This window comes from Mustela erminea, chromosome 4 (genome assembly GCF_009829155.1).
Source record: "Mustela erminea isolate mMusErm1 chromosome 4, mMusErm1.Pri, whole genome shotgun sequence".
Classification (NCBI taxonomy): Eukaryota; Metazoa; Chordata; class Mammalia; order Carnivora; family Mustelidae; genus Mustela; species Mustela erminea.
This window is the reverse complement of record NC_045617.1, coordinates 45,658,983-46,812,415: the sequence shown is the minus strand read 5'-3', so window position 1 is coordinate 46,812,415 and position 1,153,433 is coordinate 45,658,983. Positions and strand designations below refer to the sequence as shown.

General features: G+C 38.0%; 10 protein-coding genes, 1 long non-coding RNA gene and 5 pseudogenes across 42 annotated transcripts; 10 read left to right on the top strand and 6 right to left on the bottom strand.

The window, feature by feature from the left end:
- Positions 1 to 70,509: 70,509 nt before the first annotated feature.
- On the bottom strand, positions 70,510 to 70,912 carry LOC116589319 (60S ribosomal protein L35a-like). Its single transcript, XM_032341332.1, has one exon. It carries the CDS (start codon positions 70,858 to 70,860, stop codon positions 70,510 to 70,512), a length of 351 nt encoding a protein of 116 aa, XP_032197223.1. The 5' UTR covers positions 70,861 to 70,912.
- A 26,313-nt stretch (positions 70,913 to 97,225) lies between these two features.
- Positions 97,226 to 97,623, top strand: LOC116587744 (annotated as a pseudogene).
- A 101,197-nt stretch (positions 97,624 to 198,820) lies between these two features.
- On the bottom strand, positions 198,821 to 354,229 carry UBE3D (ubiquitin protein ligase E3D). 6 transcript variants are annotated; one of them, XM_032339183.1, is made up of 10 exons: positions 353,851 to 353,947; positions 344,151 to 344,347; positions 340,716 to 340,806; positions 321,799 to 322,027; positions 317,501 to 317,570; positions 309,111 to 309,180; positions 308,024 to 308,132; positions 306,008 to 306,171; positions 261,239 to 261,377; positions 198,821 to 200,942 (listed from the first exon to the last, which is right to left on the bottom strand). In XM_032339183.1, exons 1-10 carry the CDS (start codon positions 353,925 to 353,927, stop codon positions 200,922 to 200,924), a joined length of 1,167 nt encoding a protein of 388 aa, XP_032195074.1. In that variant the 5' UTR covers positions 353,928 to 353,947; the 3' UTR covers positions 198,821 to 200,921. The 6 variants fall into 6 exon arrangements, with proteins under 6 accessions (XP_032195074.1, XP_032195072.1, XP_032195071.1 ...); XM_032339180.1 differs by lacking the exon at positions 353,851 to 353,947 and adding an exon at positions 353,061 to 353,843 and having other exon boundaries at positions 198,822 to 200,942; XM_032339177.1 differs by lacking the exon at positions 198,821 to 200,942 and adding an exon at positions 253,054 to 255,557 and having other exon boundaries at positions 353,851 to 354,229.
- LOC116587883 lies at positions 344,565 to 353,042 on the top strand (annotated as a pseudogene).
- Positions 354,230 to 356,205: 1,976 nt separating the features above from the next.
- DOP1A (DOP1 leucine zipper like protein A) lies at positions 356,206 to 458,866 on the top strand. Of its 10 annotated transcripts, XM_032339162.1 has the most exons (40): positions 356,218 to 356,304; positions 360,471 to 360,621; positions 382,947 to 383,137; positions 386,733 to 386,914; positions 393,817 to 393,987; positions 397,202 to 397,391; positions 400,595 to 400,693; positions 406,802 to 406,901; positions 407,653 to 407,762; positions 408,669 to 408,777; positions 409,977 to 410,097; positions 411,676 to 411,795; positions 413,705 to 413,819; positions 414,208 to 414,237; positions 414,555 to 414,788; positions 420,176 to 420,803; positions 421,468 to 421,742; positions 423,399 to 423,551; positions 425,371 to 425,471; positions 427,451 to 427,710; positions 429,584 to 431,573; positions 432,560 to 432,671; positions 432,774 to 432,956; positions 434,453 to 434,578; positions 438,832 to 438,966; positions 440,826 to 440,881; positions 442,022 to 442,126; positions 444,902 to 444,968; positions 445,138 to 445,282; positions 445,456 to 445,535; positions 446,431 to 446,540; positions 446,814 to 446,963; positions 447,101 to 447,162; positions 448,958 to 449,110; positions 450,236 to 450,372; positions 451,196 to 451,251; positions 452,326 to 452,490; positions 455,392 to 455,521; positions 456,387 to 456,446; positions 458,258 to 458,866. In XM_032339162.1, exons 3-40 carry the CDS (start codon positions 383,000 to 383,002, stop codon positions 458,561 to 458,563), a joined length of 7,464 nt encoding a protein of 2,487 aa, XP_032195053.1. In that variant the 5' UTR covers positions 356,218 to 356,304; positions 360,471 to 360,621; positions 382,947 to 382,999; the 3' UTR covers positions 458,564 to 458,866. The 10 variants fall into 10 exon arrangements, with proteins under 10 accessions (XP_032195056.1, XP_032195052.1, XP_032195059.1 ...); XM_032339165.1 differs by lacking the exon at positions 360,471 to 360,621 and having other exon boundaries at positions 356,206 to 356,304; positions 407,680 to 407,762; XM_032339161.1 differs by lacking the exon at positions 360,471 to 360,621 and having other exon boundaries at positions 356,206 to 356,304.
- Positions 458,867 to 459,268: 402 nt separating this feature from the next.
- Positions 459,269 to 484,253, bottom strand: PGM3 (phosphoglucomutase 3). 2 transcript variants are annotated; one of them, XM_032339174.1, is made up of 13 exons: positions 484,178 to 484,253; positions 482,391 to 482,596; positions 479,653 to 479,837; positions 477,418 to 477,485; positions 472,348 to 472,481; positions 470,985 to 471,180; positions 468,156 to 468,313; positions 467,347 to 467,430; positions 464,943 to 465,041; positions 463,420 to 463,533; positions 462,297 to 462,419; positions 460,897 to 461,070; positions 459,269 to 459,708 (listed from the first exon to the last, which is right to left on the bottom strand). In XM_032339174.1, the coding sequence occupies exons 2-13, from the start codon at positions 482,592 to 482,594 to the stop codon at positions 459,619 to 459,621; spliced, it is 1,629 nt and encodes a 542-aa protein (XP_032195065.1). In that variant the 5' UTR covers positions 482,595 to 482,596; positions 484,178 to 484,253; the 3' UTR covers positions 459,269 to 459,618. The 2 variants fall into 2 exon arrangements, with proteins under 2 accessions (XP_032195065.1, XP_032195063.1); XM_032339172.1 differs by having other exon boundaries at positions 484,112 to 484,202.
- Positions 459,642 to 461,036, top strand: LOC116588288. Its single transcript, XR_004284873.1, has 3 exons — positions 459,642 to 459,755; positions 459,837 to 459,890; positions 460,881 to 461,036. It is a non-coding gene; the product is annotated as an uncharacterized LOC116588288 (long non-coding RNA).
- Positions 484,231 to 489,791, top strand: RWDD2A (RWD domain containing 2A). 2 transcript variants are annotated; one of them, XM_032339176.1, is made up of 3 exons: positions 484,231 to 484,334; positions 485,354 to 485,691; positions 486,696 to 489,791. In XM_032339176.1, the coding sequence occupies exons 2-3, from the start codon at positions 485,491 to 485,493 to the stop codon at positions 487,371 to 487,373; spliced, it is 879 nt and encodes a 292-aa protein (XP_032195067.1). In that variant the 5' UTR covers positions 484,231 to 484,334; positions 485,354 to 485,490; the 3' UTR covers positions 487,374 to 489,791. The 2 variants fall into 2 exon arrangements, with proteins under 2 accessions (XP_032195067.1, XP_032195066.1); XM_032339175.1 differs by having other exon boundaries at positions 484,231 to 484,378.
- A 6,985-nt stretch (positions 489,792 to 496,776) lies between these two features.
- Positions 496,777 to 681,120, bottom strand: ME1 (malic enzyme 1). Its single transcript, XM_032339159.1, has 14 exons — positions 680,925 to 681,120; positions 657,797 to 657,930; positions 653,275 to 653,424; positions 615,785 to 615,860; positions 609,124 to 609,285; positions 593,592 to 593,695; positions 545,572 to 545,681; positions 531,500 to 531,597; positions 528,980 to 529,093; positions 515,399 to 515,504; positions 513,960 to 514,102; positions 510,871 to 511,044; positions 502,670 to 502,768; positions 496,777 to 498,378 (listed from the first exon to the last, which is right to left on the bottom strand). The coding sequence occupies exons 1-14, from the start codon at positions 681,000 to 681,002 to the stop codon at positions 498,208 to 498,210; spliced, it is 1,719 nt and encodes a 572-aa protein (XP_032195050.1). The 5' UTR covers positions 681,003 to 681,120; the 3' UTR covers positions 496,777 to 498,207.
- On the top strand, positions 680,489 to 726,944 carry LOC116588283 (annotated as a pseudogene).
- Positions 681,212 to 685,486, top strand: LOC116588282 (annotated as a pseudogene).
- Positions 685,526 to 693,896, bottom strand: LOC116589318 (annotated as a pseudogene).
- A 42,278-nt stretch (positions 726,945 to 769,222) lies between the features above and the next one.
- PRSS35 (serine protease 35) lies at positions 769,223 to 784,257 on the top strand. The gene is made up of 2 exons (XM_032339158.1): positions 769,223 to 769,406; positions 781,467 to 784,257. Exon 2 carries the CDS (start codon positions 781,486 to 781,488, stop codon positions 782,722 to 782,724), a length of 1,239 nt encoding a protein of 412 aa, XP_032195049.1. The 5' UTR covers positions 769,223 to 769,406; positions 781,467 to 781,485; the 3' UTR covers positions 782,725 to 784,257.
- An 11,554-nt stretch (positions 784,258 to 795,811) lies between these two features.
- Positions 795,812 to 940,098, bottom strand: SNAP91 (synaptosome associated protein 91). Of its 12 annotated transcripts, none has more exons than XM_032339146.1 (30): positions 939,928 to 940,095; positions 938,467 to 938,626; positions 890,960 to 891,102; positions 890,256 to 890,331; positions 889,392 to 889,494; positions 887,592 to 887,685; positions 886,573 to 886,684; positions 876,406 to 876,512; positions 871,450 to 871,491; positions 865,312 to 865,382; positions 863,202 to 863,207; positions 860,355 to 860,382; positions 857,259 to 857,368; positions 855,096 to 855,214; positions 841,485 to 841,499; positions 841,171 to 841,338; positions 835,269 to 835,376; positions 834,357 to 834,620; positions 834,075 to 834,152; positions 833,829 to 833,900; positions 833,292 to 833,375; positions 831,922 to 832,005; positions 823,142 to 823,276; positions 821,534 to 821,683; positions 817,808 to 817,838; positions 816,814 to 816,925; positions 804,326 to 804,409; positions 803,582 to 803,686; positions 799,228 to 799,330; positions 795,812 to 797,220 (listed from the first exon to the last, which is right to left on the bottom strand). In XM_032339146.1, exons 2-29 carry the CDS (start codon positions 938,594 to 938,596, stop codon positions 799,238 to 799,240), a joined length of 2,724 nt encoding a protein of 907 aa, XP_032195037.1. In that variant the 5' UTR covers positions 938,597 to 938,626; positions 939,928 to 940,095; the 3' UTR covers positions 795,812 to 797,220; positions 799,228 to 799,237. The 12 variants fall into 12 exon arrangements, with proteins under 12 accessions (XP_032195037.1, XP_032195044.1, XP_032195042.1 ...); XM_032339153.1 differs by having other exon boundaries at positions 821,534 to 821,668; positions 939,928 to 940,094; XM_032339151.1 differs by having other exon boundaries at positions 940,010 to 940,081.
- A 112,666-nt stretch (positions 940,099 to 1,052,764) lies between these two features.
- RIPPLY2 (ripply transcriptional repressor 2) lies at positions 1,052,765 to 1,057,261 on the top strand. Of its 2 annotated transcripts, none has more exons than XM_032339144.1 (3): positions 1,052,765 to 1,053,297; positions 1,053,618 to 1,053,682; positions 1,054,086 to 1,055,688. In XM_032339144.1, the coding sequence occupies exons 1-3, from the start codon at positions 1,052,941 to 1,052,943 to the stop codon at positions 1,054,132 to 1,054,134; spliced, it is 471 nt and encodes a 156-aa protein (XP_032195035.1). In that variant the 5' UTR covers positions 1,052,765 to 1,052,940; the 3' UTR covers positions 1,054,135 to 1,055,688. The 2 variants fall into 2 exon arrangements, with proteins under 2 accessions (XP_032195035.1, XP_032195034.1); XM_032339143.1 differs by lacking the exon at positions 1,054,086 to 1,055,688 and adding an exon at positions 1,057,041 to 1,057,261 and having other exon boundaries at positions 1,052,774 to 1,053,297.
- Positions 1,057,262 to 1,059,150: 1,889 nt separating this feature from the next.
- On the top strand, positions 1,059,151 to 1,147,429 carry LOC116588276 (cytochrome b5 reductase 4). 4 transcript variants are annotated; one of them, XM_032339139.1, is made up of 16 exons: positions 1,059,151 to 1,059,381; positions 1,063,377 to 1,063,530; positions 1,083,544 to 1,083,644; positions 1,087,646 to 1,087,727; positions 1,097,705 to 1,097,734; positions 1,101,202 to 1,101,262; positions 1,102,681 to 1,102,738; positions 1,104,241 to 1,104,334; positions 1,106,340 to 1,106,372; positions 1,108,251 to 1,108,373; positions 1,125,337 to 1,125,477; positions 1,126,942 to 1,127,094; positions 1,130,038 to 1,130,188; positions 1,130,498 to 1,130,584; positions 1,141,007 to 1,141,171; positions 1,146,895 to 1,147,429. In XM_032339139.1, the coding sequence occupies exons 1-16, from the start codon at positions 1,059,307 to 1,059,309 to the stop codon at positions 1,146,947 to 1,146,949; spliced, it is 1,563 nt and encodes a 520-aa protein (XP_032195030.1). In that variant the 5' UTR covers positions 1,059,151 to 1,059,306; the 3' UTR covers positions 1,146,950 to 1,147,429. The 4 variants fall into 4 exon arrangements, with proteins under 4 accessions (XP_032195030.1, XP_032195031.1, XP_032195032.1 ...); XM_032339140.1 differs by lacking the exon at positions 1,097,705 to 1,097,734; XM_032339141.1 differs by lacking the exons at positions 1,101,202 to 1,101,262; positions 1,102,681 to 1,102,738; positions 1,104,241 to 1,104,334.
- The last annotated feature ends 6,004 nt before the right edge of the window (positions 1,147,430 to 1,153,433 follow it).

Below are 1,153,433 nucleotides of genomic sequence, written 5' to 3'. Positions count from 1 at the left end.
AATGATTCCTGGCCCCCTCCCAGAACTACAAAATCTGTATCTTTGGTGGTCAAGCCAAGAATTTCATTTCAATAGTTCCCCAAGTGTTTCCTATACCCTTTCAAGTTGGATCTCCAAGGGAATTCATTAGCCTGACTTTAGAAATCCTGCCTCATAAAAGCTATTTTATGGCTGATACTCCATCAACATACATTAATCTGAATATACACATACTTTGGAAATCAATGAAATGGCTAGAAGCTCATAGAAGTTTAAAGTGTAAACAATCCCCATATTTCCCAAACCCTCACTAATCAGCACAATTACTTGAGGGTTGTAGTTTCGTTTGGTTTGGTTTTAAAGCAAGCATTTACTCGGGCTTTTCTTCTAGAGGTTATGATTAGGAAGGCATGGAGTGAGATCTGAATATTTAAAAGTTTTTATAAAGTTTCCCTCTAGTGATTACCATTATGAGGACTTTTTTAAGAACCATTTTGTGTTCCTCTGCACAAAGCTTGCTTTGGTAAAAAACACAAGATATACCTCCTGTCCCTACAGGTTTATTTGATCTCAGACTTAGATAATCAATAAATCAATAAATCCAGATTTATCTTTGACAAACGTTTTTCCTTGCCAACTTGTTTTCTTTGCATTTATAAATCATAAGACCACTCTAGGATAGTGGCTTTCAAAATTTGCTGCACTATGGAATAACTTGAAGAAATTTTAAATATCCCAACAGGACCCCAATCCAATTAAATTACAATCTCTAGGCATCAGTATCTATTTAAAACTCTTCAAATGATTCTACCTTGCCGCCAAGTTTGAAAACTATTGCTCCAGAATTTATGGTCAGAATTGTAAGAAATTAAAATGTGTTTCTTTTACTTCCTCTCATCAACCCTGGCCATAAAAACCCTCCTTCTATTTTGGATATAAAACAGAAAGAGAGAAGTTGAAGATTAGGAAAAAGAGGTGGGATGTGAAGTAGGAAAAAGTAGAGGGATCACTAGTAATAACTACTACTTTGTTAGTGTCTAGTATGTGCTCGCAATTTTTTCTGAGCTATGTAAGATTATATTGCAATGCCTCTCCACCTGCAAATACTTCAGTGTATTCAGTTCCATACCTGTAAGGATGTCTAAAATCCAAAACACAGACAAAACCAAATGCTAATGAGGATACAGAGCAACAGAAACTTCTCCCATTGCTGTTGGGAGTGCAAAATGGTACCGTCACTTTGGAAGACAGTTTCTTATTAATACCAAATACCCTCTTACCATACAATCCAGCAACTGTGCTGCTTTGTATTTATTTAAAGAAGGTGAAAACATGGGCGCCTGGGTGGCTCAGTGGGTTAAGCCGCTGCCTTCGGCTCAGGTCATGATCTCAGGGTCCTGGGATCGAGTCCCGCATCGGGTTCTCTGCTCCGCGGGGAGCCTGCTTCCTCCTCTCTCTCTCTCTCTGCCTGCCTCTCTGCCTACTTGTGATCTCTCTGTGTCAAATGAATAAATAAAATCTTTAAAAAAAAAAAAAGGAAGGTGAAAACATGCATCTATCTAAAGCCCTGCTCACAGATGTTTATAGCAGTTTTATTCATAATTGCCAAATCTTGAAGCAACCAAGATGTGCTTCAGAATGTGAAGGGATAAACTGTGGTATGTCTAGAAAATAGAGTATTAGTCCTCACTAAAAAGAAATGAGCTATCGAGCCATGAAAAGACAGAGAGGAACCTTAAATACAAATTAGTAAATGAAAGAAGTCAATTTGAAAAGGCTACCTACTGCGCAATTCCAACCATATGACATTCTGGGAAAGGCAAAACTATAGAGCGAGTGAAAATATCAGGGGTTGCTAGGGGTTAGTGGGGAGGAAGGACTAGATAAACAGAGGACAGGGAATATTTAGCGCAGTGAAACTACATTGCATGAGACTATACGGGGTGTGAATACATGTCATACATTTTTCCAAATCCACAGAAGACCCAACTCTAAGAGTGAACCCTAATGTAAACTCTGGACCTTGGCTGATAATGACGCCAGTGTAGGTTCATCAGTTGTAACGCATGCACCGCTCTGGTGGGACTATGTTAATAATGGGGAAGGCTATGCATGTGTGGGGACCTGGGGATAAGGGAAAATCACCGTTAACTTCAGCTCCATTTAGCCATGAACCTAAAGCTTCTCTGAAAAATAGTCTACTAAAAAGAAAAAAGTTAAGTACCAAAAACTTATTAAGTAGGTTCCTTCCATTTTCTGCTGTGCCATCCACCTCTTCAGCATATTGACTGTTTTCTTAGGCTGACCTCCACCCTGCCTCAGCTCAAAATGTCTGGCTCAGTTTCAAGTGTTCTGTGAGGTGTTAAACATATCTTTTCTGGTCTCTTTTTAAGAGTGAGGGAAAAAATTCTTCTTAGAAGTGTTCCATAGATTTCCCCTAATGTCTCTCTGGCTGGGCTTTGTTGCATGCATGCATTTAAACCTAATTACTTATGAAAGAAAATGAGACCTCTACAATTGGCTTAGATGAATCATAAGTTACCTCCTTGATTGGAGAAAGCCCACCATCCTTGAAGGAAGTACACATAGGAAGGTGAGCAAAAATCAGAATCCTGTTTTCGAAGGGGAATGGTTATTGATGAAATCAAAAGTGCCTGTCACCGTCAACTTTCTGCCCTGTTGAGTCTTCCTCTAGAATCAGCCTCCTTTACTTGAGGAAAAGGGCACTTCAGAAACAAACTGCAGCCAATAAATCAATAGATAAACTTATAGAAAGATAGAGAACATGGTAGGTTATTAATGGTACTGCTCACATAAGAAATCTTTTTCTACCCCACATTTTAAAAGACTTTCTCAATTTTACTTTCAAGGGTGTCATTATCATAAAACCCCTAAACTATGCCAAATTAATGTTTAAAAATCAGACCCTTTTTTAGTGGTTTACATTTGCTTTTCTGATCCAGAAAATAACATTTAAGATTTATTGAGTGACATCTGGTTAATTAAATGTCTATTTCCTCCCACCTCTTAAAGAGATCATAACACAGAAAGACAACACTGGGAAAATAATTAAAGTGCAGCCAAAGAGCAGGACTAACCTTGTAATTCACAGTAATTAAAAATAAAACAAGAACCGTATGCTGAGAGAATTGCCTGTCTTTATCAGGACACCTGTCTGTACATTTGAAACCTTATTCTGGAAGTCTCCATTTTGCTTTTCTCCATTTTTGTGTGCAAATGAAAATTTCATTTTCTATGGAATCGTTTTAGCAAAAATCTTTCTCTCTTCACCCCTCAAGAAAATTCACCCCCTATAAGACCAAAAGATAGTGTCCACCTACCTCTATACAAGAGAAGTGACCTCAAGTGTCATTAGTAAAGGAGCCATAACAGGGGTCAGCCAAGAGAGAGCAACTTGCCTGACAGCTGTCACTGGTGGGAGAGGGCAATGATCCTAGGCCTTGGAACCCTTCAGATGGCTGAGAGCAAGACTGGGGGTGACAGTGTATTAAAGACCTCTCCAGAATAATAAACCAATAAGAGTTTTAATATGACACTTCCCCATATATTAATAAGCTCATACTTGATGTTTCATCTTTTTTTTTAAGTTTTTATTTAAATTCTGGTTAACATACGGTCTCATGTTAGTTTTAGTGTTTCATCTTTTTCTAAAGGAAGGAATTACCCACCCTTATCTTTCCAAAAAGCCTATGGACCAAATATCAGAGGAAATATAACCTAAATGTGTGTCCCTAAAATTTTGTTTACCTTAGAGAAAAAGGAAAAGTACTTTTAAAGGGATTAGAAGGATCTCACGCCCTCATTCCCTACCAGAGGCTGTTACACCTCCTTCCAAAGGGGCAGTGAAGATCCATAGCTCAACACACTATGTCTGAGTCTTGATTCCAGCGTTTTCTACATATGGGTTACTAGCCACATCATTTACCCTCTCTTAGAATCATTTTATTCATCATGAAAATGATCATGGTAATTGGGCCTGTTTATCATGAGAATTAAATGAGATAACACATGCTTAGTGCCTGCTTGGTTGAAATGTCATCTGTTATTTCCTCCCATTTGGTCAAGACTGTGACATAGTGTCATGGGCTGAATTGTGTCTCTCCATATTCACATGTTGAACTTCCAACCTCCCATACTACCTCAGAATGTAACTGTATTTGGAGATTGGACCTTTATAGAAGTAATTATCAGGGTACCCGTGTGGCTCACTTAAGTGTCCAACTCTTGATACTGGCTCAGGTCATGATCTCAGGGTTTTGCGATTGAGCCCGGAGTCAGACTCTGCACTAGGCACGGAGGCTGCTTAAGATTCTCTCCCTCCCGCTTTCTTTGTCCCTCTCTGCCCCTTTCTCTTTCTCTCCCTCTCTAAACAAAATTTATAAATAAAGAAGAAATTATGGTCAAGTGAGATCATATGAGTAGATCTGAATGAATGTCTGGTGTTTTCCTATGATGAAAGAGAAAAACCAGGGAGCCACACGTACAGATTCAAGGTCATGCCAACACCTTGATCTTAGACTTCAAGGCTCTAGAATTGTGAGAAAATAAATTTCTTTTGTTTAAGCCACTTAGTCTGTGGTATTTTATTTAAGGCAGCCCTAGCAAACCAACATACAGAATATAGAAAAAAGTCTCAGAGGCCATCTCCCATTACCGAAAAACAGTCACTTGAGTTTTTTCTTTATATTAACATCTCGAGTAAGGAAAAGAAACCGCCACAAGTCATTGACATTTGTGTCATTGTTTTCTTCTGTTTTGTTTTGTCAGTGAACTGCGTTTAGCACTGGCCTGGAAATAGAGAGATGGCTTTAATCTGATCCTATTTAAAGGATCCATGGTTTCTGAACTGGCACTTAACTTCTCTGGACTAGAATTTTCTGAGAAAATTAGAGACAACCCAGATCATAAGGCTTTTAATATCTATGTTATTCACTGATAAAATGATGATTTACAGATGTTTTTGGCAGAAAAGAAATTTCAACTCATTGAGACATCCTGAACTCCTATCCTTTTTGTTTCTGATCACAACTATGTTTAAGCTTCTTCACTTCTTTAAATTCTATGTATTCTTCAAAGCTTATGTCTTAGTACCTCTGGGAAACTTTCCCCAATCTTCCCAAGTCAGGGTTCTGTTTCTGTCCTTTGAATTCCCATAGCAGCTACTGCTTTTATCTCTCTAACATCATCACGTCCTACTTAGCATCATAGTTTGTTTTGTCCTTGTCTTGACTCTCCCACACTCCCCACAGCAGGGAGTTAAGCTCCTCATAAACTGCTTCTACTCTATGTGTGATTACTAGATCTTGGGAGCAGGAAGTGGTTTTACTAATCATATCTCTTACAGCCCACAGGATAGCACCCTCCACATGGCAGACACATGTTCAGAAATGGTCAAATCAGACTGGATGAAACTAAAATGAAAGAGAATTTTAATGCAAATATTTTCTATGATGAGGATTCATCATATTGTTAGTAAGTTTCTATGTCATTAAAACTTTAACTTAAAGCTGAAACTATAATGGTATAACATATGTTGGGATTAGGGCATATTAATAGAACATTTAAAAGAATCATTGTCTTTCAGCATTTCTGAGAAAATTTTTTTTAAGTCTGTCATTTGTCATGTTTGGTAATTCCAGTTAAATAGCAGTTGTGCAAATATTTTATAAAAGGTAAATTATTCTATAAACATTGTATTTTGAAAGTATTTAGTATGGATATAATATAGAACACCATTTTCTTGACTTGAAACCATAAAACAGAGAGATTTCCTACTGAGGATAAAGAGAAAAAATCTACTTTTATACTTACCCAATTTGGCAGATTCATGGCAATCAATGTTATATTTTATAAACTTTTTTTTTTTACAAAAATAAACCATACCTTGTAAAAGATTTAGCTTTTAATATCTAGAAAAGGCACATGGGTACTTTTATTTTTGTGCTTCCCAAGGTGATGAGTGTACGATCAGTAATAGACACAATCATTCATTGTGAGAATTGCACTGACTTAAATAATTGCACTAGATTCATCTGGTCAGTCAGTTCTTCGTTATCCACACTAACATAACCAGTCAAGGCTGTTTATCCCATTAGTTTGAATAGTGTATCAAGTGTTTCAAGAATGTACCAGAAATAAAACCTTTCTAAATCTCCCTGCCTGATCTCCTAACTTCTCCCTTTAATCCACTTCATATATTCATATCTGGTTAATTAATAACCCCAAGCAGAGTTTCCTTCTCTAGGCCTCTCTGCAGTGCTGCTAGGGTTTTTCTAAGTACTACTTCCCCCTTAAATAATGTGACATGACAAGAACTAGACAGTAGATGTGTCCCCAGATACAAGTGTTGCTGACCTAAGGGGGATGGGATAAAGAGAGAACTAGCAATACCTATAAGACCCCTTTTGAAAGTTAACATTGTCACTTAAACTTTCCAATATGGAGTACCAAGCTAGGAATAGCTGAATATTGATTTAGATGAAATGTTCAGTAATTATAGTAATAGGCCATGAGCTCCCTTTTTAATGAAATTTTTGTAGAATTATCTCCTATCGTCATAGTACCACCACATATTCCATGTTGCATCAAAACTTTATATTGATCGTGAGCTTCAGAGATCTTCTTTGGTCTTTTCTAAGGTTTCCTTGTGTTTGTTAGTATTAGTCCTCATTTCTCTGCAATAAAATTAGCTTCACATTCCATCTCTGGTACAATTATAGCACCCAGAATAAGACTCTCACTGGAGAACATGATCAATTCTTTCAAAAACACTGCAGGCCTTCCCAGAAGTACAGTCATTATTTTACTTGCTTCCATCTAATGATATGGGAAATTTTTATAATATGTTTGCATTAGCATTTTTTTCAAGAAAACCAGAAATTTATTTTTCTCCAGAAATACATTAAGCTGTTTCTGCATTCAAACAACTCCTAATGCAATAGTTCAGTAGACCCCAAACTTATGTTATCTCATTTTATAATTTAATTCCCTAAATATCACTCACTTTGGTTTTTGTTACTCCCGAAGGATAAAATTTCATTTGTACAACTTTACAAAATATGCTTTTATAAGAAATCTTTTTTTGCAACCAAGTAATGAGTATAGCTAAAGCATCCCAAGGGGTTTCTGTTGTATACAAAAAACAAAGTTTCTACATCTATGTTGAATGACTAAACTCTGTATTTACCTGTTGAATCACTTGCCTGCATAAATCCTCTAGACCTGATACCCTAATTAGCATTCATAGTATCCCATGTATACACAGTTATATTACCTGTTAATGCATACTTATATATTTCAATGGATTAAGTAAACATGCTGAAAAATTTATTTTGTGGTTTGGCCAAATAAGCTTTACTTCCTACATAGTTATTTAGAAAGAACTAAAAGTAACACTGTTTTCCTACCTGAGTTTGGGCCCCGAGGTCTCTCATGAACTCATGATATGTATAGACTATGGAGATAAGAAAATCTTATTCTGACACAGCACAAATGAATAAATGGATGATGGGTGATAAGATCTAGATTTCTCACTACTGAGACATTACAAATCAAGGTAGAAGCAGAATGAAACATACGGCCTTGGCTTAGAGTCAGAAACATCAACATGAACTTATGTTTAGTTTAAAACAGATACAGATAGATACAGAAAAGATTTTACACATGTCCTAGCTCTGCCCACTGAAAGGGTCTAGAAACAACGATATCCTAGGAACAATGAACACATCCAATGCCCAGATCTGGGTTTCTAATAAAAGAAGCCAGAGTTCCATGGAGAAATGATTGACTCTAGGACTTAGGCACGGAATATAAAAGATGAAGCCAGAGAATCTGGCAATGTCAGAAAGTAAGGAAGTGCTCAATAAGCAAAATGACTGAGGCACATCAATGACGGGGGCACATCAAAATGACGGGGACACAGGAGCCAAACTGAAAGTGTTCTCAAAGGCCAAAGCTGAAATAATTTGAGCAACAAAATAAATAAGGTAGTAGTGAATTATAACCCACAGTATAAAATGCATATTTGTGAGCCTTTACTTATACAAATAAATTACTGAATAAATAAATGGAGAGAAGTGACAAATCTTCAATGCAGAATTCCCAATAATTTATTTAGATACTACCCCCTCAAGGAAATAAGGTTTTAACTCCTTACAGCTTGAGTGTGGACTGTACTTACTGACATGCTTTCAAATAAGGAAGCAGAGCAGGGGAGGGCCGTAAATTTCCAGTAGAGAAAGCTGGCAAACACTAGGTAAACCTGGTGATCAAGCTTAACATCATCATTAACAAGTAATGTTGATAGCCTGTACCCTTGATATAATGAGAAGGGCACTTGACGTCTATGGTATAATTTCAAAAATCTCATAATTCCAGGTTGGTTAGGGGAAAACATCAGAAAACCCTAAACTGAGGGGCTTCTATAAAATATTCAAAATTGTCCAAGTCCTGAAAAACAAAGAAAATCTGAGAAAATGTCACAGCCAAGAACAGCCTAAAGAAACGTGATAGCTAAATGTAATGTGTCTTTTGTGGTAATAGGATCCTGGAACAGAAAAAAAGAACATTAAGGGAAAACTAGTTAAATCCAAATAAAATGTAGACTTCAGTTCATTGTAATGTGCCAATATTGGTTCCTTAGTTATGACAGAAGTTCCATAGTAATGTAAAATGTTAATAATAGGGGAAACTTGGTGAGGAGTACTCTAGGTACTATATCTTTGTAACTTTCCTGTAAATCAAAAACTATTCTAAAAGAAAACCTTGCTCAATTTTTTTTAATGTGAAAGCAAGGTTCAGTTGGTTTCCTAAAATAAGGAGCTCTGAGTTAAAGTTGTTTTGTTCTAGGACAACCAATGCAATAGACCCTCAAATCCTGAAAACAAAGCAGGTGCACGTCTTTTATTCTTAAAGAAGACCCATCTGCAGTGGACTGGCCCAAAGAGCAGGTATTTTAGAGGGAAAAACTGAGCAGTCTGTTTAGTTAGGTAAACTGGGTGTATAGTAAGTTTGGCAGATTTATGAGTAAGCAGACTTTGTTTTTCACTTTAGAAAGAACATGCCTGAATGGCTTAAATCATTAGGTGTTCTTGAGTAGCAAGGAGAAGTGGAGCTAGAAAAGGCCTCGGGATGGACATGCAAGCAAATATTCACAGATCCCCTGCCAGATATTATGCCATGATAGACTGGACTAATGCACAGTGTGGTCACTGTTTAGGAAATCTGCACCTACTTTTACAATACTTAATTTATTCCTACCTGCACCATTGGGAGGAAGCACCCCTCCTGCATTTTCATTCTCCAAAGCTAAACAAAATTTACCCCATCTTTATGTATGGGTGCTGAAAACTGGGGAAACAAAACAAAATTTGATCAAAGCTAAATTTATTAGATGGACTTCTGGGGAATAGACAGTCAACAGTCTGATTATTTATTCTGAAGGAAACAGTTTTGACTAATATGGCCTTTGATAATAATGTAGCCTCTAAATTCTGTGTCATGAGTTACAAATCCAAATGTCTACTAGGTTCAAATAGGTCTCATAGGGTGCCTGGTGGTTCAGTGGGTTAAGCCTCTGCCTTTGGCTCAGGTCATGATCTCAGAGTCCTGGGATTGAACCCCACATCGGGCTCTCTGCTCAGCAGGGAGACTGCGTCCCCCCCTCGCTCTGTCTGCCTCTCTGCCTAATTGTGATCTCTCTCTCTTTCTCTCCTTGTCAAATAAATAAATAAATAAATCTTCAAATAGTTAGCACAAAAGCAGAAATAAAGTTTAGAGAGACCCTGAAAGTGATGGCCCCTACTTAGCACCAACTGACTATTACCTTAAAGAAATACAGACCCAGTGTTAATGAAAACTTTTAAGACAAAGCACAAAAGCCTTATTTTTTGTGCATAGGATCTCAAATTTGGAATACTAGTAACCAATTAAAAAGTTTAATTGGGACAAATTAAATGCAGATGAAGGATGCATTTATTTGGCCTATAGGCCATCTATTTGTTGCTTCTGGCAACTACATTATTATAACTCCAGGTTTTGTCGTTCTTTTTTTATTTTTTTAAGATTTTATTTTTTTATTTGACAGAGATATCACAAGTAGGCAGAGAGGCAGACAGGCAGAGAGATAGGGAAGCAGGCTCCCCACTGAGCAAAGAGTCTGACAGGGCCTCGATCCCAGGACCACGAGACCATGACCCAAGCCGAACACAGAGGCCCAACTCATAAGCCACCCTGGAGCCCCAGGTTTTGTCATTCTTGGACTTTTTCCAAGACTTTCAGTTATACATTAAATACATATGTCTCCAGCCAAATGAAAGAAACAAACTTATAAAAGAGTATTATAAGATGATGACGTTGAAGGGAAATAGGGATAGTCATTTCAGGAAAACAGGGCAGGGGTGGGGGAAAATTCCTGACTTTAAAAGTTAGTAAATTCTAAAAGATGTTACCAATAAAGAAATTATAGTATCTATTTCACTAACAATTTTATTTCATTCAACAATTCTAATAACAGGCTAGATTGTTTAGACCATCAAGCCCAACTAAGGGCATGGCTAAGCCACAGTGAAGGTTATACATAGATACAGGGAGAGCTGGATACCTAGTGAAAGGTTGAATGACAACTGGCAAGATCACAGGTAATGTCAAGGAAAACCCAAAAGTACTCAGCAATGCCAACTATGGAGGGATGGATCTGATAGAGATGAACTGTCGCAGCAACTTTAAGAGGAAGTGGTCATCTCAGGTAGGAATTAAACTTGATCATCATTACACAAACCAAGTAGTGCTTCCAGTGCCAGACCAAAGGCAAGGAGGTAGGAATGGTCCCCTGAGTGCAGGCAGTAAGGTGGACAAGTCTCTTTAGAGTTTAAAACAATAATAAAACTGTCAAGAACTCATTCTGTTTCCAAATGTGAGTCAGTGAGTCTAAACAATTTCAGTGACATCCATTCCTCCCACCGAAAAAATTATTTTCTCACTCTAAGTTCTAAATAATTGCTGTGATGACTACTTTTTAGTATTATATACATGAGATTCAAATTAGCACATTTTTAGATGCATATCTTTTACAAAAACATCTTTTACATGGAAATCAATTCAAAGAACTTCCAGTTACAAGTTATCACCCTGTGTTAATCCAATGAGTAAATCTGTCTTGATTCAATACCGTTCAAGTTCACTTCAGGAACAGTTCATATCTCCAACCCCTATGCTACCACACATTCTCCAATACAGGCAGTCCTTACTTTGCAAGGCATTGTGGAACCAAAAGAGACTACACATGCAGAAATCTTCATAGTCACTGCAAAACAATCTTCATAATCAATGGAAAATGTCGGCTTCCCTTGTGACTTTTAAATTTTTTCATTGAAACATTAAAAAAACTCATTATTATAATTAATTGGGAAATGAGAAAGAAGTAAAGTTTGTATTTATTTAGTATACTGTAATTTAAAACATTGGAAACATTGTGAATTAAATGTTTTCTTTCTTTGTAAAAAAAAAAATTATCAAGAGTAGTTTGAATGGTGCTTGCCTTCATCTTGTTCTAGAACTTATCATATGGAAGGAGCATTTGTTCTATGCCTTGAAAAACTATCATACTCCTTTCTAAGTTTGGATAAGCTTCCAATATTCTATCCTTTGCTTTTCTAATGTCATGAAGTATCTCCAAGAGTTCTTATAATGTGAAGTTTTTGCTGGCATCACTTCCTCAGGGACATCTTTATGTTTTTCATTATAGCCACTTGCCTCATTAATGTCAGTAAATTACCTTCACAGAGTTTCTCTGGCTCCATATCTAGAGTCCCAAATGAAGAAGTGTTAACACTTGCACGGTCAGCTACTTCTTCCATAACTGTTCAACTTAGATTTGAGCTTCACTTTTAGTATTATCACTCTTGTTTCTTTGTTGCACTTCATTTTTGATGGTCAATTTCCTCCTTTGGTTATCCATTTTTGTAAAATGACATGTGGATTATCACCAGACAACAAGGATGTAACACAACTACACACTTCACTGTCTTTGCATAAACTGACCAACAGATACACAGTGACCAATCACCAAAGATTTTTAAGGAAGTGTCATAATTGGTTACTGACCATACCACACAACTGTTATTTGTTTGTTTATTTATTTATTTATTTATTTATTTATTTTAAGATTTTATTTATTCATTTGGCAGAGTGAGAGTGATCACAAGGAGGCAGAGAGGCAGGCAGAGAGAGAAAGAAACAGACTCCCTACTGAGCAGAGAGCCTGATGCGGGGCTTGATCCCAGGATCCTGAGATCATGACCTGAGCTGAAGGCAGAGGTTTAACCCACTGAGCCACTCAGGTGCCCCACAACTGTTATTTACATAAGGAGTTGTGGACCAAAGATTTACAAGGGTAAGTTTGTGCCCTGTGCAATTATTCACAGTTAGTGAACTAAACTAGTAACCGAAATTTGAAACTTGCTGTTGAGGAACTGGTATTATTTAACTAAGTTGTGGTAACTGAAATTCATGTTCATTAGAATCCCACAAAGCAAGAACTGTCTATAGTAGATTCACAGTGATAGTACAGTGATTATAAAGATGAATAAACAGAACTTGTGTTACTTCAGTTTTGTCAGTCTGTGATCAATTGATGTTTTGATTTGTGCCTAAAATTTCGAACAATGAAAAGAGTGCAAAAAAACAGGTGTTGCTTAGTACATGTAAATTTTAGTTCATACTCAAAATTAGATTTCAATCTTCAAAACTGGGATTTACTTTTTAGATACTTAATTTTTATTTATTTTAAAAGATTTTTATTTATTTACCTGATGGACGGAGATCACAAGCAGGCTGAGAAGCAGGCAGAGAGAGGAGGAAGCAGGTTCCCTGCCAAGCAGAGAGCCAGATGCGGGGCTCAATCCCAGGACCCTGGGACCAAGACCTGAGACGAAGGCAGAGGCTTTAACCCACTGAGCCACCCAGGCACCCCGATACTTAGTTTTTAAAAAACAAAGTACCAAAACTACTGAAAACAGCTTTGTCAAATGCAGAAGGAATGTGTTTTTTTTAAAAAATGATGGACTCTGTGTTCAAATGTGCCAGGTATGCAATAGGATCTTTCTAAAAGGCAGATCTGATCTGGTAAAGACCCTGATCAAAATTTTTCACTTTTTATCACCTACATCAGTAATTCTTAACCACTATCATCTGTGAAAGTTTAAAAAACACAGATTCCCAGGATGTATACACACAGATTGCAATGCAGGTCTAGTTTAGGGCCTGGGAAACTGTACTCTTAAAACCTGTTGATGATTCACCCAGGTGCTGATCCACCAACACACATGTTATGTTAAGTTCTTTTGCATGGAAAGTAAGGGTCCCTAAAATCTGGAGTGTAATCCTACAAACTCATCTCCCGCTACTGATTTTCCCCACATTTTACAACTTATAACTGCTTATAGCTCCTGAATTAACTATGCATCTTTACACATTGTGTTCCAACTCCCATGAACTGTTCTAGTCTCCCAATCCCATGTCTGGGTCCACTTGGAAAACCTCATTCCTATTTAAGAGTTAACTCAAAGCTCATGTATTTTAGGTACCACCCCTTCCGTATACCTCCACTGTAGCAATTACCTCACACACTGCAGTAACTGAATAGTTCTGTGACAAATCTCTTGAAATAGGACCTGTCTTTTCACCTCTATGTATCTCTAGCATTCGGCACATTACCCAGTTCTTTAATACCTGCTGTATTTAGCAAGAATACTTCCCGCTTTAAGTAACAGAAAGATGGCAGAGACTTAAAAAGAATAGAGATCTGTAATTCCTACATGATAAATATTGAAGGAATTGAAGATTGGTGGGGATTCATCAGCCCAACAACTAAAGTTTGGCTTCTCTGTGATTCTCCAAGCCTTTCTCTCATACTTGTAGCCTCATGGTTGCAAGGAGGTGCTCACAGCTCAAAGCATCACAGCCACAGAAAGGAGGAGCAAGAAAATTGTGCCTGTTGTCTATGTACTCTTTAATCAGAAAAGAAACATTTTCCAAAAATCCCTCAGCAAACTCCCTGTGAGGACTCGTTTGCCAGAACTAGGTCACATGACCACCATGAGCTACAAAGGAAGCTAAGGAAGCAGATAGGATTGGTGTGTGACAGGATTAGTATGATTAATTTATAACGTTAGATTAATTATGACCCATGGCTTCAGACAGTACAACATTGGTCTGAATAAAATTACATTTCTGTTAACAGAGAAGAGAAGGGAATGGATATTGGGCATACACTGTCAGTATCTGCCACAGTAGGTATTCTATGACTGTTATAAGTATAAATGAGAGAATAAATGTATGAAAGACTAAATGATTAACTTTCAAGATAAAGATAGGCAGATAATTCTGATAATTTTGAATAGAGTGGAGAAGCCAAGGGTATATATACCAATGCAGAATGATACAAGTAACAGGAAACTCAACTCCTACAATTCTAGGCAAAGACAAAACAAAGGACTTAGTTTGTGTGTCTCTATGTAGCTTTCCTCATTGACAGAGCATTAGACAGCTCTAGGCTTAGCAGCTTCAAGTCCATAGGAAGTGCAGGGGGCAGGGCACAGAAAGCACCACAGCAGCCAGAGAAGGAAGGAATAAGTTCATGCTCAGGCTAGCATTGTATGGCCACCCTGGCCCAGCAGTTCCATCCATCACTCTTGGACTGAGTCAGGGAAGGGTGAAGAAAATCAGGAGCTATTACCAGAAGAAGGAAAGACAGATGATCAGCAAGCAAAAATTATAGATGCCAGCGCAGATGGAACTCCAAAATAAGGACTGGGCTTTCTCATAAGTGAGAATGGGAGATTAGCAAGGCAGATGTATGGGACCAGACAGGTTTCTGACAACCAACATGATTTCACTGTCACCACCCTCCAAGTATCACCTCCACATCATTAGTTAAAGGAACTTGGCAACTCAGTTTAATTTTACCTAGGTAATTAGATTTACAATCTAGCAGTGAGAGGACAATGTTTCTTAAACTTTCCCATCCAAATAGCCCCAACAAGCCATGGAGAGTGAGCACTATGGAATTTGGGGTGAGTAGTGGAATAGGAGGCTAACAATATATTTTGAGGAAGTCTGCTGCAAAACTAAAATGTATTTCAAGTCTTGTGCTTTTTCTTAGAACTGTCTATTAACTGTGAATTTTATTCCATAGAATATCCATGTAATTTTTTAAATGTTTTCAATTACTAGCCACATAAAATTTCCTCAAGTTTTGTATTTTTTTTTTCCAAATGAAACCTACACTTCTAAATGATATACCATTTTATTCGCTTTTGTACACAGCCACTTACCCCTGGACTATATTTACTCCAGTTCAAAAGCAAGGATTAAGCCCTCGTATTAATTTCAACTCTATTATTCTCAGATAGTTGTTTCTGGCAATGACATCATCTATTAAAACTCTCATTATAAATAAATCTATATGATAACTGCCCTCTATTTAGTAACTACTACATTCAATGCTGTTTTATACATTTGCTGATTTAATTCTCTAAATAATTCTGAAAACCAAATATTATCCCCAAACACATGAGGGAAGTAAAAGTCACAGAAGGTCACTAATTCCCCTCAAAGTTACACAGCCACATACCAGGTCTGAAATCCAGAACCCTCTAGCTCTAAAACCCATGTCTCTTCCAACATGTCTCATTTCTTCTGCTTTCATATTGTTTCTTTAAGCTCCAGGAATGTCAACTATAAGGGACTACTTAGCCAGAGTGAGCCATTTTGTTGTTTATGCAGTAAACTTAGATTGAACCTGCCCCTTCCCCACTAGAGGAAAGTGCTTAGAAACAGAACTGGTGAAATAACAGCCAAATAGCCCCAATAACAGAGCACAGATACCGGGACATGTCAGGCTGGGCAAAAATAATGGAGCCCAGATACAAGGACGTGTCGAGCCAGGTGGAAACGTCCAATCAGTAAAAGCACACGTATTACCTCCCTACCAGCCAAGGACGTGTTCGGCCAGATGGAGATGTCCAATCAAGTAAAAGCGCACGTATTACCCACCAGGGAGTGTGAGCCCTGTCTTTGGGTGCCAGACAAAGGTGCCAATTCTAGCCAAGGTCATAGGCTGAATTAAATGACTATCATGGGGTAGAATGTAATTCAGTTGGCCACCTGTATGTGGCCAGGCTCAACCACATGGCCTTTGCTCCATAAAAGTTAGTCTGTGAGGCTGGGAGGGGTCGCCTCTTTGCAAGAGACAGCCCTGGCCGGTCAGTTTGATTCTCCATGCTTGGTGCGAAATAAAGCTTTGCTTGACCTTCGCTTTATATCAGTCTCGTCCTTTTGTCTACGGACCCTTTCATCAACCTCAACTGTGAAACAATCCACAAATTCAAGCACAAAACAAAATAACTAATGCCATTATCCTCCACATGCTGAGGTCTCCAATACCAAGGATGTATGAAGAAAGAAGAGCAGGAGACCTGGGGTCAGAAGGCTAAGTTCTTTTGCCAACTCTACCCGGAGCAAAGTGTGGAGTTTGAAAAAGTCTCCTTACCTATCAACCAGAGTGTCTTCACCTATGAAATGAGAGCAGAACTTGCCACTTTTGTCATCTTTTCCAACTCTGACAAGCTATCATTTTAACATCGATTCCTCCGGACTCAGTTGCTTAAGTGTAGAATATGTCTCATATGGCTATTGGATGTAACATGCCCTCTAAAAGAGACCAGAAAGATCCAGTTGTAGACATGCACTCAAAAACAGTATCAGGTGAATGTTAACTCCAACCTCAACTTCTGAGAAGTAATGATGATGATGGCAATTACTACTTATTTGTTACCAGTCTGTCCCAGTGACTATTCTTCTGTAAGTATCATCTCATTTAACTTCCACAACAACCCCATGAAGTAAGCCTCACTATTATTCCTATTTTATAGATGAAGAAACTAATGCACAGAAAGCTTAAGTAATTGCCCAAGAACAAATATATAATCTATGGCAAGTCCTCAAGCAAATAGCTAGTCAGTCTCCATAGTCTGACTCCAGATTATCATGAAAGACTACCTGCCTCCTTACCAGGCTGTTCTCACTGAGAAATCTATACTTGAAAAGTTTCTTGGAGAAGAAAATAAAATCTCATCACTAATGTTGTGCCATGGATTAAATTTAAAATTCAGTGTGTTTTACGCTGTCAGCAGAGGCATACCAGAGTTACAACAGTGTCCGTTTTGTCCATTTGGCTTTGTTAACCTTGGAGCCTGTGGGGCTTAAAATGGTTAGTGGGGAGGGAAAGACTGCTCTAGTGGGAAGGAGTCTGGTTGGGACGAGGCGGCAAATACCTTATACAGAAGGATTCACTGCATTGCAACAATTTAAAAGCTGATGGTAACACAGAATTACCATTATGATTTATCAACACAAGTTAGACATACATAATCAACAGGTGTCAAGCTGAAGGGGAAAATACTAAGCGTACTTAACGTTCTTCCTCTAGTGCTTCCGAAACTGAGTTGAACACATAATCATTTTCTTCATGGAGCCTCCTTTAGGACCATTGTTTCACAGAACACATTTGGAAAATTCTGCTCAATCGAATACAGCAAGTTTTGACCAGTGGACCACAGAAAAGGGAACGAGTGCTCTAAAGAGTCCTCAGCTCCTCATACTATCTATCCAGAGGGTCCTGCTGCCCCAGACAGCTGGAGCACATGAGAGAAGGCAGTTCCTCACTCTTCATCACTCCCATCAGGGCCAGAACAGAAATGCCTTCCCATCAAGACAGAAAACTATTCACTATTTTTAATTGAGCATTTATTACAGATAAGACACTATGAGAAGCACATCACATACTTTAAATATTTAAGTTTGAACATCTGTATCATTTATAGATGTATGAAAGATAACTTTTGGAAATAGAACCCTTGCTGGTAACCAATATAGCTCCAAGAAGATTTCTCTTAAGTAGAATTCGTTGATTAAAATTTGCAGGGAGGCAGTGAGGGATTGATATGAGGTAATGTCCTTAACATGTTCTGCTTAATAGAACTGTCGCAAACATCCTTTCCAGGAAAAGAACGTCCTATCATCAATTTTCATCTCTCTCTCTTTTTTTTTAAGTAATTTCAGACTTCATACATACAACCCATTTTTTGCCACTGAATTCTCTAAGAACCTTTATCCAGAAGGAAATTTTGATTAGATAAGTGAACTTCAGATATTTATAGTCCTTGAAAGAAACAGTTACCAAAAATGAAAGATGGTTGCTTTAAGAAATGAACAAAGAAGGAAAGTAGGTTCCCAGCCACGAGATGCACACTGAAAGAAATAGCTGGATTCAGAATGTTAATGCCGTCACTGCAAATTAGTTTTAATATAAGTAATTAATCAATTTTTGTCACTTTTTGCAATACACTGTGAACATTCTGTGTGAGGTCCGTCCTTCACTGTACTACTTCAAGTTTAAAAGCCTGAGGCTTTTAGAACTTGCCTTTTGACATTGGCAAGGCCCTTTTTATAGACTAATTAACATGCCAAGAATTTCAAGCCAACAAAAGATACAATGTACCCTTTTCCAGTTTTCAAGAACTTTTCTGTACCCACTTCAAGCACCTTTTACCCTTTGCCCCTCTCTGCTCGGATACCATCCAGCTCAGAAGAGGGACTGCCTTTTAATTTCACCTTGCATGCCATCACTCCCGGGACCTGTGAGGAGGGGAAATAATGACATCACATTAGGCAAGTTTCCTTTGGTAACCTCTCTTTCTAGAGCCATTGGTGGAATTCGCAGAAAAATAGAAACCCACACTCACTGAGATTAAATTTAAGTCTCTAAGCAAAAGGACCGCATTGGATCAGAGGAAATATAAGAGATTTCAGCATGGACTTCAGGCACTCTAGTCCCCAAGAAATGCACATGCTGCCAGTCACATTGTCCACATAAGGACCTGAGGGATCTGGAATGACAGGTGCTGGCTTTAAATTATTATTGCCACTGAACTGCTGCCTTTCCATTAAAGTTTAAATTATCAATAATGCTAATACAAAAGAACCTATATTCACAAGCCATAACTTTTTTGGGAAGGAATGTTTATGAACAACAGGATTTCTTGTTTCTTGACCCTAACTTAGCTGCTAGAGCAGATTCTCACCCAGGTGGAGAAATTTTAAATTTAATTTATCAGTATTTCCATTATATATGTAAATGTACCAATTATGGAATATACAGAAAAATAGAAGTGAGAATTACATCACATGTAATATACGAGTATTAGCATTTTCCAGTAATACTGATGTGAGTCCAAGTAGTTTCTATATCTTTTTTCTCCCATAACTTGGATTTTATTATCATGCTCCCATTGAGAAGAAGCACAATTGAAACTATGGGTGAATTTTTAGCAAATATATCTACTAACTATGCCAGACTGAAGACAATCTCTTGGCCATCCTCTGAGAGCTAACGCAGATGAGAGCCACCATGTCTCCCCACCAACGAGGAAACAGGACTTAGTGCCTCACAGACTGCACACTTTTGATCTTCCTCACAGTGAAGCAGGGAAGACAGAAGAGTGAGGATTATTAATCAGGGAAAAGTGAAGCTAAACCACCAGCTCACTCTTTGTTTCTCTAATATCACCCACACTTCCTTCTTTGCCCAGACACAGTTTCCCTTTCCTCACTAGGGTGGTCCAACTTCTCAGATGAGCCCTCCTCTGCTCCCCTGAAGGGCACTCCCATGGCTTCAAAGCCAGCTTCTAAATTAGCCAACCCCTCAGTCCTTGTGGGCGAATCTCCCAGGGCCACTGCATCCGATGGGAAGCTCTGGGATTTCTCTGTACAAATGAATTCTAAAATCCTTCCTTCCTTCACGGCAATCTCACAGAGATTCATCTTGTCACAAAGAGGGAAATGCCAACATTTCTGCTGTCACTGAGGTACTCCAAGTGTGACTGCCTTTACTGCACTTCTCCAACACTAGACTCTGCACCAAAAATAAAATTTCCATTACAAGATGGGTTTTAACACGAAATGGGTGAAAATCCTTCAAAAGAGTCCCTTAAAAATGAACTGTGTGAACATGAACAAGAAAGCTTTCTGTATGTGAAAGGAAAAACCTAAATGAATAAACATGGAAAAATAGGTTCAACCTCATGAATAATCAAATGTATGTCAAACAAAGCATAAATGCTTTCGCTTCTCTAACTAGAAAAGATTTTTTTAATTGTATATGCAGTGTCAGTGTTGGCTAGCAAGTAGAAAAACCTGCTGGTTATATAGACACTATTGGTGAGAGGAGACTGATAAAAAACAATTTCCCAAACACAATTTGGAACTTTGTATTGAGAGCAAAAACCACATAATCTCTGACCCACCAATTCTACTTGGGACCCAAAGGATGTAATTAGTAGTATTCATAAAGATTTATATTCTCACAGCTGGTAATAAAAATTGAAAAAGCATTCAACAATAAAGTAGTGATAAAATATGGCTTAGTTACTCAGCAGAATGTTTTGCAGCCATGAATAAGAAGCTGGAGGAAGAAGTTTGCAAACATGGAAAAAAGATAATTATAAAACAACACACAAGACAGAATCCTATTTTTTGTGGAAAAATGCAGTTGTGGAAACACAGACATCTAGAAAATGGTCTGGAGAGGAGCGATAGTTATCTTGAAGTTCAGTGGGATGGAGTCAAGACTAGCAGAGGAACATATAGCTAAGGATGAGGGTCTGAGACAGACTCGGTACATATTCTAACTCTGCTGCTGTGGGAGCTGTGGCAACTTACTTTAGATTTCTTATCTGTAACATGGGGATAATGCTACTTCTTAGGGTTTGGGAAAGGATTAAATGCAATGATGCTAGTAAAGTACAGAGCACAAGCCCTGATACAAATAAATACTAATCAATAAAATTGTAAATTTTTTATCTGAAATATCAAATTTTCAGCAACGGACACATATTACTTTTCTAATTTAAGTCATTGCAAAAAAACTACAAGCAAATATAGAATTCCAATTAATGATATACATGCTTAAGTACTTAGGAGGGCAGTATACTGATATCCAGAATCATTCTTTTTTTTTTTTTTAAGGTTTTATTTATTTATTTGACAGAGAAAAATCACAAGTAGATGGAGAGGCAGGCAGAGAGAGAGAGAGGGAAGCAGGCTCCCTGCCGAGCAGAGAGCCCGATGCGGGACTCGATCCCAGGACCCTGAGATCATGACCTGAGCCGAAGGCAGCGGCTTAACCCACTGAGCCACCCCGGCGCCCTATCCACAATCATTCTGATATGCATCAGAAAATAAGATGGATTGATACAAACATTTATTATAAAATTCTTTCAGCCTTGATATATGTTTGAAAATGTTTATAATAAAATGTTGGGGAAAGGGTATTTCAATTGAAATTACCTTTTTGTTTATATTTGTAAAGCATACTCATTTTTTAAAAGATATTATTTATTTGAGAGAGAGCACATGAAGGCACACAAGCAGAGGGGGGTGTCAGAGGGAGAGGGAGAAGCAGGCTCCCCATCGAGCAGGAAGCCCAATGTGGGGCTCAAGCCCAGGCCCCTGGGATCATGATCTGAGCTAAAGAAAGACACTTAACCAACTGAGCCACCCAGGCACCCGAAAGCATTCTCATTTTAACACAGCGTATAAGAAAGACATATTCAAAGGAAAAATAGTCTGCCTAACACTCCTCACCAATTCCACTGTTCTCAAAAGGTGTTTTTTTTTTTTATCCTTCTACATCTCTGTGATCATAAATTTAAAGGAAGCTTTTTCGTAAGATCAAAATGTTCACAATACTGGGCAACCAGTATTTATTTACACTTAGAAAAGTAACTTATATTTAAAAAATGAGGTCTACCTCTTACTAATAAACCTGTAAGTCACAAATCAATTTTCTTTATAGATAAGATAGCAGTGAGAGCATAGCTACTTCAGATATTTGATTTGTATTATTATTAAAATTTTGCTTCAAAGTAAGAAATAAGATATTTTCATTTTTCAAATGAACAAACAAAAAGCAGAATCAGATGTATAAATACAAAGAACAAATTGATGGTTCCAAAGGGCAGAAGAGAAGAGGAATGGGTAAAATGAGTGAAGGGGAGTAGGAGATGTAGTCTTCCACTTACCGGATGAATAAATCACAGGAACAAAAGGCACAACATGGAAATAAAAGGCATGACTATATAATCGATATCATACAGTTAATGATATTGTGATAGCTTTACAGTGACAGATGGTAGCCATATTTGTGGTAAGCACAGCATAATGTATGGAAAAGTTGAATCACTATGTTATACATCTGAAACTAATGTAACATTATATGTCAAATATCCTCAAATAACCTTTTTTTAAAAATTTATTTATTTGCGAGAGAGAGAGAGAGAGAGAACACATAAGCAGGGAGAGCAGCAGGCTCCCATTTTGCCCCATGTAGGACTCAACCCCAGGACCCTAGGATCGTGACCTGAGTTGAAGGCAGACGCTTAACCAACTGAGCTAACCAGGCGTCCAAACTTTTTTTTAAAATACACTTTGGGTCTTGAAATTCTTTATTTTGATATGAAAATACAATGTAACTAGGAGTCTGTGAGTCCCACTAATCCGCTAGGGCTTTATTCTCACTTCCTCCTGCTGGTCCTGAGCCCACTGACCTAAGTCCTTGTCTGCAGTGACAGTATTGTGACTGTTACAATTAAGGCCATTTTTCTGAAGCCACCACTCCAGCCCAAGGTAAACAGAAAAACTTACCTGAGATTTACATGCCTCTAAATATGCATGGCCACAATTTTTACTCACATTTATACACAGAATATGAAGGGGAAAAAAAAAAGAAAGCAGCATTGCATAATGCATTGCATAATGCATTGTTGTAGCCACCCCACAGAAGCAGGATGGACCCTACCCTAAATGTTGTTGGCGTGTGAAAACTGATGATGCCACACACAGACCAAGAGGATTTCCAAGAAGCATGGAAGAGGGACTACAGATGCCCACATTTTTATTTGCATTGTCCTGGGTCAGTAATTTGTGGATAGACAAAATAGGATATAATTAAAGGATCCTTGGGACACCTGGGTGGCTCAGTCACTTGAGCATCAGACTCCTGATTTTGACATAGGTCGTGATCTCAGGATCGTGGGATGGAGCAATGGGCTCCAACTCAGCAAGGAGTCGGCTTGAGATTTTCTCCCTCCACCCCTCCCCACACCCGTACAAGTTCTCTCTCAAAATAACTAAATCTTTAGAATTAAAGGACCCTTGGTCCAAACATAAGGGTCCCAAGGCTATTATTATTTAACCAGATGTTCAAATTTAGATATGAGATGAACACACATTATAAACATGTGCATCAGAAACATGTAAAGAGGGGCACCTGGGTGGCTCAGTGGGTTAAGCCGCTGCCTTCGGCTCAGGTCATGATCTCAGGGTCCTGGGATCGAGTCCCGCATCGGGCTCTCTGCTCAGCAGGGAGCCTGCTTCCTCCTCTCTCTCTCTCTGCCTGCCTCTCTGCCTACTTGTGATCTCTCTCTGTCAAATAAATAAAATCTTTAAAAAAAAAATGTAAAGAGGAAAAAGAAAGCAGAGGTTAGTTTTGCTCATTAAGAATATTTCACCAAAATTACATTTGCCTGAAAATGTGTTAAAGAGAATCAGCTTACCAGGATCCATGAAAAGAACCTATCCATATTTTGATTGGAAGTGCTTTGAATATATAGATCCACTGATATCTCTACAATTTTTTGTTTTGTTTTGTTTTGTTTTTTGGTACAAGATGGTGGTTTATTAAAGCAGGGGGATAGGACCTCCTTGGGCAGAACAGCTGCATGGGGCTTGTGAGGGGTGGCTGATTATATACTGGAGGTCTGGGGGAGGTTAGGAAACTAGAGGTTTTGAAAGAACTTTCATATGCTAAAGAGGACCTACAAGATACTGGAGGCCTTGCCATTGTCAAGTCAAGGTTGTTTACCCCTCTAGGAAGGCATTAACATTATCTTACCCATAGTTTCTCCCTCCATTATTCAGGTTTTCAGGTAATGTCTCCTTTATAGTTGTGTATATTAAATGTATATATCATTTTATAGTTTTCCACAGAGATTTTGCATGTCTTTTATGAGATTTATTCCTGTGTACTTATTTGCTATTTTCTAATACTTCCCAGATATCTTCTAGGTATTTGTTGCTGGTGTAAAAAAAATGGAGTTGACTTTCATTTAAAACAAAAACAAAAACAAAAAAAACTGATATATATCCAACATGTTTATATCTACTATTTCTAATGAATTATCTGTAGATTCTTTTTCATTTTCTGCAGAAAGGATTCCAACATCTGCTAATAAAGATACTGTTTAAAAAATACAGTTACATAGGTGAGTTGTATAAAATATCTCTGGAAAAGCATACAAGAAACTGTTAACATTGGTTGCTAACCTAGGACCTTAAATAATCTTTTCTAGGGGTGCCTGAGTGGCCCAATAGGTTCAACATCTGCCTTTGGCTCAGATCAAGATCCCAGGGTCCTGGGATTGAGGTTGGGCTCCCCGCTCAGCAGGGAGTCTTCTTCTCCCTCTGCCCTTCCCTCGACTGGTACTTGGGCTCTTTCTCTCTGCTCTCTCAAATAAATAAATTACACCTTTAAAAAATAATAATATTCTTTTATACCTCATGTTCCTTTTGAATTTTGAGCTACTTTACATATTCCCTATTGCAAATAACTACAGTAATTTTTTTCAGAAACAATACAACTTTTTTTTAATTGTTTTATAGTTTATTTGAGCTTTTGATTTAATATTCTTTTTTTTTAATTTTTTATTTTTTATAAACTTTTAAGGGAGCTAAAATATGACTGAACAACTGGGTAAGTCACAGGCTCTCTGCGCCTCAGTTTCCATGTACTAAGTGCCTTTGACTGGACTAGATCTGAGGTTGTAAATCAGATGTCCTTGAGTTAAACCCAACCTGCCCACTTGGGATGTCTGGCTGTCACAGTAGGGTTTTTGTTTTATCCAGGTGCCAACATTAAGAAACAGGTTTCAGGTACACGTTTATGCATCCAACTGTCTTAAAACATCTGTAAACCCCAGAGCAGAGCACTGACCTCCTCCCTATAGGCAAGCATGGGCTCCTCAGCGTGCCAGAGTCCCAGCCAGTAGGATTTCCTCATTTCCATTCTCACCTGTCTGGGTCCCTATGAGCACTTAACTTTGCAACTTCTTCAGAAGAAGTCCCTGCTCCCTTCCTACTCCATATTACTCCATATACTCTGAGAAACTATACACCTTAAGCGTGTGTGTCTGTGCATGTGCGCCATTTTAAGTTAGCTGGTAAGGAAAATACTGTTTTATTTAAGGAAAATACTGTTTTATTTATTTATTTTATTCATTTACCAGTCAACTGGTAAATGATTGTTTTTTTCAAAAGAGGAAAATTATTAATGACAGTCTTAATAAACTGTTCGGTGAGATGGAAAATTGCCTTACAATTCAGATTTGTAAAAAAGAAAAAAACAGGTCTATTATTTTATCTATAATTGATCTGGTCTTGTTCATCACCACCATTCACTGAGTTGCAGACAGGGAACAAACTGTTTGGTCCCACTCAATAATCTCAATCCAACAATTTAAAATGTGTCCATAAGGAACTCAGACTTGGCTTATATAAATCAGGAAAATGAAGAACATTTCAGAGCGCTTTTCTCCTCTGCTCCCAAATAATGTCTGGGTGTAGGGAAAGGAGTGTGGCTCAGATAACCTCACAGCCTTAGTCGAGGAGGGAGACCTGGCCCCCTGTCTGAATACTTGACTATGAGCTAGCTACAGAGGCTACTAAGGGAGTTTGGACTAGTCTAGCCTCCCTTGGCATTCTGTTTTCTGTTGCTGATGTCAGGGACTGGCACTCACAGTCTGTTTGCTTTCAGCTAAGCCGGAGCTCTATAATTTTCCCATGCTGATCAACCCCACGTGGGTTGTCACTAGTATGTCCCCTCTAAGTCTGACCATGATTTCCGTTGATTCCACTGCCGTTAATGGTTAAGTTCGCCTTGATATGGAAGCTCCATCTGGATGATTCTACAGTAAGGCTCAGCCACTTTGAGATTCTGTCCACACACAGGGGAACTAGGAGACTCAATAAACCTAAACACCAAAGTCTCGCTCTGCTGAGAGAACAGGGTGTGCTTTGATGTATTTAGAATGCTACTGGGTAGGTGATTGCTTCTAGACTTTCTCAGGAACAGAGATAGGCAAAATATGTTCTTCAAAATAGAATATATCCTGATTTTATACTATTCTCCCCAATTCAAATTTGATCTATGTATTTAATCTCCCAAGTATAATAAATGTTAGCTCTTTTCTCCTATGCCAAAAATCTCATTTCTCAACACCACCATACTATATACACTATATATGGATATCAGATTCAGAATAAAAATACGAAAATTAACACCAATAATACATTTACTGAAAATAGTTTAAAAATTTTTAAGTTCTTTTTGTCCTCAGGATGATACATTCTACTAGGATGAATGATCAAATTACTCAGTGTTAGAGTTATTTGAATTCATTTCCATTATACTACCACCCCATAAACAGGTTCATTTCCTTTCAATTATGAGAATGTTTTTCTACTATTTTATTTTAGAATTACGTGAAATATTTGCATGGTTCCAAATCCAAATCTACAAACAAAAGTTTAATCAGAGAAGTCTAGTTTCTCTTTCCTTTACCTCTATTCTGTCTCTTCCTTCTTTAGCCCCTTTGTTTTTTCACTTTTTGTCTTCCCATTTTAAATATAATCATATCCCCAAAATATGCTTAAATAAAAGAGAGTGTACTATTTTGTATGTACTTTAAGTTGGACATTTTAAATACACTGAGATGTAGCGTTTTAGATCAGGAAGTCACTTCACAGATTATACAGTCAAACACTTAATCCTAAGAAAGAAGAATCAGAACAGATTTGGAAAGGTTAAATTGCTTGCCAAACACATACAGCTAATTGCTAGAGCTGGGACTCAGATTCACGTCTCTTGACTCTCCATCTTGCCTTCTCTACTCACAAAGAAAAATTATAGGCAATCATAATGGTTTCGTCATAAATTAGTAAGTGATTTGAAGCAAAATTCAAAGAAACATGAACACCTGGATACAACCAGACAATTCATGTTATTCCCTTCGTTGTCTATTTGGCTTGACTCAAATCCCTTTAATAAGTATGAAAAGACCAATTCGCTCTATTTTTCTCTTACAGTGACCAGCATCTCCCAAAAATACGACTACTGACTGCTTTGCACTTAGCAGCTATAACAGCAAAGTCCTTGCACCCTTTTTTCTGTTTTTTTTTTTGTTTTTATAAAAATTGTTAACTATCATGATTTCCCCCTACTTAGCCCTAGCATTTTCCACCTAATGCCCTAGTCACTCTAAGCCTGGGGAGGAATATACATTTCCATTTTGGATTACTTGGTACCGTCTGTGGAAGGGATCAGGCAAATGTTGAACCCTTGTCATTGGTTTTATACTGCTAGAAAATACAATCCCTTGGTCTTTGCTAGTTTAGAACACACACTGGCAAACACTGCCACCTGTTTTTATGCTGCCTGTGAACCATGAATGACTCTTATATGTAAAAATAGGGGTATCTGCTGGAAAATAGCCATGCTTATTCATTTATGTATTGTCTATAATTCTTTTGCCCTATAACAGCAGAATTGAGTAGTTGTGACAAACGGACAAAGACCATATGGCCTGAAAAGCCTAAAATATTTGCAAACACTTTGCCAACCCCTTCTTTGCAGGTTTCTCCTTTCTGTTCCTTCTTTTGCTTCATAATCTGTACACAATTCTCTTTGCCAATTCACTGCCAGGATCTCTCTCTTCTAGATACTGATTTCTTTCTAAGTGATCTAAGATTGCCAAATTTTTGTCAAACCCAGAGTGATAGTTTCAAAAGCTTTATTGAGCTCAGCTAAGTTTCATAATGGCCATAACCTGGGTTTTTACCCATTATAACATCATCTATCTTCATATCTAGTATTCTTTTATTAACAAATATAAATTGAACATTTACTCTGTGCTCACTTATACATAAGGACCCCAGGTTTCCTTATTCTGCCTAGCAACTGTCTTCCCCATAACTCTCCTGTTACCACCTACCAGGAGATCACAATTTTAGAACCGGCTCTGGCTCCTCCAAACAGACAGGGCCCGAGTGAATGACCCACAGCTAAACTGCCCACTATACATGCTTATAACTTTCATGCTGATAGCTACAAATCTTGCATGGATAGTAAATTTATTTTTTGAGAGCAAGAGAGAGAAAGCACGTGCATGTGCATGTATGTGCATGACCAGGGTGGGTGGGTTGGGGGGAACAGAGGGAGAGGAAAAGGGGGGAAAATATCTCAAGCAGAATCTGTGCTGAGCACAGAGCCCCACACTGACTGATCTCACACGCCTGAGATCTTGACCTGAGCCAAAACCAAGATTTGGATGCTTAACTAACTGAGCCACCCAGGTAGTCCTGCATAGTAAATTTTTTTGTGTGGCTTTGTATTTCTGAAATAATTTTATTCTATCCTCACACTTGGATGACAGTTTAACTGGGTTAAGAATTGACAGAACTGGGGGAAAAAAACAACAACATGAATCTACAAGTAAGGAGGGAATAATTTTCCCTCAGAATTCTGAAGATTTTTCTTCTAGTCTGCAGTGTTGTTGAGAGAGCTGATATGACTCTAATTCATAATCCTTTGTATGTGTCTGCTTTTTCTTTCTGGAGGCTTTTTGAGTTATATCGCTATCCCTGTTGTTCCAAAATTTCACAATGACATGCTCAATAAGGGTATAGTTTTCATTCATTGTGCTTGATACATGGTGGGTCCTTTTAATCTGGAGACCCACATCCAAGGAAATTGTCTTTTGTTACTACTTTGAAAATGTCCTATCACTATCTTTTTTTTTTTTTCCTCTTTCTGAAACTCCTATTTGTGAGGATACTGGACCTCCTAGATGGAGCCTCTACTTGTCTTAGTTCTTCTCCCTTCATGTTCATGTCATAATTGCTTTTTTTCCTGGGAACTTTCCTTGATTTTATCTTCCAAATCATGACAAGCATTTTTAATTTCAAGTATCATTTTGAATTTTCAAGTGCTCTTTACTCTGACTATATTTGTTTTATAGCTTTGCATTTTTATTTCATTAACGATATTAACTAGAGTTAATTTATAGGGTTGTGTTTTGTTTTGTTTTAATTCCCTGCATTGCCTCTGTTACTTCTGAGTTTTTTAATTTGGGTGGGGGAGGGCACGTTCATGTTGGAGGCTCTCTTTAAATGTCTGGCCATTTGTTTATAGTTAAAAATGAGGCATTAAAATGCTGATCAGGAACCTTGCTATACAGGCAGGGCTTGACAACTAGTGAACTTCATTGTAGGGCAATCAAGTAGGGATCTAGCTCTTCATTGAGACCCCACCAAAATATCTTTATTTGTAGGTCTGGTCAGTTTCTGAGTTTCCTTTAATCCCTTCCCTGGGATAAGACTCTGGCTGCCGGTATTCTCAAGTGAGGTGATGAAAGAACACTGCAGAGGCCTCTTTATTATAAATACAGAGTTTCTTGTAGTTCTTCTGTTTGCCATCTGGAGCCAAATCACTGCTTTCTTCTATGTGTACTATCTGTAAGTCCAAAAACTATTTCTGAAATTACTCCAAGACATGGATCTCTCAACTGTTATTGGGATACAGGAAGGGTAGTCGTCTAACTTCTCAGAAAGAAGGTGGGAACTGAGGTCCAATTGCTCCTTAAATAAATGGACCTCTTGTTTTCAGTTTCCTGACTCTTCCATCCTGTGTGGTACTTGGTGTTTTCTATTTCTAAGAGTTCCTGAAATTCGACAGGGTAAATCACCCATCTTCTCACTGATAACCTCTCCCAAATGCCACACACGCCTCTTTAGATTCAACCTACCTTTGATCTGCTAAATGGATGAACAGTCACACATCCACTTCCCACCTCCCTATACTAAACTTTGGAGTTTCAGATATTTCCCGGCTGAATCAAAGATAAAGTTGAACACCTGTAATATTATTGCTGTTACGTTCTTATTTTGCAGTGACTTCTGAGAGGAGACATGGTCAGAGACACTGTTCCTTTTACATCCCATCCTCTGAGAGTGCATCAATAGTTTTCTTAGTATGGGAAAGATTCTTGTTTATTTTTTAAGTGAGGACAGAAAGTTATTCTCTTCCAATTAGAAAAAGCCTGTTATATTCTTTATATTTCTTATATTTCTCAACATGAATTCTCACCTAAATGATTTATTTATTTCCTTTGTTTTATGCCTAAGACATAGAAAGTCAGAAGAGTAATGACAAGAAATCAAAAAGGAAGCAGTTCTTTTGCTCTCTGGCAGTTCCTTCAACAATCTGGGCTTTATATATTATCTCCACTAGGTGAGAGAAAGAGAGAGAGAGAGAGACTGAGATAGCATAGAAAGCCAAAATGTTGAAGGAGATTATGCTAAGAGAAACTATCATCTACATGTAAGACTGGAGTCTATCAACCCAAAGTTTACTTCTTTTTTTCCAAAACTTTCTTTTTAGAACACTGAAGGAAAAAAGTAGGGGAGGGGGGAATAACAAAGAAATAAAAATACTTCGTATACAGTGAGATAGATACAAAACTTTACCAAGCAGTTTATTCCTCCATAGTATTTTTGATGTTATATTCCAAACGCAGAAGCATAGAGCTCTTCCCCTAGATGAGCAAGAGCCTAATTGTTGCAAATGTCCCTCCATCTGTGCCCCTCCCCAAGATTCCTCTAACTGCGATCAAGTCGACATCTCTCCTTATTTGGCTGCCATTCCTCTGAATCTCCTCCCACTCCTCAGTTGCCTGAAAATGTTCTCTCTTTGCAGTCCTGTTGGACTCTCCCCTTTCCTCTCTCCCACCACCCAGGCTTAGCCTGTCAGAGTCTCACTTTCTCAAGCCAAACTTGCAACCAGGGTGCCAGCCCCTGACCAAATCAGACACACCACCTCCTGCCAGCAACATAAAGCCGAGAGGATCACAGGAGGGAGGGGAAGCTCGCTTTTGCCCTGGTCGCTATGGTGGCAAGATTAGGTGTCCTGCAGGCAGCAGTATCAGCAGCATCCGATCTCTGTGCCCGCCGGGTCCAGGTTGGCGACTTAAGTACAGCACCTAACACTCTGCAGCTGTGGTGACGAGGGCCTCAGGGACATGGAGCCTGAGCCCGGTGCTCCAGGCTGCTAGTAATTCTCTCCATGACCCACTCTCCTGGTCAAGTCAGCTTTAACTAAGACTCAGACTCATATATGCAAGTTTCATATTTTGATTATTGAAATAACTATAAGAGGGATGCCTGGGTGTCCCAATCAGTTGAATGGCTGTCTTTAGCTCCAGTCATGATTCCAGGGTCCTGGGACTGAGTCCCACATAGGGCCCTTGCTCAGCAGCGAGTCTGCTTCTCCCTCTGCTTGCTGCCCCCCTCCATGTGTGCTCTCTGATAAATAAATAAATAAAATATTTAAAAATAATATTGAGAACTAAAGATATAAATCTTGATCTATGAAACGACAACAAATACTATAGATAGGTAAGTATTATCCATCTATATCAACACTATGGATAGGAAGATATTCCTTTTGTGCCAACAATTCTTTATTAATTTGAATAATACAAGCCTCTGTTTTTAGAGCACCAAACCAAAAAACCCTGCTAATATTCTACTCTTGCAGATTTCAGGGACCAGACTCAAGGTTCTTGTTGGTTCCTTTACAAGTTGAGACATATGAGAACCAAAATGAGCAAGCCAGTTGGCCTTCCTCATCATCATTACAGCCTAGACCCATTCTTCAGACACCAGTGTTTAAGGACCTTCCTGGATCTATACACCTGCCTTCAAAATGTACATTCAGATGAGAAAGCAAGCTGGCAGAGGAGGGAGGAAGGGGGACAAAAGGAAAGGGAAAGATCAGTGGAGGAGACGGGGATGGAGGGAGAGAAAGAACTCACACAGGTGGTTAATAGTTATAAGAATCAGATTTGATATAGAAAGAGAATTTAGAGAATCGATTACATTTACTATAGCACCAAGAACCATAAGATACCTGGGAATAAACCTAACCAAACAGGTAAAGGATCTGTACTCGAGGAACTACAGAACACTCATGAAAGAAACTGAAGAAGATGCAAAAAGATGGGAGAGCATCCCATGCTCATGGAATAGAAGAATAGTATATATCTATACTTCCTAGAGTAATCTATACTGTCAATGCTTCCCAATCAAAATTCCACTGGCATTTTTCAAAAGGCTGGAACAAACAATCCTACAATATGTCTGGAACCAGGAGAGACCCCAAATTGCTAAGGAAATGTTGAAAAAGAAAAAACAAAACTGGGGGCATCACATTGCCTGATTTCAAGCTTTACTACAAAGCTGTGATCACCAAGACAGAATGGTACTGGCACAAAAACAGACATATAGACCAGTGGAACAGAGTAGACAGCTCAGATATGGACCCTCAACTCTATGGTCAAATAATCTTCAGCAAAGCAGGAAAAAATATACAGTGGAAAAAAGACAGTCTCTTCAATAAATGGGGCTGGGAAAATTGTACAGCTATGTGTAGAAGAATTAAATTCAACATTCTCTTATACCACACACAAAGATAAACTCAAAATGGATAAAAGACCTCAACACAGGGCAGGAATCTATCAAAATCCTAGAGGAGAACATAGGCAGTAAACATTTCAACAACAGCCACAGCAACTTCTTTCAATATATGTCTCCAAAAGCAAAGGAAACAAAAGTGAAAATGAGCTTTTGGGACTTCATCAAGATCAAAAGCTTCTGCACAGCAAAGGAAACAGTCAACAAAACAAAGAGGCAGCCCACAGAATGGGAGGAAATATTCACAAATGACACTACAGACAAAGGGCTGATATCCAAGATTTGTAAAGAACTCCTCAAACTGAACACACACAAAACAGATAATCATGTCAAAAAACAGGCAGAAGACATGAACCCACACTTCTCCAAAGAAGACATACAAATGGCTAATAGACACATGATAAAGTGCTCATCATCATTAGCCATCAGGGAGATTCAAATCAAAACCACATTGAGATACCACCTTGCACCAGTTAGAATGGCCGAAATTAATAAGACAGTAAACAACAAGTGTTGGAGAGGATGTGGAGGAAAAGGAACCCTCTTACACTGTTGGTGAAATGCAAGTTGGTGCAGCCACTTTAGAAAACAATGTGGAGATTCCTCAAAAAATTAAAAATAGAGCTACCCTATGACCCTGCAATTGCACTACTGGGTATTTACCCTAAAGATACAGATGTAGTGAAAAGAAGGGCCAGCTGTACCCCAATGTTCATAGCAGCAATGGCCACAGTCGCCAAACTGTGGAAAGAACAAAGATGCCCTTCAACAGACAAATGGATAAAGAAGATATGGTCCATATACACTATGGAGTATTATGCCTCCATCAGAAAGGGTAAATACCTAACTTTTGTATCAGCATGGATGAACTGGAGGAGATTATGCTGAGTGAAATAAGTCTAGCAGAGAGAATCAAGTATAATATGGTTTCACTTACCTATGGAGCATAAGGAAGAACACAGAGGACATGGGGACATGGAGAGGAGAAGTGAGTTGGGGGAAATCAGAGGGAGAAACAAACCAAGAGAGACTGTGGACTCTGAGAAACAAAGTGAGGATTTTGGAGGGGAGGGGGTTGGGGGTTGGGTTAGCCTGCTGGTGGATATTATAGAGGGTAGGTATTGCACAGAGCCCTGGGTGTGGTAAATAAACAATGAATTCTGAAACACTGAAAAAATTAAATTAAATTAAATTAAAATGAAACAGATTTGAGTACTCTTTAATTAGGCAAAACTAATGAGTGCTGGTGCCTCCCCCTTTTTTAAAAGCAGTATTAGGTGGTGTTTTTTAGTATCATCACTATAAATAAAGGCAGTATAAGCTTTAGGAAATCACGGGTAAACTCCTGGGAGAATTTTATTTTCTACTCAGGATTTAAATAAGCAACTCAAAAAGATGACACAGGCAAAGGAAATTTTTTTCCAGTAATAAACAAATAGCTATAAAATAGCTATTTATTTAATGTTATTAAAATATTGATTAAAATTTATTTAATGTTAGTAAAATATTGAGAATTAATACATTGAAAGAAATACTTCTGAAGACAGTACCCCACTAGGTGCTGAGGAATATCTAGAGATGAATAGGGTTTTGGCTCCACTCTTACCTCAAGTTGACAGTCTGCGTGAGTGTTAGTAGAAAAGTGGAAGAGGTATGTGAAACCAAGAAGATATGTAATATAACAAAAGGCAGAATGTGACAAACCAAAAAAGGTGTAGAAAAAAAATCACATTTTTCATTTGTTTTTCAATATCTCTATTTTTCATTCCAAATGAAACGTTCCCTGGGGCTCCCCACACACTGAGAACAATGTGCTCACCATTTTCAGGGAGAGGGGGCATCTGCCTAGAATAAAGAACTCAGAGCCACATTATGACTTTCCTTTTTTTTTTTTTTTTTTTAATTTAGAGGGTTCACAATAGACATGAAAACCCCTAGCTTTCACAGAGCTAGACACATGAAAAGCAAAGGATTTTCTCAGGAATTTCCAAAGATGTGCTTCAAAACACTATCTGGCCAATCACAGAAGACAGGATTGTACAGTTTTAACTGTAAACAATAGTAGGGAGATGGTAGGGAAAAGAAGAGGGATTTGAGGAAAGTCCATCCTGAGGCTGGAGGAGGAAACTGAGGAAAGGGTGGGAAGAGCCAGAGAGCTGAGATGCGTCTGTCTTGGGTACCTCTGGGACTGAAAGCTTTGGGTGGGGAGGGAGGATGCAGAAACAGGTAGGCTGATAATCCCAGGGTGCAGGATGCTTGAGCATCATTTCCTACAGGGACCCTTAGAGGAGAGTGACCCAGTTCACTCTTCACTGAGTGAATGGGGCCACCCTGAGCCCATAGAGTAGCAAGTTGTGTTTAGGTTGAGAGAGTCCAAGATAAACCCCACCCTCTACTCTAGAAAGTAACCCAGAAAAATCTCTGGAGTCCTTTCAGAGGGACATGGAAGCTATCTGAAAATGAAGAACCTCAGGGTGTGAAAAAGAGTCCTTGGGCCTACCTGAGAATGCTGCATCAGGGAGATGGGGGACCCTTAGCAGATGCTGAAAGGCCAGGGGAGTATGGGGACAGCTTTACCAGCGGGAGTATTATTGACAGAGAAGGTAGTAGGGAGACACTGACCATACCTAGAACGCAGATGAGCAATACCAGCCAGAGCTATACCAACCAGAGATACCTCCCGAACAGAAACAGTGAGATGTCATAGAAGATCAACCAGGCACACCTGCATCCCCCTTCCTTTCTAGAGTCTGGAAAGGCGAAGGGAGATACCTATAAGGGAACACCAGCCCTGGTAGGAGGCGTGAACCTAAACTGACTGAATTTGAGTCCCAACTTGACTAGTGAATGAGTAAACTTGAAGTGGAAAAATCAAGTGTTTTCTATAGCTAATGGGGATGACTAGTAAGTTAGATTCATTGATAGGAAACCACCTACATTTCTACATAAGACAGTGTGAACATGGGTCCCACAACACAAAGGTACGCATCAAGTACTGTGAGGAAACTGAAGGAAGGAGACATTGTATTACACTGAGGAGCAGAGGGATATCAGGCCACATTTTTTAAAAAGATTTTTTAAGTGTGCCTTAGTGAATTTATGGGATTTTGAGAAGTAGAAACGAAGTGGAGGCATTCCAGATGGCAGAAAGAGGTTGATCAAAGCCTAGGAAATGGGAGGAGGTGGGAAATGTTCAGGAAAAAATGATGGTCCAATTTGGCTGGAACCTAAGTTCCTCTTTTAAAATTCCACACATGCTCTGCCAGAGCCCTGTGCTTTGTACCTCAATGACAGGAAGAGTTTTATAAATATCTACTGTATAAAATATATTCTGAGCTGAGTGATGCCTGGAAACACACCCATTCCTTAGAAGTCCTATTTTCTCTGTATGTTTCCTGCCACTTCTACAAACATAGTAAACAGACTTGCCACCAAACGATGAAGATACTCCTCTTGTGGAAATACTCCTCTTGCTCTGTGTGCAGCCTTTGCCTACAGAGAAGGGATCTTCCATCAATATTTTGTCCTTTCACCAGATGTTAGGAAAGCTTTCACCATTCTTGCTTCCCCTGTTCCTTGGGTGGAGGCATGACTATCACGAGAAGGTGGTGGTTCACTGGGGTATGAGGTAAATTCCAGGCATTTTTATTTTGACAAATCTCCAAGGGTGATCCAGATATGCAACCTTGATCTCCCTTTTTTCCCTGTCACTTTCCTTGCCTCCCATTCCTTCATAGCAATTTAGAATAATATATGGTACATATTTGGTGGCAACAGCTATTATGAATGAATCAATAAATAGATGAATGGACACACTGATCTATTTTTCAAACTTTAGCATGCAATGGAATCACCAGGAGGACTTGTTAAAATTAAGATTGCCCGATGACTGAAGAGAACCTGAAGAGCTTCTGATTCAACGGATTTGGGGGAGGGGTAGAGAATTTGCATTTCCGACAACCCTTACTCACCCCACTCCCTGGTGATGCCAATACTGTTGGTGGAGGCAAGGGGTACACTAAGTACTGGTTTAGATCAATATGGAAATCCCCTGAATACTTCAATCATGACACAAATCTGATTGATATCTTTGAATGTTTTGTCTACCATTTTTTGGGAAGCTTTTAGAAAAAGATATTTCTCTATGTTTATATATATAAATTATAAAAGCAACTTAATAGCACAAATTATAGACATTGAAACTTATTTCTGGAAGCTATGGAATTTTTATTAAGAATTCCAGAAATCAGAAACTTCTGAATAAAATGTGAATTGTCATTTTCCATTCAAGGACTGATGTTTTAATGATGCATTAAAAAAAAAAAAAAAAAGCCATGACTTCTATTATTTTACCCTAAACTGGTCTCCTTTAATATCACAACAAAACAAAAACCAGCCCACCCCTTCTGGAGGGATTAAGAATTGAATAAAAAGAAGTGTGTTTCTGTCCCTTATCTAGATAAGAATCTATTTTGAGAATCTAGGCCTGTCATATTATCTTTTTACTCCTACAAGGAAAACAAAATAACATTTTTCACATTATATCAAGCACCCATAAGAAATCAGGTTTTTGCCTTGTTTTTCAGACAGTATAAAGAGTCCTGAATTGCTTCATTAAGAAAAATCTTCCACCCCAAACCATAAGATACCTAGGAATAAACCTAACCAAAGAGGCTAAGAATCTATACTCAGAAAACTATAAAGTACTCATGAAAGAAATTGAGGAAGACACAAAGAAATGGAAAAATGTTCCATGCTCCTGGATTGGAAGAATAAATATTGTGAAAATGTCTACACTACCTAAAGCAATCTACACATTTAATGCAATTCCTATCAAAGTACCATCCATCTTTTTCAAAGAAATGGAACAAATAATTCTAAAATTTATATGGAACCAGAAAAGACCTCAAATAGCCAAAGGGATATTGAAAAAGAAAGCCAAAGTTGGTGGCATCACAATTCCGGACTTCAAGCTCTATTACAAAGCTGTCGTCATCAAGACAGCATGGTACTGGCACAAAAACAGACACATAGATCAATGGAACAGAATAGAGAGCCCAGAAATAGACCCTCAACTCTATGGTCAACTAATCTTCAACAAAGCTGGAAAGAATGTCCAATGGAAAAAAGACAGCCTCTTCAATAAATGGTGCTGGGAAAATTGGACAGCCACATGCAGAAAAATGAAATTGGACCATTTCCTTACACCACACACGAAAATAGACTCAAAATGGATGAAGGATCTCAATGTGAGAAAGGAATCCATCAAAATCCTTCAGGAGAACACAGGCAGCAACCTCTTTGACCTGAGCCACAGCAACATCTTCCTAGAACATCGCCAAAGGCAAGGGAAGCAAGGGCAAAAATGAACTATTGGGATTTCATCAAGATTAAAAGCTTTTGCACAACAAAGGAAACAGTTAACAAAATCAAAAGACAACTGACAGAATGAGAGAAGATATTTGCAAACGACATATCAGATAAAGGACTAGTGTCCAAAATCTATAAAGAACTTAGCAAACTCAACACCCAAAGAACAAATAATCCAATCAAGAAATGGGCAGAGGACATGAACAGACATTTCTGCAAAGAAGACATCCAGATGGCCAACAGACACATGAAAAAGTGCTCCATATCACTCGGCATCAGGGAAATACAAATCAAAACCACAATGAGATATTACCTCACACCAGTCAGAATGGCTAAAATCAACAAGTCAGGAAATGACAGATGCTAGCGAGGATGTAGAGAAAGGGGAACCCTCCTACACTGTTGGTGGGAATGCAAGCTGGTACAACCACTCTGGAAAACATCATGGAGGTTCCTCATAATGTTGAAAATAGAACTGCCCTATGACCCAGCAATTGCACTACTGGGTATTTACCCTAAAGATACAAACGTAGTGATCCGAAGGGGCACGTGCACCCGAGTGTTTATAGCAGCAATGTCCACAATAGCCAAACTATGGAAAGAACCTAGATGTCCATCAACAGATGAATGGATCAAGAAGATGTGGTATATATATACACAATGGAATACTATGCAGCCATCAAAAGAAATGAAATCTTGCCATTTGCGACAACATGGATGGAACTAGAGCATATCATGCTTAGCGAAATAAGTCAAGCAGAGAAAGACAACTATCATATGATCTCCCTGATATGAGGAAGTGGTGATGCAACATGGGGGCTTAAGTGGGTAGGAGAAGAATCAATGAAACAAGATGGGATTGGGAGGGAGACAAACCATAAGTGACTCTTAATCTCACAAAACAAACTGAGGGTTGCTGGGGGGAGGGGGGTTGGGAGAAGGGGGGTGGGGTTATGGACATTGGGGAGGGTATGTGCTTTGGTGAGTGCTGTGAAGTGTGTAAACCTAGCGATTCACAGACCTGTACTCCTGGGGATAAAAATATATGTTTATAAAAAATAAAAAATTTTAAAAATTAAAAAAAAAATCTTCTTCAAAATTTAAGGGTTGTTTTGTTTTGTTTTGTTTGTTTTGTTTTTACTTTTAAAAACTAATGCTTAATATTCATATTGGGCATAGCTTTCTTTGGAGAAATTATTCTTGAACTTTCCTCACCTGGTTTTTCCATTCTGTTAGTAATCTAGATAGTCAAAGACACTCAGGTTTTGCTGAATCACTGTAAATAAAAAGGGTTTACTTTGTAATGGTGCATATTCTGTTTACCATGTGGACTCCCACTACTCAGAAATTTAAATGATCAAATGCCCTTGTTCCATGAGAACCATTAATTCCAGTTAAATCTAATTGAATATATATTATAGAACTTGGGAAAATAACATTTGAGTTACAAAAAAATGTATTTTCCTTTCTCAGAACCAGAATGCACATGAAATTCCCAATAAAATGTTGGACATAGTCTGAACTACAAAGATCCTCGAATTAGCCACAAACCTGATTTTGATAATAGTCTTACAGTGGACAGAAATGATGCTCTTAAGGTCAGAAAATATCCTTTAGTCTGCAGAAGTGTCCACTGATCTTGTCGTTTTATTAATCTCACTCACCAAAGACTGATGCTCATTTAACTTGACATAACTCCTTCCAGACACAAGCCTTTGGCTTCAGATTTATTTTCCTTGCTGTATTTTATGAGATATGAAAAATTAAATACTCCTATATGTAATTATTATTATTTGTAATTGCAGGTTATATTTTGCATGCTAATTGCTCCCTGCTGTCCCAGTGTTCTATATGTAATTTTATAATATGCTCTAATTATACATTAGAGAATTTTCCATTTATCTTACAATGGGTTATTTTACCAAAATGCAGGCAAGCATTGATATTAAAGGCCTTCATAGCAGTAGCAAAAACAGAACTTGGTTAAAACCTCTTTTAGGAAAGGAAAATTAACTTTTCCTTTTTTTACATAATTTGGCAGAAATTCATGACTCAGTCTCCTGAGTGGATGAAGGCTAGCAGAGGTGGGTAGAGGTCAAGAGGGAGAATAGATACAGAGCTCAGGTTCAAAAGTGGAGAGCATCAGAACAGATGAATATCAAGACAGATAAGGAAAATATTGGCAAAAGAGCAACAATAGCAAGAATGGCAGAATAGGGATGCAGATTTGGGAAGCAAGCGTGTAGGATGAATAGGAGGACCAGGGAGTTAAGGACACCAGGTGGGCATGCCAAGAAGAAATGGGAAACTTCTGCAGAGGTGAAACTGGCAGATCCATGTAGAAGGTAAGAAAACAAAAGTTAGAGTCACAGCCGTGGCTAAGACTGTAAGACTAATGGAGATGTCCGAGACTGAAGATGGAAGCAAAACAGACAATCTATTTTGACTACCCTAATGAGCCTTAATTAATACCTTTGGCTGGAAACTTCCCATGACAGACCATACTAGCCTCCAGAGCCGCTTGAAGAAACTGCCAGGATGCAGATTAGCTGTTAATTGAATACATAGTTTGAGTTTTCTTTAGCCAATTGTTTTTCCATTGTATAGGTGAATGGTGAAAGATATGAATCTGTATTCCCCAACAAGTGAACAGGATAGGAGGAAAACAAAAAACAAAAAACCTATGAACTCTATTTCTGTTACTAATAGCAACCCTCCTTACAGGCTGTGAAAATTAATATTTCAAGAGATCCCATTAATAAATGTTTACAACCATTTCAGGCTTAAAATTTTAAATTCCTCAGGCAAGTGACCAGGCTAGCTGTAGAAAAACCCACAAGGCGGCCCTGTAAGCCATGTTCATCTGCTCTCTCCAGAAATGAATGAATGTTGAATTCAACACTTAAGCGACAGGCCCTTAATTAGGTAGCATATTGGATTTATAGAGGCGAATTCTGATTTGTCCAGGAGCATGAGCATCAGTATTTCTTAGAAGCTCCCCACATGGAAGAAGGGCTAAGAACCACTGCTACTCAAAAGAAAGCTCCATGATGAAAACACAGCTCTAAGTGCCACAACATTAAAATACATTCTAGGATGTAGCCAGGATTTCCTAGGACCTTGAGCAACTTTTGCTTTTATTTCTTTGTATAATAGAAGGCATAGGTGACTTTGGCTATTAGTAAATAACAGGGTTTACCTCCTGAGGTCACAACAGTTCTTTTGCTTTCAAGAAAAAGAAACATGAGAACTGGTTGCTCAATCGTACTTCAGGAATATATCTGATAAGTTTAAATTGTTGGTGGACTACTATTGATGGGTGCTATTCCTCCTCTGTTTGTTATGAGTTGTATAACCTGATTTAGCCTTTCAGTTTATGTATCCAATTCTTTGTTGTGACAAAAAGAGGGGAAATATCTGTATTTCTAATAGAGATCTAAAGCAATGGGATGTTTTAACAAAGGCAATTGTTAAAAAGCAAAGAAATGGTGTCACACCCAGGAGAAAAAGACATTACATCATTAGAATACTTTCTAAAAAGTCATATTGTGACGTGGATATAAACACAATTAGTTGCAGATTCGAGAAAGTCATTTTGATGCAGCAACAATGTCTAATAAAAATTTAGGAATCATTAATAATAAAACAAGTTTATAAATAAATGTGGTTATAAACTCAACTGAGTTTGAGATCATATGCACATATGAAGCAGTTGATGAACATTAGCCATGACCCACAAATTTAAATAGAAATAAGAATCCTGCCAAATATCAGATTAAAAAAAAAAAAACTTAAGTCCTGGAAAATCTTATACGCATATGAGGAAAGCATTAGCATAATTTTAGTATGAATACCACTCATTTTGACTTCTGAGTTAAATTTTCTCCATATCCCAACATTCTATATCAAAAGGAAGTAGTATTCAAACCTTCTAAGGCATTAAACCCCCTTCTAATTAAAACAACAACAACAACAAAATCAGAAAAACTTCTAAGGAAACATGATAAGTAAGAGCCTTGTCTGACTGAAATCAAGCTCTGGCCCCAAAACTCCACACACAGCTTGCTGTTGGCCCCTTGGAGCCCTAGGCCACTGACCTGAAACCAGACTTTTACCACCATTTCTCCCTCTCATAGATTGAATTCTTTCCTATGAGGTTCTTTGGTTTGATAAAGTAATGATCCCCCAACTCCCCCATGAATCCTAGGGAAGAAATAATTTAGATTTAATCTGGGACCCCTACTATCTTAGATATTAAAGAATATATTAATTATCATGTGGCAACAAGTTTGGGCTACTAAAGGAAGAGTGCTGAACAGCAGGCAGTAGAAATCTAATTTCAAGTATCTCAGTAAGTAACTCCACACTGAAATGTGAATGAACTCATTGTAAAAGGACTTATGCAGCAAACAAAGAAGGCAGTAAAGAAAGAAATACAACTCGGAGCCAGAGAGTGTGCTAGCCTGTTAACAAACACAAACTGACTTAATCCTCATTGCAAAAGCAGGTATTAACTCCTAAGTAAGGAAGAGAAAACTGATACTTACAGAAATTGAGCCACTTGTCCAAATTCACACTACTAAGTGGTAGAGCCGGAATTTGAATTGAGGAATATCTGACTCCCAAAGCCTATGCCGTTCTCTCTCACCACACTGGCAAAGAGGGTGCCTACTAAGTATCATATGTGAAATCAATTTTGAACTTAAAACCTTATAAAATTCAGTATGGTCTCTACCATGAAGACAAATTATCAAATTATTAAACAAACATTTCTCACCAGTCACCCTGCTTCCTGGGATTTATATGTTGAAAATATTTCATTCAACATTAAAGTAAATAAATGAAAGAAAAAATCCAATGGGATCCAAACCTGGATATTTCATGAAATTATCAAATATTATCAACCCCAATAGTAACAACATAGAGATTTAAATTTCACCAACAAAATGAACACAGTGAAGGTATTACTAGAGCATGTCATAAAACATTTTACCTCTACCTCGATGTATATATTGTTTTTCTATTGCTGCTGTAACAAATTACTCCAAATTTAGTTGCTTAAAACAACAAATTTATTATCTTACAGTTGTGTAAGTCAGAAGTCTCATACACATCTCATCAACTGAAATCAAGGTGTCGGCAGAGCTACATTCCTTTTTGGAGGTTCTCAGGGAGGATCTGTTTTGTCAACTCTTCTACCTTCTAGAGGCGGTCAGCATTCATTAGCTCACAGCCTATTCCTCCATTTCCAAAGCCAACAACACCGCATCTTCCTGACCCTTTTTTACTGATCACGTCTTTGGGAAAGGTTCTCTGATTTAAAGGACTAATATAATTAGACCAGGTTCATCTCCCCAACCTTAATCACAGCTGCAAAAGTCCCTTTGCCATGCAGGGTAACAGAGTGACAGATTCCAGGGATTAGTTACAGACATATTTGGAGGACACTATCCACCCACTACAGTAAAGAAAACTGGATCTTCTTCAGAATGAGCTAAGCTCACATTTTCGAGTCTTCCAGATGTCATCCAATGCTTATGCCTTTTTCTCCCCAAATCAGTGGGGCATCTCTTTCTCTATAGGGGTTCATAAATTCTGATGTCCTTCAACCTGTGCTCTTTAATTTACTACACGAGATGATGTCTTCTTCCATCCACTGAATAGAAATTCACCTAGTATATCACTTGAGATATTTGGTATTCCTTGTACTCAATTAAAATATCATAATTTCACTTGTTTTTTGTCCTTCATGTATACACACAACTGATATATCAAACACTCTCCCAGGGGCAAGTACTGTATATTTAACTCTCTTTGGATGATTTCCACACAGCACCATGGAGATTGAGGATTTTATTGATGCTTCTACCATTTAACAAGCATATGGCAAAACAAGTTTATATTTTATAGAGAGACAACAAGAGATAAGTGGTTATTTTAAGTCCAGCTATCAAAACACATCAAATTAGGTGAAGTTGGAGGAAAAAACTTTCCAAAGCAGGTCACTAAAAATTTCCTTCAAAAACCATTTTTTGGCATGTTTAAAATTCAATTTTCTACATGTATTTTTTTCAGAAACTCTTTTGCTACTTAAGATGAGGTTTGCCACTGATGAGCTACTTTCGTCCTCTGCTCAAGGCTATCAGATCATAGACACCACAGGAGACCAGAGCTGGAAAGAAACTCTGAAATCTATGTTCTCCACTTACTAGACAAGGAAACTGAGGCTCAGCAAGGTAAAAAGAACAAAGCAAAAGAATCACATTGGTTTTGTGGGTGAAAAGACAGGCTTAAATTGCTAGTGAACATTATTCAGAATTAAGACTAAAAGGGAAAGATTCTCACACTCTCAGCCTTCCAACTAATAACATCCTTGTTCATAGCTTAACCTTGAGAATGGTAATGGCCATGAGCCAGTGGAGCGGAAGGCGAGAGGAGAGAAGGATGTCACTCGTGCTGATGGAGTGAGTGCCCTGCCAATAATAGGAACCTGCACACAATCCCTTAAGCAACGGTGGTTCAGCATGGTTTCCCCCAAAGAGTCTATTTTCATTAAACATTTTCAGCCACAGCTTGCTTGATTTTTAATAAATAGGCAAGTTGATAATCTTTCTTCTGAGAATTTTATATCTGGTGTTAAAACGAATTTAAATCAGCATGCCATGTAATTGTACATTTTCACCAGAGTATAAAAACATGCAGTAGCAAAGAGCTCACCTCCCACAGTCCTTACCCAACACTTAACCTCTTCCTCACCCCCTCTTCGCACATAACATGTGACACCTGGGAAGACACCAATAAGTCAGACAGTGTTTTGTCATGATTCATTTAGGCCACATACCTTTGGTCTCTGAGAGAAATCTCCATTCTCCCACAGTCTCCTGCTTCAGATATCCTACAGCTGAAAACAACGGGAAAGTGAGAGAAAATATAAGGGCTCATTAGACAAACATAATATCCCCAACACATGTAGCGATGAAAGTTTAATCTGGTTTTAATTTCAGGGACCTCCAAGGAAAGCTTCACACAGAATATGCTCCCGTGTTCTCTCTATCCCTCTGTCACCATCACAGGAAAAGGCTCCAGAAAGCGTTTGTTGGTTTCCCCTCCCCAGACTTATTGAGGTATAACTGAGAAATAAAATTGTGTACAAATTGTATAAAAAAGTATACAGTGTGATGATTTGATATACACACGCACTGTGAAAAGATTCCTTTCATCCAATTAATTAACATATCCATCACCTCCCACATTCACCCTCTTTGTGTGTGAGAACATTTAAGTATTACTCTTTTGGCAAAGTTTAATTATTCAATACAGTGTTATCAATTATAGTCACCATGTTATGCATTAGAACCTCAGACCTCATTCATCTTATACCTCAAAGTCCGTACCCTTTAACCAACCCCTACCTAGCTCACACATCCCTGGCCCATGACCCCACTTTTCAATTCTTTGTTTCCATGAGTTTGATTTTTTTTAGCTTTACATATAAGTGATACCAGGCAGCATTTGTCTTTCTCTGAGTTATTTCACTCAGCACAATGTGCTCCAGGTTCATCCATATTTTCATAAATTACAGACTTCTTTTTAAAGGTTGAATAGTATTCCTGTGTGTGTGTGTGTGTGTGTGTGTGTGTGTGTGTTTAAGAGTGAGAGGGAGATATCTATTCATCCATTAATTTTAAATTAGGTTGTCCCCACATCTTGGCTGTTGTGAATAATGGTACAATAAACATGGGAGTATAAATATCATTTCAAGATAATAATTTGTTTCCTTTGGATATATTCAGAGAAGGAATTGCTGAATCATATGGTAGGTCTGTTTTTAACTTCTTGGGGAACCCCCATATTGTCTTCTATAATGGGAAAAAATTCCACCAACAGTGTGCAAGGGTTCCTTTCCTCCTATCCTTGCCAGGACTTATCATCTCTTTTTCCTTCATCCAACATTTTTATTTTTCCTAATTTTACATCTTTTATTCAAGTATAATTAACAATGCTACATTAGCTTCAGGTGTACACTATAATGGTTTAAAAATTCTATACATTTCTCAATGCTCATCAAGGTAAGTTCACTCTTTAATCACCATCCCCTGTTTCACCCATCCGGCCCACACACCTCTCCTCTGGCAACCATCCGTTTCTTCTCCGTATCTAAGAGAACATTTTATGTCTCTTTCTGTCTTTCTTTTGTTTCCTAAATTCCACATTTGAGTGAAATAAGTCAGACAGAGAGAGACAAATACCATATAATTTCACTCCTATGAGGAATCTCTTGTCTTTTGAGAATAACTAGTCTAACAGGTACCAGGCGATATCTCACTGTAGCTTTGATTTGCAATTCCCTGGTGATTAATGATGTTGAACATCTTTCCATGTACCTGTTGGTCATTTGTATGTGTTCCTTGGGAAGATGTTTATTCATGTCCTTTGCCGTTTTTAAAAAATATTTCATTTATTTGAGAGAGAGAGTGTGTGAGTGAGAGAGCCTGAGCAGGGGGAGGGACAGAGGAAGAGGGAGAAGCAGACTTCCTTGCTGGGCAGGGAGCCAACGTGGGGCTTGACCCCAGAACTGGGGGCTCATGACGGGAGCTGAAGGCAGGCATAACCAACTGAGCTACCCAGGTACCCCTGCCTATTTTTTAATTTCATTTTTATTTTCTGTTTTTAAATTAAGTTGCATGAATTCTTATGTATTTTAGATATTATTAATCCCCTCTCAGATATGTGGTTTGCAAATATTTTCTCCCATGCCATGGGTTTCATTTTGTTGATGGTTTCCTTTGCTGAACTTTTAGTTTGATATAGGCTCACTTGTTTATTTTTGCTTTTGTTGCCTTTGGTGTCAAATGCAAAAAATCATTGCTAAAACCAGTGTTGAAGTACTTACTTGTTAAGTTTTCTTCTAGGAGTTTTATGGTTTTGGGTCCTACATTCAATTTTTAAATCCACTTGGCGTGATTTTTGTATATGGAAAATTCAATAAATTTTTGATGCATGAAAAAAACTAAGAAATAGTTTGTTCTAGGATTTTTTTTTCCTACTGTGTCTAGGAAGGTCCAGGAGCCCATCAAAGACAAAAAAATAAAAATTAAAAAAAGGCAAAAATTGTCACAGGAACAATGCTGGGAAGGGCATATAAAAGTTCTCATCACCAGAAATAGAACTTGAAATAGAGCAAATCAAGTGATGGACAGACCCAAGTGAGAAACAGAAGGGCTGTGGCCCCATGCTCTGCTGTCTGACTGCTTACCAAGGCCACTGTATATAACTTTCTATTTACTAAGATTCTGGATCCCTCTCTTCTAGGTACTTAGAATATTTTGATCCCCTGGAATTAATTTATTAGTCCCTGATTTCATCTAGTCCAATATCCCTCTTTCAATTGTACCCAGTTCTTCCTCGGGCCCTGTCAGACCACTCCTTGCTGGGATGAAGCTGTCTCCACATGGAAAGGACACTGAAATCATGAAAAGGAATAGGGGAGTAAAGGAGCCAAGAAAAAAAAGACAACAAAGGAATACTCCTAAGTATAAGAAAAGTAACACAACATAGAAACTGCAAGGGATGTGTGTAAAAGGGTGAAGGAGAGACTTCGAAGAGATCTAAGTGGTGAAAAGCAAATAGTTTGGAGATAGAGTGCTAGATTTGAATCTAGCTCTGCTGTTTACCAACTGGGTTAATTTGGACAAATTACTTTCTCTGAGTCCTAGCTTCAACAGATAAATAATACTACTTACCCTCATAGCAGTTTGTGGAAACTAAATAAATTAATACACTTTAATGCTTAGCACATGGTTTGTGCTCAAAGTTGGTTAATATCATGAAAGTAATATCACTTGAATCCTTGACTCTTTTAAAATGTCTTAAATATAAGTAAAAAGTCTTAACATGTGTATCTGTAAGTGCCAAATTAGTGCCATATTCTTTCCAAGAAACAGAAAAAAAGTATTGTCTCTGGAAGAGAATATAAGAAAAAGGCTTGTGTTGGCCCCTTCATTCACAGTAACACATATTCCTCCCTGGAGGGAGTTTGACAGATTATAACATATCGTTGCCATCAGGAGTGAAAAACAACCTTGTAGTAAATCAGTTTTTAATTTGTGTTTTTGAAAAATTGGGACTATGCTTTAAAATTCTTTGAAATTAGCCACTGGTGAGTATATGATTACAAGAACACAGTGCTTTCCCTTTCCTCAGTGGCAGCAACTCCTCAAAACAAAGCAAACAGACCAGTTCTTCCTGCTGCAAAATGGAGCCTCATCCTCCAATCCCCAAGCTGGAAAGTCTTTTCCTCGATTCCCAATAAAGGAATCATAGCTGTGGCTCCTCCCAGCAGCAGTCTGTGCTTTTTCTCCTCTACCCATTCCATGCCCCCTGGATGATGACAATGAGAATAATTTGGTATTGAAAACAATCTGGTGTAACGGATGGAGAATAATCAAACATAGTTGGGTTTTAGATTTTCCAAAGTTGATTTCAAAGTGCATAACAAGAAAAGACCAGATGATGAATTCCTGGGAAAGATGGTTCTCACTGAGTGGAGCACAGGAATCTCAAATGAGACATGGAAGCCTTAGATGGGGTGAAAATGCCAAGGAGAATATTAATTCATGAAAGAAAATATAAAATCCTGTCATAAAAGCCAGCCCACCAAAAGCACAAACAATGAATGTGTGATAAAGGAAGAGGGCAGAATCTCCAAGACTCTAGTAGAGGCTGTGTGCCCAGAAAGTCTACTTCAGGGGCATGCCATTGGTAGATGTAAGCAACCTCTGGGGCCAGGTGTCTGAACAATCTTAGCCTGGAACCAAATAGAGAAGGGAGCTTACTTGTTACAGAAGCAGAAGAGCTGAGAGAGCAGTGCCTGAGCTCCAGGTAGACTGGATTGTTCTTACCTACCCTTCATCCATTCCTGCCTTCTTCCTCCCTAACAGTCTTCCTTTCCTTCCATGGATTTTCTCTTCTGCTATACAGCCTCAGAGAAACCTGACCCCATCTCCAGCTGTTAGGGTAAGTCTTAGCTATCTAAAGGAAATCTCATCCTCCTTTCCAGAGGTTGATAAATTATCATGTGACCTCCACTGATACCAGGAAGAGGCTTCCTGGAACTTCTGCAAGTTTTTCCTCAACTTCTGGAAGATACTTTGGGCATTCCTCAAAAATTGTTCCTTGTAATGCAAGGCCCTGAACTGCCGCCAACCTGGGAATGAACTCAGTACACTAAGAAGAGAAGAGCTAAAAAATACAAAAACTGGAAGCAGGGGCCCTGAGAGTAAGTTACTTGGAAGCTGTCCTGCCTAGGAATTCCAGTTACGCTAGCAGGTAAAATCCTTATTACGGTTAAAGTCAGTATGATTTGGATGCTTTTGTTATATGTAGCTAGAATACACTAATAAAGAAGTAGGAGCTGGAAGAGGAGGAGGAGGAGGATGACAAGGATGAGATGGAGAAACTAAAATCTTCAATTATAGGTAAGACTCAGGAAAAATTACCACAAATTGCAATAGCTCATGTCTAGCTAACTTTGAAAGCCTCTATTTTCCCACTATTATCTCTTGTTGCTTTTCTACAGTGAAGAGCAGAAAAGAACACACTCTTAATTTCCTGCCTGAGTAGGATGTGCACTGGACCTCCACACCAGCTGATAAAATAGCTTCACTTGAGAAACACAGGTCTGTCTACAAGAGGGAGTGAAAGAGTACTACTCCTGGAACTCAAGTCTTGGAAGGAGAAACCTAGATCCTATGGAGGTGATGGGAGCAAAAACTATGACTGGCCTTAGTTCTGTTCTGTGGCTTCCCCAGGTTAGATTTCATCACAGTGCAAATTCTGGAAGTATCAGAAGGAAACTGCTAGCAACTTCCATTCTCAAGGGCTTAGCAGAAATAAGTTGATAGAGAAAATAAAATGCTAACAGTGGAGTCAAAACATAGAGAAATTTAGAACACTTCTCTAAAATGAGCATGGAAAGTTATACCCTTTCTCATTTGTTTTGATTTTCCTACCCTTTAAGGCATGAAATAAGGCATGTATTTTCCCCTTTAAGTCAACAGAAATTCAGTGTGAACACGACTTTTTATACACAAAGTGCTTCTTCTCAGAAAATGTTTTATTAAAGGCATAGGTACTTTGATTATCAAAGAACACTTTGACAATCCAACAGAACACTCTCTTGTCAGGAATGTAGTTGCCTAAGATGGAATTAGCACAAGTAATATGGTTATCTAAGATAGCAATAGTTAAAAAGAATAACAAGTATCTATTCTAGAGTACAGATTCCCTCCCTGCCCCATCTCAGAAAGGCATCTCCTTCTTACAAGGGAACAGCAGATGAAGATTCTGAGCCCTCTGGCGCCTGATAAGGAAGAGAGCAATGGGGAAGTACCCTCTACCTTGATGGATATCCTACCACTTCCCAGGAACAGAGGGTCTGCATGTCACCACATGGCTCATGATTTCTCCAAAGGCTATAACAAGGGGTAGGTGAAGTCACATGAGAATTATTATCATATACCACAGTTCCCTTGCCTCCCCTTCCATGATATTCATCTGGAAATGCCTAAACCTGATTACACACAACTATTTTTCTACTCTGCATTTGTGTCTAAGTAGTTGCCTGGTCTCTTTGAATTTGTGATCACAAATCTCCAGTGGGCCCCAGAACTGCCTGGCAATCCTTCTCAATTTCCGCTATGCAATTCATTTTCTCATTCTACCTATTATTTACCTTCCTCTCCTTAGGCCTCCAACACTCCCTACCTTCCTTACTCTCAACGCACAGCTTTTCTTCTTATTTCAATGAGAAAATAGATGAAAACAGAAGAGAATTCCGTATCTTCTCGTTATCACACTTATAAATTTTTCATATATATAAACATTCTTGTTCTTATCCAGCCAATTCCTCCCCATGTACACCACATATCACCCCCTCTCATCTGTTCTTAATTATGAAAGAGCCTCAAGGGTTTGGTGAGACTCTTGAAAATACATGCAAAGTGTCCTCTGCATAAGTATTTTTTTCTGAAGAAACGTCCACAGTTTTCACAAAAATCTCAGAGGGAGCCAAAACATTTAACACCACTATGAGCTAATATTAATAATAATAGCCAACATGTACTGAACCTTTAATATATGCCTAGTACTAGCATGAAACACTTAATTTAATTCTCAGTGCAATCTTACAATAAAACTATTACTGAGATACCTGTACCACAGGTGGGCAAACTGATGCTAAAATGCTTAGAGAGTTTATATAATAAGCTCAGGTTTTTACAGCTAAAATTGCAGGGTTTCAATTTGAGCCCAGACAGGTGCTCAAGACAATCACAATAATATTACCTCTATGTTGTCTGGAAGGACTGGCTACCAGGGGATATAGAATTTACAATTATTTTTTTCCTTTTCTGCATCTTATATCTGGAAAACTAATACCAAAAAAACCACACAAATTTTCTTAAAGAAAATGCTATTTTACAATCAAAATTATTCCAATAAACCATAAAGCAGGGGCAGGTGAATGCTTTTCTTTGTAAGTAATTTAAGTGATACATTGCTTTCTACATCGTGCATCATTTTTAATAAACTATTATGAAATATTATGCAAATTTAAAGTTATCAGCCTTCTGTAAATAACAAAAAGAACTTTAAATATTTAATCAGTGATTTATAACTGCTCAAGTGATCAAAGAAGGTAATTTAGCCTGTTCCTTGCACTCTATATATTTGGATAATTAAAAAATTGCTTGGCTTGTGTTTAAAATGCCAAAATATGGGTCACTGTAATACATCCCCACTTGTTACACCTTCACTACTGTTTCAGCCTGACTTCTTTATGCCCACAGACCAAGGAACAGGAGCTCAAAACGCTCAAATGTCCCTCCTTAAAGCCCAAAAGAAAACAAAATATTCTTCTGAAAACAAAACTGCCAAGATGTAGTCACCTATCCATTGCTTCATATTGCCTGGCCTTCATTTCTTTATTTGCAAAAGTCATAAGCACCATGTCCAACTATTTGGAATAGACAGAAGCACTCTTTTGAGCTTCTACAATCTGCCAGAATACATACACCAAAACTATAAGAAGTCCCATCTTGTCATGTAGGAGGTATGTTCCTGGCTATAAAATGATGAGAGAGGGATTTACCCAGGAAAACCAACACAAGAAAAAATGTCATCTCTCACCCTCAGTTTCTTCTGCAGAAGGGTTATATATCCAGGAAACATATTACCAAAAACCCTTAAGGGCAAATATTCTTCAGACTCTAACCACCACTTACATTAACACCTGGAAAGCGTCAAGTCTACTCCCAAATTTCTCAAACCTTCCAATAAATTCCCATACCCCTTACAGCACTTGCTCCACTTATATTAAGCTCTGTCATTCTGTAAAACCATTCTTTGTTGACACTAGCCTTGTTGCCTCTGCACGGAACACCCTTTCCTTCCTCCCTCTCCCACTTTATTTGCTCAATTCTTCATTCTCCAACTCTCACCTCAGGGATGTTTTCCTTGAGCACCCCCACCCCAAAACTGGAATAGGTGGCATTCTATGGATCTGTTAGTGCCCTGTTTACTCTTAGCTTAGCCACAAAGTCTGTTATTATGGTCTACTCCCTGTCCCCCTTGCTAGACTCTACCATCCTTGGAATGAACAACTGTATCTATCCTTAAAACTTGTGTCTTTTATCATAGCCCAGTGCCTCTATTAAAATAGATGATAAATAAAACTTACTTATTGAAGGAATGAACAACTGTCCTCATTTATCATATACTCTATTTAGAACTGCATGATTGTAGATGCATGTAGAAAAGATGCATGTATAGGAGTGTACAGAGACACAGAACAAAAAGAGAGAGAGAGAGAGACAGAGAGAGAAAACAGCCTTACCCCAACATATGAAAATACATATTACATAAAAACTGCCCTCCAAGGATCATTTCCTTCTTCATCTTTATTTCCATTCTTCCTCCTACACTACTACCTCACTGATTTTCACAATATGCCCTCCTCCTTTCTCATCATTTTATTTTTGCCATATCCTCTACTGTCAACTCCTGATCATTCTCACAACTTGCCTTTCTCCCCACTATCTTCTAATGGAAAATTTAATCTGATTTGAATAGTTGTCTCATTCTATTTGGATGTCAAAACAATATGGAAGTAAATGTATAAATAAAGTGGTACACAATATACAGCATTCGTTGATTTATGCCTTACCATACATACTTGTTAACAAGATATGTTTTTTAGGCATGAGCAGTGTATCTGAACAAACCACAGCATGTCAAAAGATCAGTGAAAGACTCTGGCTAAGATGAAGGAAACAGACTTATGACTGAACCTGAAACAACACACACACACACACACAAGCTGCAGAAAATACATGAAACAACAGTTTTAAAGACAGTGGGCATCAGGCAATGAAGGCCAGTAATCCCCAAAATCGGATAGGAAATAAATGAGGTAATTCCTATGACTGCCCAGTTTACAGCCTTGAGAGAATTTCCAGGCTATGGTAGGGAAAAGGAAGCTGGGTGGAGCCTAAGTAGACTCCTTGAGTCTAAGAGATAGAGCTTGGAGTCCAAGAAGATAATGGAGGCTAGAGTTTGCAGAATACAAGAACCAGAGAGGAGAGAGTTTCGCACAGAAGTCTAAAATCTCAAAACCCTGAGAATGGATCAGCTCATGCATTTGTGAAAACTACCAAAAAAAAAAAAAAAAAAAGAGCCACTTTAAAGAATGAGAAGAAATAGTATCTCAGTACTTACAGAGGACCAGGAATAGTGTCTATTCCCACCAGTTAAATTGGAAAAACCTTGTAACTCATAAGAATTGATAGAATACTTAATTAATACTTGCCTTTGAGTGGAAAAATAATAGTACTAAACTAAATACAACTCTGCTGGTGCCTCACAAATGTTAAAGGCAAGAACTGAAAGGATCCAACTATTACCAAGTAAGCTAGCTGTACCCCCCAGACCAAAACTCTAGAATAGATATATGAAAACAAAAATATCTAGCACTCAACAAAGTTATTTATGTATTGCTGCTAATCAATAATTACAAGGCATGAAAACAACAGAAATTGTAATCCACAATGAATACTACATAAACCAAGCAAATGAAACTGATACAGAACTGACAGATATTAAAACTAGCTGAATATTAAATAATTTTTATAATAAAAAAGAACATTAAATCAATTTTATAATAACATTCCTTATGCTTAAAAAGTTAAATAGAGACATGGAAGATATAAAAGAAGCCCCCCTCCCATTTAAACCTCTAGAGATAAAAGTCATAAGGTGTGTATACTGGTCTTCCTTTGCTAGGGAACAAATTATCCCAATTTTGGTAGCTTAGAACAACAAAGTTAAAACAACTTAATACACAGATTTATGGGTCAGAAGTCCAGGAAGGACTGATTAGAGAACTGAAATTATGCTATTGGCTAGATTAGTTCTTATCTCAAGGCTCTGAAGAAGAACTCAATTTCAAGATCACTCAGGTTATCAGCAAACTCAACTTTTTTGTGGCAATAAGGCTGAGATCCCCACTTTCTTGCTGTGAACCAGAGGCCACTAGGAGCCTAGACGTCACTCTCAGATCTTTTTTATTTGGATCCCTCTATCTTCAAGCCAACAGCAGTGCACTCAATCCTTCATTGTTTCCTATCTCTCTGGCTTCTTCTGAAATCCTGAAGAACTCACTTACTTTAAAGACATATAATTATGTAGGCCCACCCAGATAGTCTCCCTTTGACTAACACAAAATCAACTGACTAGTAAATTTGACTACATCTAAAAAATTCCTTTTGTTATGTAGCATTACATAATTGGGAGCCTGATATCTCATCATATTTACAGTTCTAGGGATTAGGCAAAAACTCTCAGGGGTCATTTTGGAATTCTGCCTACCACAGATGAGAAGAAAAATACACTGAGACTAAAGGAGTATCAGACATTTTGGAAGAAAATATTAGTGAACTTGAAGACACAGTAACAGAAAATTTCCAAAATGAAACAGAGAGAAAAAGATATAATAATAAAGCACCAAAATGAAGCATCAGTAAACTCTCAGGACAACTTCAAAGAAGGTAGAAAATATTTAAAGGAATAATTGTTCAAAAATTTCCAAAACTAATGAAAACTGTAAATCCACAGTAGCAAGATCAATGAACTCCCAAGCACAAGAAATTTTAAAGAAACTACACCAAGGCACATAATAATCAAATTGCTCACAACCAGTGGTAAGGAGAAAATCTTAAAAGCAGGCAGAGGAAAAACATATGTTATTTACAGAGACAGATTAAAAAGAGAGCAAAATTCTCACTAGAAATAATGCAAATAAAAAGACAGTATAGCAACATCTTTAAAAATGGGTGGAGAGTAGTGTATAGTCAACCTATAAATGTATATACAACAAAAATTACTTTAAAAAACTATGGCAAAGGCACCCTGATGAAGAAGTGAAGAAATTGAAAGCACAGATTACAGTAAGTACAGTGATGTTAGGATTCAAAATTGGCTGCAGGAAAAGCATGCTGACTTCAGAGCCTTGTAATATCTGCTCAGTCCACACCAGTAAGTCCAAGAAAGGAACCTGTACACATATCTGGTGCCCCATCTTTTACGGCTGCTGTCCAGAGGTCACATCCCTTGATAGCCTGGCACTGATGGCGAGTGGGGTTTGTGGTCATGTATTCAATGGGACAGTAGCAAACAGATCTATCACTCTAGGCCTCCACATAGAGGGAACAGACAGAAATTCTTATGCCCTAGGCTTCATCTTGAAGGAGTGTTCTCATATAGCAGATGAATCTTACTGTTCAACCTTGTCCTAGCTCTTGGCTGTCTCTCAAATCTTTGTGATTGTCCAAGCAGCCTAGTTTATTTTTAATAGCTCCCAGTAGTTGAGAGTGTGTCAAAACCTGTCTAGGATCTAAAGACAAAGACCTCCATCAGCATCTAGTCTCAGGCTGATTGGAAGGTGAACCCCGGGCAGCAGCTTTTAAAGGATGCAAATATACCTCTTTCAGAGGAAGACACCTACAGTAGATACACAAAAGATAAAAAGAATCTAAGATACTACTATATAAAATTACCAAATCACAAATGATGAGAGCCAGAGAAGAAAGTAATGGACGGGAGCTACAAAACAACTAGAAAAGAATTAATAAAATGGTAATAATACCTAACCACAATTACCTTCAATGTAAATGGGATAAATTCTCCAACCAAAAGACAGAGTGACTGAATAGATAAAAATACAGACCCACCTATATGCTACCTATAAGAGACTCACTTCAGATATAAGGATACACACAGACTAAAGAGTCTGTGAAGAGATGGAAAAGGATATTCCATGCAAATGGAAATGGAAAGAAAGCTTGGTAGCTATATTTACATTGGACAAATAGGTCTTAGGACAAAGACTATAATAAGAGACAAAGAAAGTCATTGAATAACAATAAAGGTGTCAATCAAATGAGAGGATTTAACATCTGTAAATATTTATGCATCCAACATAGGAGCAGCTAAACATAAAGCAAATGCTAACAGAGGTAAATAAAGAAACATATGGCATTACAATTATAGTAGGGAACTTTAATACCCCACTTTCAGAATGGACAAGTTATCCAGACAGAAGAGCAACATGGAAACATTGGCCTTAAACAACATGTTAGACCAGATGGACTTAATGGACATTTACAGAACATTCCATCCAAAAGGAACCAAATAAATGCCATTCTCAAGGTATATAGAACATTACAGATCATATGTTAGGCCATAGAAAAAGTCCTAATAAATTTAAGAAGATTGAAATAATAACAAACACCTTTTCTGACAATTGTACGAAAAGAAACCCACAAAAACTCAATTATAAGAAGAAAACTGGATAACCCACAAATACATGGAGATCAAATTACATATAACTGAACTACCACTGAGTCAAAGAAAAAATTTTAAAAATGTATATCTTGAGACATATGAAAATGAAATACAACACACCAAAACTTTTTGGGATGCCTCAAAAACAAAAAACCTCAAAAACATTAAGAGGGAAGTAAATGGTGATGAATGCCTATATTGAAAACTAAGAAAGACCTCAAAAAACAAACAAACAAAACAAAACAAAGAAACAATAACAACAACAAAAAACCTTTATACCATAAGCAACCAGAAAAAAAATAAAATAAGCTAAGTCTAAAGTTAGTAGAAGGAAGGAAATAACAAAGATGAGAATGAAAATAAATGAAATACAGATTTTAAAGACAATGGAAAAGATCAATAAAACTGAGTTGGTTTTTTGAGAAAGTAAACAAAATACAAAAAACTTTAGCTAGACTTACTAAAAAAAATTTTTAAAAAGGAGACTCAAAGAACTAAAAAAAGAAATGAAAGAAGAGAAATTACAAAGATCATACAAAAGATGCTTACAAAGGACCATAAGCAACTACTGTGCTTTGAAAAATCATATGTCAAAAAATTGGACAAGGAAGAAGAGGATAAACTCCTAGAAATATACAACCTACCAAACTTGAGCCATGCAAAAACAGAAAATCTGAAAAGACCAATTACTAGTAAGGAGATTGGCTCTGTAAAAAAAAAAAAAAAAAAAAAAAAAAAACTCCCAACAAACAAACTCAAGGACCAGATGCCTTCACTGGTGAATTCTACCAAACATTTAAAGAATTAATGCCAATCCTCAAACTCTTTCAAAAAACAGAAGAGAAAGAAACACTACCAAACTCATTTTATAAAGTCAGAATTACCCCAATACCAAAACAAGACAAAGGACAGTTCAAGAGTAAAAATTACAGGCCAATATGCGTGATAACATTGATGCAAAAATCCTCAAAAAAAAAAAATTTAGCAAACCAGGGCACCTAGGGGGCTCAGTCAGTGAAGTGTCTGCCTTTTTCTCAGGTCATGATTCCAGAGTCCTGGGATCGAGTCAAGAAATGGGCAGAGGACATGAACAGACATTTCTGCAAAGAGGACATCCAGATGGCCAACAGACACATGAAAAAGTGCTCCATATCACTCGGCATAAGGGAAATACAAATCAAAACCACAATGAGATATCACCTCACACCAGTTAGAATGGCTAAAATAAAGAAGTCAGGAAATGACAGATGCTGGCGAGGATGCGGAGAAAGGGGAACCCTCCTACACTGTTGGTGGGAATGCAAGCTGGTGCAGTCACTCTGGAAAACAGCATGGAGGTTCCTCAAAATGTTGAAAATAGAACTGCCCTATGACCCAGCAATTGCACTATTGGGTATTTACCCTAAAGATACAAACGTAGTGATCCAAAGGGGCACATGCACCCGAATGTTTATAGCAGCAATGTCCACAATAGCCAAACTATGGAAAGAACCTAGATGTCCATCAACAGATGAATGGATAAAGAAGATGTGGTATATATACACAATGGAATACTATGCAGCCATCAAAAGAAATGAAATCTTGCCATTTGCGACAACATGGATGGAACTAGAGCGTATCATGCTTAGTGAAATAAGTCAAGCAGAGAAAGACAACTATCATATGATCTCCCTGATATGAGGAAGTGGTGATGCAACATGGGGGCTTAAGTGGGTAGGAGAAGAATCAATGAAACAAGATGGGATTGGGAGGGAGACAAACCATAAGTGACTCTTAATCTCACAAAACAAACTGAGGGTTGCTGGGGGGAGGGGGTTTGGGAGAAGGGGGTGGGATTATGGACATTGGGGAGGGTATGTGCTTTGGTGAGTGCTGTGAAGTGTGTAAACCTGGTGATTCACAGACCTGTACCCCTGGGGATAAAAATATATGTTTATAAAAAAAAAATTAAAAAAAAAGTTAACAAACCAAATTAAACAATACATTTTAAAAACATACAGTGTGATCAAGTGAGATTTATTCCAGGGATGCAGGGATGGTTCAAAATCTGCAAATGAATCAGTGTAATATACTACTTTGAAAGAGAAAGTATAAAATCATATGATCATCTCAAGAGATCCAGAAAAGCATTTGACAAAATTCAACATCCATATGTGATAAAAACTCAACAGAGTGGGTATAGAGGAAACATACTTCAACTTAACAAGGCCATATATAACAAGATCACAATTAACATCATATTCAGCAGTGACGAGCTAAAAGTATTTCCTCTAACTTAAGAATAAGACAAACATACCCACTCTCACCACTTTTATTCAACATTGTATTAGGAGTCCTAGTCAGAAAGACAAGGCAAGAAAAAGAAATGAGTCATCCAAAACAGAAAGAAAGAAAGAAAGAAACAGAACTGTCTCTGTTTGCAGATGACTTATATGAGAAACCCTAAAGACTTAACAAAAAACTGTTAGTATAAACAAATTCAGCAAAGTTGAAGGATACAAAATCAACTGCATTCCTATATACTAATAAACTATCAGAATTTTTAGGAATGAGAGGCAAGATGGTGGAGGAGTAGCAGATTGAAATGACATTAGGTCCCAGGAGTTCAGTTAGATACTTATCAAACTCTTCTGAACACCTACAAACTCAACAGGAGATTGAAAAGAAGAAGAGCAGCAATTCTAGGAACAGAAAATCCACCACTTTCTGAAAGGTAGGACAAGCAGAGAAGTGAATCCTAAGTGATGGGTAGATAGACGGCGTCGGGGAGGGGCTGGCTCCTGGCAAAATCAGAAATTTTAGAAGTCTGCTCCACTGACGGACATCGCTCCAGAGGCTAAATGGGGGTGGAATCCTCGCAGGGACAGTGTAGTCTCAGGTCCTGCAGGGTCACAGAAAGAAGGGGGGTGTCTGAGTGTGGCAGAGCTCCAGGTATCAGAGTGGAAAAGACAGCTACAGAAACGGAGCTAAGGAGTGCAATCTCAGCTTGGGATTACCTTAAGCCATGATCCCAGGCACAGCTGGGCCACTGCTCTTTGGGCAGAGACCTCACATGTGGCAGATCTGGGGAAACCCCTTCCTTCTTCCTCCAAGAGGAGTGGCACAGGAGTGCACTACAGAAATCTGCTGGGTTTGGAGACTCCAAAGAGGGCCATGCACTAGAGATAGAAAGGCTCGGTGACAGGCCAGGTGAGCTTGGAGTGCGGCCAGAGATCAGGGAGACAGGAGGAATTGATAGCTTTTCCTTGCCGGCACACTGAGGAGAGGGACTCTGAGATCTCCACTGCCCCTGGGCCGGACATTGGGAGGCTGCCATCTTCATTCCCATCCTCCAGATGTCTATGGAAAGCATTCAGGGAACAAAAGTTCTGAGAGCAAACCCGAGCAGATTACTTAGCCCAGCCCCTGGTAAGGGCAGTGCAATTCTGCCTTGAGCAAAGATATTTGAGACTCACTGAAACAGGCCCCTCCCCCAGAAGATCAGAAGAACAGCCAGCCAAGACCAAGCTTACTGATCAAGGAGAACAGTGGAACTCCAGAGCTAGGGAAAAGTAATGCATAGAATTAATGGCTTTTCCCCATGATTCTTTAGTCTTGCAAAGTTAAATTTTTTTTCTTATTCTATTATTTTTAACTTTTCCTCTTTCCTCTTTTAACATTTTTTAACTAGTTTATCTTAATACCTTTCTTTTTAAAAAAAATCTTTTTAGGGACGCCTGGGTGGCTCAGTTGGTTAGCGGCTGCCTTCGGTTCAGGTCATGATCCCAGCATCTTGGGATCGAGTCCCACATCAGGCTCCTTGCTTGGTAGGGAAGCCTGCTTCTCCTTCTGCCTCTGCCTGCCATTCTGCCTGCCTCTGCTTGCTCTCTCATTCTCTCTCTCACAAATAAATAAATTAAATCATTTAAGAAAATATTTTTTTACACCTTCATTGTTATAGTCATATTTTATCCCTTTACTGTATTTAACATTGCTTTTTTATACATAAAGAGTTTTTCTTTCCTAAAAAATTTTAGTATACAATTTCTTCTAATAGATGAAAACATACCCTAAATCTAACACATGATTTTTGTTCTAGTCTCCAGCCTGAGCACATTCTCTCCTTTTTTTTTCCCTTTTTGCAAACAACTTACCAATTCCTTTTTTATAATTTTTTTTTAATTTTCACCTTTACACTCATATTCCATCCTTTCATCATGTTTACCCTTATTTTTGTATGTATACATATAAGTTTTTTTTTTCTTTAAAATTTTGGGAGGTAGTTTCTTCTAAGAGACCAAAATACACCCAAAATCAAGTGAGTGGCTCTAGCTCTGTTCTATTCACCAGTCTCTCTCCTCTCTCATTCTCTCTCTCTCTATATATATATATATTTTTTTTTTCTTTTTTTTCCCTTTCTTCTCTGCCTGGTTTTGGGTCTCTTATTTGGTTAGTATACATTTTTCTGGGGTCTTTGCCACCCTTTTAGTATTTTATTCTCTCATTCATATATTCCTATCTGGATAAAATGACAAGGTGGAAAAACTCACCAAAAAAAAAAAAAAAGAAAAAAAGAATAAGAGGCAGTACCGACAGCTAGAGACCTAATCAATACAGACATTGGTAATATGTCAGATCTAGAATTCAGAATGACAATTCTCAAGCTGATAGCTGGGCTCAAAAAAGGCATGGAAGATATTAGAGAAACTCTGTCTGGAGAAATAAAAAACCCTTTCTGGAGAAATGACAGAACTAAAATGTAACCAAGCTGAAATCAAAAGAGCTATTAATGAGGTACAATAAAAAAATGGAGGCTCTTACTGCTAGGATAGATGAGGCAGAAGAGAGAATGAGTGATATAGAAGACCAAATGATGGAGAATAAAGAAGCTGAGCAAAAGAGACACAAACAATTACTGGATCACAAGGGGAGACTTCAAGAGATAAGTGATACCATAACATGAAACAATATTAGAATAATTGGGATTCTAGAAGAAGAAGAAAGAGAGAGGGGGGAAGAAGCTATATTGGAGCAAATTATTGAAGAGAATTTCCCCAATATGGCAAAGGGAACAAGCATCAAAATCTAGGAGGCACAGAGAAGCCCCCTCAAAATCAATAAAAATAGGACCACACCCCGTCACCTGATAGTAAAACTTAAAAGTCTTAGTGACAAAGAGAAAACCCTGAAAGCAGCTCAGGACAAGAAGACTGTAACATACAATGGTAGAAATATTAGGTTGGCAACAAACTTATCCACAGAGACCGGGCAGGCCAGAAGGAACTGGCATGATATTTTCGGAACACTAAATGAGAAAAATATGCAGCTAAGAATACTATATCCAGCTAGACTATCATTGAAAATAGAAGGAGAGATTAAAAGCTTCCAGGACAAACAAAAATTAGAATTTGCAAACACCCAACCAGCCCTATAGGAAATATTGAAAGGGGTCCTCTAAGCAAAGAGAGAGCCTAAAAGTAGTAGACCAGAAAGGAACAACAGAGACAATACACAGTAACAGTCACCTTACAGGCAATAAAATGGCATTCAATTCATATCTCTCAATAGTTACCTTGAATGTAAATGGGATAAATGCCCCAATCAAAAGACACAGGGTATCAGAATGGATAAAAAAATAAAACCTATCAATATGCTGTCTACAAGAAACTCATTTTAGACCCAAAGACACTTCCAGATTTAAAGTGAGGGGGTGGAGAACAATTGACCATACTAATGGACATCAAAAGAAAGCTGAGGTAGCTATAGTCTTTGGCCTAAAATCTAATCAGATAAATTAGATTTTAGGCCAAAGACTATAATAAGAGATGAGGAAGGACACTATATCATACTTAAAGGGTCTGCCCAACAAGAAGATCTAACAATTTTAAATATCTATTCCCTTAACATGGGAGCAGCAAACTATATAAACCGATTAATAACAATATCAAAGAAACACATTGACAATAATACAATAATAGTAGGGCACTTTAACACCTCCCTCACTGAAATGGACAGGTCATCCAAGCAAAAGATCAACAAGGAAAGAAAGGCCTTAAATGACACACTGGACCAGATGGACACTACAGATCTATTCAGAACATTCCATCCCAAAGCAAGAGAATGCACATTCTTCTCTAGTGCTCATGGAACATTCTCCAGAATAGATCACATCCTGTGTCACAAATCAGGTCTCAACCGGTACCAAAAGCCTGGGATCATTCCCTGCATATTTTCAGACTACAATGCTCTGAAGCTAGAACTCAATTACAAGAGGAAAGTTGGAAAGAACTCAAATACATGGAGGCTAAAGAACATCCCTCTAAAGAATGAATGGGTCAACCAGGAAATGAAAGAAGAATTGAAACAATTCATGGAAACATATAAAAATGAAAACACAATGGTTCAAAATCTGTGGGACACAGCAAAGACAGTCCTGAGAGGAAAGTATATAGCGATACAAACCTTTTTCAAGAAACAAGAAAGGTCTCAAGTATACACCCTAACCCTACACCTAAAGGAGCTGAGAAAGAACAGCAAAGAAAGCCTAAACCCAGCAGAAGAAGACAAATCATAAAGATCAGAGCAGAAATCAATGAAATCAAAACCAAAAGTACAAAAAAAAAAAAAAAAACACCAAAAGTACAGTAGAACAAATCAATGAAACTAGGAGCTGGTTCTATGAAAAAATTAGTAAGACTGATATACCCCTGGCCAGACTTATCCAAAAGAAAAGAGAAACGACCCAAATAAATAAAATCATGAATGAAAAAGGAGAGATCAAAACCAATACCAAGAAATACAAACAATTATAAGAACATATTATGAGCAACTATTGCCAGCAAATTTGACATTGTGGAAGAAATGGATATATTCCTAAAAACATTTAAAGTACCGAAACTGAACCAGGAAGAAATAGAAAACATGAACAGAACCATAACCAGTAAGGAGATTGATGCAGTCATTTAAAATCTCCCAAAAAACAAGAACCCAGGGCCAGAGAGCTTCCCAGGGGAATTCTACCAAATGTTTAAAGAAGAATTAATACCTATTCTCCTGAAACTGTTCCAAAAAAATAGAAATGGAAGGAAAAACTTCCAAACTCATTTTTACGAGGCCAGCATCACCTTGATCCCAAAACTAGAAAAAGACCCCATCAAAAAGGAGAATTACAGACCAATATCCTTGATGAACACAGATGTGAAAACTCTCACCAAAATGCTAGTCAATACGATCCAACAGTACATTAGAAGGATTATTCACCACACCCAATTGAGATTTATTCCTGGGCTGCAAGTTTGGTTCAACATATGCAAATCAATCAATGTGATACAATACATTAATACTAGAGAAAACAACAACCATATGATACTCTCAATAGATGCTGAAAAAGCATTTAACAAAGTACAGCATCCTTTCTTGATCAAACTCTTCAAAGTATAGGCACAGAGGGTACATACCTCAATATCATCAAAGCCGTCTATGAAAAACCACAGCGAGTATCATTCTCAATGCAGACAAACTGAGAGCTTTTCCCCTAAGGTCAGGAACATGGCGGGGATGTCCATTATCACCACTGCCATTCAACATAGTACTAGAAGTCCTAGCCTCAGCAATTAGAAAACAAAAAGAAATAAAAGGCATCTGAATTGACAAAGAAGAAATCACTCTCACTCTTTGCAGATGATATGATATTCTACGTGGAAAATCCAAAAGACTCCACTCCAAAACTGCTAGAACTCATACAGGAATTCAGTAAAGTGTCAGGATATAAAATCAATGCACAGAAATCAGTTGCATTTCTATACACCAACAACAAGACAGAAGAAAGGGAAATTAAGGAGTCAATCTCATTTACAATTGCACCCAAAACCATAAGATAACTAGGAATAAACCTAACCAAAGAGGCAAAGAATCTGTACTCAGAAAACTATAAAGTACTCATGAAAGAAATTGAGGAAGACACAAAGAAATGGAACAATGTTCCATGCTCATGGATTGGAAGAATAAAAATTGTGCAAATGTCTATGCCACCTAAAGAAATCTACACATTTAATGCAATCCCTATCAAAATGCCATCCTTTTTTTTTTTTTTTTCAAAGAAATGGAACAAATAATCCTAAAATTTATATGGAACCAGAAAAGACCCCAAATAGCCAGAGGAATGTTGAAAAAGAAAGTCAAAGTTGGTGGCATCACAATTCCAGACTTCAAGCTCTATTATAAAGCTGTAATCATCAAGACAGTATGGTACTGGCATAAAACACAGACATATAGATCACTGAACAGAATAGAGAGCCCAGAAATGGACCCTCAACTCTATGGTCAACTAATCTTCGACAAAGCAGGAAAGAATGTCCAGTGGAAAAAAGACAGTCTCTTCAACAAATGATGTTGGAAAAACTGGACAGCCACATGTAAAAGAATGTAACTGGACCATTTCCTTATACCACACACAAAAATAGACTCAAAATGGATGAAAGACCTCAATGTGAGAAAGGAATCCATCAAAATCCTTGAGGAGAACACAGGCAACAACCTCTTTGACCACAGCTGCAACAACTTCTTCCTAGAATTGTCACCAAAGGCAAGGGAAGCAAGGCAAAAATGAACTATTGGGACTTCATCGAGATCAAAAGCTTTTGCACAGCAAAGGAAACAGTCAACAAAATGAAAAGACAATGGACAGAATGGGAGAAGATATTCATAAATTGCATATCAGATAAAGGGCTAGTATCCAAAATCTATAAAGAGCTTAGCAAACTCAACACCCAAAGAACAAATAATTCAATCAAGAAATGGGCATGAACAGACATTTCAGCAAAGAAGACATCCAGATGGCCAACAGATACATGAAAAAGTGCTCAATGTCACTTGGCATCAGGGAAATATAAATCAAAACCACAATGAGATACCATCTCATACCAGTCAAAATGGCTAAAATTAACAAATCAGGAAATGACAGATGTTGGCAAGGATTCAGAGAAAGGGGAACCCTCCTACACTGTTGTTGGGAATGTAAGCTGGAGTAGACACTCTGGAAAACAGCATAGAGGTTCCCAAGAAAGTTGAAAATAGAACTACTCTGGGACCCAGCAATTGCACTATTGGGTATTTACCCTAAAGATACAAATGTAGTGATCCGAAGGGGCACGTGCACCCGAATGTTTATAGCAACAATGTCTACAATAGCCAAACTATGGAAAGAACCTAGATGTCCATTAAGAGATGAATGGATAAAGAAGATGTGGTATCTATTTATAATGGAATACTATGCAGCCATCAAAAGAAATGAAATCTTTCCATTTGCAAGGATGTGGATGAAACAAGAGAGTATTATGCCAAGCAAAATAAGTCAATCAGAGAAAGACAATTATCATATGATCTCTCTGATACAAGGAATTTGAGAGGCAGAGTGGTGGGGGTTGGGGGTAGGGAAGGAAAAAATGGAACAAAATGGGATCAGTAGGGAGACAAACCGTAAGAGACTCTTAATCTCACAAAACAAACTGAGGGTTGCTGGGGGGAGGAGGGATGTGGAGAGGATGGTTGGATTATGGATATTGGGGAGGGTATGTTATATGTAGAGAGCTGTGAAGAGTATAAGCCTGACGATTTACAGACCTGTACCCCTGGGGCAAATAATATATTATATGTTAATACAAACAATTAATAAAAAAGAATTTTAATTACTAATAATTGCTTTATTTTCTTAAAGATTTATTTCTTTGAGAGAGAGCACTAACAGGGGAACAGTAGAGAGAGAGAGAGAAGCAAACTCCCCTCTGAACAAAGAGCCCAATGTGGGGCTTGATCCCAGGACCCTGAGACCATGACCTGAATTGAAGACAGATGCTTAACCAACTGAGCCACCAAGCACCCCTAAGCACAGTTTTAAATCCCAGATCCAACTCTCCCTCAGTCCACCCTGCCAGCTGGTTAAGCCTCAGTTTCTTGGGCTGTGGGGACAGGAGCTGTGTCTTTCCTGTACTTAAGTGAATCGATGAGTGATAAAGTGAATTGGTGAGTGAGTGAAGTCTGAATGGATGGAAGACATGGACAAGTCTAATACGTGGCTGGCTGGAGGAGGGATGGATGGAGGGATGGGTATATGGATGAATGGGTGGAGGGACAGAGGGAAGGAAGGAAGCAGGGATGGAGGGATGGATGGAAGGATTGATGGATGGGTGGAAGGGTTGAACGATGGATGCAGGGAGGAAAGGAGAGGGGGATGGAGGGAGAGATTGGATGGACAGATCACAATGGTACAGTGGTCCCAGCTTGAGTATCATTTTGGATTCGGCCTCACCTTATTGAGTGTATTGATAAGTAGGCGGGATGAGTACATGTGCAGAATGTTACCTCATTGTTGTTTTCACAGCAAATAACTGGAAAGCACATAAATGTCTGTCCATGGCAAGTTGGATAAGTGAGTTTCCCTAGAGTCATACAACTGAATACAGTGCACCATTAACAAGGATGCAGTTCTCTATGGCGGGGTGGCGGTGGGGAGGGGGTTTGGTGAAGGGAACGTGTGCTGGAGGTGACATCATGGCCTGGTTCCCTGCTCTTTGGGACGCCTGCTTCTCCCTCTCCCATTCCCCCTGCTTGTGTTCCCTCTCTTGCATTCTCTTTCTCTGTAAAAAAAAAAAAAAAAAAAAAAAAAATCTTAAAAAAAAATTGCAATCACATAAAAAAAAACCTAGGCATAAATTTAACCATGGAGGTCAAAGTCTATACTGAAAATCAAAAGACAATGATGAAAAAATAAATGCAAGATAAATGCCCAGTTAAACATATGAAAAGAGTATTGTTAAAATGCCCACACTATTCAAAGCAATCTATAGGATTCAATGCAATCCTTATCAAAATACCAAAGGCATTTTTCAAAGAAATAGAACAATTCTAAAATTCACATAAAATCATAAAAGATCCCAAATAGCCAGAGCTAAGCTGGAAGCATCACATTTTCTGATTTCAAACCATATTACAGAGCTATAGTAGTCAAAACCATATGGTACTGGCATAGAAACAGAGACATAGGTTAATAGAACAGAACACAAAGCCAAGAAATAAACCCATATGTATATAGGCAATTAATTTATGACAAAGGCCCCATGAATTTAAAATGAGAAAAGGACAATCTCTTCAATAAAGGGTGTTGGGAAAACAGAACAACTACACGCAAAAGAATAAAATTGAACCCGTTTTATTTATTTTTTTTGAACTGTTGTCTTAAATCAAACATGAAAATCAATTCAAAATGGATTAAAAACTTGAACATTACTTTTAAAACCATAAAAATCCTGGCAGACAAAAAGGCATTAAGTTCCTTGACATCTGCCTTAGTGATGATTTTTTTAAAAGAACGCCAAAAGCAAAAAAAAGGGGGGGGGGGCAAAATAAACAAGTGGGACTACATCAAACTAAAAAACTTCTGCACAAAACAGGGAACTCATAGATACAGAGAAGGGGCAAAAATAGATAAGGGGAGTGAAGGTGACCAACGAGTACAAACTTCCAGCTATAAAATTAGTAAGTCCTGGTGTCACTCTGGTAACTATAGTTAACAATATTGTATTGTATATTTGAAAGTGCTAAGTTAAATCTTAGAAGTTTTCAACACAAGAAAAAAATCTGTAACTATGTGTGCTGATGGAGGTTAACTAGACTTATTGTGGTAATCTTTTGCAATATTAAATATATCAAACCACTGTACACCTGAAATGGATATAACATGTCAATTAATCGCTGTACAAACAAACACAACTAATTTCCATTTTACCTCCTCTGCACTTTTAACAGAATCTTGAAATAATTGCGCGGCAACAATTGTATTTAAAACTCCAAGTCTTCTTTCGCTGAGTCCTTCCGGCAGCCTAGTTCTGCCCCATGACCCTTGCAAGGTCTGGGGGAAACAATGGCGGCTGCAGCTTCCCCCACTCACCCTGGAGCCTGCCCAGCTGCACCTACTCCAGGAGGAGCTGGAGCTCCACCCAGCCCCCTGTGCCTGAGATTCACTAGGGACAGCAAAGCCTTGACAAGTCCCAGAATGCACAGCAGGTAAGTGCCTGGGCTTCACAGATAATCTGCTTCACAGATAAGGGACCGTGGGGAAATTCCAAAAAAGTTAAAATGAAACAAACAAACAAACAAAATAAAACCCAGTAAGAGGCAAAGCTAAACTTTTAAGCCACAGATCCCAGGCAGTAGCATCCTTTCTACCACTGGCCAAACTAATAAACAAACAAACAAACAAATAAATAGTTTAAAAACAATTTTTAAATGCTAATAAATCAATCTGTATTAAGCTTTTACAATACTTAGGTGCTAGGAACTGTTCTACAAACTTGAAATATGGCAGTGAGCAAATTAGACAAAATCTCTAGTCTCCTCGATTTTACCTAAGTTCTTAGTGATGAGACAGAAGGAAAAAAGAAACCGCAACACGTGTATTATTAGCATAATGTTAACACTTCCTTTAAGAAAACTAAAGAGAGCAAGAGGAGGACTGAGAACTATTTTAGATCAGATGCCCAGGAAGTCCTCTTAGGTGACATTTGAGCAGAGATCTGAATGTAGTGAGGGAATGAGCTATGTAGCTGGCTGAAATGAAGAGCAGCATGGGCAGAAGCCTGAGTCGTGAATAATCCTGGCAAGCCTGAGGAGCAGCAAGGAAGTCAACACAGTAGATCAGAGGGAATAGAGAGAAGAGGGGTGGGCAACGGGGTTGGAGAGGTAGCCAGAAAAGACCGTCAACCATCAATGTGCCCTTGAACCATCTGGGGAATTTTTATTTTTTTAATAAATTTATTTTAAAGATTGTATTTTATTTATTTAGCAGAGAGAGAGCACAAGCAGGGGAAGTGGCAGGCAGGGGTAGAGGGAGACTCAGGGAATTCATCCCCCTTGGCCCTGAGCGGAAGGCAGCCGCTTAACTGGGGAGCTTTGAAAATTCACAGATCCTAAACCTAGAGAACTGACTTCAGTTGTTTGGGGATGGTCCCCAAGCAAAGGTAATTTGCAAAACTCCCCAGGTGATTCTTCTGTCCAGATATATGTTTGAGAACCACTGATAGGGGGCCTTGCAGTAAATGTGATGGGAGGTGTGGTAAATTTGAGCAGAGGAGTGAAATGATCTGATTTACATTTTTAAAGGATCTCATATGAGCTGCCAAGTGTCAGAAGAAAGCAAGCAAGGAGGCTAGAGCAGAACTAGGGAATACCAGCTAGGAGGCCATTGCAATAGTCCTGGTGAAAAAGAATATGGGGACTAGGGTGGTGGAGGCAGAAGTGATAAGAAATGGCCAAATCTGTGATGTATTATGAATGCAATGCCAACAGGATTCGCTGGTAGACTAGATGTAGGATGTGAAAGAAATATTCAATGATGACTCAAGAAAGTTTGGGGCCTGAGGAACCAAATTTGTGAGTGAGACAAGAGTCCTTCACTGGGGGAATGGGAAGAGAGGAATGATTTTGGAGGGAGAAATCAGGAGTTGATATAAAAAGAATGTTATTAACACTTTTCTACATTTTTTTTTACAAGAGAACAAATCTACGCCTTTATTTATTTTTCATTAAATTTAAATCCTTGAGGGGCAGCATCACACGGATTCTGTGGTCAATGGCTTTAGCAGCAAGGTTGCTTCGGAATTTGGCACGAACCATGCCGCTGTTTCCATGAGCACGAATTACTTTTCCCCAGATTACTCTGGTTTTGTTTGGTTTGCCACCAGGAGTCACTGTGTTGTTCTTTGCTTTGTACACGTAAGCACATCTCTTGCCTAGATAGAATTCCGTTTCATCTCGAGCATATACACCTTCGATTTTAAGAAGAGCTGTGTGCTCCCTCTGGTTGCGGAGACCCCGCTTATAGCCAGCAAAAATGGCCTTGGACCACAGCCTTCCAGACATTATTCGGCGTTTTAGAGGAGTCCTGTTCCCAGCAGGCCTCCACAGACCCCAAGATGGCGGGGAAAAAGCACTTTTCTACATATTTGTCTTCTTCCCTTTTTAAAAGATTTTATTTATTTCTCTATTTATATGTCAGAGAGAGAGGGAGCACACGTTGGGCAGTGGGGAGGAGCAGAGAGAGAAGCAGACTCCCTGCTGAGGAAATGCAGGACTCCATCCCAGGACCCTGGGATCATGACCTGAGCCCAGGGCAGATGCTAAACCAACTGAGCCATCCAAGCACCCTGTCTTCTTTCTTTTATATCTTTCATTTGGCCATAGCCTAAGGTCCACCCTGTCCAAACCACAAACTGCAGCTCATCTCCCTTGTGAATCCAAAGCTCAAAACATTTCCATACGGTGATATTATATCACTATAAAATAATGTACCTGTGCAGATACTCTAAAGATCTGAGGAAAGACACACCCGCTAAATCTACAACTTCTGGAAAAGGCATTATAAGCATCTCCACAAGGAAAGTTTTAGCTCTGATCAATGCACTCCTGTGGGCAAATTGGCAGTTAAAATTTGGTTCAGCCACATTCCTGAGTGGGAGTGGGTCCTGAAGCTTCTAAGAGTCAGACCAACTAAATTTCAAGAAGTATCCAATCTTCTCCATTAGCATTCTTACATATAAAATGATTGCATGATTTAGATTTTGCAAAAATCAGATGCATTTTTTATTTACATATTATAAGCAAGGCTTATTAAAAATTTTTTTAAATATCCCCATTTTTTTTTTTTTTAGAGAACTGTTGAAATTCTGATCCCTCTTCTCAATTTTAACATGAAGTTTAATCCGATTTCTAAAAAGCAGTATTGACTGTTTAAATTTTTCTAGTGGCTGATTTCCATTCTGGAATCAGTCTAGCCTATTTGAAAATAATCTCTCTGAAAAACATGTTAGAATAGTTTTCCTTTTTTTAACTCCTAGAGGGACCTGGATTACAACTGCGCTAGCAATATTCATTTCTATAAAAAAAATTATACATTTAAATTAAGAGAAAATATTTTATATCTTTATCAAATTACCTTTATCAAAACAAAAATTTAAAGTTGTAAAGTGAAGACTTTAAAAGACGTCTTTAATAAAATGTAAAAACTACATGAATATTAAAATCATTTTATAGAAATATACTGATAGGACAGCTAGCTGTAAATATCAGTTTTTATGTTTAAAGACAGTACTAATCAAGCCTTCTTAGTTAAACAAAAATTAGAGATATCACAGCCAATGTATTAAACTAAATTACTTCAGAATAAAGACCAGATACCCAGGTTGGTTTTTTGGTTGGTTGTTTTTAAAGATTTGTTTTATTTATTTGAGAGAGAGAAAGAATGAGCGAGAGGGATGGAGGGAAAGAAAAATCCCAAGCCGACTCCCCACTGAGCACAGACCCTAACTCGGGACTCCATCTCAAGATCCTGAGATCATGACCTGAACTGAAATCAAGAGTATGCCACTCAACAAACTGAGCCATCCAGGCACCCCCAGCCACCTGGGTTTTTAACTTATTGGGAGACTCTGGGGGAAAAAGTACATAAAATGTCATAACAATGCTATTGATAAGAGTTTGCTTATATGTACTAATATGTTGATGAAATAAAAGTAGCTCTTCATATGTTGAAAAGGGATTGCATGTGTGTACAAATGAAAAAAAAAAGTGGACCTTAGAAAAAATTATTCAGATGTGAGAAATTGGGGCTACAAATAAGGTTTCAAAAGAAGAGAATGTCAAAGAAGGACATAATAAACTGCTCTTGCTCTTGACTAAGGGAAGAAAAAGATCAGAAACATAGTTTTCCTTTTATGATAGTGAGTTTCTGAACAGTGTTTTGTTTGCCAGAAAATTTGAAAGCAAAGGAAAAAGCTTTTCAAAGTGACAAAAATTTCCCAGTCATGTTATAAAGTTGATTGATCCCATAGGATAGGTTATAAAGTAGGCCTATCCCATAGCAATAGGTTTTTGGAGACAAGAATTCATCTCATGCTAATAAATATATTACTTTATTTTTCTGCTAAATTCCTTTGCCTTGAGCTTTTTCAGTGCTGTCAAAGCATTGCTCAATCACACTTAAAAACAATTGTTAATATGAAAAATTAATGATGTTTATAAAACTATGTTGATATACACTGAGATAACTCCTTTATAAAAACCTAATAGCTTCTTATTAGTACATTTATTCAAAGCATGCAAAGATCTAGTTATTTTAATGGTGTTAATAGCAATATTAACCCAATTATCTACATAATGTTAACTTGAATGGCAGAATCTTTTTCTATTTCAATTTTTTAATTTTTTAAAATATTTTTCCAGTTTTATTGATATAATTTACATATAATTATAGTAGTTTATGACATAATGTTTTGATAGATGTTATATTGTGAAATGATCACCACAATAAGTTAACACCTATCACCTTGCAGTTTCAAGTTTTTTTCTTGTGATGAGAACTTTTAAGATTTTCTCTCTTAGCAACTTTCAAATATATAACATGGTATTGCTAACTGTAATCACCATGCCATGCATTATCTCCTCTGGGTTCTCTTTCCTATGGCTACCAATCCCATTCATGAAGAACTCCTAATGCCATTACATCAGGAATTAGGTTGAAATATGACACAAACATTCAGTCTATAGTGATGCTAAGAATTGACAAAAGTTAGAGATCTCCAAAATAAAGGAGTCCAGGGAAGAATCTGGAATGATTACCTAGTTTTGGAGAAATTGATTCTGGCCACTGAATTAGGGTAAAATTGTTTCTAGTGGGAAGCTGACATGTTTAGTTTTGGAATTTCCAAATTTAATTCACCCGTTGTACATCTAAATAAAAACCTGAAACATGGGTCTGAAGTTTAGCAGAGAACTAAACTGGAAGAGAATTGGATACATGTTGGAGAAGTCTTAAAATCTTAAAGCCTTAAAAATAGCAGGTACAGTAAAAAACTGCCCAGAAAAATTATGGAGAAAAAGTTAAAGACACAGCACTTGATTATTACATAAAGAGGGACAATTAGACAAGGGAACTATAGAAATCTATCAGATTTTTCAGGGAGTCAGAGGCCCAAAGACAGGGATTTGAAATCCTAGAACCCAAAGAAGGAACAATTTCAACCTAAAGGGTAGGGATGGTGTGATGGTTAGTCTTATGTGTCAACTCGAACGGGCTAAGGGATGCCCAGATAATTGGTAAAACATTATTTCTGGGTGTGTCTGTGAGGATATTTCTGGAAGATACTAATATTTGAATTGGTAGACTGAGTAAAGAAGGCTGTATCTCCAACTCCAGTGTGCATCGTTGGCAAACCACTGAGCTGAATAGAGCAAAAAAGAGGAGGAAGGGTGAATTTGCTCTTTTACTGGAGCTGGGGCATCCATCTTCTCCACCATCAGACACTCAGGTCCTGATTTTCAGGCCTCTGAACTTCCTGAAGTCTGAATCACACCATGGAATTTCCTAGTCCTTTAGCTTACTGTCAACAGATCATGGAGCATCACCACCTCTGTGATACATGTGCCAACTCCTGTAGGAAGTTTCTGTTTATATGTATACCTATCTATATCTTAATGGTTTTGTTTCACTGCAGAACCCTGACTAGTACAGGGGACCTTCTGAGAGGAGCAAAATGGAGAGTTGCTGGAGAAGTTTGTTTATCTCTCCAAAATCTTTCACAAAATAGTGTAATATAACAGAAAGGGGTGGGGAGAGGCAGAGAGAGAAAGAAGAGAGGAAGAGAGAATCTCTATGAAAACGAATCCTCAAGAAATGAGTGGGGCTGAGGGGCAGGTGTCTCTCCTCTCCCTGGTGTCTCCCGGTATCAGGAAAGCTGCAGAGGACATCTGACAGCTCTGAGCTGGAAAACTGGAAGCAGCCCACCAAGAGATCACACTCAGAGGGAGGAATCATGCTTCCAGAGAAGATTGTGGGGCACCACACTAATGTGCAGGGGCTCTGAAGGCTCTTACTTGGAGTATGTGCAGAAAACCTCCAGAGACCCAGAGAGGTCATGGGAAGACAGAAGATGGAGCAGGAAAGGAGTGATCTGAGCAATCACAATCAAGGCTCTCAAAGCCTCGAACAACACTGAGATTATGGACACCGAGCCCCCCAACATTTGAAAATCCCTATATAAGTTTTGTCCCCCACCAAAAAAAATTTTACTAAAAGTTTACTGTTTACTGAGAGCCTTTACCAAAAACAGAAATAGTTGATTAATATGTATCTTCTATGTCATACGTATTATATACTCTATTTTTACAATAAAGTGAGTTAGAGAAAAGAAAATGTTAAGAAAATCATAAGGAAAATACACTTATAATACTGTATTTAAAAAAATCCACATATAAGTGGACCCATGCAGCTCAAACCCATATTGTTTAAAGGTCAGCTGTCCTGGGATAATTACCTCGTAGCAGAAAAAAAAAAAAATAAGATATGGTCACAAAGGAACTGACAACTGTAATCTAGCATTTCAAAATGAGATACAATACATTTTAAAGACCAGAGAAGCGATGAAAGAAGAGCATAGCACTCACAAATGGTACATCCAGAACACAGAAAAATATGAAAACAGAGCCAGCAGAGCTCACGGGCTACCAAACAGAAGGGAAAGGACATAGAAATGGCATAAAGGGACGCTGGAGACTCGTGTCACAGATATCACCATTTACAACCTGGTTCTCACTCAGAGAACCAATAAGGGCTAAGTTCTCTAGCCAGTTAAGCCTCTATAGCTCTATCTTTGGGCTTGCCCCCCACCTACCTTTATTTGTCTCCACTACAGCATTTTGTATTCTCTTCCACAACATCCCTTAGGTTTTCCTTCTCAGTCTCATACACTTTCCCTAACGCTCTCTGAGCCACGTTCCATGAAGGTGGCTAGTATCACTACTTGTACCTATGGGGCCCGTGTGTTCACACTCCACAAAGAATCAAATGTCTTGACACTGACATTCTCTTTGTTCCCTTAAAACCCTCCACCTCACCCCTAGCAATTAGTCATTCACACTTTGACTTCAGAAGCAACACTTGGCAGCTGGTGACAGTTTCTCTTGGCAAACTCATGTATCAGATAAGTATACACGAGACCTGGATTATGTCAATTTCCTGGCAGATGATGTGGTTTTTAAAAGTGGGGGTAGAAAAACTCCCTTGCATGTATGTTGAGCTGACTTTAAGTAAACTGAATATTGTGTGTAACATACTTAGTTGTTTGTGCTGTTATGTTAATATCAATCAGAGAGCAGTGGCATTATGAAGCCCTAAGTACATCAGTAATTCAAGAAAGAAGCATTCTCTCCCTGAGATTTCTTCTCTCTGTTCACTGGATAGCCTCGCAACAGCCTGACTTTCATAAAAACAGAATACTTCGTGGTCAAAAATGTACTACTCCACCAAAAAGACCAAGAGAAGTCACTGGAGAAGAAAAAAAAAAAAATCAGCAAGTAGGGAATAATGCCATCATCCTTTGAAAGTAAGAAGCATCTTTGATTTTATAAACCAGATTGCAGAAATCTTAATTGCCCTACCCCTTTCAGCTCTATCCTTTATTTTAAAGTTTCATTCTTAATTTCTCTCTTAGTTAGGGATATTAAAACCACCTTGATGCTTGGAAAGCTATGGTGATTTAGCAAGCACATAAATCTGAGCTTAGTATATAAACCAAGAGTTTCTAAAGACTTATGGATTTTACTCCAAAGATGACAGCACGTTCTCCCAAACGGCTCCCCGCCACCAGGTAGAGGAGAGCCTGACCTCTGAGGATTAAAGGTGGTGATGATGCGCTTCCAACTTTCCTCATAAAAATCTAAGTACATTTCAGGTAATGTGCTCTAACACTGATACAATAGGACGCCATTTCTGATCACATAGCTGCGGCTGAGCGAGGATGCTTAAGGTACTCAGTATTCAGGTAGCAATAGACCATGCTGCAGATGTAATGTACAAGCAAGGAGAAGCCTACTGCTTTTCATTTGGCAGAATAAATAATTGCGAGAATGGTGTCAAATTTCAAACCCAGACCACGGCTCAGTTAGTTGAGGAACGGGGGAGTAGGCGGGGAACTAGGGCAATCAGGATGGTTTATATAGCTCATTTTCTATATAAACAAATTTTGATGTGTGAGAATGTCAGTGCTGGCAGACTGTTTCTATAGTAATATCCTAATAGCTTAGAGCCCTCCTGGGGAAATTATTTCTCTCTCTGCTCTATCTGGTGGTATGTGAAACCAATCACGTCCAAAATAAAACACAGAACAGCACAAAAAGTAAGCATGGAGAGAAGAAATGTGTTATATGGCTACCTCCCCTTCCTAAGGAAGAACTAGAAAATTGAGGCTGTTCTTAGCCGCAACTTTTGTCCAGTGATTTAAGCAGAAGATGGGGGAGGGGTGCTCCTTCTTTATTTCTATTGTTCGTGAATTTGAAAAAAAGACAAATACTCCCAGTAACAGAGAACGTGATGGGTGAATGATTACCAAAGGCACTTTTCCTCTCTTTGCCTCTCCTTCTGGGTTAGAGACGGAGGCATTTTTGTTTGCTCAGAAGCCCTTCTTATAAAGTTCCATAATTATTTTAAGGAGAATAGCCTCTAAATCTAATATAAATTAATACATATGATATTAATATATATAACATTCCCCATTGTCACTTAAATTAACTGAATTCCATTTTAGGTCATTCCACGTAATAAAATCAGAGCATTGCTAGCACTCCCAAAGTAAGTATGGTGAGGGCATTTACTCTGTTCTACTGGAAGTGTTGCAGGTGGAAAGCAAAGGGAAAATCCTCTACCAAAAGACTGTTTACTTTCTGCTTAAATTTAATTAAAGCCAATTCCTATCTCCAACTGCCCTGAGACGCCTAGAATTTCCAAAATAACCTTACTATTTTGTGCTAAACTCAAGAGATAGTGCAGGATTGGGGGTAGAGGTGAGGCACTGTTTTCTTTTAAATAAGAATTAGGCAATGTTTCCTGCTTTTCCAATAACTTAGTGAATGAAAAGATGTCTGGGTCAGACTGTCTCACAGTAAAATTATAGCAGGAACACATGAGGTTTTTGTATACATGATTTAGGCAATAATAGGTATAATGCAAGCCCCGCCTCTAATGGTCTAACTATAAGCTACAAACAATACGGGGGAAAAAATGCAAAATTGCTAATTACTTTGAAAATGCAAACATGATCTATATCAATGGCAGGAAAGAGTTCAGTATGGGAGGGACCAGAGGAGGAGGAAACACTGCACATTTTTTTGTCCTTAACAGAGTACACGTGACCACACTAATAACATGGGAGTAGGCTAGCAAGGTCATTATCCACAGAATGGTAGAAAGTGTGTGAAAACTGTTCAAGCCACTCGGGATATTCAGGTTAGTAGGAGATTGCAAACCACTCTTTCCTCTGCCTACACGCAGATCATGAGGCTCTTTGCACTCATTTTGAAGGCATAGAAATACAGGCCTAATATCAAGTACAGCCTATAAATATGGACCCAAAAAGGGATTCAAAGGAACAACTTTAGCCCGGCACCATATAGAAAGCCTTGCTAGTACCTCCTTGTACTTAAGCTATGAGACGAGAAATTCAAACTAAATAGAGTTTTAAAAATCCCTAAATGGAAGCCTGTATCCCTTTCTTTAGGAAAGGCAAAAAAATAAGCCATTGACTTTTTTTTTTTTTTAAATCTCTAACTTAGCCAGCATCCAAAAGGCAGTACAAGGCAGGATATTTATCCTACCACACTTTGCACAAATACAGATTTCCATAAAATCAATTAATCAAGGGTCGAAGGGGCTTTGGAGGTCATGAAGCCCAATCTCCTACCGAGTTACTCCTACAGCCGGAAGATTATCCAGCTGTGTTCAAAAACCTCCACATGGGGAGATTACCGCTCTTAAAGCAGCCCCATCCACTGAGGAAGAGCAGAAGTTATTAGAATGTTCTAATATTGGGCTGAAATCTGCCTCCTGGTAATTTCCACCCACTGGTCCTAGTTTTATTCTCTAAAGCATTTCAGGGTCTAACCCCTCATCATCACCATGACAACTCTTCAAATATTTGAGGGCAATGAGAGCTTTCTTCACCCAGGCTATACATTCCCAGTTTCCATACCTTTTCATTTAGAGACAGACTCTTCATTCACCTCAGGATGCTGTCCTTGAAAGTATATCCTACTTGGTCAATGTCATGTTAAACTATACAGACCAAAATATGATACAGTAACATATTTGGGTCTGGGTACAAAGACTTCCACCCCTTTCCAGGAACACACATTTTCTTACATAAGAATAAAAGTGTCGTTCAATCACTCTCCCTAGTAATGCCCGCTACCAGAGACATAGGTGGTAGCACTCAATCTTGACATCTCCAAAGTAGAAGTTTTTCCCAGAAAACATTACAGAACTGACTTCAGTTCAGTAAATGGTTTCAAGCACTCGTGACAAAGAAGGCTTTACACAGGGGACATAGAAGGTATAAAATCCTAAAAATTATACAAAAGTTTATTAGATATGGAGGAAAGCAAAACCATTTCCTTAGAGAAGTCTGGGAAGGCTGAATGGAGAGCAAATGAAAAGACAGGGATTGAGGGGTCTTGAAGCTTGGATGAGATTTTAGTGAACAGAAAAACATGTAGGGACAGTGACATGATAGGGACATGTAGGGACAAGATAGAATAGACAACTGAAGAGCAAGGACTAAAGAAAAGGCTATGATGCTAACAGGAAAATAACAGCTCAATGAGACTGTGGTGTATAAGACAAGAAAAGAAGGATTGGGATATAAAGCTTTGAAATCCATTTGAAGAAACTGGACTTTGTTTAAATGCTTACCAGTGATGCTAAATGTTTAAATCTGGCAAATCCTCTAGTCATGGCTGATGACTTTTTTACTCAGAATAGGAATCCCTAAAATATTCATTTCTATACTCATATTCTAATGGGATATGGCCACACAAAAACTAGAGGTACGTGCCTGTTAGAATGGCCATCATGATAAAGACAAGAGATAACAAATGCTGGTGAGGATGTGGAAAAAGGCAACTGTGAGGCATGGTTGGTAGGAATGTTAACAATATGGAGGTTCCTCAAAATATTAAAAATAGATCTTACATATGATCTAGCAGTTCCACTTCTGGGAATATATCCAAAGGAAATGAAAACGCTAACTGAATGATATCTGAACCCTCATGTTCAGCGTTAACATTATCTACAACAGCCAAGATATGGGAACAATCCATGTGCCCATCAATGGATGAACAGATAAAGAAGTTGTGATACACACGCACACACACACAACCCACTGGAATATTATTTCACCACTTAAAAAAAAGGAAACCCTCCCATTTGCAACAACAAGGGTGGAACTTAAGGGCATTATGCTAAGTAAAATAAGTCAGAGAAAGAGAAATAATGTATGACCTCTTAAGTGTGGAATCTAAGGACAAAATCAAGAGCAAAAATTTCTTTAAAACAATCAAATTCATAGGAAAAGAGATCCGATTTCTGGTTATCTGAGGCCAAGGGTTGAAGGGAGGGGAAATAGGAAGAAAAGTGGTCAAAAGATAGAAACTTCCAGTGATAAGATAAATATGGTGACTACAGCTAACATTGTTGCAGAATACACAGGGAAGCTGTTAAGAGAGTAATTCCTAAGAGTTCTCAACACAAGGAGAATTTTTTTTATTTTTTTCCTTCTCCTGTTATTGTATCTATATGAGAGGATTGGAGGCTAACAAAGCTTGCTGCAGGAATCATTTTACAATTTCTGTAAGTCAAACCATGACGCTGCATACCTTAAGCTTACACGATGATGTATGTCAATTATATCTCAATAAAACTGGGAAAAATCAGAGATCTATCATATGCACATATTTTGCAAACACCACAACAGCTAACATATTGTACTTTATGTTGTACCACGCATATGCCAGGCACTATACACTAAATATTTTACACAAATGAACTTACCGGAGACTTAGAATGTCTATTTGAAGTAGGAATTCTTAATTTCCTCCTTCTCCATAAGAAGAAACTGAGGCACAGAGGGGTTAAGAAACTCATCCAAGATCACAGAGCTAGTGAGTGGGAGGAGTAAAGATTTGAACCTAAAGCCCGGCTCCAGGGCAAATTTGCTGCACCATGCTACCTCTCACATTAAGTATGTGGTTATTTATTCTAGCAACCTGCTTATAACCTTACTAATTCAGGTTTTTTAAAAGCTGTTTTTAGCCTTCAGAATGAGCTAAAGCCACTTTTCGGTTTATATCTATCTGCTCATCTTCCGGAACTCTTAACGCTATTCTGGATCCTGATTAAGGGGCTCAGTTAGCCTGCTGAATCCCAGGAACTCTGAATCATCACATAAAACGAGTCATTCCTCCATGGCTAACTGAAGGGAAATTTGCCTGTGGTAAAAATACATCTACAGATCATACACAGTTCCCCTCATTCCTCCTCTAAAGCAGATTCCATAATTAAGGGTAGGCTAATCTCTTCAAGCTGCCACTCCCTCCCCACTTCCAGGACAGTTCACAGCTGAACAACTCTGACAGATAAAAATGTAACCTGCTGTTAAGATCCCCAGGAACGAAAATTCCACAGCCACCCCCAAGGTAACAAATCCCCTTGCCTGACCACTTGGAGCCATGGCTATTCATCAAATGAGAAAGTTTATTTACATACTTCCAATGAAACTGCTTTCTCTTGATTTTCTCGGGGGCCCTCTGGTCCCTGAAAACTGGCTTTGTTCTGTGGCAGCTGGCGCTGTTTCAGATTATGGGATCACTTAATTGGGTCATGACTTGTTTTCTAGTCCTGACTCCTCTGCCACCAAAGAAATTTGCTGAAGTTAGCAGACTGAGAAGAGGTGACTTAAGGGGAATCTGGACCCTTAGAGGGAGGTGTTCTTATCCTTGACCAAAGAGCTGGGACATATGCAGGTCCAACATGCACCAACCCAGGGAGGCTTGCCCTCTCTGAGTAAATCCTATACCTTCCTCTCCTTGTCAGCTGAGTTTCTGCTCTGATAGTCTGACTTACCTTTTGGGGGACTCACCTACTTTTCAAATCCTCAGAAACTTCCAGGTCAGGGCTAGGCTACATTGGGCAGGAGAGTCCCCAAATCTCCAATTTTCAAGAAGCTTCAAAACTCTGTAATAACTAGGAATTAATTTAACCAATGAGGTAAGAGATCTGTACTCTGAAAACTATAAGATATTGATGAGAGAAATTGATGACAATACAAATACACAAAAAGATATTGTTGGCTCATGTATTGGAAGTACGAATACTATTAAAACGTCCAAACTACTCAAAGCAAACTATAGATTCGATGCAATCCCTATCCAAATACCAATGGCGTTTTCCACAGAACTAAAACAAATATTCCCCAAATTCGTATGGAACCACAGAAAACCCCTGAATAGCCACAGCAATTTTGACAGAAGAACAAAGCTAAAGGTAGCACATCCCCTGATTTCAAACTATACTATAAGGCTATAGTAATCAAAACAGGATGGTACTGGCACAAAAACAGACACGTAGATCAATAGAACAGGATAGAGAGCCCAGAAATAAGCCTACACTTAAACGGTCAATTAATCTATGACAAAGGAAACCTGAATATGCAATGGAAAGACAGTGTCTTCAACAAATGGTGCCGGGAAAACTGGACAGCCACAGACAGAATGAAAATGGACCACTTTCTTATACCATAAACAAAAATAAACTCAAAATGGATTAAATATTTAAGTATAAGACCTGAAACCATAAAAATCCTAGAAGAAACCAGGCAGTAAGCTCTTTGACCCCAGTCTTAGCAATATTTTTTTTTTTGATACGTCTCCTCAGGCAAGACAACAAAAACAAAAACAGCAAACGGATTATGTCAAACTAAAAAGCTCTTGTCTAGCAAAGAAAAGCATTAACAAAATGAAAAGGCAACCTAATAACTGAGAGAAGATACTTGCGGATGATATATCCATATGGGGTTAATATCCAGAATATTCAAAGAATTCACACAACTCAATCACAACAACAAAAACAACCCAATTAAAAATGAACAGAGAAACTAAATAGACATTTTAAAAAATACATACAGATGGCCAACAGGTACATGAAAAAAAATGATCAATATCACTAATAGGGGAGTTACAGATCAAAACCACAATGAGACACCACCTTATACCTGTAAAAATGATTATTATTAAAAATACAAGATATAGCAAATGATGGTGAAGATGTGGAGAAAAGGGAACCCTTGTGCACTATTGTTGGAAATAGAAAGTTGTGCAGCCACTATGAAAAACAATATGGAGTTTCTTCAAAAAATTAAAAGTCAGGGTGCCCAGTGGCTCAGTGGGTTAAGGAGCTGCCTTCAGCTTAGGTCATGATTTCAGGGTCCTGGGATCGAGTACTGCATTGGGCTCTCTGCTCAGCAGGGAGCCTGCTTCCCCATCCCCCTCTGCCTACTGGTGATCTCTCTCTGTCAAATAAAAAAATAAAATCTTTAAAAAAAATTAAAAGTCAAACTACCATAAAATCCAGTAATTCCACTTCTGGATACTGATCCAGAGAAAATGAAAACACTAATTCAAAAAGGTATATGCACCCTTTTATTTATTATAGATTATTTATTAAGAGCCAAGATATGGAAGCAACCCAAGCAACCATGGATAGATGAATGAATAAAGAAGAAGTGATAAAAATATACAGTAGAGTATTACTCAGCTGAAAAAAGAATGAAATCTTGCCATTTGCAACAACATGGATGGACCTTGTGCGCTAAATGAAGACAGAGAAAAGACAAACATGGGTACGATCTCCCTTATGGTGTCTAAAAACAAAACAAATGAAGAAAAAAAAAATAGACTCAGAGATACAAACAAACTGGTGGTTGTGAAATAGGTGAAGGGGATTAAGAGGTAGAAACTTCCAGTTATAAAGTAAATAAGTCACAGGAACGTGATACATAGCTCAAGAAATATAGTCAATAATATTGGAATAACTTTGTATAGTGACAGGTGGTAACTAGACATGTCATTTCATTTTATACATTATGATCATTTCATAATGTATAAAAATATTGAATCGATATGTTACACACCTGAAACTAACATAATATTGTATGCCAACTATAATTCAATAAAGAAATAAAGATAAAGCATCTCTAGTTGTGAAAAAAATATTCTTACAATGAACATTCTTGCACAGACTCTCGGGGTACTAGTTAGGCCCCCCTCTACCTCCCAGCCAGCAAAGATAGAAGCATAAGACACAATCACCCTCCATTCATTTCATACTTTTATTCACATATTATCTTGGTATTGCTAAGTCTGGGACACAATTATCCCGACATTAATGACTCTACTCAGAGCATGAACGTCTCAAACTGTCAACCTCTCCTGACTCAAAGCAGCCCCTGTCTGAGGTAACAGGATGCTTTCCCTCCTCACTCTTCATTTGCTTATTCAACCAACACTTACCAAGCATCTTCCAAGTTACCCCAAATACTGCACTATGTGCTTGGGGGCACAAAGATGAGCAAGTCACTGCCCATAGCTTCCAGGAGCTCACAGTCTAGTGAGATAGACTGATATAAACCAAATCACTGATTTAGAGGCTTATGAGTCCTAGATCTGTTGTGATGTGTTTATATGTTATGGTAATATACAGCAGGAAGTAAATAAGTACCTGGAGAAGTTGGAAGATGCAAAATTGAAGCTGAGCCTTAAGAATGAATGGGTATATGCATGGAAGAAAGAAGGAATAGAATGTTCTTGTCAAAGAGAGAACATTGAACAAGACACTAACATATAAAATATATGCCATATTCAGAGTCAAGAGGGTGGTCTACTATGGTACTTAAGGCCAAGGGCAGGAAGAGAGGGCCAGAGAGAGTAACCTGAAAGACAGGTTGTGACTAAACTGGGTAAGCCTTGCCAAGGACTCTGGTTTCATTCAATGGGCCACAGGCTTCCGGAAGGGCCAGGAGTTTTCTCTTTATTTTAAAAAACTCTCTCCAGTGTGGAACAAGCTATAAAGGACATAAGTACTGGAGATAGAACGGTTAGTTAGGGGATCATTCTAACAATCCAGATGCCTCTCCCGTGTTCTCCCTATTCCTGATGCGGAGGAGACTATGAGGGAACATGGGAGAGGGCTCAGTGCACTGCTCCAAAGTCCCTGAGAGTAGGGTGAAGCACCAAGAAAGAGGAACATTTCACCTCAATAGAAGGGACCGGCAAGGCTTGGCACTGAGGACAGAAAGTGCCTACAAATGGTGCCACACTGGGGCGCCTGGGTGGCTCAGTCATTACATGTCTGCCTTCAGCTCAGTTCATGATCCCAGGGTGGTGGGATCGAGCCCCTCATCAGGATCTCTGCTCAGTGGGAAGCCTGCTTCTCCTTCTCCCACTCCCCCTGATTGTGTTCCCTCTCTTGCTCTGTCTCTCTCTGTCAAATAATAAATAAAATCTTTAAAAAAAAAAAAAAAAGTGGTGCCACGCAACAGCATTGGAAGAGATGGGTACTCTGTTTCATGTTCCTCTCAAATCCATTTAGAATTACATATTACACTAAGGACATACAAAAAGGTTCCCAAAGGACTATCCACTATGATCCTACTGCTATGTAGGAGAAATACAAGGTTTGGTTTTTTAGGTTTTTTTGTTTGTTTGGTTGGTTGGTTTTTTTGTTTTGTTTTGTTTTGTTTTGTTTTGTTTTGTTTTGTTTTGGCTAAGGGATAAAATGGAGATTTGTGGTTAATATAAAATATTGCTGAATGTTCCTCAAGAAGGAGCCAGCAAAGCCAATATTTACTAAACCCCTTTGTATACTGGGACCATGCCACAGCTAAGATCAGCTTTTCTTTTGAAGGCTCTATTTCTAGCTTTCCAGAATAGCTACCTTTATGGATCACCTGCTCTACACCAGACTGAATACTAGCTGCCTTATTATATAATCTGAATCCACACAAACACCATATGAAGCAGATATCATTGTTCTTATTTTGCAGATATTGAAATGAAAGTACAGAGGGGGAAACTTACCTAAAGCAATTGTGCTGGAAGGTGACCAAGATGAAATTGGGTCTCCCCTCAAGTCCTACATGTTGCCCTGGGCTGCCTTGGGGAGGGTGGGCAAGCCTGGAGAAGGGCTTTGACCTGGAATGCAGAAGCTGGCGTTGGAGCTAGGAAAGATATCAAATGCAGGGAATGGTGTAAACCTGGTGATTCACAGACCTGTACCCCTGGGGATAAAAATATATGTTTATAAAAAATAAAAAATTTAAAAAAAACAAACAAACAAATGCAGGGAATGGCTCTGGGCAGCCATATTTGTTTAACACACTTTTTCTAAGTGAAGCCATTTCAATTCAGTACTTCTCCAACTGTTTCTTAGGATAGAAAGAGAATGGTTCACAGACCCCGGGAGGCCAAAATTGACTCACTTTCCAGTTCTGCCTCTTGCTTTGAGGAAATAACCTAGGTCAGCATCCCCCAAAGTGTGTTTGGGAAAACTTATGTCTCCTGAAAAGACATTTTTAAAGTAAAACACTTGTATAGTTTTATATAACTCAAAAGTGCAAAAACTCACTTGATCAGAGCACCTTTTTTCCATATGACAGCCAGCACCCTGCAGATCGACAGTTCAGAGAACACATGGTGACAGAGGCCCTTCTCCTGCAACCCTCATCTCCTCCAAGGCAATCCCAGTAGTGAGATGTGGATTAGCCTCGTAGGTTATGACCAGACCAGAGCCTTCTGCAGACAGTGTGGGTGTGAGGAAACAGAAAATAACTTGTTCTGATGACTGCTTGGGTGAGTCATTAACTCCTGTGAGCCTCAGTTTCCTTATCTAGGAAATGGAGGAAACAGAACGTTATCTTGGAGACTGATGAAACCGTGCACCGAATGGGTTTCATATAACTGCCTGACACTTAATAAGACTCAGGGAATGTTAGCTATTATTTTTGAAAATCATATTAAATGCTGAAGGTGACGTTACATGAGACTTGTGAAAATACTTTATAAACTCAATAATACTATATAAATGTCAATTCTTCGTTGTGGTTGTTATTAAGAGACACTTCCTAGTTTCTGTAAAATGCTGCAGCTAAGTCCTTGGAGTGCACAGAAATACTCAGCTGCTGAAGATTGATTACCCTGCTTGTTAAGGCTTCATTACTCATGTGGCCCTGACCTGCAATGGAAAAGAACAAAAATTCTTCGTTTCCCCCCCTCTGTAAATGGAAATTACTTTTCAAGAGGCCACTTCCTTTTGGTATGAGAAGGGAAGCAAAGAAAGCACTTGAGGAGGGGCTGTTTGTAATCAATAAAGTATAAGGAAGTAAAGAACATTTAAGCAGATAAGAAAGTTTTAATATGGCAATCTGAAGGATCTCTAGCTTTTTTTGGTTTAAGCAGTCAATCTTTAGCTAACTGACCCTACACTGGAATTTCAAATAATATTGAGAAAAAAGAGATCCTGGAAAATAATCCACTGAGCTTCTAGATGCGGCTCATGAGCCCTTGCCTTCTTCTCTATGGGCCTCTGATGAGCAGGTTTCCTATGCAAGTAGGAGCTTTGTGAATGTTTCCTTTTCCACAGGTCTTGTTTATTCATCTAGACTCTTAGAGGAAGTAGCTGACACTCTTAGCTTAAGCCTGGCCATTGGGGCCCAGCAAGGTGTTCATCTGGAGGAGTTCAGTATCCTTCCCAAAAAGAGTAATTCCCTACACTAAGATGCCCAGAGTACGTTGGAAGAAGCTGTCCCAACACACTGTAGATGTGTCCATACTGAGTGCAGACACTTGATAGGTGACATCACCCATTCCACAGACGCTCCATCCCCTTGTCCTCCCTCAGTCGGGGGAGGGGGACATGAACACGGAGAGGAGAGCCCCTGCCCGAGTCCTGCAGCGCCCAGGTCTCTCCTCTCTCATTTCCCGTCCTCTCTACTCCCCTCCATTTTCTTCACTCACTTTCTCTCTTTCCCCAAAAGAAATGCCATACCTATGACAACGCTTATTAGTTTATAAGGTGATTGTACAGCTGTCCCTAACACATGGGCTTGTGAGTCCAGAGAAAGGAGTCTGTGTTTGAATCCATCTCAGGCACTCACTGACTTCGTGCCCTTGGGCAAGACTGGCTAACTTCTTTGAGAAGAGGCAGATAAGAATACCTAATGTGACATAACTAAAAAAAAATTAAAAATTAAAAAAATTTAAAAAAGAATTGTTGGGAAGATAAAATGATGTAATGTATGAGAACATTTTTCCACTGTGACTAACGTGGAGAAAGTACTTGTTAAGTAGCAAATATTCATCTTGTTTTGTTTGTTTCTTTTTTTTTTTTTTTAAGATTTTATTTATTTGAAAGAGAAAGAGAAAAAGCATGAAGAGGGGGAAGGGTCCTGGGGAGAAGCAGACTCCCTGCTAAGCTGGCTTGATCCCAGGATTCCAGGATCCTGACCTGAGCCGAAGGCAGACACTTCACCGACTGGGCCAGACAGACAGCCAGTAGCTGCTATTCCTTATCAGGCTTCTCTGAGTTAGGGACTAATGGCACTGTTCTACATAAGAGAAATGGAAGGCATAGAGGAAGGGTGACATTGCCAAGGCCATCCAGTTAATAAGGAACAGAACTAGACTTTGAAACCAGGGCACTCGACTCCCTGGACACTTTTTACCAACCCAAGAAATCTATTTCTTAGTAACACACAGAATGAGTCTATGAGATTTGCTTTATTTTCTAGCTCTGGAGACCAAGAACTGATATGATACGACATGATGATATGATATGATATGATTTGATGTGATACATCCTACAATGGCCAGGAAATTATGATCTTACTTAGACAATCTATAGCTTTACACAGGAATATATGTGCATATGTATTTATGCATACATGTATGTGTATATATGTATAGGAAACTATACATAGTTTCCTTTTTTTGTCCAGAAATACTATAGATAGGTTAGGTATGGGAAAGCTGCAGTGACATTGAGGGAACGTTCAAGAACAAAGGAGAGGCTATCCAATGACATGAGAGGAGAAAACACATTCAGTTTCCAACTTTGCTGCAGCAATGCTGATTCAGTGTTTTCATTTCTTCAAAGAAATATTTGCAGTAGCTCTAATATTTAACAAGCCAACTTATGCTTAGTGTTTTATAAATACAAAATAAGAACACAATTTTTTAAAAAAAGCAAGAACACACAATAAAACCACATAGTGCTGAGAAAGCATCATAATTTGGTACAATATATTTGATGTATAAGAAAAGAACTTTCCTGGGCACAGTTTGGATAGTTATGATCTTAGAACTCAAGAAAATATACATTAAATACTAAGACCTTATCAAATATAATCATGTCGAGAAGCCAGAAAACTTTACTATAACCTAAATAAACACTTGTAAATTAAATCTACTTTTTATTACAATCTGCTTGCAAACTAGATGGGCAATTTCTTTTGGGTTAAAATCTGTAGCCCTTTAAAATGCATTTTATTAATATTGGACCCATTGGAAAACCCTCAGAATGCTGGGGGTGGGGAACAACTAATTTCCTTGATCCTCTGGAATAGCCCCAGGAGTTCTTCAACCTGGGTATCCTTATACTCTGACTTACCAAAGTGACCCTGGTTTATTATTGGAAGGATAGGAAAACCCAGAAAATGTAAAGGCATCTTCATGGAATCACTGTAAAAAATGAGTCCTTTCACCCACAGTAGAATTTTATTGCTTATAATAAATATACTTTCAGTATTTAGTATTAAATATACTTCCCTTTAAAGAGAAATTAAGACTTTATATTCCAGGTACCTGCGTGGCTCAGTCTGTTAGCATCTGCCTTCAGCTCAGGTCATGATTCCAGGCTCCCATCGGGCTCCCTGCTCAGGGGGGAGCTGCTTCTTCCTCTGCCACTCCCCCTGCTTATGCTCTCTCTCTTGCTTTCTCTCTCTCAAATAAATAGATAAAATCTTTTTTTTAAAAAAGACTTTATATTCCTTTAGGTTCATAGGAAAATTAAAGGAAAGGTGTAGAGATTTTCCTGTACACCCTCTACTCCCATGCATGCATAGCCTCCCCATTATCAATCTCCCCCACCCCAGAATGGTACATCTGTCACTATCAGTGAACCTACAATGACACATCATTATTACCTAAAGCTCATAGTTTACATTACAGTTCACTCTAGGCGTTATACAGTCTATGGGTTTGGACAAAGGTGTAATTCTCTGTGCTCTGCCTTCCCCTCCCGGACTCCTGCCAAGCACTGACAGTTTTATGGTTTCCATAATCTAGGGGTTTCCAAAATTTCATATAATTGGAATTATATTTAATCATGAATAGTGCAAATAACATGAAAGTAAGATATAATGCATAAATTCTCAGAGTTTTAGGGTCTAAGACCCAAATCACGTTATAGAAGACAGCTCCAAGAAGATGGGTTTAAATCTTGGCCCTACTACTTATGGAGCCGTGTGCTTTTGCACAAAACATTTATCCTTTGTGAGCATTTGTTTCCTCAGTTATAATATAGGAATAATAATATATACCTCACATGTGCTTTGGGAAATGGGCAAGGTAACGTGGACAAAAACTCCTAGGATGGGGCTAGACATACAAGAAGGAAGAGTTCTGCAAATGTTGGTTGAGACTGAATATGAATTGAATGTGAAGCTAGATATATCCAGTCCCTGAAGTCAAATATATATATTTGACTAAATCTCTTGCTGCCCCCACCCCACCCCAGATCCCTACAGAAGAATTCAGAGAATAGTGAATTTTCAATCTGTCAGACTGTTCTTTCCTTCAGAAAATCTCAAAATTCTTTGACCACTTTACTCTCAGAAAGAATGACACATTTACTTTGAAAGTGCCAGTTTTGAAACAGGAGGGGGTTTTGTTTGTTGATTTTATTTTTTGAGGTGGATAATCTTTATTAACTGAAACTTTATGTTGAAGTACAACAATCTCCATAAAATCAGTAGAATCTGCGAGTATGTGATAGTGAAGTTGTGTGAGTTTGGAACAAGGTAGGGTCTGGCCTTGAGCCAGCTGTCTTGTCTCTGACAACCAGCCTCCTCCACAACCCCCAAGAGCCCCCAGATAACTCTCAGAAATCCCTGGGACAGTTTGAAAATTTCTGTTCTCCAGGGACAAATAAGCCTTCGCATTCCAAGGTAGGAAAGTTGCCAGGAATATTCTGCTCCAATATTCTGCTATAATACCAGTTTTTAAATACCAATAGGGCCACCATCTCTGGAGAAGTCACAACTAAATAGAGATCTACCCCTTCCCCCATTTCATTTCAAATTCTTGTGATCTTTAAAACTACCTTGGTTCAGTTAATTAATAAAGGCTCTAGGTGGGATTCATTTTAACCTAACTTATTAACCCATCCTTAGTATTGGTTTGGTAATGAGTGAAACAAATGGAAGTCACATGGGGTATTTCCGATTGGGGCATAAGAGATCAAAACTGCAAGATTCAGTGTTCTGCAGCTTTAAAATCATCTAATGCTTAGTGCCTAGTTGCAGACATCCTCCAAAAAAATTTAAAGATAGATACAATCCATTTGGGTCTAAATTGAGCGAAGTAGGCATAGTGATATGAGAGTATTAGAGTTGAGGCCTTGCCCTGGTGTCAAGTTTACTTTAATCTCCCAAGCGGAAGGAATAAAGAAAGTACTGTGTTTTAATTTGGGGGCTATTTATACACCTTAGTAATTACAGATGTGAAAGCAATGTCTTTGTAAGAAAGTTCTGGCTAAAGCCATAGTTTTAAGGATCTGGATAATAGCTTTCCAGTAGCTATTTGTATTTCTTTCCAGATTGACTATCAGTGGTATCTTTACTTACAGAAATGTGCCCAACACAGCTAAATCTAAGATTATTATATTTCAGAAAAGAGAAAGGCTCTCTATTTGGTTGGAAACAGACAGAAGGGTATCTGTATTAATTCTCTGTAGCCCCAAACATTTTCCCCAGCACCATACTTAACAATTAAACCATTTTAACTATTGGTTGGAAGTGACTATATAGCACTTTGCAAGTTAAGCTCTTGTCTTAAATAATATATATATTGCTATTATCACTCATAAATTCATTTCCAAGTAAACCCCATTTATAAAAGGCAAGTGTTAATAACAAACAAGCTGCACTATTTCCCATGGAGAGTGGTATCCATTAATATAACTTGCTTCAATCTTTTAGAAAATGGGCTTTTTAAACCAGTGAGTAGTTTCTAATCTAGTAAATACAAATCAATCTGTATTTATTACACTCCGCTCTTTTTTTGCCCTTTTCCATCTTAAACTTTAAAGATGTGTACTTAGTCCTAGACTTTGTGTTTGCTCTTGGAGCTATATAAGAAAGTTTTCCTGAAAGAATCATGTTTTCCTAGTTGTGAACCATGGAGAAACAGAATGTGTGGGGCTGTGAGACACCAAGGAGGCTAACTTGGAAACAGAACCTGCTGCTCAGCCTTATGGCTGAAGATCTGAAAGTGCCAATATTCCAGTCTGAACGGGTAGCTGAGTTTCATAAATATCCATGCTGTTGTGTGATTAGCCACAGAAAGAAGAAACTGTGAGTCATTTAAATGCAAGCAAATTAAAACAAACAAATAAACAAAAACCCAGAAAAAACCAAAAGTGTGATTCAGTGCAGTATTCAGGGATAAAATGCTGTGTCATTGCCGATGGCTCCAGAGATCACACTCCAGTGCTAACTGGGAAGCTCAGTATTTCCTAAGCCTGGACACAGATTCAAGATGGAAAACTGAACATAGGCATTGTGTATCCTTCCTCGTCTTGTGTCCTATTGAAATGGGGGAAAATAGATTCATTTTTTTTTAATGAACCTATCACAATGTGGGCAAGAAAGGAATCAAGCAGAAGAACAGAAAATTCAAAGGAACCAGGAAGAGAGAAAGCAAATGTGATCAAATGAACAAAGGGAATAGGGTAGGGAAAACAGCACTTCAACACTATAGTGCTCAGTGAAACTTCAGGACTTAGGTCAACTAATACAAAAAGCAGGAATGGAACCTGGGGCACTTATCAAGGTAATTAACAAAGAACTGAATGCCTGTTGAGCCAAATAGACCCTTCCAATTTCTGGAGTTATAAGGACTGACATTTGTTGAGGATTTTAAAAAGCCAGATACTCACTGAACCTTTACAAACTCTCTGAAGCAGGTATTATTATTATCCTTGCTAAATAAAGAAACTGAGGCACAGAGAAGTTAAGCAACTTACTTACAGTCACTTGGCTATTAAGTGATAGAATCCAAATTCAGGAACGGTTTGGCTCCAGAAAAGATGTTTCTATAGCCATAGATAGGATACCGCCATAGAAGGCCAGTTGTAAACTGTTCCTTTATGAAACTGAGGAACTTCAAAATCAGGATGGCACACTGAGCACCAATGTTAGCCTTACCTTCCCAGACCATCCCCAGAAATAATAGCCACAAAAAATTTTTAGTATTCAATGAAAAGCAAGGAATGCCTTCATAGAACCAGAAACTTTGAGGACTCATGAAAGACAGAAGTCAAAGGGATCAAAGAAAGAAACCACAAACCAAAACACTTGCAAAAAAAGGACTAAAGAGAAAAGAGGAAGGAGGCATAGGGGTTTTGAAGACCAGACTTGGCAGTTACTGGGGAGAGAAATAGGCCTTGGGGCAGCTGAGGAGACAAGCACCCCACCCTGCCCTCAGGCTGTGCTGAGGACACAGAACCAAGCCCTGGGTAAAAGGAGGAGAAACTTGTATCTACTATCCTCTGCATATAAGCATGTCTACTTGTCCTCCGGTCACTGACCGTCTCCCAAAGGCAGGCTTCGTGGAAGGGAGGCTCTAATCAGAAGAATGCAAAACCATGAGGCACCAGTACTGCATGTAACACAACAAGCAGAAGAAGCTGCAAACAGAAGAAACCTTGAGAATAGGAAAAAAACAACATCTTGAATGTCATAACAGTGAATATGACATCTATACAGTAAGTCAAGTGTAGGTCTTGACAACTAGAAATGTGATCGTTTAAATCAAAAAATAAACTCAACAGCTAGGCTAAATGGCAAAACGGACAATTAAAAGCAGATTAATGAGCTCGATGATCAGAAGGAGGCATTCTTGCACAACACAACTCAAGAGATTGAATGTACAACAAAAAGGGTTAAGAGGCTCAGAGGTTAGACCCAGATGTTTTCAATATTTATCTGATTATTATCCCAGAAAGGAGATTATATAATATTGAAGTGAAGAAATATTGAAGGCAATAATGGAAGACAACTTCAACAACTGAAGACTGGTATCTCCAAGATGGGAGCACCCACTAAGTGCCAAACAGGATGAATAAAAAAGACACATTATAGTATATACTCAGCACTCCAAAGATAGAGACAAAAATCTCAATTGCTTCACAGAGGAAAAATATCCTGAGTCTAAATAAGGAAACAAGTATCAGACTGACACAGGCCTTCTCATCATCCACAGTACATGCAAAAATGTCTTCTTGGGGCCATCTCTTAAAAATTCATATGGCGGGGTTGTCGCCTGGTTTTGGGCACTCAGTTGGTTAAACAACTATTAATTTCAGGTCAGGTCATGATCTCAGGGTTGTGAGATCAAGCCCCTGCTTGAGATTCTCTCTCCCTCTCCTCCTCCCCACCACTCTCACTCATTCTCTGTCTTTAAAAAAAAAAAAAAAAAATCATGCAGGAAAATTAACCTAGGATTATAGGTTCAGCAAATTATCTTTCAAGAGCAAATCAAAATAAATACATCTTAGAACACACAAGGAATCAGAAATTTTCTTGAACCAATAAACTTTTGGTTTTACTTCACTAAAAAAAAAAAAAGACACACCAAAAAAAAACCCCGCAAACAAAAAAATGAATCTAAGAAATGGATCCAAAAAAGCAATGATAAGTAAAAATATGAATATTATTATAATATATATGCTATATCATTAAATGTGTTGTAATATATAAAATTATAACATATAAATATAAAACATCTATTATATATGAGGTATATAATAGATAGTTTACTATATAACATATTAAACATAATGATATAAATAAAATAATATATCAAGTATATAGTATTTCTGATAATCTGGAACTAAAATATCAGATAATCTCAACATGGGAAATAGCTGGGGGACAGGGAAGTAGGAAATATAAGCATTCTAAGGTTATTATCTTTTTTGGAGAAATTATATAGATATTGACTTTAAAAAAACCACTAGAAAAAATTTCATTGCTATTAAAGTTTAAGATCAACCACCAGAAATTAGAAATAAAATGTAAAGATCGTAAAATTTCCAAACCTTAGGATAGACGTAGAAATGGAATAGAAAAATGATCTCTCCAAGAAAGAGTTTTTAATTGAATGGAAACTAGAAAACAAAAAAGACAGCATGTAGAATAAATCCAAGCATATCACTAACCACAATAAATATGAATGAGTTTAAATATCTTTAAAATTAAAAATATTAATGAGGATAAAAAGAACACGAAGAAAGATTATAACAACAAAATTGAGGGGAGCTAGAAACAGAAAGATAAATGGTCACTGACTTGGGGTACCTGAACTAAATAGAATCTCCTGACTGGGGGAAATGAGATACAGCTGAGGGAAGAGTTACCATGCCAAAAACAGAGAAGTAAATGAAAGTCTAGGTAGGTATATACAGAATCTTGATATCCAGTGCCCTATTCCCACCTGCATCCCAAAACATTTTCAGTGGTGCTTTTTCCCTTCAGACAGAGCACCAGGAGATTCTTCTCTGAGAAACAGGATGACCCAAAATAACAGACCAAAGGATACTGACATCAGGGATTCCCCAATTAAACTGCCTGGTCAATATCCCTGCTAGAAAACCAATGGTCAATAGGCCCAACTATGTTCACAAAGCTTCCCATCAGCTTTTTAGTGCCCCATTCTTATATGAACATAGAACCAAGGATCTATAGATATAGATATAGATACAGATATAGATATGTGAAGAAAGCATAATCGGAAAGACCAAAGCTATATCCAGAATAAAGAAAGTTAGAGGAAACAGTCTGTTTTAAAGAAAACTTTGAAAAATACTATCTTTAATATTCTCAGAGAAATAAAGGAAAATGTTATAACCATTAAATAAGATTAGGATGCCTTTAATAAGAAGCATGCAGGGCAAAAACATCTCTTAAAATTAGATATGTGATGGATAAATATTAGAAGACTGTGAACAAAGAGAAAATCCTAAAAACTTTCAGAGGCTAAAAATACACCTATTTTTAGCGGGCACATTAAAAAAGAAGAAGAAAGAAAAAAGAAGAATAAAAATTGTATCAGACTGGGGCGCCTGGGTGGCTCAGTGGGTTAAAGCCTCTGCCTGCAGCTAGGGCATGATCCCAGGGTCCTGGGATAGAGCTCCACATCGGGCTCTCTGCTCCTCGGAGAGCCTGCTTCCTCCTCTCTCTCTGCCTGCCTCTCTGTAATCTCTCCCTCTCTCTGTCAAATAAATAAAATCTTTAAAAAATATAAATAAATATAAATAAATAAATAAATAAAATCTTTTAAAAAATTATATCAGACTTCTCAATGTCAAAACTGGAAACTTGAAGAAAATGGAACAGGGTCTTCAAAAATTCTGAGGGAAATGGAATCCAACACAGAATTTATATTAAATCCAGTTAATCATCAATCAAATATGAGGGTAGAATAAAGATGTTTTCAGAAATGTAAGATGTCAAAACTTATATCTCATGCACTATTTCTCAGAAAACTGTAAGAAGAGGCATTCCTCCAAACTGAGCAAGTCAAATAAGAAATAAAATATGAGATTCTGGAACAGGGCATTCAACCTAAATGCAGTGAGGAAATTCCCAAAATGACTATGCAACAAGCCTGGAAAGAAACAGGTCCAAATTGGGGAAGTTCAGACATTTCCAGAGAGAATTCTCCAAAAAGACAAAATTGATAGCATACCACATGTGCTTAAATACATATATCAAAAGAATATTTAAGAATTAACAGAAAGTGTGGGTATAAATCAACGATAAATATATATTTTTAAACTAACATTAAAAAAAGCTTTCTGAGGGGCACCTGGGTGGCTCAGTGGGTTAAAGCCTCTGCTTTCGGCTCAGGTCATGATCCCAGAGTCCTGGGATCGAGCCCCGCATCGGGCTCTCTGCTCCGCGAGAAGCCTGCTTCCTCCTCTCTCTGCCTGCCTCTCTGCTTACCTGTGATTTCTCTCTGTCAAATAAATAAATAAAATCTTTAAAAAAAAAAAAAAAAAAAAAAAGCTTTCTGAGCTGATAGCGCTCTCGCAAACATGGTGAACTTTCCTAAAACCTGCCAGACTTTCTGCAGGAAGTGTGGCAAGCACCAACCCCACAAAGTGATGCAGCACAAGAAAAGCAAAGATTCTCTTTATGTCCAGGGAAAGCAGTGTTATGACAGGAAGTAGAGTGGCTATGGTAGGCAGACTAAGCCTATTTTCCGGAAAAAGACTAAAACTACAAAGAAGATTGTGCTGAAGTTCAAATGTGTCAAGCCCAACTGCAGATCTAAGAGAATGCTGGCTATTAAGAGATGCGAGAATTTTGAACGGGGAGGAGATAAGAAGAGAAAGGGCCAGCTGATCTAGTTCTAAGCTTCCTATTTTGTTATATTATGAAGACAATAAAACCTTGAGGTTATGTTAAAAAAAAAACTAACAAAAAAGAAGTGAATGACTCTAGGGAAAGCAAAAAGATGTGCAACATAGCTTTGAATAAAATGTACATGATAATAATCATAAAAAATGTTAATATTGACCTAATCAAAATTCTGAGTTCATCAGAAAGATGGGTGGAAGACTGCTTGGAGGACCGGATAAAAGAACGATAAATCTTGAATTTCCACCAATGAAAGATCAATAGATAATGGCCAAAACTTTGAAAAAAAGAAGTGACAGTAAGACGTTATTTAATAAGCTTTTTAGAGCTATTTGATTCAATCAACAAATAGCAACAACTTGGAATCATGAACTACTTTGCTAAAATAGGACTCCCAACTACCTATAGGCAATGAGAACGAAACTGGCAACAGGCTTCTCATCAACAACACTGAATTCTAGAATGCTAAGTCACACACCTTTCAAGACTCAAGGAAAAATAATTTTCAAGTTGAAATTTCATACCTATCTGAATTATCAAGTATTATTAGAATAAAATAAAACATTTTCAGCTCTGTATGTATTTGAAAAGTTTATTCATGAATCCCATAGGAAAATTATTTCTCTAGAGAAAACTTAAGCAAAACAGAAAGGGAATGCAAGAAAGAATATGAAATGAGATAAAAGGAACCATGGAAACTGAGTATTACCTACAAGAAGATAAGAAAATTAAAGACACAAATCCATATTCTTTGGCAAATGGGATATATTTTTTTCCCAGTAGGTAGTATTCAGAGACATGGTATTTTATTTCTTTATTTTGGGGGAGCAAAAAGAAAACCTTACTTGGCAATGAAGAATATTTAATGACTGCGTTATCTTTATTTGGGTTTAAATTTTTAGAAACAATCAGACAAATCAGGGAATGCTGAATTATAGAGATTATATCATAAATGTTATAGACTTTGGCCATGAAAAATAAGAATAAACCTTTTTTAAAAGCAGAAAATTGAAGGGATTATGACGGGGGTGATACTCACCACTATACTAACGAGGACTGGCTGTTGGAAGGATTATGGTTAAGAAACAATATGTACAAAGTTCCTCATCTTTTACCTTGAAGGATTAAAAGGTGCCATCTAAATTATGAATTATGAATCATAAATATTTAAATGACAAAGGAAAGCCCCAGAGGATACTAAATAAAAGCAGTTGAAAGTACTAGTATTCCCCTTGAGAAATGGGTTTAGGGTTAGGGAGAGATGACAACTCTTGTTTTTCATTACCTATATTTTTTCCTTTTTGTTTGAATATTTTTACTATGCTGCTATGGTCTGAATGTTTGTGCCCCTATGTTTGTGCCCCCTCAAAATTCATGTCGAAATCCTAACCCCTACAGGTGATGGTAAAAGGTGGGGTGCCTTTGGGAGGTGATAGGTCATTAGGGTAGAACCCTCAATGGTGGTTTCAGTGTTCTGGAGATCCTCCAGGGCTCCCGAACTTCTTCCACCAAGTGAGGACACAACAAGGAGCAACCTGAAAAGGGCTCTTACATGATCATGTTGGCTCCCTGTCCTCAGACTTCCTGCCTCCAGAACGGAGAGAAGTAAATTTCTGATGTTTGTAAGTTACCCAGTCTGTGGTATTTTGTTGTAGCAGCCTGATATATGCCTAGATAAAACTTTGATTTTCATATAGGACTAGCTTAAAATGAGAAAAATAAAATGAGGTTAGTTTCTCATCAATAGGGAATTGGTATTACCATCCAATCGATGGTGATGTATCCATGCAGGAATCCTGGTAGACATTGGAAGGACAGAAAGGAAGCTCAAGGCCCTCACAGCAGAATGTCTACAGTTGCTCATAAAAATGGTTTGTATTCACTTATTTAGTTGATATTAAACAAGGGATTGGGGCACCTGGGTGGCTCAGTGGGTTAAAGCCTCTGCCTTCAGCTCAGGTCATGATCCCAGGGTCATGGGATCGAGCCCCGCATCAGGCTCTCTGCTCAGTAGGGAGCCTGCTTCCTCCTCGCTCTGACTGCCTCTCTGCCTACTTGTAATCTCTGTCTGTCAAATAAATAAATAAAATCTTTTAAAAAAAAAGGGGGGGGATTTTTAGGAGCTTGAATTGTGCTAAGCACTAGGCACACACTGGAGAATAACAGTTCTTAGGGAGCTCATAATCTGGTGTGGAAGATAATAAATAAACATAGAAATAAGCATATAATTACATTACAACTTCTGTACAGAGACTGAGTCCTAAGAAAAGGCCTTTAGGTTGCAGAAAACAAATATGCAACATGATCAGTTTTATGTTAAAATATTATATGAATATAAAAATATGCACTATGGATGTAGGTTTATGCATACATTAGAAAGAGGATTGAAAAGTTGTACACCAAAATGTCAGAACCAGTAGCAGTAGGTGGAGGAAATGAAAGATTTCCATTTTTATTTTCCACATGTGTTTCCCACAAGTATTGATTTTGCAATTTTTATAATTTAAAAATTAAAATAACACAAATTTATAATAAAACTAGTCAAGAGAATGGACAATTGAGCAAAATGATATTCATCACTTCTGGAAGAAAAAAATTAAAACATTTTCCCCAGGAATAGTTTTTTGCCTTATATTCCTATAAAAAGGAAGAATGCTATTATTTATTATAATTCATTAGTTATATTTATTACTAATAAGTATATTAGCCAGCCCTTAGCCAAAGATACTTTCTAGAGTGTTAATTTACAGTCCTTTAAAAAATATTGAATTATCCAAGCATTCATTCTTTCTTCTGTATCATAGGCCTCTTAAACACTTTAATTAAGGTAATTTTTTTTAGCTCCAATACAGCTCAGTACTTTGCAAGTCTTTAAAATCTAATAACTCAATCTACTTATACTCAACAAACTTTTTGACGAGAGTCGGGGTGACAGGATTCTTGCTAGGACCTGAGGGACACAAAGATGAGTAAGACAGAAAAGCAGCTCACAGGAAGTTCATAGGGGGAGTCTCAGTGTCTATATTAGGATCTCACCATCCCTTGAGAGCCATAGAAATCTTTCACAGCTAGCCTGTGGTTCTCATCTTCTCATTTCTGTATCAAATTACTAGGCTATTTTTTTTGAGGTAGCCAGGATTCGTGTGGCTCTTTTGGTTAATAGCCCTTGGTTTGAAATGTGACCCTGAGGCATTAAACATGGTTTCAATATTTGATACTGTGCTCTTTTCTTGTGTGTGATATCAACGACCAAAATTAGAGCGATGCTGTGCCCAGAACTTGACTGAAACTCCACTTGTGTGTACCAGTGTTAAAGCTGTAGCCGCCTCATTCCCACTGGGGCTTGGAGGTGCTCCGAACTGTGTGGGTGGAATATTGGCTCTACTTCTGGAAGGCTCCATTTTGCATTGATTTGAATTCAGCTGCAGTCTCTCTCAGGTGACCATAAGCAGGTCTACTTGCTCTTTTGTGCCTCCCTATCGCCAGATTTTTTGGTCGCCAGAGACCAAAAATAGCCAGCACCCCAGTGTTTGTACCTTTTTTATGACACGTTTATCATTTATTAGTTTACACATTCACATGCCTATCCTCCCCTTTGGACATGCATGTGAGCTCTGTGGAGACAGGAGACCTATGTCATTGTTTTGTGTCTCCTGGGTTCTGTGTAAAATGTTCAGAAAAAAAATTTTGATTGGTACATGTTTAATGAACTTTTAAAAATAGTACTTAGTGGACAGTCTACCCTCTTGTTTCCGTACATGCTCATCCCCCTTTTCCCCAAGGTGCTGAATCTCCGACTCACCATATGAAGAGCACTTATGAGAATTGGGCCCTAATCACAGGAAGACCATGAGCTAAGTATGTGTGTGTATTTATTTACACATTCCACACACACATTTTTATAACAATCTTAGCCAGGATCCATTGTATCACCACGGCATACATGAGGAATCAAGGTCTAGCAGCAACATGCCCCCACATCGAAGCACAGATCATAAAGGGCAGATACAGGATTTGAACGTCCACCCATCTGTCTTTTGAGACTAAGCTTTTAACCACGGCATTATACTAAAGGTGGCATTTCCAAGACTATCAGAGAAAATGGTAGAGAAATGTATTAATCTCAAGAAGTGGTAGAGACAGGTGAGGCAGTTTAGAAAGGTACGGCTATGACAGAAATGTTGATCTTGGGGTTGGGTACAAGTTAATTCCGGTGACATGGAATTCCTTTGCTTTAATAAAAATAATGTACATGACAAATCATTTCATTATGTGTTTCAGGAATCATGTAGTCACTTGTCATTTATTGACAACATGGGAATAATTACAACTCGTTTTATAATTTGTACAAATATGCATAATGAATCGTTACAATAGACCTGTGATTAGGGCATATAATTATAGCACAATGGCTTTGGGTTTTTTGTTTTTTGTTTTTTTTTTTCACAAGGGTTGATAAAATCAATCTTCTCTTTTTTTTGTTTTGTTTTGTTTTTTCCAAAATGCCTTTTAAAAAATCTCAGTGTTTAATTATTAGTATTATCTTTTTTTTTTTCCTAAATTTTTTCAGTAAACTGCTCTCCCCTTGCCATGAAAGTTTTTAAAGCCTCAGCATCACCAAGGACTGGGTTTATGTCTCTGTCTGCCACTCTCCGAGTTGTGTGACATTGGACATGTTACTTAATCTCCTTAAGTTTCAGATATCCACATGAAAAGCAAGAACAAGGAGTCCTAACTTGCCAAGTTCTTTGAGAAGAGACAAAGTACATGAAACTCTGAGCACAGAGCTTGGAACCTAGTAACTGTGATGACGACTGATGATGATAACAATGACGATGAGGATGACAGCAACCTTTACTGAGGGCTTACCATTTGCCAGGCACGTTTCTGACCATCTTATATGAATAAACTCATTGACTCCATACAAAGGAGCCAGCAGTAGTCACTGTACTAGCACTGCTCGGTTTGAGGACTGTATGCCCATGCCTCTAGGTCTCCACTGGAATCCAGGATGGCAGGTTTTAAAAACTGTAGGGGCACCTGGGTGGCTCAGTAGGTTAAGCATCTGCCTTCAGCTCAGGTCATGATCCCAGGGTCTTAGGATCAAGTCCCAAGTTGGGTTCCCTGCTCAGCAGGGAGTCTGCTTCTCTCTCTCTTTCTCCCTTTGTGTGTCCTCATGTTCTCTCTCCCTAGCTCTCACTGTCTCTCAAAAACATAAAATCTTTCATTAAAGAAAAAAAAAAAAAACCACCTCACTGTAGCTCCTCGGTATTTACCCAAATGAGTTGAAAACTTAGATTGACACAAAAACCTGCATGCAAAGGTTTAAAGCAACTTTGTTCATAGTTGTCAAAACCTACAAGCAACCAGGATGTTCACCAGGTGAATGGATAAACTGTGGTACATTCATACAATGCATAGTTTCATTAATAAAAAAATGAATGATAGAGCCACAGAAAGATCAAGGAACCAGAAATGCATGTTACTAAATGAAAGAAACCAATCTGAAAGGCAACATACTATATGATTCCAACTATTTGACCTTCTGGAAAATGCAAAACTATGGTTGCCAAAGGTTCAGGAGGAGGGCGGGAGGGAGGTCTAGGTGGAGCACAAGGGATTTTTAAGGCAGTGAAACTATTCTATATGACACTGTAATGGTAGAGACATGTCATTACATATTTGTCAAAACCCATGGAATGTACAAAGAGTGACCCTACTGAAAATTTGTGGAGTTAATAATAATGTATCAATATTAAGATTGAATCATCAGTTGTAAAAAATGTACCACACTAATGCAAGATGATAAATAGGAGAAATTATGTGTTTTAGGAGTGAGGAGTGTACTTTCTATACTTTATGCTCGATTTTTCTTTAAACCACAAATTGCTCTAAAAACTAAAGTCTGTTAATTTGTAAAAACATGCCAGATTGTACACTTAAAACCTATAGAGTTCTTTCAGAGAGTTAATTAATAGGTTTTCCCTTTGCCAAAAAAAAAAAAAAAAAAAATCCCCTTAGAAAGAAGTGACTGTAAAAAAAACTAAAAGTTGTGAATGGTCCTAGTTAAATAAGATCAGATATGTTTGGGTTCATGATTATGTATCACTGCTTCTTTTTCATACATGCACCAAAAAGGGAAAGATAGAAAAGCTTTCAGAGACGAGATAAAGGGAACCCACCTTGAGTGCCTACTCCACATATGCTGAGTAATTTCAGACACAGGTTTGCTGGGCTCCTATCAGAATCAAGAAAACTGAGGAAAAGAGGTACAAGAGGTGTCAGAAGGAAGGGGCAAGGTGGGAGAAAGGGGGAGGGAGGCACAGATTATGACTAAGAGCATCGCTCAGCCAGAACCTTACCTGAATTCCAGGAGCTGAGAAACTGGAGGTCCTGAATGGAGAGTCAGAAGTGGCAAACCCATTAAAAGAAGCAGAAGACAGTGACACTGAATTAAATGGTCAGTTAACAAATTTCAAGTGAAGGAAACTGTGAAAGACTTCAGCACAATTCAACCTTGTCAACTCAAGTGGTGAGTGGGGGACTGCCAGAGCAATTATTATTTTATTTTATTTTTTAAAGAAGAGTGCTCAGTTTAGGAGTACTGACCAATTTCTGGACACCTGAGTCATTCTAAATGGAGACACTCAGCATCGCTGTGGGAATCTACCCCCCCGGGGTGATTTTGGCAGGGCTGGACTTTGCAAACTGTTTTCTTTTTGGAGAACCATATTTCTCGCTCTCTGTAATTGTTGCTGAAGACCTGCCGCTGAGACCCGGCAGCAGCTGCAGGAGGCAGAACAGGACAAGGCTCAGCAGGTTCCAGAAATAAGGGCTCCAGCTCAAGCTGAGAAAGCAGATATAGAGGAAACAGACTGGGCAAGGTAAAGGTCCCCCTTAACCTGTTGCTAAGAAGGCAATTGCCAACAGACAGTAGGGTCAAGTAAAAGTGGAATAGCACGGTCATTGATTTTTGAAACAGAAAGGAGAGGAGCTCCTCTGGGTTATTGGCATAGCCAGAAAGAACTAGAATTCTGCAAGAACCATTTCTCAGGGACAGCCACTGGGCATCTGAACAGGGCCCAGAAGGCTTTGATATTTATCAGGATCAGGGTCTATCACCTCTGTTTAGCAAGTCATCAAACTAGAGCCATCACTGGGACCGGAAGTAGGAAAGGAGGAGGGGGGCACTACAACACACAGACCCTGTGGAACAGGAAAGAGCCGTGGACTTGTTCTGGTAACCTGGTGCTCCTGACTGCCTCCATCTCATGCTAGTGAGCTGTGGGCTGTCATCGTCAGAATATTCTTCATAGAGGAGGTCAACACAGGCTGACTGGGTCCAGGAGAAGAAGCCACTGGCCAGAGCTGAAGTGCAGACCAGCTTTGGATCTAAGGAGATGTTGACCCTGGGACTACACCAAGGGAGGAAAAAAAGCAAGTTCTGAGAGAGAGTTCTACCAGCCTAGAGGTCATGCCAACCTTAGCGCTGAAGGGAAGGCAAGAAATTCAAGCTGAGATCCTGTAGGGTCTGTCAATGGGTTACATAATGATTTTCCTAAAATTAAAAAAAATATGTATATATGTACATACATACATATATTTGTTTTGTTTGTCTTTTAAAGTTAAGTACTCCTCGCCTGTGAAAATACTAACTTGTCTTTGGTAAATTGGGAGTAAATGAATTTTGTCACAACTTGAACATAAAAATGAGGCCAAAAAGTGGAGATCTTTGGGGCGCCTGGGTGGCTCAGTGGGTTAAGCCGCTGCCTTCGGCTCAGGTCATGATCTCAGGGTCCTGGGATCGAGTCCCGCATCGGGCTCTCTGCTCAGCAGGGAGCCTGCTTCCCTCTCTCTCTCTCTCTGCCTGCCTCTCTGCCTGCTTGTGATCTCTCTGTGTCAAATGAATAAATAAAAATCTTTAAAAAAAAAAAAAAAAGTGGAGATCTTTGCATGATAGAGCAGGGAGTTTTTGAAGATTTTTGAATTACCCAGTGACATGATGAAGTCAGTCTTCAAGGAGAAAGATCTGAGCTGCACTGTACGGGATGAATCAGAAGAGAAGACTGAAGACACAAAGCCTAGTACTACATGCTGCTGAAACGCTTTAAAACCTAACATAACAATTGCTAGGACTTGAGGGTAGTAGAAAGGGACAAATCTGAGAAAGAATTGTTCAGAGCTGCACATAGGGAGAACAATGAAGGAGAGAAGGCTCTGCGTCTTCTGGGGGTGTGGGGCAGCTAGAAAAATGTGGGGGCTCTTGGTGGCAATAAGGAAAGGAAGTTGAAGTGACTGAGGGGAGTAGATCATGAATCCTGTCAATGTGAGATTTTAAGAGAAGCAGAACACCCATCTTTTGTGGGCAACTAGAGATACGGTGATGGAGAGAGAGTGAGATGTCAGATAAAATTTAGGAAAGAAAATACCCAGGTTGAAGCTATGTGCACAATGGTAGAGAAAGATCCAAGAGTACAATAGTAATAATAATAGCAAAAAGAATCATTACAACTACTGTGACTTACTGAATGGCTACTATGCTCTAGACACCATACCAGTAATGTCACCTGGTTCATCCCTAGATACCATGAAATAGATTAAGTGGTTCCTATCACAGATGGGAGATTGATGCTCTGCAAGGTTAAGGGACTTGCCTAAGGCCACCCACCCACTGAAGAACCACGACTAGATGTCCAGTCTGTTGACTCCCAATTCAGTCTCTTTCCACAGGCTATTCCTTTCACGTGTGTGGTGGGTCAGTCTCCTTGTCACAAAACACTGGAGGTGAAATTATGAAAATAGGAATATTGTGAAGATACCACTGGAGTAACTTCAATGGAAGAGAGGAAGGGAAATCAGGGAATTAGCACTGGTTGAGCCCAAGAGAGACACAGGTCTGGTAGAGAAAGAAGCCAAGAAATGTGTAATGTCCTCCCACAATGAAAAAAATCAGTAAAGAAAGCATTTCCCCCTTGTCCTAAACCTGACACAACACAAGGCGAGAACTCTGAAATGTAATTTTGTTTTGGAACACTTAATTACCTCCCCCATGGATGCAAAGGGAAGATGAGATCTAGGCAACAGCTTTTGAGTGAAGCAAAGTTCCAATAGGGAGTTAAGCAGAGAGAACTGAGATGCTTTATAGCTTCATTAATAAATTCCCAGAACATTATACATATCCACCATCGCTTATAAGCCCCCCACCTCCTTGTATCCTCCCTTTGGCCCCATACATTCCAGAAGTGAATGTAAGCAACTTCTATTCTTATTTTCCTAGGATTGACTATAATAATTATATGTAAGTGTTGAGGTCAAAGGATATATCATAAAATCAGTGCCATTTAACAAGTATTTAATAATCAATTAATGTGCTCTAATCTTGGTAGACACAGAATGTGTTAGATATTTCCTGCCTTCCAGAATCTCATCGTCATCACATAGGCAACCATAAATCATGGTATGTGATGAAGGTTATTAGAGAAGTATGAAATGAGGATTTGGGGCATAAAAAAGGAATGAAAATCCTAGTGTAAGGATTTACATTACACCTAGAAAGGCCAGATGGAAACTCATCAAGAGATAATGTTTGTTCTGGGCCTTCAAAGGTGAGTAAAATTTTTCCAAGGGGCTCAAAGACAAATAAGAAAGATGGAGTATTTTATTTGGGGCCGAAATGGAGGCTACAGTAATTGGCCAGCCTAGAGCTGGCCCCAAAGGGAAATAGTGCACAGCCTAATGGACATTGTATTAAGGAGCCTAAAGGATATATACCCTTTTTCAGGCCTGATATTAAACACAATTCCATCAGTTGGGGGATCAGCAGCAGGAGCCCAGACAGCAGGGAGCATCTGAAGTCTGAGGGTCAGTGGAACCATGATTCTAGGCCTCTCTCTCTGGCCTGAGAACCCAAGCCTGGGAGAGGCTTTCACGAAGGCTCAACTATGGGCTCAAGACAGTACCACTCCGTGTTTAGGTACTTCAAAAAGTAGAGGCCCAGAGAGAATGGTCCTGGCCATTCCCTTGATAAGCAGGCTGCCAATGCCTGGACTTCAATTCAGAAATACCCCACACCAGGTCTGGGACAGTAAAATTAACCTGAGACCCTACCCAGCCAGCATGGGCTAGTTTCAATTCTTTTTAATATTTCTCCCAAATTACTACTACCATGATTTACAGCAGGTAAGTATGCAATATATATTTTCTGAACAACTACCTGAATATATTTTTATGCTACATTAAACTTGTTTTGCTTCCATTTCCTGAAGGACTACAAGCTACATTATCATTGTCATCCATCATCATCATAATCGCGTTACTGGCTTCCAATTATGGTGGGTTTACCACAATGTTGGATGCCAAGGATCGCTAATCCTCATAAGAGTCCTACAAGGTAAATACTATTGGCCACACTTTATAAATGGAGAAAGTCAACTTCAGAAGAATCACAGATCTTGCCCAAACCCACAAAGAGCTAACAAGTGGCAAAATAGTGGGACATCAGGGTGCCTGGGTAGCTTAGTTGGTTAAACCACTGCCTTCAGGGTCATGATCCCAGAGTCCCCGGATGGAGTCTCGCATCAGGCTCTGGGCTCTGTAGGGAGCCTGCTTCTCCTTCTTTCTCCCCTCTCATGCTCTCTCTCGCTCTCTCTCTCAAATAAATAAATAAAATCTTTAAAGAAAAAATAGTGGGACATCAACACCATGCTCTATGCAGTATGAAAACAACCCACCTCGATGGTAAATAAGGAAATTTCAAAACTTTGATCAATTACGAGGGCACAAAAATTACTCTGCTCAGTTGGTTTTGTGAGAATGTAACAAATGCAGTGACTCCTTCAAAGGTTTTATTGACTTTATTTATACAGAAATGTATACAGTTTGATGAGTTTTCACCAGCTGACAAAACTGATTTTTTCCATTTCAATCTGCTATATTAGAGTTCCGTGAATATAGCACAAAAATCACATTTTCTTTGCCTATTATAGCCATCTTACAAATAAGAGGGGAGATATCAGTTTCCAATTTACAGACGCGTATGATTGTATTCTAAAGTTTACAGACAGTACTCTGGCACCGTATTTCGAACATCTTGTCTTCTTCCCTACCCTTAACGTGCTAGCAATTCTAATAGTTAATACAAGTAATCAACTCCCTCACCAAGAACTGCTAGACTGACTTGAGGACATTTTTACTAGACTACATGCAGGTTATCCTTCCCAAAGAAATATCTCAATTCTCCCCACTGTGTTCTGAGGAAACTCAACTCCCCCGAACTCAGATCTGAGTGCTTCAGAAGTGAGAGATTTGGGGGCACCCGAGAACCCCCATTTATCCTCATCACACAAAACTGCAAAATGTAGCAAGGAAATGACATCAGACGAGCAAAGAACCTTGCAATATTCCTTTTCAAAAGTGTTCCTGTCTGTCAGGGCACATGAATGATTATGCTACACCCCTGATTGCTAAATCTGCCCCCTCTCATGGAGGGGCCAGCTGCTGCCTGTTCACCAGCAACAGCTCTGTCACTTTTACTTTGCATCCTAATTAAGAAGACATCGAGAGACACATGGAAGTACAAGTACCAGAAGGATTGTGCTATCTGTCATACTTTCTCCAGATGTTCTAATGATGCCTTTGAATTTGGATGGAGGAGACACACAGAAAGAACTCGGGTGCCATGAAACCTTTCCGTGACTACTTGTTGAAGAAAGACAATTAACGACTGAACAGCTGCTAATGGGAACCTTTAACTGGAAAACTTGCTAGGAAGAGCACTTACCAGCTCTCAGAGGAATTCATACTGATAAACACCTTAGTTATGCCCCTTATTTTTGTTCCAAAACGCACAATTAATCCTTCCTAAATCAGTTTCCTTCATTTACTAAGAGAGCTCATTAAGATAAGAAAGATTTATCACCAGGTTAAAAAAAAAAAAATTCTGGAAGCTCCTGGAAGCCTACAGTAGGAATCATTCCCCTGAAATGTTTTTAAAACTTCCCAAGTATTTGACTAGAAGTTTCTGGTATTGTACTATAGGGGAATTGCAAACATATAGTTTTGAATACTGAGGCCATGTTTTAGGAGCTTTCCTGTTGGACATACGTATCACTAAATTACTTTTTAAAGGAGACTGTGCTTAGAATACTGTGCTACACCTTCATACCCCAATCCAGAGGCAATCAATACAAGTTCTTTTGGATACATGTGGCTTATGGGGGGCAGGGAGGGTATAAAGAGTTGGAGAGAGAGAGACAGAAAGAGAGAGAGAGAAAGAGAAATTCTTTTTTTTTTTTAAGATTTTATTTTATTTATGTGACAGATAGAGGTCACAAGTAGGCAGAGAGGCAGGCAGAGAGAGAGGAGGAAGCAGGCTCCCTGCTGAGCAGACAGCCTGATGTGAGGCTCGATCCCAGGACCCTGGGATCATGACCTGAGCCAAAGGCAGAGGCTTTAACCCACTGAGCCACCCAGGCGCCCTGAGAAAGAGAAATTCTTAAATTATCATTTTGGCAGTGGGCCTTGTCTTTGGGGAAGCTAGACTTTATTATAATGATGGTGTACTAGTGTTCTTAGTTGCTCTAAAGTGTAGGGTGAAATTGAAAGGTAAGCTTCCTATAAGGAAAGTGATCTTGAGCAAATCTCAATCAGTGTTGACCTCATCCCCTGTAAGGGGAGAAAGACTAATTAATAAAATGGTCTTTTAAATAGAAACTCTGACAGTTCTGTCCAATTTCATTATTCTAACAACCTCTTTCTCTACCCCTAAAGAAAAATGAACAACTCTTCCTAATTTTCATAAATACTGTACTATGCAATCAGGAAATAATTAATTTGGAGCTCTTCATCAGTAATGGGGATGAAGTTCTTTAATGAACAGCCTTCCTTTAGCTTGATGATGAGGCAACCATTCCTGAAATATTTATTGGTATAAAACTACATCAAGGAAAGAAAAAAAAAAAAGCAATTTTTTTAAAAAACCAGGCCAAATCTTAAATAAGGTACAGTTGGTGGCTTGTCCTTTTGGGCACTGAAGGAATGAAATTCTTAAGAGTATTGGAACTTTAAAAAAAATACCTCAATACTATTTTTGTTAATTTAATAGTCACATTTCTATGCATCTTGTCAGTCATAACACTGTATTAAATTACACTGAATTATGCAAGTATGAAAGAGGACTTTTCCTCCAATAAAATTAGCATCTGAGTTAGACTATCTCAATGGCAGCTCTATCAACACTTTGGACTAGATAATTCTTCATGTGAAGGCTGTTCTGTGCATTGTGGAATATGTAATGGCATCCTTGGCCTCTACTCAACCTCTAACACCCACCACCTCTTGCCGCAGTTACAACAACCAAAAATGTTGCATTCAGGACATTCAGGCCAATGTCCCTGAAAACAAAATCACCTCTAGTTGAGAACTAATTGGATCTAAAGCTCAAAAAAACTTCAAGTACATGGTTTTCATAAGAAGGATACAATGATAGATTGAATAAAAGCTCAGCAACAAGAGAGGTATCTAAATAGCTAGACGATGAGGTGATCTAGTGGTTAGGAGCCCATTGGATTAGGTTTGCATCTTGGCTCTACTTTTCACTAACATGGACAAGCTACCTGTCTCTTCTAAGGCTCAGTCTCTCCTCTACAAAATAGGGATAATAATAGAATTTACACATAGACTTGTCTTGAAGATGAGACAAAATAAAGCACAGAAAAACCTGGAATGATTTGCTACCATTGATCAACTACCATTACCATAGGTAGCCATCAAACTTTGGTTGGGTAGACTAGACTTATAAACATTTGTCCATCCATCATTCATATCGACATAAACAAGTACAAAATAGATTTGAATAAGTAGTGCTAATGGAAATGCAAGCTTTTATTATGCATTGGTAGAATGCTACTTACATTTTAAATAATATGTTTTATAACAAATATATTATGTTTAATCTCATGAGTTTTTTCTTTAGAGGAAAAGGGCACACACTGACCCAGGAATAATTAATCCAGAATGATAAAAATTGAGATATATCCTAGAAAAGTTTATTGAATTTTAAAAATAAGCCCAAAATCTTGGTAACAGCCAGGCAAAAGTATCAAACAATAGATAGGAAATGAGAAAAGAAATAAAGCTGACCTAGCTTTCTCCATAGACCCCAATGCCAAAACCCAATAAATCAATACCTGTGAAACTATCAAAGAAAGAATTGTGAGCTGAGGAATTTATATCCAGTCAAGCTATCCTTCAAGTTTTATAAACACTTCAGTCAAACCACTTAAGATATGTAAAAATTCAGGGAGTATTGCCAGGATTCTTCCTTAAGAAAACTACTGGATGACAAGATTCATCCAACCAAAATATAGCTGGGAAAAGTAAACAAGAGATGGCTGATGAACACTGAATGTATTTCACTATAAATCAAAGAAAGAGGGGTGCCTGGGTGGATCAATTAAGCCTCTGCCTTTGGCTCAGGTCATGATCACAGGGTCGTGGAATCAAGCCCCTCCTTGGGGTCTCTACACAGCAGAGAGCCTGCTTCTCCCTCTCTCTCTGCCTGCCTCTCTGCCTACTTGTGATCTCTCTCTCTCTGTGTCAAATAAATAAATATAATCTTAAAAAAATCAAAAAAAGGAAAATTTTAATATGATACAACTAACTAAAATCATGAGAGGACTGTGAAAGAAGGTGATAGTTTTCTGCTTCTCTCATGTTTAGTATCTGGAAATCAAAGGCTGTCAAAGGTAACAGAGCCAAATAATACAAATTTAAACATACTCAGCTGTTCAAAGGGAAACACTTTAAAAAGCTAGTAGTACTGACTAAAATAAGTTAATAAAGTATAAGAAAAGAAGAGGAAGGAAGAGGGAACTTGTGAATTTCAGTATTACATATAGTAGGAAACGAACAAGTACAGTCTAAATACAGGGAGGAACCAAAGATAGTATATAAAATTATCAAAAGGTAACTAAAATGAAAATGCAAACTTCTTCATATCAGAAAAACCACACAGAGACAAACTGAATGAAAACAGACCACAGAGTAAAATACTTTTCAAAGTAGAAAAGATAGCATGAACTAATATGACAGAATTCAGACAAAATATACAGATCACACCAGTACATCTAAATGGCCTACACTAATTGAGAGACAAAAACTGAATCACAAATCAAAACCCAATTCTATGTGGATGAAAAGTAAAAATGATTCAGAAAGTGAAAATAAAGAGATAACATTTTAACAAGCAAAAGCAAATAAGAAAGCAGGGCTTATGATTTTAATTGGCAGAGTAGAATCCGGAGCAAACACCATAAAACAAGACAAAGAAATCTACTTGTAATGACACTATGTGAAATCTGCAATGAAGATACAACTGCTACAAATATTTCTGCACCAAAGAACAGCAGTGTAAATACAGAAGGAATTTTAAGAGATTCAAGGAAAAATACTGAGAAACACATTAGAAGTAAGAGATTTGAAGTCATCTCTCTCCATCTATTGACAAATAACATCGAGGAAAAATAAGTAAAGTTATAGAATAAAAAGAGGATTAATAATAGAGATCTGACTGATAAATATAAAATTCTGCCCCCTGGAAAATTGAGACTAAACCTTCATTTCATATATACATAAACATTCACAAAAATTAACAACCTATTAAACCCCAAAGATAGCCACACCTTGAATCAGGATCATTTCTAGATGGATTAAAATGTTAAAAATAAAAAATTAGACATAAAAATACCTGGTGAAATGTCATGGGAGATGTATTTTTATATGACTTATGATGTTCTAACTTTGACACAAAATCTGGAAGTCACAAAATAAAAGACCTATAATTTAAAATACTCAATGTATAAATTTCCACATGGCAAAGGTAAAATACAAAGAAACAAAGTAAAAAAAAAAAAGAAGAAGAAGAAGAAGAAGAAGAAGAAGAAGAACCACAATCTATTTACACTACATTTCCCAATAGCTAATATTACTAAATTAGAAGGAGCCCCTATAACTCAATATGTGAAAGATCAACCAACTGAATTTTATTTTATTTTATTTTATTTTTAAATATTTTATTTATTTGAGAGAGACAGTGTGCACAAGATGGGGTAAGGTCAGAGAGAAGCAGATTCCCCACTGATCAGGGAGCCTGATGCAGGACTCCATCCTGGGGCTCCAGGATCATGACCTGAGCCGAAGGCAGTCTCGTAAGCACCTGAGCCACCCAGGCACCCTGACAACTGAATTTTAAGAGGCTATGTACAGTTCTCAGAGGAGTAAAAATGGCTCCTGAGCATATGAAAAGACACTAAACACTGAGACGCTGTTTTCCACTTGTATTGGTAAAGGCATTCTCATGCAGTGTTGCTGGGAGGCCAGATGCATTCGACCACCATGGAGGACTTTCGAACAATAGCATAACTACAACGTCCCCGCCCCCCCCCACTTCAGTTCCACAAATGTATCCTATGGATAGATGTAGAGTCACATATCTGATGTGGTGTCTGTACAAAGGTACTCATAGTTCTTGCAAACATTTGCAAATAACCAAAATGGACACATTAACAGGGAAATGGTTACACAAACTTTGGTACATCCTTACAATAGAATCAGAAAGAATAATAATGTACTGAAAAGGAATGACCTCCAAAAAATAATGGTAAGAAAGGGAAGGAAGGAAAGAACGGAGGTGGGGAAGGAGGGAGGAAGGAAGAAAAAAGTGGTGCAGAACAGTGGTATGAAGTTGAGATTCAGGGTGTGGGAATGGACACACATATTTGTTTATTTGCCCATGTGCACAAACTATACCTGGAAGGATACATAAGAAATTGATTACAGTTTCTCAGCCAGCACAGTGGTAGAAGAGAGATTTGCCTTTCCCTGTACAGCAAAAAGATGCCTTTGGAATTTTTTTTAATCTATTTTTGAGTCCATAAGTTGCATTTACCCTATAGATTGCTAGTTTGAAATATCATCATAATCATTAAGCCAAAAGTGATCATTTTTTTAATCATAAAATTACTTTCTGTCTAATTTTATCTGCCTAAATGCATTATAATATTGGAGTTATGCAATCGCCTTTATCCTAGCATGACAATTATTACAGTATAAGTACTTTAACTCCTAATGCCCCAAATTCTAAGTCCATTCCAAAAATAAAGTATTTTACTATGTCAGAGATGGGATTATTCTACTGCAGACTAAATCATACAAGGTTTTGCCTGACAACCCTTCCATCTCTGACATGATAACCCTATAGTGCAGGTTGATTCATTTAGACTGAAAAAAATTTTTTTAAATCTATCTTGTTAGAAAATCAAGGAAGAAAACAAAGAAAGAGCATAGGAGTTTATTTTGCTCTGTCCATGTCTCAAGAGAAACATATGCTAGATTTGCTCATATTTGGAGCTGAGTTTAAAAACATAAAGGCTGATAAATAGTAAGTAATCATATAAAAAGAGAAAGAGACTCATCATATCTGACAGCAGCATAATCTCAGAAAAAATCTTTCCTTTTTTATCGGAAGGGTCAGGAAACAAAATCACCCCAAATTGAACAATTTGCTCTATAGATTCAAATCCCCTTTGTCGATCCCTGAGTGGTCCAAATTTCTCAGATTTGAAGGCCTTTTGACTTTTTGTAATGTTTATATTCTCATTCCTCACAATTGCCTGCATATATCTGACTCCCAATTAAATCTGTATTGGATTTCAACAAAACTGATGCTTCCTATTTTGAGTAATAGTTAGTGCCATGTCTAAAGATATCTACACAATGATCTCATTTTCAAGTTTTCCTTCCCAAAAGACTACTTCCACTTCTCCCCATATAAACTGAAATTACCCACAGTCTTTATTGCACTGTTTATCCATATACTCAGGGCCATTATTTCATATAAAAGTTTTTTGGAGAAACAAGAAGAGTGTCCTCTTGAACCTTGCCCTTTAATTAGTGTAAGCTCCTTGGAGACTGATAGTCTGACTTCATAGAAGGTAGGAGAACTGGTCTAGGAAATAGTGCTAAAATTAAACATTCCTTCCAAAGGTTGCAGGCAATCCTAAACCGTGAAATGCCTGCCAACCCCCTGAGAAGATCAATAGAGCAACCACTGGGCATACGAAGCAGAACCACCCACTGAAAAGTCCACTTAATGAAAATCCCCAATGGGCGCTAGGTCTGCAATATAAGCACATTCTTACAGAAGAATAGATTCCCTTTGTGCTTCTGACTCCAGTGGATGGTCCGATGAGCAATTAGGCTTGCAAACACTACACCTACCAGCCCCACACTGATTAGATGGCCTCCCATAAATAAGACTAGGTTATTTTGGACTTCTTGCCTTTAGGAATCAGTAGACTACTGATATTAAACACAAGTGTTCTGGGGTCATCTGAAGCAATGAGGCTTTTTTATTAAGAAATTCAACTCCGATCAGCAAACATTTAGATTGGCTTTTGTAGAAACAGCACTTTGTCTTTTACCCACTAGCAAATTTATCCATGTCTTTTGGTTTGCTTCATTAAATTTAATGTGCATGTATTGAACATTATTTTTAGGAGGAAAGACATGCTCAAGTGTTACCAGCTCTTCCTAATAAATCCATCAACACAGAGGGGTGGGGGTATATGCTGTATCTACTTTGCAATTCAATAGTAGGTTATAATCTCTCTTCCAACAGCAAGTTATTTATCTTACTAACAAATCCATCAAAATAAATATCTCCTAAGGTACAGTATTATTAAATATTTTTCACAGCTGAAATTCCCCAACCTCTTTAGGCAGAATTAATAGCTTTTGTTCATACATACATCATGATGCTCCTCACAATTTTAATGGGTGCTGTTGTTGATAGATCTTTTATTACCAGCAGATTGGGACCCCCCGAAGGTGGACCACAGGTCTTATTCGTCTCTGAATAAGTCCCAATAACTTGCACAGAGCCTTCCACAGTATGGATGAATAAATAATAAAAGCTTGTAGCCAGAGGATTGTTGATCCCCATAGCAATGCTGGGATGCAGGCAGCAGGGCAGAGACAGGTGGAGTGCTGAAGCACTGAAACTATTTCCCCTGACCTCCCCTCATCCCATAGCCCTGGTTCTCCTTTTCCCTTCAATTCTATTGCTACAATATAACTCACATCTGAATGTGGCAGTTGCTGCACAGAATGGCAATTTAGACCCATGACAGTTCAGTGCAGGGACAAGCAGCCTATGGCACTGAAAGGACAGCATGTCCGTAAAGTCCCTGGTGGTAACACACTGTGACACTGCCCATTGCATAGTCCTCTCTCAAGTCTCTCGCACAGAGTCTCTCCGCTCTCCCTCACTCAGCTTCTTCTCTGCTCCTCTCTCTTCTTCCCTGCTCCATTATTCCCATTGTCCTGCTTGTGTCCGGGATAGCCCTTGGCCTGAAAATATCGCTGGGTAGGGATAGAAAATGATGAGCAGAGTGTCCCCACTCATCTTTCGCTTTCCCGGGACAAAAGTCATTAGAGGATTCTTAATACACTTACCTGCAACCTCAAAAGTCTAAAACAGGGCTGGATATAGCCACCAGCAATTAATATAAGTGGCCATGGAAGATAAAGTTTACTTGCAATCTCTAGGAAATTGTTACTTTCTTGGCAGTAGAAAGTATTACTTTATTTAAGCCTTAGTACTGAGCTTTTCTTCCTTTTCTTTTCCTGAACTGCCCCCTGCTCCAAGCCCATTCTGATTGGTAATGGTTCTGCTGGAGCACTGTGTTTAAGATAATAAAGAGGTAGCGTCCTGGCCCAACAAGGAAAGTTATTATAGAGGCACCTGAGTGGCTCAGTCAGTTGAGTGTCTGCCTTCAGTCCGGTCATGGTCCCACATGGGACAGATCGAATACCACATGGGACTCCCTGCTCAGTGGGGATCCTGCTTCTCCCTCTCTGTCTACTGCTCTGCCCACCTGTGCTCGCGCTCTCTCTCTCTGTCAAATAAACAAATAAAATCTTTTAAAAAAAGGGGGGGTGGTAGAAAAGAAGAGGTATGATAATGCATTAGCAATGTCTTGCTAAGTGATCAAGAATAAAGAGCAATGACATACACGCTAGTTACTTGCCCCATTTGCCCAACTCTCTCATCTGGTAAATTACTACTCTTGATGTAATCATCAGGGCTTGTGAAGTTTATTTGATTCATTCCACAATTAACTGAACTTGAGTACGACTTAATTAGAATTGAGTATGAGCCAGCACTATGCCGGACATTGGACATGTAAAGATAATAACTACACAGTCCTTCATCTCGGGCAACAGAGGCTAGCTTCTCACAACCGCAATATTCTGTTTACACTTCAGCGAAGGCAGCCAGCAGGCAATGTGGTCCATGTTCCTGCAGTTTAGGAAATGGCTGGCATAGAACCAACCTTATAATCCAGCCAAGAAATCTTAAGCTTGGATTTCCAAAAACCTAAACCACCAGAGGGGAGAGGAGGCAGGGAATGGACGACATAGGTAAAGGGGATTAAGAGGTACAAACTTCCATTTATTAAATAAATAAATCATGGAGATGAAAGTACAGTTTAGGGAATATAGTCAACAATTTAATAATAACTTTGTATGGTAACATAGTAATTATAATTACACTTATAGTGAGCATTTGGTAATGTATATATTTGTCAAATCATTATCTTGTACACCTAAGACTACTGTAATATATGTCCACTATACTTCAATTAAAAATAAAATAAGTAAAACATAACTGAAATAAAAGTCCCATTTACAATAAATTCCTACAGTGTAAAGCAGGTAGACAGAAGTCTAATAAATAGACCTACATAAAAAATAAAATATCCAAGAGAAGATGATATTTTTAAAAAGACTAAACCAGTCAAAAATACTCCAAAGCATCTCCCCAGATTTTTGGACTACATCTGAAAGGGGCTTAGGGCCTTTGATGTAGGTTCAAGCAATTAAATATTAAGCGTTGCCACTCCAAACAGTTTGAGGAACTGTAGATGACACTTAGCTAGTACACGATCCTGGTAACGGCAGCTGAGATGAGGAGAAGCTTAGAGAAATAACAGACGAAAGCAATATAGCTCCGTCCAGATGTGAGTATTTGCCCAGCAAACAAGGACTAACTTTCCAGAGTAATCAGTTCTGGGCAAGGTGTGACAAACGTTGGAGCTGTCACATGGACACACTCACGCTGGGAGTCACCACCCATCTGTCTGTGCTAAGAAGTGCTGGTTCCTTGTGGAAAGAGGAACCTTTCAGCCTGAGAACCAGAGCAGAGGCAGGACGAAGAGGACAGATCAGAATGGAAGACCCATAGCTTGGTCCTCCGAGCTGAACTGCAGCCTGCCCTTGAGGGTTCCTTCTCTCTCCATCCATCATCCTGGTGGTTTCCCATCCAGAATCCTCCCCAGCACTGGGCTGCTGCTGTGTTGTAGATCTCAAAAACTTGTTTCTGATGGAACGGCCTTGGACATGTATTCGGTCGGCAAATTTGGGGTTCTCTTTCTTTACCTGCTTACGTAAAATTTGTACATAGGCTAAAGAAAAGCCTCTTAGCTTTTTTTTAACTAGGTATATGCACTATATTAAATATATAATTTTTAACTAGATACATGCCAACAGGAATTCCCCCCGCATTAGCCAAAATAAATCCAAGAATTTGCTTACTTTCAGCTGTGGCTCTCTACCCTCGTTAGAGTTAAACGGAACTGGGATCTACATGACAAGGTGTTTCTCAAGATGCAGTCCTAGACCATCCATCTCAAAATCATCCTAGGAAATATGTAAATGCTGATTTCTGGGCTCCACATGGGAACTATAAAGGGCCCATAAATCTGCATTTTAACAAGTTCACCAGAGGATTCCTAAAGGGATTGACATATAGGAATCTCTAACATGTTAGGGTGATTGCTCAATGGGAAAGGGCTTTTCCTATCCAGTCCTTAAAGGCATTTAAAATATATCAGCAAGGGGCCCTGGCCTGGCTCCGTCAGTTAAGCCATTGACTCTTGATTTCTGCCCAGGTCATGATTTCAGGGTCAGGAGACTGAGCCCACCTAGGGTTCTGCACTGCTTGATATTCTCTCTGCCTTGCCACCTGCCCCTCCTGCTGCTCATGCTGTCTCTCTCTTTCAAAAGTAAAAAAAATAAACAAAACATATCGGCAAATATAGTCACAGCAGTGTGGTAGTGTTAGGATATTTCAAAGTTCAGATCACTGGAAATTCCCTGAAAGTTGGCATGAGCTCCAACCCTCCCACCTCCCCCCCTCATCCTGTCAACTCCATGGGTTTAGAATAATCTTAGTCCCTCAGTACAAGGCAAAGGAAGCCTGCGGTGCACGAAGGCTAAGACTATTTACAGACTGGGGACAGATCTTCAACCCTCAGAACCGCCCCCCCCCCCGCCCCGCCCCACAGCGGGGGAGGCTGGGGGCGGGGCGCTGGGGTAGTCCCCACCCTTCGCAGGATGGGCAGAGGCCTCCGACCCCCTGCCTTGCTATTTACTGGAGGATATTCCTGACTCCGGAAGGGCAGCTCCCAAACTGAGTCACAGAGGGATTTTTGCCTGCATCTCTGGCGGTGCTTCTCAGCCCAGCACCCATAAATCCTCCTGCCCCCATGAATCAATAGCAGACACAACAAAACTGGAACCTGGCAAGTTTAAATTTCAACGTGGTCGCTGAGGGAAAACACACTGTTGTCTGATTCCGCAGTTCTTTTTAAGGAAGAAGAGCTCGGAAGGAAATACAGAAAATCATTGTCTTGCTATTTTCCAATATCTAACCTTTCACTTTGTTTAGCTTCCAACAATTGCCTGAGTTGTGACCACTTTTAAAACCAGGTTCAAGTTAAATACTAAGTTCCCTACTCGATTTTATTCAGTATAGATTTTCTTTTCCAACACCTCAACAGAACAGTTATTCTGATTCAGACACACGTCGGGTCACACTTATTAGCACACACAAGAAAGCCCCCATGTTAATGCTGGGATAGAATGAAAATATTGAATTTCTTCATTTCCAACGTATTTGTATGCCTCTTGGTACTCCTATCGTGCTTCTAGCAAATACACTTCAGCCCATCAAATTCAAAACATGGCTTTGTACAGGATCATACATCCGTGAAAGATCTACCACCAGGGAAAGAATTTAAAAGGTAGAGACAAAAATGACTAGAATTTAGTCTACAACATTCATCTTGCAATTATAGAGACCGGATTCTGTAGGGTGAACTCAAAATTTCCTTCCAGCACTCAAAACTGTGATTTCTTAATATGGCAGAAGCTATTGGTGCCTTCCTTTACCCCTTCATCAAAGTTCCCACATCAGCCTTCAGCTTCCTACAGCAAGCCCCTGTGCCTCTCCACCTGCCTGAGGGAGAGCTGGGCTTGCCCGGGTAGGAGGGAGGTGTTGGAGAGTGAACGCCCCAGCTCTCAACCAGTGATGCAAAGAAATTAGATTATTAACCATCTCTGTGTCCCCAAGTGGGACAGCTCGAAGGTGTGCATTACACCATATCCCAAGCCTGGGTCACCTGCCTGCTGACATACCCTGTGTTGGCTTCCCTGTCCTGCTTGGCCACTCCCTGCTGGTGCTCAAATCTTGTCTCAAGATGTGTTTCTGGGGGTTACACCCATGTCCCCCAGCTATGGCAGAAATGGAGAGCCAAGATAGCTTGGTTTTTCACTTTAAAAAGACAAATAGATCAGATATATATCATGGGAACTTAGAGGACGAAGTAAACAGTTCTGTCTCAAACAGCGTGAGAGGTATTCACCTGGTTCTCACAAGTGCCAAGTTTTCAGAATCTTTGTCTTAATTCACACTAGGAATTATTATGCATTGAATAAGAATACATATCAATCAGTCTCAAAACTGATCTAATGAGCAATTTTGAGGTAAAACTCAAAAAGTGACCATATTTTCTCAAAATCCTAAAGTGGCATTTGGGATACTTGCCTTAGGAGAGCAAAACTTAAGAATTCTATAGCTCTCTCATTTGGTCTGTATAAGCCTGCTGTCTCCATTGGTTCATTGTTTTTCACTTTCACTTTAAACAAGACATTTTTTCCACTTCATTAAATTTATATTGAAGTAACCCTAGAAATACCTCTTTTTTTTTTTTCATTTATTTATTTTCAGCATAACAGTATCATTATTTTTTCACCACACCCAGTGCTCCATGCAATCCATGCCCTCTATAATACCCACCACCTGGTACCCCAACCTCCCACCCCCCCTCCACTTCAAACCCCTCAGATTGTTTTTCAGAGTCCATAGTCTCTCATGGTTCACCTCCCCTTCCAATTTACCCCAACCCCCTTCTCTCTAACTCCCCATGTCCTCCATGCTTTTTGTTATGCTCCACAAATAAGTGAAACCATATGATACTTGACTCTCTCTGCTTGACTTATTTCACTCAGCATAATCTCTTCCAGTCCCATCCATGTTGCTACAAAAGTTGGGTATTCGTCCTTTCTGATGGAGGCATAATACTCCACAGTGTATATGGACCACATCTTCCTTACCCATTCATCTGTTGAAGGGCATCTTGGTTCTTTCCATAGTTTGGCAACCGTGGCCATTGCTGCTATAAACATTGGGGTACAGATGGCCCTTCTTTTCACTACATCTGTATCTTTGGGGTAAATACCCTGGAGTGCAATGGCAGGGTCATAGGGAAGTTCTATTTTTAATTTCTTGAGGAATCTCCACACTGTTCTCCAAAGAAGCTGCGAAATCAGCCTGAGATCAGAATTATACACGTCTGGATCTCTACTGGAGCAGAAGACGCCAGTGGGCAGGTAGAAATACCTCTTTAAAACGTGATTTTTTACTCTCTGTTCTTACTAAACTGCTATCTGATAGCACTTGAGTCTCTATAATAGTACACGTTTTATTAAATAGGTTTGTGGAGAATTTACAGGTTTTCAAAACAAAGGCTTATCTGTCTTCCATTGTTATATTGATAAGTATGTAAAGCCGTGAAAAGATGACTTTAAATTTGAGCCTGTGTTCCACTGAGTCTGAGGTCACTCAAAAGATCAATTTAGGATGAAAAATGGTAATATGGTATATTTCTTCCCAACTAAAGATATTACCTTAAAAATAATTATTGCTGCAGCCACACTCAGAGAAGAAGAAAGAAAATCTGTGTTTTCTAGAACAAACCAAAACACTAAGATTATAAATGAGCACGTGAATTGCCTGAGACTACTCAGTGAGCCAAATGTCTGAGTGAAAACAGGCTGCAGGACCCTAATTCCAGATCATGCTGTCTAAATAGTGGGTTATTGAGTCTCACTGCCAGGCCAAGGTGGATTTACCCTACATCCAAAGAAGCCTTACTACATATGTATGCAATTATTTCTTGAGCTCTGGGTGGTTCTCTTGTATGATCTCACATGTCATAGGGTTTTGTAAAATTTGCAGAAGCACAATTCTTTTAACTGTAGTTAGTTAAAGTCTGTCCCCTACAGAGGACCTCCCCAAATGTTACAAGCTTCAGATTCTATAAAATCAAAAGCTTTTAGGGCGCCTTGGTAGCTCAGTGGGTTAAGCCTCTGCCTTTGGCTCAGGTCATGATCCCAGGGTCCTGGAATCGAGCCCCGCATCGGGCTCTCTGCTCAACAGGGAGCCTGCTTCCCCCTCTCTGTCTGCCTCTCTACTTGCTTGTGATCTCTTTCTCTGTCAAATAAATAAATAAAATCTTAAAAAAAAAAAAATCAGAAGGCTTTCTTCTGCTGTGTCTGCATGAACATTCCCTGTATTTTCCAGCCGAACACTTAGTCTCAGAACTCACAACCCCACCAAGTGTGCTCTTCCCAGAAAGACTTCATATCATAACATTAGCTCGGGCCTCACGGCACCTCCCCAGGTAACAACTTCACTCATCTATGAACTTCCAGAAAATATTTGGCCATGACTTGGAACCTTTGTCAGAAACTTAGGAAGCTTAATGCATCAGTGAGCAGTTAACATCTGCGGGTTCCCACTGAGATCTAAGGTATCAATCAGTGGCAACGAGGACTCGTTCTTTCTTTTTTTAAACTAGGATTCCTTGCCATGGGCCTTCATAGAAAACAAGCATATGCTGATGTTTTAAATTTAAAATGTACTGTTCTGTAGAGAATGTCTACACAGCATTCTCCTTCTTGGCCCAAATAATTCTTATTATATTTTGCCCTCCAAAAGTGATTATGGGACTCATGGAAACACTGAATCCCAAAAGAAAATATTTCTTTATAAGAAACCATAATGCTTTGAATGCCATTATTTTCTGGACTTTTAATCATATAACTCTTTTTATCTCTGGTTTTGCCCCTACTGCTCATTCTTCATTCTCTACCACCAAACCCCTCCAAAACACTAGATAAAAAGAGATGAACCCTAACATAATGGCAGGATACCACTGAGTCCTGGAAGTTGTTACCCTCCTTCTAGGCTTTGGGTAGACCTACAGAAGAGCTGGCAACTTACCCTTCTCTCTCTTATTATTGTAACTGATATTGCCAAGTGTGCCTTAGCTGATTTCATTAGCAATAATAATGGCTAACATTTATTGAACTCAGACTATGTGCCAGACACTACACTAAGCACTTGACATGCGTTATCTCATTTAAGTAAGCCAATGACTATAAAATGTTGGTACTCTCTAATGGCCCCATTACACAGGTGAGGAAACCAAAATACAGCAAGGTTAAGTAATTAGCATAGTAATTACTTTCTGTTTGGGACTCTTGGTCCCAGTCTCTCCCAGTGCAGGATTAGACATCCGATTCAGGCTGGCCAGGTAAAGAACCCCATCCTCCTGGTCATAACTGTTGATTCAGAGATGGGAATTATATTAGTTTTCTATTACTGCATAACAAACCATTGCAAACCTAGAAGCTTTAAACAATATTCATAGTTCTGTATGTCAAAAGCCTAGACACAGCATGGCTGCATTCTCTGCTCAGTTTACAAAGCTAAAATCAAGGTGTTGGCCAGGTTGAGTTCTCATCTTGAGGGTCTCGGGGGGATGGACGTGGGGAAGTCCACTTCTAGAATCATTCTTGTCATTGGCAAAATTCAATTCCTTGCCATTGCAGGTCCAAGCTCCCTGTTCCTTGCTGGCTGTTAGCCCTGGGCCACTTGTAGATCCAAGAGGCTACCCACATTCCTTGCCACATGACCTCCCTCATCTTCAAATTGGCAATAGTGTGTTGAATGCTTCTTATACTTCAAATATCTGACATCACTATCTCTGAGCTCAAGACCCGGATTTAAAACATTTGTGTGATTAGATCAGCCTACCTAGATAGTTTACCTATCTTAACATCAACTGATTTGGAGACCTTAATTATATCTGCAAAATCCCTTCACAGCAATGTCTAAACAAGTGCTTTACAGGATAACTGCAAAAGAGTATTTTGTACATTAAGGGCTGGAAATTTTCAGAATCATCTTAAAATTTTCCCTACCACAGACATACAGCTTAACCCATGCCAGTCAGAACCCTCTAAACAAAGAAGCATTCCTTCTTCTCTGGGCTCACTAATTGTAATTCCCAGCCTAGAGTTGGGAAATGGAGAAAGTGTGCCTGCAAATGAAGCCAAAATAAAGGGAAAGAAAGTTGAGAGGGAGAAAAAGGTCACTGATAATATTATTTGAATATCTGGATACAGATACCTACTAACTTGATTGGCATCTGTTACTCGCAACCAAAGAGTTCTGGCCAACACAACTAAATCTTTCTCACTCCAAAGCCCATGCTCTTAATGATGAAATTTCTGATTATGTTAATAATATCAGTAACAAGTTTGTGTTGGGGGAGAAATAAAAGTGTAGACTTTTTGTTTATGTTAAGTTTTTATCTATTACAGTTAAGTTTTTATAAATTAGATGTTTTAAGGAAACCTCATGGTAATCACAAAGAAAATACCAATAGAAGCCACACAAAAGATAAAGAGATCAGGGGCGTCTGGGTGGCTCCGTGGGTTGGAGCCTCTGCCTTCGGCTGGGGTCGTGATCCCAGGGTCCTGGGATCGAGCCCCGCGTCGGACTCTCTGCTCCACGGGGAACCTGCTTTCTCTCCTCTCTCTGCCTGCCTCTCTGCCTACTTGTGATTTCTCTCTCTCTGTCAAATGAATAAAAATTAAAAAAAAAAAAGATAAAGAGATCAAAGAACATCACTACAAAAATCAACCAAACACAAAGAAAGAGAGCAAGAGGAAAAGAGAAACAAAAGAAATGTAAGAAAAAAAGAAAATGGCAATTTTAAGTCATTCCCTATCAATATTTACTTTAAAAAGAAATTGATTAAACTCCTCACTGTAAAGATTTATACAATGGCTGAGTGGATAAAATATAAGACCCAACTATCTGCTGAATAAGAGATTCACTGTAGATTTAAGGACACACATCAGCTGAAAATAAAAAGATGGAAAAAGTTGCTCCATGCAAATAGTTAACTAAAGAGAACAGGTGTGGCTATGTTTATAACAGACAAAATAGACCTTAAGTCAAAAACGGTCACAAGAAACAAAGAAGGACATTACATAGTGACAAAAGGATGAATTCACCAGGAAGATATAATAATTACATTTATATCCAACAGCAGAACATTCAAATATATAAAGCAAACATTAATAGAACTGAAAAGAGAAACAGCATTACAATAATACTAGGAGACTACAATACCCCACTTCTGGCAATGAACAAAACAGTCAGAAAGAAAATCAGAAAGGAAACAGCAGTCTTGAACAACACTGTACACCAATTGGACCTAACAGATACATACAGGATATTCTACCCTATGGCAATAGAATATACATTCTTCTCAAGCACACTCCCAACATTCTTCAGAGTAGATCCCGTATTAGGCCACAGAAAAAAGCTTAAAAAATTTAAGATCAAAATTGCACCACATATCTTTTCTGACCACAATGGTATGAAGCTAAAAACCAATAAAAGGAGGATAATTGGCAAATTCAGAAATATGTGGAAATTACACAACACTATCCTGGAAAAAGGGGGGGGGGTGTCAAAAAAGAAATCAAAGGGGAAATCAGAAAGTATCTTGAGACAAATAAAAATGAAAACCCAACATACCAAATTTATGGGATACAACAAAAGCAGTACCAAGAGGGAAGTTTATAGCAATAAAAGTCTATATTTAAAAAGGAAAAAGATTTCAAATAAATAACCTAACTTTACACCTCAAGGAACTAGAAAAAGGAAAACAAACCAATTCCGAAGTTAGCTTAAGGAATTATAAAGATACTAGAAAAACTATAAAAGTAAGAGCTGGTTTTTTCAATAGATGAACAAGATTAACAAATCCTTAGCTAAACTTGAGGTGGGGGAGGCTCAAATAAATAAAATCAGAAATGAATAAGGAGATATTGTAACTAATGCCAGAGACATACAAAAGATCATTTAAAAAAAAACTAGTAAGAACAACTACATGCCAACAAAATGGATAATCTAGAACTGGATAAGTTACTAGAAATATATGATTTATATTTTTGTGAATCATATGTATGAAGTGAATCATAAGGAAATGAACATACATGCAAAAATTCTCAATAAAATGTTAGTAAACCAAATCCAACAATATATTAAAAGGATCATACACCACAGTCAAATGAGATTTATTCCTGGGATGCAAGCATGTTTCAACATAAGCAGATCAACTAATGTGAGGCACCAAATGTAATGATAAACAAAATGAAGGATAAAATACCTCAAAAGACACAGAAAGAGCATCCAACAAAAATCAACATCTATTCATGATCAAAATTCAACCTATTAGCTATAGGAGTAATAAAGATAATAACCTTATCTTTATTACTTCAAGATAATAAAGACCATATATGACCAAACTCAGAGCTAACATTGTTTAACAATAAAACCTGAAAGCTGTTCATCTAAGATTAAGAACAATACAAGCATGCCTGCTCTTGCCAAGTGTAGTACCCAAAATCCTAGCCAGAGCAATTAGGCAAGAAAACAACAGAGTGAAAAAGTCAATCTACAGAATGGGAGAAAATATTTGTAAACCATATATCTGATAAAGGTTTAATATATAAAATGTATAAAAAATGCCTACAACTCAATAACAAAAACATAAACAACCTGATTTTTAAATGGACAGTGGATCTGAACAGATGTTCCTCTGAAGAGGACTACAAATGGTCAACAGATAAATTAAAAATATGACCAACATACCAATCATTAGGAAATACTAGTCAAAACTACATTGAGCTGTCACCTCACATCTGTTAGGATAACTATTATCAAAGAGACAAGAGATAAGTATTGGTGGGGCTATGGAGATATTAAAACCCTTGTTCACTATTGGTGGGGATGTAAAAGGATGTAGATAGTTATGGAAAATAGTATGAAGTTTCCTCCAAAATTTAATAATAGACCTACCAGATGAGACAGCAATTCACTTTGGGGTTTACATTCAATAGACTTGAAATCAGAATCTCAAAGAGGTATCTTCACTCCCATGTTTATTGCAGCATTATTCATAATAGCCAAGATATGGAAACAACCCAAATCTCTATTAACAGATGAATGGATTAAGAAAAATGTGTATACATGGGGTGCTTGGGTGGCTCAGTGGGTTAAAGCCTCTGCCTTCGGCTCAGGTCATTATCCCAGGGTCCTGGGATCAAGCCCGGCATTGGGCTCTCTGCTCAGGAGGGAGCCTGCTTCCTTCTCTCTCCCTCTGTCTGCCTCTCTGCCTACTTGTGATCTCTGTCTGTCAAATAAATAAATAAAATCTTTAAAAAAAAAAAAAAGAAAGAAAGAAAAATGTGTATACATACATGAGATGTTATTCAGTCTTTAAGAAGGAAATCCTGCCATATGCAACAACATGGATGAACCCAGAGGATGTTGATAAAATTAAATACAAACTAGAGAGGAGACTTGGAAATTCCCCAAGCAGACAAAAACATTTGAGCCATATAAATGAAACTTAATTTAGCTTATTCTGCAAAACAACCTGAAACTTAACTTGGGTCAATTTTTTTAAAAGAAGCAAGTATTTTCTGAAAAATTGTATAAGATAATCACTTTTATCCCATTCCTTGCCTTTTGGAAACCCTCATTGCAGTAACTAACCATTGTAAAGATTAAGCAATTTCCTCACTTTCACTTTATAAACCATCATGTAGTATCATGCCCCTGAGCTTCACATCAGTCTTAGATTTAGAGACATACAAAAGATCATTAAAAAAAAACTAGTAAGAACAATTACATGCCAACAAAATTGATAATCTAGAACTGGATAAGTTACTAGAAACATGATTTATATTTTTGTGAATCATAAGGAAAAGAACATACATGCAAAGAACTGTTCAGAACTGTTCTTATATCTACAATAAACTCTTACCAAGTACTTCTTGTTGATTCAGTAGTTTTAATTTTGCTATTTCTGGATTTTTGACAACATCACGTTAAGCAAAACAAACCAATCACAGGAAGACAAATACTGCATGATTCCACTTATAGGGGGTATCTAAAATAGTCAAAATAATAGCAGAGAATAGACTGGTTTCCAGAGGCTGAGAGCTGGGGGATATGAGGACAGTTGTTCAATGACATAAAGTTTCAGTTACTCAAGATGAATACATTCTAGAGATCTCCTATAAAACCATGCAATAGTTAACAATACTGTGTTGTGTACTTAAATTGCGTTAAGAGAGTCGATGCCATGTTTTTATCATATACATGCACACAAAGTATTCCTACCACAAGAAGAATAAACAAAGGGACACAAGGAAGTTTTTGGAGGTGATGAATGTGTATTACCTTGATTATGCAATGTTTTCATGGATGTGTGAAAATGTCCAAATTCTAAATTGTATTCATTAAACATGCCATTTTTAATATCAATTATAGTTCAATAAAGGTGTTTTTTTAAAATTGCTTATGGAGTATTTTCCCCACCGACTTCCATGATAAATCCTGAGGTGCATCTATGAATACATATGCAGTAGAAAAGGGTGACAGTGACAGAGCTTAAAGAATGCTTATTCTTCTTAAGCAGTGTCCTACCTTCAGAGATTTTGTTTTCATTGCTCTGCAGCATAGCCTGAACCTCAGGGTTCTTTTTTAAACCCCCAGGTGATTTCAAAGTGCAGCCATGGTTGAAATCACCTGGTGCTCAACAGTGCCTCTCCACATGAATAAACATACACATCCCCTAAGGATCTTGTTAAAATGCAGATTCTTATTCAGGAGGTCTAAGGTGCAGCGCAGGAGTATATATTTCTAAAATGCTTCAGGGGATGCTACAGATGCTGGTCTGTGCCTCACTCTTGGACCAACAAGTCTATAGTACGTAGCCATTTGTAAGAGTGGTATTAATTGAATCAGAAAAACCAAAAGGGCAATTTAGATATAAGAAAAGTGGCACCCATAAAAAACATACACAGTGCTTCTTCAGCTTCGGCTACTGTGGAATCACCTTGCAGGGAATTCGTGAGTGGAACTACATCTTCCTTGTTCTGTTTCCATAAACTCATCAAGTAACCAGAACATCATTGATCTGTTGTAGTAATCTAAACCCATCATCGCTGAGATGGGGAAAGAACATCTTCCTTTTACGCAGAGACAATCTGGAGTAGGAAAGATGCATTCATCTTCTTTTTGTATTGCACTAGTCTGTGACAAGCTGTAAACAACAGGGGAACTCATTTGGCATATTTTCCCTGCAGCCATTTGTCAGGTGTCATAATTCTATGAGAAAAAAAAAAAGCCCTTGGGAAATTATAATAAATGTATTCCTTACTATTGAGTTTCTATTCATGCTGATATCTCTTAAGAGTTTCAGCTTTTATTTGCATGGCAACATCATTTTAATATTAATATCATCAAACATTATGGAGAATTTTTATTTGATACACAAACACAAAGTATTTTTGGTAAAATAAAACAAGTACAGTATTCAGGATTTCCATTACCCATAAATATTTACAGCTAGAAATAATCAGAAAAGACATATGTTTCACAGTCACACCTCTATTAAAATTTTTTATAGCTATTTTTCCACATCACAGAAATAGGAGTGCTGGATTTCATTTCCATACTAGCAAATAGAAGATGCATAAATGAAAGGATTTAAAGGTGACTTCAGCATTTGTTTGTTTTTTTTCCTCCCTAGGCCAGTGGTTCCCAAACATTTTTTTGTCCCAGAACCCCTTCCATCCTTAAAAATTATTGGGGATACAAATTGCTTTTATGTTAGTCCTATTCATATTTACTCATTTAGAAATTAAAACAGAAAAACCAAGTACATTTAACTCATTTAAAAATAAGAATAGTATATGCATTACAATCCACTATAAATAATGTATCTATAGGAAAAGCAAGTAAAATTTTCAAAGTAAGAAATATTTAGCAAAAAAGAATATTATTATTTTTTTAATTTTAAAAAATCTCTTTTTGAGTCTGTCTTCCTAGAAGACAGATGGATTCTTACATCTGTGTCAGCATTTAATTTATTGTGATATAAAGTAATTCTAGCATCTCAAGATCAATAATCTGATGTGCTATGGGGAGTGCTATGAATTGTGTAAGACTGATGAATCACAGACCTGTACTCCTGAAACAAATAATACATTATATGTTAATTTTTTAAAAAGATCCATAATTTGGAAAAGGAAGAGTATTTTAATATTCAGATAATTGTGGATATCTTCTTTGATACTACACCAAAACTCAGCAAGAGATCATTTCTGAAAGGTTAACTACAATTTAGAATCAGAATCCATATCAATAAACTTTTATTCTGTGTTACACTAAAATCTACTTCTCTAGCTTGTTCTTTGAATAAATCTTTTACTCATACATGATCTTGACATTTGGAGCATGTTGATTCACTGAATTATGGAGATCTTTCAAATGCTGACATTTCATTATACAATTTCAAAAAAACAAATCCATTAATATCACCACTAATCTGATCAGAAAGGTTTTTACATATTGGAAAGCTATGAAGCTAATAGTAGCTGATACAAAATTTAATTTTCTCTTAAAAGCTCAAACTTGATCATTAATAACAAATGCTACCAGTTGTTTTCCTTGTAGTGACAGGACCGTCATACACTTTTTAAAAAGATGTCAGCTAACTATTCATGTCTCAATACCAATAGTTTGTTTGTCATTCTTTCAAGTGAAAAGGAAACTTCCTGGTATTCCAGGAAAAACATGGCTAGCTTACCTAAAATTCAAACAAACCTACAAATACTTTTCCTCAAGAAAACCAGCCTGCTTCACATAGAGTAGAAATGTTTTATGCATAATTCTCACATATCCATCTTGATTATTAAAAATAGTGTGCTCAATACTCAAGGTTTAATAACTTTATTATTTTTTACTGATCCACTGAGGACATTACCAAGTAAAACTAACTTTTGTTTGTTTTTATGGGGCTTTCCTTTTAATTTTATTTGAGTATAGTTGACACACAATATTATATTAGTTTCAGCTGTACAACTTAGTGATTTGAAAAATTTATACATTATGCTATGTTCACCACAAGTTTAGCTACCATCTGTCTCATTAAATCACTATTACAATATAATTGACTGATTCCTTATACTGTGCTTTTAATTCCCATGACTTATTCATTTCATAACTGGAAGTCTGTATCTCCCTCTCCCCTTCACCCATTTTGCCCAATCCCCAACTACCCTCCCCTATGGCAACCATTCTCTGTATTTATAAGTCTGATTTATAAGTCTGATTCTGTTTTGTTTATTTAATCATTTTTTTAGATTGGAATAAAAAGTGGAATCATATGGTTTGTTCTTCTCAGCCTGCCTTATTTCATTAGTATAATACATGACACTGAAAGTCCTAGCCACAACAATTAGATAAGAAAAAGAAGTAAGAGGCATCCATATTGGTAAAGAAGAAGTTAAACTGTCCCTATATGCAGATGCATTGATATATACAGAAAATCCTAAAGGCTCCACCAAAAACTACTAGAAATAATCAATTAGTTCACTAAAATATCAAGATACAAAATTAATACCAAGAAATCAGTAGCATTTCTACACACTAATAATGAAGGAGCAGAAAGAGAAATTTTAAAAACAATACCATTTACAATTGTACCAAAAAGAATAAAATATCTAGGAATAAACTGAACCATAAAGGTGAAAGCTGTACTCCAAAGACTATAAAACATAGATGAAAGAATTTGAAGATGACAGAAACAAATAGAAAGATATTCCAAGCTCATGAGTTAGAAGAACTAATATTATCGAAATGCCCATATAAAGCAATTTTATTTTTCACATAACTAGAAAAAATAATCCTAAAATTTGTATGGAACCACGGAAGACCCTGAGTAGCCACAGCAATCCTGAAAAGAAGAACAAAGCTGGGGATATCACAATGCCTGATTTCAAGGATTTCAAGGATTACTACTACAAAGCTGTAGTAATCAAAATAGTATGGTACTTGCATACAAATAGACATGTATATCAATAGCATAGACTGGAGAGCCCAGAAATAAACCCATGACTGTATAGTCAACTAATCTTTGACAAAGGAGGCAAAAACATGCAATGGGGAAAAGACGGTCTCTTCAACAAATGGTGCTATGAAACTGGGAAGCTATACGTGAAAGAATGAAACTAGACCATTGTCTAACATCATATACAAAAATAAACTCAAAATAGATGAAGGACATGAATGTAAGGCCGAAACCATAAAAATCCTAGAAAATAACAAGGGCAGTAATTTCTCTGACATAAGCTGTAGCAACATTTTTCTAAATATGTCTTATTCGGTAAGGGAAATAAGAGCAAAAATTAACTATTGGGACTACATCAAAGTAAGAAGCTTTTTCATAGCCCAGGAAACCATCAACAAAACAAAAAGGCATCTAATTGAATAGGAGAAAATATTTGCAAATGATATATTCAAAAAGGGCTTGGGGCACCTGGGTGGCTCACTGGGTTAAGCTGCTGCCTTCAGCTCGGGTCGTGATCTCAGGGTCCTGGGATCAAGCCCCGCGTCGGGCTCTCTGCTCAGCAGGGAGCCTGCTTTCTCCTCTCTCTCTCTCTGCCTGCCTCTCTGCCTACTTGTGATCTCTCTCTGTCAAATAAATAAATAAAATCTTAAAAAAAAAATTTTTTTAAAAGGGCTTAATATCCAAAACATATAAAGAACTTCTACAACTCAATACCAAAAAGACAAACAATCCTATTAGAAAATGGACAGAATACCTAAATAGACATTTTTCCAAAGAAGATATCCAAATGGCCAAAGGACACATGAAAAGATTCTCAACATCACTCATCACAAAGGAAGTGCAAATCAAAACTACAATGAGATATCACGTTTTTTTTTTTAATTTGCTTATTTATTTTTTAACCAAAACTGTGTGACAATGAAGAATGATGACTAGTACACTTTGGAGACACTCATCTGATTTGTGCTAAGGCACCAGCAATTGTACCCACCATTGATTTTATGTCGTCATTACTTGACAACAGGAAGTATTTATTTATTTCTTGAAACTAAAACTGCCTTCTGCAATAGTATTCCATGGAACACATTTGGAAAAATGTTAAATGCCTCTTTAGTCCTTTCCTACCTCTAGAGTTCATGGTTGCATCTATCTCCCATATTATCCTTCAAATTGACATATATTTAGGGAGTAGAGAAACTTGACCAATTTTCATTAAGCTTCAGTGTTCTTATAATTTACTAATCAAGTTTTGACATCTAACAGTGTCTGGAACAGAGATGTGTTTTGAAAATGTATGTTTCTTTATACTTTATCATTTTTTTAAATTTTTTATTTTTTATAAACATATATTTTTATCCCCAGGGGTACAGGTCTGTGAATCGCCAGGTTTACACACTTCACAGCACTCACCAAAGCACATACCCTCCCCAATGTCCATAACCCCACCCCCCTTCTCCCAACCCCCCTCCCACCAGCAACCCTCTGTTTGTTTTTTTTGTTTTTTTTTTTTTAAATATATTTATTTGACACACACAGAGAGAGATCACAAGTAGGCAGAGAGGCAGGCAGAGAGAGGGGGAAGCAGGCTCCCTGCTGAGCAGAGAGCCCGATGTGGGGCTCGATCCCAGGACCCTGAGATCATGACCTGAGCCAAAGGCAGAGGCTTTAGCCCACTGAGCCACCCAGGTGCCCCCCTCAGTTTGTTTTGTGAGATTAAGAGTCACTTATGGTTTGTCTCCCTCCCAATCCCATCTTGTTTCATTGATTCTTCTCCTACCCACTTAAGCCCCCATGTTGCATCACCACTTCCTCATATCAGGGAGATCATATGATAGTTGTCTTTCTCTGCTTGACTTATTTTGCTAAGCATGATACGCTCTAGTTCCATCCATGTTGTCGCAAATGCCAAGATTTCATTTCTTTTGATGGCTGCATAGTATTCCATTGTGTATATATACCACATCTTCTTGATCCATTCATCTGTTGATGGACATCTAGGTTCTTTCCATAGTTTGGCTACTGTGGACATTGCTGCTATAAACATTCGGGTGCACGTGCCCCTTTGGATCACCACGTTTGTATCTTTAGGGTAAATACCCAGTAGTGCAATTGCTGGGTCATAGGGCAGTTCTATTTTCAACATTTTGAGGAACCTCCATGCTGTTTTCCAGAGTGGTTGCACCAGCTTGCATTCCCACCAACAGTGTAGGAGGGTTCCCCTTTCTCCGCATCCTCGCCAGCATCTGTCATTTCCTGACTTGTTGATTTTAGCCATTCTAACTGGTGTGAGGTGGTATCTCATTGTGGTTTTGATTTGTATTTCCCTGATTCCGAGTGATATGGAGCATTTTTTCATGTGTCTGTTGGTCATCTGGATGTCTTCTTTGCAGAAATGTCTGTTCATGTCCTCTGCCTATTTCTTTTTTTTTTTTTTAAGATTTTATTTATTTATTTGACAGAGAGAGATGACAAGCAGGCAGAGAGGCAGACAGAGAGAAAGAGAAGGAAGCAGGCTCCCTGCTGAGCAGAGAGCCCAATGCGGGGCTCCATCCCAGGACCCTGAGATCAGACCTGAGCCGAAGGCAGCGGCTTAACCCACTGAGCCACCCAGGTGCCCCCCATTTCTTGATTGGATTATTTATTCTTTGGGTGTTGAGTTTGCTAAGTTCTTTATAGATTTTGGACACTAGTCCTTTATCTGATATGTCGTTTGCAAATATCTTCTCCCATTCTGTCAGTTGTCTTTTGATTTTGTTAACTGTTTCCTTTGCTGTGCAGAAGCTTTTGATCTTGATAAAATCCCAATAGTTCATTTTTGCCCTTGCTTCCCTTGCCTTTGGCGATGTTCCTAGGAAGATGTTGCTGCGGCTGAGGTAGAAGAGGTTGCTGCCTGTGTTCTCCTCAAGGATTTTGATGGATTCCTTTCGCACATTGAGATCCTTCATCCATTCTGAGGCTATTTTCGTGTGTGGTGTAAGGAAATGGTCCAATTTCACTTTTCTGCATGTGGCTGTCCAATTTTCCCAACACCATTTATTGAAGAGGCTGTCTTTTTTCCATTGGACATTCTTTCCTGCTTTGTCGAAGATTAGTTGACCATAGAGTTGAGGGTCTATTTCTGGGCTCTCTATTCTGTTCCATTGATCTATGTGTCTGTTTTTGTTACTTTATCATTTTTTAAAGAGGATTTGAGGCATTTTACAAAATACATACAATATGACAAATGCATTTAAAAATCTGACCAAAGGGGTGTCTGGGTGGCTCAGTTGGTTGAGTGTCCAGCTCTTGGTTTCTGCTTAGGTCATGATCTCAGTGTCCTGGGGTTAAGGCCTGCATTGGGCTCCAGAGTCAGCTGGGAGTTGGCTTGAAGTTTTCTCCCCTCACTCTCTGCCCCTCTCCAAACTCATGTGCTCTTGCTCACCCTCTCTCTTTCTCTCAAATAAATAAATCTTTAACATAAATAAATAAAAATCTGATCAAAGAAAAAAGTGCAGCATGAACAATTATAAGTGTGTTGAAAATTTGATTCAGAGTTTCTGATGGTCAAAAAAACATGGAAAGCTACATTATGAACTTAGGTTTTAATGAACTGGGCAGAAGAGAATTCAGGGTCATAGAAAGTGATCTCCATTCACATTTAAACGTGAGTTGAGATAGTTTAATAAACACCAGATTAGATTTAATTTGGGGCTAGTAAAACATTATCTCTCTATAATTTTATTGTTTCACTCATAATTTTGATCAAATCTACTTAAAAAAAATAAAATCTACTTCCAATTATAGCTGTGAGGAATCAAGTTGTTCAAGAAGTATCCAAGGTATCGTTTGCCTCATTTATTGAACAAATTAAAAATCCTGTCACCATGAAAACTTCAGAATCACAGCAGCAGCACATGGCAATCATTCTCGAAGGATTAAAGCTTGTAAAGAACCTAAATGTATTTATTCTTCTATTCAGAAAATATGTATTGAGTATCCTTTATATGTAAAACCACTGTGTATGAGGCTTAAGTGCCTAGATAAGACCTTCATATTTCCTTGGAATCAGGTATCTAGACGATGTAAATCATACAGATAATTTTTTCCTAAAAATATAAATAGTAATACTTAAGAAGTAGCTAAAAGCGATCAACTTTGCATTCATTAGGGCATCATCTTTGACCATTGTATACAGGGCTTGGATCACAGCTTATATTATGTAGATGTGCTAATTTAGGTCTGGGTATACACAGCACAATATGAAATGTAGGCTTAAAGAAAATACAAATGGATTTGAACTGGATTTGGGACAGATGAATTAAATGTGGTGGAAGAAGAGAGGAATATTGCATATTAGAGCAAGAAAGTTATTACTGATACAATCTTTATTGGAACTTTTAAAACTTTTTCTCCCACTTTTATTTTATTTTATTTATTTATTTATTTGACAGAGAGAGATCACAAGTAGACAGAGAGGCAGGCAGAGAGAGAGGAGGAAGCGGGCTCTCTGAGGGACTCCATCCCAAGACCCTGAGATCATGACCAGGGCCAAAGACAATGGCTTAACCCATGGAGCCACCCAGGCACCCCTCCCACTTTTCTTAAAGGTAAATACTTCATTACACCTGGTAATTATTCTCATGTCTTGGAAATTCAGATTTACTCCAGCTAATCATAGTGACTTTATTCAAGCTATTCTTTACCAAAATGTAGATGGTAGAAAAATAGATAGATGATAGATAGATAGATAGATAGATAGATAGATAGATGATAGATAGATAATAGATGATAGATAGATGATATAGAGATATATTTTGCATTCCTTTCCTTCCACTCAAAATTCTATCTGTTCTTCAAGACACAGTTCAAATTTCATGTTATAATGAAACATTCTCTAACATTCTACATCGCCTACTATTCCCACACCTCTCAATTCTTAGAGCACGTGTAATATGTACATCATTGATTTAGAAAATTATTCATGAGCTTTTGCTCTTAACTATTTGGCCATCTATTATGTCATATTTACCTACATACCTGATATGTGCCTCAAAATGCTAAATTCTAGCTTCTCAGTCCCTAACATAATATTAAATATCTACATGATGGGTGCCCAATAATACGTGTTGAATTTAATGGAATTTTACTGATCTGTGTAAAAGAAGACACACCATCTAGCAATGATGAAGCGACATTTCTGTTAACAACAGAACAGTTGGCAGTTACCAAAGTGATCCTTAGAACATCTAATCATTGAAACTCTTCTCCCAGTAGCCTCCATGGGTGTCTTTTAAAAGATGGCTTCCTTGGGGCACCTGGGTGGCTTCGCCAGGTAAGCGTCTGCCTTTGGCTCAGGTTATAAATCCAGGGTCCTGGTTGAGCCCCACACTGAGCAGGAAGGTTGCTTCTCCCTCTCCCTCTTCTGCTGTCCCTGCTTGTGCGCTCTCTCTCGCTCTCTCTCTCTCTCTCTCTGGCTTTCTCTCTCTCAAATGAATAAATAAAAATGTTTTTTTTAAAAAGGATGGCTTCCTCAGAATACTCTATGAGGGACTTCATGGTTTTTACTTCATATTTTTATTAAGCAGATCCCCTAGGCTTTCTTGTCTTATGAATGTCCTGTGTCTCATTTTGCACAGTGTGACAGAACTGGTATGATTATAGTGAGTAAAAAACCATTTTATTTCCCATTTTTTTCATTTGGGTATCTCAGGAGCTTATATGAGAACATTATTTTTATCCTTACTTACTGAGCTCTATATAGTTTATATAAGTTTATATATGAGTTTATAGACAAATAAATGAAGATATGTCATTATTGTTACAGCATGCTTGGCAAGTTATGTTTCCATGGATCTTAACATGATTTTGAGTTGCTTCTTTCATAACTAAAAGAATAATAATGTATATATAGTGCCAGAAAAACAGTTATTTTACTATATCAATGAAGAAGCCAGTTTACGTCATGAAAATCAGCACAGTGTCTTGTTAACACAGCCAAGTGCCCAGATGGATTAAGTTTGGCCCTGGGAAATTTAGGTACACATCACCAGAATGACTAGAATTATCATGCTTCAACTGTGCCAGCCTATTAATTCTTCTTAATTTGGCATGTTTATTATTCCTATTCTAATTCTTTCTTAAATTTTTATCTCAGAGGATAAAAGAGAAGAAATCTCTTTAAAGAACAAAAGTGTAGGCTTCATCTAGTATCCTACATGCCAATGGTCTGTTAGGGCAATATATTTCAGCTAGCTTTTCCGAACAACCATCATCCAAAAGATCAACTTGGGTTAGACATTATATAAATAATAGACCTAAAGATCCAGGAATGACATTTTCGCAAGCTTGAAACAATTTGAACAACATGAAATGAATACCCCCTTTATAATTAACTTGAGAGTAGTTGATCTAATTAAATTCTTCATTTTAAGTATCCACATTGCCTATTTATGGTGACTAAGTTTTAATGGTTTCTTCATGCATCATTGACATAGCGCCAAACTGAAACCTAGGGAAACTGCTGAATTTTAAAAATCTCCAACTCTGTTAATTAACTGACCAGGGAGGACCTACAATAAAAAGCCCTTAAGAATGTGTCTTACTTGTCCTGGTAGCATTTCAAAGGCTGGAAGGAATTACATATCTCAAGGATCCACCCAGAAGGCTTTGGGAATTACATTTTGTATCATAAATGGGCCTTCCCAAAACACTGATGACAGAAGACTTATAACATGGTGTTTTGTGATTTGTATTGAACAATTCATTTGAACAGAGATTTGAATTTATATAGAATTAGAATTGCTGAAATTCTCTAACAATTACTAGAAACCCACTACTATTTATGGTATGTGTTCCAGACACTAAGCATATCCCCATAACTGCAAATCTGTGAAGTTAAAAAACTTGCAGTAGGTCATATAGACAAAAAGTAGAAGAGATAAGAAACAAATGCAAATCTGTCTAATTTCAAGGTCCATGCTCATAAATACTCTGCTATGCAGCTCTCTGGCTTTTCTTTAAAAATTATTTTTAAATAATTTATGAAGAGGGTTGGAGGTGGCTTCCAATAAAGAAATAAATGTAGTTTAGGTATTAAAACAATGGTATAAGAAATTTAAACAAGGAAGGGAGATCATTATACCAAAGGTCCCAATTAAAATATAATTTCCTAGAAAGCCCTCAGAGTAAAAACAAAACATACATCATATATTTTTCTCTCTCTGATAAAAGAAAACAGAGCAGTAATGTGAGAGTTATTGAGTTTCCTGGCACTTAAGTTCTAAGGAAATGTCATTGTGTCTGTGGTTAGAGATGGGTCATTAAACACAATTTCTTCCATGCAGAGATTTGTAAAAAAAAAAAAAAAAAAAAAAAGTACAAGTATTCCTTGGGTTACTACTACTAAGATCAGTCCTCAAAAAAATGTTGAGAATATAATGTTAAATCACCATCCTATGAAAGAAATTCTATGGTACATAATTTTTTAGTGATCTAGTAGAAGTATAAATCTTGGAGTATATAGAAATGGTTGTTTAAAATGTTCCTCAGATGGAACTTTCACCCTGACTTTGAAATATTAACTGTTATAAGAATTGCCATCCTGCCATAAATAACTAGAAAGTCAGACAAAATATGACAAATGAATACTATTATCCAATGGACATCAAGCAGTGTAGAACTATGATTGCAGACAAATGAAGAATGCCTACAATTACCCCAGCTTACTGGCTGAAGGGTTTTCAGGGTGTAGTATAAAGAAAGGAACCCAAATAGAGCCCAGTAGTCACATATTAGAAGCCCTAGTCAGTGCTGTAAGTTAGGGAAAAAAAGAAAAAGGCATATGTAAATTGGAAAGAAAGAAATTCAATTGTCTTTATTCACAAATGACATGATTATCCATACAGAAAATCCTAAGGAAGCTATTTAAAAGTTACTGAAGCTAACCAGTAAGTTCAGCAAGTTCACAGGTTACAAAGCTAATATTAAAAAAAAAAAAACCTATTTCTATAACTTACAATGAACAGTTGATATTGGAATTTTAAAAACATAATTATAGTATCACCAAAAATCATGAAATACTTAGAGATAAATTTAACAAGATATGATCAAGACTCATACACTAAAAACTACAGAACATTTCTGAGCAAAACTGAAGAAACCCCAAGTTCATGGACTGAAAGACTCAATAGCGTATGAATTTTGCCTAAACTGATTGCTAGATTCAATGCAATTCTAATAAAAATCCAACCAGTTCTTTAAGTAGAAACTGACAAGTCAGTTCTTTAGATTTATATGGAAAGGCAAAGGATCTAGAACAGTTGAACAATTTTGAAAAAGAAGAAATGTTGGATGACTTACAACAACCGTTTCCAAGACTTACTCTAAAGCTAGTTATTAAGATGGTGTACTATTGATATAAGGAAAGCACAGAGATCAGTGGAACTGATTATAAAGACTAGAAATAGACCCGCATGTATATGGTCAATTGACTTGTAGGTGCAAAGGTAATTCAGCAGAGAAAGTACAGTCATCTCAACAAATAGTGCTAAAACAACTCACTATTAATATGGAAAAAAATCTCAAACTTACCTTATGGTATATATAAAAATTAATTGGAAATAGATTATAGACCTAAGTATTAAAGATAGAACTAAAGAACATCCAGAAGAAAAACACAAGAGTAAAATTTTATGACCTTTTAGTAGGTGAGGATTTTTTATGTAGGACACAAAAAAACATGAATCATAAAAGAAAAAAAATGATTAACTTCCTTTAGCAATCTTGTAGAACAGATCCACTAATGAAATCCTTTAGCTTATATTTATCTCAGAATTTCTTAATTTCTCCTTCATTGCTGAAGGGTAATTTTGCCAGTATAGAATTTTTGGTTGACAATTTTTTTTCTTTCAGTACTTCTAATATGTCATCCACTACCTTCCAGCCTTCATGATTTCTGAAGAGCAATGATCCTCAATAGAATTGGCTTTTTCTGTCATGGTCATAAAAGAAACCAGATATCCAAGGCAGGCAAATGATAGAAACACTATTGGCTAATAAGCAAATATAATCCTCTCTTATTAAGCATAAAACTCTCCTCTTATGATGGGCCAGGTTTAGCTTCAGCAATGATGGAAATATATAGGCAAAAAAATTGGTATTATCATACTATGGTTTCTGTAGCATTAATAAGCTATTATCAGCTTCTCTAATTTAAATTAAAATAGGCTGTGGCTGTGACTTCTTAGCTCTTGACACCTTGGAATCTTCTCAGTGTGTTTCTTAGCCTCTCTGTGTCTATCATCTTTTCTTCCATCTCCCTAACCAAATATACACACATTTCTTTTTGCAGATAAAATATAAGTTACTTGGAAAATTGACCTAATTTTAATTTTCCTTCCTTGATGTCCTTTTTCTCTGTGAAATCTAAATAAGAATCTCCCTCTAAATATAAAATTATTTATCTAACATTTGTACAGCCTTGCCATGATGATAAGCCTTCTATCCAGGTTAAAGCAAGGAATTTAGCTATGACTATGTTAAAGAAATAGTAGAGAAGAAAACATGAATTATAAAATGAAAATAAATCATTCAACAAATATTAATTGAATACCTTCATGTCAGGAGCTTTTCTTATGCACTGGGAATACATTGTAGGCAAATAAAAGGGTTTTTTTCTTTCATAGAACATATTCAGTGGGCAAGAAAGATATTTAACAAAAATCACCAATGCTATGAATATACCAGGGGAAAAAAAAAAGAAGAGGGCTCTGTGGAAAAAAATGTTAATCTATGACAACACATAACAAATGAAGATTTTAAATTCTGGGAAGACTTCCCTGAAGAAGGGACTATTGACCTCAGATTATAAGCATGATACAGTGTTAACTGCATAAAGAGGATGAGGCCCAAAAGAGAGCTTTCAAAGATGGATTTGCTTGTACAAAGGTCATGTAGTAGGAAGCAGGAAGGAAGGTTTGGGAACCTGAAAGAAGACCCCATGGTTATGGGAAAGATAGCAGGGGAAAGAGTGTGAGGTTAGTTGTAAGAAAGACCAGCCTATAAAAGTTACCATAGCATCATAAGGATTTTGTTCTTTATTCTAAGAGTAATGTGAAGCTACTGGAAGATTTTAAGAAGGACGAATGGGTTGACATTCTACAGAACAGTTATGGAAACGCCATTTGAGAGGCAATATGATAGTTGTCCAGACAAGTATGGATAGTGAATTGGATTAGAGTGATGGTGGGAGAAAGGGTGAGAACAGAAACATTTTGAGGGTTATTCAGTATAATAAAATTGACAGGACTTGGTAATACATTTGATATAGAAAGTGAAGAAAAGTCCAAATCCAGGATAACTCATGAGTTCTGCATCATACAAAAGGATTGATAAGAGTATCATGAGATAAGAAATCCAGAAAGAAGACTGGGAGAGTACATGGCAAGATTCTAAAGTCTGGGTTGGACATGTTGAGTTTAAGGTATGTTTGAAATACCCAAGAAAAGTCAGTGGGCAATTGCATATTTAGGCCTGTATTTAGCAGAGTCCCCTTATTAAAAAAAAAAAAAAAAAGATATAAATTGTCGGTCAGTCATCTGGGCATCCACAGGAATTGAACTATAGTTCTAGCTGAGATTCCTTAGGGAAGGAATAACAGCATGAGAAAAAGGGGTATGGAAATGGGGTATGGGGTTTAGGGAACATGGGGTTTAGGGAGATGAGTATGAATAAAAGACACAGAAGAAATGGCCAGAAAATATAAAATAGAAATAGAAGGATATAAGAGAATACTAGGAGAGCTGAGAAAAGAAGTTATCTTAAAAGGAGGGTGTGGTCATCAGAGTCAGGTCAGTAACTGAGGTCCGAGATTATCCACTGAATTTGGCAACACAGAGGATATGGGTGACCTTCACAAAAGGCATGAAAGGTATTTTGGTGGATTGTTGAGGGCATAAATTAGACTGTAATGGTTTTCAAAGGAGTGAAGAATGTAACAATGATTGTAGATGACTCTTCAAGAAATTGAGCTGTGAATGGGAAGAGAAGAAATGGGATAAAAACTTACATGGATATCTAAGGTTCAAGAATTTGTTTTATTTAGAGAAACTTCAACAAGTATAAATGTTCATAGTAATGATACATATTCAAGGTGGAGGTGAAGACTTTGATTCAGATGCCAAAATTATCAACAAGTGAAAGAGACACAGGAGCTTCCAGAAGACATGAACCAAGATAAAGAAAGATAGAGTGAAGTGGGTTTCAAAGAACAAGACTTTGAAAGATAGTAAGAGAGTACTAAGTTGAATACTGATTCCAACTCCACAAGGTATGAGACGAGGGTGTTAAAAGGATAATTAGCACCACTTTGAACAGCTACAAGGGATGCCCTGTCCTCTGAGAAGAGCCTGACTTCAGTTAAAGTAAGAGTGTGTTGGGAAAACTGACAATAAGGGCATCTGTCTAGCATCTCTAGACAGTAAGAAACTTGAGATCAAGAATTGGGTCTAGGGGCACCTGGATGACTCAGTGGGTTAAAACCTCTGCCTTTGGCTCGGGTTATGATCCCAGGGTCTTGGGATTGAGCCCCTCATCATGCTTTCCTCTCAGTGGGGAGCCTGCTTCCCTCTCTGCCTATCTCTGGTCTGTGAAATAAATAAATAAAAATCTTTAAAAAAAAGAAAGAATTGGGTCTATATTGATAAGATAGTTTAGAGTTGTGCTTCTCAAACTTTAGTATACACCAGAAGCACCTGAAAGGTTTGTTAAAACACAGAGATCTGTTTCCTATCCTCAAAGTTCCTAATTTAGAAAATCTCAGGTAAGCCCGAGGATGTGCATTTCTAATAAGCTCCCAGATCTGCTCATGCAGCCAGTCTGTATACCACACTTTAAAAACCACAATAAATAAATAAATAGATAAATAAATAAGCAAACTGCTCTAACACTCTGAAAAAATAAAACAAAATAAAAATAAAAACCAATGGGATAATCTATGCTGTGATAAGAAACAAACCTTAAAATTCCAACAGGTTAATAAAGCAAAAGTTTATTTTCACTTATTCAAAATCTAACTGAGTTGAGGAGCTCTCTCAGGCATTCTTTTCTAAGCAGAAACCAAGGAATCCAGGTCGTTTCTACCTTGTAGTAATGCCATCTGGAACCTATGGTCTCCAAAGTCATGTGGTAAGAGAAGAGACCTGGACAGTCACATGGTATGCTTTCAGGGGTCACGTCTAAAAGTGGTTTACATCCTCTCTGCTCTGATCTCATTGGTCAAAACTTAGTCACATGGTCTAAAAACAATAGCAAGAGGTCTGGGAAATGTAAAAGAGAGCATGAGTATTTTATGAGCATTAACAGGCTCTGTCAGGGCATCTTCTGTGTCTAACCTGAGCAGAGCGAACAATGCCAGTCAAGATAAGGAGCTCAATATATGCTGACTGGTTCAGTAAATTGAATAGAATTTAATAGCTATTGATTGAAACCTGGGTTTCAGTTTTCCCTTAGACAGGCAAAACATCCCCTACAACTGACTGTTGTTATTCACATATATCCTCCAACACACACACACACACACACACACACACACACACACACACACACACACATTATTGCCTTCTCTGACCTTGCCAGGTTCAACTTTACATTGCTACTCTTGGGACATACATAGATTGAAGTGATATAAACAGGCTGAAATGGAAAAGAAAATTATACTTATGGAAAAAAACAAGGCTGTATCATGTTCACTGTCCCCTGCCATGAATTCAGACATTTGAGGTAAAGTATTTAGTTCAACACACAGCCTCATTTTTGAGAAGGTTGTGCCCTTGGGATGTTCCACTTCCCGTGTTACCTTCAAGATCTTTATTGTATTCAAGGGCTGGTGATGGCTGAGTGACAGGAGAGCTGACAGCTCTATTAGCTGTAGAAGCAGGACAGGTCAATCAAGACTTCTCACATCTCTAGGTAACGAGCGAAGTTTCCGAAGGCAACCCAGATTCCAGCAGGATGAGCTGCAGAGCCTTGTTACAAGATGAAAAGGGCTCTTGAGGGCTCCTGTTACCTCTAGGATCCTCGGCCACCACTTGAAATGGAAAGCATTAGTCCTACTTTGAACTTGCTTCCTGCCAGCCTTTGGTAGCACCAAGTGCAAGAGTACAGAAATACAAACCGAGAGGGAGAGAGCAATTTTCTGGGCTCTAAGGTGTCAGGAGAGCAAGCTGCCTCCTCGTCCACTTGCAGTCTTTCAGGAAGGAAAAGACCCTCTGATGGCACTTGAGATAAGCAGAGTTTTTGGTTCTTTTTGGTTTCAATCTATGAAGATAAAAGAGGTCTTGTTTTAATAATTTACTTCTTCTTCTCTCCCTTTGAAGCACAAATCTCACAATGCTGAAGAATTCCACTCTGTTTAATAAGCATATTTATTCAGGAAAAAATGAGAAAACCTTGTGAAAAACATGAGGGAAATTCCAATGGGGAGTAAAGAATGTATTGGTTTCTCAATACAGTTGGTGTCATGGGATGTTTCCACTTCAAAAGTTAGTTAGATTGGCATTTTATTGGATATGTAATTGTTACAGTATTTCATAGATAGCAAATATATTAGAACATGGAGTATCCAGCTGCTGCTTTGAATCTTTGCACAGTTTAAATCTTATTTATCTTCAAATTCTCATGATAGTGACCAAAGGAACAGCATGGCAGTTTCTTAATTCCTGACTGTGGTGAGCTGCCTTAGAAAAGGAAGCTGAGACACTTGTATCAACTGTCATTGAGTTCACTTTTCAGGTTAAAAAAACATATACTAAGGTTTATATAAAGTGATCTACATTTCAGACCCCTACACATATAAAAAGCCACCTACACCTATAAAAAAGCCACACAAATCAAGAAATCACTGGCTGAATAATATTGGATTTGTAAAATGCCAGGTGGCCTGAAAGTTACTCCACAGGGAGGAGTTGTTGTTTCGGGAAGGAAAGTCTTATTTTTTTATATTCTGCCATAGAGATCTGGGAACCAGAGCTGTCCAAAATCTCCAGCAACACACAACACTCCACATGTAAGTGTTTATTAGGGTGTTATTTGTCCTTTAAAAAGACAAAATTGATATTGCTTTTGAATCAATTGTGCACTCAATCAATACATATCTGTTCTGGCCTATTATGACCAGTGAAAATAATTCCACATAATTCTACATGATTTTTACTGAGTATACACAAAAGTGCAATCATGAGCCTAGGAATCAGGCTTTATGTTTCAATATACAACAGTGAGAGGAAATCAAGAGATAAGCATATTTTAAACTGCATTGTAACTTGTTCAGAGACTGTGTGATATAATGAAAAAGGTTTTTATGAAATTTTTAAAATATTTTATTTATCTATTTCGGAGTGAGAAAGTGTGTGCACAAGTTGGGGGAGAAGCAGAGGGAGAGGGAGAGAGAATGTCAAGCAGACTCTGTGCCAAGTGGGGAGCTGGACACAGGGCTTGATCCCACAACACAGAGATCATGACCTGAGCTGAAATCAAGAGTCGGATGCTCAACTGTCTGGGGCACCCTGGTTTTTATTAATTTTTTAATTAGTAAGACTTGGGTTTTTTCATTACCTCTTATTTTCAATCTGCGGGATCATAAGAAAGTTACCTAAGGCTCAGTAAACCTCAGTTTCTCGTCCATAAAAGAGACATAATATTTTGACTTGGTAGAGTTGCCATGAGAATTAAATGAGAGTTATATGAAAGCCAAGTATATAGTAGATGCTTAGTGAATGGTAGCTGTAACTGAACTATAGTTGTTATTATTCATCCTTCTATGAATAGGTGACTGTACAAAATATTGTTTATCAAAAAGAATTTGATTTGTAAATAAAAAGTGCTGCAGACTGAATGTTTGTGTTTCCCAAAAATTCACATTAAAACCTAATCCCCAGTGAGGTGGTAATTTGGAAGCTGTAGCTCATAGGAGTGAAGCCCGCAAGAATAGGACTTGTGCCAATACATAGGAAGCCCTCTATATGTAAATGAGATGCCAGAGAACTCGCTCACCCTTTCCATCATATGAAGACACAGGGAGAAGATAGCATCTATGAACGAGGAAGTGGGCCTTCACCATACATGGACTCTGCCGATTCCTCGATCTTCGACTTCCCAGCTTCCAGAACCATGAGAAATAAATTTCTGTTGTTTATGGGCCAGCCTATGGAGCTTTGTTGTAACAGCCTAAACAGATAAAGACAAAAAACTTCCTTTGTAATAATTTTTAAAAAGGATCTTACTGCATGATAATATCTTTGTATAACTGCTAACGTGAAACATACATCAGCTTGTAAATGCCCGCTAACCTAAGGAGCTGGTTTATATTTCAAAATAAATGAGAATGAAAAATAAGAGGAAATGAATCCTGACCTCCTATTTGATTATACTTTCTGTTATGTATTTAGATCTCTTAAATTTCCATTGACCTTTAATTTAAACTGTTTATGTGTCACAGAGTGTATTTTGAACATTCTTTTAGACAATTTAAAAGAACCAGGCTAACAGTGGATATCAACTAAGCATACACATTGAAGTTTATCAAACACCTTATGAGAGAAAGAGGATTCCTGAGTCAGAGTCCAAAGAAGCACAGAAGCGGAAAGTTATTTTAAAATCTTCTCATTTTTAATTAGTTCCTATACCATCATTTATCATAAAGTGTGAGAGACTTCTTCATAAATATTAGAATTTGAAAGTCACATTTATAGATGATATACGTGCGAGGCTTTCTCTAACTATCCAATTGTCCAGAAGTAGGTCGTTTTTCAGGTGGACTAGACACACATTTTTCTAGTTCTCAAAAAAATTCGTTTCTTGGAGGTTGTGGTCACAGTTCCCGAAAGAAAAACTTCAAGAGATATATATTGTAAAGAAATTAATATGTCTTTTTACCAATATGAAGTTCCTGGATTCACTTTCCACACTGTTCGACAGATTTAAATGTCAGGAATCAGGAGCAAAGCGTAAAACTTCCATGCCATCTCTGCAAAGAGTGTAAATTAAAAGGCTGTCAAGCTATTTAGTTTTAAAAATGAAGGTGGACTTCCCAGCAGTCCCATTTTTCCACCACTGATGATTCTGATCATATCCAGAGAGGATATGAACTAACAAAACCATGACCGGCAAAGGAGAAGGACAAAAGGAAGTGAGAAGCACCATGAAGGAAAGAAAAATAGGAAAAGAATCATTTTTAAACCAAGAATAGAAATCATCAAGTTATTTTTCCAATTGCAAATACAAAGAGAATTCAAGAAAATTGAAAATAATTTCTTAGTAAGATGTGGTAAATAAACTAAAAGAGGCACCCTGTCTGAATCATTAACACTTGGTGCAATTGTGCTTGCATGAGAAGAGGCGCCTTAGGCCAAAGTTTTCAAATTGCATTCTATATACAGATTACTTTTCATGTTATAGTTTTGGGAGTGGCCAGACAAGCCTGCCAGACATTTGACTTTCCCTGTCAGATCCAAGCAGTGGACTCTGATGGGTGACATCTCTGATGAACTGATTTGGGGGATGAAAGCGAGATTTGGGAAACTAATTAGTTTTCTGATCTAATTTGTCCTGTGTGGAATAAATGAGATTCATTTCTTTCACAGAAATAAACTCTAGAACAAGAAGTCATCTGTGCTAATTTGTGTTCTTTCCTTTACACACATTAAGATATCTGTATATTCTCCTACAAAAAAGCCACACAAAAGATTAGTGTTAACCTGTTCAGATCACAAATTTTTATAGAAGCGAAGGATGAATAGATAATGGTATTCAATAGAATACCACTGAAACAGGTGGATTTAGACACACTGCTGTAAAAATATATCTAAATACCATTTGTCACTGAAAAGAACCAAGGCTCCTTCATAAAATAGTTAATTTCAGGGCTGGAACAAGGAAAACCTAAGATGAACCAAGAACATCTTGTGCCAGAAAAACTCACAGAATGAAGGAGACATTTCAAAGGAATCAAGAAATCATCCTGAAGGTGATCGCAGTGGGCACATTTGAGACAATTAGATCATCAAAATAAATATAACACAAAAGAACAACACAAATTTGAAACTGTGAGTCCATTTACACACAGATTTTTTTTATTTATTTTTTATTTCCAGCATAACAGTATTCATTATTTTTGCACCACACAGATTTTTTTCAATAAATACAGTACAGTATTTTTTCTTCCTTACGATTTTCCTAATAATGTTTTATTTTCTCTAGCTTACTTTATTATAAGAATACAGTATGTAATACATATAACACATAAAATATGTGGAATTGGCTATTTATGCTATTGGTGAGGCTTCCAGTTAATAGTAGGCTGTTAGTAGCTAAGTTTGGGGGGAGGCAAAAGTTGTATGTGGATTTTTGACTGCACAAGATTTGGCATTCCTAACTTCTGTGTTGTTCAAGAATCAATTATATATCCATAATTTTGTGCAATAATGATGACAGAGTGATCAGTTTAAAAACCTTCCACCAAGAGGTATATTATTATAGGTTTTGAAACAAGAATAAAACAGAAATCTAGCTTAAATTGAAAACTAGAACAATGTAAAATGTCCGGCTAGTAATGACAATGTTATTCATGCATTTTTAAAAATAGGTGATGGTGTATCTCAAATACTGTACTATTTTGATTCCATACTGAAACTCATCCATACATTTAAAACTAATGCAAACAATTTTATTTTCTATGATGAGATCTGTGAAGTATGTAAACCTGGAGATTCACAGACCTGTACCCCTGGGGCTAATAATACATTATATGTTAATTTAAAAATTAAAAAAGCAATTTTACCACTTCCTCATATCAGGGAGATCATATGATAGTTGTCTTTCTCTGCTTGACTTATTTCGCTAAGCATGATACGTTCTAGTTCCATCCATGTTGTCGCAAATGGCAAGATTTCATTTCTTTTGATGGCTGCATAGTATTCCATTGTGTATATATACCACATCTTCTTGATCCATTCATCTGTTGATGGACATCTAGGTTCTTTCCATAGTTTGGCTATTGTGGACATTGCTGCTATAAACATTCGGGTGCACGTGCCCCTTTGGATCACTACATTTGTATCTTTAGGGTAAATGTCCAATAGTGCAATTGCTGAGGAAGTGGTGATGCAACATGGGGGCTTAAGTGGGTAGGAGAAGAATCAATGAAACAAGATGGGATTGGGAGGGAGACAAACCATAAGTGACTCTTAATCTCACAAAACAAACTGAGGGTTGCTGGGGGGAGGGGGGTTGGGAGAAGGGGTGGGATTATGGACATTGGGGAGGGTATGTGCTTTGGTGAGTGCTGTGAAGTGTGTAAACCTGGTGATTCACAGACCTGTACCCCTGGGGATAAAAATATATGTTTATAAAAAATAAAAAATTAAAAAAATAATAATAATAAGGAAAATTTTTTAAAAAAGCAATTTTATTTTAAAATTGGACTGGAAGTTATGCACTCTTCCAGATAGTTATACATTCTTTTGAAAGCTTCAACTGTTTATTTGTTTATTTTAGAAAGGGGGGAGCAGGTGGAGAGGGTTACAGGGAGAAAGAGAATCTTAAGGAGGCTCCATGCCCAGCTCAGAGCCCAATACAGGGCTCCATCTCATTACCCTGAAATCATGACCTGAGCTGAAATCAAAAGTCAGGAGCTTAACTGACAGAGCCACTTAGGCACCCCCAAATATTTATTTCTATTATTTTAGGGGTTATCCTTGAAATTTTACCATGAATACTTAGTATGGTGCAGCCCATGGTTAACAGATTAACCTTCTCTCAGATGATACAAAAATTTAAAACACTTTGATTTAAATCACTCCTTGTATTAGTTGTCAAGTATTTTAATTCTTCTCTGTGTTTAAACTCTCACTTTTGTACAAATAAAGTTTGTTTAGACTTATAAGTTTACTGATTTCTTTGTTCACCACCTTTTCTTGCTTTTCAGACCTTCCTTCTAGAATAATCTTTTTTCTTTTTTTTTTTTTAATTTTTAAATTCTTTTATTATTTATTTTTTTATTTGTCAGAGAGAGCACAAACAGGGGAAGCGACAGGCAGAGGCAGGCTCTCCACTGAGCAGGAAACACACTGCAGGGCTCTATCTCAGGACCCTAGGATCATGACCTCAGCGGAAGGCAAACCCTTAATGTACTGAGGCAGCCAGGCACCCCTTTTGGTGTTAAGTTGTGTAAGTTCTTTATTTTGACATTAACAACTTATTAGATACATCTTTGCAAATATCTTCTTCCATTCTGTGAGTCATCTTTTTGTTTTGTTGATGGTTTCCTTCACCATGCAAAAGTTTTATTTTGGTATAATCCCAATAGTTTATTTTTGCTTTCATTTCCCTTGTCAAAGGAGACATATCAAGAAAAAATAAGATTCCAGTCTATGTTTTCTTTAAGCAGTTTTATGGTTTTATGTCTCATATTTAGGTTTTAAATTTACTTTGAGGTTTTTTTTTAAAGATTTTATTTATTTATTTGACAGACAGAGATCACAAGTAGACAGAGAGGCAGGCAGAGAAAGAGAGGAGGAAGCAGATTCCCTGCTGAGCAGAGAGCCCAATGTGGGGCTTGATCCCAGGACCCTGGGATCATGACCAGAGCCGAAGGCAGAGGCTTTCGAGTCACCCGGCCTCCCGACTTTAAGTTTATTTTTGTGTGTAGTGTAAGAAAGGGTCCAGTTTCATTCTTTTACATGTAGCTGTCCAGTTTTCCCAAGACCATTTGTTGAAGAGACTGTCTTTTTCCTATTGTATATTCTTGCCTCTTTTGTCATGGATTAGTTGACCATATAATTGTGGGTTTATTTCTGCACTCCCTATTCTCTTCCATTGATCTATGTGTCTATTTTTGTGCCACTACCATACTGTTTTGACCACTACAGCTTTGTAGTATATCTTGAAATCTAAGATTATGATGTTCTAGTTTTTTCTTTTTTTTCAAGGTTGCTTTGGCGCTTTAGGGTCCTCTGTGATCCCATACAAATTTTAGGATTATTTGTTCTAGTTATGTGAAAAGTGTTGATGGTATATTTATAGAAATTACATTAAATCTGTAGATTGTTCTAGGTAATAGGGACATTTTAACAATATTGGTTCATCCAATTCATGAATATGGAGTATCTTTCCACTGGTTCGTGTCATCTTCAATTTTTTTATCAACATTTTATAGTTTTCAGAGCATAGATCTTTTACCTCCTTGGTTAAGTTTATTCCTAGGTATTTCATTCTTTTTGGTATGATCATAAGTGGGACTGTTTTCTTAAATTCTCTTTATGTTACCTCATTATGAGTGTGTAGAAATGCAACAGATTTCTGGGTATTAATTTTGTATCCTGATTTTACTGAATTTACTTATCAGTTCTACTAGTCTTAGTAGAGTCTTCGGGGATTTTTATATATAGTATCATGTCTAGTGCAATAGTAAAAAAAAGTTTTACTTCTTCCTTACCAATACTGGTGCATTTTTTTTTCCCTTGTCTTACTGTTGAGGCTAGGACTTCCAGTACTATGTTGAATAAGAGTGATGACAGTGGACGTCCTTGTCTTGTTCCTGATCTTAGTGGAAAAGCTCTCAGTTTTTCACCATTGAGCATGATGTTAGTTGTGGGTATTTCATATATAGCCTTCATTAGGTTGAAATATGTTCTGAAACTACTTTGTTGAGAATTTTTATCATGAATGGTTGGTGTACTTTGCCAAATGCTCTTTCTGCATCTATTGAAATGATCATATAGTTTTTTATCATTTCTCTTTATATGAGGTATCACCTTGATTGATTTGCAAGTATTGAACCACCCTTGCATCCCAGGAATAAATCCCACATGATGATGGTGAATAATTTTTTTAATGTATCATTGGATTCAGTTTGCTAATATTTTGCTGAATAATTTTGCATCCATATTCATCAAAGTAATTGCTTGTAGTTTCCCTTTTTCTGTAGCTTCTTTTTCTGGTTTTGGTATCAGGGTAATGCTTGCTTCATAGAACAAATTTGGGAGGTTTCCTTCCTCTTATATTTTTTTGGAATAGGTATTAACTCTTCTTTAATTATTTGGTAGAACTCACCTATGAAGCCATCTGGTCCTGAAATTTTGTTTGTTGGAAGTTTTTTGATTACTGATTCAGTTTCATTGCTAGTAACTGGTCTGCTCAAATTTTCTACTTCTTCCTGATTCAGTTTTGGAGGATTGTATGTTTCTAGGACTTTATCCATTTCTTCTGGGTTGTCCAGTGTGTTGACATATAATTTTTTATAATATTGTCTCATAATACCTGTGTTTCTATGGTGGTGGTTGTATTCCTTCTCTCTCATTTCTGATTTTATTTATTTGAGTCCTCTCTCTCTCTTACAATGAAAAAGATTTATGTTTTGTTGATCTTTTCAAAGAACCAGCTCCTGGTTTCATTGCTTTGTTCTATTGGGCTTATTTGGTCTCTATTTCATTTATTTCTGCTCAATTTTTATTATCTCCGGCCTTATTTTGGCTTCAGATAAACCCAGAGATTTTAAATAGTGCCTTGTAGCTGGCACATTTTGGTCATTCCATCCTCTATTTCTTTAACTATGTCATGAAATGTCATTTTATGTTCCACATCTTATGGAACTATATTTTATGGCTCCAATGTCCATAGTCTTTTAGGGTCTAGGTTGTTGTAGGTTACCTATCCTATCACTAATGTCATTTATTCATTTCATTTGCATGTTTAGTAATCTTTGCTTGTGGGCTTATGTTTGGTTAAGCTTAATCAGTGGAAAACCTGAGATTCTAAAATAAGAATGCTTTTAGCAAGGAAGAAGACATGAGCCACGTTAAGCCACCAACCTATGACCACTTCAACCACCCTTAATATTCATAGGTTTAATCTGGAGACAGTACATGTTAGCAATCTCTCACCCCCCATCTTGTCACCAGGCGAGGGCAATTTCTTGGCCACAGTGACAATTTGTTTCCTGACTTTGAAGGAATCCCTCCTTTCATATGTGTTTGTTGTTTGCTGACTCCTCACAGCTTTTCCATTCCCCACACCCACCCCCATCCCTGGCCTCTTTGAGATTTGCCTTAATTCTTTAAACCCAAATACTAAAAATTATGTCTCATGAAAGATTTGTATTTTTTTCCCCAATAAGACCTCTCCCTCAAGACACATACACACACATCAACACATGCACACAAAGGTATTCCATTCATTTTATTCCAAGAGCTATAAGTTATGTAAAGAATCTTCACCTACAAGTCTCCCTCCCAATTAACTATGTATGTCCCTCAACCAATTACATCGTTATTTCCCTAGGTCCTGAACATAACGCTTAAATATATTTCAGCAACTGGAAAAATATTCACTTAGATTTCCATCTCACAGAGTAAGAGCTATACAAAAATAGATTTGTGTGGAGCCTGTGTATCCCTTTTTTTGTGCAGATTAGTAAGTCAAGAGCAATACCTTACCCCTAGGAGAAACACAGAGATTATTGCCAACATTGAAGGCTGGAAAATGCAGGGTGGTGATTTCAATATACCCAATTTAATTCTCTAGTTAGGTTAATGTGAAATAACGTTGATTTTCAGAAAGGAATAATGAATTTTCTTAACTTGAGTTCGTTGATGATGCCAAGAAAAGCTGTTTGAGACATATTTTTTTTAATTTTTTATTTTTTATAAACATATATTTTTATCCCCAGGGGTGAGACATAATCTTTTTAATGGACTAACTTAGTATAACCAATGTCTCCTGGTAACAAGCTATTGATCCAGTGTCTTTATTTATTCAAACTCAACAAGCAGAAAATAGCAAAAACCATTAGATTCCCCTGAAAGAGAGAATAGTACATCTTTGTTATCCTGCCTCAAGATAGATCAACCCCTAGCTTTGTGTCGCAACTTAGTTCTCGAAAACTTGACAATTTCCCAGTCAACAATGTATCTCACTGGTTTACCACACTGAAGATAAAAACAATATAACCTGAAGAGCAGAAAGTTGCAAGTTGCTTAGAGGCCCAAATTAGACATAGACTCAACAGGAGATGGAAGTATTCTTTACAGAATTAGAGGGATATCCCATATGAGGGATATGATAGAGGGATATGATAGCTCAGTGAAGTCTTTGGCAGACCAGTAACCTGTTACAAGACAGGCTCTTCTCTCCAAAATTAAAAATAAACTGCAGTATCTTTTACCTACAATTCATGGTAGGATCTGTGCCTTTTGGAAACTATGCATACTATATTTACCAGATTATTGATTTCATTATCTGGAACTCTACCTGATTTGAATGGGGTCCAGAGCAAAGGAAGAGCCCATCTTGTCCAAGCTACACTGCAAACAGCTTTACCCTTTGGTCCCCATGACAACCAATTCTACAGCATAGCAAACTAAATGTCTTAGGCAGATTAAGATCAAGTATTACACCTGTGACAACTCCCAGAAAAGTCACAGCAAAGCCTCCTAAGAATATGGAAGAAAGCCACATCCTCTTTGATGTTTAACTGTTATTCTTTTAGGAAACGACAGCTTGCTTGCCACTGAGTTCTGCTAACCATGGGACATCTGGTAATCAGAAACTTCAGTTGACCATCAGATACTTAGATTTTCAGATCTACCTAGCCCTAAAACTGACTGTATGTAATGTACTCAACAATCAAGGAGAAGTTGGTATATTAGAGACCAGCTTTAGGAAGATCCTCAAGGCAAAAATTAAAAAAGAATGTTGTCCAGAATAATCGGGTTATGTCTCTCATGCTGCCCTCTCTCCCTCAGCTCACTTCATGGGCTCACACTGCTTCATGAAATGTCCCATATGACTGAGTGGTGTGGAAGAAAAATCTGTGGCTGACAACAGACAGAGGTAGATCACCATGATATTAAAGCCCCCACCAGAGTGCCCCTGAAGAGAAGTAAATTGAAGGAGAGAAATCTTCCCTGGGGGCAGAACTTAAGTAAGTTTTTTGGTCCATATTGCTCAAGAGAAGGTCCTAGTTGGTTAGACTGAATGTGTTCTCAAGCTCTTAGAAGAGACAGAATCAGAGGACCAATGACAAGGAGAATATCTGTGTCTCACGTTGACATTAATTATAATGGTTTCCTTGCACAAAAGTGCAGTTAGTGAGCCTGAACCCTTCAATATGGTAGCCATCTTGCGGCAGATTGATAATGCTGAATCCTGCTACATTCCCTGAGATAAAGATTTGTTCAGGATTTGGATATTCCTTCCAGGTTGGAGAGGCTTTTCAAGTTACACCAACCGTAAACTTACTGTTATGTTTTTTTCATTTTCACAGCACACAATATTGCTTCTGGGCAAGAAAGTCCTTTCACTATAAAAAGAAATAAGTCAATGCAATAAAAATTCACTGGTTATATCTGTTTCCCCATTACCCAGATATCATAGAAAATGTCTATTAAATACCCAGTTACCATATCAAACTAGTGCACAACATTTTGCAAATGTGAAATGCTATCCTACAGGATAAATGCCCTGGAGGGAATTCAGTTTATGACTAGAAGACATGGGTCCCAGCAAGGAGTGAGTGAGGTTGGCATCTGTTACAATTATACCCAATGACCCATTTACAAAATATTTTCTCCCAGTCTCCATGAGTTTTTATTCTGCTGACTTGGAATTTTCAATATCTAAAGAGAAATGTTTTCGTCAAAGGATTTAGTAGTATTTTGACTAAATTGGAGGTGGCTACTGCAATCCGTCCATTTGGTCCTCTTGGGGACAATAAATAAAAGCAAAATAAGTTGTATTTGGTCCTGGCTCACTAGGGGAAATAGGGTTACTGCAGCAAAATGGGAGCATAAAGAAGTCTAGCTAGAGCCTAGCTGATACCAATGTGCTTATATTAAGTCAAGAGGTAAAGATTAATGGAAGAGTCCTGCAATCCAAGACAGACTGGACATCAAGAGTTCAGATTCCTCAGGAATGAAGGTTTCAGTGAGAAACGCAAAAACCTAAAGTGCTTGCTGACAGTTATATCAACCATGGCTCGTGCCAGCTGCATATTTTTTCTCTCTGTGTTATGTATATATTCATATACCTACACAACATCCTTCTCTTTTTTTTCCTTTTCCCTCAGATAGTTAACTTTGATGTATTATTACACATGTATTGCAGAATTTGAGATGGTAATCTGATTGAGATCCTAAAGAAACTTCAATTCCCCCCCTTTGAGAGTTTTTGATCATCCAAAAGATTGCACAGCTTTAAACATTGTTTTGGAAGTTTAAATATGGGATTCAATTTTTATTTTTGTGTACATAGCACATAACACAATATATAAGATAAAGTCTATACAGTGGCTAACTGAACATAGTAAAAAAAAAAAAAGAATAGAGTTTAATACATTATATGTTAATTTAAAAATAATTAAAATTAAAAAAGAAAAAATATGTAAGATAAAGTATATATTTGAAAGAATGTTTATTGAATGGATATATTGAAATGAAGGATTAATGAATAGGCAGATGGATGAATGGATGGGTCTGTGGTAATAGCAAAGAAGAAATGTATGTGATTTTTTTCTTTTGAGGGGAATTCTAAACTCTATTTCTTCCTTTTAGAATTTGAATTAGCCATATATGTTAGAACATTAGTCTATTCTTTATGTCTATCGCTAGTTCATTTCATCCATAATTTTATGAGTTACATTGCAAATAGTTTTCTTCAGATCTATCTTCTAATTCACTATTTCACTTTTAGGTGTGTCTAATATCCTATCCAGCATAACTGAGTTTTTATTTAAATGATACATTTAAGTTTCTAGAGATTCTATTTGTCTCTTCGATACTATCCATGCCATGTTCTCTTATACTTCTTCTTTTAATCATGTTAATACAACTTTTTAAAGTCTAATTAATAAAAGTAACATCTGAATTTCTTCAGTTATGATCCAGATGTTTGTTTACCGTCTTTGGCCGATTCTGGCTTAGGATGAATGACTTCCTTAAATATTTTGTAATTTTAGATTGTAAGCTCATCTTTAGCATATCTATTTCTGTGAGAAACCTCTGTGGTCATCTGGGTAGTTGCTTTTCCCAGGTACCCATGGTTTCACTAACCTGGAACTATATTTCATGTTGATTCTCAGTTTGTGGGGTCATGAATCATCAGACTGAATATATATATAACTGAATCATAAACCCATGAGATGACAAGACTGTGATTGTGAAATTCTCTAGGAGACTTGTCTCTCAGCAATAAGGCTTAGCTTTAAAGCTTCTACATGGTCTCTTTGTGGGGGTGACCAGAATTATTTTCTGGTTACTCTTTTGGAATATGTTGCCTTCCAAGAGTCTCATCTTTCTACAGAGGTCTCGGTTCCAACCCCTGCCTCTCACAGGCCCCAAGCCTTGTCATCTAACCCTCCATGGTGTTGCGCTCTAAATCCCTAGGTTATCATGACTACTGGCACCCATCCTCTTACGCACATGCACACACACACACGCAGAGCAATAGCAGTAGCTGCTACAGTGTCAGATATGGCTTTTTATTCACCTGCTTCTAAAGATTATGCTTTGTGAACTCATCTAGGGATTTAAATGGGAGGTTTAAAAAATATTCATTCAAAATTTCTAGCTGTTTTGTTATGGGAGAATTTTCAGGTCATTTAATATAAAATACTGTTTGGAGAGAAAGTCTCAAGTAGGAGGAAACGGGGAAGATCTGTGAGCTGATGAGTCTTAGGAGAGGGTTTAATTTGCTGAGAAAGGAAAAGAGAAACATGACCTGAGGAAGGAGAAAAGTCTCCCCAGGCTGAAGAGGAGCACCTATAAAGAATCCATAACAGGAAAAGATAAAGCAGTTGGCTTCCACAACGAAGGGAAAACGCTGTCCCAGGCAGGAAGGACTATTAGATAAAGGGTCACAAAAGGGGTGGAATGTGCTGGATTTTGTGTTTTCTGGGAAGAGACTGGAATTCTCTATCAAAAATCTAAGAGATCACCATAAAAAGAAGCAAACAGTACATGTGACTTTAAGAACAGCCTACCTTCTCACTTCAAGGGAGAAAGAGACATAATAAAAAGTCCTGACAGTTTTTAAATGAAAGCTCATTTGACCAAAGGAGATATAACAGAGCTAGCAGGCAATTGTTGAAGTCCAAAAGGAGACTGAACCCTCTGATACAATTTGACATTGAACAAGTGCTGACAGATTAGCATCCACAAGCATTTCTGACAAGATATAGTTCCCTCAGGCTGTGGACAAACCTGGAAGTGGGCAACTGACAGCCTGTAATACGCATTCCACTTTTTACCACCTTGACCGCATTTTATGATTACGAGTCAGTTTCCTTTGACATGCCCCATTTTTCACTGCAGCATCCTCATCTCAATGCCTTTATCAGTTATAACTTCATCAGAGCATTTGAGTGCACCATTTACAAAATTGCTTTTTTGCTGAAAGTAAGAGTACAAAGCAGTGCAATTCTGCAGAACAAAAGAGAAGAGAGAAGTACTACCTAGAGACGCTAGCACAGATGGCCTTCATTTCTCTAACAAAACACCTCTGTGAGGTGTTTTGCCAAAAAATATCTTTATGTTTTACAGTTAGACGAAATTATCATTGAGTTGATCAAGCACTCAGCTTTTCTCCATAGGTGGATAAGAGAAGAAAGTAAAAGCCTTCAATGTAGTGCATGTATGGTAAAAAAAAAAAATTGGGGTATGCACATTACCCACATGCAAGCTTCTCTCTCAAGTCCTCTAGCTCATAATAGCATCAGTTATTCCTGTTGCAAATGAAAAATCAGCTTTTTTTATAGGTGGCTCTATTTTATGCCCTTCCCTGTCTGTGTTCCCAGCCTTCCCTAATAGACTGCAAGGCCTACAGTAGAGAACTGGCAAATCCTCTAATTTCTAGAAGCTGTCTGCACTGTCAGCTGAATTTTGGCTTCTATTGACAAGATATGCTTGAATTTATTCTCTCATCCCGTGCAGTAATGTAATGGAAACCATCATAGCAAGTTGGGCTCCAGAGGCTTCACTCATGATTATGACCCATAAGTAATCTATAACCCATGAATAAAGAACCCAGTAAATATTATCTTATTAAATATTATATCCTTAAAGTCCCAGTATCAATCATGAAAAACAGAGATTGGCATTTGAAATGTAGCCTCTGCTATGCCTCAAAGATCAGATCCCTGGGACCAGATCAGCTTCTCTGTGTTCTAATCCTAACTGTGCCATGAAGCCACTGGTCCAGAGCTGGTAATTTACCTTCTTTCTGCCTTAGTTTTTCAATCAGCAGAGTGAAAGTAGGCTACTATTTACAACTGAGCTAACAGAGTTCAATAAATGTTATTGAGCCATGACTATAAATGTTCTTGAAATACGCCAGCAAAACTACCAGGTGTTATTGTCCTAACGGCTAATTACTTCAAATTGTAAATATTTAGTTTAAAAGTTGAATCGAGGCCATTTTTATATGCCAGAGCCACTTCATATAACAAATTATCCTAGCCTAACACAAAATAAACACCTGTCACACTTGGGTATCTACCAAATCCTATAAACATAAGACATGTAATTTATTTAGCAAAAAAAAAAAAAAAAAAAAAAAAAAAAAAAAAAAAAAAACCCATACACACACACACACGCACGCAACAAAAACCAAGTAAATAAGAACAAAATGACCAAAAAAACCACCACCAACAATAACAAAAAACAAAAACCTCCAGCTGCCCTCATGGAAAGTTACTGTCTGGATGAGTGTTGACTCCCAAGAGTCTTCATTTGGGTGGTGGCTGACACTTTCCTGAATCTGTTTTGCATCCAGTCCAGTGAACAGGAAACAGCTAATGATTATCGAATTCCCACAGCCCTGCAGTGACCAGAAGCAGCAAAGACCACGTCTTTGCCCAGGGTGGGAAGCGGTGGTCAACTGATTCATAAATGATACTGCTGTCATCTGTCCTTATACTTTTTTGCCCCTTCTTTCCTTTTTTGGGCAGTTTTCGCAGATGGATCAGTGAAAGCCCCAGTGCTTTTGTGCCTGAAAAGAGAGCCCTGCTAAACCCAACATATGACTGAATTTCACCAACACTCATTTTTCACCAACAACTACTACCTGTTGAGAAGGATGGTTGTTAAGTCACCCCTTCTTGGGCTTTGCCAAGTGGGGGAGGGTGCAAATAAGTTATGACTCATTCCATCTTCAAATTGCTTTCTCCTCCTCCTCTTCATCTCTTATCACCTTCATATTTGGTGTTAACATTTTTGCAGAAGAGTCCACAGTAAGTGTTTCATGAGTGGCCTTCCTTAATGGCTCGCCACCACTTCTCTCCCCACCCCATCACTTACACTACACCCCCCCCCAGCAACTTTCTCATCACAGATGCTACTTGGGGTGGGATGGGGTTGCGGTAAGGATCGCAGGCTCTCGCACACCTGTATACCTGGGTGATAATGGCACCTGTATCTTTTTTTTTTTTTAAGATTTTATTTATTTACAAATAAATAAAAGAGATCACAAGTAGGCAGAGAGGCAGGCAGTGAGAGAAGAGGAAGCAGGCTCCCTGCTGAGCAGAAAGCCCAATGTGGGTCTCGATCCCAGGACCCTGAAGATCGTTACCTGAGGTAAAGGCAGAGGCTTAACTCACTGAGCCACCCAGGCACCCCATGGCACCTGCATCTTTGTCCAGTTACAAAGAGAAAAATATATCACCTTTTGAACAGTCAAATCCTTCACATGCTATAAATAAATGGCATGCCTTACTCTTCTGATGTGCCCTGAATTTCTCCCAAGGCAACTTCTTTTTCCCACTGCACTGACTGGGTCTCATGTATCATGTCCTCTGTGTTTTCAGATACTTATGTTTGACGCACATGTAAAAATGTAGAAAATTTATTGTAGGTCAACTAGTACCCATCAGCTCAAAAATTATCTTTATGAAGAATCTTGCTCTACTACCTTGGGCCACTGCATCATCCTTGTACGTGGCACTTAAAAAGTAACCAAAGGCTTGTGTTACTGTCCTCAGAGCTTCTGTGGCAGTGACAGGGTCTGGAGCACTTAAGGACTGTTCTCTTTTGGCCTGGATCCCATCAACCCATCCAACATCAGAGCTGTATTTATAATGTTCATCCAATCCCTGGCCCAGACTGTGGCTCAAAGTTTTCAGCCACAAGGCCAGTTCACCCCACCCCATTGGCAGCACCTAGTCATATTCCATATCTCTGGTACCCCTCCTCAGGAGCAGGCAGAAAAACTCCTCTGTCTTGTCCAGGTCACATGAGGAGCCAGGATTTCTCACAAGAATGCAACTCATACCTTTCTTCCTGTCTGCAGGGATTTCAATGAAATGTACCTCTCTGGTCAAGCCCGGCAGGCCTTGACGCATTCATGATCATTAAAAGAATCAGAACAGGGCGCCTGGGTGGCTCAGTGGGTTAAGCCTCTGCCTTAGGCTCAGGTCATGGTTTCAGAGTCCTGGGATGGAGGCCCACATCGGGCTCTCTGCTCAGCAGGGAGCTTGCTTCCTCCTCTCTCTCTGCCTGCTTCTGCCTACTTGTGATCTCTCTCTCTCTCTGTGTCAAATAAATAAATAAAATCTTTAAAAAAAAAAAAAGAATCAGAACATTCCTTTGTCTTAAAAAGTCTCACTCTTAAACGTGCCTCCTTGCAAAATTCTACTTCAGATTTCAGGAGCTAATTTAAAATGTTCTCGCTTTTCTTTTCATCCTGTTCTCCCCAACTCCAGCCCCACCCCTATCCGAAACTCAATTTATCCTATATCCCTCCTCCCCCTTTGTGTTCCTGTTATAACAATCTTCAACCTCTCCAACGCAAAGAACGATCTCCAGAATAGTGCAGGGGAAATGCGAAAGAGAAAGTATATATATAGCTTAACAAATCATCCCCCTCACAAGTACCCATCCTATCTGCCACTCAGTTGAGCTGCCTGACACACACAGCTCACAGCTTTGTTTCCCTTGATTCCTACTTTTTTTTTTTTTTTTTTTTTTAAAGTAGGCTCCAATACCAGGGCAGAGCCCAATGCAGGGCGTGAACTCACAACCCTGAGATTAACAGTCAGCCACCAAACCAGCTGAGCCACCCAGGATCCCCTCCCTCAGACCCTCTTAACAAGGTGAGCCATATCCTCTGTACTTCTTCCTCCTGAAACCCTTCCCGGCACCATCTTCATTTTCCCTGTTTCTCTCTTTCAATCATTCTCCTCTCCTCTCTGCCCCTCACACACTCTGGGGATGGAGTCTTCACTGCTACCTGAATATCTTTTTCTTCTCATCTCCTTGACTCTATCCAAACATCTCACTTCTCCTTCAATTTTTACCATTTGACTTACACATCATCGCCTCTGCCCTCTCTGGCGCCTGTCTCTAGAAATGCTTCTGTGCCTGAGGATATACATTTTAAGTTTTAAAGTGTTCTGATTTGAGTTCTTCCTCCAAGTGCTTCTGGAACACAGCGGGGGATATTTAATGCTGTGGTCCAGGGAGTCTTAGAAGTTATGGACTGGACGTCCATTCTTAATCTAAGGCCCAAAGGAAGAAAACTCCCTTAGCAAGAAGAAACCTCAACCATGAAAATTGAGGATCCAGGACCGAGAAAGGACCCCAATAAAAAAAGAGTCAGGGCTAGAGACGGAGCTACAACAGGGTCTAACAACAGCAAGAGGCCATTTTTCAAGTTAGAGTTTTTCAGTAAGGCAGGCAGCCAGTATTTTGCAGAGCACAGTGAAGGAAAAGCCTCTATAAAGACTGCACTTAAAATGAACAGTTATATTTGCATATTCATTGACTGGAGGCAATTTGCAACTAATAATAAGATCCCTGAGAGGCGAGAAAGAACAAACCCCACCACTATTTACTGAGTGTTTACCATGTGTTGGGCAGAATGCAAAGTGTTTTCCAGCATTATCATAATTAATTTTCACATCAACTCTAGAATGGAACCATTATTTTAGCAATCTCACTGAAGGGGAAACAGGTTCAGAGAGGTTAAATTAATTGTCCCAAATCACACCGTATATATGTGACAGAACCCAGGTAGTAGAAGTCATAGGATGTAAGGAGATTCTGGACAATACAGGACAGGAACAATCCAAAACAGACCCTTCTCATCCTAAAGGATGGTCATCTAATATTTGAAGAAAAAGAACATGATTTTGAATCAGAACCCCACTCAGCCTATATTACTGATGTATATATTTAAACTTTAAAAATTATATAATAAAATAATGTCACTCTTTTACAGAAGGTAAAATAAAACCTTCTGAATGGATTATTTTTATATATTCATAAAATTATATGTCAAAGGACCCTTCTGACTGTTGTCAACAATAGCTACATAAATATTTCAGTCCATATTCTAGTAGAAAGAATGGAAAGCTGGACAAATAGTCCTCTTGCTACAGATTTATATCTTAAATAGCGTTTAACTTGGTGTGCCAATTAATTCTCTAGTTCATATTAGGTGATATGATTCTATATTATCTTGAAAAGAAATAAGAGGTTCTCGTTTTTAATCATTTTAAATCATATACTAACATTTTCTCTTATTTAAACAAGAGGATTTTTATTCTCTATGTATTCTTTGCAAAGTGTTCTAGTGCCTGAGAAATTATTTTAGTTATTGCCAAAGCATGATAAGAGACACCAATCGTTTTACGTTATATATATTTCATAATCACTGTTCTTTTTAGTTCATAATCCTATTAATTCTTTTGGTCTACTTCCTCTTTGGTAAATATTTATACTCCAAAGTATTAGCATATGTACCTAGATAAATACCTTCCAATTCTTCCTCTTGGAATCTGATTAGAAAATGTGATGGCAGAATTACATTGTAAACTCCTTGAGTTTACACAACTTATTAATGATGTTAGCAGAGTGCTGGGCACAGTAAAAGGTACTCGGTAAATATTTGTTTACAGGCTTAGTACCAATACTACTACTAATAGTAGTAGTAATGATAATTAACATTTCCTGAGGGAAAGTAACAATTTACCATGTGTTTGGCATTGCGCTAGGTTTTAAATTACTTTTCTCATGTGAACCTCATGAGAACACATTATTTCTATTTTGCAAATAAGGAAATTCAAATTTGGGGAGGTCAGATCCCTTCCCAAGATCCCACATCCAATAAGTGAAAGCACCAGATTCCGTCCAAGGCGTATCTGATTCCACCACTGAAATAGTATGCTATACTATCATCTCACTACCCTGTCAACTTTCCTACAAACCTGCTAAATAACCTTTTAACCTCTCCATTTCCTTTCACATTTCCGTGCAAAACAGATATATTTATGAATTTTATTTCCCATACCCCTCCAATTCACATGCACACCCCTGCAAGGAAATGTCAGGTCTCACCTCATATGTTCATTATTTATGGTTCTTTCCAGTGCTGCTCTGCTAAACATTTAACAATCGACTCTGGGGGTGGAGTTTCCAAAAGAAGCCCTGATTCGTAGAATTTATCTGATCTTCATAGTCTATATTCTGCTACCATGGATGACTTCCAAGTCACCAAGATGATGTCACTGAACATAGAGGTGGAAAGAGAGGTGTGGAAATGATTTTCTTTATCTGGGGCCAGTGTATTTCAGCATACCACCAACTCTTCCCCATATTGAGTAGTGTGAAACTGGGAAAAAAAATTCTAAAAGTCCTCCCTGTTAGGAGTAGCTTTGGATGAGTACCTAGGAAACATGTCTGTTTTAAACACACACGTACTGTCTGATGAATTAAAGTGTTTTTGGTTTTTTTGGTTTGTTGTTTTTTTTTTTTTTTCACTCTTCTAGATTGGTGGTCCTCAAAGTGTGGTCTCCAGACCAGCAGCATCAGCATCAGCTGGGAACTTGTTACAAATGCAAATTCTGAGCCCCATCCCAAACCTACGGGATCAGAACTTCGGTGGCGATGGGGGAGGTCAGCAGTCATTGTCTTCAGGAGCCTCCAGGTGGTTCTGATGCACCATAAGGTGAGAGGTGAGAGCCGCTATTGTAAATTTCAAAATCTCTCTTCCAATTCAGCCCACCAGGGAAAGAAGTCAAGGTAGAGAAAGCTAATGAGGGGGACCCTAGGTCATTTTTACTGGAAAAAGAAGTATCAGTGGTCACAGGCAAGTAAGTACGCAATGCAGACCATGGAGAGGAAAGGTCTCACTTACCACTTACCAAGTACCCCTCATATGTGAGTCAGAAGTGAATGTAAAACCAACCTGTGGGAGTTCTCTCCACAACAGAGAAGATACTCATTGGCCCTTTGAGACTCACGCCAGAAGCAGTTTCTTAGCAGGTATCCAAAGAGAAGGGATCCAACTGGAAAGCCTCACTCTTTAGCATACAGCTGGAGGCATTCTCTACTTGTCATAAGGGAATGAAAACACAAGTTCCCTAGCTACACACAGCCTGGGTTTACCCTGGGTCTACTTGAGAGTCACTTTTTTTCTGTCTACCTCTGTAGTTTACCTACATCAGATTCTCCTGCAGGGCTTGTTAAAACCCAGATTGCTGACTTCCCTCCCCTCCCTTCCCCTACCACACCCCGTTCCTGTTCGAGCAGGTCTGGGGTGGGACCCAAATTTTCCATTTGTTATAAGCTTCTGGCAATGCTGCTGTGTGGGAACTACACTCTGAGAACTCTGGCCCTACCTGCAGGCTCTGTACAGGCTCCCACTGTGGATAGTGCTCTCGATTTGCTAGGGAGCTGTCCGATTTTACCGAGAGGCTGGCCTGATAGAGTGGTAGGTGAGAACATGTGTCTGCTAGAACCGGCAAGAGCAGACCTTTCATTTTGGTAAAGTCTTCACCGCAAAACAGAGATACAGTTTAATCAGAGCCATAATTGGCACATTGCATAAGGATTTTCATTTATTTTCCTGCATCTCATTTTATTCTGAAGAGTCATTTACTACAGACAGTTTTTAAAGGAAAATTTTTATAATTAGAGAATATATGTGTAATCAGTTTTGACTTATGGGAAGACTCCTCTGGAAATCAAAATGCATACTGGCATTCAATACACAAATATTCCAGAAACAAACATTATGCAATTTACAAGGTATTCATTAATATCCCAATATACTATTTCCAGCGTCTCATTCAGGAGCCAGCTGATACTTTGTCTGGGAAGACTCAGTGTTCCTATTGCTGAAATGACCCAAAGGCAGCAAAAGTAGTCAGTACAGCCTGTCTTCATCATTCTGCTCCAAAACACATAAATAACCAAATAGCATTCATTAAGTTTGCAGATGGCATCAAGCTAGAAGAGAAATTACCCCAAAGGGGTGAAAAAGTTTTAAGTATAGTATGATATTGATCATTTGGAGCAAAGAAGAGAAAATATAACAAACATTATCTGAGCGAGGCAATCCATTGAAGGAGAAAATCCAAACTGCAAGATAAAAAGGTCAATATTCATGCAAGTTTGCCACTTATTTATTTATTTTCCTATTTAGCAATTAATTATTGAGCACCTATTATGTGCCAGGCTCTGGGGATAGAGTAATGAGCAAAACGGATATTGTTCCTCACTCCTGGAGCTCACAGACAAGAGAGAAGAGAGGCCTTAAACTAGTCAATAAACAAACAAAATAATGTAATTTCCAATCATGGTCAGTGCTTGAAGGAAAAGAGCAGACTAATATGAAAAAGAACAGCTCAGTGTGTGGGAGGGCCTATGTAGATAGAGTGGTTGGTTAAGGAAGCTTCTCTGAAGAGGGGACATGAGCCAGAACATGAAAGATGAGATGCAGTTAGCTTTGGAAAGACATTATTCCAGACAGAGAGGATTGGTCCAGGGCAAGCCAACATCTTGCAGTAATTCTCTGGACAGGAAAGGTGAGCACCAAGACCTTTCCTAGGAACTGGAAGACCAGTGAGACTTGAGCACAATGAACAAGCAAGAGGATCGAGAGAGATGAGGGGGAGAAAAGGCATCCAGGAAAACAGGCATCAGCAGCAAAATAACATTTTAGGGCAGGAGTTCAGCAACTTTTCCTATAAATGGCCACATAGTAAATAGCATAGGCTTTTATGGGCCCTAAGGTCTTTGTCACAAGTACTCAACCCTCTGGTAGTAGCAAGAAAGCAGACTTCCACAATACTTAAGTGAATACTTATCTGTGGCTGTTTTCTAATAAAACTTTATTTACATAAATAGACAGTGGGTGGACTTAGCCTACAGGCCAAATTCTTTCTTTGGGCCCCTTGGAACATAAAAACAGGCGTGAGACAGTACTAGAAAACATAAGTAGGAGCAGGAAATTCATCTTCCAAATGAATCAAACCAGCTACATTAGGCCGTCACTCCATGAAATGTCTTCCCTTGGCTCCACACTCAAGTGGGATATAATTAAACATGCAAAGGTTCTAAAATAGGGATGATTACAGCTTTGGAAAACTCTGGCATGTTGATGTGTTCAACCTGAACAACAGAGAAAAGTAGTAAAATCGCTTTCATGGGTCCCGAGTGTTATTTTGCTGAAGATGCATCCAGCTGTTCCCAGTGTTGCAGGAGTAGAAAGCTGCGGGAATCAGAGGTAAGGGAGAAGGGAGAAGGAACTGGAGCTGGAACCAGCAGGACGCAGCGGCCTGACCAGGCAGACCTGTGAAGGGTGATCTCTGCTGGCTGCCCTCCCTGTGTCTGTGGCATGCGAGTCTACCAGTAGAGCAATATTTTCATCGGTGGGTCTTAGATATACCACTGTTTAAAGGACTACCGTATTGTACACTTTTGTCAAGTGAATAGTCGTCCCATAATTCATCCATTTCTAAACACAGCATTTTCCGATTTAAAAAGAAGCCGGCATATATTGATCACTGACTGCATGTCAGGTGTGCTAAGCACCTTCCTTGCATTGTCTCATTAGCTCCTCAGGAAGTCAATGTTTTTCTCGCCCTCATTTACCAACAGTGGACTGCCTGCTGTTATTACCCTCATTTCCCAGAAAACTTAGACTGTAAAGATATTAAGTGATTTCCCCAAGATCAAATAGCTAATAAATGGTAGACCCAACTTTTTTAATTTTATTTTATTTATTTATTTGACAGACAGAGATCACAAGTAGGCAGAGAAGCAGGCAGAGAGAGGAGGAAGCAGGTTCCCCGCTGAGCAGAGAGTCCGATGCGGGGCTTGATTCCAGGATCCTGGAATCATGACCTTAGCCTGAAGGCAGAGGCTTTACCCACTGAGCTACCCAGGAGCCTCCCAACTTACTTTATTTTTACAAGAAGGCAGATTAAGTGAGCACTGCATAATGCAAATCCTAAAATTTCCACTTTTCTTTTGTTCAAAGGGTCAAAGGTTAGAATGCACTCTTGAGTATAGCCAACTTAGCTAGTCACAGCTCTGTAAACATTTTCAGAAGATCAGTGATTTCTATTTATTGTCTATGTGCATGTGAGTATTATGTGAAGAGGTTCAATCTTGGAATATTCTAAAAGGTTTACCTTTCTAAGCTCTCCTAATATCTTTTGCAGCAATTAAGGTTTTAAGTTTCTTGAAGCATGGAAAGCATAGTCGTTTTATCTAAACCCAGTCGGATACTTCTCAAATCCAAAGCATCTGTGGGCCTGTGCCTGCTGTCTCTTATACTGTTCATTCTTACTCTTGTGTCTTCCTTCCTTACATGCTCATGTATCTTTTACTGTAAGATGCTCATTTCCTTCAGAAAACTATTTGTGAGGGCATGTGTCGGTGTCTTCATCAGCTGAACATCCAACTCTTGATTTCAGTTCAGGTCATGATCTCAGGGTTGTGAGATCGAGCCTTGAATAGGGTTCTACGCTCAGCAGGGAGTCTGCTTGAGGATTTTCTCTCTCCTTCTGCCCCTCCACCTGTTTGCTCTCTCTCTCTCACTCTCTCTCCTTCTCTCTCAAATAAATTAGTCTTAAAAAAAATATTTTTGAGAATTCTTTGAGGCCTATGATAAAGGTGTGCTCCCCCAGAGAGGACTGGAATTTTCTCCTTCCAAGTGTTGGAGGCTTGGCCAACTTAAGGCCACTTTAAACAAAATTCACAGCCTGGGTTTCATTTGACGCAAATCTGGGAGTTTAGGCTGCAAATCTTTATTGGGATTAGTATGTAGTTGCACGTCAGCTTTCCCTCCTTCCGTCACTGCTTGGTGCCCAGGTAAAAATCCTTGCGTTCTCTGGGAGGAGGGTGTGAGGTAACTATTTCTGGTTTGCCCTTTCACTTTGAGGTTCCATCCTGATGAGCAGAAAGGTCTGCTGTTTCCAGCTCTCACCTTGGGCTTTTTCTGGCTCCGCACACGTTTGAGGCCAAACTGACAAATCCACCAGCCATGCGGTTGTCCTCAAGGGGAGGGGCTTCAAGGATTGCTTATCTCTCTGGGTCCCACCTTCACTTAATTTTGGCCTAATAATTCTGTTGTCAGTGCCGTGATGTTCCTAAAAAGGGGGCTTTTAAATATTTTGTAGCAATTTAGTTTATTGTATAGTAAGGAATTTACCTTATTCAAAGAGAGGTCTGGCCTTTGGTCTTGGTTCTGGGGAGATTGATCTCTAAGCTCTTGGAATGTACTGCCTGAAAAGAGTGTCTTGGTTTACCTACGGGCCTGGGGTCACACCAATAGTCTGACGATGGGATTCAGGGTGGGGGCTCAGAGTCACTCAGCATCAGCTCTGGAGGGTGACCTACACAGGCTATCAACCATGTCTTCAGTGACCAAGTCCCAGTAAAAGCTCTAGCCCACGAGGTTTAGATATCTAGAGCTTCCATTCGTGGCAATACTTTGTGCATACGGTCACACATCGTTCTGGGAGAAGTTAGCTCTAGCCACGACTCGACTTGGACAAAGTAATGGAGGCTTCATACATGAAGCTTTCCTGGATTCTTCTCCCCTTCTCCGCCCTTGTCAGATTTTAATCTGTCTCCTTTTACTGTAATAAACAATAACCTCCAATATAATGGCCTTCAGGGAGTCCCATAAGTACTTTTAGCAAATTGTCAAACATGTGGGTATCTTAGGGAGCCCCAAACTTGAAATTGGTATAAGAAGTAAAAATGGTCATGGGGACTTACCCAATTCTGCAGTTGCTTTCAGTGGGAAGAAAGTCTCATTACCTAGCTAGCCATATGAAAGAAATGGAAGAGTCTTTAATAATTAGGAAATGTGGGGGGAGGAGTCAAGATGGTGGAGAAGTAGCAGGCTGAGACTACTTCAGCTAGCAGGAGATCAGTTAGATAGCTTATCTAAAGATTGCAAACACCTGCAAATCCATCGGCAGATCGAAGAGAAAAAGAACAGCAGTTCTAGAAACAGAAAAACAACCACTTTCTGAAAGGTAACACTGGCGGAGAAGTGAATCCAAAGTGACGGGAAGATAGACCCCGGGGGGAGGGGCTGGCTCCCGGCAAGGGGCGGAGCAACGGAGCACAAAATCAGGACTTTTAAAAGTCTGTTCCGCTGAGGGACATCACTCCAGAGGCTAAACCGGGGCGAAGCCCAAACGGGGTCAGCGTGGCCTCAGATCCCGCAGGGTCACAGAAGGATTGGGGGAGTCTGAGTGTCACAGAGCTTGCGGGTATTGGAACGGGGAAGCCGGCTACAGAGACAGAGCCGACAGTGAGCTCAGGGTTCGGTGTTACCTTAAACCGGTCGCAGGCTCAGTGAGCTCGGAGCGCGGCTGGAGGTCAGGAAGACGGGAGTTACTGGGCGCTGTTCTCTGAGAGTGCACTGAGGAGTGGGACCCCGGGCTCGCGGCTCCTCTTGGCCAGAGACCAGGAGGCTGCCATTTGTATTCCCGTCCTCCAGAACTCTACGGAAAGCACTCAGGGAACAAAAGCTCCTGAAAGCAAACCCGAGCGGATTACTCAGCCCGGCCCCCTGGTAAGGGTGGTGCAATTCAGCCTGTGGCAAAGACACTTGAGAATCACTACACCAGGCCCCTCCCCCAGAAGATCAACAAGAAATCCAGCCAAGACCAAGTTCACCTACCAAGAAGTGCGGTTTCAATACCAAGGAGAACAGCAGAATTCCAGAGGAGGAGAAAGCAATGCACAGAACTCATCATGGCTTTCTCCCTGTGATTTTTTTTTTTAGTCTTGCAGTTAATTTAATTTGTTTTCTTTTTCATTTTTTTTCTCTTCTTCTGCTAAAATTTTCTTAACTTTTACTCTTTTCTTTTTAGCGTTTTTTAACTAGTTTATCTAATATATATATAATACTTTTCTTTATTCATTTTCTTTTTTTAATTCTTTTCTTTTCTTTTTTCTTTCTTTCTGAACCTCTTTTTATCCCCTTTTTCCCCCCCTCACGATTTGGGATCTCTTCTGATTTGGTTAAAGCATATTTTCCTGGGGTTGTTGCCACCCTTTTAGTATTTTACTTGCTCCTTCATATACTCTTATCTGGACAAAATGACAAGGCAGAAAAATTCACCACAAAAAAAAGAACAAGAGGCAGTACCCAAGGCTAGGGACCTAATCAATACAGACATTGGTAATATGTCAGATCTAGAGTTCAGAATGACGATTCTCAAGGTTCTAGCCGGGCTCAAAAAAGGCATGGAAGATATTAGAGAAACCCTCTCGGGAGATATAAAAGCCCTTTCTGGAGAATAAAAGAACTAAAATCTAACCAAGTTGAAATCAAAAAAGCTATTAATGAGGTGCAATCAAAAATGGAGGCTCTCACTGCTAGGATAAATGAGGCAGAAGAAAGAATTAGTGATATAGAAGACCAAATGACAGAGAATAAAGAAGCTGAGCAAAAGAGGGACAAACAGCTACTGGACCACGAGGGGAGAATTCAAGAGATAAGTGACACCATAAGACAAAACAACATTAGAATAAATGGGATTCCAGAAGAAGAAGAAAAAGAGAGGGGAGTAGAAGGTATACTGGAGAGATTATTGGGGAGAATTTCCCCAATATGGCAAAGGGAACAAGCATCAAAATTCAGGAGGTTCAGAGAACGCCCCTCAAAATCAATAAGAATAGGCCCACACCCAGTCACCTAATAGTAAAATTTACAAGTCTTAGTGACAAAGAGAAAATCCTGAAAGCAGCCCAGGAAAAAAAGTCTGTAACAGACAATGGTAAAAATTTTAGACTGGCAGCAGACTTATCCACAGAGACCTAGCAGGCCAGAAAGAGCTGGCATGATACATTCAGAGCACTAAACGAGAAAAACATGCAGCCAAGAATACTATATCCAGCTAGGCTATCATTGAAAATATAAGGAGAGATTAAAAGCTTCCAGGACAAACAAAAACTGAAAGAATTTGCAAACACCAAACCAGCTTTACAGGAAATATTGAAAGGGGTCCTCTAAGCAAAGAGAGCCTACAAGTGGTAGATCAGAAAGGAACAGAGACCATATACAGTAACAGTCACCTTACAGGCAATACAATGGCACTAAATTCATATCTCTCAATAGTTACCCTGAGTGTTAATGGGCTAAATACCCCAATCAAAAGACACAAGGTATCAGAATGGATAAAAAAACAAAACCCATCTATATGTTGCCTCCAAGGAACTCATTTTAAGCCTGAAGACACCTCCAGATTTAAAGTGAGGGGGTGGGAAAGAATTTACCATGCTAATGAACATCAGAAGAAAGCAGGAGTGGCAATCCTTATATCAGATCGATTAGATTTTAAGCCAAAGACTATAATAAGAGATGAGGAAGGACACTATATCATACTCAAAGGGTCTGTCCAACAAGAAGATCTAACAATTTTAAATATCTATGCCCCCAACGTGGGAGCAGCCAACTATATAAACCAATTAATAACAAAATCAAAGAAACACATCAACAATAATACAATAATAGTAGGGGACTTTACACTCCCCTCACTGAAATGGACAGATCATCCAAGCAAAAGATCAACAAGGAAATAAAGGCCTTAAATGACACACTGGACCAGATGGACATCACAGATATATTCAGAACATTTCATCCCAAAGCAACAGAATACACATTCTTCTCTAGTGCACATGGAACATTCTCCAGAATAGATCACATCCTCAGTCCTAAATCAGGACTCAACCGGTATCAAAAGATTGGGATCATTCCCTGCATATTTTCAGACCACAATGCTCTGAAGCTAGAACTCAACCACAAGAGGAAGTTTGGAAAGAACCCAAATACATGGAGCCTAAAAAGCATCCTTCTGAAGAATGAATGGGTCAACCGGGAAATTAAAGAAGAATTGAAAAAAATCATGGAAACAAATGATAATGAAAATACAATGGTTCAAAATCTGTGGGACACAACAAAGGCAGTCCTGAGAGGAAAATATATAGCGGTACAAGCCTTTCTCAAGAAACAAGAAAGGTCTCAGGTACACAACCTAACCCTACACCTAAAGGAGCTGGAGAAAGAACAAGAAAGAAGCCCTAAGCCCAGCAGGAGAAGAGAAATCATAAAGATCAGAGCAGAAATCAATGAAATAGAAACCAAAAAAACAATAGAACAAATCAACAAAACTAGGAGCTGGTTCTTTGAAAGAATTAATAAAATTGATAAACCCCTGGCCCGACTTATCAAAAAGAAAAGAGAAAGGACCCAAATAAATAAAATCATGATGAAAGAGGAGAGATCACAACTAACACCAAAGAAATACAAACTATTATAAGAACATACTATGAGCAACTCTACGCCAATAAATTTGACAGTCTGGAAGAAATGGATGCATTCCTAGAAACATATAAACTACCACAACTGAACCAGGAAGAAATAGAAAGCCTGAACAGACCCATAACCAGTAAGGAGATTGAAACAGTCATTAAAAATCTCCAAACAAACAAAAGCCCAGGGCCAGACGGCTTCCCGGGGGAATTCTACCAAACATTTAAAGAAGAACTAATTCCTATTCTCCTGAAACTGTTCCAAAAAAATAGAAATGGAAGGAAAACTTCCAAACTCATTTTATGAGGCCAGCATCACCTTGATCCCAAAACCAGACAAGGATCCCATCAAAAAAGAGAGCTATAGACCAATATCCTTGATGAACACAGATGCGAAAATACTCAACAAAATACTAGCCAATAGGATTCAACAGTACATTAAAAGGATTATTCACCACGACCAAGTGGGATTTATTCCAGGGCTGCAAGGTTGGTTCAACATCCGCAGATCAGTCAGTGTGATACAACACATCAATAAAAGAAAGAACAAGAACCATATGATACTCTCAATAGATGCTGAAAAAGCATTTGACAAACTACAGCATCCCTTCCTGATCAAAACTCTTCAAAGTGTAGGGATAGAGGGCACATACCTCAATATCATCAAAGCCATCTATGAAAAATCCACCGCAAATATCATTCTCAATGGAGAAAAACTGAAAGCTTTTCCGCTAAGGTCAGGAACACGGCAGGGATGTCCATTATCACCACTGCTATTCAACATAGTACTAGATGTCCTAGCCTCAGCAATCAGACAACAAAAGGAAATTAAAGGCATCCAAATCGGCAAAGAAGAAGTCAAATTATCACTCTTCGCAGATGATATGATACTATATGTGGAAAACCCAAAAAACTCCACTCCAAAACTGCTAGAACTTATACAGGAATTCAGTAAAGTGTCAGGATATAAAATCAATGCACAGAAATCAGTTGCATTTCTCTACACCAACAGCAAGACAGAAGAAAGAGAAATTAAGGAGTCAATCCCACTTACAATTGCAGCCAAAACCATAAGATACCTAGGAATAAACCTAACCAAAGAGGCACAGAATCTATACTCAGAAAACTATAAAGTACTCATGAAAGAAATTGAGGAAGACACAAAGAAATGGAAAAATGTTCCATGCTCCTGGATTGGAAGAATAAATATTGTGAAAATGTCTATGCTACCTAAAGCAATCTACACATTTAATGCAATTCCTATCAAAGTACCATCCATCTTTTTCAAAGAAATGGAACAAATAATTCTAAAATTTATATGGAACCACAAAAGACCTCGAATAGCCAGAGGAATATTGAAAAAGAAAGCCAAAGTTGGTGGCATCACAATTCCGGACTTCAAGCTCTATTACAAAGCTGTCATCATCAAGACAGCATGGCACTGGCACAAAAACAGACACATGGATCAATGGAACAGAATAGAGAGCCCAGAAATAGACCCTCAACTCTATGGTCAACTAATCTTCGACAAAGCAGGAAAGAATGTCCAATGGAAAAAAGACAGCCTCTTCAATAAATGGTGTTGGGAAAATTGGACAGCCACATGCAGAAAAATGAAATTGGACCATTTCCTTACACCACACACAAAAATAGACTCAAAATGGATGAAGGACCTCAATGTGCGAAAGGAATCCATCAAAATCCTTGAGGAGAACACAGGCAGCAACCTCTTCGAACTCAGCCGCAGCAACATCTTCCTAGGAACAACGCCAAAGGCAAGGGAAGCAAGGGCAAAAATGAACTATTGGGATTTCATCAAGATCAAAAGCTTTTGCACAGCAAAGGAAACAGTTAACAAAACCAAAAGACAACTGACAGAATGGGAGAAGATATTTGCAAACGACATATCAGATAAAGGACTAGTGTCCAAAATCTATAAAGAACTTAGCAAACTCGACACCCAAAGAACAAATAATCCAATCAAGAAATGGGCAGAGGACATGAACAGACATTTCTGCAAAGAAGACATCCAGATGGCCAAGAGACACATGAAAAAGTGCTCCATATCACTTGGCATCAGGGAAATACAAATCAAAGCCACAATGAGATACCACCTCACACCAGTCAGAATGGCTAAAATGAACAAGTCAGGAAATGACAGATGCTGGCGAGGATGTGGAGAAAAGGGAACCCTCCTACACTGTTGGTGGGAATGCAAGCTGGTGCAACCACTCTGGAAAACAGCATGGAGGTTCCTCAAAATGTTGAAAATAGAACTGCCCTATGACCCAGCAATTTCACACCTGGGTATTTACCCTAAAGATACAAACGTAGTGATCCGAAGGGGCATGTGCACCCAAGTATTTATAGCAGCAATGTCCACAATAGCTAAACTATGGAAAGAACCTAGATGTCCATCAACAGATGAATGGATCAAGAAGATGTGGTATATATACACAATGGAATACTATGCAGCCATCAAAAGAAATGAAATCTTGGCATTTGCGACAACATGGATGGAACTAGAGCGTATCATGCTTAGCAAAATAAGTCAAGCAGAGAAAGACAACTATCATATGATCTCCCTGATATGAGGAAGTGGTGATGCAACATGGGGGCTTAAGTGGGTAGGAGAAGAATCAATGAAACAAGATGGGATTGGGAGGGAGACAAACCATAAGTGACTCTTAATCTCACAAAACAAACTGAGGGTTGCTGGGGGGAGGGGGGTTGGAGAAGGGGGGTGGGGTTATGGACATTGGGGAGGATATGTCCTTTGGTGAGTGCTGTGAAGTGTGTAAACGTGGCGATTCACAGACCTGTACCCCTGGGGATAAAAATATATTATATGTTTATAAAAAATAAAAAATTTAAAATTTAAAAAATAATAATAATTAGGAAATGCAATACTATCCTGCCCTTACTCCATGTTTACATACAGAGTTATTTACTCAAATTAAGCAGTATGATTGAACTAATTTTATTTATTTATTTTATTTATGTATTAAAGATTTTATTTATTGATAGAGAGAGATCATGAGTAGGGGGGACGGGTAGAGGGAGAAGCAGACTCCCCACTGAGCAGGAAGCCTGATGGGGGACTCAATCCTAGGACCTTGGGATCATGACCTGAGCCAAAGGCAGATGTAAGCAATTGAGTCACCCAGGCACCCCTGACTGAACTAATTTTAATCAAAATATCAGAACCATCTTTTATGAATCAGACTTAGTCAAACCCTGACTGGGTGGTTTCCAACAAAGTGAATGTCATCATATATGTGTGAATATATACACACGTAACATATGCATATATATGGCTCTATTTGTATAAATAGGCTTAAGAAATTGGCACTGGATTAGTAATCAAGTCACATGGGTTATACTTATAGTTTTGGCTTTACTATTTTCTAGAAAAGTCATTATCATCTTTGAGTCTGCTTCCTCATAAACCAAGTGACCCAGTTCAGGGATTCTCACTGGGGTAATTTTGCCTACCAGGGGTCATTCTGGAAATTGTTGGGCCTACTCTCAGTCGTCAAAACATTTGGGAGTCCTATTGGCATTTACAGGGAGCCAGAGATTTTAATACTCCATGACAGAACTGCCCAAAAAAGAGTTGTTCTGCCTCCTGCACAACTTGTGCATGTTTTATCAGACATTTGTTTAGGTGATCCATCTGTTTATAATTGTCTGAGTCTAGAACTTAACTCTTTTTTATACGTTTTTGCATCACTTTAATGTGCATAGACTTTCCCAGATTTATAACTACTATGTAAACCAAAGAAAGGCTGCACATTGTCTTCTTCGGCACTTTCCCAGCAATGCCACTTACGGGTTTGAGTTAATGAGACCACCCACCCGCCTGAGTCTGCAGGTGCAGCTTCTACATTCAGGTCCCTCGCTGTAGCCCTAAACTGAGCCTTTACATATTGAAATGTAGGTTATTATACCACGTTCTTTTACTTGCCTGTATAACAGTCAGCGGAATAGTCAGTGAAATATATATATATAATTAAATATGGAAAAAATATATATATTTCTATATTTCATTTCTATGTGGGGTCCTAGTCTGCCTGTCCAATTTGCCTTAAGCTAAACAGAGAATGACTTGGGATCTCCCTTTTGTATGAAAGTTTTCCATATTAAGAATACACAAGGTAAAGAATTCATAAACTCTTTCTTCCTTCATTTCAGTGAATTAGTCTGGTTTGGGTGTTATAAACACCCAAAGTAAACACCTTTGGGTATGTTTCTAAGTCACCCTGCCCTGTGTGGCTTCATTAATCCTCATTCCCTCAAGGTATGGTCTGTTATCAAGGATAATCCCCCGGGTTAAGGGAGGAAAAAGGGAGCCATTAATTTCACTTTCAGATGTAGCCTCTGCACAGGACTAGGTAAGTATGTTTTTATTTCAGCAGAGTTCATGTCAATGAACTTACTACAAAGTAACAGAATCACACTGATGAGTAAGACAATATCCGTCATCTTGTAATTTAACTGGGGAGAAAATCTTAAACCCAAAAAGCTATGCCATGATGCAGCGAATGGAGGAATCTGAAGTGTGAAGTATCAGCAAAATGCTACGGGAGAACTCCTACGGGGAGTAACTAATTTGACCAGGGAGAACGAGGAAAGGTTTGAAGAGTAGAATGGGGTATTAACAAGTGGTAGCGTAGAAGCTAGAGTGTAAGGCAGGCCATGGGAGAGTCTGGTGAGTGATCTCAGAAAGTTAACATCAGTAAGGAGTCTTAGACAAGGCAGGGCTAGAAAGGAAGGCTGTGACCCAGTCATGGAGGGCCTTGAATGCCAGGCTGAGGAGTCTGGACAGAATTATGCGGGCAAATCTACGGAAGGCCATGAAGTTTTGAGGAGAGTGATATGAACAGAGCCCTGGTTTCTGAAGATTTTCTCTGGTCTCTGTAAGATCTATTAGGGGTTAGGAGAAGATAGGAAGAAAAGAACTTGTGTTAGAAAGCAGTTGTACCAGCCCAGGTGAGACTAGGAAGATGGGAAACAAGAGTAGCTGAACTGGAACAAGGGGGTGGAGGGAGAGACTTAAGTGGGTTTAAGGGGAAGGGGGTGCACCTTGACGCCAAGGGCTCTGGCCTGTGTGCATGAGTGCCTGTTGTAACCCTGATAACTGCCAACTACCAGGGGAGGGTTGCCCAGGAAGATGGAAGTGATAATGAGGTTTGTCTTTAAACCAGTTGGATTTTTTTTTTTTTTTTAAAGATCTTATTTATTTGTCAGAGAGAGACCGTGTGCACAAGCAGGGGGAACAAGAGGCGGAGGGAGAAGCGGGCTCTCCGCTGAGCAAGGAGCCTGATGCAGGACTCAATCCCGGGACCCTGGGATCATGACCTGAGACGAAGGCAGACGCTTAACCCACTGAGCCACCCAGGCGACCCTAGACTGGTTGGATTTGAAGGGCAGATACTATATTCATGTGGAGATGTCCACAAAACTATTAGAAAAAGAGACTGAGGGCTCTATAACTTCCATATTATCTGGCACTTCTCTACTGCCCTCTCCGCCTCTGAAAAAGTCCCTCTTCTCTGGTCAAGTAGAGAGGTTACAGATAGCCCTGTAGTTATAGGAGCTCATGCTTTGAACCCTACTGCCTTAGCTTTGCTACTCTCTAGCTCCATGAACTTGGCTGAGATCTCTAGGCCCTCAATTTCTTCACCTATAAAATGGTGATAATAAAAACATCTTCTGCATAATGTTGCTTTAACAACTAATTGAGTTAGTAGCTGGCATATTGTAAGTGCCTAAAAATGTTACCTGTTATTAACCTGATGATTTACCATTCCCCAAACATACCTTGAACTTTGCTACCTCCCGTCATTTGCCCCGGCTGCTGTTCACAGCTTAGAATGCTCTCCTCCCCCGACCCCACCCCATTCACCAAGGGAATTCATTCCAACAATTCACCTACTCCCTACTCCAGATCCTGACCTCCAACTTACTCTTGAGTCTCAGAGCCCCGGTGGGAATGTGGAATGATCCGTAAGACTGGAAGAGTTTGCACATGCAGTGTTCTGATTACACAAAGTCTTGGCTGGCTCGGAAGGGGAAATCCACAATGTATTCTGTTATAGAAAATACTCTGATTCTGTGAGGCTACCTAATATGTTTTAATAGAGGGAATTGTGTAGCAGATCAGGGGCCAAAATGAAAAGCAGAAACATGAGAACTTGGAGAGCCCAAACATCTTTGGACACATCTAATGTTTGCTATCCTTTTTGTTTTGTTTGTTTTGCATGGACATTTAAGCAGTTTTTCCTGGGCGCTTCTATTTTGGATTCCTTTTTGGCAACATTTTCACAGGTGAAAAGTGCTACCAGTCAGTTCTTTCCTGCTACCTTCCACCCACGCTTTGTTTTGGCAAATGTAACTTGCCTGAGAGCTGCAGAAATGTTACTCTACAAAGCCCCAGTGCCAAATTGGAAGAAACATTGTTCTCTGTGAAATTAAGATAAGAGTTCAGAAGGGCCAATCTGCTTCAAAATGGTTAAAATAGGATTTTAACCATTTTTTTTAAGTTAACTGAAACAGGAGCTCAATATCATTCTTTGGGTTTCCACTTATTAGAGTATCTTTCTTTTGTTTTAGAGCAGTTCCTATAGCAATATAATGAAAATAACCTTTATTTTTTGTTCGGCTGCAAAGACAGAACTATAAATTATTCCTTACCCTAGTTTCCTTTCAGCACATACAAAAGCCAGTGCTTCCTCTGCCCCAATAAATCAAAGCCTCAAAAAGGGCAAGGCAGCTAATCAGAGAACGCAGCTTCCACTAACTAGACAATGAAATCCAGTGTCTGTCATCTTTGGAATTAACGAGAGATAAAGTGCCACTTTACACAAAGTTTCCAAACCAGGTCAGGAAAGAGTCAGGACACAGAATGGATTTGTAAACCTGGTCATTACATTCATCTAAAACCATGTAATCCAATAAAGATTGAATTTCCATCTGCCTCTTACTGCCATGGGTGAATGTCTTCAGTGCATTTCCAATAGGATCAAAGACTTCATTTTGCTTTTGAAAAATATATTTTCAAAAAAGAAATAAATATTTTTGAGTGGGGACTGATAAGGAAAACGGTTCTGAGAAGAGGCAATATTAGAAATAAACCTTGAAGGATGTAAGACCTTTTAACAGTCGCAAAGATACATAAATGTTTTGTAGGAATGAGTTGATTCAAATCAATCCCACCCTAGAGATCCGGTTCACCAGTTTTCAAATATTAATGCCCGCAGTAGAGTAATTAATGAAGCCAACATGTATTGACTATATTCTCTAAAACAGGTATCACTGCTAAGCATGGGATTAAGAAGATGAATACAACTGCCTACCTTCAAGGAGCTCTCACTCTTCAAAAAGCTCCACTCTTGCTTCATTTTATTACACAAAATAAAACAGGGGATTCATTATAAATTGATCCCAAGCTTCAATTGGAAGCTCTACATGAAAGTTTTGCATCACAGCAATTTCTCTGTAAAATGAAATCGAACATGCAAAGATACAAAGAAGACAGCTTTTTGAGGGCAGAATGTAGTTGCATAAATTCACCATAACCATAGCCACAAACTTAGTAATTGTTATAAAACTGCTTGAAAACAAAAAGGGAAAAAATTGGCTAACACTTATGTTACAGCACTTTTGTAAGGGCAGTATAGTAAAAAATATCGATGTATTTGGAGTCTCAGCTAGAATCCAAATGGTGCCAATATCTAGGATTGCCGGCCTGAGTGTGCTGATATCAGGGACCAACAGATTTACTAGAAGAAATTCAGTTTAAAAGAAGAGAGAATTCTGCACATGGGTTTGGTTCAAAAAATGGTGTGTTCCTGTATAGTTACTCAAAATTTGTCTTTAAGTCTAGCTGTTGGCTGGCCTAGGATCTTCAAATTTTTTAAAAATGATAAAGCAATTTTTACTAAAACTTTATAGACACGGGGGTGCAGCTAACACTGCTGTGGGAATCCATGTCACCGAGTACTGCACAAAATGGAGAGAATCTACATTCTCCCTATTTCTTTGCACTACACAGCTGAACTTTGGCTAATCAAAGTCTCCAAGACAATGGTACCCTTCTACTCCTTGGCACACCCAGGAAGGTGAGGTGCCACACTTCACACAGGAGAGCCCTCCTGGCGACACCTCAGCAGTGGAGATCACCTGTGCCAAATGATGCTGATTAAGAAGAGAAGGAAGAATGTAGCGTGGTAGCATTGAGGTAGATGACAGGTGGTGGGCGATACATAGGAGCAACCCCTAGAGAACCACAGATATAATCTGAGCATTTCGCTGTGAGTTGTAGGACTTTCCATAGTTGGTAGGTGTAAGAACCCAAGATACGGTTCATTCCTGTTCACTTGACCCCATTTGTCTGCTTCCCTGAGCTGGAGTGGACTATACACACCACATAAATAGAAGTCATCCAAATGTTAGGTCCTAATTCATTTCAAGAATATGCTGAATTGTTCTCTAAAAAGAAAAGGACTCAATCATCTGAAAGTTAGTAACATATTCAACAACTTCTTTTCGGCTGTGGTATTTTTGGTCAAGCACTCACTCTTTGCACTGCTGTGACCACAGCATCCTTCTGAACATTGGGGGCGGGGGTGGGGGGGGGGGGAGAAACCACACAAGAGAATTAAGAATACAAGGGAACAGGGTTTGTTTGCTATGAAGTCTGCCTTGTTCTCCTGAGAACCAGCAACACGGAACAACAAAAAAGGATTCCTGGTACCTCTGGAAATTACTTAAAAGGTAAATTGAGCTTTAGTCCAGAGGACATGCCTATAAAATGTCTGGTCAGAAAGTTCTGGGCTGGATTCCCTTCCTCATTTAAAGATTTTTGCAAAAGCTTTTCTGCTCACAAGAGGACTCTGAAAAAGAACTCATTTTAAAAGGTGTATGTGAAAATGGTCAAAACGGGTTATCTTGCTCGGTTCGACCTAAACTGACTGCAAATGGAAAAATAAGTATTCTATAGCACTATCAATGGCCTTCAACAATAATTAAAAGCATAGTGGGAAAAGCACTGACCAAGTTGTCTGGTGAAGACATTCTCTGATAGTTTTTTGGAATTGGAAGCCTCTTCCTCTTTTGCAACAATGTTCTTTCTTTATTCTTCATCTACATTGTGCTCTGCTACCAGATTAATTTTTCTAAGGCATCACCTTCATCATGTCATTCGTCTGACTACAGCCTAAGAAGATAAATTTCATAGGCAATGGAAGGAGGACTGGCAGAGAAGAGAAAATTCATAGAGTAATAACTACAGCTAGACTGTATCATGCACTGTGTGCCAAGCACTGTTTTAAACACCGTGCATATGGTGACCCATGTAATACTCAAAACTCCTATGGGACAGAGGTTAATTTTTCACCCCATTTTAAGGATGAGACTAAAGAACTAGCTCAAGGTTATACAGGTGACATTTCAACCCAAGCACTTTGATGCTAGGCCTTTCTTACTCTTAGCCATTGCATTTATTTATTTATTTATTTTCAAAGATTTTCTTTCTTTATTTAGAGAGAGCACGTGTATTGAAGTAGGGGTTGGGGAGCAGAAAGAGTGGGAGAGAGAGAATCCCAAGCAGACTGTGGTCTGAGCATGGAGCCCGACTCAGGGCTCGATCTCATTATGACCCTGAGATCAAGACTTGAGCAGAAATCAAGCACAAGGTGCTCAATCAGCTGAGCCAGCCAGGAGTCCCTTAACCATTGCATTTAAATCCTAAAACCCAAGAGGCCCTCAGGGATGCACGTGCGTGCGCTCGCGCGCGCACACACATTTCCTGTCCATGTTGCGCTTGATCCCTGAGAACATAAGACAGGCATTCAGTAACTTCCACATTCTAAGAACTCTTCCCTATTTTATCATTCATTGTCCCCTCATAATTCCTCCAATCTGGCCAAAGGTTCTTGCTGTTTTGAATGCTGCTCTTTCTCAGGGCCTCTGTCTTCTTGCCTTTCCAAATCTTAACCATCATTCAAAGCCCACAACAAATCCTGCTTCCTCTGAACAAAAGCATCTTTTCTGCCACATTCATTGAGGGGACCGCTTCAGACTCCCACAATCACGGGGGTCCATTCAGGGGTCATGGTGTCATCACTCACTGCTTGGCAGGGTTCTCTTCCCACAGGCTTTTTCTCACCTCCATTCTCAGTGTGAATCCCAACAAACCCAGGTCTGATGACAGTACACGTTTCAGAAACACTTTATTGATTGTGTAAGAAATACAAGCACCAAATGTTCCATACACAGAGCCTTTATTTAGAAGACATCTTTGGCTTGACAGGATAAAGCAGAGGAACAAATAAACACAAGTATTGAAATGAGTTCTTCTAGAGTTGCCTTGAACAACATAGGGTAGAAGATATACACAGGAAATGTGTTTTATTGATCAAGTCCTCTTTGTTTCCTCTAGTGATTTCTAACACATGTATTTCCAATTTACTGGTGATTTTGTTTAAAAAGTTTTAAAAATAGATTTCGACTTATTTTCTCTTAATATCAACAATAAAATGACTTCTTTTCACTGTGCTCGATGAGAGAGTACCTTGGCCACTTTTTCTTTTCTTCTTGACATCATCACTTCTCAGATTTTATTGAATTAAAATGTGAAATTTTATTTAAATGCTTTTGTTAACGTATGCACCTTTCAAGAATTCTTTCTTAACATTTGGACTAAGCTTTATGATCACAAGGACATTTGAGAGCATTTATAGTGCCTTTTGTTGAGTTTATTATTCAGGACATTTGGAAGAAAGGGAAGAAGCTGTAACTAATTTTTTTTTTTCCCAGAAAGTATAAGTGGATGGTATACTTTGTAAGTCCAATACTATTATGGAACATAAAATTTATGATGACTATAGTCAAATTAAAAGTAAAAGACTTTATCATGGAAAAAAACTAATAATGACAAATTTTATCCTACGAGGAGAAAGTTCTATAGATAGGACACTCTGGCATGAAGAGTATGTTGAGCTGAAGGCAACAGAGACCCTGTAGGCTCAAGAGAAACATTTGCCCCTCCCATAACTGCCTAGAAGAATCTAAATCGGGGGGTCTTGCTCAGAATAAGGGTTATTAGCAGTGATAAATTTTATCTGAGTGACCCATCTGTGTGGCAGGGCAAATACCAATTTCCAAACATCTGTTCTACTTATCACCCACTGAATTACATTTTTCCCTCTGAAGTCCCAGATCTCTACCCACTTCTCCTTAGTGCAGGATGACATATAGACCTCATTTTGCCTGTCTTTGGAATTTTCATGTCTGTGTGGGTTCCTCATACATAGGCTATTAAATTTGATTTTCTCCTGTTCATCTGTCTCATGTGAATTTCTTAGTACAGCTAGAAATCCCTTTGAGGGGACAGGAATTCTTGTTCTCCAACAGTTTCAAATGAAGAGGCCCTAAGTGTTGATTCTGGAAGGAAATACAAGAGTAACCAAGGCTGGCAGTTCTGGCTCATTTTCCTAAATACGAGATTGTTCAGGGAGGGGCAGGGAGAGTGGTGGGAAATGAAGGGGAGGTAAAGGTCAGAGAGATCTGTTCCTGTTCCCAAGCACGGGTTTCCGAAGACTCACTGAAGAAATAGATTTTTGTTATTTCATGAGCATGTAGAAAGTGCTTTGTTTCCACAATTCTTTTTCTAGCTTAAGTCTATAGAAAGCCTACCATGGTCTACTCAGGCCTGGAAGGTTCTGGGCAAGGAGTAACGAGCCCTATTTTTCTTGAGTTTAGAAACGGTTCAGCCAGAAACCCCAATTAAGTTTTAAGTTACCCACTTACGGTGTTCTTGTTTTGGGTCTTTTCGGTAGAGGTACTGAAATTTGTAACCAGGACACTAAGAGAGTGCATATAAATAAGCTATGGCAATACAAATCCTTCTTTTCCTCCAAAACATAAGATACAGGAAAAAATTTTTATTGAAACATGAAATGGAGTCATCTTGTTAGTAATTCCCATTCTGACCAGAAAGCTATGGATGGTCACAAGGGGGTCTGGGCAAACCCTTCTGTTTATTGCACCGTGTAGACAAGGGGCCCTAAGATAAATGTGGGGCCTTGAAATTGGGTTTCTTTATCTGTAACAGGTCTGAGGACAAGTTGGTTTAGTCTATTCCTGAATGAAAATGAAACCATATTTTAAAAAGAATAGTAAAGTATATAGGTTCGATGCTTTCTGAAATGTTCTTTTAAGGGGCACCTGGGTGGCTCAGTTGGTTAAATGTCTGCCTCTGGCCAAAGTCATGATCTTGGGGTCCTGGGATCCAGCCCTGCATGTGGCTCCTTGCTCAGCAGGAAGTCTGGTTCTCCCTCTTCCTCTGCCCCTCCCCCTGCACATGTTTGCTCTCTAATAAATGAATAAAATCTTTAAAAAATAAAATAAAATAAAATATTCTTTTAAGTAAGTGTTTATCATTCCTCTTAAAATTAGGAAAATTTCCCTGTTAAAAGAACTTATTTCCATGTAACTCCCTCCCACTTTTCCCCCCAGATTAAGGAATGATGATGAGCTCTGGCTCAGTAGATAAAAGCTTGAAGCATCTCAAGAGGCAAACAAAGAGAAATTGTTATATTAAGTCACACTGAGTGATCTTGAGTATTTAAGAAGATGTAGGACTCTTAGATAAGCAATTAGTGGGAACCATCCCTCTGATGTGTAAGATAAATGTTAATGCTTTTCTAACTACAGACTAAGATATACCAGTCATCCGTACATTCCTGAATTATAATGAAATGTGGGTCCCAATTAATCTTTGTTATACATTAACGACAAAAACAAATGTCCCAGGGACAAAAACTAGACTGGCTTTATCCATCATACAAAACCATTTAACCTTGTGAGCATTTTTTACTACAGGGGCCACAGATCAGGTTTAATTACCAAAGTGATTATTACAAGGTCAATTACTTCCGAGGGCTTGGTACTGGTCAGATTTTCTGTAGTCAGTGGAATCAAACAAGCTTTGCTAGTTTTGGTGTATCCTTGTCTAGTCAATGTATTTTGGCAAAATGGCATCAGGTTGTGGTTTTGACTCAATCTGTTGGTGTTTAATAACCTATCTCCATAGTCACTGGAGATGGGAGTTCAAACATCGTGAGAATATATGGCACCAAAAGTAAACAGACATGTAAAGCTCAGTGTGTCTGAAATAGCACACTCCCTACACTCTTATTTGACCCGACTTACTTTTTCTTGCTTTATTATTATTTTCAGAAATTGTATTATTTTATGACAAAGAATTTTATAATAAAATATAGTATTTCGCTTTTGTCTGTTCCCTCATGAGAATGTAAGCTCATTAAGGGCAGAGACTTTATTTGATCCTATCTGCAATACATAGAACTATGCCTGGCATGTAGTACGTTTTCAATGAATACACATTAAATGAACAAACTTAGAGAGTGGTTTGCCAAAATGGGTGGCCAACAGAAGTTTTCAACAGTGTCTAGCTATTGTTTTTTGTTTTTTTTTTTTTTAAAGATTTTATTTATTTATTTGAGAGAGAAACAGTGAGAGAGAGCATGAGCAAGGAGAAGGTCAGAGAGCGAAGCAGACTCCCCATGGAGCTGGGAGCCTGAAGCGGGACTCGATCCCGGGACTCCGGGATCATGACCTGAGCCGAAGGCAGTCGTCCAACCAACTGAGCCACCCAGGCGTCCCAAGCTATTGTTTTTATACAAGGTAAGAATGAGTTCCAAGAACCACTCATTTACAGCAGTTTTTATATATCCAAAATGGATTGGAAATTTGGTGCTTTAATTTTAATACGGCTCTGGTCCTCGTCAACCTCCTTCTCCTTTTCTTTTTTTCTTTCCTTCCTTCCTTCCTTCCTTCCCTCCCCCCACCCTTGCCCCACCTCTCTTTCTTGACTGTTTTAATTCCATCACTGGTATCCAAGAGGTTCAATGGAATAATGATTAGGTGCTTGTGCTCCAAACCCAGCTCTGCTTCTTACTGTGTGTCTGAAATAGCCACCTACCCTCTTGCCCCCAATATGCTCACATGTAAATAGAGATTCTAAGAATTCCCCCATAGGATTATTTTGAGGATTAAAAGAGATATAATACATAAAAGCACATAGAGCAGGCTTGGGATATGGCTAACAATAAGTAGTACCTGTAATTATTATTATTTGACCATCATTTGGATTTTTGCTATTTCTGGGGTTTCTCATTTCTTTTTTACTTTCCCTGTTCCTTTCCTTAACTTCAATCACTTTCGAATACTACATGGTATTTTTCTTGCCTTATTCCCAATTATTTAAAACACCTGCTTCATTCTATCTGTTCTGTTTGATCCTCTTTCACCCAGAGGCTTCTTACCCAGAGTTCTTGGACTATCTGAGGGAAACTGCCCAAGTGGCTTTCTTGTCTTGCTTTTTTACCCTGTTGTCTATAAAACAGGCAAATACTAGCAACTGTCTCTCAGAGTCCTGGAGAGACCTGCAGGAGGTAATTTTAAAAACCATCAACAGTGTCTTGCATAGAATTACTCAATTAATGACAGTGAACTTTTTTTTTTACCCACAATGTCCTCTCCTCTTTTTGTTGGCTAATCTCCGGTCGTTTTTTTTTGTTTGTTTGTTTGTTTGTTTGTTTGTTTTTTGCAACCTCTTAATAGTATATCAAAATTCTGTGTTACCACTATCTAGGGTGGCCCCTGAATAGATTCCTGAACTGTACTCCTAAGACCCGGGAGGATTATGTGGAATGACTTCCAAGGGCCCACACTGAACTTGTACAGCCTGCTTCAGTTCTCTCTAGCCCTTTTTATGGGGTTTAACTAAGTTTCTTTAATGCTGGATATTTCTGTCTCTCCTCCGAAAGAGAGAAGCAAGTTTTTCTTTTTCTTTAGCAAAGAGAAAAGGATAAATAAAATGGCTCCTTTTACCCTCCTTTCCCCATTCCCCATGGCCCTAAAGACGACAACTCTTACAGGTTTACATGGTACCCTCAGGCCCATCCAGTGCTTAGATGTTAACACTCACTTGGGGCACCGGTTCAGTCATGCTGGCCCTCTCTTTCCATCCCTAGAAGAGCCAGTGGAGGCCTGTTAAGGTTGAGAACCTCACCATGGCAAGATTTTAAGTTGCATGATGGATGCAACTTCACATGGTCCTGCAGTCTATAGTCAGATACTGTGTGTGTGTGTGTGTGTGTGTGTGTGTGTGTGTGTGTGTGTGAGAGAGAGAGAGAGAGAGAGACAGAGAGAGAGAGAGAGAAACAGACGGACAGACTGAACTCCTCTTAATCCTGCTCTCCTTCAGAGGTTCTCACAGCTGGGAAACAAAAGCAGAAGAAAAGTTATTAAATTTCCTTAATAACTAGAGCCCACTGACAAGCCCTTGAAACAGGCAGAGAGACATTCCTTTAGGGACTCAACTATCTCCACCTTAATACTTTGCTAAGGGCAAAAGACAACCTTAGCCTGACCGCCCCCCACTGCTAACCAGGATCCTAACATAGTCTACTCTAACATATAAAAATTCCTTTGGAAACTTCCTTTATCTCTAAACCCTCTAAGATACGTGCTGGCAATCATCCTCCAAGCATGTGACCCACCGACATACATCTGAAGGGTCTCATGACTAAGGTTTTATTAGATGGTAATAAATGAACTTTTCCCAACAACAGCTAGCCCCCTCAAGGTCCTGGAAACCTTGCTTCCAAAATTCCTTAGAGACTTACACTCTCCCTGACCCCCTTCCAACTTGCAAGTGTATAATGGACCACTCCTTACAGCCCTGGGGCAGCCCCTCTTTCTGCCCACGGGTCCTGTCCATTTTGCACCAAAGATGTCTCAAGAATTCTTTCTTGTTTGTTGGCTCTGGACTCCACCCCATTGAACCTCACTTATATTCTAAGACTTCATCACAGCCACTCCACCTCTCAGGAAGAAAGTGTCTTTGCTCTTTTTGGCTTAGCTCCTCCCAAGACTCAGAGCAAGCTGAAGGGGTCTAACTATAATGGACTCAACTTGATTTTACGTAGACAAGGTTGTAAATTAGAACACTCTTCTAGCTGGGTTTTGTTGACTGGAAGAGTTGTCCTGAATCCTGAGATCCTTCCCCATCTAAACTGCAAACAAACACAGTCAAAGCTGCTTTCCTTTCTAGAGTTAGAAAGACTACTTCAGAAGACTCTTATTTTAGCACAGACTGAACTGGGCTTCAGTGAGTTGATTCCAGTCTCCAACAAGAAATACTCACACATGAAAGTATTCATCATTAATGCATTCATTTGTGAAACCAACAGTATACTAAGGCCAGACCACATGCCACAAAAAGACCTAGATTTGGTAATGGCTGTGTCAGGGGCAACAGCCAACTATATGTAGTCACCATGTTGAGGAACCTGGACTGGATCCTGGCGGAAGAACCAAGTGGCTCTCGGAGGCTTAGGAGGATCAGAGGTTTATTTAACACCGGTGGGCTCAGACGAGGTTGTTCTCCAAAGGTCTGAGCCCCGAGCACAAGCAGGGAGGGGAATTTATACACTTCTACTTCTGCATACTTGGTACTTTCGGTGCACGTGGGAAACAGAGTAGGAAAGAAGAACCTGGAAGGGCTTTGTGACAGGGACTGGAATTCCCTTGCAGGTTTGGTCGGCCATCTTAGAATACAGTTTTTCCCTATCACTCCCCTCTTCAATGCCCCTTTAAACACCTAGTTTAGAGGGCATCGTTATCTATTACTATGGCCCTGCAAGGCTAGTAGTTGGGCAGTGGCTCACCTGGTAATAATGTTTTCTATGAACTTAGCAATCCATCTTAAGGTTCCTAAGGCTACCCAATAAGCAGTAACAATTAAGTTTCTGGGAGAAAGTCCAGCCAGAAGGGGGAGCAAACTCCTGAGGTGAAGGTGTCAGTGTCATGTCGACAATAGCCAGGGACCACAGTGAACAGATGTCCATCAGTCAGTGGGGTCTCATCGAAGATGGAACCAGAGCTGGTCCATAGGATCCGGTTGGGCTTTCCACAGTGTGATTCATCCAGCTGGTGAGGGCCTTCTTTACTCTAGATCGGTGGACCCATTCAGTGACACCTGAGACCCTGAGGGCAGTAGGGGTGGTTCGAACAACAGTGTGGGGCCCTGTCCATCATGGTTTGAAGGTCCTTTCTAATGCTTCTCAGGAGATGCACCTTCGTTTCCCAGGGCTTAGAGGCATTGGGACACTTCTAAGTTTCCAATCTATTTGAGGTCTCCTCTAAGCCTACTTACTACAGGGGGAGCCCGCAGTAGAGCTTTTGAGGTATTATAGCTGTGGCAATCTTTTAAATCCCGTTGACTAGAATATACAGTATCAATGACCTCCAACAGTTATGCTCTACAGAAGTACAATGTTCAGGTCCAGGCATAAGGGTAGCTGGATTTTAAAGTCTGACAGGTTTTAGGGATTATTTCAGGCATCTCTATCAATGTAGCCTGGTATTTAATAAGTTAGCCTCCATCATCCATCAGTAGCCTTTGGTTTCTTTTTATTTATTTTATTTTATTTTTTTTAGATTTTATTTATTTATTTGTCAGAGAGAGAGAGAGCGCGCACAAGCAGGCAGAGTGGCAGGCAGAGGCAGAGAGAGAAGCAGGCTCCCAGTCAAGCAAGGAGCCAATCAGGACCCCAAAATCACCTGAGCCAAAGGCAGACGCCCAAATGACTGTGCCACCCAGGCATCCCTGGCCTTTGGTTTCTAAGACAAATCTGGACCTGATGCGACGTCATCACCATCAGTGACTGTCCCATAGTGAGCTCTGATGTTCCTTTTATGAGGATGGCTGTTCTATGCTTAGCTATAGCTTTATTTTGTAATTGTACCTCAATAGAGGTGGCTTCTAGGATAAATATGACTAAGGGTTGAAACCATTAAGAAGCCCTTTTCTTGAGTGATCCAGCCTTAACAATATCCTAATTATAAGAGATCACTGGCAAGTGGGAGAAAACTTGTCAAAATATAAGGGGAGCCCCACATGCATCTTCCAATCCAATCATAAAGAAAATGGGGTCATCTATTATCTCCACAAGTTCATAGTTAATCCTATCAGATGGGGTATGCTTCTGGATTTTAGGCAATTTCATTATCCTAGCCCCAAAGAATTGGTTAAGGTGATAGTTAAGTTATACAATTGTTGGGGAATCAATCCAATTCTCCAGTTGTTTAAATAACTATGTGCCCATGGGGTTCTGTTATTATCCCCACAGAATAATCAGCAGAAGATTGTCTATATAGGAATTACTGTGGTAATTTCTCTTAAGTTTACCTCTAGTTATCCAGCTTAGGTAGACAACAAACATTTAAAGACAATCAAATATAGAACTTAACATCCACAAAGGTGTGTTGCTGAAACATAATTTTTCTCTCTAAAATAACCCTCATTTCCAAAGATAGCCAAATTAGGACCAATTTATTTGAAAAAGAAGTCCAGTTTAAACAGATTTGCCTAATTATTTACATAAGATCAGCAAGAACAGTGAGTGATCATATAGCTCTTTTAGAATCTGCTTTGCTGGAACTTCTTATAAGGAATCTCTAGGTTGAACTTTGAGTAGTTTCTCCAGGCCAGAAGCCAAGCCAAGTACTTGTCATCAGACATGCCTGCAATACTTGTCAATTTGGGTGAATTCCTCTTCCTGAGGACACCAAAGTATCCCGAGGTTCCTACACCTGCCAGGAAGTGACATTCTTTACCCACCTGGTGAGGCTGCTTGGAACTTTGTAAGCAAGGTACCAGGCCAACAGTTCCAAGGGGCTTTATGGCTCCAGGTTTCATAAAGTCAACCTTAGTTCCTTAAAGCTGTCTGGTCATATCTGAGTCTCTGCATGTCTTTCTCAAGTATGACATTCCAGTCAAAGCCTTGGTAAAGTAACCAATGTTTCCAATGGTGTCCTGTTACAAGGAGAACAGATTCTCATTGAACTTATGCAAACAACTGATTGCCATGGAAGAATACTTACTGAGACCATTTGAGTTTCAGAGGGTTCAGATAGAGAGAAAAGTTGAATGCTTTGATTTGTTTACAAATGAATATTTTTATATTTCTCTAAGTCACAGATAAGTAAAATTTTTCTTAGTCTGGAAGAGCAAACATTAGAGAACGAGCAATGTGTAAAATAAGAGACAAAACACTAAAATCTTTTTTTTTAAAGATTTTATTTATTTATTTGACAGACAGAGATCACAAGTAGGCAGAGAAGCAGGCAGAGAGAGAGGGGGAAGCAGGCTTCCTGCTGAGCAGAAAGCCCGATTCAGGGCTTGATCCTAGGACCCTGGGATCATGACCTAAGCCAAAGGCAGAGGCTCTAATCCACTAAGCCACCCAGGTGCCCCCATAACAGTATAATCTTTTAGTTCATTTAGTCCCATGTTACTAATTCTGGTTTAGTTTGAATGTAGCTTTAGTTAGTTCTGGAAATTCTTACTCATTTCAGTTCTGATCTTACAGATATTGAATACCTGTGTTGTCCTGAAAGTCCTTTTTATGAATCTCCTTTAAGGTAAAACTCATTTTACAAGAGAATTAAAACAATTATAAATAAAAAAACCTCAGAACAAATATGGTTAAAGAGCTGATGAGATGAGAATTTACAATTTAGCTGGCAAGGAAATCAGGTTATTTCTGTGATACATAACACTTCAGTAATTAAATTTCAAGTGATGACCTTATCAAAACATTAAAACTTTAGGAAATGTATAGATCATCTAGAATTGTTACAGCATTTTACCCAAATGTAACCCAAGGTTTATCATTTGTTTAACAGTACTTCCTGAGTAACTTAGCATACCAAGAAAAAGCCTAATGAGTTAAAGAGATTTCATTTACAATTTAAATCTTGTCAACATTTGCTAAAATCTTAGAAGTTTTAATGCACATGCCTAAATATAATTAGGGATGTTAAACACCTGATATAGGCAAAATGTGGAATATGTTTTTTCTGGACAGGCAAAAAGGAAACTGTAAGGGCCTATTTAGCCAAAGTTTGTGAGGCTGGGAGTCGCTCGCTCTCTCTGTAAGAGGCGGCCCCGAACGGTTGGTTTGATTCTCGATGCTTGGCGCAAAATAAAGCTTTGCTTGACTTTCGCTTTGTATCAGTCTCGCTCCTTTGACCAGGGACCTAACAGAAACAACTGTTTATGTTTTCTTCTTAACAGCAGATCAATTAACCTAAGAAAACTTTGTCCTTTTTTAAACAGAGAAAACCAGCTTTCTATACCAGTGTCTTTTTTTTTTTTTTTTTCATTTCAATCTTAGTCCATCATGACCACACTCAAAATTCTTTTTCTGAAGATTTCCCTTCACAAACCTTCTACAAATTTCCTTTGCATTTAGGTTTTGCCCCAAGCCATTTCCTTCCAAACCACCGTCTCATTTAGGACAAAATTACCTTCTTCTCCTTCAAAAAAATGCATTCCCATTCCTTATATCTTTCTTACATATCTCCTACATCTCCATATAGAGTTGTTTCCCTTATTTCCATCAGTCATACTTACAGTCAGCAGAATTTAGTACTCTTAGAAACACCTTAACATCTAGTGATGGCTAAGTATTAGCCATTTGTGAACTGTTACAACAGAATTCTTTAGAATGCAAATTTATGGATCAGTTAAGCACAAAACATGCTTACCAACAGATTTAAATATTTTTATTTCTTTGCAGCAGGAAGTCAGGCACAAACCTATGTCCAGTAATCAATGCTTTAGTATTTTATCCCATTTGGAAAAGACCTAGATGTCCACAATTTAATTCCATTTGTAATCCATTCAAAACTTTAAAAGTTTTAGGTTACCAAAGACTTTGAAAGTTATATTAACAATTAACCATGAAAACTTTGAGACAATTAACCATCAGTTTAGTCATCACTTCAACAGAGATAAAAGCTTCAACAGAGATAACAAGCTTATTTGACCTTCAGTAAACCTTGACAGAAGAAAAGTTTCACATTTACCACTGATAACTTAAAAGACACATCTGTCTGAACTAAACCAACAAACTTAGTTTAAATGCTGAAATATGTCCCACCAGGATCTTCCCTATGGCTAATTTTCACCTGAGACGCGTGGGTAAATCTAGAGAGGGTGGTGTTAGGTCCTGTGGGTGCTCTTCTTGCTCCTTGACAGTGGTGCCTACAGCATTGAGGATGGTCTAGAAGCCAGTAATGCAGGCCGTAACCCAAGGTGGTGTGGAAACAGGAAAAAGGGGGATGGGGAGGCAGAAGAGACAAAGTGCTGCCAGAGGGCAGAGAAAGGCTTCCCAGTTCAGATGATCATCAGCTCCAGAGGAGCAGGCACCATGTTTTCCCATCAACAAAGGCAGGGATAGACAATCTATATTGGGCCAGAGAAGACAGGGAATTTCCCTGAAACAAAGGAGGTTTGGCAGCTGCTGGGGAATATTCTTTAAAGTCCCCATCCTGAAGGACAGCAGGGATCCTGACCTGAGCAGAAGGCAGACGCTTTAACTCACTGAGCCACTGAGGCACCCCTCCCACTTTCTCTAAAGGTAAGTATGAGAGCTCCTGTTATTTTACTGTCTGGATCAAGCTTTCTATGGGTGATCACAGCTGCTATATCGGGTATCTCCCCACACATGCCACTTACAAGAAGCAGGAGCACTGACTTCCTGAAGCTCAGCTTTAGGCCCCAGGTCAGAGGGGGACTGTAGTCCCTACACTTTCTGACAGGTTCATTCTTGTCCAGAGCTCTTCCATATTGCTACTCCTGATCCCCCACCCACCCCTGCCCCACCAGCCAGGGCCTCCCTGATAGGCTTTGCTTCCTTACAGACATTGAGCACTTTTACTTGGGTTACAAATGTCCTACTTTGGTCCTTCCTATTAGCACAGAATTGGACCCATGGAGGGGCAGAGTTTGGGCTATCTGAAGCCAAGAATCAATATATGGGAATTGGTGAGGGTGTCTGGGAGTCTCGACCATAATTTTGTAAATGACGTGGACAGTGAGTACGTCTTAGGGCCCCTCAGAGGGCCAGTTGACCCCAAAGGTAGCCCATTCCAGATCACATAACGTGCCTAATTTTCCAGATGTCTTGATCCCATAATCTCCTGAGAATTCACTTCTTAAAATTTTGAGCATATTGTCTAAGACCGTAGGTTTTGAAGAGCTTCCACCATGATGGGCAGGGAGGCTCCCTTGGCCACCGTGTGTGTTCCCTCCCTGTGTCATTGGCATGAAGACAACGGAAAGGTGGGTATCCCTCCAAAGGAGAGATCAATCAGATGCCCCCCTGTCCATCATCCCAGAGGACACCTGGGTGCCTCTTAGCCTTAGCGAGTCAGTATGAACACTAGACTGGCACCCCAAAGGGGCTCGCCTTAGACCCTATGAGGTCACCACGCAAGAAAGTTAGGGCCACTTGGACTCCGTAGGCTTCTAGGGACCCTAAGGGTGCCCACCTGTGGAGCCACAGAATCAGTCTGCCCGACAAGCCAGGTAAAACTGTACATTTACTCGCACATTCACACCAAAATTATTACAGTTCCTCCCCTTCAGGAGGCCCTGACCTGTGGAATTCCTTCTGGAAATTCCTTCCTGTCTCCCATTACGGGGGGTGTCTGACCTGAAGGACCTCTCCCACCAGGAGGCCCTACCTGTGAAACCTCTAAGAGGTCTCTGAGAGGTGATCAGTCTCCCCATCCGCCCTCAGAGGTGGGCCTGACTGGGTCCTGGGGCCCCAGGTCTTACCGGAATCTGATGCCAGGACCTGGTCTTCACCTGTCAAGTCTCCTTTGAGTCTGGGTGGGAACAGTGGGGCTGGCTGGCCTGAGGGGACCCGGCAGAAGACTGCCGATAATCAGGCAGGGCGTGTCTTCCCTTACAGTCCCTCCATCCGTCACTGTCCCACCATTTCTCCAAACCGGTGGCAACAATGGACCAGTGCGGTTGGGTTTCCCAACATTTGGTCAGGGAACCAAATGTTGCAGAACCTGGACTGGATCCTGGCAGAAGAACCAAGTGGCACTCCAGGACTTTGGAGGATGGGAGGTTTATTTAACACCAGTGGGCTCAGATGAGGTTTGTTCTCCAAAGGTCTGAACCCCCAGCACAAGCAGGGAAGAGGATTTATACCCTTCTACCTCCACATACTTGGTACTTTTGGTGCACATGGGAAACAGGGTAGGAAAGAAGAACCTGAAAGGGCTTTGAGACAGGGACTGGAATTCCCTTGCTGGTTTGGTCGGCCATCTTAGAGTACAGTTTTTCCCTATCAACAAAATCTTGTTTCATTCTCTAAGGCAGTGGGTCTCAACTGGGGTCAATTTTGGACACCAGGGCAATGTCTGCTGATATTTTTAGTTGTTACAAGTAGGTAGGGGGCAATTGGAATCTGGTGGGTAGAGGCCAATGAGGCTGCTAAATAAATACCCTTTTGTGCCCTCAAAGGTACACCAGTCGGACTTCATCACCCCAACATCCACCCCTGGGACACAAGGATTATTTTGAGCTAAAGACAATCGAGAGCAAGCAGAAGCAGAAAAAGCTCTTTACCTCCATGTAACTGCCTAAAAATAAAGTATAAATTTCCTCTTTCGCAAATGAAATTTACATTTATAAAGGAAATTTCCATTTGTAAGGACATGTCTGTACCGGAAGAGAGCTACTCTGGGAGACAACTCTTATCATCTGAGAAACTTATCTGCATAACAAGACAACCCTATTACCATACATTTCCTTCCCTCACCTTCCTATAATTTGCCTACCCTGCCAAGAAGCCCAAACTCTTTTCCTTCTTTGTTTAGCCCAAGATAGTATATAAACCTCAGTTATCTGACCACCTCCTTGAGTCTCATTCCTTTGTGAAACTCCCATGTGGAGGTATGTAATTGTTTTTTTTTTTTCTTGTTAATCTGTTTTTTATCAGTTTATTTGCAAGCTGCAGCCATTGAACCTAGGAGGCTATAGGGAAAAAGATCTTTCCTTCCCACAGGACAGGACAGTCTCCCACAACAATCACGTAGCCCCAGAGGTAAATGGCAACATTGAAAAATCCTGCTCTATACAGACAAGGAGAAATCTAAAGCACGAAAAACCAGCTTTGAGTTTGGGAGCTTAGTAGCCTACGAGAAGCCAAACTAATTCTTGTCTCTGGCCGTGTGTCTTGGACAGATCACTGAGATCTTCCATGTTTCCGACTGTGCTTAATAAAGGGGCTCTGCAGGTCAAACAGATGGGTTTTATGCCTCTGCCCGTCTGCCAGTGACAGATTAGAAGAGCCCACCATGCTGCGCGGCTGGGAGGCAAGTGTCTTGGTGAAACAAAAAGTTCCGCAAAGCACAAGGCTGAGGAACACTGGTATTTTGAGTATTAGGAAATTAGAGGAGGTTAAACCTGTGTGTTTGGGGGAGAGAGTGTGGTGGTAGTCTGCAGGCTCGGATGAACCCCAGTAGGCTGGATGTAGACGCAGCCCCTCCTCTTGACTGCAGGTGGGAAAGGAGATCTGCCCAGCTCCGCCCCCATCCCAGCTTTACCCGGAGACGGTGACAGCAGGCAAGGACAGAACCTTCTCTGTGAAATCAGCAGCTCACCCAAGCTCTGTTGGATTCCCTCTAGCTCTGTCCTTTTCCTTCCAGGGTTTCCTCTCCACCTGCTTTGGCACACAAGGATTAAGACACTTCTGTACCGGGAGGCTAGTGAGGTCCATTAGTCAACAGACCACAGTATTTGGTAAAGGGAATAAGGAACAACAACAACAAAAAAAACACGTGCAGGTTTGCACACACAGGAAAACCTTTAATCTGATAATCATTCATTCAACACACATTTATTCAGGGAGCATCCCTTCTGAATCAGGTATACAAAATTCTGTATTTTTCTTTCTAAAAATTTGTTTTCCACAAACTGAATGGGCAGTTTATAAGTCTCTTGCTTAGATATATAGCAGTTAACATTCGGTTCCACCAGCAGAGTCCCCACTGCAGCCCCCAAAGGACAGATGGGATTCCACGAGCGAACATCCTTCCAGGTGCTGCTGACATAGCACATACCTGAATATTCTCTCTGTGGGAAACAGAGTCATAACTTCTCTGCTACTGGAACATTCTTTGCCACCTTACTTCTCGTTACATTTGAAATGAACTCTTCTCTTAGAGACTATATGGCAACAGACCAACTCACAACTTCAATGCCACACACTCACTCTGGAGCTCCAGTATCTTTGTCTGTGACCACAGCCCACCGTGCAGAACACGGACCTCCCGCATGCTCTGGCCGGAGAGCTGTCTGTGGGGAGAGGAGGCTTCAGCTCCAACAGTTACATCTTCAAAAAGGCCACCTGGAGAAGCAAGAAAAACCCATGATGCTTTATTATACAACACGATGAAATGGCTACATGCACATCAAATCAGAATCCGGTAAATCTGGTCAATAAGAATGCAAGCTGATCTAAGAATGAAAAATGACTCTTCATGGGGCCAGACACTGCCATTTTACAGCGGGAGCCAATTACTCCTTTTTTAATGAACCATGGAGTAACTAACATGATTCACATGCACTTTAAAGAAAAAAATAAATAAAAGTTTAATTGACACTCGGATTGCACTGCTGTGAAGTGATCCAGTCTTCTTCGGGAATCACTGGTCCCAATGACTGTTTTGGGCCTTCCTTGAGCAGAATTTTGAGTCCTGAAGATTCCCGGGCAAGTCCAGTTCCTCAAGGCTAGCCTCTCCTCAGTCATGCCAATGCTTTTCATCACATTCAGGTATATTTATTGTGCTTGTCAGTAGCAGCTGATCTTAAAACTTAGTGTGTAAAAAAAATCCAGGCAAGTCTACTTACAAATTGAATGAGGCCCAGATCAAATACATCTATTTTCCCAACAGTTTTAAACCACAGAGAAACAAACAATAAAGCTAAGCATAGAAGTTTAGAATGCTTTCATTCAGTGGTGATAATAAATTGGGAAGTGTGCCAGTATCAGGAAGAGAGCAGACTGCAGATTAGTGACAACGATGGGGGAGTGTGGGAGGCCTGGCAAGCTCATGCTTGGCCTTGCTGGGCAGAGGGAAGAGTGAGCAACAGAAATAAACACATTCAGCTCTTGGACAGTTGGTTCTTAAGTCCCCAAAATGCAGTCAAAGGAGGCATGTATTTAATGATACTTGTTAAGGGGAAAGGAAAAAGGAAGAGTCATGCAGGGCAGAAAGCATCTGCTTTATGTTGAGTAATTCAGAAGGATGTTACTCTTCATCCAGTGCTGGTGAGAAAGGCACCTGCTGAGTTTCCATATCAACTTCCTGCTGAGTTTTCTCTATCAGGTTCTGCAGTGAGGACACCAAAGTTGAAGGAGCAGGCCAGGAAGAGAGGTTATTAAGATTTCTAAACAAAATGTAAATGCAGACAATAGATACAAACTTCAAGGGCTTACTGTGAAGATTAAACGAGATCATGGGTATGAAAATACATGGGTTTCTCTCTTGTGCCTCTTCAGTGATATCAGGGGTCCATGCATCTACCAGAGGAGAAGCGGCAGTTCAAGAGACAACAATGGGGCCCCTGAGGGGCTGGCCACAGAATTAGAGGGGAAGGTCGCTCAGTGTGACTTCTGGCTCACTATAGACAGTGTCTCTGCCTCTGTAGGAACGGTTCACGGGGACCTTCCAGAGACGACAATGCCCCTGTTCATATTCAGAAATAGGGAAACCATGGATGAAAATCAGGTATCTCCTTTTTTAATTAAAAATTTGGAAAATTGCTATGTCATGGAGTGTTCCGATCAGGAACCACTCAGAATAATGGTAATACTGATAAATGTCATCATCCAAGTGGTTAATAACTTCAGCTCTCACATCACAGACCAGTGGTTCTCAACTTGAGGTGATTTTGCCTGCCAGGGGACATGGGGCAGCGCCTGTGGACATTTCTGGTTATCATAAATTGGGAGATGCTCTTGGCATCGAGGAGGTAGAGGCCAAGGGTTTTGTTAGACATATGATGCCGCCCGTGACAGCGCCCCCACAAGAAAGGAATTATCAGTCCTAAAATGTCAATAGTACTGATGCTGAAAAATATCAACATTATAGACACGGGATCTTAAAAATAGATTTCTCTCTTATTTTAAAAGATTGACAGAGAGTGACACACAGAGAGAGAACACAAGTAGGGGGAGGGAGGGGAGAAGCAGGCTTCCCGCAGATCAGGGAGCCCCCAAGCAGGGAGCCTGAGGCAGGGCCTGATCCGAGAATCCTGGGATCATGACCTGAGCCAAAGGCAGATGCTTAACAACTGAGCCACCCAGGTGCCTTAAAACTAGATCTTTATTCGCCAATCATGTGACCTTCAACAAACTTGTCAGCAGTCTCTCTCAGCCCTTCCTCATCTGCAAAATGGGAATTATAACAGGATCTACCCAACACTTGCAAAACACTTCATAGCATAGGAAGCCTCTTTGGAATGTATTCACCCTTGGCACAACCTGTGATTTACATAAACCAAATGAAGAAACAGAAGCTCAGAAAAATTAAGTGTCTCACTCAGGAGACAGAGCTATTAAGTGGCAATCACAGACTGAGGAAGAAATTTTGATTCTCAATGCATGCTTTTCCCACTAGAAGTTTTCAGATGAACGAGGTAAACTGCAGAGGTTTGGGGACTTTTAATCTTCATTATTGCTTCAAATATCAAAGGTTTATTTTCTTTTGCATGCCTGTGAATATGAACTTGGGATGGAACAGCTGCATAAGAGACTGTGCTGATTAAATAATTCAAAATGGCGCTGCACTCCCTGGCCCTAAAAAGAAAAACTTTAAAATTTGACCTATTATGTCTTTTTTCATCTCTGGTTTTCATAGTTCTGCCTGCTAAGTATGTAACGTATTTTGCGGACTTCATAACAAGAAACTGCAATCATCCTTAGGAACAGTTACTGTATAATGCACTTTAGCTTCTTTTTATTTAAAACACTGTGAGTTAATGTATGTCAAACACTGATTTTGTGTTCTCTAACTTTTATCCATGACAGCAAAAATTGTTTTCCATAACTGCCATTTATTTTGAGGATAATTTTGTTTCATTACACTGAGAAAACTCCCTGTATTTCATCTTTTTAGTTTTATTCTCAAAAGTAAAGCTACAGCTTCAGGCTCCACTGTTACATTTCTGGAACATATAGTTACAAAAGTATGTATTATTATCATAAAACAGGGAAAGTTGGTGCAGGGGTGGCTCAGTGGGTTAAGCCTCTGCCTTTGGCTCAGGTCATGATCTCAGGGTCCTGGGATCAAGGCCCGCATTGGGCTCAGTAGGGAGCCTGCTTCCACTCCCCCCCGCCCCCGCCCCCGCCTGCATCTCTGCCTACTTGCGATCTCTCTCTCTCTGTCAAATAAATAAATAAAGTCTTTAAAAAAAAAAAAAAAAAAAACAGGAAAAGAGGGATTCTTTCCTGTTGGCTATAAGGTTGGAGTCTCTGGAGTCTCCATATTCTGTGCACCTGAATTGGGAAAGCTGGGAATAGGAAGAGGGAGAGGACGTTAAGAGGTCTAAAAATAAATGTTTCTGCTGTGAGTCATCACCTAAAAACAATCTTCTTCAACCACAACAAACAGGGCTAGGCTGATATGATATCTTGACCAGATGTTAAGTTTAAAATGCGTCCATAAATTTATGTAATATGTTAAACACTTTTTAGTGTTCTTTCATCTTAGTTAACAAATTCATATTATTAAATTCAATTCTTCAACACAGATTTGAAATTTCAATCAGTAAAAAAATATGCTGTTAAGGTAGGCTGCACAAGATAACATTAGCATTAAAAGCAAAGGCTATCTAAGTGCTCTGAGGTGTGCTAAACAAGACAGATAAAACAGAAAATACTGGAAAATGTGAACTTCAGAATAACTGTAAGCTTTAGAAAAGACTCTTTAGAATAAGCACAGCCATACCCAAATGTTCCTTTTCAAGGGTGCTGTAGACTTTAAAAAATAAATGTATAAAAGCATGCCTTCAATATGTATTTTTGTGTAGGTATGGCTCATGTTCAAAGTTATGTTCTGAAACAGAATGCTTTAATGGCATGGAAAAGAGAGTTTATACTTTATATTATAAAACAAGTTTCTAAAATCAAACCTCATTTACAGAATAAAAAATAAAATGTAAATATAAAAAATCAGAAAATGACTCTTTCAAGCACTTGTCAAATATATGTAACATCTTACATAACATGAAGCCATTTTTACTAACTCACTAATTCAGCATGGGTCCAGCCCATGCTGACTGATAGTTCCTGGACTCTACTTTTTAAGTTGGGTAAATAGGATAAGGTATTCCCTTCTGGGGCCACAGGCTGGCTTTATTCATTCAAGTCACTGAATCGTGGCATGTCGTCTAGGTGCCAGCGATTGACCCAGTCACAGACCACACTGAGAAGGCATCCTCTCTCACGGTGCTAACTTGCCAGTGGGGGAGACAGCCCGGGAACGAGATGATTCTAATAAGGCGGGATAAGTTTAAGATGGATGCCTAATGCCTGCTGGGAGGAAAAAAACTATTCTTGAGTTATGAAAGGAAGGATGATTTCTGAGGCAGGACCCTGAGAGAGGTCATTATTACTCTGATTATGAATACTGTGTTGACGGGGAGGCAAAAAGCTGGCACGGCCCGGCGTGGCAAACACTCTTTCCTTCTCACGGGCGGTGGCTTGCTAAAGGAATAACTAGCAAGCAGGAGGGATGAAAAAAGACCAGAGAAACAAATCAATGAGGAAGAAGAGCCTGTCCCTCTAAAATGACAGCAATTATGTGTCCACTTAACTGTAGACTGAAACTCTAGACTAAGGGAACATCGGCACAGTCTTCCAACTCCACGGTCTGCATAAAATCAGTAAGGGCTTTTAGAAAGCAGGAAAAAAGAAGAAGGACATCTGTGAATTATTTGAAACCTTGACCTTGTATTTTCTCTAAGCCATGGATGCACTATGATAACTTACATGTAAATAAAAAGCCTGCCAATTTTCATCAACGGGGGAAGCAGGTAAGCATGACTGTTTTGCAGTGGACATCTAGGTGGGAAGTCCACAGTATGTCAAGTATCAGAAGAGAGGTTACGTGCGGGGAAGGGAGGAAGACTGGTGCCCTTTCCTCTCTAGACAGGGCTGCAAACGTGGACTGATTCGACAGTTACTGGATCTTGGTCCTACTCCCCCAAGCAAGTAGACTCCAGCCTTAACATTCTCATCAGTTCTTGCAGAATAAGGGGACAGTGGCAAATACTGCTGAAACTGGACGGTGCTCTTGTAACACTGTTGTGAACCATGAGTTCTGATGCCAGCACTGAAGCTTCCAGTTCTGGGAAGCAAACCCAGTAAGTGGGCTAATGACAGCAGATGCATGGGGACAACATTTAGATAGCGGGAGTCTTTACATGCGACATGAAAATATATGGCCTCAAGCACAAGATGCATTTGTTAAAATAAATTAATTCTGGGTGGGTGTTCAACTGCATGATATAAAACTGTACACCACAATACATACACCACCACTCACGAATCAAAAAGTCTTTGGAGTTTCTCATTCCTACAGAATAACTACCGCAGGAAGTCAGCAGGGGGGAACTCACAGTACCAGCGCAGGCATGGACATGGGGCTGTGAAAACCCCACTGTGCTGTCCCGTTGGTGACAGGCATCAGACCACATAAGTTCTGTCAGAACTAGAGTTATCAGAGCTCCGAAACACAGGAGTGTTTTCCTCCAATATTAAGACAACTATTTAGCAGCAAAACCACTTTACTAAGTAATTTTTCAAGAAAACTATGCTCGTTCTTACTTGTCTTTCTCACTATTGACATGCACGAGCAATATACATGGGGTATCAGTCCAATTAGAAATCCCAGGTGGGGATCTGAACCCTGAACTCGCCTGGGAAATAAAATCCCTGCCTATAGCAGATGACTGGTTTCTGCCATCTAAACAGACTTTTTTCAGTCTGTTTAGATCTTTTTTCAGTCTGCTTAGATATATTAAATTCCTATTTTACTCATACATAGTAATTCTTCTGAAAGGCAAGCAAGTGAGAAACATGCCAGATAAAATGCTTTCTGACCCTACTGTCAGGGATGCAGGAGAGACTAGCTTGTGAGGCTGTGGCTGTGAGTCCCCCTGGTTAACAGTGACAAAGTGCTATGAACACATTAAGGAGGCAGAATTGTAATGCTGTGAGGGATGGTCCTGGGGCCAGAACTATTCAGGTGCGTGAGTGAAGAATTTTGCCAAGCAGGAAGAAGGCACAAGTTGATTTACCACACTTTTTAGGGAAAGGGCTATAGAGAGCCCCATGGATAAATACCCAGTAGTACAACTGCTTGATTATAAGGTAGTTCTATTTTTAACTTTTTGAGGAACCTCCATACTGTTTTCTACAGTGGCTGCACCAATTTGCATTCCCACCAACAATGTAAGATGATGGTTCCCCCTTCTCCATATCCTCGGCAACACCTGTTGTTTCTTGTGTTAATTTTAGCCATTCTGACAGGTGTTGAGGTGGTATCTTATTGTTTTCAGTTCGCAGTTTTGATTTCCATTTCTCTGATGACAACTGATGATGAGCATCTTTTCATGTATCTGTTGGCCATCTTGTGTCTTCTTTGGAGAAATGTCTGTTCATGTCTTCTGACCATTTTTTAATTGAATTATTTGTTTTTTGGGTGTTGAATTTTAGGTTTTTATATATTTTGGATACTAACCCTTAATTGGATATATCATTTGAAAACATCTTCTCCCATTCCATAAGTTGCCTTTTAGTTTTGTTATTTCCTTCCCTGTGCAGCAGCTTTTTATTTTGATGTAGTGCCAACAGTGTATTTTTGCTTTTGTTTCCCTTGCCTCAAGACACCTATCTGGAAAGAAGTTGCTATGGTTGATGTCAAGGAAGCTACCACGTATGTTCTCTTCTAGGATTTCTATGGTTTTAGGTCACACATTTAGATCTTTGATCCATTTTGAATTTATTTTTGTGTATGGTGTAAGAAAGTGGTCCAGTTTCATTCTTTTGCATGTAGCTGTCCAGTTTTCCCAATATCATTTGTTGATGAGACTATTTTTCCCATTGGATATTCTTTCCTGCTTTGTTGAAGATTAATTGACCATACACTTGTGGGTTTATTTTCTGGATTTTCTATTGTGTTTCAATGTATGCAACATTTTGAAATGAGAAAATTTTACAATATATGACAGGGTAGCAGATGCCAGGGGCTAGGGGTGGTGGGGAGGGGAGAGATGGTAGGAGTACTATAGGGCAATAGGATAAATCCTGGTTGAAATGCTGATAGAACTGCTCAATGTCTTCACTGTGGAGGTAGAAATACAAACATACACAGGTGATAAAATTGTATGGAACAACATACACATGTACACACATACACAAAGAAGTAAAATAAAACCAGAGAAATGTGAGTGAGATGGGAGAGACGGTACCATGTCAATATCCTGGTTGTGACACCATACTATATAGTTCTGTACGATGTTTCCATTGGGGGAAACTGGGCAAAGTACACAAGCAATTTCTGACATTATTTCTTATAACTACAAGTGAATCTACAATGATTTCAATAAAAATTTCAACAATAAAAACATGCTTCAATTCTTGGCAAATGACCTTGTCTAGCTTACTTTAGTCCAGTTACCTCTACATGTAGCTTTCAGATGCATTATTAAAAATCTTGCCCACATTGATGTTCTGGTCAATATATCACTGAGATCCCATTTTCCTCCGTGGAATGACCTGACTAAGCCAGTCAGTTGATTTTGGAAGGAGTCCGAAAGCAGATGGCTATCGTGAGACAGAATACCATCACATTTAATGCGGTTGGGCTGACAGCCTAGTATTAAACACTTAAGTTACACACAGTAGCACCTTAAATCTTAGTTTGTATATGAACTACTTATTCAAAATAGTCCACTAAGCACATTCTTTTTTGCCTTTTTTATTGCTCTGGAGTAAATAATGAAGAAAGATTCTGGCATGTTTTTAGACTCAAAATGTCACAGCAGATTTTCTAGGCACATAATAAGCACTCACTAAATATTTTTTTTCAGACTGAATACATTAGACTTAAATTCTAATTTTACTCCTAAAAGTAATATTACCTTAAACAAACAGTAATATCACCTTACAAAATATTTGGAGAAACAGGAAAAAAGAAAAAAACATATGCTATAATAATCTAACGTAATTATCACTTGTGTCTAGGGGCACCCGGGTAGCTCAGTCGGTGACCGATTCTTGATTTCAGCTTAGGTCATGATCTCAGGGTCGGGACTGAACCCCACATTGGCCTCTGCACTCAACAGGGAGTCTGCTTGAAGATTCTCTCTCCATCTCCCTCTACTCCCACTCCGTCTCTGTTCCTGTCTCTCAAATAAATAATCTTTAAAAAAAAACTGTCACCTGGATCTATTTCTCCATAGTTTTAAGATGTACTTTTTTCATATCTGTTATCGTAAGTATGTATTTTTTGATATCATAAACATTTGTATATGTTGCTTAGTGAGTATTCTTTTTATTATTTATATTTTTTAAAAGATTTTATTTATTTATTTGTCAGAGAGAGAGGGCACAGGCAGGCAGAGTGGCAGGCAGAGGCAGAGGGAGAAGCAGGCTGCCTGCTGAGCAAGGAGCGCAATGTGGAACTTGATCCCAAGACACTGGGATCATGACCTGAGCCGAAGGCAGCCGCTTAATGGACTGGGCCACCAAGGCGTCCCTATTTTTATTTTAACAGCGTAAAATAATTCATCCGAACTTAATCCATTACAAACTTACATTGTTCCCAAGTTTATTAAGCTCATAAGCAATGGTTAATCAGTTTTATGTTTCTAGATTTTTCCCATATTTTATAATATTCCTTTAGGATTGACTCTCCAAAGTGGGATTACTAGATTGAAAGGTATAAATATTGTTATAATTTGATGCGTATTTTTTCCAATGAGATGCACCAACAACTGGCAATGTCATCACCCTTAGGTCTTTATTTTTTAATCGGCACTAATTTAAAAAATGACATCTCAGTGCTTTTTGAATTTATTTAATTGCTCTGAGTTTAAACATTCTCCCAAATGTTTATTTAATAATTTGCTTTTCTTGTGAATTGGTTAACTGAATTCACATCTTTTTTCTTTACCTACCAACAGGGTTTAATTTCTTTTTTTAATAGTTTATAAAAGATCTTTAGTAAATGTTAATGTTTTTTATGCAGTAAAAAAAATTAAGTGCCAGGCACAGTTTCATCTCACTAAATCCTTACAAAATCCACTTGAATTAAATATCTAATTTAATTGTCCCCAAATTATAAAAGAGAAACCAAGATTCAGAGAAGATAAGTAACTTTTGCTCACTACTATAAGCAAGGAACAAGACTGGGTTTGCAAACAGGTCTTTATTTCTGAGCCTAGTATTCATTCCATCATAAAAGCTCCGTTCTACCTAATTATGGTTAAGAGATAATTGCTATAGTAACTTTAGTTGAGGGAAGAATCCATAATATTCCAATTTTAAGCCAGATTTCATAGCAGTTAAAATGATGCAGGCACTCTATTTCTTAAGAAGAAAGTAGATTACTTCTTTTGGATTAGACATCAATAAGAGAAAGAAGAGCTAGAATCCAGATTAAAGCCTTTCTTGTAAAGAGAAAATAATTCTTTGATTAGAAGAGAAAGCTCTAGCAAATGAGGAGAGCCAAAAGGACAGATGAAAAATTGGCACAAAATCTCAGAAAGGAATTTTTGTCTCTAAGTTTAAAAAACAGGATGAGTTATACTGGCATAGTTTAGGCAGTTCAGTAAAAAAGATTATGACTTGGAATCACTGAGTAACAATTAAGGATTGGCAAGAAAGGGATCAAATTGTAACCAGATGCTTATTTTCTTTGGCTATTTACTACTTAGACATTACTTTGAAAATATAATATTTGAGAACACATAAATCTATAAAAAGGAAAACATGGTAATATATCCATTTTTAAATAAAGAGCATTTATTTCTTAAGCCAGTTATTCGGAGTTGCTAGAAATAAACAGGATCACAAAACTGTTAATTCATCTATTTATTTTAAAGGGCAGGTAGAGAATGGCTTATGGGGATGTTATAACTACAAAATGAAACAAAAGTAAACTCTTGCACTGACAGAGGGGAACACACTGAAGAGGATAATGCTATGTGATGTTTTACTTCAAACTTAGCCTTTTTTCACTTTATGCTCCAAGAAAACAAAGAGGGGCTCTTTTACATGGAACTGCTTATGGGGTTTCTTCACATCTAGAACAGCTGAGGGTCTGGGACTAGAAAAGGACGTGTAATAATCAAGGTTCAGAGTCATAAGTTTTATGCACACCATCTAAGCTCCAGGAGAAGCCACAAGATCAGAGGGATATTAGGAAGGTACAGGAAGGTGAACTCTAATTGATATGGAAAGACTGGAAAGCTGTAGATAGATTATAGTAAACAGAGTAATATAAAAACAGATTAGTATGAGAAGGCACCAGTCTGCACACAGCTACAAGCTGTAGAAGAGCAAAGATCTAGACTCTGGACTAAGGGAAAGCTGAGACTCAACCTACACCCCCCATCCTTCACCCTGCCCCCACCCTCTGAGCCAAATGACCAATGAGACCCTTGGCTCCCTCTTACTCTGACCACTGAAGGCTTTAGGGATAAGTGATAAAGAATGTAAATGGCCTGGCAGCCCCTGAACAGATGAACCCCTCAATAAATGAATAGAGATTATTATTATTATTGCTATACCTAAATGTTTCATGTATTTTATAAATATTGCTACAGATGTATCTCCTTCTGTCTGCTGTTCATGAATGAATCTATGCTTCTTTACTTTTTTTTTTTTAAAGATTTTATTTATTTGACAGAGATCACAAGTAGGTGGAGAGGCACCTCCACCTCTCTCTCCACAGAGAGAGAGGGGGAAGCAAGCTCCCTGCTGAGCAGAGAGCCCAATGTGGGGCTCAATTCCAGGACCCTGGGATCACGACCTGAGCCGAAGGCAGAGGCTTTAACCCACTGAGCCACCCAGGTGCCCCTATGCTTCTTTATTTGTAAAGAAAGAAGTACAAATGGCATATATATATATATATATATATATATATATATATATATATTCCAAAGTTTAACTAAGGCTGTTTTTTTTGTGTGTGGTTTTTGGTGTTTGTTTTTTTTTTTGCTTACACTACCCTAAGTAACAATAACATTTACCAGTGACAGTTGCCAAAATTGCAGATATTGAAGAAATATTGCAAACCTATGGTATTTGCAAATACAGAATGTAGAAGGCTTAGTGCAAAATATCACCTGCTATGTGGAAAATAACCCCAAGCCCAGAGGCCACTGACAGGATTGTGTAGGTATTCTCCGGAGGTGTGTAATGGGTGGCACTCACAGGGGAGTAACCCCAGGATAACTAGCATATCCTTTGCTAGGGACATAAACTACTTAAAAATTCAGCTCTGAATGCAGGATGAAAGACTACGCAATTGAGTCTTTAATACATGAAATTATTTGGCTGCATGTACAACAATCGGGCCCTTATCAAATATATTTAAACTGTATCATAATATTAACTACAAAGAAGAGCCTGGCCGATTATTCAAGATCTTTGGTAAAACAGTGGGAATGCATTAGTGGATATAAACACAACATATTACCACTCATTCATTATAATGTGGACTAGACTATTCTGGCTACTGGGGCATCAAATACTTGGAAATGACCAAAGTTCAACTATATTTTGTTGGGAAATACCAGCATCCTTTAAAATCAGCTAACTGCCACAAAATGCTGGCCTTTAATTTATTATGAAACCTGGATCTTGGCATCTGTCCAAAAAATGCAAGTTCTGTGAGCTGGCATCACTAAATGAAGATTCAATGCAAGTCAGGGCTGACACAACATCTACCTGAGACAGACAGCCTTGGTTTAGGAGAAAGAACACATGTATTTTCCAGAGACAACATGGTCAGGTCTTCATGCCTTAGTTTCTTCATCTATAAGGGGTCACCCTCCTCCTCTGTTGGTCAAGGATTACACCAGACACTTGTCATGTTTGTGACTGGCTCCCAACAGGTGATCTCTTCTCCATACTCGTGTTTGAGAAAGCTTACTTAGTCAAAAATCTTTCCTCCATTTGCCTGAAAAAGGTCTGAAATTCATGAATGGTTAAGTTACAAAATGGAACATCAAGTATCTAGGGTTATTTCACAGCGAAATGAGAAATAATTTTTGCAGGATTAGAGTTTTAAGAGGAGACATGAAAACATAAGTTTTGATCTGATGAGAGTAATGACTCTAACTTGTCCAAGTCAATCAAGAGAGAAAAAATACATTATGTTTCGATGGGGAATGAAGCAAATTTTGAAACTCACATATTGTTTTGGGTGTCTTTAACATACCTCGATTGCTAAAAGGCTGTGAGCATAAACAAGTATTCTACTGGGTGTGCTGTGGTCTCTGAACTATTCCACTCAGTATAGGCTTTAATCACTTTTGACAAATGCTTTCTATTTTCCATTGATTTAGGGGTAAAAAATGTCTGAAAAGAAACAATGCTTTTTTAGAAGTTTCCCTGAAATTTCTTTCCCTGAGAGGTCTTCATCTTTCTAAGCCATAAGAAATAAGTAGGTCCAGATGGCAGTCCCTCAGTAAGGCCATTTGGGCAACCAAAACCTAGTATGAGATAAGGGTGTATAATCTCATTGCTTTTCTCAAGAACCCTCGGTTCTTAACATTAATATGATGTTAATAAACAAACAGGAAGAGAAAATTGTTGGGTGCAGGTTGATTTAGTGGGATACTGATGTTGTTGTTCTGAAAACCCTATAAAGAAACCCAGCAGGATAGGGCTCCTTACTCAAGTCCAGTGATCCCTATCAGCCATCCCTCCCTTTTCAAACTTCCACCAGTTAACCCATGACATCAGCAATCTGCAAGACACCTAAGAGTTTTTTGTTTTTAAGAAAAATTTCAGATATTAACATTTCCCGGTAAAGAGGACAGTATAGTAAGTCCATAAATGTTACTCAGAAACAATAATTACCAGCTCAAGGCCATTCTGTTTCATCCAAATCCCTGCCACAACTCTTGAAGCAAATCCTAGACTTACTATTTTGTATATAATTCAGTATATATCTTTAAAAGGAGACTACTATAAAAATAAAACCACAATGCCATGATCACATCTAAAACACTAATAATTTCTTAATGTAAATATCCAGGTGGTGATCAAATTTCCACAACTAGCCCATAAAATGTTTTAGTAGTTGTTTGTTCAAATCGGAATCCAAATATGCTCCCATTACAATTCATGTGTCTTTTAAATCATAAGGTCCCCTTCTCTCCCTTTTTCTCCTTTTGCTTTTTATGTTTCAAAGAAAGCGGATTTTTTTTTTGTCTTGTCGGGTTTCCCATAGACTGGAATATGGTGACTGTTTTTGTAGTTTTTTTGTCATTATGAACTCATGCATTTAAAATATATTTGATATGCTTTAATCCAATGCAGTCATTATGCTTATTGATACTCAACTTGTACTTTCTTGGTCCGTGAGAGTCTTTCCACCTTGGAGCCTGAGTCCTATTGATAGGATCCTAGTAGTTTATAATAGCTTTTTGTTTGTTCATTTGTTTACCTTCCCTTTCTTTCTTTCTTTCTTTTTTTTTTTTTTGCCTGCTGGTAGGAAGGATTCGGGAGGACTCAGCCTCACCTTACATATTTCATATCCTAGACATAAAAATCAGCCATTTTCCCAAGGAACCTGGTTCCTTTAAAAAGGGGATGGTATTTAGAGATCACAACTACAGATTACACTTTGTACCTGTTACCTCATGTATACATAAGACACTTTCCTCTGGGACTCAGCATATTCCATTTTCAAAGCTCAATGAGAAAACACCAAGCTTCAAGCACCCTGGCAGCCTGTTCAGAAACCAGGTCCTAAACAATTCAGAGATGAATCTTTTTGTCTGGTCAGCAAGGGAACAGGTTTTAAAAAAAATACCACATTAGCAACAAATTATTTTGGTGGACAGAAACTAAAAACAAAGAAAGCTCATGAGTCCCTTCCTTTTCCACTGGAATTAAAAGGGAATAGCTTAGTTCTATTTTGAGAACTTAGATGGAAAAAGGCATCTTTCTCCATAGAGTACTTTTTTTTTTTAACTAGGTAAAGACATTCCTGTATGAGTAAAAGAATGCTTCCAGAAAAAGACTCACCAAGAACCTCTCTTAGACATAGAATTACAAAGGTGACTCACTGCCTTGTGTGGGGACAGGTCCCTGCTGGTAATTTGTCAAAACTGTGGAAGGATGACATAGGGCTGATTGTTGTGTGAGGATGCGGGCATTCAAAGACTATCCCAAAGAAAACAGAAGTGGTTTCATATACTTGTCTGGCTCATTAGTAGTATTTCTGATCTCACTAAAGGAAAATACTCTCTAAACCTCACAGTATGTTTGGAAACAGAGAGAACAAAAAAAAAAAAAAGAAAGGGTATATTTCACAATGCTTTTTATAATTTGGCCCAAATATATTCAGATGGCAAAAGGTTTCTCAGTCCCTGAGGCACAGAAGCAGGTTCCTCTGAGACTACTATGTGGGGTAGGAAGTATAATGGGGACTCCTACAAATTAATCATAAACTGACTTTAAAAGACACTTCAAAAAAGAAGATGAATGGCCAGAAAGCACCTGAAAAGGTATTCAACATCTTAGGTCATCCGGGGAATGCAAACAAAAATCATGAGATACCCACCAGAACAGATAAAATAAAAGAGACTGAAAACACCAAATGATGTTGTAGATGATGACTTGGAACAACTACAACACTCAGACATACCTTCTGCGAGCATAAAATGGCAGAACCCTTTGCAGAAGGGTTTGGCAGTTTATGGAAAGTTAAATGTACATCTTCCCACAACCTAGAAATGCCATTCCTAGATCTTTACTGAGAGAAATGAAAACATGTCTACAAAAAGACATCCACAAAGTATTTGTAGCAGACTTATGCACAGGAACCCCAAATCAGAAACCATCCAAGTGGCCATCAACAGCAGAATATTATTAACAAATTATGGCATAGTCATACAATGGAAGACTATTCTGCAACGAAAAAGAATAAACCACTGATAAATGCAGTAACATGGATAAATTGTAAAAACATCATGTTACGTGAAAGAGACCAGACCAAAAAAATACACAGCATATGATCCAGTTTATGCAAAGTTTGAACATAGGCAAAATGAACCTAAGATGATACAAATCAGATACCATGTTTTTGGAGGGAAGGTAGATTAATGAAAGAATCTAAAGAAAACTTTCTGGAGGAATGGATATGATCTATATCTTCTTTTCTCAACATTAGGTACATGGCTATATATCAGTGGTTCTAAACTGGGGTGATTTTGCCTCCCAGGGGACATTTGGCAATGCTTGGAGGCACTTTTGATTGTTATGACTAGGGGGATACTACTGGTGTCTAGTAGGGAGAGGCCAGGGATGAATAGGACAGCTTCCCTAAAACATAGAATTATCTAGTCCAAAATGTTAATAGTGCCAAGGCCAAGAAACCTAGTATAAATACAACTGTCAAAACTCATCTGAGTTTTTAAGAGCTGCACATTTCATTAAATATTACATATTACTGAAAGAAGGAAAGAAAAAGAGACCTCAATAACCCCCTCCTCACCGCCAGAGTATAGTTGGAGAAGACTGGCAAAAAAAAAAATTTTCATATTTTAAACTTAGGAGTTCATCTGCTTAATAAATGCATTTCATATCCAAACTGTACTGAATTAATGTTTATTGAAACAAAAAAATATTGAAGGAGCTTTTAGTTTCTGGTTCCACATGTGAGGAGCTTAGAAGTTGCCAGTCCATACAAACAAGTAAAAAGCTGAACAGACTGAAAAATCAATGACTCTTCTTGGATCAAGATGAGTGGGGTGGACACTACCTCTAAGACTACCTCTAAGACTGGAGAGACAAGAGAGTACAGGGAGTTATGGCTTACTGGAGCAGAAATTGCTGTGAGAACTAGTGCCACAGTAGGAAAACCTGAACTCATAATTGATGCAGTGCTGGAGGCTCTGTGTGGACAAGTCTGAGAGCTAAAGACTCCAAGGGGATCCATTATAATGTGCCTCCACAATTTGTGAGATTCATCTCCTAGGGCTCTACCAATGTTCTCATAGCAAATACCAAGAAAAAAAAAAAATCATCTCATGCTTCCAGATTGGGAAGGGAGAAAAGTTCTATTCAGAAGTACCAGAGCACTCTCTTCTTAACAAGGTCTGTCTTCTGGGGATGCCAGGTAACCACAGCCTAACCTGCTGGGGTATTACCAGAGCCCAATTTACCTGGGGAAAGGGAAATAGCCAAATCCAGTCAGGTCTAGCCATTCTGTCCCACCTGAGGGGAGAAAAAATACTGAGAAACAGTTGTGTAGTTCACAGTCCGGAGGCATAGGCTCAATAAGGGACTAAGACAATCATAGGGCAACAGAATTCTTCCTCTCTTCATATACCTCACCACCATATTCTTAAACGCTTATTTATAGAAGTTCCTTTTACCCAGTGCATCATGTCTAACTATCAAGAAAAAATTACAAGGCATACTAAAAGTTAAAAACGAATTTTGAAGAGACAGAGCAAGGATCAGAACCAGGCATGGCATGAAGGAATTATACTGAGAATTTAAAACAACAACAATTAATACACTAAGGACTCTGATAAAACAGGACATGCAAGTACAGATGTATATTGTAGCAGAGAGATAGGAATCCTAAGAAAGAAGCAAAAAGAATCGCTAAAGATCAAAACACCACAACAGAAATGAAGAATGCCTTTGATGGGGTTAATAGTAGACCATACATAGCTGAGGAAAGAATCACTGAAGTTGAGGCTATAGTAATAGAATCACTGAAAAACAAATGCAACGAAAAAAAGACTGATTAAAAAAAACAAAAAAAAACCGAACCCAGAATATCCTGTGGACTTGTGAGACAACTACAAAACACATATGTAATGAGAACTCCAGCAGAAGAAAGGAATGGAAAAAATACCTGAAAAAATAATGACTGAGAATTTTCCCCAAATTAATGTCAGACACCAAACCACAGAGAGCTCAGAGAACATGAAGCAGGATTAAATGCCTGAAGAAAACCCCACTGTAGTTAGCCACATCATTTTCAAATCATAGAAAATCAAAGATAAAGAAAAGATCTGAAAAAAGCCAAAGAGGGGGGGAAAAAAACCTTAACAATAGAGGAACAAGGATAAGAATTAGATCCACTTTTTAATCAGAAACCATGTAAGCAAAAGAGTAAAGTAAAATACTTAAAGTATTGAGGGGGGAAAAAAAAAGCCCACCAACTTAGATTCTGTATCGTGCAAAATTATCTTTCAAAAGTGACAGAGAAATGGAAGTTTTTCTCAGAAAAACAAAAGTTGAAGGAATTTGTTGCCAGTAGAATTGCCTTTTCAAGCAATGTTATAAAAGAAGTTATTTTTTTTCTTTTTGGAGAGAGAGAGAGCATGAAAGCTGGGGGTGGGGGTGGGAGTGGTGGCAGGAGAGAGGGCAAGAGAGAATCTTAAGCAGACTCCACATTTAGGGCAAAACCCAACCTGGGGCTTGATCCCACCACCCTGAGACTATGAGAGCCGAAATCAAGAGTCAGACATTGAGCCGACTGAGCCACCTAGGCACTCCAAAAGTTCTTTAGAAGGAAAGTGATATAGGTCAGAATCTCAGACCTACATAAAGAAAGAAAGAACACTGAAGAAGGAATAAGTAAAGGTAAAATACAACCTTTTTTTAAACTGGTCTAACAGATAATGGTTTGTTCAAAAAGTAATAGCAACAATGTATTTGATTATGTATGCTTATGTATATATCTTGTGTGGGTGTATGTATATACAAGTGAAATGAGTGACAGAAATGATATAAGTGACAGAAGGGAGGCATTAGGATTTTTTTGTTATTATAAAGTATTCACACTACCTGTGAAGTGGTGTAGTGTTATCTGAAAGTGGACTTGGATTAGTTGTAAATGTACATTGTAAACTCCAGAGCAACTACTAAAAAGGTATTTTAAAAAAGTATAACTGTCACACTAACACAGGAGAGAAAATGCAATCCTATAAAATACTCAATTAAAACCAAAAAAGACAGAAAAGGAGTGGAAAACAAAAACAGGAACAAGCAATATAGGCAACAAATAGAAAACAGCAACAAATTTGTAGATATTAACTCAACTAATATAAATCATCACTTTGAACATCAACACCAATGTTGGTGTTGATGCACCAATTAAAAGACAGAGGTTGTCAGAGTGAATAAAAAATAAGACCCAACCAAATGTTGTTTAAGTAGAAAGACACACATAGATTAAAAGTAAATGGGTAGAGAAAAACATACTTTAGTAACACTAATCAAAGAGAGTAGGAGTAGCTGTTATTTTCAGACAAAGCAGACATGCAAGAGCTATTACCATCATGATAAAGGGATCAATTCTCCAAGAAGACCTAAGAATTCTTACCCTGTAGGGATATAACAACAATGCATCAAGCTACATGGGGCAAAAACTAAGAGAAGTATAAGGTGAAGCAGGTGAAACTACGATCATAGTTGGAGACGTCAACACCCTCTACCCAGCAATGGACAGAACCAGCAGGCACATCATCAGTAAGGACAGAGTAAAATGTACAAAGAACTAATCACTAAGAAAAAGATAGGAAACCCCATTTAAAAAATGGGCAAAAGACCTGAGTAGACACTACACCAAAAAGGATGTCCATGTGGCCCATCGACAGAGAAGGTGCTCAACTTCATTAGTCCTTAGGGCAAACAAATTAAAAGCACAATGAGCTGTCACCACATTTATCAGAATGGCTGAAAAGAGGGAAAAAAAAAAAAAGACAGAAAATATCGAGTGTGGTTGATGATTTAGGGGAACCAGAATTCATATACCCTGTGGGTTTAAATTAGTACAAATACTTCGGAAAACTGCCAAGTATCTACTAAAGCTGAACATCCATAATTTTCGTCCTAGGTAAATATCCGCCGGAAAAGAACACACAAGCACCAAAGACTCTACAGGGATATTCATAGCTGTGCTGCTTGCAGTAGCGACAAACTATAAACCACCCGAATGTCTGTTCACAGAAGAATGAACTGCAGTTTATGCTCATAAACTAGCACACTATACAGCAGTGGGAACGCATGAGCGACAGCCACATGCAGTCCTAATGTTGAAAGAAGACAGACACAACAGGGCACCCCTGTAGGACTCCACCCACAGGATATTTTGGACTAGGCCATAATCACCACTTATGACAGAAGTCAGAGTGGAGGATGCCCTTTGGAGGTCAGGATCCACACTCCATTTATTATTTCTTGATCTGCATGCTAGTTAGACAGGTGGACCTACTTCTTAAAAAATCACTGAGGAGTGTGCCTGGGTGGCTCAGTCGGTTAAGGGCCTGCCTTTGGCTCAGGTCACGATCCCTGCCCAGTGTTGGTATCAGGCTCCCTGCTCAGCAGGAGTCCGCTTATCCCTCTCCCTCTGCCCCTCACTGCCCCTGCTCCTTGTCTCTCTCTCTCTCAAATAAATAAAATCTTAAAAAATATTCACTGATGTACATTTATGTACTTTCTTGCATATTATACTTTAATAAAAACTTGACGAAGAAAATACCCAAAAAATGCTGGGGGCAAGTGGGTGTGGGGAGTCATTTCAGTAACTCTTTTCAAACACGCTCTTCCTACCTTCCCTTCTTCCGCTTGTATAACTCATAACTGGCCTACTCTAACTCAAACTTCCCGAGGGGATTAAATTTGGGCCTCAGGGAAATGTTTAGACAGTCCACGCACAGACAGTCCTGGGGCGAGAAAGCAGCCCGGGACTGGAGCAGGGCCGGGGCCCAGGCTGTGCGTGAGTCAGGCCAGGTTTCCCTCCCCCAACCTGGACCGCCACACACTTGCTGGGCCCATTCGCAATGCATTCCACCAAGCCTTGGGGTCTGAGGCAGCCACAGGGAGAGGAGCCACAGGCGTGGGGCAGGGAGATGAATTCCAAAGGGTGTCCCTTTGTCCCACAGGTCCCAGGAACAGGCTTGTAACTGATTTGTGTGGTTCTATCTGAATCTCCAAGGAAATTTCCAGGTCAAAGTAAAAGGTTGCTCATAAGTGGAAAGAAAAATGCATCCGAAAATGTAATGCTGTGAACTAGTTTATGGTATAGGTACTATTAACTCTGATGTTTGCAGAAAACAAGTAGCTCATGACACGGGTTACAAAAGTTGAAATTCATAAACATTTCTTTCCTTGGGGGAATCTGAACTGTATAACATTAGCCTTCCTGCCCGTGATTTTCAGGCCTTCCCTAATCTTACAGTGGTACCTGGAATACATTCTCTCCTAAGCCTGGAGGCAGCCCTGAGTCAGCTTACTTGTACACCTATGTCATTCAGGAGATATTATTCAGAAATGCCTCTGGAGGAGATGCTGCAGAGCTCCTTCAATATTCTGGCCTTCTCCCTTGCCTAAAACTTTTTCTTTAAGTTTAAATTAACTGACTTCTAACACAGGCATTCACATCTGCTTTCTTTCCCTTTATGGAGGAGTTGCTGCTTCATTCTTGGGTGGAGCACTAGAACTCCCAAGTTAAAAAAAAAAAAAATGGTCCACAAAAACTTCACTCACTCACTCACTCTCAGAAGCCGGATATTCTATACTTGTCTCTAACCTTCACGTTGATTCTCCAGGATTCGAGGTCTGTAAGCAATGAAGCCCATTAGCTAAATTCTTTTGGAAACCTGACAACCTCACACTGCGCTGTTGTTCCTGTGGGCACATCTGCTGCACAGTAGGGGAACGAAACTGGATGCAGTCCTTCCCCCACTGCCTAACTTTACTGTTTAAAATGGCATGGAGTTTTAGAAGTGGTAGGTGGTGGACAAGAAAGGCATCCTTACACTTTGGTCACTATCCTTGACATATTCAAATACTCCAGCTTTATGTTCATCATCGATCAGACACTTGAACCACTGATTCCAGAGAAACTACTTTGTAGAGAGGGATTCAAGAGACAAAGCACTAGTGAGTTTTAACTCCCAAACCTTGCACGTAACATGGCTCTCTGGCACGCCAAGCAGCCCCTGCTCATGCACACAGACACTGAAAGGGGGACCGCATGTCTCTCCTTGCTGATGCTCAGTGTTTCAGTTTTCCCAGTAAAAACCATTCTTTTACCCCTTCCCCACAAAACCAAACTTGCATGTGAAATGGTGATGTCTTATCTAAATCTCTATTATGTCCCTGCCTCCCACGCAGGAGGCTTTGAATAAACATTTGTTGGCTGGAAGGAATAAATGATTAAATTAATGAATTATGTAACTAGAATCCAGGCTTATTTCACTTCTGCAGGAATATCAGAGAAGATCATGTTTTCCAGGATTGAGCTAAAAAGAGATGGGAATTCTGTGTTTCCTATCCCAGTACTCCACTACTTCTACTATGGGACCAAAACACCCTGGCCAGAAAATGCCTATGCTTGGAGCTTTGCCCAGCATTGCTACATAGGCCTCAAAGTTGATACCAAGAGCACAGACCCTCACTGCCCTTACCAGCTCTGTGAGGAAGTAACTATCACGTGGGGTCCTGAGGATTCTGGGGTGATTTTGTTTCTTACAAAAGTTATTTGTTGGGGTACCACTATAGGATTCCAAGAATTAGAATCAGGATATCAGAGTCTTCATACTGACTACAAGAACTTAAAGATGGCCTCAATCATCAAGTGATTTAAATGGTAGGGATTAGGCAGACGGTAACACTGACAACGTGAAGACTGTTTCAAGTGTTAAGCTGAACACTGAGGCAGAGTCTGCTTCTTGACAATGACCACAGCTCACCGTTTTTTTTGTTTTGTTTTGTTTTTAAAGATTTTATTTATTTATTTGACAGAGAGAGATCACAAGTAGGCAGACAGGCAGGCAGAGAGAGAGGAAGGGAAGCAGGCCCCCTGCTGAGCAGAGAGCCCGATGCGGGACTCGATCCCAGGACCCTGAGATCATGATCTGAGCCGAAGGCAGCGGCTTAACCCACTGAGCCACCCAGGCGCCCAGCTCACCGGTTTTTTAAGTGTTTGCTTTCCATGCATATTTTGTGTCATTCTAGTCAGTTTAACTCAAAAGATTTAATCCCACAAGATCACCTATAATTAGAGAGTGATGATGCATTCTTAGAAGACAAATATAGACACCACAGACGTGATGCATCAGCAGTCTGAAAATAATTAATGCTTATCCTCACAAGGCCACCTACACCAAGACACTTGGGAACAGTTCACCATTGCCATAATGTCATAGAAGGATGGCAAAATCATTTTTCTTATCTGCGGAAGTAGGTCACAGCAAGAACCTTTGGCAAAAAAAAAAAAAAAGAAAAAAAAAGAAAAGAAAGAAAGAAAAAAAGAAACCCAGACTGGACATGAATGGGTTTTGTGACCTAATCTTTTTAATTTTTCAACTCACTGTAAGAATGTAAGACTCGATCACTGGTTCATTCTGTACTCTCTAAATATCTCCCTACACGCTAATAGGACCAGAGTGAGGCTTTGAAATGCAATATTTGCAAATGCAGCAAAAAGCCCCATTACTGGAATGCTGCTTCTAAACTGACAAGAGTTTGAGGATTTGAGGCAGCCACTGGTTTTGTTGTTGTTTTATTTCCAGTGACAAGAAAATAAAACCTATCATCATAAATTAGCACATTGCTCTCAGGAGTCTGAGCTAGGCAAAATATAGTCAAGAGAGGCTAAAGGTTACAGCATTTCCAGCAACCTTTTAAAATCAGCATATGGCACACATGGGGCAGCATTTCTGTCTGTATTTCTATTTAAACTCAACAGACCTTGCAAAAACAATCTGAGTTGTGTGCATTGCACTAATACTGTTGCCTTCTAAATAATAAATGCCTTTCCCAGCGCCAATGAAGAAGGCAGCAAAAGGGGCAGACAGTACTGGGAAGGAGAACCATGACATTGACATGCACGATTCTGTAATCTCGGGAAACTCACCCGAGAGGCCGAAATCCACACTCCCTAAGGCTTTGTCCTGTCATCAGTCAGAAAGACACAACATTGATTCCCACACCAGCAGCTTTCCCCACTCACTGCTGATGCTCTTTACAATCAGGCACTTGGGTTCACAGACTGACTGACACTGGACTTGCTTCTTGGAAAAGAGATAAATTATCTCCAGGAACCCAGGCTTCTCTCCTAACTATGTGCTTTTATTGACCTATATTTTTTTTTTTTTTTTTTTTTAAGATTTTGTTTATTTATTTATTTGACAGACAGAGATCACAAGTAGGCAGAGAGGCAGGCAGAGAGAGAGGAGGAAGCAGGCTCCCTGCTGAGCAGAGAGCCCGATGTGGGGCTCGATCCCAGGACTCTGGGATCATGACCTGAGCCGAAGGCAGAGGCTTTAACCCACTGAGCCACCCAGGCGCCCCATTGACCTATATTTTTAAAGAAATCTGTTCCGAAGTTGTGGTAAGGGCTGGAACCCATTCTTTGGCTCCAACTCTGAGCTACCTGTTTGGTGCCGTCCTTCCTCTCTTCCCCTCAAATGTACTAAAAAAGCTTTCCTCTGTCTTTTTTCCTTTCTTTCTTTACTTTCTTCTTGCTCATTTTTTACAGAGTATGGTTTTCTGTGTTCACGTCCTCATTTTTCCTCCTCGTGGTGTCACTAATGACCTTCGAGCTTATTCTCTGCCTTCTCCCTCCACATTCGCCCTTATTTTTTCTCCCATTTTAGCATTGAAGGACAATGGTACAATGAGTAAATTGTAAAGTTTTGTCACAGTTCCCCTAGGGACAATCTTTTTCCTTGAGCTATTAAATTAGAAAATGGCTTAAAAAAAAAAATTAAGGTTTTGTCACAGAGCAGGTGCAATCATTTACAATGTAAAATTAGTCCTTTTTCCAACAAAAGTGGTGTGATACTTCACTTGTAACTGCACAAAAGGATTTAGGAAATGGAACACAAAAAACCTATCAAGAGCTTTAAAGAGTTACAAAGTGCAAAGTTACAGGATATTTTATTCCTACCACATGTAGAGGATAAAGCCAGATTACGTTGGAATGCTATAACTTTGCTTTCTGTATTCACCATTGCAAGATTATTGACCTGTTTTGTTATTCACGCACACATCCGTTTACTCATCTGTTCAACATATTCATTGGGTTCTTCCAGTGTGCCAGAGTAATAAATTAAAATGAAAATTAAAAAAACAATTTTTTTTTTTTTTAATCCAGAGAAACATGGTCAGTTGTCGGCCTCTATTTTAGACACCCCACTCCGTTGGAAGCTTATCTCATAAAGTGTGTTTACCTGCAGAAAACGAGGAGGGCCAGTAATAATAAAACTGCCTGCAGGCAGATTCATGAAGGCAGCCGTGGTTCTATAGTACTCTGTAAAATCTGACAGTTTCATTAGTTATTAACTGGTGGCCTGGTGGGCCTGGACCACAGTCTAGGGGAAAGGCCTTGGGCTTAGATTCTTGCTCTGTGGTTTGCGGCTTGTGTGGCTTTTCTTAGCCCCTCGGAGCCTCAGTTTCCTTCTGTGAAAAAGAGAACTAGCTGCACCAGTCTCCAAGGGTCAGTATGATGATTAATTGAAAATAAAATCCACACATCTTCTATTACTGTGCCATCTTGAAGTTGATGCTCAACAGATTGTAATTTTAGTGGTATCAACATGACTGGGGTTTACAGGTGAGGAGAAATGACTACCCTAAGCCAAGGAATTTTCTTCTTCTCTGGAGGGGAATGATGAAGTTGATTTCAAGGAGACACAGGTTGAAAATCAGTGTATCCCATGTATTAGCTTGCCCCTCCTGAGTTGTGCTATTTCTCTCACCAAGCACCCCATTTATTATCTCCGTAAATGCCCCCCTACATGAGCACACTGTTCACTGACCCTTCGTTGCCACATTATCTTTTTCTTTCTCTAGCCCAAACTTGTCAAGAGATAGCTGAACACAGGGAAGTAGTCAGCTGCTTTACATGAGTCAACAAAAGGGAAGGTGATAAATCAATTTTCTTTTTGCTTAGGGTGGAGGTGAGGGAAATATGAGGAAGAGAATAATAAGGATGTAGGGATAACTGGGCCCCAAAAAAAGAGGGACTTAATGATCCACGCCTAGCAATAGAAACTATGTTTGGCTGTAGAAAGGACTATTGATTTCATGTGTTCACCTACATTTGGTTCATAAAATTACACAAACAAAGAGCTAGAAAAGATGTCAAAAATAATTCAGTCAAATCCCATCTTTTTACAGATAGAGAGACTGAGGTCCAGAGAAGTCTCAGATGTCTTGCTGAAGTCAACCCAGCTAACTGCTGCAGGACTAGAACATTCTAGAATCTAGGTTTCTTACATTTCATTCCAAGAGAAATTTAAAATGACTAGGGTACAGTGTGTTTAGGTGGTTACCTCTGTTTGCTGCTGTGTTTATGTCTAGTGTGAAAAAGATTCAGGCTGAATTTAAAGGGGTTTGGACCTGGGCAATTTACTCTGTGTGTCTGGTGGGGTGGTGAGTAGTCCATGAATGCCCTGAAATTACATGCAAAATCTTAAGTGGGGCAGGGGAGTGGCAGAGGGAGAAAGAGAGAATCTTTTTTGTTGTAAAAGATTTTATTTATTTTGAGAGAGAGAGAGAGAGAGAACTCAACCAAGCACACACAGAGGGTGGGGCAGAGGGAGAGGGGAGAGAAAATCCCAAGGAGACTCCCCCACTGAGCATGAAGCCCAGTGCAGGGCTGGATCTCACGACCCTGAGCCGAAATCAAGAGTTGGATGCTTAACTGACTGAGCTATGCCCTGTAGATGTGCATTTTTCTAGGAATAAGGTCCAAAGTTTGACATAGTCTTGAAAGTATCTTCAAGCAAAACAAAAATAAGTGCAGTGAGCTGGGTAGAGACAAGAGTAGTAAGACCAGGGGTTTCCAAGCTGCTACAGGCTGGGATGCTCCTAGTACAGACACAGAGAATGTGGGGGTAGGGAGAGGCTAGCTGGCAAAGCGAACTCTGTGGTCTCACCTTGCTTTCCAGAAGGGAGGCTTTATTTGAAACCTGCTTTTCACATTAGTGTTCTGCTCAGTTTGCTGAAGGGAAGGCTGCTGCTGCTGGCAGTAGGGGGAACGAAAGCCGCGGCTGGACCATATTCTATCTAGTATTTCAACAAAGGTGTGGCCCTCCGCCCATTTAAAAAAAAGTAATCTTCAGCACTCTGCACAAAGCCCCTCGCCCTGACTGCATCTGTTGTTCTATTCTTCCATATTTAACAATCAAGGTGTCTCTCGTCCTCCTCACATCTTCATGGACGCCGGCTACTGGCAAGAAAATAAGGACCACAAACTGAAAGTGGCTGAAAAAAAGAACCTGAGTCCTTCCTTCTTACTCCGTGAGGAGAACAGAAATCACTTTTTTTTCTTTCTCCTGGCTTCTCACAGGATGATCTTCATCCCAAAGGCCTAGGTGCTGCTATAGCTGTATCAGAAACCCCAAGTGGATTGTCCACCTTTTTCTTTATAACCTGAGAAGAGCTCTCCCCTCCACTTTGCTCAGGTAATACAGAGTTGAGAGTATATACTTAGAAACAAGTAGTTTTAAGTTTTATAGAATGTTCGATAACTTAGGATGGGGAAAAAATGAGAACTAGAAAAAAGCAATAAAGCTTAGAAAGCAATATATTTGGTCATTTTCACCCAAAATTAGAACTTCATGCCCCTAAGACACAAGCCTAAATAATGCTGTTTGTGTTGCATTAACCTTAAGCTATAATATGGCAAAAGTAGATTATAGGAAATCACAAAAACCAGTTATAACATTAGCAGCAGCTAGCAGGAGTATTTTGGCAAGCAATCACTCTTACAGATTGAGTTATAATCATCGAGATCACGGCCTGGGCCTGTGTGAGTTTAGACACAATTCGCATATAAATACATGACTTCAAAAATAACTACCGTATTGAAAAATGGCCATCCCACAAGATATTTTATTTGAGAGCTCATGGTCCTCTTGTTTTGCCTTTTGCCCTTTACTTAACATATCTGTGAAGGATGGGAGAGCCCCAGGGTTGGAGGGGTAGTTGGAGATCAGTTGGTTCAACTCTACTTCTCCTGTTCTACACAACTGTAACCGTTTCTACTTGGCAATACGGTATACGCTAGATTTAGGATTTTCAGAGATACTGTCTCATTGAATAGCTGGGCCTATACCCAACAGTTTTCTGGGTATTTTGAATTATATTATGAAAGTGTAAGATAGGGGCGCCTGGTGACAGAGTCTGTTAAGCATCCGACTCTCGATCTCAGCTCAGGGCATGATTGTGAGATCGAGCTCTGTGTGGAACCCCGCTCTGGACATGGAACCTGCTTAGGATTCTCTCTTTCCTCTCCCTCTGCCCCTCTCCTCCTACACACTCTCCCCACTCTCTCTCAAATAAATTAATCTTTTTTTTTTTAATGTATAAGATAATGTTCCTGTTTTTGAGAAATTTATGATCTCACTGGAAACCCTGGACATACATTTAAGCAGCTGTTAGCCATTCTAAGTGGTGGCAGCCAGAGCAGGGGTGATGAAAGCACACATGTTCATCTTATTGCCTTCTCTGGTATCCTTGACAGTAAGCAGCCGATATGAGGTATATAACGTACAATGTAGATGTTGCACTAGAAGAACACAGATAACATAGCCCTGGGCGGGGACATAAGGGGCCATGTGTCTCATAGTAATAGAAGTAGATGTTCAAAATTAGAAATAGAAGGAATAGTCAAGGGGATAAAAGTAACAACCATTTATTTAGCATTTATTATATTCTAAGTATTCCTCCATATATTCACTGACTTTATCACTACAATATCCATAAGGTAAATAATAAAATTATTATATGGATAAATGAACAGAGGCTCAGAGGCATGTCTGCCTGAGGTCCTACAGCCAGCACATACAGGGGCTGAGATTTCACACCAAACCTATCCAATTTCTAGACCTACAGTTTAATCCCAACTCCTCAGTCCTGTTATTTCCAAGATTCTACAAACATGTTAACACAACTATGATGATGCCGTGTTCAATTATGAAATATAGCAAAGCTCATAAAGTATACAGACATTTCTACAGAAATTTTTACTGATATCTAAGTATGTAATAATTTTCTACTTTTCAATATTAATATATGCTAAAGACTATTACTACAGCATCTTCAAGATAATGAGATAGAGGACCATAAGCTATACATTGTATTTAGTTTCTGAAGGTTCATATCATTCAGAATACATTCATAACTGGTAAATTGTTTAGCTATTTTATTAAGCTCTGATGAATGGAACACTGAGATGAATTCGAGATATTTAAGCATTGGGATGGATGAATTCAGAGTTGGTGGGTGAAGGCAGACACAAATCTGATATATTTAGTGGTACTGTTAAAAGAAAAGGACTGTAAACAACATCTACATGCATTTCAGGTACAACTTCATGTAGGAACAAATACAATGGACTCTACCTTCAGTACAAGGAAAGCATACTTATTAAGGACCCACCTGCTGCTTGAAGAAAGTCAGCTGAAGGTACATTCACTTCTGGATGCAGCAACTAATTCTTGTCATGCCTGGGCATGTTCAGCCCAATTCCATAGTGCCAACCTTATTTAATTTTGGATTATTACATTTTAGAAGGAACCTTTTGCTTTACCTACCCACCTTCCGGCACTTGCAGCGTCCCATCGGAAGTCAGACACTACTTATTAAAAGCCGGTTTCTATAGACGGGATCTGGAGATTAAGGCGGACTGAGGAGGAGGAGTACACGGGGCCACTTAGAGAACAAAGGAAAGGCTAAGCTTCGGCCTCAAAAATCCTGCGTAAGCCTCCTTTTCTAAAGGATGTTGAAAATGACATTTCACATGGAGAACTTTCCAATTCTCGTAAGGAAATGAATTTCCACTTTTCCTAAGAGATTATAGAAGTTCAACAGGGAAATAAGGAGAATGCAAAGTAGGCAAGCCTGGTGCAAAGGGCAGCAGCAAAGGCAAAAGGAGAGGAAGTTAACTTGTTTTGGCAACAGTTTTGTATTTGACTCTGAGGCATCTTTCAATTTTTCAAAGCACAATACTCATTGGTGTAGGGCAATAAAAAGAAAGAGCTGGCCAAAGACCTTTATTTCCTGAGTCTTACGGTCACAGGAACTCTTCACAAGTTTGAGCTTTCTAGGCTATTTACATGCATGATTTGGATGGTAAAGATTCAAGTTTCTTAAAATCATTTTACAAATGAGAAAATGATGGCAAGAGCAACTAAGAAACAAACCTGAATTTACTCAATGAAAAGGGAAAAGAAGGCCAAAGCACTTTCCAGAATAGGTTCCTAGTTTAGTTTAGATAATTACAGTGCCTTGGAAACATAAGGTTTTAACAGGATGACTTAATGAGACATAAACTAGTGTCTTTGCTGCTACGGATCCCTTTGCAAATGACTGTTAGAAGAGTTTTCACTCTCCTTCCTTTTCCCCATGCATAGGAAAGGCAGGAAGACCCCAGTGAGTTTGAATACTGGCCTCCCTCACCCTTCCCTGAGGCCAGAGCTTCCAGAGGCCAGGGAAGGGGGCCACCCAACAAGGACAAAAGGAGGCTTCCTGAGATGCTAATCAGGGGAAGGGTGGGTTGATAAGTTCCAGAGAGGTGGCTCAGTTTTTAGTGCCTGGCATTAGAAGTATCAGATCGTGGGTGGGCAGGCAGTTGTAAGGATGCCAGGGGAGATGGTGCAGGCAGCAGCTTACTTTCTCCAGACCTAGCCTGGCACAGAGGGAGTCAAAACTCCAAGGAAACCATCTACTTTTGAATTTGGGCAGAGTGTCTTCCCAGAAATCCTTTTTCTGATTTTCCTGGACTGACAGAGACTGGTTACATTAGGGGAAAAAAAGTTGGATGAGAAAAACATACCTTGTTGTCTCAATATTTATCTCCTAACTTGCAAACAGAAAACTGTCACACACAAAAAAGAAATTTTACTGAAAACACTTACTACCTGAGAAACAGTACTCCAAATTACAGTACTAAAAAATTTTCCACATTTTCCAAGTCTGATTCATAATATGAATGTTCAACTGGAAAAAATAGTTAAATTTCTAAGAAAAACTTTCACAGAGGGAAGTGTATATTAACATTATAACCAAATACCACACAGTTGGCTGAAGTTGAGGGAGAAGTGTTTTGTGATGAATTATGGAACAAAAGATATCCACGTCTAGCAATTAATCTCTTAAGTCCTTGGCCAAAGTTTCTCTTCTCATCCAAGCTGACAAATGTGTTTTGGGATTTGATAGCCAGAAAAATCCTTGGGAGGTATTTTAAGAGTAATTTTTCTTAAAGAAGGCAAAAGAGTAAGGAAGGCAAGGTGAACTGCCTTCAGTATTTCCTTGATATGCTTATCTTTTTAATAGGATAACAAGACACTGATCTGCAACAACACAATTTAAATGGAAATTTAAGATATAGTAAACATTTTGCTGTCTTTCAAAATAGCAGTGCAGGAAACCTAAAGATTTCATCAAGTATAATTTAACCTTTTCTTGATGACCCAAGGTCAATATTATAAATTACCTATTAGTTATGTGATCTTGGGCAAATCTCCTGAACCTTCATTGTCCTCATCTTTACTGTGGGAATGATAGTATTTATCTTACAGAATAGTGGTGATGGATTAAATGAGATCATCCTTGCAAAGCACTTAGTATAGAGCCCTTTACACTATTAAGAGACCCAAATTGGTAGTTACTGCTTCTTTTTAATATCTTTCTCTGCTCTTGATTGTGACCTAGAAAACTGAATTGACCTGTTAAGTTTAACTTCTGAAGCTACCCCATAAAATTTAAAACTTATACTTTTAGGAGAAAAGATCTAACTCCCTTTCTTCCAATGTGGTGTAGACTTGAGGTTAGAAGCAGCCCTCAGTATAAAAGACCAAAAATGCTGAATAAATATTTTTAAAAACTTAAATACACTGAATTGTCAGGAGAATAACCAAATCCTATGAGGTAGGAAAGAATTTTGAAACCCCTTGGTAAGCCAAGGCTGAAGAAAGAAAGACTTTTCCCAGAGGATTCTGCTCATCCTTGAAGGTCTGGACTAGAGCATGAGCTTGAACCTGTAAAATGCTGGGGGTCAGAGGACAAGCCTGGAGTCCTATAAAATAAAAAGGTTGGATCATAAGCCCTTGAGATACCCATCCCTTTCTTCTCTGCTATTTTCCCATGGTAAATGGAATTGGAGAAACACAGCCTTCCGGAGGAAGACAACAGATGAAGCTATTTGCCCGCCTCAGCCTTGGTTAGTGTCCGGCAAGGAGGGTGGAAGCAAAGGCACCTCTGAGAATTCCTAATCACAAGCCTACTCTTAGGAATGTTTGGGCAAAGAATTCATACTGTTTATGGGACCTTACAAATAATCCTTTCTGCGGGAACATACTTTCAGCCCAGGCCTCCAAGAGCTCCCACAGATAAATACTAGGGAGAACGTGAGCTCCTAGTCATTATCACGTAACTACTTTGTGAGCACAGACAACTTTGAACATATTTCTGTGACTCAGTTTCCTCATGTAACAAATGTAGATGATAGCAGTACTTACCACAGGGACTCCTGAAAAGATTAAATGAGTTACTATTTATAAAGTGCTCAGAAGAGTGACTACCACATAGTAAATAACAAATATTAGCTATTATTAAATGATTCAGGAAATTATTCATGACATAAATGAAGAAAGTAGGGTTTAACATATATAACCCGATTCTGGTTTCATAAAAACAACTGCCCTCTTTCTCTTTTAAACTGCCCTCTTTACATCAAACACTGGGAAGGAAACACACCAAAATGCTTAACTCTGTAGGATAGGACTCTGGAAATTTATTTTCCTTTTAGATTTTTTTAGTTTTTAAATTTCCAACAATTACTATATATTTCTTTTAAAATTAGAAATGCTGGGCGTCTGGGTGGCTCAGTGGGTTAAGCCGCTGCCTTCGGCTCAGGTCATGATCTCAGGGTCCTGGGATCAAGTCCCGCATCGGGCTCTCTGCTCAGCAGGGAGCCTGCTTCCCTCTCTCTCTCTCTGCCTGCCTCTCTGTCTACTGTGATCTCTCTCTGTCAAATAAATAAATAAAATCTTTAAAAAAAAATAAAATAAAATAAAATTAGAAATGCTTGGGGGGAAAAAAAAAAGACTCCTGTTTCTTCTAGCTGAATCCCAGTATCCACCCTCCCCCGCCCCCATGCCACCATGCTATCATGCTCATTTTCTTCACAGAGACCCAATTTAGCCACATAATTTCCAGGTTAGTAGGTAAGATAAGAGAAGGATGTCTAAAGGAAAAAAAAAAAAAGTCAGAAAGGAAAAATTGGCAGGTTCCCATGTCATAGAGGAGAGAAATAGTTTCAATATTTCCATGCAGAGAAACAGATTGGCTAGTGATGGCACTCATGTTAAAAGCCAGCAGAGGTTTGGGGGTAAGGAAGATGAGTTTTCATCTCCTTTGGTTTCACTTGCTTAGCTTTTGTGATTATGGCCTACAAAGTCAATAAGTCCTATATGTATAAAGCCAAGTTTTTGAATGATAAGGGCAAATGACACAGTTATGTCTGAAAACAAAGTCTACTTTAAAAATAAGACATGATTTGAAGAAGGAATAATAAACCAAAATCACCTTTCTTATAATTTAGATATATTTTAGTCTTTATGAATCAATCTACTGTAACAAAAATGTCCCAGGAGTGCTGTCATATTTTCTGCCTGCCCAGCACCTTCTGAACACCCTTGAAATGTTTGAAGAATTTGTTTCTTTATTGGTCCTACTTTCCTAGGTCAGAGCCAGAAAACTTGTTTCCCTGTCCTTCCCTGAAGCCAGGGCAGCACCATGGGAGCAGACTCCACCAACCAGATGCCATGCTCAGCACTTAGCTTGGGAAGTAAGTAACTTGAGGAGGAAATAATGGAGAATCCACCCTACAGTGACCATAGAGGGAAGTATCAGACTTTCTGAGGGTAGCAGGGTAGGGTCCCTAGATAAGTGATGTAGTGATGTCTTCCCTTAAATAACCTGGTTGGTGTACTGGGCTCTGTTCCTGGCTGCACAAGTAACTATCAGATACCCTTTAATAAATTCTGCTTCTGTTACAACTAGCCAGAGTGGATTCTGTTGTTTTAAAGAATCCTGAAAATATGAGGAATGATGATAGCAGCCTCTAAAACATGAAGACTAATAGATGACCCACAAATTACAAAAACATAATAATGTAATATATAATATAACCGAAATAAAATAAAATACTAGTCTTTCACTGATTGATTGGTCTTTTGTTCCTACTAGAGACTTAATTCTCATTTACAGGTGGGGAAATTTTCCCAAGATCACACAACTTGTAAGCACATGGTAGAACTGGTATTCAAATCCACATATTTTCTGGCTCCAGAGTCTGAAATCTTGTAACTGACATAAACCTCTCCCCTGACACAAGCCAACAGGGGATATAAAACAAACATCCAATGACACTTCAAAAATACTTCCTAAAGAGGGAAATCCCAGTGTGCTTTACCCAAGCCCCTTTTCAGGCTTTTCAGTTCACTCTACTGTGACTTCTAAACTTAAACACAGAAATGGAATGAAATCCATGCAAAAAGTGAACAAGAATGTGAAATTTGGTCAAATGCTGAAATGGATCCTGGGAACCACACATATGAATGACTTTCCTTTTGAAGCCAATTCCTAACAATCACTAAAAACAAAACAAGACTACAAATCTCTCAGGGACATCTGAGAACATTATTAATGATGTTACATATATCATAGAAAGCAGAGGAATAGGAAGTAATATGAATTTTTAAAAATATAGTTCAACTATATCCTGATTCCTGTCATCAGCTCTCTATTGCAAACTGCCACATCAACATGGTAAATTAGCAGATGTATTGGCAAACTTCAAAAGATCTTTTAACACCTGTTTTAGGGAGACCAAGCACCTTATATTAGCCCCTCCACACATTTAGAAAACAAGATTCATTTACCAAGTCCACTTAAATCTTAAAACATGAATGCATTCGGTGATAATTTTATTTTGCAGAGTAGAAAGAAACACAAGGGAGCTTCTAAATGTTGGCTCTCATTATACTTCCAATTATTTCAATTATTTCAGATTATGCATAAGGCAATTTCTCCTTTGACAAAATGCTGGATAAAGATATCCAGGGGAATCTAAATAGCAGCAGCCTTTGTACATATGGTAAATTATGTTCTTGGGGGGAACAAAAAGCTCTAAGTTAGGGGATGTAATATGAATTTGATTTTCTTATGGAGATGCTACTGTGACAGAGTCTTGCATAACTGAACCTAATCTGAACTTTATATATAATGATTATAAACATCTAATTTAATCAACTGTTTTGCATTATTTCAAACATAATTCCAAAAAAACAAAATGGCAACCAAAATAATAAAACCATGCCTACTATGATTCCTGCTTGATTTTATGGTAAAAACCAGAAATGGCATAATCAGAAACACAGAAATAATAAATCTTTCTTTGGGTCAACATAAAATGTCCAATTAGCCTACAAACCAATAAATGCTTTCTAAAGGACTTTCTAACTTCATAGGAATGAGTGGCTTTTCAATAGCCATGTTTGTCCTGCATGACCTTGGGCCCTGATCATTTCAGATAGAGATAAATTCTAACCTAATAGAACTGTCTATCTTTTCGCAGAACTAAGACTTTTGGGGGGAAAATGGGTAACTTCACACTTTTTGAGAAAATATCATTTTTGCTAAGCTTTTTTTAATAATTAAAGGCCTAAAATATTTCCAATTCCCTTAAGATTCCAGCTCTTCAAAGCCACTAGCTATTCTTTGAACACTAATGATGAGAAGGCGCTGGAGTCTTTAAAAAGATGAAGATAACTGGGGCACCTGGGTGGCTCAGTGGGTTAAAACCTCTGCCTTCAGCTCAGGTGGTGATCCCGGGGTCCTGGGATCGAGCCCCGCATCGGGCTCTCTGCTCAGCAGGGAGCCTGCTTCCTCCTCTCTCTCTGCCTGCCTCTCTGCCTACTTGTGATCTCTTCCTGTCAAATAAATAAACAAAAATCTTAAAAAAAAAAAAAAAGATGAAGATAACCAACATTTACTTCATCAGCATTCTTCCATCCACCTTCCATCCCTCAGAATGTGAATTTACATCATCATAAGCTCCAAGGCTCTGAAATAAACAGTGGCCAAACTGAAAGACAATTAATTATGGTGTATACATGAAAAATTTCCACCTCTGCCACAAGGCTTATGCTATCTTATATATTATAGTAATAAAGGAAACTGCACTCAGTCTCGTACCTTCTTGATTTGTAACCAGCTACCTCCTGGTACCAACTCTCAAAAGGAGGTTGGTCATCCTCTTTTCTAGTTAGCACCAGTATGTTTCCTTTCTTAAGGCTCGAAGGATAAGCTTTGGTTTAGTCCCCCATCTTGTGTGGAATATATTTACTTTATTTTTTTGGTTTGCCACCTGATATTTTAAAACTTTTTTTTTAAATATTTTTAAATTTAGAGAAAAGCTGCAAAAACCAAACCAAACCAAACCAAAACAAAAACGAGCATGCCCATATGCACCTTACCCAGCTTCTCCTAATACTAACATCTTATATAACCACAGGATAATTATCAAAACCAGGAAATTAATATTTGTACAATATTATTAATTAAACTATGGAGCTTATTCAAATTTCATCGATTTTTCCACTATCATTTTTCATTTGTTATATTTACATTCCTTATCAATTTGGGGTTTGTTGTTATGTTTGGTGTGACATATAGATCTAATTTTGTCTTTTTCCAAAAAGCTATCCAATTGTTCACATCAGTATTATTTGCAATAGTCAAAAGATAGAGACAATCAAATATCCATTAACTTATGAACAGATAAAATGTGATATACTCATACAAGGGAATATTATTCAGAAATAAAGGAGACTGAAACACTAATATATGCTATCACATAGAAAAACCATGAAAACTATGCTCACTGAAAGAAGCTGATCACAAGAGATTACACTGTCATCATTTTTTTAAAACCCTGCAATTTCAATTCATATGTCCCTTTCCACCAACAGGTTGTTAATAAGAGAATTTATTAATATCTATGTAACAAAGGCTTTCCTCTTTTTTGTTTTTGTCGGTAAACTATGGCTTTTAGCATTAAAAAGTGTCCTTTATGGGCGACTGGGTGGCTCAGTCGTTGAAGCATCTGCCTTCAGCTCAGGTCATGATCTCAGGGTCCTGGAATCGAGTCCCGCTTTGGGCTCCTGACTCAGCAGGAAGCCTGCCTCTCCCTCTCCCCCTGATCGTGCTCTCTCTTGCTCTCTCTCAAATAAATAAATAAAAATTTTTAAAAAGTGTCCGTTAGTATGTTTAATGCTCTGTGTCTTACATTCTATGTTGTCTGGTATCAGAATCACTACCATTCCTTTTTGTTTTTCCATTTACATAATACAAATAGAATTCCACCTTTGGTTATCTTTTCTTTTTAGAATATTTGACTCACTGTTAGATCTAGGTCTCTGATACAGTATACCTGGGTTTCACATTGCAAGTCAAATTCTAAATCTTTTTCTTTTAATAAGTAAATTAAGCCCATTCATATTTATTGATAGGACTGATATGTTAAGTCACACATCTATCATGATATTTTATAACTATGAATTAAAAATTCTTGTTTCTTTCCCTAAAAGAGGCATAGACTGGTATTTAGGATCTGGTTACTACATTTCTCTTTTGGTGAGGGGTATTCTTTATCACCCACTTCTGTCTATTCAAAAATGATTTTTTTCTATATTCCTCTTTCTCTATCCCTTCGCCTCCCATTTTTAAAGTTACATTATTTCACTTTGTCACTGTACATAACATTTGTGTATTAGTCTTCTTCTACCGTGCCCATCTATCTTCTACTCTTACATGAATATCTATATGTATTTAAAGGCCATGATCAACGTTAGTCCTATGCTGGTAATTTCTCTGTCACTGTTTAGGAATTCTCTAGTATAGAGGTCAGCATATTTTTTTCTGTAAAAAAACCATAAAGTAAATACTTAGGTTTTATGGGCCATATGGTTCTTATTGCAATTACTCAACCCTGCCATAGTGTAGCAGAAAAGCAGCCACAGGTGGCATGTAAACAAGCAACTGTGGCTATTTACCAATAAAACTTTATTTACAAAAACAGATGGTAAGCCATGGTTTGCTGACCCCTGCTCTAGTACATTCTTTAAGAAGGACTGATAAATGCAGGACACCCTAAATTTTTATATGGTCAAACCATTTCAGTATTACTTTGATATCTGAAGGAAAGCCTGGTTGTATGCAAAATCCTTGATTTATAACTTATTTGAGTGTATCTGTTGTTCTCTTTTTCTTTTTTCTTTTTTTCTTTTCTTTTCTTTTTTTTTTTAAATGCTGCCCCAAGAACCCTCCTACAATGTTGGTGGGAATGCAAGCTGGTGTAGCCAATCTGAAAGACAGTCTAGAGGTTTTTCAAAAAGTTGAAAATAGAGCTGCCCTAAGACCCAGCAACTGCACTACTGGGCATTTACCCCCAAAGATACAAATAAGCAGTGATCTGAAAGGACACCTGTATCCCAAAGTTTAGAGCAGCAATGTCCACAATAGCCAAACTATGGAAAGAGTCTAGATGTCCTTTGAGAGAGGAATGGATAAAGGAGAAGTGGTGTACACACACACACACACACACACACACACACCCCACAATGGAATATTACACAGTCATAACAAATATGAAATCTTCCCATTTGTGAGGATGTGGATGGAGGGTATTATGCTAAGTGAAGTAAGTCAATCAGAGAAAGACAATTAGGGTAAGAGAGGAAAAAAAGAAACAAGACAAAACCAGAGAGGGAGACAAATCACAAGAGACTCTTAATCATAGGAAATAAACTGAGGGTTGTGGGTGGGGAGGGGTTACAGGGATGAGGTAACTGGGTGATGGACACTGGGGAACGTATGTGATGTAATGAGCACTGAGTATTATATAAGTCTGATGAATCACACACCTGTACCCATGAAATGAATACATTGTTAATTAACTGAATTTAAATTAAAAAAATAAATGCCGCCCCCACTATCATCTCCATTTGTAGATTTTTAAGTTTCATGCTATTCTAATTATTTTGCCTTTCCAAGTTATTTGATCTTTTGACCTAGAACACTTGAGTAATTTATCTTTATCCCTGAAATCTAAGATTTAGTCTGATATGTCTCAGATTTGATCAGTCTACATTGAACTTTCCCAAGTACCCAGTGAACTCTCTCAATGTGTAGAGAGATTCAGGTCTTTTTCTGTTTCTGTAATTTATTTTTAAATTATAGTTTTAAATATTATCTCCTTGTCATTGTTTTGTTTCTGGGACTCTGAAAAAATTTTTTAAATGGCTTCTTTGCTTATCTTTGATTCTCATTTCTCTTGGACCTGAAGGGTGGCAGAATAAGGCACTCCAAAATATGCCTCTTTAACATAAAAATTATTTTAAGTTAAAGCACTAGAAAAAGAGCAAATCAAAGAAAAACACATTGACCTTCCTTCTTTTTCTTAAAAAGTAGGATATGAAATTCCCAGGTGAAAGATGTTCTTCCTAAACCAGAAGGAAAGTAACATTCTTATGAAGGACCAGAAACTGAGAGCAAAAAAAATTTTGTGCAAACAGACCTAGTTAAAATAATTCTTACCTTCCTTTAGCCTCCTCACATAGTTTTTCTCAATTGCTTCTCTGTTCAACCTACTATAAAAGAATGTGGGTTTGATCATTCCTTGGGGCTTCATTCTTTATGAGGACCTTTGTGTCATGCAAAACTTATCTAAATTTGTATGTCTTTCTCCTGTTAATCTGTCTTAGGGCAGTTTCTCAGAGCCAGCCAAAAAAAACCCAAGAAGGCAGAGGTAAAAATCTGCCTCTTCTTCAGACCCTTATTTCCTTCTTTATGTCGTTCTCATTTTCCTGGTTATTTCCCTGTCTATCTTCAAACCCCTTATTAAATTTTCATTGGAGTCTATTTTCAATTGGGCACTTTAAAATTTATGCTTCATTTCTAAGAACATTTTGTCTTCTTCTTTCCATTTCCTTAGTTCAATCAACTCCTTTTTTATTTATCCTGGGTTTTGTCCATTTTGCATTTCTGACTCACAGTTGTTTTTCATATCTTCAAATGCTTGATGTCCTTAATTCTGTCTGGAGTGTGTACTTAAACTTTTCTTTTGCTTCATGGTCACTGTGCAGAGAAGGATTTTCCAGAATTGGAGGTTTTGATTTTGTGTTTTCTGATTTTCTGCATAATTTCTCTACTGACTTTCTTTTTCTCATTTTTATGATATTGGGGTGGTTTTTTTCTTTTTTTCTTTTTTTTTAATTAGCTATTTTGAAAGGAACGCTTTTCTGTTAGCCTAGCAAAAGCCCAGGTACTTCAGTGGGTTTTTCTGTCAGTAGGTTTGTTTTGGTGGTAGGAAAAAAGCTGTTGAGTTCTCTGATTATCTGATTCTCTTTGTCTTACAGAATCCTAAATCCACCCCCGTGTTCAACCTGCTTTTCTTTTCTCCTTCATGTAACTGCTAAAAAGCCCTTCTTTTCTTTTTTTTTCCCTCCTCCAGAGGCTGTTTTCCCCCTCCTCCAAAAGACTGCCCCAGTTAAGTAACGTTTACTCTTTTAAATTATTACCTTTTAAACTGTGCCTGTCTTTTAAAATGTTATACCTGGTACTATATGTCATCTGACCCTTTAAATCACACGTATTCCAAAATCTCTTTCCTATACTCCACAAGCTCTGATCTGCTTGGACACTTTTCCAGCATTTTAAAATTTAGGCTGGATTTAACTTTTCTAGTGGTCATTCAAAATCACCCTTAGGCACTTTTGCTAGCCTCTGTCTTCTGTCTTCTTTGTAGTTTTTCTTATTCTGCTTTTGCTCACAAAAAGCCTTATGGCAGAGTGGAGGTGGGAAAGAAGTATAAGGAACTGAATGCCAGAACTAGATTTTTTTTCTGTTTACTCACAGTTATTTTAACTTTTGGCATTGTCCGTCTCCAAATGTGTGTGGAGAGCTTTCATAATTGGGAAGTTTTTTCATATTGTTTTCAGTTTGTGAGATGGATTACTACATAGCTACCATTATTTTCTGCTAGCCGGGAAATGTATAGAACACTTTTTGACTCTCCAGAGCATGGAGAAAGAGCAGGATGCAAATTTTTCAATTTAAAAAATTACCAGTTTAGGGAAAAAAAGCAGGGCTCCAGCTGACTATTGCCAAGAATGTGGCAATATGAGAAGAAAACATTTAATTCTGTGTATACAGAGTCCAACTCAGGCTGTAACTTCTCTCACTGTCTCTCAACACCTGCCAAAGTACAGTTTTTGTTTTTGTTTTGGGGGCAGAGGAAGGACACAAAATGGCTTATAAAACTAATAAAAAGCATCATATCCACAGTGACACCCTTCAAGCCCTCCACATTATGAAATGAAAGAAATAATCAACAAAAGACATAATATAAGAAACCCTTGTATATGCAGAGCAAGTTTAGTTTAAATGGGTTTTAAAAAGCACCTAAACACTAACTAGCAAGGTACACTGTAGGTACTATCACTGGGTTAAAAAAGAAACAACAGTTAAGAAAAACTGAAAATACAGCAAATGGTTGAGCTAGCTCTACTATCATTAAACACAATTTCCTTTCCATTTCACACAACTCTAAAAGTAAAAACAAAGCCACAATCCATTTGCTTCTAGAAACTACTCTGCAATTTGTGACCTGAACTGCTGACAACATTTAGCAGACAACTAAAAAATCTGGGGATGTGTAATTTTATCATAACCTAACATATTTCATTTCCTCCCCATGCCACCCACCCATCCTCAACAACTCTGACTTCAAAGATAGAGAGTAGTGGTAAAATGTGATACCAATTACATTAATTATAAAAATGGTCACACCTTGCCTTTATTCCTTACAAAGTGCTTTCAGACAGTAAGAGTAGCTATTCTCCTACTACAGATATGAAAACCAGGGTTAAGTCATAGAAAGCCAACAACGACACTAAAATTCTAAAACACATGAGAAATCAAATCCTAAATAGCACAATATTAACAACTAGAAGACTGAGCAGCTGCAGACAAAATTAAAATTATGAAACAAATGAAAAAGACTTAAGGGCATGTGAATTTCAAATTCTCATTAAGACTTTTGAAACTTGGTATCTTGGAAATATAAAGTCGATAGCCATTGAAAGAAAACTCAATAATGGGGATAAACACCAGAATGAGTGAATTGGAAAACCCACTACTGAGAGATTTATCTTGAATTCAGGTATATATATTTGAAAAAACATTTAAGAGACAAAGGAGAATAGCTTGAAAGACTCCAATATATGTCTCATAGGAGATAAAAAGAAGGAAATGGGAGGGGAGGGATAATGGAAATTTACTATACAACTGTTAACAACTTTCCAGAACTAATTAAAAACAGGAGTCCTCAGATGAAGTGGTCTCAGAGTATTAGGAAGAAAAAAAAAATTTTTTTTAAATCTACACCTGGACGTCACTATAAAAATATAGCACATCAAGTACAAAGATAAAATCTTACAGACTGGCAGGAAAAAAAGGATGGATTATCTTCAGAGGAATAGCAAATAATTTTACAACAGCTGTCTTATCAACAGAAATAGATGGTAGAAGGCAATGAGTGATAGATCTTCAAATTGAAAAGAGGTACAGAATGCTATACCTAGCTTAGTGATCTTTCAAGACTGTGAACAAAATAAAGACATTTTAGACACAGAAAGACTAAGAGAGTATGCTATTCATAAGCTGTCAGTGAAAGCAATACTAAAGGATATGGGATTTAAGAGAAAAACAAAAAGCATGACAACTGATATGTACGTATGTAATGAACATTAAAATACTTAAAACTAATAACTAATTTATTTGTTTTTAAGTGAAACAAATAAAAACAGTAGACAATAATGGGGAAGATGTGCTGTGAGGGGAAAAATGTGCTTAATAGAGAGTTAAGGAACATGTTGAGGAAGACACAGAGAAGAATGATCCTGAGCTCACCTCGTGCCATGGATCCACCAAGGCAAGTACATCCATTATAACTAACTCTGAAAATGAAGATGGGCAGAAAGGACCTTCCACCCCTAGTCAGAGGGAGAAGGCCACAGAGAAAAGGGTATGAGGAGCAGAGACACAGATGGGAACCAAACCCTGGATGACTACCCAAAATCTGGAGGGATATCACAAACAAGAGAAGTGGGGATCAGACCCACACTGGGCACCCCCAACCCTGGGGATCTGCACTGGGAAGATGAATCCCCATAACACCTGGCTTTGGAAATTAGTGCAGCTTAAATCTAGGAGAGCTAGTAGATGTAATGAAATTGAGTCCCCACCCTTAGAGAGCTCATGCTAAACTCAGCCTGAGACACAGCAGAGAAGCAGCAGTTTGAAAAGTGCCTGGGGTATAGGTGAATGAGATTTATAGACTAATCTTACATCCATGCAAGAGGGGCAGTGATCTGTAGAAGACTTCTCTAGGCATGTCCATTTCTCTTGCTCTCCCCAGATGTTTGCAGAAGCCAGTTCTAACACTATCCATCTATCTTGCAAGCACCAAATGCCCCACCTGGCATTCCCTAGCAGACTCACTTCCAATGTGACTTGTGCCCTGGGAAGGCAGGGAAGATAATTTCACACTAATTGTGCAATTAGACTCTGTGGCAGAGTCTAATTGCACACAGCCAGGCTAAGGACTGGCCTCACCCACCAATGAGCCCCTGCTGTCACAGCCAGGCCTCTCAACAGTGTAGGGGGTGAATTATGCCTAGTGTGCCCACAGCAGGCAAATCAGTTTACTGCAGCCTCCTGGGCTGAGTTCCACCACAACAGGAGGGCAGACACAACTCAAAAAGGGACCACTGGAGCACCTGGTTCTAGTGACAGGGGGGATTGCACTACAGGGCACCAGAGGAACTCTTCTATACAAGGACACTACTTTCAAAACCAGGAGATATAGCTTATTCATCTAAAATACAGAAACAAACGCAGAGTTAGACAAAATACAGAGACAGAGAAATATATTCCAAATGAAAGAACAAGACAAAAATCACAGAAAAGAGCTAAATGAAATGGAGATAAGCAATATGCCTGATAAAGAGCTCAAAGTAATGATCATAAAAATACTCACTAGACTTGAGAAAAGAATGGATGAACTCAGTGAGAACATCAACAAAGAGATAAAAAATATAATAAAGAAGCAGAGCTGAAGAATACAATACCCGAAATGAAAACTACTGTAGAGGGAAACAACAGCAGATTACAGCATGCAAAAGAATGAATCAATGATACAGAAGATAATGGAGACCAACCAAGCTGCACAGTAAAAAGAAAAAAATAATAAAAATCGAGAAGAGGTTAGGGGAACTCCATGATGTCATCAAACATAACATCATTCACAATATAAATAAGAACGACCAAAGTTAGTAGAAGGAAGGAAATAATAAAGATCAGAATGGAAATAAATGTATTAGAGATGAAAATAACAGTAGAAAAGAACAATGAAAACAAAAGCTGGTCCTTTGAAGAGATAAACAAAATTGATAAGACTTTACTAGATTCAACAAGAAAAAAAATGAGAGACCTCAAATAAATAAAATCAGAAATAAAAGGATAGAAATAACAATCGAAACCACAAAAATACAAGGAATTATAAAAGAATACAATGAAAAATTATACGCCAAGAACCTGAACAACCTAGAAGAAATGTATAAATCTTGAAACACACAACCTTCTAAAACTGAATGAAGAAGAAATAGGAAATGTGAATACACAAATTACTAACACCAAAATTGAACTGGCAATCAAAAAACTCTCACCAACAAAGGTCTAAGACAGATAGCTTCATAGGCGAATTCTACCAAAAATTTGAATAAGAATACCTATTCTCAAATTTTTCCAAAAAACAAGAGAGGGAGGAAAATTTTCAGATTCATTCCACAAGGCTAGCCCTACACTGATACCAAAACCAGACTATGACACTACAGAAAAAGAGAACTACAGGCCATTATCTCTGATGAAAAGAGATGCAAAAGCTCTCAATAAAATATTAGCAAACCAAATTCAATATACACTAAAAGGATCATTCACCCAACCAAATGTGATTCATTTTAGGGATGCGTGATTCAATATTCGTAATTCAATGTGATACACCACATTAACAAAAGGAAGGATAAAAAAATCATGCAACTATCTCAACAGATGCAGAAACACATTTCACAAAATACCATTCATGATAAAAAATCTCAACAAAGGAGGTTTAAAGGGAAGATACTTCAGCATAGGAAAGGCCATATATGAAAACCCCAGAGGTAACAACATACCAGTTGGGAAAAGCTGAAAGCTTTTTCTCTAAGATCAGGAACAAGACAAGGATGTTGTTCCTTTTATTCTACATGATACTGGAAGTCTCAGCCAGAGCAACTGGATAAGGAAAAAAAAAAAAGGCATCCTTATTGGTAAGAAGTAAAATTTTTATCATTTGTAGAAGACATGATACTATATAGAAAAAACTCTAAATACTCAACCAGAAAACTACTAGAACTAATAAATAAACTCATTAAAGTCACAAGATACAAAATCAATGTGCAGAAATGTTGCATTTCTATACACTAATAATGAAGTAGCAAGAGATTGTTAAGAAAATGATCCCATTTACAATTGCACCAAAAAGATTAAACTACCTAGGAATAAATTTAACCAAGGTGAAAGACCTATTTTCTGAAAACTAGAAGGCAATATGAAAAAAAATGAACATGGCATAAATGGGAAGATATTCCATGCTCACGGATTGGAAGAATTAATATTGTTAAAATGTCCATACCACACAAACCAATCTGAAGATTCAAAGCAACCCCTATCAAAATACCCATAGCACTTTTCACGGAACTAAAACAACCTGAAATTTGTATGGAACCACAAAAGACCTCAAATAGCCAAAGCAAACTTAGCAATCTTGAGAAAGAATAAAGCTGGAGGTATCATACCCCCAGATCTCAAGATACATTAAAAAGCTATAACAATTAAAACAGACACAAAAACAGGCATAAAAACAGACTCAGAGCAGTGAAATAGGATAGAAAGACCAGAAATAAACCCATGTATAAATGGCCAATTAATTTATGAAAAAGGAGGGAAAAATATACAGTGAAGAGCACAGTCTTTTCAAAAAATGGAGTCGGAAAAAGCAGACAGCTACATGCAAAAATATGAAACTGGAATACTTATGACTTTTAACAAATAAACTCAAAATGTATTAAAGACCAACCTGTGAGACCTGAAGCCATAAAACTCCTAAAAGACAGCATAGGCAATCATCTCCTGGACATACCCTTAGCAGTGTATTTATGGATATATCTCCCCAGGCAAGAGAAACAAAAGTGAAAATAAACTACTGGGACTATATCAAAATCAAAAGTTCTTGCACATCAAACAAAACTGCCAATAAAATAAAAAGGCAACCTACTGAATGGGAGAAGGTATTTGCAAATATATATCCAACAAGGAGTTAATATCCATAATAAATAAAAAAAAATTTACTGAACTCAAAAAACCAAGCAATTCATTTAAAAAGTATGCAAAGGCTCAAATAGACATTTTCCCAAAGACATACAGAAGGCCAAGAGACAAATGAAAAGATGTTCAACATCACTGATTATCAGAAAAATGCAAATTAAAACCATAAGGACACATTACCTAATACCAGTCAGAATAGCTAATATAAAGAAGATAAAAAATAATAAGTTTTGGCAAGGATATAGAGAAAAGGAAATCCCCCTGCACTATGATGGGAATGTAAATTGATGCAACCACTGTGAAAAACAGTGAGAAGTTTCTTCAAAAAATTAAAAATAGAAATACCATATGCTCCAGTAATTCCACTACTAGGTATTCACTGAAAGAAAACAAAAACACTAATAAGAAAAGATCTATTCCCCTCTACATTTACTGCAGTGTTATTTACAATAGCCAAGATGTGAAATTAAGCCAAGTCACCAATAGGTGAATGGATAGAGGAGCTGCGGCTTCTATATACAATGGGATATTACTCAGCCATAAAAAAGAATGAGATTTTTGCCATTTGCAAAAACATGGATGGAAAAGAAAGGATTATTTTAAGTGAAATAAGTCAGACAGAGAAACACAAATACTGTATGATTTCTCTTATATGTGGAATCCAAAACCAAAACAAAACAAATGAACAAACAAAAAACAGACTTTTAAAAGTCAGAGAACAAAGCGGTAGTTGCCAGAGGGGAGATCGTTGTTGGGAGGCATGGACAAAACAGTTGAAGGTGACTAAGAAGAACAAATTTCCAGTTCTAAAATAAGTAAGTTACAGGGATGTAAAGTACAACATAAGAAACACAGTCAATAACATTGTAATAACGTTGTATGGTACCTAACCTTAATTGTAATAAGCACTGAGTAATGTATAGAATTACTGAATCACTACACTGTATACCTGAAGCTAATATAATAACATTGTATGTCAACCATATACCAACAATAAAAAATAGATAAAATGTTGATAAAACTCTTGCCTGTTTGAAAGAAGTAAAGATATTGAACAATTTTGTTTTTGCTAGAAAACTATCTGTTCTATATATTTTAAAATTTTAAGAGCAACCACTACCAGGAAAAAACAAAACAAAACAAAAAACCCTGCACACTATTGCTTCTAAGAGAGCAGGTTTTTTGTTTTTCTTTTTAGGATGAAAAAAATCAAGATAACAGAGAATAATATGAAAAAAGGAAGAAAAATATGACAACCAAAAAAATGTATACTATTCTCATCACACTCAAATATGCAAAGATGGTATACATAATTCCCACTATGTAAGAAATTACAACCATGTAAGCAGATTTAACACATCTATTTAAAATAAAAATATCAAGAACTATGTCTTCTGTTTCCACTGGGGCATCAGAGTCTTGCTGGGCTGAATCTCCTTCTTGTTGGTTCAGTATTTCTTATGAAGAACTGCAGTATAGAGCTTGAAGTTATTTAAAATACTAAATCATTTTATTTTACGTTTCCATTTTATTAATGGGATGTTGCAGTCATTTTTAAACTAATAAACTTGTAAAGTGATTGGCACAAAAAATCTTTGAGCAAAAGCTGCCCAGTGATGTACAGAAAGTTATCTAATTTGGAGACTCTTAAAATTTTTGCTATAGTCATAACCATAGCTTTTGCATTGAAAGACTAATAGGAACTCTACATGTGTTCATTCTCTTATAAAACCTGACTCTATTCAGTGTATCTCCATTTTATTGCCTTACCTGAATCAATCCTGTTTGGTTGATGATAGATTTTTTTTGTATACCCAAGTTTGATTTAAAAGTAAATTCTAGTTATTAAACACTTTTAAAATGAAATCCAGAAGCACATTTTCTGCACAAACAAGTTACAAAATTCAAAAGTGTTTCCTATGCATTTGCTCTAAGTTTCAATTTTTAACTTTGTAAACCACATCAGAGAAACGTGGCACTTCTGCATTATTGTGTGTGTTTAATTTCTTTTTGTTCTATTTTGGTTAAGAGGACAGTAGAAAATTTTTCCGGAATTTTTGTTTACTTGGTTACATTTGTATAAAGTTCTGATTACCAGTTGCTGAGATAACAAGTGACCAGGCAGAATTCTTTAAGGCATTAAAGTTCCTTAAACCTAAGGCTAAATCTTGAGTACATTATTGAATTCTTTAATATCCTGATGGTTAACAGATGGACAGCTGCACATTTGGCATGCTTTGTTTTTTGGGGGTTTTATTTTTCATTGCAGATTTATTTGGCAATATACAGTAAATTTTGTAAACTTGCATCAAGTTTATGAAAAAAGAACCATTTAAAAAAATGTTTGCAATGCTCTGATTTCTGCTTAAAATATTAGTATAATAGCAAGACTTGCTGAAAAGCATCTGGCAGTTCAAATGGACAATATCTGAACATTTATTTCCTTTACAAATAATACCCAAGCTGAAGTTAAATGAGAAGAAAACAATAATTAAAGACCAGAAGGAAGAGAGTCAGAAACATTGGAAGTATGGACAAATGAAGTTGTTTATAAAGCTGTTGTTATGTACATATGTTGTGTACATATGTACAGTTGTAAAGAGACAAGAAAAGGCACCAGCATCTAAACATCACTCTGATCTTTTTGCGGGGGAGGGTGGTGAAGGGCAGCAAGAGAGGGAGAGAGAGAATCTAAAGCAGGTTCCATGCCCAGGGTGGAGCCCAGCGTGGGGCTTGATCTCACAACCCTGAGATCATGACTTATGCTGAAATCAAGAGCTGGACATTTAACCAACTGAGCCACCCAGATGCCCCCCGTTAATTCTTTACTCCAATTTAGGTTGTGTTCTTTCATTACAGCTTCAGACAATGCACCAGAATTCTTCTGTATGCTACAGATTAATGCAATTGCCTTGTACTGTTGAAAGCTAACTCCAGATATTAACTGCATGAAGCCTCAGCTGAAGCTACAGACGTACATTCCCTGCCATTCCAACACAATCAATCCTCTGCAACCATCACTCCCAGCTTCTAAACTAGTAAGAAGAAACATGCTGGTCTTTATCTTTAAAGGGATGCTAGTCTTAGATTAGACGCCAGCCTTGCTTCTTCGGGGGAACTTAGTTCATAAGCTTTCACAGTACTGTGAATCCTTTAACCACTGAAACTTAGCATCAGTGAATTTCTAAGAAACCTGAGCTCTAGACAGGTGAGTGACTTGTAACCCATCATACTGATGCAGGTGGAATAGATCAGAACCCAAACCCATCTCTCACCTCTATGCCAGGGCTTTCCCCCGTGTCAATTATCAGGTCTAGAAGGGCACGTTTGGAAAGGACAATAAAATAACTTCATTTCTCACAGTCCCTTTGGCCTGGTTCCCCAACACCTTTCCTGTTCTAAATCTCCTCGCTTTGCAGCAGCTCTAAGTTGTTGCTAGGAGGGATCATGAGAGGTTCTTGGTGGAGGCTTAGAACAATGCCACCCTCCAATCCATCATACCCTTGAAGGTTGGCATCATTCCCAGACTGTTCTTTTCCCCTCCCATCAGCAAAGCTCTAGTGAACAACACACTAGCTTCTTCCACGGGAGAAGCAAGTTCAGTGATTTCAATTGTGATGCCACTTTATTTCTAAAAGCAGACATACAGCTTTAGCCACCTTTCCAAGGAAGCAAAACCTGCCACCACGAAGCCACCTGACTGAACCACAGCTGTGCTAATAAGTGTGTGAGAAAGAACCAAGTCCTCTCCTTAATGGTTCCCAGCAAGGGGAAAGGTTCACATTTTAGACAACTTTCTTGGAATAAACACATTTACAAATAAACGCAAACACAAAAGCACTGGAAAATTCTTAAGTCACAAATGTTTCAGTGTGGACCAGGATCCAGAGTCAGACAGAGGAGGTGAACCCAAAAGCGGAAGAAGACTGAGGGGAGGGTGGAAGGCTGTCCAAAGGAAGCTTTCTTCCCCTTCCTTTTCTCTGACAGACAGCCCATCTGGTGGGGACTGTTCCATGAAGGAGTGACCTGGGTCTCTCAGGCAGGAAGAGAAGGCCAGGCAGATCTCTAGTCTCATCAGTCCCGATCTTTCCCTGGGGCTATTAGGAACGTCTTGTGACATGGACTTCATTCTCTTGGAGAGGAAAGAGAAACTACATAATGCGGCTTTATCTATGCCTTTCTTCAGTGAAATAGTTTCAGGACATCCAGGAGAAACCTAGTCCCTTTAAGAAATAAAGTTGTATTATTCAGCCTTGGTGAATAAATTAGGAACAGCTGGGAAGAGACAAAATGACTCTGTGTACATCTACTTTAAAAGGAACATTTTAATCTAATCCAGACTCCTCAATGTACAGATAAAGAAACCAGGACCCATACAGGTTACCTACCTAGACCAGCGTCACAAGTCCAGTTGGTGGCAGACCTAAGAGTACAAGCCACCTTGAGCATCCTTCCTCAGAATAAATGACTGTCCTACCAGACCATACAGAAGAGAGGACTCCAGAGGTTGTAGATCACCGAGAGAAGGAAGAAACTCAGGCTGGGAGACACTGGGATGCTAGATGTTCATCCTGAATGACAGCGAGATGACTTACAGAGACAACTAACACCTGGATTCTACAAAGCACCCCAGTGTGAAAGGGAGAGGTAATGGAAGAAGAAAAAAAAGGAAAGAAGAAATACAAGCTTCTTGACGATTCACTTTACTTCAATAAGTAAACTTCAGTAAGTGCAGACTGATAATAAAAAGTGAAGACAAGAGGAAGATAATTAACTTATTTGAGCTAGTGACCAGATTTTCATCATAATTAAAAGGTTTTTTTTCCTTAACATTCACTGGGAGTAGATTCTATTATCATGTGTTTTTTATCTTCATTCTGGAAAACCTTTATTAGAAACACTTTGGATGTTTGTTAGAATACAGATTCCTGGGCTCTCCTTCAGGGTTACTGACTCAGAAACTTGAATTTCAAAAAGCTTCCCATGGACACTGACAGATAAGAATCAACACTAGTCATAACCCCATCATCACAGAATTAGACATACCCTATTTGTCTTCCAGCCCCCCACAACACCCATTTCAGAGTAGAAGTGCAGACCAGGAGTGCCCTTGGAGCCTGCCAGGCCTTGCCATCAGGCCTCCTCTCCCCACCATGTCAGGAAGGACAGATGGACTGAACTGAGCTAGACAGTAGTTGGTTTAATTTCAAGATTCTATTTTTTTTAGGCTACGAGTACGCATTTCCTTTAAAGTTGGGACGGAGGGTGAGTTAACGTCCTAAAACAAGCAAAACAAGAGATATTATTACTGACTTTCTGGGGCAAACCTCAATTCCTGCTTTTTCCAGTGAAGTCAAAGGCAGAGCACCCCCAGCCCAGTCAAGCTACCCAAACCCAAGTCTAGCTCCTCAGATATAGACCAGTGTCAAGGGATGGTCTGGGAACTAACCTGCTCTGTTTACAACCCTAACTCCTTGGTAGGGACAGAAATCCGTGAGGAGTGAGGCACACGGCAGGGAACGTGGGAAGGGTGAGCGGCCACTGGCTGGCTCTCTGCCTGGGCCCATCCTCCGAGCTCTCCTGGGAATAAATCAGCATGGTAGTCAGGTAGGTAAGGAGGCAGAGGAAGGCAGAATCCACACTACAGAGCTGGATTAAACTAAGGATACCTGCTCATTTTCCCAAACCAAGAATGCCCTGCAGGGCAAAAAGGGATGAAGGAGGCAACATCCTTTTCACACCCAAATTGCTGAGCAATTCTCAGAAATCTGTTTTGAGGAGAGAATGAAAATAGAGCAGTAATCACTACCTTTGAGAACTGGATTGCCTAAATATATTGGGTAGCACTCAACTCCTGATTATCTCTGCCCACTGAGGACAAAGGAATCAGCAGGAAAGAAAGAAGGCTGACACTTCTCAGGACTTGAGGGTGCCAACACTATTCCCTTAATTCTCTGGAATGCATACAAGGATTACCAAGAGAGCCAAGCACAAATTCTAGCAAGTGCCTGCCCATCTTGATGAAGGTCTATCTACCTCCTGTTAAGTCTGCAGCAAGCCCTGGACATCTGCAATGGCTTACTGCCTCCCATCTTATCCAGGTTCACCTAATAATAGGACCTTTATATAAAAGTACCCCAAGGCCCTTTAGCAGTCTCCAGGAAGATTGTCTTTATGCCAGAAGATGAAGCAAGGGAAAGAGCAGAATACTGCCAGTATCTCATTCCCAGCACTTCCAATGAGGCCAGTTTTATACTAAAATGGTTTGTATTTGGGTATGTACATTGGCATGTGCATTTTCAAAGCACACATAAAACACACTAACAAGAATAACCCTACGATGCCGATGTTGGTTATTCACAGAGATTTCGTATTTTTTTTTTTTTACATTTTTCTGTACTTTCCAATTTTTATCATGAAAGTCATGATCTTTTCATAATCAATTTGTAAAATGTTACTTTAAAAGATAATAATGGGGACACCTTGGTGGCTCAGTTGGTTAAGCGGCTGCCTTTGGCTCAGGTCATGAAACCCAGCGTCCTGGAATCGAGTCCCACACTGGGCTCCTTGCTCAGCAGGAAGCCTGCTTCTCCCTCTGCTTCTGCCAGCCATTCTGTCTGCCTGTGCTCATGCTCCTCTGACAAATAAATAAAAAATGTTTAAAAAAAATTTTAAAAAGATAATAATGGCTATAATTTACTCAGAGATGAATACAGCATGCAAGAGAAAGATAAGGGCATTTGAGTAGTGTGGTGTCTGAAAGTAGATGAAAAAAAAAGGCATAGAGATAGAAACCTCACTTTCTCTTCTCTGAAGCCCTTTGTTGCTACTGTATCTGTAAAGTTCTCAGGCCTCTGCCTCATGATTTCTTGGAGCCCTATAGATTATATATTTCTTAAAATGTTTTAAATTAAACCACAGCATCCTTCAAACTACTCTACGATCAAAACTTTTTACCTGAGATGCCAATAAATGGCCAACTGATTAAAGCAAATTTCATGTGTTACTTTCCTTCCCTCTTCTCTCATGGCAGAGGTCTTAGCAGTAGTAAAAAAGCAGAAGGATGGGAGAATTATTTGTAAAATTATTAACTTCTGAACAATTGAGAGGTTGAATATAGTTTTTACATCACAGAAATGATGAAATCCAACTACCAGTGGATTTCTTAAAGTTAAAAATCAAGCTACATACAGGTAACATAAATGAGATTCCTCTTCTCTCATCTGTCTACAGGTCCCTTATTTAAGATGCTTCATTGGCTTCATCCCTCTGCAGTGAAAAGTGTATGATTTCAAATCCATCTAGAGCTGAAAAATATCCCTAACCAACCCTAATTATCAGATGAACTCTATAAAGCTTTTTCTGTTTCTTCTTTTCTACATATTTTCACTACATAATTCAATCACACAGCATATACATAAAACTGTTAACCTGATGAAGCTCAACTTTTTTGCTAGGATCCATAATGCTTGAGACTGTTACTCATACTGTGCCCATGTTTGAAGGTTGTGGTTCTCTAAAGGATGATATTAATAAAAGAAAAACTTTTGCTGCCAGATGGTAAAAATAAGGTAATATAAAACCCAGGACTGTGAAAAAGGACCATTTACCCTTTTCTTTGATGAAATTGTCATGGGACGAAATAAATAATAGACTCAGAACCAGAGGACCTAGGTTAGCATTAAAATAAAAAACATAGCCGTGCATATTAGCAGTTACATGAACTTGTCTAGATTACTTCCTTTCTATACCTTTAAAATAGGGTTTGTTGTTGTGAGGATTTAAGAAAGGATGAAGTCTGTGAAAACATTTACAATTATTATAGAACACAGCAATCTACCTGGGGGAAACAAAGAAGCTTTAATTTGGGGGCTCTATGCCCTTAGAAATGCCACCCACACAGTTTGGAAGGCCGGGAGCAGCTGATGGAGGGGGAGTTAATGAGGTAAGGTGTGGGAGAAAACAAAAAAGATTTCCTCAGTTCAGGGCTTGAGGCAGTGGAACACTCCTTATCTCCCAGGTGAGTATAAGTTTCCAAGGAAGACTCTTAGTGGGAATTCTCTGTGGGAGTCAAACCATAAATTAGGAGAGACAGAAGATTTTGGCCAGATGACTGCATCTATTAATGGAGCCCTCTGCCATGTTACCACTTAGTTATTCTACACTTAGAGTGAAAGAGACCCAACTGCAGAAGAAATGGAAGCACGGTCAAAATGGGAAAGCAATGCTCAGCTGGGACCTTTGGGGCCTTGGGCCTAAGTAACTGTCTACCAAGAGTGCCAAAGGTAGATCTTGCTTCTGATAAGGTGTTTGGATTTTTGTTCTCATTGCAACAGGAAGGTTGTGGAAGAATTTTAAGCCATGAGTGACAGAAATCCATTCTTCCTCTTCGGGCGCAACAACTACAGTATGTGCTTAGCAATCAATCAGTGATTCTCAACCAAATCTTACATTCTGTTTGCTCATAGTCACACTATGGTACTAAGGTATGGTAACACGGTACAAGTTAAAATTACAACAAATCCATCAAAAGATGTACTTATTGGCCTAAAAGAAATGTTACATTGTAACTTAAGAAGTTAAAATTTCATATATTTTAATAGCTCTAATTAATAAGGTAGGCCTGTCCTTTTGGGATCTGGCAGTGATAGTAGTTCAAGCAGGAGTGCCGTTTGAATCCCTGGAACCTAAAATAACATTTTTACAAAAAAGCAGCAGTCACTAAATTGGCCTGGAAAGTAAGAGAACTGGAAATGTAAAGATGGTATCTTTAACAAGTGTCATTCTACTATTTTACAGCTCTTGCCAATACAGCACTTTAAAAGATGTGAATTTCAAATTGAAAAAAGTAAATCCCAAATATGGGTAAAATTAGCAGCCCCACTCCTTGCCATTGTAATAAATGATTAAGCAGGTGTTACGAAGATGAAAAAGCAGAGCATCTCTTTCTAATCCTGACAGACATCTTCCCCTTCTTCACTGATCCTTTATCTTGCAGTGAAGACCTGCATAAGGAAGTCGGTTCCTGGTATGGTCCTGATAAGAACGCTTTTTCTAGAGGTAGCAGCACCAAGGACTACATTGCTTTTGCAGACACTGTTCGTGAACTTGTGCCAAGTTTCTCTGAAGCTTGGAAACTGGGAAAGTGTCTGTGCTTCTGATTAATAATATTCAGCAACCAGGCTGAAATCAGAGGAAGTATAATCACAGGTGGGGAGGGAGTCAGTCACAGAGCTCCTGCGGTTGAGCAGCTATGAGAGGGCACTAACACCGCTGAGCGCACACAGCCCTTTCGTGTCCAGGCGCTGACATGAGCCTGAGCTGAGATCCGTCAAGGGATTAAGACCTCCTCTGTCTCAGGGACAATACAGGATGGGCCTCCTCTCAATTCCGCCCCCCCCCCACCCAGTTTAAATTACTCTTTTACCTTAATCTCTTTAAGACTCAAGGCTACTTTGTAATAAAATTATTCTCAATTTATATCACACATGGATGATTATTCTATCTCCCTCATACGCTATAACATCCTCCAAGTCAGAGTCGTCTCTCTTGATCCCCATTCACCCATCATATAAACATTTCGAACAGTACATGAGAAAGTGACTTAAATAGTAAATGTCTTACAGCTTTGCTCCCCAAAGATAACCACTATTAAGTTTCTTACATCTCCCTCCATAAATGTTTGTGGGCATATACAAACTTTTATGTTATTCAATGTTCAATCCAATGAGCACAACTTAAAAGAAATAGGGATTGATAATACAGAATTTTAAATCATTTCTGGTTCAGGGTAGTATATAAATAATTATAAGTAACTGCAAAATAAGGTGTGTTTGTGAACATCCCAAGGCAGATACAACCTGTCTCCATCTACCACTCACACCCCCTCGATCTTCCAGGACTTCAGCAAGTACTGAGTTTGGGTAGCAGGTGGCATTACCAGGGCACAAGCCTGGTGAGTCCAGCTCTGTCTCTAACATGGTGGGTATTCCCTGGCAAATTCACTCTCTGAATTTACCTCTCTGAATCTCAGTATCCTCTCTTACAAAATGAGATGGTATTTTCAGAGGTTCCTTTGAGAGTTCAGGATTGAAGCTGATAAATAAAACAGGTACACAAAGCCCAAACTATCAAACATAGTATCACAGCTTCCCAGGAGAACATGCATGCAAATTAGACTGGAGCAGTTATTTAAAAAATATTTTTAATTGAGATATAATTGACATATGATGTTATATTAGTTTCAGGTGTATAACAACTTCACATTTATATACAGTACAAAATGATCATCATGATGATAAGTCTAATAAACATCCAGCACCATCCCAGTTACAAAAATTTTTTTCTTGTGATGAGAACTTTTAAGATCTAATCTATTAGCAACTTTCAAATATGCAATACAGTATTATTAACTATAGCCACCATGATGTACATTATATCTCCAGAAGTGAGTTGTTTTATAACTGGAACTCTGTACCTTTTGATCACCTTTACCTGTTTTGTCCTCACCATATTTGTGAACTTGGGTTTCTTTGGTTTTGTTTTTTAGAATCCACATATAAATGAGATCATATGGTATGTCTTTCTCTGTCTTGACTTATTTCACTTAGCAGAATCTCCTCTAGGTCCATCCATGTTGCCACAAATGGCAGGGTTTTATTCTTTTTTATGGTTGAATTGCATATATATGCCCCACAACTTTTTTTTTGGCGGGGGGGCCTCTTCCTTTTATTAGCCTGCTCACATGGTGAATGTATTCGCTTATTCCACTGCCCCGGCCCCAGCCAAATGTTTTTACATTTCGGTTGCACATTTTCACAGCGTTATAACATGAAAAATAAGGCTCTGCCTGTGTCTTTGGTTCCTATCAAGAGAGGACTTTCTTTTTCTTTTCTTTTTTTTTTTTAATAAACATATAATGTATTTTTATCCCCAGGGGTACAGGTCTGTGAATCGCCAGGTTTACACACTTCACGGCACTCACCATAGCACATACCCTCCCCAATGTCCATAACCCCACCCCCCTTTCCCAAAACCCCTCCCCCCAGCAACCCTTGTGCTAAGTTCTTTATAGATTTTGGACACTAGCCCTTTATCTGATATGTCGTTTGCAAGTATCTTCTCCCATTCTGTCAGTTGTCTTTTGGTTTTGGTAACTGTTTCCTTCGCTGTGCAAAAGCTTTTGATCTTGATGAAATCCCAATAGTTCATTTTTGTCCTTGTTTCCCTTGCCTTTATGCCCCACAACTTCTTTATCCATTCATCCATAGTTGGGACGCTCAGTTTGTTTCCATATCTTGGCTATTATAAATGATGCTGCAATGAAGTAGGGATGCACAGACCTTTTCAAGTTAGTGTTTTCATTGCTTTCAATAAACATGCAGCAGTGTTATTGCCGATCACATGCTAGTACTATTCTTAAATTTTTGGCCAACAGGTTGCTGTTTTCCACAGGGGCTACACCAATATACATTCCCACAAGAGTGCACAAGGCTTCCCTTTTCAACACAACCTCACCATCACTGGTTCTTATATTTTTGATGATCACCATCCTAACAGGTGTGAGATGATAGCTCACTGTGGTTTTGATCTGTATTTTTCTGATGACTCGTGATATTGACCATCTGTATGTTGATGTTGGCCATCTGTATGACTTAATTGGAAAAATGTCTCTACAGATCTTTTGTTCATTTCTTAATTGAAGTGTTTGGGGGTTTTGCTACTGAGTTGTAGGAGTTCTTTATATATTTTGGATATTAACCCCTTACAAGATCTACGATTTGCAAATATTTTCTCCCATTCAGTAGGTCATCTTTTCATTTTGTTGACAATTTCCTTTATTGTGCAGCAGCTTTTCAGTTTGATGTAGTCCTTTGTTTATTTTTGCTTTTGGTGTCAGATTTAAAAAATCATCACCAAGACCATTGTCAAGGAACTTACCTCCTACGTTTTCTTCTAGGAGTTTTATACTTTCAGGTCCCACACTCAAGTTCTTTAATCCATTTTGAGTTAATTTTTGAGATGGTCCAATTTCATTCTTTTGCCTGTGGCTGTCCAGTTTTCCCAGCACCATTCACTGAAGAGACTACCCTTTACCCATTGTATATTCTTGGCTTCTCTGTCATAAATTAGTTGACCATGTATATATATGGGTTTATTTCTGGGCTCTCTATTCTGTTCCACTGATCTATGTATCTGTTTTTATGCCAAGACCATACTGTTTTGATTACTATAGCTTTGTAATACAGTGTAAACTCCAGAAGCATAATATTTCCAGTTTTGTTGTTCTTTCTCAAGACTGCTTTGGCTATTTGGGGTTTTCTGTGGTTTCACACAAACTTAAGAATTCTTTGTCTATCTAGTTCTGTGGAAAATGCCATTGGATTTCTGATAAGGATTGCACCGAATCTTTAGGTTGCCGTAGGTGGTATGGATATTTTAATAATATCAATTCTTTTAATCCAGGACCACAGACTACCCATTTATTTGTGTCTTTTTTGATTCCTTTCATTAATGTCTTATAGATTTCAGTGTGCAGGTTTTTTACCTCAACTTTATTTATTCCTAGGTATTTTATTCATTTTACCCAATTTATTATGATATAATTGGAAAAGGGATTGTTTTCTTAATTTTTTAAAGGTTTTATTTATTTATTGGACAGAGAGAAAAAAAGAGAGAGAGAGTACAAGAAGGGGAAATGGCAAAGGGAGAGGGAGAAACAGGCTCCCCAGGGAACCCATGCGGCTCGATCCCAGAACCCTGAGATCATGACCTGAGTTGAAGTCAGATGCTTAACCAACTGAGCCACAGGTGCCTCTTAAGTTCTCTTTTTGATATTTTGTTATTAGAATACAGAAACACAACAGATTTTTGTATATTGATTTTGTATCTTGAAACTTTTCCTTCCATTAGTTCTACTGGTTCTTTGGTAGTTTTTAGGATTTTCTCTATGTAATATATCATCTGTAAATAGTTTTACTTCTTTTCCTTCTAATTTAGATCCCTCTTATTTCTTTTACTTACCTAACTGCTTTGGCTAGGACTTCTAATACTATGTTAAATAAAAGTGGTGAGAGTGAGCATCCTATCTTATTCCTGATTTTATCATTGAGTATGATGTTAGCTATGGGCTTGTCATATTATGGCCTTTATTATGTTGAGGTATGTTCCCTCCATACCCACTTTATTGAGAGTTTTTAATCATTAATGTGTGTTGAATTTTTTCAAGTGTTTTTTCTAACTCTATTGAGATGATCATGTAATTTTTGCCCTTCATTTTGTTAATGTGGTATACTGCACCGGTTGATTTGCGGATGTTGAACCATCCCTGCATCTCTGGAATAAATGTCAATATATTCATATATTGAATTTAAAGGTTTGCTAATATTTTGTTGAGGAATTTTATATCTATGTTCATCAGGGATATTGGCCTGTAGTTTTCTTTTCTAGTAGCATTCTTTTTTTTTTTTTTTTAAGATTTTATTTATTTGACAGAGAGAGATAGTGAGAGCAGCAACACAAGCAGGGGGAGTGGGAGAGGGAGAAGCAGACTCCCCTCCAAGCAAGGAGCCTGATGTGGGGCTCGATCCCAGCACCCTGGGATCATGACCCGAGCCAAAGGTCACACTTAATGACTGAGCCACCCAGGAACCCCTTTTTAGTGGCATTCGTGTCTGGTTTTGGCATCAGGGTAATGCTGGCCTTGTAAAATGTGTTTGGAAGCATTCTCTTGGAGTACTTTTTTAAAACAATTTCCTGAGCTGTAATTCACAAGAAAATCCACATCTTGTTTTTTTTTTTTGTTTTTTTTTTTTTAAAGATTTTATTCACTTATCTGACAGACAGAGATCACAAGTAGGCACAGAGAGAGGAGAAAGCAGGCTCCCCGAGGAGCGGAGAGCCCGATGCGGGGCTCGATCCCAGGAACCTGGAATCATGACCTGAGCCGAAGGCAGAGGCTTTAACCCACTGAACCATCCAGGCTCCCCTCCACATCTTGTTTTGACACAGAGGTATATCAAGCAATCTACACTGATCCTGAAGTTATCTTGGGATACAGCCACAATCCTTCAGAAGTAGAGCCAACCTATGTTTACTCACTTCTCAGCAATGCATGTGACTTTCTCATCAGCCTCAGAGAGCTCATGACTATTTTTCCATTGTCAAGAGTCATAGGTAAGTTCAATGTTACATTCAGGAGCTATGGGTCAAACTTAAGCAAATAATTAACATTTAATTCCCATTTGCCACCTCAGTACAATGAGCTGCCTACCAGGGAGGAGGAGGTCTTCCTGTTGATTAACCACATATGTTGTTTTGTCCTATTTGTTCTATTCTGACCATGTCCTTTACCAGGAGCACAGATAATTATCCAAAGGAGTGTCCAAGTGATGAGGGAGGACTTGGGAAATAGGGAAAAGGTCCTGGAAGTGGGTAGGGCACCATTCATGTTAAACATCTATTTGGCGATTCAACTGCAAGCTAACAATAGCAAAGCTACTAATAATGGATGAAAATCTTTGTTCTAGGGCAAAGCTAGGAAAAGGAAAGCGGCATTCACAGTGTCTTTGTCAAGTGTTTTTGCCATTTCTCTCAGACATAGGAGATGGAGGTTAAGAGAACAAACTCTGGAGTTAGACTGATGGGGGTTCTGCCACCATTAGACTATTATCTAATCAATTGTGAGCCTCTACTGTTTATTTATTTCAAAGAGACAGACAAAGCATTACATGCATTGGGCTTATCATTATTATTATCTGGAACTGTGAGTTCTGTGGGCTGTCTCCTGTGAAATAAAAGACCCTTAAAAAAACAATTACAAGTAAAACTGAAAAATTATCTCCTGATAAATAAACTGTATTTACCTGAAAGGAATTCATAGAGCGAAGGGATGGAGGCAGTGTGGCATTATTCCTTGATAATATCAGCAGCAGCTCCAAGCAGGTTGCAGAGGGCAGGGTTAGAGAGTGGATGCTGATGTCACTTTCCCAAGCACTGCAAAGCCTGAAACACATTGATGTGTATAATTACATAATTGTCGGGCACCTAGGTGGCTCAGTCGGTTAAGCATCCAACTCTTGATTTCAGTTCAGGTCATGATCTCAGGATAGTGAAATCCAGCCCAGTGACGGGCTCCAGGCCCAGCAAGGAGTCTGCTAAATATCCTCTCTCTCCCTATGCCTCTGTTCCTCCCCCACCCACTCTTGCTTTCTTTCTCTCAAAATATAATAATAATTTCATAATTGTATCTGGTCATAATTATTTAAAAAATCTGATGGAGAAGGAGAAGACTTTCAAGTGTAGAAGGGAAAAGCAGTAGAAGTAGAAGGGCAAACACTAGAAATAAAATGGTTATACTAAAAATTCAGAGTAAATATCTAAGACATTTTTATAGTGTTATTGTTTGAGCTGGATATGCCCTATGAAGTGTCTAGTTCGTTGATTTTCAAACCTTTAAAAAGTGACAGAATCCTTTTATCAAAAAGTCCTGTGAAAGCTCCATTTATAATACAAATAAAAGCAAAGCTGCTCTGTTGGAAGGGGAAAGGTTGGCAGGAAGCTCCCTTCATCTTCCAAAGTAGCCTATGAAGCATCTCTGCTACATCCTGTTGAACCTACTTGAGAATATTTCATTCAAGAAATGAGGAAACCGAAGGCTAGAAAAGTAAAGAGCCTTCTCTGGGATGAGGTATGTGTTTAGAAATGATATGATTGGGTATAGAATCCTGGCTTCCTCAATTCCTATATCTAGTGCTTTAAGTAAAGGGGGAAATCAGAAAATCATTATGGGAAAAAAGTGTAATAAGAATAGGATATGTCTTATCTGTCAATTCTTCTATTTACTTATTTCCTCTCTGTGCCCCTATCAAAGTATCTCTTATCACTGTCCTAATTTTTAAAGAGAAACGTGTGTGTATGTGTGTGTGGTTTTTGTTTTGTTTTTGTTTTTGTTTTTGTTTTTGTTTTTGTTTTTTGGCCATTTACATTAACTTCTTTTGTGAAGCTACCTTTAACCCTATCAGTGAATTCTGGAATGTCAGAGAGCACTGGTGGCTGAGGGCATAATGGATTTTAATGTTTGTATGGTAAGTGATAGCAGATAGGTTAGTTCTGTCATCAATCAGATTACTTATACTAATACATTTCTGATGTGGGATAGGGAATTAACTCTTCTTTGAAGCATTTGCCAATTAGTTGGACTAGAATAGGACACTGCCCACTTTCCCCCAAAATGCTGTGTTTTCAGCAAGGGCACATTTGGAATGTCTTCTCCGTGTTTTAAACACTTCTCTGTTATTTTCTGTTGATTGGTGATGTTATTCTTTCTCCTTTTATTTCTTTCTCCTTTTATTAGTTATACAACATTCTCAACATTTCTCTGGGATAGAAATAAAAATCTCACTGTCTTTGGCAAAAGTCAAATGCAATACTAGTGCAGTGGCTCTAAGCTCATTCTCCCAACCCCTTCCTTATGCCCTCTACAAACCACACCATTACTTGCATTATACTAAATACAAGAAAGTCTTGCTCATGCAGTTTTCTGGACCTGGAAGGCTGTTAGGCTACCTGGTGAACTTCTGTTCAGCCTGCAAGAGCCACATAAGTATCATTTCCTTGGAGACAGCCTCTTGTTCCCTTTATAAGAATTAACTACTTGGGGGCACCTGGGTGGCTCAGTGGGTTAAGCCTCTGCCTTCAGCCCAGGTCATGATCTCAGGGTCCTGGGAGCGAGCCCCACATCAGGCTCTCTGCTCCACAGGGAGCCTGCTTCCCCCCTCTCTGCCTTCCCCCCTCTGACTACTTGTGCTCTCTCTCTGTCAAATAAATAAATAAAATCTTTAAATTAAAAAAAAAAAGAATTAACTACCTGCCCCATACCATATTTGTACCCATTACAACACTTAACCACCACCCTACTTGTATTCTTATTTGAGCTGTATGACTCATCATAAATCAAACATGAGCAATCATAACTGTGGATTCCTCTAACTTTGCTGCTCAGTGTGGAAAGATGGGATTAGTTGTTCTTCCTCAGGCACACCCAGGTATTAAACTTTTAGTGCTATAAGAAAAACATTCCACTTACATTTGTATGTTCAATAACTGAATTTAATTTTATTTCCAAGTATTATTTTTATAATCAGAAATGGGATTTTGGGGTCACAGAAAGAAATGTTTAACTGTTACTCAAAGATGTTAACATGCTGCTAAGTGGCTATGGTGTGATCTATCAAAATCGACACACAAGTAGAAATTAAAATACATTAGCACTCCTTGTCACTGAGGAGTAACAAGCACTCGTGGACAAGTGTGGTTTCCTCATGAGATCCTGGAGTTCAGACATAATCTATACAATGTATTAAACCACCAAAATTTACACAAAAGGACATTCATCACACTAATGATATCCATAGTCACCAAAAAAGATATAATTAGTTATACATGTTAGTTATTCACATCTCTACGTAATTACAAATATTTGCATGGTATGTGAATTCAACTTTGGCATTTTATTTTCATTATTCTTTATTTTTTTATGAGATGCCACTAAAGCTGTATTTACTCACTATTTTTTATTTTATTTTATTATGTTAGTCACCATAAAGTAATTTAAATCTAATCCTTCAAGTATTCTGTGATTTAACAACTTTTAACCCTACTGAAGCTCATGAAGGTGACAAGTGTTGTCCTAATCACATGGTAAGTGATGGAAAAGAAATTCAAGCATGATCCTCTCCACATAAATTTCATTCTCTTTTATATCCAGAAATGCTTTATATTTCTGGACAAATTCTACCCCCCAAAATTGAAAAGCCCAAGGGTAAGTGATGGAGTAAATTTTAGGTATCTTAGAATACCTCATTTTCTAATAATTTGAACCACCTTATTTTTAAAATTAGACAACCCAGCTGGACCTAGGATGGCTCAAATGCCTAATATTCATCCTTTATTTATCCCAATATTTATCCATTTATTCTTTCTTTTCCCATACTATATATTCATTAGCCCCAGGATTTACCTTTTAATTGTTAAATTTCCTAAATGTTCTCTATAATCTTAACCACATCTTAATCACATGAAACATCCATATATGTGGACAAAGAGTAACACATGAAAAAATAAATGATATCAGCTGTTTTGGAAATTTAGAACTATGTGTAACTTTTCCCCGAAACTTCACAGTTAATGTTTTTACATTGTGGTTTCTGTTTTGTTTTGGTTTGGTTTGGTTTTGTATTGCTTTGTTTTGACTTAGGAATAAAGAAATAAAAAAAGCAGAAGATGAAGAAATGGTCTGGCATATTTAAAATTCAGTTTATCTTAAAACCACCACCAAACTCATTATGAAAATTTAAGGCATGTGTTAATTAAGCCAGAAGTGATCCTTGAGACTATCTATCCCACGGCTCAAATATCAATATAAATTTCTGTTAATGATATAAACATTTTAAGAAATACAGGATTATAATAATCCAGAATTTGATTATTTCTGGTATTTCCTGCAAAAACATCCTAGTCCATTAGACCTAAATCTTCCACTGTAAAACTGGCAAGAAAGATAATTCAAAGAGAATTAGAAACTTAACATTAATTGAAATCTATTTTGGTGACTTTTTAAAAATTTTTATTTTATTTTTTCAGTGTTCCAAGATTCATTGTTTATGCACCATAGTCAGTGATTTTTAAAGTAGTGGGAAAGAAGCTTTCCTAAGAGACTAGAATCATCAGCCAGGTGACCTTAGTCAAAGAGACCAAAATGGAAGCAAAGGACACACCATCCTTATTTCGGAACTTTTGCCTTGACAAAATTCCCTAGAGAAGCAACTATGGCCTCTCTATTTTTAAAGAGGCAAAGAGAAGGGGGGAAAAGTCACTTTCCATCACTTCTAACAAAAATAGTGAAATTCAGAATGAATCAAACACCAATAAATATCAAGAAAAGAACTTGAAAAAATAGAAAGGTGATACATTCTACTAAAAACCAGAGGTTGTTAATGTAATAGATGAAAATGACAAATAGAGATGATAAAACAACTCTACCAAAGATTAAAATATTTCAAATGAGTCCAACATCCTATATAAGAAAAAAGTAATATGGTATGGGAGAACTCAAGACGAAAACAGTTAATTTAAGTGTCATGTTTTTCATATTTTCGCAATGGATCTGGATTCTTCAGTCCTTAGAAGGACCTAAAAAAGCAAATACCCTATTAATGATGTTAAAATATAATATTGTTTATACCTGTATATTTTTAAATTTTAATTTCAAAGCTGACAATGATAAAGCTCATCAATTTAAGCTCTCAAAATACCAAAACAAGCAAATGACCACAACTAAATGATAGATTTATTATGAACATATAACTATTTAATAAATAATTTAGAGAAGGAATCAAAATTTTATAAATTCTTATATTATCAAGAACACAAAATTCAGAAACAACCAAATATACTGTTTAACTATTATAATAAACCATCTTAAATATATTTAAATATTTTAAAAGAACAAATTCATAAAAATAGAAGCTGGAAAGGATATAAACCAAATGCTCCTTATAAATTTCAAAATAAGGTTCAATAATTCACGAACAGCACTTCTTTGAAATAACAGTATTTTCTTTGAAAATTATACAAAAAAATTCAGTTTTTTAAAGTCCAAATGTCAACACTGTTCTTCCGTTCTCTTTAAGGGGCTCTTAAGAGAAAAAAAATTAGGTACACAATTACTGAAAGCTATGCCTTTTAAACTTTGTCCATAAGACATAGGAATTGTTAAGGCAATCTCTCTCTCTCTCTCTCCCACAAATCAGAAAGCATGGGGAAAATGGTTCTGCTTTGATAAGCTACCAACAAGGCAATCTCAAAATTAAGTGCATTTATTTGTGCCAAAAAAACAATAAAAGATTTTGTTTTTCATAAATGCATGTATTATTACAAGATACCACTTGTTGAGAACTTAAGGATTATACTGGCAACACTTTATTTATTTATTGTTGTTTCCGAGTATTTTGCAATTTATAAACACTGGTTTTATTTTATTTTATTTTAAAAAATTTTTTGAGTGTAGTTGACACACAATGTTATATTTGTTTCTGGTGTACAACATAGTGATTCAACTTTTCTGTACATTAGGCTATGCTCACAAGTACAGCTATGATCTGTCACCATACAATGCTATTACAATACCACTGAACCATGTTTCCTATGCTGTGACTTAGTCATTCCTGGAAGCCTGTATTTCCCACTCCTCTTCACTCATTTTGCCCACCCCATAACCCCCTTTCCTCTGGAAACCATCAGTTTATTCTCTGTATTTATAGGTCTGATTCTGGTTTTTGTCTACTCATTTGTTTTCTTTTTTAGAGTCCATATATGAGTGAAATCATATAATATTTATTGTTCTCAGTCTAACTTACTTCACTTGGCACAATACCTTCTAGATTCATCCATGTTGTCGCAAATAGCAGGATATCATTTTTTTTATGGCTGCCTAATGGCAACATTTTCATTAAAGGAGAGAATATACCTCTTTGAATATGCTTGCCAAAAACTTCATAATAACATTAGAATAGTTAGAAGTCCATCAAAAAAGGCCAGCTAACTAGTCCTTCAGATTTTTTTTAACTTTTTGTTACAAAAAAATTCAAATATACAAAAGTATATTTGGAAGGAAATAAATTCAAAAACCAATCTTATGCCCTATTCTAAATTAAATTCAGGTGTATTAAAGACATAAATATAAAAAAATTGATTAAAAAATCTTACCAGAAAATCTAGGAAAAGTATGACAAACTTATAAGCCATATGGTTTTATAATTTTTATAAAAAGTATATTGTTAATAAATTTTAAAACTTTTAAAAAACATAGGCAGAGGAAAGGAAACTTTAAGATAGAAAGAACTCCCATATTCTCCTATATACTTCTAAAAGGAAGACAACACAAATCCACTTTTAAGTAGTGAATTTTAACTTTCGAGTAGTGAATCTTAATCCATCTGAAGGTGAGAGGTCTCTATGACAATATGATTAAAACTATAGACTCTCTCCCCACAGCAGTGCTCATTTTTTAAAGACTGATTAATTGATACAGCAAGAACGAGAGAGGGCAAGAGAGCATAAGCAGGGGGAGTGGATGAGGGAGAGGGCGAGGCAGGGTCCCCACTGAGGAGGGAGCCCATGGTGGGTGGGCCCAATCCTAGGACTCTTGGATAATTACCTGAGCCAAAGGCTGACACTTAACCCACTAAGCCACCCAGGCGCCCCATCAGCAGTGCTCATTTATACGAAAAAAAATTCTGCACATAAATTTGAATGTTTCCCAGGTCACCCAATTCCCCAAGCCTAATCATGTCCTTCTTTCATATTAATGGAATTATATAATATGTGACCTTTTTTGTCTGGCTTCTTTGACTTAGCATAATGTTTTCAAGATACATGGATCTCAGAGTAGAACCTCTTGTTTTTAGATTAAAACCTGATTTCTAATTTACCACTTTTAATAAAATATTAAAAACAGTTCCACCTTTAACTATGTATCATAATATCTGTTAGCATATTAATAAGTATAACCACTTACAAAAAGCTTTCAAAGAGTTTTTGAAGAGGTCTCCTGGCTCACATTTTTACCTCATTCCATTACCAGGGAATATCAATTGAAGGGAAGCCTGAGAAAGGCACTTCCAATGTTTTAATCATTTTACTGAATAACTGGAAATCAAAGTATGAGGGTTGGGATGTAATAAATTAGGTCCACTCCAATAACATTCTCCAAAGTAAACCTCACACTGGCAACCACTCGGTTCCCTGTCCCATCGGGGGCCAACTCAGCCAACACGTTCATTAATCAACACTGCCCAGTCTGCCCCGCACAGTTTAAGTCCTTTACCAATGGAGAGGGAAAAGTGTGATGGACAAAATACAAAGCAAAAATTTAAGGCTGGTTTTATTTCCTAGGCTTAGTAAAACATATAGGTTTTCTTCATTTTTCAATTTAAATTGGTTGGCAGTGATTGTATTGAGATGTACTGTGAAACCAAGTTTGGTCTCAACAGAAGAGAGAGAGATGATCTGTTAGAGTTCTAATGGCCCATGGCTTCAGACGGATATATTTCTGGTGGTCTGACACTCTCTCCAACTCCACTCTCACCTGCCTTTACTGAACACCGTCAACTTTAGTACCCCCGGCTTCTCTCTTCACCTCTTTCTAAATCCAACCTCAGACGACCTTCTCCTGGAAATTCATACACTCTGCATAAAAGGGTAACTGGCAATGGTGTAACTCAATTCAGATGAATTAGGCCTGGCTAATCCTAGTATCTTAGTTATTAAGCTATACTAAATTACATAGCCCAAAGTCATAATTGGCTCTGTATGACCCATTAAAAAAGCAAATCCCAATGACTAAAATTGTGTCCCTCCATGTGGAGAGATGAGAATTTAAATGCCAAGATTGCTAACCTACTCGTGCTCTCTATGCAAAGATCCTTGATTTTAGAAAATGTCCTCTTATTTAAGACTTTAGACCTTCTGTGAAATCACCCATCAATGTAACTCCGGTAGAATGAAAGCACAGTTGGACACATCCATTTCTAGTAAAGTAAGAAAATCAATTTCCAAGTAATTTTGCATAGAGAAAATTAATTTCTACCAACTTAAATTCAATTCCTCTGATTCTTCCACACCTTAATAAAATAAACACTAAGATCGACCAGGTCACTCCAGAAAGTCTCCTAAATTTTATGTCTATCGTTTACCCTAAAAGATATGATTTTAGCAACTGGCAAATATGCTCTGAAGTTCTATTCAAGAATTTTATGAGTTAAGACGTATTCCCTAGGAGGAATACCTTAAGTCAAAGAACAGAAATACTTGACTAAATTTTTCCAAGGCAGAATCAAATATTATTAAATGAAAGCTTTTGGAACCTAGGAGGACTTTCATTGAAACCTTCAGAGGCAATGATTTTTTTTACAAAATTACTAAATACATAATATTCTCTTTCCTTGCCACCACACCCTTGAAATGAGGTGTCGCCGGTAGCTGACTTCACTATTCTACATTCCGTTCATTTCAGAGAGGCTACTCTCAATATCTGAAATGAAGGAGGGGAAAAAAAAAAAGACAAATACAGTGTCTGTATATATAATTGAGGTAGAAAGGAGGGAAAGTATTAAATATGGGATATTCAAGAGATCAGCATTTTAGAAAAATTTTAAACTTATTCTCAGAAATTGGTTTAAGGTACTTAAGCACCTAAATTTACCAGTGCTAGAAGAGCTAGAAAAGCTAACTTGTCCCTTTTTTCAGCAGTGATACATCATACTGTGAATATAAAAAATATTGTCATCTTCTGAACCAACTCATAATGATGAGAAATTATTCATGAATGTTAAAATAAGGGAAACTTATATATTTTAGCCTATAAAATAGAAAGAAAGCAAAACAATGTTTCTTGATGATCCAAATAAAAGAAGCTTATTTAGTTTTATTTTAAAAAACAAAATAATTCATTTATAACCAAAGTATTTTTTATTAAACTACTGATATAAACATTCAAAAATATAAATTTGCTTTAGTTAGTAAAATAAACAAATAATTTCCAGTGAAAGTAACAAAATTATACTTTTGATACCCGAGTTCATCTCTTATTAACAACCGAAGTACTTAATTCTGCTTTCTAATTTACTCACAACACTGACTTTAATAAGTCACTGCTTCAAAGTATGGAACCCCCCAAAATCAAGACTTAAATAATAATTATAAATCTATACTGACATTGACTATTTTGATCAGTTTAAACACACACACACACACACACACACACACACACACAGCAAAACGGTGCACCTATTTTGGCTCAGTGCTTAAGTGTCTATCTCTTGATTTCAATTTCGGAGTCATGGGATAGAGCCCCAAGTCCAGCTCTGTGCTCAGTGGGGAGTCTACTTCTCTCTCTCTTTTTCTGCCCCTCTCCCCACACTCCTCCGTCTATTTGCAGGTGCTTGCTCACTCTTTCTCTCAAATAAATAAATAAAATCTTTTTTTTTTTTCAAAGAAAGGAAATGAAACTTATTTTGGAATGTTTATTAATATGTGTATTAATATTATGTCAAATAAAATCAGCCTTTTAAGCAAGAAACAAATCATCTTACCAAGTACTTTAAATCTTTCATTTACCCAAAACTAACCCAATAGGTAGTTTTTTCCATGAAAAAACGTAGTTGAGATGATAAATTTGGAATTCAAGATTTTTATCCTTGTGAGCATCACTCAAGTTGATCTAGATATTAAAAATCCATTGCCTACAAGTTGACAAATTTGGTGGTTGCTATTAATAGGATTCTTTACTTAGATCACAAAGAATAGAAAATAAAACAAATGACTGACTACTTGAAGTGATCTGAGCAGCTATATTATCTATCAAGAGACTAAATAAAGAGATGTTAATAGTACTAGAGAGCTTTCTTTATTTTCTTTCCTTTTTTTTTAATGTTAGGAAAAAAGTTTGCATCCAAAGACTATAAGGCACAATTACTTCCGAAAATTTTCCCTATGACCTTGGAACAAGGTAAAAGCCTAGGGTTATTTGCCTTAGCACTCTGCCAAAACAAACCAGGGAATGTGAATCCTTTGGAAAGTCACTGTCCAACCTAGCATCCATTCATATTTTTGTCATGTCCAATAAAATCATAGTAATAGCCAATCTGCCTGGTGCTATGATCCCATTAGGTCTTACAACCTAAGCAGAGTCAGCTTAAGTCTAATCAGACCAAACAGCTGTTTTAACAGTTGGGTTTCTCCAAAATTAAAATATTCTATTCCTGACAGTGCCTAGCAACTCAACTGTAGGAACAGCTGCTCAAGTTGAAGAGGTAAAACCAAGTGTACATACAGTCTTCCCATTTGCAACTGCTGTGAGATTCTTTCAGAAAAGAAGTTCCTAAACTTAAGTTCATGTTGACATTTCCCAACCTGTTTAAAATTTTATACTTGCACTGCCTCTCTCTCTCTCTCTGACCTTCGGTCAATATTTCTGCCATCATCATCTCTCTTGGTGTTTGTCCTTTGTCTCCTTCCTACTCTAACCCACAACTGCCAGCTGGTGGTTCTGTACTTCCTTCCTTAGAAATATTATCTGTGTGCTTTATACTCCCATTCCTCTCTCTATTGTCTTGGAAGTATTTTTACTACCTATGAAATAGAGGTTATAACTCAGGAGTCCCCAGACTCCACTAAGTGATATACTCTTTCCTATGAATTACATTAGCACTATTCAGGTTAACTGTTGAAGTAGGAACCTTAAAAACAATCTTAAAATGCTCTCTGGCTAATGGTTTTCATTTTTGGTTATTTTATAAGTGTTTTCAAGATTCTGGACTTGTCACCATGATCTCATTCAGATATGTCATCTGTTCAATTTTTAATATTTACTCTGTAGCTGAGAAACCTTTTCACCAACAGTCCTATTACCAATAATGAGTGTTTCTGTCTCTCCATCTCTCTACCCAACCTCTCCAACCATGCATTCATCACTTTTCTAGCACCTTCTCATTTTAAAATTTCTGCCAACTGGACTGGACATTCCCAGACTAAATTGACTCTGATAAGCTCTTGAAGTCTGCACAAGATCTTGACCCTGATTTTGTCACATTTGCTTTTTCCCTTCACAATGTCCTCACTCCTTTAAATTGTACTGCATTACAGATAATTTAAAGTCCTGGTTCCCAGGGTCTGTCTAAGAATAGATTTAGGACAGGACCCAGACTCATCAAACCAGAACATACCTACAAAGACGCTGAATATGTTTCACGATTACAAATTTTTTCCTGCAGCAGCTCCAGCTCTTCCGTTAGGCTAGGTATGGAGTGATTCTGGCACATTAATCTTAGAAACAACCTCTCTCCCACGCCCCACTTCTCAGTAGGGGAGGGTAGAAGCCAAAGATACGCTTCAACAAGTGCAGATACCATACATGAAGAGGTGCTCACAGACCTTGTACCAGACAACACAGTCCTGGGGCAATATGACTCTAAGGGAGGCACCAGAGTGCTCTGTGAAACAGGGCTCGCGGGCTGGAAGTCATTTTAATATGTCATGTCAAACCCTAAATTACAAGTATCGCAAAGCTAAATTTTTTTTAATTAAAGGAGACTTTTAAATACTGCTGGCTCTGCTGTCACTATCCCATTACCACGATGTCAGTGCAACACTGGCCCCAAAGTTACCTAACTTTGTTTCTGAGTCGATCTGCAGAATAGGATTCATTCTTCCAGCTTACAGTATTGTTAAGATCAGTTTTGCTTCATGGGGCTAAACATAGAAAAGTTTTCATTTTTAATAAGAGCTTAGATAAATAACCCTAAATCCCAAAGGACCTCGTTAAAGCAGTCTCATAAAAGTTTTACACTTGCATATGAGTTTGAAAAAAAAAAATGTCTACCTAGCAGTTTGAGCTCCTGCTGACTTCTCTAGCCTTGGGGAAGTTATTGTTGAAATTCATATGTCTTGCTATTTCTGATGATTTAAAGCAGTCTATTATGATAAATCACCATGAAGTACACCAAATGAAAGACACTGTTCAAACAAAAATTTCAATTTTAAATATACAAAATACACACAGTGCACTCATCCGTATGTTTAAATAGCACTAAGGTTCTTATACATTCCTCACCTAGCCACATATTTTATCCTCACAGTCTAGGATACAAAAACATATTTTGTATGAGGTGATCTATTTTCCCTTTCTTTTTTTAGGAGGTCATTTCAACACACTTTGACTCTACTCTGGAGAATTAAAGTCCTCACAGGAAAGTTCCAGCGAAATGGGAAACTAAATCAGTTGGAATAACAAGAACATAAGCAGTGGGCAATGTTAACATTTCCTCATATCCCTCATAGGACCTGGGAAGATCAAGACTGACACAGTATATTTAAAAGGTGAGAGAAGGGTTGAAAACAGAACAGAATCCCCTACGTTCAAACAATAAAACACTAGAGATGGCTTTTTAAAAATGCCTCAGTACACTGCACCTCATCTTGCAATATGATAAGTGCCTCATTAATATTCATTTAGTGAACTTGAAAGAAATCAGCTTATAGATCATTTCCTGCCATTTTATCCCATTATGGGACCATCACTATTCGTGCTTCTCAGGCCTTGGAATCAGTGACCAGGAGTCTTTGCTCAACTCTCAAAGTTTGTTAGATGTCAGCGATAGAACTTTAGAGCAAAATCCACCTTGAGAGGAATTCAGCCCCTCTGCGATATTACTCACATGTGACTGTGTGGTCTTTGCTTGAAAAACACCAGTAACAGGGAGACTCACTGCAAAGCAATTCTTTAAATGGAGTGAAATCTGTTCTTCAGAACCTGAGCTTTTCAGAAAGTACCTCACAACATCTAACATTTTCTCCTGATTTTTATCTAAGATAGACTTTCCCCATTTCCTCTAACAGGAAATATCCCATTTCCTAAACATTCCTTTTTTATGACCATTTATTAAAACAGCCCTACCATTATCTTCATCAGTGCAGAATGAAAATCTGCATAGGATCTTATATGTCACCAGACTCTTTCCCATGTATCAGTTCATTTAGTCTTCACATGAACACTGTAAAATGAGGTTTCACTACACCTGCTTTACAGAGAAGCAAAATTAAGTTCAAGAGGTTAAACGACATACATATGGCCTCACAAAAGCAAGGCTCAGATCAATACCTCTGACTCCCAAGTGTTTTCCATTATACTTTTAAACCTCAGTCTTTTCACCTATAAAATGGGCGCAATAGTATTTGCCCTTTAAGTCTCAAAGGTTTCTTGTGAATATCAAATGAGATAAGGTATGGAACAAAACATAAAAAGCAGGTTTTTACTGCTAAGATCATTCATATGCAGAAAATCTATGCTCTTTCAAGTATTTAATTTATGAATAGGAGAAGTCCAAGTCACAGGTAATGTGAATGTCATTGCTCTTAGCTTTCAGAATTCAAAGCATATGGCAACTAAATGATCTAGGAATATAAGGAGACTAACCCCTAAAAAGATATGGCAAAGTCATTCATCCTTTGGAGTTTAGAATTCAATTAAGAAAGCACTTTCCTACAAAAATTATTTAATTTTTGCCTTTAATAAATGCTTAGTATGCTGTCAGCCTTGTAAATTATATTACAGTATGTTATAGATTTTTGTGGAATAGCTTGGAAATTTATTTGACATTTGATAACGTAATTCTATGAGGTACTCTGTTCTAGTTCTAGGAAGGAAACCTTGGGACATATCTATTTATAAGAGCTTTTTTCCCCCTTTTGTTAAGGTTTATTAATTTTCTAAGGCATAGTAGGATATTTTAAAATAATTAGTCTTATTTTTCAAGGAGATTAAAGTAGTAGTATATATTCTAGAGCTAGTTGAATGGAAAATCGACTTTAGATTCAGGTACAATTCACCAAGTACTGCTACAAAAACATCACAATAAGATGAGGATTTCCTTCATTTAATTGTTTTCTAGAAGTATGAATTGATAAACAAGTAAGCAGAAACCTATAATAAACTGTCTCTATTTCTCAATGAAAACATCTTAAGCTAAATTTTAGAAGTGTTTTGTCAAAAATTTGAAAGATACACAAAAGTATGAAGAAACACAACGGACACCCACATCCCCGTCACAAACTACAACATTATCAATGGCTAATCTTATGTTTCCGACCAAATACCCTCAACCTCTGATTTTTTTTTAAAGTAAGTTCTACAAATATTACCATGTTATCTGTAAATATTTCATTACATACTCTGAAAGACAGGGACCCACAATTTTATCACACCTAAAACAAATTAATAGTAACTCTTCTTCAATGTCATCAAATGTTCATGTACTCAACTACTTTTAATATTTTTTTTCAGTTCATTTAAATTGAGATCCACATAAGCTCTATCATGTATTGTTTGTTAAGTCATAAGTTTCCTTTAATCAATAGATTCTCCATCTCCTTATCTTTTTGTTTTCCACTTGTTAACTTCTCATTGAAAACTAGATTGTCTTATAGGGTTTCTCAGTCTGAATTTTGCCAATTACAACCTGATGGTATAATTTAATGTCCTTCTCTCCTGAATTTCCTGCAAGCTGAGAGTTGGATCTGGAGACATGACCAGGCTTGATGCGTTCGGGAAGCTTACTTCACTGGTAGGGTTATATACTTCTGCCAGGAGACATAATAATCACCCCCCACGCCCCCTACATACACCACCAATCCCTTTTTCTTTCTTTTTGTGATGTTTCCAAGTTCCATGATTTATGATGGACCAGTAAATGGTGAAATCCTAATTCTAGGATTTCTTTCCGATTGATCAGCTGGAATCTTTTTAAAAAAGAAACTTCCCTTCTTCATCTATTTGGTTGCTCTGAGGTAGGGTTCAAAGAAGGAAAGCAGGATGAATGCTAGATTCCTTCCCCCCCTTATCATCCTGTTTTCAATGCAATGAGATGGTTCATTAGCATCTTCCAAAAGTAATGCCCAGTTAAATTTCTTGGATTTTTTTTAAAGTATCATTAGGAACTTATGGATCTAAACGCATTTATTGCCTTTTCCTTATATTAAGTTCTCACCCTACTGATACTCAAATCAACCCATCTTTAGCTGGTGGGGCCTATTCAAGTTGTCTCTTGAGCCCTTCTGACATGACCCTCATATTTGAGAACTTATTTTCAGTTAGAAGATACTACAAGTTCTTCTTATACACTGCCTGCACACACCTGTAATCATCCACTGCTGGATGGAATCTTGGTTGCTTTTAGTGGGAAATGGTAACTAGAGACCAAACAATCTGGGTTCTAGGAATGCACTGTCACAGGATTAGTCAATGCTTTTAGGCCTTTCTCAGCAAATAAAGCTAAAAAGTGTTATCTTTTAGGCTTAAAATAAATCAGTGTTTTCATTTTAATTTTCTATTTCAAATCCAGGACTATAGAGTTTTAGGTTAACCTCATCAATCTTGCATCAATATCTTTTTCCTTCGCCCAAACTCCCAGTTTTCATGACACCAACAAAACTACTCATTGATTTACCCTAAAATGCACATAAAACAGTCTCAGTGTAATCAGTACCACACTATCACCAATAATATGATTGTTGAGAAATTTTAGGATTTTTAAACGTTTTCTTCTGTGTCATTAGGGTATGTCCCAAGAAAGATGTACAATCCAATTACTGTGTTTTAAAGTCTCTTGGAGCCCTTCTTCTTTATGCATTTATGTTACCAACCTATATGCTTCTAAAATTTCCTTTAGAGTTTTAGGGATGGCTTTTAAAAATTGGATTGTCTTATAATTAAGTAAAATATATGCTTGTTCCAAAGACAGATCTATAAAATCAGGTAAATTTTTAAAAGTCTGATTTCTATTTTTATTCTATTCATCCTCTTCTTATCGTCCTTTTTTATAAACACCATTTAAATTTTCAAATATATTCTAACTACTCTTCAATAAACAGTGGCCTACTCTATTCAAAAACTTTCCTCCCATCTTCTTCACACATTTTTCTTCACTTTCCCATAGCAGTCTGTCATGACTTTTTAGTTTTATGGTTCTTAATTGCAAGCATGCTTCAAAATCAATCCAGTCCTCTACTGATGGACATTTGAGTTGTTTCATTCATTCATGTTACTGACAATACAAATAGTACTAAATTGAATAGTTCTGTGTGTTTGTCCTTTCATTTTTGGCCAATGTCTCACCGAAATAAATTTCCAGAAGTGAGACAGCCCCATCAACAAGGTGAGTGCCTGGTAATTTTGCCACATTTCCCTCCATAAGGATTTTCGTTTTGTGTTCCCAGTATTGTTCGAGACTTCCCATTTCTGCAGTTTCACCAGTAGAATATGTTGTCAGACTTCTGGATTTTTGCCAATCTAATAAAATCTAATATAATGTTTTATTTTGCATTTCTTTCATTAAGTGAGAGTGAACATCTTTTCATATGTTTAAGAACTGTTTTGCATTTCTTTTCCTATGAAATATCTGTGAATATCTGTAGTCCATTTTTCTATAGGGTTGTTAGCCTTTTTTCTTCTGTGTGTGTAGATTTTCATACATGAGGGGTATTAGCTTTTGTCTGTGGTTGGATTTACAGAAAGTTTTCATAGTTATTCTTTTTTTACTTTATGATGATTTTTGAACAAAAGTTGGTTTTTTTTTTTTTAATTTCTATGTAATCAAACTCACCACTCTCTCATTGCTTTTAGATTTTGAGACATAGAAAAAATTTCCTCACTCCCAGGTGATGAAAGAATTCAGCACAGTTTTTTTGAACTTATGTGGTTTCCTTTTTTAAAAACTCTGACCCACTTGGAATGTGTCATAGTGTCTGATGTGAAAGTTAAAATCTTATTTTTTTCTTGTATATATCCTATTAACCCAATACTAATTATAAATTCTATATTTACTAATTTGTGCAGCCACCTTGATTATATTTTCTACTTCCATATGAGATCAGGTCTATTTCTACTGGATTCCAATGGTCTGTCTATTCATACTATTTTAACTACAGTACCTTAATAATATGGTATGTAGTATCTTAAAGGGCTAATTTCTCCCATGATTTGTTTTATTTTTCAGGGCTTTCCTAATTATTTTTGTTTCCAAATGAACTTTATAATCAAACTGTCCAGCTGAAAACAAAACAATCTTATAGTATTTTTATCAAGTTTTATTTTATTGGGTTTATACATTAATTTAGGGATGACTGATATTTCAATAATATTTAACCTTCTTATCCAAGAATGCAGTATATATTTCCATTTGTTTTAGATCACTTTTTAAAATTATGTTCAGTTAGCCAACATATAATACATCATTAGTTTTTGACATAGTGTTCAATAATTCCTAAATTACGTATAACACCCAGTGCTCATCACACTTGCCCTCCTTAATACCTATCACACCGTTACCCCATCCCTCCAACCCCCTCCTTTCTGTAACCCTCAGTTTGTTTCTGGGAGTCCAGAGTCTCATGGTTTTTCCTCTCTCTCTGATTTTTTCCCATTCAGTTTTCCCTCCCCTCTCCTGTGGTCCTCTGCACTATTCTTATGTTCCACATATGAGTGAAACCATATGATAAACTGCCTTTCTCTGTCTGACTTACTCACTTAGCATAATCCCCTTCAGTTCAATCTAGATCACTTTTGAAGTCTCTTTCAAGAGTATTTTATAATTTTTCTCATATAAGTTTTGAACATTTCTTGTTAAGTCAATGTAATCTTTTTCTATTTTAAATGGACTATTCCCTTCCATAATATAAGTGAATTTGATTGTATATTAAAAAATAATGACCTTTATATAATTCACTAATAAATTATCTTACTGTATATAGTAGCTTTTTCATGGATATTTTTGTGTTTTCCTGATACGTAATTGTAACACCCTCAAATAGTTTTATTTCCTTTTTTGTAATTCTTATGTCAAAATTGCATTCTCTTATCTAACTGCAGTAGCTACTAACTCCAACACAATATAAAAGAGTTAAAAAATTTTAAAGTTTTAAAATAGAGCCAGTGCTTAAAATTAATCACACTAATAATTAGAAAAATACTATTTATAATAACAAGATATCAAATTGGCAAGTTAAAAAGTGCTGACCATACCACAGAGTGAAGCAAGAGGAAGGCTTATGATGCTGGTGCGGGTAAAATCTGTACAGCTACTTTGGACAGCTACCTGGAAGTATCTAATAATATTGAAATGTGACTTTACAGAGAGTAAAGAAGAGAAAAGTTCACACAGACTAACAAAGAGAGATGAATAAGAATGCAAACTGCTGCATTATTTGTAATGGTAACAAACTAAAAACAACTTGAATGTCCATTGAAAGGATAATTAATAAATAAGCTGTGGTATATTTTGACAAAGGAATATTTACAGCAATTAAAATGAACAAGTATCAATATGAAAAAAACTTTAAAAATGTTAAGTGAAAAAAGCAAGTTGAAAAAGATAAATATGACAGGATACAATCTATATGGCATTTAAAAACATGTAAATTCATAACATATAATCTTAGTATTTCTATTTAGCAAAAGTATAAAAGTATACATATTTAGTAAAGGTATGCATGGCAATCAATAGTATATAGTCCTATTTATAGAAGTATTCATGGCAATGAAAAACACCAAATTCCAGGTACAACATATCCTCTGGGGAAGGATAACAGGGGACAGATTCAGAGGAAGTTTTAACGGTTTTATTTTTAAAAATTACCTATCTACCTACCTACCTATCACAAATACGGTAAAATGGTAAGGTGTATTAAAAACCGGGAAGAAAACAGATATTCATTATATTATTCTCTAATGACTATTCTACAAATTCAAAACAGTTCATAGCAAAAGGCAATTAATTAGATTATAAACTTGGTCAAAACTCTTAGGAAATTAGCTAAAGTACTCTGAGAGACTGGCCTCTTGACTGAAGTATAAGATGTGAGGAAAACAAATATTCTCACTGACAGAATCAGCAATACAGACAGAACTCTTAAACAATTAGCTTCAAATACAGATGCATGAATTTGGTAATTGCTCTTCCCTGCTGAGGACATCAGCCAGTGTTCTCCAGAGGTCTCTGTGAGTATATAGTGGATACAGGCTCGAGGAGGGGCACTTGGACAGCCATAGTCAGCAGAAATAAGATGAAATGACTGTATAAAGCACTGGCATGATCTACTACATGCCATTTCCATTCTTGACAGTTTCTAAACCAAATTATCAATAAAGCTTGAGAAATGTCTTAGATATTTAAGGACAAACATTTAGCACATTGGAACCGAATGTACAAACCCAAACCAGCTGTTGCCAGGAAATTAACTGCAAGAAAATGGAATCAGACCATAAGTTCCAGGATCAAGCCCAATACTAAAGTGAGTATCACTTTTATCTGGAACAATCGATCCAGAACTCTTAGTGACAAGAGAGTTCACAACACTATATACAAAATGGAATTAGAAAGGAAACAGACCTGAATCTTGCCCTCAAGCACCTTATTTCAAAATAATGTATGCATCATTTATATATCAGGTTTGTGAAATTCTATGGCTAAAAAAAGTAAGATGTTAAGTTGTCCAGACAAATATAGAAGAAGCAAGAGCTCCTGTATAGTAAAAAATTACACAGGCCTCTCCCACTTCCACTCTTCATGGCTGAAGAGCCTCCTTAGCAGGTTAAGGCCCCAGTGTGTTCACCTCACATCCAGCACATCGTTAACCCTTGCCCTCTGGTCTACAAATCTCATTTCTCCAGGAGGCTGTCCAGATAGCCACTTCTTCCTTAGACCAGGACAGCAGTTACTCCTATGGGACGTAAGAGTCAATATTAATGTATTACTCAGCTTTAACACAGGCCACTCCATGACATGCAGCACACTCACTCATCAGTTAGGAAGGTACATTTGAGCTACCACTTTTTTGCCACAAGAATGCCACCCTCACTTCAGTATTAAAAACTAAAGGTCAGCAAACTTTTTCACACAATAAAGGGTCAGATAATAAATATTTTAGGCTCGTTGGGTATCTGTGTATGGTAAAAGCAGCCATAAACAATGTTTATATAAATAGGCGTGGCTATGTTTCAATAAAATTTTATTCACAAATGCAAGGGAGTGGGGGTGGGGTGGGGTGGGAATCTGGACTTGTCCTGCTGGCAAAAAATTGCCCACCCCTTATCTAAAGCAAGCAAGCATACTCTGAAAGAGAACTGTCCCATATGACCATGTTAGTTCTTTTCATTTTTTTTAAACTCAATTCATTCCAGTTTTCATCAGCAACTACACATCAATTACTTATATATAAGAGATGTTTCACACAGTGAAAGCTTTCTATTTCTCTGAGCCTCACTGCTCTATCTTCTCTGAACAAAAACAGATTTATAGCCTTTCACAGATTAAGAGCTCTGTTTAGAAGCTGATGCAAGCTTTGAATACTTGCATTAAAAATACATATAAGTAACACAAATAATTTTTTATCCAATTTCAGGGGGTTCATAGAACCCCATGAAATCTGCTGGAAGTGAGGGCAAAATGTCTAAGAACTCCAGGTTTCTCTCTTAGCACTTGAGTTAGTTATCTACTGCTACAAAACCACCTCTAAATTGGGCACCTTAAAAAAACAAACATCAGTTTCTGCGGGACAGGAATCTTGAAACAACTTAGCTGGGTGGCTGTGGTTCAGGCTCTCTCACGGGGCTGTAGTTACCTGAAGGCTGGGCTGGGGCCCCAGTGTCCTCATGCTGGCAGCTGGATCCCCTGAGAGTGAGTGAGACGCACAGCAAAAAGGAATCCCCTGTGCCTTTTATGACCTACTCTCAGAATTCACCCTCTGTCACATCCACTTGTTCTAGCCATTAGAAGTGTTTCAGTAGGTCCCACCCACATGTAAGGGACAAAGAAATTAAACTCTACCTCTTAAAGAAGGGAATAAAGAGTTTGTGGGCATATTTTAAAACCATCACACATCTCCAAGTCACCCAAGGACGCCAAGAAGGTGGGATTCTCTTTAATCTGCCTGTAATACTTCAGCGTTCCCAGCACCATGCTTATCAAATAAATACCTGGCACCAATTCATTAACACAGGGAGTTAGGCAGGGATCAGGTTGTTTTTTTCAAAATAATCCTGTGAATTTGGTAGCATATCATTTTTAGAAGTATCTAAACAGAATCCTTAGTTATTTAACTTGCACAAATGCATTAAACTCTAAAATAAAGATAGGATGATGACTCCTGAGCTATACTGCCATGGCTTATGGGTAAATCTTCTTCCCTCCAAAATTTTGGGTTTGGGAGGTTTATATAAGAAGGTAAGAAGGCCAACTTTTGTTGGTAACAAAGAGTTATCATTTTGAAAATTAAAAAAAAGAAAAAAGAAAAATAGCATAGCTATCTCTAGAGCTAATTAAGATTTACCTTCCAAAGTGGCTGAATGAAAATTATCTTCCTCTGAGCGTTTCCTGAAATCCCAACTTTTGGAATTTTCCCTTAAGGTTTTTCACCAAGGCTTTGATTATCTATAAACCTGCCAAGCACACAGCCTCAGGAGGTAGAGCTGCCAAGCATAATCAATATGGTCAGAGAGAAGTAGATGTACGTGTCACATTAGTATTAATTAGTGTCACCTGCAAAAGTCCCAAGTGCATCAATAAAAAATTAAGATCTTCATATAAAAGAAAAAATCAGAAGTTCAAAATTTTCCATTAAATTTTCTTTAGTTTCAATTGATTTCAGTGCAAATATGTACAGAGTTTATATAAATATTCCAAGATGTCAAATAAGCCCTCCAACATTTATAGGTCATGTCTCCAAGGTACAGAAATGAGATCTGTAGTTAGTCTGTCTCTGTGAAAACATCTGCATTCTTTAGGGAAGGGAAGATAAAGTAAGAGAAACTGAATTTTCCAATGGAAGTGTGAGCTGGAAGCAGGACAATAGCTTTGGGACAGTTGGTTACCTGTCTACCCACTCTCTTCCTTATGGGACCTGGGCACTATAGTGAGTAACACTTGGCCACATATGTGTACTTGACAGAAGAGATCCAGTAGTGGTAATTCCTCACAGGCTAGCTTATTTCCAGTTACAATCCTGGGAGCCCAACACACTGGACATAGTCCAGTATGGGCGGCTAGTGTACATCTTGATGCTGTCGGACATATTTTATAATATAAACCATTCTAGGGATTACTCCTACTTGAGTCCTTTACTAAAAACTAACTTTGTCTTTCGGGTATTTTCCGTGCAGTCACCAGAACACATAATACATATACTAGATGAATACCAGATGTAGATGAATTCCATCCTAGACTGCATGTTATACGAAGTTTTTATTCACCAATGTGTACCTACCACCTGACACACTATTAACTGAATGCATAAACAAGCACATAAATAAATCTTCCACCTTACCTGTGTGTACAGTAGGCAAGGTTCTTGTGAATATGCATGTGTTAGCAAAATACAATGCACTATTTAAGGGACTTAAAACATACCAACCTCAAAACTATAAATAAATATAAATTCTCTTATGAATTCCCTTCCTTTGGTATACAAGCACTCATGGAAATTACCAACATGTCGCTGCCCTCCTTCAGTCTCTACTCCTTGCTGGATATAACCAAGCTATACTTGGCGTACCCTGACACCTACTGGCTGACCGAAAATGTCTTCCATGGGTGTATATACATTCTCCAATCTCTTTCTTCCCTAAATTCTTAACTTCCAACTTTGTTTCATTTAAGACCAGAAAGTCTCTCTCTCTGTATTCACTCTGTTCCACTGGTATATAGGATCTTCTTGTGCAATTTTTCAAAAGTACATTCTTTGGATCTACTGTTCTCTTGAGAAAGGGTTCCATAATCACGTAAGATTTGTATATGCTAACTACTGTGTATGTTCCTTAGCAATTCACCCTAGACTTTACTGTGATTTGGGCAGTCTAGCAGTAAAGATGCTTACATACAATTTAATTGAACCAACTGATTCACAAATTTTTTTTATTAACAAAAATGACAATAATAAGCAAAAATTATTGGATAATATGAATCTCAATTAGTATTATTTGACTCAATTAGTATTATTTGAATCTCAATTAGTATTATTTGACTTTTTTGTTCCCACAAAAAACTATTATCTTTTGAAATTCATTTTGGGAAATGCATCCTGCAATTTCCTATCTTAGCTCAGAAAGTCTCCTCTTCAACTTCCTGTCCCCCTTATCTTTCTATCCCTTAATTCTCAGATCAAATGATACCTTCTCTATGGAATTTTCCTTAATTAGAACTAATGCAAAAACTCTTTGTTCATCTCTATCATAGGACAGAGAATGTGTACCTTTTAGAGCTTTTATGTAACTTGTAAGTTTCCAAGATTAAACACTGAAACTCTGGAAGTAAAAATTCTGTCTCATTTATATTTTTATCTTCTATATCTCTAAGCAGAAAGTTTTACACACAGGAAGCCCAAGTGAATGTCTCCATTGAGCTGAATCTGAGGCTAAGCACCACCTTCATTAAATACCTGTAGCAAGAGAAAACTAAGTCTTCAGTTTATAAGACAAACTAAACACAACAGAGCTTGAGATCACATTCTTTAAAATGCTTCCAAGTGTCCCAAAGCCATGGAATTGCATAAAGTTAAGTATATTCACCCCCAAAGATGAGGAAACTAAGGGCCAGATTAGAGGTTATCATTTGGCCTGGCAATGTAGTTAGTCAATGGAAAACGTGGGATGAGAATCCATGTCTGACTCCAATCCCATACTCTCCCTGTTGTAAAATGTCAGGTATCCTCCTACAACTTCTAAATGTTCCAAATGTTTCAGGTCATCTCAGTATCAGATGCCCTGACAATCACCCCCAATTACAGATGATGGAATCATTCCCATGACTGACTGACTTCACAATGAAGTCCCATGCCCGGATAAGTTTATTAAATTTAAGAAATACATTTCTACAACTGCATCATGAAGCCCCATGCTTGACTTTTTCAATTAGAAGATAACACAGTCACTCTAATTTTTCTAGGTTCACTCTATTCTTCTAGTACAAATTTACTGAGTTATATGTAAAGTGAAATAATAGTTTGCATGCATCTATAAGCATCTGAAGAATTGTTTAGGTAGAAATTTTGCTAAGGACGAGGCATTTCCAAATGATCTCCTACCCTAAAGTTCTGTTTTAACTGCAGTTGTTTTTTAAATAGAAACCAAATAGTTTCATCGAAGAGGTAAAAAGTGGCTGGTAAGCCAAGAAGGTTTCTCAATGACTAAGACTGTTACCCCACACTGGGAGAAGAATGGTGTGACTATACAAGCAGGTATTGGAATTAGGTCCAAAGAAGTCCAAGGAAAGCAAATCAGGTAGGAGACCTAAATGAGAACTCAATATGGAGAATGTTGAAAAAATAAAGTATTTGGAAAGAAGCCGAGCATGTGAGTCAAAGGTAGAAAAGAGAGCGAAGGAGGTCAGCCCAATAAGCGTTAACAAGGTTAGAAGACATTTGTGAGTACCTGGTGTAAAAATAGACTAAGATGGGCTTGGGAGCAGCCAATTAAGACTGGTGCTTGCAACCAGCAAGGGAAGAAAGTAGAGACTGAAATTAGGTTTAGAAACAGAAGCCAAGTTTAGGCTTCATTAGGTAGGTAAAAAGAGTGGATTAGTTAGTCTTACTTGGGGGCTAACAGGAAGAAGACTTGATGGTATGAAGGTATCAATGTGAAGAGTCCAAAAGCAGGGCTTATTAAATAAATCTGTTTCTTTTTTTTTTTTTTTTTCCCTGTTTCTACAGGCAAGGTTTTTGACGGTGGTCTGTCTGTAAATACTGACACAAGGACACATAGCAGACATAACCAAGGGTTTAGAAGACAGACCTGTTTTTGAATCCTAAATCTATTACATCTTAGCTGTGCCTCATTGGACCAGTAACCTTAACTTCTATGACTTATTCTAACTACAGCACTTTCTCACACATATGTTAAAAGGATTCAATGATATAATGTACTAAAAAGTTTAGAACAAGTCTGATGTAAAATAAAAGCTCAAAGATAGTAAATATTATTAGATGATTAAAACCACAATATCCTTAAAGACTTAAAAAAGGAGATTTATAGCAAGCTTACCAAAAGAGGATATAGACGCACAGAAAATAAAAAGGTATTACCAAGAAAAGGGAAAGAAGAATGACAGTTTACATAAACCTTATTTGAACCCAAAGACACTTCTATTCAGAAAACTCAGCTATGCCTGAGTAACTTTTCAGAGTTAACCTGAACAGCCTAGCACATAAAATGTCAGCCGTGCCTTCCAACCTCCCCCTTTTGGCCTTATCGATTTAGAAACAAACTCCATGATAAAATTAGTAAGGTTAAGTCACTTCACCAGTAAAGGTATCATTATTTTATGTCACTAAAAGGAGAAAAGAAGAAAAATGATGGAAATAAGAGACGCTAAGAAAATAAGAGTTAAAAAAAAATCCCAGAAATCCACAGAGCTTAGAATATATTTTTATATATTTATCTTCATATAATTCCCCAGGATGTCAAGAATAGTTTATTTGCCCTGCACAACAGAAGAAAAAATTCTGAAGGTCTGTTAATGAAGATGTTACACTGTAAGAATATTTATAAACAAAGATATCCATTTCCATAACAATCCCCTTCTTATAGAAATATTATAAAAATAATATGGACATTGGTTGAAATGGAAATCTTAGAATCTTACGGGTAATTATACACTCTTAAACACGATGAACTATATATGATCTGCACAGATGAGTATTTGAGAAGCTGTAGAATTCCATTCTGATTGGACATGAGAGATGATGTGTCAGGCATAGAACCAGGCAAGGCTAAGGTGGTTAAATCAGAGCCAGGCTGTAAAAGAACTCATATAATGATCCAAGGATATAAAAATTTGAGGGAGGCAGAAAGGAAGGGAGTGATGTGAGTGGGGATGGCCAGGCTGGCTACAGAACGCATGTAGGCTGGTTTACAGAGTTCTGGCAAGCTCAAGAGATGCCAATAACTTCCACATGAAGAGTAATGGAACACCTGAACTAGGCTGGCAACAATACTAAAGGAAAAATAAATAGATATGAAGAGATTTTCAAAGAACACTGCACATCATCTCCTAACTGGCTGGAAGTAGAAAAATTAGAAAACAATTAATGGTCACCTTCAGGATCTGAGCCTGGGTGACTAGGAGAATCATGATGCCACTGATACAAATGGGAGGAAAACATATGTTCACCAGGAATGCTAATGAATTTCTTCCACATTGCACATATTGAATTTGAGAAGCCAGTGGGATATCTGGCAGAGATTACCTGGAATTAAGATGGAGATATAAGCAAAGAACTTAGTGAAAGTTAGGTCTGAAAATGAAGACTTGAAAGTTTTTACTCAATAGAAATTAGAGTTTCTACCACGAGAGCAGATGAGTTTTAGCAAAAGGGAAAATGAAGTCTGGGACATGGGGCTGTCATGCTATAGGAAAAAGTAGAAATGGCAAGGGAGGAAAGGAAGAGGTCAAAACAAAGGAAAGGGAGGAGGTCAAATAAGCCAGAAGAAAACTAGGAAAACGCCATGGCAAATATGTCCAAGAAGAAACAGTATATAAGGATGAATGCTCATGATTGAGAAAAAGTAAATGATTTTGCTTACCAGGTGACTACATGAGATCTTTGGATCATCAGCTTCAGTGACTAAACTAAAAGCACAGGTGGACTTGTTAGAAGATCTCCTTAAACACGACACAAAAGCAAAAGCCTACAAATTCTAATTTTACTTTTGACAGGATCCAATTATGATAGGATCCTAATTTTGATAGGATCAAATATGTCACAAGACATCATAAACCAAGTTTAAAAGTAAGCTACAGGTTAGAAAAAAATATTTCCAACAGATAAAAGACTAAAATTCACAATCTGTAAGAATTCCTAATACCAAACACAGGTGCACACAAGTGCCCACACACATGTGCGGGTGCACACACACACACACACACACTCTCTCTCTCTCACATTCGAAACACATATTTAAGTATGGAAAATAACACGAACAGGCTATTCCCGAAAGAGCAAACTCAAATGGCTGGTACACATAAACATAGATGTTCAACCACACTAAGGAAAACACTCATTTAAAAAAGATGCAGTTCTATTATATTGGCCAAAATTAGTAAACCTGATGGTATGAAACACTGGAATAGGTATGAGGAGAAGGGCAAAAGTGCCAAAGAGAATAGCCCCTGCGAGAACAACTAGACAATATATATTAAAATTTAAAATATCGGGGTGCCTGGGTGGCTCAGTGGGTTAAGCCGCTGCCTTCGGCTCGGGTCATGATCTCAGGGTCCTGGGATCGAGTCCCGCGTCGGGTTCTCTGCTCAGCAGGGAGCCTGCTTCCCTCTCTCTCTCTCTCTGCCTGCCTCTCTGCCTCCTTGTGATCTCTGCCTGTCAAATAAATAAATAAATAAAATCTTTTAAAAAAATAAAATAAAATAAAATAAAATAAAATTTAAAATATCAATAGTAAGGGGCCACTCCCACTGCCTAATAAAAAGAACCAGGGCTCCTTGGTTGGCAGATTCAAGGGCTGAGGCAGGGAAAAATAAGAGTCTGGGGCATTCTGCAGTATCGGGGAGTTAAAAGGGTGATCAAAAATTAAAAGTACAGGGGCATGTCAAAGGAGCACAGGAGCTAGCCTAAAAGAGCTCCCAAAGGCGAAAACTGGAAAAATTTGAACAACAAAATAAATGAATAGCAAACATATAAATAATGAAATATATAACGTGGTGTTGAATTATAACCCAAGGTAGGAAATAAATATATATGAGTCCATCAGATAAAAATAACTGAATAAATAAATAGAAGAAATAAATCTTTCTTATGTAAAAATTCCAAATAACATATATAGGTAATACCCCTTTTTTAGGAGATGGGGCTTACCCTTCCCCCTCCCCTTTGAGTATGCGCTGGACTCTGACTTGACTCCAGAGAACAGAATATGGAAAAGAAACAACAGTCACTTCACAGTGAAAAATTGTCCAACACCACCTTAGCTAAGTGATCATAGCGTGCCACACCAGTGGTGGCTGTGGATAGCCTGTACCCCGATATAATATGATGGTATTCTTTCCTAAACCCATCATCTCAGTCTAACCAGGAGGAAAATATCAGATAAACCCAAATTAAAAGACATTCTAGAAAATCTCTAACCAGTCCCTCTGGAAAATAAGGAAGGTCTACAAAACTATTCAAGACCAGAGGAGACAAAGAAGACACAATGAATGAATGCAATGTAGCATCATGGATGGGATCCTGGAACAAAAAGGAACATGAGTAGAAGACATGGTAAAATCCCAAGAAAGCTTGGGATTTAGTGAATATGAATGCGCCAATGTTGGTTTTTTAGTTTTGAAAAAGGTGCCAGGGTGATGTAAGGTAATGTGAGGCAAACCTGGAACTGGGTGAAGGGTTCATACACAGGAGCCATCTGTCCTATCTTTGCAACTCTGCTTTAATCTAAAACTAACCCAAATAAAACAGTTATTTACAAAATGTAAAAGAAATATATCCCAGGAGCAGCAATTCCACTTCTTCCCGTCCACCTTAAGTCTTGGCAGAACTGCTTGGGGAAGGTGTACAAGGGTCTTCACTGCAGAATTGTTAGAATCAAGGGAAAAATGTAAAAACTGCAACAGAATGACATAAGAAACCATGGACTACCTACATTATGAAACAGCTTACGGCTGTGAAAAATGAACTAGATCTATATGTACTGAGAAGATATAATGCTGAGTGAAAACACAGATTGTGGGAGGGTACTACAATATATCATGAGAAAAAGGGAAAGATACACAAAAGCTAACACACTAAAGATACACAAAATATAACACACAGAACATTTCTATAGACTCTCCTGGGGGCATTTATATACATATGTCTATGTTGAGATCAACAGTGGTTACAGGGTGACTTCTATAAGGGGAACTGAAAATTGAGATGGTGGCCAAGGGGATTTGAGCTTTATTCCATGATCTTAAAGTTGTTTTACGAGGAGAATGCCTTCATCATTTACCTGGGGGAGCTATGAGCGATTATTTTTTTTTAAGGTAGGGAGATAATATTCCTCTAACACAGGAGATAAAATGGCTAAGGTTCTGGCAGTTGCTGTGATGCAGGGATATAGAGGGCATCCCGTGGAGACCAGCAGTACTGCAGGAGGTCCTGGGCCTGAAGCCCCACCTAGATCCCTGAGACAAGCACTTACTTGCACAGTAGATGTTACAACAGTGGCCAGCCTTAACAATGGAGAGGCCAATGACAGAAGTTCAATGGATCTTGTTTCCAATTGAGATACAAGTACCCAGACGGCTCCAGGATCCTGCAGCCATCTGATTTAAAAAAAAAAAAAAAAAAAAATTCCAAGTGCTACTGAAACTGACTTCCCTCTACTCTAGCTGACCTCAGAATCAAAGGTTCATTTTTCACTCTCAATGACTAGAATAAAAGCAGAACCAACTAGGACCATTGCAGTTGCTTTAGACAACAATGTCAAACTGAAATTCTGGCAGACATGGAAGATTAAGCACCCTTTCTATGATACTCATTATCTCACATTAAGCCAATACGTTTCCTTATAAATTGGGATTACAAAAATCTTATCTTACAAAAATTTTATGGAAAATCTTGAAGAAAATTTAACTCAGAGCATATATTTAAATAAGTGCTTAAAGCTCCATTTAAAGTACTACAGTTTTCCTTAATATATTTAAAAGAGGTCACTTCCCATCAGTAATCTGATATTTTTAAAATGACATTTGATAGGCTTTAGCTATACAATTAAAAGTAAATTTCTCCCCTACTGCAGCTACATTTAGTAGCTGAGAAGCCAAGGTCCTTTTCCAACTCTCAGTCTTCGTTCAAACAGGCCACGTAGATTCTGTAGTCCATCAGTTTAATAACACAAAATAACACAAAACCCTTTGCATCAAGACAATAAAGCTTGAATCTTGCTGACCGCAGCTGTGCTTTCTCTGTGCTGATCTCAGATCAATGATACACTGGCCAAAGTCACACTGTAAATCCACAACGGCAAACTTCAATGGGCAATGAACACTGCCTACCAATCCCACACATCTCTAGTCATCTCACTCACCTCCTCCCTAAATGACCATTTTCAATTGTCTACATTCTCCTCAGACTTCCAACTGTCCATTACACCCACCCTTTTTCCTCTTATGCCTCTTTCCCCCATCACTCCTACTTGATAGATAAAATAGAAGCCATCACAGGATGCGTGTCCCATGGTCCCCAAACCTAGTATGCAAACCTGTTCCATCCACTCCAATTCTGATCTTCCCTCCTGTTACAGAAAGGGAATCATCCCTGTTCCTAAGGTTACTTGTTACACCTGAGCTGGAGATACCAGTCTCTCCTGTCGGAATGAACCACCACTTATTTCTCATGTGTAATCAACCTCTTCTTTTCAACAGGCTCTTTGTTGTTGGCCTTTTAACAGGCTCAAGAGGGTCTAACCCTACCTGTCTCACTTCAGTCAGCTCCCCATCCACTTCCTATCACACCTTCCCTTCAAAACCAAACTACTTGAAACTGTTGTCTCTGTCACATCACCTTCCACTCACTGCTCACCCATTCCAATCCAGCTTCCAGCTCTGTCACCTGACAAAACAATCCCTGCTAAGATCACTGATGACTGTTTCAATCTAAATCCAATACACGTTTTACACTCAACATTTTATCTGACCTCTCAGCAGCATCTGACCACTTCTTCCTCTTAAAGTACTTTGTTCTTCCTTCAGCTTCTATAGAACAGCACTCTGTTGTTTTCCTCCTACCTCTCTGCTGTTCCTTTAGCTCCATCCTAGGCCCATCCTCCTTTCTCTAGCCCATAAATGTGGGCAGTTCTTCACAGCTCAGTCCTTCCATCCTATTTTCCTAAACAATCCCACCTGTCCTTTCCTAAACAATCCACCTTCAATTATGACCAATATGCAGATGACTCACAAATTTAAAAACACAGCCCAAACTTTTCATCGGAACTCCAGGTCTATATATAACTTTCTATTTGTTACTTCCTCTTGAATGACTCAAATGGTAATTCAAACTCAACACGTATAAAACCAGACCTCATGATCTTCTCCCAAAACTTGATCTTCTTCCAATGTTATCTACCCCAATAAATCGTGGTTTGGTTCCAAAATCCAATCAATCACAAACACTGCAATATTACTATAGTATCTCTCAAATCTATCTCAGCTGCCATCATCCACTATAGTCATTTCTCTTGGGCTTCTGTAATAGCCTCCTATCTGATCTACCATATCCAACTGTTTCCTGGTTGGCAGCCGGAATAATCTTTCTGAGACATAAATTAAACCATCTCACTCTGGACAAAACATTTAATAGATTCTATTTTTCTTAGGATAAACACAAAGACAAGCTCTCTAAAATGCCTCTAAGATCCTGAGTTGGTCTAGCTCCTCCTATCCTGTCCCTGTTTCTCACTCTCTCCAGTATAGCCACTTTGGTGTTCTTCCCATCTCTTGCCCTCACTATGCTCTCTCCCACCACATGTCCTTCTGTATTGCTTTCTTATGGGCAAGCCCACAGCCTCTTCACATAGTTTGCTTGTTCTCATCTTTCAGACAGTAGTCAAGCATCAGTTCTTCCTGGAGTCCAATTCTAACCTGGCTGTCCTCCCTATGATTTGCTCTCCTAGCACTATATAGTTTTTCTTTGTAGCACTGATCATTTATATGCCTTTCCCACAGACTCTACTAAGATCTGTAATGCAAGGCATCAGATCTCTTTTAGCTCAATTTTATATTTCTAGTACCTACCTCTGTAGTATGAATTTAATATTTGTTGAATCAATGAACAAATGACCATCTTTAACACCTGAGGTTGAATACTTTTTTATTTAATGTCCAAATTCAATGGGCTCTTGAAATTCAGTCTCTCCTGTCTGGTACCACTGTAAATGCTTTCTTCCCTTTATATCTAAATTATCTAAAACAGCCCTGGAAGATGAATCCCTAGCTCTAGTTGCTCTCTGATTCACCCTATTATGTAAAGCTGACAGGATGCTGGGGCAACATCTTTTTATGGGAAATCAAAATGGTAATAGGAAAGGAGACCACGTTAGAAAAAAAGCAACTGCACAAAAGGAAGCTTGAAACCGTTCCATTTGAGGCTATTAAGCTTGGAAAAGAGAAAATCTAGGACTGAATGTCAGATTATCTGAATACTTAAGGAGCTGTCATATTCAAGAATCAACAGATTGATTTTTGGTAGCTCTGGATGAGAGTTTCTGGGAAATAGATCTCAGCTCAGTAAAAGGAAGACCATTCAGTCGATTAGAACTATCTCAATGTTGTCAGTCTTGCTGAGTAGTGACTTTGCCACAACCCAGCGAATTCAAGCCCAGTCTGGTGAAATGCTCAGCAGAGAGAACAGTGGTTCTCAGCTCTGGAACCCTTTCTTCAAACAAAAGCTTTTGATGAGACCCTCATATGCCACAGAGATAAATGGGAGCATCTCTACGAGCAGATGACTGCCACCCTCCACTTCCCACTCAACCCCTCTGCAAGCCACCTGCCATTGCATTGGCAACAGCCTACTGGAGTTCCCTACATGAAAACAAGCATGCTTTCAGGGTGCCTGGGTGGCTTAGTCAGTTAAGTGTCTGCCTACAGCTCAGGTCATGATCTCAGGGTCCTGGGATCAGGCCCCACATTGGGTTCCCTGAACAAGGAGTCTGCTTCTTCCTCTGCCCCTCCCCCCTGCTTGTACACTTTTTCTCTCTTGCTCTCAAAAAATAAATAGTCCTAAAAAAAAATAAAAAAGAAAGAAAAGGAAAGAAAAAGGAAAGAAAAGACATGCACGCTTTCCCTGCCCAGCCCTCTACAGCTTTTACTGGTGTAGGAGTGGAGTGGAGGAAACTCTTTTCTATTTTCTTTGATTCAGCTATGAATATGATTTTCCATGAAAACCCTTCCAGCATGTAAGTAGATTTTGCTCTTTTCAAAGAACTTGTCTTTGTACATGTTATCTTAACTTTACTATAAATTTCTTTATGGCAGTAATCTTTGGTCTCCTGCTTTGGAATCACATACAATACCAAGTATAGTAGGAGGTAATAAAAAAGAGGAAAGAAAATCCCAAACCCTTCTGCGTGAAAAGTGAAGACAACTACTTCAGGTTGGACTCATAAAAATACCTAACACATGTTTAGAAAACACAGGAAAGTGAAGTAACAATTTCATACTCACATTCTCCATCCTGCTTTAGACAATCCCAGTCCCCTTGCCCTTTTTGCCCCTACAGTTTATGATTATACTTATCTTACATTCTTGCATCAGAAGAGGGAAACCAGAATCCTTCCAGAAAGCGATTCCAAGAGATGAATTGCATTCACAGGTAAAACCTGTTTTGACTAGAATCTTGAGGGCAAAGCTCACTTTTATTATAAGTCACAGTCTTATTTCCTGTATCTTCTTTAATAATTATAAATTCATGGATAAGAATTACAAACAAAATAAGTTTGAATTTAGGCCACTGTACTTACGCAGTGTAATTTTCCAATTACAAATTAAGGAAGCACGTTTCCAACTTGCTTGGTAATGAAGAAAAACTTCTAGATGGGTACATCTAGGTGGTAATATGGTTAGCAGACAAATGTGTAAAAAGTATTTGCCAAAGAAGCATTTTTCTTTTCCCAGAGGTATTTGATAACTTTGCTGTATTTTTAGATTAATTTTCTTTCAGTGGATTCCTGTTCTAAGAAGCTAAGGCACTGACTTCTGAAAAAAAATCACATTTGTATCCTTAAATTCTGATCTAGAAGATCAGATATGAACATACTATAAATCAGAAGTTTCCACTGCTGATGTTACATATTAAGATACATAAATATTTACTGAATATAGTATAGTAAGCAATATATTTTGGGGAGTAATCAAAATGCTGACACATTCTAAACTACCAAAGGAACTGTTCTTGAGGAAGAATATACATTTACGGTGACATTTTCAGATCTCCTAAAATTTTATGGTGAAGGACTACATGATATAATGATAAAGAAGTAAATTTGTAATCAGGACAACCTGGCTCAAATTCTGGCTCTATCACCAACTATAAAAGTGACTAATTATTTCTCTAAGTAAGCCTCAGTTTCCTCACTTATAAAATCTAAGACTTGGATATTTATACCTGAACTCTAAGTTAATCCTATTCTGCAAAAGCAATGCCCCTAAGTAGAGTGCACTGACAATGTCAGCCTGTGACTTCTATGTGCAGACAGAGAAGACACTTTAAATGGTTTAATAAAGTGCTCGTTAGGGGTTGGTAACACAAATTTATTCTTTGCTCATTCATTCATCCATTCATTCTAGCATAGTATCCTGACACTATCCAAATGAATTCATGTGAAGTGTTTTAGTAAGTCATGTAATTATTAAATAACAGGTCTTAGATATTTTGCTGAATATGAAATTAGCATAAATTAACATCTACTTTACGTTTTCATCAATCAAAAAGGACAAATTCCTCTAAATCTCCTCAAAATCACCTAATTTAACCTTAGGCAATGATAGTGACTGATATGTCAGATAGGGCACCTCAATTAAGCAAACTTTAACAATGATTTTATGAATACACAGGCAACAAAGCAAAAATAAATGGAACTGCATTAAACTTAAAAGATTCTGTGCATCAAAAGACACAATCAACAGATGCAATCAAAAATCATAATCTACGGACTAAGAAAAAAATACTTGTAGGTCATGTCTAATAAAGAGTTAATGTCAGGGTACATTAACTCCCACAATTCAACAACAATAAAAAACCAAATAACCTGATTTAAAAGTGGGCGAAGAACTCTGGAAAATAGTATGGAGAGTCCTCAAAAAGCTAAAAATAGAGCTACCCTACAACATGGCAACTGCACTATTAGGTACATAGCCCAAAGATACAAATGTAGAGATCCAAAGGGGCACCTGCACCCCAACGTTTATAGCAGCAGCGTCCACAATAGCCAAACTATGGAAAGATGTCCATCGACAGATGAATAGCTAAAGAAGATGTCATGTATGTGTACACACACACACAGGTACACACACACACACACATACACACACACATGCACAATGAAATACTACTTAGCCATCAAAAAAGAAAAAGAAATCTTGCCATTTGCAATGACATGGATAGAACTTCAAGGTACTATGCTAAGTGAAATAAGTCAATCAGAGAAAGACAATTACCATATGATTTCACTCATATGTGGAATTTAAGAAACAAAACAGAAGCACAGATTCTGGAAGGGAGGGAAAAATAAAACAAGATGGAATTAGAGGGGGAGACAAACCATAAAAAATTCTTAATCATAGGAAACAAACTGAGTTTTGCAGGGAGCAGGGGTAGAAGGATAGGGTAACAGGATGATGGACACTAAGGAGGGCACGTGGACAGGACTGGGTATTCTATAAGACTGATGAATCACTGAACTCTACCTCTGAAATTAAAAATACACTATATGTTAATTGAATTTAAATGGAAAAAATTTTAATTTAAAAAAAATGGACAAAGAACTTGAGCACACATTTCTCCAAAGAAGATATACAAATGGCTAACAAGTATATGAAAGATGCTCAATATCAGCAATTAGAGAAATGCAAATCAAAACCACATTAAGATACTACCTCACACCCATGAGAATGGTTATTACTAAAAAAAACAGAAAATAGGAGCACCTGGCTGGCTCAGTCTGTGGAGCATGCAACTCTTGATCTCAGGGTTGTAAGTTTGAGGTGTAAAGATTACTTAATAATAAAATCTTTAAGGGGCACCTGGGTGGCTCAGTCGCTTAAGCATCTAACTTAGCTCAGGTCATGATCTCAGGGTTCTGGGATCAAGTCCCACATCAAGCACTGTGCCCAGAGTAAAGTCTGTTTCTCCCTCTTCTTCTGTTCCTCTGCCACCACCCGCTTGTGCACTCACTTGCACTCATAAATAAATGAAATTTTTAAATAAAATAAAATCCTTAAAAAAAACAGAAAATGATTGTGAGAATGTGGAGAAATTAGAAGAGCTCTTAGTGGGAATGTGAAATGCTGCAACTACCATGGAAAACACTGTGGAGGTTCCTCAAAAAATTAAAAATAGAACTACCATTTGATCCAGTAATCACACCTCTGGGTATATCTCCAAAAGAACTGAAAGCAGGATCTCAAAAAGATATTTACACACCCAAGTTCAAAGCAGCACTATTCATAATACACAAAAAGCAGCCCAAATGTCCACTGACGGATGAATGGATAAACAAAAAGTGATACACACACACACACACACACACACACACACACTGCAATAGCACTCAGCCTTGAAAAGAGAGGCAATCTTGTTACATGCTACAACACAGATGAACAACCTTAAGGACATTATGCTACGTGAAATAAGCCAGTTACACAAAGACAAATACTCCATGATTCTACTTACATAAAGTATCTAAAGTAGTCAGTGTTGTGAACTGAATTGTGCTCCCCCAAAATTCTTAGGTTGAATATGAACTAGAGTTAGGGCTCTAGCCCTCAAAGGGATGGTATTTGAAGATAGGGCCTTTCAAAAAGTACTTGGTTAAATGAGGTCATAAGAATGGGGCTCTACTCAGAACTGCTGTCCTCATCAGAAGAGAAAGAGAAGCAAGATCTCCTCTCCGTCCCTACTGCTTCCCTATCTACTCTCTCTCTGCTCTCACAGAAAGAAGGGTCATGTGAGGACACAGGGAGATGGTGGCTGTCTGTTAGCCAGGAAGAGAGGCCTCACTAAAAACCAATCTTGATGGCACCCTGATCCTGGACTTCCAGCCTCCAGAACTTTTGAGAAAATAAGTTTCTCGTTTTTTTTTTTAAAGATTTTATTTATTTATTTGACAGAGAGAGATCACAGGTAGGTAGAGAGGCTGGCAGAGAGAGAGAGAGGGGGAAGCAGGCTCCCTGCTGAGCAGAGAGCCCGATGTGGGACTCGATCCCAGGACTCTGAGATGATGGCCTGAGCCGAAGGCAGCGGCTTAACCTACTGAGCCACCCAGGTGCCCCAAGTTTCTCATTTTTAAATCATACTGTCTTTGGCATTTTGTTATGACAGGCTTGGCAGACTAATATAGTCAACTTCTTAAAAACAGAAAATAGAATGGTAGTTACCAGGGGCTGGGGGCAGCGGGAAAAGGAGTTGTGTAATGTAGAGTTTCGGCTGCAGAATGTTAAAGTTCTGGAGAACTTTCATGACATGTATGTGAATATACTTAACATCACTGAACCGTATACTTAAAAATGGTTAGGATGGTATATTTTATATTACGTGGTTTATACCCATTTAAAAAAATAAAGCAGAATTTCAATTTTTCTGCTAAAAAGGAGAATACAGATTTAAAAGTACTATTTCACAAATAAAAACAACTACTAATATTATTTTATGCACACGAAATGTATATGGGTGTGATTTATGTGTTTCTATTTCATTAGAAAAAGCAATATGGGGGTGCCTTAGTAGCACAGTTGGTTAGGAATCTGACTCTTGGTTTCGGTTCAGGTCCTGATCTCAGGGTCATGAGATCAAGCCCCAAGTCAGAGCACAGAGCCTGCTTCAGTTTCTCTCTTTCTCTCCCTCTGCCCCTCCTCATCATGCTCGCTTACTCCTGCTTTCTTTCTCTCTCAAAAATAAATAAATAAATCTTTTTTAAAAAGCAATAATGACAACTGTCTTAAGGAAAAACAACACTTCCTTTTAGAAATAATTTTTACCAAGACAGAACCAACAAAGGAAAGCCTAGTTAGTTTACAAATTATAATCTCTAAATTCACCAAAACTAGCAGTGAGTATAACGTAACATCATTTCCTCCTCAATATATTTTGCCAGAAAATGCTTCTACTAAATTGTGGAACCCAGAATAATTCTCAGTTCAAATTCTCCAGATTTTTTATCATGTATTTTATCTTTCAAAAAACAAGGGAAGAGTTACTACTAGTACTCGGACTCATTTAATTTAAATAATGAAGAGAATTCAATTCAGCTTTTAAAAAAACCCACTTTTTTACACTTATTGATTACATTCCTGTTAGTTCTTTTCTCTTAAATACATAAGAACAAAGGACTTGAAACCTCTAAAATTCTTCATCATTCCTTACTACAAATAAATCTATTTTTCATGTTTCCCTAAGAGAAAATGAGAGAAGTGTAACAATAATCATATAATATTTGTACTTGGCCAGTTTACTCTAAGTTAACCTGGGGGATTATAGAGGTTAGTAGCCATGCTGCAGTAAAACTTTTCTTATTCGCTGGCCTAAATAAAATTTCAAGAAAATTGTGGGCTGTGAAACCCAGAGGGAAGGGTAGACACAGCTTGATTTCAGGAGATAGACTATGACAGGGCTTTTCAACTTTGGCACTACTGGCATTTTGGGCTGGATAATTCTTTGTTATAGAGGCTCTCTGAGGCATTGTAGGATATTTAAGAGTATCCTGGGCTTAATAGTCACATGAAAAATTGCTCAACATCCCCTGGCATCAGGGAAATACAAATCAAAACCACAGTGAGATACCATCTCACACCAGTCAAAATGGATAAAACTAACCAGTCAGGAAATGACAGACTTTGATGAGGATGTGGAGATAGGGGAACCCTCCTACACTGTTGGTGGGAATGCAAGCTGGTGCAGCCACTCTGGAAAATGGTATGGAGGTTCCTCAAAAAGTTGAAAACAGAGCAACCCTATGACCCAGGAATCGCATTACTGGGTATTTACCCTAAAGATACAAATGTAGTAATCTGAAGGGACATATGCAGCCCAATGTTTAACAGCAGCAATGTCCACAATAGGCAATCTATGGAAAGAACCTAGATTTCCATCAACAGATAAATGGATAAAGAAGATGTTTCATTTATATGTATGTATGTATGTGTGTGTGTGTGTTATATATATATATATATATATATATGAATACTATGCAGCCATGAAAAATGAAATATTGCCATTTGCAATGACATGTATGGATCTAGAGGGTGTTATGCTAAGTGAAATAAGCCAATCAGAGAAAGACAATTATCATATCTCTCTGATATGAGGAATTTGAGAGGCAGGGTGGGGGGTCGGGTGGAGAAGGGAAGGAAAAAAAATCAAACAAGATGGACCGGGGAGGGAGACAAACCATGAAGACTCTTAATCTCAGGAAACAAACTGAGGGTTGCTGGGGGTTCAGGGTGGGTAGGGATAGGTTGGCTGGGTTATGGACTTTGGGGAGGGTATGTGCGACAGTGAGTGCTGTGAAATGAGTAAGACTGATGATTCACAGACCTGTACCTCTGAAGTAAATAATACATTATATGTTAATAAAAAAAAATGCCCCCCCCAAGAAGAGTATCCTGCACTTTACCTACTAGATTCCAATAGCACCTCAAGTTGTAACAATAAAAAATGACCCAGACATTGACAAATATCCCCTAGCAGCAAAATTACTCCAATGGAGAGACTATGAGGCCATGGATGAATTGATGAATTAGCACAATTAAACTGCAGACATTAACTTAGGTTAATGTTGAAAGTTAACATTTAGGATCTAAACTCGGATATGTAAACCAAACAAGTAAGTTGTAGGATAACTGTGGGCAGGGGGTAGGGGAATAAAAAAACAATAGACTTCAAAATGTTAAGAGACATGTGTGCCTATTACTAGAAAGAAAGAACATTCTAAATATATTACCTGCCACTTTTTGTGTGTGTTCAAGGAACTAAAACCATAGTTACATTTGCTATTTTCCTCTTTTAGACTGCCATCTGGCAATCCACACTTCCACTAAAAAAAATAAAATAAAATAAAAAAATTGCAGTCGATTGGACTAAAATAGTTAATGTACCACCCCACGTGCCAAAAATATGCCAGGGAGTCTGTAGTTTACTCAGTATTGCCCCCAAAGAAAGAAACTAATGTCTCTTAAACATCAATGTCCTTAAAGACAAAAGCAAGTAACTCACAGGATGCTTACCAAATGTATGAAGTTCCTTTACTACCTTTGGGGGATACATAGTCAACCAATAGTAAAAGAAAAAGCAAAACAAAAAAAGTTACATACAACAGGCAAACTGAACTCATCAAACTCATTTATTATGACCCCAAGACATAACATACAAAGTTTTGAAAAAAAGTCCACTAATCAAATACAGCAGAACACAACTAAATAGTCATTGTATTTCCAGTGTCACAGGGATTTGTTAAGAATGAGTGAAATAATGAGATAGTACACTGAATCCCTGCCACTCTCTAGAAAGGCAGTGTAAAGATTCTTCACAATAATGAATATAGGTTCACCACTGTAACTTAATCTACTACCAATTCCCTTTCCTTAGCACCCAAAAGCTGTCAAAAGACAAACTGGCACATACAAACTGGTATGCCCTTTGAGTTCTCTTTCACGAATCCATAAAAGCAGACTATGGTAACAAGACCCTACAGTCACCATAGATGAATAGTAATTATCAAATATAAAGATGAGCAGAAAACAATGAACCATTCACTTAACAAATGTTTTGTTAAATGTGCCCATAAATTATATATATTGAGCACTTCTACAAGAACTCATCTAGGGGCACCTAAGTGGCTCAGTCAGTTGAGCATCTGCCTTAGGCTCAGGTCGTGATACCAGAGTCTTGGGATTGAGCCCCACATTCTGCTCCCTGCTCAGTGGGTAGCCTGCTACTCCCCCTGCTTATGCTCCCTCTCTCTAAAAAAAAAAAAAAAAAAAGAAGAAGAAGAAGAAGAAGAAGAAGAACTCATCTAGATGTAGTAATGAGCAAGATAGATGAAGTCCTGATTCACATCAAGTATACATCCAAGCCCAGGAATTCTAGTGGAAGCATCAAACATTTGGGAAAAGCAACATCATGAAATAAAGTATCAAATACAAAGAATCTTTCAAAGAGAACAGTTAACACCCAAAGGAAAGAGTTAATGGAAAAAACAGAAGACTTGAAGCATCACTATTATTCTCAGATATTGAGGGAATACTTCATTTGTAAGATAAGAACAGATTGTGACAGGAGAAAATTCTGAATAAACACTAAATTTATATATATGTGTATGAAATCTTAGAAAAACAAAGATAAAGAGAAATCCTATAGGTTTTCAGAGAGATAGAAGAGATTATCAGGTATTCAAGGACTGGCTACAGTTCAACTTTAAAAGAACTATGAAAAGGCATATTTTATCAAAGCAAACAATGAAACAAAGACCATAAAGTAAAGAACGAAGGGCAAAAAGGGCAAAAAAAAAATACTATAACACTATTTATAAATATTTTTAAAACATCAAATATTTTTAGGAAATGGACATACAATAAAAATATAAAGACATTTATGGCCGCCATGGGGGAGTGCTTCTTTAAGAAGAAGGAACCACTAGCAGCAGAATCATAGATGATCTCAACACAGAGGGGAGTGCATGAGACAGGGAAGAAGAAATGTGAAACTTTATTAAAAGTCTTTTCTTGGGGCGCCTGGGTGGCTCAGTGGGTTAAAGCCTCTGCCTTCGGCTCAGGTCATGATCCCAGGGTCCTGGGATCGAGCCCTGCCTAGAGCTCTCTGCTCAGCGGGGAGCTTGCTTCCTCCTCTCTCCCTCCCTGCTTCTCTGCCTACTTGTAATCTCTATCAAATAAATAAAATCTTTAAAAAAACAAACAAACAAACAAAAAGAGTCTTTTCTTGCTCTGGTGAAGAGTGTGGATATGAGTTAAATCTAGAAATTGATAAAAAAAAAAAAGTTTAAATACATATGTTAAAAGTTTCAGGTTAACCACTAAAAATCACCTTGAAATAGATATTTTTTTTTACTTCTAAATCATCAAGAAATGATACAGAGAAGACAATCAGTGTAAAAGACCATAGACTAAGTTCAACTTAATCAATAATCACAGTAAGTGTGGGTTAAATTCACTTTTACAATAGACTGCCATATTGGAGTTTGTTTTCGCCTGTTTTTTGTTTGTTTTTTAATGGACCATTTATATTTGCTTTATTCCAACACCCACCAAATATCTATATCTTTGGCTAATTCTTTTTTTTTTTTTTTTTGGCACATACTATTTTTTTTTAAGATTTAAATTCAATTAATTAACCCATAATATATTATTGTTTCAGGGACATAGGTTTGTGATTCATTAGTCTTATATTATACCCAGTGCTCATAACATCACATGCCCTCCTTAATGTCCATCACCCAGTTACCCCATCCCCCCACCCACTACCCCTCCAGCACCCCTCAGTTTGTTTCCTAAGAGTCTCTTTTTTTTCCTCTCTGGTTTCATCTTGTTTCATTTTTTTACTCTCTTCCCCTATGATCCTCTGCCTTGTTTCTTAAATTCCACGTTATCAGTGAGATCATATGATAATTGTCCTCTGAATTCATCTGTTTGGTTTTTTTAAAATTTTTTAATTTAAGTAGGCTGCACACAATGTAGGGCTTGAACTCAGTACCCTAAGATCAAGAGTCACATGCTCTACTGACTGAGCCAGCCAGGTGCCCCAGTCAGTTTCAAAATATCCACCTACATAGTTTATAAGGTACATGTTAGCAAGACACATACCTAAGACAAAATAACACAGGACAACTGTAAAAAAATGAAAGGAAAAAATTCCCCTTTTCCATGGGGCTTCTATTTCAAGATCCCCCAGTGGATTCCTGAAACTGCAGAGAGTACCTAACCTTATATATATTATGCTTTTTTCCTATACATACATACCGCTGATAAGGTTTAATTTATAAATCAGGCATGGTAAGAGATTAACAATAACTAGTAATAAAATAGAACAATTACAATGATATGTAAACGTGATCTCTTTCTCTCTCAAAATACCTTCTTGTACTGAACTCTCCCTTCTTACAATGGTGATGATGCGAAATGACAAAATACCTATGTGATGAGGTGAAGTGAGGTGAGTGATGGAGACACCGTGACCTAGCTAGCTATGACTGACCCTCTGACCATACATCAGGAGGAGGGTCATCTGCTTGTGGATGGCAGGTACCACAGGTGAGAAACCACAGAGCATGAAACTGCAGGAAGAGGGGACTACTGTACACCAAATTAGTAATTTTAAAAAAAAGGAAAGTAAATATAATATTAACATTAGGCAAACTGGAATTAAATGCATCAAATGGGAGGAGAGCAAAATCTCTCATGGATAAAATATGCAACTAGTCAACATGTCATGGCACAAACATTTATGTACCTAAAAACAGCTTCAAAACATGTAATGCAAAAACTGATATCAAAATCAGAACAAAAAAACTTCTATAATCATAGTGTGATTTAATATACCCCTCTCAAAAATGCACATTTCAAAGGAATAAAAAATGTGAAAGGTTTTAATAAGCTTCACTATATAAGTCTAAATATATAAAAGTACACACACGCACAAACACACACAATAGAGGATACAAGCAACCAACAGCTTAAAACATGACTATGTATTAAGGCCACACATGCACTGAAGTCCCCAAAGTATCAAAGCTAAGTGATAGTCTCTGATCATACCTCAAAACAACACCAGGGTAATCATCTGGACTGTTTCATTTAGCCTGGCATCAGATGGGCAAAAATCTAAATGGCAGTTTGTGAGGCTTCAGGAAAGGGGCATTTATAGAAACCTTAGGTAGGAGTATAAATGGCCACTGCCTTTTTTACACAGTAAGTTGATACTATCTGTCAAAATTTTAAAGTCATACCTTTGCCACAGCAATTCTACTTCTAGAAATCCCTCATAAAATAAGTACACATAATTACAGAACAAGTTTGTGTAACAACACAGTGCAATGCTAATTATAGCAGGAAAATAGTAATAACCCAAGAATCTAACAACAGAAAAATAGTTAAATTATTTATAGTATATCCATTTCATAAAATGCCAAGCACTGACATGGAAAGAATCTCCAAGACTCTACAGTGTTGCCTTTTTTGTTGTTGTTGTTTAAGTGTAAAAAATACATCTGTATCATTCAAATTATGTTAGGATAAAAAATAAATAGAAAAAGGAGTTGAAGAATACACAACATACTTTTACTTCCGGAGAGGGACGTGGTGGAGAACTTTTATATTTTACTTTACATATGTCTCAACTGTTTGAATATTTTATGATTTGTACTGCTTGTACAATCCAAAAGAGAAAAGAGCAATTTTTCAAAATTTCTTATTTACTCCCCAGAAAAAGACTGGGATCTTCCTGTTCTTATTACAAATTTGATCAAACTCATTGGAGAGAACAGAACAAGGGTAAACTTCTAACTGTTCCCTCTGCCAGAACATTGTTCTCTCAGATATGGCTCACTCCTTCTCTTCCTTCGAGTTTTCCACTTAAATATCATCTTATCTGAGAAAACTTCCTTGACTTTTCAATATAAAATGACAACCTCTCACACCTATTCTACTGCCACCCCTCCCCCCGCCGACTACTTTGCCTTGCTTTCTATTTCACTGGAGTACTTTCAATACCTGTGTCTTAGTGTCCCTATCTCTAAAATGAGGGTGATAACAGTACCTATCCCACAGGTTGATGCTACGCTTCAGTGAGCCAGAGCCCTCGGAGGAGTGCCGGGCTTTCAGTAGGAGCCCCTCAAGTCCATAATTTTATGCCACTTTTGCGGATGGTCCGCCTTCCCCCTATTACAATGACACACCCAGGAAAGAAAGGACTGTGATTTGTTCCCAATTGCATCCTGAATGTCTGGAAAGTGCTTTTATCAGTAAATACTCATAGCTGTTGATGCTTGATTTAGCACTGCAGCCATATGCACAGACAGCTGAGATTACAAGAAAAAGATCAATTATTTTCAGTAAAAGTAAGCTTTCTGCAACTAACATGAATCATCTGTATTAATTCAATCTACTTTAAAGCATAATATTTAGCAGTAGGACTCCTAGAAGCTTCAAATAGGGAGTTGGTATGGTACCATTTAATTCATTAATTTCTCAACACCAAATGGCAAAAGAAACTAAAACATAATGTGGAATGAGAAAAATGAAAGCACAACTTACTTTGCATTCCTGTTTTTGATGCATGGCTGGTAGAGGACCTTGACAGCATTCCAGGCAGAACAGGAATCTGCCTTCAAGTTATCTTCCAACAGGGGGAACTTTTTGATACTTTTGGAACTTCCCAAAGATTCAATCACCAGACTATCTGAGTTTAAAAGCCATAGCTAAAGATACAGAGAGAAAGGTCCAAGTATAAGGATATTATCATCACCCTATCTGTATCTCACACCACTAAAAACAAAATACACACAAAACTATAAAAACACCAGAAAAAAAAAAAAAGACAGGAGAACCCTGAAATAATTTTTAAGTATGGTAAGTCTTTCAAAGTGTAACATCTGGTAGAGCTGCTGAGATCATAAAGTTTAAAAAAAAAAAAAAAAGACAACCAATTAGGAGAAAATATTTAATATGTAGATAACAAAGTTATTATCTGTTATATATAGAGTCCCAGGAATTAAGAAGGGGGTAAAAACAGCCCAACAGAAATAAAGGCAAAGAATATGAACAGAAGTAACAGAAGAAATAAGTGATGAACATATATAAAAATGTTAATAATAAGGAAATGTATAAATCATATGCCACCATTTTTCACTTATTAGATTGGCAAGTACAGAAAGAGGGTGACATTCAGTTCAATAGAGGAGTTTGACTGCCGGTGGAAGAGGGTTTTTTGGGATTTGGATGCCTGTTGTTCATTGAGGGGCTCAGCTGGAGTCAGACTTCAGCTTGATCCCACGGGGAGCTCTGATGCAAGAATGGCACCTACATTGTCTGTCCCACTTCGAGACAGGAAGCCTCTGCTTTCTGTACCCCAGGGTCAAATCACTGGCAGTAGACTGACCAGGGCAGGGGCAGGGAAGACCTGACTTCCTGAACAAGGTGGCACCTGTCATGTGAGGGCATGCCTCTGGAGACAAAGCAGCTGAGCACCATTAGCAGCCCACATGTCTCAGCAGCTGGGAAATGGGTGCACCAGCCTGAGTAAGGAGGACCTGGGCGGGATACCAAGAATGTCTCACTACATGGGACAAATGAGTACATTTTCTGGTGGGTGATAATCACCAGTTTAAAAAACACAAATTCTAATACCATCTTAGATTAGAAAGGTCTATTTCTAAAGAAGTACTACAACACACATGCAAAGATTATTTTGAAGCACTCACTTCTTTAACAGCCACACATTGGAATTCTAGGCATTAAAGACCCTGGTCTATATTTACACACACAAGGAACAATCCTTATGCTATACTGTTGAGTATAGTAAACATGATAAAGAAAAATGCTCATCATGTGATTCGGGTATGTTTCGCAAACAGAAATGCAGGAATGTGAGTGTATGATCAAGAGAGCTATACACAGAGAGGAAGAAGACGCTGATGGACACACCATACCATTAGTAATGTTTACCTTCAAATCCTATGATACAGCAAGACGAGGAGAGGAGAAAAGTTGGGGGAATACCACTTCTTTTACATTCCTCATGTTATCTGAATGTTTCAAGAAGGTATTACTTTTATAACAAACAGGTTTTTTGAATTTAGTTTTTTAAAGATTTTATTTATTTGACAGAAAGAGAGGCCTCATGTTAAGCATTCTCACCCCATACACACACACAAAAACAGGAACAAAAGAACATATTTTAAACAGAAGTGTATCAAAGGGAAAAATAGGGGAAAAATCCATAGGGGGGAAAAAAGTGACAGAAACAGAATTAAGTTAAAGTGACCAACAAACGCCATGAACAACTTAGAGTAAAGAACTTTATTTTGTGGTGTGAGCAGGAATCAGGTTTTATTTCTTTCTATATCCCCAGTACCTAGCACATAGAGGCACTTGATCTATTGTTATCAAATTAAGGGAGTTGATTTTGAATTAAACCGATATTACAAACTCAAATTTCTGATCATTTCTTTTCTAGACCTGAGACTTAAAGAAAAAAGAATGGCAAGACTAACACATTTCGGAGACCCTGGATTACCACGCTACAGAAAGCTGGGAGAAATCACTTCTTACCAGGATGTACGCTTTGCCATCATGACCTTGAATAGTGAATCTGAAAGTGCTTCTAGCAGCGGAGAGTTCCACTAGACACTGGGCAATAACACTCTGTACAAACTGAGACCTGTTTGAATAGAAATAAATTTTCACAATGTGCCTCTCATAATAACTCTAACTGGCAAAAGGACCCAAAAATACCCAGAGGGTACCTAAAAGGCAGACGTGTGTGCAGCCTGACTTTTCTATATGCTGCCCATCCCTTCGCAGACTGTGCTAATGTGGATTTTAATATATTTTAATGTATTTGTGTTTCCTCCAGTCTTCTTATAACCTATTCTCCAATCCTTAACACACTTCCCATCCCAAACCTAACTATTCCCCTTGACTGAATAAAAAATACTGTATTAGTCAAGTCAATATTCCATTTGTGCTGCCCCACATTAAACAGTAAGTTAAAAAAAGAAGGTGAGGTATTTCATCCCAAACATTAGACAGTATTATATCTGATGTCTTCCACTTGCATCCATCCCCTCAAAGAGTCAGAGCTGAGGTACAGAATCAAAATATTTACAGGAGGATAAGTTTTAAGGTTATATTCAGATTGCCATAATTTCTAGATATCCATAAATAAACTGAAACAGTTAACTTCTGTTTGCAAAATAAAAAGATTCAAAAGAAAGAAAAAGCTAATGGATTTAGTGGCTAAGTAACTTTTTTTTTTGAAAACACAGGAGTCAGCTGAAAACTGACTCATGTTTTAAACTTAAATAAGTCAAATTAATCCCAGAAATAATTATTCAAAAACCTACTGGTGATTAAGTTATGAGGTCCTGGATATATGACAAATAGAAAGAAGAACAAAAAACTTTCAGGTTTAGAAGATTTATATGATGAGCACATTTATTTATGCCACTATGTAATAAACAAACAATAAATGAATCCTCAAGTCTTTTGTATGTGTGGTTTGGTTCAACTGCCTCAAAAACATTTTTCTTTTCCAAATAAAGAGAGGTATAAATAAAAATGAATTCCCAAATAATTAATTGTACCTATCATTCTCCACATTTGAAACTGCAGAATAAACTTAATTTGCTATTTGTACCTTGGTATGATAGAAAATTTTCTTTCAGATGGCTGAATAATTATCTCTGTCATATAAAACTTGGTGGTTTCTAGAAATAAAAATAAGAAAATTAAAATCCAATTTTAAATTTAAAAACATTTTTATGGTGGGCATACTGGTCCTAATTACAATATCCCAAACTAAATATTTTGTACACATACTGGTAAAATTCACTTTCAGTAAAAATTTTCCCAACATGACTTAGTGTAAGACACCAACAAGACACAAGGAAAGCATCCTGAGACTTAGGGGGTGCTTTAGAACACATGCCCAAATGAATCCTGGCACAGCGATGCTCTGTTCACATGCATGTAAGGTTAGAAAAATCAGCCACATTACAGCCATAGCTCACTTAGTAGAAACTAGTCATTTACTTCGCCATTTCTATAGTCACAAACCTAGGAGTCACTGGAAAAGGCTTTTGAATCAGTGTCCCAAAGCCCATGAAAAGATGCTGTAAACCCCACTTTAGTATTTCCCAGAATCTCACTGAGTCTATTAATGCATAATTCCCAACAAATGTGGTTATCTAATTACTTAGTTTATAGAAAAATTTGAACAGTAAACTAAGTATCTTATAGAAATGAATAGAAACATAACCATTCTGAATTTTTAAAAAATCCATGAAAAATGTTTCTTTTCATTAGTAATAAAGGAAATACAAATTAAAAGGAGATATTCTGCAGCATCAAAAAAATATTTGTGAATGACAAAACATAGCAATGATGATGATACGGAGAAATGGGTACGCTTAGACACATATTGCTATCAGAACTGTTAATGATACATTTCTGGAAAACCACTTAATGAAGACCTTAAATATATTCTGATGTCATCATTAAACACCTAAGAATTTATCTCAAAGAAATATTCATACCTATAAAAATGTTTGTATTAATTAAACTGAAAACAAATTCTCTAAAAATTGAGAATGGTTGGGCTAAACAACTACCCATTAAGGCAAGTGAATTCTATGCAATCATTGAGAATGGTGTGCCAAATAATTTTAATTGTCTAAGTAAAATGGAGAGTTATTCTCAGTACATTTTCTGAAAATGTTTTCAATTGTTCAATATAACATACAAAAAAAGGCAAAAAAATCAATAGACAGTTTAACAGCATATTACATATCTAGAGCCATGATGATAAATTTATCTACTTCTCCTTTAAGTTCAACTTTTCATTTTGCTATTTTGAAATCATGTTACTAGATGCAGAATTGCACCTTTTAACATTATGAAGTGATCCCTTCCATTCTAGCTGCTGTTGAACTATAACTTAATTCTATAACTTTAATCCTATAAGATATTGTTATTATGGCTTTATGCAGTTAGCATCCCCTTAAAGTCTCCCACATAACTACCACTGTCTATACCAATCCTTCTTGAATTTAGACCTTCTATTTGGGATGATTTTCTTCTATTCTATAAAGATAGAATTCTATTCTTCCACAAGTACAATTTCTTTTAATAAAAAAAAACCCAAACCAATAGAAATGAATTATTCTAGTTTTTGTCAGGAAACATCTTAGTCTTGATTCACAGGAGAAGATTTGCACCATATAAAATCCTAGGTTAACAGTTTTTAACCTTTGTGCACAATGACGGTTGGATTCCATTATCTTCAAACTTCCATTATTACTGCTCCTTTGAAAGTGATGTCATTTTTCTTCAATTGTTTTTAAGATGTTCTGGTTTTTGTTTGTTTTGCTGTATCATTCTATATGTCTCACTATAGACTTCTTTTCATCTCACTTGGGTTTCATTTAATTAGAATTCTTGCACCTCCTCAACCTTAAGCTTACTGTTTCTGTCACTTTTGTAAAATTCTTAGCAATTACCTCTTCAAATATTGCCGCTTATATTTCTTTTCCTTCTATAAGTCAAACTAAAAATAGATTAGAGTACAAACGTTCCTCAAAAAGTTAAAAATAGAACTACCCTATGATTCAGCAATTGTAAAACTAGGTATTTACCCAAAGAATAAAAAAACTAGTAATTTAAAGCGATATATGCACTCTGTTTATAGCAGCATTGTCAACAACAGCTAAATTATGAAAAGAGCCCAAATGTCCGGTGACTGATGAATGGTGGTGGGTATACACACACACACACACACACACACACACACAGAAATATTACTCAGCCATAAAAAGAATGAAATCTTGCCATTTGCAACAATGTGGATAAAGCTAGAGAGTATTATGCTAAGTAAAGTAACTCAGACAAGGACAAATACCATATAATTTCACTCATATGTGAACTTAAGAAACAAACGGGGGTGCCTGGGTGGCTCAGTCAGTTAAGCATCAGACTCTCAATTTTGGCTCAGGTATCTGGCTTGACACTCAGTGTGGAGCCTACTTAAGATTCTGTCTCTCCTTCTACCCCTCTCCACACTACTCCACTCTCTCCCTCTTAAAAAAATTTCATAGAGGAAAATAAAAAAAACAGATTCTTAACTACTAAGAACAAACTGATGGTTACGAGACTGGAGATGGGTAAGAGGATGGGTTAAACAGGTGATGGGAATTAAGGAGGGCACTTGTTTAATGAGCACCAGGTATTGTAATTAAGTGCTAAATCACTAAACTATACACTTGAAACTAATATTACAGTGTATGTTCACTGGAATTTAAGTAAAAACTAAAAAAGCAAAAAAAAAAATGTTAGATCTTCTTGGTGTATGTTTTACATCTTACTTTCTCCTCTATTTTTGCCTTCTTGTCTCTCTGTGCTGGATTATGGATTCTTCTTCTTATCTACTTTCTATTTATGAATTCTTTTTCCAAGTTGTACATAATCTGCCTTTAAGTCATCCACTAAAGGAGAGCTTTGGTGGCTTAGTTGGTTAAGCATCTGCCTTCGGCTTAGGTCACAATCCCAAGATGCTGGGACTGAGCCCCACATCGGGTTCCTCGTTCAGCGGGGAGCCTGCTGCTCCAACTCTTCTTATGCCCCTCCCCAAGCTTGTGCTCTCTCTCTGTCAAATAAATAAGCAAAATCTTTTAAAAAATATCATCCACTAAATTCCAAATTTCCATTATATATAGTTTTTAGAAATTCTATTGTAGATCTTTTCCAAATATGCTTGCTGTTGTTTCCTTTGCCTTTGATACCTTCAAACCTCTTATAATGTTCAATATAGGAAAGCATGATTCTTCCAGTTTACATGTGTTAATTCTAATAACAGAAGTCTGTTTCTGTTTGTTTGCTGCTTTTGTTAGTTGTCGACGAAAGTCTAGTTTACTTGTGTACTTATTTATCTTTGGTTGTATGGGGAACACTGTACTTGACAAATTATTTGTGGGAATAATATGAGTTTTACAATGAAGGCATTTTACTCCAGAGGTGATCTGCATTTGCTTTTGCCAGGCATATGGGTATTATAGCTATTCCAAGGCAGACTAACCAAGTTCAAGACTTGAAATTCCCTAAAGTACCAAAGGGTTGATTGATACAGGTCTATAATTCCACAGGGCTGTTCCACCTCCCATTCACCTTCACAGTAAGGGTTTGCCTCTTTAGGGTCCCAAAATTTTGTTCAGAGTTGTCTACTAGGTTCCCTTTTGGTGCAGTCTTTAATTTATGTCCTTACGTCTCAAACCAATCAAAATAAAAGTTCTAGGTGCGCCTGGGTGGCTCAGTTGTTAAGCATCTGCCTTCAGCTCAGGTCATGATACCCAGGTCCTGGAATTCAGCCCCGCGTTGATTACTCAGGGGGAAGCCTGCTTCTCCCTCTCACTCCCCCTTGCTTGTGGTCCCTCTGTTGCTTCATCTCTCTCTGTCAAATAAATAAATATTTTAAATAAACAAACACATAAATAAATAAAAGTTGAAATTTTAGAGAACTGGCATATTGCAGGGAAAAGGTGGATTCTTTTTTGCTAACCTTTGAGTTTGCTTGTGTGGTAATTTACCCATATATTTTTTATTTATCTTGATCTTCATTCTTTCCTGTGGATTCCAGTCCATCTGTTTTCTTTCACTCCAGCCTCAAGAAATTTTTTTTAGCATTTTTGTAGAGAAGATCTGCTAGTAATGTGTAACCTCCCTCTATATGAAAATGCTCTTAGTTTTGCCTTCCTTTTTGAAGGGCGGTTTTGCTGGATATATAATTATTAGATGACAGGTTGTTGTTTTTTTTAAATTTCCTTCCAGCATTTTGATTATCTCATTTTAATGTCTTCACTATTTCTGCAAAGAGTCAGCCTTAATTGTATCATGAAGTTCCCTGTATGTGATGCTTCATTTTCTCTTGTACTTTTAAGATTCTTCATCTTTGGCTTTTATCAATTTGACTACAGTGTGCCTGGGTGACGTGTTCTGTGTGTTTATTCTATTTTTCATTGCATTTCTTGGATCTAAAAGTTAATGAATTTCAGCAGATTTGCTAATATTTCAGCCACTGTTTTCTACAAATGTTTTTTCATGAGTTATTCTTTTTCTTACCTCTGAGATTCCATTTACACATTAACTGAAACATTTTGATATTGTCCCACAAATCTCTGAGGTCCCATCCATTTTGATTCAGACTTTTTCCTCTCTGTTCTCTGCATTAATTTTTATTAATATACCTTCAAGTTCAATGATTATTTTTCCTCCTGTCATCTCAAATATGTAGTTTAGCTGATCTAATGAATTTTTTAGTTACTGTAGTTTTCAGCTCTGAAATTACCAATGGTTCTCTCTCTGTGAAGTTTCCAATTTGTTGAGATGTGCTATTATTTCACTCGAGTTCCCCCCCTTTTAGCCATATTTATAACAGCCACTTCAACATCTTTGTCTAATATTTGCACAAATCTAATATTTGTACTTATTCAGTACCTGTGTTTTGAGTCCTGTTTTTTAGTATCGATCACTCTTTTCCATTTATTTGTATGTCTAATAATTTCTAAATGGAAGTAGGACACTGTATGTAATATAATGTTGCTATTCTGGATTTTGTTTTGTTCTTTTAAGGGTTGTTTACTTATAATAGTCAATTAACTAGCCCGGACTCAAACTATGAAATATGTCTTCCCACAGAGTATAGTCGCTAATGTTTTATTTTGCTTAGCGTGGCTCCCTAGAGAGTATTCATTATACCTGAACAGGTTAGCTGTCAACAAATCCAGGGACAGGTTTTGATCAAATACCTCAAACCATTAAGGCTCCCACCTTCTGCTGCCCAACTGTGTGAGGATTGAGAAATGAAATCAAAGGCATGGGAAATGTGCAGGTCTCCCTGAGCTTTCAATTCTTATTGAACTCTCTGGAATCTACTGTGTGCATTTAACAGTCACCCAGAGCTCTGTGAAGAAGTTATTGTCTCAGCCCATCCCTTACTTTTTGCTTCCAAAATCTCCCTCTTAAATTTCTAGTTTCTCCTTTCCCTACCTTGAACCTTACATTATTATGACTATAATGATATCATGGTAATGTTTCCTTTCTTATTCAGCCTTCCATTTTCCTGCAGTGAATAACTGCTTTCTTTTACATCTGTTTAGTTTTCCAAGCACTTTTACCTAACTCTTCCCATCTGATGAAATGGCTTATCTCAAGACTATTACATGCAGTCAAACAAACCAAAGAATGTAAGTTTCATTTTGTAATTGAAAAATGTTAATTGCAGTCTTCCCTCCTTCGCTTCAATCTAGGCTATTATTCCCAAGGCCTGACCCATGTGTCCCTCACCCTAGGTCTCCCTTATCTGTGTTAGATAATCTGTTCCTCAAATCCCACATCTTCTCTCTAAAGGTTAAATCCTTAGGTTTGGTGAGATATATCCTATGGTACATTTCTAAGGAAAATATACATTTGAGGTCTGTGTTTTGAGACACTGCATTTCCAAAGTTGTATGTGTTATCTTCATACTTGATTCGATAATTTGACTGTGATAGAGTTATGGGTTAAAAATCTTTTTCCTTCCAAATTATGAAGGCATTACTTCACTGTCTTCTAGATTTCAACAATGCTGTTAAGAGTTCGAGGTCATTCTAATTCCTGATCTCTTGCTTTTTTCCTCCGAAAACTTCTTCCTTGGTATTCAGAAATTACTCAATGATATAGCTTTGAGTAGCTCCCCAGGTACTGCATTAGTCATACTGGACGTGTAGTGGGCCCTTTCAGCTGAGAAACCAAAGCCCTAGCTCTGGAAAATAGCCTTGTAATTTTGATGTTGTTGTTGTTGTTTAGCATTTCTGTTCTTTGGTAATTTCTTAAACTCTGTTGTTTCTATTCTTTCTTTCTAGAATTTCTATGAGCTAGAGGCTGAATATCCTAAAAGTCTCCATTCATTCATTCAACAAATATTTACTGGTACCCACTATATGCCAGATATTTAGTGCTGAGGTTACAGTGATAAATGAAATAGACAATATCTCTATCTTCAGGGAACTTAAGTGATGATTTTTTTTCTGTAATTCCTTTCCGATTTTCAATCTTTGAATTTTGGTTCTGATTTATGAGATAAAATAGTTCCTTAATTTATTTTCTAGTCTTTTGATTAGGTTTTTTAAGCAATCACATCTTTCATTCTATATTCTTTGAATTATGGAGGCAGTATTATTCCATTTCTCTAAGAACATTATTTTTGTTCTGTTTTATACATAATCCAGTTCTCCTCAGTGCCTTAATTCTGTCTACTTCATTATTTCTTTACTTTTCTTTTACAGTCTCTTTTATAGTTGGAGGCTTGCTCGAGTATCTGTTGATTCTCAGCAATCCATTCGTATTTAAGTGTAAGATAATAAAATGCTAACAGGAAAACTCTCAGGTGTAGGTACAAGGCTTATTGACTATAGGATGGCTGAATCTAAGTTCACTTTATCGTTGAAGGAAGCTTACAAATCAGAGTCTCCACATCTCTTCTCTGGTTGGTATCCTTCCATTTTTCAAGAAAGAGTCTTCTAATCTCTTGCCTTGAGAGTATAAGCAAATTGTAAAGAGAGAAAGAATCTTAGGAGTCCTACAGCTCCATCTAAAAATTTTGAGTTAGGCATCCTTCCTCCAGCTCCTTGTCTCAGACTGCTTTCCCTGTTACCTGCTGCCTCCAAATTCTGAGCAGACCAACTCTGTGGCTCTACCGTGGGCGCGAGCTCCCTCCTCACTCAGATGAACTACAGAGCTACCAAGTGTGCTACCATACCTCTCAGCTTTACAGCTTTCAAAACAGTCTGTGTATACCTCTTGTTTACATCACTGTCGCTTCCTCTCCATGTTTCTTTGTCTCTGTGGATGTACATCTTTTTTATTCCTTAACTGATGTTTTAACTGGGCTTGAGGGAGAAGAGGAAAGAATTAAAAAAATCAATTCACCTAATTTGACTGAAAGCCTTAAAATGTTCTAAGTTGTTGGTTAAAGTGCTTGGTTTCATTCTCCAAAATGATGCTGAGGGTGGCATCCTTTACCCCTACTCATTCTTCCTTTTCTGTTTCCTTTGAGCAAGTAACTACTTGCCAGATTCTGGTAATTTTAAAATACAAACAAAAAAGACCACCATCTGCCTTCTTTTAGGTATACTAGCTTCACTTAAATCCCATCTTCTAGTTAATTATATTAAAAACAATTATTAATCACCTACAAAGCTGATGCAGAGTGTTGTAGCTCTCCAGACACTTTTAAACCTTATCTTTAAATAACGAGGTGATTTAATTATCAGGATTTTATTATATTTGAAAGTGGTATAACACAGACTTTACATAAATACAATGAACACTATTGGGAAAAGAACAGGAACAGAGTACAAAACTCAGAATGTGGTTTCTTTCATTTCAATCCCCAGCCCTAAAATACAGCCCTGAGGAAGAGGGCAGCCAAGAAAACTTCTTCATCTTCTCCATCAACCAATCCTGACTGAGGAGTTGTACTGAGAAAAAAGCTCCACTTTCCAGGTACAAACTTTATACTGTTGCTTTATATCCACAGAGAGGATATGAAATATTGAAAATGACCCAACTTCTCAATGCTTAAAACTCAAAACTATGTACTTATAAAGATCAAAATACACAAACTTCTTAGCGTGTTGGATGATATGTTAGCTAATTCCTATTTTTTTTAAAGATTTTATTTATTTATTTGACACAGAGAGAGATCACAAGTAGGCAGAGAGGCAGGCAGAGACAGAGAGAGGGGGAAGCAGGCTCCCTGCTGAGCAGAGAGCCCAATGCAGGGCTCGATTCTAGAACACCGGGATCATTACCCGAGCTGAAGGCAGAGGCCTTAACCCACTGAGCCACCCAGGCGCCCCTAATTTCTATTTTAAAAATCATCAATTCTACAATATATATTAGTTATCTATCTTCCATATAGATTTCCTATAAAATCTCCTTCTACTCTTTTTTAACAAGAAGGCAATCATTTTGGCTTTTTTATTATAAAATTCTTACCTGATGACATGGTCTCTCCCAACATTACCTTGCAACGCTTACAAATTACTTTGGTATTTGCCTTTGGTTTCTGTAGAACAGAAAAATGTCATTTAAATGTCATTCAGCTTTTCTTAAAAGGAATATATAATTTTAACATAGTCTCTAGAGTATACATTGAACTTTACATTTTATTTTGCCCTCTACTAAATACTGGGAACACATTTAGCTTGTATGCATAATTCACATGCACAGAGATCATTTTTTTTTTTAATCTAAAGACAGAATAATGAATAGACTGATTTTTCTAAACCTAGCCACTTCTTGATAATCTAATTGTTGTAAATAATTTGAACAGGAAGCACCTTACATTTCTAAAAAGCACTTCCAAACATCCATTACCATTTAGGACAGGCAGATGGTAGACAACAAAGGCAGACAGAATAGGTGACTTGTCCCAATTCATGTGTCTAGAAAACAGGAGAATCAAAAACTGGAGCCATTATTTTGATTCCCAGTCCAGTATAATTTATGTAAAAGTAATCTATAATTCATAACATAGATGGAGTTCCATTTTAGGCTCTGCACTGGGTGTAGAGCCTGCGTAAGATTCTTTCTCTCCACCCCTCCCTCTGCCCCTCCCCCCACACTAGCTCTCTTTCTTTCTAAAAATAAAAAAAAAATTAAAATAAAAAGATGAAATAGTATAGAAATACCACGTACTTCAAATAGAGTATAAGTACTGCTTCAAGAAACTTTTAATTGATATGTATTCATATGTGATCTTGATATTAAAAATATCTTGATATTTTTTATATAAAATATGATATTAATATAAAAAAGATCTTGATATAAAAAATTATTTCTGGGTTGCTTGGGTGGCTCAGTCGGTTAAGTGTCTGCCTTCAGCTCAAGTAAGGATCTTGGGTCCTGGGATCCAGCTCTGCATCAGGCTCCCTGCTCAGCGGGGAGTCTGCTTCTTCTTCTCTGCCCCTCTGCTTGTGCTCTCTCAAATAAACAAGATCCTTTTAAAAATATGTATTTCTTATTTAATTAGAGGTCAAAAAATATCAAAGCCACAGACACAGAAACTATGACAGGTAACAATCTGTTCAGATGTAGGCAAGGATACAGTAAGAAGACAGCTCAGAAAGTAGGAATGCTCAATGGTGAAGTTTGACATTTGGGCAGTTTCATGCTTTCTTACAATAAAATCTATCTGTATGGCTCCAAATTGGTATTAAACACACTTTTTAAAGAACCCATTTGTATGAGTTAAATCAAACCAACCTCATTAAATGTTACTAAAAACTAAAGGCTTTACTAAAAACTAATACAGGGTATAGAAGTAGCAATGCTAGAGAAGAAGAAATTTTTCTATTCTGAGCAGAACATTTTTCATCAGGAGCTCTGTTATATATTTCATTTATAATTGCTGTTACAGCACATTTTGCTTTGTAATGAAGTAGGAAGTAGGAAAAGTGGTTACTTATTGGTTTAAAAAAAAAAGCAGTCTATCTTTTCAGGACACTGGTAATCAAGATTCTAAAATATGACCAATAAAAAACAAATGATCTCAAACAACCAAATGTGTGATTTTGATTCAGATAGTAGAAGCTACCTTTAATAGAACTGATAAAATCTGTATATGGTCTGTATTTTATCATCAAGTGATAATTGGTCCTTTTGTCAAATGTGAAAAGACACTGTGGCTATTTAAAAAAGAAAAATCCATATGGGATGAAAAGACATGTCTGGGATTTGCTTTAAACTAAGGGATCAGGGGGAGGGAATTAAAGGAACAGAGGAAGCCTACTTTATGAATCAAGAGGACTGATACATTGAAGTTTACAATTCTTTCCTTTTTACATTTATGAATGTTTAACAAAGCTCAACACAATATTTTAAGAAAATTTAAAAAACAAACAAACAGCTTTATAGATTTAACAAAACAAATGATCAAAATCAATAAATTATTGCCAACTACCCCCAGAAAAAAAAAAAAGCAAAGCTGTCAGTCACACTTGCCAGATGTAATATAATCAAAGTTCAATTTCATTTGTTCCTTAAAACAGCTTGAAGTCAGTGAGACTATACTTTCTAAGTCTAGAATACTATTATGAATCTTATAAAAGGCTGAAGTGCCATCTTTATCATCATATTATAAGATGCTGGTAGACACAAAAAAATAGCATAATAAGTAAATGCAAGAAATAAGGAAATCTTCAAGAGTCTCTTGATAACAGAAGAAAGGTATATACTACCACATTAACAGGCACAAATACTGTATACTCAAATGGGGTATTGAGGGAAAGAAATAAGTGTTGGATTTTATTTGTTTATGCTATTTTTAAAATGAGGGCTTTTTAATTAAAATATGATAACACTCGAAATTCTGTTGAAAGAGAAACTCTGTTTCGTAATGCATTTTTCTTGACTAGTCCTTAAAGGAAATAATAAAGCAAGTTGTGCAGTGAAGCAGCCTAACAGTGTGGGAACTTGACATCGACAGAGCGAACATCAAAGAAGGACCTTGTTGTACACTAATTAAATCAATATATCTGAGAGACGGCACCACTGCTCCGAGATGTGGATTAGCCTCCTGTCCTCGTTTTGATTTCCCTTTGTGTTGTTTCAATTTCTAAGGACCCTTGATATTGTCTCGCCCAAAAAAATGTTTCCCAAGAGATATCATTAGGATGCTGTGTCACCATATGACATTTCAAAACCCTGCTAGATGGCTAGACTTAGTGATATGAGAAATAGGTTTTCAATAGCACAGAGCACATAGTCTTGTTCCCACAGGAGCCTTGAGAGCACTGTTTAAGCAGTCCCTCCAAGTATATGTTGCTATTTTGGTCACAGGCATACTCTTTCAATGGCTGCGATATGCAATTAATGAGAACTTCCATCTAGGCTAACTGGGAAACAATCTCGTCAAAGCAGCTTGTCATGACAGGAGTTTCCCACAGTCTTCTTGATACTAAACACTGTGCCGTCTGAATATGAAGGGTCTTCCTTTAATACATAGGATGGCTGTTCATGATTAAGAGAAATTCTTGTAAATGACATCATATAACTGATAAAGATGTAAGTGTGAAGAATATATTTCCATATAGGGAAGGGAAACTCATAGTTTCTCTCATTTAATCTTTTTCCTCTCCTCTTCCATTCACACCTTGCAAATATTTTAAAAATTTAGAGCTTAATTGTGAGAATGAAAGTTAAAACACATAGGACAGTGAACTATTAGTCTATAAATTCAGATGAAAATACGATTTTAACATAACTATTTTAAACATAACAGATTTATATTAACTTCTTACCATTTGTTTTTGAAAACTATACAAGGATAAAGTACTATAATTTTAAACAAGCCATATTTAGGTAAAGAGATGAGTGTTTATGGCGAGAGATAAGGCACTTAAATAATTCTGATAACTTCAATCTTTGATGAACTTCCTTAATCTTCCCTCAAAATATAAAACAGTTCTATAAACTAACTTAAAACCTGAGAGCTGCCCAACTAATGCACATTTCCTGAAGTTTTTGTTACAAAAATTAAATGAAATTTAATGTACAATGCTTTTATTCCTACCGATAATCAGATGTTAAAATGAAGATTGTCTGGCAATGAATTTCTTTACTTTTTAAATCAGATCGGTATTGACTTGCCATCAGGAGAATGATTTCTCACAAGGGCCAAGTCAATGCCATTGATTTTCTTTTAAAATAAGGTAAACCACTTGTTCTCTGCAGTGAAAGGAAGCTGCTTTCTCCTTAAAGCAACTTCTACAGCAAGGGGCAGCTGACCTCACATGGTCCACCACCAACTTGGATTTGGCAGCACAAGCTTCATTTCCACATGTGGACTCCTCCACTTTCTTTTTCCTTGATGGCATCTGCTTTTATGACATCAGCAGAAGTCTTAACTAGGGGCAGACACAGGGAAATACCTAGGCCTAACTGTATAGTATATATCATGGAATAAAAGAACACTTTTAATTCAAATCAGACTATATAGAGTATGGTATGTTGTCCTAAAAACAAGAAAGTAGGGCATTTGGGCTTGTAAAATGGTAACATTCCCAATTCTATCCATGAAAAAGTCTTCTTCCTCCAGCCCTAAGCTATTCTGGTCTAAGGCCTTATGCTCTTCCTCTATCAACAGAATAGAGTTGGTGAATAGAGACAGTTGAAAATCATGGATTTTGGTCCTTGGAACAGTATGTATAGCATGCTGTAATTAAAAAAAGATAGGAGAAGCCAGTTTCTAAGCCAACCTCCAAATTAGCATTTATTTTGAAAAGATATTTTACCAATTTAAAATGGTTCTCAGAAGAACACTGTGTCTCCACTGGGGCTCGTTCAGGTTTTGGCTGCCATAAATCACTTCTTAAATTCACCAAGAAGAAAGAGTCTCCAATAAAACAGTCATTCTCTTGTGGATGAAGAGGCTTATTAGCAAAGGGGTCAGGATGACAACACCATTCTTCAACTAGCGCTCCCCAGTTCTCACTCGGCAATGGGAGCACCCTGAGGAGCTTCCTAGTAGAGAGAGGAAGAACAATTTTTAAAGAACAAAATGGAAATGTAGCATTTTCTTAATTAAATCAGCATGAAAGATAAAAGAAACTCATTAACCACATTGTCCGCAGTGATGATTTTTTCCCCCAGATTACAAAAGTAATATATACTTACCCTAGGCAGTTTGAAAATGTATAAAGTTATAAAAGAAATAAAAATCGTCCTTTCCTTACCACCCAAAGACAAGTAACTACTTTGTAAATGATGGGTTATTTCCTTGCAATCCTTCCAAGAAACATAACTGTATGCACGTATGCAGTCTGGGATCAGAAGTTATACACCAACGGTATCTTGCTTTCACTGTTTATTTAATTATATTAAGATTCTTAATGACTCCATTCTATTCTACAGGCTTGCAAAAACTTTAAGATCATTCCCTTACTGGTGGATATTCAGTTTCTCAGTATCAACAACCCTGTGATGAACCTTCCTGTTAAAAAATTTGTAAACATATCTGACGATTTCCTTGGGAAAAAAATCTTGCAAATGTGAGATCACAATCACAATGATATCCATATTTTAAAACCCCACACATATCAGCAAACTGCTTTTCAGAAAGGCTATACGAATCTATAATTCTTCCACCTACCTTCTTCAGAATACTATCACTTTTCCATGTAAGGGTGAAAATATTCTCCATATATACTGCTTTAATTGGCAACTCTTTAATTACTAGTGAGATTGAACTAGCTCTCATATTTATTGACCAGCATGTTCCTTCTGTGAGTTGTGATCAGTGACTATTTTCTAATGAGGTATTAGTATGTTCTTACTAATTTTTAAATGTATATTCTATCTTAAAATATTAGCCTTCATCCATCATCTGCGACAAATACTTTTTCAATGTTATTGCCCTTTAATTTGGTTTGTCTTAAATTTCAAATTACCTAAACCTTTCTTCTGTGATTTCTCCCATTAATTATTTTGCAATAAACTTTTTATTTAGGAGTAATTTTAAATTTACAGAACAGTTTCAAAAACAGTATAGACAGTCCTCATATACACCCTACCCAGCCTTCTCTGAGGTTAACATCTTATATAACCATGGAAGATTTGTCAAAACTACAGACTTTATCTGGTTTTCCCTAGTTTTTCCATTACTGCCCTTTTTTCCTTTGATTTAGGATCCAATTCATGATAACATAATGCCATTAGTCATCATGTTTCCCTAGTCTCCTTTAGTCTGCTACATTTTCTTAGTCTGTCCTTATTTTTTAGGACCTTGAAATTTTTGAAGAGCAGTGGGTCTGGTGTTTTATAGAATATCCCTCAATTTAAGTTTGTCTGATGTTTTCTCAAGATTAGACTGGGGTTACAGGTTTGGGAAAGAATATCACAGAAGTGAAGTGACCTTCTCAGCACATTTTATCAGAGGGTACACTCTCTCAATCAATATGACTTATCACTGGTGCTGTTAAACTTGAACACTTGGCCAGCCAGTATCTACCAGGTTTCTCCACTAATGAAGCTACTATTCCTCCCTTTGCAAACTCTATTCCTTGGAAATGAGTCACTAAGCCCAGACCACACTCGAGAGGAAAGAAACTGAGCTCTACTCTACTATTATGTTTTTATGTTTAAAAGAGCCTCACGATTAAGTAGGCCCTTATATTTATTATCAGTTCTGGTTTGTTTGTTTGTTTGTTTGTTTGTTTTTTCCAATGGTTTCATTTTTTTCTGGACAACAATTGATACCTCGGACTTTATCAGAAGAAAAGCTAAACATGATTTATCTCCATTCTACTCTAAATTAGGGAGACCTATAGTCTAAGAGGAGAAGAAATATGGGCAGAATCATGAGAAACTTCAAAATAATTAATCCTGAGAAAAACTGAGACTAAAAACATGTTCATGGTCTTCTTAACGCCAGTGAGTAGTATGAATGTTTAAAGCAGCCTGAATACTTGCACACCTCTGTTCCTATGCACAGAAACATGTGCTAAGAGTCAACTATATTTGATCACAGACCTGTTTATGCTTTAGTTTAGTTACATAATTTAATTAAATAGTATGTAAACCAAGGAAATACAAATTGCTATTCCCCTGAAACTAAAAGTTTCAGACAAAATAAAAGCCAGCTGTAAAAAAAAGAAATTAACTGGTAAGACATGGGAGATATAACAATAGAACATTGGAAAAAGGGAGGAAGAGTAAAAATCTAGAAAAGTCTACAATTCCATTGCTTTAAGAATGTCTAACTTCTCCTTCCATTTAAGAAAACAGATGCTAGAACTTGTAGATGATGAATCTGTTGCCTCTGGGATAAAAGGGTTAACAATGAAATACCTGATAGTAAAAAAAAGCTACACAACAGTGGAGTCATGTTCAACAAAAAGATACTGGTTCCATAATAAAATATTAGTAAATTAATATACATTTGCATGTTTTAAGTTAAAATATTTGAGATGCAAATGTATCATTTTTTAATGATTTCCCCCATGTTAATCCTTTTTCCTTTATCTCCTCAACTATGAGTATCATAATAAGACTCTTAACTACAAAGAACAAACTGATGGTTACCAGAGGGGAGGGGAATAAGGTGATTGGTTAAGTAGGTGTTGGGGATTGTTGTGATGAGCACCGGGTGTTGTATGGGAGAGCTGAATCACTAAACTGTACATTTGAAACTAATATTACACTGTACACTAACTAACTGGAATGTAAATAAAAGTTAAAAAAAAAACACCAATAAAAAAATGACAGGTGAACATACTACTTTCTCCCACCGGAGTCTCTGAAAAGTGAGTTATGGAAGCAGGTCTTTGGGCAGCAGTTCCATGACCACCTCACCCAGCTTCTCAAGCACCAGCCCAAAGCCAAGATCCACAAAGGCTAACAGCTGCTCCACTGCACTGATCCACCACAGGCCTCTACCCAGTAATTCTGGATCCACCAGCAACAACCAACCCAGGGAACCATCAAACATTCCACCTAGAGCCCTATCAGCAAGTGCACTCATGGATTGCTTCTTGGCTATTTGATCAGGGATGGGGGAGAGGGATTGGTAAATATAATGTGATTTACTCTCTTACTATTTAATGGTTATTCTTCTAAATCTCTTTCTTACTGTTCTTATATCAATATAAAATTAAAATATATTAAAATATGTCAATCTAAAGAAAAAAGGCAATTACAATATGGAAGAGAGTAGACATTTAATTTATGAATCCAGAGGACAAATAGGAAGAAGAAAGGCTGATTTTGGTTTAACATAAAGAAGAACTTTCCCTTTCAAATTAGGAAATGTACCCTAGTAGCATCACTCAAGCTGCTGAGCTTGTTTAGGATATTAAGTGATTCTTTCAACATCCATTTTCTAAAAGTCTTCTACGAGTAGGCATTAAGTTGACAAAAAATATTAATACAGTTCCCTCTCTCAAGGCACTCAGGGTTCCAGCAGGAGATACAGACCTATGAGCAAATAATAAAACTTTATAATATAAATATCACAAATGCTTATACCAAAGTAATGGTTCTAGGGAGAAGGAGCTAGATGGCAGAGGCGTAGGAGACCGAGATATCATCAGGTCCCAGGAATTCAGCTAGATTATTATCAAACCTTTCTGAACACCAACATATTCAACAGGAGATAGAAGAGAAGAAGAGTAGCAACACCAGGAACAGAAAATCCACCACTTTCCAGAAGACAGGATGTAGAAAGAAGTGAATCCTAAATGATGGGACCATAGACCTCGGCAGGGAGGGGCCGGCTCCTGGCAAGTAAGAGAGCAGCATAGCATCAAATTGGAAATTTTAGAAGTCTGGACGTCACTCCAAAGGCTAAGCAAGGGGTGGAGCCCTTGCTGGGTCAGTGTCGTCTCAGGACCCACGGGATCATGGAAAGACACGGGGTGTCTGAGTGTGGTAGAGGTCCCAGGTAATGGAGCATGGTAAATGCCAGCAGAGACAAAGCTGAGCAGTGGGCTCTCAGCTCGGGATTAATTTAAACAATGATCCAAGGCACAGATGTACCACTGCTTTTCAAGCAGGGACCCCACAAGCAGCAGATCCAAGGAGGGGAGACCCCCTCCTTCCTCCTCCAAAAAGACCAGTGCAGGAGAGTGCTGCAGGAATCTCCAAATGGGTTTGGAAACTCTAAATGGGGCCATTCGCCTGAGATAAAAATACTCAGTCACTGGCCGGGTGAGCTCAGAATGCAGCCGGAGACCAGGGAGATGGGAGGGATTGACTGCTTTACTTTGAGGGTGCACTGAGGAGAGGGGAACCTGAGTTCTCAGCTCCTACAGAGCCAGAGATTGGGAGGCTTCCATCTTCATTCTATCCTCCAAAGTTGTACAAGGGAACAAAAGCTCCTGAGAGCAAATCCAAGCAGATTACTTAGCCTGGCCCCTGGTAAGGACAGTGCAATTCCAACTCCGGCGAAGACATTTGAGAATCACTACAACAGGCCCCTACCCCATAAGATGAGCAAGAACACCTAGCCAAGACCAAGTTCACTGCTCAATGAGAACTGCAGAACTCCAAACCCAGGGGAAAGCAACACATAGAATTCATGGTTTTTTGCCCATGATCCTTTAGTCTTTCAAAGTTAAATTTTTTTAATTTTTTTTTCTTATTCTACTTTTTAAATTTTCCACTTTCCTACTTTAATGTTTTTTAACTATTTTATCTTATCAACACCTTTTCAAAAATATCTTTTAATTTTCATTGTTATATTCATATTTTATCCCTTCATTGTATTTAACCTCATTTCTTGTATACATATAGGTCTTTTTTTCCTTAACATTTTGGCATACAGTTTCTTCTAATAGATCAAAATATACCCTAAATCAAGTGCATGGATTTGTCCTATTCTCCACCCTGATCACATTATTTCCTCCTTTTTTTTTTTTTTTAACCAACTTCTTATCTTATCAATTCCTTTCTAAAAATCTTTTTTAGGGGTGCCTGGGTGGCCCAGTGGGTTAAAGCCTCTGCCTTCAACTCAGGTCATGATCCCAGGGTTCTGGGATCAAGACCCCCAATCGGGCTCTCTGCTCAGCAGGGACACTGCTTCCCTTAATCTCTTTCTGCCTGCCTCTCTGCCTACTTGTGATCTCTCTCTGTCAAATAAATAAATAAAATCTTTAAAAAAAAATTTTTTTTAAATCTTTTCAAATTTTCATCTTTACACTCATATTCCATGCCTTTATCATGTTTGCCCTTCTTTTTGTATATATATAAGTTTTTCTTTATTTAAAATATTAGGAGGTAGTTACTTCTAAGAGACCAAATACAGCCAAAATCAAGTGTGCAGCTCTGTTCTATTTGCCTGTCTAATATTTATATTAGAGTCTAATATAAATATTTATATTATATTAATATTTAATATAATAAATATTAACATTTAAATTTTAAAATAAAAATAAAATATTTAATTTTAATAATAGATTATGTTAATGTTAATATTAATATAAATATTAATATAATATTTACATTAAATTTATATGGGTGTGTGTATATACATACATATATAAAATACACACACACACACACATATATATATTTTTTGTTTGTTTCCTTTCTTTCCCCCTTTCTTCTCCCTCCAGTTTCAGGTCTCTTCTGATTTGGTTAATGTATGTTTTTCTGGGGTCGTTGTTACCCTTCTAGTATTCTGTTCTCTTATTCATTCATCTACTCTTATCTGGATAAAATGACAAGGCAGAAAAACTCACCACGGGGCACCTGGGTGGCTCAGTGGGTTAAGTCTTTGCCTTCAGCTCAGGTCACGATCTCAGGGTCCTGGGAACGAGCCCCACATCGGGCTCTCTGCTCAGCAGGAAGCCTGCTTCCCCCGCTCTCTCTGCCTGCCTCTCTGCCTACTTGTGATCTCTCTCTCTGTCAAATAAATAAGTAAAAAATAAAAAATTAAAATAAAAAAAAAATCTCACCACAAAAAAAAAAAAAGAATAGGCAGTACCAACAGCTAGGGACCTAATTAATACAGACATTAGTAAGATGTCAGAAATAGAGTTCAGAATGATGATTATCAAGGTGCTAGCTGGGCTCAAAAAAGGCATGGGAGATATTAGAGAATTCCTTACTGGAAAAATAAAATCCCTTTCTGGAGAAATAAAAGAACTAAAACCTAACCAAGTTGAAATTTAAAAAGCTATTAATAAGGTGCAATAAAAAATGGATGTTTTTACTGCTAGGATAAACGAGGCAGAAGAGGGAATTAGTGATATAGAAGACCAAATAATATAGAATAAAGAAGCTGAGTAAAAGAAAAACAATTACTGGGCCATGTGGGGAGAATTCAAGAGATAAGTGATACCATATGACAAAACATTATTAGAATAATTGGGATCCCAGAGAAGAAGAGAGAGGGGGACAGAAGTATATTAGAACAAATTATAGCAGAGAATTTCCCTAATTTGGCAAAGGGAACAAGCATCGAAATCCAGAAGGCACATAGAACCCACCTCAAAATCAATAAAAATAGATCCACACCCTATCATCTAATAGTAGAATTTACAAGTCTCAGTGGCAAAGAAAATCCTGAAAGCAGCTTGGGCCAAGAGGTCTGTAACATACAATGGTAGAAATATTAGATTGGCAACAAACTATCCACAGAGACCTGGCAGAACAGAAAGGACTGGCATGATATATTCAGAGCACTAAATGAGAAAAATATGCAGCCAAGAATACTATAACCAGCTAGGCTGTCACGGAAAATAGAATGAGAGATAAAAATAGAATGAGAGATAAAAAATAGAATGAGAGGAAAAAGAAAACTTGAAAACACCAAACCAACCAGCCCTACAGAAAATATTAAAAGGGGTCCTCTAAGCAAAGAGAGAGCGGAAAAGTAACAAACCAGAAAGAAACAGAGACAATATACAGTAACAGCACAATGGCACTCAATGCCTATCTTTTGACAGTTACCTAGAATGTAAATGGGCTAAATGCCCCAATCAAAAGACACAGGGTATCAGAATGGATTAAAAAACAAGATCCAGGGGCGCCTGGGTGGCTCAGTGGGTTAAAGCCTCTACCTTCGGCTCAGGTCATGATCCCAGGGTCCTGGGATCGAGCCCCGCATCGGGCTCTCTGCTCTGCGGGGAGCCTGCTTCCCCCTCTCTCTCTGCCTGCCTTTCTGCCTACTTGTGATCTCTGTCAGTCAAATAAATTTAAAAAAATCTTTAAAAAAAAAAAAAAAAACAAAAACAAGATCCATCAATATGCTGTCTACAGGAAACTCATTCTAGATCCAAAGACACCTCCAGATTTAAAGTTTGGGGGTAGAAAATCATTTACCATTCTAATGGACATCAAAAGAAAGCTGGGGTAGCAATCCTTGTATCAGATAAATTAGATTTTAAGCCAAAGACTATAATAAGTAATGAGGAAGGACACTATATCATAATCAAAGGGTTTATCCAACACGAAGATCTAATAATTTTAAATATCTATGCCCCTAACATGGGAGTTGCCAACTATATAAATCAATTAATAACAAAACCAAAGAAATACATCAACAATAATAAAATAATAGTAGGGGACTTTAACACCCCTCTCACTGAAATGGACAGATCATCCAAGCAAAAGATCAACAAGTAAAGAAAGACCTTACATAACACACTGGACCAGATGGACATCACAGATCTATTCAGAACATTCCATCCCAAAGCAACAGAATACACCTTCTTCTCTAGTGCACATGGAACATTCTCCAGAATAGATCACATCCTGGGCCCCAAATCAGGTACTAAAAGATTGGGATCATTCCTGCATATTTTCAGACCACAAGGCTCTGAAGCTAGAACTCAATCACAAGAGGAAAGTTGGAAAGAACTCAAATACATGGAGGCTAAAGAGCATCCTACTAAAGAATGAAGGGATCAACCAGGTAATTAAAGAACTTTAAAAATTCATGGAGACATATGAAAATGGAAACACAACTGTTCAAAATCTTCTGGACACAGCAAACATGGTCCTGAGAGGAAAGTATATAGTGATACAAGCCTTTCTCAAGAAACAAGAAAGGTCTCAAATACAAAACTTAACTCTACACCTAAAGGAGCTGGAGAAAGAATAAAAAATAAAGCCTAAACCCAGCAGGAGAAGACAAATCATAAAGATCAGAGCAGAAATCAATGAAATAGAAACCGAAGAACAGTAGAACAAATCAATGAAACTAGGAGTTGATTCTTTGAAAGAATTATTAAGATTGATAAACCCATGGCCCGACATCCAAAAGAAAAGAGAAGGGATCCAAATAAAATCATGATGAAAGAGGAGAGACCTCAACCAACACCAAAGAAATACAAACAATTATAAGAACATATTATGAGCGGGCCGCCTGGCTGGCTCAGTTGGTTAAGTGGCTGCCTTCAGCTCAGGTCATGATTTCAGGATTCTGGGATCGAGCCCCATGTCGGGCTCCCTGCTCAGCAGAGAGCCTATTTCTCCCTCTCCCTCTGTCTGCCTTTCTGCCTACTGTTGTTGTGTCTGTCAAATAAATAAATAAAATCTTAAAAAAAAAACATATTATGAGCAACTATACACCAGGAAATTTGACAATCTGGAAGAAATGGATGCATTCCTAGAGACATATAAACTACCAAATCTGAACCAGGAAGAAATAGAAAACCTGAACAGATCCATACTCATTAAGGACACTGAAGCAGCCATCAAAAATCTCCCAACAAACGGGAGCCCAGGGCTAGATGGCGTCCCAGGGGAATTCTACCAAACATTTAAAAAAGAATTAATACCTATTCTCCTGAAGCGGTTCCCAAAAATCGAAATGAAAGGAAAACTTCCAAACTCATTTTATGAGGCCAGCATTACCTTGATCCCAAAACCAGACAAAGACCCACTCAAAAAGGAGAATTACAGAGCAATATCCTTGATGAACACGGAAGCAAAAATTCTCACCAAAATACTAGCCAATAGAATCCAAAATTATATTTAAAGGATTATTCACCACGACCAAGTGGGATTTATTCCTGGGCTGCAAGGTTAGTTCAACATATGCAAATCAATCAATGTGATACAATACATTAATACAAGAGAAAACAACAACCATATGATCCTCTCAATAGATGCTGAAAAAGCATTTGACAAAGTACAGCATCCTTTCTTGATCAAAACTCTTCACAGTGTAGGCACACAGGGTACATACCTCAATCTCATCAAAGCCATCTATGAAAAACCCACAGCAAATACCTTTCTCAATGGGGGAAAACTGAGAGTTTTCCCCTGAGGTCAGTAACACGGCAGGGACATCCACTATCACCACTGCTATTCAACATAGCAATCAGACAACAAAAAGAAATAAAAGGCAATTGAATTGGCAAAGAAGAAGTTAAATTCTCACTCTTTGCTGATAATATGATACTCTACATTGAAAACCCAAAAGACGACTCCAAAACTGCTAGAAGTCATACAGGAATTCAGTAGAGTGTCAGGATATAAAATCAATGCACAGAAATCAGTTGCATTTCTATACACCAACAACAAGACAGAAGAAAGAGAAATTAAGGAGTCAAACCCATTTACAATCACACCCTAAACCATAAGCTACCTAGGAATAAACCTAACCAAAGAGGCAAAGAATCTGTACTCAGAAAACTATAAAGTACTCATGAAAGAAGTTTAGGAAGACATGAAGAAATGGAACAATGTTCCATGCTCAGGGATTGGAAGAACAAATATTGTGAAAATGTCTACAGTACCTAAAGCAATCTACATATTTAATGCAATCCCTATCAAAATACCATCAATATGTTTTAAAGAAATGAAACAAATAATCTTAAAATTTATATGGAACCAGAAAAGACCTCAAATAGCCAGAGGAATGTTGAAAAAGAAAGCCAAAGTTGGTGGCATCACAATTCCAGATTTCAAGCTCTATTATAAAGCTGTAATCATCAAGACAGTATGGTACTGGCATAAAACACAAACACATAGATCACTGAACAGAATAGAGAGCCCAGAAATGGACCCTCAACTCTATGGTCAACTAATCTTTGACAAAGAAGGAAAGAATGTCCAGTTGAAAAAAGACAGTCTCTTCAACAAATGATGTTGGGAAAACTGGACAGCCACATGTAAAAGAATGTAACTGGACTATTTCCTTACACCGCACACAAAAATAGACTCAAAGTGGATGAAAGACCTCAATGTGAGAAAGGAATCCATCAAAATCCTTGAGGAGAACACAGGCAACAACCTCTTTGACCACAGCTGCAGCAACTTCTTCCTAGAATTGTCACCAAAGGCAAGGGAAGCAAGGGCAAAAATGAACTATTGGGACTTCATCGAGATCAAAAGCTTCTGCACAGCAAAAGAAACAATCAACAAAACCAAAAAACAATTGACAGAATGGGAAAAGATATTCACAAATGACATACCAGATAAAGGGCTAGTATCCAAAATCTAGAAAGAATTTTTCAAACTCAATACACAAAGAATAAATAATCCAATCAAGAAATGGGCAGAAGACATAAACAGACATTTCAGCAAAGACGACATCCAAATGGCCAATAGAGACATGAAAAGGTGCTTGACATCCCTTGGCATCAGGGAAATATAAATCAAAACCACAATGAGATACCACCTCACACCAGTCAGAATGGCTAAAATTAACAAGTCAGGGAACAACAGATGTTCACAAGGATGTGGAGAAAGGGGAACCCTCCTACATTGTTGGTGGGAATGCAAGCTGGCACAGCCACCTTGGAAAACAGTATGGAGGTTCCTCAAAAAGTTGAAAATAGAACTACCCTAGGAACCAGCAATTGCACTACTGGGTATTTACTCTAATGATAGAAATGTAGTGATCCAAAGGGGCATATGCACCTAAATATTTATAGCTGCAATGTCAACAAATAGCCAAACTATGGAAAGAACCTAGATGCCCATCAACTGATGAATGGATAAAGAAGATATGGTATACATACATACACACACACACACACACACACACACACACAAAGGAATACTATGCAGCCATCAAAAATGAAATCTTGCCATTCGCAACTACGTGGATAGAACTAGAGGGTATCATGCTACGTGAAATAAGTCAATCAGAGAAAGATAATTATCATATAATCTCTCTGATATGAGGAATTTGAGGGGCAGGGAAGGGGGCCAAGGTGGGGTAGGGAGGGAAAATGTGGGACAGGATGGGGGGGGGACAAACCATGGGAGACTCTTAGTCTTATGAAACAAACTGAGGGTTGCTGGCGGGGGGTGGGAGTGTAGGGATAGGGTGGTTGGGTTATGGACTTCGGGGAGGGTATGTGCTATGGTGAGTGCTGTGAAATGTGTAGGACTGATGATTAACAGACCTGTATCCCAGGGGCAAATAATACATTATATGTTAATAAAATTTAAAAAAAAAAAGCAAAAAAAAAAAAAAAGTAATGTTTCTAAGTTCACAGGGAGTTGGGAGAGGGAACAGCTTAAACACCCTTGAAAATTTAATGAAAGCTTTTGTCCTTTCTTCAGATATATATTCCCACATGCATACAACATCTGCATATTACTTTAGGAGATTCATGGATTCACAAAACCAACCCACAGATTCAGGGCAATAAACACAACATGCTAGGGGAGTAGAGTGTACCTGGATTTCAGAGAAGAATACCTGAGCTGACCTTTGAAAGATAAATAGTTCTTCAGGCAATAAAAGGAATTAAGGCTATCATGGATGAGCACCGTAACTGTTTAACTTATAACTGTATTCCCCGTGTCTAGCACAGTACCTGACTCAGTGTAAGTTCTTAAATACATGTTAAAGGAATGAACAAGCACGTATGGATAACTATAACCTGATAACTATAGGCCCCTTGTTGAGTCTGTTATACACTGGGATAAAAGGGTTAATAAACCTTTTCCCTTGCTGCCTGAGAATCTACTTTTGGTTTAATCAGTGAGCTCTGTTGCCCTGGAAACCAGGTAGATGGTAGGCATGAATTATATTGCTAGGCAACATCACTTATGGTAAAAATGACCCCTGACTGGTAAATTGCATCTGGACTGAAAGGAAGTATGAGTGAGCTGCAAATATCTGATAAGGGTGCCATGCTTTGGACTTGCCTGAACATGGTTCTTTGCAAGGAACCTAGAAACTATGCCAAAGAACTGTTACAAAAGATACTGGCCGCTTAGATCATGAGGCCTCTTCTCAAGGTATCTCCTGCACCTGCTTGATTGTGGATTTGGGGCTTTATACCTGGAACTATGTCACATGGGAAGACAAGAGTCCCCTGCTACAGGACTCCTGCTGACAGAGCTCCTGATGCTGCCCTGCTGGCAAGATGGCAAAGAAATGTGGCATGCGGTAGTGTTGTGAGTCTGCATATTTCATTTATTTATTCGAGACAGAGAGAAAGAGGGAGCACAACTAAGGGGAGGGGCAGAGGAAAAAGAAGATGCAGGTTCGCTGCTCAACCTGACACGGGGCTCAATCCCAGGACCCCAGGATCGTGACCTGAGCTGAAGGTAGATGCTTAACCAACTGAGCCAACCAGGCGCCCCATGAGTCTGCATATTTAACAGACTTTCACGAGACCTCTGGTGGGCACTACACACACCTTATTCCATTTACTGCTTACTACAACTTCATGAGGTAAGACTTTCTATTCCCCTGCTACAGAGGAGGAAAGATAGGCTCTGAAATGTTAAATCATCTGTGTAAGTTCACAGAGCTAGAGGTGATGAATAAAGGCAGGATCTCAACCCCAGGTCTTCTGGATTCCAAAAATGAATTCTTTCCATTGGAATACATTCCCTCCCCTGACAATGCAGACCATCAGAAAAGGTGGGATGGGGGCAAACTGTGTGGGGTGTGACATGCCGACCTAAGGGGTAGGGACTGGTTTTTAGAGATAGGTTGGAAGCATCACATAATTTTAAGCAGGGATGTGATAGGTCAGATTTGAATTTTTATAAAGAAGCAAGTAAGAGAACATGTTTAGAGTGTGAAACAATTCCTAAATCTTCTCCAGCACTAAGATTCTCTGTCTCTTGACATTTTGCATGTAGTGTCAATGAACAGATTCCCAATACAGTGCAAAAGACACTGATGCCAAAATCTCACACGTGGTCACAGAGAGGAAACTGCACCAAGATTGACAGAGATCTGAGAGACTTGATGCACATTAGCACAAAATGTGGTATTTCAAACTGAACTTGAGCCTGTGTCACAATGAATAAAAGCTGTACTATATCCCATAACTATCTACATACGACATCAGGAGCAAGAAAGTGCCTAATTTACAAGTCATTGCAAAGATAAAAGTGTTTTTACAAGAGAAAGAATTTTTCTGGTATTCTGAAAAACTTAAAACCTTTTGGAAGAAAGGATGTATTATAATCACAGCTCTACTCGAAGTATATCTGTCGAAAACTCTGAAACTTTGATATGATCTACTTCCCAAAAGAACTTTCAAAATAAAATAGATACCATTTTTTTTCAAGGCAGTTTTTAGGTAAAAACCTGCTGAAGCCCAGAAAAAGAGTGAAGTGATTTCTTGAATTATCTCTTATCTTAAAATAACATGAACAACAACACATGCTTGCAATAAATTAAAATTTGCTTGTTATTTTTTTTTTAAAGATTTTATTTATTTGACAGAGAGAGATCACAAGTAGGCAGAGAGGCAGGCAGAGAGAGGGGAAGGGAAGCAGGCCCCCTGCTGAGCAGAGAGCCCGATGCGGGACTCGATCCCAGGACCCTGAGATCACGACCTGAGCCGAAGGCAGTGGCTTAATCCACTAAGCCACCCAGGCGCCCTTTAATGCATCTTAACCACAAGCTTTAGGGACAAATAAAATACACAATGTTAATCAATGCTATTGATTGATGATGCTAAACATGTAGACAAGAAAATGAAATGCCCCTCAACTTTAAAATTAACCATTAGTGATAATAACAATGGTAACACATAGAGCCTTCACAGACTGTGACCAAGTGGACATTAAGAATCTTAAGAACAGGGGCACCTGGGTGGCTCAGTGGTTTGGGCTGCTGCCTTCGGCTCGGGTCATGATCTCAGGGTCCTGGGATCGAGCCCCGCATTGGGCTCTCTGCTCCGCAGGAAGCCTGCTTCCCTCTCTCTCTCTCTCTCTCTCTGCCTGCCTCTCTGCCTACTTGTGATCTCTGTCTGTCAAATAAATAAATAAAATCTTTAAAAAAAAAAAAAAAAGAATCTTAAGAACAACATCAAATATGTAAAGCTCAAAGTATGGCTGCCAAAATTTAGATAACTTCAACTGGTAATGCCCAACTGGTAGACAACAAATCCTATGAGCCAAACTTTACATTTTATTACCATTATGTACATAGTACAATTAGACTTCATAAAAGTATCGTTTTTTTCCCAAAAATGTTATCAACAATCTAATTTGTGCCTATACTCATTTTTCCCTTCTTTGTTCTCTTTCAAAGAAAAGTGACTGCATTCATAGGAGGAGTTAGTTTCAGACTGTAATTATAGCTGGCCTGTCAAGTGGACCAAATGGTTGGATACTCTGACATCTCTTATGTTTCCATAAAGTCCATTCTACTTGTTTCCTTCTAGAATTCTCAAAGCCTCCCTAACTGTTGGCTGACATCCAGCTCTGCTGGTGCAGGTGGAATGAGGAAGGCCTGTCCAGAGACCTTAGGAGACCTCACAAATGGACTGAAAATCAAGAGCTTTTATGTCTGAAAGTCTGTTTGGCCAACTGATGTATGTAACTCACATCTGGCATGAATTTATTTCTAGGAGATACAAACAAATTCTACACACGATGAACATGCAGCTGTTTCTGAGACTATTTTTCAAAAAAGTAAATTCTGTCATTATTATTACTTGGTATTAGGGCCTAGCATAATCAAAAACTGTACCTGTTTTTAGCGAGGGAGAGTGGGGGAAGGGGCAGAGGGAGAGGGAGAGAGAGGATCCCAAGCAGGCTGCACACTGACTATGGAGCCCAACATGTGGCTCGATCTTATAAACCTGAAATCATGACCTGAGCCAAAATCAAGTTAGATGCTTAACTGACAGAGCCACCCAGGTGCCCAAGTTAAGACAATTTTTATACAAATACTCTGAACTAGTAAAAATGTAAACTGGAGAATTTTATGGTAAGGAAATGAGGCATTATCTATTTTCAAATGACCAAAACAGAGGGCTAAAATCACATGTTCCTAAATTAAGAAAAAAAGATTGCTATGATCAGCAGATTTCATGCACCTTGATTCTAATAGGTATTAAAAGCCATCAATGAGTCTTAATAGATTAAATAGTCCTCTGTACCTTATTTCTATAATTTGCTTGATGAGAATAATTTCAATAAAGAAAATAAAGGAACAAGGATTAGTCTTGCACTTTCTAAACGGCCATCAATCACAGAACCCAAGGTACAACTTTATGCGGTTCACTCATCACAGGATTCTCTGCTGGTAGGACTCCTATAGTTGTATCTAATCCAACTCACTTTATAGATAAGCAAACTGAGGCCTAGAAAATTAAAATGACTTATTCCTAGATATTACGGCTAGCCAGTATGCAGATCTTAACTCTCCTCCACCCGCTTATCAGAGGAGTTCCTGGTACCAATCAATCAACCTAACCCAAGGTGCCCTCCTGGAAAAGATGCTTAGAGTTAGCTGGGTTTGATTATAAGACACATAAACCTCTTTGGGTTTTGTTTTATATTTAACAAGCACAAAAGCTGTCCTTACCACCCACATAAAACAGATAACTGAGGGAAAAATGAGAAGACCACTGGGTTTAATGCAAAAAGTCAACATGAAGTCCTTGTGCAGATACTGGAGGATGCTTGTTTTTCCAACAAACCGGCATGGGGCATGCTGCCCAAAAGTGAAATGTAAGCAAAGCCTTGAATCTCCTACTATAGATTTTTCTGCATTGTTCAAGAGACATATACTTGCCAGAAACACAGGTGTAACAGGAAAAGGGTTTCAGGTAAGCCTTGTTTAAGCGAGGCAAGGGTTAAGTCAAGGCAATGTTTATCTTCTCAGAAAGAAAAAGGGAGAAAAGAAGGTCATTTCCCTGGCACACCTTAAAAATAGAGTCCTGAATCAAAATGACCTGACACACTAAACAAGGTAACTTGCTAGTTTGCTAATAAGACCAAAGTGCAAAAGGGGGTGGAAGGAGTCTATAAAACCAACTAAAAAGAGCTTGTCAAGCTTTTGCTATCATATATATGACAGCCTTTAACTCTTCCGACAGGTTTGGAAAACAGGCCTTATTATGTCCACTTAAGAAGAAACACAAATCAGAAGCATTACAGAATTTTAAGGAGGAAGTGATAGGTCTTCTTTCTACAAAGAAGAGAAAGAAATCCAACAGGGGTTCCTGTTTAGAATGGAAGTTAGGCCTAAATAAGCTCCTAAGTTTTCTCCATCGCCAAGATTCAGCCTCCTGACATGTCGAAGAAAACTCATGTCAACTTGAGAAGTGCCTGAGGTGACATGGACAAGGCTCCTCAGCTATTAAGTGGTGAAGCTGGAGTTCAAACTCAAGGTCCCATTCTCCCACTCCTGCTTTACACCACTCAGCCTCCAGATGGTCACAGTTAGGGAGAGCGAAACTGTCCTGCCGGGTTCACCTGTAAGGCCTTCTCAATTCCATGATCAGAAAAAGGACTGACAAAAAACCAGAAGATTTAGTTCCTGCATGGGAAAAATCACTACAGGTAACCATTTTTTTATATCATCATCCCTTCCCAAGGAAACACAAATATCGGCCAATAATGAATGAGCATAGCCCTTATGGAGAGCAGTACAAGGAAACAGGGCTACACTGCACTTCACTTGCTCTTTCTGTGACTACTAGGTCCCCCCATTGTTATATAGGCATGCATGTTCCAGAAACTTCATGTGAGAATTCAACCAAAGCCTGAAACAGACTGAGAGAAGCACAAGTTTCTGAGTTTAACTACAACATGAAGTGGAATCCTCTGGACATTTCAGGCTACAGTGGATCTGTCACAGACTGCATACTCTATAGTAACTTCAGCCCGTTGGTAATCTGAGCAAGGACATTCTCCTCTCTTCCGTGGATTCAGTCACCTCATCTCCTACCCAAGATAATCACTCAGAGGTGCTCCATTCAAAATCCCCCCACTTATACTAGGGTAACTTTCCATGATCTCATCTACCTGGGGCACCGCCAGGAATCAGAAAGTAAGCAAGAGAGGCTGGTGGAAGGCTAAAATAAACATCCTACTGTTTATTCAATTCAACCCAGGAAGAATTTATTGAGAGTACACTATTCATCAGGCACTGTGGCCTGATGCTAGGGCTGACGGTGATAAGAATAATAATTATAGCAGTAGCCATCATATACTGAATGCCTACTATGTGCCAGGCACTGCTATAAATATTTAAATTCACTTGATTCTCCCAACAGCCCCATGAGGTAGCTCCTGTTGTCTGCTATACTTTTGAATAGGGAAAGTGGTTAAGTAACTTGCCCAGAGCCACAGTTGGTAAATGGTGGATGCAAACCCCAGCAGTCTGGCTTGTGAGTCTCTACCACTAGCCGCTACCCTACACTGCACTCTAAATATGAGTGGAGGTAAGAGATACAGGGATACAGGTCAATAAGACTATTCCAACATCCCAGAGCCTGCAGCTCAGATGGGAAGACAGGCAAATAGACCTGGGAGGAGCATATAAACCAACCCAAGGTTCAGGGAAGGCTCCTGGCAACAGATGCCCTGTCAGATAAATTTAGGTAGTAGCTAACTAGAGGGAGAGAGGGGGTGTGGGGCACATTCCAGGGGAGAGAGGAAGCTCTGTGCAGGTAGAGTCTGGCATTCATTGAGACAAGGACCACTGAAAGAGGAGCAGTTTTCAGAAGTGGAGAAGGAGCCATCCCCAGATAAGTCTCAGGTACCCATCTCAGAGGAAACATATCTAATGAAAAAATCTAACTTCTTTCTTTAAGGATGGTTAACAACAATAAGGTTTTGATCTGTCTTTCCAACCTACGAGTGGAAGCTGAAAACTCAGGGGAAAGGCTCTGTGCCCAAGAAACAAGTAGGTTGACAGAAGGAAAGGAGAAGATGGAAAAAATAACGAAAAGAGACACCTTGGGAATACAAAGAATATAGCAAAAGGCCTTTTCGCATCTCAACAGAATAATCACAGCACACTGCAAGGACAGGTAATAAGATTAACCTAATCATCAAGAAAAGGTTAATTTGTGCTCTGTATGCTCTGTTTTAATAAGCAGGGAAATAGGAAATGGATTTTCGAAAGAGACTAATAGAAATAGGTCAAATAAAAAGATGCATTGCAAGAGCCTCTGGGATTTAGAAAATTTGCTTAATGTGGAACAAACCTCATTCACCAACATGATGGATAAAACATGCACCAGAGCCCATGCCTCTTTTCAGAGGAGACATGCTTCAGTGATCAGCACAGGCTTCCATCAAGATAAGTCTTCCTCCCTCAAAACCAGCATGCTATGTTCCCCTCTGTCACCTTTAGAAGCCCTAACTGCTCTATGATTGCTGGAGAGTTTTATAGTTGATTTTGTTCAAAGTGACATTAAGCTGGCTCTTGTTCTAAGGCCATATACAGCTTCCCTGGTAATTACTTCAACAATTCTGATAGAAAAAAAGAAAAGCATTGCCAGGCACAGAATTAATCAATGTAAAATACATTCCTTACCTGTCCTTTATTATGACTTCACCGCAGGACTGGCAATAAAATGTGCAACATCCTTGGGCTTGCAAGCTTTGATTAAACATTGAAATCAGTTCTAAAGAGAAATCGATGAAAGAGCAAATCTCAGAGGTGTGGGACAAATATATTAACATACTTGAAGAGTTTAACAGCCACAATAAATTACTATCAATAAACATTGTTTACGATCCACCCAGAAGTACACATTTAATTAGCATTATCTGATGACTCAACCAGAAGCAAATATTTTGACATGTTCTCAAAAACAACAGATTTTGCTAAGTGTTTCAGAGCTAGGTATTGCCCCAGATTATGCCTGTAACATACCAGTGAGTTATTTCACTCATTCCATAAATACCAACATTAAGGAAGGAGAAAGGGAACAACCGCTTTCACATCAAGCCAACTACAAGGGGCCTCACCATCCTCAGCCTTCCTTGGCTATGTCCTACATCCAGTTTTTCATCAGTGTGACTGCTGCTTCTACTTCTTAAATTTAAGTTTAATTTGATGAAAACAAAGTCTAATTCCACTCTGGCCGATCACCAGTACATACAAACAAGAAGAATCCTGAAACTGGTCTTCATTGGACAGGTTCCTGGGAATGGAATGGCTCCTAAGAAGAATTCAATCTTCTAAAAGCAAAACTCAATTTCTGATTAAAGCTGTGGAAAATATTATTTCCTCCATTTTGTGAAGCACAGCATTCCCTCAGTTTCCATTATTTTATTCATGAAGAAAGGAAACTTTCATTTCCCAAAAAACTCCCCCAAAACAAAACATCCACACACGAAAATATGTCTGTAAAAAAAAATTTAAAGGAATGAGATCATACTCATTAGAATTAAGCAATTTGAACTTGGTTTATTTTACTTTGTATGTATGTTAAGATTTTAAAGACTGACGGTAGAAAGTTTAATCCTTGGCAATTAAAAATTCATCCTTTTAATTTCTGGGGGTATCTGCCAATCCCTGTAGCACTGAGGTGAAATAAACGGTGTTCTTTAATTTTGAGCAGATATTAAGTAGACCTGGATAAGTCATCCAAAACAGTCTTTTCCAAACCAAGAAACAAATTTTCAGTGAAACACTCCCCTCTGCTGGTCACCCAGCACAATTCCCATGGCTCAGGGTCAAGTAAGAACTGCCGGACCAGGTGGCATCGCGGGAGAGCACTGCCACCTGGGGATGAATCCTATGCTGGTGCTGTCTCAGACTTTATGTAGTCACTTCCATGTCAAGGGTCCTGATCTGACCTATGTTACATTCAGAATACCACAACAATAGGCTTACTATAGGCCTTAAAAGAACATTTACAGGTAAAAAGTCAATTTTTTTAAATTTTTTTTAAAAATCTCAAAACACAACTGAATGCTAACAATGTCAAGTCTTCCTACACTACATTTTGATTCAAGTCAACATCAGTATGCACCAGTCTGATATTTATTCATTCAGCAAATATTTACTCACCACTTATTAAGCGAAAAGCGCTAAGGCTATTAAGTACTGAGATCTATTTTGCATATCCTTCCATGCACTGCAGAACAGGGCTTTGAAAGTCTTCCTTTTCAGATATTTGAGTAAAATGTTTTAAAAATGTAGCAGACCAGAGCAGACCAATGGAATCAAGCAATATGCGAACCAACAATCAGCAGCCAACTTACTCTGTCCTACAGTTACAATGAAACAATCCTGCTTGCTGATTTAACTTTTCTTTAATAGTTCAAGTTTTGCTATTCATTAACCATGCAGGCAACAAACCAATTGTGTCTGAGGAAGACCCCATACCTTCTCAGTATGGGACCTAAGATCACAAATCCAGAAAACCAGCAGATCTGAAAATACCCCAATGCGGCTTTTGTGCCCACCTTTGCCCAGTTTCCATCATCAGTCTATTTTCCATCTTGGTGACCCCATTCTTCTTTCCATGGTTATTACAGTAGTCATTCTTAGCATGTGGATATGTCACTTAAGCTCCATGACATTTTGGTTCCCTATGCCTTATTCCTAAATCCAACTCTGCCCAACTCAAGACTAGTTATTCACTGATTAAGGACTTGAGTAAAAATTACTCTCCAACGAAAAAAGCAGCAGAGAACTCGGGGGAATGCTCCACATCTCCTACATGGCTCTTCAAAACCATCCTGCTGACCCCACCTCGAGACTCCATGAAGCTCAAATGAAAGGCTTAGTATAGATGAAGCAGCCACGAAGTCTCAGAATGCAGTTGAAAGAATCATAATCCTTTCCTGATAATGAGCATCTCACGGGTCTGTTATAGACTATTTTCCCTTTTCACATCATTTTTAATTCTCTAAAGCACATTGCTTACATGGGAAGAGATGCAATGAGCCAATAATTTTATTCAATAAGTTATTCTGAGAAATATTTCTACCATCTTACTGACTCAACCTGGCAATAACAAAATACTAGAAATATAACAGGCATAGCAATAACATAAATCAAATTATGCATGAAACTCAATTTCAAAATCTGTATCTATAGTGTTCTATTTGAAAATGTCTCTCCATGGATGGGATCATTTCCATCACTCAGTTCTCTGGGCAAATATTGTCCCTTCTCAGAGGGGCCTTCCCTGACCACCTTTCACCCTAGTCACTCCCTACCCCATTATTGTGCTCCTCTTTGACCACAGCACTTTTCTCTATATCCGAGTAACTTATTTGTCCATTATCTGAATGTGAGAGTGTTCACTTCTGTATCCCTAGCACCTAGATCAAAGCATAGCACACAGTGTAAGGCAGCATTTGTTGACTGGATGAATTTCTATGTCACGCTTTAAATTCCACCAGGTCTTGCACAACTACCATCTGATTTCATCTTCCTATCAATGCTGTGGGCTTGGTAATTTCACAATTAAAGAAACAAAGCAGGGGTTATGTGGGAAATCTCTGTGCCTTCTGCTAATTTGCTGTGAACCTAAAACTACTCTAAAAATAAAATCTAGGGGTGCCTGGGTGGCTCAGTGGGTTAAAGCCTCTGCCTCTGGCTCAGGTCATGAACCTAGGATCCTGGGTTCAAGCCCTGCATTGGGTTCTCTGCTCGGCAGGGAGCCTGCTCCCCCCACCCCCGCCTCTCTGCCTACTTGTGATCTGTCTGTCAAATAAATAAATAAAATATTTTTTAAAAATAAAATAAAATCTACTAAAAGAAAAAAAATACCCACTAACCACCCCTTCACCGCAGCCCACTGAACAAAGCTCTAGAAAAGTAAGCAGCAAGCTCAACTGCACAGCTAATAACTGGCAGAGCTGACAAAGAACCTTCTGACCAGCTCTTTCTATGCTGCTGCTGAACAGGCTTTTTCATCTGGGAAAAGGTCAACTTTTCAAAGAAAAAATCACCTTTGATCTACAATGAACAACTAAATGCAGAAACAGGAGCGCTGGGATCACTCACTGGCATCAGATTCTGCCCGCACCTGCAGTCGCAGGTGCAGTCCCTCTCCCGGGATATACTGCAGTCCTCGGCAGGAGGAAGGCACGAGCCTGACCTCTGCTGGAAGCTGGAGCTCTGTGCAGCCTTCCGGGGTCTTCACCTGGAGTGAGCATGGCACTACAGAAATATCCATGGGCATACCCCCTTCTTTAGGCTCCCTGGTGGTTAAAAACAAAACACACAAAAAATTACTTCTCAGGGATGAAAACCACATGATAAAACAGACAAAAATGGCCAAGGATCTGTTTCTCTTCAATACAGTCTACTGTCTAAAGTCACTGCCCCCAAAAGAATAGCAGGGAATAGATCATAAAGGAAGTCATTCTATACAAGATTTCGATCAGGTCAGAGAGTACTTTTCACTGTCACTGTAACATGAAAGTTTGGGGATGTATTTCTTATTCCTGGCTTTTTTTTATGGCAATGATGCATTTATAAATGTGCACTTTTCCCCCATTGCTAATAGTGATCCTGTGCCCCAATTCTCTATCCTAATGCTTCCTGTAGTTACTCCAACCTGGACCTTCCTGGGGTTGCTCCCACAGCCATTCTACTTGCACCGTCCACCTTCCATTTCCTAAAGCCCACTAATTCCTCCCAGCATCGCCCCAACTTCAGGTTCTTTGAATCAGCACAGTCTAATGCTGGTCTATTGTACATTAGGCACTTGTTCTTTAGAATATTTTGTCAGAGGACTCAAGACACCAACAGACAATGGCTTTTTCATCTTTGCATCCCATGACCCTAGCACAGTTTCTTAAATTCATTCACTCTCTCTCTCTCATTCATTCAATACAGCTTCTTTGAGTTCTGTAACTGCCAGGTACTGGGACTACAACCATTAACAAGATACCTTCTCTGCCCCTCACCGCCCACCCCAAGTAGAACACAGGCAAGTAACAGGAATGCGCAAGGAAGCCTGAAAACATCGTGTTGGCCAGGCCAGGGCCAGGAGCAGCAGGCCATACTGTGGAAGGGGCTGGGGGGTGTGGGCAGCCCACCACCCCAGGGACAGGTTCCTCATAATCCAGAACCATAGGACCACCATCTTCACGGACACCAAGGAGTGGAGCACCGTGTTCGGGCTGAAGTGCATCCTCGAGGACATCCTCAAGCGGCCATCCGATGAGCAGTATCTGGATGACGACAAGACACTAGGAGAGTGTGGCTTCACCAACTGGATGGTGCGGCCACATGCACAGTGGGTGGGTCTGGCCTTTTGACCAGCTCTTTCCACCCAGCTGTCCACCAGTGGAAGGGCTCCAGGCCCTGTGCGTTGAGCCCTTCTCCAGCCTTCCTGAGCTGCCTATTGTGATGAAGCTGCAGGACTCAGGAAGTAGTGCCAGTGAAAGGCGGTGCAGAGGGAGTGCCTGGGCTGGCCCCCAGTGCCCTATCCCCTCTAAGAGATACGGCTGTCAAAACAAAACAAACAAACAAACAAAAACTGCATTGTACTGGTCTGATAAATACGGAGTACTATGGAAGCATAGGGAGGCCTGCAGTGCCTATCACAGGTCAAGCAGTGTTATTTGAACAGTAAATGGATAAGCCAGGGAAATATCCTTGCTTCTAAGACTAGTATTACAATTTTCTGTACAAAATTTTTTTGAACAATTTTTTGTACAATTTTGTACAATTTTTTTACAAATAATTGTAAACTATTTTATTTACAATAAAGTATTGTCATTTGACATACAGGATTTTGATAAGGAGACCAGGATTACATGAAACAAAAGGTACAGGAGAAAAAAAACTTGTCAATTTTAAAAATTAAAAAATAAATAAATAAAACAATCTAGTGATGTATGACTATGAAAGAACTGGCGAGTCCAAGTTACTACAAACACAAATCATTTGGTATAGGCAATCGAGAGTAAAATACAGTCTGTTCCCTGTCCACTAGGGACCAAAAGTACAGCAGGGGATGAAGACATAGAGAAATGGTCCTCATATAAAGCTAAAATACATTTAGCATTGTAACAGAGGTACCGAACCTTCAGATTCCGTTTTAAGTGTAGACAGCAGGGAGAGGCCAGCAGCTCAGAATAACTTAAACACAGAAGGCAGGCCATCTACTTGAGTATTATCTAAGCACAGAGATCATACCATGCGTTCAGGTGTGAATCCTGATTAGGCCTCTTAATTTCCCTTAGAAAATCTTAAGATTATTTTCTGGCTAGTTCCTTTTGAAGGCATATGGACCTGTATTTAACTGGCAAGAACCTAAGTCTTTTCCAAGAAACACAACCTTAAACTCCTGAGTCAAAAGTCTAGCTTTTTTGTTTTGTTTTGTCTTAAATTAAAGAGAGAGTACCAGCAGGAGGAGGGGAAGAGAGAGAGAGAGAGAAACAGAAGCTTAAGCAGGCTCCACGCTTAGTGCAGAGCCCAAAGTGGGGCTCAATCTCATGACCCTGAGATCACAACATGAGCCAAGATCAAGAGTTAGATGCTTAACAGACTGAGCCAGCCAGGTGCCCCAGAGTCCAAAGTCTAGTTTTAAGAATTGATGTTTAAGAAATAATAATCCTCTGAAGAAGAGGTCAGAAGGACCAGATGGCATATATTTCAGGTTTTGCAGGCTATATATGATCTGTTGCATATTATACTATGTATTCTATTTTTTACAATGCTTTAAATAATGTAAAATCCATTCTCAGTTCATAAACTGTACTAAAACACACCACAGGTTAGATTTGGCCCATGGGCTATAGTTTGCTGAACATTGCTCTAAAGATATTTAAAGATATTTCTAAAGAAATTTGTCCATTTTGCTACTTCACTGATTTTCAAACTGGACTGTGCCATTGGCACCAGAAGTGCCTCAAGGGAGATAACAAACACAGTTAAGATTTTATTTATTTATTTGACAGAGATCACAAGTAGGAAGAAAGACAGGTGGGGGGGGGGGGGGAGGAGCAGACTCCCTGCTAAGCAGAGAGCCCGATGTGGGGCTCGATCCCAAGACCCTGAGATCATGACCTGAGCCAAAGGCAGAGGCTTAACCCACTGAGCCACCCAGTTGCCCCGATAACTGTGTTTCTAAGCCTCAGCCCCACCCCATCTCTGGCTGACCACTCTTCTTCCCCTTCATGAAAAGTTCAGCCCATTAGAGGTCTGAGTAAGGTAGGAGGTATCGATACAAGTGTGGGAGAACCACAGTCTTGGGGTGGAGGTGAGGAAGAAGGGCATCCACTAGGACAGCCACCCCGCAGGGATGTCAGATCTTAAGAGGGATGAGGAGTCTAAGGGAGTGGGAGTGGCAACTCAGGGTTCCAGAGCCTGCCTCAGACTGCTCAGGCTGCCAAAACAAAACGCCATAGACTGGGGGCTTAAACAACACACATTTCTTATAGTTCTCATCGCTGAGAAGTACAAGATCAAGGCACCAGGGGATCTGGTTCTCCTTGAGAGCCCTCTACCAGGCTTGCAGACGGCCACAATCTCACCGTATCCTCACAACGTGAAGAAGAGAAGCAGCTTTGGTATTCCCTCTTTTAAGAGCACTAATCCCAACACGGTGGTTCCACCCTCATGACCTCATCTAAACCTACTTACCTCCCAAAGTCCCCATCTCCTAATACCATCATATTGGGGGTCAGGGTTTCAACACATGAATTTTGAGGGGACACACAAAAATTCATTCTGTAACAGAGCCCAATGAGGAGCCCAGATGAGGAAGGTGTCAACACTGACTGAGGAGGGGGAGGGAAGCAGCAAAGGATGCCAGCATGAGATGTCTTACATAGAGGGGAATTGACTAAATAAATGTAAGTCCTGAGAATAACGAAAGCCAGGATTCTCAGTGTCGGAGACCAGACTTACAAAGAGGGAAAGGGAAAAAATCAGAATGGATCCTATGGTGGTAGACCAGAACTGAAAACACCTGTGTACAGTCACGGTTTTTAATGTACATATAAAGAGGTCCAGTAATACAGATGTCTATGTGTGTAGATGTACCTACGATATACAAACACATGTGCATACATTTGTACATGAACATTATGTATATGTCACATACACACTCTAGTTTTGTCCACATGAACATTATGTATATGTCACATACACACTCTAGTTTTGTCCACGAGGAAAGAGTAACATGTCAGTCAATAGTAATGAGGATACTTTGTGCTTAGATTTTGGTTTCTAAAGGTCACTTTCCACTTTAATTTTTTTTTTAAGTTTATTTATTTGAGAGAAAGAGAGAGAGCATGTGCACACGCAGGTGTGAGATTGAGAAGGGGCAGAGGGAAAGAATCTTAAGCAGACTCCACGTTGAGGAGGGACCCCAATGCGAGGCTCGATCCCCTGACCCTGACACTGAGACCTGAGCAGAAATCAAGAGTTGGATGCTTAACCAGCTGTGCCACCCAGGCACCCTAGTGATTTTCCACTTTATAACAAATGAACATACACAAAACAAAATAACATTCCTTGAAAAAATAACTACATCCAGGGATGGAACAGGAAAAGAATGAGATGAGCCTGGAACACGTTGCTGTGCAAAGAAAGAAAATTAATCAAATAATAGGAGCATGTTAAAAAAGAACATTTAAAAAAAAGAATAATAGGAACGTATTAAAATCCTCTTGAAGGGACTCCCCCAGACACATCTGGTATAACATGAGCAAAAAAAAATGTAACCCAATGAATAAAAGATCATGGGTCCATGCTGATGTAAATAAATGAATGAATAAAATGCAAATCTGACGAGGAACAAGGGTATTTACACATAGTTGCAATGGACTTCTCCAATTAATACTTATGGAATATAAAGAGAAAAAGAGTCTTGCCCGACTGAATCAGTTAAGAGTAGGAAGCGTTAGAACTTGCTATTGGACTCAACAAATCTGATATCAGAAGCATGAAGAATTCTTGTGTCCTTTGTCGACCTTATAACATTCTTCCTGAATACTGAAGCTCTTTGCAGTGTATATCAAAACTACCCATAAGCGTGGGAATACAAGAGGTTTGCATTCCTGTAAATGTGACAAAAGGTTTATGTGTGTGTGTGTGTGTGTGTGTTTACTCCACTACATATTCGTCTTTCTTCTTTCCTGTAAAAGCAGTAATCCAGTCAGACAACTTTACCTAGGCCCTGTTCTGATGTGCATTTACTGTGAGCTTTTGCCTGCCTGTGCTTTTACTTTTAAGCCAGAGCACCCAAGCTTCTGCCTTCTGGAATATAGAGAAATAGTTTCATCCTGCGCTCCCCTTGTTCTGTAGTTACTCTGATGGTAGTAGGTAGGGTTCCTAAAGTTTGCAGTATTCTTCTCTTCTTTGAATGGCGGAGGGAGGGGAAGGGAAAGAGCATCCTATTTCTTTTATGACAGTGCACATTGGGTAGTTTAAAGTGTATGCTTGTATTTCCTTATCATTAAAATACTGTTCAATTTCATTTTCATAGACAAGGAAAAATATTTTGCATTAACTCCTCTATTTAAAAAGGGATGGTTTAAGTTGAACCATTATAGCTTCACACTAAATCTTTTCCTAAATAAAAATGTTACAGCCCTAAAAAAAAAAAAAAAAAGAAAGAAAAAAAAAAAGAGTAACTTTATAATGGCAACAGCAGACATTATCCACGTGCTCAAAGTTAACATGAACTTTAATGGAATAAGGCAAAATCATGTGATACCTGATAGGATGTAGTAAGAATGCAGCATCACTTCTGTGATATTCCTGCCAGAGATATATAATCTGAACCCAATCTTGAGGCAAGGATATTCCACAAAATAATTAGGCGGTAATCTTCAGGAGCGTCAAGATTGTGAAAGTCAAGGGAAACTGAGGAATTCTTCCAATTTTAAGAGACTAAGGAAACATGACAATGAAATGCAATGCATGATTCTGAACTGTGCTCTTTTACTATTAGAGACATTATGTAGACATGTGGCAAAATTTGAGTGAGGTCTTAGTGTAAGATGGTTGTAACATATTCCCCAGCGTTGAAGGTTGCATGGTGGTTACAGGGGAATGTTCTTTTTTTTTTTTTTTAAGATTTTATTTATTTATTTGACAGAGAGAGATCATAAGTAGGCAGAGAGGCAGGCAGAGAGAGAAGGGGAAGCAGGCTCCCTGCTGAGCAGAGAGCCAGATGCAGGGCTCGATCCCAGAACCCTGAGATCATCACCTGAGTGGAAGGGAAAGGCTTAACCCACTGAGCCACCCAGGTGCCCCGGAATGTTCTTATTTGTAGGAAATCCCCAATAATGTATTCAGGAGTGACCATAACTTATTCTCAAGGTTGAGGCTGTCCAAAAATAAATTGTTTGAGACACTAATTGTCCACAGCTTTTACATACTCGAGGCTTCCTTCACCATGTACTTACATTCTTTCAGATACCACACCCTGCTTGAAACTATCCAATGACTTCCCATCAAACTTTGATTACAAGCTAAAATTCTTTCCATGGCCCATAAGACCCACAGATATACTGGAGACAGTTGTTAAAATTCCAGGGATTTTGCAAAATATTTGACATCACTTGCCTGACATCATCCATGGTGAAAGACTATCTCCACCACAGGAATCAGTAAATGCTACAAATTGGGAAGATTTCTTGTTAGTTTCATTGGTTTTCTAAGAATGCAGGTTGTTAAACATTTACTAACATACCTCTTGGTAAGACCAGTTACTATGTGCTCCACCAGCCCACCCACCTCTCTCTGAACTTGGCACCTCTTCATACTTGCTGTTCTCTTGGAGGGAAACAGTCTTTCATCAGATATTATATAGTTCTAAACCTCTCCCCTTTTGGTTCATTACTCAAGTATTGCTTTTTCACTGGAAATAAGGGGTTATAATTTTTCTTCCTATCCCTTTTTGTTTTATTTTTTCTATGTACTTATCTCCTTTCAATATCATATATATTTTATTTATTTTGTATAATTTCTGCTTACCTCTCATCCACTGCTACCATTAGACCAAAAGCTCAACAACAGCCAAGAATTTTTGTCTTTGCTATTGTCACTGCTCACAGTTGGATACCCAGCACTTAGAATCTGAGCTTTCAGCACTGGAAGAGGAACTCAGTAAACATCTGTGCACTGAATAAATGAACGGCCAAGGTTTACCCCAGGAATACTAAGATGGCTTAACAAAACATTTTTCTAATGCAATTCACAGATGTAAATATGAAAGGAAAAGAAAATGAAATCACAGTACATGTACAAATCATACAGAAAATAGTTATCTATTCACGATCAAAACCTGTAGTAAAGTAGGAATAGAAAGGAACCATACAATTTACCACATAAATTTGCCAAAGGTCAATTTCATTGTACTTAGTAATAAAATGCTAGAAAGATTTAAGATTAGGAACAAGAATAAAGCTCAATCATACCATTTACACTAATTGTAAACAGACTAAAAAGTTTAATTAAAATGCAGAGATTGTCAAAGTGGACTCAGAAAGACTCCACTCAGCATAGGATTTTAAATATTTATATATAAAGGCATATGTTAAACAGTAAAAGGAAAGAAAGACATACATGATGCCAAACAGTACAAACAGTACAGTCAAAGGTTCCCTGACAAAGACATTGTGTTATTTCAATGGGAGAAATGGCACTCTTTTAAACTAATGATGATGGAACTACCAGATATCCTTATAGGAAAAAAAAAAATGAAATTTGGCTTCTATCTCACTCCAAACACAAAAAATGAATTTCACTTAAATATAAAAGTTAAAACTATATAACACATAGGAAAAATTTTACAACCTTGAGGTAAGTAAAGATTTCTTAAGATACAGACAACACTAACCATTAAAGAAAAAAATGCAATAAATTGAAGTTTGTTATAATTAAAATTTCCTGTTCCTGAAAAGAAACTATTAGGAAAATGAAAAGGTAAATTTCTGACTAGGAGCAAGTGTTCACATATTCACAAGGCATAAATAAGATAGGTCTTATTTCCAGATACTAGAAAGAAGTTTTTAAATTCAACAATAAGAAAAACCTGATTTTTTATAATGGCAAAAAATCAGAAGACACTTTCCAAAGGAAAACGTATGAATGACCAAAAAGCAAATGAAAAGATACTCAACATTATTAATCAGGGAAGTGCGAACTAAAATGACAATGCGACTTTACACCATAATAGAATTAGGTAATTACCTATGAGAAATGAAATGTATGTCAACTAAAATGCTATAGCAACTTTATTCTTAATATTCAAGTTCTAGAAACACACAAAATATCCAGTAACAGAATGGGTAGATACATTGTCTATTAATACAGTAGAAAATTACTCAGAGAAAAATAGACACAGATAAAACAGGAATCCCAGAAGCACTGTTGATGGAAAACAGTCAGAAACAAAAAAGTACATACAGTATGAAATCCTTTATATACAGTTCATGAAGTGGCAAAACTAATCCTTATTGAGTGAAATCAAGAGTGGCTGCTTTTGTTTTCCTGAGAGGCAAGTTGGTGATAAAACTCAACAGCCAAAGACCATTAGGGACAAACTAGTAGTCTAGCAAAGTCAGGTTTCTTCACTTGCTTAAACACGGGAGAGTAACCCAGAGAACCTTTGAGGGTCCCCTTCGATGACAGGACGTAGGGACTTTGTCTTGCTCTTGTTTTGCTAAGTTTGGGGCTCCTCATAACCCTACAAAGTGGACTGTAATTGGAGATACTTACCTGAATCTATGATTTGAGATGGAGAGGGAGAAACAGAGAAACAAAAGAGAAAGAAGAAAATAATAACTATCATCCGTATTTGACAACTGAAAAACCAGATTAAACGATTCTGCTCCTGCGAAAAAGCCAGGATTTGAACTCCGTTCTCCTGCCAAACCCCAAACTGCCACACCTATACCTGGACGATTTAAGGAAAAGGCCGATTAAGGAAAAGCATCAGCCTACCTCTTGAGCGGCCCCGAGTAGTAAAAGCTCCAGGATTTTAACATCTAACTTACTCTCTTTGACACGGCAGTCACAAGGGAATAATCGAGGGGGCCACATACTACCAAGCAAACGCGGGAACTTTTCTCCTAAAAGTTTCCTGCAGGTGTAGTGAATAACAACTGAAACGTTTGGTGACTTCTCATTGGAACGCGGAACGCGAATACAAGAATGAGCTCCAATAAGAAGTCTGCACGCTTTGTTCGTCGCTCAGTGGACGGGTCAGTTTTGCTGCAGACAACAGCGTGGGGGCGAGGGGGGAGGCGAGGACCAACCCGAGTTTACGCACCAAACAGGAAGCTCTCACACTGGACCTTATCCTCTAATGAGGATCCCCCAAAAGAAGCAGGCAAGGCACTTTTTGGGGGGAGGGGGCACTGTTTTTGGAAAAGCCTGCCACTGTTACTTTACATCAGTGCGCCTCAGACTTTTTAGTGTGTATTTTGAGTCCTGGAAAGCGTGTTAACATATAAGTTCTGATTCTGCAGGTCTGGCGTGGGGCTGAGACTCTGCATTTCTAAAAGAAGCTCCCAGGTGATGCCGAGATTACGGGGGGAACAAAAGCACGAGGGGTGGGAGGGGAAACTCCACTTTGAGGAAATGACAGGCTCTAAGCCATTGGAAAGAAACTCAAAACTCCGCCCTTTGGAGGGAGACGGAGGCTCCCTGACAAGCAGAAACACAGCGGAACGCAGCAGAAAGGCGGCTACGCACCGCGCCCAGCTGCCCACGCGCCCAGCGCCGGCCTTACCCCAGGATCAGCAGCGCGCTCTGCAGCCGTCTCCGCACCTCCAGGAACACGCGCGTCCCCGCCGCAGCGGCCGCCATAGCCGGCGCCCAGGCGCAGGTTCAGGCGCGCAGGTTCAGGGGAATAGGGGCCAGCGGGGCCCGAAGCGGCGGCACGTGCGGCTGTGGCGGCCGTGCGGCGGCGGCAGGGCGCGCGTCCGGGACCCGATCCCTTGGCCGACACCGCCCGCCAGCCCACAGCGCCGCCTGCCGGGCGGAGAACGCGCTGCCGCGAGAACTCGACCTGGGGGCGTGAGCGTTTTCACGTCCCTGCCGGAGTCGGAGCGCCGACAAAGGTGGAGCAGCGAGGGTCAAACGGTCCTCCCCTGCTTCCTCTGGTGGGCGTGGCCCGGCGCGGTCGTCTCCCAGGAAGTGACCTTAAAAATCCGAGCCGAGTACACGTGTCAGAATGAGGCTGGAGGGGAGGGGCATGATGGAAGGAGAAGATACAGGAGGACCCTGACCCCAGAAGGTTGGAGAGCAGATATATTCCCCCCAAACACAATCTTGTTTCATTTTTAAATCAACTATGGTATCTTTTTTACGAACCGTGTCAGTACTTGGGTAGCTCTCCGCTGTTTGAGGCAACGAAGGTCCGGGATTGACCTGACATAACTTCTGCATTTAGACACAATTGGCTCTAAGATAGAAACAGTTGCAAAAATGTTTTCTCTTATCTTGGGGCGCCTGGGTGGCTTAGTTGGTTAAGCAACTGCCTTTGGCTCAGTCATGATCCCGGGGCCCTGCGGATCAAGGAGGATTCTGCCTCAGGCTGCCTGCTAAGCGGGGAGTTTGCTTCTCCCTCTGACCCTCTCCCCTCTGCTCTCTCTCTCATTCAATAAAAAAAAAATAATAAATTTTTTAAAGGTTTTCTGTTATCTACATTAGAGTGTGCGGGTAAATCCAGTACCATGAATCACAAGATTAGCTATTCCTGTAGTCTTTGAAAAAAGGAAGATGAGAATGATTCCAAAGGAACATTTACACTCGCCACGTTTCATAGAAGTAAAAACTGGTTGACAGAAGTCATAATGTTATTGCTGCTAGAAGACAATTTCACAAAGTTTCACCTAGTAAAGAAAAGGATCTATTAAAATGTAAGTACTTAAAAGGTGGTGGGAATGCTTAAAATAGGGTAATATGAAGATCTAAGGCTAGGGTGGTAAACTTAGAAGGATTCTTTAAAAGAATTCTTTAAAAACAAGGGGCTCGGGGCTTGGTCAGTGGAGCATTGGAGGCTTGATCTCCAGGTTGTTAATTCGAGACCAGGTTGGGTGCAGAGATTACTTAAAAATAAAATCTTTAAAAAACAAACAAAAAGCCAAGAGACTGTTAGGTTTTAAAAACAAACAGTGATGACGTGTCTTCATAAAATCATGGTTATTGACAGCCTCTTAGTAGGAAGATTTTCCAAATAACAAATCCACTTCCCTAGAGATACTATTTTAAGACAAATTTTCTGAAATCAGTATCTGCAGTTCGTAAACTTTATTGTGGTGCTTCACAAATTCCTGTATCCACCACAGTAATTCAAAATCATGGATGGAGGTAACAATGCAGCAAAAAGAATTAAGTTTATTACTATTCCACCTCAAATAATGGTGATCATGAGTGATGATTTCAACTCCTAATACCTTCCACCTTTAGTTCTCAAAGCTATTAAGTCTTAAATGCTGCCATATTGTATGGAAATATTTGTCTTAGCACACCATGGTCTTCATACTTGGGTGTTTGATTATTTTTAAAGATTGCTATATTGCTGTATTTCATATATATATTTCATATATACACTTCTGTCTATAGTATATATATAACATATGTTATACATATGTTTCATATACACATTTGCAAAAAACAATTTTTTTTCCTTTGACCCTACGGTTTAGGCAACACAATGCAATCTTCCTTATAGTGACTACATGATTTAGAGAGACATAAACTCAAAATATTTCTAAACCTGATGACAACTATTTATCTGCTAACTTCATCAGTCTCCCAACTTCTCTGGGCTTCAAGCTCCCCATATGAAATATTGAGGAATCGTTTAAATAACACTTAAATAACTGTTTAAATAATATATAAAAGCTGTTCTCAATTCCTAGCATTCCTTCCAACTCTCCATTAAGATGTGGCTGGCGCTGGCGAGTTGAAAACATCCGCTATTCCCTTTCCAGGCCCATCCGAATGGTCTTCGGCTTCCCCGACCGTCCGCTTGAGGGCGCTGTGGCAACAGCTTGCGCCGGGAGGAGAGGCACGGACCGGGGGCGGGGATCGCGGGTCGTCGACGTCGACGCTAGCGTGGGCGCGGGCGCAGTGCACGCTGGGAGCTGTCACTAGGCCCTTCGGCTCCCGGCCTCCGCGTCGCTGCCGCGGTTGCCAGGAGAGCGGCGCCGGCGGGGAGCGGCCGAGCCCACGGCAGGTAACAGCGTCCCCGCCCCCAGCGCGGTCGCGAGGCCGGCTGCCGGCCTTGAGCGGCCTCCTCGGCCTGGCTGGTTCCGGAGCCTCGGGGACGCCCCGCGGGGCAGTCTGCTGTGGCGTCGGGGGTGTTGCCGCCCTGGCCCCGCCTGGAGCCTGGAAACCGGCCGGCAGCCCTCCGGTTTCCGGAGAGACGGGAGCTGCGCGGGGATCGGCGGGTCGGGGCCGGGCGGAGGCTCGAGGGCGGTCCCAGGCAGGGGTGGCTGCTTCCGACCCTCCTGCGCTGGGGCCCAGCGGGGCGCAAGGTTGGGGTGGAGGTCGCACCTGTGAGATAAAGGCGCGCGGAGTGACCTCTTTGTTGGTGGAATCCAGGCTTCGTGCGGTCTCCTTCATCTGGTGGGTTCTTTTAAGATTGAGGAGACAAGAATGCCTGCCATAGTTAATGTTCCATGTGGGGGGTTGGAAAGGAGTGCAGAAGTTTATTAGAGGAAGTCGGGTTGGTCATACGGAAGTTGTTAACCATTATCACCTTTGATTCTCAAGCCTTTTAAAGTTGCAGCATAACAATAGTTACTTGTTGGTCTCGTCCTGCCTTCCCTACCCTGAGGTAGGGGAGGGGGAGTGGTGCACAACTACTTGAAAGCTGAACGAATTGTGTTTCTGACACTATCTTATAGTTCTCTGGAGTTGGAGAAGCATTGTGATAATCTGATTTGGAGACTTAGTTAAAGCAATCAACATTTTTTTATTAATTACCAAAAGGATAAGAAACCAAGTGTTTGCCTGAGAAATAAGCCCAGAACTGTAGAAAGACAAAAATCTCTCAATTTCGATGTTGTTGGCTTTCTTCTACGCAGACGGGTCTCCTGTGTTCTCATGGACAGCATATGATGACGTTAAATGCTAAGAAATTCACCACCTAATAACAAAGTGACAGTTGAGCTGACAGAAGTTGTAACAAGAGTAAATTAAAACCAGTTGTAGTATAGATGCTTTATTTCAGTGATTCCTTGATGCTGCCACTCTGAAGAAAATCATTCCTCATTAGTACTAAACAATAGTAAATCTCCAGGTGTATCTAATTATTAGGAACCCATTTCTTGAAGAACTAAAAATGCCCAAGTTAATATACAAACCAGAAAATGTGACACCATAACCGAAATATTAAACATAAATTAAATGTTTGACTACATACAGTTTGAAGAGCCTTATTTTGTAGTTAAAGTGGTGGAAAGAGCTCTGGCCTGGGAATGAAAGATTTTGTTTGCTTTTTTTCTTCTCCAGCTAACCAGATGTAATCTCTCTAGGCCTCAGTTTTGTCATCCGCTTAAGGGAATTTCATAAGATCAGAGTTTTCCAAACTGATGTTCCTTGAACCCTGTTTTCAATCTAGGAACCGCTTTACTGCCCCCAAAACAGTGCTCCATGACAAATAATTTGGGAGCACATAGGCTTAAAGCAGTCTCACCTGGCCAGAAAGACTTTTCTAATGACCAGCCTGTTAACATCTAGAATATAATTACATAGAATACCAATTTGAAAAATTGCTGTACCGATCTTCCTCAATTTATGATGGGGTTATGTCCTGATAAGCCCATCATAAATTGAAAATGTTGTAATTTGAAAAGTCATTTAGTACGTCTAACCTATGTTACACCTGTTCACAATACTTACATTAGCCTATAGTTGGGCAAAATCTGTCAAAGCTCATTTTACTACAAAAGTTTTGAATATTATGTAATTTATTGAATATTGTACTGAAAGTGAAAAACTGAATGATTGTGTGGATAAAGAATGGTTGTAAGTATATGAGTTGTTTACCCTCATGATGGCAGGGCTGACTAGGGGCTGAGGCTTGCTGCTTCTGCGAAAAATTGTAAATCAAATTTTCATGAGTTGGAGTGCCTATATTTGAGCCGGGTCTCCTTCAGCTCTAAAATTCCCTACGTTATGCTTTCCTGCTTTTAGTTTAAGCTTTCTGTGGCATAAGCACATAGGGCAACGCATGTTACTTTTGTTACTGATGTAACAAAAGGCTTGTATTTTCCGTAGTAAAACATGAAGGATGCACATAGATTTCAGTGCACTTTAATGCTTTCATTTATGGCAGAGGAAGACTGTCTTTTTTTTTTTTTTCTGATCTCTTGATGCTTTTCTATAACCATAATTAATTCACATTTTGGATTTGGTTTTATGGTTAAGTCATTGATTTTATTGAGAATGGCATTATAAAGTTCCAAGAAGACTTGTTGATAATGGCATTATTTTTACTATGCCTGAGTTCCCTCTCTCATCATGAGTGCTTAAACTATGAAATGTAATAAAAGCCACTTGAAATGTACTTAATAATTAATAACTAAATTTTAAGAGCTTAGGTCACTGGAACGAGTTCAAGGTTAAAACAAATTCTAAGGCAGTCCTTTCTGAGTTGCTTACAAATAGGATCTAAGTATTGAATACAATCTTAAATTATTTTGCTAAATTCTGTCAGATGTCACTAGCACACAGCCAGTATGGCCACTTTAGTCTATTCTTTGTTACTTTGTTAGGAGTGAGTGCTATTAACATGCTCCTTTGTTTGAGGGGGGACAGGGATGGGAACAATACATTTAATAGATGACACCTAATTCAGGTAAATTTTCTCCCTGAAATGGAACTGCTGAAAAGTATAGAGCTACAAGTTTTGTGTAATAGCTTACAGTTTTTATTGAAAACTTATGATATGAAAATAAGTATTTTGATTCCATTGCCTTTAAATGGTGATTTCCTTTTATTGTATTTACCTTTTTACTGCCTCCCCCCCAATCTGTTGAAGCCTAAAACCTCAGTAATTCTTCATTGCATCGGTCAAAGACATACCAAATTTAAGGAAGAAATTACAGATAAGGTGCATTCATTTTATGTGTACATTATATACACACCAAGATAACCACCAGCAGAATCACGATTTAGAACATACCACCACTCAGGCCTGTGTTGTGCTTTTGCTTTCTTCAAATGTGTGCTGCATGTCTTGGCATGTCCACATCATACTGTTCTAGCTTCAGTGCCACCTTGTCTGTGAATCCTTTTTTGATTACCTCATTTTAAAGTAACTCTCTTCTCTTCTAACTTTCCTGTCAGCGTTTATCTTCTTTTCTCTCCTTGGTGAATAAACCAATGGTATGCTCATAGTTCATGGTAGGCACTTATATTTATTTCTTGACCAAATGGGTAAGTGTAGTATTTCTCAAATTTTAGTCATTCTTACATCATCTTCAGAATTTTGGCCATATCTGCGTATTTCCTGTATCCTTGCTTTCTTTGTATTTTCTTTATATCCTTGTAGTTATTAATATAATTTTTAATGAAAACTTGAAATAATCACCATAAAGAAAAAAATATCACTATCAACAGAAAGTAGATGTAAAGTTGAAAATAGTGAAAACAGGGCACCTGGGTGGCTCAGTGGGTTAAGCCGCTGCCTTCGGCTCAGGTCATGATCTCAGGGTCCTGGGATCGAGTCCCACATCGGGCTCTCTGCTCAGCAGGGAGCCTGCTTCCTCCTCTCTCTCTCTGCCTGCCTCTCTGCCTACTTGTGATCTCTCTCTGTCAAATAAATAAATAAAATCTTTAAAAAAAAAAAAGAAAGAAAGAAAATAGTGAAAACAAAACTTTTTACATGTTAGAAACTACTGGCTACTGAACACTCTTAAGCCAAAACTTAAACTCAAAAACTTGCTTTCCTTGTTTAAAAGGGAGATTAGCAAGAATTACAGAGGTGTTGATAACATTCTGCCATCAATCTGAGAACTTCCTGATGCAGTCAGAGGCATTACAACAGAACGAAGAGGGAATAAATTCTTTACGGATTCAGTGTCGCTTAGCCCTCTCCTTGGGCCCCATAAAAACATCTCACATCTGATGGGTGGCCAAAATTTGGGAAGACACGGAATTAATCACGGCTGAAAATTCCTTAGAACTTTATCTGTGAAAGAATTGGGAAATAAAACCTAAATTGCCAATTAAAAGGTATACTAGAGTTAACTTCAAAAATGCAATAAAAAGACTAAACGGTCATTATTGAATTAGATAAGTCTTTTTTTCAAAAATGTTTTTAATGTTGTTAATGTTACTTTTCCAAATAAAACATCCACTTTTTTTTTTTAACATCCACCTTTTTATTATTAGGATATGATAGCTATAAGATAAACCTTTGAATCTGAAGAAATCTAAAAATCAGTGGAAACCTTTTATATGACAAAGTGATGACTGTTGATTCAGTAGTGATGAAATGTTGGTAATATATTCATCTGGCAAAGCTCCTATAAGCATGGATAAGGTAATAAGCTTAAGAGAATATCATATCTCCCTTACTTCTTCCTTTCATCACTTTTTAAGTTTGAGTTGGATTTTAATATTTCCATTCTACAGAAGACATTTCTGGCCTTTTGTTTTTTTTGGTTTGGTTTTTTGGTGGTTTTTGTTTGTTTGTTTTTGCTTCTGAGGTAATGAAAAATTCTCCTCTCTCATGGAAACAGTTTAACGTGAATAGTCAGGAAAATAAATGCCCTGCTCCTGTTCTGTAAAATATGTCCTGTATTTCAACTTGCTGTAGTTATTTTCAGGCCTATGTATGTATTGTGAGCTTAATGTTTAAATTACTGTTATTTAGTGTTCATGAACAAAGAGTTCAGGTGAATAGACCATTTAGTTTGGTGTTTCTGTTTTCTAAAAAAATAATTTACCTGAATGGTAATACTAGGTTTATGAGTATACACAATAATTTGCTACTCAGCCAGAGGTCAGATTGCTGTTAATCTAAGATTCTGGGATACAACCTTTATTTGGAAGTAAGAAGAGAGCCCTCTTGATGAATAGTCTTTATTAAAAGAGCTTTCACCCAAACGAGTAGTTTCTTTCCTGTCTGTACTATAAAATAAAGCAGCAGAATAGAAGCGGTGCTGATAAACTCTTGCATTTGAAAGTAACAACTGACAAGTAATCAGAAAAACTATAAAAACATAGCAGTTTTAGTCCTTTAAGTTATACAGGTAAATAACCATTTGCTTTTGTGTATGTGGGCTATATCAGCTCCTTGAAACCCTTAGAATATGTGTTAGTGTAATCAGTCAGATTTTCCAAGTAGCTGGAACTTTTCTATATTGTATACCACAGATGCAGTCCTGGTCTGCTGTTATGCTTTCTGCTTGTCTTCAACATGATGTACTTTGCACAGTGGCTTTTCATATACACTTAACACATGTCTTACATTGTCTTGATTTAAAATTTCCTGGACAGAAGTTTTTCTCTGTAGGGGGAGAGAAATAGAATATAGTACTTGCTTTAAAGTTTGTGTCTGTCATTTTGGAAGAAAAGTAAATATTTAAATGACTTCCATATTGTATACCAGCAGTTCCATAAATGTTACCACCAATTAGTCAGGAGTCCACCCTGAAGCCCAAAATGGGATTCCAGCAACATGATTATTTTTATGGCACCTGTCATTTTATTGGAAGGCTGTCTTCAAAGCATTGTGCCCCAAGCCTACCTCGTTCTATTAATTTGAGGTTGCCTGTGTGATGTGATAACTGCTGTTTTTATTATGTTTAAGTTATAGAGGTTTTGGTTTAAAAAGTAAATATTCAGTAGGTTGCCTTCTTGGGGATCAACTTCTTCACTGTGCAAAAGGTTTTTATTTTGATGTAGTCCCAGTAGTTACTGCTTGTTTTTCCATTGTCAAAGAAGACCTACCTAGGAAAACATTACTTACCCTGGTCAATGTCAGAGAAATTACTACTTTTGTTCTTTTCTAGGATTTTTTTGGTTTCAGGTCTCACATTTAGGTCTTCAATCCATTTTATTTTTTTGTATGAGTATTAGAAAGTGGTCCAGTGTCACTCTTTGTCATGTATCCATCCCATTTTCCCAGCATCATTTATTGAAGAAACTTTTCCTTATTGTATATTCTTGCCTCCTTTGTCATAGACTAACTGATCATGTATGTGTGGGTTTATTTCTGGGCTCTTTATTCGCTTCCATTGATGTGTCTGTTTTTGTGCCAGTACTATACTGCTTTGGTTACTACAGCTTTGTAATATTTCTTGAAATCTGGAATAGTGATACCTCCAGCTTTATATCCAATAAGGGGTTAATTTCCAAAATTATAAAGAAGTTATACAACTTGGCACCAAAAACCCCTCCCCAAACAATCCAATTAAAAAATGGGCAGAGGACCTGAATAGACTGTTGTCCAGAGAAGACATACAGATGGCCAGGAGTTATATGAAAAGATGCGCAACATAAGTAATCATCAGGGAAACACAAATCAGGACTACAATGAGTCACCTTACACCTGCCAAAACAGCTAAAATCAAAAAGACAAGAAGTAGTAAGTGTTGGTGAGGATGTGGAGAGAGAAGAAACTTCATGTACAGTTGGTGGGAATGCAAATTGGTATAGTCACTGTTGGAAAAGAGTATGGAGGTTCTCAAAATTTAAAAACATAAATACCATATGATCCAGCAATCCCCCTGAGGATTTATCCAAAAAAATGAGAACATGAGTTAGAAAGATATATGCATCCCTGTGTTTGTTGCAGCATTAGTTGTAATAGCCAAGATACAGAAACAACCCAAGTGTCCACTGCCAGAAGAATGGGTAAGGAAGATGTGGTGCATACACACAACAGAAAATTACACAGACATAAAAAGAATGAGATTGTGCCATTTGAAACAAAATGGATAGACCTAAAGGATGTTGTGTAAAGTGAAATAAATCAGACTGAAAAAAAGACAAATACCATGTGATCTCACACATAGCAGGAGTCTAAAGAAGCGAATGAACAAACAGGATCAGACCTATAAAAATACTGAGAACTGATGGATATAGGAGAGGGAGAGGGTGACAGGATCCACAAAAATGAATGAAGGGTAGTGGAGATGCAGGCTGCTAGTTATGGAGTGAATAAATCATGGGAGTAGAGTGTATACCATGAGAAATATAGTCAGTGATACTGTAACTGCACTGTATGGTGACAGGTGGTAGCTACACTTGTGGTGAGCGTACCATAACATGTAAACCTGTCCCATCACCTGAAACTAATGTAACATGGTGTGTCAACTATACTCAAAAATTTTTAAATGTTTTTTGACAATATCTATCTAGTCCTCTTTGGCTGTATAACAGAATATCTCAAAATGTAGTGATTTAAAGCAGTAAATAGTTTCTTTCAAAAGGAATTGGGGAGCAATTTGGCTGTGAGGTGCTGGCTTAAGTTTTGTGAGGTTACAGTTCAGAGAGTGGCCTGGACTGCAGTCATCTTTAGGTTCAGTTGGAATCAGAGAACCCCTTTCCAAAGTGGTTCACTTACATAGTAGCAGGTTATTTCTGGCTGTTGAAGGAAGGCCTAAGCTTCTCCCCATAGGGCTCCTTTAAGTGTCCTTATCACATAAAGGCTAGGTTGCCCCAGAATAAGTGATCCAAGACACAGCACATAGACCAGCAGTGATTTTGAGTAGGAGGGTAATTATACAAGAGAAGGAATATCAGGAGTTGAGGATCATTGGAGGCTATCCTGGAAGCTACCACATTTTATAAAGCTAGTATGTGTATATGTCACCAATAAGCAGTACATACTTACTCAATATGCAGTTTATACACGGCTCATGGTTTTAGAATAAAGACTGACTTAATATGTGAACTTGATTATATTACTAAATGAAGCACATACTTTATCCACGAAATTCTTAGTTTCTGTGGTTCTTTGTGGGGGGTGGGATGACTCTGGGTTCAAATAGAACACTAAATATCTAGATTTTAGTCATTTTGATTTTCTTTTTGTTATTAAATGAAGGAGGGAGGGAATGCCATGTGTTACACAGCTGCTATTTGATTTTCTATGGGGACGTTACTCCTTTATTTTTTAAAAAATTAAGCTTATTTAGTACCAAAACGATTTTAAAGGTATAAAAAGAACTATACAGAGAAAAGTCTCCCTCTCCCTGACCCTCGTCTATGCAGTTTCCACCTGGCCAACTGGAAGTAATCAGTTTTACTTTCTTGTGTGTTCTTGCAGATCTATATCCTATATATACAAATTATAGGATTGGTTTTTTTCTTTCTATATAAATGGTAGCATACTATGTACACTGTTGTGTACCTTGATTTTTTTTTTTTTTTAGTTCATATATTTTAGGAACAATTTCTAAATCAATACATAGACCTTATTTGTTCTTTTTGCCAGCCAAGTATATTCTGTTGTCTTCAGTTTTTGTAATCGTTATTGGTCATTTACTGTGAGTCAGGCAAGGACTGACTAGGAGCTAGGGATGTGAGAGCTGAAAATGATGAGTACTCAATCATAGGATTAATACCCTTGGGAGTCACACAGCTCAATTAATTAAGTAAAGCAAAGTAAGTTCTGCGATAGAGGAAGTACAGTGTGTAGTGGGAGGTCACAGAAAGGAGGTGTGTATATGAGTGTTGGAGAGAGAATAGTTAGGGAAGACTTCACAACTGGGGTAAAATCTGAAGCATAAGTAAGAACTAGCCAAGTTAAGTTGAGATTTAGGTTTCAGGCAGAAGGAAGTTTTTTAAAAGATTTTAAAATGTATTAAAAAGCTATAGTCATTTTCAAACAGTGTGGTACTGACATAGAGACAGACATGTAGGCCAGTGGAATAGGATAGAAAGCCTTGAATTAAACCCTAGTGTATGTATGGTCAAATAATCTTCAACAAAGAGTGCCTGACCAATCAGTCCGGTAAGGATAGCCTCTTCAACAAATGGTATTGAGAAAACTGGATATCCACATGCAAAAGAATGAAGTTGAAACCTTATTTTATGCTATATGAGAAATTAACTTAAAACAGATTAAATCCTAAACATAATACGTAAAACATAAAACTTATAGAAGAAAACATAAGGGAAAAGCTTCATGATGTTGGGTTTGGCAATGATTTCTTGGGTATGACGACAAAAACACTGGTAACAAAGGCAAAAAGAGGTAAGTGGGACTACATCAAACTTAAAAACTGTTAAGCATCAAAGGATACAATAAGAGATATAAAAAGGTAACCTACTAAAATAGAAAATTTTCAGAAATGTGTCTAAGGGGCTGATATCCTGATTATAATAAGAACTGCAACTCAGCAACAAAAATACAACCTAATTAAAAAATGGGCAAAGACTTGAAATAGACATTTCTTCAATGATTATATACAAATAGCCAGAGCATATGAAAAGATTTTCAGCATCATTAATCATTAGAGAAATGCAAATCAAAGCTACCATGAGATGCTACCTCACACCTATTTCAGTGGTTACTGTCAAAAAACTGAAAAGTGTTGGCAAGGATCTGGAGAAATTAGAACACTTATGTACTGTTAGTGGAAATGGTAAATGGTGTGGCTGCTATGGGAAACAGCTTGGTGGTTCCTCTTAAAAACAGACCTGCCATATGGTCCAGCTTTCCCACTTCTGGGCATATTCAAAAGAATTGAGGATCCTGAAGAAATATTTGCACACTCAAGTTCATAGCAGCACTATTCACGATAGCCTAGAGGTAGAAACCATAAATGTCTGTGAACAGATGAATGGATAAATATACACATAGAATTTAATATTATTTAATCTGAAAAGGGAAGGAGGTCCTTAGGGTCCACGCTGGGCATCAGCCTACCTTAAAAAAAAAAAAGAAAAAAAAGTCTTGTCACACACTACAACATGGATGAGCCTTGAGGACATTATGTTAAATGAAATCAGTCACAAAAAAGCCAAAATACTGTATGGCTCCACTTGCTTGAAGTATCTAAAGTAGTCAGATTAGAAGCAGAAGGTAAAACGCTGGGTGCCAGGTGCTTGGTAAAGAGGGAAAATAAGGGTTTTTTAATGTGTGTAGAGTTTTAGTTTTACAAAATGAAAAAATTCTGAAGGTTAATTACACAATGTGAATATACTTAACGCTACTGAACTGTACATGTAAAAATAGTTAAAATGATAAATTTTATGTTTGGGTTTTGTTTTTTTCTACCACAGTTGGAAAAGATAAATATTAACCTTTTGGAAACATGAAGGATATATGCATTTTAAAAATGCTGTCCTGCAATGAAAGCCATGTTTCTAAACATTGAAAAAGGGCCTGATTAAAGAATGAGCCTAGAGGGGTTGAATCAGGAAATACTGTACTGGCTCAGTTGGTAGATTATGTGACTCTGGATCCCGGGCTAATGAGTTCAAGCCACACTTCGGGCATAGAGCTTACTTGGGGAAGGAAAAAAAAGATATTATACAGAGTCATAGCATTTTTGAATATAGTTAAAATAAATTAGATAAATTTTAAGTGATGAAAGGGAGCATGGGCCATTCCCAGAAAAGAGCATATTTAAAGTCCCTGAGGTGGGAGGCAATAAGTCTTATACAGTTGGCTAGTTTGTAAAAATACGCATTGGCACTTATTTTTTTTTAAATATTTTATTTATTTGACAGAGATCACAAGTAGGCAGAGAGGCAGGCAGAGAGAAAAGAGGAAGCAGACACCCTGCCCCGATGCGATGCGGTGCTCCATCCCAGGACCCTGGGATCGTGACCTGAGCCGAAGGCAGAGGCTTAACCCACTGAGCCACCCAGGCGCCCCGCATTGGCACTTATTAAAGATGGAAGGCCAATTTTATTAAGGATCATCATGATAGGTAGGGAGACCACTGCGATGGGATTTTATAGTGAAGGAGAGAGATGAACCTCAACTTGGAATATAGCGTGGGCAAGTGTTGGTTTGTAACCTTCTCAGAGCCTGTTATCTGAAATCTGAAACCAGCCCTGTCTGTGGCAAGAAAGGAGTGACAGAACAAAGGGATCAACCACTCCAGATTTATAGGTGGCAAGTTTAATAACTGAGGGAATTTACATATGAGGCTTGTCTTGGATGGCCTCAAAACCAGTAGATCTCCACACGCACTCATTTACTGAAATCTTAAAAGTTTATATAGACACCTTTGCTGGGTTCAGTTATGTACCCGGTCCAGGTAGCCCCCACGCCATGTTTCTATCTCAAGGCTGTATCCTTAGAGAAGCTTCTGGGATCAGGGAAGGCAAACAGAACACACTGTCTAAGGACAGGAAAGGAAGTGAGGAGCCTCCAGTTGCCTATGTCCAGCTCATGGGTCAACAGGCAGTCACATCTTGATGACCTGCAACAAGTGGGATTTTATAGCCAAGGAGCAGAGTGAGAGTCAGAAGATGGAAAATGACTCTTAAGAGGAAACATCAAGGGTAAGGGGGGCATTCTGCCTGAACCGACCTAACAGGATTCTTGCTGAAGATAGATTGGGGTGTCCAGATGATGGACGATGAGGAGCCTAATCAGATATTGAGTGTGGTCAGAAACTGAAGGTGGGAGTTTCTGGTTAAGCTGATAGAGCAGAGTTCTTGATAAAACTATGTTTTAGCAGAAAGTGCACAGGTGGGCCTAAGAGAGAGAGGATTCAGAAGTTTTACTAAAGTTTGGTTAAGCAAAGAAATTTTGTCACCAGGTTTTGCTTAGCTAGGATAAAAATATGAACTATAAGATTGAACGAATGGGTCCAGTTTATGAAAAGACTTCATATGACTATATGGGTAAGAGGTTGCATTTCATTTCTAAGTAATTATTACTGTTACAGCTGCAATAGGCTATTTCTTAGGTGTTAAGTAAGCCTTGGGCTAAACTTCTTGTGGACTCTTTAACTTTCAGAGCTTCAAGCAGGGAGTATGCTCAAACTGTGTTTTACTGTGTAAAATTAATTGGCTCTTAGAAAGCTGAAAGTGTTGAGGGTGTCTGGGTGGCTCAGTGGGTTAAGCTGCTGCCTTTGGCCCAGGTCATGATCTCAGGGTCCTGGGGTCGAGCCCCACATTGAGCTCTCTGCTCAGCAGGGAGCCTGCCTCTCTCTCTCTCTCTCTCTCTCTCTCCCTCCCCCCCACCCCGCCTGCTTCTCTGCCTACTAGTGATCTCTGTCTCTCTGTCTGTCAAATAAGTAAATAAAATCTTTTAAAAAATAAAAAAATTAAAAAAGAAATAGGATCTTTAAAAAAAAAAAAGAAAGAAAGAAAAAGAAAGCTGAAGGTGTGGAAAGTAGAAGACTGTTACAGTACTCCAGATGGAAACTATTCAGGAGGCATGGTAAAAAGACCATTCTGAAAGATAGTGTTTACCACAGCCAACTTTGAGTGGGGGTGGAAGTGGGTGGTGATTTATAGATCGATTTGATATAAGAGTAGGAAATAAGGCCATAGTGCAAGCTTGTGTGATTGGGAAGATGAGAGTACTGTTTATTTCAGTAATTAAGTAAAAATAAAAAAGAGTAATAATAGCAGTGCTTGACAAGTTATATTTCTAGTGTTGGAATGATATCCTAAGAAAATGTAAGAACAGAGTATGAAAGTGAGGAGCAGTGTAGTAGTAATGATAACAGTTAGTGGTTTATCAGTGTTTCGGAGGATACCCAGTTTTCGTAAAAGGGCTATGAATAAAGATTTTACAATAAGCAATACCATATTTTGGTTCTGATTCTGTTAGGTGCTTCAGAATCTACCAAAATACCTACAGTTAATTCTCTTTCTTGCCAGGTAACACCTCAGCAAGGTTCTTTTGTTTTTTTCATGATATTAATACTGTTGTTCTGTTTTCATCTAAACTTTAAAACATGATACGAAATGCACATTGGAAGAGATATAAAGGCAGAGGCAGGCCTGCCACAGGTAGTTTCCCATTTTTCTCTGTGAAGTGTCTTGATATCTTCTAAATTAATTATAGCTGCTTTCCTTTGCCCATTAGGGGATTTAAGCCCTGCAATGCTACTTACTATCCAGCAGTATTCTTTTACAACTTTGAGTAAAGGGATGTTCAGACACATGCATAGTTTGTGTCCACTGTGAATCCTTTTTTATATATCCCTATAGGTAAAATTGCTCAGCCAAAATGTTAGTTTCTTCCTAATATTTTGATCTTATTCTTTAGATGCATAGGCGCAGTTGAATTTGCATGTTTGTGTGTGTGTGTTTTCCTCATGATTTTACTTTTGGAACAGTTTTAATAAAATTTACAAACAAAATAAAACTCTGCATGGGATTTTTTTGTTTTGGGGAAAAATTGCTTCTTTTTTCACAGGCTAGAATATTGGTTTACAGATACTCAGTAAAACACACTGAGAAATACAGAAAATCTTGGACTGTTCATTATATATAATATAGCATTTTTTTGTGTTCATGCAATAACCAGTTTCTATTTTTAAATTAGTATGTCATTTATTTTAAAAAATGCTGAGAACATTACTACTTTTTAAAAAATGATTAAATTTTATTTTCTTGGAAATAATTATTTAACTTAATATGGTGCTAAACTTTAATTTTAACTTAACATGTTGCTAATATGGTTTAACTTAATTGTGCTAAAAATTTTGTTTTGCTTTTTTTTTTTACATTTTTTCTAGTAGTTTGTTTCAGTTAAGAATATATTTCTTTAAAGATTGGGGCATCTGGGCAGCTCAGTGGGTTAAGCCTCTGCCTTCAGCTCAGGTCATGATCCCAGGGTCCTGGGGTTGTGGCCCACATCTGGCTCTCTGCTCAACGGGGCCTACTTCCCTCTCTCTCTCTGCCTGCGGTTCTGCCTACTTGTGATCTCTCTCTCTGTCAAATAAATAAATAAAATCTTTAAAAAAAATAAACTATTATTTGTCATTGTTAAATGAAGAATAATACTCAGCTATTAATGAGCGTATTTATTTTGAGAAGGATACTTTCTGAGAAGGGATGTTTTGAATAAACTGGAGGAAGTACTTGATAGGATAGCTAATATTAGTGCTGTACTTCATCTTGTGTTTCACATCTTTTTAATTGTTCTGTATAGTCACACACTCATTGTTACTTAGCATTATCTCACATTTCACCTTCTGTTTTTTAAGAAGCAAGTAGGACCAGAAGCAACAGGACCAGAATATGGCCAATCTAAATCATTTAGATTTTCTTTAAGTATATTATGCTGACATTCTCAGGCTGACTCACCCTGGCCACCTAAAAAGTTAGTTTCATTTCCCACCACCAAATTCAATCAGTGTGTATATAGGGAAATCAAATGGATTTTAATATTGACAAATACCAAACATTAAAAAGATATGTTTGAAAAAACATTATAAATCCCAAAGTTAAAATTTAGTTGTTTGACATTCTCAGTTTTAGATTATTCACACAACTACTTCTTTCTGTGGGTTGATACAAATATGATCTGACTAAATCAGAATATGTAATTGAGCTATCAGTTCCAACTATTTAGGTTCTGCCCCTTCCACCATGGTCACTTATTGAATAGGATCACTGTTTTACAAATACCCAAGCAAAACCCTTTTATATCAGAGTTTATAGTTATTTCACCTTATGCGTTAACCTACACACTTTCAGTATTAAGCAGTGATAATAGGTTTGGGGTATTCAGAGTTCAGGTTTGGTCCTTGTCCCTAAGCCAAGGTCTAAAAGGAACGACAGAAATATATGTACTTACACCATTATAGTGTTTTTAAAAAGTAAGTGGAGTAAGAAAAGAAAGAAAAATGTCTAAAAAATGAGGACTGAAAGAGTTAAGTTATTTTGTTTTGTTTTTTGAAAAATTGAGTAAGAGAGAAGAGGTGGGATATGTCAGGGAGAAGAATTAAGATTGGTGAGTGCTGTGAAGTATGTAAACCTGGTGATTCACAGACCTGTACCCCTGGGGATAAAAATATATTATATGTTTATAAAAAATAAAAAATTAAAAAAAAATAAAACCGTAAATAAAAATAAAATAAGACCAAAAAAATAGACCTAAATAAAAATAAAATAAAACCAAAAAAAAAAGGAAAAAAAAAAAGAAGAATGAAGAGTTGTGATTTAAAAAAATAGTTGATAAAGACAGTGATTATGGGCCAGGCCTAGGTGTTAACCAGCCAGAGTTCTTCCTGGTTCCTCCTCTTAACTCTATGTGATACCTCAAACACCAGAATGTTCATATGTACATGGCTGCATGAATGTACTTGCCCCATGGATTTGTAATGAACATTATATGAGAAAATTCGTGTAAAAGGGTTTAGCATGGTGCCTGCTACACGAAGTCAGTGTGAGCTGCTGTTAGTAATCATCATCATCTTGAATAATGTTTGGGCAGTGTTTGTTTGGCTGCTGTGCTTGGGGGACAGGATATTACCTTTAACTCGAGGGCATATGTTTCATTATTACAGCTATTAAAATTTGAAGCTTACAAAAGACTCCTCGCTACACATTCATGGATCATTTTTGGTGGTATTATGTGCTTACACTGTTCTATTTTCTAAATTACTTTTCTTCATGATGCTTATATGTCACAAAAATCAGAGTTTATAGCAAGAAGAAATCTTTAGTTATCCTTTTTACAGAATTCAGAGTATTTCTAATGGATAATATTTTATATATCAACTAATTTTGCTATCTTTTTTCCAAGTAAATAAAACTTGCTCTTTGTCATCTTTTTAGAATTGTGGAATTTTTATTTTTTGAATCATAGGTTTTATTTTTATAATTTTTACCAAGATCAAAAGTGAAAATATAAATATATAACTGAAGTGCACTAAAACTCTTTGTCAGAATTTTCTCCAACTAGAGATTTGAATCTAATTAATTTTAAAAAGCCTTAACCCCTCGGAATATCACATTTAATAAATGTCTTTTCAGGGGGCTAGAATGACATCCTCCAAATATAAAGATGCTAAAACTGAGCTAGTTTTTTAAAATGTAACTGGACAAAGCCCATTTTTTAAATAGGTGTTCTTAGGAGAATATTCCAGTTCAAAGTGTTTAATAGCCACATGAATAGTCTGTTTAAAGGGACTGAAGTCTGTTTAAAGGGACTGAAGTCAAGTGTGGCTACACTGATTGAAAAATAGAGTGTAGTTTTTCTCTTTTCTCCAGAGTTTTTCTTAGAAAATAACAAAGCAAAATGGTTTGTGAGCTGTGTTCACATTGACAGATTTATTTATTCAAAAACATTTGAGGGCCTACTGTGTACCACCCACTTTTATGGGTTCATTGATTGAAGAATGAACCAGTCCATTATTGGACATTGGCTTCTGACCTCATGGCATTTGCATTCCATTAAGGGAATGTAGATAGGAAATATACAAATAATAGAAAATTTCAGATTGAAGTGCTAGAAAGGAAATAATGTGATATTCTAAAGTAGATGTTAAGACTGTGTGCTTGGCCTAGGCCACTTGACATCGACTATTCAGATAAAACTTTTCTTAGGGTTTCATATTACTTGGAAAATAGGAAGGGATTTGTCACGTTGACCTAAGAGCCTTCGGTACAGAGAATAGCAAACATAAAATGCCCTACGAGGCAAAAAAATGTTGGTGTATTTAGGTTTAGATATTCTTATAATGACATAATATGATTTTAAAAGATCTCTGACTTCTCTGGAGAATGGATTATAAGGGCTTAAGAGTAGAAACAGGATTTGGTGGTATAGTGTAGTGAACTCTAAGCAGAATAATGGAAAAGTGGTGGTGGAGACATTTAGCATATATTCTTAATAAATGCTATTTGAAGCTATAGGAGTATAAGAGATAACTCGGGAGAAGAGATGAGAGTTCCTGATTGAGTCTTGAAGTCTTCAGCATTTACAAAATAATAAATAAAATTTGAATAGAGAAGAGGAGCTGACATAGACTGAAAAAGACTTGCTAAAGAATTCAAAACATACCTTGAGAATAAAGAGACTTGGAGGCCAAGAACCAAGTACTGAAAATTCCTGAGAAGCTGATTAACATGAGGGGCTGAAGAAATGACCATTGGCTTTGGCTAATGCAGTTTACTGGTGACCCTTATTTGGGTGGTTTCCTTGGAGGGAGAGTGTCATAGGCATTTTTGAGTGGACTAAAGAGTGAAGAGGAGATGAGGAAATGAAACAGTATAGAAAAATCCTTCAGAAAGTTTTGTAATGAAAGAGAACAGAAAAATGGGTTGGTATCCAGAAAGTCTGTGAGAGTCAGGAGGAAGCTATAAATTTTAGTATCTCACCATGGGAGATACCAGGAGTTTGTCTGTAGGCTAATGGAGAGTGATCCTGCACAGGAAGAGAAACTTACTGAAGAGTAAACCATTAAGGCACTTTAGGAAAATTCTTGAGAAAGCAAGGGGAGATGGAATCCAAAAAGAGCAAAAGGGTAGGTCTTTGACTGAGAAGGGCCCATTGTTCTTTGGAACAGGGAAGAAGGTAAGGAATTTGGGTAAGTGAAGACAGGTTTACAGATTGTTAGAGGGAATATAAGCATTCCTTTTGCTTCTGTTTTTTTTCTTGTTCTTGTATGATCTTCAGTTCTTTTTAATAGTTGAATATCTTACTGAATTCATGTGCTAAAAATTTTTTTATTTAAATTCAATTAATTAACATATAGTCAGAAACATATCTAGTTTCAGAGGTAGAGTTCATTAATTCATCAGTCTTAATCACCGGTGCTCATTACATCATATGCCCTCCTTAATGTCCGTTACCCAGTTACATCTTCTTCCTATCCCCCTCCACTCCAGCAACCCTGTTTGTTTCCTGTAATTAAAGTTGCTTCAGATTTGTCTCCCTTTCTGATTTTGTCTTGTTTGTTTTTCCCTTCCTTTCCCTATGATCCTATGTTTTGTTTCTTAAATTCCACATATGAGTAAGATCATGTTGATAATTGTCTTTCTCTGATTGTCTTATTTCACTTAGTGTAATACCCTCTAGTACACCCTATATAAATACCATCCACATCATTTCAAATGCAAGATTTTATTTTATTTTATTTTATTTTATTTTATTTTATTTTATTTTTTTGATGGCTGAGTAGTATTCTGTTGTGTATATATGCCACATCTTCTTTATCCATTCATCTGTCAATGGGCATTTGGGCTCTTTCCATAGTTTGACTATTGTGAACATTGCTTCTATAAACATTGGGTGTACTTGCCCCTTCGGATCACTACATTTCTATCTTTGGGGTAAATACCTAGTAGTGCAAATGCTGGGTCATAGGATTTGCTTCTGTTTTCTTAATTAAATTTATTAAATGTATCACATAATACTTCTATACCTCAGTCTCTTTATCTGTAAATGTGGGCAATAATAATGCATACTTCATAGGCTCAAATAGGATTAAATTGATTAAAATAATGCAAGCCTTGAAATAGTCCCTGGCATGTCATAAGCCACAGCGTAAGGTTAGCTAAGATGTTGCTATCTCTGCTGCATCAGAGGTCTTATCCTGAGAAAGTAGTTAGGATGAGAAGGCAGCCAGATGTGCAGAGAAAAGCTGAAGATCTATTGATCACATATTTGGAGTTTCTTAGTGTTTTGAAGGTTTGAGATTGGGTCAGATGAGAGGAAATACACAACATAAGGATTCTAGTTTCATACTATTGTGGGCAGAAAAGATGCTTGGTATGATTTCAGTCTTCTTAAACTTATTGAGACTTGTTTTATGGCCTAACGTGAGGTATCCTGGAAAATGTTCCACATGCACTTACAAAGAGTATGTATTCTGCTTTATTGGGATGGAATGTTCTGTATATGTTAGGTCCATCTGGTCTAATGTGTCATTCAAAGCCATTGTTGATCCTATGTTTTGTTTCTTAAATTCCACATATGAGTAAGATCATGTTGATAATTGTCTTTCTCTGATTGTCTGGCTGATTTATCCATTGGTGTAAGGAAGGTGTTAAAATTCCCAACTATTATTGTATTGCTGTCAGTTTCTCCCTTTATGTTTGCTAACATTTGCTTTATTAAGAGAGAGAGAGAAGGAGGCAAAAAACTTACTGGAAGAATTAATAGCTAAAAACTCCCCTAATTTGAGGAAAGAAACAGACATCCAGGTCCAGGGAACATAGAGAGCCCCTAACAAAATTAACTTAAGGACATCCACAGCAAAACACATAAAAATTTTAAATGGAAGAAAGTTGGGGTGCCTGGGTGGCTCAGTTGTTAAGCATTTGCCTTCAGCTCAGGTCATGGTCCCGGTGTCCGGGGATCGAACCCCACATCAGGCTGCTGGCTCCACAGGAAGCCTGTTTCTCCCTCTCTCACTCCCCCTGCTTGTGTTACTTCTCTCACTGTGTCTCTCTCTCTCTCTGACAAATAAATAAATAAAACCTTTTTAAAAAATAATAAAATAAAATGGCAGAAAGTAACGATAAAGAGAAAACTTTAAAAGGAGCAAGAAAAAGCAGTTACAAACAAGGGAAACCCCATAGGCTATCAGCTGATTTTTCAGCAGAAACTTAGAAGGCCATAAGAGAGTGGCATGATACTAAGTGCTGAAAGGGAAAAACTTATAACCAAGAATGCTCTACTCAGTAAGGTTATCATTCAAAATAGAAGGAAAGATAGTTTCCCAGACAAAAGATAAAGGAGTTCATCACCACTAACCCAGTCTTACAAGAAATGGTAAAGGGAATTCTTTAACTGGAAAGAAAAGGCCAGAAATAGAAGAAAATAAGAAAAATTCCACAGGTAAAAGCAAACATGTGGTAAAGGTAGTAATTAGTAATTTGTAAAGCCAATTATGGAGTTGAAAGCACAAAAGTAATCCAGTCAGTTATATCTAGAAAAAAATAGCCAAGGAATACGCAGAAGGAAAAGGCATAAAATATGACATTGTTTATATAAAATATGGAGGGGGTATAGAAATTTAGTGCTTTTAGAATGTGTTCAAACTTAAGCAACCATAGACTTAATATAGACTGCTATATACGTAAGATTTCTGTATAAACAAATCAAATCAAAAACCTACAATAGATAAACACACAAAAAAGATAAAGGAATCCGGGGTGCCTGGGTGGCTCAGTGGGTTAAGCCTCTGCCTTCGGCTCAGGTCATGATCCCAGGGTCCTGGGATCGAGCCCTGCATCGGGCTCTCTGCCTGCCTCTCTGCCTACTTGTGACCTCTGTCTGTCAAATAAATAAAATCTTAAAAAAAAAAAAAAAGATAAAGGAATCCAAGCATAGCACTAAAGCAAGCCATCAAACCACAAGGGAATGGGGCGCCTAGGTGGCTCAGTTGTTAAGCGTCTGCCTTTAACTCAGGTCATGATGCCAGGGTCCTGGGATCGAGCCCAGCATGGGTCTCCCTGCTCAACAGGAAGCCTGCTTCACCCTCTCCCACTCCCCCTTCTTGTGTTCCCTCTCTTCCTGTATTGCTCTGTCAAATAAATAAAAATCTTCAAAAAAACAAACAAACAAACATGCACAAGGAAAGAAAGCAGGAGATGAAGAAAGGAAGGGGGAAAAACTTCAAAAACAATCAAAAAGCAGTTAACAAAATGGCAATAAGTACATGCCTATCAATAATTAACTCAAATGTAAATACACTAAATGTTACAATAAAAAGACCTAGGGTGATGGAATGGATTAAAAACAAGACCCATCTCTATGCTTCCTAGAAAAGACATCAGACCTAAAGACACATTCAGACTAAGACTGAAGGGATGGAAAAAACTGCAAATGGAAGTGAAAAAATTCAGTATAACAATACTTATATTAGACAAAGTAGATTTTATAATGAAGATTGTCTTGTATTTGGAAGCATATGTTGTTGCTATGTTTGTTTGTACTTATGGTTAAATTGAATTGTAAAAAATTTTAGAATATAAAGATTAATGATAAAACAGCTTACAGGATTTTTATCTCACTCCCAGTCTTAACTATTATACTTACAACACTGTGTGTGCATCCAGCTTGAGCTTGACTATTTTAAGTTACATGCTGTGCCACATACAAATATGTATGAAATATAGTTCCTGCTTTCAAAGGCTTCATCCCTAATAGGGCAATTGCATAGCTAGTTCTTTATGAAACAGATCAATGTTGAGAGGGAAGGTAATTAAGATGAGTTTGGGTTCATTTATCATTTAAGTTCCTATTCATCTTGGGTTTCTCACAGTACTTCAAAATACTGCTTTATTTTATTCCTGTGAGAATCCAGAGTAGGAAGGTATAACAATAAAATACAAGTTTTTTTCCCCTGCCTAAATTTTGCATTATTTTAAGGGCCTACCCCTCCCAATTTGGAAAGTATCATGAGGGCAGAAGTATTCTCTTTATTCAGCACCCAGACATAGGGCTTGGCCCATGGTATACTGAGGTGAATAAAAGTCAGGTGACTCTTCATTGAAGATAATCTCTCTAAAAATGGGATGTGGGGATTTGTCTTTTTATTTTTATGGATAAAAGAATTAAGATAGAGTGTTGAGAAGTTTGCATCATTCTTTTTGCTACAGCCTTAACCAACCAAATTTTGATTTAATAAATTCATAGATTTTTACCTTTTTTTTTTTCAGTGCAAACATGTATTAGCAATATAGCTTGTAATCTCTAGAGTAGTGACTCTTAACCTTTTAGAGGATTTTGTTAAGAACCATTTTTGAGATTATTATAAAAGTAGTAGACTATCTCCCAATAAAATGTAAGAGGTAAAATTTTGCATGTAATTTGAAGTAATTCACAGATCCCATTAAGACCCGTTATATAGGGAAAAAAAGTATGTAGGGATATACACACATAACTTCACCAAGATTAATTCACCTACCATACAATCACCTACCACACAATTCACCTATTTAAAGTGTGTAATTTAGTAGTTTTTAGGACAGAGTTGTGTGACCATCCTTACAATCAGTTTTATGTATTGAGGTATAATTAACATATAGTCTTAGTTTCAAGTGTACAATATAATTAAAAGTTCTGTATTTTACTCATTGCTCTTCAAGATACATGTAGTCTCAATTCCCTTTCTTTTTTTTCCCACATACCCCAAAAGACCTCCCCTCTTGTAACCACCATTTTGTTATTTGTATTTAAGATCTTGGGGTTTTTTAATCTCTTTTTCCCTTTGTCTATTTGTTTCTTAAATTCCACATTTGAATAAAATCATGGTATTTGTCTTTTTCCCTTTCTCTGTCTGACCTTTTTTTTAACTCAGCATCATACCCTCTAGGTCCATCCATGTTGTTGCAAATGGCACTATTTCATTTTTTTAATGACTGAGTAATATTCCATTATGGATACATATCATTCATCTATCAGTGGACACTTGGGTTATTTCCATGCCTTGGCTATTATAAATAATGCTGCCATAAAGATAGGAGTGTATGTATCTTTTCAAGTTAGTGTTTTCATTTTCTTTGGGTGAATTCCCAATGGTAGAACATATAGTAATTCCATTTTTAATTATTTGAGGACCCTCCAGACTGTCTTCCACAGTGGCTACACCAATTTGCATTCCTGTTGGTAGTGCATGGGGGTTCCTTTTTCTCCACATCCTTAACACTTGTAATTTTTTGTCTTTTTTATTTTAACCATCTGGCAAGTATAAGGTGATACCTCATTGTAGTTTATCTTTCATTTCCCTGATGATTATTGGTGTGAAAATCTTTTCATGGGTCTCTTGGGCATCAGTATGTCTTCTTTGGAAAATGTCTGTTCAAGTCCTCTGCCATTTTTAAATCAGATTCTTTTGGTGTTGAGTTATATAAGTTCTTTATATGTTTTGAAAATGAGCTCTTTTTTTTTTTTTTTTTTTTTTTGCCGAAATTTTTTTTACTTTTTTTTAAATAAACATATAATGTATTTTTATGAAAATGAGCTCTTTATTGGATATAACATTTACAAATATTTTCTTTTCAGTAGGTTACCTGTTTGTTTTGTTGATAGTTTCTTTCACCCAACAAAGCTTTTTATTCTGGTCTAGTACCAGTAGTTTAATTTTGCTTTTGTTTTCCTTGCCAGAGGAGACATATGGAGAAAATGTGGCCAATGTCAAATTACTGCTTTTGTTTTCTTCTGGGAGTTTCATGATTTCAGGTCTCATATTTAGGTCTTTATTCCCCTTTGAGTTTCTTTTTGGGTATGCTGTAAGAAAGTGGTCCCGTTTGATTCTTTTGTGTGCATGTCGCTGTCTAGTTTTTCCAGCACTACTTATTAAAGAGACTGTCTTTTCTCCATTATATATTCTTGCCTCCTTTGTTATAGAATAATTGACCATATAAGTATGGGTTTACTTGCTCTCTGTATTCTGTTCTATTGATTTATGTGTCTGTTTTTGTGCCATTACCATATTGTTTTGTCCACTACAATTTTGTGATATATTTTGAAATCTGGGATTGTGATAACTTCCAGCTTTGTTCTATTTCACGGTTGCTTTGCCTATTAGGGGTCCTTTGTAGTTCCGTATATAAAACTGTTTTTCTAATTCTGTGACAAATGCTGTTGGTATTTTTATAGGAATTTGCATTAAATCTTTAAATCTAGATTGCTTTGGAGAGTATGGATATTTTAATAATATTGGTTCTCCCACTCCGTGAACACAGAATATCTTTCCGCTTGTTCGTGTCGTCTTCAGTTTCTTTCATCAGTGTATAGTTTTCAGAGTACAGGTCTTTTACTTCCTTGGTTAAGTTTATTTCTGTGTATATTTTGTTCTTTTTTGGTATAATTAGAAATGAGATTGTTTCCTTAATTTGTCTTTCTGCTACCTCATTAGTATGAGAAATACACAAATTTCCTTATATTAATTATATATTCTGTGACTTTACAAATTTCATCCATCAGTTCTAATATTTTTTTTTATAGAGTCCTTAGGGTTTTTTATATATAGTATCATGTCATCTGCAAATACAAAAATTTTACTTCTTACTTACCAGTTTGGATGCCTTTTGTTTCTTTTTCTTGTCTGCTGCAGCTAGGATTTCCCAGTGCTATGTGAATCTTGTTCACTCTTTTCTTGTTCTTGATATTGATAGTGAATCCTTATCTTGTTCTTGATTTTAAGAGGAAATATCTTAGAGGATAGATCTTAGAGGAAAGCTTTCACCTTTTCACCATTGAGTATGATGTTAGCTGTGGGTTTTTCACATATGGCCTTTATTTTGTTGAGGTATGTTCTCTCTGAACCTATTTACTGAGAGTTTTTATCATGAATATATGTTATCCTTTGTCAGCTGCTTTTTCTGCTTCTATTGTGATGACCACATCGTGTTTATCCTTTCTCTCCTTAATGTGATTTATGTAGTGATTGATTTGCAAATATTGAACCAGCATTACAGCCCTGAAGTAAATCCCTCTTCATCATGGCGAATGACTTTTTAAATGTATTGTTGGTGGGGCACCTGGGTGGCTCAGTGGGTTAGGCCGCTGCCTTCGGCTCAGGTCATGATCTCAGGGTCCTGGGATCGAGTCCCGCATCGGGTTCTCTGCTCCGCGGGGAGCCTGCTTCCTCCTCTCTCTCTCTGCCTGCCTCTCTGCCTACTTGTGATCTCTCTGTGTCAAATGAATAAATAAACTCTTTAAAAAAAATAAATAAATAAATAAATAAATAAATGTATTGTTGGATTCAGTTTGTTAATATTTTGTTGATAATTTTTGCATCCAATGTGATGACCATATGGTGTTTATCCTTTCTCTCCTTAATGTGATTTATGTAGTGATTGATTTGCAAATATTGAACCAGCATTGCAGCCCTGAAATAAATCCCACTTGATCATAGTGAATGACTTTTTTAATGTATTGTTGGATTCAGTTTTTTAATATTTTGTTGATAATTTTTGCATCTAAGTTCATCAGAGATACTGAACTATATAATTCTCTTTCTTGTAGTGTCTTTATCTGGTTTTAGCATCAGGGTAATGCTGGCCTCATAGAATGAATTGGAAGTTTTCCTTACTCTTCTAATTTTTTGGAATAGTTTGAGAATAGGTATTACCTCTTCTTTAAATGTTTGGTAGAAATCACTTGAGAAGCTGTCTGTTCTAGACATTTGTTTGTTGGGAGTTGTTTTTTTTTTTTTTTTAAAGATTTTATTTATTCATTTGACACAGAGAGATCACAAGTAGGCAGAGAGGCAGGCAGAGAGAGAGAGAGGAGGAAGCAGGCTCCCCGCGGAGCAGAGAACCCGATGCAGGACTCGATCCCAGGACCCTGAGATCATGACCTGAGCCGAAGGCAGCGGCTTAACCCACTGAGCCACCCAGGTGCCCTGTTGGGAGTTTTTTGATTGCTGATTCAGTTTCATTATTAGTAATTGGTCTATTCAAATGTTCTCTTTCTTTCTGATTCAGTTTTTGGGAGGCGATATGATCCTAGGTTGTGCCATTTGTTGACATATAAGTTCTTCATAGTATTTTTCCTATAACCCCTTGTAGTTCTGTAGTGTTCTTTCTTCTTTTCTTTCATTTCAGATTTTGTGCCCTCCCCGCTTTTTGGTTTGTCAGTTGTTGATCTTTTCAAAGAATCAGCTCTTGGTTTCATTTACCAGATCTACTGGGGTTTTTGTTTTTGTATTTTATTTTGTTGTAATCTTGCTTTTGCTCTAATCTTCATTGTTTTCTTCCTTCCACTGGCTTTGGGTTTTGTTTGTTCTTCTTTTTCTAATTCCTTTTTTTTTTTTTTTTTTTTAAGGTTTATTATAGCGTGTGAGCAGGGGAAGGGGGTGGGTAGTGACAGAGAGGGAGAGAGAGAGAGAGAATCTCAGGAGATTCCCCACTAAGCGCAGAACCTGATGCAAGGCTCCATCTCACAACCCTGAGATACGACCTAAGCTGAAACCAAGAGTTACATGCTTCACTGACTGAGCCACCCAGTTGCCCCTTATTTTTCTAACTCCTTTAGGTATAAGGTTAGGTTGTTTGAGATTTTTCTTTCTTCTGCAGGTAGACTTGTAAACTTCCTCTTATAATATAAATAACTTCCTCTTGCTGTAAACTTCCCTCTTAGACCTACTTTTGTTGCATTCCAAAGACTTTGGACCATTGTGTTTTCATTTTCATTTGTCTCCATGTATTTTTTATTTCTTCTTTGATTTCTTGGTTGTCCTATTCATTGTTCAGTAGCATGTTGTTTAACCCATGCCTTCCAGCTCCTTTCTTCCTGGAAAAGTCTCCCAAAGATCCCTGCCCCTCCAGCATGTGCTTTGAGATTAGTAAGCAAATCTTCCTCCCAGATACCCAGGCTTTTTTCAAACTGCAGCTTCTATGCCCTATCTTACTGGAACTGTTTGTTTTGCTGTTTCTTTAAGGCTGGGGGCTCAGTTTTCTCTCCCCCTCACTGTTCTCTCACAAGCCTCCTGATTTTTAAAGGACCAGGTTTTAAGCCCCGCTGATTATAAGAACTTAAAAATTTGGCCCCTCTGGTTTTCAAAGCAAAATATTATGGTGATTCGTCAACCCAGTGGAGGCGCCCAGGTGTGGGTCGGTTTTTCTCCTCTCTCAGGCCTAGGGTCTTCCTCCCTCACTGGATCCATTTAGCTCTCGATCTTATCACTGCCCTTACTACCTTCTTTGATATGGCCTCTTCTCTACATTTAGCTGTGGAGAGTTTGTACTACCAGTCTTCAGGTCATTTTTTGGGTTATTTAGTTATTTAGTTATCTAGTTAACTAGTTGTATCTGTGGAACAAGGTGATCTTAGAGTCCTCCCACTCTGCCATCTTCCCCAGAAGCCTTCTCTTTTCAGTCAGATAATAGCCTTTGAAACAGAAAGGTTTTTCATTTCAATGAAGTCCTATTTATTTATTTTAAAGTTGACCAATAGTTTTGTAGCAAGACCATACAAACCTGTTTCAATATTTTACTTTGTAACTTTGGTTTCTTCTAACTTTTTTATAGGTAATGATTTTACATGACTTTGGAACTGGTCTCTAGTGGGACGCTGTGGGAGGATGAACACAGAAGAGCTAGAATTACTGAGTGACTCTAAATACAGAAACTATGTAGCTGCAATTGACAAAGCACTAAAGAATTTTGAATATTCCAGTGAATGGGCAGATTTGATATCAGCACTTGGAAAACTTAATAAGGTATGTCCATTTTATCCATTTCATTAAAAAAAGTAAAAATCAGAAATCTAAATTTGTCCTTACTGAATTTCTCTAAAGGTTGAAGTGAAGAATTCTGAAAACATAACAAAAGTTCAGAATTACTTTTGGTACTGCTATTTTACTTCCTGAGTTGCCTACTTATGCAGCCAGGTATATTTTTGTGGCCAGAACAACAACAGTACTTGAAAAATATAGTTATTCCATTATTGGCATTAAAAACACAAGACTAGGAAGCAAATATGCTAACTCCAAGGGATAACAAATTTCTGTAATTGATCATCAGATATGGTTCTGCAGTTCCTGACATCAAAATTTAAAACTCCAAATGGAATGTATTAATCTTACTCTGTCCTTTGCAAGTGTTATGTAGCCGTAGGGGAAATTTTGTATCCAGGAAACCCTCAGATATATTCAGTACTTTTTACAAAAGTGACAAGTTGTCGCTTAAGCCTTGGAGGTTCACCTTGAATGTTTCTTCCAAAGATGTCTAGTTTTAATCTAACCCTGCTGTGGTGGCATTATGGATCAACTCATAGCTTTAAGTTTTAACACTTTTCTTTTGTTTCTTTCTTAACCTAGAACAAACTTTTCTCACCTTACATCTATAGTTTTGGGGATTTTGGAGGTGTTTGATTTCTCTTAAGATTTTATTTATTTATTTATTTGACAGAGATCACAAGTAGGCAGAGAGAGAGGAGAAAGCAGGTTCCCTGATGAGCACAGAGCCCGATGTGGGGCGCAATCCCAGGACTCCGGGATCATGACCTGAGCTGAAGGCAGAGGATTTAACCCACTGAGCCACCAGGCGCCCCCTGTCTTTTTTTTTTTTTAAGCAGTTTTTATTGAATTGGGATGCTTTTAAATATTAAGTAGAGTGGAGAAGATAGGAACTGAGCTCTCCCAGTAACTTTTAACATGAAACAGCTGAGCATACAATTATTAGTAAAGAAATTGTCTTAATCGGGCGCCTGGGGGGCTCAGTGGGTTAAGCTGCTGCCTTCGGCTCAGGTCGTGATCTCAGAGTCCTGGGATCGAGTCCCGCATTGGGCTCTCTGCTCAGCAGGGAGCCTGCTTCCCTCTCTCTCTCTCTCTGCCTGCCTCTCTGTCTACTTGTGATCTCTCTCTGTCAAATAAATAAATAAAATCTTTAAAAAAAAAAAAAAAGAAGAAGAAATTGTCTTAAAATGTATTCTAAGGGAGGACTCTATTGTTCAACCTCATACATACTATGGATAATTATTTTTGTATCTTAAAAAAATTTTCATTTTTAATGTGCCAAGGATTTATCTTAAAATTAGATGTACAAACTTTTTTAATTTTTTTTTTAAGATTTTATTTATTTGACAGAGATCGCAAGTAGGCAGGGAGGCAGGCAGAGAGAGAGAGGAGGAAGCAAGCTCCCTGCTGAGCAGAGAGCCTGATTGAGCAGCGGGGCTCCATCCTGGGATCATGGGATCAACTGAGCTGATCCTGGCTGGGATCATGACCTGAGGTGAAGGCAGAGGCTTTAACCCACTGAGCTACGCAGGCACCCCACAGATGCACAAACTTCGGTTTGACATGTTAACTTGTAACATTTATCGTTTGTGGTTTGATAAATTCTCAGTTTTTTTACAGTAGCCTTATGTATGAATATGCTTAAAAGTCATTAGTTTCTTTGTTGTTCTGAAGCTGAAAACTTATTAGGAACTGTTTAATTTTACTAAATTGCAAAATTAATATATATAATTGAGTACGTAAGTAGTTTCTATATGTAATCAATAATTTATGAAAACATATTACTGTATCCAGATAATACAAAGTAGGATATGCAAGTCATTGAAAAAACTAACTTTAAGTTGAGAAACAGGCAAGAATTATATGTACTATATGTAATATAAATTTGTTGATGATAGCCTAAATACATTAATATGATTTTATTGTTTATTAATATACTAAACTTTCACTTCATTTATATAGGTTTTTGAGTTTTGAAATACTTTCAGAAAATGCTGCTTTATTTTACTTCTTAAATTTTATTTGGTATTAATAGAATTTTTTATTAAACATTTTGTTTAATAGATCATTAAATTTTCCACAGAGGTAATAATACTTTTTCTTAAAATATATGTAAATATTGGAGTGCCTGACTGGCTCAGTTGGAAAAGCATGTGACTCTTGATCTCAGGGTGTTCAGTTTGAGCCCACGTTGGGTGTAGAGATTACTAAAAAAAATAAATTAAAAATTTGTAAATATTGACTCCTGGCTACTGTGTTTAAAATTCAAATTAATGGGGCGCCTGGGTGGCTCAGTGGGTTAAGTCGCTGCCTTCGGCTCAGGTCATGATCTCAGGGTGCTGGGATCAAGTCCCGCATCAGGCACTCTGCTCAGCAGGGAGCCTGCTTCCTCCTCTCTCTCTGCCTGCCTCTCTGCCTACTTGTGATCTCTCTCTGTCAAATAAATAAATAAAATCTTTAAAAAAAAAAAAAAAAAAAAATTCAAATTAATATTTTGGAAACAGAAGCAGCTAGTTGAAAAGTATTTTTCATAGCTGTGTTCTTACTGGTATTTTGCCCTTAATTTGCTTTTCATGTATGGATTTTATTTACATTCATTACATCCAATTAAGACTGAATTAAAAGCTTATAGTAGGAAGAACATTGAAAATGGTATATCTAAGTGGACCTCAGAGCCTCCACTTTTGTTATAAACTGGGAGATCCAGTCCTAAGTTTTCTACTGCACTGCCTTTGGCAGGTCATTTTATACATTTTAACTTCAGTTCTTTGTTTTATAAAGGACAGGACTTCTTTTATATTTCTTCTAAATTCCAATTCTAGCATATTTTATTGTTTTCATTCTGAGTGTTTTTTCTGTAATTTTCTATCACAACTTTACTATAATACTTGGAAGAACTTTCAAGTTCTTATTAAATAACTAATCTCCTTTGGGTGGTTTGTAAAATAGAATCTTCTATAAGTTCTACCCTATTACCTCTAAAAAAATGTTATGTTTGAATAAATGCAATTGTATTTGACCCACTTGGGAAGTTATGTTAGCAAAAACAAATGGGCAATTATAATCTTAAGTAGATTCTTCTAAGCATTAGAATTCCTTGCTATCATATGATATACTAAAGCAATGGTTGTTGCTCCTCCAACTACATATTTATATTGAGATCCAGTTTCCTTCAGATCTTTCAAACAGTGTATCAAAAATAGATTGACAGAAAAAAAAATAGATTGACAGATAACTGACATTAAAGATTTGCAAAAATCTAAATCATTGCCTCTCTTCTGAATAAATTTGTTGGCAAAATATTATGTGTTTTTTTTTAAATAAAAATGATACTTCTGTTAACTTGTAGTGGGTTCTTTTTCTTTAACAAAATAATTTTTTTACATCCTCAGTTCTAATTTTAAATATGGCATATACTGATACATATAACTAAGACAAGAATTGTTTGGCACCCTCTGTAATTTTTTAGAGTGTAAAGAAGTCTTACAAGGATTTTTTATAATTCTGTGCTAGAAAATGGAAATAAAAGATATAATGTTTTTATTTTACTCAAATGAATTAAAATGTTTTTTTCAAGGTTTTACAAAATAATGCAAAGTACCAGGTAGTACCCAAAAAGCTGACCATAGGCAAACGCCTAGCTCAATGCCTACATCCAGCATTACCAGGTGGAGTTCATCGAAAGGCTCTTGAAACATATGAGATTATCTTCAAAATCATTGGACCTAAGAGACTTGCCAAAGACCTTTTTTTATACAGGTAAGAAAAATTTTATTATTTATGTAAAAATAAAAAACATTTTTAATTGTTTTATGTTTTGTGCAATAAAAGCTAAAATACTGAAAAGTCCTTTAAGGAAGTTTTTAGATGTCAGTGTCAAATATTTTGATATTAAGTACTTTAGAAAAATTTAGGATATTCCTTAATATAAGATTTTTTTTCTTCTATGTCATTAATGAAAAATTTTTGCTTAAAATTGTTGAGAGTACACTACTTTCTGCTTTTTTCAACTTGATGACTACACTGAAAAGATATGTTACCTGTATCTCTCAGCAGCTTTCAATGTAGTTAATCATTCTTTCCCTGAAATAGTCTTTTTCTATTGGCTTCTATTCTGCAGTTTAATTTTTCAGTCTTCATATGGACATATGGAATTTCTTAAAGCTTGCATAGCCTTGCCTTTGCCTTTATATTGCTTTCGTTGGGGGAGCTTATCCATACCCATGTTTTATCCTTTAAGTGCTAACTCCCAACTTGGTAATCACCAGTGTTGGCTTCTGCTTTAAACTTCTGACTTACTCACCATCTCTGTGTGTTTCTTTAACTGAATTCACCCTATTCCAACCTAACCTCATTTTCTATAAACCCAGCCTTCTGCAAGTGCACTAAAGTTTAGTAAATGGCACCATTGTCCATCCATTTACACAAGCCTGAAATCCAAGGGTTACACTTAGTATCTTGTTTTCTTTGCCCATATTCTTCTTCCTCCCATGTACAATCTGTCACCAAGAGTTTTGTTTCATAGTGGTAAAGAACAGAAGCTTTGGAATCAAAATGGTTTGTCTTTCACTCACCAGCTCTGTGATCTTGGGTCATTTTCTTCACCTGTCTGTGTATTCTCATTACCAGTTTCACAGGATTGTTAATTAAGTTAAAAATGTAAATATTTATAAAGTACTTAGAACAATGCAGCATATGGCAAGTGCTAAATAAATGTTAGTTATTGTTCTCATAGATCTTCCAGTCCATCTACTTCTTTCCACCCTCACTGGCAGCATCTGCTCTAAGTAAGCTTTATCTCCGGCTTGGTCTTTGTCACTGGCCTCCTAACGCACACATAATATTGTTCTTATTCTTTCATACCCTTTTCTTAACACAGTACCAGAGTAAACTTTTTAGTACTTTATTTTTTTGATTTGACAGACAGAGATCACAAGCAGGCAGAGAGGCAGGAGGAGAGAGAGGGGGAAGCAGGCTGCCCACTGAACAGAGAGCCTGATGTAGGGCTCAATGCAGGGCTCGATCCCAGAACCCTGAGATCATGACCTGAGCCGAAAGTCTAGGCTTAACCCACTGAGTCACCCAGGCGCCCCCAACTTTTTGATACTTTAAATAGAGGTCATTCTCCTGCTAAAAACCTCCATTGACTTCTTCCTGCTACTTAAAAGTAAAATTCAAAGTACTTACTCTGGCTTCTAAAGTTTTATGTACTTTGGCCCTGCATGTCTCAATTACTTACAATTCCTACTTTTTTCCACCCAATTCACTTTGTTCTATGAGACAGATCTCTTTGGTTATACTTCCTCATCTTTTTGTTTGTTTGTTTCCCTCACCCTCAATGCTCTAATTCAGGTCTCTGATTAAATATCAAATCCTGAGAGAAGACTTGCCTAGAGAAGACTTACCTATATGTAAGAGCCTTTCCTCTACATCTTTGTTGTTAATACCCTGTAGTTTCACTGCGACGTATTTAGAGGGTGGTATCTATTTATTTATCCTGGTTTGATTCATTGGGATTTTTACATCTGTGAATCAGTGACTTTCATCAATTCTGAATCTCTTCAAATTGTCTTTACTCCATCTATTCTCTCTCCCCTTTTTGGAACTATGAGTAAGCACGTTAGGTCTTCTCACTCTGAGTTCCCCATCTCTTATTCTCTCTTTCTTGTTTTCAAACCTCTTGTCTGTCTTTGTTGCATTCTGGATAATTTCCTGTTACCTAACTTCTAGATTACTAATTCTTTCTCTTTTTTCATATCTGTGTGAAATTTTTTCTGATCATTATTAAGATGTAAGTTTAAGTTGTATAACATTATTTGATAAATGTATATACTGTGAAATGATTACCATATGTTTAGTTAACACATCCATCATAACCTCAGTTATGATTTTTTTCTTATGATCAGAACTTTTAAGGTCTATTCTCTCGTCAACTCCAAATATAGTATTTTTTGTTTGTTTGTTTGTTTGTTTGTTTTAAAGATTTTATTTATTTATTTGACAGACAGAGATCACAAGTAGGCAGAGAGGCAGGCAGAGAGAGAGAGAGAGAGGAGGAAGCAGGCTCCCCGCAGAGCAGAGAGCCCGACACGGGGCTTGATCCCAGGACCCTGGGATCACGACCCAAGCCGAAGGCAGAGGCTTTAACCCACTGAGCCACCCAGGCACCCCCAAATACAGTATTGTTAACAGTAGTCACCATCATGTACATTATATCACCAGAACTTACTTATCTTGTAACTGGTGGTTTGTATCTTTGACCACCTTCACCCATTTCTCCCCCCCACCCATCCCAGGCAACCACCATTCTCTTCTCTGTTTTTATGCACTTGGTTTTCTTAGATCCTGTATTTAAGTGAGATATAATATTTTTTTTCTCTACTTACTTATTTCACTTAGCATCATGGCCTCGAGGTCCATCCATATTGTCACAAATGGCAAGATTTTTTTTTTTTTTAATGATCAAATAATACTGCATTCAGAGAGAGAGAGTGCACATGCATGCACAAGCACGAGCACGTGTGGCAGTTTATCTTTCATCTGTCGATGGATACAAGTTGTTTCCATGTCTTGGCTATTATAAATAATGCTGCAGTGAAATGGGAGTGCAGATATCTCTTCAAGTTCATGATTTCATTTCTTTTAGATATATATCTAGAGGTGGGATTTCTGGATCATATTGTACTTCTATTTTTAATTTTTTGAAGGATCTTTATACTGTTTTCCATAATTGGTGTACCAATTTGCATTCCCTCCAACAGCATACAAGGGTTCTCTTCTGCACATCCTTGTCAGCATTTGTCATCTTTTGTCTTTTTGATAATAGCCTTTCCAACAGTTGTGCAGTAATACCCCATTTTGTTTTTGATTTGTATTTCCCTGGTGATTAATGATGTTGAGCACCTTGTCATGTACTTAGTGGCCATTCCAGTATCTTCTTTGGATGATATATCAGGTCCTTTGCCCATTTTTTAATTGGATTATTTGAGATATTATGCTGTTGACCATGAGTCCCTTATATTAATTTTGGATATTATTTTGGATATTTACTCTTTGTCAGGTATGCGGTTTGCAAATATTTTCTCTTATTCCATAGATTACCTTTTCATTTTATTGATTATCATTTATTGTGCAGTACCTTTTTAGTTGGATATAGTCCCAGTTATTTATTTTTGCTTTTGTTGCTTGTGCTTTAGATTTCATATCTAAAAAACAATGCCAAGACCAATGCAGGGAGCTTTTCCCCTATGTTTTCCTCTAAGAGTTTTATGGTTTCCAGCCTTATGTTTAAGTCTCTACTCCATTTCAAGTTAACTATTATATGTGGCGTAAGATAAGGGTCCAGTTTCTTTCCCACGTGCATATCCACTTTTCGTCTTTCACTCTTGATATTGGTAACTCAGACCTTATTTTTTCCCTTTGATCAGTCTTGTCAGGGGTTTATCAATTTTGTTAGTCTTTTTAAAAACAAACTTTTAGGCATACCAGAGTAGCTTAGTCGGTTGAACAAGCCACATTGATTTTGGCTCATGCACAGGATCTCATGATCCCCACATGGGGCTCCATGCTCAGTGCAGAGTCTGCTTGTCCCTCTCCCCCCACCTCCACCATCTGTCTCTCTCTCTCTCTCTCTCTCAAATAAATAAAATCTTTGGAAAAAAATTAAAAATAAAAACAAATTTGGGGCACCTGGGTGGCTTAGTTGGTTAAACATTCAACCTCTGGTTGTGGCTCAGGTCTTGGGGTCCTGTGATGGAGCCCTATTTCAGGCTCCCCACTCAGTGGGAAGTCTGCTTCTTTCTCCCTCTGCCTTTCCCCTTGCTCATGCTCTCTTTCTAAATTAATCAGTCTTTTTTTTAAGATTGTATTTATTTATCTGAAAGAGCAAGAGTGAGAGACCACAAGCAGGGAGAGCAGCAGAGGGGGTGGGAGAAGCAGGCTCCCTGCTTACCATGCGGGCTTGATCCCAGGACCCTATGATTATGACCTGAGCCAAAGGCAGACACTTTAACCAACTGAGCCACCCAAACAATGCTAAAATTAAAAAAAAAAAAATTTTTTTTAAATAAAAACAAACTTTTAGCTTTGCTGGTCTGCTTTAGTGGGCATATATGTTTTTTCTTTAAATTCTGCTTGGATGTCGTGATTGTTTTTAATAATAATAAATACTGCATTCCAAAAAAAACAGCACTTTAAAAGAAAAGCCAAGAATTTCTGAATTTGTGTTGCTTATAATTCTCTAGTAACTGATAGATTTTCCTTTTTTAAAAATTTATATTTAAATTCAATTTTGTTAACATTTAGTGTATTATTAGTTTCAGAGATGGTAGTTTCCTTTCTTAATGCAGGACTTTATAAGTCATGCCTGCTACTTTTCAACTCTTCAGTAACACAAATTTTACCTTAAAAAACAGTTATTTTACAAAATTGCAGTATATCTGATTTTTTCAGCAGCATGTTACCAGAATAGTAAATTATCTCTATAATACCACACCTAGGAAAACATTTCTACATTTGTAGATTTAGCAGACATTCTTACACAACATAGAGTGAAATTATATTGCTAGTCTATGGTTTTTCAAAGTGCATCTAATTTAAAAACTAAAGTTTGTATTAATGTTGGACTTTATGTTTTTCATTTGTAATTTTGTTAATCTCAAGGTGTATGGTTGCACATAATTATATACAAATACTTTTCAAGTTGAACAAACTGTTATATGGCAAAATACCATATTGCTGCTTTAAGCGTTCTTTTTTTTAAAGATTTTAAGATTTTATTTATTTATTTGACAGAGAGAGAGAGATCACAAGTAGGCAGAAAGGGAGGCAGAGGGAGAGGGGGAAGCAGGCTCCCCACCGAGCAGAGAGCCTGACGTGGGGCTCAATCCGAGGGCCCTGAGATCATGAGCCGAAGGCAGAGTCCCAACCCACTGAGCCACCCATGCACCCCTTAAGCTTATTTTTTCTTAACATGATGCAGTACACAGCAGTGTTAGTTACTAAGAAGGCTGGATGTACAGTTTGAGTACCATGAAATATTACATATAGTCAGCGTTTGGTAAGACAAATTTGGACCTCAGTCTAGAGATTTTACAGCAGTCATCATTTAGGTGGCAGTTGAAGACGTGAAAATAATTGAGTTCACCCAGGTACACTGAATGAGATTGAACACAATTGTGTTGAAAGACAAAGATGTAAGTGGAAGAAGAAGGACAGAAGTTATAGGATGGGGGCGCCTAGTTGACTCAGTCGGTAGAGCATCCAGCTCTTGATCTCAGGGTTGTAAGTTCGAGCCCCATGTTGGGTGTAGAGATTATTTAAACAATAAAATCTTTTAAAAGAGAGAGAGAGAAGTTAAAGGGGGGAAAAAAGGAAAGTGGATGAAGCAGGACGTTGGCAAAAGCCAGCATTGGGCCCTGGTGCTTATGAAAGTAGCTTTGAAGCTTTGAAGAGGCTCTGACTATAAATTTAGATCAGGCTACCTAAAGTTGGAGGCAGGAAAGTAGGAAACAGAGTTCTCTCTTGATGACCTCTATTTGCTATATAAACTAGTAGCAAGTAGTAACCTCTATTTACTATATAAACTAGTAGCAAAACAATCTTTATGTTTTTGTTATGCACCTAAGTGCAAGAGGACTTGGTGCTAGGACCTTAGGATGCAGAAACAAAAAGATAGTCATAATCCCTTGCTTTCTGATATTTACAGAGCTGCCTATTCGAAATACTCAGTAAGTACAGAATAACTTACTAGAATAAGTAGGTATTGGATACTATGGGAACACAAAACAGGAAGCCTAACCTGGTCTAATTTGAAGACAGTCTCCTCCAGGAAATGGCTTAGGCTAATTACTGAAAGTCTAGAAGTCACCAGACAACAAAAATGTTTAAGTAAAGGAGTAGGAATTAAACCTAATGGACCAGCATATGGAAAGACCTAGACACTAAAAAGAGCATGGAAGGTTCTCAAACAAATCTGAAAGGAATTCTTCAGTATATGTGGAGCAGAGGGTGCAAGAGCAAAATTGGTGAGCTTATGTGGGCTGTACAGGTGTGTAGTAGCAAAAAATAAAAAAATGTTGAAAGCTACATTAAACTAGAATGATTTGAAAGGCAAAAGAAAGCCAGTGAAAGGTTTTCCTGAGGACAGGTGCTTCAGGGCAGTACTGAAGCAGTACCTGGTAAGTCAGGATGATTGAGCACTACATAATAGTTGATTCTTCTAGGGAAAAGTCTGGTAGAGATGGAGATGATTTATAGTATTCAAAGAAAAGTATCTGGAAGAGTGATGTGGAGAGAAAACTTGGTGACTTAATACAAGTTAGAGGAGAAGATTTTTTTTAAAGAAGTCAAGGATCACTCCTAAATGTATAAGTTTTTGGTCAGCCAGATGGATAATGATGCCATATTTTGAAATTGTGAAATTTGAAATCTTTATAAAATAGCTGGGTGGCCACTGGGTTTATGAATATGAGGCTTAGGTGAGAGACCTGTGTTGATTAAATTGATGTAGAAGAGGATATCATTTTGAGTTGATTAGGAGAACTTCTTATTTTGTCAAAATATAAGTCAAGATTTACATGTATATGTAGGTACATATGAATTAATGTTTTGTAGTTAATGTGCTTCTCCCCACCCCCTTTTGTTTCTATGTTTTTAAATAGTTCTGGGTTATTTCCTCTTCTTGCAAATGCTGCCATGTCTGTGAAACCAACATTGCTAAGTTTGTATGAGATCTATTACCTGCCTTTGGGTAAAACACTGAAGCCTGGTCTACAAGGATTGCTAACTGGTATTCTGCCTGGCTTAGAAGAAGGATCAGAGTACTATGAGAGGTAAGATGGTACTGTTATGAGTGCAACTAAGTAAGCAAAGTCATAGATTTGTCAGCAAGCATCCTTGGATCAATAATGTTTTAACATCATAAAAATTAATTATTGTAAACACTTGACCTGAAGGTTTCTATAACAACTAAAAAAATATTGTAGTATGTATCTAATTTGTGTATTGCACTGAAAATATAGGTAGGTTATAAGAACACAAACTTGGGAGGTGGATGCACTGGGTTCAAATCCTGGCTCAACAGACACTAGACAGCTTAGACAAGCTTTTCAACATTTCAGAACTTTATTCAGTTTCTTCATCTCTAAAACAAACAGTACTTATTCCATTCTGTTACTGTAATAATGAAATCACTTAGTCAAGTCCTAGCACATACAAGTTACTCAAAAAATTGCAACCCATAATTTAAAGTAATCAATATGTAGGAACTTAAATTAATAAAAGAATGGGAAATTGGACCACGTGTTAACAGTTTTTAAGTTATTAGTGATGGAAAAGAGCCTAACACCAAGTACAGTGCTGTTTCACTAGCTGTGACATGATGCTCTTGATATTTTAACTTCTTAAAGAAAATGAATTAATCTATTTTGGAGCCTATTACTGCTTCTGAGGAAGTTTATAGTTATAGACAGTGCATGATGGCATTAACTATCTTTAGTAGCTTGTTACTAATATTCTTCCCAAAAAGGAAATTGTGAGTTGAGATGGCAAAAACAGAAAATGCCAAGCTTATTTTATGAGTACACTTAATGATTTGAATTTAAATAATTTATTCTGGTGTATTGACCAGCTACTCTATTTTATTTTGGTTCATATGTTTCTATAATGCGATAAGAATCTAATCCTGAAAATACTGGATTATCTTCCTAAACTAATTGGAGAAAATAAAATTTATGTCTAAAAACATCATTTTCTTTTGTCAACTTTTTTACTCGCTTACAATTTTAGAAACATATAATGTAATTTCATTTAGTGTATAGCTGAGTTTTGTTTCTAATTGTTATATTAATTCTAGGGAAACACTTTATAAGTCTGTTAGTCACAATTAAAAATTTAACATAATGATTTTTATGAGTGTGGTATCTCTGATTTGTCTCGTTATGTGTCTTGGTCCGTTTGAGCTGCTATAACAAAATACTTCAGATTGGGTAACTTATAAACAACTAATTTGTCACAGTTCTGAAGGCTGGAAGTCCAGTATCAGTATGAGCAAGGTCATGTTCTGGTGACGCCCTCTTCCTGGTTCATAACCAGAGCCTCCTCCCTGGTTCTCACACAGTGGAAGGAACTACAGAGTTCTGTGGGATTTCTTTCATAAGAGCACTAATTTCATTCATGAGATTTCCACCCTCAGGATTTAAGCACCTCTCAAAGGCTCTGCCTCTCCTGGTATCATTTTGGGAAGATAAGGTTTTAACATGATTTTTGAAGAGACATAAATATTCAGACTATAGCATTATGTTTTAACACTTATTCCACACAAATTCTAATAAAGGGATTTATAACCATGTTCTTTTAATCCAAAGATAAATTAAGGCCATGAGGGAGTATAGTGTTGGGTTAAATCACATAGCAAGTCAATAGACGAATGGATAAGGAAGATGTGGTCCATATACACTATGGAGTATTATGCCTCCATCAGAGAGGATGAATACCCAACTTTTGTAGCAACCTGGACGGGACTGGAAGAGATTATGCTGAGTGAACTAAGTCAAGCACAGAGAGTCAATTATCATATGGTTTCACTTATTTGCGGAGCATAACAAATAACATGGAGGACATGGGGAGATGGAGAGGAGAAGGGAGTTGAGGGAAACTGGAAGGGGAGGTGAACCATGAGAGACTATGGACTCTGAAAAACAACTTGAGGGTTTTGAAGGGGCGGGGAGTGGGAGGTTGGGGGAGCCAGGTGGTGGGTATTAAGGAGGGCACGTATTGCATGGAGCACTGGGTATGGTGCAAAAACAATGAATACTGTTACACTGAAAAGAAATTTTAAAACAAATAAATAAATAAATCACATAGCAAGTAAACAGTAAAATACATCATCAGATTCTTTTGATTCTGACTACTATACTACAATATAATAAATTTTTAGGTATTATGTTATTCTGTGCTTGAAACAAATCAAAAGTAATTTATTTTTAAATATAGTCCCTAATACAGCAATAATGCATCTTTGATTTTGTTACAGGTCTGATTAAAGTTTTATGAATTGCAGGATGTGAGGGCAATCTCGGTGTGACATCTGTCACCCCATGGATCACTAGGGTTGATTCAACTGACCTGGCTGGCTAGGCAGGTGTCCTCTTCTTCCTTCACTGTTCCATGTGTGTCCCTCCTGAAGCTGTGTGCTTGATCAAAGCGGACAGCCTTCCACAATAGAGGCGGACCATTCTTTGTTCAAGGCTATATTGGTAGCTGTGCTTCCCTGCAAGAATCTCCAGCAAACTTTTTCAAAGTTATTGTGAATTATATAATATGTTTTCAAAGAGAAGGAAACATTTGGAAAACGTCCTTTCAGAATTCATAGGGAGAGCACCTGGGTGGCTCATTTGGTTAAGCATCTGACTCTTGATCTCAGCTCAGGTCTTGATCTCAGATGGGTCATGAGGTCAAGCCCCATGTTGGGCTCCACACTGGGTGTGGAGCCTACTTTATTTTATTTTATTTTTTTTAAGATTTTATTTATTTATTTTACAGAGAGAGATCACAAGTAGGCAGAGAGGCAGGCAGAGAGAGAGGAGGAAGCAGGCTCCCCGCTGAGCAGAGAGCCCGATGTGGGACTCGATCCCCGGACCCTGAGATCATGACCTGAGCCGAAGGCAGCGGCTTAACCCACTGAGCCACCCAGGCGCCCTGGAGCCTACTTTAAAAACAAAAAAAATTCATAGAAATTCAACAGAAAATATATTCTGCTATAGGATTACTGTTAACTAAGATGTATAGGACTGAAGATTCATTTTACAGATCAGGACATGGAACTGGAGAAAGATTAAGTGACTTCACCATAGTAAGTCAATGTGGGAGCCAGGACTGAAATCCAGTCCTCTTGGAGAATACACTTTTAGTCTATCACACTTGTGTCCAGGGCAAAGCATGAACAATAGTGTGAATGCTTTCATACATTCCGGTGGAGAATAATTTTCTTTTAGCAACATGAAACTAAATGCTTGTCTTCTTAAGCCACTTTGTTTTGTCCCTCAGAACAAACACCTTGTTGGAAAAGGTTGCTGCTGCAGTGGACCAGTCAGCCTTCTACAGTGCCCTCTGGGGTAGTCTCCTTACCAGTCCTGCTGTACGGTTACCAGGAATCACATATGTCCTCGCCCATTTGAACAGGAAGCTTTCCATGGAAGATCAACTTTATATAATTGGCAGTGATATTGAACTAATGGTATGTCTATGTATGATTGCTCACATAACCTACTTCTTCAGAGCCAGGCACACTGTTCCAGACAGATGGTGAGAATTGTGCCACAACCAGAGTTCCTGTTTCCATGGAACTTGCATTTTTCATCAAGGAAACTTAAAGACCAAATTAGTCACTAAGTGTTGTTTTTAAAAGCATCAAAAAATTTTTTTCATGGAAAAGGATTTGTAGATTATATGTTGTCTTCAGCTGTTATTCAAGCAAATAAATGGTCTTTATTGCCATCTTGCTAACTGATCAGACCTCTGTTAACATAGCCACATTAATTATATCATTCCAAAGGAGACATTTTCAGTCATAGCTTCCATTATAGGAAAGATGGATTTTCAACAAAGTGACAGCCAGATTCTTTTTTGAATTTGTACAAGAAGATACAGAACCAAAGGAGATGGTGAAAGATAGTGCCCAAAAAAACACATTGATTGCTTATACTTTTTAATTTCTAGATTAAGAACAGAAGGAAACATTTTCTCTCTCTAGAGTGCTATACTATGAAAATTAGCAAGGAGTAAAAAACAAACCCTCAAAGGTCACTATGAAAAGTTTTTTTTTTAATTATGGTTAATCATCCTGCACTTTTTTCCTATATGATTATAAAATGACCGAGATTTTTATGCAGATTTATGGTCACATGTATTAAACTCTAATTAACATACATGGAAAATAACAACTTGTGTGTAGAGTTTATGAATTTGGATAGAGCCTATAGCCAAGTAACTAATACTACAATCAAAATAAAGACTATTCACATCACTCCAAAAAGTTCTTCTGGGCCCCTTTGTAGTTATTTTTCTTCTCCTATACTCCCAGGCCCTTTCAAATACTGGTCTGATATCAGTTCCTGTAGTTGTACTTCTTCTAGAATACTATATAAATGAAATCATACAGTATCAGCCATTAAGTCTGGTTTCTTTCGCTTTGTAGAACACATTGGAGATTCATCCATGTATTTACGCTTATCAGTGGTGTGTTCCTTTGCATTGCTGTGTAGTATCATGTTGCATGAATGTACTGCAATTTGTTTATTCATTCACCAGTTAATGAACGTTTGTGGGCAATAATGAATAAAGCTGCTGTAAACAGTTGCATACAGTTATTTGTGGAGACCTATGTTTTTATTTCTTAAGGAAATACCTAGGAATGGGATTCTTGGTTCACTTGGTAAAGATACATTTTTTAAATAACAACTTTATTGAGGTACAGTTCACATACCATAATGTTTATCCTTTGGAATTACATAATTCAATGGTTTTTAGTATATTCACAAAGTTGTGCGGATATCACTATCTAATTTTTAGAACATTTTCATCACCTCAAAAAGAAACCCCTTAATCATTAATCACACCATGTTTTTCCCTCACTCTTGCCCCTGGCAACCACTAATCTTTCTGTTCCTATATATTTGTCTATTCTGAACATTTCATACAAATGCAGTTATATAATATATAGCCTTTTATGAATGACTTCTTTCACTTATCAATATTTTTAATATTCATCCATGTTGAGCTGGTATCAATACTTCATTCCTTTTTATGGTTGAATAATAGTGCATTGTGTGGATAATACCACATTTTATTTATCTGTCCATCAGATAATTTTTTTCGCTATTATCAATAATGCTCTGAACATTGACATGTAAGTTAATAGATACCTTAGCAGGTGTAAAATATTATTGTTTTGATTTGCACTTCCCTAATGACTAATGATATTGAACATACTTTCTTATGGTTATTGTCATTTTTAAATCTTCTTTGGAGAAGTGGCTCCTCAAATTCTTTGCCTGTTATTTAAGTTGAGTTATTTCACTTTTTGTTGTTGAGTTGTAGTTCTTTATATATTCTGGATGTTAAGACTTTTGTATATATGATTTAAAACCATTTTTGCCTGTGCTATGGACTTGTCTTCTTCTTCCTTAATACTGTCCTTTGAAGCAGGAAAATTTTTATTTTGATAAAGTCCAGTTTATCTGCTTTATCTTTTGGCATTTGTGCTTTTGGTATTAGATATTTTCTAAGAAATTTTATCTAATCCAAGATCACAAACAGTTATTCCTGTATCATCTTTTAGTGTATATTTAAGTTTATAAGAAACCACCGAACTATTTCCCGAAATGACTATACCATTTTTATGCAGATTTTAAAATTTATTATTACATTTCCTTTTAATAACTTAATGGAAATTTTAAGCAAGTCACTTTTTTATTTCTTTAAAAAACAAATGACATAATTGGAAAACTATTTGTAATACATCACAGAGGACTATCCTTCATATTATTCAGAGAGCTACTATAAATAAGTAGGCAAATATTAATAAGTATAAAAATGGATTTGAACAGATAACCTAAAGGAAATAAAACTAACTCAAACATATGAAAAGACGCTCAACATTACTTATGATAGAAATAAAAATACAACTACACTGGGATGCCAACTTTCATATATCAGATTGGCAAAAATGAAAAAAAATATTTCCATGTTTACATGGTTAAACATGGAAAAATATAAAAAATTGTCACACAAAGTTGGTGGGAATATAAATATATATAACCTTAATGAAATGCATTGCATTATTTATATTGCAAATGCATATACCCCAGGACCCAGCAGTTCAATTTCAAGGGATTTATCCTAGAAGAGTACTGGTACATCTTAATATTGCAGCATTATTTACAATAGCAAATATTTACAAACAGCATAAATATCTTTTTTGATGAAATATCTTTCATCAAAAGCCTGTTAAAAAATTAGGATTCATCTATGAAATAGAGTATTTCTTTAGCCATAAAAAAAATAATGAAGCTCTGTATATAGTGTTAAGGAAAGATCTCCAAGATCTGTTATTAAAAGAAAAAAGCAAAATTTGGGATATATGCATGTGTGTTTTTATTTACTTACATTCGTAGGAAATATTCACTGGTTATACTGGCTGCATGCAAAAAAGGAAATTGGTTGGGAGACAAGTGTGGGAGAGAACTTTTTGCTGTATATACTCTTGTATACCTTAATTTTTTTAAACCATCGTAATATGTTTACCTATTCCAAATACTGTAAATACATTTAACCAGTGATAAGAAACTAAGAAGGTTGGAGAAAATGAAGTGTTCCACTTGCATGGTAAATCTTTCCCAATGTAACAGGCAGTAGATACTAAAGGCTCTCTTATTTCAGGTAGAAGCAGTAAGTACTTCAGTGCAGGACTCAAGTGTACTTGTACAGAGAAGCACGCTGGACCTTATACTCTTCTGTTTTCCATTCCACATGAGTCAGGTAAAACATTAATAATGATATTAATATAAAGAATTCTTTGGAAAATCATAGGTTCCTGATGTGTAGTTATTTTTTAAGTTGGATTTAAGTTGAATTCTTTTGTTTTATGAATGGGTAAGTGCAATACATACTACATACAATACATGCAGAGCTTGAACTCATAACTCTAAGATCAAGACCCGTAGTAAGATCAAGAGATGAACACTTAATCAACTGAACCGGGTGCCCCCAACAGTTCCTTTTTTAAGGAGTAGAACTTGCGGGAATTTTGGAGGGTGGGGGGAAGTTTATTAATTTGCACAAGAATATGGAAATTGAAATAGATTATTTCATACCTTTAAAAAGAGTTCTAACCTATAAGAAACAAGAGATAATCATTGCCAGCTCTGAGTGAGGCAGAGCTCTGAGTGAGGCAGGCCTCTGAGACCCAGGCCTTCTGCTCAGCTGTTATGTCTGTCCTGATGTAACTTACCTTTTCTTGGTTTGGCGATTTGGTGATGTATGTCAAACTCTTAGCAGAGTTGGCTGTTTGAAAGCCAAATATTCAGTCACTGTGACATTCTCTAATACTTTTATTACAAATGAGAACAGTTAACAAATCATGAGTGAAGTGTTTCATTGGTGAAAATGTGATCAATGTCTTCATTTTTAACCCACTGAGCCACCCAGGCACCCCTCAATGTCTTCATTTTTAAAGAGGTAGTCTGAATTCTTTTGAGTTCTAAACTTTGATGAGTTATGTAGAACACCAATATGTGAACATTCAGAATGCAAGAACAAAAGTAGTAAGATGGAAAATTTCTACCTTGGAAAAGGATGTTTATTTCTAAAAAGTCATTAGCAGAAAAGACTATTATTTGGGGGTTTGTAAGAACTATGGTTAGTAGATAACTAGTGAATTTTCATTATCTGTCATGCTCACATTTTTCTTTATTACTTTATTCAGTTTGAAATTGAATTATTAATAATTGAAGAATTTCACACTTCATTGCCTATTGTCCCTAATTGGAACATAAACTGTCTGCTTTGCTGTTTTTGAGATTTTCCACTCTTAAACCAGAGGCTTTTATTCTATCTCTGGCTTTTCACAAACACCTGCTGGGACATCAGCATAGTCTAAATTTATCAGTACAAGGGTGTGCAAACAGCTCATCAGGTAGTAATGAGTTCGCCTTTTTTAAAGATTCATAAAAGAAAGCAAAGAAGAATATGCTAAAGTAATGTATATGGCATAAAAGCCTAAAATATTTATTACATGGGTCTTTATTGAAAAAAAATGTATTGACCTTTACTCTTAAGCTTTCCCATTGTTTTCTTCCCTTCTAAGCATTCAGCATTATTAGTCCTTCTGTATACTGATAGGTGACTCAGCAAGACCTGAGGGATTAAGTCATGGTAGATTTAAATTGAGAAGAAATTAGTTTGTAATCTCATTAGACCAGTATTTCTCAACCTTTTGTTTAGCTGAATTTTCTTTGGTACTTTTTTAATATACCAGCCAAGAAGATTTTCTTAAGCCTTATCTTTTATAATTTGTATAATAAAACCAATAACTGTTTGTTTTTTTTAAATAGGTACCCTACCCAGACCCAGTTACATCTTCCCCCTATTACTCTACTGGATTTTTAGGTTACTGAGAATAGGGATGAAGACAAATCATCTTTGTTCCCCACATTTCCTCTTTTCATATCTTTCATATATAATAAATTTTGAGCAAATATTGATTGTAATCGTAACTTAAGAGAGCCTTCATTACATTGTCCCAAAAGTGATTGCTGTTAATAGCTTCAGCAGTTAATGGGTTCCTAGAATCTCTCTACTTATTTCATGGAAAGTTGGCCCAATCTGTAATAATAATTCCATATTAGGAATGTGTGGTAATGTCAACGGTAGTCAAGAAGTGACTTCTTACTTTCTTAAGAGTAGTTTGGGAGAGGGGAAGGTGCATGGGTGGCTCATTCAGTTAAGCAACTGACTCTTAATTTCAGCTCAGGTCATGATATCCAGGTCCTGAGATGCAGCCTGTATCAATCTCCACACTCAGCGGGGAGTCTGCTTCTCTTCCTCTCTCTCTGCCCCTGCCCTCTTCCCACACACTCACATTCTCTAAAATAAATAAATTATTTTTTATTTTTTTTTTTTAAAGATTTTATTTATTTATTTGACAGACAGAGATCACAAGTAGGCAGAGAGGCAGGCAGAGAGAGAGAGAGAGAGAGAGAGAGAGAAGCAGGCTTCCTGCGGAGCAGGGAGCCCGATGCGGGGCTCGATCCCAGGACCCTGAGATCATGACCCAAGCCGAAGGCAGCAGCCCAAACCACTGAGCCACCCAGGCGCCCCTAAAATTTTTTTTTAAAGAGAAATTTTGTTTTTGTTTTCAAAATATGATTTGGAGACATTAGTATTTTTTAAGAAAAAAAATTTTTTTTAATTTATTTGAGATTGAGAGAGCAAGCACATGTGCAGAGGGGAAGGGAGAGGGAGAGAAGGAGACTCCCTGCTGAGCATGGAGCCAGACAGGGGGCTTGATCCCACAACCTTAAGATTGTGACCTGAGCCAAAATCAAGAGTCCAACACTTGAAAAAAAAAAAAAAAAAAAGAAAGAAAGAAAGAAAAAAAGAGAGAGTCCAATGCTTGATCATCTGAACTACTCAGGCACCCCAAGACATTCATACTTTTCAGGATTTGTGAAAATACCTGTAATCTTCATATCTGATGTTAGATCAGCAGTTCTCAACTGCTTTAGTTTTAGGACCCTATTACACTCTTTAAAAATATTGAGGATCCTGGGGTGCCTGGGTGACTGAGCTGGTGAAGCATCTGCCTTCGGCTCAGGACATGATCTCAGGGTCCTGGAATCACGCCTCATGTCCAACTCCTCCCCCCTGCTCGTATGCTCTCTCTCACTCTCTGCCTCTCAAATAAATAAATAAAAATGATGATCCTGGGGCACCTGGGTGGCTCAGTTGGTTAAGTGTCTGACTCTTGATTTTGGCTCAGAATGATCTCAGGGTTTCAATGTCCTGGGATGAAACCCCACTTGGGCTCCCCACTGAGTGGGGAGTCTGCCTGAGGATTCTCTCTCTCTTCTTCGTCTGTTCCTTCCCCTGCTCATATGCTTGCTTGCACGTGTGTGCCTGCTCGCTCGCTCTCTGTATAAAATAAATAAGTCTTGAAAAAGAATATTGAGGATCCTAAAAAAATTCTTTTGCTGATGTAGGTTATATCTGTTTAAATCATTAGAAATTAAAACTGAGAGATTTTTAAATATTTACTAATTCATTTAAATACAACAGGTAACAGATGACTCAGTCAGTTTGGGCATCTGCCTTCAGCTCAGGTCATGATTTTGGGGACCTGGGCCTCAGTCCCAAGTTGGGCTGTTTGCTAGGTGGGGAGTCTGCTTCTCCTTCTGTGCTCTCTCTCTTTCAAATTACTAGGTGAAATCTTAAAAATAAATAAATAGAAATAAAGATAACAGTAACAAAGTTATCATGTTTGTCTAGATAACATTTTATAAACTAACTTTGCCAACACATTAAAAAAATTGGTGAATAGAGAGAGTAGCATTGTTTTATTTTTCCACAAATTAATATCTGGTCTAATAGTACAGAGCAGAATCTGCTTCTGCGATCAGTCTTATGGTTTTTTTCTTTTGGTTTAAATATATGGAAAAAAAAATCTCTCACTGATACATAATTGGAAGAGAGGAAGGTTTCAGTAGTCTTTTGTTGTTGTTGTTAAAATTGTTAAAACAGCATATTCTTCTATACTACACCAAAGCTCAGTAAGCTGTAGTTCTAAGAAAATTAATTGCAATATGGAATCTGAAACCAAATCAATGAACTTTTCATATTCTGTTTCATGAAAATCTGCTGATCTGTCTTGTACTTTGAATACATCTTTTACCCAAATAAGGTTTTGTTTCTTTGCTGGGCATGGGGTGGGGCTTGAACTCAGGACCCTGAGATCAAGAGCTTAGGTCAGGAGTTAGTCGCTCGACCAACTGAGCCACCCAGGCGCCCTCAGACATGCTTTTGTAACATCATGATTGGTTATTTGGAAATGCTACTTCAGTGAATTATGCAAATCTTCCAGAGATTAACCAAATAACAGACTATCACATTGCTTACTACTACCACCAATCTCATGGGCAAAGTTTTTTAGGTATTGGGAAGCTTTCAAGCTTATTTAATTTAATTCAGTATGTACTATGTCAAGCCAAATACAGATTTTCTAAAATTCTAATTTTCTTGGGGTGCCTTGCTGGCTCAGTTGGTAGAGCATATGACTCTTGATCCTAGGTTTAAGTTTGAGCCCCATGTTAGGTGTAGAGATTACTTAAAAATAAAATCTTGAAAATACTTCTAGTTTTCTCTTGGAAATTAGATGAAAAATGAAGCTCAAAATTTATTATCTGTATTAATTGTTTTTCTTGAACTGACAGTCTCACTTTATTTTTGAGAAAATACTGCCATGTGTTCAAGCCTGAATAATTGTAGTTTGTATCATCAGTCCCTCTTTCAGTTAAAAGTGGTACAAAAATGGGTAGTACACCTCACAATTCAAACAGTTACTCAGGTGCTCTTCCTCAAGATACCGTCATGTAATGTCAAAGTGTTTTGTGTATACTCCCCATTTCATTCCACAATATTAAAAGACTTCTGTGCAGGGGCTAGTATTTAACAAAATAAACTTTTTTCTGCTTCATTTACAACATTCCTAAGTGAAACTGACTTTTTCCCCTTTGTTTTTAATTTTACTGTAAGTACATGAGAGTAAAAAATCCCCTGTCTCCAAGTACAGTAGATGCCACTGCTGTATTTCTTCTGTTCATGCTCAGGTGCCTCAGGTTCACCCAGTATTCCTGGATCACAGCAAATGTCAACACATCTCAGAGGGCAGATAGCATTGTGAAATTGTTAGAAATTTAGTTTTTACCTCGTGGACCTCCTGTAAGGGTTTTAGAAATCCCCAGAAGTTCAGGAACCACACTTTGCTTAGAATTGCTTAGATTAATAAACTCAGATGAGTGACCACTTTTTCAGCTATTGATGATCTGTGTTCTGTAACATCTCAGTTAAATTTCTAAGATTCCATTAAAACAAATAAACTGAGTAAATCCTTTTCCACTACTGTCAAGAAGCATAGTACTGAAAAGTTGACAAGTCAGTGATTAATAAGTCTCTTCTCAAAAAAAAAAAAAAAAAAGTCCACTCTCTATTCAGATGAGTCACTAACCAGGTATTTGAATTTGGTTAAGTACTCAAGCCCCATGAGGCTCTGGGTTTTTATTCTAGAGTGATTTTTAGACTAGTTGATTTCCACATTACCTTCTAATGTTCAGATTCCAAGATTCCATTCTAAAGTGATTATCTAGTAATATCCTTAAAATTAATAGCTATTTAATTAGCTGCCTTCCTTTTATTTTTCTTTTAACTTCACCTCTTTTAGCTAAAACCAAACCTTCATTAGGAAATCATTTTTTGAACATCTAATAAGGCTGTTAGGAAAAGAAAAAAATGAATTTTCTCTTAAGAAGATCTGGAGTAAAATTTAAAAAATAAGATGTGTTAAAGGTGGATGTGGGTACAAAAGCATTCATTATATTGTTTTTCTATTTTTCTATATGTTTGAAAGACTACCACATAAAAATGTTTAAAAGGTTAGAAAATGAAAGACTTGGAATTGATGAAGATAGTGAGCTTCTAACATAATTACTGGCAGTTGACACCAGTATGAATATGAAAGACTGATTTTCTTGAATCTGTTTTATTTTGCTCCATTTTTGTTTGATTGTTTTGTGTCGGATCTTGCTAATGTTGGATAGGATAAAGAACTTTAAACTGGAGATTAGCATAATTGAATTATGCAACTAAATAGCTGTGCTACCTTTTCTTACTGATTTGTAAAATCAGTAATTTTTCCTGATCTGTAAAATGGAAGTAATCATTCCTGTGTTTGAACAGTCAGATCAGTCCTATATGAAACTACCTCCCAAGCCCTAACATTCTGAGTATATTGCAAGGTGGGATTGTTTTAAAGGGTAAAGAAAGGAATGTGTTTTTGTATAGGATTAAGTACAACCACATTTCTAATTTTTTCAGGCCACTCGACCAGATATGATCAGGATCTTGTCAGCAGCCCTTCACGTAGTACTGAGGAGGGATATGTCCCTGAACCGGAGACTTTATGCATGGCTTCTTGGTAGGTGTTTGATGTGTATGGTCTTAGCTGAGGAAAGACAGAGGGAAATTTGCCATACATAAGTATTATCAAGTTGTGTGTATATCCTAAATGAAGAAATTCGTAGTCTGCCTCAATAGACAATAAAAATATAAATAGTGTGTTATATGAAGAAATTTCAAAATCTTCTAAACAATTAGAGGCTATCTTAAACCATAAGTCATGTTTCCTTTGACAAGATTTTTCTCTTACAAATTGAGGCTGTTATACTGTGAGTATATAGACAAAGAAAGATAAATTAATAACTGAAGTAATAACATAATTTCCAAGACTTTGAAGTCATCAGAGGAATCAGAACAATTACTATTAACCTGCACATGGTTCCTTACCTGTCTCGCACTCAAGCAGTAAGTTCCTCGTTCTTCCATACTTTCTGTGAGTGTTTGGCCTGTCTTCACAACTCCTTACAGCCCAGAGTGAAAAGCTACAATGTAATTTTTCTTGGATTTTCTGAATCTTCAGTTATTTCACACTTCATAAGATTGAAAAAAAAAAAATAGAGGATAATGCTAGAAGAATACTATGATACTTATGTATTGAATTGATTTCCCTTTATTAAACTATCTAAAATGATCTCTCTTGCTGACATTGATTGGGCTACTAATTGGTAAGTGTTTGGTGCTGTTTTTGAGATATTTGCTGTTTTGGTATTTAATGAACAACAGTTTTGAGAATTCCATTTTAATTTTTTGTGCTGTTTGTTTCCATGGAGGTTTTGATAACAACGGTGCTATCATAGGACCCAGAAGCACAAGACACAGTAATCCTGAAGAACATGCCACTTATTATTTCACTACCTTTTCAAAAGAATTGTTGGTCCAGGTAATGAATGCTTTCACTCTATTTTTTGGTTACCCCTGATCAATGGAGTTACTCAGCAAATCTAAGAAAAGGTCCTGCCTGAATTAGTTCATCATTGAGGGGTGGAGACAAGGCTCACAAATATCCTAAGAATGACTATAACGAATAAATGATTACAGTAAAATGAGTAAGTAATCTTAAGATAGACTCTGTAAGTTCAGAAATTTTTTCTTAACTTTGTTCTCATGACTTTATTAATACGTAGTTTCATCTTCTCACCTGTCTGCCCTATGAATTGGAGCTCTTCCAAAAATGAGCTAGGACCTGTGTTATTTTTCCTCTGAAGTCTCATGGAAATTTGGGTTGCAAGAGGAATCTAAATGTGGTAAAACTACTATTGTAATGGGAAGCTTAAAATGAGCCATAGTTTTCTTTTATTTTTACTTTAATTATAAGATAATCAAGAAAACTTAAAACAAACAAAATAAATGGCATTTGAAGCATTTTTAAATGAGTGAGGTTTTAAGAATATAGCTTTGAGTTACCAGTGGGAAGACAATTGCATAGTAGCAGACACTGTCATGGTTCTGTGGCATACTTTGGGGCCTGTTGATGATATTAAATAGAAACTTTTTAATCTTTCAGGCGAAAAGTCAAAATAACTCATAAATTTATTTTTTTAGATTTTTTAATTTAACTTTTCCACTTTTTTCTAGAGAAAATGTAAGCACTCTTTTTTTCCCTCCAGACAATTGAATATTAACTTTTTTTCCCCGCCTTGGCAGGGGAAAAAGCTAACTTCAATGAGAGAACTTCAGAAAAGCACTAGATGTAAATCTCCATTATGGTCATACTTAAATTATTTCTTAAGAAGACGTCTTTGCATCTGTTTATTTAAATGACTAATATACTTTTTCTTTTTTAAAGGCAATGGTGGGGATCTTACAAGTGAATGGATTTGGAGAAGAGAGCACTTTAATGCAGGATCTAAAACCTTTTCGTATTTTAATCAGTTTACTTGACAAACCTGAGCTAGGTAATATATACCGTCCTAGGGCAAAAGATCATGTGTGGTTGTTTTGTACTGTTTCATAATAAAAATAAGACAAAGTCATTACATAGAGAAATTTCTATATTTTGAGGTGACTTTCAAATACAAGTTCTCAACAATTCTTACTTCAAATTTACTGTAGAACAGTAAGAGATACAGATGTATACATCCAAGCCATATGTTCTCATATTTTATCTTATGCTATGTATGTACTATATATACACTATATATATTTTACCTTGTACTCTATATTTAATGGAGGAGTCATCTTAAAGATACTATCTAAGCTCTTCTTAATCCTGATTAAGTTACTGAAGCATTTATGATTTGTCATGACTGTGTCTTAGAGTTCACAAGATTCAGGGACTAGACAGACATATCTGGGTTCTGTCCCTCAGCTTGATTCCCCACATCCCCCTTGTTTTGTGTGTTTTCCCTGTCTTCTTTGTATATTTCCCAGATATTAGATATCTCTATTGGGAAGTTCGTTATGACACGTGAGAGAGAAATTAAGAAAAACCAAAAATATTAGAAACAATTAAGTGAAATAATAAAGTATGTAATTTTATTAAGTTACATGCAAGTGTTTTAGCAAATATTCATGTCTTCTCACTAACTCTTAAAATATAAATGAAGAATTTTAAATATAAAAATAATTTGATTTGCATTGTTGGCGTTGAGAATTTATTTTAGCTATTGTGAGTTAATAGGTGAAGTCCAGAAGTTTTTTTAAGGAGATTAGCATCTGTTGTAGCAAAATTTGCCTTGTGCATTTTTGTATCATTTAATATAAGTATTTATTGAATACTCACTGTATTCTGGGAACTATGCTTCTCACCTTACAAATATTTTTTCCCAATCCTGTAACAACCCTGTAAGTTTGGTATTATCTTCATTCTAGATGAGAAACCAGAGCTCAGAGAAGTTAAATAACTTTTCCAAAGATATTGCTATTAACTGCCAAAACACACTTCCTTGATTTTGTAATTTTTGTTATGTCAGCCTATTGGTAAGCAAACATTTGTTCAGCTCAAAATGCAAAAGTTCAGTATAGCTTCCAGAAAAAAAAAATTTTTTTTTCAAAATACTAGTTTTAAAGCATCCTGTGATCAGGCCAATTTGTAAATAATCCTGATGTGTCAATGCTAATTAATTATTGTCCTTAATATGTATATTAATTTTAGGACCTGTAATCCTGGAAGATGTCCTAATTGAAGTATTTAGAACATTATATTCTCAGTGCAAAGCAGAATTGGATCTTCAAATGGAGCCACCCTTCAGCAAGGATCATACTCAGTTAAGCAGGTGGATTACCAGAAACCTAATAAGCATATGTTCTCGCTTATTAATACTCATGAAGTACACACTGCTCTTATTAATATTCATGAAGTAGACACTACTCTATGAAATTTTTGTTCTGAATGATTACATCTGATTTTAAATATGACTGTATTTGGCAGTGTGAACTCTCATAATTAACTGCACTGATCTTTCAAACAGGCATTTTACAGCCTGGCTACTATACAGTGGAACTACCACATTCCAGGGTTGGTTCTCAATCTGTCTCGTTAGAATACTGAAGTTTAGCAATTAATGTGAAGATATAGATTCCAGGCAGTTTATTCACACTTTCCAAACTCAGAAGTGATTAACTGCCACATGTCAGTTGGGGATGAAAATTGTACCTTGCTTGGTACTAGGCTTGGTTGTTTGCATGGGGCTGTGCGTCTTGGTTACTTGACACACTCAGGAGACCAAATTATAGTTCAGAAGATTGACCATAGAGTTAAATGAGTCAAAGGGCACCAGCTGTTCTTTCAACAGGTTTTTTTTTTTTTTCAAATTATGGTTATTTCTTCTTACAGGCATATATATATATATATATATATATATATATATATATATGTATGTATGTATTTTTCAATCCCTGGGGAAAGTCATGTAATTTTAGTATATGCTTTTCTCCAAGTCAGTGGTAGATTCATGTTGACATGGTCTTACTTTTTCATTTCTTCTCTACTTTCAGCAGCCTGCCTGTCTTCCAGTCTCATCTATCATTATGACAAAGGTTTCAAGACTATAGTTACTTTTACTGAATTTGCATTCCATTTGTGTCTCCTTCATGGACTTTGGAGATAACCTGGGCTTTCCTAAAACACAGTTTTACATATTAAAACATTTTTAGACAGTTTTTGATTTCTGATAAATATTCCTGTAATTTTTGTTTGAGAAGTTAATATTGACTACCTTGGTACTCAGTTTCATTCTGTATTCTGCCTGATAATCTGTATTGCCCTATAGAATATTTAGTTAGTCTTTCATGCTATAATATGCTAGTTGTATTGATAGTACCTCACTATATATAAAAACAACTGTTATAATTGTTTTATGGTTGGCAGGAGATGGTAGGTAGGTGGGTGCTTTATAGTCCAGAGGTTCCCCACTTGAAATAAGTTATTTTTCTCTGATGGAATTTCCATAATCTTTTAATTTCAGTAATCAGCAATTTACAGTATTGTTTTTCAGCTAAGAATAATGATTTTCAAGGGAAACAAAAGAATGTAATGCCAAATTAACAGGCACTCAAAGTTCAAAAAAGCTTGCTCTTCTTTGGCTGAAAGCACAGATATTTTTTCTTATAGGCTAATTCCTGATCTTGATCATACATTTGAGTTATGAAAACCTGAATTTGGAATAGTAACTACACATAAAGTGATAAAATGTCAATGTATAAAAATTACTTGTGGCCATTTTTTCACTAGCAAGTGTTCTAGCAGCTGCCTAGGAATATGTACTACCCTAACAACATTGCACTCAAATTTAATTCTGAAAAAAAATGAATGTTAGTATTTCTTAGTTTTTGTTTCTCTTTTTCTTTTTTAGTAAATTAAGGGAAAATAAGAAAACAGCAGAGCTGATTAAAACTGCCAACCTTCTCTTTAATTCCTTTGAGCCTTATTATATGTGGGATTACGTTGCACGTTGGTTTGAAGAATGTTGTAGGTATGTCAAACTGTTCTATTTGTTTTAATTTAATAGCATCCAAAGTCGATTTTTTTTAAGTTCAGTCTAATGAAAAGAATGTTCTTTTATTTTATATATATATATATATATAAAATATGTTATATAGATATATATTTTTTTTACTGCTACTGACAACTGTTAATTATTTAATAACCATAATCTGGCTCTGTCATGTCACTCTAGAACGTAGAATTATTGATCGTATAATCTTAGAATCGAAAAGTTTAGAAAGCAAGTTATTTAGTTACCAGTATAAATGATAGATTTGCCCTCTCCAATCTATAATAATCTGGTTTTTCTTCATTGTAAAGAAAATAACAAAATTTGTGGCTGCTACCTCAGTACACTTTACAAAAATGATTCCCACTTTTAATAACAAATTCCTTGGCCATTCTTGTGTTTTTAAAATCTTGGAACCAGCCCATTTTGTCACTGTTGAGTGATAAATGCCCTCTACCTCTTAGGGCATAAGGTTTAAAAACTTCGAAAACCCAAGAATACTGGTGAACCTGAGTGGAATCTCTGGATTCTAGACCAAATCCTCTCAGAACCAGATTAACCTCTCAAGTCTTGGGAGCATGTAGTCAAAAGTAAGCATGTGCAATCTTGGAATAAGAAGTCATTTAAAAATACAAAACAGTAATCCCTATGATGATTTAGAAAGTTGTTTGCTTACTCATTCAGCAGATAATGAGCTCCTCGGAATACAGACAGTCCGAGTCTTTCAGAGACCTTACAGTGGGAACAAGTCAAACATGCACATGCTTATTCCTAGTATTAAATTAAAAATTACCTTGGGGCACCTGGGTGGCTCAGTTGGTTAAGCCTTTGGCTCAGATCATGATCCCAGGGTCCTAGGGTTAAGCCCTCTCATGTCTTCAGACCCCTTGATTATCAGGGAGCCTGCTTCTCCCTCTTTCTCTGTATCTCCCCCCTCCACCCCCGTTTGTGTTTTCTTTCTTCCTCTCTCTCTCTCTTACATAAATAAATAGTCTCTTTTTAAAAAGTTATAGATGCCTTAATAGATTAAAATGTGGTAGCAATATTGAGGAAATTATGAATATCTTTTTGCCACCCAGTCATGGCCTGGGTTTCCACCTTCATTTCTACATTCACAAAGACTCATCTGCCTTTATTTACCTTCTGTACTATGCCCTGAACACACAGGGCCTGAGCTGTCACTCCTGCTGCTGAACCTTCACTTGTGTTATTTCTTCTAAAATACTCTTCCCCCATCTGGGAGGTCCTACAGGGAAGTGACCCACTTTTCAGTAACCTTCCATGACTCCCTCAAATCTCCCATCAGAATCAACTCCTACACTGCCAAATTGGTATATTTATTTGTCTATATGCTTATATTTTTGCTGGTTAGGGACTCTATCATATTCTTTGTATCTTCAGAGTGTATTGTCTTATATAGAACTAATATGATTTAAAGTGAATGTTTGTTGGAGGAATGAGCAGAAGAGGCTTCCTGGAGGAGATGTTTGATCTTAAACCATGAAGCATGGGTGCATTCTGGATTTGAGAGAATGGGGTTGAGGGAGGACAAGTTGGTATTTTTTAAAAAAGCCCTGAGGTTATCAGTCAAGGAGCAAATAATCCATTTTAACTAGGAGATGATAAGTGTAGTGGGAGCAAGTCCAAAAAAGTGAGATCTACCCAGAACGCTTGGAAGTGCAAGATGGGGGTTCCAGGGAGTTTAAACCATTAGGAATTTTGCTTTGTAAATTTTCCACTTGGAGTTAAGTGTCCTGGGGAAAGGGAATATTCACAGGAATATCATTGTGTGTGTCCCAGTGTTGACTCTCATTAAAAAGAAATCACATATATGTGATATGAATATTCATATCACTTATACTTGATAAAGTGAATTTTGTCCTTTTAGGAGGACATTGCACGCCAGACTTCAGATTGGACCTGGAGATAGTAGTGAGTCATCTGAATTACAGCTGACGAATTTCTGCTTACTGGTGGATTTTTTGTTGGATATAGTTTCTTTGGTAAGACCACCTTGGTTTAAAAAAAAAAAAAAAGTATTGGGGAAATGTAATAACATAGTTCAGGTATTTCATGTTGGAGACAGACTTCATCTTTAAATAAATTTCATCTTTAAAGTTAAATTGATTTTTTTCCCTTTGGCTTAGCTTTGTTTTTTCATAAATTTTTCCAAGTGCTTTGTCCTCTGACATATATAGGATATACATAAATAAGTCTTATGTACTCCTTGGAATATACTTCATAGCTGCGTGTTATTGAAATCTTTAATGTTTAGTGTATAGTGGTCTAATGCTGCATTTATACTCATTAATAATTCTTTCTATTAAATGAAGACTGTTGGAAATCTTTTCTCCTTTTCTCTCCTCAATTCTTTGCTTTCTCATTTTGAAGCCTACTAGAAGTATGAGGGTGCTGTGTCAGGTATGACATTTGGCCTGTCTTTTGTCTTTAACTGATTGTATTTGCTTTTTTTATATTATAATTCTGTAACATAGCAAATTAAACTGGGGTTATTTTATAATATATACCTTGAAGTACTTAAATTGAGAATTTGGCAACAAATTATTTAAGGCAGTAATAAAATGAGCATACAATGTTCCTTAAGAGCATGATATGTATAAAATATTACAGAGGAGTAAAATTATTTCTTTTGTTATATACATTAAAAATAAGTGAAGTAATAGAATTTGGGGTTTATACATTATACGAACTTTTGTCATTTCACTTTCCATCATCAGGAGACTTATATTGAAATCCAGACAGAACATTTGCCCCAGTTGCTGCTCAGGATGATTTCTGCCCTGACAAGCCATCTCCAGACATTGCACTTGACTGAGCTTACAGATTCACTCAGGCTCTGCTCAAAGATCCTTAGCAAGGTTCAACCTCCACTCTTATCTGCCAGCACTGGAGGTGTGTTGCAGTTTTCAAGTGGGCAGAGCAACTCAGTCAAAGAATGGGAAGACAAAAAGGTAAGGTGTGCTATTATTTTTGGGATTAGACCAATTATATTTCTTCAAAGCAGAATATTTTATATATAGTCATTTAAACATTAGTGAATTTTTTCTAGATTCAAGTGTTGTGGTTCCAGAATTCCCTGCACTTTCTATTCTTTGTAAATGTAATCAACCCAGAGAACATTTCTGGACTTTGATCCTGTTAAATGCCCCTAATATTTTAGAAATTAGCTTTAGCCACATCAGAGGCTTAATGCAGGTGCAGGGGCAGAGTTTAAGGAAGGAGCAAGCTGATCTGGTTCTGAGCAGCCTTGGGAAGTACAGCCAGACCTCCTGTCAACAAGGGGAGACACACATTTCAAGGCTACAGATTATAACAATGCTCAGAGGTCTGGCAGTTTCCAGGAGAAACAGCCTGCCTCTTTCTTCCTTCCCTAGGTACCTATTTTAGTTTAATTTCTAAGAAATTAAGTCTAATTTACCCTACCGTTCTCAGGTCTTTCATTTTTATATTATATTACCGTTTGACAATGTTTCCATAAAGATCATGGCAACGGATCCTCAAAATGCCTGGAGAGGTAGACAGGTCACATATTGTGTTTTGGGGTTTTTAAAAATATTTTTATTTATTTATTTGACAGAGAGAGAGCTTACAAGTAGGCAGAGAGGCAGGCAGAGAGACGGGGGAAGCAGACTCCCTGCCAAGCAGAGAGCCCAATGTGGGGTTTGATCCCAGGACCCTGAGATCATGACCTGAGCCCAAGGCAGATACTTAACCCACTGAGTCACCCAGGTGCACGTAGTCTTCCAGATTCTTACTGCTACTTTTATGACGTTGAATAGAATTATACTAATTTTAATGTCTGGCCATAGTATCATACTTAAAACACCTGTGATGCATCGATGGGAAAAAAACATGTATGTAATTCCATTGAGTTTAGGCACAGTGGCTGTATTTTAAGACAAAGGTTTAAAATTTTCTAGTTTTCAAGGTTCCTTACCTAAATCCTGGGTTTGTATAGTTGCCCTTACTTTTTCAGTAAGGTGTTTTTTTTTTTAAGGTTTTGCTTTTTTTTTTTTTTTTCCAGCTAGGCAAAATATTTTATCAGGAGAGTCTAATATAACCTTTCCCGTCAAGTATTATCCTAAAATTAATCCTAAATTAATTCGTATGAAATGAATGTCACTGACCCACAATCAATTTAAATATATCCCAGGATCATCCTACATAAACTAAAACCAGTCTTTTATTTTCCTTCCTACCTGCTTATTATTTATATGTGACATATATACTGATTCTTTTGGAGAATTTATTTTGTTCTGCTATTTCCTTAATTTTTGGCTTTAGGATCTTCTTAGAAATTAAACTAAAATAGGTACTAACTGCTTTGGAGTATTGTCTTGTTTTTGTTGTTTTTTGAATGAGATTAGTTTGAGGAGGGGGAGGACCTCAGGATTCTCTCAATAGCATATCAAATATGTGAATATTTACCATTAGAAAATATCTGGAGGCACTTCTTTTTTTTTTTTTTTAATAATTTTTTATTTTTTATAAACATATATTTTTATCCCCAGGGGTACAGGTCTGTGAATCACCAGGTTTACACACTTCACAGCACTCACCAAAGCACATACCCTCCCCAATGTCCATAATCCCACCCCCTTCTCCCAAACCCCCTCCCCCCAGCAACCCTCAGTTTGTTTTGTGAGATTAAGAGTCACTTACGGTTTGTCTCCCTCCCAATCCCATCTTGTTTCATTTATTCTTCTCCTACCCACTTAAGCCCCCATGTTGCATCACCACTTCCTCATATCAGGGAGATCATATGATAGTTGTCTTTCTCTGCTTGACTTATTTCGCTAAGCATGATACGCTCTAGTTCCATCCATGTAGTCGCAAATGGCAAGATTTCATTTCTTTTGATGGCTGCATAGTATTCCATTGTGTATATGTACCACATCTTCTTGATCCATTCATCTGTTGATGGACATCTAGGTTCTTTCCATAGTTTGGCTATTGTGGACATTGCTGCTATAAACATTCGGGTGCACGTGCCCCTTTGGATCACTACGTTTGTATCTTTACGGTAAATACCCAATAGTGCAATTGCTGGGTCATAGGGCAGTTCTATTTTCAACATTTTGAGGAACCTCCATGCTGTTTTTATCTGGAGGCACTTCTTGATGGTTACAGGTTAAAGTAAATGGGAACATCTACTCATATTAAGTGAAGGATAATTAAATACACTTTTTTTTTTTTAACATAATGGTTCATTAACCTGAGAGTACGCTTTTCCCTCTCTCTCTGGTTTTCTTCTATATTCTCAGGCCTTAAGATGTTATTTACTTTTTTTTTTTTTTAACTGAAACATAATGGTATTGTCTTCACTGAAATGTCTAAAATTTATCATATTTGAAAGCTAAGGGTATTTTCTTTATTCCTTTTAAAAGTGTAGGTGAAGTAATGATTCTTTTAAAAGAATTGTGACTCTAATTTTATCTATATGCACTTAGCACATTTTTATAAAATCAGTGTATTAGATATCTATAACCAAATGTCCAAGACACGTCATTTTTTTCTCTTTTCAGAAAGACGTTTTATTGTAAAATAATCTGAAACATAGTTACATAATACAGACCATGCAACTAAATAAATGTATACAAGTTTAACTGAATTTATAGCTTGAATTCTCTTAATGTAATGCTCATTGTTTTATGATCCTGATATGAAAAAGATTAATATACAAATAACTTTACAATAAGTTAATGACAGTTTTATCATTTAAATAAGACTTCTTTTCAAAAAGGTATTAATATAAGGTTTTAGATGGCCTTTAGCCTTTCAAGTAGAAATGTCAACAGTTCGATTCTGATAGCTGCCTCTGAAGTTTGGGATTATAACAAAAAGTTCTCATACTATTATAGCAGTAAGCTATGGTAAAAATATCATGAACTTTAGAATCACCTAAGCTAAGCTCATCTAATAACTACTAACCTTATTTGTCACGTACACTTGGGCAGGTTTTGTTTTTAACTTTAGTGTGCTTACCTTCGAAACAGAGAAAACAACCTCTTTATCCATTACCCACTCTGTATTCAGTGGTGAAGTAGACACAGTCCCTGTCTTCCTGACCCATTTTTGCTAGTTGGGAGACACACATTAAACAAATAATTGCACATTTAATTATAGTTGTGATAAACACATGAAGGAAAATATAGAGTGATAGGAATATGGAAAATACTGTGATCTGACCTTGATTGTGGGTGTAAGGAAGGCTTTCATAAAGAAGGATTGTTTGAGGGAAGCCCTAGAGAATTGGGGGTGGGATGAGGTAGAAAGAAGAGAGCTCTTGGGAGAAGAAGAAGCATTCCCAAAGCCTCTTTGGCAGAAAGGAATGCTGTGCACACAGCAAGGGGAAATGCAGTCTTGAGATAGGCAAGGGCTAGGTCATACAGGGCCTTTCACTATACGGGGGCTTTTAGTCTTTATTTTGGAAGCAGTGGGAAGATGCTGAAGGGTTAAAAGGCAAGTGACAGGAGTGCCTGGGTGGCTCAGTGGGTTAAAGCCTCTGCCTTCGGCTCAGGTCATGATCCCAGGGTCCTGGGATCAAGCCCCGCATCGGGCTCTCTGCTCAGCAGGGAGCCTGCTTCCTCCTCTCTCTGACTGCCTCTCCGCCTACTTGTAATCTCTGTCTGTCAAATAAATAAATAAAATTAAAAATATATATATTAAAAAAAAAAAGGCAAGTGACATAACATGATTTGTGTAATAGATAAATTACTTAGCAGTGTGCGGCATGGATCTCAAACAGCGTGGATATGGGGAGACCAGTAGTGCAGGTAACAGGTGGTGGTAACATGCTAAGAAGATGGGGGCGTGGAGACAGAAATAAATGGATTAGCTGTACATGTGAGAGCAAACAATCAGTAAGCCCTAGTAATGGATTGGTGAGAGTAATGAGTGATCACTAAAATTTATTGAGTGCTTAACTAACTGGCAGGCACTGGGCTGTGTGCTTTAGATATACTGTGTTAATCCTAACAGCAACTGTGAAATGTAGGAACTGTTGTTATCTCAGTTATATTTATCAGGAGTCTTAGGTTTAGAGATGTTAACTTGCCAAGCTAGTTAAGTGGCAGAACCGTAGCTGACTCATGGACAGTCACCTTCAGCACAGTTCGAAGTGGATGTAGGGGAAGTGTGAAGGAGAGGTGGAGAGGATCCCAAGAATCTCGCCTAGGTTTCTGTCTTCTGATTTGATGGATGGTGGTTGCCATTCACTGAAGCAAGGAGCGCTGGGGGAGACCCAGCTTCCTAGCAGCAGAATATTTAGTTTTTATCTTCAGTAAGATCACTTTCTAGTTACTAAAAAGTCCTCTTTTGCAAATTTAACTTCTACTCCGGCACAGTCCCAAAACAATTCATGATATGTACTTTTGTTCCCTTAAACTAAGTCAGAAAATAGGCTTGGTGATTGTACTGCTCCTATCTTTGTAGGAAGGGGATGGTTACTGCATTCCAGCCGTACTCTAGCAGCTGGTCTTTCATTAATATTTTAATTGTCTTCCTGTCTTTTCCTTCAGATCACAAACTATTCCTTTCATTCCTAGTACCTAATACAGTGTCTGGCACACAACGTGGGGTCAGTAACTGTTTGTTGAAAGAATGTAAGATTAATGGCACACATTTAAATAGTACTTTATGCAGAAATTTCACATTCTTGGGTTCTGAACAGATAACCTATTAGACTTTATTTCTAGTTTTTAAAATTTTTCATTCCTGGGGCGCCTGGGTGGCTCAGTGGGTTAAGCCGCTGCCTTTGGCTCAGGTCATGATCTCAGGGTCCTGGGATCGAGTCCCACATCGGGCTCTCTGCTCGGCAGGGGGCCTGCTTCCCTTCCTCTCTCTCTGTGATCTCTTCCCTTCCTCTCTCCTACTGTGATCTCTCTCTCTGTCAAATAAATAAATAAATAAAATCTTAAAAAAAAAAATTTTTTTTTCATTCCTTGCATTGTTGAGACATTAGGGAAGTGATTTCATGAAGTAGACTGAATATATTGTCAGTCATTTGAAAACAAGGACTATGGATCCTACAGATTTGTGCATATACATATTTTGCCCTCAAGAACCCAGCCTTACTACCCATGTAGTAAATAATAAATACTTAGCACTTGATTTTATATTAATATATTCATTAGACCCATACCACTATTTTCTAATGATTATCATAGACATATGAATCGGTGGTAGAAACTATTCTAAGATTCATCTGGATACGTAAGACAAAGTTTTAAATCATCTAATCCAAACTGACTTCTCTTAAAACATGGCCATTTAAAATTTTTAATTTCTAATATACAGATGTAACCACTTAGCCTTTGCTGTTTTTAATATCTATCAGGTCTCATCAGTTTCTCTTGAAAATCCTACTGAAGTGTTTGAAGATGGAGAAAATCCACCAAGTAGTCGATCATCAGAGAGCGGATTCACTGAGTTTATACAGTATCAGGCAGACCGAAGTGATGACATTGACAGAGACCTGAGTGAGGGGCAGGGGACAGCTGCCATCCCCATTGGCAGTACATCCTCTGAGACAGAAACGGCCTCCACTGTGGGATCTGAAGAAACCATCATCCAGCCCCCTTCCATAGTCACTCAGGGGACAGCACCTCGAAGTGGGAAGACAGCCCAAAAAACTGCAATGCAGTGCTGCTTGGAGTATGTCCAGCAGTTTCTCACCAGACTTATCAACCTCTACATCATTCAGGGTAACACTTTTTCTCAGGCTTTGGCTGCAGAGCATCCAGGGGATCTCAGTCGAGAACGAGAGCAAGGAGAGACTCCCAAATGGGACAGAGATTCGCATGGAGATGTGAAAGACAGAAACATAAGTAAACAGAAAACGTCAAAAGAATACCTCTCTGCCTTCCTCTCTGCTTGTCAGCTCTTACTGGAGTGCTCCAGTTTCCCAGTTTACATTGCTGAAGGGAACCATACCTCAGACTTGCATTCTGAAAAATCAGAAACTGGTAAGGTCATCTTGGCTTTATTTAAATATTTTTTATGGCACCTTTTTTTTTTTTTTTTAAGGAGCACTCAGATATTAAAACTGGGACCTTTTTTTTAGCCAGTTAGTTTCATAAAGTGTTATTTAATATTTGTAGATTTTTCTAATGAAATATTATCTTTATGGAGAGATATATATTGACATTGGAAAATGTTGTGATTTTGATGTCTTTCACAGTTTGCGTGCAAATGAGTAGAAACTAAGAAGGACATTAACTCCTTTCTCTGGAGAAAAGTAATGCAACTTTTAGATCCATTGGTTTCCTTTATTAAGACTAGTATCATATATGTTTACCATTATTTAATTTTTATATATGTACACGCATAGTGCAATGGGTACTATGAGTGCTACATAATGTGTGTTGATTAATGTACCATTTTTTCAGGACAGAGAAAAAGATTCATGACTTGGCATAAGAAAATTACATACTAAAAAAGTTCATGAAATTCTTGTTGCTGTTTTATTTTCTTAAAGCTCCAGTCTAGGTGAGAAACCATGGTTTTACTAACAGATCAAGGCCTGAAGGTAGTAAGAAAAGGTGCTTTGTTTTTTTTTAAATTAACCTAGAAGTTAGTATGTAAGATTTAGCAGGATGAACCCTGTTGGTTTCCGTCTTTTCGTTTCAGACTGGGAGCACGTGCAGCCTCCGCTGTGGCTTCAGACTCTGATGAATGCTTGCAGCCAAGCAAGTGATTTCAGTGTGCAGAGTGTTGCTATTTCATTAGTCATGGACCTGGTGGGACTGACACAGTCTGTGGCCATGGTCACCGGGGAAAACATCAACAGCGTGGAGCCTGCCCCACCCTTAAGTCCAAACCAAGGAAGGGTAGCAGTGGTTATTAGACCTCCCCTCACTCCGGGCAATCTGCGATACATAGCTGAGAAGACTGAATTTTTCAAGGTAAATTCTAAGTACATACATGACTAAGATGGTACTTGACATACTTTGCTTAGCTGAGATTTTAAAGATGGTAATCAGGCTTCATTGAATACCTCTTCGTATTATACTGCACAGAAAAAGACCAATACCATCCTTACTCTGTACTGCTTTGCCAGTCTTGTCCCCAGTTCCGTGAGAGGGAAGAAGATAAGGAGGAGAGGAGATGGAGATGAGGTTAGGGAAGGCAAGTATCAGGGCTCTAAAGCACAGAGGGGATGATTTCAGCTAAAAAAGAAGTAGGATCATTTACTCAGTAAAACTTATTTCCATATGTTGTAGTGATGACACTTGTGATTTTCGTAGAGTCGAGTCTCAGCTCTCCTCAATTCCCTGGAAAACTGTCTCTGACTCTGTATTAATTGGTCGTCATCTGTGGTGTGTGATGCCATTCAGAAAAAAAAAAATGCAGTTTTTTTATTTCCATCACAGCAGTACAGATGATATCGTCTACATAGAAAGAACATCAAGTATATTGGATTATATTACATCTTAGCTAGGTAGATTATTTTTATCTAAAACAAAAATTCTTAATTTCATCTCATTTCATGTCATTGTGCTCGACCAGAGCAATTGTCCTGCTAGGTTAGAGTTGGCTTTTTTTTTTTTTTTTTAAGATTTTATTTATTTATTTGACAGAGAGAGATCACAAGTAGCCAGAGAGGCAGGCAGAGAGAGAGAGGAGGAAGCAGGCTCCCTGCTGAGCAGAGAGCCCGATGCGGGACTCGAGCCCACGACCCCGAGATCATGACCTGAGCCGAAGGCAGCGGCTTAACCCACTGAGCCACCCAGGCGCCCTAGAGTGGGCTTTTTTAACAGTGTTATGGTGGGAAACCCTAAAAATGGTTACATTTTTTATTAATGCTATGGTAGATCATCACCTGTTGTGTTAACACATGTAACTCTGAAATACATACAACATATTTTGTATGTCTTAAATAATTTGGATATTTGGACTATGAATTAGATTTTATTTTGTAACATATAACCATAAATATTAAACAATATTCAGTGTGGGGTTTGTATCCTCTTAAGAATAATGTATTCTAGCAACACTTTACTAAATGTCACTAAAATAGTGAAATGGGGTCTTCCCTGGGCCCTGGAGAATATACTTCCATATTTGATGTTTAAAACAAATATTAGGGGCCCTGGGTGGCTCAGTTGGTTAAACAGCTGCCTTTGGCTCAGGTCATAATCTCAGGGTTCTGGGATCAACCGGGTCAGGCTCCCTGCTCCATGGGAAGTCTGCTTCCCCCTCTTGTTCTTCCCCTTTCCCTGCTCATGCTCTCTGTCTCTGTCCCTCCGCCTCTTAAATAAATAAATAAATAATTTTTTAAAGAAAACAGAATAAATATTATTGGGGGGGACCTTAAAAAATAAAAAATAAAAATAATCAGTCAGTTGTTAAAGGTCTATCTTAAGAAGTTCTAATGGTCTATATAACCAAAAAGCACATCAAAAGATACACTTGTAAATATCATCCTAGTGGCATAATGGATATTGAAGACCTTCGAGATCTGGCATTCAGAGGCTTGTTGTACCTAACAGGAAATGCTTGTTAAAGAAGGTTTAATTTATGGTTTCGTAACATTGTCACCTTCACATCTTTTTCTATAGCATGTAGCTTTAACATTGTGGGATCAGCTGGGAGATAGGACACCTCAGCACCACCAGAAAAGCGTGGAACTGTTTTATCAATTACATAACTTGGTTCCTTCTTCTAGCATCTGTGAGGATGTTATAAGTCAGCAGCTAACCCACAAAGATAAGGTAAATTCTTTTTTTATCTTGTCCCACCCCACCTTGCCCCACTCCCATTATACCAAAAGTTAAATTAAAGAAACTCTAGGAAAATTATTGTAGCTAGTATCTGATTAGAGATGACATAAATTCATTCAGAGTGACCTTCATATCTTTAAAACAAGTTTGTTTTATCCTTTTTGGAAGAAGGTTCTTTAAAACAGCATCAATATTACGAGAAATCAAATACTGGATTTATTTCTTGGTTCAGGACACAAGTTGTGGATGGCGATGATTGAACTTGTTGCCATTGAACTTGTTGCCGGTCCAAGTTCTTGGATCATTTAAAGAGGAAGCCTTGGTGAAGGAAGTATGGATGTTAATGAATGCATGTGCAATGAAGGAATGTGTGTGTCAAGTGACATTTATAAGCCACAGAATGCTAATATGTGAGATATTATTTGCCTTATAATAAATATCCAAAATAAGGATTTTGTATCCTAATGTATACAGAATGATTCAAAGGTCAGTAAAGTAAAACTGATAGAATTCTGGATGCTCCTAAGAAAAAGCCGGAATTGTCATTCTGGTTGACCTCTTCAGGGCAGTTCAATGAAGTATGTGGTTCCTGTGCCCGCTCTGTAGGGTTAATCCAGGATTTTATCAAACAGCTTTTAGAAGTGCATCACCCTAATTTTTAAGAACTGCAAGTACTAATGAGTTTGAATGGGTCCTAAAAAAAGGCATTGTGTTGAGTAAATGAAGGGGAATTGGCAAATGGAGGAGTAAATGAGAGGAGTAAGAAGTTTATTCTGTTAAAATTCTCTTTCTATTTTAGCACATTCTTTGAAAATTGTTTAGGAATAAAATGTTTAACAAAGCCTTGCATTTAATTTAATTTGTTTACATTAAATATAAATCTAGGACAAATTATATACCTGAGTTGCTTGTGTAATATTTTATTTTTGAAGAAATGCTAAGTTCTGAATAAAGGTATTATACATCCATGAAAAAAATTACAATACTTTTTTTTTTTTTTTTACATGTTTGTATTAGTTAGTTGATGTACAAACACAGGCTTCATAGGAAAAGCATTATTAGGCCTGAGGAAAAAAAGAGAGCACTTCTCTAACTGATCACAAGCATTTAGAGAGTTTCAGTCCCTGATGGGGAGGCTTTTACTCAAAAGATTCCACAGGTGCTTGAGGAAAACTAAAAAATCTTGATAACTTCATAATTCCTACCTGATTTAATTCGTTTTCATTATCTAACACCAAAAGCTGCTCCTCCTGAATAATGTATTTTTCCATTGTTCTTTCCATTATTACCATAACGCTTAATGTTTTCAAGGTAATCTCAAAGGGATATAATGTTTTTCTTATGGAAATAATCATTTTTAGGTATTTAAATTTTTGAATCTAATAAACTGGCTTGATAAATATTGACAAATTCATTTGAGATTAATATATAATTTCTGGGAGCAAAAGCACATTGAAAAGTGTAATAAAATAAATTCTGACTGCTAAGTATTTATATTAAAGTAAGAGGGAAAGTTCTTATACTGAAATTCTTTCCATTCCCTGTTTTGCAGTGATCTAGAGACTTGATTACCTAGTCTAAACCTAGTCTATGAGGTAGTATGAGATGATCCTTCAGGTTTAATATTTCTGTGTATATTTAAGTCTTTTTTACATTTCTACTTTCATAAAAACAGTTTATTGTGTTGTGTGTTGAGTACTATGAACATTGAACCTAATACTGCCTCTTAAAATGCAACTTTGATTCACTAAAATCTCTTAATATCTTCAAGGGAGAATAAAATAACTTAATGTCCCATATTCCTCCTCAGAAAATAAGGATGGAAGCACATGCAAAGTTTGCAGTTCTTTGGCATCTCACAAGGGATCTCCATATAAATAAGTCATCATCTTTTGCACGTTCTTTTGACAGGTTGGTTGCATTTGATGTTGGATTTACAGTAAGGTATCTCAGTGTCTCTTTTCTTGAATCCTCTGCCTCGTTTGGCAGGGGTAGAAAATAGCAATTTACAGATTTTTTTTTTTTTTAAGATTTTATTTATTTATTTGACAGACAGAGATCACAAGTAGGCAGAGAGGCAGACAGAAAGAGAGAGGGGGGAAGCAGGCTCACCACTGAGCAGAGAGCCCGATGCAGGGCTCGATCCCAGAACCCTGGGATCATGACCTGAGCCGAAGGCAGAGGCTTTAACCCACTAGCCACCCAGGTGCCCCAATTTACAGATTTTTTAAAGAGAACTTATAAATTATTATTTTTTTAAATCTAAGCTATATTAAGATGCATGGCAGGGAGCACCCAGAGACCCTTCCTTTCACTAGGTGATGATTCCTCAAGACCCTGCTGTGTGCCAGGCACCATTCTAAGTGTCAGAGACAGCCCTTTGAGTCTCTATTCACAGTAAAGTTTCATTTAAACAGTACATTATGTAACTGTTTCTCTAATCGTTATTTTCAGTCTTCTGCCTGAACTGGACCTAATAAATCTATAGCTAAAATACTGAGAGACCATAGGGCATCTGGGTGTCTCAGTCATTAAGTGTCTGCTTTCAGCTCAGGTCATGATCCCAGGGTCCTGGGATCAAGTCTCACATTGGGCTCCCTGGTCAGCGGGAAGCCTGCTTCTCCCTTTGCCACTCCCCCTGCCTGTGTTCCATATCCTGCTCTCTGTCTCTCTGTCAAATACATAAATAAAAATCTAAAAAAATAAATAAATACTGAGAGACCACTTATGTGGATTCAGAGAACCTGTTGCTGCCTAAGAGTGGTTTCACTGCTCATCTAGATGACTCATCCCCCAAATGTGAGATTTGCATTAACTTCCAAGGAGATGCAATTTACACCATAGCTTGAGATACTGGCAAAGGATAATGGCAGTCCCACTAGGAGGTCTCCTAAAAGAGGCCACAGATACAACTGTGCTTATAGCCGCAGCTCAGGACCAGATGTGTGTTTTACTGAACATTACTTTTTTAATAGCATCACCATTTTTAAATGATCTGCTGTTGAACCAGTACAATGAACCAGGTCCTTGGCCTAGGTACTTTACAAATACCATCTCTCATTTGAAGCCTGCCATTTCTCATCATACAAATGAGACACTGAAGGACCAGGGAAATTAAAAGTGGCTTGCCCAAAACGACACATAAGGTCGAGTAGATAGCCCACATTTGAATCTTGGGTTTTCTGATTCCAGACCACACCTCCATACCTTTCACAGAAGGTCCTTCCTTGAATTAAGCTCATAGGTTTGACTCTTTTTTTTTTTTAAAGATTTTATTTATTTATTTGTCATAGAGAGAGAAGCGAGAGCAAGCACAGGCAGACAGAGTGGCAGGCAGAGGCAGAGGGAGAAGCAGGCTCCCCGCCAAGCAAGGAGGCTGATGTGGGACTCGATCCCAGGACGCTGGGACCATGACCCGAGCCGAAGGCAGCCGCTTAACCAACTGAGCCACCCAGGCGTCCCCATAGGTTTGACTCTTAAAGAGATTGTGTGCAAAAGAGCATGGGAGCGGTGCTGACTTGTAGGGAGTTCAGTATTTAGTGACATGAATAGGACTATGTTGCTCAAACAAGACAAAGGGTTTTTTTTTTTCTATTCTTTAGTATTTATCTTATAAGAAAAATATATGCTTGTGAACTTTAAAAAGTAAACATAAGTATGTAAGAAAAGAGAAAAAGATGATTTTTCTCCTTTCTCATATCCACTGGGACTGTAGGGAATAAGATTATTAAAATGCTGTGGTCCACAGTTACCCTGAAGGATGACTACTTTTTAAAAAGTTAATTCGAAATAACAAAAAACCTATAATAATACTGATTTAAGAAAAACTAGTGTGTGACAGTTCAAGTAGGTGTTTTCTTCTTTGTTTTAATTATTGGTATTTATTGTAGGTCGCTGTTCATCATGTTAGATAGCCTGAACAGCCTCGATGGTTCTACCAGCTCCGTGGGACAAGCCTGGCTGAACCAAGTGCTACAAAGACATGATATTGCAAGAGTTTTGGAACCATTACTATTGCTCCTGCTTCATCCCAAAACTCAGAGGGTTTCAGTGCAGCGTGTACAAGCAGAACGCTATTGGAATAAAGCTCCCTATTTCCCCGGAGAAGAGAGTGACAAGCATTTCATGCAGAATTTTGCCTGCAGCAATGGTGAATATCAATGGAAGTAGAACAGCTTTCTTTATTTCTTTAATTAAGTTATGAAAATCAAGTGAGAGGTGAACACGGCGGAGATCAGCCACAGTGAGACGTTCTCCACAAGTGTTCTCACCATGCCCGGGTGGTGCTCATGTGGGCCGTGTTGGAATGTACTTCTTCAGTGAGCACCTTAGAGGACTTGAATCTCTCTTATCAGATTACTTTTTCAAGGGAGGGGTCAACCCAGTTCTGGGCAAAGACAGTCTTCAGTTTTGTTGAAAATACCTTTAGAGTTTAATTAGCAATTTTGGTCCTACAAGGCTATGGAGCTACTTCACTGGGAATGTATACTAAGCTTGTAGTGCACACTTAGATTTCATGAGTCGTTTTCTTCCTTTCTGAAATGGGAACAGTAGCACCCACCTTTCCAGGCTTCACTGTGGACATCAGATACTGTCCTGTTTGTGACGTGATCGGTGCAGACTGGTATATCATAAGTGTTGAATATTCGCTATCATTACTAGAATTCCACACTTAACAAACTCTCCTATGATGCCATCTATGATACAGTGATAATGGCTCCATAGATTAGATTAGTTTACTATACTTCAGAGACAAAAGATGCTCACGTATCTCATTTCTATCTTGACAAATAACTGTGAGGTCAGTAATAAAAAGGTCATTTTACTGAGCAGGGAACTGCTGCTGAAAGGACTGTGGCCGTCTCACCCTCCCATGGCTGCTGAGTGATGAAGCTGCCACCGAGCCTGTGTGCTAGCTACTTCAGCTTTAGTGTTTCTCCAGAGCCTTCTTTCCTTTCTCTGCCTTCCTTTCCACTGCTTCCCCTGAGTCTTCTCAGAGCATGCACTACCCTGTTCATTGCCCCAACTTTCAGCCTCTTTGTGTTAGCATTTTACCCTGCCTATCTGCTGAATTCTCACCTTGTCTTGAGATTAGTCTCCTTACCTGTAGGATCATGATGCTTTCCCTGAGTTTTATAGCACTTGCTTGGTACTACTCATATGGAACTAAGCCTTCTGCTCTTTCTAAAAGGAAGCCGGCAGCCTAGTATACCCCCCCAACAAAGTATAGAAATGAATAAGTGTGTTTGTGATCCCCTACTGAGTTTAAAATCTATAGAGAACAGTTATGTCTTCTTTCTCACCGCCATTGTCTCTAGGTTTAGGGCCTTATTCATACTAGGTAATTCCTAAATGTTGAATTTTATTGAACTCAAGGAACTACATCTATACATATTATAATCTATGACCAAATTACTTGAATTCTTAGAATTAGCATACCTAACGGGAAGCATCACACAGAGGGAAAAAAACTAAAATTTTGAACTCCAGTAAAAAAGGTACCTTATTTGGGGATGAGGACAAATTTTTTTTTTTTTTTTTTTTAAGATTTTATTTTATTTATTTATTTAACACACAGAGAGAAATCACAAGTAGGCAGAGAGGCAGGCAGAGAGAGAGGGAGAAGCAGGCTCCCTGCTGAGCAGAGAGCCCGATGCGGGGCTCGATCCCAGGTTCCCGAGATCATGACCTGAGCCGAAGGCAGCGGCTTAACCCACTGAGCCACCCAGGCGCCCCGAGGACAAATTTTTATATCTGTTTTAAATATGTTGTTCTGTTGAATTCAGTTGGATTAATCGGCTTTCTAATGTTAAGTTTTCTTTACTAAATTCTAGTTAATAGTCATCCACATAATTTTCTAACTTAAAGGGTCTAAAATAGTAATGAATTAAAATATAATTTTAATAGGAAAATATAAGTCGGTGTTGAAGCTAATGATTAAAAATCTTGAGTATGGTCTACCATTTCAGTTATTTTAACATGTTTTATCTTTTTCCTTCTTTGCTGTTTTCTTCAAATGCCAGTAAGCCAAGTACAACTCATTGCATCTAAAGGGAATGGTGAAAAGCCACTTACCATGGATGAAATAGAGAACTTTAGTCTCACTGTTAATCCATTGAGTGACAGACTTTCCCTTCTAAGTACCAGCAGTGAGACAATTCCAATGGTTGTATCTGATTTTGATCTTCCAGACCAGCAGATAGAAGTACTTCAGAGTTCTGACTCTGGATGTTCACAGTCCTCTGCTGGGGACAACTTGAGTTATGAAGTCGATCCCGAAAATGTGAATGTTCAAGAAGATTCCCAAATGCCAAATGTGAGCTCCCCGGATGACGATGTTCAGCAGGTAGTGTTTGACCTGATATGTAAAGTTGTAAGTGGCCTCGAAGCAGAATCTGCATCAGTTCCATCTCAGTTAGAAATTGAAGCTCTGCCCCCAAAGCACAGCGATGTTGGTGCTGGCGAAGAGGCGCTCCAGACCGACGATCAGTCTGCTCAGCAGAGCCACAGTGCTTTGCTGAGTAACGACAGTTCTCAGTTTCTCTCTGTGTCAGCCGAGGGAGGCCCTGAGTGCCTGGCAAATGGAATCTCCAGAAATAGTTCCTCCCCTTGTATTTCAGGAACCACACAGACACTCCAGGACTCCAATGTTGCTTCCACAGAGACCAAATCTAGACAGAGGAGTCACAGTAGCATTCAGTTCAGCTTCAAGGAAAAATTATCAGAAAAAGTCCCCGAGAAAGAAACCATCGTTAAGGAGTCCGGTAAACAACCAGGAGCCAAACCTAAAGTAAAACTTGCCAGGAAAAAGGATGATGACAAGAAAAAAACTTCAAATGAAAAACTCAAACAAACCAGTGTGTTCTTCAGCGATGGGCTGGATTTAGAGAACTGGTACAGCTGTGGAGAAGGAGAAATTTCTGAGATTGAGAGTGATATGGGTTCTCCAGGGTCCCGGAAATCTCCCAATTTCAACATCCATCCGCTCTATCAGCATGTGCTTCTGTATCTCCAGTTGTATGATTCATCGAGGACTCTCTATGCTTTTTCTGCCATCAAAGCCATCTTAAAAACTAACCCTGTTACTTTTGTAAATGCCATTTCAACCACTAGTGTAAATAATGCATATACCCCTCAGTTGTCTCTGCTTCAGAACCTCTTGGCCAGACACCGTATTTCTGTTATGGGCAAAGACTTTTATAGTCACATTCCAGTAGACTCAAATCATAACTTCCGGAGTTCTATGTACATAGAAATCCTTATTTCCCTCTGCTTGTATTACATGCGTAGCCATTACCCAACTCATGTCAAGGTCACCGCACAGGACTTAATAGGCAATCGAAACATGCAGATGATGAGCATAGAAATTTTGACGCTCCTCTTTACTGAGCTGGCAAAAGTAATAGAAAGCTCAGCAAAGGGTTTCCCAAGTTTTATCTCTGATATGTTATCTAAGTGCAAAGTTCAGAAAGTGATTCTTCACTGCTTGCTGTCATCTATCTTTAGTGCACAGAAATGGCACAGTGAGAAAATGGCAGGTAAGAACATGGTTTCCGTGGAGGAGGGTTTCTCAGAGGACAGCCTTATCAATTTCTCAGAGGATGAATTTGACAACGGCAGCACACTCCAGTCACAGCTTCTTAAAGTGCTTCAGAGGCTCATTGTTCTAGAACACCGGGTAATGACTATCCCCGAAGAGAACGAAACAGGTTTTGATTTTGTCGTCTCTGACCTGGAACACATCAGTCCGCATCAGCCCATGACTTCTCTCCAGTATCTGCATGCTCAGCCTATTACGTGTCAAGGCATGTTCCTTTGTGCAGTGATACGAGCTTTGCATCAACACTGTGCTTGTAAGATGCACCCGCAGTGGATTGGTTTAATCACATCTACTTTGCCTTACATGGGAAAAGTTCTACAGAGAGTGGTTGTTTCCGTGACACTGCAGCTCTGCAGGAATTTAGATAATCTAATCCAGCAGTACAAATATGAAACAGGATTATCCGATAGTAGGTAAGATTGATTTTTAACTTTGTCATTGACATTTTTCACATCATGGCAATGTAATTGTCCACAAAGTCAGTTACAATTTGGGTAAATAAATTAGTGGTTATCATTAGGTTACAAGTAGTATGTTGTTTTCACAAAAATGAAACTCCACTTGAGAAAGTGTATCAATAAAAGAATTCAAGAATGGAAGAAAGGAGTGTGTAACAGACTTTTTTTCTTAGTTGAAATTAATTTTGATGTTCTTCTTAACTGAACTGGTAAGAGTAATGAAAAACCCAGCAAAGGGTTTCCTTAGTTTTATCTGATAAGCTATCTAAATGGCAATTAATGTCATACTAAAATTATTTTTAGGGGTTGCCTAGGTGGCCCAGTCGGTTAAGCATCTTCTTTCGGCTCAGGTCATGATCCCAGGGTCTGAGGATCGAGCCCTCACGGGCTCCTTGCTCAGCAGAGAGCCTGCTTCTCTCTCTCCCTCTGCCTGCCACTCCCCTGCTTGTGCTCTCTCTCTGTCAAATAAATTTTTAAAAATAATTGTTTTCCCATCCGATTTTATTTCTTGTTTGCAATTTTCATAGTTTAGTGGTGAACTCCATCTGTATCTCCATGTTTAATTAGTCTGTCAGAAATTAGCCAAATGTTTAATAGACTGGTATATGATTTATTTCCTGTGCAATCTTCGCTACTACATGTAAAATATGATAAAACTGCCTATATCATTTCATATTGATATGCCTTCTGTTAGAGTTGCTAGAAATTTATTGACTACATTTATTTTGTATTGAATTCTTTAGCCAAAAGAACTCGAGTACAACTCACTTATTTTAGAGATGAGGATATAAAAGCTTCTAATGTATGCTCTTAGTCATTTATTCTTATAATATTTATTGAGCACCTATGATGTGCCTAGAAACTACTGAACATTCACTACTGATAAAAACATAAACTTTTCCACAGAACTTGTGTTCAAATGAATGCATTTTTTTTTTCAGGCCTCTGTGGATGGCATCAATCATTCCACCAGATATGATTCTTACTCTTTTAGAAGGGATCACAGCCATTATCCATTACTGTTTATTGGATCCTACTACTCAGTATCACCAAGTAAGACTGTGCAAATATTTGACTCCTTTAAAAAGACTGAGGTCTAATAACTACCCATTTGTAAACCTCAGTAAGTAATATGTGTTTTTCCCCCAATTTAAGCTTTTGGTCAACGTAGACCAAAAACACTTGTTTGAAGCCCGCAGTGGAATCCTCTCGATCCTTCATATGATCATGTCCTCTGTGACGTTGCTCTGGAGCGTCCTGCATCAGGCTGATTCTTCCGAAAAGATCACTGTTGCTGCCTCTGCTTCAGTTACCACTATTAATCTTGGAGCTACAAAGGTTAGACATTTCCTATTTTTCCTCTGGAGCTCAAGAGTTTGTTCAGGGACTTTCCTAAAGATTGTATTCAGAATTTGTGAATAATTTGAGTAGTGCTTTTGGCATGCTGCTTGAATGGAGTAATTAATTCTCAAATAATTTTAACTGTTTCATTGAGAAATGACGTATCACAGAATTTACCATTTTAACTATATACACTACAATGATTTTTTTTTCCTAGTACATTTCTAGAGTTGTGAAACTGTTACCGCAATCTTTGAACATGTCCATCACCTCAAAAAGATTCCTGGTGCCCGTTTCCAGTCACTCCCTGTTCCCCTCACTAAGTTCAGTCAACCACTAATCTGTTTTTTCTACATACACATTTGCTTTATCTGGACATTTTTAATAAATGGCATCATGTGGTATTTGCTCTTTTGTATCTGGCTTCTTTTATGTGATATATTGTTTTTGAGGTTCATTCATACATATTATAATTTTATTCCTTTTCTTTAGGACATCTTAAGTTAACACTTTAATATGCAAAACCCTCCTGGAAAACAATTTAGCAATATGCACAGAGAGCTTTAAAAGTCTTGTAGGCTATGACCTAGTAATTTAATTTAGTAATGTATTTTAAGGTAATCAAAATTATGCAGAGATACATACCTATCATTATAGCCTTGTGTAGTGGCAAAAAGAGAGCCCCTAAACAGTAAATGTGGAAATGGTTAAATTATACTTTTAATGTTATATTACATAGCTACTAATAATGGTTTTGAAGAAATCTTAGTGTATGGAAAATGTGTAAAACTTTAGTGAAACAAGGACATTACATAATTGAACAGTTTTGTATTTATAATTCTAAAAAAAATTATATTCAGAAAAATTAATGTGGTTAATATTGATTATCTTGGCATAATGTGATTAATGGTTGAGTGTTTAAATTTTTTTCTTACACTCTGACATCTTCCAAATTTTCTACTTTATACTTAGAGGAAAATTCTATCTGAAAGCATGTTATACAACATCAAGTTGTTGAATTGATAGCTCCTCAGTTACCTTAATCTTACTCTTAGACCTGACTCCCTAGATCTGGGAGTAATGGGAGCACAACTGAAATTGGGGTAAGAGGAAGGTTGGAAACTGTTCCAAAATTTTATTTAAGTACTTATGTTTAGATTAAACTATGCTTTTCCTTTGTATAATTTCACTTAAATATTCCTTTTTAAAGCAATCTACTAATGCAATTGGACTTCATATATGCTGTTTTCCTGCTGTGTTATACAGAATCTTGCAATTGGCTGATTGACAGTTGTTGTTTTATAGGGGTTTTTTTTCTTTCCTAGTTAAAATAACCGTGATTGCCTCCCTTAACACTTCTTCTACTGTTACTTAGGTGGCAAAACATGAAAGCACTATATAATATTTCCAAAAAAACCCAAAAACCAAAAGTAAAGTCTATTTATTAATGTTTCATAATTTTTATCACTTGTGGTTTATTTAAATTGTTTTAGAACTTGAGACAACAGATCCTTGAATTATTGGGCCCCATTTCAATGAATCATGGTGTTCACTTTATGGCTGCTATTGCATTTGTATGGAATGAAAGAAGACAGAACAAAACCACCACCAGGACCAAGGTATATGTTTAACCATTTGGTACTTTTGTTGTTTCATTTGATAAGCATTTGGTGAGTACATGCGAATTTTCAACTCTCCTTCAGTTATAGTGGGGCTGGAATGGGATGGGAAATAGAAAAGCAATAGTTTTTTTACAGGTGGATGGAAAAGGTATAAAACTTAGATAATGTAAAACTTAGGTAATGGTGTATTTATTGCCCAAATGTCTTAAATAAGCATGAAAAGCATCATTTTATGCAAAAAAAAAAAAAGAAAGAAATTAGTATGGTATTAACTATATTTGAAGTAGGAACGTTAACATGGTACAGAGTATTTTTTTTTAATGTTAGTTATTCAGGACACAAAACAAGGATATGGAGAGTTTTCATCTTGACTAGATTTTCTTCTTCTTCTTCTTCTTTTTTTTTTTAAGATTTTATTTATTTATTTGACAGACACAGATCACAAGTAGGCAGAGAGGGTGGGGGGGGAGCAGGCTCCCCATGGAGCAGAGAGCCCGATGCAGGGCTTGATCCCAGGACCCTGAGATCATGACCTGAGCTGAAGGCAGAGGCCTTAACCCACTGAGCCACCCAGGCGCCCCTTGACTAGATTTTCATTAAGACATGATAGCTTGGGGCACCTGGGTGGCTCAGTGGGTTAAGCCTCTGCCTTCGGCCTGGGTCATGATCTCACGGTCCTGGGATCGAGCCCTGCATCGGGCTCTCTGCTCAGCTGGGAGCCTGCTTCCTCCTCTCTCTCTCTGCTTGCCTCTCTGCCTGCTTGGGATCTCTCTCTCTCTCTCTCTCTCTCTCCCTCTCTCTGTGTCAAATAAATAAATAAAATCTTAAAAAAAAAAAAAAGACATGATAGCTTAAGTATTTTCTAAATGCAATCTATACATTGGCTTAAGAGGATTGTCTATGTGAAATTTCTGCTGCTTTGTGAATTTGAAAGCTCAAAAATGTTCTGTATTGGAAATAAATAGTGACTCATTAGAATATTAAGGCTATTAAATAATTAACATTCACATAAGATATATCCTTTGTCTAGTTAAGGTTTCCGGTCTGTTATTTTTGTGCTGATTGGACATTTCATATATGTTGGAATTTCAAAAGGAATAAAAATAAACATTCCTACCTAAGACATTTTTTTACATGGGAGAATTCAGTAGCAGATACTACATTAGACAGAATTGAAATCCTAAACTATTTAAAATCAGTCAAGGACCTGTGGTTTGTTATTAACAAGGCATGTTGAACACATGCATTTTTCTCTGCTCTTCTTTCAAAATTGAGAATAAAAGAATTTAAAAATGCATAAACTCACAATGACAAAAAAATCGAGATAGTTGACCACAGAACAATAAGAAGTGTCAGCAGAATTTTGCAAGATGAAAAAAAATACAGGTCTGTGTGGTAACTGATTTAGTAGAGAAAATTGATAACAAAATTGCTGTAAGAAAGAAAGCAGTTGTCACTGTATAACTACAGATGGTCTCTGGAAGTCGAAATGTCAGGTGCCTCTAAAGGCAAAGTGTTGGGATGGGGCTGAAATCTGGAGGATTGGTTGAAAATTTGTGTAAGGAGCAGCTTGACCACGTTTAGATCCCTTTCTCCCAGCTCAAGCCACCACTCACTCTTCCACTACCCAAGCAGGAGACTGGAGTCAAGTTTGCTCTGTAAAGAGTTGGTCAAGAAAGACTCTTAACCTACGGGCATAAGATTCACATAGGTAGACTTTAGACTTCATGATAAAAAGTGGAGCATTTGCAAAAAATTCTTACATACAGAAAATGGTCACTAGCCTCCCCTCACTGAGGTAGCTGGAAGCAGTATGGCCCTTAGGTAGGAATTTGAGGACTGGCTTCTGGGAAAATGACCTGATCAAGAAAAAAAGACCTATAGCTACTAAAGTTTTTGAGGCTGCTAACAAAACACTAGGCTGCAGTCACGAGACAGGGAGGCCTCCCTACCCGCCAGTCTTGCACACAAAGGCTTGACTTCTCATCACTTTTTAATTTCTTTTCCAAAGGTAATTAATAGCAGAGTTGTTAAGAGCACAGACTTTGAAACCAGCTCCCTGGGTTTCAAATCATTACTTTACTGACTAACTCTCTCACCCTAGGGTAGAAATACTACTTCCTGGGGTTGTGAGAATTAGAAGAATATAGATTACGTGGCACTTAGAGCAACACCTGGGACTTAATAAGCACCCTGTAAATATTAGCCATATTATTATTCCTGACATTTAAATATGAATAAAAAGCCAAGGATTACCAGCCACATGAAGAAAGCCTCTACTATTGATTGACAGTGACCAAAACAACTAGATAAAGTCAAAAGAAACAATGCAGGTAACAGAATAATATGTAAGTAATAACAGTAATGCATTTCCAAGAGGTGAAGCTGTATTGCATCCATGATGTAAGAAGATTCTAAGAAAGACCTTAGCAAAAATTTAAATTTTTCTTGGATATAAAATTTTTTGTAGCAGAAACCAAACTAAATCAGTACAAATGTCAGAAGAGAGAAAGTAGATAAATACCAGAAATAAAAACTTAAAGAAATGGGAAGTAGGGGAAAGGAGATCAGAAAATTAGGAGAGCAATACTGGAGGGTCAATATCTTTTTTGTAGAAAGAGAGAACAGAAGAAATGAAGGGAAAAAATATTAACAAAGTAGTACAAGAAAATTCTCCAGAAATGAAGGAAATGAGTTTCCACAGACACTATGAAAAGAGAGCTACACAAATATCAGCATGCAGTTTCAGAATGCTGGAGATCAAAGATCTGAAAATCTTCCTGAGAGAAAATACTGTTCCTATTCAGTGGACTAATGATAAGACTTATTGAAAGCAGTGCTAGAAATTGTGATGGGAAAATAAGTTTCAACCTGTAATGCTATATCCAGTCAAACTGTCACTCAAGGCGTTTTGAACCATGCAATATCTAACTTTTAAAAAGGCATTACCAAAAGTTCGCCCTTTCTCAGCCACTGGAAGATGCATCTCCATGAGAGGAGGAATAAACTAAGAAGGAAGAAGACATGGGATCCAAAGATTAGGGGTTTGGACACAGAAGGCAAGGAATGGGAATCTCTAGGCTGATGGTCACAGAAAAGATATCAAGATGTTACTTTTTAGTAAGCCCAGGGTAGAGCAGAAAGACCTCTAACAGATGTCTCAAGGAAAAAAAAAAAAAAGGCAGGAGGAAAAGTAGAAGATTAATTACCTAATATATTTGAATATGTAATGAGAGGTTTGCAGTTGGAGTATTTGGGGATGAATTTGTGATAGAGATGGAAAAAATACATAAAGCTATGTATTAACTCGGAAAAACAAAAAGTAAAAGAAATGTAATGACAGTATAATACACAGTACAACCGTAAATAGTTATATGAATATTAGATATTGATTTAAATAAAATTATATCTATGTGGGGAGGTTAGGGGAAAAGTGTAAGGGAGCTAAATTTTTGTCTTCTGAGGTGGGAAGTCAGTAGGAAATTTAAAATAAAAGTCATGAGGGGTTTCTGGGTGGCTCATTGGGTTAAAGCCTCTGCCTTCGGCTCAGGTCATGATCTCAAGGTCCTGGAATCGAGCCCCACATGGGGCTTTCTGCTCAGCAGGGAGCCTGCCTCCCCCTCTCTCTCTGTCTGCTTCTCTGCCTGTTTGTGATCTCTGTCTATCAAATAAATAAATAAAATCTTTAAAAAAAAAAGTCATGAAATAGGAAAAAATAGCTATGTATATTACTCAAATAATAGAAGAGAGCTAAGAGTTGAGCAGGGTTGCTTTCGGATGTGAGATAGAGGATAGGACACTGCTGTCTTTTCTTGTAAGGCTTATTACCCTATTTGATTTTTTGAAATGTTGTATATGCATTGTATTGGTAAACATATATATATATATACTTACTTATTTATTCATTTTTACCTAAGATAGTCCAGAGACTTGCAAAGTCTTTTATATTAAAAAGAGCCCATGAGGGACGCCTGGGTGGCTCAGTTGGTTGGACGACTGCCTTCGGCTCAGGTCATGATCCTGGAGTCCCGGGATCGAGTCCCGCATCGGGCTCCCAGCTCCATGGGGAGTCTGCTTCTCCCTCTGACCTTCTCCTCGTTCATGCTCTCTCTCACTGTCTCTCTCTCAAGTAAATAAATAAAATCTTTAAAAAAAAAAAAGCCCATGAAATAGTCTCTTAATTCTTTGACTTCTGTTAAAAGACTTATGTACCCCCCTACATACAGAAATACAATGTTGTGTTTATCCAGGTCATTCCTGCAGCCAGTGAAGAACAGCTTTTACTAGTAGAACTGGTTCGCTCCATCAGTGTCATGAGAGCAGAAACCGTTATGCAGACTGTGAAAGAAGTTTTAAAGCAGCCCCCGGCCATAGCCAAGGACAAGGTAAGAAGAGCTTTTCTTTGCCTTTATTGACAATTCTCTTTCAGAAATTATGCTGGTAGGTAAGGTATTTTTTGTGCAGTAATGTCCTTTCACAGATTGGGGAGAGGAGATCATGTTGACCTCATAATCAAAACATTTGTCAAGGGCACCTGGGTGACTCAGTGGGTTAAAGCCTCTGCCTTCGGCTCAGGTCATGATCTCAGGGTCATGGGATCGAGCCCCGCATCAGGCTCTCTGCTCGACTGGGAGCCTGCTTCCCCCACTCTCTCTCCGCCTACCTCTCTGCCTACTTGTGATCTCTGTCAAATCAATAAATAAAATCTTTAAAAAAAAAAAATTATCAGCACCTGCAGGGACTGCTGTTGTCATCATCCCGGTAGTTGGTGAGGAGCCGTTCACTGGTTAGATCTCTTACGTAAACCTCTAAGGCAATTCAGACTTGTATAACTGAATTTGTAGGGGTGGTTTTTCTGGTCATTTAAGGGGGAACACATAAGCCAGATCCCAAGGTCAGGTGACCTCAATTGTTGCCTTATTACTTTTTTTTTTAATAGCTTCTTCATTGCTTTCTCTTTGGAATGAATATCAAATGTTTGGCCATAACCTTAGTTCTAGTCAGAGTCATTTTTTGACCACATACAAACCTATGCTTTGCAAGGCCTCAGAAAATGAATAATAGAGTCTGCACTCACAGCGCATTGTCTCTAATTAGGCAGATACAAATGTCTGCAAATGAGTAAAATTAGGGACTTCTCTACTTTCTTTTGCTCTTTGTTCCAGGAATACTGAGATCATATTTTCTGAGAAAATATTTACAGCCTGCAAACATTAGAGTTTAAGCCTAGCCAAAATAAACCTAATATCATCCTAAACAGAATTGTTACACAAATCTGAAAATATCAATTTTTTTTTTTAATTTTATCTTTTTCTTGAATTGCCAATGGGAAGAGTATACTTATGTGTGTGAATAGCTAATACCCATATTAACTTCTAACATGCTAACTATTCTAACATCACCCCTGGGGCATTTGCAATAGGATTTTAAATTTGCATGTAAAAGCTCAATTCAGCATAATATTTTGAGCATCTGCTTGTGCCAGACATTGGACTAGGCATGAAGGATATGAAAATAAGAGCAGATTCCACCACCATGCCCTCCAAAGGCTGCCTCCTTGCTCTGCATCTAAATTCTGAATCCATTAGATACTGCATTTTTCTCTGTGTGTGATAAGGGGGAAACTTCAAGGGAACACTTGGTACTAAAAAGGAACAAATTGGTGTCAGTGGGCATCAGTATCATTTCCTTGCCTGTTACTGATTTCTACGGCAACTGTTTTCTTTTTTATTATATGTTACATTTGGCACTATGCTAGTTAAAGACTACTTTAGGAGACTTTTAGAAGTTGGTCTCAAATTTGAACAAACTACACTAATTTCACAGGAATTTTTAGTAAAACAGTTTTAGATTCAGATTTCGTAAAAATCTTCAACCCAATTATGCTAGCACCAACCAAGTATAAGCTGATTAAAATAAACTGATGTCGGTGCTTGCAGAGTAAATGGATCATTTAAAAATAATGGCTGGAGTATCAATTTTTGATGTGTTGTGGGTGGGGATTGAGAACCTTTTGATTTCTTCTATCCATTTTCAAATTTTTAAACAGCTCTCAGGTTGAGTTTTTTTCTACTAAAAGAAAGCATTTGAGTGGCTTTATTTTTTATGATAAATTAGTGGTTTTGTTTCCTTTTAGTGTTTTATATTAAAAATTGACATTAAAGTACAGAGGTGTTGCAAGGATAAAAAAGCAAAGGCAGCGTTTTTCTTCAGTGTAAAATTGATTTCTTTTGTTTGTTTATAGAAACATCTTTCTTTGGAAGTCTGCATGCTTCAGTTTTTCTATGCTTATATTCAAAGGTAAGATAACTGATATAGATCTCTCCTTACTACATTAGTCATGTGTAAAAGGGAATAGAGGAAAAAGCATCTGAATCCTTTCAAGAAGTTGCTAATTTTTCCTTTTAAAACTAGAAGAACAAATGCTAGAAACATTGTCTGTGGATGTATTTATATTGTCAATGGGTATGTTAATGAACCAGCCACGCAGATCCTGCAAACCTAAAGACCTAAGTGTATTGGAGATTAAGTGGCTACTGAAACAATGAATTGTAAGAAAATCATTTAAATATAAATGAAATGCTGAATCCAGCTCTAGAACACATGCCTGTTGCCACCAAATCCGGTATTATTTTCATATAGGTGAACATGTGGTAATCTAATCTGATTTTTTTTTAATGTTAGAAATGATGATGAAACAGCCACTTATTCTGGTATTCCAGTTTTGTGTTTAGCTGACCCCTCAGTTGTGATCAATTTCTTACTGAAGACTGGAATCCTAATCCTCCTTTATAGGGCAGTTGCATTTTAATCACCAAATGAGGCATCAATTTGTGATCTTTAACCTTTATAAAGTTAGGTTAGGTAGCATATTTATACTGATTTTATACTGATTTGGGGATTTAGAGCATTAGGAGTAGGACTACTTAATGACTGAACTTAGATACATAGGGGTGTTAGGGTGAAGGCCAGATTGAAACAGATCATTTTAATTTCTCTAGATGTGAGAGCAGTGTTCAGGACAGATTGATAACTCTCCCTTTGATGAGTTAAAGACTCATAGGTGAAGGAAATAGAGTTAATACTAGTAGAATAGGACTGAGAACAAGTGACTATGGTATCCATAATTAAATTGAGACTTACTGCAATTGTATTTTACCTCTTAAAGTCCATGTGAATTAAAACTGGGATTTCTCTAGCAAAATTTCTATACTAATAAGTCACATTGGATATTCTAAATACATTGGGTTTCTTTTTGTATAATATTAATAGAAAACATAGAGCTTTTAGGAGTTTTGTTCTATCGTTGTCTATACAAATTTAGGGAATGTTTCAGAGAAACTAGTAGAAATATGTGTTAAAGGCTGTGGGAAAAGATAAAGAAAATTTAAATTTTACTGTGCCTCTGTCTATATAAACACAACTACATTTATCTTGCAGAATTCCAGTGCCCAATTTAGTGGATAGCTGGGCATCACTGTTGATACTTCTGAAAGACTCTATACAACTGAGTCTTCCAGCCCCAGGACAGTTTCTTATACTTGGGTAAGCAATTTCACTTAAAAGTACTATTTTGAGGAAAAGAATAATGTTTACTCTGCTAATCACTGAATAATAGATTATTTGTTTATTGTTATTAATTAGTATTGTTATTAATAAATCAACATATTATCTTGTGTTATTTTGGATGACCACATGATCTCTCTGTCTTCTCATGGAATTCTCAAGGTATAGAACTAGATGTATGGTATGAGGCCTGAAAAAAAAAGGGGTGGAGGGATGTAGGGAGGAAATAATGTGTTTATACAAAATGTAAATGTACTAAATGTAAATTGTACTAACATACAATTGTCATAGTGAGTAGGATGGCTGATTGGGAACTTCATAGAGGAGAGTCATTTGAGTTCAGGGCCCTGAACATAAACAGGCTTTACCCCAGACCACCCAATTAGAATCTGCTTTCTAGAAGATCCCCAAGTGATTTGAGTGAAAACACACTAAAGATTGAAAAGGACTGCTTAAGATATAATGGCAGATGGAAAGAAACTAGAGTAAAATTTCCGCCACCTTTTTACATTACCTCAGACAGTCCAGTGAGGTCTTTAATTGCCAGTGACAGTCAACCTGTTCTCATGTTGAATGGATATAAATTCAACCAAATCCAAAGAACTTTGACCTTTTGGTTGATTTCTGTAGTTCTGATGGGGATTTTATATGTGTAGATACGTGATCCTCTATACCCAAACTTAGATTTAACCTTTAATATTTTCCTTATGGGAGCTAGCAGTTCTGGTTTGGCAACCAATTTTGAAGTGGAGAAGGAATGTGAAGATTCTTCCGTGAGATGGCCTCAGGTTTTCTGGTAACTGTAGTCTTGCACCAGGAAGCAGAGAGGACGTAGAAGAATCGTAGTAAGAGCTTAGTGAGAGCAGGTCAGGCTCAGGAGGCTGACTAACACTGAGGTCCCAGCCCAGCCAAAGTGAGCCAGAGACCCTGCCCAAGAATTCAGGGATCGTGATGCTTCTTCCCAGCCCCTCACACTATCTGTTTTGAAAATTATCTAAATCAAAGAGCTGAAGGAGTTTTAGACGTCGAAGATGTAATGAAAAGAGCAGCAGACTCAATGTCTGCAATTCCTGGATCAAAAGTTAAGATAACAGGTGTGTATGAGTTTTAATGATTGAGAAGACCAGTGTAAATCCCAGAAATCACACAACGTACTCATGAAGGTTTCTAATTCTTTTCTAATCTCTAGTTCCAGCCCTCATCCCTGTGAACTTGGGTACCTCAGTAAATCTCTCTAAGGCTATTTTCCCGTCTGTCAAGCAAAAATAATGGTACCTGCCCTACCTACCTAAGTTCCCTACCTATCTAAGATGTTTTAAGGCTCAAAGAGGGAATATATGTACAGTTCTTTGAGTTATCAGCAAATAACTCTGCTGCCTAATTTCATTAGAAATTAAAGCTATTTATTGTGACCTGTAGCTTCCACATAGGAGACTGTCTCCTCATCTGCTTTTTCATCCTTTCTCATTTCTCAAAAAATAAAGGATCCTACCTCCTTCTCAAGTGTGTATACTCAGATTGTTTAGGTAAAAAGTTTAAAAGTTTAAAAAAACTTAGGACATCTCAGTCTAGAAACTTAATTCCCTTTTTAAAATTCTCGTGTGTTTCTTTATTACCTGCCATTCCACTGATACTCTAAAAATTCTTAATTACAGAATAGAAATTTATGTGAAGGTTGCTTTTCAATATAGCCTCACATGTTAGTTTGGAAATAATTATGCATATAATTAATCTTAATAAAACATAACTGTCAGAGTAAATATTGAGTGGAATTTTAGCAATCAATAGAAGTAGAAATTTTTTTTTCACTCATGAAGTATTTTTTTTTTAAAAGATTTTATTTATTTATTTGACAGACAGAGATCACAAGTAGGCAGAGAGGCAGGCAGAGAGAGAGAGAGAGGAGGAAGCAGGCTCCCTGCCGAGCAGAGGGCCTGACGCGGGGCTCGATCCCAGGGCCCTGGGATCATGACCTGAGCCAAAGGCAGAGGCTTTAACCCACTGAGCCACCCAGGCGCCCCTCATGAAGTATTTTTAATCTATCATACACATAAAGGGTACGAAGCCATTTCTGTTACAGTTTAAAATTGCTGGTTTTTATAGGGTTTTTTGTTTGTTTGTTTTACTTTTTTGTTGATATATAAAACAAACAGAAAAATATACAAATAATTATACACTACCCCTCAAGTTAGAGTGAACACATCAATTATATATTCAAGTCTAAATTCAGAAATAAAACACCATATGTCTCCTCAGGTCCCCCCCAATTACTGTCCTTTCCCTTCTCCCAAAAGATAACCATTATCTAACACCGCAGATAAATTTTGCCCTTTTTTTAAACTAAAAGTATATAAAAATGTTTTATTTTGTGTTTGCTTCTTTCATACAACATATGTTTTTAAGAGTCATCCATGTAATTTCACAGAGTTGTAATTTATTAAGCTTCATTTATTCTCATTACTTTCAGTATTTCACTATACGAATATGCTACAAATTCTCTGTTGTTGCTGTACTTTGGGGTTCTTTCCAATTTGGTGCTTTTACAAGAAATGCAGTCATAAACCTCCTTGTATATGTGTTTTTGTGCATATGTTTATTCCTTTCAACAGAGTCCTAGGATACTCATACTTTATTAAACACATAGATAGAATTTAAAGCCACAAAGCCTCTTGGTCACTGGGAGAAATCAGATTGTATCATTTCCTTTATCCTGATATTTCCTGTTTTGTTTTTTTTTCTTTTTGGCCCTTTTAGGGTTCTGAATGAGTTTATTATGAAAAACCCTAGTCTGGAAAATAAAAAAGACCAAAGAGACCTTCAGGTAAGGCATTCTGAATTGAGGACTGTTGCCAAAACTCTGTGTCAGTGCCCTCAACTCCAGAAAGATAAGGTCAGATAAGATCATCTTTGAAGTTTCGCACACGTGTGTGCGTGCACCCATGCACATGCACACATAGACATGGACTGATTTGTTTACCTTGTTTCTTTAGGATGTGACTCATAAAATAGTGGATGCAATCGGTGCCATTGCTGGTTCTTCTTTGGAACAGACAACATGGCTGCGACGAAATCTTGAAGTTAAGCCTTCTCCCAAAATAATGGTGGATGGAACCAATTTGGAATCTGATGTTGAAGGTATTGATGTCAAACATTGAGGTTTCTATTTGTAGGCTCCTGTTTGCTATGAAATCATTGCAACTAGCACTGTAAGCACCGTAAAAATCATCCCTTTTCTCATGTTAGCAGGTAGCTATTTTCCACTGGGAAAAGGCCTAACTGTATCTTTACATGTCTTTTCTCTTATTTAGATATGTTATCACCTGCAATGGAAACCTCGAACATAACTCCTTCTGTATATAGTGTCCATGCATTGACCTTACTTTCTGAGGTAAATACCAAGTTTTTCCACATGAACTTCCAAGTAAACAATGTCACAATTCGGTATGAGCAGTAATTCTTACGGAGGAGTTTTTAATTTGAAAAACCATTTTGTACTTCTAGAGATCACTATATAGATCACTATATAGAATAAATAAAGCTTTGACTTTGTATTAAGGCTATTTATTTTGTTAAGTATTAGTGATAGCTTTAGATACTACTTCTTTTCCCATGCACTATTTCTTAAACATGATTTTTTAAGTATGATTTTTAAAAATAAAAGTGGTTTTGTATCACAGTATAATCAGAAAGGTTCGAGGTATTATAATGATGCTTGCCAGTGAAATACTTTATAGTTTAGCAAACATTTTTAGATCTATCTATCCTCTAACATGCTCTTTTTTTTATTTCCTGTTATATAGCCTTGTAGGTCACTTTTGTTTCCCCTTTCAGATGTGGGTACCAAGCCTCACAAAGATTAGAACAATATGACTAAGGCCAAAGAATTATTAATTGATAGAGTTGGGACTTAAACAGCTTAGTTCATTCGGTTAGTTTATTTCAAGCCATTTTTAAACTGAGTCAGAGAAAGAGAATACTGCGTGTCTAGTCTTTAATTCACTGTTTACTCACTGTCACATTAGAAGGTTCTTGATCTCTCTTTTTCTATAATTCCCTGTCTCAGTTGGAAGTAGTAAAAATTTGCTCATATTCCTATCATGTATTTATAGTGGGGGAAAAAAAAAAGAGTGGTAGAAGTCATTCATATAAAAATGGCCTACTGAGATCTGATTTTAGATTTTTCTAATTTTAAGGTATTCTAGGTATTCTTACAAACTGAACCCCACCTCCAAATGCTGTCAGTTTTATCTGCTAGATTATACTTCATTTCTTATGTTTTTTAGGTTTTGGCTCATCTTTTGGATATGGTTTTCTATAGTGATGAAAAGGAACGGGTTATTCCTTTACTTGTAAATATTATGCATTATGTTGTGCCCTACCTCCGAAATCACAGGTACTATTTTAAAGTAGATTTCTTCATTCAAAGCCTATTAGAAACAAATTGTGTTCCTTTGTTGCCGTTTTGGAATTACCACAAAATAACATTATTTTTGCTTTGAATTGTAATGATTTTTAAAAAATTATTTCTTTTATGGTTTTCTATCATTCATATCATATATCAGCTTTGTTTCATATCATCATTTTAGGTGAATGTGAACATTTATGAATCATATGATTCAAGTTAGACCGTATAGGTTAAAGTGGTTCTGGTTCTCCTTCCTCCTAGTGCACATAATGCCCCTAGTTACCGAGCCTGTGTCCAGCTGCTTAGCAGTCTTAGCGGGTATCAGTACACACGGAGAGCTTGGAAAAAAGAAGCCTTTGACCTCTTTATGGATCCCAGTTTCTTTCAGATGGATGCCTCTTGTGTTAATCAGTAAGTCGTTGTCTTGCTTTTATTCAGTGTGATAATGCATCTCACTGAAATCAACGACTATCCTGCCAAGCAGAACACTATTTTTAATAGTAACAACAGAAATCTTAATTACATATCATAATCTTTGTTTCTTTCAGCTGGAGAGCAATTATGGACAATCTGATGACACATGATAAAACAACATTTAGAGATTTGATGAGTGAGTATTATATGGGATGACCACCTAAGCATTGTATTTCCTGATCATGACCCATGCTTAATGTTTACCTTGTTCTTCTCTAGCAATTACTGAATTAGCTCTTTGTCAAGTTATACTTAGTATCCTGTAGGGATGGAATGTTGAAATTTAAAGAGGACAGGATGCCTTGGTGGCTCAGTCAGTTAAGTGTCTGACTTCAGCTCAGGTCATGATCACAGGGTCCCGAGATTGATCCCAGAGTCCAGAGTCCTGCTTCCTGCTCAGTCGCTTCTCCCTCTCCCTCTGCCCCTCCCCCCACTCCTGCGCACGCTCTCTCTCACTCACTCTCTCAAATAAATAAAATATTTTAGGGGTGCTTGGGTGGCTCAGTCGTTAAGCATCTTCAGCTCAGGTCATGATCCCAGAATCCTGGGATTGAGCCCCACATCCGGCTCCCTGCTCAGTGGGAAGCCTGCTTCTCCCTCTCCCACTCCCCCTGCTTGTGTTCCCTCTCCCGCTGTGTCTCTCTCTGTCAAATAAATAAAATCTTAAAAAAAAAAAATCACTAAAAAAATGTAAAGAGGACAACAAGGTGATAAGTAGTAAGTAGAGCTTTTTTGTCTTATTTGTGTCTAAATTGTTTCCCTAGCACACGGCACAGCACTTGGCACATTGTAAACCCTCAATTAGAAATTAAATGAACGGAAGACTGATAGGTGGGGAGGCAGGGAAAGGTTGGCAGTTGGATTGAGCCTGTCAGACAAGTCACTCCAAATCCTGGAGCTCTCTTTATCTCTGAAGGAAGAAAGAGAAGGGCCAAGAATACCAGAATTACTCTCTACCTCACTTCTACTCTGTCTTGATTGCTTTTATATAGTACGATTCCTGTAGTATTTCATCTGAAAGAAGAGTTTTCTTGTTTAGTTTTGTTTTAATTTTATTTATTTATCTAAAGTAATCTCCACATCCAGCATGGGGCTTGAACTCACCATCCTGAGATCAGGAGTTGCATGCTCCTCAACTGAGCCAGCCAGGTCCCCTGGGTTTGTTTTTTTGTTTGTTTGGTGTTTTTTTTTTTGTCTTTTTTTTGGTTTTTTAAGTTTAAAGTTACTAAACTGATGCCCTTAAATAGCAGTAAAGCTGAATGAGTCTGATGATTCGTGTAAATTCTGGAACACAAGCTGTAGTTTCCCTTCTGGAAAAGGGGCAGCATATTTTCTCCCCTCTGAGCATCACAGGTTGTTTTAAGGTTCAAATTCATCTGTTCAGCAGACAAAAATAGGCAAGGCCATTATGCTAACCTTAATCAAATAAATAAGATGATTTCAGGGAGTCAGTAGTTGCGAAGGAAGTAGGGTGAGAGAACAGATTTTAAGTCATACCTAAAGAGCTCACGTGTGAGGTGAAACTGAAGACTCCAACCCTGGGAAGGCCTAGGGACAAAGTATTCCACGCACAGGGAACAAAAGTTACAAAGGCCAGGCCAGATACTATTTTTAAAGCAATGAGGTGTTAGGCAGATGGCATGAAATGTGAAAGGGTTTTATAAATGGTGTTTGTTGTTGGTGTTCCGAATTTTCTAAATCGTCTTCTCTCCACGTTCACAATGGCTCCCCCTTGCTCTCCTGGCTTCTGAGTGCTGGGTCTGTTTGCCAGCCCTTCTGCCCCAGAGAGCCGGGACTCCTCTACCCCAAGCTCCTCCCAACCTTGGAAGTCACAGGGTGTCCACCCATTTTGAAAAAAAAACAGAATAATCTTTTTTTCAGATGACCACACAAGTGTATCAGAACCTCTCTCACTTGCCTTCTTCTTTCAGCTCGGGTAGCTGTGGCTCAGAGCAGTTCCCTTAATCTCTTTGCAAACCGAGATGTGGAGCTAGAGCAGAGAGCCATGCTTCTCAAAAGATTAGCATTTGCTATTTTTAGCAGTGAAATCGACCAGTACCAGAAATATCTTCCAGATATACAAGGTAAATAGTGAAAAGCTATTTTCTCTGTCTTCCAAACTATGTTTTTTTGTTGTTGTTACTTAGGGAATACTTTCCCTAGGGTGTCAGTTGGGGTGAAATATACCAAGTGTAGGTGAATGGAGAATGTTAGAGCAACAGAAATCTGTTCCGTGGAATCAACAAAAATGACCATCACCAGTATATTTAAAAAAAAAAAAAAAAATCAAGCACTGAATTTGGAGGACTTGCCTAAATATGGTCTCTATTTATATTGTTTGATTCAACTTTCCTAAAGAATTCATGTTTAAGGGTGAGATACAAGACTGCGTTGCTGCCGGCAGACATATTAGTGGGATTTTCTTATTGTGGATAAGAGGTGGTATATTTTTAAGGAGAACTAAAATACGGGCAGAGTCAAGACATTTTGGCCAAAAGTAACATTTGGAGAGCTGTCGCTTGGATGGGGGATTGCATAAAGTTTTTGATAAGCTTTACCAAATGGGCTTCGTGGCCCTCTGTGTCCTGAAGGATAGCCATGTGCTCATCATCACTCTGCAGGGATGAACTTGGCCTAGCAGAACTGTTCCATATCCAAATCAGTGTACTTAGGCAGCCACCAGCTTCAGAAGCCACCATTGGGAACTAGGCAGGAAGGGTCATTTGTCATCTCTTTAGTGAGATCATTTCTCTCAGAAGATAAGTGGCTCCTTCTTTCCTAACCTTTTCTACTAGCATCAGGTATACAACACTGCACACTATTTGTCCTGTGACTTTATTTTTAAAGCTGACTAAATTAGTGCTACTCAAAAGTGTGCTGTGTGGACCGGCACCAGGCTGTTATGCCATCCGTGATTAAGTACAGAAATTTAGAGTAAGCATTTTAAACTTACTTACAAAATTTGACAGAATCTGTTGAATCTATTAAGAAAATGGCATTTGCATTTTATATCTTCTTTTGATTTTTTTCCTAGTAATTCATTTTTATAATATTTTATGAAAGTAATCTGCAGCGGTTTGGAAATTTACTTTTTTAAATTGGTCCTTCATCAGATAGTTTGAGAGGTAGTAGGTTAGCTTATATGGAAAAGTTTACATGAAAATGATGTTCATTATTGATGCATTGAAAATATACTGCATTTCTTTCAGAGAGATTGGTTGAGAGTCTCCGTTTGCCCCAGGTGCCAACTCTTCACTCGCAAGTGTTCCTGTTTTTCAGAGTGTTACTTTTAAGAATGTCTCCACAACATCTTACCTCACTCTGGCCTACCATGATTACAGAACTTGTGAGTTCATTTTAATCATCAGGTTATCCACCTAAATTATAAAAGTGTGATTAGCATCCACATGCTTACTGGATAAAAACTAATCTTAGAAAAAAGAACTGAACTCTCATTAAGCTTGTTGAAAATGGTAAAACTAGTCAGATTCCATCTCCACACAGAAATGTCCCATCGTTACTTCCTCTGAGCTGGTTTCGTGTATTCCCTTCCACACCAAATTTCTGACTTGGTCATGGCTGCCAGGCCTGGTCTCAGGCTGTAGCAGTCCATCCGGAGGGCTGAGAGATGGCTTCGCTGAGTTAACAGCTGTGAGGCTCGTGCTCACTCTGGAAGGGCAGCACTTACTGGAGCTAAGCTTCCTTTACAGAGACTTTTACAGATTTTATAATCTCCCAAACAGTCGGCTTCCTAAGTCCCCACTACAGCCATCCCTTCTCCTCCCTGGGTCATAGCATCGTCCTCATCTGAATGATTTGGGGAGCTCCGGAAAAGGACAAGAGGAAAGAAAGGGAAGTGAATCTGTAACTCCGAAAACCCAAGCGTTTATAATCTCCTCATGAAGACATTGGCTTTAATATATTTTTAAAATAACTGTAACTGTGTTGCATCATCACCAAATAAAAGCCTGGCTTCATCCCAGCTTGGTCATTAGGAAGGCCCTGTGCTAACTGTGCAGTTTAACTTTCAGAAACTAAGCATGGTTTAATTTGATTGAATTCTGAAATTTATTTTTGGGTCAATGAAAACATAGCATAAGGAGAACTTGTAAGAAGCATTAAATATCAAGTTTAAATAAAACATATAACATGAATTTCACGGTCTTCAGGTACAGGTATTTTTACTGATGGAGCAGGAACTCACTGCTGATGAAGATATTTCACGGTAAGATGTAATACGTTTCCATATGTTCTTGTCAGTGTTCAGTATCCTAAAGTCATCCAGAATATTACAACTAGAACAGTATAGATAGTGTTTTATATGAATACTTTATATATTCATTAGTTTATGTAATAGTCTGTTATTACTTAAATGACCATATTTGGGTATAATATAGTATCGTTTATTCCTTAACCATTTTAGACTTCATGGCCTTTGTCTTCCAGACAGATTTAGTTTAAAGCAATATTATTTCAGTTACTCCAGCTGTGTTGGTTTTGGTAGGTTACATGTTGTCCCTGAAACATCAGCAAAACCTATCATGGCAGGTAACCTCTAACTAAAGTATCCATATGTCCTGATTTTCAGAATGATCTTGGTGCACTACACTTTTATTCTTTTAGTACAGGCAGTATACTAATATGACTGAATATAAATTTTTATTTATATAGGAATTTTTGTATAAATAAGTTTATAAATTGAAAAGTTCCTTTAACACCATGTGTCTTAAATATATTTTATTCTACAGTGCTAGGTTTATTTAAAAAAAAAGCATTCCCCTCTCCTAATAACTGCTTTTATAGAAAGACCTCCCCCCACAATCTTTGCAGAGAGACATCGAGAAATAGGGAGGTCTCTTGGCTTTACACTTGTATTTTTATATTTCTTGAGTGTAACTTAAGTTACTCTGTACTATTTTTACATTATCAACATAAGTGAACTTTTTAAGGGTGGCTCAGTTAAGCCCCCAATTCTTGATATCAGCTTAGGTCATTGATCTCAAGTCATGAGTTGGTGCCCTGCCGCAGGGTCTGCACTGGGCACAGAGCCTGCTTGAGATACACACATACACACACACACACACACCCTTTCTCTACTCTTTCCCTCTTCCCCACATTTAAAAAAAAAAAAAGGGGCGGGGGAGGACTTTTTATTTGAAAACAGCAAAGCGAACTTAGTCATGACCTTGCTCAGCAGTTACTAGTACACATACTGGAGTAAAAAATATTAGCTGGCACTTTGGGAATTACCTGTTAGGAACTGGGTACAGCTGCTGACAGCACTGTCTCCTGCTTACAGGACTTCAGGCCCCTCTGTGGCTGGTCTGGAGACAACCTACACAGGAGGTAATGGCTTTTCTACTTCATATAACAGCCAGCGGTGGTTAAACCTCTATCTGTCTGCTTGCAAATTTTTGGATTTGGCTCTGGCATTGCCCTCTGAAAATCTTCCTCAGTTTCAGATGTAAGTAAAAAACAAAGATATTAAATGGATATTGTTGAAAATGCATTTGCTTTGGTGACTGACATCTAGGACCAATTTAAAAGTTTTTTGTATAAGTTGAAATATAATTTTTACTAGAATGGGGAGGTGCAGTTACTGGAAGTAAATGGTTCCTGTGGATAAACTAACAGCATTTAGTTGACAAATTGAGTACCCGCCTTATGTGAGGGGATGGCACACGTGACTCAGCAGCTTCCGGTCCAGTGTAGGGGACAGACAGTTGAACACATCCTGGCTGTTCTGATAGCGGATGTGCAGGAGGCTGTTGAGGTCACACAGCTGAGACCCCCTCCTAGCTTGAGGCCCCGAATACAGATTTATACTGAATGTGGTGAAGAGCAAGGGGACACACGTGGAGTCTAGGGGATTGGAATGGACCATGGACCCGGTTTGTGTGACATGCTGAGGGATCAGTGTCATGGGAGCAGAATGTTATAAGAAGAGGCTGGAAAGGGGCTGAATGAGGAAAGGCCTTGGGAGCTGTATCAGAGCATTAGACTTTAAACTAAGCACAGTGGAAACCCACTGAATCATCATAAGGGATGAAGTGATGTTACCAGGCTTGCATTTTAGGAATTTTACTTCGGCTGCGTAATTTGGACACAGGACTGGAGATGGGCAAGCCTGGAATCAAGGCGGCTTTCATTTCAGATGATAGTTAACTGAACTGGAGAGATGATGGCAGAGGGGACTGGGGAGAAACTTAATACAAGTAAATTCCCATAAGTGTTCAAAAATATTTCCTTATGGCTTTTCGTATTTAAATTTTTAAATAGGCAAGGTAAGTAATATTGTTTTATCAAATGTAGCTAACTTGAGAATTTATCCATATGATCAAATATGTTTTTATATATAATGTGTTTTATTGTTCTTCTGGAATGGAGTAGCAGTAGTAGGATAAAGAGTAAACTACCAGAATCTGCTTTCTATACTGGACATGCTTAATTCTCTAAAAGTGCTGTTTCATAGGCTTACTTTTTATTAAATTTAATGGTAAGAACTAGAAATTCTTTTTAGATTAATTCTAGTTCCTTTTTTTCTTCCATTTGAAAGCTATCTTTCTTAATAAATTTTAATAAATTTGAGGAGTCACATACCTGTTATACTGATGTTACTCCTGAAGAAATTCAAAAAGAAATCCTAAGCAGAATTGTCAGAAAGTGGTCAGAATTAATTAGGAACCTTATTGTCACAAAAGTAATACCAACCTGGCACCTTGGTGTTTCAGTAGGTTAAGCATCTGCCTTATGCTCGGGTCATGATCTTAGGGTCCTCCCTGCTTGGTGGGGAGTCTGCTTCTCCCTCTCCTCCTCTCTCTCTCAAATAAGTAAAATCATATATGTATATGTATATATATACATATACATATATATGATAGAAACTATAGTCTTTGGTGCTCTAGGAAGAACATTAAGCAGTATGCTCATGGTATTAACTTTTTGGTTTCTGTGATGAGAACCAAAATGAGTTCATCCTACTTGTCAGGACAACTTTACTAGAAAGGGGATGAAATAGGCTGTAATACTAAAAACTACTAATCTTTTTTAAACTACTATTTTTAACAAATCTATAAAGTAGTAGATGACATGGAGAATTTGATCTTGAAAGAGTAACACCTTTCTAAACATGTATTTCAAAAGTTAAAGATACTTGATAACCACAAAAAAATCTTAAAAAGTCTCTGTGTGACCAAAAACTACCATAAAGTGGAAAAGGTATCAATGAGTTGGGGTAACATATTTGTGAACTTCCTTACAATGTAAAAATATCAATGACCCAGTAGGAAATGAGCCATTTACAGTTAATAGTTCACAGAAACGAAATGGCCCATAAGCACTGAAAAAGCCGTATTCATAAGAGACATTCCACTTACAAATAACCATCATAATGGTAAAGATCTAAAAGTATATTTCTTTTTAACCTTAACAGAAGCACTATTCTAGTTGCAAGAATACAGATATTGTCCAGTTTTTCCCCAAGGAAGCTATAGTTACCAGAACTCAAAATACACCTTCTCCTTAAGCCAGGAATTCTATTTCCAAGGACTTCTCCTATCACTATACTGTCAGATGTGTACAAAAATCAGCATTATGTAAGGGTTGCCACTGTGGCATTATTTTTAATAGCAAGAAATGGGGCAATCTAGGAGACTGGTTAATCAGTTCATTCCAACACCAGAGTACTGTGTAGTTGTTAAAGAGAATGGGGTTTTATGGGACATTATCTCTAAGATACCTAATTAAATCAGAACAAGCAGTAGTGAGGCTTTTTTATTAAAAGGAGGAGGTTGGTTGTGTGCAGATGTGCTCTGTCATGCATGAACTCTGGATGGATACACGGGAAACTGGGGGTATTGATGGACCCTGTGGTGGGAGACAGACTACTTTTCTTTAGTGTATCCTTTTATACTGTTTGACTTTCCCCATAATCAGATATTTACTTACTGAAGACAAAAATAAAAACAAAAATACAAGGAAGGTATGAAAGAAATCCTACATAATTTTTGTAGTTCTTTGCCCCTTTGTGTGTGGGGGATCATCTGGCCAAGCACATGGTAGAGATTTTGCCCTTAACAAATGAGGGAATCATTTCAGACTTGCTTTGTGCTCATGAAAAAAAAAAAAAAAAAAATGAACACTTTACTGTCTAGCACCCTATGCAGTAGGTAGCAGTATCTTTATTTAATGGTGAAGGGAAAGGGTCTGGCAAAGAATTCTGTCCTAGCTGACAGGGCTGCAAGCAGCACAGCTGCCACCAGAATCTGTTTAGGTGGTGGGGCCATGACTTTTCCAGTATACTTATGTGGCCTTGTCTTACCTGGCACACCTTGTCTTAGCAGTGTTGATGTTCTTCTGTTCATAGGTACCGATGGGCCTTTATTCCAGAAGCCTCGGATGACTCCGGTTTAGAAGTCAGAAGGCAGGGCATACACCAACGAGAATTTAAACCTTATGTAGTTCGACTAGCAAAACTTCTTCGGAAAAGGGCAAAGGTATTGTATTCTTTTTCAATGTAGTTAGAACTATAAAATGTATTTATATCATGTCTTCTGTACCATGTGTCTTTCAGTATGCATCAGGCTAATTAGAGATCTTTGCCCCCAAAAATGATGAATTTGGCACACTCACCAGTGAGCCTTTGTTCCAAATCTTCTGTCTTTTTCAGACATTAAAAATTTTTCAGGGACACCTGGCTGACTCAGCTGGTCGAGCATCCGACCTTTGATCTTGGAAAGCCCATGTTGGATATAGAGATTACAGAAAACAAAAAAATTTTTTTAATTTATTTTTTTCAAAAAATGTAAAGTTTGGGGATGATGTGGGTTTGCAGTATGTGCTTTGAGTGCTCAGAAATTTCCCAGTCTTCTGGGGGTCCCCTAATCAAGCAGCTACCCCTGAACTAAATCACACTCCACAAACAATGGGATGGAGGAAAGTGACTAAAGAGGAGGTTGTGTTTGAAGGATCTAAGGAACTTGATTTTCAAATCAAGTTGTTTCTTTAGGAACTAAGTGAAAGGGCAGAGATGAAGGTGAAAGTTGGAGCCAGAGTTTAAGGCTAGGACTTGGGTATTTCTCACTTTGTTAAGGTTAAAATCCAAAAGCCAAGTGATGATATGTATGACCCCAGGCACATGCACTTTATCATCCCTGCATCTCATAAGTATTGACCGTATCTGTAAGACCACTCTCTGTATCTAAGGGATAAACAAGACCACCTTTTCCCTAAAACGTGTCTCCCAGAATAAGAAAAGAGTTTTGATTAGAGAGCATTTTCTACACTTTAAACAAGGTCTTCATGGCCAAGCATACTTGTCATTGGAACAAAGGCTCTGAGTTCTCCTCTTTCCTTCCACAGGACAAGGAGGAGGACTTTAAGACAGTGATTTTGGAGGGATTGGAGATGGCCAAGCATCAGGTGAGGGTGGCTTTTTGATGCTTGTGATGTGGCAGCAAAAGTTGCCACATCTGGACCAAATATTGAGACACAAACCCAGGTCTGGATCTCAACAAGTACAAGAGAGGTAAAGAGGAAGGAAGTTTGTCTTCAAGCGTAGACTGGTGAAGTGAAAGGAAAAATCATTTTTATGGAAACATGTCTGACTTTTTAATTTTATTTATTATTGAGGAAGTGTAGTTCTGATGAAGAGAACACCAAAACAAGGGTACTTGTTATGGGTCAAGAGCTTAGGAGTAAAAGTCCCTCTCTTACAGGTACATCTTGGCAGGAATATAAACAAAAGATTACACCTCAGTTACATTTGAAAACTAGTTGTATAGAGGGTTCAAGCATGCCTTTTCCCTCAGGATAAATTCATGTCTATTTACTTTTTAACTACTGTTGGATTGCAGTTTGACTTAGGGGACTGGAAAGGTGGTATGGTCCGCCACCCAATGGTTGCCAGTGATGAGAAAGTCAGTCTGGGACACTCATTAAAGCCAGTGTTCTAGTTAAGCAAAAGTAAGAGGTTTTCTATATCCTGTATTTTAGACTGGAGGTTAAATAATTGCTGTTTTTTCTTTTTTTTCTGGCTATAAAGAACTGGATGATCTTTTTTTGTTTGCCCCTATTATAACTTCAGTCTATTTTCCTTTCTCAGGATTTCATTTTTAAGTAAGCAAACAAAGCTTGTGATCACACGTAAGAAAAAAGCTGGATTTTGCATCTGCTCTACTAGGAAACTAGTGTTATTAAAAATGAACAGTTTTTAAGTTTAACAGTTTAAAAGTTTCTCAGCAGCATCTGGTCTGAGAAGGCAAAATCCATTTGTTAACCAATAGGACAGATTGTAGTTCTGCTTTTTAAGTCCCCCCTTGGTGATTTTTCCCCCATTTTCTATCCAGTCCATGTCTATCTTCATTCTCTCCACTCTGTGTTTTTATATCTGTGGTTCTGCCCTAACTCAGACATCTCCAACTCTCTCAGAACTTTCCCTAGATAAGACTGAGGTCTACATCTTTGTATAATCTGGTTGGCTTCTTAAATCAGCCTCTTGGTACACAAGATATTTTAATTGCATTGACATTTAGTTGACAGAGTTTTCACCTACGTTCTTATTTGACTGGATAGATTGTACTTCCCCACTTTTTAAAGTATCTTACCCAAGGATGTCCCTCAGTGAGTAAAAGGCAGCGCCGTAACACCAACCCTATTGTTTTGACGCCAGGTCCAGCTTTCCTCCCCATGTTGTTTAACACAATGAAGCAGATGGCAGTGTGTCTCCCGAGTGTTCCTTTACTTTCTCTTCATACTGAGTTGATCACTTTGAAGCCTGCCACCATGTTGTGGCAAGTATAAGCCATTTGGCTAAAAGGGAACTACCTACCTGATTTACGAGTGGTGACATGGAGAAGACTGCTGTCTCTTCCTAACCTTCTCTTCTCCTGGGTCACCTGCGTGGGAGTCCAGAATCTGGGAGCTTTTTGAGTATATGCAAAGCACAACATAAACTGTTAATTTTTGACTCTCCCTCTCAAAAAACGAATTCTGCTAACGAAGTGTGCTCTGCACTCCAGTTGGAAAATGGGCCTGCAGTGTTGGGACTCTTCTGTCCACACTTCGTAACTGGCAGAAAGAGGCTTCAGTTAGAAGCAAGAGTCTAATCAAGTCTGGAATGGAGACTTAGTGTGACTGTTTGCATTTGTTAACCGTTGCTGGTGTTTATACCTTTGAAATCTTCTCGTGGACTGTATTCATCCGTTAATTACCATCCCCCATGTCTTCTACAGAAAAATCCGGAGGAAGACAACTCAGGGAGAACGTTGGGTTGGGAGCCGGGACGCCTGCTGCTCACCATCTGCGCCGTGCGCAGTATCGAGCAGCTCCTGCCGTTCTTCAATGTGCTCAGCCAAGTCTTCAACAGCAAAGTCACCAGCCGATGTGCAGGCCACTCAGGGAGCCCCATCCTCTACTCAAACACCTTCCCTAACAAGGACATGAAACTGGAAAACCACAAACCATTTTCCAGCAAAGCCAGGCAAAAAATAGAAGAGATGGTAGAAAAAGATTTCCTGGAAGGGGTGATAAAGACTTGAAGCACTACAAATGGTTCCATTTAACTATATGTAAATGTAATTATTTAAAACAAACATTGCTCTGAGTTGTATAGTTTCTTTTTTTGTATGTAACAAAACATTTCAGGTTGTATTTAATTTAAATATTTGTAAATACAAGCAAATGTCTGAATGTGGCCTGAATCAAGTTTAAATATTGTTGGCTCATATTGATTATGGTGCCTGAGAGAGATCTATATATACATCTATAGTCCACTGTTTGTTTTACTGTCCTGAATTGTCTTAAACCTGCAAAATACACACTGCACATATTTTGCTATTGGTTTCAGGCTTTGTTCAATTTAGATTTGTTGGGATCTTCTTTCGGTTCTTGACCACATTCTAGTATCCGAATGGTGTCACTTCTCTGTGAGAGGCATGGTCATGTATGACCGTTTTCTCCCACATACCTTCATTAAGCGGAGTAAAGCATAATAACCGGAGCCCAGGCCCTGCATCCTCCCAAATGTAGCACGAGTACTTCAACCTCCGTGCAGAGTAGAGACGCACAGTATCCATCTCACACCTTGGAACTCCTGGTGATGCTCCTCAAAGAGGTAAGTCATTTAAGAATTTTGCTGTGGAAGAACTGGTTGTGTTAAGTCTTCTCCACCCTCCCCATTCATATGAACAGTGGGGAATCCTGCAAAATAGCGGGCGTGGTTACGTAAAGCGATGGAAAAGGCATTCCCAGGAGCTGATAATAAGGTTTAATTTTCCAGCAGCCCTCATGAATTTTCCCTGCATGTATTAGAAAGTTAACAACTGAAACACATAGCGAAGCCCAGGTACTTTACATTAGTGAGACTGAAATTGGATAATTTTTAAAAACGAAATTTAACAAGTATAAGGCTTACCTACTTCTAAACAATTACTATGGTAGTGTTTAAGAAAAACAATCCATTCTAGAAGCAATCTAATAAGATGCATTGTAAACATTTTGATTACAAATGTCTTTGAATCTGTCACAGTAATGGCAGTACTATTTTGTAAAAACTTTTCAAAAATCCAGTTTCTCATGATCATAAAAACTGTCTTCAGAGACCTAGTTGGGGTGCTTCTCCAACTCCTCCAGCCAGCTGAAATACTGCCAGGCTCACTGCATGTGCGAGGCTATCCGCGTTTTCCTGCAGATTACACGAAAGGAGATTAGATGGGCACTAGCATCTATCAGGTAACTTGCAACTCTGAGGGAAGGAGAAAGAACTTCTTGATTTTGTTTCACTAACATATTCAAATGAAATTTTTTTTTCAGTAACAAATTTCAAGACTCTTAGAAGATTTTGAGTTTTCCACTTGTTTAAGGCAGGTGAGTCCTTAACTGATTTTATAGTCTAATTTGGTCATCATTCTGAAACTCAGTAATTCAACCAAACCTACTCCTTAGAAGCAAGGCCACAACTGGCCTAAGAGTAAGTAATTGTTAAGATCCCAGATGGCCTAGGCTTCTGCCAAAAAGCTGCCAGCTCCCTTATAAAATGCCTCCGTCTGAGGGCCTACTCAACCCACTCTGTATTGCCTCTGCTATGCAAACACTGTTACCAAGCGTTTAAGATGACGGTGTGTGAAGAGGGCAAATTTAAAAAATCCACACCGTGAGGTCTTTACCCTCATCTGGAGAATACCAAAAGGCAATGCTGTTGAAAGGTAATTATTTTAGAAAACAAAAGTCCAGAGACAAAGGGGTGCCTCGGTGGCTCATCAATTGAGCGTCTGACCCTTGGTTTCGGTTCAGGTCACGCTCTCAGGGTTGGGAGATGGAGCCCCACACCCAGCTCCATGCGGATGCTTGTCTCCCACCCTCAGCTTCGACCCCCAACTTGCGCACTCACTTTCTCAAATAAAAAAACGTCCAAAGAGGAATTTTAATCATCTTACCAGTAAATTTAATTTACTGGTACCAGTTAATTTAAACTTGGACCTCAAAGCTGGTTGTTTCATAAAGCAGCACAATTATGTTTTTAAAGGAGGGGGAAAAGGATAATCCACTTCAGGCAACATAAAGCAAACCAAGTCTCTGTTAGTTACTCATGCCATAGTAAGAAATAGGGCATTTTCAGGAAGTCTGGAATAATCAAAAGAAAAATATTTGGGAAAATAAACTAAGTGGGTCTAATTTTGTTCAACTACTGATGAAAATAATTTTGCATTAATATGAACCTAAAAATCTGCATAAATCTCAGACATTAAACCTTTAATTATCATAGTGATACCATTAACACTATTAAAGTGGTTTTTTCTCCCGCTACCACCCCCACTACCCATGTTGTCAGACTTTCACGGCACATTTTTTCAACAGAACTGTCCTAGCTTACCTGCGAGTCCGCTTCTGCATATACTCGGACTATATCTTCTGTACCAGAAGGCCGGACAAAAGCTCGGGAAAGCTTGTACTTCTTCACCAGGTCATTGATGGCCTCCTGTAGCCCCGGAGGTGTAACCACTTGTCTTTCAGCATCAGTGGTGCTAATAACTTGCCTGTCTGCAACCTATGCACAAACATGTCCTATTTATCACTGTATCGCACTTCCTTGCAGAAGCCTGACCTCTTTAACACAATTCCTACCAAAAGACTGTGGCCATTTCATTTTAATAGTAACAGATCTACATTTCAGCTTATTGTACCCCCAGGTGCAACACTGACAAATAGTTAGGTACCAGAATTAGCACAGAATGTAACTGCATTGAAATGTTATGGGGCCCCTGGGTGGCTCAGTGGATTGAGCATCTCGGTCTCAGCTCGGGTTGTGATCTCAAGGTCATGAGATCGAGTTCTACATGAAGCTCCGCATGGAGTCGGCTTGAGAGTCTCTCCTCCCTCTCCTCTGCCTTTCTACCTGCTCCCAAGTTCGCACATTACAATCTTTTATAAAAAGCTTTACAATTTTTTATTTCTGACAAAATTAGTTATTAATACCAGTTGTACAGCTTTTCTTCTGTCTCTACAGTTACCACTAAAATAATGGCCAGTAAGTACTGTAGGACTTAAGCCACTAAATAAATAACCATAAGTATTTTTATAAAGTGGAGAGTAGCAACCTGTTATGTAAGAGGATCATGATAAAAATCTTCTAAATATGCCAAAAACTAATCTGAACAATCAGTAGCCATTTGTGTGAACTTGGGCTTTACTACCTCTTTCTTTCACAAAGTCTACCTTTGTCTTTCAAAATTCTGTTGGTGGATGTAGACACTGGTGTAAATCTGTACAGACATTTATATGAAATGCCTTTTAAAAAAAAATTCTCTCCCTAGCCCACAGATCCTACTTTGCAACATCTAGCCCCAGGAAAGTACATAGGAACCAAGAATTGTGCCAAGGAAAAATTTTCATTTGAAATGATAGGCTATCAGGATTGCTTCAGAATAACAAGGGGGAGATGGAGAATGGTGAAGGACAACAGCTGAAATCTGTTGAAGCTGAGCCCATGAGGGTTTCATTATTTTGTTCTCCCCATTTACATGTTTTAAACTTTCCATAATAAAATCTTCATTATAAATAATCGTATGTATCACTTTTTCTTTAAAGTTTGTAAAGTGAATACGTCTCAAACAATTGAAGAAGATGTGAGAAAATAACATGATAAAAGGCATTTTCTATGCAATATATGTACACAATGAAATGTGAAACAAAGGACTATTTTATGTAAAGCTTGGAGAGAATACATTTTAGTTAATGTTCAGAAAAGAAGTAATTTTAAAATCTCGCTCCCACCTTAACTTTGAGCTGTCTGTTTGGGAGATCTGTATAAAGAGCATCCCACTGCTGTACAGTCAAGCCCTTCAGGATCAAAACTGCCTCAATCACCAGCATGTCAGAAATAGCATCACCAGCTGTCTACAAGACATAATGGAAGAAAGTACTTTAACACTAGCAAAGCTTAGATATGAATGCTCTGTCCTAGATAACCAATCACAGTATCCTATGCTTCCTTCCTGCCCCCACATAGGATTATTGAACTACAGTGGATGGAGAAATGAAAAGGGAATGGAAGGCCGTAATGAGTTACACCAAAGAACGCTGAAACTAGCTCTTGAGAAACTTGCCTCTCATCTTCCTCATTGTAAATTAGACTGGGTAACTCTTAAGGTTCCAGTATTAACATTCAATGACTCAAATTTCCTTTATAACTAGATCCCTTGAAATATCGTACCATGACAACAGAAGGCATCATGGGGGTAAAGTGGTGAAAGACACACCTGAAGATGGGTCCATACTTTTAGTAACTCTGAGCCCTTGGTTTCTTCATTTATGAAATGGGAATTATAATAACCCACCTCCCTCTGTTACTGCAAGGATAAGACAATGAGGTATGTCGAGTGCCTCGTATGTGCAAGATAAATATTAGTTCCACCACTTTTCCTCGTCCCACCCTTTGTTCTTCCCCTGCCATAATATTGTAGACTCTAATCTCAACGATGCAACAGAGACTCGAGAGCTGACTCTTGACTCTAGGAGGAAGCAATTCCTTATAATTTTCATCATAAAACACAGGAGGAGGGAAGCATATCAATGTCCTATCGTCACATTTCAGTGTAAATCTCAACTATATATACCACTGTGGCAAGGAAGCTGCCAGAACTTTGCTACTTTAATTATTTTCAGGTGCACCTAGGTGTCTCGGTCGGTTAAGCATCTGACTTCCCCTGAGGTCATGGTATCAGGATCCTGGGATTAGGCTCCCTGCTCCCTGGGAGTCTGCTTCTCCCTCTGCCCTTTCCCCCCCATCGATCTCGCTCTAACAAAATCTTTAAAAAAATTTATCCAGCATATTATTCTGTCTTCTGAATAACCTAAAAATAACCAGGAGCCTGCCACCCCCCTTCCCAGCTCTGACCTGGTTAATCAAGTCAATAACATTTTCAAGCATCTTAGCAGCTTTCCTTTTCTTATCTTCTAATTCTCTTGCTAGTTGTTTTATCTTTGTTTCAGCAGCTTTACTAAACAGTACCTGTAATAAAACACAAAATCACAAAACACTATCCATGCCCCAGGCATCCTAGCTAAACCACTTTGAAAACTCTCAATGAATCTGGAAAAACTGAGGGGAAAAATAATGGTAGCCTTAAAGTGAATGAAATTAAAAAGATCAAATCAGAACCCAAAAAGATACTACTGATGGGGGGGATTCATTTATAAATTACAAAACTGGTTATCAAAATTTAAAGAGCTGGAAAATACCCCTGGCAGAGGCAATGTACATAATGAGTTCATTGTGTTTGCCCCTCGGCCAGCTGCAGCCGTCCTGTGCAACCAGATTTTTAAGCCTATCTGTATCCATTTTACTTGGAAGAATACGTAATTCAACATAAGTAGTGCAGTTTTCTTGTCCTAAAAATTTTAAGGATATAAGCTAACTAAAAGTAGAGGATCATATTTATCACATTATGGCAAATAGTACCAAGGATATTATATACATCATGCTCCTCAAGATTCCTGTCATTTTAAAATTCTTTGGCCATGATTTTAGTGCCTTCCAGGGCTCAACACTACAGTCGGCACTTGATGGAAATAGATGTTTGCTGGTAAACTAAAATACACTCTGATCAGTTTTTGCTGGAACACAGCCATACCCACTCACTCACCTTACACCAGCAACAGAGACCTTATGGCCCAAAGATTAGAATATTTACTATCTTATCAATCTCAGCATTAATTAGATCACTGAAGTTATATTTTAACTGCATTTCCTAAGAACTTCTTTTTTTTCTATGTTCAAGGCCCCTGAAGCCAGCTCGGAATTAAGGAGGAATATAATCTGACCTCGATAACATATTTTCTGTTAGCCACCTCCAATCCATTTATGAAATGAGCCGAGTTATAAAAATGTTTAAAAAAAATAAACTTTATGAATATGCTAAAAGCCACATGATAAACTTCAAGATGGAGAATTTTAAGGTATGTGAACTATATCTCAAACTTTTTAAACATTCTACCTACAAAATGCACCCTAGAAATTTTATATGCTTATTGCTAATTACATTCATTTCTAGTTGTTCATAACTTAATTCCCAAGCGTTCCAACACTTCAGTTTGCCACAGCTACTGAATTTTCCTTTTACCACCTATGGCCAGTTCAAAGAAAAGATTTTAAACAATATGTAGATGATCTGCTTATAAAAAAAGAACTGCATATTTTTTAAGAAACAATCATCTCTTCATACTCAAAGATCACTATCAATCTGAAAACCATTCTCACAACACATAGGAATATAGTAAGTTAACCAAATAATCTTACTCTACCATCACACCAATCATTTCAACAAAGGGGGATATAGCCTCTTACCATCCAGATACAGAATCCCCATCATACTAAAAAAGTTCAGATAAAGCTGGTTGTAGCTGATTAGGAGGACTTACCGTCCCATGCCCATTTGCTTCAAAATAAACTCCAATGTCAAACTCTTGAGCCTTGTGGTGTAAATGTTTTACACCAGTTTTAGTACAATAGACAGGTACCTATGAGAGATATTTAAAAAGAAAGATAACAGCAGTTATTCAAGGACAAATGTTTATTATGTACCTACTCTCTAAGGATAGAACAGGGAACAAACCTCCTGGAGCTTGCTACTGAGGCAGACAATTAAGCAATTAAAATACAAAGTGGTGTTAGTATGGAGGAGAGAAGGCACTGTAGGAGCCCACAGCCAAGGAAAAAGCAAGAGAGAGCCCCCAGATAAGATAATGAAAGATTATAATTGGGGAGTGACATGATCTAACTGTAGAAAGCTCAGCTACAGGAGAATGGCTTACAGGAGAATGGCTTACGGTAGGGGTCTACAAGCTTTTACTACAAAGGGCCAGATGATAAGTATTTTAGGCTTTACAGACTGTATGATCTGAGTCACAATGGCTCACTTCTGCCACTAGTATAAAAGCAACCACAGACAATACAGAAACAAATGAGCATCGCTATATTCCAATAAAACTATAAACACGTGGCAGACTGGATTTGGTCCACAGGCCCCTGTTTGCTACCCCCTGGCTCAGAAGGTTCAAAGAGATTGATTAGGAGGTTTCTAGGACTAATCCCATTAAATTATGGTGGTCAGACTAGCAACACTGGGCAGCCTAAGTCTTGGATGGATCTGAACGAGAAGAGTGGTTAAGACTGACAGTGGCACAACTGCAAATACCAAGATCAAGTGAGATCAGCATTTGACTGGATTTAAAAGACCTCTGGAAAGGCTAGAGCTCAAATTACTTCATTCATACATAGGAAAATGGGCTGATGATTAACAGTTTCTACTGTGTTCAGTTTCTTAAACAGGGTAGCTTACCTATAAAACTTTTTTACCATAGAAATGTAAGAAATTACTAAAACACGTAACCCAAGTACTGGGAATAATCCTTGTGATAAGCAGACAACTGGGCCAGTTGGAGGGCCAAATATGTTTACTGGAACCTTCTATTTAAATCGGGTCACAAACTCGCAGCCTCCAGATGTATCTTATTTTGTGTGCCCATTTCTTTGGAATTTTGCATCAGTTGCCAAGACTTAAAAAGTAAGAGGTTCACATAAAAATTCAGATTTTCAGCTTGTCTTCAAAGAATCTGACTAAAGGCAACAACAGCTGGCCTGGTGGGTACTGTTCCCAGTCCTTATCCCCCTGCTGGACTTCTTCACCTCACCTATCCAGATTCTACAAGAATCTGACCTTGCCAGTCTTGCTTAAAAAAGAATGAAAAGGCAACAAAAACTAGTAAAATGCAGAAATTTGAAAAGGGATACACACAAAAGTTGGAAAATACACTAACTAGTGAGAAAGAGTAAAGGCAAACATCTAACTGTGGCCATGGACCCTCTCACTCACTCATGCAGCAGGGAGTGTGGTACAGAGAGGATGGTCAGTCAGCTGGTGGCAAAACTACTAATAGATTATATCCTCAGACCAAAGTTTCCCTGTGAGCCTCAAGAGATCCTGTCCCCGGGCTTGTCTTCCTCGGCAAGAATGTCCTACCCTCAATAACTGATCAGAGTCCTCACACTGTACCATCCCCGGGGTAACATCTAATTACCCAGCCTGCCTTCAGGAGTTAAGGTAGATTTAGCCAGAATCCTCCCTGACCCCGATGACTGCTCAGTAACTTTCCGTCTACCGGCACCCTCCCCCCTTGCTCCTTGGCTACAAAATCTCCACTTTTCCTTGTTGTATTAGAACCTGAACATAGTCCGTCTTCCCCACTGTGAAACCCCAAAGCAATAGTCCCTATGCCTACTGAATGGGCTCATTCCACGGGGCCATTTGTCACACGGTTTCTTGTAAATGTGCCTGATAACTGTGCTGGCAATCAGTGTTTAGTCCTGACCAAAAGAATAATAAAGGCTCTCATATCTCTACAAGAAGTAGTTAAGTGGCTGGCTCCTAGCTCTAACAAATGGAAACTCTCAAGGGCCTGGGAGATAGGGGTGCTATCTTCCCTGAAGTTCACATTTCAATGAGGGGACTCCAGACCCTTATGAAAAACATTCCTGAGCTATGAAATTTGCTTAGCCTTTAAAAAGATTTACAGTCATTATAAAGGAGGCAGAGAAAGAATTTACAAGTTTTCTAAAAGAAATGCTCTAAAAGGGAGGCAGGAGAATCTCTTTCTCTTTTCACATCAGTGACCATTTTTTTCCTATTTTTGACTTCTACTTACCCTTAAATGGACAACAGCTCAGTTTCATGTATTACATTCATTCACCTACATGAGGGCCTTGTTTTCCTCACAGAAATATCTTAGATTAAGATGCTACCAGAAAATGGAAATGGTTCAATACCTTCATAACTTCTTCAAGATAGCGTGTTGAACTTCCATTTGCATACGCAGTTTGTACAACACCAATATTCAAACTTTCTCCAATCTAGATAAAAACAATGATAATTGCCTGGCCATCAAAGGTAAAGACACTAACTATAAAAGCAAACATATGAGAGTTCTAAAGGATGACAAAATCATCACCCAGTTTCAGCTGTGTCTTAGTTTTTGCAATAAAATGCCTAAAATGAAAATTTACATGAATGCCAGAAAAAAAGCTAAAATACTTTTAGCTGAGTATTATTTAAATTCCATTAAGAATCCTTTTCTAAAGAAGCTTGTGATTTCTTGCTCTCTCGTTTTTTAAATAAAAATCTGTACTGTATTCTTAAAGTATACCTTTTCCCATATTATAATAATTACTTCTCATTACATTCTATACATAAAGCTGGCCTGAGATTTCCAAAAGAGCAAAACAGAATAAACCTGTCTCACATTACTAAGCATATTATAACATAGTAAATACAGCTCTCAGAGGATGAGATTTTCTGTTTAAACTTGAGGCTTTGGGAGTGATGCTGGAACTCTCATTAAAGTCAGTTATGAGGAAACCAATGAAGCTTCAAATCACAACTGCCAGTATAAAGAAGAAGGGTACTACCTTCAGGTTCCAAATGCCCCATGTTGAAGTGACTAAAATTACCGTATCTTTTTGTATTTTCTGGTCACAGAGGTAAGGAACTCCTTAAGAACAGTGCCTCTGAGACATCCAAATGCCTGTTAGTCACCAGTTAGTCTTGTTTTAAAGGGTAGTCAATCACCCCACCATACCTCCAACAGGAGCTCTTTAAGGAAACTGCTAATTAGTGTTGCTATCTTGTCTCCATCTATGAGATGAAAGTGACCATCTACATCAAGGTAGTAATAAACAATTCTGTCTGCATCTCCATCAAAGGAACAGCATCTTTCATTAGACTTCATTTCCATTCCTAGCACACAGAATTTTAAAATGCATTTCAGTCACAGAAATGGGAATAAACCTCCATATAAAAAGTTTTTTGTCTTACATTAGTTACAAGGGAAAAATATTTCACTAAAGTATGATCAAAACTGGCCTTATGGTACTTAAAATTATCCTTCCAAATAAAAGCCAATGTCTTAATCTTTAATCTTGAAATAGTATAAAGGCTTATTATTTGTTTTTATAGGGTAAATTCACAGCTAACTGGAAAAGAATTCTATGCTGAAACTTGATATAATACTAGAATAAAATTGTTTTATAAGCCAGTTGGTTTGGCAAGACAGGTTCCCATATAGTTTTTTGAAAGCTATAGATATTTGTGAATTCAACTATCCTAGTACTATGATGTCCTTTACATATAAAAAATAATCAGCAATAGATGATGTGCTTTATTTCTACTAGAAGTGTTTTTTTAAATAACATATAATGTATTATTAGCCCCAAGGGTACAAGTCTGTGAATCGCCAGGTTTATACACTTCACAGCACTCACTATAGCACATATCTTCCCTAATGTCCATAACCCCACCACCCTCTCCCTACCCCCACCCACCAGCAACCCTCAGTTTCTCTTGTGGGATTAACAGTCTCTTATGGTTTATCTCCCTGCCAATCCCATTAATAGAAGTGGTTTTTATTTAATTCTAACAGAAGTGGTTTTTATTTGTTCACACCATCAGTAACAAGAAACACTGGTAACTAAGAGCAAAGAATTACAATCCGCAAGAGAAATATTGCTTGTGTAATTTACATAAAGTTATCAAAATCTCAGCAACTGTCATGTCAAACTTACTAGAAAATTTTGCTGTTCCTTAGTCATGACTAAGGACAAATCAGGTGGACAAATCCAACAAGAGACTCCATGAGGAGATAGAGAGGAGAAGGGAGTTGGGGGAAATTGGAAGGGGAGGTGAACCATGAGAGACTATGGACTCTTTGAAAAACAATCTGAGGGTTTTGAAGGGGTGGGAGGTAGGAGGTCGGAGTACCAGGTGGTGGATATTATAGAGGGCATGGATTGCATGGAGCACTCGCAAAAATAATGAATACTGTTATGCTGAAAATTAAAAAAAAAAAAAAAGGCTCCATGAGGAATACAAATATAAGGCTGCCTATAGGGCATAATGCAAGCTTCAGGAAAGTGAGTGGGGCCTATGGTTTTGTTCATACTACAGCTTTGTAATGTGGGGCCACCAAGTGCAACAGTCAAGAAAGAATTCTTGAGACATCTTAAAGTACAAAGAGGTGCTTTTATTATAGCAGGGACAGGACCCATGATCAGAAAGAGCTGCACTGGGATTAAGGCATGACTGATTATATACTTTAAGTTTGCACCGGGACCGGTATGGGGGTGTGAGAGAATATGATCAGAGATAAGTTTCTAAAGAATTTCTGCATGCTGAAAGTGAGGTTTACAGGACCTTGGCGATCTGGTTATTGTCAAGATAAAGTTGTTTTTAGTCTATTAGTAAACATCAACATTGAGGCAGCCTTGAGTTTCTTGAGGTATGTCACACTCTGCGTGTCTCAGGTATTAATGGGCTACGAGTTTTAAAGAGATTTAATTTTAGCTCCATTTTTCTTGCCTTTGTTCTTCTCATCCCAGTGCCCAGAGCAAGGGAGAGGAAGAGCTTAATATTTAGTGAATGGACAGAACCAAAGTGTCAGTAAAGGTCAAAACAATTCAATAAAAAAGAGTTCAAACTGGTGGATTAAACTAAAAACTTAAGTGCTTTTACAGAGAGGCAGAGTAACATAAATGACAGAGGCGACTGGATGAGGTCTGTGGCGTTCTGAAGAATGCAGGTCCTGTCTGAAATGGGCAGGACCACTCCATGGCACTCGATGACTGCCATGTGATCATGGACATGTTCTGATTTTGAAAAAAGGCCAGAATTTTCAATATTTAAGTAAAATCACGTAATTTCTAAATGGCGACAATTAAACACAGCAGACCAAACAAAACACACCTGCAAGCCAAGCAAGACCACCCATTAACAATTTAGTATCTGTAATGCAGTTAAACATAGAACACCTCTTAGTACAACTAAAGTCTACAGAACAGTTTTCCTCCTAATATACCAACTGTAGAAAATAGTGATTTTACAGATAATTCTATTTAAGCAGAGTTGCATCACCTTTCCACAGTGTGTCTAATTCAGATAAGGTGAAAAATACCACTTACTATTGCTGTCCTTTAGATCAGTAGTTCTCAAAGCGGGGTCCCAGACCAGCACCATTAAGGAATGTTAGGCACTTGATAGAAATGCAAGTTCTTATTGTACCTAAATCCTACCTCAGACCTATAGAATCTGACACTCTAGAGCAGAGCCCAAGAATCTGTACTAATAAGCCCTCCTGCTGATTCTCATGCATGCTACCATCTTGAGAATCATGGCTTCAAAACACCAATTTGTGATTTTGCTTCCCTACCACCCCCAGAGATTTCCTACACAAAATAGGAGCCATGTACTTACGGGCAGGGAGCAGACCATGTTCTGAATGGCACTGCCAAGTAAGGAGACTCCCAGATGTCTCAAGCAGCAGCCAGGACTAGTTGCATGACTTTACTCACTTGGCCACCTCCATCTGGAAATCAGATTGGTTTCAAAGAGCTCTAAAAACAAATTTTCTACATACCCTGTGGAGGCTTCTGATGACTTTTCACAAAGTCAGCCCCACATAAATGATTGAGTTTCCCTTTGGTCCCATCATTAAACAGCTGAACTGACAGCCCCTGGGTGATGTAGTGTTCCATTTCTCTCAGCTTCAGGGCCCCTATGCCATTTGCACAGTCAACTTTAAGTGATCTATTTTCATCTCCACTGCAAGAAGCCTTAAAAGGAAAAGACACACAGAAGAAAAATCTCAAGTTATAAAAGAGTGAAACATAAAGCACATATAGTTATATGTAAACATCTTCCATTGTTTCAGTTAACTTATCTATTTTAACCTGGGAAACAAAAGGGTACACACATTCAGGTGAAAACTGTAGAAAACCAAAGTAAAATTTAAAAACTTTTCTCGGGATGCTGACACTAGAATAGTTTCACTGACTGAAAAACTTATGGAAAGAGCTTTGTCAAAATTTAGCCTCAGTTAAGCAGGGTCCCTTTAAAATACTACTACAGCCTGGGGCGCCTGGGTGGCTCAGTGGTTTAAGCTGCTGCCTTCGGCTCAGGTCATGATCTCAGGGTCCTGAGATCGAGTCCCGCATCGGGCTCTCTGCTCAGCAGGGAGCCTGCTTCCCTATCTCTCTCTCTCTCTCTGGCTGCCTCTCCATCTACTTGTGATTTCTCTCTGTCAAATTAATAAATAAAAGCTTTAAAAACAAACAAACAAACAAACAAATTAAAAAAACTACTACAGCCTGTATTACGTGACAGGCATTCAAATGTGGGAAAGAGTATATAGCCAGAAGAGCAGAATAACGCCTGTCATTCTCTTCACAGCACATAATACCACTGGGCATGTCTGGGTTTTTCCTTGTCAGTCTCCTCTCTGGCCCATCCTCACTTCAGAATATAAACTCTATGAGAACAAGGGCTTTGTTTGGGTTAACAACATGCACTCAGTATTTGCTGGTCAAATTAATTACAACCCCCAAATCTCAACCAGGTTTAAGAAGCTAATCGACCCAGAAGAAAATCTTTCTCGGCAGTGAACACATCAGATGTCACAGTGCCAACAGCACCTACTATTAAACCTACAAGAAAATGCATCTGAATGAGTATTTATGAAACCACAAGAACCCCACGTTTTCTCTCCCAATGATCTCTGAATGTACTATATGCCTTGCCAAGTAAATGCCAACAGATACTCAGCAGGATACAAGGGTCAAACCTTGTGGGGCCCTAGAAAGATAAAGAAAATACACCATATTTTTGCAAAAAAAAAAAAAAAAGAAAAGAAAAGAAACAGTGACAAACTAAGTTAAATTATTCAACAGATGTTATTTTAAGCATTTGCTTAAACACTAAACCACATTCAAGAGATTTTTCACCTGTTTGGTAAGTTCCATAAAAGCCTTAGAGAGTTTCTCATAGTAACCTTCTATGGTTGCCTTTCCATACTGGCCACCAGTATTTCGACAGTACACCATGTAGTGCAGCTGGGGTGTTGTTAATAAGCCATAATCTGTCAGAGGAACACAAAAAGCAATTTGTCACATTTCTTAATAAACAAGCAAACAAAAATGTTTAAATGGATTCATACCATATGAATTTGAGTGACCCATCTTTAAAAAAAAGACATCTCAGAAAACTTAAATGCTAATTTCCAAACTATTCAGAAATATGCATAAATATCCACTGAAATCATTACAACTAACTTACATTATGATGTTGTGATTTATAGTAAGAAATAGAAAACTGGTCTTTGTCTCCATTGCTGGAAGGGCTTCTAAACCCTTAGAATTTCTAAGTGATGAGAACAAGGAATTAACTGTCTTTTGTTATGCTAATGAGATGACAAGGAAGGCTCCCAGAGCCCCCTAAGATGGGGCTGTTGCCAGGGAAACCAACCAAGTGATTAGAGAGTTGGAACTTTAAACCTCTCCCTTATTTCTGGGTTCCTTGCCACTCCAGGGAGAGAAAAGAAGGGGTAGAGATTGCGTTCAAATAGCAACGGCCAATCACTTATTGGTCATGGCTATGTAATAAAGGCTCCATAAAAAAAACAAAAGGCCGGGGTTTGGCTTGGTAAATGTGCGCAGACTGGGGAAAGTGGTTGCCCAGATAGCAAGGAAGCTCCATGCCCCTTCCCGCATACCTTGCCCTTTGCAGCTCTTCCAACTGGCTGCTCCTGAGTGCTATCCTTTATAATACACTGGTAATCTAGTAAGTAAAATGTTTCTGAGTTCTGCGAGCACTTTAGCAAACTAATCAAACCAAGGAGGATGGTGGTGTCAGAAGCCCAGGTGACTGAATTCTGAAATGGGGGGAGGGGAGGAGATTTGTGGCACTGAGCCCTTTACCTGTGGGATCTAAATCTACCCTCTGGGTAGATAATGTCAGAGAATTAAATTTACTGGTAGTTAGAAAAACACACACACTGGACATATACTCAAGTCCAGATGAAATATGAACTACTACTGATGACAAAAAAAAAATCATTTAGAGGTGCCTGGGTGGCTCAGTAGTTAAGTGTCTGCCTTCAGCTCAGTTCATGATCCCAGGGTCGTGGAATCGAGCCCCGCATCAGGCTCCCTGCTATATGGGAAGCCTGCTTCTCCCTCTCCTACTCCCCCTGCTTGTGTGCTCTCTCTCTCTGTGTTTCTGTCAAATAAACAAAATCTTAAAAAAAAAAAAATCATTTAATATGGGCAGGTAACATAAAAATAGAGCAATATAGGAAAATAATAACTGAGTTCTATTTCCAATAACAACTGCGTAATTCGGATGAACCCTCCTCCTGAAAACCACCAAAACCGCTAGATAAAAGAAGTATCTCTTTTTTATAAAGCACAGCTGAGCCAATAAGTTATAGAGGACTAAGGTCAAAATGTGAAGAAAGAACTCCAAAATTTGAGTTCTAGGAACCCGGTTTTGCTCTGAAACCGTAAATTCACCTACTGCTTTTGGTACAAAAATCTGTGCTGACCCAAGATGAAGGAAACCCAGTTAGAAGTCCAGCCCCTCATGAAGCAGAAGCCTCAAAGAACTATTCTGCAGTGCAAGGCTGAGTCAGAAGGGAATTAGCTCCAAGTGCCCACTCCTAGGAGATTTGTCTTGACACCAGGAAGAGCAGGAGATAATCCATCCCTGAAGAGCTGTCACCAGATAGGCCTCCCCCGGATTTCTAGCCTAAATCACATAACCACAGGGGTCCAGGAGAACTCCATCGTCAAAGCAACTCGTCATCTACCAGTCAGGTAGCACTCCCAGCCACCCAAGCAAAAGCAATAACCAAACTTTGCCACAGAAAGAGGCCTTCACCATAAACCTCAAAAATGTTCCACAAATAATTTCCCAATAAAAACAAGCAGCTTATAGTCAAAAATAGCAAACCACACAAGAAAAGCACCAAAAGCAAAAGCAAGAAACAGGAGAAATAGCAGAGATGAACCAATATTTAATAAATATTCAGTAACTAAGCCCATCAGAGGTCTTCAAAGTCAAGCACAAGAGTTTGGACTATAGACGAAAAGTCAAGCTACTGAGCCCTGCAGGTATACAACAAACAGAAATGGTATTTATGAAGGCAGGTAGGGCTCTGATACAAGGACTGCATGAGAGGAGGAGGAGGAGCTCAAAAAAGTAGATCAGCACTTAACCTAGTTTAGTGGAAGTGTATAAGGAGAGGAAAACAATATTCCAAAAGACTTACTCAAGGCCGGAACGAAAGGATTTTATGACCAACATCAACATTAGCAAATAAACATTTACTCAATAAATTTTTATTCAAAGAAAAACTGACTATTATGGGGTTAATTCATCTGTCCCACCGATCAACCCCGAAACCAAGAAGCCATTCTTCACAGCTCTAGCCTCATCAAGTATCACAAAATCTTCTCAAGTCACTACTAATTTCAAACTTTTCCATTCTCTTCCTATCATCACTTTTTTTTTTCTGTCATCACTCTTAAATGAACTGTTGTACAGTCTCTTTTCCTTAGATCCTTCCTATCTCTCTACACAAAAGAGTGAAAAGCCAGAGCGACTGACTTAAAATGGAAATGTGATCATATTCCCATACATAAAATCCTTCCATGGAGTTCCTGTGCATTTGAATTACATCCCAAATCTTTACCACAACCCACAAGGCTTCGGATGTTATGACCCATGTCATGATCCCTAACCTTATCTACTAGCTTCCCCATCCTCCTTTTGCTGTGGCTACATTGACCTTTCATTTCCTCAAGTACACTATGCTAAAGGGAGAAATGATGGAAAGGTTAAAAATAAAAAATTTACTCTCAAGTTTTTATAGACTAAAACATTAGAAAAGTGATGGTATAAATAGTTTTAGGCCAGGTGAAGCTGGGGTAATGGCAGATCACCTAAGTGGAGACCTCACTCAACCAGTGCTTTACAAACTGCAGACCTGAGGGTCCTGGAATCCACTTAGTGAGATCCAACCAGCAGTTTTCCTTTTTTTTTTTTTTTTTTTTTAAATAACACAGATGAATGCATGTCATGCATTGTCGGTATTACTTTTTGATATTTTATGTCAGTTATACATACAAGTACACATACACACATCATGATACAAAATGGGTTTCTTACTGTAAGCTGTGAGTGGCCCGAAATAAACTCCCTGGAGGGTTGTACACAGCAGGCCGTGAAAAATGTTTGATAAGCTAATAAATGAAAAGTTAAACTATACATAGCTGGAGCTTTGGCTGTAAAGATGATCATTCAGAAATCAAGCAGAATGGAGAGAGAAATAAGGAACACCCATATGGCTAGAGTGACCCCACACAGAAGACTGATAAGGAATAGTGGCCAAGGAAGTAGAAGCTTCAAGAAAGAAAGAGGTCACAGTATGGAGAGCTATAAGACAGCAACTAGAAAACTTCAAAATATAAATTCTGAAAGTTATTTCTTAGGTCACAGATCCCTCTGACAAAACCAACAACTCTTCTCCCTAGGAAAATACATGCGCCAGTAACACTCTACACACCGTATCAAGAGGTCAGCCAGGTCCCTGCAGCTTAACCACACATTTCCCAGGGAGCCCAGGCCCCAGGCTAAGAATAAAAGCCACTTTAAAGGCCACTGGATTTGGCGATTAGAATTCAGGTGAGTGCTGAGAGAGCTACTTCGCTGAAGGGACAAGGATGGAGACTGCCTGGAGTGGGCTAAGTAATGACTAGAAAAGCAGAGAAGTAAGCCAGGAGAGCTCTTGGAAGAGGCCAAATTAACTTTGAAAAGAAGAGCACAGAGGAAGTGGAAAGGTTAAATGTAAATGCCTTTGCATTTACAAGGGGCATGACCAGTGAGAGAAGAGAATTCTAGTCTCCATTTTCTGTCATGTAACTCTTCATTGGATAAAATAAAACTACCTGCCAAAACTTAAAATCAGATGATGTAAGTAGGCCAAAGATATCTTCCACCATCTGGTAGGTCAACATCTGAGTCCACATGTGATCAGCTATTTGGGACTACACGATATTGACAAAAGCTCCCCAGAATGAACATCTTCAAATAACTTCAAAGGTTTTTAATATCAGGAATTTGGCCTTATTAAAGTAAGGTAAGATCAGTATTTCTTATATATAATCTCTTACAGCTAAAACAAAATATGCACACCCAGAAAATTTTTTTAACTTTTAAACTTAAAAAGCTAGTATTTTATACTTAGAAATTCTTTTTTTTTTTTTAATTTTTTTTTTTTTTTTGAGAGAAAGAGGGAGAGATTGAGTGCATGTGCAAATGGGGGGAAGGGCAAAGGAAGAGAACTCTTTTTTTAAGATTTTATTTTTTTACTTGACAGAGAGAGAGATCACAAGTAGGCAGAGAGGCAGACAGAGAGAGGGAGGAAGCAGGCTTCCCGCTGAGCAGAGAGCCCAATGTGGGGCTCAATCTTAGGACCATGAGATCATGACCTGAGCCAAAGGCAGAGGCCTAACCCACTGAGCCACCCAGGCGCCCCAGGCAGAGAATCTTTAAGCAGACTCCTCAGCAAGTATGGAGCCCAATAAGGGGCTCCATCCCAGCACCCATGAGATCATAACCTAAGCTGAAAACAAGAGTCTGATGCTTAACTGACTGAGACACCCAGGTGCCCCTGTACCTAGAAGTGCATTTTTTTTTTTTTTAAAGATTTTATTTATTTATTTGACAGAGAGAGATCACAAGCAGGCAGAGAGGCAGGCAGATAGAGAGGAGGAAGCAGGCTCCCCGCTGAGCAGAGAGCCCGATGCGGGGCTCGATCCCAGGACCCTGAGATCATGACCTGAGCCGAAGGCAGAGGCTTAACCCAGGCGCCCCCTTGGAAGTTCATTTTTTAAAAAGTTCTTTTAACTGTACTTTCAAACTTTTCTAAAATAAATGGTACTACTTTTACAACTTTCTTAAAAAATTTTTGTTTTAAGTTTTTTAAAGGTTTACAACTTGGGATAGCTACATACCATGGAATTGACCTTCTAAAACAGTCACACCATCTATTACAGACTGTGAAAGTTTCTCACTGCTGGGCCTAGAAAAGAAAAGGAAGAAAATAACACATCCCATCCTGAAACCAAGAGATGCTAGGTCTGAAAACAAATACAGAAATTATGTGCTACAAATATCAGGATAATAGGTTCACAGTATCTGAGCTGAAACCTGCAAAGTTTGAAAACTCTGCAAAGATAATACAGGTAGGGTATTAGCATTTTCCAGCAGCCTTTTACAATATATTTCTTGGAGTCTGGCTTTCAAATGAATTTAGAGAACAAATATAAAAATACATCAATTATGCCACACCCAGAAACCTTTTCAAGTTTGACTGTAACATATGCATTATCTAAAAACAGTAGCAATAAATACTGAATGCGAACACTTCATATAATGCAGTACTGGGTATTAAACCACCAAGGACATAGAACTTATTTTTCATTTGAAAAAATCAGAACAAATTATCTGCCTGAAAATAAAGGAGATAATTATAACTGCCTTGCAGAAAATGATGTTCTAGATCATTTAAACTAGTTAATTGGTAAGAGGCAATTACATGTGGGACGGCTTTACCATGGGATAATAATTTGTTTCAGAACATAAGTCACTAGGCCACTTCTGATACCTATAAATCCACAATTAATGGTATTTAGAAATCTCTCTGGTAACACATTAAGGATAAAATACCAGACATTATCCTAATGTCCTATCATTAAGACTATGACTAGAAATTTCCTTTAGAAAGATACTCGGGCTAAAATGAGATCTCACAGTAAATCTTGAAACAGAATCCTCCTGTTTCAAAGTACACTTTTCATCTAACATTTTACAGTATCTTTTTGTAAAGGAAGACAAAAGCTGCCAAATATGGCAAGCAGTCCCCTCCTGTCCATGGTTTCGCTGTCCATGGTCTGTTACCTGAGGTCAACTGTAGTCCAGAAGCAGATGATCCACCTTCTGACAAACCGTCAGGTCAACAGGAGCCTAACACTACATCACAATGCCTACATCACATCCTCTCTCACACACGCATTTTTATCATCCTACATCATCACAAGAAAGAGAAGCGGGAGTACAGTACAATAAGATATTTTGAAAGAGAGAGAGACTACACTCACAACTTTATTATAGTATGTTGTTACATTGCTTTTATTATTATTTATTGTTGATCTGCTGCTATGCTTAACTTATAAATTAATCTTTATCATAGGGGCACTTGGGTGGCTCTTTTAAGCATCGGACTCTCAATTTTAGCTCAGGTTATGAGCACAGTGTGGTAAGATCAAGCCCCACCTAAGGCTCAGCACTGGGTGCAGAGTCTGCCTGGGATTCTCTCCCAACCCCACCCGCCCGGCTACTGCCCCAATTCATGCGCTCGCTCTCTAAAATAAATGAAGATCTTAAAAAAAATTTTATCAAATTATGTATGTACAGAGAAAAACATGATAGAGTTCAGTACTATCCATGGTTTCAGGCATACACTGGGGGTCTTGGAATGTATCCCCTGCAAATAAGAGGGGTGGACTACTATATGTAGAAATAATATATTGTTGTTGTTAAGATTTTATTTGACTGAGAGAGCGCCAGCAAGAGAGGGAACACAAGCAGGGGGAATGGGAGAGGGAGAAACAGGCTTCAAACTGAGAGGGAAACCCGATCCAGAACTCCATTCCAGGATCCTGGGATCATGACCTGAGCCACCCAGGCGCCCCTAGAGATAATATATTGTCTTCTGAAAACTCCAGCATAGGAAAATGATATAAATATATGAACCAACAATAATGCAGATTATGAGATGAATCTATAAATATTAAATTACAAGCAAGGGTTCTTCCTCTGTAGGAATAAGTAGTTAATCTCCAGAAGTAAAGGGGTGGGAGACATATGTTATGTACTTCTCTCAGGTCAGGAAATAGGTATTTTCATACATTATCTTATGTAATCTTCACAAAAGCTGTGTTGGGCTTTAACATCAACATTTTAGAGATGGGCATATGGAAGCTCCAAATATTAGGTAACCTATCCAACTATACACTGTTAGAGCAAATTAGCTCCTACATCCTACTGAAAACAAAAAGGCCAAGTAGGTAGAGGAGCCTCTTAGGGGAGTTCCACTTAATTCTTTCAATTTATCATGAGTATTAAAACTAACGCAATCACTTAGGTCCAGTTCCCAAAGCTGCTTTCACCAGTAATGTGACGGTCACCTGGTATCTCTACCAATCACTACGAAGGCATCTTGTTGCAGATTCACGGCTGCTTTCACAATGATGTCCATCAACACTCCTGGCATGTCTTGTTCTTCAGCATTTGCCAAACGGGTAGCATGTTCCTCCCAGGATGGTGCCAACATTTCACCCAAAGGATCAACCAATTTTACCCCATTGTCTTCCTTAAAAGAAAAGCAAACAATAAGCCATCTGTGCATATTCACAAGGGTGAGCTGAGGAAGTAAACTCAAGCTGTTTTCCCCTAAATAAGACACTGATGGCAGAGTGGCTTTACCTGTGACCTTACGGCATGCCAGGCACTGGACTAGGTGTTTTTTATAAATCCTCGTAACAAACATCAATCTCACTAATAATCCTATTTTTATTCCAATCTTACTTTGAAAAAAACAGAGATTCAGAGCAAGTGAATTCACCACCAATTACATAGCAGGACACAAATGGAGGGGAAGGAGGGCACCAAGATATCCTTCTCATTATGACCCTGCTTTTTTAAGCACATACTGGCCAATGTATCACAAGTGGGTGACAGAAGCTGAAAACTGACTCCCAATTCTGTTCTGCTCAAATTTTGGGGAAGAAATAAAGTGTAGTTCAGAGTGAATGTCAACTGAAGGAAACAGTTCAGTATTGTTTTAAGAAGTACTTTAGAACTGCAATAGAGGATTCAGCCCACAAGTCATTAATTGTGGTGATTCAGACATTCAGACACACTTTTATAATGATCCACATTTACAAGCTGGAGTGGGGGTAAGAGAAGGTTATAATCCTTCACAGACCTATACAGCTTTAATTTGCTGTTGATTTAGCTACAAAGGCAAAGTCTCATGTTCTTGCCATCAAACAGAGGCAAGTTATTCAAACCACAATCAGTGAGCTATAAAGCAGTTAAACCGTGTCGAAAAGAATACTTTGCTTAAAAAAAAAAAAAAAAAAATTGGGAGTGCCTGGGTGGCTCAGCCGGTTGAGGGTCCAACCCTTGTTTTGGCTCAGGTCATGATCTCAGGGTCATGGGATCAGGATCAAGCCCCACATCAGGCTCTGCATTCAGCAGGGAGTGTGTAAGATTCTCTCTCCCTCTGTCTCTCCCTGGCTTGCACTCTCTCTCTCTTTAAAAAAAAAGTAATTATCATAACACTAGAACCAAAATAACCTGCCCAAAGCTCACTTTTATATACATGGAGCCACCTGTTTGGATGTTCATTCAGAACAGTAAACTCTTCCTTTCCTAACTACAGAAAACAGGTCTACGGGCGCCTAGATGGTTCAGTCGGTTAAGCAGCCTTCGGCTCAGGGTCCTGAGATCAAGTCCCACATTGGGCTCCCTGCTCAGTGGGAGGAGTCTCCTTCTCCCTTTCCCTCTGCTGCAACCCCTGCTTGTGCTCTCTCACTCATGCGCTCTCAAATGAATAAATAAAATCTTAAAAAAAAAAAAGAAAAAGAAAACCAGTCTAAAAAATTTTCAAAATGCACTAAATTTTTTTAAATATTTTCCCTTCTCCCCAACCTTGGCTCCAATCTCTAATCCCTACTAAATTAACACAAGTAATACTTCTTGTTACTGATACTGTCTCAATGCAACTAACTTGGATGGACATTCTGTTATTTCTTTAATATGGACACAGTCCAAGAAATAACTCTCATTCTCTCCACACCCTCTACAGTCATGAGCTAAATGGCCACTCATTAAGAAAAAGCCATTTCAGGGGCGCCTGAGTGGCTCAGTCATTTAAATGTCTGACACTTGATTTCAACTCAGGTTGTGTGTGGTCTCAAGGATGAGATCCAGCCAGGTGTCACACTCTGCCATTAGTGATGAGTCTGCTTGGGATTCTCCCTCTCCCTCTGCTCCTCCCCTCGCATGTACTCTCTCTCTCTAAAATAAATTGATCTTTAAGAAAAAGCCATCTCGGGGGGGCGCCTGGGTGGCTCAGTGGGTTAAGCCGCTGCCTTCGGCTCAGGTCATGATCTCAGGGTCATGGGATCGAGTCCCGCGTCGGGCTCTCTGCTCGGCAGGGAGCCTGCTTCCCTCTCTCTCTCTCTCTCTGCCTGCCTCTCCATCTACTTGTGATTTCTCTGTGTCAAATAAATAAATAAAATCTTAAAAAAAAAAAAAAAGAAAGAAAAAGAAAAAGCCATCTCGGGGCGCCTGGGTGGCTCAGTGGGTTAAGCCGCTGCCTTCGGCTGGGGTCATGATCTCAGTGTCCTGGGATCGAGTCCCGCATCGGGCTCTCTGCTCAGCAGGGACCCTGCTTCCCTCTCTCTCTCTCTCTGCCAGCCTCTCTACCTACCTGTGATCTCTCTGTCAAATAAATAAATAAAATCTTTAAAAAAAAAGAAAGAAAGAAAGAAAAAGCCATCTCGGGGGTGCCTGGGTGGCTCAGTCATTAGGCATCTGCCTTCGGCTCAGGTCATGATCCCAGGGTCCCGGGATCAAGCCTGGCATCAGGCTCCCTGTTCAGCAGAAAGCCTGCTTCTCCCTCTCCCACTCTCCCTGCTTGTGTTCCTCCCTCACTGTCTCTCTGTGTCAAATAAATAAATAAAATCTTTAAAAAAAAAAAAAGAAAAGAAAAAGCCATTTCAAATACAAAGGCACATACTGAGTAGGCACATTCCTAGAATTAGATTTTGTACTTTGGGTCAAAATCTAGTGCTCAGACACTAAGATGTGTTCTTGTAAATAAAGGTTTGCTTTATAACAGCACAAAAGGCGTTACCTCGGGATTATGTGATGCGGTTACCATGACTCCTATTGTAGACTTGGTCTGTTTTGACCTCAGGACAGCTAACAATCCCATGCGAAACATGACATGATCAAGATGTTCTGCTTTTGTTCGAAAACCAGCAGTCCCATATTGAAGAACAAGTCCACTGGGCTTGGCGTGTAATGCTGAGTGTTCTTTTACAGCATCTAAATCCATGTCTACAAAGTTAAGGAATATTTTTCAAGCAAAAGAAATTTTTACAGGACCATTTGCTTCAACAACTGCCACCCTGAACTTATAGGTCTGCCTCGTTCTGAAACCCCAGAAAAAATTTTTTGAGAAAGAAAACAATGGTACAGTAAAGTTCTGGAGGTAAACATTACCTAGAAGATCCTGCCCAACTTGTATCATTCACTCCAGGGCACATGGCAATTACCCCAACACATCTCTCATTTTGGCTCCAGGGCTCTTCCTGGACACAGGGTAAATTTTAAATGGTCTACTCTCAACTAAAAGGAAGATTCCACACATAGACTCATAGACTCCTACACAATCAAGATTACCTCATTTCACAAATGGAAAAACTTAAGCTTGGACCTCAAATAACCTAAATTTACATGGGTAGTTAGTGACAAATGGGGCGTAAGGTTATACTGTCAAAAGGACTGGGACTACATATCCAAAATATCTAGGAAATCTGTTGGTTCTTCTGTTATTCTTCCCAGACCACACACAGAGACATACGCCCAAAGGAAAAGGGAAGGGCAAAAGCTTCCTAAGACTGCCCAGACCTCCTACTATACCTCACAGATGATTTTTCTATTTTTGTAAGGGAGGATCAGGACACGCTTCTAAATTAAGCTCTGAAAGCAACATCTTCCTTTACCTTTAATTGCCTCCTAGCCCACCAGTAATTCCTTCTCTGCCATACTCCAATTTTAAGTGGAACTTGGGGGTTTCCAACCTCAGCTGTATGTACTTCTTGGATCAGTCCCATTCCCAAATAGCCCAGGGATGAGCACCAGTCCTATCTTGTTTTCTTCATTTTCCTTCATTGCTTTAATGAACAAAAGTTAAAGGAAATGGTGAAAAATCTTTGCTTTTGTCCAGCTAGAAAAAACTGGTATTCAGCAAGCTAATTTAGTTTGATCCAAAGTGATCAAATCTTTCACAAACATCAATACACTTTGTTTAAAAACTGACCATTCGGTAATAAATCACGATTACTCATAAGGGCGTAAACCAGTCCTGTAAAATCTAGGGGACTTTTTTTTTTTTTTTTTTTTACTAAAAAAGATAAAACGCTTCCACCCTTCAAAGCGTCTTCGGTCCTAAAACTACTTTCAGTGAGTGTGCGAATGCTTTTATTCAAAGCACTTAAGAGCCCAAACAGTGACCACTCTAAAAAAGTTGAGAGCATCCCCCTCCCTCCATTCAATTATCAACGGCTGGTTTGTTCCGCTTCCCTTCCAGCCCCCAAATGGCCGCACCCTTCCCGACTCTCAACCCTGAGCCACCACCTCCCGCCCCAGGTCTCTGGGCCAGAACACCCAGCACGAGACCCTCGGGCCCGCTCTGAAGGCGCGGGGCGGTGCGTCCCGCGCGCGGTCCGCGGGTCGGTCCGCGGGTCAGTCCGCTAGCCTGCCCACTAGCCTACCCGCAGCCCAGCGGTAGGCCGAACCCTTACTGACTGGAACTCCATTCCAGTCGCCTCGCCTAAGGGCCCCACTCACCTCCGCCAGAAGACTCCCCCTCACCTCCACCTCACGGAACAACTGATCCGCGGCAGCACCTCCTACCTACTGAAGCTCTCCGAACCCGCAGACGTGGCCCTGCGTGTCTTCCGGTCCAGAGCCGCGCCCCCCCAGCCAATCACGGCCGGGGAGGATCCGCCGACCCCGCCTCTCCTCGTTGCGGATCATGCGCAGCTCGCGCCTGCGGAACTGCGGATCCCGGGTCTGACAGGGTTTGGGGCTGTTTCCATTGAATGACCGGGAAGGGTGAGGCCCCCGCGGTGGCCCAGGGGTTGGGGCCGAGGGTCGTGGGCCATCAGAGCACAGCGACCGGCAAAAAACGCAGTCCCCGTATCCAAATTTGGGTCTCAGAGGGTGGCAGTCTTGTGTTCCTGGGAAGCCTAGTGGTTCCTAGTGGCCGCAGATGGGGGGTACCAACCCTCCCTGATGTGGGGCATCTGACAAGGTGGCCTCGGGCACCTCGGGCCCCTTTTCCCGCATCCCCATCTAGATCTTCGAGGTTCATCTCCCCAAACTGACTCCCGGAGCCTTCTCGAGCCGCTGCCCCCACCCCATCTCCCCGCACCAGCTCACACTAACATTGTTTCCTTAATGTACCTGTAAGATTCCCCCTTAGCCTGGGCCCCTCGGGACAGAGGCCAGATGGACCCAAATCGTCCGGAGTTATCAAGATGCCATCCCGGGGTGATGTGGCTCCCCGGAGAGTCGTAAAGACCCGCTCGGGAGGGGTCCTTGGCGCTGGGGCCGAGGCTCCGCAACTGGCATTGGGGGCGGCGGGGTCCTCAAGACCCCAGAACCTACCCGCTCGGGAGGGGTCCTTGGCGCTGGGGCCGAGGCTCCGCAACTGGCATTGGGGGCGGCGGGGTCCTCAAGACCCCAGAACCTAGGGATGCGACCACAGCCTCTCCAGACTGCCACAGGGCGCAGCTCCGCCCAAGCCGGAGACCCTACTGGGATTCGCAAGCTGGGCTCCTTGCCTCTCCCAGAATTCAGGCTTGCAGAGTATCTGCAGGTGTTTGCGAACCACCTGCAACGGAATAATTTGGAACACCTGTTGAAACTCCAGATTCCGGGATTTGAAGCGGGGGTGGGGGTGGGGAGGTAACGGACTGGGAATCTGGATTTTAACGAGGTGTCTTAAGGGATGCTGTGTATACTAGACTTGGGGGTTGAGAGATAAAGCGAAGAAAGAGTGTAAGTGTCCCCTGTTTTTGCCCCTAGCTGTCGGTGCATAGCGTTCCTGCAAAACTGCTGAACGGAAAAGGACCTTGGGAAATTTCTCTGGACACCGCTGAACTTAACAAACCTAGTGGCCCTGGGCCTTTCCAGTTTTTCCCGGCAAGTGGATTCGAGGCAACATGTCTGCTTCAATGAAAGAATGCCTGCAGCTTCAGCTGCTGGAGATGGAAATGCTGTTTTCTATGTTTCCTAACCAAGGAGAAGTAAAACTTGAAGATGTAAATGTCCTGACGAATATAAAGCGTTATTTGGAAGGCACTAGGGAGGCGCTGCCGCCAAAAATCGAATTTGTGATTACCCTCCAGATTGAGGAGCCCAAGGTAAGTACTCTGCGCTGTTTTCATTGTTGCCAGGTGCCCGGTTTTTTTAGTGGAAACACTTGGAACATGAGATTTCTGTCCAGGAAGCAAATAGAGAATATTCCAAATTCATATATCCTTTATTTGCTTGAAAGTGAAATGTGTAAAACGTGGGATGCCCTTGTAAATTGTCTTCAATAAATATCTTGAATTTTACATAAATATGCACATCTTTTTAACAAATATGTGGTGTTTTTATTAAAAACGTCTGGCAGTCTCATACTACCATTACTATTCTGTTCACTCATGTTTTTTACGATTCCAACTATTGTAGTATGTGTTGTACATGTATCATGATTTTTATAAAGCTAAACATTGCCTTTAGCAAAACTGACTTGTAAGGAGTAGATGAATGTTTCTTGGGTGGCACCATGACACAAAGCAGATACAGACAGGAAATCTAAATCCTTAAAGTGAATTTACCTTCATCTTCTGATCCATGGTCTCTAGCAACATGAGCATAGCATAGGTAACAAGTGGACTAGGCTTTTGAGAATGCCTCCTCTAGTGATTTCCTGCTCACCCTTCAGCTGTCATTTCCTTAAAGAGGATCTCCTGCTTCCCAGAGTGACTTCTGTCTCACCAGTGACACATTTCATCAGATCCCTGTACTTCTCACCACTGAAATTAAGTACTTGCGATGTGTAATTATTAGATTAATGCTTTCTCCTTCACTAGGCTCTAGTCTTCAGGAAGAGCAGAAATTGTGTTGCATCTAGCTTCTTCACTTCTTCATCCTAGCATGGGGTCCCTGACACATGGTGGGCGTTCAGTAAACACTGGAACGCGTGAATGCATAAATGGAAGAAATAGTGTATGTGATGTTCTCAGTACAGTGTCTGGCCCATAGCTGACACTTAGTAGTAGCGATAACTGTTATGTTTATCAAAATCATGCTGTTGCCACTGATAAACTAGCTTAGTTGATTTTCTGGTTCTTAAATCTATTTGATTTTCATTTTTAAGGTGAAAATTGATTTGCAAGTAACCATGCCTCACGGCTACCCCTATGCAGCGTTGCAGCTATTTGGACGGTCCTCTGAGCTTGACCGACAACAGCAACTCCTGCTCAACAAGGGTCTCACTTCCCATATAGGGACTTTTGATCCAGGTGAGCTCTGTGTATGTGCGGCAATCCAGTGGTTGCAGGACAATAGTGCCTCCTATTTTCTGAACAGAAAGCTTGTTTTTGAACCATCTACACAAGCAAAGCCAGTCAAGAACACATTCCTCCGAATGTGGATCTACAGTCACCATATATATCAGCAGGACCTAAGAAAAAAGATTTTGGATGTTGGGAAAAGGTTGGATGTGACTGGATTTTGCATGACAGGAAAGCCGGGTATAATCTGTGTGGAGGGCTTCAAAGAGCACTGTGAGGAGTTCTGGCACACAATTAGGTACCCCAACTGGAAACACATTTCCTGTAAGCATGCTGAAAGTGTTGAAACCGAAGGAAACGGAGAGGATCTGCGCCTTTTCCATTCTTTTGAAGAATTGCTCCTTGAGGCCCATGGCGACTATGGATTAAGGAACGACTATCACATGAACCTGGGCCAGTTCTTAGAATTTCTCAAAAAACATAAAAGTGAGCATGTGTTCCAGATATTATTTGGTATTGAAAGTAAAAGCTCAGATGCCTAGGAAGCTAGTAAGAGGCCTGTGCTTATAATTTCTCTAAGTCGGTATTTCTGTGAACAAGACCAAAATAAAAGGGCCAGTGGCTGTTTGGCATCCTCTGTGAGACCCCTAGCCCCACAATTTTTACCTGGTAATGAAACACAAAGGCCTTTTAACTTTATAACAGTGCAATTGTAATGTTATCTCTATGTTCTTGTGTTAACTGAAAACTATTTAATTGTAAATTAATAAAAACGGCCAATTTAACCAGCGAAACTGACTTGATTAAAGAGGCGTCCAAAGCCCGTAATTAATATCAATAGTCAAAGTGCAGCTCTGAACTCATACATAATATTCCTCTCTCATGCAGTTAACACATGATGACGCAGCACATTTTCTTTCTTTCATTATTGGGGAATGGATTCTAAGTCAAGTTTAAAGTGAGAAGAGCACATCTTGACTACATTCCTTGCTTGAAGTTAAACCCTCTGTTTATAGTTTTTTTTTTTTTTTAGTAAAACTTGATCCTGACTATGGTAACAGAGGAATCAGAGCAGCAAAGTCTCAAGAGTAATGAAGATGACACGTAGTGCTCTGTGTTCTCTGCCAGGCTGTTTTCACCAGCTGATTCATGATATTAAGGATAAGGATACCATAATAGTCTTAATTCTCATTCACAAAAAAAGATGTGGTTTCATGCGTACAAAGTATTCCCCGAGTACTACATACTGGCAGCCTTTGCCTGTGCACAAGGCACAAGGTTTGTAGGACGGGAGTATTGAGGAGGACCTGGACCTGCTGATGGAGGCTCTGCTCCATCACCTTGTGTGTGTGGGTGGGGGGGGAATCAAGCTGTGCATTTCCGTGAGAAGTCACTCCAAAAATATGGCTTCACCAGCCTTTGTCAAAAGTGAGTTTATTTTGATGACAGGGACCCTTATTTAACTAGCACCTGCCACACCTTTTCATTGCAAAGTATCCACCCTCCCCAGGAATTTCTGGGAGTCCTACCTGTGTTAAGAGATGTCCTGAGCTGACCCTGCAACTTTCTGTGGTTTCCATGGTCTCTCTTTAGCCACTGCTGGAAGCATTTCATTTTCTTTCTCTGGAAGCATTTCATTCTCCAGCTGCTGTCAGCCACCTCACTGATGTGCTGGTCCCCTCAGGATGCCAAAAATGGATGCCGAGGGTTAGTAACTTGAAGGGGAATGAGTGCCTCACTCCCTAGGTCACATTCTCTTAGACATCAGACATTGCTGCATATGCTGGGGAGTTTACAGAATTTTTGGTGAAATAGTACATTCTGTGTCTAGGATGCAGACACAAGTCCTTGAGCTAGGGCAAGGATATAATGCAACAGCAGACCCTGCACTAAACTGACTGCCTTGACCTTGAGGCCTTGGAACTGGGTCTATTCTGTCCTGCCCACACTATTAGCTCAGAATGAGTTTCTTTCCGGGGCACAACTCAGACCTTTAAACCAAGGCTCTTGTCATGGGCCTGCCTTGCCAGATGATCCAGTTTGCCCATTCATGTCTTAATCCAGCCTTGGATGTGGCTGGGGCCCAAGCCAAGGACCTTAAACTTTACCTTTATTGGTATACAAAGGGAAGAAGTAGAACTTATATTGCCAAAGACTCATTTCTCAGTCTTTGTCAGGACTGAAAACCAGATAGTCTAGGAGCCAGTATCCTGCATATTCTCCCCACGATCATCAGTAAGTAGCATTCACAAGTTTTTAGGCCCTAAATATATGTGACTCAATTTTTTTTCCATATTAGGTGTCATCCACCTAATAATGTGCCTAACCCTCTCATAGAGGATTTTTTTTCTATGATTAAATTAGCAGAAGTTGTGATGGAAAGATGAAGAAGCTGAAAGAAGTATAATATAGGATAAAAAATCTGCTTAATTCACTAAATGAAAGGAATAACTTATTTTATGAACTCTTTACTGCTTCTGTATTCTGGTAGTAATTTTTTAGGACCCATTTTTACATGCTTGGTATTACCATGCAGTAATATATTTTTCCTATCAGAAACACTAATAGTAGACATTAATTATGGGAGAAGTATAGGTTTTATAGAAAAATATATACATATATTATAATTCAAAGCTCAGCTTTGTGTGTATAGTAGACTGCTAGTTTTCTTTGCCCAGACTGAGGGGCACAGGCAACCCTCCTAAACACACACACACACCCCACTTACTCTGAGAAACTACCCTTTCTCTGTATGGTTTGGGAGAAGTAACTGGCAGCCTTCTAGAGAGATGGTTTTGAGCTCTTGCCGCTTAATCCATAGAGCCGTCCTCATTTCCAGCCTACTGAATGTTTAGTCACTCAGCACTTCTGAGGTACCCAACATCTGCCCTTTTTTTTTCTGGAAAGTCAAATACCAGTCTGAATCACTTGGAATTTAAGGATCGTGATATTGTATACATTATATTTTTAAACGGTTATTTGGAAAGTATGTGCTTTATAAATATTGCAGTGTCTTTTTAAAACTTACTGATTAAATCAGCCTTTCTTCACCTATGTTCTCTGCTTCTCATTCCTTACTGGTCTATTATGTGTTAGGCTAAAGGCTGAGGATACTTGCATAGTGGATTAAGGAGTGGGCCAAATGAGTTGACAGACATAATACAAGAACCTCTAAAACATCCTTATATTAAATCCGGAGTATGTTGCCTGTGAATTTGAGTTTCCATATATGACTGTTTAACATGCCAACCATTCCTTCCGAGAACTTGGGAAGGCCTGAGGGAGCCTACTGAGGTCTTCACAGAACTTTTTGAACAGAACAGTTTTCTTTCATTTTCTTTTATCTTATGTAGCCCAGTAGTAAGTTGAAAGAACGGGTATTTTCTGAAGATGACATGCTTTGCTCCAAAATCCTTGTTTTATACAGAATCCTGATTTACCTCAAAACTCAGCCCATTGAGTCTCCCTCATAAGGTCTACATGGTAGAACTACTTTCCCTGCAGCCTGGGCCAGCTAGAACAGCCTTTTTCTGAGCCCAGTTAAAGCTAGAAGCATTTGGATCAACCCATAAATCAGTCTGAGGAGTGGACACAAATTTCAAGGAAGCCCAGCAAACATTGAAGGACCTCCTTGGTCATAGGGGGAACAAAGTCCACAATCAGTTATTCCCCATGGAGGTAACATCCTAATACGCATCGGACATTCAGTTTCCACATGCTTGGCTGAGGTGGCAGACTCTTGTACTTTCATGAGATCTTAGCCAGGAATTCAGTAAGTCTCATGCCTGTGCTCTACGTCCTATGAATGTATCATCAATTTGTCAGACCAGCGTGATGCCCTGTCTAGCAGTGAGATGATCAAGGTTTGGTGTCAAGAATTAAATTCTGGTGCAGAACCAGAGAGTTCATGGAACCTTGAAAAAAGGCAATCTATAATGTTTATTGGTAGCACAAACTGCTTCAGTGGCCCCCTACTTAATGGAATATAGGAAAAACAAGAAAGCATCGGCCTAATCAGTAGCTACAAGAAAGAGAACTTGTCTGTCAGCTGCAGTTGAAATCACCATCTGATCAAGTTAATGTGATCCAAAGATCATACTGAGTTTAGATGTGCTAAAAATCACACCCCTGTTTCTCTTAAAGATTTTGATGATGAGACTTACCGCTGCAAATTATGGGTGGTTCCAGCCAGAATAACCCTTTTTTGGTGTGTGATTAAGGATCCAATGTGGTGATAGATGATAAAGAAATTAATCTTCAATGAGAACTCTTCACTGAGCAAATGACTAGACAATGGATTTGTTCCTATATACACTTAGTCCTAAGAATACACTTAGTTCCATAGACCACAATAATTTCTAAGGGCCTAGAAATTTGCATTTATTCAGAGCTCTGTTTCCAGGTGATTTCCAAAAGGACTAGTGGTTTCCTTTCTGCAATGCATCGTTATTCTAGTAAATGGAACCTCAAAGGAAGATTTTGAATATTACAGAGTTTATCACCTTAGGGGTCTTTCATTCATATCTATGCATGGCAATTTGCTGAAGGCCTTGACACTCTATATTGGGGGTTCTAGCCAGGTTTTTCTGTTGCTGTTGTTATACATGTCAAGTAAGGCCTACATTGGGTTGCACATCTATTTGGTCCTAACCCCAGCTGATATTTAGCTGATATACAGTGGTGTGGCTGTATCAGTTGTATACTGTATGCCAGTATACACTGGCACTCATTTTACTTAGTCAATATCTGTGCTGTCCGAGTTGTTAAATTTTGCAACATCATTTCAGGCTATGAGGCCCAGTGATTTACTGGCCACCACCAAAGATTTCTGTAGGCCAAACTATGCTGATTACAGTGGACCAGGTTCCTATTATAACTGTTTCTACTGTGTCTCCATTTGTTAATTGCTGCAAAGCACTGCTATTCAGCCTCTATCAACCCTAAGATTCTGATGTTTCCATTAAAATAGGGAGCCCATTAATAAAATATAATAAAATATTAATAAAACAAAAAAGGGAGCCCATTTTTAACCACAGCGTTTCCCACAGGTCTCCCAGAGCCATCAAAATGTCCTCAATTTTAAAAAAAAGTCGTTAATGAAATGCTGATTCCACTAATACATGAAAAGAGTCATACACCATGACCGACTGGGATATATTCAAGGGATGCAAGGATGGTTCAACATCAGTAAATCAGTCAATGTGAAACATCACTTCAACAAAATGAAGGAAAAAATCATATGATCATCTCAAAAGATGCAGCATTTGACAAAATTCAATATACACAATAAAAACTCTAAACAAAGTGTTTATAGAGGACATACTAAAAGCCACATCTTATAAGCCCACCGCTAATATTATACTCAATGGTAAAAAGCTGAAAATTCAATCAGGAAGAAGGCAAAAATGCCCATTCTCACCACTATGTTATTCAACATAGTACTGTAAATCCTAGCCAGAACAATGAGGCAAGAAAAATAAATAAAAGGCATCCAAATTGAAAAGAGAAATAAAACTGCCTCTATTTGCAGATGACTTCATAAGTATTTGTACATAGAAAACCTTGAAGACTCTATCAAAAATCTTGTTAGAACTAAAAAATTAATTCAGTAAAGTTGCAGGATACAAAATCAACATACAAAATTTGTTGTATTCCATACACGAATGACAAACTATCATAAAGAAAAATTAAGAAAACAATACCATTTAAAATTATACAATTGCATTAAAAAACCCTTGAAATAAATTTAACCAAAGTAATGAAAGACCTGTACACTGAAAACTATAAGACATTAATGAAAGGAATTGAAGATAACAAAAATAAGTGAAAGGTATTCCATGCTCATGGACTGGAAGAATTAATATTGTTAAAATGTCCATGCTGCCCCAAGCAATCTACAGATTCAATGCAATCCCTATCAAAATTCCAATGGCATTTTTCCCAGAAATGCAAAAAACAATCCTAAAATTTGCACAGAACCACAAAAGAACCCAAATATTCAAAGCAATCTTGAGAAAAAAGAACAAAAAAACATATCATACAAAGCCATAATGATCAAATAGTATGCCACTGGCATAAAAACAGACATATAGATCAGTGGCACAAAAGAGAGAGCCCAGAAATAAGCCTACGCATATATGGTCAATAAACAACAAAGGAGTCAAGAATACAACAGGGAAAGTTGTATTATTGGAATTATTGTATTGTATTATTGGAAAGTCTTCCGATAACCCATTAGAAAAACTGGACAGCCACAAGCAAAAGAATGAAACTCAGCCACTACCTTACACCATTCACAAAAACCAACTCAAAATGGATTAAAGAATTGAATGAAAAACTTGAAACCATAAAATTCCTGGAAGAAAGCACAGGCAGTAAGCACACTGATGTCAGTTTTGGTGATTACTTTTTGGATTTGCAACCAAAAGCAAAGGTAAAAAAAGTGAAGATAAACAATTGAGACTACATCAAAACTAAAAAACTTCCACACAGAGAAAGAAACCATCAACAAAAGGAAAAGGCAACTTACTGACAGGAAATAGTTGGAAAGCACATATTTGATGAGGTTAATATCCAAAATATATAAAGAACTCATACAACTCAATAGAAAAAAAATCCTTTAAATATAGAGGATCTAAGTGCACCTGGTTTGCTCAGTGGGTTAAAGCCTCTGCCTTTGGCTCAGGTCATGATCTCAGGGTCCTGGGATCGAGGCCTGCTTCGGCTCTCTGCTCAGCAGGGAGTCTGTCCCCCCCACCGCCTCTCTGCCTGCTTGTGATCTCTCTCTCTCTGACAAATAAATAAATAAAATCTTAAAAATAAATAGAGGATCTGAATAGACATTTTTCCAAAGAAGATATAGAGATGGTCAACAGACACATGAAAAGATGCTCCACATCATTAATCATCAAGGAAATGCAAACCAAAACCACAATGAAGTTTTATGACACACCTGATAAAATAGGTATTATTGAAAAGAAATAAATGTTGGTGAGGATGTGGAGAAGAGAGTACACTTGTGAATCCTTGTTAGGTATGTAAATTGGTACAACCACTATGGAAAACAGTATGGAGATTCCACAAAAAATTAAAAATAGAAATACCATATGATCTACAATTCCACTTTTGGGTATTTATCCAAAGAAAACGAAAATGCTAATTTGAAAAGACATCTGCACATCCATGTTCATTGCAACATTATTTTTAATAGCTAAGATATGGAAACAACCTACATGTCTAATAGCAGATGAATGAAAAAAGAAAATATAATTTTGTGTATATATAAATAGTTCAGTCATACAAACGTAAAATCTTGCCATTTGTGTCAACATGGGTGGACCTTATGGGAGTTTTGCTCAGTGAAATAAGTCAGAGAAAGACACCATGTGATCACTTTTAGATGTAGAATCTAAATAAATAAATGGGGATGTTATGAACAGCATGGTGACTATAGTTAATGCTGTATTGCCTAAAAGTTGCTAAGAGTAAATCTTAACAGTTCTCATCACAAGAAAAAAATTTTGGTGATGGATGTTAACTGGACTTACAGTGGTGATCATTTTGCATTTATATACACAAATATCTAATCATGTTGTATATGTGAAACTAACATAATGACACCCCAATTTTTTAAGAAAACGCTTTTCATGGGTGCTGCTACTCCCATCACTGTTGTATTTCTCAAGTTTTTAGTGAAAGGAGGGTCAGTGACAGGTCTTGTTGGGAGACTTTAGATCACCAGGATTAAAATGGTTTGATCGCACATGACAAATGTGGAGTGTGACAAATGTTGCAGTGGTCCAACATTCCTATCACTGTAGTCTTTGAATTCTTTTACAGTATTTCAAGGAACGCTTGCATTCTCAATTTCATTTAATGTGGGCCACTAGTAAGTCTACATTTCAGTCAACTAATTGAACCAACAAGTAGAATGACTTTTAGCTGCTCAAGGCAACACACGGGATCCAGAATCTGTGGCAAGTGCACCCCTATCCATTCTACCCAATCCAAAATTGCACTTCTCCTTTCTCAGTACGTTTTCAGTAGCCCATACATTTTCCCTCAGGTTTTGCCAATATAAATTTAAAAAGTCAAGAATTCTTTTGGTGGGATTCCCTTTCTAACTATATCCACCACAGGTCCACTATGGAATGTGATATTTAGTGTGTGGAGGTAATGAAGAATAATGTGGTAAGAGTGGGAGGTAAACTGAGGGAGCTGAATACAGGATTTCCAAGCAAGACAGTTAACAACCTCTTTAGACAGGAAGAGCACCCACTTTGATTAGCAAGGGAGGACAGGTCCATTCTTCCAGTTTGCTTAGGGGGTAAGGGGTTTCCTGGGATACAGGACTTTCAGTATTCAAACATGGGTTATTGTTTACACTAGCTTAGGGTATCACATGTCTTCCAAATCCCTCTACCCATAAATCCCCATTCCACACCAAGGTCTTACTGTTTCTGATCAATATTCTTAAATACAAGATCTGGTGAAAGCTGTGAATGCAATTCCTGGTGGAATCTGGCAACCAGGAGGCAACCAGGAGGATCAAGAATTATCTTGTTATCAGTTATTTCAGTCTTACAGCTAGCAAGATAGAAAATATTCTTTTCATAAAAACATGGGCAATTTCTAGTTTTTATACTATGCCTTGAACTGAGGCTGTAAGCCTTTGAGTCTATATTGTCTCTTTCTTAATGAACCCGTCTCTGTAGAAGCAACCACCCCTTCCCACAGTCCTGGATTTCTTCCCCCTTTACACTGTTTGATGGCAGCAGCCATTTGCCAGCCCAAACCTTCCCATCCTCAGATAATGCATTCCGTCCATTTTTTGCTTCATGTTTGTGTTTTTGAGGCCCCAAAGATATTTTGCTACATTACTTTGTATTAACTTTATATTTTTACTATTTATATTTAGCTCTTTAACCTATCTGAGGTGTCCCTTTTTATATGATGTAAGGTAGGGTTCTAGTTTTAATTTTCTCCATGTGGGAGGCCAGTCTTCCCAATTCTTTTACAAAACAACCTATATTCCTTTTATCTGTTGATTTTTGTGCTACCTTTGTAATTCACATAATCAAGGGGTCTGTGAGCTTCCATGACTTTGATGTATACGAAAATATCTGGATTTTGGAGGATAGTATAAGGTAATGTAAAATCTTTCATTAATATTTTAATATCAATTATGTATTGAAATGATATCCTGGAGATGTCAGTGTACATAAAATGATAAACATGGATTCCACCTGCTGCTTCTTTTTATGAGGCCACTAGAAATTACACAAGTAGCTTACTTCCTTTTTCTGTTGGGCAAGGCTACTCTACACTGCACTCTAGTGAAGACAGAGTAGACTATGAAGCAGGATTAAACATGGATTTAGAGCCCACCTCCTTCACTGTGGACTTGGTAGGTTCCTTCAAAAATCTGCTTTGTATGGAACTTGTAGGGACTACAGGAAACAGAATACAGTAAATACAGCAAATACAGAAGACTTGAAACCTGGTAAGTAATCATCCAATGCTTATTTCATTACCTTTCTCTGAGGATAAGAAAGTAGTTCATTTATCACAGTATAAAGCAAGTATGAAACACATGCATTAAATGAAGATCATGCTGAAATTTTTGAATAGTTTTAAAATGTATGCCCTGTCACATGACTGCAGAGATTCAGCATTATCATTAAAAAAAAAATTTTTTTAAGATTTTATTTATTTATTTGACAGACAGAGATTACAAGTAGGCAGAGAGGCAGGCAGAGAGAAAGGAGGAAGCAGGCTCCCCGCTGAGCAGAGAGCCCGATGTGGGGCTCGATCCCAGGACTCTGAGATCATGACCTGAGCCGAAGGCAGAGGCTTTAACCCACTGAGCCACCCAGGCACCCACAGCATTATCATTTTAAAATATAACAAGATTTTAAGGGAAAAAGACAATCATAATTCTATTCATTCACTTTTTCTATGCTTTAATCAATCTTCTGCATAGCTAATACATTTAAGTTAGAGCTACAAGACAACATGAAACAGACAAGAAATCAGCATTCTGGATCTTTTCAAAGTAACTATATTGAGGAAACTCTTCACTAAATGTTACTTTCAGAAATACTCCCGCCCCTTCTATTCACATCTAAAACAATATGCGTAACCATCAACCTTCAAAAAATCATTTTATACTATAGTTTTTCCTTGAATATCATCTTACACTTTTTAAAAGCTTTACTTCACAAAGTACTTCACAAAATCCTTCAAATAGTTCTACAAATAAATAGCAAATGTTATTGCACCTGAGCTTAAGGATTTAAAATTGTTTTTGTTGGTTTAATATTAATTTCTGGCCTATAACTACTGATTGTAATTAGAATATCTCAATACCTGATGCCAAGATAATTTCTGGTGTTGGGGAACTGGTTACAAAATTTCCTCCAAACTCAGAGTGAGCTCCTCATTATCTGAGCTAATCAAGGAAACACGAGGGCAGGTCACTCATGTGAGAATCCAGCTTGTCTGGGAACCACGCTCTCACTCCTGACTCTGGAATTCTCTGCCCTAAGAGGTCGGCTCCACAGGCAGCCCTTTCTCAAGGAGATTATCTGCTCCCTCAACTCAGCTCTTTCCACAGCTATGCTGAACTGAGAATACCAACCTCAGGACGGGGATCACTATCTGCAAGTGCCTGGCAGCAATAGCGCAGGGGACAGGATTCAGTCAGCGGAAGAAGAAAGGTGCTTTCAGAAGGGATATCTGACCGAGGACCGAGGTGATAAGAATATGTAACAATGGAGCAAGAATATTAAAATCTAAGGCTGCACAAGGCATTGTAAACAACAGTGATCTTTCTTAAAAATGTTGGAGTTCAGTTGAGCTAAAAGAACTATTATAATCTAGGATTGGAATAAAAATACCTGAGAAGTTATTTTTCTCTAGGCAACAAAGTAAGTGCTGTTTGTTTTTAGCAAAAGTTCACCTATGCCTAAATTCATTTGTCTTTATATATTAAAAAAAAAAAAAGGTAGATTTTTAACGAAACAGTCAACAAAAGAACTATGGATTTTAATGTTGAGTATATCAATTTATTACTATTTTGGTCTTTCCATTAGTTCCCGATATAAAAATGGTGTGTTTCTCAGTAGTAGGTACAATAGCTTTTAAAGAGAACTTGGGCAAAATAATTAAGAGAGAAACCATAAATAACAAGAAAGTAAATGAAGCAAGATTATCTAGTGTGATATTTACCCTAAAGTATATTAATATCCTTCCATGAACTTTTATTGTTAAAGTAAAATTCTTAGTCTAATGAGTTATTACAAAAGATCCCAATCTTTAAAAATTATGAAAGACTTTAAGATCTCATTAACAGAATTAGAAATGTCAGTTATTATGCTACTGGTCAAGTTTGGTCTGTATTTTCTGGGCCTCTTTAGGCCAAGAATAACAATCAGGTAGAATCTGGTCATAATCAGTATTATACATCTGAGAGCGGACAAAGTCTTCCTTGTTTGGGGGTTCAGGATAAACTGTGGCTGTCTTTTCTTGGTAAGCATCTTTCACAATCTAGGAATAAAAAAAGAGTATTAATTACTTTAATGAACAGAGTTGATGGTGAGCACATGTCAGTTTTTATCTGTTTCAAAAAATTAATTCATGTCTATTCAAAAAAATTAAGTTAGATTATAATAAAAGCACACATACACAAAGAAGGTCTAAAATGAAAATGCAATTTTAAGTCATACAGCAGGAGGAAAATATGACATAAACAATGGAAAGCAAGCATAGAAGAGATGTTATCAAATGTGATCATAACAGATCTTCACAGATAACCCAGTGGTGAAAGACTCGACAAGACCTGAATGATAATTAACTTGAACTAAAGGTATTTATTCCTGCTTAGTTTGAACTCAATGTGCAGTTTCAACAATCCCTATGCTGAACACAGCCGCCTGCAAAATGTCCTTATTCATCCCTGCTCACCTAAGCAGCTGGACTCTGCGGTCAGTTTCAGTGCTCCTCGCCAGGATCACAGTATCTTTCCCTGTCCTGCTGTCACACTCGCTATTCTAGTCCCGGGTCTGGACAACCCTTAGTGCTGGCTTTCTTCCTTCATGGCTGCACCATACCATGCCATACTTTTCCTAACCCTATCTGGGTCCACGGGGTCACACATTATGCCTTTATTCCTTTCTTTAACAAACAAAAACCCTTTCTCTCCTAGTTCCCACAAGGCAATTTCAAACCTTCCTCTGTCAAATCTACATTTGACTGTTACCACTGGAATGAGAACATTCCAGCTAATCAGAGAAAACAATCTCTATTTCCCCTTGGAACAACTCAAACTATGTCCTCTGTATCTTGAAACCTTCGCTCTTCCTTTCTTTGAAAAGAATGGATTCTCCTTGTCAAAATTAATCATTCTATACATGTCTTTAATTCACCCCAGTTGTTAAAAAAAGAAAAAAAAAAAGCAATCCCTGGGAGCTATTTGAATAATAGAGTTATTTGGATAAGTCTGATTTTGAAGATTATTGGAATGATTAAGTATCTCTTCTCAATGCAAAATTATGCATTTGTGAAAAATTATGGTTACAAAGACTTTGCCACATTATAGAGAAATGTTTGTGAAAAACATGAAATAGATGTATACACCATGATTAGGATGATATTAGCAAAGAAAGTCATGCAAAAGAAAAAAGATTTGAGGTGAATACAAACAATAAAACAGCTTACGTTAGAAAAATAGAGAATTGGGTAGTTTCTTCTCTTTTCCCCAAAGTATCTATAGTGTGTTGTTATTACTTTTTAACAGCCTTTTTGAGGTATAATTCACTGACTACAAAATCCAAACATTTTAAGTGTACAATTAAATTATTTTTAAATGGGCAGAGTTGTGCAACTGTTACCACACCCAGCTTCCGAACATCTCCATTACCCGGGGGGCCTCTGGTGCTTTTTGCAATGGCTGCATTGAGTTTATGATGTAACCCATTGCTGCATTCCTGACACAGACTGTGTTCCCTCCTCTTTCTGTTCCCAGGACATACTGTATCAATGATCTCCTCTCTCAGTGAGGTCTTCACTCTCTCCTTGTCAATGCCAGACTCTGCAAGAGCAGCTTGGATTCTCCTGTTTTCCTCATTCTCCCCAGACTTGACTTCTGTGCTACTGAAATCGCTTTTGTAAAAGGTTCTGGTAACTTCGTACGCACTAAAAGTTCACCCGGGTTTCTCACTACCACAGCTGGGTCTATCGTAATTTCCACTACCATCGTGACACTGTGTCTTATCTAATTTCCGACACACTCCTTTCTGAGTCTGTTAAAATCCTGAATTCTCATCACTGGCTTCTTGCCTCTGTCTTCTGGACAGAGTGACAAACCACATTCTATTCTTGATTCTTGCCTGTCTGTACTTGCTGTCTTGGTCGCCCCAACTACTCCTGGCCCTTCCCCCATAACCATATGGAAATACTGCCCACACCTTTATTATCTAGTGTCTCTTTAAGCTTCAGTCATTTCCATCAACTTGCTGGAACTGTAGGGATTGTATACGAATGTGCTCTGAAACCTCAAGCCTGTGGTCCCCTGAGCCCATCTTCCTCCTTCGACTTGATTCTTTGTCCTGACTTCCCAGTTTCTGTCTCTGCACTCTGCAGAGACATTATTTTCCCATTATTCTAGGTTTAATATCTGAATCTTTCTAAACTCCCCCTGAGGCTCAGAAAAGGGTGCTTTTGTACTTTCTCCTCCAATCAAAAGCTAACACCTTCTCATTTAAATCTTCAAATTGAACTTAAAAATGATAATGTGTTGTCCAGAACATTAACAATCCAAACTCCTTAAAAACTAGGAGATATAAATAGTAGAAAATAGGATACTCTTTTGTGGAATCATAATCAAGCAGATCATCTATAGGTTTTGGAAGCATGATGTGTTTTTGAAGCATGCTCCCTCCCTCAGTCAACGAGACAAATAATGGTATGGGAGTCCTAAATATGGTATTGCTTTGATAAATTTGTTAATGGTTTTGATTTTCAACCAAAAGCAATTTTGCTCCTGAGGCGACACCTGGCAATGTCTGGAGACATTTTTGGTTGTCACAACGGGGCAGAGGCTGCTGACATCTAATGGGTAGAGGCCAGATGTGCTAAACATTCCATAACATCCAGGAAAACCCCCACAACAGAGTCATCCAGCCAATATGTGCATAGTGCTGAGGTTGAGAAACCCTAGTTTAATCATAAAACATAAAATATAAACATTACGGGCTGACCTCTGCCACCCAAAATTCATCTGTACTAATCCCCAGTACCCCAGAGTGTGATTCTCTTTGGAGACAGGGCCTTTGAAGAGGTAATTAAATTAAACTGAAGCTGGTTGGTGGGCCCGGACCCAAACTGAGTAGTGATCTTACAGGAAGGGTATGTCTCTCGTACCAAGAGAACCAGGGATGGTTATAACAAAGAAAAGGCTGCATGAGGACAGTGAGGAGGCAGTCATCTACAAGCCACGGAGAGAGCCCTTTGAGAAAATCCAGCCTCCAACCCCCCATCCTAGATTTCTAGCCTTCAAACTCTTGTTTGAGCCATCGGGTCTATGGCTTTTGTTATGGCAACCCTAGTAGGCTAACACATTTATGCTGAAAAAAAAAAGTCAATTTCTCACTCATCTCAATTAAAGAAAATTTCTCTGAGTTTAGGTTCTTCTTGGCTAATTGTTCCAACAGCTCATCTGTCAGCCCAACAGCTTTGTTTGCCCTCATTGTTCTGCGTCCCCTGCCCGACCCTGCCCTGCCCAGTATTATCAGTTGTGATCTTGAAGATGCTGAACATCAAGGCTACATGGACAAGACAGGGGACTCGGGGTCTAAATATTATTCTACCACATCTGCAGTATTTACACTATCGCAAATGTAATAGGGAAAACACTATGCAGAAAAAAAAAGATCAAGTGGGGAAACCTAACTGAAATGAAACCCTACTAACTTATTAAGATTATGGAAGAGAAAAGGAATGATAGGGCAACTAATGATTCAGCCCAATTTGTCAATTCCTAGGGATGAATAGTAGTTACTAAACTCTGCTGAAGCACGGTGTCTCATTTCTCTGACAAAATAAGCTGATACAAATGTAAATCTCAAGGTGTAAGGGCCCATTCAGCCAGAGCGGCCCCACCCCCAGTTGAACAGCCAATATGTTGTTTATGCGGTAAAACATAAATGGACCCTGCCTGCCACCCCCCAGGGAACTTACTTAAAAGCAAGTCTGGGAAACCAGTCCCAAGTAACAAAGCCCAAATACAAGGGCGGGTCAGGTCAGGTGGAGATAACAGCCTACATGCAATGTTGAGTAGGGCCAGGTGGAGACATCCAAACAGTAGGGGGGCGCATACTGTCTCCCTAGTTACTCCATAAGGAGTATGGGCCCCACCCTTTGGGAGCCTTTTGGGCGCCAATTCCGACCAAGGTGATAGGCAAGTTCAAATATCTACTAGGCTAAATTGTAATTCAATTGGTCACTTATGTGTGACCTAGCATGACTGTGCAGCTTTCTCTGTGTGTTACAATTTCATTGGCCACCTGTGCGTGACCAGGCCCAACCACATGGCCTTTGCTCTATAAAAGTTAGTCTGTGAGGCAGGGAGGGGTCGCCCTCTCTGTAAGGGGTTGACGATCGGCTTGATTCGTGATGCTTGCCACGAAATAAAGCTTTGCTTGACCTTCGCTTTGTATCAGTCTCACTCCTTTGACCACGGTCCCATTATTTGGGGACCCAACAAAGGAAGTACCTAAAAATGCATATTTAGCAATAGAAGGAAGGAAAAATAATGACACCTGAACAAGAGTGGTTTTACCTTTGCTGCGATTTTCAGAGAAACATCTCTAATGGTGTTCAAAGGAGGATAAAGCCGGCCTTCTTCCAAGTGTTTATCCGATACTTCCTGGGCTATAACCTTTCGAAAAAAGAAAGACAAAACATGTTTTACTTAAGTGTAAGTAAATGAATGGTCACATGTGGTGAGGTATAGATGTGGGTCACATTAATGTGATCATCTAATTTCGTCTCTCCCTTTGTCAGGGGTAGAGCTGACTCCAGAGAGACTTGGGGATTGGTGGGATCACATTATTAGTAAAGACGGGAATGGACTCTGCATTGTCTCTTACTCCAGTTCCTTTTCTACTGTGCCATGAAGTGCTGGAAGCTTTTCCTTCTCATATAGTAGAGGAACGATGGGGAGAGGGACAAGGAAGGCAGAGCAGGATGACAGAAGGGAGGGAAAAGGACCCTAACAGTACAGGTGTAAGGGGACCAAGGCTGATCATGCTGCTCCTCCTGGCTCACATATTCCTTTTAAGTTAACTAGTTAATTAATTTACTTTTAAATTCAATTAATTAACATATAATGTATTCTTGGTTTCAGAGGTAGACTTCAGTGATTCATCAGTCTTAAATAACATACCCAGTGCTCATGACATCACGTGTCCTCCTTAATGTCCATCATCCAGTGACCCCATCCCCCCACCTCCCTCCCCTCCAGCAGCCCTGTTTGTTGCCTATGATTAAGAGTCTCTTATGGTTTGTCTCGCTCTCCGATTTTGTCTTGTTCTATTTCTTCCTCTCTTCCTATACTCTGGCACAAGAGGTAGAGCAGGAGGCTGAGAAAGCCATGTTGGAGTCACACTCAAGGAGGATTTCGATTTACCCAGATTCTGAATTATCCAAATCACCCAACTGGCCTCAGCATTTCGTATCCCCAGACCCTTCCCTTTTTCTAAATCAAATGGCATATACTTAAACATTTGCTAAGAGAGTAGATCTTGCAGTAAGTGTTCTTATCTCCCTCTCTCAAGCTCTCTCTCTCTCTCTCTCACACACACACACCACACAAAATAATAATAAAGAGAATAGGGAAGAGCTTTCGGTGGTGATGGATATATTATTTATGGCATACATTTTGGTGATCATTTCACAGGTATAGATAATTTATCTCCAAACTTATCAAGTTGTATAATTAAATATGTATTGCTTTTTGTAAGTCAATTATACCTCAATAAAATATATTTTTTAATGAGACGATTGACATTAGATGCCTCCTGATGTGATGCACTGAGAAGGATGCCATTATTAGGCATTTAGTACTCCTAACAAAACTGCATACCTTGAATTCAATCATGAGGAAACAATCAGATAAACCCAAAATGAGGAACATTGTAAAAAACAACTGGCCTGTATGTTCCAAAATGTCAGCACCGTAAAGGAAAGACTAAAAAATTCTTGCAGATTAAAGGATTAGTTTAGAGGCTATAAAGGCCTTTTTTTGTAGATAATTGGCAAAATTTGATTCTGGACTGTGCATTAGATAATAATATTACATCAGTGTTAAAGTTCCTAAATTGAAAGATGGTGCAGAGATCACATTAAAAAATATGTCCTCAAATATCTAGGGATAAAGGGACATAATATTGTAAGTTGCTCTTAAATGGTTCAACAATAAATTTCTAAATGCTAAGTTCTTTGCTAAAGCTTCTGGGGCACAGAGGTAGACTCAGCAACCTTGAAGTTCCCTCCAGCTCTAAATCTTTGATTAGGTATTTCAGTGGGCAAGTCTAAACCAGTGGGTCTATTATTTAATAGACCTGAGAATGCAGAGAGGAAGGTGAAAATCTTACTCATTTGAACCATTTTGAATAATCACACACTTATTTTTCTGTATCTCTTAATATGTTTTAATCATGAAATTATTTCTGCAGTTGTTTATTCCATCAGCGAGTATGAAAGACATGAGTGAGCATAACACCAAGAGAGGTTAAAAAAGCAGTTCCTGCCTTTGAGAGACTTACAGTTTAGTGAAGGAGAAAGAAAATGTTGAGAAAGGAAAGCCTGGGCTAAAGGTGAAATGTGAGTGTTACGAAATCCAGAGGAACACTGGAGGGAGCTTGCGTATGGGACTGAAGGAGAACTAGAAGTTAGACCAACAGGGAAGGGGTGGGCCCTCCAGAAAGAAGATTCAGACCGAAGGCAGAGAGAGATATATGAGCTGGACTCAGTCAGCCCCGTGTGTCCGGATCAGGAGAGAGAGGGGTCCATAAAGACAGTAAGGATTGGAGCACAGCCAATGCCAAATTAAGGAGTTCTGGTGAAATCCTATGAGTGACTGAGGACTTCTGAGCAAGGATATTTAGGCAGGGGTGTGGGGTGAAGGAAAGCGAGATGAAGTTACTAGTATAACTATTGTTTAATATAACATCACATATTATGCAAAATATTAAAAAGTATAATTAGATTGACACAAGTTGATCATAAAGAATTTTATAATAAAGACACTGTTTAACTCATTTATTTCTTGTCTTTGAAACAGGATGTTGAGTAGAACTTTTCCTTTGCCCCAAATTTGGTGATCAGGGCCCCCAAATCTAGCGCAAAGAGGATGAAGTATTTGACATTATAATGAAGCCACCAAATCAGTGGGGACTGTCACCTCCCTCAGAACCTAAGAGGGGGTGGAATCATGCCACCCCCACAAACACAGCCAGCCCTTCCCAGACGCTGATATGGGGAGGATCAGGGACAGTTGCTTGAATCACGATTTGGCCTCGTGGGTAAAGCAGCGGCTTTTCTCCCCTTCTTGGCTGCATGCTGCCTCCTCTTGAAGGCTTGTGGTGCCTTCAAGGAGGCGGCACTGGCATTCTGTTCCCTACTCAGCCGGAGCAGTTACAGACATGTGGATATAAGTAGAGGCAAAGAGAACGGGGAGGGGGTTTGCTGGGGAACAGCTTGTACCCCTGGAAGGCATGTGCTTCCACGGCTGAGTGACCACTGCAGAGGACAACCCAACAGGTTGGGAAAGCCAAGGGAGGGGAGGGAGGCTGAGCTGGAGCCCAATCTCTCAGGTCATGCCCCAGAGTGTCCTTTAAACTCCTGTATACATGCCCTACAAGAAAGCGAGATGCTGGCCCCTGCCTCAAATGGCCTGATGGCCTAACAAAATGCAGAGTTAATAAAAGACATGTTGACTCTCTTCCACACCCCTCTTTCCTGTTTACGTTTGAGGGAATAGGCCTTGATAAGAAGGGAGAGAAGGTTTTTCAGAGTCTGGCCACACTCTTTCCCCCCAAGCCTCTCATGGTGCTGGGGTGGGGGGCCAGTAAAAGCGAAGGGGGCCCTCTGCCAGATGCTGCTGCAGGCTTCTTGTACTGGAGAGAGAGGACCCGATATCTGAACTGGATACAAATTCTGAACCGGACAGATGTTTAATCATTGTTCCTTGTTCACTGAGGTATCCCCGGCACCCAGAATAACGCCTAGCACATAGTGGTACTTAATTAATACTCGTTAAAAGTATGAGTGGATCGAAACAGAACTGAATGTTACTGAGATGCCATTAAGAGAAAGAAGAGAGAGACTTGATAAAGAATTATTCCAAACAATGAGTGGGACAAAAAACCATTTTATGTTGATTCCCTATAGAATATAGGCTGCTTACAAAATCTTGTTACTTCTTGTTTTTCTATAAAGGATTTTTAGCAGATTTAAATCAGTTGGCATTTCTTCGATGTTAAAGCAAAAACTTGCATGGGGATCCAGTATTGTTATTTAACCCGCAAGGGAAAAAAAAATGAGTAGCGCAATCTTGAAAGGAGAGATTAGCACAGTGGTTGAAAGCTCAGGCTCTGATGGGAAGTAGGTCCATATTCAAATTCTAGCAATTTGAATTGAATTCAGGCAAGTTAATTAACCTTTCTATGCCTAGTTTCTTCTTTGGTGATATAAAACTAGTAACAATTCCTAATTCAGGGGGTTAAATGAAATCAGCACCAGTAAAGAATTTACCACATTGTCTGGGAAAGTAAATGTTCAATCAAATTAGCTATTTCACTTAAAAAACAAACAAACAAAAAAAAACAGATGGCGACCAGCATGGCAGAATGGAAGTAAAATAGCTTTTAGGGTCAGATCTAGCTCTACAACATACTGCTAGCTTATTAGCTTTTTGATTTGGAGGCAAGTTATATAACCAACCAACTGCAAATTATTTCTAGGAGGTAATATGTATAATGCTCCTCTCACCATTGGCATATGCTGGTATCCAACAATATTGTTTCTTCTCAAAAATGTTACACAGTATCATTTTAAAGAGATTGAGGACAGTTAGAAGATGGCTGAGTCAAGAAAAATCAGTGTAAGTCTTTGCTTTCCATGGCTGCCTGTCATACAGAGAGGGAGCCAAGAAACTGTGGAACAAAGTCAAGCAGCAACAGGTGACCATGGAAGCCTACTGTTAGGAACCAAACCAATAAAATGGAAGGGACTGACTTGGGGAAAAGGAGAGAGTTTACAAGAGTCTTAGTGTCACTCTCACCTATTAGCTCATTCACTCAAAAATTATTTGGGGCTCTTGATATGCCATTAGTGTGTCTCTAACTACACTGGGTGCACTTTCAAATGATTTCTCTTCATTTCATTTTGGCAATGTTACAGCAGTTGGATTTTCAATATCCAGTGACTGAAATGAATCCATTTCCTCCAGATGCTATTGTCTATGGGGGTCAATCTCTAGTGTCCTCTGGACAGACACCAGGAAGGGAATGGGATGAGGCAAGTGCTGAGCAGATGGCTCAGGAGGAGTAATGTGAGGGTAGGTGACCGAGGCTTGCATCTCAGGTGTGGACAGGAGGTGCAAAGTCTGTTCCTAGGCTGCTATACAGACAAGGCAGGGCCAGGAGGGCTAACCCAGGGGAGAACTAAGTGCTCTTATCAGAGGTCCAGAAGGCTGCCAGAGTACCAGGAAAGCCAGAAATCTCTTTGTGTAATAAAAATGCTCAGAAAATCTTCAGGATTGATACTGATCCATGCACTTTCTAGTTCCATAAGAGACCCAACTAATATTCCAGCAATAATCCTAAGTTAATAAATTTTGGATTGCCAAACAAAAAGATTCACCTAGATCTCCTACATGTAAACTTTGTTAACTACAAAATATAATCTAGACAAGGACTTCCCTCTTTGGGCCCTCTAGCAGCGAGCATCTGGGGTGTTGCATTTATTCTTCTTGCTAAGATATATAACTAGTTCTATTTAGCTCCATTCAGTAAGTATTTACTAAGTTTCTAGTACGTGCTTTAGCATTGTGCTAGGTGCCAATGTTGTTTTGAAAGACGTATATGAAAGACTGTCTTTAAAGAAGATAATTTACAATGTAATTGTAAGGCAACACTTAACTGTTTAAAACATAAAGCTCTCAAGAGCATAATACAAGTAGAAATTAAACTCAATATCAAAGTGTTTGATAAAGACAGCCATGGCTAAGGAAAAAGATCAAGATGAGCCACAGTGGTCACAGAAGGATTCAGGTATGAGATGGGACCTAAGCAGGGAAGGATAGGCTTAGATAGGTGAAAAACAGTTCTCAGAGTTTTCCAGGCAGGATAATAGAGCAGCTATACAGGTGTATGTATGCATGCTGTGTTTGAAGCTTTGGGATGAGTGAGAATGGAAGAATGTCAGGCTTTTCTAAGCTTTAGTGTCTCCTTAGAAAAGGGTGTTACTAATAGCAATGCAAATATTGAGGGTGAGAGAGGGTGAGAAGGTTTTATGCATCTTGTGTTTAAGGAGCAGGTCATTTCTGTGAAAATATCCATCAGGTAACTGGAGACATGGGAAAAGATAAAACCAGAGATACATAGATTTGGCCACTTTTATTTTTATTTATTTATTTATTTTATTATTTTTTTTTTTTTAAGATTTTTTTTTGTTTATTTGAAAGACAGAGATCACAAGTAAGCAGAGAGGCAGGCAGAGAGAGGAAGGAAAGCAGGCTCCCTGCTGAGCAGAGAGCCCGATGCGGGACTCGATCCCAGGACCCTGAGATCATGACCTGAGCTGAAGGCAGCCGCTTAACCCACTGAGCCACCCAGGCGCCCCTTATTTTTATTTTATTTTATTTTATTTTTTTAAAGATTTTATTTATTTATTTGACAGAGAGAAATCACAAGTAGTTGGAGAGGCAGGCAGAGAGAGAGAAAGGGAAGCAGGCTCTCCGCTGAGCAGAGAGCCCGATGTGGGACTCGATCCCAGGACTCTGAGATCACGACCTGAGCCGAAGGCAGCAGCTTAACCCACTGAGCCACCCAGGCGCCCCCTTATTTTTATTTTTTTAAAGATTTTATTTACTTACTTGACAGAGAGAGATCACAAGCAGGCAGAGAGGCAGGCAGAGAGAGGGGAAGGGAAGCAGGCTCCCTGCTGAGCAGAGAGCCCGAGATACGGGACTCGATCCCAGGACCCTGAGATCGTGACCTGAGCCTAAGGCAGCGGCTTAACCACTGAGCCACCCAGGCACCAGACTTGGCCACTTTTAGAATTAAGATAATGGAAACAAAAGAATGGTTGAGATCCCCGAAAGCATAACAAAAAGGAAAGAAAAAAGGACAAAAAAAAAAAAAAAAAGGGTGCTAGAGAAAAGCTCTTAGTTAAAAGGACAGGAAAGAAGACCAACAATGAGGTGGTATGAAAATCAGGAATGTTGTGTTGAAGCCTGAGAGAAAATCAGGGGAACAGCTAAAATGATTTCACCAGAGACATCACTAACTATGATAAGAACAAGACTATAGACATTACATTTTTTTTTTCTTCAACGTTTTTATGTAGTGATTCTTACTTTGCCTGGATAGAAAATAAAAGAATTTTTTTTTTTCATGAGCCTTGTCACTAGATGGTGCTGGAGTTATTTAGGAAAGCAAACATGGGCTACAATGAGTAAAAGATCTTTTCCCCCTTTGATGTGACAGTTACATAGAACAAGGATTACATTTTCTTTAATGTATAAACAGCTTTCAAAATCTTTCTGAGTAATGAGACATCTACTTATGTTTAACAAGATTTTTTGAGTTAAATAAACTCTGAGACATCAGCTGTCATGGTTTTAGCACAGTGAAGAAAAAGAAAGGAGCAGAACATTATAGCCTTCAGACACCTGTTCTCACAGAATGAGGACAATTGCTAAGCACTGGGATTATAATCCTTGGATCACATCAATAGCGTAAGACTCCATCTATATTCCTAGAGCTCCCCTTCAAACAGAAAGAACAACATGTTTGCAAGATGAAAATACTTGAATTTTAACCAATTTTTATTTAATTCAGTTTAGGTATAATGTTGTACAGTGGTTTAATTTTAGAGGAAATTCAAATTTCTCATTCATGAATTGCATCCTGTTCAAATATGGTATCAACCAGATGAACATTCTGATTATCAAAAGCTCATGATTTTACAAATATTTGCCCCATCATTGTACCATCGCCCTGAAGCTTGGGGGTAAGGGGAAGTGATGGGAACCTGAAGGTTATTTATTGTACCTCTTGTGCCTTAAGTAATAAAGTCTTTGGTCTCTGACTCAAGGCTTTTGTGCCAACATCTATGAAACTGTGGCAGGAGAACTTGTTAGCTGGCAGCTAGGGTAAATTTTAGATCCTTCAGTTCCTAGAGTAGCTTAACATTCCCTGTTGGGGCTGCTATGTGATATTCTGAGAATCTTTCCTGAAGGTCCTGAAGGTCCACATCTGTTCTTTTATGACTTAATAAATACTAATTCCCTGTTTTAATTTTCTTGCTGCTTAAAATATTAGTTCCTATTTTCTGCCCTGAACCTCAGTGATAAATACTTTTTCACTGTGCCAAATAAGACTTTCATTTTCAACCTTCAAAATGTTGTTATTTAGGAAGTTTTGGAGAAACGCAGAAATACTTATCATTCCATTATGACGTGGAAACGGTATTTTTAATTGTGTCACTACTGTCAAAGAATTCGACTGGAAGTGTGAAGACAAAAAAGGGTTCCTTGTAACAGATCAGAACAGTTTTCTACCTTCTATTTAGTGACTCAGTATGAACCATCTACCCACCCCTTATTGTTCACTAGGAGAGATTTTCTTCCCCTTTTGACTTTGCACCTTATAGGGGTGAGCTAAGATGTTATATAAAGAAATCATTAAACTGCCTACACTGAGATCGTCTGGTGTTATACAGCCTGGGTGAATGTGGTGTATTTTACAATACCTCAGCCGTTGTGAGAAAAATCTTATCCGTGATATGTCTCAGTCCACAAGCCACGACACCAAGAGCCACTCCAGGAAACACATAGGAATTGTTTCCTTGGCCAGGATACAGGGTCCGTCCATTTGGAAGAGTGACTGGATCAAAAGGACTGCCACTGGCAAAGATCGCACGCCCCTACAACACAGACACACGACTAACTTTAAAAAGAAGTGTGATATTTTAAAACGAATGTATCATAACAGAACTACTCCATAGTTAAAGTACTAAGTGCTTAAAAGAAGACTAATTTTCATTGACTCTCTAATAAGTCCGGGCAAGTTTTTCTGATGTTTGCAGTAAGTTCTGGAGTGGGTGATTATTTCTGTTCTCTGTCTCACTCTCCTCAGAGAAGTGTGCGAAGCACAGGATACCCTGAGATCGCCACTCTCTTCTCTGCAGGGGTCCAACTTGCAAGCCTAGCAACCATTCTATAGGGGCTTCAGATTATAGACTTCTGAGGATAAAAAAAATTGATAGGTTAACATTAGAGCATTGGAAAGAATGACATTTTTAGGTTAGAGTTTAAGGATCTACACATTTCAACATAATCACTTGGACAAATTTTATGTTTTCCTATGTTGTAAAAAATTATATAGAAAATCATGTAGGAAACAAATTCATTGGCACAAATGGAATAAGCAAATAAAATATCAATGATCGCCAAAAATTATCATATTTTCTCTAATCAGCATATTTTGTCACACTGTTTTGGAGAAACCTCATGTATCGCACGCTCCAGATGGCAGTGACTTAGGGTCTACCAGGTGCTGCAATTCCATACTGCTAATCACAAAGGAAGAGGGGCATCTGGGTGGCCCCATCAGTTAAACATCCAGCTCCTGCTTTCAGCTCAGGTCATGATCTCAAGGTTGCGAGATCGAGCCCCATGATTGTCCTGCACTGGGTATGGAGTCTGCTTGGGATTCTCTCTGTCCCTCTCCCCCTCCCCCTACTCATGTATTTTCTCTCTCCCTCTCTCTCCCTCTCTCAAAAGGAAGGAAGATACTAATCTGCAAAGATGAGGGTAGAAATATAGCTGAGAACAGTCAGGCTTCTAAAGAAGGTATAGGAAACCCTTGACAAATAAAGTATCATAATCTAAGAAATCCATTTGAGAAGTCCATAGCACCAAATCCCCAAGACATCATCTAAATGATCACAGACTGGGCTGTAACTTTCATCCCTATTTAGAGTCTAAATCCATTAAAATGTTAATAGTATTAACTTAATATTCATTTTTAACAAAGATCATAATATACCTTTTGTATACAGGTAAAGTTGTATGATTCAATCTTCATTAAGGTATAAAAAGATGAAAACATATAAGAAAGAAAACAAATTCTCATCTAGACGTTTGTAGAACACTTACATTTTAGAGAACATTAGGTTCTGTTTTCAGACAAGTCTGATACATTTTGCTCTGTTTAGCGATAAAATATTTTATTAAAAGAAACTCTAATATAACTTATTACTTGATATATAGATTATATATCTTCAAAAAACTGTATCTGAGAAAAAGACCTATAACATTATCTCTCTCCCTGCCTTCAGTGCCTGCCTGCTCTTTTAGAATCATCATTGTAGGGAGGAACGACATTCAGTAAATGACAGCTAAGCACTCTTATGTATGTGGATTGTTAATATGGGGAAGAAAATCTCTCGAAATATGTTGGATTATAGTTTTTCAGGATTCAATAATCTTTCTTTATTTTATATTTTTAACCTGTCCTGTGGTTAACCTCACCTCACCTGTGCCTGAATCTCTACTCATCTTTGCTTGTGCCCTTTGGCTGAACCAGTATTTAAATTTTTAGCCTCAAAATGACTTTCAATTTTATTTCCTTGTTTTTTAATAACATAGAACATTAAGAGGATAAGAAAGAGTTTAGACCCTTTATATTAGATGCATTCAGATTTAAAACTACAATTATATAAATTTGGTTAATTGTGTTGTGTCTATTACTGGTGAGTCTCTAAATTCTTCACACCTACTGAGATACACGGCAAAATCACTACATAAACACTTATTATATGCCTACTATGTGCAATGCACCATGCTAAAATTTTATTGCCCAGAGGAATTTGTTTTCCCTTGTAAAGACTTAAGGACTACCGAGGTGATGCCCTGCAAATTCCCCAGTCTAGAGATGGGTTGAAAATTAAAATTACTGAGGAGACTGAATGCCATCCCAAATAAGAAAGATAAGCAACAGAGTAGCTCCTTGCCAACAATTTCAATAATTCTAGTACTGAGCATTTAAGGTTATAATATTAAAGAAGCAGGGCCATCAAGTACTAATTTGTGCAGTGACTTAACTTTGCGTCATGTTTACCTTCTCCAGTTCATTTTGGATTTATTTCCAAAATAAATGTGCTAGATATATATGACTCAACCACTATTTTGTGGTAATGACATTTTCAAGTCTTTAAAGGGAAGAAAGCTCTTGTCAACCTATCAGTCAGGTATATATTAATACAAACATAGTATAAAATAAGCTATTTTTTAAGAGCAGTGAAGTACTGAAGCTCTGAGAACTCCTATTGCAACCTGACTAGATGTCAAAATAGCCGCCCAAACGTACCATCCATGGTGTCCAATTCAAACCCAGGATTTAGCAAAGCAAAAATAAGACTGTGGTTCTATACTGTATGCTTCAATGTTCAGAAATAGCTCACTGAGAGTTATTTTCATAAGCATCTAGAATCAAACTTTTTCCTTTTTAGCTTTCATACTTCAATCTTAGATACTTCCAAATCACTTGAGGAAAACTGTCAATAAACACTGCAAAGTTTATTTTGTTTTACCAAAGAGGAGGATTTGTACAACCACATTCTAGAAAAGGAAATAGCTCTTATCCATTCTGACTTGTTCACTTTTCTTTCAATCTTGGCTGTTTCATTTTTAAAGATTAAGTGGTAAGAACCTTAGATACCCTTGGCTCCCCTACAAGGAATAAGAATTAGGTTATTAAAATATCAGTCTGCACGAGCACTGGCGGAGCTGGGGGATGGGGAGGGGAGGGTAGAAATCAGTTATACTTTTGCTTTACCTTGGTTAGTTTATAGCACTGCTCTGCAGTACATTCTGCTTTGCTAGTTGGATTACTCAAAGCAAAAATAATGGGCCGTTCATTGAAGGCAGCCATATCTTTGAGAATCTGTTCTGAGAATGCACCACCAATTGCAGCAACTCCTAATGTAGAAACGAGAAACCAGTGAATAGACTACCATTGGTTAATTAATCTAAGAAGTCCCTGCTCTCAAAACAATGAGACATGTCAGGTCACTTTCTAATAGATCCTAAACAAAATACAGAATATTTACATTAAAGTGACAAAAAAGAGGTAAGTTTGTTCATGCCAATGATCTTTAGGGTTACAAATCTGTAAGTATCTATACGAAAAACCAGATATAAGATTCAGTTCACAATACATTGAGTTAGTGATCCATTCACTAGGTATGAAATTAAAATGGGCCTAGTATATGTTATCTCTCTATGAACAATTCTATGAGTATATTCTAGTCTCTGAGGCTATAAAGTAATTATGCTTTATAAACCAGTGCTAACATTTAAGATAATCATCCAATTCAATTGTAAAATTTAAGTATCACTCAGTGAAAGAATCCTAACAGAAGAATAAAGCAATTAGCATAATGGAAATGGAAAAAAAAAATTCCAAATATAGTATTTTATAAAAAATAGCAATAAAGGCTTATTACAGTTTCTGTTATAGAGTATTCGCTTTTATTATGATCAACATCATTATTCTCGATACTGTGACCTGTTTTACAAGAGCTTCTAGGAATGAAGTATGATACAAATATACACAAAATAAGGCATAAAGTTTTATAACTATGGCTGAGTTTTTTAGCCACATTAAATTTGACTGTATTTAAGATCTTATGTGCACATGCACTATGTAAGCTCCTGTGTTAAGTGTTATGAGGAATATAAATATGGTCCCTGTCTTCAAGGAGAGTCCAGTTGGATAATGCTTTGGGGGCGGGGGGGCAGGGCTTTCCTGTGTATTGTAGGATATTGAGCAGCAACCCCCGGTCTCTATCTGCTAGATGTCAGTAGCCCTGACCACCTTACCTTCAACCCCTCCGAAGTTGTGACAACCAAAAACATCTCCAGACAATGCCAAATGTTTCTTTGGCATCACTCCCACTTGAGAACTACTGTCTATCTGGAGTAATCAAGCCTGGTGAAGAGTTGATTATGCCAAAGATCAAGAGGTTGACCGAGTTAGCAGAGGGGGCCCCCACTGGGGCTGGAATTGGTAAGAGTGAGAAGACGGTACATATTAAATTTACAAATCTAGGTGTCCCTGGAGTACTAATGATTCAGTGAATGTGTAATTGTGTTGGTGAATTCCAAATGACAAAATCTCAAAAAAGTTAAATTATACCTTAAAAATCAGTAGGAAAATGAATCAGGCCAAAATGGGGTCAGGGTGGGCTTTACTGCAAAGAGGGAGAAGTTTACCTATGAGGGCAGTTGGTTTTATTTCTTGAACAATGGCTTCCAGGTTCTTCATTTCTTCATGTTCATGGGCAAATTCCTCCTTCTCTTGTGTTAGGGCAGCTCTTCCCTAAGTAAAGCAAATAAAAAGAAATGTTAAATCTGCCAAACATATGTGAGCCAAAGAAATGTCAGAATATTACACATATTACCGATATTTGGGCTTATTAACATTTTCATGTACCATGTGTTATAGCTGCTCTTACACTCTCTTCTCTAATTATCAGAGTATTCTTTCATTCAGTTTTCAACAAATACTGTGTCTCAGAAAATGTTTTAGGAAATGGGGATGTAACAGTGAAAAAAATTAAGTGTTTCTCTTTCTGGACTTTTATTTAATATTAAAAATCTTAATTCTTCAGACATTTGTGAGAAACCAGCACTAACAAATGGCAATGTGCAATGTCACTTAAATATCATTTACTAAACTTTATTTGTGTTAAATAACAGTGTCTTAGAATGCAGAGCTGGCTTCAGCCACAGTACTTCCAAATTGCGTACCATTGAGTAAAAATAGAACTTGATGCCGTATTTATACCATAGTTTGATTTTTCTGAACAAGAACTAGCTTTGCATATTTTTATCTTAATGTTTTGTTTACAAATGTGTCATGTATTATATCTAGGAAACATCTGGTTATAATTTTCTAACTGCAAATTTTTAGGATTTTGACTTAAAATAATAAAGCCCCGCCTAATGTTACATGGAGCTTTAAGACTTAGAAGTTGTTGTCATGTATTTCATATAATCCCCTCAACAATTTTAAAAAGCAGGGCAACTACAGGGCACCTGGGTGGCTTGGTCAGCTGAGAGTCAGACTCTTGACTTTGGCTCAGGTCATGATCTCAGGGTCGTGAGATGGAGCCCCTTCTGGGCTCTGTGCTCAGTTGGGAGTCTGCTTGGGATTCTTTCCCTTTGCCGCAGCCCCCACCCCGGCCCTGCCTCTGCCTTGCTTGCAGGCATGTGCACTCTCTCTCTCTCTCTCTCTCAAATAAATAAATCTTGAAGGAAAAAAAAAAAAAAGGAAGAAGTAGGGCAAGTAATTAGAGTCATTTCACATGAGGAGACAGAGGCTCTGAGATGTTAAGGGACTTGCCCAGGGCAGATGCTGAAACTCAGTCTTTCTAATAATACATACAGCACAGTACAGTCATAGAGAAAAAGCTTTACAAATGGTATGTTTGTTTTAGTACATTTGTTCTTAAATGGTGTATGTCCGATTGCTTATAAATTGTTACCCCTGAAGATGGTACAAATTTCTTGTTTTGAAAGGTTATGACCATTTTATTTCTGTTTTTAAAGATTTATTTATTTTAGAGAAAGAGTGTGTGTGTGTGAGCAGGGGAAGGGGCAGAGGGAAGAGGCAGAAAGAGAAGCAGACTCCCCACTGAGGAGTCCCCATATGGATCCCACACTCTGAGGATCATAACCTCAGTTGAAATGAAGAGCTGGATGCTTAACTAACTGAGCCCCCCAGATGCCTCTATTTCTGTTTTTAAAATACACGTGGATTCTGCTTGGGATTCTTTCCCACTTCTTCTCCCTCAACCTTTGCCCCTTCCCCTGTGCATTCTCCCTCCCTACAATAAATAAATTTTTAGAATCTTAAAAAAAAGAAAGTACTTAGGATTATGCCAGGTTTTACTGTGTGTGTGTGTGTGTGTGTGTGTGTGTGTGTGTGCGCGCGTGTGTGTGTGTGCGCGCACCAGTTTTTAACAAGAGCTCAATGTTAGTTGCAGTCATAATTAAAATTATTGCAAAGATAATATTTCATTTTGTGTGTATGTCTTTTTTTTTCTAATCTATTCATTCATCTGTTAATGGACACTTGGGTTGCTTCCTGTCTTGGCTACTGTAAATAACACTGCAGTGAACATGGGCATACAGGTATCTTTTCTAGTTAGTGTTAAGATTATTTTTCAGTGTCTCAGAAGAAAATGTTAGATAAATAACCTCTTAGAACTAAGAAATGACTAATGGTGATAACTGAAAGAAATGTACCAAAGTTATAGCTGTTGGAATTATGACTTTTTTTCTTCTTCACAGTAATTTTAATCATTATGTTATATACCTGAAACTGACACAAAATGATACATCAATTCTATATTAATTAGATGTATCTATATCTAATCAATAAAATCTTACTTCATTCAGAACAAAATTTGAAGCTTACTGTTTCATATTCACTTGAGAGAACATTCTAGTCTCCAGTAATATTACATTGAGTACAGTTAGGTCACATTCATTCATCTTGTTCATTAAGAAAAAAAAAGCATCAAGTAAATTCAGTTTCCACTTTTGTTAGGAAGCATCAAATTGTTCAGTAAAACTTATCTATTATCATAGGCTTTTCAGAATTAGTTGTAGGTCCAACAACAAATAGGTTATGCAAACCTAGACTAATTTCATGAGTAATCACTAAATATTCTCAGTTTTTCTTTTGTATTTATGAGACATGAATTTTTTTTATTTATTTGACAGAGAGAGAGATCATAGGTAGGCAGAGAGGCAGGCAGAGAGAGGAAGAAGCAAGCTCCCTGCTGAGCAGAAAGCCCGATGCAGGACTCGATCCCAGGACCCTGAGATCATGACCTGAGCTGAAGGCAGAGGCTTAACCCACAAAGCCACCCAGGCGCCCTGAGACGTGATTTTTTAAAAAATTCCCTTTTAATAATATAAAGGAATGTGCAATACTGAAATCTTTACAACTCTCGTCAAATTGCAGGGAGGGGCTACCTGGTGCTCTTATCCTCATCTCTCTTAGCTTCTCAGCCAGGAAATCTATTTCATTTACATATCTCAATTACAGAGATTAATTCAATATTATCCTAATATATAAACGAAGTCCAGGTTTAAGGATAATTTATTAGTCACAAATGATTAAAAAAAAAAAGGCATTTGGGAGTACCTCAGAACTCCCTCCAAATATTTTGATAATTCAGACTTTGACTCAGATCCCAATTCCTCATCATCCATTTCCTGTGTCAGTGTTCTTTGCACTGTAACTTGACAGTTCCTTCCACAAAAGGCAGTTATACTTTCCAAGCCCTTGTCTTTGGACTTGAATATGCAATTTCTTTGGTCAATAAAATGGATGCTGGAATGAGAGTGTGCCAATTCCAAGCTTAGGCCTTAAGATTAATTGTTGTTTCTGCTTATTCTCTCATGCCTTTGCTATTTATGCCTTAAAAGTATGTCACCTGGCTAGCCGTCTGGTTCATCAAGGATGAAAACCTTGTGAAAAAGACCTGCACCCAACCTATGACTTAGAGCCACCCGGCCAACATTATCAGAGCTACTCCACCTGGCCCTTAGGTATGTGAGAAATAAATCCTTATTGTTGCATGTCACTGATTTTTTGTGGCTTTTGATAACTCAGCAACAGCTGAGTGAGACAGGGGATAATTTTTTTGGATTCAGGGGATAGTTTTAACTTCAATTATACATTCCATCATTTCTTTTTACTCATTGTTCTTATCTGTTGTTTTGGGGATAAGAGGTTCCTTTTCCTGAAATGATTTAATTAAAGTAATGCTTTTACTATCTATCTGAACCTCAATGCTCTTATTACTGCTTACTTATTTGGCCAAGAAAATAATCTTGTGGGGCACCCGGGTGGCTCAGTTGTTAGGCATCTGCCTTCGGCTCAGGTCCTGATCCCAGGGTCTTGGGATCCAGCCCCGCATCAGGCTCCTTTCTCCACAGGAAACCGACTTTCCCTCTCCCACTCCCCTTGCTTGTGTTCCTGCTCTCGTTATCTCTCTGTCAAATAAATGAATAAAATCTTTAAAAAAAAAATCTTGCATTATCGGAAAAGAAAGAAAAATTCTGGTCTTGGATAGGAATAAGAACTTGGAACCATTTGAGAGTTATAGTATTTAACTAAATTATTTCTGAACTATTTCTGGAAATAGTATAAGCTAAAATTCATGACTATTTTTGTTCTCACGACAATGAAATTTCTAGGACAGATACTAAATAAAGTTGCAGCTTGGGGAGACATATTTCCGGGGAATAATAACTTTTAGCTTCCAGCATTCTAAACTAAACACAATGTGTTTTGGGTTATTGCTCTTTCCCAGAAATGCATATACTCAATTTCAAGTATAAAGATATTAGACTAATATCTACCCGAGGCTAGACATGGCAAATGCTACAGAACTCCACATTGTTTCTAGCATGGTTCCTGCACACCTGAGGCTAAAGGGCTAAATGAGATCTTGCAGCTAGAAATTCTACTTTCAACACAACAGTCACCAAGCTGAGGTACCTTCAAAGGACCTTGAGGGAGACAATGCACATCATGAAGCAGTGAGCATATGGCTCTTCCCCAAGCCTGTGGTAGTGCTTGTTCGTTTTCAGGCAAAAGCAGGAGTCTCTAGTGTCTAGCCCAACACCCACAGGTGAGGCCCAAGTAATGGTGGTGGTAGCGGCCACCATATTTGGCAGCTTTCCTGTTTTGGCAGAGGCTGATTCTCCAGCCCGCAGTTAACAGTTTCCTCACTAATGCAGATACACATTACAGCTATTCCTAAACACTGAGCCTGTGTCTACTTCTTCTTTGGTTTTCCTTAAAGATTTTATTGATTTACTTGAGAGAGAGAGCAAATGAGTGGGGGCCAGGAGGGAGGAGAAGCAGGCTTCCTGCTGAGCAGGAATCCCAACTTGGGCTCAATCCCAAGGTTCTAGGATCATGACCTGAGCTGAAAGCAGACACTTAATGGACTGAGCCACGCAGGCGCCCCATGTGTCTACTTCTTCTAAGGTTTAGAGATTTGTATTTCACAATGTTTTTATGGACAAGGGAACTTTAATGTGTGCTATGTTCTCTAACAGAAAAAGATCTCAGGATAATTATTCAAACTACTCCAAACTGGCTAGAGTCACCTCAACACAATGTTATGTAATCTTCAGGGCTGCTGGGAAAATGCATAACTCAGAGAGAAGACAGTGTATCACAGGGTTTGCCTACTGGTGTTTTCTGTTTCCCACCTGACAAAATGTAAGCATTATGCAAATATAAGTCAATAAATTTACTATAGTATCTGAAAATGTCATATTACTTTTTCTTTTAAGATTTTGTTTTTAAGTAATTTCTACCTCCATTGTGGGGTTCGAACTTACAAACCCTAGATCAAAAGTCACATTCTCCACTGACTGAGCCAGCCAGGCACCCCCTGAAAAGGTCAATTTTATATCCAAATCCTGAAACCCTTTTCATCTATGGTAGAGAATCCTAATTGTCCACCAATAGTCATGCTCTCCTTTTTAAATTTTTTTTAAGTTCTATTTTTGTAATCTCTGCTCAGTATGGGGCTCAAATTTACAACCCCAAGATCAAGAGTTGCATGTTGTTCTGACTGAGCCAGCCAGGTACCTCATGTTCTCCTGTTGTTGTTGTTTTAATTATATTGTTGTGAAAACACAATATGAAATCTTAAATTTTTAGGTGTACAATCTCTCTTAAAAAAAAAAAAACAGCATTTTTTCATTCACTCGTTTTTGATAATAAAACTTCCCAGTTTTAGCCAATCACATTACTACCCAGGTGGATGCTCTTTCCTAGAGTCCTTGCAGCCTAGAGTGGCATGAGACTTTCTCTGGTCAAAAGGACGGAGTCAAAGTGATGTGTACAACTTCTGACCCAGCTACCCTGTCCCCGTCCTCCCCCCACCACCCCAATCCCTGCCGCATCCATTCCCCACCCTCTCTCCCTGGCTGGCTGGAACAGTGAGACCTGGAAAGCTTCTCTGTACCCAGGGATAGATGATAGACACACAGATGCCCCTTTTCTGCCTACCTCCATACTATTAAGTGTCAAAGAGATAAATTTTAACTTAAGTTACCATATTTTGGGGTCTCCTTGTATAACAGTTTAAAATTAAAATCTAACCAATCCGTACCTTTAGGCTAGAAGTCTCTTCATTTCATATCTGAAAATAGCACATATACAGTCAGGAAGAAACTGCCTTGACAAACCCTTATCTTCTGGGAAGGCCAATGAGCAAAACATTAAAATCAAGAAATTTTTCCAGATTCATAGCAAAGTAAATTCTACCACTTCTCTATACTTAAACAATTGTTGTTTTTTATTCCCAAATTCTTGCTCACTGCATTTTAATACAATTCTTTTTTTTTTTTCAATTTTGTATCATTGGCTGTAAATAATCTTCTGCGTAGGGGCGGCACTGGGTGGCTCAGGCTGTTAAGCATCTAACTCTTGGTTTCAGCTTTGGTCACGGTTTCAGGGTCCTGTGGCTGAGCCCACACTGAACTCTGATGCTCAGCATGGAGCCTGCTTATCCCTTTCCCTTTGCTCCTCCCCTCACTTGTGCTCTCCCTCCCTCCTTCTCTCTCTCCCTCAAATATATAAATAAAATCTTTTAAAAAATAGCATTTTGTATATTTGAAAACAGATACTGAATCTCACTGTCTCCTTTCCCAAGGGAGGAACCCTGATGTTTTTAATCTACTTTTCTACTTGAACCCATCTCTCTTCCCTATCATAGTTAGTGGCTCAACTGAACTCTCATATGCTCTTGTTCCCCTCTGGATACCATAGAACTGAAAACTGCACTGGAATAACCAGTGTTGAATATGGCCAAGGAAGACCACACTTCCTAGATCTGGCTTTAAATGTTCTATTATTGCATTCTACTGTCATGTTTTCTTCTTTAATAGCAGTAAAATATGATCAGTCTTCCCCTGTGGTTTACTTCAAGTAGAAAGGAGAAACCCCACAGAAAGGATGGTAAGGGAAAGGGACATCGGGAAGATTTCCAGAACTATCAATAGAAATAGGAAAGACTAAAAAAGAGGAAAACATGCCACTGCTTTGTTTATTTTAAAAAGTGCTTAGGCTAGTCAAACAGTAAGATTCCACACAATCCATGGAAAAATGGCCTGGCCCAAAGCAAGAGGTAGAAGAATTAAGAGAAGAATCACAGTGAAGGCTTGCTGAGAGCATCTGGTGTTCCCAGTCTGAATAAACAACCAGTTCTTGACCATCCAACTTACTGACAAACTACATGACAAGGCGAATACATTCAAATTGCTTCTGGTATACAGTTTAAAATAAGTTCACACATGATCTCTCTAAAAATGGAAATCTATTCATTTTCATTGATTGCTATAAATATAGCATTAATTTTTGATAAATTTTATTGGCTAGGGACATGAATAAATCACTAGTAGCAGAATGCATTCTAATAGTCAACAGCAAATAAATTTACATTACTCCTGAAAACTTCTCATGATATTCAGAAAAGTAAATAAAAGCTCCCCAGTGAGACCCAGAAAAACGCCATCCACAAATGCTAGAGAGAAAACATGGGACAAAGGCTCCGGATCACAGCCCCAGGCTCTTCCCTTCACGCATGACCTAGGGCATGTCCTTTGAGACTTCCATGGATGTTGATTTCTCCATCTATAGAAACAGTTTGGATTAGTGGTGAGGACAATGTGATGAAAGTGAGCCAGATCTGAACTTTCCAGAGCACCAGACTCACCTCAGGAAAGAGATTCCTGAGCCCTGCTTTCAGATATTCTAATTTAAGTCCTGGAGGAGGCTCTGGAATCTGTGAATTTTTTTTTTTAAGTCTCCCAGGCGACTAAGATGATGTCCAGTTTTGAGAATCACTGCACCAACTGATTTATCAGATTTCTACCAGATGCATTTTAAAAAGATACGTGATATATTTCAAAAACATACAAAATGCTTTTTCTTTTACTAAAGAAGAAAAGCTGTAGAACAACCAATTATTATTCACAAATTTCTAGTACTGCTTTTTTTGACTGACAACTTTACATACAACGAAAAATATTTAATGTTTAAATCTCCTGAATTTCCTGGAATGAGAAGCAAATTACAAAGAAGATGGATAACCACTGTATGAAAGGCAAAGGTGTATGATTTCAGCACGAACACTTTGCTTTCTGAATCACAGCAACAGCACAGGCAGCGCCCAGCCAGCTGAAGCCAGATCTTGACCAGAAGACATCTACCCAGTAAGAAACACAGATTACCCACAACCTCTCCCCCAAAGGCTTGATTCTTTCTGGTGACTTAGGAAGGCCAGGAATCATGAAATGGAATATGAGCACCACTGAAAGCCTCTACTTGCCAAAAACAGAAGAATCAAAAGACAAAAAGCAAGGTCTCTCAAGTTAACTGCTGTACCATTTTCAAAGTCTATTTGAAGAGCTGGTTTAGAGGAAGAAAATTCTGGAATGGGACCTCTAGGTCTGGCAGTATTAAGGCAACTGCCTACACCTTCAGACTTCCATTTTCCTCCTTCTTTCAAAATCTGATTTGGAGTCCATATTCTTTATGCTACTCCTGTCCGTTGGATGTTGGATATGGATATAGAAGATTTCTTGTCCATTCATTCCCACTTCCAGGATCCCTTACTCAAACACTTTTTGCCTTCTTTTGGCAAAGTGAACATGGGCATTTCTTATTGTAGAAATCCCAAATCCTGTGTGTGTTTTTTTAAAGAGTCTTTAATTACACCAAATGTATTATGGATAGCTGAGATTTTTTTTTTTTGAGTGTTATTATTTCTTCAATCTCCCCTACCCCTTATTTTGTGCTGATTCTTAGGAGAGGAGAGAAGATATAGCTAAACCATACTGAATTACTACCTTTTTCAAAAGTACAGATGTTCTGGTGCGGGTGGAAAGGATAGGTAGCAAAGACCTCAAGATTTGGGGTTAGCATTTCATGCCCCACGATAGAAAAAATTAACTATGGATTGTTACTGATAAATATTTATTCCTTCCTACACACAGGCACTAGAAGACTTCTTCCACAAGGGTTTTCGTTTGCCTTCTCTTAGAATCCATGCCTGCTTGGATATTTTGCCCCATTGCACTGGCCAGGTCTGCTGTCAGGTGATCAGTTTATCAGAGTTGAACTTGGCCCCTCTCTGCATCTGTACACGGGGCCCTCCTTGCAGACTGCCAATGCCATTTCACTGCCAGAATAATTATTACCTTGTCTGATGATGACAGAACTCCATAAATGAGGGAACCACACAGTATACTTTTTAGTTTCTGGTTTTATGTCTTTAAAAAGTGAAGGAGTTTATTCTATGTTATGTATTATAAAAGATTACATGACAAATAAATAAAATTAATAAAATGATGCTTATTGGTTTTCAGGAGAGGTTGTGAAAGTACTAAGGATAAAGGACAAAAAACAAAAAATCATGTAAATCTGAAAACAAGATTACACTAATTTATAAGTTATCCTCAGACTTACTAGTTCTGTAACAAAGATCAACATAATAATTTTGACTTTTTAAAAACTTGAAAGAAAAAGTAGTTAATTGAAGCTTCATGCTTCTTTTATATTAAATAGCACATAAGCTGTTAACTATATAACAATCTTTTAAAATGTAACTTTATCTTGGCAAGAAGAATATATGCAGTTCTTTATTCTGGCAAGTAAAAGACATGAGGTAAGAGTGACTGATTAGGTCTAGGCAAAAACAAATTTCACAGTTATTCCAAGTATTGTAATCCACAGAATTTGGAGTCTCACTTTAGTAAATCTATACTAAAATTATTTGAGATGCTAAAATCTGTATATTTTCTATAAAGATTTCACATAAAAATGTCATTAGAAATCACAAAAGAAATCCACAGTCACAGACTTCCACTTTTTTTTTTTTAGATATTTACATGTATTACATCCCTAAATACAATGTAATTTGTATATCTTTTTTTCCATGGCTCCAACTTTTTACATGCAGATATTCTCAAAATCTCTATCTGCAGAAGCCGAGACCCTTATCCTGAGTGTCTGTCTTATAACTCTGATTGCCACGGGGACATTTCCATGAGATCAGCAAAGGTAACTTTAACCCTAACTTGCTATGTCCAAGCTGAATGACATTATCTTTCTTTTTTTTAAAAAAGATTTTATTTATTTAATTGACAGACAGAGATCACAAGTAGGCAGAGAAGCAGGCAGATAGAGAGGAAGTGAAGCAGGCCCCCTGCTGAGCAGAGAGCCCGACGTGGGACTTGATCCAAGGACCCTGAGATCATGACCTGAGCCGAAGGCAGCGGCTTAACCCACTGAGCCACCCAGGCGCCCCACATTATCTTTCTCTTAAACGTGATCTCTTCGTTATTCCTTTTCTATAGTAATAACCACATCATTTATCCAGACACTCAAGGAGTCCTGCTAGATTCCTGTCTATACCACCCTACCCTATTCCTCCCTCCATATTTAGTGGTTACTAAGTATGCCAATCCTGTTTACTAAACATCTACTGAATAAAATGTCTTTCACTTACCCCCCATAATCACTGCTTTATTTCAGGCACCAATGAATTTTTATTACTACAACAGCTTTGTAACTAGTTTCCTTTACTCCGTTTGCCCTCATTTCAATCCATCCTCCACAATGCCTAGAGTGACAAGAGACTAACCCCCTCTGCATAAGTTTCTTCAATTGTTCATTGTCAGGATTTAGAAGAGCCTTTGTCACTGGTCAGTCATCTGCTTCCTTTCAAATCTAAGCCCTGAATGTCTTTTATAGTGAAATATCCTCTTTAGCAAATACTCTTCCTCTGCCTGGAAGGCCATTCATCAACCATTTATTAACAAAATATGTATTGCCAGTTATGTGCTAGACACTATGCAAGGCTTTGAAGACACAGAGAGATGAAAGACATGATCACAGGTTCAGCCAAGATCTCCTAGTGAAATTTCCATAATACTTCCCTTGTCTCACTTCCAGATAGGAGACATTTAAAACATCTGTGGAGACTCAAGAACTCCTAACTCTTCCTTTCAAACTGAGGTAAAGAAACACCTTTTCTAGGAACCCTCCTCTGCAGGTCCATTCTTCTCATCAGTGCAGCTGGGAACTTCATTTCCAGGGCACCCCTGGTAGCAAGAATGTATTTCTATAACACTTTCATATAGAGACGTAACTTTCAGATTGATTTCTTCCCACTAGTTTGTGGGCCTCCTGAGACCAAGGGATTTACTAAGTCCTAGAGTCTAGTACGATGCCTGACCAAGAGGCAATTTCATTCAGCAAATCTCATTTCATGATCATGATATAAGTTGTGTGCTCAAAATGTATAACTTTCTCTCTCTATTTATGATGATTCTTCAAAGCTATAGCAGTTTTAAGCCAAAAAATTTTAAACTTTATGCTTTTCTTATATTATAAAAAATTACATTTCAAGTTAATAAAATTAATAAGATGATTATTATTTGATTCTCGGGAGATATTGTGAAAGTACTGCCTGTCTTATCTTACTTTCTTATACTCATTTGCCACAGAAAGTTATGCATATACTCTTTATTAAGGCAAAATTTGTCTATATTAGTTTAAAACCTTTTTTCTAGCTTTAAAAGAACATAATTGCTTAGGAGAATTTGGAATATACAGAAAGGCATTAAAATAATATGTTTTAAGCTAATATATATTTTATAAATTTACTTCCATAATTTTATATGCATCTCAATGTTTTTTAGATTTATTATTTATTAGAGAGAGAGAGTATGCACACATGCAAGCAGACATAGGGAAAAGGCAAAGGAAGAGGGAGAGACAGAATCTGAAGCAGACTCCCCACTGACCATGGAGACTGACATGGGGCTCAATCCCTGAGATATGACCTAAGCTGAAATCGAGAGACAGCTGCTTAACCACCTGAGCCATGCAAGAGACCCTACAACTCAATTTTTAAAATATAAAATAATAAGATATAACATGGTGTTTTCCTTCTTTCATCTAACATTATATTAGTAAGTCTTTAATGTCATAGTTCTTTAAAAAAAATATATGTATATGTATATGGAATGGAATATTATTCAGCCATTAGAAAGGATGAAATCTTACCATTTGCAACAACATGGATGGAGCTAAACAGTTATTATGCTAAGTGAAATAAGTAAGTTGGAGAAAGACAAATACCATATGATTTCACTTGTGTGTAATTTAAGAAACAAAAAAGAGAGAAATTTAAGGAAAAAAAAAAAAGAGAGACAGAGAAGCAAACCAAGACAGAGACTCTTAACTACAGAGAACAAACTGATGGCTACTACAGGGGAGGTGGGTGAGGGATGGGTGATACAGATAATGGGGATTCCGGAGTGTACTTGTGATGAGTAAAGGTATATGTAAGTGTTGAATCACTACACTGTACACCCAAAACTACTATTACATTGAGTGTTAACTAACTAGAATTTAAATGAAAACTTAAAAAATGAAAAGAAAAAAAAACATAAAACATTGTGTACATCTCTATTTCTATAAAATATATTCTTACGGGGCGCCTGGGTGGCTCAGTGGGTTAAGCCACTGCCTTTGGCCCAGGTCATGATCTCGGGGTCCTGGGATCGAGCCCCGCATCGGGCTCTCTGCTCAGTGGGGAGCCTGCTTCCCTCTCTCTCTCTCTCTCTGCCTACTTGTGATCTCTACCTGTCAAATAAATAAATAAATGAAATCTTAAAAAAAAAAATTCTTACAATGGAAACTATTGGCTCAGAAGCATAAATTTTTAAAGGTCTTGGATACACAAAAGCCAGTTTTCCAGAAAGTTTGTACACCTTCACATTTGCTTCTATACTAAATTCCAGAAGTCTATGCTGATCACTGGTTATTTTACATATTCACCTTCAGGCAGAAAGGGAATTCACGAGTTTTTTTTCTGGCAGTTTAAGGAAGAGCACTTAATGTGCAGTAATATTAATGCCTTATCACTAGAAGTAATATTAATGTATAAGTAATATGAATGCCGTATAACTATATAGCAATATGGTCAACCTACCTAGTCTTTTTTTTTTTTTTTAAGATTTTATTTATTTATTTGACAGAGACCACAAGTAGGCAGAGAGGCAGGCAGAGAGAGAGAGGAGGAAGCAGGCTCGCCGCTAAGCAGAGAGCCAGATGTGGGGCTTGATCCGAGGATCCTGGGATCATGACCTGAGCTGAAGGCAGAGGCTTTAACCCACTGAGCCACCCAGGCGCCCCAACCTACCTAGTCTTACTTGGTTCTCACAATAACCTAGGAAGAAGGTCCTGTTATCTTTATTAGAGCTGGGGAACCACCTTGTAGTTAACACTGAACAGCCCACTTATTAAAATCATTCTCAGAATTTCCATTCAAACCCTCAAGAATTTATTCCAGAGAAAATAGCAGGCAAAAGAGTAGCTATTTCATTATCTGTTCTTTTTTTTTCCTAGCTAGTGTGCAATTTGACAGACAGCCTTTAATAAAAGGAGCTAACCTAGGTGTTTCAGCAACAAACTGCCTCATCTGGAAACTAATTCAAATGCACTGCCAACCTATAGAATTGTAAGGGGCCCCCATACTTCACAGGCTGCTTCTGTAGCTGAGCCGGTCTTTTTTTTCAGAAGAGTATCAATATCACTGTATGACATGGTCATTCATGTAAAATGGCTAGCCTTTTAACACAGTGTTGGGGGTAAGATGAGTGGAAGTAGTGATAATCTTTGAGATGGGCACCCAGAATAGCACATTAATTTTTCTTCAGTTGGAAATGTCAAATTCTTACCTTAACTATTAATCCTTTTGAGTCAACCAACCATATCTTCTTCATGGCTTTCTCTTTTGGTAAACCTTCTTTTTGCATGGCCATTACAATCAGGTGTGCAATCCCTAAGGCAGCCTGAGAAGGACATTATGAAAACAAAACTTGGAAAAGTTGTTCCACATAATAACTTACCAAGAGTTACATTTCCCTCCATTTTATCTTTGTTAATAAGAAAGAACAAAATGGTTCCACTGACTTAAAAAGCTATATTCCTTCATTTATACTGAGAGCAAAGTATTTTTGTCACATTTTGGAGTAAGCTAATGAACAATTTTTTACTCTTCTTATCACAACAGAACCACTATTATGTGGTTTGCTCTTTAGCTACAGATAAACCAGTGATATCCTTGACTGTCATTACTTTAATCCTGTTAATGCAATTAAGATTTGCTCTAATGAGAAAATATTGAGCTTAAAAGAATGGCCTGGTCAGCCTTGCTTATTGGACTGTATTGTTTATTGTTGGGCTCCAGCTCCTCTAATTGAATTTGAAGAATGAAGCCTGGTCATTTGGATGGGAACTTGACCAATTAGGCAACAGAATAAAACACATAAATTCTCTGTCCCCAAGCATTTATTTATTCTGTTAATTTGGACAAAGAAAGTACTGTGAAATCTCTTGCAAGATTAAAGGAATCAACTTCTTTGGTATTTGATAAATTTTGTGATAATCTGTGAACATCCAAAACCTTTTCAGGGACAAACAAGCACCAGTTTTGAATCATCCAACCATGAATACCTCTGCCCTGCTGAGTATCAAGAAGTGGCCTGTACCATTCATCAAAAACCCTTTGGAAATTCAAAGAATTTGAACTCAAATAAGTTGACTAAAAGTAAATACAGCATGTAACAGCCACACAAATAAAAAACTCAAAAACAAACAAACAACAAAAAAGTAAGCAAAAAAACCCCTCGAATTTTAATAAGATGTAATTTAGCCTTGATTTTTATTTTGATGTGAAAATGAACTTGTAATTTACGTTCTGAATACTTTGACATGTATATCTTGGCATTTAAGATTTAGCTTTGCGTATTTCATTTTAAGAACTAAATCAAAACTAACACAATATACACAATTTCTACCAGTATAATACATTTAATCATATTTAATTTAAAAATCTGAAGCTTCTTATATAACACAAAAGTATTTCTCCATTCATTATATTCTATAATTCTAAACAGATTTGGGCAGCTTTCTCACAAGAAGCTCAAACTCAATTGACATTTTAATTTCTTTTTTTTTTTTTTTTTAAAGATTTTATTTATTTATCTGACAGAGATCACAAGTAGGCAGAGAGGCAGGCAGAGAGAGAAGGAGGAAGCAGGCTCTCCGCTGAGCAGAGAGCCCTATGCGGGGCTCGATCCCAGGATGCTGGGATCATGACCTGAGCCGAAGGCAGAGGCTTAACCCACTGAGTCACCCAGGCGCCCCGACATTTTAATTTCTATTTTAGGGGGTGAATTATCACTGGAGTCTAGTTTTCTTCTTTCAAATGATTAACTCATAACAAAAGAGAACAAAAAACAGCCCACTTTTGCGTCCCTGCCATCTCCTTCCAGCAATTGTAAATGTTTTGCTTCTTTTGCATGGGAACAATGCACAACAAGTCTCCAATTCAAATATTTTTTTTCTTAAAAACTTGTATGTAGTTATATATGTGCACACTGGCTTGTGAATCAAATTAAGAAAACTCTCATAGGTGCCTCCAGAGGATACTAAAAGTGTCAGATATAATATCTTAAATACTTCCAGGCTTTTTTTTTTTTAAAGTTTTATTTATTTATCTGACAGACAGAGATTACAAGTTGGCAGAGAGGCAGGCAGAGAGAGAGCGAGGGGGAAGCAGGCTCCCCACTGAGCAGACAGCCCAATGCAGGACTTGATCCCAGGACCCGGAGTTCATGACCTGAGCCAAAGGCAGAGGCTTAACCCACTGAATCACCCAGGTGCCCCTACTTACAGGCTTTTATACATAATCACAAAATGTAAACTTTTTGTTCCTGCAAAATATGCAAAATAAAAGACCACGCCATGGTGGCATGGTCTTTTGTTTTGATAATCTCTAGAAATATAAGATTGTGGAAAGTATCACTATACTTCTATACTAAAGCCTCCTAAGACAAATGAATATGCCTTAATAAGTAACTGGGGAATCTTTCAAAAAACCTATAGCTGGGGGCATCTGGGTAGCTCAGTGGGTTAAAGCCTCTGCTTTCAGCTCAGGTCATGATCCCAGGGTCCTGGGATCGAGCCCTGAATCGGGGTCTCTGCTCAGGAGGGAACCTTCTTCCCCTCTCTCTGCCTGCCTGTCTGCCTACTTGTGATCTCTGTCAAATAAATAAATAAAATCTTAAAAACAAACAAACAAACCTATAGTTGCAAAACACTAAAAATCTGAAAGATATGTCAAATTAATTAATTAATTAAGATAAACTCTATTCATTAATTTAAGGAAATGTAAGTCTTGGATAAGCAGGTACCTCTCCAGCTCCTTGAAACAGTACTGTTTGATCAGACAGTTTGTTCTTGGTTATTCGAAGAGCCGCAAGGATGCCAGCTACTGCCACAGACGCTGTTCCTGAAACAGGTAAGAAATAGCCTTGAGTAAACCTGAATCAGATCCTGCCAAACTTGACACCTGGAATCTTTATTCACATCTTGAACCCGTCGCACAACAGGGTAACTGGTACAGAAAGGGAACCTGCGGTTGGCTGACCCCGTGCTTAGAGGGGAGGTGAAATTCTCAGGCTACTGACATCAGTATTTTAGGATAGCAACTCACTACTATTCCTGATCACTTTCCAAAAAGATTCTGTGACTTAATGTGGTGATTTAATGAATAAGAGCATGGGGTTTGCATTCTTATGTGGAGTCCAGCTCAGCCTGTTTACTAGGTGGATGAATTTAGAGAAAAAAATTTTTTTAAGGTTTTATTCATTCATTTGAGAGAGAATGAGTGAGAGGGAGAGAGCACAAGCCAGGGGGAGGGGCAGAGAGAGAGGGAGTAGCAGACTCCCTGCTGAGAGCCCAACCAACCACCAGGGCTCAATCCTAGGACCCCAGGATCATGACCTAAGCCCGAAGGCCAGATGCTTAACTGGGGCCACCCAGGTGCCCCTAGAGAAATTATTTTGTATACCAGTTCCCTCATTTGTAAAATAGTTGTACTGTGTGAGATAAAACAGTACTAAGTGCTATTATATTCTTCCACCTAATTACTCTAGGGACTCAGAAACCTATTACTGATCCCTCTATACAAAGCGAGCACACAGTAAATGCTTGCTGATATTAGTGGTGGTCATAATGATGTTTTCAATACAATCTGGTATTTAACCTTTTAATCGTTGATCTGAAAAAGTGACAGTTAATAGCTATTAAAATCTGGTGTTATGCATCTTTTAATTGGCTTCCTACCTATAATAATCAGGGGTGGGTCCCAAAGGGGCTAGACAAAATTAGTGTAAAATTTACCTACATAAAGATAGTTTTTCCTTATCATGGCCCAGGTTCATAGAAACTTCCAGTTCTACTTTTATTACTTGAACATATAAGCTTTCATAGACCACAGAATGGTTTTCTTGCTTTTAAACATAATTATATAGCTGAACTTTATTGGCTCATGTCTGAAATAAAACTTTGTACCCTCCTGCAGTACTTTCCAGCTGCATCTACATTTTACTCCTCAAAAAAAAAAAAAAAAAAAAAAAAAAACGCCAGGAACCTATAATGGTTCCTAGATCCCTCACCTAGGTAGCAAAGCTTAGTTAAACTTTAAACACTCATATTTGGTTTTAAAAAAAATAGACTCAGAATAGTTTGATGAACAACACAATGATAAAGTGTTATATATGCCAAGTGCCGAAGATGAATGAGCATTTTACCATCGGTATGTTTGTTCCTTTCAATCTTTTGGTTCGTTGTGTCTTTCTTGTAGAATGTGGTGGTCATAAATAAGATCATGATAAATGATAATTACTGAAGACCTGTGTGTCGCTTGCATTTTTTAAATTTAGAAACAATGTAAAACATGAAAATAAAATGCTTGCAATTTTGAGCCAGCATTACAATAAATTATGAACTGTGGCGAGTCATATGCATTATGTAGAAGCTACTCTTCTATACATTATTTAAAATGAAAGCCTGTTTTCTTTTGGGAAATACCTAGCAGTGAAATTATTGAATGATATGGTATTTCTATTTTTAAGTTTGGGGGGAATTTCCATATTGTTTTCCCCAATGGCATGCCAATTTGTATTCCCAGCAACAGTGCCTAAGGGTTCCTTTTTCTTCACATATTTGCCAACACTTGTTATTTCTTGTCTTTTTTATTTTTATTTTATTTTATTTTATCCAATCTGACAGACATAAGGTTATATCTCATTATGGCTTTGATTTGCATTTCCCTAATGATGAGTGATGTTGAACATCTTTTCATGTATCTGTTGGCCATCTGTGTCTTCTTTGCAAAGATGCATAGTCAGGTCCTCTGCCTATTTCTAATTAGATTATTTGTTTTTTGGTGTTGAGTTGTATAAGTTCTTTCCATATTTTGGATGTTAACCCCTTATTGGATATATCGGCAAACAAATGAAAACACTAATTCAAAAAGATATATGTACCCCTACGTTTACTGCAGCATTATTTACAATAGCTAAGATACGGAAGCAGCCAAAGTGTCCACTGAGAGGTGAATAGATAAAGATGATGCGCTGTGTGTATGTACACACACACACACACAATGCCATAATGAGATCTTGCCATTTACGACACATATGGACCTACAAGACATTAGGCTAAGTGAAGAAAGTCAGACAGAGAAAGACAAATATTTATGTGTGGCATCTAAAAAAATAAATGAATAGGGGCGCCTGGTGGCTCAGTCAGTTAAGCATGCCTTCAGCTCAGGTCATGATTCCAGGGTCCTGGGATCACGCCCCACGTTGGGCTCCCTGTGAATCTATTTCTCCCTCTGCCTGCTGCTCGCTCCCCTTGCTTGTGCGTGCTCTCGCTCTCTCTGTATTAAATAAATAAATAAAAACTTTAAACAGAATGAATAAACAAAGAAAAAGCAGAACTAATCTATAAATACAGAGAATTAACAAACTAATCGTTGCCAGAGAGGAAGGATGGGCAAAATGGGGGGACGGCAGTAGGAGATACAGGCTTCCGGTTATAGAATGAGGAAGTCACAGGGATAAAAGGCACAGTGTAAGAAAGAGTCAATAGTAATGCAACAGTGTTGTGTGGTGACAGACGGTAGCTATACTTGTGGTGATCACAGTGTAAGATATAGGGTTATTTTTTTTCTTTAAAGATTTTATTTATTTATTTGACAGAGAGAAATCACAAGTAGTTGGAGAGGCAGGCAGAGAGAGAGAGAGAGAGGGAAGCAGGCTCCCTGCTTAGCAGAGAGCCCGATGCGGGACTCGATCCCAGGACCCCGAGATCATGACCTGAGCCGAAGGCAGCGGCTTAACCCACTGAGCCACCCAGGCGCCCCAGATATAGGGTTATTGAACCACTCTGTTGTACACCTGACACTCACAACACTATATGTCAACTATACGCAAAAAAATAGTAATAAATAAAATGAAAGGAGAGCCTGTGTAAAACTATGGCTGATCTATGCAGAAACAGGATCAGAATGGTTTGTCACTTATATCAAGACAGACTCACAAGAGCAGTTAAACAGAAGAAAAGAGGATTTTAGAAAGGCATGAGCATCCGGTCACTAGATAAGTAGTTACTCACTAATAGTAGCTCAAGCTATTTCAACCTCAGGCTTTTTGAAGTAAACTGGCCTGAAGTTTGGGTTTGGGGGACTCTAAGCTCTCTTCTAACCCTGAGATGCTATCATCTTAAGGGTCTCAATAAATTCTACCAGAACCATAAGATCTATCCAGCTGAAGAACCAAAGGTAAAGTATTATCAGCAATCACTGTGTATTATCATTTTGATTTTAAATAGAACTGGGCATTTAAGAACAGAGTAAAATATTTCAGGAGATCCAAACTATAATGTGGTGACATCTTTATATGGTTACGCTGGATCATTCTGCATTAAAAGCCAAGATGTTTTAAGTTTGTACACATTTCCTCAAATTAGAGAAAGTAAATCTCTGTCTACATTGGATGTCAGAGGCTTCTATTTAAATGAATATTCCATAACATCTCATGAGGACATAAACTTCTCTCCATAGAATTAGTTAATAAAAATCAAAAATATAATTTTAGCACTACCAAATAGTTAATTTGAGCATGATTCTTGCACATGTCCTAGTCCTACTTCCTGGTATGACTTTGATTTAAAATTTAAATCTACAGTCAAGGAAATAAATGTGGCAAAACAATATTCTATAAAAACGCAAGTTTCACAATAAATTGTTTCAAAGTAATTTTTGTTTTGAGATTGAAAGATAAATTTTTAGGAAAGCAGACAGAGGCAAGCTGAAGTTTCTTCGTGCTATGACTTTTAGAGTATTTATTATTTAACACTGATCAAAGAATGACCTCTACTAATGCAGCAATTTGTTAAATCTGATTGGAATGACTATGTATAACTAGCAAAGGAGACTTACATGTAATCAAATAATTATAATCCTCATGTGCTACTAACTAAATAGATCAGACAGAACTAGAAGCAAGGGGAGCAGGAGTAACTTTGTTGAATCAGGGGCCACAGTATTAGAAGTACATGTCACCCGAGCATGGTATCAAAGGATTAACAGAAGAGGTCCAGGACCTCCGGTAGGGTGAGCATGTGCAAAGACGTGGAGGCAGGGAGGACTGGTCAAAATGAGGGACCGAACACACAATTTAGTTTTCCCTCCCCCCAATAAACTTTACTAAAACACAGAATGAAGATTACCAAAAAAAAAAAAAAAAAAAAAAAAAAGATAAAGGAGCCAGAAGAGGATAGCATTTTAGAAGCTAGAAGGCAGATGGGCAAATGGCAACAGACATTAGATGTGAAAAAGCTGACTTCCTGACAGCCATGGGGAATGCTAAGAAGCAATCGGATTGAGAAAGCAGAACTCTCAAAAGGCCTGGCTATAGGAGGCACCAAGCACTTCTGAAAGTGTGGATGAAGAAGAGGTGAAAACCAGGGGGCTGCTCAAAAATCTGGTGAGAACTAATTATAACGCAGATTCATTTTCCTCACCTTCTAGCAGACGGCTGACCCTCCACACTCTGGAGGTTTATTTAAAAAACTGGGAAATTTATTTTCTAGAAAGGACATCTGGATTTTAAGACAACAGGCATAAGTGTAAGGCATCGGGAATAATTGGGTGCAAGGATGCCATACTTGAAAAAGAGATTAAATGCAAGTTTATACACTCAATATGGTGGACCCCCAATCTTCCCCTACTTGGCTCAAAGAATAATGACAAAAGCTCATTCTAGCAGAAAGCTACTATCAGGGGCACCTGGGTGGCTCAATCAGTTGGTTAAGCATCTGCTTTGGGCTCAGGTCAGGATCCCAGACTCCTGGGTTTGAGCCCTTCAATGGGTTCCTTGCTCTTCGGGGCATCTGCTTCTCCCTCTGCTCCTCACCCTGCTTGTGCTCTCTCTCTCTCTCTCAAATAAATAAATAAAATCTAGAAAAAAAAAGAAAAGAAAGCTAATATCAAGAGAGAGACTGAAAAAAATCTTTTCTGTGGAATCTGAGCAGTGTAAGAGAAAACAACAACAACAAAAAATCCCCCCAAAAACAGAGACTGATACAGAGGATTTCCTGAAAGAAATGGCTCACTCAAGTCAAGTATTGGGTCAGTAAAGACCCAGAATACAAGCTCCATTTGTATACCAAACCTCCCAGAATGTAACAGGAGGGAGAACACAGAACACATGTGAAACTGTAGGCATTAGACTGTTGTTGATACTGGGGAAGAGTTGGGACAAGATCATGCAGGGACTTCTACTACATACTAACAGTAACTATATATATATATATATATATATATATATATATATATATATACACACACACACACACACATACTACATACTAACAGTAACTATATATATATATTTTTATATACATATAAGTATATACATAAATAAAACTAAAATTATAAGCCTTATAATTATAAAATTATATAATTATAATTTATTACAGGTAACAGCTGGCTGCTGAAAGATTCTAAATTCAGAGAGCAGTGTGGGGAGTAGATTTGAGAGTTGGAGGCTGGTGGTATGTAGGTAAGTTAGGAAGTCATTGCAATTACTGAGAGGATATTGCAACAATCCAAGAGGGAAGCAAGTTAAGAGGGAGGAAATATTTAAGAGATAAAAATCAACAGGTCTTAGTGATTAAATGCATAGATTGGGTGAGGAAAAAGTCAAGAATTATTATACATTTTCTTGTTTGGATGACTAGGAAAAAGTTTGCAAGGAAAACAGGAGTTCAATTTTTGAACTTACGAGCTCTGTCCCTTCTGCCTATGTGCTGCTCAGGGGCCAGTGCCAAGAAGGTAGTTAGATATACATATCTGGAACTCAGCCTAGAAATCCCGGTCAGAGATAAAGAGATAAAGATCTGGAATTTAAAAACCTGTAGTTGTATTTAGGTCATGTGGGTTGCTAACACTATTTGGTGAGTGGCTAAAGGAGAGAACCCAAATGAAGAAAAACATTTAAGGTTATTCTGCTTATTGCAGAAGAATGTGATATAGGGGAAGATGGCTAAGTAAAAAATGGTCAAAGAGGTAGGAGAAGCAAGAAAAGTATGGTACCATGGAACCAAAGGGAAGAAGTAGTGATAAACAGAGAAAGGTCAATCAAGAAAGAAAATGGCAAATAACTACTGGGTCTGGTGATTCCCTCCTGGTGACCTTTCAGAGAGCTATTTTAATTCAATATGCTAGAGCCGAAGCTGGAGGGCAGTGTGCTGAGGAATAAATAAAAGAAGAACAGAAATAGCAGGTGTGGAGTAGCCCTTGGAAGAGTGTAGATAAAAGAATGAATGAGAAGGAGACGGGAGTGGGAGGGGAAATGGGGCCAACAAAGAATATTTTATTTTTATGTTTTTATGAGAAGAATGACAAGGACTGTTGGAGGAAAGAATTTAGGGTCAAGGGAATTATTTCCAGAATTAAAGCAATTTAAGCATGATATAGGATAATGGGAAGACGGCAGCAGAGAAAAAGAGGCTGAAGACACAAGAAAAGAAGCTATCTACTAATTCTAATGAGCTTTTCTTAATTGGTCTGGCTTCACTATTAGGAAAGCAAAGTAATGTTTTAAAAATTCTGCTCAATTAAATTCTTTAGTAAGAAGATTGTGACAAAATAGTCCTACATTATAATTCTTGTGCCTCTTTTTTTAAATAAATATGACAAAATAAATTCTAATATAAGAAAATAGTCCCCCCCCAAAAAAAGAAAGAAAATAGTCCAAATAGATTTTTGTCTTCTAGTATAAAGACATCATAACAGAAATGCAGGGGAATGTAATTATGGTGTCTACATACAAAATAAAGTGCTTTGGAATAATAATGTTACATCAACTAAGTATTAACTTAGAGTCTACAAATAAGAGGAAAGAGTGTCATCAGAATACAGTTTTTTTCTGTATAACTTATCTTGTATGATACAGTTATATCTAATATTCTTTCACATAATTGAGTGGTGACATGAACAACATCTCTTCTAAGAGATGACAGCAAATACCAAATTACAACATAAACTAGTAACAGTACCACTTTGAAAAGAACACTAATAGAAACAATAGGTTTTGGGGATTAAGTAATGAAAAGATTACATTTTAGGTATCTTTGTGTTACAGCTCAACAACTCAGTAAAAAGTGCTGTCTTTTTACACTTGAAAAATTTATCCATAAGTACATTGTAACAAATGCATTAAACCATTAAAATCCAGAGGGACAAATACTAAAAAGATCACCTATAATCCTACTGCTTAAGTCAAAACATTTTCAACATTCTGATGAATATTCTTACAACTGCTCTCTATATTTGATAATGCAAACTAAAGAAAATTTTAATTTGTAAAAAAAATCTCATGTCATGCCTACTGTTTTAACACACTTTCTGTATGTATTTTGCTATTATTTTTTTGCTATTAAAAATAACATTACATGCCTGCTTGTGCTTTCTCTCTCTCTCTCTCTCTATCTCTGACAAATAAATAAACAAATAAAATCTTAAAAAAAAAAAATCTCTTTGGGGCGCCTGGGTGGTTCAGAGGGTTAAGCCTCTGCCTTCAGCTCAGGTCATGATCTCGGGGTCCTGGGATCGAGTCCCACATTGGGCTCTCTGCTCAGCAGGGAGCCTGCTTCCCCCTCTCTCTCTGCCTGCCTCTCTTCCTACTTGTGATCTCTCTCTGTTAAATAAATAAAATATTTAAAAATAAATAAAATAACATTACAGTAGAGACTGCATTCCAGAGAGGGCAATGGGTGGCCAGGGCCCTGCTCCAATCCAACACAATCCTCTTTCCCTGCTCTGGGAGGCAGCGCTGTCACCTGCCACCTGGAAAGGGATAGAGCAACGTTTGCCCCTGTCTGGTTCTTCTGGGCTTCTTTGCTAAAAGACTGTGGCTCTTTACCAAAAAAGAGGCAATCAGAGAAGTGGAAAATACACAACATCAAAACAGAAGTTGATCCATGCTTGATGATGTTCTTTGAAGATGGGAGAAAGGCAGCATATTGTTCTGAGATATGGAAGAACACACTTTTGATGACAATACATCGGTCAAAGAAGGGGTCAATTCTGAGGCAGTTCTGAGGGTGGGGGAAGAGGCCAAGTCCAAGCAAAATCTCACAAAATGAGAAAAGGAATATGCTGTGGGTGTTAGCATGTGATGGACTGCCAGAACAACCCCTGTACTCTGACCAAGCCCAGAGATGCAACAACCCAGCACTGCACCACTTGGTACAGAACACAGTTACCACAGGAATGTTGTCCTTACTTGGAGCAGGCTGTGCATGCTGCTTTTCTACTATAAAATTCTCATAAAGACTTACCTCATAGCACCATATTATCTAAAGCTGTGTAAAGAAAGCAAAGGGCATAAAAAAATTCATATCTCAGGAATCTCTGCTTCCATTATTTTAATGTTAACAGTCACGGAGCTGTTGGATGTCTCCATGGAGCTGGGCTGCTCCCTGGCCAGAGTGCTCATCTCTTCCCAAGGCCACATGGTTACCAAGGAGACCCTGTCTTAAACTGAGCCTATTTGTGACTTCTTGGTTATCATTTTCCTGGCATCCATATGTAGGTCTTCACCTGTTTCCCACTTTTGTGGGGTGTAGGAGCTCACCATCCTGATGGTCCCGACTTTGTCGATGGTGATCATGCAGTTTGCTCTGGCATCTCCGGGTCTTATCTTCTCTTGCTAAAGACTAGCCTAGACATCATGTGGATGGTGGCCATGGGGGCCCAAGGGAGCAGGTTCTCTTCCAGCTTGGGAGCAAAGCACACAGGGCAGGCATCGTTTCTTAGAGGCATACCTCCTAATCCTACGTGGGACCATGCCCAGCCCTTGACTGGTCCCTGTGGTGTGGAGAGCTGCATTACCCAGTATGAGCCACCTCCAAGAGATAGCCAAGGCCTAAGGGCTCCCAGATGACCCACGACTGCACAAAGTGAAACCTGTGTGTCAGAATGCAGAAGCTTGGGACATTTCTGTAGTTGTACATTTAGTGCACACTTCTGGGAGCCATCTACATCAGGAACAAAACACTCCATTAAAGGGGGGGCTTCATATCAGCCCTGCTTTACAACTATTACTGCCACAGTTTAGGCTCTTCCAGACTAGTTTACTGCATTCGACTGATCAAGAACTAAGAATATAATGCTGCCTTTTACAAACCAGCTTTACTGTTTTGTTCAGATGTGCCTTTCCTTTTGAAATGAAAGTTAACTTCCTATTGTTCCTTCGTTAGTTCATGATTTTTTGGTTAAAAAAAATTAGGGTTTTATTTATTGTTCAACCTAAGTATGTTAATATTTGTTATTAACATTTTTGTGATGTGAAATTTTAATTCTGGCAATGAGTTTGAGAAGTTACATATAGTGCTTAAAGCCTGTGTTTTCTACAATGAGACAAGTACCTTCTAAATGTCTTTGTTTTTATTATAATAATTTAAAGTAAAACACTTGTGTCGATTTTATTAAGTATATCATTCTTTTAAAATATTTGTTTTGAATCTCAAGAATATATACGCTTTAAAAAAGATCATTTATGATCAGAGTATAATTTTTTTTTTTTTAAAGATTTTATTTATTTATTTGGCAGAGAGAGAGATCACAAGTAGGCGGAGAGTCAGGCAGAGAGAGAGAGAGAGAGAGAGAAGCAGGCTCCCGCTGAGCAAAGAGCCCGATGCGGGGCTCGATCCCAGGACACTGAGATCAGGACCTGAGCCGAAGGCAGCGGCTTAATCCACTGAGCCACCCAGGCGCCCCTGATCAGAGTATAATTAATTGAAAAAATAACATTCAGTAATAATGTTAATAATAAATAAATAATGTTAGCAATAATGTTAATAAAAATAAATATCCTTATCTAAACAGACATTTCTCCAAAGAAGATACATAAATAGCAAACAGGTAAATGAAAAGGTACTCAACATCACTCATCATCAGGGAAATGCAGATCAAAACCACATGAGATATCACCTTGTGTCCTAGAACGGCTATTAGCAAAGACAAGAAGTAACAAGAGTTGGCAAGGATGTGGAGAAAAGGGAACCCACGTGCTCTGCTAGCAGAAAAGTAAACTGCTGCGGCCACTATGAAAAAAACTATGGAGATTCTTCAAAAATTAAAAATAAAACTACCATATGAACCAGCAATTTCTCTTCTGGGTATTCATCTAAAGGAAATGAAATCACTATCTGGAAGATATCGGACCCTCATGTTCAGTGCAGTATTATCTACAATTGCCAAGACATGGAAACAATGTGGATGTCCATCGATGGATGAACGCATAAAGAAAATGTGAAACAAACAGAGACACGCACACACCCAATGGAGTATTATTCAGCCGTAAGAAAAGAAGGAAATCCTCATATTTGTGACAAGAGGAATGAATCTTGAGATCATTATGCTAAATGAAGTAAGTCAGATGGAGAAAGAGAACTACTATAGGAGCTCACTTATATGTGGACTCTAAAACAAGCAAACAAAAACAATTCACAGATAAGGAGAAGAGAATGGTGATTGCCTGAGGTTGGGGGTAGGAGTGGGGAGGGTGGAGAAACAGCATGAAGGTTGTCAAAAGGTACAAACTTCTAAGTAAGTCCTGCAGATGTAACGTACAGCATGGTGACTACAGTTAACAACATCATATTGTACATTTCAAAGTTGCCAAGAGCCCATTTTAAAAGTTCTCATCACAAGAAAAAAAAACCTGTAACCATATGTGGTGATGATGGATGTTAACTTACTATGGTAATCATTTTGCACTATATACATATATAACTCATTATGCTGGACACCTAAAACCAATACAACGTGATATGTTAGTTATCTCAATTTAAAAAGTAAATGCATATTTAAAATAAACAAATAAATGCCCTTGCACATTTGCTTTACACACCTTTATCTGCTCGGGATAAATTTCTAAAAAGAAAACTGCTGGCTCAAAGAACTGTATGTTTTAAGGTTTTTGATATACACTGCCTCCCCAAGAGTTGCACCACTTTATATTTCCATCAGTATATAAGGATGCATATCTTCTTACAGCATCACTAACACTGGGATTATAATAAAAATTTTGGACATCTTGATAGAGAAAATCAGTTTCTCATTTGCCATTTCATAAGCTTTTTAGAACTTAATGGCATTGAACTTTGAAGCAGGTTTTCTGGCCAGTGGTCTCCTTTTGTGCAAAGTCTGTTCTTACCATGTCTGATTTTTATCTTTTCAATGATCAAAGCATTTAGTATAAGATTGGGCAGTATTTACCTTATTTTTAAAAAAATCCTAATAATCAAACTAGTTTATTATGGCTAAAACTTCTACATAAAATATTTACAATGTCATGGTAGAAAACAACCATTCCAGAGAGGTCATTATGAGAACAACAACTCTTTATAATTGATTTTATTTATTTATTTATTTAAAAGATTTTATTTATTTATCAGAGAGAGAGAGAGAGGGAGAGAGAGCGAGCACAGGCAGACAGAATGGCAGGCAGAGGCAGAGGGAGAAGCAGGCTCCCTGCCAAGCAAGGAGCCCGATGTGGGACTCGATCCCAGGACGCTGGGATCATGACCTGAGCCGAAGGCAGCTGCTTAACCTGCTGAGCCACCTAGGCATCCCTATAATTGACTTTAAATGACCAAACGATGAGACATTATTTTCATCTGAACTGGCTAAATTCTGATAGTCTCCTGATTATATTATTAAATGTTCAATTTCTTTCCTTTTTTTTTTTTTCTTTTTAAGATTTTGTTTATTTGACAGAGACATAGCAAAGTAGGGAACACAAGCAGGAGGAGCAAGAGAAAGAGAAACAGGCTTCTTGCTGAGCAGGGAGCCCAATGTGTGACTCCCTCCCAGGATCCTGGGATCATGAGCTGAGCTGAAGGCAGACACTTAATGACTGAGCCATTCAGAAGCCCCGTGGTGTCCAATTTCTTAATAGATTTAACCAGCACATTTTTCCAGTTAAATATAATTTATAGTTAGAATGCATTAAAGTCCAAATCTCTACCCAAGACCAAAATCTCTATCGTTTAAAATTATTTTAGATCAGTAATGTAGAATTTTAAGTATTTTTAAAATCAAATACTTTTCATAAACTATCTTTAAATAACATAAATGTTCAAAAAAGAAAAGAAAAAAGTTCTCCCAAGGGTTCAGTGTGAAACATTTATTTACATGGTAAAGCAGTAATAGCTACATAATTATTTTCCTTGGCCCCAAAAAGCAATTTCTATGCCCACAATGGGGAAAGTATTACATTGTGGGCAAAATGGTAAAAACATAAGGCTAAAAAGGTAAAATGGAAACATATGGGGGAAAAGTGTCACTAGGGACACTATTTTGGTATGGAGAAATGCACAAAATGGTTTGGTCATTTCTAATCAGAATCCCACTAACTTGCCAAAAGTTTTTCTCTAGTCAGAGATTGGGCCCATTTTTCGCGAATCTGTCTTTTTGTTGGCTAAGGCAGTAACTCTTAAATTCTTATGTGTAAATAGGTAATATGCAGATTGTGCTTTAGGACAGGTTAGCTGGGGTGAAATCTTAATGATTTAATGCCTCCACTGAGGTGACCCGTCGGGTGGAGCGGGGAGCACTCTGCCATGGGTCCTCCAGGGCAGCTTCTCTTGTAGTGTTCTTGGACTTGGCTTAGCATTTGCCTCAGATTTCCTGTACTCCTGACTTTAATTCAGATGCAGCCCAGGCCTTGACCTCTAAATTCTTTCCTAGTTGATAGGAGCTCTGACCCTAGTTCCCAAATGCTCATTTTGTTTGATGATTTGGATTTAGCATTCTTTGTCTTAAACTGAACTCTGATGCCTACTAATTCTGCATAATCATTCAAAAGTATGTAATATTGGTCTTTAACGTCTATATGGACATTTCTGTGGGAGCCACAAAATCAAAAGATAAGAATATTAAAGAAAGGACAGTTTGTTCAATAGTTGATGTGGCTATTTTATTTAAAAATTTTTAAGATTTTATTTTTAAGTAATCTCTACACCCAACATAGGACTTGAACTTACAACTCTGAGATCAAGTCACATGCTCTATACTTGCTGACCCAGCCAGGTGCCCCTAATGTGAGGATTTCAGAGACTACTGCAAAATGAACTGTAAGTGACTCAGACACTGGTCTACAAAATCTATGTTTGCAGCATGGAAGGCATGCTATAATACCTGTATCTTCAAGTTAGGACCATAGCTCTGGAAAATTAGACTCCTTACTTCCCTTCTGAAATCCTCCAAATATTCACTTCTTATGAATAAATACTCAAAAAGAAATTTAATAAAACAGGGAGAAAACAAAGTTGAAAGACTGTAAAGCTTCTTTGTCATGAAAATGGCCTTAAGTAACAATGTGATTAAGATCGCAAAGGATCTGGGAAAAAGAAAGATTTGACCAATTACTTTAGCGCGCCCCAAAAGGTAGAGAGGCTTATTGCATTAAACACATTATATTTATCTAGCTATGTCACACAACAGATTTTAAGCACAGTGAATTTTTAAAATTATATCTGTAAAGTATATTTTAGTACATAGGGTCTTTTCACAAACAAGTGTTTGTACACAACACAAACTCTCTGAACAGAGAAACATCATCCTCGTCTTACATTTAAGCTTTTCTTTAACCACCTCATTTCCAATAGCATTCACCTTATTTCACTTGGGCTGTCCTCCTCCAAAGTTCCACGTTGGTGCTTCCCATCACTCAGATCTAATCCTTCGTGGAAATACTACATTAGAATACCTCACTCATAGTTTCCAATCTCCCACCATTCCAGTTTATTCAACTGTTCCCATTATACCTATTCTTTAACTTAATGGGAGCACATGGGCCCTTCTGTCTTGTATCTTCACTTCCTTTCCTATACAGCTTACCTTGAATGTCGTCATTGAACGTGCAGTACTGGTTTTGATATTTCTTCAGGAGACGAAAGGCATTTATATTGGCAAAATCTTCAAACTGAATAAGGCAATTCATTCCATACCTACAAGACAAAAAAACCATTCGCACGAGAAGTTCATGAAATAGCATACAAAAATAAACCTTTAAAATTAGCCTACAGAAAAGACTAAAACATTTTATTTATTTATTTTATTTTTATTATGTTATGTCAGTCACCATACAGTACATCATTAGTTTTTGATGTAGCATTCCATGATTCATTGTTTACGTATAACACCCAGTGGTCCACACAACACGTGCCCTCCTTAATACCCACCACCAGGCCAACCCATACGCCACCCCACTTCTCTCTAAAACCCTCAGTTTGTTACTTGGAGAAACAAACATTTTCTTTTAAAGGTCCTATCTTGTTACTTAGTATAAGTATGTTACACAATGTCTGTTCAGCAAATATTCACTGTACACTTACTGCAGGAAAAGCACTGTGTTGGCTCTGTGAAATAAAATGACAAAAATATGGTCCCTACCATCAAAGAATTTAAAATTTAGTAGAAACAAAAATAGTTTAAAATAAATGAAAAGTAATGTAAAAGTTGTATAAACAAGGAATTGTAGATGTTGAGAGAACAGGTATCACTTCTGACTGGGGTCACAGACCATGTAATAAATGAACTGAATTTTAAGGAATAGCTATGATTTCAAAAATAGAGATGTAGGTTTTTACAAGCCAGGTAAAGACCAGAAGCAACATAATTGAGGTGAAAATTGAGAAAGAATACATTTTTCAAAAAACAGCAAGGAAAAAAATAAAATAGGAAACCTAAAAACAAAACAAAACAAAAACAAAAACACAGACCCCCAAAAAACCAGCAAGAAGTCCTAATTGGCTATCATGTGGAGATACATGTAAGGGTATACTGAAAGAAAAGGTTAGATTTTTATATTGGAAACCTTAAAACTCAAGCCTAGGATTCTGGTTTTTATTCTACAGCAATGGCCAAACACTGCAGGGTGCTGAGCTTTGAAATATATTGGGCAAAAAAAAAAAAAAAAAAAAAAAGAAATATATTGGGCAGATTTTTATTTCTGATATAAACAGCTTACTTGTCTGACTCTTCATATGTATGGTCATCCACCCACATAACCTAACCAAGGCAAAAGAAATGAACATTACTGATAAGCCAAGATTCTAAGCATTGCTGGAGAAAGCCATATAGCCATATAGCCATTACAGATTTATGGTCTCCGCCTGAGCTAGACTCTCACTGCTGCTCGATGTGGGATTCCTCTTACTTGTTCCGGGTCAGCATCCACTTCCATTACACCCAGTGGTTACTCCTAATGTTTCCCAATCCTTTTAAATTTTGCCCTCTTTCCCTTGTCTCCTACACATGCATATGGTTTCCCTACTCTAGTATACTGCGCCATTAATCATGTACAGTATTCTTACTTGTTTTTACAAAAGAAATTCTAAATTTTTATATAGTCAGAGCTTTCACTTTTTATTTATAGTTGCTGTCCTTGATATTATGCTTATTGTGGTCTTCTCCACAAACGTTTATTTAAATATTAACAAAAAATTCCTTCTAGTGATACTATCGATTTAGGAAATAAGCTCTACATCTGGTATTGTTTTGATTTCATTTTTTATAAAAAAGATAATCAGAATTTCTGTTTTATATATTTACGAGTCAGTATATATAGTTGGTAATTAAAACCGTGAACATGATTGAGATTCTATTCGGATGCACACACACCTATGTACAGTAGCCAAGGACAGAGTAGTAGGAAACACAGATGCTTAAGTGCCGAGGATGTCACCAAGGAGAAAGAAGAAATGATTCCATGTTTAGAAGAAGGCACAGAGAAGTATGACATCCCAGAAGTCTAGGGAATAGAAATTTTTTTTTTTTAAAGATTTTATTTATTTATTTGACAGAGAGAGATCACAAGCAGGCAGAGAGGCAGGAAGCAGGCCTCCCTGCTGAGCAGAGAGCCCGACGCAGGGCTCGATCCCAGGACTCTGAGATCATGACCTGAGCCGAAGGCAGCGGCTTAACCTACTGAGCCACCCAGGCGCCACCTAGGGAATAGAAATCTAAGAAAAAAGAAAATTCATGCAACTATTCCAGCACGAGTCCATCATTTCCTCTCATCACCTGTGACCAGATACTATATTCTGTTACATACTAGGTTTGGTTTCTGTGCTTTTCCTCTTTTATTCTACTATTGCTAGTGGCAACAAATATTCTTTCACTTTTCAATAATACACATATGTCTGTATACACTTGCTTATTCTTTACAACCACCCCATGGCACAGGCAGTAGTACTGTTATCTTACATAGGAGAAAACAGGCAGAGCGTGTTGAAACTGCCTCGTAAAAATAGCTCAGTGGTAATGATTAGTGTGCTGATCTCTTTATCCAGAAAAAAAAGTCCCTGTTTTAATTACTATAGTTTTTAAATCTCTTAAATACTTAGTGAAATGAGAATAACAATGGCATACTGTCATAGGTTTATCAGAATTAAGTGATAAATGTAACTTCTCAGTGTGTGAAGACTGACACGTGAGTGCCCTATAATCATGAAATATTTTTTACTTGATAACAACAGTAGAAGCAATGGTCAGTGGGGATCTTCAAAGACCTAGAGGAAAATAACTGTCATCTTAAAATCGTATGTCTACCAAAGCTACTCTTCAAGTGTAAGGTTGTGATTCAACTATACTTTGAAAAAGAAAAAATGAAAATAAAGCATTTTTTTAAAGTAGGGTTGAAACAAAGACATCTTCAGATAAATAGAAATCAAAGGACTTCAACTAAGGCAACTTTCCAAAGGTGTATTTCACAAAAAAAGAAAATAATCCCACAAAAAGTCTATGATAAATTAAAACAGTAAAATATAATAACAAGGAATTTTTGTCCATATAAAATAGTAAAGAGGAATAAGCCTGACAGAGGGAGGAGACCGGGAAAACTTTTCCCCAAACAGCAACAGTAGAGCAGAACAAATCCTTCAGAACAACCATTTCAGGGCTGGAAATCAACTAAAGGCAAAGGGAGCAAAAATTTAAAAGGAAATGGTGGGAGTGGGGTCAAATCTTGAAAGGAACATCAAGTTTCAATGCTCCTTATGTGTATGATGCCATTCTAGTGAACTCTTCAGGTAGCTTTATTAGAAATTACTAAAATGTTTTTAAGAACTGGTAAAAGCATTTCTCTGGTTAGAAATCACTACTTTCCTTTCACAACCTCAGCAAAGCAGCACACTTTGTGTTAGCGACTGGTTACCCCCGAACTCGAGTATCAGTTGACGACCATCTGGTGCTTGTGATGGCTCCTTCCCTCCTCCTCTGCTTTCCACACAGAAGGTAAAGGCTGCACGCTTGTAGACAGAGTCCTCATACAGCTTGCTCCTCATGGGTCCGGAACCCATGTCTAGCTGCACCAGATGATCTGTCATTATGTTCAGAAGCAGCAGAACCTTGTGGTTTCAGTATGTGAAGACGAATCAGAGCCTTCTCAGTTCTATTCCTGGACCCACTACTTACTCGGGTCCTGAGGTTTTGGACTTTATACAGTTTCTCTGTGGTTAAAATGAAATCCCCACAATATGGTTTGCCTTCAGTGTTTAGGACACAATGTGGTCAGGCTACAAGTTTATAATGTTTTCTAAGTAAAATCTAGGAGTAACCAGCCATAGGGAATAAAATCCTACGCAGGATACTTCAACATTTACAAATGTTTATTTTAGAATTATCCCCTGGAGAATATTGTGTGTCTGTTTTAATTTCATGACTTTTCTCTACCTGGTAGTTAACTCTGATTTGACTCTTAAAGATTTAGATAAAGATTCATTTTGTAATACAGCATCCTGCATCATATAATAAAAGAAAACCATGCAGGAGATATTTCGTTCCACGTTGAACCAACCTTGTCGCTATGAAATTATAAGTAGTGGAACACAAGGAACTTAGCCAATTCAATTCTACATAACTATGAAAAGAACCTACTATTTTATGATCAAAATATCACATAAAACAGTGGGTGTAAATGGTTTTAAAAGTTAACAGAAATACCACCCATAAAATTAACCTGTGAAAACTGCAAATTTTCTCTTGTGGCATTGTTAAATCACAGAAAACCTTGTTATTGTGATTGATCATAGCTGACCCATCTACCACTAGTGAGGGCCAGGCACTGTGCTCTGCTCACTACACTGATTATGTCATTTAAATTCTTTCATCAACCCGAAGAGGAAGGTAGTTATTACCCCTTTTACAGATGAAGAAACTGAAGCTCAGAGAGATTCAGGGCCATAGCTGAGTGCATTACTGCCAATACGTGGTAGGGCCTGGACTGAACCGCAGGGCCCATGGTTTTAAATACTATCTATACTGGCTTCCACAGAGCACCAAGGTCATGATTAAGTCAATGAAGCGAATAGTATATTTACAAATAAAAGGATGGCAGTGATAAAATAAAGGAGTTATAATTTTACAAAACTAGCAAGACAACATTTGTATGTATTCAATATACTAGGCATTGTCATTATAGAAAGCATATAAAACAGATATTGGTGAAAACAATGAGTCTTTCTTTGATTATGAACTTTTAAGAATTTACTGTATCCAGGTGAGCCAAGCACATTTTGAGTTTCCCCAAGAGATACAGTGTCATTCTTTGAGGAGTAACTGTATATATGGCACTATATGGTACTGAAGATCTGAGGTACTTTAACTCTGATGGGTACTCAAAGATAATTTATTACAATTATTCATTTTTAATAATGTAATTGAGATCTGAGGGTGCTCAAAGAATTAAGCAGCACTAGGACCCATGGATCTGATATTTTAAACGCTTCCAGTCTCACTGTGAAGACAAAGGATATAAGCAAAAATTTAAAGGTTCAGGTTAAAAGGAAAATCAGGAGTACAAAAGAGACCATTATTGGATTTAGGGAAGACAGCATGAATTAGAGGAGGCTTCAGCTGGGCCCTTGGCTAGGATTTAAATGAGGAAAAGAGTTGGGTGGGGAGTAAAATCACAGAGGTCTCAAAGTTTGTGCTGGAGAACATGGAGGATGCTAGTTTGAGGGACTTCAGAAGATCAGTACTGGTGGCTGAGTTTCAGAATATGAATATTCTAGAACTCTAGGATAAGTAATTTGAAGTTTACTGAGGTTCCCTCTGGCCAAGAACCATCCAAGTGTAATTCTTCCTTGTAGGTAAGAATTTAGAACAGAAAATTGTTCACTTCCTTGTTGGTTCGCGGTAATGCACTGCAGCTCCACTTCCTGCTATCTTTACATCCGTATCACTGCATCACATTTAGACACTCCTCTCATTTCTTTTGTCACCCCTTCTATCATACTTTGCCGAGACTTCTTAATTATTCTCCGTGAGAGTGGAGATTACAAAGATTCAACAGTAATCATCCATTCTTTCGTTCTTTTCCCTCTACAGTCTTCCCCTTACCAAGTTCACCAGTTCTTAGCGAATCATGAGTCATCTTTAGACAAAGGACTTCTAAATCTTTATCTCTGTTGCTGATCTTTCAAAGAAGCTCCAATTCTCTGTTGTCAAATGACAGTAAAAAAGACTTGGAGAAATGTTATATTATGGATCTTTTTTTTCTTTAAATGAGAAATAAATGTTTAAGATAACTTTTTATATATTGTCAACCATTCTTACTCTGTAATGGGTTTCTGTAAAATTTTCCGTGGCGTCAAAGAGAATTACAACTCTTTTATGTCAAGGCCAACCAAGAATCACAAGCAAAACTGAGTCATTTTGTTTAGGTGTCAACTGCTTCCCCCCCAAAAATAGCAGTTTGTGAGACTGAGTTCCTTAAAATTCAACAAATTGCAAAGCTGTATTTATAACTACAATTTCCGCTTAGTATTTTTTTTTTAAGATTTTATTTATTCATTTGACAGTAGACAGAGAGGCAGGCAGGCAGAGAGGAGGGAGGCAGGCTCCCTGCTGAGCAGAGAGCCCGATGTGGGGCTCGACCCCAGGACCCTGGGATCATGACCTGAGCCGAAGGCAGAGGCCTTAACCCTCTGAGCCACCCAGGTGCCCCTCCACTTAGTGTATTTTATTGAAAAGCATTTTATTTATTTATTTTTTTAAGATTTTATTTATTTATTTGTCAGAGAGAGAGAGAGAGCGAGTGAGAGCAAGCACAGGCAGACAGAGTGGAAGGCAGAGGCAGAGGGAGAAGCAGGCTCCCTGCGGAGCAAGGAGCCCGATGTGGGACTCGATCCCAGGACACTGGGATCATGACCTGAGCCGAAGGCAGCTGCTTAACCAACTGAGCCACCCAGGCGTCCCGAAAAGCATTTTAGAAGTTACTTCTTGCCTCCAAAATCAGTACACTTTTTTCCTTTATGATTTTAATATGTATATATAAAGCTCCTAAAAATTCTAAACTTTTTCTTACAAAACTTACTACCCAAACTTTCCCTATTTCTATCATTGGTACCACCAATGCCAAAAGCACTAAGGGCATTTTCTATTTTGCCTTCCACCTCGCATCCCAGTGGTCAACATCTGTTATGGCTTCTCCTTTCTCTAATAGTAATTTTTATGCTTTCTGTTCCAAGTGCCTCAATTCAAGTTCCAGCTCTTTGGACCATATGATTGCAACAGTACTACAATCTCCTGATTAGTCTCCTCTTGCTTTTATTTTCTTTCCCACTGCAATCACTTACATGCTAAAAAAAAATTTGTCATGGTATTTTAAATAGGTACTATGTGATGAGATACTGTCTAACCTTATCTCTGCTATTCTCAAAACAAAACCTTATCCTTCCTTCCCTTATTTATTCATCTATCAAATAACATACCGAGTGCCAACCAGGAGTCAGGAATTACTTGAAGTGCTATTGATACATTCTTGCCCCTCACAGAGTTTATAATCTTGTGGAGGATACAGTAAATGGGAGATTACAATGCAGTTTCATAAGAGCTATAATAGAGGAAATTTAAGGCACCGAAATGCAGAGCAGGGGCTCCCATCTAGAATTAAGGGGCTTAGGAGAGGCTTTCTAGAGGAAGCTAGAGCCTGAAGGATTAGTAGGAACTTGCCAAGTTAAGAGAAAGAGGAAGAATTTGGGAGGCAGAGAGAACATACCCAAAGGCCCAGAGTTAAATAAATCAGTGTCATATTGAGGAGCTGAAGTAAACTAAATATGATTAAATCACAGTGTTTATAGAGAAAGAGATAAGACTTAAGGCTAAAGAGGTAAACAGGGCCAGATTATGCAGGGCCTCTAACCAAGATTAGGGATTTTTACTTGACCCTAAGAGTGGACGTTAAATTGGAGTGTGACACGATAATTTCCACTTCAGACTCATGGTGTGATCAGGGTGAAGAATGGATATCAGAGGGGCAGGACTAAAGCAGGAAGCTTACGTATGAGGCTGTTGCAGAGACCCAGCCCTGCACTTGGAAATGAGAATAAGGGCAGGGACAAGTAGATGGATTTGAGAAACATTTATGACACAGAATTAACAGTATCAAGTGAAGAGAAGCAGATGGTGAGGGAAAAGAAATCAAGAATTCCAAATTTATAGCTTGGGCAACTTGGTAAAGAACGGCTTATATTAAAAAAAAAAAAAAAAAGGAAATCTCAGGAGAAGAAGCAGGTTTGATAAGGAAGATCGGAAGATCATGAGTTCAGCTTTGGGTAAGCCGCATTTGAGCAGCCACAGAGATATGTAAGGAGAGGAAGCTGTCGGGGATATTAAGATGGATGACTTTAGTATTTTAGAGCTTGAACAGCTGCAGGGAAAGATAAGGCCCATGACAACGGCCATGAGAGTGCATCTCAAGTGATGTGGCACTAAAGGCCATTAGAAATGAAGGTCTTAAGAATAAAAAAGGCCAATATATAAGAAAGGTCATTGACATGAAAATTAAACGGGGCTAAGAACGAGACTTTTAAGAGTAGTTAAGAAACTGGGAGAAGCGAGAGAGATGATAACCTACTTGACATAAACCTCAAAGAAGCATGTGAGGGAGGAGGGTTACGTTAAGGACAGAGGGTTGATAGTCTGAAAGGGACAGAGAAGAGAAGACACTGATCTCATCTCCCAACCCTAAAATGTTGTGTGGACCAATAAGCATCACTGTTTGAAAGCACTACATGAAAAGTGGGAGTCTTACATGGGAGCCATGTTGCCATGAAGCAAGAAGGGAAAGGGAACATCCAGTGAGGAAGTGAGGACAAAAGGGAGCCTTTTATTACCAAGACAGTGGAAAGGTGTGAGAGGGAGGGGAGTGTTGGGAGTTTGGTTTAGTGGACATGAAACGTAAAGCTTGAAGTATGGAAAAGCATCAAGTATGTGAAGGAGTATATCGAACTAGACAAAGGGCATGTTACTTTTACATTGTAACAATTTCTACTTTAGGAGGAAACCAGTAATAACGATGACATGGAACAAGATTTTCTAAGAATTATGTCTAGAGGTCACGTGATGGACTGCAAAGGTGGAGTGTGGAGAGCTGGGACACAGGAAGGGGCAGGTTGCACCCCGGTCTCTCCAGTTCGAGGGCAGCACCCACACAGGCTGAAATGCTCAGGACGGTTTTGGCTCTAAAGGACCGATCTGCGCTTCTGCGAACCACTGTACTGTGACCTTCCACTTCTAGCCGGCATCATTTCTTTTGGCCAGAATGCACTCACAGAAATTTAGAAAATGTTTTTAAAAACTCCATCTGCAGATTTAACATAGAGAATCCAAGGTCTCAAATGCAAGTTTTGGTAAATACTTTATTCCCAACCTCAATTGTGTCCTTTACTTCTGTAGTTTGAATCACAAAATCTGGCTTTATCTCCTTTTCAATTTCATCTAAATCAAACTGTTTATTTCTAAAAGTCAACGACTTCCACAAAACACTAGGGATCAAGTTTGCTGCAGGTGATTAGAGGCATAAGATTTTCAAACTAGAAAGATCCTCAGACACCATTTAGCAATAAGCAATGCCCAGAAATGTTGCATAACACTCATGATCACAGGAACAGATGCACCAGTGAGTACTGGCCCTAAGAAAAAGAGAGAAAAGTCAAGTACTTGGTGCTTAGGATGACAGTAGATAGTAAAGTCCACTAAAAATCTAGTAAATGTATTATAACCAGTTCCACTGTTTTCAAGTTCTATCTTGTAGGTAGTGGATTTGAACAAATACTTTGCGAAATAAGAACTAGATCCACATACTGACTTGGATCAATACCCTCATTCTTACTATTCCCAAAAATCACTATCAGCCTCAAAGAATTTTTCTTAAATCGTTGTCATTGTGATATTTAAAAGATTTGCTATAGGTTCTAAAGATAATCTTCAAAGAGGCATTCCAAAAATACTGTTAACACTAATTATTTACAGAGTTCTAGGATATTAGTTTGGAAAGAGATACTATTCATTCAGATCCAGCTTTGTTAAAAAAAAAAACACAACACATTATTCTATAATGAAACCTTAAAATCAAAGTAAAAAATGAAAGACTGCATGTATAACTACTCAAAATAAAAACACTGAAAGACGATATACATTCTTGTGCCACTGAATAACAGAAACCTATACATAATATTCAATACAAATCGGAGAACTGTACATTTAGAAATAGCTGGGGGCACAAATCAAATGTAAATGACAAATCTGGCCTCTCTGGCACAATCATCTGGGGTAATGTCAAAGTTTGAACATGAACCATCTTCCATAATTACAGCCCACATACCAATAATGTGTTCTAAATTTATTCTATTTATAATTCTATATTAGTGGTATTTCTTATGGGAGTATTATTGCCTAATACCAATAAAAATACCAAAATATCATGTTCCCTGTTTTATTAATAAGCTCTTTTCTTCCCTGGGGGCCTTAAGAACTAAGCCATCTTATGCTCCAGTGGCACTGAAGGTCTTTTAAACCCAAACTGGTTTAAAACTATTTCTACTGGCATCTGTATGGGTACATTTATCTGCCCTGTCAATGCTTTTTTCTCTTTAAAATACCTTAATAAGTGGTTGAACTGATTCAATCTAACATAGCAAAATTAGAATTCTATTGTAGAATCTTTAATTTTAAACAATTCTTAGGAACAAAATATAACCTCGTGCTAAAATAGTTTTAACTTCTTTTTACATTAAACCATTTTTAAATGACGGCGATACTTTCTTGAATTAACAAGTACACTTATAGTTCAGTCTAAATTTTCAAGAATGCAACTCTGTCTCTGACAAACTGACAGATTTCCAAAATCTGATTAACAAAGCTATCTTTGTGTTAGAAGGATAATTTTAGGTAGTTTACTGGGTATGTGGAAGTAAATTTACGATTTGTAAACTACTAATTTTATTCTGGTATCACTGAGAAATATAAGCCAAGACAAGTAATTTCTGTGCCTAAAATAATACTTATTGAAAAGAACACTTAAAATGAATTGAATAACCCAATGAGCTTAGAAACTAACTACCTGGATTTAAGCTCTGCCTTTTCACTTATAAACCTAATCTCTTCACTCACATTCTCAGTCTTTCCACTACTCTTCTGAGAACTTCTTTGGCAATTCTAAATCTATAAAAAGAATTGGAAAAATATACTCAACAGAGGTCAAATTAACAACCCAGGCCACCTACTAGTATGTAAAATATTCAGTTTTTGAAAAAATCTGACTCTGTTACCAATCTGATTTGTGAAAGTGAGAAAATAAGAATCCAATCATTTTGCTCTATTTCCTGTCTTTTTGGTAGGAACCATCCTGACAGGTGTGAGGTGATACCTCCCTGCAGTTTTGATTCACATTTCCCTGATAATGAGTGATGTTGGACACCTTTCTGGGTATCTGCTGGCCATCTGTACGTCTTCTTAGGAAAAAAGTCTATTCAGGTCTCTGCTCATTTTCTAATAGAATTGTTTCCTTTTTGATGTTGACTTGTATAAGTTCGTTATATATTTTGGACATTAACCCCTTCTCAAGTATGTCATTTGCAAGTATTTCCTCCCATTCAGTAGGTTGCCATTTTGCTTAGTTGATGGTTTCCTCTGCTGTAGCAAAGTTTGTGTTTGTGTTTTTTAATTTTGGTGTAGTCCAATAGTTTGTTTTTCTTTTGTTTCCCTTACCTCAGGAGACATATCCATAAATAAGCTGTTAATAAGGCCAATGTCCAAGAAATTATAGCCTATGTTTTCTTTTAGGAGTTTCATGGTATCAAATTTCACATTTAGGTCTTCAATCCATTTTTTCAAGAGTTTAATAGAGAGAAGGAGAGGGACAGCATGGGCACATGAGCTGGGGTACAGGGAGAGAGAAAAGCACACTCCTTATTGAGCACAGAGCCCAGAGCCTGACAAAGGGGCTTGATCCCAGGACCCTGAAATCATGATTTGAGCTGAAGTCAGATGCTTAACCAACTTAGCCACCCAGATGCCAGATTTTTAAGCCATTTTGAGTTAATTTCTGGGTATGGTATAAGAAAGTGGTCCAGTTTTCCCAACACCGTTGAGTAAAAAGACTGTCTTCCTCCACTGCATATTCTTGCCTCCTCTGTCACAAACAACTGACCATATGTGTGTGCATTCATTTCTGGGCTCCCTATTCTGTTTCACTGATTTATGTGTCTGTATTGGTGTGAGTACCATACTGTTTTGGTCACTCTAGTTTTGTAGTATATCCTAAATTCTGGGATTGTGATACCCCTGGCTTGGTTCTTTCTCAAGTCTACTTTACCTCATAAAACCTTTTAACAAAGGATTTCAGAGAAATGGTATAGAACTTCCTGGAATATATTATTTTATTTGGGGATCTATAAACAGGATGCCTGCAAATGAATAACTTTTAGATATGCACCTGTTGTTTCATACTAAATACCTATTTATACTTTGAAAGACTAATTTAATCATAGAGAAAAGCACGAGAGAATAATATTAGCTAACTTCCATGTGCTCCCTACACAATGTTGTGAAATGCTGCCATTATGTCATGTTTATTTCAGATCAAAAACAGGGCCACATATCACTCGAAACTCCTTCCGCCCCTCCTCGGTTCCACTTCCTTCAGGTAACCATCCTCTTAAATTTGACTTATCATTTCTGCACGTTATACTTTTACTACAAATGTATGCTACCCAAAAGCAAACCTGACTTTATTCTCAAATTCTATACACATGAATAACTATATATACATCTGATGGGTGTTGAATGGTATCTGAGTCTTATGAAATGACCTCTTAATTATTAACAGCTCAGGGTAAGTGGATTGAACTGTCATCTTTTGCAATTTTTTCCCCCAATCCTGTAATTTTTAAATATATTCACGTAGACATATGAAGCACTAGTTCAGTCCATTTTAATGTGCTGTACAATACTGTATGTTATATACATGACACAATTTATCTATTCTCCTGTTGATGGACATTTAAAATACTTTCTATTTTTCACTACTAGAAACAATGCTGCTCTGAACATTTCTGAGCATGGCTCCTTGAGAACTAGTTTCTCTGGGCTACAAATGCCATACAGTAGGTTATGAGAATCCTAACTAAACCTCCCAAGTGTTTTACAAGTTAGCGCCCCTGAAAGCAGTGCAAGTATTCATCCGCAGGCTCACACGCATTTGGCATCATCAGACTTAAACACTGCTGCCACTCTGATGGAGGCAATGTGGTTGGTACTTGATTTCTGGGCAATGGCAGTGTGGTGCTGGGTAGCCAAGCAAAGAGGCTGCTTGGACTGCCCTTGTCTAAGAGTGCAGCTAGACAGCTGCCTCTACCACAGTGGTTTAAGATCCGAGAGAGGCAGCATTCCATCCACAGCCACACTCTTCCCAGGGGGTCCCCAGTCAATGACGGAGCACAGCAGGAATGCTGGGGCCAGGGCGTTTATATTCAAGGTGAACTCATCTAACAAGCACTTTGGGCTCTAGAGCTCCATATTAGGTTGGCTGAGACTCCGTCAGATACATATTACAGTCCAAGGTGCTCTCTGCCCAATTCTGCTTCCCAGATGTTCATTATGCTCGGAAGGCTTTTTTCCTGCCTAATCCTCCCTTCTCGTTAATGTGTCACAGGCATTACCCCTAATATACTTCTCACACTTCAACACCATCTCAAGAACTGCTTCACAGAAAATATAAACTGATGTAATGTATAGATAAGAGCTTGAGCCTTTCTTGAATCACAATGCTTATTACCTCTAGAAGTTGGGCAGGTTATTTAAATACTCTGTACCTCAGTTTCCTCATCTCTGAAATGGGAATAGTAACAGTACCTGCCTTACAGGTCTGAAGGAATTAAATTAATATAAGCCCTTGGAACAACCTCAGGCACATAAGAAGCACTCAGTAAGTATCAGTTTTTATTTGTCCAATGTGATTTCCTTATTTATCACAAGAGTTGTGATTAAGCTTGAGGGTATCTAAAACCATAACTAAGTAAACAATGACCTGAGAATATTTATGGGTCCTTTCCTTGGATATGTGTGTGTACTGAGGTAAGTGTTATTGCACGTGAGTAAAGATAGGGTAATCTCAAATAAAATATCAGTGATAAATAGTTCCCATCTGATTATTGTTGTCAATGATAAATCTATATTCTAAAACATGTTCCTCTACCATTTGTTTTGATTTTTTTTTTTTTTGCTCATAATAAATTACAAATACAGGTAACATTAAAAAATGCTAACTATAACACTCAAGAAATATCCTTGGGGAGGTTTGATAAAATGCCTTTTATAAACTAAGTAATACTTTCAGATTTTATAGTCTACAAATATTGAGACTGTTCTATTAGTTTCCTTTAGGGGTGATATTAAGAATCAGTCAAATAATATCATAAATATTTCCTAAGATAATGTAGAAGTCAGAATTAGTATTCTTTTTTAAATTGATTTTTTCCTGAAATTATTTCCTCAGAAATATCCACCAGTCCCTCTTTTTTAATCAATAATTTTTCTAAAATCTAGAGTAATTATAGTCCCAAATTAATTTATCTATGCAGAAAGATCAAGAAAGGTAAGCAATTAATGCATTCTTCCTAAACTCTTGTCCCCAGAGACTAGGTTAATAAGAATTTAGAAGACAATTAAGTCTTTAAGAATGACCCAGTCAAGAATTAATTGTAATCAGATTCTATTCCCTATCTTCAGTTTTAAAACTAGGGAGCTTGGCCAAATATAAACTTCCAGAATAAGTAGATGCTTATAAAAATAAAAGTCTTCATTAACTTTGTGAAATGTATTTTCTGTCTCATTCCAAAATTCTGTATTTCTCCATAGCAAGAAAAATAACCTCTGTATTATTCCAAAACCCCATATGAAATATATACCCAGAGGTCTGGGCCTATAGACCTCTGTAATGCATTTGTGAAAATAGATCATATATCCCATTCCACCCAATGGAAAAAACACCAGGATAGTATATCAGAAAATAGTGCTGAAGCAAGTGGTGGAAAGTGACAAAGATTTGTACTATCTTATCAGTAAAATGAGTAATATTACCATCTTTCAATTGACTTGTATAATAAATCTCTATTGAGTTTCTAAGACATATATGTTATTAAAATATATTTCTTATCAGACTGTATCTGCTTTTACATACCGTCATTTAGCTATCTTCTTCATTACCACTTTCATTTCTTTTTTAATTGTTAGCGAAACTTCAGAACAGAGCAGGTTCCAGGTTTCTGGGTAAATGAGCAATGATCAAAATTTCTCTTCCCTCTAAATCACCACCTCCCCCCCCCCCAAAAAGGCCTGATCTTTATGCAGGACAAATCCTATTTAGTCATTAAACTTTCCTCTGAGTAAAGTGATCACCACATTATTTAGCGATTAGAAACATCTAAGAAACTGGATTTTTCAGAACCATGTGCTACAGTATGTTGACTAGGATTTTGCAAAAATAGCAATCCTTGAGCAAGTGATTTTGAGAAACACTAGACAAAACAAACAAAAAAAAAAATAGGGCTCCTTCATTCAGCATTTGAGTTCTCAGAACTCTAAAATACTATTGCGAGCTGATAATCTTTGAGAAGAGGCTGCATAACATGTGAATTAATCATTCTTATTTAACTAGAAAATACCCTTTCACAGCCCAAAAAGAGTTGTAAACAATAATGAAAGACTAAGCATGTGCAACTGTTAAGACAGGGTTAAGAAAGCCCTTAAATTGGTCAACAGTTTATAACAAAGATCAAAACCTATAAGCAGTAGTTATTATTCTATACTAGAATAAGGATGGCATTTTTTGGAGAAAAAAATTTTCATTCAAAAGGAGGTATATGTATCATTAAAGACAAAAATTGAGTTAATTTCAAATGAAGGGAGATTTGTGGTTGAGCTAAGTAGTAAAATATAAGTCTAACAGGGGACCCCTACACAAAATTTCAGGAAAGGACTTTCCACTTTCTGGTAATACAAAATAAAAACATCTCAAGGAGGAATCGGCTTGTGATTTGAAGATATTCCTCTCTTGGGGTTATTTATTGGTATAGCTCCCTTTTCAAAGTTGAATTTATTAAACAGTAAGAAACTTCACAAAGTTTCACAAAACTCAAGAGGGATCAAAATTTTAAAAGTCAAATATAGTTTATAGACATGGTTTCATGAATTCACCCTGTTTTCTGTTCTGAGGGCTGGTCCTGTCATTTCACGAGAGAAGTACCCAGCAGCTGAGCAGGGCAATGCGGCTACAACTGAGTCACTGGGAGGCGGCAACTGGTTTAGGGAAAGCTAGCAAAGCTTAAATCATAAGCATATGTGGAGTAAAGAAATCCCTGCTCTTCTTTCTCATTCAAGCTGTATTAGTCACTTTGTTTTCCCATAAGCTGATAACAATAACATTTTGTGGATTCTGTGGTATCTGGAAAAAGAAGGAAGGTTTATATTTTCAAATCCCCAGTTAAGAAGGAATTTTTCAATAGAGGAGATTAAAGATTTGGAGTGATGCTGGTTGTAAGCAAAATATCAACTGTGGGACACTCCAAATTCTTCACATACCAAGCAATGTAAAGGCAATATGAAAATTATGACTTCAAGGGAAAGTTTTCAACTTCATAATCTGAATGTAAGACAGTAGGGACAACATTTTAAAATGGGCACACCATTAAACCAACTCATCAGGGTAGGCTAAAGGACCTAAAAGACACGAATATGAAGTATTCCTGATACTCCACCACCAAATGAATGAATAAACAAATCCGTGAACTCTCCTTTGAAACCATAGCACAGGAAAGTCTTAACACGATCATGAATCAAACAAACATCTCTTCTAACAAAGAGAAGGATTTTTTCTTGAAACATAATATGAAACCTTACAGTTTACATCGCTGTGTATTACATTTTAAAAGGTACCAATTTCAAGTGTTGTAGAAGATAGTCTGTGTTTAACACCCCTTAATTGTATCCAAACACAATATCCAAGGCCTTAACACAGAAGTATGTGACAGGGGCGCCTGGGTGGCTCAGTGGGTTAGGCCATTGCTTTCAGCTCAGGTCATGATCTCAGGGTCCTGGGATCGAGTCCCGCATCAGGCTCTCTGCTCAGCAGGGAGCCTGCTTCCCTCTCTCTCTCTCTCTGCCTGCCTCTCTGCCTATTTGTGATCTCTCTCTGTCAAATAAAAAATAAATAAAATCTTTGAAAAAAAAAAAAAAGTATGTGACAGATTTCTAAAAACCATCTGAAGTAAGAGAAAGTGAAACAAAGGATACCAGGATTAAAGCTGGGGAGATTTCCATATTGTGCTTTCAAATAATCCTGAGGTTCTATGTATCAGGGAAGCTGTGTTTTGCTCCTTTTAGGGGTAATTGGAAATGAACTCAACTACTTACTCTGACTGGCTTCCTAAATCTGAGGATTAGGTTCACACAACTAAAGTCAAGATGAAGCTTTCCTTTAAAACAGATGACATACATATGTATCTACAAAATACATACATAGTCTCTACTGACTTAGAATGAAAATACTTACCATGTCTATAGCTATATGCAAATGAGTTTATATATGCATATTTTTATATATCTATAGTTCTATATATCTAGAATTTATATTCATATTTATTTATCTGTTTATAGAATTAATCTGTTTATAGATTTGGATTAATTCCATAAAAGCAACTAACAGCTCCTTGGAATAAAGGCAAAAGCTGCAATATTAGTTTCTAAAATGAGAATTTCAAGTGACCCCTTTCAAGAAGATACACAAAATAAGAAGGTTTTAATATTCCCAAGAGCAAATCTTCTCCAAGACTCCAGTTCAATATAAACAGTGACTAAACATATTATAGAAAAATGATATTTTCTCCAGCTCAGAGTCACAAGAGCCTTGGTTTAAAGACTGCTTTCCAAGTTTTCCACTGTTATCAATTTTTAACAAAATATTTAAAAAGTTATAAAATAATCAAACGTCTCAACTCAAAACTTATTTTCAACAAAAACCCCTAAAAGTTAAGTCTTTTCCTGTGACCAAAAACAACATCTCATGACTGCAAACAAGTTTTTCTTCTATGGCAAAGTATTTTTTACCTAAAAAAAGGCAGAGGTTGGTTTTCCCTTAAGCCCTTTAAATATAATTATACTAATAGATGCAGATGATTGATTTTAGAGTGCCAAATCAGGTAAAATCACTACCATTTTTGAAAGGAGATTCTTTCTGCCAACAACAAGATGTATTTCATGTTATGTGTTAAGAAATGAGTTACAGACACTATCTCTGTTGCTTTAGTTAAGTCTTACTCCGCTGAGGCTCCCCCCTCCACCCCATTGTTGTTTTTTTTTTTTTTTCCCCAAGTTTTTATTTCAATTCCAGCTAGTTAAAGTACAGCGTAATATTAGTTTCAGGTGTACGATATAGTGATTCTGCCAAGCCTTTTAACTATACTCACAAGTGTGCCTTTGTGACCTTATTTAGTTAAGTGCCTGTTAACCCCTTAAGTCAAGTACCCTATTTTCTTAATGAAAAAAGGTTGCATTTTCAACTGCAATTTTTAAATCCTTACGTTGCTTGATTCACTTTTGTGTTGGACCCTGTTAGTCCCTCTTTCCTGAAACTCATCGTTTAGCCTCACTGCTACCTTTCCAACATCTGGCTCCTTCCCTCTGCTGGGCTAATACCCAATAATCTGCTAACACTGACATATGGAAAGGGAGAATATAAAATTATTTTATGTTTACTCCCTGATTTTTAAATTTCTATTCTCCTGCAGTATTGTGGAAGAATGGATGGAAAGTGTGTTTTTATTAATTTCTTGATTGCAAAAAGTTCTATCTCTAGTAACAAATTGCCAGGGGAAAAGAGACAGTGAGGCAGTAACTTACGTGCTATAGTTCTCTAGGTCTAGGATAAACTGTTAAAGATTTTTAGACTGAATTCCAGTACATTGTCTTAAGACACTCTTTGACATCAGACACAGCAACTTCTTTCAAGACATGTCTCCAAAGGCAAAGGAAACAAAAGCAAAAATGAACTTTTGGGACTTCATCAAGATCAAAAGCTTCTGCACAGCAAAGGAAACAGTCAACAAAACAAAGAGGCAACCCATGGAATGGGAGAAGATATTCGCAAATGACATTACAGACAAAGGGCTGATATCTAAGATCTATAAAGACAGTCATCTGTTTTGAAATAAACTTAATCCCACCTCAAAGAAATATTGAGAGGAATGATAGCATTCCTTTATAAGAAAATACAGCAATATAACAAATACAGCAAATGTAACTTTTAATATAGTTTGTGAACTCCATAATTAAAATAAGCAAGTCACTTAGATATCCATTATATTATCTTTTATAAACAAAACAGTTATATTCTTGTATTTAAGAAATAAGATATGTAATGCTTACTACCATACTTTTTTTTTATAGTGTGTGAAACTCAGTGCCTTTTGAATCTGAACTCTCAGTCTCTACTCAGAATCAGCCAACAATTCTACATTTGCAGTAAATATACCTGAAAAACAGTGCGCACGTTACCCACCACAAGTATGCTAGGTCTGGGTCATGGATAATCAGAGGTCATGGAAGATCAGAGGTTTAGTTGGGCTTATGGCAGAACAGTTAGAACACTATGGAATTCAAGATAATACAACATGGGGAAAGGATTCACACAGGATGTGCTAAGGCAAGTTCAATAGTTCGCATTATAGAACAAAAATAAAATTTGTATTTCAACTCAGTGTGCTGCAAAGGGTCCTTATCTTCTTGGACCTCCTGCTATCTGCATCCCAGACTTCTGAAGCTAGGGTCAAGGTTTCTGGTCTAACATGCAAACAGATTGGAAGCTGATACTACAGTCATCACAACAAGAAAAAGCTGAACAAACTCAAAATTAACAACTCTTTTTAGACCAATCATGCTGCCTGCAAAATTGAAGAGACAAAAAGCCAAATACAGATACTCATATAGTTTACTGGGAGCAGAAGGCCAGGAGCCACCCTGACACTGGAGCCAATTCTTTGAACTCTAATTGAAGAATTGCTGGCTGCTCAGTGAAGACTAACTTGAGGGTTAAAAACACCCAGGGAGCCCACCCATGATTTGGGGGGGGGGAGGTGTGTGACCCTTCCAGTTTTATCCTCCAGGAACCTTACCAGGTTCTCACGGTGAAGATCAGAGAAATTCCTTTATGCTTACAGCAGAAGGAAGGCAAAATAACCATTTTGAAATACTCCCAAAGTTTCTGTTCTCCTTAAAAAAGAGCGCTGCTAGCCTTCAAAATGGGGGAAGGGGGTTACCCATCTTAGGCTCACTAAAGACTGAGACCTAAACAAAGGACTGGATCATGCCTCCCCTCCCCCAACATTTTATTAACACGTCAGCAGGGCTCCGGTATTACAGGAGATGACAGGTAAAAGAACTGCAAGCCTCAGACTCTATTTAAGAAGGATGCAGGAAAATCCAGAAAGAGTAACAGAGACAAAAACAAGGACACTGAGAAAATTTTGCCTCTAACACCACAGCTACAGCGGACTCTAACCAACCTAACTCCAAGCCAGAGAACAAAACCCGTACAACTAAAGGCCTGTCTACTTTACTTAGTTTCTTTTACACCATATATCTTAACCAGCTTTCAACAAAAAATCACAAGGCATCCTAAAGAGGTAAAAAATACAGTCTGAAAAGACAAAGCAGTCATCAGACCTAGAATTAGATATGAGAGAGATTTTGGAATAGTCAGGAATTTAAAATAACTAAGGAATTTAAAATAACTAAGATGAACATGCTAAAAAATCCAATAAAGGGCACCCGAGTGGCTCAGTTGAAGTGACTGCCTTCGGCTCAGGCCATAATCCCAGGGTCATGGGGTCATGGGATCGAGTCCCACATCGGGCTCCCTGCTCAGTGGGGAGCCTGCTTCTCCCTCTCTCTCTGCTGCTCCTCCCTCTGCTTGTGCTCTCCCTCTTGCTGTCAAATAAATAAATAAAATCTTAAAAAAAAATACAATAAAAAAAGAGGATAACATGCAAGAACATAAGGGTGATGTAGGAGAGAAATGGAAACTCTAAGAAAATCAAGAACTCTGAAAACTCAAAATCATAGTAACAGAAATCAATATTGTATTTGATGGGCTTGTTAGTAAACCAGATACAGGAGGAAAAAATTTAGTGAACTCAAAGATATGTCAACAAAAACTTCTAAAACAAAAATGCAAAGAGAGAAAAAGAATAGGATACTCAAGAACTGTGGGACAAAAGATATAATGTATGTCTAATGTGTATACTAAAAGGAGAAGAAAGAAAAGAACAGAAGAAAGATTTGAAGTAATAATGCTAAGAATTTTACAAAATTATTGACACATGCCAAACCACGGATCTAGGAAACTCAGAGGGCTACTAAGCAGGATAAATACCCTATTGCTCCACCGAAAAAAAACAAAAAACAAAAAACAATTGGTATGTTTCAGATATAACTACACAAACTGCAGAAAATCAAAGATGAAGAGAAAACTATGAAATAAACCTGAGGGGCAAAAACACCTTATCTACAGAAGAAGAAAGTTAATGATACATCGGACTTCTCCTCAGAAACCATGTAAACAAGAAGAAAGTACAGAGAGATACTTAACAATGTTTAAAGAAAAAAAAAAAAACACCATCTAGAATTCTGTATCCAGCAAAATTATCCTCCAAAAGTAAAGAAGAAATAAAGACTTCCTCAGACAAATTGAAGAAATTTGGGCCAGTAAACCTACCTTGCAAGCAATATTAAAAGAAGTTCCTCAGCAAGAAGAAAATGATATAGGTCAGAAACTCAGATCTACATAAAGAAAGGAGGAACATTACTTTTCTATCTTAATTTAGCTAATTGATAACAGTTTGTTCAAAATAATTATGGTAATAATGGGTATGGACAAGGTAGATAAGTAACAGCACTGTTATAAGGGACAGGAGGAAGGAATTGGGACTGTTGTGTTTTAACACTCCTAGAGTGTCCATGAAGTGATAATAGTGTTACTTGAAAGTGGACTTGTATTAGTTGTAAATGTATATTACAAACTCTAAGGCAACCACTCTAAGTTTTTTTTTTTCTTCAAAGAAGTATATGTGATACACTACTGAATAGAAAATGAACATATGGGGCGCCTGGGTGGCTCATGGGTTAAGCCGCTGCCTTTGGCTCAGGTCATGATCTCGGGGTCCTGGGGGTCCCCTCAGTAGGTATCAAATATTCTTCTTTTTAACATCAATTCATTTATTCATTCAATAACTGTTGAGTGTATGCTGTATGCCAGATAGTGTTCTAGACACTGGAGATAGAGATCTATCTTTACTACTAGTGTTATTAGACATGTCTGTAGAGAGTTCTTTCATATCCAGTGAATACCCAGTTATATGTTCATGCGGAGGCAAGGGCCAAACTTCCACGGGTTTGGTCAGTGTGGTTGTTGGATCTTTTATTGTGTGCAGCTTTTTTTGTTTGTTTCCTTAACATATTCACCATCTTGCTGAAAGATGAACAGGAAAAAGATAGAGCAATTGGAGGATCCAAAACTGGAAATACACAGAACTCCCAAAGACCTGTGTAACAGGTACTGTAAGTAAAGGCAGGCCAAGGGGTTAATTAATATAAGAAACAATCTGACCCTATGTTCATTTTCTTTATCTTTTCTTTTTTTAAAAAATTTTATTTATTTATTTGACAGAGAGAAATCACAAGTAGACGGAGAGGCAGGCAGAGAGAGAGAGAGGGAATCAGGCTCCCTGCTGAGCAGAGAGCCCGATGCGGGACTCGATCCCAGGACCCCGAGATCATGACCTGAGCCAAAGGCAGCGGCTTAACCCATGAGCCACCCAGGCGCCCTGGGAAAAATCTTATATCTGGCATATTAAAAGGTGGTGAGACCAGGTGTCTGAGTCCTTAAACATAAAAACAGTCACTTGTGAAAAAATACTTTGAAAGCTTTTCAGATATGTTTGCATATTTAGGCAGCCTCTCCCTGTGATTAAAGCCAATTTCATGGAAATTGAATATAACTTTTCAAAATATCTAGGGATGATGGTGAATCAAAATGTACAAAGCAATCAAAATCTGCCCTTAATTTTAATTTCATATGGTTTGGCACTTAAGAAAAAGAACAGTTAATACTAAACTATTCTTTCAACAAAAGCCAGAAGAGACAAGTGAAATAGGACCTCTCTGACAACTCACCTCCCCCACATTATTTATTAGGTACACTATATTCTCTTACAGCACCCTACACTCATTTCCACTGGAGGCTTATTTAAAATGTCTATTTATTTATCTCTCTCCCCAGTTACACTGAGTTCCTTAAGAGCATTTACCAGAATGAATGCTTGGCACATAAAGACGCTCAATGTGTTTGTTCAATGAATATATAATTCAAAGTACCCTAAAAATTTTCTTCAACTAAGTTTACAGGGATCACAGACATGACTGGGGACTAGCTCTAGAAGACCAGGCAAATTTCTCGGTTTACTGGTTGATAACGTTTTTGTTTTTGTTGTTCCCCTTACCCTATCATTTATTTGTGTTCCCTTAGATCAATATAGCATACCCAAAGGGAAGTAAAACTTAGACAGCTATAAAAATTATTGGTATGACTGTGAACCCACACCAAAGCACATTCACATTACGTCCTGTTCGCCTACAACATGTTCTTTTCCTACATACAGCATTATATTGCCAAAAATCAGTGAAACTATCAAGTTAAAATGGCTATCCTTCTATTTGAAAGATGTCAGAGAAAATTTTTTACCTCTGCAGGATAGCATTTACAGTTTCAGACAATGACTTGCTTCCTCACTGAAAAATAACACATAGCTAATAGCTAATAGCTAATAGCTAATAAACCAACATCTAATGCAACCAATGCACATCAGAGGCATAAGGGTATTCCAAAGAAAAACAGAACTTCCATTCTTTTTCAGTTTTTACCAAAAAAGCCACATGAATTCTTACCAAAGTGACATATAAACATCAACCTCAATTAAGATAAAATTTAGGAAAAAAGGCCAAAACAATGTGATGACTTCCAGGGCTTTAGCTGGATGAAATCTCCTTGTGGGGCAGAATATAATTTCAGAAGAAACCTATTTACTCTGTGTTTACCATTTAATATGCATAATTATGGTATATATCTGCTTGTTTTGTCTTTTCTTGACATTAGAATGAAAGATTAGAAACAGGAATAGAATACATTATAAAACTAACACAACAACCTTAACAACCATAGTATAACAGATATCTAAAAGTTTAGTCTTGCTAAATGATAGGGACTATTCAAAACCAAATGGATTTTCTCAATTTTGTTCTTTAGTTGCAAAAGAAGCATGAATATTTTAATTCTAGTTAACTACCAGATAAATCTTTTTTTCCCTTTTTTAAAATAGATTCAATTAGCCAATATACATCATTAGTTTCAGATGTAGAGTTCAATAATTTATCAGTGAGGTATGACACCTGGTGTTCATCACATCACATGCCCTCCTTAATGCCCATCACCCAGTTACCCCGTTCCCCCATCACTTCCCCTCCAGCAACTGTTTGTTTCATATAATTAAGAGTCTCTCATGGTTTTTCTCTGTTCTCTAATGACTTCCCATTCAGTTTTCCCTCCCTTCCCCCATGATCCTCTGCGCTGTTTCTTATATTACACATAGGAATGAAACTGTATGATAATTGTCTTTGTCTGACTGACTTATTTCGCTCAGCATAATCCCCACCAGATCCATCCACATCAATGTAAATGGTAAGTATTTATACTTTCTGATGGCTGAGTAATAGTCCACTATGTGTATGTATCTCACATATTCTTTATCCATTCAGACCAGATAAATCTTATTGTGAAATATTTTGACATCAGAAATAAACTGAATGCACTCAACAAATATTTCCTGAGTGATTCCTAGCAGCCAGGCTCTGAGGATATAGCAGTGAGGAAATCCTTGTCCTCACAGAGGATGCATCACATTTGTGGGAGATAGACAACAAATAATAAGTGAATTATATACATGTTATGAGGTGATAATTAGCACAGAGAAAAACAAATAGAGCAGGGAGACAGAGAAAGCCAGCCCGAATGGAGAGGTGCTATTGAAGACAGAATGATGCAAGGACAGCTTCACTGAATTGATAAATGAGGAAAGACTTGAAGGAGGGGAGGGCAAGGGACAGAGAAAGGCACGCAGCTTCAAGAGAACAGCAAGGGCAAAGATCCCGAGCTGGGAGCGCACCTGAAGTGTACAAGAAACAGCAAGATTTGGGATGCCCACTGAATGAAACCGCCACTGAATTCACATAGATTTCCTATCTGTTTATAACCCAAATCCCACAAAACATCACCACACTGTTTGGTTTGTTCAGGGAATTATAACATTTAGGGAGAGAGAGAAATTTATAGTTTTCAACCAAATTACCTAGCTTTCCATAACTGCTTTTTCACAGTTGTTAGGGTACTGCTTATCTTCACAGCTACCAGTTTAAAATTCAGCCGAAAGCTCACAGGTGTTGTCATTTCTATTTTCACCGTTATACCAAAAACTGCATTTATAAGATGTCTGTCCTACAGATGCATGTCATTTGCATGTGATATATCTGGATAACATTCCTTTAGATCCAGAGAGGAATGTCATGCAATGATTAAGAGCCTGGGCTCTAGAGCCAGACTGTGTGGATCTGAATCTCAGCCCAGTCACTTTCTAGTTGGGTAGTTACTGAAATTTACTTAATCTCTTTATGTCTCTGTTTCTTATCGGGGAAAAAAAAAAGTAATAAAATGGATAAAATGTAAAATGAATAAAATGTAAATTTATCCATAAAAATGGATAAATTGTAAGAGTCTCCTAGGGCTGGTTATGAGATTAAGAGAAGGTAAAGGCACTTAGAGCCTAACATATGCCTTTAAAATATGCTAGCTGTTGAGGCTATTTTTACTGTTACTAATACTGATGGAAGACATCTGGGTTTTGTTTTTGTTTTTTCACATGTCATAACCAAACTAAGGAAAAACTCTTCAATTACTCATCTTTCTCTTGATGGCAACAGTAAAAATCATTCTTTAACTTTTTAAGATTCAAATGCATAATAAGATTTGAATGCAGATGCATCCCTGTCTTTAAAGAGCTATTTTTAAATGTCAAGAAAACAAACAATACATTCAAATCAGGTCACCTTCTGATAATTTCTAAGTTAGAAGAAAATATGACTTTTAATACCTAATACATATGAGTGCTCAGCAGAGTGTAAAAGGTACACTTAAAAACAAATTCTTTGGTATTTTATAGCATTTAGGAGAAAAATACAATCAACTGATAAATAGAGGAGCAGACAGGGTAACTATTCCGAGGATATTTAGTCCTTACAAAGGATAAAATATTTCTGGAAAATGCATATTTATATTAAAAGTTCCCTTATAGCCTAAAGGTGTTCTCTGTGTCTATAAATATCCCACGTGAAATACTAATTCCCCCACATTCTTTTCCGCAGACTTTGGCATCGTCTCTCTACTTCCTTTTTTTTCCTCCAGCGAGGAAGAGAGCCCATGCTAGCACATGAGGTAGGGGAGGGGCAGAGGGAGAGAGAATCTTAAGCATGCTCTTCGCCCAGCCAGAGCCAAAGGTGGGGCTCAGTCTCACAACCCTGAGATCAAAACCTGAGCCGAAATCCAGAGTCCAGCGCTTAACTGACTGAGCCCCCGGGGTGCCCTAGCAATTACCTTTCTCCTTTCTAATCCTATGATTCTGACTGCCTTAGCTACTTCACATGAATATACTCACACACAATTTCTTATGGGAAGAATTTTCTTTAGGTATGTTTTACTGAAACTGCAGATTCAGTGCCTAGCCTTTCAACCTAAACTGAATGGAAATGATTTTTTTCCAGGTAAATCCACCATGTGTACATGTGGGATAGGGTAAGGGAGTCAATGGGAGGTAGAAAGAGAGGTCAAACTACATCTGCTTGCAGGCCAGCTGCTTCACTGCATTTGCCCTCATTCTAGGGTAACTCCTTAATCTCTCTTTTAACAAATTCCTATTTCTAAATAACATCTCCCCCACACAAATTCTCCAGGGCCACTTTTAACACAAACACCACTAAAATGGACTAAACATTTTAAGTCTTCTCATGCATTTACTTGCAGCATTTTGATTCTCTGAGGACATGTGAGATTTACAATAGTTGCAAATTCCACTGAGCACAGACTACAGGTCTGGGGTAATTCAAATATTACAGTAATCCAGAGCTTAATTAATAAAACTAAAAAAGTTTAAAGATTAATAGTCGTTATATCTTTAACTGTTTGTAACTGAAAAACAACATAAATCCTTGCTAATTACATACATCACACATTAAGTATGTGACATACATAAAGCTAACCTTTCATTTCCTATGTAAAAATCCTATTACCTTGAAATACACAAACAATACTAAAGTTTGTCCAAAAACATTGAACAAATACACAATCACTCTATGTTTCACTCATTGATGAAGAATTGTTAGTTTTACTCTACAAAGCCATATTTCCTTACATAATTCAGAATCAGTTTCAAATAATCATCCAATATACATTCCCTTAAGGTTATGCAGTCTTCAGATAAGACACCTCTGACATTCCAGAACAGAAGATTTTACCTGGGCTCTCAATCGACAACCATTTGTTGAGCATCTATTATGTATTATGATAGTTGTTCTAAAGAAAAAGAAAAAAGACCTAATACTTGACTTCTGGGATCCTCAAGATTTAGTGCCAAATCAGGTGAAGAAATGTAATTAAATTCAGTGTGATACATGCTATTATAGTGCATCCATGCTCAGGAACCATACAGGAAGTGTCTTTAGACTGGGAGAGTCTGGACATTTAAGCTGAATTAAATTAGCAGAAACAGTAGGGCATGAAACAGTATGTACATAGAAGTGTGACAGACAGTGACATGCACAGGCAGCTAAAATTTTTCTTTTTAATGACTTATTTTATATTAGAAAGAAAGAGCGCATGAATGAGGAGTTGAGTAGGGGCAGAGGGAGAAGGAGAAAGAGAATCTCAAGCAGACTGCCTGCTGAGCGCAGAACCCTACATGGGGCTTAATGTTATGACCCTGAAATCATGATCTGAGCTGAAACCAAGAGTCTGATGCTTAAGTGACTGAGCCACCCAGGTGCCCCCAAAACTGGTTCTTCATGAGTGGTGCAAAGAATATGTGGTAAGAAAGGAAGGTGAAGTGCATGGGCCAGATCAGGAAGGGATTTTTATGTAGAAGATAAAAAACAGTTATAAAAGGATAAAGATAAGTTCATGAAAACTTATTAATATAATACAAAAGACAATGAGAAGTTACTGAAGGGTTCTGAGATGGTGATAAAGGTCTAGGGAAGTTTAGCTATGCAAATGGAGTCAGGACATGGATCAAGGACATAACAGAGGAACTCGCTGGATGGATTTAGTAATGAATCTGTTCTTGAGGTAAGTGCACAGGAAAACATTGGAGGGGGTCATAAAAGATACTCCAGAAGAAGAAAGTATTTCAATTTTCTTTGGGGTATAATCAGATGACACAGATATAGATGTCTGAAAGACAGAGAAAGAAAGAAAGAAGACTGGTCTAGTCCATTGGCATAAATGGCTGATAAATGCCCCAGCCTCATTTTAGTCTTTGCAAAATTAATTCAATAGTTTTTAGTACCTTTGTATCATTTTTATTATATTTATTTTTATTTTATATTATAAACATACTTTGAAGCTGACTATAAATTAATATATAGCATAGGGAATATAATGTAAGGCAAATAAAAACTATTTGTGAAATATTTTCTCTTGAATCCATCACCTTGCCATCTATTTCTTGAGCTCCTAATGAAATAAACTGAAGAATGCAAGAGAAAGTTAAAGTTTATGTAAAACAAAATAGTTTAAAACATTGAATGAGAAGCTTGTTCCTCTGAGTCAGGCATAATTATATAATGTGATGATCAAACATTTCCAACTGACTCATAATGATAACAATGATCAGTGAACTGCTGAATTTTATGGTACAGATCAACCCTGAATGCTGAGAAAGAAAATACAGCTTCTTTAATATTTTCTTAGAATCCTACAGTTTATTTCATTTCAGAGACTATTTAGTTCTTCCATCCTCCACTTAAGGCAGAAATATTTATGTATTAAGCATATCTCCCCGCAGACTTAGAGTGACAGAAAGGTCACAAATATTAACAATAAAAATGACCAAGAGCAACAACTAGTGAGTGAATTTTATGTACAAGGACTTTAGTTAGTATTTTTATATACATTATAATTATAATTCCAATCATTAAGTGTTCCATCTAATATTAAACCAAATTTCTCAACCTATAACTTTTATTATAAGTTTATGGCTAAATAATTAGCCTTAATCATGCTTCCTAGGGGAAAAAATTAAAATTACTATGTATAGCACTTAATAAAAGTAATTTTGGATTTTTTAATGTTTCGTCTCAACCATCACATCAACCCTGTGAAGTAGGGGCAGTTACTATTTTTCACATTTTTCAAGAAAAGGAATTATGCCATAGGGAAGGTCAGTAACTTTTCCAAGGTTGCAAATGTAATAGTTGATGGAGCTGAGGATCGATTTCAAAACCCAGGTTTTAACTTACCACTTGTCCCTGAGACATGGTCTGTGTAGGCTGGCAAAACCAGGTTTCTAAACTTCCTGATGAGTCAGATTTCAAGCCACTAAAGTAAAAAAGTCATGCCATGAGGCCTCTAAAGAAATGGGCTGTGAACCTATTCCAGGCAAATCACTCCAACATGTGCTCAGTATGACTGAACCTTTCCTCCATTCAAATTTCTACACATCCCAATCTAACCATACTGGTTAACGATAATTCTAACAGCTGTTTGTTTTGTTTTCTGTTTATAAATGTGGTGATCGTTACCATGAATACTATAGGATATGGTATGATTTTGACTGAAATGATAGAACTTTGAAATCTATTAGCTCAAAAAATATTTACCACCAACTTACATTAAATGTAGTTGCTTTATGTAACATACCAACCTCAGTACTTATCTCCACCCCTCAAAGGATAACCTGTTCATGAGGCCTGAGAAAATCAGGTATTCACCCCTCGCCATGTCCTATGGTTCTCCCTTCCACATAAAAACGATGCTACTAACTCATCAAAAGTATAACATAATTAAAATGTAATTTTCTAGCAATGGTGAAAGACTTGTGCGAATGCACTCACATTCTCTTGTGTGGCCTCCCTTCGAGTAGCATAATTCAATTCAAAAAGATTTATTGCATATCTATTCTGTGCCAGGTGCTAATGTAGGAACCTGTTCATAATAAGAACTGGATCCCTGTCCTTGGATGCATATGTTCTAGTGGCTAAGACACACGATCAACAGCAAATGCAATAAATGCTAAATTATATAAAATTATATAATAAGAAAAAATAGAGCATGGGTAAAAAGTGGGGCAGAGTTCAGTATTACCTGGGGAAATCAGGATAAGTCCAGAAGAGCATAAAGTTTCAACAAACACTGGAAAAGATTAGGTTGTTAACAAGTTGGTTTCTGGGAGAAGACTGTCTCAAACAGAGGGAAGAATGAGAACAAATATCCTAAGTGGGGAACATGGCTTGGGAGGTCAATGACTTCAAAGGCCGCGCAAAATAGGACGGCTGCAGGATAGAGCAGAGAGATCGGGAGCGGCCATGAAAAGGACCAGCTTTTACTCACTGAAATGCAGCACCGGTCAACACAGGATATTAATTACAAATTGCTTTCACATTTCCTACTGGGCAAAAAAGTCCCCTTAATTTCTGACTTTACCACAAACCAACATTCCAACTTTGCTTCTGTAACAATTCTTTTTCTTTCAGCATCTTTAATCCCCATTAATGAAACTACGTCTTGTTCAAATATTGTTATACTATTCCCCCATCAAACTGGCTACATAGATAAGCTTTTTAAACATAAAAACAAACTGCTTTCATAAGCACATTCCTACTTTATCTTTGCTTATAAATACATTTAAGTAAAGAAGGGCAAGAAAAGATTACAACAAAGGATCTATTTTGACCCATAAAGGGTTGCTGCTGATGGTGGTTTTTTTTTTTTGCTTCTGTTCATCTGGTTTTGTTTCAGTTTTTTGCTCTTGTTCTTTATCTATCACCACAATTAAGGAAATCTACTCTAAATCTCCTTTTTAAATATTACCAATGAGCATATGTATTCCTTCTTATTTTCAATTTATTACATATGATAATATACATGGAAAACTATAAGAAACAAAAGCTTTTAAGGAACTAGCCCACTTTACCTCGCTAAATAAAAGTCAAGAGAACAAAGAAGAGAGGTAAAAAGGAAGCATGATACACAGACTTTGTCAAACCTTAATGATCATCTATAAATAAATAATTAACAAACATAATTTACCTTTAATAAACTCAGATAAAATATTTAGGGATTCCACCATATAGACCTTGATGTCATTCAAAAAGAAAAAGTAGCATGTCTCTTGGCCATCTGCATGTCTTCTTCAGAAGATTATCTATTTGTGTTGTCTGCCTATTTTTTAACTGGATTATTTGTTCTACTTATTGTGTTCACTTCTATAAATTCTTTATATATTTTGGATACTAACTCTTTATCAGATATCTCAATTGCAAATATCTTCTCCTATTCCCTAGGTTGCCTTTAGTTTTGCTGATTGTTTCTTTTGCAAAAGCCAGAGGTTCTTCAAAGAGTTAAAAATAGAACTACCCTATGATCAAGCAATTGGACTACTAGGTATTTACCCAAAGAATACAAAAACACTGATTCAAAGGAATACATGCACCCCAATGTTTATAGCAGCATTAAGAACAATAGTTAAATTATGGGAAAATATCCATAGACTGATGAATGGATAAAGAAGATGTGGTACACACACACAGTGGAATATTACTCAGCCATAAAAAAGGAATGAACTCTTGCTATTTGTAAAGATGTGGAAGGAACGATAGAGTATTACGCTAAATGAAGTAAGTTCAGTCAGAGAAAGACAAATACTGTATCACTTCATTCTAATGTGGAATTCAAGAAACAAAACAGATGAACACAGGGGGATAAAAAAAGAAAGCCAATCAGGAAACAGACTTTTAATTACAGAAAACAAAATTGATGGTTACTGGAAGGGACGTGAGCAGGGAGATGGGATAAATAAGTGATGGGGATTAAGGAGGGCACTTGTGATGAGCACTGGGTGTTGTATGTAAGTGCTGAATCACTAAATTCTACACCTGAAACTAATATTACACTATTTGTTAATTAACTGTAATTTAAATAAAAACTTGAAAAAAAAAAAGATGGATACACTAGGAATTTATTAAAATATTTTTCATCTTTAGAAAAACTTTAATATCTAAAATATACTTGTATTTATGCAACTAAAATCTTTAGTTTACACAAGCAGAATCACTTTATTTGGGAAATTGTGTGTTTCTCTAGCTTACATTAGTGAACCACCTTTCCTTTGTACACATCACTGTAGCTTCATTCAAGTTGGATTCAATATTTAAGGCATGTTTTTTCAAAAGCAGTTATTTTATAACCATATGTGGTAGAGTATATTGTGGGATATTCAGAAAATATTGATAATAAAGTTCTTTTTCTGACATAATTCGCATTCTAGTAAGAAAAATAGGGCACAGTAGAATAATACAGTCATTAGACTCAAACAAATAGAATAAAATCATGTAAAACATTACACTTACATTAAAGGAATGCTGGAATTAATGCAACTAGAATCAATGATTTGAATAAAAATGATTAGGCAAGGAAAGCACCTAAAAGGAAAAAGCTAAAAACCATGTTCAGCAAGACATAGTAAATTTGACTTGTTCCTCAAAGTCAAATAGGCTCTTCTAAGGGTGGGCCAAAATACAGGCAAAGATGCAAAACTAACAAAATATCCACCTTAAATCTCTGAAGAAATATAAATCTATGTACATACTCTTACATACATACACATAAGGCATACTGGCAGATTTCTTTTTTTTTTTTTTTAAAGATTTTATTTATCCATTGGACAGACAGTAGTAGTAGACACAAGTAGGCAGAGAGGCATGCAGAGAGAGAGGAAGGCAAGCAGGCTTCCAGCTGAGCAGAGAGCCCGACGCGGGGCTCGTTCTCAGGACCCTGGGATCATGACCTGAGCCGAAGGCAGAGGCTTTAACCCACTGAGCCACCCAGGCACCCCTACTGGCAGATTTCTAATTCTTATATGACCTACTTTCTTCATTCACTTGAAAAAAATAGAGAGTAAGATATAAACAAACACAGAATTTTTAAAATAAATTTTTCTTTCTTTCTTTCTTTCTTTTTTTTTTTTTAGAGAGAGTACAAATGGGGGAAGGAGTAGCAAAAGGAGAAGGAGAGAGAAAATTCCAACCAATTCCCCCTCAACATGGAGCTCAGTCTCACAACCCCGCGATCATGACCTGAGCTGAAATAAAGAGTCAGACACTTAACCAAATGATCCACACAGCCACCCCTAGAAATAGAATTTTTAAGAAAAATATGGCTTTGGTTAAATTGTCAATCTGATCTTTCTTTGTATGGAAAAGTGGAAAAAAAAAACTCTGAATCATAAATTCGATTTGAGTCATGTTCCTTGGTAAGTAACATGGTTGCTGATTTTTCTCATATTGACAGACATTCTTTCCATTTGATTTTTTTTTTTTTTTTTTTTTTTTGGTTTACATCACCTTTGGACCGCAGAGAAAAATAGCAGATGGTGTCCCACAGAGTCATATGTTTTCATTAAATTTCTTATGAAAACCAAAGTAAGTTATGCTGATTAAAATGATGGATGGAATCCAAAAGTCCTCACAGATTTATAGATAAAATCATCTAAGTTATAAATATATCCATTCAATGAAAACACGTATCAGGCATTAAAGGCAATGACTGGAACAGGTGGAAGAAGGCGGCAAAGAAAGTTAGCCATGAAATTCAGTGCAGCAGAAATAGCAGAAAAGACAAACAATAGGAATGTATGTTAAGGTCAAAAATTTAGTGTAGCATGGTGAAGAAACTATCAAATTGCAATCTTGTGTAAGGGCAAAGAGCATATAAACTTGTATTTCTGATGACTTTTTTAAAACGAAAAAATATTATAAATAATAATAAAATAAATTTAGTAAATCTGGCCATGATAATCAGGGGTTATATATCTTATTCCTTTGAAATCTGATATATGACTTTCAAGAAATTTGACCAAATTAATACCTTCTCTCAACAGTCTGAATAGTGTGAATGACACAGAGGCTTTATTTTTATACTGAATGAGTGAAAAAAAAAAAAAGCATCACTTTATGAAAACATCATCATCATACCCTGCAGTATATGGCATATGGTATGGTTTCAGACTAACATTATTTCTCTTAAATATTATGTGACAAATCATAATAAAATTTGCGATGGCAGCCAAAGTTGGGGAAAGTCATCTAAATTATAGTAATCATTACTGCGTCCATTCCTAGTGCATCCAACTGACTTTTAGTTTTGATCATTTAAAGTGAAAAAGGAAAAAATAAAAATAAAAAGAGTTCTTGATGAATAGTTTTATTTCTTTCATTAAAAAATTTAACACTAGCATTTTATTTTTTTTTAAAGATTTTATTTATTTGATAGGCAGAGATCACAAGTAGGCAGAGGCAGGCAGAGAGAGAGGAGGAAGCAGGCTCCCCACTGAGAAGAGAGCCCGAAGCAGGGCTCGATCCCAGGACCCTGGGATCATGACCTGAGCCAAAGGCAGAGGCTTTAACTCACTGAGCCACCCAAGTACCCCTAATACTAGCATTTTAAAAACTCTCTTGAGGTACAGTTATTTTTCTTATGTAGTTAATGATCATCAATTCTAATATAGAGAATTTAAGGCCGCTAAGTTGAAGCAGTCATCACGTGTCTTATTAACATTCAGGAACAACTGATTCAGGAAAAAGAGGCTACTATATGGGGGGTGTAAAAATGTAAAGTTTTAGAATGTGTTCAAATTTAATGTTTTATCAATTAAATGTTTTATCAACCATTATAAACATAGAATGTTATATGCAAATGTCACAGTAATCACAAGGCAAAAACTTGCAATAAATACATAAGAGAAAGTGACAAAGAAGTCTGAAAATAACAAAGAAAACCATCAAATAAGGAAGGAAAAAGAGAATAGAGAGGAACAACAAAAACAGCCAGAAAACAACAACTTGGAAATAAGTAAATACCTATCAATAATTACTCTAAAGAAAAGTGAAATAAATTCTCTAATCAAAAGACAGAGTGGCCCAATGAATGCAAAAACAAAATGCATCTATATTCTGGCTACAAGAAACTAACTTCAGAAGTAAGGATACACATAGATTGAAAGGGAAGGGAGAGAGATAGATATTCCATGCAAATGGAAATAAAAATAAAGCTGGTGTAGCTATACTCAGACAAAACAGACTTAAACAATGTAATAGAGGACAAAGAAGAACACTACATAATGATACAGGAGTCAATCCGGCAAGAAGATACAACATTTATAAATACATATGCATCCAACATAGGAGCACCAAAACATATATAGCAGATACTATCAAAGCTAAAGGAAGAAATTGACAGCAATACAATAATAGTAAGGGCTTTTAACATCCCCCTTACATCAATGGAGAGATCATCCACACAAAAAATTAGTAAGGAAACAATGGCCTTAAATGACACATTAGACCAGATGAACTTCATGGATATATCCAGAATATTCCATTTAAAAGCAGGAAAAATACACACATTTTTCTGAAGTGCTTGTGGAAAATTCTCCAGGGGAGATCATATGTACTGTCACAAAACAAGTCTCAATAAATTTGAGAAGACTGAAATTATATCAAGCATCTTTTCTAACTACAATGGTATAAACTAAAAACCAATTACAAGGAGAAAACTGGAAAAACTATATGTAAAGATTAAACAACATGTTACTGAAAAACCAATGGGCCATCATAGAAATCAAAGGAAAAATCAGGAAATAGCTAGACACAAATGAAATCAGAAACACAATATACCAAAATCTATGGATGCAGCAAAAGTAGTTGTAAGAAGGAAGTTCATAGTGATACAGGTTTACCCAAAGAAACAAGAAAACTCTCAAATAAATATCTAACTTCACACTTAAAGGAATTAGCAAAAGAACAAATGAAGCCTAAAGTTAGGAGAGGGAACAAAACACTAAAGATCAGAACAGAAATAAGTGAAACAGAGACTAAAAATTCAATAAAAATGGTCAATGAAATAAGAGCTGATTCTTTGAAAGGATAAACAATACTGACAAACTTTTAGCTAGACAATCCAAGAAAAAAGGGGGGGGCTCACATAAAATTAGAAATGAAAAAGCAATTACAGAAATACAAAGTATTATTACACAACAGATTGGACAAACTAGAACAAATGGCTAAATTTCCAGAAATGCACAATTTTCCAAGACAGAATCATAAAGAAATATAAAATCTGAATAAACCAATTTCTAGTAAGAAGACTGAATCAGTAATCAGAAACCTCCCAAGAAAGAAAAGCCCAGGATCAGACAGTTTCACTGGTTAATTCTACCAAATATTCAAAAAAGAGGTAATATCTATCCTTCTAAACTCTTCCAAAACAAATTGAAGAGAACTAAACACTTCAAAACTCATTTTACAAGACCATCACTACCTTAAAACCAAAACCAGATAAGGACACCACAGAAAAAGGGAAATTTCAGACAATATTCTTGATGAGCATAGAGGCAAAAACTGTCAACAAATATTAGCAAACCAATTTCAACAAAACATTAAAAGAATTATACAGCATGATCAAGTGGGATTTACTCCAGGGATGCAAAAAGGGTTCAACATCTGCAAATCAAAGTGACACAGAACATTAACAAAATGAAGAGTAAAAATCATACAATCACCTCAACAGATGGAGAAAAAGCATTTGACAAAATTCAACATCAATTATGATAAAAATTCTCAACAAAATGAATATAGATAGAATACAGTTCAACATAATAAAGGCTATATATGACAAACCCACAATGAGTAACACTTAATGGCAAAAAGCTGAAAGCTTTTCCTCTAAAATCAGGAATGAGACAAGAATGGCCACTCTTTTTTTTTTTTTTTTTTTAAGATTTTATTTATTTGACAGAGAGAGATCACAAGCAGGCAGAGAGGCAGGCAGAGAGAGAGAGAGAGAGAGGAAAGCAGGCTCTCTACTGAGCAGAGAGCCCAATGCGGGACTCGATCCCAGGACCCTGAGATCATGACCCGAGCCGAAGGCAGCAGCTTAACCCACTGAGCCACCCAGGCGCCCAAGGATGGCCACTCTTACCACTTACATTCAACATAGTATTGGAAAGTTCTAGCCACAACAGACTTGAAAAAAATAAAAGGCGTCCAAATTGGAAAGGAATGAAATAAAACCATCTCTATTTGTACATGCTGTAATACTATATGCAGAAACCATAAATTCTTTACCAAAAAATTGTTGTAGAAAACAAAACTGTTATAAGATAAAAGACTGATATACAGAAATCTGTGGTGTTTATATACTATAATAAACTACCAGAGGAGAAATTAAGAAAACAAACTCATTTAAAATTGCATCTTTAAAAAAAATCTAGTAATAAATTTAACCAAGGAAATGAAAGACTTGCACACTGAAGACTATAAGACACTGATGAGAGAAACTGAAGAAGAAGGAAAAAAGAAAACTGAAGAAGACCAAAATAAATGGAAAGATATTCTATGCTCATGAATGAGAGGAAATAATTTTGTACTCTAAAAACTATAGAACACTTATGAAAGAAATTGAGTAAGTACACAACCGGAAGAACATTCCATGCTCACTGATTGCACAAGAACAAATATTGTTAAAATGTCTATACTACCCAAAGCATTCTGCACATATAATGTAATCCCTATCAAAATGGTAACAGCATTTTGCACAGAGCTGGAGCAAACAATTCTAAAATTTGTATGAAACCAGAAAAGACCATGAATAGCAAAAGTACTGCTGAAAAAGAAAATTAAAGCTGGAGGTATCAGAATTCCAGACTTCAAGCTGTATTACTTCAAGTTGTAAAAATCAAAACAGTATGGTACTGGCACAATAACAGACACAAAGATCAAGGGAACAGAAGAGAGAACCCAGAAGAGGACCCTCAACATTATGGTCAACTAATCTTCAAGAACACAAGAAAGAATATCTAATGAAAATAAGATTATCTCTTCAACAAATGGTGCTGGGAAAATTGGACAGCTATATGCAAAAGAAGGAAACTGGACCACTTCCTTACATCATACACAAAAATAAATTCAAAAAGGATGAAGGACCTATATGTGAGACAGGAATCCATGAAAATCCTAAAGGAAAACACAGGCAGTAACCTCTGTGATCTTGGCCACAGCAGCTTCTTGTTGAAGTGTCTCCAGAGGCAAAAATGAACTATTGGGACTTCATCAGTATAAAAAACTTTTGCACATCAGAGGAAATAATCAACAAAACTAAAAGGAACAGGAGAAGATAGTTGCAAATGACTATCAAATAAAGGGCTAGTATCCAAGATCTATAAAGAACCCATCAAACTCAATACCCAAAGAACAAAAAAATCCAGTCAAGAAGTGAACAAAAGACATGAACACACATTTCTCTAAAGAAGACATCCAAATGGCTAACAGACATTTAAAAAAAAAAAAAAGAAAGAAAGAAAGAAAAAAAGAGAAAAGAAAAAAAAAAACCTCAACAATTACTTGGCATCAGGGAAATACAAATCAAAGCCACAACGAGATACTACCACACACCAGTCAAAATGGCTAAAATTAACAACTCAGGAAACAAAAGATGTTGGCAAGGATACAGAGAAAGGGGAACCCTCTTACACTGTTGGTGGGAATGCAAGCTGGTGCAGCTACTCTGGAAAACAGTATGGAGGTTCCTCAAAAAGTTAAAAGTAGAACTACCCTATGACCCAGCAATTACACTCCTAGGTATTCATCCAGAGGATACAAAACAGTTATTCAAAGGGGCACGTGCCCCCCAATGTTTATAACAGCAATGTCCACAACTGCCAAAATATGGAAAGAGCCCAGATGTCCACTGACAGATGAATGGATGAAGAATATGTAGTATATATACACAATGGAAATTTTAAAAAATTAACTCTTGCCATTTGAACAACGTGGATAGAACTAGGGTGTATTATGCTAAGTGAAATAAGTCAGAGAAAGACAAATACCATATGATTTCACTCATATGTGGAATTTAAGAAATTAAATGTCCATAATACCCAAGGCAATTTACAGATTCAATGCAATCTCTATGAAAATTCCAGTGCCATCTATCATTGAACTAAAACAAGTAATTCTAAAATTTGTATAGAACCACAAGAAATCCCAAATAAGCAAAGCAATGCTGGGAAATAAAAACAATGCCAGAGGTATCATGCTCCTTGATTTAAACTATACTACAAGGTCGTACTGGCATAAAAACTGACATACAGATCAATAGAACAGAATCAAGAACCCAGAAATAAATGCACACTTAACAGACAACTTATGGCAAAGGAACCAAGAGCATAAAATAAAGCACAGTCTCTTCAATAAGGGGTGCTGGGAAGATAGACAAATAGTCATGTGCCAAAAAAAAAAGAAAGAAAAAAAAGAAGAGAAATGAAACTAGAAAGCTATTACACAAAATCCATAAAAATTAACTTAAAATGGATTAAAGACTTGGGACGCCTGGGTGGCTCAGTTGGTTGAGCAGCTGCCTTCGGCTCGGGTCATGATCCTAGGGTCCTGGGATCGAGTCCCACATCGGGCTCCTTGCTCGGCAGGGAGCCTGCTTCTCCCTCTGCCTCTGCCTGCCTCTCTGTCTGCCTGTGCTCGCTCGCGCTCTCTCCCTCTGTCTCTGAAAAATAAATAAAATCTTTAAAAAAAAAAAAATGGATTAAAGACTTGAATGTGAGACCTGAAATTTAAAATTCCTAGAAGACATATGCAGTAAACCCCATGACAATGGTCTTAGCAATCTGTTTCTGGATCTGACTCCAAAGGCAAGGGAAACAAAAGTCAAAATAAATAATTGGGACTATATCAAACTAAAAAGTTTATGCACAGTGAAAGAAACCCACAATAAAAACAAAAAGTCAACCTACTGAATGAGAAAAAAAACCCTGAAAATCATAAATCTGATGAGATTAATATCCAAAATAAACAAAGAATTCATACAGTCAACAATTAAAAAAAAATCAAACAATCTGATTAGAAATGGGCAGAAAATCTGAATTGACCTTGTTCCAAAGAAGACATACAGATGGCAAACAGATACATGAAAAGATGTTCAAAAATCACTGATCATCTGGGAAATGAGCTACCACCTCACACCCATTAGAATGACAATCACCCCTCGCCAAAAAAAGACAAGTCTTAGAGAAGATGTGGAAAACAGGGAATGTAAATTGCTGTAGCCATACTGGAAAACAGTATAGATTTCTCAAAAATTTAGGAATACATCTAGAATATAATCCAGCTATTCGACCTATGGATATTTACTTAAAGAATATGAAAACACTAATTTGAAAAGATATATTTACTTCTGTGATCACTGTGCATTATTTACAATAGCCAAGATATGGAAGCAACCCAAGTGCCCATTGATAGATGAATAGGTAAAGAAGATGTGGTGTATGTACACAATGGAATATTACTCAGCCATAAAAAGAATGAGATCTTGCCAACTGTGAGAATATGAATGGACCTAGAGAGTATTAGGCTAAATGAAATAAGACAGACAGAGAAAGACAAATACTATATGATTTCACTTATATGGGAAACCTAAGAAGCCAAACAAACAAAAAACAAAAAAAGCAGGAACAGTCCCATACATACAGAGAACAAACTGGTAGTTGCCAAGAAGAGAAGGGAGTGGAGGGAGGGGCAAAATAGGGGAAGGAGAAGGAGAGATACAGGCTTCCAGCTACGGACTGTGTAAGTCACAGGGACAAAAAGTACAACATAAGCAATACAGTTGATGGTAGTATAATAGTGGATGGTGACAGATCGTGACTGTGATGAGCATAGCATAATGTATAGAGTTGTTGAAATGCTATGTGGTACATCTGAAACTAATGTAACACTGTGAGTCAACCATGCTTTAATTTTTTTAAAAAACTGAACACACAACCAAAACAATAGCAACAACAAAAACAGAAATAGCTCAGAAAACGAACTGGTGGTTGCCAGACAAGACGGGGGTATGGGGATGGGTGAAGCACGTAAAGGGGATTAAGAGGTAGGAACTTCCAGTTATAAGATAAATAAGCCACCAGGATGAAAAGTACAGCATTGAGAAAATAGTCAATAAAATTATAATAACGTTGTATAGTGAAGATGGTGATGATGCTCACCATGGTGAGAACTGTGTAATGTATAGAATTGTTGAATCATTGTGTTGTCCACCTGAAACTCAAAAATGTTAAAAATAGAACTACCCCATGATCCAGTAATTATACTACCGTGTATTTATCCAAAAATACAAAAACATTAATTCAAAGTGATACATGTACTCCCATATTTATTGCAGCATTATTTATAAAGGCCAAACTATGGGACACCTGGGTAGCACACTGGGTTAAGTATCTGACTCTTGGTTTCATCTCAGGTCAAGATCTCATGGTGGTTAGACTGAGCCCTGCATTGGGCTCTGCACTTGGCACAGAGTCTGCCTGAGATTCTCTCTCTCTCCCTCTGCCCCTTCCACTTGTATGTTTTCTCTCTCTCTCTCAAGTAAGTAAAAAATATAAAAAAAAAAAAATACCCAAAGTGCATTGGGCAGCCCAAGTGTCCATCGACTGATAAATGAATAAAGATGTGGTATCTGTATACACAGAAGAATATTTTTCAGCCACGAAAAACAATGAAATCTTGCCATTTGCAACTACATGGATGGAGATAGAGAGTTTAATGGTAAGTGAAATAAGTCAGTCAGAGAAAGACAAAAGTGTGGAATTTAAGAAACAAAAAAATGAGCAAAGGAATAAAAAAGACAGAAAGAGACAAATCAAGAAGCAGACTCTGAACTATAGAGAACAAACTGATGGTTACCAGAGGGGAGGAGGGTGAATGGGTGGTGAGGACTAAGAGTATAATTACCATGGTTAGCACTGAGTAATGTATAGAATTGTTGACCCACTACACTGTACACCTGAAACTAATAGAACACTGTATGTAACTAATAGAACACTATATGAAACTAATAGAACACTGTATGTAACTTACTTAAAAAAATGAAACTAACATAACATTGTATGTCAACTATACTTCAATAATTTAAAAAAATTGAAAATTTTTCAAAAAAAAAGGATGAATGACTAGATGATGTCCCCGAGGAAGTGAGGACAGAGAGTAAAGAAAAGGGTTTCAAGCTCCAGACCTGAAGCACTCTGAAGTAGAGAGCTTAGGGGGATGAGAATAAATAAGTTGAAGAAAGTGTATTAGAGCAATCACTGAGGTAGAAGAAAACCGAAGAGAGGGGTCTATTCTGGAAAATCATGTAATAAAAATGCTCAGTGAACCTATTTGGGCATAAAATTCATTCCTTATTTAGGATTATTTCCTTTTTCTTTCCTTAGGATTATTTGCTTAACCTATAAGATACAGAAATACTAGGCCCAATTGATAAAACTGTTGAAAAGGCAAGTTCCAGGAAAACAGATCTGTAGTATTCCACTGGAGATGCTAATTAATATCCAGTCTAATTAATCAGTGCTTTCTGAATTCAGTTTTCCCACTGTTTATTAATTTACCTAGGTATAATCAAAGAGTTCATGTTAATTGTCAAAAGCATCATTACTGAAAAAGTGTAAGGATTTTGGCAATAAACTTCATAAAAGAGATAACCATATCAATTAATAAAGTAAACAGAAGAAAAGTAAAGTCTGTGCTCAAAAAAAGAGATAACAATAATATTCACCAGATTTACATAAATTAAGTCACATATTATTCTTAGACAGCAATTTGTCTCTGTTATATTTATTATGATTTCATTGTTTCATTTTATTATTCACTTGTTCATTTGTTATCTGTCTATTCTAGCAAAGAACAAGCTATATATAAAAAGGATTATTTTTGTCTTATTCATCCCTATATCCCCAGAACGAAACACAGTGCTTGACTTTTAGTTTTTGTTTTTTTTTTTTTAAAGATTGTATTTATTTATTTGACAGAGAGAAATCACAAGTAGTTGGAGAGGCAGGCAGAGAGAGAGAGGGAAGCAGGCTCTCCGCTGAGCAGAGAGCCCGATGCGGGACTCGATCCCAGGACTCTGAGATCATGACCCAAGCCGAAGGCAGCGGCTCAACCCACTGAGCCACCCAGCCGCCCACAGTGCTTGACTTTTAACAAATAAAAATGAATCAAAACAGGTCGCCTGGGTGGCTCAGTTGGTTAGGCGACTGCCTTCGGCTCAAGTCATGATCCTGGAGTCCCAGGATCGAGTCCCTCATTGGCCTCCCTGCTTGGCGGAGAGTCTGCTTCTCCCTCTGACCCTCCCCCCTTCTCATACTTTCTCTCTCTCAAATAAATAAATAAAATATTTTTAAAAAAATGAATCAAAACAATAAGAAAGACAGACTAAGTCATTTGACAAGACATTTGTACTAGAGAAATCTAGATCCTGTTAGGGCACAGGTAGCTAAGGCAACTCAGTGGTTTGCTGCACTGGCCAATTTTTCTAAACCAAAAATAATTTGCAGAGTCTAGCATTTGTCTGTCATATGGCTTGATAACAGAATATCAGAGGGACGTGTGGGTGGCTCAGTTGGTTAAGCATCTGCCTTTGGCTCAGGTCATGATCCCAGGGTCCTGGGATCGAGTCCCGCATCAGGGTTCCTTGCTCAGCAGGGAACTTGCTTCTTCCTCTGCCTGCTGCTCCCCCATTCATGCTCCCTCTCTCTCTCTCTGACAAATAAATAAATCTTTAAAAAAAAAAAAAAAGGAATATCAGAAATGGTGTAGTTAACAGATTTCAAGACACACCATAATCACAACCTTGAAACTTTTTTTCTTAATTTTTATCTTTATCTAAATGTCTTTGTACTGACCACCGTGACATGGCACTGAGATCCTCCACTGCTATCCCAGGGACTGTGTCCACTGCAGAGAGTACTATATCACAGGTCATACTCCTTTCTCAGCCTGACCCACATCCAAGGACCAAACAATTCAGGATTATAAAGGCTTGGCCACCCCAGCCCAACTGGAGACACATCTGAAAAGCCACTGTAGCTCCAAAGTTCCCCATGGGGTACGTGGAAAGTGTCATTGGGCCTTCACCCCTCTGCGCATTCCTGCCTCCTTGTACCCCTTCATTAGGGGCTGATCTCTAGGGCATGTCTTATAAACCTCTTGAACACTAAAATTCATGCAGAATCTGCCTCTCAAATAATCTCATCTGTGACAGCACTGGGACTGGTCTGAGAAAGCTGGTGATAGGATGGGGCTCTGCAGCTGGATCACTCACTGCCTGGCTGGTGACGTGGACCCTGTTCCTGGTGGGAGGTGAAGCAGAGAGAATGCCCGGCACAGGGGGCAGTCCAACTGTTCAAACTCTCACCATAGTAGGGTCAGACACTATATCTGCAGAAGGGAACTCTTTAGCTAGAATGATGTGTGAGGTGTTTGAGAAATACAGCAGAAATACTAACTATATGGACAACAGGAAAAGATCACAAAAAGTTTAGGACAAGCAATCATCAATGTAAAAAGCAGAGGACCTCCCAAGTAGATATAAAAATCCTCTCAGATTCTACAGCTCCTGGGTGGAGAGAGCTAATCACCACGAATAAGGATTAATCATCACAGTATTCAAATACTCACAAACTTCAGCAAGGCAGACCTGCTAAGTCAGGATCCTGGTTGGATCCTGACACAGGAGATATTTGGTTTAATGCCTCCCAAAATCTTGAATTCCCAGATTCCCTAAAACTTTCTGAAGCCACAAAAATGGTCTGCCCTTTCCTCCTTGGGAATCACACACACAGAAGTTTCTCCCTCCTCAGACAACATGTACCACCCTAACTTTCATCTACCTTCACTTCCTCTCCAGACCCACAGGCCCATAACAAGGGTTATGTCACAATATAACCCACCTAGGACATATTAGGCCTAACAAAGAAAGAAAGAAAGAGGATATTCTACAAAGGAACTGCGAGATCTAGCTGGTTTATATTAACCAGAAGAGTATAAATGTGATTAATTTCTGAGGGTGTTTGCTCAAAGAGGTTAGAATTTAACCATTAGTTAGATAAGAAAAAGTTTATTGATTTGAGATACTCTCCTGAACTATAGGATTTACAACCGGTAAGAATCTCAGAGGGCATAAAATGACTTGTTAGAGTGGTTCCTGGAAACATGGGGAAAGTAATGGCTCCTATTAAATGTTGTTGAAATGCCAGAAATGCTATGGCAGATGGCAGAAGAGGGGATCACAAAGCTCTGAGAGTACATTCTAGAATACAAGTGCTATGTAAGGCCAGAAAACCCATCAGATATTAAGTTCTCCCTGAGGGCCCAGGAAACACACCATTTACCAAAGCCATAAGGAAGATACCAGTGAGAAGATATCCATATTAACAAATTCTGTGGCGATTCTCTTCTGAATGCCAGAACTGACAGAAGGGAATGCGGTTCTAGAACTGGGTTCATTGATAGCAATGGGGATGATAGGTCCAGATGAGGATCAGAAGCCATGAGAAGCCAGGAGGACCTAATTATCATAAGAGTGGCAAGGCTGGGTTTAGTGGGGGGCTGACACACAGAGAATTATTGAGGTAGTTTAAAGGATACAGCATCCCCAGGTACAAAACAGACAGCTGACAAGTCTACCAGTGAATGTGTACAATCAAAATAAATCAAGAATGAATGAACAAATCTGAGGGAAGTTGTCCCAACGAAATCACCATATCTTTTTCAACTTCCATGCCTCAGCGAATTTTTGGACTCAGAACCCTCTAATGTAAGAGGCCAAAAATCCAGAAGGAAAGAAACTGCAACACCATGGTAAGAATACGGGGTAATAATTCCCTCAAACCTTCTCCAGTGGGACCTACAGCTCTTTATTCAGGTAACTATGCTCTGGGGGCAGGGAATACCCAAACGTTTCAAGGCCACAGAGTTGACAGTGATACCAGAAGACCAAAAGCCTCTATATGCCATCACCCTCCTCATTAGAGTAAAGGCATTTGGAAGTCAGTAATAAATGGAGTCTTGGCCAAGGTCTAGCTCATAACGGGTCCCATTCATTAGCACCACAGACTGACCTGGTGATTTTCTCAGTCCCCAAATGTATGATCAGAATAGACTAACACTATTAATAACTGCCACAACACCCATATCAAGTCCATGGCCTATGAGGTAAAGAGTCTAATTATGAAGAAAGTTAAGAGGAAGAATCTGAAACTGCCCCACCCAACCCTGTGAACGCAGTAAGTAAAAACAGCAGCGAAGTATGGTGCGGTAGAGAGAGGCAGAAAGTAGTTTCCCCTTAAGTACCTAACTAGCACACAGGAATGATTCTAATGAAATTGTCCAAGGCTGTTGGTGGTTCTATGCTAAAGCCCAACTTCTCACTTTATCCACTACCATCATCTACCTTATCCTTCTCCCCCCACCTTCCAAAGGGGTTCATTCTAAGGGCACTCCTTAACGCCATCTTAGAATGGGATTCCTGAGTAACTCAACATGCAACAGTCATTTTTCACCTTGAATTTAGGTTACATTTTCTTTTTAAATAATCTTGGGCTTATCTTCAGGACCACTTCCCAATTTAATTGGGTAATGTTAGGTGTCGCTTCTACAAAACTTTTCCCAAAGCAGCAGCATGCTAGAAACTGCTTTTGAAAAGTCTTTGTGAATCTTCTCTGGGAAGAATCTATGGTATAACTCCTGATGTATAGGTATACTCTGCATTTAAAATCACTGATTTTGTCAATCATCATTTCTTTATCAAAGATCTTGGGTAATCCTTCAGTTCACTATTTGGAAAAAAAAAAAAAAGCTTTGCTGACTCTATATTGACACAGAGCATTCAAAATTAGCTCAAATCTCATTTTCTGAGGAAAGCTTCTCATTGATTCCAAATGGAATTATTTTCTTTTCATTTCATCAGCACTTAAGTATATAAGCCATACAAACTATGTTCATAAACTTGTTTAACAGCTTCTTTGAAAGTATACTCAAGTTGTATATATAGACTCTACTTACACAAATAGACAATAAAGACAAACATGATAAGACCTGCATTTCCCTTTTATTTTACATAACATCGCAATGGTCTCTACATAATCTCCCAATTAACACTGCTATCTAAAGAGTTATGGGTAATTTCAAAACATTACATTTTATATAAGAAACTACTAGCAATTAACTGTACCATGCAATCTTGAGGTTAAACTGTACAGTTCCTCAACTACTTCTATGAATAAGTACAGCTTAACCAAATAAGCTAATAACAACAATAAATAAATCAGGCCTATGTTTTTAAAAAGTAGCCCATACTAACTGGCAAATATACTCTGCCTTGAAACCTTAGGCAATGAGAGAGTCAACGCATTCTAAATATTGTGCAAGCTGACGAAAGCACTTTCTGCTGTTGCATACAACTTCTTAAAATTAAACCTTATAATAAAAAAAAAACCCCAAATTATGTCTCTAGTTACAGCTGATCCTACTGATGAGTTTATTTCTATGAAAAACCAAGGCAGCATATAGGTTTTAAAATAGCCCATGGTTTCTGTGGCTGCACAATAACAAATGGGATGGCTGTCCCATTAGTGTGACAAAATTCTCTCAGAATACTTTACTAACTTATGGAAGTCTCTTTGCTGAAAGAAAAAAAAAATTGGAAAACTTCATAGTAGCACTTGGCCCACAATTAAATGTTACTTAAAATAGGTGTAATAGAGTAATGCATTTTAATCAAATAGTATAGACTTAATCGGAGACTCATGAATTGTAATTGGATGTCCTGGTTCTTAGACATCATTCTGGACTTGTGGATTATACGAACTCACACTCAATCCCCACTACCTACCACAAAAGGGTCAGATATACCCACAAAGATGACTGGAAACCACATTTTATTAGCAGCCAGAAACAAAGTACAGACTGCCAATCATAAAATAGCTTGCTCAGGTAATTTGGTCAGTGACCAGTGTCTCATTCACCATAATCATGTGTTTCAATAACCACACAATCTAAACATTTTCATAAAAGTATCTTCAGGAACAGCAACAAAGACAACATTTTTTTAGATAGATGCATGACTTTATCTTTAGGTCACTGATAATTAAGACTGTGTGTGTATGCATTTCATATAAATCACTTCTAATTACTAAATATACTACACCAAACTTGGACACCTTCTATAGTTCATTGTGTTAGGTTATCTTGAAATTTTTGAAATTCAATTCAAATATAAATAAAATAAAGATTATACATACTTGGAAGAAACTGCCTCCATGAATTCATCCAAAAATTCATCATATTCAGGACCTCTCACTCTTCTCTGCCGTAGCCCAATGTACAACGGATCTTTGAGTAAATCCTATTAAAAAAAGTTACCACAGATATAGAAACGATAGGGATGTCATTCACACTTTCTTTTTTTTTTTTTTAAAGATTTTATTTATTTATTTGATAGAGAGAGAGAGAGATCACAAGTAGACAGAGAGGCAGGCAGAGAGAGAGGAAGGGAAGCAAGCTCCCTGCTGAGCAGAGAGCCCGATGCGGGACTCGATCCCAGGACCCTGAGATCATGACCTGAGCCGAAGGCAGCGGCTTAACCCACTGAGTCACCCAGGCGCCCCTCATTCACACTTTCTGAGCTCAGTTTCCTCATCTACTGATGTACAGAAATGGAAAAAAAATCTTGCGATACTAAGTGAGAATTACTACTACAGTACTATTTTGTATTACACAGAATATGTCCAGAGTATATGTCAAATAGGAAAAAGAATTTTTTTTAAAAGATTTTATTTATTTATTTGATAGACAGAGATTACAAGTAGGCAGAGAGGCAGGCAGAGAGAGAGAGGAGGAAGCAGGCTCCCTGGCTGAGCAGAGAGCCCGATGCGGGGCTTGATCCCAGGACCCTGGGATCACAACCTGAGCCGAAGGCAGAGGCTTTAACCCACTGAGCCACCCAGGTGCCCCGGAAAAAGAATTCTTAAACATTAAAACATTCTGTTTTATCTGGCAAAAATAAAAGGAATTAAAATCTTTTAGTGGTGCTAATTAGAAAAGTTCAATTCTCATTTTACAAGCAAAGTTTTTCACAGAAAAGTAATACTGAGTTTTGAAATATTATATTAGTTTAGGAAGTGGAAAGATACCAATTCTTTTCTTGGATTTTCTTTGTTTCTGAAAGCAAAAATCAACAAACATTTTGATTATACCTTTAGTATATTAGCTGGCTGATGTTAATAATAAATTTTTAGCCTTAACTAAAGTTTTCTTAAACTTTTAAAACTTTACAAATTTCAAGTTTTTTCTAAAACTGATAGATATAAGACATCACTCTTACAAGTTTTAGTATATGGTATAATTTATATACTATAAAATACATAACAAAAGCTCCCAGTAAACTAGGAATAGAAATGAACTTCCTCAACCTAATATCGGGCATCTGAGAAAAACCCACAGCTAACAACATATTTCACAGTGAAAGACTGAATGCTATTTCCCTAAACTGGAAACAAGACAAGAATATCTACTCTTTTTTTAAAAAGATTTTATTTATTTATTTGTCAGAGGGAGAGAGTGCACAAGTTGGGGGAATGGCAGGCAGAGGGAGAAGCAGAATCCCCACTGAGCAAGAAGCCCGATGCGGGACTTGGTCCCAGGACCCTGGGATCATGACCTGAGCAAAGGCAGATGCTTAACGACTGAGCCACCCAGGCATCCCAAGGATATCTACTCTTGCCACTTCTATTCAACATGACATTGGAGAACCTAGCCATTACAATAAGGCAAGAAAAAGAAAATATAAGAATATGTATTAGAAAGAAGAAAGTAAACTTTTTATTTGTATATGCATGATCATGAACATGAAAAATATTTAGAAATCTACATACAAAATAATCCACTAGAAAAAATATGTGAATTTAACACAATCATGGGCTCTAAGACCAATATATACAAATCAACTATATCTCTATATACTAGCAATGAGCAGTTGAAAATGAAATAAAATATACAACTCCATTTACAATATCATTCCAAAACATAGAATTCACAAGGACATATTTCAGAAAATATGTGGAAACTACAAAATATTGCTGAATGAAGTTTTAAAAGACAAACTGTTTCTATGGGCCAGAAAAAAAAATTACAGTCTATGTCATGTAATAGACACACTGTCATCTTCAGTGACCTGAAAAAATAATATACCTAAAGAATTGTGAATCTGGTGAAAGAGATATCCAGGCAGAATGCCAAATATGTAAACTGACTTGCCATAGTATAATAAAGTTAAGACAGGGGATGAGATGCAGAAGAAAATGTTCAGCTTGTGAGCAAAATTTAAAGAGAACATGGAAGGCACAGGACTTGCTTGTAAAGAATTTCCAAAGTAAAATAAGGTCTGGCATCAAAAATCAAGTGTGTGGTTGTAACAAGTTTTGTGAAACTTACTTTAAATCATTAAAGTGGATTTAAAGTGGAGCCCAAAAAACCATCCTGGTTTGCTAAAAAGAGCTGGTTCTGCACACACGGACATGCTAGTCAATATAGGGAGGTCTGTTCTAAAAAGAATGATGAGTAAGTCCTTCCTCTAACAGCGTAAACAGTCTGATACATAGAAAGCTTAAGAAAAATTTAAGGGTGCTGTACTATTTGGATGATTTGGGACAGACACTTCAAAATGAACATTCTTATCTGCGCCCCCGACTTTCCACAGGCGGAAAACAGACAGAGAAAGCTGTTGAGCGCCAACACCACCATTTCTTATGGAAAAGGAAAGATATCTCAAAGGACAGACCCAGGAGCTCAGAGAGTAGACCCAAAGGCCTAAAAGAACAACGAACTACAGAACCATTCTAAGGAAACAGAACGAGGCCCCATTTAAAAAATATCCCGTGCCTTCAGGGTAGGTGGCCTGGCAACTTGAGTTCAGGGGCAATTCAGAATTGCCATGAACCACTGAGGGCAATATGATTTCCATTCATCCATTTCAAATTGAAGTGTGGATTATGATTATTCCATCCCTGTCTCTCCATCAAACTGCAATGAGGAGCCACACCAACGGGCAGATCACAAGAAGCTTCATTTGCATCTAGATCTTATTTAGATGACAGGACCCTGAACTCTGTTATTAGTGTGATGAAACTTCTGGGAACCTAGGATGGAGATGTGCATATTTTACATGTGGACTGTGAACAATTTGTGAACGACGATGGAGAAAGGCTGTGCCAAGCATCCTGGCCTTCCTAGCCATCCTAGTGAATCATAAACATTAATAAAACAATAACTGTTTTAAGTCACTAATTTTGGGGGTGGTTTGCTATGGAAAAATGATATGTTTTTGCAGGTCTTGTAATGTTAAAAGGTTAAACCATTTAAATGATCTGAGTTGGGATTTGCCTAGAGCCAATAGAAATTACAGCCCAGTTCATACCTATTGTCCTGGTATAATTATTAATAGCATCCTCTTTCAACGGTTTGGCCAATAGACTCAGTATAGACCCAATAGACCCAATTGGGTCTATTGGGCCAATAGACCCAATATAAGTGGGTCATCCCACTTATAATATACTGCACAGCAATGAGTTAAGGCTTTCCAGCTAGCTGTAAGTTAACATATTTAATCATATAAATGTATTTCAGATGAAATGTAAAATCCAAAACAGTGCTGTTGTAAAGCCCAGCTGTTTTGTGAGGACTGAAAACAGTCCACTGGCAGGCTGCTGAACATATGGGGTTGAAGCACCAATGAGCTACCAATGGCTGCCAGAATAAGAACACTTTCTCCACGTCTGGAATGTATTTGGATTTCTACAGTATGAATTAGACAAAGGACATAACTGAGAAAAGATGATAATGTGTTTTGCCTTTTCTCTCATTCTTTCCCATGCTAATAATTAAAGTGTGTATCATTAAGAAGTCTGACAACAATGAAGAGTCAATTATGAGGATTTATGAACACTTTATCTTGTTATCTTTGAATTAAATCAGGAAGTTATAAAATTCTTTCAGTCACAATGTCCCTGCCAAACTTACTGTCTTTTAAAAATTTCACGATAATTAAGCCTTGAATAATGAGGGCATTCTTGGAAATCTTACTGACCAAAAAAATTAGTATCTACAAAAAGCAAGTTAACAAGATTACCCAGTTTTGATAATGGCTCCATCCACCAAATAGCCTGGCACAGAAGTGATACTAATTCATCAGATAAAAACTTCTCAAGTACACATTTAAGGGATCTTTGTTGGAAAATAAATGAAAGACTTGAAATTAAGCAAGGACTTAAAGTTAGACTTCTTTTAGCAACAATTGTCACATACAATATACGTGGTGTCACTAAAGATTTACAAGCATGAAAGAAGGAAAAAGAGTAGGGAAAAAATAGTAAAAGACAAAAATATATAGCAATAGAAGAGTTCCAAAAAGGAGATAAGGAGGGAATACATTGGTGAAGGTCATTACTTATGATTAGCAATAGCTCAATTTTGGAATCTTGGAAACTTTTATTTGAAGTATTTATTTATTTAATGCTAATAGAAATCATTATCAACTCTCACCTTGCTCCTTTTTCACATTCCTACCTTTCTAATCCAGTTTGAGAATTAAAAAATATTTTCTTACAAATGAAAAAAAGCAAAAAAAAATAAAATAAAATAAAAAAGAAAGAAAGAAAGAAAGCAAAATGAAAAAAAGTAATTTATTTTTCATTCCTAAATACACCTTGGTGTATGTTTAGGGTTGCCAGGCATTCTGTATACAGGGACATGTCGTGAATTTAATGATTTTTATCCTGTGTCCTGTACTGACTTTGTCAGAACACCCTAAATATTCTGTATTCAGCTTTTTTCAATAAATTACAAAAATTTGGGTGCCTGGGTGGCTCAGTTGGTTAACCGACTGCCCTCTGCTCAGCTCATGATCCTGGAGTCCCAGGATTGAGTCCTACAACAGTCTTGGGGCTCAGAAGTATATCTGCTATTCCCTCTGACCCTCCCCCATCTCATGCTCTCTCTGTGTCTCTCATTCTCTCTCTCAAATGAAAAATAAAATTAAAAAAATAAAATAAAATAAATAACAAAATTTTGGTAGTCAGGAAAAAATTTTTTTTAATATTTTAAGGTCTTCTTTATCATCAAAAAAGCAATATTACCTATCAGAAAATTTGAGAGGACTGAAAAGTAAAATTAAAAACAAAGAATACCAGTAATCTCTACCCACTATTAGCATCTTGATAAATATTCTTCTAGGTCCTTTTCCCTATGTTTATGCATGCAGAATACTATCTTCTAAATGTGCAACAATATCATAGACTGTTTTATAACCCTTTTCACAGAGCAATATATTTAGAAAGTTTTCATGTCACTAGATGAACATTTTAAAAGCTTGCAAACTGTATTAAAACTCTGCCCTCCTAGAGAGGATGAACAAATTAATCTCTCAACCTAGGGACATCTAAGTATAAATCTTCCTGAACTTACAATAGAATTACATCCCAATAAGCCCATCATAAACTGAAAACACTTCAGGTTAAAAATGCATTTAATACACCTCACTTAATGAACATCATATCTTAGTCGAGCCTCCCTTAAATGTGTTCAGAACACTTATATTGGGCTACACTTGGGCACAATCATCGACAAAAAGCCCATTTTTAATAACACGCTGGTATCTCATGTAATTTCTTGACTAGTATACTGAAAAACAGGATGGTTGTCTGGATACAGGATGGTTGTAAGTGTAGTGGCTGTTTAACCTCCTGACCACATGGCTGACCAGTAACTTGTTGCCTTTAACCAGCATCACGAGTGAGATCATACCACATACCACAGCCTGAAAAAAGATCAAAATTCAAAATCTGAAGTATGGTTTCTACTGAATGCGTATCGTTTTGGCACTTTTGTCAAGTCCAAAAATCAGAAGTCAAACCATCATAAGTCAGGAAACATCTGTGTATCTATTTTGTTGCAACATCAAGTAAAAGTATCTTTCCATATATATGTGCAGATGTATATGAAATATACACATAAATATATAATATGCAAATGTTAGATATATAAAAATAAATACATATATTTTCATATACAAAATGTCAAGCAGCATTCACCTGTATTTCTCTTTTAACACTTTTGAATGTTTATTATGTTTATTGACCATTTTTATTTCTTCATTTGTAAATTATCTGCGCCCTTATGCCCGTAGGCAATTTTATATTTCATATTTGACTTTTCTTACTGTCTTGAAAATGTTCTCTGAATATTAAGAACATTATTGTTTATCTGCCATAATGTTATGAATATTCCCCACTTCAGCATTTACTTTAAAATTTTATTTATAATATACAGATGATCATCTTCTTCATTGCCATTTACTCATTTTCAAATGAAAATAACACGTTCTGAGGGGCGCCTGGGTGGCTCAATGGGTTAAGCCTCTGCCTTCAGCTCAGGTCATGATCCCAGGGTCCTGGGATTGAGCCCCGCATCGGTCTCAAATAAATAAATAAAATCTTTTTTTTAAAAAATCAGGTTCTGTAAAGGATATATAATTTTGGCTGTTTTTCTGGCTCATATAATCAATACAATTAAGGAAACTAACTGCTTGGGTGGTGGTTAAGCATCTGACTCTTGGCTTCAGCTAAGATCATGATCTTACAATCATGAGACTGAGTCCTGTGTCAGGCTCTGTGCTCAGTGTGGAGTATGCCTCAGACTCTCTCTCCCTTCCATGCTCTCCCTCTCTCTCTTTCTCTGTCAAATAAATAAATAAATAAAAGGAAACTAACTGCCAACATTTAGCCAAGAGTCTGAGGCATAAAATTTTAAATATTGCATAAAATCAACACTTTAAATGTCAGCAAGCATATGAGCTAGCATGAATGTTAAAAAGTGGTAGAAATAAAAATGATTAAAATTTGACTGTGATTCAGTAAGTCTGGAGCAAGGCCCAGGATTTGGTATTTTTAACACATGCCCCTGGTGATTCTAAAGTGATTGGTTCATGGAACATATATTGAGAACGAGTAATTTCAAATTTATATTATTAAGTTAAAATAAAAGTATTCTACTTCCCAAAAGGTTCCTGTCTCAGGTAAATACCTTGTCTATTTTAGTTTATATAATGGGTATTCCTAAAATACACTACAAATTCCAAGGACTTCTGGATAGTTTCAGTGCATATAAAGCCAAACTGAAGAAAGACCCCACCTTATTCCCAAAGCATTGGTGTAGTATTTCAAAAAACAAAGAAATTCTTGATATGATCCATTATCACCTAATTTAGAGAAGGTGAGATAAAAATAGATAAAGAAGAAAAAACACACGACACTCTAAGCTGAAAGCCTGGAAACTAAGTAATCTTTTCTCCTCTGGCTTTATGAAATGACTAGTGCTCATTCCAGTGCAGGATCACTTGTCTGCAATGACAAGAAATTCCATACTGTGAAAGGAAAAAGACAGAAAAGAAGTGTGTGAGAGGAGGGGGAGGGCACGCGTGTGAGAGGAGGGGAGGGCACGCGTGGGGCGGGCACATGTGTGAGAGGAGGGGGAGGGCACACGTGTGTGAGGAGGGGGAGGGCACGTGTGTGAGAGGCGGGGGGAGGGCACGCATGTGAGAGGATGGGGGGCACGTGTGTGAGGAGGGGGAGGGCATATGTATGAGAGGAGGGGGAAGGCAACTGTGTGAGAGGAGGGGAGGGCACACGTGTGTGAGGAGGGAAGGCAACTGTGTGAGAGAAGGGGAGGGCACGCGTGTAAGAGCAGGGGAGGGCACATGTGTGTGAGAAGGGGGAGGGCACGCGTGTGAGAGGAGGGGGAAGGCAACTGTGTGAGAGGAGGGGAGGGCACACGTGTAAGAGCAGGGGAGGGCACATGTGTGTGAGGAGGGGGAGGGCACACGTGTGAGAGGAGGGCGAGGGCATGTCATGACATTCTAGCTGGGACTCCATGGTAAGCAGAATAATGACTTCCCCCACCCTTTTAACTTGTAAATATGTTACCTTATGTGGCAAAAGAGACTGCAGATGTGATTAAGGGTGAGTCCTTGAGAGGGAAAAGTCTTTCCTGGCTGTACTCAAAGAAAGAGCTGTGACGACAGAAGTAGAGCCAGAAAGACACTACACTGCTGGCTTGAAAATGGAAAAAAGCACCATGAACCAAAGAACAGAGGAGGGTCTCTAGAAGCTGGAAAAGACAGGCTGTGAAACACAACCCTGTGGACACCTTTCATGATTTTAGCCGTTTGAGACTTGTGTCAGACTTGTGACCTTTAGAACTATAATGTAATATATTTGTGTTGTTTAAAGCCACTGAGTTTGTCATAACTTTTTATGGTAGCAATAGAAAACTCACACGGGCCACATTTTAGTGCCAACACTAGTCTCTGACATATGGCAGCTACATGTGACAGAAAGTCTATCAGGTTTTTCTTTTCTTCAGTTTCTCTCCATCATAGCCAGTTCATGCCAAATATAAAGGGTATTTTCTGGAACATAAGAGTGAACTTTCTAAATGGTAGGAGGCTTCAACTTTGTGAGTTCAAGTTCCAGCAAGGATTCTAGATCTAAAAACACTGTATACATGAACTAAAGGTCAGACTAAACATAAAACCAGAATCAGATATCTGAGACCTGGAACATTGATTTAATAAATGAAGAATAACTATGCAAAAACAACTGCCCATGCCCTCTTGAGGACTAACCAAATGTTATGGCCCAAATTGGGTCCTCACCAAAGTCATATGTTGAGGTCCTAACTCCCCAAACCTCAGAATATGACTGTATTTGCAAACAGTCTTTAAAGAGGCAATTAAGTTAAATGAGGTCATAAGGGCAGGTCCTAATCCGATGTAACTAGTGTTCTTTTAAGAAAAAATTACAAACAGAGGAAAGACCATATGAAGACACTGAAGGAAAACCAGAGGAAGAAAAGCCAAGGAGAGAGACCTTAGAAAAATTAATCCCTTGGACACCCTGATCTTGGATATCTACCCTCTTGAACCACCCAGTCTGTAGTACTGTTACCACAGCCCGACGAAACTAAGACACCACGTAATACATGAAGCACATGAAGCAGTCTTTAAGACTGCTAGGTTTTAATAAAACCTAAAGCAGCATGTAGCGAACATAAGGAACACCTACTAACATTTTTAATCAAATATCAAACTTTGATATTTGTCACTTATAAAAGAAAAGCAGACGAATAATAAACATAATAGCTATGAAAAGATTTTACAACAATGATTTTAAAAGAAACTGAATATGGTATACTCTTAAAAGATAACTGAAGAAAATTTACTTCAGGTAACAGAAGTAAATTGTATACAGCTACAGTTTCACAAGTAACAAAGAAAATGTGAACTGTGAAATAACAGATGATGTCTCTGCCTACTTGTGATCTCTGCCTGTCAAATAAATAAATAAAATCTTAAAAAAAAAAAAGATGGAAACACAAATATCCTACCTAATAAATGCTTTGCTTTATTAACCTAAAGAATAAGAGTATTTTTTAGCCAACCACTTTTATGGCTTGGTTTCATTGTCTTTGGCTTTTTTTTTTTTTTAAGATTTTATTTATTTATTTGACAGACAGAGATCACAAGTAGGCAGAGAGGCAGGCAGAGAGAGAGGAGGAAGCAGGCCCCCTGCTGAGCAGAGAGCCAGATGTGGGGCTCGACCCCAGGACCCTGGGATCATGACTTGAGCCGAAGGCAGAGGCTTTAACCCACTGAGCCACCCAGGCACGCCCCACCTTTTTTTTAAAAGAGATTTTATTTTTAAGTAATCTCTACACTCAATGTGGGACTTGAACTTAAAACCCCAAGATCAAGAGCCACATGCACTACTGACTGAGCCAGCCAGGGGCCCAATCAGTGTCTTTGTTCTTTAAACCTCCTTTAAATTCCTTAGGTGAGAGCTGCAGAGATTAAAGAAGTCAGGCAAGTGTGATCTTATAGCAAGTGAAGAATGCCCTATCAATTGGCTCCTAATTTCTCCTCTATAGGTATTTATGATAAAAGAGGAAAGTGTTTCTAACTTACAAAAAAAGAGATCTAGAGTATTCTGGATAAAAAAATATGCAATGTTATCAATTTGTTTTTATATTTTTATCATGAGGTAAATTGGAGAGAGATTCACAAAAGAGATGAGATTAAAAGGTTTTACCACAGGAGGAAAAAAAAAATTTTTTTTTAAACCACAGGAATGTTTTTACTGAGAGCAGTTTTCCACATATGAAAATGGAATATAAAGTAGCAAATAAAAACTTCATTACATTTTACACTTAGTCATATTTTATTGAATTAAATTTTCTTTGACTTTTAGTAAAGCAGCAGTACAAAATAAGAAGAATAAAGTGTCAGAATGAATTGAAGAAAGATATTAAGTGTTAACAACTCATCTCTAAATATTTTTCTATTCTCCCTTATGTATTAACTAAGAATTATAAACATAAAAATTTAGGTTAGACTGCTTATAAGTTACCATGTTCTAACATACTTTGAATTCCAATAGCTCACAAGAGAAAAAGAAAGTCATGTGTTGGAGCATTTCTATCTATTTTAGGCAATATAAAAGTTAATTTAGAATCTAAATGGCTTCTATTCTTCCTGATATTATTGTTAATAGAATACAGTTGATATGTGTGTCCCAAAAGCAATCACCTTATTAAGAGCTCTAATTTGGTCACAATTTTTACTTGATTTTCTTGGGTTTCATCAATAAACATGTTACCTATAAAAAATGATAACTGATCTTTCCAGTCAAGTATCCCATTTGTTTTTCTTGTTCTATTGCAAAGGCTAGCACTTCCTGAACAATGAGAATAGTGATAACAAATGTCTTGATAACTTTTTAAAACAATGCCTCTAGGGGTGCCTGGGTGGTACAGTCTGTTAAACATCAGACTCTTGGTTTTGGCTCAGGTCATGGTCTGTTTCATGGGATTGAGCCCCATTTCAGGCTCCGCACTCAGCAAGCAGTCTGTTTAGAGATTCTCTCTCCCTCTCACTCTGCCCCTCCCTCCACTCCTGAACGTACACTCTTTCTCTCTCAATACCTAAATCTTTAAGAAAGAAAGAAAAAAAAAAAGAACCACTATTAATTGTGATGTTGCTGATGGTTTGAATAGTTTTTGACATTAAAAGTATTCTGCAAGATTCAGTTTGCCAGTATTTTATGAAGGACTTTGCTTCCACATCTATGTGCATAAAAGCTAACATTTACTGAATGTTTACAAAATGTCAATCACAATCACAAACACTCTAAGAGCGTTAACTCATGGCAACTTTGTAAGGTAGGTACTTGTTTTACATAAGGAAACTGAGGCACAGAAGAGTTAAGTAACTTTTTCAAGATTACACATCTATAAAGTGGTAAAGGTAGGAACATGGGTAAATGTGAGACAAATTAGCAGTTTCTTATTATGTGTTTGTTTTTTGCTTTTTTTTTTTTAGCAGGTTTGAATATCAAGGTTATGTTCTTTTCATAAAATGAGACGTGCAGGTGTGGATTTTCATATGCCTTGGAACATATGCTCTGGAACACATTATATTCCTTAAAAGTTTGAAGGATCAAATTCATAATCTTTTATGAGTTAAAAACTGCACTCTATTTAACATTAAAATTTAGACCTATTTTCCCTTTTGTGTGTTTGTCTCTTATATTTCAGTCTAATGCTTACATAAATCTGGTGACCTGGTTCACAAGCATTTAGCCATTTTGGATAGAGCCTGACCATTTTACCTCACAGCCTGGGAGCCCCAAGAGACACTAACCATGTGATCTGGGGTGAGGGGCTTTGGTTCAAATGTAATCACCAAAGCCCCTCACCCCAGATCAAATGTAATCAGCCAAACTGGTACTTGAGTTCATATGGGTAATCAATCAATTAATCATGCCTAGATAATGGAGCCCCAATAAAAACTCTGATCAGTGAGGGTACATATCAACCTCACACATTAACCCCACAGGATAACTTGCCCCTGAGTCCACAGAAAGGAAAACAGAAGCTTCACACTTGGAACCCTCTCAGACTTTCCCCTAAGCATTTCTTCCTTTGGGTGATTTTTTTTTTTTAATTTTTTAAATTTTTTATTTTTTTAAAAATATTTTTTTATTTATTTGACACAGAAAGAGAGATCATAAGTAGGCAGAGAGGCAAGCAGAGATAGAGGGGAAAGCAGGCTCCCCACTGAGCAGAGAGCCCCATGTGGGGCTGGATCCCAGGACCCTGGGACCATGACCCGAGCTGAAAGCAGAGGCTCAACCCACTGAGCCACCCAGGCACCCCCCTTTGGGTGATTTTAATGTGTATCCTGTCCCTTTAATGTACCATAACTGTGATTATAATAGCTTTCATTAAGATCTATGATTCCTTTTTTTTTTTTCATTTGTTTATTTTCAGCATAACAGTATCATTATTTTTTCACCACACCCAGTGCTCCATGCAATCCGTGCCCTCTATAATACCCACCACCTGGTACCCCAACCTCCCACCCCCCCTTCCCCGCCACTTCAAATCCCTCAGATTGTTTTTCAGAGTCCATAGTCTCTCATGATTCACCTCCCCTTCCAATTTACCCCAACTCCCTTCTCCACTCTAAGTCCCCATGTCCTCCATGCTATTTGTTATGCTCCACAAATAAGTGAAACCATATGATAATTGACTCTCTCTGCTTGACTTATTTCACTCAGCATAATCCCATCCTGTCCATGTTGCTACAAAATTTGGGTCTATGATTCCTTTTAGTGAATTATCAAGCCTGAGGGTCAGCTTTGGGGAATCTCCCCCCAAACCTGTAGTTGGTATCAGAAGTAAAGACAGATGTGGGGACTTTGTAGTGTGGCCAACTCCACATACAACTAAGTTATCTTTTTAAAAGGAACAAATAATTTACTCTTTTTAAAATAGGGACTTCTAGCTGGTCATATATTAACATACAATTTCACCATTACTAAATATGATTTATAGAAAAATGGGAGTTATAAGCAGATAACAGCAATACAGAGACAACAATATATTGTAACTGGCAGGGAAATGGCTTGTTGACTGTTCTTAATGGTTTGCCAAATGTCCTTATCTAAGCATTTAATGTATTTTGAAACTAGTTACATATGTATCTTCTTTTCTGGCTTCAGAACATCTTGCCGGCAAGATCTTAAATTATTGACTCCATTATTATCTAGGTTTTGCTTAGGCCTTAACAGACAGTAGGTGCTCAATATTTGTCTAAGTCAAGTAAATCTATATAACAGAATTTGAAGAGTTTTGGAAAGGTCTCTCAGGCTAAAAAGATATTCTTAGTGACCCATCAAAGAGTTAAAATTCCACTATTCATTTTCCCCTAATATCTCCTACAGTCCACTAGCAATAAGTAAAAATGTCTAGAAATAACACACAGCATTTGAATAATAGATTCATTTAAATTATCAGATTATGTTCTAATTTAGTAATTTGAAAATTTTTCAAATGTAGTAAGTACCAGTCATGCTTAATGAGAGAAGAGCAAAAGAAAGCAAGATCTACAGCAAGGCAAAGCAAGAAATTTGATGAAGGATCAGTGGACATGGATTCAGTAGGCTGAGGGGGCAGGACACTGGGCAGAAATGGAGTAAAATAAAAAGCACTGGATGCCAAAAGAGGAAAGGGATATTAGGAATACTAGGAGTTAATGTGAAAAAACTCAAGACAACTGACCAATCTGAGAATTTTAAGACCTCCTTCCATGAAATAAAGTATTTCATATAACTAATACAACCTATCAGTGCAAGAGTCCTGGTGTTATGGCTTAATCTTTAGTGCATAACTTCATGTCCACATTACACTGACAACATCTCAATAAAAGACCCAAGTTTAGGGGTGCCTGGCTGGCTTAGTCAGTGGAGCAAGGGACTCTTTATTTTAAGGTCGTGGTTTCAACACCACACTGGGTGTGGAGATTACTTTAAAAAAATAGTAAAAATCTTTAAAAAAACAAAATAAAAACCCAAATTTAAAAGTGAATTCTTACTTTTTTTTTTTTTTTTTTTGAAATGAAATGACTCCTCTTTGGGTTTTATTTTTGCACAAAAATTTTTTTAAAAGTGTAGGCCCATATACATGTTTTCACTATAGCAAGTTTCTAGTTATTTGTGCTTGAATTCTTACATTTTTACATGCCTTTCTCATCATTCCTACTCCTCTTCATCTTCCCCTGGAATTCCTAAGATGTTCTACAGATAATTTGTAATTTTAAGATTTTATTTATTTATTTATTTATTTGAGAGAGCAAGAGAGAGTGTGAAAGAGAACACAAGTGGGGAGAGTGGCAGAAGGAGAGGGAGAAGCAGACTCTCCACTAGTAGGGAGCCCAATGTCAGGTTCGATCCTGGGACTCCAGGATCATGACCGGAGATGAAAGCAGACACTTAAGTGGCTGGGCTAACCAAGTGTCTCCAGATTTTGTAATTTTAAACTTTATTTGCTGTCACTGTTATTTACCACAGAAGAATATTTTTTAAATAAATGAAGAAATAAAAAGAAAATCCAAAGTTCTATGTATATATATTATTTTAGGATGATTGTTCTAAAAAGTCAGCTTTGAAAATTTTTTTTTTTTTTTAAGATTTTATTTATTTATCAGAGAGAGAGGGAGAGAGAGCGAGCACAGGCAGACAGAACGGCAGGCAGAGGTAGAGGGAGAAGCAGGCTTCATGCTGAGCAAGGAGCCCGATGTGGGACTCGATCCCAGGACGCTGGGATCGTGACCTGAGCCGAAGGCAGCTGCTTAACCAACTGAGCCACCCAGGCATCCCAGCTTTGAAAATTTTTAAGTCATTTCTATTAGTATCAAAAAGGAAAATATCAGATAAGCAGTGTGCTTTTATAAAATGTTTCCTTTATAAAGGTAAATAAGTACTCACATATATAGGAAGTTAAATATTATAACTTTCTCTATTAATGAATATCAAAAATGTTCAAGTTAATATTATACTATGAATGGGTCGACTGCTTTAAAGGCGAACACAGAAAATGACTATAAAATCTGTATATATTCTACCTTTAATTTCTAGGGTCTATCACCATTAACTGAACCCAAATATTAGCAATAAAGAATGAGCAAAAATATGTACTGATATACAACTTTAAGATTCTAAAATACTGATGCAGGAATGAGAAACCATAAATTCCAAATCATCAAGGGGCACATGGGGGGCTTAGTCAGTTAGGCATCCAACTCTCGATTTGGGCTCAGGTCATAATCCCAGGGTCCTGGGATTGAGTCCTCCATCAGGCTCCCCGGTAAGCATGAAGTCTGCTTGTCTCCCTCTCTCTATGCCCCTTCCCTGCTGCTCTCTATAAAATAAACAAACTTTAAAAATAAATAAAAAATAAAAATAAATTCCAAATCATTTACCACAGGTTGAAAACAGACTTTTAGAACAAGATTTCATACTGATTAAATTTAGTAAGTCCTTAGGGATTAATTCCTACATAGTACCAAAACAATAATTTTTAAAAAGAAACTACGATCTCCTAAAGTAAAACATACACTCTATAGAATAATGGTGTGAATGTTTTTCAAAGGATAAAACACTAAACAAGCTGGTGAAAGACTGATCACACTTTAGAGAAAGGGGAAAAAAAGGAAGAGAAAGAATAATTTTCTTATACTGTTTGGGGAATGAGTTTGAGGAGGGAGGAAGGAACCAGACAGAAAAGAATGAATGTCATGAAGTTCCTGGAAAACAAGCTCAAAATACAAGAGCTGGAGCTATTTTTTTAAGGTGTCCAGCTGTCTTACAGACTTAAATTGTTTACCTCATTTTCTGTTCCCACATCCAGAGTAACAGGCAAACATTCTTGAGGATTCATCCCTCCGCAGGCTGTATACAGTGCCAGCTTGCCCACAGGGATGCCCATCCCATTACAGCCAAGGTCTCCCAAGCCAAGAATACGCTCTCCATCAGTCACCACGATGGCCTAGAAGAGAAAGAAAAAGCATCCATTAAAAGATGTTTACAAATCCAGGGGCACATTCCCTTGCCTCTGCTTCTGAAATTAACACTTATGTAATGAAATATTAAGCTGTCAAAAAACATAGATTGAATATACATCTAAGAGATTTCATATGATCTTAACTGTCGAAGAGTGGAGAGAAGAAATAAAGTTGATATATATTTTTAAGTCTTTTTTTAAAAAAAATACATATATATGATTACTTTAGTCAGTGAAGAAAGAAGAGATGGTATGCACATAAAGATTCAAATAACATCGTGGCAAGCGGGAAGAGTACAAGGAAATAGGACCTCAAAGTGGGAACTAAAGAGAAACCAGTCCCATCCACCTTGAGCAGAATTCTGGGAGCGCCCTAATTAAAAAATACATGATTGCTAAGTAGTCCCCAAGTGCTCTGATTAGTTTACGCATCTTGGCACCATCCTCCTATTTTCACAACAATGTTGATCCATCCTCTTTAACTCCTGTAACCACTAGATATTGTCTACCATTTTTGAAATTTATGAAGTACAGTTTGCTACTGCTCTTACCTGATAATCTTCCACTAGGCTTAAATGAATTTTGTTTAGGTTCTTTCCAATCACCCTGAATATCTATGAGCCATTCATTTTCATCATGGGGAGATTTTATTTCTATTTTATTTGATATCTGAGTTAACTGATATCTGAATTAATGCATTTAATTAACACACTTAATATCCTTGTTCTGTGATTCATGGACATTATATGAATTTAAGCCAAACCAATCTTGTGAAACACAATTTATTAGATTTTCCCAAAATCCTATACTCATCTTTTCCATAAAACCTTGGGAAAATGTCAGTCATTTGACCTTAAATAAACAGATGAATTAAATCTTCTTTTCCTTATTTGTAAAATAGGGATAATAAAGGTACTTTTCAGAAGAGCAGCATGAAAATAGGAACCGACTCTATTTTATTCACTACTGTGCACCAACACCATGCACATCATTTGAACATAGTAAACAATGAATAAACATTAGTTAGTTGCATAAATCTGTTGTTCAATAAATGAGGAATATGATATACAAAGTACATAATACCTGGTACATTACAAATTCTCAACAAATTGTAGCTATCAAGACTACTATTACCATCAAGAGCATTATGCAGAGTGATGGTATTTTAGAAGGGAAATTTAGAGTATATTCAGTCCATCCCTCTTATTTTATAGATTAGGAAACTAAGATTAGAGAACTTAAATTGTCTAAGGCGACCTGGTTAATACCAAAGAATAGAAAACTGTATACACAAACTCCTCATACAATGTTTTTCCACTATGCCACAGTGCAGAACATATTTTAAAATATACTTTTGAGATCTTTTAATTTTCTATTCACCTATATTATGCAGCTCTTAAAGAACTATCTTAAAAATAAATACATTTGAGAAGTGGGCAAAAATTATTTTTGCATATCCCATAAATCTGGCCTATATCAAATTTTCCACGTCTAATTGCAAAGGATCAATAGGTTATGCTGTTTTGAAGAAGGCAACTTGATACCACTGGTGTGGTTGGCTCTGATTTAAGATAAGAAAGATAAACAAATACTACAGAAAATTGTAACCTTGCTTTTTAAACTAAAACTAATTTTTTTTTAAAGATTTTATTTATTTGACAGACATGGATCACAAGTAGGTAGAAAGGCAGGCAGAGAGAGAGAGGGAGAAGCAGGCTCCCCATCGAGAGCCCGATGTGGGGCTCGATCCCAGGACCTTAGGATCATGATCTGAGCCGAAATCAGAGGCTTTAACCCACTGAGCCACCCAGGTGCCCCCTAAAACTAATTTTTCAAAATCGAGCTACTCCAAATACATTTTTGACATTTATTTATCACACTGTCACAGAGGTACTTTTATCTATTACTGATACTATATACTTTTATGTATGTGTCCTTTAAACAGGTAAAGTCTAGTTGGTCTGAAAATCTTTTTAAAATATTTTAAAAGATATTTTATAAGGAGAGCAACATTGTCATATAACTTAGGTGATCTGAGTAGTAATTTATGTAATGTTTTCCAGGTTCATTAAAGATATTTAGACCCAGGGAGTTGCTACTTATGATTTTCATCCATTTCAACATTTTTGAAAAAGGGTTGCAAATAACAATATTTTCACTTATTTTTGATAACACAACTAAGTTAAAATAATCTATGTCTTTTATATAAAGTCAAGGAAAAATGTTATTTTTCTTCTTTTCTTCATAAATTTTATTCCTTAATCTCTCCTCTCATCCTAAGCTATTAATTTTTTTTTAAAGATTGTATTTATTTATTTGACACAGAGAGAGAGAGATCACAAGCAGGCAGAGAGGCAGGCAGAGAGAGAGGAGGAAGCAGGCTCCCTGCTGAGCAGAGAGCCCGATGCGGGGCTCGATCCCAGGACCTGAGATCATGACCCGAGCTGAAGGCAGAGGCTTTAACCCACTGAGCCACCCAGGCTTCCCTAAGCTATTAATTTTATTACATAAATATGCCATGGGCATTTAGATAGGTGTTAGTTGAGTAAGTTTTTCTAAAGATTTGCTCATTTATTTGAAAGAGAGAGCATGAGGAGGGGAGGGGCACAAAGAGAGGAGAAAGAGAATCCCAAGCAGGCTCCACGACCACCAAGGAGCCCGACATGGGGCTCCATCTCAGGATCACCTGAGCAGAAACTGAGTTGGACACTCAACCAACTAGCCACCCAGGTGCCCCTGAGTAATTTTTAAACTCTGTTTTGAGGCGTTTGCTATTTGATCTGCTTATGCCTTATTACAAATGCACATTTGTAACATTAATTCACAAACATTTCAACACTAAGGTGTAGATTTTAATAGTGAAGGAATCTTCTGAAAAATAATGTGTCATCTAAACAGTTTATCATTAAATTGACATTCCTTTGGCTTTTGTTTTTACCTACTTCATATCCCACTTAAGGAAAATCAAACGTTTGCATATCTTCTACACAATAATGAAGTTACAACAGGAGGATTATCTCAGTAAGACAATCATAATTCTCTCAATGATGTTCGCATTTCAGAAATTCCATCTTCCTCCTACTGCATCAATTATCACCTGGGCATTAGCTCACTAGTAACTCTGCATGAGTAGGCAGGGGTTATCCTGAATGTACACAGACACCCTCACCATGTGTCCTGTCTTCATGCCTTCTTTTCCTTCCCCAGGGCCTTTCTGATGTGGCCTACACTTGGATGCACAACTCTTGCCTCTTCTCCTCTCACTGGTGAGCCTTCCTCAAGTATTACCTACATAAAGTCATTCCCATCTGAAAATAGGACATTCTATTACTTCAAGTCTAAATCCCTCTTTATGAACTTCAAGACCTTTTATAATAATTTGGTCACCTCTTACTTAAGCCATCTTAATGCCACTACATTTCCACAGTTACACTTCTTAGTCAGACCAGCCAATTAATTCACTTACTGCACAAACACACACCATTCTCTTCCGGAACTAGGACTTACATTGATCTTCTTCGGATAGTATCTTCTTCCCATTCTAATTATCAATAACTAAATTTAAGTTCCCATTTTGATATAAAAATTTAGCCATTTTAGCCTTCTCTGAATGAATACAGCATTATAATTTATAATTTATACCAGTTTAATTATATATCATCTAATAGATTGCCTTTGTTTCATGTATACTTTCAACTACAGTAGAGACCACATCTTATTCTTCAGTATTCTATTACAATAAACAGCTGCCACTAAGTGCCTATTATGTGTCAGATACTATGCTAGGCTTTTAAAATAATAATAGGTATAGTTAGAATCAGGAATAACAGTGAGAGACCAACATTAAGAGTTGAAAAAATATGGGCGCCTGGGTGGCTCAGTGGGTTAAGCAGCTGCCTTCGGCTCAGGTCATGATCTCAGGGTCCTGGGATCGAGTCCCGCATCAGGCTCTCTGCTCAGCAGGGAGCCTGCTTGCTTCCTCCTCTCTCTCTCTCTCTCTGCCTGCCTCTCTGCCTACTTGTAATCTCTCTCTGTCAAATAAATAAATAAAATCTTTTTTTTTAATGATTTTATTTATTTATTTGAGAGAGAGAGAGAGAGCAAGCACGAGAGGAGAGAGATCAGCGGGAGAAGCAGACACCCTGCTGAGCAGGGAGTCCGATGCAGGACTTGATCCCAGGACTCCAGGATCATGACCTGAGCCGAAGTCAGTCGCTTAACCAACTGAGCCACCCAGGCGCCCCAATAAATAAAATCTTTAAAAAAAAAAAAAAGAGTTGAAAGAATAAAGGTAGGCTACTAATGAAGACAAATATTCAGATATGAGCTAGCAGGAAGAGCACAAAACAAGGTGACTGTGTATTGCCTAGCTGTTATGATGATGTGGTTATTAAATAGTCCCGATACCAACTCATTCTTAAAAACCCTCTCTAGATTCCAGTCAAAATGTAAGCATCTTCTCAGACATTTTATACTACACAGAATTAACTCACTTTGGGGGAGTTTCTGAGGACAGGACCCAAGGCTAATGCAGCCTACCTGGGAGAAAAGCTGAGGAAGCAACTTTGGTAAGAAAGAAATCTGGGAAGATTAGAAATCCTGAAAAACATCTGGCTTTACAAGTTAGCCTGGCATAAGCCTTACAGAGCAGAGTCCATCAGTACTGGCCACGACTGCTCAAAAGAATGGGAGCGATGCTTTGGGAGTCACAGCTAAAGTGCCTCTGTACCCCTAAAGGCATCAGCTTGTTCAACCCTACTCCTAAAACACAGTGATGTAGGAAACCAAGGCAGAAGAAAAATTATTAAATTTCCTTACTACCTACAGCCCATTGAAAGGTCCTTGAAATAGGCAGAGTGACATTCCTCTAGGGACTCAATAGCCTAGATGTTAATACTTTGCTGAGGGCAAAAGGCAATCCTAGCCTGACACCTGTCCTCCAGCCGCTCCATCGGGATCCTGTAAGTGTACTTTAACATATAAAAATTCCTCTGGAAACTTCCTTTATCTCTAAATCCCCCCAAGCCATATGCTGGTAATCATCCTCCAAGCATGTGACCCACCGATATACATCTGAAGGGTCTCATGACTAAGGTTTTATTAGACGGTAATAAATGTCCTTTTTCCAACAATAGCTATCCCCCTCAAGATCCAGGAAACCTTGCTTCCAAAATTCCTTAGACGCTTACACTCTCCCTGACCACCCCCCTCCAACTTGAAAGTATCCAATGGGCCACATGACTGTGGTACAGCTCTTTCTGCCCATGGGTCCTGTCCCCATGCTTTAATAAAATCATCTTTTTGCACCAAAGACGTGTGAAGAATTCTGTCTTGGCTGTCGTCTTCGAACCCTAACGGCTTGCCTACTTCAACAGCACAAAGTTGCTCAAAGTTGTTTGGCACTTAACAGAAAATTAATTAAAAAAAAAAAAAAAAGAGCCAGGAAAGGGACAAGTACATCTCACCTTCCTTTGACAAGGAAGGCCATAGATCCCAGAGCAAGGGATCTGTGGCCTGTGTTCAGTTTCCACCACCACCAGACACTAGAGTATAGCCCATCCTTCCTTCCTTTCCTCACTGAATTATGATAATTACAAGAGTCAATCCAGGTAGGGTCTCATACAGAAAGCTACTAAATCTTGGATACTATTCTTGTTTTATTTTCATTAGGTCATTCGGAGAGGGAAGTCAGATGAACAACTGAAAGCCATAATGATAAAGGAAGTGAATGAATGTTTTTTTTTTTTTTTTTTTTTTTGTGTTCCTCTTAGCAGATGATTAAAGCCAACAAATGTGAAAAGGGACTTTGCTTCAAGAAATTCACAGGCAACTTCAACATTTATCATCAATGGGCCAAGAAATGCTAAGAAATCAGATAGAAATAATAGGGAAACTTAGTCTTTAATCAGTACCAAAATAAAATTAACCCAGTATGCAAAAATTGAAGAGATGATAAATTAGGTGACATTCAGTAGAAAAGACAGTGAATGCTGATGTGAAGAACAAAGGCAAAAAGGAAATGCATATAAAATTAAAGGTCTGTATAACCTGCAGCCCATTGACAAATACCTGAGGCAGGCAGAGTATGACATTTCTCCAGGGACTCCCAATCCTAATGTTAATGCCTTAGAGGAAAACACCACCTTAGCCCGAGGATAGCCAGGGCTCCGGGATCCTGCGAGTCTTCTTTAGCAATATGAAAATCCTTAAAGAAACTCCCTCGTCTTTACCACCCCCAGCTCCATAGTATATCATCAACTGCTCCTCAGAATCCCGCCGCAGTCCTTTGCGCTGGTCCTGTTCCCGTGCCTTAATAAAGCCACCTTTTCACACTGGGAATGTCTCAAGAATTCTTTCTTGGCTGTCGGCTCCAAACCCCAACATTTCCATGTCAATGCTATCTAATATCATGAAAATTATTAATATGTTATGGAATAGGTAAAAGAACAAATTTGCCACAGTAGCAAAAAATTAGATGACTCACCTTGATGACGTCTTCTGGCCATGCATTAAGAACTGAAGCAATATGCCCTCGATCATGGATACTAATGAAGAGACCTCTGGCAGAAAAAAGAGTTTTAATATACTTCAGACTTGCCAAAATATCATGAACTTTAAGAAATTTTTTCCAAATCAGTTTAATACACCTCCATTTTTATCAAACTAGTGAAAATTACTCCCTTAAACAAATAAAAGCTAGGGATCTTATAAATAAGGGAGAAATTACTTTAAACAATATATTGACATCTATAACAAATTCATTCTTACATTACATATTCTTAAACATTTTATAATTAAAGTAGTATTCACTCTTTTATTTACAGAGAATTTAAGTAGCATCATGAATTCCACTCATAGATTCACTTAGTTTGTTATTAAATAATATATGTAAAAGCACCTAGAAAACATGAAGCATGTATAAACAGGCTCATATACTCCACTTACTGGGTATTCACAATGTGAAGAGGAGAGCCTGTATTAGAAATGGCTTTAAGTGACAACAATCCTTTTGTGTGAAACATACTTGATTTTTTTTAAGTTCAAACATCCAAGTTATAATTCTTTAATTTGCAGTCTTAGTTGTTCTCTGCGACTCTGTCATTTGGACTCAACTAAAGTCTTTAATACTGCTCCTCTCCCGTCCCCCATTCCCTAGGAAAAGTCTAACAATGAACTAAAAATTCAACTGGAAATAAATGTAATATCTTAATCTCATTTAAAACTTTTACTTTACTATTTACTATGCTAAATGTAACTCAAATACAGAGAACCACACACAACCAACGTACAGCTTAGTGAATTTTTAGAAGGCGACCACCCTTGTATGTAACACCCATTTAAGCAGACACTCTTGTCAGTATTCCAGAAGCCCTCCACGTGTTTCCCCCAATCAAAACCACTTCCTCTTAAGAGTAACAGCTGTCCTGACTTTTATGGCATCATTTGATTTATAGTTCTAGCATCCAAATGATAAGCCATCCCTAGACACTACAATTTGTCTTCTAAAGCTTCCCATAATCTGGATTTTGCTGATTACATTCCTATGGTATAGATTAACAGATTAATTTTTCTTCTCTACTTCTTGAGAAATTGGTAATTGAATCTAAAAGCTTAATCAGATTCATATCCATTTTTTAAGAAGATACCTCATGGTCTGGTGTTACCAGAAGATATATAGTACCGTCACTAGGTAGACCCCAAGACCTGATCTTTATTGTTCACCTGCTTGTGCTCACCAACCTTGGTCCCACATTATTCCTAAAGCTCCTCTTTCCACCTTCTCTCTTAGGTGTATGAAAAGCAAAACCATCTCTTAAGCCATAGCAACTGGCCTGGCAAAACTGGCCCAGACCAGCCAGATCAGCCTTGAACTTAACCCCTGACTTGCATCTGCACAGATGGACCATGCAGTGAGTTCTAAAATGATCAACAACTATCTTTATCTGGTTATCATACTAAAATCTCTACCGAAGGAGGGGCACCACTTGAGCTTCATTTACACAAGGTACAATGTGTGTATAGGCCTGTTTCCTTAATGGCACATATACCACCTTCTGCCTGCCTCTACTTACAAAGACAAAGCTTCCCTATCTAAATATTCACCCCACCCCAAAATAAAAGGCACCCATTCACCCTTGCTTGGGTAGTCATGGTTTTGGAAGCTATTCCGGGTGATCTCCTTATCTGCCACAAATTTGTGTGTCAACTCAACAGGGTGCTGTGTCTGATTCAACAAGGAGGGAACTCACATTGGTTCAGTCACAGTATATTGTAGTCCTTTATGTGATTTTAACACTGGCAATGCTTAATATCTAAATTCCTTAATTCATTAGGGGTTACAAAATGGAATATTCTAATTCTGTCAATTATTCCTAATTTACTTGCTGAAATTCTTATTTAAAGAGAAATTTCACCATACCTATTTTTTGGTTACCCAATGATAAAGCTGATACAAATGCTGGATTCTTTCTCTTTACTTGTCAGTTTTTGAAATAAAAAGCTCACTTGCCAGGCACCTGGGTGGCTCAGTTGGTTAAGCATCTAACTCTTGACTTCGGCTCAAGTCATGACCTCAAGGTGGTGAGACTGGGCCCCAAATGGGGCTCTACACTCAGCAGGGAGTCTGCTTGAAATTCTCTCTCTCGGGCGCCTGGGTGGCTCAGTTGGTTAAGCAACTGTCTTTGGCTCAGGTCATGATCCTGGAGTCCCAGGATCAAGTCCCATATCAGGCTCCCTGCTCAGCAGGGATTCTGCTTCTCCCTCTGACCCTCCTCCTTCTCATGCTCTCTCTCTCATTCTCTCTCTCTCAAATAAATAAAATCTAAAAAAAAAAAAAAAAAAATTAAAAAAAAAAAAAAGAAATTCTCTCTCTCTCCATCTTCCTCTGCCCCTCCCCCTGCTCAAATGCTTTCTCTCTCTCTCTCTCTAAAATAAATAAAGCTCAAAAAAAAAAAAAAAAGAGCTCACTTGCTAGAATCCTTCAAGAGTCTCCACTAAAGTGTTTTTGTGTGTGTGTGTCTAAATGCATGCGTGGGTTGTGTATGTGCTATGTGTGTCTATGTTTTGGATCAATATGAACTCATGGATTTAAACATATCTGATATGTTTTAATCCACTGCAGTTATTTTCTTTATTGATACTTAAATTGTCCCATACTTAACCAGTGGAAGACTACATGTTGGCCTCAGAGTCCTTTTGACATGACTATAATTAGTTAGTTTGCCCAATTCAGCGCTTGAACTCATGACTCTGAGATTAAGACCTGAGCAGAGATCAAGCGTCAGATGCTTAACCGACTGAGACAAGGGGCACTGGATGATGATAGTTTTTGACAGCTTCCTTGTTCTCTGTTACGACAAGATGTTCCTTGTTGTCTTGAAAATGTCTGCTTCAGGACTGAAATGAGCCATTTCTCTAAGAAGTCCTGGTTTCTTTTAGTAGAAAATGGTATTTCAAGACCACAATATAGGTAAAAGACATCCCACCTGCTTCCGTTTGGTGAAAGTACTGTTATAGAAAAATTACAAAATAACGTTAAGATTCACGTCCTATCTAAGGCCAGAATTCTCAAATTCATTCTCTTCTTTTTTTTAAGTTTTGTTATTTAAATAATTTCTACACCCAACATCGGCTTGAATTCATGACATCCAGAGCTGGACACGCTTCCGACTAAGCCAGTCATGTACCCCCACGTTGGCATTCTTCTTTTGCGAAGTTTACCACTATGACTTCCTAGCAACTTCAACTTAGCAGTCTCTGAGGAGCCATTTCACACTTCCTCATTTCTCCTCACCTACATGTATCTCCCTCTCACACTCAGTTGATCATCAAATCTTCTTTTTTTTAATTGATCATCAAATCTTAATTTCAAACAGGAATAGACTCAATAGGGTGAAAACGGCTTCCTCTTTCTAATATAAACTCTATTAATCCATCTGCATCTTTTTAAATAGACTTCATTATTTAGAGCAGCTTTAGGTTCACAGTAAAATTGAGCAGAAGGTTCAGAGATTTCTCATAAACTTCCTGCCCCTACCATGTCTAGCCTTCCCCATTATCAACATTCCTCATACCACAGCAGGCATGGACACATCATTACCAGCCAGAGCACAGGGTTTATATTATGGGTCACTCTTTTTTTTTTTTTTTTAAGATTTTATTTATTTATTTAACAGAGATCACAGGTAGGCAGAGAAGCAGGCAGAGAGAGAGAGAGGAGAAAGCAGGCTCCCTGCTGAGCAGAGAGCCCGACACGGGGCTCTATCCCAGGACCCTGGGATCACGACCCGAGCCGAAGGCAGAGGCCTTAACCCACTGAGCCACCCAGGCACCCAACGTTACGGTTCACTCTTGGTGCTGTACTTTCGGAGGTCTGGACAAATTCATAGTGCTATGTATCCACAACTGTAGTATCACTCAGAACAGATTCACTGCTCGGAACGATCTCCCTGCTCTACCTATTTATCCTTCCCTCTCAAGCCCCTAGCAACCACTCATCTTTGGACTGTTTCCACACCCTTCCCTTGTCTAAAATGTCAGAGTTGAAATCATGCAGTTTATGGTCTTTTCAGATGGGCTTCTTTCACACAGTAATAAGCATTTAAGTTTCCTCCATGTCTTTTTATGGCTTCAAAGCTCATTTCTTTTTAGCACTGAGTAATATTCCATTGTCTGGATGTACTACACTGTGTTTACCCATTCACCTGCTGAAGTATATCATGGTTGATCACAAATTTTGGCAATTATGACAAAGCTGTTGAAGACATTTGTGTGCAGGTTTTTATGTGGCCATAAGTTTTCAATTCCTTTGGGTAAATACCAGGAATGGAATTACTGGATCATGTGATAAGAGTAGGTTTAGTTTGGGGTGCCTGGGTAGCTCAGTCAGTTAGGTGTCTGCCTTCAGCTCAGGTCACAGTCCCAGAGTCCTGGGATCAAGCCCCGCATCATGCTCCTTGCTTAATGGAGAACCTGCTTCTCCCTCTCCCTCTGCCCGCTTCTCCCTCTGCCCGCTGCTTCCCCTGCTTGTGCTCCCTCTGTCAAATGAATAAATAAAAAATCTTTATTAAAAAAAAAGAGTAGGTTTAGTTTTGTAAGAATTCACAAACTCTTCCAAAGTGGCTGTATCATTTTGCATTCTCACCAGCAATGAATGAGAGTTCTTATTGTTCCACATCCTGACCAACACCTGGTGGTGTCAGGGTTTTGCATTTTGATCATTCTAATAATTGTGTAGTGGTATCTTGGTACTGTTTTAGTTTGTATTTCCCTGATGTGCAATGTGGAACATCTTTTCATGTGCTTAGTTGCCAACAATATAGATCTTCTTTGGGGAGGTGCCTATGAAGATCTTTAAGCCCATTTTTAAATTGGTTTGTTTTCTTATTGTTGATTTTTAAGTTATTTGTATATTTTAGATAATAGTCCTTTATCAGATACATCTTTTGCAAATACTTTTTCCCAGTATGTGGCTTGTCTTTTAATTCTCATGACAGTGCCTTTTCTTTTTAGGTAAGTTCAATACCCAGTATGGGGTTTGAACTCATGCACCAAGGCCAAGAGTCACATGCTCTACCAAATAAGCCAGCCAGGCAACCCTGACAGCATCCTTCATAATGCAGAAATTTTAAGTTTTAATGAATTACAGCTTATCCATTCTTTCTTTCAATGGATCATGCCTGTGGTGTTGTATCTAAAAAGTCATCACCATATTCAAGGCCATCTAGATTTTCTCCTATGCTATCTTCTGTTATTTTCTAGGACTTTTATAGTTTTACATTTCACATTTAGGTTTGTAATCTTTTTTTCTGGGAGACAACATGACTGTGAGCAGAGGATGGAGGGCAGTGAGGGAGAGGAAGAGAGAGAATTATTAAGCAGGCTCCACATTCACCATAGAGCCTAAAGCAGGGCTCGATCTCATGACCCTGACATTATGAGCTGAGCTGAAATCAAGAGTCAGACATTTAACCATCTATGTCACCCGGGCCCCTCTGTTTCTGATCCACTTGCAATTGATCTTTGTGAGAGATATAAAGTCTGCCTAGATTCATCTTTTTGTATGTGTATATCTAGTTGTTCCAGCCCATTTATTGAAAAGAATACCTCTTCTCCATTGTGTTGCCTCTGCATTTCTGCTTTCCCTCATGTTGTATTGGAAGAAATTTCCTATTATCAAGGCCACTGTCTTACATGTGCTCTAGACTGTATTCCAGGTCAGCTTTTCAAAGATTTCACTCCTACAATTACCCATCTCTATGCTATAACATCACTTTCTCTACTGGATTATTCTTATTGGCATAACAACCTGCCCTGATATTATCTATCTTTTGTAAAAATTGGATTTTGTCTGCTACTCTTCTCTCTTTATAACAAAACCCCTCAAAGACACTTTTTTTCCTTATTGTCTCTATTTTCTTACCTCCTATTCTTTCTTCAATCTCTTAATAAGGCTTTTCTCCCTCACTGCTCCACAGAAACAACTCTTACCAAAGTCACTGAAGACTCACATCTGCTAAAGACAAAGGTCAACTTTTGACTCTCATCTTTTTTGACTTCTCAACTGTGTTTGACAGGGCTTTAAATATCATGCTCATAATGACAACTCTCAAACTTCTCTCTTCAACCTAGACCACTTCTTTGAGTTCCAAACTTAGCCAACTGGTTAAGTTCCAACTGGTTCCAAATTTAGCCAACTGGTTAACTTCTCTCATCATTCAGGCCCCATTCTGATAACAGCAATTCAAGTACATTCACCCTAACATTTTGATCATCTTCACAGTATTTCCAAGTATTTGAAATGATCTAACCCTAACCCTAACTACCCCCTGCCCAGTACACATACATACACAATGCAACAAGTTCCTTAAGCAAATAGTCTATTTTGCTCACCTTTAGAACCCCAATGCCTGTAACTGTGCTGGGTTTGAGTCCAACAATACATGCTGACTTTAGTACTTAAAAATAAGGCTTCTAAAATTAAATTTTTTTAAAAAGTACAGAAAACATGAAATAAACCCAGACTTACATTGACTTAAGTAAGTAAAAATTATATTACTATAGTAAGTGTTAACAGGCAGATTATTGATGACTTTCTGACTCAACAAAAATATTAATTTACCAAGTTGGCACTAAATTATATCCTTTCCTGGTTTTTTTTTTTTTAAAAAACATGAATTTATTTTGTTTCTCCAAGATGATAATAAGCTCTATAAAGTAACATATTTTTTTTTTTTGGATCCCTGTCATATCCCTGCAACCAACAAGAACTCAATAAATTATTCTAAAGTTAAAATGAAATATATTTGGACTTTTTAAAGAAGGCAATTTTGTTGAATTATCTAATATGTTCTTGGCAATATACCATTAAATAATATTTCTTGGGAACTTGTTAGTTAGCCAAGACTTTTCAAGCACCACTAGTCTCAGGAAATAGTATTTTTTTTTTAAATGAGGAGGACAATGAATGATATTAAAACTTATATCAATTAAATGTAAGAGACATTTGGTCACCTGTAATCTCTTACACTGAGCAGAGATTCATTTGTGATTAATGTGCTTAACTTTTTTTTTTTTTTAAGAGAGGGAAGGAGAGAGAGAAGGAGGTGGTGGGAGAGGAGCCGAGACAGAGAAGAGAGTCGTAAGCAGGCTCCATGCCCAGCGGCTCAATCCCACAACCCTGAGATCATGACCTGAGAGAGTCAAGAGTCAGACACCGACTGAGCCACCCAGGCACCACTGATGTGCTTACTCTTACAGAGAGCTCAATAAATGAAGGATCTGTGATGTCCCACTGAAGTCAAGCATTTTGAGAGAATAATCTGCAAAACGTCATGGAATGTCTCCTTGATTAGAAACCTAATGAGATACCCAAAAGTCAGCAGAACATGACTTATACTTGCTGGTATAGAGACAAATATGAAACATGAATCCTCAACAGATACACAGAGTTACAGTTATAAAATGAAAACTTCAGAAGATTATTTATCAATGACATTTTAAAATGAATGGAATGTCAATAAACATTTTTTCTTCATTCATGTTCTTGTTGGTCAATTTGTTTAGAATACTTAATTTTTATTTGAAGTATATTAAACATGCCAATTAAAAATACTTATGCTTCTATATCTATTTCATGTCAGGACTAAGATAATTTTAAAATACAAATCATTTTCTCATGAACATAGTTCAAACTTTTCTCATAACCTCTAACATTGTATACATTGCACTCTCAAAACAGATTTGTGAGATATTACTTCTTCATGTTGTCTCAGATAACATCCCTAATTAAGTTTATTTCATATCAAAACAGAATTAAATTTCATGCAACCTTCTATTATACCTAGACTTGTATTTTCTTCTGGAACTTAGTTCATGACCCTGCTCCTGACCCAATGAAGGAGGTAACCACTCTACAATTTTCTGTAAGAATCCTCTCTTCCATACAGAAGCTCATTTTACAATCTTTTGATCTTTTGAAATAAGAAAATTAGACCCCGTATTTTTCACAAAATATGAGTATGCACTAGTGAGTCTTAGGAGTCAGCCCAAAGTTGAATTCTATCAGCAGATCTGAGCGGTTAGGGAAAGAAGTGTTTAAACAAACAAACAAACAAACAAACAAACAAAAACCTAAGTTAAGGTGATATGTAGGTTTAATTAGGAGCTACCTTGGGTAAAGATACAGAGTTAAGAGGCATATGCCTAAGAGTTGAAAGGAATAGAATAGATTGCCAAAGAAGAACGAAGGGAAGGCCAAGGGGAAATCATTACAAACTAGTATCCATATAAAGAACAGGATGACTAAGAAGAGTCCTGAAAGAAGAAAGGAAGGAAGGAAGGAAGAAAGAAAAGGTAAGGAGGGAGGTGGAGGGAGGGAAGACAGAACAGATGAGAGAAAGAAAACGATCTAACTGGACAACCAGTGTTTCTAAAGTCAAGGGAAGTCAAGGAAGGAAGGACAGTGTTAAGAAGGCATGGATCAATATTATCTCCCCACAGTAAATGCTTAGAAGAATTCTAGGAGAGAGAGAGAGAGTGTGTTGAGAGAGAGAAAGAGAACACATGCAAGCAGGGGGAAGGGGCAAAGGGGGAGAGACAGAATCTTAAGCAGGCTTCATGCTCAGTGCAGAGCCTGACACAGGGCTCAATCCCACTACCCTGAGATCATGACCTGAGCTGAAATTAAAAGTTGAATACATAGACAATTGAGCTGCCCAGGTGCCCCAATTTCTTCTAAGTATATTAAGAATTGTTTTTTCCTGAACTATTTGAGGGTCAAGTAGCCAACATGATGTCTCATCACCACGAATTTAGCTCATTTCCTACAAACAAAACCTTCTCCTACATAATTAGAATCAGAAAATTAATACAGACACATTACTCGCCTCTGATTCTCAGACACCACTCACATTACACCATTTGTCTCCACGACGTCCTGCATAAGAAAAGTCCAGCTCCAAATCCCTTCTTGTGCTTAGTTGTCTTGTTTACTCGGTCCTCTTCTATGTGGAATATTTCCTCACTCTTTCCATGAATTCCATGACCTTAATACTTTAAAACTTACAAGTCAGTGTTTTGTAGAATGTCACTCTCATTTGGGTTTGTGAGCTATTTCCCCATGACTAGATTCAGACCATACATCCACTGCAGGAACCTCACAGAGGTGACACTGGCTTCCTCTCACTGACCTTCTTGGTGGCGCTGCTCCTGGCTTGTCCCATTATTGGTGAAATTCACTCTGATCACTTGTTTAAGGTCGTGTCTTCCTGGCTTTTTCACTGCAAAGTTACTCTTTTTTCCCTTTGGAATTAACAAGCATTTTATGATACGATGCTTCAAAACTCTCTGTTCCTTGGCCCCACTTTCAGTTTATCCATGTATTTATTTGTATCAATGTGGCCTCCTGTTTCTTATTTATTTATTTATGAGAGCAAGACTTACTGTATTTTTTTAAATTTTTATTTATTTTTAAAAATTTCTTATTTTATTCAATCTGTTTTAATCCATAGCAAATATTTATTTGAGGCTCAAAATGTCCCAGATGTGGCCAGCAGCAACCCCTTCAAGTGGGCTGCTGTGTCCTTTTGACACGTCCCCCCCTCCCCCGCTTTGAGCACTTGCTTCCTTACCAGTATATGATGTCCTAAGCTCCCCTTTAATTATCCTGGTACAGCCCTAAATCAGCCATTTCTCTAAGGAGCTCTGTTTCCTTTTGATCAAATGGTACTTAGAGTGTCAGGTGTGCTCATTGTTACTGGGGTATGGCTGCTCCCACGGCAACTCAATGGACAGAAAAAACAATACATGTATACACATACAAACTTAATATGTGTATGTGTTTATATACATACATACACACACACATACATTTCTGTAGCTACCCATCCTACCTATCTATACACTGAAAACCGTATGTTCATACTAATACCCTCAATTCCAATTCAACACCAGAAGGTTCATTCTAGTGTTCCTCCTTCAGGTTTCACACTTACAACAACTTTCTCCTGTAGTGAGAAACCCAGGTCCCATTATGCTTCACGTATTGACTTACTGTCCTCTTGGATGAAACCAGTCTTGGCCCCTCCCTGTGCAATCGCCCTGCTCACTTCACTAATCCCATCTCTGAAGTAGGCAGCCTTCCTCTCCATCCACTGGGGCTCGGACACCCAGCACCGGACCATCCTCCTACAGGAACCCTCCCTTCACTTTGCGTGGCTCTCACACCCTAAGTCAAACTGCCGTTCTGTGTGGGTGTTCTTAACCCTGCCCAAGCTCCAACACTCCAGGCCGGGTCCCCACGCTTTGCATCACAGACTGAGGCACCATGAAGCAGAGGGAGCAGGCGGCCAGACTGCTGCTGTCACCTCAGAGGAACATGAGAAAATGGCAATGAATGTGTAGAAAGAAGCTATAATTATCCTCAGCTGCTGGAAGATACCAACCTCTAGCACATCTTTATAGATTAAGGATTTTTATCTTAGAAATACTTCCAAATTAAAAAAAAATTTTTTTAAAAGAGAAGTATTTCCATGTCCTCAGCTCATCATACTTGTGGAAATTATTTTCCTAATTTTTTTATCTTTCACTTTTGTCTGTTGTTGTTTCCTATTTATATACAATGAAACAAGTGATTTTTCTTTTAGATTTCTTACATTTCTTTGAAGCATACAAAGTCCTGACTTCATCAGGAAGTATATACTCTATATATACTATATACTCTGTGGTATGAGGATCTAATATCCCACCTCCTACTTTTCCAATTATCACACTTCTGCTATAACTACACTTTGACCTCTTTAATGTCTTTTGACACCTGCTTTTGTTTTTTTCTTCTTCAACTTATCAGTCAATTCTGACTGAATTTCCTTCTTTATTCAACTAAATTTTAACCATTCTGCCAACTATTCTTAACTACCTTACCTTCCTCTCTTTCCATGACACCCTTTCGGAAAACCTCCAAATCTAAATCAATCTATTTGCCTTCTCTTTTCCTCAGGCCCTATAGGAAAATGATGCTTGAAAAGGCCATTTGGGGCACCTGGGTGGCTCAGTTGGTTGAACAGATGTCTGCCTTCAGCTCCAGTCATGATCCTGGGTCCTGGGATCGAGTCCTTCATTAGGCTCGCTGCTCTGCCGGGAATCTGCTTCTCTCCCCCTACTTCTGCCTCTGACTCTCTGTCTCTCATGAATAAATAAATAAAATCTTAAAAAGAAAAAGAAAGTAGGAAAGGAAGAAAGAAAAGAAGGAAAGAAGAAAGGGAGGGAGGGAGAGAGGGAGAAAGAAAAGGCCATTCACTCAGCTGTGTCCGAGTCATTAAAACCTCAGGTCTCCCATCCATACAGATAAAAGGGACGTGGTATGTATATACAATGGAGTATTATTCAGCCACAAAAAGAGTGAAATCTTGTCATTTCATTGGACATGGATGGAGCTAGAGAGTAAAATGCTAAGCGAAATAAGTCAGAGAAAGATAAATACCATATGATTTCATTCATATGTGGAATTTAAGAAGCCAAACAAATGAGTCAAGGTAAAAACAAGAGAGACAAACCAAGAGACAGACTCTTAACTATAGAGAACAAACTGATGGTTACCAGAGGAGAGGTGGGTGGGTGGGGGGAAGGGTGGTGGGGATTAAGAGTATACTTATCAGGGTAAGCACTAAGTAATGTGTAGAATTGTTGAATCACTATATTGTGCATCCGAAACTAATACAACACTGTATGTTAACTATACTGGAATTTTAAGCTTTAATAAAAACAAAACAAAAACAAACAAACACCTCACAGTCTCTCCAGTGTCAGCTGGGTCCTCACAACTCAACATGACTTTCTTAAGCATCTTCTACTGGCTATTCTTAGATTACCCATTAAATCTACTGCGTATTCCCCCATCTCCACCGCTCTACACTATCCTCAGATCAGCATAAATCTCTGAGGAAAGAGACTTCCAGCTCCTAGCTATCCACCAATAAACTTCCTTCCATTACTCATTGGTGACTAGTGTGTCAATATTGCTGTCCTCTGGTCTAGTCTATCCTCATGCTGTCACCCTCTAGCTACTTAGTCCTCTTTATTAAATGCTGGCATTCTCCAGGTTCAAAAAAGTTCCCTTTTCAATCTACTGCACAGTGAAGGCCTAGGGACTTTGTTTTGCTCCCTGCCTTGGAGTAATTTTTGAAGTCCCCTTTGCCTCAGCTTCAGCTGAATGTCTGATCTCTCTCCCTTTTTGGTCCCATCCTTGCTTTTGGCATTTGATCAACTAACTCAGCCTGAGAACTATCTAGTTTCCAACTCTGGATGATCTTTTAGGGATTCATTTAGGCATCCTTCCAGTACCTCCAGTTGCTCTTCATTGCCAGGCTAGCTCCTAATTGCTTATCAGAGGCAGTTCAAGTATTACCTCCTTTTGGAACTATTTCCTGACCCCCATTCAAGAGAAGTTGGACTCTCTCTGCAATCCATAGAACCTAGCTGTTTTTCTCTATTATAACATTTATCAGATTTGTCATACAGTTTTTCACTTTCTTATATGTCTATTCTACCAGATCATGAACTCTTTAAGTCAGGAATTCTGCTTTTCTTATAGAAAGAAAAGATGAAAATAGAGAGTTTATGGAAAGGCTATAGGAAAGGAGAAAAGAAGGTCATTCAGATGTGACTGTGGCACCAGCTGGTCCAATGGTGGTGGGTAAAGTGCTAGAGGTGGTGGGTAAAGTGCTAGAAACCAACGAACCAAAGAAAAACTGGAATGCAGAAGACTCAGGAGCTCTGAGGTCAATCCATGTAGTTTTGGAGGTCTTTTGAAAACGACAAGACCAAGAAACAGAAGAACTCAAAATATAGGGAAGACCTCCCTGGGAAAGTATAGCAAGAAGCAGAGCCAATGCCCAGCTCAAGGACATGGAACACCCAGAGGCCAAGAGATCAGCAATGCGAGATCTGTGTTAATACAGGAGCAACAGATCTTAGAGACGGCAAAGGACTTGAGAAATAACAAGGGAACCAGAGCGTCTAGGTCTGAGGAAGAATCATGAATTATAGGATCACACTAGCTTTAAAAGAAAAATGAAAAAGTGGTTCAGGCTTCGGTCTGGATAACTCAGAAACAAAACTGTGATAAGATGGAGCCTATCAATGAAGAGGGACTCAGCAGAAGGTGTGAGGGACAATGGATGGTTACATTTTTGGGACTGAATACCAATTCTGTTACAGAAGTAAAGAAACTTTTTAATTGAGGCCAGAAAAGAAAGGTAGATTTCCCATTTCCTCGAGTACCCTGCTTCTAAAAGTAAGGTTTTCCATCGTCACATAAGAACCTAATTTTAATAACACGAGTGATATTTTTCATGGTGTAACTAGTTGATTTTGCTGTGCAATGATAATCTTGTGAATCTGTTTTGTTTATGGAGGACAACGTTTAAAGTTCTGTTTCTAGTCTTAATCCTCCTGAGAAGGCTAAGTCAGTGTGGTAGGCAGATTTCTAAGATGGGCCCCAAGACCTTCCACCAGCTGGAGTTCATATTCCCAGTACTACACACACAATGGATTTTGCTCTAATTAAGTTACATCAGAGAAGGAAATATGCCCTTTCACAGGTCAAAACTTGGCAGTTATTAAATCAAAGTCCTATATATTTTTAATCAAATCAACCTTAGTACAATTAGATTTAAGCAGATCATGGGTAATTTTTTAAAGAACCTTCAAAGAACAGCAAAGAGAATTTAATGTTTTAAAAGGAAACCATCGGGCGCCTGGGTGGCTCAGTGGGTTAAAGCCCGGCCTTTGGCTCAGGTCATGATCCCAGGGTCCTGGGATCGAGCCCTCATCAAGCTCTCTGCTCAGCAGGGAGTCTGCTTCCTCCTCTCTCTCTCTGCCTGCCTCTCTGACTACTTGTGATCTCTGTCTGTTGAAGAAATAAATAAAATCTTCAAAAAAAAATTAAAAAAGGAAACCATCAAAAGATGAGTTTTTAAAGGATGCAGTAGAGGAGACATAAAGGAAAAAGGTAACAATTCTTAAATATTATAGGATAATTACAAAAAGTATAAATGACTATTTCTTAAAACCTCAATCAAAAATAAAAACTTAGGGGCACGTGGCTGGCTCAGTTGGTTAAGCATCCAACTCTTGGTTTCATCTCAGGCCCTGATCTCATGGCTCCTGAGATTGAGCCCTGTGTAGGGCTCTGTGCTTAGCAGGAGCTGGCTTAGCTGTTCTCTTCCTCTGCCCTTTCCCCTACTTGTGAGCACTCTTTCTCTCTCATATAAATAATTAGATTTAAAAAAAAAAAGAATAAAAACTTAGATAAAACACAAGCCATTCGTGCTTGCATTTGTAGAAGCTCTTCAATATTAAAGGAAAGCTTAGGAAGATTGTAGAAGTTTTAAAGATTTTCTGTGATACTGGAAGTTAAGGAAATAAAGTAGCTAACATAGCCAGGTTTTTCTCGTTCTGTCCTACTATTATTCCAAGATACTATATGACGAGCAGAAAAAGGCACAATAAATTTTACAATTTAACTCTGCTGGGCACAAAACCAGTCACCCTAACTACCTTGTGTTCAGTCCCTTAAGTGATACTTGTTTCTCCTAAACTCCCTTGTAGTAGAGACAGTGGTAACAAAGACAAGCAGAAATATCTGCTGGATGGACTAAAATTCTTTGAATATGACATTATAATGAATAAAATTAAAAATACCCAGAGCTAAAAAGAAGTTAAAATGAAGACAGAGAAAGATGGAGAAAAGACCATAGAATGGTAAATTCCTGTACACAAAAACAATTGCAATGGCACCGATTACCTGCCAAGCATCCATCTTACTTACCCTGTCTGAACCAGCAATTATTCTATCAGAATAGAATAATTACCTAGTCTTGCATCTAGGCTGGTATCTCAAGTTCCTTCCCTAATCACAAAGAGTAGCAAAGAAGTTAAGGGGAAAACTCTTCTCACTTTTAAGGGAAAAATATATATATCCTATCAAACATTTTTTGGCAACATAAGGGGGAAAAAATCCTTAAAAAAAAAAAAATCCTCCAGTTACTTGATGTCTATGGAATGAGAATCCTATCCAAGGCCAGTATAAACTGACTATTGCAGTGGGATCCAAGAACGGAAATAATAGAGACACTCGATGATGGCACTACAGTTATGCCACTGATTTCATGCAAGAAGTCAAAGCACAGAGGACAAATAGCAGCAATGAAAACAATGAAATCAACTTCTCCTACACATATAACATTTTATTCAGACCATTAAGATCTGCCCCAGTATTTACATGAAATTTACCCACTTGAGCTCATGATCCCATGTCCAAAATCTTTAGGGAATCTCTACATTAATGTAACAACCTCTATTAATCATCTTGTTGCTATAAATGGACTAGAGTTTAATTCTTTCATTCTCATTTCTCTGATAAACAGCATTCTTGGATAGCAACAACTTCTTAGCTGAATCTTTGCTTTGGGGTTCCTTTCAAATAGCTAATAAAGTAAATCCCACAGCCTTAACTCCGGGCCTTTATCCAGAAGCGTTTCCTTTTGCTAATCTTTACTTTCTTTGGAAGTATTCTTGCAGGCTATTTTATCTAAACCCAAAATTAGTGATCAAAGCATTTAGCCAATTAGTCTCCTTTCCTTTTCTAATATTAAAGAAAACTGAGAGACCCATTATATATATATGCTGAGAATTTCAGGGATAGGTCTTTATTAACCTAAAAGAAAAATACTGCTGTGTACAGGCATTGTCCCTAGGTAGCCTCTTTTTTTATTTTTTTTCCTTTTCAGAGAAAGAAAATTCATCAACAGAAAAATATAAGCCACATGGGCAGACTTGGTATACTGCCAAATATAGTTCAAGTAAATTCTTTTAATATGAGGCCACTTTTCCAAAGAATTTTCCAGGGGAGGTTGCCACTGCTGGATCCTAAGAAACTGAAGCAAGTCTTACTCCAAGAACCAAACACTGACCATCTTCCCTCAGATTTAGACCATCCTTTCACAAATTCAAATTTATACTATCACTGGAAATCTGTCACTGGTTTCCTTTAAGTCAAGTGTAAGTGAGAAATACGCTTTCAAAAAGCCGAAGCTGTATGATCACCACTCAATAAGACTTCCAGAAAATTAAAGGACAAAATTAAACAGCATTAACTCAACATAATAGAGTTCTCAGGTTACTTCCTTTGGGAGTTGGGCTTCAATTCCATTTCCATCTGTGTTAGGGACCCCGCCTCCAATGCCCTAGTACTGTGTGCTCTCCCGTCACAGTGCTTGTCATAAATTGCTTGTTTAGGGCTCATCTCCTCCACGACACCATCTAATTCATCAGGCAAACTGTCATGTGTGTTTTGTGCATGACTTCACTACAGTGACCTAACAGACTGTTCAGTAAATAGTAGCAGGTTAAAGTTGGCCACAGATGCTTTGACACTCCTACCATAGAAAAGTGGGATATATGTGCCCTCCTTGATTTGCTTTGACCAACAGAATATGCCAAAAGTAACACTGTGCTAATTTCTAAGCAATTCATGAGAAGCTAGCAACTGTCTCTCAAATAAAATCTAGAATGAATGAAAGACAGACTAGCAACTCTGTTTCCAGTCTCCTTTGAACACTTGCTCTTAAAGCCCTAAGACTGACAGATGTGGCTAAGAAGTATTTGTATAAGGAGAACAAATACATGAATAGTTTCAAGGGAATCAATTTCCAGATATTTACCTTCTATTTCTCTGTTTCCTATAATTGATCTAATACAACCTGGTGTGGTTCTCTAAAGACTAATCCCCTCATGCAGAATATCCAGTTTTTCTTTCCTTTTATACCAGACCTTCTATTTTATAAAAGAGAGACACTGAGTTACCTATCCTGGATTTTACCAAAATGCACTATCCCAAGGTAGAAGACTTTTGGGTTTGTACTAGAACTGGTGATTCTCTTACAAGTAAAGTGTGGCACTAGAATGAGGGTATTTTGGTTAGTAATTCAGACAAGGCATAGCGTGAATCAGTGGGAGCTGGCCTCAGTCTTGATGGAGACACCAACAAAGGGCAAAAGACTCACACGCTGAAAAAGCATTATCTTCCCCTCATATATTTAGGGAGAAGCATAACCTTTTCAGTTACTCTCAATAGTTAGGATATGTCTACTAGAAAGAAAGAAATTTTCAAACAGCTGGAAGCAGTAAATGGTTATTAATATTGATTGTTTTAAATATACACTGAATACATCCCCAAATTACTAAATATTTCTGGATATGCTGGGTATCTTTTAATAAGGTATTATATAATTTTATCAAATTTATCACCTACTTATTCCTATTACAGTTAACCCTATTATTCTATTTTATAAAATAGATTTTTTTCTCCATTATGCACATATATTCAAACTGCTGAAAATGAAAACAATGGGAAAATTTTGAAGAGAGTGGAAAGAAAGACACATTATTTACAAAAGAACCAAAGATAAGGTTTATAGCAGTCTTATCAGAAACCATGCATTCGATACAACAATGGATGAATATTTTCCAAGTGCTGGTTTCAAAAAGGAGGACAAAAACTTAACCCAAAATTACATACCCAGTGAAAATATACATCAAAAAAAGTAAAAGAAATGAAGCCTTTCTCAGGCAAACAAATAAAATAGATATTGTTGATGTCTTTGTCTTAAGGGTAAAATTATTATCTACCAAATCAACCCATTTTTAGCAATATGTATTCTTTCACTATGTATGTTTCCCATTACATCTGACAAAATTAGTGAATTTATTATTTACATATATTTCTTACATAATTATATCTAAAAGCCCAAAACCAGATTTTAATACATGCATACATACACTCTTAGCCAAGTAATATCATGCTTTCTTTCATACTCTTTACTTCATAAAAACTTATAAATTGAGGTGTATATTATTTCGCCGTATAATGAATGAATGAGATACCAGTATCTTGTTTTATATTTTACTTTCTAAATGGATGTCAATTTAATTATCTGTACCATTTTAATCTTGACGAAAGGACTTTCATTATCAACCATCTATAAATTATTTCTCATTGTTCTTTATAATATTAAAAAAAAGAAATATTAACACATGTTTTGAATTGGCAAGTCTTCGGCTGAAAGACTTGATAAAAAGGACTATTCAGGCCAGTAAGGGTATACGGCAAGTACCTTACATGAATGAGCTAAATCTGCAACTTCCAGGTTGTGACAAAAGCATAAGATAGATATTTTCTATTTAAAAAGTCTGTACTGTAAAAGAAGTATTGAAATTAATGTTTCAATTTTCCCAAAACTTTCTGAATATATCAGGTTAAACAACATGCTAACAAGTAAAGAGTAACAGACATTAGCAGCTATTTGGTAATATATTATATATATAATAAGTCTTGGTAAAGACTCTATGATACTTCTCAGAAATTAAAAAAATCTCAACAACTGGGTAACAAAGTATTTTGCAAATTAGATGGTTTCTAATTTTTTGTTTTCAACTTGAAGGAGGAAGTAATTGGGTTGTCATTTGGTGAGTCATTCAAAATAAATGTTTATGATGTAGCTCTATATGATTTTTAGCACATAACTTGGAAAGAGTTCAAAAAATTAAGTGATATTACTATAACAAAATTCTCTCCAGTCCTGTCTATATATTTGCATGAATAAGGTTTTGCAGCACATACATGCGTAAGTATAAGAAATAGGAATAAAACTGATCTCAAGAATTATCTTCTGGGCGCCTGGGTGGCTCAGTGGGTTAAGCCGCTGCCTTCGGCTCAGGTCATGATCTCAGGGTCCTGGGATCGAGTCCCGCATCGGGCTCTCTGCTCAGCAGGGAGCCTGCTTCCTTCTCTCTCTCTCTCTGCCTGCCTCTCAGTGTACTTGTAATTTCTCTCTGTCAAATAAATAAATAAAATCTTTAAAAAAAAAAAAAAAAAAGAATTATCTTCTGCCTATAGCTAACATGTCTAGATGTAAACAAATTGGGAGGGGGGAAAAATCCCCATTTCATTAAATAATTTATTTCCAAAACAGTTATTTTTTATGTTAATAATCAAAATTTAATACACATATCTATTGTTAGATCACCTGTATGCCAGTAATAATCCTAACAAATTTTAACACTTGAAACTTAATTGCAGAGAATAAAAACATTAATGTCACTTAATACATATAGTTTCATTGTACCGAAGTATAACAATCAATAAAAACTTTCAAGCATTAAAATGTATTAGACTAGGATATCATCAATAGGAGTGGAATGAAAATATAAATCCAAGGAAATAAATGGATATTACAATATTTCTGTTAAAAAATCATTTGTTTTTATATATTTTAAATAGATAATAGAATATATAAGACTGTAATCCTTAGGATATATTTAAATGAAAAATAACATCTAAATATATCATGAAAAATATATCAATAATTGAAATATGTTAGAAACTGCATTTTTTGCAAGTATTCAAAGTTATGATGTAAGTTTTTAGATGTCAAGTTAAGAAGGGCAAGGGGTAAAAATTTTCAAAATTCTCTCAAGGGGTTTGTAAGTGAAATAGTAAGATGATCACTGACACACAAGAATTCAATGCTGTTGAATTTTCACTGATGTTGACAGAGATTCCCACCTTAGTTCCCTAAAAGTTCAGTGTTAAGTAACATTTATTCCTGAATATGACCAGCCACAGAATTGAGCAAAATTCTTAAATCAGTTGAGTGGCAAACCAAGAAAACATACTTCGGTAGGGATTAGCAATGATTTAGAATCCAAGAAATAAGAGTTTTTACTGTTTTTAAGATGAAACATACATTTTGAAAGTCATTTTTTACTGTTTCTAGATTGTTCTTACTAAGGATTTGCCTTCCCCATACATTGTGAATAGCTGCAGAATTCTCCCAATGGTGTAGTTTATACACTGGCCCATTTATAGTATGACCTGAAGTATCACGAAAAAAGCTAAGTTCCCATCAAGCATGCCTCTTCAGAAAATAAAGGAAAATTCTTTGGCATTGGTGAAATTACCACAGTTATTGTTACTGGAAATTTTAAATTTATACTAATATTTGGCAGTTTATTGGTAACTCAGAATAATTCAATCTTTTAAGCTCCCAAATATATAACAAATTACTTTAAAACAGAGAGGCAACAGGTTGATGAATTATTTGAAAGAGAATTGTAGGAAGCCTTTGGGATCTCAGCCATCAGGCTCTCTCTCAAGATCTTGCTAATTAACTATGTCACACATTCATAGCTGGAAAAACAAAGGGACTGATGCTTAGAACACATTAAAACAAAGGCTAGAATGATGGTTTTCATTTCTGGTCTTTTGTTTTTCATTTTAAACTAACAGAAAACAGAAACAACAAACTGATCAACGTTTTCACTAAATTAATAAAGGTTTGAGGCAGTAACCAACACAAATTATAGATTCAGGAAAACCATGAACTCCTTGTACAACAGTACAGAAGACTGGCAAGCTGTAGTCTGTTTACTCTGAGCTGCAGGAAACCATCCACCCTGGAGGGGAGAGATGTGAAATCCTAATAAGATGCCTTTATAAAAAAATTTTTTTAATAGAGGACATAGGCTTTTCACTTAGTCTGGAAGGAAGTTGGGGGCTAATGACTGTCTAAAACCTAGGTTTGCAAGACATACTCATTAAAGAGAATATAATGAGGGGGAGGGGAGACAGGAAAAAGAAAATGGTCTAAAAAAAACCTACTGTAATTGAGTGCAAAATATAGCCAAAGCCCAAGGGTGAAAAGGGAGTTAGTTCTCAAGTCTAATTAAACGACGTATACCATAGCATCTGGAAAGAGGAAAGAAGCATTTCTTCAATTTTGAGCAGAATTTATCAAATGGTCTTTATATAAAGGACATTGAACAATATATTAGACATTGTTTCCATCAAAAGTATTGCTAAAAAGATATAGAAGACTCTTCTCCATTTGGAATTTCTTTTTCTTATGGATCCCAATAAAAACAGAATAAAATGTTAAGTTTAGAATGCCTGAAAATCGGGTTGAATAAATCAAAAATACAATTCATTGAAAATAGTTCGCTGTATTGTTAAAATATCAAACCAGGAGGTATATTCTTTACCCAGTAATTATTTATCTACTGATTGGGGGCATACGAGTAGAGGGAAGTGTTTGATACAAATCCCAGGTGGCAGTTAGCAGATACTTGGACAAGGGAAATCCTTCATATAAAAAGTTTCTTTCAGGGGGAACACCTGGATGGCTCTGTTGGTTAAGCATCTACCTTTGGCTCAGGTCATGATCCCAGGGTCCTGAGGTGGAGCCCCATGTTGGGCTTCCTGCTGAGCACCAAGCCTGCTTCTCCCTCTCCTCACCATTCATGTTCTCTGTTGCTATCTCTGTCTCTCTCTCAAATAAATAAATAAAATATTTTTTAAAAATTTTTTTAAATAGCTTAATACATAAATGAGACTTCCAGCAAATTATGCATCTGTTTTCCAACCACAAGGAATTCTTCCCACCATAGTCATTGGTGGTTTTCTCTGGGTAGGGAGCGAAAAAGATTATCCTCTGTGATTGTTTTGTATTTTTTATTTTTAGGGGAATGTATCTCATTCCAAATAAGAGAAGAAAGCTGTTCTATATAAATACTCCTTGGTATTGCTCATGTTAGTGAGTTACATACTTTATTATACACACAGTGTTCAAATTTACTTCCTTACTTATGTTACTAATAAAATGAATTTTATTAGTACAACATTTCACATTATTTAGTGAACTTTGTGCTCTGTTTGCTACATGAGAAATAAAAGAAAAAGAAATCACATTGTCACATCCAAGACTTTAACAGTCACGTTAGGAATGTCTTGTAACAGCAAAATACTAAATTAGAAGCTAAATTTGGTAGAGAAATGATCTTTGCAAAAAGAAGTACATGACATCACTGTCTTATGTACCTTACTGGAAAAATTAGCTCAAGCTCACCTTGAGTTAAAAAAATAGAACTCCCAATGTTAAACAGACATTTTTGTGGGTGAGGGCTTCCTTGAGAAACTTTATATACTTTCAAATATTGCTTAGACTTAACAGTTTCTATCTATTTTCAGAAATATTCATATCTCCTTGGGCATACCTAATGTAGTATACTGACCATTAGGATGAATAACATACACACTTCCTTTGTGTTCTATGAATACTCAAAAACATGTTCTTGGTCATTTTTTTATGTCTTTACTTGCCAGTGTCTTAGAAATATCTTCATTAATTATATTGATAATACATAACTTATATTTGTATATTGTTTGAAATCTTCTAACCCTAAAAATAATTTGGGTTGATGATTCACATGATACCTATACTTTTCTATTCTTTTTTTTTTTTAAAGAGTTTATTCATTTCACAGGCAGGTCACAACTAGGCAAAGAGGCAGGCAGAGAGAGAGAAGGAAGCAGGCTCCCCGCTGAGCCAAGAGCCCGATGCGGGGCTCAATCCCAGGACCCTGAGCATGACCTGAGCTGTAGGCAGAGGCTTAACCCACTGAACCACCCAGGCACCCCCCCATACATTTTTATTCTTACAGTTATCTAAACACACTCTTTAGTAGAACTAATTATATTCCAGTTAGCTATTGTAGTCAGTGTTAAACTAAGTTGCAACACTTAGAAAAATAAAATTTTGCCTCATAAGATACTTGAGAACTGTAGATACATCTGAACTTCAGATAAATCAGTTTTTAATTTCTGCCGTACACTTCCTGTCAAAATAGGTTTTAAAAAGATCACCTTATTTAAATATAATCACAATATTCATTTTACAAACAAGGAAACTACAGATTAGGGAGTTTATGTTACAGACCCAAGATCACACAGTTAATAAGAAGCAAGAAAGGGATCAGCACCAAGCCTCTTCGGGTCCAAACCACACTATACGCTGGACATGTGTATTCCCTCACCTGCCCATTTATGCACTCAACAAAGACTGTGCTAAGCTCTGGTAGGTTCTGGGATAAAGGTAAAGGGTACAGTTGCTATCCTTAAGAAAAAAGAAATGGTCAAAAGAGAGACAAACAGAAAAGAGTCAGTTGCTATATGTCAGTGTGAAAGTGTGAAAGCAGCCACCCAGGGGCTTGGGTGATTCTTGACTTGAGGTGGGGGTCGGGGTGTGAAGAGCAGGAAAGGGAAACAATGAAGACAGAGAGATAGGCAAAGGAGCCAGATTACAAAAACCCTTGAAAGCCATGCTAAGGAGCTTGGATTTTATGGTGGTGAAAATGGGGAGTCATTCAATGAGTTTAGTTCGGAAAGTGATACCATTAGACATCCCTTTTTGAAAACTCGCTCTCTTTTGAAATGAGAAGGGCCTGATCGAAAGGAGTAGCAGGAGGATTGAATGGACAAGAGCGACTTGGCCGGTAATAAAGAGGTAAAGCTGGCAAGGCTCCAACAGCAAAAGGAAGGGGAGAAACTCCCGACCATCTATGAGGTGTGTGTTTTAGGTGACTGAGTGCGTGGTGTTGCAACTTACAGGGTTAAGAAACCAGGGACCACAATGCTAAGCTAAGGAGAAACAGTTCCAAGAAAAAAGCATTAGCGCGGAGATTTTAGTGGGTGGGATGGATCACTGTACTTAGCTGCACAGATGAAGATGGAAATATGTGAAAGAGCGGAAATGTATTAGGGTTAGATCATGGAAATAAAATGTTAAGCCAATGAATTCATAGGGGACATGGGAAAGAATATATGATAAGGAGGATAAAGCTGCAGAGTGTTTACATTCTTACAACCACAAGAGTGAGATGAGCCAAGCACACAGCTGGAGTTAAACTCTGTGGAGTAGAAGGGCCAGCTGAGACTGAGCCGTGCAGGCAGTTATAGAACTCCACCCCTACAGTAATAATATTTTAATTTTAAAAATAGGTTTGCAGAAATGAAATGAATAGTATTTCATGGCGCATAAACATTGTCTAGTTATTCTTCCTTGAGGGAAAGAAAGAGTTGGCTCAGGATGGATTTGTGCAGTGGACCAAGGACAAGATCGTAAGAGTACTGACTTGGGTAGTAAATAAAATAAACTGTACTGGGCCTGCATGCTTGGGAAATTCTTATGTCCAGCAGATCTTCTTACCTCCTGCTAATGATGTTAGGGTCACTGAAATACGCTATGTGTTATATACCCACATCACCTCACCTGCTTACAGCCATCACTGCAGGACTAAGGGACTTGCTAGATTTCCTTGCTCCATATCTTGAGAGGATCAAGTCCACTCAGAGCAATGACAATTGATGGAAAGAGAGGCAATATCACAACAGTCTTATTGGTCTTCCTATTTCTATTCTAGCCCCTCATTTCTAACCATTTATCCACATGGCAGCTAGGATAATCTTTTAAAACTTCAACAGAATGCTAACATTCTTGTCTGCAAATATTTTAATGGCTTCCCAAGTCAATGAAGAATAATGATGGAATGCTACCAGGCCCCACGAGGACCTGCAAGGGACTCCTGCCTTAGTCGAACCACACCTCCAACCATCCTCTTCACTTTCAGACCTTTTGAACATGCTACTTCCTCAGCCTCAAATGCTTTTTTTTGCCCTCTGGTTTTCAAAAGCCAACTCCCAACCCTTCAGGAGTCAGCTTACATAGTGTCTCTTCAAACACGTCCCTCAATACACCATGAAAGGAAATGCCCTCGATACTCTTTATCACCGCTGTATGCATGTTGTTCTTTGTTCACTTGAGTGTTACCTGTGAATTTCACAAAGGCAGGAAATATGTCTTTTATTTATCTGCACTCCCTATTAGTCAAGTGTCTGGCATGCAGTGCACACTCACTACACTTCTATCAAAGAAAGGAAGGAGAAAAGAAGTAACGAGCACAGAGAATCAGCAAAAAGATTTTGGAAAGGGGGCAGAGTTGGGGAAGAAAACGTAGCAAGAACTTCTTTTGGAAGAACTGAGTGATCAACAATGTTATTTGGCAATTTCTAAAACTAGGTTTAAATCTTAAATTACTGTCATTAATTCAATTATTGCTAGAAACCTTTTAAAGAAAAACCATATTTCTACAATACTCATATGAACTATTAGGATTAAAATCTTATAGAATGCAAGATACGAAATTCTTTGCAGGTAAATGCTACAGTATTTGGGAGAATAATCTTAATTTATCTTGTTAATCTTAATTAACAAACATAATATATAACTTTAGCTTTTGAAAGTCACTACACATATTAGTCAATGAGGAAAAGTCGAAGAAACTACGTAAGAGTGCAGCTTCCCTGAACAGCTCAGGTTCCAGGTAGAAAAATATAACCTGAGATTAAAAAAAAAAAAGACCCAACACTGGTCTGGGAGGATGTGATAGTTAATTTTCTATGTCAGTTTGGCTAAGCATGGTATCCAGAAATTTGGTCAAACACTACTCTAAATGTTTCTGTGAAGAAAATGTGTGTGTGTGTGTGTGTGTGTGTGTGTGTGTGCATGAAAGTAATTTTCAAGTGAGATTAACATTTAAGTCAGTAGACTTTGAGTTAAGCAGATTACCCTCCATAATGTAGCTAGGCCTCATCCAGTCAGTTGAAGGCTTTATCAGAAAAGACTCACTCCTCCAAAGAAAGAGGGAATTCTTCCAGCAGACTACTTTTGGATCTGACTATAGCATCACCTCTTCCCTGGGTCTCTAGCTTATCAGCCTACCCTGCAGATTTTGGACTTGCCAGCCCCCACAATTGTGTGAGCCAATTCTTTAGATTAAATAAATCACTATACACACACACACACACACACACACACACAAACACACACACACACACACACACTCCTGATCCCCTTCCTCTGGGGATCTCTAATACAGAGGTCTAAACAGTAGAAAACATAAATTCACATCCCAGCTCTAGTACTTAAAACTGGGTGATCACGGAGTTTCCTTGGAATGATTGTTTTCAATTACAAAATGAGTGGATTGAAAAAAATCAACAATTACCAAACGTTAATGATTTCACCTCTGTATACCACAACTTAACCACTGTTTCCAGATAAACATGAAATGAAAATGTACATAAAAATAACTTTAGGTAAGCTATTATTCATTTATTCATGTTAAAGTTAGTATGAGCATACCAATTAAGTAGAAATTAATAGATGTTGTTCTGATAGTTAAAATCCAAAGTACTTTCCATGGTAGAAAATACTGGAAAGAATCCTAAGGTAACACTGAATTCAACAGACAGATGGCATTTATTTGGCAAATTATCAATAAAAATTAACTTCTCCCAGGAGAGAAATAATATACTTACAACATTTTCAGCTTTTAAAATAAATTACCTCATTTCACAGTGAAAATGTTTTACTTCACAAGGTAACACTATTTTTACAAAATATGATAGCCTCCAAATTATTATGAACGTCATTTATTCAGCCATGAGTCAATCATATTAGGACTAGGACTTACACTAGTAAATGAGAAATTTCTTTTCTTAGAAAAATGTAGAATTCAATAATTTCATACATAATTAAATAATCTGGAATTCTATCAAATATTTTATAAATTTTACTTCTGTGGATGTAAAATTTTGGAGCTAAAATTGATTATTTCAATTATGCCTTTTATTTTTTTATTTGTTTTTTTTTTTTAAGATTTTATTTATTTATTTGACAGACAGAGATCACAAGTAGGCAGAGAGGCAGACAGAGAGAGAAGGGAGAAAGCAGGCTCCCTGCTAAGCAGAGAGCCCGATGTGGGGCTCGATCCCAGGACCCTAGGATCATGACCTAAGCCGAAGGCAGAGGCTTTAACCCACTGAGCCACCCAGGCGTCCCTCAATTATGCCTCTTAATAGTTATATACATTTTTAAAAGATTTATTTAGTTATTTGAGAGTGAGACAGAGAGAGAGCACAAGTGGGAGGGGCAGCGGAAGAGGAAGAGAGAATCTCAAGCAGACTCTGCACAGAGCACAGAGCTGGATGTGGGGTGGATCTCAAGACCCTGAAATCATGATCTGATTTAAAACCAAGAATTGTTGCTCAACCAACTATACAACCCAGGTGCCCCTAAACACTTCAATTTAATCTATAAAACTACCTAGGCATACAATAGCCAACCTTTTTAAAGGTATATAAAAGAATTCTTAGATGATAATTATAGATTATTTTGTCAAGAAAACTGATGAAAACTAATCTTCATATTTCAGAAGCATACCTTAAAGGCACATAGGAAATTTTGAAAAGAGTAATACAAGCAAATTCTAACTGGGCAATTTCCCTTCAACACTGATTTGGGCAGAAGGAGCCAGTAGGGGAGGCAGAAACAGCGCCTTAAAGAAAATTTTTAGTAATAATGTCTCTAGTAGCTAAACTGCAACTAAGTTAAATATATACATATATATATATATATATATATATGAGAGTTTAAAAGAATATACAGAAAAACAAATAGTCTGAAAAAATTACAAGAAAGATTAGATCAGAAGGATGTAATTAAGTAAGAAAATGTCAACATTAAACTTTTCATCCATCAAAACTGGAGAAATGTTGAAACCAAAACATTGTAGCCAGGATACAGCTGTGTAAACTGAAATGTAATTTGTGTGTTTGGGGAAGGGAGTAGGAATTTTGGTGAGCTGTGTCATCAAATCACTTTAAATTTGTTTAAAATAGTTTTAATTTGAAAATATATTATTTTTAATAATTCCTAATTGTGATTAAAATTATCACTAAAATCTTTTTGAATTAGAAAATAGGGTTATTTGAAATGAGGAGTGAGATATTCCCGAATACCTGGAATTCTTCATCTGTAAACTGCTCTTTTAAACATTCACTGAATTTTCTAGTTAAAAGTGACCTTAGAATTCAACCAGTTTACAATCACACTCAATGCAAGAATGTCATTTATAATGTAAATGACCAGGAGATTATCCAAGCCATGTGAATATTTCCAATGAGGGAGGATAAGGAAGTCTATTCCAATGTCATATAGTTTTAGTTATTAGAAAATCTTCCTCTATATTGAAATTAAATCTGTACCCTCTGTAATAATGTCCATCTGATTTTAGCTCTACACTTGAAGGCTAAACCATGCAAGTATATACTTTTTTTTCTCACATGTAAATCTATCAAAGAATTGAGGACTTAGCTATATCCCTTTCAAGTCTTTTCTTTTAGCTGAACTACTTCTATTTCCTCCAACTCTTTCATATATAGCACGTTTTCAACAACTGTCACTGCTTTGGTCACTCTTTTCTGTTTGCCAACGACCCTGAAAAGTATGGCATCCAAACTAAACACAATATTCCAGATGTGATCTGGGTATGTGACGTAAAGAACTACTGCCTCCATTTGGAAAAAAGAAAAGAAAAGAAAAGAAAAGAAATCTTTATTCTTAGTAATAAAGATGGGGATTTATAACCCCTCTTAAAAATTCATAATGATGCCCTAATTAATATGTTTTCATAAACACTACTGGAGATAAAACTTGGCAGTTTTTCTTAATTCTCTGTATGCTGTGTGTGTGGAAATTTAAATCAAAACACCTGGATGTACCACACAGATGGTAGCAGAGTTATTTTTGGATCCTAAACTTATATTTCCATTCAAGTTTTCCACACTTAAAGTCTCTACATGAATACAGAGACTTGATGAACTGTTACTTTACACTTTTAAAGGTTTACAGTAAAAGATAAGTTTCACTGCCTTGCTAAGGAGATTTATGTCTATGCATATGCTCAGATAATCTTTAGATCATGATATGCAGAATTTATGTTTGAATCATGCCTACATTCTTCCCATTCTCCAAATTCTTCCTAATTATGGCAATACTTAGGAAAGAAGAAAATTTGGAATTTGAAACTACTTCTGGGCACACACTGTATTTCCAGGACTAAGATATAGGATATTCTACCTCACTCCACTCAGCACAAGTCACATAGACGTTTTCCTAAATAGAAGCATTTAGTGTGCTCAGAAAAAAGAAGTTAACTTGAATTAGTAATTTTAGAAATCACAAGATCTACATCTCCATAATAAATAAAAAACAACTTTTTGCAAATAATTATCTCCAAGAAATCAGCTGAAGTAACAAGAGTCTTGAACTAGTCCAGACATTCTGCACCTCACTTGTTTCATATCTTTGGGGGAAAAAAAATTTCCAACACATAGTACTTTTTCTCATACTTTACAGTTGAGTAGATGCAAATACTGAGCCTATCTCAAGGGAAATGAAATCAATTAACATAAGAATATTCTGAAGTAAGTATAAATCAAGATCAAAGGCTTATTGCTGTAGGTAAATGGTGAAAAGTTTATTAACATATAATATTAAAATGATTGCTTTTTTAGAAGCATTAAAAATTAGCTATTCCCTTAAACTTCAACTATTTGAGTTTCTAGAGATATAGAAAATTCCAATACAGTAAAAAATAGAAGTTACAAACTAAACCAAGGCTTAAAGCCAAAAATATTAATTCCCTGGTTCTCAAAAGTCTCCTAAATATCTCTAAATGGTCTAAAGTGGTTTGACTGAGAAAGCCAAATCCATCGAGAATAGTCCTGGTCCATCTGAGCAGCTGTCCTATCCAGGACGACTCAGAGGGGTAGGACCTGCTCTCACTCCTTCCCAGAAACCCCCGTAGCCTGGAGAGTGAGGTGATGGAGGAGAGCAGGAGAGCTATTAACTTCTGGAAGCTAGATCACTTGACTGTTTACATCACAACAGTCCAGTAACAACTAGACAGCATTAAACTACTGAAAGGTGCCACAGCCTTACTTCAAGAGTTCAACAGTTCCTTCACAGCTATCAGAATTGTCTGTGAACCCGTGTTTCTTTTCCCTAAGCAGCTTAAACTCTATTTATAAATACTGAGGTACTGAAGTACTTACAGCTTAGCAGAGTGAAATTCCCATCATATACCTGTATAGCACATTATAAAAATAGATTATGTTTAAAATCAGGTAGATTTAATATGAGAAAATTTAAAAACAACATGAAAGTGTCCATTCTAAACTGTTCAATAATAGTTATTATCATTAAAATCTGTACTATATCATTAGAGTATTACTGGGTTAAAGGGGTGTTTAGCCTTGGGAAGATTTCTTTTTCTATTGATTCCCTTTAAGCAGCTTTTCTTACTGCTGTTTCACAGATTAAATGACAAAAGCAACACTCTCACCCTGTAAGACTACTAAATTTGCTGAACTTTTGGCACAAATGCAGAAACTGTTTCCATAAAGTAAATAATCGCCATTTCTTTTTTTCCAATCAGTTGCTTGCTTGTTATGCTCCACACCCAGTGTGGAACCCAGCATGGGGTTTGAACTAATGACCCTGAAGATCAAGAGTTGGAGGTTTAACCAACTGAGCCACCTAGGTGCCCTTTATTTATTTATTTTGCAAGTAATCTCTACACCCAACATGAGGCTCGAATTCACAACTCTGAGATCCAGAGTTAGATGCTCTACAGAGTGAGCCAGGTGCCCCAACAATCTCCATTTCTTTTTTTTTTTTTTTTAAGATTTTATTTATTTATTTGACAGACAGAGATCACAAGTAGGCAGAGAGGCAGGCAGAGAGAGAGAGAAAGAGAAGCAGGCTCCCTGCTGAGCAGAGAGCCCGATGTGGGGCTCGATCCCAGGACTCTGGGATCGTGACCTGAGCCGAAGGCAGAGGCTTTAACCCACTGAGCCACCCAGGCGCCCCAATCTCCATTTCTAATCACAGTCAAATCATGGTATGGTTATGACTTTCTATATCACAAGGTATTCATCCTCATACAAAACTGCACTTGGGGTAATAAAAGCTTTAGTCCTTACAATTTAAGTCACAAACACTCTAAGACCTTTCTGGAATTCTGAAGGAAATATGTATGCAAACAAACTCTAAATGTAGAAAAACTATTTTAGTATTTTGTTTTGGTTCATCTCATTTCCTTTTATTCATTTCTCTAAAATTTTTCTGGAAAAAAAAAAGAACAAAATATAGAATATCTTATTGACTGACTCTCTAACCATTAGTCTTGTTGCTAAATTTAGTCATTGTCAAAATCAAAACAGGTATCATTTATGTAGCTTTTGTAATGTGTGAATTTAAATAAAAGGAGCTTTACATATATTATCTGTTAAGTTCCAGGTCCATACATTTAATTGCCTACCAGATGCCCCAACTTGGAAGTCACACAGACATTTAAAACTTAAATGTCCTGGGGTTCCTAGGTGGCTCAGTCGGTTAAGCATCTGCCTTTGGCTTGGATTATTATCTCAGGGTCCTGCAATCAAAGCTGAGCCCTCCATGGGGCTCCATCCTCAGTGGGGAGGGGAGTCTGTTTATCCCTCTCCTTCTACCCCTCCCCCCTGCTAATGTTCTCTCTCTTTCAAATAAATTAATTTAATTTAATTTAAAATTAAAAAAAAAAAACAACCCTCAACACATCCTGAAAAGAATTTTCTATCTCCCTTACAAACATATTCCATTATTCTGAAACTGGGTGAATGATACCATCATCCATTTGGTCATCAAGAAAGCTGGGAGTTATAATAATACCAGCTACAACTTGGGAACACCTACTTTGTGTCAAGAATTATGCAAGGTATATTATCTATATTAAATCTACTGTCCCCCTCCAAAAAGTTGTAAGATAGGTATTATTCTAAGAAATCTTATAGTAAAGAATCCTGTTTAATTTCAGGTAATTCAACTTTTCTTTGATTAATTTTAGCACTGAATGCTTTTTCACCCTAACTTGTAGCAAACCAATTAATGGTACTAATCAGATCAAACTCTGGAAATGCCTTTTTTTAAAAAACTGTCATCAAACTGCTCATTCTTTTTGCCAAAGTCATATTAGTGATCTACTTGATAAAGATGAGTAGTTAAAAGGAGCATAATGAGTTCAAAGTTGTATTTTCTGTGTGTAATCGAAATTTTACTTCCTCATAGCCTGATTCCTTAGTGTAAGTGCAATTTCTTTCAGATCAATTATTTATGAAAATTTACCTTTCAGAATAATATGCTTAAATAGTAGGAGAAATAAAGAACATACCAGTACTTTATGTTTTGACTAGAGTAATATTGTTACTCTTTCTATGAGGCAGCAGATAACATATATTGATTCAGCACTAACCAGGCACTAAGCTTAAAAGCATGGGAAATACAGGAATAATTTTAAAGGATGATCCCTTTTCTCTAGATGCTTATACTCTAGTTGGGACTAAATAAAGAGTAAAATGCCAACAAGAGAGACCAAGAGGAGGAAAAAAAAAAAAAGCTAAGCTCACAGAGCAGACTGTGATTGCCAAACATGGGGGGGTGTGAAGAAGGTGAAATGGGTGAAGAGGTTCAAAAGGTACAAATTTTCAGTTATAAAATTAGTAAGTCATGGGGATATAATGTACAGCACAGTGACTACAGTTAATAATACTACATGTAATAAATACTGCTGCATATAATAAAAATGTACATTCAAAAGTTGCTAAGAGAGTAAATCTTAAAAGTGCTCATCAAAGTAAAAAAAAATTTCTTGTAACCAGGCATGGTGATGGATATTAACTAGACTTACTGTGGTCATTATTTCACAATACACAAAGACTGAATCATTTTATTGTGCACCTGAAACTAATATCTTATATGTCAATTATACCTCAATAAAAAATAAATAAGAAAAATAAAATCAGACCAAGAGTACTTTGATAGAGCATTAAAAATACAAAAAATAGCAACATGATTAATTGCGAAAAGCATGGTAAAATGATAGGTACCTAATCAGAGCTTATGAGAGAGAGAGAAATGTTTCTTGGAAAGTATAGTGTAAAATATAACAGGTAGAAATATTTCCAAAGAAATTACATAAATCTGCTTTTAGTTGCCCTTTATATATATCTGCACTATCAATTTACACAAAATTTTCCCTTAAAATAAGTTTTACAGAATACGAGTAATTTAAGTAACACAGTAAGCTCAGCATTCTGCAAAAATACAAAAAAATCATCTCTAGTTCCAAATATCACACCTCTACCTACAAATTAGCCACAATTAGGTGTGCTGACATAAGCATATTGCACTTCCAAATACTGGAAATTCTGCAAGAATTAAAATGTTATGAGTACATGGGAAGAAGATAATCCAAACAAACTGGACATTCTTAAAAGTCATTATCCACAACATCTTGAAAAACCCACACAAAGTATCTATGGCAAAGAAAAAAGAAATTCCACCCAAGACCAATAAATGGATACTCCAGCATCATACCTTAGGGAAAAAAAAAATGCTGGAAGAGCTATCCATATAAGAATTTATTTTTGGATACCTAGACAGACTTTAATGCCATATTCAAAATGAAAAATAAATATCCAGCCATAGAAAAATATCATATTGTGACAGAGAAAACTAAAAGAACCCCATGAAAAATTGCTTTATTCACTCTTTTTCCTGCTTCCACTCTTGCTGAAGACATGCACCTCAGCCCTTACACACGTCATATAGAACACAGAATAGATGTCCTGCTCGTAAAGGTCAACTATTTAATGATTTCTTTGGACTCTTCGAGCACAATAGATAACATCGAAGGAGTTACTACTGGGCAGGGTCATCATGAACATTTTCTAAGACCACTGACTCCACAGGACCCTTGGCTGCAGGGCACAGATGATTTAGGGAGAATACCTAAATCCTATTCTTTGTTCCCAGACTATCAAGAAGACATGTGTACCGACCACCAACCTCAATAAAAATTTCAGGCTCCAGGCAAAGACAAGACTCACTCTTCCTTCCTTTTGCAGTCCCCCAGAAGCTCTGTCAGTATCTACACTCTTTCTATACCTGCAAAATACTCTGCTCTCCCCCTCTTGGCTCCAGTTTGATTTTTATCCTGCATGAAATTAAGGTCCCTCTTGGCTGGTCCTGTAGAAACTTCCCTCTGGGTCCTCAGAACCAAGCAGTCTGCATCAGTATCAAAAAGATAATATTTAAAATTCTGAGATCAAAAGATCTACCTCTTTGCAATGGTATTAAGCTCAGTACTTGAACTACTATCCCCTAACTTTCACTTATTATGTTCCTAATTGCTACCACCAAATACACAAAGTAAATGTAACAAGAAGTGTAATACTCCTGTTCATTTTCTGAATGTCTTAGAATACTTGCTGTTGCAGCAGGAAAGATTTAATAGACATTTTTCGATTTCGGTTTTAAAAAATAGTCTACTTGCTAAGGTCTGAAATATCCATCATTACTCAAACACAATCACAATTTCCTTTACAATTAAATACAATGTATAAATATATATGCCACATGATGTATTTTCAAATAGGTTCCTTTTTTTACAATTATAGGAGAAGTCAAGAGAATTAATCTATTAAGAAACTTCAAAATCATCAGAAGTTTAGCAAGATATACACATTAAAAATCAACAAGACAGGGCTGCCTGGGTGGCTCAGTTGGTTGGGCGACTGCCTTCAGCTTGGGTCATGATCCTGGAGTCCCGGGATCAAGTCCCACATTGGGCTCAGCTCCACGGGGAGTCTGCTTCTCCCTCTGACCTTCTCCCCTCTCATGCTCTCTCTCACTGTCTCTCTCTCAAATAAATAAATAAAATCTTAAAAAAAAAAATCAACATGACAAAAAACTGCCATAAAGAGATCATATAGAAATAGTTTTAAGAACTTCACTTTTTCTGTCAGTAAAGCATTCCTTTACCTAAATTTCAAATACTGTGGAAAAGTTGAACCAATAAGATGAATATCTCCACCTACATTCAACATTGTGAGTCTTCTGCTATAAATGTTATGCTACCTCTTCCCTTTCCCTTTATGTATCAATTAATTTAATTTTTGGGAAATCCCTGTGTAATCAAATACATTAACTGTTCTAAAGAAAAACAGATGACACTAAGTCAGTTAAATGCTATAACTACCCGTATCTAAATTTAGTTCCACTTGCCACTGAATGGGTTCAGACAAATCAGGTGTTTTTCCAAATGAGAATTTTTTAATATTTTGGCTTTCAAATTTAAAATTTAAAAATGTAGATAAAGGATGGTGGGCTGTAGCTTAATCCCCATGTTACAGAGGAAACTGGAGCATACAAAGGGTCAATAATTTATTAAAGACTAAAACAAGTAGCAAAACCAAGTACAATGAAAACAGGCAATCTGGGTGCCTGGGTGGCTCAGCTGGTTGAGCGACTGCCTTCAGCTCAGGTCATGATCTTAGAGTCCTGGGATTGAGTCCTACCTCAGGCTTCCTGCTCAGCAGGGAGTCTGCTTCTCTCTCTGACCCTCTCCTCTCTCATGCTCTCTCCTGACTCTCTTGCTCTCAAATAAATAAATAAAATCATAAAAAAAGGAAAAAGAAAACAGGCGATCTACTCCAGACACTATACTTATAATCCCAGCTCCAGGGAGCCTCCAATTCAACAGGAAATCCTCGTGATTTTATCTATCTAGAATAATTCCATAACCCCTAATTCCAATGCTGCCCTAATCTGAGACACCATCCTCTCTCACTGGGTTTACTGCACTAGCCTGCTAACCAAGCTATCTGATTCTTCTACCCGTTTAACGAAGAGTAAGAACCAGTGTTCTTTAGCCTACAAGAAACTCCAGGTTCTGTACCCTCTCATTTATTTTCCATCAATGACCGCCCCTACTTCTCTCCCCTCCCTCACACTGCCAGCACACGGCCTTTCTGCTGCTCCTTGTCCCCAGGTATGTTCTCCCTTACGGCTTTGGCACTGACTAGTCCTCCTGCCTGGCACACAGTTCCTTTTGTATCTACATTACCACCCCCTCACTCTTGCAGTATCATTTCCAATTAAGCCCTATACTGTAAACTTTATTTAAAATTGCAACTGCCTCCCCACAAAGTAACTGGCTCTCCAAATCCCCCTTTCCTGCTCTAGTTTTTCTTTTTAACATTTACTACCTTCGAAAATTCTGGACAATTCACTTATTTTTTATTTCCCTATCTCTTCTGCTCTTAGATTTTACATGTATACCAATACATCCTAAGCCCTTAAAAAATCATCTAGTACATAGTAAATGCTGAAAAAATAATTATTTCCATTGAGACTTTTATGTCAACTTCAACCCAAATACTTTGAGCTATACTTGTCTACATCTCTTATAGTTGTTAGCATTTCTCAGGATCTCACAAAAAGTTATAATTTCAAAAAATGCTTAAATTACATTTTTTAACAGCCATGTGTTGCATGCTCATGCTTTTACTAAGATTCTTTATGTAGAAATATACTTTATAGACATGGAGAGATGTTCATGACATCACTCAGAGAAAACAGGCAAGAAAGAGTGTATATAGTATGATCACTTATATATGGAAAGAGTATGTATTTGCATTTACAGGTTTTTCTTGTATGACAACATTAGGTATTTTTAAAACATTTCTCTTTCTGTATAGTCATATTTTCTAATTTTTCAATAATGAATATGTATTATTTGTCTGATTAACAAATAAATACACTTTTTGCCCCCCAAAAATTATCTTCACAATATAATTACCAGCTAAATTCTCACTCTTGCTCTATGAATAAAATATGTATTCACTGTTAATAAAACTGTTTTATAAATGCAATCTAGATATGTGCTAGGAATATAATTTAAGTGACCATCTACAGCTATTTATCTAATTACTTTCTTTATACAAGGGATGATATGGCTAATTCTTTTGTTTATATAGAGAGTAATGTGGCATAAATGTGCTAAATATTACCACTACATCAATATATCTATGGGAAATCCACATATTTAATCTAACTTTCAGATATTAACCTTGAAGTACTCTTTTCAATGGCAGTACTTTTAATCGGCTTTTATATTTGCAGTATAAACTTATAAACATTTCTTTTTTTATCTTTAAAGTTAGAAGCACAAGTAACATAAATATATTCAACTTGAACTTTGGTTGTTGTTGCTGTGAAAAGTAGTAATATTTACTTCAATTGATCCCTGTTTCAAAAGTATTTAAAGTAATGTAATTAACAAAGTAAAGCTTTGGATTTAGAAAAACTGTATTCTATATTTTACACGTCCCATTTTTTTAAAAACACATCCTTAAAGGCTATTACTATTTTGCTAAAGGAAAATCAACATAAGAGTTAACTTTAATGCCAACTCTTAATTTAGAAAATACATTCATTTTTCAGAAAGGTTTGGAATCCTTGCTTTAACTTTTAAAATGTACACATAATGGTATTAACAACTCTAAGACAAGCTTAATTATGATCAATTACTTTCTTTCCAAACAAAAAACAAATTCAGTTATTGTCTATAAAAGGAAACCTAAATTGGTTTGTAATACTTTTCCATGATCTTAAATCTAGAAAGAAAATATTATTATTTTAGTATTTATATATATTTATCTCTGAACTTCTTTGAAATTAAATTTGACTTAGGTTTTTCCAAACTTAAAATGCATTCAACAATTTTTTTAAATTATTGCAAAAACTTTACAAAAAAATAAATTCACAAGGGTATTTAACATGAAAGTTTACATACCTTGGCTTCCGAAATGCTAAACTATATTGCTGGCAAGCCAGACCCACAGTGGGGGTATAAACAATAGGCATGAATTTCTCAATGTCAGACATTAGCACACTATAAAAGAGCTTTTCGTTTCTGTCCTGAAGATCCATTAAAAGTAGATACCTGTGGAAATTGGACATAATGAGATCCATATTCCAAAAGTCATGAAACAGATGCTTAGAAATATAAACATTTTTCAATAAAGTATTTTTTACATCACATAGAAAACAACTGATCAAAAAAGACTTTAGAAATATTCTTAAACACCTCAAAGAATGAAGAACCATAAACCTGAGCAACTGTCATTCAAACTTTAAAATCATTGCTAAAACAACACAGTTTTATTTAATACCTGGAAAGACTTTATCCCTATTTTAAATTGAAAATACCACTAGGGATATAATTTAAACATTAACTTAACTAAGTAAATAGACTTCATCCTGTAACTTGTAATACTGAATAACCAAGGGAAAGGACAAGTAGAAAATAAGGAATTTAGTACCAACCCTAAACATTACTAAAGTAGGCAAGTTCTTATTGTTTGTATCAAAAGGGCTTTTTCTTTCTAGAGGCATTTCTAACCCAAAGTTCTCTTTCTAAACATCAAGCTTATCATGTTACCTGTAACCTTTGATAATTCATAGAATAAAGCCCAACTGCTCACTACAACTTAAAATAGTCTTGCAGAATTGTACTTAATCTTACTAGCCTTTTTAAGTTGATTTCCATTCCCTAGAATAGATGAAAATGCATAGAATGGAGAGTCAGAGATACAAGGATTCTAATGTTTGGCAAACAGATGGGTTGTACCAAACCCTTAAACATTTGGGAAGATGATGACTGACAGGCATGTTAAAACTGATTTAGTAATGTGGAAATCATCATTCCTAAATCAATAATCAATTCTCAGACCTCATCTTATTTTACCTGTCAAAACATTGACACAGATGCCCTTCCTTGGAGCTCAATACCCTCTTGTCTTCTGGGCCATCATATTTTTCTTGATTTTCCTTCTGTCTCACTGGTCATTCCTTTCCTGTTTCTTTGTTGCTTCCTTCTCTTTTCTGAAAGCTCTCTAACTCCCATATCTAATATATAAGGAAATTAGGTTGGCTTTACCTTTAGCATATACCCAAAGTCTAAACACCTTCATTGCTACCATCCTGGGTCTAACCTCTTACCTGGATTAATGTGATAGTCTCCTAAATATTCTTCCGGCCTACATTCTATTCTCAACATGCACACAGTCTTCTTGAAATATAGTTCAGATCATGTTGATCTTCTGTTCAAAACCTTGAATAGTTTCCATTTTACCCAGAATAACAACAATGTCCCTTAATGGCCTTCAAAGCCATTCATAATCTGTCTTCCCCACTTCCCCTCCCAACCTACCATTCTCCCCTGCCTCATTCTGCTCCAGATTCAGCTTTCTGCTGACCCCTGAACACACCAGCTGCAGAACCTGTTCCTCAGATTTCCTCATGGTTAATTACCTCACTGCCTTTGATGATTCCTTCATGAATCATCTTCTCAATGAAGTCTTCTCCTGATTGATATAACAATATAACAACACAAACTGACCATCCCAACCCTCAGCATTCTCAGCCCTTCTTACCCTATTTTCTTTTTTCATCAGCACCTGTCAATTTTTAGCGTATTAACTTACTGTTTTACTACTTAGTATTTAATAATTTTTTTAAATAATTTACCTAAATTCCATGAAGGCAGAGATCATGGTCTACAATCCCAATATCTTAAAGAGCACCTGACAGTCAGTCAGTTGATGCTCAATAAATATTTGAGGAATAGCCTGTGGTAAAACATGAATGTGACCAGCTCTTAGGAGGTAGAGGTAAACAGCCCAGGAAAAGAATATAAAGTAAAAACACTAGAGTCTGAAGGACAGACTTATGGAACAAATGAAAAGGAGTATAAAGGAGTTTAAGAAGCAGCAAACATATACATTAAGCACAGGTCAGCCTCTTTCCCCAGCTGCCTCTGTCTTCACTAATGAAAGGTAGCCATGGCAGGGGTGGAGGTTATCCATGGGCTCAGCAACATGGACTTCCATTCACCAAAGCCAGCCTCGCTACAGACACTCCTGAACACTCCATCTGCAAGAACAGACCAGTGCTGAACACCTGATAAGGCACCATGGGGGTGATCAGCAATCTACCTGGTGGCAGACTACTTCCTTCATGTAAGGGGTGGTGTTAGTTCTTACTGGAATAGATACTTACTCTGGTTACAGATCTGCTTCCCTGCAAAAAATACTTCTGCCAAAACTACAGTCCAAGGATTTACAGAATGCCTTAAACACCATTATGGTATTCCACACAATACTGCTTTTAACCAAAGAACTCAGTGGGCCCATATTCATGGAATTCACCATGTTTCCCACCATCCTGAAGCAGCTGGCTTGACAGAATAGCAGAATGGCCCTCTGAAGTCTCAGGTAGGTGGCAACCTGCAGAGCTGGGGCGAGGTTCTCCAGGATGCCATATATGCAGAGAATCCGTGTCCACTATATGGTGCTGTTTCTCCTACAGCCAGAACTGAGAGGTGGAAATCAGAGTGGCACCACTCCCAATAACCCCCATGACCCACTGGCAAAATTTCTGCTCCCTGTCCCCATGAACTTATGCTCGAATGGCCTAGAAGTCTTAGTTCCAAAGGGAGGAATGTTTCTACCAGGAGACAATGACTCCACTGAACTGGAGGTGAATACTGCTGTTAGCCACTTTGGCCACCATACGCCTCTGAATCAACAAGCAAAGAAAAGAGTTATTGTGCTGGATGGGGTGACTGATCCTGACTACCAAAGGCAAGTTGGACTGCTACTTCATCGTCATCATCATCATCAATATTAGTATTATTTAAAGATTTATTTATTTATCTTAGAGAGAGAGACACAAAGAGAAGAAGAGACAACACAAGCAGGAGGAAGGGCAGAAGGAAAGAATCCTCAAGCAGACAGCCAGCTGAGCAAGGAGCCCCATGCGGTACTCGATCCCACGACCCTGAGATCACGACCTGAGCTGAAACCAAGAGTCGGCTGCTCAACAGAGTGAGCCACCCAGGTGCCCCATCCACTCCATTTTTATTATTAATCTTCAACCCCCAGCAAAAAGGAATGCCTTTGGACTGGACTCCCTTTGGACTGGAACTGCAACTCATCCCTTGGTTTCCAGCCTGCCACTCCACCTACAGTTCTAGGACTTGCCTAAGCTCCATAATCATGTGAGCCAATTCCTTAGAAATAAGTAAGTAAATAAGTAATCAGTCAGTCAGTCACTCAGTCTCTTTACATAGAACCAGCAGAATATGTGTATATTTTGGTCTTTTTCTCTGGAAAACCCTAATACAAATACTTCCTAGGCATGGGTTTGTACCTTTTCCAAACTTTGCAATAATATTTTGAAATAACTATTATTTCTTTAAACCCACCAATAAAAACCTCAGGTTTAGAGTGTTCCGGTGTCTTAATAGGAAAGGGCCAAACCACAAGTACAGGGCATAGTAGACAACAGTCATGGCAATGGTTGCAATAAGAGGTTTGCTTAAGGCCCCTCATGAAACACAACCAGAATTTCAACTGAAGACTACCCAGTTCAAGGTAGGGAACAGTATTACCTTTATCTTTGTGCAAACACAGAAACTGAGTTCTAAAACTAACTGACCCAAATCTGCAGTAATGTTAGAACCAAGCTTGGAAGTGGGAAAAGTGTGCTTTTATCTACAATGAACCTAAAGTCTTGACTAAAAGCTGCTATGTCCTGCTTTATTCTGTGTGAAAGGGCATTTCCTGATAACTCACCTTCACAGTAACCATCTGATCACAAGGGAAAAGTAGTCTCTTTGAGGATATATTTAGAAACGGAAATGTTCTATTATTCGAATGTTCTTACCAAGGGTAAATTTTTGTTAAAACATCATTGTACTTATGGGGCGCCTGGGTGGCTCCGTTGGTTAAGTGTCTGCCTCTGGCTAAGGTCATGATCCTGAGGTCATGGGATTGAGTTCCACACTGGGCTCCCTACTCAGCGGGGAGTCCGGTTCGTCCTCTCCCTCTCTTACTCCCCCCTGCTTGTGATCGGTCTCTCACTCTCTCTCTCTAAAAAAATAAAATCCTTAAAAAGGGGGTGCCTGGGTGGCTTGGATGGTTGAGCATCTGCCTTCGGCTCAAGTCATGATCCCAGGGTCCCAGGATGGAGCCCCGCATCGGGCTCTCTGCTCAGCGGGGAGCCTGCTTCCCCCTCTCCCCCAACCCCACTCATGCTAGCTCTCTCTCTTGCACTCTCTCATGCTCCCTCTCAAATAAATAAAGTCTTCAAAAAAAAAAAAAACTAAAAAAAACATAGTATTTATAGGTAAATTCTCAAACTTAACTACTCTTTCCAAATCACTAAATATTTTAACTTTCTCATCCCATTAAAAAAATAAACTAGACAACTGCCTAAGAGAAATATAAAAATCATCTTCAGGAATATGTTACCTGTCAAAGTCAGAGGTCAGACGCTCAAAATTTTTAATTACTCTAAGAACCTGGATGTCCTGACTGATGAAGCAAGGTGGCAACAATCCGTGAATATTCAACTGCTGTCTCTCTTCCAGGGTAAAAGCCAAGTCCTATGGAGAAAAGAAAAACACAATAATTTGAAGGGAATAAAAACCAAAACCTATATACATATACATACACATAAAGTCCAACAAATACATGAAATTAAAAATTAAAAATCAGAATTAAAAATACATGGTATTATCTAAACATGGCCATTCAATTGTGAGATCATGTCATCTCTCAATATCTCAGTTTCTCATCTTTCAATATTAGAATACTATAATATTTTCAGATCTGTGTCATTCACATTGTCAATTTTGAAATTAAGTAATTCAGAAAATGATGTAAAGATACGCAAATGAAAGATATAAATATTAATAATGTTATCTAATACATAAATAAGTAGGAATTTTAAGAGATTTTAAAATTATGAACATGAGTAGGTCACCTATAACCTGCTGTGCCTTCCCCTATAAAATAGATTTAAAAATGCCTTACATATGATTGAGGCACCTGTTCCAACACTTGTCTCTCAAATTATCTCCTACTATTCTTTTTTTTTCAAAATGACGCTTTTTTTTTTTTAAGATTCTATTTATTTATCTGAGAGTGAGAGAGGGCACATGCATGAGAGAGAGAGCACACGCATAAGGGCACAAGCACAGGAGTGGCAGAGGAAGAGGGAGAAGCAGGCTCCCTGCTGAGCAGGGAGCCCAATGAGGGGCTGGATCCCAGGACCCCAGATCATGACCTGAGCCGACAGCAGATGCTAACTGACTGAGCCACCTGGGCGCCCATCTTCTATTATTCTTATTATACTCTCAGCTACACAAAATTTTTCACTGTTGCATGAATACATCAGTCTTTTACTCTTTCATGACACCATGGACAAAAATGTTTTCCTTGCTTTTCTGCCTTTGAAGTCTAACCTCAAATGCTCCCTCTTCTCTAAAGCCCTTCCAGACTTACCCAGTATGCCCATTAGAACCCTGTTATTATTCTGTTATTTGTTTACAAGAACACTAATTGTTTTATAAAACCTGAGGCTTGAAACCAAGCAATGAAATATAACTGATGGGTGGAATCAAAAATCCAGAATGGACCAAAGAGATTTGCTGGAACATAATATGAAGGGAAGTAATAGCAGAAAAACCTCAGTAGTCATTAATCTGGGAGAACCGGATGTACAGTTCCCCTGGAGAGGACTCCCCCTGGAGCTACCAAAGCTGGGGGCGTCTCTGAGTAGACTGACGACTGTTCCCCTCGGTCTGGCAATAGTGTGCCAACATGATGATGATTGTGTCCACTCACTGTAAACGTGCCTGATGCTTCTTAGACAACCAGGATGGTACAACGTGTTCACTAAATTTGCACTGGGTGATTCTGTACCCATCTCCTCTGCCCCTGAAAGCTTCTTGCAATGGCAGAAGAGTGACTCCTGAGTATTACTCTGGAAGAAAGACAATTTGGCTCATCCTGGAGGTAGACAACACAACCAGCCTCAGAAAGTAGGTGAAGAAGATCAACAGACAAACCACTGTTTCTTCTAATTTTTTATATGTTTAGGCCCATTAATTCATGTCACTGGCGGAAAGCTTTAGGTTTAATTCAACTCCTGAGTGGGGGGCAGCCTGAAGAAAGTCAAATAGATTTGTCCCCTGGGTGACCCCTGGTGGAGCGCTCTAAATTCCAACAAGGCCTAGCTGGGACCAGTGGCTCGAGAACCTCCAGGACAAGAAACTGCTTACAATCTTGACTTCTCAGAAGGTCTCCAAATGTCTCAGCACAGGTGGTGTCCAGTTCCCAGTAAAAAATCTCAATAATACATGAACATACGTAAAAAGTAGTAAACTCCTAAATATTATGCCTTAAAAATCTGCCTGCAAAATAATAATCAAAATTATCAATATTCTGAGGATAAGGCTTATTATCAAAAGCACTAACATATGCTCCTGCATTCACTTAATACTGGCACTTAATCATTTATTGGTATATTAGTCTTTCTTTTTACATAAATTTCCCATTGTTGATCTGACCTATCAGGTCTCCTGTATCTTTTGCCATGTAAATGACAATGCCATCTAACTATCTTTTGCTATCCTTGGATGGTTAGTAACTACAAACACTACACACTGTTAGCCAAATAGTCTATGGCATAATAAAGTGTCAGTTCAACTCTTAAACAATAATAACCACCAAAAACAAACAAAAAAAAACAACAAAAAAACTTGGGATTAAAAATCTGGGGAACTAGGCCAAGTTATTGGGTCCTATTACTACTCTATGAATTAAAAAACAAAAAAGTAAGTCAGTGAGTAAGCAAACTTAAATCTTAAAATCCCTGAAAACTTAAAATTACATTTGGCATACAAATATGCCAAATACATTATGACTTCACTTAAACCAGTGTTTAATAATGACACATCAATGTGATTCCTACCAACCAGCAGCTCCCCAGAAAGTATTCAGAGGAACAGTAAGTAGAATCTTGAAATATTTAATAATCCTGGCTCTTTCATTTTTTCATACTAACAGATATATTCATATATATTTTGTAGAGATCATACACAGTAGCTTAATACATTCTCCTTATTAAACACTAGCTTAATACAGTGAAACACTAGCTTAATACATTTTCCTCATTAAAAGCTGATGTGACAAATATCTGTTTCAAAGAATTTTTACCTTAGAGTTATGCGGTGGGGGTTATCCAACAAAGGATAGTGTATCCAACATATACATGCAGCTTCTAACTTTCATTTGATTCCTTCTGAGTCTTTCATGTCATTAAAGTTTAGACCTCTGTACATATATTAAGTTTCCAGACCACCTATAATTCTAATTCCCTAAAAGCTTTCTTGTACACCCTAGGTTCAACCCTGGTTTTCTCATTTTCTATCCTTCTTTTACTTTCCCTCCTCCTTACAAAACCTTTTGGACTAGATCCCTAGACAGCAGAATGGTATGCTATTTCACCACGGAGGACAGCACACAGGACAACCATTCTTCTGGGCTCTACTAATTGTTTTATGTATATCTTCTTGAGAAAATTGAGACTATCAAGCAGAAATGAAAACAAAATTCCTGGCATAACAAGAGACCTATATTAGAAATTGTGTTTGCACCTGAGAAAGAAACTTTGTCCTAAGTAATTTATCAGAAATGATTACCATAAAAGCAGAACAGATACAACCTGAATTACGGACTAATCATCTTTAATGTTTGCAATAAGCTTCAGTAATTTGCCTTGTTTTTTTCCAGAATAAGGACTCAAAGTAATCAAGTGGAACGGCAAAAAGGAAAACACTGCCTAAATCACAAAATTCTTTAATCTATATATGAATAATTCATTGTAAAATGCCTTTATTGTAATGTTTGTTTTTATTATTTATTATTCTGAAATAAAGAGATCAAAGTGAGCTTTAGCTTTAAATGTCAATATTTTGAAATGTTTTATAGTTTTATAAATATAACTCTTTTATAGTTTATGTGCATATTCTATGCCTATAGAAAGAGAAGTTATTCTAATTTGTCATGGACATATATTGAAGGGTTCTTTCCCCTAAGTCCTCCAGACTGCGAATTATTGTTCTTTGAAATTAGCTGTTTAACTATATAGAAAATGACTTCTAGAACTTTCCTGGGGTATGTAACCTCATTTCTTCAAAAAACCAATCAGCCAGATGGGATACACATTTCCAAGGTAAAGTTTTCAAATGATTATTTTGCATGCATTCAGCTGTGCAACCAAATCCTCTAGTGATCATCTCCTGTAAGGCAGAAAATCAATTATTTAAAACTAATAATATATTAACAACAGCTTCTTTAAGAAAAATATTTGGTGTCATTACACAGCAATTAATTTTTACTCATAGTTTATATAGAGTAATTTAGACTGGTAGAAGTAATGATTACAAAAATAAATCTAAAATATACTTTCTTAAAGGGAGGGAAAAATAAAGTAAGATGAAATCAGAGAGGGAGATAAACCATAAGAGACTCTTAATTGTAGGAAACAAACTGAGGGTTGTTAGAGGCAGGGGAAAATAGGGTAACTGGGCGATGGGTGATAGGCATTGAGGAGGGCACTTGATATAATGAGCACTGGGTGTTTGTTTTTTAAAAGATTTTATTTATTTATTTGACAGAGAGAGATCACAAGTAGGCAGAGAGGCAGGCAGAGGGTGGGGGAAGCAGGCTCCTTACTGAGCAGAGAGCCTGATGCGGGGCTTGATCCCAGGACCCTGATATCATGACCCAAGCTGAAAGCAGAGGCTTAACCCACTGAGCCACCCAGGTGCCCCAGCACTGGGTGTTAAATGCAACTGATGAGTCACTAAATTCTACCTCTAAGTGTTAATTAATTGAATTTAAATTATATACAAACATATATATACACACACATACACACACACACACATATATATAGTTGGCCCTAGATGCCCTAAAATTTAGAGCAAAATCTCATAACCATAACACCTAGAAATCATTTCATCTAGGTATTATAGGATATTAGCAAGTATAACTATTTTGTAGTTTAAGTGACATGTTTGCTTAATTAATGAAAAGAAAGAGCATCTCTACCTAAGGGAGCAAATGGATTTTTAAAATATTGGATGAGAGGCTTAATTAAATTGTTTAATTATTTCTCACTTAAAACTTAGCAATTACTAGTCTTTGTAGATTCCTTATAAGGCTGAGAAATTGTTAACCATCAATGTTAATAATACATTTTCCAAACATAGCTCTTAAAATCATTAATGAGATTTTTAAATTCTTGGGGCACCTGGGTGGCTCAGCTGGTTAAGCATCTGTCTTTGACTGAGGTGGAGTTTCGGGAGTCCTGGGACTGAGGCCTGTGTCAGGCTCCTCTCCCTCTGCCCCTCTCCCCATGCAGGCATGCCCTGTTCCCCCTCAAATAAAATCTTAAAAAAAAAAGGATCTTAAAATTCTTCCTGGCCCCAAGGAAGTTTTAAGGTAAATTTCACAAAGTCACCAAATCAGTAAAGTACCAGTTAAGTAAGCAGACTGGAGGTGAGCAGACTGGTTGAAATGCCAATGAACAAAGTGATTTAAAAAAAAAAGCGAGATCTCATCCAAACCAAATGGGTAATACTAATCGCCAGCAGAGGCCCTAATAATCACATGCACATTTACAACATTCTAGATATGCCCATGGTACCACGTATGGTGATTATTCATGTACTGAACCAGAAACATCAGGATTAGAAGATAATGTATTGCGACTTTGATTTCTCAATTCTTTGACCTAGAATTTACAGAGTATGGAAATTAGATGGCATAACATTAAATGACACATGAATTTGTAAATGTCCCTTGCCTATTCCTGAAAGAGGAGGAGGAGGACTGGCGAGGCGTCTTCCTCTTCCTCTTCCTCTCTGGACTGGCGAGGCGTCCTCCAATGTCCTCCCAAAGCATCAAGTACTTCCATCATGCAACTTCTCATACTTCATGATTTCTGCTGAAGGGCTGTTTTATCCAAAGGTCTAGGGGCTTCTTAAGGACAGGTACTATGATATTCACAATTGAATAGCCCCCAATAAAATGTCAAAATGGAGCAAGGCCTCAATAAGTTTTAAGTAAGCAAATGGATGAATTTATGAATCTGAAACAACTTTCCATTTCCATGTAGTTCTGTTCTATGTACAGCTCTTCCTCAGCTTACAATGGGGTCACATCCCGACAAACTCCTCATGTGGCTGACCAGGACCTGCAGCCTGCTGCCACTGCCCAGCACCACAAGAAACGATCGTACCACATATCATTAGACCAAGAAAATATCAAAATTCAAAATTTGAAATACAGTTTCTACTGAATGCGTATCACTTTCACACAGGGACCTAATCACAGATACTCAAGGAATTAGTAGATATAATTCAGGAGTCTTTAGATGTGGGCATCTTGGGGTGCCTGGTTGGCTCAATCAGTTAAGTGTCCGACTCTTGGTTTCGCCTAAGTTCACGGTCTCAGGGCAGAAGACATGAATAGATGTTTTTCCAAAGACATACAGATAGCCAACAGACACATGAAAAGATGCTCAACATCACTGATCATCAGGGAAATCCAAATCAAAACTATAATCAGGGGCGCCTAGGTGGCTCAGAGGGTTAAGCCGCTGCCTTCGGCTCAGGTCATGATCCCAGGGTTCTGAAATCGAGCCCCACATCGGGCTGTCTGCTCTGCGGGGAGCCTGCTTCCTCTTCTCTCTCTCTCTGCCTGCCTCTGTGTCTACTTGTGATCTCTATCTGTCAAATAAATAAATAAAATCTTAAAAAAAAACTATAATCAAATGAAAATCACACCTCTCAGAATTGCTAAATCAGTAAAACAAGAAGTAACAGGTGATGATGAGAATGTAGAGAAAAAGGAAACTTCGTGCACTGTTGGTGGGAATGTTGGTAGTGCAGCCACTCTAGAAAACAGTGCAGAGTTTCCTCAAAAAGTTAAAAGTAGAACTACTCTATGATCCAGCAATTTCACTACTAGGTATTTACCCAAAGGATACAAAAATACTAATTCAAAATAATACATGCATCCCAATGTTTATAGAAGCATTATCTACAACAGCCATATTATGAAAACAGTCCAAGTGTCCACCAACTAATAATAAAGAAGATGTGTGTGTGTGTGTGTGTGTGTGCGTGCGTGTGTGTGTGCGTATACACAATGGAAAAAGAATGAAATCTTGCCATTTGCAATGACATGGATGGACTAGAGTGTATAGTGCTAAGGGAAATAAGTCAAAGAAAGACAAATTCCACATGATTTCACTTATATGTAAAATGTAAGGAAAAAAAAAAAAGGCAAGGGGAAAAAAGAGAGAGGCAAACCAAGAAACAGACTCTTAACTACGGTGAACAAACTGATGGTTACCAGAGGGGAGACAGAGGAGGGGCATGGGCTAGATGGGTGATGGGGGTTAAACAGGATACTTGTAATGAGCACTGGGAGTTGTATGGAAGTGCTGAATCACTATATTGTATACCTGAAACTAATATTACACTGTATGTTAGCTAATTGGAATTTAAGTAAAAACCTAAAAACAAAACAAAACAGAACTGTTGCAGAGATCAGTGCTTCAGTTTCCAAGGGATATATATTTCACATATCAACATGATATTCCCAGAAACACCACAAGATGGCTTTCTTACTTCAGATCCACAGTTGAGATTTTTAGAAATGTTTTACCTCCTTTTAGTTACTTTATGGGAAATTATCATTGCTATTGGTCAAGGGTCTCCAGAAAAACAGAATGAATAGGGTGTGTGTATAAACATCACATATATGAAGAAATTTAGTATAAGGAATTGGCTCATGCAAATATGAAGGCTGACAAGTCCCCAGACTTGAAGTTGGCAAGGTGGAGACCCAGGAGAGCCAATAGTGTAGTTCTAATCCACACCCAAAGGCCTGAGAAATCAAGATAGCTGACAATATAGTTCTAGTCCAAAGGCCAACAGGCTTAAGAACCAGGAAGAGCCAGTTTTTCAGTCCAAATCCAAAGGTAGGAAAAAAATTGAGGTTCCAGCTTGAAGGCAGTCAGGCAAGAGGGGTTCCCTTTTCCTCACAAGAGGTTCAGCCTTTTTGTTCTATTCAGATTTTCAGCTGAGAAAGAGAAGCCTGCTTTCCTCAGTCTACCAATTCCAATGTTAATCTCATCCAGAAACACCCTCACAGACAAACCTAGAATAATATTTGACCAACTGTCTGGACACCCAGTGGCTTAGCTAAAAATGACACATAAAATTATTCATCCCACTCACACCAAATATTTTTCACCAAATTTGCTGAGTGAATGTTTACATCTGTAAGAAAAGTCAGTGAAAGAGGGATATGTCAAATATGGTCCACAGTCTCATGAAGCTAACAATCTTGAGAGCTTAACAGGATATCACATGAATAGCTACACAAATAATTATAAAATAGCAATGTGATAAGTACAGGGGAAAGAAAAGGGAAATTGTCCTATCTAGCTTAACTTAGGGCCTTAAAAGGAAAAGAGTTCACTAAGCAGTGATATTAAAATGAGATCTGAAGCACAAGAAGAAGAGTAGGAGTTGAGCCCGGTGAAAGGTTCAGGGTGATTGTGCGGGAGGGAACAGCAGGGGCACAAACCCCAGGGCAGAAGAGCTTGGCTTCTTAGAGAGAGTATAGGGAAGGAGACATAAAGTATGAGAAGAATGATGAAAGATGACCCTGGGAAGACAGGCAGGAACCAGAGCAGGCCAGTCCTTGTTAGCTAAGTAAAGTACTAAACTTGATCCTAAGAGTAATGGGAAGACCCAGTTCTTTGCCTGATTGGTGATGCCATTTTGTGAAAACATTACAAGTGAGTCAGCAGTGCTCACCCACAGTGTTTGTTATTCACCATGCTGAGGAATCTCCATATGAAGGCTAGCTTGTTAAAGAAAGAGAAAACAGTGCTTCAGAACCAGTTTCTGAGTACCTGGCAGATGAGAAGGTGTCTTCCATGGCTCTGTATGATTCACTTACATATTCCCAACTGCATCACTTGTCTTCATAACACCACCTCCTATCCACCATACTAAGGGTGGATCTGATCCATGCCCTTCCCCAACAGTGTTTTAGGGCACCTGAGTGGCTCAGTGGGTGAAGTGTCTGCCTTCGGCTCAGGCCCTGAGGTCCTGGGATCCGGGCAGGGAGTCTGTTTCTCCCTCTGCCCCTCCCCCTGCTTGTGTGCTTTCTCTCACATGATCTCCCTCTCTCTCTTGAATAAATAAAATCTTAAAAAAATTAACATTTTAACTTAGAAAATTAACTTTAAAAATATATACTTTAGGGACACCTGGGTGGCTCAGATGGTTAAGCGTCTGCCTTCAGCTCAGGTCATGATCCCGAGGTCCTGGGATCGTGTCCCACATTGGGCTCCCTGCTCGGCGGGAAGCCTGCTTCTCCCTCTGCCTGTTGTTACTCCAGCTTGTGCTTGCTCACTCTCTCTCTCTCTCGCAAATAAATAGATAAAATCTTTAAAATATATATATATACACACTTTATACAATACTTCTAATACTTAATGTTAACATCTAATCACTAGAAACCATAGTTACATGTAGGAAGGGGAACTAACGAGCTGGGGTACCAAATTGGGAGGGAGACAAAATTTTCACTTATATTTTTAATTTTATACAGTCAATCTGTAACGCTATGAAAAATATTAAGAACTATTAAGAACCATTTCTCTCCATCTCCAAGAATAATATAACCATACTTATTTACATTTGTTAAATCTCTATCCTTATGTTTCTGGCAGTTCTAGCTATGGCAGAGACTGCTAATTGCCTACTGTAACATCTGTTTCTCCCTCTCTCTCCCAGCAACAGGACCTCAACATTATTTGGGGTAGTAATGTATGACCTAAAAAACTAAAATTCCAAACTACCCAAAAGTTAGATGAGGCCCTGTGACTGAGTTCTGAGCAATGACATGTAAGTATAAGTGATGTGTGGGATGTGGGGAAGGACCCTTAAAGAGAGCTGACCTCACTGGAAAGTGGCCATTCTTGTGTTTCTCTCATTTCTTCCAGAAGCCAGCTTGGAATACACAAATGATATCTATACACCAACTGTCAGTTAAGACCATAAAGTGTTCCTGAAGACGGAAGAGCAGCAATGTTCCTGAGGATCCTGTGACCCACCAAACAGGCCTAAATGTCTACCTCTGATTTCCTTCATACACCCAAGAAAAACAAGCTACATTTTAACCAAGTCACTATTATTTGTTTTTATTTGTGGTGGTGTTATATATATATCAAAACCCGATCCTAAGTGATACACCGATCATCCCTATACCCACTAAAGGAAAGAGATTCTCCAACACACACCCAATGGCATAATCGCCCTACAACATAGAATGTGATCTTTGGAGAGGTTATAGACACTTCTGAAAGGCAGAATAGAGGTATAAAAAGTTACTTCAAAAAATACCCCTCATTTACCCATTCAACAGACTTTTATAGTATACTAACTATACTCCAGGTCCCAGGTCCCAAGGGCAACTACATTAAAAGATAAAGCTATGATATAAGCCACCTCCCCAGAGGAATTTTGAACCTTGTAATTTCTGTAGTATTTTCTCCACACAGCATAAAAAGAAACAGAAAGTGAAACACACCATACCAAAAAGGACAAGTGGGGTGCTTGGGAAGCTGAGTCAGTTAAGATCTTACTCTTAATTTTGGCTCAGGTCATGACCTCAGGGTGCTGAGACTGAGCCCCACATACAGCTCCTTGCTCAGCAGGCAGTCTGCTTGAACATTCTCTCTCCCTCTGCCCCTCCTCCTGCTCTCTTTCTCTCAAATGAATAAACAAATATTTTAAAAAAGAAAAAAAAGGCCAAGTATTTTTCTAAATCCTTAGAATATAGGAATTTTATAAATTATGTTGAGTTCTTATTTTTACATAAAACATTTCCCACAGAATAACCTTTCTTACTAATATTACTATAGCAAATATGTACCGAGTAAATGGGCGGGGGGCGGGTGAGAATATATATTTGAGAGGAGGTTCCCCTGATTATCCCCCTGAAACCTAAAACCAAGTTATACTGAGTTTCACATGTTCATATCCTAAAAATAACAATCTAAGGGTTCTGGTTCTGTGCAAGATGGTATAAGCATATTTTTTCTTGTCTCTCCCCAAGAACCCAACTATAAACTTGTACAGAATGCACTGGGCAGCTACCTGAAGACTGAAAATTAAATGGCAACATAAAAATGGGCAAGAAGACCAGAATCCAAGGTATCACCAAACCAACAGTGAATTTTCTGGTTTTGCCTTTCAGTGCAGCCTGGCTTCCCCCCACCCTCATCTGTAATCAACTGGCCTTGACTTAAAACACAGCACAAAAGCTAGAAGTGAAACTGAGCTCAGACAGAAAGAGGGCCAAGAGAAGCTTTCTTTTTCTGGCCCAAGAATCAGGAAAGGAGACTCTCAAAGGTCACAGAAGCGGGAAATCCATTATTATCTTTCATTCTTTCCAGCCCCAGCCCCCCGGGAATCCCATAGTCAGTGACAGGGGCACAATCACCACACATGTCTAAATTGTAAGAAAAGAAAATCATTCTTTTTAACCAGAAGAGCAATGGTCCTAAAATCATGGATCAAATGTCTGTTGCATTTTTCTCTGTCTTCCAGTCACTTGGCCCTAAGTACAAATGCAGGTAAAGAAAGCATACTGCAGAGCAAGGAAACTAAAGGCCTAATTTTCTGGCTAGTGGACTTGGAAGGGGGGACCTCAAGGAGACAAAGTATCAGCAAGATCATAGAAAGAAGGGAATTCAAGAGAGCAATCCCATAAAGTTGTATATGAACTCCTGAACTCACCTCTGAGCTACACATGTATAGATCTGATCTTAAATAGTCTCACAAAGGATTTGAAAACTAAACTATGGTGTAAATCACTGCACAGAACCTAGCCTGGCCACTGGGCAGTACACATGATGGAACAGATCCAGATGGCACTACAAAGTGGCTTTGAAAATGGAATACTGGAACCACAAACCACAGAAGATGGGTCCACCTTATGAACCGATCTAACCAGGTTAAAAATTAAAAATTAAAAAGAACCGTACTCCCTTTGGGGTTTAACCAAAAACCTAAAATCTCATAATATGTGTATGTATAGGTTATATGCAAAAATTACTCAGCAAAGAAACAGGAAAATGTTTACTTTCAAAGGAAAAGAAAATCAATAACGATACAGAGAATGGAGTTATCAGACAACGATTTAAAGTTTTTGGAATCATACCCCAAATCATAAGGGCAAAATCTTCTGAAATGGTGGGAAAATAGAATATCTTAGCCAAGAAGTTATGCTATAAAGAACCAAATGGAAGTTTTAGAAATAAAAAATACAATAACTAAAATAATAAATTCATAGGATACGGGGCGCCTGGGTGGCTCAGTGGGTTAAGCCACTGCCTTCGGCTCAGGTCATGATCTCAGGGTCCTGGGATCGAGTCCCACATTGGGCTCTCTGCTTGGCGGGGAGCCTGCTTCCTCTTCTCTCTCTCTGCCTGCCTCTATGCCTCTATGCCTCTATGCCTACTTGTGATCTCTGTCAAATAAATAAATAAAATCTTTAAAAAAAAAAAATAAAATAAAATAAATTCATAGGATAAGCTCAAGAACAGAATGGAGATATAAAAGCAAAGAGTCAGTGAACTTGAAGATGGATCAACCAATCTGAAAAACAAAGAAAAAAACAGGAAGTCAGAGTCCAGGGACCCTTGGGACCATAACAAAAAACCCAACATTTGTATCAACACAATGCCAAAGGAGAGGAGAAAGAAAAAATATTTGGAGAAATAATGGCGAAACACTTAACCAATTTTGGCCAAAGATGTAAACTTACAAATTCAAGAAGCTCAGCAAACCCCAAGAAGATAATCTAAAAACAACAACAGCAACAACAAAACCTAAATCCAGAAAAATTGTTTCAAAATGCCAAAAACTAGAAACAAAGAAAACATCTCTAAAGGAGCCAGGAAAAATGACCCATTGCAAGTATACAATTTGAATGACTGCAAATTTCTCACCAGAAACAAGGGAGGCCAGAAGGAAAAGGAATGCTAATTTTTTTAGAGATTTTTTATTTATTCATATGAGAGAGAGAGAATAAGAACAGGAGCACAGGGTAGAGTCAGTGGGAGAGAGAGAAGCAGACTTCCCTCTGAGCAGGGAGCCTGATGCGGGGCTTGATCCCAGGACCCCAAGAACCCAGGACCATGACCTGAGCCAAAGGCAGACCCTTAACCAACTAAGCCTCCCAGATGCCCTGAGGAATGACATTTTTTAAAGTGTTGCAGGTAAACATCTGCCAACCCAAAATTCTACAACTGGTAAAAATACTCTTTGGAAACAAAATTAAAATAAAGACATTAGCAGATGAAGGCAAACTGAGACAACTGGTCTTCAGCAAACCTGCTCTAAAAGAAATGCTAAAGGCAATTTTTTCTTAAAGAATTTTAAAATTTATTTATTTTAGAGAAAGAGACAGCATGTAAATGAACAGGGGAGGAGCAGAGGGTGAGGGAGAAGCAGACTCCACTGCACTGAGCATGGAGCCTGACACAGGGCTCAGTCTCACTACACTGAGATCAGGAACTGAGCTGAAACCAAGAGTCAGGCACTTAACCGACTGAGCCACCCAGGTGTCCTGTTAAAGGCAATTCTTTAGATGGAAGAGAAATGATACCTGAGGAAAACATAAAATGGCAAATATCTGGGTAACTGTAACAGGTTACCTTTTCCCTCTTAAATTCTTTAAAATATGTATGACAAAGATAACAAACATTAAATTATTACATCAAAAATTTTTTCATAATAACTCAATAGCAAAACAAACAGACCAATTAAAAAATGGGCAGAGCATCTGAATAGACATTCTTCCAAAGAAGATGGACAACAGATGGACAACAGATACATGAATAGAATCTCAGTATCAGTAATCATCAGGAAAATGCAAATCAAAAGCACAATAAATCACATCATACCTGTTAGAATGGCTATTATCAAAAAGACAAGAAATGACAAGTATTGGTGAGGATGTGGAAAAAAAGGGAACCCTTTATTCCACACTGTTGTTGGGAACAGAAATTAAAAATAAAACTACCATATGATCTAGCAATTCCACCTCTGGTTTTTTATCTACAGAAAGCAAAAACATGGAAAGGATATGTGCACCCACATGTTCACGGAAGCATTACTTGAAATTGCCAAGATATGGAAACAACCCAAATGTTCATCAATGGGTGAATGAATAAAGAAAGTGTGGCACATATATATGTAACGTAACCTTATTCAGCCATAATAAAAAAGAAGGGAATCTCACCATTTGCAACAATGTGGATGGATCTTGAAAGCATTACACTAAGTGAAATAAAGTCAGAGAAAAACAAATATATATGGTCTCACTTACATGTGGAATCTAAAAACAAAACAAAACAAGCTCATGGATACAGGGAAAAGACTGCTGGTTTGCAGAACTGGGAAGTAGGTGGGTAGAAGAAATGGGTAAAAGTATTCAAAAAGCACAAACTTTCAGTCATAAAATAAACAAGCCATGGGGATGAATGTACAGCATGGTGACTATAGTTAATAATAATGTAAACATGGAGCACTGGGTGTGGTGCAAAAACAATGAATACTGTTATGCTGAAAAAAAATTAATTTTAAAAATAATCATCACTATCAAAATAATAAAAATTTTAAAAAGAAAAAAAAATAAAACCTAAAGAATACAAATAAAAAATATTAATAATACTGTAAACACTGTATTGCATATTTTAAAGATGCTAAGAGAGTAAGTCTTAAAAGATCTTATCACAAGAAAAACATTTTTCATAACTATGTATATGACAGATGTTAGCTAGACCTATTGTGGTCTAGCTAACCAATATATATAATTATCAACTCATTATGTTGTATACTTGAAGCAAATTTAATGTTATATGTCAATTATATCTCAATTTAAAAAACTCCATGTAACGTATGGCAATTTAAGTGGATTTAATAGTAACAACTATAACATAATCAGAAGATAGTAATAAGACATGATAATAAAGGTTCTACATTCCAATTGAACTGGTAAATGGTCATTTTAAGGAGACCAAAAGCTTATGTATAGCTTAATTCTTAGAACAAGTACCAAAAAAGGACTATAGAAAGAGATACTGTCAAAAACTCAAAGATAAATTAAAGTGGAATAAATATTCAAACAATATAAAAGAAGACAGGAAAGGAGAAATAAAGAAATGAGACAGAGGAAACAGATATGTAATAATAAAATGGTGAACAGAAATCTAGACATACCAATAATTATATTAAGTGTAAATGGTCTAAAGGCAAAAACTAAAAGAGTTATTATCAGAAACTGACAACAGCTACAAGCTAAATTGATTAGATCATTACCATCTCTCACCTGTATGTTCCTGTAAAGATTAGGAAATGTCAACTTTAATGTGTGACTCTGTATGTCACTATTTCCAGCTCTTCCTTTTAACTTACGTTATTGGATCTTTCTAACCAGTAATATCTGTATGTTTTAATTAAGCTTTGATTCTCAAAGGATAGTTATAATACTGTTTTCCATCTTCCCAATTTCTCAAGTGAATTTTCTCATTATTTGGTAAAACAAATTTCCTAAGAAATTTGAGGAAGGAATTCTTACAGGGAAACAGTTTTTGTCCCTTTGATATGTCCTGCACTGACAACAGTATTTTAAAGTCTGCTAGTATTAGTGTTTATTTCTCTTTGCATGTCCTATAGCAGGGTCTTTTTTTATGAAGGTAGTTGCTGTTATTTGGTGCATAGATATTCATTGCTTTTTAATCTCATTCAAAATTGTACTTTTCAGCATTATAGAGAGTATTGTGTCTCACTTAATGTTTTTTGATATGGATTCTACATTGTCTGATGTCAGGTATAACCCTGTTTGCATTTTGCATGTCTTTATTTTTATCTTTTTATAGCATTTTGTTTTCAATATACCTCTCATCTATAGCATCATTTGCTTATACTTTGTGAAATGATCTGAAAATAAATTTATTAATAAGTGAATTATTCTCATTTATATTTACTGATACTGATGAGGGATAGAAACATAAAATATTCATGTTTAGCCCAGAAGTCTATTCTGCTGCCAGAGGCTATTGGAACATTGATAGTTCCAATAAGGATCAAAAACATGCTGGTGGCTAAATTCTTTTTCTTTTTTTTTTTAAGATTTTAGAAAAAGAGCACATGCATGTGCACAATGGGGAGGGGTAAAGGGAGAAAGAGAGGGAGAATGTCAAGCAGACTCCCTGCTGAGCACGTAGCCTGATGCAGCACTCTGCTCCGGCAACCATAAGATCATGACCTGAGCCCAATCAGGAGTCAGATGCTTTACTGACTAAGCCACTCAGGCACCCTTGGTTGCTACATTCTTAAAAGGTCTCATGACTTCCTGGATTATCTCATCAATAGTCAATATCAAACTAAATGATAAACACCAGAGAAATCTTGTGAAAGTAGTTTTATGAGCAGAAAGTCAAAGAAGACATTTATGATTTAATACTTCTTGCACATCCCCTATCCCTTGAGTACCAAGCATATAACCACCAGCTTCATACATTAAAAGCGCAGCTCTTTTGCTCATGGATCCTGTCCCCATGCTACTCAAATAAATTTACCAAACAGCACTATAAAATGTCTCAAGAATTCTTTCTTGACTATTGGGTTTGACAACCCCACAACAATATGACCAATATGTTTACTCTCAATTCTGTCACCATTATGTTACAGTTATCAAATGTACAAATCAAGTATAGGATTTTGAATAAGTAAAATTTTAAATGCTTACAAAAATGCTCATTAACCAAGTTTTGTTTTTCCTGGCTCTGAGCAACCAAGTCAGGACTTACTGTTTTGCTAACTAACCAAGATCTGCTACTATCAATAACAATAATGTTCTCATCATTTCAAGATTATTGGTTTAAAAGATTACCTCAATTTGGACATGTAGATAGAAAAACAGAAGGAGGTTGGGCCAGCACCACCAAGGCAAACTAGAGGCTCATATGTGCAACACTAAGACACAGAAAAGAAAGTTATCTCTAAAAATTTAAAAGATTTTATTTATTTATTTGAGAGAGAGAGTGTACACAAGTGGGGGAGGGGCAGAGGGAGAGACTCTCAAGCAGACTCTGTGGGGCATGGAGCCCAATATGGGGCTCTATCTCACCACCCATAAATCACAGTCTGAACAGTAACCAAGAGCTGAATGCTCAACCAACTGAGCCACCTACACACCCCTCACATTAAGAAAAATAAAAAACTGAAATAGAATAGGTACTACTAGAATGCACTAAAGGCAGACAAGTATTGTATTATGATACTTTGTTCCAATTATGTATGTATTAGTTTGCTAAGGCTGCCATAACAAAGTACCAGACTAAGTGACTAAAACAACAGAAATTTATTTTCTCACAGTTCTGAAGGCTGGAAGTCCAAGATCAAAATGTTGGTAGGGCTGCTTACATTCTGAGGCTTTTCTCACTGACTTTTCTCTTGGTGTTCACATCTTCCTTCCTCTTCTTGTAAAGACATCAGCCATATTGAATTAAGGCCCACCTTAAAGACCTGGTTTTAACTTATTACCTCTTAAAGATCTTAGCTCCTAATACCATTACATTGTGAAATACCAGGGATAAGTACTTCACTACATGACTCTTGGGAGTCATTCAGCTCATAACATTCACTTATATATATACATCATGTATGCATGCTCTGGGTCACAATCAAAAAAGCTTTAAAAGACCTTCTTAGAGGACTCTGAAGAGACAATTCAAATATATTTGAATTAAATATATTCTAAGCTTAAGGGGCCTATCCCTGATTTTATAATAGAGTCTTAGGACTCCATCAGTCTCCAGATTTCCAGGCCTTTCTGAGGCAGTTTATAATTTAACTACCCCAGGGATACTCATAATGCAATTATGAAAATTCGTCTGAACATGTAAGTATTTTGTTGATAGTCTCACTCAACATTACCTGATTAAAAAAATAACCTTAGTGTTTTAGATGTTGGGTTTATTAGTATAAAGCTCTAATAGTTATATTTCCATGTTTTTAGAGACTAGGAATCATTATTATATAGATTTCCCAAGCTACCAGATTAAACTATAGACACTTAAAGCCATACTGTCTCTTTCTTCTCCTAAGTCTCAAAGGCCTCAAATATCTTAACAGTTTATCAGTAGCTAACCTAGATATATTTTTAAGGCCCGAGGGAAAATATTGACGTTTTAAATTCTCTAAATTCACTTAAAACAACAATTATCCTTTGTTTAAAATGTATTACTTCATATGCATTAAGCTAAAAACAGGACAAACTAACATATACGCCATAAAATATTTTAAATATCATTTTAAGAATACAAACATCCACATTTTATATTTAGGCCCCATGTCCACGTCTAAGAAAATTTCCTAATCACTTAGGTTGGAAACATTTCCAAATTTGTTCTACTTAATTGCAACATATCTTACGATTTATTTTGGATCTATATACTATCAAAGTTGGTTGAGTTAGTTCAATAACATAAAATAATGAAGTAACGAATGGGCCAAATCAGGGCAATCTTGAATCTCTCACATTATTTGGTCATGTCAATTTTGAAAACCATTGGAAAACAGTCCAAATATTTGTTTTGTCAGAGTAACTATTTTTTCCAAAGTCAAACAGAATCAAGTAAAGGCTGGTTTCACACCACTGGAACTTCTAAATTTCCTGTCTCTGCAATTCACTCCCTCTTCTCCCAATAATTTTAACTAGAAAAGCATACCTCTACCTTTCTCTAACAAGTCAAGTTCTTTCATACTTCCAAGCCTTTACATACTTTGAATAGAGTGTTGAAAAGCAAAAAAACTTTTCTTTTTCTATTTCTTCACAAATACATGCTTTATACCTGGCATTCTGTGAAAGTGTATGAAAGATTGCAAAGGTCATGTGATGTCAGTCAAGCTCAATTATATGAATCTGAGGGTAAAATATAAGTCTTCCTTCCCCAGAGAGAAGATATATTTTTGTTTTGTACTACAAAATAAAGAAGGAACACAATCCTATCATCCAAAATTCAAGAGAAGGGGGTTAGTACACTACAAAAATAAGTACTTTATAATTGCTCCAGCTATAAGCTCAGACTTTCTATACAAAAGTAATGTATTAATAATGATAGGACTAAAAGACTTCCTGTTTTTAGAATATATAATTTAGAAAAAATTAATATTCACTATCTCAAATAATCTTTTGAATATCTGAGTGAAGAGGCAAGGTAGAAACTGTATTACAACAGAAATGTAAGTGCACTAACAAGAATCTTCTTCATTGCTATATTCTTTGAACCAGAATATGACCTAGTATAGTGGGTTCTGAACAAATATTTTCTAAATAAAAAAATATAAAGTAATGAATGAAGTTAATCATTTTATTTTGTAAGGACAGTAACTGAAGCCAGTTGAGAAAAGCTCACTCAAAATCTCACAACTGCTAAATGGAAGAATTGGGGCTTATGCTTTCCTCTAGATACAATGTCTTAGAATGTTCATTGCACTACATTGCATTTCTCATACTTGCCCAAAAGTTAGAAGGAAATTAGAACACAAAAATGAAAAATCTCAGACTATCTTCAGTATTTCCTATCCTCCATATCACCGGTCTCAAAAGTCCTCAGATGAAACTCATCTTTCTACTCATTCAAGCACAGTATTTTGATTTTATGCTACCCTATACTACCGCTGTTGTTTGAGGTACAGCAAAGTAACAGGTATGGAGGCATATAGGTACATCCACATCACAATGGCATTCATATCAGTGGGGTTCCATTAAATAATACATCAGTTTTTCATACTGCTGAGGCAATACCTACCTACCTGTGGTAGGTAAAAATTCCTGGATGATTAACTCTGGTATAGTTTACACTGAAGAAAAAGAGGAGGTTTAAGGTATCTTTCCCTCATAGTCATGAGACATTTCCCTCTTTTCCCTACAACACCTCCAACTAGGTCTTGACATGCCGAGAAACAAACATCTACAAATGCACTTGCCCAGAAGCTCATTTTTTAGATTTAAAAGTTAATAATGCTGGCCAAACAAACTTCAATAAGTCACTAACTTAAACTGGATTAAAATGCCTAATATATAACAGAGTGGTATCTTTTGGAGATTTATTTGTAGGTCATTTAATCTTAAAGACATGAAAACCACATGAGCACAATTATGATAGAACTATCAATAAGAATTTTCTACCAATGCTAGAGAAACAAAGCAAATGAATACATTCAGAAATAAAAAATAAGTGATTTTTATCGTATGTAAAATTTTAATTTTGAAGAGTGATTTATGAAACATTATTAGTCAGATGAAAATTCCTGAGAAAAAATGTGAAATACAACTCATCTAAATCAGAAGGTATCCTTAAAAATCATTAACATTAAACATTAAATTAGATAAGCACATTTAACACAAAGAAAAGCACCTCAAAGATAGGGCTATGTACAGAAAGATACTGAATCTCATAAATGTGAGGTACTTTCCCAAATACTATGATGCAATCCTACCAGAAATTATGTAATTTGAGTATAAGCAAATAGTAAGAATCATATTACCAATAAAGAACCTTATTTCTCTTCAGTTTTTATAATTTTTAATTTTTTTTAATTTGGATCACACCTACTGTTAACCTTGATTTTACCAAGACTAATCACCTCCTTAAGGTTATGTAGCAAGTAATTAAAATTTCATGGATGATCAGATTTAAACCAAATTCCAACTATTCTTCTGTATCCATTATACACTGTATAATGTATAAAGAGTCAACTGAGCTTTAGAATTCAGTGCAATTTACTTCCAAGAAATTATATTAAACAGGATAAATGTCTTAAAATAATGTTCAAACTACCACTCTAAAAGCTTTTTGCTTTATATTTTTTAAGCTTTTTGCTTTAAAAGCTGAGTACTGTTTAAAAGACAAAAGAAATAAAAATGGTTCATTCATTCATTAAATAAACACTTATTCAAAGCCCAATGAGCAAAATTCTGTACTATAATTCCTGACCTATGACAAAGCAAGAAAAAATAAATAAAATACAGTAAAAACACAAAATGACATGATACAACTGGATAGGTATAAATAGAGGTGTCAAGTAATGATAATAGAACTGAGACAATTAGGAAAGTCCTCCCTAGAGAGATCATTATTTAATCAACTAATGCTATTTTAATTGTAGGAAATTACACATAGGCAAAAAGGAAAGCATTTAGAGATTTTGCAAATATATTTCAAGTGGAAGACTTAATTGGGGGACTAATGAGATCAATTTGGGTAAGATAGTAAACCTGACAAGACTGATTTTACATTCAGTGTAACAGGAACTATTATAACTCCTTGGATGACAGAAGAGTAATGTGAGGAAAACACTAACTGACGAAGGTATGCTTCTCATATGTACATGTAGGACAGACCATAACACTGAAAATAAAACCAGCAAAACTGCTGCAGTTACCCAACAGGTAAGGTGATGAAGGTCTGTGTTAATATGACTGAAGGCGGCTTCGTGTAGCCAGATGACAGGCTGGAGTTCTAGAGAGCATGATCTACTTGCCAAAGTTCCCATAAAAATCAATAAAAATTCCTGGGTTATCAGTAAACTTTAAAGCCAAGAGATCTTCAGTGCACGGCAGATCAAGACATCCCACAGCCATAGTTTCAATGGTACATGAAAGGCAATTCTGTGACTTCTATGAGGCGCCACACAGCTACCTTAGAACTGAGTAAGAAAAGTAAAGCTTATTTCTTTAATCATCCCAGAGTTGGTGAACTAGATTTTTAAATCCAATCCGACACCTATGCAGACAATAAAGTTCTGTTATAAATTCAAAAATGTGTTCTTAACATATTATGATGCACCCTTCAACTTGGTGGAAGATCTCTGTGATATTATTGTTAAGTAGGAGTTAATTCTTCTTAGTGAACAGGAGCCAAAAAGATTTCAAGAACATACATTCCTGATGCAAACAGTAAAGGCATAATGACTCTTGCTCAGTGATTGCCTATTCCATCTACCCACTCGAAACACTCTTGCCCATGACTTTGGGAAATTCAAACAGGTTATACCACTCATGCAGTCCTTCTTAGGCGACAACCCATTATTTGGTCATAAATTACAGGAAGCAGATACATATGAAAGTCACAAACTGTTCTGTCACATCAGATTTTACCTTTTTAATCTACTGAAAATAGACCCCAACCTGCAGAATAATAAAAAGAAAAATCAAGCTAGCAATTAAATTTTTTTGAAGAAAAAAAAATAAGTAGAAACTACTCAAAATTTCACGTTTTATGACCACAAATATTGAATAGCCCCATTTTGTAAAAGTTACCTGTTACCCCGAAATCAAAAAGAACTCACACTACTACAATTAATTAAAAGGAATCACAAGTCTTCAAGCCATTAACAATGATCAACAAATCACCAGCAATGTGACCAGAAGGTAAGAGCTGAGGTCCAGTTTCTAATGAGAAAGAGCATCTACTATAGAGATGACCAAAATGACTAAAGAGATCTCTGTGCCGACTGATGCCATTCCGCATATCCTAGGTCAAGAGCACAGGTCCACAAAAAGAACAATCTAGAGACAAACCTGGCTATAACATAAGTGTGACGGCTTAGTATCTACCTAAGCAAAATTATAAATAGGTATTTTTCATTTGAGAGAAATATTGGGTGTTTACACTACCTAAGCAGTGAGGAAAAATGAAATGTCACCAGGATCTGAAAAAGGTTCTTTAAACTCCACTGAATTCCTGTTTTAGTAAGAGGTCTTTAAAACAACAACAACGTTTTAATTTCCAGAAGGCCAGATTCAAAAAACAGGACTGGCTTTACCCACAGCCCCATGTCTAGGGAAGCATTCTGCACCAGGCCACGCAAAGTGTCCAAGGCTGAAGCCACCCACCACGCATTCCCAGCCTCTTCATCGTGTCGCTCCAGAAACCAAGAGGCCCTGACATCGAGCTTGTTAATGGGATCGGAGCCTTTCAGAACGCATTTCTGCCGGGATGCACCAGCAGGGCCACTTCTCTCCAGAGCAGCCTCCAGCAATTGCCACGCTGAGGGGAACCGGTAAGTGGGTGGCACGTTCATGCTGAGCTGGCAGCCCACCTGCTGTCTTCACCCAAACAGCAGTTCACGCACTCCGCCTGGTACTACTTTCTCCGGCTTGGCTCCCGAGAAGCCAAAAAGTACTGTAAACAAGTTACATCTTCTTCCCCCAAACGGGATGCCGAGGTGCACCAGCACCGGGCTCCCATCACACCGAGGGGCGCGGCGCCTACCCGGCGGGCCCTCCATTCCGCGCGCACGGAGGGCCGCGGGTGCCGGGAGCGCCGGCACAGGGGCGAGGCCGAGCCCGGGACCCTCCGCGGGCCTGCGTCTGAGCGCAAGCGGCCGCTGGGCCGCCAGGTGGGCGGCGGGCTCACCTTGTTGAGGTGGGGGTTCCGCGTCACGGCGTAGCCGCGCTGGTGGGTGTGGCGGCGGCGGGGTGCTGCGGGCTCCATGGCGGGTGCGCGGGTGGGCTGCGGGGCCGGGCCGGGGCGTGCGGCGCGCGGTGCAGGCGGCGGTGGATGCTGCTGGAGCGCCCGTGCTGACTGCGGCGGCGGCGGCGGCCGCGCTGGGAAAGAGCCGGCGGTCGGGGGCGGGCGTGGGTGGCGAGAGGGGGTGGACGCGGCGGGAGGAGCCCGCGAGAAGCCGGTGTCCCCAGCCGGGCAGCCTGCGAGAATCGCTGAGTCATGGCAGGAGATCAGCCGGGCCGGCGAGTGAGGAGGAGGAGGAAGAGCGAGGCTCCGGCGGCGCCGCGGGGGCCCGAGGGGAGGCGGCCGCGGCAGTCGCTCCCTTCCACCCGCAGGGCTTCTGGTCACAGTCGTCCTCGCCCGTCGCTGCGTGGGGCGTGCCTCCGTTGTTCGGGGAGCGCTCTTACCCCCGGGACCTACGCGGGCAGCAAGGCCAGGTTCCCCCCGCGCGCCCCGGTGGCCTTGTGGGTACCGTCGCCCCTGGCCGAGGGGAGCCCTTAGCGGGAGCCCCCAGGGAAGCTGGGAAGGAGCGAAATGGAGAGGTGCAGACACTGCGGCTGCGGGACCAAGGGATGGGACCCCTCACGAAATGGACTCGGGGGCGGTTTGGGGAACACCTCGACTGACTGAGACTCAGACCGCTCTGTCCCTTTCTGTTAGGGGGGCTTCGAAGCTCTGCCCCCCATCCCGAGGCCGGCCGCGCCCAGGAGCCGGACAGAGCCAACCTTGACCCAGAAACCAGAGGCCGGAGTAGAACTAGGAGAAAGGAGAGTGTGGAGCCGGGACACTGAGGGAGTCTGTAGATAATCAGTGGGGATGTTATTTTAATATAATTAAAGTAAAAGTCAGGGTGTGTTCCGATGAAGATGTGCTGGGTCCACTGAACGGTTCCATTGATCTTGTATATAATTTTGTGAAAGTTAAGAAACCAGGATGTTAAATGAACCTCTCTGAATATTAATGAGTAACTCAATCTTTAAGGGCTTCAGTTTCTTCTTAGGTCAAAGGAGAGGGTCAGAATAAATGATATTCCAGCACTGGAATTCTGTTATTATTGACATTTAGACTTGAAGTTTCAAGGAATGGAGGGGCAGTTGGAACCAAGCCAAAAGGAGATTGTGACACGCAAAAACCGCTAAAGGTTTCTGTGCCCCAGTTTCTTTTCTAGGTAAATAGGATCACTAGTTTCTGCCCTATTCATTTCTACCTCATGATCGTACAAAAGACAGTATTAGGGATTAATTAGGGGTTCGTTTTATATTGCCATAAACTAGACACCCATCTAATGTTTTATGATACTTATCAGAAAGATTGCTACAACTGTATTTTTGGGCCACACTTCCATCCAGAAGCTTCTTGGGCCTGTTTTTTGAATTCCTTAGAATCATTGGTTTCAAGGGAGAACATTTTATTAATGAGGAACATTCAATTGGCATCAGAGTTCTTTAAAAACATTCCTTGCGGTTAAGCAACCCTTTTCACCAGGAATGCTACAATCCATAAATATTACACCCTACCTGGGAGACCTGAGAAAAAGGTATGCTTTACAAAACTCACTCCTGGGAGTTAACTGAGGCATGTTACAATTAGAGTGCTTTATCAAACAGAAACAGTTTAATTACAGGCCTAGTAAGCAACATAAGATGCTGAAGAAACAAAAATGTCAGTACACTGGAACCTTATTACAATGCCCCTCGCATAGAAGTTACCTATGTTAACTGTCTATTCCTGTTTCTATGATGTATGATGTACAGATAGGAAAGCTGACATAAATATAGGGAGAAGCTCAAAAAGTATGTGGCTCTTCCCCCACACCATCACTACAAAGGAATTAGAAGATCCTGTCAGTGCATTTAAAGAGAAGTAAACATACAGGAGATGTGAATTTATGAAAGGAAATCCAGTCATCTTGAATGTTAACAATATGGGGCCTAACTGGGGGAACCACTTTGTATATTCATGTGCAGTTCTAAGATAACTGAGAAGCTCTTTTTCCATGCACATGCTATCCACAACATCAAATTTCAGTCCTTTTTACTTGTTTGTAAGGTTAGCTTTTAATGTAAAAGCAAAACAAACCCAAAACTTTGGGAAAGAAAAAAAAAACTTGTTTTAATTTTCCTTTTATGAAACTACAATTGTGCAGTCAGCTCATAATTGGTAATGTTAAGAATGGGTGAGATTCACAAACTAAGGGATTAGAACCTGTAAGTTTCTGTTACACAGGTGAGAACACTGTCAGTCAAAATAAATTTTTTTTTGCCCAATTTGATGCACAATGAACTGTAGTCATTAAAATAGGATTATAGTTTTCTGATCTAATATCATTGAGATTAAGTACTAAAAAATTCAGGAAATATAGCATATACAGCATTTCAAGTGTTTTACTTTCGTGGTAAACATAAAAGAACATACAGCTCCCACAAAGAAGGATTAATCTACATTATTGGTGCATATTTGCAAAACATTTCAACACCACGAATGTTAAGTTTCAAGATAGGCATTGGAAATGTTTTACTTTCATGAGGATAAAGATAGTCTGAGAGAAAGATGTGGCTATAGGATATCAAGTAAATGATCCTTATTCATACAGAAAGCGTGTTACTGCTATGTTAAATAAGTGATTTTTAAGTTGAATACCTCGAGATGCCTGGTTCTTGATGTGTTTCTGCATGAAGGGAAGACCTTCAAACTTTTGAGGTTTTAATTTGAGACTTCCAGTGTTCAGCCTATTAGGAAAAAGTCCACCAGGAGAGCTGACCCCAAAATTTGAGAATTTAGTGTAGGCAGTTGCTTCCTTGGGATGGCCAGCCCCAGGGTAATTGCCAACCAAGGAAAGAGTTGACTTTTTGCCTGCATTCTGCAGTGAGGATATGACTTAGGTTCTCAAGTGGCACTCTTTAACAAGAGGACATCAACAAAAGAAAAAGTTTACTAATGTTTGCAGTGCGCATCACACCCAAGAAACCAAAAGCAAAGAATAACTCAAAGCAGCAGCTTTAAACTATGGTCTATATGGGATCTTCAGCAAAGAACAATACATTTATAGAGAAATGACAGCACGAAGGAAAGCAGTTTTAGGCTTTCAAAGGCAGCAAACTAGAAAGGTAAATATATGGGAAGAAACTAACAGTAAGCTTTGTTTCCTGATTCCTCTTCCCCAAAATATTTATTTTGGGGTGACCTACCCTGGTTTCCTTCACTAGGTTTTATAGCTGCTTCTGAGGAGTCCCTGATGTACCGGGCTCTAAGTTATTGGTATCTGAGTATTGTAAGTGAAATGGGTGTAGGAGTCATTTCATTAGAATGTTTAAAAAGATGTACCTTTAGGGGCACCTGGGTGGCTCAGTGGGTTAAGCCTCTGCCTTCGGCTCAGGTCATGATCTCAGAGTCCTGGGACTGAGCCCTGTATCGGGCTCTCTGCTCAGTAGGGAGCCTGCTTCCTCCTCTCTCTCTGCCTGCCTCTCTGCCTGCTTGTGATCTCTCTCTCTGTCAAATAAATAAATAAATAAATAAATAAAGATGTACCTTTATATTATTCTTTAAGCAAAATTTTATGCAAAAGCCCCAGAATGTTTGGAGCCCTATAGAGCTGTTTGGTTTTCTTTTTTTCCCTGAGGAAAGTGGTCTTACTCTTTAACAGTTAAAAGCATTATTCCCGTTAGAGATAATATAATATCACCTCATTCTTACTATGCACTACAATCATTACAATCACAAAAACACATATTTGTATGTACGTACAGACACTGCATGGTGACTGATTCTGGAATAAATCCATACACGAAGCCACAGCTTGTAGAGATCATTTATTTCTTAACTGCTCATTTATACCTGAACAAATTTTCATTAAGTATTTTATTAATTTTCCAATGACATAATTTGGTTGTAATATTTTATCTTGTGAAAGTGCATTTGAAAAAGATGCCAGCTGTTTCACTTTAACACTAGTATATTCTGGATCATGTTATACAGTACTTGTATAGAAACTTAAAAAGATATATTTCCCATGAGGAGACAGTTGGTTTGTAGCATTGGTGTGTATTTACAAAAACATTTTAACACTACTAACATAAGCAGTTTCAAGGTGGGGCACATGAAAATGTTTATACGTTGCTGAAGTGATGCAGGTGTACCTTTTACAGAGTTAAAATGGAGTCTGGAGACAATGAAGGGAGAGTTCTCACTCAGTGGCACTCCAGCAGCTTACTTAGCATACCTCAGCGGGAAGGCAGAAGATTCTCTCGCCCAGCAACAGCCCAGCCAGTGAGAAACCACATGACCTTAGCCAATGAGACGCCCTCACAACCTCAAATTCTCCCTCTGCTCAGATGAACTTTTGTTCAAAGCAATCCCTCCCAATTTCCTTCTTTTCTCTCTATAGGGATACTTTTTCCTTCCTTCTTGGGACTTGCCTTATGGTTTGCCCTAATTTGCAATCCGAAATTGCAATTCCTCTGCTACTCCTAAATAAAAAAAATTTTTTTACTGGTTAAATAACAATTTTGTTTTTAAGGTTGACAAAATTTATCAATGAACTGCTTGATATCTATCATTTCCTGGTGACTTGAACCATGCATCATGCCTTCATAGGTTTTTAAGGTTACATTGGTTAGATTTACCAATTTTTTTTACCTTCCAACAGTAAGAGAACCAACCATTATGGAAACCAAAGAGTGGTAATCTCCATGGCACAAGAATAAAAATATCTGTTAGCCTTTGATAGGACTCCATGGAATGAAAGCCCACAGGGGAAGTCAGTGAGTACAGGGATAGCTGCCAGCTTCTGCTGTGTGGTCCAGCAGTACATAAAAATAAAGCTCTGCCCTGAGAAAATCCTCCCCAAATAATAATGGTAAAAGGAATGCCAGTCTTCACTACTGCTCTATCAAAGCTGTCACATTTTCTGCTAACTCCAGGTTCGCCTTCCTTTGAATCTGGTGAGAGCCCAATAATGTTAAACCAAGAAGGCATAGCCATGGTCACAGTTAATGTAACAGGCATAATGGGCACATGTAGGTAAATAGATTTGATACATGAACTTCTGATACCTGCAAGGCCTCCTGCCCGTCCGTGCCCAGTATCTCCATGGTGGGAAGTCTTAGGACATTGATAGTGCTGCCTGGTGAGAAGCCAGAAGGAAAGTGGAGCCTGTGAACTGTGTCCCCTCTAGAAAGCACAGTTTGAATATCATGGATCTAGACCAGTGGTTTTCAATCTTTATCCCATTTGAGAATCATCTGGAGAGCTTTAAAAAACACTCTTGAGTGGGCCAAAGAGTTGTTGATTTCAGTGGTCTGGGATTGTAGCTTTAGCACCAGGAATTTTTGCCCCAAGCTCCCCCAGATGATTCTAGTTTGCAGCCAAAGTGAGAACCATTGGCCTAAAATAATGGTTCTCAACCTTTTGCATCGATCAAAATCAGTTGGAGGGTATGTTAAAACAGGGCCCCACCCTCAGAATATTTGATTCAGTAAGTCAGAGGTAAGGTCTATAATTTGCTTTTCTAGCAAGTTCCCAGGTGATGTTGATGGTCAAGTTACCACATTCGAGGACCATTAGTATAGAGCAATGTTATCCAACAGAAACATAATGTGAACCACATATATAATTTAAAATTTTGCAGGGAGCCATATTTTTTTTTTAAAGTAAAAGGAGACAGGGGCATCTGAATGGTGCAGTTAGTTAAGCACCCGACTTTTGGTTTCATTTTAGGTCATGATTTCAGGTTCTTGGGATCAAGCCCCAAGTCTGGCTCTGCGGTGAGTATGGAGTCCACTTGGGACACTCTCTCCCTTTCCCTCTGCCCCTGCCCTACTAAATAAAGCTTTTTTATAAAACAACAACAACAACATAAAAAGAGAGGTGCCTGGGTGACTCAGTCAGTTAAGTGTCTGCCTTCAGCTCAGGTCATGATCCCAGAGTCCTGGGATCAAGCCTTGCATCAGGCTCCCTGCCCAGTGGGGAGTTGGCTTCTCTCTCTTCCCCTCTCCCTCCCCCTCATTGTGCTCTCTCTTTCAAGCTCTCTCAAATAAATAAATAAAATCTTTTTTAAAAAGTAAAAAGAAACATATTTTAGAAATATATTTTAGTATATTTTATTTAACCTAATATATCAAAAATCCTATGTCAGTGTCATCAATATAAAAATTATTAGTGAGATGTTTTACCTTTTTTTTTGGACTGTTTTGAAATCTAGTGTATTTTACACTTATAGCACATCCCAATTTGGACACCAGATTTGTATTAGAAATACTTGTTCTGCAAAAAAAAAAAAAAAAAGAAAAAAAAGAAATACTTGTTCTGCACTTAGATTTTATAAAATTTTACAGTTGAAATAGTAGATACAAATACCCAAGTTGTTGCAAACATACTTAAAAGCTTCCAATGACTAAATTGAGTATACATTTTATATTTAAATTAAAGCCAAACAAAAATTTTTTTTTCCTATGTGAAAAACATGTTAAGACTATTTACTGAAGGGGGCACCTGGGTGGCTCAGTTGTTAAGTGTCTGCTTTGTCATGATCAGGTCGTGATCGCTGGGTCCTGGGATCGAGCCCCCACATTGGGCTCCCTACTCTGCAGGAAGCCTGCTTTCCCTCTCCTATTCCCTGTGCTTGTGTTCCCTTTTGCTCTCTCTTTCACTGTCAGTTAAATAAAATCTTAAAAAAAAAAAAAAGACTATTTACTGAAGATCAGTCATTAATACTATCTACCTGTTTGTACAATTTCATATTGTTAATACATTGTGCTTCCCAAAGTTCAGATGCAAGCCAAAGATTTAAAAATCAGATTACATTTTGTCATAGAATAATACAACAAATGCTTCCAGGGTATCCTCTTAATGCCCCCTTTAACATATAATGGCAGAAATATACAAAGAATCAAAGAGTGATTCCCTGCAGAGTTTTTTTGTTTGTTTGTTTTGTTTTTGAAGACCTCATGCATTTGAGAGGGGTGGGAAACACAATTGGGGAAGGGGCAGAAGGATAAGCAGACTGCTTGTCAGGCACAAGGTCCCAGGACCCCAAGATCATGACTCAAGCCGAAGTCAGATGCTTAACCGGCTGAGATATTAGACGCCCTTCCTGGCAGTTTTTAAAAATAAGATGTTTCTAAATAAAATAAAATGCTTCTGAATAAAATATCAGACAAATTTCCATTTGTCTCAGTATTCCATGAGTAGAATTCTCTTCTATATATGCTCTCTGAAAATAGATGAGCAATATAAAGATTTAGTTTCCAACAGATGTGAACTATATAACTTGCTTTAGAAGTCAGAATCAACTACAATCACATTTGGTTTTAAATAATTGTTTTCATCTCACTACATAAAGGACATTCATACAATCTTTGCATTAAAAAAGAAACCATGGGAATATTTCAAAATGTGAAATATAGTTCAGATTTTCTCTACTAAACTTAAAAACAACTAATTCTAAACTTAAGTGCTCTGCTCAAAATTTTCCAATGGTACCCCCACTCATGCATAGAAGCAAAGTTATTAATGACTTACAAGAACCACCATGATCTGCCCTAGTCTCCTATCTCTGTGGCTTTGTTACCTTTCCCCTCCTTTCTTACTCTGTTCCAATTATCACTGACACCCCCGTCCCCAACAGGACAAGCACATTCCTGCCTCAGGGCCTTTGCTTTTGCTATCCCCTATAACTGGAACACTCTTCACGCAGATCTCTACATGGTTCCCTCAGTCCCTTCAAGTCTTTGCCTAAATGTCATCTGGGACTTCACCAGTCATCCCACGTAATAGGACAATTACTATCCCTCCTTCTCCAACCTTCCTTACTCTCTATCATTCTTCCTTACTTAACTTTTCTCCATGTAACTTTTCACATTTAAATATAAAATGCAATTCACTTATTATTTGTCATCTCACTGCCACCACCACTAACATGTCAACTCTCTAACAGTGATAATTTAATATATTTTGGTCTTTTCTACAGAACTGTACACTTTTATGTTCCTGAACTCTACCTAAGCAACTTTTCTAACTTATTTCACAATCTATTTACTTATATACACACTTCTTTCATATGTACAGTTTTTATTTGACTGTCTCCTTTAAGTCTTCAGCATAAAGGGAACAGATCATGTCCTCTTTGGCAAAAGATTTATCTGGAAATAACTAATGAGTCATTAGAATTAGAGACAGAAACTTCATTGTTGCAATAACTGGTGAAACAGCCTTTCAAATAGTTGTTGGACTTCAAATCATTCTTGAAAAATTGATGTTTTCAGAGTGCCTGACTGGCTCAATCAGAGGAGTGTGTGACTCTTGATCTCAAGATACTGAGTTTGAGCCCCATGTTGGGTGTAGACAATTACTTAAATAAATAACATTTTTAAAAAATTTTGTCTTTTCAGTATTCCTCTAGAATGACATAAATTTGGTTGAGGCTGTTCTCCAATCAATATTCATTTGGATTGTGTAGTTACATAACGTTTTAGTACCCTGTAGAGTTATATCTGCTGTCAATAAAGTACCTATTCATGAATTGCATGTATTATATTATTTAAACCTAAAAGCACAACTATTATGAAAAAGATCCAGTTCAGTTATTTTTTCATTTGATTTCACTGAATTAAAATTTTACTACTTTCTTAAATCTGTTTTTTTTACCAATAAATCTAGATAAAAACCAATTCCCATCATTGTCATGAATAAATCTGTATCATTCCTTGCAAGTAGTTTTTAGTGGAGCAACTCACCCATTTGTTGGAGTGATTTTTTTAAAAATTAAATTTATTTAAACTAAAAGAAAAAGAAAAACAGTTCACCCATTCCCCCCCGCTACAGACACATAAACATACCCCAGCCTCTGGCAACCACTAACCTACATCTATCTATAAGCTTGGTTTTATTGATTGATTGATGATTCTACATATAAAAATGATCATACGGTATTTGTCTTTCTCTGTCTGGTGTATTTCACTTACCATAATGTCCTCAAGGGCCATCCATGTTGTTGCAAATGGCAAGATTTCATCTTTTTAATGGCTGAAAAATATTTCATTTTATCTGTATATGCATATATATGAATACCACATTCTCTTTTTCCATTCATCCATCAGTGGAGACAGGTTGTTTCCATATCTTGACTATTGTAAACAGTGCTGCAATGAACATAGGGATACACAAAGCTTTTCAAGTTACTCTTTCATTTTCTTTGACTAAATATCCAGAAGTAGAATTGCTGAATCATGGTAGCTCTATTTTTAATTTTTAATTTTTTGAGGAAGCTCCATACTGTTTTCCACATTGGCTGCACCAATTTGCACTCCTACCAGCAGTAGTTATTTCTAGTCTTTTTGATAATAGCCATTCTAACAGGTATAAGGTGCTATCTCATTGTGGTTTTGATTTGCATTTCCATAATGGTTAATGCTACAGAGCATAGTTTTGTGTAACTGTTAAGCATTGGTATGTTTTTGAATGTTGAATTGAGGGTCTCATTTGTGCTGACCACATTTCAAATGCTTAATAGCTACATGTGGCTAGTGGCTACCAAATTAGCACAAATGTAATCCAATGCATTTGGGTTCTTAAATCAATGTTGTAAGTGACTGAAGAGGTCAAATATATGTATCCATATTTTTGTCATATTCCCTCACATAGTCGTTTGTCCCTTAATTTATTCAAAATGGTTATTGAACACTTAATATACTAAGCCTTAGGCTAGGCACTGATAAACAGAGAAAGACTTATGAGGATAAACAGCTAGTACACAAGTAAAAAAGTCGATAATTACAAAACATGAAGTGTGAAAGAAATTAATGTGCACTTCAGCAATCAGTAACAGGAAGACTAGTTTAAATATTTATAATGTTTCTTCAACTCTATCTTTTCATAACACTCGGGCTGCTTTTTATGTAAGTACTTGAGAATATTTCTGAATGACAGTGTTTCTTTAGGTGTCGCTACAGATAACATCAGTAAGGCTTTGGTTACATGTGTATAGCAGATTTGTTCCCAGTGGAGTATTTCCAGAAATATTCCATTAATTGGGGCACCTGAGTGTCGGTTGAGCATCTGACTTTGGCTCAGGTCATAATTTCAGGGTCTTGAGATCGAGTCCCACACCGAGCTCACTACTCAGTAGGAAGTCTACTTCTCCCTCTCCCTATGTTGCTCTTCCTGCTTATGCTCTCTCTCTGTGTCAAATAAATAAACATCTTAAAAAAAAAAAAGAAATATTCCATCAAATATGAAAGGAGAAATGCAAGTAATCATACAAGTAATAACTAATGTTCCTGTCAAAGAGGTTAACATTAAAAGTAGTAATTTGAGGGCACCTGGGTGACCCAGTGGGTTGAGCATTTGACTCTTGGATTCGGCCCAGTTCATAATCTCAGGATCCTGGGATTGAGCCTCCTTGAGATTCTCTCTCCTTCTCCCTGTGCGCCCCCCGCCCCCACTCCTGCTTGTGTGCACAGGAGTGCGCATGTGCACACACACACACGTATACACACACACACTCTCTTTCTTTCTTTCTTAAAAAAAAAAAAAAGTAATAGTTTTGGGATATAGACATATAGACTCTGGAACCAGACTTACCAGGCTCCTATTCCAGCTTCTCCCCTTCCAGCTTGTTTGCCCGTGTTATAGACTTACCACCTCTGTCTCCTCAGGTGATTTATTCTCACTAGCACTAACACTGCATGAATATTTCTCAAATGAAAGCAAACAGGATAAAGAAATCAGGCACACTATACACTTAGCTTGAACTTTTAAAAAAAAAATACTATCCATTCACCATCACTAGAAGAAATTAAGTGTCCCAAGAATATGATTTTTACTTAGAATTTCAGCAAACAGATGTTTTGGGAGAATTGAGACTTGACGGGTGTTAATACTAATCCTGGGGTATTAACTAATGCACAAGATTCTTTGCATTTTTTGTTCTCATAAGTAAATAAATATTATCTGGAATTGCCTATTTTGTTTAAGTTTCGTGTTTTTAAATTTGGAGATGAAGGTGCTTGCAAATACAGGTGAATCCACAGAAGTTCTTGAAGTTTGTTTTGTTTTTCCCAGATATCATCACAGTATAGCTTCCATTATCCATCTTTTATCCATCTCGATTAACCATCTGCATGTGACGCTCACCACGCAATTGCCCCTTGTACCTGCGCGCCAGCCCAGATGTCTTCCTTAAATGGAGGAGTGATAGAACTGTTCAGGTTCTACAAGAAGCAAAGAAATTACATCACTAAAAACTTGGAAAAGCTTGTAGGGTATTCTAGTAGGGGATTGGTATGTAACATGTTGCTCCAAAACTTAGTAGCATGAAATGATAACTGTTTTGTTATCTCTTGTGGATTCTGTGCTTTCAGAATTGGGGAAGGGCTTAGCTGGTTGGTGCTGGCTCAGGATGTCTCCTGTGGTGGCAGTTAAAAAGGAGCTGAGACTGGGAAAAAGTATCCCTGGAGAGGCTGGGGGTTGTAGAAGGACCACTCTCCTCTCTTCCCTCCCTCCCTTTTCATGTAATCTCAGGCTCTCCGTGTGAGATCTCTCCCTGCAGGCTGGTGGGAGCTCCTCACACACAGCGGGGCCACCTCAGGACAGTGAAGCGACTTCTGTGGACTTTGAAGACTTCCAGAACAAGTATTTCAGAAAACAGGATAGAAAGCGACTTTCCTTTTGATTACCTGGCCTTGGAAGTCACATAGTCCCATACTCTGTATCCAGACAGTCACAAAAGCCAAAGAGGAGGGCCAAAGTCACATGCAAGAAGAGCTTCAGGAATAGGAGATGTGCTGCAGCCATTTGGAAAACACCATCTACCACACAGGGGTGAAGAGATCTATTTACATTTAGTCTCATCATTATATACATGTATATCATTAGTTTGCCTGAAATAGGCAGTGGGTGGTGCACTCGACATAGACAAATTATCGGTACCAATGTAAAATGTGCATAGGTAAACAAGTTGAGAAAAATTTATTCCAGAAAAGCCAGAAAATTTATTTATTTATTATATTATTTATTATTATTATATGTTTATTATTATTTATTATTTTATTTATTTATAGTAAATAAATAAATGTATTTATTTATTATTATTTATTTATTATTTATTCCAGAAAATTTAGAGGTATTTCATAATTCCGTTTACATTCAGGCCCTATCCCTTACTACATCTTTGGTGCATCAGATTTTGGAGCCACTGGTGATTCTGAACACAAAGAGGTTTCCAAGTGCTTTCTAAGTTGTTCTCAATGTGTTTTAACATGGTATGTTTTCTTCTAATACTTTGAAAAATGGCAACTCTTCAGAACATACGTGTTAGTGCTCAGCCAGAATATTAAATTAGCCCTCATACACCATTCTGGAGTATCTTCACTATCTTAGTTAGGAGATTATTCAGTCATACACTGTTAACAAAGAACAGTAAAAGAATTGTATATTAGAAACCAAAGGCATTTAGGTTTATTAGAACCATGTACTGATTTAGCTGTAGTAGGAATACCATATTGAAACCAGTAATGGACACTAAATACTGACTAGAACTCCTTTTTTTTTTTTGAGAATTTTTTTTAATAGGAAAAAAATGTGCTCCAAAGTTATTGATGGTTTGTTTCATTTTATTGTTCTGTAGTGTTCAAAATTTGTAAAAAGAGTATATATTACTCTCATATTCAGAAAAAAAATTAAAAACCTGAAAAACTCGGAACATACCCAGGGGAGTGTATGTAATTAAAGCAACATGCTGTAAAATTTTAGGAACCTCAATTATTTTCCTTTTGCTCCAAAGGTTATTAGAGATGATATCTTGGCATCCTGCCTTATTACCTTTCTGCTGTATGGATGCATTAAAATCTGTCGCTGTTTGCCAGTAGGCTCTGGAGCCAACAACATAATGCAACTCTGAGACAGGGAGGGTGAGTTTCATAATGTCTTATTCTGCCAAACACCTGTGCAGATCCACCCTACTTTTCTTACTTCGAAAAAGCCAGACTAAAAACAACCCCCCCAAAAAATCTAAACTTAAAAATTTAAAGCTAGGGCACCTGGGTGGCTCAGTGGGTTAAGCCTCTGCCTTCCGCTCAGGTCATGATCCCAGAGTCCTGGGATCAAGTCCTGCATCGGGCTCTCTGCTCAGCAGGGAGCCTGCTTCCCCTCTCTCTCTCTCTGCCTGCTTGTGATTTCTCTCTGTCAAATAAATAAATAAAATCTTAAAAAAAAATTAAAGCTAAAAAAGTTTCCAGAAATATAACTGTTTTTCATAACAATATATGATAAAATTTACCATTTAAGTTCGTCTCATTCAGAATAGATTTGCATGTAATTTAGTTAATAAATCATTGATTTTCAGATATAACATGATGTTAATAGGAATTCTCTAAATTGTGATATTATATGGCTTTTCACTTCCCAGTATCTTTTACATATTTTGAAAATGTTGATGTTATAATTAGAGAAAATAAACATTAAATATGATTTATCTCCAAGTCAGGTTTTCAATTGCGAAAAGATAATGTTTCAAAAATCTACTTAACCTTCTCCTTGGAAGGAATAGCTGGGCATTGCTTTAAAATTGCCATTAGTTTCTGACACTATATTAAATAGCATTCATATCTCAAACAAGTATTATTTTTTTAAAAATGAACCAAAATATTACCTACATGAAGAGTTAGCCTGGTTGAGTTGCTTTACTCAAGTGGAATTTTAAGTGAGAATATTCTTGTTTTGGAGATCAACTCAAAGTACATTGACTTTGGTAGTCTGAGCTCCATGGGCTGCTCTAGTGGTTAACACCCAGTGACCTGCCAGAAATACAGCTAAGCCGGCATTAGGCACCAACTATCAATCTGTGATGTCACCACAAACTTGGCATTTCAAATCTAGCTCGAAGCTGAAGCTCTTAATGCAGTGGCCAAGCTCCAGATGCTCTGGTTTATGGGTGAGGGAGAATATGTATATGAAAGTCTGTACTCAGGAGAGTTATACAAGAGATTCATTCTTGACAAATGAAGAGACCCAAGAGAAAGCACGTAGGCCGAAGGGGAAGTTTGAGGACGAAAATAAATCTTGCCACAGTGGAAACAGCATGACCAAACCATTTTTCTGAACATATGGTCCAAATTCTGAAGGGAAATTGGGAATCTTTGGGCAGGGGATAAACACTGAATGGATTTGGTAGGAAAGTTATTAAGTCATTCTGGGGTTTTGAACAAATAACCAGTCTTTAAGTACTTGTTTTCCACACAAATCCATGTAATCATTCAAGATTTCCCAGTTAGAGGAGAATTTATATTGACCCAGGAAATTCACATATAATATTTTGCTTTCAGATTTAGAGATCTATATCCTTTGCTAGAACCATACACAAAATCCACTGGAGAAAGTAGTCAGATCATTTGTCTTGCATCCCGCCCCCCATGTCCATCCCCAGAGCGTGTTTCTCTTCTGTGGCCAGCAGAGCTTCAAACGAGGATTCTTCCTCACCTTACACTGTGGCGGCTGCCTGTCCTGCAATTCAAATGGGCTTTGGAGAGACCTGAGACCATTATACACAACCCCCACCCCCGACACACCCACGGCCTTACTGTGATGGTGCGTAAGGGCCGGGAAGGAATTAAGTTTTATCAGGTAAACAAGAACCAGACCGAGACAGGAATAATCCCCCACACTTCTTTCTTCATGCTTTAGAAACCACTTTTGAGGCAACGGAAAAAAATAAGGAGCTAGGAATGACAAGACCATGCTGAGCAAAAAGGGAGGAAACATTGAAAAACACGGGCAAGTTTAGAGCAAAACTATAAAAATCACTGTGTTAAAAGGAGTATATCAAAATGCTCTCAAGGGCTTGGAGTGAAGTTCAGACCTTGCTCGAGGTCTGTGGGAGAATAAATGTTTGAACATTTTACAGGTCAAGTCCCAGAGACTCATATTTTGATTCATACTTTAACTTGCTTGCCCTGTCTACAGAGAAACTGATCTATAGTTGTAGAAAATATATTACTTAATACAGATATTAAACTACCTGCAGTTTGTTTTCTATCATTTTTCTTGCAATTCTTCTGATGTTGGAGAGACACCAAGTCTACCCCATGAGGCTAAAATTTTTTATTCATAATTATCTTTCTTCAATCTATGTATTTTCTTCATAAGTAAATCTGCACAAAGAAAAAGTAAAAGGACATAAGAATAAAGCTCCATACAGTTGAAGCTTTGTGGTAGTTTCTGAAAAATTAAAAAGTAGCAGAGAGAGAGAGAGAGAGAGAGAGAGAGACACCGTACTAATTATTAATTCTCTGGTACCTAAAGATCCCACTTTTTCATATGCCTCCCACACCTCTGAGGATATAATGTTTTATGAATTTGCTAGAATTAGCCACTTTGAAATCTATATCAAACACAGAGGAGGAGTGCCTGGGTGGCTCAGTCAGTTAACATTCAACTCTTGTTTTCAGCTCAGAGCATAATCGCAGAGTCGTGATACCAGCCCCAGGTCGGACTCTGCCCTTGGTGTGGAGTCTGCTTGAGATTCTCTCTCCTTCTCCCTCTACCCCTCCCCCACACTCTTATGAGTGTATTCTCTCTCTTAGAAAGAAAGAAAGAAAGAAAGAAAGAAAGAAAGAAAGAAAGAAAGAAAGAAAGAAAAAATTATGACATCAGTGTGTTCCTGGCAGTAGATAAGGTAGTTCTTGGTGTACTTGTTATTTACTAATATGTAAGAAATTGCCACAAAACAGTGGTTAAAATAACAGCATTTTTATCTCACAGCTTTTGTAGGTCAAGAATCCAAAGGCAGCTTAGCTGGTTGCCCTGGTTCAGGGCCTCTCACAAGGATGCGGTCAAGGTGGCCCCAGGGCTGCTTTCATCTCTAGGTTCGACCCCCTGGGAGAATCAGATGCTAAGCTCGAGGGTGTTAGCAGGATTCGGTTCTTGGTGGGCCGAGCTTGCTCTTTGAGGCCTTCCATAGGGTAGAGCAATCATAGCAGCCTGCTTTGTCAGAACAAGCAAGCAAGAAGATCCAGAAAGAGAATATGAGCAAAATGGAAGTCAGTCTTTTATAACCTAATTTCAGAAGTGACATCACATCACTTTTGCCATATTCTATTCTTCAGGGTAGGGGACTGGCAGACAATAAATACACTAATATATACAATATTGGGTAGGACAAGTGCTGTGGGAAAAATAAGCAGGATATACCTGAATCCTCTGACTCATTAAGGGGAATATATAGTTCATCTTAAATCAGCCCTCAAGTCTTGCATAAAACTTTTTATATCAATAAAGTACACTCAGTTCAGTCCAGCAGTTGTTTATTAAGCCCTTACTATGGGCTAGGCCCGAAGCTAAACTCTAGGGAGGCAGGAATGAGCTTGCTGCTCTGAGAAGTGGATTGTCCGGACTTAGAGGGTATAATTTCCTCTGGAATCTCGCAGGGCTGGATTAGGGTTTCCCCTTTTGTGATCATAAAATAATGGGAGCATTTATGGGTTCACCTCCAAGTCGCATCTGTTTTAGTGTATCTCTTTGCTTCTTGATTGTGAACTGTTTGAGAGCAAGACTTACATTTCATTAATTTCTGAATTCTTAATGCTTGGGGGCTCAGCGGGAGGTCAGTAAATGTTTGTGGAGGCACACCTGAAGAGACAGGGATTGTGCATGCCCCGGGACTTTCTCTGACTTCTGTCTTAAGTGGTAAAACACAGAGTGGCAGTTTTCTCTCTTAGGTTTCAGTCAAAATCAATGAGTGTCATTGATATGAGACCTGATACAAGGTAAGAAATGTATTTATCAAGACCATATGCATTCTTTCCAAGGAAAACTGGTTAGAAACCCATTGCTATGTTTTAGTAACCAAAAGTCCTTCTTTATCTCAGCCCTTCCCATCTTCCCTGACCCCAGCCTGTGCAACAGTCTCACCGATCATGCTCTCCCTCAGTTCTTACCCTAAAATGAGTGAGTGATCTGGGTGCTGGAGAAGACAACCATATTATTAAGGGGATGACCCCTGCTTTTGCTGGTTTTACTGACAAGTCTTAGAAAAAAAACACAGATGAAGTTTTAAGATAATTTTTACAAAAAAAGAATCAGAGACAAATGTCAGGTCTTCAGGGAAATAAAGAGATAGATAAAACTTTGAATAGAACTGAACTTCTCAAGGTCAATGTGTTCTGTGTGTATATTGTATCAAAACAATTACATCATGTAGCCTTTTCTCTGAATAAGGCCTAATATCTGCCCACACCCAGCAAAATGGCTTTTTGATTCTAAATTTTTCTCAAAGGCAAATGTTTTCCCACACTCAGAAATGTGTTCTTGGCCCTTTGAGTATTCGTTTTAGTTCAAGTTTCAAACTTTTGATTCTCAATTCTTTTGTTTAGCTTTTTAAGCATGCGCTAGCGCAAAAGAGAACATTATTTTTTTCTCTGCTTGATTGACTCAAATAGTTAATAATTATTTCTAGGAATTTTTGATAAAAATACTTTTAAACCAGGAAGTAGGAAGAGAAATTCCACCAGACGATCTTGTGTTTTGAGAATGTAACAAATAGGAGGACTTAGAATCAAAGGCCTGCCTTCTTCTGGATTGTTCTGTTGTTAGCACACCACACTAATAAACTATTCAAATGGGGCACCTGGGTGGCTCAGTCGATTAAGCGTTTTTCTTTGGCTCAAGGCATGATCCCAGGGTCCAGCGATCTGAGCAGGGAGCCTGCTCTCCCTCTCCCTCTGCCGCTCCCCCTGCTTGTGCTGAATCTCTCTCTCACCCTCTGTGCCAAATAAATATAAATAAATAAATAAATAAATAAAATCTTAAAAAAAAAAAAAAGAAAGAAAAAACTACACATATGTTACTATTGCCCAGGAAGAGTTGGATTAAATTAACAACCCTGATGATAAATCAACAGCCTTGAATCAGCCTAGAGGGAAATCTCTAATTGAATGTCACTGGGCTCTATCATTTTCTATATTCTTTAACACTCATCAGCTTTTTAGATGAAAATGTGAAGGCACACCTTTTGAAAAATAATGGGATATGTCTTTTATTTATAGCTTTTTATTCTGATTCTAAAAATAGGTCATGCTTACTACAGATAATTTTAAAAGCACCAGAGGAAATTACCGATAGTAATGTGACTTTTCTTTCCCAGGGGCAAATTGTATTTCTCAAATAATTTAACATGGCTCTGAAATAGTTTTGCATTTGCCAGACATCTATTTGATAGGTCTAGCAACATATTAACTAAATTGATGACTGACATAGAGATTAAAAGAAGAGTTAATAGGTAGAAGAGAGTTCTAAGATTCAAAAACTCGCTGCAGTCTGGAAGAATTAGGTTGAAATGAACAAGATAAATGGTAGCAAAAGGAAATGGGAAGCTCTGGTAGAGAAACCAGTGTGCACACTGAGGGAAGAGGCAGTGTTCAAAGAGGAGATCCTATGGAAAAGACCAGGCACTTCTCATTGATGACAATTAAGTCAGCATTTTGCTATAGTTGCTACAAAAAAAAAAAAAAAAAAAAGCTATTGCAAGCTTGTGTACCACTGGTGAAACACAGAATCCAGATGAGGGGATTCTATTTCCTTTGTTTCAGGCTACATCTAGAGAATCGTTTTCATTCTACATGCACATTTAAAGACAGTCTTGATAAACCCAGAGTCTTCCCTGTTAAAAAAATTTTTTTAAAATCATGGGATATAAGAAATAGTTGGAGGGACTGGTGATGTTTATCTTTAAAAAAAATTCTAAGGAAGATATTCTAGCTGTCTTCAACAATTTGAAAGGGTTTTTTTTTTTCTTTCTTTCCTTTTAAGTGGGCTGCTCCAGAAAGCATGAGGAGGATCAAGAGGTATAATTGTCATTCAGATTTCAGCATAAATGAGATTTCCTCAGCAATGTCTTGGCTGAAGTAGCCACCTAGTAATGAGTAAGTTACCCTATTTTAATTTTCTGTAAAACACGTTATCGCTTTCTATTCATTTGATTTTTTTCCCTTTAAACTTAATTCATTTACTTATTGACTGTTGGGCTGTGTTTTCTCACTGGAATATAGCTTCCTTGAGAATGTGGTTCCTTCTACCTTGTTCACAGTTATATACAGTACCTTGACAGTGTTCCTATAACTCTTTATTGAATGAATTAACTTATGGAGAGGCAGTTTTGGGTTTACCAAAAAAAAAAAGAATTTTCTTTCTGTGGAGACAGAAAAGGCAGGGGTGGGGGTATCAGTCACAGAGCATATTTTATATTAACTCGTTTTATCTTCATAGTTTATCATTAGCTATCCTTTGAGCACTTACAGGACAGAAATAGGCAAGGAAGTAAAAAAGCTCAGAGAAGATAAGTAACTTTGCCCTACCTCAGCTTGCTTGAACTGGGATTATAATCCAGCCTGTTTCTAAATGCAGTGGGATTTGTACTATGCCATAAACAGAGCAAGATTTGGGGGATTTTATGGAGATGAACTTTCCCTCACTTGAGCCAAGGCTAGATGGTCATTTATCAAGGGTGCTAAATTATGCTAGATATGGATTCTTGAACTGAGTGAGATGCTGGACTAGATCCAACTCTAAAATTCTGTGATTCTATGATAAAATCAGCCCATTCATGACAGGATTTGATTCTGTAATAGGATTTCTTTATGTGGCAATCACAAAAAAGAAAAGAAAACTTTTCTGAAACTATTGCTTGGAACCCAAGAATGTGAACTCACACAATTGCTGAGACGTTATCCCTTAATCCTAGCTGAATGCCTTGGAAAGTGCACACAGAAATATACCCATTTGTAAATGCAATTGCTCCTATAATCTGCAAGTGAAAATAAAAACTAAAACCTCAAAACTATAAAATGGAAAGTTTTCAATGAAGAAAGCAAATTGTACAATGATTGTGGTGGTAATTGTTCCATATGAATGTCTAAGCAAAGTTCATATCATGAACTGTGGAAGGAGTCAAACAAAGAAAAAAGAATATTGGCAATGTGCCAGAAGTCATTCTTGGAATGCATTAGTCTACCTATTATAGTATTAGCCATGATAGGATTAGCTGATACAAATCACCTCAAAATGAGAATACGTTCTATAGGAGCTACTTGTTACCTTACACCTTGAATATATTCAGAATCTTTTTTTATTTGAACCTCCCCGAACATTTTTTCATGTGTCTGGTAGCCATTTGCAAGTCTTCTTTGGAGAAGTGTTCTGTTCATGTCTTCTGCCCGTTTTTTGACGTGACTATCTGTTTTGTGTATGTTCAGTTTGTATGTTGAGATGTTGAGATCTCTTGAGTTCTGTTGAGATCTGTTGAGTGTGTTGAGATCTAGGATATCAGCCCTTTGTCTGTAGTGTATTTTGCGGCTATCTTCTCCCATTCCGTGGGATGTCTCTTTGTTTTGCTGACTGTTTCCTTTGTTGTGCAGTTTTTGATCTTGAGGAAGTCCCAAAAGTTCATTTTCACTTTTGTTTTCTTTGCTGATGGAGACATGTCTTGAAAGAGCTGTCTGTGGCCAATGTCCAAGATGTTACTGCCTATGTTCTCCTCTAGGATTTTGATAGCTTCCTGCCTCACATTGACATTTTTTATCCCTTTTGAGTTTATCTTTGTGTATAGTGTAAGATAATGGTCAAGTTTCATTCTTCTACACATAGCTGTCCAATTTTCCCAGCACCATTTATTAAAGAGACTGTCTTTTTTCCACTGTATATTCTTTCTTGCTTTGTCGAAGATTATTTGACCATAGAGTTGCAGGTCCATATCTGGGCTCTACTTTGTTCCACTGGTCTATGTATCTGTTTTTGTGCCAGTACCATGCTGTCTTGGTAATCATAGCTTTGTAGTAAAGCTTGAAATCAGGCAACGCGATGCCCCCAGTTTTGTTTTTCTTTTTCAACATTTCCTTAGCAATTCAGAGTCTCTTCTGGTTCCATACAATTTTTAGGATTGTTTGTTCCAGCTCTTTGAAAAATGCAGTGGAATTTCAATCAGGATGGCATTGAAAGTATAGATGTCTCTAGGCAGTATAGACATTTTAACAATGTTTACTCTTCCAATCTATGAGCATGGAATGCTCTTCCATCTTTTTGTGTCTTCTTCAATTTCTTTCATGAGTGTTCTGTAGTTCCTCGAGTACAGATCCTTTACCTCTTTTGTTAGATTTATTTCCAGGTATCTTATGGTTTTTGGTGCTATGGTAAATGGAATCAATTCTCTCATTTCCCTTTCTGTATTTTCATTGTTAGTGTATAAGAAAGCAACTGATTTCTCCACATTGATTTTGTATCCTGCCACATTACTGAATTGCTGTATGAGTTCTAGTAGTTTGGGGGTGAAGTATTTTGGGTTTTCCATATAAAGTTTCATGTCATCTGTGAAGAGAGAGAGTTTGACTTCTTCCTTGCCAGTTTTAATACCTTTTAAAATTTCTTTTTGTTGTCTGATTGCTGTTGCTAGGACTTCTAATACTATGTTGAACAACAGTGGCAAGAGTGGACATCCTTGTCGTGTTCCTGATCTCAAAGGAGAAGCTCTCAACTTTTCCCCATTGAGAATGATATTCACTGTGTGTTTTTCATGACAGATTTTATGAAGTTGAGGAATGTTCCCTCTATCCCTAAACTTTGAAACATTTTAATTAGGAATGGCTGCTGTATCTTGTCAAATGCTTTTTCTGCATCAATTGAGAGGACCATGTGGTTCTTCTCTCTTCTCTTATTGATTTGTTCTATCACATTGATTGATTTGCAAATGTTAAACCACCCTTGCATCCCAGGGATAAATCCCAGCTGGTCATGGTGGATAATCTTTTTTATTTTTATTTTTTTTCAGATTTTATTTATTTATTTGACAGAGAGAGAGAGAGAGAGATCACAAGGAGGCATAGAGGCAGGCAGAAAGAGAGAAGGGGAGGCAGGCTCCCTGCTGAGCAGAGAGCCGGATGTGGGGCTCAATCCCAGGACCCTGAGACCATGACCTGAGCCAAAGGCAGAGGCCTAACCCACTGAGCCTCCCAGGCATCCCTGGATAATCTTTTTAATGTACATTGGATCCTATTAGCTAGGATCTTGTTGAGAATCTTAGCATCCATATTTATCAGGGATATTGGTCTGAAATTCTTCTTTTTGCTGCTGTCTTTGCCTGGTTTGGGGATCATGCTGGCTTTATAGAAAGAATCTGGAAGTCTTCCTTCTGTTTCTATTTTTTTAAACAGCTTCATGAAAATATATTTCTTCATGAAAATATATTTCAATATTACTTTGAATGCTTGGTAGAATTCTCCAGGGAATCCATCAGGTCTTGGTCATCATTAGCCATCAGGGATATCAAAATGAAAGCCACATTGAGATACCACCTTATACCAGTTAAAAAGGCCAAAATCAATAAGACAGAAAACAACAAATGTTGGAGAGGATGTGGAGAAAGGGGAACCCTCTTACTCTGTTGGTGGGAATGCAAGTTGGTACAGCCACTTTAAAACGGTGTGGAGATTCCATAAGGAATTAAAATTAGAGCTACCCTAAGACCCTGTAATTGCGCTACTGCGTATTTACCCCAAAGATACAGATGTAGTGAACAGAAGGGCCATCTGTACCCCAGTGTTCATGGCAGTAATGGTCACAGTCACCAAACTGTGGAAAGAGCCAAAATGCCCTTCAACAAACAAATGGTTAAAGAAGATATGGTCCATATATACAATGGAATATTATGCCTCCATCAGAAAGAATGAATACCCAACTTTAGTATCAACATGGATGGGTCTGGAAGAGATTACGCTGAGTAAAATAAGTCAAGCAGAGAGAATCAATTATCATATGGTTTCACTTACTTGTGGAGCATAAGGAATAGCACAGAAAACACTGGGAGGTAGAGAAGAGAAGTGAATTGGGGGAAATCAGAGGGAGAGACAAACCATGAGAGACTGTGGACTCTGAGAAACAAACTGAGGGTTTGGGAGGGGAAGGGGATTGGGGGGCGTTGGGTGAGCTTGGTGGTAGGTATTAAGGAGGGCATGTATTGCATGGAGTTCTGGGTCTGGTGCATAAACAATGAATCTTGGAACACTGAAAAAAATGAAATTACAAAAAAAAATAATTTTTAAAAATCAAATCCTGAAGTTTCTTTTAAGGGGTTAGTGTAAATCAGATACTGGTGAACAATTAATTAATTAATTAATTAATTGATTAACTCAGGTTGAGAGGAGTTACATTTAGATATGTGGACAAAAGATATTCTGCAAAAGGATTATCTATGAATCAGAGGTTAACAATATATCAAGGCTTCTAAATTATTATAAGGGACTAACATTGTCACAGAATTTTTTCCTGAAATCTTAAGCACTTCCCAATCTTTGCTAATTTTTTTTTGTTTAGCTTTTTAATGCTTATAAATAAGGATATTCCTAGATAATGTGCATAAAAGTCTATGCTGAGTTCAGTAGCTATCTGTGAGAAACTAATTTGCTTTTTAATTGGTATAGAAATTGAAAGTGAAATCAAGTTATATATTTGTAGAATATAAAATATTAGTATGTTTAATCAGTCATCACAACATAAAGGTGACTTTATGTTATGTTATGTCAAGGGAATTCAGCACAGGGTAGATGGGAACTAGAAATGTCTTCACAAAATAGGATTAGAAGAGTCTTTCCTATATGTGCAGCTGGCACAGGAAACTTACCAGGCAAATTTAGTTTCCTTCCTTCCTGTTTATCTAGAAAGGAATCATTGTTATGCACACACAGATCCTTGACTGATGATGATTTGACTTCCAATTTTTTGACTTTGCAATGACACCAGAGCAATACACATTCAGTAAAAACTACTTAGAATTCTGATTTTTGATCTTTTCCTGGGCTCGTGATGTGTGGCACGTCCTCTATTGTGACCCTGCTCAGGGGCGGCTGGGCTCCTAGTCAGCCACGTGATCACAGGCGAACATAACCAATCCGCTGACAAGCGTTCTGTACCCACACAACCATTGTTTTTCACTTTCAGTACAGTATTCTGTGAATTACATGAGATATTCAACACCTCATCACAAAATAGGATTTGCATTAGATGATTTTGCCCAACTATAGGCTAATGTAAGTGTTTGTAGCAGTTTAAGGGAGGCTGGGCTAAGTGAGGATGTTCAGTAGGTTAGGTTGTATTAAATGCACTTTCAAATTATGATATTTTCAGTTGATGGCAGGTTTATTGGGATGTAATCCCACTGTAAATTGAGGAACATCTGTAGCTGTGTCTTATTCTGTGAACTAAATATAATTATTTTGTAAACTAAATATCTTAAATGGATTATTAGCACTTACTTTAGAGATATGTAGCCAGGCCTCATCATTTCTATATTGTGTAAAATTTTATTGTGTTAAGTAAATTTTGCTTAAACAAAGAAACTTTTTAAGCTCTTGAGTAATGGATCATACCTGCTTGGCATTAAGATTCAGAATAAAAAGGCAGTATATGACATCTGCATATTTAAATCAATGAAATAAACTACTAAATTCATTTATTCTTACATGTCAGTGTGGTGGGATCTGAGATCAGATGTTCCATTATTCTGCTTTTGGTTGAATGGAACATTCCAAACTCTTGAATCAGAAGGGTAAATGTAGTTTATTCAAAATAATTATTCTTTCATATAAATACACTGATCAAGTTATAAAAATATTACCATCTCTTGGGGACAACTTATCACTGTACAATTCCCAAGGGAAATTTGGGACGACACTATTGAACACAAGTGACAATACATGACAGTGACCAACAGAGGAGGAAACATCACACATAGGAGAGAAAGGTATCTGGGAGAAACCAGCCTTGTATCTACAGCTTGGTAATGGAATTCCTGATGGCTTAGGCTATAGTAACTGCCCTTTAGAGTAAGGCTAATTGCAGTAGCCAAGATCTTCATCCTCTGCTGAAACTTGTTTGCCAAATTTATTCTCTTTCCTCCATTATATATGCTTTTTTTCCTTTCCTCTTCTGTGTATCCCACATTTTTTAATGTATAATTCACTGTCAGTAGAAGAGATACATTCTTTTAAAAACACACACATATATATGTAATCTATATAATATAAAATCATTTATTTGGATCAGAGGAAACTTCAGATAATGTATGTTCTGATTTAGTCTTTACCTAGCTTTTGTTTATTTCAATATTCCATGGGAAAGAGTGCATCAATATCATGCAATAGATGATTAATATTAAATCAATATTGAGAGTAACCCAAATGCTTGCAATTTCTGATTTTAAAATCTGACTTTTTTATTGAAGTCAATATAAAGAAGGTGACTGTGTTCAAGATTAACTAACTTCTTGTGCATTTCAAAAGAGCAAGAGTTCTTCTTGCCTTGAAACAAGGATGAACATGAGCACATCTGTTCCTAAACATCCACCTAACCAAGGCCCTATTGTTTATTGTGTTCTAGACTGTAAAGACCCTGCCACAGTGATTTCGTGCTCCCCTGAAGGAGGCTGAAAAGGAAACCATCATTGTTGGCTATCTCTTTTGTAGGAAGCATTTTGGAGGCACTTTACATACAATATCTTAATTCTCACCACCATCCTGCGGACTGAATGTAAGTATTCCTGTGCTCCACTGATAGCCCAGGTCATAGACACTACATTTGATGAAGCAATTTAAAGACAGAAGCAGAAAAACTGATTGTGAGATAGATTTGGAGGATGCATTGTCCAATATGGCAGCCACTAGCCATATGTGATTATTTAAATTTAATCAACTAAAATTAAAAATTCAGTCCCACAGGGTCACTAGCTACATGTCAAGTGCTTAGTAGGCACATGGGGCTAGTGGCTACTGGATTGGACAGCACGCATTATAGAACATTCCCCTCATTGCAGAATGTTCTAGTCTATGCGGAATGTTCTCCCCATGAGGTTTGCAAAAGTTAAAATAGATGGCACTTTCATTCCAGAAAACAAAAAATAGAGTTTGACATACTACTGAGTAAATAGATTGACCAAATATTATTTCAATTTTAAATGAAAATTCATCATGTGGGCGCCTGGGTGGCTCAGTGGGTTAAGCCTCTGCCTTCGGCTAGGTCATGATCTCAGGGTCCTGGGATCGAGTCCCGCATCGGGCTCTCTGCTCAGCAGGGAGCCTGCTTCCCTCTCTCTCTCTCTGCCTGCCTCTCTGCCTACTTGTGATCTCTGTCTGTCAAATAAACAAATAAAATCTTTAAAAAGAAAAAAAAAGAAAATTCATCATGTGACCAACAACAGAGATGGCCTTAACCTTTCCCCTCAGCCTGACTAATCTTCAGATAGTCTTCTTCCTCACACTGGAGCCCCTGACTTCCTTTCTCTTAGCTCATTTTCTTTAGAAAACTTATAATTGTAAATTATTTCATTGAGCCTTTGAGGTAGATCTTTTAAGAGCATTCTCCTGGTTTTGCAACCCAGGAATATCTTTCTCAATGACTTGGGAGCCAACTCTTTGAAATATTAATCATCAAAGAAGTTAGCACCCCTCTCTCCCAGTTCCAGTGGGAGGGTCAAAGCCTAACTTCAATGGGCACCTTTCTCCAGGTTACAGAATTATGAGTTTACGAGTTTATTATTTTTTTGGATAAAGCCAAATAGCAAGCTGATGGCCTATGGATCCCTACCCAAATGTTTTTTAGTACTTTCCCACTACCTAACCCCAGCATTTAAAAAGCCCTACATTTTCTGTTTCAGTGAATTTTAGTTCCGAGTTAGTTCTGACATCTCTCCCCTAATGCAACAGGCTTGAGTAAAGTCTTTCTTGCCTACTTAACTGCCACCTCCTGACAGCACACGGGAGAAGAATGAGGCACAAAGAAGTCAGTTGCAAGAGAATGGGGGCAGGAGACGACAATAGAAAAGACTGTCACCCTGAACAACTCCTCAGTCTCATATTTATTAGAAAGTGATTAACAACCAACAGAGAAGCTGGAATAGGTTACACAGTGACCATGAGTCTTGTAGATGCGTAAGAAGAAAGGCAAGATACGTCTGGTCACTAGTACATGACCTACAGTGAGAAAACCCAAACAAAAGGATTGTCTGACTAACTGCTGATGCTCTCTGGGCAAGGGGAGATAACGGGAAAATGAAGCAGGCAGGGCTCCATCCTGAGCAAGCAGGGCGTTCCCAGCTGCTTGGCTTCAAGGATGTATCTTGTCCTCCCCCCCCCCCCCAGAGGCCTGTTGCCAGTACATGTTCTTCTTAAGGCTGTATCTAAGCATGCTTGGTAACTAGTATAATTTCTCGTAGATTATATTTTAAGCAGTATGTTGTTCTGAGGGACAGTTACATTAACTTGGTGTCATTTTTACTCTGACATCAGTTTTTGGAAAGTGGAAATAGTCATTCAAAAATAGTTTTTGATGTTTTCTTAAGATAAACCAACTATTAAATGGTCCACATAGTTGTAATCGTATAGTTCTGTGAACAAAGTGAAATGTTTGATTTCAAAGGTAGGTTCAATTCCAGGATTTAAGGATATAGAACTGCAATTACACGTAGCTTTGCCTGACACCACTTCAAATCTACACATGTCTATTTCCCAGTTTAACTGCTCTACCATGAAAATATGATGGGAAAGGAAAGCAAGTTTTTTATCTAGGAACACTTTCTCTAGAACATGCTCCTCCTCTGGCTGAACACCGAAGTAAACCTCATCTAGGCTTAAAATGGTAGAGCTGGGTTCACTGGGGCAACCTTTCAGCAACCTACAGTAGTGCCCCCACTTATCCATGGTGGATACGTTCTAAGACCCTCAAAGGATGCCTGAAACTATAGGTAGTATCAAACTCTCTATATAATTTTTTCCCCATATGATAAAGTTTTGAAGGAGCAGGAGGCTGGCTGAGGACAAAGCAAAAGCTGGCGCCTTGCACACCTGATCCTGCAAGGTAGGAGTCTCCCTTGGTTTGCAAATGTCCTTGAGATTTACAACAAAGAAGTTACCTTATCAATAGCCCTAATGTCACCCTCCCCTCCATAAAACACCGAAGGAGGCGGAGGTAAAAGGAAAAGTAAATAAAGTTAAATTTCTTCTAAACCTAAATCTCATTAACAAGGATGCTTGATAGCAGGAATGTAACATTCCACCAGGAGACTCCCAATTGTCTTTACTTGATAAGTAACCAGGCCTTCAATATCCTTGTAGTGCTTTTTTCGCATGCGTGGGCTAACCGGCCAGTTCTGCTTCAGTAAGATTGCTTTGTCTGCTTTCGCGCGGGGTCCCCTGACCCAATCCACTGACGCCAAGTATGCCTGTTCAAACTATCAATCAATCAGCTCAGCCCCACCCGAAACTTGTTTGTATCTGTCTATAAAAATCTTGCACCAACCCAGCTCTGGACCTCTCGGCATTATCGGCAATGAGGGGCGCAGAGGTCCAGGTTCGAACCTGCAATAAACGACCCTTGCTGATTGGCTTTGACTCACGTCTCTGGTGGTCTTTTAAGGTGGGGGTAATATTCAATTGGCATTACAGTTTAATTCATAAATTAGGCACAGTAAAGAGAGGAACAACAATAACTAATAATAAAATAGAACAATTATAACAATAAACTGTCATAAAAGTTGTAAGATATGGTCTCTCTCTGCCTTTCAGAAAGTGTGTCTCTCTCCTTCCCACAACACACAGAACTCACTGCTCTATTGAGTAGCTCCAGTAAAGGACAAGTTGCACATAGACTTTAGTAGCATGAGAAGGAATTTTAGTCTAAAATAGAACTGAAGGATATAAAATGGGAAAATCTCACACATGTGTCTGCAGGAATATTAAACTTAAGGACTGGGATATCGATTTCCTATAAATGCCTGATTCATAGAACACTGATAATATTGGAATTTTCTCAAATGACAGGGAATTGGTCAAGGATTGCCTCATATCAACTTTGGAAAGTTCCAGTTATGGCTTCGGGAGGCATCGGTAAGAAATGACCCGGCTCAGGCTGGTCTCACAAAATAAGCTGACTTGAGCTGTTTGTGTGACTGGACTGATTCTGTCTTCTCGGGAATTTTCAAAGTTGGTCTCCACTTGGTTTTGGTTTCCACAGACTCTAACTGAGCTCTCTTCTCTTTACATTCCTGACCATAAATGCAGTCCTCCCCAAACCCTCAAGGGACTTGCCTTTTACCATTTTACCATTTCACCATTTACATGTCCTGAACTGCAATTCCTCTGCTGTGCCCTAAAAACTTACCTTTTTGACATTTTTGAGCTTGCCTCAGTTTGTCACTTTATTTAGGTTGGCAAGGCCAAAAAGAGTAGAACACGGTAATGGTGGAGAAGGTAGAAGTGGTTCCCTCCCATTGGAGCAGCAAAGGACCAACTTCTGTCTTCAAATATATAGTGCCACCTACACTTCCAGTAGTCTCCAAGGTAGTTGCAGGACAACTATCCTTACAATGCATTCAAGAGAAAACTTGAGTGGGGGGCACTGGGGTGGCTCAGGTGGTTAAGCAACTGACTCTTGACTTTGGCTCAGGTCATGATCTCAGGGCTGTGAGACTGAGCCCCATGTCAGACTCCATGGTCAGTAGGGAGTCTGCTTGAGATTCTCTCTCTTTCTGTCTCTCCCCCTCCCCCTCCCTCTCCTCATGAACTCTCTCTCTCAAATTAAAAAAAATATATTTTTTTTTCTAAAAAAGAGAAAATTTGATTGGATTCAAAATACATTCTCATCTTTACAAGAAATGTACTATTATATTTGTCAATAAAAAAATGCGTGATAATACCTTTAAATATAGTTTTAAACTTCATAAACTTCTGAGTGCTTATAAAAATGTTCTCTTTTTTTAAAGATTTATCTTAGCGAGAGCATGCACATGCCAGCAAGGGAGGGCCAAAGGGAGAGGAAGAGGGAGAGAAGCAGACTCCCCACTGAGTGTGGAGCTTTGTCTAATGACCTTGAGATCATGACCTGAGCCAAAATCAAGAGTTGGACACTAAACCCACTGAGCTACACATGCTCCCCTTACTCTTTTTAATTATTTAAATAAATTTCTTACCAATGTTGATGATCAAGAATCTGAGAATCAATCTTCTCTGAACAGAAGAAAATAGCCACATCTGTTTTAAGATGACAGGGCATGTGGGCGTCTAGAACCTGACTCCCTCATATACCAGCTGAGAGGCCTTAAAGCCTGTAACATCTCTGTCTACCTTTTCACTACTTTGATTCTCAAGCCAATGTGCCCCCAGTCATGGCACCCACAGTGTTTAGCTCCAACAGAACTCTGCTGGTCACAAGGACCGTGGATTCCAAGAACAAGATCCTGGCCTAGAGCAGCAGTGCTAAATTGGTTGCAAAAACACTTTCTTTCTTTTTTTTTTTTTTTTTTTTTTAAGATTTTATTTATTTATTTGACAGACAGAAATCACAAGTAGGCAGAGAGAGAAGAGGAAGCAGGCTCTCCACAGAGCAGAGAGCCCAGTGTGGGGCTCAATCCCAGGACCCCGGGATCATGACCTGAGCTGAAGGCAGAGGCTTTAACCCACTGGGCCACACAAGCACCCTGCAAAAATACTTTTGATCAGACCTCCTACTCCAGCTCAGTAATTTCCTGGGATGCTACGTTGGTAGAGAAAAGCTTTAAACTTCTAACACCTATCAGCGATCAGGCCCCGTCTCCTCCTGAAAGTGGTTGGGTTTGACCTGCTCTTAATGCCCAGCTGTGGCCCAGCAGAGGTCACCAAGTCAGTGAAAGTCCTTTATTCCCTCACTCTTAGCTTCTCAATGGCCCTCCTCTCCCTCTTCAAGCAGAGAGGTGCACTCTCTGCCCCACGGAGGAGAAGTCTCCCTCTGCCTCTCAGGCCCCAGTGGCAATGCCACCAACTAAATCCCACTGAATATTTGTGATGAAGATGCTAAAAGAGCTACCAGACATTGCTGCCATTCCCTCTTGCCTTCCATGGCTGCTTGTCACTGCCTGACATTCCTGGCAGAGGCAGACGCTCCAACAGCCTCTGACTCCCTACCTCTCCCTAGAGACTGCCTCTGATGTCCCATCAGATGATGATAGGTCCCCAATGCATTCTCTTGGGCTCCAGCTCCTGGAGAATCATATGAGTTACATCTTTAAAACAGTGTTTATGAAGAAATACAGATCACCTCTTTCCCCAAGATGTTGAGAAATGATCGTCTTATCTGAAATGATCACCTTATCTATGTCCTGCTATGCTGTGTTCTGAATCATGTTGCATATTCTCCTGTTCATAGCTTCATTCAAAGTAATTTGGAAGAGAAAAATAGTTGGAGAGTTTGGAAGAGAAAAATAATCTGAAGGGATTATACATTATTAGAAAGTCTATCCATTCCATTGCAAACATAAAATCTGATATTAGAAAGTCAGTTGCAATACTATATAAATTCAATATTTAGCACCCATACTTTTTTTTTTTAAGATTTTCTTTATTTATTGGACAGACAGAGATCATAAGTAGGCAGAGAGGCAGGCAGAGAGAGAGGAGGAAGCAGGCTCCCCACGGAACAGAGAGCCCGATGTGGGACTCGATCCCAGGACCCTGGGATCACGACCTGAGCTGAAGGCAGAGGCTTTAACCCACTGAGCCACCCAGGCACCCCAGCACCCGTACTTTTAATTTTCTTATTGTAGTTATGGAATAAAAAGAAATTATTCTGGAATGCATTGTCCTGCCCCCCCCCCAAAAAATATATGTTGAAGTCCTAACCACCAGTGCCTCAGATTATGATCTTATGGGGAAATGGGGTCATGACAGATGCAATTAATGAAGTTGAGGTCATACAGGAGTAGAGTGGACTCTTTGATTTGATATGACGGGTGTCCTTGCAAGAAGATGGTTACTGAAGACAGAGGAGACTCAAAGGAAGAATGCCATGTAACGACAAGGGCAGATATTGGAGTTATACCATTGCAAGCCAAAGAAAGACAAAGATTGCTGGCAAGCCACAAGACGCAAGGAAGGATTTCCCCTACATGTTTCAAAAGGATCACAACTCTCCCAATATCTTGATTTTGGACTGAAAGTCTCCAGAACTGAAACAATACATCTCTATTGTTTAAAGCCACCTGGTCTGCAATACTTTTTGTGCTAGGAAATGAATACAGAAAGTAATGAAAAATTTTACCAAGTCCATATAGAAACCCTTAAATCTCTTACAACTAGCCCGCAATGTGCCATGCAAATGTTATTTTCTATATGTGCTCAGATATGTAAAAGCTGGGCAGTAAGGTCCTCCACCCTTTCTGAACACACTGGTGTTTCCTAAGAGGTTCTGTCCTTAGCTCTCTTCTCAGTTAACCCATTCTTGGTGGGTAATCTTCTCTACTCAATATACAGCTGAACGTTGAGTACTTTAGTTCTGGGTCTCCAAGCTCAGATCCATCCCATGAGCCCAGGCCCAATAACCAACTATCTGCTGAACTTGTAGTTCCCACAATCAGTCAAGACTGCAAGACTAAAATAAGATAATAAAAGGAATTCAGGGTGGCTTGAATTCAGGTGATACAGACAGGCTTGGAGATGTAGGTGTCTGGGCATTACTTCAGGGCCTAAATCTACTTTTTTTTTTATTTTAAGATAAAGATCCATCCCTAGGACATTTCTTGAGCCCATTGCCTATCACAGTGAAGACAGGGTTAAGAAACACTCCTGATCCTAGAAAAGAACACAGTCAATGCTTCTTTGAAATCAGCCATAGCAACTTCTTTCTAGATGGGTCCTCTGAAGGAAGGGAAAAGAAACAAAAAAATAAACCATTGGGACTTCCTCAAAATACACAGCTTCTGCACAGTGAAGGGAACAAACAATGAAGCTAAAAGACAACCTATAGAATGGGAGGAAGGATTTGCAAATGACATATCTAGTAAAGGGTCAGTATCTGAGATATATAAAGAACTTCTAAGACTCATCACCAAAAACCAAATAATCCAACTTAAAAAGGGCAGAACACATGAATAGACATTTCTCCAAAGAAGACATACAGTCGACCAACAGACACATGAAAAGATACTCAACATAATTCATCCTTAGGGCAATGCAAATCAAAACTACAATGAGATATCACCTTACACCTGTCAAAATGGCTAAAATCAACAACACAATTATTGGCAAGGATGGAGAGAAACAGGAACCCTTGTGTATTGTTGGTGGGAATGCAAATTGCTACAGCCACTCTGGAAAACAGTATGGAGGTAATGGAAAAAAGAAGTTAAAAATAGAACTATCATATGATCCAACAATTACAGTAGTGGGTATTTACCCAAAGAATTCAAGAACACTAATTCAAAGGAATACATACACCTGTTTACTGCAGCATTATTTACAAAAGCCAAGATGTGGAAGCAGCCCAAGTGTCCATAAACTGATGAATGGATAAAAAAATGACACACACACACACAAATGGAATGTTACTCAGCCATGTGAAAGAATGAAATCTTACCATTTGTGATGACATGAAAGAACTAGAAAGTATTATGCAAAAGGAAATAAGTCATTCAGAGAAAGACAAACACCATATGATTTCACTCACGTGTAGAATTTAAGAAAGAAAACAAATGAGCAAAGGGGAAAAAAAAGAGAGAGAGGAAAACCAACAAACAGACTCTTAACTAGAGAGAACTAACTGATGGTTAGCAGAGGGGAGGTGGGTGGGGGTATGGGTTAAATGGGTGATGGGGGTTAAGGAGTGCACCTGCTGTGATAAACACTGGGTGATATATGGAAGTGTTGAATCACTGTATTGTACACCTAAAACTAATATTACATTGTATGTTAGCTAACTGGAATTAAAGACTTAAGGGGAAAAAAAGAACTATTCCTGAAGAATATCATCTTGGGGAGCTGAAAATGCTGGCTAGATGTAGTACACCATCTATGAGAAATCTCCTACACTGAGACGGAACCAAACACGTCACACATAGTAACTGGCTGGCTCGTGATGTTAAAGAGAAACCATTCACCGGACTCTTATTAAAGAAGCAAGACAGATTTTACCCAAGCTACTGCAGCATGGGAGAGACTTCAGTATAGAACTGAGGTAAGTTCTGCAAACTGAAGGCAGGAGGCTTTTTAAGTCCCGAGTGTTTAAAAAAAAAAAAGAAAGAAAGAATTGCAGGACACAGTGTGTTGGGAGGTGGGTGGTCAGTGTGGTGAGCCCATCTGTGTCTGCTAACGGGGGTCGAAGTTATACTCCCCCACAGAGCCTAGGAGATAAAAACCCTATCCTTCTTGATGACTACATTTCAAAAGGATGGTCCCATATCCTTGAGAAAGGCATTCCTGGATTGTAGAATACACAATCTGAAGGACAGAGAAAAGATTTACAATCACGTATTTTCTAAAGTAAATATTCCAAGAAAAGGGAGGTCAGGGGCTTATAGGCAGGTTTTGTCTAGAACAAACAATAAATTCTTTAGGCAATGCTGAGTTTTCTCAGGCATGGCATTTTGAGGGGCCTTGGGTCCTCATGCTACGAACACAGATTTGAGCTGATAAAAACTATATTTGTGTTTGTTCAAGTCTTAATGTGGGAGGTGGGTGAAGTCATTTGTGTTGAAAGCTACAAGTTCTCTAGAGGCAAAGGTTGAGGCCTAGTTAGGAACCATACTCAGAGGAGTCTAATGAAAGTTTAGGCAAGGAAGGAGACTTTGTCAGTGACTGTAAGAATTCATAAAGAGTTCCTCCAATGACACCAGTGTTCTCCAAGAATAAAATGACACATGTTAATTTTTTACTATTTTAAAAATACCTAATAGTCTAGGCTTATGCCTTTTGTGAAAAGCAAGGGTCAGACTCAATGAACTGGCAATGTCTATTATCGCTCATGTCCAAGAGGCAGAAATTTAATTCATGTTAATGAGCCTGAGAAAGCAGTTAATTAGAAAAGCAAACTAGGTGGTCTCTGAATCTTTGGGTTGCATCTTTTATCATAAGTAAGCAAATGGACTTTATACCCCGCCTAGATATTTTACCTTGAAACATGCTTCATGCTCTAAGGAAAAGCCAGATCTTTCAACAAATATTCATTGTGTGCCTACCACATACTCGGCTCTGTTTCAGGCACTGAGGATACAGTGGTGAATAAGACAGATAGACCACTACTTTTAGGGGTTTCATGCTTTAATAGTGGGAGACAGACTATAACTTAGAAAACAAGTAAGACCATTTTAGTTGAAATTTTTTTTTAGAAATTTTTTAGAATTTTATAGAAAATTGCTATAGGATAATCCAAACAAGATAAGGTGATAGAGTGTGATGGGCTGGGGGAGATCTGCTTTAAATGTGATGGTCAGGGAACCTTTCTGAGCAGACATTTAAACAGACCTGAGTGGTCCTAAGGTCCTACAAAGATCAAGGGAAAGGGCATTTTGGACAGAGGGCACATGTGCAAATAGTTTTGGTGAGTCAGCAGAACAGAGAGGAGTGGCTGGAGCATAATGCAAGAGCAGGGAATGGTCTGAAATGGGGCTGAGATGGACAGCCAGGTTACATAGGATCTTACAGACAGTGATGAGGAGCTTGGATTTTATTCTATGTGTAATGGAAACTCATGAAGGACTTTATTTTTATTTTATATTAAATATTTTATTTATTTATTTGAGAGAGAGTGTGAGAGAGAGAGCATGAGCAGGAGGAGAGGTAGAGGAAGAAACAAACCCCCGCTGAGCAAGGAGCCTAACTCGGGGCTTGATCCAGGACCCTGGGATCATGACCTGAGCTGAAGGCAGATGCTTAAACAACTGAGCCACCCAGGCTCCCTCACGAAGGATTTTACATGGGGGATGATCTCGAGAACATTTTAAACCTTATATATTTTTTCTCTTCAGTGATTTTGGTTGTTGTGAAAAAGAATGGTAGACAGGAAGACTGGACGTAGGAGAGCAATTTTGAAGGTTTTCGCAAAATCTGGAGCATATGTAATGGTAGTTTTTACCAGGCCGGTATGGTGGCAGCAGCAGAGAGCAAAAAGACACAAACAGATTAAGGATGTATTTGAGAGGGGAGCTCATTTATGAATAGATTAGATATTGGAAAAGGAGAAATTAAGAAAGGCACATTTACAGCTTGAGGGAAATGTTGAGGGAAAATAGGTTTGGGGAAGTAGGTAAGAGTCAACTTTAAAAGGAAATATCAATCAGGCATTGCATATATGCATCTAGGAGTCAGCAAGGGTTCAAGTGTGAGCTGTATATTTAGAACTCATCTATTTAGGGCCCGTGGGTGGCCAGTTGGTTAAGCATTTGCCTTCGGCTCTGGTCATGATCCTGGACTTCTGGGATCAAGTCCTGAACTTGGCTGCCTGCTCAACACGGAGTTTGCTTCTCCCTCTACCTGGGCTCCCCCTGCTTGAGTGCTCTCTCTCTCTCTCTCTGCAAGTCAAACAAAAAAATAAAATCTTTAAAAAAAAAGGGGGGGGTACTCAGCTATCTGAACATCACCTTTAGGATTTGAGGAGCACAAAACAGAACAAAAAGTGGGAATATTGTAGCCAAATGGGCAGAAGAAGAAGAAAATACAGTTGTCTGTGTTATTTGTTACACTTAATAGTAGTTGTTACCATGTCTTGCAAATGGGCATTTTGTATGCTATATGTTAAATGTACCCATAGGCACATCCAAAAATATCATGGGGGAAGACAGACTTTGCCATTATGTTTTATGGTGTCAGAATCCTCAAAGTGTATATTAATTTTGCAAGTTGAAAACAGTGCACTCCCTGGTAAAGAGGCGGAGACCAGAAGTGCCAACCATCATCTCCTGGTGCATTCCTGAGTTATGCATCATCAACACTAGTAAATGCAGTGACTCCACACCCTCACTCACTTATGGAAATAGTAGGGTGGAGCATAAGAGCTCCACACAGAATGGCTCCCACCGGCCACCCAAGGCTATGGCTCACGGCGCCATTCATGATCACAGCGTGATTGAACAAGCCTTTCCCGACACATCCCCAAAGATAATCAGGCTGGGCCCCTCTCAACCAGTAGGCAGTTTGGCCATGACTACTTATACCCAATCCCCACTGCTCATATGTTTCAATAAATTCTTCTTTTTATGAGATTGTATATTGTCCTGCAGCAGGTCAGACCACTCTAGAATTCTGCCAACCCTGTTCAGGTATGGGAGATATAATTTAGGAAAGGTGCCTTTCTCCTTGGCTTTAGGTCGAGCCTCAGCATACTCATGCCCAGTTTCTGTGGCCTTCTGTGTTTGACAGCAGCTCCATAAATATTACTGTGCAGCCAGAGTTTAATAAGCATTTTGTGGAATTAGAGTAAAAAATTATGCTTTTTCATTTGTGGGGTGGTTGGATGAAATTATTATTTTCTTCAAGCTTTAATGTTCTATTTATTTGAAATGAATGCTACAGATTACTCTTCAGTAGAAACTATCCCAGCAACACGGTCTTCTAGTCTTGATGAAATGCCTCCAGTGAACAAAAATTTTCAATTCTCAAACTCGGTCTATTCTCAGGGAGTGCTGTTGTCGTTTAAAGCTGGTGTATTCCTGGTACGTACAGCAGCGTCTGGCACCGAGTAGAACTAAAAATAAGAACTCACACGCTTTGGATCAGTTATGGTTTCATATATCAGTTTTTATTCTTTAAAACTGTGTTTTTGGAAGGGCGCCTGGGTAGCTCAGTCGGGTAAGTGTCTGCTTTCTGCTCAGGTCATGATCCCAGGGTCCTGGGGTCAAGCCCCGTATGGGGCTCCCTGCTCACTAGGGAGCCTCCTTCTCCCTCTCTCTCTGCCTGCCTCTTTGCCTACTTGTGCTCTCTCCCTATCTCTCTGTCAAATAAATAAATAAAGCCTTTAAAAAATAAAAAATAAAACTGTGTTATTGGAGATGTAAATCTTGCAAATCTCACTTTCAGGCTCTACAAAACGCAGTTAAATTGTTTTTCTCCTTATGAGTCATGAGCGCTCAGTGTGAAGTGTGAGCAATGTTCAGCGATGCCGAGCATCTGTAAATGGTGGTAAGGTGAAATGCTACTGCCCAGCGTGAAGGCTTCTCCTCTCATTCCGCTCACTCCATGACTCTCAGTCATTTGGCCACTAGAACTGCAGTCTAAACCTTCCATTACCTCCGATAAAACAACACTTCAAACTGTCAAATTATTTTATTTTATTTATTCTATTTTATTTATTTTTTTCAGTTCTTCAAGAAGGAGCTGGATGCATAAGTGACCCAATTCCTGCTTACCCTGCCTCCTCCCATCCTCAGAATACATAATGATCCTCTGAACAGAGGGAAGCAAGAGGTGGGGTTAAAGAAAAAGCTAAAGTGTGTGGTTGAGTGTCCCCAAGCCCTGCCCACCTGGCGTCCCCCACCCCCACCCCCAGCACAGTCACACAGGTTCTGCAGCTTGGCACACACAGCTGGTGACTTCTATCTAAGCCCTATGCTCTGCTGCACAGCCTGGTGTGTTTGCAGAGGGGAAAAGGCCCCCCTTCTGGGGAATCTTGAACTGACCTAGTTTACACTGATAGGACCTTTTCCCTGCAATTGGAGACTTGAGATAAACATCTGGTAGATGTAGAAAAAAACGAAATTGTTTGGCAGATGTTCGTATTTGACTTACAAATCCTACTGGCTGTAGAAACATTTAGCTTTGTATTAACCAAAATATTAACATACTCGATATACCACTCTCCTTTTAATCTAGTGATCATATTTCTGCCCCTGCCCCCACCCCTGTGCCATGGAAATATAACTTACCATTTTTTTTAAAAAAGATTTATTTATTTATTTTTATGAGCAAGAGAGCATGAATGGGGAGAGGAGCAGAGAGAGAAAGAGTGAGAATCCCAAGCAGCCTCCCCTGAGTGCAGAGCCCTGTGCTGGGCTCAATCCCAGGACCCTGAGATCATGATCTGAGCCGAAATTAAGAGTCAGGCACTTAACCGACTGAGTCACCCAGGGCCCCAAATATATCTTATCTTTTACCCAGTAACTCTGCAAATATTTTATTTTTTATGATTTTATTTGTTTATTTGACAGAAAGAGACATGGCAAGAAAAGAAACACAAGCAGGGCGAGTGGAAGAGGGAGAAGCAGGCTCCCCACTGAGCAGGGAGCCCAGCGAGGGGCTGGATCCCAGGACTCTGGGATCATGACCTTTGCCGAAGGCAGATGCTTAATGACTGAGCCACCCAGGAGACTCTCTGCAAATATTTTAAAAATGGAAATCCTATCTCTCAGATTTTCTCTAAGTAGTATTCTTAGGTTCGTTAATCATTTATCACATAAAATGAATCTAGACCCTTACTTTACAGTTACTGTTATCTGTAAATGGTCAAGCATATTTATGTGTCTCCCTTAAAGGCCAGTAATCAAACTGCGTTTTGTTTTTTATGTACAAATTGTATTCTGCTAAATGGGATAACCTTCTTGACTCTAAATTGCTAAAGAACATTTGAAATAACTGCTTTAAAACATAGTGACACATTCATCTATTCGTATCTGGGTAAAATTACAAGGCAGAACAACTCACCACTCAGGCAGTACTGATGGCTAGGGACCTAATCAATACAGACATTAGTATTTGTCAGAACTAGAGTTCAGAATGACAATTATCAAGGTACTAACTCAGAAAAAGCATGGAAGATATTAGAGAATCCCTTTCTGGAGAAATAAAATCCCTTTCTGGAAAAATGAAAGAACTAAAATCTAACCAAGTTGAAATAGAAAAAGCTATTAATGAAGTGCAATAAAAAATGGATGCTCTCACTGTTAGGATAAAAGAGGCAGAGGACAGAATTAGTGATATAGAAGACCAAATGGCAGAGAATAAAGAAGCTGAGCAAAAGAGAGACAAACCACTACTGGACCACGAGGGGAGAATTCGAGAGGTAAGTGATACCATAAGATAAAACAATATTAAATAATTGGGATTCCAGAAGAAGAAGAAGAGAGAGGGGGGCAGAATGTATATTGGAGCAATTATAGCAGAGAATTTCTCTAATTTGGTGAAGGGAACAAGTATCAAAATCCAGGAGGCACAGAGAACCCCCTTAGAATCAATAAAATGGGTCCAAACCCCATCATCTAATAGTAAAACTTACAAGTCTCAGTGGCAAAGAGAAAATCCTGAAAGCAGCTTGGGATAAGAGGTCTGTAACATACAATGGTAGAAATATTAGATTGGCAGCAGACTTATCCACTAACCTGGCAGGCCAGAAAGGACTGGCATGATATATTCAGAACACTAAATGAGAAAAATATGCAGGACTATATTGAGCTGGGCTGTCACTGAAAATAGACAGATAAAAGCTTCCAGGACAAACAAAAACTAAAGGAATTTGCAAACACCTAAGACAGCCCTATAGGAAATATTGAAAGCAGTCCTCCAAGGAAAGAGAGAGCCTAAAAGTAGCAGACCAGAAAGGAAGAGACAATATACAGTAACAGTCACCTTACAGGCAATACAATGACACTAAATTCCTGTCTTTCAAAAGTTACCCTGAATGTAAATGGGCTAAAGGCCCCATTTAGACACAAGGTATCAGAATGGATAAAAAAACAAGACCCATCAATATGCTGTCTGCAAGAAACTCATTTTAGACCTAGATTTAAAGTGAGGAGATGAAAAACTATTTATCATGCTAATGGATGTCAAAAGAAAGCTGGGGTGGCAATCCTTATATCAGATCAATTAGATTTTAAGCCAAAGACCATAATAAGAGATGAGGAAGGACACTATATCATACTTAAAGAGTATATCCAACAAGAAGATCTAACAATTTTAAATATCTATGCCCCTAACATGGGAGCAGCCAACTATGTAAACCAATTAATAACAAAATCAAAGAAATACATCAACAATAATACAATAAATAATAAGGGACTTTAACACCCCCCTCACTGAAATGGACAGAATATCTAAGCAAAAGATCAACAAAGAAATAAAGGCTTTAAATGACACACAGGGCCAGATGGACATCACAGATATATTTAGGACATTCCATCCCAAAACAACATTCTTCTCTAGTGCACATGGAACATTCTCCGGAATAGATCACATTCTGGGTCACAAATCAGTTCTCAACCGATACCAAAAGATTAGGATCATTCCCAGCATATTTTCAGACCACAACAATCTGAAACTCAAACTCAATCACAAGAGGAAAGTTGGAAAGAACTCAAATACCTGGAGGCTAAAGAGCATCCTACTAAAGAATGAATGGGTCAACCAGGAAATTAAAGAAGAATTTAAAAAAATCATGGAAATAAATGAAAATTAAAACACAACTGTTCAAAATTTGGGGGACATGGCAAAGGCTGGGAGGAAAGTATATAGCAATACAAGCCTTTCTCAAGAAACAAAAAAGGGGGGCACCTGGGTGGCTCAGTGGGTTAAAGCCTCTGCCTTCAGCTCAGGTCATGATCCCAGGGTCCTGGGATCGAGCCCCACATTGGGCTCTCTGCTCCGTGGGGAGCCTGCTTTCTCCTCTCTCTCTGCCTGCTTGTGATCTCTGTCTGTCAAATAAATAATAAATAAATAAAATCTAAAAAAAAAAAAAAAGAAGAAAAGAAACAAGAAATGTCTCAAGTACACAACCTAACCCTACACCTAAAGGAGCAGAAATCAATGAAATCAAAACCAAAAGAACAGTAGAACAAATCAATGAAACAAGGAGTTGGGTTCTTTTTTTTTTTTTTTTTTTTTTGCAGAGAGGCAGGCAGAGAGAGAGAGGAGGAAGCAGGCTCCCTGCTGAGCAGAGAGCCCAATGTGGGACTCGATCCCAGGACCCTGAGATCATGACCTGAGCCGAAGGCAGCGGCTTAACCCACTGAGCCACCCAGGTGCCCAGGAGTTGGGTTCTTTAAGAGAATTAATAAGATTGACAAACCCCTGGCCAGACTTATCAAAAATAAATGAGAAAAGACCCAAATTAATAAAATCATGGATGAAAAAGGAGAGATCACAACCAACACCAAAGAAATACAAACCTTTATAAGAACATTTACGAGCAACTGTACACCAGCAAATTTGACAATCTGGAAGAAATGGATGCATTCCTAGAGACATACAAACTACCAAAACTGAACCAGGAAGAAATAGGTAACCTGAACAGAACCATATCCAGTAAGGAGATTGAAACAGTCATCAAATTCCCCCAACAAACAAGAACACAGGGCCAGACGGATTCCCAGGGGAGTTTTACCAAACATTTAAAGAAGAATTTATACCTATTCTCCTGAATCTGTTTAAAAAAATAGAAATGGAAGGAAAACTTCCTAATTCGTTTTATAAGGCCAGCATTTTATAAGGCCCAAAACCAGACAAAGACCCCATCAAAAAAAAGAATTACAGACCAATATCCTTGATGGACATGGATGCAAAAATTCTCAACAAAATTCTAGCCAGTAGGATCCAACAGTACATTAAAAGGGTTATTCACCACAACCAATTGGGATTTATTCCTGGGCTGCAAGTTTGGTTCAACATCTGCAAATCAATCAATGTGATACACTACATTAATGCAAGAAAAAACAACAACTATATGATACTTTCAATAGATGCTGAAAAAGCATTTGACAAAGTACAGCATCCTTTCTTGATCAAAACTCTTCACAGTGTAGGGATAGAGGGTACATACCTCAACATCATCAAAGCCATCGATGAAAAACCCACAGTGAATATCATTCTCAATGGGGGAAAAACTGAGAGCTATTTCCCTAAGGTCTGGAACATGGCAGGGCTGTCCACTGTCACCACTGCTATTCGACATAGTACCAGAAGTCTTAGCCTCAGCAATCAGACAACAAAAAGAAATTAAAGTCATCCGAATTGGCAAAGAAGTCAAACTTTCACTCTTTGCAGATGATATGATACTTTATGTGGAAAACCCAAAAGACTTCACTCCAAAACTCCTAGAACTCATACAGGAATTTAGTAAATTGTCAGAATATAAAATCGGTGCACAGAAATCAGTTGCATTTCTATATACCAACAGCAAGACAGAAGAAAGAGAAATTAAGGAGTCAATTCCATTTACAATTGCACCTGAAACCATAAGATACCTAGGAATAAACCTAAAGAGGCAAAGAATCTCTACTCAGAAAACTATAAAGTACTCATGAAAGAAATTGAGGAAGACACAAAGAAATGGAGAAACATTCCATGCTCATGGATTGGAAGAATAAATATTGTGAAAATATCTAGGCTACCTAAAGCAATCTACACATTTAACACAATTCCTATCAAAATACCATTCATTTTTTTCAAAGAAATGGAACAATTACTCCTAAAATTTATATGGAACCAGGAAAGACCCCAAATAGCCAGAAGAATGTTGAAAAAGAAAACCAAAGTTGGCGGTGTCACAATTCCAGACTTCAAGTTCTATTATAAAGCTGTAATCATCAAGACAGTATCATACTAGCACAAACATAGACACTTAGATAAGTAGAACAGAATAGAGAGACCTGAAACAGACCCTCAACACTATGGTCAACTAATTCTCAACAAAGTAGGAAAGAATGTCCAATGGAAAAAAGACAGTCTCTTTAACAAATAGTGTTGGGAATATTGGACAGCCACATGCAGAAAAATGAAATTGGACCATTTCCTTATACCACACACAAAAATAGACTCAAAATGGATGAAAGACCTCAATGTGAGAAAGGAATCCAACAAAATCCTTGAGGAGAACACAGGCAGCAACCTCTTTGACCTCAGCCATAGCAACTTCTTCCTAGAAATATCGCCAAAGTCAAGGGAAACAAGGGCCAAAATGAACTACTGGGACTTCATCAAGATCAAAAGCTTTTGAAAATCAACAAACAAACAAACAAACAAAAACAAACAAACAAACAAACAAAAAACAAAAACAAGGGCGCCTGGGTGGCTCAGTGGGTTAAGCCGCTGCCTTCGGCTCAGGTCATGATCTCAGGGTCCTGGGATCGAGTCCCGCATCGGGCTCTCTGCTCAGCAGGGAGCCTGCTTCCCTCTCTCTCTCTCTCTGCCTGCCTCTCCGACTACTTGTGATTTCTCTCTGTCAAATAAATAAATAAATAAATAAATCTTTAAAAAAAAAAACAAAAAACAAAAAACAAAAACAAAACAAAAAGACAACTGACAGAATGGGAGAAAATATTTGCAAATGACATATCAGATAAAGGGCTAGTATCCAAAATCTATAAAGAACTTATCAAACTCAACACCCAAAGAACAAATAATCCAATCAAGAAATGGGAAGAAGACATAAACAGACATTTCTGCAAAGAAGACATCCAGATGGCCAAGCGACACATGAAAAAGTGCTCAGTATCACTCGGCATCAGGGAAATACAAATCAAAACCACCATGAGATACCACTTCACATCAGTCAGAATGGCTAAAATTAACAAGTCAGGGAACGGCAGATGTTGGATGGGATGCGGAGAAAGGGGAACCCTCCTACACTGTTGGTGGGAATGCAAGCTGGTGCAGCCATTCTGGAAAACAGCATGGAGGTTCCTAAAAAAGTTGAAAATAGAGCTACCTTATGACCCAGCAATCACACTACTGGGTATTTACTGTAAAGATACAAATGTAGTGATCTGAAGAGGCACGTGCACCTGAATGTTTGTAGCAACAGTGTCCGCAATAGCCAAACTATGGAAAGAACCTAGATGTCCATGAACTGATGAATGGATAAAGAAGAAGTGGTAGGGTGCCTGGGTGGCTTAGTGGGTTAAGCCGCTGCCTTCAGCTCAGGTCATGATCTCAGGGTCCTGGGATCGAGTCCCGCATCGGGCTCTCTGCTCAGCAGGGAGCCTGCTTCCTCCTCTCTCTCTCTGCCTGCCTCTCTGCCTACTTGTGATCTCTCTCTGTCAAATAAATAAATAAAATCTTTAAAAAAAAAAAAAAAGATGAAGTGGTATATATCTACAATGGAATACTATGCAGCCATGAAAATACTCCGAAGTCTTGACATTTGTGACGATGTGGATGGGACTTGAGTTTATCATGCTAAGCGAAATAAGTTAATCAGAGAAAGACACTTATCATATGATCTCTCTGATGTGAGGAATTTGAGAGGCAGGGCAGGGGGTCATGGGACGACTAGAAGGAACAAATGAAACAAGATGGGACTGGGGAAGGAGAAAAACTGTAAGAGACTCTTAATTTCATGAAACCAACTGAATGTTGCTGTGGGGGCAATGGGTAGGGATAGGGCGGCTGGGTTATGGACGTTAGGGGAGTTATGTGCTATGGTGAGTGCTGTGAAATGTGTAAGCCTGATCATTCACAGACCTGTACCCCTGGAGCAAATAATATGTTTGTTATATGTTAATTATATGTTTTTTTTTTAAAAAAAGATATTTGAGGTGGTTGGAGCTTGAGGCACCCAGGGCCCGAAATGCCGCAGACCCAGGACCTGGAGCAGCTTGGAGGTGGTGAATAATAGCTCTTCATTCTGCTATAAAAAATGGCCTCCAATAAAACTACATTGCAAAAAATGGGAAAGAAACAGAATGGAAAAAGTAAAAATGTAGAAGAGGCAGAGCCTGAAGAATTTATGGTGGAAAAAGGACCAGACCAACGTGTAGTGAATGGGAAGGTGGATTATTTCCTAAAGTGGTTGGGATTTACAGATGCTGACAATGCTTGGGAGCCTGAAGAAAATTTAGATTGTCCAGAGTTCACTGAAGCATTTCTTAATTCTCAAAAAGCTGGTAAAGAAAAAAATGGTAAAAAAGAAAATCTCTATCTGACAGTGAATCTGATGATAGCAAATCAAAGAACAGAGATGTTGCTGATATCAAGAGGCTTTGTCAGAGGTCTTGATCCTGAGTGAATAATTGGTGCCACAGACAGAGAGAAATTAATGTTTCTCATGAAATGGAAAGAGTCGGATGATGCACACTTGGTGCTGGCAAAAGAGGCAAATATGAAGTGTCCTCAGATTGTAATTGCTTTTTGTGAAGAGAGATTCACTTGGTATTCTTGTCCAGAAGATGAAGCTCAGTAATTGTTTGTGTTGCTTTTTATATATATCTATATCTATACCTCTATCTATCTATCTATCTATCTATAATCTGGGTCTTTGTTTTTTGATTTATTAGTGTGAAGAAATAACATTCTAATGAAAATCAAGTTTGATATGTTTGTTTTGAAGTAGTATTGGGGGAGTTGTTGGTGTTTTTGCATCTATAGCATTGGTTACTTTAAACAAATAAAAGCTTTCTGTAGTTGCTTCCTTTATCAGAAAAGAATATTTGAGACCATGGTATACTATCCCCCTGCATTAGAAAACACCTTCTCTAAATGTTGGGGGAAATCTTCATAGTCATTACTCAGTCAGAATTTGTGTTTAACTCCTATATGCCTAAGGACCATTCTGGGTTCTTTATTTATTTAGGGTTTTTTTGTATGTATACTTAAAATACATATATAAGTGGTTTTTGGTTTTTGCTTTTAACATTCACCAAAACAAAACCAGCATTTTATAACCATGGATAAGCCCATGTTCCAGGAAGCTATCATTTTCAGCTATTTAAGAAATAAATCACTTAAATTTAAACTGAAGTTTTTCCTGAAGCCTTAATCTTTCAAATTTTATAATTAATTGGACAATTTAAATATAATGTACATAATTTAAATTGGATAATTTAAAAACAGCCATATCAGCATCCATATCCTTATCTACAGTCATATAAATGCAAGTGTATTTAAAGATCCCTGAAAGGAAAATTTTATCACCACCAACAACCTTCCCACCCAAATGACAAAACTAGACTGGTCATGTGTTTTAATTAGGTAAGCAAAACTTTAGTTAAATGGACATTTAAAGGTTCCTTCTAGTGAACCATTCCTTTGCAAGAAGGTGAATCTCGGGGCACCTCGGTGGCTTAGAGGGTTGACCCTTTGCCTTCAACTCAGGTCATGGTCTCAGGGTCCTGGGATGGAGCTCTATGTTGGGCTCTCTGTCCTGCGGGGAGCCTGTTTCTCCCTATCTTTCTGCCTGCCTTTCTGCCTGCTTGTGATATCTCTCTCTGTGTCAAATAAATAAATAAAATCTTTAAAAAAAAAAAAAAAGAAGTTGAACTCTCTGAGCTGTATTGACTAAAACCTCATGATTCATGGACTAAGACTTTGTTCATGGAAACTAATCATAATCAGATGGTTAGAGATGTTGGCAGTTCAGCACCTGCTGGAATAAATGGGTGGACAGACTTCTATATTCCAAATTCTTAACCTGCATATTTTTTCTTTACCCCAATTCATTCTTGACATGTAGGCTCAATCTTTTCAGTATTTGGGTTACTTACTGGTTCAGCAGAAACCAGGAAAAACAATAACTTTGTAATCAAAATGGTATCCAACTGTATATTGTTTACTTTATTGTAAATACTGGTAAACAGTGGTCAATAAATAGTTTTATATTCCTTTAAAATATGTGAAGAATGAAAAAAGCAATAAATGAGTAAATGAAAAAAAAACATAGCAACACCTATAAGGGTGTAGTAGGAACTCAAATTTTTGTCATTTAAATAAATTTCTCTTGTCCTCATTCTGAACTTGGTCATCTCTTTCAGACTCTTCATAAATGCTAACATTCATTGTGGTGATTATAAAAGAACTTTATCCCTCAGAAAAAGCCTTATTGATCATACCTATAAAATTTAATTAATTAATTAATTAAAAGTGAATAGTATGCAATTAAAGTGAATTCCATACTCTCTCATTTATGTCTTGGAGAAGATTACAGATTGTCTATAGCATAGTACGGGCAAATGGCAAATGGTGTGAATATCAGCCAAATCCCAAAGTAAAAAATCAGTCTACTCGGAATGTAAAGCAATTTTGTAAGGGTTTTGCATTTCCTACTTCCCCATGGCCTTACACAAGCAATGACTTCAGTTTCTGGTGGATGTCAAAGATGATGCCTTGTTAGACAACAAACAATTCTAGTATTAGAGCTATGAGTTAGTGTGTTGACAGCTACCACCAGTATAACCTTCTCCGGATCAAACAGCTTGCAAGCTGACATCTCTATGCTGTTCTCATTACAGTTTAAGCACAGCTGGACAAAACTCTTTGTTTTGCCCCAAAGAGAATTCTGCTGTTGTGCAGCAGGGACAAGAGGAGCTCCTGAGTCCTCAGGGATGCTTGTCACTGCTGACTGAGAGCAGCGTCTAATCCTAGGCATTATGCTGCATGGCCTCCTGAGCAAAGTCTGGGGAAGAGGTCAGGATTGACCAAGTCCATTCCTGCCTTGCAGCAGATTTCTGCACAACCAAAAAGGAACAATTAACAGGTCTGTATCAGCAAAATTAAGTCATTGAAAGCATCTGCATTTAGTAATGAAATGGTTTTATAAGGATTTAAATTTTTCATTTAGCTCCTCAGCCATTTACTTTTTATTTTTTAAAAAAGATTTATTTGGGACGCCTGGGTGGCTCAGTGGGTTAAGCCACTGTCTTCGGCTCAGGTCATGATCCCAGGGTCCTGGGATCGAGCCCCAAGTGGGGCTCTCTGCTCAGCAGGGAGCCTGCTTCCTCCTCTCTCTCTGCCTGCCTCTCTGCCTGCTTGTCATCTCTCTCTGTCAAATAAATAAATAAAATCTTTAAAAGTAAATAAATAAAAATAAAATAAAATAAAAAGATTTATTTATTTATTTATTGAGAGAAAGAGAGAGAGAGAGAGACACCCTGATCTTGAGGGGCAGAGGGATCAGGAGAGAGCATCTCAAGCAGGCTCCACACTGTGTGCAGAGTGTGACATGGGGCTCTATCTCACAACCCTGAGATCATGACCTGAGCCAAAATAAAGAGTCAGATGCTTAACCAACTACACCACACAGGTGCCCTTCTACTTCTTCTTCTTCTTTTTTTTTTTTTTTACGATTTTTTTTATTCTTATGTAATCTCTGCATGCAATGTGGGACTTGCACTCACAACCCTGATACCAAGAGTCTCATGCACCACCAACTGAGCCCACCAGGTGCCCCCTCACCCATTTTCTGATGGCTTTCCTCTTCTATCATCGCCAAAGCTGGTTTTTTTTATTTTTTTTTAGATTTTATTTATTTATTTGATAGACAGAGATCACAATTAGGCAGAGAGTCAGGCAGAGAGAGAGGGGGAAGCAGGCTCCCTGCTGAGCAGAGAGCCCCACTTGGGGCTCGATCCCAGGACCCTGGGATCATGACCCAAGCCGAAGGCAGAGGCTTTAATCCACTGAGCCACCCAGGTGCCCCTGTTTGTTTTATTTTTAACTGTAGTAAAATATACACAACATAAGATTTCCCATCTTAACCAGCATATAGTTCAATCGTACTAAATAGATTTGCATTGTTTTGCCACCAACCTCCAGAACTCATTCATCATGTAGAGTAGAAACTCTGTACTCATTGAACATAGCTCCCTGGTCTCTGCTCCCTCACCTGCCCCTGGCAACTCCATGTTACTTTCCATCTTTATGAATTTGACTGCTTCATATAAGTGGAATCATACAGTATTTGTCTTTTTGTGACTGCCTGATGTCCTCAAGCTTCACCCATATTGTAACATGTGTCAGAATTTCTTGCTGAATATTTTTTAAGGCTGAATAATATTCCATTGTGCATATACACCACATTGCCTTTACCCGTTCACCCCTCGGTGGACACTTGGATGGCTTCCACCTTTCGAATATTGTGAATAGTGCTGTTGTGAACATGTGTGCACATGTATCTCTTTAAGCTCCTGTTTTCAACTCTTTGGGGTATATATCCAGAAATGGAGTTGCTCAATCAGACGATAATTCTATTTTTAATTTTTTGAAGACTGCTGTACTGCTTTCCACAGCAGCTGCATCATTTTCCATTTTCATCAGCTGTGCAAAAGGGCTCCCATTTCCCCACAGTCTCACTGACACTTGTTATTTTCTGTTTTTCTGGTAGTAGCTATTATGGACTGAATTCTGTCCTCCCAAAATTGATATGTTCAGGCGCCTATATGGCTCCGTCAGTTAAGCTCTGCCTTCAGCTCAGGTCACGATCCCAGGGTCCTGGGATTGAGTCCTACATTGGGCTCCTTGCTCTGCCCCTCCCCCCACTTGAGCATTCTCTCACTCTCTTCTCCCCACTCCCTGGAAAGGGGGGGGTTAAAGAGAGTCTTTAAAAAAAATTCATATGTTCAAATTCCAATCCCCAGTAAATCACCATGTAACCATATTTTTAGATAAGGCCTTTAAGGGGTAATTAAATTAAAATGAGGTCACAAGGGTTAGCCCTAATCCGATCTGCCTAGTGTCCTTATAAGAAGAGATAAGGTTATCCGGAGAGAAACCAGGGGTATGTGCACACAGAGGAAGGGCCACGTGAGCACACAGGGGAAAGGCTGTCACCTGCAAGCCAAGGGGAGAGTCTGGCTTTAGAAGAAACGGAACATCTAGCTTCCAGAACCATGTGAAAATATGTTTCTGCTGTCTAAGTCCCCCAGGCTGTGGCATTTGGTTGCTGTAGCCCCAGCAAGCTAACCCAGTCATCTTCCTGATAGGTGTGAGGTGGTAGCTCATTGCAGTTTTGTTTTTTTTTTAAAGATTTTTATTTATTTGACAAAGAGAGAGAGACAGCGAGAGAGGGAACAAAGCAGGAGCAGGGGAAGTGGGAGAGGAAGAAGCAGGCTTCCTGCCTAAAAGGACCCTGGCTTATGACCTGAGCTTAAGGCAGATGCTTAATGACTGAGACACCCAGGCGCCTGCTCATTGCAGGTTTTTTTTTTTTTAAAGATTTTATTTATTTATTTGACAGAGAGAGATCACAAGTAGGCAGAGAGGCAGACAGAGAGAGAGGAGGAAGCAGGCTCCCTGCCGAGCCGAGAGCCCAATGTGGGGCTCCATCCCAGGACTCTGGGATCATGACCTAAGCTGAAAGCAGAGGCTTTAATGCACTGAGCCACCCAGGTGCCCCTCATTGCAGTTTTGATTTACATGTCCTTAATGCTTGCAGCATCTTTTCATGTGCTTCTTGGCCATTTGTCTATATTTTGAGAAATACCTATTCAAGACCTTTGCCCATTTTCTAAATTGACTTGGTTTCTTTGTTGTTGAGTTGTAGGAGTTCTTTATGTATTCTGGATGTCAATTCCTTATCAAATACATGACTTGCAAATATTCTCTCCCATATGTCATGTGGATTGCCCTTTGAGGCACAGAAATGGCAGGAATGGAAAAAGAAAATGACAACAGTGCCCACCAGAACTTATTTTTCAGCAATGCCATTTGTTATCTGTTGCAAGAGTGTTTCCCTACATTGAGCCTCAACCAGGAAACTGACCCATGAGAAGCCCTGTTACCAGTTTCCTAATAAGTTAAATACATGCACTGTGTGATACATAGTTTCACTTAATGATAGGATTAGAAAGGAAATAAGAACGGAGGCTCCTGGGGAGGATCTCTAAGCCAGGAGTTAGGAAATACTGGCTCTGGCCAGCTCTGTCACCAATATAAGTGACAGTTCAGAGGTGCTCCTAAGCCCCATTCACCTCTGCCAGCTCATTTAGCAAGCAGGGGCCATGGTTTTGGTCTCACCAGGGCTTCTAGGAGCCTCAGCTGAATGGATGAGGGCATGTGACTATAAAAGAGTGTCTTACAGAAAGTCGGGCTCCGGAAACGAAAAGACAGTCTAAAGGCTGCTGTGCAGGGAGGCAAAGACAATCTGCCATCAGGTCACCCAGGAGAAGAGCAAATGAAGGCAGAGTTCCTAAGCCTCTAGGGCAAAGCCAGAGCAGATCTCCTGAAAAGCCCATACGAAGAGCAGATACCCTTTGGGGGCATTCCTTAGCCACAACTCCGGGTGTGAAATGAACCAGTAAAAACACCAAGACAGGTCAGACATGCTCTTAATTAGATCCCTGGTTCATTGTTACTCAAAGCAGGATCCAGGAACTAACGATCTAGCATCACCTATGAGGTGGTTAGAAATGCAGAATCCTAGCTCCATCCCAGAACTGTTGAATCCAGCTCTGCGTTTTTAACCAGATTTCTGGTTGATTCTCACACTCATTAAATTTTAAAAAGCATCATCAGTGAATCATTTGTATTACCACATGCTTCCTGGCTGTTTATGAGCACCGTGGCTCAGAGGTTTTCAACAGGGAGAGGTACAACTCCCTCAGACACATTGGGAAGGTTGTGGGGGCATTTTGTTGTCACAATGACTGTGGGGGTGACTGGCATTTAGTGGACAAGTGCTGGGGATAATGAGCATCCCACAATGTGTAGAATGCCCTCTCAGAGCAAAGAATTGTCCCACCCAAATGCCAGTGGTATTCCTAATGAGAAACATGTTGGCTATTTCTTAATCTGTAAAATAAGCCATTGGACTAAATGGATTCCAGTGTTTTCTCCCAGCTCCAAGAATCTTCTCTTCTACCCCTGTCTTCACGCTGATTTAGAAAGTTCTCAGCGCTGTCTTCCGCTCCTTCTCATTATGCCTGCTATTAGCCCATGTCATTTTCACTTAGACAATCCAATGGAGCCAGTCACAGAGATTAACCTTAATGAGCATAAGTTCATATCATGCCCTCTTGCATATAATTTGCCCATTCTGGTGAGAATTCAAAGAGCCCTTTCAGTCAACTTAATGTATTTGTCACTGTGATGCTGGTAACACCACAAAGTCTGGAAACATTATGGTCAGCAGTTCATAGTTCAAGGCCACCATTGCCGTGTCAGAGTTGAGCTCAAGCGGCTCTCCCCACTCTCACAACCTCTGCCCTGTTTGGATTAACTGCCAGTTGTGCCGGGAAGGCATGGAAGTAGTGACACAGCCCGAGAGGCATTGCTCCAACAGCTGTTTAACATTGTCTCCAAAGGGAGAGCTCAGGCGGCTGACACGTGGAGGGTCACAAATAGGGCGTGGGGACCCTGACCACGCCAAGAGTTTTCGGACTCTGCGGGCCTGCTGGAAGAGATTCGGTAAGATGGGAACTGGGAGAATCACAAGAGGATCTGAGTCAACAGTTGAGCTTCTCTTGAGTGTAATGTCTCTTTTGAAAATGAAAATGTGAACTCGCTCCTATTTACCCCTTCGTCCTCAAAGGCAAGTATCTGTTAAAAACTATGAACTTCCTGGATGAAAGATAGTGTGTTCCTCTAAAGCACTGTCAGTATTTGCCGTCATGCTGCACGCGACACACCACAGGTGCAAGGGTTAAGAAATTAATGTTCTTTCCATCACTATAGCTCAAGGGAAAAGCAATACCCTAGAGATGACTTTTCCCTGGTGTTATTTGTTCCGGGGTTCTATGGAGCAGTATCTGCCAGCAGGCTCACCATGTTACCTTCTCGCTTCAAAAATTAATGGCATGACTAGGGCTCCTGGGTGGCTCAGTCAATTAGGCAGCTGCCTTCGGCTCAGGTCATGATCCCAGAGCCCTGGGTCAAGCCCCGCAGTGGGCTCCCTGCTCGGGAGGGGGCCTGCTTCTTCCCTTTCCCGTTCCCTCTGCTTGTGCTCTCTTTCTCTGTCAGCCAAATAAATAAATAAAAAATCTTCAGAAAAGAAAATTAATGGCATGATTGACAAGCACAGCCTTCTGACTGTTGGTGTGCATGTGCCTTCTCTGTGTATACAGGTCAGTGGCTGGCCATTGAGATACACCAGCAAGAGACACAGTGCTGAAGTCTGTGGCTTACTCTGAGTCAGTCACTAGTGAACTAATCATGCTCCAATCTAGCCCTGATCAGCAGTATAAGAGACATTTTGTTGTTGTTATTTTTTAAAGATTTTACGTATTTTTTTTGCCAGAGAGAGAAAGAGAGCAAGAGACTACAAGCATGGGAAGCAGCAGGCAGAAGGAAAAGCAGACTCCCCCGTGAGCAAGGAGCCCAATGCGGGACTCAATCCCAGGACCCTGGGATCATGACCTGAGCTGCAGGCAGATACTTAATCTACTGAGCCACTCAGGTGTCACAAGTATAAGAGGAGTTCTCCTGGTGTGATTAGGAAAAGCAATTGGTTGCGAAAGGCAGTTAAAAATCATAAAAAGATGTCTCCTCATTTTATTTTATCATAAAATGTATAAATGCACATGACTTGTCAGCCCTTACTGAAATCTGTTCTTTGAATCTGCTGATGTGAGGGATACCAGGACCACAGATTTACATAAACAACACGCATACTGCATTTTTCACACTGTCCACTCTCAGTTGCTTGAAAGTGGAATGAGAACTAAAGCCACTTCTGAAACACCCTTGGTGCAGATTCTGGACTTTTAGTGTTTTCTAATCTTTTATAATTGTTTTGTCAAGTATTTTCACCACATTTTTAAAACTATTGAATCTTTCCAGGAATTGACAGTTGAGTTTTCACAGTAACTTCTTTTCACTTTTGTACTTAATAGTTTGCAGATTAAATAATATAATTAAAATAACAGGTTCAACAGGTATGAACAAGTTTGGGAATCAACACAAATTTTTTTTTAAGGTTTTAAAAAAATTTTACTTATCTGACACAAAGAGAGAGCACGCACAAACAGGGGGAGCAGCAGAGGGAGAAGCAGGCTCCCCACTGAGCAGAGAGCCTGACTCGGGGCTCTGACATGCTTAATTGACTGAGCCACCCAGGCGCCCTCAACACGACTGACTCTTAAGATGCTCACCATTCACCACATGAGAATAGTAGTGTGGGGCCTATTAGTGAGTAGGCTTCTAGCCATGAGCGTCTAGCCATGAGTTGTCAGGTCATAAGTATGTACATCTTTTACAAAGGGAATGGAAAGGACCAATTTACCCCCTTAAAATTTGTGGAAGGCCTAACCCCCATAGGACTGCATGTTGAGTAAGGAAGTAATTAAAAGTTAAATGAGGTCTTAAGGATGGGGCCCTGATCTGAAAGAATTAGTATCCTTTTGAGAAGAGAAGCTAGAGCTTACTGTCTCTCCGTGATGCAAGGGCACAGCAAGAAAGTGGCCATCCTTGGGACGCCTGGGTGGCTCAGTTGGTTAAGAAAGTGGCCATCCACAAGCCAAGAGGAGGGCCCTCACCAGAAGCTGACCCTGTGGACCTCAGTGCAGGACTCCCAGCCTCCAGAAGTGTGGGATAATAAATTTCTATTGTTCAAGTCACCAACGTCTGTGGTGTTTTGTTTAAGCCACCCAGTCTTTGGTATTTTGTTACGGAAGACTGAGCAGAATAATGTACTATCCCTTTATACTTAACGTTATGTCTTTGGTTCTGAGGAACACTTAACAGCAAAGTTCATTGGAGAAGTACAAATTATTACCATTTCTGGAGAACTGACTTTAAGTGCAGAGCCTAAGCTAATGGATCCTGATAAACAGTATATTCAATTTTATTTCAGGCAAATATTGGAAAGGATTTACAGGCCTAATTCTCATAGTGAACTATTGAATGGAGCTACTTAATCAGTTCCTGGATTTCTCACTAAAAAATAATCAGGGAGTCCTTTATATGTTAAACATCTTTTCTTCCTATAGGAACTGTCAGCAAGAATGTCAGGGTGTTATTATAGTTATATGATATATTTACATTACATAATTAGTATATATAATTATAAAAGTGGCATATTATATAATAACATATTATCATATAATATAGCTATAATATAGTAATAGCACATACATATGGGTATACTAAGTCTATACTATATGTAGTTGACTCTTGAACAGCATGGAGGTCAGGGGTGTTGATCCCCATGTAGCTGAAAATCTGCGTGTAACTTTTGACTCCTTTGAAACTTAAGTACTAATAATCTACTGTTGATTGGAAGCATTATGAATAACATAAAACATCAAATAACACATATTTTGTATGTTATAAGCATTATATACTGTATTCTTATAATAAAGCTAGAGGAAATATTAAAAGAAAACCATTAAAAAGAGAAACCATATTTAAAGTACTATAATATATTTATTGGAAAAAATTTGCACATAAGTGGACTCATGCAGTTCAAATCCATGTTGTTCAAGAGCCAACTGTATATATACATTGATATATATTATACTCTACCATATACTTTATTATATATAGTAATATTGTATAGTTAAGTATGTATAGTAATATTATATACTTGAGTAATATTGTATGATCATAGTAATATTATATATAGTAATATTATATAGTTAATATTGTATATTATATTATATATAGTAATATTGTATTATAATAGTAATAGGGTATATAGTAATATTGTATAGTACTATTATATTGTATATAATGTACCCTATAATATACTATATTATATAGTAATATTGTATAGTGTATATATACAATTATATATAGTAATGTTCTATACATAGTAATATTTTATAATATTGTATAATATAGTTAATATCTTATACAGTAATATTATATATAGTAATATATTATATAGTAATATTGAATAGTTAAGTAATAGTAATATTGAATAGTTAAGTAATAGTTAAGTATATTGTTATAATAATATTATACAATAATATTGTATGATTGGATATAAGGATTCAAAAAAAGTCACAAAACTGTAATTATTTTCAACTTATATGATTTTCTACACAAAAATATCCAAAGGAACCAAGAGATAAATGGTTATGCAAACCAACTACATCTCTCCAAACCAATGACAAATAGTTCAAAAATATAATTTTAAAGATGTTATTTATAATAACATATGTAACATATATAACAACAAAACATGTATGGTATCTAGAAATAAATCTTTAACAAGTGTAGAAGGCTTTTATAACAGAAAAATAAAAAGAAAACTTTTGAAAGATAATAAAGAAAGAAATGTTCACAGATGGAAGTCTCAATAACATAAAGACATCTGTTCTCCCCAAATCCAAAGTCCAACAGACTTTTTTGATAAAAGTTAACCAGCCTTATTCTTGAGTCCATTTGAATGAATAAAGGACCAGGAATTGCCAAAATAATTTTGAAGAACAAGGGGATTCACTCTTCAAAATAAATCCTGAATCTTCCTTTCTAAAGCTACTGTACTTAGGATAGTGTAGTTTAATACAAGGTAAGACTAGCTCAGGGATAAAACAAATAGATTGATGGAAGGCCTATAAATAGTTCCACTTCCATATGGAAGCTTGTTATGAAACAGAGGAGGTATTGCAAATGAGTGGGGATAGGACAGGAATAGCTAGTTTTCCATACTGAGAGAAAAAAAACCTCAATCTCTACTTCATATTTTTCCTCAAAACAAATTTCAGGTGAATAAAAATATAAATGTGGACAGAAAAATTTTAAAAACTTTTAGAAGAAAATATAGAAAAATGTCTTTATGAGTCTAGGTTAGGAAAGGATGGTTTAGATAAGATTTAAAAATTACACATCATAAGGAAGAAGATGAATAAATTAGGCTAAATTAAAATTTAAAAATTCTGTATACCAAAAGACACTATAAATGAAATCAAGATAAACCCCAAAGTGAAGGAATTTATTAAAAAGCATAGAAGTAATGAAGGACTAGTAGTGAAAACATGTAAAAGCAGTTCTACAGATAAAATTTAAAAATATATCCTAATAGAAAAACGATCAAAGGGCAGGACAGATGGTCAATGTATAGAATAAGAAATTTGAATGAACAATATAGGAAAAGATGTCTAATCTTATTGGTAATTGGTAAATAAGAAATGCAAATAAAAAATCAGCTTTTATTTCACACCTATTGCAAAAATTTAAAAGTCTGACAATATCAAATATTAGGAAGGATGTGAAGAAACAAGCACTTCATACACAAGTAACAAGAATGCTACCTTGCAGAGCCACTTCAGAGAGCAACTGAGTGTATCTTGAGAAGTTGAAAATATGCCTTCCCTATGACCCAGAAATTCTCCTATATACCTGGACTCGTGTAAAAAAAAATTAAAAAAAGTATTCTCTGCAGCTTTGTTGGAGATAGCTAAGGATTAGAAAAAATCCTAAGTATTCAGGGGTGCCTAAGTGGCTCAGTTGGCTGAGTGTCTGTCCTTGGTTCAGGTCATGATCCTGGGATCCCAGGATGGAACCCCGTGACGGGCTGCCTGCTGAGAGGGGAGTCAGCTTCTCCCTCTGTCTCTGCTGCTCTCCCCATCCCCCACTTGTTCGTTCTCTCCCTATCTCTCTATCAGATAAATAAATAGAAAAGTCTTTAAGTTTTATAACCTAAATATTCATGAACAGAGGAGCTGATAAATGGTGATATAATCACAAAATATACAGTGAAAATGAGCTAAGTAGAACTGTATTTCCCTGGGCTGCCTGGGTGGCTCAGTGGGTTAAGCCTCTACCGTCAGCTCAGGTCATGATCTCAGGGTCCTGGGATCGAGTCCCACATCGGGCTCTCTGCTAGGAGAGAGCCTGCTCCTTCCTCTCTCTCTTTACTTGTGACCTCTCTCTGTCAAATAAATAAAATCTTTAAAAAAAAAAAAAAAAAAAGAAGAAGAACTGTATTTCCCAACATGGCTGTAAGAAAAAGGCTTACTCTATTTTAAAAAAAATTTTATTTATTTATTTTAGCGAGAGAGTGAGAGTGTGTGTATGTGAAAAGGGGAAGGAGCAGAGAGGGGTGGGGTGGGGATAAGCAGACTCCACCAAGAAGCTTGCAGCAGGGTTCAATCCCAGGACCCTGGGTTCATAACTCCAGCCAAAACCAAGAGTGGGAGGCCCAACCAACTTGGGTCACCCAGGAGCTGGAGCTGGAGGCTTCCTCTGTTTTTGATGGCTGACTATTGACAGCCCTTAGATCCTCATGCCTCTTCTCTGTCTGTGCCCTATCTAGGTAACCTAGATAAGACAGTTAGAGCACACCACTCTCACCCTTTGCACAGTGGGCAGTTCAGACCTTCCAAAGCCCAGCCTGTACAAAAGAACTCTTCCCTAGTCTCATCTCCTACCCAGCATAAGAGCCCAATCCATTTTTTTTTTTTTTTTTTTTTTTTTTTTGGCTTCATTCTTTCTTCACTTCTGACTGAACTTGACGCCTTCTCCTTAGGGACTCCTTTTGCCCTTTCTGTGTGAGTAATAAGCTTTATTTCATATCCATTGGTGTCTGTGTGTCACTCTTTCCAATATCTTTATAAATTCCTGGGTGAGGGACTGTCTAGCTTTCAACCAGGAATATTAGCTACCCAAATAAAACTGTTAACAAAAACATAATATTGAGTAAAAAAACAAAAACAAAAACAAGAACCAGTTTGCAGAAAGTAACAGACAACATGATGTCATTTATGTAAAGATAAAAATCACACAAAAAAGTATATTATATATTATTTATGGATACATATATGTTTCTAAAAAGTATAAAAACACATGTGGAATGAGAAACATCAAATTAAAGATGGTGAGTAACTGAAGTGAGGAGAATAGGACTCTGGGTGAGAGTACACATGGTTTTTATATGGGGCAGTAATATTTTATTTCTTAACCCTGATAATGCATACAAAGTGGTTTACTAGATTCTCTAGACTTTTTTCCTGTGCTTGAAATGTTTTCGAACTTTTGAAAAAAAAATAGAAAGGAAAAATTTAGAAACCTGACTATACTTTGCTGGGGATACCTTAGTCAAAAAATATACCCATAAAATACTCCTGATAAAAATGAACATGTCTGGGGTGCCTGAGTGGCTCAGTGGGTTAAGCCGCTGCCTTCGACTCAGGTCATGATCTCAAGGTCCTGGGATCGAGTCCTGTATCGGGCTCTCTGCTCAGCAGGGAGCCTGCTTCCTCCTCTCTCTCTCTGCCTGCCTCTCTGCCTACTTGTGATCTCTCTCTCTGTCAAATAAATAAATAAAATCTTTTAAAAAAAATTAAAAATGAACATGTCTGGAAGCAAGTTGTTTTTCTCTGAGAATAGTACCTACAAAGAAGGAGGTGAAGATACAGGGAAAATGGGCCACTTTTCTGCATAATAAATTATCACAAACTTAGCAGTGAAAACAATACCAATTCATTAGCTTCCAGTTCTACAGGTCCGAACACAAGAAGATATCACCTTACCCCTGTCAGAATGGCTAGAATCAAAAAGACAAGAAATAACAAGTGTTGGAGAGGACATGGAGAAAGAGGAGCCCTCGTGCACTGTTGGAGGGAATGTGGATCATAGTATGGACATTCCTCAAAAAATTAAAAACAGGATTACCGTATGATCCAGTAATTCTACTGCTGGATATTTACCCAAAGAAAACAAAAATACAAATTCAAAAATATACTCAATTGTATTTTTATAGGGGTTTATTGCAACATTACTTACAATAGTTAAGATAAGGAAGTAACCTGAGTGTCCATCAAAAGATGAAGAGATAAAAAAGATGAGGTATAGATACACCTCTATATTAGATTAGGAATATTATTCAGCCATTATAAAGGATGAGATCTTACCATTTGAAAAAACATGGGTGGATCTAAAGAACACTAAGTTGAGTGAAATAAGTCCAACAGAAAAAGACAAACACCATATTATTTTACTTATATGCGGCATCTAAAATATAAAACAAATACACAAACAAAGAGACAACAAACAAACAAAAACCTGACTCTTAAATGTGAAGAACAAACCAGTGTTGCCAGAGGGGAGGTTGGTGTCGGTTGGATGAAATAGATTATGGGGATTAAGAGGTACCAATTTCCACTTTTAAAATAAATAAGTCACAGGGATGAAAAGTACAGCATAGGGAATTTAGTCAATAATATTGTAGTGACATTGGTGACAAGTGGTGACTATGTGTATGGTGAATGCTGAGTAATATATAGAATTGTTGAATCATTATATTGTCCATCTGAAACTAACATAAGACTGTATGTTAATTATACTTCAATAAGATATATATTAAAAAATTAAAGCCCCCCAATTAAGCAACACCCATTTCATTAAACACCCATTAAACAGTACCCATAGCTCATAGTCTTCTGGGTCAGAAGTCTAGGCATAGGATGGCTGGGTTCTCTGTTCAGGATCTCAAAGGCTAAAATCAAAGTGTTGGTTAGATGGAGTTCATGTCTGGAGGCTCTGGGGAAGAATTCTCTTCTAAGCTCATTCAGGTTGCAGGACAGAGGTCCCCCTTTCCCTTGCTGGCTACCAGCCAGGGGGCTACTCTTGGCTCCCAGAGACCACCTGTATTCCATGCCACATCACCCCCTCTGTTTTCAAAGCCACCAACTGAGATTTTCTCCCCTGTTAAATTCCTCTTGTATTTTAAATCCGACTTCTTCTCTTACCTCTAGAGCCAGATCTAAAGGATGGATATGATTAGGTCAGGCCCACTCAGACAATCTTTTCATTTTAGGGTCAGCTGGTTTGGGACCTTAATTTACAACTGCAGAATTCTTTTCTAGTGAAACCTAGATTAGGGCTTTATTCAATCACTGGAAGAGAGTGTATGTGTACCAGGAGTCACGGATTTAGAGAACCAAATTCCACCTACCACAGACTGAACTACGGAGGGAGAACATAGAATAGAACGTCAACACGAGGGGAATTGCCAAGTGGTAGACATGTTTGTCCTTGAAGTTTAATGTTAAAGATGGGCTAGTATATCTGGCTCATGAAGTCCCGAATGCTTAAGACTTGGGGGAAGAAAACAAGGGCCATGGAAATCTCTGTGATCTTGGCCGACTGAAGTTCAGTCAGTAAGAGCTACCACAGGCACGTGTTACTGACAAAGGCAGCCATAGGCAGATCAACAGAAAACTATTTTGCTATTTGAACCAGCTTTCCAATTAATGCAATTGTAAATGATAGGTAAATATAAATCTAATATAAATACAAAGTTAAATAGAACAATAACTGAACATAGGTATAAACAAAGCACTTTTTAAAAACAGAATGTTTATAAAGTTGAAAAGAACAGAGATAATTTAAATTGGGGGGAACTGTATTTTATTTCCTGTGCACATACAGACCATGGAATTTTTATTCTTCTGAATTTCTGCATAGCAGTTATTCCTATTTTGAACATATTATAAAGGAAATTAGAAAAAATTGATTGCTTAATTAGTAATAATGAGAGCTTGGCATTTAACATACTTTGGTGTGGTCTATCTTCTCTTTTCTGAGTTTCTCTTACTACTTCCCTATTTGTACCTTATGTACCAACAAAACTGAATTGTTCTTTTTTTCCCTAAACCCATCACTATACCTTTGGCCATGTGTCTACCTCTGATGATACCATCAAATTCTATCAAACTTGATAGTACCTGTCAGATTCCACTGATCCTTTAGGTACATCTCAATATCACCTCCTTCTCGAAGCATTCTTTGACCTATCCTAGCCTCTGTGATTCAGGTTCATGTCAGTTCCTACCCTACCCTATGATTATTTGTGTTCATATTGTAGCTCCTTCAACTTAACCGTGTCTTTGGCAGCACTCAATTTGGACTCTGACCTTTCAGATTACCCATGGGACCAGGCAGAATACCTAGCACTACACGTATTTAAAAATCGTGGATTTGGGACACCTGGGTGGCTCAGTCGTTAAGCATCTGCCTTTGGCTCAGGTCATGATCCCAGTGTCCTGGGATCGAGCCCCATGTCGAGCTCCCTGCTCAGCAGGGAGTCTGCTTCTCCCTCTCCCACTCCCCCTTCTTGTGTTCCCTCTCTTGCTGTGTCTCTCTCTATCAAATAAATAAAACCTTTTAAAAAAAATCATGGATTCAACTATTAAATGCATATATATTTTTGTCTATCTCACAGTGCCAAATCAAGGTAAAAGAAATGACTCTAACTCCTGCTGCTAAAGAAGACCTCAGCCACAACAAATAGACCTTCGTTACAATTATGTTTCACAAATTATTTCTCAAAATTCCCCAAAGTTTAGTTTCACCATTTCGGCAAACAAACCCTTGGTTAAACACAGTCTCCACACATGCACAGCCTTGCGTCAGACCTGAGTGCTGCCAGCCTCGACAGTGTCAGTCCCCGAGTTCCTCTAGGCTGCCTGCCCCAAACCTTTCCTAAAGTCTCTCTCCCCCTGAAGCATTCCAAACAAAGTTTGTCCACATCACCAGAGGGAGAGGAAGGTGTTTTCTTAAGAAATCAGTGAAAAGGGGCACCTGGGTGGCTCAGTGGGTTAAAGCCTCTGCCTTTGGCTCAGGTCATGGTGTCAGGGTCCTGGGATCGAGCCCCGCATCTGGCTCTCTGCTCAGCAGGGAGCCTCCTTCCCCCTTTCTCTCTGCCTGCCTCTCTGCCTCCTTGTGATCTCTGTCTGTCAAATAAATAAACAAAATCTTTGAAAAAAAAAAAAAGAAATCAGTGAAAAAAGAAAAATTCCACAAAAAAATGAAACAAGTCTATGTTTCTCTGGTGACAGGGGTGGCAGACAAGTCACCCTGCCATGGCTTTCATGAATTTCACAAGATTTTTTTGGCACTATATACTGAATTAAATTAGGACATCACTCATATCTGCCCCTGGAGATATTTTACGAAGATACAACTATTTTCTTCAAACACCTGAGTTAAATTTTGACCTATAAGTTAAAATGGTTTGACAGAACCATTTCTTTGGATAGGCCATTACGCTGTCATTTAACGGATTACTTCACTGTACTGAGAAATTAATGAAGAGATATAATGAAGTTATGAAATATGCTCTTAAAGTTCTTTACTTAGGACTTCAGGCAACATTCACATGGCACACTCTAAAGGCAGGCACGTACACACACATATGTTCATGCACACACATACACACAACACATGCGCATATGCAAACACACATACGCACTCACATGCACGTACACATACATATCTATACATATGGACCACATGCTTTGTAGTGGGAAGCCAGAGAGTTTCACATAGCAAAAATTATAATCACAATGCAGAAGCATAAAGTTACGAAGTATGACTGTGAATTTTGGTGCACAAGGTTTTTGAGTTAGTGATTCATTCCCTAGATCATCAACACATCCCAAGTTAATATAATAGAATGGCTAAAATAGGGGTGAGAAATCTTGACCAATCCAAAAGAAGATAGCAAAGGAGGAGCAAAGACAAAAAACAAAAGAAACAAATGAAAACAAATTCCAAGATGGTAGACTTTAAATCATATGGGCAATTACATTAAATATGAAAAGACTGAACATTTTAACTACAAGTCAGATGTTATTAGATTGACCAAAAGAAGACTCTACAATATTTTTATAATGAACTTTAAATATTAAGACATAGAACAATTGAAACATAGAACAATAATGAAAACATAAATATCTTAAACCATGTAAACACTAACTGTAAGAAACTTAAAAATTAAGGTTATATTTATAAAAATTATAGCTGTGGATATAATAGCAAAGAAGACTCCAAGGCAAAAATATATTATCAGGTACAAAGAGGGGCATTTAATAATGATAAAAGGACCAAGTTAGTAGGAAGGTATAATAATCCCTGATGGCATGTACTTGATAGTATAACTTCAAATAGAAAGTAAAAATTGACAGAAATAAGTAGGTAAATCCATAATTATAATTGGAGATTTTAAAATATTTCTTTCTGTAATGGGTGAAAAGACAGACAAAAATTACTAACAATATATAAGATATGAACAATCTGACTTAAGTGGACATTTGCAAAGTACTTATAGATTTTTACAGCCAACAACTATGAAAAAGAAGAAATAATACATACTATTTAAGTGCACATAGATCATTCACCAAAGTAGACCATATTCTGAGCTATAAAGCATACCTTGCTAACTCTCAAAGGACCAAAGTTACACAGAATGTTTTGTGACCACAATGTATTAAACTAGATGTCAGTAACAAAAAGTTAGAAATCTCTCAAATGTTTGGAAATTAAGCAGCACATTTCTAAATTATCTATTTGCCAAAGAAGAAATCAGAAGAGAGATCAAAGTCAACTATTTTGAATGGATAATAATAATATTAATTAGCAAAACACATGAGATACAACTAGAACAATGCTTATTAGGAATTTTATGTTTAAACATATAGGTTGGAAAAGAAGAAAGTTTTAAAATCAATGGTCTAAGCCTCTACTTCAAGAAGCTAAAAAAGAAGCTAAAAAGGAGCATTAAAAATTATGCAAGATCTATACAGTGAAAATTATCAAACATTGTTCAGGAAAATTGAAGAAGACCTAAATAAATGAAGAGAGGCATCATTGATGGGCTATTAAGATAACTGTTCTTCCTAAATCGATCCATAGATTTAACACAATCTCAATCAAAGACCTAGGGAGTTAATTTTTCTATCTGTAGAAATCGGTAATCTGAATCCATAACTTATTTGGCAATGCATAGGACCTAGACTAGCCAAAACCATCTTTAAAAAAAAAAAAAAAGGGGGCGCCTGGGTGTCTCAGTTAGTTAAGTGTCCAACTGTCAGGTCATGATTATGCGGTGGTGGGACAGAACCCTGCGTCAGGCTCTATGCTCAGTGTGGAGTCTGCCTCAGATTCTTTTTCCCTCCCCCTCTGCCCTTCCCCGCTCACGTGCACATGCGCTCTTTCTCTCTCTCAAATAAATAATTAAATAAAATCTTAAAAAAGAACCACATTGGAAGATCCACACTAACAGATTTTAAAATTACCCTAAAGTTTTGGTAATTAAGACAGTGTGATAGTAGCATAAAGACAGATAAACAGATCAATAGAACTGAAGAGAATCTGGGAATAAACCCAGGTCTGTATGTTCTCTTGATTTACTAAAAAGACCTTCATGCTCTTCAGAGAGAAAGGATGGTATTATTAACAAGTGATGCTACAGCAACTCTACATTCATATGAAAAAGAAGTAAAACTTGACTCTTTTCTCAGTCCATACACAAAAACCAGTTCTAGGGAGATCAAATGCCAACTTGAAAGCTAAAACTACCTCTGAGAAGAGTTATTAAATAGGACACAAACAGCACAAACAAAAAAAAAAATTTTAATTGACAAATTGGTCTTCCTCAAAATTTTAACATTTTCTCATCAAAAGACACTATTTAGGTAGTGAAGCAGGCACTCCAGAGGCTGGAAGAATGTGTTGACAATACATACACCTGATGGAAGACTTGTATCCAGAATATGTGAAAGACTTTTACAATTCAATAGCAATAAAACAACCCATTTTTTAAACTGAATGAGCCACTCAGGTACCCTCACAAACAACCCATTGTTTTTTAAAGGCAAAAGATTTAAGAAGATAATTTATAAAAGAAGATGCATAAATAGCCAATAAGCAATAGAAAAATATTTACCAATATTTATCAGGGAAATGCAGATTAAAAACATGACGAGATCCTTCTATACACTCAGCAGAGTTTTACAGACTGACAGTTACTTGTGTTGACAAGATGTAAAATCATTGAGACTCTCATACACTGCTCTTTGGCTGTTTCTATTTCAAGTGAAACAAATGCCTTTTCTATGACAACTATGCCCATAAAAAGACTTATGTTAGACTATTCAATTGCATATTCATTTATAATAGGAAAAAATTAGGAAGCATCCAAATATTCATCACAAGAAGAATAAACAAACAGGTCATGGTATATTCACATAATGGAATGCTTCACCATAATAAAAAAGAAATATATATAAGCATGGGTGAAACTGAAAAACACGTTGAGAGCAAAAGAGAATACACAGATACAAAGCAGTGCATATTTATGATTCCATTTATATGAAACTCTAGGACAGACAAAGCTATTCCCTAGTGATGGAAGTTAGCACGGTAGTTCCTTTGAGGTTGGTTTTATTGTCTGGGAAGATACACATGGGAACACTTTTAGGAAGATAGATATGTTCTACATTATGATTGGTGATAGTTACACGGGTTTGTTTATTAAAAGTTCATCAAGTTGTGTTTTTAAGATTTGTGTATTATACTCCATGGAAACTATAAGCAACTTTCATGTTAATTGTATATTAAAAATAATCTTTAAGCTATATACATTTGTAAAATTTTGACAAATTGTTACCTAAAATACAAAAAGAAAAAGAAAAATATGGGGTCTTCAATTTGTAATATAAGAAATACATTGAAGCTCTATTCCACTCAAAACTGAATTTTGAAGGCTGAGTGGCTGAATTCCACTCAAAATTGTGCAGTAAGTTAATGCATTGATGGTAGGCTCAAAACCCAGTAGCAGCTCAAATTCCTAACTGTATCATAAATGTCATATTTTAATTAAGTTGCTTGAATCAGAATCCAAATAAAGTATGAATATTGCAATAGGTAAATATCTTCTAAGTTGCCATCTAATCAACAGGTTCTCCTCCATATTTTATTTTTTCCTTGCACTTTATTTTTTAAGAAAATGAGTATTTTGTTTTGTAGAATTTTCTACAGTTTGATTTTGCCAATTGCATATCTTTTTTTTTTTTAAGATTTTTATTTATTTACTTGATAGACAGAGAGAGATCACAAGTAGGCAAGAGAGGCAGGCAGAGAAAGAGGGGGAAGCAGGCTCCCCGCTAAGCAAAGAGCCCGATGTGGGGCTCCATCCCAGGACCCTGAGATCACGACCCGAGCTGAAGGCAGAGGCTTAAACCACTGAGCCACCCAGGCGCCCCGCCAATTGCATATCTTGCTTTAGTTCCTCTAGCTCCTGTCAACTGATAGCAAAAATTAGAGGTTTAATCACATTCAGAATCAATGTTTTTAGCATGACTATCTCATCTTTGACATTACCTGTTGAGCTTTTCATTTCTGTAACCATAATCTCATTTTGAATAATTCTCTTTGGTTCTTTTTTCAAATATCCTGGCTTCTTAAAAAAAAAAAAAAAACTCTTAATCTTTATGCATATTTTCAATTCTTTTATTTCTTTAAATGTGTGAAACAAACTTGTTGAAAATTTGTCTTAAAATTCCAGTATCTGCAATCTCTGTGGGGTTGGTTCTCCTGAATCTTGCTCCTGTGTCTTGCATCTTGATGAGCTTACATTCCTCAAAATGTGTCTGAAAGAATTATCTGAGTCTGTCTTGAAAATGGTTCAATACAAATGCAATAAAGTGACTGAGAACTCCCAACTTCTTGAGCCAGAAGCCATGGATCCAGAGGAGTGGCCACAAGACCAGAGTAAAACAGGTGGCAATATGACAGATATCACTCCTGTACCATATTCCCAAGCTGATCCAGTGTCCCATGACTCTTAGGAAAGCCGTGGAGACCTCTCATGTCAGCAGCTCTCTGCCTGAGCAGTTTATACTTTGCTCTTCTCCTTTTTTTCTTTTTAAGATTTTATTTATTTACTTGAAGGAGAGAAAGCACAAGAGCGAGGAGGGTCAGAGGGAGAAGCAGACTCCCTGAGGAGCGGGGAACCCCATGCAGGACTGGATGCAGGGAAGGCGAGATCATGACCTGAGCCCAAGTCAGATGCTTAACCAACTGAGCCACCCAGGCACCCCTCCTGTTCTTTTCCTATTATACCCTAATTTTCTGACAGAATCTTTTTGAGGTTGAATAAAGGAGCAGGGGCCAGGGAACAACTATTGAGGAGAGAGAGCAACATGTGCAAAAGTAGTCTTTTAAGATGATCAGATTCACTTCAAAATAATCCTGGATGGGGAGGAGGATGTGTGGAGTATAGATGAAAAAAGACAATAGTTGAAGGAGGTGCTGGGGATGTGGGCATTCCTTCTATTCTGCTATTTTTGTGTATATTTGGAGAATTTTGAAATTCTTCAAAATGAAAAGTTTCTGGGAAACCAAAACATCGATAGATGGGTTTAACAAAAGATGGGTTTAATAACCTATATATTTTTAACAAAATAAACTGGAAGATGGATTGGAGAAAAATTGGACAGAATTTAACAGAGAGGGGGAGAAAAGGAAGCTGAGAGCCCAGCACCATTATTGAAAGCTGGAGCATAGAAGTTGATAAAAGTAGAGGGAGAAGAAGAAAGGGGACGGGGGGTACAAAGAAAGTGCTCCTGGGATTCACCTGGTTCTCGGGGTGCAGATACTCAGTATGGACTGATTCAGGATCCCTTCCTTAATGTCCCTGAAGAAAGGGATCTATCTTCCTGGCAACACCATCACCTCAACCAAGGTCCAGCGGGAAGGAGTGCCCCATCTTAGCGAAGCACAAGTACCTGAGAAGAGGATCTGGACGACACTGGCTTCCCTCCTCAGGTGCAACCCCACTATTGGGGAGACTAAGAGCAAATGTGAAAATAGCAAAATTTGCAGCATTTACAGATGCTCCAGATGAATATAACTTGTCTTTAAAAAGTGAAGCACCCGGCCATCATCATTAGGTCACAAACATGCTGTACTTTCAGTTGATTTGTGATGAGTCTTCTGTGAAATGAAACAACAAAGAGACAAAAACCCCTTAATTTTAAAATGTCAATAACAAACCGTACAAACATTTTCAAGAATATGATAGGCAACTGGAGAATGTAGGTATTGGTGGGGAAAAAAATGGTTCTTGTCTATAATAAGAATATTGATTTTAAGCTTTACAATCAATAAGTTGATCATATTTCTGGTAATAATACAACATTTTGTTAAATCCTTAAAAAAAAAAGAATATTGACTTCAAAAAGGATTAATAGACTTTATGTTTTAGAACAGGCTCCCAGAAAAATTTTAGGATAAGTACTCCTGCACATAGTTTCCTCTATTATTATTATTTTTTAAAGATTTTATTTATTTATTTATTTGAGTAGAAAGAGAGAGAGCATGAGTGGGGGATGGGTGGGAAGGCAGAGGGAGAGGGAGAAGCAGGCTCCCCGCTGAGCAGGGATCCCAATGTGGGGCTCCATCCCAGGACTCTGGGATCATGACCTGAGCCAAAGGCAGCCGCTTAACCGACTGAGCCACCCAGGCACCCTAGTTTCCACTATTATTAACCTCTTGTACTAGTGTGGTTAATTTGTTACAACTGATGAGTCAATATTGATACATTTTTATTTATTGAAGTCCATACTTTATATTAGGGTCCACATTTTGTTGTATATTCTATGTGTTTTGACAAATGGGTAATGCCATGCACCCACCATTACAATGTCCTACAGAATAGCTTCACAGCCCTGAAAATGCCTTGTGCTCTACCTATTCAAGTCTTCCTCCCTTCCCCCAATCCTCTGGCAACCACCAATGTTTTTATTGACTTTATAGTTTTATCTTTTCCAGGTATCAGATAGTTGGAATCATACCATGTATTTGTCTCCTCAGGTTGCCATTAGGAGATACCACACAGTAGGTGGCTCAAATGACAAAATATTTTTTTCAGAGTTATAGAGGTCAGAAGTCCAATATCAACACCATAAGCATTGGTGGCTTAGAGACCTCTATTTCTGGCTTCTAGACAGTCCTCTCATGGTTGCTCTGTGTTCACACAGAGAGAAAGAGAGCACTGGATCTCTTCTTCTAAGAGCATGTGTCCTAGTGAATAAGGGTCCCATCCTTATGACCTCATTTAACCTTAATTGCCTCCCCAAATGGTCAATCTCCAAGTACAGTAACATTGGGGGTGAAGTCATTAAATGATGGATTTGGAGAGACACAATTCAGTCCACAACATACCATATGTGGCCTTTTCAAATTAGTATCTTTCACTTAGCGATATGCACTTAAGGTTTTTCCATGTCTTTTCAAGGTTTAATAGTTAATTTCATTGCAGAATAATATTCCATTATTTGGATATACAACTGTTTGCTTATCCATTGACTTACTGAAGGACATCTTGGTTGTATCCAGTTTTTGGTAATTATGAATAAAGCTGCTACAAACATTCATGTGTAGGTTTTTGTGTGGATATATGTTTTCAACTCATTTAGGTAAACACCTGGGAGAACTATTACCAGATTTTATGGAGACTCTGTTTATCTTTGTAAGAAAGTGCCAAACTATCTCCCAAAGTAGTGGTACCATTTTGGATTCCCATCAGTAATGACAGAATTCCTGTTGCTCCACACCAAAATCATCATTTGGTATTGCCAGTGGTTTGGTTTTTGCCATTCTAGTATGTAGGTAGTGGTTATTTTAATTTGTAATTCTTTAATGACTTCTGATGTTAAGCATTTGTATGTTTTGTATCTAATGTTTTGCCATCTGTATGTATTCTTCAGTGAGGTGTCTATCCAAAGTGTTTGCCCATGTTTTAATTGGTTGTTTCCTTATTGAATGTGTCCTTTACAGAGCAGAAATTTAAAATTTTAATGGAATACAACTTGCCAGTTTTTTCTTTCATTGATCATACTTTTGGTGTTGTATCTAAAAGTTATCACCAAACCCAAAGTCACCTAGGTTTTTCCTATTTATCATACAGAAGTTTTATGGTACATTTTATTCATTTGGAGCTAATTTTTGTGAAAGGCATAAGGTCTGTGTCTAGATTTTTTTTTTATGGGGTTATCCAGTAGTTCTAATACCACTTATCAAAAAGATGATCCTTTCCCCTCAATTGCTTTTGTTCTTTTGTCAAAGATCAGTTGACTATTTTGTGTGGGTCTATTTCTAGACTATCTACTCTGTTCATTCTATTGGTCTGTTTGTCTGCTATTTCACCAATAACTAACTATGTGAATCACTGTGCCTTTATACTAAGTTTTGAAGTCAGATAGTATTATTCCTCTTTGTTCCCTGCCAGTGATGTGCAGGCCATTATGGGTCTTTTGCCTTTCCATATAAATTTTTGAATTAGTTTGTTCATAGCCACCAAAATAATTTTTTGGAATTTTGAGAATGCACAGAATCTATAAATTAAGTTGGGAAGAATGGATATTTTGATAATATTGAGTCTTCTTACCCATGAACATAGACTGTCATGGAGTGCCTGGCTGGCTCAGTTGGTAGAACATGTGATGCTTGATCTTGGGGTCGTAGTTTCAAGCCCCACATTGAGTGAAGATATTTCTTAAAAGTGAAAAAAAAATCTTTAAAAAGTAAAAAAAAAAAAAAAAAAAAAGTCACCTCTCTATTTACTTGAATATTTTTGATTATTTTCATCTGAATTTCATAGTTTTTCTCATATTGATCTTTTACATAGTTTGTTAGATTATACTCCAGTATTTATTTAAAAAATTTTTTTTTAGTGTTCATGTAAATGGTGTTTTTTTAAGACTTGAGAGTCCAGTAGTTTACTGCTGCATATGGAAAAATCACTGCCTTTGTACTATCGATCTTGCATCCTGCAAACTTGCTGTAATTGCTTATTGGTTCTGGCAGTTTTTAGTTTTTAAAATTCATTCTTTGGTATTTTCTACGTAGCCAACCATGCCACCTGTGAATAAGGACTGTTTGATTTCTTACTTTCTAATCCGTTCATTTTTTTCTTGTCTTGTCTTTTTGCATTAGCTAGAACTTCCAGTATGACGTTGAGTAAGAAAGAGAGGTGAGAGAGGACATCCTTGTCTTGTTCCTGATTTTAGAGGAAAAAGCATCTAGTTTCTCACCATTAAGTATGATCTTAGCAATGCATTTTTTGCAAATATTCTTTATCAAGTTAAGGAAGTTCCTCTATATGCCTAGTTTGTTGAGAGTTTTTATTATGAATGGGTGTTGAATTTTTCAAATGCTTTTTTGTAATTTATTAACATGATCATATGATTTTTCTTTTTTAACAGTTGATGTGATAGATTATACTAGCTGGTTTTTAAATGTTGAACCAGCTTTGCATACCTGGAATAAATGCCATTTGTTCTTGGTAAGTATACTGAAGTCTGAAACTTGCTTTGAAATGTATTTTTTTTTAAAGATGGATAGAGATAGATTTTTGTAACAAAATGTTAGAAAAAATTATAAATCTATAGACAAAGAATACAGAATCAGAGATAAATATAAAAATGAAAATGATGTGATTTGTGGTGTTTGTGTTATTGTGAGTAATTTGTTTTTCTCTTTAATTTAGGGCATTCTGAATGTTGCCAAAAACTTTTTTAAAGCATCAGGGGCAAATCTTCACTGAGTGGTTTGTTTTTTTTTTAAAGATTTATTTATTTTGAGAGAGAGGGGGGGAGAGAAAGAGAAAGCCAGTGGGGGCAGGAGAGGAGGGAAAGAATCTCAAGCAGACTCTGTGCTGAGTGGGGAGCCAGACTCAGGGCTTGACCTCATGACCCTGAGATCATGACCTGAGCCAAAATCAAGAGTCAGATGCTAAACTGACTGAGTCACCCTGGCACCCCTCCACTGAGTTTTAAAAAAGTTTCTTTTAATTCTGTAAAAATGTTTCTATTTTAAAACTCACAGTTTTTAGCCTAAATGTCAAAATTCTATCCAATATAACTTTTTCACCAACAGCAGAAATATTCCTTCTCTTGCACCCTGATGCTTTTTTCTTCCCTTACTGACTTAAAAAAAATCTAATTAAACACATAATTGTTTCATTTTTTTCTAAAGTCCCAAATTTTATAATGGACAGGAGTGAAGGAGTTAAATTTGTAGCAAAGTATAAAACGGTCAGCCAGCCTCTCACCACACGTCTATTCATTACCACTGGATTTGGGGAATGATTTCTCTGATCTTGGAGTTCCACAAGCAGAACTATAGTTCTCTGCATTTGGGTTGCTCTTTTACTGCAGCTCTGGAAAAACTTTTTTTTAAGAGAAAAGAGGACAAAATTACTCAAAAAGTCTGTTTTTTTAAGCTTTTAGGTTTTTTTAAAAATTTAAGTAAACTTTATACCCAACCTGGAGCTCAAACTCAGGACCCTGAGATCAAGAGTTGCATGCTCTTCCAACTGAGCCAGTAAGGCACCCCCCACAAAAGGATGTTTTCAATAAACAGAGTTCAGATTCAAACATCTAAGTCCAGCAATATCAAAAAGAAATGTTTATTGCTGCATTTTTTTCAGATGTTTTCAACCTTAGAGAAAAACTTTGACATTTCAAATGAATAAGCTTAATTATCCACAATATTCAAGTTATTGTGCTAGACATATTTTGGAAATGTAACAATGAAATAGAGAACGTCCCTATTTCCCAGTACAGAAATCCCAACATTTCAAACATCATATGCTAAGAACACCACCAGCAGGAGTAGGAGAGAGGCCCGTAGTGCTGACTTTGTGGAGAAGGGGGTGTTTGGGCTTAGATGAAAAGCAGCTTCGGGGGGAGGGCCTTTCAGAAAGGAGCATGTTATCAGGGTTCTCTGGAGAAACAGAACCAATAGGATGTACATATAGAGTGGAAGACTTACTTTAAGGAATGGGCTTATGGGATTGTGGAGGCTTGGCAAATCCAAAATCTTCAGGGTAAGCTGACTGGCTGGAGACCCAGACAAGAATTGCATTTCAAGCCCTAATGTGGTCTGCTGGCAGAATGCCCTCTTCCAGAGACCCACCACACTATGGAGGGAAATCTGCTTTATTGAAAGTCTACTAACTCAATCTCATCTAAAAAATACTTTCATAGATACATCTAGAATGTTTCACCAAATATCTGGTTAACACAACCCAGTCAAGTTGACATATAAAATTAACCATCACAAAAGAATTTTGAGGTGAAGAGGGAAAAGCTGAAAAAAAAAAACCCTCATATTTGATAACTTTGATCTCTTAGAGGAAAATGAGGGATTTGTTGGAAGGAAGACTCAGGGTTGGTGGCAACTAAAAGCACACCCTGGGGACAAGGACGGGATTTGGAGATGTAGAAAGTATTAGGAATAGCATTCAGAATAACCTTTATGTTTTAAGAAATGTTGAACTTCAGTCAGGTTTCTTTTTCTTCTTCAGCATGATCTCTAAAAGAGGAAGAGCTGTAGAATCACACCAACTGAAATTTGAGTCCTAGAGACCCACCCACTAACCCACTATGTGGCCTTGGGAAAATAGCATGAATTCTCATAGTCTCTGCTATAAAGAGCAAATTATTTGTGTCAAAGTGTCTAGAAAAGGGGTGGTTATTTAACTAAGGGTGATCTTGCCCCTCAAAGGACATTTGGCAATAATTGGGGACATCTTTGGTTGTCACAACTGGTGGTGATGGTGGTGGGGAGGCGTGTTATTGGCATCTAGTAAGTAGAAGCCAGACATCTTGCTACTAAACCTCATTCAGTGTCTGAGACAGCACGTTCACCACCGCCCCCCAGCAACAAAGAATTATCCCATCCAAAATGTCATAGTGCCAAGACTGAGAAATCTTGGTCTAAAAGGCATTATAGAAACAGTAAATATTGGTTTCTGTCTTTATATTAATCATGGTAAAGCAAATAGAATAGAATTTTTACCCATAAGTGACCACAACTGAAGGTTTGTTTTTTTCTAAAATATTTAAAATATTCTGACATAAAGAAGGACAGTGTAATTTAGAGACAAAAAGGAGACTCCATTCAAAAATAGAATTCTCTCACAAATAAAATACGAATGAAATCAACAACTTCAAGAAATACCAAAAGTCCAAACTCCTGGTTATAAAAAGGGCCTTCCTGTTCCTTTTGAAAAACTCTGGGCCAGGACAGACTCATTCTAATATATTGTACGCTACAGAAGCAAATTTTGAGGGAAACTTTCAGTTGACTGGGATTTACATTTATATACTTGTAAATATGTTTTTCCTAGATTAATGATGTATTTTAGAAATAAAACAGAGAACCCAGAAAATTGAATGGTTAGGTTTTATCTAGCTTTATGTGTAACTTCTTTGCTAAAAAAAAAAAATCTGAAATTCTTAGGCAACTTCAGAGTCAACACAGTATAGCTTTACCTAGAATATCTCAGAACCTCTGGTTCCTCCCAGTGTAGACACTGAACATTCAATATGCAAAAACAAGGCAATTTTAATTCTCCCAAAATGATTTGACCATAGTTGCATCAAAAGTTCAAATGACGTCTATTCTAGCTGAATGGGGCTGGGAGGGAGGGCAGCTCTGTAACCCCATTAGGTCGTCCTTGAGCACTTAGTAATGCTGTTACATCTAAGGTCACCTTTATTTTTAGTCTTTATCTTTACATTGTGGTAAAACACGCGAAAACAAAACTTGAGAAACCTGCAAAAACAGTCTTCCTCGTAAAATGTGGGCAGGAATTTCAAAAACTATTTTGAATTTAATGGTAAGTTTTATTTATTTATTTATTTTTAAGATTTTATTTATTTATTTGACAGACGGAGATCTCAAGTAGGCAGAGAAGCAGGCAGAGAGAGGAGGATGCAGGCTCCCTGCTGAGCAGAGAGCCTGATATGGGGCTCCATCCCAGGACCCTGGGATCATGACCCAAGCTGAGGGCAGAGACTTTAACCCACTGAGCCACCCAAGCGCCCCTTAATGGTAAGTTTTAAACTAAGAAGTCAGATCAACCAAAAATAAGACAGGGAAGAAAGTACATGTAAGGCGTGATGCTTGCTCACTGGCCAGCAGCCTAGAATTCCTTCCTTGGCTTCAAGTCACTAACTAAACTCTAGAGAAAAGGGGAGGAACCATTACTCCTAGAAATGGACAGAAAGGTGTCGGTGGAGGTTAAGGAGGAACTCAAGACCATGGCTGAATTGAGTCATGTTACTCTTGTAGATAGTGTTTTCTAAGAGCACTGAAAAGAGGAGTGGCCATCTAAGCAGAGCCTACTATGCCCCGTACTTCTGAATATTCTATTTGATCCTATAAACAGTCTTTCAGGGTTGGGATAATCATTCCCATTTTTCACATAAGACAAATCAGGATGAGAGAGAGAAGACATACCCTGCATGAGTTCGTCTAGCTGATAAACAGCCATGGTGGGATTTACACCTAATACAAGAGGAATGTTGAGTGACTGGAAACTGTACTTTGATTTGTGCATGTCTATGATGAAAACGGGCCTATTGTGGGTGTGTAAAAAATTAATAAACTTTGTTTTTAAGAAGTTTTATGTTGCTAGCTTGTGGGGGTTTTACACCAATTTTATAAATAATCTGTAACAAGATGAGAAAATTGAAATCCTTTGGAGTCCCTCAAACCCCATGTAACCATTTCTTGCATCTTCTGTACGGTTATACATTCCTAGGCAATTTGACAAAAATGGAATCATGTATGTTCTTTAACAATTCAAACGCATTTTATAATATAGATTTTTTTGCTCTTGTCTTCCTGCCTCCTCCATTTCATTCGCATAATCACGTACACGTCTATGGATGTATACATATCTGCCCATATATACACATTTAGGTTTTCCGATTGTTGCTTTTATATCGATGGGATCATTGGTATATGACCCTCAGTGTACTTCACTTACTCTGAAGAACTCTCTCCAAGGCAGCTGGCTCCTCAGGCCCTTTCACTCTGACCTCTGGTGGTCACTCTTTGTTCGCTCATCCTCTGGGAGATCACTTCAATGTAATGAAGGCTGTTTGATTTAATTGAGGCTTTGTCCTTGGATCTAGTCAGTGTTGGGGCATGAGAACAGAAGGGAAAGCATCACAGAGAGAAGAGCTGACATTAGAGGTCCCTGGTCTATTACCTCTCCTGGGAGTCATGTAGAGGCACAGAAATCAGCTTCTGCTGGCCCCCTGGGAGTGAAGTAGTGATCTCTGCCAGATGTCACCCCTACAACTCTGTTCAGGGACCACTTCTCTGGATCTACGGAGTTGGAATTTTAGCTCTATTTATTGCAAGCCCATGATGTGCCAGGCCACAGATAAAGATATTCACATACCTTCCCGCATTTATGCTTCATAACCAGGTGAGTTTTATCATGCCAACTTTTTGGATAGGGAGCTTGGGCTTTGAGAGTTTAAGTGGCTCGCTTCAAATCATTTAGTTTATATGTGGTAGTGTTCAGTTTCAAATCTCAGTCTTCCAACTTCAACTACATTTCCATTGAGTGCACTGCTGTTACAAGCCCAAGATGGATTCAGTGCCATATCCAGGGGCCATGTAGAAGGAAGAGGAACTTTGCTCTTTCTGATTGGATACACGATGAAGAGTACAGTTTGTGCGGGACCATTCTGACCCCAATAAAGATCTTTATTAAAAGTCCATTAGTTATTTATCACTATTTCCAGAATAAAAGCACATGTAATAATAGAAGAATGCTACCAGGAGCTTCCAAGCTTGAAGCATAAATGATTGTGTCCCATTAGCCTCAATTTACATTCCTATGAATTCAGCTTTACAAGAGTCTATGTGCTCCAGCAATGTCTGGTGAAATCCTGTTTCTGAGAGACTTTCTGGTTACAACACTATGTCTTCATCCTAGCTATCATGCCTGGAGCTCATGTCTTCTTCAGGTTTTTTATTCATACTTATTTGTGATGGCTCTAGGTTAAGTCTCAGTGATTTCTGTGGGAAATCCGGTTTCTCCTTTTCTTTTTTTCCAGTTTCTTCTGATGATCCTCTCTACTCTCTAAACTACAGAGGAGAGTGGCAAAAAATCCTTAATTCCAGTCCATTCTTGGGGGCTTTTACATTTTTTCAGTTCATTAAACATCTAAATTCCAGATACTGTACTTAGTGCTAGAGATGGAAGTTCTGGTGCCCTTGAGGCCCTCATAGTCCAGTTTGGGAGGCAGATATGGGAACAAATTCCAAAAAAGCACGGCAAGTACCCAGATCCCAGGGTGGCACAAAGGAGGAGGAGAGGAACACTGCCTATCTGAGAGAGCAAACGGAAGAAGGGCGACACCATGGCTTCAGGGAAGGACCCAGTTTTTCAGACTGCATTTGGAAACACATCATTGCTTCTCCTCAGGTTACACAGAAGGATGGTGAGAGTCAGTGGTTCTGCAGGTGGGTAGCTCCTCTTGGAGCACATCTAATCCGAGGACAAATGCCAACTTATCTTTTACTTTGTCTTACCATTACATTTGCTTAATGTACTCAGTCTGTCTTAACCAAAAAACCCAGGTTTTTAAACATGCTGGTCTATACTCCCTCATGGGTAAAGTGTTTTGAGCAAACTTTGGGATTAAAAGTTAACAGAAAAGCTTCCAGCCACAGCACATCATGCCCCTTCTATAAGGTTGAGTCATCACTTAGACCTTGACCATAGACCATGAAGCATCTCCTCTTCCTGACTTTCCATTGCTAAAACTTTCCAAGTACATTTCCATGACAAATAAGATGTTGCTTTGGATAAGGGAGCTGTTCTATTTTGGTCGGAGTCTCTTGGGAAATCAAGTCTAGGGAAAAAAGAGCTAAGCGGTATAGCTTTAATCATGGCCAGGAAAGACAAGGATCACCACTTCTCCTTAGATCACAATATTCCGAATGCCCTAAAATGTGACAAGATGTATCCAAGCATTTTGGTTCATTTCTGGTGAGTTTATACCAAAGCTCCCATTAGGCTAGGGGCCAATAAAGGACGGGTAGTTACGAATTCTATTGGTGTATTAATGGAGAGATTGGGTTGTATTAAAAATAGTTTCATAAAATCGTTCATCATGACCGTCAAAATATTGGAACAACAAGTCCAGGAGTGTTGGCGGGGAGGAAGGCTAGCAACCTCAATATGTGTGTGTGTTTTTTATTTTTTTATTTTTTTAATTTTAATTTTAATTTTTTTAAAAGATTTTATTTATTTATTTGACAGAGAGAGAGAGAGATCACAAGTAGGCAGAGAGGCAGGCAGAGAGAGGAGGAGGAAGCAGGCTCCCTGCTGAGCAGAGAGCCTGATGCGGGGCTTGATCCCAGGACTCTGGGATCATGACCTGAGCCGAAGGCAGAGGCTTAACCCACTTAACCCACTGAGCCACCCAGGTGTGTGTTTTTTAAACAATTTAAAAAATTGATAGCATTCCCTACAATGCATTATTTACTAAGATGGTAGGAGTCACACAGTACAAAGTATCCATTCCCATGTAGAAAACTGGGTGTAGAGTAGTGGAAAATTGTAAGATCATCATAACAGGACCAGAATGGGGAGCATAAGGTGTTAGAAGGTGCTCATTTGTGCTATAGTTGGGTGTGGGTGTGCTAAAGGCTACAGAAAAGCTAAGGGATTGTACTAGGCCGGGAGAAGGAATCTTTGTTAAGCTAGAATCCTGAACCAGAAAAGCAGGAGTTATCAAGCATCAGGGCCAGATGAATGAATGCTAGAAATGAATGAATTAATTGAGTTTTAAAAAGTCAAGTTGATGCTAAGACAACCTCAGATAGATGCAGAAATAAAGTGCGGTAGGGCCTGAGGTAGATTGAAAAGTGATGTCACCAAGGAGGCAGAGTAGGAGACCCCAGACTCTGTACCCCACACAAAAATCAACAACTAGGCAGCTCTCCATGAATAAAACAGATCTGGAAGACCTCTGGAAACCAGTCCAGAAATTTCAGCAACATACTGAAACAAACAGCATAAAAGGCAAAGGAAGACAGCTTGATTTTGCCTGCATCATCCCATCCTCCAAGCCAGCATTGCTCCACATCAAGAAGAAACTAACAGGCTACAAAAGAATCCCCCCTGGGGTGTCTGGGTGGCTCATTCAGTTGGATGTCCAACTCTTGGTTTTAGCTCAGGTCATGGTCTCATGGTAGGGAGCCTGCTTGCAGATTTTCTCCCTCTACCCCTTCCCTTGTGCCCTCTCTCAAATAAATAAACAATTCTTAAAGAAAAAAAAAAAAAGGAAAAAACAAGAGAAGAGAAGAGAAAGAAAAGAAAAGAATAAAAAAGAAAAGAATTCTTGCAGGGAAGGAAAGAACATCCCCATAGCTGGCCTCCACCACTATGTGCCTGGTCAAGGCTAGTTCCTCTAGCTGCGCCCTTACATATTACTAGCCTGACACCCATCACTGGCCTTCATTGATGTGCATGTGCTCTGGGAGAAGACTGCAGCCATGGGAAAGCATGCCTATAGCCAGAATCTCTACAATCAAGCCCTGGTTTTGGTCCCTACCTGCAGCGAGCCCCTCCAGCTGTACATTTGCATACCCCAGCCCAACCTCCATTGCCAGCCTCCACTGCTGTGTGCCTATGGCAAGACACAGCCGCCACAGTAGTACACGCCAAGAGCTAGGGCCCCTGCAGCTGCCAGTACACCAGTAGGGAGCCTTGGCCCCTGCCACCTGCCTTGGCCCCCACCACTACATGCGTTTTTGAAACCAGCTCCTGCCATGACACAGGCACCTGCATTTGTCCCCCACAGCAGTGTGTGTGTGTACCACTGACTCTGGCCACTACCAGTACTTGCCCTAGTCCTTAGCTGTAGCCTCAGCAGACACCATGCTGTGTTCACCCAGGACATCATGTAGTTGTCAATGCTGTGGACCCTGAGGCAATGGCCTGAGACAATGAGTCACACGCCCCCTTGGACCTGGTGCTGCCACACATACTTGGCCCTCAGTGGATTTTCAGCACTGAACTTGCAGACCATAAGAAAATGTGTTCATATTCTGAGCTCTGAACGAAAGAAACTGCCAACAGAGAATACTTTACTTAGCAAAGTGGCAAGATAGAGTTTCCCCAAAAAACAAAAGCTGAGGCAGTTCATTACCACTAGACCTGCCTTATAACAAATGCTGAAATGAAAGGATGATAATTAGAAACATGAAAATATATGAACATAAGCAACACACTGGGAAAGGTAAGTATATAGCCAGATTCAGAACACTCTACTACTGTAGTTTCAGTGGTGTGTTGACCACTTAATTCTAGAATAAGGATTGAAGGACACAAATAATAAAAATTGCTATAGCCAGGGCGCCTGGGTGGCTCAGTGGATTAAAGCCTCTGCCTTCGGCTCGGGTCATGATCCCAGGGTCCTGGGATCGAGCCCCGCATCGGGCTCTCTGCTCAGCAGGGAGCCTGCTTCCTCCTCTCTCTCTCTGCCTGCCTCCCTACCTACTTGTAATCTCTGTCTGTCAAATAAAATAAATAAAATCTTAAAAAAATTGCTATAGCCATCATATTATGTCAATGGATACAGAACATACAAAGATATAAATGTCACATCAAAACCTCAAAAAGTGGTAGGAGATAAGAGTAGAGTTTTTGTATGTGATTGAAGTTAAGTTGTTACTAGCTTAAAAATGAGTGTTATGTTTATAAGATTTTTCAGGTAAGTCTCAGAGGAATCACAAATGAAAACCTGTAGTAGATACATACAAGATCAGGAGAAGGGAATAAAAATATATCACTATAGAAAAGTCATCATTTCACAAAAGAAGAAAGCAAGAGAGGAGTAAAACAACAAAGAAACTACAAAATAGCTAGAAAACAATGAACAAGATAGCAATAGTTAAGTCCTTACCTATTATTAACTACTTTAAATGTAAATGCATTAAATGCTCCAATCCAAAAGCATATAGTGGCTGAATGCATAAAAAAAAACAAGATCTGACTATGTACTGCCTACAAGAGACTCCATTCAGCTTCAAAGGTGTATATGGGCACTTTTGTATATAAGCAAATGGAAACCAAACAGAGCAGGTAACTACACTTATATCAGACAGATTTCAAGTAAAAAACTGTAACAAGAAATAAAGAAGGTCATTATGTAATGAGAAAGGGGTCAAAGTATCAAGAGAATATAACAATTTTAAATATATACCCAACATAGGATTACCTAAATATATTAAGCAAATACTAACAGATCTGAAAGAAGTAATAGAAAAAGTCACATTAATAGCAGAGGACTTCTATACCCCACTTTAAACAAGTGAGAGATAATTCAGATATAAAATCAAAAAGGAAAAATGGACTTGAACTACATTTTAGATCAAATGGACCTAACAGCCATATATAAAACATTCCATTGAATAGCAGCAGAATACACATTCTTAGGTGAACATGGAACATTCTCTAGGATAGATTATTTGTTAGTTACAAAAAAAAAGTCTCAGTAAATTTAAGATTAAAACCATATCAAGTATGTTTCTGACCACAATGGTATGAAACTAAAAATCACTAATGGGAGGAAAACTGGGAAATTTACAATATGTGGAAATTAAACATCACACTCCTGAGCAACAAATGGGTCATGGATGAAATTTAATGAGAAATCAAAAAATATATTAAAACAAATGAAAATGGAAACATAACATACCAAAACCTTTGGGATACAGCAAAATCAGTGCTAAGAGGAATGCTAATAGCAATAAATGCCTGCATTAAGAAAAAAAAAATCAAACAACCTAACTTTACACCTCAAAGAACTATAAAAACAAGAAGAAAATAAGCCTAAAGTTAGTAGAAGAAAGGAAATAACAAAGACTAGAATAGAAATATATGAAATATAGAATACAAAAAAATAGAAAAGGTCAAAAAAATTTAGAGTTGGTTTTCTTGGTTGGTAAATAAAATTCACAAACCTTTAGCTAGAATTACTGAGAGAGAAAGAGAGAGAGCGCTCAAAATCAGAAATGAAAAATGAGTATTACAACTGATACCACATAAATACAAAAGACCATAGGAGACAAATATTAACAGTTATATGCCAACAAATTTGACAACCTAGAAGAAATTAATAAATTCCTAGAAAATACAACCTAACAAGTCTGAATCATGAAGAAATAGAAAATCTGAACAAACCAATAACAAGTAAGGAGATTGAAGCAGTAATTAAAATCTTCCCAACAAAGAAAAGCCTAGGACTAGATGGCTTCATGGATGAATTCTACTAAACACATAAAGAAGAATTAATGCTAATTCCTCTCAAACTCTAAAAAAATTGAAGAGGAGGAACACTCTCAGACTTGTTTTCCAAGGCTAGCATTACCCCAAACAAAAGCCAGACAAGGATACTACAGGAAAGCTACAGGTGAAGATCTCTAAAGAACATGCATGCAAAACTTGTCAAGAAAATACTAGCAAACTGAATTCAACATCACATTAATTCTTTTTTTTAACACATTAATTCTTTTTAAAGATTTTATTCATTTCATTAGAGAAAGAGGAGGGGGAGTGAGAGAGAGAGAATCCCAAGCAGACTCTCTACTGAGTGCAGAGCCAGATGCAGGGCTTGATCCCATGACCCTGATATCATGACCTGAACTGAAATCAAGAGTTAGATATCCAGTGAACTGAGCCAGGCACCCCTCGACATCACATTAAAAGGATCATATATCATGTTCAAGTGGGATTTATCTTGAGAAGGCAAGAACAGTTCAATAGATGCAATATCAATAAATGTGTGATAGGCCACATTAATAGAATAAAAGACAAAAATCAAATGATCTTTGCAGTAGATGCAGAAAAAGTTTTTCCCCAAATTCAACATTCTTTCATGATAAAAACGCTAAAAAAATTGGGTACAGAATGAGTATATCTTAGTATAACAAAAGGCCATATATGACAAGCCTACAGATTACATCATACTCAATGGTAACAGGTTGAAAACTTACCTTCTAAGATCAGAAACAAGCAAGGGTGCCTACTCTCACCAAACTGTTCATTATATTACTGGACATGTTAGCCTGAGCAATTAGGCAAGAAAAAAATTATAAAAGCACTTGAATCAGAAATGAAGAAGTAAAGTAGTCTCTGTATACTAATGAAATCATTTTATATATAGAAAATCCCAAAGACTCCACCAAAAAAACACCTATTAGACCTAATATAGCAATCTAGTAAAGTTTCAGGATACAAAAATCAATGTACAATACAGAACAAACTGAAGGTTGATGGAGGGTGGTCGGTGGCGAATGGGATGTGCTAAAAGGGTGATGGGGATTCAGGAGGGCACTTACCGTGATGAGCAGTGGGTGTTCTATGTAAGTGATGAACCACTGATTTCTACTCCTGAAACTAATACCCTATATGTTAACAAGAATTTAAATAAAAACTTGAAACAAAAACCCCAAAATCATTGTACACAAATCAGTTGCATTTCTATACACTAACAAAGTATCTGAAAACAATTTCATTTGTAATAACAAAAACAATAAAACACTTAAGTATAAATGTAACCAACCAAGTTAAATACCGATACACCAAAACCTGTAAAACACGGAGGAGAGAAACTGAAGGCAAAAATAAATGGAATGATATCTTGTGTTCATGTATCAGAAGAGTAAATATTGTTAAAATGTCTGTAGTACCTTAAGGCATCTACAGATTCAATGTAGTCCCCATTTTTCACAGAGATAGAAAAAGAATTCTGAAATTCTTATGAAACCACACACACACACAAAAATCCAAACAGCCAAAGCAATCTGGAGAAAGAACAAGGTTGGAGATACCACACTTCCTGATTTCAAACTATAGTTAAAGTTACAGTAATCTATACAGGATGGTACTGGCACAAAAACAGACACAATTATCAATAGAACAGAACTAAGAGCCCAGAAATAAACCCACATATACATAGTCAACCAGTATTCAACAAGGAAGCCAAGAATACCCAAGAAAGGATGGTCTTTTCAAACAATGGTGTTAGGAAAACTGGATATCGACATGCAAAAAAATAAAGTTAGACTTGACTCTTAAACTACACACAAAAATTAACACAAAATGGGGTAAGGACTTAAAAGTAGGCTTTGAAACCATAAAAATCCTAGGAGAAAACACATGGGAAAAGCTCCTTGTTATTGGTCTTGGCGACAATTTTTCAGATTTGACACCAAAAGTACAAGAAATAAAAGTAAAAATAAATAAGTGGAACAACATCCAACTAAATGCTTCTGCACAGCAAGGGACACCATCAACAGAAAAAAAAAAAAAAGGCAACCTATTGAATGGGAGAAAATATTTGCAAGCCATCTACCTGATAAGGGGTTAATATCCACAAATATAGGGGCGCCTGGGTGGCTCAGTGGGTTAAAGCCTCTGCCTTCGGCTCAGGTCATGATCCCAGGGTCCTGGGATCAAGCCCCACATCGGGCTCTCTGCTCAGCGGGGAGCCTGCTTCCTCTTCTCTCTCTGCCTGCTTCTCTGCCTACTTGTGATCTCTGTCTGTCAAATAAATAAATAAAATCTTTAAAAAAAAAAAATCCACAAATATAGGGAGCTCATACAGCCCAATAACAAAGAACCCCAAATAATCTGATTGAAAATGGGTAGAGGACTTTCATGGACATTTTCCCAAAGCAGATACACAAATTATAGCTGAAAAAGAACTCAATATCATTATTATTAATTATCATTATTTATTATTTATTAAAGCTGCAACAAAATAAATGTCAACTCACACCCATTCAAATGGCTGTTATCAAAATGATATACGAGAACAAATGCTGGGGGAGGATGTGGAGAAAAAGGAACCCTGGCTCACTGATGGTAGGAATGGAAATTGGTGTAGCGACTCTGGAAAATAGTATGGAAATCCCTCAAAAAATTAAAAATGGAGCTCCCCTATGATCCATCAATTCCATTCTGGGTATATATGTAAAGATGAAATCACATTTCAAAGAGATGATCTGCACTTCCATATTCATTGCAGTATTATTCACAGTAGTCAAGACATGGAAGCAACCCAAGTATCTTTGACAGGTGAATGGATAAAGAAAAGTCATATATCTACCTATCTATACAATAATTATATATTTATGTATTTAATGGAATATTATCCAGCTGTAAAAAAAGAAATCCTGCCATTTGAGACAACATGAATAGACTTGAGAGCTCTGAAATCTAAAAACATTGAATTCACAGAGGTGGAGTAGAATGGAATATTTGCCAAAGGCTGTGGGGTGGGGGACATGGGGAGATGTTGGTCAAAGGGTATAAACTCTTCAGTTATAAGATGGTTAAGTTTCAGGAATCTAGTGGACAGCACAGTGACTATACTTAACAATACTGTAATTCTGAAAGTTGCTATGAGAATAAAGACTTAATGTTCTCACCATAACAACTTAAAAATGACAGTGAGGTGAGGTTAAGGATGGGTTAACTAACCTTACTGTGGTAAACACTTTGGAAGGCATGTGTGTAAAAAATCATCACACTGTTTGCCTTAAATGTACACAGTGTTATAAGTCACTTATATCTCAGTAAACCTGAGGTGGGAGTGGTCAGGGTGGAAGGTTCAGGATGAGGGCCCTGAAAATGTGAGAGTTCTTACAGTCAGTTTCACCTGGGGCGATGACTGAATTAAAGAACTCAGTCCTGGGCCCGCACTAAATCCTCCTGGATTTATGCAGCATTAAAATCCCCTAATGTCTGAGAAGTGCAGACTCTAGGACCACCTCCCCCAACCAACCACCACCCCCAACCCAAGCTCAACCTTCTTGATACTTTGCTGAAGAAAACGAGGCCCGGGGCCCAAGTATTTAGTGCAGAGTGGAAGATGGGCCTTCCACTCTGAGTTCCGGGCTTTCTCTAGGACTCCCCCATGCTCAATTTCACTGGCAAACTTTTTTAGTTGACTACATACTCGACGTCTATTATATGCCAGGTCTATTATACGGCAGAGGGTGGGGATTCAAAGATGCCTGTGAAAGTTATGACCTAATTAGGGAGACAGAGAGCTTCAGAACTAATTATTTTATACCAGATAAAAAGTATTAATAGATTTTAATTATAGTAAGTGCATATGTGAAAATGCTAAGTAAAAAAACAGGAAAATTACATGCGAGCGTGTGTAATATATATATATATATATATTCTGATCTCATTTCGTTAAAAAAAATACACAGAAACTCGAGAAAGGCAACAACCCACTAATGAGCCAAGTGTTATGGAATATGCGAAGACCTTGCGTTATAAATCCTTGGGCACTTCTTTGCTCTCCCCACTTGGAGGGCCACGACCCAGTTTATGGGTGCATCTTGCGCAGACCTGCGGCCCAGTAGCAGTTTAGTAGATGTGGAATCCGTGAGACTCCGTTCCCCAGGTGGTCCGCACTCCAGAGAGGCACGTCTGCCAAGGAGGAGAAGAAGAGCGTGAGAAAGGACGAGGTTAGCACGCCGGGAGGACCGAGGTGGACAGAGCTGGGCGAGAATCGGACACTCCTGGAGAAGCCAATGGGACTCTGGACGGAGGGAAACTGACGCTCTCCCCCTGGCGGCGGCCCAGGACGCTCGGCCGGAGCCCGCAGCCCGGCCCGGCGAGGGCGCCTGCGGCCACCTGAGGTTACACGCAGCCCTCACCCAGTCCACTGTCCCGCGTGGGATCTGCCCCGCGGGGGATCTGCCCCGTGGGGGGATACGCGCCAGGAAGCGAGATCCCCGGGGAGAGACGGCTTGGGATGGGGTTGGGGAAACAGCTCTGGTTCTTCGGGATGGCTGGGGTGTAGACCGAGAGGCTGAGTAGTGAGACTCCTGAACAACCCTCACACACTCCCCTCACCCTTCCTCCCCAACTTTCAAGTCTCTTCTCCAGACAGCGTGCGAGGGATGCCCACCCTCGGGGGACAGCCATCTCTTGCGAACCGACTCACGCAATTTTCGGGGTGCTCCGTTCTTGCACTCTGGGGACAGAGATGCTGGGGTGAGCGGTGGGGGCCCGTCTGCTCCGCGCGTCCGAGGTACCCCCCTCCTTCGGCCCGGCCCGGCGTCCGGGTTCCTTCCCCCTCCCTCTTTCCCTGCCTCTCCTCTAGCCCACCTCCTCCCCTCCTTTGCCTCCCCCTGCGTCCGCCCGGCGTCATCGCCCCCTTTCCCCTCCCATCTGCCGGCCCGCGCACAGCTCGCCTCGGGCCTCCGCCGCAGTCTCCGCCACGAGCTGCTGGCGGTGCGGGCGGGTCCGCAAGGCTCGTGGCAGCAGCCCCCGGCCGCCCTGGCCAGCGCTCCGACCGCCTGGGGGGAGCCTTGATTCGAGCTGGGCAGCGCCCGGAGCACCGGCTAAGCTTCGCAGGTAAGGACGGAGCCACCCCCGCAGACAGGGCAAAACCCAAGATTCTGGACGTTTCCCTGAGAAAGGCAGACCCACCCGAAGAGAGCTTCTTTGAAGGGCTCCAAAGACAGGGATTGAATTTAGCACTTCAAGTCCTCCCAGAAACTACTCTCCCTATAGGCAACTCTGTGTGCCGCCCCCTCACAGTTGAATATTAACAGTAAGAGTGTTTGCATTGGACCCTAAATGGAATTCTTTCTTATAAGCAGTACCAGAGAGGGGACCCTCTTTATTTTTATGATTATTAACAGATGCCGTTGAAAAAGGTGTAAAGCCATTCTTGGACAGTCTTCTCTGGTTGAAAGCCTCTTTGGCAGGGTTACTATGAAAGCGAGGAATCTCTCTCTGACTTTCTGTCCCTCTGTCTGTCTCTCTGTCTTTCATCAGCTTGGCTGCACAGGTCAGCAAAAGGAGCAATGAAAAACATTTTTGAAATGAAATGGAAAACTCTTGTACTTGTTTAAAATTCAAGTAAGGGGGCATAGACAAAGCAAGATTGGCAAAATATTGGTAATTGCTGGAGCTGGGTGATGGGCGTATGGTGTTATGTTTTTTCCTCTTTTATTTTATTTTAGTTTTTAAACTTTTCCCTCTACTTCTGTGTAGTTGGGAAATTTTCCACAATTAAAGTTTTTGAAAAGTTGTAGGAACACTCCCACCAGCTTCCTTTGGCCTTTTACACTGTCACTGACTTGAAAAGGGGCTGCTTGTCCTATCTAGTTATCCGTCCCCTTTAATTAACCCTTCTCACTTCTAAAATTAATTCTCATTTTATCCCAGTGCATTTGTCTCTAAAGAATATTCTAAAAGTAATCCTGTAGAATTATGCTTAGAATCTGGTTTATAATTTAGAAGGGGGAATGTCCAAGTTCCAGCCAAGTAAGAAATCTAGGCTTAAAAGTAGAGGCCAAGTATACGGAATTTTATTTTTACTAGAAGATATTAGAGAAGCCCCTTTAGTGTGAGAGGAGCTTGAGCATGGACATGCTGCCCAATTTTCTTGCACACAACTCAGAAACCTGTACACTCTAAAGATTCTTTTTCATGTTTTTAAATATGAGGTTTTTAGCTTAGTGCTTGGCAGATAGGATGTGCTCATTATATGTTAAAATAAGCTATTGCTAATGTGAGTTAATTTTCCCCATCGAGTCAATTATTTATCTTTCTCTGCCCAGTGCTCAAATATCCAAGGCCAGCATATTGCATTTTAACAGTCGGATCAGACTTGGAATTCTGGAGGCTGAAGCCCCCTCAGCTGGCACTGAGTTAACTTCGAAATGAGAAATCTGAGCTGAGCGGTTGGGAAACAGCAAAGCCATATTAGTGGTATAAAAGTTATTTTCTAACTCCGCTTAACCCCCACTTTCCCCTCAAAGCTTCAAATAGCTAAACTGACATGCAACTAGCCAACAACATCGTGATCCTAGGATGCTTTAAAGCCTGCAGAGTAGCAAAACTCATACATTTACATGTATTTTTTGCTCTGAAAGGCCAACTCACAAGGTAAAAACGGAGTCAGGAGCCATATGCTGTGGGCTTCCTATCTCCATGTATGAGCTAGCCCCCGGAGGGTTCCCTTGGGGTCCCTTAGTACCATTCACCCCAAAGTTGATTTACACACAGCATATCCATTCCATAAATTGAAATGTCCATGTCTTGGAAAAATAGCTAAAAAACAAAAGAGGTTTTATTTTTTATTGTGATGAGAAACAGAAGTTGTGGGTCACTGTAAAATAATCAACTCTGTAACTTTACCATCTTCCTGCCCTCAAGGACTGCCAAATTTTTAAAGCAGACGTTACTTTGTCTCCATCCCCGAAACTGAACTTGAAAATAGTGCTATGGTATGGTATTTTGAGTAGAAATTGGCACACTGTCAATGAACTTTCTTGCCGTTTCTTTTCAGCATTGAGTCATGGAGAGCTTATCCTTTGGTAATGGATTATATAAAGTATTTGATAAACATATGTGAAATAGTTGGCAAGTTGAAGATTTTTCTTTGTGTTGAAACGACATGCAGCACATTTTCAGAGGCTGTTTAGCAGTGCTGGAGGTCAGAGTGGAAAGGTGCTGGCACTAGGATGGGTTTTGGAAAGCCCACCTGCCAGAAAATTATCTGGCTGTAGACAGCACCATCAGCCCTCAGTTCATCAGGATAGGCTCTGTGGCCTGTAGATGGGTTTTCTAAATGTGATAAACTCCATATGTGACAACCATTTAGTATATTATTAGCCAATTGGATTTATTCCCCTGCTGAGTCCTACATGCATTCAAAATCTGTATCACAGCTCCGTGAATGTAAACAATTCCAATGCAGGGCTTTAGATTGGCCTTCCGCGGGCTAGCGGTGCCATCTAGTGGTGGCAGTGCGAACAGCAGGAAAGTTCCTATCCCGGGGAGGGGAGCCGTGATTTTCTCAAGGATCACTCATGACTCAGTTAGGTGTTTTCTCATTGGTGGTTTAGCCTGAGACTTTCGAGCTGAGTGGTGTCTTAGAAGTGTTACCTTCCAGCTCGGCAGGTCGGGGGGTGGGGGGGTGGGGCGGATTATCACTGAGGTTCTCAAACAAGGAAAGAAACTTTGAAGTGGTGCATAACATAGTAAGGACTCAGTATGTGTTTGTCAAATAAACAAATTTATCTACACGTTCCAATTCTTGTCTCTGTCTACCACGGCCACCAAAAAATTTTAACACGCTCTTCTATTTTTAGTTGGAAAACTGCATGACTGTATCGTTTTCCTTAACATGAAATTTTTCATTTATGTCTAAGCCTCTGAACCCAACTTTCTTTCCTACTTATTATTTGTAAACATCCAGGAGAGACAGTTGCAAAAACTAGACTCTTATCTTTATCTACTGCTGCTATAAAAATGATAAAAATGTAGAGATTTAAAAGACATTATCTTACGGTTCTGGAGGTCAGAAGTGTCAAGAGGGTCCGTGGGGTTGCATTTCTTCTGGGAATTCAATGAGAGATATTTGTTCCCTTGCCCTCTGCCTGTGCTAGAGGCTGCCCACATTGAACCTCCTCCCTATAAGGATCCCGGTGATTACCTGGGCCTCACCTGGATAATCCCAGCTCATCTCCTGTAAGAAAGCGTCAGGAAGTCACAGGTGCAGTCTCTCTAACCTTAGGAGGAACACATTCACAGGTGCTGTGGATTCAGGTATATGGCTCTCTTCGGGAGCCATTTCTGGTCCTACCTCAGTGAGGTGCACGGCCATCAGAGATGTAGGAGATCCCTTGTAAATATCTGCCTATGTTTTGGTTCCTGTGGGTTGACGTTCACAGTGATGGCTCTCATTGTGGATGCTTGCTGTGCTTGGGCATTGGGTTTGTATATAGCATAGTAGTTTCTCACAAAAAGACTCTCAGATCTCATTCCTGTTTAAACAATGTAGGAACTAATGTTGGGAGAGTTTAAATAACTTTCCTGAAAATCATACTGCCCTCAAGGCCTACTGCCTGCAGAATCCCTGAACACCTTACATCACCGATTACTAGTTACTGGTACTTACATCATGTTACTGTTACTTACATCAGTCTGTTACTAGTAACCGATTACCAGTTACTGTTACTTTCTCATCACTAACGCTGGGTGAGGGCCTCCAGTGGGCTGAGAATTAGACTTTTTAAGCTACCCCTGCTCCAGGTTTGTGAGAGTGACTATTAAAGCTTTTCCAAGTGTTCTCGACAACCTAAGCCACGTGATGCCCGCCTCGCACCTGCTTTCTCTCTCTGCTCACGCTCCTTCCCCCCGTGCAGCGGCCCTTTTGCCTAAACCAGCCTTTCGATCTGCGGTGGTTGAGAATGTCCGGGCCAGGACACGGTGTCTACCCATTGTGTGTCCATCTTTCCTGGGCAGGTGAAGGCTGAAGGAGGGAAAGAAGCGAGGATGGCAGTGTGTGTTCCCGCATGTTTGTGGCGTGGCACTGGAGACAGTGCTGTTGGGAGGGGCAGCCGGCTGGAGACGTGGACAGCTACAGGCATGTTGTCAAAAGTGGCTATGCAGTCGTTTCTGTGTCCTAACAAACACATGAGGTAGAAGGCAGTGTTAGCCCTCCAAGGTCATGGATCTGAGCAGTCCCTGACCCCCACCACTCCTGGACAATGTGGAACAGGTTCATGCAAAGTTATGTCCTAGGGCAGCACCATATTCACATGAACTTGGACAATGGTGATACGTAACACGGACCAGGTACAAAGACAGCCATGAGTAAGGGCAAGTCTATTACCCGGTGAGGGAGGGTAGCTCCATGCAAATTCTTTTTTTTTTTTTTCTCCTCCTTTATTGAAGTACGATTGCCAAAAATATATATATTTAAGGTATACATCATGTTTATATATATATATATATATATATACATATTGTAAATATTTAAATACATATATGTAAATTGATATACGTGTGTGTATACATAAATATATATATACATGTTGTGAATGACGGCTACGACTAAGACATTTAACATATCTATCATCTTACATAGTGCAGATTCTTGATGGTAAGTCCATATTCTTATTTTCAGATACAGGAAAATTAATTCATTTGAAATATTTAATATGGTGAGTAATCATTTAATCTTTCATTAGTCTGCCTGTCCTATTTCAGCTAAAGGATACACTTCTCAGGGTAAAAAAAAAAAACCCAAATCAGGAGCGGTACTGAATCTTACAACAGAATTATGTCGTCCCATAGTAAAATTCTATACACTCTAGATAGACTGATTCAAAAACTTAGGTGTTTATTTTGCTGTAACCCACCCTCTTGGAGTAATTATTTTGACATTGACTCTGTTTCTTTTCAGGCTGAGGGTCTGAGGCTGTTCTAGAATTCCCAGTATAGGTCCAGGTTATAAGTAAGACACAGGAAATGCAATTCGAGTGTTCTATGGCTGGGTAATGTTTAATCACACTTAAGTTTAATAGCTCTGAGAAAAATATATTGCAAAGCCACAGATATTCACAGACATGAGTAATTAGGAAAGCATTCATTTGGGAAGTCTATAAAATGTAGCTGTCCTTGAGCAAAAAACCTAACAAAACAAAGAAAAAGGGAGTTTGAGGGTGTGTCTGAAACTACCCTGAAATAAAAATATTTGGTGGTTTGGTTTTAGAAAGCTGAGTGCTATAGCTTTGGCTGAAGTAATAAACTATTTTAAAGTGATATTAATTCACCCATTAAGGTAGAATAATAATTATAAAAGCACCTATTACTGACTGCTTACTATGCTCTGGGCTCAGAGATAATTCTCTGGATACATTATTTTACTTAATCCCCACGATTATGTTCTGAGGTAAAGATTACTAGTCTCCCGGCTTTGCAGATGAGGATGCTGAAACCGAAGTTAACGAATTGCCCAAATTCATGTTCCTGAGAAGTGGTAAAGCTGAGACTTAGCCCAAGTGTTTTACTCCCTGCTCAATACACATAACCACTATGCTGGTTCAGAGGCTCCTGTATTTTAAATACTAACACAATTCACATCTCTAAGAAAGAATAAGCAAACAATGGGGTGCCTGGGTGGCTCAGTGGGTTAAACCTCTGCCTTCAGCTGGGATCATGATCCCAGAGTCCTGGGATCAAGCCCCGCATCAACGGGCTCTCTGCTCAGCAGGGAGCCTGCTTCCTCCTCTCTGCCTGCCTCTCTGCCTACTTGTGGTCTCTGTCTGTCAAATAAATAAATAAAATCTTAAAAAGAAGAAAAAGAATAAGCAAACAAGCAGCGATAGGAAGTTGTCTCTTGTAGATTAGTGTGGTTGTTTCTATTAACATAGACCAAGTACGAAGATGGAGTAACAGCTGCTCCATTGGTAAAACTTCATCTACAAAAATCCCTTTTTCCATTCGGTTTGTCTCCCTGAGCCAACCCCTGATCAGCTGTGTGTATGCTGACGCACCGTGGAGACCCATGACTGCAACCTCACTTTTGTTAACCAAAATTGGAATTTGAAGCCCCGAATCCAAGGCATCTGGAAAACAACAGTCAAGGTCACAATTATAATGGAAAACAGGAAAAAGGAGGATGAGGGGAGACATGGGACTTTAAAGCTTTCAAAATGTTAGGGCTGCCCCGCCAGTGGGGACTGTGTCTCTTTAGATCAATGAGCTGGTGCCTTTTGGATGATGGGCCGGTGGAGATGTGTCCAGTGAACCGTGGGTCGCTCTATCAGTAAGAGCTATCATTTACCTTACGCTGACTGTTAACCACAAGGCAAACTTAGATTTTCCAAAAGCAAGTGTCCTTAAACATTTGTCCAGTTTTAAATTATAGGCCAAATTAGACAGGCTAACTAGATTCATGTCCTCTTATTACTGTGATTCTGAGGTCCCATTATAAAGCGCTGCCCTTCCCATGCCCGAGGATAGATGTGGGCATCGCCTTTTTTCCTGTGGTGCATTGCTCCCTCCAAGGGCACCAGACAGGGCTGGGAAACCCAAGCTCATGCCTGATTTGTAGCATCAGATGTTGGAAGCATTACCTACAAGCCTACTGAATGTTTTTTAGTTGAGGTATGGTGGACATGCCATGTTGCATTAGTTTCCAGCATCGAACCGTGATTTGGCAATTCTCTCAGCTCTGCTGGGCTCTTCACAGTGGAGCCACCATGGGTCACCATACAATGCTATTGTAATACCATTGCCTAGACTCCCTTGGCTGTACCTTTTATTCCCAAGATTTGTTCCGTAACTGAAAGCCTGTAGTTCACACTCCCCCTCCCCCCAGCCTAGTGAGTTCTAGTTTTTTTGGATGTATTATTAACTTATTATATAAAAGTATGTTTTTTCTTTATAAGAGCTGAACCATTTGATAGTATTGCCGACACAGTAAAAGAGCAAAGTTTAGAATAAATTTGTTTTGTACGCGAAGACGAAGCAGAGGTCATTTGGAAACTTGGTTGAGCAATCATCCCCAGAGGAACTGCCTTCTAGGGTGTGGTTTGGGAGGCTGCCCCAGGGCCTTTACTGCTACTGTGGTTCTCAGACTTGACTGCATATCCACATTGCCTGGAGAGCTGTTTAAAACAGGGGTAGCTGAGAACCCTGCCTTCCTTCCTCCTCGCCCCCTCATTATGGAGAGTTTTGTAAAGGAGCTCTGGGTTCGACTCTAAGAACTAGCATTTTTAACGAGATCCCAGATGAAGCTGACACTGTTGATCTGGGAGGGCAATCTGGGTATCCTTGGATAAAGAGAGTTTATTTTGCCATACACAGGTATGGAATTTTATCAATAAACTATAACATTCTTTTGAGTTGTTCATGTTTCATTTAGAGTCCAAAGGCAGGAAAAACAACAACAACAAAAAACAATGTCCCATCTCAAAGCAGGCAGGAGGGGTCAGTCCCCCCTTCCTCCCAGGAGGGTCTGCATTTTCATTCTATGCAGGCCTTCCAGTAATTAAGATGAGGCCCACCCACATTCAGGACCGAAGTCTGCTTCACACCACCGATCATTCAAATGCTGCTGTCTTTCAGAAACACCCTCACAGACGCACCCAGAATCATGTTACCCTCTGGGTAATAATGTACCCTCTGGCCTAGCCAAGTTGACACATACAATTAACCATGACATGGGGCTTTCTTCAAAGTCTGCCTAGAGAATTATGGCACAGAGCCCGTGTTTTATTTGGGAAAGAGTAGGGGGACTTCTATATTTGAGATTCATGGTCCAATTCAATGATTTGTGTAGCAAAAGATCATCCTGTCCGTCGCCATTTAATATTTGCATTCTGCCTTTCTAATCCCTAACGAGCTTTAGTTGTAAGGCCAAATTAAATAGCAGTGAAAAAAAATAAAACCTAATCGGGGAAACGGTATCACAGGATCATGATTTAGATGTCCTCTGTCTGGCCTTGGAATGCCTTCCCCACACCGAATACTGCGTGGATCATTAGTACCAAGGGTTGGAACGTACAGAGTGATTCGTTGCATTTCTCAACATGGTTATTTGGCTGACTTTCAATCTTTGGTGTATTTTTTTATTTTTTTTTTTAAAGATTTATCCATTTGAGAGCAGGAGAGAGCTTGTACATGTGTGTGAGTTGGGGGTGGTGGGCAGAGGAAGAGGGAGAGGGAGAGGAACAGGTTCCCCATTGAGCAGTGAACCCACTGCAGAGCTCGATCCCAGGTCCCCTGAGATCACAGCCCTATGCTGGAATGAAGAGCCAGTTGTCCACCCCTGACTGAGCCACCCAGGTGCCCTTCGTTGCTGTCTTATTCGTTGTGGTCTTCATCATCTTATTCTTTTTTTAAGATTTTGTGTATTTGAGAGAGAGAGAGCACAAACAGGAGACAGGGCACAGAGGGAGAGGGAGAAAGAGACTCCCCAAGTCATCTCAGGACCCCGAGATCATGGCCTGAACCAAGGACAGATGCTTAATGCACTGAGCCACCTGGCTACCCTCTTTGGTGTATTCTTATATTAGTTCACAATGGACAGCTGTTGTCATAAAGGAATAAATGAAAAAAGTCAATTTTTAAACATTGTGTCACCCAAACCAAAAAATTTTCTTGATTGAAATTTTGCTAAGAATCAGTAACATCAAGTACACATACACGCATTTCTAAAAATAACCTGTTTTGCTCTGTTGTTAGGCAAAGAGGCAGCAAATAATTCTCTGATTTTAGCTTTTTATTTTTTTAGACAAAAACATAACATTTCTTTTTTTTTTAAGATTTTATTTATTTACTTGACAGAGAGAAATCTCAAGTAGACCGAGAGGCAGACAGAGAGAGGGAGAAGCAGGCTCTCCACTGAGCAGAGAGCCCGATGTGGGGCTCGATCCCAGGACCCCGAGATCATGACCCGAGCTGAAGGCAGAGGCCCAACCCACTGAGCCACCCAGGTGCCCCAAGACATAATATTTCTTCTTGGGAACTACCCACTAAAACATGATTTCAAGGCCTCAGTAGAGTTACTGAGTTGTTAGCCTTTTGACTCCAATTCAATGAAATAAAATTGATGAAATAGTCATTGTGAAAATTGCATTGGAGATAACAAAAGAAAATACTAGCTGGTTCAACAAAACCACTGCCAATATACTTACTACTTCGTATAAAGTGACATTTGCCATGGAGATGATTAGAAAATATTGGGACATGAGTGTGGTTTTTTTTCTGAATAATATTCTTTATTGATTTTTTGATGATATCCATCATTCTGTAGGGAAGAATGCCCTGTCTCCAAAGTAAAACAAATTACAAGCTATTCAGCAAACAAGATAGTCTAATATTAACCAGAATCACTACTGCTCTGTGTGCAAGTATGAGTAGGTAAAAATGGAAATTGCAAAACTTCTGTATAATTTTGGTGATGCAAATCATGGTAAAGTTTATATATGATGATACAAATTTGTAATGTCATGTTTCAGTGAAGATATCATGTTTAAACAATAAAGTGGATCATGTAGCATATGTTTTGTTTTATCAAAAGAATACCATTAGTGTTGTTAACAAACTTCTCTACTTGTATATGGGCCAAATGAACTCTGTTGTGTCAAGAGATGCCCATATTTGGGCATCTGGGTGGCTCAGGTAATCGGCTGCCTTCGGCCCAGGTCATGATCGCAGGGTCTTGGGATCGAGCCCACGATGGGCTCCCTACTCAGCGGGGAGCCTGCTTCTCCCTCTGCCCCTCACCCTGCTCATGCTCTCTCTCAAGTAAATAAATAAAATCTTAAAAGAGAGAGAGAGAGAGATGCCCATATTCAGCCCTGCCTCAGAGATAACTTTTGCTTGTCACGACAGAGCTCCACATCTTTTGCTGGGTTGTGGACCTTTCCTAACATTTCTTTTTAGCGTTTGTTCCATGCCAAAACCCAAACCAAAAACCAGCCTTCTCAGAAAGCATCAAGATAAAAGCATTGTAGGAATAATCGAACCTGGAATTGTCCCAGCTGTCTATAAAATGAAGAGCATATGCTAAGCCTTGATACTTTAACTATTAGTTTAAAATGACTCAGAGAATATAGCTCACAAATAGTAGTGACCTGGAAGTTCAAAATTGCTCTAAAGACACGAGCAGACACTTCTCCAAAGAAGACATACAAATGGCTAGCAGACACATGAAATATTCAGCATCATTAGCCATCAGGGAGATTAAAATCAAAACCACATTGAGATACCACCTTACACCAGTTAGAATGGCCAAAATTAGCAAGACAGGAAACAAAAATTGTTGGAGAGGATGTGGACAAAGGGGAACCCTCTTACACTGTTGGTGGGAATGCAAGTTGGTGCAGCCACTTTGGAAAACAGTGTGGAGATGCCATAAGAAATTAAAATTAGAGCTACCCTAATACCCTGGAATTGCACTGCTGGGTATTTACCCCAAAGATACATAATGTGCATAACAGCAATGGCCATAGTTGCCAAACTGTGGAAAGAACAAAGATGCCCTTCAGCAGACGAATGGATAAAGAAGATGTGGTCCATATATACAATGGAGAATTATGCCTCCATCAGAAAGGATGAATACCCAACTTTTGTATCAACATGGACGGGACTGGAAGAGATTATGCTGAGTGAAATAAGTCAAGCAGAGAGAGTCAATTATCATATGGTTTCACTTACTTGTGGAGCATAAGGAATAACATGGAGGACATTGGGTGAAGAAGAGGAGAAGTGAGCTGGGGGAAATCAGAGGGGGAGCCAAACCATGAGAGACTGTGGATTCTGAGAAACAAACTGAGGGTTTTGGAGGGGAGGGGGCTGGGAGGTTGGGGGAGCCTGGTGGTGGATATTAAGGAGGGAACGTATTGCATGGAGCACTGGGTGTGGTGCATAAACAGTGAATTTTGGAACACTGAAAAGAAATAAAATAATATAAAATAAAATAAAACGGAAGAAAAGACTAAAGAATGCTCCCACTGTCCCCTACCCACACAAAGCAGAAACTGGCAAACATCAATTCTATGAAATAGCTTTACATACCAGTGAGCCTAGGGAAGCAGGAAAAGAGGGCAAGAAGATGTAAACAATAGAAGGGGTATTATATAATGTATCAAACACTGGCAACTAAAAAAATATTGAACAAGGCACTGTTCTTAGATGATGAGACTAATGATGAAAGGGATTCTATTTAATCAGGATCATGTTCTCCCAAATGGCAAATCCAGAACCACAGCCTTAAATTCCACAACTAATTTTAGTCTGAAGTTCTACTGTAAGGCACTTCTTGTATGTTGCTTTGCTTAGATGGTAGTTCCAAGCACAACTTGGTTTTAAGAAAAGTGCATGGTACATCACACCACTGGTCAGCTTGGTCTGCAAACCATGGTTTAAGGAAATTCACTGCATTATAATGAACATTTTTGGAGCTCTGTGCTAGGCATTTATGCTCTAGTGATGAGGAATTTGTAATTGTTGCTCTTGAAGAGGTAAGAGCAGGGGGAAAATTCTGGATATCTGCTGCCATCTTTGTTTCTAAATCACCTGGAAATATGTTTGTAGGAGACCTAGGGAGAGAGAGTGGCTCAGGCAATAGGGGACCCCAGTTCACCACCCCATATTACCTTCCCATGTGTTGGGCCATCTGGGGAGGTAGAGGTAGATGAGGCACGTGGAGGTGGGGGAAGGTGGGTTAAAAGTTTGTGGAAGGAAGATTGGGTGAAATGCAGTTTACTAATTTTGGAGCCTATTTAGCAGGGTGTTTATCTTATCTCAGTAAAATCTAATAAGGATTCCTAGTTGTGGTGATGGTACATTAGGGACTCAAGGCCTAAATGAAATGGGTAAGTAACATATTTAAAAAGAGGACATGAGGGGCGCCTGGGTGGCTCAGTGGGTTAAGCCGCTGCCTTCAGCTCAGGTCATGATCTCAGGGTCCTGGGATCGAGTCCCGCATCGGGCTCTCTGCTCAGCAGGGAGCCTGCTTCCCTCTCTCTCTCTCTCTGCCTGCCTCTCCATCTACTTCTGATTTCTCTCTGTCAAATAAATAAATAAAATCTTTAAAAAAAAATAAAAATAAAAATAAAAAGAGGACATTATAAAGCTTCTCTTTCTTTTTCTATCTTTAAGGACAAAAGAGAAGAACAAAATGGAAAGTATGCTATTTTGCTGGATCTTTCTCACCTTTGGGTGGACCCTCATTGATGGATCTGAAATGGAACAGGATTTTATGTGGCACTTGAACAAAATACCCCGGGTGATCAGTGAAAGGACTTTCCATCTCACCAGCCCCACCTTTGAGGCAGATGCTAAGATGGTGCTCAGTAGAGTGTGTGGTATTGAATGCCAGAAAGAACTCCCACCTCCCAGCCTTTCTGATCTGGAAGATTCTCTTTCCTATGAGACTGTCTTCGAGAATGGCACCCGAACCTTGACCAGAGTGAAAGTTCAAGATGTGGTCCTTGAGCCCACTCAGAATATCAGCAGGAAAGGGGCATCTGTTAGGAGGAAAAGACAGGTGTATGGCACAGACAGCAGATTCAGCATCTTGGACAAAAAGTTCTTAACCAATTTCCCTTTCAACACAGCTGTGAAGCTCTCCACGGGCTGCAGTGGCATTCTCATTTCCCCCAGCCACGTTCTAACAGCTGCCCACTGTGTGCATGATGGAAAGGACTACATCAAAGGGAGTAAAAAGCTAAGGGTAGGATTGTTGAAGATGAGAAATAAGGGTGCTGGCAAGAAGCGGAGGGGTTCTAAGAGGAGCAGGAGAGAAGCCGATGGTGGTGAACAGCGAGAAGGTACCAAAGACAATCTGGAGAGAACCAAGGCTGGAAGAAGAAGAAAGGAATCTGGTCGGGGTCGGAGAGTTGCTGAGGGGAGGCCTTCCTTCCAGTGGACCCGGGTCAAGAATACCCACATTCCCAAAGGCTGGGCTAGAGGAGGGAAGGGAGACGCGGCTTTGGACTATGACTATGCTCTTTTGGAATTGAAGCGTGCTCACAAGAAGAAATACATGGAACTAGGAATCAGTCCGACCATCAAGAAGCTGCCTGGGGGAATGATCCACTTCTCAGGATTTGATCACGATAGGGCCGATCAGTTAGTCTACCGGTTTTGTAGTGTGTCCGAAGAATCCAATGATCTCCTCTATCAATACTGCGACGCTGAGTCAGGCTCCACTGGTTCTGGGGTCTATCTGCGTCTGAAAGAGCCAGACAAAAAGAATTGGAAGCGCAAAATCATTGCCGTCTATTCAGGCCACCAATGGGTGGATGTCCACGGCGTGCAGAAGGATTACAACGTGGCCGTGCGCATCACTCCCCTCAAGTACGCCCAGATCTGCCTCTGGATTCATGGAGATAATGGCAACTGTACTTACGGCTAATAGAAATCTGCAGCAAGTCAATGGATCATCTAAGTCGCAGAGCACACCTGCTATGATTATGGTAGCAAGATCACTTCCAAGGTTATGCCTGGACTTGAACCTTATCAACATTTTTATAAATTTAGCTTTTCAAAATTAGGAAATTTTCATATGTTTAAAAAATACTTAGGTTTAAATAACTGAAACTAGACGGGCACCTCAATGTCAAGTATATATTCTTTACATGGTGATAAGAATCATTTGGGGGAAGTCTTTTATTTCTTTCTGCCTTCTTAAGATTAGACACTTTAAAAACTTCAGACTGGTACCATAAATAATACGTGATTTCTTAATGGACTTTTTCTCAGGGTCCTACTCGATCAAGAATCTAATAGGATGCTTGCTAGTTGCATATTAAATGTGAAACTGCATATATAGGTACAGATGGTAACATGATTAGAGTCAGGGTAAAGACAGTAACTTACAACAGCCTGTATTACTTGGAGATGGACCCATTCAGCTCATGCCCTCTGTGTTTATATAGTGTTTTCTGTTGGGTCTGAGAAACTTTGGTTTAGTTGTTGTTGTTGTTTTTAAGAATTACAAGATCCAGCAAGCTTTATAAACAAAGCTAGTGACTAATTTACTGCTTTAAAAAAATATCAACTGAAGTGTGCATTATTTAAAAATGGGAAAAATGCTTTGTTCTAGGAAATGAATCTAGTTTAAAAATAGGGAAGATCTCGAGTTTTAATGCTTAAAATATGGACTTTTCGTGAATGCAGAGGGAAGATAGTTCACAAGTTACAGATGGTCATACTTTGAAAGCCTCGTCATTTAGCACTAATCTTCTCTGTATGAGGTGTTAAGAGTTTAACGTCCAAGAATTTTAGTCTTTCTCAAGAGAGAGGCTTTTCCCCCTTGATAGATTTCAGCATTCTTAATGAGGCCACACACATATTATTTTGGTGATTGCTCTGACTAGGAGTTTTAGATAAATCCCTAAAAACGAATAGTATACATACAATTTTTAAAAGAAGGTTCTGATTCTTTTCAATCACAGGCCAAGGCTGTATACTCGCTCAGGCCATCGTGACGGCCCCAGCAGAGAGAGGGTAGTGGCTTTGTTCAGGCAAACCACAGTTGTTACTCACAGTTTTCTTGAATGAACAGATATTTTTTGAATGGTTGTAAAAGTGGGTTCGTTCAGGCCATTATGTCTAACGGGTTTTAGTGATTTGCAGTTGAGTGCCCCATAAAATTCAGGAATTACAAGTCTTTTTTCTGGTCTGCTATTTTTGGCAGTTTCTAGGGCACACATTCTTCTCACCTAAGTCACTGATTCTGTCAGAGTTCAAATTTATTTTGTTATTTTTTTTAAGAGCCTGGGGAGTTATACCCTTGATTAGTATGCAAAAGAATATTGACTATGTTATGATAAAAGGTGATTTTGTAAATCTTGTCTAAAATAGCTGGAATTCAATACAAGTATACATTCTTTTATAGTGTGAACCTGTTTAAAAATCATTCAATAAAAATTAAAAACATAAATCAACCATAATTCTTACTCTATCCACATATATATTTTATATATAGGGTTTTAGCAAATATTAAATTAACTGTGTCATTTACTAAAAAAATGATTTTATTTAATTCTAACTGCATTTCACTAAGCAGTATTTTGTCATTAGTGCAAGTGGGATAGGGCTACAGACTCAAAAGTTTTGATCACATCTTTTTTGGGGAAACATCTATATGATCACTGCAACTGAAAGTGTGTTGACATGAATTCTGCACACTTACATTATGGCAAATGCACACATACAATCTTCATCTTAGACCCTTAGAAAATAATTCTTGGGATTTGCATAAGTTCAGAATAACTTAGGATGCTTGGTATTAACAGTTTGGAGCCTACACTTAAATTCTGAATACATATGATTTCCTTAAAATCGTTGTGCTTTCTGAAAATATAAAATTTAACCTATTTTATTTGCAGGGGTTTATTTTATTTTGTCATTCTCTCTTCTTTTCCAAGTGAATCATGAATCTTATGTGACCTCTTTAGGACCACCAAAGCACACTACCTTACTCAGAAAGTGTTACTTTGCATACTTTTCCTGTTAACACTTCTCAGATCTGAAATAGAAATTGACTTCACGTAGCTAAAGAAATACACTCATGCATACTCATGATGTCTTTTGGGTATAAAGGTCTATAGTGAGTTTCTGTCAAAGAAACTTATCAGTGATTTGAATTCAAATAACTATAGTATTTACAGAACAACTAAAACTTAAAATGTGATTTTTTTAGGCAAATAATGTATTTCATCTTACATGTTTTTTTTTTCTTGCTCAAATGGATAAATATGTGGGCAGAAGAGACAAGATTTTTTTTTTCTTTTTTGATGTGCTTATTTAAATCCCAAATGTTCTTTTTGAAAAAAGAAAAAAAAAAAGACTTAAATGCATATGTGGCCAGGATCAGAGTTCCAGACAAATCATTAGCTTTTTTATTTGTAGATCAAAGGATACTTTGAAAGTCTTTTTTCATAGAAAGAATCTCAGGATTAGAAGAAACCATAAAGATCATTTAGCTTAACTCCAAAACTTAGATTTTTAACTTCCCTCCATGACATTCCCTTCAAGTGGTTGTCCAGTAATAAGAACTTCACTGCTTAAATATCGGTTAGTTATTAAAATTAATTCAGGAATATAACTTACTGTTTTAGTTTAAATTATTAGTCCAGTTTGTTACATTCTGCAAAAATTACATTATCTTGCATTTTATCCCAATTTCCACATTTCAGTCACTCATAATTCTTTGACCTTTGGGTAGCAAATTGGGTATTTGCTCTTATCAAAAATGAACTATGATCCTTAATTAAGAATATTGGGGTAAGGCAATTGAACCAAGCACTGAGCATTAAAGAGATGTGAATCTCTAGCTAGAAATGGCCTGGAAATAGGATCATATATTCTTTTTTTTTTTTTTAAAGTTTTTTTTTATTTATTTAGTTGACAGAGATTACAAGTAGGCAGAGAGGCAGTCAGAGAGAGGAGGAAGCAGGCTCCCTGCTCAGCAGAGAGCCTGATGTCAGGCTTGATCCCAGGGCCCTGGGATCATGACCTGAGCTGAAGGCAGAGGCTTTAACCCACTGAGCCACCTAGGTGCCCCACAGGATCATATATTCTTTTATGTGGCGGTGTCACTGTAACAATTAAATATATTTTGGCTATTGATTTTAAAGATTACCTGCCAAGGCTTAAAAAACAGTTTTACTTTTATTTAGTAAACATCTCCAATTAATTAATGGAAGAATACTTCTAATAAATTGATTTTTTAGAAAAAGCTGGAATTGCTTTTTCTCTAATGCCCTGATCATAAGGTTCAAAGATACTTAGGAGATCTGGTCTAATTGATTGTGAAATCATGTTCTCATCAGATGAGATCAGTGTTTTGGGGATTCGTGACTATTGATTCACTATTAACTGAGGGGAAAACCCTCTTTGAAGGTTTTCTTTTCTACTTATAAATAAAGCCTAGGGAGGAAAGTTCCTTGCACACTACTTTCTAGGTTTGGTACTGGCAGTTTGATTCAGTTTGATTCGTTCAAGTGTCTAGAGCATGGTGGCCAATTTATCTTGTAATCCAAATCTAGGCTAGTTTGCTTTCCCTCCAGGTAAGGCATTGTCTTAGCTTGGGCTGCCATAAGAAAATACCATGGACTGGGGGGCATAAACAACTAAAGCTTTGTTGGGTACCATCTTGCTGTGGACTCAGGTGACCTCTTCTTTGTGAACATTCAGAGAGAATGCAAAACGAGCTCTTTGGTGTCTCTTCTTATAAGGGAATAATCCCATTATAATGGCTCCACCTTCATGACCTCATCTAACCCCAATTCCCTTGCTAAGACCCCATTTCCAAATAGCTTTACATTGGCGCTATGAGATGGGGGGGGCACAGTCAGTCTACAACAGGTGTCCAGACAAAAGCCTGAAGTTGTACCTTGTGCCAGACGGAGGAAACCTCACAAACACAGCAGGCCGCTGAGGAACTAGGCAAAGGTTGTGAACAGCAGCTCAAGGCAACCAACCACTTTTTCACCACTTTGACCATCATTAGCTCAAGTGCTTGTACCTGGCGCCGAGGAGGTGTTCTGAAAAATATCACCAAGTACACCTCGAGGCTTCCTCTTTCAGGACATCACGTTCTGTGCGAGGCTCCAAAATGCTAGAGGCACCGTCTTAACTGTATATTGCACTAAAGATACAGCTACGTATTTAAATAATGGTAATATTTATTTGTAATGAATTTTATCATGGGAATACCATAGCATGGCAATTAGGGAATCAGATATTTGCCATATTCCCTCCTGACTCCTGTGTGTGTTTCTGATAAAATGACCTACAGACAGACAGGAGCCAGGTACCCACAGTATCCTCACCCTCTCTATCTGCCACATAAACATTTAATCAGATCATCTCTGCTTCAAAATTGGCCCTGAAATCTTTTGGCTTGAGTGGTATTTAAAATTTTCCAGTAACATCTTAAAATCTACTTACTTTCATCAAGTAGGGACAAACAGGCTACTCAGCATATCTACTTCAGTCTACACGGCAGTCCATGTGATCATATGAGCCATGATTGCTTTCCAGCCTGGTCTTACCAAACTGAGGCCATCACATTCCCATCAGTGCTGGTAAACGTTTTACTAACACTGAAATTCAAATTTATGTCATTGAAATCCTGAATGTATCGATTCATAAGCTGAAAAAGTGTGTACGCTTTCACCCAAGTGGCACAGATAAAGGGAATACTTCAGAAACTGCTCCCACAACCGAACACAGAGCTTGGAAGCTTCCTCCAGACTCTTGCTCAGCCTGATAACCACGCATTTACTTACTCTTCTATATATTTTACTTTTAATTTCATCAGCAATTTGTAATATGCTGTGCAATTAACATTTGCTACCTCGAATTTCCTCTATGGGTCATTTCAAGTGTCCAAAATATAACAAAAAAAAATACAAGGCCCAAAATGAGTGGTATGAAACTACTTTTGCTCTATCTCAGGAGCCTGAGATCATGACCTGAGCCAAATCAAGACTCTGATGCTTAAGCGACTGACCCACCCAGAGGCCCTGTTAACAAAGGTTTTAAAAAAGTTTTTTGGGGCACCTGGGTGGCTCAGTGGTTTAACCCTCTGCCTTCCACCCAGGTCATGATCCCAGGGTCCTGGGATGGAGCCCTGTGTTGGGCTCTCTGCTCAGCAGGGAGCCATCTTCCCCTTCTCCTTCTGCCTGTCTCTCTGCCAAGTAAATAAATAAAATCTTAAAATAAAAAAAGTCTTATTTAAGAGAAATATCAGCGATCTACATAATTGACCCATTTTTATACTCAAAAGAAATTTTAATCTCAAAAATCAAGAAAAATATCTTTCCCAAATCTTTTCTCAAACCCCCAACCTCCTTCACTGCTAAATATTTGTGCATCATGAGTGTTAATGTGTTACTGCAGGTTCAGAATCCATCCTACAGCTGCATCCAAGGTGCACCTGCACTTTGCACTAGAGCCGAGAGATACAGTGACTCTGATGTGATGGAAAACATTCGGGATAGAGAATAAAATACCTTTAATTGTCTAACTACACTAGACTGCCTTGCATAAGGTCAGCAAATATAATATGCTGATAGTTACAGTTAATTTTATAGAATTATAGAAATTTTCTGATATAAGTCAAAGAAAGGCTGGCATTTCCTATGAGCAGAGGTCAACAATCATCTCTCCAGCAGACAGGGAGTTTGTGTGGGGGACACGTGCTGGGAGGGTTAGGGTATTGTACCTTGTGTTCTCTGAAGCTAGTGCTCCCTGCTCCTCACCCCCATTATGTTACTTCCAAGCTTCCAGCTTACTGGGGTTTAGCTAACAACCTAACGTTTTTCTAAAAACTGCCCATCAAGGAGCTTATAAACTAGGCAAGCAATTCAGGGATTTCCTGAAAGTAATCCAGTACTGATGCTTCGGGTTGGTAAAGGGAAGTCCTTCTGGGCTCTAAATGCCTTCCTCTTACCAGTCCTTCTCCTGCCATTAATTGGCAGAAGGCAAGACTTCGCAATTTTTGGTTTACTTAAACTATTGCTAATGACTCAGATACCCGATCACGAAACAACATAAATCTCAGGGTATAGAAGAAAAGAATGCGCTAGTACATAGTAGATATGGGAGGAGACGTGAATTTTTTCCACCTCAAAACCACTTTAAATGGATCTACTGTTAGAAAAACTTGCAGCTAACAATCTCAGAAGACACAGCTTCAAATTTTTCAAGGATTTTTCTTTGCAATACCTACAAACTCACTGTTTATGCTTTCTTTTAAAAATCACTGTAGGCTTGGTGCCAAGATTATACTGCCAAACAAAAGTACCATCTTATGAAGCAATTGCCTAAAAATAAAAGCATGTTGTTTTGGAGATGGGACCTTAATTTAGTATTTTGCTGCTGCACTTAGAGCATTTACTTTAAAGGGCTTTCTTTGTGGCCCGGGAAACTAAGGGACACTCCTGTACCCACCAAATGGGCAGCGGTGCCATTTCATGTAGACCGCCATGTGACTGATGTGGTTCCACGCAAGGATGTCCTGGGCGGTTGTAGGCCCACAGATGGCGGCATCTCTCTCCTGCACATACCCTCAAATGAAAGCTTGGCTTTGGGTGGAAACTATTGTATCATAATGTAACACGGACCACCTTTTTTATGAGTGGTAACTAAATGTCTCAATTTTTAGAGGAGACGAAACAAAATACTCTTTGTGGCTTTCCTAGTTTGAAGTCTTGAGAAAGTTTCTCTTTTCTAAAATTCTCTGGAATCATTTGTAACTTTTAAACAGAGCTACTCACTGTGATTCCAGTGGCTCTCTGGGTTTTCAGTGGTTTCCCTTAGCCTAGTGGTTTCCAAGTTTGGCTGCTCATTGGAATGCTCTAGGGAATTATTTTAAAAAGCGTGTTTCCAGTGTGTAAACCTGGTGATTCACAGACCTGTACCCCTGGGGATAGAGTATTATGCCTCCATCAGAAAGGATGAATACCCAACTTTTGTATCAACATGGACGGGACTGGAAGAGATTATGCTGAGTGAAATAAGTCAAGCAGAGAGAGTCAATTATCATATGGTTTCACTTATTTGTGGAGCATAACAAATAGCATGGAGGACATGGGGACTTAGAGTGGAGAAGGGAGTTGGGGGAAATTGGAAGGGGAGGTGAACCATGAGAGACTATGGACTCTGAAAAACAATCTGAGGGTTTTGAAGGGACGGGGGGTGGGAGGTTGGGGTACCAGGTGGTGGGTATTCTAGAGGGCACGGATTGCATGGAGCACGGGGTGTGGTGCAAAAATAATGAATACTGTTATGCTGGAAATTAAAAAAAAAAAAAAAAAAAAAAAAGCGTGTTTCCATGGCCTCCCTAAGATTTACCCTGGAATCCCCCAGAGTGAGGCCCAGAGATTTATATTGGATAAAGCACTGATGATCACGGTCATCAACGCGTTTCCTAAAGGAATCGTTCCTCCACCTTCCACAGCTCTCCCTTTGCGCATAACGAGGATGTGGGTCTTTCTCTTACAGGTTAAATGTTTCCTCCGCTTTACCTGCCTTTATACATGTTCTGTAAGCTACCACAAGGATTCCGGTAATGAAAGTGGTGGTAGGGGTGCCTGGGTGGCTCTGTTGGTTGAGCATCTGCCTTCAGCTCAGATCATGATCTGAGGTGCTGGGATGAAGCTCCACATCGGGCTCCCTGCTCTGTGGAGAGTCTGCTTCTCCTTCTCCCTCGGCCCGTCGCTCCCTCTGCTTGTGCTCTCTCTCTGTCAAGTAGATAAAATCTTTGGGAGGAAAAAAAAGTGGTCATAAGCTATCGGATACATAGATAGTATTCTTTTCAGTATTTTTATAAAGTGGAAATACATTTTAGCAATAACATTGTTATAATACTGTTTTATGATGGTAAGAAATGAGTCAAATTTCCCAAACTCGAACATACGCGATCCTTTTACAATCTGTGACAAAATCCAAGTTTACATACTTCCTGAAAATCAGAAACTATATAATTTTTATTTATAATCCACTTCACAATGTAGGTTAGATCAATTTAATATAATTCAACAATCTTTTACTGAGTCCAACCTTAGGCACATAGGATATAGAGTGAAGTCCTAGATTCTACCCTTCCTCAAAGAATTCATAACATTCTAAGGAAGTCAGACATATATTTTAAAAAGTAGTGTGGAAAAGGTTTTAGTATAAGGTGCCGAAGGAACACATTTAAAAGGATTGACTCTCTCAGGGTAGGCACATATGAAACAAGAAAGGTTTCTTAGAGTATGTGACACATAAGTTGGGTTTTGAAGGATAAGTTGAAGTTTGCCAACCTATCAGTGGGGATTTGCAGGGAGAGGAGGGCACTCATGGGAAGGGAAACAGCCTGTGCAAATGTATGGAAGTGGTGTGTTGAGGCAAAGTGAGTATTTAAGGATTGTTGCTATAGGAGATTAGCACCTCCTACTGGTGAGGAATGGCAAGAAATGAGGTTACCAAGCTAGACTTAGAACCTTTGAAAAGATTTCTGGACTTGAATGCAATGTTAGAGAGTTTTGACTTTAACTTAGTTGACCAGGAATTGATGCAGGTTTTTAAGTTAGAGAAATGTGATCAGACGGGTATTCTGTGAAGGAAACCTGGCAGTACCTTTAAGGCTGGATTCAGGTGGGTTTGGGTGGGGATTAGACTGGAGACAAAGAGCCCAGGGAAGAGGCCGCTGGAGCTGCTGTGCTAAGTAAGTGGTAGTGGGAATGGCAGGAGAGGGCAAGGGGGGAGACTCTCTGAGAGCAGAATGCTCAGGAGAGGCAGGAGAGAATCAAGGCCGGAGAGAATCAAGGGTGTCATGTCACGGAAGTGAAGACTTGGGAGACTAGGGAGATGGTGAGACCAGCAAGCAGGACAGAAAAACTAGGCTTGAGGAAAAAGATTAATGACTTCACTTTTAGACATGTATGTTTAACATTTTTGTAGACTATCAGTAAGGTTGATGACATCCATACACAAAGAATGCAATGCCAAGAGAGTTATGAAACAAACACGTGGTTTTCTTAGTGAACTAACCCTTAGTTAACACATAGCCACCCAGTAAGCCATTTGACTATATTTTACTCTGAAGTCAATCACATAGCAACCACACCTTTGTCTCTGTTCTAAAAACTAAATGGTTCTTTTATTTTTATTTTATTTTTTAAGATTTTATTTACTTATTTAACAGAGATCACAAAGAGGCAGACAGAGAGAGAGGGGGAAGCAGACTCCCTGCTGAGCAGAGAGCCTGATGCAGGGCTCCATCCCAGAACCCCAGGATCATGACCTGAGCTGAAGGCAGAGGCTTTAACCCACTGAGCCACCCAGGTGCCCCTAAATGGTCCTTTTAATTTGGCTTTGAAGCCACGGTTTTGTTTTTCCTTGAGAAGGGATAGGTGTCCTAAAAATCTGGCCCTTAATTTACATTTAAAATATTGCATACATGGTCACAGCTCCATTTCCCATTTTCAACAGAGTGCCAAATCCAGGTGGCCCGAAATAGCAGAGAGTTTTAAAAAAAAATTCCAGGGGCGCCTGGGTGGCTCAGTGGGTTAAGCCGCTGCCTTCGGCTCAGGTCATGATCTCAGGGCCCTGGGATCGAGTCCCGCATCTGGCTCTCTGCTCAGCAGGGAGCCTGCTTCCTTCTCTCTCTCTCTCTCTGCCTGCCTCTCAGTGTACTTGTAATTTCTCTCTGTCAAATAAATAAAATCTTTAAAAAAAAATCCAAATTCCCTTGGGATATACTTATAAGTCTTTTCAGGCTGTAAAGTTTACTTCTTGTTTAGGTTTTACTAAGACAATTATAAATTATGCAATTAATTGACTTACCCCAGAGATGTTCTCTGAAAGACAGCAATGAACCATGGGGATGTTTGGGTGTGTGGAGATGAATCTAGTACTCAAGACTTGGCTAACAGCAGAGAACACCATCATGAAAAGATGATTATCTCCCCCTCGCCTGGCTGGGTAGGACCCTTCTGTGTCCTGACCCTTCTGGGTGCTGCCGTCTGCAGGCCTGGCTTCCGTTTCAGGCTCAGGTCTCTCGCAGCCATAGGTGATTAATCAAAATTATCTCACTCTCACAGCCCTGATGGCTACCACCTGCCCATGTCGTGTTCCTTCTGGTTATACTTAACTTCGACAGTATCTTCCATCTCCAGTCATCACTAAATAGTTTTTTGTTTTTGTTTTTGTTTTTTTTTTTTGAAATCATTGTCAAACAAAGTATATTTATTAAACTTTTTGATCTCCAGGTAAACAGACTTAACTCCATTATAAAGCATTTATGATGTCAGCAACTTCCATTTAGGTTCTTAAAAAGTATCATCAGGTATTGGAAACTCTAAGAAGGAGTCTGTAAGAGACTGAGTGGAACTCTGATGGGTGTTGTGCCCTGTCTGGACACCCTTTCCCAGCTGACACACTCTTCTCCCACTCTGTGTTGAATTGTGAGTTGCAGTTTTTTAGTTTTGATCGGGACAAGAGTGTGCAAATGGGAGGTGGGGCCACAGAGGAGAGAGAATCTGAAGTTGACTCACTGGTTAGTGTGGAGCCCGATGGAGGGTCAGTCTCACGACCCTGAGATCATGACCTGAGCCGAATTCAAGAGTCAGATGCTCAACGGATGGAGCCACCCAAGTGGCCCTTCATATTTTTATTTTTAAATGAATTAAAGACATTTGAAGGTTTCTGTATTTTAATTTCTAACATCAGAAGCATTGACACAGAAAATCCACATAAATGAGAGCTTTTGGAGGGCCTCAATAAAAAGTGCAAAGGTGCAGTGAAACCAGAGTTTGTAAAGGAGATGCAGAGTTACCTACTACGGAGTCCATTCCAGAATCCCTTTAGGCTTCAGAATTGTTTGGACACACATGCACGGAAATGAACTCAGATGATGCAGGGCTGCAGTTCGGAGGGTTTAGTTCCGGTTAATGACCTCGTCACTAACTCCCCAACACGGCTCCCTCACGTTTCCTCTCACAGAGGGGATCCAGATAATGCGTGCGGTAGTGAACTCTTCTGTCAGCAAGGCTGAAACTGAATTTTTCTTAAAGCCCAAGAGGATCCACAAGAAACTACCACAAAACCTGTTGCCTTGAAAACAGACCAATGTGACTTCTCTACCAAGATGACACTGATTTTTATTTTGAAATAAGTAGGACTTCCTATTTATTTCTTCCACACAAGAAACACTATGATCATCACTGCTGGCAGAGCATGCCCCTCTTCCACCAATAAAAATATGGGGCAATATTATTAAAGGTATCTACCTAAGAGGCAGAAGGAGGCTTTCACACAATTTATCTTTCTGTGACTTTCCATTTCTTTTTATGTGTACTCCTTTCCTCCTCTTGCAAACCCCATGACTCCTCTGAAAAAGTCTTTGGCCTTTCTTCTTCTTCTTTTTCTTCTTTTTTAAGTATAACAAATAACAATAAAGAGAACAAAGGAGACATTTTAATATGGTAGAATCACTTGTTATCATTATACCAAATAAAAAGTGACTCAATATCTTCAGCCCAAGACTTTTTAATGGATGTTAGTTCTACTAGAATGAGCTGACAACTATTAAAACTCTACTAACATTTGACAATAAATGTCCATAGGAGAGTTATTCTTCAGTAGATAGAAATATGGTACTAGCTCGGCAGTGTCCAGGTAAGGGACACCTCTCAGAACTACTGGTATTCATCCTGCAGACACTCATCCAGTCCCCATGGAAGTGCTAGTCCCTGAGGATGTGAACTGGCAATGTTTCCTGCCTTTGAGCTCACAAGTGGCCAGAGCAGATGCCACAGTCACAGATGATTATAAGATGGTATGTTAAGTGCCTTAAGGGCTGATAAGAGTGGGATGAGGAGTCATGACAGACACGTGCGATTGAGCTGGACTGCTGGAGTTGGGGAGGTCATGTCAGGCAGAGGGCCCTGTGAGAGCCAGCTAAGTGCTTGGTGTCCCCTTGCCTCAGGACTGGTGTGGCAATGTAGAGAACCGTGTGCACATGCCCACAGCCTCATGCACAAACCACGTGCACGTGCCCACAGCCTCATACGTGAAGAGGTGAGGCAAGAAAGGCAGGCTCACATGCAGAAGGACATCGTGGCTAACCTGGACCCATGTTGAAAATAATTCAGATTCATTTTTTAAGCACCCAGAGCAACTCATTCAGCATCTCATCTATATGACAACTGTACAAGGGCCACCAAGAACCTCACTGCCACCGAGGCTCGCGCGTCCGATTTAAAAACAGTGCTCTTGCAGTTTCACCTATTAGGAATTTATACCCTGTGGGCCATTCAATGAAGAGAAAAAGCTGATTAAAAATCCACTATTAAACTGAAAACTACTTAACGTCTCAAACACATTTCTATCACAAATGCATACAGGGTAGTATATGACCAAAATGTAATCTACAAAAATCATAATACATAACCAGATACTAGCTTCTGAAAGTTAGTTCTCGAGATACAAATCCTAGTTAGATAAGGGCAAGAAAGTTTTAGAAATAAGGATATGCCTGTGGCTGAGAAACACTTCTCTTTGGGAGCAGACTACCTTTTGAGTCATTGTCACAATTGAGTTATGGGCATAAAGTCAGCCAGGTTTCTAGATTTTTGCGTCCGAGTTTATGGGCAGACAAGTGTGTCTGTAAACTATCAAGTCTTGGAATTCTTCAGCTTTAATGGAGAATTCTTAGAAAACTATTATAAGGCTTGCAGAATTTAAAAGAAAGTTTATCCTTTTCTTTTTTGAAATATGACGGCAGCCACCGAGTCCCAAGTTTAAAGACAGCTGATTAAAATGTTCTTTTCTCCCCCCTTGTTTTTAATTTGTTAGAAAATAATCAGAACGGCGTTGGCATGAACAGCATTTCTCACTGTGACTGTTTCTAAGTTTTCAATATTTTGTATATGCTGTGTGTCATTTGAAACAGACATTTTCTCTAAAAAATAACCGAAAAGAGAAAGATTATGTTTGCATTTTCTTTGTTCAAGGTGTTTATTGCATCTCAGAGGGCGTACATGCACTGGGTTTTTAAACTGAAATAGAAAGAAATGCCATTTTGAAATTGGTTTTAGGTAATTTTTCCCCATTACAGTGTATGTTATCCCCACAGTAAATTCAGATACAACCACTTTTAAATGGTACCATACATCTATTAAATAATTTGAAAAATAGGCAAACACCTTTCCAACCCAATATGCTTTTACAAAGAGCTGCCAAGCCACTAGCAACACTGATCAACAGTGACCTCATTTATGCATCAAAATCTTAAGCCAAGCCATCAGCACAGACAGTATGACAACAAATTAAAAATTAAAGAATACAGTATGTACAGTAAAGGATACAATTCTCTGAATTAGTTTAAATTCTAATCACAATGGTACAACAAAACCTACTTTGAGCTCAGTTGAGGGATGGAAGAACACTAGTCTACAGAACACACAAAGAAATACTAAATTAACAGATGTACATAAAACCCACAATAAAACAAAAATATTTGCAGTAATCTTTAAATTACACAAATACCTTGGGGTGCCTTCATCATCATTTGAATAGCACATCTGTAATTGCATTTTCACGGACGGGATAGAAACGGACCCTTTGCTTTTCAGTGCATTTAATCAAGAATGAATAAATAGGTCAATTTAGATGCAAAACCTGTCAAATATAATCAAAATATACATTTTAATATAGTAGTGATTAAATATGGAATTCTTTCCATATGATTTTTTTCATTCTTGATAAGGTAGATTCAAGGAGAAATATTTATGATGGACATTAACCCTTATATATTTTTTTAAAACAAAATTTCTGAACATATACAGTGCCACAAAAATAAACATTTCTCACAACAGTTGAAGTTCCTGTGATTGGAAAAATGTACTCCACACCGAAAAAGTTTTGTATATTTAAGAGTGTTTTCCTTACTATTTGATATTATCACACTATGTTTGTAACAGAGATACAGAGAAAAAGAGAATTTATGGGAAGAGTTTAGGTTTGTCCAAAAGTCATATGTACATCAAAACCCTCAAAAACACAGACACATCTTTCCGAATGGCTCACCACACAACAGCTGCGTCATCCGTCCATGGGCGAGGTCCAGAAAAGCACTAAAGGCATCAGAAACATCCATTCATTGTTTTTACATCGTACAACACACAAATAACCCAAATACACTACAGTTTTGAGAGTAGGGATAACAGCTAAGGTAGTACACATTCCTAATGTTCACTTTCACAGCTGTGCTACACGTTTTGGAAGAGAAGTTACGAGTAAGCATTGGGTTTGGTACCGGTGGCTCACTTTGAAACTCTGAGCATCAATTTTACTTGAAGTCTCCAAACTCATTATTTTTTTTCCTATTCAGTCACAAAAATTGCAGCTGTAAAGATAAAAAGCGCTTGAATTAGAAAACAACATTACACATTCCTCAAACATTCTACCTTGCTTGCCATTTTACCTCATAATGACTACGAAGAGTCTGCATGCAAAAGGTTTCTTTATAACAAATGCACATTTATATACTTGTCACGATTCTCTGCTTAAAGTTTCAGCTGGGAAGAAATTTTTAGGAAAACTCTTAACGTACAGTTTATTTTAGATAAAAATTCTATCAGCGAAATTTTGAAGTATGGATATTACTAGAAATCTCAGGAGTGAGACATCTACTATTAAACAAGAACAGTTCACCTTTTAAAAAGGGCAGGGCTGGAAATGCGGTGGCAGCAATTTTCAGTATTTTTGGCTTTTTTTGTTTTCAGTTACGGTGTTCAGTGAGTCACTCAACAACTGAACAAGTAACAGAAGAGAAGGAGGGGGATGACACGGGAGACTCCACGCCTTTGTAAACATCACGGCTCCTCCTCCGTCCCCAGGAACACCAGTCGCTGCCTCACCAGTCCTCTCTGCCAGGGAATCTGCCTGGGGTGAAGGCGTAGCCATGTGGGGAACTCTTTTTCATAAATGAGTCTGTGTCTCTCTTTTGACTGGGAACCTCGGAGGGCAGGAGCCATCTCAAGCATCTCTATGTCAAGCACTTATCAGAGCTCTGGGCACAGATGAGAGTGGTATTCACTGAGCTAGAGGTGGAGAAAGGGCTGCTCCTGGTAGCACCGTTAGTCAGTTCTGAACCTGTAATACCTAAGAAGAGCTCCCTGTCTCACTTATGCCTATACCAGGCCAGTCGGACCCAAAAGGGAATAGAAAAGTCAGGCACAAGGAGGAATTACTTGACTGAGATGTCAGAACCTCAAAATGAAAAACTCATTAACCTTGTATAAGAAAAAAAAATCATCAAGTAGGAATCCACAAAAATCTTAGTACACATTACAGAAAGTTAAAAAATATATATGTGTGTGTGTGTGTGTATACACACACACATATATATAGGTTGTAAGATGCATAATAAAAATTATATTGCCCCAGGCAATATATTTATTTATTAACATTATATGTTAATAAAAAATAAAAAATTATTAAAAAATTATATTGGACAGTGGTCCCAAAACTTTGACCGTCTTACTCCTCCCTTCTATATGTGACGTTGAGCAAAGCACTCAATGCCAAGGATCAGATCCTTTAGCTGTGAAAAGGAGACAAGAACTATCTGGCTAGTTTATGTCACAGAGCTTGAGTTCCCATTGAGAAGAATGAAGGAGCTCATGACGAGGAAGTGGGTATGAAAAGTACCATGTGAAGGAAAAGCTGCATTACTGCTGCTTATCTACTTTCTGCACATACTTGTTCAGAATCTACCCACTGTGTTAGGGGCTGGAGTTAGTAGTAAACTATTTTCCTTTATCAGTTTCCTTCCATAAATCCATTATTAGTCATGTCATAAATCATATTAGAAATTTCGAACTAGAATGTTAGAAATTTAAAACTCTGCTTGAATGTTAGAAATTTAAAACTTCTGCTTGAGTGCAGAAGTTGCAAAGCATAACAATCTGAGCTTTATTTGATGAGGCCAAGTAAGGATAAACAAATAAAAAAATACAGTTTTACAGCCAAATTTATTCTTAGATGGTTTCTAAATGCAGTGTAATAGATGTTAGCTTTCCATAAATTCCTGTCATCAGGTAATACAGTGGTAATTTCCTAATTTACCGATCAGCTTGGGCAACTTTTTGCTTTATCAGTAAAATGTTTGTGCTTCTTAGAACAACTTGGAGGCTTTTCTCCCTCTTAGTTTTATAAATTAATCAAGATTTTTAAAAATTTATTGATAATTCATTGATGGCTTTTAGTACTGATTTAAAAAGCATAAACAACTCAAATTTTTATTACATACATGTGTTCAAAGCATAGAAGTACAAATACCATACCTGAAAAAGCTAAGCATTGCAATGTCATTATAACAAGCCCCCAGGAAAAGCTCAATATTAGATACCTTAAATTGTTTACAAGAAATCCTTGATGTTAAGATCCGCTAATGGGTCCTTTGCTGGAGGTTTCTTGGGACTCTGAGTGGCAGGTGTAGGGCTTGGAGAAAGCTAGTGCAGAAAAGCCAGCCCAAGACAGCAGAAACAGAAATCAAACAGAGAGACAGGTAAGCATTAGGCAGAGCACATACCACAGAAAACAAACATGCAGAAGATGAGATGGCTAAAGGTTTACAAAATCTACTTTGTTCTACTCAGCGACAGTGCTGTTTAATTTTGGTTTCATAAAGTACACTTTAAATGATCTTTGGCTTTCTTGAAATTCTTTGACATCAGATCTAGCCGAAGTAAAATTTGAGGACTCAAGCACAACCATATGGAGACGAGTTAGGGACGATGTATCAAACTAGTCACATTCAGATATTATGAATATAGAGTACAATAACACAACAATCAATTGCTCTACACAAAAGCATTTTTGAGTTATTAGTACTATTAAACCAATAAAGAAATTTTAATGACTCTTCCTTAAAACTAGAGTGAGTTTGAGGGCAAAACTTGTGAAAGAAAATAACTTGCACAAAGTCACTTAAGAAATTACTTTAAATTATTAGCTAAATATAGTGAATTTTACGTGAAGTGTTTTAAGTGAAAACTGGTCAAGTTTGGAGGCACTGTTTGTTTCAAATGGAAAAGAGTTTCCCAGGTGTGAATGTCACTAAATTCCAATATTCCCTGTCCAGCTCACAGAGAAGACTAATTACTAAATGTTATAGCAAAGAGCTATATTACACTTGCTAGCAAAAGCAGCAAAGAATTAACTTACCTTGTTTCTGTTTAATTAATACTTAAATTATTTCATTGTGTGACAGACATAAGCTTTCGAAGCAGGCTTCTGCAAGAGTGTTAGGCAATGATGGCTTGAAAAAGGTCATGTGATCTGTATAGAGTAATAACTGACACAGATCTTTTGCATCTATTCCTCTCCTATGCTTATACCTTATAGAAATCCCAGAAATCTGGGATTATGAGGGTTGCAATGTACGTTTTTATTGGGTCAACAAACAGAGCTCGAGAAATAAAGATTTTTAGATTTGTCTCCAGGTCCAGAAACTACTGACTGACTGTACTACCTATCAATCAAATTTCCGTTTTTAAAAATAGGAATCATTCTTTATAGAAAGATCAGAAAAAATAAATGCAAGGGTTAAAGTGGTTTGGAAGGTAAGAAACTAAAGAGTTGAGGGATGCCTGGGTGGCTCAGTCTGTTAAGTGTCTGCCTCTGCCATGATCCCAGGGTCCTGGGACCCCACACTGGACTCCCTGCTCAGCGAGGAGACTGCTTCTCCCTCTGTCTGCTACTCCCCCTGCTCGTGCTCCCCTCCTCTCTCTGACAAATAAATAAATGAAATCTTTAAAAAAAAGAAACTTAAGAGTTGATTCATCATTAATCATTTGGTGAGATGACAACATCATTAAGGATGATACCAATCAACTGAGATGCAGTGGACTAGTCCAGGCATCAGTAATGGTAAACAGTACAACAGTATTTTGTATTCTGAAGTTATAGAATCCTATTTATTTTACTATTTAGTATAATCACCTCTGCTGCTTCTCTAATATAGGAAATACAAAACTCTAAGCTTTTTTGTTTTGTTTTGGTTTGTTTAGAGAGGGAGGGAGGGACAAAGAGAGAGGGCAATAGAGAATCTTAAGCAGGCTCCATCCCCAGTGTGGAGTCCGACCCGACACAGAGTTTGATCTCACAACCCTGAGATCAAGACCTGAACCCAAAACAAGAGTCAAATGCTTAACTGACTGAGCCACCCAGGCGCCCCATGTAATCTAAAACTTTTATAAATACGGCATACCACTTCCTAAATCACGATAAATTCAATTAAATATTTAACACCCTGTTTTCATCATATTATCTATGTTTCATTTTCATTCTTTGAATTAAGTAAACTGATGCTACATAACACTGATATCATGCAAGGAAAATAGCTACTTTAATAAAATTGTGTTAATTAATTTCTAAAGCTTTTAGCGTAAAAAATATAGTAAGATTTTGAAAACCTTAATATTATTCTTCTAAGTTAATAAAAATAGAAATGTCCAGCCTTTTTTCAAAAAGCTGTTAAATAATCATAGATTTATTTATTTTTTTTAAAAGATTTTATTTATTTGACAGAGAGAGATCACAAGTAGGCAGAGAGAGAGAGAGAAAGAGAGAGAAAGAGAGGGAAGCAGGCTCCCCACTGAGCAGAGAGCCCAATGTGGGGTTCGATCCCAGGACCCTGGGATCATGACCTGAGTGGAAGGCAGAGGCTTTAACCCACTGAGCCACCCAGGTGCCCCTAATCATAGATTTATTTAACCATCAAGGAAACATTCATAATAAATGAGATCCTTAGGATTTTAAGTATATCTAGATTAAATTTAACCCCCACAATTATCCCCCAAACCTTCCTCACCCTCCTCAGAAACACTATAAGGCAGAGTTCATTAGTCTCAGAGGAGACTAGAAAATTTCTCATGAAGCCAGTGCTTTGAGTATAGCCTTGAAGGCTAGCGTTTGTCACATTCTAAATCTATCTCTTTGAACACCTACCATTGTCTCTTCTGGTCACTGTGGCTTTCGAAGGGTTAATGTAAAGAAGCCAAAGTAAGATTTGGGAAAAGGCAGACAACAGATTTTGGAGATGATTAAAGGTAGCAAAACTCAGAAAGTTTAAAGTAGGAATCCTATAGATAACAATATAAACACCCATTTGGTAAGTAAAAAATACCACAGAAGTGGGTCCCTGGGTGGCTCAGTCAGTGGAGAAGCAGACTCTTGATTTCCACTCAGATCACGATCTCTGGGTTGTGAGATCGAGTCCTGCGCAGCAGGGAGTCTGAGATTCTTTCCCTCTACCCCTCCCCGCCCCTCCCCTCTCAAAATAAAAAAATAAATCTTTACAAAAAATATTTCAGAAGTAAAACCATTTACTGATACCATTGTAATATATTTGAGTTTTTTGTTTTGGTTTGCTGGGCATGGTCCTAGTAAAGTCATAACACAGTGTTTTGACTCCATCCATGTCAGTTTCTTATGGTAAACACCCCTTTGGTTCTACCTACACCTCCACCTTAAAACAGTTATTGGCTAGGCAATTTACAAGAGGAATCAAGAACTGGTTACTCAAGGGCATGACTATCACTATCAGCAGCAAAACAGTTCAACAAAATGTGTGTTTCACCATTTTGGTAGTAAGAAATTCAGCCTCATCTAAAGAAAAGTTTGTCCTTTGTCCTGGATCTTGGTAGGTAACCTCTAAACCCTCAGAACTTCCTGAGTGGTAGGAATGTCTTTGTCACTCAGGGTGGGTTCCTGGAACCACCTGATGGTTTACGCTAACAAGAGGCCTCAGGGTGGGGACTAGCCCACCAGAAAGACCAACAATGTAATGAGAGTGGTAGATCTTGGGGCCAAGTGGTATCAGCCTGACTCAGAGTGACCCTGGGGAGCTGGAGGTTGAGTTCAACCACAAGGGCAAAATTCAATCATTCCTCCATAAGGAAACGTCAATAAAAACTCTGCACGCTGAAGTGCAGGTGAGTTTCCTGGGTTGGCAACGCTGCATCTGTATTGTTACGCATGGGTGCCAGGTGAGTAACACATCCTCGAAGACAAAGAACTTTCCTGCTTGGAACCCTCCAGTTCCAGACTTCACCCTGCACCGCTCTTCTTTTGGCTAGATGCAGTTTATGTCCTTTCACGCTAATACAACTGTAATAAACTTCATGCCTTCCTGAGTTCTGTAAGTTGTTGTAGGCTACTGAGAGCCTCCAAATCCGTAGGCAGCTGGTCTGAAGTGAAGGGGTCGCCCTCGGTACTCCCAGACTTGCGGCCGGTATCTGAGGTGCGCAGAGTCTTATAGGGAATGCTCCCTTAGACTCTGCCGTTTGGCAAACTCGTTGCTGTTAGCTTCACAGTTCTTGGGCCCAGCGGGCAGCCTGGAGGATGGTGTCCCTAAACGAGTTTGGCTACAAGGTTCTGGGAACACATGATAAAACTATGGATCAGAAGTACTCATTTCTCTGGACTGAATGCACAGATACTTCAAAAGTCTAGCTGTCCTCAGGAACTATTCTGAATTAAGTAGGAGAAGGATGGAGGGACTTAGGAGAATGAGTTTTGCTCATTCTCTCATTTTCCTCTGAACCTCACACTATTGGTAATCTGTCTTCCATGTTCCCCCCTTCCTTCTGAAGTAACAGATAGGAGGATTCTATCAGGTAAAAACATTTTGAAACAGTTTGCCACATGGCAGTTTTATACTTATAAAGTTATTATTTTAAGGACATTAAAAAACTGACCTGTGTGCCCGGTACAGCCGCGGCTCCGAAGGGTGGCCTCATCATGGGCTGGGCAAACATGACTGGCTGCTGAGGCATCATGGGCATGCCTGTCCCAGCAGGAGGCTGCAAAGGAAGAGCGGTTCACAGCATGAGTGGAATCCACTGTGGGAATGCCCGGACGCTGAAGTCTTTGATGTTTCTGAAAATTTGTGAGGAAGGCAGGTCTGTGAGAAAGTGTAACTTGTAATTTTGAACAATGGGTGCCGTGAGGCTGACAGATGGCAGAGAATCACCGAGGTACAGTAGAAGTCTGGCTGACCACCTATCAGCCTTCTTCCAACCATGCTTTGCTGGTGATTATTTGTCTTCTGTGAGCATGATTCTGAGGAGGTTAAACCTTGTTTATTTATGGAAACTGATTCTAAAATTTGTTAGTGATAAAAGTGATAAAAGAAAAGTTTTAGAATAGTGATTAAGAGTTGATTTTGATGATTGAGCTAAGAATGTGTTTGGTAAATACTACTCCAAAAATGAGAAAACTATATACTACAGAAATCATTTTGATGACAGAATTTAAGTATTTTATAGCTGACTTTACCAGGTAATGTGTAGGCTTCTTAATGTCTAACATAGACGACTTTATTTTTTAAATTTTACATTACTGCATTTGGGAAGGAATTATGTAGCTGTATTTGTTAATCTGGGATTTGGCAAAGGCCTCAGAAACATCAGTTACAATTTCTAGCGCAGGTTGTCACTCACCATTCCAAACCCTGCTCCAGGCTGTCCAACAGATGGGGCCCCGGCAACAGGAGGAACCGAAGTGGCTGGAGGTACAGCTCCTTGCTACCAAAAAAACCCACAAAACACACACACACACACACACACAACCAAAAACAAACAAAAAGAACCAACATAATTTGGTTTTAAAATGACAGAATATAATTTAAAAATGCATGCCCCTTTAAATATGTGTGGCTATGTAAAGAAATACCATATTTCAGTTTTAAATTTTAAAAAATGGCTCCAGCACCATGCCAGTGATATGAACAAGGTTGCTAACCGGATGTTCATAGCTGTGGTGCTGTCACTAGCTCCCTGGCTTGCAGCCTACTGAAAGCACTGGGCTTCCTCTCTACCTCCTTATAAGCTTCTCCTCTACCCTCACTGTAAATGAGTCAAATTTCTCCAAGCTTGTCTTTTCCTCTCGTTATATGCTCCTATAGACACTGGGGTAGACATATGAAGAATGTGCCTTCCTTCATCTATCAATGTTTGGTTTCCATTTGCCTCCCATTTTTAGTGTGGGTGTGTGTGTGTGTTTTACGAGTTGGGGAAAGGCAGAGGGAGAAGGAGAGAGAATCTTAAGCAGGCTCCATGCCCAGCACCATGGGGCTTGATCCTACAACCATAGCCTGAGCTGAAATCAGGAGTTGGACACTCAAACAACTGAGCCACCCAGGTGCCCCTTGCACCCCTCCTTCTCCACATTTTTAGATTCTCTTCTTCTGTTATATTTTTCTCTGACTTTTTGACTGCTGTACATTTGCACAAGGGTCAAAATTAATTCTAAGTTTTAGGAAGCATTTAGAAGACTACACATAAAAAGCACAAATATCCCATTTCAGGTACAGGTTTTATAGTTTTCAGTCATACAACAAGGCCTCCGAATATTTCCCTTATGTTTAGAAAACTAACCCTGGATGCTTGTTTGGCACAGTCAGTTAAGCATCTATCTGCCTTCTGCTCAGCTCATGATCCCAGGGTCTTGGGATCGAGTCCCACATTGGGCTCTCTGCTCAGTGGGAGCCTGCTTCTCCCTCTATCCACTGCCTGCCACTCTCCCTGCTTATAAGCTCTCTTTTTCTGACAAATAAATAAATAAAACCTTTAAAAAAAACCCCAAAACTAACCCTACTGCAATTCCTTAAACTTAATCATTAAAGCAAAATCTTAATGAAAAAAAGAAAATACTGTAGTGATGTCAGCAAAAATGGTAAAGTAAGGAACTCTGAAACTCTCCCCAATCTGTTAAGTCAGTGGAAAAACAGGCAACAACTATGAGAATCAACTATTTTAGAACTCAAAGCTAACTAAAAGCTTGCAGCAACCAGGAAAGTACTTATTCAAGAAAATCAGCTGGATGTTGGCAAGAAGAGTGAGCTTTGTGGCATCTTAACTTACCCTTGTTTCATCCACTGTTCTCCAGCTCAGCTGTAGTCTTGAAAATAACAGCTTACATTCTCAGTAATAGTACCAGAGGGAGCAGAATATATTTATTTATTTTGTCTCCTCTGGGTGGCTCCCTGGAAAGACTGGCTCAAAAGGCTTGTCTTTGTCTCACCAAACTGGGAATGTACCTAATGCTAAAGTTGTTGTGGAAAACATTTACAGGCAAATGTTTTAGTTGTTGCTGTCTGAAGCAACGATAACAGGGCAAATAGTAGACTAAACAAAAAGCTTGGAGGAAGTCTGGAAAAGGAGATGTTTAGGGGATTAAGGATGTAAAAAGTGCAGACCTACTCCTGGGAGTTCGGAAGCTCATGCACAGGTCCCAGGGTTGCATGCGTGCTCAGGAAAGCAACGAGAAGGCCTCCAGCTGACCTTGAGGCTTTGAGCAAGCAACCAGTGATTCTGATCACTAAGGCAGAGCCGCAAACTGCCTGGTTGACTCTGCAGACATGACCCAACTCAAAGCCCCTCTCTACAAAGACTGGGAGATATTCTTATTCAAGGAATTTCAGTAATAGCTATCTCATCCTTAGCCGACCCCTTAGCTCAAGGAGCAGAGGCTTTAATAGTCACACATAATAAAGAACAGACACTATAGAATTAGTTCAGAGTGGTCACTCAACAACAATAAAACAACAAAACAAACAACAACTACGAAAAAGTAACCACAACAAACCTGTGGGGAAGAGACAGAATCTGATTTCTAGAGTTGCCACATGATAATATCTAGGTTTCAACGAAAAATTCTGAGGCATACAAAGAAACGAGAACATACAGCCCAGATGCAGGAGAAAGATCTGAAATCAATGACCTCAATTTCCATATTGAGGAATTAGAAAAAAAGAAACTAACCCCAAAGTAAGGAGAAGAAGGAAATAATAAATATGGGAACAGAGACAATAAAAACTAATTGAAGAAGTCATAACAAATCTAAATGGATATAAAGAAAAAGACTATGTCAGAAATCAAAAAACTTCCATCAGCAATCAAAAAAGGCCTGAACCATATGATAATTTCAATAGCTGTAGAAAAAGCATTTGATAAAATACAGTATCTGTTAATGATAAAAGCTCTCAACAAAGTTAGAGGTAATATACATCATATACATATATACATATAAATAATAAAGGCCATATATGAAAAACCCATAGCTAACATCATACTAAATGGTGAAAAACTGAAGACTTTTTCTCTAAGATCAGGAATAAGACAAGAATGTCCACTCTCACCACTTTTATTGAACATAGTACTGAATATCCTAGCTGCAGCAACCAGACAAGAAAAAGAAATAAAAGGTGTTCAGATTGGTAAGGGAGAAGCAAAACTCTCACCATTTGCAGAAAAACTCTCACCAATTGCACTATATATAGAAAACCCTAAAGACCCCACCAAAACACCATTAGAACTGATAAGAGAATTCGGCAAAGTCACAGGATACAAACAATATACAGAGATCTGCTGCATTTCTCTAAACTAATAATGAAGTAGCAGAAAGAGAAGTTAAGAAAACAACTACACCAGAAAGAACAGCATACCTAGGAATAAATTTAACCAAGAAAGTGAAAGATCTATACTCTGAAAACAATAAAATTGATGAAAGAAATTGAAGATGATATAAACAGACCTTGCTCATGGATTGGAAGGACTAATATTATTAAAATGTCCATAATACTCAAACCCATCTACAGATTCAATGCAATTCCTATTAAAACAAACAAACAAACAAACAAACAAACAACTAATAGTATTTTTCACAGAACTAGAGCACATAACACTAAAATTTGTATGGAACTACAAAAGACCTCAAATATGCAAAGCAATCTTGAGAAATAAGAACAAGTCTGGAAGTACCATAATTCCAGATTTCATAATTCCATACCAACAGTATGGCCCTGCACAAAAACAGATAAACACATATCAATGGAACAGAATAGAGAGCCCAGAAATAAACCCATGCTGATGTGGTCAATTCATTTATGACAAAGGAGGCAAGAATATACAATGGGGGAAAAGACAGTGTTTTCAATAAATGGTGTTGGGAAAACTGGACAGCTACAGGCAAAAGAATGAAACTGGACCACTGTCCTATATCATTTGCAAAAATAAATGCAAATGGACTAATGACCTAAATGTGAGACCTGAGACCATAAAACTCCTAAAAGAAAGCATAGGTGCAATCTCTTGGATATTGGCCTTAGAAACATATTTATGGATATGTCTATTTAGGCAAGAGAAACAAAAGCAAAAATAAACTTAAGACTACATCAAAACAAAAACCTTTTACACAGCAAAGGATATCAAATCAAAATCAACAAAACAAAAAGGTAACCCAGTGAATGAGAGAAGATATTTGCAAATAACATATCCAATGAGGGCTTAATACAAAATATGTAAAGAACGTACATAATTCAACAGCCAAAACCCCAATCTGATTAAAAAAACGGGCAAAGGACCTGAATAGACATTTTACCAAAGAAGACCTATAGACGGTGGACACAGGAAAAGATGCTTGACATCATTTACTACCAGAAAAATTCAAATTAAAACCATAATGACTTGTCACCTGATACCTGTCAGAATGGCTAATATAAGAAAGACAAGAGATAACAAGTGTTGGTGAGGATGTGGAGAAAAGGGAATCCTCACATGCTGTTGGTGGGAATGTAAATGGGTGCAACCACTGTGAAAAACAGTATGGGGGTTCCTCAGAAAATTAAAAGTAGAAATATCATATGAGTCAAAAGAATAAATAAAATCTTTAAAAAAATCATATGATGCAGTGATTCCACTATTTACCCAAGAAAATGAAAACAGTCATTCAAAAAGATACACGCACCCCTATGTTTATTACAGTATTATTTATAATAGCTAAGATATGGAACAACATAAGATGGGGGCACCTGGGTGGCTCAGTGGGTTAAGCCTCTGCCTTCAACTCAGGACATGATTCCAGGGTCCAGGGATCGAGCCCCACATCGGGCTCTCTGCTCAGCGGGGAACCTGCTCTCTCCTCCCCTCTCTCTGCCTGCCTCTCTGCCTACTTGTAATCTCTGTCAAATAAATAAATAAAATCTTGGAAAGAAGATGTGGAATATATATGAAATGGAATATTACTCAGCCATAAAGAAGAAAGATTTTGCCATCTGTGACAACATGGATGGACCTCGAGGGTATCTGCTAAGTGAAATAAATCAGACCGAGAAAGACAAATACCATATGATTTCACTTAAATGTGGAATCTAAAAACAAACCAAAGGGGCACCAGGGTGTCTCGGTTGGTTGAGTGACTGCCTTTGGCTCAGGTCATGATCCTGGAGTCCCAGGATCAAGTCCCATCGTGCTCCCTGCTCAGCAGGGAGTCTGCTTCTCCCTCTGACTCTCTCCCCTCTCATGCTCTGTCTCTCACTCTCTCTCTCTCTCAAGTAAATAAATAAAATCTTAAAAAAAAAATAAAAACAAATAAATAAACAAAAACACAGATTCTTACATATGTCTAACTGGTAGTTGCCAGAGGGGAGGTAAATGGGGATGAGCAAAATAGATGAAGGGGATCAGGAAGTATAAAATTCTAGTTATAAAAAAAAGTGCAGCACAGGCAATATAGTCAACAATAAAAAAATTCCACCACAGAAAAGCCCAGAACCAGATGGCTTCACTGGTGAATCCCATTAAATGTAAAATGAAGAATTAATATCAATCCTTCTCAAGCATACAGAAAAGAAGAAAAAAAAACTGGGAGAACACTTTCTAATTATTCTTTGATGGCAGTATTGCCCTGACATCAAAGCTAGATAAGGAGATTAGAAGAAGACTACAGACCAATATCCTTTATGAACCCTGATGCAAAAATTCTTGACAAAATACTAGCATACCAAATCCAACATATACTAAAAGAATTATATACCATGAGCAAGTGAGATTTATCCCAGAAATGTAAGGTTTGCTCAATCAAAGTAATACATCATATTAACAGAATGTAAGGAAAAAACCCTACATAATCATGTTACGAGAGGCAGAAAAAGCATTTGACAAAATCCAACACTCTTTCATGACAAAACAAGCAAAAAGACAAACATCACTCAACAAACTAATATTATAAGGGAAATTCCTCAACTTCAACAGAGGCATCTGCAAAGAATGCTAGGCTATCATCATACTTAACAGTGAATGACTAAAAGCTTTCTCCTTAAGACGACAAAGATGTACTGGAAGTTCTAGTTGTGGCAATCAGGTAAGAAAGAAAGAAACAGCATCAAGAAAGAAAAAAAGAAATTAAACAATCTCTACTTGTAGATGACATCACCTTATATATAGAAAATCCATAGGAATTTAAATACAAAAGAAACCACCAGAACTAATAAATAAGTTCAGCAAAGTTGCATGATATAACATCAATATAAAAAACTCAGTTCACTGTCCACTATCAATGAACAATTAAAAAATACAAAGGCAATTCATTTACAGTAGTGCTAAAGATAAAATACTTAGAAATAAAATTAAGAAAAGAAATACAAGACTTGGGGCATCTGGCTGGCTAAGTTGGAAGAGTTTACAACTCTTGATGTCAAAGAGTTGGGAGTTTAAGCCCCACATTGGGTACAGAAATTACTAAAAACAAATATACAAATAAACTTTTTAAAAAAGGACAAGACTTGTTGAAACATTGTTAGACAATTTGTTAAAGCACTGTTGAAATAAAAAGCAACTTAGATAAACAGACATCCTGTGTCCAAAGATCAGACAATTTAAGAGTAAGATGGCAATTTTTCTTAGTTGCTTTATAGATTTAGTGCAACCCCTATCAAAATTTCAATTGCTTCTTTTGGAAAAATGGACAATTGGAACCTAAAGTTTATACGGAAAGGCAAGAGATCCAGAATAGCCAAAACCATCTTGAAAAAGAAGAACAAATTTGGAGGACTTACACTTCCTGCATTCAAAATTTACTAGAAAGCTACATCGGAACAGTGATGTAGGTACTGGCATAAGGACAGACATATAAATCAATACAAGAGAACAGAGAGTCTGGAAATAAATCCATACATCTATGGTCAACTGATTTTTGACAAGGATGCCAAAACTAATAAATGAAGAACATTTTTTTTAAATAAGTTTTTTTCGGAAAATTGGATTTCCACACGCAAAATAATGAATATGGACACTATGTCACATCATATATGAAAATGAGTCTAAAATAGTGAAAGGGCTAATGTAAGAGATAAAACTATACAACTCTTAGGAAAAAACATAAGTGTAAATCTTCAAGACTGTGGATTAGGTAATTTTTTTTTTTTAAGATTTTATTTATTTATTTGACAGAGAAAGATCACAAGTAGGCAGAGAGGCAGGCAGAGAGAGAGAGGGAGGGAAGCAGGCTCCCCACTGAGCAGAGAGCCCGATGCGGGACTCGATCCCAGGACCCTGAGATCATGACCCGAGCCGAAGGCAGCGGCTTAACCCACTGAGCCACCCAGGTGCCCCTAGGTAACGGTTTCTTAAATATAACACCAAGAGCCCAAGGAATAAAAACAGAAATAGGTAAGCTAGAGTTTATCAAGGTTTATTATATTTATCAAAGGACACTGTCAAGAAAATAAAAAGACAACTCATAGAATGCGAGAAAATATTTGTGAATCATATATTTAATAAGTATCGAGTATCCAGAGTACAAAAAGATCTCTTAGAACTCAACAATAAGAAGACAACCCAATCATAAAATGTGCAAAGGATATGAAGACATTTCTAAAAAAAAAAAGGTACTAATGGCCAAGAAGCTCATGAAAAAGTGCTCAACATCATTTGTCATTAAGGAAACGCATATCAAGACCTAAATGAAACCTTACATATTGCTGGTGGGAATGTAAAAGGAAGTGGCTGTAGGAAGGTTTGGCATTTCCTCAAAAAGCTCAATGGAGGGTTACTCATGAACCAGCAATTCCATTCTTAGGTATATGCCCAAGAGAACTGAGGACATACGTTCACACACAACCTTTTATACAAATAAAGAAGTATTTTTCTTACTAGCCAAAAGGTGGAAATGACACAAATGCCCATCAGTTGATGAATGTGGTCTATCCAAACCATGGGTTACTGAGCCATAAAAAGGCATGAAAGTACTGATACCTGCTACAACATGGATAACCTTGAAAACCTTGTGCTAAGTGAAAGAAGCCAGGCACAAAACCCTCCATACTATAGGAGTCCGCTGATATGGAAATACCCAGAATAGACAGATTTATAGGAATGGAGTAAATTATTAGGTGCCAGGGGAGAGGGAGAGGAGGAAATTGAAAAGGGGCTGTGTTTCTTTTTGGGGTGATGGAGATACTGTGGAATTAGATAATAGTGATGGTTTTACAATATTGCAAATATACTGAAAAATCACTAACCTGTACACTTTAAAATTGTGAAGATGGCGAATTTAGGGTTTTTGTAAATTTTATCTCAAAAAATTAAAAAAAAAAAGAAAATACTGCAATACTTGAGAAGCAGCAGATGCAGTCGAAGTTCTGAAAACAGAGTCGAGTACAGAACTTCTGTAAGGGACATTTACATTACAAAGGAAATGTCCATCTGTCTGTCAAGGTCTCTCCAACTGTACCAGGAAGAGAAGGTCGACTAGATCACAGAAGATCTTATCAATAGACAAGACACTGCTTGAAATCTACACAACAAATCTTACCTTCAGATTACCCCGACTTTCCTGGTAATTTCTCCCCAGCCTGGCCACCCAACAGCTTGCTTGCTTTTGTCTTCAGCAGCAGATGGTGTTGAAGCCAGTGGCACAGGCTACCTTGGGGAATTACTCATTTTTTCCTGGGTAGCCCCTATACGTGAGGTATACATGTTAATAAACTTCTGCTTTTCTCTTGCTAACTGGTCTTTTATTACAGGAGTCTCAGCCAAGAATTCAGAAAGTTAGAGGGGAAGTCATTTTTCCTCCCCTACACTATAGGTATTGTATTTTCAGAGTCACTCTTTATTCACCATTTCAACATGTTAGGTGGCATTCACCAGACCCAGAATCCTGTCCCTTACCAAGATTGTATCATACAGTGATATTGTATTATTTATCAGAACTGTTATCATTAAAACTTCATCCTATGAAAGAAAAAAGGTTTTTATTAGTTATCAAAATAAAATGAACTTACTGGAAATTCCCGAGCAAATAAATGGGCCAAATAATTTAAAGATAGTCTAAGTTTGCTATTGTGCTTACATAGATTAACTCTAAATTTACTCCTCAGGTTATTTTTATTTTCTTTTTCAATGTTCAACTGAATGTTTCAACCATAGGCATATAAATATTAGTGTTTTTAGGGAAAGAACTGTGGATTCTGTGGTCTCTTGCCAAATGCATTTATTTCTGAATTGCAAGCATCTTCCCCGTTTGATGAAAACTTAAGAGGTCTCCTGTGCACTGGAAAACAGGAAGAAGTAGCCACCAAGACACAGGGCTCTTGATGGCCATGATGACAGAGCCCTGCCAGCAGATGTATCTCAAGGGTTCAAGTCCTGTTACGATGCTCAGATCTAACTCCAATTCTGTGCTCTGGCAAATTCTAGAGCTGAACCTCCAAGCAGCAACTGAGGAGAATTTGAAACAAACTGGGAAGAGGAACCTCAGCTCTTGTCTACCAGTACAAACTTTAAAAGGCAGCAGAAGGACGGTTAGCCCTACATCTGCCCTTTCATCTCCTACTTGAAAGGAGATGTCTACAGACTACCAGGAAATATGGAAACGCTGCTTTGCTGCTTCTGAGGCATAAGTTTGTTTTTTTTTTTCCAGTCATTTCTCTTCTTTTTCTTGAATATTCTTAGAAAAAGAGACTCAAACATTTTTTAAGGAATAGGAAAGTGGAAGAGACCTTTTATGAAAGAAAGAACTGGAGGGAAGAAGCCAGAGGCCTTCCTACATAATTAAGTCAGAATAATTTCTTCAGTAAAAGCAAAGCCAGAGCTTTGTTAAAGAGCTGCGCAGTAAATGGGATAAAGGGCAGGGAATTTACACAGGCTGCATCTAAGAGTTTATCTTCATAAAGGTAAAATAACTCTGCATTTGACTTTCATCTTGTTGCCTAAAATGTCAAGGAAAATAAACAAAAGAAACAGAAGTATAGTAACTCTGCCCTCCTGATAAATTATTTCTGTTGTTCTAGTTTCTCTTTGCACAGCTGTTGTGGATTCTTTATGCTAAAGCGTACTGTCTATTACTTTTCGGAGTTTAATTACAAACAACTCAAAGTCTTCTGCTTCATAAATAAAAAATAAGGAGTTTTGGAGTTTTAAAAAACAATGAGAATATTAATCTCATTCTTAGTGATGGTGCCTGCCAATCAGACAATTAGTGGCTTTGTTGTCTTGAAGAAGCAAAACAGCTGTTAAGTATTTGATGAATTCCCAACATTGTATGGTTAAAGGCTGGATGCAGGAAATGTGTAGACTAAATAAGCTCTCCAACTTAACACTATTTTTTTTCTGTTGTTTTTTGAGAGAGAGAGAAAGAGAGAGGGAGGAGGCCATGAGGGAACAGAAGGCTGGCTGAGGACAAAGCAAAAGGCTGACACTCTGCAACCTTCCCCCACCCCCACTCCTGGGTGGGACATTTGTGACATTCTTTAGGAATCTCCCAACTATCTTAAAATTAATACCTTGCTAGAGGGAAAAACGTTGACAATGAGGAGGCCTCAAGGCCTTGGGTATCTTGTAGGTCCTCTTTAGCATATGAAAGTTCTTTTGAAACCTCCCTTTTTCCTCACCTTCGCCAGCCCTATAGTATATAACCTGCCACCCCTCACAACCCCAGTGCAGCAACTCTTTTTCTGCCTGTGGGTACTTGTTCCTGTGCTTTAATAAACCACCACATTGCACCAAAGACGTCTGAAGAATTCTTTCTTCGTCATCGGCTCTGGATTCCACCCCACTGAATTTTGACCTGTATTTTGAATTTTCACCTGTATTTTGAAACTAATTCAGAGGGGCAGAGTGAGTAGAGTAGTGCTCCCTTGTCTGCTTCCTGGTTAAATGGCCGCATTGTTCAGTGAACTGCCCAATAAAGAAACCTGGACAACCACTGTCTTCTGGCATCATTCACAATGATCACCAGTTGTGTGGATTCTACTTGAAATTTTCTTTTTTGTTTTCCTTTTCACCTTCACGTCAGGCTCTCAGTTTTTTTTACTAAGTATCCTTTGTAAAATTAAAATGGAACTCTTTATTTTACAGCTAAATATGGTCCTCTTAAACACTGTTTTAAGACAATGCAGAGAAATATTTAAAGAGATAAATACCTAGACACAATAGGCAGTTTTCTCATTGCTGTTTTTTAGAAATTATGCTTTAAAATTAAGATCTTTTGGACTTTGAACTCACCAAAGGCAGAGAATATTAGTCCTTAAATTACCTTCTTTCTAACTAACAACCATGGGATTGGGTGGGGAGACAAGAGGTTGTGAGAACTCAAGACTGAGCCTAAAATGTTTTCTCTTATAGAAACTGTGATATAAATTATAATTTGATTAATACTATTTGTATTGTTTAGTGGTAAATTTTAGTTCCAAAGATCTTTTTCCCATTGGTTTAAACTTATTTTTATTTATAAAACTGTAATAAAACTGTTTATATATAAAACATTACTATTTATCAAGTTATTTAAAAGAAAACGTTTTAAATCCTAAAATTCAAGTATTTAAATTTAAGGAGTATGATTATTATTATTTTGCTAAGATTATTTATTTATTTATTTGACAGAGATCACAAGTAGGCAGGCACAGAGGCAGGCAGAGAGAGAGGAAGGGAAGCAGGCTCCCTGCCGAGCAGAGAGCCAGATGCGGGCCTCGATCCCAAGACCCTGGGACCATGACCTGAGCCAAAGGCAGAGGCTTTAACCCACTGAGCCACCCAGGAGCCCGAGTATGATTATTTTTAATGGCATCTAAAGTGTTTATATTCTAATTTATATTAATTCACTTCCATGCATGTTTGTTTGGCTGGGGTTGGTGGGTGATGGTTAGGAACTAATTCTGGCAATAAGGAGAGATGGCATCCAGAAAGCCTTAGAGAAGACTGTGAGTTAGACAGGTTCAGGGAGTAAGCCAGGGTGAAATTACGAATAAGCCTGAACAGTGACTAGCATTGTTTTTGCTTAAAAATGGAGCATATACAGAAAAACAGTAAGTTTTCCTACCCTGGAAATGTCCTTTTTGTGGTTGCAAATCTCACAAAATAATTAGTCTTTATTTCCAGTAATATGCTCTTTCACAGACTGAATGATGGTATTGAGATTCAGTACACAAAAATGAAATCTATTTAAATTCTATAGGAAAGATGGTGTTGGTAGTTTCAATGTAAAAAAATGGTGAGCGGAATTTATAATAGAGTTTTAAAATGAAAGTCTACTTACACAATAGAAAACTGCCTCATCTTTCTGGTTATGAAAAAAAAATCTTACTTATTAAGACAATTAGGTAACTTAGGCAAGAAATGAGATAAAAATATAGATAATAATCAATTATGTTTAAGGCTTTTGTAAAGTTGTTTCCATAACTGTGCAAATATAGAACTAATATCTAAAGAAGCATAAATACTATTTTGAAATAATGAAAATAAAAAATAGGTTACAATCTTTATTAAACAGAAAGTCAATGCAAGTTGCATTTTGATAAATATTGCCTCGGATTAGGTTCCTTCTACATGGGTGAAAAAATACAGTATCAGGGACGCCTGGGTGGCTCAGTTGGTTAAGCAGCTGCCTTTGGCTTAGGTCGTGATCCCAGCGTCCTGGGATCGAGTCCCACATGGGGCTCCTTGCTCGGCAGGGAGCCTGCTTCTCCCTCTGCCTCTGCCTGCCATTCTGTCTGCCTGTGCTCGCGTTCTCCCTCTCTCTCTCTGACAAATAAATAAAATCTTTAAAAAAAAAATACAGTATCAGTAGCAAAATTAAACAAAGTGCACTTGGTCCTACACACTAGAAAAGTGGCAAACTATCAGCACCACCCCGGCCTCCAGTGGCTACGTACCAAAGGTGCACTTGGTGGGACGCCTGCTGACCAAGTTGCGGGGGCGACCTTCGGCTGCCAGTTGGCTCCACCAGTCAACTTTTTCTCTCCTGCATTCCACTGAAGATCTCCCCTAAAATCAAGCATGCGAAAACACACAGAAGTATTAAAACACACTAATCAGAAAAGAGTGTGTATGGCTCATTAGATTAATTTGGAGTTAGAAGCAGTTCATTTGAGTTGTTGAGAGAACAGGTTAAAAACTATAAAGGAGTCTTATCATATATCTAAGAAAGCATAAAAGCATTTGATTAAAAAAAATCATTTAGAGTTTGGATCTCAATGGTAACAGGAATTTCCTATCACTTTCAATAGAAGAATGTGTCACAAAATTCAACTGAATTCCTCACTGGTTATAAAAAATTCCAAATAAGTATATTTGTAAAAACTGTTATCTAGACCCTGTCAAATACCTGTATTTTGTTTCATACATGATGGCACTTCTAGATCTGAGAGGGCTCATTGGAAGGTTTCACACAACTACATCACGACTATAACCTGCCTTATAGTGAACTGTAAGATACACCTAATCCCAATTTTAGAAACGTTGGAAAACGCATCTAAAGAAAGGACACATTGTTTATCATTCTTATTATCCTCCTTAAAATTGATCCTCCATGAGAGAACTTTTAAAACCAGTGTTAGCTAGGAATAGTGTAATGATTCTAGAATTTAAAGCTATTAAAGCACTCAAACCATAATTCCCAAGTATTTCTAGCTATAATTTAGTGGCAATCTTGGAGACTGAAATAGATTGTTGTCTCTTTTCATTGTAGAGCCAACAGTTTGGAGGTTCCAGCAGAATAACAACAAAAACAAAAATCCAGAATATAATAAAAACCAATTTTGAAATTACCTAGCCCGAGAGTGAGTTATTGCTTCAATGAGGTTAACAGTCTTAAATAAATATAAATACACGGTCACAAGAAAACCAGGTAATTTCAAAAACACTTACTTTTTGGATGTGGTACCAGAAATTCCAAGATCTATAAAAGGATAAAAGAAAACAGAATTTAAACCTCTATACTCAGCTTAAATGATATGACATTTAAAAGATCAAAGATTCAGAGGTCTAGAAAAAGTCCATATTTTGCCTAAGAATGACTGTATTCAATTTTACAAAGGAGAAACTATGTTAGGAAACATGTTCAGAAATCTAACATTTTCTTTTACTTCACGTTATACTTAAGGATCACATTTTAATGTCAACTGGTGTCCAGGAAAGAGGAAACAGAGCAGGCTCAAGACTGTTCTCTTAGAAAGGCCTGTGTGCCTGGCCTCCGGGACCCAGCTCAGTAAACTGTTCTCTATACCGAGAGAACACTTTTCCTAATGATACGGGTGGTTTTACAGTGTCTAAACTGCTTGTACAAACCCTGTGGTTTGTGCTGTACACCTGCTTTCCTTCTACAAGACTGAAATTTGGGGCCATGTCAGGCGGAGTACCTGATTAGCATCCAGTAAAACCCCTGGGTGTGGTCTCTATAGGGCTTCCGTGGGCAGAAACATCATGTGTGTTGCCGCATTTTCTTATGCTTTTGCCCTCATGGGAAGGGGAGAGCATAAGGAAGTCAGCATGTGGATACTTCTGAGCTTGGCTTTGTCTTTTTCCCTGATGACCCAGCTGCATATCCTCTCACCATGCTGCTCTAGTAGGTCTTAGCTGGGAGGACACCCATGTGCTGCATCCTCTGAGTGAAGGTGGTCTTGGGGACTCCTGACACAACTGGCTTATCCATGCTACTCTAATCTCAATTCCTTTACTACTTCAGCAAATATTGATTGAGTCTCTACAGATGTCAGGCACTGTTCTAAGCACTTGGGATATATTAGTGAAGAAAACAAAGATCCCGGCTCTGGAGAAATTTGTATTCTAATAGAAATTTCTATTCTAATAGTTTATTTTAAAACAATAAAATAATAAATTATATAGGACCCTAGAAGGTGTTAGGAAAGCCCATGGGAAAAAGCAAAGAAAGCCCAGGGTGCCCGGGATCTGGTCCGTAGGATGGTGAGGGATAGGCAGCATTAAACACGTGCTCAGGGAAGGCCTCATGGAGAAGGTTGAGATTTGCATGAAGCTGGGCAGAGGCGTGGGGGAAAAGCGTTCTAGGCTAGTCCCGTGGTGCACTCTCTGCCTACGGGTAAGTCTATTTCACATTTGGAGAAACTGCCAAACTGCTTTCCACAGTCACATTTTCATCCGCCATCCGCGGTGTTAGAGACATTCTCATCAACATTGGTTATTGTCTTTTCTAATGACAGCCATCCTCCAGGGTGAGAAGTGGCATCTCACATGGTTTGGATATGCATTTCCCAGAAGACTGGTGTGGAGCATCTTTTCATGTGCATATTGGCCGCATGTCTATATTCTTTGCAGAAATGCCCATTTAAATCATGCGACCATTTTAAATTTGGGTTGTTTTTTCATGATTGAGTTGTAAGAGTTCTTTATTTATTCTGGGTATAAGTTCCTTATCAGATATATGTTCTACAAATACCTTCTCCCATTCTGTAGGTTATTTTTCACTTTCTGGATAGTGTCATTTGTAGCACAAAAGTTTTTAATTTTAATGTGGTTCTATTTATCTATTTTTATCTATCACGGCTTGTGCTTTTGGTGTCATATCTAAGAATATTACCCAATCCAAGGTCATGAAGATTTATTTACTAATACATTTTCTTCTTAGAGTTTAATAGTTTTGGCTCCTACATTTAGTTCTCATCCAATGTGAATTAATTAATTATTTTGGAGAAGGCAAGGTATCTAACTCTATCCTTTTGCATGTGGGTATCCAGCTGGCCCAGCACCATTAGTTGAAAAGAAAACTTTTCGTATTGAACTGTCTTGGCACCTTCACTGACAATCAATTGAGCACAGATACTTAAGTTTATTTCTAGACTGTCATTCTATTCCATTGAGGTATATACCCTATCCTGTGCAGCAGTACTGCTTAATGACTACAGCTTTGTAGTAAGTTTTGAAATCAGTAAGCGTGAGTCTTCCAAGGTTATGCTTTTTTATTTAGAGTTTTTGGCTATTCTGACTTCCTTGTATTTCCATATGAATTTTAGGTTCAGCTTGTCAATTTCTATAAAAAAACAAACTAGAATGTTGGTAGGGAGTATGGAGATAATTTTTTTCAGTTTTGAAAGAAAACTTAATTATTATTTTATTATTATTATTTCAGAGAGAGAGAGAGCACGAGGGGCAGGAGAGGGAAAGAGAGAATCCTGAGTGACGTGAGGCTTGATCCCACAACCCTAAGATCATGACCTGACCTGAAATCAAGAGTTGGACACTTAACTGACTGAGCTACCCAGATGCCCTGGAAGATATTTTAATTAAAAAAAAAATTATCTGTAGAGAAAATCAGTGGGTTTTTTTATGGGGGGGGAGTGTTGTTACATTCCTATAAATTTTGGTAATAAATGAATTCATGTAATCAATACTATAATCAGGATACATAGCAATTTGATTACTCAAAAATATTCTCTCTTGCTATGCTTTGCAATAAAAAATGCACTCTCAGCAGCTAGAGGTTTAAATCTTTTATTTCTAAAGGAGAATATGGATGATACATTGGAGTGCCAGCAAAAGCAGTTACCACTAGCCAACTAGCCTTCAGCAAGATGAAATTTTAGAGTAGGAATACTCAAATAACCTCTCTATGGGTGTCATCAAAGCATTTTCATGGATGCCCAGGCCAGGGACAATGAATGGGAAAAATATGTCCATTGGATAATTCATAGGGGAAAAAAACGTCTGTATCAAGGACCTTCTAAATCCATGAGAAAAATGAAAGGTATCTGCAGTGGTGAACCCATTCACCTTAATGAAAAATCAAATTCAGAGTTAAAAGAATAGGACAGCTTTATACCAGCTGACCTCATCTCCTAGGATTCTCTCCTTCACTTGCTCATGTCCAGCCTCTGGTCTTGTTGTTCCTTGACTATGCCAGGCAGTTTTCTGCCCCAGTGCCTTTGCACTGGCTATCTCCTTTGTCTGCAAATATTCTCCTTCAGATATCCCTGTGGCTCATTCTTCTCCTTTCAAATCTTAGCTCAGATTGTACCTTCTCAGTGAGACCTACTCTAATTCCCATTCTGCAGCATTCCCAATTCCTCCTTGCCTGCTCTGTTTCTTCTCCATAGCACTTATGACTTAACATACTATAGAATTTGTTTATTTGAAAATATTGTTTGTCTCTCCCCCTGCTGAGTACCCTAAGAACAGAAATCATACCTGTTTTGTTTGCTGATTTATCTTTAGAGCCTGGAAGAGTGCTTGGTACTCAACAAATATTTGTTCAGTGAATAACTTAAAATCATATGGATGCTCAATTGTCAATATTTAAGTTACTCTATGCTCTTCTATCCAAGTGAACTAAAAAATTAAATGCTTACTTAATACTTAATGTTCTTGGTTTCACACTTGCATATGCTAATTAAACCTTTAGTAATTTAGATTAAAAATGGCATGGGTACTGCTTGTGAGACAATGGCAAAGGAACTGTTTATCTTCCAAGGAACTGTACTGGGTAAAGCACTAAGAATTTCTGTCCGCTCCTTGATATTCTCACCCATACGTGAATCCAGAAAAATAATACATATAAAGAGATAGAGGAAAAAAACTGCACAGGATGTAGTAAGAAACAAACAAAAAAACTGTATTACTCACTGCCTACTAAGCTGGCAAGAGATGAGTCAAGGTCACTCCCAAGGGCTTTGCTTGCTGCCATAGCTGGACTGGGGGGTACCATTGAAATGGGTGCAGGCTGCCCAGTTGGTGCCATGGTTGGCATCAGTAGATCACCTAGACCATCAAACACTGGAAATCAAATAGACCATGTTCAGAATGATTGGGGAAAAAAAAAAGGCCATATGCAAAATTAAATGGAAATTATTTTCTGAAAAACTATAAAATAAGTAAATATACAATCTTACAAAAGAAGGCACATAATTGACACTTTTTATGACTATAACACCAAGAAGAACATTTCTACATATGTCTACTCATAAAGTACAGAATTACTAGTAAACATAAACAAAGATGGAAAAAAAATATCTGTGTAATGTAAAGAAAGAGCACAGATTTTGGTGTCAGAATTAGGTTCAAATTTAGTTGCATGCCTCACTAGCTGTGTGACTTTGAGAAAGTTAACATCAAAGCTTTAGTTTTCTCATCTATAAACAGGGAGGGTACTACTACCACATAGTTTTATTGTGAATATTAAATTAGATAATATATATGCCTTTATTATAACGCTGCTCTATACAGGCAGTGGATCTCCTGGTTTCCTGTGAAGTCAGTGTTGGAATAAAACCTGATCTAATGGGCAGGACATAGTAATAAGTATCTGACAAACAGTTGACCATATTTTAGAAGTAAACATTTTGACAACTTCCCTCATTATAAACAGGTAATTTTGTTTCTAACTTTAAAGGAATGTTTAAAGGGAAAACTATTTTAACTAAGGAATCACTATATAACAAATTACCAACTTGTTTAGTTCCTAGAATACAGAAACAACGTTCAAAATACAGATGCAGAGGATTTGCATAAATTGTTGCTAGTATCTTATCCTTGTCAAAATTTTTGTGGTTAATTTTCATTAAAAAGCTATGAATATTTACTATCAATACTACTGTACAGTCATTCTAAATTGGAAAAGGACAGCATTCAACTAGGCACTGGCAACAGAAGCAACCAAATTGTCAGGCAGGGGATATATTTAGGCTGTTTTCTGAAACACATTTAATTGCCAAAAACTCACCAATTGAAAATTTGTAGTAAGGACCCAGCATGGGAAGAGTAGAATGGAAGAGAATACAAACAAAATGACAGCAGGATGAAAGATTAAAGGCAGGCAAAGAATACTATTTGTGTCCCAACTTCATAAAACCGAGGGCCATGCAAGCTTCAGAGGGTGTAAGCAACAGCAGTGGGAGTGTTCACACATTCAGATACTGCATAAAGTGTTTGTTTTCCCTTAACCATCTCTAAACCACGTGCATGTAAGCTCATGCAAACAGATGGTGTGTGTGGTGGTAGATTTCTGCTAAAATTTAAAAAAGAAACACAGAAAAGGATTACAGGTTATCCTTAAATCTTCCAAAATGTACTGAAAATATTTACTTAAAATACAGCACAAGAGACTTATTTAAGTTTTAAAACCAGGTCACCACTCAGTATCTGCTTGTAAGTTTCCTGGTATCACACTAACCTCAGGTGGGCTAGTGTACAATCGAAACAAATGAAAAGAACATTTGAAAATCACCACCTCACCTGATGGGTCAAAGGAGCTGCTGCTAGAAGTTGAAGGCGTTGTTCCAAAAGCTGCCTCAAAGTTGGGCTGTAGCAGGTTATTCTGAGCTGGAGTCACTGGTGATGGAGAAGGAGCCATAAAAGAACCCCCAAATCCTGGGGGGAAAAAAAAAACAGTTCCAGAAAAATATAAGCAGAAACAACTAAAGGTGGGTAAAGGCCAGAAAAACAGTCAGGATGAATTATAGGACACTGAAAAGGGACTGAATGCATGTAGAGAGATGAGAAGTCAGGAAAACTGGGTAGTGTTTTTAAAAGTTTTTTATGTGTCTTGGCATCTGTCGTGTACTTTTAAAAGAATTTCATTGATTTTCTAAATTGAAGGATAACATTCAGTGTTACACTAGTGTTTCGGGAGTACAGTACAGTGAACCAACACTTCGATACATTCTGCAGCTCTCATGCTAAGTGTACTTTTTAATCCCCATCCCCTATGTCACAGCCTCATCCCCCCCAACCTCCCCTCCGGGAATGGTCAGTTTTGCCATGTATCAATGAGATCAAAGTTAATTAGAAGGAAGCACTTAAGAATATATACCCTTGTTAAGAAAACCTGTGGCAACCAAGTCTATTACTACAATGGAGCTACATAAAGCTAAGAAGTTCTCACTAGGGTTAAAATTGAGATAATTTCATTATATTACAACTTTGTTTCTTCAAATCACAATACTGGGTAGATAGAAAATGCTTAGTTGTACACACTGGCTCAGTATGATAATAAAACACGAATCAGAAAAATAGGCAAGCACTCTTCTGCCAAATCCTCCTTAATAACCTTCATACATGTTCTAGTCCCATTGCTGCTACTGCTCCGTGTGGGCTTCCCCAGATCAGCTCTCAGGATTTATAAACAGCCACCCAGAGGGGCTTTCTGCTTTCCGTGTGGACCTCCTCCAATCTAGTCTCTGCCGTGCAGCTAGAGTGATCTTTCTGAGTAGAAAACGTTGACAAAGTTACTTCCCTGAAGTCCTTCACTGGCTCTTTGTAACTCTCAGATTCAGATCATGCAGATTCCTTTGTATAGCAATCAAGCGCCCTACTGGCCGCCACAGCTCCGCCCACACTCATACCCCAAATATGTTTGAGTTAACTCTTCTGCATCTGATACACATCTTCATCCCATTCCCACCCGAAGCCTCTGCTCTGGGGATGGCTTTTTAGTTGTCAGGAGATGTCTTCTCCTGTTTTTCACTAGTATTCAGCACAATCCCTAAAACACTGAATTAATGTTTACCGAATATTGATACTTCGGAGTGTAAAAGCTGAGGAGAAATCAAATGCCACTGTAAAGTAACCAAACTTAAAATTATTGACCTTTTGAAGGCTGGAAGCAAATAATGTCTCTCAAACAACAGAGAGAAGCAGAAGCAAATCTCACTCTGCACTGCTTCTGTATAAACACACAACCGGTGAGGGCAGCGATTTCTTAGTAAGACACTGGAAGACAGTCTATTACCAAAGAATGTATTACTTCTAGAAGTCTTTTCTATATTTATTGGGTTATAAATATTCCTTCCAATCTAGCCACATCTTCTCTTTCACAAACTGCTTGCAAAAACATGAAGAATACTTTAAAAAATCCTTAAACTTTCATTCTATTGAACTAGTTTATAAGTTTGAAAATGACTTCACTGAAATTCTCCGGTGACTGTTTTCTGCAGCTGGAAATAATGTTCAAGTCATGTTGCTCCCAGACCCTGATAATGACACAAGTTCAGGCTTTTCTTGTATATGTATGAAAAAAATGCAGTTTGGAAAAATTGCTACCTAACAGAGGATGGCCTTTAAAGTTCCCACTGGCTACCCTGAAGTGATTTTAGTATTTTAGTGACATAGGCATTATGTAACTTTTCTAAATGAAGAAAAGACATTCTCCAGATTTTTAAGAACTAACACTATGAAGCAAAAATGGGCTAGAAGGAAGTATTTTTGTGGCTGGGATCATTTGGTTTTAGGGAGAATGATGGTTGTGTTGATGTTGACTTCTTAGAAACATCCCACATCTCAAGCTGGAATATGGCTATGGTTAATTTAAGCAATTTTTCTATGGTGCGGTTCTCTTTGTTATAGGTGAATGTGGGGACAAGTGTTCTTGGCTCTTAGTTTCGAAAACTTGACCAAGAAGGGACAAATTATTCTAGAATCACAGCATATGAGTGTTGAAGAAAGCCTTTTCATCATCTGATTCAATCCTGTCTTTCCATGACTGGAAGAAGAGATACAATGGGGAGGTAACATATCCACCCAAGATTCAGTGGTAGAAGGAGAAAAATAGGCATTTACACAAGGTTCATCAGCTTAGTACTGCTGAGTTTCATAAGTAGATCACATCCACAGGTGAATAATGAAAAAAAAAAAAAAAATCAGTGACTTCTCCAAGAAAGGGAAGGGTAAAGCCAACACTGGCATGAAGCTCACCTCATACCACCAGGGTCATTATTCTAAGCATTTTTTTAGGTTGAGCCTTATGAACCATATGGATTGCTAATATTTGACCATTTTGGTCCTACAAAAACAGCAGGTTTACATTGTTCAAACTAAAACATACATTAGCTCATCTAATCCTCACAACTCTGTGAAGTGTCACATATGAAAACACTGAGGCCAAAGAAGTTAAGTAATCGGCCCAAGGTCAAATGAGGACAAATGAGAGCCAGAATTCCACACAGGAATCTTCCAGAGTTTGGGTTTTTCACTGCAATACTACATGGCCTCTTTTCCACAGCTGGGAATAACTCCAGAGTTGTACTCTCTTGTAGGCTTATAAACTTGACATAGGTCTAGAAAGATTTCTTTTCCCAATATATTCAGTTCTTATGAGGTAGGTGCCCTCACAAATCTAGACTAATTAAAAAGCTATAAAGTGATATAAAATAACCAACTGATTAACTTAAAGAAAAAATCTATTGCTATACTCTGAATGAAGGGTTAAATAGGAAAATTATAGACATTAGTAAGAGGAATTCCCTGTGTCAAATGAAAAGTTTTAGAGTCCTGGAATAGAGGTAAGTAAAAAGAAAATCCAAACCAGTACTCTTTCTTCCTACATGGTTCTAAATTATATTAAGAGAGATGTTCTATGGAATTAAGGTAACAATCAGTAGGCTCCCGGATATCCTACAGGCATATTTGGACTGTCTTCCACTATAACTGAATCATTGTCTCTCTTCAAGTGGTCAGACTTCTATAGATACACTGTCTTTGTCTTATGAATCTACCTTCCTAAAGGAAAGAGCTTTCACACTTAAGGAAGTTCTATTAACTGACATATCAAAACTGACAGTCACAGTTGATAAAACATACCACTTGGGTCAGGAGAGTGAAATTTTAAAACTACTGGTAGATAAACACACTCCCGCACATACTACCGCCACACTCAGGTTTGCTCCATTATGTTAAAGGTAATGTCACCTCAATTACTCTGTAATGTAGTCAGCTGTTAACACATTCCATTTACTAAGATCAGTCTGAGGTAGTTATTATCTCCAGGACTAATACCCTTTTGTCCAGCTTCCCCCACCCCAACCACAGCATGAAAGAATTGTTCTCTGTAGATCTTCCCATTCAGTGGATATTACTAGTTACTAATTCCACGCTAAACATATTTATATTTTAAATCAGTTCAAAGACATCTGTGGCTCTGCTAAAAAGTCATCTGTGTCATTTGGTTAACTGAGAATGCCAAACTACAAAGGGTCTCATGAGACTGGCCTGTATCATTCCCATTATTCCCTGTCTTTAGAATTAAAGATAGGATTTGGCACATTCCTATACTAGTACAAATCTATGGTGCAGTCACCCCAGAATTGTGTCTATTATTGAAAAACATGGTTTTCTTGCTTGATGTCAACCTGAGAAGTTAGGCATAATACACCTAATCTCCCTTAATAATCCATTTTTACATCTGTCATCCACTAAGCTATGTATTTTAGACATCTACATTTTTAGCAGGGGCATCTGAGAGCTTTATTCTGCACTGTATAAAACAATACTTCCTTTTATTTGATATAAACTAAACTTTCAAGTTTCCAGTCAGACTTCACTTGAGGTATAGATAATATCTGTATCCTACCAATAATCACAAATGATTTGGAGAGAATTATTCCTTGAGTCTGTTCTCACTGGCACAAAAAGTTGTCTTTTCTAGAATATTCTCTGGTTCCACCATGCTGGGTACACCGAACAGAATCTGACACTTTTACTCCAGGGGCAGAAGATGACTAAGATGATATTTCATGAACAGTTCAGTTCTCGAATTGGTATTATTTGACAGTGCTACAAGTAAATTTGAATAAAGAAGAATAACCATTTTTATGAGAGATAGGCCCAGTGTAAAAGACTATCTATTTAGTCTGTTTTCTTATTTTAAATTATATAACAATTTTTGACAAATCTTTCTTCCACAATTTTGAAATGATTCTTTATTTTTGCTTTAAAATCTCTAAAAATCATTTTGAATATTTGATTATACTACATATTTTTGCATTTCCCTTGTTACATATATGTAAGTTTATTCCCTCAAAAAAAATTTTTTTTAAAGATTTTATTTATTTATTTGACAGACAGAGATCACAAGTAGGCAGAGAAGCAGGCGGTTTGGGGGTGGGGTGGGGGTGGGGGGATGCAGGCCCCCTGCTGAGCAGAGAGTCCGATGCGGGCTGGATCCCAGGACTCTGGGATCATGATCCGAGCTGAAGGCAGAGATTTTAACCCACTGAGCCACCCAGGTGCCCCTCCCTCAAAAATTTTTGAGGAGCAAGAGCCCCTGTTCAGCATTATCCCATTATTGTATATGTGTGTTTTATCTTTTTATTCTCACAAAATAGTCTTATTACTAAAAGCCAATAATAGAAGAGTCTAAAGACTCACAGAATACATCTCTCTCTCTGTCTTTATTGGTTCAAATTCCTACTTGGAATCTGATATTTGTGGACTTCCTTGTTGTCTATGATTGGGTTCATTTATCTTAAAAAAACAAAACAAAACAAACAAACTTCCTCTTTATTTCAACAGCTTGTGGACTTAACTGGTCTCTCCCCATAGACACCCACACAAGTATACTACTTTTTTTAAAAAAGATTTTTATTTATTTATTTGACAGAGAGCAAGAGCACAAATAGGCAGAGAGGCAGGCAGAGAGAGAGGGGGAAGCAGGCTCTCTGCAGAGCAGAGGGCCCAATGCGGGACTTGATCCCAGGACCCAGAGATCATGACCTGAGCTGAAGGCAGAGGCTTAACCCACTGAGCCACCCAGGCGCCCCAAGTATACGACATGTTAAGCTTTATTGCAGATTACCATAGCACAGTGCCCCAAGTATTTGTTCTACCACTGATATTCACTGAACAGAAATATCTGGGCAATCTGAAAACTCTGAAATAGCCACTGTCAGCTAGATTAAATATATTTAAGCGTGACTGGGATTTTATACTGTGTACATTAGGAGATTTTTTTTTTTTCTTTTTGGCTAGGAAATTTGCTTCTAGCTCATATTTAAAATTATATTGATATTACATGATATTTTTCAATGAGAACATGGGTTATTGCTGTTTTCTCCTAAACAAGTACGAGAAATATTTTTCTAGAAGCAAAACAGAAGTATGAAAAACTAGGCCAAATAATTAGGACCTAGAGAAATTAGAATTCAAAATCTCTTATATCAGGATATAAGCTAAAAGAACAGTTGGCCTCCTGCCAAGTAAATCAGACTCAGATATGTACAAATTAAATTATAAGAATTGTTTGTAAAGTGGGGTGCCTGGGTGGCTCTGTTGATTAAATTTACATCTGCCTTTGGCTCAGGTCAGAATCCAGGAGTTCCAGGATCAAGCCCCGCATCTGCATCTGGGCTGCCTGCTCAGCAGGGAGTCTGCTTCTCCCTCTGTCCTTCACCCCATTTGTGCTCTCGCCCTCTCTCAAATAAATAAATAAAATCTTAAAAATAAATAAATAAATAAAATCTTACGGAAAAAAGAAAAAGAACTGTTTGTAAAGCTGGACATTAAAACCCATTCATATCTACTTACACTAAAAGTTAAATAAAAAAAACAGAGAAAGAAGAAAATGTGCACTAATAGTTTCCCATCATTAAAAAAGTCACAAGATGTTGCGGTGGAAAAAATGGGACGCGTATAGTCAATAAAACGTACGGAAAGACACTGTCACTTCCATCACTAATTTCCTCCTTTTCTCTCCCATTTTACCAAGATTTTAGGACAGATGATGCAATTGAGCAATGTAAGCTTGCTTTCGGTGAACTGTTCTAACCTGTACTTTCTGTGTACTTCCCTTTTGGGCTTTCCTGAACACAAAGCTGAGCTGCCAGGCTTGGGTTCCCGGTGATGAACTTGGCAGTAGGTGACGAAACTCTTCCTGTTTGTTCCAGATGCCTTTTATTTTATTTTATTTTATTTTTTAAAGATTTTATTTATTTATCAGAGAGAGAGAGGGGGAGAGAGTGAGCATAGGCAGACAGAATGGCAGGCAGAGGCAGAGGGAGAAGCAGGCTCCCTGCTGAGCAAGGAGCCCGATGTGGGACTCGATCCCAGGACGCTGGGATCATGACCTGAGCCGAAGGCAGCTGCTTAACCAACTGAGCCACCCAGGCGTCCCCAGATGCCTTTTAGACCCTATCTCACCCCTAGGAGCAAATCTCCTGGCTCTGCCACTGACTTCTGACTTTGAACTGAAAGGGAACAGTGTCTTTTCCCATACGCTTTGACCGGCCTCTTTGCACCTACTTCCAGTGTTCTTTGCTCTTTTGGAAACACGAGATCTCAGGTTTCAGCCCTGGAAGCACAGGGAGGTGAAACAGGACGAGGACAATGTGGCTTTGCAGCCCTGGAAATGCTTAACACGATGGACCAGGATCCCGCCAGGTTGCTGTGTGATAGGCTTACAACCCCTCTTTGGGGCCACTGTAACCCAGAGAGAAAGACTTCTCAGAACTTTGCAAAAAGCCAGAACACTTGATTTCATATGCTATCTCAACCTTAGTTATAACTGCAAAGCCAAAGGTTTATAATCAATAATCTCAATTTGAAATTGATTAGGTCATTTCCCACAAATGGCGATTTAAAACCATGCTATTTCTGTGGCCTGTTAAAAATCTACTGCTGAACCTTGAAAACCTGAACTCAGGTTCTTGGTTTTTTAAGAGCTTGAAGGTTTCTGTGGCCAGTTTGAAGCTACGATGAAGAATACCCAGGCCAGAAGAAAAATCAGGCAAGCTAGTATTTTTTTTCCCCAAAAAACCAACTGTGTTTTGTGTTAGGCACCCTGCCTCTTATCACATTTGCAGCTTCAAGGTCCACAGCAACATTCCAGCAGAACCCTGGTTCTTCACCATTCAGGAAAATACCAGCTGGCAGTCACTGGTATGAAGTGGATTCAGCAATCAGCAGTGTCATATTTAACCAGGGTAGTCTGGAGCGAGGACAGACAAACGAACCACTACTGCCCCGGAGAAAGACGGTGGAATAGACAGTCTGAATGACGCTGGAAAGGAAAGGTAGCAGCTGGACTGTGCTTACCCTTGCCAGGCTTTTGAGAGAAGACTGGACCTCATACCAAACTTCCTACAAGACTGAAAGGTGACGGGGGTCCTCTTGTGAGGTCACTGCTCACTACTAATTAGAACAAGAATGAATGTTCTGTGCCTGCTATACCTGGCCAGGACTGTTTATTACATGAAAAAATAACACCAGGTCATTAACTCTTTCATGGGTAATGTGACCAGCAGGGATTTTAAACTGAGAGACTCTGAACATGGCAACTTCCTCGTGCCCATGTGACCCACACTCTCATCAATCCCCTGACGACCTTACGACCAAAATACATCCCTTGTGGTGACTAGGGAGGGACACTGGAAGCTGCCTGAGTATCAGAGGCCTCACTGATGCTACTGCTGCACTTCCTGCTATGGCCACTTCTAAGCCAAGTCAGAGTGAGGAAAGCCAGCAGTGTCTTTTGAGTTTGATCAATAACCTCAGCCTGAAACTCACTACTGTGGTCTTGCAAATGGCAAATGCTTTGCCTGTAAAAACAGTAATTTCTTGATCTGGCTATCACTAAGCACACTTTGCCTGGCCTCCAAGGAAGACTGATAGTTGACTTTTATGATCTTTGCGTCTTTGAAATGTTACCTTTCATTTTATCTATCCCATCCTGTCAATAAGCGATACTCCTAGGCATCTTGTACCAGTCTACTCCACACTATGGCCTGGTGAACTGGGATCTCGCCAGAGGTTTTCAGATTAAAAATTAACAGCAACAACAACAACCCAACTAGTTAAAAAAAAAAAGTGGCATAGGTAGCAGCCGCTTCAACCCTGGTAGAAATCTGACAGTTTCTCCTAGAGTGATTCGTGTTACAGAATCAGTTGTCAAACATAATGGTATCTTTCCACAAAAACTCCTTTAAAAATGGGCACAGGCAATACAAGATAAAATGTGCTACATAAGCATATTACTTTCTTAGTAAACAAAAAGAAAGGTACTTGCTGAAAGTAAGGCAATTTGGGAGCATCCAAGGAGCCACAGGGGTGACCTGAATACAACTATGATTTTATACTCATTTCATAAAATCCTGGGAGATAACCTTCTATTAGACAGTGTCTTGTTTTTCAATTTTATGTCTCAAAAGGGAAAGAAAACATGCACCTTGAAATTTAAATATCTGTTACTTACAAAGATATATCCAAACTTCCACAAAATAGCATTTTATTTTAATTTAATTAATTACCAGCTAGTAGGTCTGCCGACGCTGATGAACTAGAAGCAGCCTGAGGTGCAGGTTGGGGTTCAGAAGCACTACTTCCAAATGCATCTACCCATTATCCATGTGCAGCACAAAAGTAAAAGAGTATGAACAGTAAGTACAGTAAGTAAATTAAGTGTTTTGCCAAGAAATGCATAAACATGACACTGTATGGCTGAGCTTATCACCTGTGGATATATGAAATGACTGAGTGAGCTGAATTACACTCTGACCAGTTTATTCTCTCAAAAAAGAGTTCTGGAATATCGCAGATTAACACCCCTTTTTAAGAGTCAGACAATTGTTTTTTTCAAGAATAAAAGTTTTGGTGTAAATCTTGTGATCTCTTCAAATAGGACCAAGGTTTAAAAAATTTTGCCCAAAAGCAATACAATGGAATTTTCCCATTTAGAACTCTATTAAACTTAGAAAAAAAAAATTAACAGACTGAACTCAAGCAGCAGCAATCACACTTGTACCCATTTATCAGAGTTCAGTGTTTATTTGCCCCATGTTTTGACCTCCTGAATGTCAGAGACTGTGACACCATCGTCCCCATCACATACCCATCATGGCACAAACCGTGATGCTTCCACGTATACTAGGTAAGGTACTCAGTGTGGTTCAGCTTGCTGAGAATGGTTTTTTAGCCCATGGCATACACATCTATGGACATTCATGAAGAAATCACTTCAAACCTGTGCTTTTCTTTATAAATTTACTTCTAATAAATGACTTAAAAGGCATCACCCTCATGAGTAGTACAAAGTTAATTCAGTACATTTCCCTGCCCTCAGTTAACATGTAGAGTAAGGGGAAGATATATTTAAAGCAGTGAAACATCTTCTGGTTCTTTGGAAGGATTTTAAAACATTAAGCTCAATAAACCCTACAGATTAACGACGGGCTATGTGGCTTATGTTCTCAGTTTTGACTGGCTTATTTGTTTTCAATTCTAAATCATTGAGTTAATGGGTATATTGCAATTAAGAACACAGAAATGTTGATGTAGCCAACAGATCAGGTTCGCCAAGGAACCACAGTAGAAGGAAATTCCAAACAGTTGATTCTACATAAAAATGAAGAGAAAGTTAAAAACACAAAGACTTCAAATGAAAAATGATCTGGTTCTGTCAGGCATGCATTGAAAATTATGACGAACGGATAAGGATGAAGAGGATGATGGCAAAGAAATGGAAAAGATCTTAGAAAATTAAGCTTACAGTGAAGAGATGGAAATAACTTTGGAGTCAAAGAAAAAATGATGGAATATAACGAGAGAGAAGATGTAAAGACTCTTCTGAGGAGTAAGAAAATAAAGACTCTTTTCTTGTTGAAGGAAGAGAGATACGCACCCCCAAAAAGGTCTATCACACCTGAAGAATCCACCTTTGCTGGAGAGGCAGTGGTTGCAGGAGATGGTGTCGCAAATGCATCCACTGTGGTGAAGCAGACAACAGGGAAAATCGTGCGTCACCCAAGGGAAAATGAAACCATGAGCCCTGACAGATGGCTTCTTAGGATTTCAAGTTTAATAGCAGGCGGTAAGATTGCAGATAGTCTTAACAGTTAAGACAAAGCAAATGGATTAAAAAATACACACTTTGCAGAAGAAAATAACATCTGCCTTCTTGAACTCAGAGGGTTTAGTGTGGGCGGCGGTGGGGCGGGGGGCGTCAGAGTTGTCTCTCTTCACCAGCATTAGGTTGGAAATTATGAACCTCATCAGTTGGTGATGGGCCAAAAGGAGATCTTTTTTTCCCCCCCCAAGTGGATTTTGAGTTTCAAAGAACTCCAGATAAACCTGAATGTTTGGGTATCTGCCTCTCCACACATAACCCCCACCAGACACCACAGACGACAGACGGTTTGGCCTTGGCAGGAGCACTCACCGGATAAGAGGTCAGCAGTGAGAGAACTCTCAGGCACAGGAGAGGCCCCTTGTGGTGGAGAGGAGAAAGCATCTTCCGAAAGTGAAACAAACCAAAACCAAGCAGAGGTAAGTAGAAAGCTGAAATCAAAGTTAAATATCTAACAAACGCATTATCACAGGGGAGCACAAAGAGTTCAGTCATGAGAATCTCAGGGGGGAAACGAACGTTCAAAAACAAAAAGGGGAGGGGGGCTTCAGTTTTTACCTGTCCCAAACAGGTCTATGCTAGGCGCAGCATCCGGCTTAGGTGCCGCAGCGACTTCCGGAGGGGCCTCAAACAAATCTAAGACCAAGAACACACATGCCTTTACTCAACTCCACAAGCCCACCTGACACAGCAGCATCACTTCCCAGTTCTGCAGGAGCCCGGGGGCACAATTCCGAGACAAGCAGCGTGGAGTTTACACAGTGGTCATGCAGTAAGGGTTCTGGATGCGGGGCCTTACAGGTGCCAGATGGAGAGAGTTCAACAACAACAAAACGTTACCACCAAAGATATCTAGAGCAGGAGGAGCGGCGGTGGTGGTGGCGGAGGTGGTGGCGGTGGCGGCGGCGGTGGTGGCGGCGGCGGCGGTGGTGGCAGCAGTGGCAGCCGCGACAGCGGGAGCAGGAGAAGGAGCAGTGGCGGGAACCGGAGGGGCTGTGCTAGCTGTAGGGGTAACTACGGGAACACTGGTCTCAGGTGGCTTCATTGCAAAGAGGTCCAGCTCTGGTGCAGCCTCTGCACTACCTTCAGACGGGGCAAAGGGGTCTTTTGGAAAGGAAAGCGGAGACACACATTCAGCATCAGTGAGGAAAGAGAAGAAAGAGAGACAGAGGCGTCGTAACTATGGGTAAGAGACACCTGACACAGATATTCACACACTAGCTAGGCATTAGGCTGCTTGGACTGAACTACTATCCTATCAGCAAGGCTCAGTGATTAGGATGTTTTTCTAAAGAAAAAAAAAAAGAAAATTTAGTAGGTAACACAAGTTAAGGAACTTAAAGGCTTCAATGTAAGATAAGCCTATGGTCTAGGATCAGAGATTGTTATTCTTCAAATCTGGGCAATTTGGTAGCTTTAAAAATTCATTAAAACATGCCTATATAGTAGAACTCAGCGCTACACAAGAGTGCAATCCAGCAGGAGGGGACAAAAAAACAAAAACAAAAAAACATTAAGAGAGCATACTTGCCCTGACAAAAATTGTCAATCTTGAGAAATTGTCAATTTTGATTAAGTATGCACGTCGTCATCTTAATGTTTTAAGTGCCAGCACTACTGAGTCAGTTATGATGAAGGATCCTTTATACTCAGAAGAAATTAAAGTCGGAAAAACATATGGCCACATCTCACTACGGGCATTTCACATCGGGACAGAGAAAACAACAGACTTGCTCGCGACTGTCGACCCACCATTTCCTGAGCATGCATCAAGGGCTGCGGCTACGGGGGCTGGGGTCGCTGGCGCGGCGGCCCCTTCGGATGCTGCAGGGGCCTCCCCGGGAGAAGCTGCAAAGGCATCTTGGGTGCGATTTGTAAAACAACAGAAATTAAAGGAATAAAAAGAGAAGAAAATATCGTAAAAGAACCGAATTAAATTGCAGAAAAGGCTCCCTTATACAACATGAATTTCTTCAAATGCATTCTTACAGACCATGCACTGATGGCGTCACAGAATCATGATTCTTGGTGCTCCTTCATGTTAGTTCCATGCAAGTGGTACAGGGTTCATACTGCTGAGGCCCTTTTAGGATCCATCAGGTAACAAGATTCTCATTGTATAAGGGCTCAAGAAGCATGTTTTATGTAACATTAGAAATTAATGGATGTGAAGATTAAAACCCCAAAATAACTTTATTACGTGATTTAAGACCTTACTCTTTTGTGGCCAGTGAACACTTATTCACTATGTTACCATGATGGCTCTTTGGTGGTTTCTATCATAGATGTCTTCTTTAATGGCAACGAAATTAAACAAATGATGGTGATGTAAATAAATAATTATAGTTCAAAAAATTTTTATGGTCTAGTACAGGCAGAATTACACTGTGAATACGAAAGGTTTACTAAGTATTCATAAAAAAGTTAAGTCTTCGCTTATCCTTGAGAATCATTTTCAGATACAACCAAGGATTTAAGGAAATAGATAACAAAATAATGCCTTTATTTCAACTTCAATTTATCATTGTTTTAAAATGTTGTATTATTTTCATTATTTGGAAAATGATCTATTTTCAACAAACTAAAAACATAGTTTCATGCTTTAAGACTATAAGCGTATCACTATTTATAGCAGAAAATCCATTAATATACAGGCAGCCCCAGTTTATAGAAGAACAGTATATAAATGGCTGATGTGTACAAACAGCACCCAATGCGTTTCTGCCAGTAAACCATGTGAATTTGGTAAAAAAAAAAAAAAAAATAATAATCCTGGAGCCTTCAAAGCTATTCTATAGTTCAAAGGTACAAATAATGAAGCTATCGTAAGTATGATTTGCTTAGAAGAAAACTCCAAGAAATATCCACCTAGAATCTACCACTTACCTGCTAGACTTCTCATCCTAAAATACTGCCTTCCACAATATCTACAAATGTTCCCTAGAACACAGTTCCTCTGGCCATTAAGAAGGATTTATCATATAGGCTTGTGAAATGCTACTTGGTATACCCTTTTTCGGAGATTTATGTAGTATACATTAGGCTGTAGGAAGTCCTATAGTCAGGACACTTGTTTCTGAGTTTAACCCAGCATGGTCTAAACCGATCTTAGTACGAAACAGACTTCCTTTCCTGTTTTCCTGTGCTGAGGCCGGGCATTAAGTAGAACAACACACACTCAACTGGTCACTTGGGTCAAAATGTCCTTTACAAAAACACAGATATCCTTAGAAGACACAATGAAACAATCGGTTATTCATATCTTACAGACTCATCTGAACTGCTTTCTTCCCTCAGCTACATAAGGGAATGTGTTTTTGGACCAAGGGTCTGTCAGGGGAGAGGCCAAATAATAGTGGAGTGCAGCTAGGCCAGGCTTGCTTCCCCAGACGCAATGCTAAGGATACTGTACAAGAGGGCCTAGAGCAGTACGAAAACCCCAAGAGCCACGGCAGAACACTAGAGAGTAGAAGAGGATGCTGGCAGGGCTGAAAGCATTTTGCCACAAGTCAGGTCTGTTTTCTTTCTTTTTATTCTCATAAAAGCTTGAACCAAGGCTAATAATACTAGGACTAGTAAAAACAGTAATAGTGGTCACTAGTGAATACTTACGTGTCAGTCACTGTGTAAATACTTTGTGGACATTATTAAATTTAATTCCTATAACTATCTCACAATATCGGTTCTATTATCTCCACTTTGTAGGTCAGAGAACAGAAGCTTGCGGACGCTGAGAGACGACCAAGATCACAAAACAGGCAAAATGGTGGAGTCAGGATTTGGTTGTAAACTGACGGAGGTTTGTGTGTTTAAGTACTATGCCGCACCGTTGCAAGCCATGCCACGCTCTGTTTTGTCTTTGTAGGATGGAATAAACACCAGTTACATCAGTGTTGGGGGGGGGGTCAAATAAATACCCATGGGCTGGCCTCTTTAATTATTACCTTTGTAAAAGTAGGTAAAACCCATATTTGCAACTATGTCCTCACAAGAGGTTTTTTCCTTCCCTGTCATCTCCTTTTAATGCTTCTCCTGTTACTTAAAACTAGACGTTATAAATTCATCTAGTCCCATCAGAACTTCTCTTAAAGACAGGAGCCCAGCTGCTCCAGGCCTGTCTGCTAAGTCTTCCAGGCCAGGAGGGAGAGATCCGCATGAGCGAGGCTGCAGCTGTCCCCAGCCACTGCCTGACTAGCCAGGAAGGAGACCCTAAATGACAATTGTCCAGCAGAGCTCAGCGGGCTCCAGAACTGTGAGAGGTAATAGAATTTTTTTGTTGAAAATAAAACAAAACTTGTTCTACTACCTAGCTTTCTTTCATTATCTATGGCAGCATTATCCCTCCCGTTCTGAAAACTCAATCTTTTTCCAGTTAAGGTCTCTTTCCCTTGGTACCCATTCGCAGTTCATTTTTACATTTTGCTTATTTTCAAAAAGTCCTATTTCCTGGACATGCATGTTCCGGCTGTTCTACAATTATGGACCCAGTCCAGCAAAATCATCTCCTTGATATCATTATAGACCAGTCTTCTTTCCCTTCTAGCAATCTAGGAAGAATTTTCTCTTTAATTTTTTAGCATGTGACTATCTTTCTAAAAATTTCAAATAGCTGTCATTTTCTCCAACCTGGATTCTCCCCATCTTCTCCAGTCACATAAGCCATCTTTACATCACATACTTGGCATAAAGGTTTCAGTCATTGTCAAAAGCCTGAAAGTCACCATTCTAAGTCTTCCCCAAAGGTCCCAGGTTATAAGACTCTATACATGAAATCCACTTTTAAGAGCTATATTTAAGTACTGGTTTTAAGGAAGGTTGATTATATTAGTTTCTCAACAAACTTGTGCAAATGAAAGCCAGCTTGTGAGCTAAGCTCTCTGTTTTCTAGCCACTTGGTTTCATGCCCACAGACTATGTCCTCATGAAGGGTTTGCTCACAAATTGACACAAGTGATTGAAAGGGTACCCTGGTGAATGTGTAGAGGAATTAGTCTCACTTTAGTATTCTCATGTGTTGTCACAAATTAATGTACTGCTGTTAGCAAAGTTTTCAAGTGAAAAATAGAATATTTTAAATAACTTTGTCTTTTATTTTCATCAGTATTTGTAAATTTTACTGATTTTTTTGAAAAGCACAATACTATCTTGCTGTCCTGTTCTGCATGACCACAGCAAGCAGATTTTTTCTTTAAAGTTCACTTTAAACAATAAAGCATTTAGTAAATACAATGTTTCTGAAAAAAGGTTTTTAATTACTTACACTGAAATAACTAAAATGTTATGTGGGGTATCAATCTGAGTATTTAAAATTGATGGACATTTCCTATTTTTCAAATCTATAATGAGAATGCACAGAAAACATCAATGTTTTAATATTTCATATTCATGAAATAAATTAGCTACTTTTCAGAAATGAAAGATCTTTAACTTATTTCTAAAGCTATTTATTTACTATTGATGTACAAGCTAGACAAAAACCTTGAAAGCATGTTTAAAAGTCACGTAAACAAAATATCTGATGCCCTTATATATTTAAGAGTTCTAACACTTACCCATTTTAGTGATACAGATTAAGAAAAAAAAAATGGCCATACTACATGGCCCATCTCTAAATGATTCCTTATAAGTCAATAAAGAACATGAAAGAAGTTAGGAAGTATTCTCAAAAAGTGCCTAACGGTGATACACATAGACTTCTGACCATAAATGATAGAAATTTTATAGCTCTCAGAGCTCAGGAGACAGTTTATGGGACTATCCAGATCAATAAAAATGATTGTGATGAGATTTACAGATGTACTCACTCTACCCACAGCCAAATGCCTACAACAGATATTGGTAAAATCCCAAGGAAGGCTCCATTCTTTGGCATTAAGTTAGATGGCTTTCTGAAGTTTTAGTCTTTTAAATCTGTATTTCAGGGCAGAAAAAGCCATGACAATATTTACAACATACAGATTTTTCTGCTTGAGGAATGCAAAAAAATCAGTAATTAGTGATCAACACAAATGGCATGATGGCGCAAAGACTATTTCAAAGCAATATATTAGGCTTTATTACTCTAGAGAACCATGAGGGAAGCAAGCTAGAGTTGACTGATTTCTTAAAGGCAATTAAGCTCCTTACAAATGTACTGAAAAACAAAAATCTAAATAGCTAAAGATATAGAAATGTTTAAGCACAAAATAGTTATCCATCCTGTTCATATTTTCCTTAAAGTTTTTCTGTCAACATAAGCCTATGAGAAACCACTCATACCCAATGCCAGTTGTATGGGGGGGAAGGGAGGACATGAAGAAGTTGGTTTTATAAAGTTAAGCTAAAAATTTAATTTTTGGTCTAAGAAGTTATAGAGGCATAACTGTAACTTTTGCTAGTGGTTGGCTATTTTTAATAAAATATTCCAAAGCTTTTCCCTACTTCTTAAAACAAACAAACAAACAAACAAACAAACAAAACCCCCCCGCTTTCTCCTATAGTAGGAATGGCAGCATAGCAAGGCAGCAGCAACTTCCTTGTGTGGAACTGGCCACGATGCTGTGTCCAGTTTGGTGCTTCTTGTCTCAGATGATGTTGGCCAGCCTCCGAGACTGGGGCGTGGCGGGGAGCACAGAACTACATGGCAGCGTGTAAGCGTACGTTCCCAGGGGAATGCACAGCTCCACCAGAGCTGCCAAGTCTCTCCTGCTCTCCCCATCACTTGCCTCCTCCAAGTTCTTTACCATGTTCTCAAAATGCCCTGGGAAAGATGTTATATGGTAATGAAACACAAAAACGATGAGGACTATAACACCATTTGATGTGTGTATTTGACATGAGCATTTCTCCAGGTGCGGACGTCAGCACCACTCAGACGGGGAGATGTAAATATACTGGCTTCAGACGGTTCCTCAGGTCCAGGCCTATTATACTGCCAGAGTCTACGGTACCTGACTCGAGCTCACTACTATAAATCAACTCTGTCAGAATTTACATCTGCACGTAAAGTACATTTTCAGGCAATCATTTCAAAGCCTGACCTAAACCTGTTTTCCATCAGCATTCTGAGTGTTGTATCAAAAAATCTCTCAAAGTTCCAAAGCCCAAGATGCTCCAAGTTTTTGCTCGTACAGAACAAGCTTACGGTTACAAAAATGGGCCTACCCTAACCTCTCTTCAGAGACCTCCAAGTCTGAACAACTCTTGGATATTTTTTTGTCTTACATCTTAAAAAAATAATTTAAGCCAGGACTTCCTTTTTCATATTCTCCAAGTATTATTCATTCAGCTGGTGTGAATCTGGTAAAAAAAATCAAACCTAGATATGATATAGAGGTCTGATACCACTTTCACATAGATACCACTTTCACATAGATTCTACGGGGCAGGAATCTGTATAGGACAAGGGTTCTAAGAGTAATTTAAATCCTTACTTTAAAAAAACCAGAAAAATAAAATGGGCCTAAACCATTGGAACCTTTGCTCTAAAACCACTAAAATTAAGTCAAGATAAAGTTATAAATTTAGCAAAGATAACTATCTATGAATAAACAGGTAAAAAGTAGTGAAACATTCTGACAGGCTGTCATATAATGTAGACACTTTTAAGCCCCTTAACTCTAAGGTAATCTTCGCAAACCCCACAGGAAAAGGACCAGTGATGTGACCGACTAACCTCCAAAGAGATCGACGTCAGCAGTGACAGCAGTGACAGTTGTGGTAGTTGAGGCAGAGGCTGAAGCAGTTGCAATTTCAGAAGTTGTAGTAGGAGGGGTAGGTTCTGGTGCAAACGGATCTGAAATTTGTGCTTCAGAGGGAACAGAGGAAAGTGCAGCCAGAGAATCTTTGTTGCACCACCGACAGAGAACAGACAGGAGAGAAGAAGAGGAAAGGACACAAGATATACCAGACTCCAAATGACCAAAAAAGGACAGTTATTTAGAGAAGGAAGTCTCTCAAAATAGAAGTTTAAAATAAAGCTTTACTCACCCTCTCCCAAAAGGTCTATCGATGTCCAGTATGTGTCAGCATATGAAGAAATGAGAGAGAAAGCTGAAACATGCAACCACACCAATGTCCAAAGCAGGGTGAGGTACTAACTGAAGACATTTCAGTTGTATGCACCTTTCTGGATCATTTGTAATTTTAAAATAGTGTACTATCTATTATTATCACGGAATGTTTCAGTGTGAAGGGACCTTAGGGATCCCCTAGACCAAGCTTCCAGTTTTATAGATGGGAAAACTGGGAGTAAGCAAGGTCAAGAGACTCACCTGAAGTCCACTCTAAACACCTCTGACAAACTCAATTTCTTACCAGATTTACCATTCATCTGCTTTGATGGATTTTACTAAACGATAAATATCAATTCTTAAGAAACTGTAGTTAATTAAGTGGTATTAGTCATCTATTTGATGTGTCACTTAAGTCCAGAAAACCACAGAATAAATACAGGCTTTATGATAGCTGTAGTTCAATTGTAGAATGCACCAAACATAGTCAAAGAACTGAGTCCAAGTTTAGGGGCTAGGGAAAAACAACCCTCACCTACACGATCTTTGTCTTCATGAATTTCACCTTATTGGATGTTTTTCAATGTGATGTATAATCTCCCCATTTATAAACATTATGTGACATTATGAGAATAATTTTTAAGATGAATGGGACAGATTGTGTAGCATCAAAACTTTCCAGGCCATCTGAGGTCTGCATTCCTTTCGGAGGTGCATACTTCCTTAGGGCTCAACAGTGGGATTACAGTTCGCATCCTAAATAAAAAGCCGAGGAAAAGTAATTCTTAACTATACTATGACTTTAGGCTAAACATTTAGAGAGTCCAATAGCATTCCTGTATTCCCAGTCATGTGATAAATCCCAGGGCTCATATTTGAAATCATGAATGTTATTGGAAATTCATTTTAATCAGGGCGCCTGGGTGACTCAGTGGGTTAAGCCGCTGCCTTCAGCTCAGGTCATGATCTCAGGGTCCTGGGATCGAGTCCCACATCGGGCTCTCTGCTGAGCAGGGAGCCTGCTTCCCTCTCTCTCTCTCTGCCTGCCTCTCCATCTACTTGTGATTTATCTCTGTCAAATAAATAAATAAAATCTTAAAAAAAAAAAGAAATTTATTTTAATCATAAAGAAATTTTATCAGAACTCATCAGGGAACTATTTTTTTAAGAGCCTTAAAAACAATGTGAGAAATCAGTAAACTAAAAGTTCTAGAAGACATTTAAAGAACTGGAAAACATAAATTTGACACTAAAAATGATCACATACATCTAGCCATGCAATTTGCAAACCCAATAAATATTAGATAAGTACTCTATATGCACATTAAGGTAATCAAAGCCCGTCCTAACCAAATCTTATATATTTCATAACAACATTAAAAAATTATAGCACACAGGGTACTTCACATTAGAAACAGTTTTTAAATTTTAGAATGTATGTGTAATTAACACCAGCCAAAAGGGAACTATATTGATTTGGGGCTGTTAGCTGATCAGGTCCCAAATCCCAAGAAACAGAAGGTACTTCCAATAATTTCTCAAACCAACGGTATCAGGCCCAATACAACTGTTACTCTGTACTCATACATCCTAAAATATTAATTAGAAACCAAAATGGGTCATCAGAAGCCAGACAGACTTGGTTTCTCTATTCTCCTGGCATTGGTAGGACTCTCTCTAGTCTTGTTTTATCAATGGCTAGTTCATGATGCAATGTGACTTAGCAGAAGACCTAAGAGCCACGTGATTTAACAGTTTCCAGACTTGTTATTGTCTAGGAAAGGGAGTGGGAAATTTATTTTGTATATTTGGTAAGTGATAAAGGAGAAGACTATTTACAACTATAAGAAGGAGAGAGAAATAGAAGTATTTTTTAAAAAGTATAAAGGATTAAAATACTTGTTCCATGTTTTTGACTAGTGTTTTATTCAGATGGAGGGTTATAAGACTTGCTGCAACATGACGAAAGATGGAAATGAAAATTTCCCAGGGAAATGTATGACAATTAAAAAAAATACTGGTGCATAACTGCTGTTGAGAGCTTTCGCTACAGGTGTTAGTCTCTAAAAATCCTAATTTTCTGGAAGAAATATAATTTATGTTATTTCTTGCTTTATGCAAAATTTTCCCTACTATTAAAGAAAGCCGTACATGAGGATGATGAGAACGGTTATTATTCTCAAAGCTATCACTTTTTTTTAATTTATTTTTTTAAATTAACGTATAATGTATTATTTGCCCCAGGGGTTCAGGTCTGTGAATCATCAGGCTTACACACTTCACAAAAGCTACCACTTTTTTATAAAATATTAAACTATACAAAACACTCCTTCCCAAAACCCATAGCAGCAGAGTTCAATTCACTGGCAAGTAGTCAGAGTTATTTTTTTTGCATTATGGAAATTACCTGAAAATATTCACTGTAATTGAGGAAATAAAACCACAACTAGATAAATAAGGAAATCTGTATTTTGCAGTGATATGAAGCAAAACTTCCTTGATTATTATAAAGATTGAATGTGTTAATATATTTAAGTGCTCACCAGTACCTGGAGCATATCAAATGCTTGCTAATAACAACAGCAATAGCTAACATTTAAGTCGTTACAATTTTCATTATAGTACTCTGACTTTCAAGCTTCTATAAATCTGTGTGTATGTGTGTGTACACATGCATGTTTCCAAAACAGCCTGCAGATATGCCCGCAGATTTAATTAACAAGCAAATGGTAATACAGGTCACTAAAGTTGCTTGTACTGTGGGTAATATTCCCCATGGAAACTATTAGAGTCATGTGACTGCATGATAATGGTGAGCCTTCAAATGGATGTTGGTAATTATTTTCCATTAGGTCTCTTAATTCTAATAAAAACCATAACTAGGTCAACTAATTATAAAAAGACCCTAACAGAAATTCTGTATTTCTCAGAAAAGAGAAATTTCACCTGAAGTATTTTAAAGAAGAAATTATCTGTTTCCCACTCTAAGATACACAGAAGTACAACACACATACTCACTTGTTTGTGCTGAAAGAGGAATTTATTATGAAGAGAAAAACACTCTCATTATGGGTCCAAAGGCAGGGATTTAAAAAATGCTGTCTTCTTTCAGTCAAATATGTTCATTATCAGCCCACAGAATGCAAATCTTATATGCATTACTTAACTTAGGTTTACTAAAATATGAATTTGCTAAAATGTGGTTGTTTTACACCAATAGGAAAAATACTATCATTTACAAGATGCACCTGAAAATGGGAGTATTTATCAGTACCCATAACCCTCAAGACAAATTAATAAACACTTGAAATGCCCTTGGTGGTTGGAAAACAAATCCTCTTACTAGCATTACGGTCAGATAAGAATATTCAAATAAGTCTACAGTCTTAAGGTTTATAGTTTATTGTTTGGTTATACAAAATTAAAATGCACTTCAGTAATAGAGAAATATGATTTTATCAAAGAAGATTGAGAAAGTGATTTTATTTATTTTTGCTTAGAAATAATGAGCCAAACATATTTGTTACAACTTAGCATCATGTTCATTCACTTACTGGATATCTACAGGAAAAATGCAGACCAAAGGTAACAAATGTTTCTTGATTTCATATTATACAAGTTTACTTCAGTTTCTTAAGGCTTATAATTTTTACTATTCTGCTTGGAATTAGAGAATTTATTACTGTTCTTCTCTCTGGCTGAACTTCTACTATTATGAAATACTGAAGTTATAGATACTTTCTTGAGACAGTAGACTAATGATGTCTAATTATCAAAAAGTGACCCTCAGACCCTAAGCCAAGGTTCTGCTAGCCTATCAGGTATTTTGTACAGTATAAAAAAGTGTTCCCTCTGCACCAGCAGATTAGGAAAAGAAAAGCACCTTTTTCTCAAGGAAGAAAAAGGCTCACAGTTTGACTTGCAGAAAGCAGGCTGGATTTTAGTCCCTCTCATCCTTCTTTTAATCAAGACATAAACTGCATGTGCCCATTGAACAGAGCTGACTAAAACCACACTATTCTGCTTTCGCCTATATCCACTGCTATCTTAATACTTCAATCACCAGTAGTTACTTATTTCTAACAAGACTGAAATATATTCTGATAAAATTGGTTATTAGAACTTATTCCTTACAGTACAGTATCTTAGCAAAAAGCACCTGAAGATAGAAATGAATAACAATGTTTCCCTGCAATTTTAGAACATTTCACCTAGCTTTATCTTTTCACTTGGCATTCTTCTGGTGCAAAATTAAAAAAAAAAAGAAAGAAAGAAAAGAAAAGAAGAATACTCTTCAATTTCATGCTAGAGAATAAGGTGAAAAGAGACGGTTTACAGTTTCACTGTTTATTTATTAAAGTTCTAAGTAAACCATTAAATGTTTGATAAGTTCTAAAAACTACAGTATGTATACTTATTTAAATAGTTCACAGAATTAAAGACAAACATTTATATAAAACTGAAAAAAAATTTGTATAACCCCACAAATTATAAATTAACACTAAATTTTAAATTATAAAAGTTCTCTGAAAGTCACTTATATGAATTTATGACCAAAAATGTGTGGCTTAAAGATATGGATTCGAAGCATTTTAAATGAACTAGAAAGCACAATTGTTACAGAACACTGTGGTAATGAAAATAAATTCTTAGTAAATTGAAATAATCAAATATTTCTGAAAGATGAAGCTCAGAATTAAAGTGTGAGAGCCAGAAGACTGCACTTATAAAATCTGAGCAGCAATATTTTCCTTTTAACAACGAAATTTAATAAAGTTAAGTAAAGTTGAAAGAGCAATTTTATTTTAAAAAATTGATAGCTATAAGCTTAGGAGTTGAACATTTCAACATAAAAGGTTTAAATATTTAAAGTGGAAAACACCAATATTTAAAATGCTCATATTTATAATTAGCATTATAGGACTGGTATGTATCCTACAGATAGATATATTATAAGACTGGTTATCTGTAATTTATTTTGTTGCCAAAACAACTTGCAAATAAAATCAAGAGATTGTAGCATGTATTCTAATGTCATCCTGACACATTGTTTAGCAAGCTCACCTGAGGATTATTTAATTATCTACAGGAATGTAACTTTATTTGACTGCAATTTAAACGTTAATTAAGTATTCTGATTCTAAAATGATATATTAAAAGTTACAGAACTTGTCTACTAGTGATTGAAGTAATATTCTGTCTGGGAGAAGATAACTTCAAGATTTCATCTTTTTTCCCTATTGGACATGAGCTAATTTTGTATTTAATGTACTTAAAGTTATTCTTACATTCCTTTTCAAACATGAGTAAATACGAAGTTCCTCAAAATGTTCTCTGAACTGGACACCTGGGTGGCTCAGTCGGTTAAGCGTCTGCCTTCGGCTCAGGTCATGATCCCAGGGTCCTGGGATAAAGCCCTGCATCGGGCTCCCTGCTCAGTGGGGAGTCAGCTTCTCTCTCTCACTCCACCACTGTCCCCTGCTTGTGCCCGCTGGCTCTCTAATAAATAAATAAAATGGTTAAAAAAAATGTTCTCTGAACCATCATTTTCATCTTACTGATTTCCTCATCAGTGAGTTAATGTCTTTTACCTGTGCTGTTTTACCCCCCACCTTAGTTTTACTGATGTATGTATTCAAGGTGTACAATGTGATGATTTGACATACACTTTGTGAAATGATTAGTACAATCAACCTAACACATCCATCATCTCGCACGGTTACTAGTTACTACCTTTATTTTTGTGGTGAGAATACTTAAACTTTACTTTCAGCAAATTTCAAGTATACAATACTATTACCAACTATAGTCATCAGCTGTACATTAGATCACCAGAACTTACTCATCTCACAAATGACCATTCCTACCCTTTGATTAATGTCTCTCCATCCTGTGTCTTACTCTCCATCCTCTGCCAACCACCATTCTACTCTGAGAATTTGGCTTTTTTGGATTCCACATACAAGTGAGATCATACATATTTGTCATTCTGTGTCTGGCTTATTCCCTTAGCGTAATGTCTTCCACATTTACACCCATGCTTTTGCAAATGGGAAGATTTCCTTATTTTTTAAAAAATATTTTATTTATTTATTTGACAGAGAGAGAGATCACAAGCAGGCAGAGAGGCAGGCGGGGGGGGGGGGGGAAGCAGACTCCCCGCCGAGCAGAAAGCCCAACGCGGGACTCGATCCCAGGACCCCAGGGTCATGACCCGAGCCGAAGGCAGTGGCTTAACCCACTGAGCCACCCAGGTGCCCAAGATTTCCTTATTTTTAGGGCTGAATAATATTTCATTGAATTGATTAATAACACATTTTCCTTCTCTATTAGTCCACTGACAGACATTTAGGTTATTTCCATATCTTGGCTATTGTGTATAAAGCTTCAGTAAATATGGGAGGGTAGCTATCTCTTTGATATGTGTGTTCGTGTGTGTATATCCATGTAGAAGTAAAATTAGTAAATCATGTGGTAGTCCTATTTTTAATTTTTTGAGGACTATCTCTACTGTTTTCCATAAGAGCTGTACAATTTACACTCCTACCAACAGTGTAGAGAGTTCCCTTTCCTCCATACCCTCATCAGTACTTGTTATCTCTTATCTTTTTGGTTTAGTCATTCCAGCAGGTATGGGGTGATATGATATGGTTTTGACTTGTATTTCCCTGATTAGTGATACTTAACACCTTTCTACGTATCTACTGGCCATCTGTATGTTTTCTTTAGAAAAATGTCTATTCAGGTCCTCTGCCCATTTTTAAATCAAGTTGTTTGCTATTGAGTCCTTACATATTTTAATATTAACTCCATATTAGGTACATGGTTTGCAAATATTTTCTCCCACTCTGTATGCTACATTTTCATTTTATTGATTGTTTCTTTTGCTGTGAAGAAGTTTTTTAGTTTGACATAGTCCTACTGCTTATTTTTACTTTTGTTGCCTATGCTTTGGTGTCATATGCAAAAAACTCATTGCTAAGACCAGCATCTAAAAAGATTTTTCTGTTTTCTTATGGCTTCAGGTATTATACTGAAGTCTTTAATCTATTTAAAGTTCATTTTTGTGTATGGTATAAGTTTCCAATATTATTCTTGTGCATGTGGATATCCAGTTTTCCCAACACCATTTATTAAAGATACTATCCTTTCCCTGTTGTATATTATTGGTGTTCTTGTCGAAGGTTAGTTGACTGTGTATATGTGGATTTATTTTTGTGCTCTCTGTTTTGTTCTGTTGGTCAAGGTGTCTGTTTTCATTTCAGTATCATACTATTATGATTACTATAGCTTTGTACCATACTTTGAAATCAGGCAATTTGACGTCTTCAGTTTTGTTTTTCTTAAGATTGCTTTGACTGCTTGGGGTCTTTTGTGGTTTGTACAAATGACAGGCTTATTTTTCTATTTAAGGGAAAATGTCATTACAGGTTTTCTAGATATTTCACTGAATGTATAGATTACTTTAAGTAATATGAACATTTTGACAATATTAACTTTTCCAATCCATGAATACAGGAATACAGAAACACCAGTTTTGTGTTTTCAATTTCTCTCATCAATGTTTAATAGTTCAGTGTACAGATCTTTCATGTCCTTGATAAATTAACTCCTACATCCTTTTGATGCTACTGTAAATGAAATTGTTTTCCTCACTTTTTCAGATAATTTGTTGCTAGTGTATAGAAATGCAATTTATTTTTGTATGTCAATTGTGTATCCTGCAACTTTACTGAATTTATTTATTCTAACAGCTTTTTGGTAGAGTCTTCAGGGTTTTATACACACAAGAGTATGTCATCTGCAGAGACAATTTTGCTTCTTCCTTTCCTGTTTGGATGCTTTAATTTCTTTTTCTTGTCTAATTTCTCTTGCTAAGACTTCCAGTACTATGTTGAATAGAAATGGAGAGGGGCATCCTTGTCCCTAATCTTAAGAGAAAAAGGTTTCAGCTTTTCACCATTGAGTCTGATGTTAGCTGTGAGCTGATCATATATGGCCTTTATAACATTGAGGTCCATTCCCTCTACTTATAATTTGTCAAGAATTTTTATCAAAAAGGGATGTTAAAACCTGTTGGTGCTTTTCCCGCATCTACTGAGATCATATGATTATTGAGATCATATGGTTTTTTGTTTTAAAGAAGACTCCATGCCCAGTGTGGAGCCCAACAAGGGGCTTGAACTCACAACCCTGAGATCAAGACCTAAGCTAAGATCAAGAGTTGGAGGCTTAACCAACAGGGGTACCTAGGCACAATGAGATCATACAATTTTTATCCTTCATTCTGTAATACTATATATCATGTTTACTGTTTTGTATATATTGAATCATCCTTATATCCCAGGGATAAATCCAACTTGATTATGGTGTATGATCCATATAATATATTATGGAATTTGGTTTGCTAATATTTTGTAAAGCATTTTTGCATTTTTGCTCATCAAGGTTATTGGCCTGTAATTTCCTTTTCTTGCAGGGTCCCTATCTAGCTTTGGTCTGAGGTTATTACAGGTCTCAAAAATGAGTTTGGAAGTGTTTCCTCCTTTTCAATGTTTTGGAAGAATTAGAGAAGGACTGGCATTAATTCTTGTTTAAATGTTGGGTAGAATTCACTTGTGAAGCTATCTGGTCATGTGTTTTTCTTTGTTGGGAGTTTTTGATTCATGTTTCAGTTTCCTTACTCATATGGGTCTGTTCAGGTTTTCTATTTCTTCATGGTTCTGTCTCAGTCAGTCCTATGTATCTAGGTATTTAGTCATTTTTCTGGATTATTGATATGATGGCATATAATTATTCACAGTAGTCTCTTAAGGCCTTTTGAACTTTTATAATATCAGGTGTAATATTTCCTCTTTCATTTATAATTTTGAGTTTTTGCTCCTTTTTTCTTGTTTAGTCTAGCTAAAGGTTTGTCATTTTGTTTATTAAAAAAACAATTCTTAGTTTCACTGATCTTTTCTATTGTCTATCTAGTTTCTACTTCATTTATTTCTGGTCTAATCTTTATTATTTCTTTCCTTCTGTTAATGTTGGGATTAGTTTGTTCTTTTTCTAGTTCCTTGAGGTATAAAGCTAGCTTGCGTATTTGAGATCTTTCTTCTTCTTAATGTAGGCATTTACCACTATAAATTTCCCTCTTAGAGCTGCTTTGCAGCATCTTATAGGTTTTGGTATGTTATTTTTTCATTTTCATCTGTTTGTTTTTTTAATGATTCTATCTCTTTATTGTGGTGGGGAGAGAGAGAGAGAGAGCAAGCAAGAGCACAAGCAGGGGGAGTGGCAGGCAGAGGGAGATAGAGAAGCAGATTTCCCCACAGAACACGGAGCCTGATGCAGGGCTCGAGTCCAGGACACCAAAGGCAGATGCTTAATGAACTGAGCCACTCAGATGATGCCATTTTCATTTGTTTCAAGATACTTTCTGATTTCATTTCAGTTTTTTCTTTGACCCATTAGTTGGTCAGGAGTATGTTGTTTAATCTCCACATATTTGTGAATGTTCCAATTTTCCCTTTGTTACTAATTTCTAGTTTCATACCACTGAGATTGGAAATAATACTTCATAGGACTTCAGTCTTCTTTAACTTGCTAAGATTTGTTTAGTGCCCTAACGTACAATCTATCCTGGAGAGTGTACCGTATGTGCTTGAGAAAAATGTTTACTCTTCTGTGTTTTTTTTTTTTTTTAAGATTTTATTTATTTATTTTTACAGACAGAGATCACAAGTAGACAGAGAGGCAGGCAGAGAGAGAGGAGGAAGCAGGCTCCCTGCCGAGCAGAGAGCCCGATGCGGGGCTCGATCCCAGGACTCTGGGACCATGACCTGAGCCGAAGGCAGAGGCTTTAACCCACTGAACCACCCAGGTGCCCCTACTCTTCTGTGTTGAGTGGAATGTTCTGTATATGTCAGTTGAACCCTTTTGGAATAAAGTTATCAAGTCCTCTGTTTCCTTATTGATTTTCTGCCTGGATTATCTATCCATTGTTGAAAGTGGCATAAAAAAGTCCTCTACTGTTATTGTGTGGCTATTTCTCCCCTTAGTTCTCTAATATTTATTTTATATATTTAGGTGTTCCAATGTTTAGAGTGTGTGTGTGTGCGTATTTATAACTGTTATATCATCTTGATGGGTTGATCTTTTTATCATTATATAATACAGTGATCTTCTCTGTGTCTTGGATAGTTTTTTGACCAAAAATCTATTTTGTCTGATAAAAGTAGAGCCAATATTGCTCTCTTTTGATTATCATTTGCATAGAATATCTTTTTTCTATCACTTCACTTCACTTTACCTATGTGTGTCCTGAAAGTTAAAATGAGTCTCATAGGCAGCATATTATTGGATCTTGTGTTTCTGTTTAAAATACTCGTTGAACCACTCTGTGTCTTTTGATTTGGGGAACTTAATGCATTTACATTTAAAGTAATTACTGATGTGTAAGGACTTATTATTGCCATTTTGTTCACTGTTTTCTGACCATTCTGTACTTCCTCTCTTCCTTTCTTTCTCTCTCAGTCTTCTTTTGTGACTTGTTGATCTTCCTTAGTGGTATGCTTTGATTCATTTCTCTTTATCTTTTGAGTATCTAGTAGAGGTGGGTTTTTTTGTGTGTGTTTATCATGAGTCTTGTATGAAATAGCTTATAGTTTTAACAGTACATTTTAAGCTAAGAACTTCAACCATATACCAAAAGTCTACACTCCTAGTCTTCTTCCCCACCCCTGACATTTTATGTATTGATATCACAACTTTTACATACTGTGTTTATATTAACAAATTATGGTAGCTTTAGTTATTTTGAATTCTTTTAACTTTTATACTAGAGTTAAAAGCGATTTACCTACTACCACCACAGTATTAGAGTATTCTGAATTTGACCTTATACTTACCTTTACCAGTGAGCTTTATTCTTCCATATGTTTTCATATTGGTACCTAATAGGCTTTTGTTTTAATTTGAAGAACTCCTTTAACATTTCTTATGAGGCATGGCTAGTGGTAATGAGCTTCCTTAGCCTTTATTTGTGGAGGAAATTCTTCATCTTTCCATTTCTGAAGGACAACTTTGGTGGGTACAGTACTCTTGGTTTAAGTTTTAATTTTTCCTTTCCATGCTTTGAGTGTATCATCCTACTTAGTCATGGCAGGCAAGGTTTCTGCTGAGAAATGTGCTGATAGCCTTATCAGGGTTCCTTTCTATATGACAAATGGCTTTACTCTTGCTGTTCTCAAGATTTTCTTTTTGTCTTTGACTTTTATCAATTTGGTTATACTGTGCCTTCTTTGAATTATCTTGCTTGGGGACTTTTGAATATCACAAATATGAATGTCCATATCCATGTCTATCCATTTGGGAAGTGTTCAGTCATTATTTCTTTAAATAAGCTTTTTGTTCCTCTTTTTCTGTCTTCTCCTTCTGGGATTCCCTTGATGCATATATACATTCATTTGATAGCAGCCACAGGTCCCATGTGATTTCTTCGTTCTTTTCCTGTTTTGTTCCCCTAATTAGTATCTTCTAATGATCTGTCTTTGAGTTTGCTGATACTTTATTCTGTCTGATTAAGTTTGTTGTTGAAGCTCTCTATTGAGTTTTTCAGTTGAGTCATTATATTCTGCAGCTCTAGATTTCTGTTTAGTTCTTTCTAATGGCCTCTATCTTTCTATTAAACTTCTCAATTTGTTCATGCACTGTTTTCTTGACTATGTTTTGTTGTCTATTTTGTCTATTTCTGTTCTCTTGCATGTCACTGAGCTTCATTAAGATGACTATGCTGAATTCTTTGTCAGGCAATTTACAGATCTCCATATCTTTGGTGTCAGTTATTAGAGTATTATGAGCTTCCTTTGGTGGTGTCATGTTTGTTTCCATGATTTTTTGTAATCCATGTAGTCTTGTGTTGGTGTCTGTGCATTTGAAGAAATAAGCAGCTCTTCCAGTCTTTAAAGACTCATTTTGGCAGGTAAAGACCTTCACCTGCTCTGCACTAATGACACTGCCCAGAGTATTGTAACAGAATCACAACTGAGTGGGGATGTAGCTGCGTCATGTGGCTACCTGCTGAAAATGCTGTGATGCCCACAGTTGGCGGGCCTCTTGCCAGGAGCTTGGATGGGTTTGGGTCTGCCTCATTCCTGGATGGACCTTCAGGACCTTGGTGAGTAGGGCTAGAACTGAGATAAGAGTCCATTTCAGGGTCTGCCTTTGAGGCCACAGATGGTGGGCTGGTTAGCAAGTGCATGGATAGGTGTGGCTCTCACAGGGTCCCTGGGTAGGCAGGTGTAGTCCTGGACCATAGCTGAATGGAGCTGAGACCAAGTCAGAGGGCTGCTTTAAAGTCCATAGTTAGGACCATGGTCAGTGGGATTGCCTCTGGAGGCAGGGACAGGAGTGTCTGTTGCCAGATTCCTGGGCAGGCAGGACTGACTGTTCCCAGACCATGACTGAGAAAGGCTGGAACTGAGTCATAGGCCATTTCAGAATTCACAGCTAAGACCAAGGTCAGCAGACCTGTTACCTAAGGCAAGGGCAAACATGGCTCTTTCTGGGTCCCTTGGTAAATGTTGCTGATGGCAGGACCAAGGCCAAACAGGACTATAAATGCATCCAGAGGGGCATGGTGGTATTTCTAGATCGGTAGCTAGGGCCAAGGTTGGTGAGTCTCCCATCTGGATATAGGCCTGCCTTCTCAAAACAACCTTCCTTGATCTTAGGTTCCATTGGGGTTTTACAACCTCCTATCTGGTTCTCAAAGCTCCCCAAAAGGCACTTTTTCCATGAATCGCTGCCAAAATTATTTTTGCTATGGGGAGCTATGATGGGGTACCTCCTACTACCTTGCTTATGTTGTTCCCCCTGTGTTGTTTCTATAGTTGTATTAGTCATTTTTAAAGTTAAAAAATTTTTATTTTGATATTTTGGTACAATAGACAAAGTATTTAAAACCAACTCAGTGTAGCACTGAAAACAATTAACTTATTTTTATATTATTATTTAATTTTCTTTTTAATCAAATGCTTATAAAATTTTAATTTTTTCAAGATTCATGAATAAAAATGGGGATCAAGCACTTAGAAAAGTGATTCTTTTCAGTTAGCTGAGTATGGATCTTTTCCAGCACAAACAAGACTGTATACCAGATTTCAACTGCTTGAAGTCAAATACAATATGAATTAAAACCAATTTAGGCATAAAGGAATTCAGGAAGGAGGCTACACCTGAACAAATCAAATTAGAGGTGCTGCCTTTGAGTAATCTCAAAAGTTCACAGGAACACCTAATCCTCTAATCCTCTAATGCCTGACTCTCTCTAGAGACCAATTGTTAAAAATAATCAGAATTTTAGAATAACAAAGAAAAATACTGCCCTCATTTCAACTCTTAAAATAAAAACTATATGACTACTACAGAGAGACTGTCTGTCTCTCTCTCAGTATATACTTAAACCAATAGGTGCCATTTTTAGCATTTTCTCTCCAAGTTTCCAGCAACATTTTGGACAACCAGAAGGTAAGTATAACAACAACAGCCTGAATAAAAACAACTGAATAGAAAAACAGCATGGCTGTCTCATTTCACTCACCTCCCCATGCGGTGGCTCCTCCAGAAGGTGGCGGTGGCGCTGGTGCTGCGGCTGCTGCTGCCCCTCCAGAAGAAAAGTCTGGCTGGAGGTCCAGGAGATCACTAGATGGTTTAGAAGTGCTGAAAGGACAATACAATTTCAAAATCAGATTTTAGAATTTTATAATGTAGAGGTGTTTTTAAATGAAGACTGATGCCGAAAGCATTAAAGATTTTGGATACTTTAAATCCAATAAGAGAATAATATTTTGGAAAGTATAGCATATGTTCTTCTAACCCAAGGGTTGGCAAACTACTGTGTAAAGGGCCAGAAGCTAAATATTTTAGGTTTGTGGGCTAGATTGTCTATCACTATTTGACTCTGCCAGTATAGCAGGAAATATGAACAAATGAACGTGCCTTTGTTCCAATAAAACTTTATTTATAAAAACAGACAGTGGGTTAGTTTCACCCATAGGCCATAGTTTGCCAACTTCTGCTCTCTACACAATAACACAGGTAAACCATTCTTTAAGCACAGGGCCACTCAACAAATAAGCCAGAAATTAAAGGGGAAAACCAAAATTCCTCAAATTAAGGGTTTTTTAAATAAAATATGTTAATTATTTAAAAAAATATGTTAATGTCCACTGAGCAGCAGCTGAAGTGCTGGTTAAGAGGACTGTGATAAAAGGAAGCATATTCCAAATATTAAAGGTATTAGAGTAAGAGATTTAGGGGTAATCTTTCCCTTTTCTCTATTTTCTAAAAATTTTGTATGGAAAAAAATTCTTGCCTCAAGAATTTATTTATAAAGCAAAGAATACTAAAATGAATAATCACTAATAAACCTTTTTTTCTAAGTTAAACTATAACATATCAAATTTGCCTAAAAGAGGACGCACCTAAAATACTTCTGTATTTTTTATTCTCATTCAGATAGGGCTGTGTTTTTCAAAGCTCCTCCATCTACAGAAGTTCCAAGGAGGAGCCTAGAGCTCTGCTATTCAAAGTGTGGTCTTCAAACTAGTAACATCCTGAGACACTGTTAGAAGTACAGAATTTTGGGTTTACTCCTATCTTCTATATAAGAATCTTTATTTTAATATGGCCCCAGGTGTTTCATTCAGGTTTGAAACACTGACCTGCAGGTTACCAGACCATGTACCAAGCCACTGGGGTGCCAGATTCCCCACTTTTCTTCACAAATAGCAATTTCAGCTTTTCCTTTCTAAAGATAAATTAGATCTTAAAAAATCAATTTTTTAAAAAATTTCAAACAACCTGAAACAGCTTAGTTTTGATTTCCTTTTCATAAACACAACAGTCTAAGAGCCAGGATAGGGAAACATATGATTAAGACCTGAATCAAAGCTTTTAGAAGAAGCAATTTATCTTAGTAAAGAGGCAAAAAGGACTTGGTTTTATCAAATTTGTGATTACAAAAAGCAGAATTAAGCAAGTAAGGGTAACGCACATAGTTAATATGGGTACACGACACGGATTTATTGCTCAGTTCAAAATTCAGGTCTCCAAATATAGGGCATTCATAATCAGTCACAGATACATCCTCTCAAGACGAAAGAACCAAACAAAAGGCGACCTAAAATTATTATCTGTGGAAACCACTGAGAGTTGGGGTTTCATCTGAGGCAGCCCTGAGATTTTACCCAACACACAGTGTCTCCACTTTCTCACTACTCTTCTGGCCTTTAGGTGCTATAAAAGCTGATTAGGAAGATCCCCATGTTCCCTTCGTATCACCAGTGTCAAGAGATCCTCATAGGCACCAGCTAACGGGCCTAGAGCTGCAAAGTTTTTTTGTATTTTTTTTTTTAAGTGCCTTAAGACACTCTTTGAATTTCACACAAGAAGCTAAATTCTGAAATCATTTTCCACATCTTCACAACTTCAGAAGACTCTGAAGTGTGTGTACCATTCTTCTACCTCCTTTCCTAAATGTGGGAGCAAGAAGATCATTTCTACAGCTTAGGTCTTTCTGATGCTTTGAGAATACAGGCCTAGGGAACTATAGAAAATGTGAACTTAAATATGGCCCAAACTAGCATATGCTATTAGGACTAGCTTTCATTTTGTGAAAACATCTGGGTTCAGTACATAAAAAATAAAACAAAAGCCTAATCAAAATACTAATAAACAGCTCAGTGCATACTCATTAACTAACCTGACAGGGACAGCTGCAGACGCAGTTGCAAATAAATCAACCGGTGGGGATGTATCAATAGTTTTAGCTGGTGTAGAATTAGGAGACGTAACAGTTGTGGCTGGAGAAGACTGAAAGTGAAGATGCACAACACACTCTAGTCAAACGCGAATCTAAAGGACACAGCAACAGGACCGCCACTTTGCAGACCTCTGACATTTGCAGCTATTTTTTGGTAACTCCTTGTGGGAGGAAAAAAACTCAAGAAAATTTGAAATGGAGAACTATAATAAATAATCAATATTGGACAACACAGTTTTCAAATTTTAAAAGTTAAATGCAAGTTATATAAAATTATGTTTAAAATATTTGGCTTAACATTGCAATGACTTCCACTTATGTAATTTACATCAAGGCTAACTGGTATTTCCTAAACATAAAATTAGCAGGAAAGATCTTACCAGCTGCTAAAAATGAAGACAATTATCAATTGGAATAACCACTATAAAACCAAGGCCATTCTTTTTCCTTTGCATCCTAACCAGAATTCACATAACATCTTCTCAAGTGTCTTTAAGTTCTAGAAATCAAACTTTTGAAATAGTTCACAGATGGCAGCAAACAATTTATAAGTAAGACTCAGGTCACTGACAGTTTAAAGGTAACATGACTATATTCTATCACTAATACAACACAGATAAAATTTAAAAAGTGAAATAAAATCTAACATTTATTGTCCTGTACTGGTTTATTTTTTAAAAGAGAACTTAATAGTCAGTTAATATATTAAAAATTAAGATTTTTGTTGAGGTAACTATTCTAATTCCATTTCCCTTTATGTGGTATATTTAATTCTCCATGTATTTACAAGAGAAAGATTAAAGGGTCATCTCAAACCAATCCACTGATAGTTACTGTGAATGAAAATGTGATAAACAGCAAGTAAAACATGAAGACCAAGACCAACCAAAGGCTATCAGATACTACTATAAAGAGACACCTAATTTCAAAGAGACCAAACTTAAATAAAGTTTCAAAAAGTATAGATTAAGAAAAAGGACTGAGGAGATTATAATGAGGGGTTTTCAGACTTTAGTATTTGTCTAGTACCTACTTGTCCGAGAACCAAGAAGTCAAAATTCAATAGATGTACAAATGTTAAGCATTTAGCAACTCATGAGCAGTATGGATACTGCCGCTCAGAAAACGTCAACTCAGGCCTTTCTCTTTAGCAAAAATTCAAAATTTTTGAATGGAATATGAAAGATCATCAAAGGAATAGAAAGGACCAAACAAATTTAATTTGTATGTTCTCCACTGTGTACACTGACAACTCTTCTAAAAGAAATCTGTGGGTTTTTTCAGACCAAAACATGTAAATAAGCTTAGAAAGTAATGTTTATGAAGTTACCACTGAGAACTTAAAACCAACAATGAAGCTACCAACATAAATGTAAAATGAAGGTCTTCAAAGGCTCACTAAAAACTGCTCTGTAACAATAAGCCCTGAAGAAATGAGAGAGCTAGGAAACAGAACCAGAAGAATCCTGTTATTACAAAAAGAAAATGTCAATAAAATTCAATTTGGCCAAAATGTAGAAACAGACCATCCCCAATGATGCCATTAATTTTTACCACACTCTATTCTGCAGTCGTACATTGGAATTTTTCATGTAGACATAATGACTTTAAACCTGGTTTTACATTAGAATCATCAAGGAGCTTTTTGTTGGCTTGAGCTGCTGGAGGGACTCTTAGGCAGCCAGCCAGATACTGACACAGTACAGGGTATCTGGGAACCACCAGTGCCATCATAATGACATCCTTCATGTCTGTAATAACAGCAAACACAGAATGGAAATTTATCAGAGAGGAAAGAGCACATTTATTACATTTTTGTCTGAAAAACACGATGGCAAATGTGAGCTACAGACCTAGGGAAATAAGTACTATTGTCACTGATAACCATAATCCAATCCTGTCCTTCAGTATGATTAAAAAAAGAGGGAGGAGAAAGAGTTATTAAAATTATGACAGTGAAGTGTCTAAAAGGCAAACTTGCAGAAAGACACTCAACCACAACTGACTTCTTTATCATTCAAACACATATAAAATTATGTGTTCTATCTCACAAGGCTGGGATTTAGAATATGTATGTTCTTTGTAACTAGTTTGTTTTCAGTTGTAATATAAATGTATGAAAATTTCTCCTACTTAAAAAAAAAAAACTTAGTCCAAATAGAGGACTATGTAGACACTGCTATATTACACTAGATGGAGAAACTAATATAAAATAGAATACACAAAATTTACCTTTCTGTTCCTCAAATAATTAAAAATAAAATTACCATAAAGACCCAGAAATTCCACTTTGAGTAGATACCTGAAAAACTGAAAGCAGGAACTCAAACAGGTATTTATATACCAATGTTCACACAACAGCATTATTTACAACAGCCAAAAGGTGAAGACAACCCAAGTGGCCTACTGACGGATGGAAGAAGTAAATGTATGTATACATACAATGGAATGTTTTTCTTTTAAAGATTTTATCTATTTATTTGAGACTGAGAGAGAGAGAGAGACAGAGAGAGATGGGGACGGGCAAAGTGAGAGGGAGCAGCAGACTCCCCGCTGAGCAAGGAGCCCAGTGTGGGACTTGATCCCAAGACCCTGGAATCATGACTTGTACCAAAGGCAGACGCTTAACTGACTGAGCCACCCACGCACCCCCATACAATGGAGTATTATTCAGACTTAAAAAGGAAGGAAATTCTGACATATGCTACAGTAAAAATAAATCCCCCAAGATATTACGTTAAATAAAATAAGCCAGTCAAAAAAGGCCAGACACTGTATGATTCCACTTATCTGAGGTAACCAGAGTAGTCAAATTCATGGAGTCATAAAGTAGAAGGTGGTTGCCTGGGGCTGAGGAGAAGCATGTGGAATTAGTGTTGAAAGGGTGCAGAGTTCCAGTTTTGATGACAAAGTTCCAGAAATGGACAAGAGTGATGGTTGTACAACAAAATGAATGTATGTAATGTATGTAATGCCACTGAACTGTACATTCAAAAATTCCTAAAATGGTCAAAACAAAACAAACAGCCAACTTACCTTACTTAACGGAGAGGGAGCACCAGATCTAAAAGGGAAACAAAAAAAAATTAAAACCGAATATACATGGATACATTTGTAGAAGCATTTAAGTTTGATATCACCTGGACAAGCATTAACTAGTTTACACACAGATGTTTTAGCAATGGATAAACTATTTTTTAAAAAAAATAATTTATCCTTCACTCAATTATGACATCCTTTTTCAATGTTTCCATTCACTTAATTGCTAGGTATTATAAGTTCTTAAAACAGAGGTTTTTTTCTCTACTTCTAGTAACTCAATTTTTCGAGTTGATCATTATTGCCTGCATCCAACAAAAATTAGAATTTCAAAAATGTTGCCCAGACTTGGGGAAAATAAGGCTTTACAGAATAAAAAAAAAAACAAAACCCTCTGGTTCATTACTTTTAAAAGTTAGAAAAGTCATTAAGGTACACTGTGATTTATTTAATCATAATTGTGATACATTAAAAGAACACCAGAATTTTAAAAATCCTTATGAGTCGTGTGCCTGAAATGTGTCTCAACTTCCACATATATACTCCTGGTTTGTTTTCTTCATGGCTGCAATGAAAGCTATTATGGAAAATATTCCCATTATCCTGTTAGGACTGGTAGGAGCTTGAAAAAGAACAGTAGCCTCAATGCTTGTTTCTAAGGGAGTGAGGAAAAATTGGAAAGGAGTAAATTTTTTTTTAAGTGAGATTATTGCTAGCATTGACCTGTACATCATTTCTAGCAAAGGGTTTCAGAAACGACTACCTAAATAGCTTACATTTTACCAACCCGGTTGGTGAAAAATAAATTAATGATAAAATAAAATAAAGAAAAAATATTTTGATAGGAAGCCTACTGTCAGAGTCTTAGAGCATGGCAGGGACAGCTTTCTACTCATCTACAGAGAAAACAACACAAGAAGCACTAGCCAAAAAAATTAGCAGAGATTTAGTAACTGACATTTTGTACAATATCATGAATTTTTGTTTTATTGAGTATAGCAAAACAGATTTAATAATATACTTCACATTAATACTTTTTATGTTCAACCTTATTTGCAAATACCTATTAAAAATTATCATCCTCAAACCTAAGTACAAATATCATAACTGACACAAAATCATTTGCCAAGCTCCTATATGAGCACCATTACTAAATGACACTTGTAGTTACCCCGTGGACTAAGCAAATAAATTAAAATCTGTCTCTGTCTAATCACCATCCCACTTACCACATTGTATCTTATTTCTCTGTTTAGTTGTCTGTCTTTTGCACTACAGGGTAAATTCTTTGAAGAAAGGGAATCCAGCCCTTTACACAGTACCTGGCATTTTGCAGGCACTGGTATTTCTGTATTATTTGAGTTTTATTTGAATTTTAGAATAAGAATACATGTACTCTTTGCATAAAAAATGAGCCAAAAGCCTTAAAAATTATTTTGTGTAAAACTAAATTGTCAGGATGAAAGACCTCTGTTCCTATGGCCCACACCTAGACTTTGCCATGATTTCATCTAAGTGGTCAGAACCAAAGGTATGCACTCCTTATGGTGCCATAGCCTTAAAAAACATCATTAATCACTGATTGAAATCTGAAGGCTCGAGACTCACAGAAGTATATAGTTTGCTTAAGACTTAGCATTCTTTAATGGTGGATTTAGGACTCTAGTCTGAGTCTGTATTGATGCCCAGAGCCTGTGCTCATTTCACATTCCAGCTTGTCCTGATACAAATTCAGATGGGTGTGCCACGTGGGTTCCTCTCTTCCTTTCACCTTTCTTCATTGATTTACCACCCTACTACCCTACCATGGGTCATGCACCCTTTATAAGAAATGCTACAATATTTTATATATATAGATAATGACACTTAGTAAAAATTAATATTTATTTTAATGATTTCAACAAGAAAAATCTAGTACATACTGAACTGCACTGGGAAGAATAAAGCACAAATATAATTTTAAAAGAGCATGAATGATCCATGTAGTCCTATTCCAAATTCTGTGAAATTCTACAAATAAATCTATGGGTTTTTATGATGAACATAGAAAATACCAAGGTTTATTTCCAGGATGTTAACAGTAAGTCATCAAAAGAGGGAATTTTTTATGTCTTATCTACATCAATAATCTCTACATAATTTCGGCTATAAATGGTAGCCAGAAGACAAACAAAAAGACAAAATACAGATGTGAAAAACCTATCTATGTCATCCAAATAATTTTAATTACAATCAACTTATAAGGTTTCCTGCATCCTCAGCACTTAGTAAACCCACATGTAAAATGAAATCAATTTCTCTTTTGTTTTATGGAATCAAAGAAACACACAGTATACAAATATACCACACAGTATTTGCATAAAACTTCAAAAATGAGTATCAGTGAATAAAAGCCATTAAATGTAAAGAGTATGCATATTTTTATAGCAGACATTTGAAAATGCTTCATTGTCTCAGAGATTAGAATCACTTTATACTGCTTCTTAAAGACAAACAATTTTAACTTTCTTTGTAACATTGCCTTTGGCACTTCTGCCATATGCCATGGGAACATCTTCTGTTTACTAATCAAATAAAAAAACCTTTTTTCAAAAATCTAAGAAGAATGGACATACACCTAAGTGAGATTGTTAGCCTTGATTTGAGAAGACCAAAATAAAGTAAAACCATTTATGCCAGTCACCTTGCGAGACAAAAAAGTATGATAAAAAAAACACAGATGTGTAAAAAAAATGGACAGGAATCAGTTTTAAATGTTCTAAATACCAAATGTGAAGTCTTAAGAGTGTTTTTTGCATTTTTAGTAATAACCAAATGCAAAAAGTCACTCAATGTAGTACTCACCCTTCACTTAAGTTCCCAGGTAAGCACAAACATACAAAGAAGAACACAGTTAACTACTATATATAGTTCATTTATTTTAAAAATAGGGACTAAGCAAAAGACAAGTTCGCATGTGGTCTTAGCCAATTCAGAAAAGAAAAATGACAAGCATAAAATGATTTTAAAGGAGAGAGAAACATTATGATCAAAGGTAATTCAAAACAAGATCACTGGATTTCTATTTCCCTACCCTTAGAAATATAACTACATGTACAAAGCTGTTTTCCAAAGATAGCTTCCAGCAGCCACAAGAGGGCGAATGCAGACTTGAAATTAGGGCTCATGAAATTCACCCCGGAAGGCGGCTTTTTCTGGTGACCACAGTACTGGCAGATGTATCACGGGGAAACTGTGGCTCTGTGCAGGGTGCAGGGGACTCTGAAGGGACAAGAATACAGAAAAGCTGACTCTTCACCAAGCATTCTGCATTGCCTTGCCAAGGGAGAGGCTTTAAGTCCTGAGGATATACATCTTTCCTTCACCAAAGATCCTTTCACCACAGGAGCAGGGACATTTCTTAGGCTTCCTGGCTCCTTTTGCTTAAATCCTACACAACTCCTTTGGCTTCTTAGATACTCCAATACTGAGTAGCCCCAGCAATCCCTGGAAGTGGGCATCTTAATGCATTCACTCCCTTGTCTCTTAATGCACTCTCATGTCTTTTTAGTTGGCATCGATCTGTCTATAAAAGTCTGACCATCCATGGCCACAATGAAGGAGGGGTAGACCTTGCACTTGCACTGTGGTAACAATCTTAACAGAATCCCTGGGAGGTCCTGTCATGCGTCATACCAAACAGTTCCACCATAACTGCCTGAGAGTTTCCTACAGTGTTGTCTATTGTCGAAAATTTAAAACATGCAATAATTTTTATACTAACTTGGAAAAGAAGACCGAAATGACACTTAGCTAATGAAACAACAAGCAATAAGTAACATCAAGACATGAATAGATTCTGGGCAAATGCTGAGAGAGAAGAAAACAGAAAGGAGTTGCATTTTGATGGCTGTTACCACAGGCAAAATCGAGCATCAGCATACAACCCTGCAATGATCAGTTCATAGGTTGTTTCTGTTAACTTCTGCTGTCAACGGAAATGAAACAAGCATAAAGCTGCGACCAACAGGCAGATTTCAAACTGACTCTGTAGGGACAGTTACAGGTGGAGATAATGAAATATAAAATTGTCCTCAAACTTCAGAATCAGAAAATCTATCTAAACCGCATATGTGGGGGAAAAATGTCCACAACACATGCAGTGCATGATTAAGGAAGGCTTAATGAGATAGCCCTCCCAGGATGGGTAAGATTTACACACACACAGACAAGGAGGATAAGCATCCAAGACTAGCAGATTTATAATCTTTGAGCAAGGCACAAAGACTGGAAAGCACTGGGTTCTATGAAGAGACAAGTCTGATACTTTCCAGAGAGAAGAAAAGAAATGGAACCTGCACATTTTTGCATGCAATGAGGAAAAATAGTAAAAAGATGTATGTGCCCAAGCGCAAAGGTTTGCAAATCTAGTAAAACTGCACTTATTGCTGATTGATTGATATTCACTATATAAAAAAGATCCTGAGCAAAATACCAGCAGCATGCCATGCCGAAATGTTTCAAGTGGGAAGTGTCTAAAATGCACAAAACTCTATTTGCGGGCTTGGCTTTTTTCACAACAGGGTCCGTAACGTAACAGAACGTTCAAGGCACCTGTGAAACTGTGCTTGTTTTACTCATGCCCAATGATAACAGACTCAATTTTTAACATGAACAACTCTTTTTCAGCATATTGTCAATCCCCTGTAAGGGAAAGTATATACATCAGGAAGTTCAGGGAACCTAAGTACAAACTACTAATATGCTGCATTAGCCTGCAGACAGACTGCCTCTACATGGGGTCACACTGTCCTAGGTTAATCAGACGGGATGTTTGAGGGAACCTGGGAGAATTACAATAAAGCATACCCTAACACTGTAGGAGTAAAAGTGGTACCATGATACATCTCATTCTTACAAAGAACAACTACAGCATTTTTTTCATCTTATTGAGAATTATACAACTAATGCGTACTTGTTTCCGGGTTTCTTTCCTTCTAATGTATTTAGATGCTGTTCAAGGGTCTCCATAAGACTGCTGGGAGCCTACAATAAGAAAGTAAAAATAAATGTCTGCATTGCTTTCTTTCAAAGTAAGCACACTGGAACATCACTGTAACTTTGCGTGGTGGAGTTCTGTGGGTGGACCCCACTACAGATGTGAGGTGATTGCATTCCAGGTTCTATTGGCACTTAAATATTTAAATCCCATGGAATCTCAGACAGGCCCGTCTTACATGCAGTTAACTCTACTGAGCAGCCAGTGGTGCTACAGCGTGGTTTTAGTGTACAGATTACATTGGATAGACTTTTTCTGTGACATTACTTATATGCAGTAAACTCAGATCGAGTCTATTGTATGTTTTCACAAGACCACATGAAAAAGGAAAAAGGAATGGGTATTTGTATCCAAGTAAAAAAATACAAGTGCCTAAATACAAACTTACAGAAGTCTGAAAGTACAGTAAAATCTCACTTATCTACACTTGACTGAAATGTTAGGAAAAATTGTTACTACTATAAATAAAAGTTGGGGGTGGTGTAAATGATAGCTGTGGAGAAAAGGATACATCTTTAATAGTCAACAACAATTAAGATTTTCTTATTACTGAGCTATTTGATTTATATACATAATAAAGTAAATACTTCAGCAAATGTGGTAATGTTAAACTACTGTGTATTAGAAGATTTAATGTAGTTCAACTCTTTTACTAAAAGGTACCTGAATGTTTGTTCTTATATTAACATTTTAGGCAATACATTTTACTACATATTAGAAAGAGAAATAATAAGTTCATACATATATTCCATCCCCACTATTCCTCAAGCATTAGAAACTTAATGTTATCTTCAAATAATTTTAACCTAAATTAGACCTAAACAGCAGTGTAAGCATTCAGAGAACAGTACTCCATGAATGAAAATATTTAAGCACATTTATAGACACATTTAATTCTAATAATTATCCTTCAAATTAATATGAAATTAATTTTGAAGACCTTTATGCTAATTGCTAAAATAGCTCCCAGAATTCAAGGAAATTCATATAACTGTACATTTTTACATGGTACCTATAATGACAAAAACAAGTAGAATTTGAAAATTCTTATTAAGAATTTTTAATTTTAAAAGTTCAGGATATTTAGTATCTTTTTTCACTTCACTAATAGATTCATGAACCATCTTAACAATTATGTGATTATTATACATGTAATTATATGATTATTATAAATTATTAAGTGAACAGAATTTTTTTTATTATCTTATTTTTTATTTTTAATTTTTGAATTTTTAAAATAAACATATAATGTATTTTTATCCCCAGGGGTACAGGTCTGTGAATAGCCAGGTTTACACACTTCACAGAACTCACCATAGCACATACCCTCCCCAATTAAGTGAACAAAAATTTGAACTTGCTAGAAGTGATGGATGTAGGGTAGAAAGAATCAGCCCTATGAGAATTACCTAAGAAGTTATGGCCTATAGAGCAGAAAAAGTAATGATTATGGGGGATATAAAAAATTTAGAAAGTTATAAAAATTAGAATTTAAAAAATATAACTCAGGTGAAAATAGACTTACTCAACACAGTCCAATAAACTGCAACTAAGAGTATACCTCTAAGTTATAAAAAAATAAATTTTTAAGATATAAGGAAAATTTTGCTCCACAGAACAAATAATACAATATATAGATGTATTCATTGAATAAATGGAATATACACTGTATTCTTAAAAGCAAGAAAACAGAAAAGGCTGTACATTTTTTAGGTGAATTAATTCCCAATAACCTCAAAATTATCATGCTAATTGTCATAATAATAATAATTACTATAACTGTCATAGTAATGGAACTTAGGAAGCCTGGACATATAACTTCAAAATATTCCTATATCTTTTTTTTTTTTTCCCACTGGGATCATAGTGAGAAAAAATATATCAAGCCACAGAACCTCTCTCTGATTACAAGACACAGGTCCTCTAAATGTTAAATGCAATGTAAAGAAAATGTGATTCTGTGTTAATACTGTTTAAAAGGATAAATGCTACTTAAAGTCACAAAACACAACAATTTAAGATAACAAAAAAAAGAGGTGGTGTTTTCTTTTATAAACTTCCTTAGTTATCTTAACAAATAAACCCAAAACCAGAAAGGCAGTTTGCAATTTCATTCTTTTTGCAAGGTTTCTTAATAATTTGTGGATGAAAAGTTTAAAATAAAGTAATAGTCACAAAAATAACAATTGCTGAAAAAAATCTTACCATGAGTACAGAATACAAAATTGACTTTCACCTTTAAGGGGAGTTATTTTGTGATAAATTGCACATAAAATTAAGTTTGGAGCATTTTATCTTAAAAATTTAAAAATGTTTCATCAGGGGCCTGGGTGGCTCAGTGGGTTAAAGCCTCTGCCTTTGGCTCAGGTCATGATCCCAGGGTCCTGGGAGAGAGCCCCCGCTTCAGGCTCTCTGCTCAGTGGGAAGCCTACTTCCTCCTCTCTCTCTGCTTGCCTCTCTGCCTACTTGTGATCTTTGTCTGTCAAATAAATAAATAAAATCTTTAAAAAATAATGCTTCATCATTTATATTTCTTATATGGACATGTGAAATCTAATAGAAATAAATTCCTTAAATGCTTTGGAGGGGGGAAAAACCCTATTTTGATAGTAATGTGCACAAACGTGGGAATACTGCCTGCCTCCTAACTCTATAGCACTGAGTCTATCTTGGCATGTAGTAGACAAAATAGCAAAAATTGTTTCAAATTTCCAATGAGCAAAACTTTAAGAATGTCCCTGCTGTTATAAAAGGAACTTAAAAGAACAAACTATAATTAGCAGGGTCTTTAGTTACTTATTTTTAAAAATACCAAGTCAATAGACCAGTTGAATGGAAAACCGACCCAAGGATGAAGAGTCATTCTGTGGAAGTTAACAGGTAACTGATTCATCAGTGGTACAGGTTTTTTTTTTAAAAAAACCCTTTCTTCACCTGTAGTTTTCAGATCAACCAGAATTCCTAACATCAAAACCTAAGATGTTTTTCATAAAAGGAGATATTCTGAATTTGGAATGTGTGCGTGCATATTCATGTGTGTGCGCGTGCGCACACACGCACGCACACACACACACACACGCCAAACAGGAAATGTTATTTTGAAAATCTTTATCCTGGAACAAATTCAAAGCTGACTGTGAGCCGGGATCCAAAAGGAAGCATCCATCTACAATTCACATGCTTTAGATTCTAAAGCATCATTAAAATGGAACAGAAAAAAAAAAAAAAGGCAACAAAAGGATCGTTCAAAATTTTGAAGCATTTGAAAGTGCTGAGAAATATTTCAGTTTTGATATCATATTCCACTTCGTAAAGCACTTCTGAATGACTTATTAAAGATTCACCGAGGTTCATAATTTAAATGCAATCATGATGATATGATACGATATGACCACGTTGGTATTTATATTGTGCATTTTCCAACCAAAATGATATCTATTAAATTCCTCTTCTCTGCCTTGCTGCAAGAGGAAGTCTAATCTTTTTTTCCAGTTACAAGCAGCCTATTCTTATTCCCAGACGCTAGGTAGCCTCCCCGTCTCCATCTCCTCATTAATCCTCGTCCATGCTGGGTATTTTGGTTCATTGCCCAGCTAGATTCAGTTGCTGTGTTGACCACAGAGGATCTGGCAGAGAGCAGAGATTAGGTTCTAATCTCAAAGGCATTAAACTGAGTCCACACAACCAGGTGTCTCTGACCCATCTCCAGATTAATCCTGGTCCAACACTGTCTAAAGGACTAACTCTAGAATAGCTCACATTCCAGCTCAGACCTGGTCATACTGTCGTAGTGGGTCTATGTTGCCAGACTGATGAGAAGTCTCCACCAGACCTGTGGTAGAGGCTCTAAATAAGAATTAGGGTGAATGTTTAGTTCTGTCACTCACAATCCCAACAGAAATCAGAATTTGGTTACTTATTAAGAAATTTCAAAGCATGAAATACTTTTGTACTGAGATTTTAAAGAGACACTGGAGAAATGAACTAGAGATTTTTTGTGTGAGTACGAGAAGGTAGTTTTAAAATAAATGTTTACATGGAAGTTTATGTGACTCTTAAGGTCATAAAAGAAAAGCAGAGAAAAGAATGATATTAGATTATAATGAATATCACAGAATACCCAGAGCAAGATTTTACCTTAAGGATAGGATTTCTGTTCCCCAAGTTGTGATAACACAACATACACCATTAAATAGTATATCTCTCAACTGCTTCTTCAGGGAAGGAGAATCTATAAATTATAATGAATATTATAGTAACATTCAAAATTAAACCCAAGTATGAGTCCTTCTTTCAAGGACATACTACAATTTTTTTTTAAAAAAAAAAGAACAAGCAGGGCCTGAACTGAACTCACGACCCTGAGATCAAGACCTGTGCTGAAGAGTCAGACACTTAACCAACTGAGCCACCCAGGTGCCCCAAACAAAAAAATATTTAAGTATCCTTTTAAACTTTTGTCTCTTTCAAATATTATACAAACTGAGACAAACGAGGACCTGTTTTCTTCTTAACGGAGAGCCTTTCTGGTAATATAGTTTTACTTTTATTCCATAGTATGAGATGTCTATACAGTTGAAATAAAGATGATTTACCATTTCCAAAAGCTATTTATTGAACAAAATATTTTAATATCTACCTTTAGGTTAATAGGTATTATTTATCTAGGCTATTTTACCACACTACAATGTAAATATTTATTATCATTAAATAATTTAAAATTAAAGCACAATGATTGTCTTCATTTTTTATTACAGTGCTATTAAATTCATAAATCTGTATCTAATAAAAAGATTTTTAATAGTACCTTGTGCACACTTAATATTTAAGCCATATCCAAAGTGATACTAACACCTTATCCAGGTATGTACCTGATCAAAGAACACTGTCTTCTCACAATAGCAAAAATATTTTATATTAATATCTGTCTACTAGAAGCAGTGATCTCCCAACTTTTAAAGCCAAAAAATACAATGCCATCATATTCTGAATTATTTTCTGAATTTTATTTGTGAAAAATGATTGGTATTTAACTGGTTATTTTAATACTATAAATACAGAGGTCATTACTTTGGGGTTCTTTAATTTTTAATAAAAATTTAAGGTAAATATTATTCCAAATATAGGAACATATGCATTTTGGTATTATTAAAAAGGGGGTCTTCTTTTATTATGACAATTTTCTCTATTATGACTCTTTTTATTTACAAACACAGAAAACCCATACATTCATTACTAGTATGTAAGATAGAAGCTCTACATTCTCTCTTATCATCTCAAAATCTCTAGTTAAAGGACATGTTTGGGATAGAAATTTACCATAACAGAATAAAGAGTCAATTAAATAAAAATAGTTCCTGCCGATTTTGAGAAAAGTTACATGGTAACTCTGCCCATGTGAATGGTTCTTGATTCTACATCTTAGGAGCCCTACAATATACCCTCTTAACAGATAAAAGGATTGATATGCAACTACTGCTATTGTTTTTGCTTACTGGATGGTCCCCAGAAAAATCACTTATCTACCACTATGACTTATTGAAAAAGGTTCTTTTATAGTAGGAATTTCTCTGCTTCACAGGAGAGACAAGAATCAGTAGAACTATGATTTCAGAGTGTTTCTCTTTCATGCCCCTCCTTCATACCTGGGAAATATTGAAAACCAGGAGAACAAAAAGAAAGAATATTTCAAGTGTTCCAACTACATGCCTACCAATAGTCACTATTCATAGACAAAGCACTTTTAAACATTACTACCTAAGGCTTGATTTTGAATCAAGTTCAAGAATGAAAAGATGGTCTCAAAACAGTAAATTCAGTTGCTTATAAAGAAGAAACTATGTTATGAGGGCAGGTGAATCTTCATATTAACTCCAGAAATACATTCAATAGCTAGAAAAAATATGCAAGCTAGAATAATTTCCAAGAAAGTTAGGCCTAAATTCAAAATGCATTAAATGCTTACAAGACTATGTCCTAGGTAAGATCTTTTATGCCAAACTACGGAGTAACACTATCATGCATATGACACTTTGCACTCAGAGAATCACTTACCTGCGTGAGGTCAGGAATGTCACCTTTATCAATGCCAACTTGCTGTGGATTAAAAAAAATAAGGAGTTACTTAGTGGGATTTCTTTTTTAAATTAATTTCTTTGCATTTAACAGAAGATCACCCACAGAATTAGTTAAAATCACAGCTCAATCCTGGTATACAAGAACTGTCAATCTCACTTTGAAAGTCTGTCTTGTGTAGTTTTCCATTCAACATAATAGAGCAATGATTTTGTTCATGTAGTTAGATATAATAAATGTACAAAATTTTACCAAAGGCCAAAAAAAGATTTAGGAAATTGAAGTATAAAATTTAAGGTTTCAGGGCTCCTGGGTGGCTCAGTGGGTTAAGCCTCTGCCTTCAGCTCAGGTCGTGATCCCGGGGTCCTGGGATGGAGCCCCACATCAGGCTCCCTGCTCAGTGGGAAGCTTGCTTCCCCCTCTCTCTCTGCCTGCCTTTCTGCCTACTTGTGATCTCTCTCTGTCAAATAAGTAAATAAAATCTTTAAAAAAATAATTTAAGATTTCCTTCATGGCAAATGGCAGCTAAAAAGTTAAAAAAAAATGCTCAGCCTAAATCTAAATTGTTACAAATGCTCAGTAAATCCTCTGGACCGAGAATGTTCATTTAGTTTCAATAACTTGTTCAGGGTATATTATCCATCCCTCTTCCCACAGAGAGAATCATTTTGTTTGTTTCTTACATATCCTCTCAAAGTTTTTTTTTTTTTTAAATTTTCAGCATAACAGTATTCCTTGTTTTTGCACCACACCCAGTGCTCCATGCAATCCATGCCCTCTCTAATACCTACCACCTGGTTTTTTTATGTATACCCAAGGAAACTGGAAATTTATAAATACATATTTCCCACATTATTTTACAATAGTGTATTTATATATATGTATATATATATACACATACACTGACCTTATATTTTTCATTTAACAATATATCTCAGACCTATATCCATATTAACAGAGTTTCTTTATTTTTTAAACAGCGTCTTTTCCTACGATTTATTTATTTAACAAGTCATGTATTAACGAGCATTGGCGTTGCTTCCCATCTCCGGCCATTGCAAGCCCTGCAGCACACAGCACTGTGCACCTGTGTGGACACATCTGTAGGATGCATGTGTAGGAGTGGAATTACTAGGTAAAAGCACAGTGAATTTTAAGTGTTGGTAGCTTGGGGAAGGGAAGCAGTGGAGCAAGGAAGAGCAGAATGGGGAAACAGCAAGAAAGAGTACAAATACGGGAATATATAGATGAAGGTGAATCAGAGAAGAGGGTATGTACATGTTCACTCTACTGCTCTATCAACTCTTTTGTGGGTAAAAATTATTCAAAATAAAAATTAGGGAAAATAGAAGTCATAACTCAATTCTTCCTTTTTATTTGAATGATAAAATTTAGGCTCAAAGAAACTAAGTGGGTTAAAATCAAGTCCCTCTGAGAAATGAACTGCTTTTCTCAAGTTGGTGGAACTGCAGAAGCAAATACAGTAAGTGTTGGGCTCCTACAAAGACAGTAAGGCAAACTAGAGATCAGGAAGCCCACTTGTTTGACAAATGCTCTTAGTTAAGTTCTTTCGCTTTCTCTTTGTGTACAGCAGGGTTTCTCAGCCTTGCCACCATTCACATTTTTGGATGATAATGCTTTGATAGGGTCTGTCTTGTGCACTGTACGTTATTAGCAACATCCTTCTCTGCCCACTGGATGCCAGCAGACCTTCCCTTCCTCCAGTTGTGACAACCAAAAATGACTCCAGACACTGGATGCTGGGGAAGAGAAGGGAACAAAATCATCCCATGTAGAGAATCACCAATGTAGAGCACTGACCCTCATTCTCCTAGAGCAACTTAGGCTGCAGGTTCCTCCCGGAGGTAAAGACATTACCTGCCAATGACCGAACTCTACTTTAGGGAAGCTAATGTCTTTTTCCTAAATTCACTTAACTATTATAATTATGGAAATTATAAACTAAGATAAATTCATTCCATTCCATTTATTTCCATACTTTAATATCTCTTTAGATATCCATTAAAATATTAATATGAATGAAGTCAGCATTTTTGAAATTAAAGTATTACAGATCTTTAATATTGGGAACATTTTGATAAAAGGTGATGTGTTTCTCTTAAACAGATAGTTAACAGAACTTTCTTGAACAGAAAGACATAATTTAGGAATGCTTTCTCGACACTGCTATTTTCACTAACCTGAACTTCTGAACCATAATGTAATTGGAGGCTTGAGCTGAGGTGTGACTGTATTACAGAAATCTCATCACTTTCTGTCTGCAAATATTCTGGGAGACATAACTCCTACGACTTGGTATTTAATCTTAGAATAGCAAACTAAGAATAACTTAGTTCTATAAAAAGGGAAGTGTGTTTAGCAGAAATGCCTATTACCTATAAAATAACCATTTTACAAAGTTTCAGTTGCCTGCTTTAGGAGACTTTATTGTAAGAATTCAAAACACACTAAGTTTTCTACACTTCAAGCAATTTCTCTGGGGTATTTGAATATTTCCATATAAGTTGTTCAACTACTCTGTGTTTTTGTTTTTTAATATGGCAGACAATTTGTTAATGCTTGCCAAATAGCTAATATATATAGTTGTATTTTAAAAATGGCAATCTTGAAGTCTTCAGGAAAATGGTGCCAATTACAGGGTAGCTATTGGATCTAAGTCCATCCATAAGTACACCACACAAGAGCAGTTTGGTACAGAAAGGAGATTTGTACATTTCTTTTTTTTTTTTTTTAGATTTATTCACTTATTTATTTATTTGACAGAGAGATAGAGATCACAAGTAGGCAGAGAAGCAGACAGAGAGAGAGGGGGAAGCAGGCTCCCTGCTGAGCAGAGCCTAATGTGGGGCTCGATCCCAGGACCCTGAGATCATGACCTGAGTAGAGGGCAGAGGCTTAACCCACTGATCCACCCGGGTGCTCCGCTTTGTACATTTCTTAAGAAATTTCTGTGTTTAGGGGCACCTGGGTGGCTCAGTGGGTTAAGGCTTCTGCTTCGGCTCGGGTCATGATCTCGGGGTCCTGGGATCGAGCCCCCCATCAGGCTCCCTGCTCAGTAGGGAGCCTGCTTCCTCCTCTCTCTGCCTGCCTCTCTGCCTGCTTGTGATCTGTCTGTCAAATTTAAAAAAAAAAATCTTTAATTAAAAAAAAAGAAATTTCTGTATTTACCAATACAAACCACTCAACAATGGTTCAAACAATTAATGTCTATATTATAAGCAATATAATTTAACTAAAGAAAACAAATGGTTATTGTTAGCCCATTGTAGGTTAGTGTCTATTCTATTAAAAATAATTTTGTAAATTAGTATCATTCTATAAAAAAGCCCTAGTCATAGTGTTCAAATAAAAGTAGAATATTTGTATTGAGTTATTTAGACTCTCAAAATAACATCTAATTTCTGTGTATTTCCTTCTCAACAGCCTGAAATGGGCCCATGCTAACATGAGGTGATCAAGAGACATGAAATAAAATTTTACATCTAAAAATAGAATGAGCTAATAAATAAGTACCCCGTTTCTCGTGAAGACCTTACAGTGCTGATCAGACCTTACAGTGCTGATTAGAGAAATGTATACCCCAACCGTCACATGTCCAGCTCCTTACCTATTTAACATATATAATAAGAGGTGGGAGACTGGGTAGCATGTTCACCAGGAATTAATGGAACAATGAAAGGATCTTCCGCTCTGGATGCGTAGGCATAATTGATCTTTCCACAGAAGAAAGTCAGGCAAATTTTACTAGATTTTATTGGTAACTGGGTTAAACCATAGGAAAATCTTATCAAATAAAAAAAGTAAAATTGTGTAGCAGCCAAACCAAAAGTTTCAAGCAATTCTATCCTTTCTTAAAGACAAATCAACATCAATAAGCCCAAGAGAAATACACATAAACATGTATATGGAATTCCTATAAACTATTCCTTACCCTTTGCTTCCCAGATTATTTGTAAAAAAACAAAGACTTCTATTCTGATTATGAACTCTATGGACCAAAGGTCAAGAGGCAGCATTTTGTAGTATCAGTCTCCTAATTTGAATGTGCTAATCACTATTCCTGTGAATAAATGACATTTGAAAGAAAATGTACGGACCAGAGTGCTTTCGGAATTGTGTGTATAAAGTGCGTGTTCTTGTGCTATATTCTCAAAATGGCAAAAACAGCAAAACCATGGCATGAACCTCCCAAGCTCAAGGCCTTGTATGCTTTGCTGTTGGGCTTCAGAACTCCTCGCACATGGCGCTCCACTCAGCCCAACAATTTGTTCACTGACAATGTAAGATAAGAATCAACTGTCCAACCTGTGAAAGGACTGTAATAACAACGTCATAACTCCCAGTACCAGTATCAATCAATAACTGGATTTCATAAGAGGAAACTTCAACTTACAGGTAACCTCGGGAACACCAACTGTACGGTTACAGGCAACCTTAAGAAACAATTTATAGACTTCATAAAATTAATGATACTTTAATTTTTTCATTGTATTTAAATCACTGACAAAATAAAAAGGTTGTATTTATGATTTCTACACACTGAGAAAAATAAATGGACTTTCCTAAGGACTTTTTTTTTTTTTCAAGCTTCAACAAAAAGGAAGCCCTTCCGTATGATCCAAGATAGCTAGTAAGTGGAAAGGAGAGATGACAACCTTGCAAAGCTGTGAATCCGCTCAGTACCCATGAAACTTGTATTTGAACACAGAGTGATTATCTAATTGGGATGCAGGAGTGTAAAGTACCGTTGGAGTGAGAAGTTGGGAAGAGAGGACCTCTGAGATCACTTCCAACCCTAACACACTGGGGCTCTGGGACAGAATGTCTTGTCAGATTATAAGCCCTATTACTGACTCTACATACATAAGTGAATACTCTTAAATTATATTCCCAACACAGGTTACTATTACTTACCTCTGCAACTTTGAGAAATTCAGATACTCGTGTCATTCTAGTTAGAAATCGTTTGTAAATTTCTAGGGCATCTTTACATTGTCCTTTCTTCATTTCAAAAAACTTTTCTGGAAGAGATAGATAAGCATTTTGAAAATACTATAATATTCAATTTTCTTCTAAGCTTAATACTATTAATTAAAACTTAAACGAATGTTTGGATCAAAGCACTAGGATGTTTGGATCAAAACCTCTATGAGGTTCTAAAGCACCTAAACAAAAGGGAACCGTGAAGTTTAAGACCAGTGTTAGGTTCTAGGTGTTTCAAAGGGAAGCATTTAAATAATGAAAGCACACCTGAAGTAGAATGTATGAAGTGTCACAACAAGTTAACTCATGATCCATATATCCTAGAACCCTGCTTTAGAAAACAGCATCAAATATTTGATGATAATCTCAAAAGTTATGACTGCATTCTACACCATCATTACTTTCTTACTAGCTCACCATAAACCAATAAGGTATATATCATAAAGCAATAAATTTCTCCAAGTTAAAGAATTCTTTAAATTGTCTATAATACACGGGGCACCTGGGTGGCTCAGTGAGTTAAAGCCTCTGCCTTCAGCTCAGGTCATGATCCCAGGGTCCTGGGATGGAGCCCCACATCGGGGGTCTCTGCTCAGTGGGGAGCCTACTTCCTCCTCTCTCTCTGCCTGCCTCTCTGCCTACTTGTGATCTGTCTTTCAAATAAATAAATAACATCTTTTAAAAAATTGTCTATACGCTGTATAAATTGATACTTTTGTTGGCCACAAGAGATTTCTTTCAAACATTATAATGTGTCTCTTAGTTATAAAGTAGTGGAGTTTTATGAAAAATATTTGGTTTACCAAACTCATCATGGTTTTCTAGTCCATAATTGTATCTTCTCAACCTTCAGCTTCCCAGACAGAAAAACAGAGGATCCTTTTGCTGCTCTCTTTTGCACTCCCAAGACTGGAATTCAGAATCACTAGGGTGCTATAGTTCCATTATAATTACATTACATGAGTGTAGTTTCTCCATATGTGTTTGGAAGAAAACCAGCACTTTATCAGTATTTTTGCCAGCCAGTCATTTATCGTTCATTCAGTCAATAATTACTGACATGGCAGATGGAGACAGAGAAGGCCAAGGTCTACAATAGCTTCCAGGCAACTCTGGATCATAACTGAAGATGATTTTGTATTCTTTATTATTTTATATTTTCACACAGTGAAACACATGCTATTTTTATATTCTTTCATAATTTACAGTTCTTCATTTCATTCAGCATGTAATTTTACTACCTTAAAAGTATTTTGAATTTTCTCAAGAAAGGTTTAATAATATATAATTACACAAAGAACTAATTATTGAGGGTAGCTACTCATTACCTTCTGTTGACAGTCTGGGTAATTTTACATTTAACACGGACCTCCCCTGTAGGGCATTCAAGGGAGGCAAAAAGATCAAGAAAACAAACACATACTGTTTTCCACTTAAGATCTGAGAAGGATGTGAATCTTTTAAAAAATGGCCAAATCTAACCTAGGAGGTATTATGCTAAGTGAAGCAAGTCGGAGAAAGGCAAATACCATATGATTTCACTGAGACGTAGAATTTAAAAAGTAAAACAAACAAAAAATAAAGACTCTTAAATACAGAGAACAAACTGGTGGTTGGCAGAGGGGAGGGGTGGGGGATGGGTAAAGTGGATGAAGGGAATTAAGAAGTAGGACCTTCCAGTTATAAAATAAGTAAGTCACACAGATGAAAAGAACAGCATATAGAACACAGTAATACTGTAGTAACACCGTATGGTGACAGATGGTGAATGCACTTACGGTCAGCATTGAGTGATGATGTCTAGAATTGTCAAATCAATATGTTGATACATCTGAAACTAATATAATATTGTATGTCAACTACACTTCAACTTTAAAAAATGGCTGAATCTAATCTTTATCTGCTCTATCCTGTTTTCTAAGGCTACACATAGACTCTTGGTGCTGTAAGGGAACAAATCTTTTTCAGTTAACTTTTGGGGGAAAAAAAGGACTTATTCTGGTAAAATACACTTCTTTCTTTTCTTTTCTCTTCCTTTCTTTCTTTCTCTCTCTCTTTCTCTCTTTCTAAGATTTTATTTATTTATTTGACAGAGACAGAGACAGCGAGAAAGGGAATACAAGCAGGGGGAGTGGGAAGGAGAAGCAGATTTCCTGCCGAGTAAAAGGCCCGATGTGGGGCTCTATCCCAGGACCCTGGGATCATGACCTGAGCTGAAGGCAGATACTTAACAACTGAGTCACCTAGGCGCCCCTCTTTCTTTCTTTTTAAACAATCTTCACATAAATAATTTCTTTCAAATGTCTAAATTACTTTTCTTTACTATAACTAAGGTCATTTCTTTGCATCAGATCTTCAGCAATAACACAAAAAGAGAAACCAACTGAATAATCTCAATTTCCTTTTAGAACCAATGTATCAGACTCTTAAGCAATTTTTCTCTGTCTCTTCTGGATGCTTTTTAAATTGTTCCTATCTTTCATGGTAATTCAGGAACAAAAGTAATGACATTTTTATGGCTTTAGGTTATAATTTCCTCATTGTTTCAGTTACAGTGGGAATGACACATAAAAGCAACCTGTGCTGATGTAGGGGGAGCGGTGAGGTGCCCTTATTCTCTTAGGGACTAGGGTAGGGCCAGGAGCAATTCATACTATTGAGAGAGGGGACGGGTCATCCAGAAATGAGCCTCTGTCTTTATTTCATACTAAAGATAAGATATGTGGATTTTCAGCATTTGAAATGAAATTCCAAACTTGGCTTTTGTAAAGTTCATCTTTATAACGTGTTGATAAATTCTGTTTTCATATTAGTATTAATTTTCATAGAATAGCTGTCCTAAGGAACAAGAACCTGATGAAAAGGATCTTATTCCTGTGAAATAAACTGAGGCTTTGCATGTGGAATATCACTTATGCCCATAAGTCAGAAGGAAAGCATCTCCTTACTTGCACATCAGTTTCATTATAGTGATAAAATGTTTGCAAAGATTTGCAGCATCAACATTGATTCCAACATGAGATGCAGAGAATTGCTCATGAAGTCCTTGATTAAAACTAACTCATAATGTATTTATAAAGTTAATTACTAGCACTACTTAGTAAATAAACAAAAAACACACCTGTCTCAAAATACTTAGGATAGTAAGTGTACATATCTTCTAGAGTGTTACTTTCTTTTTTTTTTTTATTATGTTATGTTGGTCACCATACAGTACATCATTAGTTTTTGATGTAATGTTCCAAGATTCATTGTTTACATATAATACCCAGTGCTCCATGCAATACGTGTCCTCCATAATACACATCACCGTAGTGTGTTACTTTCAAAAGAGCAATTTAACAGTAACGCTGAATGAAAGCCACTCAATAGCAGAAGGTGATAAGGCAAGAATGCACACCTCTACCACTTCTGAGGTCAGGTCTTTAATATGAAGATACAACTCTTTTTCTGCTCCTAATGTTAGCCAATAGACTATCCTTTTCAAATTAGATGAAATAAAAATATATATTGCATGGTTATCATTTTAAAATACAGAGAAAATCATTCTTACTATAATCTCATCTCTGAAGTCAACAAAAAGAGAAAATAAAAGAGAGCGGCAGTAAAAGAGATCTAGGAGAAAAACATAGCTTAACGTGTTCAACTGCTAAATGAATTTTAAAGGCAGTAAGTCTGATGTCCTTAAAGCAGAGGCAAGAATTGTTTCAAACAAGGGTACACTAGTGAGAGGGCATGAGAAGGAATCAGCAGAACATCATTTCTGACAGCTATGGAGTTGGGTAAGATGAGCAACTCAAAGATAACTGAGGCTTTAGGTTTAAAAGACTATATATACCAACAGAAATGAGATTAGGAAGGGCAAATTCAAGAGTTCAGTTTTGGACATTGCTGAATTTTAAGTATCTAAATTTAAGTGTCTACAAAGAGAGACCTGCAAAACTGAAGCTTGGAAGAAAGGTCACAGACTGAAATAATAGACCTGGGACTCATCATAAGGACATCTCCATAGGAAACCATAGGGTTTCCAATGAAAAATATACACAAAAAGCAGAAAAATAACTGGCTAGAAATGAACCTTAGCAAAAACTCACATTTATGAATGGTAAGGAAGAGTAAGATAGGCCCACAAAAGGGAGTGGGAAGATCAGTTATTTTGGTTTACTAATAAACACTCCCACCTGAAATAAAGGTAATACAGTGTTGGATTACCGATTAAGAACAGGTATCCTTCCCCAGTAAGGCAAAATCTCTAAGAGCACTGAGTTTGATTGCCTTACCCAACCCCCATTCTCTCTCTAAACTCATGAGAAGCCAGGATGGTGGATGCAAATTCAGTTCTGTAAGTTAGATGGACCTGTGAGAGATCTGGAAAGTAAACTGAGGCAGAAGCCATCTTCCTATACATTTTTGGCTATTTCTGTGACAAGAAAGTCCCAGAAGTGTAAGATTATCCTTCGGCAGCATTCCACTGTCCACCTCCAGCTTCCCTAGTTTTGAAAAGTAGTGGTTATAGTCACATCCATTTGATGGGACTCCCTGCTTCCTCGATTATAGCTTCAGGTGTCTGGGCTCTACCTCCCTATAGCTGCAAGGCAGCCGAGGTGGTGGCAGCAGCTTCTTATTTTTAGTGTACTGCAAAGTGGTGACCTCAGAAGTAGAAGCTTCCCCAGTGTGTAAGAATTTATGATTCTGGGGGCGCCTGGGTGGCTCAGTGGGTTGGGCCGCTGCCTTCGGCTCAGGTCATGATCTCAGGGTCCTGGGATCGAGTCCTGCATCGGGCTCTCTGCTCAGCAGGGAGCCTGCTTCCTCCTCCCTCTCTGCCTGCCTCTCTGCCTACTTGTAATCTCTCTCTGTCAAATAAATAAATAAATAAAATCTTTAAAAAAAAAAGAATTTATGATTCTGTAAGTCATTCAGGAACCACTTCCTGCAGCCTTCTGATAATTACTTAAGCACCCAACTCCCTACTTTACAACCCTTTCTAATTAGAGTGAGGAGAGTGGTTTCTGTTTCTTGAATAAACACAGTATTGGGTAAATGAAGTGGTTGTAGAAAATGAGACCCTCAAAAATGCCAGAGTTGGGACTCTGGGATTAGATATGTAACTGGCTAGATCTGAAGGTAGTAATAACTACCCACAACTGTCGGAAAATTGGATTCTTACGGTCTCTGCTATGTAGGAGCAAAATGATTACTTAAATCATAACCTATGGTTTTCTGAAATGAGCAGCTAAAATGAAGCTCACCAGACCAAGCAGCTGCTGGGAGAGATCACCATGATGGGAATAAGGCAAGAAGAATGCAGGGTGGATGGCTGCTCCTGACTCCAAAGGAAAATGACAACACAGGATTTTAAATTATTGGTTCATGCACCAGACAGTGCTACTCCAAAACTGCCCTCAGATAATCTTATCTCTTGCAGACATAGGACTGTCATCAATGAAAGTCAGGGAGTCTAATCTCATAAGCTTCTGAATTACAATGTATATGGTTAAGTTAAATCCCTAGCCTCACCACAGTTTCCTTTGTGAAAGGATATTTGTTGAGAAGAAAAACTAGAAAGGGACAGGGTGATGGGTACTAACGAGGGCACGTGTTGTGATGAGTACTGGGTGTTATACTTAACTAATGAATCATTGAGCACCACATCCAAAACTAATTATGTACTATATAGTTGCTAACTAAACATAATAAAAAAACAAAACAAAACAACAACAACAACAACAAAAACTAGAAAGGAGACTGCTTGGGTAGATTCAAATCAAAGTGAGCCACACTTGCTAGCAGAAGCTTTTCCTTCTCAGTCTGAAAAGGCTGGTCCTGCCTTGCTTGGTAAAGGTGGCTGTGATCAAGCCACCTTTAAAGAGGGAATGAAAATTTTTCTCACGTCCAATCCATTTATTTCTCATCCCTGTCCCCTCGCCAACTGCCTCAGTACCTAGAATGAGGTTGAGAAGGCAGCAATCCCTGCATGGCTAAGGGAGACTAGTACAAAGTCTGACCCAAGAGGAAAAAATATACATGCTAAAAGAAGTCCAAGTTCTTGCAAATTTCTGTTGGCAGTAGGGCTGCCAGATAATGCAAGATACTAAGTTAAATTTGAATTGTAAATAGATAACTTTTTAGCACAGATATGTCCCAAATATTGCATAGGACTTACTAATATTAAAAAAAAAATTCCTGTTGAGCTGAATACAAATGTAACTGGGCATCTTACAGTTTTTCCTCTGTATCTGGCAACCATTATTGATAAGAATGTAGAGAGTTGATATGGATTATAAAGGTTCTGAACAGGAAGGAAAGTTTATTATATTAGATTTTGTGACAGAATTGATAACTTTCAATTTGGGTGAACATGCTAAAAAACATGGATTCGAAATGCTAGCTGGATCAACTGGAAGTATGGATTCGAAATGCTAGCTGGATCAACTGGAAGTAGCTCTAACACAGTGATTACCAAACTGAAATCCTAGACCAGGAGCAACAGCACCACTCCGGACCTTATTAGGAATGCAAATTTTCAGGCTCAACCCCAGACCTACTGAATTAGGAACACTGGGTTAAGGTTTAGCGTTCTGAATTTTAATAAGCTCTCCAAATAGTCTTGAGAAATGTCATTGAAACTCAGCCAAGAGCACTTATTCCTCTTCTGCAGAAGAGACCTTTTTTTAGGGTGAGTAGGTCCAGGGAAAGGGGTCATATCGAGACTTTTCAGAACCACTAACTCTAAACTGATGGGACTTCCTAGGGACTTCACTCTATGTTCTACCAACTTGAGTGGAAGCTTTTTGGGGTAGGTGATAAAAGAAAATGAGATCAGTGGATGTACACAACTATCTGTGGTCATTTCCCCAGTTAACCTGAATATACAGGTGGAAAAGAAACACTTTGAAACTGGCAGAGTCCCCACACTGGTTTCCTGACCTCTTGAAAGATACAGGGGTAGCAATTCCACCATTTCCTCAGTTAGCTTGTATATCTGGTTGGTGAAATGGAAGGTAGGTAGAGAGTTACAATAGGTTACTGTGAACCTAACCAGGTGATGACCCTAACTTGCAGATTTCTAGACGTGTTCTTCTTACCAGCATAAAATCAGCATTATTCTTTTTTTTTTTAATCAGCATTATTCTTGACACCTGATGGGCAGCTATCAAACTAGCAAACTCTTGGATCCCTATATCAATAAATGGAGCCCACAAGAAGTAGTTTGCTTTCATCTGGCAGTGACGACAGGATACGCTTGGTGACTTATTTCAAGGATATCAACCTCTCTGGCTATTACAATCCCATGGGTTATCATGTTAATGACATCAGGCTGATTGAACCCAGTGGGCAAGAATTTCAGTTATGCGAGGTGCCCTGATAAGTCCCATGTATGTCACGGGGTGGGAGAGAGTATTTATGAAAGTTCAGAGACCTGCTACATCAACAAAGTCTTAGGGTCCAAAGGTCCCCTCCATGTGAAAGACAAATTAACTCACCTTGCAACCCTTATAACTAAAAAAGGTAGGCAGAGGTTTGCTGAGCTTTTTTAGTTTTAGAGGTAACATACAACATGTATGTGTTCTGCTCCAAAAAGAGTATCAGGTGTGGTGTCAGGTACAAGTAGGATCCAGATCAGAGGAAGGCCCTGCAACTGCTCCAAACTGGAACCACATGGTCCTTTGTTCCCGAAGACGTGAAAGTACTCAAAGTGCCTGCAGGAGATCCAAATGCTGCAGAATGCATCTGGCATACTCCAATAGGAAAACACAGTGGAAACCTCTAGTGCTTTGGAGCAGAGCCATGTCTTCTTCAGACAGCAACTAATCTCCTTTGGAAAAACTGTTCTTGGCTTGCTTATAGAGACTAAGATTCTAACCATAGAATATCGAGTGATCATAAGACCTCAAGTGTTAGTTATCTAATATACATACCCATGAGCTGGACAAGTACAAGAACACTCTATCAACAAATGAAAGTGGTATAGAAGTGGTCAGCCTCAAGGCAATCCTGAATACCCATGTGGGTTGTACAAACAGATGGCTCAGATTCCCACTGTACCTACTCTTCTGTTTTGCATCTCTCTCCAATCATACCCTTGGTCTCTGGGGAGTTCCCCATGACCACGGGTCTGAGGAGAAAAAGAATTCAAGGTTGGTTTAGAGATGGTTTCTCATGCCAGCACTAGTTATTACTATTTTTATTTTTTATTTTTTAAAAGACCTGATTTACTTGAGAGAGAGAGAATGAGTGGGAGGGGGGCAGAATGCAGATACCATGCAGAGCAAGAAGCCCAACACAGGACTCGATCCCAGGACCCTGGGATCACGAGTAGAAGGCAGACGCTTAACCAACTGAACCAACCAGGTACCCAGTGTCGGCACTAGTTAAAAGTGGCTTGCTAAGTCATTATCCTGCCAAACGGGTGACTTTGAGAGAAGAAAGAAATCCTTTACTGTAGGCCAAACTTCAAAGCAGTATATCTATTTGATTTCCAATTTATATCAAAGGAAAGATGGTGAGCTGGAGTGCCTGGGTGGCTCAGTTGGTTAAGCATCTGACTGTTGATTTCAGCTCAGGTCATATTCTCAGGTTTGTGGGATTAAGTTCCACGTCGGACTCTGAACTCAGCACAGAGTCTGCTTGAGATTCTCTTTCTCCTCCCTCTGCTCCTCCCCAATGTGTGCTCTCCCTCTCTCAAATAAATAAATGAATAAAATCTTAAAAAAAAAAAATGATGGTGAGGGGGGCCTGGGTGGCTCAGTGGGTTAAGCCTCTGCCTTTGGCTCAGGTCATGACCTCAGGGGACTGGGATCAAGTCCCTGCATTAGGCTCTCTGCTCAGCAGGGAGCCTGCTTTCCCCCTCTCTCTCTGCCTACTTGTGATCTCTATCTCTGGTTCAAATAAATAAATAAAATCTTTTAAAAAATGGTGAGACAAATAGAACTATACCAAAATATGAGCAATGACTAACTGCTGGACTCAATGACCAGGGACTTGGAATAAAATAAAACTGGAAGGTTGGTAACAAGAAGGGCTGGAGAAAAGGTAGTGGGTGGACCTCTCAGAATGGATAAGAGCAGGAGACAATTTTCATTCCATACAAAGGTAGACTAAAGCGCATATGCCACAAAAAGTTTCTCAGTGATCCAGGGATAAAAGGACTGATGAACATACTGCCTATTACGTCAGAAATGGAAGTCATGAATAGGTCCAGGAACATAGTCTGATATATTTGCATCCTTGCTAAGTCCCCAGTCGGTCAATGCCCGAGATCAACCCTGAGCTTCTGTCATGGCGTCATTACCAAGGGACTATAGCGTCATCCACCAAGTAACAAGTTAAAGATTAATTCTTTTTACCAGAGAAAAGAGCAGTGATCCCTCTATTCCAGAATAGTTAGTTTATCTTGGGTAAAGATTTATCACCTCTGCCCATACGGCTTTGCCAGTACCACCATCTGGGAAATTATTCTCCGTCACAGTATCTCACATGATATTATTTTGCTGCACAAGAAGTGAGACAAGAGACGTACCCCACAGGATTTGTCAGTCTTAGCATGAATCCCTACCCTCCAGAAATAGCGGACCTTACATAATGATGGAACAGTCTACAGAAGACACTATTTTAAACCCACTCTAAGAAGATACCTTTAGAGTCAGAGATTCTAGTATATGCTCTGAACCACTGGTCAGTCTATGGGCCACTGTTCACCATAGCTAGAGTACACGGGTCCAGAAACCTAGGAGCTGGAGTGGCTCTTCTATTATACTTAATGAGGTGGCAATGGCTTCTTATTCCCTATCCGTCACTAGGGGTAGCATCAGAGGTAGCTGTGAGCACAGTGGAGCAGGACTTACTAGGACTTATTCTAAGAGGCAAAGCCTAGAAACTTCAGTCATTCTAGTATTTTACTGAGCACTAAAATCCCTGCATGGAAATCCCTTCCTGTTTAAAACATCTAGAGTGCTTTCTGTTTCTTGCACTTAATCTTGACTGATGTAAGAATAGAGAAATGTGACCTGAACAAATAATATATTTAGATTTATCTATTAAAGCTACGCATTCTGATATAGTCTTTATTCAAAGACACCATTCAGCAGTTCTACCTACCAAGTAAGTTAATAACGCCATCATTGTAGCAAGCAAAAAGTTTGATAAGATCTTTGAAAAGAAGCATAAATGCAGCATTTATGACACCATTTGTTAGCTCATTGGGATGCACCTAGAAATAGATAAAAATGTAACATGTTAATTACATGTTATCAAATGACAATTTTTCTCAGGGTACATGAAAATGTCTCAAGGGATTACTAAGAAATTATTTCATGTTCTATAAATCTTCTTACATTGTCAAAATATTTTATTTTCATGAATCAGATATGTTTATCTGAACTTTCCATTTTGAGATAACCACAAATCCACAGGCAGCGGTAAAAAATATAGAGATGCTATGCACGATTTACCCAGTTTCTCCTAAAGATAACATCTTACAAAAGTGCTATACAGCAGCACCACCAGCATATTGAGATTGCTATAATCTACTAGTCTTACTTAGATTTCCCCAGTTTCGCTTACACTTCTTTTGAACAGGGGCTTCTCTATCTATTCGTACCACACATGCAAGCTAGGGCATTTACCACCATACTCAAGAAAAGGGTATGGTTTTAAGAGACATGTCATGTTGGTATTGCCAGGAGGAAGGGCCATGACCAGAGAAAAACAATTCTCTTTGATGGATGGTGTCATTTAAGCAGTCTATATAAAAAGGCTTCTAAAAGCAGGCTAAGATATTTAACTAGTTAGTTATCGAGGCTAAAGATCCATCTTGCAGCTACTTCACCCTGTTAAACACCACAGGAGACCATCACCCTGCTCCGAACACAAGGTTCCAGGAATGCAACGTTTGTAGTTTTCCACGACTTAAGTAAACACCCAGGAAACAGTGCAATCTGGATAACCACAGTCATCTCTACCATGCTAGGAGCCTACACGAAGTGTTCATCTGGTTCATCAAAATGAAGGACATCTCAATCTGCTTCCTGAGTAGATTTCCAGGTGTACCTGGAGCCCACCTTCAAACAGAAGACAGGACTAACTGTGTAGGGCACGTTATCTAGGGAGGTACATACATCAAACTCAAGCAGTGCATCAATCTGTCCCTGTAGTATCGGCATACTCTTGAGTAGCTTTTCAGGAGCCATTGTCCTCATTACACCATCGGCCCTACAATTGTTTAAGAAAAAGAAAAAGATGCAACTTCCTTGTTTGTAGAAAATTCGAGACCGCGTGCATTCTTCCAAGCTGCTCTCCCTCCATCTCCTTGTTAATCTTGTGGCAGGATTCTGAGATATTAAGAGGCTGTAGTTGACTCCCCCCTCTACACTACTTCTTCTTCCCCATTCTTATTCCTCAAGCACATGGGCAGTGCTTTCTTCCTCTCTGCACTGCCCTCGGGAAGAAAGCAGTGGTTTGGATAAAAGAGATCAGTTGAATTACTGGATGGATTTTCCCAAATCTGTAACAGAGGTGTAAGTTTTGTGAATGCCAGTTAGTTTTTTAAGAAAGAGAGAACACATGTCTTAGAAGTCTTCAAAACCTGTAGGACTGGGAGTGCGGAGTGTATACTATTAACTCTCAAGGGAAGAAACATGCAAGCTGATAGGCACGGGTTGGCCAAAAGGAGATAGAGTTTAACCAGCTGCGGAGGACACAACTGGAGGTTCATGCGAGAGGGTGCATCAGGCAGGGCACTGAACCCCGTGTCTGCCCACAGGCCCCTTATGGACCCTCTGCCACCAGTGATGGTCCAGCTGGGCAGTATTAGAGTAGTTGAGGAAATACCCAGCTCATGTCAAGAGGCTAAAAATGTCAACTTTCAGGGCATCTCCCACTTCAAGGGTAGGGAAAGCATCCCAAAGTATCCTTGTGTGCCCCTTTATGGGATGCAGAAGTTTCTAAGAAGGCTATAGACCTACTGAAGAAAGGCTACAGTGCAGCTGGGTACATCAGCTACGGCTGCCAGGGGCCATGTAAGAAGTCAGAGGAAGACATGGAAACTAGAATCATCTCTAAGGAGAAGGGGATGACATAAAAACCTTAAATTTGTAAAATGTTCACCCACCAGAAACTAATTTATTTTGAACACACAAGTTTATATTGTTCAGCACCATAATTAAAACATAATTGAAAGCTAAGGCTGGGTCACTGTTAGAAAAATAGAGTGTTGCCTTTTTGTGTGAATTCTTGAGATTAAAATATTAAACATTCTACAATACCTTGCCATTATTTCAAGTCAGGAACAGATACAAGATTTCCACAAGTTTATGGCTGAACACTTCTGATTAAATTCAACAACTATTTAGAGGGAAATAAATGGTAATTATGAATTAAAATATAAGTGTTTCAATGAGGTTTTGTCAATCTGTGGTTAGTATTAATAATCAGTTCAGTTATGGGGTGTGTGTGTGTGTGTGTGTGTGTGTGTGTGTGATACTAGGACATTATTACCTCTCAAGAACAGATTTAACCATATACATGGTTCAGTTTCACTTCAATCAAAACACACTGAAATAACCATTGTAAACTAGAGCCACTGTTCTTTGAACTCTGAATGAACTTTAAATTCTCTCCATTTAAAATTATTTAAAGGAATATATGAGCTTAAGAATTTTGATTTGAACTTAACAAATAAAATGTTATATACCATGTCACTTCTGAGCAGTGAATCAGATTTTCTGCATGCAAATATAAATAAAATAACGTATACTACAACGTCAAGGCTAACTTCTGTAATACTATTGAGTCTCTTTTTTCAGGTGATTATAAACTGGGCCTTCATGACCAAAATTATCTGGCATTTAAGCTTTAGCTAAGTCAAGTATGCCTCAAAGACTTACTCTCAAATAAATATGAGAAAGAAGAAAACATACCCTTTCTTCACTCTGGCAAAATCAAATGCCATCTGTCTGTAAGAGAAAGCCTTTTCATTCAAATATCTACTATAACGCCTTATGAAGGTAGACATATCATAACCTGGGGGAAGGGGCAGAAGAAGTAAAACTAATTAATACAATACCTTCCATTGTGTTTCAACTAGTACCAATTTAAAAAAAAAACAAAACCTCTCCAAATGTAAATAATGCTAGAATGAAGTCAATAAAGGCAGCAGAAAGTCCTCACTTAAAATCTTACTGCAAGCAAAAATACTTCAGGCATGAGACATTCCAAGACATTTCAATTTCGTTATGTTACCATCCAAATAGAGAATGTCTTTTCTGAATTTTCCTTGCATTTTTGTTCACCATTTCATCTAACATGCTGTTTCAGGCTTAATATTTGTAGCTTTCTGAGAACTACCCATTTGCTTGGTGTGCTCACCTTATACATAATAGGCGACCAGTAACTATGATGAATGAGCCTATGACCGTAGTTTAAATTTACTAATTTACAAAGAATGTTTAAGACTGGAATCTCTTTTTTTTAAATTAGGAAAGTATCTTTTATTTCATTGCCTTTTGTACTTTCATAAACAAACAACTGTGGGTCTAGAATACTGACTGTTAAGGTAAATGCTGAAAAGGACAAAAAGTAAAATATGTAATTTATAAGCTGAGTTTTCTAACAATTAAATATTTTGAAGCTCTACAAAGTAACTAATTACTTTAATATTTTTTCTTAAATACCCAACAGAACTACCAGCTATACTAATTATATATTATGAACCTCATTTCAAAAAACAAAACAAAACCCTGTATCAAAAGCATTATCCAAAAAATTAGAGAACATATTCTCACCATGGGATCCACTTTTGTCCAAAAAATTGCTGAGATTGAACAGTGTATTTCTAGAGGCCAAGTACTGAATAAATCTCTGTAAAAAACAAAAACCAAGAATTAAAACCAATATTCCCAAATCATATCTATAAACAATTTCAGATTCTAAAGGATATTGCAGATTCTCACTATGATTTTTTTTTTTTTTACTTAGTTATTATAAAGTTTCCTAGTCTGCTTTCTCTAAGGAGGAAAAAAGACTGAAAAGTACTCACTAAATTAGAATTAAATTTTATGATCATTCATTTTTTATATAACAAAAACACTGCAGTTTAATATGATTCAGTAGGTATTCCATATAAAATGGGTAATTTTTATTTTATTAATATTTTCCAAAATTAAGTATTTTTGTGAAAGCAATTTTCACTTAAAGGTATAAAAGACTGTTCCTAATGGGAAAAATAGTTTTATTGTTTCTTTCTTTTAACAATTTTGCCCATTAATGTATTTATATGGTATATACCTTTTAGGTACGAGTAATATTTAATATTTCAATGTCTCCAAGAGAATGTTTAACTTCACATTTTTTAAAAAAATAGCTAAACAGAAGATTAAAATTGTATCTCGATGATTTTGAACATATATTCCTGATTAATGAAAAGTAGAAGAGCCTTCCATATATGCCTCCCTTCCAAAACAAGAAAAGTTAAGTTTACTTCATTTACCTCATTTCCATGCACCATGAGATGATGTGTTGTGACTAAAGCTTTAAATACAACCACCCAGCTACTGTTTGTTGCCCTCTCAAAGAGTGTGTCGGCCATCTGAGGAATATTAACATTGGTCTCATTGGTAGCCTGGATCAAATCTACAAAAGCAGAAGAAATCCAACAATAATATTAATCATTACATACAGAACGCCATTTCAAATGTTAAACATTTAAGCCTATTTACTAAAACACAAGTCCCAAAATTGCTTTGACAATAGCTAACAACCAAATTTAAAAAATTAGGCCTTAATATTTTGTACATGCACACACAAATACATGATTTAGCCAATGCATTTGTGTTTTTTTTTTTTAAGTTTATTTTTTCCATTGAATTCTCTTCTGAATTTTATGTTTTCTGGTACCGATGTCATTCTTTAAAATTACAAACTCCAGGAAAGCTAAGTCTCTTGTTAATTCTTCTTTTCTAGTATAATGTCTCAAACACAACCAAGCTTACTTGATACACCAAGTGAAGGCAATAACATAAATGTATTTCTTTGAAACATTAAGCAGCTAAATGCATACTTCACTTAGATTTTAAGTTTGATGAGCGCTAATAAATATATTTGCCACCGAAGTGGCAGAATGAGCGCAAATAGTAAAAAAAAAAAAAAAGAAAAAAAGAAAAAAATTCCATTACACTTACTTAAGCTTCCAAAAAATACCACGCATGCATTGAATTACTATTATGTGACCTGAGTTGATAAGAGTAAACCTTTAAAATGCACTCACTGTCCACATTGACATATTATCTGTATGATTCCAGCTGTACCTCAGGGGAAAAAAATTTTTTTATATAGTAGCCAAGGTGGGCTGCCCAGCATTCAGAGAAAGTGGTGAGTACTGTGAAAAAGTTATCTGAAGCAAAAAAAAAAAAAAAAAATTATCTGAGGCAATCAAAGATCAACATATTAAGAAAAAGAAGCTAAGCCACAGGGGGCAGAGTTCAGAGTGGCTCAGTTGACCCTTGAACCACATGGGTGTGAACTGCAAGGGTCCACTTTCACACAGGTTTTTCTTTCTTTTATAGTCCAGTACTATAAATGTATTTTCTCTTCCTTATGATTTTCTTTTTAAAAATTTTTTATTTATTTTAATTTATTTGATAGACAGAGATTACAAGTAGGCAGAGAGGCAGGCAGAGAGAGGGGGAAGCAGGTTCCCTGCTGAGCAGAGAGCCCGATGCAGGACTCGATCGCAGGATGCTGGGATCATGACCTGGGCTGAAGGCAGAGGCTTTAACCCACTGAGCCATCCAGGTGCCCTTCCTTATGATTTTCTTAATAACTTTCTTTTCTCACTTTATTGTAAGGAATATAGTATTTTACACACGTAACATAAAAGAAGTATGTTAATTGACTATGTTATCAGTAAGGCTTTTGGTCAGCAGTAGGATTTTGGAGGAGTCAACGTTATGCTCAGATTTTTGGCTATGCAGGTGGTCGATGCCCCTAATTCCCTGACATTGTTCAAGGGTCAGCTGGTGCTTGCTACAGCACAGTCTGGCCTCCTCAAGATGATACTACAAGACTTCCTTCACAGGCCACACCCATCTTGCAGAGAACTCATGATACTCAGCTACAAGAAAATCCCATGCAACAAATGCAGAGACACAGACCCATCCTTTTCCTTATTCAAAATCCACACTCAGTAATCATGCAACTATGCATCTGCTTTATGCATTTCTGTATTTTACAAAAACAAATGTTTTTAAAAAGTTGATGCTCCATGTCTGAAATAAATTCTAGACTAGAGGGTATAAGTAACTGTTACAAATTATAAATGGACCAGAGCAGGCTTAGTTTTTACTTTATTTTAAATTCTAGTCATCATCCCTATTCACTTTAACACCTTCCCTCAATGTTTTTCCTTTATTAGAATTCTACTCATCCTTCAGGAAATCTTTCCTGGTCCCCTTAAATGAAACCCCATGTGGCCTTCTGCTGCTTTAAAACTTAAAGCATTTCGTTCCTGGTGGTTATTCAGGTTAGATGTGTATGGGTCGTTAAGTTTCTACCATACCAAAGCTGCCTGATGATGGAAACGGTCACGTGAATGTCTGTTTTATGTGCAAAGCTTTGCAGAGCACTGTGGACAATAAACAATTGTTGAACAAATGGACACCCCCCCATACCATAACCCAAAATATAAGCAAACAGTTCTTCTTTTGTTTTTTTTTTAATTGACATATAAGGTATTATTTGCCCCAGGGGTACAGGTCTGTGAATCAATCAGTCTTAAACAATTCACAGCAGTCACCATAGCATATACCCTCTCCAGTGTCCATCACCCAGCCACCCTATCCCTCTCCTCCCGACCTCCCAGCAACTCTCAGTTTGTTTCCTGAGATTAAGAGTCTCTTATGGTTTGTCTCCCTCCCCAGTCCCATCTTGTTTCATTTTTTCCCTCCATTCCCCTAATAAGCCCCCCTGCCCTGCCTCTCAAATTCCTCATATCAAAGAGATCTATGATAACTTTCTCTGACTGACATTATGGTAAACGGTTCTTTAAAAAAGAAAAATCACTAAGCTGTGACACTGTTTTCTAAGACTCTATCATGGGACTATTTTACACTTGAAACTCAGTGTCAGTCACAAACTCTTCTATTCATTTAGTTATTGAACTGGGCTCTGGGGATACAGAAACATATTGCTGGTCAGAAGAGACAAGTGCCTGTTCAGAGAATAGAGAAAATCATATATGAAACGAGCAAAGAGAGGCAGCAAGAGAGAGCAAAGAGAGCCCAGGTCCAGGGGCTAGCTTCGCCCTGACTAGTTGTACAACTCTGGCAAATTAAATGCCTCTTTAACTTAGGGCCTCATCTTTAAAATGGGAAGTAATCATTGCTACCTTTCAGGACTATTATAAGGGTTTTAAAGCGTCTGAACATAGCAGGCACCCAAAATAATTGTTTGTAAATACTGCTATACACACAATGCATTATGAGAACAGAGTGGAGTACTAGGAAAAACTCCATGGGGAGGATCCTAAAGTCGGTTCTTCCATGGGAGAGGAGTGAGTAGGACATATTTACCAAGTGTGCAAACAAAGTAGGGAGGCCTAAGAGGTGGTGAGTCCTTGGAGAACTGTGGTAGTGTGGGGGCTAGGTATATTGTGGGCTGGTGTTAGGAGGAACTTAACTAAAGAGCTAGGGGATGACCACTGAGGGATCTCACACATGGCTGAACAGTTTGGACTTCACTCTATGGACCAACAGGAGTCCTTGAAGTATTTTAGCAGATTGTATGAGACTTCACTTCTACAGTCAACCACATCATTCAGTGACTACTAAATTCTATCTTCAAGGTAAGCAGAGGCATAGGATAAGGAACAATTACTTTTGTCTGGAAAGATATACTAGAAGACAGGAAAAGAGGAAGGTAGAAAGCCCAGTTGAGAGTCAGATGAGGTTAACCTGGCCAATGAATAGGCAGTGGGAACAGGAGATAATGAATGGAGCAGAAAGATACTCAGATCAGGAGGCTCAACTGATGGGATTTCCAGGTGAGCAAATGGATATTAAAGGGGAAGGGAAAAGGAATTGTGAAAAATTTCAGATATCTGATTTGGGGTCCAGTAAATGTTTTTTTTGTTTTTGTTTTTGTTTTGTTTTTTTACTGAAAAGGGAGGAAAGTTGGTTTCAAAGAAGACAAACTATTTTGAACACAAACATTTGAAGTAGCTGCTGGAGATTTGTGTTGAGATGTCTGATAAGGGACTGGAAGCATGTTCTAAAGTTCAGGACAAACATTTAGCCTCAATACTAATTTGGGAGTCATCAACAACAAAATGGGAGCTGATATCATGAAAGCAAAAGAGGTAACCCAGAAATCCTACAAAAAAAAAAAAAATGGAAATTATGTTATACATAAGTGAAGAAGTAAGAATCAGAGCTAAGAAAGACCAAATTTTAGAGATGAATTGAAGAAGAGTGAGTGAAATAACAGTCAGATGGTAAGCAGAAGCCCAGGAAAGTGAGAGTGAGAGCCAAATAAGAAAAGAGCTTCAAAAATTCAAGAAGCAATTAGGGGTCACCAATGTCAAAAACTATAGAGTCCTCACAAGCTGAACATGAAGAACAGAACATGTGTAACTATGGGACAACTGCCATGGGAAGGAAATAAAGCTCAAATATAGAATACATATTTATAACATAAATAAGGGAGGAAGGTTTTTTTGTGGTTTAAAGATGGGAGATGTGGTTTAAAGATGTGGTTTAAAGATGGGTTTAAGCATGTTTAACACTAAGTAGCAAAAGGCAAAAAGAGGTGAAGGTAAAAAAGAGAATAGAGATGACGTATGGGAAAGTCTAGAGGCAGAATGAACTTTAGAATTCAGGGCTCATAAGTCAGAGTTAGCCTCAAAGAGAAAGGTCACACACTAGGAGAGTAAGGACGGGTGTTAGAGTGGAAATGGAAGAAAGACCAGCTAAGAAGCAAGTCCTCGATAAAGAAGAAATTGTAACTTTTATTAAATCTTGACTTTAAAATATTCATTTTTAAAAAACCCTATGTCAGGGGTTGGCAAACTACTGCTTGTTCGGCAATCTGGCTTGCTTAATAAAGTTTTATTGGAACACAGCCATGCCCATTTGTTTACATACTGTCTAAGGCTTTGTTTACGTACTGTTTTCATGCTACAGTGACACAGTTGAATAGTTACAACACTGAATTCAAACTAAATTCAGCGGTCCGCTAAGTCTGAGATTTACTCTCTGATCCTTTAGAGAAAATGTTCGCTGACCCTCTTCCATCACTAAATGGGAAGTTTGCATCACACCCCTCTGATGCACAACAGAGATTAATGGTTGTCTCAAGTAAAAGAAATTGCGTGTTTGAACTGGGAGCCGAACTAATTACTTGTGTAGACTACTATTGTACTTGAAAGAACGAACGACAGACTTCATGGTGATTCTGACTTGGTATTCAGCAGTTACTTCCTCAACAATAAAGTGAGTCTGTCACTTCAAAGAAAACAAATGACAGTACTGGTGGCCAATGATAAAATTCAATCGTTCAAGTAAAAATCAGAATTTTAGAAAAATTTTAATTTAGAAAAATCCTTACTGTGTCTGCCACAGTAAGCTTCACAATTTTCCCATTCTCTGATTGTTGGTGATGTTAGTATCACTTATATTATATAATGAAATAGGAAAACATTTTGGAAGATGTATCTCAGTGAACCAATATTTTTCAAAAGACTAGTATGAAATGTTACAAAATAATACATTTGAGGCACCTGGGTCTGCCTTCAGTTCAGGTCATGATCCCAGGTTCCGGGGATATAGCCCCGCATCTGCTCCTTGCTCCTTGCCTGCTTCTCTTTCTCCCTTTGCCTGCCAATCCCCATGCTTGTGCTATCAAATAAATAAATAAAATCTTAAAAAAAATACATTCAGTTAATTCAAAGTAAAGAAGACCAATGCCAGTAGACTTTAATGTAACATAGTACAAAAAAAAAAAAAATCCACTGTGTAGTTTCAGAATCAATATTGTGATTTAAATTCAAGAAAACACCACTTAAAGAGTTAGAGTATCAAAGGATATCCACAATTTTCTGAAAAAGCTATTAAAAGTGCTTTCTGCTTTCCAACTGTGTATCTGTGTGAAGACAGATTTTCCTCATACACTTTAACTAAAACAATACATTCCAAAAGACTGAATATAGAAACAGATAGGAGCATCTATCTTCTATTGAGTAAGACATAAAAAAGATGTATCAAGATATCAAACAATAGCACTCTTCTCACCATATTTTAGCTTTGGAAAATAATTATTTTCCCTACAAGTACTCTGTGTTAAATATATCAATAGGTTTATTATTGTTATTTTGAAATATTTAAAAATCTTCAGTTTTGATTTCTAATACATTAAATATCTAAAGATACAGGTCACATAATTGAAAGCTCTTTGAATTCCTAAATAATTTTAAACTACAAAAGTATCCTGAGACCAAACAGTTTGAGAGTTGCTATTCTTGATATATATCTAAAGAGAGAATTGCGAGGTTGTAGAGTATCCACATATTTAACTTTACAAAGTGTTTTTACATAGTGGTTGCAACATTTATATTCTTGCCAGTAATTTATATAAGTATCTGTCCATTGCTTTACTTGCTCACCAAATAAAGGGTTTCCATTTAAAGAATCTCAAAAACTTAAAGCATATATATAAACACACAGAAAAAAATGTTGCTGAAAATTGTAAATCTAAATGTTAAATATCTGTCATATTTTAATTCTTTAGAATTCAAAGCATTGGTTCACAGATCTGGTATCTACTTAGGATTTATGTATTTATTTGTCAGAGAGACAGAGAGAAAGAGAAAGAGTGCGAATAAGCAGGGGGAACTGGAGGCAGAGGGACAAATAGGTTCCCCATTGAGTAGGGAACCCAATGCGGGCCTTGATCCCAGGAACCTCGGATCATGACCTGAGCCAAAGGCAAATGCTTAACTGACTGAGCCACCCAGGCATACCAGATCTGGTACCTTTTTAAAGATAGGTTTTAAAAGAGCTTTATTGAAATACAATGGACATTTAAAAGACTGTACATATTTAAAGGATATTATTTGAAAAGTTTTGACAAACATGCCTCCATAAAACTATCATCAAAATCAAGATAATGAACATATTCATCACCCCCAAAACTTTCCTGGAGACCTTTTATAATTCCTCCTTCCTACCCCTTGCCATTTTTTGCTGCTGTTTCCTTAGCAACCACCAATTTGCCATCAGTCAATATACCTTAGTTTGTATCTTCTAATACAGCAAAAATTCTCTAATAAAGAGAATCATATATGGAGGGGAAGGGAAGCAAGGGAGAGGTCTGGCTTTCACTTATTATAATCTATTTTGAGATTCCTCCGGTTGCTGCACATTTCAGTAGTTCCAATAGTTCATTCATTTTTATTACTGAGGTGCATTCTGTTACATGGATACAGCAAAATTGTTCATTCATTCACCTATTGATGGACATCTGGAGTGATTCCAGTTTTTATTATTACAAGTAAAGTTGCTATGAACACTTGTGTATGAGGATGTGGATGGACATATGCTTTCAATTCCTTGGGTAACTTCCTAAGAATAGACTGTTCAGATCATTTTGAAGTAAATATTTAAGAAACTGCCTGTTTCCAAGATGGTTGTATCATGTTATATTCCCAGCAGCAGTGTACTGGCACTCCAGTTTATTTTTTGCCATTCTAACAGGTGTTACATGGTGTCTCATGGTCTCATTTCTTTGCATTTCTGTAATAGCTATTAACGTTGAACACATTTTTCATGTGCTTTTTGTTACTTTATTTGCCACAGGTATAAATTCTTGCCCATTTTTATCAGATTGTTTATTTTCTAATTGTCAAACTATTTTGGATCAAGTCCATTATCAGAAATATTTGCAAATATTTTCTCCAAATCTATGGCTTCCAATTTCATGACTTAAACAGTGTCTTTCAAAGAACAGAAATTCTCAATTACAATGAAGTCCTGTCTACTAAGTTCTTCTTTAAGTATTCATGCTTTTGTGTTATGCCTAAGAAATCTGCTTGAGTCAAAGTCACAAAGATTTTCTCCTGTGTTTCTTCTACAAGTTTTACAGTTTTAGGATTGTATATTTAGATCTATAATACATTGTTAATTTTTTTACTAAATGAGGTATGGATACAGGGTCTTTTTTTTTTCTTCATCTATCAAATTGTTCCAGCACTATTTGTTGAAAAACCTATTCTCTCCTACTTTTTATTTTCTCACTTTGTACCTTTGTCAAAAATCAACTGACCTCATTTCTTGGGGTCTATTTCAGGCCTTCTTCTGTTCTATTGATCTATTTGTCTGCTTTTATCTCAATATCACAGTATCTTTATTAATGTAATTTTTAATAATTCTTGAAATCAGGTAGTGTTAGCCCTCTCTTTTTCAACATAGTTTTTGTTCTTTTAAACCCTTTATGTTTCTGTTTACAAAGAATTTATCCATTTTAACAAAAAATGTCTGCTGGGATTTTGACAGAGATTATGTTGACTATATAGATCAATTTGGGGTGATCTGGCATTTTAGCAATACTGAGTCTTCCCACGTATGTACATAGTCTGTCTCTCATGTATTTAGATCTGCTTTAATTTGTCCCAACAGTGTTGCGCAGTGTTCAGTATTCAGGTCTCACGTGTATTTTATCAGATTCCTTCCTAAGTATTTCATATATTTTGATGATAAATATACAGTAAATGATAAAAAAAGATGGTAAATGGTATTGTTTCTTTTTCATTTGCTCTCCTAATTGTTTATTGCCAGTATTAAGAAATAAAACTTACATTTGTATATTGACTATGTCGCACAACATTGCTTGATTTTGTAGATTCTATCATAAATTCTGCATAGATGACATGATTTATGATAAAGCTAGTTTTTACTTCTTTCCAATCTTGATACTTTTTCCCTTATTTTTAAAATTAATTAATTAATTAATTAACACTTGGTATTGGTATTGGCCAGAATCTCCAATGCAATCTGAAGAGCAGTGAAAAAGAACATCCCTTTCTTTATTCCTGATCTTAACAGGAAAGCATTCAGTTTATTCAGTTTCTCACTAGTAGATGTGATGTTTGCAGTAGGTTTTTCCACACATATCCTATGTCCTATTAAGGAAGTCTCCTTCTATCCCTAATTTGTTGAGAGTGTTTTAATCATAAACGGATGTTGGATTTTGTCAAATATTTTTCTGTATCTATCGAGATGATCATACAGTTTTTCCTTTTCAGTCTATTATGGTAAATTACATTGATTTTTTGGTAAATATTTTACTGATTTATTTGAGAGGGAGAAAGTGCACAAGTGGGGGAGGAGCAGAGGGAGAAGCACAAGCAGACTCCCTGCTTAGCACAGAGCCGGACACAGGGTTCGATCCCACAGCCCTGAGATCATGACTTGAGCTGAAATTAAGAGTTGGATGCTTAGCCAACTGAGCCACACAAGGAGCCCCTAAATTGATTACTTTTCAAATGCTAAAGTAACCTTGCATTCTTGGGATAAACTCTTTTGGTCTTGATATTTTATCTATCAGTCAGAAGAATATGTGACTCTTCCTCTCAGGGTCATGCATTTGAGCCCCACATTGGGTGTAGAGATTACTTAAATAAATAAAACATTTTAAAAAAATAATTTTTACATTTATTTTCATGGGGGGTATCAGTCTATAGTTTTTTTTCCTTTAATATCTTTGTCTGGTTCTACAATTAGAGTAATGGTCTCACAAAATCAGTATTCTCTCATTTTCAATTTTCTGGAAGAGACTGTGTGTAAAATTGGGATTATTTCTTTTTTAAATGTTTGGTAGTCTTCTGGGCTGGAATTTTTCTTTGATAGAATGTTTTTAACCATGACGTAAATTCCTTTAATAGATATATAGGGAGATTGAATGAATCTGGGTAGTTTGTCTTTTTTAAAAATTTTTTTTTAAAGATTTTATTTATTTTATTTGACAGACAGAGATCACAAGTAGGCAGAGAGACAGGCAGAGAGAGAGGAAGGGAAGCAGGCTCCCTGCTGAGTAGAGAGCCTGATGCGGGGCTCGATCCCAGGACCCTGGGATCATGACCTGAGCCGAAGGCAGAGGCTTTAACCCACTGAGCCACCCAGGTGCCCCTTTTTAAAAATTTTTTTAAAATTTATTTTCAGCGTAATAGTATTCATTGTTTTTGCACCATACCCAGTGCTCCATGCAATACGTGCCCTCTCCAGTACCCACCACCTGGTTCCCCCAACCTTGGAAGTTTGTCTTTTTCAACACATTCACCCCTTTTATATAAGGTGTATATTGGCATCAAGTTGTCAGCAGTATTCCCCTATTGTTCTATTAACATCTATAGAATAAGTCTTGATGTCATCTCATAATTACCTGATATTGGTAATTTATGTCTTTTTTTTTCTCTCTCTTTCTTTCTGATCAGTCTGGGTGAAGTCATTTCAATTGTATCAATCTTTAGTCTAAAGACTCAGCTCCATCTCTGCAGTTCAGAGGAAACTCCAGTTCAGGTGGGGTCCTCCCCTTCGTGCTGCAGCCTGGAACCTCTCTCTTGACAGTAAGCTGGGACGATCCCAGAACTCATTTTGTTCTCCATCTCACAGGGATCACTGCATCCCACTGCCTGATGTCCAGTACACTGATAACAGTTATTCAGTATAGTCTGTCTAGCATCTCAGTTATTTCAGTCAGAGGGGTAAATATAAACCCTGTTATTCCATCTTGCCACAATGTCTAAGTCTGTCTTTTTGGTAGTTTTAAGCAACTGAAAATATATTAGAAAATCTCTGGGAGGCAAGAAAGTATCAACAAAATTAGAGAATAAAAGAAACAAATGCAAGTGGAAAAAACTTTAACTTTTGAGAGTTGCAAATAATTGCTCACTAAAATAAGACAATGGCAACAAACCTGAATAGCTCTCAAATTCTTGAACACCTATGTCTTTTTCCACTACTACATGAGACTCTCAACCACTTCCACCATGTGGAAAGGTAGCACATGACAGGGCCCTTGTTACCTCTTACCTGGACTGCTCTGTAACCTATTCTCTGGATCACCTCCAGCCCAACTAGATACACTTGTGGAAAAATAACTGCCTAAGTATACAGTTCTGATCTTGGCAGTCACATGCTCAAAAACCCCCTGGGGCCTCCTTCTGTCCACTGCATTAAATACAATTACCTCAGCCCTGAGTAAAAGACCTTTTATCAGGAGCAGCTACTTTCCTACTCTTTGCTGTGAGTTGTACACCAACAATACGGTATCAATACCTTTTCATGCTGCTCTTACTGCCTAGAACGACTCTGCCTTTACTCTTTTGTGATCTCAGCTCTTAAAGCAATCTCAAATACTATAACCTCCAAGAAGTCTCTTCTAACACTGGTCTCAGATGGAGAAGATGCTTTAAGTTTTTTCTTCCATGCAGAGTAGGGCAAAGGATGCTGGAATTGGGTCCACAGACTTGGTTTACAACCTAGCTCTGCTACTTATGGACAAGTTCATTTGACCACTCTGTGGCTCTGTATTTTCACCCTGAAATGGGGGTAATATTAACTACCTTATAGGACAGACACTGTCACTTGTTCTAATCTTTCCTATCTTCATGACAGCCCTTATTACATAAAATTATAATTGTTAATTTACATATGTCTTTGCTCTACCGGAATTCAAGATCCAGTTAGTAGGAATGAGGTCAGTATCTGTATCTTTTGATCCTTGGTACCTAACACAGACAGTGGCATATAAAAGGTGAGACTTAATAGGTGTCTTAATAGGTGTCTTAATAGGTGAGACAGCTATGACTGTCTCAATATAAAGTACTTTCATACTAAAGCTGATAGTTTGTATTAAAAGTCTATTTCTTTCTATAATTCTTACTGGATACAACTGAATCACCAAATTAGACAGAAAGACTTACTTTCTATGTCATTGACTTATATATACTTTTATCAGCAGCTTAAATTTAGAAAGGGAACTTATATTCCATGTTTAAATCTCTCCCTAAGTTTAATTACAAGATTCTGTCACACCCCACTAGAACAGCAATTTTCCTTAGACTGAATGCCAGAAAGGGGAACAAAGACTGATCATTCCTTCATCTACAATCATCTTCTAAACTTATCCTTCCCAAAAAGAGACTGAGGAGCTAGAGACAACATCCAGCGATACACTAATACACAGATTTTAGACATTAATGTCTCAGAGTGTTTGCCACGTGAAATTATATGTAAATTTATTAACGGTTCTTTTAAATTTTTATCTTTTTTTTCCTTCCTTCTCTACTCTTTCCCTCCCCTCCTACTAGTTAACAACATTGGAGAGCGCAAACATTTGAAAACAGAAGGTAATCTTTCTAATGTGGGCAATATAAAAAGCTAATGATGCTGACGGTCTAAGGTTGTTTGAGCTCAGTATGAATGGCAGACATCAGTGGCTGCCTCACCAATACCTATTTCCTTCTCTCTTCTTCCTTACCAGCAAATGCCACCCATCCCCCCTGCCTGGCCCACCCATCAGAAAAGCCAAAAAATGCCAGATATGTGCCATCCCTATTTCCCTTGTAGCTAGACACGGACACAGGAAGAGCAGTCCTTTGGAATAAGCAGTATCGTATAATTAACAGAGTGGACACGTGCCTCCCCTTCTTCAGTGGACACAGCTGTGTCTGCATAGGATGTCCTGGTCATCTTGAGACAGGAAGATGGACTTGAGCAAGCTGGAGCCAGCAGTGGGGACACATGAAAAGCCCCTAGGTCTTCGGTGCTGCTGCTGAGCTGCTAATCGAACCCTGGGACTGCCCCACCTCCAGACTTCTTGTTAAGGAAGACAGTAAATTGGCTCATTAGTTCCAGACTTGGGGCGTTCCAACACTTAACAGTCAGAAGAATCCTAAGGGATACAAAACTGCAACAAAACACCGCAAAAAGGAGCCAGGCTCAAGACTTCTACAGTGTCTTCCAGCTTTAGTATCACTGGAGTATCACATTGTTTTTGCCCTTCTACAGAGTTAAACCACCCCCAGCAATGCCTTCCCTTGAGATAAGGGGTCCTTTGTGTAGAAGCTCTGTTTCGAGTGAATTGGTTATAGGAACTAGGATACAGAGCATAGATGAAAGGATCACGTTTTGGGAAAGAGAAAGAGAATATCCTTATCCTATGCAGAGAGAAGAACTAATAATATGAAATAATTTTATAAAATACAAATTTTGCAGATAGAACTTCTGAAATGACATGGGGAAGGCTGGAAAATAATCAGAACAAAAATACGAAGGAGGTAGCTGGAAACCCCAAAGGTTGGGGAGAGGTGCTGGGAGAACTGTAGCCAGTCTGGTAGGCAGGGCTGGGCATGTGGAATGAAATGACCTCATGAGGGTGAGGTGGGAGTGATCCCTAGAGGGGAGGTGAGGAGAGCTGCATAAATGACAGTTGGGACAACAGTGTGAGAGTTGATGACCCTCAATTGTTAAGTGTAGACAACAAGGCTGACTGGGGCAGGAAATAAGAGAACAAAAACCAGTGAGGGGGCAGCTTGGAAATGTGCCCTATATGATGAACAGTATCTGCAGAACTTAATAACAGTATCCTTCTTCAAAAAAGTTCTCCTTTAAATAAAAGGTACAAAATGTAAGTTTTTAAATGTTTTTCACTTAATTTAGTCAATATAGCTACATAAAACTTTATTTGTATTTTTATATTATTACAATGTGAACTTTAATATAACCTAGTTTCTACACTAGGTAAATTATTTCTATACTATTTTTTTGTATCTCAAAGAAAACTATGTATACTTTGCAACTCTCTTGCGGTCCTTTGTAGAAACATGTACAACAAAAATCTTCTTACGCTATTTGTTCTCCTATAGGATGTTGGCAGATTCGCAAGAAGGAGATGCAGTATACCGCATAGTTAAGTCATTCAGTTAAGGTTCTGGAGCCAGACCAGACCCATCCAGTTCAATTACCATCTGTTATTTAATAACTGTGACCTTGAGCAAAGTTGCTTCTCTTAACTTCCATTTCTGCATTACTATGATGGAGCTAATAATGGTACCTATCTGACAGCTATTTTATTAAAGTGGGTAGGGCACGCAAAATATCTAGCACAGACCCTGAGACACAAGAGACAGATATCAAAGCTCCATAAATATGTATTTTCATATATATAAACACATATATTAATATATATAAGAAAACATAATGGATATAAATCCATTATTCTATAAACAGTACCTAAATTTACATAGAGATATACATACTCTACTATACACATAGCATAATGCTCACTAAAAGGGATGGATACACATATACACAACTATAATTAGATTCACCGTTTGGCTACTTATATCAGAAAGGGATTGGAATACTTTGTTAATTCACTGAACTCATTAACAAATACTCACTGAATGCTTATCATGTGCCCAGCAGAGATAAGTACTGTGATGGAAAATAAAATAAGGGGATAGACAACAATAGTGGGTACTGTTTCAGAGTGACAAGAAAAGGCTTCCTGAAGGAAATAACATTTAAAGAGACATAAACACAGCAAGGAGGGAAAGAGAAGCAGTGCAGGGGAAGCATGTGCTTGTATATATGCTGTTTCTCTTTCTACCCACTTTCCCCTACTCTGTCCTTCTCTGCTTTGACTTCACTCCCAAACACGGGGAATGCCATGCCTTATGTAATGTTTGACCTACAACCAAAGGTAGGTCTGTTGTCTGTGTCCTCAGAATTATGTCAATCATTTAGGCATCATGGCAAACTATACCCCAAACTATACCCCAAAGTATTCTAAACATGGGTCAGAGGAGCAGGCATCAGAAACTTTTTGAAGTGCATATTATAAATTATTATGATTCTTCTGACCCATTGGAGTAGAGCAGATGCTGATCATGCCCTTCCTCAGTGTAACATCATGAGTCACAAAGCATCAAGGAGCCAGCTTAAGTGCCCAACTACCTGCCTGTGTAAATCTGAGAATCTGAGCCCAGGGCCATGTACCACATATTGTGCGAGACTGGGGTCTGGAAAATAGGTAAGCAATCTATGTGCCAAATGTTGCATCCTCAGTTAACTCTGGTTAAAACTCTGGTGGTAGAAAATCATTAGGATGGGGTGCCTGGGTGGCTCAGTCCATTAAGCATTTGCTTAATGCTTAAGTCCTGGGATCGAGTCCTGGGTCCTGGGATCAAGTCCTGCATCAGGCTCCTTGTTTAGTGTGGATTCTGCTTCTCCCTCCCCACTGCCCCAACCCCTCATGTTCTATCTAAAATAAATAAATAAGCAAGTAAGTAAATAAATAAATAAAATCAATCTTTTAAAAAAAATCATTAGGACACAAACTGGAAGTTTGTGTTGTCTTTTAGGATCCATCCACAGCCTGCTCTGATATTAACAATGTAACCTTTAAGCAAGTCACTAGATTTCTTTAGCCTAGAGTCTTCATCCATGAGGGAGAAATAATCACCTATGACCACTAGCCACAATACCACATTGCCTTTTTTTTTTTTTTTTAAGATTTTATTTATTTATTTATTTGAAAGAGATAGACAGTGAGAGAGGGCATGAGAGGGGAGAAGGTCAGAGGGAGAAGCAGACTCCCCATGAAGCAGGAAGCCTGATGCAGGACTCCATCCCAGGACTCTAGGATTATGACCCGAGCTGAAGGCAGTCGCTCAACCAACTGAGCCACCCAGCCACCCAACGATGTTGCTTTTATATCTTATTCTCTTCTGAATGTTTTGTTATAAATTACCATGTGGTTCTCAAAAGAACTCTATGCTTTAAGGACCAGATGACAATTTATATGAATAGAACTTTAAAAGGACATGTAAAGAGTAGGTAGCACTATAGAGGTAGAAGATGACATTTGTAGCAGGCCACTGAAACAGAAGATCTTGGTGTTCTGGGCAATCCACAAAGAATCTCAAGCCAGTTCTCTAAGCTGGCAGTAATTGCTGGAAGGATGGCCTTTACTGACTTCGTTGCCAGGGAGATTTTAGAAGATACGTGCTGTGTGGGTTTCTCCTTTCCTTCTACTGCCACACGACGACGATCAATGACCTGTGTCTAGTCTTCAGGGGCGTCAGGTAAATTCACTCATGTCCCATTTACTTCATGACCTTAAGTTTTGTTTTTGTTTTTTCACAGAGCCTAGGTCTAAAAATAAGCACAAGGGGTTTACAATTAAATCATCGCAAAAAACAGTATTCGAGGGGTCTCTCGAGTAGAGTTTGCTGTGTTGGTAAATTTACCATATCCCAGCACTATCAACCCTGCATGTCTTTTTGAATATCTAACCTAAGTTCTTCACGCTCTGAACACGGCCCATCATTTCGTATTCAGTCTTCAGAAAGGACGAGCCACTTTATCCTCAGTTAAGTCTTAATATGCAATGCCTCCTTTTTGAGTGTTCTCTGGCCATTAAGAAAAGCAGCATTTCATAGTGGGGACCCAAACAGCAGAAAGACGGCATTGGGGTTTTGTTCCAATCAAGCTCCCTACCAACATATGTGCAGCTTATGTTTCCTAAAAATAAAACAGTATCCCAAAATGGCAACTCCTGCTGCAGACACTCAAGACTTTTCCCCTTTGCTGTAGCTACAGCCTGAACTCTAGAATGTCTCCCAAATGCATATATCCATCTTTCACTCCATGGCTAGTGCAGGGCCGTATTTTATCTACCTTCCATTCCTGCTCCTCCCTTAGGCAGGATTCTTTGGCAACACTTCCCAACATTATCCTATGTCTTTGACCTTACCCAACATCTTACTTTTATTTTTCAGAATCTTTATGGAATTTCCTAGAAGGAAACATCCAAAAAAACCACCTAATCCTGTTTTCTTTCCATAATACCAAGGAATACAACTCTAGTTCTTAATACATTTTTATTATTTAAGTATAAAACTTAACTGCAGTAAAAGGAAGAAAAAGAATATTAAAGTGAAGTGAAAAGAACATGTAAGCCTCCCCTCCACACAGATGCTTAATTCCTGAGGCGGAAAAAGAAGAGGAAAAACTGAGAAAAGTTTCTCTATTTGCTTGAGAGGCACTGAACAGGAATTGCTGAGACTACATTTACTGATGAGCTGATGTAGGGGGAAAAGTAATCATCAGAAATTCAGATATAGGGGCGCCTGGATGGCTCAGTGGGGTCCTGGGATCGAGCCCCAAATTGGGCTCTCTGCTCAGCAGGGAGCCTGCTCCCTCCTCTCTCTCTGCCTGCTTCTCTGCCTATTGTGATCTCTGTCAAATAAATAAATAAAATCTTAAAAAAAGAAAAAAAGAAATTCATATGTAACAAGTAGCAGCAGCAGCAGCAAGGTAAATCAGTAAGTTGACTTCTAAAACACAGGGTCTTCCCACTATCTCTTCTTTTGCTCCCAGCCCTGAATAGAGGAGAACCCCCACCAGGCTAACTGAGACCACTCTCTTCCATTCAGTGACCAGAAAGAAAGAATTAAGTCCCTGGTTCCATAACAGATGTGGGGGGTTGTGAGGGAAATATCTTTCTGATGACCCATAATGGAATTCCCTATCTTTTACCCTAAAAATACTGCAACAGCAGTTTCTTTGGTGGTTAGTCCTAAGCTTCACTATTCTCCAGGTACCTATGATTACTACAGGCTCTGGTGAGACATGTAGGGAACTTATATGCTGATCAGAACACTGTTCTAGAGGAAGGCGGTATCTAAGATTTACAAAGCTTCAATGTCATAACTGGCATCAAAATGTGATATATTGCTCATGTCCATTTATTTAGATAAGCTAAATCAAAATATAACATTTCCTATTACACAATGCTTCATTATTATTCATTTTTAATAGGTTTTTTTTTTTAAAGATACCTTAACATCTCTTTGGCACTCAGAGCTAAGAGCAAGTCAAGTTAAATATATTTACAAAATCTTCTGGGTCACACAGTTAATTTATGTCACAGAAAAAGCTAAACCTCTCATGTGTGTATCAGTAAAGTCTAAAAATTTAGGACTAAAGAGTTTATCACACCACAACTCTTCCTGCCATTCATAACTGCACCACAATCTGTGTCTAGAACTTCATGCAATTAGTACACAGTAATAGACACATCACTATACATATAATTTCAAAGGAGCAAGTTAGGTTTTAACTTCTCAAACCTTCTGTTGTGGCTACTTCTTACCCTATTCTGTAACTTCTGACATCATTTTAATTTCCCTTCATTCATATGGTATATAAAAAATCTGGCCCTGTTATTTCCCACCAAAAATTTACTCTTCCGTGGTCGAACTCTTTAAAACTCTCCATGTCTAAATGCTCGAAGCATGTTCTGCAGACAAAAATCTTCCCAAATGTAGGATATGCTGGCCATCAGTTTCGCTCCATTCTCTCCAAATTTAATTCTTCTCAGTTGTGCCCATGCCCTTACAAACATTTTATGCTCACCACTAAGAAGTATGATATATAACTTTCCAAGTGTTTTCTTTTTTCTTTTTTTTAAAAGATTTTATTTATTTATTAGACAAAGATCACAAGTAGGCAGAGAGGCAGGCAGAGAGAGGGAAGCAGGCTCCCTGCAGAGCAGAGAGCCCGATGCGGGGCTCGATCCCAGGACCCTGAGATCATGACCTGAGCTGAAGGCAGAGGCTTTAACCCACTGAGCCACCCAGGCGCCCTCCAAGTGTTTTCTTAAGTTCCCTGGTGCTCAGTCTAGAAGTCTCCTAGCTTTGGTACTACTGACATTTTTGGGCTAGATAGTTCTTGGTTGGAGGAGGCATGGGGACGGTACTCTCCTGTGCATTGCAGGATGTCCTCTACCCATGTCCTCTACCCATGAAATGGCAGTAGCACCTTCCCTCCCCCAGTCAAGACCGTCAAAACCATCCCCAAATAGTGTCGATTTTCCCCTTTGGGACAAAATTGCCCCCTGTTGAGGACTGTTGTCTAGAATTGGAGTTTGGAGGTCTCAGGAGATCAAGTCAGGCTAGAGTAGGGCCCCCAGGAAACTGTCCCAGCTTATAATCAATATTTTCTCCAGTTTGGGTTGTGGGCAGAGGACCGTGCTGTATGAGTAACAACCTACATGAATGAAATATACAGCATTTACTTTTAGCATTTATTGTCATAACCAAATAATATTTACAGAAGAGAGACTCACACTTAATTAAGGACAGGAGTGCCCAGCTTTTGAAGGGTTATGATCTAAAAGTTTACAAGTATATTTAGAATCAAGAATACATTCAGTTGAGGGGCACACGGGTGGCCCTGTGGGTTAATCCTCTGCCTTCAGCTCAGGTCATTATCTCAGAGTCCTGCGATTGGCCCCCTGCCCCCCTGCATTGGGTTCTCTGCTCAGCAGGGAGCCTGATTCCCCCTCCCCCACCCCCTTGCCTGCCTCTCTGCCTACTTGTGATTTCTCTCTCTGTCAAATAAATCTTTAAAAAAAAAACCCACATTCAGTTGAACTATCCAAAATAACCATTGTTGTCTCAGTTAAAAAAAAAAAAAGGATTAACAACATCAGCAATTTCATATAATTCAACCTAGTAATTTCTTTCTGTAGCAATGGTAGGTTCCCATAAAATCCTATTGAAATATACTCTCAAAGTCGCCGGGTACTACTGACTTCATTTTCATTTTCCCCAAGAGCAGTCATTGCTTCTGTTGAGGCTGTCACCTCTCCAGGCCATGTTGGAACAAGATGCACACAGCTTCAGAACTGTTTTGACCCTGCAGTCCAAGGACAGAGAGGCCTATTTTCCCACGTTTCTCTAAAGCTCTTTTCTCCCATTTGTGTAGATCCCCAAAATATAGACAAATGATGAGTCTTCGGATATACAAAAGACAGAAGACTCATCTATAGTTGGCAATATGACAAAGATTACTAGCCAACTCTCTCTCTCTCTCTCTCTCTCACACACACACACACACATACAAACAGCATCAAGTGAAAAACAGATGAAGAAAGAAAAAAGAACTGCACTTGTTGGAGGTAAAAAAAAAATACTAGAGAAAACAGATAACTGAAGGGCATATACTTTGAGCAGCCACTGTCTATCACAGATGACAGTGAGGGTTTTGAAGTAGATTAAAGGGTTCTCTATCAATCAACAGTCAACTCTGAAACCAGTAACTCATCCCAAAGATGACTAACCATGGTCTACCACTCCCCCCAAATGTTCTGAAATAGGGAGTGGTGGCAGGAATTCTGGACTCAACAATCCTTGAGATATGGGTTTTAAATGTGAAGCTCTATGGGTCATAAAGCTCGCATTATTGAGTCAGAGAAGTAGCTCCCTTGAACTCTGACACCCTCTATACCTTCCTTCCATTTGGTGACAAGACAGTCCCCCATTTTCTCTCAACTCTGAAGAAAGATGAGCCTTTCTAGCCACAGCACACTCTGGGCTCCCGCCCCCTTGGCCTTTCTCCCTACTTACTCCCTACATCTTTAATTTTTCTTTTGATTATACCCTCTCCATTTTATCTTTTTAAAAAATATTTTATTTATATATTTGAAAAGAGAGAAAGAGCATGTGTGGGGGCTGGGGATCAGAGGGAGAAGCAGACTCCCTGCTGAGCAGGGAGCCCCATGCGGGACTCGATCCTGAGACCTTAGGATCATGATCTGAGCTGAAGGTGGATGCTTAACCGACTGAGACACCCATGTGCCCCCTCCTCTGTATCTTTTAAACATGTGCTTAATATAGTCCATTTCTGAGAACAAAGAAACATGAAATCCCTCTTTTGACTCTGAGATACACTCTAGACTCCCTAAACTCACAACTTTTCTGTTTCTTCACTCACTCCTCTGGAATCCACTACAACTTGTCAGTTCCTATGAGCCTCTAGGAAATGACTGTAATCCTCACTGAATCTGCTCCAGGGTCAGCAGTGATCACTAAACTGCCAAAACCAATGGAAACTCTCTAGTTCCCTCCCTAATGCATTTCATGTCCCACTGGACAATACTAACCTCATTTTTAAAGTTGTATGTCTGGGATAGGAGAGAACCACCCTTTTTTGGCCCTTTCCTTAACTCCACTTTTTCTTCTCAGTCACCACCAAGGCTCTTCCTCTTCATCCAATCCCTTAAATAATGGGTGTCCCCAAGACCACTTTCTCAGTCCTTCTCCTTTCTCAGTCAAGAGAAAGGTTTGCTTTCTCTTTTTAAGCAATCTTTTCTTTTTTTCTTTTGTTTTTTTTTTTTTAAGATTTTATTCATTTATTTGACACAGAGAGAGAGAGATCACAAGTAGGCAGAGAGGCAGAGAGAGAGGGGGAAGCAGGCTCCCTGCCTAGCAGAGAGCCCGATGTGGGGCTCTATCCCAGGACCCTGAGACCATGACCCAAGCCAAAGGCAGAGGCCCAACCCACTGAGCCACCCAGGCGCCCCTAAGCAATCTTTTCAATGCCTCTACTTCCACTAGACCTGGATAATCTAAAAGAGACTAGTAACACAAAAATGGAAATCATTACCTTCTCAAACCTATTTTGCCTAGCCCATAAAACAGTACCACCATCAGCAAAGGCACCTCAGCTTTCTAGCTCAGCACTTTCCCTTCTTCTGTCTTGTCCTCCATAATCAATTCCCAACTCATACAGATCCTGCCTTGTACCTGTCTCTGAAACTTTCTCTGCTCTGCCTTAATCATCTTAATATCTTCTCCTTTGAGTACTATCCTACTTATCTCATAACTTGTTCCCTAACCATTTTTTATTTTTAATTGTCTCTCAAAAGTATACTCCTAAATGCAAATGTGAGCATGTCATTCTACTAATGAAACAAATAGCTTCATATGGGCAAGTCCTTCTCAACTAGGTTCTTCAATATCCTAAAGCAGCCACCATAACATGACAAATTGACTTCTCTTTCATGCATCTGGGATGATATTAGTTATATACCATCACTGGAAGAGCTGAGGAAATAGTTACCTGAATCATGTTCTATGTTCTGTAGTTCAGACGAGGAGCCCTGGTTGAGAAAGGCTGCCACAGGCTCCTACTGCCCAGCCTCCATCATAACCTGCTACTTCTTCACACACAGACTCCAAAAATGGAAGCCCCCTCTACTCTTTCACACCTGTCTGTATTTGCATATGCTGTTGTTCAAGCCTGGCATTCTCTTCTTCCTGTCTACTCTAAGGCTCTCATTCATGCTGGCTGTTCACACAATGCTTTCGTTGGGAGCTTCCTTGGGCTATGCCAAACAATCCTTTCCATGGTCTCTTTACACACCTTTAGAACTCATCTTATGATGTCATGCAGGTTTATTCACATATCTGTGTGATTTACTAGAACACGAGCTCTGGAAGACATCACCTAAAATATAGTGGATATAAAGTAAAACTTTTTTGAGAGCACCATAATAAAGGCTTCTTTTCTCCTTATCCCCAAAACCTGCGTTAGAAACTCAAATTCTTGGAGTTCTATCCATTATTTAAAAAGAAAAAAAAATCAGAAACTAATATCACACTGATGTTAAAAACAGTTACAAGAAACCCTTGAGTCACCATGTAATGACTCCTCTTTCTCAAAGGAACAGATGGAAGGAGAAATCCATGACAGTTATTCTTAAAATGAGTTACAGCAGTATCAGTGCCTTTTTTCCCGAAGACGACCAGCATTGGCCAAAAAAAGGGGGGGTGGAAGGAAGATGTGTAATATCTGCATAGACCTTGCTATAATTCTTTTTAAAGATCATACCTGTTTGCTGCTCTATGTTCCTGTTACAAAAAAGGAGCAAAACTTGTTCCTTGCTGTGTAAACAAGGCAAAAATTATGACTGGATGCCACATGACCAAAATTTATGCTTTCAAGAAAGCTATAATAAGGATCAGAACACACCCCACCTGGACACAGTTGCCTGGTCATGCCCTCAGAGCATGACTGTTGGTGGGGAGGAAACCCCTCTGTACCATCCCTAAATACAGAGAATTGTACCAGCTCATTCCATCCTGGAAGATATCTTATTTCTGGCAGAGGCTGTAAGCCGTAGGAGCAATACTTAATGTGTTGCTTGGCCCAGATGAACAGAGAGAATCAAGAAAATCATGAACACTTTGATTTTCCTTGTCCAAAAACATTCATCTCAATGTTATTAAAAAGAATTAAAGTGAGGTCCAACATAAACAGGTATCATCCCTCTTTTAGCAGGTTAAAGACTACTGAACACTCCTTAATTTCTCATTTAACCATTTTGTAGGGCAAAACTAGACACAGAACCTGTCCTCTTGAACTCTTTCCTTTTCCTTATCACCACACTAAGTATTATAAACTTCTTCGTATCTTTCACCCTATCCATTCTTTCCAGCGTCCCTGTACACACCATCTACCAGCCCTTCAGACCTGCTCTGGTCCTCCCAGATAGTCTTACCAAATGGATTACAATCCCTCCAGTCCTCTCCGCATTCAACAAGACCAATGTTTCCACAACATCTCATTGAGCTCATCATTCTCTTTTTCTAAACAACTTCAATGGTCTATCACCTACACATAAAATCCAGTCATTTTTTCTTACCCTCAAGGCCTTACCCAATGAATTCCTAAAACTGTGATTTCTTATTTTTTTTAAGATTTATTTATTTATTTTTAAAGATTTTATTTATTTGAGAGAGAGAGATATCACAAGTAGGCAGAGAGGCAGGCAGAGAGAGGGAGAAGCAGGCTCCCCGCTGAGCAGAGAACCCTATGTAGGGCTCAATCCTAGGACCCTGGGATCATGACCTGAGCTGAAGGCAGAGGCTTTAACCCACTGAGCCACCCAGGCGTCCCTAAAGATTTATTTATTTTAGAGAGAGAGTATGTGTGTGCAAGTGGGGTGAAGGACAAAGGGAGAGAATCTTCCAGCAGGTTCCCCACTGAGCATGGAGTCCACCATGGGTCTCCATCTCACCACCCTGAGAATATGACCTGAGCTGAAATGAAGCATCAGATGCTTAACTGACTGAGCCACCCAGGCGCCCCTCCCTACATCTGTGCTTTCATCTCTTTTTTTCTATAGAATTTTTTGTCTTTAACATTTTACTCAATTTACTTATTTATTATGTGTATTGCTTATTGACTATCTTATCTCTCACCTCAATTATAAACTCTATGAGGAATGCATTTTCATCTGCTTGGTTCAGACATAACCCTAGGCATTTAGAATAGTACTTGATGGAAAGTAGACATATTCATTAAATATTTGTTGTGAACCTGGAATGTACTCTGCCTTGATTTCAACTGCCTCATTCTAGCCTTCCTTCATATCCTAGAGTCAGCACCAGTTTTTTTTTTTTTTTTCTTATGTCTTTTACTTAGGTTCTTCCTACATTAGGCCTAGGTAAATTCTTCAAAAATCAAATGAAGTCTCTCAGGTATAAGCTGACCACTTAGCTGACCACTATTTTTGTTAATCAAGTATTCTTTGGAATAAGGTAGTCACATGTATATAACTCATAATAAAATTCAGCATTTAGTTTTTAAACAGTTACTGGCCACAGAAGTATTTAACAACAGGGTGCGAGTGTATGTAATAAGTACAACAGAATTTAAATATTAAAGAGTCTCTCTTGTTCAAATAGCTGACGAAGCTCTGTGCTTAAACTGTAGCTAGAAGGTCTTTAGTGACTAATTCAGCAAATAAATTACTTAAATTTAGAGCCCAATAAATTACTTAAATTTAGAGTCCAGTCCCTTAAGTGGGGATAAAATCACTTTCACACTTTACTTTTCTATTTTCTTTAGGTAGCCTGGTTGAATCTCGGGTAATATATTAGTCTAAACATCCTTCAGGACAATGACTACAACCATTTGGATTAATGGAATGAGTCAATGGCCCATACTAAATTTACCAACTCTAATTTCAATTATTGGAGCTTAATCAAACTTTTCTTTAGTGCTTTTGCACATGGGTGTACAACTGAGTAAGGATGAAATGAAAGCCAATTTCCACAGAGATTAGAAACAACTTGAGGCACTCTTACTAGCATGTCCACAACTGCATATTTGGCTAATTAATAATAACACCTTTTATCTTGTTGATATGCATAAAAGTCCATTTAGACACTTCTGGTGTCTTGCTTTAATAAGACATGTTTACTAGGTTTTGGCTTTCTTGGATAATAACTCTTATATAAACACTTAAGTCATCAGTAAAGGTCAAATTTATCAAGTTTTGATACTGAAGACTGGATTTAAAATGATTGATTCAGTTGTAGTTAGCCACGAGTTCTGTGCTTCATTTAAGCTAGCTGTTAACTCTTTAGTTTGTGAGTTCATAGTGGGGTTTGATGAGCTCTTGTAATATAAGTAGAATGAAGTGTTCTGGGGGGTCTGTGGCAAATTATCAATCTCTTCAACTGAACATGTTTATTGCATAGATTTAGCTGTTTTTACCTAAATTGTGACAAGTGAAGACATTTTAAGGAAAAAACAGCAAATTATTCCATGCCCTTCAGGAAATAATAATATCCCAAATGGGTCATATGTTTGTTAGGAAGTTCACCTGATATTCTGCTACAGTGTAACTGTGGAGAAAACTTCCAAATCATACCCATATCACCAAAAACGTAAATATACCAAGAACTTAAATATAATTAATAATATGGCTAATAACATTGTTTCTACATATGTTTCTTTTTCTCCTACCATTTTGTTAGTTCATCTCAGGCAGAGACCATCATGCTTATCCATGAAGATACTTGAGGAAAAGGCATTTGAGGCAGAGTGAAGAGACGGTGCTAAGACAGAGGCCTCCCTGACTTGTTCAGAAACAGTAAGAGGCCACCAAGGTGTCTGGAGCTCAGTGTGAGGCGGGGGGGTGGGGGTGGGGGCAAAGGCCATATCATACAGGGCCTTGAAGTCCATTAAAATGGCTTTTAGTTTTTGGGGTGAATGCAATGGGAGGTTTTGAGCAAAGCAGTGCCATGACTAGAATTACATTAAAAAGGATCACCCTAGCTGTCATGATGAGAACACACTGTTGGGGGTGGGGGAAGGATGGAAGCAGATTTAGGCCGTTGAGGCAGTAATTCTGGTAAGAGAAAATGGATGCTAGGATTGGATGGTGGAGGTAGTGACAAGTGGTGGGTCTGTATATGTTTTTCAGTCAGGCAGAGCCAACAGGTTTTCCTGACTAAATTAATATGGGGTAGGAGAGAAAGAAGAGTTAAGAATGACTTTAATGACAAACGACTGGATGGATGACGTTGCTGTCAATTGCGATTTAGATGAGTGACATGAGGTCTGGGGGCAAGATGAAGAGTCCAGCCTTGGATGTGCTGAGTGTAAGAGTCTGAAAGTGTTTTCAAACTCTTACATTTTGCCTCCATAGTTTGCTCAGCTAAAGAAAGACATTAGGTTATCCCAGTCTCCTAGCTCTCCTTTCCCTTCAGATACAAGTCCACAGCTTCTTTTTTGTTCTTCTTGTTTTGTAGTTTTTTTTTTAAATTTAAATTCAATTAGCCCACGTATAGTACATTAGTCTCAGATTTAGTGTTCAGCAATTTATCAGTTGCATATAACACCCAGTGCCCATCACATCATGTGCCCTCCTTCATGCCCATCACCCAACTACCCTATTCCCCTACCCACCTCCCCTCTAGCAACCCTTAATTTCTTTCCTATAGTTATAGAGTCTCTCATGGTTTTTCTGCTTCTTTCCCTCCCTTCCCCTATGATCTTCTGTTCTGTTTCCTATATTCCACATATGAGTGAAATCATAGGATGATTATTGTTCTCTGATTAATTTATTTCACTCAGCATAATACCCTCTGGTGCCATCCATGGCAATGCAGATGGTAAATACTCATCCTTTCTGATGGCTGAGTAATATTGCATTGTATATATACACCACATCATAGCTTCTGCAGCAGAATTCTTTTCCCATCTAGCCTTTCCATTTTTAATAAAAGGATTTCATTTATTTGACAGACAGAGGAAGAGAGAGAACACAAGCAGAGGACGAGGCTCCTCGCTGAGCAGGGAGCCCAATGTGGGGCTTGATCCCAGGACCCTGGGATGGTGACCTGAGCTGAAGGCAGATGTTTAACAGACTGAGCCACCCACGCAACCAGCCCCAGCCTCTCCGTATTATTCCACTGGTAATGTCCTTGGGCAGGATTTCATCATCACTTGACTCTCTCCACTTTTATCTGACCTTGATTCTCCCTAAGGAGGCTATCTTCTACATAACCACATGTATATTCCTAAAAAATAAATCTGATGATGGTACACTTCTCCTTAAAACTCTGCTGGCTTCTCACTACTATACAAAATAAAACTTAGGGCTGGCTTCTCATTTCTGTACTACATTGCTCCATCCTACTTTTCTTTTCACTGCACACTAAATATGTCCTGCCCAGTCTTGCTTCTCTGTCTGAGAAAGTTCTATTCATCCCCTAATATCCAGCTGAATATCACAACTTCAGAAAACCCTTTCCTGACAACTTTCAGGCAAAATGCGCCACTCCTTCCTCTGTGCTCTTCCAGTATACACACCATACCTTCACTGTGTCACTCATAATGATGAATCATTACTGATTTGTTTATGTATCTATCCTATGAGGCTCTCAGTAGAGGCTGCTTGTCTTATCCCTGTTTTCCACAGCATCTCACTAATGTGCACCCTCTGCTTACTGAGCCCCTGAGGGAATTAAGTGTTGCTCAAAGGGACCTGTTCAAGACCTTTCAACTTTTAAGTCTGTCACCCCTCTTGGCTCAGGGTGGGGCTCGGAACATCCTCTCTCATTCTGTCTGCAACATTAGCAATGAAGACCTTTAAGATCATCCAAAGAAAGAGAAGCTGGTAGCAGGGCAAACAGCTTGATGACAAAGCAGCCATCACATAACGGAACTGTCAGCCAGCCCTTCATATCTGAATATATTGTGGTCTTTAAAACAAGCCTATGAGACTACAAGGCACAGCTTTCAAATAATCATCCACTTAAATCCTAGAAATTAAAAATTCCATTTTGACTCTCCTACCAAATTATAAAACTATAAAAGCAAGAAAACCAACCCTAGCAGATTATAGTATGGTCTTCAATAAACATTTACAGCAATGATAAATGAACCTTACTACAATCTGCTCACATAAAGAACAGTAAAAAAAAAAAAAATACTAGAAAAAATAAACACAAAAGAAGCACAAAAAGTGGAAACTTCCAAATAACTTTGGGATAAATATTTTTTAAATATGGTAAATATTAACTTAATTTCATATGATGGGTCTCCCTTTATTCTATGTTTAAGATCAAGAGAGTATGGGGCACCTAGGTGGCTCAGGTGTCTGCCTTGGGCTGAGGTCCTGAATCCCAGGGTCCTGGGATCAAGTCCCACATTGGGCTCCTTGCTCAGCAGGGAGTCTGCTTCTCCCTCTACCTTCCTTCCCCAATCCCCTGCTCCTGCTCTCTTGCTCACTCTCTCTCAAGTAAATAAAAACGGTACTCTTGAGTCAAGGCAAATGTTTGCCTTTTTCACACTTTTCATAGCAGCTGGCCAAGTTTTGCAGTTTAATAAATTAAACAAAAAACACACAAAAATGTTAAAAAATATAACATTTATAACCTATTTAAGAATTTGACAAATTCTAAGAACTACAACATTTCTAAAGTTTTGTCTGGTCAATTTGCTTATTCATAGTTATAAATTCTCAACCACAATTATACAGCTTACCTACTGTTAGCTAGAAGGATGAAATTCTTACAAAAAAAATTTTAAATTATTAAATTATTCAGCTAGCAGTTTTTCAAAAGGTCTTCAGTTCAGACAACAGACATAATATCCTAAACATTATATTTTGCTACACAGGACTAAACATCATTCACCTTCCTTTTAGTATTAAAAATTGTCTAAGTCCTTCAAATATATTTCACTATTAGTATATACAATATAAACTGAGATTCACCATGAAAACTGATCTTACTTTTAAATCAATTTTACTACCAACTCAAAAATTTTTTCTAAATATTAAGAAAAAACTCTTTCCTCAGGGCACCTGGGTGACTCAGTTGGTTGAGCATCTGACTCAGGTTATGGTCTCGGGGTTGTGTGATGGAGCCCCACATCAGGCTGTGCGCTCGGCTAGGAGTCAGCTCAGGATTCTCTCTCACCCTTTCCCTTTGCACCGCCCTCATTCACTCTCATGCACACACATGCTCTAATATAAATAAATAAATCTTTAAATCCAAAAAACTTTCCTCAAGGGCAATTCATTAATGCTTAAGGCAGGGCAGTCTATCTAGTGTCTCCCCATTTCTATTCATGTTCTCAACTACAACCTGAGAGCAGTGCAAAATGCAAACCATGACGAATGTAGGCCCAACAATGAAGTCACTCCATATATTTCAGTTTTATCACTTCCTCCCTCTTGAACTTTTCCATGGACAGCTCCCATTTTTTTTCTTCAAGAAGCAAGAATCCTCTTTTACGAAAAGACTATATTTGAAAAGCTTAATATCTAAAAAAATGCTAAATCTCAACGTGTACCACAGAGTCTCAATATATTTCAGGAAATTATTTTAATCAAACATAAGTTACATTAACACTTTTATAATTAGTACTAACATGTGTTGACAGAACAAAACAAGATCATGAAACCAGGTAGTAAGGGTTTAAGTGCCTCACTCCCTTCTCGTATCTTCTAGGAATAAACTATTATCTCTCAAGTAATGCAAGATCCGCACAGAGCAGCTGAGGCTGGTCTCCTTTTGCATAGTTACCGCTGCACACAGGACCTGAGAGGTACTTAGGAAGCTAACTGTCAGGACCCAAAAGGGTTTTGCCTCATGATTTGTACAGTAATTAAGGTCAAAGTTTATTGTTGTTATCCCTGTTTTTAAGAAATCTAGTAAGTGCTACCATATCCCCAGGATGCCTTAGAAGAGATTGAGGCCTGAAGAAACAAAGTTCATCTGGACAGTAGCCAGATCCCAGCCAGAAAGGAACAGAGCCTGCCTCATATTACACTAGGTCCTCTGATCACAAAAATGGGCTCCTCTGCTCTACCTTCCACCACCTCCCAAAGTCCTTAGTTAACTCATCTGGTAAGTAAAGGCTTCAGTAGCAAGTCTTCAAAAACCAGAACAGATGAGGGGCGAGAAAGGTTCAAGAACAGTCACTTGAACACAGCCCCCCACCTTTTTTCCCATTAGCCCGAGGGGGGCCTTTGGCAGGGGTTTTCCCCATCTAGTCAATTTGCTAATGAACTGCCTTTATAACCCACTTTCTTTTTTTCCTCTCTAAAAACAATCGCATGGTGCTTTAACTGGTTTGCTTTTGGATTACTGCTACTTGTGACACTAGAGACACAGACAACAAGCAAAAAACAAGACACAAAGGAAAATGCCCCCGTAAGTCTTAGAGGGACAAAGTCTAATAAAATCCTGACTTCTCCCCTCATTATCTGTGGGACTTTTGGGGAGTTCCCTAACCTCTTCAGCCTTGTTTTCCTTCTCTGTAAAGTAGTGATAAGACTATTTACTCACAGGCTTTGTGAGGATGGCAGCAATCGATAACATGCAGTGATCATGCGTGAGCCTCTCCTTCACCAGAGAGAGCCTCTTTATTGTTCTCCATTTAAATCTTACAGGAAAAGGCAGTTAATGTACATTAAAAAGTGAATAAAAAAGCATCTTACATTAGAAAAGAAACCATATCCATTGTAGGTACCTAAGTAAGAACCCAAAGAAAATTTCTTGGTACTGAAATTCAAATATGCTTTGTATAACATATTTTAAGGCAACTGATTGATATCAGACTTGATGCCTAAAGAAAGTTAGAGCTTAAACACAAAAATTCAAACCTCCTTTCCCTGTCTCACATTATCTGTAACATTCTCTGTTAATGCAAAACATAAAACCAGGAACAACACCCTTTGGCTATTAAACAGAACAAGGAAGAACTTCTCCCCATGGCCTATCCACACAAATCACTGAATTACTAGATTTTTAAAGACAAGGTCATTGCAGGATGACTTCTGGGCTTGGAAACATCCAAGTTGAAAGCCAATCTGGAATTCTAGGTAAATCCAGCAAATGCTCTGCCTTACCATCTAGCATGGATAAACTGCCTAGACATGTGACGGCAAATGTGTTTTACTCTAAGTGCCGATTATGATAGAAAGCAGAAATCCAAAGCATTGTCTATGGACGCAATAGGTGACTAAACCAGAGCTTTGAAGAAAATTGTGCCAGGATCAATCTGCAATGTCTGCCAAGGACGGGGAAGTACACAGTGAATCTAATGGCTGGCTATTAGTCATCCGTTTCCAGAATCATCTGATCTCCCTGAAAGAAAAACTAACAGCAGCTAGCTTTTTACTAGATAGTAACCATCACATGACTATAACAGCAAAATCCCTAGACATCTAAATGGCATACAAAAGTGTTTTAAGATATAAGTGACAAGCTTTAATCCAATTTCTTTTTCCATGGGCTTAGTAGAGTCAACGTTATGGTTTCATATGCAATTTCTTCCTCCTGGATTCACAGCTAGTCTTCATTTCCCACCTTCTCCTCCTGAGGCCACTGAGTTCTTGCCAATGGATTATAGGCTAAATGATGTCTAGGCCTGGACATAAATCCTCCCCTGCAGTACTGCCCTTCCACTCCCCCTCTCCATTCTGTCCTCTTTCCTCTGTCAGACAAATGCATAGAATCCAGTGCAGGACTCTGAAACCCCAGGTGACAGAATCCCTAGATGGAAGGAGTCATCCACAACAGACTGAGATGTGGGCAAGACATAAAACTTGTATCAAGTCACTAGCTCTTGGGATTACCAACAAGGTAGTTCTGGTTAAGCTTCACATTCACAGTATCATGCCACAGATCATAAAGATAAACCATAACCCTAGCAAAGCATATCAGAATTCTTCCCTATGAATCTGTAAAACTCTAGATCTAGGAAGAGAATCCCTTTTTCTTGGTGAGGCTGTGGTGATGTGAACCTGGAAGCTTTAGTTCACCATGTTTCCGGACTCACTGAGAAAGTCAGCTTGTGAGAACGGAGCATGCGCTCGGGCACAATTGTATGAAATGGGCTCAAGAAAAACAGGAGGGAGAATCCTAAATAAGCACCAGAGAGGCCCAGTTCACCCCGCCTTTCCTTCAGCTTGGTTATAAGGGCCAAAATGATCCTGTCTTTGCCCAAACTAGTTTGATCTACAGTCCTGTAACCCATAATCAAAAGTCATGATTAATATGGGTATAAAGTAGGAAGTAAAAATCCTTCAACCCACAGATAACATTTTGGCATATACCCTACCAAAATATGCATCATGAGCATATACACACAATACTTAAGAAAAAAGAAAATTAGATCATATTTGATAAATTAGCTTTACATGTCAGATAAACTTTAATGTCACTTTCCAAGGTTGTCCACTATCATATTGTTAGGATATACCACCATCTTTCAACCAAGTATTTAGGTGTATTCAATTTTGTACTCCTACATATATTGCTGCAACAAACACCTTTTAATGCATACTTTTCTGCAGTTTGCCAATTATTTATCAGATATAAATTTATAGTCATCAAATTGCTGGGATTTAAAGAGTTTTGAGTAATATTGCCAATTTCCCTCCCCCAAATTTGCACTAATTTATATTCCTACCAATTGAGTGGCCAATTTTACTCTTCTTTATCCATCTGAAGAAGTACTGCTGAACTCAACTGAGGAAGCACTTCTTTCTGAGTTCACAGCATTACTGCACAAAATGATGAGCACAGTCTGAAGTAGGGTCAAAGTACTGTATTCCACCGAGATATAGAGAACAGACCCTTGAGAGAGTAATGTTATTGCAGAACAGAGTTCTTCATAAAAATGCACTAAAGAATAACTAAAAGTTAAGTGACTTCTTTGGAACTATGATGAGCTCCCTTGTGGGGGAAAAAAGTACAGAATCACAAAGCAACAAGGAGATGCAGGTAGTAAAGGGTGGGTTCAGCCTGGTCCTTAGCACAGCCTCAAATCAGCCCTCCATGGAAACTTCCAAGGGTGCACTCCTCTCATTCAAAAATCAGAATGTTCAATGTTAAAATGCTTAAAGAAGAGCCCAGAAAAATGAACACACTGCCACCCTGTTGAGGTAAGAAGACAAAAATAAAAAAAATAACAAAACTTTGTCAAGCTATGGTCTAACTGTTTAGTCAGATGATGGGTTAATCTGTAAAATGTACAGTCTGAAGCAAATCAAGTTGATAGTGAGATTATATGAAGCTTTCTAAATTTTTATTTCAGATTTTAAGAAAAAAGGATACAATACTTTCTAATATTTTTAATACTAAAGGAAAAGCGTTACAGAGGATGATAATGTGGAAATGACTAACTTTGGAGAGAACAGGAGAAAGAAAATTTTCACCCAGATATTTCCTTAACCTCAATTTTAATAACAAATTTTTTTTCTTGGGTATTAACACACTAATAAACCCAATGAAGTATGGCATGGACATACTTAGGTATACTTAATATATATTGTGATTTGGGGGAGGGATACTTTTGTTTTCTGTTTTGCATTACAATTAAGCCTGATTATAAAATTCACCATTTATGGTGAGTTTGAATTCAGACTATTAAATTCCATGTTTGTATATGTATACACATTTAAATAAGTTTACGTTTCTCACACAGATATTTCCTGGCACCAATACAGCAATCAGAACTAGGTGACCAAGGCAATGATCCATTAAGGCACCTGCTCAAGGAAGACATATAAGAATTATTCAGTATTAACCCATAGAGAAGGTATCATATTTTGCCTCTTTGGGACTTAGATTCCTCATCTGCAATAACAAAGATTCTCTCCAGCCTATCTGGTCCCGGTTCACAGCTCGGGTCTTGCTTAACATTCTTGGCCCTTTTAAATTCAGTTTTCCAGTAACCTTTCACTTCTTTAAATTCCTAAAATGTGTCTTGTTCCCTCTGAACTTCCTCTTAGAACAGTGGTCAGCACCTCCTGTCTGCACCTCACCTAGGTAGTCCACTCATTCTTCAGGTCTGGTCTTAAACATCGCTTCTGCAAGGCACCTCCACTGGAGTCTTCACTTCCCCTGTTAACACGTCATTCTTTTTGAGCCACTTGTAATTATTTCTTTCATCTTCTGTCTCCCTTAAGTTGCCAAGGGCTGTATCTTGTTTACCATAGTATCCCTGCCTCCTGGAACAATTCCTGACATTCAGTAAATACCCAAATATTTGTTAAATGAATAAATAATGGCACTGTGCTAAATAAGTTACTAAAAGCCTCAATACTGAAAGTAATTTCTAATTTCTACAAACAGGCCATTAAAGCCAAATTAAATATGGAACATTTACTGCTCTCTTTGCAAAGGCAAAACAACCCAAAGTTTTAGCTTAATCTTCCTTGGAAATTTTCTAAAACCCTCATGTTTCTAATGGTAATATTATCATGTTAGTGAATAGCATCACTATATAATAAAGAATACCATTTTAATGAAAATTAAGAGGATATAGATACTTTGAAATAATGTTTTTTTCTGTAACTATCCCTACCATTCATAAAGTTGTAATTGAAAATTATAAAGTGGATACTGCAATACAGTGCTACCTAACTGTATCCAACTCAAAACAAACTAAAGCAAATGGGTACACACATATACACAATAAATGTTAATAAAGAAATTTCTCTAATATTAATAATCATCTATATCTAATCGTTCATGATATGCACCAAGGGAAATATACATATGCTTTAAATCCACAACCCCCAAAACTTATCATATCAAAGATCTAATTTTCCCCAAATGAAGTATTTTAAGTAGGCTCCATGCGCATGGAGCCCAGTGCAGGGCTTAAACCCCCAACTCTGAGAGCAAGACCTGAGGTGAGATCAAGAGTCAGACACTGAACCAACTGAGCCACCCAGGTGCTTCCCTAGATGAAATTTTTATCACGTCGCAAGGATGTAAGTGTTGAACAACCATCAGGAAGTGTGCAGCTATGTACATTAAGCAATGTAATGTTTCTTTTTTTTTTTTTAAGATTTTATTTATTTATTTTTCAGAGAGAGAGGGAGAGAGAGCGAGGGAACCCAGGCAGACAGAGTGGCAGGCAGAGGCAGAGGGAGAAGCAGGCTCCCTGCTGAGCAAGGAACCCGATGTGGGACTCCATCCCAGGACGCTGGGATCATGACCTGAGCCGAAGGCGGCCGCTCAACCAACTGAGCGGACACCCAGGTGTCCCTGTAATGTTCAACTGTTTGTTTTCCTCTAATATTACACTTTTATGGCTTTCAAAACCTTGAGAGAAAATAACCTAGTTTAACTCCTTGCTCTTCTGCAAGGTTAGCAAGTAAAAGTAAAATCTTTAAAGAAAAAGTTTATAGGAACAAAAAAGTTCTGAAATTTAAGAAATATGAAATCTGTAATAAAAAAATGATTCAGGGGGCATCTGGGTGGCTCAGTGGGTTAAGCCGCTGCCTTCGGCTCAGGTCATGATCTCGGGGTCTTGGGATCGAGTCCCGCATCGGGCTCTCTGCTCAGCGGGGAGCCTGCTTCCCTTCCTCTCTCTCTGCCTGCCTCTCCATCTACTTGTGATTTCTCTCTGTCAAATAAATAAATAAAATCTTAAAAAAAAAATGATTCAGCAAATGTTTACCAAAACCTTCTTCCATGCTATGTTTGGTGTTAGGGACAGGCAGCCTCAATGAAATTGCAGATTAGAAGAAAAAAATTTCACTGAACAGGATGCCACTGCAGCTCTGTGAGTAATAAGACAGGAATACACACAGAGGGGCCATCAAAGTTCTGAGAAGAAATGACTGAATCTAGGTTTTAGAAATGAGATTTTAAAAATATATTAGAACACAGACAGCATAAAGGCCCAGAAGGAATACAGAGGATAGTGAACCTAATGAATTTCAAAGTATCTCCGTAATGAATTGTGGTGTGTAAGGGGAGACGGGGAGAGGAAAGAAAGGTGGACTGGAAACAGGCTGCTTCCAATTCTAGCATACAGAAGAAAACACACCTGATAATTTAGGTAAGTGATACTGGAATCCTTCTACTCAGTTGGGTGAACTCACAAGAAAATAAAAGGTGATTCTCAAGGCCAAAACATAAAGAAGATGCAAAAGAAAAAAAAAAAAAACCCATGGTTAAGTGATACTGAGGAGAAGGCTCCTGGAGGCCAGGTATTCATATGGGTGGCCAGAAGCCTTCGATTTTAACAGCCATACTAGGAGCAGAAAACAAGGTCTTTGAGACCAAGCAAGGTGGCAAGTTGAAAGACCTTTACAGAAAGCTGGGACCCTCAAAAGGTTATTCCCTTTGTAAAATTAATAGGAAAAAGAAAAACAAAAAAGAACACCTGCCAGCAAAGGAAGACAACAGAAAAGCTTGTGCCACTTAGTCTAGGTTCTGGGGAAATGAAGACGAAAAGAAGAAATCTCTAGGGCTTTTGTAATCATAGCTATCCTTTTGCCCAAGTTTCTGACTCAGATTTAGACTACAGATTCACACTCTTCTATTCAAGACCTTCAGAGCCATATGTGTTTCAGAATTTATGATTGCTCAGATTTTACAAAAGTAACATGGAACATACACCAGATATTAAGTAACACCCCAGTCTAATCTGGACAGCATACCATAATACAACACTACTTTGGTAGCTCAACATACAAACATTCATGGTAGGTAGTATAAATTTTGCTACCAAATGATTTACAAAACAATTTTGGTCTTCTGAGTTTCTAGACTTTGAAATTATGGACCTAGACTTGCGCTAGACGGGAAACTCCAATAGCAGAAATCAACTTAAGATGCTCCCAGGATGGTAGCAATTGTGGGATCTGGCAGAAGCCATTACTAAATCCTCTCTAGGTTATCCTAAGTTCTCAGGATTCCCACAGATGAAGTCCAAAACTACAAACACGTGAGGAAACACTTCATGAGGTTCAGGCAAAAATGAATAGCAAACACAGAGTTTCATGTAATGGATCTATGAGATAGAGAATATGAAATGAATTGTGTTTCAAATGGTGAAGAAAAAAAGAGGAACTCAAAAATATGAGGAAGAAATAGAAGTCATCCAAAAAAGAAGTAAATTTGAAAAACTTCAAAAAAGAAAAATATAGGTGAATAAAATTAAAAACTACAGATGAGTAAAAGCCAATAAAACATAGCTAAAGAGAGAATTAATAAATAGGAAATATTTGAAAAACAAAGCATGCTAAACATTAAAGAAAGCATTTTTAACTACAGAAGGTATATTTACAGATACAAAGATATGATGTGAAAATTTAGTGTATATAAAATCATATTCGAAGACAACAAAAAAGAAAATGGGTGTAGGCCATAGTCAATAATAAGAAACACTGAGAATTTCCCAGACCAGATAAGAGAAATGAATACTTAGATTCAGGAAACCCAACAAGTTACAAAGAGCATAAAGAAAAGGAAGCTACATCTAAGAGAAAGCAAAGTTTCCAAATTCATTCTAGGAGGTCAGCATTACTCTGATATGAAAACCAGATAAAAACACTGCAAAAGAAGAGAACTGTAGCCCAATATATCTGATGAACACAAATGCAAAAATCCTCAACAAAATATTACTGAGCCAAATCCAACAATATGTTAAGAAATCATTCACTACCATCAAGTGGGATTTATTCCTGGGATGCAAAGCTGGTTCAATATTTGCAAAGCAATCAATGTCATATATCACATCAACAAGAGAGAGGATAAAAACTGTATGATTATTCCAATACCTGCAAAATAAGTATTTGAAAAAGTATAACATCCCTTCATGATAAAAACTCTCAACAAAGTAGGTGTAGAAAGTTCTTTCTAATGAGGTATGTTGAACATATCTCAATATAATAAAGACCACATATGAAACCCACAACTAATATTGTACTCAATGATGAAAAACAGAGAACTTGTTCCCTAAGATCAGGAACAAGATCATGTTTACTATCACCACTTTTATTCAGCATAGTTCTGAAAACCCTAGCCACAACAATCAGACAACAAAAAGAAATAAAGGTATCCAAATTAGCAAGGGAGAAGTAAAATTTTCACGATTTTCAGATGACATGATACTATATACAGAAAATCCTAAAGACTCTACTAAAAAAATTGCTAGAACTGATAAATGAATTCAGTAAAGTCACAGGACAATATATGGAAATCTGTTATATTTCTATGCAGCAAGAATAAAGTAGCAAAAAGAGAAATTGAGAAAATAATTCCATTACAATTACACAAATAATTAAGTGCCTAGGAATAAACTTAACCAAGGAGGTGAAAGACCTGTACTCCTAAAACCATAAAACACTGATGAAAGAAGTTCAAGATGACACAAAGAACTGGAAAGACATTCCCTGCTCATGGGTTTGAAGAATACTGTTAAAATTTCTGTACTACCCAAAACAATCTAAAGATTTAATGCAATCCCTATCAAAGTATCAACAGGATTTTTCAGAGAACTAGACCAAACAATCCTTAAATGTATATAGAACCAGACACACACACACAAAAACAACTAAATAGCCAAAGCATCTTGAAAAACAAGTATAAAAGATATCACAATCCCAGATATCAAGATATGCTACAAAACTGTAGTAATCAAACAATATGGTACAGGCACAAAAACCAACACATAGATCGATAGAACAGAATAGAGAGCCCAAATAAACCCAGGACTATACGGCCAATTTATCTCCAACCAAGGAGGCAAGAATATGCAATGGGAAAAAGATGGTCTCTTCAATAAATGGTGTTGGAAAACTGTACTGCTACATATAAAAGAATGAAACTTTCTTATGCCATACACAAAAATAAATTCAAAATGGAGTAAAGGACCTAAATGTGAGAAATGAAGTCTTAAAAATCCTAGAAGAAAGCACAGGCATTAATTTCTCTGACATTAGTCATAGTGATATTTTTCTATATGTGTCTCCTAAGACAAGGGAAACAAAAGCAAAAATAAATGATTGGGACATCAAAATAAAAAGCTTCTGCACAGCAAAGAAAACAGTCAACAAAATTAAAAGACAACCGACTAAATGGGAGGAGATATTTGCAAATGACATATCCAATAAAGGGTTAGTATCCAAAATATATAAAGAACTTATATAACTCAACATCAAAAAAGAGAAATAATTAAAAAATGGGCAGAAGTCATGAACAGGTTATTTCTCCAAAGAAAACATACAGATGGCCAACAAACAGGTATTTCTCCAAAGAAGACATACAGATGGCCAATGTCTACAAGTACTGAACTACTATCTTGTACATGCGAAACAAATATGTCAGGTATTTCTCCAAAGAAGACACATAGATGAACACATGAAAAGATGCTCGTCAGCATTCATCATCAGGGAAATGCAAATCAAAATCATAGTTGCTATCACCTCATGCATGTTAAAGCCAAAAACACAAGAAAGAGTAAGTGTTGGTGAGGATGTGGAGAAAAAGGAACTCTCTTGCATTGTTGGTGGGAAAACAAACTGGTGCAGTCACAATACAATATAGCAATTTCCCAAAGGCAAAAAATAAAACTACCATATCATCTAATATCATCTAATAATTCCATTCCTGGATAATTGCCCCCAAAATATGAAAACACTAATTCAAAAAGATATATGCACCCCTATGATTACTGCAGCATTATTTACAATAGCCAAGATATGGACATAGCCCAAGTGTCCACTGATAGAAGAATGGATAGAGAAGATGTGGTGTATATATACACACAATGGAATATTACTCAGCCATTAAAAATAATGGGATCTTACCATTTGTAACAACATGGATGGATCTAAAGGGTATAATGCTAAACGAAATATGCCAGTCAGAGAAAGACAAATACCGTATGATTTCACTCATGTGTGGAATTTAAGAAACAAAAAAAGAATAACAACAAAGAGACAAACCAAAAAATAGACTCTTAACTACAGAGAATGATAGAGATGACAGAGAGAGAATTATAGAGAGAAGTATAGAGAACCATAGAGATGGTTGGGGGGAGGTGGGTGCGGGGAAAGATGAAATAGATGAAGAGGATTAAGCGTACACTTATCATGATGAGCACTGAGTAATGTCTACAAGTATGGAAAAACTGGACTGCTACATACAAAAGAATGAAACTTTCTTATGCCATACACAAAAATAAATTCAAAATGTATATGTGAAACTACATTGTATACATGAAACAAATATAACACTGTTATATTAACTATACTGAAATTAAAATTTTAAAAAAATTAAAAAAAAAAGAAAGCTACATCTACACCCAGACACACACTATAGGACAAGACAAACAAGATTATAAAAGCTGCCACAAAAATAGAGATTACCTAAAGGCAGGTAGGCTCATATATGACTTCTTAAAAGGAATAACAGAACCCAAAAGAGTGAAATTATCTTCAAAGGAAAAATAACTGTCAATCCAGAATTGTGTATATAGATAAACTATCTTTCAAAAATATGGGCAAAATTAGATTTTTTTTAAAGACAAAATCAGAATTGACTACTAAAAACTCACTGAACTCTATCCCTCAGAAGGACAGATTTCAGAAAAATCTTAGGCATAACAAAGCAAAGGTGAGAAAAGAAGTCAAGGAGGATTTACTGACATAAACACTGCTTGAATCGAATAACAATGTCTAGCTTTGGGGTTTAAAACTATGGTAGAATTAAAATACTAGAAAACATAGCATGTAAGTAAGAAGTGGGTGGTTGGAGTAAAATTTCCAAGTTTCTCTTCTTTGGGAGAAAATAAAAAGATAACTGTTTTAGTAGGCATATTAAATTTTTAAAGGCGGATCACTAAAAGAAATAATACAGATTTCAAACTTCCAAACTAAAGAAAGAGAAAGTTGGAACTCATGTAAAAACTGAAGCAACTGAAAGCAAGGAGGAAAAAACAAGCATGGAGAAGTGGTAAGGGCAAATCACTAATGATCCTATCTGTCGTTATGGTGGTGGAAGTTGCAGTAATGACTAGCAAGGGCAACAGTAGCACCAACAACAATTGTAGAGTAACAGTTAACAGTAACAGTGGTAGTAATAACTGATATTCATTGAACTTTTGTGTGTCAAGCTGTGGGCTAGGTATTTTACACACATTATCTCATTTATTCCTCACCAAAGATGAGGTAGGTATTACTATCACTAACCTTCCTTTTACAAATGAGGTTTATTACTGATCTAAAAGCAAAGCAGAGACAGTTCAGAAGGGGATTTCAGAGAGTTTTTAACCACTGAGCACCCACTGGATGTGAGAGATGAGGGATAACTCTCCAATTAGTGGCCTGCCCAGCTGGGTTGCCAATGTCTGGCCCCGAACAGCAGTCCTGTTACTTCAAGCATGGATCAAGCCAAAGACACAGAATATCCAAAGAGAAGGGTAAACGTGTGAGTGTTTTCTTTGGAATGGTGAACTTCTGTTTCAAGAAGCTTGGGTGTGAAAGAAAAACAAGGGACAATAGGTCGGTTGCTGGAAGAGGGCATAGGGTCCAAGGACAGTTGTGTGTAGGTGGCTTTGTTTGTTTTAAATGGAGATACTTGAAAATGCATATAAGTGAAATAGAGGAGAGCTTAAAAATACAGATGACGGAATAACTGACATAGAAAGGAGAGTTATCATTTAAAATAAAAGTGCTAACCCTGGGAGAACGATTAATGATGAGGCCAAGAGGCAAAACCACATGAAGCAGACAATGATGCATCTTCTCTCTCTCCTGAGTAGCCAGGAATGGCATATCACAAAATCCTTTAGGAAACATTAGATCCTTCTTAAAGATGCATAATAGACGAAGTTTATGTATCCATGGGAGGGCAGGAAGGATCCTCACACGTTTGGTACAAATGAAGAGAGAGCAGGAGCCCAGGGCTGTGGGCTTCAGGGTACAATTCTCTCTCCGCCTGTGCTTCCACCCAGCTGCTCCTAGGAAGACGTCATCCTGTCTTATAGCTGATCATGCAATTGACACTGATATGCCATTCAACTAGTCTTGCCTTTACGAGAAAAACCTAGAGTACATTACAGAAACACCTAAGGAAAAAAAGCCAACATTTCCCTTCACAAGCAGACAGTGTTTTTCAGTGAAGAGAAAAAAATTTGCCAACAAGGTGAAACTGGAGAATACATATTTTTAATGGCAAGAAATGTGGCTTTTCAAATTGTTTAAATAAACTATGCTTATATTTGAAGGCTTAGTCAGTAGCAACTGGCTCAGGAGTTGAGTCACCTAAAATACAACTCTGTAAGGAAAGCATCTTAGGTGCTCAGGGAAGAGGGTTATATGTCACTTCTGACCTTCTTTACCAAGTATTGAAACCTAGATAAGCTCCAAGAATACCCTATCCCAGCATCAATCAATCTGAAGGGAGGAGGGAAGATATTTAAAGGATATTTATGTGTGAAAGCTAAGAGATAGATCCATAGCAACTAAGTGCACAGATTAAATTACAGGTAAGACTTCAGCAGCCATTTATTAAACATTAAAACTCATATGGCAATGTACCAAAAATCGAGATTTTAATCTAAAATGCTGTAAGCTAATATTGCAACTAAGATGTGAATTTACCTACCATAATATAATTTATATTTTTTCCATATGTTCAATTTTTGTAACATTCAAAAAATTGATCTGAATTACCAACTTTATACTAGTTCCAAGAACATAATCTGCCAACCACACTGATCCCCAAAGGAGAAAAAAGAAAAATATCTGAAGTGACCCAAATAGAATTAACATTATAACACACACACACACACACACACACACACACACACACACACACACATTTCTCTGAAAATGTGGAAGTAAAAAGATCCAGAAAAAATCCTTACTGTTTCACTAGCTAACATAAAGTCTGCTTAATTATTTTAAGTCATTTTGAAAGCATGCTCCTTGCTATTATCTGAGATTCTTTGCCACTCCTCTGCTTCACCTGCTCCTGCCAACCCCTGAAACTCATAGAATTTCTCTGCCCCACTCCTGGCATGGGAAAGTCACTGGACCATACAGATTGGACCCCTTACACATTTGGTGTATCAATAATCATCGACTCAAAATACACTTTTTCAAAAGTGTATTTCCCCCAGCTCTTCCTGACTGCCTAAAAAATACTATTTCCATCTCCATGCTTGGGCTGGGTCTTCTGGTGAAATCAAGAAGGAACATGAGCATGCCTTGGTATAGCAGAATGAGAGGGTATATTTAATCAATATTAAATAGTGAAATGAGAACAAATGGAACAGCATTTCCATATATAATAAGTATATTCCAAAATATACTTACAGCAAATTAGTACATTTCTCATGTTGAAAGTTACTCTAAGGTTCAGTAAACTTTTATACATTGATCTAATTAATTTTATTCAATAATCTTTGCTTATGTTTTGGATCTGTGCACTATAGAAAGCTTTGTTATCAAAAATACAGGTGTGGTATCAACTGAATTGGTGGGCAAAAAGCATTTCTATAAATCAAAATATATTTTATTTTTACTAAGTGGGCTTAGATATAGCAAATAAACTTAAATTAAAATTTAATTAAAATTTAGGGTAAAAATTTCATTCTGTTTACTCACAAAATTCTTATTTACAGATATTTTATAAATAAAATTAAAGCAGCAGGTATTTTGTGGTAATTTGCCAATATTTGACTTGAATCAAAACACAGTCCATGGGGCGCCTGGGTGGCTCAGTGGGTTAAAGCCTCTGTCTTCGGCTCAGGTCATGATCCCAGGGTCCTGGGATTGAGCCCCGTGTCAGGCTCTGTGCTCCGCAGGGAGCCTGCTTCCCTCTCTCTCTCTGCCTGCCTCTCTGCCTACTTGTGATCTCTCTGTGTCAAATAAATAAATAAAATCTTCAAAAAAATAAACCAAAAAACAAAACACAGTCCATATCTCCTATTACTTCTACCAGACATTCTAATAAAAAATAAAAATCTTTTAATTAAATAATTAATTTGGGGGAGAGAGAGAGAGAGAGAGAGTGCTTAAGCAAGCAGGTGGAGGGGCACAGGGAGACAGACAGAATGTCCAGCCGACTCCCTGCTGAGCATGGAGCCAGATATGTGCTCAATCCCACAGCTCTGAGATCATAACCTGAGCTGAAATCAAGAGTCAGACACCCACCTGGCTGAGTCACCCAGGTGTCCCAAATTTTACTTTTTTCTTAATTTGGGAGGACAGGAATCATTTATAAAATGCCAGTCAGTATTTCTCAAGCATAAAATTCAGAACCTGAATCATTTGCTCATTAGATGGCATAAGGTCATTATTAAAAACCTCAAGAGTTTTAGAATGAAAAACAGCATTATGATAACCGATCTGACTTTTCATGAGTTTGGTTTGATGATGTTAAAGATGTTAAAGATGTTTGTTTTTTTTTTAAAACAATATAGCATATATAGAAACTCTTGGTAAAAGAGACAAAACTCTTGGTAAAAGAACAAAAATGAATCTTATACTAGACTGCCAAACTTTCCAAGTTTCTCCCTGCAGGTGTTATGTTGGGTTGACTCTATTTCTTGGTTGGTCTTTAGTGACACAGCACGTGGGTGGGTACTAGGTGCCTTACTGGATCTTACTATCTTATTACTTGACTTGAGCTACGGTTTATGCCATCAACTACAAAACAGAAAAGGAAAAGCTGCTAAAATGTAAAACAGTTATAACCAAGAAGGTAAATACTTGCTGAATCCTGGATGTTTTTAAGTGTTACCAAATAGGTACACAAAGTTACTAGGAAAAAGAAACAAGGATGTACAGGTGCTCCTGAAAAACTAATGTCAGACTAACACTGGGGTCAGATGTTTATCAATGTTCATGTGCAAGTGGCAACATTATTATAGTAGAGAATGGAATAAAAGCTTTACATAATCCAAAAGTACCTTAAGATACATAATCATTATTTAGAATATTAAAAGTATTAATATTATTTTAAATTCAATATATAACTGTTGATTATGTTGAAGCTTTTCTGAATATATTTTTCTGCTCAGAAATTTAACTTACTAGAAAAAAAGGGGAAAAATCTGAGACTGTATGCCTAGAATTTATCTCTACCTTCTCACCATGTATATTTCTGTCCCCAGATGTTAACAAATCATTCCTGCAAATGTTTAAACCATATATCATAAAGCATAATTTTATGAATCACCAGAATTAATAGTAATTTTCCTGGCATATCAACCTACAGAGAAAAAAAATACCTTTTAAACTAGTACTTTAAATAAATAATATTTGGAGCTCATTCAGTTAACCTAATACCTGGGGGGAAAATAATAAAACCATAAACTTTAATCTTATAAACTTCCAAGGGAAACTCCTAACCCAAAAATTATACAACAAACAAATTAAAATTTAAAAATTTTTGGTCTCAGATCCCCAGCTCTACATTGTGCTCTTTCCCTCCCAACTACTATTCAATATTTTCAAAACTAAAACATTACTTAAGGATGCTTCGGTGCCTATAGGAAAACTTAGTTATGCGTTTGCATGTTCTAATAATAGGTGTGATTCACTTTTATAACTCGTGTTATTGAAAACCTGTGAATAAATTACTAAGGTAGCCAACTATTATTTAAAAGAACTTCACAAGGAATTCCAAGCAAAGATGCCTTCTTACAATGCATATAAATACAACAATATTTCTATTTTCAAATTTTCTGTATCATTTTTCAGTAATGTGATATCAGACAGTAATATGTTATCTGTCTTTCCAAATTCTGCCCAAAGGTTGTTTATAAGTGCAGTTAATTTATTCTATTACTTATTCAAAAAGCAAAACATCAAAAAGAAAAACTAATACTTTTCAGTACTTGTCTTTCACTCATTTTTTTTAACTGACCGAATTTAAAGTTCTTCATGTACGTCAAAGAGATTGCAATAAGGGTGTGGGTTGTGCTCCTTGATTTCACACAAAGTCATACAAACAGGATGGGTATTTTGAAAATTAAACCGTTCAGGCTAATACTGTTCCTTCCCCCTCCCAACAGAAACTATGACTAAATAAACCACAGACAGCAGTGAAGTGCAGTGGTTAAAAGCTGTTAAAGTTAATTACCTTCCCTGAACCTGTTAAGCAGTGATAAATTAATAATATAAAGCCCAGTGTTCGGCATATAGTAACTGCTCAATAAATGTTTAACTGTTATGATTATTCACATTAATAATTCAATACCAATTCCTGCTTCATCTGCTTTCTAAATACAGAATCTCCCCCCTTACGTTCCACATCTTCAAAATCACCCCACTCACTAACATATGCTGGAGATACTGGAAAACCTCCCACCTTGAAAATTTTTAAAAGGCCATCCAGATCTAAAAGATTAAGGTGACTAAATATTTAGATATGGAAAAGTGAGTCTTTATCCAAATGTTTTAATGAAATGCTCAAATCTGTGAATGTTCTGTGAAATGTCTCGATATATTGATCCACCATTTTCATAGCATTTCGCAAATCCATTACCTACAGCTTTTTTATTACGAGTATTTCCTAGACTGACACATACCTTGAAGACATGAGTCACCTTTCCAGAGTTGGGGAAACTGATGGAAAGATGGCTAAATGATTCAGCATGCTGCAGCAAAATGAGCTGGTCATGAATTTATAATTCCCACTTCTGTTAGGTGCCCTGGCCTTAGCGGCCTCCTCCACTCTGTACTGCATATATAACACATGATACCATATCAACAAATTCTGTTAAAAATTCCCTCAGGAAAAAGGTAATGCTGTTTTCCCCTCAGACAACCCTCTCAAAGCAAAATTACTCAATTTTACAACACAACAGCCTCACAAGGCTGGACAACCCTTACAATGTCCGGCTGTAAGCTCCATCAAGCTGTGCTTATACACATAATAGGACTAAAGTCAATTATGCCATTTTCTCAGCTGCACAAGGCAGACACTAGGGAAGGCCTGAAGCAAAAGAAACTCAGAAAATGGGCAAAGGAAGCCAGATGGGAAATGGGTATGGCTACACTTGTGTCTCTTAGGCCAACACTAACCTTTACCAACAAATACCATATCAGAGCAGATCCTGAGCATCTCAGAAAGACTGAAAAGCTGCTATAGAACATATTTTGGGTACATGTTTTTAAGTCCCTATTTATCCTTCAATAACAAAATATTGACTGTGATAATCCGATGAAAAATTTATATCAGAAATCCATGGATTCCAAACTAAATCAAAGCTTTTTTTCCCCATCAAATAACCAATAAAAAGAAAAAGCATTATGAATGAAATGTTTTCTTGTAAAAGTGCACCATCTCAAATGCTGGGAAAGCACATCCATTTTGTGACCACAGCATAGTCATTCTGCCCAGCAGTTTCTGAGAAAGGGACAAAGAAGTGTGCCAGGATGTGTAAAATGAAATCGCCATTATTTCTGAAGTCCAGTTTCCTCATTCAATAGCTTGAATTTATTTCGGTTTGGTGTGGTTACATACAACATACACTCACACACCCACACTCACACACGAAATCTCAGCAGCCACAGTGAAAAAGAAGACACTATTTTAAAACTATTCAAAAATGTATTTAGAAAACTAGGGTGACAAGTTTGACCTTTTATGATTTCATCTTTCTTAATCTTTTCTTTTTGGGAGTGGTATATGACTCTGCAACCCCTGATTTCCTGTAACCTGGACAAAGGGGTGGGGTGTAGAGAAAGAAAAAAAGAGGTGAAAAGTGCCTAATCCAGGATGTACAATTCCTCCGTATTTTATAGTATTAGTACACATAGTTTTGTGGTGTTTCTTTTTTTTTTTTTTTTTTCCTCCACCAAGACCTTGGAGGTCAACAGGAGAAAAAAAAAAAATGGCACAAACAAGGTTTCTGAGTTGACCCAAGGCAACACCTCCAGGTCTGGAGATTTCGAGCTCAGGGGCAGCCCAGCTGTGACTTCTGCAAGCTGCAGCATTATCGACAGCAAGCCCAGGCCGCACGCCGGCATCCAGGGCGCCTCTGCCGTGCGCATGTCCCACTTATATAAAAAGATGCTTACAGTCCAGGTGCTTTTTCTTGGGGCCCATCACTTCATGAGTGGTGGCTTTGCAGACCGCTCTCGCAACAGCGGAGCCTGTCACGCTGTACTGAGCGGCGGCGATCCGATCCGTAAGCGTTTGGCCCGACATCTTCTCCGGCCGCGTCTATCACCTCCTCTTCTGCGGGAAAGAACGGGAGATGGTCCTGCTTTAAACCCGCAGACCCTACCCTCCGAGCACCCCGGCCTTGCCTCCTCCAGCCGCACGGCGGCTCTCTTCTCCTCCGTCCCCGCCCTGGTACCAGCCCTAGGAGCCAGCAACGCGCTAAGCCCCGCTGCTGAGACGCGATCTAGAGGGGTCTCCAACAAGAGTAGGTCCGTCACGGAACCCCAGCACGGGCTCCGGTCCCAGCTTCGTGACACCGTCCGGGTCCCACTCGCCCTGCAGCCCGCCTCTCCCCTCCGCCGCCCGCCTGTCAATCTGCACTTTGCCTGCAACCTGATCCCCGCGTGCCGGACCAGCCCCGGCGTGCGTCGGGCTTATTCCCTGGGCGCCGCGCCCACCGGATGCCCACCTCTCGCTTGCCCGCCGCGGCGTTTCTTCCTCGTAGCCCGCAGGCTCCGGGGGATGAATCGGATACCCAAGCCCTGACCGTTTTCCTCCTCCTCCTCGCGCTGCTGCAGCAGTGGGCTCGTCCTCCCTCGGGCGCGGTGGAGATTATCCTAGCGTTGCGCCATATTATGCCCTCGCCTCCCCTTCCTTCCTCGCCACCGCCTCCAAAGCCCCGCCGAGGCCCTTCGCCCGAGTCCCCTCCCCTCGCCCCCAATCTCCGCCGCAGGGGCCGCCCGGGGGCTCTGCGGAGGCGCCGGAGTCTCTCGGCGCCTCGCCCTTCCTGGCAGTGGAGCAGAGACGGGCTGACAGCCCAGCCCAGCCCCCCGCCCGCACTCGAGCGCGCCGCGGAGCTGTCACCCAGCCGCTGCCCTTCTCCGCGCCCTAGGATTATCCTCTCCAGATCCGCGCGCTGTCCCGGCGCGGGGGAGGAGGCCACGCCGGGGCCGCGGGTACTCACCCCGCCCCAGGAGCGGCGCCTCCAGCCGCAGGATGAGCGGCGCCTGGGCCGCCGAGGGAAGCCGCGCCGGGTGGGTGTGTGCGGCCGCGCGCGGACCCGGTGCCCCGGGGCGAGATGCCTCCAGCCCTAGCGCGGCCCCCCGCCCTCAGCTCCGGGGTCCCTGCGCCCGCCGCCCGTGGCCCCAGGAGCCTGTACCCGCCCGCCGCCGCCTCCTCCGCCGGCGCTGCCGCGTCTCTCTAGCGATCCGCGCCGCGTTCCCATCCCCGCCCCCACCTCAGCTGTGGCTGCTCCAACGAGTCAGGTGACGGCGGCGGACTAACCCGGGCGAGCTCTCCTCCGAGCGCCTCGCGGCCCGCTCCCAGCTACTCACACACGCCACCCCCCACACACACCCCCGGGACCGCCGGCTTACAGGCAAGGGGGTGCCGCGCGCGAGCATCCCTGGCCAGCGCGAGACGAGAAGGAGGCGGGATGGCAGGGAGGCCGACACCCACCAGCCAACCAGCCTCCGCGAGGCGCCCAGCAGCCCCTCCGCTGGCTAGACCCGCACCCAGCACGCACTGCGTGCGCGCGCACCGCGCACACCTGCCGGGCTACTGCGGGATTCGTGGAGGGCGGCGGGGGCGTTTGAGCAGCCCCGGCAGTGGGCTCCTCAAGTGCTGCTGCGAAGGCCAAGGCTAGCGCGTCGTCGCGCGCGGCCGGCAAAGCCCAGCTCTTCTCTCCTCTACATTCAGTCTCTGACACGCCTCGCTGTAGCCGCGGCCGGGAAGGGCAGGGCGATTTAAATGTCAGATTCTGCAAGCCAGCCATGCCGTTACCTGCGTCTCGGCTCCTTGATCTCCTTTACCTGTTTCAGTTGCAATTGGAAGCTAGGGTGGGCAGGTGATTCTAGCCACTTTCGTCTTAAACGGATACAGAGGTCTGCTGCAAGCGCGAAAAACGAACAAAGTCATCAATCAAGGCCCAAATTATATCCACAGTAATTATTTGGGTGTGTAGAGAAAACTCTTTGTATCCTTAAAAAGTAACGTCTACCCATTAAATATAGTGTCTGAATGTCTTAAGTATATTCGAATTGCATAGATGAATTTCTAAACGGGGATTTGGACTGGGTTAGTAGTTTCACGTATTCCCATTTTCAAAAATTACTACTTATTGTAATCTTGAAAAACTCTTACATTCTCCAAGTAGAATCAAGATCAGAATCTAAGCTGTCAGTTTTCCTGACATTTTTTTTTTTTCTGGCTGCACGTGGCCTCTATTAGACCTTAAGGGCTTAAAATGTCTACGTATAGGTATCAAGGTTTTGTGGTGTACTCCTTTTAACTGGTACAGTGTTCATTATGGAGTCATGATTTCATAACTTCGGGGACTGAGTCTTGCATTAATTAGAAATGTGTTGAGTAAAGAAAGATAGCCTAAGACCACCATTCTTGGGTTTCAGATACTAGTCTTGCTGTATGATCTAGCAATAGGACACCTAAATATTTGTCCAAAAGAAATAAAGAGATAATTCCATTTAAAAACATGTACCCAAATTTTGCAGTAGCTTTATAGAATGGCCTCAAGTTGAAAGAAACACAAATACTTTTCTATTTGTAAGTGGGTAAACAAAATGTGGTCTGTCCATAGAATGGAATGCTACTAAGCAGTAACAAAGAACAAACTAACAATGGGGTTAGAAATACATTATGCTAAATCAAAAAAGTCCAAGCTCTAAATGCTACGTGTTGTGACTCCATCCATATAACATTCTGAAAAAGGAAAAACTATAGAGACAGAAAGCATATCAGATGTCAGGAGTGGGGGAAGAGACTGACCACAAAGGGACAGAAGGTGACTTGTCATAGTGATGGAAATATTCTGTATCATAACTGTGATGATGGTTACACAACCCCACATATTTCTCAGAACTTATCAATTTACACACTTAGAATTGGTGAATTTTGTTATGTGTAAATTATACCTCAATAAATCTGATAAGAAAAAAGAACTTTAATGACAATATTAAAATCATACAAAGTAGACTTCAGAGTAAGGAATATTAGTACGGATAAAGAGGTACATTTCATAATAATAAAAACTCATCAAGCATATGTAAAAATCCTTTATGTTTATTTACCTAGGAACAGAGCTTCAAAATAAGCTAAAGTAGGGGTGCCTGGATGGCTCAGTCAATTAAGTGTCAGCTTTTGACTTAGGTCGTGATCCTGCATCAGGCTCCCTGCTCAGCGGGGAGTCTGCCTTTCTTCTCTCTCTCTCTCTCTCTCTCTCTGTCAAATAAATAAATAAAATCTTTTTTTTTTTTATTTCCAGCATAACAGTATTCATTATTTTTGCACCACAATAAAATCTTTTTTAAAAATAAGCTAAAGCAAAAACTAAGCACTTTAAAAGGAGAAATAGATCCACAATTCGAGGATTTCAACATTCTTAGTAATTGATAGAACAGATAGAACAGGTAGATAGAAAATCAGTAAAAATATAGATGGCTTGAAATAACCATATTAACATTTGACCTAATTGACATTTCTAAAGAACTCCACCCAACAATGGTAAGACACATTCTTTTTAAGAACATATGGAACATTCACCAGGATAGACTACAGTCAGGGCCACAAAGCTAGTCTCATAAATTTAAAAGAATTACAATCATGCAAACTGTATTCTCTTGCTAGTGTGGAATTTAACTAAAAATTAGTAACATATCTGCAAATCTCTAAATGTTTGATAATTAACAACACATTCTAAATAATCCACAGACCTAACTTCCCCATAGGAGAATTTACTTTTGAACTGAATGATAATGAAAACACAACATATCAAAATTTGTAGGTTGTGTTTGAAGAAGTGATTAGAAGGAAATTTAGAGCATGAAAATGCTTACACTCACAATGAAGAAAGACCGAAGGAGAACTTCAAGTTGCAATCTTAACAAACTAGAAAAAGAATAATTTAAATTTAGCAGAATTTCCTTCAGAAAGAAAGAAATAATAAAAACAAGAGTAAAAGTTATTAAAATATTAGTCAGACTAGTCGAAGAAAGGAGATGACACAAATTTCCAGTGTTAGGAATGAAAGGCAGAATAGACCCCACAGACATTAAGAGGATAAGAGAATGTTATGAACAACATTTTGTAGATAAATTAGACAATTTTCATGAAATAATGAAATAGTATAGAATTGTGATTCTCCAACAGTCCAATAGTAATGTCATGTCATATATATTGTTATTAGTTAAGAGGTTTGGAGCAAGTAACATGTTTCCAGTAATGGTCAAAATAATATAGTCTGTAAGTGATTTACTTTTCAAAATTAAATTGGAGTAGATTTGCAGTCAGTCCTCTAATAGCTTGAAATTACATGTTGTTATTTAGGTCCAGATAGCACTGTGAAGTATGGGAGGCCATAGTCAGTACCTGACATACTGCTCATGTCTGTTGTGCTATGGGCAGGAGGGTATCCCACACATGGATATCCTTCTGTCATGGGTAGTAGCAGAAAAATATTTGAAAATCTGCAAACTATCAAAGTGCCATATGCAAATTAGTAAATTATGTCAAGAGTAGAACCAAATTATGAAAGGCTATTGGTTGTTTTGGAAGAAGGTCTAACTGAGCTTCAATAATAATGCAAATATGCAAATAATAGCATATTTGCAGCGGCAAAGATTAAGAAATGCCAGGTCTTTGGGGCACTTGGGTGGCTCAGTCGGTTAGGCGGCCCACTCTTGATTTCTGGTCAGGTCATGATGTTAGGACTTGGGATCAACGGAGCCCTCAGGCTCCACACTCAGCAGGGAGTCTGCTTGTGAATTCTCACTCTCCCTCTGTCCCTTCCCCCACTTGCATGCACTCATTCTCTAAAATAAATAAAAGAAATCTTAAAAAAGAAAGAAAGAAAGAAAGAAAAAGAAAGAAAGAAATTTCAGTTTCCTCCATCTGGGAAATATGACCATGAATGTTGTATATGAAACTGAAGGAAAGAAAATTGATCAAAAGGTAGAAATATACTGAAAGGGAGAAAAATGATTCCTTAACAGTATACTCCATTTGAAGGCCCAGAACACAATAAATAACATTCAATAAATTTTAGTCAAGAAGGGCATTGGTGGGGCTCCTGAGTGGCTTAGTTGGTTAAGCATCTGATTTCTCATTTCAGTTCCAGTCATGATTTCAGAGTTGTGCGACAGACCCCGTATTAGTTTCCACACTCAGCATGGAATCTGCTTGATAGTCTCCCTCTCTCTGCCCCCCCCCACCCCTCTCACTCTCTCTTCTGCTCTTAAAAAAAAAAAAAAAAAATAGACACTGACATTCAATATTTTTTAAACTGAAAAATCTTTTGATCTCTTTCAATGACCAGATTATATACAATAGACATTTAGAACATGCTTTAAAAAATATATATAGAGAGAGAGAATTTTTTGAGCGACTATACATGTATGTCACCACACAGATTTTTTTTCTAAATCTGGTTTAACACCCATGCTTTCTTCTGAGTATCAGATTTAATACAGAAAACCAAACCAACAATGATGACATGTAGACATGATTTATATCAACATCTGAAGGCAAACATCTCCAAGCTCATGATTTCAGTTTATTTGTAAGATACAACAAGTGTAAAAGAAACTTGAGTTCCTGATTTGTTCAGGCAACAAACTTAGGTGGTGTTGGAAAATTCACATTTTTGTCTAAAACCGATAATATCTTTAGGTAGTTTATAGGGTGATTTTATTCCAAGGATATTTTTTTGTCAAAGTAGCAAAAAAACCCCAAGAGGTCTAAAAATAATTATATTGGCATATATCCATCCCCAAATATAAATATGACATGATCCAACTTAAAAGAAACTGGCAAAAAAAAAAGCAAGTTTTGATATCCTGAATGCACTTGTGTGAAGACATAAAGATTGTTTCACTTTTATAAGGTGACAAATGAAAGAGACCATGAAAGTGATGAGCACTGTAATGTAGCCAGACAATAGCAGGTTGCACAGAATATCAGTAAGATTGAGATTCAAATAACTAGAGTATCTCAGAGAAGTATAACATTTCATCCATGAAACCATTCAAGTAAATGAAGAGACTGTGTATGCCAAGTCATGACGAACATATTTATTAAGTTTTATTCTGCCTGACAGTCAGGTTAGAAATAAATTCCATGGAGGAGCACCTGGGTGGCTCAGTCGGTAAAGCATCGTACTCTTGACTTTCGCTCAGGTCATGACCTTAGGGTTTTGAGATCAAGCCCTGCATCCGGCTCCATTCTGGGCATGGAGCCTACTCAAGATCTTCTCTCTCCCTCTCTGCCCCTCCCCACCTGCCTGCACATGTGTGCATGTCTGCACAAGTTCTCTCTCTCTCAAAAAAAATTAAACTTAAAAATAAATAAATAAATAAATAAATAAATAAATAAATAAATTCAATGGCAGCCAGCATATTTGAAGGAACATATACATTTTACATGTATAATAATGAAAATGATTTAAAGATGGCATTTTCATTTTGCTTCCCTGTTTTAAATCTAATATGGCCACTCTGGTTTTCTACTGTTGTTCTGGTTACCTATAACAAATTTTGTCTTAAAATTTTTTTTTTTAATTCCCTCTCAGTTTTGTGCTTTAACAGGGCCCTACTGGGTAGTTCTCCTTTGAAGTCTTTCATTTGGTTGCCATCAGATGACAGCCAGGGCTATAATTGTTGGAAGTCTCTATTGGGCTGCCCCAAAGGACTTATTCATTCACATGTTTCGCACTTGATACTGGCTGCTCACTGAGCTCTGCTAGATTTGGACCAGAGCATCAACATAGGGCCTCTCTATGTGACTTGGGCTCCTCATGCGAGAGTCCAGAGATGTCACTTGTATTACATGGTAGCTGGCTTCCAAGAGGGAACATCCCAAGGTGGAATGTTCCAGGAAACTTGGTAAAAGTTTAAGGTTTCTTATGACTTAAGTCCAAGGTCATACAGTGTCAGTTCTGTTATATTCTTTCAGTGAGAAACAAGTCACAGAGATGGCCCAGATTTAAAGAGAGGAGACTATTATGGGGAAGCTCATTGGAGGACCAGCCATGACAGTGATGATACACAAAAGAAAACCTTTGTGAAGAACCTATAAAGAGAAATGTGTACTCTCAGAAGTATGAGGTTAAGTGAATCACTTAAGATTCATTGAGAATGTCTGAAAAATAATTGGAAATTGATTTTTAAAATGGCTTGAACATGCAATAAAATAACACAATGAATCATTTACTCTGGTTTGAATATTCTCTCCCATACCAGGGAAACTCCTATTCATCCCTCAAGACCTCATAGCAAGTTATATCATGACCTGCAGATCTTTCCCAAATCCTCTACTTCAGCCTTCTTCTTACATATGAGGGACTTCAGAGAATTTTAAGTGACTTTCCCTCTGTCACACTAAGGTAATGGCATAACCAGTCCTAAACTCTAGTTGTCAAAGTTCTAATCCAGTGTTCTTTGAACTGCACCCCTTCGTTCTAATAAAGATATAATAATGTTATACTAGACTCTCATTTCATTATACTAATTTGCTCCTTAGTCAGAAAACCCCTTTTTAAAATGCACGGGCTGGAAAGTATGGTAGTTAATACTGTAGGTTATGGAACTGGACAAGCCCTGGTTTAAGTTCTTGGCATTGGCTCTGATTAGCTGTGTGACTTTAGGCAAATTCTGCAGACTTTAAGGCTGAGTTTCCTCATCTACGAAATGAGCACAATCATAATATCTACCTCGAAGTATCATTATTACCATTAAATGGAATAATGGCATATAGAGCCAATAACAGAGTATGTAGCACATAATGAAAGCCCAGTAAGTGTGCCTAACAGTACTCAGTGAGTAGTTGTTGATGGAATAATTGATTTTATTACGTTACAGGTATATTTTTATCGTCTTATTTGATTATTTGGAACTACAAGTGTATATAGTTCTCTGATAAATATATTATTCTACTAGTATCACTTCTAAAGTGAGAAAATAAACTACTCATTTACCTAGTTCCTGAGATGTAAAACCAGGTTACTTCAAATATCATCATGGGTTGGACTGAGCTCCTACTTTTCCCAGAAAAACAGAGTAAGAAACACATGCACGTACAAACAGTCACTGGGCAATAGTGCTGTAGAAAACAGCTGTTTCTTCTGTCTTTTTCCCAACCTAGAGAGATAATTTCAAGGAAATTTTTGGGAGCCAGAGGCGTTTTCTCTGAAAAAGAGAGGATTAATCAGGAAAGCCTGTCTGGGGAAGGAAGTTTCCCAAATAAACTTCTAACTTGAAAGCATGTGAATGCTGAGCCAATGTGCCTCACCTTCTAGAAGTCTATCATCTCTAAGTTTTCCTCTCATGACCTTAGTTTCTCCTCTATTTTCGAGGGTTGTTTGTATTTGTTTACAGTTCAATTTACATTCTGGGCTGCTAAGGGTGAGTGACTCAGGCTCCGCCTGAGAATTCATGGCATGAGTGTGCAGAAGGCCGCGCATTTGTCTCTGTAAAGCTCTGGGAAGACAGCAGTGAGCGGGAGAGGGCTTGGTATTCTCACACTTGTCAAATCGTGTAACTGGAATATATGCATTACTGGCCAGTGTTAAAAGTTCTCTTGCAAAAATCATTACTTAGACCAAGTACAATCATAATTATATAATTATCAACTATAATTATATCAGTCAACCATTTCTGTGTCTCCAGTCAAGACAACATTAAAGAGAAATGGAAAGTTTAGGCTATTTGATGTTCAGTATAACCAGATGAGAATGAGCGGGTGTGTTACCGTTTAAACTAATTTTGACTGGAACAAGGAAGGCCTTACTCTTTTAAGAGCATAATCCATTTAATAATATTGTTTTTCTACTTGTCTTGAGTATTTTTCTTTGTCCAAGAACTTCCACTTTAGCCATATGAGAGTCATTATAAAGGACAGAGCATTGTTGTGGGAGGTTTATCAAATTAGAGGACTCTACATATACGATTTGTTCTAATGCTTATGTTAGCCTCTTGCTAGAATGTTCCCAAATTAGCCCTCAAATAAAAGTGTAATGAAATAAAATATATAATTTCCTTTTTTAAAAAAATGTTAGTTTGGAGAAACAAATTTTCAACAGAGGATCACATTTTCACTTTTTTTTTTTTTTTTTTTTTTTTAAGATTTCATTTACTTATTTATTTTAGAGAAAGAGCAAAAGCCAGGGTGGAGGGATGGGCTGAGGGAGAGGGTGAAGGAAAGAATCTCAAGCGGACTCCTGCTGAGTGCAGAGCCTGATGCAGGGCTCCATCTCACAATCCTGAGTTCATGACCTGAGCCCAAACCAAGAGTTGGACACTTAACTGACTGAGCCACCCAGGAATCCCACATTTTCACTTAAGTAGAAAATAGGTTAAAAAAAATGCTAGAATGCTAATTATTTCCTATGGAGAAATTAAAAATGAGTTGATTGTTGTAATTCTAGAAAGTTATGGCCATTATTGACTTACTCAATGGGAAAATTTCCCTTAAAATTTTCTGTTTTTAACCTAAAACTGGTTTAATTCTACTATCATTGTGAATGATTTTGGAGGTAGTCATAAAAACAAAACTCAGGAAGTTCTCTGGCATCATCGCTTGTCATGTATGGATTGGATGCCTGTTATGTCTCTGTACTGTTGCTTCTAAATGGGTATTATCAAAGATGAGCATTTGGTTTAATGACACCTGAATCAATGTCAGTGGTGCCTCTCTTACATCTGTTAGATGTGATAAGACAGCCAATTTGTTATTGTTACTGACTTATTCTACAACCCCTGCAACTTCACTCAGGATTTTGCTGCTAAGAAAGAATGAACATTGACATAACAAGAAAACTCTAAAACTTCCATTTTAAGGACAAAAGCAATGAATATGAATCAAATGAGTAAGTCAATAAACTTAGTAGTTGTGCAGCCTTATTTCCTAGAATCATCAAAGTATTTCTTATTAACAGACTGCAAAATTTTGAAGATATACACATCTCACTGTATACTGGAGATAAACACACTGCTGTTGGTAACTTCGAAGTTTTGTTGGGGGCTTTAGCCCTTGGTCTGGTGATATCCAGTGAGGGACATTATTTGGCAGCTACATGGTTTATTGCTGGTTGCTGTCCTTTGCACTTGGAGATGTTATTGATGACCATTACCACATGGTCCCTCGTAGGGAGCATAGTCCATTCTGAACTGTGTATATAAATATTGTTGATTGATTCCCAACTACAGTAATGGTTGGCATGGCTGCTTTTGTTTGAGACCTGCCTCCGATACACAATCTCATGCTCATAAGCCCTAGATGGTAATTACATCTGCCCAAATACATCATCTTTCAGGGGCTCTCATCCCCTAGCAGCCCACAGCTTTGTCACCTACCAAGCATCGGTATGTCCTTAAAATAGCTCATGTTCTTTCTCTAGTTGCAGTTGTCTGAGTTTCTCCTAGCAATCACGGCTGCATTTCCACATCCTCATCCTCATCTGATTCCTTTCCAACAGCTGTGTATGTAAGGAATCACTTTAAGGACCGAGGTCTGTCCTCAGTTAAGGAACTCATTGCTCAAGAGTCATGGTTATCACTTTGTTCTTGTCATGACCATCTCAAAGGCTGGATCTGACATTTATGAGAGATGTAAGTGTTACTGTGATCCAGGAGTTTAGGCAGATACCTCCGAAGCTTGAGTCCTCGCCAGTTTTAAACGTTACCAGTTTCATCTTGGCCTCCTCGATTTCGAAACCAAGGCACCTATCATCAAACAATACGCTATGGCTTCCAGCCCCACAGAGTAGAAGAGAGGTCCTGATTGTGGTAAGGCTACCTCTCAGAGGCTTGTATGAAATTGGGTCAGTAGCGATGTACTCATGCTATGGTTAGCAAATTTCTTTCTGCCTGGGAACTTTAAGAATAACACGGAGCAGAATTATTTGAGAAATAAAAGAACATGAGCTACTTTCATGATGCTGAAGGATATCTTGGGCTAATGGAATGAAAGATTTTCTTACAGGTGTGGAAGAATATTCTGGTAAAAATAGACATAGATTGTATCAACTATAAGTAAGTTTATGTAGAATAGATTGCTTTAACTGTTGCTGAAAGCATGTATTCTGATGTCTTATTCAGGTTGTTCCAGCTACAGAAAGAGAAAAAAAATACGATAAGGACCTGAGCCCATCTTTAGGGCTCAAAACACAGGGGCCTAAGCCCAAATTGCACATACTAGGGTAATGATGTGCCAGAAAATGCTAGGTGTCTATTAGCTGTAGTGAGCCAAAGACCAAGCAGGCAGTACTTGGTTATCCTGACAAGTGTTCCATGAGGGGGCAGAGCCCAGGCAAGTGTAGAGCAGGTGAAGAGCAGAGGCAGGATTCTAATATTGGTAGGAGGGCTGGTAAGAGAAACTCTAGAACAGTGATAAAAAGTCATTCTTAAATATTACCTGGCTTGATTCAGACTTGGAATAGCACTGATTTTGCAAATATGAACAAAGTAGCCCATTTTGTAAAAATGGGTGCAGAGGCAAGACATCAAGCTCAGCAAAAACTCTGCCCTGTTTTAATCTTATTTTCTTGCACTATGGCTTCTTGTGTAAGTTGTTTTCAAGTGGTTTAGAAAGGAGACTATCAATAATATGTGAACATATTTCCTTCTAGTGCTAAACATATAATTGAAATAATGTAATTATTTTTTGGTTTGTATATTTGGTTCCATATATCTATATATGTTTAATATAAAGAAGATTTTCAGTTATAACCTCACCTTCTTGCTTTCAACCTTGTTTAGAGTCAAAATGATTTTTAAAACTGGAGCTAATTTGAGATGTATTCTTTTCATAAAAATCAAATATGTCTTCCTCTACTTACTTAACTCTTCTCAATTTTTTACAGATAAATTAATTTCCTGACCATGTAATTGTCCCATTTAACTTCTTAAAATCTGTGCTTCCCTCCAATACAAATAAATTAATGTTTGGCCAGTGAGCTAGCAAATGAATGGGCCAACAACTAACACAGTACATAAAACATAGTAGATGCTCAATAAATGAGTTGAATAAATGAATGAATGGGAAATCATGAGTAATAATGACATGGATGAAAAGAATGGATTTTTCAGAAAATTTAAATTTGTGAAATAAGCCAGGAAACTCTAAGTGTTCTTCTGATTAGATGAGGTCAGACACACAGAGAAATTCAAGGCAGACTGCCTGGCACTTTTTACAAATCAACTGGCTTTCCTAAAAGGAATTCTAGACATTGTCATAAGCTATAACTTGCCAAAAGCATATTAGTCCTTAGAATACTGTCAAGTGAAGTTACAATCATTCAAAGGTAAAGATTTAAAGGGTTAATCACTGCTGCATTGTAAAAATACTTTAATTTTGTCAGCATAGCAGTACATTTTGATAGAGATAAGCAAAAACGTTATAAAATAGTGACGCTATCACTGTGACTCATGATTCCTGACCCAAGTTTTATAACCTTTTCTTAAAATCTGCTCGATTTAAAAAAATCAACTAAAAACATTTTTCAATAAACTTGAATAAGTAACTGATTAATTTATGCTGCAGCAACAATTTTCATGCTTAAGAATTAAATGACAGTACATGCTTTTCTTAGGACCGCATAGTTAGGAAACTGTTTTTTTTAAAACCGAGTGTGTTGAATCATAAACACTGATAGATAAGCCATCTTATGATATAGCTTTAAATAATAATGTGATGTGCCATTAAGTCAATAAATATTTGTTGAAAACTCATCTGCCAGGAACTTGCTAGAAAAAATAAATCATTGTGGGTTTTACATTCTAGCAAGAGAAGACAAGACAATAAGCTAATAAGTAAGTCAGTTGTCTAAAATGTTAAAAGATGACAGTGCTACAGGAAAAATGAAGAGTGGGCAGAATCTGGAAACTGGTAGTGACCTTCTTAGGATGGTCAAAGGTGGGAAGTTCATGGAGGAGGGACATTTGAATAAAGACTTAAAGACAGTGAATGACCCATTGGTGTACAATACATTGATAATTATTATTATAAATGTCCTGTCCTTTTGAACAGCCCTCATGTGTCTATATATTTATATGATTATATCATTCCCTTGCCTAAAACTTCAGTGACTTCCTATTGTTTTAGGATACTGTATCTCCTTAATTTTTTTTTAATATTTTATTTATTTATTTGACAGAGAGAAAGAGAGATCACAAGTAGGCAGAGAGGCAGGCAGAGAGAGATGGGGGAAGCAGGCCCCCTGCTGAGCAGAGAGCCCCATGCGGGGCTTGATCCCAGGACCCTGAGATCATGACCTGAGCTGAAGGCAGAGGCTTAACCCACTGAGCCACCCAGGCACCCCCTTAATTTTTTTTTTTTTTATGACAACTTCTGAGATCTCACCCCTGCCTCAACCTCTAGCCCCTTGTCTCTTTCTCTTGTTTATTCTGTTTCAGGCACACTGGATTTATTTTAATTCCTTCCCAAGTACCAGCGACTTCCCCACTTTCAGGCCTCCTATAGGCATTTCTCTCAGCATGTAATCATTCCCTGGACTTTTTTTTTTTTTTTTTTTTTTTTTAACCTGACCGACTTCCCAACTAGCCACCCATCCCATTTCACACACTATCCCTTATTCTTAGATTCTCATTGCACAGCATTTTTCCTTCCCAGTCCTTACTACAACAATAAACAAATAATATTCTGTGTACAAAACAAATACCTTTGTTGATATCCTGTAACCTGCCAGACTCTATCCTAAATATTGCATATATAGTAAGTAGATCTGGTTCTGCTTTGTGGCACTAACAGCCTAGCTTGAGCTAGTTAATCAGAATTTATGTGGAAGTTTCTGAAGAGTGTTAAATCATTGAAGTGAGTCTTATCAATCACTATGCATGTAGGATAGCAGTACGGACCATAAAGTGATATTCCAATTCTTCAAATGAAATGAATGAGAGGATGTCTATTTGGTTATGTGGCATATGACACTTCTCAGCTCTTGCAAAATATCCTGTTTAGAAGCAGACGATGACCCTTGTGAGTCAATAAGCCATTTTGTCAAAAGTGTAACTGCCTAAAAAATATTTTTCACAGAACTTTTAATCAGAAGATTGTATATTGGGCAATAAACTCTATATCCTAAATCATCAGATAAATGGAAAAAAGCCATCTGCTTAAGAATAAAGAATTCATGGACTTAAAAGGCATTCTAAATGGATTTCATGGTAGCACAAAACAATATGCATTTATTATTCTACTCTAAAGAACATGAAAGTCACTTCAGGTAACTTGTTCTTGAATAAGCAATAAGGTCAGCGCCTTAAAAAAAGAAGAGTAACAAAAAAGGGGGAGCAACTAGAGAGAAGCCAAATGTACATTTCTGCATGTATATTTATGTATCTGACACCTGCTACTGTGGAATTCTGAAGATTTCATTCCATGTGTGTTATGCTAACAGGAACCGTTTTGTCATGTGTGTGTTTGAATCGCTGGTGCATTAGATAATATTCTTTCGTCCACTAACTTTCTATATTCTAAGCTTCCCGAGAGTGCGAAGTGTCACTAATTTTGGTGTGTGAAGGCTTGGTAATTCTGCTAGCACACAGGAAAGGGCTCATTTGTTTCATCCAGCCATTGGTATTGCCACAGGGTAGAATTTACTCAGCACTACGGTGTGGGGATTTAACATTTTCCCTTGCACTCCTCACTCTGTCATACATATAAATAGAACCATCAATGTTTTCTAAAGTGTCCACAAATAACTTCTTGACAATGTGTTTTCATTTTGTTTCTTTGCTTGATGCCTACATTAAAATGAAATTATAACAATTGCGATTAACTGGCTCTTTAGCTACATTTGCAAAGGTGTTAACTGCCCACTTCCGAGCATTTACCAAACTGAACTCGGATGGGTGTGATGGCAGAGCTACTCATATATGTTGCTAGTTTACTTTTATGATGGGACTTTGAAGAAAAATGCTCAAGACTCCACACAATACACAATACAATATGTAATACACGAAAACACACAAACGATATAGTACTTGACAATTAAAACCAAGAGAGTACATTTTGAACATGTTACTCTTGATGACATGTTAAAGTAAAGGATGCTTTTCATACCAGCAGACAGCTGTTCACTTGGTCCTGCCAGTGAATCAGCAGGGGTGGGTCAGGGGTGTGGTAAGGGGACCCGACCCAGTGCTGCATTTAAGAAACTAAAATCCACACTGGGTTTTTCATTTTAAGCTTTCTAACAGTCAATGGGGTTAGTTACTAGATTTCCTAAGTACAAAATACTCATTCTTTTCAGTCTTGTTTTGTGGAATGAGAGATTATCAAAAGTCAGGATGAATAGGGTAAGCATGACTCTACAAAGCCTAAAAAGAGAAATCTGAATTACATTCTGTTTTCTGAAAAGGGAGGGGTTGAACGAACAATTCTAGTTCTGGAGCGCTAGAGAAAAATATCATGAGAGCTGACTAAGGGAAAGCGCTACTTTAGAGTGGCCTGTGTGCATTCAGCTAAGAAAATCCCCATAGCAATGGGAAAATGTCAAGAATTTCATAGAGGAGGTAAAAGGCTTTCATTTCTATTATGCTTGCCCTGCTGCTAGGGTTAACATTAGACAAGGTGGAATTTTTTTACACGCAGTCACTTCAGGACTTGCGTGCTAAATTTTAAATTTTGGTGGTGAAACTACTTTCTTATATATGAGCCATTGAAAAATTGTTTTGTAATACAAAGTAATGTCCGAGACAGACTCAAATTCTGTAGGTGATTAGACCACGGATCTCTTAGTTAAATGTACGCGCAACTTCGTGCCTCTGGTTTCACCTGATGTCCATTTAAAGAGGTCAGTGAGTGGAGGGAGTGGAAATGGTGAGGGTCTTTCATGAGAAGACAGAAACCACCCAGATCATGTGGAAAGAAATCTATTTTTATAAACTACTGAAATCACTTAATTGTGAAAGCAGCAAAACTATTTTTTACAAAAAGGAAACGTCTCCATTGTAGTCCTCTCAAAACCATTCCTACTATTTCTCAATGACTGTTAAGAAATAATCTGACTCCTTCTAATACTTACTGGAAAGCTATTTTTATGTAAATCTTGTCATCAAGAAATATTTGATGACTGAAATAAAAAGTAACAGTCAATTCTACCTTTCTCTCCTGAGAAAATTTACCAGACTTAGAGGAACTTTGGGAAAACTGTAAAACTAGGGACCTTAGTAAGTAGATAGCCCTGCTTCTGAAACCTACAGGGACTATTAGGATGAACAAAGATCAATAGCCATTTAGGAATATCCCACAACAACTTTACAGCTTCAAAATATGGAAGAGAAATACAATTAAAATAAAGCAATGAAGCATATAGATCACAAAATCCCTGGGGACATTTTTTCCTTTCTTAACACAAATATATTGTTTTATCAGGCTCATCTGAATAAACAATCTACCTGGATTTCAGGAAGGTATTTTCCAAAATCTCTTATGACAACACAATAGATGGGGAGAGAAGACTGGGCTGGATTACAGGACAGCTGTATAGACCCATAGATGTTCAAATAAGATAGGAAACCCTAGGTGTATGTAAGGTGTCATATATTTGAAAATAACTTTGATCCAGTAATTTGGATGAAAACACAAGAGACAGTTTTATCAAGTTTTAGAAAATAAATTTGCTAATGTGACTATATTGAGACACGGAATTCATATTCAGAAGAATAGGTGGGTTAATTGGTGAAAATTAATGAGATTGAACTTTGAAGGAGGTGCATGACACTTGCCTTCTAATCCCAGTGTCTTTCAAAAAAAGACCAAACAGATTCTCTCAACACAACAAGGCAAGCTGGAATCTCTACACAGGACAGTGGCCAATGGGAACCAAGCCAGAAAGTGGCAGAAGATGCTTAAGTTGGGAGGAGAGGATTGCGGAAGCTTGTATCTACCTGTGCTGTGTCTTGGAGGATAGGGGTCTGCATCAATACTCGGAGGGACGCCATGATCTCTGTGGGTGTAAATAGCAGTTTAAGATCATGACACCCACAAGGAGAGGTAGGCTGTGGATCAGAATTAAGTTTTTTTGTTTGTTTGTTTGTTTTTTGTTTTGTTTTTTCATTGTTCTTTTAATGGGTTCTTTTAATGGGTTTGTCTAAGAAAAAAAAAGCTTCCCAAACTGCTTAAAATCTTCACTTTTTAAAAAAAATTTTTTTTAATTTTTTTATAAACATGTAATGTATTATTAGCCCCAGGGATACAGGTCTGTGAAACGCCAGGCTTACCCACTTCACAACACTCACCATAGCCACATACCTTCCCCAATGTCCATAGCCTAACCACCCTCTCCCTACCCCCCCACCCCCGCCACCTCCTCATCCCCCCGCAGCCCTCAATTTGTTTTGTGAGATTAAGAGTCTCTTACGGTTTGTCTCCCTCCCAATCCCATCTTGTTTCATTTACAGAATTAAGTTTTTATTGTCACTAAGAGTTCTGTCATTGTTGGGGCAAGGCAGTGGGGGTTTCTCAATGGAGGGTTGTCTGCCTACTAGCATCCAGGTGGTCTGACAGATCTAGCTGATAGAGTGGCACAATCCCAGCAGTGGAGGCTAGAAAAAGCTGTGGAGAAAGTCAGTTCTATAGATAAGTGAATGTCAGTCCCAGCAGGGAAAATAAATTATATTCCGGAAACAAAGGTGAAATTTCCACAATCAGGATTGCAGGCAGGGGAGGGAGGGAAGCAGTTATTGGGTAGAAGGATGCCTGGGGCCCACTTTGGAGTATTTCTTACTCTGAAGTCCCTAGAATCATATTCTGTCTCCAGCACTTACTGGTGGACAAGCTACTTAATTTCTCTGCGCCTCTGATAACAGCTATCTCAAAAGGTTTTTGCAAGGATTAAATGAACTGATATTTGTAAAGCACTTGGGAACAACACTTGGCAAGTAATTAATGCTATATAACTGTTTGCTAGATGAAAAGAAATTAAATGAATATTCAGATTGATGACAGAAATACAAAGGCCTACCTCAGCATATAAATGGACAAAGAACATGGACAATCACACAACAGGTGATTCAATGACTGAATAAGCATGGGAAAATAGTCAATATTAATAATAGCCAATGAAACACATCTTAAAAAATAAGAAGATAGCATTGTAACAATAAGGCCATTGTAGACAAGATGGAATGGATATGTTCCTCTATTCTGTCATAAAACACTAACTCTTCGTGTTAGGTGAACTTGTGGGCACTGGTGATAGAAGAATGAAGAACTTAGGGCACCTGGGTTTTTCAGTTGGTTAGACATCTGCCTTTGGCTCAGGTCATCAGCTTAGGGTCCTGGGATAAAGCCCCACATCAAGCTCCCTGCTCAGTAGGGAGCCTGCTTCTCCCTCTCCCTCTGCCTGCCACTCCCCCTCTGCTTGTGTTTTCTTTTTCTCTGTCAGATGAACAAATAAAATCTTAAAAAAAAAAAGAAAAATGAAAAATGAAGACCTCAGACTTCCCTTGAAAACTTTAGTTGTAATCCAGTGAGAGGAAAACATGCAGACAATGATTATGAAACAGGGCGATGGACTGTGTATCTTACTCATGTTTACTGAAGCTCTCTTACCCATGGTGCATGTACAAAAGGCTACCTGGAGCACAGAACAGGCAGGCAGAGGTTATTAATCCTGCCTGGCCAAGAGAAAATGACTGGGGAGTGAGAATCTGAGGCCAGGTTATAACAGACCCTTGCATAGGATTGCTAGAGAATTTGGCGTAAAGTAGAGAAGGACAATAATAGCTCTTTACTTTCTAACATTAAGAAGTTAAACTCGGTGTGTTGGGGGTACCTGGGTGGCTCAGTTGGCTGAGCATCTGACTCTTGATTTTGGTTCAGGTCATGATCTCAAGGTCCTGGGATCCAGGCCTGGGTAGGGCTTTTTACTCAGCAGCAAGTGTGCTTGAGATCCTTTCCCTCTCCCTTCCCCTCTCCTTCCTCCCCTCCCCATGCTCTTCCTCTCTCTCTCTCAAATAAATAATTAAAATCTTAAAAAAGAAAAAGAAGTTAAAGTCAATAGCCAGAATATTCATTCAGTAATCTGAGGGGAACAAAGATATCCTTAGATGCTCATTCCTAGAGAGTTAGGGAAAACTAGCACAAGCATTTCCTTCTATTTTGGGAACAGCTGGGCAATAGCACTGTAGATTCATAGAGGGATTCCTCCAACCTTATAATTCTGGGAGTTTATTCTAAGGAAATAAATAGAATTATTTATAATAATAAAAACTAGAAATTCTTAATCAAACTGTGGCATAGCAACTTGTTGAAAAATTTTGTAGAAAACTTTAAAAAGATGAAAATTTTGGAATCCATGTAAAAATATGGAAATATATTTATGACATAATATAAAATGAAATAGTTCAAGATGGTATCTATGATATGGTTACTACTAAGCATATAAGAAAGACTTGGGGAAAATTTTAAAGAGTTGGCTTGACATGCTGAGAATGGTGAAATTGTGGGTATTTAAGCATTTTTCCAATTCTTTTTTGATTAATTTTAATGCGAAAGAAAATAAAAATTTCTTCATATAGGGCCTGAAAGATAAATATTGGATTAAAGAGACTGTACTGACAATGTATCAGATTAAAAAAAAGCCCAGGGAGTTGAATTACTGTGAATTCAAAATAAAACAATTTGGTATCACTCCCCAGAAAGCAATCCCATGTTAAGGAGCAAAACTACAAGAAGGGGATTTACAATAGGGAGGTGGCAGCCCTGTTTCACTTGTCATTGATCAGACTATATCTGAATCTTCTTTTGTTCTAGAAGCCATATTTTTTTAAGATGGATATAGGCAAGTTAGAGTTCATTTACATATGAAAAGGTGAGGGAATGAAATTGAATAATGTGCCAATGTTTAATTTGGAAAGTGAAAGGCAACATGGTGATGGGTGAATAACATATTTATATTCATAAATAATAAGTGCTGTCTCGGAGAAGATGGGATAGACTTTCTTTGTGTAGATCCAGAAGTCCCTATCAGTGAACATTATGGAAAAGCAGATCTAAATTTATAGAATTAACACAATTTATAAGACCCGTTCATCCTACTCGAAGCAAAATGGTCTATCACAAAAGATGATGAACTCCTTAGAAATTAGACTGGTTTAGCCAGTCGGCATAATCTGTGGGGGATATTACAGAGGAGGTGAGAGTTTGGATGGATGTTTGTTAACACCTAGCCCAATCCTGAAAAGTCAATAACTCAAATTGTCTTCTCAAGAAATCCACAACTTGTCATGCTTTCAAATCTGCAGAGACTACTTGTTACTTCTCTTTTGTATCATGCTTATGATTAACTGTGTTGCTCTGCTTAGGAATGAGAAAGGGCTGGGTGAGATGTTAGAATGATAGCTGAAATGAAGACAGTTGCTCTTTAAGGATGAAAGGGGTGACTTGAAAAACAGGTTGCTATCAAATCCTTTAGTAATAAAAAGTTGGATAAAAAGTGGAAAGCTTGTGTTATCGTCACTATTCCAATAACTGACATTTTACAATAAGGAATGGTTTTATTAAATTTCATTCCAGTAAAAATTAAATCCATTTAAATCCTCAGAAGGAATGTTGAAGGAACATTACAGAACCTGGAGAAATAACTATCGACTCACATAATTTCTGGTCTTTGAGAATGAAAAAATACACTAAAGACATATTGTAAAGTGAATCTTTTTATTCTTGAAAAGATGGTTTCTGAACTAGGAATTTTCTGTGATTGATTATTAAAGACTTAATCTCAAAAATGTCCAAAATAATAACATATTTATTGCTTCTTATGTCATTGATTTTTATAGGATAACATTACAGAGTCAAAGATTTAGATTATTACTGTAATCCTTCAAAGCTTTTTGCTTTTATTGAATGATCTGTGGGAAACTACAAGGACATAATTCGCCAAAGAAATATTCTGAATCTCTTTGGTTTGTCTTCTCATGACCCCTGAAATGTTGCACAGTATAAGCAGCAAAAAAGAACGAACATTGTGGGGTTCCTTCTCGTAATAACTTACTTTAATCTGTTTGGTATTAGGATTTTTTTAATGTGGAATTTTAAGTATAATTGTTGTTATCTATTTTTGTAGTTCCTAAGAAGTGTCTATAAATACTGGGGGCGCCTGGGTGGCTCAGTGGGTTAAAGCCTCTGCCTGCAGCTCAGGTCATGGTCTCAGGGTCCTGGGATGGAGCCCTGCATAGGGCTCTCTGCTCAGTGGGGAGCCTGTTTCCCCCTCTCTCTCTGCCTGCCTCTCTGCCTACTTGTGATCTCTGTCTGTCAAATAAATAAATAAAATCTTTAAAAAAAATTTTAAAAAAAGAAGTGTCTATAAATACTGTATTTAGTTCTTTAATTCGGGTAAAGGGGTGTAGTAGTAAAATAGTTTAATTAAAAATGCTTGATTAAAATTATTTTATCTTGTGGCAAATTGATTTTCTGGCTCCAAAAGAGATGACCCATGTGGCACACATTTCATTTCAAGACAATTTGGCTTTGTCCTTCCTGTCTAATAAGATTTTATTTTGGTTTGGTTTTTGTTGTTATCAGGAATTTTGTAGATCTTGACTCTTTGATTTGGTTTAAAGTTTAGGGTCTTTATTTTGAAAAAAAAGATATGTATATATGTATACATACATATATATATATAAAATCTCACATATAGGTATACATTACTTGTCATTTCAAGAAATAGTTCAGAAATTATTCTATCTCATAAACTTTTTTTTTCCAGAACAGATTATTTATATTTTAAATCTAGTTTTCTTTGGTGAGTGCTAGATCAAGTGACATTTCTTTTGAAGATAACAGATATAAATAAATTAAAATGAAAGCATATAACATGCTGGTACCCCAAAACATTTGAAAGTTCCCATTGCTAAATAAACACATAGTCAAATCTAAGTGGATTAAATATGAACAATAAGGCTTATTTATTTGATTGCTAATGTCCTTCCCCCACCAGCTAGATAATTAGCCCTCAGAACAAATACTTTATAATAGACAAAATGCAAAATGGAGGAAGTAGAGCTCAACAACTATAAGATTTCTTTCTCCAAAGAGTTATAAAACAGGTGCCCTTAGCGTACACAAATACACACAAATACACCCACACATGCCTTCCATCAACAACTGCTGGTGCTCTACCCTATAGACCAATTTTGTTCTTGGCTGACAGCCATGTGTTTTTGGCCTTGAGCCTTGACATTGTCCTTAAAAAAGGAAACAGATGACTGCAGGAAACTAGTCCAAGAAGATGTAGGTCTAGATGATCAAAATAGCCAGCAATCCAAGGGAAACAAATGCACTCATGTCCTTACAGAGCCGGAAGCACTGCCCAAGATTGCCCAAAGAAACAATCCTTTGATGGCATTAATCGATAGCAGAGACCTTGTAGGGACTAAGGAGAAGTATCGCATCAAGTCTGAATGTTCCTGCATCCTGGCTACATTCAAGGAATTTTAAATTAGTAATATTGATCAATTACCCTATTTTGAGAAATACAGATTTAACTACTCCAAAAGGTATTAGAGTATGAAAGTTTACTAGGAGAGAGAAAAGAGAGCCTGATTAAAGAGAAATCCATGTAGTCTGTGTTTCTGGTTGAGAAGTCTAAATAGGCTATCAAGTCTTCCTAAACTGATTTAAGATTTTAACATATCTGAACACAATCTTGGTGAAATTTGGAGGAATTTATATCAATATTAAAATAGAGGAAGGGATGATATATGACAGAACTAACTGATTCGACCTATTTTCCCATCCCACCCATTTTGAACACAGAGAAATTCTAGATAAAATGTAATACCCAAAGCAAGTAAATAGATAAAAAAGAGAGACTGAGGAAAAAACAAAACAAAAACAAACCCCCAAAACTTTGCATTCAAAATGAGCTCACAAACAAAATTTTACATGTGAAGACAATCTCAGAAATATGACTAAATTTCTGTACTGTGTGAAGAAATTTAATCTTAGGATTTCTGACAAAATCAACCATAGAACATGAGTTGAACTCAGATTCAAATAGTGTATCAGTCGGATAAAAACTTTAAAATAAATACATGTAGAATGCTCAAAGAGCCAAATGAAGGAGTCAGAGTAATAAAAGAATAAAATATAAAAAGGTAAAATAAAAAAGTTAAATGGACATAAAAAAATAAATGCTTTAAAAATTATGAAAATGATGGGCACCTGGGAGCTCAGTTGGTTAAGTCACTGCCTGAAGTTCAGGTCCTGATCCTGGAGTCCTGGGATCAAGTCCTGCACTGGGCTCCCTGCTCAGCAGGGGAGTCTGCCTCTGCCTCTCCCTCCGACCTTCCCCCTCTCATGCTCTCTTTCTCTCTCTCTCATTCTTTCCTTCTCAAATAAATAAATAAATAAATAAAATCTGAAAAAAAATTATGAAAATGAAAAATAGTCATTGAAATTAGAGACCTATTAAATGTAATTGACTTGTTATGCTCCGCTTGACTTATTTCGCTAAGCATGATACGCTCTAGTTCCATCCATGTTGTCGCAAATGGCAAGATTTCATTTCTTTTGATGGCTGCATAGTATTCCATTGTGTATATATACCACATCTTCTTGATCCATTCATTGGAAGGGGAGGTGAACCATGAGAGACTATGGACTCTGAAAAACAATCTGAGGGTTTTGAAGGGACGGGGGGTGGGAGGTTGGGGTACCAGGTGGTGGGTATTATAGAGGGCACGGATTGCATGGAGCACGGGGTGTGGTGCAAAAATAATGAATACTGTTATAGTGGAAATAAAAAAAAAATGTAATTGACTTAAAATTTTTTTTAAAAGATTTTATTTATTTATTTGACAGAGAGAGATTACAAGCAGGCAGAGAGGCAGGCAGAGGGGTAGGGAGAAGCAGGCTCCCTGCCAAGCAGAGAGCCTGATGCAGGACTCGATCCCAGGATCCTGGGATCATGACCTGAGCTGAAGGCAGAGGCTTAACCACTGAGCCACCCAGGTGCCCCTGTAATTGACTTTTTTAAACTAATTGATAATTTTTGCATTTAAGATGGAAATATAAAATTCTAGATAATGTTAACAAGATTGTAGGTTGGGGGTTGAATAGTTAAATTGAAATAAATAGTTAAGTTGAAGTTGAGAGGAAGATAGAAGTACTAAGAAAAAGTAAACTTTGTTAGAAATATTTACATATATATAAACATTTAAGTATAATCACCAAAAAATTAGAAATACATTCTATAGCTTCCAAATCAGCAGTGGAGAAAAAAGGAGGAATGTGGAACATATTAAGACCAAAAGAGACACTAAAAGAGGAAAAAAGAAGTAAACAGAAAAATGATACAAAGAAAGCTCCAAAGAAGGTGTGTAAAGAATTCCAAATATATCAATAACTAAAGCAAATACCACTGGACTAAATTCATAAATTAAAAGAAAAAATAATTATCTAATTAGATTTTTAAGTCCAACAATATACTACTTTCAGTACACATAATATAAACAAAACATACAGAAAAGTTGAAAAGCAAAAGATAGAGAAAGATAAACACACTATTCCTACTTGAATACCAATATCAAGGCTACAGAAAGAATTTGAGCCAAGACATTAACAGGGATCAAGAAGCATGGCATAATGAGAGAAAGAAAAATCCATCAAGAACATAAATCACAAACTTACAAGTACTTAAACAAATTGCCCTTTAAAATGTACAACACAGGGACGCCTGGGTGGCTCAGTGGGTTAAAGCCTCTAAAGTCTTCACAGAGAATGTGGTATTTGATCCGGACCTTGAAATACAGTTGGAATTTTATAAAGGAAAGATAAAATAGAAGAGGGGCGCCTGGGTGGCTCAGTGGGTTAAGCCTCTGCCTTTGGCTCAGGTCCTGGTCCCAGGGTCCTGGGATGGAGCTCCATATCTGGCTCTCTGCTCAGCAGGGAGCCTGCTTCCCCCCTCCCCTGCCTACCTCTGCCTACTTGTGAACTCTGTCAAATAAATAAATAAAATCTTTTGAAAAAAAGTACAACACAAGTTAAGAAAATAATAAACAAATTTGATAGGTCCACAATCGTAGTGGGCGATTTGACATAGCTTTCAAAAATTTATAATCCAGTGGACATAAAATTAAGGATATGGAACACTAGCACCCTAGCACTAATGATGAAACAACATGTTTGATTTAATAGATGTAAATATAAAATCATACTTTTCAATCAAAGAATACACATTCTTTTTAAGCCCACATGAAAACTTTATTAAACATTCAAAGCAAGAAGAAATTCCAGTAAATTCCAAAAACTCAGTGTAATACCCATTGAGTTCTCTCACTATAACAGTTTATTAGAAATTAATAATTATAAACCCCAAACCTCAAAAATATATAGGAAAACAGGGGCACCTAGGTGGCCCTTGTATAGGAAAATATATAAGAAAATTTTGGAAAAGTTTTGCCAAAAATGTATGTGAACATACCACAGAACCACAATAATAAAAACTGCCGCACACTGAAAAATATAGTCTAGAAACAGACAATATTATCATAGACTAATATAAAGACAGTATCTGTAACTATAAATATCACATATAAAACAATGAGAAAAATGCCTTGAACTTCAGTAAATAAATGAGCTTTGGAGAAATGAATTTTCACAGAGAAGAAATACATTCCGATTTTAGTATATGTGCTGCCGAAGCGAGCACTCACAGGGAAGAAATATAATATGAAAAAAAAAAAAGAAATACAATATGAGTTTAAAATTTTCTATTTGAACAATGAGATTTTAATTTTCCCTAATCAAATTATGGTACCCAATAAAATATTATGTAATCATTAACATTATGATTATAAAGGATCCAATTATATTCTGAAAGTACAGTATAATTATATGAAGTTTTGAGGATATTCTAGGTAATTACATGATATGCTTTGTCATAATTTAAAAGAAATCAGCATAGCAAACTGTAAATACGGTGTCATTATTAACTACATAAAAAAATTGGAAGAAAATACATAAACATGTTAACTCTGTTTCTATTAAATTGCAATTGCGGGTAATTTAATTTCTTTTCTTTGTAATACTCTGCTGTGTTCTCTGTGTAGAGCATGTGTTCCCTTTTATTAACAAATTATCACAAAAATAAATAAGAAGAATTTGCATGTGGCTGGAGGTGGAATAACAGACCAGGTAGAAACTTCAAGGATAAAGGAAGTAACAACATTTGAAGTCCTATTAACACCTGTAAATCTTGACTAATGACCAAGACTTCAGTCACCTTTTCGTGTTTATATAACTTAGTCTAGGCAAAAACAGAACAATGCAACAAACAACATGAACAAAAGTAATATTTTTATTTAATTTTTGCATGTATTCACTGAATAGTACTAATGATGGTGCTTAGAAAGATGAGTGAACTACAGAGTTATATTACTATGTATTGTTATGTAATTGGATTTCTCATTCAGTTATTGGTGAATCTTCTGTTGGTAGCTAAAGCCCTTCTCTTAATAATGTTTATTACATATTTTAATGTTATTGTTTTTTCTGGGGCAATGAATTAATTGATCAGCCAATCTTTACTGACACACGTTTTCTAGATACTTAGCTTCTGTAGAGCTCCACTTTCTGGTGCACAGAATGAAGGGTGTTCCAGTGCTGTTCAGACTTTACCGTTTTTGTGAATGACTTAGGCATCCTGGTAAAACATGGATTCTGGTTCGGTGTGAAGGAAGTGGAGCCTGAGAGTCTGCAATGGTCTCTAACACTTATTTTTAGTAACAGGGTCTAGAGACCTTTGGAGCCCCCAGTGGCTTCAGAGGACCATGTTTCATCAATTCCTGTTAAGGTGATTTCCACAGAAATGTGGGACTTAGGGTGAGTTATGCTGCAAAGGATCACTTGTTCATCCTCTCCCTACCAATAATTTGATCACTTGAGTCTTGGCTGGAGGGCAGAATGGGGAAGAGACACCTGCCAGATTGTGACTATCAGTGTGGAAAAGATGGTTGAATGGTGGCAGCGGCTGGAGGAGAAAGGTGAATTACACGCTGACACGAGTCACATTTGCTGACTGAGCTCTATTTTATTGATGCTGTGCCCTTCTCCTGCCTTCTCACTGGAACTAATTAAATAGGCCCATCAGGCTGATACGTGATACAGCTTCAACCACACCACATTGTAAAACTACATTTACTTGTCCCTCTCTTCCAAGCCCTGGGGACTCTTCTACCCACTGGTCCAGTGCCAGACACTGAAGGCAATAGAAGACAAGGAGACTTGATTTTCTTCTGTGTGGGAACGTACACTCTGGGTGAGGAGGCAAAAAAGAAGAAGAAGCAATAAAAGAAAAGAGAGAAGAATCTGGATATTGTCACTTACTCTGATGGACTGAGGACATAATGTTAACCTCGCTTTATTTGAGAGAAGTTTTGGGTGGTATGAATTTAATAAGAGAAAACACTGCACCCGAATTGTTCCTAATCAAGCTAATTGAACAAAGGGAAATGTTCCAAGAATACCTTTAGTACTGACGGAGAACATTTATTTTCACTGCAAGGCATAGACCCTAAGAAACCCTCCATTCTTTTCCCAAATGAAATGTGAACTCTTACGATAAGGTTGATACTTCATTTTTACATCATTGATGGGATCAAATCATAGTGATGAGATTATTAGTCAATGACACAAATTCTAAATTTATAGCACTAAACTATTTTTTGTTTTTATTTCAAGAAATAGAGTTGATACAATTTTTATTGGCCACCAGAGAAACAGAGGAGTTTTGTTTGACAGTTGGTAAGGCAACCGAAAACAATGGCTTAGCATTCTTGATGTTGAAACTTATTCAAAGTACCTTTATTGGCTAGATATTAAAAAATGCACAGAAGTGTAATGCATAGGAAACTTATTTCAGATTAGTTCACAGCAAAGCTCTGTGTCCTTAGATAACGTTCTTACTTTACCTGGTGGACCTTTTTCTGTTTTGGGCTGCTTTCGAGGTAGAACAAAGAAAACTCTCAACTCAAGGGAGGAAAGGATTAATTCCCCCAAGTTAGGACTTTTGAAAAAAATTTTTATTTTTTTAAAGATTTTATTTATTTATTTGACAGACAAAGATCACAAGCCGGCAGAGAGGCAGGCAGAGAGAGGAGAAAGCAGGCTTCCTGCAGAGCAGAGAGCCCAGGTGGGGTTCGATCCCAGGACCCTGGAATCATGACCTGAGCCAAAGGCAGAGGCTTTAACCCAATGAGCCAAACAGGTGCCCCAAATTAGGACTTTTAAAATGTTTACCTGATTTAATGGCTAAAGATCTTAAGTGCCCCAAATGGAATTTAAATTTTAGACTCATGATATTCTGGTCTGGATTTAGGGAGACAGGAAAAGGCTAAAGAGGTTTTTGGGAAATGAATCTCACTGAACCTTACAGACTCAGAAGTGAATATTTACTAAAGCATGGCCTAAGGTCGAACATACTTCTAATGAGATTCTATGAGTTCTCTTTTCCCCTGCTGATAGTAAATCACTTTTCCTTAGAATCACATTGTTTCCTTCCAAAACCTTTTTTTCATATTCAATCTTTCTTGAAAACTAAACTAGAAATCTCTTTCAAAACTACATTTTAAAAAGCCTTCTTAGTGACCTTACAAGGCACCAAAGATTCAGCTCAGTGAGATTTTAGAGTATTTCCCAAAGTGAATGGGGAAGTTTTGGCACACACTGCAGGCTGCAAATTAAGATCAGGCCTGAATGAAATCTGTAGTCTTTCAAGTGAAATCTGGGGTCATTTTGAAGGATTGGGATCCTTTTCAGCCCTGACATAATCTGCTTTCTGTCCTCATGGATCTCTGCGGTGGAAACCAAACCCCTCTGAGGAAGAACCTGATGTCCCAACTATAAGCACCATTCTAGGTTTGCCTCAGCTGCGGACAGTCCCTCCCTCAATGACATACCCTTTCCAGGTGTCCCACATCCAGGGGCTGATGGTGGCAGGGTTATAAAGGCCCAATGAGGCCACATGATGATGATGAGTACCTGTTCCAATTTCCCAGGGGAGTGGCTTTATCTTCCTGTATCACAGTTTGACATTTCCCTATACTCAGTCTGCCCCCAGCCCTCCCTTACACCTTTGCTGATTATTGCATCCAGTGACAATACCAGGAGTGGAGCTAGAACACAGGACATAAGATAGGGCTTTGGTGCTTTGATCGCTTATGTCTAGCTGACAATGAGGACTCCAATACTGGTGATGAGTGGGACATAGTCCCTATGTTGTGAATTAGGCTGGTATATTCAGGAAGAATTCACTAGCAGCTGCCATTTATCAAGCATGTTGAAAAGAGGAAAGATTAACTATAAGGAAAATAGTACAGAATGCTAATGCTTAGCACCACTGATGTCCTAGAAGATAAAAGCCACAGGATAAGAAGTAATGCTTTTACCAATAGAAATGAATTTGGACTGAGGCACCCGGGTGGCTCAGCTGGTTGAACTAACTTTTTGATTTCAGCTTAGGTCATGATCTCAGGGTTGTGAGATGGAGCTCTGTGTTGGGCTCTGGGCTGGGGCTGAGCCTGCTTTAGGTTGTCTCTCTCCTTCTCCCTCCCCCGAACTTGGGCATGTGTGCTCTCTCAATCTCTCTCTCTCTCTCTTTCTCAAAAAAAAAAAAAAAAAAGAGTTGGGATTTAGATAAACTGGTAAGAAAACATTTTTATAAGCCCACAGAGTGTTTTGTAGGTAACAACACTCTGGAATACAAAAGAGGAGGAGAAGAAAAAGAGAAAGGAGTTTAAATAAAGATTTCAGAAAAGAAAAAAGTGTGAAGAGTTATCTGCACCAATATAACTTGTAGCAATAAAGCTGATTATTATTGGTCACTCTCCTTTTTAGTCCCTCTTATTTCCCTACACTTCCTTGTGTTTTCCAGGGGTTAGCTGCATCTACATTTGTGAATTTCAGCTATGAATATTCAAATCCTTTTCACACATGAATGTGTCAACCTTCATTGAGCTATTTGTCATGCTTAATAATAACTAGATGTGCAGAGTGATAATACATCTCTTTTGTTTATATTGGCAATACTCTTGAATTTCATTTATCTGCATGCATTCTCCATTGACCACACCAAAAGCAAAAAATATGAGCATTTTTCTGCCTTTATCACCATGTCATATAGAATTAAGGTACTGAATGAACACAATAAGCATTTTTTTTATTGTGGCATAATTGAGATATAATATTATGTTAGTGTTAGGTGTACAACATAATGATTCAGTATTTGTATATATTGACAAATGATTGCCATGATTAGTCAGTCTAGTTAACATTTGTCACCATACAAATGTGTGTGTCATGAGAACTTTTAAAATCAACTCTCTTCGCAACTTTCAAATATATAATGTAGTATTATCAACTATAGGCACCAGGATTTTTATTGTATAACTGGAAATCTTTAACTTTGGACCACCTTCATCCGTTCTGCCCCTCCATCATCCCCATCTCTCTCTGGTAACCATCAATCTGTTCTCTGTATCTCTGAGCTTAATGGTTTTTTTTGTGGTTTTTGTTTTAGATTTCACATGTAAGTGAGATCACACAATATTTGTCTTCCTCTGACTGATATTTCACTTAGCATAATGCCTTCAAGTCCATCCATGTTGGATCTTTCCATCTTATTTGTAGTTGAGTGATATCATATGTATATATGTCTAAAGAAATTATATATAATATTATATATGGATAAAGATTATGTATTATATATAATATTTCTTTATCCATTTTTCTTTTGATGGGTACTTAGGTTGTTTTCATATCTTGGTTCTTGTAAGTAATGGTGCAATGCACAGAGGGGTATATCTTTCTTTTTGAGTTACTGTTTTTATTTTCTTCAGTTAAATACCCAGAAGTGGAATTGTTAGATCATATGGTATTTCTATTTTTATTTTCTTGAAAAATCTTTATACTCTTTTCCATAGTGGCTTCACCAATTTACATTCCTATCAACAGTGTGCAAGTGTTCCCTGCTTTCCACATCCTCACCAACACTTGTTATCTGTGTCTTTTTGATACTAGCGATTCTCATAGGTGTGAGGTGATATTTCATTGTGTTTTTGATTTGCATATCCCTGATGATTAGTGATGCTGAGCACCTTTTTATATACCTACTGGCCATCTGTACATCTTCTTTGGGAAAATATTTATTCAGCTCTTCTGCCCATTTAAAATTCAGATTGTTTGCTTTTTTGGTTTGTTTTCTGTTTTGGTGGGGTTCTTTTGCTATTGAGTTGTACGAGTTCTTTATACATTTTGAATAATGACCCCTTATCAGATACATAATTTGCAAATATTCCTATTCACTAGGTTGTTTTCTCATTTTGTTAATGATTTCTTTTACTGTACAGAAGCTTTTTAGTCTGACATAATATCACTTGTTTATTTTTGCTTTTGCTTCCTTTGATTTTAGTGTCAGATCCAAAAAATGTCACCAAGACCCATGTCAAGAAGCTTACCGCCTATGTTCTCTTCTAAAGTTTTATGGTGTCAGCTCTTACATTCAAGTAGTTAATCCATTTTGATTTGGGTTTTGTGTATGATTAAGACAGTGACCCAGTTTCGTAGCTTTGCGTGTGACTGTCTAGTTTTCCCAACATTATTTACTGGGGAGACTGTCCTTTCCCCATTGTGTATTCTTGGCTCCTTTGTTTTAAGTTAATTGTCCATATATATCTGGTTTCATTTCTGGGCTCTCTTGTCTGTTCTATTAATTTATATATCTGTTTTTATGCCAAAACTGCACTGTTTTGATTACTATAGCTTTATAACACAGCTTGAAATCAGGAAATGTGATGCCTCCAAATTTATTCTTCATTAGCATTATATAAAGGTCCAAAAACTGTGCTTCTCAATCTCCTGATTGAAAAACTCTGGTTTCCTCGAGCCTTTTAAGAATCTTTCCAAGTGATTTTAAAATATATATATTATTTACGTATGTATGTATGTATGTATGTATGTATTTTAGAGAGAGAGAGAGAGACCATGAATGGAGGGAGGAGGAGAGTGGAATGAACCTCAAGCAGACTTGAGTCTGGAGTGAGTGTGGAGCCCAACAAGGGGCTTGATCTCATGATCCTGAAATCATGACCTGAGCGGAAACCAAGAGTCAGATGCATAATTGACTGAGGCACCCAGGTGCCCCTTATCTTTCTAAATAATTTTTAAAATAAACAGAGGTTAAGAGAAAAAAAATTGGAAGGTAAACATTGGAGATATCAGGACATTGGTTTAACTAGTACCAGGTAGAGAGGTAAAATGACATTTAGAGAAATATATACTACTTCCTTCATTTTTCAATGGATACATTAATGCACTTGCCATTTTAGAATAATAGAAATTATATAAGAACATTTTAGGGAAAAAGAGAGAGAAACATTCACTTTTAAATGAAAGTGATCTCTCAGGCAGCACATGGAATCTACACTGAATGGGTTTGTCGGTGAAAGTATAAACATCTTAAGATTTGGAATTCCATGTATAGCACACACATAATCAAGTTTGGGTGGAATCTGTTTTTCCCCCAATGTCAGAGTCTGTATTGTTTACACAAATAAAACAAAGCTAGGAATCAAGAGAACTTGGCCAAACCACCTCAATTCCTGGGACTTCAATTATCTCTCTTTTATATAAGAGGTTCTCAAACCTAGATGCACATTAGAATAATTTGGGAGCTTTCTACAAAGAAAATTCTATCATCACAGATTAGTTCTGCCTTCCTTTGAGCTTTATTAAATGAAAGAATACATAATGTACTCCTTTGTGTCAATTTTTTAAGTTTAGCATTATTTCTTTGAAATTATCTTGGTTCATTCTTTATTATTGCTACAAAATATTCCATTAGTATAAATATATCATAAATTATTTATTATCTTCTGTTGATAGACATTTCGGATGTTTCTTGTTGGGGCGACCATATGTAATAGTGTTATGACAAATTCGGGTCTGTGTCTTAGAGTATACATGTGTTCACATTTTTGAGGGGTAGATATGTAGAACTGCTGACTCATAGAGATTCTGCATGTTTAATTTTTACAGATATTGTCAATCAGATTTCCAAACAGTGTTTGGAACAAAAAACAGAGAGTTCTAACTCTCTGACGTATGGGATCCTTTAAAATTTTTTAGTTGTTCTGGCAGATATCCCATGATATTTTGTTGTGGTTTTAATCTTCACTTTCCTACTGCCTATTGATATTGAACAATTTTTTCAAGTTCTTATTGGACATTTGAGTATCCACTTTAATGAAGTGCCTGTTCAAGGGTTTTGCCCATTTAGACATTGGATTGTTTGTCTTTTCCTTATTGACCTGTAGCAGTTCTTTATATATTTTGGATACAAGTCCTTTGTTAGATATATGTATTGAAAAAAGCTTTTCCTTCTCTGTGACTTGCTATTTAATTTTTTTTGTTGTCTTTTGATAAAGAGAATTTCTTAATTTAATGAAATCTAATTTATCATTGTTGTTCTTTATGATTAGAATTTTATGTCTCCTATTTAAGAAATCTTTGCACATTCCAAGGCCATTAAATATTCCATGTTTTATTTTCCCAGATTTATCATTCTCAATGCTTTCACATTTAGGTCTACATTCCATTTAGAATGAGTGTGAGCTTAGAGTCCAGGTTCATTTTTTTCCCCCCATATAGAAATCCAACCATTTATTTAAAGATTTCTAGCACCTATGTTCATGAGATAGATTGGGCTATTTTTCACTTTTATTATAATCTCTTTGTCAGATTTTTGTTATCTGAACTATACTGGCATCATAAGCAAATTGGAAAATGTTTCTTCTTTCTCTATATTCTCAAAAAGTTTGTGTAAGGTTGCTATTATTTCTTTCTTAAATGTTCAAAAGAATTAACTAGTGATGCCATCTGGGCAGTTTTCCAAATCAAAGTCCTGCTGGGTTAGTGGTATAGCCTTCTAGGTATTCTCCAGTGTGCCAGTGTCTTCTTAATTTTTTCCCTTATTCACTCAGTTACAAAGCCATTTAAAAGTACAAAGGAGAAATTGAATATCATTACAGAAGATTTTCAGAAGATATTCACGGTAATGCCCAATAAAGAAATTCTAGCTATGGTTTTTAAAAAAATAAATAAAATATAAAAAAAATAAAATCACATGTCATTTCTTCAGAAAACACATTTAAGTGGATGAAAACAGGAAAAAAAATAGTGTGTAGGTGTGATAAGTGCTTTCCTTTTTGTACAAAACAAGATAGGAGCACTGTGTCTGTGATCTAAGGACACATTTGTTAGATTTCTAAAAATGTGCCTTCACTAATAGGCCTCTGGGTGTTGGTAAAAATAAGCATTGTAATTAAACAAATGAAATGGCATGGCTCTGTTGAACTGTGAGAGCTGGGTTTCAGACTGTAGTCTGGTTTAGGGGAGAAGTAGAGAATAAGTAGACACGCTTGTAACAAGTAGCATCACTATCTGCTATGGGAAGAAGGGAAAAACTGACACCTCCATTAACTTAGCACTATATTAAGTGACTTGGAAATTATTAACTACTGCAGCAGGTGTGAATTTTCTGCACAGAATCTCCCTCTCTCTCCATCTCTCTCTCTTTTTCTCTCCCTCTCCCCCACCTCCAACAGCTTTGACTTTCTCTATTACATTTCAGCTCCCTGGACCTCCCTAACTCCTGTCCATCTTGCCAATACAGCTTAGCCACGTAATACAAAATAAACCCCTATCTCCCAACAATTCAAAGGAAGACTAGAGAGTAAAACAAACCAAATGGGCAGTCTGAAGAGGTACTAAAAAGATGCTTCCTGTGTTTACGAGGAGAAAGTGCAACCCAGATGTAGGCCTTGGAAAGGGGGCTCCCTGGGCACTGAAGGGATGCTAGATGGTGAAAAAAAAAAAAATCACTGGAAAATTTGGAGAAATATTGGGAGCTTTTAGAGAGGGTTTTAAAACAGGAAAAACTGGTTACAGCATGGGTAACTTTGAGTTTCTGACCCCAGTGTGTAATTGGAGATAATTTTATAAGCAAAGTTACAGTTCAAGTGAACTCAAGCAAACAAGTGAATATGACCTGGAAACAGAGATGAATCTGTGAACTCAGAGAGAAGCAATTTCATCTTCTCATTAACCAAAGAAGCTGGAAGAAATGTTTCTGGTGTGCAAGGAAGATGGAAGTACAAGCAAGTAGGGAGAGGGCCTGTGAAATGCCTGTAAAATGGCGTCACATGTGTCAGCTCACATGGGAAAGAATGTATTACTACAAATCCACATAGCTGTAACCCCTTTTCCTTACATGTAGCGAAATGTTTGTGTGTTCTGTAGAGCTGAATGGACAACTGAAGAGGACTTTAGAAGAGCTGAAGGGATCAGGATTCAAGGGACAAGTTCTCCTCAGGGGAAACATCTGGTTTTCGGGGGGTTAGAGGCAGAAGGTAAGCCCGGGTGAAACTGCAAAAAGGTTTTTTGGTAAACCTTGTATTGTATTTTTTGGCCACCTTGTATTGCCCTAATGTAGCAGCCAAGACAGACATTGTTTACCAAGCTTCTCGACTAGTCTAGTGTGGTTGACTGCAAGAATTCCATGCAGAACCTCACATCAGTGTCTGGACCTCTACAGCAGGATTTACAGCTTGGCCTTCTTTGTAGCCTTTGCCCGGCTACCGACCAAGCAGAAAAACTCTGGCTCTGATATCACCCTCTGGAATGTGTGATGTAGAGTCAAGACACAGATATGGTGGAAACAAAAATTATAGTATTGAGAAGTCTGTTAATAGAGAGATGCAAATAGAACAGATGCACAAAGAAAAACAGATGTTATGAGAGAGAAATCATACAGCCAGAGAGAGAAAGAAATACAGGATCAGAGACAGTGACAGAGAGATTTCTGTGGTTCCTATTGCATCCAGAGTCCCAACTAGGAGTGGATTCTCTGTATTCTAATATTAAATCTTTATTGGAGCTAATCTGAATAAATTCTGTTCGTTGTAAGTATGAGTCTAACCTGAAACAGAGAGAAAGGAGAGAGAGGAGGGCAGGAGATGTGATGTTGTGATTGATAATAAGAAATAATATTCGGTCTTCCTCCATTCTGTTTTTGGCACAGAGCTCCTAAAACCCTTAGAATTTCCCAGGTGATGAGAGTGACAAAGATGTCTTTTGTTATGTTAATGAGATGACTTCTGGATCACATCTCAGAGTAAGGGCTAGTTGTTGCCTGGAGAACCAACCCAGGTATTAGAGGAGTGGGGGAAGGGAATCAGTCACCAAGAGCCAATGATGCCTATGACATTAAACCTTCATAAAAACCCAAAAGGGCAGGCACTGCTTCCCTTTGGTGCTTCTGGGTTGGTGGACAGACATATGAAGATATCAGAAGAGTGGCTGGAAGTCTTGTGCCCTTTTTACAAACCTTGTTTTATGCATCTCTTCTCTCTGGCAGGACCTGGATTATATACTTTTATAATACACTGGCAATCTAGTAGGTAAAATGTTTCTTTGACTCACCCTTTGGGATCTGATGCTATCTCCAGATAGAGTTTGCCAGAATCGAGATGAATTGTAGGACATGTAGCTACTGTCAGAGGATCTCTTAGAGGTACGGGAAAAACACCCACACATTGGAATTGATGACTAGAATTATAGGAAGGAAAGAAATGAAAAAAAAAAAAAAAAAAAAAAAAAAAACAAGACCTCTGGCTTCCCTCTTCTCCAAACTTCTCCGCTCACTTCAGGATTTAGTGCTAGAAAGGAACAAGGAAACTCTTCCTTTGTTCACTAGCCCAGACCCTGGGGGCCAGATAGCCTCATCTTTTCCATTCTGTGGGCTCACCCTGCTTGCTGCTCTGTGGCACCGTCGCTGGGAATTGTGGGCAAAAGAACAGAGGTCTGAGGAAACATTGAAATCCCTGATGCTTAAGTACTGAAATTAATTAAGGAAGTAAAACCTGTTAAACACTCTATTGGACTTCAGATGTAACTCATAAAAGTCAAAATTCAATAGCAAAAGTAAATGCAGCCAAGAAATATTTTTGGCTCTAGCAAGTTGATTACTAAATGTTTTCAAGATATGCAAATATCAAATACTAATACTTTCAGAGAAAAGTTGGGAAATAATAAATGAAAGACAAGGTTTTGTTTCTAATTCTGTATCTGAACAATTGTTTTATTGTTGCAAAACTGACACTCTGACCTATAATACTAAGAAACAGAGTTTTTATTTACTATTTTATGGATTTATCAAAAGGATTATCTTGAAAGAATGTCTTGTAAGGACTCCTAAAATATTTTCAGATACTAGTTGGTACATAAGAATTAATATAATTATGTGAGACTCCAAAAAACTGATAGGATAGAAGAAAATAGTGATTTGCTTGTAGTGGGGAGAATGACTAATATTTTAATAAATTTTTAGGAAATAATTAAAAATTTAGATAAAGTTTTAGATGTTGGCAGAAATTCATTAGCTGCATGACAGATGTCATGGAAAGACTTGGGGGGAAAAAAAATCCCCAAACATATTTGCATGGAAAAGACCAAAATTTCCAAGAAATGTTTTTGACTGTTAAAAGAAAGGAAGACTCACATTTAATTCTTGAATTCTTTCTTTATAAAAAGCAGAAGCTAAGAAATTCCTAAATAGAATGAGAAGGTGTGCCATGTAAAATCTAATGGGTCCTTTGGGGAATTCCACATATATATTTTTCAGCTTTATTAAAGTATAATTGACAAATAAAATTATAAGATATTTGAAGTGTCCATTGTGGTGATTTGATACACATACACATTATGAAAGGATCCCCACCATCTAATTAATTAACAGATATATCACCTCACATACGTATCTTTTGGGGTTTTTTGGTGGGAGGTAAGAACATTCAAGTTCTACTCTCTTAGCAGATATTAGTTACATAATAAAGTGTAATCAACTATAGCCATCATGTTTTACATAAGAACCTCAGAACTTATTGATCTCAGATAAGTTTTGAGGTTTGTACCACTTTACTAATCTCTCCCTACTCCCCCAACCCCCCAGCCACAGGTAACCCTTCTACTACTCTTTGTTACTATGAATTTGACTTTTTTTTGCTTAAGATTTCATATGTAAGTGAGAGCATACAGCATTTTTCTTTCTCTGGTGTCTTTTACTTAGCATAATGCCTTCAAGTTCCATTCATGTTATTGCAAATGGTAGGCTTTCCTCCTTTCCAATGGCTAAATAATATTCCATTATTAATATTAAAAATTAATATTTTACAATTTTTAATTAATAATAAATAATTCCTTAATATATATGACACTTTTTCTTTATCCACTCATCCATTCATAGACACTTAGGTTATTTCCATATTTGGCTATTTTAAGTAATACTTCAATGAAACAGGAGTGCAGATACCTCTTTGATAGCCTCTTTTCATTTCCTTTGAATATATACCCAGAAGTAGAATAGCTGAGTCATAGAGTAGTGTTATTTTTTAATTTTTTGAGGAACTTTTATATTATTTTCCACAGTGCCTGCACCAATTTACACTCCTACCAACAGTGCACAAGGATTCCCTATTCTCCACATCCTTGCCAATACTTTGCTCTCTCTTATCTTTTTGATGATAGCCATTCTATCAGGTGTGAGGTGACCTTTCATTGTTGCTTTGATTAGTGATGTTGAGCACCTTTTCAGTATGTGTTGGTCATTTGTTTGTCTTTTTCAGAAAAATGTCTATTTAGTTTTTTTGAACTAAATGTTATTAATCAGTTTTTCGGGGGTGGTTGCTATTGAGTTGTATGAGTTCTTCATATACTGTGGATATTCACCCTGTATCAGATATATGACTTCAAATATTCTCTCCCATTCCACAGGACTTGGAATTTAATGTATTTTTTTTTTGATTTTTTTAAAACAAGTGTTGGTGAGGATGTGGGGAAAAAGGAAACATCATGCACTATTTGTGGGAATGCAAATTGGTACAGCCATTATGGAAAACAGTATGGAGGTTTCTCAATAAGTTATAAGGAGAACTATCCTGTGATCTAGTAATCACACTACTGGGCATTTACCCAAATAATACGAAAATGTGAATTTGAAGCAATATATTGACCCCTATGTTTACTGCAGCATTATTTATAATAGTTAAACTACAGAAGCACTGCAAGTGTCCACTGATAGATGAAAGGATAAAGAAAATGTGACATCACACACACACACACACACACACACACACACACACAATAGAATATTACTCAGCCATAAAAAATAATGAAATCTTGCCATTTGTAATGACGTGAATGGAGCTAGAGTATATTATGCTAAGTGAAAGTGAAATAAGTTAGTCAGAGAAAGACAAATACCATATGATTTCACTCATAGTGGAATTTAAGAAATGAACCATGAACTTAGGGGGGAAAGAGAGAGGCATACCATAAAACATACTCTTAACTCTAAAGAACAAACTCAAGGTTGTTGGAGAGGAGGTGGACCGGGGTGGGAGGGTAGATTAAATGGGTGATGGGTATTAAGGAGGGCACTTGTGATGAGCACTGGGTATTGTGTATAAGTGAGGAATCACTAAGTTCTACTCCTGAAACTAATATTACACTATATGCTAACAAACTGGAATTTAAATAAAAACTTAACATAAAAATAAATAAGTAAATAAAGTGGGGTGTGTGTGTGTGTATGTGTATACAACGGAATACTATTCAACTGTAAAAAAAAGAATGAAATCTTGGGGTGTCTGGATGGCTCAGTTGGTTGAGGGTTTGACTTTTGATTTTGGCTCAGGTCATGACTTTTGATTTTGGCTCAGGGTCCTGGGATTGACCCCATGTCTAGCTCTGCACTCAGCATGGAGTCTGCTTGAGGATTCTCTCCCTCTCCATCCGCTCCTTGCCACACTGGGTGCTCTCTCTCTCTCTCTCTCTCTCAAATAAATAGACAAATCCTTTTAAAAAATGAAATCTCACCATTTGAAATAACATGGATGGATCTAGAGAGTATAATGTTAAACAAAATAAATCAGTTAGAGAAAGACAAATATGGTATGATTTCATTCATATGTGGAATTTAAGAAACAAAATAAATAAACAAAGGGAAAAAAAATAGAGACAAAAAAAAAACACCCCAAAAAACAAACAAACAAAAAACCCAAACCAACCAAACAAACAAACAAAAACCCCAGACTCTTAACTATAGAGAACAAACAGTTATCAGAAAGGAGGGAGGAGGGTGGAAGGGTGAAATAGGTAAAGGGGATTAAGAGTACACTTATCTTGAGGAGCACTGAGTAGCATATGGAACTGTTGAGTCACTGTATTATATATCTGAAACTAAAATAACACCATATGTTATCTACACTGGACTCAAAAGTTGAAAGAGTAGTTTCTTTTATTAACAAAGAAACACATTAAGGAGGTAGGTTCTTTTCTACAGGAGCATTTTAACTATATTATTCTTTATTATGGCCAATACACATAAGCCAAATTATATATACTACTCTTGTTTATAGAAAGTATAAGCAAAGAATTTATTTCTCTGTCAAATACCATTAATTTCCCAATGTTAATTGGCTATGGGTCATAAAAAAAACAAAAAGCAATTACTTGATTTCTTTTTAGAGATATCAGAAATGTTCCAATCACTCATTTAAAAATGGAAGAGAAAGAAGGGACATTATTACAAATCTCATGGACATTAAAAAGATAATAATGCAATATTCTGAACAACTCTATGCCCACAAATTTGGTAACCTAGTTGAAATGGACCAATTTCTTAAAAGGCACAATCTGTCAAAACTCACACAGGAGAGACATTTTCTGAATTGGGCTACAACTATTAAAGAAATTAAATTAATGATTAATAACCTTCCAAAACAGAAAGCACCAGGACCAGATGGGTTCACTGGTGAATTCTACCAAACATTTAAGAAAGAAAGTATACCAATTCTCTATAATCTCTTCCATAAGATAAAATGAGAGAATACTTCCCAACTCATTCTAAGAGACCAGCATTACCCTAGTACCAAGATGAGAAGAAGACACTACCAGAAAACAACCCAATATCTTTCACAAATATAGATGCAAAAATTTTCAACAAAAATATTAGCAAATAAGATTCAATAACATACATGTATATAAAATTATACACACCATGAGCAAGTGTGATTTATCCCAAGTATCTAAGTCTGGTTTAACATTCAGAATTTAATTAATATAATCAACCACATTAATAGGCTAGGAAGAAAAATCATATGATTGTACAAATAGATGTAGGAAAACATTTGACAAAATCCAACATACATTCATGTTAAAATTACTCAGTGAATAAGACAAGAGAACTTTCTCAACTTCATAAAGAAAATCTACAAAAGCCCCCACAAAATGTGCGACAGCTGATATCACACTTAATGATGAGACAATGCAAAGATTTTCTGCTAAGATCAGGAACGAAGTAAGGAGGTCTGCTCTCACCACTGCTTTTCAACACCTTACTGGAAGTTCTAGCTAACACATTAAAATAAGATAAGAAAAGAGAAGATATAAAGATTAGAAAAAAATAAAACTGTCTTTGTTTGCACATGACATAATCATCTACGTAGAAAACCTGAAAGAAATGACAAAAATACTCCTGGAACTAATAAGTGATCATAGCAAGATTGTAGGACATAATGTTAATATACAGAAGTCAATCATGTTCCTTTATACCAGCAATGAACAAACAGAATTTAAAATTATGAACATGCTACCATTTACTAATAAATGAAAATACATAGGTATAAAATGAAATACTAAAAATGAAATACATAGGTATAAATCTAAAAAAATAGGTATAGGCAGAAAACTGTAAAAGTCTGATGAAAGTTATTAAGGAAGAACTAAATAAATGGAGATATATGTCATATTCATGGATAGGAAGTCTCAATATTGTCCAGATGTCAGTTTGTCTCAACTTGGTCTACAGATTCAATGCAATCCCAATGGAAATCCCAGTAAGTCATTTTGTGATTATCAACACACTGATTCCTAAGTTTATATGAAGAGACAAACGACCCAGAAGAACCAATTCAATATTGAAGAAGAGCAAAGTTAAAGGACAAAAACTATCTGACTTCAAGATTCACTACAAAGCTATAGTAATCAAGACACTGTGTATTAGCAAAAGAATAGACAAACAGGTGACGGGAACAGAAGACAGAACCCAGAAATAGGTCCACATAAATATAGTCAACTGGCTTTTGGCAAAGGAGCAAAAGCAAGACAATGGAACAAAGATAGTCTTTTGAACAAATGGTGCTGAAACAGCTCGACATCACATGCAAAAAAATAAATAAGTAAAAGAAAGAAAAAAGAAATGAGCAAAGACATGAACCATAACTCCTTCACACACACACACACATACACACAACCTCAAAATAGATCACAGATCTAAATGTAAACTGCAAGACTTATAAAACTCGAAGAAAACTAGGAGAAAATGTAGGTGACCTTGAGTATGGTCAACTTTCCAGATATAATACCAAAGACACAATCCATGAAAGAAATTGTTGATAAGCTGTAACTTATTAAAATTAAAAACTTCTGCTCTGTGAGAAACTATGTCAAGAGAATAGAAAGACGGTCCATAGACTTGCATAAAATATTTGCAAAAGAAACATCTGATAAAGAACAGTTATCCAGAACATACAAAAAAGTCTTAAAAACTCAACAATAAAAAGATGAACAATCTAACTAAAAAATGATCAAAAGACTCAAACACCGCACCAAAGGAGATATACAGATGGTCAATAAGCATATGAAAAGATGTTCGACATCATATGTCATTAGAGAATCAGAAATGAAAATAAGATATCACTGCACATATATACAATGACCAAAATCCAAAATACTGACTACATAAATGATGGTGAGGCTGTGGAGGGAGCATCAGGGACTCTCATTGACTGCTGGCGACACTGTAAAATGGTAAGGTCACGGAAATTATTCTTACCATAAGATCCAGCAACAGCACTCCCTGGCATTTACCCAAATGAATTGAAATCTTATAGTCACACAAATATCTGCACATGCAGCTTTATCCATAATTATTGAAATGCGGAAGCAACCAACATATATCCTTTAGTGGTGAACAAATAAATAAACCATGGTATATCCAAGAAAATGGAATAGTATTCAGCTCTAAGAATAAATGAGCTACCAAGCTATGAAAAGACATAGAGGAAACTTAAATGAATATGATTAAGGGAAGAAACCATTCTGAAAATTCTATATGCTGTGTGATTTCAACTTTGTAACTTTCTGGAACAGGCAAAACTATGGAGCCAGTAAAAACATTAGTGATTGGGATGCCTGGGTGGCTCAGTTGGTTGATCGTGTGCCTTTGATTTAGGTCATGATCTTAGGGTCCTGGGATCCAATCCCGCGTTGGGCTCTTTTCTCAGAGGGGAGCCTGGTTCTCCCTCTGCCTGCCGCCCTCCCCCACCCCGCTTATGCTCTTTCTCTCTCCCTGACAAATAAATAAATAAAAACAAAACAAACAAACAAAAAACATTGGTGGTTGCCAAGAGTTAGTGAGGAGGGAAGGATGAATAGTCAGAGCCCCGGGGATTTCTAGTGAAATTATTCCGTATGATACTGTAATGATGGATATGTTTCATTACACATTTATCAAAATCCATAGACTTACAATGTCAAGAATAAATTTTAGTGTAAACTGTGGACTTTGGGTGACAATGATGTTTCTGGGTAAGTTCATCAAATATAACAAACGTACTACTCTGCTGTGGGATGCTTGCAGTTGGGAGAGGCTGTGTGTGGGTATATGGGGACAGCAGGTACATGGGAACTTTCTGTATTTTTCACCCATTTTTTCCTGTGAACCTTAAACTGCTCTCTAAAAAAAAATAATAATAAAGTTTGGGACACCTGGGTGGCTCAGTCAGTTAAGCGGCTGCCTTTAGTTCAGGTCATGATCCCAGGGTCCTGGGATCCCTGATCCTGCATTAGGCTCCCTACTCAGTGGGGAGCCTACTTCTCCCTCTCCCTCTGCCTGTTGCTCCCTCTACTTGTGCTCTTTTTCTGTCAGATAAATAAAATCTTAAAAAAAAAATAAAGTTTGTTACTTAACCAAAAAAAAAACAAAAAAAAAACAACAAAAAACTGACTAGAAACCTGCATTCAATGAGCATAGAAACAGCACATTGTTTCTATTACATGTTATAACAGGTTCAGAGAGAAGTAGCACTCTTGCCATCACCAGTTCCTCTTTCTTGCTCCATTTTCAATCTCCAAAATTATCTCTTCTTCCCCTAGCTCTAACAGAGGAAATTTGGGGAAAAGTCCTAAGAAATTTTAGTCAAGCAATTTTCCCATATGCACAATAATTCTGCTGATGTTAATGACCACAAATGTGTCCTTTAGAGACTCTTCATTAAAAAGCCTCTGCAGGACCAGATGGGATACAACTACTCCACACATTCAATCATGCTGGAGTGATGCAGCATTTTTGTGGTCTTTGAATCTGGCCCAAATTTATTTTCCTCTGACACTGATAGAGGTCTCTAAATATTTTTGATCCAGACCTAAATCGTGGTTTACTTTTCGATTTACATATTCTACAAGACCTGCAAACACCTGTAACTGATCAATATTTGATTATTGTTTGTGTAGTCACAGAAAGGCTGAGAGAATGTGTTCTATTACAATTTCATAAACTGAGCAGGAATTTGGAAGTAGGAAAGATGTAAGGGAGCATTTCATAAAATACCCCACTTCACAGGTTAAGAAACTGAGTGGCTGTGAACTTAGTGACCTAACCAGTGTGTCATAGCCAGTTAACAGCTAACCTGAAACTAGAATCCAGTTCTCTGACTCTGGAAATAGAGTTCTGAGTTCACAGAATGCAAAGTGTTGGCCACAAAAAAGGAAATGTGGGGGGCTCCTGGGTGGTTCAGTCAGTTAAACATCTGCCTTTGGCTCGGGTCATGGTCCTAGGGTCCTGGAATCCAGTCCTACATTGGGATCCCTGCTCGGTGGGGAGTCTGCTTCTCCTTCTCCCTCTGCTCTTCCCCCAGTTGTGCTCTCTCTCTTTTTCTGTCAAATAAATAAATACATAAATCTTTTAAAAAATTTTTTAAAAAAGAAATGTGAGAGTATTTGCCGACTTAGCTTTTGCCAGTTAAAATGTTGAACAATATGAATTTCTGATTTGACCAAAAAGAGTTAAGGCATCAATTTAAACCTTCTTGGACTTGGTCTTGTTTGCTTGTGGTAGCAAGGCACTATAATAGAACTCAAAGAAACAAAGAATTTATAGCAGGATATGACTTCAGTTTGCCTCTCCTTAAATAGAAGGCAGCTCTATTTAGAGCGCAGGTGTGTTATTAGGGAAAACACACGGACTTTACACTTTGAGTGCACTCCAATAGAGTACTCAGTTCCTGACAAAGAGAAGTGAGGACATATGCTGAATATTTAATGACACGTTGTTTTGTGGTTTCTTGCAAACCACAACGTGAAGGTAGTATTTGTTTGTTTTGAGTGATGATTACATTGGGTACATTATGTTCCATTTGGTATGTAGTATCTACCACGTCAAAATCATTAGTGCTCTGAGAGGAGGAACAAACAAAACTGTAGCTTTTTGTGGTCCCAGAGAAGACAAACGATATTTTTATCAGTGCATAAATCAATTTTCACAGATAAAATGCATCTTCACCAGGGACCAGAAAATAATAAATTATTCCCTGTACGTGAGCTTTCCAACGTGTCCTTTCCCTAATATGACTTTCTTCACATGTCTGATTATTGCTTTCACAATACTCAATTCATTGATTTACTTCCCACATTGTAATAAAGTGGATACGAGAACTTCTGTTAAGTTTTTTTTTTTTAATTTCTGTGGAAAAGCAAGGCTGAAGGCTCCCTACCTCGAACTCTATTTAAATATTTTGAATCTACCTGCATGACATTTCTTTCCCTTGCTCCGTCCTCCAACAGCTATTCTAATTTTAACTTTTCCCCTGACAACTCCTCCACAGAAAGAACTTTGATTTTAGAACCAATATTCACTAAGGAGTATCACAAGCAAGCAGTGTATTGATTTTTTCCCCACTAATTATTTCTTGCTTTTATGTAAGTTAATATTGGCATTTTGAAAGTGTGCTATCACATCTGAAAGATTCAATGCTAAGGGCAAACATCTCTTTTGTCACTTACAATGAAACACTGTAACATTCTCTTTCTGTGTCACCATCCCTGATAATATTGCTGAACTCTCGGGCCCTTTCCTGAGCATTTGTTCGTTTCTTCACACTTAGGTATGAACGATTTACACCAGGCATACAGATCACTTTGAGAAACACTTAGGTGACAAAAATCATGTATCTATTGGCCATTCTTAAAATTTATTATTTCTCCTTCCATATACTCTTTTTTTCTTCAAAGATCTCGTTTATTTATTTATTTATTTATTTATTTACTTACTTACTTACTTATTTAAGAGGGAGAGAGAGAGAGAGAGAGAGAGAGCAAGAGTGGGGAGAAAGGCAGGGCAAGAGGTGAGCAGAGAGCCTGACACAGGGCTCGATCCCAGGACCCTGAGATCATGATCATGAGCTGAAGTCAGAAGCTCAACTGACTGACCCATATGGGCCACCCCAAACACTTATGATTTCCTACCACTTCTCCTTATTGCTGATGGTGAGTGAGCGTGCATGTGTCACTGAAGCAGTTACATGGAGACTGTGTGCAGATACCCACAAACCAGCCAAGCAGACCAGGAAAAGCACAGTTCTTTCATGAGCAGTGAGATCACGTATGTGAGAGCAATTTGTGTTTGCAGCACAAGATAGTGTAAATGTAAATCCAAGGTATCAAATTATTATTAGGTGCTGCTGAGACAGGGACACTGGACTGGAAGCCAGGGACACTTATTGTTAGACTCATCTGTGCCACCAACCACTTCTATAATTCTGGGAAGTGCATTTAATCCTTTTCCTTTTGTGCTTTTATCTATTTGAGAATGAGTCTAACACCAAACCTTATCCTGTTTTTGTTTTTTATTTATTTTACTTACTTATTTATTTTTAAGATTTTATTTATTTATTTGACAGACAGAGATTACAAGGAGGCAGAGAGGCAGGCAGAGAAAGAGGAGGAAGCAGGCTCCCTGCTGAGCAGAGAGCCCGATGCGATGCGGGGGCTCGATCCCACGACCCGGGATCATGACCTGAGCCAAAGGCAGAGGCTTTAATCCACTGAGCCACCCAGGCACCTCACTTATCCTGTTTTTATATAATGAATTTGTTACAATCATTTGTTGTAATTTGTTACAATCATTCGCCCATGTATCTTTCTTATGTATTAACATTTTGTTCTTTAAAAAAAATCGTAAGAATTCTCCATCACTCATGCATAGCCCTTTTACTGATGTGAAGAAAATGCTAAAAGAACTTCAGCTGATGAATCTATTTTACCCATTTGTGCTTCTCAGATCTTCTGGGTAGTGCCTAAGTCTCCTGAGGCCTGTCTGGACTTGTTTAAGGCCCTGGGTATAAAGCCTGGTGCCTGCTTTTTCACAACCGATTTAAAATCAGCTTCATGTAAGGGAGTGAGATGGAGGATGTCAAGTGCCCAAGATCATTTTACAGACAAAAACTCCGCAGAAGATCAGTTGCTGTCTTATCCAACAGAGGCATTTTACAGGATCGCTGTCCAAAGTTCAAACATCTGCATGCAAATCCCCACCCCCACCCCACCAAAACAGGAGTTCGGCACTCCCCCCTCCCCCAGCCTGCCAAATGGAGGCTGCCTTCGCTGTTTCTGTCAGGCAAGTAGCCTCCCACAGGTTGAAAGTTACCACAAATGCTTCTGCCAACTAGTTTGTAATGCGTGGTTAAGGTGCGCTCTCGAGGGAGCCCTAAACCTAGCTGGAGATGGAGGTTTCCCTCTGGATCAAATGGCAGGAGCAGGATGAAGCCCTATGTCTAGGACTGTTGGAATGATCCAAAGCTTATCTCGGAGTTCAGTGGGACAGGGAGCTCTTATCAGAGGGTGTGGCGGGACAGGTGCCAGTGGTTTGCCCTCTCTGTGGGGTGTTTCTCATACTAATAATGCCTGATGTTTATGACACACGGGCTATTCCAGGCACTTCTGTAAAGCACGGTGAGACTGTTCATTTAATCCTTTCAATAATCTTGTGAGGTATGTACCACAGAGGAACGGTCGCCCAGAGTTAGGGAACTTGTTCAGGACTGCGTACCTGTTCAGCTGCTGGTCTGTGATTTAAACATAGGTCTGTGATTTTAAACATTTGCCAGAGCTTGGAGGCTTATTCCCAGGCATTCTGTCCAAATATACTCACCGAGGAGTTTCTTATCGAATCTCTCTCATAATAATGACACCGAAACTGAGGAGATAATGAAGGCTCTGAAATCGCTGCTATCTACCACCGCCTTTCACTAAAGAGACAAACTGACGGCCAAGGGCAGGGAAACGGACTCCTCCTTGTAAGTGGGCTTGAAATGGCATGTCTCCAACGTAGGTGTCTTTAAAATGAATACTTTTGGAGTTGTTAAGGGACTGTAGGCTTATTGCATTCAGTGCTATTTCTCACTTCTTTCCCAGCAAAGACACTAGATATGATATTATCTGACAAGTGATTTTGCTTTGAATATAGTCGCTTCTTTTGTAAAAGTCTCAATCATAAGCCTGTGGCTCTTTAACTTGATAACAGGACATCAACACATCCCAAGGGCTCATAGGAGGGTGCACAAGTGGACTTCAATTATTAGTGTTTGGAAGACAACAGAATACCCTCTGATCTCCCTCTAAATTAGTTCCATATTGCATTGAAATAGATAGTCTCTCTTGTGACAAAAGACGTGAATAATACAGAGCAATCCTCATGTTTGACAAATAGGTGTGTTATTGAAGGGAAAAAGATACTCACTAGTTGGCAAAGATATTTTTCTATGGTAAGTTGGGAAAGATATGAATGGTTAATTTTGCATTAATGTAGGCATTCTCTAGCCTTCACAAGAAGAGGATAGATGAATGATCTCTACATAAGGACATAATTTTCCCAGGCCACACCTCCAAATCACATGTCTATCTAATGTTATAAATGGCTACCTATGTTAAGCCCAAGATTCAGGTAATAAAATATAGGAGAAAAGTCTTGGGTGCAGAAGAATTTGAAAATTGGAATTATGAGTTAGATATCTCAATGCCCATGTATCCTCATATGACTTACAGCGTCACTCAGATTAAATTCTGACACAGGTCTCCTCGTGTGTTTGTGCAGAAATGTACTTACAAACCTACTACCTTCAGTAGACATTTTTGAGCAGTACTGTGTGCTAACATCTGTGACAGAGAACACTAACTACAAAACAGACTGAGCAGAGAAATCAGTCGATCTGTGAAACACAACTATTTGATAACATTCATCAGTATGCTGACGTATGTTTCACAAAAATGGCAGTTTGGGTATCACTATAATTAATATCTACATTTTAAGAAAAATGATGTTATTCTTTTAAGGCCATACCTTGTGCTGAAAGAAGGAGTCATAAAATCAGTATATGGAGCATTTGTCATCATGGCTAGGGTCATGACTGGGGTCACTAATTTCTCTGAATAGTTCATGTTGAAACCTGTTGCTGGGGTGTAGTTATTAATAAGGCTCCATTTTACTTTCAAAATTGTCCCAGTTCAGATGACAAATTAGATCATCTTAGTATTGACACGTGTCCTAACTCAGAGGAGTTCAGGCTCGACACATACAGTGAAGGAGCAATATGACTGAAGTGGGGGTCAAGAAGAAAATCTCAACAGAAGGACGATGGAAGGGAGACTAGAGGTGCTCAGAACTGCACCACACTAAAGGCTCAAAATGGTGTATTTTGGTTCCAGAGGATGTTACCCAAAATCCAGTCTGGTCGATGGGAACTAAGTCTCAAAAAACCAAGCATGTGGTCCAGTTCCGCTTAGGACAAGACTCTATGCAAGCAACAGTGCCTGGAACTGTTGGCTTTGGTAGTGATGGTAGAGACATACTGGTAGAAGCTGGGTTATTCCCTGCATGGACTGGCTTAAGATAGAGGTCACATCCCAGGCCTAGAAGGAAAACTAGGTTGCTAGTGGAGAAAACCAAGTTATAGATTTTATTGCACAGATTAGTCAGTACAATGGGAAGTAAGAGAGGGTTGCAATGTGATGGATTCTTTCCAGGTACACTGGATGTTGGGTCCGCAACAGAAAAACCAAGGACGGATTCAGTCCACCAAGACTGCTGCCTCTCTTATTTGTCAGCGTGAGCTCAAGAGCCCGGTGTGACTGAATGACAGATGGGAACCATCACTGTAGGTGCAGATGGAAGGGGCTGGGAAAAGGGTTGTCAAATCTCTCTTTGGGGGAATAAGGAATAAGCTTAAGAATTTGGTCTTGGGGCACCTAGGTAGCTCGGTCACTGAGCGTCTGCTTTTGGCTCAGGTCATGATTCCAGGATCCTGGGATCGAGCCCCACATCGGGCTTCCTGTTCAGCAAGAAACCTGCTTCTCTCGTACTTCCCCTGCTTTTGTTCCCTCTCACTGTGTCTCTGTCAAAGAAATAAATAAATTAAAAAAAAAAAAAGAATTTGGTCTTGAGGCAGAAAGCTTGACACAAGATTAGTTGATTTATAAAGATTTTTTGAGTAAATGAATGTCCCAATGGTGTGGGTTTTACTATTGAGAAGACCCCCAGGACAGAGAGCTATGAGTACAAATGCCAGCCAGTCTTTGAAGGGGAATCAAAGTGTGTACCAGAAACTCACAAGTCTCAAGGTCAGGAACACAATCACACACAGCTGATGGAGGCAAGGACCAGAAACCAGACTGGGTCAAAGGAGGAGCATATGGCAACAAAGGAGAAATACCCCAGAAAATGAGCTTGTCTATCACTGGATGAGAGTCCCTCACCTGTGTGGGCCTACGGATCTGTAGAGCAGAGGTGCGTCTGTTCCAGTACTCACCCCAGCCGAGTGGTTGGTAAAACTGACCCACAGGAAAGAAGCAACCCCAAAATGGGGTGATTATGAAGCACCCTGAAAATAAATGAGACAGGCTAGGGTCGCATCCTGTTCTATGCCAATTTAAAAAGCATAAATGCCAAAAAGGGTTTTCTGCCTGCATTGATTCATGTGGTGGGATTGTAGCAAAGATTCCAAGAGAGCTTTCAAACTTTAAATCAATACTGCAACTGTAATATTTTCTCTTACTTGTGGTTTCTGATCACGAAGGGAAAAGGACCGCACATCAAATACTACCAAAAATAAACTCGAGCCTCTTTCACACAAAACGTTCCTAGTTGAAACAATATAATAATATTCAGTGGTACAGTGAACTTAAAACCTACCTGATGATTCCTTCTGTGGGATATAGGATTGGAAAAATCGTATCTCAATTTCTTGGAGAAAAAAGTCATTATATTCTAAGAGAGATCGCCAGTTATAGGTTTGTAATTTGGAGAAACTGAGGTTCCCCTTTTGTAGATAAACTGTAGACTATATTTTGATCTGTTCTATGGGTATTATAGTCAAAGTCTTATTCCAGATTACATAATTACATACAAGTATACACATATCTCCAATTCTCTCAAGGCGGTACTCACCTTTTTATAGTTGAGGAGACTGGGGATAACTCATGAAAGTCTAAGAGCACGTTACTAGTAAAGGCTTTTAAATCCAGACTAACCCAACTTCAAAGTCCAGTTTCTTTTAGGAAACCAACCCTTCCCTCTGCCACTTTACTATGATTATTTTTTTGTCCTAGCCCGGTTCTCTGTATGTGCTATGAACTCAATAAACAATACTTACTTATTAAGTTGTATAAATGAGCGCAGTAAATAACTATTAAAAGTTCCATCTTGGGGCGCCTGTGTGGCTCAGTGGGTTAAAACCTCTGCCTTCAGCTCAGGTCGTGATCCCAGGGTCCTCGGATCGAGCCCCACATCGGGCTCTCTGCTCAGGGGGGAGCCTGCTTCCTCCTCTCTCTCTCTCTCTGCCTGCCTCTCTGCCTACTTGTGATCTCTGTCTGTCAAATAAATAAATAAAATCTTTAAAAAAAAAGTTCCATCTTTGATTAAAATCTACAGGTTCCTAAGAAGATAAATTTCCGTTCACTAATGTATCCCGTGCAGCTGGTATGTAATAAAGCATTCAACACACATTTGATAAAGGAAGGGTAAGAGAGAAAGAGGAGGGAGGAGGGATAGGGAAAGGGAGACTATTCTAGTCCGGGATGATCATGGATATGAACTATATGATCGTGGAGAATGGAGAACAAGGATTTGAAATATCAGCATTAGGAGGTAAAGATGATTTTGTAATGATCACCCAGTAGATGATTTGTAATTATCATGATTTGTAATTATCACCCAATAGATGATTTGTAATTATCATGATTTGTAATTATCACCCAATAGATGGAGTGACACCTGAGGCCAAAAATCAAACAATGGAAGGGCATGACTGGTTCCGCTGAAAAAAGAGAGGACCTAAGGAGCAGGTATAAACATGTGAAAGTCTGCGATTTTGAAGGGTGACAGTTTGGACGGCACTGAGGTGAAAAGAGAAGGAGAGAGAAAAAAGAGGAAAACCAAAGCGGGGTAGTTAAGTGTCCAGTTATGTCCAGTTAGATGGAGAAGAGGAAAAACTGATGCTTCCCACACAGGGGCAGCTATGACGGCAGCAAGAGAGTCCACAACTGTCCAGCCAGCTCCTGGAAGCCTCCTCAAAGTCAATGAGGAACATCAGCTAAATCGGTAACTATGAATATATTATCAGATATAAAATATAATATATGTTGAGAGGCAACGTGGGGGCTTTGGGGGCTAGGAAAGGAATAAATGAAACAAGATGGGATCAGGAGGCAGACAAACCATAGGAGACTCTTAATCTCACAAAACAAACTGAGGTTGGCTGGGGGCAGAGGGGGTAGGGAGAGGGTGGCTGGGTTATGGACATTGGGGAGGGTGTGTGCTATGTGAGTGCTATGAAGTGTGTAAACCTGGCGATTCACAGACCTGTACCCCTGGGGCTAATAATACATTACATGCTAATAAAAAAATAAAAATTATTTTAAAAATATATGTTTGTATGTGATATATACCATATATATCGAATATAATTATATATTTGATACTATTAATATAGTGTCACAAAAGGCTGAAGAAGCAACAAGAGCAACTTCTAATATATGTGTATCATGAACCTGCAACAAAACTTGGTTAAATGAAAATGATACCCACCTTGGAGGACATTATAACATCGTTGATAATATCTAAGAATGGAACTCTGGGGTCAGTCAAAGCAGATCCTCCTTTGTGCTTCCTGCCATTTCCTTTACCCAGGGTGCATTTCAATTAACAGATAAAAGGGATCTAAACATTTCAAGGATCAATATGTGAGAGCAACATAAATCTAGGAGAATAATATCAGAAAGGCTCGAATGTAGGATATGCTGAAGCTTGTGGAAATGTTCATCATCTTTTTTAAAAGGGTTTCCAGTGACCCTTTAAGCTAAGTTCAGGGCAAGAACAATAAAAAAGAGATACGGTCAAGACTTGGGGTGGATAGTAGGATATCAACAGACAAAAGGGAAAAGACTGAACTTCGGGACTTTTTATTTCTTTCTAATACAAATGGTATTCAAACTGGGACTCATAAAGTCAATTTAGTTAGGAGGGTACAAAAGACCAGCTTCAGAGAGGCAATCATCGAAAACGACATGCTTCTTTTAAAGTGTTGAAAGTGACGCGCTTATACAAATCATATTCTCCCCACCCCAAGATTTAGTGAGAGATAATTAACTGTATGTCATTATTGCATATACCCATGATTCTTAGAGGTATGGTCACAGGGTCTCTGTAGGTAAGCTTGGAAGTTCCTATTGTAAAGTTCAGGTTCTTAAAATAGGAAAAGGTTGCCACAAATTTTTAAAAAGTCAGACTTTGAAGGGTAGATCTTGGAAATACAGATCAGTGAACTTGAGGTCAATGCCTTAATTCTGCATCAGATTATTAAATAGACAGACATTGAGCCCTTAGGAAAGCACACCCACCAGTCTCCTGCTGGAGGAAACATGGACAGTAGAAGGAGGAAGGAGCTCAAGGTGGACTATGGGATCTGAGGAGCTTAGCAGGCCTGAAACAAAGAAATGAAACATAGAAGGAACTAGAAAATCATTCTGACAAGGGGCAAGAATGGAAAATCGGATACCAACCACATGCAGAGTGATGAAGGGATTGTTGAGAGAGCTGCCAGAGACAGCAGGAGACAGAAATAGGGCTGAAAAGAGGTTTGAGGGAGGCAAGGCTAGTGGCAATGAAACGAACTGGATCTGGTGAATGGAAGCAGGCTTCTCCAGGGCTAAACCGGCTCCTCACTGGTTCAGTGCCTTCTGGAAGCTTCTGACTCAGCTGCACCCAGGCTGCTCGAGACCATATGCTCTTTAAAGGGCCAGGCACCGGGGACTTAAGTCCCCCGACCCCTCCCAGAGCTCCCTCTGGATGCTTTCATTTCTTTGTGTCAAAAAACAAAATCATATTTTGAAAAGAGAAAGAATTTAATTTTATTAAATTCTGTGAATTGCTTAAGATGCTGCCTCAGGGAAGCCCTGGGCTTGCTTAGTCACCAAGCTCTGTGCACTCACCAAGGAAAGGCCCTTTTTTCCTTAGACGTCACCGGAGGCCAGAAATCAGTATTACAGAGCAAGTCATGCTTGACTGCATGCTTTTTTCCCCCTGTAACTTTAATTAAGGATGTTAGGAAAGAAACAGAATACATGCTTTCCTTAATTAATTAAAGTGAATATTGCTTATCATTTTCAGCATCATTTGTTACCATGATAACTTACCGCAAATTAGCTAACTCTTGGCAAAACAGTATCAACTGCTATAGCTCATATTTCCTATATCTGGGAAATTCTTTATTAGAAGCTCAGTGATAATGGCAGGATGAAAATATATAGAGAGTACATGTGTGTATATATACTATATATTAAATATATATATAGAGAGAGTATATACGTGTGTATATATACTATATATTATATATATGAAAATATATATTTTATAGAGAGAGTATTTATGTGTGTGTATATATACTATATATTATATATATACTTTTTTTTTCCCTCCGACAGTTACATCACCCATTCTCTTTCCTCAGATTAAATTTCCAACCTACTGTCAAGTATTTTTCTCATCCTTAAGTGGGTTCAGAGTTAGGAATAAAACAGATTGATTGAGGAATCGATCAAGCAAACTCTTGAATTTTAAAACTCTTTATTTGGTATTTTCTGCCGTTTCTTCACTTCCTGATGGTGAGATCAATAATTTATAAGAAAATTGTATAGTATTGATGATTGGAAGATATTTTTTCTTTTTTTTTTTAATATTTTATTTATTTATTTGACAGAGAGAGAGAGAGATCACAAGTAGGCAGAGAGGCAGGCAGAGAGAGGTGGGAAGCAGGCTCCCAATGGAGCAGGGAGCCTGATACAGGGCTGGATCCCAGGACCCTGAGACCATGACCCAAACTAAGGCAGAGGCTTAACCCACTGAACCACCCAGGAGCCCCTGGAAGATATTTTTTCTTAAGAAGTTAAACAAACAACTGTTTTTCATGAACTCAGTTTCTCTCTTCGCTCACTGTGCTCTTGCTTCCTCCCTGACCCTCACCTCTAATTTTGAAACATTTTATTAAAAACGCTCTCAGTGGTAAACCATAGAAAACACTCCTGTAGTGGTTTAAGCAAGTAGGGTTTGTTTTTCTCACATCTCAGGAAGTGTGGAGGTCGGCAGTCAGGGGCATCTAGAAGCTCCGTGATGCTCTCAAGGACACAAGTTCTTGCTGTCACGTGCACACCACTGTCTTAAGCGTCTTAGTTTCTGCCTTATGACTGCTCCACCTTGGGCAGGAAAGAGAGAAGATAACGGCCAAAGGCCAAAAGGTCATGCCCATCAAGTCTGTTCCTTTAAAAAGAACTGTTTGTCTACTTCATTGGTCCTAACTGGAAGAACTGACATCCCCACACCTCTGGTAGGTACCTAGAGAGAAGAGGTGTAGACAGGACAAGCTCAACCAAGCATCATCCTCTACCACACTTAACTTCTTTCCTCCTACTACATCCTATATCCTAGTGCAAGAGTTCCTAACGTGCTTTTGAGTGTTCACTATGTGCTGAGCATTATTCCATTTGAGTCTAAAAAAATCCTATGCAATAATCATCATGGTTACTGTATTATTCTCATTTTAAAATTGAGAAAAGAGGGGCGCCTGGGTGGCTCAGTGGGTTAAGCCGCTGCCTTCGGCTCAAGTCAGGAGCTCAGGGTCCTGGGATCGAGTCCCGCATCGGGCTCTCTCAGCAGGGGCTTGCTTCCTCCTCTCTCTCTCTGCCTGCCTCTCTGCCTATTTGTGATCTCTCTCTGTCAAATAAATAAAAATAAAATCTTTAAAAAAAAAATAAAATAAAATTGAGAAAAGAGAGAGGCTTGGCTGACAAGGGCATATAGCTAATGAGTGTCAGGATGCACATCTGGCCAAATAAAAAATCCATGAACTTAATAACCATTAATTTAGTCTCCCAGTTGTGAGCTACAGTGTGAAAAACGGACTTAAGAGGTTCTTTTTAACTTCAAAATTGTAACATTCTTGTGTGTTAAGATATCCAAGACTGTTCTGATACCTAAGATTTTAACATAGAGTGACTCCGAAGGTGAGATATGAAGAAAGGGGAAAAAAGGAATTAGACATTGTCTACAACCAGGAATTAGAGTTTTATCCCATTGCCTCTTTGAGAAGAGAGATCAGGGGATTTGAGAAAAGAATGCTAAGTCTGGGACACAGGGTCTCAGTTTGTGTCTCCTCTCTAACACTGACTAACTGGTAGCTAGTTAACACTGACTAACTTGGGCTGGTAAATATTTAGTGCCCGGTTCTCTGAGTGAAGCTCAGAATGTTGACTGATATTTTCATTTATGTTACTGAGTGAGACAAAAGGGAAACCGTGAGGATGTATTTGGAATGTCGGTGATGTTACTTCCTTATTAAATTAGATAATGGGGGGTGCCCAGGTGGCTCAGTGATAAGCCTCTGCCTTCGGCTCAGGTCATGATCCCAGGGTCCTGGGATCAAGCCCCACATCAGGCTCCCTGCCCAGCAGGAAGCCTGCTCTCCCTCTCCCACTCCCCATGCTTGTGTTTTCTCTCTCTCTCTGTTAAATAAGTAAATAAAATCTTTAAAAAATCAATCAGATAATAGGATTATCTTGTATTAAATTCTTCATATTACCTAATCTCAGTCTTTATAAGAGTCCTGTGAGTAGTTCCTCTTAATCATATCATTATGAAATTCAGAAAGGATAGCCAGCTGTAAGAAGCATTGAGGATTATTTGGGCCAAATCCTTCAAGGGTATTAGGAAACATTACTTTATTTGTAGAATCACTAGTAGTAGCTATCAGATACAATCTTGGACTTTTGTGAAGAAAATTGATTCTCTCAAATTCCTATCTTCATTTTAAAATCAAAGTACAGTAAGTATGAAAGAGTATATTTTCACGTGTGTTCAAGTGATCCAAACTGTAAACACACAAAATATACATTTATTAGTTAATAGACTTCCCCGTCTTTTTTCTCATAACTCTTTTCCACATATGGTTTTAAATTCTAATATACCTATGAATATCTTTACATAAATCATATATGTCCCTGTATACACTCTTCCACTCAATAGTTATCTCATCCATCTAGACAAAGTCCTTCAATCCCTTAAGAATTAAATATGACTAAGAGTAACTACTCAAAGTATTCTTACAAAGATTGAGATTACATAATATGAAGAATTTAATACAAACCCTTGAACTAAGAACCTAATACAAATTCATGAGCCCTTGAATATGGCAATGTTGGGTTTTGCTCTACCTTAACACTTTTTTTTTTTGAAGTCTTTATTTATATTCCAGATGAACCAAGAAACAGACTCTTAGAACAAATTGATGGTTACCAGAGGAGAGGCAGGTGGGGGGCATGGGTGAAATAGGTGAGGGGGATTAAGGAGTGCACTTATCACAGTGAACACTGAGTAACGTACGAAGTATTGAATCACTATATTGTACACGTGAAATTAATATGACACTTTACGTTAACTGTTGCATAACTGATAAATGTATACTTTTGTGTGTTTACACATGAATTTCATAATGACATTTTACACTCAAGGGTTTTTGCTGGCACAATGACTATTAATTTTATTGTTCTTGACAAAGATAGGCTGTGATTTCTTAACTTGAAGTAACAGATTCACAGAGAAATTTAAGTCTGTCTCAAGTTATACACAAACATAAAAAGGTAATGAATTGATGTATGTTAAGTTAATCTTGGGATAAAAAAAGAAGAAAAAAATGTGCTCTCTTTGCTCCCACAAACCTTGGTTCTTAGTAAGAAGCTAAATACAAAAATGCTGAATTTCAGTATTTTCTCCAATTCCCCATTGTTCTTTCCTTAAAATATCCCCATTCTCAAGTCTTAGCTTATATATTTATGTATATGTATATCTTCCAGTATGGGTTATAAAATAGGAGATTCTGATAATACTCTCTGCATACAGCAAGAAATTGGTCACTGCTTCCTTACTATCATTTGTTTTACTTCCTTGTGAAATAAAACTATTTTGAGATCAGCTGTTCAAAGCCATAGGGAAACCATAGGGAATTATTTGCACCTCCCTCCCTCTCTCCCTGCATCTCTCCCTCCTTCTCTCTCTCTCTCTCTTTCTTTCTTTCTTAAGATTTTACTTATTTATTTGAGGGAGAGAGAGAGAAAAAGAGAGGGAGCAGGAGCCTGAAGGGGAGGGGCAGAAGCAGGGGAGAAGCAGGCTCCCCTCTGAGCAGGGAGCCTCCCATGGGACATGGGAGGAGGTTGATCCCAGGACCCTGAGATCATGATCTAAGCCGAAGGAAACCACCTAACTAAGCCACTCAGGCGCCCCTGCACATTTCTTTCTTAAAAGAAATTGCAGCAAGTAGAAAGCTCATTCTGAAGACGCAGAATCGGTGACAGGGGGTCATGAAAAGGAGCTACATTTTTCTCCTGTGCTCTCATCCCTGAGTCTGGGCTCTTTCCTTTTCTCCTCCGCTTCTTTCCCAGCGTCCTCATGCTCCCTTTCCACTACCCATGGTGGGCAGCGCTCCATCATATAACTCATCTTAGCAAGTATTTGCATTTTATAAAAACCAAATCCTTAAACTAAATGGATAAAATTTATAGCAAGAAATCCTCAAGTTAGTTTCATTGGGCGTGGTGCGCATGTGCAAAAAGGAGGGGTATGTAGGTCAATGACCTCACATTATAATACCAGTGACCTGATTCATGTATGCAGATTTGGATCTCCAAGACTCTAAACATGGAAATAACATTGCCCTCCCAGACAAAAACATTAAACTATAAAACAAATGCAGGGAGTTCTACAAAGTTCTGGCTTTTCTAATACTTTCTACTTGAATTGGTTTTAAAATCAATCATAAAAGCTTTCAAATATATGGTTTGTCATTATCTTTGGGCCTCTACCTATCTCTGAGATGCCTTTGGTGATTTAGCCCCGCACACATGGCTAAGATGACAAGCTTGCTTTCTTAGGGATAGCTTCGGTAAGGCAGCCTCTTTTTTTTTTTTTAATTTTTTATTTTTTATAAACATATATTTTTATCCCCAGGGGTACAGGTCTGTGGGTAAGGCAGCCTCTTAAGAGGTCATTCAACATGGGGGCCAAAAACTTGCTTCTTTTTAGTCACTTTTGAATTGCTAAGAATTTGGAAAGATCTCTGGGGATAATTTTAGCCTAAAAAATCTTCACAGAAATTCATACAGTCAGAAAGTATGGTAGCTGTGATAGCACTGAAGAGGGGTGGGGTGGCATCAAAGAGGTTGGAAGGGCATCAAAAGAGGACTTTAATCGTATCTATAATAATTTAGAAATTTTACAAAAAATATTTATTTATATGTTACTTGGGTACTTAAACGTAATTTCAAATGAATTCATATGGTTCTGTAAGTGTCATTCAGAACTCTCTGATTTGGGTCCACTCTAATTTTTCTTTGGGTCTCAGTGTGGGTTCCCTGCACGTTACCTAAGCCTCTTCGTGGCATTGCTCTTTTCTCTCTCCCAGCTCCTGAACCAAAACTACCCGCCTCATTTCTCCCGTGAGACTAGGTACTAAATTCCTAAGCCCTTTTCCTGGTTTCCTGAGTTGCAACTTGCCTCTTGTAGTATTTACATTCTGAGAGTGGAGGTCCTGAACTTGAGCTCACCTGTAGCCCACGGTCTTAGCATCTGTCCCCTTTCTGAGACCTTCATCCCCTCCCCTGCTTGGTTCACCAGCTCCATGATGTAAGTACGAGGGCTCTGCCCTTCTCTCTTTTGTCTCTTGCCTCAAGATTGGCAGTTGTCCTATAAACCTGACCCAGTAGCTGGAGCCTTGATCCTGTGGACACATCTCCCCAGGAGCCACTACCCACCCGTGGAACTCCTTGGTATTCCACACCCGGTATTCCATGTCCTCATCACTGTGGCATCTCCATCAGCCTGCTGAGAAACCTCTTTACAGCTGAGACTTCCATGATCCAGTGCCAACTGCTTCAATCCTGAATCGAGCTGTTGAAACAGGTCAGACAGGCCAGGCGCTGCACCCCTTCAATCCTTTGCCCCATTAAAGATCCCTCCAGAAATCTTCCCAATGAGCAGAATGTCAGGTACTGCATCCATTTAGAACATGGCCAAATCGGCCAGAAAGACACGAGACGTGACCTGAGAGTTGGCGGTGTCAAGGCTAGGTGGAGGTTATCTGAAGAAGGAAAGGAGCTGATTAGGCCAAGTTGGCGGGTCAAGATGAATCAAAACCAGGTGGGGTGAGGCCTGGCTGCACAGCAGATTCTGTGCAAAACTACCCAAGCTGATGAAAGACTCAGGCCAGTAGGAGTCTTTTAAACGATTTGGGTTTGCCTTGAGGGTCTGGTGATAGGGTGAGGAAAGAGCATAAAGTGATGAGCTCCAGCAGCCAACTGCCTCCCTGCTCCTTCTGCCCTATTTCAGTCTGAGTCAACTGCCATGAGTCACGAAAAGGGGAAAAAAAAAATCCCAAAATACAGCAGTCACATCCAATGGTACCCTTCTGAGTCACCCATTCTGACATCCTGAACCATGCCGGGGCATTTATATGACAATGAGTCGCTTCATTTTTAAATACATTTGGTATTATTTTCTTATTTCCAAGTAATACAAGGTAATTGCAGAAAATTAGGAAAATGCAAACAAGTAAAATGAACAAACAAGAACCAGCCTCCCATATACCACTTGTATATATGTATTGTTAATATAAAATAATTTTGGTGCCTCTTTTATACTTTAAACCATGTACACGTGTGATCTAGCTATCTTTCTACCCCTTTTTAAATGAGATCAGACTGTGCATACTATTGGCAGTTTGCTTTTTTCATGCGACAGCATGTCATAGAGATCTTTAGCAGACGTACTTTCAAGTAGTTCTTTTCTTTTGCCCTGTTCCTTTCAGAGAATGATCTGACAGTGTTTGACTTTCATACATTCAGTTATTTTGAATTATCTGAATCAGTTTTTTGAAAGTGTGTTTTGAACAGCCTCACAGTAAGTTCATTTGGTTGATAAAGATATTGTCAAGGCAGGCAAAGAAAGCAAAAGCAAAATGACAAAGACTGGAAAAGTCTGAGCCTGAAACAAAACAATGAATATATTTTGAAATCTTTTCCTGATTTGGCAATAAAAATAAACCACTCCAGTTCCCAACTTGTCTCATAAGCTCCTGCAACTTGCCTTTCGATTCAACTTCAATTATTCATAAATTGCTATTGTAATTGTGCTCCTGTGGGTGAAATGCGCAGGAAGTATCTAGAAGGTGTGCATTCTGTGAAAATACAGGCCTAAGTAATAAAACCCAGAGTGACTCCCCAAATCGCATTTCATAGTTCTTCTTGGCTGTGAAGCCCACTGAATGTGGTCAGTCCCATGCTGTTGGATGTACTACCCTGAGCCTTTTCTGCAGATGCTCCAACACAAAAGGCCTCTTGAGCTGTGTTTTGTTTCCCACCCACGCCCTTACCTGGAGTTTATCCTGACCATGGGGCCTCCCACCTTCCGGTGTGGAATTATTGCTTTTCTCGGTAGAGTACAAAGCTCAGACAGGTGTCCATAGCCTCACTCGATTCCATTAGCACCTTAAATATTGCTGGAACATTTCAGTTCTCGTCTAAATCATGTTTTTCCTACCAGATACCAAATGTTTTCTTCTCCTATTACGATCTTGGTTTCAGTATTACCAAATTCTCCCCGCTTGTTGACCAAGTTCAACATCAGTGATATATCGCTCAGCTACCTTTACGAGAGTCAAGCTGGGCTGCTGATTTCTTACACGACTCGCCCAAAGCCCCTTGCAGTGAAATATTGCATTGTGTTTTAGAATAAACACAAAGGTTTGAGGATCTGTGGTTTTTCATGGGCATGTGCCTTCTGTGGCTCGGCCATTCAAAGGTAATCTTTAAAATAAGAATTAATGTAATGCTTGTTTATGAGTGCATGGCTGCTGTATTCACAGACTTCCTCTCGAGTGGTCTGTGCTTGTGATGTTCATCCTCCGCATTTCCTTAATACCCTTTGTCACTTCTGGTTATTTTTCCAGCACGTGATATATTTAGCTTCTGCGATTCTCTTTAACACTCCTTCGAGTTATGTAGCCAGGGAGGCTTTTCTCCCAGTTCCCCTTTATTTCCTCCTGAGCCTTGACTACTTTCTGCCTCTTCATGAGGAGTAGCTTCCAGGCCTGTGCTTTGCCAGCTGAGTAGGATTTCGGTGACTGGGGAGAGATGCAAACAGTGTTAAAAACAAACAAACAAACAAACAAACAAACAAAAAACAGTGTAAAGACCTCCTGGTTGGCCATTGTAGCAGCCATCTTTTTCTTGCCCTAAAAGTTCAAATGTCAAATGTCTCGCCCCCACGCCTTTCTGCTTTGACATGTCTCCCAATATCAATTTGTGGTTGTTGTTATTAACATTTAGAAGGATGCCGGGTTTCTAAGAGCTCGGTGGATGATGTGTTCCAGGGTCCTCCTGGCCTCTGCTCCTGAGCCGTAGCCATCACTCACAATCCTGACAGTGTTCACCCTTTTGGGTTTCTCATTTTCCCTCCCTCCCTTTTCCCTCAAGGGCTCTGGGAGCATTTATCTTCTCATTAAAGACCATCTATAGCCATAAACCAAGTTTTAATGCTGAGTTCCTGTAGACGCACTGATCTTCCATGGTTTTTGTTTAATACTCAGGTTTCCTGGCACTCATTCTTGTTTTCTCTTTGTCCTGAGGTCATTTTTCTCTCCTCACTATTTTATCGGAACATCAGACAGATGCCCATCAAACTCAGTGTAAGATTCTGTGGTGTGCCACACTCAGGAATGTAGTCTGTGCGTGGTTATTATTGACACAAAAATGTTAAAATGTTTTTTAGCTTTGAAAAATGTAACATGTGAGCATTCCTTGTAGCTGACTCACAAGGTGCAGAGAGCTATAAACTCAGTAAACATAAATTCTTTCGTCTTGTTCTCAATAATTTCCCAAGTCATGATTTGCCAATACACATAGTTACTTAAATATTCTGAAATTATTCCTTGATGATTAGAGTTATAATTTCATTCTGAGACTTTAAAAACATGTTAAATTAGCTTTTTGGATCATATGGTGCACCCTAGTGGGGTCTACTTGAATTACAAATGATCCTGTTTCCTACTCTTTCCCACCATTTTTGAGGGGGTGGGGCAAAACTGGAGAGGCAGGAAGAAGCTTAAAAAAAAAAAAAGCTATGACAGTATTCATGATGAAAAAAGCTGAAGAATTTTTTGAGTAAGAGAAGCATATATCTGGAAAGGACACGGAAACGTGCAGTTCATTCCATTGCCTCTCATTAGCCCTTCACCCAAGATAATCCAGAAGACAGATTTCTACCCTAAGCATATGTTTGAAGGAGAGAGGATGCGAACCATGCCACGTAAGTATGTTCTGTTCACTTGGAGAACATTTCACATAGATGTGAGATGCCATTATCATCAAATATTTACAGAGCATGGTTTGTGTACATGAAATTGTACTAGATGTTATGATCAGTTTTGTCTGGGCCACTGCATACATCATAACTTATAACAAGCCACTTACACATAATTATGTCTTCATTGGTCAAATAATTTAATAGAGAAACCAAAATGGAACTCTCCTAGGATGAAGCAGTACCATGACATCATGTGAAGTGGCCATATTCTGCCAGTAAGTTTCAGGGATCAGGGACAATCCAGTGTGGGATAGTTCTAGCTCATCCTCTTTTAAAATAGCACATATTTGTTTCTTGGTGTTTTGTTTTGTTTTGTTTTAGAGAAAGGAAACACCAATAGCCAGTGTAGGTATGAGGCTGTGCAAGGTTGCAAAGCTGAGAGGACTGAGGTTGGTAAGAGATCTAGATTTTAGCCGGTACTTTTTCACCTGCCAGCTGGGACACTGGGGAAGCCAACCACAGTTGGGGCATTCACTTTCCCATCTTCAAAGTTGGGCTGTCAGCCAAATATTACCTCACTGGTTGGCTCATGGGTTGATGCTACCTATAAGATTGCATTATTCATAAGTAGAAAGACTGTTTTTCAAGGCCCTTGAAAATCTGTGGGATATTTAGGGTACGTTTAACATGTATGTTAAAGTCCTGTGCTCACTTCAGAAGAAGGTCATTTTAACCCTATTAAAACTGAACACTAGATGCTGTTAACATAACACAGGCAAATAAAGACCACAGCAGAATGTTCTTTGAGGGTTCCCTTTCGCTTAGGATGCTTTCCTTCTTTTGGATCATTAGAACTCAGTAACTGATGGTGAGTTTATGGTACTTATAACAGGAATGAATGCCTAATTGCAACATAGGTACTTTTGGTTTTGATAAGCAAATACAGATACAGATAGATTCTGTCAGTGTCCTTACTCTGCCCTTTGGGTTAGCATGGGAAATCATTGTCCACACACTTTTCCCATTACTAGTACTATGTTAAATACATATTATGTGTAAGTATATGTGGATTTAAATATACCTATACACCTACGGTTTTTATTAAGCCGTACTAAAATGCACATAAACTCTAACGAACAATTTCCAATTCTTAAAATCGTACAAGAGATATATTCTGCTGAATAGAGCAAACTTGGAGTTTGAAAACTTCCTTGAGAAATGATTAAGTCCATCTCTTTGCCCACAGCTAAACTAATGTGCCACACTATCTGGGCAGAAAGATAATATTGATCTGTTTTAAAATTCCCCATTCCAGTAGGTTCCCCAGTCCTCTTGAGCAGTGCTAACATTCCTGTATTGAACTGACTCTTCAAATCCTACCCTCCAGGCCAGGATACAATATTAAACTGTGGAAGGTTGAAGAATCAAATAACATAGAGTACAAAATTTATCCTACAAGTAACACACGCATTTCCATTCTGGTATGCTTTTACCTCACCATGCTACCACCTAGGTGCAGTTGAATCATAACTTCAACCCTTCAGTCATGATTTAAATAATAGCTCTAAGTACTTCATAGGCTCTGGGCAGTATGTAAGTGCTAGGATCATAGTCCGGTGATTCCTTAGATCTTTTTTTGGTTTTATTAATGTCTCTAACATCACAAAATGAGCTCTGGGGTTAACTGATTGATACTAAGCTAAATGGTTGATTTAGTCAATAGAGTGCCTGACAACATGTGATCCAAATTTAAATAAAACTCAAGAACAAGCTCAGTTAAGAAAAAAGAAGAGAGTACTATCTAAATTATGTGAGTTCACATGAAATCAAGTATGTTGCTATAGTGTAACATGATTTTTTTGTTAGTTTCTCATATAAACAGAAAGCAAATTTTGAAACATCATTAAAAATATTGAAATATTGCTTACCTTTGAGTGGTAAAGTGCCCATCCTCTGTGCTAATGAAATGTACAAACTATATAACTTTCAGCTTACTAGAGAAGCTTTAATCATTTGCATGGCGGATCTATATTAAGGCACTAGCCAAGAGCAATCGAAGAATTTGCCATATAGACACCCAGATCAAGTTTCTACATTTAATTAGCTGCAAATAGACTCTATATTTAGATCACTTCTCAGAGCAGTATGTTAGTTGTTATCTCTTATTAAAAATGGTGGAAATGAGTCCTTTTAAAGCTGATAAGCTTTCAAAAATACCCTAATTGACAAATTCACGCTAAAAATGGATACTATATAGATTAGCACAGGAAACAAAATACTATAGGATGATTCAATCACCCAGAAAGTCATAGGTACTCCGTCTCAGGGGAAGGCTTGGTCTCAATCCAGTAATTACCTCCTATAAAGTTCTTGTCTGCCAAAGGTCACTTCCTATCATGTAGTTGTTCAGACTCTAAATACAAGTGTGGTTAGAGCTGTCACCCTATGGCATCCTGGCTGATATTTGACCTAGCTACCTCAATAAAATTTAAGCACATATTTTTAATCTGTCTTTTCTATAAATGCTAAACAACCCCCCAAAGCTAATCACCTCCACTGTCATGAAATACTCTAATATCAAATGCATGCAGTACTAAAAGCATTGAATATAATAGAAGACCTTGGAGCGAATATATTATACAGAACAGAAATTCTCATTTGAAAAGGGCATGCATTTGCTTGAGCTGTTTTCTTCCTGTTACATAAGGACCTGGGAGTCAGCCAGTGGACATCTTGCCACAGAGAATTGACAGATGCCTACTGAGTAAAAGTGGAAACAAGCCAAGGAGCCCAAATTGGCACACTTCATATCGACTATGGACAAAACATTTGCTTTATGAAAGATATGCAACCAATTTTCCAGTTTTGACATAATTCTTAAAATTTATGAACACATTTATTGCCTCCTTCTTTGAGGTTTCCTAACAACATTTCATACACTCGCTTTTATCAAATGCAACGGTGTTATAGTTCATTATAGACTGGAAAAGAGACTGCATCATGGGATGTGGCCAGAAATATCAACTATTTCAAGATCACAGGCATCCGCTGTTGCTTTTAAGATGGTGTTAGAAATTTGTGTGCTTGCATGAGAGTTACCAATTAGTAAAAGTAGTAGGAGCAGAACCCAAAAGTTTCTCTACAAATAATCATTACCCCACAACTCTCCACTGTGTTGGTGTACTTTGTGTTTAATGCCCCAATCTTATTCTCATTGTCTGCATTGCCAGTTCACCATGCAGTATGATGGAGAAGGCATGGGCTCTGAAATTTGACAGATCTGCCTCTAAAGCCAGTTCTCCCACTTCCTAGTAGAATGACCTCAGAAACTGAGCCTCAGTTCCATTATTTAGACAACAGACACAATACTATTTATTTTGAACGGTTGTTCCGAGAAGGAAATCAGGAAATGCACTGTTTTGTTGCACATAGTGAATAGGTTTGCAATTACTGTTGCTTTGTTTCAAGATCACCTTACCCCCTCAAAACAACAAAACAATAAAACCTGGACCCATCATGAGTGTATCCTGGTTTTAGGTAGTGTGAATCTTCAGAATACAAAATTTGTTTTAAAAGTAAATTTGTATGTAGAAGGAGAAAATAAATCATAACCCATTACACGTTTCTAATAAGCTGATCTAAAAATCCAGACCAAACTCACATTCTTTGATGGTTTCCTCATAAGACAATAATTTTGTAACAGCATTTTTGTATATTTAGCAAAGAAAAAATAAACTATTTTCTTTTAGCATTGTTGATCGATCATTTTTATATTCCATCTAGTCTAAGAAAAAACATTTTTTAGGGTCATAATTCATTATTGACAATGGCATGTCATAATTTAGAATTGTTGCCAATTTTAGGAAAAATTTCAAGTTTCTTTCATATGTAAGTTGCAAGATTTGGGAGAATTTCAACTTCCTTAAGTGATGAGTTTTAAATACTCTTTAAACTGTCAACACTTAACCAATATTTTGCTGATTGTCTTCAAGTGATATTTGGTAGCGTGGATGGAAGACATTTCTTTTTTTTTTTTTTAAAGATTTTATTTATTTATTTGACAGAGAGAGATCACAAGTAGATGGAGAGGCAGGCAGAGAGAGAGAGAGGAGGAAGCAGGCTCCCTGCTGAGCAGAGAGCCCGATGCGGGACTCGATCCCAGGACCCTGAGATCATGACCTGAGCCGAAGGCAGCGGCTTAACCCACTGAGCCACCCAGGTGCCCCTGGAAGACATTTCTTGAAGCTATTCTTATACCTGGTGGACCAGCAAAAATTTAACTGTACCCAGCTGCAACTTTGTACCCCCTGATTTCAATAAATCCAAACTAAATGTATTTCCAATTCAGCTTTCCCTCAATTGCATCTCATACTGAGGAGGGGAAGTTAAAGTGGAAAGGAAATGGTCTTCTAGCCAATTGCAGTTAAAATATCTTCGTCTTGCAAAATTTACAAAACATATGACCGCGGGAGTAATTGCTAGGGCTCCTCCCAGGGCCTTAGAAAGGGTCCATGTAAGTGAGGGGCCCTGAACCTTCATTACCTTCACCTAAAACTCACCGCTACTTTTCATGTGTTTTCATCTTTTCTCTTCCTTTCCTGTTCATGCTCTGGCCACCTCTTTGTCTCCTTCCTTGTTTCAGCTTCCTATGTTCTGACACTGAGCTCTATCCTTACATTGAAACTGCTCTCTTGAATGTGATACTATTCTATTGCTCTTCCTTTATTCTCATCAGACCTGCTCTTATAGCATTTCAGGCCGTCACTCACATGTTCCTTGGAATGCCCTTTTCCTGTGTGTTTTTGATGACTTCTCCCTCCCCTGTTTGTTCTTCAGCTAAGCAGTCCTTGTGTCCTGGCTTGTTCTGGCTTGTCTTCTCTCACCTCCCACATTGTATGGATCCCTAGAGTACTACTTATCTCTGTGAACTCTGGAGAGAACCCTGGGCTCTCACAGTTCCAGCTGTAACCTCTACAAGAGTGATTTGTAAATCTCTGACTCCTGTCTCACCCTTCTGGTATGTTAAAGTCTCATTTTTCCACCCACCTCCAAGGACAAACCTTTTCAAAGTCACATCAAGATCTTAAAACCAAGTGTTCAAAACCTATCTCAACCTCAACCTTCCTAAACTGACTCCATGTTGGTCTAGAGGATATAAATTTTGGAGTAATTCTTCACAAGACCCTTTTTGCTACATTTTATATATCGGGCTGTCTCTACAATGATTCACTGGCCATGTCCCCTTATCCATCTCTCAGTATAAATTCCCATTTCTCTCCATTTATAAGCTTTGAACCTAACCCCCAATGGTATACTTTGAGTAACCAAATGTTACCTGTCTTTCAAAGATTAGCTCATGACCCACATCTTCCATGAAGTCACCCCTGAATTTTCCCATTAGCACTTATTTTATCCACGTGGCAAAATCCTTCACTGAACCAGGTCTAATTTTGTTCGGAAAGGAGACAGAGTTTAAGGGTTTCAGGAAATCTTGAGGCCTGTCAATTTCTCTGCCATCCCTTTATTTATTCCTCTACTAAGAACATATTTATATTATATGGCATTTTGATATTACCCATACAGGTTTTGGTACTCTGTTGGTCAGATTTTTCCTCCAAATGCCCAAGCATATATGACCATCCTGGTAGGAGTATTGTGGTGAGGAAATAAAGTTATATGCACATCCAAGTTATTGCTTCAAAAGAGATGGTGCCCACACCATCTTTCTTACCTCTTATGTGACAAAATGATAGGCCATTGTGCTACAAACATAATTCCATGTCCTCATATGAGGGAGGTTCACTGGGTAGCCCCCTCTCTTCTCTAAAAGTGACAATAAAAACAGCCAAGAGAAACTTCTTTTCCATTTGTTATAGTTTGTGAAATTTATCTTCCTGAAAGGCCCTCAGAGACATCTGCAACGAACAACAATTATAATCAACTAATTCCAGTTCTTTCCCACTGGTGAGGAAAAACAGTTCTATCGTTGACATTGGTTTCAGGCTCAGGTGGGAGAAATTGACCAAGGGTCTTCCAGAACTCAGCTGTATCACTCTTCTCTGAATTTCTACTCCTCTTCTAATTTGTATTTCTGGGAAATTGGGAAGGGGAATGTGGGAAAAGCAATGTACTCCTGACGCTCCCTAGAGATTCAGTACCAACAACAGAATTTTTAGAAATGGTTTCTTTATGGGGATCTCACACATCAACCCACAAACTGAAGGATGGTAAGAAACCCGTTAATATTTGAGTTCAAGCCTCAGAGGGGGCAGGGATTTAGTTAATGTAAGATGCCATCTGTATTACCTAATTATTTATTGACCTCTAATCATGTGCTATCTTCCAAAAGACCTTAAGCTTACAAAGGGTTAGAAATGTCTCCTCCTTCTCCTTACTTTTTGAATTCTCAGACAATGCTCATTAAATAATGGATACTCAGTAAATATGTGTGCAGATTAAAGAATTAAAAGGATTTTTTTATAAAGTTTTTTTTTTTTTCATAAAGAGAGATCACAGTAGACAGAGAGGCAGGCAGAGAGAGAGGAGGGAAGCAGGCTCCCCGCTGAGCAGAGAGCCCGATGCGGGGCTTGATCCCAGGACTCTGGGATCATGACCTGAGGCGAAGGCAGAGGGTTTAACCTGCTGAACCACCCAGGTGCCCCAAAGTTTGTTTTTTTTTTAAAGATTTTATTTACTTATTTGAGAGAGAGAGTAAGTAAGAGAGCACAAGCAGGGGGAGAGCAGAGGGAGAGGGAGAAGCAGGTTCCCCACTGAGCAAGGGGCCCAATACTGGCTCCATCCCAGGACCCTGAGATCATGACCTGAGCTGAAGGCAGATGTTTAACCAACTGAGCCACCCCGGCACCCCTAAAAAAAATTTTTTTTTAAACATTGAGAAAAACTCTACACCTCTGTTTCTTGTAAGGGAATAGATATGTTCAACCTTGTTTGCCTAAATAGACTTTACAAGCTTAATACCTATTGAATTTCCAGGAACTCTTGAAACATGGGGAACACCACTAAGGTTTATGAAGATACTGACACACGCACAATACTCCAGTTGTTCGGTCCTTCATTAAGATGAGAAAATCTGTCGAACACTACCATCTGCCATCCAAAGAAATCAGAAGATGAAAAAAACTCACAAATTAAGTCAATTGATGACTCACAAAAGGGATACAAGTGGAAAAGGCAACACATTATATAATGACTAATAAAGTCTGAAACAATGGCCAAGCTGCAAGGGTAGGAGAGGAGGGGGAGGCCGGGGGAGGCCTGATGGTGATTATCCAGTTGCCATGTCACTGCCAAACTACAAAAAAGAAGATGTAGGGGGAAGACGACTAAATTAACTCTTCTCTCCCCTCATTATTACCAACCTCCTGTTGCTGAGACACAGGAAAGTGTCTCCTTTCAGCAAGACTGCTTGTTGTGTTTCAACAGTATGATTGCTGCTCATTTCTAGGCTAAACCTGTAATCAAAGGTAAGGGAAAAGTGAAAGGATTGAAACGTGCTGATTTGCTCACAGAAACATAGTCACACCCTAACAGAAGCGTGATGGTTTGTGGTTGTTCACATTTTCTCAAGGGATACAAGAAAAGTGGTCCTGGAAAGAACTGGAGGCTGACATCTCATAACCCACACCCATACCCTGATTTTACAGGTAAGGAAACTAAGGCACAGAAAAGTTAGGTAATTTGCTCAAGATTACACCTGTTTCATGTCTTTTTTTTTTTTAAGATTTTATTTATTTACTTGACAGAGAGAGGTCAGAAGTAAGCAGACAGGCAGGCAGAGAGAGGGGGAAGCAGGCTCCCCGCTGAGCAGAGAGCCCAACTCGGGGCTTGATCCCAGGACCCTGAGATCATGACCCGAGCTGAAGGCAGAGGCTTAACCCACTGAGCCACCCAGGCGCCCCCGGTTTCATGTCTTACTGAAAAATCTTTCCATTCTTACTATATGCTATTATTATATCACAGTGCACTTTAATGTATATTAGGATATTCTGTTATAGTAAAAATAGAATAACATGAATTAGCTGGGGTTGTATTATTCAAACATCATTAAAACTTAAAATTCAGTAAAAGTGAGCCATTATGGGGCACCGGGGTGGCTCAGTCAGTTGAGCATCCAACTCTTGATTTTGGCTCAGATCATCACCTCAGAGTAGTGAGATCTCAAACCTGTGTCAGGCTCCTAACTAAGCATGGAGTCTGCTTGAGAGTCGCTATCTCTCTCTGCCTCTCCCTGGTTCTCCGCTCGTGTGCACACTCTCTCTTTCTCTAAATAAATAATAAATAAATAAATAAAATGTGGATGTTCTTTTTAAAGATTTTGTTTATTTATTTGAGACAGAGATGGAAAGAGAGAGCATGAGTGGTGGGGAGGGCCAGAGGGAGAGGAAGAAGCAGAGTTCCCACTGAGCAAGGGAGTCAGATGTGGGGCTTAACCCCAGGACCCTGAGATCATGACCTGAGCCGAAGCTGATGCTTAACCAACTGAGCACCTTCCAGGCGTTCCTGGATGTTCTAAAAAAAAAAAACAAACAAACAAAAAACCATTATAATTACTTCAGGGTTTTTTTAAAAGATTTATTTATTTAGTTTGTTTATTTATTATTTGAGAGAGAAAGAGAGTACACATGTGTGTGTGAGTTGGAGGAGTAGCAGAGGGAAAGGGAGAGACAGAATCCTCAAGCAGACTCCCCTTTGAGTGTGGAGTCTGACATTGACTATCCCAGGACCCTGAGATCATGACCTGAGCCAAGTCAAGAGTCAGGCCCTTAACCAACTCAGCCACTGAGGTGCACAGATAACTATTATATATATACATATACATATAAGTATATATATATATATATATATATATATATATATACACACACACACACACACACACACAAAATACATTTTATATATATATATATATATATATATATATAATGAAGCATAAATAAACTCTGAGAGTCAATGTAAAATAATGGCATCCCCTTTATTTGTGGTGATTATATTCTAAGAACCCAGCTGGATGCCTGAAGCTGTGGTTAGTACTAAACCTAATATATGCTAATATAAACTTTAATTCATAAATTAGGCACAGTAAGAGATTAACTAAAACAGTCATACAATAGAACAGTTATAACAATGTACTATAATAAAAGTTATATGAATGTGGTCTTTCTCTCAAAATATCTATTGTATTGTACTCACCCTTCTTCTGATGATGATGTGACATGATAAAATGCCTATGTGATGAGATGAAGTGAGGCGAGAGACGTATGGGTTATTACGTAATGTTAGGCTACTACAGGCCTTCTGATGACAAGTCAGGAGGATCATCTGTTTCCGGATGGCGGTTAACCCTGGGTAACTGAAACCATGGAAGTCGAAACCATGGGTAAGGCAGTACTACTGTATCCTGCTTTTGTCTCTCAAGTGATCTCAGACCATATACACTTTTACAATTAAGTGTAAAACCTTAATATAATTACGGATTATCCATTCTTAAATTTAACTCATTTGAAAGAAAAAGGGAAGGCAGGAGCTGCACTTGTGGTGAGCACAACATTGTGTACAAGGCTGTGAATCACTGTGTTGCACACCTGAAACTAATGTCACATTTGTGTCAACTAGATTTCAATTAAAAGAGAGAGAGAGAGAGAGAGAGAGAAAGGAGATAAAACATTTGAAATATTTATGTTCTACGATTGCCAGAAATTCAAATCTAAAAATATCATTTAGTACCTCAATTCAGAAGGCCTTGAAAGGATATATAAGCCTCACATCTGTAAAGTGCTTAGGAACATCTGGCACAAATTATCTTTAAACAATTTGTTTTTTATTTTTTAAAAGATGTCATTTATTTATTTAAATCATTATTTATTTATTTTTACAGAGAGAGAACACAAGTAATCTGGCACAAGTTACCGTTAAACAATTTGTTTTTAAGATTTTATTTATTTATTATTTATTTTTTTACACAGAGAGAGAGCACAAGAGGGAGAACAGCAGGCAAAGGGAGAGGGAGAGGGAGAAGCAGGCTCCCCACTGAGCAGTGAGTCCCACACTGGTCTTGATCCCAGGACCCAGTGTCCTCAACCAACAGAGCCATACAGGCGCTCCAAAAGATTTGCTTTTAAATAAAACTAATATATTACATTTCCAATAAGCTACATTTCCAATAATCTCCAATCTTAGTTTGACCTCCCAGAGGAACAGACTATGAAGTAAGAATTTAAGTGCAGATAGTTTGGGAGGAGAAAGCAGTGACCAGAGAGAGGAGAGAGGGGAACATGAGACAGGCAAGGAAGGCAGTCAGGGCAAGATGGGTGCATTAGGAAGCAGCCAGCTCCAGGGATGAGCGCAACCTAATCCCACTGAGGAAATCCTGACCATGCTCCCCAGAAGAATGAGGGAGCTGGGAAATTTACACACCAACTCCCATGAATCACTGAACGACTGCTGGTCTGGGGGGAGCGGAAGGCCACATATCCGCCCTTTGTCAGTCCCACTGGGCAGGAGGAACATTCGTCTTGGAGAGCAGATCCTTGGTGCAGAGGGACATTGGCAACTGAAAGTCCAGCCCCTGTGTGGCACCAGCACCTGCGCCCCTTCTCTCCATTCCGCCTTTCACTCGGAAGGACGTTTGCTTGACTTTAAATCTTTATAACCACGTAGCACTTACTCTTGGGAAGCAATGAAAGATCAACTTATCCCACAAACTCCCATCGTGGTGGTTTGCATGAGGTTCCACAGAAGCAAATGCCCAGTGAGAAGATCCAGATGCCCTGCTTGCAGCTGCTGTGATGATTAAGCACACCATGGCTTACATGGAACCATAGAGTACAGGTTAGTGGGAAAGGAAGCGTCGGCAAGAAGCCAAATCTATTGTGTGTACATCACGGCTCTAGGGTATCATGCTGTACTCTAGTAAGACTCTCCCTCCCAGGCCCAGGAGTAAAATGATAGTTATTGTTGGGCCTTTATGGTCACCCTTCTTACTTTCTCTATTCGTGAAACCCTAACATTCTGTGTGCCTCATAAATTCTTAATTTATGAGGCAAGGAGGTTTGTAGTCCAGACAGATCAAGTGGCTTATCCTCCGTCAGAAACTTAGTCAGTGGTCAACTACAGCCAGAACTGATTCCCTGTGGCCAAGGAAACGGTGGGATTCTGAGTAGAAAATCTACTCCAGCTCACCCACACTCTTCTAAAGTGTATATATTTTCCATTCTCACCCACCCTCTAATTTGTCTCATACTTTTCTTTCTTTCACATAAAGCTTCCCAAATTGGCCAAATGGGCAAATGACCAGATAGATGTTTTTCTTCTTAGTGTACTCACTTTCATGGTGGTTATGACTTGCATCCCCTTTTTTAGGAATGGAAGAAGTGAGGCAATGAGATAAACTCATGGGATTAGAAGGTGCAAAGAACATTCCTACCCGCTTGTACCATTTTTATTCATCTGTTTCTCAGCTGTATGCCTTACTAAATAGAAAAATGGATTTATTTGTGTGTCTTATAGTTTGCCCCGGTTTTTCCCATATGACACTTTTCCTTAGAATACACTCTGATGTTTTGTCCTGAAACACCCTCATTCATTAGCCAGACACTAATAATCAAAATTATTTAATTTTGAAAAATTAATTAAAAGGATTTTCCAAGTTGGGAGAAAAACATTCAAAAAGAAATGTCATGTTTTAACAAGAAAAGGTGATAAAAAGTGGGAAATCACGTGCTCAAGTAAAGTGTGATTTTCACCCTCTTGTTGGATGGCTGGCCGGATGGTTTAAAAGAGGGGGAAAAAAGGATCAACTATGTGATTTATATTTGCACGTTGAAATTTGTCCCTAGCCTGAAATCAGATCTCTGTGTTTACTCAGCCATACGATGGAATCACATTACCCCTCTGGCTCATGACTCACAGGAAACACTGGATGATTTTTAAACAGAAAACTAAGCATAAAACACTTTGTTGAGCATCCTGAGATTTGAGGAGATAAAAGAAAGATAGAAAATGTCTTCCCACAGTCACCACTTGATAATCCTCATCAAGTTCTGAAGACAGCAGAAATACTGATATTTTCCTCTTGTCTATGCAATGTGAAGTATGAAAAGATTCTGTTATATTGTTAAGTGGTTTTTTAGGAGGTTTTCTTTTCAGCTGTAACTTCAGGGTGTGTGTGTATGTATGTGTGAGTGTGAGAGTGCGTGTGTGTGTGTGTGTGTGTGTGTATGAAAGAAAGGCAGGGGCATAAGACTGGGAAAACAAAACTTATAAATATCACTAGACTTCTTATGCATTTCTTTTTTACATCTTCAAAGAGAAACATCATGAAATTCTACAGTATATAAAGATATAGCTTATGATGGAAGAACAGCATATATTTGTGTTTTATATATATATATAAATGTAGAATACAACATATGCATACTACTGCATTTTAATTGCAACAAGAATACTGGTATGCAGCAAACATTGGTTGGATTTAGGGTTACTAAGAAAATCCTGCCAATTTAATGTTTATTTATTTACTATGCTCGGTTATTTAGTTGATGCTGTATCAATTATTCATATAATGTTCTTGCTAATTTGATCCATACACATGTCTCTTCCTCTCTAGTCTGAGAGACACTGGCTCTTAGGTGTGTACTTAAAATAGAGATCGTATTTTATTTACACTCAAGCATGCTATTCCTACAAAATGCTTTAACATTCAAGTCAGAGAAAAGGATGAGCACCAAATCTTGATTTCTTAGTGAACACTCATGTCCTTCTTCTACAGCCTAAACTGGAACTTGAGACCTGAGGAATTCAGATCCTTAAATATGAATAAATAGTATGAAAATATAATATCAACTTTATAGACATTTGCAATTGCCAGAAACATCTGGGAATAGTGACAAATGACTTTATTTATAACCATGATCCGCTTAGGTGGAAAGTTTAATGAATGCCAGGAGAAAAAGAACAAAATATGAGGTTATTCTGGCACTATGTGGAGACATTCTGATCTGCAAGTAGAAAATGTAGCTTGTTCTTATTCTATACAGATATGATCTCCTGAATCTATCAAACAGAACTATCCAACAGAACTCTGTGTGGTGGTGGAAATGTTCTACATCCGCTTTGTGCATTACAGTAGCGCCACTGTGTACATATGGCACCAGAACTATAGCAAATACAATGGAAAAACAGAATTTGAAATTTTGTTAAATTTTAATTAATTTAAATTAAAATATCCACTGGTGGCTGGTGGATACCATATCAGACAACATAGTCCTAGGAGGAAAAGCTCATTTTTTAGCCTGAGAGAAAAATCATGGGAGTAGCAGAGTTGAGATAAAATTAGAGATTTTGCTGCCATCAATGGACATGGAGAAAATAACTGTAAAGAATTGTTACTGAAGATATACAGAGAACTCTTAAAACTCAATAAGAACACAAGCAACCAGACTAAATTAAAAAAATGGGCCAAAGACTTTAAGAGATACATCACCAAAAATGGTGTAGAGATGGCAAGTAAGCATATGAAGAGATACTCTACACCATATGTTATCAGGGAAATGCAAATTAAAAGAATAGTGAGGGGCATCTAGGTAGCTCAGTTGGTTAAGTGTCTGCCTTAGACTCAGGTCATGATCCCAGGGTCTTGGGATTAAACCTGCATTGTGCTGCCTGCTCAGGAGGGAGCCTGCTTCTCCCTCTCCCTCTGTCTGTTGCTCTGCCTCCTTGTGCTCTATCTCTCTGTCAAATAAATAAATAAAAACCTTTAAACAAAAAGACAAACAAGCAAAACCATACTGTGCTGCCACTACACATCTATTAGAGTGGTCAAAAATCCAGAATACAGAGCACCAAATGCTGGCGAGGATGAGGAGCAACAGGAACTGTCATTCATTACTAATGGGGAATTGTAAAATGGTACAACCACATCGAAAGACAGTTTGGTAGTTTCTTACAAAACTAAATATACTCTTACCATATGACCCAGGAATAGTACTGCTTGGTATTTTCCCAAAGGAGTAGAAAACTTTTATCCACACGAAAACCTGTGCACAGATATTTACAGCAGCTCTATTCATAATTTCCCAAACTTGGAAGCAACCAAGATGTCCTTCAGTAAGTGAATGGATAAATTCAATGGACATAATCTGAAAATATATTAAATTTTTAAAAGTAGGAGCTAACTCTAAAGATTTGGATATCCTTAAAAAATTTTTTTTTTCAATTCAGCTTTGATTTCTCTAAGACTTTTGACTCAGCTAAAAATTCCTTGAAAGTCTCTCCTCTTACAGAGTTCTTTGGCTCTCAATTGATTCTACTTCTACTCTTCTATTACTTTCAGTCTCCATTTCTGGTTCCTTGGTTCCTCTTTTTTATGTGCCTCCTATCTGGGGCTTTGTGCCCTGAGTCCTTAGGTCTCTTCCCTGTTTGGGGGGTTAGGGGGGACTCTTCCCTTGATATCTACTTATTCTACTCAGTTTCTTTGTTCATTTTTCACTTCGTTCACTTTTCACTCCATAACTATGTTTTTGATTTCCAAAGCAGCTCTTTGAGCTGCAGACTTCACATTAGGCTACTTCATCCTAGCTCCTAAAATTTTTCCTGCCTGAATGTTACACACAAACCCAATATTGGAGGATTTGGTTCAAAAACCTCTAATAATTTCTGACACTATTAGGCTACACGTCTATCATATTATACCAAGTTGATCTTATCATTGATCTTTTTCCACATCTTACCTTCTGTGGGTGTTAACACTATTCTCTCACTCTTGGGACTAGAAATACTGGTGTTTATAACATTATCTTGTCATTCATCCCCTGAAAGCAATTCAGTGACATCAGTTCTTCTTCTGTAAATGTGTCTCATACTCACTCCGCCTGCTTTTTCTACAGGCCAAGCTGGAGGCCCAGGGTTCTAAGAGCTAGGACAGACCGGCTATGGGAATGAGGTGGGTTGGTCATGGTGTGTGACCAAAGCACAGAGCACTTGGGCTCATGTTCCATGAATTAATAAGAGGTCAAGGCAGCAAGCCTCTGGGAGGAGACTGAGAACAACAATGAGAAATATGGGGAAAGTGTTGTAGTGTAGAACCTGCAAGACAGAGTAAGCAGGTTTGAGGGACAAATTTCTAGAAGCAAATGGGTCTAAAACAAAGGAACTTTTATGAACTTCTGTTAATAAATTCAGGGACAGGAAGGGAACTGCTAAGATTAGAGAGTCTACTAGATTGACTTTTTTCTTTTCCCTGATATACCACCCTAATCTAAGCCCTAATACTACTTAATTATTTTGTTACTTTTTTTTTTTTTAATTGTGTTACCTTTGGCAAGTTAGGAAACTCTCAGTACCTCAGATCTTCATCTTTAAAAGTATTCACACCTATCTCATAGAGCTATTTAAGGATCAAATGTAGAACACTTAGAACAGATTCTGGCACCTAATAAATGCTAAATCATTGGCTATTGTTATTATAGTATTATGTTAATATTATTATTTCATAAGGGTTTTTTGACTGGTCCATCTATCCCCAGACTTGATCACCTCCATTCCAACCTGCATTCAGTTTTGTAATCTTTTTTTTTTTTTTTCATGGTACTTCCTGTGGCCTTCCATGGTTCCCAAATTACCTGATGGTCAGGCCCCAACTCCTCTGTCTATCATGGCCTTCAATAATGGAGCTCCTCCTACTCAACCTGACATTCTTTGCTCCCAATACTTTACCTCTCCTCTTTTCAGCATCACCTACTTCTTGTCTCCTGTGGAAGTCATGACCTTTCATACCACTTCACCTTTGTTTATGTTGCTCTCCCTCTCTAGAAGGATCTCCTTCCTTACCTTCTACCCGTCTCACTTATAATCAATTTCAGGGCCTAGCTCAAGTTCTATCCCTTCTACTACAGCAGAGGTAGTTTCTGTTGTGCTTTTCCAAAGTGTATGTCTAATAACATTAAGCAGAACGCTGGGCACAATAGTGTTTAATAAATATTTCTACCTTAGTTATCCTTGCTCTTGTGCTCAACATCTTAGTTATTTTATTTTAAAGATTTTAATTTATTAATTGGAGAGAGAGGAAGAGAGAGAGAGAAAGAGAGTGAGAGAGCGCACAAGTAAGGGGAGAGGGAGAGGGAGAAGCAGACTCCCCGCTGAGCTGGGAGCCCAACATGTGGTTTGACCTCTGGACCTAGAGATGGTGACCTGAGCTGAAAGCAGATGCTTAACCATCTGAACCACCCAGGTGCCTCAACATCATAGATTTTAGAGCTTGCTATTGTTTAATAGTTTATGAATATATAGTATATCAGTTTAGAAAGACTTTGATTATATATCATAGAAGACCACATTAATGGAAGGTTAAACTCTAAGTATATTTACTGTGCATTTCTAAAGTTTCATCAAGTCGAAAAACACTTCAGTGTCACCATTCTCAGACTATTGGATTTTCACCTATGTGCTCTTTGCTTCACCATCACAACATGGCTGCTGTAGCTCCAGGCATTTCCTCTTCACATGAGTGTCCCGAGTTTAAAAGAAAGTACCAATGACAAGAGTGCCATCCCTAGTTAGAGAAGCTAACAACAACAAAAGTATTCTGCGAAAGGAGAAAAGGGATGCCAAAATTGACTTAAATAATTCGCCACTTGGGGCAAGGCACATTGCTACCCAAACAAAACCAGAGTTCTGCTGGGAAAAAGAAAGAAATGCCTCTTGAGTAGGCATCTTGTTAGTGTCTTCCCTTCTTTTGTATTTTTGTGCTCTACTGTTGTCTCCTCAGAAATAACGTCTTTATTCCCCAGGGTGCACAGTACGATCTTGAAAACATAGCAGCCAAGCAGCCAGTTAATTGTTTGATTGTTGAATCCTTAACTGCTGTTCAGGGCATTCCCTAAGCCCTCACCTTCTGCCTTTGTTTTGATCCATTTCAGCATCCCAAGAAGCTACCTATTTTGAAAGTAAGAAAGGTTCAACAAACACAACGAGAGCTACTAGACGTATACATTTAACACACTTTATGTGGATTTCTGCAGAAGCTCAGAAGCCAAAATACAAATTTTGAATTTTTTTGTTGCTCTCTGCCTGATGTAAACATTATGTGCTTAGCTGAGCTGGGAGTCCTTTAATTATCTTTTCAGGAAGCCTTGTTGAGAGAGCAGATCCTGAAGCGACCAACCAGAGCAGCCTCATGACAGCCCATGCTTTAAAACAGGACTCAACTCCAAATAATAGTCCCTTTCCTGTGCATGATAGTATTTATCTGAGCACAAAGTAATTAACATCTCCAGCAAGTCAAGTCTCTGATTGCATCATATGGTCTCAGCAACTCCCAGGTCGCCACCCATCTGGTTGCATTGATTTTGCCATTTGCCAGCATGTGGGTTTGTGTGTGCGGAGCGAGGGGTGGGTGGGGGAGTGGAGGACCGTCAGGTGTTTGGAGTAACACGTTACCACATGTGCGTGCTGAGGTTTTTACTGTGGACCCAGTGGCTCCATCCCGCTGCTCAAGTAAGAGACGGACAGATGCTCCTGGTCACGTCGCTCTTGGATTTAAACTCTGATACTGTTCCTTGCTTGCTGCCTCTGGAGAGTATCACAGGTTGGAAGAGAGAAACGTTTCACGATTGTGGGGGTGAAAAGCTATAGCCTAGCAAATTCCTCAGCTCCGAAAGAAAAATTCTACAGATCAGGAAAATAATGGCTGCACTGATTTTAAGCCATCGGAGAGGACGATACATAGAAAAAGGAACAGAAATTGCTAAATAGGCTTGCCTATGAATGTATTCCCGAATTAGGCATATGCAGATTAATTTGTACGTGTGGCCTAAATATTGCTGTGGAAAGTGAAAAATTCCAAATGTTACCAGATTATTGGGTTATGTAACACTCTACGCTTTGGATCCAAAGTCTTCCTTGCAGTTGCTTTGAAAGTACACGAATGTGGTAAACAAATCCGCATAAGTGTAAAGCGAAGTGGCCCAGTTTATACAAAAGTGAGTGCGGAAGCTAGGAAATATCCAGCTTACGTTTCTCATTGTCTGAAGTTACTGATCAGAAAACGATCTTAAGATATCATTGAGTAAATATATAGATGACAGAGTAGCTGTGCCACTCTAATTCGTAAATGGCCCTTCTGTAGATATGTTGAAACACAATGAAAGAAAATGAGCTGTAGATATTCCACACAAGCTAAACGTAATACTTGCAACAAATATCACTTAACAACCAATAAGTGTTGTAAATCTTACCCGTTATTTCAATACACCTTCTTGCTTAGTTTTGTTTTACACACACACACACACACACACGCACGCGTGCACACACACACACAATGCCAACTCAAACTGGAATGAGCACTTGATATGCTCTCACAGGGGGCTGTGATGATCCTGCTTTGATAGTAACAATTAAAGCCCCCAGGCCCACATGGGAGGTGTGGGGTGACTGGACTGGGAGGGGCAGAGCGGGGAATGATCAAAATGGCCCTCCACCCCGCAGTGTTCATGATTGCTCTTTGCTACTGTTGGCTCTGACTCATTTTCTTAGACTCAATTAGCCCCTGCTGATGTTTCCACGGAGAGTGACAGAGGGCGTTTGAACAGTCCGCATGGTGGTTAGAGGGGAGGTTCTGGATGGGTTGAAAGCTGGCTCCCTTAGGCTATAACTTAAGTGAGTTGTTCATCCTTTCGAAGTTTCAGTTTCCTTTTTTTTGTGAATTGGGGTAATAATAGTAACTGTCTCATGGGATTAAGGGCAGAGTGAATAAAATAATAATAATACAAATCTTTTTTACTTCTTTTAAAAATTTTTTATTTATTTTTATTTTCTTTTTTAATTAACATATAATGTATTATATGTTAATATATACATTATGTATTATAATACATAATATATCAGGGGTATAGGTCTGTGAATTGCCAGATTTACACACTTCACAGCACTTACCATAGCACATACCCTCCCCAATGTCCACAACCTAACCACCCTCTCCCTACCCCCATCCCCCTGGCAACCCTCAGTTTGTTTTGTGAGATTGAGAGTCTCTTATGGTTTGTCTCCCTCCCGATCCCATCTTGTTTCATTTATTCTTCTCCTACCCCCCAAACCCCCCATGTTGCTTCTCCACTTCCTCATATCAGGGAGATCATATGATAGTTGTCTTTCTCCGACTGACTTATTTCGCTAAGCATAATACCCTCTAGTTCCACCCACGTCATTGCAAATGGCAAGATTTCTTTTTCTTTTGATGTTTGCATAGTATTCCATTGTATATATATATACCACATCTTCTTTATCCATTCATCTGTTGATGGACATCTAGGTTCTTTCCATAGTTTGGCTATTGTGGACATTGCTGCCATAAACATTCGGGTGCAATAATATAAATTTTTTTAAAGATTTTATTTATTGGGGCACCTGGGTGGCTCAGTGGGTTAAAGCCTCTGCCTTCGGCTCAAGTCATGATTCCAAGGTCCTGGGATCGAACCCCACATCAGGCTCTCTGCTCAGCAGGGAGCCGGCTTCCTCTTCTCTTTCTGCCTGCCTCTCTGCCTACTTGTGATCTCTGTCAAATAAATAAATAAAATATTAAAAAAAAAAGATCTTATTTATTTATTTGTCATTCAGAGAGAGAGAGAGAGATCATGAGCAGGGGGGCAGGGGGGAAGGGTAGAGGGAGAAGCAGACTCCCTGCTGAGTGGAGAAGGGAGCCTGATGCAGAACTCTATCCCAGGACCCTGGGATCATGACCTGAGCTGGAGGCGGATGCTTAACCAACTGAGCCATCAAGGTGTTCCAAAATTGTTTAGCCCATTATAAGCCCTATAAGTGATTATTGTTATTATTTATTATTTCAGTTATAGCTTGGGATAAAAGAGAGGGGTATGGGAAGGGGCCTTTAAAAATCTATTCCAGACATCAGCCATGCACTCATTTCTTCATTCAAAGAAAAGCACCTGAATGCCTGTTGCATTGGGACAGGTATAATGGCTTTGGGCGCAACACAAGCGCTTGGTAAAAACTCACCTAGGTGAAATTTCCTTTTCAAACTTCTTACCTTCCTTTCAGCTGTCCTCCTCCAGAGTATTGTTTTCTCCCACTGCCCTGGTGATTATGAGCCAATCACTGGAGTTCACCTTAACAGGTAAAACTGTCACCTCAGTCAGTCCCCACCAAATCTCCTGTGCAACGTCCTGTTTTTTCTGAGCTTTTTTGGTTCACTGGCTTAGTTCTTGCTAGGGTGTTAAGTTTTCTGATCTGTTGGTACATTGTAGTAACTCTTCCAGTTTATTATTCCAGTGGGAGAGACACAGGGCCTTATACAAGAGAACTTCTGGTATGGAATTTCATTGTACAACGTGGCTTATGGGGTAAAAATCACAAGGGTAGATAATATGTTTGGCACCTCTGAAGTTAATTCTCACAGGAAGTTCTGCCTGTAAGCAGGAATGGCTTGGTGGAAAGTAATGAGGTCCTGTCCTGATATGATAGAGCACGCAGCTCAGTTGGAAATAAGAATTATATCAATTAGACAATAATTCTACTAATAGAATAAAACCCAGTGCACAATATTACTAGATAATAACTGTCAAGTAATATTGTTCTGAGAATACATAAAAATGTCAAAATTATTTAGTAATCATTGAATGTTTACTCTCAAAATACATTTTATTGTGGCAAAATACGACACGTAATATAAAATTTACCATCAGTGACATTTAGTATCTTCACAGTGTCATGCAACCATCACCACTATCTAGTACTGGGACATTTTCATCACGCCTCGAGGAAACCCAATACCCAGGACACTCCCCATTGTTCTCTCCCATCAGTCTCTGGCAACTACTAATCTGTTTTTTATCTCTATAGATTTGCCTACTCTGGATTCCTCATATAAATGGACTCATATTATATGTTGCCTTTTGGATCCCCTTTCTTTTACTTAGTATAGTATTTTCAATTTTTCATCCATGTCATAGCATGTATCAGTACCTCATTCCTCTTTATGGCTGAGTAATATTCCATTGTATGGAAAGACCACATTTTGTCTGTCCATTTATCAGTTGATTGACATTTGGATTCTCTCTGTGTTTTGGCTGTTGGGAATAGTGCTTCTCTAAATATTCATGTTCAAGTTCTTTGTGGCACCTGTTTTCAGTTCTTTTGGGTATATACTCAAGAGTAGAATTACTGGGTCACCTGATTTAACTCAACTTGACTTGTTGAGGAACTGCCAAGCTGTTTTTCACAGTTTCCATTTTATATTGTCACCAGAAACATATGAGGGTTCTAAGTTCTTTATGTCCTCACCAACATTTGCTATTTTCAAATTTTTTTTTTAAATTTTAGCCTTCCTGAGTGGTATGAAGTAGTATCTCACTGTGGTTTTGATCTGTATCTGTGTAATTACTAATAGTGTTGAGCACCTTCTCATGTGCTTGTTGGTCTTTGTGAGAGCATTTTAAATATCTTATCTCAGGGCGCCTGGGTGGCTTAGTTGGCTGAGTGTCTGACTCTTGAGTGGGGCTCAGGTCATGATGCCTGGGTCATGAGATCAGAAGACTCAGAAGACTCAGAAGTCTCATGTCCAGCTTTGTGCTCCATATGGAGTCTGCCTAAGATTCTCTCTCTCCCCCTCTCTCTGTTCCTCCCCCACAATGTGCACATGCACCCTTTCTCTCAAATAAATAAAATCTTTAAAATAAATATCTTATGTTGTTGAACTTTTACCATAGACCCAACAGGTATTTTACAGATGAGTAGACTGAGGCTTTATAATTAAGATGAAATACAAATTAAGTAGACTGGAACTTAAAATTCCCTCTCATTTAGCTCAATCTCCGTGTGACTTTAGGCATGGCAGAATCAGATTCAAGAGATCTAAGGGAAATGAGCCTGGAAAACAATGGACTTGGGCTACTGAGGAGTATCTGGACCTCCTATGTTAAGAAAAACTTCCAGGGACAGCACAATTTCCAACAAGCATGTTGAAAGCAACTCACCCATGTGGCAGGTCAGTTGTAGAGGACGAACCACACACAGCTGGGTTGCTGAGCTAGTTGTTAAATGTGTTGGCCAAAGTGGTCAGCTTCCTTCCACAAAGGAGGCTTCGGAGGAGCCTCTGTAGGCTGTCGGCAATTTTCCTTTCCATTTTGTTTCTCCTTATGAAAAAAAGAAGTAGCCTGTCATAATTGCACCGAGATCTAATTTCTTTCACAAAATGCCATTTTATTTGATTAACTAGAACATTGAGGTCAGGATATAAAAGATGAAGAAGTTAGACTTACATAACCCAATAGGAACAGAATCCAGACTGTATTTCAAAGAGCTTCTGATCACTCAGGATGTTCAAAGAGCTTTGGAACAGGACAAGTGAATGTAGAACATATGCCTTGAAGCCAGGACCCTTGTAACCCATGGACTGGCCAACTCAGTAGCCCGTGAGAGGAATGTCTGTGCATAGACGGTTGCACCACAGACTGGTCATGGGCATGCCACGTGGCCTTGGCCTCTGGTAAAATTTCATATGTATCTTGGTTTACTTTCCTGCCTTTAGATTATTCTGCCATTGGTTACATAATTTGGAAATAAAGATAAATAATGTGTACATAGGAACGAAAGCTCCTACACAGTGCCCTTGATATAGTAGTTTCTAGGAAGAGCCCTCTGCCACAGTAAAAGATGCCTAAAATCACACGGAGATTGAGCCAAATGAAAGGGAATTTTAAGTTCCAGTCTACTTGACATCAAATACTGAATTATCTTTTACTCGCTATGAGATATTAGAGTGATGTATGGCACAATCAGTGACGAAGTTGAAATATGCACTGGGACTAGAGACAGCAAAGGTTTAATGTCAATAACTTTAAAGTATATTGGCAAATCATGTTAATGGACAAAGCTTACTGGACCTGCTATGTGGGAGCACTGTATTCTCCCAGGTAATTGTGTGAGTAACACTTGCCTGTCACATGCCACCTGGACCATGTGGGATGTTTTCATTAGCACTCAGAAGCAGATCTCCAGAGTTTTCTGTTTATTTTAAAGGAGGTGCAAAGTATAAATGTTTACCAAATTTGGACTCAACTCCCTCTTTACCAAATGAGTTTGGTTGTGATTTCTTTCTCAAAAGTGTTTCAATGTAGAGAGAACAGTGTTGGACAGAAAACAGTGGGAGAGTCACTTCTCTCCTATGATCTTTCTCTCCTATCACCTTCTCTCCTATGATCTGTGCCTTTCAAGGAAAGATGAAGAAACTGGCAGGAATTTTCTTATCAAGGATTGTGACTGTATAAATCACCCATCTAAGGTATACAGAGTTATGTTTTTAAGAAATACTTCAGGCAAGTGTTTTTAAAAAAAATGCACCCTCCCCCCCCCAGCCCCCAGAATCTTTTGTCCTCATATTAAATAACAAAAAACAAAAACTCCCAGCAAAAGTAACATTTGTGTAAAGAAAAGGCATTAGTGAAAACAACCAGGGAGCATTTGCTGGTGCCAGGCCTCGTATCTGGAGCATTTGTTGCTTGGAGAGTGTGGTGAGATAAAGTGAGCTCTTTTATCCTCTGGATCCAAAATACAGATGCCTTAAATCCCGTTTTGGTGCAGAGCTTAATCAGAGTTGGAGCTGAACATTGAAAGCACAGACTCTTTGTAACAAAATCTTTATATATATGACTGGCTGTACATTGCAGGTACAACCCAGCCGAATCTATTTAAATTCCACAGATATAAAAATATTTATGGACCTTTCAAAGACAGTTATAGTTTTATTTGAGCTATGCGATTCCAAATTAAAAAAAGAAAAACACAAGTTATTTTATATTAAAAGCTAATGGAAAATCCTAAGTAGACATTACTGACTTCTTAAAATATCTTCTCTGCCCTAAAACATACTTCACTAAGAATCGTACACCATATAAACAGAGTTAATAGTGTATCTGTTTGCTGCTAGTCACAAAGAAGTATAGCACGTTTTTCCCCTTTTATTTTTCATGTTATTTTTGTTTAACTTCACTAGTTTCCCTGAGAAGTAGAAAATCAGAATGTTGTTGCAAAAGTGGAAAGTGTAGAAAATTATAAAGAAATAAAATCACCTATAATTGCAAACCCAGCTATCACAAAGCTTAATGTTTTGGTCTATTTTTTAGTCTCTTGTCTATGTCTGGATAAGTATGATCACCTACAAAGATATTTGATTACCTACAAAGCTGATTTCACACTGTAAGCAGTTTTTGCCCCCAATTTCGCTGAATTATAAAATGAGAATCTGACATATCGCTAAATATTCCTTGAGCATAAGATTTTAAATGGCTCCCTGATATTATCCTTTAATAATTTCTGTATTATTAAATAGATCGTTTTTAATTTCTGTTGTGAATGATTCATGGTAAGTATTTTGCTACATAATTTTTTTTTAAATTTTTAATTTTTTTATTTTTTATAAACATATAATATATTTTTATCCTCAGGGGTACAGGTCTGTGAATTGCCAGGTTTACACACTTCACAGCACTCACCAAAGCACATACCCTCCCCAATGTCCATAACCCCACCCCCTTCTCCCAACCCCCCTCCCCCCAGCAACCCTCAGTTTGTTTTGTGAGATTAAGAGTCACTTATGGTTTGGCTCCCTCCCGATCCCATCTTGTTTCATTTATTCGTCTCCTACCCACTTAAGCCCCCATGTTGCATCACCACTTCCTCATATCAGGGAGATCATATGCTAGTTGTCTTTCTCCGCTTGACTTATTTCGCTAAGCATGATATGCTCTAGTTCCATCCACGTTGTTGCAAATGGCAAGATTTCATTTCTTTTGATGGCTGCATAGTATTCCATTGTATATATATATATATATATATATACCACATCTTCTTTATCCATTCATCTGTTGATGGACATCTAGGTTCTTTCCATAGTTTGGCTATTATGGACATTGCTGCTATAAACATTCGGGTGCACGTGCCCCTTCGGATCACTACATTTTTATCTTTAGGGTAAATACCCAGTAATGCAATTGCTGGGTCATAGGGCAGTTCTATTTTCAACATTTTGAGGAACCTCCATGCTGTTTTCCAGAGTGGTTGCACCAGCTTGCATTCCCACCAACAGTGTAGGAGGGTTCCCCTTTCTCCGCATCCTCACCAGCATCTGTCATTTCCTGACTTGTTGATTTTAGCCATTCTGACTGGTATGAGGTGATATCTCATTGTGATTTTGATTTGTATTTCCCTGATGCCAAGTGATATGGAGCACTTTTTCATGTGTCTGTTGGCCATCTGGATGTCTTCTTTGCAGAAATGTCTGTTCATGTCCTCTGCCCATTTCTTGATTGGATTATTTGTTCTTTGGGTGTTGAGTTAGCTAAGTTCTTTATAGATTTTGGACACTAGTCCTTTATCTGATATGTTGTTTGCAAATATCTTCTCCCATTCTGTCAGTTGTCTTTTGGTTTTGTTAACTGTTTCCTTTGCTGTGCAAAAGCTTTTGATCTTGATAAAATCCCAATAGTTCATTTTTGCGCTACATAAATTTTTTGATATATAAATTATCTCCTTCCCATAGGTTCTAGAATTGGAATTGCTGAGTAATAGAAAAGTGTAAGTTCTTTAAGTTAAAACAGATTTTGCCTTTATTGTACTGAATGAGGGTGCCAATATAAATTTTATAAACTCCTACCACCAGTGGAAAAAAATGTGCCTGTATCTCTCACTACATTCTCATCCATACTACTTAATAGGGTTAGAAAACTAGTTTCCACTTTGATGTGCCAGAAATAGCATTTTGTTGTTACTTTAGGTTGCTTTTCCTTAAAATTAGTTAAAATATAGATTTAGAATTTTTGGTGAATGGCAACTTGCATATTTTCTTTGAAAAATTTTTCATTTTCTTTGACCGTTTCTCTTTTTTTCTGTTAAGTTTTTCTTCAGTTTTTCATTTTTTTAAAAGATCTTATTTATTTATTTGACAGACAGAGATCATAAGACAGAGAGGCAGGCAGAGAGAGAGAGGGGGAAGCAGGTTCCCTGCTGAGCAGAGAGCCCGATGTGAAGCTCGATCCCAAGATCCCAATATCATGACCTGAGCCGAAAGCAGAGGCTTAACCCACTGAGCCATCCAGGGGTCCCTCTTCCGTTTTTCATTTTTAAATAACAAAGACGCTTGTTTAAAATTTAAGCAAGATAGAATTATGAACAACAAAAATGTGAAAATTATCTTCTACCCAACGGATACATTTTTTTACACATGCCTTACAGACATGTGTTTTTACAAAAACACGCCGTTATACATATACACGTATAGGATTTTTTAAAACCTAAATTGTATCATTTGCTTTTTCCCTTAAAAGCGTGTCACAGATGTGTTTACTTTTTGGTACTGACAGATATTCCTCACGCGTTGAAAAAACTCTGTTCTGAAGTAGCACAGTTTATGCCATCATTTCTTTACTTATGCATATCCTATGCATTTTTTTAATGCTCCTTGTGAGTAAGAGGCGCTGGCTTTTTCTCCATATCTTCCCTTTAGCCACATGTAAAATATGGATTCCATTTTCCATTATGTCCCTCAGGGAACATTCTGTCCCATGCAGAGAACACAGTTCTCACTAACCAGGTCTCACTCTCCCTTGAAGAGCCAAGAGCAAGGGGTGCCTGGGTGGCTCAGTAGGGTAAGCCTCTGCCTTTGGCTTAGGTCATGGTCTCAGGGTCCTGGGATCGAGCCCCACACTGGGCTCTCCGCTCAGCAGGAAGGCTGCTTCCCTCTCCCCCCTGCTTGCCTCTCTGCCTACTTGTGATCTCTCTCTCTCTCTCTCTGTGTCAAATAAATAAATAAAATCTTAAAAAAAAAAAAAAACAGCCAAGGGCAAAATAAAGCGCTCTAATAGACACCATTCTCCATGCTCAGAAATGACAGGACAGGATTCCTGGGAAAGCTGCAGATGACGGCCGACAGCCTTCCCCCATGCTTACTCTAAAACCAGAGAATAGGAGCAGAGCTATTCAGGGCTCTAGCCACGGGAGAAGAGGGTTGAGTCACCACATTGCAGCCTGTCCTCTGCTGAACTGGTGGCTAAATGCTTGGAGCTGTAGGGCAGGTTACCCCTGGCCAGACCCAGGGTCCAGACTGTCTGTTTCTATATAGGAACTATTATATATGGCCACAGGCCTGTGCAGCTCTACGCAGCTTAGTTTCCTCCTCTAGGAAAGAGCTCAAAAGGCCAGATGAAGAAGAAGCTACCAGGCTCAGCCCCATTTCAACCCCTGCCTCAGAGTGGTTTTTTAAAATTTATTTACTTTAGAGAGAGACAGAGAGAGAGAGAGCGAGCGTGTGCGTGTGGGGGTGGGGCAGAAGGAGAGGAAGAGAGACTCTTAAGCAGACGCCCCTGGTTCCACTGTCAAGACTAACAATAAAGAGAGAACCAGAAATGTGGTTTGGGACAAGAACCTGATCAAGGTGGGGCTTTTCTCAAAGGTAACACTTTCCTGTTTCATTTTATGAGGAGACTATTGTTATTAAGAATTTCAGGGGTGCCTGGGTGGCTGAGTCCATTAAGTATCTGTCTCTTGATTTCAGCTCAGCTCATGATCTCAGGGTCATGAGACTGAGCCCCGTGTTGGGCTGGGCGTGGAGCCTGCCTGGAATTCTCTCTCTCCCTCTACCTCTCCCCCTTTCCCCACTCGCTCTTGGGAACGCGTTTTCTCTCTCTCTCTCTCTCTCTCTCAAAAAAAAAAAAATTCAAATAATTAAATCTAATATTACAAAGCAAACATGCTATGGAGAGTGAAGTCTAGAATCGTTTATTTCTCACAGGAAGAGCACTACCAAGCACCACTCATGTATCTGGGGATGGAATCTCCAATTATAAAGTCAGCCTTGAGGCAGAGAGACGTTCCCGAGGGGCCTGGAGCCTCTAGACTTTTAGTCAGAACTTCACAGCCTGGAATAGCCTCAGCCAACGAGAGAGACAGGAGTGTTCATATCTACTATGTTCTGGTTAGTCCAGTGCAACCCCTTCCTCCTCGTTGTGATCACTGGGGTTTTTAGAAACCATCCTGCTGAGGAGGTTACCTAGGAAATGGTGAACCTATTTGGAGGCAGCAGCGGGTGATAGACACATGCATACTCGAGACCACAGGCATTGAGCCTGATTGCCTGAGCTCAAATCCCAACACAGTCATTTACCAGCTCTAGGATCTGCAGTGAAGTTGCTCGGCCTCCTGGTGCCAACTTCCTTATCTGTAAACTACCATGAAAAATACCGCCAGCCTGAGTCCTCAGGATTGTTAAACTGTAGACGGATTTGCTATTGTGCAATGCCTCTTGCTCTTCCTGTAAATTCCAGAAGGGTCAGATTCCTATAGCAGCATGTCACCCAGTATGTCTCTCTTGGATGGCTTAACACTAGGGAAGCCCCAAAATTTCTTGAGTTATGTTTTCATAAACAGTTAGAGTTCTGATTTTTTAAGTCAGAAGTTTGGAAAGCTTTGCCCAAGATTAACCAATCTTGGTTAAGACAACAGCTTAACAGCTTAACAGCTGTGTCTAGATAATACAAGGTGATGTTTGATGTTATGAGCTTATACCTGTTCATAATGTCTACATAAAACTTATCTTTCAGCCAGACTTGACTTCTTAAAATCTGAGATTTTATTTATTTTTTAAACTATTTTTAGAAGATTTTATTTATTTATTTGACTTAGAGAGAAAGAGAGAGCACAAGTAGGCAGAGCAGCAGGCAGAGAGGGGGGGAAAAGCAGGCTCTCCGCTGAGCAGAGAGCCCGATGTGGGGCTCGATCCTAGGACCCTAAGATCATGATCTGAGCCAAAGGCAGAGGCTTAACCCACTGAGCCACCCAGGCACCCTATATATGAGATTTTAAATTGCTTAAAATGTTCACTCTTTGCTATGGCTATTATGTTGTCCTGAAGTCTTTGTACACTTTCCAATTTATGGGGATACTACCAAAACATAAAGATCCAGAAGATGAGAATATGGACATCTTTGCAGTGGGGACTGAGGAGTGAGGGCGAAGAGGCATCATTTTGCCTACCACAGGTATCATGCTGTTGAGTATAAGCTTATCTGTAGGACTATCAAGATCCATCATGGGTTTCTATACTGTAGAATGACTTGGTCAGATTTTTATGTTAAAAGATAATGTCTGTAGGGTAGAGGCAAAGATTCTGGACAAGTCCAGGTGGAAGCTGGTGAGGATCGGAACTGGGAAGGGCACAATGTCTAAGGAGAAAAAGGGGCATGGAACATAGTAGAATGTAAATGTTCAATCATTCTGACTGTGAAATTTTCACTATTCTATTCTTTCTCAACCCTTTCTTTGCTGAAATAGAGGGATGGAATGTAATTATTTCTTACCCTCTGGGAAAGTTCAAAGACCAGGACTTTCATGCTCTTAGAGAAAGCGATTTGACTATTTTGGTTGCTTTCGATTTAGGCTCTAGATTTAGTGAGTCATTGAGGTCTGTTATCAGTGAGCATAGGGCATGGAAGGGGTAGAGAGGCTGTGAGAATAGGCAGACTGAAGAGAGGAGCAAGAAATGGACATATTATATGGAACCCCAGATGCCTAAGAATTCATCTGGAGGAAGTGGCCCAAGAAGGGAAAAGCCTAGTACTAAGAGAATGGGCCCGAGGAAGGACCTAAGTCCTCTTCTGTCCTCTTTTATGACAGCCCAGCAATCACTCAACAAGAATTTCTTGCAAGATAAGGCAGAGACACTCCCGAGGCTCACCAAATCATTTCATTTTTCCTCCTAGACACACAAGAAGTCTATATTCTCCAGGCCTCAGCATCTAGGTGGGACCATGTGCCTGGTTCTGTCCAATGGGATGTGGATGGAAGTAGCGAGTGCCACTTCCAGACCTGGAATTTAAGAACGCACCTATTTTTTTTTTTTATTTTTATAAACATATAATATATTTTTATCCCCAGGGTTACAGGTCTGTGAATCAGGTTTACACACTTCACAGCACTCACCATAGCACATACCCTCCCCAATGTCCATAACCCCACCTCCCTGTCACAACCCCCCTCCCTGCAGCAACCCTCAGTTTGTTTTGGAAAGCACCTATGTTTGATCCTGCTTTCCCTTTCACTGAACCCTGGGGCTCATAAGTAAAAAGACAGTGAATCTATAGGATAGGAAGAACTTGGAGGACACCCATCCTTGAAGGTTGTGTGATTGGACTCTGCATACAGGAGAAATAAACGTTTATTATCTAAGCCACTAAAATCTGGGGTATATTTGTTAATACAGCATGACCTTGCCCATCATGACTTAAACACCAACTGATTGTACTTTGAGTCCCTAAGAGAACGTCACTTTGCAGACACCAGCACCAGACCCCATAAGTTTACACGGGGTAGGACATTTGGAAAGATGTTTGATTTTCTGGGTTTTTTTCTGATTGTCCCTAGGTTGACATTCTCTCCCACCCTGGCCATGGCACCCCAGAATGCCTGTGAACCCGAGAGGGTTCAGATCCTAGCCACTTGGTAAAACACTGGGGTGGTGGGTTCAGATCCTAGCCACTTGGTAAAACACTGGGGTGGTGGGAAGGTCTGATCTGTACTGAGGGGTCTGAACCTGAACTGTACTTGCAAAGTCAGGCCATGCAAGGGACCTCTAAGTTAGGACAGCAGTTACCCACAGCTGGATATGCTGAATTTTTTCTTCTTCTTAAAATTAGAACAAACAAGATCCACATAAATGCTGCTTAATGCCTTCATGGACCTAATCCCTGAAGCCAACCTTACTTTGACTCTGTAGTATGTGCTCTTATGCTGAGTCCCCTGCCAGAGCAGAGCCTGAAACAAAGATCTGTGCACAGAAGGTTTATTTAGCATGTGGTCACAGGGAACAAGAGTAAAGGACTAGAAAGTATAAAGCCGGGAAGAAGAAAAAACTACTACAAGGATATTTTATGAAGTTATTCACTTACCATTGGCAACTGAGGCTTGAGCCCACCAAGGCCTGCTGAGAAATATTTAGACAGTTTCAGAACTGTCTACCAAATGATTTTACAGGGAGAAACACTGATTAGTAACCCATTGGCTGAGGCCACAACTCCCCTAACTTCTGGGCCGTGCAGGGGAGCAAGCCTAGCGGATGCCCATGGTGTCGGAACAGCTGCCCCAGGCAGGCAGCAAAAGATGTTCAGGGCGAGCTGAAAGCAACGTGTCATCTGCAGGAAACTCCTGGAAGCCCACAAAGCAGTTTCCCAAAGCCAAGGCAGAGAAAAGCAGTGAGGCTGGGAGGGTGTGAGGCAGCCCCAACAGGTATCTGATAGAGAGTCTCCTTCCCAAAATACCCTGATCTCTTCATGGAGAATTCTTGGAGGGCAGGAATTCCTGGCTCCTATTTCCCATTTCCTGGAAGCTGGAAGCTGAAAGGCAAAGCTATAGATCTGTCTTCTCCCTGATGTAAACTCACCTGGTCAGAGAGTGGCTGACTCTGGGAGGCAGACCATACACAACAGAAAGTCCTGATAAGGATTCAGTTTCCTGTGGTTGTGAACAACTTGATAGCATTCCCTTGTGGTGGCTTAAGTAGGGTGAAGGACAGCCCGGACCTTGAATCCCCAGGGAGTACAGCACAAACAGAAGCGCTCTGAAGATCCAGCTTAGAAAGCAGGTGTCAACGGTAACATTCCCATCGGGCTGTTCTTCCTGGGTGCTGGTCTGTGTTCTCTACTTCCCGGGTCTCCTGGTTCTCATCATTCTTTCGCTTGAATTCCAGCATTCCTTTGGGTCTATGAGCCCTGATCCCATTTCAGTAAGTTCCCTTTTCCTTAAAATAGCCACAGGCTGATGGAACAATCAGTGAACAAATAGAAGACAGTGTGGGGGGTGGTGGAGGAGTAACACCATTGCCCCTTCTAAACAGATTGGAACTCATCATGTGACTCCACCCTCCACTGGATTCAATATCCAGTATATAATGTGTGTATTATGTACGCATTATGGGTATTATGGCAGCTATATGGCTGAGGAGAATTCGATTGTCTCTAGAAACCAGTTCTGGCATAACTTGCTAGAATTAACATTCATTAAGGAAAAAAAAAGAAACCCTCAAACTTCTGCCACAGCAGCTTATCAGTAATTGTTGTATTAGAAGAAAAGCATACACCCGATTTTATACCAACCTATGGCTTGTTCTTGGGTCTGCTTCAGTCTAACTTGACCTTTAATGATATAATTAAAGACATATTTGGAAATATGGAAACCCATCTTTCCAAATACATACATTTGTCTCTCTTAACACCCTACTCAGATGATGGTGAAGGAGTGGAAAAAAGCAACATGCTCAAGGGCAAAGAGAAGGAAAGTATGGAGGACTAGTAACTGAGTCATCAGTTTGAAGAAAGCTGACACCTGAGCCAACAGTGGAAGAAAACAACACCCAGAAACAATCTGGTTCATGCTGCAGACCCCTGGGCAGTCTCAAGAATTGCGGTACCCATCATCTTTGGAGATGAGAATGGGGGTGATGCTGGAAACAGAAGAATTAGTTGAAAGTCTGTTTGTCACAGTTAGACACCCCTTGCCCAGCATAGGCACCAGACAAATACCCCTCCCTGACCAGGGCTGAAGGCTAGAAAGGTCAACCCTGACAAGTTCTAGATTTGAGGGCAACGGGTATAACTGAGGTATGGGTGAGGCACTAGACTGACATGACAGGGGGGTTAAATGTATCTTTGACAAGGAAGCATCTTACATTCTAAAAACTTTAGATAGGCTATAAATAATTACTTGTCATGTAAATTTCACCATTTTCACTATCTAAGTGTCTATTTCAACATAGTCTTTCTTAACTATCATTTAAAATATAACTTTGGGGGGCATCTGGGTGACTCAGTGGGTTAAAGCATCTGCCTTCAGCTCGGGTCATGATCCCAGGGTCCTGGGATCGAGCCCTGCATCAGGCTCTCTGCCCAGCAGGGAGCCTGCTTCCTCCTCTCTCTCTCTGCCTGCCTCTCCGCCTGCTTGTGATCTCTGTCAAATAAATAAATAAAATCTTTAATTTATATATATATATTTATATATGTGCATATATATATATATATATATATATATATATATATATATATATAAATAAAACTTTGGGCCCTTGTAGGACTCAGTCCTGCCTTGCTTTTGGTAATCTTCTGCTCTGGGAATAGGATGAGTTCATAATCATGGTCTCCAGCCTCGGAAAGGAAACCTGCTCAATAGACCAGCCACCCAGAAACTGTTCGTTCTTGTGAGTACTTCTAGGGTTCAGCTCTGCTCGTTGGTTCTTTATAAGACAGTGCTTATAGAGCACAATCTCTGGAGCTGAGTTGCTTGGGTTTGAACTTTGGCTCTGCCAGTTAACCACTAAGGGATCTTAGACAAAGCACTGAATTTCCCAGTGCCTCAGTTATTTTATCGAAAATGAATTTTTAAAATGCTTCCAACTCTTTGGTGGTTATAAGATTTCAGGCTTTTCTATCAAAAAAATCACCCATCAAAATCACACTGTGCTAGAAGACAGAATTTTAAGAACTTCCAGTCATGGAGTAAATATTTGTGCTGCCTCAAAATTCATACGTTGAAATCCTAACCCCTCAATGTGCTGCTGTTAGGAAATGGGGCTTTGGGAAAGTGATTAGTTCATAAGATGGAGCTCTCAAGAATGGGATTAGTGCCCTGATAAAGGAGACCTTAGAGAGATCCCCAACTTTTTCCTCAATGTGAGGATACAGGAAGATGGCAGTCTGCGAACAGGAAGGAGGGTCTCACCAGAACCTAACCATGCTGGCACCTTGATCTCAGATTTCTAGTCTCCAGAGCTGTACGAAATATATTTCTATTGTTTATAAGCCTCCCAGTCTATGGCAATTTGTCAAATAGGCCTAAACTAAGACACTTTGTTTACAAAACCATGGATTGCTTTATCCTTTCCATGCCCACAGACTTAAATATCAAACAGAATTCTGAATAATAGGATATCTGGATTTAAAAAAAAAATCAAAACACTATGGCCTAAAATGCCAATTAATACAGGTGGAAGGAATGATGGTGCAAGAAGTTGTCATTTTGAAATCATCATCATAGTAATTTATTTAGGCAAGAATCATCAGCGGATTCCAAAACCATTGGTGAACATTTAGTGAGAAACAGGGTGTTTATATAGCCTCAAAGTATTTCCCCATAGCTACTTATTAATTATAGAGGGCAAATAACTTCACAATGGGGAAACCTGGCAAATAGTACTTTAAGGAAGTGATTAAGTTTAATATCACAAATAATGAGACAAAGTCATACCGTGTACCACCTATTAGATTGCCCTAAAAGATATAAAACATCACTACTGAGTTATTCCCCCCAAATTTGCATAACCCAAATTAATCATGAGGAAATGTCAGATACCCTCAATTTGTGGAGACTTCGACAAAATAATTGTTCTCAAAAAATGCTAAGGTCATGAAAGACAAAGCAAGACTGAGGGACTGCCACAGATTAAAGAGAAATAAAGAGACAGGCAAACTAAATTCAGTGCATGATTCTGGATTGGATCCTAGGCCAGGAAAAGAAATACAGGCATAAAAGACATAACTGGGATAATTAGTGACATTTGAGTATTGACTGGGGATTAGATAATAGTTATTGTATCAATGTAGAATTTCCTGATTTTGTTAATTGTGCTTTGTTTCCAAAAGAAATTGTCCTTGGTTTTAACATATGCACACAAACTATTTAGGCATAAAGGAGCATGAAGTCTGCAACTTACTCTTAAATAATTGCGAAAAAAATATGGGAAGAGGTAGCGGGGTGTATGACAAGAAAACAATAAATCAAGTGGGACAAAATGTTTAACAACTGGTGAACCTGGGTAAAGAGCCTACAATATAGGAGCCTTGCAATCTTTTCGTAAGTTTGAAATGATACAATATTAAAGGTTATTAAAAAATAAATATACCATGGCCAAAAGATTGCCTCCTGGATATAATATTCTACAGTTAGCATTCAGTGATTAAGGGTGATCCTAAAAGAACAATTCATCCTGCCATCTCACCTTTGAAACTTAGAGAAAACTTGCTTTCAAACTATACCCAGTGCTATGATCAAAAGTAAGATAGCTCCAGACTCCCAGAGTCCACTGAACTTGTAATGATGAAGAAGGGAATTAACTGTTTTATGAATTATTCTTCTGATTAAATTTCTTGAAAGTAGTTTTAAGTTGTACCTGATGTGGAAGAGTGTGACACAATCTGTTAGTTACTACCCCAATATCCATTCTCTCTTGGTAACAAACCTCCTGGTTTTTAGGTAGGGACAGGGTTGCTCACAATAAAAGCTGTGTTTTCTAGCTTTCCTTGCAGCTAGGTGTGGCTATATGGCTAAATTCTGATCAAAGAGCCTAAAAGGAAAAATTACAGAACAACTTCCAAGACACCTCCTTAAAATATGCCTTTGGCTCTTTTTCCCTTCTTCTTTGTCTCTTCTAACAAAATATTGCCTGCAGTGTAAATTGATGTTTGGATTTCCACCAGCTATCCTGTGCAAAAAAAACACAAAATTTATGTCCTATGTCTCTGCACAGAGAGACAGAAGGAACCCATGTGGGTCCTTCATTAAAAAAAACTCTCACAGGGCGACTGGGTGGCTCAGTCAGTTAAGGCGGCAACTTTTGATTTCACCTCAGGTCATGATCTCAGGGATATGACATGGAGCCCCACATCAGGCTCTGCGCTCAGTGTGGAGTCTACTTGAGATTCTCTCTCTCCCTTGCCTGCTTCTCCTCTCCCCACTGGCATTCTAAATAAATAAATAAATAATTTTTTTTAAAAAAGCTATCATACCAACCCTGGAATATCTATCTAGTAAACTTTATGCAAGAAAAAAATAAACATCCATTTTGTTTAAGTCACTGCTAATTCAAGTTTCTACTATGTGTCATAAAACAAAAGGTTTTTTTTTTTTTCTTAAATAAGGGGCTAAGATCTGACTTAGACTAATAATTTCTATAGAGTTTTCAGGAAATGATTCATTTCATAAGGGTGGATCCCATCAATGTCTCGCTCTAGAGCCTAGCAGAGGCTTCACATAACTTTAGGTGATGAATATTTCTGTGGATGAACTTTTTGTAAAAGTAACTCCAAAATGTTGCCTATGGTAACATTAGTAATTCATCCCAATTTGGTATTGTTTTGGTGATTATAATTTGCTTCAAAGATCACATTAAATATTTTTCTTTCCCTATGAATCTTGGTCAAAAGAGATACAATCCTCATCTAGTATTTCAACTTGTCAAATGCAGAATTTTATGACTATACTGTTTGCTTTCATAGCATTTTTCTTTAATGGATCATAAAGTAAAAGGAATTAGGCAACATAGGCTGAGTTATCCTACAGGAGCAAACAATTCCAAAATCTCACTAGTTTAAAACCACAAGGGTTTACTTCAGCAGACGGTCCTGCTCCCTATCTTTCTTATTCAGCTGATGGAATCCCCTCCATCTGGACAAGAGGGAGAGGAAAGTGACAGATTGCTTATTTGTTCTTGTGACTTTGATCAGAAATGAGACTTTTCACTTCCACTCATATATCACTGGCTAAAGAAATCACATGGCCACACCTGACTTCAAGGGGCAGGGAGGGCACCCTGCTATATATCCAGGATGAGCATTCCAGAATTAGTGGAGAACACTAACGATTATCAGACATAAGATTGCATAATTAATTCTGAGCTCACATCTTCTCATTTCAGTCTTTTCCTGAATTTGCCTTCAATTATTTTTTAGAAGATTTTAAAGAATTTATTTATTTATTTGAAAGACAGAACGAGCAGTGGGGAGGGGTTGAGGGAGAGGGAGAGGCACACTCCCCTCTGAGTCCTTCCCAGGACCTTGATATCAGGACCAGAACTGAAAGCAGACGCTTAACCGATGAGCCACCCAGGGGCCCATGCCTTCAGTAATTTTTAAATATAAGAAAAATCTGATTGGTTAATAGAATGCCCAGCTCCATTTATTACGTTATGGAGAGTAAAATTTTCTGGAGGAAATACAGACTTAGCTCTAACTCTCCTAATCTGCCAGTGTTTGTTTGTAACTACCCGCTGATGAAAAACAAAACAACATGACTTCTCAAAGTCCTGTCAAATCAGTGTAGTCTCTGTTATCTCAGATCGGTGCTTCATTAAGCGTGCAGGACTCCCGGGGTGTCCCTAGAATGCAGTTAAGGGTTCACATAATGCTTCCTTTTCCTAACATACCTGTTTGTGCAGACCGAATTTTCTCCCTTCACTTCAATGAAGGCAACATATTGCAACAGATTGAATGCAGAACAGACATGAGAATCCAGTCATCTTTTATTAAGCAAGACATTAAAGAAATCTGCAAAAGAAAATAGTTCTGGAAAATATAGTCACTTTTATATGAATACATATTTCATGTTAATATGCAAAGGGTAATTGTTATTTTAAAGGAATTAATAAACATATAGTTTACAATTTGCTCAGTTTAATTTTTAATAAAGACACTATTGATAGATATAATCAACATAAGCTAAAGGTCTTTGGGGTCCTCAATAATTTTTATTTAACTTTTCATTTTGAAGTAATTATTCTCAATGATTTTTATAATTTAATTTTATTAATTTTTTTTCAGTTATCCAAAAAATTCATTGTTTATGCACCACACTCAGTGCTCCATGCAATACCTACCCTCCTTAATACCCACCACCAGGCTCACCTACCCCCCACCCCTCCAAAACCCTCAGTTTGATTCTCAGAGTCCACAGTCTCTCATGGTTTGTCTCCCCCTCTGATTTCCCCCAACTCACTTCTCCTCACCTTCTCCCAATGTCCTCCGTGTTATTCCTTATGTTCCACAAGTAAGTGAAACCATATGAAAATTGACTCTCTCTGCTTGGCTTATTTCACTCTGCATAATCTCTTCCAGTCCCGTCCACGTTGCTACAAAAGTTGGGTATTCGTCCTTTCTGATGGAGGTGTAATACTCCATTGTATATATGGACCATATCTTCTTTATCCATTCGTACTTTGAAGGGCATCTTGGCTCTTTCCACAGTTTGGTGACTGTGGCCATCGTTGCTATGAACATTGGGGTACAGATGGCCCTTCTTTTCACTACATCTGTATCTTTGGGGTAAATACTCAGTAGTGCAATTGCAGGGTCACAGGGTAACTCTATTTTTAATTTTTTGAGGAATCTCCACAATGTTTTCCAAAGTGACTGTACCAACTTGCATTCCCACCAACAGTGTAAGAGGGTTCCCCTTTCTCCACATCCTTTCCAACACTTGTTGTTTACTGTCTTGTTGATTTTGGCCATTCTAACTGGTGTAAGGTGGAATCTCAATGTGGTTTTGATTTGAATCTCCCTGATGGCTAATGATAATGAACATTTTTTCATGTGTCTGTTAGCCATTTGTATTTAAAGGGGTCCTGAGGCTAAAAGCCTTGTGAAAGTAAATTAAAAGAAACCTCATTTAAAATGGAGTCAGGAAGCCCTGGAGTGGGGAGCTTTTGTGCACCACCACTCACAATAAGAAGCATAGTTTGCAGTCCCGAACAGGAAGAAGCTTAGTTTACCTAGGAGGTGGGAGGATAGAAGAATTTCTCTTTGACTAGCAGCAGCTCTGCTAATGGGAAATTACCACACTCAGCCAATGGGAAGCTGTAATAGACCTTCTAGCTTCCTCCTTTCCCCTATAAAAGCAAGCCCCTTTCTTTTGTTTTCTGGGCTTGTCCAGGGTTCACCATAGTTTTGCTTAAATTGCAATTTTCTGCTATTCCCAAAGAAACTCATTTTGCTGGTAAAATAATTGGCTTTTTGTTTTTTTAAAGGACAACAAGTTTAAGAACCACCATCTTAGATAATACCCCGGTGTTAAATTTCAGTGTAAACTTTAAAAAGACAGAACAACTAAATAGCACTTCCTCTACAATGAAGATTTTAAGGATCAGTGAGATAATGAGAACAATTTGTATTTACCTGCTCAAGGAGCACTGCATTGTGGAACCACATCTCATTGCTGGGAAGAGTAGTTTGGCATGCCTATATTAAAATTTCAAATCAACTGGCTATTTGGATTACAAAAGAGTACACTCAGTTAATCTATTGAATATTACCTGAAAATAGAACTAGTCACTGAATGAAGATACATGCAGCTACAAAAAACAAAAACACCTTTTTAGGGGGTAAAATTCAAATAATAAAATTCATTCTCATACCAAAAGTCCTGATGTTGGATATTTCCACAGATGGGTATCAAAATGTTCCCAGGATGTTTACATCCTGCCAATCTACTAGTTTCAGGATCTTAGCCCATATAAGCTTTCATGAGCCCCAAATCCTGGTATTAAAAGTAAATACAGGACTGAGCGGTAGAATATGGAGGACTGGTGTGTTTCCTCCCATGCTTTTCTTTTAGGCAGTAAGAGAGACTTCTCTCACGATCAACCTGCCACCATAATACAGACTATTTTTTAAACATCACTGGTCAGAATTGGGTCATGTGACTGCCTAAATTAGTCACTGGCAAGATCACATCATGATCCTCTCTTTGTAATTGAGGAAGAGACTAGTTTTTCCCAAAGCACTTGACTTCTTCATATCTGCACAAAATCGGGGTTCTTTTAGCAAGAATGAGAGTGGGGGGTGAGGAAGAGCTATGAGATAGGCAACCAGTACATTCTTGAACTGTCATGACAAGGAAAATATCTCATTGTAGTAACCAAGACAAGTATGGGATAACAGATAAAATTTAGACAAGTTTTGTGAAGTCCACACTTGCCTACTTTTCTTCGTTCAATTAATTAGTCATCACCAAGAGCCTAATGAATGCCTAACAGCATTAAAGATGTACAAAGTCTCATTTTCTTATATCTTCACTGATAGTTCATTCTTACCTTATAGCTATCTATAAATTTTCATATATATTTCATTCAGTAATAAAAAAACTCAATTCTGCTCAATTTCATACTACTACCTTTTTGTTTCTCTACTAAAATGTCATGCATATATTGTTGCCGCCATATTTTAGTATGACACCTCTTAAACTTAATACTTTTAGTTAAGATTTGGCTCCTCATTAAACTGGGAGTTATTTACATATTTAAGAAAAATGAATTTCTTTCTATAATCCAAGTAATTCTCTAAGTAATTAATAAGATTCAGAAACAAATACAGAAAAATTCTATTCAATATATTTTTCATTATCTGATACAACCAACAGCTGTCTGGTCTCCCACTAAGAGCATGAACCAACCAGGACAGATACGTATTTTCTGCTATGATTTTATATGGTCTGGATATAGCACAAAGGATTTATAGATCAGTTAGAAAATGGCCCTGTCTCATTTTTCATTCAAAGCTCAGCCAAAACGTCATCTCTTCCTATGCCTTCTTTTACCATCCTTCTTAAGAGAAGCTTCCTCCAATTACTTTGTATTAAATCCCTCTTCAATTCTGTCTATAGCACTCTAGCAAATCTGTGATTATCTCTTTCATTTATTTATTTTCTGTTTTCCAGCCAGAATACAAGCACTATGAAAGCTGGAAACAAGACATGTTGGTCTTATTCAAACTGTATGCTTAATGCTTAATACAGTGCTTGATACATAGTGGCTGATCAATAAATGTTTAGCTGAATTTAATTTTCTTTTCTGAATCCTCTGTTCTAAAAACAAAAATTCTAAAACAAAAATTCTAAAAACAAAAATTAAAACTAAATCTTGATGGTTTATTATATTTTGGCCACTGACATTTAATAATATAGGATATTAAAATTGCATAGTTAATGACATTTAACATAAAGTGTCAGAAGTGACAAAACTTGGTAAAATACAGTTTTATAATGAGAAAATCAATCTCCTTTTATGTCAAGTGAATATATTTTTACATATTGTGTTTTTATTATATGTAATTGATTAGGTAGGAGAAATTAGTCTCTTTGGGGCTAGCATAGAAGTTTAGAAATGTCTAGAAGCGAAGCCATTAAGAAGTCTGAATAGTTTACTTGTCCAAAGTTTAACTTCTGCAAATACTTTGTATCTTCAGTATATTTTGAATTAGAATCACCTTTCATAAACTTTCACTGTGGCTTTAATAATATACATCCAACTATAATATAAATCATATAGTTTTTAGGCCATTAGATATTATACTTTACTGTTATTATTTACCAAGTAAGAAAGTTGCTTAAGGAGCACAATGAAATCTGGCTGTTTTCAATGGAGATATTCCCATGTATGAGTGTGATTAGCACAGACTTGCTAAATCTCTCTCTGAGCCATCTGTGAGCACCTTCTTGGTTTAAAACAACACACGGGAGCTCTGCTCAGTTCTAAGTCAGTTTTACCACCACTGTTATCTTTATCTGAAACCTGGGAAGAGCCTCAAATGCCTGAAGATCGGAAATGCCACCTTTCACGAAGAATCTAATCTTCGAACTGAAAAAAGACCTCTATGCAATCACTTATCTCAAATAAGATTTTATGGGCATAAAGGGTTGACCACAGAAGTTTCAACCCAACTGTAAGGGGGGAAAAGAGTATTTTAGCTTACTGATAAGTTCAGAACCCATTCAGGTGTTTAGCCTTCTGATAATGCACAATTAAAATTCTAGTTACTTGAAAACATTTGCTTGCTCTTTAGTTCGATCTCAAATTGAAGTGATGCAGACATTTCTTTTATAATGGCCTCAGTATGAGGGCCTGGTTCCTGACAAATCAGCAATAGTGGAGAATTTATTGACAGAGACCTGACAGATAGTTTGTCACTGCACTCAATAGTTTGGAGGCCTTAAATCCTTACTGTAGACCCAGGACATTTTTTTCTAAAGATTTTGCTCTGATCACCAGGCATCAAAACATTGATGTAGAGCCTTGCAGAGACTGCAATGCAATAAAACTAGAACTGTCCAGGCCAGTGTGAATATAATACATGCTTTAAAGCAAATTCCAAAGTTATAAAAGACATTGTAACAACCACTTTTTCTATCCCAGATGTATATTTTTTAAAGCCCCAAATCAGAAAGACCTCCAATAGGCTTGATTCTGACTGCAGTGTTTAGTTTCTCAAGCCTAGACTGAGTATGGTTAGGAAACAATACTTTAATGTCATATTTAAAGTTCTCTTATTGAGCCATATTTTGCACACCATAAAATTCACCCATTTTTACTGAACAAGTTAATGACATTTAGTAAAATTACAGAGTTGCGCAACTACCACTGTGATCCAATTTTAGAACCTTTCCGTCACTCCAAAAAGATCCCTCATACATATTATGTGTTTTGTGTTGGAATTTTTCACTATCTTTTTCCATGAAGACATAATTACATAACCAAAATAAAATACCCCAAATAAGTAATTTAATAAATTTGACTCTGTTGGCATTCAGACACAAATGAATAATTATCCTAGAAAGGAGCATACTTTATATGTACAGTCTTTTAAAAAGGAGTCTAGCTTCTAAAGCATATGTTATAATTTTCCTTAAATAATATTCATAAAATCATGGATAAAAAAGGATGTGCATAAACTGAGACTGGCCCTGCTTTCATACAAGCAAAAGTGGCATTTGGGAGGCACAGGGTGGCAATAGCAGATGTGAGTCATTATATTCCTCTCATTCTTTCACACTTCTGTTTCTCACCTTAGTCTCTAAGTAGAGACTAAGTCATACTCTAGTTGAGGTCATCCTGTCCATTGAAAAGGTTGGGGCAACATCAGGTTACATTCAAAATGGGAACCTAGTTCTAGCTCTCATTTATCTTTTCATTTAATATTGTTTTCTAGGTAACAAAGAAGCACATACTCATCGTTTTTATGGGCTTTTGATTTTTTCCATTCATCCTCCTCAAGGACCATTGCCTAGCATCCTTTCTCCAGGGTTTTCTTCCCTTCTCTTATAGTCATGCAAAAATCCCCAAACTAAAAAAACAAAACAAACAAAAAAGACACCGAACATGTCAGACACATAGGCACCATGTGTAAGGTGAGTTTATAATACTTTCTTTTTAGTAAATTACAAACATTGGTGGCTTAGATGTCAGTTAGTATATAAACTTTGCAAAGGTAAGGAGTTTTGTCTCTTGCTCCCTGGCAAGCTCCTAGATATTAGCCAGCTAATATCCCTGGCACATAGTAGGTGTTCAATAAATACTTGTTGAATGAATGAGGTTTTTTTTTTATATTTTTAATCCTAAAAGATTATGTAGATCTGTCTACCTCATTGCTATGTTATGAAGAGCGTATTGATATGTTACATAAAGTACATATTTTAGAAATGGATAAATTCCGAGAAATGTACAATCTACCAAGACTGAAACATGAAGAAATTGAGAATCTGAAGGACAATTACTAGTAAGAAGATTGAATCAGTAGCCAAAAACCTTCCAACATATAAGTCTAGGAGCAGATGGCTTTACTGGTGAATTCTACCAAACATTCAAAGAAGAATTAATGACAATCTCTCTTAAACTCTCAGAAAACAGAAGAGGAAGAAATACTTCCAACTTCATTTTATGAGGCCAGCATTACCCTGATACCAAAATCAGACAAGAATCCTTGTCTGATTACACACCAGTGTTTCTGATAAACATAGAGGCAACAATCCTCAACAGGATATTAAAAAACTGAATTCAACCATACATTAAAAGGATAATACACCATAACAAAGTGGGTTTTATTCCAGGGATGCAAGGATGGTTCAACATCCATAAATCAATCAACATGATACACAATGTTAACAAAATGAAGGATAAAAATCACGTCATTTCAAAAGATTCAGGAAAAGTATTTGACAAAATTCAACATCCATTTATGGTAAAAACTCTCAGCAAAAAGGTTATAGAGGGAACATACCTCAACATAATAAAGGTCATAGATGACAAGCTTATATCTAACATCACATTCAATGGTGTAAATCTGAAAGCTTTTCCTTCAAGATCAGGAATAAGACAAGAATAACTATTCTTGCTGCTTTTATTCAACACAGAATTGGAACCTAATCACAATAATTAGGCAAGAAGAAGAAATAAAATGTATCCAAAATGCAAAGGAAGAAATAAAACCATCTCCATTTGAAGATGACATGATATATAGAAAACCCTACAGACTCCGCCAAAAAAAAAAAAAATGTTGGCTAATAAATGAATTCAGTAAAGTAGCAAGATACAACATTAATACATAAAAATCAGTTGGGTTTCTATATACTAATGACAGATTATCAGAAAGAGAAATTAAGAAAACATTCCCACTTACAAATGTACTAAAAAGATTACATTCCTAGGAATAAATTTAACAAAGGAGGTGAAAGATTTACACTCTGTGAACTTTAAGATACCAGTGAAAGAAACTGAAAAAGACACAAATAAATGGGAAGATTCTGTGTTCGTGAATTAAAAGAATTAATGTTGTATAAATCCTTATAATACTTAAAGCAATCTACAGATTCAGGGCAATCCTTATCAAAGTTCCAAAGGCATTTTTCACAGAAACCAAACAAACAACTCTAAAAGTTGTAAGGAACCACAAAAGACCCTGAATAGCCAGAGTAAGCTTGAGAAAGAAGAAAAAAGTTGGAGGCATCATTCTTCTTGATTTTAAGCCATATTACAAAGCGTTACTCATCAATACAATATTGGCATAAACACATGCACATAGATCATTAGAAGAGAACAGAGAGTCCAGAAATAAACCCATGCATGTATGATCAATTAACTTATGACAAAGGAGGCAAGAATATACAATGGGAAAAAAAAGAGTCTCTTTAATAAGTGATGTTGGGAAAACTGGACAGACACATGCAAAAGAATAAAACTAGATCAATATCTCACACCATATACAAAAATTAACTCAAAGTGGTTTAAAGACTTGAGCATAAGATCTGAAAACATTAAATTCCTAGGGGAAAAAAAAACCCTTAGGCTATAAGATTCTCAACATCAGTCTTCACAAGGAGTTTTTTCGATTGGACACTAAAAGCCAACAAAAGTGGGATCACATCCAACTAGAGAGGAGGAAACCATCAACAAAATGAAAAGGGAACTTAATGAAAGAAAATATTTGCAAATCATACATCTGATAAGAAGCTAATATCCTAAATATATAAAGGACTTTTACAACTCAATAGTAAAAAAGCAAATAAGCCAATTAAGAAATGGGCAGAAGATCTGAATAGACATTTTTCCAAAGAAGCTATACCAGTGGCCAGTAGGTAAATGAAAATGTGCTCAACATCATTTATCATCAGGGAAACGAAAATCAAAACCACAATGAGGTGTCACCTCACATCTGTTAGAATGGCTATTACAAAAAAAACAAAAACAGGTAGCAAATATTATCAAATATGTGGAGAAAAGGACACACTTGTACACTATTGGTAGGAAAGCAAATTGGTGCAGACTCTATGAAAAACAATATACAAGTTCTTCAAGAAATAAAAAATAGAACTACCACATGACCCAGCAATAGCATATCAGGGAATTTATCCAAAAAAAACAAAAACATTGACTTGAAAAAGTATCTGCACCCCCACTGCAGCATTATTTATAAAAGCCAAGATATGGAAACAACCCAATTACCCATCAGTAAAGGAATGGATAAACAAAATATAATATATATATTATATACATAATATTATGTTATATATATATTTGGATATGAAAAAGAAGGAAATTCTGACATTTGGGACAACATGGATGGTACTTGAGGGCATTATTATGCTAAATAAAATAAGTCAGAGAAAGACAAATAACATTTGATCTCACTTATACGTGGAATCTTTAAACAAACAAACAAGCCCAAACTCATAGACACAGAGAAGAGATGGGTGGTTGACAAAGGTGGGATGGGTGTTCATGAAATGAATGAAAGTTGTCAAATGGTACAAACTTCCAGTTATAAAATAAGTAAGTCCTGGGATGTAATCTATAGCCTGGTGACTATAGTTAGTAAAATCTTTTGTATATTCTTTTTTTTTTTTAAAGATTTTATTTATTTATTTGACAGAGAGAAATCACAAGTAGATGGAGAGGCAGGCAGAGAGAGGGAAGCAGGCTCCCTGCTGAGCAGAGAGCCCGATGCGGGGCTCGATCCCAGGACCCTGAGATCATGACCTGAGCTGAAGGCAGCGGCTTAACCCACTGAGCCACCCAGGCGCCCCTCTTTTGTATATTCTAAGTTGCTACTAAGGTAGATCTTAAAATCTCCATCACAAGAAAAAGAATTGCAACTATGTGTGGTGAAAGACATTAACTAGATTTACTGTGCTCGTTATTTCATAATATATACACATACCGAATCATCATGTTGTACACATGGAATGAATATAATGCTATGTGTGAATTATATCTTAATTTTTTTTTAAAGCACATGTTTCAAATGCACTAGTGGTACTCCTATAGATTTCTAAATGAATTTTGAATGTAACATGACCAAGCTCTTTTGGTCTTGTCCTCACCAGAAATGAGCAGCAGCATCTGTATAAATATGTAGAACAGATGCATCACATATAAACGGTCTCTTCCAGTGATACGCATTTCTACTTCACAGTTTATCAAAATTTGATCAAATATACATTTTACCATACTTTTGTTAATTGGCTCTCCTTTTTGACCTTCTAGTAATTCATTTTTTTTCACAATTTTAAGATAATTGGTGTTCTCTCAGATTCACATCTCATCATCCCATTACCCCCTCCTTCTTCATGCCAGATCCAGCCAACTTGATTAAACTCGTTTCTTGAGTAGTCACTGGTTCGTACCCTTCAACTGCGTGAGAATCCTCCCCACAGCTCCTGATCTCGTTTCTTCTTTCCTCCTAGGGGACCTGGAGCCATTGCGCAGTCTTTCTCTAGAGGCCTCTCCACTACTGCCTCATCTCTTCATCTGATAAACATTCTTTTGCCTCTTGTCCTCTAAAAACAAAACCCCTCTACTGACCCAACGTTCCTCTTCTCTCCCCTTTTTCCTTTCAAAAAGGTAGCTCAACTTACTATTTTAATTTTTCACCTCTACAGCTCAATTTACTGTAAAAAAAAAAAAGTTAAAGTTACTTATGACTCCTACTTGGCAAATTCTATGAACATGCATCCTTATCTTGTTTGACCCAGTGGTGACGCTTAATGCCTTAGGCCTTTCCTCCTTTCCCTTCTTGTTGGAATTCCTTCAGCTCATGGTCCCATCATACCTGCTGTACAAATGCACCTTCTACTACCTTCACCATTCCTTTACAGGGAGGTTCTGTTTTGCTTTATTTTGTTTGCACTTCTCACTTCACAATCAAATGTTGCTCTCCAAAGCTCTGTCCTTGGTCCTGTTCTCAAGCTACAAAATTTCCTGGGAAAATGAATCAGTCCCTACAGTTTTAAATTCCTATTTCTTTTCTTATGACTCCCACATTTGAATCTTTAGTCCTAAACTCTCTCCTGAACTCTGAAACCTCATATCTGATTGTGCCTTGGATAGTTTTTCCACCTACATGTTTATAAGTCTTTAAAAACCGGTTAATTTTATTCTCCCCCCTCCCACCCCCCGCGTTATGACAAATGGCACTGCGACAGTGGAAAGAGGTTCCGTCAGCTAGTCTCCTTAAGTGAAGATGACTGGAGTAAATCCTACCCACCAAAAATGGAATATAGCATGAGTCAGAAATAAATCTCTATATTCTAAGGCCATGAGAGCTGGGATTCCTTGTTATTGCTGTGTAGCCCAGCCTGATGTGATAGATTCAAGATCCAAAACCAAATTCATTATTTTTCCCTGAACACTATTAATGGAATAAAACAACCTACAAGCATCTCACCTGCTCTTCCTCTTCTATTCCTTGTCTTCTCTGTCTTTGTTTGAGCTGTCACCATTTACCTAGTTAACCAAGTTAGAAACCTGGGAGCATATCTAGACCCAACTTTCATCCCCTCACATTTTATGATGCAGGTAGTACTGTAGATTTTATTTCCTAAGTATCCTTCAGATATGTTCTTTCATTCCCATCCTTACTATACATCTTCTCATCACCTTTTGCCTGAACTATGGCAATGACTTTGTAAATGATTTCCTTGTTTCCAGTATCAGCCTTCCCTAAATCTGTCTTCCATATGGCTGCTAGAGAAACTTTTATAAAATATAAACTTTAGGGCTGTTGAGTGGCTCAGTTATTTAAGCATCTGCCTTTGGCTCAGATAATGATCCCAGGGTCCTGGGATCAAGTCTTGTATCAGGATCCTTGCTCAGTGGGGAGCCTGCTTCTCCCTCTACCTGCCAGTCTCCCAGCTTGTGTGGGCGTGCACGTGCTCTCTCTGTCAAATAAATAAATAATATTTTAAAAAATGAAAACTTTGACCATTCCATTCTCCTCCTTAAAATATTTCACCACTGCTCACACATTAAATCCAAAATGTTTTATTATGGTACATCAGGCTCCTGTTAGCTCCAGCCCTTCTATCTCTTCAGCCACATCTCTGTTCCAGCAATCCCTACTCGCTAGAAGCACCGTTCCTGTCTTCTCTTTCTGCTCCTGCACCACACACACACCACACCATTTCTTCAACCTTCTAGAAAACCCAATTTAGATTTCTTTTACTCTAAAAAGTTTTTGTGGTTGCCCCCAAAAGACTTACCAATTCCTTTCCTTATACCACTTCTCTGGTTAAAATGTTCTTTTGTTATTGAACGTGGCACTTTTTAAAATATTTTGCTTATGTGGCCACTGTGATGCTCATAGATCACAATGGCTGTAACCTTCTTGGAGGTGGGGTGGGGGAGATATCTTATTCACCATTACACCATTACACCTGGAAAGCACAGTACTTACCACATTACAGACTCCGTAAAAGATGTTTATGAAACTGAAATGGTGAACATTTCATCGGGTAGCTTAACATTTGTTAAGGACTTTCATTTTTCAACATAGCTTAAAATTTGTTGAAAACTTCTTATGTGTGAGGCCTTGTAGGCAAAGCATTCTGCTAACTTTTATTTTATCTTGCCAACAATAATTCCAGGGCATTGAGAAATGTATTGGTACCTGTCCTTACTGATTTCATTACCTGAAACAAACCATATCTCACTTTCCTGTTGAGTAGATCAGTATAGATCCTTAAGTATTAATTAGGTAGATTATTTTCCTACACAGTAACTGAATGAACAGCTGGGACACTGTTAACTGACATTAAAAGCTTTTATCTACAACTTTTAAGAAGTTCAGCTCTGTTATTTAAAACAGTTTGAAAAAAATTATGGCATTTATATACATCAGCTTTCCTTTGAAGCGTAACACTTTTTATCAAGTTTAATGCCTTTGTAATAGGTGAAGTTCAACTGAAATAAGAAAAACAGGGTCACAGAGAGGCTGACAACTTGTCCCATAAACTTTTCAAGATTTCATAATCATTCTTCACACACCCTGCCTCCACAAAATAATTTCTAATTATCACTGAGGAACAAAACGCCAAGTCGTGACTTGTGTATACAGGAAATTTAAGGCTTCTCTTCAGGGGACACTGGTAAGATGTTGAGGAAAATCACAAAAATAGGAGAAAATAATATAGACCTCTAAGCCTAAATCACATGACTCCAATCTTAGGATCTCGCCGCTGGAATATTCAGTCTTTTTACAATTTACCTTTTGTTATTTAAAAAAATTATAACCTACAAATAACAACAGGCAGACCATAGTCTGTCACTACATTAATAAAAAATTTTCTTTCGACAGGAGTCTGCTCATTCTCCCAGCTCTCATTCTGCCCGAAGTGGAGTTAAGGCCATTCCTTTTAATTCGGTCCGCATCCCAGTGTTTAGCTGACGGGATGCAGAGCTTGTTGCACTGACCACATCCCAAAAAGCCTCGAGTCAAACAATGACGAGCCACTTGGCCTTTTTGCAGAAATACACAAAACGTGTAGAATTGCTTAATTTTATCTCCTCCTAGACTCTTCACTTGGAAATTGGCTGCTCGGGCGAATGTTGTTTTTTACCCCCGCAGCCATGTGTCGAAGAGCGATTAACACTCGCTCAACAAAACCCATTCCCGGGCCATTTGGGAGTTGCACGCGTTCGCACCCGGGATTCAGCCCGTTGCGCCTTCACGCGCAACCTTTTTGTTTATGCGGCGAGCTGGGGAGAGAGGGGCGGAGAGGGAGCGCAGCTCTCAGTATGCAGCAGGCAGCCGGGGTATATATATAAAGCTCGGGTCCCGGGTCTGGCGGAGAGAAGAGGCCCGGCTGGCCCGCGAGCTGGCAGCCGCCTTCTGCTGGGCTCCGCCGCGCCATGGAAACCGGGGAGCCCTCGGCTAGCGGAGCCGGCGAGTGCGCGCCCCGCTGTTGCCACCGCTTCCCGCCCGCGGGCGGGGATCGCCCGCCGCGGCGCCGGGGCGCGGACTCCGGCGGCGGCGCCTCCCCCACCCCGGCCCTACAGCCCGCGTCTCCCCAGCTCCTCCCCTCCGCTCTCCGCCCCCCGCCGGCCCCGGGGCCGCGCTCGGCTGCGGGCGGTCCTCCCGGGTCTGGGCTCCCGTCTCCTCGGCGGCCCTCGGGCCTCCCACCCCGCAGATCTGCAAGCTTCTGGAGACCGTGGGTTGACGCCAGAGGCTACAAGGAGGAGGGGGCGTCGCAGCACGCGGCGGGGGCGGTGAGTGAGCGCGCGCCCCGGGCCGTGCCTCCCCGGAGGGCGGCTGAGCCACCGGGACTGGGTATGCCCTGCCCGAGGGAGACACATGCCCCGCCCGCCCCTCGCGTACGCTCGCGCCCGCCCGGGGCCCTACGGGAGGCCCCGTGGGTCCTGATGCTGCGAGGGTGTCCTCCAGAGCCACCGACGCACGGATCCGGCCGGGAGCGAGGCTGCTCAGAGCCCCGGGGTCACCGTTCCCCGCGAGCGCGAGGAACACTAGACCACTTTTCCCCTTTCTAGAAGGTGAGTGATCACGGTGATTGGTTTTCTTTCGTCCCCAGATGCCGGACGACGCCGGGGTGACCGAAGCCTCAGGAAAGCCTTCCCAATACAGACACCCAGTCAGGTGAGTGACAGGCCTCATGGACGGGCTCCCGCTCCTCCAGCGCAGGGTAGAGCCGGCATCTCCCCGCGTAGGTCCCTGGCTGGCCTTGCGGTTCTTCTCTCTGGGAAAATCTGTCTTCAGGGATCCCCAGAGGTTCTTTACTCATCGAATTGATAAAGGTGGTTCACGCTCTCACCTAAAAAGAACTGTTAATCCGTGCCCACTCAGTAAACTCTTCAAGTAAACTGTTAATCCGTGCCCATTCAGTCTGTTATAAAGAGGGAAAGTGGTTGGCATCGTCCAAGCCGACCGGTGACATCTTGTGTCTGCAAGCCAGTTTTGTGTTGTTTAATGCTAAAGGGTTCGAAAGAAATTGACTTCACAACGGGCAGAGTGTGTATATTCTTACTCTTTTGCACGCCAGAAGGAAGAATGGTGTTCATAGTTGCAGTTTTACCGCAGATCGCGCTTGACGTGGAAGAGAAAATGGAGTGTGATGAAAATCGTAAAGATCAAGAAGCTTCCGAAAAGGGATCGAGGTTACTTAACATGACAGTGAAGAGCTAGTTTCCCGTTGCTAGCTGCGGGAAGTCGGCCTTTCGGTGGAAATCTTTGTAGCGTTTACTCAGGTGAAAGGTTCATTCTGCAGTTTGCTGGCTTCAGAGGGCTGTGAAATGCACAGCCCATGGTATTTGTATTGTATGTATATGTTTATAAGTAGCTTGTAGAGCTCGATGAATGTTGATTAATTTTCTATGTAGTGATGGACACAGGAAAAAAAATAACCACACCCCTTTGGCAAGTGTTGTAATAGTTTAGTTTGGTCAGTTTTAGCAGTATGTAAAGGATGAGAAGTACCTAACTGGGCCAGACGGAGTGGGGCAAGATCTGGGAAGTGTGTATGACAGGATGTGGTTACCTAGCTGAACCTTGAAGTTAGCCAGATGGATGGTAGGTGGGGAAATGGGACAGAAGAAATAGCATAGGTGAAGGGATACAGAGTCATGGAACAACATGGTTCCCAATGGGAGCCTCAAGGACCTGGAATTGGGTGCATGAAGCTGTGATCATTCTAGCAGGTAAGCCATAGGCCACATCTTCTACACCCTGTTGTAGAGTTTTGTCCTGTTCCTGAGTGTGGCATTGGGAATCCATGGCCTTTATTTTGTGGATGGTACCGGGGGTTACTCAAAGCTAGTATGATCAATTTATGTTTTAGAAAATGCACTAAGAAAATGGTATATAGAATTAGTTAGAAAACCAAAATGAAATTGGAAGTTACTGTAATTCAGGCAAGCTATGATAAAAAGCCAATCTAAGGCATTAGAAGTAGGGATGAGACTGGGTGAATTTGGGGAATGCTTACGTGACATAATAGATTATGTATATATAATGTATTGGATATGGTAGGTAAGGAGGGGTTGAAAAGACAGAATGGCTTCTGAGTTTGTGGCTAGCGACCAGATGAATGCTGTATTAACAGAGTGGAAAATAAGGCTTAAAACAGATTTAGGGAACAAGATAATGAGTCCAATTTTTCATATATTGTATTTAATGTGCTTATGGGGTTTCAAAATAGATATGTCCAGTAAGGAGCTGTGCACCCACACACGTAAGGGGCCTGGAGTCAACATCTTAAGTGGAAATACAGACAATTGGGAGTCTTCAATAAATGAACAGTTAAAGAAATCATGTCAGTAGACCAAGTCTTTCAGGGGAGTGAGAGAGGAGAGATGATCACTCTTGATAAAACACTGGGGAAGGCCAATACCAACCTGTATACAGAGAAAAAGCTATATTCAAAAGATACTGATAAATATCACTCAGAACAGGGAAGAATTCAGGAAAGTGTGAAGTCCCCAAAAGAGAAGTGGTTACTCAGAGATTCTGGGCAGAGTGTGGTAACAGTTAAACAACATTCTTTGGGTTTGACAGTTCTAGTTAAGCATTAGAAAATTATGTTTCCGGGGCACCTGGGTGGCTCAGTGGGTTAAGCCTCTGCCTTCGGCTCAGGTCATGATCTTAGAGTCCTGAGATCGAGCCCCACATTGGTCTCTCTGCTCAGCAGGGAGCCTGCTGCCCCCCCCCCCTCTGCCTGCCTCTCTGACTACTTGTGATCTCTGTCTGTCAAATAAATAAATAAAATCTTAAAAAAAAAAAGAAAATCATGTTTCCTATATAAGAAATCCCTTTCTTTTCTGAACTACTATAGCCATTTATTTGTACTTCTTTTAATTTTATTTTTATTAATTTCTATCTTGAATACTGTTGAGTATTTCTCATTCTTTTTACTCAGTTGTCAATTTCTTAAGGATAGAAACTGGGATTTTTTTCATCTTTGAAATATGAATTTCATCTGGCACAAGAGATTACTAAAATTGTTATTGAATGACTGAATTATTGATGGTTGCTTATTTAGGCACCAAAATTAAAACTTTTTGTCATTCGCTTAGAAACATTTATAAACTACATTGCTTACTTTTCTGCCCTTTACAATGGAGTATATTGAGCATAATGAGACCTCTCTGTTAGAAGCACTCTGTTACAAATGGGTACATGGGACTAACTACCCTACACTAAAATGCAGTATTGTTGGTGGGTCAGCCATATCCTTCTTCCTTCTTTGCTTTGGAGGAAAATAAAAGAAGACTAGATGGCAAAATTAATATTTGTGAAAAATTTGAAATTCTGAGGCAATTGTGTTATATGCAAATTGTATAAAGCCAGAATTATTCTCACTATCCCAAAATAGTGTTCCAAATTCAGTTGTATGGGGAAAGGGGAGGGAGATGGGATCAAGGCTGATCCCAGAGGAAGCTTTCTTATAGCCCTGGTGTGAGTACATAGAAAAACTTTAAAATATTGCTTTTTGTACTCTTTTAAATGTACATTCTTAGCTACATCTGCAACTAACAGTTAAATCTGTGAGTTTTAAGATACTAGGTGATTTCTGCTTTTCTGGAAGGTGCATAATATTTTGTTGTCTTTATAAAGTTGGGTTTGAGAATTTTTAATATAATTGTAGGATTCATTTTTTTTCTCCAAAGGATTTTGGAAATTGGAAGACAATTCCTCATCTGTATATTATTAAGAATAAATATATATATAACACCTGAAGTGAGCTAAATATTTACCACAAAGGGTGTGAATTTTTTTGATCCATTTACAGCTTGGATAAAGATTTAAAATGATTAACTAGTTTTTGATACTTTGGCAACTAGACTTCCATGACACCTGAGATTATAGCAATTTTAAACTATCTAAAGTCATTCATCAGTTGTTAAGTATATGGAACTCTTAAAATTTGAACATTTCATGAGTATAAGGATTCTGAATGTGAAAAAAAAATAAAGCATATTATGTTGTCTGCTTCTTTCAGACTATTTTGGCCAAAGTCAAAGTGTTATGATTACTTATATCAAGAAGCAGAAGCTCTTCTGAAAAATTTTCCAATTCAAGCCACAATTTCATTTTATGAAGATTCTGATAGCGAAGATGATATTGAGGAGCTGATCTGTGAAAATTAACCTGATTAGTTACTTGTGATGACATTCAAAGCTTATAGGATTTAAATTTAGTGTACAAATGTATCATAATCCTTCAAACTAATTTATTTGTATATAAATTATTAATAAAATGAAATATTTTGTAATTCTATAGTAGTTCGGCTTTTTTTACCCTTACACTATAAGTCATGCTACCAATCACACAATACTATGTGTTTGCTAGCAGATGGTGGAAAACACTTTAAATCATTGCCCATAATTGAGAATGGGAATTAATGCCATGGTTATTAAATCTTAAGGATTTTTAATGAATGATGAATCAAGTAATACTCACTTTAATACTCCTCTGCTGCCCTTAAAGCCAGTAGTAAAATAGCACTGGTGTACAATAATTAGAGCACTTCATTGAGGGACCCCCCCGAATTAAAAAAAAAAATGTTTAAGTGAACATGACTTGTATGGAATCTAAAAAAGGAGAGTCAGAAGGCTAGAATTTGATCTTTTTTTCCATTTCTGTGTAAGGGGGAGCTAAGACATTTAGCAGATATGAAACATTCTTCTATAGCATCACCTCCTTTGTTCTGGCTCCTTGCTCTTGGTATTGTCATGTACAGATTTTCTCGTGGGAAGTGAAATAAGACATTCTCAGTGACTAGTTTTTTTAAATGTAGACTTACAGAAGAATACATGATCATTTAATGACAGAGAAAACAGGAACACATTGCAAGTAGAGGTAACGTAGACTATGGTCATGGAATTCAACTCAAATGCAGTCTCACAATAAACATTTTAATTGCAAATGATTCTTAGTATCCCAGAATGATGATGGGTAGAGGTGAAGGTCAGAGATGGTTACCTGGCTAAAAAATACCTCTTACTTGATTGGCTACATATATCATACACTTTTCCTTCTAATCGAAAAGATACTACAAAGATTGATTTACAGGCAATCTAATGACAGTTAGAGGCAGATGAAATAGAACAAGTTCAAATCATGTGTCAGAGTCAGGAAAAGTTAGTAATGGCAGGTGAACATGAAGAGTTATTTAGAACTGTATTTTTTCTGAAAGCTTTCCCCTCACTGGTTTCTACACGCGGGGTGTGTGTGTTCTGCAAGGGATATGCAAAAAACCCACCAGGTCACCAATCTCGACCTTGATCATTAGGGACTTCTTTTAAGTGCTCGGTATTTGAGCTTCTTTCAATCTGTCCGAATAGTATGACGAGCTACTGCCATTTATCGAGTGCCTACTGTTAACCAGGCACTGTACTAGGTAGTTTACATATGACATCTTGTTTAATTCTTACTGAAACCTAAGTCCACAGGGAAAATGAGACTTTGAGATACTTAAATAACTTGCACAAGCCTGCTCATTTATTAAGTGCAGAGATGGCATTCAAACTAAACCTCTTTGATATAACTTTGTCACTTTCCCTGTAGCTTTAAGCGAAGAGAGGAAGTTGGATGAGGAGGAAGAACTTGTGAGTGGGTGAATGGAGCAGGAGACTTGACTAACTTCTTTGACTCATTCGTTTGTCATTAGCGGCGGTTCTTGAAGGTGAAGATTCACCTCATAAGAGTGGCTTTGGCTGTTTGCATTTGACGCCTCAACTCTAAAAGTTCGCTTTCCTATGCAGCCGGGTGCTTTAGAGGAGAGAATTTCAGAGAAATAAAAATGTTTTGATAGTGTTATTTTATTCTGTATTTCAAGTAGTGTGAGGGTAGTGCTTAACAACAGACACTTGCGTTCTGGGTTAAGACGAGTCTACAAAAATTTATACTCAGATTCTGTCAGCACCAAGGCTAAGGAACAGCTTCGCTCAGTCTTTAACCCTTCCACGGAATAGCTGTCAGCTCACTACAGTGCTGAAATTCAGGGTGCAGGGCTAACGCCGCACGCGTACTTCTGTCGGGATCCTCCCCTGCCGGAGTTGCGCTCCTCCCGTTGGCTCCGCCCCCCGCGGCCTCGACGTGCTGCGTCATGGCGCGCCTCACCCCGGCCGACCCCGGAAGTGGGTTGGGGGCTTGGCCTCTGCCCGGCCTCGGAGCCGGAGCGGGAGGTGTTACCGTAGAGGAGTCGAGCTGAGCGATCCTGTCAGGCGGCGGACCCCGGGCAGGGTCCGGGCCAGGGGTCCAGGATGCTGAACGTCCCTTCCCAGTCTTTCCCGGCCCCCAGCTCGCAGCAGCGCGTCGCCTCCGGGGGGCGTAGCAAGGTAAGTGGGTGACACCGTGCCTCTTTCTCAGCTCGCCGCCCGCCGGCGTTCGGTACTACCGAACGGTCCATTCACTCTTTCGGCCCGCTCTTCCACCTCCTGTCCTCCTCCCTTCGTTCCTCCTGCCCTTGCTGGTTATCTCTTTCCCCGGCCGTCTGCAGTCCTCGAACTATCCTAACCTCCCTTTCTCTCACCCACTGGCCCCTTTTCCTCCTCATCCTCTTTTCCCCTTCTGGGAAGTCTTTTCCCGCGAATTAAACTGAGTTGTAAATGACAGGGCCAGCACCGTGCTTTTGCCGTTACCACAGGTACTCAGTATTAGCTCCCTTCCCTCAATCGATCCCCGTCTTCGGTCTTTCGTACTTCCCTTTCTGAAAGGAGTTGTGAGTGATCTGGGTTCCCTAGGCGAAGGGAAAGGTTGGGCGGCAGCGACGTTGACCAGTGACCATCCTCCAAAGGTGGGGACCCCCAGAGCTAGGGAGAATGAGGGGAGCCAGAACAAATGTCTACAATCCTCCCGTGGTTTTACGGACACTTCTCCAAGTCATGCTGGCTTTCTTCTTCTGGTACCTGTTTTATCACACTGCCTTTACTATTGATATCTCTTGCTGACTTGGAAGCTCATATAGTACTCTTTTTGTTGAACATAGTTACTCTTAGCAACAGGTGGAACGCAAATGTGTTTTTATGTTTATAAAACTTAATAAAATTGTCTCTTGTGCAGTTATTTGTTAGTTCCTCGTTCTGTAAGTTCATCTTCATGTTTTGTTTATATTTTGTTTTTGAAACTTCCACCTACTTGGACCACTCCCCCCAACCCCGCATTTTTGGACTCTTATGTCTTAGAATAATTTGGGATATTTGCTGACTCTTTTTTTTTTTTTTTTCCCTCTCCACTTAAACTTGGAGTTGACTCTAAATCATAATTGTGGATTCAGGGATCTGTAGCTTTCATTAGCTTTTCAGAGGTTTGTAACTCCAGATATAAGAATAATAAAGCTGGGATTTATTCAGTGCTTACGGTATGTATGTATGTATGTTCTAAGTATACGGAGTGCTTCATGTGTAGTGTATTAACTCATTTAACCTTTACAATAATCCCACAAAATGTTTGCTTTTGTTATCTCTTTATCACAGAAAAGAGAACTGGTTAAGAAATGTTGCTTTGGATCCTAAAAGTTTGATGTGATGTGACTCTGTGATATTATTTATCACATTTATTGCTCCATAGCTCCATATATCATCCAGCTATCTAATCATCTGTCCCCTCCTTCTTGATGTTTGACCTTTTCTGTCCTTGAACTAAATGCTTGACTCATAGTATAGTCTTTTTGGAGAAAAAATTTCTGAATTAAAATATAAGAGTTGCTGGCCTTCTGTATTAAAACTGCAAACCACATTCTCAGCATCCTTTTAAAGGAGAAAGCTCAGAGGCAAAGACAGAAGGTCCATAGGAGGTGATGGCAAAGGTGAGTCTTTGGATCCAAAAAAGAGAACAAAATACAGTTATTGCACAATTTGAAAGGAAACTGAAACTTTTTCTCCCCCTTTATGAAATGAGGTAATCTTGCACATATCAGAACCTGATTCAGGATTGTGTGAAATAGGAAGAGGTTGAAAAAAATAGAAGCTGGTTCAGGAAGTTGTATATCATAATAGTGAAAAGCATAGACTTTTGGGTGAGAAAGACCCAGATTCTCTTCCCAACTCCTGTGACTTAGTCTCTGAGTCTCAATTTTCTCAGGTGTAAAAGAGAATAATAGTACCCATTTTATAGGGCTGTTCATAGGATTAAATGAGATGTTTCTTGGTATGTGGTAAGCACTCACTGTGTTACTTGCTCTTAGACTTTCATTCAGATTCCATGGATTGTTATATGGTTGTTGTATTAAGCCCTGAGCACAGTGTCTGGTATGGAGTATATATTCTACATATGATTTTTTATTATTCTACTAACACTAGTAAATAATTATTTTTTGAAAACCTACCGTTTGCTGGAGATGTGATCTCTATTTCCAAGGAGTTTAGTCTAATAGGCTGTACAGACTAATAAAGAGTCGGTTATAAGTGTCATATGTACTATAACTGTGTGTTATGACCACAGAGCGGTTGGGGTCAGAAGAGGCTTCTGGAGGAGACATTGTCTGTGGAAGAAAGGGAAGGAATTGGGCCAGGCCAAGGAGCAGGTATTTCTTAGCAGTCAAGGAATCAGTTCCTATTTTGCTAAAGTATTTAATAGGAAGGAGCAGAAATTAAAACTCAGAGCTAGCAAGGTAAACTATGAGCAGATATAAAGGGCCGGGTAAGCCACTCTAGGGAATTTAGAGACATTATTATAAGGTAGTGTGGGGAGCCACTAAAGGAGGGAGGGCTCATAGTTAGATCTGCATTTTCTGAAGATTATGCATTAACTACCCAGTGGATTATGGAATCCACACAAACGAGAGAAGAGATGAGTGCTTTTGGTTTGGGATGGGAACGATCATATTCTTGTACTTTACTTCATTTATGGGGACCAAGAGACCTAGAAGGTTTCAGGATGGTGAGAATGGGATGATGTAATTGGAAGGAAGGAAGGTAAAATTGCAGTGGTACTGCAGACCTATTAACTTGGTTATTTTGGGGGTAAATGAATGTCTACAAGAGACAAGATTCCAGAAAATTCAGTATATAAATATCTTAGTGTATTCAATGTGTTGTAACAGAGAACCGCATACTTCATAAAGTGGAGTATAAACAACAGCAATCTATTTCTCACAGGTCTGGAGACCGGGAATTCCAAAGTCAGTGCACCAATGAGTTTGGTGTCTGATGAAGGCCTGATTCCTGTTTCACAACCATTTTTTCCACATATCCTCACATGACAGAAAGGATGAGGGAGCTCTTTGAGGCCTTTTTAATAAGGGTATTAGTAGCATTCATGAAGGCTCTACTTTTATGATTTAATCACCTGCCAGAGACCTTCCTGATACCATCATCACATTGGAGGTTAGGATTTCAGCATGAATTTTGGAGGGGCATAGTCAGTCATTCTGTAGCAATATATCTCTTCAAATGGGCCTTCTTTTACATTAAACATTCCTCTGGTACTATGTTACAAATGAGTTGCACAAGTTCAGACAGTAGCTCAATCCTGTCCTTGAAAAATTTCCACTAGGTTGTCTTAATTGGTTAAAATATTAGTAATACCTCCCATCCCAAAGCCTTTAAAGTGTATTTTGAAAAAGCAAAAAACTACCAAAACCAAACATCCTTTACCAAATCTTCTGTGCAGGGGTAGGAAAGCTTTTCTGCAAAGGGCCAGATGATAAATATTTTAGAGCCACACGACAATTCAGTGTTTTTACCACCATCACCATCACAACGTGTGAAAATGATTCTAAGCTCCAGGGTGATACAGAAACAGGCATGGGCCAGTTTGCCAAACCCATCCCTAGAGTGTTACAGTTTTTTTTTCCCCCCATTATTTGAGAATTTTGTTTCTTTACGAATTCTTGGAAAACAGATTGCTGCCTCATGATTTCTAATGTTCTATATATATTGACAAAGAAAATCAACTTTAACTGGCCATTTATATTTTCCCTGTTAAACCTTTTGTGATTTTTAAGGGAAAGAAATTTTGGTCCAAGTTGGTAAGTGACTCCAACATATTAGTAACAAAGCAGAGCCAGGACCAAAACTTGTTTTCTGACTCCAGGTTCAATACTGCTCTTGTTTTATTAGATACCATTATGGTGATTATGTGCCAGAATTTCTAAGCCCTACCTCATAGTCCTTTGTTTTATATCATTCTGTTTATAATCCTAATACAGCAGAGATGATTTTGACAATCACCTAGATCTGTTAAAAAAAAATTGTAGAATTGTTGTATTTGAGTTTTCTTATCTTTTTGAATGAGAGTAAGAGAAATGTTGCAGCCCACAGAGAAGCAGCAGGTGGGGCAGGGGGAAGCAGTTGACTCAAGCCACACTGAATTCTTCCCTGTTTTTTTTTAGGTCCCTCTAAAACAGGGCAGAAGTCTTATGGATTGGATTCGCCTCACCAAAAGTGGAAAGGATCTAACGGGATTAAAAGGCAGGTTAATTGAAGTAACCGAAGAAGAACTTAAAAAACACAACAAGAAAGATGATTGTTGGATATGCATAAGAGGTATGTGGTATTTATTATGTACTGCAAAAAGTTTTGGCTGGACTTTCCAGATGTAATGCCATATGACTTCATGATCCTATTATTTGATGATAAGATTCACAATTAGATAACAAAAATATGCCTTAAACTGGGCCACAAAGTATATAATTCTGAATTTCGACAGTATTTCGTTCTTAGGTACCTGTTTACATAGCATACTGGCACTCGTACTCCCTTAGCAAGAAAGCAAGTGCTTGCCAGACAGTTATTCAGTAATACTAGTTTATATACATTCATGTCCCACCTTAGTGCCTCATAACAGAATCATTTTGAATGGGAGAAATTCAAATGCCAGAAATGCCAGAAAAAAATGTCTCTGAGAATCGAAAGTAAATCAGAAAGCCTGTGTGTAAGCCAAATTTTAAGTTCTTGCATGAAGCCATTTTTATTATTTAATATAAGTTTCTTAGCGTATTGATTACCTGATTTTTGTAGCCCATAGCAAAGTACAAGCACCAAGGTAGAAATGAGTGGATTGGAGAGAGTGAGCAGAGAGATAGGAGAGTAGCTGATAAAAGCAGACCTCATGGTAATCAACAACCTCGCATCTCACGTGGAACAAAGGCAATGAAGGGCTTGGGAATGTGCAGTGGGCTTCTGTAGCAATGTTGTTGAGTCATCCAGACATGGTTAAATATGCCACGGTCTTTAAAGTGTCAGTCCTTCACTGGTGTTACACAATTGTAATTTTATTATTATATAATTATGGTATGTTGTCAGTTGTCCTGATTACACTGTGACCTGTATGAGGATAGAGACCCTGTCATGGCAGTCAGACTGTTCTGTCCTTGGTGGCTGGCACATAGAGGTCATCAATATGTGTTGTTTGTTGAGTGAATTTGCTTAACATTTTAGAGAAGTTTTGGTACTTAAAGAGGTTGTGTGGTTGTCATAGTAGATTGGAAAGATGGAAAGGTATCAGTAGGCACTATTAGTTTGCTAGGAATGCCCAGACAAAACAGCACAAACTAGGTGGCTTAAACCACAGAAAATTACCTCCCCACCATCCTGGAGGCTAAAGTCTGAGATCAAGGTGCTTTTTTCACAAGGCTGTGAGAAGAAGAATGTCTGTGTCTCTCACCTAGCTTCTGCTGGTTTGCTGCCAATCTTTGCAGTTGCTTGGCTTATAGTAGCAACACCCGTCTGCCTTCAACTTCACTTTGCATTCTCCCTGTATACTTGTCTGGGTCCAAATTTCCTATCTTTATAGAGACCCCAGTCATATTGGATTAAGACCCTACCCTACTCAAGAATGACCTCATCTAATTATATCTGCATTTACCTCTATCCAGATAGGGTCACGTTCTGAAGTACTTGAGGGTAGGACTTCAACATATGAATTTGGAGGGTACGCAGTTCAACCCATAAAAGACACAGAGTGTGAAATTTTTTTCAGTGGCAAAGGAGGTGGATTCTTCAGCAGGTGATGACATAGCTTGTTCTAAGATAGAAGAACAGCTGCTCAACTCCCCAAAGTTTCTCCCCAAAGTTCCCTCAGAATTTCTCCTCAGAGTTTCTACAGCTGTGGATAGTACTCGTAGCTTGGAATGAGTATTCTGCTAGATACAAAAAACTCCTTTTGTCATTTTATTTTATTTATTTATGTAATTAAAAAAATTATTTATTTGAGAGAAAGAGAGAGCATGTGTATGTGTGTGCCTCAGAGTGGGGAGGGACAGATGGAGAGGGAGACAGACAGATTGACCATTGAGCTTGGAGCCTGACACATGGGACGCCATCTCCGGACTCTGAGATCATGACCTTAGCCAAAATCAAGAGTCAAGCACTTAACTGACTGAGCCACCCAGGCCCCCTTCCTTTTGCCATTCCATAGGGTTTTGAATACTCTTCTTGCTCTTTTCCATACTGCCCATTTTTTTTTTTTTAACCAGGTGTAAGTATCTGGTAGAAAATGACCACCACACTCTGCCTGAGTGTTTTCTGCTAGGCTGGGTGAGGTGGAGGTCAGTGTCCAGAAGAGTCTCTCAGCTGGTCCAGGCTTAGGCATGTGAATTCTGTTTCTACAGTAGGAAGCTGCTTGTCCAGAAAACTCACTTATGTGAACCCTTTGTGTCTTAGTGATGTTAGATAAATGAGGCATTGATATAATGCAGTCATACTTTATTATTCATTTGGTGTATTGATAGACATAAGGGACTCGTGTGCTGTGTTTGGAAGTAATATGTACACTGTTTCCTATAAGGATTGAATATATGGCACCTCTTCTGGTAAGGTTGTTTATTAGAAGATAAAATTTGTTTAAAGTCTCTGTTATTCTGTTAATAGTAAGGCTTTTTTCCCCTTTGCAAAAAGTTAAGTGTCTTTCCCCCCCCCTTTTTTGATGAGTTCAGTTTATATCATCAAGAAACACTCAATTTACGTGGTGCTCTTTAAGCTTCCCCGCTAATAGGAGAGGATAAATGACTGATGAGGGGACACATCTGAGAGTGCCGTAAGAAGCTATCAAGAAAATGACATCAGATTGGAAGGAGGGAAATGTGTGGGTTAGGAAAAACAGAGACACTGTTGTGGTAGCGATAGCTTAGAAGCTGTGGACAGGTTTTCATCAGAAAATAAGGAGGAAGAACATCAAAGTGGAGGGAAAATCCTAACCTACAGACACAGAAAAGCTTGAGATATATTCTAGAACTTAGGTGAATTATTGGACAGTTATAAAGAAGACTAGAAAGGTGAGCTAGGTCAGATTGAAAAGGATCTTGGAAACCAGGCTGAGAAATATGTCCTTAATTTAGATGGCAGTATGAGCTCTAGAAGGTATATGGATATGGGGACAATGTGAAAGGGTATGCCCTAGAAATATTAGTCTTGTGGTGGGTATGGTGAATTAAATGGGACAAAAAGCATTTAGCTCATTATAGAAGTTCAGGTGGTATTGGGAGAACCAGGATGTTGACAAAGACAATGGAAAGTAGGATGAATGTGAGGCAAAAAGATTAAACAGATTACTGGTAATTTCTAAAACAATCATAATTTAGAGTAAGCATATGACTAAATGTTACTATCTTTTTCTTACTATTCTAGTTTAAAATATAAATGATATCTTCTTAAAAGGGGAATGTATGCCAAATGTAGCTTCAAAGGTCAGAGATAATATTTGGGCCCAAGTTTTAATCAAAGCTGTATCATAGGGAAACATGATATCATGGTATCATTTTTCCCTCCTTGATAAAATATTAAATTTCTCATTTATCTGACAATTGCCCCATATTTAGATTGCTTTCAATTTCAGCTGATCGGGTTAAGGTAGACACAGTTTTTTCTAAGAGATTTTAGACAATATACATTTGGGTATGGGTTTTTATGGCTAATATTATGGAGATTATTTTCTTTTCTTGAGTATATATCAGTACTTATGCACATGTTCAGGTGTGTTGAGCCCAGTTATATTCCTAAAAATAATACTGTGTAAATAACACTTGGTTGGCAGCAGACTGTAAAATGTAAACTAAAATGAGAGTACTGGCTTAGGATGATCAGCAAGACAGTGTATGGGGTTTCCAGTTTGTTCAGTTAATCACCATTTTCTATGAAGTATGTAATTACTGTAATGCAGTAAGAAGGAATTGGAATGTTGAGGGAATAGATAGGAGTGATAATGCTTTTTTAAAAATCTTGTTGAATTTACCATTAAGGCATACTTTCGTGGTTTCCTCCATTATTGCTGTTTCATTCTCGAGAACTAAAGGTGACTTACAAATATGCGAAACTGAGCAAACATCTGAATCACTCATCTGTGAAAGCTCTGTAGAGCTTAGATCAGATTTTGTTTCCCCTGTAGTATATTTTATTGCAGGATGTAGTCAGTGTGGGTAATGATATATTGTTATGAAATCATTTTTTGGCAGCATGGTATATGGCCTTTGATCTCAGTGAGAGTGAGTGCAGCCTGATACTCTAACAACCATTTGAATGAATGGTATTTAGAAAAATTTGATTATGGTCAGTAGACTGGGTTGGGCTCTGTGGTCAGTGGGGAGTTTGCTTGAGATCTCCCCCTTTCCCTCTGCCCCTCCCTCCACTGGCGTGCAAGTGCGTGCGCATGTTTGTGCCCTCTCTCTCTCTCTCTCAAATAAATAAGTAAAATCTTTAAACAATTTATTAGATTAAGTTACTCATAAGGGATTTAATGGATTTCATTTATAACTTAGAAACAAACATGCTTTGATTTCTCCTAATGCTGATTATCATATCCTAGTAAATTAAAGAGGCCTGCTTGAGATCACTGTAAAAGTGATTTCAAATGGGTCCATACTTTTGTGTTTCCTTATTATTTAGAGTATCTTGGGGCACCTGGGTAGCTCAGTTGGTTGAGTGACCAGCTCTTGATTTCAGTTCAGGTCATAATATCAGGGTCCTGGGATCGAACCCTGCCTCTGTTCTATGTGGGGTATGGAGCCTACTTGGGATTCTTTCTTCCACCCCCTCCACCCCTCCCCACCCCTCCCCACCATGCTCGCATGCGCGCCCTCTCTCTCTCTCTCAAAGAAAAATAAAAAAGAGGGACACGTGGGTGGCTCAGTTGGTTAAGAGTCTGCCTTCAGCTCACGTCATGATCCCAGGGTCCTGGATCAAGCCTCAGCAGGGAGCCTGCTTCTCCCTCTCCCTCTGCCCTTCCCCCAACTTGTGTTTTCTCTGGCTCACTCTGCTCTCTCTCTCTCTCAAATAAATAAAAAATCTTAAAAAAAAAAGAAAAAGAAAATCTTGGTAAATTGATTCTGAGAAATATTTTGTCCTATTATATTTCTAGTCCAGCTTCCTAGATTTCTAGATACATTTATAGTAAACATTTTTAAATTTTACATTGTAGGATGGTAGTGTGAATTTATATACATACAGTCAATTCTCATTATTCGTGAATTCCAAATTTACAAATTTGCCTGCTCACTAAAATTGCTTTGTAACCCCAGAAATCAATACTCACTGTGTTTTCATAATTATCTGCAGACATGAGCAGCAGAGGGGAAAATGTGTTTGGCCCTTCCTACTTGAGGTTGCACAAGGAGATGCTCTGCCTTCCTGTTTCTACTCTCATACTGTAAAGATGTATCTTTTTCGAGGTCTGTTTAGTGCTATGTTTTTCATATTTTGTGTTTTTTGTTGATGTTTTTGATTTAAAGAGCCCGCCAAGTATAGTGCTAAAGACTGTGCTGTGCCTCACAGAGAAAATATGTATGTTAAATAAGCTTTGTTCCGGCATGAGTTCAGTGCTGTTGGCTGTGAATTAAATGTTCATGAAGCCACAATACATATTGACTAAGGTGTCTTTAAACAGAAATACACCTTGAGCACCATGGTTATGTATCGTTTGACAAAAATGTGACCAGAGGCTTGCAGGAACCTAACGCTGCCTTTTTTCCTCCAAGAAGCAATGGTTCCCTGTTTGCTAATTCAGTGTTCACAGTGACTTTGTAGAACGTAACTGCCAAGAAAAAGGAGAACCAACTAGGCTGTTTTTTTTTTTTTAATTTATACTCCAGAAATAAAATAAGTTTTATACTTTTGGGGTTAGATTCAAGTCTGCCAAGAAGAGAGCTGATTTTTCCAACAGTAGGCTCTTTTCCTGAAGTCTCCTTAGCTCCTTGCTTCACTTTTATTTTGAGAAACTACAGTATTATTTGTCTCTAGCAGAGAAACATTTTTCTTCTAAGAACAGCTTTTCAAATTTGGGTTGACCTTTTAATTTAAATGCAGTGTATTATCACAACTGTACAGAGCGTATCCGAGCAGTAAAGTACTTACTGTTACAGGTAGCTCAGTCTTCTGTACGCAGTCCTCATTACTTCTCGACAGCAGATTGCCAAACACCTCTCTTCTGCTATCGCTTGCTTGCTTAGGAAATCCAAATCAACGTTTTTTTATAGCTACATTTCCTGTTACTCATTTCTAATCTGATTCATAGATTTTCATGTTGTCTGTTCTCCCCTATGAAATGCAAGTTATCTCAACCTTGTCGATTTTAATCATTCTGTGCTGCTGACATCGAAGACGATTTGCTTTCTTTATCTCCTAAACTGTCAGTCTTTTCCTTGCTTTTGTTTTTGTTTTTCAGTTTTCTTCTTTCCGTCCCTCCCTTTCATCCACTAAAAATTAAGTAGTGGAAGAAAACTGGTGGTCTTGGGGCCTCATCTGACCCACAAGGGTTTTTGTTTGCTTGACATAGCAGTTTACAAACTTCAGCCAACGTTTTGAAGTTTTTTCCTCTGTGGGAATGTTTTTGATAATAAATTTAATTTTAAACAGAGATACAGGGCCATTCAAATTTTCTGTTGTTCTTATGTGAGTTGTTATATTTTTTTCAGTGAATTTGTTCATTTTAATTCTAGTTATTGACCATATTGACATAAAGTTGTTTACAACGTTCCCTTATTACATCTTTTGTGTCTTTAGGTTCTGTAGAGATAAACCCTTTTACAGTCTGGATATTGCTATTGTGGGCTTCTCTTTTTCTTTTTTTTTTTAACTGATCAGTCTTACTAGAAGTTTATCAATTTTATTAACTTTTGGTTTTGATTTTCTTTGTTGGTTGTCCATTTTCTATTTCATTAATTTTTACTCCTATCATAGTTAGGAAGATGGTTATTTTAAGACTCTTTTTCCTGCAGTATTGGCATCGATATATTTACAGAGATAACTTGCAGTTACTCTTGTTGTGTTCTTGTTGAATTACCTGATTCTAAGCTTTTATGCTTAAACTATTACAGTATACTTTCTCTGGTTTTATTATATTTAACTCTGGATTGAATCCTGATTTAGCATTTGTGTGTTGCTCACTTTGAGTGCATATGTAAATTAATTCATTAAGAAATTACCATGAGGTGCCTATTACTTGTATTTCTTTTTTATGTTAATTAACAGCCATATAGGATATCCTTCTGGGACAGTTTTTATTTCTAGTAATTTAATGAAGCATAGCTTTTGCTTTTTTTGTTAACCTGTGTGTGGTTGTCATCCATAAACAAATAGAGAAGATAGTTTTGAACTTTTGCTCTATCTTGGCTCCCTCATTTAATCAATATTTCTCATCATGCTTACTATGAGGCTCTGGGGACAACATGGAAATATAAAACAGAGATGACTTTTGATTTTAGGGAATTTATAATGTGGTGGGGAGCACAAAGCATTAATCAAGTCTGACAAGGATTGTGAAGGAGAGGTACACTGTGCCGACTGATGACTACAGAAGATAGAGCTGAGATCTGAAAACTAAATGAGAGTTAACTAGGCAAAGAGGAATGGGAATGGCACTCCGGGGCTCTGGGAAGGAGCCTGTGCAAAGGCTGGGTGGTGTGATCTTGTGAGAGAGAGATCACATACACACATGTGGGAGTTCACCTTGAATAGAAGGTGCTTAAAGTTAGTGATGTCTCCTGTCTTTGTTCTCTCCTTTGTATTGGAAAGACACACTTTTTTTTTTTTTTTAAGATTTTATTTATTTATTAGAGAGAGAAAGAGAGCATGAGCAGGGTTAGGGCCTGAGGGAGAGGGAAAAACAGACTCCCCATGGAGCAGGGAGTCCGATGTGGGGCTTGACCTGAGCCAAAGGTGGATGCTTAAGCCACTGAGTCTCCTGGGTTCCCAAGACACACTCTTTTCAAAGATCCCACTCTTTCTAAGACCATTTTCCTTCCTAGGGCTCATCTCTATGTGCTCTTATCAACCCTCTCCAGCCGCCTCATGAATTTGGGCAGTTGTCTGTCTAGCACTATTTAATACCCTTTACTTTTTTGCTTTCTTTCTGCCAACAGCTTTGTCCTTTAATCTCTTCATGACATTGCCCTCTCGGGCTGTGTTTCATACCTGAACTTTCTTCTTTAGCACTTGGTGTTGGACTTCTGTGAGAACATCTATAAATTTTGGACCATTTTTAGTATTTCTCCTATTTAAATTGAGTTTGGGAATACTAATATACTGCTTCTCACCCTACCCCTAGCTTCCAGCAGAGGGCATGGCTCCTGGTTTAGTGTTCAGTAAATGTACCTTGAAGCATTTGTATATTTTGATATGGGTAGGAGTTTTAAACCATGGTATGGTTTTAATTATTTCACAAAGTAGTAACCAGTTGAGAAACTTGATATTTAATGTTTCTAGATTATTGGCCCCTGGAGTTCCTTAATCAGTTTGAAACTTTGTTATTTCTGGATAGCTTTCTTATATAGATTCATGGTCCATTATTGAATTTTGAGCCTGATTTTAAAATGTGTCAGTATTTCCATTAAACTCCTTTTTATAGTTTCTGTCTCTGTGATGAAATTTACCTTGTTAAATGTCATCCACATTCTCTACTAGACTTTTTAAAAGATATTAATTATAGTTATTTTAACATCCTTGTATAATAGTTCTAACATATACACCACCTTAAAGTCTGGTTGTGTTGCTGTTTCTCTTTCTCTCTCTCTCTCTTTTTTTTTTTTTTTTTAAAGATTTTATTTATTTATCTGACAGACAGAGATCACAAGTAGGCAGAGAGGCAGGGGTGAGCAGGCTCCCTGCTGAGCAGAGAGCCCAATGCAGGGCTTGATCCCAGGACCCTGGGATCATGACCTGAGCCGACGACAGAGGCTTTAACCCACAGAGCCACCCAGGCGTCCCTGTTTTTCTCTCTTGACAATGGGTTCTTGTCTTTTTTTTTTTTTTTCCCCAGTGTGACTTGTAATGTCTGATTGAATGTCCCACATTGCATAATGTGCACAGTAGAACCTGAGGTATTTACACTTAGAAACGAGTACACTTTTTCTGGCAGACAATTCAATTGAATCAGTCTGGGTAGCAGTTGAGCTGGTTAGGGGGTTTATTGTTGCCATTGTTACCACCAGCATACCACAGACTTCAGATTCCTCCCAGATCAGGTTGCTGCTAGGCTTGTTTGTTGTGTGGGTCCTACAGTGGTAGGACTTTCTCCTTGTTCCTATTGCACTCTTAGCCAACAGCCTGCCTGACTGCCTGTGTAGGGGTGGCTCCCTCTGTGCTCCTGGATGATCTTGCTTGTTACTTGGTATAAGACTTGTGGTTGAGGCAGACGTGTTTGTGCAATTTTCTTATTTGAACCTCCAGCTCAGGTGGGTTCTATGCACTTGAGCCCCAGAGACTGAACTCTTTTCAGTCCTTGTGTCAGTTCCCCAGTGGACATTCTCTTCTGCCTCATCCTCAGCGCAAGATCTAGAACGCAGACAGGTTTTTTGCCTCTGCCCAACCTACCCCTCTCCTGACAGCGGAGCTTTGCCTTCTATCAGTAGGGCTGGAGTGGAGGACAGGGCAGAGGGAGAAGGCTGTAAGCAATTGCCCTGCCTCCCTTCCAGTGCTAGAAGTCCTCCATTTTGTATCAGTCCAGAGCCCCGAGCCCCGGAGGCTTTGGGTGCCTCCCCCAGTGCTTATCTTGCATTTGCCTTGTGTCAGACCAGAGCACAGGGGGATGTGTTGTTTCCTTCCCTTTCCAGCAGCAACTAACTTCTTCCTGGTATCAGTGCAGAACTCAAGGATGAGAGGCTTTACTGTACCTTCCCAGCAAATGGATAACTTTTGCTGCACGCGGGGTTTCATTGTGAAGCACGGATGAATTTCTTGCTTCTGCCCCACCAGTAGCTGATGATTTGGGCAGTCCAAAAGAGTAATTTGACTTCTTGGTACTCCTGCTCTACCCGCAAATCTTGGAGCAGGCATTATACACCAGAACCAACAGTATCGTTTCTCAGACCTGCCCTGCTCGTACTTTTCATGAGCATCACATGAGGTGGGAAAGTGTGAAAAAGAAATTTGTGAGTGGGTGGATACAGAATCCCATTTCTGAGACCTTCAGTGTTCTAAAATAGCTTCAGTGCACATTTGGCCCTTAAAGAGTGTGATAAAATTTCAGTTGTTTTATAGCAATGTCTCTTTTTCCTTTGCTCTATCAAAGATGAAACAACTCATGTGTCCCATCTCCTCAGACCGGCTTATCATTCTGGATTTTAGATTATTTGTTGCATTATGACCTTGTATGCTCCATTCCTTGATGGGCTCAAAAACTTCTGGATTGTCTGGCTTTTTCTTTTTTTCTTTTTTTAATATTTTATTTATTTATTTGAGAGAGAGAAACAGAGAGAGCACAAGCAGGGAGCAGGGGCAGAGGGAGAGGGACAAGCAGACTCCCCAGTGACCGCAGAGCTTGACGCGGGACTCAAGGTGGGGCTCATCCCGGGATCCTGAGATCATGACCTGAGCCAAAGTCAGATGCTTAACCAACTGAGCTACTCAAGCACTCCTGGTTTTTCTTTTGGTTAAAGGTAGGAACACATTTTTCTTGATATAATCTTTGCACCTGACTTATTTTGGAAAATAAGAAATAATCCCAAACACAAGGACGTTATCTGCTCCTCTTCCGCCCACGTAATTAACAGCAGTGCAGTCAAGGGCTGGTTGGTAGCTGTCGGAGGTAGACCTAAGGCATAGGCAGACAGAGGGAAATGATCTCATGGAATAGGGAAAACTAATTTTTAGAGAGAGGGTGTCTTGTTTAATATTGACATAAACTGTAAATCAACCCTAAGTATAGTAAATGTGGCTGTTGCTAATGATGTTTGGTCATTGTTCTCCCTAGGAGAGGTTTGTGAATTTTTTTCAAAATATTTAGAGTATAACTGATCCCTCAGACTGTTTGTTGGTTAATTTTTAATGCTTTTATTGATCAATTTCCTTTTAAATCAATTTCGTAGTTAAATATCAGGGCTGTTTTTTGTGATAGGAATGTCGCATAAGATTATCTTTGGTAATTATGCCCTGTTGATGTTCTGAAGTGTATAGAGGACTTTATCACATCTTATTTAAATTTCCCCATGCAGACTGAGGCATTCAGTTCCGATCGTCTTAGCTCTTTTGTAAATTGGACTCACCATCACTGAATTTGTTTGGTGGAGTTAGAAGCTCCAAGTTATATTCAGGACAGTTGCTACCTCTCTCTTTTCTAGTTTCTGTGAGGCAGTGCTGGTCTCATTTTTCATATTTCTTTTTCTTTTTAAAATTGTACACCAGAGGTCCACAATTTAAGTTGCTTAGATACTAATCTTAATTTTAGAGGGCTTTCTTTAAACGTCTGTCCTTTTATTTTGAGAGGGATGAACCAGAGAGCTAAATGGAAGTTCCACGTGTGTGGGCAGAACTCTTTTATGCATGGGTTTGGCTGCACTGGCAGGTGTCCCCAACCGACTGTATGCAAGCAGTCTTTTGGGCTGGAATTCCCTCCCCCACCCCCAGTCATCTGCAGATAAGTGTTCTGAAGGTTATCTGGGATGGAAGCTGCTGGGATGGTGGTGGTAGGACGTGGATCTTAATGTTGTGACTTTTGCTTCTGGTTTTTAGTTCAAACCTCTCCCCTACTCCCAAGCGTGTTTCCTTCAGTGTAATGTTTCTTTGGTTCATCCTGTCTAAAGAATAAATGTACACTTCTTGCAGGGTAGGGAAGGGGCTGCTTGCTTGGTATTTAGGATAGTGAAGGCAATATTAGGCTTGTATTGCTGCTTCTATTGAATTCAAGATCTTCCTGCCCCCTAACCTGGGATCCCTGATTCTTACACTTGCGGGGGGGTGTTCTGTTGCACACATTGGCTTTTATAGATTCCCCTCCACCTTACACAGGCTTTATTTTCACCTTTCTTCATTCTGCTAAGTATATTGTCACTCATCTTTTGGCTTCAGGCTTCCAAAACCTTATTGCAGTCATCTCCTCTTCTGCTTTCTGTGTCTTTTTGGTTTTAAGTGTTATCTATCCTTTCTAGTCATTTTAGAAGCTTTTCAGGAGTGGAAGAGACAAAGGAATGCTTTTAATTCTGAAATCCTAAGGTACTCTACTATACAACACCTAGCTGGGTACAGTATTAGCTCAAGTAAACTGGTTAAAGTTAAGGATATATATAGATATCCCTAGAACAATCATCTTATTTTATTATTTATTTTATTTTAGATTATTTATTTATTTATTTGTCAGAGAGAGAGAGAGAGAGGAGCGAGAGTGAGCACAAGCAGACAGAGTGGCAGGCAGAGGGAGAAGCAGGCTCCCTGCCAAGCAAGGAGCCTGATGTGGGACTCAATCCCAGGATGCTGGGATCATGACCTGAGCTGAAGGCAGCTGCTTAACCAACTGAGCCACCCAGGCATCTAGAACAATCATTTTAAAAATAATGAGAGGAGGGGGGCGCCTGGGTGGCTCAGTGGGTTGAGGCCTCTGCCTTCGGCTTGGGTCATGATCCCGGAGTCCTGGGATCGAGCCCCGCATCAGGCTCTCTGCTCAGCAGGGAGCCTGCTTCCTCCTCTCTCTCTGCCTGCCTCTCTGCCTACTTGTGATCTCTGTCTGTCAAATAAATAAATAAAATCTTTAAAAAAAATTTAAAAAAAAATAATGAGAGGAGGTATAGTAAAAAAGTCAATAGATAAAATGAAATGCTAAAAAAATACTTTGTTAACCCCAAAGAAGGCAGGGATAGAGGTATAGAGACACGGACAGAAAACTTGGAAGAAGAAAAAGAAAATTTGAGGGTAAGGGTGAAGACTGATAAAATGGTAGCTCTGAATTCAGCCTTATCAGTAATTAAGCGTAAATGGAACAGTCATTTGAATTGAAAGATAGAGATTGTGTGTTTATGTGTATCAAGACCTAACTACATGATGGCTGGAAGGGATACACTGTATTTATTTGTTTCGTTTGTTTATTTTGCAGCATTTTATATAATTATTTGTCTTTGGTTTCACATTCCCAGTCAAAACATTGGTTTCCAAAATTACTTAGGTCAATTCTTTTTCTTTCTTTCTTTCTTTTTTTTTAATTGAAGTGTAATTATGTAGAGTGTTACATTGTTTCAGATATATAATATAATGATTCAGCAGTTCTGTGTATTACTCAGTGCTCAACACTATATATGTACTTTCAATCCCCCTTATCTATCACCCATCCTCCAACCCACCTCCTCTCTGCCAGCCACCGGTTAATTCTCGTATTTAAGAGTCAGGGGTTTTTTGCCTCTTTTTTTCTTTGTTCATTTGATTTGTTTCTTAAATTCCAAGTGTTAGTGAAATGATATGGTATTTGTCTGACTGATTTATTTCACTTCACATAATACTCTCTAGGTTCATCCATGTTGTTGCAAGTGGCAAAATCTCATTCTTTTTTTTTTTTTTTGTGGCTAATATGCCAATGTGTATATGTACCACGTCTTATTCATTCATCAATTGATGAACTCTAATGCTGCTTTCATATCTTGGCTATTTAAATAATGTTGTAATAAGCGTAGGGGTGCATATATCTTTTCAAATTAGTGTTTTTGTTTTCTTTGGGTAAATACCCAATAGTGGAATTACTGGATTATATGGTATTCCTACTTTTAATTTTTTTTTTAGGAACCTTCCTAGTGTTTTCCAGAGTGGCTACACCAATTTGTATTCCCACCAACAGTACATGAGGGTTCCTTTTTCTTACATCCTTGCCAACACTTGATATTTCTTTGTGTTTTTTATTTTAGCCATTCTGAACAGTATGAGATGATTTCTTTCTTTCTTTTTTAAAATTTTTTAGGTGATTTCTTATTGTAGTTTTGCTTTGCATTTTTCTAATGATGAGTGATGTTGAGCATGTTTTCATGTGTCTGTTGGCTATTTTTATGTCTTTGTAGAAATGTCTATTTAGGTGCTCTGTAGAAAGGATACACTTTACATATAAATACACAGAGAGGTTGAAAGTATATGTGTAGGAAAATGTATACTATCTAGACAGTAAGTCTAACAAGGTTGGCTTATATTAATATTGGTTAAAGTATACTACCAAAGATAAAGAATGTTACTAGAGATAAAAACATTTCGTAACGTTAAGAGTTCATTATGAAGACTGTTTATGCTTTATAACAAAGCTGCAAAAAATATGAAGCAAACATTGATAGTATTGAAAAGTAGAATTAAAATCCACAGTTATTGTTGCATATTTTAGCACCCTCTCTCAGCAGTTGATAGAACTAGGTAAATATCAGTAGACTTAAAATTAAAATACTGTGCTATTTCTTTAGTGAACACAAGATGGCAAGGTGGTCACAGTACTTGCAAAAATGGATCTGTACATTTGAATACAGAGAAATATTGCTATGACTTTATTATGTGAACACACCTTTTTCCTTCATTGACTTTAGAGCCAACAAAATCAACAGTGGTTCAGCACTTAATCTTATAGACTTGTGGAAGAAAGATTTTAAAAAAGACAGATGACATCTTATCTTGTTAGTATTACCACAAAAATGTTGTGGCCTTGGACCACCCATCAAAAGACTTTTAAGCTCCCTTAGGAAGGTCTGGATCATGCTTTGAGACTCTCTAATGTAAAATAGAACAAAGAAAATGTCAAATTATCCGTGGGGGTGTTACCGTGAACCATGGGGATGCAGTTTAGTCCCTATCAGCGGGCTACTATGGTTCACATGTGGTTACCTATCCTGAAAAATTGTGGAGCCTCATCTGGGAGATAGATTAATAGGTATAACTGTCACTTGAGGCTTACATTATGATGTGAGATGTGGGGCTGGGGTTAAGAATGAGTTGGAGCTTGTTGCAATCCAATTGTTAGTTCAGTTATCTGAGATAAGTGATTCAGGTTCTGTAGGTGGGAAAAGACTTTTTCTGTCTATGGGAAGTTAGAGTGGTGACTAGAAAAGAGTGCTCTGAAATTGGAAGCTTCCCACATTGCTGCTGAGAATAGAAAACATTCTGGCAGTTCCTCAAAAAGTTAAACATAAATTGTATATGACCCAGCAGATTTACTCCTATGTATATACTCAAAAGAAATAAAAATATGTGTCCACACAAAAATGTATACGTGAATGTTCATAGCGGCATTATTCGTAATAACCCCAAAGTGGAAACAACTTAAATGTCAATGAACAGAGGAACAGGTAGACAAAGTGGGCTGTATCCATACATGGAATATTTTTCAGCCATAAGAAGGAATGAGGTATGGACACATGCTACAACATGGATGAACCTTGAAAATATTATACTAAGTGAAAGAAGACAAACAAAAGACCCTATATTGTCTGCTTCCATTTATATGAAATGCCCCAAATTTGCAAGTCTCAAAAGACAGAATGTACATTTGTGGTAATGCAGGGCTGGGAAGGCTGGTAGGAATGCTGCCTGAAGAAGGTTTCTGCATATTGTTAAATCATATCATCTGTTGCTTGGTCAGTGACCCTTATGTAGGGACTCATGTTCAACACAATATCAATGTCAAAAACTCAAAGGGCTTTCTCCTTTCTAAAGAAGAAGTAAGTAGTCTCCTTTTGTTTATTTGTTTCTTTTTTTTTTAATTTTTTATTTTTTATAAACATATATTTTTATCCCCAGGGGTACAGGTCCGTGAATCGCCAGGTCCACACACCCCACAGCACTCACCAAAGTACACACCCCCCCCAATGTCCACAACCCCACCCCCCTTCTCCCAACCCCCCTCCCCCCAGCAACCCTCAGTTTGTTTTGTGAGATTAAGAGTCACTTATGGTTTGCCTCCCCCCAATCCCATCTTGTTTCATTTATTCTTCTCCTACCCACTTAAGCCCCCATGTTGCATCACCACTTCCTCATATCAGGGAGATCATATGATAGTTGTCTTTCTCCGCTTGACTTATTTCACTAAGCATGATACGCTCTAGTTCCATCCATGTTGTCGCAAATGGCAAGATTTCATTTCTTTTGATGGCTGCATAGTATTCCATTGTGTATATATACCACATCTTCTTGATCCATTCATCTGTTGATGGACATCTAGGTTCTTTCCATAGTTTGGCTATTGTGGACATTGCTGCTATAAACATTCGGGTGCACGTGCCCCTTTGGATCACTACGTTTGTATCTTTAGGGTAAATACCCAGTAGTGCAATTGCTGGGTCATAGGGCAGTTCTATTTTTAACATTTTGGGGAACCTCCATGCTGTTTTCCAGAGTGGTTGCACCAGCTTGCATTCCCACCAACAGTGTAGGAGGGTTCCCCTTTCTCCGCATCCTTGTTTCTTTTTAATAATTTTTAAGATCAGGCAATGCAACCAGTATTACTAGTGTCTCTTTTTAACCTTGGCTTCTAGGAAGTTCAGGATGACATTTAATGCTCAATCGTGGTAACATTGTTAGTTGGGTTAGGTGACTAGTATATTTTCTTTTACACATTTTGTTGTGGGTTTTTAAAATTTTTACACACAAATATTTCATTGTGTAACAGCTAGAGTTTAAATTACAATCAATATAAAAAGTTTATGTGAAAAACTAGGGGCAGCATTTACCAAGAAGGAAGAGTTCTCTATGTGAAAAATGGCAACATTAGGTTTTAGGTATAAAAATGATATTGATCCTTCAACTATTAGTTTTTAAATAAGCAGTGAGCTTCTAGACACTGTTACTATTCAAGCAGATGCTGAACAATGGTCTATCTGTAGATCTTATAAAGTTAGGTCCTGTATTAGATCAGAAATCAGACTCAAAGTTACCTTTAGAGCTCTCCCAATCTTGAGACTCTTTCATTCTGTGATTAAATTAGCTGTATAAGTTTCTGGTAATACAAAGCACTAAGTGGTAATTTTAAAGTGAGTAATTTTTATTCTAAGAACTTACTTGAGAGCTCAGAGTTCTAGATATGTAACACACGAGATAATTTAGAGTTAAAATACTAGAACAGGTACTACCAGTACATTGCCTAAAGAACTCAGTGTAGCTGTTTTTCTGAATGTGTGTCTTTGGTTGTGCTGCAGCTCAGCTAGGATGAATTAGCTAGAAAATGTACTTCTGAATCCAGGGCATTTAAAAAGTGATGTCTTTTAAACCTTACAGTAGATGTTCTTAATAAAATTGTTGTATTTTAATTTTAATAAGTTCTTTTTTATCTTTTGTTTTTCAGTTACACTGAGAGATACTTGACATATAACACTTTATAAGTTTAGGGTGTATAGCATTGTGATTGGTATGTCTGTATATTTTGAAATTAACTTGCTCTTCTTAACAGTACTCAGTCAATCCTTGTTATCTACTCCTGGTTAGAGTTTTAAAAACAAAATACAAAACAAAAAATAAAATATCAGGTTGGGTAGATAAGATGGATGGATGGGTGGGTGGGAGGGTGGGTGGATAGTTAGGTAGATTGATTGATCGGTCAGCAGATGTTCTCCCTATCTCCCCCTCTGCAACTGAAGGTGACCCATGTAAATGATCTGAAAGCACCTGTTGGTCTGTGACCAGAGGATCTTGGTCATAGCAGTTTTGTGCCATTCAAGGCTGGTGGTGTTTTATGAATGTCTTCCTGCCCATTTTTGTTCTTAATGTCATTATTAGGATTTAGGTTGTGCAGAATTTATTAATAGCCTAGCTTTAAGTTGAGATTATGCCTGTGGGTCCTTAAACACCACGTATTTTTATTTAATGGGAAGTCTGTTCTATAAATCTGCCATACTTGAGCAACTAGAGCTATAGGAAGAAGTTAATTCTGTCACCACAAAATTTAGGAAGTTGCAAGCAAAATTAGTTTCGAAAACCAGGTGGTAAGAATCCATAGGGGGCTAGAGGCTTATATGTAAGAAATTACTGCCTAAAAACCAAGTGTAGTACAAATAGAATACAACCAAGCGTGAAAGAAAATCATAAAGTTAGATTCTTTGCATTTGTTTTCTTCTGCCACATTGAAGTTTTAGTGTTAGGAAATGCTTTTGAAAAGGGAAAAGGAAGGAGATAAGATAGAGGAAGAAAAAAAGAGAAGAAAGAGCCCTCTGCACCAGAGGAAAAACATCAGTTGCATTTTGGGAGCTCTGCCTCATAATAAACAGTGACAAACACTGCCAAGTGTGGTTGGCTCTAATATTCCTTGGACTGAGACACTAACATTCTCAGTTCCTTACAGTGAGGGATTTTATAGGCATTCCTAGATTTGTCCATTTGAATGGCATGGAAGCTGTTCAGGTCTGGAGTGAGAATATGAGAGGATAAGGGTCAATCTAAAGGATTGAGAGGTCAAAGAGAACACATATGGGATGTTCTAGGTTTTATATGCTGATTATGGACAACTGGCAAAGCCCCGTTTATCCTTCTGCCAGTTGCTGAAACATGAAATTCTGTCACAGAAGGTTCATGATTGTGTGTTGTAGGTTGCATGTTCTTGAGAAACTCTAGTTGAGGTTTGGTTGCTGAGAAAGTTTGAAATTCCAAGTAAGCCATTCTATCTTAAAAACAAAACAAAACAAAACAAAACAGAAAACCTATTGGGAATAATTCTGATCCTAATCATTACCTCTGGCATTTGTGGTCTGTGGATTTTAAGCAAGAAACAGTAGGAAAAATTCCTTCCAAATTTGGTAGAGCAGGTGGATAGGGAAGAGGAAAGGCGAGAACTCTAGCAGTCATTTTGGTTTTTTATCTCAGGCTCATTTGGAGGACTGGCTGAAAGAGATTTTGTGAATTTACTTATTTTTGTTGCCTAAGTTGCTTTTAAGCCATCTTATAAAGAAATCTACCTAGTTGGTTATTCTCTAAAATTAAACTTATATGGAAAAACTACAATACCTTTTTGGGGCTGAAATCCAATCTCTTCTTTCGTCCCAAGATTATCACATAGGATGAAAATTTTAAATTACCTAAAGTTATTTAAATTCATGGAGGTCATAATATAAAGAGGGAATAGTCCTAGGTATAAGAAAACCAGTTATTCTCATTGTACTCTTGAGATATCTTCAGGGCTGGATTTGTCTACTGTCTAGTTTTTCAAGTAAAGTATTAAAAAGTAACTCATTTCCTTGGGAAGGCTATTCATTGAGTGAATTTTTCTCCATTTGTTGTTCCTTTTTTTTTTTTTAAATAAAGATATATTTAAATATATGAACAGATGAGATAAATGTTTGGAGAAGATAAAAGGATTGTTAAGATCCCAGCAATAGGGGCGCCCGGGTGACTCAGTTTGTTGAGCTGCTGCCCTTGGCTCAGGTCATGATCCCAGGGTCTTGGGATCCAGTCCCACATTGGGCTTCTTGCTCAGCTGGGAGCATGCTCTCGCCTCTGCCTGCCACTCCCCCTACTCATTCCTTCTCCCTATCTCTCTCTTTCTGAGAAATAAATAAAATCTTAAAAAAAAAAAAAAAAAGACCTCAGCAAGAATCTTTGTTCCTTGGACAGCTGCAGGGAAGGATTGTGCTTGTTTTCTCAGAGCGTATCTCAGTGGCCCAGTCACCCTTGCTTGCCCAGTGGTTGCTGAGATGATCAGACACATGGGTGACAGTTTGATTCCTTCTCATCAGATTTTCATACCAGGGCTATAGAGAAGGATGGAGTAGAGAGAGAGAGAACTTTTGAAAACCATAAACAGTGTTTCATTATTCGTTTGTGTTAGGAGGCAGTTCTCTTTAGGTTTTGTAGATAACCTGCACATCTTATAAGCAGGGGCAGTCTTTTTGGGGATGTTGGCATACTAAACAACTTTGCATAGTAGAACTCGAGACTCCTACTAGAGTATAGAGGACAGGCTTGCCTACTGTTTAGTATAATAAAGATAATATCTCCCCCACCCAGAACAGAGGGCACATGTACTTCCTGTTCATTATAAAAGATTCAACTTTCCTAAACTCAGACTTCCCTTCCTTTCGTACAGCACATTTGCGCACAGGAATTATCTGGCCCTCTTCACATAGGTCTGTAGGAATTGGGGTTTGGAGAACTCATGCACATGCTACTGCTTGTGATGTGTGTAGTAAATTACCCTTTATGTCTGACAGTTTCTGACCAGGACCCATGAAACTGGCAGACCAACTTGTTAACTTGTGAGTCTGGTGAAATCTTAGACCCTTGATGTACTTACTGCTTTGAAATAATAATAATGATTTGTTGAATAGAATGTATTTGAAAAGATTTATTGAAACTTACACTTCTCGTTTGTACAACTTTTACGAAGTCCATTTAGGATATTATTTCCCCTTGTTTGGATAGGTTTTGTTTATAACGTCAGCCCGTATATGGAGTATCATCCTGGTGGAGAAGATGAGCTAATGAGAGCAGCAGGATCCGATGGCACTGACCTCTTCGATCAGGTAAGGTGGTGAAGGTAATCCTAGTATCACAGGGGAAAAGTTCTCTTAGATTAACAGTATGACTGTTGTAGAAAAAAAGAAAATAGTTGCACAACTCTCACACGTGTTTGCTTGAGTTTTGAAAGGTAGGAAGATGCTCGTAAGTAACAACTGTTTTTTTAATTTGCCTTTGAATGATTTTACTAAAATTTTAGAGCTGGTTCCAAATCTGTATCTGGGCATCTGCTCTTAAGTGCTTTCTCTCTCCTCTATTTGCAGCTGTTTACTCAATTTGGATTGATTTTGATGATGATGATGATTGGGTCATGGGAGGCAGTAATGGTTAGAAGAAAAAACAAGAAATTTAGCTTCTCTGTACTCAGTTTTTTCTCCTTTGGGGAATGTTAAGTAACTGGCCTGTCTTGCTATACTGAGTCTGCATATCATGTAGAAAGTTAGATGATTAATGAATAGAAAATCTATTTCTATTAATATCTATTATTTATAATATACATATATATGTAATATTACATATATAAGTATGTAATACTTATGTATATAAGTATTATGTGTATACTTATGTATATAAGTATATATGTAATATTACATATATATTATGAATTATAGATATTAATAGAAATATATTATTTAATAGAAATATATATAATTTATATGTTCTAGAAAAATTCATACATATTTTATATAAATTTTATATGTAATAAAATATATTTGTATATAATTTATAAGATAAAATCTATTTCTAGAGTGGTAGCAGAAAATCTGTATGTATATTTCAAAAGATATTTATATTAGATCTTTTCCCTTATATTTTCCCTTACATTTACTAAAAACAAATACTAGCTTTTGTACTATTTAAGTTACATAGATCAAACGTACATATGTAACATATACACATATGTAATATAGTAATATCCATATGTTAACTACTGTCAATCGGCTGAACTGTTATTTTGAAACAACAATCTTGAGAAGAATAGAACTTTGCCTTTGTCTCACATAAGTTTTACTTTGTATTTTAATGATGATGATCCATGTTGTGGTACTGGGATTTTACCATTAAGATAGTGAAATGAGATTGGGTTATTTTTAAAGTAGACTTCTTTTTTTTTTTTTTTTTTAATAAAGATTATTTATTAGAGAGAGAGAGCAAGCATGAGTGGGTAGAGGCACAGAGGGAGAGAATCCTCAAGCTGACTCTGCTGAGCACAGACCCTGACACAGGTCTGTATCTCATGACCCTGAGATCCCAGCCTGAGCTGAACCAAGAGTTAGATGCTCAACTGACTGAGCCACCTAGGTACCCCGAGTTGACTCCTGAACAAATATAATTTGATATCTGTCCCTCCTACCTTCTCATCTATTTTAGAATTTATTTTTTGACCAGGTTGCCAGAAATAAAGTTTGTTTTATATTTAAATGTGCTGAAGTGCATCTACTTAAATAGCAGAATCTCGTTTGCTATTCATGTTCTTCATGGGTTGGAGGAAAGTCGTGTTTGGCCATTGGTCATAATAGCATTCCCCTTGGGAGGTTCTTATCGCTGATTTAAGGCAAATTCCCATTGTTATTTGTTATTTGTTATTGTCTAGCAATGCAAGCTAAGTAGAAAAGTTTAGGAACATTTGTGTGAAAATTGTCTGCCATACCTTTTTCTTATATCTGTTCTATAACCAAGATTTTACGGAAAACTCTTCTTTTGGAAGAGTATATTCAGCCTCAGGACGTTACAGAGGTGATCTCAGTCGTGAGGTTATACTTACTTACTTAAGTAAACCTTATTTAAGTTTTGGAGAAGTCACAAGAACTGCTGTACTGTTAAATTCTTTAGCAGTTTAAACAGTATGTTAGTTATCAGATTACTGCATTCCACTTGCCTTTAACAGGACCAGTGATGTTTATATAAGACTTTACTTACTACAGAAGTAAACAACTTTGTATTCTAGAAACTGTGGGCAAGCTTCTTGTATCCTTAAATATTTGAGTATTTATTCAGGGCTAGTATTTGAGTTGTATAGCAAACATTAAATTATCTTTTCACTGTCAGATTTCTGTCTCTACTTTGGATCACGCTTCTGACCTCGTGTTTTTATTTCCAAATGCCTGATGGGCAGTTTGATTACCCATAGGCACGTAGTTGTTTTGCCTTCGAATTATATCAATGCATCTTCTTCCCTTTTATTCCTCCGCTGTTTCCTGTTTCTGGTAATGGGGACCTGAAGCCACTTGAATAATCTTTGCCTTCCTCGTTGCACACCAATATCCAGTCACTGGCGAAATCCAGTAAACATTACATCCTTTTCTCTCTTCCTGCTGCCTTAGTTGAAGTCATCATCACCTTCTCTGGCCCTACTATTTTAATACTGTCCTGATCCTTTGCCTTCAGTACCAATGTAAATAACATGACAGCTGGATGAGTGTTGTTTAAGACAGTCATCTTAGCACCTCATTCTGCAGATCTTCAGATGTGCACCATTGACAGTGGGATGAATTGAAAGTCCTTAGTGTAGCCTTTGAGGCCTTAAAAGACTGTATTAAGGCAAATATTCTCAACATGCATTTTGCTTTGAGCAAACTGAAGTGCTTTGAGCAAATCACTAGTTCCATGATTCACAAACCTCATACTTTTGCCTCCTTGAGTATGTTTCACCTTCTTTTATCTGCAAAATTCTACCTAGTGCTATAGCCCCAGGGATATTGCTTTACATGTCTTTGGATGTTCTATAAATATTTGGTAAATGAAATTTTAATTTCTATTAATAAATGAGTGCCCATTTATAATTATATAGTATGTATTTGCTATTTTAGCATATATTTATTTACTTAGAAGCATATACAAAGATTCTCATGCCAGTGTTATTTGACCTGATTGTTTTACTGATGAGCTAATATTTTATTGAATAATGTATTAGTTTTCCTTTACTGGTCTTTTATAGTTGGACTCTAGATTATTTCCAGTATTTTGCTAGTATAAATACTGCTATGATGAATATCCTGGTACCCACATCTTTGTGTATATGTGAATATTTTAATGAAAGAGCTTTTAACTTTTTTTTTGAGGCTTTTAATGTATATTGAGAACGTGTCCTCCAGGGGGTATTTAAATTTAATTCCCACTGGTGAGTCTGGCAACAAATACTATCAGTTGTTTTCTTTGAAGTGACAGTCTCAGTCTGTTCCTTTTCAAGAAAATGTCTGTCAGATACCCAAGTCTGAATAACCAGTTTGTTTATCAGTCTTTTTCTTTCTTTTACATATAAACAGACTTCTGAGACAAAAGTTCATTTCATTTTTGCAAATGAAATAATTACTTCGGTATTTTTCCTCAAGGTGACCATCTTACTTTGAGCAGAAATATTTTTGAGAAATCATTTTTTCAACAAGACCTGTACTCAAGTGTTGAGATTTAAGAAAATTAATCATTTTTCTACCTCATGAAAGATTTTTTTTAAAGTAGTCTCCATGTGCAGCGTGGAGCCCAATACAGGGCTTGAAATCATGACCCTGAGATCAAGACCTGAGCTGAGATTTAGAGTTGGACACTCAACCGATTGAGCCATCTAGGTGCCCTTTCATGAAAGATATTTTTAAATGAAACCAATATGATGGTGAAGAATATAAAGATTGAAACTGCTGCCTTGATTCATGCCAACATCCAAGCAGTTTCACCCACCGTTGCTTTTTCCACATCAGTACAAGCGTCAACACCAGCAAAAAAGACAAATACCGTCTCAGTATTATTATGAATCTGATTGAGACCTCATGGATATCCGAAAGGGTGTCAAGAACCTCCAGAGATCTGCAGACAACACTTAGAAAACATTGTTTTAAGGAATCCCTTTGAATGCTGCCTTTCTGTTGCTCCCTTAGTGGCTAATTGAATCCCACTTCTTAATTTTCCAGAGCAGTCTATGTAAGAATGGTTAGTTTGGCTGCAAATAAAATTAGAGCATCTCATGGAGTTAGAGTCATGTTGCTTTTCTTTGATTTATATCCCATACCAGGTTCATCGTTGGGTCAATTACGAATCCATGCTGAAAGAATGCCTGGTTGGCAGAATGGCCATTAAGCCTGCTGTTTCTAAAGGTAAGCAGTCCCGGTGCTAACCTGGCGGTGGACATGGGACTAGCATGTACCTTTTTTTCCCCCTTACTTAGATTTCAACAGACAGTTTTAAATAAATTACAGTATTATTCTTATTTTTCACTGGCCTCTCAATCTAGCGACTGTAAAGATTGTACTTTAGTTCTTTAGAATGAAGCAATGACTTTATCTTAATTTTGACCTGTTTTTGACTGTTTTGAGGAAACAGTCCTAGTGTGAGGAATGAGCATTATATGGAAGTAAACCAACTTTATTTACTCTTCAGATCGTTTTCATTAGTCTTTTATTCTGTTGCTATATAGATTAGCCAGGACATTTCGTTAGAGTTGACTTTTAGACCAGTTTTTTAGAATTTTGCTTTCTGAATATGCAATATATTCACATGACTCAATCAGAAAATACATCAAGTTATATAGTGAATTTTTTCCTTCCAAAATTTGTCTCCCATTTGCCTTGAACCTTCTCCCTCCTTTAGTATGGAAAACCCATGTTCTGATTTTAAGCTGCTTTTAAAATACACCAATTTCTTCCCCTTACCTTCTGACCTGACTCTCTAATCTGTGTGGTGTTGGAGGTCCCCTCTTTACCTCCCAAGCTTATTTCAGAAGAGCACTCTCTGAAAGTTTTAGACATGCAGTAGGCATAGCAGAATTGTCTTGCTTGATTCTTTACTATGGAAGAAATGGTAGTTGTTTCTTTTGAATAACTCCTGACTTTGACACTCAAATTAGAAGTAAATTGGCTTGTTTGACCTGAATCTTCTGTTTATTAGTTCGGTGAGTTTCATAATTCAAGGCCTTGTTGCCAGAGGCCTCCATCAGCAGTGTGGAAGCAGCACAGGCATACCTAGACTGGAACCCTGGCTCCATGGCCTGTTGGCTGTGCCTTCTTTGGGCCAGTTTCTACCTCTGAGCCTCAGTTCTAATCTATATAATGATACATAGGGCTAAGAATTAACGTGAGTGAACTTCCTTTTGTCGCTGTAACAGATGCCTAGAAAGGATTCTTTTTCTTCCTATCTTCCTACACACAAACCAATATGTGTGTATAACAAAGGCATACTAGTCTGACCTTGTCTCTCCTCTAGTGTGTGGAAATTCTTGAAAACCCGTTTACTTCTTTTTTTAATGATTTTTTATTTGTGTGTGTGTGTGTGTGTGTGTCTGTGAGAGAGAGAGAGAAAGATCACTAGCAAGGGAGGGGTAGAGGAAGAAGCAGACTCCCCCGCTGAGCAGGGAGCCTTACTCAGGACTTGGTGCCAAAACTCTGGGCTCATGACCTGAGTTGAAGGCAGATGCTTAACTGACTGAGCCACCCAAGCGCCCAAATCCATTTCCTTTTGTAAACCAATTCCTTTCTCCTTTTAATTGACTCCTAAGTTCACCGATTCACTGTTAGCAGGAGACATGATATTAACTGAAGTTTCTAAATGACTGCTGTTACCTCATCCTGACTGTTGTTTATCTCATTTACATAATCTTGTACTAGCTATGTGTGTTCTTCTGTGTTACCATTCAGGGTAATCAGAAAGTATGGCAGGCTCCTTAGGTTTTTAGTCCATAGGAGACATGAAATTAGTAAAAGGACTTTACTGATTTCCTTCCACCTCCCTGGAAATGAAAGACAGATCATCCTCAGAATGCTTCACCAAATACAACAAATACCATTTAAAATAAGCAGATGACTTCAAAAGGAAATTTCCAGATATTTCTCTATACAAAAAGAGTAAGTAGAAGCAGCAATTGAGGGTGATAAGCTACCTCTGTTTCCCTCCAGGAATGATCTAGATATTAGGAACTTAAGAGCCACACTGGAATTTTAATGGCCACACAGGATGGGAGACCAGACTATGGGTCTGTAAAGGAAGAGAGTAGAACTGAGACTCCTGCCTATGGCTTAGACTGTTGAAGGTCTAGATGGTCAGTGAAATGGGAAAGCTTTAAAAAAAAAAAAAAAAAAAAAAACCCAAAACAAACAAAAAACAAACCCTGTCCAACAACAAGGGAGATATTAAGTTATCTTGTCCTCCCTGACCTTGTTTATGAGGTGATAGGGGAGAGGAAAGAGACTTCTTCTGAGAATTTGTAAACACAACCCTGCCTACATAAGAATTAGAAATTCAAGTATGTTCCATCTATGTGGTCTCAGAAACCTCAAACCAAAAAGTAAAATGGCCTATCATTAGTGGTTTCCCAGGCTGTTTGGCAGAGGTATATACAAATCTTTAATGGCAAAACACCTTTCAACCTAAAACCCTCAAAATTTCCACAGGTACACAATAGGTAATTATTAGTACAAATAATAAATTAGACAACATGAGGAAGTGGGGCAGAAGAAACAAGCAGATTTTTACCCCAGGACTTCATTATTCGCATACAGAATAAATATAATCAGAAACATATTTAAAAGACTTACATTTGTTGGGGTACCAGGTGGTGGGTATTATAGAGGGCACGGATTGCATGGAGCACTGGGTGTGGTGAAAAAATAATGAATACTGTTATGCTGAAAATAAATTTAATTTAAAAAAATAAAATAAAATAAATAATATTTGTATCAAAACAAACAAACAAAAGACTTACATTTAAAAGAATGTATTAGTAACAAGTAAAAAGCAAGATTAAAAAGAATCATGTTGATTAAAATAATAAAAATAAATAGAACTTCTAGAAATGAAAAATAAAGCTAGTGAAAACTACATAGCACAACTGCAAGATTGAGCAGCAGAAATTATACAGAATGTGGCACAGAGAAACAAATGGGTAGAAAAACCGTCAGGAGACGTGGCAGATCTGACACTTGTATTCAGATTTCCAGTAGTGAGTGGTAGGGAGAAGGAGGATATTTAAAGGGATAATGGCTAAGAATTTTCCAGAAATTATGTCATAAAACCTCAAATTCAGCCAGTTCAGCAATTCCAAACAAGATAAATAAAAAGAAACCCATGCATAGACTCTTTGTAGTAAAACTGCAGAACACTAAAGACAATGAGAAGATCTGGAAACAGCCACAAGAGACAGATGTTCTAACAAACCAGTGCCTGCTGAATCGACAGCTAATTCGTGTAACCTTTTTTTAAAAATTTAATTTAATTTAATTTAATTTCAGTGTTCGAGAATTCATTGTTTATGCACCACACCCAGTGCTCCATGCACTACATGCTCTCCTTAATACCCACCAGCAGGCTCACCCAACCCCCCACCCGCCTCCCTTCCAGAACCCTCAGTTTGTCTCTCAGAGTCCACAGTTTCTCATAGTTTGTCTTCCTCTCTGATTTCCCCCAACTCACTTCTCCTCTCCATTTCCCAATGTCCAACGTGTTATTCCTTATGCTCCACAAATAAGTGAAACCATATGATAATTGACTCTCTCTGCTTGACAATTTCACTCAGTATAATCTCCTCCAGTTCCATTCGTATTGATACAATAGTTGAGTATTCATCCTTCTGATGGCAGTGTAATATTCCATTGTATATATGGACCATATCTTCTTTATCCATTCGTCCTTTGAAGGGCATCTTGGCTCTTTCCACAGTTTGGCGACTGTGGCCATTGCTGTTATCTGTTAGCTGTTACCGTTTATTTATCAGAACAATGGTAGAAGCCAGAAAACAATAGAAGCCAGAAAACAATAGAACAGTATCTTAAAAATGCTGAGAGAAAATAATTGGCAACTTAAAATCATTCAGTAACAATAAGGATGAAATACAGGTAGTTAATACAAGGCAGAAAAATAAAACAACCTGGAAACCAAAATCAGGAGGGTTTGAGGGGTCTGGGACACAGACTTTCTAATTAAATCCTAATCATAAAGAAGTGACACCATAATGAGCATTCTCTCCTCCTCCTCCTCCTCCTCCTCCTGGCTCAGGGGAATGCAAGCACATTTCTTACCCAGAATGAGATATGGAGTCAGTATTATGTATTCATAAATTAAAAGTTTCCTTTTTAACACTTTCCCTGGCCCTGATATTGATTACTGAGGCAGCAGAGGATCTACAGAAAGGGTACAAGTTTCATAGACACTAACATGGGTTCAGATCACATCTCTGCCACTCATAAGCTGTTACGTTCTTTGGTATCAGTGAGCAGATCTGAGGGTTTTCCTTAGGAGTAAAATGGGGCTTAAGAACGAAATATCCTCCTGTCACTGTGAGAATTCGGGGAAGTCATGTTTGCTGAGCGCCTAGCGCAGGAGAAGCTGCTGACCCATACATGGTAGAGATAGTTAGTGGTTGCTGTCCTCCCTTTGCCCCTCCACTCCTGTAGGACTGAGGCTGCTTCCGTTTTCTATTCCTTCTTGTATTCCTACAATTATTACATACAAACTAGCATGGACTAGTGTGTTTCACCTGAAAGATGGTTCTGTTTCTGTGAAAACGAAAGTGTTATCATTCCTATTGCCATGACATGTAAGAGGAGGGCTATGGATCTGTGTTTTGCTTTAAAGCCTTTTTAGAGTATCTGTGTTTTGGTTTTTTTTTTAATTTATATTTATATTTTTATATATTTTATATATTTTTATTTATTTATATTTATATATTCTTTTTAAAAGTTTTTTAAATTTTTTATTTATTTTCAGCATAACAGTATTCATTGTTTTTGTACCACATCCAGTGCTCCATGCAATCCGTGCCCTCTCTAATACCCACCACCTGGTTCCCCCAACCTCCCACCCCCCACCACTTAAAACCCCTCAGATTGTTTTTCAGATTCCATAGTCTCTCGTGGTTCACCTCCCCTTCCAATTTCCCCCAACTCCCTTCTCCTAACTCCCCATGTCCACCATGCTATTTGTTATGCTCCACAAATAAGTGAAACCATCTGATAATTGACTTTCTCTGCTTGACTTATTTCACTCAGCATAATCTGTGTTTTGCTAGGGTGAGGCCAGTAGTGGGTAGTGATGAGACAACTTGAAAAGCATTAGGGAACAAAAACAAGAATTTCACAAATCAGAAAGGTGTTGACTGCAAGTAAGGGGATCGGGTTTATTAAATAGTTGAGACGTAAGATCTAACAAGATACAGTTTGAACTCCAGGCTAGCCCTCAGAAGTAGAGCATAGGAAAAGGGACAGAGTAACTAAAGAGGAAGATCTAAATGTGTCAGAACTAAGGAATATTCATGATAATTAAGGTGAACTACCATTTTAACGTAAGTACCACTTGTGCCCTTGGGCAGGGATTGATCATCAAACTCAGCTGGCCTTATTGATAGAAACTACTAGAATGGTATACTGTGTGGTGACTAACCTAATAGTAAAAAAAAAAAAAAAAAAGCATTTCCATTAAAAAAAAATTACTAGAATGGGATAACTGTAGTTGTCCAAACTGGGGGGTTCTGAGTTTGCAGGGAGGCTCTGTTAGTAATTGCGCTGGGATGACAGGGGATATACTAGAACATGTGACGGGGGTAAACCAGAACATGTGTTCAGTCCACGGTTAGAACTTCTAGATGAGATGGAAACAGAGGATAAAAACAGATGAAGTAGGAATAAAGACTGAAACCAGAGATGAGGTGCGAACAGTAGGTGAAAAGAAACTATTGCCAGCGTGAGGGTTTGTGGGGGGGTGCAGGGGCTATACCAAAGAGGAATTTTATTCATCACCTTCTTTCAATACAAGATCCCTGTCACCCTCTTTTAGGTAGGTGGCGTACCAGACCCCAAACCAAGGGAATCCAAAATCCAGGCATTTTATGGGCATCCCTACAGTTGGCCAATTCTGGAAGGGTAATTTTCAGTTTATCTGGTGGTTTCTAGTGTGGCAGTGGCAAAATGCGTGAGTGTCTAGGAAGAAAACAGGAGCTTAACTGTGTAGAATATAAAACACAATAATGGGGGGGTGCTTGGGTGGCTCAGTCAGTTAAATGTCTGCCTTCAGCTCAGGTCATGATCCCAGGCTGCTGGGATCGAGTTCTGCTTTGGGTTCCCTTCTGCTCCCTCTGCTTCTGCCTCTCTCTCTCATGAATAAATAAATAAAATCTTAAAAAAACAGAAACAAAAACCAAAAAACCCCAAAGCATAATACTAGTGAATCCTTATCAAGTAAAGAATCAGTGCTTTTTAAAATAATCCTTTGTTTAAAAAGTATTATGGTTTGTATTGTGCTTTAGAAAGATATTAATAATGAATAAAAGGAGAAATTTTGCTTAAAAAGGTAAAGCTTCAGTTCTTGATTACTTATTTATGTGGAACACTTTATTCTCTGGCAAAGATGAAAAATGTTCTTGCTTTTTACCCTTATTTTAATCCTTTGCTGCCATTATTATAGGCACACACCACCTATGGCTATCAAGTGCTAGAATATGCCTCCTTCAGATATAGATGCATTAAAAGTGTAAATATTGCATTTCAAGGCTTAAAATTCGTTGGAAAAAGGAATGTAAAATGTCTCATAAATTTTACAGTGATTGCATGTTGAAATGATAATATTCTATGTTCTGGATATATTGTGTTAAGTAAAAATATATTATTAAAATTAACCTGCCCCTTTTTATATTGTTAATGTGGTTATTTGAAAAATCAAAATTATGCTTGTGGCTTGCATTATATTTCTTTTGGGCAGCAATGTTTTAGACCGTAAGGATACTTTAAAAAATTTTAATGGAAGTCATATTTTAAAAGTACTCATATTTTCCAGTGGCATAGTGCAGTGTTACAAATGTTTCTTCCTAATTTCTCACTGCTTTATCATGGTTTCTAATACTTTATGTTTTTCATTTTTACACCTGCTCACTCAAGCAGTTACTTACAATAAAGCACTTGGTACCAAAGATCAGTAGACTACTATCGATGAAAGAGGAGTTAGAAACTGTTCTAACACCTTCACTTTGAAAATGAAGATACTGTATGTTAATTAATTTGGAATTTTCCCCCTCCCACTTGCCGCCCTTTTTTTTAACTAACTGGGATTTCAATAAAAGCTTGAAACAAAAAAATTTTTTTAATTTAAATAAAAATAAAAGTGAAGATACTGAGGTTTGTATGTATATGTACCTTACTTAAAGACTATAGTTATCAACTGGAGAATTCTGCCATTTGAAGAACACATGGATGCTTCTTTCTGTAAGGCAGAGAATCACCTCGTTAAAGTTATCCACTTTTGCACATTTATATTTATATTTATATTTATATTTATACTTATATTTATATATGCCAAAATCCACAAGGGAGTAATGTCTGAAGACACCCTGGTGGTCACAACTAAAGTAGGTGCTACTTGCCTTCCAGTGGGAAGAGGAAAGGACAAGTGATGTCCCTGAATACCCAATAGTGCACAGGATAGACCCCCACAGCGGAGATTACCAGCCCAAAATTATCCAATCCCAAATCCGGAGGGTTTCTGAAATAAAAGAAAATGAGGTTTGTAGCTCCATGACAAATGTAAAACATTCAGATATTCAGCCTCAGCCTTTATCTTCCTAGAATGCTTTTCTTCAGGGCCTTGTGACAAATGCCTGCATGTTTTCAAAACATAGCTAAAATATTACCTCCTCGATGGAGTCCTTTCAGATTCCTTCCAAGTAGAGATACCCTCCTCTATGCTTCTATACCTAACCTACATACCTCTTTTAAAGCATTATCATATTATATGTATTCAAAAGAACGTATCATTTTATTTTTAATTCTGTTTGTTTAATTTATTTGAATAAATAATGCGTTCACATGATTCAGTTATGAGTAGTGGCGTTGTCATACCTGTCTCCCATCTACTTGTTTCCCCTCCCATACACACCCAAAGGTAACCACGTCACTCACTACTTTCATTATGAATTGTTCCAAATTTGGGGGTAATTTTAGTAATTCAGTAAGCAGACTGAATATATTTATATTTTCCTAACTTTTTATCAAAATGATTTTACATTATACCAACATCTCTATTAAGATGATGATCAACAAATATTTATTAAAGAATGAGCATACTGGTAAAAGAATTTTTCTTTCTTATCATGGAGGGGTCCTCCATGCCTCCACCCAGCAGAGGTAAACTAGACTTGGGTCACAATTAAAAATTCTCATCCACCCTCTTACCAAAAAATAGTTGAGTTCAGTCTATAAGTTGCAGTGTTAGTTTTCAAAATGACTGTGATCTCTCCAGAAAGCAGAGATTCTTACCAGAGTAATGCAATTTAACCAACATTGTGAAAAAATACAAATTTTTTTGTCATGGAACCAATCAAATGATGGAATTAATTATCTAGGCAGAATATCAGAGTTCTTGTCAGTCTTATGTGACTAAGATAACTCAGATGTAAATATGCTTAATAATACAAAATAGTCTCTTATTTCTGTGTCTCAGTTTATTAAAAGAGTTGCAAAGACTAGTAGAGTTTTTAAACATGATTTAGATTATTTAAGTAGAAGATTTCTTCCTACTGGTACTTTTTCTTTGTATTAAAAAAAAAAAAGACTCGGGAAAAAATTACCTATTTAGTAGGATCCAGAAAGTTCTGACAGGTCCAATCAATTCACATCAGGCAGAAAGTAAGTCATATGAGATAAATGTACATTTTCCCCTAGAAACAAATTACCTGGGGCAATTTTTCAAAATCCGTGACCCTCTTAGATTAAAAACAAACTGTTTTACTTGATTAATGAGATTCCTCAAACTGCCAACTATGTGGTGCACAGAAAATAGATTTAATTTACTTATATCTGTGAGTTTGTTGTTTGTTCTAAGATAAAACAATCACAAATGCAGTGGGTAAGACAGATGAAACCCACTGATAAAAGTGATCAAGCAGCGACATCAGTGATCCCTTGCGAACTGTAATGACTAGCTTTTTACTTGGCACTTGATAAACAAAGCTCGTTTTGAGGTATAATTTAAATGATTTTTGTCTTTTGTCTTTCTAGGAGGTATTAAGTATTAACACTAGCAATAGCATAGTAAGAAATATGATGCTGAGTTTCAGAAGACAAAGTCCAACCTCGTCTTTGTTGCTGAAGAGCTGTGGGTTTCATTCAAGTCCTTGACCTCTGGTTTTCAGTCTTAAATGAGGGGATCAGATGGTAATTTGCTGTATGCTGTTAAGGATCCCTTTCAGCTATGAAATTATTTCAGTAAAATAAGGAAAATAATAACTATTCATCTGGCCTCCTGAATCATGATTATTTTATGGTAGTTGGGTGAAGTGGAAGTAATTACAAGATCTCTGGTTGATTGAAAATCAGAACATAAAAAATCTAAAAGCTTTCATTTAAGTAGTTGAGTTTCTTTTTCTATAAACAAGTTCACTTTAACAATTGATACGTCATTTTCTATTTGAATATTTTGTTGGCTTGTCTTCTTTTTTTTTTTTTTTTAACTCTGTTAACTTGCTGAGGATTTTATTTTGACCATATGGTGTGGTATCTGTGGTGATCAAAATACAATGTAGATTTGTGAGTTGGCTGCCATCCTGAAAGAAAATACCTGTTAAATTTTCCTGGGTTGTAACACTAATTGTAGTGCATTGTATATACAGTGCAAGTCTTATATTTTTATTATTTTGCCATTTAAATTTGGAGTAACAATAATCATTTTTAAGTACTGTCCTAGATAAGAAAGATAATAAGGTGTCTTTTTTTGGGTTGTTAACACGTATGTCTTATTTATAAGTTCTGGATAATTTTGACTACTTTAGAGAATGATAACCTGGGGAAAACTTGGGTTTTTATCTGTTTTCTGAAGAAATTAACCAAAGTATTAGAAAACAAATGTTCAAAGAAGTAGAAAAAAGCTCAGTTAAGTGGGAGGTAAACACCTGAAGAAGAAATGGCCTGATAGTTTTTCAGAGAGGAATTTTCCTTATTTCTAACATAGGTCAGCTGTTTATTAGTCTTGTTTTTCTCTTTAGACCTTAAAAGAAAACCCTTCAAAAACAGGGCTGTTATCTTCAAATATAATATTAACTGATATTCTCTTTGATGTTATACTATTCTTACCTGGCTTTTTTCCCTAAATCACTATACAGACTATCATGAAGAAAAGAAAGTCTTAAATGGTAAGTCATATAAAAAAAAAATGGATCACATTCACATGGGTTCATTCACATACAAAATTGCTTTACACAATTATTTGGGGGTAGTATTTAGATTTTTTTTTTTTATACAAAAGATGTCTTTACTTGCCTAACTTAGGGGATTTGGCAGAACATTTCTGATCCCATTTTCCAGCCATTACTCTTACAGTAAGTTGTCCCTCCTGTAATATCCCCGAATACGTGTTCATCTGCCCGCATCTTGAATATTTGTAGCGATGAGGAATTCTACCTACAGAAGCAATATTGAGCAAGTCACATCCCTCTGGCATGGAGCTCAACACTGATGTTTGTATCCAGATCCTGAGTAGCCTATTAAACTACTTTACCAGGCTCAGCAGCTCTGGCTTATTCAACCATTCCCTTTGACTCAGAATTACAGAATTACAGAATTACAGAATTACAGCTACCTTTGTCCACCATGCATCGCCCCCACCCCTACCCTCCAAGGAAGCCAAAATAAATATGGTGTAGTGGTCAGTATTGACTCCTAGGAAATGCCTGGCACTACTCTGATTGCACTGTTTTATAGGTTTTTTTCTTCCATATTTATAAAAACAAGGTTATAGAAATACAGCTACAAACTAGATTACTGAATTACCTTTTCTTTTTTAACTTGAGAAAACAAGTGTGTATTGTAGACTGACATATTGCCCTTTGTGATGTAATACCAGAAGCTTTTTGTCTCATAGTGTAACACTGGCTGCATTCAGTGAAGGGCCCATCTTGGGTTTCATCTGATGATTGACTCTTTAGTGATACTAGGCATCCAAGCTTCACTTAAAGACTCATCACTTAAAGACTGATGATGGACTGGGCATTTCCATTCCCACCACATATGGCTTCCAGAACCTTTACTTTCCTATTGCCCTCCCCTGGATGCACTGTGTTTAACTTAGACATTAGTTCAAGGTGGTCTTAAGAATGGAATATTAACACTCCACAAGTGATCTGGCCAGCTCAGCTACCTATTATGATCTGGGATTCTATAAGATTGTAATGTTTATATTTGTTAGTTGCTACTCATATTTGGCTCATTTAAGTATGTGTTAAGTCTGTGTATTTGCAGATGTGATGTCTGCCTGCACTGTCATTATTCAAACAGCTGTTTTAAATCCCGGATGAGATAAACTGCTGTGGTATTCCATGAGAGACCTGATCCCTTCAAATTAACATCAGTCATAAAGCAGCACTTTTGGGGAGAAGAATGTTCATTTAGTTCACCTAACTATTTTGCTCCATCCCACAGTTGCCACAGATTCCTTCAACTTTTCTAGAAGAATATTATATATAAGGTGTTTTGTTCTGCTTGGTAAATGTTGAAGTCAAGACACATTCCACATCCTGTGACATTATTCTGTTCTAAAGAGTTGTATTTGTATGACACCATATAGGTTTTTAGAAGGCGTGGAAGTTGGCTCCTTTCCTCTCTCATGAGATTGCAGGGCAGATTTTTTTTACTAGTTTGAATTTGAGGAAGCAGAAATGGTTGTTTTTGTAAGGTCACAGTGCTGACACCTCAAATCCAGATTTCTTGGTCCTAGTCAGGTCCTAATAAGATCAAAATTGACTAACAATCTATGAATCCTGCTGATGGCTTTTTCTTACACAAATTGTTAGATTGTGATACATTCGTATAAGGCCTCCAAAAGATAAATGACATTAATCTCTTAGTAAAATATCTTTCCAATTATTTTCAAATAATAAGGTTATCTTTTCTTATTTTTTGTCATTTTAGACCAAAATACATTTTAATTATTATAGTTCTTTTCTTATGCTTTCAGTTTCCTAGTAAAACATTCTTCTTTAGGGTTCACCACTAGTTAGTTCATAACTTTGGCTTTGTTATGTCAAATCTCTGAGACTTTCTTTGTTTACCTGAAAGTTGATTGTATCCTGGGAGTTACATAGGAAGAGATGGAAACTGCATAAGGCCTGAGCCCAGAACTGATGATCAGCCTCATCCCCCAAAATATGGCTGCTTGATATCCTGTGCTTGCACTTAAGTTCGATTTAAACAGAAGTTTCTTGGCCCTAAAGAATCCTGGAAACCTCTAAACTAAACCTCTCAACTAGCCTGTCTGAAAGGTGCCTCCCCTCTCTGACCTTATCTAATTACTGTGACTTCTAATGTGGGAATTCTAAGACTCACCAGAGACTAAACATAGTATTTGTTTTCCTGCTGAGTTTGAGGGATAGAAATTTAACTGATAGAGTGATTTTCTTTCTTTCTTTCTTTCTTTCTCTCTCTCTCTCTCTCTCTTTCTTTCTTTCTTTCTTTTTTTTTAAAGGTTTTATCCATTTATTCGACAGAGAGAGATCACAAGTAGGCAGAGAGGCAGGCAGAGAGAGAGAGAGGAGGAAGCAGGCTCCCCACCAAGGAGAGAGCCCGATGCGGGGCTTGATCCCAGCATCCTGGGATCATGACTTGAGTTGAAGGCAGAGGCTTTAACCCTCTGAGCCACCCAGGCGCCCCAATACAGTGATTTTCAAAAGTGTTTTAGCAGCAGTCCTCCTTTTTTCCAAACTGAACCTTGCAGGTAACAATGCACTCCAGTTGTGGGAGGGAAACATTAGTGCTTCCAGAATCTCCAGAGTTCTTGCATGTCTCAGAGTTTTCATTTGAAAATGGCAGTTTTAGTGGGCTTTTTAAAATGCTGTGTTGATGCATGCCCACAAGAAAGACTGGAATGGGAAAAGGACAATACCATATGTCATTGAGGTTGTAGAACATCTGGAACTCTCAAGACACTTCTGGTAAAAAATTTCATTTGGTACAACCACTTTAGAAAAGCATTTAGCAGCATCTACTGAAGCTGAACATACACACACCTTAAAAACTTACCAGAAATGTAGATACACGTTCTTTAAGAATGTACATGTACATATATAAGAATGTTTATAACAGTGCTATTTGTGTCTAAGAGCCAAAAACTGGAAACATCTAAAATGTCCATCAACAGGAGAATGTGTAAATTCTATATATTTATACAATTTAGTAATATTTAGTAATAAAATGGAATGAACTACTGTTGACTTCAGCAGCATGGGTAAAATCTCAGAAACCTCAAGGTTTGACTTATTGCTCACTATCAATCATTCTTATTTAATGTAAGGTCTGTAATGCAGGACCAAAAAAAGCCAGATGAAAAGAGAAAATATTGTATGATTACATTTTTATAAAGGTCAAATACAGGCAGAAACTAATGATGCTACTAGACGTCAGAATAATGGGTGCTTGGAGGAGGGCTGGTGATTGGAAGGAGGGGAGAATGACACTTACTTCAAGGGTATGTGTTACTTTATGAAAATTCATTACGTAGTACATCTGTGATTTGTGTCCTTTTATGATGTTTTAATACCTTTACTAAAAACAAAAAAGATAAATGCTTTCTAGATGAACTGTGGCTGTTTTGTTTTTCTTTTTGAAGGCATGCTTCCCAAGAGCCAAGTGTCAGATGCACTTGCCAAAGAAGGTCCTAGTTCTCCAAGGTATGCATTCTTGTTATGCTTTTTTAAAGCTAAATCAGTTCTACACCAAAACATACACGTTAAAAAAAAATAAACAGCTCTGACTTTGAGTTATTGCCTACTATATTAATCATGCTTCTTTGACATAAGAGCGTAGTGTCCCATTTATCAGGCATTGTTGGAGAATGAGCTGTTTCCTGTTAATGTGAATTTTTAGTATAACTGAAGTTTGATCCAATTTAAAGACCCCGGTGTTTAAATCTTTATATTTAAAAAACTTTAAACTTAAAAATATTTTTTAAGTTTAACAAACTATTCAAAAAAATTTTTTCTGATTATAAAGTCTACATTCATGGTAGAAAACTTGAAAAATATGGAGAAATACAAAAAAGTAGGTGATAAAATCAGTCATATTCTATCTAGATATATACTTAATATTTGGTTTATTCTACCCACTTAGATTCATTTAACCCCTATTTCTGTATTATTCTATTTTGATAATACTGGCATTGCAATGTGTTCTATGAGCAATTTCCTATGTCATTAAATGTTCTGCAAAAGCATTTTTTGTCTGCCTGCTATCAAATGACCATACCATTATTTAGTCAATTACTATATTTTGTTTTTAAAATGCACTGCACAGCAACAGTCTTAGTAAATTATTTGATCCATATGTGTTTTTGTTAATGTTAACATTGCGGATGCCTTCAGGGTTCTAAACATTCTTTGCCATTTTTTTTCTCTTTCTGCTTTTCTCTCTACTGCCAGTCTATAACAGCAGCATCCTGCTATATTTGTTAAATCTATTAAAGGATTTCATATACGGTTTTAATGTAAGGGCATAAGGATATCTCTAGGGTTTACCAGTGGGTGTCCTTATATATGTAAGAAGTACAAAAACAGTATCAGTTTGATGAACCACTATTATAAAACAGAAGACTTAGTTTTACCTTAAGTTTTATTGTTGAGCCATTAAAAGACCTTGATGAATTAATATCTTGAATAATAATATATTTGTGACAGGGAGGGAGTGAAGGTAATAAGTATGTAGATTTTTTTCATGCTTCTTAAGAAAATATGTTATTACTCTGATAAAAGATTTTAGTGGTACTTGTAACCTTTCTAAAAAGTATCTTGTCAAGGATATTATTTGTTTTAATCCAAGTTGGAATATGTGTTAGTATAGGTATTTTAAATTCAGAAGTAGTTACCACTTATATAAGGGTAAGACACCCCCCCCCCGTTATTTAGAAAAATGTTTACCTAGAGAAATATATTTCTTACAGCAGATTTTAAGCCATATATTTAAAATCATATATTTATGTTAAGTCATATTATGTATTTTTAAGCCATATATATTTTTAAGTCATATATTTAATGATTTAATATTTTAGTACATGATTGTCAATGTAATTATTCATTCTTTTACTATTTCACAGCTATGACTGGTTCCAGACAGACTCTTTAGTCACCATTGTTATATATACTAAACAGAAGGTAAACTTTAAAATCAGAAAAAAAGTAAATGCTCAATAAATGTTAGCTATTTTCTAAGCACTCTTATATTAACTTTTTACTCATAGAAACTCCATGAGGTAGATTAAATAATTTACCCAAAGTCACACAGTAAGTGATGGTAGGTCTAGCATTTTAAACCCAGGCAGGCTGGCTCCAGAGTATACACTCTTAACAACCATGCTGTAGCCTCTTTAAAAAGCTAGACTAGGAAGTATATTACACTGTGTGTGTGTGTGTGTGTGTGTGTGTGTGTGTGTGTGTGTGTGTGTGTGTTTTAAGCATGGATAAGAAAAGTGAGAATTGCAGTTAACTTTATTGTAAGAACTAACTTCCTGCACATGAATTGGGATTTGAGAATACAGTAGAGACTGTATTACTGTGGTTTAGTAATACTAAGCCACTAATGGGATTCAAATGCCCCCTTGAAACTAAAATTAAGGACACAATTGGTTTACTAAGTACTTATCAAACTCCTCCTTTATTTGCAATACTATTTAAGAATTCAGGGATCTAATGATGAGCCAGATATGTAGATACTTGGCTTTCATGGGACTTATTAGTCTGTCTGGGAAATCAGATAAGTACACAGACAACATATAACATCTCCAAATAGATCCTTCAGCAATTGGCAAGGTTCTCACACTTGAACCATGTAAATTTAAAGACAAGTTCTGGCAGCTAGGAATTTCTGAGACTGCATGTTACTTCTGTAATAGCAGAATCACATATGAGCTGTTGAATTGTGGAGTGACCAGGCTCTGTTTTCTGCCTGATACAGCCTGGAAGGCTAGAGACACCACTTGAACCCCTTCCACTCCCTCTTGTTATTGTCTTCTCCTCATCACGCAGTCCAAAATCAAGAGGGCACAGCCTAGGGAGGTTGGGGTCTACTTCTTTTGGTAGTATCAGTGAGGCACAGGGGATGAATGACTGAGGGTAGGTGGAAGATTTCTATGTGGAATAATGTGTTCAGTGTATGCAATAAAAGATAGGTACCAAAATGGCTTGGAAAAGGCTATGCAGAAATTAGAGCTATCTAAAAATTTCTTAGTGAATTTTTTAAGCTGAAGTCAGAGGTTGTATAATTTGCCCAGCATCACATAATAGTAGAAAGATTAAAATCAACATGTATCTTGATTGCTGGTCCGATTCTAATTTTTTCCAAATTATTTATTCAATAAATATTTATTGAGCACCTACTAGGTACTAAGCACTATTCTAGACAGTCCCATACATTTAGAGCTTAGAGATGAGTGGATGACGTAGATATTAAGGAGAGACAAATTTATAATTAAAATTGCACTGTGTGTTTTGAAGGAGAACTGTGTTGTATGAGAAAAAAACAGGTGTAACCTTTACTCATCTTGTGGATCCTATAAAGAAGGGCCATATGAACATCTGTGGATTATCTTAAAAGTTTAATTTAAAAATTTGGGGAAAATTTTACTTTATAATCTTTCTCTTTTTGCTTTCTGTTTAAGGATATTAATTTAGACTCAATAATAGTTGATCATCAGGATAATTCCTTTAGAGCAGAAACAGTTATCAAGGATTATTCATATATTATACATGTTGGTAAGTACTTTATATTAATGGAAACAACTCCAGTTTCCTTTAAGTTTGGCAATAACTCAGTCTGCAGTCTAGAGAGCTATAATATTTTATCTGATATTGTCAATTGGTTTGTCATTTCTGATCAATTTCTACTCTGTTTTTTCTTTATATTAAAGATAGGGCTAGGAAATGGCAGCATGACCTCATTTTTTCCCAAGTTTAAATAATTGGATGCAATCAAAATCAATCATAATATGAAATATTTTTTGCCCTGGCTTTGTTAAGTGTCTTTTACTTGACACCTACAGACAGATCTCTGGAGGCCCGTCATGAGCTTCTACCGAGCAGCCATCACCAAGTGCTAGTTCTATGGGCCTGTTTTTTGCCTGCTCTGTCATGGGAAGTCAGAGGCTGCAGCAGAGATTGTAAGATTGTACTGTATTCCTCAGCCTCCTGTTCCTTCATGACCAGAGATAAACCACACAGTCACTTCTGTCTGCTTTGAGAAATTAAGAGATCAGAAGAAAAACTAGGACTAAAATCTGGAATCAAAAGTACCAGATTCTTAATCTACTTTTCACCCAAATGACTTTAGGCTTTTACCCTTTTCTACTCTAATGAAGGTGATGTTATTCTAGTTAGAAGGTAGAAATGAAGCACATAGAAACTACGATAACAAGAAAATTATGTGTGAAGCAGGTGTTCTTATATCATTTACTTTGCAAAACAGAGACTGATTGCCCAGACATCAGCTGACTGAGGATTCTGTTCACTGCTTTACTATATTAATGATGTTCCTTTTGTCTTGAATTTGATCAGAGTTGATAAATGTTTTTTTCTTTGCTATTTTCTCCATTTAGTAGATTAATCAAACTGGAACGTTGAACTTTTCTTGTAGAAATAATAACTCATCCTATTTTTTCTTAGCGTAAGATCTAACACGTAGGGAGGCGTGCCTGGGTGGCTCCAATGGTAAAGTATCAGACTTTGGCTCAGGTCATGATCTCGGGGTCCTGGGATCGAGCCTTTCCACTCTTTAGGGGAGTTGGCTTCTCACTCTCCTGCTGCCGTTCCCCCCACCTATGCCCTCTCTCTCTCATAAATAAATAAAAAATCTTAAAAGAAAATAAAAGATCTAATGTATATTGGGAGAGTCACTGAGAGACACTCAGATGTCTAGAAAAGTACACATTACTTGTTAGCACTGCTTGATTTTTCTTTAAGTAAAACCTCTGCACCACCATCTATGTTTCAAAGGCTTTATGGCTAATTTTGTTCCCACTACAGCTAACAATATGTAATGCACAATACAAAAGAAAAAAAAATTCCACAGTCAAAAAATATGAGATTTGGATGCCAGTATTGGGTCGGAAGGACTAAAATAATGCGGAACTGTAAGTTCCAGATAACCATATTAACACAGTGAAGTTTAGAGCAGGTGTCTATAAAAATATTTCTTTCATTTCTCTCCCCCTTCTGGAATGCAATTTCCATAAGGCAGTGGTTTTTCTCTTTCATTAACTGTTGTATCGATAATGCCTAGAAGATAACATACAGAGACTCAATAGTTTTCTTTCAATAACTGAATACATAGTCAGCCTTAGAGAACAGTAAGAAAAAACAGAGCCAGACCCAAGCCTGGCCTGTACACACATCTACTTGCGAACACACTAGAGCATGCACACTGCAGGGGCTGCGTCCCTACCTGCCTGCTCACTTCTTGGTTTGTAGGTTTGTCACGCTGGGACTGTCTTTGGACTAGAGTGGCTTCTCACTTATGGGCAATTGGGTATTTGCTTTTTAATAAGGAGAGAAATTGAAAACTGTATGTCTTTATATTCAGATAGTTGGACATTTTGGTTGTATACAGTTTCTTTCTCCTGGCTGTCAGAATATGTTTTATTTATCTGGAGAGATTTGAAATAGTACATAGTGCATATATGAACTGTTTAGATGATCTTACATGGTGTTCATAGATCGTATGAATTGAAGTTGGATTTTAACTAAACCTATTTTTCTTTCCTAGGGCTAAGTCATGAAGTTGAGGAAGATTTTTCTGGTAAGCTACCAAAAAATAATTATGTGTATATATACATGAACATATATACATACCTACACAGGAAGAGAGAGAGAGAGAAAGAGAAAAATCAGCCTTTGTCTTATTTTTCATATGTGTATTTTCATATTACAAAACAAAGATGTAACATTTTCTATATAAACAAATACATTAATTTTTTTATAAATATGTTCTCTTGCTGGTTTCAGGTTTTTTCTGTTTGGTTTTTTTTTTTTCTTTCTCCTTGTTCCTTTCATCTTTTTACCCTTCCTTTTTCTCTCCTTGGAAGAAAATTCTTCTCTTCTTTCCATTCTCCTTATCTCTGCCCTCCTCCTGACATGCAATATGTAGAAATATACTAGACCACCCAAATTTTTCTTAGGTGTATAAATATAAATGTGTGATATTGACAGAGCATATTAAATTATAATATTGCTAAATATAAAAGTACAGTGTGGATTTCACAAAGCTGTTTAACAGCAGAAGATTCACAGAATGGTGGTTTCTTGATTGTTTTTTCTTTTGGTCTTTTGTTTTTAGCTCTAGTGACATGTAATTGACGAAATTGTAATATATTTAATTGCATGATGGTTTGATGTATGTATGCATTGTAAAAAGATTCCCACAATCGAGTTAACGCATCTTTCACCTCACGTATTTACTTTTTTGAATACTGTCTTAGCAAATTGGAATTGTAATATTATCAACTGTAGTTACCATGGTTATACATTAGATCCTCAGACCTTATTCATGTCTTAACTGGAAGTTTTTACCCTTTTGTCATCCTCTCACTATCCCTTACCACGCCCCTCCCCCCCAGCCAACCATTCTACTCTGTTTTTCACTTATATTATTTTTCACTCATATTTCACTATATAGATATATAGAGATAGTACACACATATATGTGTAAATATATATACTTAAATATATATATATATATATCTGTGTGTATATATGTAATTTCTTGTTTCAAAGTACTGTCAGAATACCTTATACTGGTTCTGTGCTTTCTCTTTCCTATATGTGGTAGCAAGCTCTGTAAATTGTATAAAGACAAGGATCATGTTTCTGTATTTGTTAAGTAAGCTTCAAATCAGTGCTCATTGAAATGAATGTATTTGACTAATCTGTCTTAAAAAGTATTATTAAGTTGCTGTTGAATTATGTGTTTACTTTGAGGAAGAACAGATTGTTTTCTGTTTTCAGTCAGTCTGAAGACAGACTGAAATACACTTTAGGGCCTTAAAAGCATGTTCAATTCATAAAATTTAATCAGTATATAAAAGTCTGTATTTTATTATTATATTATATCCATATATTCTGAACTCAGTCAAAAATTAAAAGATACCCTAAAAGACCTTTAATTATTTAAGATTCATATGTACCTCATAATTATTCATGAAGCTTTTTCTTTTGTTTATTCAGTTCAGAATTGATCTACTGAATTTACTCATAAGAACTTCTCAGATCCCAATTAAGAAATGGAAGAGTATAAATTAAATTTGCTTTTATAGGTTCACTCAGCGATTAATTTGTATATGTCAGCCCACTCCTTTTTTTTCGCCCCTGAAGCTATGTGTTAAGTACTTGCCATGGACATATTTGGGCTTCTGTGAAAACTAGCAGTACCTATTAGTTTGGATCTTGATAAATTAGTTTGAAAAAAGCTAATTTGATTCATATAATAAAATAAGTTAAATTTAATATCATTTAAGGGATAAACAGTTTTGACAAATATGTATATGAAGTCTTATCTTACTAATGATCCCTGTTATTCATATCAGATCAGAACATTTGTATTGTTTGAGGAAGACTGATTTTAAAGTAATGTGTTATATTTAGTTTCAGTGAATACAAATGAAATTTGTCTTCTTTTTAGTGCGAGTTGTTGAGAATGTGGGAAAAATAGAGATTGTCCTAAAGAAAAAAGAGACTACTTCTTGGAAACGTCTTGGTCACCCTCTTGAGAATCATAACTCACTTATTCCAAGGAAAGATACAGGTATGCTGTGCTATTATTTTGAGTCCTGTATTGATGAAATTGTGTCAGTAGTGCAATTGTACCAGAGTTTGGAAGGCTATTTTGGGAGGAGCTGAAGGGCCCTTGTATCTCCCTGTAAGAAGTTATAAAAGGACGTGGTATCTGTTTTCCTCCTTTTTTCAAATTGAGATATGATTGACATATAATATTATACTAGTTTCTGGTATATAACATAGTGATTTGATATTTATAGACTTGGTGAAATGATCATCACAGTAAGTCTAGTTAACATCTGTCACTGTACAGTCACAAAAACTTTTTTTTTCTTGTAATGAGCTCTTTTAAGATCTACTTTCTTAGCAACTTTCAAATATTCATTACTGTATTATTAACTGTAATCACTAATGCAGTATGTTATATTGCCATGATTTGTTTATTTTATATTTGGAAGTTTGTACCTTTTAACCCTCTTCACGTATTTTGCCCACCCCACCAACTCCACCTCTGACAACCACCAGTCTATTTTCCGTATCTATGAGTTTGGGTTTGTTTGTTTGTTTTGTTTTGGTTTTCAGTTCCATATGTAAGTGAGATCATACAGTATTCGTCTATGTCTGACTTGTTTCACTTAGCATAGTATCCTCAAGATCCATCCATGTCACAAGTGGCAGGCCTTTAATCTTTTTTATTTTATTATTATTTTTTTTAAGATTTTATTTATTTATTTGACAGGCAGAGATTAGAAGTAGGCAGAGAGGCAGGCAGAGAGAGAGAGAGGAGGAAGCAGGCTCCCCGCTGAGCAGAGAGCCCAACGCGGGGCTCGATCCCAGGACTCCCGGACCATGACCCAAGCCGAAGGCAGAGGCTTTAACCCAGTGAGCCACCCAGGCGCCCCTATTCTTTTTTAAAATAGCTAAATAGTATACCATCATATCTCTCTATAGATACATACATTCCATATCTTTACCCATTCATTTATCAGTGGATGCTTAGGTTGCTTCCATATTACCACTGTAAATAATGCGGCGATGAAGATGGTGGTACACATACATTTCCAAATTAGTGTCTTCATTTTCTTCAGATAAAAACCCAGAAGTGGAATACTGAATCATATTGTACTTCTATTTTTGATTTTCTGAGAAACCCCCATGCTGTTTCCCATAGAGGCTGCACCAATTTATATTCCCTCCAGCAGTGCATAACGATACCCTTTTCCCTGCATCTTTGCCAACACGTGTGATTTCTTGTCCTTTTGATAATAGCCATTCTCACAGGTGTGGGGTGATAGCTCACTGTGGTTTCGATTTACATTTCCCTGGTGGGAATGTGGTTTAGTGATGTTGAGCACCTTTTCATATACTTGTTGGCCATCTGTACATCCTCTTTGGAAAAAATATATGTTCGGGTCCTTTGAATTTTGTTTTTAGATTTTTAATTTATTTTTTAATCAGATTGTGTTTTTGTTGTTGAGTTGTATGAGCTTTTTAAATATATTTTGGATATTAACCTTTTATCAGATATAAGATTTGCAAATATTTTCTCCCATTCAGTAGGTTTCCTTTTCATTTTGATGGTTTTCTTTTTTAAAAAAATTTTTTATTATATTCAGTTTCGTTAACATATATTGTATTACTAGTTTCAGGGGTAGCAATTAGTGATTCATTGTTGCATATAACATCCAGTGCTCATTACATCAAGTGCCCTCCTTAATGCCCACTTACCGCATTCCCCACCCACCTCCCCTCCAGCAGCCCTCAGTTTGTTTCCTATAGTTAAGAGTCTCTTACAGTTTGCCTCCCTCTCTATTTTTATCTTATTTTATTTTCCTTCCCTTTCCCTATGTTCATTTGTTTAGTTTCTTAAATAAATAATACATATGAGTGAAATCATATAGTATTTATCTTTCTCAGACTATCTTGTTTAGCATAATGTCCTGTAGTTCCATCCACATCATTGCAATTGGGTGGCTTTCATTCTTTTTAATGGCTGAGTAATACTCCATTACACACACACACACACACACACACACACACACACACACACACACACTGTCTTCATCCATCTATTGATGGATATCTGGGCTCTTTCTATATTTTGGCTATTGTAAACCTTGCTGCTATAAACAATAGGGTGCATGTGCCCCTTCGAATCTCCTTTGGATAAGTACCCAATAGTGCAATTGCTGGGTCAAAGCTCTATTTTTAACTTCTTGAGGATCCTCCATACTGTTTTCCAGAGTGGTTGTACCAGTTCACATTCCCACCAATAATGTAAGAGGGTTCCCCTTTTTCCACATCCTTGCCAACATCTCACTTTTTAATTTTAACCATTGTGGTTTTGATTTGTATTTCCCGGATACCAACTGATGTTGAATATTTTTTCCTGTGTCTGTTGGTCATTGTATGTCTTCTTTGGAAAAATGTCTGTTCATGTCTTCTACCCATTTCTTGACTGATTATTTGTTTTTTGGTATTGAGTTTGTTGAAAATATTGTTGATGGTTTTCTTTTCCACATAGAAGCTTTTGTAGTTTGATGTAGTGTCCTACTTTATTTTTGCTTTTGTTGCCTTTGATTTTGATGTCAGGTCCAAAAAATCATTGCTAGAATCAATGTCAAGGAGCTTACCATCTGTTTTCTTCTAGGAGTGTGTGGTTTCAGGTCTTACATTCATGTCTTTAATCTACTTTAATTTTTGTGTATGGTATAAGATAATAGGCTATTTTTATTATTTTGCCTGTAGTATCCTATTTTCCTAGCACCATTTATTTGAAGGGACTGTCCTTTCCCCATTATATATATTCTTACCTCTTTTGTCATAAATTAATTGATATATCTATCAAATCAGTTGAGATATCTATATATAGATATATACACATATATTGTATATGTATACTGATACATCTATACATATATATATATTAATATGGGTTTATTTCTGGGCTCTTTATTCTGTTCTATTGATCTATATGTCTGTTTTTATGGCTACTATCCTGTTTTGCTTACTATAGCTTTGTGGTATAGTTTGAAAACGGAGTGTGGTACCTCCAGCTTTGATCTCTCTCAGGATTGCTTTGGCTACTTGAAGATTTTGTGATTCCATACAGATTTTAGAATTAATTGTTCTAGTTCTGTGAAACATGCTATTGGTATTTTGGTAGTGATTACACTGAATCTATAGATTCTTTTGTGTAGTGTGACATTTTTTTAAAACAAAATTCATGGATTCCTACAATTCATAAGCATAGTACTTCTTTCCATTTATTTATGTCATCGTCAATTTTTTCCATCTATATCTTACAGTTTTCAGAGTGCAGGTTTTTCACCTCCTTGGTTAAATTTATTCCTTTTTGATATAATTGTAAATGAGATTGTTTTCTCAATTTTTCTTTCCAATAGTTCATTATTAGTTTTTAGAAATGCAAATTTTGGAGGGCGCCTGGGTGGCTCAGTTTTTTAAGCCTCTGCGTTTGGCTCAGGTCATGATCTCAGGGTCCTGGGATCGAGCCCCACATCGGGCTCTCTGCTCTGCAGGGAGCCTGCTTCCTCCTCTCTCTCTCTCTCTCTGCCTGCCTCTCTGCCTGCCTGTGATCCTGTCTGTCAAATAAATAAATAAAATCTTTAAAAAAAAAAAAAAAGAAATGCAGATTTTTGTGTATTGGTTTTGTATCCCGCTATTTCATTTATTATTTCTTTTTTTTTTTTAAAGATTTTATTTATTTATTTGACAGACAGATCACAAGTAGGCAGAGAGGCAGGCAGAGAGAGAGAGGAAAGCAGGCTTCCCACTGAGCAGAGAGCTCGATGCGGGCCTCGATCCCAGGACCCTGAGGTCATGACCTGAGCCGAAGGTAGAGACTTTAACCCACTGAGCAACCCAGGCGCCCCTCATTTATTATTTCTAACAGCTTTTTGGTGGAGTCTTCAGGGTTTTTTTCTATGTAATTTTATGTCATCTGCAAATATATTGATAGTTTTATTTCTTCCTTTCTAATTTGATGCTTTTTATTTCTTTCTCTTGCCTACTTACTGTGACTGGGACTTTGAGTATTATGTTGAATGAAAGTGGTGAGAGGGGCATCCTTGTCTTGTTCCTCATCAGCTTTTTACCATTGAGGATGATGTTAGCTGTGGACTTGTCATTTATGACCTTTATTACATTGAGGTGTGTTCCCTCTCTACCCACTTTGTTAAAAGTTTCCATCATAAATAGGTGTTGAGTTTTGTCAAATGCTTTTTCGGCATCTGTTGAGATGATCATATGATTTCTATTAATTAATTCACATTCATTTATTTGTGGGTGTTGAACCATTCTTGTGTCCCTAGTATAAATCTTTCTTGATCATTGTGTATGATCCCTTTAATGTATTGTTGAGTCCAGTTTGTTGATATTTTGTTGAAGATTTTTACATTTATGTTCGTCAAAGTATTAGCCTATAACTTTACTTTGTTTGGTAGAATTCACTAGCGAAGACATCTGGTTCTGGACTTTTGTTTGTTGTGAGGTTTTTACTCACTAATTTCAATCCTTTCTAGTAATTGGTTCATTGTGATTTTCTATTTTTCCATGATTTGGGCTTGAAAGATTGTATGTTTCTAGGAATTTATTTACTTCCTCTAGGTTGTTTAATTTGTTGGTGTATAATTGTTCATAGAACTCTTTTCAAGATCCTTTATATTTTTGTGGTACCATTTATAACATCTTTTCTTTTGTTTCTGATTTTGTTTGTTTGGGCCCTATTTTTTTTTCTTGGTGAGTCTAGCTAAAGGTTAGTCAATTATATTTACCTAATTGGGGTACCAGCTCTTAGTCTTTTTAGTTTGTGTTTCATTTATTTCCACTCTGATCTTTAATATTTTCTTCCTTCTACTAATTTAGTGCTTCATTTGTTCTTTTTCTGGTTACTTGAAATGTGAAGCTAGTTTGTTTATTTGAGATTTTTTTTGTTTATTGAGGTAGGGTTTAGCACTGTGAACTTCCTCTTAGAACTGCTTTTGCTGCATCCCATAAATTTTGATATGTTGTATTTCCTTCTCATTTGTCTCAAAGTTTTTTTGGTTTCTCTGTTGATCCATTGTTTGTTCAGTGCACTGTTTAATCTCCACCCATTTGTGAATTTTTCACTTTTCTTGTAATTGATTTCTAGTTTCACACCATTATAGCAGGAAAAGATGTTTGATATGATTTTAATCTTCTTAAATATATTAAACTTATTTTATGACCTAACATTTGATCTGTCCTGGAGAATGTTCCATGTGTACTTGAGAAGAATATGTATTCTGTTACTTACTTTTGGTTAGAATGTTCTGTTTATCTATCAAGTCAGTATGGTCTAATGTGCCATTTAAGGCCAATGCTTCCTTATTGATTTCCTATCTGGTATAGGAAAGTCCCTTACTTTATTGTATTGTATTGTCAGTTTCTCCCATTCGGTCTGTTAATATTTGGTTGATATATTCAGGTACTGTAACTTCTGTTAGATACATAGGTGTTTACAAATGTTATTTCCTCTTGTTGGATTGACCCCTTTATCATTATATAATAATTCCTTCTTGTCTCTGATTATAGTCCTTGTTTTAAAATCTATTTTGTGTAATATGATATAGCCACCTCAGCTTTCTTTGGGTTTCCATTCTCATGAAACATCTTTTTTCATCTCTTTGCTTTCCATTTGTGTGTCTCCTTACATTTGAAGTGAGCCTCTTCTAGACAGTATATGGATGGATCCTGTTTTTTAATTCATTCAGCCATTCTATGTCTTTTGACCAGTAGATTTAGTCCATTTACATTTAAGGTAATTATTGATAGGTATATACTTTTTGCCATCTTTTTAATTGCTTTCTGGCTGTTTTGTAGTTTTCTGTTCCGTTCTTCTTCTCTTGCTCTCTTCCTTTAAGAGTTGATGACTTTCTTTAGTGTTACACTTCAGATTTTTTTTGTTACCTTTCATATATGTACTGTGGGTTTTTGCTTTATGATTAGCATGAGGCATACATATAAAAATCTGTATTTGTAATGGTCTGCTTTGGGTTGATAGCAACTTAAGTTTGAATGCATTCAATAGCTCTACATTTTTACTCTTTCCCCACACCCACATTTTATGTTTTTGATGTTACATTTAATAAGAACCTTTTCTTATGTAACCTTTAAGTAATTATTACAATTAGTTGTTCTTATCACATTTGTCATTAACCTTCATACTAGCTTTATAAGTGATTAATCCACCACCTTTACTATATATTTACCTTTACCAATGAAATTATACTTTCATATATTTTCTTGTTACTAATTAGTGCTCTTTCTTTTCAGCTTAATGAAGTACCTCTAACATTTCTTATAAGCCTAGTTTAGTGGTGATGAACTCCTTTAGCTTTCACTTGTTTGGAAAACTCTTTTTTTAATAGAGATTAAATTTTAGTCTCTACTACCTAATATTTAGGCATTACAAAGTTATTAGATAGTGATACCTGAATGGGGAAGCCAACTTGTGCTTAGACTATTGTTCAACCATTTACTCTTTCAGATTCCTTTTTATAAAAGATGTGTAGCCAAGTTTAAGTTTATACCTTGTATACACATCTCATTTTTTTATATTAAGGAAGATATGTTTATTGTCTTTCTGCTTATCTAAACCATTGTCTCACTTTATTCCTAAAGGATGTAATTCATTTCCTTCTTCATTCATTTCCCTTTTTACTTTTTTTTTTTTTAGGTTTTTAATGTTAGTATAACATTTATAGATGGGGATTAATATTTTAAGTGTTCTACCTGATGAATTTTCGTATAGTAAATGGGCACTATATTTTCTTTTCGAAAATTGGCAGGGTTTGCTCCTTGTTCCAAGAATTTTGAAATTTCACAATTTGATATGCCTTAATGTGGGTCTGTTTTCGTTTCTCATGCTGGCTCTTTATCCTTTGTGCTGTGTTTTCATTATGGAAACTTATGACCTTCAGTTCTGAGAAATACTGATTTTCCTTCTCTTCATAGTCTGTTTTTCCTGTGTGGAAGTATTCTTACTTTAAATCTTTTACACTTATAAATAGCTCATTTTTTTGTGTCTTATTTTCAATTTTGCCCTTTTGTTCTATTTTTTGAGTGATTTCTTTAGCTGTATCTTTCAGCTCTTCTACTGAGTTACTCATTTCTACTCCCCTATTTTTAACTTCTAAGAACTCTTGATTTCTGTTCTTTTGTTTTAGCATCCTTTTTTTTTTTTTTTCCTCCTTAAGAGAGAAGGAGAGGTGTAGGCAGGGGCAGAGGGAGAGAAAGAATATCAAGCAGGCACCATGCCCAGCACGAAGCCCGACACAGGTCTCCCATCTTAGAACCCTGAGATCATGACCTGAGGTGAAATCAAGTGTTAGACCCTTAACCAGCTGAACCACCCAGGTGCCCCTAGTATCCTATTCTTAATAGCCTCTCTTATATTTTTAATAATTACTGATAGAGCTTTTGAGTTTCCCTCTTCCCATGTAACCTTTGCCCCAAAGTTCATTTGTTTGTTTTAGTCTATCTTTCATGTTAGATGCTTTCTTTGAAGGTCACTGATCCTTGATTAACTGATCATATTTCTGGGGGTGTCACTCTAACCAAAAGGTGCGCAGAAACATTGTGAATGCTGGTGTGACTTATTGACAGTTATATTAACTGTATGGGTGGATTGTTTTCTTGTTCCCAAGTTCAATGACTCTGTTTTGTCAGAGACTTGAGAATGGACAGTCTCCTACTTTGCACCTAGAATTTCAGAAGTCTTATGGGGAAAGAAGGCTAGGTATCTGTAAACTTAATTTTTTTTGTTTGTTGCCTAGCATACTGTATTAGTTGGTAATACTGCCATAACAAAGTACCAGACTGAGTGGCCTGATAACAAAAATTTATTTCCTCAGTCCAGAGGCCAGAAGTCCAAGATCAAGGTGTTGGCAGAGTCTGTTCTTTCTGACGCTTCTGTCCTTGGCTTGTAGGTGGCCATCTTCACATGATCTTCCCTCTGTTGTGTCTGTGTCCCGATTGCCTCTTTTTACAAGGATATGAATCACACTGGATTAGGGATCACCACCTCTAATGACCTCATTTTCACTTAATTCACATTTCAAAAGAACCTGTCTCCAAGTAGTCTCATTGTGAGGTACGGGGGTTATATTTGCCAGATAGGAAAATTGAGGGGGACACAATTCAGCCTATAACATATATCAAACCCAGAGACCCTTTGTTTTACCCACTCTAGAGAATACACTTCTAATATTTTCCCAGAATAGGAGAAGTTTAGTCATGTGGCTATGCTAAATAGGGGAAGACTTGAGCAAAGGTGGAGGTGGGAGCAATCTAGATTTCTTAAATGTACTTTCACCCAGAAAGTGGTTTCAGCTCCAGCGTCACTCTGATTTCAGATATAATTGGTCCTGCCAATTTCTGAGCCTTCAGGGATTTTTTGTTACATTGAGTCAAATCTTCGCTTTTTTTACTTCTAATTTAAGATCAGCATTATTGAATCTGCTGAGTCAGTTACCAGTCATTTCTTTGCCTTGTCAGCTCTTAGAGTTTTGCTGCTTTTTCTTATTTCCATTCTTTATGTCCTTGCAGGCTTATGCCTTAAAAAATAACCAAACACACACACACACACACACACACACACACACACACACACACCCCTTTGTTATTATTTTAGGGGAGTTAGAAGGAATTAACTACATGTATTAACTTTAGCATCTTTAAATATTTAAAATTATTATAAATATTTTTAAAATTACAAAGTTGTATTTGTGGATATTTAATTTCAGGAAAGTTACCAGGTAGTATTAATTTGTATAGCCACAGTCAGTAGAAAGCTGTTTTAGGCACTGTGCTAATTATTTTCCCAAGTGAAAGAACACACACTGACATGAGACTGAAGAATACTTTTTTATTAAGTATTCTGTACTTATAAAGTATTCTGTATTACAGAGCAAGTTCTGTAATACAAACTGAGCATATTCCAAAGTAACCCCAAGCAAACAGATATAGATGAGTTCATTGGGAGCCACTTCCTGAACGAGGTGAATTTCCAGCAATGCTGTGAAAATAACTTTCAAATACTTAACAAGAACTAGGAATGGTTTTCCAGGAAGAGCCTCAGATTGTTACTAGGTACTTATTGTGCAGGGCATTTTGCAAGTTGTAGAGAAAGAAAAATGTAAGCCACAAGTGGGGAAAGGCCGAATAGAATTCTTTTATAGGAGCAGAGGTCTGAATTTTGTGGTATTAGGAAGAGAGAAAGAACATAGAGAAATAATAGTGTGATCCAGCAGATCAGAAGAAAATAGATAGAAGACCGTGGCAATGAAAAGAGGTATTATTAAAGTGAAATCTCTTGCCCTGATAGTATCTATCTAGTGATTGAAAAATCATAGCAAACCAGATAAAAGCTAAGTCCAAGAAATAAATGATACTAAGAATGAAGGGTGACCTCCATTTGGAAATTGTTAGAATGGGCATCAGTCAGGTTTTCTAAGTAATTTCCCAAGGCTTGCCATGAACTCTTTATCTCTGCCATAAATTTCTTCTTGAGTCATGAATCCCCACAGTTAAGTTTTAGGTTTCTTGTCTGAAATTGGAGCAATGCAGGTATTTTTCATTGAATTGGGTTTTCCACTTTGGAAAATGACTCAGAGTTTAGGGGAGGCGCTTATGTGTGTGACTGAATTAGCAAAAGTAATTTCTTCTTTGTTCTTTCCATTTCTTAAATCATGACAGAAATTGTCGATTAGTCACTTGTAAAGCTGAATACTTCTATCAAATTATTATGATTAACTTGCTGTCAGTAATGTCAAATGTTCATAGTCTGTCACGTGGTCCTAGGTTTTCAGTATGTTAAAATTATTGACTCTTACAATACTAGCATCCTGCCTTCCTCTTATTAAAATTTCTTAGCTAAATGAAGTTTTGAAAATAAACATGTAAAAATCTAAAACTTTTAATGCGATACCTTCTCATGTCAAATTCAGAATTTACTTACACTAAAGATTTAAAATAAAACAAAGAACATAATTTGAGAAGAGAAACTACTTCATTTTTACCTTTAATCCACAGGTAACAGGTGATAACATAAACTATATCAGTGGAATTAGATTACCATTTTTAAGTTGTTTGCTTATCATCCCCCCCGCCCCCCGCCAAGAAGTGACGATTATAAGTGAATAGTTGTGTGTGTGTGTCTGTGTGTGTGTATGCGTGCACACAACTGATAGGCAATTGGGTTACTATTTCTATAGCCAACCTAAAATTTTATTTTAGTTGTAGTTGCCTTTACTGTGGGGCCTTTGATCATGAGACAGAGTTAGTTTTATAGATTTGCCAACAAACACCTCAGTAAGTGAACATCAGGAAACAAAATTGTAAAGAAGTCTGTCTGTCATAATTTAATTAATTAAATTAATTTAAATTAATTTAATTTTCTAAAAAAAATTTTTTTAATTTAAAAAAAAATTAAAAAATTTTGTCACAATTTTGATGTCAGCAGCCACTTATAAACCTTTGTGTTAAATATATGCATTGAATCTGTAACTTTAGTTAACTTTTTAATCTAAGTTGAACTATGTGAAATTGTTCATATTTTACTATTTTTAACCTAGAAAGCTGACGGTTTCACATGGTTTGACCTATACTGTCGTAATGGCTTCTTAACTGCAGATATCACACACACGTGTGTACTCACACACCAAGGTACTATCTGTGCTTATAAATGTGCTTATGGACACATACTGTAAGCAGTCGTTTAATTGAGCCTTTTTGTGGGGCCTGTGATTCTGCAGGCAAGCTGCTTGCCCTCTATGGAACAGATTTTCTTGCTGGGGTCAGAAGAGCCACCCTTACACCTCTCCCTATTCTTTGCCTGTACATCCATGTTTCTTTGCTGCCCCAAAATAAGCATTCAAAATTATGAGAAATGAAGAAGTTTTGCAAGTAGCAAAGAAAAACTTCTGTGTGCTTCTTTCTCTTCAGTTACCTCCTCTGCCCAGCACACATGGAGTTGTCTCAAACTTGGTAACCAATACAGTGCTTTGGCATCTTGCTGTCTTTTTTCATCTCTGTTAGAATGGCCCAAATGTGAGATCTGAAGAAACACAGACTAGATGCGGCAGGCTATAACTGAGTGAGAAATATTTACTGTATTAAAAAAATAAAATGGAAGAGGTTTAAAACCTTAGAATGCAGGGGGTTCAGGCACTCGAGTATACGGTGTTGGCTGCATTATTAGTTACGGAACAAGAGACAAAAGGTGTTAGGTATAGCGGTGTTCAGATTTTGTGACAATCTTCCTAAATGGTGTGTGGTCTAAAAAACTCCACTGAATCTAGTCTTGGAGAAAGAGCTGCCTTTCTCCTAGTTCAACTCTGTAAAATCCTCACCTTGGAAAATTCAGTTCCCATCAGTCTGAGGTAGTAAAACATCTTAATATGAAACAAGAAGGAATCTGTGCTTTCCTGTCGAATTGATAATACTAATTTAACAATTATGTATGAAAATTCTCAGTATTTGAGCATTCTGTTTCATTGTGTTTTATTCTAAAATATGAATAGACACGTGTCCACAGTTATGTATTATCCTTAGTGTTTGACAACAAGTTGTGGATTTTTTTTTTTTTCTGAGAGAGAGAGAGAATCTTGAGCAGACTTCATGCCTAGCACAGAGCCCAGTGTGGGGCTCAATATCATGACCCTGAGATCATGACCTGAGCCAAATCAAAAGTCAGATGCTTAACTGACTGAACCACCCAGGAAACCTAGTTCTTATTCATATATACAAAGGGGTTTGAGTGAGGATATTAAAATTAAACTACTAGAGATTAAGTGGAAGCTCTATGAAAATTAGTGAAAAGCCTCAATAATTTTTTAAAAACAACAAAAAATAAGTGCAGTTATGTAATTCTTTTAAGAGTAATATTCCAACTTTGTTGCATCTTCAGTATAGGAAGATAGTCTGATAACTTAATAAGATTGAATTATTTTCTCAGTAGTCAAAATGTTAAACATTTTACAGTACTTGGAAATAGTTTATACTTAAGTGTTCTGGACATCATCCCTGCAGTCACTTCATTGCTCATCAAGATCACTGTCTTGGCAGAAGTAGTTAGCAAGGCTAAATGAGCCTGGCCTCTGCTATGTGAACTGTGACAGATTCTAGTGGAATGTGTATTTTACTGAATGGCTATAGATTGTGTTTTTTCCTATGTGGATATATCTAGGTATGTACATAAATACATTTTTAACTATTATAGATGTTAGTGTGTTTGGGGTTGTTTCTTTTCCATGGATTGCATTTTTAAGTGTGTAGTCCCACTAATTGGTTGCCCTACGTTGGTTCCAGAAGATCTTGGAGGAATAAATGAATAAAGGTAGATTGCAAATTAGGAGGTAAGCAAATGACATTTAGGTGATGAAAGTAGTAATGAGTGCTAAGAAAAATTACAGTTAGTGAGAACAGTAGAGAATGGAAATGTTCAAGAAGAGAAATACCTGGGGTGAGTTTTGACTTGCTGAACTGATTCCTTAATTTGTACATTAAATAGTTAGTAGGAGGTTGTAAAGGGTGGAGGCTTAGTCTATATTTATGCTTGAACTGACATGGTTAGAACAGGGAGGAAGACACCAAACCATAAGCTAGTCTAGAACAGTGGCTTTTCATATTTTTTGAGCAAAGCCTATGAACTGGGGCAAGAAACTCTTAATCACACCTTGCCTCTTCCCGCATCTTCTCCAGCTGCTCTGTGAGAGCAGAGCTCAGCCTCTGCACAAGCTATTTAACTTCTCTAAGCCTCTTTTTCTAGTAGGGAAAGTAGAGTGTATAGGTGCTTTAAAAGTGTACTAAGTTCAAGTAGGAGTGGAAGACCAGATGGAAGGCAGTGTGGACTTGTAACCAGGGTTCTTTTTGTGTTCTCTCTCCCACTGAAGACTGTCTAGACTTGAGCCTTGTGAAATTCTATTCTTTAGAAGGAAAAATACCATCTCTTTTCAACCAGAAGAAAAGAGTATGCCCAAATTAATCATGTTATCCTTAATATTTATTACCATGAGTAATATTATATGTGTGTTATTAAGAGAAGTCAGGTGTTTGGGACAGAAATTTTTTTGTCTTAATGCTTCTGTTTCACCATCTTATATTTATTTCAGTTTCTTATTATCTTATATAATTATTTATGCTTACAAAACCAGAGACTTGACATTTAAATAATGGCACCGCGTGGCCTGAAATAGTCAGTGTGTCTCCTCCCTAGTCTTTTCTCCTCATATGTTTCACAGCTGTCTGTCTGTACCATCTCTCTCTGCAGTGTAATTAAAAGATGAAAACTTTCTTCAGTGTTTCCTAAACTTTTAGAACCTGGATGTTCTTTAAAATTATGGCAGACTAATAGGCAAGATGTTGAAATTATCTCTTGGGTGTTAAATAGTAAGAATACTCTATGGACTTAACAAGAATTGTCAGTAAATGACTGTAACTGGGGCTTTCATTGTGTTTGAAATATAACTAAAGAAATGCATACTTCAGGTAGCAAATCCTTTCTGGCAAACGCTAGAGTTGAAGGTCAGAAGTTGAACCTTTCATCTAGCAGTAGCGTTTTTCAGAAGGGCATGCATTCACTGTCATTGTAAGAGAGCTACTTGTCCCACCCCCTCCCACAGGATGAGAAGTATGTAAGGCCAAGAAATGTCCACCTCAGTTCACCCTCTCCTTCAGCAGCTGCACTTTAGGTATCTGCAACCCAGAATTCCTGCTCAGATGGCTCCAAATCCACTTGCATTCAAGGAATGGCCAAGGCTGTTTATGAGGAAAGCAAGAGGATGACCTTAAACATGGGCTAGTGTGTCCACACCCGTGTTAAGGCTCCACTCAGTATCAGACAGAGCCTGAGGTGAGAGAAGAAGGGGTTGGGAGAAGGCCATAGCCAGTCAGTTGGGGGTACAGCTCTCATCCCTCTGCCATCTTCCTGTAGAACTCAAGAGTTCAGGAATCCTGAATTTGAACCTAACCCTCAAAGGTCTATTTCAAGATACAGCATAGAACATATTTTATTTAACAGTTATTCATCTGACTTATAACTTTTAAATGTTCAGACATATTGTATGTGGGTCTGTGATTGTGTTCTCACTCTGGGTCCCAGAAAGGAAGGGACAAGGAGATCATTTGAACCTTCATTTGTCCTTCTAGGTGAGCCTGTGTCCACTGATCTCATTGTCAGTCTAATACTGGATTAGGTGTTTTAGGATAAGGTTACAGTTGTTCCTTTAGCTTTAATTTGGTCTGAGCTATGCCCTGGCACTAGAATGAGGTGACTTCAGTAATGCCCCTTGGTTTCGGTGTGCAATGCTGCACTCTAAATTCATCTGCATACTGAGCTACCATGGGGGCAGATGGAAAGATTTAGTGACCAGGGTCTTTAAGATCCAAAGGGATAAGGGAAGAAGAGAAATTGGATGAAACCATGCCCAAAATGATTTCTTAGGATTATGAGTGAATTTCAGTTTTCTACAAACCATTATTGGGTGTTGGGCATTCACTTCCTAAGATCGGGAGTCAATCTTGACCTACTTAAATATTTTTAATTAAATTTAAAAAAAGAAGGAATAATTAAGAGAAGAAACACATTATCAGAGAACTGCAATCAGGGGGAGAACTGGGGCCAGAGCAGGGCTGAATGGTCATGGCCACACACCTGTGTGCCTGACTTACCTGGAGATGCCGGTGAACCTGAAGTGTGGCTTCACCTGCTGCTTCCACTGCTTCGACTCACTGCAGAGGGAGCCTGGTGGGGAGGGTTTCTGGTGCCCCTCATCCTCCGTGCTCTCTTGGAAGAAGGACCTTTGGCCCAGCACCCATCTTGGGAGGCTGATTTTGAGGATGAGGGAGTTGGAGCCCTAGCAGAAAGCCATTCTGCACAAGAACCCAAACATGCACAAGGTCACATGGAGGTGACCCTGGATGTCGACACCACCAACCACTACTACCTCATCGTTTCTGAGACCTGAGAAGTGTCCGCTGTGGGTATTCCAGACAGAACTGGAGGGCCAGAGCCGAGAGGTTCTACTATGCCCTTTGCATCCTGGGTTCCCCTCTGGCCACCACTACTGGGAGATGGACATGGGGACGAGCAAGAAATGGGACATTGGTGTTTGCAGAGACTCCGCTGACCGACCAGGGCCCATTCTGCTATCTGCAGAACTTGGCTTCTGGACAGTGGGCTTGAGAAAAGGAGATCTCTTCCAAGTCAGCACCAGGCCTGTGATTGTTCTCTCGGTGAGCCCCCACTTACACTGACTAGGGATTTTCTTGGACATGATTCTTGGCACCGTTTCTTTTTATTATTTGAGCGATGGAGCCCATATTTTCACCTTCATTGGAATTCCTGCTGTGGGGCCGCTGCATCTGCTTTTTGCTCCCAGGAGCCCCACCATGGATGGTCAAAGCTTCCTGAGAATCTGTCCTGTGAGGAATCCAGCTATTGCCAGCTGTCCAGTGGGCTTGGATGCAAAACAAAGTTTCTAGAGAATTCCTGTGTGCTCACAGCCGGAGCTAGGACCCTTCCTTCTTGTTACGTGGATGGTACAGAGGGTAGACGAGAAACGTGGAGCAGTTGGCTAATCATGAACATTACTCAGTTAAGGGGGAAGTGCCTTTCAAACACGAAGTATCATGCAGTCGTTCTTGTTGGGACTTTCCATGTTACTGTTCCAATGGGTTCTGGTTTTTCAGATCAATTTCCAAATGTGTCTATTTTCTGCAATATTAACTTAGTGTTAATGGAGGTTAGAAACTAAATAAAAACATGGATGTGGCCAAAAAAAAAAAAGAAAAGAAAAGAAATACATTATCAGAGTTAATCCGTTTCCATCTCTATAAATGCTGTTTTATAAGAGAGGAAATAATAAAACAAACCAATATTATCAGTGTAGTCTGGCATGCTCTTTAGATCTACAGGAGTTCTGTATGAGACTATTAATGCTTTCAGAATTTCTATAACAAGTTCTTCTAACCTAAATGGTATTATTTTACTCTGTATAAAAATAGTATATATTTTCTGCGCTTGGGATATTATTTTCAAGTATTTTCAGTATTTATAGAAACACTTTGTTCCTTTTTGTTTATATGTATATTAGTAGCACAGATTGGGAATTTTCATTTTTCACTTAATTTTCCAAGTAGGGGTGTCTGTGTGGCTCAGTCCATGGGGCGTCAGCTCGGGTTATGATCTCAGGGTCTTGGGGTCGAGCCCCGTAGGGAGTCTGCTTTTTCCTCTCCCTCTCTGTGTGCTCTTCCTCTCTCAAATTAATAAAATCTTTTTAAAAATTAATTTTTCAGGTCTTGAGAATGTACACCCTTAAACATAAAAGTTTATTTTTTAATTTTAATCATTTCTTGACAGTTAAAATGTTCTATAATTCATACACAAACATAGAGAAATAGACTGTTTATTTTTCCTGGATTTATCAAAGAAGTATTTCTAAATTTAATAATCTTAATATTGTTAAATGTTAAATACTTAAATTTTAAGACCACTCTGTAAGAAAAGACTTTAGAATGTAAGTTTGTTGATTATCAAATATTTTTTTACATATGTAATATATTTATGTAACTGTGAACATGAGGCTTAAAAGATGAAATTATGTAAAAAGTGAATTTATGAAGAAATAAGTTAGGTTTTAATTTCTTAGAATATAATGCTTATAATATGCTGTAATTAGACATGAGGAAATAAGACTCAGTAGAGTTTGTTTTTCAACCTACTCAAGTTTTGACAGGTTTTAGAAAATAGATATCTCAGGAAATAAAATGAAATTCCAACTGTAAGATTTTCAGACCCCTGATGAATTTTCAAAGTACATAGGCATTTTAGTGAAATTCAAGCTTGCAAAAGCATAGAAGCTGAATCTGTCTGGGCTGACACTTAGTGGGTCTAGTGTTACTTCTTACTTAATTTATTCATCAATAAGAGAAAATGAATCGCTTTCTAGGTTTGTACTATAGAAAGTGCCAGTTAATTTCCAAGGAAGGTGTTACTCATGATACGAAGCTCTTCTGCTTGATGCTACCACCAAGTGCTCATCTCCAGGTGCCAACTGGGCAACATGTTTACCTCAAGCTAACTATTACAGGTAAGGTAAATAGAGGCTTTGGGGAAACATTTTCTTTATTGATAAGCAGTTCCAAATCAGTACTAATCTTTTAGGAGATAACTGCTTAGGTTATTAATACATGTTTCTGGCAGCTGATTGAGTGATAGCCCAATTCTAGATTTGTAAATGCAACATTCTAATGTGTTGGAGCCATAGCCACACCATGCAATGTGGAGAACAAAGACACTGCTGCTAGTCAGGGAGAGAGGGTTTCATCAGCACTGGGATATATTCCTCACAGAACCCTCAAGGGAAGAGGTGAGGCAGTGCCCCGTGGTCCTGTGGGGGGAAACTACTAGAAAAACATGCCAGTATCTCTTAGTAACCATGTCTGCTTGGGTCACTTATGGAGTTGAATCTGTGAAATTCAAAATGAGTGGATGATTATAAATGATTTCCTTACACATGCCCTTGCGATAAGAAGCTCTGTAAAGATTTCACTGGGAAATTTTCCCCTCATTTTCATCCTGAAGTTACCTTATGTACTTGCTTTAAATGCCCTTAACCACGTCTAACGTTTTCTTGGCCTTTTGGAGCTGCAGAAGTTCACATTTTCACATCAGTCTCAGTCAGTCTAGCTGACTTGGTCGGTACACCGTATTACCATGGCGCTAGGACGTTCCTCCTGTCATCATCACCAGTACCAGGATGTCATTCCATAGCTGGTATGCTCCCCAGCACAGTTACTGTCGATGGATTAGAATTTACACATAGATTAATTCTATATATGTCAAGGAGTCATGTAAAAAAATGGTCTTTTCAATGTGTGGTGACTCCTCTTTGTATGGAATTTGGCTAGCTAAAATATAACAGGAATTCGTATTAAAATTACCCTGGTTTTTTTTAATATTATATTCTTAGAGGTAGTTGTATTAATATCTTTTTCCTTCAGTTGCCAAAGTAACAATTGTGTATAAAAATTGTGTATAAAAATACTAAAACAATTCAAAATATATAAAGCAAAAAGTGAAATTCTTCCCTTTCTCAACCCAAATGATCACTGTGGCCATCAATAACCATTATTAAAATTTGGTGCATGATCAAAGTTATTATGTGAGTCTGTAGTTTACATTGTTTACAATGTAAACTTTTGATGCCTTTTTATTCATAGCCCGTTACAAAGTTTATATCCTGATAGAACAGATGGTTGTCTAAGTTTATTACCATAAACCCCTATCATCTTACACCCCGCTTAATAAATATACAGTGTTTATATGATGGGTAAAGTATTGATTTGTGTAAATTATTTCAGCGTGCTTAGGCTGAAATACACATTTCACACACTCACACACACACACACACACACACTTATAATATATATAGAATTATATACACATTAGATTAAGTATGTACTGATAGCATCATAAAATCAGTTATGTTTCATCTTTATTCAGAGCTTTTGAGATTTTTAGAATTGAATTTCTTTGTCATAACTTTTTCTAGGTACTGAAATTGTGAAGCCATATACACCTGTATCTGATTTCTTACTCTCAGAGTTCAAGGAACCAGTTCTTCTCAACAATAAATACATCTACTTTTTGATCAAAGTCTATCCTGATGGACTCTTCACACCAGAGCTTGATCATCTTCAGATTGGTTAGTATTCTTTTTTAAACCTCATTTGTATTCTAGATTGGATCACGTGTTACACTGTCCTCTAGTTACCTCCATGTGGGAGTCCATGAAATAGTGAAACTCAACATGTCTATGACCAAAGTCATGTTCTCTTTATCCCACCAACCTATTCTTATTCCCGCATTCTTCAGCACAACTGGATCATCCTTAGCCCAGTCTGCAGGCTCCCATTTTCTCCCTCCAAAGTCCAGTCCACCACTAAGTTCTAAGGAGTCCACCTCACAGTGACTTTTTACTCTCTCTTTTCTATCCCTTCTGCCACCCTCTCAGATCAACACTTCATCATTTCTCTCATGACCTTTAACTGTTCTCTCTCAGTTGCCTTTAATGGTATCTTTTTCTTTCTGTTTGTCTGCCTTTCCCAACTGCCCTGAGGATAGATTTAATCAGGTTGCTCTCCAGCTTTGAAGCTTCTCACGAGTGTTCACAACTTGACTGATGAAGTCCTCTGCACATCATAATCTCTCAGCCCAGACTTTCATGATCTGTCCAGCTTCATCTCTTGCCGTAACTACTCATGTGAATGTTACTCAGAGTTCCACAAGTTCATTGTCCTCATTCATAGATACCTGCAGGTGCCTCACATAGGATGCCTATCACCCCTTCCTCTACCTGTTGGGTAGCCTTTTCTTTAAAGACCCAAACAAAATATCACGTCCTTTATGAAGCCTCCTTTCTCCTGAACCCCTCAGTAACTAACACTGTGTTCATAGCTCTAGGATAAGAAAAAATAAAATTCCTTCTTTACAGAACTTTGGATTTGAGGGTAAAGATTGTCTTAACTTGTCTTTGTAGTTCCTATACCTAGCATGGCAATTGGCACATAATAGACTCTGAATAAATGTACTTTGAAAGAATTAATAAAAAAGACTATCATGAAATCTAGTAAGATTTCAAGACCCCCTGTTCCTTTTTCTGTTCCTTTTTCTGCATCTGCAACTTTTTTTTTTTTTTAAGATTTTATTTATTTTATTTGACAGAGAGAGAGATCACAAGTAGGCAGAGAGGCAGGCAGAGACAGAGGGGGAAACAGGCTCGCTGCTGAGCAGAGAGCCTGATGTGGGGCTCGATCCCAGGACACTGAGATCATGACCTGAGCCAAAGGCAGTGGCCTAATCCACTGAGCCACCCAGGCGCCCCTGCATCTGCAGCTTTTCACTGCCTTTTGTTTAATAGTAAAAGTTCTCTTCTTGTTTCTAACACAACATTACCAGTAACATCGAGGTACCAGTGAAGTAGCTCACTAAAATTTGGAAATAAAGAAAATCTGTTGTGTTGTGAAAGTTAAGCCAGTCTTTACATAGTGGGTGTGATTAGTCCTCTTTGATTACATAAGTCAAATGTGAGTCTAAAGAATCTTGGAATGCCTGCAAATCTAGTGAAAGTGACTCTCCTCTTGTGGTGGATGGACACATGACTGTAACACAGCCTGTGGAAAGTGAACCCGTGTTATTATATCCTAATTATAGAGACTGTGTAAACAGAGCAGGGTGGAGAATTAGCCTAGAGTGTGGAAAGGGAAAGCCCAAAGAACAAGATCAGTGCTTTTTCAGCTTCATCCAGGGGAGCTAGACATAGCACAAATACTTGTGCCACTTAGAGGGTAGTGATCACTCAAGAAGCCTCATCACGGCCTAAATGAGCTCCCCTATGAAATTATCCACTTCTTTGTTTCAATTTCATTTCACCAAGCAACCGTTTAATGATGATTTTGGCTCTTCAAATGCCCTGCTTCTGGGAATGAGATGCCCTGGTTGGGGTGTGTAGGGTTCAGGTCGCTGGGTGCAGAGAGCCTTCCATAAATCAGTCACTGTTCTGGCAGGTTTACTTTAATATCTTGTGAACTTGATTAAAATCGGGCCCCTTGCCTGAGTCTAATCAGTTTTCTGACATTGGGAGGACTGGCGTGCTCACAGAAGTTCTCAAGCTAGCATCATTCTTTGAGGCATCTTTAGTAAAAAACTGACTGACATTTTCCTGAAGATATTCTGATCTTAACGGTCCTTTTAAACTAGAACAGGGAGCTTCTGTTCCTTTATAATACTTAATTCATCAGTTACTGCAGGATTCTTACTATCCTGCTATGGACAAGAAGGAAGATTTATGACCATTGCGGGCAGGGGGAGAAAAGTATTTGAAATTTTTAAAATGTTTTTTAAATGTTTTGCTTTTTTTTTTATTTTTAAAATTACATTGTAAATTTCTGAAATGTCCTAAAGGCAGTTCTCTTATATGAGTGGTACATAGTGATTATATCAAATTCACTGCAAATAATTTTTCTTGAATATTCTTATTCTAGATTGTGAAGTAGCATGCTCTAAGTATGGTCTCTGGTCTTTGTTTTTATAGGCATTAAATTCAGAAGAGTTTTTCTAATCAATAGGTCTTTTCAAAGATTTGATGGAGGTGAAGTTAGCACGTTTACTGAAGTATGACTATAGAACACATTTCTATTTCAGTTTTCTCTCCTAGCTTTATTGCTCTGGCTAAGAATCAATATGAAAATAGTTGAGTATATATTCTCCACCTTGTAGTGTACAAGGCAGGTATACTTGGACTTTGCTTTTGAGGTGCTTGTGGTTTAGTTTAGCAATCAATTTTCTGATAACAAATTATATTTAAATGCTTGTCAGTAGTTTGTAAATTAGATACTCCAGATGGTTTGGGAAAATAATGATGGGAAATGAGCATTATTAATTTGGTTAGAATGATATAATCCAAGTATACTTGGGGACATTAATGAGTATTCTCAAAACGCCTTACACATTTTAAAAGACTTAAGATTAATAGTCTGAAAGTTATGCTTTCACACTTTTACTCATCAGAGTTCAAAATGCAACTAGCTTAACTTCAGTTTCCCTGATTTTTTTTTTTTTCTGATTTAGTTTATATTTCATTGTTTAGGAGATTCTGTTTCTGTAAGCAATCCTGAGGGCAATTTTAAAACATCCCAGTTCCAAGAATTAGAAGATCTCTTTTTATTGGCAGCTGGAACAGGCTTCACACCAATGGCTAAAATACTGAATTATGCTTTGACTAACATACCCAGTCTCAGGTATGTAATTTTATCTTTTTAATTACTATCCTTTGTGAGGCTGTTAGATTAGTATAAGGTCTTCAAATTAATTACTCAGTGGACCTTAATGGATAAATGCTCATTCCGTAATTTATCATTTCTTACCCTATGTCCTCCAGTCCTAGCTGTTTTACTAACTTGATTCTTTTATTTTGGATACTTTTGGTTACCTAATCGGCATTAAAGAAAACATTTCATGCCACTTTATGTTAAGACTTTTCCATTCATGTGTATCTTAAATGTAATCAAAATAGTTCTTTTTGAGTTGTTGTTGTTTTTTCTTTTAAGGAAAGTGAAGCTGATGTTCTTCAATAAAACAGAGGATGATATAATTTGGAGAAGCCAGTTGGAGAAATTAGCATTTAAAGATAAAAGGTATTAAACTGGTGTTCGCTCCGCATTTCAATGTTCAAAAATATGTAGTCAGTCTAGGCCTTAACTCCTTTGATTGGAGTTTTTAATTGGCCAGGAAGCTCCTTCAAAAACAAAATAAGCTAATCAATAATTCTCTCAGTGTAAGTAATGTTAATACCCTTCCTTCAAAGAAGTATTGTTCAATAAGATTAACATGACATCATATATGTATCAATAAAATATATACTGGGCTTTACATTGTGTGACTTATACTGAGTTGGGTTTCATCGAAAATGACGTAGTGTACCCAACTCGATATTTCAAGATTTTTTTTTATAGTGGGCACAAATCAAATAAATGTGATGAGATAGACCAAGCAAAAATAAGTATTTTTCTTTAGTACAAAATTTCTTAGAGCATTTAATATGCTAATGTCCACTGTGACTTTTCAAGATGGGGGGCTTTTTTATACAGTGTTAAGATTTTCTTCATTTTTGTCTATTTACATTAATGCTTATTAATGACTGTGGTCCTCAGTACACACCTTGGGAAATGCTGGGATAGGCAATAGAGAAAAGTCTGAGTCAGACCAAACTGTGGTAAAACAAGAGAACATGAAAATCTGTTTCATTGAAAAAAAGCCCTAGCACTGTCAGCTGAAATAAGATTTTTGAAACGGGCATATTCCCAAGTCCTCTAAACAGATTTAAAAGTGGTAGGAAATTTTAAAGGAATTTTTTAGAAGAGTGGCTCGGACTAGCTGTCATACTTTCTAAAGCATTTCTGAAGCTATTTGTAAGAAATTCAGTCCTTTGAAAGGACTTCACACAAAATATCTGAAGTAAATAGGTTGAGGATCATGCAGTACAGATAAAATTCTAGGCCCTTTTGAAAGTTAGAGTTAAAGATGTCAGAAACTCAGCTATTCTGGGGCTCCATTTCTCATTGAATACTTTCTGAGTGTCCTAGCTAAGGGAAGCCTTGGCCTCCTCTTGCTTTTCCTCCTTCTGTCCTCCATCGTTCTCTCTTCATAAGTAACATTCACAAATTAAGGATGACTTGAACTTACTTATCCTTAAGTATTTAGTCTTCTTACAAACTTACACCATAAACCTAAGAATATTAACTATGATTCAGATAGCTATATGGCAGTTTAGATCATGGTTTAAAGAAATACCAGTTCCTGGGTTCACAAGTGTCTTTTTCACTATTTTCAAAGTGGAAAATTAGAAGAGTATGTGTCAAAAAGCCTAAAGCCCTAATTTTGAGTTTTCATTCTACCTTTCAGTGGTTTGGAACTTATTCAAAAATTACTTAGCTCTTTGAGCCTGTCTCTTCAAAATAAAATAATGACATATTTCCTACTTACTCCATAAGGCTATAATGCAAGGACTAGAGAAGATTGTGTAAGTGCCTTGAAAACTGGGAAGCCCTACCTCAGATATGTGGATTTGGGTTTCGAAGAACTCTACCTACATGTGTTTCATTTCTGTATTAACTGTTCGAGCTCCAGTTTTCCTAATCAAATAACTTAAACAGCGTAGCTAGGCTTTTATTTATTTATTTATTTATTTATTTTACTTTAGGGCTTTTTTCAAAGTATTTCTGGCAGTATTTTGACAAAGCTATTTTTTAAGATAGTTCCCTTGTACAAGAAGATCCATTTACCAGTATTTGAATGAATAGACATTGTCCTTTTAGTCTTTCAGTAGGAGTTAAACTTGATTTAAGAAGTATTTGGTCTAAAGAAATCTGTTGACAGCCTCTAAGTATACAGTGTGTTTCCTTTCATTCTGTTTTGTTTTGGTGTACATGATCAGAATTTGGGTTGGTGGATTGCATAGGCTGAAGTGTTGAGGATGAGGAAAGGCCCCACTTTTGTTTTCTCACGTCTGGCTGACTGGACTGATAGCACTCACCAGGCTTGTGCTCCTCTCCACCTTGCAGAGAAAAGTGCTAGTGTTCGGACTTCCGGCCTGCCTTTACCCTTCCCCTTCTGCTCCTTCTCCTCCTCTTCTTGCTCTCCGCTCTTGCTTCTGTGCTCTCACTCTCTCTCTGCTCACTTACCTCCTCCTTCTTCTTCCTAGAGACGTAGCTGTCCTTGCTTGAGGCACTGACCTCTAGCATTGTATAATTTATGGTCCCTGGAGACATAAAGGCTGTGCTTGTATAGATGGCTGTGGAATGTCTCTCTGCAATGTTACCATATTCTGAGGTTTATAAGAAATCTAACCTTAAAGGCTTATTGATGGGTTTTGTAGCACTGTTCATTGTTAAGTCCCATACAAAAAAGGAAAGTAAAAGTTCAGATTTGATATAAAGTTATTTTAGATACTCACATCTGTGTTTCTGTTAGCATTTAAGGCCTCAGTATTTCCATTTGTAGAATAGGAATATCAATACCTACCTCATAGAATTGTTTGGGTATGGAGGTCAGTGAGGTACTGTATATGTAGAGGCCTCACCCAGAATTAGCATATGTGTAGCATTCATTCATTCATTAAATACATGGGAGCTTCTATCATGTGCCTGCATACAGGGGCACAACAGCGAACAGCATACTGTGTTGGCTTATTTTCCCATGCAATCCAGGGGATATATCCCTTCATTGACCCACATTGCTAAACTTCACAGAATTGCAGAACACAGGTATATCATAAATACTTTTTTTGGATATTTCTATTTCAATCAAGTTCCATTAAGTGTAGAATTTGAACAGAAAATAGCTTACTTGAATTTTATCCAAATATGTTATTACACTTGACTCTTAACTCCAGTGGTTAAGACTCCATTCAAAAAATTTCAGATCTGGGACGCCTGGGTGGCTCAGTGGGTTGGGCATCTGTCTTCAGCTCAGGTCATGATCCCAGCATCCTGGGATCGAGTCCCACATCGGGCTCCTTGCTCCGCAGGGAGCCTGCTTCTCCCTCTGACTCTGCCTTCCACTCTGTCTGCCTGTGCTCGCTCTCGCTCACTCTTCTGACAAATAAATAAATAAAATCTTTAAAAAAAAAAAAATTTCAGATCTGGGGTGCCTGGGTGGCTCAGTGGGTTGAAGCCTCTGCCTTTGGCTTGGGTCATGATCCCAGGGTCCTGGGATTGAGCCCCGCATTGGGCTCTCTGCTCAGTTGGGAGCCTGCCCCACCCCGCCTCTCTGCCTATTTGTGATCTCTGTCTGTCAAGTAAATAAATAAAATCTTTAAAAAAATTTTTTTCAAATCCAGCAAAATCTCACACATTTATTTTTCTAGAGAAAACAGAAAGCAAATATGTATTGTAGTGGATGTAGCTAATTACTGTGTAAACTGGAATGCAAATTGAACTTCACTTATCTTTCTCTTGACTACTGAACAGTGTTATGCATGAGGTCCCACCCCAGCAGAATGCTCTAGCTCTGTGAGTTCTCAGCTTTTGCAGAATGATCTTTGAGGGGTAGGATAGCTTGACAAGGAGATTGACTTCTGGGCAACATTTTGTAATATAGAAATATAAAAAGTGTTTTCCTTCACTTTCAGAGCAGTCATTTTTGGAGAAAATAACCTTCTTTTAGTTAAGTGCTCTTTCTCTTTCTGACACACAAACACGTGTGCACAGACACACACTCATCTTTTTTTTTTTTTTAAGATTTTTATTTATTTATTTTGAGAGAGAGAGAGAGAGAGAGACAAAGTGAGAGAGAGCATGAGAGGGGAGATCAGAGGGTGAAGCAGACTCCCCATGGAGCTGGGAGCCCAGTGTGGGACTTGATCCCAGGACTCTGGGACCATGACCTGAGCTGAAGGCAGTTGCTTAACCAACTGAACCACCCAGGTGCCCCCATACTGATCTTTTTGTTTTGTATTTTTTAAAATAATGTAGTCATACTGACTGTATGTTTTATAACTACATTTTCTACTTAGTGTATTATGCCTATTCTGTGCATTAGACTACTTTAAAGCAGTGGTTTTCCATCTGGAGTAATTTTTGTCTGCCACCATGACTTCAGGGGGCATTTATGTCTGAAAACATTTTTATCATCACCACTGAGGACATCTAGTTGGTAGAGGCCAGGAAGGCTGCTAACTTCCTATAGCACACAGGACAGACTCTCACTGCAAAGAAATACCCATCCCCAAAGGCCAGTATTGCCACTTGGGAAAACTTGCACTATACCATGATTTTTCATAGCTACATTGTATTTGATCATGTAAGCATACCATGATTTATTTAACCAATCCCCTGCTGTTTGGTCTAGAGATTAGAAGTTGTTCTGTACCTCTCTATAAAGGATAAAAATTCATCAAAAGAATCAACAGGTCAGAGAATACCAAGACTATTGATATATTTTGGCAAATGGGCTCTAGAAAGATAAAATACCCAGCACAGAATATTGCACTCCACACACTCAATATGTTAGTGTCTTTATTTTCCCTTTAGAAAGGATGAGATTAATGTTTAGGGCATATGGGAAAGAGAAAAGGAAAGGGATTCCAAGCAGCAAAGGAATGGGGGCCCAAAGGACGGTGTTGTGTACCCCATTATAGGCACCAGTGGATCATGTGCCTCACTTCACATGTCTGTGAAAAGCATTCTTAATGTTGGGAAAAGACACAGAGCGAGTAAGAGGACCTAGTGGTGGAGAAGTCCCGAAGGTCAGTAGTAACAGTAAAGACCGTACTTTGAGAGGTACAAATCCTATGTTACAAAGGTTATAGAGTGATTCTGTTTTTGTGAGGGTGGGGATGGCAAAACTTCAATGGAAGAAGGGGCTTTGGAGCTGAGCTTTGGGAAGCAATTAGCATTTCTGTGAACAGGAGAAGAAATTTGGGTGATAGGATTTTAGGAGCAAAAAACCATAAGGGCCAGTATGTTGAGTGATTTAGCATTTAGCAAAAGAGCCCGGTCCAGTTTTGTTGAACTATATATGTTGCATAATGGAGAACAATGTGAAATAACTGTGCAAAAATAAAACCATTAATTAGATCTATTTAGAAGGAATCTTAGTGGTGATCACCTCAAATCCTCTCCTTTTGCAGCCAAAGAAACAGGGTAGGTTAAAATCGGGGAATGGAAGACCTTGAGTGTAATTCATATATTAAGTAAGTGTGTACAAAGTGGGCATGGGAAGCTCTGGCCACATGGGAAGGAAGCTTGTCTCCCTTTATTACCCACAGGCTCTGCGGATAATGACTGGCTCTGTTTCTGTACTCTGGTATCCGCATTAGGACTCGCAGTATTTCAGTCCAGTTGATCTAGCAAAAGCTGATGATTTGAGAGTCAAAAGTAAATGGAAGATGTGCCCGAACCCCTTTCTTTTTCTCCAGCCTATGATGTGTTCAGATATGTGGACCCCTAATCTGGACCCTTAAGCACTCTGTTCCTCCCAGATGGTCCTCAAATGGTGTGTTTCTTAGAATGTGTTTTTTGGAGTGTTTGTGTGTTCCCCGCTAAAGGGCTCTGTGAATAAATAAATTTGAGAAAGAATATATGCCATATTACCTCCTTGAAGATTTGCTGGGAAATTAGCATATGCAAGGTTTTGAGAAATTCTGAAGAAATCTGTTTAAGTTTTCTTAACCCAGTAGTCCCAAACTCATTTGATAGGTTAGCCTTTTCTCATGGATTACCATTCAACATCAGGAAGCACACAGTATTTCATCAGATTCATTTTGAGAAGTGTTTCCATAATGTATATATTTTATCAAATTTTAATCCCTAGCTATTTATTTTGTGAGTTATTTTCCTGTGTGCAAATAACAAGTCTTCTTGCTGTTTCTGGTATTTTTTATTAAGTTTTTAATTTTGATTCCAGTATAGTTAACATGTTCTGTTAGTTTTAGGTATAGAGTATAGTGATTCAATGATTCTGTACATTACCCAGTGCTCATCATGATAAGTACACTCTTTACTCCTCCCCACCTTTTTCACCCATCCCCCACCCACCTGCCCTCTGGTAACCACCTGTTTGTTCTCTGTAGTTAAGTGTCGGCTTCTTGGTTTCTTTCACTCTCTTCTTTTTTCCTTTGCTCATTTGTTTTGTTTCTTAAATTGCATGTGTGAGTGAAATCATATGGTATTATTCAGCCACACACACACACAAAAAACGTGAAATCTTGCCGTTTGCAACAACATGGATGGAGCTGGAGAGTATAATAGTAAGGGGAATGGAGAAAATGAGAAAGACAGATACCATATGATCTAGTATTTTTCTTTTAGGCCCTGGATACCCTAAAATACTATTCTCTGGGTAGTTACTAATCACGGAAGCTTCAAAAGCACAAAGTTGTAAGATGGGATCAGGATTTTTAGGAGAACTAATAGCAATGATGTGTCAGATAGATTTGGGCTGAGGGTATTAGGGCAGTATTTTATTTTACTTTTTCATTTTTTTAAAGATCTTACTTATTTATTTGACAGAGAGAGACACAGAGCGAGAGAGGGAACAGAAGCAGCACAAGTGGGAGAGGGAGAAGTAGGCCTCCTGCCGAGCAGGGAGCTTGATGCGAGGCTCAATCCCAGGACTCTGAGGATCATGACCTGAGCCAAAGGCAGATGCTTAAGACTGAGCTACCCAGGCACCCCTAGGGCAGTATTTTAGATAAGAGGTCTAAGGGCTTCAGTGAAGTTGTGGTAGTAAACATGGAAGGGTAGGGGACGCATGTAAGAACTATGAAGGAGGTAGGTTTCAGAAGCTGAGTGCCTGGAGGAGGGACTTGGTTGTTGGATGACTGCGGGCTCTGCATAGGATTTAGACTGAATTAATACATTTGTATGTCAAGATATTTCATCTCAGATCATTATCCATCTACTCTAAAAGAATTTTTTTCACAAGCTTATTTACTGCCATTGACATTTAGAACACACAGGCATTTTCTAGGAGCAGGTCTCTTCTCTCTTCATTCTCTTTTTATGTTGCTTTGCACTTTATAGATGATCTAAATTTATTGTCAGGTAACATTTTCAAGAGTTCTAGACCTTTCCTGCATTTTGAAATCGTAGGGCAGGAAGGAATTTTGGAACTTTTATTCTTATGCCTCAAGACTGTAATTGTTTCAGGTGGCAATTTGGCCTTCTTCCAGAATAAACCAGAAGAGAGGATTCCATAGTAACCATCGGTGTCTTGATAGGGTAACTCTTTTAAGTGTTCTTGAGTCTTAACTTGATATGGCTCCTACTCCAGTGTAAGCTCTTCTAGTCCTGTGAAGGGGATAAGCAAGATAGCAGCCTTTCACAATATCCCTAAAAATTGCATCCGTGTGACTGTTCACTTTTTTCATTGAGTGCCTAAAAGTTACAGTCAAGGGACCATTGTGTGAATAAATATGAAATGTATGAGAAGTTTACACCATTTATGTAAGGATCTCAGTTATTTACCACCCTTCAGTGGACACCTGCAGAAAGTATGCCAATGATAGGCTGTTATTTATTTTTTTTAAACATCTCAGTAAAAGAAAATTGTGAGGTTTTTTTTCAGATGAGAGGGACACCACTATTGATTTATATGTCTTCATAGTTTTGTTCCAGTGACAGACTTGTTGGAAATAGAGCTAGAGGAGACACTTTTTTATCTTTAATTTAGCAAGGCAGTTTCTATCTTTTCTCCAGTTGTCTATGTGTAATTGGGAATGTCTTAAGATAGTAGTTCAGCAGCTGTTTTGGGTCTCCTTTGATAATCTGATGAAGGATAATGTCTTCCCAGAAAAATGCACTTACAAGTTCATGTACATTTTTTAATGTGATTTCATAGATGCCAACATATGACTTTGTTCTTCTAAGTACAGTTTTTAGGGGTGCCTGGTTGGCTTATTTGGTTAAGTGTCTGCCTTGGGCTCAGGTCCATGATCCCAGGGTCCTGGACTCGAGCCCCTCATCGGGCTCCCTGCTGAGCCAGGAGCCTGCTTCTCCCTCTCCTGTTGCCCCCTGCTTGTGCTTTCTCTCTCCTCTGTCAAATAAATAAATAAAATATTTTTAAAAAATAAGTACAGTTTCAGGGGCACTTGGGTGGCTCAGTGGGTTAAAGCCTCTGCCTTCGGCTCAGGTCATGATCCCAGGATCCTGGGATCAAGCCCCACATGGGGCTCTTTGTGTAAACCTGGTGATTCACAGACCTATACCACTGGGGCTAATAATATATTATCTCTGCCTACTTGTGATCTCTCTCTCTGTCAAATAAATAAATAAAATCTTTAAAAAAAAAAAAGTACAGTTTTTATTTTTGACCAATATGGCTTTGTAAATACATTTCTTTATTCATTCATCAGGCATTTTTGCACTCTTTCCTCAAGCCAAGCCTAGATCCAGTATTAAATAAGGCAGGCAAGCATTCCTGCCCTCATGGAGCAGTAAACAAATACAACATTCTAGAATTATCTAAAACTATCTTAATTTTACATGCTAACAAGGAAAAAATCGGTTAGTAAAAGGAAGTCTTTGGGAAGCTTTTTTTTTTTTTAAGATTTTATTTATTTATTTGACAAAGAGAGATCACAAGCAGGCAGAGAGGCAGGCAGAGAGAGAGGAGGAAGCAGGCTCCCCACTGAGCAGAGAGCCCGATGCGGGGCTCAATCCCAGGATCCTGAGATCATGACCTGAGCCGAAGGCAGAGGCCCAACCCACTGAGCCATCCAGGCACCCCTTGGGAAGCGCTTTTGTACAGAGTAGATTAGAGTGCTGCTGAAACTACCTGGGAGCCTCAGAGGTTAAAAAAAAAAAAAAAGGTAATTCTGTAGGGTTCTTAAATATAAAAATCAGAATACTAGAATAAGGATCATAGAGTTCTCCCACCTTGTCCTATACATGGGCAAATAAGACCTAGAGTCTGGGGTCTGGGTGAGAGCTAGGACTGGTTTTCTCACCCCTGGCAGGCACTCTGAGTTGGTCTGTCGTGCTTCATGCCAGTCTGTTTTGGGGACTCAGCGGCAGCAGAGCGATGTGAGGGAGAGCAGCACCAGATCCCTCTTGTTTCTCTTGTGATGCTTGGCTCCCTTGGCCCCCTCGCAAGGGAAACTTTTTTCCGCTTTTTCTTAAGATTGACATTAATGGATGATTTCATTTCTGCTGGTCTTGAGAAAATATCTTAGTTATTCACTGGAAATGGTAGAAAATCATTTGATCTGATGCTACTAAAAGTGGGAAGAATTAATTGGCATTTGCTACTTTGGAGAGCAGGTACAACATAAAATGTTTAATTTACTGTGATTCTTTACCAGTTGTTCACTCAACAGATTACAGAACTATGGGGGAAAATGGTCTGTAGTTACGTGGTGAGACTTAGCTTGATGTTCTTCTTTCTGACTTTAATTCTGTACATTTCCTTTTTCCTGTGTATCATTTCTTAGTGTTTGAGCACCTCCTGGGTGTTAGCCACTAGGGGCACATTGACAGCCAAAGCATTCTTCTCATGGAGCTCATGATCTAATGGGGAAGGTGGACTTCATGGACTTGTCATCTTGATGACCACATATTTACAAGCTGAAGAAAAGGGAAAGGGAGACATGTCTCCACCACATATAACAAAGGACTGATGGGCTGCAATACTTCGCCCTGTGGAAATGATGCTTGAGCTAAGAACTGAAGAGTGGGGCATGGTAGGAACATTGGCAGAAAGAAGGAGGATGGGCAGCATGTGAAGACAGAATCAGATAGACACACGGTTAGGAGCGAGGACTTGGCGAGGGTGTGCCTGTGAGGGATGAGGCAGGAAAAGGTATCCAGAATAAATCCCTGGCTTTGGCAACCAAGTTCAATGGCACCACTCATAAGGATAACATCAGGAGTGTGGTAGGGAGGTCATAAGTTGAGGTTGAAGTGATTGAGAGCAATAGTAAGAAGTCAAATAGGCCCTTGAGTCTGGAATTCATTGGAGAGGTTCAGGTCATTAATAGCACATGCACTTATGTGTTAAAATGCACATGTCATTGGTAATCGCCCTGTACTATGATTTATACAAGCAGATTATTTTTTTTTAATAGAGGTATTATATTATTAGCCCCAGTGGTACAGGTCTGTGAATCACCAGGTTTACACACTTCACAGCACTCACCGTAGCACATGCCTTCCCAATGTCCATAACCCCACCACCCTCTACCTACCCTGCTCCCCCCGGCCCCCCTGAGTTTGTTTTGTGACATTAAGAGTCTCTTATGGTTATACAAGCAGATTATTAATAGAAATGTGGAGTTCTCTGAGATCCCTTGGAAGTCTCTTTCTAGTGAATCCTGTAAATAATGCCAGACTACTCTTCTTATCTGTAATGAAAGCTAATCCTCAGTAAATATGCATTTGCCTATATGTTTTTGTTGTCTTTGCTTTCAATGTATTCTAGTGCTTTTCTAGAAGTGTATCACTCTTCTTGCATTAAGTTGTTCTCAAGGGGGAAAAAGAAAATATTTTCATGAACTTGAAACATGCTAATAATATGTTTAAAATAATAGATTTTTTTAAAAAAATGTTTCTTTTCTTTAGATTTGATGTTGAATTTGTTCTCTCAGCACCTACTTCTGAATGGAATGGCAAGCGGGGACACATTTCACCAGCTCTTCTTTCTGAATTTTTGAAAAGAAGTTTAGACAAATCCAAAGTCCTCATCTGCATTTGTGGACCAACACCATTCACAGAACAAGGAATAAGGTGAGTAGTACTGTGGTAGGGAATAGAATACCCAACACTAGGGGGGCCTGGGTAGGTCAGTGGGTTAAAGCCTCTGCCTTCAGCTCAGGTAATGCTCCCAGGGTGCTGGGATTGAGCCCGGCATCGGGCTCTCTCCTCAGCGGGGAGCCTGCTTCCTCCTCTCTCTCTGCCTGCCTCTTTGCCTACTTGTGATCTCTGTCCATCAAATAAACAAAAAAATCTTTAAAAAAAAAAAAAAAGAATACCCAAAACTCTGAAATGCATATCATTTATAAAAAGCAATTGACTTAGCTCTCTGTTCTTCCCATTCATACACAATGGCACTGCAATAGTCTGTTACAGCCTAAGAAAATAGTAAAGTTTTTAACCTTCATGCAGGGGGGAAGTTGGAGCCCAGGTTTATGCGTGGAGTTAAATGGGAGTGAAGATCTCTGCTAATGACAGGCAGTATGGATACATACTCATGAGTTTGGTGCGACGTAGGATTCAACCTCTTCTTACACCACATCTTCAGAACATAGAGTGATTAGTAAGCATTGTTCATCTCATTGTAGCTTTTGGCTTTTTTTCATTCTCTGCAACTAGGCAAAAGCTAGTAAATTACAGTGACTGAAAGCCAGACAGCAAGACAGGGGAGACTAGAACATAAATAAGCAAAGACCAAGAGTCGAGTCTACATAATGAAACATCAATGGTGGTGTTCATCTTGTTTGAAAATCACCTTGCCCTGATTTAAATCATCAGGGAGATTCAAATTAAAACCACATTGAGATATTACCTTACACCAGTTAGAATGGCCAAAATTAACAAGACAAGAAACAACATGTGTTGGAGGGGATGTGGAGAAAGGGGAACCCTCTTACACTGTTGGTGGGAATGCAAGTTGGTGCAGCCTCTTTGGAGAACAGTGTGGGGATTCCTCAAGAAATTAAAAATAGAACTTCCCTATGACCCTGCAATTGCACTCCTGGGTATTTCCCCCAAAGATACAGATGTAGTGAAAAGAAGGGCCATCTGTACCCCAATGTTTATAGCAGCAATGGCCATGGTCGCCAAACTGTGGAAAGAACCAAGATGCCCTTCAATGGACAAATGGATAAGGAAGATATGGTCCATATACACGATGGAGTATTATGCCTCCATCAGAAAGGACGAATACCCAACTTTTGTAGCAACATGGATGGGACTCGAAGAGATTATGCTGAGTGAAATCAGTCAAGCAGAGAGAGTCAGTTACCATATGGTTTCACTTATTTGTGGAGCGTAACACATAGCATGGAGGACATGGGGAGTTAGGAGAAGGGAGTTGGGGGAAATTGAAAGGGGAGGTGAACCATGAGAGACTATGGACTCTAAAAAACAATCTGAGGGGTTTGAAGTGGCGGTGGGGTGGGAGGTCGGGGTACCAGGTGGTTGGGTATTATAGAGGGCACGGATTGCATGGAGCACTGGGTGTGGTGAAAAAATAATGAATACTATTATGCTGAAAATAAATTAAAAATAAATAAATAAATAAATAAATAAAATGACACTTTAAAATAATTCATTAAATGTAGCTACTATTAGGTATCTAGGTGATTTTATTTTATTTTTTTTTAAAGATTTTATTTATTTATTTGAGAGAGAGACAGTGAGAGAGAGCATGAGCAAGGAGAAGGTCAGAGGGAGAAGCAGACTCCCTGTGGAGCTGGGAGCCCGATGCGGGACGCAATCCCGGAACTCCAGGATCATGACCTGAGTCGAAAGCAGTTGTCCAACCAACTGAGCCACCCAGGCGTCCCAGTCTAGGTGATTTTTAGATATGACTGCCTTAAATGCCTGGTTTTTCCTTGTTTTTGAAATATGGCTACACCAAACATTTTCTGGATAGTTTCCTCTCTTGCTATCTTATTTTTAATTTTAATTAAGAAAAAGACTAACCTCAATAAATAAAGACATAGAGAACTGTTTCTTTTCATGTTACATTTTTAAAGTATTTTAATTAAATTTAAGTGTGTTTGTGGATTTTAATACCTTCAGAAAAATGTTCTTTAATCACTCTCAACTTAAATTTTTTAAAATATTATAATTTAAACTTTTTAAATCTTTTAGAGTTAAAACTATTAAAATTATAGTGAAAACTAACTATATGATTTGAAGTAAAATAATTTTCCAGAAGAAAAAGGTTAAGAGATACATTCTTCAACTTTATTGGCACTGCTATTTTAGATGTATCTTAAGGCTTACTTTATAGATTGCAGCATAATAAACCTTTTACATGATGGGAATCATAAACTCTTCAGCATTGAGAGAGAGACTGTCTTTAAGACCACTTAGTGCAGTTAACTGACTGAGGAAGAATCCCTTGTCCAGCCTCCTAAATAAGTGGATTGTTTTCTCCCCCCTGAATGATGGGCTATTTGCAGGCTGTTCCCTCTCATTCTTGTGCCGTGTGTGCAAGGCTTAGCCCACTACCTTGCACACTGGAGCCTCGGTGGGTGTGGAATTAAATAGAAGGTAGCCAAGATCCTCATATACCTGCATTTTTAAAATTGAGTATAATTCTCCAGTTTTAGTTTCTCAACTTTACCTCTGAGCTAATCTTTCTGTGCTGCCCCAGCTGGCTTGCCTAGGATTGCTCGGGGCTGTCACTGATCGTCATGTATGGGTCCCTGCTTTTGCTCACCTTCAAGCATGCTGCATGGAGTTGCTTGTGAGATGTGGCCTGATTCACATTAGTACGGGCACATCTCGTTTCATTGCTCCTCTTCACTTGATTGTGCTTCGCAGATACTGCCTTTTTTTTTTTTTTTTTTTTTTAACATATCAGAGTTTGGTGACAACCCTGCAGAGAGCATGTCTGTCAGTGCTATTTTCCCAGCAGCATTTGCTCACTTTGTGTCTCTGTTTTGGTAATTCTCATAATATGTGACGCTTCTTCATTATTATTATGTGTGTTACAGTGATCTGTGATAAGTGATTACAGCTTGCCGAGAGCTCAGATGATGACTAGCAGTTTTTAGCAGGAGAGAATTTTTTAAATTAAAGCATGTACATTGTTTTTTTCGACAGTGCTGCTGCACACTTACTAGACTGTAGTGCAGAGATAACTTTGATATGCATTGGAAGACAAAAATTCATTTGCCTTGCCATTTTGGCACTATTTGCTTTATTGCAGTCATGTGGAACCGAGTCCACAGTATCTCTGAAGATTGCCTGTACCTGCAATTCATAGCACCTGCCCTTGTGGCATTTCGTTTAGGTCTCTCATTTCTTTGACTTCCTCGCCTTAACCATCTTAATGGATGCAGCGTATCTCTTACCTGGAAGTTACTTGGGTCTCTTATTCTATCATAGTTTTTGCTGTCCTGAAAAATGACTCTGAGGCCCCCTCCCTGAGGCCCTCCAAAGTTAATCTCATGTCTGCTACGTATGTGTAACCATATCAAACATACTCTCCATGTTGGTGAAAATTTGTTAAATTTGTATGATGTGATAACAGAGAAAGACTCAGAAACGGATCTTACTGTAATATAGATAAAGAGCAAGATAACTACTTGCTCAGTTAATGTGCTTTCATCTACATAGTACCCACTTATAGAGTACATAGATAAATAAAACCATCTCTGCTTTCGAGGTCCACACTGTCTAGTGGTAGAAACAGATACACACACTGATAACTAAAATAGGACTCAGAATATCACAAACACTCTTACAAGAGGTAAAAACAAAGTGTTCTGAAAATTCAGGAAGAGACAATTTACTTTTACCTAGGGGTATGTATTGGAGAGAGAGGAGGAAGACCCATTCTTTGAGTGATGGCCAAAATGTCGCCGGTCAGAAGAAGTGGAGAAGGGTATGGTAGGTAGAGGAACAAGCAGACACACTGAGGAGTCAGATATTCCAAAGACAAGACTGGCGTGACCAGTATGAAGCCACTAGCCAGTGAAGGACAGCGAGCATGGCTGGAAAGGTTGGATGAGTTCAGCCAGCCAGAGGCTTGACTATTGTACCCCATTGGTCCTATGGCTCCTGTGCCAGACTGTTACTTTGTCTGAATATGTGTGTATGTCTAGAAGCTGCTAACTTGAGTCTGAATCCCAACCCTAGCACTTACTGTGATCTTGAAATCACTAAGTGGGTGTTGTAGAGCCAATTCAGCCTTTCCAAGCTAGTATACTCATCTGTGCAAGGGAATAAATAATACTTAGGCATGTGAAATGATTAGCGCAGGGACTACATACAGTGATTACTAAATAAATGTTTTTATTTTCAGCAACATTTTTTTCTTTTTTATAACATACAGTGTTATGTTAGTTTCACGCATACATGATAATGATTCAGTATTTCTGTAGATTACTCAGTGTTCATCACAATAAGTGGGCTCTTGAGCCCTTTATCTATGTCATCCATCCCCACTGGCAACCCCTGGTTTGTTTTCTGTATTCCAGAGTCTTTTTTTTTTTTTCTTTTTTGGTCTTGTTTGTTTGTTTGTACATTTTTTGTTTCTTAAACTCCACATGAGTGAAACCCTATGGTCGTTGTCTTTCTCTGTTTCCAGCAGCATTTTAAAGAGCTACTTCTAAGATTTCAGTCTCTATTTATATGTTTTACAAGTTGAATTATAATATACTTGAGCAGTATTTCTGCTTGTCTTGTTCAATTTGGGAGAATGAAGATAGAATGCCAGGGGGATCAGCTCCTTACTTTGAAAACTGGTGAATAAAGGGGGAAAATATACATTATTTGCCTTTTCTGTATGAGCTCTTCTACCGAGTAACTACATAATAAATTTGCAGAAGTTTGTTTTTCTCTGTAGAATTCCTTAGGTGATAAATGAAGAAAGAATTGTAGTATGTGTCACCAACTTCTGTTCCTAATGAATTAATGGATGTATACATAGATCACCAATGGTTGTTAGCATCCAAAAAGAGAGCAGTCAGGTATTATGTGCCTTCTCATGGAAAAACACCGCCTATGATGTAGTCTTATCAAAAAAGAATTGAACCTGTATTTAATCAAGCCTCTGGATCAGGGTATTAAATTGTGGGAAATAAGAGGACTTAGGAACATATTTTTTTAAGTTTTTAAAAATTTGTTATTTATTTATTTATTTGACAGAGAGAGAGACAGAGAGATCACAAGTAAGCAGAGCAGCAGGCAGGGCGGGGGTGGGAGCGGAAGCAGACTCCCCGCCCAGCAGAGAGCCCAATGCGGGGCTCGATCCTAGGACCCCGAGATCATGACCCAAGCCAAAGGCAGAGGCTTAACCCACTGAGCTACCCAGGCACCCCAGAACATATATTTTGAAAAGAGGGCATCAGAACATATTATTAAAGTACACCACAAAAATGAGGCAAAATGAAGACTCTGGAAGGCTCGCCACATAAAAACCTGGTTTTGTCAACAAAGAATTGCAGAGCAGAGAGAGAGAAGGGATATTGTAGATCAAAAGGTATCTAAAAGACATCAGCCAGTCACAATGAGTAGACTTAAATTGGCATTAAACAAACTTAAAAATAATGGCACTTATTAGATAATCAAAAATTTGAACACTGACTAGATATTTGTTGATACTGAAAAATACTAAATTTTTTTAGAAGTGTTGTGTTTTTTTTTCTAGAAAATACATACTAAGCAGGGAAAATGAAAAAAAAAATACTATGGTTAAGATGATAAACTTTGATCTTACTTATTTTTAAACATTTTCCCAAAGAAACATGTATTCTGTATTTGTTTTTCAGGTTGCTGCATGAGCTGAACTTTTCCAAAGATGAGATCCATAGTTTTACAGCATAATGAAAAGCTGTCATTGTCCTTTATTCAACTGTTTTTGTCTAAATTTGTGATTACTTAGGATTTTTTAAGAGCACATTTTTGTACATACTAAAAGGTCAACTAGAATCCAGGTTTCAGTTTCTTCAATGAAATCAAATGTTCCTTCCGTATAGATGACTTGTTGACTTTATTTTGTACCATAACTTATTTTACTACTGATCTCTGACCTGGAATCAATCATGGCAACAAGTCCATACAGGAGTCTTTTGTGATGAGTCACAAATTTCCTTACCATTTAAAGTGTATCACTGTTTTACAGTAAGCTCTTGTGTTTTATGACATAAGGTAAATGATCATTTTGATCATGTTTCTATGCCGTAAAATGTCTTCTTAGCAATACAGATTAAATTTTACATTGCACTGTTAACTCAGGAAATGATCATATATGTCCTTGTAATACTATTAAAACTTGGAATGTTACAACTTATCAAATGATCCAAACATTTGTGTGTATGTGTGTGTGTGTGTGTGTGTGTGTGTGTCTCATTGATACAGAGTAGAATAAAAGTATACTTAGTACTTTTTAATTCTTGTGGTGGAAATGTGTTTGAATGCAGCAATATCCATTCTGTGTCTAAGGGGCATTTAAAAGGCAACAATAGAAGATTCTGGAGACACTTCACATACGCGGTTTTGAATTAGATGTGTCAGAGAGTGGAAGAGAATCTTAACAACTCTTTTGATTCCTAGCCAAAATTAGAGGTGTCAGGAAAGATCAGGAAAGTGGCATCTGGTCCCATGACCTAAAATAATCATTTGGAGCTTGGGGATGGGTTAAAATGTAATTCTCTCTGAGCGCATCCAGAGGCACACTGTGTCCTAAATGCTGCCTTCCCTGGCTGGCTGCTTCCTGCACACCTGGCAGTTCAGCAGGGAGCCCTTCGGTGCTCTGGTGTGTAGGCAATTCATTCTCTTCCCCACCCCATGCTGCCTGCAGCCTCCAAGTACCTTCCCAGACTGGGATTTAGCAAAGGACATCCAGAAAAGTCACTGTGAGCTTTTCATGAGGAAACCGTTGAATGCATAAGTGGCTGCTACAGGAACTGGGATTTTTCCCTCTTACTCAGTACAGTGGCCCGGTTTTCCCAGAAAGGGGACGGTGGGAGGTGTCTCCAATTTCCCTGAAAATGTTACAAATAGCCACATCTTCACTGAATGAGGTACTCCCCAGGAACACAATATTAACATTGCTGAAATGACAAACCCCCAGCTGATGTGGCTGCACGTGTTCTGGTGGCTGAGGGACCCATCTCCCTGGCCTCCTGCTCTTGCAGCCCATTCTACCTGCCTCCGCCATTCCCTGAGCCTGGCGGGACCCAGTTGTCCTGGCTGCCAGCGCTCTCTGCTGGTTAACGGGAACATTCTATAGCTTCTGTCTGCCTGCCACCTCCTGTTTCTCCTCAGAGAGATTGTAAACTCTCTGGGCACAACCTTTCTGTAGTTTATTAGTGAATATATCAGTCATTTCCACCCCAGCCAAAATTTTTCTCATCTTTTATAAACGTTTTTCTCTTCAGTCCTCTTCTAATCACCTCAAGCTCACAAAATCCTTTATTTATCTCTATATGTATCTCTTCCTCATTCCTCCTCTTACTGTATTTTTAAAATTTTTTTAATTTTTTTATAAACATATAATGTATTTTTAGCCCCAGGGGTACAGGTCTGTGAATCGCCAGGTTTACACACTTCACAGTACTCACCATAGCACATACCTTCCCCAAAGTCCATAACCTCACCACCCTCTCCCTACCTCCCGCCCCCTGGCCACCCTGTTTGTTTTGTGACATTAAGAGTTTCTTATGTTTTGTCTCCCTCCCGATCCCATCTTGTTTCATTTAATCTTTTCCTACCCCCCAAACCCCCTACGTTGCATCTCCACTTCCTCATATCAATGAGATCATATGATAGTTGTCTTTCTCCGATTGACTTATTTTGCTAAGCATAATACCCTCTAGTTCCATCCACGTTGTTGCAAATAGCAAGATTTCATTCTGATGGCTGCATAGTATTCCATTGTGTATATATACCACATCTTTATCCATTCATCTGTTGATGGACATCTAGGTTCTCTCCATAGTTTGGCTATTGTGGACATTACTGCTATAAACATTTGGGTGCACGTGTCCCTTCGGATCACTACGTTTGTATCTTTAGGGTAAATACCCAGTAGTGCAATTGCTGGGTCATAGGGCAGTTCTATTTTCAACATTTTGAGGAACCTCCATGCTGTTTTCCAGAGTGGTTGCACCAGCTTGCATTCCCACCAACAGTGTAGGAGGGTTCCCCTTTCTCCGCATCCTCGCCAGCATCTGTCATTTCCTGACTTGTTAAGTTTAGCCATTCTGACTGGTGTGAGGTGGTATCTCATTGTGGTTTTGTGTTTCCCTGATGCCAAGTGGTGTGGAGCACTTTTGCATGTGTCTGCTGGCCACCTGGATGTCTTCTTTGCAGAAATGTCTGCTCATGTCTTCTGCCCATTTCTTGATTGGATTATTTGTTCTTTGGGTGTTGAGTTTGATAAGCTGTTTATAGATTTTGGATACTAGACCTTTATCTGATATGTTGTTTGCAAGTATCTTCTCCCATTCTGTCAGTTGTCTTTTGGTTTTGTTAACTGTTTCCTTTGCTGTGCAAAAGCTTTTGATATTGATGAAATCCATAGTTCATTTTTGCTCTTGCTTCCCTTGCCTTTGGCGATGTTCCTAGGAAGAAGTTGCTGTGGCTGGGGTCGAAGAGGTTGCTGCCTGTGTTCTCCTCAAGGATTTTAATGGATTCCTTTCTCACATTGAGGTCCTTCATCCATTTTAAGTCTATTTTCATGTGTGGTGTAAGGAAATGGTCCAAGTTCATTTTTCTGCATGTGGCCATCCAATTTTCCCAACACCATTTATTGAAGAGGCTGTCTTTTTTCCATTGGACATTCTTTCCTGCTTTGTAGAAGATTAGTTGACCATAGAGTTAAGGGACTATTTCTGGGCTCTCTATTCTGTTCCATTGATCAATGTGTCTGTTTTTGTGCCAGTATCATACTGTCTTGATGCTGACAGCTTTGCAATAGAGCTTGAAGTCCGGAATTGTGATGCCACCAACTTTGGCTTTCTTTTTCAATATTCCTTTGGCTATTTGAGGTCTTTTCTGGTTCCATATAAATTTTAGGGTTATTTGTTCCATTTCTTTGAAAAAAATGGATGGGATTTTGATAGGAATTGCATTAAATGTGTAGATTGCATAGACATTTTCACAATATTTGTTCTTCCAATCCATGTTTTCCATTTCTTTGTGTCTTCCTTAATTTCTTTCATGAGTACTTTATAGTTTTCTGAGTATAGATTCTTTGCCTCTTTGGTTAGGTTTATTCCTAGGTATCTTATGGTTTTGGGTGCAATTGTAAATGGGATTGACTCCTTAATTTCTTTTTCTTCTGTCTTGTTGATGTAAAGAAATGCAACTGATTTCTGTGCATTGATTTTATATCCTGACACTTTACTGAATTCCTGTACAAGTTCTAGCAGATTTGGAGTCTTTGGGGATCTCCACATACAGTATCATAACATCTGCAAAGAGTGAGAGATTGACTTCTTTGCTAATCTGGATGCCTTTAATTTCTTTTTGTTGTCTGATTGCTGAGGCTAGAACTTCTAGTACTATGTTGAATAGCAGTGGTGATAATGGACATCCCTGCCGTGTTCCTGACCTTAGGGGAAAAGCTCTCAGTTTTTCTCCATTAAGAATGATATTTGCAGTGAGTTTTTCAGAGATGGCTTTGATAATATTGAGGTATGTGCCCTCTATCCCTACACTTTGAAGCGTTGTGATCAGGAAGGGATGCTGTACTTTGTCAAATGTTTTTTCAGCATCTATTGAGAGTATCATATGGTGCCTGTTCTTTCTTTTATTAATGTATTGTATCACATTGATTGATTTGTGGATGTTGAACCAACCTTGTAGCCCTGGAATAAATCCCACCTGGTCGTGGTGAATAATCCTTTTAATGTGCTGTTGGATCCTGTTGGCTAGTATTTTGGTGAGAATTTTTGCATCTGTGTTCATCAAGGATATTTGTCTGTAATTCTCTTTTTTGATGGGATCCTTGTCTGGTTTTGGGATCAAGATGATGCTGGCCTCATAAAATGAGTTTGGAAGCTTTCCTTCCATTTCTATTTTTTGGAACAGTTTCAGGAGAATAGGAATTAATTCTTTAAATGTTTGGTAGAATTCCCCTGAGAAGCTTTCTGGCCCGGGGCTTTTGTTTGGAGATTTTTGATGACTGTTTCAATCTCCTTACTGGTTGGTTATGAGTCTGTTCCGGTTTTCTGTTTCTTTCTGGTTCAGTTGTGGTAGTTTATATGTCTCTAGGAATGCATCCATTTCTTCCAGATTGTCCAATTTGTTGGCACAGAGTTGCTCGTAATATGTTCTTATATTGTTTGTATTTCTTTGGTGTTAGTTGTGATCTCTCCTCTTTCATTCATGATTTTATTTATTTGGGTCCTTTTCTTTTGGATAAGTCTGGCCTGGGGTTTATCAATCTTATTAATTCTTTCAAAGAACCAGCTCCTAGTTTCGTTGATTTGTTCTATTTTTTTTTTTTTTAGTTTCTATTTCATTGATTTCTGCTCTGATCTTTATTATTTCTCTTCTCCTGCTGGGTTTAGGCTTTCCTTGTTCTTTCTCCAGCTCCCTTAGGTATAGGGTTAGGGTGTGTATTTGAGACCTTTCTTGTTTCTTGAGAAAGGCTTGTATCGCTATATATTTTCCTCTCAGGACAGCGTTTGCTGTGTCCCACAGATTTTGAATTGTTGTGTTTTCATTATCATTTGTTTCCATGAATTTTTTAAATTCTTCTTTAATTTCCTGGTTGACCCATTCATTCTTTAGAAGGATGCTGTTTAGTCTCCATGTAGTTGGGTTCTTTCCAACTTTCCTCTTGTGATTGAGTTCTAGCTTCAGAGCATTGTGGTCTGAAAATATGCAGGGAATGATCCCAATCTTTTGATACCGGTTGAGACCTGATTTATGACCCAGGGTGTGATCTATTCTGGAGAATGTTCCATGTGCACTAGAGAACAATGTATATTCTGTTGCTTTGGGATGAAATGTTCTGAATATATCTGTGATATCCATCTGCTCCAGTGTGTCACTTAAGGCCTTTGTTGATCTTTTGCTTGGATGAACAGTCCATTTCAGTGAGGGGAGTGTTAAAGTCCCCTACTATTACTGTATTATTGTCCATGTGTTTCTTTGATTTTGTTATTAATTGGTTTATATAGTTGGCTGCTCCCATGTTAGTGGCATAGATATTTAAAATTGTTAGATCTTCTTGTTGGACAGACTCTTTGAGTATGATATAGTTTCCTTCCTCATCTCTTATTATAGTCTAATTGATCTGATATAAGGATTGCCACCCCAGCTTTCTTCTGATGTCCATTAGCACAGTAAATTGTTTTCCACCCCCTACTTTAATTCTGGAGGTGTCTTTGGGTCTAAAATGAGTTTCTTGTAGGCAGCATATTGATAGGTTTTGTTTTTTTATCCATTCCGATACCCTGTGTCTTTTGATTGGGGGCATTTAGCCCATTTACATTCAGGGCAACTATTGAGAGATATGAAATTAGTGCCATTGTATTGCTTGTAAGGTGACTGTTACTGTATATTGTCTCTGTTCCTTTATGATCTACTACTTTTAGTGTCTCTTTGCTTAGAGGACCCCTTTCAATATTTTCTGTAGAGCTGGTTTGGTGTTTGCAAATTCTTTCAGTTTTTGTTTGTCCTGGAAGCTTTTTCTCTCTCCTTTTATTTTCAATGATAGCCTGCTGAATATAGTGTTCTTGGCTGCATGGTTTTCTTGTTTAGTGCTCTGAATATTTCATGCCAGTTCTTTCTGGCCTGCCAGGTCTCTGTGGATAAGTCCACTGCCAGTCTAATGTTTTTCCCTTATATTACAGACTTCTTTTCCCAGACTGCTTTCAGGATTTTGTCTTTGTTGTTAAGACTTGTAAATTTTACTATCAGGTGACGGGGTGTGGATCTATTTTTATTGATTTTGAGGGGTGTTTTTTGCAACTCCTGGATTTGGATGTTTGTTCCCTTTACCATATTAGGGAAATTCTCTACAATAATTCTCTCCAATATACCTTCTGCTCCCCTCTCTCTGTCTTCTTCTTCTGGAATCCCAATTATTCTTATGTTGTGTCATCTTATGGTGTCACTTATCTCTTGAATTCTCCCCTCGTGGTCCAGTAGCTGTTTGTCTCTCTTTTGCTCAGCTTCTTTATTCTCTGTCACTTGGTCTTCTATGTCACTAATTCTTTCTTCTGCCCCATTTATCCTAGCAGTAAGAGCTTCCATTTTTGATTGCACCTCACTAATTGCTTTTTTAAATTTCAACTCAGTTAGATTTTAGTTCTTTTATTTCTCCAGAAAGAGCTTTTATTTCTCCAGACAG

Coding starts and splice junctions, on each gene's coding strand:
- PRSS35 (XM_032339158.1), top strand. CDS start 781,486: ATGGAAAGTATGCTATTTTGCTGGATCTTTCTCACCTTTGGGTGGACC.
- RIPPLY2 (XM_032339143.1), top strand. CDS start 1,052,941: ATGGAAACCGGGGAGCCCTCGGCTAGCGGAGCCGGCGAGTGCGCGCCC. Junction 1,053,298..1,053,617: donor CGCAGCACGCGGCGGGGGCG/GTGAGTGAGCGC, acceptor TTTCGTCCCCAG/ATGCCGGACGACGCCGGGGT. Junction 1,053,683..1,057,040: donor CAATACAGACACCCAGTCAG/GTGAGTGACAGG, acceptor TGCTTCTTTCAG/ACTATTTTGGCCAAAGTCAA.
- DOP1A (XM_032339161.1), top strand. CDS start 383,000: ATGAACACAGAAGAGCTAGAATTACTGAGTGACTCTAAATACAGAAAC. Junction 413,820..414,207: donor TGTTGGATATAGTTTCTTTG/GTAAGACCACCT, acceptor CTCATTTTGAAG/CCTACTAGAAGTATGAGGGT. Junction 442,127..444,901: donor GGACAGTTTCTTATACTTGG/GTAAGCAATTTC, acceptor TGGCCCTTTTAG/GGTTCTGAATGAGTTTATTA.
- LOC116589319 (XM_032341332.1), bottom strand. CDS start 70,860: ATGTCTGGAAGGCTGTGGTCCAAGGCCATTTTTGCTGGCTATAAGCGG.
- PGM3 (XM_032339174.1), bottom strand. CDS start 482,594: ATGGATTTAGATGCTGTAAAAGAACACTCAGCATTACACGCCAAGCCC. Junction 479,838..482,390: donor CCGCATCACATAATCCCGAG/GTAACGCCTTTT, acceptor TTTTCTTTTAAG/GAAGACAATGGGGTAAAATT. Junction 462,420..463,419: donor TTATTGACTTGATTAACCAG/GTCAGAGCTGGG, acceptor TATGTCTTGTAG/ACAGCTGGTGATGCTATTTC.
- SNAP91 (XM_032339146.1), bottom strand. CDS start 938,596: ATGTCGGGCCAAACGCTTACGGATCGGATCGCCGCCGCTCAGTACAGC. Junction 834,621..835,268: donor TGATGCATGCTCAGGAAATG/GTGGGTCGACAG, acceptor CCTTTCCAAAAG/ACCCCTTTGCCCCGTCTGAA. Junction 804,410..816,813: donor TCCCACCAAGTGCACCTTTG/GTACGTAGCCAC, acceptor TTTTTTTGGTAG/CAAGGAGCTGTACCTCCAGC.
- RWDD2A (XM_032339176.1), top strand. CDS start 485,491: ATGTCTGCTTCAATGAAAGAATGCCTGCAGCTTCAGCTGCTGGAGATG. Junction 485,692..486,695: donor TCCAGATTGAGGAGCCCAAG/GTAAGTACTCTG, acceptor TTCATTTTTAAG/GTGAAAATTGATTTGCAAGT.
- ME1 (XM_032339159.1), bottom strand. CDS start 681,002: ATGGAGCCCGCAGCACCCCGCCGCCGCCACACCCACCAGCGCGGCTAC. Junction 545,682..593,591: donor ATGGAGGCAGTTTCTTCCAA/GTATGTATAATC, acceptor TTTGTCTTGTAG/GTATGGAATGAATTGCCTTA. Junction 498,379..502,669: donor CTCTGAAAATCGCAGCAAAG/GTAAAACCACTC, acceptor TTTTATTCCTAG/ATTGTGAAAGATGCTTACCA.
- UBE3D (XM_032339183.1), bottom strand. CDS start 353,927: ATGGCGGCCGCTGCGGCGGGGACGCGCGTGTTCCTGGAGGTGCGGAGA. Junction 340,807..344,150: donor GCGGGCAGAATCTGATGCCA/GTGAGTGATCCC, acceptor ATTTCTCTTTAG/AACTGATTTCAATGTTTAAT. Junction 261,378..306,007: donor ATCAAAAACAGGAATGCAAA/GTAAGTTGTGCT, acceptor AATGTGTTTCAG/GCTTTGCAGTGCTTGGGAAA.
- LOC116588276 (XM_032339139.1), top strand. CDS start 1,059,307: ATGCTGAACGTCCCTTCCCAGTCTTTCCCGGCCCCCAGCTCGCAGCAG. Junction 1,059,382..1,063,376: donor CCTCCGGGGGGCGTAGCAAG/GTAAGTGGGTGA, acceptor GTTTTTTTTTAG/GTCCCTCTAAAACAGGGCAG. Junction 1,104,335..1,106,339: donor TTCATATATTATACATGTTG/GTAAGTACTTTA, acceptor TTTCTTTCCTAG/GGCTAAGTCATGAAGTTGAG.